At 41.8% G+C, this 1,009,979-nt stretch overlaps 3 protein-coding genes and 1 pseudogene across 4 annotated transcripts in view; 3 read left to right on the top strand and 1 right to left on the bottom strand.

The window, feature by feature from the left end:
• The window catches only part of SLF1 (SMC5-SMC6 complex localization factor 1), a 181,734-nt gene extending 177,413 nt beyond the window's left edge, over positions 1–4,321 (bottom strand). The window contains exon 1 of the mRNA XM_082247713.1: positions 4,091–4,321. Within this exon, the coding sequence (XP_082103839.1) occupies positions 4,091–4,204 (114 nt within the window). The 5' untranslated portion in view covers positions 4,205–4,321. The remainder of the gene's footprint in view (positions 1–4,090) is intronic.
• Positions 4,322–35,009: 30,688 nt separating this feature from the next.
• On the top strand, positions 35,010–770,487 carry KIAA0825. The gene is made up of 20 exons (XM_082247736.1): positions 35,010–35,169; positions 56,929–57,067; positions 77,520–77,682; positions 87,833–88,481; positions 172,752–172,928; positions 189,095–189,177; positions 195,246–195,470; positions 206,642–206,898; positions 211,860–212,010; positions 254,125–254,315; positions 275,031–275,213; positions 285,252–285,365; positions 297,935–298,074; positions 309,216–309,407; positions 318,975–319,196; positions 320,989–321,397; positions 375,263–375,422; positions 377,807–377,962; positions 398,078–398,172; positions 770,374–770,487. The coding sequence occupies exons 2-20, from the start codon at positions 56,937–56,939 to the stop codon at positions 770,474–770,476; spliced, it is 3,801 nt and encodes a 1,266-aa protein (XP_082103862.1). The 5' UTR covers positions 35,010–35,169; positions 56,929–56,936; the 3' UTR covers positions 770,477–770,487.
• Positions 406,430–411,790, top strand: LOC309543672 (annotated as a pseudogene). Its single transcript has 2 exons — positions 406,430–406,485; positions 410,303–411,790. The product of its transcript is annotated as an uncharacterized misc_RNA (transcript).
• A 206,565-nt stretch (positions 770,488–977,052) lies between the features above and the next one.
• The window catches only part of ARB2A (ARB2 cotranscriptional regulator A), a 973,029-nt gene continuing 940,102 nt past the window's right edge, over positions 977,053–1,009,979 (top strand). Inside the window, exon 1 of the mRNA XM_082243137.1 lies at positions 977,053–977,167. Coding sequence (XP_082099263.1) covers positions 977,065–977,167 — 103 coding nt within the window. The 5' untranslated portion in view covers positions 977,053–977,064. The remainder of the gene's footprint in view (positions 977,168–1,009,979) is intronic.

The raw sequence follows: 1,009,979 nt of genomic DNA, 5'->3' as shown, positions 1-1,009,979 counted from the left end.
TTACAACATTTACTACAAAATTGTGGGGGAAATCTGTGTGCACAAAATGTAGTAAGGTAAAAAAAAAAGAAAAAGAAATAACCTTTTGTCTTTACATCCAACCATAAAACATGTGTAATAGGCATATAAAAAAAAAATGAAAGCAGAACTCCAGATACATCATTTAAAACATATGTATGATCTGTTTTACCTATTAATATACAGTGCATCCAGAAAAGTATTCACAGCGCTTCACGTTTTCCACATTTTGTTATGTTACAGCCTTATTCCAAAATGGATTTAATACATGATTACCTTTCCCTCTACAAATCATATCCCATAATGAAAGAAAGTTGTTTAAAACCTTTGCAATTCTTTTATAAAAAAAAAAAAAACTAACAAAATTACATGTACATAAGTATTCACAGCCTTTGCTCAATTCTTTGTTGAAGCACCTTTGGCACCAATTACAGCCTCCAGTTTTTTTGAGTATGATGCTACAAGGTTGGCACACCTATTTTTGGGCAGTTTCTCCCATTCTTCTTTGCAGGACCTCTTAAGCTCCATCAGGTTGGATTGGGAGCTTCGGTGCACAACCATTTTCAGATCTCCCCAGATATGTTCAACTGGGTTCAAGTCTGGGCTCTGGCTGGGCCACTCAAGGACATTCACAGAGTTGTCCCGTAGCCACTCTTTTGTTATCTTGGCTGTCCTGTTGGAAGATGATCCTTCACCCCAGTCTGAGGTCCTGAGCACTCTGGAGCAGGTTTTTATCAAGGATGTCTCTGTACATTGCTGTATTCATTTTTCCCCTCGAACCTAACTAATTTCCCAGTTCCTGTCGCTGAAAAACATCCCCACAGCATGATGCTGCCACCATCATGCTTCACTGTAGGGATGGCATTGGCCAGGTGATGAGCGGTGCCTGGTCTCCTCCAGACATGATGCTTGCCATTCAGGCCAAAGAGTTCAATCTTTGTTTAATCCGACCAGAGAATTTTGTTTCTCATGGTCTGAGAGTCCTTCAGGTGCCTTTTGGCAAACACCAGGTGAGCTATCATGTGCCTTTTACTGAGGAGTGGCTTCTGTCTGGCCACTCTACCATACAGGCCTGATTGGTGGAGTGCTGTAGAGATGGTTGTTCTTCTGGTAGGTTCTTTTCTATCCACAGAGAAACGCTGGAGTGACCATCGGGTTCTTGGTAACCTCCCAGACTAAGGCCCTTCTCCCTCAATTGCTCAGTTTGGCCAGGTGGCCTGCTCTAAGAAGAATCCTGGTGATTCCAAACTTCTTACATTTCCGGTTGATGGAGGCCACTGTGCTCATTAGGATTTTCAATGCTGCAGAAACTTTTCTGTACCCTTCCCCAGGTGCCTCGATATAATCCGGTCTCAGAGGTCTTCAGACAATTCCTTGGACTTCATGGCTGCGTTTGTGCTCTGACATGCACTGTTAACTGTGGTACCTTATATAGACAGGTGTGTGCCTTTCCAAATCATGTCCATACAACTGAATTAACCACAGGCGGACACCAACGAAGTTGTAGAAACATCTCAAGGATGATCAGTGGAAACAGGATGCACCTGAGCTAAATTTTAAGTGTCATGGCAAAGGCTATGAATACCGTATTTTCCGGGGTATAAGACGACTGGGCGTATAAGACGACCCCCCTATTTTTCATCTACCAGTAATACTTATACTTAGGTTACCTTGGAGATATTATACTCGGCGTATAAGACGACCTCCCTTTTTTGGGGGATTTTTTTGAGGTTCAAAAGTAGTCTTATACGCCAGAAAATACAGTACTTAATTACATGTGATTTTTTTCGTTTTTTATTTTAATTAAATTTGCAAAGATTTCAAACAAAGTTTTTTCACGTTATTGTTGGGTATTATTTGTAAAATGTTGAGGAAAATAATGAATTTAATCCATTTTGGAATAACGCTGTAACTTAACAAAATGTGTAAAAGGTAAAGCACTGTGAATACTTTTTATAAATATATTTTTTTTTCAGTCACTTGTAATTCACATATTCCATAGCCAGGACAGTGACACCACTATTTACTACTGCGGCGGCTTCCTGTGTCATCTATCTATTTAGTGGACTATGAAAACACTGCTGGAGGTCCTTTCTGTGCTTTCATCTTCTTTCCGTATGAAAAACCTCTAGCTTTTGCTAACTGAAACATGATAGACTGGGGGCACTGTGCAATGTAACAGCCTGACTTGCTCACAAGACTCTCACTCAAATTTATGCTATGAAGGAAAAATGTGAAAGATAATATAAAAAGTACACAGTTCGTGTTATGCCACCATTTTAAAATAGATGTAACAATTTATTTTTTAAATACAAAACTGGTCCTAAAGATATATATACAGTGGGAACGGAAAGTATTCAGACCCCCTTAAATTTTTCACTCTTTGTTATATTGCAGCCATTTGCTAAAATCATTTAAGTTCATTCTTCTTCCTCATGAATGTACACATAGCACCCCATACTGACAGAAAAACACAGAATTGTTGACATTTTTGCAAATTTATTAAAAAAGAAAAACTGAAATATCACATGGTCCTAAGTATTCAGACCCTTTGCTCAGTATTTAGTAGAAGCCCCCTTTTGATCTAATACAGCCAGGAGTCTTTTTGGGAAAGATGCAACAAGTCTTTCACACCTGGATTTGGGGATCTTCTGCCATTCCTCCTTGCAGATCCTCTCCAGTTCTGTCAGGTTGGATGGTAAACGTTGGTGGACAGCCATTTTTAGGTCTCTCCAGAGATGCTCAATTGGGTTTAAGTCAGGGCTCTGGCTGGGCCATTCAAGAACAGTCACGGAGTTGTTGTGAAGCCACTCCTTCGTTATTTTTGCAGTGTGCTTAGGGTCATTGTCTTGTTGGAAGGTAAACCTTCGGCCCAGTCAGAGGTCCAGAGCACTCTGGAGAAGGTTTTTGTCCAGGATATCCCTGTACTTGGCCGCATTCATCTTTCCCTCGATTGCAACCAGTTGTCCTGTCCCTGCAGCTGAAAAACACCCCCACAGCATGATGCTGCCACCACCATGCTTCACTGTTGGGGCTGTATTGGACAGTTGATGAGCATTGCCTGGTTTTCTCCACACATACCGCTTAGAATTAAGGCCAAAAAGTTCTATTTTGGTCTCATCAGACCAGAGAATCTTATTTCTCACCATCTTGGAGTCCTTCAGGTGTTTTTTAGCAAACTCCATGCAGGCTTTCATGTGTCTTATACTGAGGAGAGGCTTCCGTCGGGCCACTCTGCCATAAAGCCCTGACTGGTGGAGGGCTGCAGTGATGGTTGACTTTCTACAACTTTCTCCCATCTCCTGACTGCATCTCTGGAGCTCAGCCACAGTGATCTTTGGGTTCTTCTTTACCTCTCTCACCAAGGCTCTTCTCCCCCGATAGCTCAGTTTGGCCGGACGACCAGCTCTAGGAAGGGTTCTGGTCGTCCCAAACGTCTTCCATTTGAGGATTATGGAGGCCACTGTGCTCTTAGGAACCTTAAGTGCAGCAGAAATCTTTTTGTAACCTTGGCCAGATCTGTGCCTTGCCACAATTCTGTCTCTGAGCTCTTCAGGCAGTTCCTTTGACCTCATGATTCTCATTTGCTCTGACATGCATTGTGATCTGGAAGGTCTTATATAGACAGGTGTGTGGCTTTCCTAATAAAGTCCAATCAGTATAATCAAACACAGCTGGACTCAAATGAAGGTGTAGAACCATCTCAAGGATGATCAGAAGAAATGGAAAGCACCTGAGTTAAATATATGAGTGTCACAGCAAAGGGTCTGAATACTTAGGACCATGTGATATTTCAGTTTTTCTTTTTTAATAAATCTGCAACAATGTCAACAATTCTGTGTTTTTCTGTCAGTATGGGGTGCTATGTGTACATTCATGAGGAAGAAGAATGAACTTAAATGATTTTAGCAAATGGCTGCAATATAACAAAGAGTGAACAATTTAAGGGGGTCTGAATACTTTCCGTACCCACTGTATATTATATATATATATATACACATACACACATTTCTTTTACTGGGTTATTTTGATAAAAGGTAAATTATGATCTAATGATAAAAAGTGTACTTACTTCACTATCAATAAATTCACAGGGTAGCTTGCTAAGCATTCCGGCCAAAGAATCTTTTTCTGCGTCTCTAAAACCAGTCAGCTGAACAATTACTTGTCTCACAGGCACTTCCATCTGAAAGAGTAATGGGCCCCTTCGCACTAGATCAAATGGGGACTGATTGTGTAGGAAAAGGTAAGGAGTAGTGTGTTTATATATTCCAATGTTTCGGTTTGTCAGTAGGAAGTTCCAATCCCAGCGACTTCCAGGATCACAATTTGGTCTGTACCGCAATAGCCCTCTCTCAGACACACAGATCCTCAAAAGACTATGATCCCTTGATTGCCTATGATGTCAAGGAATCACTGAGATGATTCAGAAAGGGAGCTTCTACCTTAACCCTGTTCCACAGTTCCACCTTGATCATTTTGTGTGGAGGAGCCCTTTAAGAAGAAAAAATAATACAATGCATTTAATATGAGAAAATCTGAAGAAAAAACACAACAAAAATTGCTTAAATAAAAACATACATACAACCGATGGTCAGCATTTAGAGTAGTTCATGAATAGATTTTTAGTCAATAGAGGTTGTTAATTACATTGGCGATCAATGATTTGTGGCATGATCCACTTTTCTACACAGCTTTTTACACTGCCAACAGGACCTTGAATACTGGCATGTAATGCATGATTCCAGTCTCCAGCTCAACCACTTCAATCCTCTAATTATTCTTCCCTTCACTGCTCAGATCTAATGTTCATGGTGTATGGCTGGACAGTTCTTAATCAAAATATATACTGATATGCAGCCATTTCTTTCTATCCCATAAGGCAACGCAGGGACAGAGGAAACATTGTAACAGCAGAAATATTAAAATAATAAAATGTTTAAGTTTGGCCTAACACATTTCAAAAGAAGCCAAACAATTTTGTGTGAGCTTAACTTTTGTATGCATTATATAGGACTAGACATTAAGCCCGTTAAATTAACGGGCGCTAGAACATATGGCTGACTGAGGGGCTCTCGCTTATCTCTTTTTTTTTTCTAACAACGCGAGAGCCACATGACATAGCCAGCTCTGCACATAGCGTCCCTGTTGCCCTAGCAACAGAGACACGCGCAGAGCTGACCGAGCAGCTCTTGCGTGCGAGTGCGTACCCGCCGCGTGCCCGCGCACACCCGCCGCTTCAAAAGTTTTGGTCGGCCGCTCGACGGGGGTGTATGTAGGATATCTATTCTATATTAATAATATGCAAGTGTCTCTGCATCCGTCCCTGTGTCTGTGGGATTGCGCTACTGCGCATGTGCCCCACGGACAGCCGTTGGGACTGGGGGCGGGCACGTCAGGGGCCCCAGAAGTATGTCACACTGACCTGTGTAGGATGGGAAAAACAAAACAAATGTGCAGCGCTGATATTGATAGATGAGTATAAGTGAATAATACATAAGAGTCCAATAAACATGAAAAGTCCATTAAAAAATTTTCATGTGGATAATGGTGATAAAAAATTCCAACAGAGAATATCGTGAACTATTTGTGCAGCAAATCCCAACACCAGTGAAAATAATGTGGATTGCGCTCACCAGATGGATGGGACCCAGATACCATATAGTATAGGGGTCAAACAGGCTTGAGGGAGTAATGATGGAATTTCCCAGCAGGATTCACCGACTTCGATGGATAGCGTGTAGATCCGTGACGAGTATGAACACTCAAAAAGTCTCCACTCCTCTCCTGCCACTCCCCGGCTTGGTCTCCTCTCTTTACTTACCAGTTAGCGCAGTAATTTTTTTGCTTCCTTATTTACTGTGTAGGATGGGTACAGGAGAATGCGGGGCTGCGGACATGGTTCAGGGGAATGCGGGGCTGCGGACATGGTACAGGGGAATGCGGAGCTGCCGACATGGTACAGGGGAATGCGGGGCTGCCGACATGGTACAGGGGAATGCGGGGCTGCCGACATGGTACAGGGGAATGCGGGGCTGCCGACATGGTACAGGGGAATGCGGGGCTGCCGACATGGTACAGGGGAATGCGGGGCTGCCGACATGGTACAGGGGAATGCGGGGCTGCCGACATGGTACAGGGGAATGCGGGGCTGCGGACATGGTACAGGGGAATGCGGGGCTGCGGACATGGTACAGGAGAATGCGGGGCTGCGGACATGGTACAGGAGAATGCGGGGCTGCGGACATGGTACAGGAGAATGCGGGGCTGCGGACATGGTACAGGGGAATGCGGGGCTGCGGACATGGTACAGGGGAATGCGGGGCTGCGGACATGGTACAGGGGAATGCGGGGCTGCGGACATGATACAGGGGAATGCGGGGCTGCGGACATGGTACAGGGGAATGCGGGGCTGCGGACATGGTACAGGGGAATGCGGGGCTGCGGACATGGTACAGAGGAATGCAGGGCTGCGGACATGGTACAGGAGAATGCGGGGCTGTGGGCATACTACAGGAGATGCAGTGCTGCGGGCATGGTACAGGAGTAACATCTCTTGTAGTATGCCTGCAGCCCCGCATAATGGCAGGCAGTGCGGCAGTGGAGGAGTCTCACTTACCTGTTCCTGATATGTGCTGGGGAGTAAGTCTGACCTGTGAAGGATGGGGGAGCTCCTCGGTGTCGGAGGCCGGGTCCCGGGTGTTGGGGGTCACCCCCGATAATGGTGCGGTGTGAGGGCCGTTCTGAATTCGTAAGTGCTAGGGAGGCAGGAGGCGGAGTTACGATAAGTTGCCTTAGATTTAAAAATGGCGTCACCCGGCGCCAACACGTCATTGCGCATTCGCCGCCGCTCGGGAAAGCTCACATATGTTCGGCCATTCCCGGGATTAGCCGAACGTGTACGGCTTTTACTGAGCAGCGGCGCATGCGCAGTGACATGTTGGCGCTGGGTGGTGCCATTTTTAAATCTAAGGCAACTGATCGGAACTCCGCTCCCGCCTCCCCAGCACTTACGAATTCAGAAGGGCATTATCAGACAGAAGCCGCGGTGTTCTCCATACTGGAGCCGCGGTCTTCTCCACCACAGGTACGTTTCTTTCCACATCTGAAGGGAATGTTAAAAGGTGGGCGGGGATCCGCTCATATACACGCCCACCCAGCGCTAGGGTCTGTGTCCCATTGGCTGTCCGTGCGGCACATGCTCAGTAGCGCATTTCCACGGACACAGGGACGCTGCGGAATGGACGCAGAGACACTTGTCTTTTATTAATATAGATTCCCATTTGTACATAAATTTCAGGTTGAGCCATTGCGTTTTCTAAATAGATTTTTCAACAAAGAAGCTTAAAAGACCCTGGACAACAAGTGAAATAAGGTAAGAGCTCCATCTGCTGGCTGCATGTGAAAATATGAACTATATGCCATATCTGATATCTACAACACTAAATCAAAATTAATGTATATATTAATGTACCTGTCCTGAGCTAAAAAAAAAAAAAAAAAAAAAAAAAAAAAAAAAAAAAACACAACACAATTACAACCCATTCATATTTTATTACTTTCAAGAAAATGTAGGTAAAATTAATAATACAGCACACAAACATACTACTAATTTTCAGGAAAAATGTAAGCAATACTGCCAGTTATAAACATTACTTTCCATAATCTGGCAATTTCTTAAAGTACAATAACAAGTGCCTTCAGGAATTGTAGGTACTGGTATTCTGGTTATAATCTGACTGTTTATGGCTACCCTAAAACTAAACAGTTACTTATACTTAGACAAATATTTTTTCCCCCAAAAAGTTAAAACAAAAAAACTACCCTAATTAAACAATTATGGTTAATTAATTAATTATAGTAAGAAGGGCTTTTGAATAATACATCTTAAAAATCAGTTGAAGGCATTAATATCTTCTTATTTTTAAGCAATCTAAGGTATTTTGATTGACACTTGCAAGCTTTAAATAAAGCACTAATTATTCAACTACTGTCAGGTTCATCAGAAAAATCAATTACTTTTAAAGTGATTTATGTGGAACTGTGAACTGTGCTAGAAAGTTCACTTTGAAGACGACATTGCAGATAGAAAGAAAAAATATGAGAATGAAGCTTTTAATGTCAACCGTTACAGATATCATTTTTCATAGTGGAAAGATCAGTGGCAAAATTCTCCATGTTATTTTTTTTTATTTAAATTATTTGAATAATAGCACCAGAACCCTATTTTTTCATGTCTTTGTTAGTTTGTAAATCCTCATGTGAAGCACTGAGTGGACATTGCCTAAAACTTACTGGGAAAGGTGGGAAAGAGGGTTTACTGCCTTCATTAACGTCTAACAGCAGCTTTAGGGCTCTTTCACACGGACGTTCCGTATGTCCGTATATCACCCCATCTGTTTGCGGGTGATATACGGACATAATGCTTGTCAATGGGATTGCGGAAGTCAGCGGATGACCATCCGCTGACATACAATTTGTGTCCTTTCAGTTCTGTTCCCTTTTTTGGAAAGGAACAGAACCCTATTTTTCCTCCATTAAAAAAATGGAACTGATGCAAAATCGGATGTCAGCGGTGTCATCCGCTGACATCCGCAATCCCCATAGACTAACATTATGTCCGTATATCATCCTCAAACGGATGGGATGATATGCGGACATACGGAGCGGATGACACAAGTGTCATCCGTGTCTGTGAAAAAAAAAATAAAAGTGCCGCAGCGGAGATAAAAAACTGAGCGGCTGTGTGAAAGAGCCCTTAGCAATCACTTCTCATGATAGGGTTACTTTAGGGCAGGGGTAGGCAACCTTTGAGGAGGTGGAGATCTACCTGAACAACATGAGAAAGATCAAAAATCACTAGGGTTCAGCAAGGCCTAACTAAATAGTAAGGAGAACATAGAAAAATATAATAAAACAAATGTGACTGTAAAAATTTTAACTTAGCCTACCTTAAAAGTGGATGTGTCAGTAGAGCAATGGACAGTGCTAGTAGGGCAGTGGATGTGTCAGCAGGGTAGTGAATGTGTCAGCAGGGTAGTGAATGTGTCAGCAGGGTAGTGAATGTGTCAGCAGGGTAGTGAATGTGTCAGCAGGGTAGCAGAAGCTATGTGGACAGTGTTAGAAGGGCAGTGGATGTGTCAGCAGGGTAGTGGATGTGTCAGCAGGGTAGTGGATGTGTCAGCAGGGTAGAAGAAGCTGTATGGACAGTGTTAGTAGGGCAGTGGATGTGTCAGCAGGGTAGAAGAAGCTGTGTGGACAGTGTTAGTAGGGCAGTGGATGTGTCAGCAGGGTAGTGGATGTGTCAGCAGGGTAGTAGACGTGTCAGCAGGGTAGTAGACGTGTCAGCAGGGTAGTAGATGTGTCAGCAGGGTAGTAGAAGCTGTGTGGACAGTGTTAGTAGGGCAGTGGATGTGTCAGCAGGGTAGAAGAAGCTGTGTGGACAGTGTTAGTAGGGCAGTGGATGTGTCAGCAGGGTAGTAGAAGCTGTGTGGACAGTGTTAGTAGGGCAGTGGATGTGTCAGCAGGGTAGAAGAAGCTGTGTGGACAGTGTTAGTAGGGCAGTGGATGTGTCAGCAGGGTAGAAAAAGCTCTGTGGACAGTGTTAGTAGGGCAGGGGATGTGTCAGCAGGGTAGTGGATGTGTCAGCAGGGTAGTGGATGTGTCAGCAGGGTAGTGGATGTGTCAGCAGGGTAGTGGATGTGTCAGCAGGGTAGTAGAAGCTGTGTGGACAGTGTTAGTAGGGCAGTGGATGTGTCAGCAGGGAAGTAGAAGCTGTGTGGACAGTGTTAGTAGGGCAGTGGATGTGTCAGCAGGGTAGTGGATGTGTCAGCAGGGTAGTGGATGTGTCAGCAGGGTAGTAGAAGCTGTGTGGACAGTGTTAGTAGGGCAGTGGATGTGTCAGCAGGGTAGAAGAAGCTGTGTGGACAGTGTTAGTAGGGTAGTGGATGTGTCAGCAGGGTAGTGGATGTGTCAGCAGGGTAGTGGATGTGTCAGCAGGGTAGTGGATGTGCCAGCAGGGTAGTGGATGTGCCAGCAGGGTAGTGGATGTGTCAGCAGGGTAGTGGATGTGTCAGCAGGGTAGAAGCTGTGTGGACAGTGTTAGTAGGGCAGTGGATGTGTCAGCAGGGTAGTGGATGTGTCAGCAGGGTAGTGGATGTGTCAGCAGGGTAGAAGAAGCTGTGTGGACAGTGTTAGTAGGGCAGTGGATGTGTCAGCAGGGTAGTAGAAGCTGTGTGGACAGTGTTAGTAGGGCAGTGGATGTGTCAGCAGGGAAGTAGAAGCTGTGTGGACAGTGTTAGTAGGGCAGTGGATGTGTCAGCAGGGTAGTGGATGTGTCAGCAGGGTAGTAGAAGCTGTGTGGACAGTGTTAGTAGGGCAGTGGATGTGTCAGCAGGGTAGAAGAAGCTGTGTGGACAGTGTTAGTAGGGCAGTGGATGTGTCAGCAGGGAAGTAGAAGCTGTGTGGACAGTGTTAGTAGGGCAGTGGATGTGTCAGCAGGGTAGTGGATGTGTCAGCAGGGTAGTAGAAGCTGTGTGGACAGTGTTAGTAGGGCAGTGGATGTGTCAGCAGGGTAGAAGAAGCTGTGTGGACAGTGTTAGTAGAGCAGTGGATGTGTCAGCAGGGTAGTGGATGTGTCAGCAGGGTAGTGGATGTGTCAGCAGGGTAGTGGATGTGCCAGCAGGGTAGTGGATGCGCCAGCAGGGTAGTGGATGTGTCAGGGAATCGTTGGAAGACAGGTATTTTAAAAATATGAATCCCCATTCAGATTTTACCGCTCCCCATCCTAAAATAGGCATGTAAGCAGCCTTATGCTGGCACCAGCCCTTCCCATAGCAGTGTCTTCTGCCCTCTTCACATCACCCCCCCCCCCCACGCAGTAGCATCCTCTGTGCCCCCTTCCCCCCCATTGCAGTGTTTTTGCCCCCCTTTCCCCCCTCATAGCAGTGTCCTCTACCCAAGTCCCATCCTGTCATTCTAAGGCGGCTACGTAGGAAGACTTCTGCTGGCCCAAAGCTCTGTCTTCTGCCCTCCTCACATCACCCCTCTCCCACAGTAGTGTCCTCTGCCCTCTTTTCCCCCCAGAGCAGTGTCCTTTGGCCCCCTTTCCCCCCATAGCAGTGCCCTCTGCCCAAGTCCGTTCGTCCCTGTTGTAGCATAGCAGTGTCCTCTGCCCCCTCCATGGCAGTGTCCCCTGCCCCCACTCCCCCCAAGGCAGTGTCCTCTGCCCCCCACCTTCTCCTCCATAGCAGTGTCCTCTGACCACCACATAGTAGTGTCCTTTGACCCTTTTTGTGGTGCTGCCAGCCTGCCCTTTGAAATCTACAGGTAGCAGCAGTTAGTGGGAAGGCAGTAGGAAGCACTTGGGGTGCCTGTAGAGCGGCCGTTTTTAGGAGAAGAAGAGCAGGCCTGTGATAATATTGCTGGCTAGGTGTTGTGCTCCCCTCCCCCTCTGCTTCCCGGGAGATATCGCCAAAGGAGCATCCTGAGTCACCCAGGTTGTCAGAGGCGGTTGCAGGAGCCTGTGGAAAGTTAACAGAGGGCAGAAGCTAAGCTTGTGAACTACAGGATCGGCTCCAGAACCATCATGGGTACACCCCCCTCCCCCATATTAACAAGCTGGTGATTGGTTGCTAGAACTGCTCTGTGTCCAAGCAACTAATCACCTGCCAATTACCTTGAAAAGCTCCCGCCCACCGCTCTGCCATGAGGATAAAAGTGGCAGAGGCAAAGACTACAAGAATCTGGTTCTTGACAACAAAAGGTTGTCCAGCCCAATGTGCTGTGATTTTTTTTAGGTCACTTTCATATTTCTACTTGTTGCTAAGGAATTCCAGATGCACATTTAAAGACATTTTAATCTATTGCTACCCATATGTCTAATAATTTATCAGAAGTCCTACAAAAACAGAGATAGAAGGAATAAACTTCCTAAAACCTTTGTTTTTAGTAGCTGTCTGGGAGACTTGCAATTAGAGAAAAAAAAAAAAGAAGCAAAACTGTAAAACACCTCTAAGCAAAAGTATAGCCTGTATATATTTTAATTTTTTTTTTCATTTTTTTTTTTTTAATTTAACTGTTTTGCTATCGCAAGAGGACTAATAAAAGTGCTGATTTACAGCCAATAGGACCACTTTTACAAAACAGCCCATTGCTAGCTGAAAACAACAGTACCAAGAGCATGGCTGTGGCTTATCTTTTTTTTCCTCACACGTTTTAGGAATGATGAGCAACGTGTACAGGAGCTTTGGGGCAGGATTTAGCATTTTTGGTCCCATAGACTTTCTTCATGGAAGTCCATGAAAAATGCATATGACACACATTTGTGTGCATCTTCTCAGGCATTCTTGTTGAACTCTATGGGGCTAAAAAAGCTCAAATCTGTCTAAATGGAAGTTCCTGTACTTTTTACTGTACTGTATAATGACAATCGATTTAGCATCCAGGAGTGAACAAGGACTCAACAGTAGTGTTCTTGAGAGCCATTTTAGCAGATGCCTTTCTTCCAGGCTGAAGAAAGGGAGATCCTCCCTGAAACGTGTCTATGCATCATCACTGGCTTCCTGACAGACGTCGGCATTGTGGGCAGGTCCGTGTTTGAAAGAGGCCAGCAGTTTCCTCTCTCCTTTCAAGCCTGCATTGTCCTGCCCTCAACTAAAATCAATCCAGCGTCCTCTGATATTGCTTCTGACCAGGACTGTGTCAGCTTCAGAGAAGTCTGACTGTCTCCACATGCTACGGTGTCACTGTAAGGACTCTTAAAGCGGTAGTATACCAATTTTTGTGACTTTTACCTACAGGTAAACCTATAATAAGGCTTACCTGTAGGTACAATTAAGATCTCCTAAACCTGCACGGTTTAGGAGATATTTGCCCTGCATGCAGCCGCTGACTTCTGCGGCGCATGCGCTCTGAAGGTCCGGCGGAAAGTGAAACTCCTGTGCGCATGCGCGGGAGTGACGTCATCGCGGCTCTGGCCACTCACAGCACCGGAGCCGCCGAACCCGGAAAAGACACCGAGGGAGCATGTCAGCTCCCACAGCGGTGTCCGGGGGTCTGTGTCGGGGCTTCGTTTTAAGGTAAGTATTTCATAATGAGTGCATACTAGCTCATTATGCCTTTGTCTTGCAGGGTTTGTTTTTTTTTTGCTTTTTTTTTTTCAGTATACAACCGCTTTAAGCTTCCTACTATTGTGAGCGCAATACAGTAAAACCTTGGTTTGCGAGCATGATTCGTTCTGGAAACATGCTTGTAATCCAAAGAATATCAAAGCAAAGAAATCATGGAAACTCAGATGATTCCTTAAGCCCCGGTTCACACTTGTGCGTGTGCGGGGTTCGCATGTAATGTCGGAGCGCACTGCTCCGACATTACATGCGATCGGCTGTGCGGTGCGAGTTCAGCCATACAGTTTGTATGGCTAAATTCGCACCGCAGCAAACACGCACAGGGACCCTTTTTGGCAGCCGCATCAGGATCGGATCGCACAGCAGTTCACACTTGTGCGATCCGATCCTGTGCGAACTGCGCGATCGCACTGCGATATGCGATCAAACTGGGGGTGTCGTTAACATTACATTGACACCCCAAGCGTATCGCATATGGCAGTGTGAACTGCCGGGGGTGCGTGTGCGATGCGGGAACAGGCTGCGGATTCACAGCCTTCCCGCATCGCATAAATGTGAACCGAGGCTTAAACAACCATTTATTCACAAATCCTTCAGTCTAAAGTCCAAGATTATAGCAATGTTATAGGTTGTGTAACCATAAAATGTCCATCCACAAATGGCCGCCTCCACAAGGGGATTAGAAGTAAAATCCAGCAGGAGCTACAGAGTATAAAAGAGAAGAGAAGCACCTCTAAGTGTAGTAATATGGTGACATTTAAAGGGGTTGTAAAGTCAGAAGGATTTTTTTAATCTTAATGCATTCTATAATTTAAGATAAAAAGCCTTCTGTGTGCAGCAGCCCCCCTAATACTTACCTAAGCCCTCTCCATCCAGCAATGTCCACGAGTGCCCCACCCATCCGGGACTCTCTCTCCTGATTGGCTGAGACACAGCAGCAGCACCGCTGCTGTCAATCAAACTTAGTTAGCCAATCAGGAAAGGGAGGGGGCAGGGGCAAATGACCGCTCCGTGTCTGAATGGATACACAGAGCTGGGACTCGGCTTGGGTGCCCCCATAGCAAGCTGCTGTGGGGGCACTCAACAGGAGGGAGGGACCAGGAACTCCAGCCAGGGACCCGAGAAGAGGAAGATCATATGATTGATGATTAAAACAGGCACATCTAAGTATGCAGACATTCGGGGTAAAGTTGTCCACATAGACTGTCCTCCACACCGCCGGCTCTCACCGCTTTCAGTCTGCAATCGTGATCGGTAAGACTACCCTGCAGTACAGCGATCTGAAAGCGAGGCTCGAAGTGCTTGTGGAGCGCAGCATTGAAGGGATTCATTTGATGGGGGTTCGGAGGACAGTCTATGTGGACAGCTTTACCCCGGATGCCTGCATACTTAGATGTGCCTGTTTTAATCATCAACCGTGTGAGTTGCTGAATGTTGTACCTTCATTAAATGTAACCATATTGCTACACTCAGAGGCACCTCTCTTTTATACTCAGTTGTGAGGTTACGTTATTGTATTGCAAGACATTGCTCATTTATCAAGTAAAATTTATAAAAAAAAAAATGTAGCTTTTGTTGTAAAACACTCGCAGACCAAGTTACTTGCAAATCCAAGGTTTTACCATACTTTTTTTAACCACTTGCCGACCGCCGCAAGTACATATACTGCGGCGGTCAGCCCCGGCCAGGCAAAGTGACGTACCGGTACGTCACTAGCCTGTCACTGGCTTGTGAGCCAATAGCAGGCGGGCGTCTGCCCTGGCTCGTTCCCTAACAAGTCAGTGCGTGTGAGCGGTAGACCCGATGTCCGCCGGTCACTCGCGATCGTTCGCCGGGAAGGGAGAAAGGCAGGTGGCTAATGTAAACAAGCTGCCTGTCATTCTCCCCTGTGTAAAAATGGTGATCAGACGGTTCTACTATGTAGGACTGTTCATCTCTGTTTTTACAGTAGTAGCCATGTCCATTCACAGTTAGAAACACGCCCCTAGGACACACTTAACCCCTCCCTCTCCAATACAGTTAACCCCTTCCCTGCCAGTGTCATTTTTGCAGTAACAGTGCATATGTATAGCACTGATTACTGCAGTAATGTCACTGGTACCCCCAAAAGTGTCAAAAATGTCAGTCAAGGGTCCGATCTGTCTGCAGCAATGTCGCAGTCCCGCAAAAAAAAAAAAAAAAAAAAAAAAAAATCGCAGATCGCCGCCATTACTCATTACAAAAAAAAAAACACCAAAAATGACAAAAATCTTTCCCTTTGTTAGTAAACGCGATAACTTTAGCGCAAACCAATCAAAATACGCTTTTTGCGATTTTTTTTACCAAACATATGTAGCATAAAACAAATTGGCCGAAAATGTTAAAAAATTTTGATTTTTACATTTTTTGGGGGGGAATTTCATATAAAAAAAATGTGAAAAATATTGTTATTTTTGCAAAATTTACGCTCTTTTTTTGTTTATAGCGCATGATCAAAAAAATCGCACAGGTGATCAAATACCACCAAAAGAAGGCTCTGTTTGTGGGAAAAAAAGGACGTCAAATTAATTTAGGTACAGCGTCGCATGACCGCGCAATTGTCCGTTAAAGTCACGCAGTAAAAAAAAAAAAAAAAAAAAAAAAAAAAAAAAAAAAAAAAATCGCAAAAAAAACCCTGGTCAGGAAGGGGGTAAAATCTTCCGGGGCTTAAGTGGTTAATAAATCATATCTGGTTTTAATTTACTACACTAGATGATCTCTTGCACTGGTCTTTTCTGCTTTGCCTTTGCTTTAACTATAGAGAATGGGCATTATACATTCCAGGGAGAAATAATCTAGGTGTCTAGGAGTGGTTGGACAAAATCCCAGGGCTGAATCTGAGGCTTATCCATAAAAAGATGCCAAACAAGGTCTGTTTTAGAGGTCTCTGAAAAATATGTCTGTTTTTAAGACAAAATAGGTCATACATTTCAAATAAAAGAATCTTCACATGCAGTTTGTGGCTTTTTTGTACTGAAAATATACAGTTCCTCTGCTACAATTACAATTGTTGCTCTGCTAATCCTGCAAGTCAATCTACACTGAACAAGGAGCTCATATCAACCCTTTGGCAGCTTCAGTTAAAATTAAAAGGCATACTTAACTGTAGAGACTGTCAAGTGTGGAAATAATATTTGTCCAGCTGGACAGCTTTCTTTTGTAGTGGCTAAATGAATGTTGAGATTCTGTCTTCCTGAAAGCTCCAGCGTCAGGAAAGTAATGTGGACTGTTTGTGGTTTGACAAGGATTATTAAAATCAGATGGAGAGAACGGAAGAGAATGTGAGCAAGCAAAATTGACAGTGACACTCTCTATTATTTTCAGCCCGGAATGATGGTTGTGGTGATATGATGGTTTCTAAATGTTAGATTTCCTTTTAAGATTTGTTAACCAGCAAACAAAGTCAGATTCATTCTACTGAAATGTATTTTTTGATTTCATAGAAACAGATCAGGGGCCCTGTAACAAATGATTCTTTTGAGTTTCGGTTTAGTTCTCTGTTATTCTGTACTGACATTATTGGACTGCTTATTGCATGGTGAGTGTGACAGCAAACACTAAGCCCTAGCAATACAAATTGGCTATTTTTTTTTTGGCTGTAAAAAAAAAACCAAAAACAAAAAAAAAAAAACGGTATCACTTTATTCTATACAGAGAACTGCAAGTATCATTACCTGTACAAAATGTGACTATCACAATTAAAGGTTTTTATATTCTAGCTATTTATCCAACCCAACTTGTTGCTGCATTTTCCACCAAGTGACTGCTGTATGCTGTGTATATACTGTATTACTGAAGGCAAACAGCTCAGCTCTAGGTATATCCACTTGCCCTCAAGAAGATTTTGGCACTGTGTTACTTCAACTGACAATTGCATGGTCATGAAATTTGTAAAAAAAGAAAATTCCCACAAATAGAGCTTTCTTTTGGTGGTATTTGATCAACACTGTTTTTTTTTTGTTATGGGCTATAAACAAAAAAAAGACAATATGTATTCTGCTACATATATTTGGTAAATAAAATTCCAATAAGCATATATTGATTGGTTTACGCGAACGTTATAGTGTCTACAAACTAAGGTATATATACTGACTTATAGAGAGACTCAGATAGTATAGCGGGCAACCTGACACTAACTGACACTTTGTGGGAAAATAAAGTGATCAGTGCTAAAAATGTGCACTTTACTAATGACTGGCTAGGAAGGGGTTAACATCCAGAGTGATTAAAGGGTTAAATGTGTGCCTAACCAGTGTTTATGTGTGTACAATGTGGTGCTTTACTAAGGGATGGGCTGGTTTTTATTCCCTGCTTTGTTGGGGGGAAAAAAACAGCACATCCCCACTGACAGGACAAAGCTCTGCATTGTCTACATTGACAAAGCTCTGTAATGTCTTCCTCCAACAGGTGCCAGTGGTCAGTCATTGGCCGGCACCCGCTGATCAGCTTGATGCGCACCCCCTACCCAGGAGTGCTGGATCACGTACTAAGTACACGAGTTCTGCCGCCCTACTCATACATGAATGTATTGAGTATGCACATGTTTAAAAGAAAAAAAAACTTTTTAAAGTAAACCTTTAGTGAGTAAATATGGAAATTACCATTGCTGACCTCTGGAAATCCTAGTTACCTGGCATTCTCTGTTTTCAAATGAACAGGAACAAACATGAAGTCTGAGCAAAGTCGGGACTCCAAATTTACACACTTGCTCCAAGTCAGTAACTCAGAAATGACGAACGGAAAGGACAACCTGACAACCAGAGAACTAGCATTTTTGAACAGCATAGGTAAGCAATTGAAGCCTCCATACTAGAAGCCTTTTAGTTATGTCCAATTTAAACATACAGTATCTCACAAAAGTGAGTACACCGCTGTGACAGGAAGTCAGGTAAATCTGTGGGTGTTGTCACAGACGGGAGATACTTTTTTGCCTTGTTTAGACAATTTACCAATTACTATCAGGTGTCGGCTGTGGAGGTAGCCAGAAAGGTTTAAGGACGTTGGAAAGCTTCAGCTATTCAGAATGAGGCAATTAAGGCTTCTATAAGTTATCTAGAGGATGACTACTGATTGCTGCATCCTGAGGCTTTTTGCGTTAAGGAGAGCAGTGAGCTGAGAAAGACTTCTGAAGGTGAGGTGGTGTTGACTTTTTCTGTGTGAAAAGAAAAACAAATAGACTATTGGTTTTCTGCTGTATGACCAGCAGTGTCTGCCCAGCAGTAGGTTGGGACAGACTCCATGGGTAGGTTCCTGTGTTGTGAAGGTAGACACCCCAAGTGGCCAGGGTTTATTTTATGTTTTGTTTGATTTATGCTGTTTGGATGTTTGCACTTGTTTCCAGCAAATTGGAAGAATAAACCATAGATCGTTGTTTTCAACCACTCCTCTGCTGTCTCTCTGTGTAGCGAACCCACCCAGGGGGTCCCCCACACCCGCTACCGAGCCAACCCCTTTATACATGGTGGTGGATGCGGGCAGTTAAAGTAAACCCAAAATGGAGGAGATACTGAGACAACTGACTATAGCAAATGCAAACCAACAGCAGACAAATGCGGGTTTTCAGCGGAGCCTTGCAGCTCAACAACAGGCTCACCAAGAGAGCATTGCAGGCTTGGAACAGAGACACCAGCAGAAAATGGAGGCCATCGTGAAACAGCTTCAGAGACAGCAGACTGAGGCTGGGAGTCAGGCCGGTAACATACCGACTTTTCGGGTAAGCCACTTATTGCCAAAGATGACTGCAGATGATGACCCTGAGATGTTTCTGACCACGTTTAAAAGAACAGCGGAGAAAGAGAGTTGGCCTAAAGAACAGTGGGCTGGACTAGTGGCCCCCCTATTATCTGGAGAAGCCCAAAAGGCATATTTTGATTTGGAGCTTGCAGATGCAAAAAACTATGATCGACTAAAAGAGGAAATATTAGCACGTTTTGGGGTAACCTTGGATGTCCGTGCTCAGCGGGTCCACAATTGGAGTTATCAGCTGAGGAAGCCACCTCGGTCGCAGATGTATGACCTCATCCATTTGGCTAGGAAATGGCTGCAGCCAGAAATTCTGTCCGGACCAAAAATTTTGGAGCGAGAAATGGGTGAGCCATGGTGGTCCGGAAACCGCAGACAAACTAGTAGACCTGGTCGAAAGGTACCTAACAACAGAGAATTTGACCTCTTTTCCCAGAGACGCACAGACTTTTCATCCCAAGACCAGACCCTCCCCACCTATAGGTAAGACTGCATCAAGGGATGGGGGTGGAGAGAGGGACCAAAGAGCAACTAGAGGTATTATCGGGACTACTGCTAATGTTTGGCAAGAGCGGCCTGGAAGACCCATCCCACAGGAGAGGACCAGAAGGTTGATTTGTTACCATTGCCGGGAAGAGGGACATGTAGCAGCGGTTTTCCCAGCGGGTGATGAACCCATGCAGTGTGACTTTCTGACAGAGAGACGACAGTCCCTTTTTGCAACCACATGCACTGCAGTAAACGGGAATGAGAAACCTTTATATAGAATGTGCTTAGATGGTAAAGATGTTGTGGTATTGTTGGATTCAGGTAGCCTGGTCACCTTAGTGAAAAGTGATCTAGTGGTGGGAAAAACCTTACATCCTAGGAAAATGGCTGTAGTTTGTGTACATGGGGACACTCGAGAATATCCGGTGACTACGGTTTCCTTTGAAACCTCCCTCGCTAACTTGTGTCACCAAGTGGGTTTAGTTCCAAAACTGCCACATGACGCCATTATGGGAAGGGATTTCCCAAAGTTCTGGGAACTGTGGGATTGCCCAGATTCCCCAGTAGGTGGTTCTTCTGAGCCTGAAACATCTACTCCAGAATCCTCTAACTGTGAGGATTCTCCTGAGTTTCCATTCTCAGTCTTAGCAGGGGAAACACCAGTCCCTAGGGAGGAGCCTGCTACCTCAGAAGAGGAACAGCGGCCTGATAGGGTTTGATGACCTTGAGGTGCACCGAGAAAATTTTATCACTGAGCAATTGAGGGACCCCACGTTGCTAAGAGCCAGGGAGAATGTAGTGAAGATAGATGGGGAGTTAGTTAACCCTGACAAGAGGATTGCCCTTCCTTACTTCATTATTGAAAGGGACCTGTTATATCGAGTGTCACAGAGGATAGAGGACACCCTTGAGCAACTGGTAGTGCCTAAACCGTACCGCAAGATGGTTTTGGAACTGGCCCATGGGCACATTCTTGGGGGACATTTGGGGGCAGAAAAAACCCAGGAGAGAATCGCCCAGAGGTATTATTGGCCTGGGATCACTAAGGAAGTGGAATTGTACTGCTCTTCCTGTCCAGTGTGTCAGATTACTGCACCCACGCCACATTTCCGCAGTCCGTTGGTACCCCTGTCCATTGTTAAGGTCCCTTTTGAGAGGATCGACATGGACTTGGCTTTCCCCTTACTGAAGTCCACTAGAGGGCACCAGTACATCTTGGTAATATGGACTATGCCACCCGTTACCCAGAAGCGATTCCTCTCCGAAATACCTCTACTAAAACCATTGCCAAAGAGTTATTTCAGGTTTCCAGCCGTGTGGGTCTTCCTAAGGAAGTCCTAACTGACCAGGGCACCCCGTTTACGTCTAGGGTGACCAGAGAACTTTGTAAACTCCTGAAAGTGACCCAATTATGTACATCAGTACATCACCCTCAAACAGACGGGTTAGTGGAGAGGTTTAATAAAACTTTAAAACAAATGTTGAGGAAGGTGGTGGATAAAGACGGAAAGAATTGGGATTATCTGCTAACTTATCTGATGTTTGCCATAAGAGAGGTTACCCAATCATCCACAGGGTTCTCTCCGTTTGAGCTACTGTATGGGAGGCACCCCCGGGGCCTACTGGACATTGCCAGGGAAACATGGGAGAGTGAGTGTTCCCCTCATCGAAGTGTGATTGAACATGTGGCACAAATGCAAGATAGAATTGCCCAAGTGATGCCGATTGTGAAGGTACATTTAGCCCAAGCCCAGTTGGCTCAACAAAGGATTTACAATCATGGGGCCCAGGTCCGTTCTTTTGCACCTGGGGATAGGGTATTGGTGCTGGTCGGTCGAAAGTAAATTCCTAGCCAAATGGCAGGGTCCCTATGAAGTGTTGGAGAGAATGGGGGTGGTGAATTATAAGATTACCACCGGGAAGACGAAAACCTGAGCAGCTCTATCACGTGAACTTGTTGAAACCATGGAAGGATAGAGTCCTTGGTCGCTACGACTACCCGATTTTCTGCTCCATTTAACCTGACTGTCCCTGAAGTTGGGATAGCGGAGACTCTGTCCAAAACTCAGCAACAGGAGGTTAAAGAATTTGTGCTCCGTAATAGGGAGAAGTTTTCAGACCTGCCAGGTTGGGTCTCCAGAGTTAAACATGACATTATCACCACACCAGGGGATAAGGTCAAGTTAAAGCCGTATAGAATTCCAGAAGCCCGGCGAGAGGCAATTCGCCAGGTAGTAAAAAAAATGCTTGAGCTGGGGGTGATAGAAGAGTAAAATAGTGATTGGTCCAGTCCCATTGTCTTAGTGCCCAAACCAGATGGAAGTTGGCGGTTTTGTAATAACTTTCACTAATCACTGTAATGTAATCACTAAGTTTGACACCTATCCTATGCCCCGCATAGATGAACTGATTGATCGCCTAGGCACTGCCCGGTACATGACGACGTTAGACCTGACCAAGGGTTATTGGCAAATTCCTCTCTCGGGGTCGGCCAGGGAAAAAACAGCATTTGTAATTCCAGACGGATCTTTCCAATATCGGAGGAGGCCTTTTGGGTTAAAGAATGCTCCCGCCACATTTCAACGCACCATGGATAAGACCCTTCGGCCTCATCGAGCCTATGCTGCTGCATACCTCGATGACGTGGTCATCCACAGTGAGGATTGGGACTCACACTTACCAAAAGTTCAGGCTGTGTTGGATTCCATCTGGAAAGCAGGGTTTACAGCCAATCCAAAAAAATGTACCCTTGGGCTAGAAGAGGCGAAGTATCTGGGATATACCATTGGCCGAGGTCTAATCAAGCCCCAAATAGACAAAGTTGAGGCTATTCAGGATTGGCCACGTCCCACCAACAAGAAACAGGTTCGTGCATTTTTGGGGATCGCAGGTTATTATTGCCATTTTATTCCCCATTTTGCCTCACAGGCTGCTTCCCTGACCAATTTGACCAAAGGGAAGGAGTCTGTCATGATCAAATGGACTCTCGAAGCAGAAACTGCTTTTCAGGCTTTAAAACAGGCCTTATGTAGTCAGCCAGTTTTAAATTCGCCTGATTTTTCACGGGACTTTGTGGTTCAGACAGATGCGTCAAATGTGGGTTTAGGAGCTGTACTGTCCCAGATTATCAAGGGGGAAAAACACCCTGTTATGTACCTCAGCCGAAAGTTAAAGGCCCATGAGGAGAATTATGCCACCATTGAGAAAGAGTGTTTGGCGGTGAAATGGGCTTTGGATTCTCTCCGGTACTACCTTCTGGGTAGATAGTTTGAACTGGTGACGGATCATGCCCCATTGAAGTGGATGGCACAGAACAAGGAGACCAATAGGAGAATAAATAGGTGGTTCCTGGCCCTTCAGGAATTTAGTTTTTTGGTAATGCATCGCCCCGGTCTTCAAATGGGGAATGCAGATGGTTTGTCCGAGTGCATGCGTGCCTGGCAACCTGTGTCCAAACACTAGGGTTGAAACAAGAGGGGGGGTATGGGACAGGAAGTCGGTAAATCTGTGGGTGTTGTCACAGACGGGAGATACATTTCTGCTTGTTTAGACAATTCACCAATTACTATCAGGTGTCGGCTGCGGAGGTAGCCAGAAAGGTTTAAGGATGTTGGAAGGCTTCAGCTATTCAGAATGAGGCAATTAAGGCCTCTATAAGTTATCCAGAGGATGACTACTGATTGCTGCATCCTGAGGCTTTTTGCGTTAAGGAGAGCAGTGAGCTGAGAAAGACCTCTGTAGGTGAGGTGGTGTTGACTTTTTCTGTGTAATAAGAAAAACAAATAGACTATTGGTTTTCTGCTGTATGACCAGCATTGTCTGCCCAGCAGTAGGTTGGGACAGACTCCATAGGTAGGTTCCTGTGCTATGAAGGTAGACGCCCCAAGTGGCCAGGGTTTATTTTATGTTTTGTTTGATTTATGCTGTTTGGATGTTTGCACTTGTTAGGAGCAAATTGGAAGAATAAACCATGGATCGTTGTTTTCAACCACTCCTCATCTGTCTCTCTGTGTAGCGAACCCACCCAGGGGGTCCCCCACACCCGCTACCGAGCCAACCCCTTACACCCCTCACATTTTTGTAAATATTTTATTATATCTTTTCATTTAAAAACACTGAAGAAATGACACTTTGCTACAATGTAAAGTAGTGAATATACAGCTTGTATAACACGGTTAATTTGCTGTCCCCTCAAAATACCTAGACCAACACACAGCCGTTAATGTCTAAACCACTGGCAACAAAAATAAGTACACCCCTATGTGACAATGTCCAAATTGGGCTCAAAGTGTCAATATTGTGTGGCGAATATTATTTTCTACCACGGCCTTAACCCTCTTGGGCATGGAATTCACCAGAGCTTCACAGGTTGCCACTGGAGTGCTCTTCCACTCCTCCATGATGAAATCACGGAGCTAGTGGATGTTAGAGACCTTGCACTCCTCCACCTTCCGTTTGAGGATGCTCACACATGCTTAATAGGGTTTAGGTCTGGAGACATGCTTGACCAGTGTTTGGGGTCGTTATGTTGGAAAACAGCCCTGCGGACCTGTCTCCGAAGGGAGGGGACCATGCTCTGCTTCAGTTTGTCACAGTACATGTTGGCATTCATGAACTGTCGCTTCCCAGTGCCGGCAGCACTCACGCAGCCCCAGACCATGACACTCCCACCACCTAGCTGTCTTTGATCCGCACCCCTGTATGCTGTGGTATTTTATCCTCTTTTCAATAAATATTTACATTGGAGTGTGGCTGTCCAGACACACTTTTTGTTCTAAACTTCCACAACCATGCTTGACTGTAGACAAGACACACTTGTCTTTGAACTCCTCACCTAGTTGCCGCCACACACGCTTGACACCATCTGAACCAAATAAGTTTATCTTGGCCTCATCAGACCACAGGACATGGTTCCAGTAATCCATGTCCTTAGTCTGCTTGTTTTCAGCAAACTGTTTGCAGGCTTTCTTGTGCATCATCTTTAGAAGAGGCTTCCTTCTGGGACGACAGCCATGTAGGCCACTTTGATGCAGTATGCGGTGTATGGTCTGAGCACTGACAGGCTGACCCCCCACACCTTCAACCTCTGCAGCAATGCTGGCAGCACTCATACGTCTATTTCCCAAAGAAAACCTCTGGATAAGACGCTGAGCACATGCATTCAACTCCTTTGGTCGACCATACCAAGGTCATGGTCGACCATGAGAGCAAAAATTTTTTTTTTTTTTTTTAAGATCCTCAGAGTGACCAGTATGAGAGAGGGAGAGCGATAACACACCTGCTACCCATTCACACCTGAGACCTTGTGACACTAACAAAAGACATGACATCAGATAGGGAAATTGGCTAATTGGGTCCAATTTGGACATTTTCATTTAGGGGTGTATTCACTTTTGTTGCGTTAATGTTTTTTGTTAATGTTTAAACATAAATGACTGTGTGTTGAGTTATTTTGAGGGGACAGCAAATTTACAGTGTTATACAAGCTGTACAAATTTACACTGTTATACAAGCTGTACATTCACTACTTTACATTGCAGCAAAGTGTAATTTCATCAGTGTTGTCACATGAAAAGATATAATAAAATATTTACAAAATTTGAGGGGTGTGCTCACTTTTGTGAGATACTGTACCACAATTCTACTGTTTTACTGTACTGTGTGCTATTATAATGTAATGTTTTATTGTTGCTGTGTTTTTCATTGTTAACCATAGTTTTCTTTGCAGATACCGCCATTCTACTGTTTTACTCTACTGTATACTATTATAATGTAATGTTTTGTTACTGTGTTTTATTGGTAACCATTGTTTGCTTTGCAGGTGCGCCCATTAGCTGAAGCACTGATTTATTTTATTCTGACAGCAAAAGCGTTTGCTCTCAGCATATACGCAAATTAATGATTGCAGCACTGTAGGAGGTGATTTCACCACCACCGTAAAGAAAAAAAAAGAAAAAAAAAAGAAGGAGCATATACTGTATGGCAAAGCATAGGGAATGGGGTGGACACAGAGGGTGAATCTCCCCTATGCTTCGCCATATATTTTTTAACACTTCTTGACAGAGATTTCCTCATCCACATTGATCAATGCGAATGGAGGAATCTGCTATGTTCTTTTTTTTTTCGTTCAGCATGTATGCCCATCATTAGAAGTGGGCGGATGCTGGGAGATCTAATAGTGGGCATACCACACACTTTCTGGCAGAGATTTCTTCATCCACATCTATAGATGTGAATGGAGGAATCAGGTTCTTTTTTTTCGTTTAGCCCACAGGCTGCATGGGAAAAAAAAAAAGAACCTCACAATAAATGCCCAACAAGGACCAACAAACGTACTGGTACATCGCTGGACTCTGAGTGGTCATACCAGGATAATGCCTGCAGATTTAGGCATCATCTTGGTATTGTTTTTTTAAAGTCAGCGGTCAGCTTTCATGTAAAAGCGATCTTAGTGGATAACTAGCCGCTAGACTGCTTGTACATGCAGTGGGCCCCTCTCGTTGCCTTGGTTTTCTTGGGCTCTCCTGTCCCACCAGGTAACCCAAGACTGCAGGCGGTGGTTCCGTCAGCTGACCATAGAGCTGATTGGAGACCAGAATGGCTCCAATCATCTCTATGGCCTAAGATACCAGAAGCTACGAGCATTTCATAACTTTGGTTTTCCCACATATAAACAGCGCAATTGGGAAATTGGGAAAGCATCTTATCACACCAATGTTGGTGTGGTCAGATGCTTTAAGAGCAGAGGAGAGATCTAGAATGATTACTTTGTCTCACTTTAATGACATATGTTGCATGATTGTCTTTTATCATGTAGCAATAAATAAATCATACTTTGTTATCATCTCTCCTTGATTGGATTATTTGAGACAGCATTGACCTCAATTAAAAGTCCCATCCCCCCCCCCCCTTTTTTCTTCTTGCATATAGTTTCGGGATGTGGTCTCTGCTGTGATGCTGCAGATCAAACTCCTATTTTACATACGAGAGATCTAGAATCTAATAGACCCCAATTTTTTTCAAAATAGAGTACCTGTCACTACTTATTGCTATCATAAGGGAATTTAAATTCCCTGTGATAAAAACAAAAATGATAAAAAAAAAAAAAAAAAGAAATGAAAGGGAAGGTGTCAAAATAAAATAAAAAGCAAATTAAATGATAATCATTTAAAAAAATAAAATGGATATATGTGAATTACACCCCAAACTACATTCTGCTTCTTCTCCTGGGTACGGGGATACCACATGTGTGACTTTTTGGCAGTCTAGCCGCAAACAGGACCCGAAAACCAATCCCCGCCTTCAGGCTTTCTAAGGGCATAAATTATTGATTTCAATCCTCACTACCTATCACAGTTTCTGAGGCCATGAAATGCCAAGACAGCACAAACCCCCCCCCCCCCCCCCCCAAATGACCCCCTTTCGGAACGTAGACATCCCAAGGTATTTGCTAAGAGGCATGGTGAGTATTTTGCAGCTTTCATTTGTTTTGAAAAATTAAGAAAGAAAAAGGAACATTTTTTTTTTTTTAATTTTCAAAACTTTGTGACAAAAAGTGAGATCTGCAAAATACTCAACATGCCTCTCAGCAAATAGCTTGGGGGGGTCTACTTTGCAAAAAGGGGTCATTTGGGGGGGGGGGGGGGTGGGCTATCTTGGCATTTTATGGCCAACAAAATCGTGAAAGGTAGTGAGGAGTGAAATCAACAATTTACACCGTTAGAAAGCCTGAAGGTAGTGATTGGTTTTCGGGGTCCTGTACGCAGCTAGACTGCCAAAAAGTCTCACACATGGGATATCCCCATACTCAGAAGATGCAGAATGTATTTTACTTATTTTTTTATTTTTTTTTTGTAATTTCACATATACCCATGGCATGCGTGAGCAATGTATCATTTCAATGAAAACTTTAAGTAAAAAAAAAAAAAATATATATATATATATATATATTATATATATATATATATATATATATATATATATATATATATATATATATCTCTCCTTTCCTTCTTCACAAATTCAACAACTCAATTTCTGATCTCTGTTGGAGATGCCACCAAGCTAAAGGTACTATATTACACACTTGGTGGGAATGCCGGTCTATCCACCAAGCTAAAGGTACTATATTACACACTTGGTGGGAATGCCGGTCTATCCAACCATTCTGGGAAAAGGTGCATGAACACATACAAAATATAACCACTTATCCCTTAGATTTTACTGCAGCTCAACTCCATCATTGTCAGGGGCGTCTTACTTTAAATCCCTTGCCAAGATGCTCATAAACGCGACTAAATTGTGTATTCTGATATTGTGGGGCAACACTAAAACGCCTTCCCTAGCAGACTGGTACACACGAATAAACAAAATAGCAGACATGGAGAAACTCATCTCAATCTCCACAGATTTCCCTCATAAGATTTCCTTGACATGGGAATGCTGTAAACATTTCTGTACTACTAGTGACTACTTGAGAGAGAAACAGTGACAATGGGTTAGGGGAAAGTGTGACGGTATTCACCGTCACTGGAAGTGAAAAACAGATAATTAATGTTTTGAATTGCTTCAGATGGGACAGTATTATTTGTCAGCAATATCTTCATATAGATATATGAAGATTTATTCCCATTGCCATGAAATCTGTAATTACTAAATAATGTGTGTATTACATATCCCTCAATGTCAGACAGGTTTTTCCTATGGTTTGTGTATTGAGATAATGTTGTATTCCAGCATCAATGTGAGAGAAACACACAGACTGTCATTAGCATTCTTGTCCTATTGTTGTGTATTAGGAGGGAATGTGGATTGTGCTGTCCTATTGTCTAATGCTAATGACCTCACATTGTTCTGCCCAGATGGCCAGATAATTAGTTTAGGTTTAATTCTGTTCCTGTATACACTTTCATCTGCATAAGATAATGTATTCAGCAGAGGGGAGGGATTGTGTACACTGTATAGGAATGACAGAGTGTAAAACCCTGTTCCTATTGGATTGCAAATGTCATGTCCTGTCCCTAACAAGGTCCACCTGGGCGGTAACCTTATGGGGAAAACTGTATAAAATTCTGTTTCTTGTTCAATAAAGAGATATACTTCACCCTCAACCTAGAGTCCTGTCTCTCATTGGGGGGAATCGGCTACAAGGGATTGCTATGTCCTTCATACTCCCTTGGATAATCAATAAGCTCTTGTAGGAGCTTGTGTAAGAGCTTGTTCTGCTGCACTCTCAGGGGAAAGAGGTTCACCCACGGGAACCTGGAGCCTTGTCGTAGGTCCAGGGTGGGTAGGAGGCGGCAAGACCCTAACCAAGCTGCGGCAGTTTGTGGGGTCTGAAGTGGTTACGGTGTCTGGTGGAGTGCTTGAAGCCCTCGGTAAGCACTAGGAGCATCCGTCAACGGAGTCGCCCGGTCGGGGTGACGGTTGATCCGTTACAGAAAGAATTTGGAAAAGGATTACAAATAATTACATTTTAGTCTCATCTGACCATAACACCTTTTTCCATGTGGCCTCAGAATCTTCAAGATGCGTTTAAGGCGGTCAGATGAGACTAAACCTTAAACCACCTTAAACGCACCTTGAAGATGCTGAAGCCACATGGAAAAAAGATGTCATGGTCAGATGAGACTAAAATTGAATTATTTGGTCTCAAAACCAAACAATCTGTCTGGCGGAAATCCATACCATGGAGGTGGAAATATCCTGGTATGGGGTGTTTCTCTACAGCAGGGACTGAAGCACTTTTCAGCATAGAAGAAAAAATGGATAGGACAAAATAAAATCAAGTTTTTGAGGAAAATCTGCTGTCCTATGCCAGAAATTTGTCAATGGAACAATGACCCAAAGCACACAGCAAAAATGAACACACAGCGGTTGAAGGAGAAAAATGTGAATGTCCTTGCATGGCAGTGTTCACACTTAAAACCCATTGCACTGTGGACATTGTTGAATAGAGAGGGGACACAGGTAAGTATTGGGGGGTGCTGGGGAGGCTGCTACACACAGAAGGCTTTTTATCATGATGCATAAAATGCATTATAATAAAAGACCTTTCTACCTTTACAACTCCTTTAAAAACCACTTGCCGACCGCCGCACGACTATCTACGTCGGCGGTCAGCCCCTCACAGGCAAAGTGACGTAGGGCTACGTCACTAGCTTGTGAGGGTCTAGGGAGCGAGCGCGCGCCCCCGGAGGCGCGCTCCCGCTCCCGAGTGGTCACGGACCCCCCCGCGCGTGTGACCGGCGGACCCGATGTCCGCCGGCCACTCTGCGATCGGCGGGGGAGAGGGAGAAAGTCAGGCAGCTTGTGTAAACAAGCTGCCTGTCATTCTCCTCGCTGTATGAGAGCTGATCATCTGGATCTACTATGTAGATCCGTTGATCACTCTGCATACAGCTGAAGCCCCAGCCAATCACAGTTAGAATCACGCCCCTAGGGACACACACAGCCCCTCCCTCTCAAATAAAGTTAACCCCTTCACTACCAGTGTATTTTTACAGTAACAGTGCATATGTATAGCACTGATTACTGTAGAAATGTCACTGGTAACCCCAAAAGTGTCAAAAATGTCAGTCAAGGGTCCGATCTGTCCGCCGCAATGTCGCAGTACCGCAAAAAAAAAAATCGCAGATCGCCGCCATTACGCGTTAAAAAAAAAAACAACAAAAATGACAAAAATCTTTCCCTTAGTTAGTAAACGCAATAACTTTTGCGCAAACCAATCAAAATACGCTTTTTGCGATTTTTTTTACCAAACATAGGTAGCATAAAACAAATTGGCCGAAAATTTTAAAAAATTTTGATTTTTACATTTTTTTTGGGGGGAATTTCATATAAAAAAAAGGGAAAAATATTGCTATTTTTGCAAAATGGACGCTCTTTTTTTGTTTATAGCGCGTGATCAAAAAATCGCACAGGTGATCAAATACCGCCAAAAGAAAGCTCTGTTTGTGGGAAAAAAAGGACGCCAAATTCGTTTAGGTACAGCGTCGCACGACAGCGCAATTCTCCGTTAAAGTCACGCAGTGCCGAATCGCAAAATACCCCCTGGTCGGAATGGGGGTAAAATCTTCCGGGGCTTAAGTGGTTAAAGAGTTTGCTTTAGTGAGAAACTCAACATTCACAATTTTTTTCATGTCTGGGGAGTAATTGGTTACCCCCACAAGTCTGATGCCAGAGTTCATCATTAAATCAGAACATCAGAACATCTGATACTGCAGGCTGATTTTCTTAACTAGTTTCAGGCCTGGCTATCTGCTTTGATTTCTGGCCAGTAAAAGTAATATGTAGAGTGGCGTACAGAGGTTGGCAGCATGTAGGGCGGTTGGCAGCATGTAGGGCGGCGTACAGAGGTCGGCAGCATGTAGGGCGGCGTACAGAGGTCGGCAACATGTAGGGCGGCGTACAGAGGTCGGCAACATGTAGGGCGGCGTACAGAGGTCGGCAGCATGTAGGGCGGCGTACAGAGGTCGGCAGCATGTAGGGCGGCGTACAGAGGTCGGCAGCATGTAGGGCGGCGTACAAAGGCCGGCAGCATGTAAGGCGGCGTACAGAGGTCGGCAGCATGTAGGGTGGCTTACAGAGGTCGGCAGCATGTAGGGAGGCATACAGAGGTTGGCAACATGTAGGGAGGCATACAGAGGTCGGCAGCATGTTGGGAGGACTATAGAGGTCGGCAGCATGTAGGGCGGCGCACAGAGGTCAGCAGCATGTAGGGTGGCGTACAGAGGTCGGCAGCATGTAGGGAGGAGTGCAGAGGTCGGCAGCATGTAGGGAGGCGTGCAGAGGTCAGCAGCATGTAGGGAGGCGTACAGAGGTCGGTAGCATGTAGGGAAGTGTACAAAGGGCAGTAGGATGTAGAGCAGTGTACAGAGGTCAGTAGTATGTAGGACGGCGTACAGAGGTCGTAGTATGTAGGGCAGCGTACAGAGGTCGTAGTATGTAGGGCAGCGTACAGAGGTCGTAGTATGTAGGGCAGCGTACAGAGGTCGTAGTATGTAGGGCAGCGTACAGAGGTCGTAGTATGTAGGGCAGCGTACAGAGGTCGTAGTATGTAGGGCAGCGTACAGAGGTCGTAGTATGTAGGGCAGCGTACAGAGGTCGTAGTATGTAGGGCAGCGTACAGAGGTCGTAGTATGTAGGGCAGCATACAGAGGTCGTAGTATGTAGGGCAGCGTACAGAGGTCGTAGTATGTAGGGCAGCGTACAGAGGTCGTAGTATGTAGGGCAGCGTACAGAGGTCGTCCTATGTAGGGCAGCGTACAGAGGTCGTCCTATGTAGGGCAGCGTACAGAGGTCGGTAGCATGTAGGAAAGTGTACAAAGGGCAGTAGGATGTAGAGCAGCGTACAGAGGTCAGTAGTATGTAGGGCGGCGTACAGAAGTCGTAGTATGTAGGGCAGTGTACAGAGGTTGTAGTATGTAGGGCAGTGTACAGAGGTTGTAGTATGTAGGGCAGCGTACAGGGGTCGTAGTATGTAGGGCAGCGTACAGGGGTCGTAGTATGTAGGGCAGCGTACAGGGGTCGTAGTATGTAGGGCAGGGTACAGAGGTCAATGGTATGTAGGGCGACATACGGAAGTCGGTAGCATACAAGGCAGCATACAGAGGTGAGTTGGATGTATGGCAAGGGTCAGGAAGGCATTGTACAGGGAGGTCAGGAGGGCAAGGTACGGGAGGGGGGTGGTACTGTGGGGGTCAGAAGGGCACAGTGCAGGGGGGGTCAGGATAGCATGGTACTGGGGGAGGTCAGGAGAGTATGGTACTGGGAGATATGGAGGGCACAGTATAGGGGGAATAAGGAGGCCTGGGGTCTCAAGAGAGCATGGCACTGGGGGGACAGGAGGGTATGGTATTGGGGGGACAGGAGGGCTGGGGTGTCAGGAGAGAATAATTCTGGGGGGGCGGCAGTAGGACATGGTAATGGAGGGTCAAAAGGGCTGGGGTGTCAGGAGGGTATGGTATTGAGGGGTCAGAAGGGAATGGTACTGGGGTGTCAGGAGGGCACTGAAGTTCTTTATTGCAGAGTGGTACAGGGAAGGTGCAGTGGCGCAGGGAAGGTGCAGTGGCGCTGATCCCTGCCGGCAATCTGCTCTCACCTTACCACATGGTATCCTTGAATCAAGGAAAACTATTTAATAGTGGATGTGTATGAATTATTTTTGGAGATGCGACATGTCACTTTATTGTTATCAGACGTTTGCTAGCCAAATTAACCACCTTCTGCAGACTACCAGTAGCAGCTTGCATGTTCCTTTCAACACAGGCATCTCTGAAGCTATCTAAAATTATTATGTTTTTAGCAGTCAATAAAGTTTTAGATGTGTTAAAAAAAGCAGCTCCTCCCATAGAAATGTTGTAATGTTTTGTGGCTGTGTTATAATTGTATACAGCTTGTTGTGTTAGAATTGTACAGAGAGCTCAGTATACAGCTGGTTGTGTTATAATTGTATACAGAGCTCAGTATACAGCTGGTTGTGTTATAACTGTATACAGAGCTCAGTATACAGCTGGTTGTGTTATAATTGTATACAGAGCTCAGTATACAGCTGGCTGTGTTAGAATTGTATATAGAGCTCAGTATACAGCTGGCTGTGTTATAATTGTATACAGAGCTCAGTATACAGCTGGCTGTGTTAGAATTGTATACAGAGCTCAGTATACAGCTGGCTGTGTTATAACTGTATACAGAGCTCAGTATACAGCTGGTTGTGTTATAATTGTATACAGAGCTCAGTATACAGCTGGTTGTGTTATAATTGTATACAGAGCTCAGTATACAGCTGGCTGTGTTATAATTGTATACAGAGCTCAGTATACAGCTGGCTGTGTTAGAATTGTATACAGAGCTCAGTATACAGCTGGTTGTGTTATAATTGTATACAGAGCTCAGTATACAGCTGGTTGTGTAATAATTGTATACAGAGCTCAGTATACAGCTGGTTGTGTTATAATTGTATACAGAGCTCAGTATATAGCTGGTTGTGTTATAATTGTATACAGAGCTCAGTATACAGCTGGCTGTGTTAGAATTGTATACAGAGCTCAGTATACAGCTGGTTGTGTTATAATTGTATACAGAGCTCAGTATACAGCTGGCTGTGTTATAATTGTATACAGAGCTCAGTATACAGCTGGCTGTGTTAGAATTGTATACAGAGCTCAGTATACAGCTGGTTGTGTTATAATTGTATACAGAGCTCAGTATACAGCTGGTTGTGTTATAATTGTATACAGAGCTCAGTATACAGCTGGTTGTGTTATAATTGTATACAGAGCTCAGTATACAGCTGGCTGTGTTATAATTGTATACAGAGCTCAGTATACAGCTGGTTGTGTTATAATTGTATACAGAGCTCAGTATACAGCTGGTTGTGTAATAATTGTATACAGAGCTCAGTATACAGCTGGTTGTGTTATAATTGTATACAGAGCTCAGTATATAGCTGGTTGTGTTATAATTGTATACAGAGCTCAGTATATAGCTGGTTGTGTTATAATTGTATACAGAGCTCAGTATACAGCTGGCTGTGTTAGAATTGTATACAGAGCTCAGTATACAGCTGGTTGTGTTATAATTGTATACAGAGCTCAGTATACAGCTGGCTGTGTTATAACTGTATACAGAGCTCAGTATACAGCTGGCTGTGTTATAATTGTATACAGAGCTCAGTATACAGCTGGTTGTGTTATAATTGTATACAGAGCTCAGTATACAGCTGGCTGTGTTATAACTGTATACAGAGCTCAGTATACAGCTGGCTGTGTTAGAATTGTATACAGAGCTCAGTATACAGCTGGTTGTGTTATAAATTGTATACAGAGCTCAGTATACAGCTGGCTGTGTTATAATTGTATACAGAGCTCAGTATACAGCTGGCTGTGTTAGAATTGTATACAGAGCTCAGTATACAGCTGGTTGTGTTATAATTGTATACAGAGCTCAGTATACAGCTGGTTGTGTTATAATTGTATACAGAGCTCAGTATACAGCTGGCTGTGTTATAATTGTATACAGAGCTCAGTATACAGCTGGTTGTGTAATAATTGTATACAGAGCTCAGTATACAGCTGGTTGTGTTATAATTGTATACAGAGCTCAGTATACAGCTGGTTGTGTTATAACTGTATACAGAGCTCAGTATACAGCTGGTTGTGTAATAATTGTATACAGAGCTCAGTATACAGCTGGTTGTGTTATAATTGTATACAGAGCTCAGTATATAGCTGGTTGTGTTATAATTGTATACAGAGCTCAGTATATAGCTGGTTGTGTTATAATTGTATACAGAGCTCAGTATACAGCTGGCTGTGTTAGAATTGTATACAGAGCTCAGTATACAGCTGGCTGTGTTATAACTGTATACAGAGCTCAGTATACAGCTGGCTGTGTTATAACTGTATACAGAGCTCAGTATACAGCTGGCTGTGTTATAACTGTATACAGAGCTCAGTATACAGCTGGCTGTCATGGCAGGACTCTTGCACAGTTCCTTACCATCCATCCAAAACAAAGCTAGCTTTACTAACACGCGACAATCACAACTCCCTCGTCAGTCAGACGTACAAACGTCGTCTGCGTGAAGACGTCACCAGCATGGCAACCAATACGTCATCTGACAGCTGGTATACACAAGAAACTCGGTTCCTACCTGTGCACGCTTAACCCCGCTGTTCCCGGGTAACCAGGTGACGTTTATATGGTTCCGCTGAAGCAGAATCCCGTACAGCGGCGTGTGGCGGAGAATACTGGGACGGGCTTTGCGCTGCAGGTAACAAGTCTCCCATTCCCGTTACAGCTCGCTGTGGGCATGGACGTCACCAAGGCGTCACGTATCGGCGGGAAATAGCTGGGGGCGTGTCTTCAGAGCTCGTCCACATCTGGCCAATAGGAATTCTCCGTTAGGCTAGTGTGGGCGCGGAGGGTGACGGTTGTGTAAACACATAGTCCAGGCTTGTTATGTAGTGCTGGCGGCACCCATTCATAGACACAGTGCTGAGCCTGCTCGTAGTTTGCAGCTATCCTGCATCCTTCTCATCATGTAATGCTGATGATACATTACCTTCTGATAGAAAGCTGTGGGTTGGATCAGGCCTCTTTCACCCTTGTGCGACTTGGGACTGCAAAGTAGGGTCACCATATAATCCCAGGACAAATATTAATTACACAGGCGGACTCTGTTTTGCTCAGCGGGGATCGATCCGCTAGAGCCCCGCTCTCCTCTATGGGAGATCTGATGAAACAGACTGTCTGTCCTTTTCATCCAATGCGATCCTCCAGACGGATGGAAAATAGGTTTCCATCCGTGTGGATTTCACAGATCAGTCCGGATAGCAGCCGGTGTCAGCGGACATGACATGTCTCTGCTGACATCCGCTGCTCCATAGGGGTGCATGGAGGATCTGATCAGGTCCGCCTGAAAAACTGACAGGAGGACCGGATCGGAAAGCCAGTGTGAAAGGGGCCTTATGTGTGTTCTGGTTTAAAGGGATGAGGTGGCAACCCTACTGCAAAGTCGTATGACAAGCCGTACCCCATGATTTCCAATCAGTACTGTTCATATCTGTGCGACTTCAAAGTAGTCCCTGCACTACTTTGGTCCGATTTTGATTCGACTTGAGGTCCACAGTAGGGATAGACCGATATGGGTTTCTTATTCAGGGTCGATACTGAAATTTTGGTCACTAAGTATCGGCCGATATTTTGTACATTTAAAGTTTTGAAAAATAAAGACAATTTTTGTCACAAATCTAAGTACTGAACATGTGGGGTAGGTCTTTTAGCTGTAATGTGCTGTCTTCCCTTCCTTCCCTGCCTTCCAGGAATCCCGTGTGAACCTAGTTTAGTGTCATTTAAAATCCTAGAATCCACTTTATTAGTGTGTGCTTTTGTAATAGAATAGTGGGAAATCCCTTCATTACATCGCTGCTCCGGGCTCTCCTCGCTAATCTCCCACTCTGCTGTTTTCTCCTCCCATAGCTGTCAGAGGAGGATCTCAGCCTCTCCCCTCTGCAGTGTACATAGAAGTGTAGGGTAGATTAGAATAGTGGGAAATACCTTCATTACATCGCTGCTCCGGGCTTAGCTAATCTCCCACTCTGCTGTTTTCTCCTCCCATAGCTGTCAGAGGAGGATCTCAGCCTCTCCCCTCTGCAGTGTACATAGAAGCGTAGGGTAAATTAGAATAGTGGGAAATACCTTCATTACATCGCTGCTCCGGGCTCTCCTCGCTAATCTCCCACTCTGCTGTTTTCTCCTCCCATAGCTGTCAGAGGAGGATCTCAGCCTCTCCCCTCTGCAGTGTACATAGAAGCGTAGGGTAGATTAGAATAGTGGGAAATACCTTCATTACATCGCTGCTCCGGGCTCTCCTCGCTAATCTCCCACTCTGCTGTTTTCTCCTCCCATAGCTGTCAGAGGAGGATCTCAGCCTCTCCCCTCTGCAGTGTACATAGAAGCGTAGGGTAGATTAGAATAGTGGGAAATACCTTCATTACATCGCTGCTCCGGGCTCTCCTCGCTAATCTCCCACTCTGCTGTTTTCTCCTCCCATAGCTGTCAGTGGAGGATTTCAGCCGATCCCCTCTGCAGTGTACACAGAAGCACCGGGTATTAGATTAGAAAAGTGTGAAATACCTTTGTTACAGCGATGCTCTGGGCTCAGATAATCCCCCGCTCTGCTGTCCTTCTCTCCTCCCCCACTGACAGCTGGGGGTCACGGAAGGGCCGAGCGGCGATGTCATGAAGGTATTTCACACTATTAGATTACAAAAACACACACTGGACATTATATAAAACACTAATAAAGTAGATGCTAGGATTTTACATACACTAATATCGGCCAGTTCCGGGGCCGATACCGATACATCGGTAAAAGTGAATATCAGTCCGCCGATAATCGGCCGATCCCTAATCCACAGACCTTAGGATTGCACAGGCATTTCTTCAAGTCGCATGGCAAAGTTACGTCAACGGCTTGTGGTCGTTTAGGTCGTACAAGTGTGAAAGGTGCCTCTCCTCCAAGGTCATCCTTGCTTCCTAAAAAGTCCTCCCTCGCACATCCCACTCACACCTGAGCGTAACGGAAACATGTTTTTTTACACCTACACAGAACAAACGACTCATAGTAGCCCAAGAACATTTTTGGTGCGTTTGTAGCACGTTTTGTCACAGGAAAATACATGTCTACTAACCACGATTGGGGTGTTACATTTGCGTTACCTATTAGGGTGCATTCACATCTGAGCATTTTCGAACTAGCGGCAACTCGCACAAAGAAAACGAGCACATTTAGGAAACGCGGCCTAATTGTTAATGACACCTCAATCACGGTTAGCAGATGCGACAAAACATGCTACAAACAGGCCAAAATCTGCACTGAAAAAACAGATGACACTCAAAGACTGAAAACGTTCTAGAGCTACTTGGGACATTTATCGCACATAGGGCAGCCCATTCAAGTGAAAAAGTTGCCCTATGTGCGAGGCACATTTACGCGTGAATATTGTACAAAAAAAAAGCGAGCGGAATACACCTATCCGCTATGCTCAGGTGTGATTGGAATGTAAATAGAAAAAGGTGCGCTGATTAAATAATTAAAGCTGCTACCAAAAATCCAAAAAACTGATTGGACAAAAATGATGTGAAAAAATGATCTGGTGCGCTAAATAATCCTGGTGTAAAAAAAACAATGAAATGCAAACAAATTGGATTGGAATGTGCTTGGGAAGGAGTTTTTGGGCAGCAAGGATGACCAGGGAGGAGAGGTAAGGGTTAGAAAAAAGCACTCATCCTTCAAATTGGCAGAGGAATGCTTTTTATCAGTAAAGTGGCATTGAAGATTTTTTGAAGTGGCAGGGAAGTCGTAAGTCGTTCAGCAAAGTGGTGCTACTTTCATGCCACACAAGTGTGAACCAAGACTTAAAGCAGAATGACCCCCCCCCCTATTCATTACAGCCATGGACGCTGCCATCTAATGCCTCGTACACACGCAATGATTATCGACCGACCGATCGTCCGACTTTTGTCCAGAGTGGTGTTTTGTTGGTTGGAATGTGCCTAGACTGCACACGAATTTTCTCGGCCAACAAAAATCTACTTCAGAAGTGATGTCATGTGCTGGTTTACTTTCCGTGTGTTTTTTCTTCTCTGAGCATGCCCAGTCTTGCTCATCAGATTTTTGTCTGCCGAAATCTGTACTGACTGACGGAAAATCGGCCGTTGTGTTGACGGCCAACAAAAATTTATAGCATGCACACCAGATTTTTTTCGTCTGAAAAGTCGGAGTCGGTTGTCGGAAGCATCATACTAACAAGCCGAAAATCGGCCGATCGGACGTTGGCCGAAAATTCCCAGCCAATAATCGATGCGTGTGTACGAGGCATTAGGCTCTGATCTGCAGTTGCTCGGGTGCTGCACATGTGATCAGTTATGACTCCAGCCATTTGATGGTTTGACAGTTCAGTTGAGCTCACATGGAAAGGTGACAGTTACATTCCCGGGATGGCTTATATGTAACTGTTTTTTGAAATCTTTAAAGCAATAGGTTTAGTTCTGCTTTAAATATAACTGTTTTGGGTGACAGTTCAATTGATGGTTTTAGTGATGCTAAAACGAAGGGCCCTTTCATATGTGGTTTCCATTTGTTTTTCATCTGTCCGTCTTGGATGTAGATGCCTGGCACACATAATGAGATTATTGGATGAATGATCGTCCGTCCATTTTTCTTTTTTTGCATGCTAATCTCATATCGAAAATGAAGAGGTTATTAAAGTTACAAAAATTCTCGTACGACAGAATAAAAATTTGGAAGTGATGTCATGTGTTGTAGAGTATTTGTGGTGTATTTTTGAATGACAACTCTACTGAATAAATAAAAATCGTACGATCTGGTATCGTATAAGGAAAATTTTCGTGCTTGCTCTATCGGATAATTTCACATGAACTGTCGTGATTGGCTCCTGAAATCTAACGTGAGCTAACGATCATATTGTTGTGCCATTGCCTCCAAAGCAGTATTTTTTCATACAATTTTCTGATCATGTGTACGGGCCTTAAGGGCTTGTTGACATTTGCGGTTGAGCTGTTTTTTTACTGCCTCAACAGTTCCTCTGTTGTTGCCGAGGCAGCAGCCAGGGATGTACACACAGTGGGCGCAATGCTTTCCTTTGTGGCTGCAGCAGGAATTATACCCACGTCACACACAACAGGCGGTACAGCCCCCTAAGCACAACCCCTTCAAGTGAATAGGTCCGATGGTTGCAGCGTGGTTGTCTGGTAATTCGGAGGTAAACCAGGTGGTGAGGCAATACAGCTCCTCATCAACGTCTGTCTATTGCTGTCCTAACAGTGATCCAAATGCAGAATGGACTTGTAAAAAGTTTGTTTGATCAGGTCCTCCTGTCAGTTTTGCAGGCGGACCTGATCGGATGCTCCATCCACCCCTATGGGGCAACAAATGTCAGCAGTGACATCTCCGCTGACACCAGCTGCTATCCGATCCGATCCTGTCCGTGAAATCCAGACGGATAGAAGCCCTATTTTCCATCCGTCTGGAGGATCGGATAAAAATGGACGGGCCGTCCGTTTTCATCCGATCTCCCATAGAGGAGAGCGGGGATCTGACAGGTCCGTCTCTGCAAAGTAATCGGAGACGGACCTGTCATCCACCTGCTCAGCGGGGATGAGCGGATCGATCCCCGCTGAGCAAAATGGAGTCCGCCAGGCGGAAAGCCCGTGTGAAAGGACCATTACTGAATCAAAGAATCCCGAGTCTCAGTTAGAACGCAGTATACTGAAAGAATCAAAAAATCATGAGTCTCCACCAGTAAAAAAAATACACTAAATAAATGATCAGGTAGCAGTAGTGATAAGGTACAGACAGCCTATTTTAGGGCCAGTTCACACCATAGAAATCCAGTCCAGACGTGTTCCAGATTCTTTTCTGCCTGCGTGTTTTGATGCGTTTTTGAAGTCCAATGCATTTTTTCCCCCCCTCTTCTTTTCTTACCCTTAAATAAGGACATTTGTGTTCCAGAGCGTTTTTGGTGCCTTAAGGTACGTCCTAGTGAATTTTTGATGTGTTTTAACCAATTAAGCCCCGGAAGATTTCCTGACCAGGCGGTATTTTGCGATTTGGCACTGCGTGACTTTAACAGACAATTGCACGGTTGTGCGACGATGTACCCAAATGAAATTGACGTCCTTTTTTTCCCACAAACAGAACTTTCTTTTGGTGGTATTTGATCACCTGTGCGATTTTTACTTTTTGCGCTATAAACAAAAAACAGAGTGTAAATTTTGCAAAAATAACAATATTTTTCACATTTTTTTATATGAAATTCCCCAAAAAAATGTAAAAATCTAAATTTTTTAACATTTTAGGCCAATTTGTTTTCTGCTACATATGCTTGGTAAAAAAAAAAATCACAAAAAGTGTATTTTGATTGGTTTGCGCAAAAGTTATTGCGTTTACAAACTAAGGGAAAGATTTTTGTCATTTTTCTTTTTTTTTTTTTTTTTTTGCGGGACTGCGACATTGCGGCGGACAGATCAGACCCTTGACTGACATTTTTGACACTTTTGGGGGTACCAGTGACATTACTACAGTAGTCAGTGCTATACATATGCACTGTTACTGTAAAAATGACACTGGTAGGGAAGGGGTTAACTTTGAGAAGGAGGGGTTAAGTGTGTCCCTAGGGGCGTGCTTCTAACTGTGCAGGGATGTGGCTGTGTGTGTAACAGCAGAGATCAACAGTCCTACATAGCAGAACTGTATGATTTGTGCTGTTACACAAGGGAGAGTGACAGGCGGCTTTGTTTACATTAGCCGCCTGCCTTTTTCCCTCTGTAACCGACAATCGCGACTGACCGGTGGACATCGAGTCCGCCGGTCACATGCGCGGCGATCAGAGTGAGCGAGCGGGGTGGGAGCGCTCGCCCCCTATTGGCTCTCAGGCGAGTGACGTACCGGTACGTCACTTTGCCTGGCCGGGGCTGACCGCCGCAGTATATGTACTTGCGGCGGTCGGCAACCGGTTAAAAAGTTCCAGTATCGTCCAGTGCAGGAAAAATGCAGCATGTTCTACTTTTTTTTTTTTTTTTCTGGAACTGGAACGCACTTGAACTGCAAGCACTAGTGTGGACTATGCCACTGAAAACCATATAGCCTACTTTCCATGCGTTTTTTGATGCAGAAAAAAATGCACTGAACTGCATGTGGTGTGAACTGGCCCTTAACCACTTTACCGCTGCTCACTAGAGCTCTACTGCGGCAAAGTGGCTCGATAACGTCTGGCGACGTAGACCTACATCGCCAGACATTCCCCTCTCCGCCGGAGGCTCGCTCCCTCTGTATTCAGTCACAGCGGGAGTCAGGCCAGGGGAGGAGAGGCAGTGATCACCGACGCTCTTCCCCGATTGTCGGGGAATCGAGTGTGGAGATCCGCCCGCTTGTGTAAACAAAGCGGGCGGATCTCCTAAGTGACAGTCAGGGTCAGAGTGCAGGGTTCAGCATAGCTGAACCTGCGATCTGTCCCTGTGTCACTCAGTCCCCTCCCCCCACACACGTTAGTAAGCACCAGGCATACATTAACCCCTTGATCACCAATTAAAATTAACCTCTTCCCTGCCAGTGTCATTTTTACAGTAACAGTGCATATTTATAGCACTGATTACTGTAGTAATGTCACTGGTACCCCCAAAAGTGTCAAAAATGTCAGTCAAGGGTCCGATCTGTCCACTGCAATGTCGCAGCCCCGCAAAAAAAATTGCAGATCGCCGCCATTACTCGTTAAAAAAAAAAAAAACCCAAAAACGACAGAAATCTTTCCCTTAGTAAATGCAATAACTTTTGCGCAAACCAATCAAAATACGCTTATTGCGATTTTTTTTTTTTTTTTTTTTTCCAAAAATATGTAGCAGAAAACAAATTGGCCTAAAATGATAAAAAATGCTGATTTTTACATTTTTTGGGGGGGGGGTTTCATATAAAAAAATGTGAAAAATATTATTTTTTCAAAATTGTCGCTATTTTTTTGTTTATAGCGCAAAAAGTAAAAATCGCATAGGTGATCAAATACCACCAAAAGAAAGCTCTGTTTGTGGGAAAAAAGGACGTAAATTTCGTTTGGGTACGGCGTTGCATGACCGCGCAATTGTCAGTTAAATTCGCACAGTGCCGAATTGCAAAAAGTGGCCCCGACGTAAGGCAGCAAAATCCTCCGGTGGTAAAGTGGTTAAAAAGCGATTTTTTTTTTTTTTTTTTTTTTTTTTTTTTTTTTTTTTATTAAACAGTAAAAAAAAAACATGGGACACTTTGCAATAGTTCTAACACAGAACTCTATGATCCGATTGATCATAACTTCTTATCATACTGATCAAAGCTGACCAGAAAGGAAGGAAAGGGTTCAATATGCCATAGGTGACGATTTCAAAGCCTGTACAGGACATCTGTTTAGAATTAACTATGAATTATATTTCTATAATTTTTTTTTTTTTTTTAATGAAACAAGGCTTCTTTCTTGAATATGAACAGATGTACAGTATATGGATGCGTAAACATTTATGTCTGTTATTTTGTTTATACTTTTGTCACCTATGATTGGTTTCTGCAGCAACTAAAAAAAAAAAAAAAAAAAAACTGATTAACTGAAGACAGATGTGCAAACTGATGTAACCTGATTCCATATTCATCAGTTTTCCCAACTCATCTTCCAGGACAGCTACTTGAGAGATGATTGGCTATGCCTTCAACAGAATTAAAAATCCAGGAGTACACTCATCATGTGCGTTTCTGTTTCCCCTGTCTCAGATAATTGTGGTTGTCGGGCCCCCCCCCCCTCAGATGACTAGGTCTCAGTGTGCCTAGTTCCTTGTCATGTTGCATACCTGAGGGTTTTTTTCCCCTGAAGACATGTGCTGGACCTTGCCATTTGTCTAAAGCAGCACATTGCTTTTATGGCCTGTTCCTTCTGATGCGGTAGTGATGCTGGTGATTATTGGGGGGTTTGGAAACCCTTGGGGGGTTTCTTCACACATTTTTCTGTCTGTGCACCTCTGGGCAAATCTCCTTTATGGTAGGGCAAGCAGGACCAAGATGGCATTGGCTCTGTTCTGGCGCTGGATGATGACTCGCTTCCCGGTATGCAGTACTTACAGTCACTTGCAGCCACTTACAGATTTCCACACTCCAGCGCCATTCTCTTCTGGGCTCTGATTGCTGAAAGAGGCTGACATCAGGGTGGCATTGGGTCAATGCACACTGCTGGTTGGATGATGTACTGCTGTGGGACCTAGGCTGTTTAGACCAGGATTAGAATCTTACATTTGCATAAGGATTTCAATGATGTCTATGTATGAGGGTATTGTAGCACCCTCTTAAAGAGGAAGTAAACCCTCCTCTGCAACTTTACCTATAGATAAACCTATGATAAGGCTTGCCTATAGGTACTGTAAATATCTCCTATACATGTACCGTTTAGAAGATATTTACCTTACATGCAGCCAGTGACGTCACTGGCGCATGCGCTCTGAAGAAACGGCCGCTGGTGCCGTTCCTTCAGAGCCCCGTGCCGTGACCGTCGGCTCCCACGCGCGTGCGCGGGAGTGACGTCCCGCGGCTCCAGCCAATCAGATGGCCAGATGCCACGATCCCGGAAGACGGACGACTGGACATGTCACCCGTCATACAGGTAAGCGGGCGGCACGGTGGGGGCTCGTTCTAAGGTAAGTATTTCATAATGAGCTAGTATGCGATGCATACTAGCTCATTATGTGTTTCTCTTTCAGGTTAAAAAAAAATAAAAAATGTATGGGTTTACAACCTCTTTAAAATAGGTTGCTAGAGAAGCCCAGGAAAATAGCCTTTTTGGCTCCTTTGTAAACATTGGAGCAGTACATGATTATTTTTGACTTCTCTGGGTCCCAGTGGCTCAACTACTTCTCCTTGCCTTCTATAGTGGGTTCTAAATTGTAGTGGGCAGGAAAAAGCAGACCCTTGGCCTGAATATTTATGTGGTCTCAGCCGATCCTTGGGGGAGTGCCCAGTGGGTGGCTGAGGAGGGCATAAAATGTTTGGGATATAATGACCCCAAACAACCACTAAATATATCTATAATGTCATTAGCCTACTAAACCAAGGCTAGGACTGCTGCTAACACCTTCTCAGAGTGTGTCCACCAAACTCCCATTTAAATCAAAAAGTGTAAAATATAAGTGCAGGGCAATCATATAGTAAGTGAACGTATGTACAGTTAGGTATAAATTGGGAGGAGCAGTTATCCATTTCTATTCTTTGACATCAAGAATAAGAAGTGGAAGAACGTGATTCAGGGGTGCTACTAGAAGGAGTGTTGAAGTATCCTCTTAAGTGAAGTTCACTATGGCTGATAGGACTCTGGTGATTCTGATGATGGGGAGGATCTGTCTGTCTGCACACATTACAACCTTCACCGGGTCACATGACCATCACTCAGCCGCACAAAACTAATTTTCCATGTGCCCGGACTTGCTCCTGGAATCTGCACACACCTGGACACATCACACCTTTATGGGGGATCAAATATACATACACAGACATTCACACAATCATGTACTCCTTCAAATATAGGCATGCACACATATGCCCATACATACATACAGTATCTCACAAAAGTGAGTACACTCCTCACATTTTTATAAATATTTTATTCTATCTTTTCATGTGACAACAGTAAAGAAATGACACTTTGCTGCTATGTAAAGTAGTGAATGTACAGCTTGTATACCAGTGTACATTTTCTGTCCCCTCAAAATAACTCAACACACAGCCATTAATGTCTAAACTGCTGGCAACAAAAGTGAGTACACCCCTAATGGAAAATGTCCAAATTGGGCCCAAAGTGTCAATCTTTTCCAACACTGCCTTAACCCTCCTGGGCATAGAGTTCACCAGAGCTTCATAGGTTGCCAATGGAGTCCTCTTCCACTCCTTCATGACGACATCACGGAGCTGGTGGATGTTAGAGACCTGGCACTCCTCCACCTTCTGTTTAAAGATGCTCATTAGAGTTTAGGTTTGGAGACATGCTTGGCCAGTCCATCACTTTTATCCTCAGCTTCTTTAGCAAGGCAGTGGTTGTCTTTAAGGTGTGTTTTGGGTTCATTATGTTGAAATACTGCCCTGCGGCCCAGTCTCCAAGAGAGTGAGAGCGATAACACCAAATTTAACACACCTGCTCCCTATTCACACCTGAGACCTTGTAACACTAACGAGTCACATGACACCAGGGAGGGTAAATGGCTAATTGGGCCCAATTTGGACATTTTCACTTAGGGGTGTACTCGCTTTTGTTGCCAGGGGTTTAGACAATAATAGCTGTGTGTTAAGTTATTTTGAGGGGACAGCAAATTTACACTTGTAAGATACTGTACATACATACACACATACACACAGTATGGGCACATACTGTATGTACAGGGCTAGTGGCAGCTGCCTTCGAGTGCCAGGATTGGGACACTCCTCTCCCTGTACATACTACCCTCAACGAAACATTCCGCAATCCTCTCCTGCACATAGTACACTCCCCACTCCTATCCTACATACTACCCGCCGCCATACACTTCGCACTCCTCTCCTGCACATACTTCCCACCGCCATACACTCCGCACTTTTCTCCTGCACATATTACCCACCGCCATACACTCCACACTCCTCTCCCTCCACATACTAACTATCACCATACACTCCTCTCCCTGCACATACTCACCACCGCCATATGCTCCGCACAACTCTCCTGCACATACCACCCATCACTATACATATCGACACCCTTCTTCTGCACATACTTCCCACTGCCATACAATCCGCACTCCTCTCCTGCACATACCACCCACTGCCACACACTCCTCACTCTTCTCCTGCACATACTACCCACCGCCACACATTTCACACTCCTTTCTCTGCACATACTACCCACTGCCATGCACTCTGCACTCCTCTCCGACACATACCACCCACCACTATACACTCCACACCCTTCTCCTGCACATACCACCCACCGCTATATTCTCTGCACTGTACATTCCCTATTTAACATTACCAAATTGTGCACTCCCTATTTAACATTACCAAATTGTGCACTATGTAAGTAATCTCTGACTCTAACCACACCCCTTTAAGTCATGCCCATTATTTAGTGCAATTTAAAATACGCCCACCTTCCGTCACAGCTTGCTGCGCTTGCCGCATTTTTATTCTATTTGATGTCTAGTGCCCACTTTTGATCTTGCACACAAGCCCACTGATTTCATGATACGCCCCTGGCCTGGCTGCCTGTATACCCGAATCGGAAGAGAACCTGGGACAAATCAGCAGGAATAGTCGAGGGTTTGCGCTACAGTATGCTTTATTAAACTAATGGCCTTGGATTGTACATTTTCCGTTTTAGCTTGTTTGCCTCACCTTGTAATGGTGAATTCACATATGATGGCTGTAGTTTTCAGCGTCATGACTAATTGATTCCACTATGTCCATCCATGGATCTGCCTACCCTGTCTCTATTTCACCAGAGCGACAAGCCATTTCTTTCGGATCATGCATGCCTTGCCATTTCTCTGTGTGCATCACAAATGTTTTATGAAACAAACATCTCTCCCAGCAAGATGGTGCTTTCATCTGCACCAAATCTAATCTCATCTAGATCAGTTTTCACCTGCACCAGCACTAGACTGGAAGTCCCCGGGATTGTGGGATTTGTAGTTTCTCACAGGAGGTGTCAGTCTTTAGCCTACAGCCAGAGATCATGCTTCAACCTATGCAGTGCCATGCTGTCTACATTTGATTTCAAAGAAACCGAAACATCTGACACTAGATTGTGAAGATGTATTCTACTATAGACTGTCTGTACAGACCAACAAATGATATAATGAATCTGCGTTGTCATTGTACATCTTAGAGGGGTAAACGCAGGTAGGTAGATTTATTATGCCTTTTAAGGGGGGTTCAGGTTGGGGTATGTGTATCCACAATATCTTTGCTATACCCCTAGTGATCAGGAAGATCATCCAAGACCAAAAAGAAGTAATTTGAGCCCCATAGGCCCAAAAAGGAGCTGGTTCTCAGAAAATAGGATGCTCGGAAAGGGGCATTATACCTTTCTCCTTAGTCATAAATTTAACACCAGGAAACGATATACTAAAGTTTGGAAGAAATTTTGATTTTAGGCAAAAATGAATTGACATACATTCATATTTAATTCCAGCAGTTCTGGATTAACTCCCGAAATTAAAAAGGGTTTGATTTCCAGTACCCACAAGGTGGTAGCCCTTTCAGGTTTTCTAAAAGTTATTGTAACAAAGATCTATGAAACTTCTAGTCTTATGTAGTGGTCCCATCAAGGGTTCAGTGCCTATTAGAGTACCATGGCTTTAAGGATTAGAGATACTATTATTTCAGCATTCATTCTTTCTGGTTGCTTACTACCTGTTAGAATTAGAGTTCCCTTCTCGAGGTTGCCGGCTGCAACAGGAGCATGGGAAGAATTCTCTTATACTGCGATATGATCCTCAAGCCATGCCTATGGGAAGTGCTTCCATTTGGAAATGTTGTCCAGCCAGGACTTGTCCTTTGGAAGAAAGGTGTTGCAGGCATTAGTCCCCCCCAAAATTATGTTTACTTGTTTATCCTCTTAAGTAGCTGTCGTGGAAAATTAGTTGGAAAAACCATGGTTACACTTACCAGTAATGGTATATCTGAGAACCTTCCAGGACAGCATCCATATTTCTACCCCGTTGTTTTTGGTTTAAAGTGATGACGTTAGAAATTGTTGCATTTTTACGTAAAAATCCCTAGTGTACTTTGGTGGAAGTTCATTCCTTACAACAACTGAGAATGAGGGGAAGGGAGGAGATTTTTAATCTTTCTGGTATGCGCTTGCTGTTGAAGGCCAATGATTTCTCAAGTAGCTGTTCTAGAAGAGTCTTGGAAATACTGTTACTGGTAGGTCTAACCATAGTTTTTTCTTAGCATGATTGAACTTAACGTATACGTAATACGTTAAGGAGTAAAAGATCAAACTGAAAGATGTTTTAGTAAAACTTTTCTCTTTTTAATAACGCCCCGCCAGGAGGTCCCCTCCCCTCCCCCCCCCCCCTTTTTTTTTTTTTTCTATATTATAATTTAGGTATGTCGGATGTGTTAAATGTAGGTTATGTCTAGAATGTAATGGTTGTGGAAAGTGTGTACTATTTGAAAAATCAATAAAAAGAGGTTAATGATTGAATTGAGGACACCTGTATGAAAGGACACTAACTCAAAAAAAGTTCTTTCTATTGCTTACAGCTTTCATTTTTCTTTCTTTTTTTTTTTTTTTTTTTGCTGTTATGTGATTTTCTGTTAGAGGGTGGCTATGTCTGTTCTGTTCGTCATTGTCCCATTGTATGTAGGAATGTAGCCACCTTGCTTCCGAGATGGATTAGAGACATGGGATTTGTAATGTACATAGAACGGTATAAATGACCACAACTAATGTCCACCGCTCATTCCAAACAAATGGAAAGGAGAGAGAGAGGAGAAGTTGGGGAGCTCAGAGGATGTTTAAACTCCCTGGCGGTATTCCCGAGTGTGGCTTGGGGTTAAAATACAGTGCCAAAACCGGTAACCCCAAGCCACACTCGGGATTACCCCACAGTCACACTTGCCTTCCGCTATGATCCCCCGCCGTACTCCCCCCCACAGTCCTCCAGCCATCCTCCCGCTGTGTGATCTGGCCGATGCCGTCACCTGTCTTCCGGTTCCCTTCCCTGCGAGCGCTGCAATGCAGGGAGGTGGAACCGGCGGTAAATTAAAAAAATAAATAAAATAATCTGTTAGGATTACACTTTTGTATTAAGCCAGTGGTTCTCAATTCCAGTCCTCAGGACCCACTAACAGGCCAGATTTTAAGTATTACCTTGGGGAGATGCAGACTAGAGTACTGCAATCACTGAGCAGCAAATTATATCACCTGTGATGTATTTCAGTTTTTTTGCAAATCTGGCCTGTTAGTGGGTCCTTAGGACCAGAATTGATGACCACTGTATTAAGCCATTTTACCTCAGCTTTTCACCTAGTAACTTTTCCAGTGCCCTGCCTGTACTTTTGCAATTCTTTTTGCCTGGAGAATTGAAAACGTCTATGGCATCCAAAAAGTGTTGTTTTAGCTCAAAAGCACTTTTAGATGAACTGGAAAACAGCGACAATGAATCGGAATTATTTGAAGAACTGAGCGATACTGATTAGTGGGAAAATTCATCATCAGGTACTAAAAGTGACAACAGCGACAAATCTGCGACTGAGCTCAGCGATATGAGAATTTGATGCTCTATTGACTGCAGTACGGATCAGGCAGCACCCCAAAAATTCCCATTCACTGGAGCACCTGATATGAAAGTTGACGTTGACCATGACAACCCCTTGGCATACCTACAATTATTTCTGACTGATGAGGTTATTGAAAAAATAGTTACCGAGACAAACCGGTACAAAGAGCAACAATTGGCTACGTATCAGAAGTTTTCAAGATGCAGAAAATGGGAACCAGTGACCAAAGATGACATTTGAATAAAATGTATTATTATTATAGTATAGTTTATGATTTTGTGTTTCAAACTTTATCATACCGGGGATGTCTACTAGACTCTTGTTTGGACAGATTTAAGTGAGTTCTTCCTAAGAATTACAGGCCTAAAATATAAAACAACAGTTTTCCTGGCAAAACAATGTACCGCTTTCAAAAATACTTACATAATCAGACCGCCAGAAAAACACTAAAATTATTTTATTAAAAATAGGTTACAGGGCAATCAAAGAGAATATTACGCCAACATTTAATATTCCTGATATGTGTTTTTAGTACAATGTATTGTATATAAAGTATCCTTTGTATTGCTTACTTTTGAGCAGAGATGTATAGTAACGAAGTAGAACTACTTAAGTACTGTACTTAAGTACCGAAATGCGGTATCTCTACTTTCCTAGAGTAGAATTTTTTTCTCCTACTTCTACTTTTACTTCACTACATTTTTTCGATGATTTCGATACTTCTACTCAAGTATTTTTTTTTGTGCTGCATAGTTACTCGTTACTTTTAAAAAAATTACCACTGCCAGAACAGTAGATGGCAGGTTTCATGAAGTTCAAAAAAATGTGTATAATGTAATTTGTAAATCAGCGCATACGAAAATAAAGGCTATGTATAATAAAAGCTGCTATACCAAATCTTTCCAATAAAAAGAAAATATGAAACAAACAAATGGTGCTACAGCGCTTAAAGTGCATCAAGAAACTACTAACAAACACAGGTTAATCATTTGAATAAATCATTTGAAATAATAAAAAACAATATGATGTTCAAACTTTTGACTTCTTTCTTTAATAACTACATAACACAGTACTTGTACTTCTACTTTCAGTACTTGAGTAGAATTTTTTTTTCAAAACTACTGGTACTTTTTACTTTTAGTACTTAAGTAGCAATTTTTTTGAAAAAACTACTTGCAATACTTAAGTAAAAAAAATGTTGAATACTTTAGTACTTCTACTTAAGTAACTTTTTCTGCGAGCACTTCCACTTCTACTCAAGTCACTTTTTGATCGAGCACTTGTACTTTTACTCAAGTAGAAATTTTGAGTACTTTATACAAGTCTGCTTTTGAGTGACATACCTGGTGATCCTTTCCTGCATGGTCTTCTGGCTTTGCCGGGAGCAAAGCCTGCCTGCAGGCCAGCCAGGTTTCTGGGCAGGCCAGTCAAGTTCCTCTACCCCAAACTCGCTTATCCATGTCTTTATGGACCAATATTTGCACTGGTCCAAATCATTTGGTGGAGGTGGGGTTTATGGTGTGGGGTTGTTTTTCAGGGGTTGGCCCCTTAGTTCCAGTGAAATGAAAGAGGGTTTGGGACTTTGAATGAGAGGCAGGACAAAGCTGGCAGGGATATACATTAACATTTATTGGTGTACAAATTGGTAGAGACATAATATGTTACAGAATAAAATAACTCGGTAAACATAAGAGCTGGTAAGTGGTGTCCATGTCCAGGTTAATAAAAAACAACATATAAACATGTTTTCCGGTCCCGGGAGCTGCGATGCGCACTGGGCCCTCCCTCCCATTGCTCACCCGACTCGGGATAGTGGGTGGGCGTTACCACTGCGCATCAGCGCCACGCACCACTCCTGCACGTGCTGTCATTAGTGGCTCATCTGTGCTGGCTGTGTGTTCCATTCTCAGTGTGTTTCTGGCATCCCACCGGGCGGTTTCACCTCCTGTGTTCACCGCCAATCTGGAGATCTTCCCAGCACACTAGCGTGCACTGGGAGCACCATGTTTGGCGTTTTTTTTGGAGGCCATGGCACGCACACGTTGGGATATGGAGGTTTGTTTTTTGGCACCTTTCCTAACTGACAACCTCTTATCTTTCATTCACACCTTTGTTTCTTTTCCATCTCTTTCACCTACATCATGGCTATTCTGGCTCAATTTTCCTTGTCCTTTTTGCTTTCTCCAGCAATTCTTTTGGTAATTTAACCACCTGGGTTATCCTCTTTAGTTTTCCACTCACTCATCTATCATCACTCACCATACTCTTGGTCACATCTCTTCCAATGTCTGGTCTTTGTCTGCGTTTTTTCACTCACTCCACTTACTTTTTTCATCTACATCTGGTTTCATCACTTTTTTCACCTATTCTCTTAACATGCAAGCAGCAATATCATATTCGATTCATTATAATATATATAATATATTTATTTATTTATTTATTTTTTGACAGATACTCTTGTATGCTGCAATAGCAAAGACTTTTCTGATCTCATTACCTCTTACACTTACCCCACCTGTTGGTGCCATGCTCCGTCACACCTGCCTGACCTGTGCTCCCTCAGCTCCCAGTGGGGATACCTGCGTTTCAGCCTTACCTCCAACGCCATATACAACCCGAGCTGTTTGTAACTGTGGGATTTTGGGTGGTCTTATATGTTGGTTTTTATTAACCTGGACTTGGACACCATTTACCAGCTCTTATGTCTACTGAGTTATTTTATTCTGTAACAAATTATGTCTCTTCCAATTTGTACACCAATAAATGTTAACGTATATCCCTGCCAGCTTTGCCCTGCCTCTCATTCAAAGTCCCAAGCCCTCAATTATTTTTCTGCATATTAGGGATGGAGACACATGGCAATCCCCCCCTGCGTTTCATTCAAAGTCCCAAATTTCCCCCTTTTTTGTTAGTTCCAGTGAAGGGAATTCTCAAGGTGTCAGCTGTTTGGGAATGGCCCCTTCCTATTCCAACATGACTGCACACCAGTGCACAAAGCAAGGTCCATAAAGACATGGATGAGCGAGTTTGAAGTGGAGCAGACCTTCTCTCCAACATCAGTGCCTGACCTCACAAATGCACTTCTGGAAGAATGGTCAAACATTCCCATAGACACACTCCTAAACTTTGTGGACAGCCTTCCCAGAAGAGTTGAAGCTGTTATAGCTGCAAAGGGTGGGCCAACTCAATATTGAACCCTATGGACTAAGACTGGGATGCCATTAAAGTTCATGTGCGTGTAAAGGCAGAAAGGCAGGCGTCCCAATACTTTTGGTAGTATAGTGTGTGTATCAGAGATGTATAGTAACGAAGTAGAACTACTTCACTACTGTACTTAAGTACTAAAAGGCGGTATCTGTACTTTACTAGAGTATAATTTTTTTCTCCTAATTCCACTTTTACTTCAGTACATATATTCGATGAGTTTAATACTTTTACTCTGATATTTTTTGTGCTGCATTGTTACTCGTTACAATTATAAAAATGTTACTAATCATTCCATTCCAAACCCACACCGCCGCTGCCTTTTTTTACTCGAGTCGCACTGTCTCTGAGACTCACAAGTCACGACCAATCCCCGACCCGATGCGATGGCTCAGGGGCAGAGCCTCGCCGCCTCTGCCCTCCCTCGGCTCGGCCCGAGTCCTGCCTCCCGCTCGGCTCTCAAGTGAAGTGGTGGTGGCGAGAGAGGATAGACCCCTGCCTGCGGAGTGATCTCTCTGGGCCCTGGCTGGGGGAGGGACTGTGAGTTACTAGAGTTAAGACTACTAGACTGTCTCTGGGCACTGTGCAGCGCGGCCGCCCAGCGCCGGAGAACTGGATGGAGGTAGGAATATATTTTTCTTTCAGCAGGGGGGACTGGACTGGGGGCTGTGGACAGAGAGGCTGGAGGATTCCAGACAACCTAAGGTAGGAGAAGTAAGAACTGTCTTGAAGTCAAGTCACTCACTAAGGGAGTCGGATCTATTCAATGGGGGGAGGGACCTGCCCTGGCCTGCCCTACTCTAAGGGGGATCTATATTGGGAGGGGGACCCTGGCCTGCTCTAAGGGGGCTCTATAATGGGAGGCGGACACTGGCCTGCTCTAAAGGGAATCTATAATGGGAGGGGGACACTGGCCTGCTCTAAGGAGAATCTATAATGGAGGGGGACTCTGGCCTGCTCTAAGGGGAATCTATAATGGGAGGGGGACACTGGCCTGCTCTAAGGGGAATCTATAATGGGAGGGGGACACTGGCCTGCTCTAAGGAGAATCTATAATGGAGGGGGACTCTGGCCTGCTCTAAGGGGAATCTATAATGGGAGGGGGACCCTGGCCTGCTCCAAGGGGGATCTATAATGGGAGGGGGATATATATATATATATATATATATATCCGGCTGGTACATAGGCAGTTTATCAAAAAATCCTAATTTTAATATATGAAGAATCATGAAAAAAAAAATTATAAAAATGCCTAATACAGTCACACCTCCTTTCTCAAGTCCCACCATGTACGTTGTGTTATCATAGTCTCAACAGGTAAGACATCACACAATGGAGTTTAAATGAGCCAAAAATCTTTATGTGTTTAGTTGAACTTTCTATCAACTTCTTCAGAAGTACTATACATCACAGGTGTGCGCTCTAATAAAAAAAAAAGTGTGTGTGTATATATATATATATATATATATATATATATATATATATATATATATATATATATATATATATATATATATGTGTGTGTGTATAAATAATTTATATACAGTATACACAGTATTTTCTGGATTGATCAGCTATTTGGAGATGTCTGTACTTCTGACTATATTTAATTATTAGGTCTACATACCCATTATTAAGTTTGGGAACAAGATGTCTGAGCATATTTATTTTCAGGTAGTAGTATTGACTTTTATTGTTTGTGGAGGTAAGTAGTGGGGGCTGGTAGGCTCTTATCAGAGCCCACCAAATAATAAAATAAAAATAAATATTTTACACCACAATTAAATCTATCTAGTGTGTATTTTACTACTCCATTTGTTTATGCAGTGCTTTTCTAACTGCTTCATATCCCAGTCACACAGCTAATCTAGTTGTGATTCTGGAAGTACTATTATTGGCTATTTGAAGTGATGATTTGCCAAACGGAATGAACGCAGTTTGATTTTCATAGGCTAACTAGATCATGCAAATCTGAGGGAAGCAAATAAATTGTTTTGACAAGTTAACTGAAAAAATGACATAGATGTCTAAGAGTAATACATATATGCAAACTAAGCTGTCATGTTTACAAATTTTTTATTTTTTTTCCTGCTAGAGGAGAGTGTTGAGAGGAATACACAGCCGGCATGATGTAATCAGAGTTATGTGCTTAAAATGTTTACTTGACACAGCAATTTGTAGCTTTGTGCTGAAAATGTTGCTATTTTTACACTGTGCTTGCCACTAGAATATGAATGCAGGATAATTCTAGGACATGGTACTTGTACTCCCTAGGGTTGTAGCTCACTATAACAGAATACTGGGCAGTTAGCGACACTGCTAGTGGAGTTCATGATACATTCCACTTATATAAAGGCATATTTAATAAATGGATAACTCCCTTTTGGGTAGATGTTATTATGTTTACTTGTGAAAGAAAATAGGGTGCGCTAACCATACAATTATGCGGCAGCACTGAAATGGGGAAAATAAATGTGAAAAGGTATAGTGTGCTCAACACAATCATAAATATTAAACATATGACATGTGGGGTGACCCAAATATTATGGTGATCTTCATACAGTGTGAAAAACCATATGTGAAAATTCTTTATGCAAAAACATATAATTTATAACAATTGTGAAAAAATGTATATAAAGTCCTCCAATTGATCCAGATAATCTCAAATGGCCAAAGATCAAGCTTCCGTCAATAGTGGATCTTCAATCTTGCTAATCTTAGACCGATATGTGAGGGTGAAATAGAAGAAATAGCCTCTTACCAGATAACACTAAACAGTGAGCCTTATTGGTGAATAGGCACTTTCCACACGTGAACAATTGAATTCAAGTGAGGTGACACCTCGGTGGTAGTGCAAACTTCTTACCAGAAGTATGTACATCCATATAAACCGTGGTTTATGCCTACCCTCTACATACTTCTGGTAAGAAGTTTGCACTACCACTGAAGTGTCACCTCACTTGAGTTTATTTGTTCACGTGTGGAAAGTGCCTATTCACCAATAAGGCTCACTGTTTAGCGTTATCTGGTAAGAGGCTATTTCTTCTATTTCACCCTCACATATCGGTCTAAAGCCTCGTACACACGCCACGATTGTTGGCCGTGGATTTTCGGCCAACGTCCAATTGGCCGATTGTCGGCTTGTTAGTATGATGCTTCCGACAACCGACTGCGACTTTTCGGCCGAAAAAAATCTGGTGTGCATGCTATAAAATTTTTGTTGGCCGTCACCAGAACGGCCGATTGTTCTTCAGTCAGTACAGATTTCGGCAGACAAAAATCAGATGAGCAAGAAAAAACACACGAAAAGTAAACCAGAACATGACATCACTTCTGAAGTTGGTTGTTGTTGGCCGAGAAAATTCGTGTGCAGTCTAGAGCACATTTCAACCAACACAACAACACTGGACAAAAGACGGCCGATCGGTCGGCCAACAATCGGTGCGTGTGTACGAGGCTTAAGATTAGCAAGATTGAAGATCCACTATTGATGGAAGCTTGATCTTTGCCTATTTGAGATTATCTGGATCAATTGGAGGACTTTATATATATTTTTTCACGATTGTTATAAATTATATGATTTTCACATATGTTTTTTCACACTGTATGATGATCACCATAATATTTGGGTCATCCCAGATGTCATATGTTTAATATTTATGATTGTGTTGAGCACACTATACCTTTTTTCACATTTATTATGTTTACTTACCTAATGGCTAAATACTGTTTGATTTTATATAGTATACAGATCTGGGTTACTTTAAAATAATTACATTGAATGAAGTATGTACCGATCAGAAGAAGGTCATAGAGTGGATAGTGGGGTGAGGTAGAAACTAAAATTCAAATAAGTCATTTTTTGTAAAGTGGAGCTATACTGTTATGTGATAATTGCCAGTCAATCCTGATAACCTTTTGTTGATGTAGCAAGATCCCTTATTAGAATGTATTTTATTGGTTAATTTGCTTTTATTATTGCAGATGACAGCATGGAATCTGCTGGTGAAGATCAACTAAGCTTTTCCTTGTTGGATTCTGCATTGGATATGTTTCCAGGACATTTGGAGTGTCGGCAGATCCTCGCAGACATTGATGAGAAGCTAAAAGAGAATTCTTTATGGTAATGTAATAAGTCTTCTGATTTGTTCCATAGTGTGTATGTCCTGGGGGGTTAGCTACCAGCAGAGATTGCCTGTGGGCTGCCTTTTTTTTTTTCAGTTGTACCTACTGTCCTACTCTGGAATGTGGCAGGATACCCAGTAGTTGAGAATCTAGAGCAGAGCTGTGTCCTCCAATTAATGCAGAGAAAATGCTTTTTTGCTAAGTGCAAATAACCCTATTTCCTACACTTTAAGTCACTTTCTAAGTTACATTTGGCAAACAGTTTGTACCAAACAAAGCAATTTAAAAAGTAAAAAAAAAGCTTGCAGAGGCATAATGCTTCCAGACCTCAGAGTGTCAGAATTTATAAATGCCCTCCGCTCACCCCACAGTGGAAAACGTTAGAATCCAATAACTATTAGGATAGAGTGGAGACGGCCTTCTTCATTGAGTTTAGAAGTCAACATTTGCATAATTCAGGTATCTATAGTTTGGACGCTCTGAGGGCACTCTATAGCAATGGATCTTCATACAAGTCAGAACAATTGTCACTTTGTTGTACCTTGTTTGCAAGTGTCTGATTTAAACCCAATTTTACTTTTTTCATATTATTTGTCTGTAACATATTTTCTTTTCAGTTATACTTACTTTCTTTCCTTTTATCTAATTGTTTTTTGACCTATGTGAATTACACACAATCTATGTCTGTTTAAAAGCAAGTAAAGCATTAACTGAGTCCAATTAACCACCAATCTTTTGTGACTTAAAGAATATCTGTGTTTCTTTTGACTGACCACCTCCTCACCTTTAGCATGCCTCCAAAGTCTTAAACACACCTGTCCACACTCTTGCCAGATCCCCTTTGTGTATCCCAGTAGTAGCTGCTTAAAAGTCTTTTGGCCAGGTGGCCTCTTTTTCTAAACAGGCATGAAAAAAATCCCGTTCATACCTAAATAACTTTTTAACCACTTTACCACAGGAGGATTTTGCTGTCTTACGTCCAGGCCACTTTTTGCGATTCGGCGCTGTGCTACTTTAACTGACAATTGCGCGGTTGTGCGATGCCATACCCAAGCGAAATTTACGTCCTTTTTTTCCCACAAACAGAGCTTTCTTTTGGTGGTATTTGATCATCTGTGCGATTTAAAATTTTTGCGCTATAAACAAAAAAATAGCGTTTATTTTGAAAAAATAACAATATTTTTAACATTTTTTTTATATGAAATTCCCCCCCAAAAAAATGTAAAAATCAAATTTTTTTTAAATTTTTGGCCAATTTGTTTTCTGCTACCTATGTTTGGTAAAAAAAAGCAAATGTTATTGCGTTTACTAACTAAGGGAAAAATTTCTGTCATTTTTGGTGTTTTTTTTTTTTTTTAACGAGTAATGGCGGCGATCTGCGATTTTTTTTTTTTTTTTTTTTTTTTGCGGGACTGCTACATTGCGGCGGACAGATTGGACCCTTGACTGACATTTTTGACACTTTTGGGGGTACCAGTGACATTACTACAGTAATCAGTGCTATAAATATGCACTGTTACTGAAAAAATGACACTGGCAGGGAAGGGGTTAATTTTATTGGAGAGGGATTAATGTATGCCTGGTGCTTACTGACATGTGGGGGGGGGGGAGGTGACTGAGTCAGGGTCAGATCGGATGTTCAGCTATGCTGAACACTCCGATCTGTCACTCCCTGTCACTTAGGAGATCCGCCCGCTCTGATTACACAGGCGGGCGGATCTCCAAACTAGATTCCCCGACGATCGGTGAAGAGCGGCGGCTGTCGCCGCCGCTCCTCCCCTGGCCCGACTCCCGCTGTGAATGAAAACAGCGGGAGCGCGCCTCCGGCGGCGCGCGAGCGCCGCCTACAGGGGGAGGAGTCCAGCGACGTAGGTCTACGTCGCTGGACGATAACGAGCCACTGTGCCGCAGTAGAGGCACAGTGAGCGGAGTTAAAGTGGTTAAGATAGACTCCTTGCTGCCCCACACTGCAAGGGTTAAATGCTCATTTAGGTCTAGGGGACTGGAACAATCACTTTTTCTTACCTGATCCTCCAGTCCTGCAGGTTCCTTCTAGATCAGTCCCCAAAGATTTTTTTCCTCTATGCTACAGCAGTTACAGGTCCTCTGACCATGCCTGTAGCCCAGCATTGGATGTGAGGGTGCCAAGAGACAGTCCAGCGCAGGAGCATAGGGAGAATAGGAGAGCACTGCTGGGAGCAGAGATTTGGTAAGTAAATGATCCTTATTCCGGTTCCCTAGAGAGAAAAGACATTTAACTCTTGCAGCTTGGAGGCAGCCCCACTGCAAGAGAAGATTTTTGTTTTTCTTGGAAATAGGCTTTAAAAGTGATTGTAAAAGCAAAAGGTTTTTATCTTCATGCATTCTATGTATGAAGATAAAAAGCATTCTGTGTGCAGCAGCCCCCTAAGTCCTCTTAATACTTGCCTGAGGTCCATCCAGATCCTGCATTGTTGCAGGAGTGTCTCGGCTGCCCAGGACTTCCCTCCTAATTGGCTGAGACAGCAGCGCAGCACCATTGGTTCCCGCTGCTGTCGATCAAAAGTCAGTCAGCCAATGAGGAGAGAAAGGGGGTGGGGCAGGCCACAGCTCCATGGTATGAATGGACACAGGGAGCTGTAGCTCGGCTCGGGTGTCCCCATAGCAAGCTGCTTGTTGTGGGGGCACTCAACAGGAGGGAGGGGCCAGGAGCACCAAAGAGGCACCCAAGAAGAGGAGGATCTGGGCTGCTTTGTGCAAAACCAACTGCATAGAGCAGGTAAGTAAAACATTTTTCTTATTTTTTATTTTAAAACTTTAAACTTTAAAACTTTAACTTTACAATCACTTTAGGATATTTATGCTTTAAAATGGTTGTAAACCCTTACATATACCCAGTGAAGTGACTGAGCTTAGATGATACACAGAGATGAAGCAAATTCTCCTACATACAATTTAACTGTTAAAATATAAAAAATCATAGAAACTTCATGAAAAGAGATGCAGTGCCTGCAGGATAATCTAGGAATATTGTGGTGTTTCCAGACTTGACCACATAACCTCAGAATGAAGACGACTATATAGAATCATATTCTAGAACTTTTCTATATTGGGGAGGAAAATGCTCTTCATAAAAGAACAGTAGAATTCCTCTCATAAGTAACACGGTATATGAAAAAAGGAGTTGATTCGACTTTTATATTAAAAAATGCATATTTATGTAATAACTACATGCAGCGTCAACCTGTTTTGCAGCTTGGGCTAACTATGTCTTCAGGAAGTGTGTATAAATAATCCGTTTGCAGCCTTGCACGTGCAGGGGATAACATGCGTGTGTATTGGTATTTTAAAGATAACGGGACTTTTACATACATATTTGTAGATTTGTAGAGGGTACTGGTAGTTAATTTGAAACAAAGTCACTCATAATTACATAGTTACATAGTTAGTCAGGTTGAAAAAAGACACAAGTCCATCCGGTTAAACAAAAAAAAAACAGTATTGAAAACCCAACCATACAATCCCATATACTCAATCCTATACTAGCTGTTGATACAGAGGAAGGCTAAAAAAAAATCCCCAGCAAAGCATGATCCAATTTGCTACAGCAGGGGAAAAAATTCCTTCCTGATCCCCCGAGAGGCAATCGGATATTCCCTGGATCAACTTTACCTAAAAAAAAATATAGTACCCATTTATATTATGTACACCTAGGAAAGAATCCAGGCCTTTTTTAAAGCAATCTAGTGAGCTAGCCAGAACCACCTCTGGAGGGAGTCTATTCCACATCAAGCTCTTACGGTGAAGAAACCTTTCCGTATTTGGAGACAAAATCTGTTTTCCTCTGAACGTAAAGAGTGCCCCCTTGTCCTCTGTGTTGACCTTAAAGTGAACAACTTAACACCAAGTTCCCTATATGGACCCCTTATGTATTTATGCACGTTGATCATATCCCCCCTTAATCTCCTCTTCTCAAGAGAGAATAAATTCAGTTCCTGTAATCTTTTCTCATAGCTGAACTCCTCCATGCCTCTTATCAGTTCGGTTGCCCTTCTCTGCACTTTCTCCAGTTCCCCGATATCCTTTTTAAGAAATGGTGCCCAAAACCGAACTCATATTTTCTGTAGCTATCTTTAACATCTTCCTGCCTGGCCTATAGTAAAAAGGACGGCCGGGCAGGAAAGCTGTTGTTTATATGATGTTCTCCCAGAATGTGCATCTTGCGTGGTCGAGGGCCTTGCAGCAGCATGATCTGTCACCAGCTGTGTCCACCGGACACAACCGACTACTGATCACTGCACTGGCAGGCTGCCAGTGCCATGTGATCGCTGTGACCAATCACAGCAGATCACATGACAAATGTAAACAATGGATGGCTTCCTTTCATGCTATCCATTGTATACAATTGTGCTGCTAGCTGTGATTGGTCACAGTAATCACATGGTGCAGACAGGGCCAATCACAGCCTATCTGTACCATGTGATTAGCTTTCACCAATCACAGCTAATCACAACAAAAGACACTGTACTAACCAGTTTCCTTCATTAAAAATGGTTGCTTATAGCACTAAAACTCATTAGTATATGCAATCATAGTGTGTAAAAAATAAATAAATAAATAATAAATAAATAAAAGCAATCCTGATTACCTCCCCAGAGTAGTAAAGTGTTACTATGGTAAACGTGTATTGCTCTGGTCACAGTGTGTTAGAAAAAAATACATCAGGATTGATAATTTTTCATATATATATATATATATATATATATATATATATATACTGTATATGTGTGTGTATGTATGTGTGTGTGTGTGTGTATGTATATACAGTGGGTACGGAAAGTATTCAGACCCCCTTAAATTTTTCACCCTTTGTTATATTGCAGCCATTTGCTAAAATCATTTAAGTTCATTCTTCTTCCTCATGAATGTACACATAGCACCCCATACTGACAGAAAAACACAGAATTGTTGACATTGTTGCAGATTTATTAAAAAAGAAAAACTGAAATATCACATGGTCCTAAGTATTCAGACCCTTTGCTGTGACACTCATATATTTAAATGGTGCTTTCCATTTCTTCTGATCATCCTTGAGATGGTTCTACACCTTCATTTGAGTCCAGCTGTGTTTGATTATACTGATTGGACTTGATTAGGAAAGCCACACACCTGTCTATATAAGACCTTCCAGATCACAATGCATGTCAGAGCAAATGAGAATCATGAGGTCAAAGGAACTGCCTGAAGAGCTAAGAGACAGAATTGTGGCAAGGCACAGATCTGGCCAAGGTTACAAAAAGATTTCTGCTGCACTTAAGGTTCCTAAGAGCACAGTGGCCTCCATAATCCTCAAATGGAAGACGTTTGGGAGGACCAGAACCCTTCCTAGAGCTGGCCGTCCGGCCAAACTGAGCTATCGGGGGAGAAGAGCCTTGGTGAGAGAGGTAAAGAAGAACCCAAAGATCACTGTGGCTGAGCTCCAGAGATGCAGTCAGGAGATGGGAGAAAGTTGTAGAAAGTCAACCATCACTGCAGCCCTCCACCAGTCGGGGCTTTATGGCAGAGTGGCCCGACGGAAGCCTCTCCTCAGTGTAAGACACATGAAAGCCCGCATGGAGTTTGCTAAAAAACACCTGAAGGACTCCAAGATGGTGAGAAATAAGATTCTCTGGTCTTATAAGACCAAAATAGAACTTTTTGGCCTTAATTCTAAGCGGTATGTGTGGAGAAAACCAGGCACTGCTCATCACCTGTCCAATACAGTCCCAACAGTGAAGCATGGTGGTGGCAGCATCATGCTGTGGGGGTGTTTCTCAGCTGCAGGGACAGGACGACTGGTTGCAATCGAGGGAAAGATGAATGCGGCCAAGTACAGGGATATCCTGGACAAAAACCTTCTCCAGAGTGCTCTGGACCTCAGACTGGGCCGAAGGTTTACCTTCCAACAAGACAATGACCCTAAGCACACAGCTAAAATAACGAAGGAGTGGCTTCACAACAACTCCGTGACTGTTCTTGAATGGCCCAGCCAGAGCCCTGACTTAAACCCAATTGAGCATCTCTGGAGAGACCTAAAAATGGCTGTCCACTAACGTTTACCATCCAACCTGACAGAACTGGAGAGGATCTGCAAGGAGGAATGGCAGAGGATCCCCAAATCCAGGTGTGAAAGACTTGTTGCATCTTTCCCAAAAAGACTCCTGGCTGTATTAGATCAAAAGGGGGCTTCTACTAAATACTGAGCAAAGGGTCTGAATACTTAGGACCATGTGATATTTCAGTTTTTCTTTTTTAATAAATCTGCAACAATGTCAACAATTCTGTGTTTTTCTGTCAGTATGGGGTGCTATGTGTACATTCATGAGGAAGAAGAATGAACTTAAATGATTTTAGCAAATGGCTGCAATATAACAAAGAGTGAAACATTTAAGGGGGTCTGAATACTTTCCGTACCCACTGTATATATATATATATATGTATATATATATATACATACATACATACAATATCTCACAAAAGTGAGTAGAGCCCTCACATTTTTGTAAATATTTTATTATACCTTTTCATGTGAAAACACTGAAGATATGACACTTTGCTACAATGTAAAGTAGTGACTGTACAGGTTGTACAACAGTGTAAATTTGCTGTCCCCTCAAAAAATCTCAACACATAACCATTAATGTCTAAACTGCTGGCAACAAAAGTGAGTACACCCCCAAGTGAAAATGTCCAAATTGGGCCCAATTAGCCATTTCCTTCCCTGGTGTCATGTGACTTGTTAGTGTTACAAGGTCTCAGGTACGAATGGGGAGCAGGTGTGTTAAATTTGGTGTTATCGCTCTCACTCTCTCATACTGGTCACTGGAAGTTCAACATGGGACCTCATGGCAAGGAACTCTCTGAGGATCTGAAAAAAAGAATTGTTGCTCTACATAAAAATGGCCTAGGCTATAAGAATATTGCCAAGACTCTGAAACTGATCTGCAGCACGGTGGCCAAGACCATACAGTGGTTTAACAGGACAGGTTCCACTCAAAATAGGTCTCGCCATGGTCAACCAAAAGAAGTTGAGTGCACGTGCTCAGGTTGGGGTTGAAGGTGTGGGGGTCAGCCTGTCAGTGCTAAGACCATACACCGCACACTGCATCAAATTGGTCTGCATGGCTGCCGTCCCAGAAGGAAGCCTCTTCTAAAGATGATGCACAAGAAAGCCTGCAAACAGTTTGCTGAAGTTAAGCAGACTAAGGACATGGATTACTGGGACCATGTCCTGTGGTCTGAGGTGAGGTGAGGAGTACAAAGACAAGTGTGTCTTGCCTACAGTCAAGCGTGGTGGGAGTATCTTGGTCTGGGGCTGCATGAGTGCTGCCAGCACTGGGGAGCTACAGTTCATTGAGGAAACCACAAATGCCAACATGTACTGTGACATACTGAAGCAGAGCATGATCCCCTCCCTTGGGAGACTAGGCCGCAGGGCAGTATTCCAACATAACAAACCCCAAGCACACCTCTCAGACAGCCACTGTCTTGCTAAAGAAGCTGAGGTAAATTTGATGGACTGGCCAAGCATGTCTCCAGACCTAAACCCTAGTGAGCATCTGTGGGGCATCCTCAAACAAAAGGTGGAGTAGCGCAAGGTCTCCAACATCCACCAGCTCTGTGATGTCGTCGTGGAGGAATGGAAGAGGACTCCAGTGGCAACCTGTGAAGCTCTGGTTAAGGCAGTGCTGGAAAATAATGGTGGCCACACAAAATATTGACACTTTGGGCCCAATTTGAGCATTTTCACTTAGGGGTGTACTCACTTTTGTTGCTGGGGGTTTAGACATCAATGGCTGTGTGTTGAGTTATTTTGAGGGGACAACAAATTTACACTGTTATACAAGCTGTACACTTGTGATATACTGTATAATAATATTTGTTATATCTACCATAGTTTGTGGACTCTATAACTTTCCTACAGACTAAATAAAAAAACACTGATTTGGGTTATTTTTTTTTACCAAAGAAATGTAGCAGAATGCTTTTGGCCTAAATGTGTTGCATGACAGCTCAATTGTGATTCAAAGTGTGACCGTGCTGAAAGCTGAAAATTGGCCTAGGCAGGTAGGGGGTAAAAGTGCCCAGTATTGAAGTGGTTAATGTGCAGTGGGTATAGAAAGGAACCCCCCCCCCCCTTTAAAATAATCACATTTTGTTGCTTTGAAGCCTAAATTGAGGACAGACCCATATTTTGTTTTCTCCAGCTGTATTTACTTGGTGCAACCTTTAATATCCAAGTAAAAAATATACCACCAACATGTCAGAAAAAAAAATCTAAAACAGAATCACTGAGTTGAAAAAAGGATTCCTTTGTGTCAGTATTTTGTTGAACCACCTTTTGCTTTTGCTTTAATTACAGCCTTTAGTCTGTTGGGATATGTCTTTACTAACTTTGCAATATTTGTCCACTCTTCTTTGCAGAACTGCTCAAGTTCTGTTAAATTTGATGGTGACCGTTTGTGGACTGCAGTCTTAAAGTCATTGCAAGAAGGCAGATTTTCAATGGGGTTTAAGTCTGGGCTTTTACTAGGCCATGCAAGGACGTTCACCTTTTTCTCCTTCAACCACTGTGTGGTCCCTTTTTCTGTGTACTTTAAATCGTTGTTACATTGGAAGGTAAACCTTCTTCCCATTAACAAATTTCTGGCAGAGGGCAGTAGATTTTCCTCAAGAATTTGATGGTATTTTGCCCCATCCATTTTTCCTTCTATCTTTTATTCTGACAAGTGCTCCAGTCCCTGCTGCAGAGAAACTCCCCATAACAGGATATTACCACCTCCATGCTTTACTATAGGAATGGTGTTATTTGGATGGTGAGCTGTATTGGATTTCCACCAGACATATCGTTTGGTGCTCAGGCCATACAATTTAGTTTTAGACTTTCGTTTTAGTCTCATCTGACCATAACACCTTTTTTCATGTGGCCTCAGAATCTTCAAGGTGCCTTTTGGCAAAGCTCAGTCGTGACTGCATGTGGCTTTTTTCTTGCAACCATCCCATACAAGCCACATTTTTGTAGAATTTGTGATATTGTTGTCATATGCACACAATGACTACTCTTTGTCATAAATTCCTGCAGCTACTTTAGTGTAGGCCTCTTTGTAGCCTCTCTGGCCAGTTTCCTCCTGGCTTTTTTTATCCAGTTTGGAGCAACATCCTGATCCAGGGAGGGTCGATATTGTACCAAATACCTTACACTTCTTAATAAGAGACTTCACTGTACTTCTAGGCATTGATATAGCCTTTGAAATTTTTTCGTATCCATCTCCTGACTTGTGCCTGTCCACAACGTTATCCCAGAGATCTTTTTACGGTGCCTTGCCACCCATAAATGATTGTTTTCTTCAGTTGCACTACCAGGAACTGAAATGCTCCAGGAAAGCTCTTTTCATGCTGAGCTAATCAAAATGACCACAGCTGATCACAGTTGAAAGTCAAATGTTTGCCTTTGAGAAGGTTATTAGCTACACCTGATTGTGTTTACAAGTCCTTTTTAAGAGGGGTGATCCTTTTTCAAACTCAGTGATTCTGTTTTTGTATTTTTTTTTTTTTCCTGACATGTTGTGTTATATCTTTTTCACTTGGATGTTATAAGTTGCACAGTAAATACAGATGGATAAAACAAACATTGTTTCTGCCTTCATTTCAGGTTGCAAAGCAACACTATGTGATTATTTTAAAGGGGAGTGATTTTTTTTCTATACCCACTGTGTATATATCATATATACACATGGTATATGTTGGAATCATGTGAGAAATGCAAGACATGACAGAAAGCAACAAATGCGAACAGAGCCCCAGCGGTTAAACCATCAGTACAAAGCGTTAGCGAATTTTCATCTGAGAACATATTGAAAGCTACTGCCAGGGAATGTCCTGTCATATATGCATATAAATCAATTAGGCATTCTGGCAATCTGCAAAACAGCTATGTCAGTATTTGTTTTCTATAGACTATAGTTGGTGTTGAGACAAATTACTAAAGTATCGGGTCCTTTTGAAAACTTCAGTCTATTCACAGCTCATCGTTTTTGGCAGACATTCAGATTTTGATGTCAGAGATTAGTTTTATAGAGGATTCCTAATTGAAACAGATTTATGTAGGCTACCGGCAGTAAAGCCTATACAATTCCCCACACTGTAATCTGTTAGGTTTCACTGAATGAGATACTTCATGATGCCACAATAGAAGCTTTTTTATTTATAGAGTCCCCAGAGCTAAGGTGTATAGATAGAGCATCGTATTTCATAGTCCTGAGAAGAGTTTACACAAGTTAAGAAGATACATGCCAATCTTTTGTCATACCGAGAACCGCTGTTCACAACTGGGGCTGTCCGATCCGCAAACTCAATGGGCCACAGGCAGCGAGGTATTCTTTTTCATGAAAGTGCTCAGCCATCATGAAAAGGCTGTTTGATAATGAGAAGATATTCGTTTCACTACACTTCATTTTGAACTCACTCATGCTTGGAGATTTCTTGAAAAGGTCTTTTCTTCACCTTTCTCTATAGTGTATCCCAGCCCACCCACCCTTAATTCATTTTGAAGAGGCCATTGCTTCATGTTAAAACTGGTCATCCTCAAAGAAAATTTGTATGGGTTTTGTTGTTTATTTTTGAAGTTGCTATGCTGAACACACTGTGTGTGTCTATATATATATATATATATATATATATATATATATATATATATAAATAATTTTTATTGTAATCATAAGATAATTCTACTTTAATAAAACATTCTTTCTTTGCAAAAAATATAAATTTTGACCAATGTGAGCATGGTAAGAAAAACCGGATGTCACGTCTCCTTAAAGCTGATATAATGCAGCTAACTCATTTGCAAGGCTAAGGGGCATAGCTATATAGCTGTAAATATGACATTCAAAAAATATTAACTGCAGGTATGTCAGGTCACCTGTGGCCAGGTGACAACTGCACCCTGTTGGAGGCAGGGGCGCAGCGCAAGGTAGTGAACCCGATAGCAGACTGCTGCGGATGGACCGGAACGTGAGCCCAAGATTCCCCAGGGCGCGGAGTCTCAGACCCAGTAGGTGTTCAGCAGAGCCTCTAGTGGTGAGGATGGACTTGGCTGCAGCTGGGCCCAATTCGCGGCCCCTGGGGTCCCCCAGGTCACGCTTTGTAGGGAGAGAAGGGAAGCAGCCACTCAGGACACATGGAATGGTGATGGGTAAGCCAAGGTCACGGTAACAGGCAAACAGGATTAGTCAGAGACAAGCCAAAGTCGGTACACAGAAGAGTAGTTCAAGCACACGGCAAACAGGAAACTAACACTGCTGAACAGCAAAGCAGACCTGCAGTGCACTGGTTAATATAGACTTCCTGGAATGGCCTGGGGTGGAGCCAAACAGGGAAGAGAGATGATAAAAGCAGTCAGAAGGAAGAGTCTGGCCCTTAATGCAGACATGAGGAACAGGTAAGCTACCAGACATTATTGCATGTCCATGACAGTACCCTCCCTCTTACGAGGCCTCCCCCTTCCCCGCCCGGGCCAGGGTTTAGAGGGAATCTTCAGATGAAATCTTTTTAACAGACGAGGTGCAAAGACCTCCGATGCAGGGACCCAAGATCTCTCCTCAGGACCAAAGCCTTTCCAATGAACAAGGTACTGAAGAACGCCTCTACAGAGTCGGGAATCCAGAACTTGACTGACCTTGTATTCCTTAGGAATGGGCAAAGGCATGAGGAGAACAGCAGGAGCTTGTGTGGAGGATTTAGACTGAGCACAGACATGACAAGCCTTGACATAGTCTTTGACCTCCGAGCGGAGATTAGGCCACCAGTAGTGATGGCTGATGAGCAAGAAGGACCGGAGAAAACCTGCGTGGCCCGCCACCTTGGAATCATGTGCCCAATGGAGAATCTTAGCTCAGTCGGGACAAAGGTCTTACCAGGAGGAATTTTTGAGTCCAGGGTGGTAGAATGGGCAACAATGCAAGAAGTTGGGACGATCGGCTCAGGTTCAGGAGTGGACTCCCTGTCCAAAGTGTCAAAGGACCTGTGGGGAAGAATCAACTTAACTGATTTCTTACAAAACACATCCCGGTAATCGCTGTATGCAGCGGGAAGGTCAGAAGATACCGATGTGGTAGCAACCGGAAGTCTCACCTTTTGGGGTCATCTTGGAAAGGCATGACGAGAGACATGAGGGGCCCCAAGCCAGGATCTGCCCAGAGACCCAGTCCACATGGGGAGAGTGGAGCTTTAGCCAAGGAAGGCCCAATACAATGGGGGTAGAGGCTTTGGGTAGGATGAGAAAGGATATCCACTCATGGTGGAGAATCCCTACCGACATCCTAATAGGTAGTGTATGGAAGCGAAAAGGGCCCCCTGGAAGAACAGTGCCATCAATTGCCGAGGCTACTAACGGCGCAGAAAGGGGTGAAAGGGCGAGCTTCATAGAAGAAGCAGTTCTCCAGTCCATAAAGTTGCCGGCAGGCCCCGGAATCCAGATATGCAAGGGTCGATTGGGGAGAAGTGCTTACGTGAAGGGACACCGGAAGAAGAAGAAGACGGGAAGGCGATGATTCTGGGTTCAATATTCCACCTTCTAAATGTATTTTCCGGGCAAAGTGAGCAGGAGTCACGAAAGTGGCCCTTGCCTCCACAATAGAGGCATAAGCCCAAAGTTCTGCGCCTAGCATGTTCTTCGGGGGTTAGTCTGGTCCGGCCCAGCTGCATAGGTTCCTCAACAGGCAGAGGATGCTCCGTGAAACGATTTGAGGGGAGCTCAGACTGACAAGGACCTAGGGAGTGCTGGCATCTTTTTTCTATGGGTTGCATAGGTTCCCCAACAGGCAGAGGATACTCCACGGGACAAAGTGAGGGGAGCTCAGACTGGCTAGGACCTAGGGAGTGTTGGCGTTTTTTTTCTATGGACCTCTCCTGAAAACAAATATCGATCTGGTTGCATAAGGAGATGATATCGTCCAGACCGACGGGAATGGTTCTTCCCGCTAATTCGTCCTTCACTCAGTGAGACCCTGCAAAAAGGTAGCGACCAGGGCCTCATTGTTCCAGCTCAATTCAGCTGAGAGGATACGGAACTGGAGAGCCTATTGTCCCACTGAACGGGATTCTTGGCGGAGACGTAAAAGAGCACTTGTCGCTGAAGAAACCCGAGCCGGCTCCTCGAAGATATTACGAAAGCGCTTCAGGAAGTCAGACAGGTTGGAAACTACCGGATCAATCCTCTCCCATAGGGGGGAAGCCCAGGCTAGAGCCTCACCAGAAAGGAGGGAAATAATATAGGCTACCTTTGCCCGATCAAACCGGAAGTTTTGCGGCTGAAGCTCAAAATGGATGGTGCATTGGATAAGAAACCCCCTGCAGGCCTTGGAGTCTCCAGAAAAACGGATTGGAGGTGGTAGTTTCAGTGAATGCGAAACTGTGACTGGCGCGACAGGCCCAGCCACTGGTTGCTCTTGGGGTTACGGATTCGAGGTTCCCAATGAGGTCTGAAGCTGTTCAAAGCGGGAAGACAGCTCCTGCAGGAATCGCATCACCTGAGTCCGATTAGCTTCTTGCGTCTCGAGTCTGCGAACTAAGCCTTGTAATGGATCGTCTGGAGGGTGCGGCACGTCGGCCGGGTTCATGGCTGTTCAAACTGTCAGGTCACCTGTGGCCAGGTGACAACAGCACCCTGTTGGAGGCAGGGGCGCAGTGCAAGGTAGTGAACCCAATAGCAGACTGCTGCAGATGGACCGGAACGTGAGTCCAAGATTCCCCAGGGTGCGAAGTCTAGACCCAGCAGGTGTTCACCAGAGCCTCTAGTGGTGAGGATGGACTTGGCTGCAGCTGGGCCCAGGTCGCGGCGCCTGGGGTCTCCCAGGTCACACTCCGTAGGGAGAGAAGGGAAGTAGCCACTCAGGACACACGGAATGGTGATGGGTAAGCCAAGGTCGGGGTAACAGGCAGACAAGGGTAGTCAAGGGACAGGCCAAAGGTCAGGGTAACAGGCAAACAGGAATAGTCAGAGACAAGCCAGTCGGTACACAGAAGAGTAGTTCAAGCACACGGGAAACAGGAAACTAACACTGTTGAAAAGCAAAGCAGACCTGCAGTGCACTGGTTAATATAGACTTCCTGGAATGGCCTGGGGTGGAGCCAAACAGGGAAGAGAGATGATAAAAGCAGCCAGAAGGAAGAGTCTGGCCCTTAATGCAGACATGACGAACAGGTAAGCTACCAGACATCATTGCATGTCCATGACCAGGTAAATCTTACTGCTCAATTTTTTATTTATTTTTACCTGCTGCAGTAATTAAAGTGGTATTAAATCCCAAAGTAAAAATTTAATATATTGCTGCTTACCAATTATTAGATGTTTGTAAATTAAGTCGCGCTAACATATGATCAATGGAAAAATAAAGTCCATAAAGTCCAAACAATGAATGGAGAAGTAATCCAAGAACAGATCCCCTTAAGGGTGTATGCTTACCAAATGAAGGTAAGATATAGGCAAAGCTCTCTATGCAAGTCTTGTCACCTTGATAGTAGATCCAGGCTCACATGAATGATAGGCTTGATAGTCATTGGATCATGGAAATAAAACGAAGAACGCAATAGCGTAAAACCCAACAAACGAAATGGATTAAACACCACAGTGTTCCATAACATATGGGTTGAGTGTAAAAATATAAACCTCGACCAATAAATTAATCACTAGTATCAGTGAATATTAAGAGGTAAAACCATGCATGAAAAAAGGGAAATTAAAGTAATAGGTACCCCTTACCAATATTTTATTACTTTAATTTCCCTTTTTTCATGCATGGTTTTACCTCTTAATATTCACTGATACTAGTGATTAATTCATTGGTCGAGGTTTATATTTTTACACTCAACCCATATGTTATGGAACACTGTGGTGTTTAATCCATTTAGTTTGTTGGGTTTTACGCTATTGCGTTCTTCATTTTACTTCCATGATCCAATGACTATCGAGCCTATCATTCATGTGAGCCTGGATCTACTGTCAAGGTGACAAGACTTGCATAGAGAGCTTTGCCTATATCTTACCTTCATTTGGTAAGCATACACCCTTAAGGGGATCTGTTCTTGGATTACTTCTCCATTCATTGTTTGGACTTTATGGACTTTATTTTTCCATTGATCATATGTTAGCGCGACTTAATTTACAAATATTCGTTAGGGTGTGGTCACACTAGAAGTTGCTGCTGTCGAGTTTTTTTTCCCTTTAGCGCGGTTAATTCCCTTTATATTTGCAATTATTAGATGTAGTGGCTGCATTTGTTTTTCTTTTTTGTTTTTTTTTGTTTTTTGTTTTTTTGTTTTTTTTAGGCTTTTTTGTCCCTGTTTTCACTTGGTGTTTTGGCCAGTAACACACCTCCTGTATTAGAGTGCTCCCACTCTGGATAAGGAGCAACAGAAACACCTTTGGACAGCAGCATTGTCAGTCTCGAAGGAGTGTAGTGTTAGCTGTATTAGCCATTTTAAATGCACTAAACAAGTTCAAGCCAAACTTCAACACTTTATAAGCAGTTACAGCAAAAGTGTTTGTTCCTTTTGGGATATAGGTTTTACATAATTAAAAGCTGATCATTTTAAGCACTTCTGTCAGTAGTAAATGGTTTGTCTCAACCCACTAACAGCTACATTTACTAGAGACTTACTTACCAGATCGGCAGGTGAAAAAAAAGAAAGAATGCCTAATAAAGGAAACTAATGCAGCTATCACATCTACAAATTGGTAAGTTGCAATAGAATAAAGGTATGCTTTTGGATTTAATACTGCTTTAACCATTGAAAGGATAAGTTCACCTTTGGGAATATAGTACATGTCCCATCCATTTTTGGGGTGGAACTTGTAACAGGTTCCCACTGCTGCAGCCATACTCTGACCCACCGCCTCTATTGACAGCGAGCCGGGGATCTTCTTACAAAACGTACTGCCAAAAAAAAAAAAAAAATTCTGTGAATGGGAGAAGTACAAGTACTGACAGCCTTTGCGGTTGTTAGCCTGCAGTTCACAGTGAACTACCAGGTCGCTGTTGAGTGCTCTAGGTAGTTTATTATTTCTTCCTGTCATTGCGTAACTGCCTGCCCATGCGAGGTATGAGCAGACAGCTTACACAGAAAGTCTGCAGGGTGCAATGCACAAAAAAAAAAAATGCACATTTATTTACCTGCACAAAGATGTGCATATATAATATATATATATATATATATATATATATATTTGTTTATTTATTTATTATTTTTTTTATACATAGGTGAACTTTTCCTTTAATGCTTAACCACTTTGATGAGTGTCACATTAAAGCAATAAATGTGACATGCACTAACCATTCACTGCATGTGAATCAATCAGCATTATTTAAAATACATGCACCAGAAAGGAAAACCTGCACTGATTGTTTGGTGAATGTCACTTTTAGGAAGCTGACTTGTAGAAACCGTGAATAAGAATTGAGATTTTAACTTTTAAGATTTGATTTGGGATATTAGGCCCAGTTCACACTGGTGTAGTGCCGGAACCGCATTTGATCCAAACAGCAATTGCACCGCATCATTGTTCAAAGCACATATGATTCTGCAGAAATGTGATTTGAGCCATTTATTTTGTAAGGCTCAAATTGCACAGCATTCGCACCAAAATCATGCAGGAACCTTTTTTGCCACATCGGAAACATTTTCAAATCACACTGCTATTTTAGAACCGATTTTGAGGTGTCATTAGCTGAACATACTCACCCGCAACGGTTTTCATGAACTGAGTGTGATTTTTGAACCAGTCCTTAAGATGAGAAAAAAAAAACTCTTTTAATGGGCTAAATATTATGTGCTATGATTTCTGATTCATGCTAAGAATATAATTAGGCTTCATCTATTTCTCACTTTTTGTTGTAACTTGCTACACAACATTTACCATTCAATGAGTTCTGCATACCATAGTAATACATATTTGAGACAAATCAAGCTTTTTTGGCAGAATTATCTTCTAAAAATGAATTTTTCTTATTTCTCTATCCTTCATTGTCTGATGCAGTTCTCTGATCCATATCAGTAGTTTTAATCTGCCTAGTGTCCTACTCCTGTAGGGGGCAGTATAACCCTACAAAAATGGTTCAGAGAACTGCGTCCATTAATGAACTTAAGAGAAAAGGATTTGACGGTAAGTCAAAAATCCAGTTTTCTCTATCGTTCATTGACGGACGCAGTTCTCTGATCCATATCAGTAGTTTTAATCTGCCTAGTGTCCTACTCCTGTAGGGGGCAGTATAACCCTACAAAAATGGTTCAGAGAACTGCGTCCATTAATGAACTTAAGAGAAAAGGATTTGACGGTAAGTCAAAAATCCAGTTTTCTCTATCGTTCATTGACGGACGCAGTTCTCTGATCCATATTAGTAGTTTTAATCTGCCTAGTGTCCTACTCCTGTAGGGGGCAGTATATCACTTCTGATATGGATCAGAGAACTGCGTCCATCAATGAACTTAAGAGAAAAGGATTTTATGGTAAGTCAAAAATCCAGTTTTTACATATAATGTAAGAATACAAAAACATTGATTGCCACTTTACTAGTAATAGTTTTAAAACAGCTCCTGGTACTGCAGTTAAAAAGTGCAAATCCCAGAATAACCCTCCCTAATGTGATGAAGGAGTTTACGAAATATGGGAAATGATCTAATTTTAAGATCAACCCTAATAAAATCTGAAATTCTGAGTGTCGGGTTAAGTAAGAAAGAAGAATTAGCAATACAGAGGGAACTTCCATGTACCTGGGCAAAGTCACAAATAAAATACCTTGGGATAAATATAACTCCATTACTAGAAGATCTTTACTGTGCTAGATATATACCCATGCTAAATGAAATAAAAGTGGATATAAAAAAAGATATCTAGTCGCCCACTCTCCTGGCTGGGTAGAATAAATGCAATTAAGATGATTATACTACCTAAAATCCTATATAGATTCCAAATGTTACCAATCTCTATTCCATTTACATACTTTAAAAACATAAAAGGTATTTGGCAAGGGAAAAAATCTAGAATACAGTACACGGTTCTCAGTAGGAATAAATCACAAGTGGGGACTTGGAGGTACCAGACATTAAGAGATACTATTCCACAATTATAAGTCCACGTATGTTGGAGTGGACAAAAATAAACACAGGTAAAAGATGGGTTTAGATTGAAAATACACTAAATTGAGCACAATTGAGTAGGAATATATCTATACTCCCAAAGTATTGGTATACACACGCAGAAACGCCTGAATTAACGACAGTGGCATTTAAAATATGGGACACGATTTACAGACAGGCTAAATGGGAATATAATTCTCCATTAATATCACTAGAGGGCACTAAATATTTTGCATCGGGAGATGAGACACAATTTGGTACTTGGATAAAAAACATGCAATGAAAAGTTATAATACAGGATGGGAGAATTAGGCCATACCACAAAATTAACACTAGGGGAGGAAACCTGAGGTTAAATGCGTGGAGATCTCTACAGTTAAAACACTTTGTAGGATCGCTGCCACAACCTATTAGATCCTTGGAAGATCTGCATTTAATGGAGAAATTATGTAATCCACTAATAAGAATAAAGCATGGAATATCTCAGATATATAAGATAACAGAGATGGCAGAACTGGGGAGACCTCCATTTATAGAAACCTGGGAAAGAGAGATAAGATCCCCTTTAAATGAGCACAAAGTGAATGCTGTTCTGAGAGCCGTGTACTGTTATGCAGTAGACGTGAATACCACTAAAATGAATTATAAAAGTATATCACGATGGTGCAAAATGCTGGTAAAAGCTCATAAACAGTACCCAGAGAAATCGGAATTATGTTGGAGAGGCTGTAAAGCACGAGGTACGATGTATCAAATATGGTGGGAATGCCCTAAGATACATGTTTATTGGCAGAAGGTTCAACAACATATCAAGGGAATCACAAGATTATCCTAGATGAGCCATGAACGTGTTTGTTCCATAAAATAGAAAAACAATATAAACAGTATAAAAATACACTAGTACCAAATTTGATAAATGCGGTAAAAGGAGCAATACCAAAAAAATGGTTAGAACTAGAATACCCCTCTATTAGAAATTGGTTTAATAGAATTGAGTATGAATATAATATGGAGTATTTGAGCAGTAGAAAGAAAGAGCAGGTTGATAACTTTACAAATAAATGGAGGAGATGGGTAGATTTTAAAAAGACTAACAAATATTTTCGAAGAATGGGTGGAAAAAGGTGCAGAATGCGTTAATGCAGAGGAAGGCGAAGGTAAAAGGAAGGGGGAGGATGGGCTATGGGTTGAGATGGGAGGGGGGAGGAATCGAAAATCTGTACACTTGAAAGTAGTTTGAATGTTTTTGATTGTTTGTTTGTATATTTTGGATTGAAAAATTAATGAAGTGTGTGCGTGTGTGTGTGTATATATATATATATATATATAAAAGTGCACATTTTACTCTGCACTATATCCTATATATAACAACACAAAAATAAAGCTTTTTTTTTTTTTATTATTTTACACTTGCAAGGTTTCACTCTATTCACATATAAAATAACAAGTTTTTCATCAACTCCTAAGCAGTACAACAAAATACATTGTACCAGTATTGTTACTGTGGATTAAAGGAGTAGAGGCTGTTCATTTAGAAAAGCAAATGCTAATCAATAGGGTGAACCTATGTTCATGTAAATACCCGTGTGTGTAAAACTACTAGAACAAAAGGATTTTTGCTAGCATCTGATTGATTGATTTTGTTTATTACAGGTACTTCTATAGCGCAATTAGTTTACGCAGCGCTTTACATATATATTTTACATTTACATCAGTCCCTGCCCTCAAGGAGCTTACAATCTAAGGTCCCTAACTTACATTCATACATACACATGCTAGGGCCAATTTAGACAGGAGCCAATTAACCTACCAGCATGTCTTTGGAGTGTGGAAGGAAACCCACACAGGCACAGGGACAACATGCAGACCCCAGGCAGGTGGTGCTGTGGTTGGAACTTGAACCAGTGGCCCTAGTACTGCCAGGTAGAAGTGCTAATCACTTAGACACTGTGCTGCCCATTTTGATTGGAGTGAACACAGTTTTACCTTATTTATTAAGCTCGGTGAACATTCAAATAGCTAAGTCCTCCACCTCTACTACATTAATAAATCGGCACTAGTGAGGTTTTAAAGAAAGTGTGCAGCCACTGTTTGCACGTTTCATTTACACCCCCAGATGTCTGAGTCCCAGGTGTAGCTAACGAAATTACAAATATTTCAACAAATATAATCGGTATGTATTTCAGTTGTACAATTACCTATTTATCTGGAGTTTAGCTCTAAAGTAGACACCTCCACTGTTATAATAAAAAATGTATTAAACTCTTTGTGTGTATTTTTTGTTTTTTTTCTATCAGCATTGAAGAATGTCTGGAAAAGCTGCGTTTGGAAGCAAGTGAAAAGTGTGGGGTTGTGTTGCAGAACAATGCAGACTACTTGAAGTGGCTGAATAATCATTCAATGTCTAGCTCAGTGACTGATACTCCTCTCACAGATGTCATGGCATTCCTTCAGACTGTGGTAAAAAATATATGTATTTATTTATATAAAATAAAATTTGTTGCAGAAAAACTTAAGTTTCCACCATCAATTTTCCAAAATATAGGATTGAAGATTAGTGGGTTGAAGTGGGTTTCGGAACCTTCTAACCGATAATGTGACTGTAGTTTCGTAGTTACGTAATAATAGTAATAAAAGGTATCTGACACTATGTTGGCTTTGCACAAAAACAAAAAAATGTATAAATAAAAAAAAAAAAAAAATAGGGGAGACTCAATCCACCTGTTTTTTGTTTTTTTTGTTTTTTTTCTGTTGTCACTCTTCTATGTTTCTATATGTGACCAAGTTTGGATTATTTACACCTGAATTGAACTTTTAGTAGATGACGTTTAGTTTAATGAGTGCATATAGTGTCCTGTCTGTCATTGATTTTTAATATACTGTATAATACATTAGATATTGGTAGGCAGTGTTACCGATTGTTTAATGAAATTAAGTAAACTACTGCCCCTGAAATGATGTAAACCCCAGGTTGGGACATTTGAGATGTTCAAAATCAAGACGATAAAGGATTTTAAGAAAAGAGTTGAACAAGTTCCACATATGCAGAAACATGGCTGCAGGGCGATTTACCGCACTTAGTAAGTTTGACTTTATCTGAAATCAGCTGTGCTGACCTGGTCTAGCTGTTAAAGAAAATGTTTCAATTTGATTATAGCTGTGTAGTTGTGTACTGGCAGCATTTCCTCCATCATCTAGTCCAGGGGTCTTCAAACTATGGCCCTCCAGTTGTTCAGGAACTACAATTCCCATCCTGCCTAGTCATGTCTGTGAATGTCAGAGTTTTACAATGCCTCATGGGATGTGTAGTTCCGCAACAGCTGCAGGGCTTGAGTTTGAGGATCCCATATCTAATCGGTAGCTGAATGGCTAATTGTAAATAAGTACTAAAACTTAAAAGAGAAGTTTTAGGGTTTAAAAAAAATAATAAAATAAAACAAACTATTTATTTATATTCACCTAAGTGGATGCAGCATCAATCCAATGCTGCATCTGTTCCCCACCGGCTCTGTAGTGTTTGATCGCTCAGTTCTCTCCCTCCACTCTCATCAGAGAGCTGTGACTGTCAGTGAGCAGCTCTCTGCTCTCCTCTAGCGCTGACTGGAGCGCTGGGTTTTTCATTTAAAGGAAAAGTATGGCCAAAGCTTTTTTGGCTATACTTTTATGGATCATAGGACTGCAGTTCGTTCTGCACTCCTGCTATCTGTTTTCAGCCTGGGTCGGCACCTGACTCCAACACAGCACAATAACCACCCTGGCAGCTAATATCATGTAAGAAATGTTTAGTCTTTTTCGGGAATTCGTTATCCAATTTCTGGAAAGGAGTTATTTCTAGTGATCTAAAAATGTTTACCCATGTTTACAAGCAAGTCAGATTAAATGTCCTAATCCAAAAACCTAGTTACTTTGGGGCATTGCCACCAAAGATAGACCATGGTTCTCATCTGGCCACAGTTTCTGAAACACTAGAACGAATCCTGTGCACTCCTCATCTTTGCTAGCCTAGTTGTTATCCTATACCTTCTCAGTAGAGCTTTATATTTAGATTCAATCAGAGCTGTGTAGACAGCATTTCACATGAAATTGTTTTTTGGGCTAAGCCCAAATTAATTATTTCCTTTATTAATACATGTGACTCGTTTAAACTGTTTTTACAGTAGAATGAACTACGGTATACAGCCCTGTGTTCCAGCAGCAGTATGCAGACTTCCTATTCCATTATTAGAACAAAATTGAGTTGTGCTGAGCGCTGCTCAGCCATTCCTCTGAAGCTTGATATTTTTATCAGTGAATACAAGACTTCCTCTAATTGGCCAAGATTAAATAAATCAAGATGGCATCCACCCGCTTCTCAGCCAATCAGAGGAATTCAAACTTTTTTTAAAAATGGCTGTAAAACGGCTGTTTCTCAATCGTCCATTGACGGACGAAGTCTCTGATGAATATCAGTAGGGTTATGCTGCCCCCTACAGGAGTAGGACACTAGGCAGAAAAAAGTTCTGGCTACGCCTATGGGCAGTCCCAGGGGGTATACCCTCTCTCTTCCTGCATAGGATGTCAGTTTTAATCTGCCTAGTCAGCAATAAAGACCTAGTTCCTTGCTGGGACCTCTGGTCCTGGCAAAGTTTATTCTAGATAATTTATTTTCAGTTAGCTTTTCTCCGGATTTTTTCCTGTGAGATCTACAAGTAACTATGCTGGATCTGGGCGACGGGCTAAATATATAGATCCAGTGGTCACCCCATTGGCCGTGACATAGTCCCACTGGATGGGGACTGGGCCCGCAAGTTAAACGTTTTGCCAGGTCGCACACGACCAGGTCTAGGCCTGAGTCGCAGCGTTCCTATTTGGCCGACAGCCCCCCCACTTCGGCGGAGAGGGATTCTGTCAGGAACAGTGCCTGTTTCGGTATGGTAAGTACATTTTCCCCCCTCTTCCCCTGGCAGATTTTGGGGTGGACGCGAGCCCCTCCCTGGTACAGTCAGACCCTCACAATCCCGGGTTTCCCGCTGTCCTGTCACGCACCCCCCACCTACCTGAGTCCCTCCCCCCTCACTGCTGGGGGCTATTAGGCCTACTACCGGGGGCTGGGACCACGCTTCAGGCTGCATGTGGGGGCAGGGGGTTCGCCCCCGCCGACAAACGAACTATCGTGCAGGGGGGTCCTTTCCTATCACTTCAGGGCCCACCTTCCAATCAATCCCATTCTAGAGACTGGGGGGCCCCCACGAGGTTCCTTGGTTGCTCTGCAGGCTGCACGGGGCTGCCATTATCTTGTAGCCTCATGTGCTGAGGAGATTGGCGGCCCCCGCACGGCCATTTTGCGGTGGTTTTTTCTAAAAGGAATCAGGATGGGAGTTCCTGGAGGCGTTTTGTGGGCGGAGCCCCTCCCTATACTCTGGGCTGCTCTTTAGATCCTCCCCTTTTGGATCGAGATTGCTGCTCACACGTGCTGTGCAGACGTTCTGGGCCTCCTGGTGCATCTTTGGTACAGTGAGTTTTGGGGTCTCTCTCTGCTGGGGGTCTCCATTGCGCTTTGCCTGACCTCTGAGGGACGCTGTGGCGCGTTGGGACGCTTTTTAAAAAAAGAAAAAAAAAACATTTTTTTAACTTTTGCTGACGGGTTCCCCTGGTGCAACATGGACTCTACAGATCATGTGTCCCCATCTGACCCCCTCAAGGAGGCCGCAGGGCCTACCGGACCCCAGCTGTCTATAGATGCCATTTCGGCGGTCCTGGAATCGTTTGTGTCCCGGGTGGAGGTAGCCTTTAAAGGGGTCGAGGTGCTAAGAAACGACCTACCCCTGCCTTATCTGATATCTCAGATTCTGAGTCTGACTCAGCCACCGGAGACACAGGTCTCCCTGCCGGGTCCGCTACCTCGCGCCCTGTCTCCTCTGACAGTGAGGATGACATTTTTACCTTAACTGCCACGCAAGATGAGGCGCTGATGGACGCACTGGTTGTATCTGTACGTGAGACCCTGAAAATGAAGGACACAGCTGCGACTGCGACGGAAGCGCAGGTTACGTTTTGGCACTCGCAAGCCATTCAGAATGGCAAAGGTTTTTCCCTTTCCTGCATATTTTGATGCCATGCTCAAAAAGAATGGGACCGCCCAAAGCGTTCACCTGGCGTGCCTAAACGGATTGCTAGATGCTACCCTTTTGAAGAGTCCCTTCTAAAGAAGTGGCCCGCAATATGTACTCCCTGGCGGGGTCTGCTCTAAGACCGGTGTTTACGGTTGCCCTTGTCTCGCAAACATTGACTGAATGGGCTAAGTTGCTGTGCCGTGACCTGGAGGGGAAAGAACTTCCCCCTGCCTTTGCAGAGCTTTTGAACCAGCTGATGCTGAGACTGCAATTTGTTTGCAATGCCGCACTGGATACTGCTCCCATATATTGGCCGACTATTGGTTTTGGCAGTGGTCCTCTGGCGTATACTTTGGCTAAAGTGCTGGTCTGCGGATCAGACATCAAAGTAGGCCTTGACTGATCTACCTTTTCCAGGTGGTCGCCTGTTTGGGGCTAATCTGGATGAGATTTTAAAAAGTCTCACAGGGGGTAAGAATACCTCCCTCCTGCAGGCTAACAAGGATAAAGACCCTCGTCGCAGTCGGGGTCCCTCCTTCTCAGCACACAAGAAGTCTTTTCGTCCCTCAGGGTCAGTCGATAAGGCGAAGCCTTTTAAGACTCCCTCAAGCAGTTCCAAATGACCCTGGGCTGGCAAACAAAAATCTAGGCCACCTCAGCCTGAAGGTGCGCCCTCACCCGTATCTGGGGTGGGTGGACGTCTTTGCCGGGTTCCAGACCTGTGGCTGCCCCGGATACAAGACAAATGGGTTCAGGAGGTCATACGGTCCGTTTACAAGATCGAGTTTCGATCCATACCGCTGGTAAGGTTTTTTTCCTTCCAATGTGTGACTGTCCCTGGATCGCTTACAAGCTCTCTTTGGGGCAGTTCAGGACCTTGTACAACAGGGTGTAATAGTTCCGGTTCCGTGCGCGAAAAGTTTTCAGGGTTTTTATTTAAACCTGTTTATGGTCCCCAGGAAGGAAGGAAAGTGTTTCTGATCCTGGACCTGAAGGCACTGAATTGCTTCGTGCGAGTTCAAAAATTCAAGATGGAATCAGTTCGCACGGTGGTGGCTTCCCTACATCAGGGGGGTTTCCTTGCCTCCATAGAAATCACAGATACCTACCTTCACATCCCAATATGTGCAGGACACCAACAGTTTCTCCGTTTTGCTGTGGGAGAGGATCACTATCAGTTTGTGGCGTTACCCTTTGGTCTCGCCTCTGCTGCTCGGGTCTTCACAAAAGTGTTGGCTCCGGTCCTGGCGCTGTTGCAGCAGCGGGGGATATCGGTCCTGGGTTACCTGGACAATCTGCGTCTATGCGCGGAGTCTCCTACGGTGCTGGAAATAAATTTGGAGATCACCATGAGAACTCTGGAGGAATTTGGTGGATTCTGAACCTTCAGAAGTCATCCTTGGTCCCTTCCATGAGACTGGACTATCTGGGCCTGACTTTGGACTCATCCTCAGCAAGGGTGTTCCTTCCACAGGAAAAACTTCAAAAACTCAAGACCGCGGTTCATCTGTTGCTGATCAGCAAATGGTTGTCCCTTCGGACCTGTATGAGAGTTCTGGGACTGATGGTGTCATCCTTCAAGGCGGTCTCCTTCGCTCAATTCCACACGAGGATCCTCCAGAAGGATATCCTTCTTAAATGGAACAATAATCCAAGTTCCCTGGACAACCAGATCCAGCTGAGCCAGGTGACCAGGGAGTCCCTGGTATGGTGGCTTCGGTCCCTGATGCTCAAGCTAGGGAAATCCTTCCTCCCTGTGTATTGGTCGATTGTCACCATGGATGCCAGTCTGTCCGGTAGGGGAGGGGTTCTCGGTAGGTTGTCTGCTTAGGGAGTCTGGTTCCTGGAAGAGTCCAGGTTACCGATCAATGTTCTGGAGCTGAGACCGATCAGACTTTGCCTAGTCCACTGGACTGAGCACCTGCAGGGTTGTCCGGTGCGTATTTAATTGGACAATGCCACGGCCGTGGCTTATGTCAATCACCAAGGAGGCACCAAAAGTGTCCTTATGGCCTTGGAAGTGGTAGGCATCCTTCGGTGGGCCGAATGCTTTGTTCCAGCTCTCTCTGTTGTTCACATTCCAGGAGTGGAAAATTGGCAGGTGGATTACCTCAGCCGACAGGCCTTGGATGCAGGGGAATGGTCTTTCCATCCGAAGGTGTTCCAGCAGTTGTGCCTTCATTGGGGCACTCCAGATATGGACCTGTTGGCATTTTGGATCAACAGAAAAGTGCAAGAGGATTGTGGCCTGCTTCCAGGACCCTCTGGCAGACGCCGCAGACGCACTGATGGCCCGTGGGGTCAGTATCAGCTGATGTATGCCTTTCCTCCTCTCAAGTTGCTGCCAAGACTTCTTCGCAGGATTGAGGAGGAAGGGATTCCGGTCATTCTTGTGGCTCCGGCAGGCCATGCCGAGCTTGGCACGCCGACCTGGTCAGGCTAGTCGCAGATGCTCCTTGGAGACTTCCGCTCTGGGAGGATTTACTGTCTCAGGGGCCAATCTTTCATCCTGTTTTACGGTCGCTGGCTTTGACAGCTTGACTGTTGAAAGCCAGGTGCTGAAGGACAGGGTATTGTCTGTTTCAGTGATTCCCACTTTGCTTAAAGCGAGGAATGCGACTTCTAAGAAGATTTCTCATCATACGTGAGTATGATATAGAGACTCATCATAGAGTCTCTTGGGGCTCCCACTCGTGCTTACTCGGTGGCCCGGATTTTGGCCTTCCTTCAAAGGGGAGTTGATCAAAAGTTGGCCTTGAATACTATCAAGGGTCAGGTTTCGGCCTTGGCAATTTTTTTCCAAAGGCCATTAGCCACCCATTCCCTGGTGCTTAACTTCATCCAGTGGGTGCAACATTTGGCACCTCCGGTGCAACCTCCGTTACCACCTTGGGACCTTAATTTGGTGCTGTCGGTTCTTCAAAACCTCCTTTTGAAATAATTCGGGAGATACCCTGCTTACCTTATCCCAGAAGGTGGCCTTCTTGGTGGCTATTACTTCTGCATGCAGGGTGTCAGAACTGGCGGCGTTGTCCTGTTGTTCTCCCTATATGGTGGTTCACAGGAATTAACTGGTAGTTCGTCCGCATCTGTCCTACCTTCCAAAGGTAGTTTCCAGTTTTTACTTAAATGAGGACATTGTGTTGACCTCTTTGTGTCCGAAGCCAAAACATCCTAAGGAATTTGCACTGCATACTTTGGATGTGGTTTGAGCAATCCAGGGTTTGAGCAATCCACTTGGAGACTACTGAGTCTTTTCGGAAGCCAGATTCGCTCTTTGTACTCCCGGATGGTCCAAAGAAAGGGCTGCCTGCGTCTGCTGAGACTATTTCCAGATGGATCAGACAGACAGTGGTGCAGGCTTATTCAATTAAAAGTCAGGTTCCTCCTTGTTAAGGCGCATTCTACTTGGGCTCTTAGTGCTTCCTGGGCTTTTTACCATCAGGCATCTGTGCTTCAGGTTTGCAAGGCGGCTACCTGGTCGTCTGTTCATACCAAAATTTATAAGGTGGATGTGCTGGCATCTGCAGATGCTTCTTTTGGCTGCAAAGTTTTGCAGGCTGCTGTTTAAGGGGGCTTCTTAGCCTTCCTTGAGCGTGTTGAATGTTTTTTTTCAGGTGGGCCTTATCTTTTTTTCTGATGAGTCCTATGTTGCCTGGTTGGCTATGTAGCCTCGGGGACTTAATTTGCTGCTGTTCCCACCCCTCATTTTATGGCATGTCCCTACTAATATGCATCAGAGACTGCGTCCGTCAATGAACGATAAAGAAAACTGGATTTTTGACTTACCATAAAATTCTTTTCTCTTAAGTTTATTGACGGACGCAGTACCCGCCCCTCTATTTTGAGGTGGGTTGGTATTATTTCTGACACTGCTTTGATACAAAACTGATATCCTATACAGGAAGAGAGAGGATATACCCCCTGGGACTGCCCATAGGCATAGCCAGAACATTTTTCTGCCTAGTGTCCTACTCCTGTAGGGGGCAGCATAACCCTGATATGCATCAGAGACTGCGTCCATCAATGAACTTAAGAGAAAAGGATTGTACGGTAAGTCAAAAATTCAGTTTTATTACGGTCTTCTCTGTTCCTCCCCTTCTTCCACAGTCCCCAAATCATCTCCTGAAAGTACAGAGCCTTGAGGGCAAGCTGCACATGCAGAGTTTGGTGTATATTGCAAGAGAGTTTTTCATTTTATTTTTTTTTTTGCTTGGAAGAGCGCATGTGATCAGCACAGGACCAATCAGCAATGTCCAGACAGAGGTTCAGGGTCCTGCAGCCTCATAGGACAATCAGGGGAGAATGGAAACTCCTCCTACAAACGTTACCCAGACACTGATATAAGTCACAAGACTGCTATATACTGCTGATAAGAAAAGGAACTTAGCAGTTTATATTTACTAAAACTATTGCATTTCCATGTTCTGTGTACTGTGGTAGACCAGAAGATTTACTGAATGCAGGGTCCTGGGTTTAGTAGCACTTTAACTTGTCAGGTTGCTTTAAGTGACAGTGTCCTTAGATCAAAGTTCATCCCATTGTTCTACAGATGAATGAATCAGTTACAAAATAATCAATGTTATTATTTCATGTCTAAACAGTGTTGATGGTTCTTTTTTTTACAGCTGTACCTGCAGGAGCTGCTGTATGTACACATTAACTCCTGACATCATTTTCAGAGACAAGAACTGATGGCTTTTGGGGGGTGGGGGAGGGACATGACAGTAGGGCAGAAGGTTTGGATATTTTACGGGATATGTAAAGCGCGTTAAAATTTTGACCTTCTTTTATATGAGACTTCTTATCTCAATGCATTGGTTAAAGCAGTGGTCTCTAAATTTCTGCTCTTGCTTGGCCCTTGCTTGCCTTTATCCGGCTCTTGAGGCATTATTCCTGCCACTGACACCAACAATGGGGCCTAATACCTACCACTGACACCAACAATTGGGCACTATTTCTTCCACTGACACCAGTGATGGTGTATAATTCCTTCCACTGACAACAAAAATGGGTCACTATTCTTCCCACTGACACCAACTATTTATCTCCCGAATTCCAAAGAACAAGGTATTGTTTATTCCTACTGTGCACACTGGCCCTCCTAAAGTCTAAAGTAGGGATGCACCGAAATGAAAATTTTGGGCCGAAACCGAAAATGCAGGATGCCCTTGGCCGAAAATCGAAACCGAAAATGACTTTTTCCCCCAAATAATTTTAAGAAGAGGGGCATACACCAAAAACAGGCAGCTACGTACACCTGTCGCTGCCATCCTGTCACAGTATATGTACTGTGATGGGTTGGCAAGAGGTTAATTTAATTACCAATGGTATTTGTATTATGCAGCATGAGGGGGTTAATGTATTGCCACTGCTGGTCACTGCTGCATTAGTGACCAACCAGTGGCAGTTAATTAACCCCTTTGTGCTGCATTAGTGCAACCAGTATCAGTGCAACCAGTGTTAATTAACACTGATACTGGTTGCACTAATGCAGCACAAAGGGGTTAATTAACTGCCACTGGTCGGTCACTAATGCAGCAGTGACCAGCAGTGACAATACATTTACCCCCGCATAATTAATACTAATACCAATGGTAAGCTGCCTCAGGGCGGGAGGGCGGGGCGAGCGGCCGCTAATAACTAGAACTATGTGAGAGCTTCACTTCCCTGTCAGAGGAGATACGTGCCTGACAGGGAAGTGAAGCTCTCACATAGTTATTAGCGGCTGCTCCCCCCGCCCCCCCCCCCCCCGCCCGGTGTCAGGTCAGTTCAGTTCTCATTCACACACAGTCCCGCTGAGCTGACAGGGAAGGATCACATAGTTCTATCTATTAGCGGCCGCTCGCCCCGCCCTCCCGCCTGGTATGTCACTTCATTAATGCACAGATCGTAGTAGGGACGTCATTGAGAGGCGGGCGGCCGGCCAGAGGCGGGCGGCCGGCCAGAGGCGGGGCTTTTAAAACCTGCCCTGTGCTGCGCCCTCCTCCTTTCTCACGGCGGCCATATTAATTTCGGCAATGTTAACCCATTATCGGCCGAAATGGGATAGGCTCATTTTCGGCCGATAATTTCGGTGGCCGAAATTTCGGTGCATCCCTAGTCTAAAGGATAATAAACTGGTTTGGAGACCTTTGGGTTAGAGGTTTCTTTTGCCATTTATTTGAAAGGCACACTCATAAATTGGGCTGGTCAGACCCTGTTATTGGTGAACACCATATGTGCCTTCTTCGCTGTTTACTTCCTTTATATGCAGCTATAAGGAGTGACAAAACAATTAGTCTTTGTAATAACATGTAATGTCCTCACTACCACCAAAAAAGTTAGGAGTGCCCTCTTTGAGGATGGTGGCTGCTATGGCCATTTACAATAGTTTAAGAAAAACTTCACCTAGGTAATCTTTTTAAATAGGTATTTGACTAATTGCAATTCACAGGTAATCTGTTAAATGCTACCACAAAAATTGCATTTTGTGATATCATGATCTTATTCTGTTCCTTTTCATAATTTTTCCTTAGAAACAATTGTTGAAAAACAGTCAAGGTCAGGAAGATATGATCCTACAGCTTCTAGTGGACCTTTCCAGTGAGTGTGGTGTAACTTTTCCTACTTCAGCCAGTGGAGGATATTTTCAATTCGCATCTCAGACCTCACTACATGCTATTGATGATGACTTATCCATGGATCTGCAGGCTGTATGGGATGATGTGAGACTGCATTTACGGCGTCATCTAGTTGCAAAATTGCAAGCCACTTCTCATACTTCCAATAGTCTTTCTGGAATTCGGATAAAATCAAAGTGTTTGCAGTACCTGTTTTTTCTTTTCACAGAGTCTGATGTCCTTGTTAAATACCAGAATATCCAGTATCATTTTGTTGTTGAACTTCTTCATAGCTACAGAGGGAGAAGTACTGAAAATATACTTGGTGCTTACCAGAATGCTGTTCCCAAGCTGTACGCAATGATAAAAGAGGATATGTTTGTTTTAAGCCATGTTATAGACTCTTCATTAATTATTAAGTTTATCAATGAAACTTTCTTTGAAGCCATCACAGAAGAGATGAAAACATTCTTTGAAATACTTTGTGAAACTGGCACAGAGGAGCAGGCTCTCCAGCCACCCAGGCTCAACAAGAAGAAGCACAAGCAGAGAGTCCATGCCCTTGGTAAGTAGTAAATTATTCCCAGTAGTATGTATTGATGATTTGTCATTTCAAGACATTTGTCTCATTTGTCAAAAGCTGTTTTATGTAAATTAATGAACTGTAATTCTCATCAGATAAATTACTGGAATTCCTTGTTCTAGGGATAGATTTTTCTATTTCATAGGGAAGTGATTGGGTCCACCGTATGTAGTTAAATGTGTTCCTGAAATTGTACAATGAAAAACAAACCCGAGAAATGCAGCATACATATTTAAAACTTTTTTTTTTTTTTTATTCTTTGCTTGAATAAATTAAGCCACTCTACTGAGTAGAATTATCTGCTTCCTGGTAACTTTGTCCTTAGTGGTATGTTTATAAAGCAGTGAATGTGACATTCACCAAACATTCTGTGTAGGTATATATTCCTTTTTTGTTCTTAAAGAGTGTGGAAGGATCAGAATCTTTGTCAGTGTTTACTGCTCCTGTGGCCTCAATTGGAGAGACAAGAATAAGATTAGACAAGAATAAGAAAGTCTGCAACAGGGACAAAAACTGTAATACAAAGATGACAGACGTTCTGGTCTTCCCCTATTCCACTGAACAAAAGCATTTTTTTACTTCTCTCTTTGTTGTCCTTGAAGTTTTTACCTCCCTTCCTGTCTGGTCGATCTGTTTTCATTGGCACAGGAAGAGAGGGGAGATTATTCTAGCTGAGCCCCTAAAAACACTGGGGAGCATTGTGATAGCTATATATGACCTGGTTGCAAAAGACCAATACATAATTAAACAGAGAGAATTTTTTTTTTTTTTGGAGTGAGCTAGCAGTACCCTTATTTATTTTACCTCTTGCAAGGTTTCATGTTAAAAAATGTATGAATAGCCCATGGGGTGAGTAACGTCACATTACTCTTGGGTGCTTAGTATGGGACATAAAGCCCACTAAGTGGACATCCGCTTGCACCTCCCTCTGCATGTGTGTTGGAATTTTCCCATAAATAGGGGCAGGCCAACAATATATCCAAAACCGCTTATCTTTTGGAATTTTTATGCATTAGTCTCTAAAATTCAGAAAGGGGGCCAAAAAAAAATCTAATAAGTGGCAAATATGTGGACTAAAACAACCAATTAATGAGAAAAAAAATGGCCTAGCTAAAAAATATTGCAAAAACTGGGGAGTTGTTGTCTGGAGGCCAGCAAAGCTTTTTTGGGTGTTGGGTGTTTGGGTGTTTTGGGCTTTGTTGGCCTAGATAAGTTGGTGCAGGTCAATATTTGACTTTAATATGGTTGTTCAAGAACTTGAGTAGATCGCAAATATAAATTATTCTTTATCATTCATTAATTGACACAGGATCATAAGTAATTCAGAGACAAATGCATTATACTACTGCCTTCAGGATGAATTTGACACTTGCAAACAAAAAAGCCTCAGTTTTTTGTTAGTGTTTCTTTGGAGAAAAGCTTCCTAATTGTTTACGAGACACGTTTGGTTTTTTTCCATAAGATCTTTTTCTTCTATCAAGTATTTATCATTCCACTGCTAAGCTGAGTTTTTATGCAGCTATTTGAATCAGGTAATCCTTGGCACCAGCTCAGAGGCTGTACCTGAACCCTTCTGGACCAAAGATTGTGTGGCTTGCCTGTAATGTGACCCTCAGGCACTAGGCTTTGTTACATAGTTACATAGTTTGTAAGGTTGAAGAAATACACCAGTCCATCCAGTTCAACCAATGATGTGTGTGTGTGTGTGTTTGCTGTTAACCGTACATTGTATACCCCTTTATGTTGTGGTCTTTAAGATGCCCATCTAATCGTTTTTTTAAACTATCGATGCTCCCCGCTGATACCACTGCTTGTGGATGAGAATTCCACATCCTTATTGCCCAGTAAAGAACCCCTTACGTATTTTAAAGTTAAACCGTTTTTCCTCTAGTTTTAGTGAGTGGCCACGTGTCTTATTGTATTGCCTTTCTCTGAAAAGTTTGTTCCTTTATGCTAGGGTCATCACCAGTACAGTATTTGTACATTGATGTCATATCCCCCCTCAAGCGTCTCCTCTCCAGAGAGAATAAGTTCAATGCTTGTAGTCTTTCCTCATAGTTGATGTCCTCCATTCCTCTAATTATTTTTGTTGCCCTTCTCTGGACTTTCTCTGATTCCAGCACATCCTTTCTGAGGACCGGTGCCCAGAACTGGACAGCATACTGCAGGTGTGGCCAGACCAGAGTCTTGTAGAGTGGGAGAATAATCTCTTTCTTTCTGGAGTGAATCCCCTTTTTTAAACATGCCAGTATTTTGTTGGCTTTGCTTGCAGAGGCTTGGCATTGCATGCCACTGCCAAGCCTGTTGTCCAATAGTACTTCCAGGTCCTTTTCCATCTTAGATTCACCCAGAGGTTCCCCCTCTAGCGAGTAGCTTGCTTTCGTGTTTCTGACTCTCAAGTGCATTACTTTACATTTTTCAGCATTAAACCTCATCTGCCATGTACTTTCCCACCCCATTATTTTGTTCAGGTCTGCTTGTAAGGTTTCCACATCCTGCATAGAAGATATTGGCATGCTTAGTTTAGTATTATCTGCAAATACCGAGATTGTGCTAGATATCCCCTCCTCTAGGTCGTTTATGAATAAATTAAACAGGATTGGTCCCAGGACATAACCTTGGGGAACCCAACTTTCCATACCCGCCCAATCCGAGTACTCCCCATTTATCACCACCCTCTGGACTCTCCCCTGGAGCCAGTTCTCTATCCAGGTACTCACCCTATGGTCCATACCTATGTACAGTAAACGTACAAACAAAGTGTGCGAACAATGTACAATTTAACCAGCTGTGAACAATGTACAACTTAACCAGCCTTTTAAATAGCAGCACATCCTGTTCCTCAATGCCCGTTTGTTTTGGAATATCTTCCCGGGTGTGCTGTTTGCTCTTTTACTGACTATCGTGTATGAACTTTTGTCTGTATTCTTGACCCCTCTTCAGCCTTCCGAATCTGTACTTCACCGCCAGCTTGTGTATGACTTCTGCCTGCCTGACCATTCTTTGGATTACGTTTGGATACTGCTTTTCTCGATCTGTTGCCGGCCTGATCTCTGACTACGTTTTCGCCTGAATCGTCAGCACTCAAGCTCCACTTCGGACTTTACCTAACAGGTACCTAACACCTTCACATCCCAATATGGGCAAGACATCAACAGTTTCTGCGTTTTGCCTTGGGAGAGGATCACTGTCAGTTTGTGGCATTACCCTTTTGTCTCGCCTCTGCTCCTCGGGTTTTCACAAAGGTGTTGGCTCCGGTCCTGGCTTTATTACGCCAGCGGGGGATTTCGGTCCTGGGTTACCTGGACGATCTGCTTCCCCGTGCGGAGTCTCCCACAGCGCTGGTGACAAACTTAGAGATCACCATGAGAAGTCTAGAGGAGTTTGGGTGGATTGTGAATCTCCAGAAGTCGTCCTTGGTTCCTTCCATGAGGCTGGACTATCTGGGACTGACTTTGGACTCGTCCTCAGCCAGAGTGCTTCTTCCTCCGAAAAAACGTAATAAAATCCAGCCTGTGATTCAGCTATTGCCGTCCCTTTGGACTTGTATGATATTTCTGGGACTGATGGTGTCGTCCTTCGAGGCGGTACCTTATGCTCAATTTCACACCAGAATACTCCAGAAGGAAAATCTTCTCAAATGGAACAAAGATCCAAGTTCTCAGGACAATCCGATCCAGTTGAGTCAGGTGACCAGGGGTTCTCTGTTAAGGTGGCTTCGGTCCCCGACGCTCAAACAAGGAAAATCCTTCCTCCCCATATATTGGACAGTGATCACTACAGATGCCAGTCTGTCCGGGTGGGGAGGGGTTCTCGACAAGCTTTCTGCTCAAGGGATCTGATCTCTGGCGGAATCCAGGTTACCAATCAATGTTCTGGAGCTGAGAGCGATCAGGCTTTGCCTAATCCACTGGTCGGAGCACCTTCGGGGCTGTCCAGTGTGGATTCAATTGGACATTGCCACGGCTGTGGCTTATGTCAATCATCAAGGGGGCACCAGAAGTGTCCTTGCGGCCTTGGAGGTGGCAGGCATCCTTCAGTGGGAGGAAGGCTTTGTTCCAGCTCTCTCCGCCGTCCACATTCCTGGAGTGGAAAATTGGCAGGCGGATTACCTCAGTCGGCAGACCTTGGCTCCAGCATGGTCTCTCCATTCATAGGTGTTCCAGCACCTGTGCCTTCGTTGGGGCACTCCAGACGTAGATCTGTTGGCGTCTCAGAGCAACAGGAAAATGCAGAGGATTGTGGCTCCCTCTCAAGACCCTCTGGCAGATGCCACATACGCGCTGGTGGCTCCGTGGGGTCAGTATCGGCTTATCAAGTTGCTGCTGAAACTTCTTTGCAGGATCAAGGCGAAAGGGATTCCGGTCATCCTTGTGGCTCTGGAATTGCCTCGCCGGGCTTGGTACGACGACCTGGTCAGGCTATTCGCAAACGTTCCTTGGAGACTTCCTCTCAGGGAGGATCTGCTGTCTCAAGGACCAATCTTCCATCCTGCTTTATGGTCGCTGGCTTTGACGGCTTGGCTGTTGAAAGCCAGGTGCTGAAGGACAGGGGAATGTCTGCTTCTGTGATTCCCACTCTGTTTAAAGCGAGAAAAGCGACTTCTAGAAAGATCGATCATCGCACTTGGAAGTCATATATTGCGTGGTGTGAGTCTCTTACTCGGTGGCTCGGATCTTGACTTTCCTTCAACGGGGGGTTGATCAAAATTTGGCCTTGAGTACTATCAAGGGTTAGGTTTCGTCCTTGGCAATGTTTTTCCAAAGGCCATTAGTCACCCATTCCCTGGCACATAGTTTTATCCAGGGGGTGCGACATTTGGCTGCTTTGATGAGACCTCAGTTGCTCCCTTGGGATCTTAATTTTGGTGCTGTCGGTTCTCCAGAAACCTCCCTTTGAAAATTTTCGGGAGATTCCCCTGCTTACATTATCTCAGAAGGTGGCCTTCTTGGTGGCTATTACTTCTGCGTGCAGGCTGTCAGAACTGGCAGTGTTTTCCTGTCATTCCCCCTATCAGGTGGTTCACAGGGATAAAGTGGTACTTCGTCAGCATCCATCCTTCCTTCCGAAGGTGGTTTCCATTTAAATGAGGACATTGTGTTACCCTCCTTGTGTCCTAAGCCTAAACATCCTAAGGAATTTGCATTGCATACTTTTAGATGTGGTTCGGGCAATCGGGGCTTTTCGCTATCGGGCATCTGTGGTTCAGGTTTGCAAGGCGGCGGCTACCTGCTCATCTGTTCATACTTTCACAAAGTTTTTTAATGTGGATGTGCTGGCATCTGCAGATGCTTCCCTTTGCCGCAAGGTTTTTCAGGCCGCTATTTAAGGGTGTTTTTAGTCTCCCTTCTGGGGGTTTAATGTTTGTTCAGGTGGGTCTCATCTTGTTGTTCTGATGAGTCCTGTGTTGCCTGGTTGGCTGTGGTTCAGCCTTGGGGAATTATATTCTGCTGTTCCCACCCCTCATGTTTTTTATGGTACTGCTTTGGGATGTCCTTACTGCTATTGAGAACAGAAGACTGCGTCCCTCAATAAACGATAGAGAAAATGGGATTTTTGTCTTACCGTAACATCCATTTCTCTGAAGTTCTATGACTGACGCAGTCTCCGCCCCTCTATTATTGAGTTGGGTTGGTATTGTTTTCTCTGACACTGCTTTGATACAAAACTGACATCCTATAGCAGGGAGAGAGGGTATACCCCCTGGGACTGCCCATAGGCATAGTCAGAACTTTTTTCTGCCTAGCGTCTATTGAGAACAGAGGACTGCGTCCATCAATGAACTTCAAAAGGATTTTACGGTAAGACAAAAATCCCATTTTTTGTTTGCCAATGTCCAATTCCTCCTAAAAACAACAATATAACCAAATTATATCTGAATTATTTCTGATTTGGTGTCCCTTAATGAACTTTAAGGAGGGCCATACATGGAGCGAATATCTCTCCTGCAACTACGAGTTTCAGGAAAGAAATTCACTTGATTCCCCTATCAACACAGACAGTGTTGATGCGGGAATCCCTCCTGTCAGGCCATTGTCTTCTCCCCGTGGGTGGCGGGGGAAGCTGTCCCTGCTGTTAGAAAACTGTGGTTATTGTTAGCGACTGTAGCAGCTGCTAAAGATTATCACAAGAGAATCCGGCAGTCTGGTTTTACCCAAATTGATTGATCAACTTGGCACATGCAGCCTGCTCAATAAAGTGTTACTTAACCCACAACCGTAAAATCAGTCTGTATATGCAGTAAAGCATGCTTGTTATACTCTTATACTGTGGAACCTAAGAGGTTAAACCTCTGCATTGTGTAAAAAGGCTGTTTGATTCTGTATGCACAGATCCTCCTCTTCTTGCATTGTCCCCATAACAACATGTCCGGATAAGACAGAGTTGCTGAAGTCAGGCTGCACATGCTCAGTTTGGTGTGTGTTGCTTGAGGGTTTTTTTCTTTTCCTTGGGAGAGTGCATGTGATCAGCACTGCCCAGACAGAGGGTCAGGGGTCGTGCAGCCTGATGGGGCAGCCAGTGCAGTATGAAAACACCTCCTACGAGCTTTAACCTTGCACTGATAGAAGTCACAAGACTGTTATATACTGCTGATAAGAAACGGTATTTATCGGTTTCTATTTACTAAAATGATTACATTTGCATGTTCTGTGTACTGTGGGAGACCAGATATAGTGAATGCAGGGTACTGGGTAAGGATGGGCCGAACACCCTGCCCCCCCCCCCCCCCGTTAAGTTGGCACCAGTACATCTCGAACAGGGAAAAAGTTCCAGCAAACATGCAAACTCTATTAAAGTCTATGGGACAAGAACAGAACATGAAAAATCAAAAGTCCTCATTGTAACGGCTTATATGCAAGTTATTGCCATAAAAAGTGTATGGGGACCTGGGTGCTGCCCTGGGGGACATTAATCAATGCAAAAAAATTGTTTTAAAATTTATAGTTTTTTATAGGAGCAGTGATTTTAATGATGCTTAAAGTGAAACAATAAAAATGAAAAATTCCTTTAAATATCATGCCTGGGGAGTCCCCTTAATGTGCCTGTAAAGTGGCACATCTGATTTCTGTTAAAAAAAAAAAGTGGCACATCTGTACGATGTAGCAATACTGACATTTCTAAAGGAAAAAAGGCATTTAAACTTGCTCACTGCTGTAATGTATTGTCGGCTACCTGCAATACAGATCGGAAAAAAACAAAGCATAGGGTCCCCCCTAAAATCCATACCAGACCCTTATCCGAGCATACAGCCTGGCAGGTCAGGAAAGCTGGGGGAGACAAGGGAGTGCCCCCCCCCCCTCCTGAACCACACCAGGCCACATGCCCTCAACATGGGGGGGTGGGTGCTTTGGGCTGTTAGGGGGCTCTGCCCCCCCCCGCCCCAAAGCACCTTGTCCCCACATTGATGGGGACAAGGGCCTCTTCCAGACAACCCTGGGCTTGGATTGTCGGGATCTGCGGGTGGGGGCTTATCAGAATCTGTAAGCACCTTTAACATGGGGGGCCCCCAGATCCCAGCCCTCCCCCCTATGTGCATAGGTAACCGGTACATCGTACCCCTACCCATTCACCAAAAAAAGTGTCAAGAAGGAAGAAACACAGGAAACAGTTTTTGTCAAGTCCTTTATTAAAAATGAAAAAGATAGCGACCCTCAATGTAAATTCATCGTCAATATCGCCCGCCAGTACCGAAAAAAAAAAAAGGCTTTCGCCTCTTGGGAGTCACCCCGCTGAATGCCTTCTCTTTGCTTTGACAGCTTTTATATAGGCAAGGGGCAGGGCCTTTCGGCTACGTCACCCGGTGGCACCGCCCCTTCTGATGTCATGTAACGTCAGGCACTCTTCCTTTGGCCAATCATGGCTCTCACAGTACATTGTGCTGTGATTGGCCAAAGCATACAGGTCAGGGGCATGCTTTGGCCAATCATCCGCAATCAATGCACTGCAAGAGTGCAGTGCATTATGGGGTGCTCATTGGAGGGCGAACTTCCCGCCGAGCATCCCATTTGTTTGTGTGTTCAGCGAATACACGAATAGCTGATGTTCAAGTCGAACTTTCGTTAGACTCGAACACACAGCCCATCCCAAGTCCTGGGTTTAATAACACTTTAACGGTTTGAATTTCAGCCGGTTTAGCAGGATTCGAACCGTGTATGGCTGGCCTTAGTCACAGATTTTTTAGTAAGTACAAAAAAACTGTTTTTGTAATGACATTCATTTTCACAGAAGCCACCTTCCAAACCCATTCATGTTGAACGGCATTGGGACCACTCCTCTAATACTTAAGAGAGTCTCCTTTCAGATGCAAGTGGAGGTTTTACAGGCTTATCTTATGCTATGTTAGAAAAAGATGCTTGTGTAAGTATTCCACCTAAGGTGACTAGCAGCTGGTCTTCTTCCCCTTGTTCCTGACCATAGAAGGTCCTGGGAAAGATGGGAACTGGCCACTCGTTTAATGTAGGCCGTAAAGATCAGGGAAGCTAAATGAACCATGTACACGGAACGTTGTAAATGGCCGTTTAGGAGCAGTTGGGCGTTTTTTTCAGAAGCCCCTGAACCCACCTACATGTTATCTTATCTGTCCATGTACACGGGGTCATTTACAGTCATTTGCAGGCAGTTGAGTTCAGGGACGTTTTTTGGATTTGCGTTCGAACGCGTGTTTCCTGGCGTTTCAAACGCAAAAACGCGACCGAATGTGACCGAACGCGATCGAATGTGATGACCCGCGTTTAGCGCTCGCGTTTTTCCATTTTAAAGGGGAATGATTTTTTTGACCTCCTAGGAACGGTTCTAAACGCAAACGCCCGCTAAACGTGGGTGCAAACGCAACCTAACGGACGTTTTAAACGTCCTAAAAATTCCAGCATTCAAAGGGACTTTTAACAACGTCCCGTGTACATGAAGCCTTAGGGCTCTTTCACACGGAGCGGACCGCATTGCGATCCGCTCCGGCACTTTTTTTTTTTTTTTTCACGGAGCGGATGACATTTGTGTCATCCGCTCCGTATGTCCGCATATCATCCCATCCGTTTGCGGGCATACGGAGCGGATGACACAAATGCCCATGTATGTCTATGGGCATTGCGGATGTCAGCGGATGACACCGCTGACATCTGATATTGCATCCGTTCCGTTTTTTAAACGGAACAAAAATAGGGTTCTGTTCCGTTCCAAAAAATGGAACAGAACTGAAAGGACGAAAATCGGATGTCAGCGGATCCGCAATGCCATTGACATACATTATGTCCGTATATTTTTCCGCAAAAAAATAGGATGATCTACGGACATGCGGAACGCCCGCGTTAAAATATCATCTTGTTTTTGCTGCTTATCCACCTGCTGCTACGTAGTATATTTTTCACTGCAATTTTTATAGAAAAAATCCTCTCTACCTTAATAAATAAATTTAAAAACAAACAGCAAAATTTAACAGCTTTTAAATTTGAGTCCGAAATTGTTAAAACTGGGTAATCTCAGCTTTTTATAAATCTAAAATGATAAATCCATAGGTTGCTGTAGAATTGGAATGTTGTTGCTACAATGAGGCAAACTTCATCAATATATTTTATGATAACTTATATTTTGTACCAAATAAATGTCCTTTCACCACCCCATAGCTGTGGAAATGTATTATGGTGTCATTTGCACCCTTCTTTTCAAAAACTGACAGATGGCTTACCTCAACATTTTGTAACTTGCCATCCTTTTCTGTGTAAACTTTTGGCTGGAATGTGTAATTCTGTACTATATACAGCTAGATCACAGCAGTTGCATGATTCAGACATCTCCAATTATCTCTAACAGACATGGTCAGAATGGGCACATAGGGCATACTGATACTTCTTCAGTGCTGCCAGTACTGATCTTTCATACTTCCTTTAATTTGTGAAGTAAACTGTTGGTAAATTAAAAAGGTTATTCAGCACCTATAGACAATTGTGAATATTTTTCAGGATTTTAATTGGGATGTGTACAGAAAATAGATCTCTGTGAAATTGCTTTTATTTATTTTTTTCTTTAAAGTTACAATTGACGCTAAACTTTTAACTAGAAAAAGGATAGTCCACATGCAGAGAGGAAGGTGGCGGACTTGATATTTGTTTTACTAAGCAGCGTACAGGGAAATACATGCACAGTAATTGATCCTGGTGGATGTATAAAACTGAATAATCTAACACTGACCCATGTAAATTTAATACAGATGTATGGCTGCTGTCTAGAAGCTGCAGCTAAGACAGAACATACGGTCTTAGATATTTATTAGTTGTATTCAAGCCATAACGTAATTCACAGAAGCCGTAATACTGTCAAAGCTGCAGTCGCGTTCCATTGCATCATTGTAGTAGAGGATGTAGCAGATAATTATGATATACAATATTTTAACCTCCACATTATTACTCTACTTCAGTCGGTTGTTTATCGCCAAGAGGATAAAGCTTCAGCAGAACAGAATGTAGTGTGACACAAATGTTTTACTAAATGTCTAAGAGCAGCCACAGGTCCACTTCTGGTTGACTGTTAGTACTGACATATTGGACAGAAGTCCACAAGTAACAAACTTTATAATACACTACAAGGAGAATTATTTATTGTTAAAAGGTTGTTCAGGTATTACAAACGTCCCAAGTTTAATTACTATATGTGCCCCCACTTCACCACTATGGAGAACATACTACTTGTGCTACTGCACAGGAATCCAAAAAGATAAGGTGGTCCATTTTGAGTTCCAGGCATAAAAAGTTGGGATGAAAGACCTTCCATTACTTTCAATCTTTTGCTCCTTGTAGGAAATCTTAATGAACTTGTTTAGAAATTGAACTATGGCATAAGGCTGCAGGCAGACAAAACACGTAATTGAAGGTTGTCAGCAAGTGCAGAAAACATAAAGAAAACCTATGCTAAGAGAAATATGGAGGCTGCCATTGCTGATTTCTCTTTTTAAAAAAGGCTGCTGCCTGGTCACTAACCCAGAACTGCTATGCAAATCAAAAGTTCTGAGTTCAATGCCTGCATGCTTGTACGGTGTCAGTGTTTTTGGGAGTGTATACAGGTCATGCACAGCCAGGCAACTTGCATTTTCAGGAGTAGGTCAGTAAAGGGAGCACCTGTAGTCCTTGTTCTACCAGAATTTCTCTATGAACTGTGTGTATATGTGTGATACTTGAACCCCTTTTTGGAGTCCATGTGTATCACACATCTGGAAATCTCACAATTGTGCTTCTCAGAACACCACAGCACAGACTGTCTTACACATTAAATGTTAACCGTAAGGCAACTGATGCATATGTTTAATTTATGATTCAAGACAGTCATAATAACTAATGTCCTTTTTCTTGTGAAATCCTTCTACAGTCAATTAAACCTAAAACAGAGCCTTGTCCTTTCTAAGAATATTCCAATTATCTAAGTGCTCCTCTCTGGGAATAACTAGTTTAATAATCCGGGGCAATAAGTTACATTGATCTGTTCCCCAGTTTCACCGGTGTCCGACAGAATCTAAACAAAAAGCGGTGTTCCCTCCAATTAGGTGCATATAGTTATGACACACTTTTTTCTCTCCAGACGCAGCACACAAGTTTGTGACATATAATTGTACCATTGCTAAATGTCACTGTTCATGAGTATACTATCTGGAGAACACTGAACAACAGTGGTGTCCATGGCAGGGTTCCAAGGAGAAAGAAAATTGCTGCCTGTCTACAGTTTGCTAGATACCACGTGCATCTGTCAGAGGACTATTGAAAAAAATGTTGCGTGGACAGATGAGACAAAATAGAACTTATGTTCTAATAAAAAGCTTTACATTTGGCAATAGGTAAACATTGTAGTTCATCATAACCTTATCCAACCTGGAGAATATGGTTGAGGCAGTATTGTGGTTTGGACCTGCTTTGGTGCCTTTGGACCAGGACCACTAAAAATGATTGAGGAAACTATGAATTGTGAATTATGCCAGAAAATACTGCAGGAAAGTTTCAGGTTATTCATCTCTTAGCTGAAGCTCAGGAGAAGGAAAATGTCCCCAAACACAAAAGACAATCTACCAAAAAATGGTTACAGTTGACAAAGTTTAAAGTTTCATTAAAGCTTAAAACCATGAAATATATTGCTGTCTATCAATCCCTAAATATGGTGGCTGCTTTGATTTTATTTATTTTTTTTCCTTTATTTTCTCCTGTTGATTTTTCCAGTAACACACTTCCTCTTCCACTCCACTGGGAGTACAACAAAAACTCCTTTGGACTGCAGCATTTTCAGTCTGGGAAGAGGGTAGTGTTAAAGGAATTGTAAAAGCTGAAGTTTTTTTTTATCTTTTAGCATTCTATGCATTAAGATAAAAAGCCTTCTGTGTGCAGCAGCCTCCCCAGCACCCCGTAATACTTACCTGCGCCCCATCTCTATCCAGCGATTGTCACAAGTCTCTCAGCTGTCCGGGACTCTCACTCCTAAATGGCTGAAACATACAAAGCTGCAGCTCGGCTTGGGTGCCCCTATAGCAAGCTGCTTGCTGTGGGGGCAGTCGACAGGAGGGAGGGGCTAGGAGCAGCAAAGAGGGACCCGAGATGAATTATTTAACTATTCATCTCTTCTCTCTGTTAATCTCTGGACCTCTGGACTTACCCACTACCCCCTTCCCCCTATTAGTTACACTAGTTTTGCATTTGGGATTTAGCTGAATCACAATATATGAGTTATGCTGTTTATGGCGCACACCTGGTAGAGATACTAGCGACTCTAAGCAGATAGGCCTATATCTATGTTCCCAACGAGACAAGTCCCTCTAGCCAAATTGAGAGACTAGTAGGGGGCTTGCATTACTGTTATGAGCAGATTTGGCCTCTGACTCTCAACTGCTTGGTTTTACTTCCTTCCTTTTTTTTTAATCACCTCATCATTGCAACGACCTGTGGCACTTTGTATATTGGGATCTTGATCTGTTATTATCCATTGTTATTGTCTGTTTATTATTTTTTATTCCTTCATACTCAATTTATTCCTTCATACTCAATAAAAACCATTGAACGAGAAAGAGGGACCCGAGAGAAGTAGGATCTAGACTGCCTTTTGCAATACCAACTGCACAGAGGAGGTAAGTATAACACGATTGTGAAAAGTAATAGGTGCGCTTAAACAATATAAAGTATCAAAACATAAGTTGCAAACAAGCAAAAATGGATAGCAAGTGAATGGTGAATAAAAGTCCATAAACATCAATCATAAGTGTCCATAAATGATAAAAGTCAAATAGGTGCTCAACAGCATAAAAATGTCTTCAACTTCAGTGTGATAAACACCCACCACCAGGTGAAATTCCTCCTTACCAGACGGAAAAATAAGGTGTGCACAAATTAACATATATGTTGATCACTGCAGAACATAAGTGCTTCCAAACTCCACGTGAACCACCCAAAATGGTCCCTTACCAGATAGCAGATGAAAGGCGCATGTAGATGGATTAAAATGCCCTTCCACCTCCTCCGTATACTGCCTACACCAGGGTGCCTTTTTCAACAGCAGATGGTAAACGCTTGTGCTTCCACTAATATCCACTAATGGCTCCTTCACTCTTGACCTGCAGCTGGGTGGGTCTATGACCAATGGGCCGGTAACCTCCGAGCATGGGGTATGAGAAATAAAGTCGCAATAGTGTGATACCTTCTATAAAAATTTATTAAAGAACAGTGTTGCACTTACAGTTGTTGCATTTCAGATCAGCATAGTACGTGTATTGTTACGGAATTTCTACGGTTACGCTCGTGCCCGGCTGCAGCACGGACCTCGAGCAGTCATTCGTGACGGTAACGCCTCCTCTCATTTATGGACACTTATGATTGATGTTTATGGACTTTTATAAACACACCATTCACGTGCTATCCATTTTTGCTTGTTTGCAACTTATGTTTGGATACTTTATATTGTTTTAGCGCACCTATTACTTTTCACAATTCATTTTATTTATTCAGGCACTGAATACAGGTAGCAGCTTTAACACAATACTATCAGCGCACCCTTATACACATACTACAAGTATAACACGATTGTTATTTAAAAAAAAAAAAAAGACTTTACAATCACTTTTAAGCCTAGTACACACTATCCATTTTTTTTCGTTCAACCTAGCAGGCTGAATTAAAAAAATGAACAGTTTGGGAGTATATCCTGTACTAACAATCCGATATTAGTACAGTGATCTCCCTGCTGAGCTTCCGTTCTGACAGGGGGATGCTCCCCCCCAGTAGAACACACCGGTTAAAGCTCTCAGCCAAACAGATGTCGATCGGTAGACCTTTTTCAGTAATGCCCTTTCGATAGAAGCCAGATAGGCTGCCATAGACATGGGCCGAATATAGATAGCGGCCCACGTTTGGCTCGGCCTGTGTGTACGGGACTTTAGATGCACTAGCAGATTTGGATGGACTTGATTAACAAAATTAAGGCTGAAATCCTAGCTAACACATTTGATTATTGTAAGCACCCCTGTAAGTGCGCTCTGTCTGTTTAAAGAAAGTTGAATAATTACAGATTTAAGCTGGGTATACATGTTTCGAAATTTGCCCAGTTCAGCAGGAACCAGAGGAATTTTGTTTGGTGTGTACTCCTCTCTGTTCAGCAGAAGCTGGTAGTCAGACTGTCTTCCGTCGAATGGTCCTGCTGGAAAACCAGCATTCGATCTGATCTGTGTATTTATATATTTATAGCACAGTGGGAGACATCCCTGCATCCACATCACTTATGTGGATTCAGGGGTCTGTAAGATTTTTTTTTTTTTTTCATTCAACCAGCTCAATATGTTTACCCTGCTTTATGGGCAGGATTACCAGGAGAAAATAAAGTAAAAAAGCCTAAAAAAGATAAAAATGCAGCCACCACATCTAAGAAGTGGTAAGCTGAAATATACTGTATTACATTTTTGTTTTTGGGTTTCATACCGCGTTAATGTTTTGGAATGGACAGCTTAATCCTATAGAAATATTGTAGAAGGACCAAAGGAATGCAGTACATGTGAGGAAAGCCCATCAGCATCGTTGAGTTGAAGCTTTTCTGTAACAGTAAACGTAAAGGTTTTGTTGCATTTATTGTTGCCTAAGGGGGCACTGAAAGCAAAGATTCACACATATATTTGCCAAGCGCAAATATGTACAGTAGCTTTTCAATAATTTTTCTAAATAAATACAGTAAATAAGTATTATGTGTAATTACTTTATTTTAATTGCACTCTTATCTAGCTTTAAAACTTACATTAATACAGACCATATTTTAGGTCATACAGTTGTGCTCATAAGTTTACATACCCTGGCAGAATTTATGATTTCTTGGCCATTTTTCAGAGAATATGAATAACACAAAAAACGTTTCTTTCACTCATGGTTAGTGTTTGACTGAAGCCAATGATTATCAGTCAACTGTATTTACTCTTTTTAAATCATAATGGCGACAGAAACTACCCAAATGACTCTGATCAAAAGTTTACACAACCCAGTTCTTAATACAGTGTATTGCCCCCTTTAACATCAATGACAGCTTGAAGTCTTTTTTTGTGGATGAGGCTCTTTATCTTCTCCAATGGTAAAGCCGTCCATTCTTCCTTGCAAAAAGCCTCCAGTTCCTGTAAATTCTTGGGCGTCTTGCATGCACATTTGGGATCTCCCCAGAGTGGCTCAATGATATCGAGGTCAGGAGACTGAGATGGCCACTCCAGAACCTTGGCTTTATTCTGCTGTAGCCAATGACAGGTCGACTTGGCCATTGGCATGTTGAAATGTCCAAATACGTTCCGTGTGCAGCTTCCAGGCTGATGAATGCAAATTTTCCTCTAGTATTTTTTGATAACATACTGCATTCATCTTGCCATGAATTCTGACCAAAGTTTTTGTGCCTTTTTATAGCTCACGCATCCCCAAAACATCAGCGATCCACCTCCGTGTTTCACAGTAGGAATGCTGTACCTTTCATCATAGGCCTTGTTGACTCCAAATGTAGTGTTTATGGTTGTGGCCAAAAAGCTCAATTTTGGCCTCATCACTCCAAATGACTTTGTGCCAGAAGATTTGAGGCTTGACTCTGTGCTGTTTGGCTTATTGCAAGTGGGATAATTTGTGGCATTTGCGTAGTAATGGCTTTCTTCTGGCGACTTGAACCATGCAGCCCATCTTTCTTCAAGTGCCTCCTTATTGTGTATCTTGAAACAGCCACACCACATGTTTTCAGAGTCCTGTAATTCACCTGAAGTTATTTGTGGGATTTCCTTTGCATCCCGAACAATTTTCCTGGCAGCCGTAGCTGAAATTGTAGTTGGTCTACCTGACCGTGGTTTGGTTTTAACATAACCCCTCATTTTCCACCTCTTGAGTAGAGTTTGAACACTGCTGATTGGCATCCTCAATTCCTTGGATATCTTTTTATATCCCTTTCCTGTTTTATACAGTTGAACTACCTTTTCTCGCAGATCCTTTGACAATTCTTTTGCTTTCCCCATGATTCAGAATCCAGAAATGCCCCCTATTTTAATTTAAAGAAAGAGCCCCCCACACGACCCCACCACCCCTCCCCTTTTTCACCAGTACCCAGTAAATACAGCGCTGCAGACCGGCTCTCACTGCACCCCATCCTGCTGACTGCAGCTGTTGCCCGGGAGATCGGTGAGTGTGGGGCTGGTAAACATGTGCCCCTTTTCTTTCTTGAATGAACAGAGCGATCGGTACCGATCACTTCTGTCCATTCATAATGTTTACTATATTTCAGTTTGTGGATGAACAGGAGTCTCTGCAGACTCCTGTCTCATTCACTACAGTGCAGCTCAGGCTGCAGAGAGAGGGACTGTCCCTTCCTCTGTCTCAAAAAAAACAAAAAACATTAGGGGTCTTTTCAGACCCCTAATGTCTCTCCAAACCCCTCCCCCCTTAAAAAAAATATAAAAAAAAATAGAATTGTGCCTGTAGGAAAAAAACAAAACAAAAACATAATAATGCCCCTTTCGCATGGGGGGACCAATTGGACCCTTCTTTTTCCTCTGTGGAGCGGTGTCGGTTTACACCTACCTACATCCACTCCGCTAAAAACAGACGGATGGGGATCTGTTCCCCATTCATATAGCAGATCGGATGGCAGACCGGCGGTCTGTTTACATCCCACAACCTATAGTGGAGAGCGCACTGTGTCTGTGTTTGTTCTGCATAAGCGAAGTGGACACAGACTAGCCACCCGCCTGCTTAGTGTGGATCAGCAGACAGCAAGTGCGTGGAAGGGGCCTAAGGGTAGATTTAGACATGCTTTTAAGTCTCCCTTGATCCGCATTAAGTTCATGTTTCAGTGGCTACTGACAGGTTGATGAAGCCATCCTCTACTTTCTCACGGCCTGTTTTAACCCCATTTTTGCTGTCAAATGCGCCGCAACCACATGTATTGCACGCGGTTGCGGGGCATTTGTGGGATTTGACTTGAATATGTAGCATTCGGCGGGTGCAAAGCAACTTTGCTGTTGGCACAAAGCGACAGGTTGCAGCTGCAGCATGTAAACAACCCCGTCTGCTGCCTATTGCACCTTTTAAAGTGGACTTCCACCCAAAAATGTAAGCTCCGCTTTACTGCTTCCTTCCCCCTCCAGTGCCACATTTGGCACATTTTGGGGGGGGGGGAGCAGATACCTGTCAAAAGCAGATAGCCACTCCCACTTCCATGTAGGGGCGCGTCGGCGATCTACATCATTTGCTGCCCCTCCTCCTTTCCCCGCTGCCTTCTTGGAGATTCCCCGCTGCCTTCTTGGAAATGGTCCCAGGAAACAGCGGGACCATTCAGAAAGTGCCTGCGACTGCGCAGTAAGGATGCCAGTGCCTGCACCCGGAGCCGATGGATGGGTCTGCTTTGGGTGCTGACATCGCGGTCTCCCTGGACAGGTAAGTGTCCTTTATATTAAAAGTCAGCAGCTACAGTATTTGTAGCTGCTGACTTTTAATTTTCTTCCCCCAGGCTGGAACTGCGCTTTAAGGGGGGAAGGTTGATGGGTGGAAGAAACTAAGCTCAATCGCAAATTTCTGATGCCACCCCCCCCCCCCCCCAACCGCATCCCCATGCAGGCAGTAGCATCAATGTCAATTGGGATACAGTGGCTGCAGGGGAATGCACAGGTGTTCCGTGCATTCCTGTGTAGGCAGTCCCATTCATGTCAATTTGGACACAGCGAATGTATGGGTACAGCAACTGCTCCCAACTTGACATCTGTGTGGGTGCATGTCCCTGAATACTGTCTGCGTTTGGGGCCATGTACCTACACCCAAAAATGTCAGATTTGTCCTTATAACCGCTGCAACCAAATTGAAATGAATAGGACTACTTGCACATGGATGCACAGAGCATCTGTGCATCCCTGTGCGGGTAAACACGGCTTTTCATATGGCCCTTGATGGGCGTACGCTTTAGTACACCCCATATGAACAAAGATTTAGCAGGAATTTTGTAAGTTATGTTGTGTTTTGTATGCTAGTAAGGATTTTTTTGCGTTAAACCAGCTACTAAAACTATACTTCTTTTTATTTTACTGGTCATGTACTTTCAGTAAATATATGGCTTGGGGGGGTCTTTTACAAACTCTGAAAAATGAAAACCTCCAGATTTTTGTAGAAATATGCTTATTTACAGTTTTGTTTACATTTGATTTTCACCATTTTGCAAAAAAGCCCATTTAAAATGTACAAATATTTGTTTTTTATTACCTCAATACAGGTTAAACTTTTATATTTATTAGGAATTGAGCAGGAATTTTGTAACATTTGCTGTGTTTGTATATGTTAGTAATGATTTCAGTGTATTTTTAGCGAAAATATTTTTTTGAGAAACATTTGCGCAAATATCACGGGGCCCTAAAAATCAGTAGCACCCTCTTAAAATTCTACTGTTCATGAGCTTTCAGAACATATATGGTTTTGGGGGTCTTTTACGATTTCTGAAAGCTGTAAGTGAAAAATGAAAACCTCCAGATTTTCACCATTTCGCATAAATGCGCAATTTAAAATTTACAAATATTTGTTATTAACTCACTACAGATAAAATCTCACTACAGATTTTATATTTAGCAGGAATTTAACATTTTCTGTGTTTGAATGTGCTAATAATGATTTTAGTGTATTTTTTTGTGAAAATATTGATTTGATAAACATCTGCACAAAAAAATCAGTAGCACCTTCTTTTTATTCTACTGGTCATGTGCTTTCAAAAAATATATAGTTTGTGGGGTCTTTTACAATCTCTAAAAGCTGTAAGTAAAAAAAAAGAAACCTCCTAGATTTTTAGAGAAATTAGGTTATTTACAGTTTTGTGTATGTGGAAAGTGCGCAGGATACTATATGGTGAAGCTGCAACCTAAATAATAATAATAGTGGTAAATTTGTAAAGATGAGGTGCGCTAAACTCATATAAAGTGTTCCCTGAATTAGGGAAATAAATCACAAACGTGATTAACAAATATAGTGGTATAAAAGGTATTCAAAGTAAGTACTATACCAACAAATATTATTATTACATGTGCTCTAATATATCAAATGAACATCAAAGTGAATAAAACACTCTTTGATATAATAGTGCAGAAAAAATTGTAGAGAAAGTTGGCAAAGAATGTATAAAGTCCAATCCAAATAGTCCAAGTGGTATAGTGATTAAAATAAACTCCTTGGTGAAAAACTCCACAGCAAATCAAAGTGCAGGTGTTCCCATCACCAACTCTGGATTGGCTCCTTACCGGAATGATGGATAAGTAAGGGCGTAATATAGCACAAATCCAGGTATAGAAAAACCACAGTGGATCCCTGAGACCACGCTAAATGAGAGGATGTGCCTCTTACCAGAATGATTCTTGGGTGTAGGCATAAACATGCACTTCATAGGGGTGGTGGGTGTCCCTTCTATGATCCCTAGGTCTGGATATGGCTCCTCCAAGGTCCGGACTTATCTCACAGTGCCCCAGAAATAACAAAACCGCACAATGGTGTAATACCTCACAGACTGTTTTAATATTAATTAAAGGTTACACTTACACTTAAACGGCTTGTATTCGGGGCAAGTAGTGCGGTAATGGAGAGAACGAAGATCATCTCCTATCTCCGTAGACGACCTCTTGGCAGGAAACGCGTCAGAAAGGAGCGCCACAACGTCATCACACATCGCCGCGGACCGCACTGCAGGCGGCCGCGGCTTCGTTCTCTCCATTACCGCACTACTTGCCCCGAATACAAGCCGTTTAAGTGTAACCTTTAATTAATATTAAAACAGTCTGTGAGGTATTACACCATTGTGCGGTTTTGTTATTTCTGGGGCACTGTGAGATAAGTCTGGACCTTGGAGGAGCCATATCCAGACCTAGGGATCATAGAAGGGACACCCACCACCCCTGTGAAGTGCATGTTTATGCCTACACCCAAGAATCATTCTGGTAAGAGGCACATCGTCTCATTTAGCGTGGTCTCAGGGATCCACTGTGGTTTTTCTATACCTGGATTTGTGCTATATTACGCCCTTACTTATCCATCATTCCGGTAAGGAGCCAATCCAGAGTTGGTGATGGGAACACCTGCACTTTGATTTGCTGTGGAGTTTTTCACCAAGGAGTTTATTTTAATCACTATACCACTTGGACTATTTGGATTGGACTTTATACATTCTTTGCCAACTTTCTCTACAATTTTTTCTGCACTATTATATCGAAGAGTGTTTTATTCACTTTGATGTTCATTTGATATATTAGAGCACATGTAATAATAATATTTGTTGGTATAGTACTTACTTTGAATACCTTTTATACCACTATATTTGTTAATCACGTTTGTGATTTATTTCCCTAATTCAGGGAACACTTTATATGAGTTTAGCGCACCTCATCTTTACATATTTACAGTTTTGCATGCGTTCGATTTTCACCATTTCGTATTTACAAATATTTGTTATTTGTTAACTCAATACAGGTTAAAGTTTTATATTTAGTAGGAATTTTGTAAAATTTGCTGTGTTTGCATCTGCTAATATTGATTTTTGTGTATTTTTAGCAAAAATATTGGTCTGAGAAACATTTGCGCAAATATCATGATGCCCTAAAAATCAGTAGCACCCTCTTTTTATTCTACTGGTCATGTGCTTTCAGACAATATATGGTTTGGGGGTCTATTACAAACTCTGAAAGCTCAAAGTGAAAAATAAAAAAGCAATAGGAAAATTGCAAAAATTATCTGGCCACCTGAGTTTAACCACTTCAGCTCCGGAAGGTTTTACCCCCTTAATGACCAGGCCATTTTTTGGGATCCGGCACTGCTTTGATTTAAATGACAACTGCCCTGTCGTGCGATGTTATACCTAAATAAAAATGTATTCCCCCCCCCCCCCCCCCCACAAATAGAGCTTTCTTTTGGTGGTATTTGATCACCTCTGCGGTTTATATTTTGTGCTATAAACAAAAAAAGACTGACAATTTTGAAAAGAAAAAAAAAAAATTTATATTCTGCTATAAAATATTTCCAATAAAAAAATTTAAAAAAATCTAATTTTTCATCAATTTAGGCCAATATTTATTCTGCTACATATTTTTGGTTAAAAAAAAATCCTAATAAGTGTATTTTGATTGGTTTGCGCAAAAGTTATAGTGTGTACAAACTATGTGATAGATTTATGGACTTTTTATTTTTTTATTGTTTTTATCAGTAATGGTGGTGATCAGCGATTTTTAGTGGGACTGCGACATTGCAGCAGACAAATCTGACACTAAGTGACACTTTTTCGGGACCAGTGACGCCAATAAAGTGATCAGTCTTTTGGAGGCTCAAGAAATGAGAGCCGTCAGAACATCAGGACTGATCAATTTTGAAATATATATGGCTATATTATCAAAAGTTTTGGGACACCTGCCTTTCTACACACATTAACTTTAATGGCATCACAAACTTTGTAGGGTCAATATTGAGTTGGCCCACATTTTGCAGCTATAACCGCTTCAGCTCCTCTGAGAAGGCTGTCCACAAGGTTTGGGAATGTGTCTATAAGAATGTTTTGACCATTTTTCTGGAAGTGCATTTTTCAGGTCAGACACTGATGTTTGAGAGAAGACCTGGCTCACAATCTAATTCATCCCAAAGTTGTTCTATCCGGTTTAGGTCAGGACTCTGTGCAGGCCAGTCAAGTTCATCCATCCCAAACTCGCCCATCCATGTCTTTATGGACCTTGCTTTGTGCACTGTTACGCAGTCATGTTGTAACAGAAAGGACCAACCCCAAACTGTTCCCACGAGGTTTGGAAGCACCAGTGCACAAAGCAAAGTCCTGACCTAAACCCGATTAGAAAACCTTTGGGATGAATTAAAGCGCAGAATTCAAACCAGGGTTTCTCTCCAACATCAGTACCTGACCTCACAAATGTGCTTTTGGAAGAATGGTCAAACATCCCCATAGACACACTCCTAAAACTTGTGCACAGCCTTCAAAGAAGAGTTGAAGCTGTTCTAGCTGTAAAGGGTAGGCCAACTCAATATTGAACCCTATGGATTAGGACTGGAATGCCTAATAAATAATGGGATAATTAAAGTTCATGTGCATGTAAAGGCAGGTGTCCCAATACTTTTGGTTTTATATATATATATATATATATATATATATATATATATATATATATTTATATATACATACAGTATCTCACAACAGTGTAAATTTGCTGTTCCCTCAAAATAACGCAACACACAGCCATTATTGTCTAAACCGCTGGCAACAAAAGTGAGTACACACCTGAGTGAAAATGTTCAAATTGGGCCCAATTAGCCATTTTCCCTACCTGGTGTCATATGTGACTCGTGAGTGTTACAAGGTCTCAGGTGTGAATGGGGAGCAGGTGTGTTAAATTTGGTGTTATCGCTCTCACTCTCTCATACTGGAAGTTCAACATGACACCTCATGGCAAAAAACTCTGAGTATCTGAAAAAAATAATTTTTGCTCTACATAAAGATGGCCTAGGCCAGTGATGGTGATACTTGGCACCCCAGATGTTTTACATTTCCCATGATGCTCAACTACACTGCAGAGTGCAGGAGCATCATGGGAAATGTAGTTCCAAAACATCTGGGGTGCTAAGGTTTGCCATCACTGGCCTAAGCTATAAGAAGATTTCCAAGACCCTGAAACTGAGCTGCAGCACAGTGGCCAAGACTATACAGCAGTTTAACAGGACAGGTTCCATTCAGAACAGGCCTCGCCATGGTCGACCAAAGGAGTTGAGTGCACATGCTCAGCGTCATATCCAGAGGTTGTCTTTGGAAAATTGACGTATGAGTGCTGCCAGCATTGCTGCAGAGGTTGAAGGGGTGGGGGGTCCGCCTGTCAGTGCTCAGATCATATGCTGCAGACTGCAGCAAATTGGTCTGCATGGCTGTCGTCCCAGAAGGAAGCCTCATCTAAAGATGAGGCACAAGAAAGCCTGCAAACAGTTTGATGAAGACAAGCAGACTAAGGACATGGGTTACTGGAACCATGTCCTGTGGTCTGTTTGAGACCAAGATAAACTTATTTGATTCAGATGATATCATGCGTGTGTGGCGGCAACCAGGTGAGGAGTACAAAGACAAGTGTGTCACGCCTAAATTCAAGCATGGTGGTGGGAGTGTCATGGCCTGGGGCTGCATGAGTGCTGCCGTCACTGGGGAGCTACAGTTTATTGAGGAAACCATGAATGTCAACATGTACTGTGACATACTGAAGCAGAGCATGATCCCCTTGCATCGGAGACTGGGCCACAGAACTGTATTCCAACATGATAATGACCCTAAACACGCCTCCAAGATGACCACTGCCTTGCTAAAGAAGCTGAGGTAAAGGTAATGGACTGGGCAAGCATGTCTCCAGACCCAAACCCTATTGAGCATCTGTGGGTCATCCTCAAACGGAAGGTGGAGGAGCGCAAGGTCTCTAAAATCCACCATCTCCGTGATGTCATCAAGGGGGAGTGGAAGAGGACTCCAGTGGCAACCTGTGAAGCACTGTTGAACTCCATGCCCAAGAGGGTTAAGGCAGTGCTGGAAAATAATGGTGGCCACACAAAATATTGACACTTTGGGCCCAATTTGGACATTTTCACTTAGGAGTGTACTCACTTTTGTTGCCAGCGGTTTAGACATTAATGGCTGTGTGTTAAATTATTTTGAGGGGACAGCAAATTTACACTGTTATACAAGCTGTTCACTCACTACTTTACATTGTAGCAAAGTGTCATTTCTTCAGTGTTGTCACATGAAAAGTTATAATAAAATATTTGCAAAAATGTGAGGGGGTGTACTCACTTTCGTGAGATACTGTTTATATATGTGTGTGGATAGACCAATATGTTTTTTCAGGGCCGATGCAGATATTTTGGTCACTATGTATCGGTATCGGCTGATATGGGCCGATATTTTGTACGTTCAAAGTTTTGAAAGATAAAGACAATTTTTGATACAAATCTGGTACTGAACATGTTAATTTTTGTTTAATGCTTAATGGCTGGCTGGCTGGCACCCTGTGGTGGGTGGCTTGCTGGCACCCTGTGGTAGGTGGGTGGCTGGTACAGGACCTGTGGGTGGCTTGCTATCTGGCACCCTGTCTGTGGGTGGCTGGCTGTCTGGCATCCTGTGGTGGGTGGCTGGCTGGCTGGCACCCTGTGGTGGGTGGCTGGCTAGCTAGCACGCTGTGGTGGGGGGCTGGCTGGTACAGGGCCTGTGGGTGGCTAGCTGGCTGGCTGGTACAGTGCCTGTGGCTGGCTTGTACAGGGCCTGTGGGTAGATGGCTGGCTGGTACAGAGCCTGTGGGTGGCTGGCTGGCTTGCTAGTATAGTGCCTGTAGCTGGCTGGCTGGTACAGGGTCTGTGGATGTCGGTGGCTGGCTGTGATACACTCACGCAAGACTAGTCCTGACTCCAGATGAGGCTGTCCAAGGCGAGGAAGGCGGCCTAAGAAGGCAGAATGACGTCACAAAAATATTGGCAATATCGGCCAGTTCCGGGGCCAATATCGATATATCGGGGAAAGTGCATATCAGCCTTGACGATAATCGGTTTGTCCCTAATAAATGAATAAATATATATATATATATATATATATATACATACATACACAGTTGTGCTCATAAGTTTACATATCCTGGCAGAGTATATGATTTCTTGGCCATTTTTCAGAGAATATAAATAACACAAAACCTTTTCTTTCACTCATGGTTAAAGGCCCACAGCAACTCTGAAGCAGTTGCAGGAATTTATGACAAAGGGTGGTCATTGTGTGCATGTGCAAGATCACAAATTCTCCACAAATGTGGCTTGTGTGAGAGGGTTGCAAGAAAACCACTCCTCAAGAAAGCCCACATGCAGTCACAACTGAGCTTCGCCAAAATGTGTTATGGTCAGATGAGACTATAATTTAATTATTTGGCCTCAACACCAAATGATGTCTCGTGGAAATCCAATGCAGCTCACCATCCAAATAACATTATTCCTACAGTAAAGCATGGAGGGGGGGGGGGGTAATATCCTGTTATGTGGGTGTTTCTCTGCAGCAGGGACTGGAGCATTCGTGAGGATAGAAGGAAAAATGAATGGGGCAAAATACCATCGAATTCTTAATGAAAATCCGCTGCTCTCTGCCACGAAGTTGTCATAGGGAAGAAGGTTTACCTTCCAACATGACAATGACCCAAAGAACAGAGCAAAACTGACCGAGCAGTAGTTGAAAGAGAAAAAGGTGAATGTCTTTGCATTACCGAGTCAGATCCCAGACCTAAACCCCATTGAAAAATCTGTGATATGGCTTGAAGACTGCAGTCCGCAAATGATCACCATCAAATTTAACTGAATTTGAGCAGTTCTGCAAAGAAGAGTGGGCAAATATTGCAAAGTCAGTAGAGACATATCCCAACAGACTAAAGGCTGTAATTGGATTTAATTTGCATTGGATTTCCACTAGACATATCAAAAGGTGGTTCAACAAAATACTGACACAAGGGGTGATCCTGTTTCCAACTCAGTGATTTCTATTTTTAAAATCTTATATTCATTGATAAAAATTCAAAGCTTCCAGAGAATGGATTAGCAGCACTCCGCTCAACTCAATTTTGTTCTGAAAATTGAATGGGCAGTCCGCATACTGCTGCTGGAACACAGGACTTCATACTGTAGTTTATGCTACATACAGTTTGCACAGCACTGACAGGGGTCACATGTATTAGTAAAGGAAATATTTCATTTGAGCTTAGCCCAAACAAACTATTTAAAGTGAAATGCTGTCAACACAGCTCTGGTGGAATCTAGTTATAAAACCCCACTGAGATGGTATACAATCCCAACTAGACTAACAAAAATGAGAAGTGCACAGGCTTCCCAGTGTTTCAGGAACTGTGCCAGATAAATACCATGGTCCATCTTTGGTAATTAGTAACTAGATGTTTGGATTAGGACATTTTACAGTAATTTCAACGTTTTATAACAGAAACAAAGAAACACCTTTATTATTATTATTATTATTATTTTTTTTTTTATATATATATTAAAACAAAGCCCAGTGGTGATGTATTACCATAGAGAGAAGGGGGGTGGGCGAGGCGCCACTAAGTGCAGTATTGAAAGGAATTCATTTATAGCAAATGATTTAAACACTTACAAAAGAGTAAGAAATGATAGGCATCTCTAGGAATGAAACAGTCTGTCTCCTGCTGCATCCTGGAGGACCGGATCGCTCCAATGTCACTAGGGATGAAGGACTGGTATTCCTCTGTGGTGCTTCCGCATTTGGCCAGCGTGGAATGGGAAAGCGGAAATAATGTCACCGGTACGGGGAGTCCTGAACACAGGGTCCATGGAGACTAGAAGATGAGGGCTACGCGCTTGGAGCTGACGGCCTCTTCTCAAGGCCTCCAGGATGCAGCAGGGGACAGACCGTTTCATTCCCAGAGATGCCTATCATTTCTTACTCTTTTGTTTTTTTTTAATTATTTGCAATAAATGCATTCCTTTCAATACTGCACTTAGTGGCGCCTCCCCCCGCTCTTCTCTCTTGTACATACACAGAGCATGTGCACACTCTGAGGATGGCAGCCTGAATTACAGTGCAACCAACTTCCGGCACAGACAGCAGACCCCATTTCCCAGCCCCCTCCTTAACAGTCCAGGTGACTCTCAAACATTGGAATCTTGGAGCGCCAGACTCCCAACAATATTGTTTCTGTGATTTAATACCATGAAAAGCTTTATCTGTCTCAAAAAGGGTGGTAGGAACAGTCCAGTCTAAAAGTGGTAAAGACCCTGCAAGTACAGAAAAATGCCTGTCGATCTGCCAGAAATGCACTCAGCTTCTAAGTCCTGTTGTGGGCATGCAGCATTTTTACGGCACAGCTCGGAATGTTTTAACATGATTAACGGGTATTTTTGCACTTATTGAGCAAATATAGAAAAACACTTTCAATGGGATATATTTATTGTTAAAATTTACATACAATTTTAAATATCATTCATTTTTTATTACCACGCCAGGAGTTTCAGTTTTAGAGAACTAAGATTATTCCAAGCCCTAAAATATATCTAAGCCCAAGAACTAAATTTATTATATCACAGCCTTTTTAGTTCTTGGATGTAGTTTTGGCATTTGTTTTCTTTTTCCGGGCTTTGTTTTCCTTTATTCTACTGGTTTACCATGCCAGTTACACAGTTCCTGTCCTAGGTTGACAGAGATCACACACTGTAATCTATCTATGGAGCAACAGCATTGTCACCCTAGGACAGGAAGTATGTTAGAACTACAGACACCCTCCCCCCATCCACATAACCTAGGGGAGAGGTGTTCTGTAGTTCAAAAAAGAAAACTGATAAAACTGTTGACTGAAAACAGTACAGCACAGACAGGTTGCACAGAAAGTGACGAGCCCAATGATTTTTTGTCAGAATCCGCTTCTGCACAGATATAATGTAATTATTTAAATTGTTTTTTTAACAGACAAAAAGGGAGCAAATAAAAAGTGCATGGTTATGGTTTACATATGCTTTTGTACATGACCTTGATAAAGAAAAGTTGTTTTTCTGTGATGATAGGGCCCTAAAAAAGTGATATTTGTAGGGCTGAACATTGATTGACATACAGGATGTTTCTTTTATCACTTATCACTTATGAGCTCCAGTAAAGATTTCTTACTATTGGCGCCCTTGACTTTTTCTCTAATCTAATTACAAATTGTCTCTACTCCTAATTGAGGAGTGAGACTCTAACATAACAACTATAGCAAACAATGATGGAACTACCTGGATCAAAAAGGTCTTACAGGTTCCACCACTGGAGGGGGGGGGGAGCATAGTGAGGTTGGTGGCTACAGGGCTTTGAGTGTTTCTCTCACGCAGCCCAATACCAGCGCTGACTGCTTCCCCCCTTCTCCCTTGCACCGAAGGGAGAGGAGATAGGGAGCTGATCTGCTCCTCATCCTTCTCCCTTCCCTCTCCTCCTGTGTCTGCCCTGAAGGATGTGTGGGCGGGAAGTTTAACGCCCAGCAGTCAGTGCAGGCACAGCATGGTAGAGATGAAAGGTGCAGGCAGCCGATACCCCATCCTAACTGAGTGAGCTAACCATTCATCCACTGTCTGTGAGTGAAGTGTCCCAACCTCCCCTTTTCTCTCCTGCCTCCCAGTGAGTACATTGATGTGGGGGGGGGGGCTTCTTGTTTACACCAGAGTCCACAGCATTCCCCCATACATCAGCCCCCCCCCCCCTAAATCAGGGTTTCTAGAGCACCCCTTACATCAGAGCTTCCCTTTGCTTTAGAGTCAACAGAGATCCCTCTTACAGTGGAACTGATGTAAGGGGGGGGGGGGGGGGGGTTCTGTGGACACTGATGAAAGGGGGGGACTCTGATGCAAGGGGGGAGCTCTGCAGACTCTGATGTAAGGGGGACTCTGGGAACCCTGTTGAATGGGAAATGCTGGAAACTATGATGTAAGTGGGGACTCTGGTTATGAGAGATCCCCTTATTTCAGAGTTCCCCTTTACACCAGAGTCTGCATCGTTCCCCCTTGCATCAGAGTCCCCAGAGTTCTCCCTCTACAGAGTACCCTCTTACAGTGTAAGGGAACTCTGTGTATTCAAATGTAAGGGAAACTCTGCAGATTCAGATGTAAAGGTGAACTCTGCAGATTTAGATGTAAAGGAGAACTCTGTTGATTTAGATGTAAAAAGGAAAATTTGCTGTGTGCTGCTAAAGTGTTCAGGTTTGGCTTGAAGAAAGGTGACAACCCTACCCATGACGGCAGGAAGGGGGCCCACTGCAGAACATGTGAAAGGGTCCTGCTGCAGAACCAAATAAAGGGCCCTGTGATGGGAGTAAAAGGCCCCAGGATCAGTGCGGAGGTCCCCAGGCTCAGAGGGAAGAGGGGGTCATGGGGCCCTTCTTAGTTTCTTTCACCCTGAAGGTTCTAGTTATGCCTTTGATGGTCAGTGTACATCTTGGATCACAGGTAGAGCAGTCTCTTTAACAGAGGTATAAAAAGCCTTTGGGTGATTCAGCGTGTGTACCCTTGCCCTTCAAAAAGTTTATCTGCTCAGATGTAGAGTGTAGGATGGAAAAGTCTCTTTTTAATACATCTGTCAAACTGATTACATCTGCTTTGTCTTCATAAGTATGGAAGGAGGGAAAGCTGGTTAATTTAGCACTGACATGTCAAGTATGTGGGAAATCAGGACATGAGTTTAGGCCATTTACTTTGTTTGTAACCCATTATTTTGATGTATTTTTGGGAAAAGATATATAAAAAAAAAAAAGCAAAACCTATTTAAAAACCCAGGGAAGAAATTCATACCTTATTACAATATTATAATTTCACAGAGATGCTTGAGTTATAAATCCTTTTGCCCTGGGGTGATAGCGCCATTTCATAATTCACACTCGGTGAAATATTTCTGTCTCTCTTTCTCTCTCTCTGCAACTTTCACTTTGCTTCCCTGTTAGCTGGAAACCTTCTTTTATTTGACTTTTTATATGAACCCAATTAGTCTGAAATACAAGCTAGAAAGAAAAAAGAGAAATGACTTAATAAAAAATCAGGATTAACAAACATAGCATATATCATTCCAAATAATAAATAGGACACAAGTGGATTGGCAGGAAATAATTCCATCCTGTTTGTTTTTTTTTTTGACAGCACTCAAACCACTTGAGCATCACTTTTATGTTTTATAATGTCAGTGAACCACCTGACAAAATAATTTCCAAGTAATTCATTGTTGCCGACATACAGCTCAATCTATATTGAATGCATCAGCAGCAAATTATTATTATTTTTTTCTTCACCAGAGGAACTAATAGGTTTCACAGTCCTCGTGTCAGATAATATTTATACATTCCTGTGGCAGATCTGAGTCCTATCAAATGAAAATGTATTATTGTACAAGTTAAACTGAGTGAAGACAGGAAACATGAAATCGGCTGTGTTAAGCATACGCTGTCCTTTAGAAACCAGACAGAAATATTTCAGGTGCACAGGTATGACTGTTAGAGATCTAGCAGTGATTATAATCTGAAATAAAGCAGCTCCAGTCTGAGTACAGTTCTGTGTTGCTTGCTGTTTTGCCTCTCTTCTTTGTATTTTTCTTGCTTTTCTCCCAAGCCTTTTTAACTCTTTAACTATTTGAGTTCTAGCCTGTATATACCCCTTCATTACCATGCCATTTTTTAGTTTTCAGTGCTGCAATAGTTTGAATGACATTTACTCAAGCATACAACACTGTACCAAAATATATTTTTTTTATATTATTATTCTAAAACAGAAATCTTTTACTATATAAAAAAAGTCCAAAAAAGTGATGCAGTTCTTGAGGTCCTAAAATGCCCCCAAAATTGTTTGGTTTATGGCAGAGTATGCAGCAGTCAGAGGGCATGGGTCAGGACTATGGATAGACTTGCTTGAAAGATTTACGTGGTTAGGATTAACACACCCTTATGGTGTTGGTCAATGGTGAGTGTCCCTTTTAAACCTTTCACTGGCAGTTCTTGAAATTTTACTGATTAGTGGTTCCAAATTAATAACTACTGCAGTGGGGAACAGACACGAAAAGATACACTCAGCATCTTTCCAAATCACTGTTCTGTTTTATTTGATGCAGTTTGAGGTTTTTATACACATGATTGTGTAGGTATCACATTTTTTTTACAACTGTACTTTTATGGTAACAAGGGGCGAAACATAAGCAGGCTAATTCTAATCAGGAGGGAGTTCATGTAGATAACATACAGAGGGAAAAACCAGCCTCCCAAGACTCCTCCGTGAGTCTTGGGAGGCTGGCTTTTCCCTCTGCATATTATCTACATAAACTCCCTTCGGAATATATCACTGGGACACTGAATACTATCACTACATTTGTATGGACTTTTCTCTATGGATATTTTTTGAACTCATATGCATACATACTGTATTTGTTGCACTTTTTTTTATTCAAAACTGTTCAAAACAATGAATCCTTCTCCATAAGACTCTCCATTGCTTCAGATGATGCCCAGTGGAAGGGGCGAAATGCGTAAAGCAGGGGACTGGCCTCACTTCTGGTGGTTGAAAGGCACGCCGAGGTGGCGTTCACCACGGGTTTTTAAAAGCTGAACTTGCTGTATTTATCTTGATTTTCTACATTTAATAAAGTAACAATTTTTCACTATGGAGATTTCTTTTTCAGTTCTATGATATCTTGCAATGGAGAGTCATATGGAGAAGGAGTCATTGTTTTGAATATTACTATATCTATCGGCCAAGACATTTATATCCAGCCCTATCAGGAAGGAGTATAAGAGAGTATATCGTTGTCCTAGTGCTAACACAGCACCTGATGCCATTTTCTTTCATAGCTCCGGTGAGTGGGGACACAAGAGAGGAGCACTGATGGATTCACCACCATTTGGATTTCAAGCACTGGCACTTTGATGCATAAATTAACTCGATTTATTCATTTTTCACCTTAGCACTTTATGTATTTATTTATGATTATTTATTCACTTATAGCAATTTGCACAGCAGCGATGATACTTTCCCATTTTTATACTGCAAAAGGAATTTACCTTTTTATATCAGCAGCTGCACAATAGCAGTCAAAACAGTCACCTAATTTCATTTTATTCCCAAGCGTGGGTACACACATATATACAGTGGGGATCGAAAGTTTGGGCACCCCAGGTAAAAATTTGTATTAATGTGCATAAAGAAGCCAAGGAAAGATGGAAAAATCTCCAAAAGACATCAAATTACAGATTAGACATTCTTATAATATGTCAACAAAAGTTAGATTTTTTTTCCATCATTGACACTTTCAAAATGACAGAAAACAAAAAAAATACGTCTGCAAAAGTTTGGGCACCCTGCAGAATTTATAGCATGCACTGCCCCCTTTGCAAGGTTGAGACCTCCCAGTGTCATGGATTGTTCTCAATCATCGTCTGGGAAGACCGGGTGATGTCAATCTCAAAGGTTTTAAATTCCCAGACTCATCTGACCTTGCCCCAACAATCAGCACCATGGGATCTTCTAAGCAGTTGTCTAGAAAACTGAAACTGAAATCAGTTGACGCTCACAAAGCTGGAGAAGGCTATAAGAAGATAGCAAAGCATTTTCAGATGTCAATATCCTCTGTTCGGAATGTAATTAAGAAATGGCAGTTATCAGGAACAGTGGAAGTTAAAGCAAGATCTGGAAGACCATGAAAAATATCACACAGAACAGCTCGCAGGATTGTGAGAAAAACAATTCAAAATCCACGTTTGACTGCACGACCCCTCCAGAAAGATCTGGCAGACACTGGAGTTGTGGTACACTATTCCACTATAAAGAGATACTTGTACAAATATGGTCTTCATGGAAGAGTCATCAGAAGAAAACCTCTTCTATGTCCTCACCACAAAAATCAGCTTTTGAACTTTGCAAATGAACATATAGACAAGCCTGATGCATTTTGGAAACAAGTTCTGTGGACCGATGAGGTTAAAATTTAACTTTTTGGCTGGAATGAGCAAAGGTACGTTTGGAGAAGAAGGGGCACAGAATTTAATGAAAATAACCTCTGTCCAACTATTAAGCATGGGGGTGGATCAATCATGCTTTGGGGTTGTATTGCAGCCAGTGGCACAGGGAACATCTCACGAGTAGAAGGAAAAATGGATTCAATAAAATTTCAGCACATTTTGGATGGTAACTTGATGCCATCTGTGAAAAAGCTGAAGTTGAAGAGAGGATGCCTTCTACAAATGGATAATGATCCCAAACACACCTCGAAATCCACGGGGAATTACATCAAGAGGCATAAACTGAAGGTTTTGCCATGGCCTTCACAATCTCCTGACCTTAACATAATTGAAAATCTATGGATAGACCTTAAAAGAGCAGTGCGTGACAGACAGCCCAGAAATCTCAAAGAACTGGAACACTTGTAAGGAAGAATGGGCAAAGATACCTCAAACGAGAATTGAAAGACTCTTGGCTGGCTACAAAAAGCATTTACAAGCTGTGATACTAAGGGGGCAAAGGGGGCAGTACAAGATATTAACTCTGCAGGGTGCCCAAACTTTTGCAGACGCCATTTTTTTGTTTTCTTGTATTTTGAAAGTGTAAATGATAGAAATAAAATCTAATTTTTGTTGACATATTATAAGAATGTCTAATCTGTAATTTGATGCATTTTGGAGATTTTTCCATCTTTCCTTGACTTCTTTATGCACATTAATACAAATTTTTACCTGGGGTGCCCAAACTTTCGATCCCCACTGTATGCTTTTTTTTTTTTTTTCAACAACAGTGGTGAAATCACCTCCTACAGTACTGGAGGCACAGATTTACATATCGTGAGAGCAAACCCTGTTGCTGTCATACTAAACAAATCAGTGCTGAAGCTAAATGGCGTACCTGCAAAGCAAACAACGGTAACGATAAAACACAGGATCAATAAAACATTAACTCAATAAAACAATTTTTTTTATTGCAATCTGCACACAAAAAAAGAGTAAAAAATATATGGCGAAGCATAGGGGCAATCCGCCCCGATGTCCACCCCAGCCCCTATGCTTTGCCATGTATGCTCCTTTTTTTTTTTAACTGTGGTGGTGAAATCACCTCAGACAGTGCTGGGGTCACTGATTTTACGTATTTTGAGGGCAAACCCTGTTGCTGTCAAAAAAGGAAATCAGTGCTGCAGCTGAATGGCATACCTGCAAAGCAAGCAATGGTTAACAATAAAACACAGTAACGGTACACTAAAAAAGTGGAATGGAATACCTGCAAAGCAAACAAAGATTAACAATAAAACACAGTAACAATAAAACATTACAGTATAGCATAAAATACAGTAAAACAGTAAGAACAATAAAATGACAACTATTTTTGGCTTCTTTATTTATTCTTTTAAGTTTTTTATGGGTTTTTTTTTTTTTGTCTTTTTTTCCACACTTTTTTTGTAACTATCAATGTTCCAGGTTAGGGTCTCTCAAAATGTGATAGCCATCTAACCTCTTTCAAGACATTGTGTGAAATTGTGCCCTAGACTGTGCCGTGCTGTACCCTGTACTAATATTCCATGTGTGGTAGCGATGGAAACAGTCACCGATGCAGAGATTAGGTTCGCCAGGACAGAAGGAACAAAAATAGCTGGTGTCACGCCTAAATCCATGCTTGCTACAGACTCGGCATCTTTTTAAGGCGCATTTACAAGCCATTGGGGAAAGCCCCGGTGATTAGATTGCACTTTGCCACATGCACCAATTACTAATTGAAAGAAATAAAAAGTGGCACGCTTGTATAGAAGTTTTCCACGTATAAATAGTACCTCTTTCCGAATCAGAATGACACCAAGTCCCAAACAATCTTGCTGCTGCTCCCTATGTAGTCTGGGCAGTTGGTGGGCTCCACACTGCTATCTTTTTCCTCGTAAACCATGAAACTACATGTATAGCCTGTTGCCCTGTCACAGAGCTTATACTTCTTGACCCATATCTGGCAAGCTTGCTGGGGAGAAACTGTTTGAAAGCAAGGCGGCCAGAAAACTTAATCAGGGACTTGTCAACGCAGACATCTTAATGGGGGATAAACAAGGCTGCAAATGTTTGGTTGAAGTGGTTTACGAGGGACTGAATTTTGTGGAGCCGGTCATGTTCAGGGTCACAGAGTTTATTGTCGTTAAAAAGGGAATGAACCGCAATATATGCTTGTATCTAGCCCTGGCCATGGCAGCAGAGAACAAGGGCATATGATGAATTGGGTCAGTGGACCAATATGAATGCAACTCACTCCTTTTAGTAATGCCCATGTTGAGGGATATACCCAGAGAGATCTTAAATTCAGGAACCGTTCTAGGTTTCCAGCCAAATTGTCTGGCAAGGGTCAAATTTGGGTTTGTGGTGATAAATTCATTAGCATACAAAATGCTTTGGTCCACAATAGATCTGTAAACATCTTCCCTGAACAACCGTTCAAAAAAAATGAAGGGGAGTAATATTGGCTGTTCCACCTGCATTCCGGGCTGGCCAGTGAATGGGAAAGTATGGGGTGCTGCAGAATCTGTGGGCTGCCAATCAGGATTTGCAAGCACATCAGGAAGGGCACTATGAGCTTTACAAGTCTGTGTTCAAATTCTTAGTGGCTGCAGGCCACTACTTGTGCTAGCCTCCGCACCAGCTTGAACTGCATTTATGGGACTCGCCACGTCACCAATTGATACTGCAGTGCTGGTTTGTCTACGATCAGGTTGTACTAGGCCGCTGGTGCTCGCCAGTTCACCAGAAGGTAGAGCGGCACTAGTATTGATACTCTGCTGCATACGAGAATCATGCAATTGTTGCACCTCAGCAACAGAGGAACGGGGTCGGGTACACCTAACCTTAGCAGGGACCTCTACTCCGTCATCAAAGCTATCTGTCAGGGTCATATACTGAGCCTGATTCTGACAGTAAGGCTTCCCCATTGCTCTCATCTGCAATGCTCAGGATCCTGTAGGCCTCGTCACTAGTGTACCTTTCGTTTGACATTTTGGCCACTAAGGCCCCTTTCACACATACGGTCCGTTCAGTTCATCAGTTCAGTCACGTCAAAATGTCAAAATCAGTTTTTCATCCGTTTTTGCATCCGTTTTTTTCATCCGTTTTTTTTTTTACATCAACTAACAATGCAAAAATGGAAAAGGGACCGTTTGTCAGTTTTTTTTAACGGAAGAAAAATAGGGCTTTCATCCATTAAAAAAAAGCGGATGAAAACGGATATAAATGGATGATCATCCGTTGTCATATGTTTTTCCATAGGAATGCATTGATGTCCGTTTTTCATCCGTCAATGGGATGCCTTAGGGGGCCTTTCATACATACGGTCCGTTTGTTCGTTTTTCATCCATCCGTTGACGGATGAAAAACGGACATCAATGCATCTCTATGTAAAAATGGATGACCTATTTTTTAATCCGTCAAAAAAATAGATCGGACGAAAAACGGATGTAAACGGTCAGTTTTTCATTTGTTTTTGCATTGGTAGTGGATGTAAGAAAAACGTACGGAAAACGGACGAAAACGGACAAAAAACGGACGAAAAACGGATGAAAAATGGACGAAAAATGGATGAAAAACTGATGAAAAATGGACGAAAAATGGATGAAAAACGGATGAAAAATGGATGAAAAACGGACGAAAAATGGATGAAAAACGGATGAAAAATGGATGAAAAATGGATTAACCGGTTGCCGACCGCCGCACGACTATATACTGCGGCGGTCAGCCCCGGCCAGGCAGAGTGACGTATCGGTACGTCACTCGCCTGTCACTGACTTGCGAGCCTATCGCGGGCGGGCGCGCGCCCGCCGAGGCGCGCGCCCGCCGCGGCTCGTTCACAGGCAAGTCAGTGCGTGTGACCGGCGGACTCGATGTCCGCCGGCCACACTACGATCGCTCCTGTGAAGGGAGAAAGACAGAGCAGCTTGTGTAAACAAGCTGCCTGTCAGTTCTCCCTGTGTAAAAGTGAAGATCTGACCGTTCTACTATGTAGAACGGTTGATCTTTGCTTTTACACCAATAGCCATGTCCCTACACAGTAGAAAGCACGCCCCTAGGACACACTTAACCCCTCCCTGTCCAATAAAGTTAACCCCTTCCCTGCCAGTGTCATTTTTGCAGTAACAGTGCATATGTATAGCACTGATTACTGCAGTAATGTCACTGGTAACCCCAAAAGTGTCAAAAATGTCAGTCAAGGGTCCGATCTGTCCGCCGCAATGTCGCAGTACCGAAAAAAAAATCGCAGATCGCCGCCATTATGCGTTAAAAAAAAAAACACCAAAAATGACAAAAATCTTTCTCTTTGTTAGTAAACGCGATAACTTTTGCGCAAACCAATCAAAATACGCTTTTTGCGATTTTTTTTACCAAACATAGGTAGCATAAAACAAATTGGCCGAAAAATGTTAAAAAATTTTGATTTTTACTTTTTTTTTTGGGGAATTTCATATAAAAAAATGTGAAAAATATTGTTATTTTTGCAAAATTTACGCTCTTTTTTTGTTTATAGCGCGTGATCAAAAAATCGCACAGGTGATCAAATACCACCAAAAGAAAGCTCTGTTTGTGGGAAAAAAAGGACGTCAAATTCGTTTAGGTACAGCGTCGCACGACCGCGCAATTGTCCGTTAAAGTCACGCAGTAAAAAATCGCAAAAAAACCCCTGGTCCTTTAGCAGCCAAATCCTCCGGGGCTTAAGTGGTTAAAAACGGATGAAAACAGACAAAAAACTGATGAAAAATGGATGGAAAACTGATACATTTTGACGTGACTGAACTGATGAACGGTCCGTATGTGTGAAAGGGGCCTTAATCTACAGGTACCTAGTGTGACTCACAGGTAAAAAAGCACCTGGTTTTCAAGGGCTGTTTGAACCGCTACAAAACAATGAACTGCTAGTGCTAGCAGAGATCATGTCTGACTTTGGTAATGCTGCGGTTTTGTGTGCTGTGTATTGGAAGTGACAGCGATCTATTGATACTGCACTTGTTTGGGTGGGCTGGGCGGAGAGGCTAAACCCTGGTGCCGGCAGGTGTCAGGGCTGATCCTGCTAACGCCGCGTCTTTGGGAACACTAAACTATTGGGGACTCTAGTATAGTTCTGATCAGATCAAAGATATTGATCCATTCAGACACTATAGTAGTAATGGAGATATACAGGTATAGTGTGTGTGTGTGTGTGTGTGTTAGTGTTACTGGCAATCAAAGGGTTCAAATCTGGGATTGACCCTAACTGACACTGATGCTGACGCTAACTGGTGGACGCTAACTTGCATTCCATAACCAACCTGTGAAATGTATCTGCAGCTGCAGTGCTTACACAATTTCTGCAATACTATAGTGTGTTATACATCTCAATGCTCTCAGTCTTTGACTGAAAAACAAACAACTTTTGGATGGTATTCTATTACCATCTCTCTCCCATGTGCAAAGGGTGCTCCTATGACAATCTGCCATTACTTATCCCCTGGAAGAAATGATATTCACATTTAATTTTATAACAAATGTATTCAGATAATAACCCCAGAAGTGACTCATGTGACTCCTTTAAGCCAATCTCTCGACTCCAAAATACAAAAAAAAATGTGAGAAATAACTAGTGCTAAATCTGAATCAGATTATACTTTAATTAACCCAAATCAAACAGGAAGTTAGTGTTTTAAACTGAAAACCAAACATTTATTATATTGCAGCGTACCATTTCTTACATGTGATGGCGGCTTTCATTTTTATTTTTTATTTATTTTTTAGGTTTTTTTTTTTTAGGTTTTCTTTCTTCTATTTTTATCTGATGAGTTAGGTTAGCCATACACAATACAATTTTCTTACAATTTTCTGAACAATTTTCTTGAAATTTACCTTCAACTATGTAGTACAAAGGCCTGCCTAATTAGATACAAGTGAAAGTGTTGTTTAGCTTTGACCTCATATTATGTGGTTTGTGGTAAATCTAACAGAAAATTGTACAACAAAAGTTGAACATGTATGGCCAGCCTAAAGCCTCGTACACACGCGTCGAAAATCGGCAGGGAATTGTCTTCCGATGACCGATCTGCCGATTTTTGGCTTGTTAGTATGATGCTTCCGACAACCAACTCCGACTTTTCGGCCGAAAAAAATCTGGTAGGCAGACTATAAAATTTTTGTCTGCCGTCAAAACGCGTCCGATTTTCGTGCAGTCAGTACAGATTTCGATAGGGAAAAATCTGATGAGCAAGTCTGGGCATGCTCAGTGAAGAAAGAACACAAAGAAAGCAAACCAACACATGACATCACTTCTGAAGTAGAATTTTGTTGGTCGAGAAAATTAGTGTGCAGTCTAGGCACATTCCAACCAACAAAACACCACTCTGGACAAAAGACGGACGATCGTCGTTGCGTGTGTACTAGGCTTTAGTCTGTTGTTTTTCAAAAGAACAAGCTCTCCAGCAGAATGAATCAGTTACAGAGAGGGAACACTTTAGCACTAGCAGGGGTACTTACAATAATCAGCTTTTGTTTATTTACATAAAAAACCTTTATACCAAAAGGGAAGAAAAAACTGTTTGCTGTAACTGCTTATAAAGTATTTGGTAGACTTTGGTTATAATTTTTTAATGTATTTAAATCTAATAGCACATCTAACACTCCCCTCCCCCCAGATGCTCCTGTCCAAAGGTGCCCCCTGTGCTCATTCATCCAGAGGGAGGGCACTCTAATACAGGAGGTGTGTAACTGGTCTGATCACCAGGTGAAAACAGAGAAATTTACATCTAATGATTGGTAGCTACATTATATTATATTATATTTGGTTTTGGGTTTAACTACACGAAACTACTGGCAGAATTCCCACGACTACCTACATTGCTATGTTTATAACCACTTCTGGCCCGGAAGGTTTTACCCCCTTAATGACCAGGCCATTTTTTGCGATATGGCACTGCTTTACTTTAACTGACAATTGTGCGGCTGTGCGACGCTGTACCCAAATAAAATTGATGTCCCACAAATAGAGATTTCTTTTGGTGGTATTTGATTTTTTTTATTTTTTGAACTATAAACAAAAAAAGAGCAACAATTCTAAAAAAAAAAAAACTGTATTTTTTACATTGTGCTATCGAACATTCCATATAACAAAAATTAAATTTTTTTATTTATTTTCATCATTTTAGGCCAATATGTATTCCGCTACATATTTTTGGGGAAAAAAATCCCAATAAGTGTATATTGATTGGTTTGCGCAAAAGTTATCGCGTCTACAAACTAGGGGAAAGATTTATGTCATTTTTATTTTTTTTACTAGTAATGGCGGCGATCAGCGATTTTTAGCGGGACTGTGACATCGCGGCGTACAGATCGGACACCTAACAGATATTTTTGACACTTTTGGGGGGACCAGTGACATTACTACAGTAATCAGTGCTGAAAATATGCACTGTTACTGTACTAATGACACTGGCAGTGAACAGGTTAACACCAGGGGCAAACAGGGTTAAATGTGTACCTAGGAATGCTTTCTAACTGTGTGGGGGATGGGCTTGCTGCATGAACACAGAGACCTTTGTTCCTAAATAAGAGGAACACAAGATCCCTGTGCTCATTACTGACAGAACAGCGGTCTGCCGTGTTTACAACGGCAGACCGCTTTTCTGTCTCCATGGGGAGCGATCACGGGTGCCCAACAGACACCAATTGGAACGTGCACGCGCCCTCACTAGCAGTCCCGCGAAGCAATGTACAGGTGCGTCGTTTCGCAGGACAGAGCCAACCTGCCACTGTAAAACTAAGCAGCTGGTCAGCAAGTGGTTAACTATGCGTCTTCGCAAAAGCCCATGGATATTGGACAACTCTCTTAGACATGGGGCCTATGGTATAAGTCAAATAGCCAAAGATTATAGGAGTATATTCTTACCTTTCCCCAGTGGAAGAGCCTGTAAAACCCATTCATTAATGCACATCCTAGTGCTGGGTGATGTGTAAATCAATTGTAACTATCATAAATGATTTGTAAAACAATGCAACATAGATTATGCATCTGTGGTTTTAGAAGTTGAGTCAAATGTAGAAAAATGGGCATAGCTGTATGACTTGTGCTGGAATACTTCACCTCTATGCTTTGCTATGCTTTAGACAAAATAGGGTCCTGGCTAACATTTAAAGTTAGGGGCCTTATATGTTGAAGTTCTACTCTGCCACCAACAATGAGAATTCATTTAGCCCCACTGACACCAATGAATGGGGATACAGTGACAGTAAGCAGGTAAGTGAAGAGGTCCCCCGAGGATAGCAGTTCTTGTAGGGGGTTATCTCTGATCTATGCCTGTCTTTTTCTGGTTTTTCTATGATACATATGGCCGTCATCATCTTATGCCTTGGTCTTTTCAAACAGCCTGGATGACACATGGTAAGGGTGTTGATTTACAAACCCAATTCCAAAAAAGTTGGGACACTGTACAAATTGTAAAAAAGGAATGGACTAATTTACAAATCTCATAAACTTATATTTTATTCACAATATAATATAGAATAACATATCAAATGTTGAAAGTGAGACATTTTGAAATGTCATGCCAAATATTGGCTCATTTTGGATTTCATGAGAGCTACATTCCAAAAAAGTTGGGATAGGTAGCAATAAGAGGCCGGAAAAGTTAAATGTACATATAAGGAACAGCTGGGGGACCAATTTGCAACTTATTCGGTCAATTGGCAATATGATTGGGTATAAAAAGAGCCTCTCAGAGTGGCAGTGTCCCTCAGAAGTCAAGATGTGCAGAGGATCACCAATTTCCCCAATGCTGCGGCAAAAAATAGTGGAGCAATATCAGAAAGGAGTTTCTCAGAGAAAAAATGCAAAGAGTTTGAAGTTATCATCATCTACAGTGCAAAATATCATCCAAAGATTAAGAGAATCTGGAACAATCTCTGTGCGTAAGGGTCAAGGCCAGAAAGCCATACTGGATGCCCGTGATCTTCGGGCCCTTAGACGGCACTGCATCACATACAGGAATGCTACTGTAATGGAAATCACAACATGGGCTCAGGAATACTTCCAGAAAACCTTGTCGGTGAACACAATCCACCGTGCCATTCACCGTTGTCAGCTAAAACTCTATAGGCCAAAAAAGAAGCCAAATCTAAACATGATCCAGAAGCGCAGGCTTTTTCTCTGGGCCAAGGCTCATTTAAAATGGACTGTGGCAAAGTGGAAAACTGTTCTGTGGTCAGACGAATCAAAATTTGAAGTTCTTTTTGGAAAACTGGGACGCCATGTCATCCGGACTAAAGAGGACAAGGACAACCCAAGTTGTTATCAGTGCTCCGTTCAGAAGCCTGCATCTCTGATGGTATGGGGTTGCATGAGTGCATGTGGCATTGACAGCTTACACATCTGGAAAGGCACCATCAATGCTGAAAGGTATATCCAAGTTCTAGAACAACATATGCTCCCATCCAGACGTCGTCTCTTTCAGGGAAGACCTTGCATTTTCCAACATGACGATGCCAGACCACATACTGCATCAATTACAACATCATGGCTGTGTAGAAGAAGGATCCGGGTACTGAAATGGCCAGCCTGCAGTCCAGATCTTTCACCCATAGAAAAATTTGGCGCATCATAAAGAGGAAGATGTGACAAAGAAGACCTAAGACAGTTGAGCAACTAGAAGCCTGTATTAGACAAGAATGGGACAACATTCCTATTCCTAAACTTGAGCAACTTGTCTCCTCAGTCCCCAGACATTTGCAAACTGTTATAAAAAGAAGAGGGGATGCCACACAGTGGTAAACATGGCCTTGTCCCAACTTTTTGAGATGTGTTGATGCCATAAAATTTAAAATCAATTTATTTTTCCCTTAAAATTATACATTTTCTCAGTTTAAACATTTGATATGTCATCTATGTTGTATGTACAAATGTGAATACAAATGTGGCTTTGGGCTCATTTATGTGGACACCGCTGGACCATATAGATAGATGGACAGATAGAAATTTCTAAAAATGTGATTAAAATATATGTTACCTATTACAGGTTAACATTTGTACAACGTTGAAGGTCAAAACCTATTTTTCCAAAGTCCAAACAAGGTGTCTTGTCATAACAGAACTGCAGAAATCTGTGTTTATTATATTTGTTTTATTATATTCGTTTATCACCCATTACAAGGCATGATTTCATAATTTTCATAAGTTGCTAAAAAGGGCCTGGGAAAGGAAGCATGTTAGGGACAATAAAAGGAAACTCTTGTCATGCATTTTTAGTTACCATCAAATGTACAATTGTGAACACCTGAAAAGTGTTTGCAACAAAAGGTTAGCTGACAGTCCGAGATGTTTCAGGAATTGCTGTGGATTTCACCTCGCATGCATAACCAAATGAAACTGCTGACAAGAATGTCACCATTCTAACCATATATATATATATATATATTGAAGTACCATTGTCTTCTAAAATGAGGTCACTTCTGGTCTGCTTCTTTATTTTAGAAGATGCAGCCTCGGGTAAGGGATTGTTTCAGAGGCTCATTTTGGAAATGTGATATATTCACAAGACACAGAGAGAGGATTTGTTTTGAAAAATGCTTATTATGTTAGACAATAGTACTACATTTATATAGGTGCATTTAGACTCAAAACAGCTCAACGCTACAGATTCATTCACGCACTAGCAGCGCTACAGTCCATGAAATAAACCATGAATCAAATATTGAATGTATGGATGAACAAAATCAATGAAGGAAATCCATGCATGCTGTCCCAGATTGTGAGAAGATGATGTCAGTGGGTATATCCTTGCAGACCCCCAAAAAAGCCTTCACCACACCGCTGTGTACACCCAGTAGTGGGGACCCTTACCAGAACCAATCTGGTCATTTCTGTAAGTGCAATGTGTGAAGGGTTACGGCTGGGAATAAAGGCATACATATTTTAGCAGTATTACGCTATGTTGCTGTTTTATTTCCCACACATATGTTCTATGCTGAAGAGGGGATATACATGAGATACTTGCTGGTGGTCCCGGTTGGTGTTCTCTACACAGAGGAGTAAGGCGTCCAAGGCATTCCCGCTTACTATATTCTGCTTATATACAGATTGGTTCTGGTAAGTGTCCCCACTACTGGGTGTACACAGCGGTGTGGTGAAGGCTTTTTTGGGGGTCTGCAAGGATATACCCACTGACATCATCTTCTCACAATCTGGGACTGCATGCATGGATTTTCCTTCATTGATTTTGTTCATCCATACATTCAATATTTGATTCATTTATTTCATGGACTGTAGCGCTGCTAGTGCGTGAATGAATCTGTAGCGTTGAGCTGTTTTGAGTCTAAATGCACCTATATACATGTATGAATTTATAGTGGCAGCTTCCCTTATATATTTATTGTTTTAATTTTCTGGAATACTTTGGCGCCGGGTGAGTGAAGTTTTACTGTAGGTTCGGTGAGCGCCATACTTTGCTCCTATATACAATAGTACTACATTGTCAATCTGCTTGGATGAGGAAGTGCTGATGTCGATTCAAACTTCAGTGCACAGTGAGCTGTGGTGGCACAAAAAGTGGAGTTGGTGAATTTCATTATTGTGCTGCTACTACAACCTAACAGCACTTTTACCCAGAATGGCAACGAGAATGATTGCCTGAAATATCATAAAGGCTGGCTACAGAACCATGCAAAAGTAATGAATATTAATTAGGGGCAAGGAATGAATTGCAACGTGGGAAAACACATTGCCATGACTGATAGTAATATTAAGGCAATTTTATACATAATATCTACACCTGAAAACCACACTTCCTTAATGTGTTTCATTACCATTTGGCTTATTCATGGACCTAAAAAGCTTCCATTAGGATTAATTTGACTTAAAATCAGTATAAATCGTGGGCCAACACCTAATTCTCGCAGGTTGTAAGAAGAAATATCATGGAGTTTCATATGTACAGTTGGGTTGCAAAAGTTGTGAACTGCATTTAGCCTTATCCCATCCTTTTGCAGGATACAATTATATCAGAAGTCCAGTCAAAAATAAAACCGTCCTTTTGCTATGGTATTTATTCCTTTTTTTTTTTTTAAATACTTATATTATAGCTGGCTGAAATCTTTATTTACATTGCCTGCCCACAACCCTCTGCACAGAAGAAATTGGACCCAAGGGTTTAAAGCCAGCCGTACATCGATTGAAATGAATCCTGTTCAGTAGGTACCACATTCCAGCCAAATTTTGATCTATGTATGGACACCCTGATTGTACAGTAGTCAATTTACTGATCAACTTCTGTGCAACCAGCCTGTCAGATAAATGTTCATTGATAAGCATTGCCAGCTATAGTCAGCAGTGCTGATCATTGTATTATGAATACCCCCATCCACCTTGAATATGTAGGTGAGGGAATCAGTCAGTTTTTACTGACCCATCTATGGCCAGCTTAAGGCATGAGTCAAGCCCCGTACACACGCAATGATTATCGGCTAACCGATCGTCCGTCTTTTGTCCAGAGTTGTGTTTTGTTGGTTGGAATGTGCCTAGACTGCACACGAATTTTCTCGCCCAACAAAAATCTGCTTCAGAAGTGATGTCATGTGTTGGTTTGCTTTCTTTGTGTTCTTTCTTCTCTGAGCATGCCCAGTCTTGCTCATAGGATTTTTTCCTGTCGAAATCTGTACTGACTGCACGAAAATCGTCCGTGTTTTGACGGCGGACAAAAATTTTATAGCCCGCACACCAGATTTTTTTCGGCCGAAAAGTCGGAGTCGGTTGTCAGAAGCATCATACTAACAAGCCGAAAATCGGTAGATCGGCCGTCGGACGAAAATTCCCTGCCGATTTTTGACGCGTGTGTATGGGGCTTTAGTCATGCTCCATTGGATTGTTCAATTTTGCTAATCTAATGTTTGTTTAGGTAGTTGGTGGAGGAGGTGGAAGGCTGAACAGGAAACATCTTAGTGTGAAGAGGTTCATCTGTAGACCAGTGCCTTACTACTTTAACCACTTAAGGACTGGAAGGCTTTACCCCCTTAATGACCAAGCCATTTTTTACGATGCGGCACTGCCTTACTTTAACTGATAATTGCGCCGTTGTGCGACGCTGTACTCAAATAAAATTGATGTCCTTTATTCCCAAAAATAGAGCTTTCTTTTTGTGGTATTTGATCACCTCTGCGATTTTTTATGTTTTGTGCTATAAACAGAAAAAAGCAAAAATTCCGGGGGGAAAAAAAAAAACAATATTTTTTACTTTCTGCTATAAAACATTCCCCCCCAAAAAAATTTAAAATCAAATGTTTTCATCCTTTTAGGCCAATATGTATTCTGCTACATATTTTTGGTAAAAAAAATTCCAATAAGTGTATATTGATTGGTTTGCGCAAAAGTTATTGCGTCTACAAACTAGGGGAAAGATTTGTCATTTTTATTTATTTTTTACTAGTAATGGCGGCGATCAGCGATTTTTAGCGGGACTGCAAAATTGCGGTGGACAGATGGGACACTTAACTGATACTTTTGACACTTTTGGTAGAATCAGTGACATTACTACAATAATCAGTGCTAAAAATAGGCACTGTTGCTGTACTAATGACACTGGCAGGGAAGAGGTTAACACCAGGGGCGATCAAAGGGTTAAGTATGTCCCTAGGGGGATGGACTTGCTGGATGAACATAGAAACTTGTGTTCCTAAATAGGAGGAACACAGGATCCCTGTGTTCATCACTGACAGAACAGTGGTCTGCCGTGTTTACATCGGCAGGCCGCCATTCTTTCTCCATGGGGAGTGATCGGAGGTGCCTGGTCGTGCTTGCCCAACACGCTGATTGGCTCTCCCTATGGCCAATCGGCGCGCGTGTGTGCCTCAGACAGCACGCGTGTACCTCCACTAGCTGTCTCACAAGCAACGTACAGGTTCGTCGTTTCATGGGACAGAGCCGACCTGCCGCAGTAAAAGTGGTTAAACGATCTCTAAAAACCAATCTCTACAGAAAGGCCTGTCCTTCCTCTACTGTAACTAATAAACAGTATTTTTACTTTCTCATCAGCTCATCCATTACAATTATTATATTTTGTATCACTTGACCCTCCCTTTTAGGTTGTAAGCTCCAACGAGCAGGGCCCTCTGATCCCTCTCGTATTAAATTGTAATGCAACTGTACTATCATGCTGCATAAACTGTTGGTGATATATAAATCCTGTATAATAATAATAATTGTAACTATGTGACAGTAGATTATGCAATATAGAGAATATATCCTACCCAGGCCTGCGTTCTAGCACGGTCCCTAAATCAAGTCCTCATTAATCTCTGCATGTTTATGCTGTTAGCACTCCAATAAAGAGCGGCTGTTTCCACTGAAACCTGACTGTAGCATCTTTGCTGTGATCTTTGGATATCTTTAAAAATGAATAACTTCACAATAAAAGAAGATAGAGAGGGCACGGATGGCTTGTTTTAAAGCTGTATTACTGTGTGTAGAGAATATGTAAATAGTTTATTGTCTATAGTATGGACACAGGTGCCCTGTAAAAGGTCAAACAGTGAGTAAAATAAATTCAGCATGACTAAATTGTTAATTGGGTGCTTTGAACTGATGTCTAGTCTGCTATTTTAATTTTCTTTTTATTACACTTATTATCATATCTGGAAACATTTGGAAGGCAGAACGTGTGACACTGGGAAGAGAAAGGACAATACAGTTGCTCTTTGTGCACCACGCAAAAATTCAGAGTTGTTGCATTGCAGCAGACTAAATGGATTACTAGTGGAGCACATAGTGGGGTTAGTTTACTAAAACTGGGAAGTGCAAAAACTGGTGCAGCTCTGCATAAAAACCAATCAGCTTCTAACTTCAGCTTGTTCAATTAGGCTTTGAAACGGAAAATGGTAGCTCCAAAACAATATGGTGATACCACCTCTCTCCTGCGCTTAGAATCCAAGCTCCCCGACCACACTTCCCACGGGACTCACATATGGCGTCTCGGATGGCCAGAGTCTTGCTGCCCAAAAAGGACTGGGGTAGCCCAACAGTACTACAGGTAAAAAGAAACAAAAAAGGGCGCACCGACCTAGCGCATTATCTTCAATAATAGGCTTTATTAGTACAACATGTAAAATGGCTACTCACAAACAAAGGTAGAAAATAGTCATATCAAGCTTAATCCCTCCAATGTTTTAGTTATAGTGCATGCATTAGTCCATAATCCTGTTAAGATGACGGCTGATGCGTTTCGAGGCTCAGCCTCTTCCTCAGAGCCACCTGGTGGCTCAGAGGAAGAGGCTGAGCCTTGAAACGCGTCAGCGTCATCTTAACAGGATTATGGACTAATGCATGGACTATTCCTAACATTGGAGGGATTGAGCTTGATATGACTATTTTCTACCTTTGTTTGGGAGTAGCCATTTTACATGTTTTACTAATAAAGCCTATTATTGAGGATAATGCGCTAGGTCGGTGCGCCCTTTTTTGTTTCTTTTTACCAGGAAAACGGTAGCTGACTGGTTTATATGCAGAGTTGCACCAGATTTTGTGCTTTCCAGTTTTAGTAAATCAACCCCACTGTGTCATAGTTAAATATGAAACCATATAAAAGGGGTCTATAGCACATTTTCAATGCTAGCCAGCAAAACAAACAAAAAAACGAATGAAATTTACTTTTGCAAATGCACATGGAAGCCATACTGCCATGCCAAGGCACCTCTACATATTAAGCAAAGTACCTGCGGGCAGCCCTTTCATTCTTAAAGGTACAGAAAACAAAATAACAATTACTGGAAACCCAGAGAGTTTACTGTTAGGGGCACTTATCAGATATGCCTTGAGGTGGAAGTGTTGTTTCCACTTGTATTTGCAAATGTGTGTAACTAAAGCCTCTGTTTTTATCCCAAGTAGTTGAGACAAACATTTTTTTTTTTTGTTGGATAGCATAGAAGTGTATTGGGGATCCTTTTTGTTATTTATATTGTCCTGTTCATGTGCACCTTGCACTTCTTGCTAGTTTCAGACTAATCAGAATAATTGCCATTGTAGTGAAATATGGGGTTAACAGTGGAGGAAAAAAATGCCCCAAAATGGATTGCGTTATCGCCATAACATCTGTTCATGGGATGGAAAAAAAAATCTGGAGCATCAATGCCAATGGGAGGAAAAAGGTGCTACAGCATCTGTGATGCCAGTGGGAGGGAAAAAAATGTCATAGCATTGGTTGTGTCACTGACCGGAAAGAAATGCCACCGTTTCAGACCCCGTTCACACTGGGGCTACTTGTCAGGCGACCTGGTCGCCTGACAAGTCGCCATGGGTCGCCTGCCATAGAGTAGCACAGGACCCGTTCTAATAGGAGCGACACAAGTCGCTCCGACTTAGAAAAAGGGTCCGGAGCTTCTTTGGGGCGACCGGGAGTGACCTGCATTGACTTCAATGATATGAAGTCTGTGCCGGCCGCTCTGAGGTCGCGGTGCGAGCTGTGCACCGCGACTTCACAGGTCGCCCCCGCAAGTCGGGTCGCGCCTGTGTGAACCGGCTGTCAGTGGTGTCAGTGGGAGGAATAAAATGCCCCAGTGACAGGGCGTGAATTATTATTAGTATTATATTATTATTAATTATTATTATTGAAAGTAAAGCGAAAGAGAGGAAGAGAATTGTGCTGTTTTCCTAGGTGGAGAACAACTTGCTGTATGATTTTTACAGGGCAACAGAGACATATTGAGCCTTAAACTTTCTATACTTATGAAATTGGGACAAAGTTAAAGTTAACGTGGAAAAGCAAATACTTTCTTAAGACTGCCAAACATGGAAAACACAATTCCAAAATCCCAGGAGTCTGCTGCACAGAACTTCTGCATAGCAAGCTCTTGTGACTCTTGAGATTTGTTTTTAGACAGTACATAGAAAGTATTCACATTGTCATGTTATTTTATACTTTGCTTGGCATTCATTGCAAGTATTGATAAAGAACTGGTGCAATGAGGATAACTTGGCTTTGCAGTGTGAGATTCAGCGGCAGGATCCTCTAATGCTGGCACTGTCAGTGCTGCTTATCTATTTGCTCCTGTCCTCCTGACTTCCTCTGGGGCGGCTCTGAATTCTGAAGTTCTTTGTCCTGGGTGGCCAGTCTGACCTAGTGACAAGCAGCCCAGAGGTGGCACTTTTTTTTCTGGCTAGACACATGCTTGTGCATGTGGCACATGAAGCAGCAGGAAAAAAGTTGGTGGGCTGGCTGGCTGCTTTGAATCTAAACAGGATGGACAACCTTTCAATGACCAGTACTTGGTAGATTCCAGCCTTTACTGCCATGATGTCAACGTGTCACACTGAGATAGATTTACAAAAACTGGAGAGTGCAAAATCTAGTGCAGCTGTGCATTGTAGCCAATAGGCTTCTAACTTTAGCTTGCTCAATTAAGCTTTGAAAAAAAAACTAAAAGCTCATTGGTTTCTATGCAGAGCTGCACCAGATTTTGCTCTCTACAGTTTTAGTAAATCGACCACACTGTGTCCGAGCTAAACCATTTTTTTAAATCTTCTGACTTTGGAACTGAGCAGTAGTTATTTACTGGTGGATCGACTTTTTATACTGGTACTTGCTACTTTTTTTACAATCTGTCTGCAGGCGGTTGGTAATCCTGGTTGCACATGCGTATCAGTAGGGTATCCCATTCATTTTGGCCCTCATAAAAAGCTTTGAAGTATATATATATGTATAATATATATATATGTATAAGTATATATATATGTACTTTAAGAAGCTATACAAGTTTTCTAGGGGTCTGGGTTTCTGAAACATCCTGTGATCTTGCCTAAATACATTATAATAGAAAACCCTGCAGTATGCTGTTTGCCTGGAATACATTCAGGCAATTACCAGCTTCAAAAACAAATGCAGCTCTTCTTAAGACAGTGGTATTGTCTATCTTTAGACTAATGCACCTATCAAACATCTTAGTTTTTACCTAGGACACAAAAGAGTATACAGTGCATAACTTGAACGTGTCAGGTGATGCAGTACTTTGTATCTTCACATATATGAGCTTTGAAGCACCAGTAATAGAAACATTTCTTATGTACAATGTACTAGAACATTAAAGTTTATCGAAACTCAAGAACAAAAATGAACATTTTGCAGCTTAACCACTTTACCATCGGAGGATTTTGCTGTCTTACGTCCAGGCCACTTTTTGCGACTCGGCACTGTGTGACTTTAACTGACAATTGCGCAGTCGTGCGACGCCATACCCAAACGAAATTTACGTCCTTTTTTTTCCCACAAACAGAGCTTTCTTTTGGTGGTATTTGATCACCTGTGCGATTTTTACTTTTTGCGCTATAAACAAAAAAAGAGCGTAAATTTTGAAAAAATAACAATATTTTTCAAATTTTTTTATATGAAATTCCCCCAAAACAAAATGTAAAAATCAAAATTCTTGGCCAATTTGTTTTCTGCTACCTATGCTTGGTAAAAAAAATCGCAATAAGCGTATTTTGAATGGTTTGCGCAAAAGTTATTGCGTTTACTAACTAAGGGAAAGATTTCTGTCATTTTTGGTGTTTTTTTTTAACGAGTAATGGCGGCGATCTGCGTTTTTTTTTTTTTTGCGGGACTGCGACATTGCGGCGGACAGATCAGACCCTTGACTGACATTTTTTACACTTTTGGGGGTACCAGTGACATTACTACAGTAATCAGTGCTATAAATATGCACTGTTACTGTAAAAATGACACTGGCAGGGAAGGGGTTCATTTTTATTGGTGATCAAGGGGTTAATGTATGCCTGGTGCTTACTGACGTGTGTGGGGAGAGGGGACTATGTGACACAAGGACAGATCGCAGGTTCAGCTATGCTGAACCCTGCAATCTGACCCTGCCTTTCACTTAGGTTTTTCACACTCGATTCCCCGACGATCGGGTAAGAGCAGCGGCGATCGCCACCGCTCCTCCACTGGCCCGACTCCCGCTGTGACTGAATACAGCGCCACCGAGAGAGGGGAATGTCTGGTGACGTAGGTCTACGTCGCCAGATGTTATCGAGCCATTTTGCCGCAGTAGAGCTCTAGTGAGCAGCGGCAAAGTGGTTAAAGCGGAGTTCCAGCCATTTACTCACCTGTCCAACGGTCCAGCGATGCGGCCGCCGGAAGCCTCGATCCTCTCCCTCGGCGCCGGCATCACTGCTGTGGGCACCCGGCTGTTACAGTTTGCGGCTTCACAGCCGGGTACCCACTGCGCATGCGCGAGTCGCGCTGCGCGCCGTGATTGGCCGGCAATCTTCTGGGACCTCTGACGTGTCCCAGAAGATTGCAGGGAGGGAGGGGGAGAGGAGAACTTCCGCTCAGGGCGCCGCGGCGCTCCGAGCGGAAGTGGGAGCGGGTACCTGTCAAAACTAGGTACCCGCTCCCCCCCCCAAAAAAATGACATGCCAAATGTGGCATGTCGGGGGGTCAGGACTACCTAAAGCGGAAGTTCCACTTTTGGGTGGAACTCCGCTTTAACAGTCCTTGTTGTTGTGGCTGCAGTAGTTTTCTTTTTTTTGGGTTTTCTTCCTTTATTTTCTCCTGGTGATGCAGTCAGTAACACACTTCCTGCTCTAGGGTGACAGTGCTCATTCACTTTATGTATGGAGGAGAATCTATGTCATCCTAATCTTCTTGCTCCTATGTGGACTACAGAGTACCTCTTCCTTTTCTCATCTCTATACCACATTAGGTGTCCTGTAGTCCACAGGAGAACTGGACAGTGCCGAAAACTCTACTTGGGTTTTTAGTGCCGCATAGATAGAACATAAAGGAAGTCAGCAGTGTTTTTGAAAAGGCAATTTTTAGCCCCAACATACACATGAATGAATTTCTACACATCATCAAGTAAAACAGATTTGTAGATCGGAGGTGCAATAGAGTCATTCGTGAGTACCTCCTTAGAAACACAGGACTGTCAAAATCAACACAAGCTATTCTTAAAAGGAATTGTAGAGGCAGAAGTTTTTCTTTTTTTATCTTAATGCATTCTATGCATAAAGATTAAAAATCCTTCTGTGTACAGCAGCCCCCCTCGGCCCTCCTAATACTTACCTGAGCCTATCATTATCCAGCGATGTTGCATGGGTTTCTTAGCTGCCTGGGACTCCCTTCCTCACTCATTGTCTGAGACAGCGGGGTGGCACGATTGGTTCTCGCTGCTGTCAATCAAAGTCAGTCAGCCAATCAGGGGAGGAAGGGGCAGGGCTGGGTCGCGGCTCTGTGTCTAAACGGACACTGGGAGCTATGGCTTGGCTCTGGTGCTCCCATGCTGCTTACTGTGGGGGCACTCAAAAGGAGGTGAAGGGGCCAGGAGCACAGAAGAGGGACCCAAGAAGAGGAGAATCCGGGCCACTGTGTGCAAAACCACTGCACAGAGCATGTACGTAAAACATGTGACTTTACAATTGCTTTAAGGCCCCTTTCACACATACGTTCCGTTTGTTAGTTTTTCATCCATCCGTTGACGGATGAAAAACGGACATCAATGCATCTCTATGTAAAAACGAACGACAACGGATGATCATCCGTTAACATCCGTTTTCATCCGCTTCCGTCAATGTCCGCTTTTTGGAACGGATGAATGCCCTATTTTTCATCCGTCAAAAAAACGGATCAGACGAAAAACGGATGTAAACAGACAAACGGTCCGTTTTTCATCCGTTTTTGCATTGGTAATGGATGTAAAAACAAACTGATGAAAAACTGATGAAAAACAGATGAAAAACTGATACATTTTGACGTGACTGAACTGATGAACTGAACGGACCGTATGTGTGAACAGGGCTTTAAGCCCCTTTCACACTTATGGACCATTTGTCCGTTTTTCATCATCCGTTGACGGATGAAAAATGGACATCAATGCATTCCTATGGAAAAATGGATGACAACTGATGATCATCCGTTAACATCCATTTTCATACGCTTCCGTCAATATCCGTATTTTTGAACGGATGAAAGCCCTATTTTTCTTCCATTGAAAAAAAAGATTGGACGAAAAAAGGGATGTAAATGGACAAACGGTCCGTTTTCATCCTTAATTGCATTGGTAGTGAATGTAAAAAAAAAAACGATGGAAAAAAGGACGAAAAACAGATGAAAATGAATGAAAAACAGACTAAATACGGACCAAAAAACGGATGAAAAACGGATGAAATACTGATGAATACTTCATCCCTTTTAACGTGACTGAACTGATGAAATGAACAGTCCACGTGTATGAAAGGGGCCTCTTAGTGTCGGTTCACACTAGGGCGACACGACTTCGGGCGACAAATGCCGTCTCCCGTGCACCGCGACTTCGGCGCGGCTTGCAACGACTTCACATCATGGAAGTCAATGCAAGTCGCTCCGACTTTGCAAAAAAAAAGGTGCAGGAACCTTTTTCTAAGTCGGAGCGACTTGAGTCGCTCCTATTAGAACGGTTCCAATTGCACAGCACGGTCCGCTACTTGTCAGAACAGTGTGAACCGGCACTTACAGTGTTTGAACAAGGTCTAAAATGTTGCAAAGCTGCAATGTAACATCACTGATTTTTCCTTTTTTTTCTTTTACAGAGCAGTTGATTGATGTTATTGACTTGAGATGTGCTTTTTAATAAATTAAAGGATGTTATTTAGAAAAAAAGGATTTCTATATAAACCGCTCCACATTCAACATTGAAGAGAACAGTACCTCTCCTGCAAGTTCCAACATACCCTTTCTTGTGGTCTAGGTTAAATCTTTAAATCATCTAGGTTAAATCGATTTAAGTCTCATGCCAGCATAAGATTTTAATGATATGCTTCTCCTGATATGTGCTCATAGTTAATCAGCCTACCATAAACCTTAAATCTACGCAGTGATATTGCTTTTCCCAAAAGTAAAAGTCACACTCTTGTGGGTAGCCCATCTTTTCTCAGAAGGCTTACTGCATTAAAAAGCTCACACAGCAGAAGTGAATTGGAAAGCAGAAAAGGTGTATAAAACATGAGATCCTGGAAAAGGCTAGCCTTCCCCCTATTCTCGCTCTTTTATAGCTCTGTCATTTCCAATCAGCCAAGAGCACTTGTGATCAGTATATCTGATAAACTTCTCCATGCTATTTTTTTTTTAATATCAGGATTCCCCAACCTATTTAGCTCACCCAGCCCCCCCACAAACCACCTCGCCGTGCCTGTCTCTCTCCTAACCTCCGCCTACGCCCCCGCTTTTCTCCATCTCAAGTATAATCTTGATAAGACAGAGATACACTGTGTCATAAGCAGCTGTGTACAGCCCTGCCTCCGACTACAACTAATTTGTGCAGGAAAAAATTAAATCAGGAGGTAAATTATATCATGATTGCTCATTCCCCACAGAGTTGGGCATCATTCTGAAGAAAATATCTAATAATTGGTTTCAGCCCGTGTCAGACACATGCAATTCCTTTCTCTAATGGCTGTGTGAGGTAGCACCGGGCCTCGGGGGTCAGCAAAGCACTGGAAATAGCTGAGCACTAGACATAGCACTAGAGAGACGGAGCACATAGGAAATGAAGTGGCAATAAGTGTAATCCGTGGGGGAAATGCGCTTCACTTGGAGTTTAATATATCGCCTCCGTGTCTGGCAGAGAGCCACACAACAATTGTTTACCTTTCTGTCAGCATCTGCATCTGTTCTGTTTTTGTAAACGGCACTTAACTCTCAGCCGGTAAACGCTGGAATCAATAACAACAGCGCAGGGAATTCTTTTCTTTTTATCATATTTCGAAAAAAAAAAAACCTGCTCGTTACAAACAATGTTTGCCTTAGATTAACAAGGAGCAGACATTAACAGGGTCAAAGGGATTTGGTTGGTAAGATTTTATGGCTTCCAAGACTCTCGGTAATTATATCGGTGCGATTTGAATGCATTTTGTAACCTTTCCAAATTAAACTGTTAAAAATTGCTAGCACACAGTAATGAAGATGATTTTTTATAATTATCTTAAGTACTGTGTATAGAAAACTGCTGGCACCTTCGGTAATAATTTAGCTTGCAGTATTGCAGCTGGGATACTGAAATATTAAGACGGCCCTTTTTTTTTTTTTTATGGTTTTTGGGAAATTTGTGATTATACCACGCTATGCAGATTATTTGAAATATGGAAACTGAAACGGGGGAAGGCAAAAAGATTGGCTCGCCACAGTGTGAGTCTGTTAGTTATTATCTCTTGTAGAATAGAAAAGTGTCATTAGATGGGAGATAGTATTTTGTGTAACCAGGCATATTCAGGATATACACTGTACAGATGAACGCTGTCACAGAGGATTTTTATAATAGTTATGGCATCACTTAAAACTTAATATCATTGAGAGCAAAGGAACACATTAATGTTAATGGGATTTGTGCACGTAACTCCCCATGCACTGCTTGGAAAATGTACCCTTTAATGTCTTGAAATTCAAAATAGGCCAGTTAAATTGCTTTTCTTTTATTAAACAGCCTCCTTTTCAATTGTAAGCCCAGCGAAGTTACATTTTTTCTGTAACATTTTATTGTTCGCAACTTGGCATTTATGGTTGTTTTTACTCGATTAATTAACCTTTATTTCTTTCTCCCCCCCCCACCCCACCCAACTACATTTTCATGCACAATAGTGATTTCAGATAGTGCCAACATGCATATGAAGCACAGAACGTTAGAAATTGCATTGTTGGAGTGGAAGGATTCCTGCACAGCTTAAATGAACTATTTTGATTTCTGCTGTCACTGCATATCTTGTGGTGATCGGCTTCCACTAGAAGACCATTTTCCACTTGAATGCTGGGGTAATGCTTTGCAGACCACTTCTGCTTTGAAAGGGTCAAACATATTATGTCGTTAACAGTTAATTTTCTGAATGAACACTGAACTCTAGAGTCTGGAAAAGGGTCCTTCTTTTTTTTTTTTTTCCATGGAAACATACTTTCTTAATTGCACAAGAAAGCGGTGCAGTTGTTAACTTGCTTTGAATTTGAACTTGCAAATTGATACTTGCCTCAAAGAATGTGCTTTTAGCAACAGTGGATGTTGTAGTCTTATTTTCTATACAATGCCGTATCATCATTTTTATATTATTTCCCAAATTATTGACAGGATCACTTGAAACAATTGATTGCTTTCTTGTTTGTGACTAGAAAAAGGATTTAAAGGTTTTAATAAACATCTTTACATTGCATAAGCCATGCCCTTTGTTGTCAAGAGCCTTAAAGAATTGAGTATGTGCTCAGAACTTTGAAAATGTTCATTTTTGAGGCTTTAACAACATTTTGTATGCCTATACATGTGTATCATTTAAATCAATGAAATATGCTGAACAGACCAGCACAGTCAATGTTTGTAGCCTTGCAGGTTATATTATAGGTGATGGGTTTAATCAGCCTTTTACTGCATAAAGGTTGTATAATATTTTTTTTTCTCACCGAATGGTTTAGGTACCTGACAATTTCCATATGCTCCAAGTTGCTCACACCCCAAGATCCTGATTAGTCTATTAGCTTCTACTTTATTTGACTAGTGTTTCTCTGAAATAGAAACTGGAATCTCTTCTACAAGGTTTCTTGATATGACATTTCTCTGTAAATGTGGGAAAGTTAAAATAAAAATGTGAGTGTTGACTCATTGTTGAAAATTAAGAGCACTGAACAATAAAGGAGAACTCTGAGAACTATCTCAGGACAGGATAACGGAAAGGTATGTGTAAAGAGTTCATTACACTTCCATGTTGCCATTTTCAGAATTCAGCTCCAGTCTTGGGAGAGATGTACAGTGGGTACGGAAAGTATTCAGATCCCCCTTAAATTTTTCACTCTTTGTTATATTGCAGCCATTTGCTAAAATCATTTAAGTTCATTCTTCTTCCTCATGAATGTACACATAGCACCCCATACTGACAGAAAAACACAGAATTGTTGACATTGTTGCAGATTTATTAAAAAAGAAAAACTGAAATATCACATGGTCCTAAGTATTCAGACCCTTTGCTGTGACACTCATATATTTAACTCAGGTGCTTTCCATTTCTTCTGATCATCCTTGAGATGGTTCTACACCTTCATTTGAGTCCAGCTGTGTTTGATTATACTGACTGGACTTGATTAGGAAAGCCACACACCTGTCTATATAAGACCTTCCAGATCACAATGCATGTCAGAGCAAATGAGAATCATGAGGTCAAAGGAACTGCCTGAAGAGCTCAGAGACAGAATTGTGGCAAGGCACAGATCTGGCCAAGGTTACAAAAAGATTTCTGCTGCACTTAAGGTTCCTAAGAGCACAGTGGCCTCCATAATCCTCAAATGGAAGATGTTTGGGACGACCAGAACCCTTCCTAGAGCTGGCCGTCCGGCCAAACTGAGCTATTGGGGGAGAAGAGCCTTGGTGAGAGAGGTAAAGAAGAACCCAAAGATCACTGTGGCTGAACTCCAGAGATGCAGTCAGGAGATGGGAGAAAGTTGTAGAAAGTCAACCATCACTGCAGCCCTCCACCAGTCGGGGCTTTATGGCAGAGTGGCCCGACGGAAGCCTCTCCTCAGTGTAAGACACATGAAAGCCCGCATGGAGTTTGCTAAAAAAACACCTGAAGGACTCCAAGATGGTGAGAAATAAGATTCTCTGGTCTGATGAGACCAAAATAGAACTTTTTGGCCTTAATTCTAAGCGGTATGTGTGGAGAAAACCAGGCACTGCTCATCACCTGTCCAATACAGTCCCAACAGTGAAGCATGGTGGTGGCAGCATCATGCTGTGGGGGTGTTTTTCAGCTGCAGGGACAGGACGACTGGTTGCAATCGAGGGAAAGATGAATGCGGCCAAGTACAGGGATATCCTGGACAAAAACCTTCTCCAGAGTGCTCTGGACCTCAGACTGGGCTGAAGGTTTACCTTCCAACAAGACAATGACCCTAAGCACACAGCTAAAATAACGAAGGAGTGGCTTCACAACAACTCCGTGACTGTTCTTGAATGGCCCAGCCAGAGCCCTGACTTAAACCCAATTGAGCATCTCTGGAGAGACCTAAAAATGGCTGTCCACCAACGTTTACCATCCAACCTGACAGAACTGGAGAGGATCTGCAAGGAGGAATGGCAGAGGATCCCCAAATCCAGGTGTGAAAGACTTTTTGCATCTTTCCCAAAAAGACTCCTGGCTGTATTAGATCAAAAGGGGGCTTCTACTAAATACTGAGCAAAGGGTCTGAATACTTAAGCGGAGTTCCACCCAAAAATGGAACTTCCGCTTTATGGAGTTCTGACCCCCTGACATGCCACATTTGGCATGTCATTTTTTTGGGGGGGGAGCGGGTACCTAGTTTTGGCAGGTACCCGCTCCCACTTCCGCTCGGAGCGCCGCGGCGCCCTGAACGGAAGTTCTCCTCTCCCCCTCCCTCCCTGCAATCTTCTGGGACACGTCAGAGGTCCCAGAAGATTGCCGGCCAATCACGGCGCGCAGCGCGACTCGCGCATGCGCAGTGGGTACCCGGCTGTGAAGCCGCAAACGGTGACAGCCGGGTGCCCACAGCAGTGATGCCGGCGCCGAGGGAGAGGATCGAGGCTTCCATCGCTGGACCGTTGGACAGGTGAGTAAATGGCTGGAACTCCGCTTTAGGACCATGTGATATCTCAGTTTTTCTTTTTTAATAAATCTGCAACAATGTCAACAATTCTGTGTTTTTCTGTCAGTATGGGGTGCTATGTGTACATTCATGAGGAAGAAGAATGAACTTAAAAGATTTTAGCAAATGGCTGCAATATAACAAAGAGTGAAAAATTTAAGGGGGTCTGAATACTTTCCGTACCCACTGTATATCAGGAAGGACAGCACTTACTCTGCGGAGTACAGGAATCTCATCACCTAAATTGACACTCATTTCGCAGCAGGTCGTCTCTACACCCCCCCCCCCCCCTTTTTTTTTCTTTCTTTCTTTCTTTCTTTCTTTCTTTCTTTCTTTCTTTCTTTCTTTCTTTCTTTCTTTCTTTCTTTCTTTCTTTCTTTCTTTCTTTCTTTCTTTCTTCTCCCATGACTTCCCTTCTGTTTATCCCTGCTCTTTTCTGTTCCTGTACACTTTTTGGTGCTTTCCTTGTTACTTGGCATTTGAAAAAAGAAATGTTTTTTTTTTTTTGGTCCTCCGGCATGCGTACATTTGGGATGACACTGTAGTGCGTGTGTTGGTGGTTGTTCACCAGACTGTGCTCCTTTGCCCTCGATTGACAGCCACAAGACAGATGCTGGTATCGGTGAAGGTCGCTCCCGGAGACTCCCTGGCATGCCCGCATGCTTCTTTATCTTATTATTCTATATGACAAAGGACGGGATATCATGCTTGGTCATATTTACTTATGTTGTTGTTTTATTATGCATTTGCCATGTTTACTGTGGGCGGCACAGTGGTGTAGTGGTTAGCACTTTCACCTAGTAGCAAGAGGGTTATTGGTTTGAATCCCAACCACGACACTACCTGCCTGGAATTTGCATGTTCTCCCTGTGCCTGCGTGGGTTTCCTCCGGGTACTCCGGTTTCCTCCTACACTCCAAAGACATGCTGGTAGGTTAATTGGATCCTGTATAAAAAAAAAATTGGCCCTACTATGTATGTATGTGAGTTAGGGACCTTAGATTGTACGCTCCTTGAGGGCAGGGACTGGTGTGAATGTGTGTAATGTATATGTAATGCACTATATAAGTACCTGAAATAATAATAATATGCACTCTTAGACTTGCTCGATTCATATCCTAATATATACCACTGGTGGTCATCGCTTGTATTTCACCATTTTGTCATGTTGATTTTTTCCTGTTTGTACCGCATGCCTTTTAAATAAAGAATTTATAAAAAAACAAAGGACAGCACAGAGGTTGGTGTAATTAACAAATGACACTTACCTCCCACTGTCCTTTTTTGAGATATTTATTGGAGCTCCACTTTAAAAATAAGATGTATAGAATGATCAATATTTTTACATTGGTCGAAGTGGTAAGCATTGGCTGTTAACTGGTTCACAAATATGGTAGGGATGAATATTGCACAAACCTAACATTCAACAGAACAAAACCAGATAGATCATACAAGGAAACATTTTTGAGTCATATGAAATTTTTTTTCACTGTTAGTGCTGGTGAAAGAGTTCTGTAAATTGGAAAAAAACACCTCTGTACTTAATGGAGAATACTCTAGGGTGAGACGAAATTACTCTACTATGGAAAGTTTCTCTAATGAGTGTAATGTTGTTACTTCTAGACTTAAAGCATGGGGATAAAATATAGGAACTTGGACAGAGCGATTCACATAGCTGCAGATAAGGACAGGGCTTCACTCTTGGACCACATGTCATATAGGAAAACTAATAAGCGAAACCTGAAGCCCAACAGTCATAATTCTGTGACTTTTGTAACTGCCCTTTCCCAGGAAATAGTTTCTATCAAAAATATAATTGTAAAACATCTACCAATTTTGTCTACAGACAAGGACCTTGCTCCTGTGGTATTGGCAGGTTTTAGATTTTCTACTAAACTGGCAAGTACTTTGAGAAGTGTTTTTTCCCCAAGTTATTACCAGTCACATCCCACCATCAGAAGACCCGGTTACATACTATGGGGTTCATATATCTGTGGTCTGAATACTTGTCACTTTTGCGTCAAAAATTCCACTAGTCACAAGAACATTGAGTGAGGTTTTGTGAACATTATCATGGAGCCTCTTATGCTAGTGACAAAAATGTGTCTAAAGCCCCATACACACGTACCGATCGTCGGCCGACCGATCGACCGTCTTTTGTCCCCGGGCTGTCGTGTCCGCTGAAAAGTGCAAAAGACTGCACACGAATTTTGTCCGCCGACTGCAGAAGTGATGTCATGTGATGGTTAACTTTCCCTGTGTTTTTTCTTTTCTGAGCATGCCCAGTCTTGCTAATCTGCTGTCTGTCGGGCGAATTCTGTACTGACTGGCGAACAATCGGCCGTTCTGGTGTCGGCATACAAAAATTTTAATGCTTGCACGACAGATTCTGTTCGGCTGAAAGTGCGCTGTCGGAAGCATCATACTAACAAGCCGAAAATTGGCCGATCGGTCGTCGGCCGAATCTTTTCGGCCGACAATCTGCACGTGTGTACGGGCCTTAATGTTTCCAAACACTTGAAATATGTCCACTCAGGCAACATGCACTTGTTTGTTTTCTCATGTCTGGAAAGGGTTAAAAGTCACCTCGAGGTGGAGATGTTCCCTGCAGGCTCCTTGAGAGTGAAGTTTGGTGGATTTTTAACCTCCAAACTAGAATGCCTGCTGGTATGAACTTTCACTATGATGTAGACCTTTTTTTTTTTTTTTTAATTAACAATGATTTTTGTACACAAATATTTTCTATATTTATAAAAATGCATCCGATTATTTACTTTGTTTTTTCTCTTCCTCCTTTTTTCTGTCAGATAGACTCTGCTATATATCCATTGCCATACTTCTCTCCTCATTACTGATTCTCAATTGCTACATCTGATACAATGATTAATGATCATTTTTAAAATGTCTACATTAATGACTTGGTTGCTCATTGGGTGGAGTTTTTGTACTACATAAGTCTCTTATTTTATTTTAAACTTTTGTTGTGCTTAAGGCATCTAGCCGAAACGCGTGTGCCTTTGTGTATTTTACTTACTTATATCATGGTATAATAAAGTCTTTGTAAGGATTATCTTGAAATGCCAGCTATACTTTCTGTTCCAGTATTTGTTCTTTGATTTCCATTACAAACCTGCATTGGGAGTCCACTGCTCTGAGAAGTCCATAATGTTTACTTTTAGAATAAAGATATTTTAAAGTGACCGCATACCAAACACATCCCAACCTCAACAGTTGTAAAAATTATGAATAATTGTGGTGGAGAAATAAGAATGGCTTTAAGAAGTTCTTAAATTGCAAAGCTGTCATAGAAAAAACAAAAAAAACTAAATTTAACAGTTTTTCACACCATGTGCCTTTAAATCAGAGACCAATCAACTACCCATGTAGATAATCCACATTCTAAAGATCTTCTGCAGCTAACCCTGGAGTTGTCATGCATAGGGAACACACTAAACTTGACAACAGTAAAAAGAAAAAACAGGGAGGTGCACAATCCTGAGGCTTGAGAAAGAGGTACCCACCCCTGAAACTATCGTCTTCTGTCAGAGGAAGCCATGTTGGACGCATCTGTATACTGTGGGCTTCGATGTGAAGCACCGCTCTGAACGCAGAAGTGAGTCTCCTCTTTCTCCAACTTGTCAGGACTCTGAGTGAGAATTTTAACTGAAGCTGCCATTCTCTATGCACCTCCGGCCATGGTGCCAGATTTCATCCTCCCCAGCTAAGGGACTATGCACAATGCTAATCATTTGACAGGCAGTAAAGAGTCATTATATTGCCTCCTCACCACCTGTTTTAAGCCTGTAAATGCAGCATCACTACATGCAACTGTGCACTGCACACAGTTGCGGGGTAGTTGCAGTGCAGCCCCATTCACCCTGGATATACCTCCAGCTGCAGCCACAGCATGTGTACACCCCCAGCTGCTGCCTCTGCAGCCAAAGGGTGAGAAGTTGGGGTGGTAAAGACAGCTCAACCATGTGGTTTTACCACCCCTCCAACCTGACATGTGAACCAGCCCTTGGTTCACAACTGCATGGCTGCGTGCTGCGTGTAGGGTAGCACATTCATTTCATTGGGCTTCCCTACCCACAAAGAAAGAAGTCCCTGACTCTTTTTTTTAAATTTCACCGCACCAAAAGCACCCTATGTTTGCCAATGTGTGGGGTACCATTAAGAATTATTGGCACTCTTAAAGAGCGGAGCATTTGTGTGTGTGTCAGGAACGAGCGCGATTTTGTGTGTTTTCCGCGACATACAGTAAGGTGAACTGAACCTTGGACAGGGGTGCCTCAGGACTGAATATACTTTTCAAGGGGGCCCTGACTGGAAAAAGGTTGAGAAACACTGCTATAAAGAGAGAAAGCTTTATTAAAGAATATGTACACCCAACATTTCATATTCCTGATATGTAACTGCTATATCATGTACTTGTATGAAATGCTCCTGTTCTCTTTTCTTGCTTCCTTTTTGTGAAATACCTGGCGTCCCTGCCAATCCCTCTGCTTTCCTATTATTTCTATGCCACACTAGGCATGAGAGCATAGTATGGTCAGTTTTCAAGCTGTGCTGGGAACTCTGCTTGCTCTACTCCAATGATCAGACCACACAGCCGTTTACTGGGGAGACTAGTGTACTGCTTTTTCTCCTCCCCTCGCTGAGCTCCTTGTACAGCTGAAAATAAAAGGTATGTGATCACTTAACAAAAAGGGGGAAACATGTATGTGTGTGTGCGTGCTATCTATCTATCTATCTATCTATCTATCTATCTATCTATCTATCTATCTATCTATCTATCTATCTATCTATCTATCTATCTATCTATCTATCTATCTATCTATCTATTTATATATATATATATACAGTATCTCACAAAAGTAAATACACTCCTCACATTTTTGTAAATATGTTATTATATAATTTCATGTGACAACACTGAAGAAATGACACTTTGCTACAATGTAAAGTAGTATTGACACAAAATATTGACACTTTGGGCCCAGTTTGAACATTTTCACTTAGGGGTGTACTCACTTTTGTTGCCAGTGGTTTAGACATTAAGGGCTGTGCGTTGAGTTATTTTGAGGGGACAGCAAATTTACACTGTTATACAAGCTGTACACTCACTACATTGTAGCAAAGTGTCATTTCTTCAGCGTTGTCACATGAAAAGATATAAAAGAAATTTACAAAAACGTGAGGGGTGTACTCACTTTTGTGAGATACTGTATGTATGTATGTGTATGTGTGTGTATATATATATATATATATATATATATATATACCTACTTTTTTAAATTAATTTTTAACCCACAGCTTGACATATTTGCCCATTCTTCTTTGGTAAAAACTCTCCAAATCTGTCAGATTGTGAGGGCATCTCCTGTGCACAGCCCTCTTCCGATCACCCCACAGATTTTCAATAGGATTCAGGTCTGGGCTCTGGCTGGGCCATTCAAAAACTTTAATCTTCTTCTGATTAAGCCATTCCTTTGTTGATTTGGATGTATGCGTTGGGTCGTTGTCATACTGAAAGATGAAGTTCCTCTTCATGTTCATCTTTCTAGCAGAAGCCTGAAGGTTATGTACCAATATTGACTGGTATTTGGAACTGTTCATAATTCCCGCTACCTTAACTAAGGCCCTGGTTTCAGCTGAAGAAAAACAGCCCCAAAGCATGATGCTGCCACCACCATGCTTTACTGTGGGTTTTGGTGATGTGCAGTGTTGTTTTTACGCCAAACATATCTTTTGGAATTATGGTCAAAAAGTTCAACCTTGGATTCATGAAATCATAACACATGCTTTTGGGAGACTTCAGATGTGTTTTTGCAAAATTTAGACGGGCTTGAATGTTTTTCTTTGAAAGAAAGGGTTTCCGCAGCCCCGACATATGAAGAATAGGGAAGATTGTTGTCACATGTTGCTGTATCACACAGCCGGTACTTGCCATATATTCCTGCAGCTCCTTTAATGTTGCTGTGGGCCTCTTGGCAGCCTCCCTGACCAGTTTTCTTCTCTTCTTTTCATCAATTTTGGAGGCATGTCCTGTTCATGGTAATGTCACCGTTGTGCCCTATTCTCTCCACTTGATGATGACTGTCTTCACTGTGTTCCATGGTATATCTAATGCCTTGGAAATTCTTTTGTACCCTTCTCCTGACTGATGCATTTTAACAGTGAGATCCCTCTGATGCTTTGGAAGCTCTCTGTGGACCATGGCTTTTGCTGTAGGATGCGACTAAGAAAATGTCAGGAAAGACCTACTAGAACAGCTGAACTTTATTTTTGGTTAATCAGAGGCACTTTACATGATGGCATGTGTGTACTGACTCCTATTTAACATGAGTTTAAATGTGATTGCTTTTTTATAAACACAGCTACATCCCCAGTTATAAGAGGGTGTGCACTCTTCTACAACCACATTATTTTAGGTTTTTATTTTTACTCCCCCCCCCCCCCCAAACGATGTTATTTATCTTTGTCTAATTTTTTTACATCACAGAGAAATAAATATATATATACACATATATACACACACACACACACAATTGTTTTGCCTTTCACTTCTAAACTGAAGCGGTTGTTTACATATAAGTTAAAATCATTGGTTGCCCTCACATGTTTGGAAAGTAGTAAGCACTTATAACTGACCTCTGAATGGTGTTCTGATCGTCTGCTTGGCTAGTGTACAGGCTGTAATCCAGGTACTGTTCTCTCCTAGTGCAGAGATATTCAATAGCAATGACCCGTCATGAGAAGATAGGGAGTGACATCCTGGCAGCAGTGAGAAAAGCTTATCATCCATATTTGTATTTGGTAATTAGTCGTTGGGTATCAAGTTATTGCTACTGAATTCCCCCAGACTTTGTAAAATTAGGATGACATGTTGTAATGGGAATCTTTTGCGTCTGCATCCCTTTAGAACTAGATGAGTATTATTTATTTATCATTAACCCTTTGGCACCGGTTGCACCCAAATATGCGGCTCTCTGCGCCTGGGCCTTAGCACCGAGAGGCCGCAAATTTGCGTAAATTGTGGTCAATAGCGCTGTGCCAAGAACGCGCACCCTGCACGCTCTCGGCACAGTGGCCAGCGTCTAACCGAAAGCTCCCGATCACTGAATGCGATTGGGAGTTTTCAGGTCACGTGACAGCCTTGACAGCATTATGGCTGTCACATGATCTTAAACTACGCTTCGACTCCCGGCATCTTAAACCTCCGATCAGTTGGGGAGTGCCCAGTAACAGGGTTAAGACCCCCTTCCACGCCCTGTAAACGTGATCCAGTGGCTTTTTAGTCACCAGGATTAGTTTTACTTTGTGCAGAAATGCTGGGGCTAAAAAATGATATCTCGACCATTGCTGCAGTGATGCCCGAGATATCACCCTTCCAATCCAGCGATGTACTGGTATGTTGCTGGGCAGGAAGCCGTTAAAAGGGAGTGGTTGGTGGAGGAGGGCAGTAAAAACACAATTTATCAACTGACTGCATCTTATTATCATCAGCATTATAATCACACAGGCAACACAGTCAGCAGATGCTCTATCATGGCTCTGTCAGTGTGTGTCTCATGGCTGTTGGGTGCTGACATTGTTATGGCTGTATTGTGTCAGCACCCAGCATTCATAAGACACACTGACAGAGCCATGATAGAGCATCTGCTGACTGTGTTGCCTTTGTGATTATGATGCTGATTGATAATGATAACCTATTGTGCTGTGTTGTCATAAGTGAGACACATTGAGGATTCTATCTTTTTCATTTCTACTCACTGTGTGGAGTGCAGCCATGCTGTCCTGCTGCTTTCTGTAAACCGCCAAGCCACCTGCTGCTTCGCATCATTCTCGGCACCTGGGGATGTGAGTATCACTCTGCCAGGGAAGGCAGTGGGTAGCGGCAGCCAGCCGTCCGGGACTACATCAGCAGCAGAGCAATATGCGGTGCGGCTTTATGTGCATACGGTCCAAAAATAAGAAAAAGTTCCTTCAATGCGCTCACCTCCTTGGCCCCTCTATTTACCACATGGGGCCCAGGAAAACTTAATTACACCCACCTTAAGCAAGTAGGAGTGGGGATAAACTTCAAAAAGCCCTATTTTATGCAGAAACGTACTGTAATGCTGCCCGGGCCCCCCCTGTGCCCTATGAGCGGCCCTGGCTGCACCTACAGTGCATCCAGAAAGTATTCACAGCACTTCACTTTCTTCAAATTTTGTTATGTTACAGCCTTATTCCAAAATGGATTAAATTCCTCAAAATTCTACAAACAATACCCCATAATGACAACGTGAAAGAAGTTTGAAATATTTGCAAATTTATTTTAAAAAAATTGAAAAAAATGTGCGTAAGTATTCGCAGCCTTTGCCACAACACTAAAACTTGAGCCCAGATGCATCCTGTTTCCAACGATCATTCTAGAGATGTTTTTACAACTTGATTGGAGTCCACCTGTGGTCAATTCAAATGAGTGGACAAGATTTGGAAAGACACACACCTGTCTATATAAGGTTCCACAGTTAAGTGTGCATGTCAGAGCACAAACCAAGCCATGAAGTCCAAGGAATTGTCTGTAGACCTCCGAGACAGGATTGTATCAAAGCACCGATTTGGGAAAGGGTACAGAAAGATTTCTGCAGCATTGAAGGTCCCAATGAGCACAGCGGCCTCCATTATCCACAAATGAAGATGTTGGAACCACCAGGACTTCCCAAACTGAGTGATCAGGGGAGAAGGTCCTTAGTCGGGGAGGTGACCAAGAACCTAATGGTCACTCTGACAGAGCTCCAGCATTTCTCTGTGGTGAGAGGAGAACCTTCCATTCAGGTCTGTATGGTAGAGTGTCCAGACGAAAGCCACTCCTTAGAAAAATGTACATGACAGCCCACCTGGAGTTTGTCATAAGGCACCTGAAGGACTCTCAGACCATGAGAAACTAAATTCTCTGGTCTGATGAAACAAACATTGAACTCCTTGGCCTGAATGGCAAGCGTCATGTCTGGGGGAAACCAGGCACCGTTCACCACCTGGCCAATACCATCCCTATAGTGAAGCATGGTGGTGGCAGCATCATCCTGTAAGGATGGCTTTCGGCAGTAGGAATTTGGAAACTAGTCAGGATCAAGGGAAAGATGAATGCAGCAATGTGCAGATACATCCTTTGATGAAAACCTGCTCCAGAGCACTCTGGACCTCAGACTGTGGCGAAGGTTCATCTTCCAACAGGACAGCCAACATAACAAAGGAATGTCTATGGGACAACTCTGTGAATGTCCTTGTCTAGAGCCCATACTTGAACCCGATTGAACATCTCTAGGAGAGATCTGTGCACTGACACTCCCCATCCAACCTGATGGAGCTTGAGAGGTCCTGCAAAGAAAAATGAGAGAAACTGCCCTAAAATAGGTGTGGCAAGCTTGTAGCATCATACTCAAAAAGACTTGAGGCAGTAATTGGTGCCAAAGGTGCCAAAAAGTGTTGAGCAAAGGCTGTGAATACTTATGTACATGGGATCTTTTGTTGTTTTTTATTTTTAATAAATTTGCAAAGATTTTTAACAAACTTCTTTCACATTGTCATTATGGGGTATTGTTTGTAGAATTTTGAGAACAATAATTAATTAAATCCATTTTGGAATAAAGCTGTAACATAACAAAATGCGGAAATAGTGAAGGGCTGTGAATACTTTCCAGATGCACTGAATATACAAAAACTCCCTAGGTGTCCCCACACCCTCTTATTTAGAAGGAAAACATATCAGACCTTAGATTTAGCATTGTATGCCTCTACTTTTGTGCTCCACTGCATAGTTGCATGTACAAACTCCTTAAAGTTATGAATGGGAGAGTTAGGCTCTCCCATTCATTTATATAGAGTGTTTAGTTGTGCCTGCACAGTGGAGTGCAACAGCTGGGATCTAAACATAATTACTACGCTGTACCACTGAAAACTGGGCAACATAAAGGGGAGCAATGCTGCATCCAAGATATCAATTTTTTTTTCTACAACCCAAGGAGGGTTTTTTTTTTTTGTTTTGTTTTGTTTTAAAATAAAGGTACAGCTGTCCTTCATATGTACATCATACTTCTCAATTTACCTTCACCTTTAAAGTGTAACTCCACTTATGTTGAGAATAAAACATTCCCCTCTGGGTGATTAACCTGTTCCGGACCACCCGCCACAGATATACTGCGGCAGGCAGCCCCTCCTGCGCTTGCTGCTAGGGGGCGAGTGTGCGCTGGCGCCGGCGCACTCCTACCCCCACTTGGCAGCGGGAACTCTGCTGAGAGAGAAGGATGGTCAGCTATTGTAAACACAGCTGACCGTTCTTCTCTCTGGAATGATCGCAGCGCGCCTGTGATCCTTCTATATAGGATCACAGGTTTCTGTGATCATTTCAAAAGCCCATCCCCCATGCAGTTAGAAACACTCCCATAGGCTTACATTTAACCACTTGATCACCCACTGTGTTAACTCCTGCCCTGCCAGTGTCATTGTTACAGTAACAGGGCATATTTTTTGCACTGATTACTGTAGTAATGTCACTGGTCCCCCCAAAAATGTCAGTTAGGGGTCCGATCTGTCCGCTGCAACTAGTAAAAAAAACAATGAAAATGACATAAATCTTTCCCCTAGTTAGAAGACGCAATAACTTTTGCGCAAACCAATCAAAATACGCTTAATGCAATTGTTTTTTTTTTTTTACCAAAAATATGTAGCAGAAAACAAATTGGCCTAAAATGTAAAAAAATTTGAGGTGATCAAATACCACCAAAAGAAAGCTCTATTTGTGGGGAAAAAAAGGACATCAATTTTATTTAGGTATAGCATCGCACGACCGCAAAATTGTCTTGTCGCTGTACTGGGACATGCGTTGCCCTCAATTGTAAAATCCAGAGCAATGGTGTCTCCTGTAGCTGTCCTTCTGGCTGTAGGAACGATCCCGCCGCTTGCCACCAATTGTTACGGACCGTTTCAGCAGACAAGGGGTTAAAATCCATTTAGGCGATATGCCCCTTTCTGAGAGACAGGCATAGCTACTGCAGAACACCAAACTCCCGAACTGGATACAAAATAGCACTCCAACCTGGAACCTCACGAATAGCTGCTAGCAGACGAACAGGAAAAGCATACATCAGCTTACACTCCTAGCAATCAGTCTCCAACAGCATACAGTGAATCCCCCCAAATACAAGACAAAGCTCCGAGTTGAAGGGAAAAACAGGAACAACAACAACATTTATTGGAAGAACACAGCACACTTTTATACAGAATTTGGAACATCCTTCCCCCAACAACCGCTTTCCCATTGGTCAATTTCACAGTACCTGCAGTCCCCCATAAGGTCCTCTCCAGACATGCAAATGAGGGCTCGAAAATGAGTCAGTAGTGATTGGTCAGATAGCTTGACCAGGAGGGCTGCTATGCAAATGAGGACTTGAAAATGAGTCAACAGGGATTGGTCAGATAGCTTTGACCAATGCAAGGAGACAAAAGCCCCAGGGGGCAATCAATGTAAACTATAGTCAGACACAGAACAATGGTTCCCTAACGAGCCCTCAATACACATTACTCTGAGTGTCAATACCTCCCTTAGCAGACAACAGGTGAGGTCATTAGCACACCTGACAAAAGGTGAATGGGGAGCCACCTTAGACAGTCCGTCTCCTCAGAACTTCCTGGAATGACCATATTAGGAGTTGACTTCCTGTTCTTTACAGTTTACAGGAATAAGTTTTAGCTTCCAGGATAGAGGCAAGACTCCATTTGCCACATTGGTTAAATAAACAGAAAAAGACACAAAAATGCATAACCCCCAGTCTACTGAACAGAACCCCCACATTCAACCCATCCCCAGATAGCCTGGATCGGAGCGCTCAACATATCCAAACAGCGCTCATATGCCACAAACTCCTTAAAGTTATGAATGGGAGAGTTAGGCTCTCCCATTCATTTATATAGAGTGTTTAGTTGTGCCTGCACAGTGGAGTGCAACAGCTGGGATCTAAACATAATTACTACGCTGTACCACTGAAAACTGGGCAACATAAAGGGGAGCAATGCTGCATCCAAGATATCAATTTTTTTTTCTACAGCCCAAGGAGGGTTTTTTTTTTTTGTTTTGTTTTGTTTTAAAATAAAGGTACAGCTGTCCTTCATATGTACATCATACTTCTCAATTTACCTTCACCTTTAAAGTGTAACTCCACTTATGTTGAGAATAAAACATTCCCCTCTGGGTGATTAACCTGTTCCGGACCACCCGCCACAGATATACTGCGGCAGGCAGCCCCTCCTGCGCTTGCTGCTAGGGGGCGAGTGTGCGCTGGCGCCGGCGCACTCCCACCCCCACTTGGCAGCGGGAACTCTGCTGAGAGAGAAGGATGGTCAGCTATTGTAAACACAGCTGACCGTTCTTCTCTCTGGAATGATCGCAGCGCGCCTGTGATCCTTCTATATAGGATCACAGGTTTCTGTGATCATTTCAAAAGCCCATCCCCCATGCAGTTAGAAACACTCCCATAGGCTTACATTTAACCACTTGATCACCCACTGTGTTAACTCCTGCCCTGCCAGTGTCATTGTTACAGTAACAGGGCATATTTTTTGCACTGATTACTGTAGTAATGTCACTGGTCCCTCCAAAAATGTCAGTTAGGGGTCCGATCTGTCCGCTGCAACTAGTAAAAAAAACAATGAAAATGACATAAATCTTTCCCCTAGTTAGAAGACGCAATAACTTTTGCGCAAACCAATCAAAATACGCTTAATGCAATTGTTTTTTTTTTTTTACCAAAAATATGTAGCAGAAAACAAATTGGCCTAAAATGTAAAAAAATTTGAGGTGATCAAATACCACCAAAAGAAAGCTCTATTTGTGGGGAAAAAAAGGACATCAATTTTATTTAGGTATAGCATCGCACGACCGCAAAATTGTCTTGTCGCTGTACTGGGACATGCGTTGCCCTCAATTGTAAAATCCAGAGCAATGGTGTCTCCTGTAGCTGTCCTTCTGGCTGTAGGAACGATCCCGCCGCTTGCCACCAATTGTTACGGACCGTTTCAGCAGACAAGGGGTTAAAATCCATTTAGGCGATATGCCCCTTTCTGAGAGACAGGCATAGCTACTGCAGAACACCAAACTCCCGAACTGGATACAAAATAGCACTCCAACCTGGAACCTCACGAATAGCTGCTAGCAGACGAACAGGAAAAGCATACATCAGCTTACACTCCTAGCAATCAGTCTCCAACAGCATACAGTGAATCCCCCCAAATACAAGACAAAGCTCCGAGTTGAGGGTAAAACAGGAACAACAACAACATTTATTGGAAGAACACAGCACACTTTTATACAGAATTTGGAACATCCTTCCCCCAACAACCGCTTTCCCATTGGTCAATTTCACAGTACCTGCAGTCCCCCATAAGGTCCTCTCCAGACATGCAAATGAGGGCTCGAAAATGAGTCAGTAGTGATTGGTCAGATAGCTTGACCAGGAGGGCTGCTATGCAAATGAGGACTTGAAAATGAGTCAACAGGGATTGGTCAGATAGCTTTGACCAATGCAAGGAGACAAAAGCCCCAGGGGGCAATCAATGTAAACTATAGTCAGACACAGAACAATGGTTCCCTAACGAGCCCTCAATACACATTACTCTGAGTGTCAATACCTCCCTTAGCAGACAACAGGTGAGGTCATTAGCACACCTGACAAAAGGTGAATGGGGAGCCACCTTAGACAGTCCGTCTCCTCAGAACTTCCTGGAATGACCATATTAGGAGTTGACTTCCTGTTCTTTACAGTTTACAGGAATAAGTTTTAGCTTCCAGGATAGAGGCAAGACTCCATTTGCCACATTGGTTAAATAAACAGAAAAAGACACAAAAATGCATAACTCCCAGTCTACTGAACAGAACCCCCACATTCAACCCATCCCCAGATAGCCTGGATCGGAGCGCTCAACATATCCAAACAGCGCTCATATGCCACAAACACAGTCAAATTGCCATGGGGTTTATGTTTAGCATGGGCTGATGAGAGAGGGTCCATAGTCACCTTGCAGGAGGCGAGCAACCAGGCTTCTCCAATGCCCAGTGGCGAGATTGGTCGTGTCACATTTCTCCCCTTTTCCAAACAGACTAACAGGGTATCTGACCTTCTGCCGGTCAGTGCCCTTGTTAGTCCAGCAGCCCACCCACAAAACAGAAACAGCAGTACAGCCCACCCAAAAGAACTGGTTACTACACCTGGGTAGAAGAGAAATGTGTCCATGTCCAGGTGCCTCACCTTGGCTGTGTGGGAGACTGGCAGACTGCCTTGGTGGGTTGCTGAGTGGGCAGAGACCAGCGGTACTCTGCCCTGGTGCCATGGCTACCACAGAAGTAGCCTGGTTGGAGACGGGTTGTTGGAGGGGGAGACCGCCTGTCTCCCCTTTAGATACACCACCATGCTGCTGTGGGGGAAGACCGACTGTCTTCCCTTTGGCTAAACAGCCCTGTTGCTGGGGGTCAGGACCGACTGTCCCTACCCCCTGTGCTGTGAGTGCAGAGACCACGGTCCCATCTGCACTGTTGGGGGGCTTACTGTCTCCCCCTGGTACGTTAAGCTGCTGCTGTGGGATGGAGACTGGGATGGAGACTGGGCTCCCAATTCCCAATAGCTCAATCTGCCGCTGGGGGACAGGACCAACTGTGTCTGCCCCCTGTAACTCAATCTGCCGCTGAGGGATGGAGACTGCGCTCCCAATTCCCTGGATATCACTCTGCCAATGGGGAGAGGGGGTAACAAGCTCCTCTCCCAAATATACTTCCAGCCTTTGCGGAGGGAGACCGACTGTTTCTCCTCCCAACACAGAGTCCTGCTGCTGGGGAAAGGAGACTGGGCTCTCTATTCCCTGTAGGATACTCTGCCACTGTGGGATGGAGACTGGACTCCCAATTCCCTGCTGCATCTCCCGCTGGGGAATGGAGACTGGGCTCCCAATTCCCGGCACATCACACTGCCACTGGGGAATGGAGACTGGGCTCCCAATTCCCAAAAAATCACGCTGCCGCTGGGGAGGAAGGACACTGCTCTCCTCTCCCTGTACTTCACACTGCCTTCCCGGCATATAACTCTGCTGCTGGGGGGCAGGAACAACTACCTCTGCCCCCTGTAACTCAGCCTGCCACTGGGGAGGGAGGACACTGCTCTCCTCTCCCTGCACTTTACACTGCCGCTGGGGAATGGAGACTGGGCTCCTAATTCCCTGCAGGACCGGTGGAGAGACCTTGGTCCCATCTCCACTGGCCACCTGGGGTTCTTCCCAGTAAAACTGTACCATCTCGTCCCCTCTGAATGGGTCTGGCTCTGGGTCTGTCCTGCTGCTCTCCTGCTGAGCCTTCTCATAGTATTGGAACAGCTGCTGGTAGCCCTGTTCTAGCTCCATCTCCCGGGTCACCAGGTGGACCAGGTCTTGCTCAATTTCGTGAGCGTCGTCCCAGTCATACCTGCTCTCCCTCCACTCCAAGAGATCACTGAACCGGGCTTGTGTAGGGCTCCCAAATTCCAGCTCTGAAAAAGACTCCCATAACAAGCCAGGACCATCAAACTCCTCTCCCTCTGGCTTGTCATGCTCGGCTGTCCAGGGCAGGTACTGTGCAACACACCACCACAGCGCCTGGTAGGCATCCTCCAGCCACATCTCCTGCCATACCCGGAGCTCCAATTCTTTTACCCATTCCTCCCGGGGCTGCTCCCCCAGGAAGGGCATCCGCAGGGCTACTCGCTTCTGCAACCGCTGGTCTTCCTTGGGGAGTCTCTCACCCTGCTGGTACTCCACAATGCCCAGTGCCTGGTACCAGATGCCTTTACGGACTGCATCTCGGTCATCCATGGCACCCTCATCGAACTCCACTGCTGGTTCCATGCTGGTGCTGTCAGGGTCGCTGTACTGGGACATGCGTTGCCCTCAATTGTAAAATCCAGAGCAATGGTGTCTCCTGTAGCTGTCCTTCTGGCTGTAGGAACGATCCCGCCGCTTGCCACCAATTGTTACGGACCGTTTCAGCAGACAAGGGGTTAAAATCCATTTAGGCGATATGCCCCTTTCTGAGAGACAGGCACAGCTACTGCAGAACACCAAACTCCCGAACTGGATACAAAATAGCACTCCAACCTGGAACCTCACGATAGCTGCTAGGAGACGAACAGGAAAAGCATACATCAGCTTACACTCCTAGCAATCAGTCTCCAACAGCATACAGTGAATCCCCCCAAGAACGAGACAAAGCTCCGAGTTGAGGGTAAAACAGGAACAACAACAACATTTATTGGAAGAACACAGCACACTTTTATACAGAATTTGGAACATCCTTCCCCCAACAACCGCTTTCCCATTGGTCAATTTCACAGTACCTGCAGTCCGCCATAAGGTCCTCTCCAGACATGCAAATGAGGGCTCGAAAATGAGTCAGTAGTGATTGGTCAGATAGCTTGACCAGGAGGGCTGCTATGCAAATGAGGACTTGAAAATGAGTCAACAGGGATTGGTCAGATAGCTTTGACCAATGCAAGGAGACAGAAGCCCCAGGGGGCAATCAATGTAAACTATAGTCAGACACAGAACAATGGTTCCCTAACGAGCCCTCAATACACATTACTCTGAGTGTCAATACCTCCCTTAGCAGACAACAGGTGAGGTCATTAGCACACCTGACAAAAGGTGAATGGGGAGCCACCTTAGACAGTCCGTCTCCTCAGAACTTCCTGGAATGACCATATTAGGAGTTGACTTTCTGTTCCTTACAGTTTACAGGAATAAGTTTTAGCTTCCAGGATAGAGGCAAGACTCCATTTGCCACATTGGTTAAAGAAACAGAAAAAGACACAAAAATGCATAACTCCCAGTCTACTGAACAGAACCCCCACATTCAACCCATCCCCAGATAGCCTGGATCGGAGCGCTCAACATATCCAAACAGCGCTCATATGCCACAAACACAGTCAAATTGCCATGGGATTTACGTTTAGCATGGGCTGATGAGAGAGGGTCCATAGTCACCTTGCAGGAGGCGAGCAACCAGGCTTCTCCAATGCCCAGTGGCGAGATTGGTCTCGTCACATGTCTGTTAAAGTAACGCAGTACCGAATCGCAAAAAATGGCCTGGTCATTTAGAGGGCAAATCCTTCAGGTCCCGAACTGGTTAATGTACATTACAAAGATTGTAACAAACTTTGTTGCAAATTCCTACCTTTTGTTATTCTGAAGAAATCATTGTTTGTTCCTCTGTGCCTCTGTGCGGAGTGGGTCACATGGGAGTGGTTTCATAATTATCTGTCAGCTGGGGAAGCTGCAGAGCTCTAATGAGAAAATCTGCTGGGCCTGCATCCCTTTAGACGTGCTCCTATTGGGAGTATCTCACCAAAAAGGACATTTTTGTTCCAGGGGATGCCAGAAATCTGACTTGTATCTTAGGAAGGTTCTGGGAAAATTGGTGAGCCAATCACACAAGCAGGAAATTATGTTTCTGGGGTGTGGTCAGTATACATTCTGGGTACAGAACAGCTCCAGGTAGCCATATTGCATTGCATTTTCAGAAAATTGCAACTGCTGCAGATTGAAAAGGAAAGGTGATTTTTAATAACATTCAATTATGATATGATTTGTGTCGCAATTGTATACGCTATATTATTTTTTTCTTTATTTGCTATTCCCCCACCACAAAAGTAAAGTTACTCTTGAAATATGCCCAAATACCTTACATAGTTACATTGTAGGTGAGGTTGAATAAAGACGATAGTCCATCCAGTTCAACCTGTGTAGGTGTGTGTGGCTGTAATCATCTCACATAACCCTGAATGTTCTGATCCTTGAGATGTACGTCTAAGAGTCTTTTGAAAGCCACCATACTTCCCGCAGAAACCACCTCTTGTGGTAGAGAATTCCACAATCTTGTAGCCCTAACAGTAAAGAACCCCCCACGTTGCCTGAGGTTAAACGCTTCTCCTCTAATCTCATTGTATGCCCTCAAGTCCTCATGCAATCCCTCATGCAAAAGAGATATTTATAAATTGCTATCATGTCCCCTCTCAGGCGTCTCTTCTCCAGGGAGAATAAATCAAGCGATTGCAGACGCTCTTCATAATTAAGGTCCTCCAATCCCCTAATTAGTTTAGTTGCCCTTCTCTGGACTCTCTCCAGCTCCAACACATCCCTCCTGAGGACTGGCGACCAGAACTGGACAGAATACTCTAGATGTGGTCGGACCAGAGTTTTATAAAGTGGAAGGATTATAGTCTTATCTCTGGAATACATCCCTTTCTTTATGCATGCTAATATTCTGCTGGCTTTGGCAGCTGCCGCTTGACGTTGCATGCTATTGCCTAGTCTATCATCTACCAAGACTCCCAGATATTTCTCCATTTTTGATTCCCCCAAGGGTTCCCGCCCTAACGTGTAGTGTGCTTTTATGTTTTTAGTCCCCAAGTGCAAAACCTTACACTTCTCCACATTAAACCTCATTTGCCATGTCGTTGCCCACTCTGTTATTTTGTCCAGGTCATTCTGTAGGATATCTGCTTCATGCTGTGCAGTTATTGCCCTGCCCAATTTTGTGTCATCTGCAAAAACTGATATCGAACTACTGATCCCGTCCTCAATGCTGTTTATGAATAAATTGAACAAGGTTGGTCCCAGGACTGAGCCTTGGGGGACCCCGCTTACCACCTCCGACCAGTCTGAGTATGCGCTGTTTATTACCACCCTTTGGACACGCCCTTTTAGCCAGTTACGCATCCAAGAGCAAACCCTGCGGTCAATACCTGCAGACCTTATTTTATAAATTAAGCGCTTATGGGGAACTGTATCAAACGCCTTAGCGAATTCCAGGTACACCACATCCACTGGTCTTCCCCTATCTCGCTCACAGCTCACCTCCTCATAGAATGTTAAGAGATTGGTTTGACAAGAACGCCCATTTGTAAACCCATGCTGATTACTGCTGATGATGTTGTTGTCTTTAGCAAACTCTAGGATATAGTCCCTTACCATCCCCTCCAGAAGTTTACATACTATCAATGTCAAACTGACAGGCCTATAATTTCCTTTTTGAATATCGGTATCACGTTAGCTTTCCTCCAATCCCCGATACATTTCCTGTCATAATACTGTCAGCATAGATCAGGAACAGTGGTCTAGATATAATCTTACTGAGTTCCTTGAGTACTCTCGGATGTACGCCATCCGGCCTGGTGATTTGTTTGTGTTAATTTTATCCAGCCTTTCCCTGATTTCACCCTCTGTTAGCCATAGCGGCAAGTCCTGTGTATTACTACTAACCATATAGTCATGGTCCGTGTACCCCCCCCTTTTTCTGTGTAAAGACTGACGAGAAAAAAGCGTTCAGCACAGTTGCTTTTTCAGTGTCCTCTGTAACCATCCCCCCATCTTCGTTAGTTATGTGTGCAACATGCTCTGCCCTAGCTTTTTTGCTGTTGATATATTTAAAGAATTTCTTTGGGTTCTTTTTACTATCCTCCGCTATTTGTCTCTCAAAGTTGATTTTAGCTATTTTGATTTCGTTTGTACTTTTCTTATTTGCCTCCTTGTATTGCTCGAAAGCCGATACTGTGCCCTCTGATTTATATTTCTTGAAGGCCATTTTTTTTCCCCTAATAAGTTTTTTAACGTTATGGTTTAGCCAGGCAGGTTTGGCTTTGTCTCTTCTAAATTTATTTCCCATTAGAATGCACTGCAAGATGCATTTGTTTAATATGTTCCTAAAGCATTCCCATTTTTCCTCCCTGGTCAGTGATCCCAGAGTTTGGTCCAAGTTCAATGAGCACAATTTTGGAATGTTTGCCCTTCTGAAGTTTAGGGTTCTTATGTTCCCCACTTGCCTTGTTATATTGTTATTTACGCTAAATGTGATCATCCTGTGATCACTAGAGCCCAGGTTGTCATGGACTCCTACCTCCGAGATTAGGTCTGGGTCATTAGTGATCAATGGATCCAGGACTGCATTTTCTCTAGTAGGAGAATCCACCAACTGTGACATGTAGTTGTCCTGTAAGGTTTCCGTGAATAGACGGGCCTTCTGTGAGTGTGCAGTCCCCTCTTCCCAGTCAATGTCGGGATAATTGAAGTCCCCCAATATGATGACTGATCCCAGTTTTGCCACTTTACCCAACAGTGATATAAATTCCAGCTCTACCTCCTCCCTTTGGTTGGGTGGCCCATAGCAAACCCCCACAATTACTTTTCCCTTTTCTTCTTCCCTATGGAGTTCTACCCATACGGATTCTAACTTCATACTCATCCCTTCCGTAATATCACTCCTCTCTATCACCCTTACATTGTTCTTGACATAGAGACATACCCCTCCCCCTCTTTTTCCTACCCTGTCCTTCTGGTACACCGAATACCTTTGGATATTGGCCAGCCAGTCATGTGAGGGGTCGAACCAAGTTTCCGTTATTCCCACAAGGTCTATGTCTTCCTCATGTACTAACATTTCCAACTCATCCATTTTATTAGCTAGGCTCCTGGCATTAGCATATACCCCTCTTAGTTTTGTGGAAGTTGATCCTGAATGGTGATTATTTTTATTCCTGTTTGGTCTGAGGTTTTCCCGCACAGACCCCCCAATTGACATTATGGAACTACTGTCGCTGCTGACTCTACTACTGCCTTCTGTCCTTTGCTCCCTCCTGACTGACTCTACTTCTGAGCCCTCCCCCCCGTCTCCTAGTTTAAAAGCCCCTCCAACTTGGTGGCCATCTTTCTTCCCAAAAGAGCTGTACCGTCCCCATTAAGGTGCAGCCCATCCTTACTAAAGAAGACTTCTCTTACTAAAGAGAAGTCAGCCCAGTTCTCCAGGAACCCAAACCCCTCCTTCCTACACCAATTCCTCAGCCCCTTTTTAAGTTCCCTAAGCTCCTTCTGCCTCTCCTGTGTGGCTCGAGGTACAGGCAGTATTTCAGAGAAAACCACCTTGGAGGTCCTATTCCTCAATCTATTACCGAAGTCCCTGAAATCATTCTTTAGGATCCTCCACCTTCCTTTTACTTGGTCGTTAGTGCCCACATGCACCATGACTGCTGGGTCATCCCCAGCCCCGCCCAATAATCCGTCTACCCAATCCGCGATGTGCCGAACTCGAGCGCCCGGTAAACAACATACTGTCCGGCTACCGCGATCTTTTCGACAGATTGCCCTCTCTGTCCTCTTGATGATTGAGTCCCCAACTACCACAACCTGTCTAACCTTTCCTGAATCTCGGCCCCCCCTTCTTCCTGGAGCCGCCACTACCCTGTCAGCAGTGATTCTTAAAGCTTGCTTCTGGTATAGATTCAAGTCTGGATCGGATTGGTTTCTTTAGGGCACATGGAGACTGTTTTCATGTTAGACACATTAGCGTTGATTTACAAAGGGTGCATAGGTTGTTCACTTTGCAAGTGAAGTTGCATTTTGCAAGGTGATTGCCCCAGAGTTTAGTGAATGTAGCTTCACTTTACAAAGCATAACAAATCAAATGCAATGAAGAAAAAAAATTAACATCCATGCTTGGATATGATTGGATATTGGAAGTCAGCAGAAATTCACCTTATTTACTAAGCTTTGGGACAAATTACCTTGCAAAGTGAACATCCTATTCCACTTTAGTAACTAAACCCCATTTCTCATTCTGGCACATTGTGCTAAGGCAGGGTGTAATGTTAGTGTTAGCCACATTGGCTTGCTCTGAAGATAAAAAAAGGTAAACAAAATTGCAGTAGAAGAGTTTTCTTTTTGCCCTTTTCAACCTTACAATCATTTCTTGCAATGTTCTAGTTGTTGCTGTGACCATTGCAGTAAACCGAAGATGCCAGCTCCACGTAAATGTATTTTGTTGTATTACCGATCACAATACTTTCACTACAAATTATACCAAACACAGCCATGTACAAATCATTATAATTGTAAAGGTCCAAGGAACAGACGACCCTGGAATTGTTTTTAACCCACGTAACCAGTTTGTGTTAAGAAACGGATGCTAAGATAGGATATGTTTTTAAAGGAAAAAATATATAAATTGCAAATACAGGGAAACAAATGAGGTCTTGTTAGTGCAGAACTGAAATCTAAGGAAAAGAAGATAACTAACGTATTGTGGGTCAAGCAAAGGTTCAACTTTCTAACAAGAAATCCTTTCCTCTTCCAAAAAAGTAATCAGACTTTGGAATTTGCTGCAAGATGAAGTAGTGTCTACAAATGTACTCAGAGAATTTAATCTTAAATTGGATTCCTTAAGGCACACAGAAGCCTTTTGATTATGCCTGTGTTTTCCATCAAAAATACAGTACCTGTACATGACTCCTCTGATGCTGGAACTTGTCTTGTCAGCCATGCTGTTTTTTTTTTTTCTTCTTAAATAAAACTTAATGTATAAAGCTAAACCATTTTTTCCACATTCTTTCCAGAGGGTGATCTAATTAAACTTTAATGATATGGTACAAAAAATGTACCATTCATTATTCTGTTTTAGGCCTATATTTCAATAGGTGTTTTTTATCCTTAAGGCAAAAGTTTAAAAACCCCATAAAGTGGTGTTTATATTTAAATTATGGCCTATACAAAAGGCCACTGCAATTTTAGTAAAATAATAATCTTGTTAGTGGTCTACATGGCTCCAATAGTTCCTGAAATGCAGAAAAGTTCAAACATCCCACATGTTAGGAATACTACCCTCTCTCTCTGTGCACATCACTGAAGGCAGCTCGGAGTCATTCAAAAACAAATGAATCTGGCATTTCCTCTTTCCCTACAAATTTAAAGCTTTTCCAGTTTGCCACTAGATGAGTGCTATTTATTTCCAAAGTAAAATGATCTGCAGCAATAACAGAAAAAATAATATCCTAAATATGCAGAACTTTCGAAACCTATAGCACTTTCTTCCTTTATCTCACCAGAAAGAAACAATGTCTTATATACCAACAATAAATTATACTGATGATCTGTTTTGACAAGGGAATTGGTTTGCATTCTGAGATCTGTATATTGACAGCATAGCCATGCCAATGAACAGTATATTGCTTTCTTTGTAAATCTTCAGTTCTTCTTTAACACCTGTGGGTATCAGTTTTTTTTTTTTTTTTAATGCTACAGGCCATTTTTAACTTGCATTAGTGTTCATAAATGGTTCTTTCTCATTTTGATGGCCCAGTGCAATGCTTTGAAAGGTAAGGATGTTTAAGGCAAGCTTAGGGCTAAGGACAGCATTGTTGATTTATTTCCAAATTTGGGGAGGTCAAAGACCTAAAGAAAAACTAAAGGCAAAATTTTTTTTTTTACATTTTGGACAAGGTAGAGAGAGATTAGAATACCTGACAAGTTTTTAATTCTTTGTCCCCATTAAGGAGACCCCCCAGCTCCCCAGAACAGGAATAGAGGGGAAATCTTTTCAATACTAGTTTTGGGGTTCCTGGTGACAACTGGGGATTCCCTCACTTTGGAAGAATGTCCTCCCATCTCCTGTTTAGGCTATGGGGCATGACGTGAACAGAAATCTCCCTTAGTGGGACACAGATGGCAAAAAAAAAAACAGGTAGTGCTTATAACTCTCCCTAACTCTATCCAAAATTAAACACATTTTGCCTTTAGTTCTACTTTAATAATACATTTAAACCAGATTCAGGGTGATGCACAGAAGAAGCTTAAAAGTGCCATATGGGAGCAACTTTTACTTTTAAAGTCATAACGTTTCTGACAGGTTCACTTTAGATAAGTGTCTGAGTGACAAACAGCCCAGAAAAGCAATTATTTATGGTACATTGTTTTTTTCTCTGTGTTTTAAAGTATTAAACTTATTCTGGTGACACCTAGTCAGTAGAAGATTATTAGGAATTAAACCAAGGACCTAAGGTATTCGTTTCTATGGGGTCTATGGATCATATTGAGAAATAAAAGTCCTGATTAAAAGCTGGCTGTCTCTGAAATAATTGTGTAAAATATCTATGTGCTGAATGAACACAGCAGGGAAAGCAAGATACCAGGGAAAAGGAGGGCAATATAACTTAAGTTATAGCAACCATAGTGTAGTATTAAAATTGTTCTTCAAAGCTTATAACCTGAGCAGTGACCAGTTTGAAGATCATCAAAGTTACACGGATGCTATAAAGGTAAAAAAAGGCAAATGGAAGAAAATGTGAGAAATGCTATTTAATTGAAAACGCTGTACAATTGAGCTTCAGTATAAAACAAAGGTAATGCAGTAATATATTAACCCAAAGCAGCCAATCAAAAATCAGTTTCTCCTCGGTAAACAGTCAAAGACGAATTTCCAAATGGTGTAAGGACTGTGGCATGCTGTTGGCCTTTGCTTCTATCTTACGATAAATAAACTCACTTGTTCTGATACACTGGTTTGCAATCAGTTGATTCATGCATTTATGAAGAACTCTGTTTTAAGAACAGAAAAGGGGTAGAGTCATCCTCCTCCTCCTCCTTGTCTGGAACACATCTGTGGACCTGAGCTCCCTGGTCGGCCTCTCTCCCTCCCTCATACTTAGATCAGTTGGGTTTTTCATTTATATTACAGTGCAGATAATTGGAGAAAGTGCTTAAAAACTTGTATAGTATATTTATTTGGTCTGCATTTGTCTTCCTTACTTTCCTTTAGCTGTTAACATAGAAGACCATCAGAGGAAAAGTAGAGACACAACATTACAGCTAAAGCACCTACAATTATTGTCCAGGATTATTAAACTCTTCCTGTGGCTTGAAGATGAGGTGGAAAAATCAAGTTCCGAGATCCTATTTCTTTCATGTCATCCAGAATTAAAGGGACATGTAGCAGGTAAGAGGGAAATGGTAATTATTAACAGGGAACCATATTTTATTGTAGCTGTCTGGGGCAGCAAGATACTTTGGCTGGAGATGAGGTTTTAAAGAAATCAAAGAATTGTTGACATCACACCAGGGTGACTATTAACAACCATTTGGATTTAGGCCATACTTTTTCCTCTGCTGGTTAGAAAATATCAAATCATTTAGTTAAAATGTTTGCTGTCGGCAAAAGCTCCAGTTTCACTTTCTAACGTTTTTATACATTTTTCAATTTAGCAGTTAGGCCCACATTGTGAATAGCTGCTTCTGCCCATCTTGAATGACTTCCAGTATGACCAAAATGATATTCATTTCAAAGTAAACTTTGTTGTGTTTTATTAAGCACATATTTTGTTTAAGTATTGCAGCATTGACTTTAAGACCCCTTTCACACAGGCGGACCGTTCAGATCCGCCTGTCAGTTTTTTTGGCGGATCTGAACAGACACCCAATGCATCTCTATGGGGCATCGGATGTCAGCGGAGACATGTATTCTGACATCCGATCCGTCAAATCTGGACGGATGGAAACCCTATTTTCCATCGGTCCAACGGATCGGATGGGATCAGATGAGAACGGACAGGCGGTCCGTTCCCATCCGATTCCCCCATAGAGAACTGCGGGACCTGACTGCTCTGTCTCTCCGCACACAGAGCAGAGACACAGCTGCCACCCGCCTGTTCAGAGAGGGATCAAAAGCTCCAGTTTCACTTTCTAACGTTTTTATACATTTTTCAATTTAGCAGTTAGGCCCACATTGTGAATAGCTGCTTCTGCCCATCTTGAATGACTTCCAGTATGACCAAAATGATATTCATTTCAAAGTAAACTTTGTTGTGTTTTATTAAGCACATATTTTGTTTAAGTATTGCAGCATTGACTTTAAGACCCCTTTCACACAGGCGGACCGTTCAGATCCGCCTGTCAGTTTTTTTGGCGGATCTGAACAGACACCCAATGCATCTCTATGGGGCATCGGATGTCAGCGGAGACATGTATTCTGACATCCGATCCGTCAAATCTGGACGGAGGGAAACCCTATTTTCCATCCGTCCAGTGGATCGGATGGGATCAGATGAGAACGGACAGGCGGTCCGTTCCCATCCGATTCCCCCATAGAGAACTGCGGGACCTGACTGCTCTGTCTCTCCGCACACAGAGCAGAGACACAGCTGCCACCCGCCTGTTCAGAGAGGGATCAAAAGCTCCAGTTTCACTTTCTAACGTTTTTATACATTTTTCAATTTAGCAGTTAGGCCCACATTGTGAATAGCTGCTTCTGCCCATCTTGAATGACTTCCAGTATGACAAAAATGATATTCATTTCAAAGTAAACTTTGTTGTGTTTTATTAAGCACATATTTTGTTTAAGTATTGCAGCATTGACTTTAAGACCCCTTTCACACAGGCGGACCGTTCAGATCCGCCTGTCAGTTTTTTTGGCGGATCTGAACAGACACCCAATGCATCTCTATGGGGCATCGGATGTCAGCGGAGACATGTATCCTGACATCCGATCCGTCAAATCTGGACGGATGGAAACCCTATTTTCCATCCGTCCAGCGGATCGGATGGGATCAGATGAGAACGGACAGGCGGTCCGTTCCCATCCGATTCCCCCATAGAGAACTGCGGGACCTGACTGCTGTGTCTCCGCACACAGAGCAGAGACACAGCTGCCACCCGCCTGTTCAGAGAGGGATCAAAAGCTCCAGTTTCACTTTCTAACGTTTTTATACATTTTTCAATTTAGCAGTTAGGCCCACATTGTGAATAGCTGCTTCTGCCCATCTTGAATGACTTCCAGTATGACAAAAATGATATTCATTTCAAAGTAAACTTTGTTGTGTTTTATTAAGCACATATTTTGTTTAAGTATTGCAGCATTGACTTTAAGACCCCTTTCACACAGGCGGACCGTTCAGATCCGCCTGTCAGTTTTTTTGGCGGATCTGAACAGACACCCAATGCATCTCTATGGGGCATCGGATGTCAGCGGAGACATGTATTCTGACATCCGATCCGTCAAATCTGGACGGATGGAAACCCTATTTTCCATCCGTCCAGCGGATCCGATTGGATCAGATGAGAACGGACAGGCGGTCCGTTCCCATCCGATTCCCCCATAGAGAACTGCGGGACCTGACTGCTGTGTCTCCGCACACAGAGCAGAGACACAGCTGCCACCCGCCTGTTCAGAGAGGGATCGGTGGATCGATCCCCCGCTGAGAAAAACTGAGTCCGCCTGACGGACTTCCTGTGTATAAAGGGCCTTAAGCTGAAAACTGGCCTAAGCAAATATTGTCTAAATACACTGCTCAAAAAAATTAAACAAACAACAATCCACACACAATATGTGAAATATCACCAGTATAAGGGCGCTGATCCTCTATACAGTCCCAGCTTGCTTGCGGTGTGCATACAGCAGTTCATGGTCGTTGCAGCTCCTCCTATAATCCACTGGGTGGCGGACTTGATCAGAAACACAGCTGCAAGAGTAGGAGACAAACAGCACATGCCGACCTCGAGTAATATCGTTTTATTCAAATACACACAATACACAATTAAACAGTTGCACTCACATTTTCCATCTTAATGATAGGCACGTCTGCAAGAGCCTTCTCCTCCTCTCCCTCCTGGATGACTTACGGTATGCCCAACAGCTATCTTCGGCTTAGGACACCACTACAGCCTACTCTTCCACCCGCTTCTTCCTTCTCTCTCCCCGCCGAGCGTCTGCGTGACGGACCTTAGTGCACCTGCGCGTCGGTCCACCGACTTTCTCAACTGCACAAGTGCGCCTGGAGCCTTGGCCGACGTTCCGCTCGGTAGCTACCGGGGGTATAGGAAGGGATGTGAAGGGATTCAGCACTGCAGAGTGGTTGCCATGACTACGCGTTTCTGAGGCGGAGCCTCCTTCTTCAGGTCCCGCTCTTGCAGACATGCCTATTATTAAGATGGAAAATGTGAGTGCAACTGTTTAATCGTGTATTGTGTGTCTTTCAATAAAACGATATTACTCGAGGTCGGCGTGCGCTGTTTGTCTCAAGTCAAATAAACTCCTGGGATATTGGCCTGATCAGTTAAGTAGCAGAGTTGTTAATCATTTTCAGCTGCTTTAGTGGAATTGAAATTAACAACAGATGCACTAGATGGGCAACAATGAGACAATCCCCAAAACAGGAATGGTTTTACAGGTGGATTCCACTGAAATTATTTTTCCCCTAGTCATTTTTTCTGACTGTTTTTCAGTAGTTTTGCATTTGGCTAGGGTCAGTGTCACTACTGATAGCATGAGGAAATACCTGAACCCTATAGAGGTTGCACAGGCAGTCCAACTCCTCCAGGATAGCATATCAATATGTGCCATTGCCAGAAGGTTTGCTGTGTCTCCCAGCACAGTTTCAAGAGCATGGAGGAGATTCCAGGAGACAGGCAGTTATTCTAGGAGAGCTGGACGGGGTCGTAGAAGGTCCTTAACCCATCAGCAGGACTGGTATCCATTCCTTTGTGCACAGAGGAACAGGATGAGCATTGCCAGAGCCCTACAAAATGACGTCCAGCAGGCTACTAGTGTAAATTTCTCTGACCGAACAATCAGAAACAAACTTCATGACAGCGGCCTGAGGGTTAAACATCCTATAGTGGACCCTATGCTGACTACCCGGCATCAGGGAGCTCGGCTGGCATTTGCCATTGAACACCAGAATTGGCAGTTCCGCCACTGGCGTCCTGTGCTTTTCACAGATGAGAGCAGTTTCACCCTGAGCACATGTGACAGGCTAGAAATGGTCTGGAGAAGCCATGGAGAACATTATACTGCCTGTAACCTCGTTCAGCATGACCATTTTGTTTGTGAGTCGGTAATGGTCTGGGGAGGCATATCCATGGAGCGACGCACATACCTCCACAGGCTATACAATGGTACCCTGACTGCCATTAGGAAACGGGATGAAATCCTTGGACCCATTGTCAAACCCTATGCTGGTGCAATGGGTCCAGGGGTTCCTCCTGGTGCACGACAATGCCCGGCCTCATGTGGCAAGAGTATGTAGCCAGTTCCTGGAGAATGAAGGGATTAATACCTTTGAATTGCCCCCTCGCTCACCTGACCTAAATCCAATAAACACCTCTGGGACATTATGTTTTGATCCATCTGACACTGCCAGGTTGTACCTCAGTCTGTTTAGGAGCTCAGTAATGCCCTGGTCCAGATATGTGAGGAAATACCCCAGGACACCATCCATCGTCTCATTAGGAGCATGTCCAACATTATCAGGCATGCATACAAGCACATGGGGGCCATACAAACTACTGGGTACCATTTTGAGTTTTTGCAATGAAATTTCAGCAAAATGGACTAGCCTGCTGCATCATTTTATAGGTCATGTGTCCACAGACAGCAGCAATCTGGGCCATGAGGTATCCAATTAGGGTGTGCCCCTATCCTCAATTAACTAATATGGTTGGAAGGATTGGGAAACAAGGATTTCGGGCACAAGAGTTTTTTTAAAAAAAATTATTATTTTATTCAACAAAAAAGGTTTAAAATCATAGAAAAATACAGGCAAATAATTGTGTATTGAGGACACAGTGAGACCAATAAATGGTCTATACTGTAAAATATCTCAGTACATAAAATTTGAGGCAATAGTTTACATACAATTCAAAGTACAAGACCATTAGTAGTCATATAATTCTCTGCAGTAATAAGATATCATCCACATAGGGAATACATGGTTTTGAATTATCTCACCAGTCACCAGTTCATATATTTACATTGTGAAAAGAAGCAATGCAACACAACCCATGTGTAGCTGTACAAGGTGGAAAAAGAGCCTTTGTGTGTATATTAGTCATTAAAAGTTATACACAGGGACAGTGTGTTAAATATGTTAATATATATTCAGAACATAATTTACATCAAGGTAATCTCTTTACATTATCTAAAAACACATTGAAAAGTTTTCACCTTTCCTCTTAAGGGTGCCAAAACATAGTCAGGTAGATTTACTAAAACTGGTGCACACAGAATCTGGTTCAGATATTTATGGTAGCGAATCAGCTGTTAACTTAAGCTTGTTCAAGCAAGCTTTGGCAATAAAATTTGAAAGCTATGCAGAGGTGCGTCAGGTTTTGCGCTCTCCAGTTTTATTAAATAACCCTCAGAACTGAGTGAAGATGTCCATATATTTCCAACTCTTTGGGCTTTATCGTGAGTCCACTAGCGGCGCTCTAGGTACGTTATCCACATACAGTGGGTACGGAAAGTATTCAGACCCCCTTAAATTTTTCACTCTTTGTTATATTGCAGCCATTTGCTAAAATCATTTAGGTTCATTCTTCTTCCTCATTAATGTACACCTAGAACCCCATACTGACAGAAAAACACAGAATTGTTGACATTGTTGCAGATTTATTAAAAAAGAAAAACTGAAATATCACATGGTCCTAAGTATTCAGACCCTTTGCTCAGTATTTAGTAGAAGCCCCCTTTTGATCTAATACAGCCAGGAGTCTTTTTGGGAAAGATGCAACAAGTCTTTCACACCTGGATTTGGGGATCCTCTGCCATTCCTCCTTGCAGATCCTCTCCAGTTCTGTCAGGTTGGATGGTAAACGTTGGTGGACAGCCATTTTTAGGTCTCTCCAGAGATGCTCAATTGGGTTTAAGTCAGGGCTCTGGCTGGGCCATTCAAGAACAGTCACGGAGTTGTTGTGAAGCCACTCCTTCGTTATTTTAGCTGTGTGCTTAGGGTCATTGTCTTGTTGGAAGGTAAACCTTCGGCCCAGTCTGAGGTCCAGAGCACTCTGGAGAAGGTTTTTGTCCAGGATATCCCTGTACTTGGCCGCATTCATCTTTCCCTCGATTGCAACCAGTCGTCCTGTCCCTGCAGCTGAAAAACACCCCCACAGCATGATGCTGCCACCACCATGCTTCACTGTTGGGACTGTATTGGACAGGTGATGAGCAGTGCCTGGTTTTCTCCACACATACCGCTTAGAATTAAGGCCAAAAAGTTCTATTTTGGTCTCATCAGACCAGAGAATCTTATTTCTCACCATCTTGGAGTCCTTCAGGTGTTTTTTAGCAAACTCCATGCGGGCTTTCATGTGTCTTACACTGAGGAGAGGCTTCCGTCGGGCCACTCTGCCATAAAGCCCCGACTGGTGGAGGGCTGCAGTGATGGTTGACTTTCTACAACTTTCTCCCATCTCCTGACTGCATCTCTGGAGCTCAGCCACAGTGATCTTTGGGTTCTTCTTTACCTCTCTCACCAAGGCTCTTCTCCCCCGATAGCTCAGTTAGGCCGGACGGCCAGCTCTAGGAAGGGTTCTGGTTGTCCCAAACGTCTTCCATTTGAGGATTATGGAGGCCACTGTGCTCTTAGGAACCTTAAGTGCAGCAGAAATCTTTTTGTAACCTTGGCCAGATCTGTGCCTTGCCACAATTCTGTCTCTGAGCTCTTCAGGCAGTTCCTTTGACCTCATGATTCTCATTTGCTCTGACATGCATTGTGATCTGGAAGGTCTTATATAGACAGGTGTGTGGCTTTCCTAATCAAGTCCAATCAGTATAATCAAACACAGCTGGACTCAAATGAAGGTGTAGAACCATCTCAAGGATGATCAGAAGAAATGGAGTTAACTATATGAGTGTCACAGCAAAGGGTCTGAATACTTAGGACCATGTGATATTTCAGTTTTTCTTTTTTAATAAATCTGCAACAATTCTGTGTTTTTCTGTCAGTATGGGGTGCTATGTGTACATTCATGAGGAAGAAGAATGAACCTAAATGATTTTAGCAAATGGCTGCAATATAACAAAGAGTGAAAAATGTAAGGGGGTCTGAATACTTTCCGTACCCACTGTATACTAATATTGTTCATTTCTCAAAAAAGGTCCCAATGGGTGCAATGAACGGATCTTTACTTCTTATGTATATTATTAGAAGAGAAATCCCAAAGTTAGTCCATTGCCATGAGTGAAATCACATGAAGAAAGACAGCTGGGCACACACACCTCCACCACACCGCTGTGCTCACCTAATGGTAATGAACTCACCAGAGGCGGTTTACAAACAAGCCTGTAAATCGGACACAGAAGGAAATGGATCCTCAACAAGCTTAAAGATAATACACTGTCTTCTCCAATATTGTGGACAATTCACCGCTCACCTTTGCAGTTAGTGAATTCCATCAGACACAATCTGATCTATCCCCACAACTGCCACTGATGTCATCCATATCCCCATCACCACTGATGTCATCACTATCCCCACCACCACTGCCACTGATGTCCTCCCGCAAGTGCAACTGCTGTAACCCTGGTAGTTCTGCCACTGACACACGTGTTTTTGCTCTGGAGTGCACACACTAATACAATAGGCTGCGCACACCAATGGCTACTAATACCAGGTTCAGATTTATGAGCTGGGTATGAAGGCTTTTATTTACAGAGCATTTAAACCGTGTGGCACTGTCATCCAACTTTAATCAGTATCCAGTAATTTTCACCTTTACTTTGCAGTCTACCATAAATGGTCAGGTCTTGGATGCTTGGTACCATTTAAACAGTTAAGTTAGACACATGCTGGATTTTTTTAGTTGCAGAGATACAACTCCAAAGTTAGTAGTATTTTTTATTTATTTTTTATGTTAAAAGTGATAACCTTCAATGGACCTAACTAACTTTACTATTCTCTATGAATCGATTTCTGACTAGTCCAACGCACACTAACACATTTTTGAATCTGTACTTTTCATAATCAAAATTGTTCTGAAACTGCAGAGAAATGGCTGTGTTGGTCCAAACCTTGCAGTATCTCTTTGTGAGGAGGAATCTGGGGAAATGATGTAATTGGCTAGGTAGATGTATTTCTTCAGTCTCTCCTCCCTCGCTGATCATTAAAGCAAAACTTCACCTTCACCCGTGCATCAATACTTTCCCTCGGTCCCACTTTCACACTGCCATCTTCAGAAATCCAGCATGTACACAAGTATTTGTGACTTGACAGAGACCTGAGGTGCATTTGTTTGCAGGTGCAGAAATCAGCGCATATGTAGGCTGATTTCTGCACATGCAGACAAATGCCGCTAGTTCCTGGTATATGGGCAACCCATGTGTGTGAAAGCATACCAATGCCAATGATGTGTGTGTGTGTCTGAACTGAACCTTGCAGTGTGCATTTTCTCTCAGTAACATACTGCCTAGGATAGGTGTATTGTGGCAATTCCAGGAGGCAGCAGGGGTAAGCCTAGGCCAGAAAGCAGGAAGTGCTGCCCTGCAGCACAAAAGGTACTACACTTCTCAGACAATCGTGAAACTTTTTCACATTTTTGTGAGGGAAGGTAGGAACAAAAAAAGAAAAGGCGGCTGCTGTAACGTATTAAAGTGGACTTACACTGCATCTGAACACCACAAATCAAAAACGCTGTTTAATTAATTTTCAATATTTAACCACTTAAGCCCCGGAGGATTTGGCTGCTAAACGACCAGAGGCTATTTTGCGATTCGGCACTGCGTGACTTTAACGGACAATTGCGCGGTCGTGCGACGCTGTACCTAAACGAATTTGGCGTCCTTTTTTTCCCACAAACAGAGCTTTCTTTTGGCGGTATTTGATCACCTGTGCGATTTTTTGATCACGCGCTATAAACAAAAAAAGAGCGTTAATTTTGCAAAAATAGCAATATTTTTCCCTTTTTTTTATATGAAATTCCCCCCAAAAAAAATGTAAAAATCAAAATTTTTTAATATTTTCAGCCAATTTGTTTTATGCTACCTATGTTTGGTAAAAAAAATCGCAAAAAGCATATTTTGATTGGTTTGCGCAAAAGTTATTGCGTTTACTAACAAAGGGAAAGATTTTTGTCATTTTTGTTGTTTTTTTTTTTAACGCGTAATGGCGGCGATCTGCGATTTTTTTTGCGGTACTGCGACATTGCGGCGGACAGATCGGACCCTTGACTGACATTTTTGACACTTTTGGGGTTACCAGTGACATTTCTACAGTAAGCAGTGCTATATATATGCACTGTTACTGTAAAAATACACTGGTAGTGAAGGGGTTAACTTTATTTGAGAGGGAGGGGCTGTGTGTGTCCCTAGGGGCGTGATTCTAACTGTGATTGGCTGTGGCTTCAACTGTATGCAGAGTGATCAATGGATCTACATAGTAGATCCATGTGATCATCTCTCATACAGAGAGGAGAATGACAGGCAGCTTGTTTACACAAGCTGCCTGACTTTCTCCCTCTCCCCCGCCGATCGCAGAGTGGCCGGCGGCGATCGGGTCCGCCGGTCACACGCGCGGGGGGGTCCGTGACCACGCGGGAGCGGGAGCGCGCCTCCGGCGGCGCGCGCTCGCTCCCTAAACCCTCACAGGCGAGCGACGTAGACCTACGTCACTTTGCCTGTGAGGGGCTGACCGCCGCCGTAGATAGTCGTGCGGCGGTCGGCAAGTGGTTAAAGCAAACTTGCCCATCCATTTCTCCATGCTTTATTTTGCTGAGAAATCACTTTGAAAAACAGCCCCTAGCCCAGCATTTATGGCTGTGGCCATCTGAAGTAAGGGCAGATTATTTACTTTCTGGAATCCATTTTCCCTTAGCTCAGGCAGCCAGGCAGGAAAGTGTGCTTTGCTGAGAGAACCCATCCTCCCATCCTGAACACTCTTGGGATGAATGACATCATTTGCCTAGGCATGGAAACCAGGAAATAACTGAAACTTCTTTTTAAAAAAATAGTTTAACCACTTGACGACCGCCCGCCGCAGATTTACTGTGGCAGCTAGCCGCTCCTGGGCAAAGCGACGTAGCTCTACGTCGCTCATTCTCAGGAGGCGAGCGCGCACTGCCGATGGCGCGCCCCCGCTCGTCAGCCGGGGAGCCAGTGCGTGTGTCAGGCGGCTCCGATTGCCGGAAAGTGTGCTTTGCTGAGAGAACCCATCCTCCCATCCTGAACACTCTTGGGATGAATGACATCATTTGCCTAGGCATGGAAACCAGGAAATAACTGAAACTTCTTTTTAAAAAAATAGTTTAACCACTTGACGACCGCCCGCCGCAGATTTACTGTGGCAGCTAGCCGCTCCTGGGCAAAGCGACATAGCTCTACGTCGCTCATTCTCAGGAGGCGAGCGCGCACTGCCGGTGGCGCGCCCCCGCTCGTCAGCCGGGGAGCCAGTGCGTGTGTCAGGCGGCTCCGATTGCCGCCGGACACCCTTGATCTCACAGCTGTCCGTTCTTCTCCTTGCAATGTGATCCTGCTATATAAGATCGCATGTCTCTGTGATCATCTCACAAGCCCAACCCCCCACAGTTAGAATCACTCCCCTAGGCTTACATTTAACCCCTTTATCACCTTTAGTATTAACCCCTTCCCTGCCAATGGCATTATTACAGTGCCATTGCATACCACTGATTACTGTAGTAGTGTCACTGGTCCCCCCAAAAGTGTCAAAAATGTCAGTTAGGGGTCCGATCTGTCTGCCGCAATGTCGCAGTCCTGCAAAAAATCTCAGATCCAAAAATATGTAGCAGAAAACAAATTGGCCTAAAATGTTAAAACATTTTAGATTTTTTTTGGGGGGGGGGGGGTTTTATATAGCAGAATGTGAAAAAAATATATATATTTTTTTAAATTGTCGCTCTTTTTTTGTTTATATCGCAAAAAATAAAAATTGCACAGGTGATCAAATACCACCAAAAGAAAATTCTATATTTATTTGGGTACAGCGTCGCACGACCACGCAATTGTCCGTTAAAGTAACGCAGTGCCGAATCACAAATCACAAAATCTTCCGGTCTTAAAGTGGTTAAAACAAATAATTATGATATACTTTCTTATCTATTAATTGTACATGTAAATTACAACAATAATGCCTCAAAATGTGTATATATACAGGAGTTGCCTTTAAACTAGAATAAGGCAAGAAAAAATGCTTAAAGCGGAGTTCCGGGCCACAAAATCGACATAATCGATTTTGTGGCCATCCGCTTGCTTTTCTTCACCTGAAAAGGAAATGGATAGTTAGGATTTTTTATTTTTTTTTTACTTACCTTGTTATTGTAGAAAGAAATACTCATCTTTCTTCCACTTCCTCCCTCGGCGTCCGCGGCCAGCGCCGTCACTTCTGGTTTGCAATGATTCCTGGGAGCTGAACGTCATCGCTCCCAGGAATCAATGCGACGGCACCGGCTCCGCTCGTCACTTCCGGTGCGACGCCGCATTCCCTGCTAAACAGCTTCTGGGCATGCCCAGAAGCTGTGGAGGAATGCGGCGCCGCACCGGAAGTGACGAGAGGGGCTGGTGCAGGCGCATTCTGGGAGAAGAGGACGCAGAAGAGGATCGCGCTGGCTTCAGCTGCCCACAACAGAGATGGCAATGCTGGAGAAGAAATTTTAAAAGTGAGTATTTCTTCTTGCAGGTAAGTGCGAACCGGGACAGATCAGAGGCTAGCCATTGTGGAATGTACTAGCCCTGACTGTCCCGGGGGTATGTTCATTAAAAAAATTTTTTGTGGCCGGAACTCCGCTTTAAGGTCAATATATAGTATTTTCAATTTGTTGTAGCTATTTGTAAAATAAGCTTTTCAATATTTGTTAATATTTCAAAAATATGTTCTATGTATAACCTGTAATTATATACTATATGTACCTAGGGGCTGCCATATTTGCTTATTACATCCAGAGGCACTTCTTCTGGACTCTTTACAAACATTGTGGTCAGGTAACATGCTATTAACCACTTGCCGACCGCCGCACGACTATCTACGTGGGCGGTCAGCCCCTCACAGGCAAAGTGACGTAGGTCTACGTCGCTCGCCTGTGAGGGTTTAGGGAGCGAGCGCGCGCCGCCGGAGGCGCGCTCCCGCTCCCGCGTGGTCACGGACCCCCCCGCGCGCGTGACCGGCGGACCCGATCGCCGCCGGCCACTCTGCGATCGGCGGGGGAGAGGGAGATAGTCAGGCAGCTTGTGTAAACAAGCTGCCTGTCATTCTCCTCTCTGTATGAGAGCTGATCACATGGATCTACTATGTAGATCCATTGATCACTCCTCATACAGTTGAAGCCACAGCCAATCACAGTTAGAATCACGCCCCTAGGGACACACACAGCCCCTCCCTCTCAAATAAAGTTAACCCCTTCACTACCAGTGCATTTTTACAGTAACAGTGCATATGTATAGCACTGATTACTGTAGAAATGTCACTGGTAACCCCAAAAGTGTCAAAAATGTCAGTCAAGGGTCCGATCTGTCCGCCGCAATGTCGCAGTACCGCAAAAAAAATCGCAGATCGCCGCCATTACGCGTTAAAAAAAAAAACAACAAAAATGACAAAAATCTTTCCCTTTGTTAGTAAACGCAATAACTTTTGCGCAAACCAATCAAAATACGCTTTTTGCGATTTTTTTTACCAAACATAGGTAGCATAAAACAAATTGGCCGAAAATATTAAAAAATTTTGATTTTTACATTTTTTTTTGGGGGAATTTCATATAAAAAAAAGGGAAAAATATTGCTATTTTTGCAAAATTTACGCTCTTTTTTTGTTTATAGCGCGTGATCAAAAAATCGCACAGGTGATCAAATACCACCAAAAGAAAGCTCTGTTTGTGGGAAAAAAAGGACGCCAAATTCGTTTCGGTACAGCGTCGCACGACCGCGCAATTGTCCGTTAAAGTCACGCAGTGCCGAATCGCAAAATGCCCTCTGGTCGTTTAGCAGCCAAATCCTCCGGGGCTTAAGTGGTTAAAGTAATGTATTGCAGCTCACCTAGTGTTCAGGGTTCTAATGTAGTCAGTGGACCTTTTGCTGTCCAAGTTTTGCATAATTTTCCTTGGTTGTTATATTGTAAGGAGTACCCAAGATATTTTGATGAGATCTGATATGGGTAAAAGAATGAGTAAACAGATTTTTGTCTATGCCACATAATGATATGTACCCTTGCAACAAAAACTGCTTAATCTGTTAAAGTATTTATTCACAGAGATAAATGAAATCTCTCCACGCACGGTTTAGTTGTCCCTATTCAGATACAGACTTAATATAATAAACTGCAATTAAAGAAGGTATTAGTTAATCTAAGAATCTTAGTTATTAATCATAGTTTTGTAGTTAAAAATCCATCTTGTAAACATTTCTTAAGGGATAACTTGTAATATTCCTGACATTATATCCACAAATATTTTCACACAAATTTTCAGCTTTATCTGTGCATGTTTTTATCATTTCAGATTAAAAAAAATATATAGGATGCTTTTTAAGTCGAACCTGCTTTTCCTAATCTTATTCAAGTGAAAGGAATTGTTATATAATAGAAGGATTTTTCCAAGAGATACCATAGGCTAGGCAGAGGCAGCCTTGCTCTTTTTGCCCTTTTATCAGTGGTAACATTTTCCTATTGTAAAAAGTCATCACAAATGAACAGAGAATATAGCATCACGGCAGTCATATTGCCTGTTTAGAGCTTTCAGTGTTCTTTAAAAACTTAATAAAGGTCTCTACTGAGGTTGGATTAAAAGAACCTGTTAAGAAGGCAATTGCTTCCCAAGAGATAACCTCTAATGATAAGAAAAAGGGGAGAAAGTGTTATTGCCGCTTTCACATTGTTAAGACAGAAAGGTCTCTGTATCTTTGTCCTACAAATGAATTTTGAGAATAATCTTATACTGCTTGAAGAGATAAAAATCCAGGTACTTCTTGCCTGCCAGCATCTGAAATTTCCACTAAGGATTTGATAAGGGATTAGAAGTTTTCTATTTGTGCGAGCTGCCATAGTGGGAGACAGATGTGATCAGACGTTGGTCAGAAGGTGATGTAAGGACACGTGATTTCTCAATCACAGCAGCCTATTTTTAGAAATAAATGCATTTGTTTTGGGATATTGGCAAATAATATTTAATTAGTGCAAGAAGTGCAACAGATAAAGGTTGCGTCACATATAAAGTAACATATCAGTTAAAAAAAAAAAGGCTAATAAGAAATAAAATACCAGCGAGTGTATGAGTTGCAAAATAACTTCCAGAATCTTAAAAACATTTCTGTATGACCATTCAGCACAGGATGGGAGAACAAAATCTGTGCAGATACAGTAACAAACAAAAGAAGAATTTATATACAGTGTCTCACAAATTGGGCCCAATTTGGACATTTTTACTTAGGGGTGTACTCACTTTTGTTGCCAGCGGTTTAGACATTAAGGTTTGTGTGTTGAGTTATTTTGAGGGGACAGCAAATTTACACTGTTATACAAGCTGTACACTCACTACATTACATTGTAGCAAAGTGTCATTTCTTCAGTGTTGTCTCATGAAAATATATAATAAAATATTCACAAAAATGTGAGGGGTGTACTCACTTTTGTGAGGTACTGTGTGTGTGTATGTATATATATATATATATATATATATATAGTGCATCTGAAAAGTATTCACAGCACTTTACTTTACATAAAATTTTGTTATGTTACAGCCATATTCTAAAATTAATTTAATTCATTATTGTCATCAAAATTCTGCAAACAATACCCCATAATGACAACGTGAAAGACATTTGTTTGAAATCTTTGCAAATTTTTTAAAAATAAAAGAAACAAAGAAATGTACATAAGTATTCACAGCCTTTGTCATGACACTCGATTGGAGTCCACCTGTTGTAAATTCATTTGATTGGACATGATTTGGAAAGGCACACACCTGTCTCTATAAGGTTCCCACAGTTAACAGTGCATGTCAGAGCACAAACCGAGCCATGAAGACAAGGACTTGTTGTAGACAGGATTGTATCGAGCCACAGATCTGAGGAAGGGTACAGAAACATTTCTGCAGCATTGAAGGTCCCAATAAGCACAGTGGCCTCCCTAATCTGTAAATGGAAGAAGTTTGGAACCACCAGGACTCTTCCTAGAGCGGGCCGCCAGGCCAAACTGAGCAATCGGGGGAGAAGGGCCTTAGTCAGGGAGATGACCAAGAACCCGACGATCACTCTGACAGAGCTCCAGTGTTTTTCTGTGGAAAGAGGAGATCCTTCCAGAAGAACAACCATCCCTGCAGCACTCCAGCAATCAGGCCTGTATAGAAGAGTGACCAGACGGAAGCCACTCCTCAGTAAAAGGTACATGACAGCCCGTCTAGAGTTTGCCAAAAGGCACCTGAAGGACTCTCAGACCATGAGAAACAAAATTCTCTGGTCTAATGAAAGATTGAATTCTTTGACCTGAATGGCAAGCGTCATGTTTGGAGGAAACCAGGCAACATCATGTGGCCAATATCATCCCTACAGTTAAAACATGGTAGTTGCAGCATCATGCTGTGGGGGGTGTTTTTAAGCAGCAGGAGCTGGGAGACTAGTCAGGTTTGAGGGAAAGATTAATCCAGCAATGCACAGAGACATCCTTGATGAAAACCTGCTCCAGAGCGCTCTGGACCTCAGGCTGGAGCGAAGTTTCATCCTTCAACAAGAAAACGACCCTAAGCACACAGCCAAGATAACAAGGGAGTGGCTATGGGACAACTCTGTGAATGTTCTTGAGTGGCCCAGCCAGAGCCCAGATTTGAACGCAATTGAACATCTCTGGAGAGATCTGAAAATGGCTATGCACTTGACGTTCCCCATACAACCTAATGGCGCTTGAGTGGTCCTGCAAAAAAGATGGGAGAAACCGGCCAAAAATAGGTGTGCCAAGCTTGTAGCATCATACTCAAAAAACTTGAGGCTGTAATTGGTGCAAAAGGTACTTCAACAAAGTACTGAGCTAAGGCTGTGAATAATTATGTACATGTGATTTTATTTTTGTTTTTTTTTATTTTTAATAAATTTGCAAAGATTTCAAACAAATGTCTTTCACATTGTCATTATGGAGCATTTTTTGGAGAAAAATAATCAATTTAATAAATTTTCGAATAAGGCTGTAACATAAAAAAATGTGGAAAAAGTGAAGCGCTGTGAATACTTTCCAGATGCACTATCACTATATATATATATATATATATATATATATATATATATATATATATATATATATATATATATATATATATACTGTATATAATATGTTTATATATATATAATATATGTATATAGGACAACAAGCATTTATTCATCATGTTCGGACTGTGTCCTCTATATAGGGATTCTAAAGACGGATATTGGTGAAGATAAAATAAATGAAAGCTGCCAACTGGATAAGAGCTCCTTACTTATCAAGGAAATGGTATGTAACATATAATCTGGTTGGTATTATTAGCACATCAATATATTTATGTTACATTTATTTAATAATGTACAGTGTGACAGATGTCTAGTGACATTTTCAGGTTTTTACCTAATCTTCAGCAAGTGAGCAGAGTACAGTATATTGGCCAACATTACCATTAGCCATTAATTTATATTTAATACATTTTGTTTTCATTCCCAAAAAAAAAAAGCACAGCTTTCCCAATATACTATTGATGTGTTGCCAGAAATATCTTGGAGGTTTCAGATGCCTTACCTGAGTTTTCAGAAAGGGAACACATTTTATTTTAATACATTTTCTCATATGTAAAGCAAACTTGAAAGAGTATTTTGTTAACGTTGTTACTGGATTCGGAGCCTACTTTAAAGCGAACCTTTCAGTAATTCTGCAAGTCTGCATGAATATATGTGACAAGTCACAAAATACAGTGAACCATATCATTAAAATAAAAATAAAACATCTGTACCTTTTTATAATTTAAAAACAATCCTTTAGTTCCAGGCAAGTGACTAGGATTAGATTATGTCATCAGCCTGCTGCAGGTAGGAGAAAACTTTCCTCAGTCCCCTCTCAGCAGTTAGAAAACAGCATTAGAACTTTGTGGCTCATCATAAGGTGTAATACAAGGTGTAAAGGTATAATCAGGGGTTGACCCTTGTGAGACATTTCTGAATACAGCCAAGATTTCCATGACTGTGTCATCTCTGAGATGGCATCTCACAAGTAGATACTGACCCCTAGATTATGCCTGAACAATGATGGCTTCATCCTTCAGAAAGGAAAAACAGTTGAAGCTAGATCAGCGGGAGTACTGTGATCCCTAATAAGAGGTAATAAATGCTTGTAAGTGTTACATGTACACTTTACTTAGCATGCATGTTCTTAAAATAAAAAAAATCTGAAACTAGGTCTACTTAAGAGGCAGAGATACTCTAACCTCAGCAATGAAACTGTGTATGTGTGCATACAGTAAATGTGTGTACACATAACTGTGCAAAAGTTTTAGGCAGGTGTGAAAACATGCTGTAAATTTAGAATCCTTTCAGAATTTTAATAATTCAATGTTAATAGTTTATTTTTATCAATTCACAAAATGGAAAGTAAATAAGCAAGACAAATCTAGATCAAATAATATTTGGAGTGACCACCCTTTGCCTTCAAAACAGCATTAATTCTTCTAGATACACACTGTTTTTGAAGAAACTCTGCAGGTAGGTTGTTCCAGACATCTTGAAGAATTAACCACAGATCTTCTGTGGATGGAAGCTTCCTCAAATCCTTCTGTCTCCTCATGTAATCCCAGCCAGACTTGATGATGTTGACATCAGGGCACTGTGGGGGCCAAACCATCACTTTCAGGCAGTGCTGTATCTTGGCCTAGGCCAACAAGGCCCAGGCCTAGGGCAGCACTTTGCAGGGGGGCAGCAAAAAAGCTGCAACCCGCACGAAAAAAAATAGCCTCCTCCCAGCTCCCACACGAAAAGGGTCCCCGCCGGCTTATAAGATATTTGGATATACTTGTACTTGGATATACTTGTGTTTGCTGCCACTGATTATTTCACTTATTTGTATAATGACTATGGACGTCCTATTCATTATACAAATAAGTGAAATAATCCTATGATTACAAATCAGTGGCAGCAAACACAAATCCAAATATCCCAAAAGAAAGGAGTAATCCTTACTAATCCAGTGACATAAGGCTGTACTAATGGGCGCCGATAAGGCTGCACTGATGAGGTGACACTGATAAGCTGCACTAATAAGGCAGCACTGATAAGCTGCACTGATGGGCACTGATATGCTGCACTGATGGGCAACTGATATGCTGCACTGATGGGCAACCAATGTGCTGCACTGATGGGCAACTGATGTGCTGCACTGATTGGCACGAGGTGGCACTGATGGGCAACTGATATGCTGCACTGATGGGCACGAGGCCGCACTTATATGCTGTCCTGATGGGCACTAATATTTTGCATTGATGGCCACTGATGGAAACTAATGAGGCTGCACTGATGGGCACTGATGAGGCTGAACTTATGGGAACTGATGAGGCTGAACTTATGGGAACTGATGAGGCTGTATTGAAGGGCACTGATAGACTGTCGTTATGGTCTGTGGTTTACAGATGACAGGGCGGGTAACAGGAAGGGGTGTGGCCTTTACAGGAAGGGGTGTGTCATATGTAAATTAGGGGGTGCCCAAGCATAGTTAGGCCTAGGGCAGCACAAAACCTAAATACACCACTGCTTTCAGGACTCCTTGTTTTTCTTTACACTGAAGATAGTTTCTAAATGCATTGGCTGCATGTTTGGAGTTGTTGTCCTGCTGCAGAATACATTTGGGGCCAATCACACACCTACCTGATGGTATGGCATGATGGATATCTGCTTGTATTTCATAGCATAGAGGACACCAATGATCCTAATCACATCTTCAACTCCAACTGCAGCTCAAAACTTGCAAGGAACCTCCACCATGCTTCACTGTTTCCTGCAGACACTCATTATTATACTGCTTGCCATCTCTTCTCGAACTGCCTCCTGCTACAGCCAGATATTTCAAATTTTGACTCATCAGTCCGGAGCACCTACTGCCATTTTCTGCACCCCAGTTCCTATGTTTTTGTTCACAGTTGAGTTGCTTAGCCTTTTTTCCATGTCGGAGGTATTTTTGGCCTATCCTTAACCACTTTACCACCGGAGGATTTTGCTGTCTTAAGTCCAGGCCACTTTTTGCGATTCGGCGCTGTGCCGTACCCAAACAAAATGTACGTCCTTTTTTCCCACAAACAGAGCTTTCTTTTGGTGGTATTTGATCACCTGTGCGATTTTTACTTTTTGCGATATAAACAAAAAAACAGCGTTTATTTTGAAAAAATAACAATATTTTTAACATTTTTGTATATGAAATTCCCCCCAAAAAAATTTAAAAATCAAAATTTTTTTAAATTTTTGGCCAATTTGTTTTCTGCTACCTATGTTTGGTAAAAAAAAATCACAATAAGCCTATTTTGATTGGTTTGCGCAAAAGTTATTGTGTTTACTAACTAAGGGAAAGATTTTTGTCATTTTTGGTGTTTTTTTTTAACGAGTAATGGCGGATATCTGCGATTTTTTTTGCGGGACTGCAACATTGCGGCGGACAGATCGGACCCTTGACTGACATTTTTGACACTTTTGGGGGTACCAGTGACATTACTCCAGTAATCAGTGCTATATATATGCACTGTTACTGTAAAAATGACACTGGCAGGGAAGGGGGTTAATTTTATTGGAGAGGGAGGGGTTAATGTATGCCTGGTGCTTACTGACATGTGTGGGGGGAGGTGACTGAGTGAGTCAGGGACAGATCGCATGTTCAGCTATGCAATCTGTCACTCCCTGTCACTTAAGAGATCCGCCCGCTCTGTTTACACAGGCGGGCGGATCTCCAAACTAGATTCCCCGACGATCGTGGAAGAGCAGCGGCGATCGCCGCCGCTCCTCCCCTGGCCCGACTCCCGCTGTGACTGAAAACAGCGGGAGCGCGCAACCGGCGGCGCGGGAGCACGCCTCCGGTGGCGCGCGAGCGCCGCCTACAGGGGGAGGAGTCCAGCGACGTAGTACTACGTTGCTGGACAATAACGAACCACTTTGCCGCAGTACGCTCAATGTGAGCGGTCAGCAAGTGGTTAAAGACCACTTCTGGCCAGACTTCTTCGGACAGTAGATGATTGTACCTTGGTCCCACTGGTTTTTGCCAGTTCTGTGCTTATGGCACTGCTTGACATCTTCCGATGTCGAAGGGAAGTAAGCATGATGTGTCTTTCATCTGCTAGGTTTCCTTGGCTGACCAATGTGTCTATGTTCCGCAACGTTACCCCTTTATTTTTGCTTGTTCAAAATAACTTGGACAGCACATCTTGAAATCCGTGTCTGCTTTGAAATTTTTGCCCGGGAGAGACCTTGCTGATGCCGTATAACTGCCTTGTGTCTTGTTCCTGTACTCAGTCTTGTTATGGTGTATGACCTGTGACATGAAACTGTCTGCCATAACATCACCTTAAAGCGGAGTTCCACCCAGTACACATTTTTTTTTAAAAAAATACCCCCGAGACAGTCAGGGCTACTACATTCCACAATGGCTAGCCTCTGATCTGTCCCGGGTTGCACTTACCTTTTAGGAGAAATACTTACCTTGAAAAAGTATTCTCCAGCGCTGCCATTTCAGGTGTGGGCAGCTTGAAGCCAGCGCGATCCTCTTCGGCGTCCTCTTCCTTCTTCTTCGGTCCCACGATGCACTGCACCGGCCCGACGTCACTTCCGGTGCGCGCGCGTCATCCCTCCACAGCTTCTGGGCATGCCCAGAAGCTGTTTAGAAGGGAATGACGCGCGCGCGCCGGAACTGACGTCGGGGCCGGTGCAGGTGCAATGATTCCTGGGAGCGATGACGTTCAGCTCCCAGGAATCATTGCAAAAGCCAGAAAGTGACGAATCGCCGCGGCCGCCGAGGGGAGGAAGAAGGAAGTAAGGTAAGTATATTTTCTCTACAAGGTAAGTAAAAAAAAAAAAAAATTCCGATTATCCATTTGTTTTTCAGGTGACCCGGAGCGAGAAGATGGAGGTAAGTATAAAATGAGGGTGGAACTCCACTTTAATAGCAGTTTGGTTGTTCCTCACCCAGTTTTAAGCCTCCTACACAGCGGTTTCTGTTTCAGGTAGTGATTGTATTTCCACCTACATATGAAATTCATGATTATTCGCACCTGCCTGGTATAATTGGTTAATCATACACCTGACTCTCATCCTTTAAAATTCCTGACTTTGTGCAAGTGTACAAAGTGTGCAAGAATTGGTGCTGGTTTAAAGCTAAAGTGTAGACAAATCAAATATTGATTTGATTTAGGTTTTTCTTCTGTTTAATTTCTGTGCATTTTGTAAACTGAAAAAAACGAATAAAAATAACTTTTGCACAGCCCTGTATATAAATATACACTATATTACCCAAAGTATTGGTACGCTTGCATTTACAAGCACATGAACTTTAATGCTAGTCTTAGTCTGTTAGGTTCAATATTGAGTTGGCACACCCTTTGCAGCTATAACAGCTTTAACTCTTCTGGGAAGGCTGTCCACAAGGTTTAAGAGTGTATCTATGGGAATATTTGACCATTCTTCCAGAAGCGCATTTGTGAGGTCAGGCACTGATGTTGGATGAGAAGGCCTGGCTCAATCTCTGCACTAATTTATCCCAAAGGTGTTCTATTGGGTTGAGATCATGACTCTGTGCAGGCCAGTCAATTTCCTCCACCCCAAACTCGCTCATCCATGTCTTTATGGACCTTGCTTTGTCACTGGTTCAAATCATTTGGTGGAGGGGGGATTGAGATGTGGGTTTTTTTTTTTTCAGGGGCTGGGCTTGGCCCCTTAGTTCCAATGAAGGGAACTCTTAAGGCATCAGCATGCAAGACATTTTGGACAATTTCATGCTCCCAACTTTGTGGAAACAGTTTGGGGATGGCGCCTTCCTGTTCCAACATGACTGCGCACCAGTGCACAAAGCAAGGTCCATAAAGACATGGATGAGCGAGTTTTGGGTGGAGAAACTTGACTGGCCTGCACAGGGTCCTGACCGCTACCTGATAGAACACCTTTTGGGATGATTTAGAGTGGAGACTGCAAGCCAGGCCTTCTCATCCACATCTGTGCCTGACCTCACATGTTATAATTGTGGAAACAGTCCTCAAAATTAGTAATTATATTTTAAAATGTTTTTCCACTGTGAATGTATGACAGAATGTAGGCATGGCTTACAATTTTTTGAGCATGTTCAATAAAATAGGTAATTATTGCTGTATGTAACTGTCATTAATTTATAACATCATTTGTTCTGTTGTCCATTGCACAGCATTGCATAGCATATGGAAAACATAAAAAAAAATTCTTCTCACCATTTATGTATAAATAACTAATACTATTTAACGTATAAATAAGTCAGCTGACAAAGGTTCTTTGTAGCAGTGAAGGGTATATGATCATGGTATGTATTTTACTTTATAGCCTACCATAAAATTTGGCTGGAGGAAAAACCTGAAAGATATGTCACTCACCTTGGTTCATGATTTACCCTTTGTGCTTGAAGAGGTGACAGCTAGAGTCCTGCAGAGTGATGGAGAAGAGCTCTCTGCCAATGCTGGATGTAACATGAGCCTTGTTACTATCCCCAAGTCATATGAACACTATGGAACCATTGCAGAACAACTGAGACCTGTGAAAGTTGCCAAGGCAAGTGCCAAACTGTAGGATTGTTAAAGGGTAACTCCACTTTAATGAAAAGAAATGTAGAAAACAAAAGAAAAAAATAATTTAGCATATACAGTTGCTACACAAGCCATATTGTAATTGAATGTTAAAAAATAGTTTACCTTTCATTTTCAATCAGTAGCGCTGTAATTTTCTGCAATAATGTAACGCAGTAGCCTTCTGTACGCAGTTCATGTACAGAAATTCCCCAGAAATGTAATTTCCTGCTCGTGTGATTGGCTCACTGATTTCCCCCAGAATTCTGCAAAAGATACAGATCTTGGCTTCCTCTGCAACAAAAAATGTACTTTTGATGGGATACTCCCAAAGGGTTAATCATTTCTAAAAAGATAGAGACCCTGCAACTCTCCTCATTAGAAAACTGCAAGTACATCAGCTGAATAAAAATGAAAAGGTCATTCCTATTCAGATTCACTCAGCATATTGACATCATTGAAGAACTATTTCTTCAATGCAGAAACAGGTAGGACTCTGCAATAAAGTGTGTTAATATTCTTGCAAAATACATTGATCACCCAGAAGGGGTTGTTTTTGTCTCAGCAAAAGTGGAGTTACTCTGTAAAGTGTATGATTTATTACAGTATGTGTTTTGTGATTTTATGGCCCCTTACACATGGAGCAGGCTTCGTTGCAGTCCGCCTGCTCAGAAAGAATTCTGTCCGCTGAGCAAGTGGATGGTTGGTCAATGTCTGCTCCACTTATGCAGAGTGGACACAGACACAACCCACTCTCCTCTATGGGTGGTCGGATATCAACAGACCACCTCTCTGTTTACACCCGACTGTCATCCGAACCGCCAGACGAATAGGGAACGGATCCCCATCTGTCTGTTTTTAGATCAGATGTCGGCAGGTGTCAACAGACACATGTCCATTGACACTTGCCACTCCATAAAGGAGGCTGTAGGGTCCGCCTGAAAAACTGGCAGGCGGACCCAATCAGTCCATCCATATGAAAGGGCCCTTAAAGGAGACTGTATTCAAATGTTTATTTCTTTATAGAAACAGCCATGGTTTCCTTATTAAGATTATATAAGTGATGACCTATTACAGTTTATTGTAGAAAGGGTTCTTATTCTGCACAGGTCTATAGTTACTTGAAGTGAGGGAAGACAACTGGACATTTTCTTGGTTTAGTTTATACTGAATAGCAGGGTAGTCTAATTAATATTCCTTTGGTTTATATCTTAGCAAATACGGTAAAGTAACATTTGCATTATGATGAATATTCACATTTTTTTTATTTGGATGGTAGGACTTCTTTTTAAAGAATCTAAGAAAAGCTGACCTTGTGGCAGTGAGCAACTGTATTTATTTTAAGTATCTATTCCACTACCGTGTTTCCCCGAAAGTAAGCCCTACCCCTAAAATAAGCCCTATCTCGATTATTGGGGCGGGCTGCAATATAAGCCCTACCCCGAAAATAAGCCCTAGTTTAGTGTATGAAAAATCCTAGGATGCACTTTATTAGCGTTTTAAATAATGTCCAGTGTGTTTTTGTAATATAATACTGTGAAATACCTTCCTTACATGGCCGCTCTGCTCTCAGCTGATTCCCTGCTGTCTTTCTCCTCTCATACCGTAGCTGTCAGAGGGGGATCTCATCCCCTCCCCTCTACAGTGTACACAGAAGCGCCGAATGTTCGATTAGAATTGTGGGAAATACCTTCGGTACATCGGCACTTCCGTAACCCCCCAGCTGTCGGCCAGGGAAAAGAGCAGCAGAAAGACAGCAGAGAGGCAGATCAGCTAAACCTATTCTAATCTAATCTACCGGGCTCTTCTGTGTACACTGCAGAGGGGAGGGGCTGAGATCCCCCTCTGACAGCTACTGTATGAGAGGAGAAAGACAGGAGAGAGCAGGAGATTAGCTGAGCACAGAGCAGCGATGTACCGTAATGAAGGTATTTCACACAATTGTATTACAAAAACACTCACTGGACAGTATATAAAACACTAATAAAGTGCATCCTAGGATTTTATATACACTAAACTAGGTTTACACGGGATTTCTGGCAGGCAGGGAGGGACAGAACATTATAAGACCTACCCCGAAAATAAGCCCTACTGTGTGTTTGGTGCCAAAATTAATATTAGACCCGGGCTTATTTTCGGGGAGACGGTATCTATTGTGTAAATTATTTCTTTGGTTGTGTTGGTTGGTTATTGGTAACTCCTGCTCTGGTCACAGTATGTAAAACAAAAAAAAAATTGTTAAAAAAAAATATATATATATATATATATATATATTTTTTTTAAATTTCTTTACAATTGTGATAAAAAAAATTATCTGCAAATAACTCATCGTGCTATTTACTAAATATATTGGCCTGCCTACTCTCCCAAATTAATAATTTAGGAGGCATTTGTAATGTCCTGGCATTTTAGGGCCTCAAGAAATGAGACAGGCAGTCAGCACATCAGGAGTGATCAATTTTCAAATATTTATACCATTGTTTGTGGACTCTATAACTTTCACACAGACTAAATAATGTACACTGATTGGGTTATTTTTACCAAAGCAATGTAGCAGAATACATTTTGTCCTAAATTTAAGCAGAAATAAAGTGAGTCTAACATTTTTACTTACTGGAAAAGTAAAGGTCTTCTTTACAGACAGCTTTGTTAGTAGCATTTATTACTTCCTGCTGCTAGAGTCCCTTGAAGTTCTATATACATTTTGACCTACATGAATCTAATACACGCTGTGCAGGCTTCCCCTGCTCAGACTTGACAGCACTAAGTTAGTGATGGCTGCTTAGACTCCGTACACTACAGTGTGGAAAGACAGAGTGAGTCATATGTCCCCATGCACTTAGCAGTACCAGGGGTGGATCAGGAGGAGCAAGTAAAAGGTAGGTGAGATTCAATTTACACCTGTTACTTTCAGCTGTATAGGCACAGTTCTGGTTCACTATGCTAGGTTCACTATGTAACTTTAGTGGCATAGTGCATATTCTGTCCCATTTATATGTACTTTATTTTATAGGTATTGTTTCTGTGTTGTTATGAACTGTGTCAGTTTATTATTGTTAAGTAGTATGCTGACATCTAGTGTCAGTTTTGGGCAACAGCATTTTGTTTACTATGTGATTTTGTTTTTTGCCTGTCTCCTCCTCCTGTCTAGTGCTATTAAGTTCAGTCCTAGCTAGACCTTCCCATTTCTTCTATGTTCCTTAGTCAATGTTAGTACTAAAGTTAGCTGAAGTAAAATTGTGTTGGACTCAACTTCTGTGTCTTATTGAAGAGTTAAGCTGACTGTGGATGGTGCCAGGTCAGCAGGAGACCATAATGTTCAGACAGACTCGGTCTAAGGAGATATGTCAATGCATAAAGCAGCATTTGAAACAAAACAATAAGAAGACAGATTTCTAAAGCTATTATGGCCTCTGCCGCATCTGTTGTGAAGTTTTACCTGTGTCTCATAAGCACCTGTTTACACTCTGTGTGAGCACATGTTGCATTTCAGATGCTGAGATCTGCTTAGAAGCAGCTGAGGATCACTTTTTTAGTCTGCTACAACATTTACATAAGATTGATCTCACTAATTTGAAGTATATCTTTCTACAGTTTGGAAAGCTGTGGATGCTTAGGAGTTGCCTATGTAGTGAATTTGCTTGAGGAATTAACATGCAGATATACAGTACCTGCACTGTTCATAAATGCAATGTGTCTGAACAAGAATATGCAAGTGTAATAGTTAGACAGTGACAGCCTATTCTCCAAGGTGAAACTGATTTGCAACTGATAGAGATATCAGCTAGACCCAAATGCACAGTTAAGCTTTTCTTAAAGCTTAAAGAGAATTATAAAACAAACAGGACAGGAGTGTCTGATAATCTATCCGATCTGTGGAATAGTACTATGCAATGCATAACTGCTGTTAATAAAACTTGTAATGATGCAAAGCAACAGTGCACTCACAAAGCTAAAAAGAGCTTATGAAAGCTGTAAAAGAATCTGAAAAATACAGTTTTCTATCAACTATTAATACAGAAGAGTCTCTGCAAAGAGTTGACTGGCTTTACTGCCCTTAGCAAAAAAAAAAGCACATCACCTTTTTGTAGGCTAAGTTATTAATAGGTGACAAGGTCAGATGACGGGTATCAAAATTGCATGAAATAGTGTCTTGCCACCCTACCTCTTTAAAGAACTCTAAGGTGTCTGATGGATCACTATGATCCCACTCACAGCAAACAGCGCTAAGATCCTGCTCACTGAGTAGTCAACTCATAACAGCCCATGCTCAACCAGAAGTAACAAAGGCAGAAGAATATTGCATTGAGAAGGAAGTCCCTTTTAAGACTGAAGCTGCAAGAAAACTGGTGTGTTTGCAGGCACAAGCCCAAGCAGAAACCACACAAGCCTAATCAGAGATCACTCATAAAAAAGCCCAAACAGAAGCCGCTCAAGCACAAGCAGCTGAAGCACAAGCTCAGGCTCTGGCCTCTAATGTACAGTCCTCAATCAGAGGCTGAAGCAGAAGTAAAGGCTGTCCAGGCTTAGGCAGAAGGACAATTAAATGTCCTTCTCAAAAAAAGAAAGGAAACCACAGCCATTGCCATGCCCTGGACATTTTGAACCCTGTACACCAACACACCGTTCATTTGGCAGCAGGAGAAGCTATGGCAATCAACCATAGAGGTCATTCTCTAAACAAATGGACACTTATCTACCTTTCAAGTTACTACCATCCTATGCATCAAGTCATGTGCCACGGCACGCAGACTATCCTGAATTAAGCTCACCAAATCACCCCAAAACCTCCTGAAGTTGGTTACCTTGCTTTTGAGACTCACACCTCAAGACCATTCGATTTTAAACCTTCACAGCTACTGAATCCATCTGCTACTCTGTTTCCCCCCTTCAACACATAAACACCAGGTAGTACAGTATTTGCCCCCTTCTGATTTTTTTGCATATTTGTCACGGTAAAATGATTCAGATCATCAAACAAATTCTAATATTACAAAAAGATAACCCAAATAAATAAGATGCAGTTTTTAAAATATTTAATTTATTAAGGGAAAAAGGCTGTTCAAACCTGCCTGGCCTTGTGTGTCCAAAAGTAGTTGCCCCCTAAACCCACTGCTGGATAACCCGAGTGCTCTTGAGCTTGAGGTCATGAACTGATGGCTGGACATTCTACTTCAGGATTTTCTGGTAGAGTGCAGAATTCTTGGTTACATCAATTATGGCAACTCGTCAAGGTCCTGGCTGTTGGTAAAATGTTCTTTTTATGAAATGCTGTGTTAGGTTTACGCCTGATGTAACAGGAAGCACACCTTCCAAAAAGTTAAACTTTTGTCTCATCAGTCTACAGAATATTTGCCCAATAGTCTTGGGGATCAAGAAGTTTTGGTTGTTGGCAAATGTGAGACAAACCTTTGTGTTCTTTTCCAGCAGTTGTTTTTTGCCTTGGAACTTTCCCGTGGATGCCATTTTTTCCCAGTCTCTTTCTTATTGTTGAATGGCTAACACTGACCATAACTGAGGCAAGTGAGGCATGCAGTTCTTTAAATGTTGTTGTGGGTTTTTTTATGACCTCCCGAATGCTTCATCGTTGTGCTTTTGGAGTCATTTTGATAGGCCGGCCACACCTGGGAAGGTTCACCACTGTTCCAAGTTTTCTCCATTTGTGGATAAAGGCTCTCACTAGGGTTCACTGGAGCACCAAAGCCTTAGAAATGGCTTTGTAACCCTTTTAAGACTGATACATGTTTTACGCATGTTTTTCTCATCTGTTCTTGAATTTCTTTAGATTGCGGCATTATGTGTTGCTTTTTGAGGCAGTAATCAGGCCTGGGTGTAGCAAGTAAAGTTTAACTCCACTTTCCAAAAAATGTATCACAGTTCATTCATGATTTAGCAAGGTTGGGGGCAGTTACTGTTTCACATAGGGCCAGGCAGGTTTGGACAGTTTTTTTTCCCTTAATAAATGAAATCATTATTTAAAAACTGCATTTCAGATTTACTTGGGCTATCTTTTTGTAAGATTACAATTTTACTAATGATCTGAATTATTTACGTGTGACAAATATGCAAAAAAGTAAAAAATGAGGAACGGGGCAAAAACGTTTTCATAGCACTGTAGATACCACCACCTCTAACAATGGTGAAGAAACATCTGTCGTGACAAAGGCTCAACTTGGACTGACATGTCTGACCTCGCTAGGTACATGAGCCGCAGAGAACTAATAAGCATTGGACACATGAAGTTCAGTGATTGCCAAGAGAACTATAGAAGCTGGAAATCCACCTTTAAGGTAGTAGTCCAAAACCTCAGCATACCACCTATGCAAGAACTTGATTTGTTTTGCAGATGGTTAGGTCCCACGTTGTTTGTTTTAAGAGACTTCAAACGTTTCAAATCCTCAAGTCAGACAAAGGTCTTAATCCCGTATGAGACAGATTAGAACAAATTTATGGGAACCCGAAACTTAACTTTTCAAGAGAATGCATAACTTTCCGAAAAGAAGACACACGTCTTCGCTCCTTAGACACTGCACACGGTGGTAACCCAGTTGTAAAAAAAATTACCATGTAATATTTAGAAAAAATGGGCAAATGCTGTTTATAGTTACAACCAGCATCAAGTTTCCTTCCCACCCTTTTCATTCTTTTCAAAGTTCATGAAAGACTTAGCCAGCACTAAGAGCAATCCAAGATTCTCAATGATTGACTTAAGCCTTCCTAGCCATCCAACTACAAGAAGAGTAAAGTAAAGTATAAAATGCAGCGCTATAAGTTAATCATATACAGGTAATGTTAAAACATAAGTCCACTTAAAAGATGATATTATGGAACAGTCCAATCCACCAAAAACACCTTGGTAAGTGAAAAAATCCGTCAGCTCGATATTGGAATAGTGAGAACCTCCATCACACATAAAGTACCAATTGGCCTCCTACCGAATGACGGTGACCACTGCTCTCACAATGGTCTCCAAACGCTTTATGCTTAAAGCAAGGTGGTCAACTCCAGAAAGTGCCAGTAGATACTCCCAAAGGATCCATGGATCACCTCCCGAGGATAGGATCAGTCGTACAGCGTCTCTCCCAAATATAAAAATATAAAGACGGGGAAAGACCATAGTGTAGTATGTTCCAGCTTAAAAAGTTTATTAAAATTAGATGCACTCACCAAATATATGTACATAGAAGACCTTCAAATGAAATTTCCAACAGGAACAGAACCGCTAAGCTGCAGTATGTTCGTTCCGGCTTGCGACGTCGACGCTGGTGACTCCGCCTACATGTTTCGCAGGCAACTGCGTCATCAGGGGGGGAGTGGGCAGCATTGTAGACGTCAATTATATACTAGTTGGACCCGGAAATGGAGAAGATCCTGGGACCCACCAGCCGGCGTCACACAGGAAGTAGGAAGAACCACCTGGACCGCACTGAGACGCCGGAAGGAGTTACTAAACCATAGGACCAGTGTGTAATGAACCGGGAATGCAACAACAATCTGGGATCAAAACAAATCCTCATCCCCAGGGGAAATACATCCATTCTGTGGGGAGAAAGATTAGCTACAATTTCCCAATATCCATAAACTGGGGGATCAAACATAACCCCACATTTGGGAAAATATGTGTAATATGTTAAAATAATAAATTAATAAAATCAGCAATATAGACCATCCAAGTCTCTATAAAAGCCAATATATATATAAACGGATATTAGTATTCAAACCCAAACGAAAGGGAAGAATAAATGAAAGGTCGAAGTCACAAGCCAGAGGAACCATAAAGTACATAAAACATGCTTAAATACAGGCTACATAAAATCTGTAAAACAGTAACTCTATAAATACAGGTTATATAAAATTCCAAAAAAGGTAAAGGTAAATAGTAACTGCACATAATATATAAAAGTGTCCAAAGTTAACTATTATTGATAAATTAATTCATATCAAGGTCTACATTCAAGCCAGATGGCCTAAGACACTTTAAGAGGTAAATCCATCTGGTCTCCAACTGGGAGATACCTTTGCCTAGGTGACCTCCCCGCCAGTTGGATTTGAAAAGATCAATGACCATAAATGAAGTCCCTGAAGGGTCCCTCCTATGATACTTGTCGTAGTGTTTTGACAAATTGTACTTCGGAAAACCCCTACGAATGTTTCCGATGTGCTCATTCATTCTCACCCTAAACTCCCTAATGGTATGCCCTACATAATGTAGCCCACAGGGGCAGGTGATTAAGTACACTACATTTTTTGTGCTACATGTTGCAAAACATTTAATGTCATAGGTTGAACCCGTCGCATTGCACAAAAATTGGGTGTACTTCCTCTGTTTCAAATGATTGATTGAGCAGACAGCACATCGTCTGCAGGGGTAAAAGCCATCCCTATCAAAAAAGAATTTCGGTCTGACGGGAGGCTCAATGATATTAGGGGCTACCCTCAACCTCAGTGGAGGGGCGCCCCTAAAAACAACTGGAGGCTGATTCGGAATGATAGGTCCCAAAATCCTATCCCCCTTCAAAATATCCCAATGTCTGGCCAAAATTCTTTTCACCAAATAATGGTGAGAGGAGAAGGATGTAAAAAAGGAAAAACGGGGTGAACATTTGGTCGTCTCCTCCTCCACCATATTGGCGGATGGGATTCCCCTGTCCGGGTATAAAATTAGATTCCTATCCATCTCCGCGATGGTTTGGATTGCGGAGTCAAGTTCATCCGATCCATAACCTCTGTCCTGAAAACGTCCTTTTAGAACCTGGGCCTCTTCAAGGAAGGCCCTGTAAAAGAGTACAGTTCCTCCTAAACTGACTCTTTGGGACCCCTTTCAACCAGGGTCTATGATGACAACTCTCCAGGCTGATAAACCCATTACGGTCCGTTTCTTTAAAGAACGTGGACGTAATTAGCCTATTATCCTGGACTCGAATCCTCAAGTCTAAGAAATGAATTTCCTACATACTGATATCATACTTTAGGGCTATACCACGATCATTATTGTTCAGAGTGGAGAAAAAGGACTCTAGAGAGTCCCTATCCCCACCCCAAATCAACAATATATCATCGATATAGCACCCCCAGAAGAGGAGTTCAGGGATGTTCTGTCCATAAATAACTTCACCCTCCCATCTGGCCATAAAGAGGTTAGCCATCGAGGGGCAAATTTTGCCCCCATGGCTACGCCTCTGGACGTAATGGGTACTGCCAAACCAGAAAATATTATGCCCCATCGCATAATCCATTAGGTTGAGGATAAACTCCTGTTGCCTCCTGGGGAGAGACGCATCTTCATGGAGGAAATGTTGTACCTTCTCCCGTCCATGACAATGGGAAATTATAGTGTAGAGAGAGTTCACATCCGCTGTTGCCAGCAGAAGGCCCCTACAAGAAGAGAAAAGATCAACACTAAATACAGAGACTGCATTGGACCAATGGAGTTACATTCACTACCAATAGCAACAGGGAGGAAAGTGGAAAACACCCAATCTCCTACTGTCTTATTCATGACAAACTACACCTTCTCAGAAAGCATTGTGCATTGAAAGGAAAGCTCTTTGAAACATGCAAGACGTTTCTCAGGAACGGTGACATTTGCTTCAGATGTTGCACATCCACAAAGCACTTTACCAGAGACTACAGTTAAGTGCTCAGAATGCAACAGTGACAGGCACATAGCCCCCTTACAGAGGCTACATTAAACAAGATTCTATATCCACAGAAGATCTTACATCCATGTAAAATCATGGTGGGGAGAGAAATGAGCATTCAACTCCAATGATTATATCTAAATATGGTGAGCTATGTCATGAAGGATTTTCAGAGAGAACCAGTGCTAACAAATGTCTGCTGAAAGTGTCCTTGGGGAAAACCAGAGAAAGCTGTCCAGATATGTTATTCTCAGTGACCAAAGCAATCGTTAATTTGCCACTTCAGAGTTTTTTGACATGCTCAACTTAAGGTGAAAAGTACTGTCCTACACACATATGCTGGCACTGTAGAAACTACAGGAAGAATTGCCAAACTGGCAAATTATTTATTTCAGACATAAGAGACTGAAGGAATTCATCATTGTACACTTAAGTGCAGTCAAATACCTAATGACAGAGATTAAATCCTGGAGAGATCCGGGAGATCCATTTACATATATGACTTTAACTCTACAAATTACTCTTGTAAGATAACGCCAACATTATGCTTCTACTGGGAAGAGACATTCCAAAGGTTCACAAGATACAAGAACTGTACACAGGTGATGTTCATAATCATCCTTATGGCCAAAGGACCAAAATAGGCTAGGTCGTTTATAAGTGCTTCTACCTCCAGACAGAAACCAAATTCATTCAGTGTGCATAAGGCTATTGTTCAGAGAATCCAAGACATTCACCTTCATCCCTCAAAACCTGTGTTATGGGAGCTCTAAAGGGATATGATCAGTCATATATGGTTTTTATCATTTATCTAATAGCTTTGAATGTAAACTGAAGATGGCCCAGTATGTTTTTGTTTTGTAAACGGTATATGTTGTTGTTATAAAAGCACACACACAAGCATCCTATACATGTATTAGGGAACAATTAGAGCCCGTTCACACTGGGGCGACCTGTCAGGCGACCTGGTCGCCTGACAGGTCGCCGTAGGTCGCCTTCCATAGAGAAGCTGCGGACCCGTTCTAATAGGAGCGACACAAGTCGCTCCGACTTAGAAAAAGGGTCCGGAGCTTCTCTGGGGCGACCAGGAGCGACCTGCATAGACTTCAATGATATGAAGTCCGTGGTCGCGGTGCGAGCAGCGCGCCGCGACTTCACAGGTCGCCCGGGAAGTAGCGTCGCCCCAGTGTGAACGGGGGCTTAGGTGTCCCTATTGGAACTGAGTTTGACAACAAAAAAAACGATTCATAATTAGAATATTGCTTGTGTGTACAGTAAGCAGAATAGTGGAGTACTAGGGGGCAGTGGATTTTCATACTATAGATCTCCATAACAAATAAACAGAAAGGTAAGGTGTGCATAAGATTAGTCAGGGACATAGCAACAGCTGATGAGGGTGGTAGTCAGCAGCATTTGAAGATGTGCTTTTTTCCTATTACTAATTTAATACTTCCTGATTATAATACAGGCAAAACAAAATTATTTTGATTAACCTGTCATACTTTTCTTTTATCAGTTCTGCTTTAACATCACAGAAGAATTTGACATGCTATTCCCACTAGTTTTGGCATGTAGAGGGGATTCATTACAAAATGTAAAGGTCTGCTTCATAGAAACCTTCAGCAAGTCAGTAATGTCAGTTCTGAGTAGACTGCAAGAATGGAGCATACAGGTTCCCGACAAAGCTCCGATAAAGACTGTACTTGTTTGCATGTCCTCAGCTCTTCATGTGCTTCATCATCTCACTCACTACAATGAGCGACTAAGTAAGAAGTAAGTCCGCCACTTTTGCGTTTGAAATTTTGCTTAGGTATGTAATCTGTGTATGCTGGTTGGGATGTTTGTGTAGACATTGTGAATCCTTGTGAGAGTTGGGAAAAGACACCTGACAATAAGGAAATATAGATCAGTAATTATAAAACAGGACAGACATATAGAGCTGTAAATGTTTAAAAGATTCCAGCAGGTTTTTAAAACATGAAAGATCCTTGCAAATTTACGTAATTCTGCCAGTGACTACTTTATGGTCAATAATGATTATAATCAGCTGTATAAACCACAAGACTGTCCTCCATATCTGTCAAGATTTATAATAAGATTGGAGAGCAAGTTTAGATGCAGGGAATTAGGGAGTAGACTCAATTACTTTAGGGGCCTGTATTGGCAGAATTGGGTTTGTGTCGATAGCATCAATTTGAGACCCTTTTAAGTTCAACACTTTAAATTAAAACATTATTACATTTGGCGCATATGAGAATTTGGACTTTTTGGGTGCCACCTCAATGAGAATCATATAAAATACATCAGCTGGCTCTTCTTGAAGCTGAATTATGAGATTGTAATATTAAATTTACACTGATTGTTACTATATTTCTTTCCAGACTTCTCTTCCACATTTCCTGAAAAAACTGTAGATATATACAGTGCAGTATACTGTGTACCCTTTGAATCTGGCCTCTACCCCATCATGCGTAACCCAATTACTACTTGAAAATAAATAGTGTTTGTATGACTTGTAATGTAGAACAGCTGATCATGGAAATAGGGCAATTATTTATGTGGAAGAAAGTTTGTTAAACTCAGTGATGTATTAGGCGCACAGCACATTTTTAAGGTTCAGTCACGATATAGTATGTAGCCAAACACAAAGTCTTATGTGTGAATCTTTAGAGGGGGCTCATGAAAAATCCCAACGCTCATATTCTCCAAATATACTGTGTTCTAGATAGGGATGTGATGCGTGTTTAAGAGGATGGCTGGTCCAGTTACATTATTATATTCCAAAAAGATTGGCAGAATCATTAAACCCCCAGCTGACCTCCTTTAGACTTGCACTTGACTTGCTTAAAGGGGGTTTTGCATCCCCACTTGTCCTAGCAAGCAGTTACACAGGGGCATACTGACAGTGGGTAGAGCCTGATGGGGAACTAGTTTCCAATCAGCTCTGCCTGGCATTGAGTCGCCATTAGGAACTGATGGGAAACTAGTCACAGAGTTGCCCATCAGGGTTCATTCACCCCACAGCAAAATTTCTTGGCCACTGGGACTGTCCAGTGACAGACGCAGTGACCAAGAACCTGTGATTTTGTTTATTTCTATACAAGCAAGCACCGACATTTGTGGTGTGGAGGGGCAATGAAATTATAAAGCTTGGCTGTGACACTCTTCTTGAATTCCAGGGATTGTATCTCCAGCTATAATATGTGTAGTCCCCCATCACTAAGTACCTAGGTGCCAGTGGCCATCATCCCTGTATTGTAGGAAAAAAGGAAAACCCCCCAAGGTGGTGGGACTATATAGGCGACTGGACAGCCATGGGTGTCCAGTTGCCTATATAGTCCCACCACCTTGGGGGTTTTTCTTTTTTCCTCCAGCCATAATATGTTTTATTTTAAAGTTTTGAATAGAGAGAGGAAGAGTTAATGACTACTGCCATACTTTAATTGCTGTCTGGAGCTCCTTTAGGGAAATGCGCAACCCTCCTTTCCCCGGTTACAATATTTTATTAACACGAACAAGGGTCTTTGTTCCCATTTTCCCCTCACTGCCTTGGTCACAACCTTGGACAAGAAATAAAAGGAAACATTCAGACCTCAAAGTAGTAAAACCCTAAAAGAGTTTCTAACCCTTCCCCCACCATTTAAAGCTAATAAAAACATGGCGGGAGTTACAGAATACATAAAGAATATTTTGTATCTGCCTGCGGTTTTAAATTTCTAAATTTTGTGGATTTTTTTTTTCTTTTTCAATTTATTTAAGAAAGAAATCCAGCATTTTGGTAAGAGGTGGTTTGTTATGTGTAATGATAACGCCTCATTACTATCTGCCACTTTTTTGCAGTTTTGCCTATTATTAATATTACCTATATAAACTTTACAGTTTATATTAGCTGGCATAAATTTCAAAGTTGCAGTATGGCCTAAAAATGTTCATTGTTTGTTGTATAGTCATAGTGCTCCGAGGAGATTGGACGCTGGCTGAATGTAAATTGTGTGCCCCAGGCTCCCTCACCGATCTGTTCCTCACTGTTCTCTATATGCGACGTCCTAGTTTCATTGACAAGTCAGTCTGCATTAATGTTGTTTTGTCCCAATGATTAGATTTTTGCAATGAAACTTTTCTAACTATAGGAGGAAATATCAGTTTTCGGGCTAGTGTCGCTAGACCCTTTACTTTAAATGTATTGAAAGCACCTTTATTTGTGTTATGTACATCAGAGCCTCTAATGTGCTTCTTACATAGGCAAGGTTTTTCAGCTACTGCCAGAACAGCAAGTGATGGAAAATCTATCCAACAGGGACTGAGACAAAAGGAGAAACCCTGTTTGGAAAAGTGGGGAAGGGTTAGAAATTTTGATAGTGGTCTATACCACTCCCCTACTTTTTTAATACGGCTTCACCTTTTTCCCATTGTATCCAAATTTGGAAAATCATTTTTGGCTGGAGTCGGGATTTAATGTGGGTGGTCTGACATTTGCTAACATTCATTTCCAGGGACATCTTTTTTTGCTGTGCATCCAGAAAGCCATTGTAGGCGGAGCATATACTTTAATGAGCTTAGTTCTATACGTTTTAGACCCTATTGTGATTTTGATGGGTTGAACATCAGCAGTCACAACAGTTGAGTAATAAAATGAGTTTAGACTCTCGCTCCCAGCTTATTTTTAATGTATGACATAGGGTATACAGTGCAGGAATCAAGAGTATAGTGTGCAACATAGCATATATATTGCAGGGGTTGAGAGTATAAGATGCAACATAGTGAACACAGTACAGAGGTCAGGATTATAATGTAGAGCAGTGCTCCCCAACCTTTTTATCGCCGCGGATTGGTCAACATTTGATAATTTTTCCGTGGCCCGCTGAGGGGGGGGGGGGACATCAATGCAGAGTGACCAGCATGCCCCCAATCAATGCAGAGTGCCACAGCATGCCCCCAATCAACGCACAGTGACCACAGCATGCCCCCAAACAATGCAGAGTGCTACAGCATGCCCCCAATCAATGCAGAGTGCCACAGCATGCCCCCAATCAATGCAGAGTGCCACAGCATGCCCCCAATCAATGCAGAGTGCCACAGCATGCCCCCAATCAATGCAGAGTGCCACAGCGTGCCCCCAATCAATGCACAGTGACCAGTGCACTTACCTGATTTGCAGCGGCGGCTTTTCCTCAGTCTCCTCGAGTCTTCACCTCCTCCTCTTTGGCCAATGGCATGGGTTCGCCTTTCGGCCAATCAGGAAACGCGTCTCGGACCCGCTTCCTGATTGGCCAGGAGGAGGATCTGTGTGACAATAGCGAATATTCATTCGCTATTGTCACACAAATGGGTGGGCTCAGGGTGCACTGCTCTGCGCCCCGGGTCCACCCTTTTCTAAAAATTTTTTTTACTAAAATAGAAATAATGTAATGTTCTTTGGGCGGACCGGTACCGTTTGATCCACGGACCGGGACCGGTCCGCAGCCCGGGGGTTGGGGAACACTGATGTAGAGCATTCTAAATGCAGTGTAGGGGTCAGGAAATTATAGAATATACAGCTGTGTACAGTGCAGTGGTTTACAATATTGTGCCACTTACTACTGGTAAGTGGAGGACAATATACCCCAGAGGTGATTTAAAAAAATTAGAGTAATAAACCTCCCACCTCCATTCTAAAATGGTGAGTCTCTTTTTGCCTCCCATCACATAGGACCCCCAGTGCCTGGATGTCTGTTTGGGTGCACAGTGTGGATGAGCAGTATCCTACCTCTCTCCCTCTGACCAGCTCTTTCACTGCTTTCTCTGCTCAAGACAGACCAGGACAAAGCTTTCCACTCAAGGAGCTAATAAGCTAACTGATGCAGAGCGTGAAGTGAAATAAAAAGAGAATATGCAGACAAAATGGCAGCTGCAATGTTCACCAAAGGGGGTAAATACCAAAAAAACACCAGAAAATGTTATACTAGTGTAGGAGGAACAGTTCTCACCAGTGGTGTGATGAAGAGAGAAAGAGAAATACTATTGTGCTGAAGTTGATACAAGGTAAACAATCTGCCCATCAAAAGCTGTAATGTGTCTCTGAATGAATAAATGAACTGCACCTAAGGTGATCCTAACAGTGATGACTGAAGTTCCTGGCAGCTTCCCTTCGGCTGGTAAATGAGTCCCTAGCAAGACATTTCTGGCAGTAAAGGCAAGACATTTTCTATCATTCTATAGGAATGACTCATTCATATACTTGACTCATTCATATACAAACTCAGTATCAATTTACATATGAATAAGCCATGGCCACAATGTAACAGGGCAGAATTAGTGACAGCCAGTCCCATTCTGAGGTACAATCTATGGGGACAACTGTTTTGATTTGTAGTTTTCAGCACATATATATGTCTTAAGCCTTATTAGTAGCAACATTTTTATCACTATACAGTATATTGATGTATTTGTTATGAATAAATCTTTATCTATTACTTTTTGCCAACACTATTGCCTTCTGATATATTTTTATTTTAAAATGGCTGAGAATCAGCAGAAGTAAAAATAGTTTCTTTGTTCATTTCAAAAACTCAGTGACAGTACATTTGTTTTAAGTACTGCAGACAACCATTTACATTGGTGAAATTCACTGCTCAGTTCCAGGGTAAGCGTCTGACTGATGTGTTATGATCAGAACCATGTGTGTTACTGCGTATTGTTATAGTCTACCTCACTGGCATTCAGTGTCTCTTGTTTTGATCATCTCTTTATCACAGGCCTTTGTTTATTGCTGCTGTCCAGCGATATCAGGAATTCATCAGCAATCTCCAGATTCAGGTTACAAATTACTGTGTCAACGTTTGTGCTACAAGCCTTCTTCAGGATGCAGAGAGCCACCACTGGGATGACAACAAAGCTTTTTATGAGGTGCGATTGTAAGGACAACACACTGGTATATTTCAGTGGCTGACATGATAGGAAATTCAAACCATAAGCTCTGCACCATACTTTTTCCCAGTAGAGGCATCTGTACTGCAACTAGAATCCAGCCGAGACAAATCCTGTCTAAGTAATACTCTTTATATATCTATAAATGCTAGACCAAAAAAGAAAATTCCAACTTAAACCATGTCCTATTAGAGATTACATAGGTTTTTTTTTTAAGTTACAAGGGTAACCCCTTTACATGGCTTCTTGATTGACCATGCCCAGTTCTGCATTTTGGCTCCTCCCCTTAATATGCAGAGTAAATTGCCAGCCACCTGTTCCTTTACTTGCACTGTGAATTATGTTCTCAGTTGTGCTTTTCTAGTCATAGTAGGACTTTGAAACTGTGTGAAGGAAAGATAAAATTGACTCGTATACTAGTCTACCATAGTTGTTCATGTGGAATGTCAACTGTAGCATTTTGGGTTAAAGGTAACCATGCTGACATTTTTTTATTGTAATGTGTGCAGTCCTAAAGTGAAGATCTAGTGCCCTGAAGCCCCCCTACTAAACTTCTGGCTTCGCTCCTTTAATTGCTGATGCTTCTCAATATATAGTGGGTGGCATACTGCCCTGTTAATTTTCTGTATGAAAGGCATCAAATCATGCAAGAGTGTAGAAAAGCACCTTCGTGGCGCCATGGATATATATTAGAGCAAAATATCTAATATAAGGTCAGTGCTGTGATAAAGGAGGCTGCTAGCGGAAAGTTTGATATACTAAAACCCTATAGAACTATAAAGATAATCGCCTGCATCGCCACAAAATCAGAGTGCAACAATTAATCACATATCTATATAGAGTGAAAAAAGTCTACATAAATATAAATACATCAATCCTAAAGTGCAGTATAATATCATAGTTAAAAAAAAGTATATATGTATAAAAGTGCATAAAGTGCCAATAAAATGCAAAAAATGTCCTGTATAGTGCTGACGTCACGCTGCTGCATGATATCAATCAGCAGCAGCGTGGTTTTGCATTGATATATATCGGTCTGTGTGTTTGGATGCTATGTATGTGATTCTAATGGTGCAATAATTACTACACTATTACCATCTTTGCTGGCTCCAGCGTGAGCTTTATGAATTATAATATTTATGTTTTTTGGACTATACAGGACTTTTTTGCACTTTATCAGCATTTTAGGCACTTTTATAATATTTACTTTATTTTTATTGCAATATGATATTGCACTTTAGGATTGATTAATTTATATTTATGTTGATTTTTGCACTCTTCATACAGTATCTCACAAAAGTGAGTACACCCCTCACATTTGTGTGAATATTTTATTATATCTTTTCATGTGACAACACTGAAGAAATGACACTCTGCTACAATGTAAAGTAGTGAGTGTACAGCTTGTATAACAGTGTAATTTTGCTGTCCCCTCAAAATAACTCAACACACAGCCATTAATGTCTAAACTGCTGGCAACAAAAGTGAGTACACCCCTAAGTGGAAATGTCCAACTTGGGCCCAATTAGCCATTTTCCCTCCCCGGTGTCTATCATACTGGTCACTGGAAGTTCAACATGGCTCCTCATGGCAAAAAACTCTGAGGATTTGAAAAAAAATAATTGTTGCTCTACATAAAGGTGGCCTAGGTTGTAGGAATATTGCCAAGACCCTGAAACTGAGCTGCAGCACGGTGGTCAAGACCATAAGCAGTTTAACAGGACAGGTTCCCTCTCAGAACAGGCCTCGCCACAGTCGACCAAAGAAGTTCACATGCTCAGCGTCCTATCCAGAGGTTGACTTTGGGAAGTAGACGTTTGAGTGCTGCCAGCATTCTTGCATAGGTTGAAGGGGTGGGGGATCAGCCTGTCAGTGCTCGGACCATACACCGCACACTGCATCAAATTAGTCTGCATGGCTGTCGTCCCAGAAGGATGCCTCCTCTAAAGATGATGCACAAGAAAGCCCGCAAACAGTTTGCTGAAGACAAGCAGACTAAGCACATGGATTACTGGAACCATGTCCGGTGGTCTGATGCCAAGATAAACTTATTTGGTACAGATGGTTTCAAGCATGTGTGGCAGCAACCAGGTGAGGAGTACAAAGACAAGTGTGTCTTGTCTACAGTCAATCATGGTGGTGGGAGTGTCATGGTCTGGGGCTGCATGAGTGCTGCCGGCACTGGGAAGCTACAGTTCATTGAGGGAAACATGAATGCCAACATGTACTGTGACATACTGAAGCAGAGCATGATCCCCTCCCTTCAGAGACTGGGCCGCAGGGCAGTATTCCAACATGTTAAAGACCCCAAACACACCTCCAAGACGACCAATGCCTTGCTAAAGAAGGTGAAATTAAAGGTGATGGACTGGCCAAGCATGTCTCCAGACCTAAACCCTATTGAGCATCTGTGGGGCATCCTCAAACAGAAGGTGGAGGAGTACGAGGTCTCTAACATCCACCAGCTCTGTGATGTCGTCTTGGAGGGGTGGAAGATGACTCCTGTTGCAACCTGTGAAGCTGTGGTGAACTCCATGCCCAAGAGGGTTAAGGCAGTGCTTGAAAAAAACAGTGACCACACAAAATCTTGATACTTTGGGCCCAATTTGGACATTTCCACATAGGGGTGTACTCTCTTTTGTTGCCAGCAGTTTAGACATTAATGACTGTGTGTTGAGTTATTTTGAGGGGACAGCAAATTTACACTGTTATACAAGCTGTACACTCACTACATTACATCATAACAAATTGTAATTTCTTCAGTGTTGTCATATGAAAATGATTTTGGGAGCTATACTATCAGTAGCACAGCTGTTAAAGGAGTTGTAAAGGCAGAAGGTTTTTTTTTTTTATCTTAATGCATTATATGCATTAAGATAAAAAGCCTTCTGTGTGAAGCAGCCCCCCAGCACCTCCTAATACTTACCTGAGCCTCATCTCTGTCCCGTGTTGTCCGGGACTCTCGCTCCTGATTGGCTGAGACACAGCCAGTGGTTCCCGTGGCTGTCAATCAAGAGGGGGTGGGGCCGAACCGCAGCTCCGTGTCTGAATGGACACACAGAGCTGCAGCTCGGCTCGGGTGCCCCCATAGCAAGCTGCTTGCTTTGGGGGCACTCAACAGGAGGGAGGGGCTAGGAGCAGCAAAAAGTGACCAGAGAATAGGAGGATCCAGGCTGCCCTGTGCAAAACCACTGCACAGGACAGGTAAGTATAACATGTTTGTTATTTATAAAAAAAAAAAAAAAAAACAACTAGACAATCACTTTAATAGTGAAACTCTTGCCAACTCTTGTGAAACTCTTGCCAGAAAGGCCTTTGGTTGCAAGTTGCAACCAAGACAAAAGGGATACCTTGGTCCTCCTCCTGGTAGGAGGTTAGACATGGGAATACCCTTCCTATACCCTTGCTAAGCTAATAAAACAGTAAATACATCGTGGAAATATATATTTTATGCAGCAGTCACAGATCTGCACATACTTGTCTTCAAATACTTTGTAGTAAAATAAAATCTAGTACGTTTCAAATAAGTTAACATATCTGTGTCAAAGCAGGAAGTTAGTTGGCTGTGCAAGGTGACTTGTGAAATAAGAAATCCATTTGCTATTTAGGATGTGACTGAGCTGTCATCCCTGTGCCAGACCTTTACTCTACATGGCAAGCTAAATGATCTTTCACTCAGTTTTCCATATAATTGTGGAAACTTTGTCTTTGTCAGCATTATAAATGATTACCAGTGTAATGATAATATTTTGGATGTTTATGGTATAAGGCCCAGATGTTTGTTTCCTGATGCACAAGCTAAGTAAAATCTCACATCTGTTTATTGTACTAACATACAGAAATGGCAGATGTTGAAAAAGAGAATGTAACAAGGAATCATGTTAGATAGGAAAAAAAAGATCACATGCATTGGATAAATGAAGCTAGGTGATGGGCATTCAAATATACAAGATAAATGAATAACTAATTATTGTGAACTGTGACTGTGTGGCTTGATATTTTTATACTGTAAAAGAGGGTACATGTTTAATATTGGATCAGAACGAAAGTCCTGGTAAAGTTACAGATTTAGCAGTTTGATGTTATTTAAATCAATTATGTGTGATTCTCCATTAGCTTTCACTTTGTACATGTTTTCCAATGATTTATTACCAAGGCGACAAAATATGTTTAAATCAGTTTTAAGATCCCCCCTCCCCCAAAAAAAGTTATTATGGCAGTTTACCAATCCTTAAATGTGGTACTACCTGATTCCTCTATATTAATGGGACTGTGTAGGGCAATTGAGAAATACTTCATATACAAATACGAACTTTACCCAAAATTCCTTAAAAAGTTAATATTTATTTGATAATGAGTAAAATCATTCATAGTTTTTATAAAAACAGAACAGGTAATGTGTGATTCCCTTTCAGGGACAAACCATCTTGCAAATATATTATTCCTTTGAACAAGTAGTAATTTCCAACTATTTGGAGATCTTTCGCATCCTACTTGCACAACAAATGCAGAGGTTGCTGCTCCAAGCTGGAATATCCAACGCGTTTTGAAAACATTGAAAATACTTTCTTCATCAGGGATTATTTACCACTCTGTAATAAATAACCAAACGTAAGCTACAATTCCTTAATTTCCATATTGCCATAAATTGTTATACAAAAAAAAAATATATATTCATGTTTCCATGCACCATTGACATACCAATAGCCTTCCGGCAAGCAGTCTGTCCTTCCACATTAAAGCGATCAACACAAGAGCCTTGTCAGATCCCATGTAAACTCCCACTTATTCCACTTTCCAATACAGATAAATATCTGTTCAGGGAGGAGATATATATATCCTCTATCTATATATCTGGCTTGATATTTTTATACTATAAATGAGGGTAAATGTTCAAATATTGGAGCAGAACAAAAGTCATGGTAAAGTTACAAATTTAGCAGTTTGATTTTATTTAAATCATTTGTGTGTGGCTCTCCATTAGCTTTCACTTTGTACATGTTTTCCAATAATTTATTACCTAGGGGACAAAATAGGTTTAAAGCAGTTTTAAGCCCCCCCAAAAGAAAAAGTTATTATTGCAGTTTACCAATCCATAAATGTGGTGGCTTTGATCTGGCCAGCTATACTCTTCCTGTCTCAGGGTGTCTCCTCTCTGGATAAAGGAGTAACAAAGACACCTTTAGTCAGCAGCATTGTCAGTCTTGGAAAGGACTGTATTTGACAACAGCACATGTATTGTTAGAAATCAGAAGCCAATAGCAGCAGGTCACAGATAAAAACTGCAGTGTGCCCTTACTGTACTCTTGAAAGTTCCATTTGCAGGCAGCATCTCACAGTGCTAAAGCAGACACTGCTTCCCCCCACGGCAATGCATGGGCCTCGGTGATCAAATGATTACTTCAGGGGGTAGTGGCCCAGAGAGTAAATTTTGCATTGGGGTGCAGCAGAGGGAAGATTAGCATTAGTGATCTGCACTCGCCAAATGGAGTACAGGTACACTTTAATCTAGGGTACCTGGGATTTCAGTCTCAGCCTCTATTCTCTCTTTTTGATTTTATTTCAAGTGTTTTCTCTTCTTTACTTAGCTGTTATTTTTCAGCATTAGTTTAGTTCTTCGGATGAAGATGATCATGCGGAGCTGGGTCTCGGGCTGGCCTCCCTGGTTATCCGGGGTTCAGGGCCAGTGGCTTCCCAGCCTGCCATCGAGCGTTCAGCTCAGGTTTCCCTGGCATATATGAACGACCCATCCCTGTTCGCTGCGGGGATGCTGCGGTGAGGTGGCTACCTCACCGGACGCCATTTGCGGTTTCGCACCGCAGTTCCACTGCGTCCTGGCTGCGACTCTCCCTGTCCTTAGTGCAGCGGTTTGATCGCTTGTGCGGGTTCCCCACGCCATCCGGATGGTAAGTGTATTCTGTGTGGGGACCTGTCTGTTTTGGGTGTCAGTCTGGGACTGTGGATCCCTGCATGTCTGTGAAAAAACGTTGAGCTCCCTGTCAGTATTAGCTGCCTTTCTGTGGGCTGAAGGGGGGGGGCTCTCCTGCTCTGCTCTGTGTAACAGGCTGAGTTTTCTGTGAGACATGCTGTATGCTGTGTGTGACATGCTTGTGCAACATTTTTGGAGCATACTGTGCGGCGACCGCTGCTGCGGTCCGCCATTTTTTTGCAGCGAGCTATGGTGGCCGGTCCTGTGTGGAAAGAGCGGCATTTTTGGCGCCAAGCGCCGCCATTTTGGCGGCGATCGCTCCGGCCTCATGTCAGCGCTGTTTCTGTATCTGCCTATGGAGCCTCAGCCAGCGGCCATGTTTGTGTAGCCTTTACATAGGCTTCATAGGGGCGGTCAGTCTTGCATCACTTCCTTTTCCTCTGGGACAGCGATCGGTGCAGCAGCCTGTGTGATCTCTCCAGGTTTTACCTTTCCATATTCCTGTATTCCTTGCCTTGTATTCCTATCCCTGTGGGGGTCAGTGTATTCTGTGAGTGCGGTGGGCTACGCTCGCTGCGATCTTAAAGGGGCAGTACTCCTTTTTTTCCTAAGTCTACTGGGGCATGGATTCTCAGGAAAGCAAGTTTCCCCCCACCTTGGTAGGGGGCCAAGGGGCTGCTGCTTCCCCCGAGGGGGCTGATCTGGCTACTATTGTGGCTAACTTAGCTGCTCAGGTGCAGATGCTGGTGGCTGATCGATCCACAAAAAGGCCCAGAGTGTCAATTTCCTCTGATTCAGAGGGCGATGGGGATGCTATGGCTGGAGTGCCCTTCTCAGGGTCTCGCTCATCTCTAGACCTTGCGGGGTCTGAAGGGGAGGCTGAGGTGGAAGGGGTTGATAATTCTCCCCCTGGCTCGTCTGAAGAGCTTGCACTCATGGATGAGGAGCAATGGCGCAATATAAAGAAGCCTTTTGCTGTGCCGAGTAGGTTCAAGCTGCGTTATCCCTTTACACCAGCTACTGATGAGCGTTGGTGTGTGCCGCCTCAGGTGGATCACGCGGTGGCGATTTTGAATAAATGCACTGCGATCCCTGCTGAGGATACCCCGGTGTTCCGGGACCCTACGGACAGGAGATTGGAGTCTCTGGCCCGTCACTCTTATACGGTTGCGGGCTCTATGCTGAAGCCGATTTTTGCTTCTATTATGGCAGCCCAGGCTATTGCCGATTGGACGCAGGTGCTCAGGCGCACCCTGGTGACTGACTCCGCTTCACCGTCAACATTGGCTATGGTGGATCAGATTCATCAGGGTGTCATGTACTTGTGTGATGCGGACTTGGATATGGTCCCTTTGGCTGCGCGTCTCCAAAGTGTGGCGGTGTTGAACCGTCGCCTGATCTGGCTGAAATGTTGGTCTGTTGACCAATCTTCTCGCAAGACTTTAGCTAATTTGCCCTACGCGGGCTCTCGCCTTTTTGGCGAATCTTTGGATACTCTGATAAAGGGTATTTCTGGGGGTAAGAGCACTCTCTTGCCCCAGACTCACAAGACTAAGTTTGTTCGCGGTAAGAAGAATGCCTCGTTTAGACCCTCTCAGGGGTCCTTTCGTGCCTTTCGGTCGCACTATAAGGGCAAGCCCTTCAAGGGACAAGGCTCCCAGAAAAAGCCGTGGGCAGGTAAGCAGAAGTCCGGCCAGTCCGGGTCTGCTGCCCATAACAATGCGGCCTGAGGGGCGCCCTCACCCATTTCTGGGGTGGGGGGACGTTTGCTCGGTTTTCTTCAACCCTGGCTGGCCCGCGTTCGGGACAGGTGGGTTCAGGAAATCGTTCGATCTGGATACAAGATCGAGTTTCTCTCTCGGCTGGCAGGCAGATTTTTTCCCTCAAATCTTCAGCTGTCTCCGGAGCGATTGCAGGATCTGCATCTGGCGGTGCGGGACCTGCGGGCTCAGGGAGTGGTGGTTCCGGTGCCTCATTGGGACAGATTTCGGGGGTTCTATTCCAATCTGTTCACTGTGCCCAGAAAGGAGGGCAAGGTACATCTGATTCTAGACTTGAAAGCTCTGAACCGCTTTGTGCGGGTTCGCAAGTTCCGCATGGAATCCCTGCGATCAGTGGTGGCTGCCCTGGTTCCGGGGGAATTCATGGCCTCTATCGATCTGAAGGATGCGTATCTTCACATCCCCATTTTCGAGGGTCACCAGAAGTACATTTCGATTCGCCATTGCGGAGGATCACTACCAATTCGTGGCGTTACCCTTTGGTCTCGCTTCGGCTCCGCGGGTTTTCACCAAGGTGCTTGCGCCGGTTCTGGCTTTATTGAGTGCCCAGGGCATCTCGGTCCTGGGGTATCTGGACGACATTCTGGTTCGGTCTGCGACCAGTCAGGGTCTGGTGAGCAACCTGTCCGTCACGATGCAGACGCTACAGGAGTTTGGCTGGACGATAAATTTTCCAAAATCGACGCTGTGTCCGTCGGTTCGTCTTCCTTACCTGGGAATGATCCTGGACTCTGTTCAGGCGAAGGTCTTCCTGCCGGAAGACAAGCTCCGGAAGCTTCAGGAAGAAGTCGGGTCCCTCAGGGACGTTCAGTGCTCGTCCCTCTGGACGTGCATGAGATGTCTGGGATTGATGGTCTCGGCTTTCGAGGCGATCCCCTTTGCCCAGTTTCACACGCGGGGTCTCCAAAGGGAGATTCTGGCCAGGTGGGACGGGCGACAGCAATCTCTGGATCTCCAGATTTCGTTGAGCCATCGCACCAGAAGGGACCTTCTGTGGTGGCTCCGGTCCCCGGCGGTGTCGGGGGGGCAAGTCCTTTCGCCCTTTCTCGTGGTCAGTGATCACCACGGATGCCAGCCTGTCGGGCTGGGGTGGTGTTCTGGGCGTTATGTCCGCCCAGGGAACTTGGTCGGAGGAGGAGTCCTCCCTTCCTTCCGATCAACATTCTGGAATTGCGAGCTATAAATCTCTGCCTTTGGCATTGGTCGGACAGGCTGCAGGGCCGTCCGGTTCGGGTGCAGACGGACAATGCCACAGCGGTGGCCTACATCAACCACCAAGGGGGCACCAGGAGTGCCCGAGCGGCTCGGGAAGTAGCCGACATTCTATCTTGGGCCGAGACGCTCGTCCCGGCGATATCTGCAGTTCACATTCCGGGGGTGGAGAATTGGCAGGCGGATTATCTGAGCCGCCAGACCCTGGACCAGGGAGAATAGTCCCTTCACCCGGATGTCTTCCTGATGTTGTGCGAGAAGTGGGGGTCACCAGATGTGGACCTGTTCGCGTCTCGTCTAAACAACAAGGTGAAAAGGTTCGTGGCAAGGACGTGCGATCCTCGGGCAGACGCCTCGGAAGCGTTAGTGACACCCTGTCATCAGTATCGCCTGTTGTATGCCTTTCCACCGATTCAGCTGCTGTCCAGGTTCCTTCGCAGGTTGGCCTCGGAACCGAAAACGGTGATTCTGGTGGCACCAGACTGGCCTCGCCGGTCTTGGTACGCAGATCTCGTGAATCTGGCGGTCGATGCTCCGTGGCGTCTGCCTCTTCGAGAAGATCTCCTGTCTCAAGGGCCGATATTCCATCCTGCTTTACAGTCGCTGGCTTTGACGGCCTTGCTGTTGAAACCAAGATCCTGAAGGATAGGGGTCTCTCCCCTGAGGTCATTCGCACTTTGATCAAGGCTAGAAAGTCCTCTTCGGGGAAGGTTTACTACCGTACTTGGAAGGCCTATTTTGCTTGGTGTGAGTCCAGGGGGTATTCCCCTCGCTCATACTCGGTATCAAGCTTTTCTTCAAACGGGCGTGGACCAGCGTTTGGCGTTGGCCACGATTAAGGGTCAGATTTCTGCTCTGGCCGTTCTCTTTCAACGTATAAATAAATAAAAAAAATTCCGCGCTATTATGATAAATTGAAATGATAAATAGATATCAGCAGCCAACACAAAATCAACCAACAGTGACTCAAATTAACAATAAAACATAAAAGTGTAGTGCTAAAAGTATTAATGATCACACAAATAAAAAATAGTGTCCAAATGAACAGAGAAAAATAATAATCACAATAATGTGTATAAAAGAAAAAAGTGGGTATGGGAGTGTCCAAATGAATGAGTCCCAATACAGACGATGTGAGAATAAAATCATAAATCCACGTGCACAATATTCCAAGGAGTGATTCAACCCGTGACACCAAAGGTATGTGAAGGAAGGGAACACCTCAGTGATGGAATATGTTAAGCAGCTTACCAGATTTCATTGGCTGCTCAACTTAATGAGTCAGCCTCTCCCAGCTTTTAATCACTGAAGATCTGATGTTACATGGATGCCTCCTCTCAAGATGCGTACAAAGGATCAATATGGGATTGGCACTCCTCAGTATTTTTCATCAAACATAAATGAATATGTAAAGAGAAAAGGAAGCGAGGCCCATAGCGTAATCCCGTTTAAAAAATAAATTCAACTTTATTAACCACTTTACCACCGGAGGATTTTGCTGTCTTCCGTCCAGACCACTTTTTGTGCTTCGGCACTGTGCGATTTTAACTGACAATTGTGCGGTCATGCAATGTGGTACCCAAACGAAATTTACGTCCTTTTTTTCCCACAAACAGAGCTTTCTTTTGGTGGTATTTGATCACCTCTGCGCTTTTTATTTTTTGCGATATTAATAAAAAAAGAGCGAAAATTTTGCAAAAAAATGACATTTTCAACTTTGTCTTTTAAAAAATATCCAATATACTCAATTTATGTAATTTTTTTTGGCCAAAATATATTTAGCTACATGTCTTTGACAAAAAAAAATTCAATGAGCGTATTTTTATTGGTTTGCGCAAAAGTTATAGCGTCTACAAACTATGGTGTAAATACTGAAATTTTACGCAACTTTAATTTCTGACTGCCTATCTCAATTCATGAAGTGCTAAAATGGCAGGGCAGTACAAGACCCCCCCAAATTGCCACTTTTTGGAAAGTAGACATCCTAAGGAATGTTCTGAGAGGCATGTTGAGCTCATTGAATATTTAATTTTTTTGTCACAGGTGTTTGAAAAATGACTAAAAAAAAAACACAAAGTTGTCACTAAAAGATAAATTTCTCACATATGCCATGGGTATATGTGTAATTACACCCCAAAATATATTCTGCTGCTTCTCCTGAGTACAGGGATACCACATATGTGAGACTTTTTGGGAGCCTAGCTGTGTACGGGACCCCGAAAATCAATCTCGATCTTTAGGTTTTCTAATGGCGTAAATTTTTGATTTTACTCCTCACTACCCATCACAGTTTCGGAGGCCCTGAAATTTCAAGATAGCACAAAACCCCCCAAATGACCCCATTTTGCAAAGTAGACACCCCAAGCTATTTGCTGAGAGGCATGGTGAGTCCATGGAATATTTTATATTTTGCCACAAGTTCTGGGAAATATATTATTATTATTTTTTTTTTGTTTTTTTACACAAAGTTGTCACTAAATGATATATTGCTCACACATGCCATGGGTATATGTGAAATGACACCCCAAAATACATTCTGCTGCTTCTCCTGAGTACAGGGATACCACATGTGTGAGACTTTTTTGCAGTCTAGCCGAGTACAGGTCCTCGAAAGCCAACCCCCACTTTCAGGCTTTCCAAGGGCGTAAATTGTTGATTTCACTCCTGACTACCTATCACAGTTTCGGAGGCCATGAAATGCCAAGACAGCACAACCCCCCCCCCCCCAAATGACCCCTTTTCGGAAAGTAGACACCCTAAGCTATTTGCAGAGAGGCATGTTGAGTGTTTTGCAGATCTCACTTTTTGTCACAAAGTTTTGGACATTGAAAAAAGAGGAAAAAAAATGCATTTTCCTGTTTTTTCTTCATTTTCCAAAAAAAATGAGAGATGCAAAATACTCACCATGCCTCTCAGCAAATAGATTGGAGTGTCTACTTTGCAAAATGGGGTAATTTGGGGGGGTTTTGTGCCATTTTGGCATTTCATGGCCTTCAAAAGTGTGATAGGTAGTAAGGAGTGAGATCAACAATTTACGCCCTTAGAAAGCCTGAAGGTGGGGAGTGGTTTTCCGGGTCCTGTACGCGGCTAGACTGCAAAAAAGTCTCACACATGGGGTATCCTTGTACTCAGGAGAAGCAGCAGAATGTATTTTGGGGTGTCATGTCACATATACCCATGGCATGTGTGAGCATTATATCATTTACTGACAACTTTGTGTAAAAAAAAAAAAAATAATAATAATTTTCCTGAAACTTGTGGCAAAATATAAAATATTCTATGGACTCATCATGCCTCTCATCTAATAGCTTGGAGTGTCTACTTTGCAAAATGGGGTCATTTGGGGGGGTTTTGTGCCATTTTGGCATTTCATGGCCTTCAAAAGTGTGATAGGTAGTAAGGAGTGAGATCAACAATTTACGCCCTTAGAAAGCCAGAAGGTGCGGATTGGTTTTCCGGGTCCTGTATGCGGCTAGACTGACAAAAAGTCTCACACATGGGGTATCCCTGTACTCAGGAGAAGCAGCAGAATGTATTTTGGGGTGTAATTTCACATATACCCATGGCATGCGTGAGCAATATATTATTTAGTGACAACTTTGTGTAAAAAAACAAAAAAAAAAAAACAAATTGTCATTTTCCTGAAACTTAGGGCAAAATATAAAATACTCCATGGACTCAATATGCCTCTTAGCAAATAGCTTTGGGTGTCTACTTTCCAAAAAGGGGTCATTTGGGGGGTGTTTGAACAGTCCTGGCATTTTATGCTCAATTTTAGCAACACATCACCCACTCTTCTAACCACTTGAAAACCAAGCCTTTTCTGTGAGTTTTTGTTTACATGAAAAAATATTTTTTTTTCACAAGAAAATTACTTTGAACCCCCAAACATTATAAATTTTTTTAAAGCAGAGGCCCTACAGAACAAAATGGTGGATGTTGCAATTTTTTTTGTTACACGGTATTTGTGCACACATTTTTCAAACGCAATTTTTGCGTAAAAAAACACTTTTTTTTTTTTAAAAGATGATCTTATGCCGAGTTCATAGACACCTAACATGACATACTTTAAAAATTGCGCACGCCCGTGCCGCGGCAACAAACTATGTACGGTTTTAAAAGCCTTTAAAAGTCTTTACAGGTTACCACTTTGGACTTACAGAGGAGGTCTACCGCAAGAATTACTGCCCTCGACCTGGCGTTCGCGGCGATACCTCACATGCATGCTGAAATTGCGGTTTACATATGACAGTAGACCAACGCTTGTGCTCGCATTTGCGCGCAAGCACGGGGGGACAGGGGGGCTTGATTTTTTTTTTTTTTCTTTTTTTTTTTAATTTGCTTTCTTATGTTATTTTGACACCTTTTCTTTCATTTTTTTTTTTCTTTAATCATTTTTATTGTTATCACGGTGAATTTAAATTTCCTCTATGATAGCAATCTGTAGTGACAGGTACTCTTTTTAAAAAAAATTGGGGTCTTTTAGACTCTAGATCTTTCCTCTGACCTTAACGCATCTGACCATACCAAAATTGGTGTGATAAAATACTTTCCCAATTTCCCAATGGCGCTGTTTATTTCTGGCGAAACAGAAGTCATGAAATGCTCGTAGCCTCCAGCATCTTAGGCCATAGAGATGATTGGAGCCATTCTCATCTCCAATCAGCTCTATGGTTAGATAATTGAACCACCGACTGCACTCTCGGGTTAACCGGTGGGACTGGAGAGCCCGAGAAAAACCGTGGAAGGCAACGGAAGGCGGCAGGAGGGGGGGGGGGGAGTCCCCTCCCACTGCATGTAAAAGCAGTCTAGCAGCCAATTATCCGCTAGGATTGCTTTTACATGTAAGCCGACCGCTTGCTGTAAAAAACTATACCAAGATGATGCCTAAATCTGCAGGCATCATCCTGGTATAACCACTCAAAGTCCAGCAACGTACCAGTACATTGCTGGTCTTTGTTTGGCATATAGGTTTTGTTTTTTTTCATGCAGCCTGTGGGCTGAACGAAAAAAAAGAGAACCTATCAGAAATCAGCACAGGAATAATGCGTAGTATTACTCATCATTAACCGCCCAAACAACCACCCACTGAATTTAATGATGGGTATGCACGACACTATCCACGTATACCAAAATAGGATTTTAACTGCAGTGCTGAAATCAGAAAACACCACAGCTGCTATCAGCAAAGGTATCCATATATGCTGAGCGCAAACGCTGTTTGTGTCATAATATATAAAATCAATGCGTGGTAGCCGACGAGTACCTGCAAGAGAAACAGGTCACAAAAGAATGAAAAAAAAAAGTACATTAAAAAAAGTACATTAGGAAGAGTAGGACATATAAAATGACTGACACAACAAAAATTTTTGGATTCTCATCATTAACCGCCCAAACAACCACCCACTGAATTTAATGATGGGTATACACGGCGCTATCCACGTATACCAAAATAAGATTTTAACTGCAGTGCTGAAATCAGAAAATCACCACAGCTGCTATCAGCAAAGGTATCCATATATGCTGAGCGCAAACACTGTTTGTGTCAGAATATATAAAATCAATGCGTGGTAGCCGACAAGTACCTGCAAGAGAAACAGGTCACAAAAGAATGAAAAACATACAAAGGACATTAAAAGTACATAGGAAGTGCAGAAGAACATAACAAATGACTGAGACGACAACTATTTTTGGCTTTTATGTTTTTTTTTTTTTTCTTCAAACGTCGAGTTCCAGGTTCGGGTCTCTCAAAATGACGATAGCCATCGAACATCTTTTGAGACCCTGTGTAAATGTGCCCTAAACTGTGCCGTGCTGTACCCTACGCTAATAATCCACTAGTGTGTGGTAGCGACGGAAACAGTCACTGTGGCAAAGACCAGGTCGGTCAGGACAGTCGGGACAATAATTCCGGGTGTCACGCCTAAATCCGCGCTTGCTGCAGACACGGCATCTTTTTTGGGGGTATCGTTTGGTAGGGGTACTCGGGAGGTATTGCGGAAAATGCCTCTCATGCAGCCGCCTCACTGCATCTGGTTGGGGAAGTTGGGCAGGAGCACCAGCTGAATACAGAAGGGCTCTGATTATCTCTTCTTGGAATTGAAAGAAGGATAATGTTCCAGCAGACGCTTTGTATAAGACAAAAGCGTTGTAAACAGCCAATTGAAATAGGTATACAGACACTTTTTTGTACCAGCGTCTGGCCTTACGGGCAATTAAGTACGGTCCCATCATCTGGTCGTTGAAGTCCACCCCTCCCATTTTACGGTTATAGTCGTGGACACAGAGGGGTTTCTCAACAACAACACCGGTGACCGTAGTAATTTGGACTGCCGTGTCTGGGTGAATGGAGGACAGCACGTAAACGTTTCTTTTGTCCCTCCACTTCACTGCAAGCAATTCATCGCACCTCAAGCAGGCTCTCTCCCCGAGCTCAGTGGGGCATTCACTAGCCGTTGGGGGAAGCTCCGGCGATTAGATCGCACGGTGCCACAAGCGCCAATTTGCAATTGATAGAGGTGTCTAAAAAGTGGCACGCTTGAATAGAAATTGTCCACGTACAAGTGGTACCCCTTTCCGAATAAGGGTGACACCAAGTCCCAAACTATCTTGCCGCTGCTCCCTATGTAGCCTGGGCAGTCGGGGGGCTCCACAGTGCTATCTTTTCCCTCATAGACACGGAAATTAACTGTATAGCCTGTGGCCCTGTCACAAAGCTTATACAACTTGACCCCGTATCTGGCACGCTTGCTGGGGAGGTACTGTTTGATAGCAAGGCGATCAGTAAACTTAATCAGGGACTCGTCAACGCAGACATCTTGTTGGGGGGTAAACAAGGCTGCGAACCGCTGATTGAAGTGGTCTATGAGGGGCCGAATTTTGTGGAGCCGATCATATTCAGGGTCTCCCCGAGGACGACAGAGTTCATTGTCGTTGAAATGCATGAACCGAAATATTTGTTCGTATCGAGTCCTGGACATAGCAGCAGAGAACACGTACATTTGATGAATTGCGTCAGTGGACCAATATAACCGCCATTCATTCTTTCTTGTAATGCCCGTGTTGAAGGAAAGGCCCAGATAGGTTTTAAACTCCTGAATCGTAATAGGATTCCAGGCGAATGGTCTGGCAAGGGGTGAATTTGGGTTGGCGGCGATGAATTGTTGAGCGTACAAATTTGATTGGTCCACAATAGATCTGAAAAGATCTTCAGTGAAAAACAGCTCAAAAAAGTTTATGGGATTAAAACCAGCTGTTTCCACTTGGATTCCGGGTTGGGCGGTGAATGGGGGAAGTACTGGCGCTGTGGAATCTGTGGGCTGCCAATTAGGATATGCCAGCGCTTCAGGGAGGACACTATGGGCTCTACGGGCCAGTCTTCGGATACGCGGTGGCTGCGGGCCACTACTCGTGCTAGCCACCGCACCAGCTTCAACTGCACTCAGGTGACTCGCCACGTCACCAGGTGATACTGCAGCGCTGGTTGAAGGTCCAGGATGTACTAGGCCGCTCGTGCTTGCCAGTTCACGAGAAGTGTGAGTGGCACTAGTACTGGCACTCTACTGCATACGAGAAACCTCCAGTTCTTGCAAGTCAACAACTCCAGAATGGGGTCGGGTACGCCTGACCCTAGCAGGGACCCCTCTGTCGGAGCTATCTGTCAGGGAGCCGCTGCTGTCATCTGGTTCGTATATTGACCCTGATTCTGCCGGTGACGCTTCCCCATCGCTCTCACTTGACATGGTCATTATACTGTATATAGCATCATCACTGAACGAACGTTTTGTCATTTTGGTAGCTAAATTTACTCGTACAGTGATGCGACTACTAGGTAATAAAAGCACCTGGTTGTCGAGGACTATTTGGTCGCTACAAAGAAAAACTGCTAGTGCTAACAGAGATCAGGCCTGACTCTGCTAACACAGCGGTTTTGTGTGATGTGTTTTTTGGAAGTGTCAGTAATCTATTGATTACTACACTTGCCTGGGTAAGGTGGTCTGGGCAAGGGGGCTAAACGCAGGTGCTAGCAGGAATCAGTGCTGATTGTGCAAACACTGCGTTTGGGGAACACTAAATTATGAGGACGCTAGTATATTTCTGATCAGATCAGATATTGATCTGTTCAAACACTATACTAGTAACGGTGGTGTGTGTGTGTTAGTGTACTTGACTCTAACTGACGCTAAGTAACGGTGGTGTAGTGGGACCCTGACGCTAACTAGCTAGCCTAAGTTGTGTCACCCGTGACGCTAATACAGTGATCGGTAATCACTGTATATAGTGAACACTGTGACAGGGAAGTGAAGGGGTTAAACTGGGGGAGATCAAGGGGTTAAACCTTTATAGAGGATAGATGGCGGGTGGCCTAAACCTATTCGGGCCTAGCGCAAGCGCAAATTAGGGTCACAAGTGACACTAAATACAGTGATCAGTAGTTATCTGATATACTGTATATATTAGTGCACTGTTTTATATGGAGTGAAGGGGTTAACTGGGGAAGATCAAGGGGTTAAAAGTTTATTAGGGAATAGGTGGCGGGTGCCCTAACCCTATCTGGGCTTAGCGCAAGCGCAAATTAGGGTCACTAGTGACACTAAATACAGTGATCAGTATTTACCTATATACTGTATTTAGTGCACAGAGTAATAGGTAGTGAAGGGGTTAACTGGGGCTGATCAAGGGGTTAAAACTTTATTAGGGGATAGGTGGCGGGTACCCTAACCCTATTTGGGCCTAACGCAGGCGCAAACTACGCTCACAAGTGACACTTATACAGTGATCAGTAAAATATCTGTATACCACTGTATATAGTGTTCACTGTGAGGGGTTTTGGGGGTGATCAGGGGGTGATCAGAGGTGATGAAGGGGTTAAATGTACCTATGTGAGGTGTGTCAGTGTAGTGTTGGTGGAAACTCACGTTTTTACTGTGTCTCTGTCTCTCTCCTGGAACCGAAAGGACTCCAGAAGGGACAGTGACATCACTTCCCCTGTCTGTGTTTACATTACACAGACAGGGGACAGATTGCCATTGGTGGGGACCGATCTCCAGACACTGACCAAAAATCATTGGTCAGTATCTGGTGATTGATCGGTTCCCTACCGAATGCCATCGGTATCGGGACCCGCGGCGCGCGGGAGCGCGCTCTGGGAGCCGAGATCGCGCATGACGTTAATACTACGTGGCTGGACGGTATCGTGCCGCCCTGCCGCAGTAGTATTACCGCACGCGGTCGGCAAGTGGTTAAAAAATATTACTCACAATTTATCATAAATAGACAGGCTTGTCAATGTCGCTAGAACAAGGGATGAAGGTGCGGCGTCCCGCGAACAGTCCCAAGTAGTAAAAATGGTGAAGGCCGGCTAAATTTCAGGGGGCGTGTGGACGTTGCGTCTGCACGTTCTCTTTCAACGCCCTGTGGCGTCTAATTCTTTGGTTAGCACCTTTGTTCAAGGGGTGCGGCATCTGGTCCCTCCTAGGAGGGAGCCTTTACCTCCATGGGACTTGAATCTTGTTCTGTCCGTGTTGCAACATGCTCCCTTTGAAAAGATCAGGGAGATCGCGTTGTCTATGTTGTCCAAGAAGGTCGCCTTTTTGGTGGCAATCACTTCAGCTCGTAGGGTGTCGGAGCTGGCAGCTGTGTCCTGCAGATCTCCGTATTTGGTGGTTCACTTGGATAAGGTGGTCTTGCGACCTAACCCATCTTTCCTTCCGAAAAGGATTTCGGAATTTCACCTCAATGAGGACATTGTCTTGCCTTCGCTTTGCGCAAAGCCTAAACATCCAAAGGAAGTGGCTTTGCATTCCTTGGATGTTGTTCGGGCGATCAGGGTTTACCTGTCATCGACTGAATCCTTTCGCAAGACGGCTTCTCTATTTGTCCTTCCAGAGGGGCCTCGGAAGGGCATGGCGGCGTCGGCTTCTACCATCGCCAAATGGATCAGACAGGTCATTGAACAGGCCTATGCTTTGAAGGGGAAAGTTCCCCCCATGCCTGTGAAGGCACACTCTACAAGATCTCTGAGTACGTTTTGGGCCTGTCATCATCGGGCTTCTGTGGCCCAGGTGTGTAAGGCGGCGACTTGGTCGTCCGTTCACACCTTCTCAAAGTTCTACAAAATGGATGTTCAGGCATCAGCAGATGCTTCCTTTGGCCGCAAGGTTCTTTGTGCGGCAGTGCCTTAGGGTTCCTTGTTTTTTTCTGGACCCTTGGCTGTTGGGATGTTTTTATCCCTAGGTTATTTGTTTTCCTGGGTTGTTGCTCCTGTTGAGCAAGTTTTTTTCATGTTGCCCAGTTGGTTTCCTTCCTTTGGTAAGGTTCCTTTTTCTCTGCTGTGGGTACTGCATTGCCTTGGGCGCGGCTGCTATTTTTCTCCCACCCCTCATGTCTACACTGCTTTGGGACGTCCCCATAGTGACGAATATGAAGAGGCGGCGACTGTCGGAGGACGTAAGAGAAAACTGAATTTTTGTAAAATCTTACCTGTAAAATTCCTTTCTCTGAGTCCTCCGACAGTCGCCGCCCCCGCCCCTCTTTTGGGGTTTTGTTTATGTACTCTACTGCTATGCTACTGAAACTGAGGTAGGAATGCAGGAAGCAGGAGGGTATTGACTGAGGGGACCACCCCCTAGGGGTGGGGTATGCTAAAAGCTTTGATATTAACATATTCTGTTGCCTAGCTACTCCTACGGAGAAAAGGTCAATAACCCCATAGTGACGAATATGAAGAGGCGGCGACTGTCGGAGGACTCAGAGAAAGGAATTTTACAGGTAAGATTTTACAAAAATTCTGTTTTTTCATGTAAATTTCAGAATCTGGACAGATGGTTTAAATTGGTTCCACCCATATTCTTTGGTCCTAAACTGAAATTGGTATATCTTAATTGTACCATACAGGACACAGGAAATTTATTCATACACCATGTGTTAGAGGTGTGTACCTGCAGGTGATTGGACACTGGCAAAGCTTAAGAGGACAAGCCCCCTGGGTGCCTCCCCTATAAACCTATCTTTCTATGACTCCTATGTTTTGTACTAATGTCTGAAGGGGATAAACCTTTTCTTCTTCATGGAGATAATCACCCTTAGCATAACCAGTTTGCTATTTTTTTTATTTTGTCTTATGTTTTTTCAATCAAGTCCTCTCTTTCTTCTATCCGAATTGGTGCAACCTCAGTAAAACCTTGGGAGCTGTACCTTGACCCCATGCGGGGTGGCCTGGAATGTTGCTTCTGGCACTGTATCCTGCATATGCGTTCACATTGGCACTTGGTGCAATGCTTTGAGTTAGCTGTAGGGTTCTATATAGGTCCAGTGCTGTGGTCCAACACTATGGAACCCAGTCCCTGAAGACCCCTTAGGAAGTATGCCCACCATGACAGGCAAAACCTAGGCTTTATTTACAGTCCAGCATTGTGGACAGGTATGACAGGGTTACCCTATTTCTCTGACCTATATTGTAAAAATGGGGCTATGATGGGATTGAATTCACCTTGCAGTGTAAGCTTTTCAAACTGGACACTAAAATTCCACCACTCAGTCTCAGGTGGATGACCAGGTGTTACATCACAACACTACTGTTACAGAATGGTCTACACTTAGGTTTCCATATAGTTCTTACCCTATATTCCATACCCCCTGGGGAATACCCTCACTTGTAGTTATGGAGGAGACCAAGCCAAAGGGAGTCAATCCAAAATCGCAGGCTAACATTTGCTCTGCCGAAGAAATGTACCACACTCAACCTCAGTGCATCAGATCAAGGACCAACTCTAACACCAGTCTTCGCATCTGATTCTAGCTCTATTTCAGGCAACCAACAAGCAACTTATTTGACTAAAGTAGAAATTTTTGTGCATTTATGTCACGTTTCCTCAGACAGATAATGGCCCTAATACAGGCATCTTCCTCGAAAAATGCCACATCTTCTCCTACTCCCGTTTCTTAGCTTATATGCCAGTCCTGGGGGACACAGAAGGGATTGAAGAGGATATTGAGGCAGTATTGGAGAAAGCTACAGAAGATTTTTATTTCCCAGATTAAAAATAATTGAGTACTGTCTACAATACTTTTTTTATTTGCACTAACATCCAGAGTTTCAGGACAAGCTTTGAGGTGTACCCCCTTCTTTAAGGTCAAAGCAGTACTAATACCCAATGTTTTAGCAGAATGTAAGATAATCTCTGAGGGAGAATGTAAGATAATCTTGGAGGGAGAAAAAAAACACAAACAAACATACATGCAGTGGTAATTAAAATTGGATAGTTAATGAGATAAGAAATGGAGGGGGCTTTCGACTGGGAAGGTAAAAGAGTCACAGAGGTAATACTATTCATAAAACTGTTGGATTATGATTTAGAAAACCGAGGTTTGCATTTAGTCCATTATCCTTTGTGTCAAATAGAATGATCATTCTTTGTTCAAACAATTTCCTTTCCTGAGTAGTTTTGAAATTCCCATCAGATTTCACCGAATATGCTCAGACCCAGAGGACAGAAATAAACATCTCAGAATACTAGCAGACTTATACCATAAGAAAAGTTACAAGCACATACCCTCAATACAAGCATAAACACGCCCTTGAAAACCCAAAGTGGAAATCTCCCACATACAAAGAGAAAAAAAAACAAATAACTGTGTGCCTCTAGTAACCACATCCAATCCAGCACTAGAAGGGATAAGAAAAATAATCAAAGATTTGCAGCCTATCATAACATAGGATGAAAACCTGAAAGATAAATATTCCAATAACCTCCTATTCTAGCTTTCAGGCAACCACCCAACCTCAAACATAAATTAATCAGCAGGAAACTTCATTCTGATTGCAAAGTCACAAAAAAAGGAACCCAGTCTTGCAACAAAAAATGCTGCAAACTGTGCAGCCAAATCAAAACATTAGGCTCTCATGCACACTGTGCATTTTTAAAGCTCCTCTCAACACCTGAAGACTTGGCTGGAAACATGGCAGACAAATGTGCTTTTAGCCATGTTTTGCACACACGTTTAGACACGTTGGCCTTTGCAAGCTTTTTTTCTCAAAACACTCCCATCTTCTGATTTCTCACTCCCAAATGCCCACAATGCATTTAAAAGGTTATATATTTACAGTCTGGGTTCCATTTTACTAAAGGTAGAGAAGGAGAGACAGAGATAGCAGAAAGTGTTACTCAGAGCTAGCTATCTGTGGTTCCTGGCCACATTCATGGATCCTGTCATGAACAAAATCGATTAAGCACTTGTGCTTCTTTATCTGCTGTGGAGGGAAAGGAGATGGAGAGAATTGGATGGAAAAGCAGCCATCGTCAGTACTGCACTCATTCCTTGGTGTCTTGGCGGTTAACCTCGGCATGCTTCGCCAACATGTTTTAAGAGCTGCAGAATTATCCCGAAAAATTCCACAACTTCACTATGATGTCTATGGGCACCTTTGACAAGCTCCTGGGCAGATTGTGACCCTGACACACCCGGAAACCTAAGTGAGGAATAACGTGTCACCTATGGAACATCTCCTGGTGACACCCAGGTATGTTAATATGCTAATATATTTTTTTTACATTTATGTGTGAATAACGTATGTATTTTTTGTTATTTTTTTTAAATGTTTTAAATATTTATGTATCTTTTTTCAAGTAGTAATTTATTAAAGATTATTTTTTAATTCATTTTTTTTTGCATTTTCCACATTCATTTTTTTGTTTTTTTTTTTTTTTGTTTTTTTTACCTCTATACTTTTTGGGGTTTTTTTCAATGCTATTTTATCTTTTTTTTATACACCCATTTTTTTTACTTTTTTTTTTTTTTTTTACAAGCAGTATGTCTATTTTTTTCATGATCATGTTTTATTACTGGTTTCTTGCAACAGGACATATTTTTGTGTACTTACACCACTACTTCCTTATGGGAGTGTCTATGGTGGGAGAAGTGACACTTGAAATTCGAGGGCCGATATATATCGAGGGCCTATATATCGAGGGCCGATATGCACTTTCCCTAATATATCGGAATCGGCCCCGGCAGTTACCGATATCGTCGATATTGTTCTTGATGTCATTGCGTATGTTGCGCCATGTGCCTCCGTGCACTGGGACAGCTTCTGCCTTCTAATGCCGCCTCCCTCAGCCTTGTCTGGAGTCGGGACAGTGAGTGTACACTACAGTCACAGTGCACAATGTGTTTAACACAGCCGCCATGGCCACATACTGGAGTCTGGACTGCAGTCAGGAGTGGGACAGTGAGTGATTCTCATACAGTACAGTCACAGTGCACAGTGTGTTTAACACAGCTGCGGCGGCCACCTACTGGAGTTCGGACAGTGAGTGATTCTCATACAGTACAGTCACAGTGCACAGTGTGTTTACCACAGCCGCCGCAGCCACATATACCCACCCACAGCTGCCCAGCGCCAGCCAGCCACCCACACACCCACAGGCCTGTACCAGCCAGCCAGCCACAGGCCCTGCCTGTACCAGCCAGCCAACAACAGTCCCTGCCTGTACCAGCTAGCAAGCCACAGGCCCTGGGCCTGTACCAGCCAGCCACCCACCACAGGGTTCTAGCCAGCCACCCACCACAGGGTGCCAGCCAGCCACCAAAGTTCACCAGCCAGCCACCCACCAAAGGGTGCCAGCCAGCCACCCACCAAAGGGTGCCAGCCAACCACCCACCCACCACAGGGTGCCAGCCAGCCAGCCACCCGTCAAATGGTGCCAGCCAGCCACCCACCAAAATGTGCCAGCCACTCATCACCACAGGGTGCCAGCCAGCCAGTTTTTTTTTTTTTTTAAGCCTATATTCAATTTCAGTAGTGTCTTTCAAAATCCAATGGAGATGGATACAGATAGAAACATTAAAAGCATGGTCTGGGACTATTTCTTATCTCCATCTCCAGGAAAAGCAGCAGCAGTGTGCAACTCGTGCACATACAATGTAAGCATGGGATCAATAACTGTAAAAATCAAAAATACATAAAATCTTTGGGCCCATCTAAGAGTTCATCATGTTGAATTGTATCATGCAGCACAGGAAAAACAAAATGAATCACAAGGTGAATCATAACTATCCCAGGCAACAATAACAGATATGTTTTAGAAAAAAAACAGGTGGCTAAAATCCGATGGAAGATCCCAACTGCTGGACAGAGTAATCACAGAGATGATGGTCACTGATAGCCAGCCATTTACAATGGTGTCTGACTCTGGATTTAAGCGGTTGATGTCCATAGTTGAGCCAATGTACACACTAAGAGTGACAAGTATTATTGAACCGAAATGCTGGGAAAGATTACCAAAAGGTCGTTGAGAAAGTAAAGGCTATGCTAAAACCAGAGAATGCTGGCAACTCATTCTCATTCACGACTGACTGCTAGTCAGGACAAACAGAATCACTAATGAGTCTTACATGGCACTTCATTGACAGCGGATGGACAAGAAGGCATTTGATGTTGAATACAAAAGTGATGCAAGGATCCCACACTGTGGAGTACATTAGAGAAAGGTTTCTAGGCTTTCTAGAAGAATGGGGAATCACCAAAGACCGAGTGATGCTTGTGCTTCGAGACAGCGGAGCAAACATGGCGAAAAGAATAAGACTTGCTGAAGTGTCAGATCTCAGTTGGCACACACCCTCCAATTTGTGGTAAATGATGGTCTGTCAAACCAGAGAGCTTTGCTTGACATAATTAGCAGGCTGTCACCCCCCCATAGAGGTAGTGACACTAGAGGTGAATCATTACGACTCATCTGTGTCATCTGTCATCCCATGTGTGAGAGTGTTGAAGATGCTTCTTCAAGAGAATGAAGGACCCGACACACGTGACACTAAAACATGTAGGCAACGTTTTGAGAAGAATGAAGAGAATAAAAATGTTGTGCTTGCATGTCTTTTGGATCCTGGATACAAGAACCATCCTTTCTCTTCTGATGATGTGTTGGCCAAGGCAAAACAATGGCTGACAGAAGATATTCAACATAAGGTGCAGGAGGTTCCTGCCAAAAAGAAAAGTCAGGAAGAACAGGTTTCTAATGTGGAAGAGCAGGATGCTTCAAAAATAGAAAAATGTCCAAAAAGACAACGGACAGAAGAGAAACCTCATTGTGGTCGAATAGATGCCATGTTCAGTGTTTTATTGGGGCCTCATGCAGAGGATACTACTGAATTTGCAATAATGAGCCTGGATGATTAACTTCATCTCTATTTGAAGGAACCAGTAATTGACAGACGAAGTGGTGATCCTCTTCAGTGGTGGAAAGAAAATGAGGCACGCTGCCAAAGACTTGCTTCTCATGTTAGAAGATACCTTTCTGCTCCTCCTTCCTCGGTACCAAGTGAGCGTGTTTTTAGTGAAGTGGCAGCAATTTTATGAAAAAAAAAGAAGCCATTTAACTGGTGAACATGCTGAAATGTTATGCTCCAATCCATTCCACTGTCTATCTTTTTTTCTAGCAGTTTTGCACTGACTGCGCTGCTAGACAGTGGATTGGAGTCAGTGGACTACTGCTGCAGTGGTGCACCACTCACTGCTGCAATAATTTTAAATCTCTACTGCAGTGCAGTCACTGCAGTAGTGCAGTAGTGATTTAAAATTATTGGAGTGAGTGAGTGTACTACTGCAGCAGTAGTCCACTGACTCTCCACTGTCTTGCTTTTTTTTCTAGCAGTTTAATTTGCACTGACTGCAGTAGTGATTTAAAATCATTAACAGCTCCTGCATTTACCCAACACACAAAGAAAATGTGTGATGTGGTGTTTTCTTCTGTGAGAGGTAAAAATCACACATCTCACTGGGGGGTGTCTGGTCTGGACTAGAAGTTAGCCTTAAGTACGTCAGGTGTTGACCTCACCCATTCTTTTTCAAAGGTCTCTGCTTCACTCTCCCTTGTAAAAACCTTTGTTCAAGGTGTATCATGTATTAGGCTCCCCTTGCAGCACCATGTGCTTCCTTGGGATCTCTACTTGATTCTCTCTGCCCTGCAGAAACCATCCTTTGAACCTATCAGGGATATCCACCTAGAAAATCTGTCATGCAAAGCATTTCAGAAGAATCAGAATTGTATTTCTGAAATGGCAGCCCTTTTCTGTAAAGAGCCTTTCACCCTACTTCAGTGACTATCTTTTACACCTAAGGTCATCCTTTCTCCTGAAGGTGGTTTTAGACATTGTCCTCCCCTCTTTATGATCTGCTTCAAGCATCCAAAGGAAATCTTTCTACATTGCTGGACATAGTCATTAAAGTATACCTCATTGTGTCTCCAATAACATACTGAAACCCTTTTATTCTTTAGCAGCAGAATTAGGCAACCAAAAACCTCTTTGTTTCTGGACCTACCGCCTGTTGCATAACTACGTGAACACATCTCCAGACAGACCCAATTTACTTAGGCCTATGTCTCCTTTGGAGACCATTTGCTTAATTGGTGACCCAGTGGCTAACCCCACCTCACTTATGTATGCTTGGCTCCAGAAGGCAGAGAAGGACATATCCTGCCACGCCAGGGCACAATGGGAAAAAGCATTTCAGGTCAAATTCTCTGATGAGCAATGGAAACAAGCTTCAGTCCTGACCCATAAATGCTCGATAAGCACAGGACTTTAAGAAATGTCATGTAAATTGCTAACTTCTTGGTATGCTACCCCAGTTAAAATAAAAAAATGGTACCCACTGTCCTCAGATGCCTGCTGGAGATGTGGTCAACCTCAGGGAGACATGTTACACATTTGGTGGTACTGCCCTCAACTAGTACCTTTCTGGAGTAAGGTGCTGGAGACAATTCCACATATCACTGATACAAAAATAACTCTTACTCCCGCTTGCTGCCTCCTACACATTTCTGAGTACCCCATGAAACACTACAAAACATCCTTAACCAAACAGCTTTTAAATTCAGAAAAACTTCTGGTTCCTAGATACTGGAAATCGAAACATACCCCCACGATCACGGAATGGTTTCACGTGATCAAAACATACAACATGGAAGAAACGGTAGCCATTGCTAGGGATTCCACTGATAAATTCCACAAAATATGGCTACCCTGGCTGGCTTTCCGCAACACTAAGCATTACACAAACATAGACTTGGGTTGAAAAACTGACTTCCCAATGGTCAACACTAAGCTACCATTTTAGTGGGTTTGTTATTGCTTGTACTTCCTCACAGTATTGTTGGCCTCATTGTTCGCTAGTTCCGATACACCATGATCCTTTACCTACTCCCCCACTATCCCTATTCTGTGTTATAATTTGGTATGAACCTTTTTATGTTTGTATTCATGTTAAACAATGTAATGTATACTCCACATTATGCAATACTATATTAATGTTTTTGTTACTCTGTAATCACCTTTTACCCTCAATAAAATTTAATTGTACAAAAAGAAAAAAAAAAATTAAATTATTCCTCAAGTTTACTGCTCCAATTGACAGGCAAGGGACATTTGCCATGATCTAATTGCAAGAGCTTCATTCTAAAGTTTAATCTCCTGGAATTTTACACACTCATTCCACCAGATTGGTGGGAGTTTCTTGGGCATTTCTGCACTAAGCCTCATTATGGCAGTTATATAGGGCTGCCACCTGGTCTCTGAGGTTAGGTCTTCTGATCCTTATTTGGGCTTGTTAGCACAGTCCCGTTTCATTCATTTGTTGTCCACCCTGTTTATTCCTCGGGGACATCTAATGGTGTATGAATATGTTGCCTGTGTCCTGTACTGTATGATTAAGATAAGAAGAATTTTGACTTGCAGGTAAATTTCATATCTTGGAGTACTTTACAAGGCACAGGCCACCCACCCTGCCATTTCTTGCTTTATTCTCCATTGCTTGATATAAAACTGGGGACTCACAGGATGGGGTATGGTTATAGGGGAGGTGTCCAGGGGGCATGTCCTCTAAAGCTTTGCAAGTTTCCAGTCACCTAAAAGTCAAAATTCTTTTTACTAGCAAGGTGGAATGCTGACCACCAGTGATGAAAGAAAAGAAGAAAGAATAATTATTCATTCTGAACGTTTTCTGGTTTGAATCAACAACATATTTGGTTGCTTTAGATTTGAAGAAAAAATCCACTGAGGAAGCATTAAGGCTGTCAATGCTGATATCTTCAAAAAATACTGTTTTCCTGTCTGTCATTCAGATCCAGTGGCTTCAGAACCTTCTAAGTCACTTAATTTAGAACAAGTATGCAAATTAGTAGTTCTTACTCCTTTTTGACTTGCTTTCTTCAGTTGGTCAAACACTGATCGAAAGCAGAGACAAATTTCAATCAGTGTGTGGCTGTCCCCGTTGGCAAGTCGATGGTTTGAAGGTCTGCTGTTTTTTTCAGCCCAATGAATGGCTAGCTTTACAAATAAAGCAGTCTGGCAACTAGCAATTTATGAAGGTGGTCCACATAGGCCAACTCCATATTTTTAGGTAAAGGTTTTCTTTAATATTCCCCACCTACAGTATGTAGCCTGATCATCAGGAAAAGTGTTTGAATCAGTGACATCTCTTTCAAAGTAAGGACAGCATTAGACTAATGCAAGGCACCCTTTCATTTTGCAATCTCCTCAGCATGTGGAATCTATCAAATTTTTGTCGCTCAAACATTATGAGAACCCTGCACACATTAGATTCATAACAGATGCATCCCACCTTCTTCCTTGCGGCTGTCACACCTGCACATTTCCTAAAGATCCGTCAAAAAACAAAAAAAAAGTGCATTTTGCTGTGTGTTTTCAGAAATGTGATGCAATTAATGGCAATGCACATGCCATTAATTGGTGATGGCACCCTAAGTGCAGGCAGCAGATATGCGTTATGCTGCATGTTTGTCACCTGACAAAAACTCACTACAAAAAACGGCACTGAAAAAAAAAATGCCCAATGCTCTGTGACCAGAAAAAGGTTCTGGAGCTACTTTGGGGCGTTTGTGGCATGTATCCATTTGAGTGAATGGGCTGCCCTAAGTGCAACGGGCATTACCACTTGCAAAACGCACAAAAAAAACATGAGTGGGGACGTGCATTCCCACTATGCTCTGGTGTGACTGGGGCCTAATTAATAATTGATTCATTGCCTTAGACTATTTACCTGGGAGGAAAGACTAGTCTTGTAAAATTGCATAGACCTCCCATCGCTATTCACTTTGTGTATGAAGGAACACAGAACTTTACATACCTTGCAATTTAAGGTTTTAAAGGAGAAGTTTGGGGTATAGAGAAAACAAGCATACGTACTCATCGTTGTGATGTTGCAGCTGTCCCACGCTGACTCACATGACCATTGATCTTTTAGTTCTGGGTTTTCTCAGAGTGGAGGACAATGATGATCTGCCCCTCCAGCGTTTACTGGAGCACTGGGCTGTGGAGGAGGCAGACGCAGCTGGCTTTGGCTCTCAGTGGCATGCTGAGAGCTGAAGCCAGCTGTCAATCAGGCAGCTGAGTGTATCCTGACAGTATGGCTGGGATCCTTAAAGAGTCTGGACTGGCTCTGTGACATCAGCTGACAGTGGGTTTAGCCTGCTGTTGGCTGATTCTGGGTCACAGGAAAATAAAGGTAAGTGCACTCCTTCAACCCAGAAGAGAAGTATGGCCAAAAAATCTCTGGCCATGCTTCTCTTTTAGCACTATCTTATATCTTTTTTTTTTTTTTTTTTTTTTTTTTTTTTTTTAGCCATGTGACTTGTCATTTTTCAAATCTAGTTTGGCTCGACTGAATATAGCTGTTACGTCAAAAATAAGTATCCTTATCCTGGTGTGTTAACGTTGTTGCTTGTTTATAACATGGGAAACCGTATGCTAGTTTTAAGTAATCTTTGGGTGGATTTACTAAAGGCAAATAGATTGTGCAAGTGCAGTTGCACTTATTTTCCTCAAATCTTGGTAAATTTGGTACATCTTCACTTTGTAAAAAATACCCATAAGGTGAAAGGAAAATGGGGAAAAAAATGAATTTTTGCTTGCATATATTTGAATGATGAAAATTAGCAGAGCTTTACCACATTTACTAAGTTCTGGGGAAAATTAGTGCAACTGCACCTGCAGAATGCAACTACTCTTGCAAAGTTTATTTGCCTTTAGTAAATATACCCCTTTGTGTTTTAATCTAAAAGCAGTAAAAACAATATATACATACAGTATTAGCATATAGGGGGATTGATCTCTTTCATCCAAATGTCTAGGAGAGAACTGTGTAAGACAGTCTATTGTTCCACAACAGCCAAATTCAAAGTTTCATTCTCCTGATGTAATTTTCTAATGCAGATTTCAAACTGATTTGTTGATGAGGCAATGTGAGGCGTCTGAGTCACTTCATACCTTGATAAATAAGGCCTGCTATTTTTCTAATTTAATAACTGACACAGCAGAGTACATCATTGATCACTTCCAAACTTCACTGCTTTTTTGAACATTACCAAGAACACATAATTATTAAAATATTTTGTCTAGAGTTACAGGCCTTTGTAACTAATGATGTGGATATATAAAAAATCATGACAACTCTATGGCCTTATACAATTAATGAGATGCAAGGCTGTCTTTTTGCAGACTAAAAGAACCTGGAGTCCACATGTGTTATAATAAATACAGGTCACTGTGACCTGTCATAATATATCCAAGCAAATTTCATGAGCAGTGCAGTCTGAGATGGATAAATGGTAAGGAAATAACTATCTGAGTAATAGGGTTTGCATGTTTGATCATGAGCTGCTGAGTAAACCTAGAGCTGAATAAAATCTAAAATCTTTATTGATGAATCTCTGTTCATATTAGAATGCATTATTCTCAGCATAATAGCTTGGGCTGATTTTATTTAAGAAGTCCCGGAAATTACACTAATCTTCTGATCTGGTCAGGAAGAAATGAGGTCATCTTAATCTATTAGAACATCTGCCAATTCCTCATAAAGTCGTAAAAATCAGTTTTAGCGTATGTAATAGGTGAAACGTCTTGACACATCTTAAAAATGTTCTGTGGCCTGTGCTCCCACATGAATACATATTTATGTGAGTGAAGTTGTGTGCTTAATTTTATTCCTCTGCCCTTTCATAATACACTGGAAGAAGTTCATAAAAGTCCATTAGTAATGCTAATGAATCTACACAAATGTGGTTGCCTGAACAACTCAAATAATGTTTCTGTTAAAAAGGCATCATTGGGTCAAGTTTAACAGTTGTGCACCCACATCTTGTTAGCTTTTTCTTCTTTCATTTTATGAAGCCCAAGATCTCGGATAAGATATGAAACAACTTCCGTAACCTAGGGTATAATAAATCAGTAACAATAAAATTAGAATTGAGACGGGAAGGCAGAATTAAGCAAGATAATATTACTATCTGGAAACTCTAGATAATGTGAATATTCTCAAAAAGTGACTTCTCCCTTAGATTCTTACCTTGTGTTTAAATCTAGCTGCCACTGAGGGTAGGTTCTCACTAGTGCAACTGTGACTTGATTCGGTTTTCAGTGCGTTTTTTATGTTTTTCATGCAGATGCATTTTTTTTGTAGAAGGAAGCTATACAAAATTCTGCCAAAATTTCATGTACATGCATTTTACATGGCGTTTTGGTGCATTTCCATTGAAGTCATTGGGGCACAGAATTGCGCTACATCGCACCAAAGTAGCACATGTACCTTCCCCAAAGCGGCATCGTAGGTGTGTTGCATTGATCTTAACAGGTACTATTAAAATCAATGTGATTTCTGTTGTCTTTCTCAGCAGGGTTTTGTTTACTTTCTGCTCTACCTATATAAGTCAATAGCAATGTAATAGCAGTTTGCCGCAACTTAACAGAAAGCAAATGCAGGTCAAAAGGAGAACAACTACATGTTAAATGCAACTGTCATTGAACCCTTTTTTGTTTAAGAAGTGTCTAAAACTCATATACTTTATATATTAATCATACAGTACAGGACACAGGCCACGTATTCATACACCATGGGTTATAGCTGCGCAACTCCAGGTGAAATTACACTGACAAGCCTTTGAGGACACATCCCCCAGGGTGCCTATCCTATAACCCTACCCCACTCCATGAATCCTTGTTTTTTTAACTAGTGTCTGAAGGTGATGGATCTTCTTCTTTAAAGAGAAATCAGCTTCACTAGTTTATAATTTTTTTCAAATTCGTCAATCAATTCTTCACTGTCTTCTAAAGCCCACACAGAAACAGTATATCTGGATCAGTGCAAATTCCACGCTATGAGTATGGCCTGTAACGTTCCTTGCGGCACTCACATTGGCACTTGGTGCAATGCATTGAGTCAGCCGTAGGTTGCTATACAGATCCAGGGTTGTGGTCCATCAGTATCGAACCCAATACCTTAAGACCCCTTCGGGGATATGCCCATGACAGGCACAGACTTGACTTTATATACAATCCAACGTTGTGGACAAGTAAAACAGGGTTACCCTGTATTTCCGACCGTTACTGTAAATCAGGCAATGTTTGGTTTTAATTTCACTAACTTGGAGCTGAAATTTAAACCACTCAGAGCCCAGCATCAGGTGGATCAGGTGGGTGACCAGGTGTTACAACACACTGCTGGGTGCACACTTTAACTCCACTTCCGCCTAGAGCTCTTATAAGGTACTCCCACCCTTTTGTCCCAAGGTTTCATTACAGGACAGACATACTTTTTTCCTGTACTCTACTCCGTGAGTACCCCCCCCCCCCCCATAAATACCCTCACTTGTAACTATGGTGGAGTCCAGGAAAAGAGGAATCAATTCAAAATTGCAGATGAATATTCACTCTGCCAAAAGTGGAGCAGGACCGGACTTGCATCCAATTATAGCTCTATACCAGGCACACAGCATGTCTGACAATTTTCTGCTTTTTTTTACATATATGTCACAATTGCTTGTGGCCAGAGATGTATAGTAACGAAGTAGAACTACTTAAGTACTGTACTTAAGTACCGAAATGCGGTATCTGTACTTTCCTAGAGTAGAATTTTTTCTCCTACTTCTACTTTTACTTCACTACTTTTTCTCGATGATTTCGATACTTCTACTCAAGTATTTTTTTTTTTGTGCTGCATAGTTACTCGTTACTTTTAAAAAAATTACCACTGCCAGAACAGTAGATGGCAGGTTGCATAAAGCTCAAAAAAATGTGTATAATGTCATTTGTAAATCAGCGCATACGAAAATAAAGGCTGTGTATAATAAAAGCTGCTATACCAAATCTTTCCAATAAAAAGAAAATATGAAACAAACAAATAAATTGTGCTACAGCGCTTAAAGTGCATCAAGAAACTACTAACAAACACAACTTGGCTGTGCGAATAAAGTGCCTGTGCAATCTATATAATATCATCGTTGCCTCCAGTGCCCTGCCCACACTCCACACAGTATCAAAAATAAAGTGACATGAATGTGCTAAAGCCTAAATGCAGTGAAAATAATTATTCCCACAATGTAACAGTAAATTCAATTCATATAAAATATGACAATAAAGCACAATAAAATAAGTTATGAAATAAGTTAGGTCAGGTGCGTGCAACAAGTTGAAGTGTGTAAACCTATCTATAACGAAAAGTCCATAAATGAATTCCAGTGTGCAAATCTAAAGTGTCACTTCCCTTGTCAGATGCTTCCACCTCCTTCAGTGCTCAAGTGACCGACCAACACACTTAATGGTGGTGGCACTGTGGATAGCGTCTGGGTGGCACTGTGGCACTGACTGCACTGGTTCAAAAAGCCATATATATTTAATTATTTCAATTCTCAATCTCATAGGTCCTCTCCTCATAAGATATTAATAACTTAAGATTAGTTGATGAACTTCTTGGCGGCCCTGGCAGGATGACGGGGACACACGCCACTTCTGGAGCCGAGCCGCTGTGATTCCCCAACATGTGACAAAGTGACAGCCAGGAGATCTAGCGGCTAGTAGTGCTCAACAATACCGCTTTTATATATAAAAATGAAATAAAATATACTGACTCACAATTTAGTAGTAGGTAGCGTGTAGCAGTAGGCAGCACAACTCAATTCAATCAATCCCACAGCCTCACTCGCGCCGCGGCCCGCGGAATCACTGTCATGATCATCAAGTTAAGATCGCACAGGAGGAGCCATGCTGCCGTCTTCCCGCTCGAGGTCTCTGCCTCTAGACGTGTTGTGTGTCACTCAGACTCCACCCCTTAGGGCCCTTACTGAGAGGAGTTGTGACACGGGCGGCGGGACGTGGGAGCAGGACTCGGAGCATTTTCTTCGTTGTCTCATCTTCTTCTCTATGAGGTAAGTGAGGTGTACCGTGGAGAGAGGGCCTAATCCTTTCCATGGCAAATGTGCCATTTGAGAATCAAATAATCAATATAAAATATTAATATATTATATACACACGGGTCATGGGTGGCTTTTTTGAACCAAGAAGAGTGAGACTGACGGCTATGATGATTATCCGACCATCCATGGTCCATGGACCATAAGTGTTGTGTTGGGGTGGTGCCTGCGCTTCCTGCGGCCTGCCTCTGCCTGTGCGGCTGTGCCTGCACTGCAGTGGCCACTGGCAGTGGCACTTGACTTGAGCAAAGCAAATGAGCACTACTAGTGTGAAGGACAGATGGTGGAAGCATGTTCTGACAAGTTCTTATAATGAAAATAATATAGACAGCTTTTTGAACCAGTGCAGTGCCAGTGCTACTAAGGTGAGAGGCAGAGAGAGAGGCTATCCAGTCCACCACTTTACTTGAGCAGATCACAGAAGAAAGGTGGAAGCATCTGACAGCAAGTGACAAGCACTTCTTAGATTGCACACTGGAATTCAGTTATGGACTTTTCGTTATAAAGTTTAGTTTACACACTTAAACTTGCACCTAAATTATTCACAATCACAACTTATTTTATTGTGGTATTGTCATATATATTTTATATGAATTAAATTTACATTGTGGGAATAATTTGCACTGCATTTAGCACAGACATGTCACTTTATTTTTGATACTGTGGGCGATGATTTTGAATACAAGAAGAATATATATAATTGCAGGCACTTTATTAGCATTTTTAGCACAGCCACTTTGTTAGTAGTTTTTGATGCATTTTTCACTTTAAGCGTTGTAGGTTTGATGAAGCTGGCCTGGCACATCATCATCAATTGAGCAAATCAAATCAAACCGCGATTAAGAAGACTGCGCATGCTCCTGTTCTGCCTTTTGATCAGCTGAAAAGATGGATGAACCAAAAACACCACCTTCCACCCCTGGCCCTTCAACTTCAAGTGATCTGCCTGGCTGTGGGAGTGAGGAAGCTCAGGAAGGAGACCACCCCTGGCTTTAAAAGGTGGATGCTTTAAAAGGGGAAAGGAGGGACATACTTTATCTGTTTTTTGTTTACAAAAAGTTACAGCCTAAGGAATTGTGATTGTCCTTTAAGTTAATCATTTGAATAATTCATTTGAAATAATAAAAAACAATATGATGTTCAAACTTTTGACTTCTTTCTTTAATAACTACATAACACAGTACTTGTACTTCTACTTTTAGTACTTGAGTAGCAATTTTTTTTCAAAACTACTGGTACTTTTTACTTTTAGTACTTAAGTAGCAAATTTTTTGAAAAAACTACTTGCAATACTTAAGTAAAAAAAATGTTGAATACTTTAGTACTTCTACTTAAGTAACTTTTTCTGCGAGCACTTCCACTTCTACTCAAGTCACTTTTTGATCGAGCACTTGTACTTTTACTCAAGTAGAAATTTTGAGTACTTTATACAAGTCTGCTTGTGGCAGATATTGGCCTTAATACAGCTATATTTGTAAAAGGCTCAGAAATGTCTTGCCTCTTCTACTCTAATTTCTCAACCTGAGACAGATCCCAATATGCAATTCCTAGAGGGCTCAGATACAGAAGATATTGAAGAGGCTGTTGAGGTAGTTTTGAAGGAAGCTGCAAAAGATTATTCTTTCCCAGACTGCCGTTTTGTTGAGGAAGGAGGCTTATGCAGCATGTTTGGTAACATTGCAAAGCTCTTTGCTTCTGTCCTCAAAAGCCTTGACATTGTGCAATCTCACTCTCCTTCGTCTCATAGAAACATAATGCATACAGTGGAGCCAGGTTATTTCATTGTGCACAGACCAGGATTGCAATAATACCACTGAGGAGATTTTCAATGCAGCAATTTACCTAGGTGCTCTAAGGATTGGTGCACAAGACTATGTGAGTGCAAATTTTACATTTTAAAAAAAAGTTTTGCTTTATGTGTTAAGCATCATGCTTTGCCCTGAGTTACACTTGGACTGGAGAGAAGTTGTGAGCAGTGGTTGATACTTTTTGGATCCCTTAAGGGAAAAAGGCTTGATTTGACCTCTTTATTGTGCCAGTCATATTAATACTGTAGGTGATGGCATACCTGCAGTGGAGCACTTTTGTGGTGTATGATATACACAAGCACAGAAGATTTTTTATAGAGAAGCACAGAAATATACTATATATTTCCAGCACGTGGGGCAGAAAATATAGTTTACTTTAATACCATAAAGTCCCAATGCTATGCAGACCATAAACGGTGAACGCCTTCTGGTATGCTTCGCTGGTGCTTCTTAGATCTGGGACTCTGACAGATAACTAAAAAAGCACACAAGAGGGCTCAAATGCCTAGTGCATTACCAAAGGTTACAGAAGCAAAGAGTGACGCTGTTCCAGGTGAGGTTGAAAGCTCCCAGGAAATGGTGTGCAGGTCCGGTGTATGCATCCAAAGAAAAAACAAATGACCGCACTTCCAAATGCTAGGAGATCTTTAATATTGTAAAACCATCCAACAGAGAAATTTAAAGAGACTTCATGACACACATAGGAAGAGCATGGTTAACATGTCTCGCAAAATTAATCGCTTAATCATAACCTGCTACCACTAATGATGTTGCCCCTTAAATAGCCCAGAATCAGCTGTACAAAACTAGGTGCTAGAGGAACACTCTCTATACAAATACATTAACTAAATGTTCAAAACATCATAGGTATGTGTATGAAAAAACGTAGTGATTTAAAAAGCATAATACATATATATATATATATATATAATAAACAGGGAACTATATACAGTGGGGATCGAAAGTTTGGGCACCCCAGGTAAAAATTTGTATTAATGTGCATAAAGAAGCCAAGGAAAGATGGAAAAATCTCCAAAAGGCATCAAATTACAGATTAGACATTCTTATAATATGTCAACAAAAATTAGATTTTATTTCTATCATTTACACTTTCAAAATAACAGAAAACCAAAAAATGGCGTCTGCAAAAGTTTGGGCATTCTGCAGAGTTAATATCTTGTACTGCCCCATTTGGCAAGTATCACAGCTTGTAAACACTTTTTGTAGCCAGCCAAGAGTCTTTAAAATTCTTGTTTGAGGTATCTTTGCCCATTCTTCCTTACAAAAGTCTTCCAGTTCTTTGAGATTTCTGGGCTGTCTGTCACGCACTGCTCTTTTAAGGTCTATCCATAGATTTTCAATTATGTTGAGGTCAGGAGATTGTGAAGGCCATGGCAAAACCTTCAGTTTATGCCTCTTGATGTAATCCCCCGTGGATTTCGAGGTGTGTTTAGGATCATTATCAATTTGTAGAAGCCATCCTCTCTTTAACTTCAACTTTTTCACAGATGGCATCAAGTTACCATCCAAAATTTGCCGAAATTTTATTGAATCCATTTTTCCTTCTACTTGTGAGATGTTCTCTGTGCCACTGGCTGCAATACAACCCCAAAGCATGATTAATCCATCCCCATGCTTAACAGTTGGACAGAGGTTCTTTTCATTAAATTCTGTGCCCCTTCTTCTCCAAACGTACCTTTGCTCATTCCGGCCAAAAAGTTCAATTTTAACCTCATCGGTCCACAGAACTTGTTTCCAAAATGAGGCTTGTCTATATGTTCATTTGCAAAGTTCAAACGCTGATTTTTGTGGCTAGGACATAGAGGTTTTCTTCTGATGACTCTTCCATGAAGACCATATTTGTACAAGTATCTCTTTATAGTGAAATAATGTACCACAACTCCAATGTCTGCCAGATCTTTCTGGAGGGATCGTGCAGTCAAACGTGGGTTTTGAATTGTTTTTCTCACAATCCTGCGAGCTGTTCTGTCTGATATTTTTCTTGGTCTTCCAGATCTTGCTTTAACTTACACTGTTCCTGATGACTGCCATTTCTTAATTACATTCCGAACAGAGGATATTGACATCTGAAAACGCTTTGCTATCTTCTTATAGCCTTCTCCAGCTTTGTGAGCGTCAACTATTTTCAGTTTCAGTTTTCTAGACAACTGCTTAGAAGATCCCATGGTGCTGATTATTGGGGCAAGGTCAGATGAGTCTGGGCATTTAAAACCTTTGAGATTGACATCACCTGGTCTTCCCAGACGATGATTGAGAACAATCCATCACACTGGCAGGTCTCAGCCTTGCAAAGGGGGCAGTGCATGCTATAAATTCTGCAGGGTGCCCATACTTTTGCAGACACCATTTTTTTGTTTTCTGTAATTTTGAAAGTGCCAATGATGGAAATAAAATCAAACTTTTGTTGACATATTATAAGAATGTCTAATCTGTAATTTGATGCCTTTTGGAGATTTTTCCATCTTTCCTTGGCTTCTTTATGCACATTAATACAAATTTTTACCTGGGGTGCCCAAACTTTCGATCCCCACTGTACATAGCAAACGGTACTTGCATATATGCAAAACCACACCACAGTGCATGGAAATACTTCAAAATCTTTGAAATGACAAATGTTACCACAAAAAAAAAAAAATAATAAATAGAAATTGGACCATGTGACCATATAAAATAAATAAATCCGTAATATCCAAAAGTTCAAACAAGTGATGATAATAAGAATCCTTATATAAGCAAGTGTCCAGTGACAATTTGTAAAAAAATAATCACAAAAAATGTATAGAAGATAAGCAAGTGTCCAGTGACAATTTGTGGAAGGTGCTCCTTAATTCAAAATTTGCAGGTGACAGTCTGTGAGAACGCCCACTGGGAGGGGCAAAATGCATTGACGTGGATCCCAGCCTTTTCAGAATTACGTCACTTCCTGGTTTTGGAACGCAAGCGGAAATGCTGTTGAGCGCATATAATCAAAAACCATTGACAGAAAGGGAAAGGAAAAAAACAAGCAAAGAATAAAATATACTCATAATCACTCATAATAGTATGTTCCCTCCTGTGTGCTTTTTAAATGGATTCAAACTACTAAACAAGTTTACAGAAATACAAAAAAAAGAAAAAAAAAAAAGAAGAATATATTGTATGTAAATATTGCTCCACCATAGATGGAACAGCTGTCCATAAAGATTAATATATGATGATGTATAAACATTTAATGTAGGGGGAACTATCTACACCACCACTGCTTTATATCAAACGATTGAAAACAGTTTCTGCAACCAGTAAAACGTTGAAGGCAACTAACAGAGCTGATGGTTCTCTCCCATTCAGCTTCAGAGAGAAGCCATCTGGACTTAGCCCCACGTTCAGCTTAGTGTCTCAGTAGCAGCAATCTGCACAGAATCCCTAGTCAGACCCGCAGCCATTGGCCTTTGGAATGCATATGTAGAGAACAAGCTTGTGTAGAATATCTAGCAAATATAAATGTATTATAAAATGTCTTTGTTAAGCAATAAACAAACAAGCAAAAAAAATATGTAGCTGAGCCATGGGTTGTATAAAATGAACATGTTGGAACTGTGGTAAATGGTATATGCAGGTACATTGCTGAGTAAAGTATGAGCTACATGGTGATTTCTTGGTACAGTGTGCTGGGGGTTCAGGGACATTTTTCCTTACTTACTTTTTAACCGTGTCGATCAAACTGACAATCGTCAACTAATCAAATATAGTAGTTCTCTATGGTTATAGAACAATTTCTGTCATTTCACTGGTATGAAGTCAGTCAGTGAAGTCATTTCAAAGAACAATACAATATGATATCACTCTAATATTCAACATAGATATTTTGAAATGCATACACTAGATTACTAAATAAAATAAATATTTCAATTTTTTTTAAAGTCTTCTTTAAAGTGTCCTTCTCACTAGAAAATACATAAAACCTACAGCTACTGTACACCTTAGGCATCTGCAGGTCAATAAAGACCCCTCACACTGTGATGGAAGGCCTTAAAACCAAGATGGTCACTGTGTAGAGGATTTTGGTAATCAGACTCCAGGTTTGCTATGTACACTAAAAGGTATATTAAATGTTTTTCACACAAATCTCACACAGTTTTCACCCAAGATTTACACATTTTTCTAAGCTGATTCGATTGAAAAAAATGTGTGACTCTGAGGTTAAAATTATGTGAATTTTGTGTGAAACCATTTACAAATAGACCCCTTAGTGTTAGTTTGCTTTATTATTGATTTTGGTTGATAGGTTGCATTGAACATGGTGTTTCTAGTTTCGCTACAATATGACATTAATGTGATTACCATTGCTTTTTTTTCTTTACTTTTGCAAAAAAATGAAAGCGCTTAAAAGATACAATGCCTTGAAAAAGTATTTATACCCCAATTTTCCACATTTTGTAATAAATGTTGGGATTTTATGTGATAGACCAACACAAAGTGGCGCATAATTGTTAAGTGGAAGGAAGATAATAAATGGTTTTCAAGCTTTTTTTTATAAATATATATATATATATATATATATATATATATATATATATATATATATATATATATATACATGAAAAGTGTGGTGTGCATTTGTATTCAGCCCCCCTGAGTCAATACTTTGTAGAACCACCTTTCCCTGCAATTACAGCTATGAGTCTTTTTGGGTACGTCTCTACCAGCTTTACAAATCCAGAGAGTGACATTTTTGCCCATTCTTCTGCAAAATAGCTCACGCTCTGTCAGATTGGATGAAGAGTGTCTGTGAACAGCAATTTTCAAGTTTTGCTACAGATTCTCAATGGGATTTAGGTCTAGACTTTGGACCATTCTAATACATGAATATGCTTTGATATAAACCATTCCATTGTAGCTCTGGCTGTATGTTTAGGGTCGTTGTCCTGCTAGAAGGTGAACCTCCACCCCAGTCTCAAATCTTTTGCAGACTCTAACAGGTTTTCTACTAAGATTGCCCTGTATTTGGCTCCATCCATCTTCCCATCAACTTAAACCAGCTTCCCTGTTCCTCCTGAAGAAAGGCATCCCCACAACATGATGCTGCCACCAATGTTTCATGGTGGAGCTGGAGGTGGTGTGTTCAGGGTGATGTGCATTGTTCGTTTCCTGCCACATGCAGAGTTTTGCTTTTAGGCCAAAAAGTTCAATTTTAGTCTCATCTGACCAGAGCACCTTCTTCCACATGTTTGCAGTGTTCCCCACATGGCTTCTCGCAAACTGGACTTCCTATAACGTTCTTTCAACAATGGCTATCTTCTTGCCACTCTTCCATAAAGGCCAGATTTGTTGACTGCACAACTAATTATTGTCCTGTGGACAGATTTTCCCACCTGAGCTGTGGATCTCTTCAGCTCCTCCAGAGTTACCATGGGCCTCTTAGCTGCTTCTCTAAATAATGCTCTCCTTGCCCGGCTTGTCAGTTTAGGTGGATGGCCATGTCTTGGTAGGTTTGCAGTTGTGCCATACTCTTTCCATTTTCAGATGATGGAACAGTGCTCTGTGAGATGTTCAAAGCTTGGGATATTTTTTTTAAACCTAACCCTGCTTTAAACTACTCCACAACCTTATCCCTGACCTATCTGGTGTGTTTTTGGTCCTCATGATGGTGCTTGTTCACTGATGTTCTCTAACCAGACCTTTGAGGGCTTCACAGAACAGCTGTATTTATACTGAGACTAAATTACACACAGGTGGACTCGATTTACCAATTAGGTGACTTCTGGAGGCAATTGGTTACACTGGATTTTAGTTAGGAGTATCACAGTAAAGGGGACTGAATACAAATGCACGCCAACATTTTTTTTAGATATTTATTGGTAAAAAAATGTTGAAAACCCATTTATCATTTACCTTCGGCTTCACAACTATGTGCCACTTTGTGTTGGTCTATCACAAAAAAATCCCAATGAAATACATTTTGGTTGTAACATGACAAAATGTGGAAAATTTCAAGGGGTATGAATACTTTTTCAAGGCACTGTAACTAGATTGGATAAAAGACAAAATGCACCGCAGTTCTAACATGTCTTATTTTTTTTCTTTGTTTTTGTTTTTAGGGGGAGCGATGCTCATTTTCCATTCAGATGTGGTATTATTTCTGCTGTGGACTTCGCCATGATTTATGGACTGTTGTTTCACCAGTTAGTGCCCAGAAGATCCTTTCTGAGGTCCTGGAGCAGACTTTGGCTCTGATAACATTTAGATACTGCCAAGCTCATCCTAGCTACAAACGAGCATCACAGATAAGGTATTGCATTGCTTCATTGCACTGAACTATAATCAGGATAAGGAGCTTATTTAGAGCTGGTAAATAGCATTGGTGGTGTCCATCTGACAGTCAGATGTTTGCTTTCATTTTTAAAATGACATAAAAGTTAACTTTTTTGGAAAAAAAACCCTCTAGTGAAACAGTATAATTTACATGAAGGTTAGCTGTACACAAAGCTTAGAAAGTATTTAGAGAAGGGTAAATTCTGTTGCAGGTGATGCCCTTGAATTTGGCCTTAAGCCCTGTACAGACCTCTGAGAAAAGCAGTGAGACAGCAGTGAAGTTAGGGTTCTGAGGTTGATCTTCGAATTAACAAAATGCTGCCAGAATACCACAGTTGCAATTTTCATTTATATTTTATAAACTTGTTTTCATTTCAATTTTTAAACAGATTTAGAAACTTAAAGCAGTTCCAGATTGAAGTGGAATATATATATATATATATATAGTAACCTGGGGTAGATCTGGAATGACCGCCAGCCAGTTTGGTGAAAGCAAAACAGTTCATTTATTTGAATCCCAGCAAAGCAAAGGGCAACTTACTTCAGCCAAAGTAAATAAACAGTCCAAATCCTGGTATTGGTAATAAAGCAGCAGGTTCAGCGCTAGTCTTTGGTCCCATAACGGGGTCAGGCTCCTCCAAAGTCAGGGTGCCAGGCAGGCCACACAGGGGGAAAGTTAGCAGCCCATGTCTCCGCTTGTCTGAGAGCTTCCACTCACTACACAGCTTGTGAGTACTGCCATTCACTTCCTTGACACAGGTGCTGATTTCCCTCTGCTGCCTTTCAAGCCTCCCTCACCTGGGACTTAACCCCTGAGTACCACAAAAGCTCTGCAACTGACCCAATTAAAGGGACCACAACTCAAATTCGGGGAAATGTACCTGCCATCTAGGACACATTCCCGGTGTCATGTACAAATCTACCCCCCCCCCCCTGCCTCGACGCGGAGGTGTCAGAGGCAACGTGGGACACCCTACAGTGTACCCTAGAGAGAGCATCTGCGTTCTGGTGTTGCTTTCCTGGCCTGTGTTCAACTGCAAATTTGAACTCTTGCAATGCCAAAAACCACCTGGTAACTCTAGCGTTCGTGTGTTTATTCTGTCTCATCAAGGTCAATGCGGCATGGTCTGACACCAAGCGAAACTTCCTACCGAAGAGAAAATAACGTAGGGAGTCCAGAGCCCACTTAATGGCCAGGCACTCCCGCTCCACTACAGTGTAATTTCTCTCGGTGGCTGTCAATTTTCTACTCAGAAAAACTATGGGGTGTTCCTCCCCATTGACCTCTTGGGACAGAACAGCTCCAAAGCCTTCACTGGAGGCATCTGTTTGAACAACAAATTCTCTTGAGAAGTCCGCAGCGACCAGCACTGGATACTGACACAAGGCTGTTTTAGGCTCCTGGAAAGCCTTTTCAGCCTTGTCATTCCTTTTCACCATTACTGACTTTTTACCCTTTGTCAGGTCTGTGAGAGGTACAGCCATAGTGGCAAAGTTGGGGACAAACCTGCGGTAGTACCCCATGATACCCAAAAAGGCTTGCACCTGTTTCTTCATGACTGGGCGGGGCCAGGCCTGGATAGCCTCTACTTTGTTCATCTGTGACTTCACCAGCCCTCTACCTACAATTTACCCCAAGTACTTGGTTTCCTCCATAGCAATGGCACAATTTTCCGATTTCACAGTAAATCCTTCTTTCTTTAGAGAGTCTAAGACTGCCTGCACTCGCGGAAGATGGGATTCCCAGTCAGTAGAAAAGAGGACAATGTCATCTAAATACACTGAAGTGTATTTCTGATGTGGGCGTAAGGTTCTATCCATAGCTCTCTGGAAGGTAGCTGGAGCAGAATGAAAGCTGAATGCCATTCTTTTATACTGGAAATGCCCATCTGGGGTAGTAAAGGCAGTCTTTTCTCTGGCTTCCTTAGTTAAAGGTATTTGCCAGTAGCCTTTGGTGAGGTCTAAGGTAGTAATGTAGCGGGCTGGTCCCAACCTTTCTATCAGTTCATCCTCTCGGGGCATCGGATATGCGTCAAACTTTGATACCTCATTGAGTTTCCTGAAATCAATACAAAAACACAGAGTCCCGTTGGGTTCGGTACCAATGCAATTGGGCTCGACCACTCGCTCTGCGATTCCTCAATGATATCATGTTCGGGCATTTTCCAGACTTCCTCTGACACTGCTTTCCTATTGCCTCGGGGATGCGATAGGGTTTCACTCGAGCCTTCACATTAGGTTCCGTTACAATATCTTGTTTAATAACCGTGGTAAGACCTGGCAGTCCTGAGAACTTCTCCCTATTCCTCTGTAAAAACTCCTTCATCTGCTGCGTTTGCGACTTGGTTAGGGAGGTGGAAACCGAGTTCTCCCCTACCAGGGGCATAGGACTAACCTCAGCCAGGGCAACTTCCTGGTCACGGTCCTTCCAAGGCTTTAGGAGATTTACATGGTATATCTTATAGGGCTTCCTCTTCCCAGGTTGGTTTATCTTATATTTAACCTCCCCAACCTTTTCTACCACCTCAAAGGGCCCCTGCCACCTGGCCAGGAACTTACTTTCCACCATAGGTATAAGCACAGACCCCCGATCCCCAAACTGGGACTGTCTAAGTTTGGCAGACCGGTTGTACACCCTTCTTTGTGCCTCCTTTTGCATGTGCTCCTTGACCAGAGGCATCACCTTAGCAATCCTCTCTCTCATCTGAGTTATATGTTCTACAACTGTCTTATGAGTAGAGGACTCACTTTTCCACGTTTCCTTCACTAAGTCAAGCGGTCCCCTTGGCCTTCGCCCGTACACCAATTCAAATGGGGAAAAACCTGTGGACGCTTGAGGCACTTTTCTAATAGCAAACATCCATCAATGCTGGGAGTAGACAGTCCCAATCTTTACCATCTTGTTGCACAACCCTTTTAAGCATTGACTTGAGAGTTTTATTGAACCGCTCTACCAGTCCATTTGTCTGTGGATGATAGACAGATTTGCGCAGCTCTTTCATTTGGAACAACTTGCACAGATCTGCCATCACCCAAGACATGAATGGGGTGCCCTGGTCTGTCAAGATTTCCTTTGGGAATCCTGTCCAGAGAACATATTAAACAATTTCCTGGCAATTGCTTTTGAAGTAGTCTGCCTTAGGGGAACTGCCTCTGGATACCTGGTGGCATAATCGAGTACCACAAGGATGTATTGGTGGCCCCGAGCCAAATTCACCAAAGGGCCCACCAAGTCCATCGCAATGCGCTCAAATGGTACTTCGATAATGGGCAACAGCACCAACGGGTTCCTCAAGTGGGGCATTGGCGCAGTCAGCTGGTAGGTTGGACATGAACTGCAATAGCATCTCGCCTCTGCTGTCACTCCTGGCCGGTAGAACAGGTCCGTTATTTGTGTCTCGGTCTTGTCAGCCCCCAGGCGACCCCCCAACGCTTCATTGTGTGCTAGGTCAAGCACCGTGCGTCTGAAAGGCTGGGGAACCAGTAACTGGTCCACCACTTCTCCCCTAACCTCGGTAACCCAGTATAGCAGCTCACCAATGACCACAAAGCGGGGATCTTCGGGGGGTCCAAGAAGCCATGGCTCGGTAAGTCCAAGGGTGGCAAATAAGGACCCCCAGATAAGCCCTCATCTGCATGAAGGGGCGCCCTCACCTGAGTCTGGGTATGGGGACGTCTTCGATTCTTCCGGGAACCCTGGACTTCCTTGATTCAGGACAAATGGTTCACAAATTAATCCATTTCGGATACAAAATCGAATTCCAGTCGTGTCCACGAGACAGGTTCTTCCCGTCCAATCTTCTATTATTCCCAGCCAGGTTAAGGGACTTGAAAGGGGCGTTATACGACTTGCTGTCGCAAGGGGTGATTGTGCCAGTTCCAGATTCGGTACACTTTCAGGGGTTTTATTCAAACCTGTTCACCATGCCCAGAAAAGAAGGCAAGGTGCGCCCCATCCTAGATCTCAAAGCCCTGACTTGCTTTGTGCGGGTACAGAGGTTTCGGATGGAGACCATCTGAACGGTAGTGGAGATCCCTATCTACGCTGAACACCAGCAGTTTCTTCGCTTTGCGGCAGCGGAGCAGCATTATCAATTTGTGGCGTTACCCTTTGGTCTCCCCTCCGCTCCCAGGGTGTTTACCAAGGTTCTGACTCCAGTGTTAGCATTGCTGCATCGGAGGGGGATTGCAGTACTGGGATACCTGGAAGATCTCCTGTTGAGAGCGGTCTCTCATTCGGTTCTGTTGGAAAATATGGAGGTCACTGTCTGAACAAGAGTTCAGATGGAACATCAATTTCAAAAAATCTGCATTGACTGCAGTCTTGAGACTGGAGTACCTAAGCCTGACTCTGGATTCAGCCTTGGCGAGGGTTTTCCATTGTCCAGTTGGGGTTCAATCATACAACGCCACGGCTGTGGCTTACATCAGTCACCAGGGGGGCACCGATAGTGTCCTGGCAGCCAAGGTGGTGGCCGAGATTCTGACTTGGGAAGTCTCGAGATCCTCTGGCTGACACCACAGGCGCCCTGGTGACTCCTTGGGGTCAGTATCGGCTGATTTATGCATTTCCCCCATTAAAACTTCCGCCGCATCTTCTGTGCAGGATAGAGGTGGAAAACATTCTGGTCATTCTCGTGGCTCCAGAATGGCCTCGTCGCTCTTGGTACACAGACCTCATAAGATTGGCCACCGCTACCCCTTGGAGGCTTCCTCTCAGGGAAGATCTATTGTTTCAAGGTCCGATTTTCCATCCTGCTTTACAGTCACTGGGTTTAACGGCATGGCCGTTGAAATTTAGGTGTTGAGAGATGGGGGTCTCTCTGAGTTTGTAATTCCCACTCTCTTGAGGGCTAGGAAGTAGACTTCTCAAAAGATCTATCAACGCTCGTGGAAATCGTACATTTCATGGTGCGAATCGCTGAAAGTGTACCCTCGCTTGTTTTCTATCTACAGGGTTTTGGCTTTTCTACAGAAAGGGGTTGAACAGTGGTTGGCCTTGGGTACTATCAAAGGCCAAGTTTTGGCTTTGGCTATCTATTTTCAACGGCCATTAGCCATGCACGCCCTTATTCAAGGTGTGCGCCATTTGGCGCCTCCGCTGCGATCCCCGTTACAGCCATGGGATCTCAATTTGGTGCTGTCTGTTGTTCAAAAGCCTCCTTTTGAGAAAATTCGGGAGATTTTGCTGCTTGCTTTGTCTCAGAAGGTTGCCTTCTTGGTGGCGATCACTTCTGTCCACAGAGTATCTGAATTGGCGGCAATGTCTTGCCGCTCACCTTATCTGGTGGTTCATGGAGATAAAGTGGTACTTTGACCTAATCAGTTGTTCCATCCTAAGGTTTTTTTCTGATTTTCATTTAAATGAAGACATTGTACTGCCTTCCCTTTGCCCTAAACCTCAGCATCCTAAGGAGTAACTAGAGCGCTGAGCGCCTTCTGGGCTTTTCGCCATCAGGCATCGGTGATTCAAGTTTGCAAGGCGGCAACTTGGTCGTCTGTGCATACCTTTACAAAATTCTACAAGGTAGATGTGCTGGCATCAGCGGGTGCTTCTTTTGGCCTGCAAGGTTTTGCAGGCTGCAGTTTAAGAAAGAACCCCCTTTTTTGGTTTATCTTTGAGGGTTTGTTGTTTCGGGTGAGCTCCTGTTGTTTCTGGTTGAGCTCTGTTTTACCTGATTGGCTACGTTTGGCCATTGGGGCATTCAGGTTTTTTGTTCCTGTCTTGTTCTCACCCCTCATGTTTTTACTGCTTTGGGACATCCCTATAGTCTATGATTAAGCAGAGCTGCGTCTGTTGATGAACTTCAGAGAAAAGGATTTTACGGTAAGTTCTTACAAATATCCAGTTATAACAGATACACCATTCTGCAAGTAACATGTTGTGCAAGAAAAAAACTGATAATAAATGAATTATCTACAATTAATTTTTTGTTTCAGTTTCCTGCAGCACAATGTTAATTTAGTGTATATATTTTTGTTTAATTTTTCTAATATAGGGGGTACCCAACTGGGCATTGCAAGTAGAGGTAACTTGCAAGGCACAACATCCATGTAACAGTTTCAGCATGTGCATAATAGCTCAGGGCACAGAATAGTTACAGCAGAGCAAACAATGGTGGAATGGTTGATATGAATGTCTTATGTCTGGGGGAGAGGAGATTTCCCTTGAAAAGTGCCCCTCCATTTAGAATTTCTGAAAATGTAATTATAATAAGACTAGGTGAGCTGGAGTTGGGCATATTGGGGGAGGCATTTCATTTCAATTGATAAATTTTGCTTTTGAAATCTTTAGCCTGTTTGGTTTAGCCTGTCCATTGTTCCTACATGCTTGTTATACTTAAGACTGATAAGGGCAAAAATCCATCTTATAGGGAAACAGAATTGCACACTTGTTAGCACTAGGTGACACTGTTGCTTTAATGCATATAATCTTTAAGAAGGATTTCTGTCACTTATACCCTGCTTTAGTGAGGATTTAGCCAGGGCATTTTATAAGCAATACTGCAGATGAGCAGTTCTTCAACAGATCTCTATCCTTTACACTCTGAATAAATACATAGAATTTCACTTGGGATTAATGTACATTGGATGTTCAGGGACAGAGAAGGGGATTAAATGTGCTGTTTTAATAGGATAGGAAACCTATATGGTTATTATTCTTTATCCAATATAATTAATTTAAGAGCATGAATAATTTTACAAGGCTTTGTTGACAGTTTAGCTGTTTGCATTAAATTGCCATTCTTCTCCTTCTCCTATATGTATACTGGATGATATATTTGGCTTGGCATCACTGATCATCAGTACTGTAACTGCAGGAAAGGGATTCCATGCCTGGATTTACTTTTTTGCCTTCCTCACCTCAGAGAGATCATGTCTTCTGATTTAGGCATCATTTATAATTTAAATTGAACTATGAGAAAAACAAAAATGTAACAAATGTGCTGTGGTCTGCCTTCTGCATTAACACAGCAGTGTATAATTTTCTGATTCCCCCCATTACATTTACATACAGTTTTATTACCTGTTGATACTACCAGTAGATCTTGATATGTTTCTACTTCCTTTAACAAGGTAGCAACAAACATGTCTTTCCTTAAAAATGTTCAGAGTACCTTTATCCGCTTTGTGTGGACAAAATCCCACCCTCGTCTCCCACATTCTTACCTATCCTTGCCCAAGTTTTATGGAGGAATGGCCTTTTTAGATCCTCTCCGCTATTTCTATGCTGTACAATTGGCTAGAGCACACTTTAGGTGTAGAGATAAAGATCTCAAACAATGGCTAGATCTTGAACAATCTTCCACAGATGTTCCTACCGTGGCTTGGACTCTCCAACTTGTGTGCCATCAATAGTCATCCTCTTATAGGAGCTACTCTGGGGTTCTAAAACAGTTTAAGATTGCTGTCACCCTAGTCCCCACCCCCTCTTGTTTATATCCAGTGTTTGGGAACCCTAATTTTCTTCCAGGGTTAACAGATGCAAACATTTTACTCCGTGGCACTTATTGACTCTGCGATTTCATGTCTGATGGGGGAATAAAGGCTCTGTCAGCTATTTGGGATATGTTTTCACCGCCTGTAGATGATTGGCAGCTACTGCAGCTTGTCCATTTTCTTATACCCTATCTCGTCACTGAATAAATGACCGCCCTACTACTTCTTTTGAGGATCTCTTTTTGTCCCAGACCCCACATTGCATGCAGTCTCCACGACCTATAAGCTTCTAGGCCATCCTTTTGACTCTTGTACCTGTGAATCTACTAAAAGTGGAGCAAGCTCTGGGAAGGAAATTATTGAAAGAACAATGGGACCATATTATGTACTTTGCTCACCACTCCTCCATGGCAAGCTAAAATCAAGAATTTGGGTAAAAAATGCTTACCCGCTGGTATAGGGTTCTAACTAGGGATCGACCGATTATCCGCAAAGCCAACATATTGAGGGCCGATATGCACTTTCCCCGATATATCAGAATCGGCCACCAAGGTGGCCGATATTACCGATATTTCGGAAAGTGCTTGTGCCGGAGTGATGCCTGCAGCTAGAGGCACCCCGGTACCGGCGTCCATAGTCGGCGGTCGACTGTCTTGTAATGACAACCGATGCGGCTGAGAAGCCACACGCTGTCATTACAAGGAGTGGGAGGGGAGGCCCCCCTCCCGCCGCCTTCTGCGGCTCGCCTGGGTCTCCTGTCCCACCGGGAGACTCAGGCAACAAGCCTGCACGGCCGCCGAAGACCCGATCAAAACCACATTTGGCTCTGATCGGGTCTCCATGCAAAAACCCAGAAGTGATGTCATGACATCACTTCCGGATACTGGCGCCAGATTAAAAAAAATGACAGTATTCAAAACAGCCAAACTTGGCGCTTTGAATGCTTTTAAGTGTTTAAAGGTGATGGTGCTCTTTTCTAAATTGGTGAAAAAATCATATATTGAACAATATATAAAAAATAAAGGATGAAAACCCAAATATCACAGTGATGGGTGAATGAAGTGTTGAATCAATAAATAAGGTCTTAAAAAACATTCAATGTGACTCCAACAAATAAACCACTAAAATGAAAGTCCATTAAATAATGTGGTCCAAAGTAGTGGGAAATGGTGAAAAAAATCCAAATAAAAATCAAGGTGATGATAAGGTGTTCCCTCCACCTGGTGAAATGCCTCCTTACCCGGCGGAAAGAAGGTAAGTGCCTGATAATAATAATTCACATGTAGGTAAAGCCAGTGTCCTATTTCCACCTGCACACGTGCACAGTCACCCGGGTGATAAGTATATACAAGCCTCTTACCAGATGTAAGAGACAATCAAGCCTCTAAATATCATGGACATGAGGATGCTTCCTTAACACAATGGATGGATAAGATCGTTCCCACTTTCTTCCCTCTGTACAAGCCAACGTATGTCTCCTATTCCTTAAGGTGAGTAGAATATACTCCCCACGATGTTCCAATGCACATGAAAGAACAGATGGGACTGATAGTGCATTACCTTTATAAACAATTTATTTATATATAGACTTGCACTTACAGTTAGGTTGAACGGTTACGAGCAGATTATCATATAATTACAGGCTGAGGATCTCTAGGTGCATCGGGTCCGGCTGCAGCACGGACCGCCGATGACGCAATGACGGCACGCCTCCCTCCTGACGCGTTTCCTCCAATAGGGCTTCGACTTGAGATGGGAGATAGGCGCGCGCCGTCATTTCCGCCAATTTATGCAGGTTAGTGTTATCTTCCTCTTCCGGTGTCCGCAGAGAATGTCCCGAGCGCCGGAAGTGTCTCTTTTTTTCACAGATAGTGTGTATACTATAAGGGTCACTTATATTATCACTCTTACAGTATTCTTCAAGAGATGATTATAATTTAAGTGATATTTAGCGCTCGGACTTCTATTATACTGCTTCCATTAACATCTTAAAGGGGAATTTGACACCGGAGAAGGATATTAACTACTTCCTGTTTACAAACCGTTTAAACCTTCTACATAACTTACAAATCAATGAGTTTATATAAGAATTTAAACATCCTAGTATACATAACTAAAACTAGTCACAAATATTCAGTAAATTATATTACAATCCATATATCAGTTAAAATTATATTGGAATGGGATTAAATGTATAATACTGAATTGTGTGCCTAAAAGAATAAAACCTTTATTAAAATGTATGCTAAAAATTTAAAATGTAATAAAATTTCATTAAAATCATTTTATTTAATTAAATTCTTAAAATCATGTAATTTGATATTAATGTAGGGGTGGATATGAATATTTCAGGGCTTCGGGAAATTTTTATTAGCTATTGTTGATGTGGGCATTAATATCCCATTCTATGTTGTGTCCTCTAGGTTGGAAACATTTTAATTCAAAAATCCAAAAAGTTTCCCTTTTTGAAATCGTCCTTTTTAGATTACTCCCCCTCCAATGTGGGGTGTATTTTTCTATAACAGTGATTTTCATTTTTTTAGGATTTTTGCGGTGGCATTGGGCATAATGTTTTGAAACACTGTGTCCTGGAAAGGCTTTGTAAATGTTAGTCAAATGTTCTCCTATCCTGATGCTGGCTGTGCGAATGGTTCTTCCTACATACTGTTTGTTACACTCACACTGTAACAAATAGATGACTCCTTTAGTGTGACAAGATATAAAATCTTTAATCGGATATTCTTTACCAGTCTCACAGGATGAAAATTTCTTTGTTCTGACCGTATTGGCTTCTTTGCATATCCTACATTTGCCACATGGGTAAAACCCATTCATGTCTGGGAAGATTTTCGTTATTATTGGTTTCTCCACAGGATTTTGGGCTACTAAGTTTTTAATGTTTGCCCCTTTTTTGAAGATGATTTTCGGTTTTTGGGGTATCACGGGTCCTAGGACCTTATCATTCTGTAGTACCCCCCAATATTTTCGAACTACGTGGTTGAGCCATTTGTAACTTGAAGAAAACTTCGTAACAAAGGCGAATTCATGGTGAGACCGAGTTTCTTCTAGTTTTATTTTCTTAACTGGTTCTGTCAATGCAGATTGTTCAATGAGGCTCATTTTCTGTATTTCCTCATCCATCTCTTGTGGATTGTACCCTTTTCCCACGAATCTTCCTTTTAATATCAGTGCTTGTTCCTGAAAATCTGTTTTTTCTGTGCAATTCCTTCTTATTCGTCTGAATTGCCCTTTAGGGACTGCATTGAGCCATGTAGGGTGGTGGCAACTATCTAGGGCAATGAAGCTTTCAACAATGCTTTTAAGTGCAGAGGAGGGGTTTGGGGTCTTTTAGACTCCCAGATCCCTCCACAAGAGTACCTGTCAAGTGAAAAAAAAATAAAACATTTTCTTTTTTTAAATGTACGAAAATATCGGCCCCTATCGGCCGATACCGATACGCGATGACCAAAATATCGATGTCGGCAATGGAAAAAACGATATCAGTCGATCCCTAGTTCCAAGAGGGGACCATCCTACATATTTTCTGGTCATGTTGTCAGCTGACCAACTTTTGTTCTCAGGTTAAAGGGACTGTCAAACAGCTGATGGATGTTGATTTGGAGGGTGACTCAGCCAGGTATCTTCTGCACCACTCTGACCTATCTAGGAAACGCTATAAAATTATCTGTTGATACACCTAGTGAATGCTGCCCAGGCATGCATACCGCTTCTCTGGTAACAGGATATCTCCCCATAAAATTAATGAATTAGCAGCACTGGTGGGCACTGATAGGTGGCACTGGTTGGCACTGATTAGCAGCACTGTTGGGACTGATCTCCCTGTAACAGAAGCCGGTTACCAGCTTTCTTCTTTTCTTTACTGGTGGGCACTGATGAGGAGACACTGATGAGGCTGCACTGATAGGTGGCACTGATAGGTAGCACGGTATGGCTCTGATAGACTGCACTGAAGGACACTGATGAGTTGGCACTGATAGGCAGCACTGATAGGCGGCAATGAAGGGCACTGATAGGCACTGATAGATGACAATAATTGGCAGCACTGGTGGGCTCTTATTGATAACACTGGTAGGCACTGATAGGTGCCACTGGTGGGCATTTTTGGGACCAATGTCCCTGTAACAGAAGCTGGTTACCGATGAGAAAAAAAGCCAGTAACTGGCTTCTGTTTTTTTCCGTGATCAGCTGTCATTGGCTGATAGCTGATCACATAGTAAAGGACCACTGTGATTGGCCCTTTTACCCTGTTCAGCCGAGTCCTGAAGGACTTGACGATCAAAGAGCGAGCCGCCCACACACAGCAGGGAGCGTGCAAACAGCACAATCGCGGGAGGGCATCTATTGATTGGAAGCCCGTGCTGTAGCCATCTTTCAGTTATAGCACGGCCAGAAAGTGGTTAAGGAGCTTTAAAATAAACCATCACTGATCTCTCTTGCTCCATATACTAAGATGTAATTCATCCTCAAAAGCACTCTAAAGTCGTTTACCTAGTTTAGGACACTGAGCATGCTACACATGCCTCCCAAATAAAACATTGTAATACACAGGACATGTAAAGCATGTCCAGTCCTTCTGCCCTGCTGCCGCAATACACCCCTCACTCCTTGGCAATTCTCGGCTCTGCATAATCAAAGCCGGAGTTGCTGTGTACACAGATCAGCTCTGGCAGCTATTGCGGCCAAAAAGTTAGCTCTCTGACTCTGTGGTTATCAACAACACCCTTTAGACAGGAAATATAAAGATGCAAAGAAACAGTATTCCGTTTCATTCATAAACTTTGATCTGCAGATGATGTCAATTAAACCAACCTAACAAGTATAATAAGTTATTATTTTTTTTACTAGATTGTTCCTCTGTTTAACCCCTTATTAAACCTTAGTTTACTCTAATCAGCCCTAATTAACTCCGTATTCTTCTTCGCTATTAAACTATTATTTCCCTGCTTTTTTTTTTTTTTTCATGTCTATTTTTTAATTATTAATATTTAAAAGTTTTTGTTTTTGTCTGTTTTGTTCGGTAAAATTTGTATACATTTAGCCCCCGTTCACACGGTCGCCGTAGGTCGCCTGGCATAGAGAAGTTGTGGACCCGTTCTAATAGGAGCGACACAAGTCGCTCCGACTTAGAAAAAGGGTCCGGAGCTTCTTTGGGGCGACCTGGAGCGGCCTGCATTGACTTCAATGTTATGAAGTCCGTGCCGGCCGCTCCGAGTTCGCTATGCGAGCAGCTCGCCTCGACCTGTGAGGTCGCCCCGGGAAGTCGGATCGCCCCAGTGTGAACGGGGGCCTTAAAGTATATGTTTACACATTTCACATTCAAAAAAGCGCAGAATGTAAATAAAGTTTATTTGTAAATAGCTTTGCAATGCTTTGTACCAGAATCAAACTTTACTGTCATTTTAAAGTGGAATTCCACCCTAAAATACAACTTTTCGCCATCTTCTTCCTCTCTGTCACCTGTTAAACAATTGGATAATCGAACATTTTTATTCTTTACTTACCTTGTTTTAGAAGAAAATATACTCACCTTACTTCCTGTTCCTCTCTCCTCGGCCGTGGCCCGCACCGTCACTTCCTGCTTGCATTGATTCCTGGGAGCTGAGCGTCATCGCTCCCAGGAATCACTGCTAAACAGCTTCTGGGCATGCCCAGAAGCTGTGCAGGAATGACGTGCCTACACCGGGCATGACGAGCGGGGCCGGTGCAGGGCATTCTGGGACAAAGAGGACACAGAAGAGGACGCCGAAGAGGACGTGCTGGCTTCAGCTGCCCACACCTGAGATGGCAGCGCTGGAGAAGACATTTTCAAGGTAAGTATTTCTTCTTAAAGGTAAATTCGACCCGGGACAGTTCAGAGGCTGTCCATTGTGGAATGCACTAGCCCTGACTGTTCCTGGGGTATTTTTATTTAAAAAAACTTTCTGAGGGTGGAACTCCGCTTTAAATTACAGAATAAAATGTATACTTTTATCTACAGCAACACTATTTATTTTTACACCAACTTTGGGAAAAATGTGCGTGTTGTGTTTAGTTTTGTTACTTTGTATTGTCTAAGGATTGGGACAATATCACAAAAAGAAAGCCTTGTTCCTCCTTAAACAATATAATTATCTCTTTTTCACCTTAACCCTCTAAAGGCTAAGCCTTTTTTTGACATTTGTTGCTTACAAGTTAAAATTGTATTTTTTGCTAGAGAATACTTAGAACCCCCAAACATTATATATATATATATATATATATATATATATATATATATTTTAGCAGAGACCTTAGAGCATAAAATGGAGATTGTTGCAATATTTTATGTCACACTGTATTTGCGCAGCGGTCTTTCAAACGCAATTTTTTTGAAAAAAATATCCTTTCATGAATAAAAAAAAAAAAACGTAAAGTTAGACCAATTTTTTTGTATAATGTGAAAGATGATGTTACACCGAGTGAATAGATACCTAACATGTCATGCTTTAAAATTGCGAACACTCATGGAATGGCAAAAAACTATGGTACTTAAAAAATCTCTATAGACAACGCTTAAAATTTTTTTAACAATTACCAGTTCAGAGTTACAGAGTAAGTCTAGTGCTAGAATTCTTGCTCTCACTCTAACAATTGTTGCGATACCTCACATGTGTGGTTTGAACACTGTTTACATTTGCGGGCGCGACTTTTTTTTTTATTTATTTATTTTTATTTATTTCTTTTTTACACTGTCCCTTTACATTTTTATTTTTACCACTTTTTTGCTTTCAAAAGGAATGTAAACATCCCTTGTGACAGCAATATCCATGTGTCAGGTATTTCTTTGGAGGGATCTGGTGTCTTTTTCTCCTTTTCACTTAAAAGCATTCAAAACTCCAAGTTTGGCTGTTTTGAATACTGAAATTTTTAAGATCTGGCCCCTTTAAGGCTCTGGTTAAAGGGAAGTGATGTCATGACATGGCATCCCGGTTACTAGAGCCGAGGCCCGATCAAAGCCGATTCCGGCCTTGTTCGGGTCTCCGGCCAGCTGGTGGACGTGCCGGCTGGACGCTTGGGCCTCCCAGTGGGACAGGAGACCCCAGATGAGCTGCAGAAGGCTGGGGGGGAGGGGGGGGTCGTTCCCTTTCGCTGCTTGCAATAACAGCCAAAAGGCTAAATAGCCTCATTGGTCGGTAATACAAAAAAGTTGACCATCAGCTCTAAAAAATGGTACCACCCTGGTACAACCTCCTCTTGAAGCAGAAGACCACATATTTGCGTTACGTTGGCGTGAAGCGGTTAAGTTATGACAAAGTTATTGCCGAATTAACAGGTCCATAGCAGAACTGTAAAAATTGCTCAGTCAATGTTGATGGGGGAATCCCTCCAGCAGCTCTATTGTATTCTGCCAGCAAGGACTGTGGGGAATGTTCCCTGCTGGCAGAACACAATGATAAGTGTTGCTGGCTGTAACTGGTGGCACTAATCATTTGGGAAAACCCAACAGGCTAGTTGTACACAAGTTGATCAAGAGATTGACTTTTGCACAGCCAGGGAGCCCATACATGGATCGAAATTCAGGATGGGCCCTGCTGTACTTTATGAATTTCGATCCACGTATGGCTAGCTTAAGGGGTTATGTACACAGGTATCCATATATATCAGAAGTTAGAAGATGCGGATTTTTGGATTAACACTGATTGTTCTGTGTGTTGTAGCACTAAACTGTACATTCTATGTGCTTGAGATACTCTATGTACAATAGAGATTATTCAATACTGTTTTGTACAGATCGGAATACATCCAAACTGAAACATAATGAACTTGCTTTTTTAATAATAGAATGTGATTTCTATGTAGATATCCCCTTGTTCAGAGCAGAAAAGAGAAAATTTACTGGAAAAAATAGGATATAAACAGCGGAGTCAAGTTATTTTTATGCATTCCCTGAACCCTTCATTCTCTTTCCAAAATACAGGTGGTTTTAGGCACTGGCCTTCTTTTAACTCAGTAGCAGTGTCTAGCACCGCAATGTACTGATCTCTCCAGCTGGTGCGCATTGATGATGCATATTACAGTAATGCGCTAAAATAATTTAACCCTTTATGTATTAGAAAATGGAATTATGCCATTCAAAGCAGAAAATTATGCTATATATCTCTATAGTGTAGGCGGCTTAATATTTATGTCTGCATATTGTATATTTCCTCTATTTATGTTCAGTATGTAAAATAGAATGAAGTTGTCATGCTTCATCATTTAGTAATGGCCTGTTTACATTTCCTGCCGAGAAGTGAATAAAACGTTCTTCATAAATCAAGCATTGATGTGTTACAAATTCTTGCTGACATTTTGATGTACAGTACATAATAACGTATTGGGATTGCCGAGCAGTTTATTTATACATACGCTAAACAACCGCACACTCCATTAGACAACTCTAATTATTCATTGATTTGTGTTCTGTATTCAAGCTACTGCTTAATTGAAAACTTTCTTTAAGTAAATATCTTCTTTACAGATTAAGTGTTCTGTTGTAAAAACCATAGCAATGAGAAGCTTCATTGTTTCATATTCAAGTGCCTAGTTCTTTAAAAACCTCCTACAAGCGTTAGCGTAGGAAGCAGCACAGTAGCTTAGTGGTTAGCACCTTTGCCTTGCAGCACTGGGGTCCTCTGAATCTTGTCTAGGATATACTGTACTCTAAATGGAGTGTGCATGTCCTCTCTGTGCCTTTGCTGGTTTTCTCTGAATACTTCAGTTTCCTCTCACACCCCAATGAAATGCTGGCAGGTTGTTTCCAGTCAGAATTGGCCCTAGTATACGACTGCATGTATGTATGTTTATGTGTGTACCCAGCGCTGTCTAACCATAAAGTTCATAATATGTATCTCTATTCATTATTTGTGAAGAAACACAAGATCTAAATCACATTACATAATACTTTTTAAAAAATTAAAGTGCAATCGGTGCAAAAAATGTGCATGAACAATAAGTACTTTAAAGTGCTGGTTATCTTGTTCTTCCAGTATGCTAGTATGCCGTTGAACTCCCCTCTTTATGTGCCCTTACCAACTAGTGATGGGTTAAACGCCTGTGTTTCAAAGATAATCCTCCAGTGGCAAAAATGTTTTTTATCTTTCTTTTGTGACTTCCGACAGGTAGGTCAAAGAACCTCATATGAGAATTCCAGAATGGCGTCATTACGTGCTCACAAGTAAGAGGGGAGTTTTTGTAAGTGCGCAGGTTGGCTTTTATGTTTTTTTTTAACAAAAACAGAATTACACTATGGATTTCTCCTGATTCTATCTCCCTACACTCATATAAGGATCTTTGACCTACCTCCCGAAGTCACAAAGGAAAAAAGAAAACGTTTTTTGCCACTGGAGGATTATTTTTGAAACACAGGCATTTAACCAATCACTAGTCGGTGAGTAAGGGATCATAAAGAGGGGAGCACAATGGCACTTGCTAGAACATACTGGCACTGGAAGAATAAGATAACCAGCACTTTAGAGGACTTATTGTTCATGCACATTTTTTTGCACTGATCGCACTTTAATTTCCTAAAAAGTATCATGTATTGTGATTTAAATATTATGTTTATGACAGCGCTGGGTGCACACACAAAAATATCTGAGAGGAATATACACCTTACATCCCAGCAGTAGTCTTGTAAATGCAATCCACAAACAGCATAGCGCGGAGATCATATTATTTTAATGCATGTATGTTTGCATGTGAGATAGGGACCTTATATTGTAAGCTCTATGATGATAGGGACTGCTGTAAATGTAGTTATCTTTCGAATGGGAGGGGGGGGGGGGGTAAGGTAAGTATTGTAAGTATTACTTTCTGGCGTTGCAGCAATTAAAATGAACGTGCTGATTTGGCCTGTGTATACAGGTAGGAGAATTAATTTTTGTTTTCCTGCAATACCTAGTCATTTCCCTTTAAATTATCACAGGAAAGAAAGGGAAATCATACCAGTAAGAAAACTGAGGCTTTATTCCTTCTAATCGATAGTCACAAACAGTTTTTCTGTAGTTGGTTCAACTATGTATTTATTCAGAAATCCGTGAATATATTGTTAAATAATCCTAGAATAACTGCCTAAAATCCATTTTTACATAAGTGTAACAAAATCCTCTGTATACTGGAAAGCATGCTGATACTGAGTAGACCAGTCTGGCTGTAGCAATGCATAGTATTTATAAACTATTTGTATTACATTCTCACTAAGGACTAGAGAGTATATTTTGTTGTAGTTACAGAAAGATATAGTAAAATGGGGACCTTGGCAATGGGGTGATGCAAACTGTAGTTCAACTACTAAGCTACAGGTATAACATTAATCTATATTGCTGCAGACAGTGGTTAGTGTTTTCGCACTTTGACTCTATATTGTGGTGGAGGGGTTTGTGGACACAGGTGCAATGAACAGTATTTAAAATATTTTTTTTCAGTTAGGACAGCTTCTGCATGACAGCTTTATTAAATAAGTATTGCAGTACATTAAAAAGGAGAGTTCTTACAGGATCATGCCATAAGGGAAAATATAAAAGTTGTTGATACAGTACAGATTTATACACGAAAACGTCAGAAATTGTTCCCGATAACCTTGGATCTCTGGGCATGCCCCACAGTAGATCAAAGAAGGTGCCAGTGACCACTTTGCAGAGAGTGGGCTATGAGTAGGTTTATAACTGCAGACATGGAATTGAAATGAGAGAGTGTAGAACGTACAGCTATGTAAGTTTGTGAGGATCTCCTGGCAAAAACTATTTGTGAGCCAACATTGCTTCCTATTAATCATCCTCTAGTAGGGGCCTACATCACCCTCCCATGAGGCTTTTTTTTAGAAAAACCCACCACCCTTGACTGTGAGTCAATCACATGGTATAGCATGGAGATAACATTAGTGTGTGTGCTGGTCAGCCAGGAATATGTAAATGTTTTTTTCTGTACCTGTGCAGCGTGCCTGAGTTGAATGTAATCAAAGTACATATAGTTTTGGAGATTTTAAATTGGTCAAAATATTCAGCCTTACAATGTGCTAGAATCTGACCTTGATATGTATTCCCAAATCTGTACCACATCTCTGGATGGGGAATAGATGCAAACTCAGGTAATACATTGTTATTAAAATGACAAAGTCCGGTTAGAACATAACAACAAAGTCCATAAGCTTATTGAAGATCGAGTGTGGAGTCGTTTTTGGCCTTGGGACTACTGTGGAGGACATAGTGTACACCTGGCCTAGCAACTGATTGATTTGCATTTCGGCTTTCCACATGCTTTCATTGACCTCTCTATAACTTGAGGGTCCATGTGATCTGGTAAGCAGGATTGTTTTTCCCCTCACGGTGGTGACGTGTGTTTCCAACTCACAGCAGTTGGTGTGGGGATCCCTTCTAACATCAAGTGTCTTTTAAGCTTATGGACTTTGTGATGTTCTAACAAGACTTTGTCATTTTAGTTGGGGCTGCACCCTTTTGCTATATACAGTATTTTTACTGTGGGTGCACAATCAAACCTATTGGTGCTGGCTGCCTTTTTTTTATATTATCTTTACTAAGCGCAGATATTATTTGTTTGTAATACATTGTTATTCCATAGTGGAGTTTGGGCATTGACCTTCGGGATGCAACGTTTGGAGAGCATGGTGCCCTATACTTTTAAAGCTTACATCCGTAATTTGTCAGAAGTGGGTTTAGGATCTGCTTCCCTCTACTGATGGCATAATATGAAGTAAAGATCGGGAAACAGGGTTGATTCTATTTTCTTAGATAATTGTTGACATCTGTCACAGTTTGTGCTCGCCAAGTGCTGTATATGTGAAAGCTGTGAAGCTACATAACACAGGTTCAGGTCTTTTTACTGACTACCAGGTCATTTTATGTTGTTTTTTGCCCCACAAAAAGTATATTAGTAGAGACTCTATAATGTTAAAATATCTAGAAAATATATACAGTATATTGGAGAGTACCAAAACATATAAAGAATCTTTGATGACAGTATCATTTTAATCAAGCTCACTCTTCCTAGGACCCCTAATGGCAGTTTGGATCATATTTGTATCTTAGTCTTAATTGTAATTTTGAGTGGCTCAATATTTAATTGCAGATATTCCACAGGGTCTCTAGAGATAAAAATACCCAGACAATTAACATTTGTTCTGACAAGTGGCAATGTCTCACACTCACAGCCAGGAAAAAAAACATCTAAGGGTAAAATTTTGTATTCCAGTTAATAGCAGACCAGAATATTTAGCAAATGTGTCAATAGTCTCCAAAGCCACCTGAAGTATAGGTCCCTGGTCTGCCATATATTGCAGCATGTCGTATACATACAGGCCCACTGTAGCTACATGTGACCCATATTTCAAGACTTGGATACTTGGGTGTGTGGGTAGTACAGTAGCAGTGGTGCAGCTACCATTGCATATAATGAAGGGCAAAGCAGACATCCCTGACAAGTTCTCTGGCCAATGATAAAGAATCTGTGGTGCAGCCATTAACGCTGACATGGGCTAATGGTTTACAATATAGACTATCAGGTAAAACAATTAGAGCCAAACCTGAATCTATGCAGGACCTGGCAAAGAAATTCTAAGATCATTCTACGGAGTCAACCAAGTTTTCCACATCTAAGCTGACTACAGCTTTGGTGCCTAGCTTGTCATGGGCAGCTTGAACGTTAGCATAAACATGCATGGTGTTTGAGGTGGTGGTCTTTTTCCAGGAATATAGCCAATTTGATTATGAAGGTAAACATATGAATTTTTAAATGCTTATTTTAGATTGAACTTAAAAGCAGCTAAATAAACCACTGAACTACATGCATTTTTCTGCACGGATTTTGAGTCCTCTTCAGCCAGTTATGTGCTTCACATGCTTTTTACCACACTGCGTGAACAAGCCTGTACATGGCCATTTACTTTCTTAGGTTTCAGCTTCATCAGCCACCTGTCTGCTAAATAAACTGTATCAGATTTGGGTTCACTTTCCACTGAACAAGAAAGTGAAGCTGAAACACTGATGTCACTAGTCTATACAATGTGGCAGTGGTATGCATGTATTGCACCACGGGCAGAATGAAATTACAAATATTTTGGCAGATACAGTGTATATGCATTTTAATTGTATTTCTAGCCATTTGCCAGGAATTCTATACTATCAGAACACAGCAGTCATGTAAGGCATTGCAGGCTAAGGGGTAGAAAATGCAGTATCCAACACCCTTGTCACCTTTCTATTTTATTTTATTACAGGATTGATGTCTTGGCCATTCTTTCTTGTGTGGAAAACTTGCTGTGGTCAGTATGTAGCAAAGTTCAAGAACTCATCAAGCCAACACAAAGTTACAGAAATGTGGTTTTTAAGATACACAGTTACTGTGACCGCCTGCTTATGGTTCTGACAATCTCTACAGCCCCCTTGGAAATCTTGTCACAGTAAGTACTGTAATTAAAATGTACAACTGAGTATTGTTGAGTACTGTTGAGTACTCAGTTACTGTTGAGTACCTGTGTGTTGTTGAGTAGTGTTGAGTAACTGAGTAATGCACAAACACACACACAGAAAACCGCTCAGGTGGGAGAAGTCCATCGATCCAAGTCAGGTGCACGTCAGACCCGCAATCCCGGCAACCATAATCTTTGGAAGTAGAGGACTGCACTCCGATTTGAAAATTGCAAAAATTTATTGAAGAATCCAAAAATCCATGATAGACAAAATAATCAGAGACAGGAGACAGAGCATAGTTGACGATGGTCTGGCTATCACCTGGTAGTCCTAAGTCTGGCTATCACCTGGTAGTCCTAAGTCTACTGATGGGAATGGTACCAGCTGATTAGAGAAAAGCCGACATGGCACCAGTATTTTAAAAAGGGATGAGATATATCCCTGGGAACTACAGACCGGTTAGCCTAGCATCAATAGTGTGCAAGCTATTGGAGCGGATGATAAGGGACAATATACAAGGCTTTAGTAATAAAAACGGTATCATTAGTAGTATTCAGCATGGATTCATGAAGAATCGTAACTATTATACTCTGCCCCAAAATCTACCATGGTAGTTAATGGTTCCTAATCTGAACCATTCTCTATTCATAGGGGAATATGTCAAGGGTGTCCCACTTTCCGCTCTCTTCTTCACATTGGCGACTGAGCCACTTGCAGCAGCAGTTCAGCAATCTGATTCTTTTACTGGACTCTGGAGAGGGAAGATAAACAATCCCTTGATGGCAAAGATGCACTGCTCTTTTTTGGGGAACACTAATAGATCTCTCTGGAAATAACGCAACTTTAATCCACGGCAAGACCGCCAATCAAGGAATAGTATTGTTCAGTACGTTGGACCATAGAGATAAAAAAAAGCCTCCACATAGTGTAAAACTGTTTTTCAAAATGTATGAAAAAAAGGTAGAAAACTTGCATCACATCTAAATTAGAAACGCTTGTATCATCATCCAACATTTAAAATCGAAGAGCAATGGCCTGAATGCTTAGGAACATGGCGCATGCGTCGCCAAAAACGTTGCAATTTGCACATCAATGTGGCACAGACGTCACCCTCATAAGGGTCGGGACCTCGGAATTTGAAATGCGGAGTATGAACTCAATCCAAATATGTGGGTGTTTCTGTCATATCATAATCTCATGATGGGATAGACGCCAGATTAACCCCTCACATATGTTATGGAGCCCATATAGAGCAAATAATGCTACCTAGGTGTGTGAGTGCAACAATAAACTACGGCAGAGAGGAGAATGAAAGAAAAAAAGAAACAAAGGAAAAAACAAAGTAATGGAACAAAAAAAAATGAGAAGGTGGACAAAGTAAAATGAAATAAAATAAAATGAAAATAAATATGCATAGAGATAAGAAAAAAAATATGAATGGAAATAAAAATAAGGCCTCACGTCAGAAAAAACGAGCTGCAGAGCCACTTCTAACGCCAGGAAAAAGCAGCTGTAAAAACGTGCTTTTAGTAGCTTTTTCCATTGGCGTTATTGCACGTTTGGCCACGTCGCTTTTAGCAGTGTTTTTTCTGCCACAATTCAAAATCAATGGTTCCCTATGGGAGCCTATTGATTTGAATGGAAGGCGCACCGCAAGTCAGATCAGGATGATGCGACTTGCGGTGCGACTTGCTCTGTGAGAATATTGAGGGGGAACTCCACGCCAAAATGGGGAAAAAACGGGGTGGGGGTCCCCGCTCGTTCCCTGGCATCCCCGCGTGAGTGACCGGCGGCTCCGATGTCCACCGGCCACTCGCAATCTCCTGCAGGAGAGGGAGAAAGGCAGACGGCCGATGTAAACACAGCCGTCTGTCATTCTCCCTTAGATCATGGCAGAGGCTAAGTGATCCTGCTATGTAGGATCGTATGTCTCTGTTATGATCTAACAAGCCACGTCTCTTGACAGTTAGAATCACGCCCCTAGGGACACATTTAACCCCTTGATCACCAATAAAGTTAACCCCTTCCCTGCCAGTGTAATTTTTACAGTAACAGTGCATATTTATAGCACTTATTACTGTAGTAATGTCACTGGTACCCCCAAAAGTGTCAAAAATGTCAGTCAGGGGTCCGATCTGTCCGCCACAATGTCGGAGTCCCGCAAAAAAAATCACAGATCGCCGCCATTACTAGTAAAAAAAAAAAAACTAAAAATTATGTAGTTAGTAATAACTTTTTTGCAAAGCAATCAAAATACGCTTATTGCAATTTTTTTTACCAAAAAATGTGTAGCAGAAAACAAATTGGCCTAAAATGTTAAAAAATTTTGATTTTTACATTTTTTTTGAGAATTTCATATAAAAAAAATTGAAAAATATTGTTATTTTTTCAAAATTTACGCTCTTTTTTGTTTATAGCACAAAAAGTAAAAATCGCAGAGGTGATCAAATACCACCAAAAGAAAGGTCTGTTTGTGGGAAAAAAAGGATGTCAATTTCATTTGGGTACAGCGTCGCACGACCGCGCAATTATCCATTAAAGTTACTCAGTGCTGAATCGCAAAATAGGGCCTGGTCTTTGAGCAGCCAAATCCTCTGGGGCTTAAGTGGTTAACAATAATGGGGTATCGCTAAAAAATGGAATAGGCTATGTGTACCGAACTGATATTAGGTTGCCATCATCCCACAATAGGATAAAATAAATCTATATTACAAAAAAAGAGAGAACTTTGTTTATAAATGAGTTGATGTGGCAAAAACCTTTATGGTGTATAAACCACCAGTAACTGGGGACTTGAATTCAAGAAATTTCTTTCTGATATGAATATTGTGTGAACATACACTTAATTTCCGACACGGAAAATAACCGATAAGATTGTGAAAAAAAGAAGTACATACAGGGGGGGGGGGGTTTATAATGTTAGGGGCAATTTTACTCTGCAAGGAAGGGGCACCTCTATAGATCACTTTGGCTTGCTCTGGTAGTAATGATCCCAGAACCCTATAATTTTTTAGGACATTCCGGTGTTTAGTAACAATATTCTGATTTTGTCTTTGTTGTAAGGAATAGGAAGTGAAAAAAAAACACCTAAAGTTGTCCTCATGATCAATTTTGTTGTTCTTCCAAGAAGGTCCTTCTGTCAGTATTAAGTGTGATTTGTATTTCCACATCTAACTCATGTGTGTCATATCCTTTTTCCATAAATCTGTGTTTCAACACTGAGGCCGGTTGTTTAAAATCAAAAATGGTTGAACGGTTTAGTCAAAGTCCTAAAAAATGGCTGCAAGGTACTGATTTCCGTCAATTTCTATGATAATAACTAATAGAGGGACCTCTATCTCAAGATCTAAAAAATGGATCCTCTCACCACTGGCTTCATAGAATAAAGAGATACCCCTATCATTCGTATTGAAGGCAAAAAAAATTGATCTAAGGTTTATAGATTGCTATTCCACAGGAGGAGGATGTCGTCAATGTACCTAGCCCAAAGGACCAATTCTGGTCTATTATGGGACTGTTATGGGCTTTCATTCCTCTCTCTGCCGTTGTTTGTTGTTGCACTCACACACACACATAAGTAACTTTATTTGCTCTATATAGGCTCCATAACATATGTGAGGGGTTAATATGAGGGGTCTATTCCATCGCAGGATTATGATATGACAGAAACACCCACATATTTAGATTGAGTTCATACTCCACTTTTCAACTTCCGAGGTCCCGACCCTTAGGAGGGTGATGTCCGTGCCACATTGGTGTTGGCGCGTGCGCATTGCAAAGTTTTTGGTGACGCATGGCGTGGTACATTTAACAGGACCAAGTTGTGACACGCATAAAGGCGGATTCAGAGTGAGGCTAGGAACTCACTCAATGACGCCATATTGCATACCAAGAATTAACAGTCTTAATTACATCCTCATCAGGATGGAAGGTAATAAAGTCTTGATTAGAGGTACTATATATATTTATGCACTGGCCAGAATATCTTTAGACCCCAGGTGATGTCTTAGAAGATGAAACGCATCGGGTTCCTAATCATTCAGGCCATTGCACTTCGATTTTATATGTTGGATGATGATACAAGCATTTGTGATTTGGATGTGATGTAAGTTTTCTACCTTTTTTTAATAAATTTTGAGATACAGTTATACACTATGTGGAGACTTTTTTTATCTCTGTGGTACTGCACAAGACTATTCCTTGATTGGCGGTCTTACTGTGGATTAAAGTTGCGATATTTCCAGAGTTTCCTGTATGCATCATCTCCAGCTATACCTTAAATGCGGTTGACTCAGTGCTCATGGTATCTGAGTCCACATTCTGTGGTAAGCAGTGAATTTATATTGACTGGTGGACGGTACACGGTGTGGGGATTTCAGCATGTATGGTGGCAAGACATATTTATACTGCAAAGTTTACACTGGGATCTTCTTTTCAACTTCATTCTACACTATTGATTATTGTGGACTTTTTTTATACTTATGGACTTTAGTGTTATTTATATGTACTTTTGGCACCTTGCACTTTATTATTCATTTTTTTATATTTTTTCTTTATGTATTGATATTTTTGCACTTTTTTTGTCACCATTATAGTTGCAATATTTTGTCCATTATTCATGCGAGCAGCTCTATTTAATATTTGAATTAACGCGGTGTTGCACCTATACACTAATCGATCTCTATCTTAACCTTAGTAGTAAAGCCAGGTTTAAATTACCTCTGTCTGTGGTAGGGAGGGATACTATTTCCGTGTCATTCCAGATAAACCTGCACAATGACCCTCCAAAATGTGTACAAGGAATTTTGGATGAGGCAACTTTTACTTCAAAGGTTAGGACTTTCCTTACTAGATTGTTATTCCTGACCTGTAAATGTATTACAAAAAATTGGCTTTCTCCTCTTTGAGGATTGGCATATGCAGATCAATTCTTCTTTGGTCAGAGAACAACACATTTTACAACAACCAGGTACCCCGCACAAATTTTACAAGCTGTGGGATGCTTGGCTGCAGGTTCCTGGCCTGTCTCCCTTAGCTTTAGTGTCCATGCAGATACTTCAGTGTTAATACTACAAGTGAGTTATTCAATCCTTTCAGGTGATGGTATAGGTGTGTAGCCCTGCCCCAAGGGAGTGGCTGGTTGCAAGGGTATCTTCTTAACTTCTTGCACCCTGAGCCTGCTCCAACCCATCTGACACCATTAATTCTGTCTTTGCGAATAATTGAGACCACAAGTATTGCAGTGAATAATCAATTTACTGCTTTTGACTTTTTATGCAAAACAGGAATATGCAAACAGAATCAGGGATAACACAGATGTTACTAAAGGGATAGATCTGAATTCCCAACCAAGGATTTAGGCCTTTTAGTTCAGCACTCAGGATCCAGAACACAGGCCACACATACATATACACAAGCAAATGTGTATGTATGCTAGAGGATTGTGCTCAGCAACAATAAACAATACTCTAACTAAACTGAAGTAATTAGAGAGTGACCACAGATAAGAATGACTACACTTGGTAACTTGAATGCAAAGTAAGCAATATATTAACATTGGAACAACTACCAGAGTGCACTCTGTGTACTAACGGGGGCCCCCTTTATGATGAATTGCAAGAGTCTCCTGGAAAGTGAGGCCTCACTTGTCTTCACCGGCAAGGAATTCCCAACAATCCGAGGAAAGTATTTGTAATCCAATAAAGGTAGAGATGATGAACTGTATTCCCCAAAGCAATCAGTAGTTGTAATCCACAGAGAAGCAAACGTAATAAATCCTAATGCGTCACAACAGGTTGAAAGCCTAGAACTGGATAGAGGGCTTGAGGCCTAGCTCACCCACCTTGCACTATATATATATCTGCAGTGTCCAGTGGTTTAGCTGAATGTCAGTATGGCCTTAGGAAAGTACACAGTCTAGTTGTCCTGCCCCAATTCTGCCTAGGTCTGGGATATTAAGATAGGGATACTGGATGTCTCTCACCCAATCCAGGAGCTCCGCTCTCCTCTGCGACCAGGCCCCGCTCCTCTCAGAGTTTCTGTCCGCCTGTCAGCAACCTTCCGCTCGGTCACACCACTGAGACTTCCTCTGCTCACTCAGCCCGCCGGCTTCACTGCGGCGATCCGTGGCAGCTCTTCCCCTTCTTTCCAGCACGCTGTCCCCTAGGCAAGAGAGCAAAGTAGAGTCCCGCCCCTCTTTATATAGACACCCCCAGCAAGCTCCGCACGTCCTATTGCTTCCTGGGAGAAGGGTCTCTCTGTCCCAGCAGTCTATGATCTTGCTCCTCCCGGACTACATCCCCCATAATGGCAAAGTTTGAACAACACCAGCCGTGCGACCGGCTACAGGTGTATAATTGTATGCTGACAGGAACGCTTGGCTGCCTGGTGTATATGGTTGTCGCACACTGTAAGAGGCACGCTTCAGTTGAATTGTATTTACAAATTAAACTAGGTAGGCCAGTGGTATTATTCCCTTGAAGATTTTTGTTTAGTTTGTGATAGAGCTTTTTTGCTCCCCCTTTCTCCTATGTGAACAGAGTGGAAAGAGCAGCACTACATATACTCCCTGGATATTTACTTGAACTTCTTGTTTTATATGCCTCTCGATTGTTATAGCATTCCTCTACAAATTTCTGCTTGAAATGTAGATATTGCCCATTAATACCATATTATGGGAATATAAGGCTGCTGCCATTTTATTGTGTTTTGTTTTCTCTCTTTCTTTTTTTGTTTTTGTGAAAGAAAAATATGATTAGAACTGGACACACCATCAAAGGGATTTGGCCTAATATTATTGTTTTCAAATAATCAGTTGAAACTTGTCCTAATAGGGGAAATATTAACAAACAGCCACATCTGGGTGTTTAAAAAGAAATACATTAAAAGTTAACATTTTCATTAGATGATAAATCAATAAATAATCAAATTCATGGGTTTTGCTAGTTGCAGATTTTATGCAAATTGGCGGAAGATGGCCCACTTTCAGTGTAGAATTCATGGCTAAATGTATAGGGTGATACATGGCAGTAAAGATAAAGTAGGGGGATTAAACCTTCTCCACTCCATCCAAGACTTTTAAGAAAATTTAGGTGGAATTTCACACTTTTTTGCACATTTTCCTTATGTAATGCAAATACGAACCTTTATTTGTACAAAAGAAAAATAAAACATACAAAGACAATATTTATATCATGAACTCTATGATCAGTTGTTGACTTAATAATGATGGTTTAACTAACTAAATGGGCACATATTCACATGTTGCTAATAATCAGATATGAGGTATTTTCCCTTAATATGTACAGTATTCCATTAAATGATACATTATATAAAGGAAAAAGATCAGCAAACTCAAAAAACACCTTTCTATCATTTGGATTCCATGTGATGCGAAATAAAATCCCATATGAAATCTCATTTAAGGATGGATTGTAGTAAATCAGCTATATTTGACCGTTATAATGGTAAATGTCTACTTCAAGATTCTTTTTGAGGCTAAAAAGAATCTTTGTCAGCTTGCCTCTTCGGTATAAGTTCACATTTTATTAAGTAACATGGATAGGCAATTGACAATCTAAAGCTGATGTGAGGTGATGAGTGGCAGAGAAATAAAGCCATCTGACAATGACTGTGCCTTATCTAAGCGTTATTCTCTGTATACTCTGTAAAGAACACTGGATTTCACTATGATTTCTAAAACATCTGCTCTTTTTTCCTGAAATACTTCACATCAAGGCACCTGTGCTGGTAAATGTTCAAGTGCTGTAAAAAAAAGGAAAGCCGCTGAACAGAAAAGGCCAGATATTTTATTGTGGTACAGTTGGAGAAGTTCATTAAGTCTTCACAGACTTTTCAACATGATATAGATGGTGCAAAACTTTTTGGCAGGTTGTGTTAGTTTTACTGTGTCAGATTTTTGATGTTTCTATATATAAACTAGGTGTTCTCTTTTTTAGGTATAGCTGCTCATTAACAAATATTGTCAAACAGTGACTGCAACTCAGTGCTTATGTCATGCAGACAAACTCAAAGGTTCAATTGTTGCTCAACCAAGCATTAGAATTTGGGACTATGTGCTATGTGAGTTGCTTTAACCAAAAAAATTATTGTTGGTGCCATATGTGGCAGTTGCAGTATCTCAGAAGCTGATGAAAACTGTATAGTTTACAGAAAAACACCTTGTTAATGAAAGATCAGAGGAATATGACCAGACTTTTTCTAGAAGATTCAAAGTACACAGTTGGTCAAATAACTATTCTTTACTAGGCTGATGAACAGAAGGGCATCTATGAAAGTACAAACCACTGCAAACAGAAAAATGTAAACCCTTTAAAATGGGTTTGGTGAATCTCAATTTCTGATGCAATATACAAATATCAGTATTTGAACTAAACAGTATAAATCTGTGGATCCATCCTGTCTCGTATAAGTAATGCAGACTGGTGGTGGTGTGGAAGATGTTTTATTGCCACACATAAGGTCACCTAATACCAACTGAGTAGCTTTTGAATGCCACAACATAGCTGTATTGTTGCTACCCATCTGCACCCATTTATATGTACTGAAAGTAACATTGATGTGCTATATATTGGCCACTGAATGCAGATTAATGAGAGGTTTCCTACTTATACCTTCATTTTTTTTTAAACAAGACTAATGTATCAAAACTACCACTAAAGCTTGCTGGTTGCCATATACAGGTTACTTTGATAAGGTCCTGAATATCTTCTGTGCAGAGCGGCACTGGGCACTAGTAATCAATTACAGCTACTATAGTGTGGAGGGACCTCCTGCCCAATAGTGCATATATAGTCCTAGCTTTGACATCACAACAAGGAGTACCATGGGACATTGAGCCTTCATGGAGGTAATTTACCACTGAACACCAATGGATTTTTATTATCCCACTGGCCTTAATGCCTGGGGGAGTCTTTTTTTTTTTTTTTTAACACTTTATTGAAAACTTTTGTATGCATACAGAGATTAGTGCAGTAAATGCGGAAAGACAAAGTGTGATATAAACAAGCACCAGTAACAGCAACAATAACAAATATACCATTGATGCTTATCGAAAAGAAAAATAGTACGTTATGCACTACAAGAGCAACGATTGAGTACCAATGTGAGGCTAGACCAGAGAAGTAAGTACGCCCAAAAAATCAACCCAGTGGGCCCCCCAAACCATATTGCAGATGAAAGCGGTCCATGCAGGAGTAACAAAAGCGTCCCTCGGATACACGTCCAGGGAACCGAACACCCCCAAGGGGATCACACTGTGTCCTTTATCATTCTTAAGAACACACGCGCCTGGGTGGGGGATCTTTTATTAATGTCAATGACACCAATGCTTGGAGGGGGGTCTTTATTCTCACTGGAGCCAATGCTTGTTGATATTTCTCCTATTGATACTGGGGCAAATGTTTACTGTCACTAATCACCAAAACAGGGGTATTTTTTTACTCTCACCAATGATGGGGAAACGTTTTACTTCTGCTGATGCAGGGCCATTTATTACTCTTACTGACCACTTAAGTAGGAACATTTACACTTCTACTGACTATCATTGTTGGAGCATTTTTTACCCCTAATATCAATGTAAGGGTACTTTATGTCCACTGAACTCCAGTGCCAAGAAATCTTTTTACTATTGTTGATCACAGTCCAGCCCCCAGACAGTTTGATGGAAGGTGGACCAGTCATTGCTTTGTCTTATTAAATAGGCATTTAAACCAGGCAAGTATGATACAACTATTCCAGTTACCCATTACGCTGTCATTTGTGCAGAATCCCAGGCTTTGCCATTGTATATTAGTAAGTGTTCACACCTTATGGGAAACATCATAAAAAAAATGTTCTGTTAAGAAAAAGAATAGGGTGACTTTTGAGTTTAATATAACTTAATACTATATAAAACATTTCAGGAATTGTATATTCAGATACAGAGCCAAATGCATTGGATGTTTTAATGCTTATTGATTGTGAAGTATTTATTATATATATTTCATGTAATTTTAATGTCATTGCAGGGCAGTTAAGAATAGTTTTGATGAACATCATGCTCATCCTTCAGAACCAGTACCTGAAGATTTACTCTACTGGTTAAAGAAAGTAAATCCCAGTATATTTCTCTCCTCATCACAGTAAGTAAGATTTGTCATGAGGTGAATAAGGGGGACCTTCCAAAATCTTATATAAATTCTGACTTTCAGAAAGTTGATGTTTGAATAGGAAATTCTGCATGTCCTGGTAGAGATTTCGATGCAAAAGCTGTATTGTGAGGCATCTCATAGTGTATGTTACCCAGTGCTTCCCCTGAATTCTGTACCCCTGATATAGCTTTAATTTAAAGATGATTACCTGGAAAATAACTGTTTATGAAGTTGAAACACATATTTTTTGAACTGTCTTACCCGCTGAAAGATATGCAATTATTGTTTAGCCACTTTTGTTCCTCAGGCACTCCCACTAGATAACATACTTACTCGCTTTTCTCCAACATAGTTTAGCACTACAGCTTGACCAATAAACTGCCCCCTGTCCTAATTGACCAATGATGGAGAAGCACCATGTTGAGGTCATCACTCTGCTCGGTTTTCCTGTCAGCAATTCCCTGTGTTCAGCTGAAAGCTCAGTTCTGTTGACTGAACTGAGTCAGATATTTAGTTACATTGTTAGTCTGGTTGAAAAAATACGCAAGTACATCTAGTTCAATCTGATTAAGTCCTACAAAGCAAACGATTACTGAAAGCTAATATAAGAACAGATTTCAATACCTGAGCATCATGGAACCATTACATTTCTCTACATTTTTTTAATATAAAAAGTCCAATGTTTTATTCTTGAATCACTTCTTGCATAAGACTGTCAATAATACCAGGTCAGGAGAATATGTCTTTCCTTGTACGTCCCTTTTCTGTTGTGAACCCTTTTGTGGCTCTTAAAGCAGTAATAAACCCAAAACCAAAAATGTACTGTATTGAAGCTTACCAATACTTGAATGTGGTGGCTGCATTTTTTTTCTTTAGCTTTTTTCTTCTGTTTTCCCTTGGTGATCTGGCTAGTACCAGGCCTCCTGTATTAGAGTACCCCCTACTCTGGATGAATGAGCACAGGGGGAACAGCAGCATTTTCAGTCTTGGGGGATAAGAGTGTTAGCTGTACTAGCAGATTTCAATACACACAAATTGAAGCCAAACTCCAGCTCACACTTTATTAGCAGTTGCAGAAAACAGTTTTTTTCTTTTAAGATACATGACTAAGTAAAAGCTGATCAGTCATTGTCAGCACCCCTGCAAGTGTGAAATGGTTTGTCTCACTCTTGTAAACTGATGCATCCATAAGAGAGTGTGTTCTTTTGAAAAACAACACACTTACTGGCCAGATCAGCAAATGAAAATAGAAAAGAAAGAAAGCCTTAAAAGGAAAAGTAATGCTGCCATCACATCAAAGAATCAGTATGCTGCAATATTATAAATATTTCCCTTTGGGCTTAATACTGCTTTAAATCTAGGCAGGTAAACCAGACCAAATTATGAAAAATGTATACATTTAGGTTACCTTCAGTAAAAACTTATTTTCAAAATGACCATCTGGAGATGAAGTTAACTGAGGCTTTATGCAAATTTTGACCTTTTTCTAGTAAATTACTAGTTTGACCCCTCCCAGGCCTCCTTATTGGGTATTGAAGCAGGCGGCCTATTATATACAGTATAAAGACCAATAGAGGGGGTTAGGCAGTGAAGGTGGTGGGGACAAGCCTAACCTTTGTAGGAAAAGTCAAGATTAGCATACAGTATAATTTCAGCTTCTACTTTTTGCTTAGACATGAGGTATTCATTGAAGGTAACCTCCACTAATGCAATTTTCATTACAAGCTGATTGTGATATGCCTAGGTTTGTGATTTATTTTACATTTCAGCTTCTCACATTCAAATACATACTGTAGATATGATTGACTTATAATTAAGTGGTAAGTTCTGTACAAGCTTTTAGACTTGTATGTATTGTTTAAAAAATATGAAAGGTCTAGTTCATGAGATTTTTCTTTTTGCATTTATGAGGCCGGTCTTGCTCACACAGAGCTAGTTATAAAAATGAGCTAGCATATGCCTCTCCATATGTGCAGCATAGATCCACTCCATACAACTATCGGTGGTAGCTCAGTGGCCAAGGTTTTTCCTACAGCCTGTAATCTCTCCCCTTAGATCAAATCACTTTGCTGTGAGTATTTCAGCCTGCATCTAAATTAAGAGCCAGAAATTTGTATATATTACAATTTGATTATTCTCCCATCTGTTCGTGGGGAAAAAAATGTATTTGTACCATAATTTCCTATAAATTGCATTTTATTATTTTTTTTTTTTTTTTTAAACAGATGCATTTGGAAAAAGCTTTATTTTTCTTTGCTAAGTGTTGTAGAGCATGTAAACTCATTTACAGCTACAAAATTTTCTTTCTTGCTTTTTCAGTACCATTTTTAAATTAAAATCTGCAATTTTTCCCACAAGGCAAAAAACTAGATTTATATTTCTGAAAAAAAGTCATTTTTTACAAATCTATAGAGATAATTTCTTAGGTTTATTATCTGTTTTTAAGCAAGATTTTTTTTTGTTTGTTACTTTTTCTTGTGAATATGAAAACATTAAAGCCTTTTGCATTAATGAGTGAGGACTTGTAGGATGGGTTTCAGCTACCATTAGTAATAAGGGATATGGCATTTACCATGTACAGTAAGGTACCTTGGGCAGCAAGTTCAGAGATAGCAACATCAAAGCACAATGTTGATAGTTTTGATTAGCTTTGTTAGTTTTAGTTTTGCTGTGTTTGGACACCTCTGCACACTTTTTGATAAATCTAGCAGCAGAATTATAGAGCAGAGAAGTGCAAAGATTCCTTACCATAGTCGCTCAACTCTCTGTTGCTCCAGTATTATTCAGCCATTTTTAAGGTTTGTGGTTTCCTCTTGACTAGCAGACTTCAAATAACTCCTCTTTGTATATATAATGCACAAAAAGCTGCCTCATAGCACATTCTGGGATAATTTGGATTATAATCAAATATCATAGTAAAACAGCATTGAAATCTGTTCAAAAAGAAATCATCATTCATGTGTACCTAGAGGAGCATTAAATGCACTATACACCCCTGCTCAGGGGTTAAGTTCAGAGTTGCCAACCCTAAGTAAATGTACGGACAGTTTGTATAAATCAGTGATTTTTTTACAACAGTCCGTACATATCAGGGGCTAATAAGTTGTCACACTGTGTCAATTTTTTAAGTGTAAACTAGGCAAATTACGTGTTATGGGTATTGTCAGTGACTCCATATTTTGTTTATATTGTTTAAATATTGATTGTCTTAGTTTTCAATTTTTGTTATTCTTTATGTTGTCATTAAAAAATGTGCCCCCTCTGTAAATTTTCCATATTTTGTCAGTAAAAAATGCCGCTGGAGGTTGACAACCCTGGTTGAGTTGCATAAAAAGCATCTGTTAATAAATGCAGAGATTTGTCAGAGAATACACACAAGGTAGTTTTCCATTTAATAAAAACATGATGTATGAAAAACAAAGTTCTCCTGGACCAAGAAAAGTCAATCACGAACCCTTAATTATCTTTCGCCATCACTGAAGCACATGCTAAAATAGTTCACTGACAAGCCAAGTTAGAAGGTACACTTTGTCTTGGATCTTAATGCATGCTTGATGCTCAAGTAACTCTGTTGCACTAATAAGTGTACAGTACTTTTGGATATTACTATACTCCAAGCGCAATTAATCCCAATGTGCTAAAAAGCAGAGTTCCCAGTAATACAGACACACAGGCTGTTATCACATTGGATGCTCGATAGAATGTCCTGCCTAAAGCATTGAGCTCCATTTAATTATGGGACAACAAAGGGATAACAACAGGAAGTGATGGCTATACAACATCAGCCAATCAGTTCCAAATGTACAGTCACATGACATAAGTTACTCACATGTAATTAGCCAATGACACACCTGTATACATTCAAATATACAATAGAGAGGGGAAGTACGTTCATGCATTCCTGCCAATACTACTGGCGTGAATCCCACTCAGCAAGCTCAGAGAACAATGCCCAATAGGAATATACTATTGTTCTCCTAGACGTGAGGCTATCTGCAGGGAAAGACCCTTGTTGTTTCCACTATGGTGATCAGGCACAGTAGACATGATCGTGTATCCCTTCATAAAGGCAGATAGATTTTAAAATGACAGAGACTTCAAAGAGCAAACATATCCCCGCCGAGCGAACAAATCAGCACATTATACAAGGGCCGCCCGCTGGTGGTCAAATCTTTGCTGCTTGATCTTTGAACTCTGTACCGCAATACACATACATCTCTTCCGGAGAAAAGACCCCCGCATAGCGCATGGAGTGTTCGTCGGCAGAGACGTCTATATAGAGTGAACGTGTCTACACATCTGAGGGAAGGTTTTCACTGCCAGAAGTCTTTCCTCAATGCCGGTTCGCCCGTACACGCTCTAATGAGCGTATTTCAAGCAAACCGACAACAGGAGCCATAATGACAAGCTAAATAAAACACATCCTGAAAAATGTCCACACTAGTCCTAATAAAATTTCCACAATAACTTTGAATATAAAAAATCATCTTTTTGACCAGTAGATTTGGTTAGCTTTGCAGATACACTGCAATATTGTAGCTGCATACTAATATTTGGCAGTTTGAAGAAAGTAGGGTAGTGCCTACATGTCTTATCAGATTGTAATGCATTGGCAGGCATAACACACTTTTGAAATTTTTACTCCCCTTCCCTTTATCCTGAGTTTCAGTAATAATTGTAAAGCGTTAATGAATTCTTAGGTGGCTGCTCACTCTTTACCGTTTGCTAATAGCTCAGGAGAAGGCAGGTTTGCTGTCCTTTCTGGCTGCTGCAATTAGCTATGCTTTGTTCCTGAATCATATAGTTATTTACATAAAATGCACCAGCTCACGCATTGCATAGTGGCTTATTTGTACATTGCACATCTCCATATACAGTCAGGTCCATAAATATTGGGACATCGACACAATTCTAATCTTTTTGGCTCTATACACCACCACAATAGATTTGAAATGAAACAAACAAGATGTGCTTTAACTGCAGACTTTGAGGGTATTTACATCCAAATCTGGTGAACAGTGTAGGAATTACAACAGTTTGTATATGTGCCTCCCGCTTTTTAAGGGACCAAAAGTAATGGGACAGATTAACAATCATAAATCAAACTTTCACTTTTTAATACTTGGTTGCAAATCCTTTGCAGTCAAAACAGCCTGAGGTCTGGAATGCATAGACATCACCAGACGCTGGGTTTCATCCCTGGTGATGCTCTGCCAGGCCTCTACTGCAACTGTCTTCAGTTCCTGCTTGTTCTTGGGGCATTTTCCCTTCAGTTTTTTCTTCAGCAAGTGAAATGCATGCTCAATTGGATTCAGCTCAGGTGATTGACTTGGCCATTGCATAACATTCCACTTCTTTCCCTTAAAAAACTCTTTGGTTGCTTTCCCAGTATGCTTCGGGTCATTGTCCATCTGCACTTTGAAGCGCTGTCCAATGAGTTCTGAAGCATTTGGCTGAATATGAGCAGATAATATTGCCCTAAACACTTCAGAATTCATCCTGCTGCTTTTGTCATCAGTCACATCATCAATAAATACATGAGAACCAGTTCCATTGGCAGCCATACATGCCCGCGCCATGACACTACCACCACCATGCTTCACAGATGAGGTGGTATGCATTGGATCATGAGCAGTTCCTTTCCTTCTCCATATCTCTTCTCTTCCCATCACTCTGGTACAAGTTGATCTTGGTCTCATCTGTCCATAGGATGTTTTTCCAGAACTGTGAAGGCTTTTTTAGATGTTGTTTGTGAAACTCTAATCTCACCTTCCTGTTTTTGAGGCTCACCAATGGTTTACATCTTGTGGTGAACCCTCTATATTTACTCTGGTGAAGTCTTCTCTTGATTGTTGACTTTGACACACATACACCTACCTCCTAGAGAGTTTTCTTGATCTGGCCAACTGTTGTGAAGGGTGTTTTCTTCACCAGGGAAAGATTTCTTCGATCATCCACCACAGTTGTTTTCCGTGGTCTTTTGGGTCTTTTGGTGTTGCTGAGCTCACCGGTGCGTTCTTTCTTTTTAAGGATGTTCCAAACAGTTGATTTGGCCACACCTAATGTTTTTGCTATCTCTCTGATGGGTTTGTTTTTTTTTTTTTTTTAGCCTAATGATGGCTTGCTTCACTGATAGTGACAGCTCTTTGGATCTCATATTGAGAGTTGACAGCAACAGATTCCAAACGCAAATCGCACACTTGAAATTACCTCTAGACCTTTTATCTGCTCCTTGTAAATGGGATCATTAGGAAATAACACACACCTGGCCATGGAACAGCTGAGCAGCCAATTGTCCCATTACTTTTGGTCCCTTAAAAAGTGGGAGACACGTATACAAACTTTTAATTCCTACACTGTTCACCTGATTTGGATGTAAATACCCTCAAATTAAAGCTGAAAGTCTGCATTTAAAGCACATCTTGTTTGTTTCATTTTAAATCCATTGGGGTGTATAGAGCCAAAAAGATTAGAATTGTGTTGATGTCCCAATATTTATGGACCTGATTGTACAATGTCCAGTTGATCATAGACAATTACTGAATTAAGAATATTATAAATTGGTAAAGGGCTGACAAAACAGCCATTTTATTGAATCACTAGGCATTGCTTTGTCTACCACAGCTCTCAGACCAGTTTCAGCTTTGCCTTTGCTTTAGAACTCCTAAAGGGTTGGACTTTGTGTGGCCGTAATCACCTCCCATAACCTTGAATGTTTTGATCCTTGAGGTGTACATCCAAGAGTCTTTTAAAAGTAGCCATACTCCCCGCAGTAACTAACATTTGTGGTAGAGAATTCCACAGTCTAGTAGCCCTTACTGTAAAAACCCAACTGCATAGCCTGCGGTTAAAACGCTTCTCCTCTAATCGCTTTGTATGGTCTCGTGTCCTCATACATTCCTTGCGACTGATTCGTTTTATTTCTATGTTGATATCACCGTTGAGGTATTTATAAATTGCTATCATGTCCCCTCTCAGGCGTCTCCTCTCCAGGGAGAATAAATCAAGCCCTTGTATGTGCTCTTCATAATCAAGATCCTCCAATCCCCTAATAAGTTTAGTTGCTAAGTTTAGTTGCCCTTCTCTGGACTCTTTCCAGCCCTAACACATCCCTTCTGAGGACCTGCGAATAAAACTGGACAGAATATTCCAGATCTGGTCGGACCAGTGTTTTATAAAGTGGTAGGATTATAGTTTTATCTCTGGAAAACATACCCTTCTTTATGCATGCTAATATTCTGCCGACTTTGGCAGCTGCAGCTTGACATTGCATGCTATTGCGAAGTCTATCTTCTACTAAGACCCCCAGATATTTTGCCATTTTGATTCCCCCAGAGGTTCCCCCCCTAAAGTGTATTGTGCTTTTATGTTTTTTGTCCCCAAATGCAATACCTTACACTTCTCCACATTAAACCTCATTTGTCATGTGAAGCAAAAAATAGGGGGGGCAAGTGGGACTTTAGATGAGTACGGCTAGACACCGGGGCTGGACACTGTTTATAAATAGAGATAAATAAACAAAAATATATAACATATCCATGTATTGCATATAAATATAGAAATAAAATGTCGAATTTTCATTGGTAAATACACGACTTTATTGTGAAAGCGATTGCTCCGTGGGTGCCAATTATACATGATGCAAAAAGCAAAACTTTATATAAACCCAAAAGGGGGACCAAGGGAGAGCTGCCACAAATCGAATATCTAATTGATCAATAAAAACTCTAACATAATAAGTCTAATTGGTAATAAAAGACATTAATCCATACAATGGGTCATAAATAGGAATACATGGATAACAAATACAATGCATTAGGACAGTTGTAGTCAAGGACTAAATGAAGTAAAAACATTAAATAAAAATGAAAATTGGATATGATTATATAGTTGATTTTCGGCTCATGTTTGTGAAGCCTTGAATCGAATTATCTGAATATGTGTCTGCTCTACGCGTTTCGTGGATCTCTGTCCACTCGTCAGGAGCATTGGTAAATCTGAGAATAAAAATGTGGGTTAAAGAATTATAACCACGAGAAAAAATATATATGAAATGAATCAGAATGGACACTAACTTGTAAGTGTCCAAAATCGAGGAGCAATCCAAATTGAAATCGGAGGACCCAGGGTGATCCAGGGGAAGCCTGACCCGGGGCTGAGGCATGGTGAACGCCAGCACATAGGGACAACCGAGATGAGCGGACCAAAAACGATGTAATTGTAGTAACAGATTGTAGCATATTGTAGCAGATAAGGCTCAAAATTTGTAAGGGCAACGGCACAAAGGGAACCAGCACAATCTAAAAATAAATGAATAGAAAAAATATATAAATAAATATATTGGAGAGGGAAAACTCTCAAAATATTATTAATGATTAATGGAACATATAAAATCAGTTAACTGGACCCAAGATGTGTGCCTATAATTCGCCACTCAGAGAGTCAATATTGCCAAAAAAGACCTATAGTATCTAAATTATTGTTCATGGTAAAAATAAAAATAAACGAGGTGTGAGCCTGAATAGAGAAAGTGAAGAAAATTGGTTGAAAGCCGGTACCGACCTCCATGTGCCGATACCGTGTGCTCAAGGGAAAAAGATGCAAAGAAATGGAAGGGTGGGGAGAAGTGCGATGGGTGAAGGAAAAGCCAGAAGAATGGATCATTCAAACCGAATAAAAAAGTGAATAGGAAGATATGACCGCTCAGGACAGAGGAATTGCCAAGCATGAAAGGCTGAAAAACTTGTTGCAAAGCATGCAGACATAAAAGGATGTGGGTGTTATGGTGGGAAAAGAAGGAATGACAAATAGGGAATAAAATACCAAGAATATTGTGAGCCATTAGTAATAGACAGGTCCGTCCGCATCAAAGGTCCAGGGTAGCTGGAATGGCACCACGCCAACGCCATGCTGAACGCCAGTAATAAGGGCCGCTAAAGCACCTCCCATATCCGGTCTGTCAGACCGGACATAGGTAGGAGCAAGCCGCCCACTGACATTACACCAGATCGAAAAAAGTCGTCATGGCAACGCGACGCCATGAAGCGTCGCGCTCCATGCAACTAAGGCATGGCGCCGATGGGAAGGTGTCACGATCCGCCCCCTGAAGCTCGGATGCCAGAGCAGAGACGAGCCCAGGGGGAGGCGGCTGGCCACCCATCGCAGCCCCGAGCAGGAAACCTGAACCCGCTCGGGTCGATCAAGTTCAAACTGGAAGAAAGGCTCAATTGGAATGTATTGAAAACAATTGGAAGGAAAAAAAGAATTTTGATTGTTCCAAAGATATATGATTACTTGGAACAACACAGAAAATATTAACAAAAAAATGTATGAAAGGCTAATGTAATCTAGAAAAAATAATCTAGAAAAAATATATAAAGGATTGTTATTAATATATAATATAATTTCTACAAGAACTTCACATGGCAGATCAACGAGCATGGGTGTCTTCCACCCAAAAATTGGAACAAAAGGAAGTGGATCTGCCAATGTGTGTTCTTGATAGAGTGTCTAGCTAATCTCCATCCCTGAACATATGAAGCAAAAAATAGGGGGGGCAAGTGGGACTTTAGATGAGTACGGCTAGACACCGGGGCTGGACACTGTTTATAAATAGAGATAAATAAACAAAAATATATAACATATCCATGTATTGCATATAAATATAGAAATAAAATGTTGAATTTTCATTGGTAAATACACGACTTTATTGTGAAAGCGATTGCTCCGTGGGTGCCAATTATACATGATGCAAAAAACAAAACTTTATATAAACCCAAAAGGGGGACCAAGGGAGAGCTGCCACAAATCGAATATCTAATTAATCAATGAAAACTCTAACATAATAAGTCTAATTGGTAATAAAAGACATTAATCCATACAATGGGTCATAAATAGGAATACATGGATAACAAATACAATGCATTAGGACAGTTGTAGTCAAGGACTAAATGAAGTAAAAACATTAAATAAAAATGAAAATTGGATATGATTATATAGTTGATTTTCGGCTCATGTTTGTGAAGCCTTGAATGGAATTGTCTGAATATGTGTCTGCTCTACGCGTTTCGTGGATCTCTGTCCACTCGTCAGGAGCATTGGTAAATCTGAGAATAAAAATGTGGGTTAAAGAATCATAACCATGAGAAAAAATATATATGAAATGAATCAGAATGGACACTAACTTGTAAGTGTCCAAAATCGAGGAGCAATCCAAATTGAAATCGGAGGACCCAGGGTGATCCAGGGGAAGCCTGACCCGGGGCTGAGGCATGGTGAACGCCAGCACATAGGGACAACCGAGATGAGCGGACCAAAAACGATGTAATTGTAGTAACAGATTGTAGCATATTGTAGCAGATAAGGCTCAAAATTTGTAAGGGAAACGGCACAAAGGGAACCAGCACAATCTAAAAATAAATGAATAGAAAAAATATATAAATAAATATATTGGAGAGGGAAAACTCTCAAAATATTATTAATGATTAATGGAACATATAAAATCAGTTAACTGGACCCAAGATGTGTGCCTATAATTCGCCACTCAGAGAGTCAATATTGCCAAAAAAGACCTATAGTATCTAAATTATTGTTCATGGTAAAAATAAAAATAAACGAGGTGTGAGCCTGAATAGAGAAAGTGAAGAAAATTGGTTGAAAGCCGGTACCGACCTCCATGTGCCGATACCGTGTGCTCAAGGGAAGAAGATGCAAAGAAATGGAAGGGTGGGGAGAAGTGCGATGGGTGAAGGAAAAGCCAGAAGAATGGATCATTCAAACCGAATAAAAAAGTGAATAGGAAGATATGACCGCTCAGGACAGAGGAATTGCCAAGCATGAAAGGCTGAAAAACTTGTTGCAAAGCATGCAGACATAAAAGGATGTGGGTGTTATGGTGGGAAAAGAAGGAATGACAAATAGGGAATAAAATACCAAGACTATTGTGAGCCATTAGTAATAGACAGGTCCGTCCGCATCAAAGGTCCAGGGTAGCTGGAATGGCACCACGCCAACGCCATGCTGAACGCCAGTAATAAGGGCCGCTAAAGCACCTCCCATATCCGGTCTGTCAGACCGGACATAGGTAGGAGCAAGCCGCCCACTGACGTTACACCAGATCGAAAAAAGTCGTCATGGCAACGCGACGCCGTGAAGCGTCGCGCTCCATGCAACTAAGGCATGGCACCGATGGAAAGGCGTCACGATCCGCCCCCTGAAGCTCGGATGCCAGAGCAGAGACGAGCCCAGGGGGAGGCGGCTGGCCACCCATCGCAGCCCCGAGCAGGAAACCTGAACCCGCTCGGGTCGATCAAGTTCAAACTGGAAGAAAGGCTCAATTGGAATGTATTGAAAACAATTGGAAGGAAAAAAAGAATTTTGATTGTTCCAAAGATATATGATGACTTGAAACAACACAGAAAATATTAACAAAAAAATGTATGAAAGGCTAATGTAATCTAGAAAAAATAATCTAGAAAAAATAGAAAAAATATATAAAGGATTGTTATTAATATATATTATAATTTCTACAAGAACTTCACATGGCAGATCAACGAGCACGGGTGTCTTCCACCCAAAAATTGGAACAAAAGGAAGTGGATCTGCCAATGTGTGTTCTTGATAGAGTGTCTAGCTAATCTCCATCCCTGAACATATGAAGCAAAAAATAGGGGGGGCAAGTGGGACTTTAGATGAGTACGGCTAGACACCGGGGCTGGACACTGTTTATAAATAGAGTAGTTGCCCACTCTGCAATTTTGTTCAATTCATTCTGTAATATTTCTACCTGGTATCCATTTAGGAATCCTAGAACTTGCTTTACACTGTAAATAGAGGTACAGCAAGTCCATTATTTGCCAGGCGAACTCTCCTAGCATCATGATAATATTGACATCACTTCTGGTGTTGTTAGAAATCCTAGTGGGGGCAAATCCCATTCCCAATCAAATACATAGCCTAATTGGGCCCAAGTTGCTCTATGGAGGAACCTGTATAGTCAATAAGTAAATAGGCAACCCTTCTTTTCTTACCCTTTTGCTTTCCTTTTTCCTCCTTTAGGAGCCCCCGTACTTCTGCACATGACAAAGCTAGTATATTTTACCCTGATTAAATAACAGAATGGTGTTTTGTAATTTAGCCTTTTGTCTGTCAAAAAGACTTGTGACTTGTAGCAATAAAATTAATTCATCTGTGTGCACCTCCTGGGTATTGTGACACTAAGGTAAAACCTGGAAAAGGCGGATTTATCCATGCACAAAAAGTAGCAATTTTTAGCTTCTACAACAAGAACATACATGTTTCCGCACAATGGATGAGTGAAGTTACTTTGTGTCAGTAACATATCTGGCAGCCTACCAAATGTTAATTTGCTCTTAGCTACTTGAGATTAAATGTAATTCCTTCCCTGAGCAGTTTTAAAGTAAGCAAGCATGAAAGCATTTTCTGAGTAATCTGGGAGGAATTGACATTTAAATGAGTTAGCATTACATCTGCACTTTAAGGCTATTCATTTCATAGATAAATTAACTACATTATTCTCTCTTTATCTTACGTTTTGAAAGAACTCCATCAGCAGAAGAAATGGCAGTCCAGGGTCAGCTGAAACTGCTCTTATCCCAACCATGCTGTAATTGGAACTTGCTGCTTGAAACACTGCTGCATCCTGATTGTCTTGTTGCTAGAACTTTGCTGACTGGCTCAAGTAAGTACACCTTCCATTTAAAGTATTACATTATGTATATGTGAGTCTGGGTATAGTTTATGTATATGTGTGTGTGTTTCTTTGTGTTGATACTGTTTATTCAAATACCGAAATATGCTTTAAAGAACAAATTAACCTAAAATAGGTAGTTATTTTGTATAAGTGCTACTGACAAAATTCACAGAGCTGTATTTATTTTATCTGTTTCACTTATATGCTAGTAACCTTATTCCATAGTACTTTATAGAGAGTCAACCAGGTCAGTCTTGGCGGACATTTTTCTAGTTGTCTTTCTTTTGCATAGTTATTATCACTTGGCAATATGCATTTCGCTACCAAATAATTGGCAAAAATTTATAATAAATATGAGATTATGTGTGTGTTTACATAAATAGATTCACAACAGCTTCTGTCCCACCATAGAGCTGACAATATACTCTTTCAAGCATACATTGTTTGACCACTTTGAAATTAAAGCCAGTAAAGCTATGCATATTGATTGTGGTATGATTGAGTATGGTTTTAGAAAACCTGGAGGAAACCCATGCATAAATAAGGAGGATGTTCATACTTTATGCAGATTGTATCTGGGTAAACAGACACATTGCCAGTTTGTTTCTGCCTAAACTGTAGACCTCAGAAGGCACTAGGACATACAGGCACAAACTAACAGCCTAAAGACCCTTTTTTGCAAGATCTTTCTATAAAAATGCATGATTGGATTGCCTGAGCATGCATGCACTGTATGTTTGAAAAGCAGGGAGGGAGTGTGCAGTCAGATAACAAAATTGCAGGTTTATCTCAGGTTAAGTAATACCCACTGGCTAATATACAATGCCACTAGGTCCCCTTAGATTGGTTGGGTGGGAGTTTCTGGTGCATTCTGATGGAGCCTATGCACATAAGGATAGGCAGGATCTCTTGTAAGCATAGATTAACTGTGGCCATCTCTAATCTTTTCTTTACAAGCCAGCAGTGATCAAATATTTATCACAATTGTTATGTGACCTTCAAAGTCAATTGTGTCATTTATTTTTTCAACAGCCAATTATTAAATAATTAAGAACTTCAGGTTTATCTACACAAGCTTTCTTTGTTTTATCTAGACAATTTACATAGGTAACAGGTAATTATGACACTCTAATGAGTATGCAGTGGATCTATAGTAGACAAGAGGTAAATGCCCAAATGTCTTTAGTCCGGCTACCAACTATCCCTCATAATCGCTTATTTAACAATGCAATGAAAAAATTATGGTGAAGATCAAAGTGTAGCAGCAGCTCTCTAAAAGTACAATTTCACTTTTATTGAACTTGTCCTATACCTAATTCTGCAGATTCCAAATGCAGAATGCTTTATTAAATGTTGTACTTCTTACCCATTCCAGCAATCTTTACTGCGTGGCCCTGCCCTGAGCCACTGGGCCTCTATAGCAAAAATGACCCTACAGGCTCTTTTCTTTGTGCGCATGCGTGGCCTTATATTTTCCTATGGGTAAGCCTTAATTCACTGGATGGCTGTAAAGAATGTAGCCATTAGTTCCCTCCACCACATAGGGCGGCCACTAACATTCCTTTTAAAATCTGCCATTATGTAGCATTTTTTCCACTCCTTAGGAAAAAGTATTGTATTCTGTATCATGAGGTTCCTGGTGGGGTAGCAGTCAAAATTTACATGGGCAAATCTTTCACCACATGTGAGACATTTACCATGGCATGGTTAGCATCATTACCTAATATCATTAGCCTGCATGTTAGTGTATTTAGAGTCCATCTGAAGTTTTGTCCTGGAAAAATGCATTTTGAAAATTGCTATTATATAATGCTCTTTTTGCACAACTTCATGCAAAGGGGGAAAGAAACCTCTGTTTATTAAAAAACATGTTATGTCCATTTTCTACTAAGTGCAAGATTTTGTAAAGAGAAAGATTCACATTTGGCTTTATGATTGAATCTGAATATTCAGTATATTCACTGATTATCGGTCTCTTATTTGGCTATACTTCTTCTCGGGATGTCCATAGACCCTAAATGTCTAAGGTAAGAGGCCAGTAATGCTGCCTTCCTAAAGTGGTTGTAATTCCCCCTCCAAAGAAAAAAAAAAAAAGATCCTGTGCATTTAATGCATAATACAGTGCCTTGCGAAAGTATTCGGCCCTCTTGAACTTTGCGACCTTTTGCCACATTTCAGGCTTCAAACAAAGATATAAAACTGTAATTTGTTTGTGAAGAATCAACAACAAGTGGGACACAATCATGAAGTGGAAAGAAATTTATTGGATATTTCAAACTTTGTTAACAATAAAAAACTGAAAAATTGGGCGTGCAAACTTATTCAGCCCCTTTACTTTCAGTGCAGCAAACTCTCTCCAGAAGTTCAGTCAGGATCTCTGTATGATCCAATGTTGACCTAAATGACTAATGATGATAAATAGAATCCACCTATGTGTAATCAAGTCTCCGTATAAATGCACCTGCCCTGTGATAGTCTCAGAGGTCCGTTTAAAGTGCAGAGAGCATCATGAAGAACAAGGAACACACCAGGCAGGTCCGAGATACTGTTGTGGAGAAGTTTAAAGCCGGATTTGGATACAAAAAGATTTCCCAAGCTTTAAACATCCCAAGGAGCAATGTGCAAGCGATAATATTGAAATGGAAGGAGTATCAGACCACTGCAAATCTACGAAGACCTGGAGAAGACTGATCAGAGATGCAGCCAAGAGGCCCATGATCACTCTGGATGAACTGCAGAGATCTACAGCTGAGGTGGGAGACTCTGTCCATAGGACAACAATCGATCGTATACTGCACAAATCTGGCCTTTATGGAAGAGTGGCAAGAAGAAAGCCATTTCTTAAAGATATCCATAAAAAGTGTTGTTTAAAGTTTGCCACAAGCCACCTGGGAGACACACCAAACATATGGAAGAAGGTGCTCTGGTCAGATGAAACCAAAATCGAACTTTTTGGCAACAATGCAAAACGTTATGTTTGGCGTAAAAGCAACACAGCTCATCACCCTAAACACACTATCCCCACTGTCAAACATGGTGGTGGCAGCATCATGGTTTGGGCCTGCTTTTCTTCAGCAGGGACAGGGAAGATGTTTAAAATTGTTAGGAAGATGGATGGAGCCAAATACAGGACCATTCTGGAAGAAAACCTGATGGAGTCTGCAAAAGACCTGAGATTTGTCTTCCAACAAGACAATGATCCAAAACATAAAGCAAAATCTACAATGGAATGGTTCACAAATAAACATATCCAGGTGTTAGAATGGCCAAGTCAAAGTCCAGACCTGAATCCAATCAAGAATCTGTGGAAAGAACTGAAAACTGCTGTTCACAAACGCTCTCCATCCAACCTCACTGAGCTCGAGCTGTTTTGAAAGGAGGAATGGGCAAAAATTTCAGTCTCTCGATGCGCAAAACTGATAGAGACATACCCCAAGCGACTTACAGCTGTAATCGCAGCAAAAGGTGGTGCTACAAAGTATTAACTTAAGGGGGCTGAATAATTTTGCAAGCCCAATTTTTTCAGTTTTTTATTTGTTAAAGTTTGAAATATCCAATAAATTGCGTTCCACTTCATGATTGCGTCCCACTTGTTGATTCTTCACAAAAAATTACAGTTTTATATCTTTATGTTTGAAGCCTGAAATGTGGCAAAAGGTCGCAAAATTCAAGGGGGTGAATACTTTCGCAAGGCACTGTATATAGCATGTCAGTTGGCCCTTTCCAGGTTGTACAATATGTGATTGATCCTGCCTGTTCCTGTGTTCCCCTGTGTGTACTGACCACGCTAATTTATGACTGCTGATCCATGATAGTGTGGTCATCATCCTACACTCTCCACAGCATCTCTGCATCTTTCCCTCCCTCTCTCAGTAGTCTGCATGTGAAGCCGATCTCCTCCCCCCCTCTCTCCTCCTGCCTTGAGTAATACTATTCTCTGCCGCTACTCCAGTGCTTGTAATAAAACATATATTCATTTATTTGATCCTATCTGTTTTAGGTCAATGTTTAGCACAGTGTGTGTGTTTTCTTAAAAGTAAAATGCTACATACCTTCTTTGCACAGTGCTGCTGTGCAGTCACATATCCTTCCTCTTCCATCTTGCATACATCAGAAAGGAATCTCAGCCCCTCCCACTTTAGTCTCTTAGATCGAGAAGGAAATTTAGCATTATCATTTTAAGAAAACACACACACTGTTCTAAACATCGACCTAAAAGAGTTAGGAAAAGTGTAAACTTCAAACTATGGGGTTAATTTTCTAAAACTGAAGAGTGCACAATCTGGTGCAGCTCTGCATAGAGACCAATCAACTTTCATTTTTTTTTTTTTGGTCAAAGCTTAATTGAACAAGCTGAAGTTAGAAGCTGATTGGCTGCCATGCACAGCTGCACCAGATTTAGCTTTCTTCAGTTTTAGGAAACTAACCCCACTATGTTTGATATTATTATGATTATTTGGGAGATGGAAAATGGCATAACTTCAACCAGTTGAAGTCAATAGGCCTCTCTTACCTCCAAGAGTTACATGCAGGCACACTTAGAAAAGTGGAATTAGATATATAGTTTTAGTAGGCAAGTCTATCCAGTTAAATTAATTTATAAATATATGTACAGATTCCTTCATAACCTCAGCTGACCTGATTCTCTTTAAATACAGTCCATACAAAAATGCATAATTTAAAACAGTGGTGTAGAGGTATAAACTGGCCCTTTAAAAGGAACTATACTCCTTTCTGCTTCAGTAATACAAGTTCCACAAGCTCCTTGCTGGCACAGGCATGTTTTTGCTGGATTATTTTGGGATCTTGGGTGGCCAGGACAAGATGACACATAAGAGTTAATTCATTCCGTCACCCATCACATGCCATGACTCTACACTGAGCTGTGCATGCACAGCTCAGTGTACTTTGCAAAGAGTTTGCGAGAAGGTAAGAGTCCTTTATTTCAGAAGCGACATATAATGTGTCTCTTCTGCAATAAATAACTCATTTTTACTTGTTAATTTTAATTTTTTTTCCCCAAAGCTTCACTTTAAATTGGGGTTTCATGTACCCATCCTGCCCTTTAATGGCCTGCAAATTCTGCATGTTCTTTGGCTTGTTTGGTGGCAAGAACAAATCAAAGATATGTTTTTATTAGCCTTGCTATGATAAACTGTTGAAAACTGATTGGCTGCTTCTTAAATCAGTATCCAATACAGACATCTACTTGCAGGACTTAATAGAAATCATCATACCTGTGCAGGATTGATTACGTTTTTATATAAAGAGTAAGAGGACAATGTGTGTCCACCAAATGCTATTCTACAAAATGTAATTTAGGTCTGTCATTGTTAAGTGGTCTAACATTAGTTAGAATGGCAACATTGCTTCAGACTCTGTCCTAGCTCATATTCACAACCGAGCTCCATTCACTCACCTATTCAAATACCTGTCATCATCTACAAAGACTGACAAATGTTTGATCAAGATCACATTACTACCCTACTGCTCTCCTGTATTGAATTCTGCTAGCTGCTTTAATTATCACATGGATAAAGTGACAGAAAGCATAAATCTATTGACTGGCCAGGTCCTTGTGTGGCAGGAGAATATGTGCCTTCAAATGACATTGTGTACTTAAACCTGGAGAACAAAGTGGCCCACAGAAAACTGATACGCTTTTCCTGGGGAATATTTCTAGTCTTGCATATTTTATGTTTTACATGAATTTCCAGATGTGTGAATTCTTGTGACAAACGTATGTATGGGATTATGTATCCTATTACTGTAAAACATCAACATATTGATGCCTCTGGGGAAGTAATGATGGAACAAAGAATCTGTGCTCCATGGTTCCAAATATTTATTTATACTAGAGAAAATCATTTAAAGGCTAGAATAATTTTAATGCTATAATATTCAGGTATTTTTTGTGAATAATTGAATCACAGGGACATTATTGTTGATTTAGATGGCCTGGTTTAGATTGAAAGCAAATATTAGCGCTTTCAATGATCAAAGTCATTAATGAAGCCCATGATTTTGAGCACATAAAGCAAAGTTTTATTTGGCAGCACATATTCGCATTTAATAAACTTAGCACACTATTAGTAAAAACATTTAGTGAAAAATTGGATTTGAATATCCTTATTAGTGTTGCTTTGGTAATGTTTTAGATGTATGTTTGTGTTTCATTAGCTTTTGTCTAGTGTTTTGATGTGATGTTTGCAATATGTGAAAAAGTGATATTCGGGACTTCTATCATTTAGAAAAAAGTAACAAAAAAAAATGCATTTTTAGATAGAACTGTATCTGTGCAGTTATGTGCAAATGTCTTTGGTATTAATAGTGTTAGTTTGTGCTTAGTGATGTATTTGTGAAGTATTTATAAACTTGCGTCCAAGGCTTGACAGACTTTAGCGATCTCTTTGTTGTTACAATTGCAAAGTAATTAGAATAAAGAGTACTGTAATCCACTTTTGTTGAGAAAAAAATAAACCCTTCTGGGTGATCAATATGCATGGATTTTGACAAAATTTATAGCATATTCCTACCTTTTGTTGCTGTGAAGAAATAGCTTTTTGTTTCACCAGACTGAGTGCATATTTATTTTGAATGGGAGGGTTTGGTTCATTATAAATCAGATGATGCACTTTCTGTGTTCTAATGAGGAAAGTTGCAGTGTTTGCATCCCTTAACAAGTGGCTAACTTACATTTCTATTGCAGGGAGTGCCTAAAATCTTACTTGTATCTTAGTGCAGACTTCTGGGAAAGTCAGTCAATCACACAAGCAGGAAATGACGCTAAATTACAATATGTTTCATGTAACAATTGTATATTGTATATATACTATTTATTATTTGCTAGATTGTTTTTCATGCAAGTGGATTTATTCAAAACAACCTATTTTGTACTTATATTATATGTCTCAAGGAACACTCTAAAAGTATATCAGAGCAGCACTGTGAAAATGAAATACTACCTGTGTTCATTTGCATTGAATACTTGTGAAAACTATTTAAAAATAATGTTGCCTAAATGTTGTTTCACTGTCCATTAACAATGAGATGGTGGTCAGTTAGGGTTTATGAGCATCTAGATACAGAGAAGGTTCTTGTATTTGTTCTGTTTGTTACAAAGTAAGAACTGAGCATTGAGAGCAATTACGAGAAATGTTTACAAGGTGCAGCTTGATTCATAAATGTCTTCTTCTGCTGTTCCAAAACAGTGCTGAAAGATTATAAAGCATGCCTAAGACACATGCTGTACCTCTGTATTTTACACTGGTCATCACCTCAGACATAAAATACTCTATTACCCATGTTTTATACTGCACTCTATATCACACTGTACCACCATGTAAAGGCTTGGCAGCTTTTTAAAAGCTCTTTTCACATTGCCATTTGCTGAAGTAGGTCACATGGTACATCCTCTTCCTTCTCACAAGACTGTGATGTCATAAAAGTGGCCTACTCAGTGCCAGACACAGTTCAACTGCCCTGCATGCTCAGCTGATTATAAATCTGTGATGGTAGGGACAGGCAAGAGAAACTTACTCAGGTGCCACATATAATATCTGGAATAATGCATGTGAATACCTACATTTTCTGGGTTTTAAATGCTGTTCACAATAAAAGTATACATGTACAAAGACATACAAAAAGGATTCACAGTACCAACTCTGATACACTCACCTGCTGGACCTCACCTCACCCCTCAGAGATGGGTACTTCTAGATTATCACCCTGGTACTTTGTATACAACGCATTGCTCATGTTCCTTTCATCAGGGTTTGGTATTTGTTCTCTTCTGTTCTAGCAGGCCTGCGAGCCGGCTGATTCATGTTTTTGGTTATGTTATATTCTTGTTTATTTGTATCATTTTGACTCTTTAAGACTATATTGTTGTCATATATCTGTTCATTGTGTAAACCATGCTGATATAAAAACCCCAATAAAGTATTTGAAACAAAAAAAAAAATTATTCACAGTCTAACTCAAAGTAAAAGAGTATTCTTTAGTACATCAGCATGGTATAGGTAGTCTGATACATTTCCAGGGACAGATGTCAACCACTTGTTACTATCTGTCAAAATCAGGATGAGTAGCCCGTGTGATAGTCAAATAATGAGTAATTATTTTAGACCTGTTATGGCATTTGAGATGCATTTGGGAAGTGTTTTTACAATGCAATTACCAGGAAAAAATAAAAGGAAGTCTCAAACTGATTTTCAGTCATCTTAAATGCGTATATACACTAGTCTGTAAAGCATATCTAAACCCAATCCTTAGATGATGTAGCGGCATTAGTTTTGTTTGACAGGGTAATGAACAAAATGTGAACAAGCCCTTGGACTTTCTTTCTGTTATTAACTATTATTAACTGGTAATGAGAAAAAGAAAAAAAAAAAGGGGGTGAGCCAAGGTCACGATACACATATGCTTATCAATGACAACAAGAACTTATTGGTACACTCAACCACAAGAATCACATAATCATGCAACTGTAGTCCCAATAAACACTGGGGATTATACTATAAAAGGGTGTGCCAATCAGGGGCTGGGAACCCATGTGCAATACCAGGAAGGGAAGGTAGTAAGGGTAAGGGCAGATAGGGGGAGGGGAAAGGGAATAAAGGAAGGGAAGGAAAAAAAAAAAGGGGGGGGGGAGATGATCACAATAATAACAACAAAATAAAGTAGGAACAACCAGCATGTTAACTGAAAGCATTATTGTTGCTGACTAACATATTCCATGGGTCAGAGCAAGTCCACTCTAGTCTTCAACAAGATAAACTAAATCAAATACTATGGAGCTGTAGAGAGCCCAGAGGCAGAGGGCTGGGAAACTCTGCAAAGCAGTAGAAGTATAATGTATCCAAGTGGCCCAAATACCATACAACTTTTCATGTAAACCCTTATATATCCCCATTCACTCCTCCGCTGCCATGATTTTATTGACCAGGTGGATCCAATCAGCTCGCCCTGGAATATGGGCCATTTTTCAATTGACCGGTATCAAATGCATTGCTGCATTTAAATGACGGGGCAAAACCGACTTACGGTAGTGGCTGAGAGGAATGGGTGGCACATGGAGTAAGAACTCTAAGGGGGAGTCAGGTATCTCAATATCTAGTATCGCTTTGATCTGGGCTCTGATGTCTTGCCAGAATGGAGCTTTGGGCTCTCCAACCAGATATGTAGGTGAGTGCCCCAATGCCTGCAGCCCCTCCAGCAGACATCAGATATTGCTGGATAAATCCTGGCCAATTTAGTATTAGGAGAGAACCAGGGGAAGCCCCCCAAAGGAGCATGCTGGGGGAGACAACAGCCCCTGAGCAGTCAAAACATCCCACAATCTCTGTACTTGGGTGGTGATAGGGGATGTAAAATCTGAACGTCTCTGATGTTCCTGGGGAAGCCAGAGGACGTGAGACAGGTTGCCACCAGCTAAAAAATTCTCTAGAGGAACCCATAATTTAATGTTTACAATATGATGCCAGTCCAGTATCTGCTGCAGGGCTATCGCTTCATAGTATTTACAGAGGGAAGGTACCCCCAGCCCTCCCAACCTCTTAGGGCATTGCAGGTTGCGGAGGGCCACACTTGGGCATCACCCATGCCAGATACATTTAAAAAACAAACTGTTGAGGATTTAGAAGAAGGATCTAGGTAGTGATATAGGCACCATTTGTGATATAGGCACCATTTGTAGATAGAAAAGAATCCGTGGCAACACATTCATTTTCAGTATACTGACTCAGCCCATCCATGAGAAAGTGGTACAGTCCCATCTTAGCAAGTCCTTTCGAATTGTGGAGAGTAAGGGAGCACAGTTACAAGTATGTAATTGTCAGTATTGGCTGGGAGATGAATCCCCAAATATTTCAGGGAAGTATGACATCATGAGAAGGAAAAGGATTCTTGTAACTGAGCATGCAAAGCCAAGGGAATGATAATAGGCAGAATCTCCGACTTACTATAGTTAATTTCAAAGTTTGATAGTAAATGGAATCTCTGTAGCTCAGGTATTATATTAGGCAGGGAGATCAGCTGATCGGCTACATAAAATAAGACATCATCTGCATATGCGGACAACTTGTTTTCCGTCATCGCCGCTCTAAATCCCTTATTGTTAGAATTCAAACGAATCATGTTTAACAATGGCTTGAGGGTAAGGGCAAAGATGAGTGGAACAGGGGACAGCGCTGAAAAGATATATAATTTAAACCTGCGCTAGGAGCAAAAAACATTTTTTTTTCTTTTTTTGCAAAAAATATATTTTTTTGCGGCTTCTCACTAAGTAAAAACTTAGGAAAAATGATGTACTGAAAAACAGCACCTTAAAAAAATGAAGTAAAAATTATAAAAAATTAAATATGTGTAGGTCACCAATGTGGTGGTGATCATAAAAGTGCAATAGTGCTAAATCCAAAATTGATAAATGCAATGAATAATCGCGGATACAAAGTGCAATTGTATCATAAAAGTGCAATGGTGCTAAATCCAAAATAATAAATACAATGACTGACCACAATTACAAAGTGCAATGATGCTGATACAATATACATCAAGTGCAATAAATACAAAGTGCAATAGTGCTAAGTGCAACAATGCTAAGTGCAATACAAATCACAAATATAAAATTAACACTGGTGGAACAGTCCAATGTAACTGCTTAAATATAGTCCAATGCTGAGTGCAACGTGCTCAAAGGTGCTACTGTCCAAAAGTGCAATAAGTGCTCCAAACGGTGCAGAGCTGCCACAAATTCCCTTAGGGAATCCACTCACCAGGATCACCAGGATCATGTTTATGAGGGGAAGAACAGGAGGGATGATCTCATCAGTGTTGCTTCTCCTTTGTAGTCCAAAAAGGTTGGGATGGGCCCAGTTCCTGAATGAATTGCCTAACTGCAATGCGGTCTGCAAGATGGTCCAGGACCAAAGCGTTCATTGAATTGCTGAGCAAAAAAATAAAGTATATTTGGCTGATAAAGCACATGTTCACATGTGTATATTTTTAAATGTTTACCTCTAGTTCCATTTTAAATAAAGATGGTATATAGTGTTTTGGTAAGGGAAGATGTGCTAAATTCTTGTTTTAAAGTTTTAACCTTCCTATTAACATTATTTTTTTTTTTTCAGTACATGAGACAGCATGTCTGGAATTACCCAATTTGGAAATGATAATGATGGAAGCTAACAATGGCAAAAATTTACCAGAAGCAATCCTGACAATTTTTTCTTATTGTACATTTGCTCCTTGTTCTTTTACTATCTTGCTGGAAAAATACATGGATCAGGAGCAACTTTGGGACTCCCTCTGTAACCAGACAGGTACAACACAAAGTTGATTCTCTCTGTATGTTTGTATCATGCAGCTAATCTAGCCATAAATGAATGGCCAAATTCCTATGCCGAATGGTAATGTATAAACAAGCAAGCGTGTAAGAGATGATGATTTGTTTCGGTCCACACAACAATATATTGGCCATACACCAGCTGATCCTGCTAGAAAGTTTAATACCTTTGGAAAATCTGGCTATAATTTTATTTCCTGTGCCGTGACACTAATGGCAGCAGATAAAACTTTGGGCACCTAATCCTATCTTTCTAAGTAGAGTAATAGCACACTAACACTGGTGATCAGCTTTCTACTAAAGTAAGAGAAAACATCAATATGATGTAGCCAGCAAGACCTGTTACCTGAGTTAGTTGGCAGATAACTGTCAGTGTATTAATTCACAAATGTAAGAGCCTAATTCACAAATTCCTGAGAGTTCTGTCAAATTAGGCATCAAAACATTTACCCTAAAATTAATTTACGTTTGACATCCACTGTAGCAACCAGGCACCCTCAGGATTCATTTAAGCATCAGCAAATCTCAGTTCATCTATGCTGGCTCAGTAGAGCAGAACAAGTTGTGTAAGTGGATAGGATAGATTTAGCTATCTTGGACTGTCATCTGTAGGAACTCCTTCCTGGAGTAGAATTTGGTGGTTCAAGGAAGACTGAGACTTAGACTTTGAGGAAATATTGCCATTGAAGAACACGTAACAGAAATAGGAATTCTTCAAATTGGTGGAATACAAACACACTGCAAAATATTTTCCTATGGGCAATAAGTTTGAAGGGCTAAGAATAAAACCTACTATATGTGGCTCATGTTCACAGTTAGAAAAGCTAAAAAATAGAAAAGTGCCATTTAAAAAAATATATAAAAATGAAGGAACACTATCATCATTTAAAAGTTACAAAGAATATAACAGAATATCTAAAAAGGAAATCAGGACTGTGATTAAGTCTTCAAAGATAATAATAGTAAAAAGGTCTGGTCTAAGCATATAGGCTCTTTGCAAGATAATTTACAGAATGTAAATGTGTTAAATACCTTCTTCAGCTTTGTGTATAAAAAGGAAAAAAGGAGTAGCTCAAGTCCATTATTGTGATAGTTTAAATGTAGCCCCAAAAGAAACACAGAGTCTCAAAATTGATATAGTCCAGAAACTTTTAGTTAAAACAAAGGTGAATAAAGCACATGGACCAGATGGCTTATAGTCACATGCCCTCAAAGAGTTGGGCTTGGTAATTTCAAAGTCATTGTTGCTACTTTTTATAGACTCTTTAATGACTGGCTCGATACCACTGGATTGATGCCAGTGTGTGCTACAGCGATTTAAAAGGGTATCAAAGTCTTTACCAATTAACTAGAGACTGGTTAGTTCAACTTCTGTAGTTGGGAAGATGCTTGAGAGTTTATTAAAATACCACATTATCTTTTGCTAGATAGTATTTTAAGCAATAGCGTGGTTTCACAAAAGACTGAAGTTGTGAAACAAATCTGATTTCTTTTTAAGAGGAAGCAAGAAAAAACGTAGACAAAGGCGTGGCTGTGAGCATAGAATACTTGTATTTTGCAAGAGCATTTGACACAGTTTCCCACATAGAGCTATTGTGTAAGTTAAAGTCTACAGATTACGAAAATTTATTTGTAAATGGATAGAAAACTGGCTAAAAGATAATATTCAGAGAGTAGAGATTAATGATTCATACTGTTAATGGTCTAAGGTTATTAGTGGTGTACCCCAAGGATCAATATTGGGGCCCTTACTTTTTAACTTATATTTACAAATGATATATAGTTTGGGATTAAAAGTACCATTTCAATGTTTGTAGATGACAGCAAGGTAAGTAGTGGCATAACGTCCTTACAGGATGTCTCCAACATACAGGTCAGTCTCAATGCCCTAATTAATTGAGGAACTATGGGGCAATTGAGGTTTAATTTTGAGTTTAATGTAAAGTTATGTGTTTCGGGGCTAAAAACATCCATACATCATAAATTCTAGGAAGAGAACAGCTGGGGGAGTCAATGGTAGAGACGAACCTGGGTGTTCTGGTAGATCATAGACTCAATATTAGCAAGCAATGCCAAGCTGCAGTTTCTGAAGCTAGCAAAATACTTTCTTGTATTAAAAGTGGTATAGATTCCAGAAAAAGACATCATTGCACCCCTGTAAAAATCATTAGTAGGACCTTATCTAGTATATGCAGTTCAGTTTTGGTTACCAGTTCACAAAAAGGGTATTCAAGAACTGGTGAAAGTGCAGAGAAGGGTATCCAAACTGATAAGAGGCATGGAAGAGCTCAGTTGAAGAAAGAACTAAATTTATTCTCTGTTGAGATGAGTCTATTAAGGGGGGGATATGATCACCATGTATAAATACATAGCTGGTCCATAGTGAACTTGGTGTAAACATATTCACTTTCAGGTCATTAACTTTCATATAAGGAAAGCCTTCTTCACAGTGGGGACTGTGAAAATGTAGGATTGCCTCCCACATGAACTAATTCTGGCTCAGTAGATTGTTTTAAATATATTTTATGCATTTAGGAATGCACCCAGCTCTAACTGGATATTAACATTGATAGGTAATAAAACCAGAAGTTGTTGATCCTGGGAAAATCCAATTGCCTCCTGGGGGAACAGGAAGGAAGTAAACCGGGGACTAAATTGGACCATGCTTCATAGAGTGGCCCATAGTTTTTTTTGCCTTCCTCTGGATCAGTTGTGGGTATAGAATTTTGTAAATGGTGGTTTTCTATTTTTATATTTTTTTCTATTGGTTGAACTAAGTAGACTTTTGTGTTTTTTTTTTTTTTCAACCTAACTATGTAAATACTGGATGTAAGGAAAGGAATATTTCTGATAAGATTTATGAAGGGGCTGGCATATAAAGTAGCTAGTAGGTAATCCATACATAAAACCTCCTGGGATGAGTATAATTTAAAGTAACACAAATTATATTGTTATAACGATTCATGATTACTTGAATGTTTATGATAAACAACACACCAGCCAAACATTTTTATTTTTTGGAACAGTGAGGGAGGGATACCGAAAATATGTAATGTTTTCTTGCTGTCTGTGTCGCCGCTGGGTAACAGTTTCGCTGGCTAAAGCCTTGTATGCATGATGAGATTGTCAGATGAATGATCAACCTTTTTTTTTTTGGCTACTAGTCTCTATATCGAAAATTAATAGGTAACTAATGTACAAAATTCTTATACAACAGAATAAAAATTCGGAAGTAAAGTAATGTATTTGTATTGTATTTTCAGACAAAAACTGTACTGATTAAATGAAATTCGTACAATCTGATATAGTACGAGAAAAATTTCTGTGTTTGTCCCTTCGGAAAATTTCAGGCGACTGCTTTGTACTAACGATCAGATTATCGTACGATCACTTCGAAAGCGGTATTTTTTGTACGATATTCTGATTGTGTGTATGGGGCTTTACTGTTCCAATTAATATACAAGATGGGAGAGAAAATCTAGCTGCTCTAGCCAAAACTAAATAAAAAAAAAAAGGATCAACACATGTGTACCTAACATATATAACATATTATCTACAAAAACCTGAATAAGCAAGCACAATGTATTAAACATGGATAGATAGATTTTTTTTATTACAAATAAACTCAGGTGAGTGTTTAGCTCTTTGCCTGCCCTTGTTTAGAAAAGATGCATTATACAGTACCGCACATTTCCAAGGTTTACTCTGAATGTTGAATATTTGCAGCCAAGGAATTGATACTGTTTTAAAGAGGCTTTCAGGAGAAGCTAAATATTAGCATAGAATGCCCAAAAAAAATTCCTAAATATAAAAGTTTGGGTGTTATTTTGATTCCAACTGTACTGGTATAGTTTGGGTGTTAATTGTGATTCTAACTGTACTGGTATACGGTGTGTACAGATGTGTGTTCAGTGTTGTGCCAAAAAAAAAATGTGTATTTTAAGGCTAGCACTATAATACCTCTTTATACACTTCTTAAAAAAATTAAAGGAACACTTTGAAAACACATCAGATCTCAATGGGGAAAATAGCATGCTGGATATCTATACTGATATGGACTGGGTAATATGTTAGGAACAAATAGATGCCACATCGTTTAATGGAAATTAAAATTATCAACCTACAGAGGGATGAATTCAAAGACACCCTGAAAAACCAAGTGAAAAAATATTGCAGAAGGCTAGTCCATTTTGCTGAAATTTAATTTCAGCAACTCAAAATGGTACTCAGTAGTTTGTATGGCCCCCACATGCTTGTATGCATGCCTGACAATGTCGGGGTATGCTCCTAATGAGATGACAGATGGTGTCCTGGGATATTTATTCCCAGATCTGGACCAGGGCATCACTAAGCTCCTGAACAGACTGAGGTGCAACCTGGTGGTATCCAATGGACCGAAATTAAATGTCCCAGGGGTGTTCTATTGGATTTAGGTCAGGCGACCATGGGGACCATTCAATGGTATTTCAGTCATCCTTCAGAAACTGGCTGCATACTGTCTTCACATGCGGTTGGGCATTGTTATGCACCAGGAGGAACCAAGGACCCACTTCATCAGCGTTGGATCTGATAATGGGTCAAAGGATTTAATTCTAATGGCAGTCAGGGTGCCATTGGCTAGCCTGTGGAGGTCTGTGCGTCCCTCCTTGGATATGCCTCCCCAAACTGTCACTGACTCACCACCAAACGATCATGCTGAACAAGTTACAGGCAGCATAATGTTCTCCATGGCTTCTCCAGACCCTTTCACGTCTGTCACATGTGCTCAGGGTAATCTGCTCTCATCCGTGAAAAGCAAAGGGCACCAGTGGTGGACCTGCCAATTCTGGTGTTCAATGGCAAATGCCAATCCAGCTCCATGGTGCCGGGCAGTGAGCACAAGGCCCACTAGAGGACGTTGGGCCCTCAGGCCATGCTTATGAAATCTGTTTCAGATTGATTGGTCAAAGACATTCAGACCAGTGGCCTGCTGGAGGTCATTTTGTAAGGCTCTGGCAGTGCTCATCCTGTTCCTCCTTGCACAAAGGAGCAGATACCAGTCCTGCTGATGAGTTAAGGAACTTCTACGGCCCTGTCAAGCTCTCCAAGAGTGACTGCCTGTCTCCTGGAATCTCCTGCTGGGAGACACAGCAAAACTTCCCATCATGCCTCTGCCTCTGGGTGTCATGCTTGTGGCTGTCAGAGTCTTGCTATGCCTCATGGTAGTTCTGCAACATCTGGAGGGCCACATTTTTCATACCCCTGCTCTATAGGCTCCAGGTATCGCCTCATGCCCCCAATAGTGACACTAACCCTAGCCAAATGCAAAACTAGTAAAAAACTGTCAGAAAAGATCAGTAGGGAAAAACGCTGTGAAACCAATCCTGTTTTGGAGGTTGTCTCATTGTTGCCCATCTAGTGCATCTGTTGTTATATTCATTAACACCATAGCAGCTGAAACTGATTAACAACCCCCTTTGCTACCTAACTGACGAGATCAATATCCCAGGAGTTTAATTGAGTTGATGCTATACTCTAATTAAAAAGAGTTCCTTTATTTTTTTAAGCAGTGTATTTTGTCATGTGGCTCCAGCTTTTAATTTTCTGATGGCTGTTGAGTCACAGTGTAAGTGTGAATATCTGGTAAAATGACCAGCAGTTCCATCTGCATGCAATCCACACGCCAGAAACAAGTCTGTCAGTGATGTAGAGTTGAGATGCAGCAGCTGTCACAGAACTAGAAAATGCAAGACGGCACAACTCCAGTTTACTGCGAGTCAAACATGGGACTTGATGAGATATAAGAACATAAAATACTGTCTCTTTTACAAGACATGCAAACCCAGATGGCTTGCAGTGTGTTAACTTTCGCAGATTACTTGTAAATCCTTTTGAAGCACTGAAGTAATTGCTGTCCTTTTTAGAATTGGCATATACACTGTATGTTTTTCAATTGAGCAACTTATGTAACACCAAAAATATGAACATATTTAGTAAACTAGTAAAAAATAAACATTGCGAGCACCATGTATTTTAGGGTTCTGTTAGAACCAGCTTATCTGTGATGTTATACAGATGGATGTGTTATTTTCAGCTAGTTAAGACAAACTGAACAGTGGTGTAAAAAATAAATGAAGATGTACTGTATAAGCTTCTATTTTCTGTTTGGAGTGATCACACAAATATTACAGGAATACTGTATAAAAGAAAGGTTTTATATATTTCTCTCAATGCCATCATTCATAGTAGACTATGGATAGAGAGCAACTTTTCAGACAGAAGAGCACACTTAGATACAGGTATGGGTAAAATGTTAAAGGGTTAGCTCACCCAAAATTAATATTTTACTGATAGGTGGAACCTAGTCTGAATCAGCCGCTGGCATTATGGACACTCCAAAATTGAAATCTCCCTGCTTTAATTCCAACTATGTTCCTGTCCACCTGGAAGGTTTTGGTCTTCTTTCCACTTTCACTTCTTCAAGCTCCCACTGTTGCATTATAATATAAAAAAACAAAAGAGGGGTCTGTCCTATAATAGACACAGCAAGTGTGCACAATCAGGTACTCAAGTGCAGAGATCTCACCAGCAGGGCCCCAAAAGATATACAGAAGCAAGAAAATGTATGTGAACCCTTTGGAATTGTCTAGTTTTCTACAGTAATGTAACAACAATAGACAAACACAATGTGCTTAAACTGATAACACACTAACAATACAAATTTCTTGTGTTTTTATTGAACGCACCCATTAAACATTCACAGTGCTGGATGAAAAAGTGTGTGAACCCACAGATTAATTTTTTCAATGAAAGCTAATTGGAGTAGTTTATCACAAGAAAAACTAAAATGGTCTGGCTCAACCTCGTAAATAAGCCACAGTAGAGGAAGAAATTAACTTCCAATTAACCCCCAGTGAGCCAACAGACACTCATGAGTATCAAACTAATGAGAGTATCATCTAGACTACTAGAACCATATAATACTAAAGAGGAAAGCCCTCAAGAGATACATAACAGAGGAATGCATGTATTTAAATAAGCTACTTTATTGTAAATAACATGTATAACAAGGATGTAAAATTGTAAGTGTATCACCTTCACCAACAAGATTAAAAAACTGACAAAGTTGTCATAAGAGACAGGCAGCTGAATCAATCCCTCCTCCACACATACACCTATTAGGATAGCTGTTTGCTGTAAACTGTAAACCCAGCACAGTCTGGGAGGTCCATGATGCAATTCTCTACTGAAGAGTGATAAAATACCTTTCAAAGTAGAGCTCCAAATAGAGATGGGTACTGGTTCACTGAGCAGACTGATAAGAAAAGGTTATCTGGAGGGGAGGGGGGACTGCTCCCGGCATGATATGCTGCTCTTTCCTCATTCAACTTGCATGGGCGGCAATCAGTGCTTCACAGTAAAACACCCGTCATCACAGGGAATGTAGCCATAGAAGCCAGACATCAGGTAGATAGTTGGATGGAGCCTGGCTGTAAGTGCAGATATAAATGCAGGTGCATCAAACAATACAGCGTGTCAAGGCTGGGGGGGGGGGGGGAAGCCAATGCAATTCCAATCCCTGTCTATTAGAGTAGAACTCACCACTCCATGATGCTGTAGCTAGCCAAAAGCCAGTCAGCAATTCCTAGTGCAGACTTGCCGCTTAGACTCCACTCCAAACTGAGCCGATTACCGGCAGTTAAGAAGGCTGTGTGGCAGGTGCCTGTCCAAATCAACACATCACATGTGTGGTGACGTGCTGCTGACGCGTTTCACTCATCACACCGATCTTTCTCAAATTGGAATAGTTTGAACACCTAGAGTCAAATTAATGAATAGAGTTTGGAGTTGTGGTTTAGAGCTACTTTGATAAAAGACACTCAAATATTTTAGGATTGCTGTTAATAAGAAGCATCAGCTGATGTGAACCGAGCCTCACAAAATGCAGTTCCGTGAAGACATAGATCAATAGTGGTTGACCTGCGTAAGGCTGGAAAGGGATACAAAGCAACCTCAAAATGTTTAGACATCCATCAGCCGAGCGTTAGTCAAATTGTCTATAAATGGAGACAGTTTAGTACTGTGGCTACTCAAACTTGAGAGTCCATGAGTACATCATCCACCAATTGAATAGCTGCTTCTCTCCCCTGTTTTGTAGAGAAGTGGGAAAAAAGGAATTCTAGTGCGTATAGGGGGTGTGCGGACTGCAGTGTTGTGGACCTTGTAAACCTCTTGTCGAGTTCGGGTTCTCCAGGCTCTGCCCACCCATAACATTACCCCTCTCCCCTACAGCAGTGTCTTCTGCCCCAATCACATCTCAGCCCCCCTTCACATGACTGCCCACAGTGGTGTTACTCCTCACAGCTCAGCCCCCACAGCGATGTCTTCTGGTCTACTGCACCCCCCTACTGATCACATCACTGCAGTCTCCTGCGTTAATGTTTTACTTACACAGAGGAGAGCGGGATCTGTGAGCAGGAGCCGGCTTTTCCCCCAAACTTCAGCCGCTACCATTCTCAGCAGAGCGGCAGGCTATACAGTTCTCAACGGCGAGCACGAGAGGGATTGGGCAGAGTTAACTTTTCTTCTTAACAAGCTGATGATTGGGTGTTAGAACAGCTCTGTGTCCTAACAACCAATCAACTAATCACCTACTGGGGGGGGGGATACGGCTCCAAAATGGCGGAACCGAGCCGTCTCGCATAGGACAACTCGGTCCGGACTCAGACCGTGGTACGCCATTATTCCATGTCAAAACTTTGAGATTTGAAAGTGTTTCTGAATACAGTAACAAAAATGTATTACATTGCAGCTTGTTAGTTTTTTAATTCTGCAGCTACAATCGTTTCCTTTTTTTTTCATCTGTTGATCCTGCCAGGAGCACACTTCATGTTGTAGGGCTACTACAGAACATACCCCCTCTTTTCTTCATATCATGGTGGGGTTGGGAGTATTTTGTAGTATCACAGAGATAGCTGAGAACAATGTAACTTCTTAAAAGCACAGCTGAGGCATAGAGCACAGAAAGTTTTCAGAAAGTTAACAGGTAATTTTTTTGCACAAATGGAACAAATAACATGAAACACTGGTATATTTAACAGACCAAAAAGGAGATAATAAGAGAAGTCCATTGGTAGTGTTTACATATGCATTGTTGGTTGGGTTGAAACTTACTTTAATCAGTAACTACTGAGTATTATTCATGCAAAAATCAATTTGTTGTTGAATGTTGTGGTGGACAAAGTGGCTAGCTTAGATTTTCCTGTTATCTCACAGAAGATGGGACAGTTTTCTGCACCATTCTTCTGCAGACAGCTGTTTCTGCACCATTTTGCCATGTTATCCCTCAGATAACTACAGCTACAGATCCGCAAGCACTGGAAGTTTTGTGAAATATGTGGACTCAAAGAGCATCATTGAAATAATACTTAGGATCTTCATTTATATTAGCCTCTTTTTGAACATTTGCTCTAATTAGCAATCAGATTAAAAGTAGTTATTTTAGGGGTTTTATAGAATTTACCAGGATATAGATTTTATTTGTCTTTTTTTTCTTTTTTTAAAGCACATACTAGTACAGATGTAGTGATCAAGTTTTTAAGGCGAGTCCTCTTAAAATCGGTAAGAGGCATAGTGAGAGAGGTGGCGTCTCTTATCACTTCCACGGAGCCCAGCGATCATTCTCTGTCTGGTTCACATCATCGTAATGTTACTGATATATTGCTCAGAGCTTTACCAGAAAAATGGAGTTTCAGGAACTTGGATATAAAAGAGGCACAGCATAAAGGTAAGGTGTTTTTTTTTTTTTTTTTTTTTGCAAAATGGGATATTTGCAGTGGTTTAAACTGTATGTACATAAATATGAACTTGGTAATCAGCTTCTTTATATGAATGTGGGCCACTGAAACCATTGGTGTCTTTTGACATTTAAAGTAAACTTGAGAAAGAGATCACTAATGGCATAAGATTAATAAATCAACCTATAGCTGATACAGATTGCTTGAAGGCTTCATGTACACTAGCCTACACTGACATTTTTTTGCCAAAGCTCCTAAACTCAATTGTATAAAAGCCTATGGGTCAATGTACAAATAGGCTTTTAGAAGAGTTTAGGAGCTGGCGCGTTTAGGTGAGCTTCAACCTCCCTCTCCTGAACGAATCGTGTTCAGGATAGCAACATTTTGACTTGGAAAATGCAAAAGGTGGCAAAACAGTGCCACAATTGTATCGCGTTTTGCATTTTTCCAAGGCCGCAGTATCTGTAGGCTAGTGTATATGCAGCCTAAGGGAAAGGAATTTGTTATATTTCTAATTTGTAGTCCAGGTTTGAACCTATGATAAGGATTTTAGCCCCCTTCCCCATTGCTGCCCAAATACACATAAAATTATGCTAGTTTTGTCTAGGTCTTTCAGAGGAAAGCAAATGTTTGTCATGTACCTTTGTCCTGCTGCAGCTGGTGCTCTGGTCTTCTCTCAGAATGTGAGAGGGCCCTTTACATGAACACAAACAATGTAGGACCACTTTCATGAAGTTGGCGAGGGAGCAAAGATTAGCAGCTTTCAGAAACTGGTCTTAAAGCATGTAGAGAGGCTGTTGGACCATGGTGAAAGGTATGGACTGGATTCTGTTAAAGCCTTCCTAGACAGTCAAGCAGTATGTACTGTGTATTTTGGAAGAGCGTTGTCAAAAACAATTCATTTTTAATTCTACATTAAAGTGTATCTAAAAACAGAAACAACAGCATAACAGAAAGCGTCATTGTATTTGTGGAGCAGCAGCATTGACACCTGGGACAGGAAGTGTTTTATGGCCACAGGTAGCTTCTTTTCCCCATACCATAAGTAGGGGGTGTTCTGTAGAGAGAGTTGATAAGATTGCTAAGTGATAATGCAGCAAAGAGCAGAAAATGTATCAGCTCACAAGTTTTTTTTTTTTTTTTTGCAGGATCAACAGGTCTAAGAGATAAATACACTTGAAATAATATAGTAACAAACCAAAAAGGGAGGAAATTAAATAGGTTTATCATTAGGGTTCACATATACTTTAAACAAACCCTTTTCAATGAAAGGTTCTGGCAACATCCAATGTTAATCTAATAGAACTGCATGCCTTTGAAATACTACATGTCTATTATGTAATTGTTTTATCATGTACAAACCTCTGAATCATAGATGGAAGAATAAAAAAAAGTCAGTAATTGTAATTCAGGATAAGTTTATTAAATAAATCATCACAGGTAGCAAGAAAAATCTAAAAATCTAAAATGTATCAATGGCATACAAATAATTCAGTAGATGAGTATCTTGTTTAATATGGAAAATCTTTTATACAAGTCTTCAGGCATCCTGGAAAAGGTAAAAATGCATCTGATGTTCTGAAAAATATACAAAAAAGTAAATTGTCTATGCTGATTAACAAAAGAAGTATTTTACATTGTAGTTAACTGTGAACTGTGACCTGGCTTAATACATGATTATTCTACATTGGCTGGAGGCTGAGTTTCTTACTTTTATGCTTGTTCTGACTATTATTGGGCAGCTGCATTCGAGATCATGCTATTTGTTTTTCTTTTCTTTAGATTTCACAAGATTGACAGCTGAAGCAGTCTCCATTGTAATCAACAAGCTACCTTCAGTAATTGCCTGCTTGCTACTGCCAATAAAGTATTTCTACTCTTTCTCTGAAAGAAAAATATCAGAACAGTACTCTGCAGTAAAGAATATGGGAATATTAGTGTGGAACCTAATTGAAATTATATGCCGTGTACTGAAAGATGGAAATGTCACAGAACAGCTGACAGATACCACCCTGTCTAGATGGAGCCAAGAGAGGCTTGCTTTGGTTTGCGGGTGCTTGGAAAAGATAACTGAATTCAAAGCCACTAATTCCAAGGATGAAATCCAAAGAGTGCTTGAAGATCTACAGAAACGAAAACCTGACTGGATCAAGAACCAGCTGCTAAAGGCCAAAACTCTGAGCTGTAAAGGGTAAGATTTAAGTGTGTCTTTAGCATGTAAAGCAGTCAAAGGTATTACCTTTGCTTCAGTGGGATCAGCACCAAATCAATAATCAGCCACTGTAGATTTTACTACTGGATAAGTCACATGATAGACCACTTCTAAAATAAAATGTTTGCCTCCTACTTTTAAGAAGGACACAGTAGAGCATAAGAGGTGTAACAAAATATTACAAAAACTAAATATGTTTATGTCTAAAGGAAATCCTTGGTCTGAACTAAAACTGTTCTATTCTTCTTTGAGAAAAAGCTGTGCCTAGTGCGAAACATGTCAGTATGGAACCTGTTTCTGCTGGCTATTTTAACAAAAGGAAGAACATTATTTTGCATCTTGATATGCAACAGTCCTGTTGCTGGTAGAGTTAAAACTGCTCTATTCACAGAGCTGATTAGTTTTCTAAATATAACTTACTATTAAAAGTATATAGCAGGAAGATATCACATCTGCTGTCTTGGATAAACAAAGCTGTATACACATGACAGTAAATGCCTTAATGGGTCTATTTTTTACTAAACAAAATGTGTATTTATGGGGAAACAATCATAAATAATCAATAGTTTAATCCAATAATCAATCTTTATTTTTAAAACATGTAGTGGCTGATACAAAATTGGAGAGAGAGCATCGCTATCCACACCTCCTCAGTGCATCACAGTGCTTACTGAACACTGTGCCTGCATTTTTTGTGGCATTCAAATAATGCAGGGCGTTAGGTGCTTGTCAGAATGTTCTCAGTATAACACTGCAGAGAATATTCTATATTAGAATGCAGGCTCAGTCACATTACCTTAACAAGTTTCCTCTTCATCCTGCACGAGACACTACATTTCTGAATCTGCCCACTGCCATCTGCTGTCAATCACAGGTAGGGTTGACCTAATGGGGAAACTAGCCTCTCAGGGTCCCTAATAAGAATCCTCCCATCCAACAGGCATAGTGGCTGTGAATTTGAGTTGTAAAATGGACAAGAGACTGATAAGATATAGAGACTGGTTTAGGCGCTCAGAGGTCAAAGGTCAAAGAGTTCATATAGATATAAGCTGAAACAATGTCAGATAAAAGTGTTGATGTACACAGGTGGGGCAAAAATAGTTTGCACAGGGGGGGATTAAGAGTCTATGTGCAAATTTCTGACAGTTCATAGAGGCAATCCAAGGGTGGTCCACAGCTCAGGGTCAGCTCATTCAAACAGAGTGAAGTCAACTCTAAACGGATAAAGAAGGAGCTCTGTACCTGAGGCACCCTGGATTGTGCGGACCCCTCTCACCAACGTGGAACCGTTTTGTACCTCACAGATGCTTTTATCCTTACCTTAATGTAAGTTACTACGTATTTATGTCATAATAAATCATAATCTTGCACTCAAGTGGCGCTCTTCCCTCCTCCTTTAAGATACTGATAAGAGACTAGTTCCACATTAGGTGCATCCTTGCTGTGATTCCAAAGCCAAAGATTCCAAATATATCCCTGCCATATGCTGTCAATCACAGGCAAGGCAGACCTGATGGTAAATGCTCCACCCACGATTAGTTCAGTGTGACCTCTTTCAATAGTAGGTAGGTTGCAGGTGGCCTTTGTACTAGCATCCAGTGATGTAAATGTAAACGCATTTAATAGTGTATATTAATTTTAATATTAGGACACTTACCTGTCCCGGAGTCCAGCGATGTCAGCACCGCAGCTGATGTTTCTATCGGCTGTCGGGTGCTGCCACCTCCATTGCCGATAAGGGAACCTGGCAGTGAAGCTGCGGGCGGGTCCCTACTGCGCATACGCAAAGTGAGCTGTGCATTCGGATTGGCTCGGCGGCGGGGTAATGAGGAGGGGGCCAAACTTCCGAGGGACAGCGCTGCCTCCCGGAAGTGGGGAAGGGTACCTGTCAAAAACAGGTACCCGTTAACCCCTCCCCCCTGAAAGATGCCAAATATGGCACCGGAGGGGGGAGGAAACAAATGAGTGGAAGTTCCACTTTTGGGTGGAACTCAGCTTTAATAAAGTAATAAACACAACATCCCCTTTTCCCTATATGCCAACTTTGAGTTGGCATTAATTACCGCCAGTTTGCTCATGGTAATTCATATTACTTCTGTCACGGCCATAGTGAAAGATTCTAAAAGTGGTGATCGTAAGAATTTCCCTAAACCTGGTGCAAATGTCAGTATTTGTACTGAAACTGGTGCAAGGCTTTCATGAATTAGGTGCAGGCCATGTTAAAGGAGCCATACTGCCAGAAAAGTGACATTACTGCTTTGTTAAACTGTCAAATTCTATGCTTATAACATAGATTGGCAAGCTCTTACATAGTAGATCTACATTTTCCCTGTCTTTAACCACTTCTGGACCGGAAGGATTTGCCCCCTTAATGACCAGGCCAAATTTTGTGATTCGGCACTGCGTTATTTTAACAGACAATTGCGTGGTCGTGCGACGCTGTACCTAAATAACATTTATTTCCTTTTTTCCTCACAAATAGAGCTTTCTTTTGGTGGTATTTGATCACCTCTGCGATTTTTATTTTTTGCGATATAAACAAAAAAGAGCGACAGTTTTAAAAACAAAAACAATATTTTTCACATTCTGCTATATAACATTCCCCTAAAAAAAAATTAAAAATCAAAATTTTTTAACATTTTAGGCCAATTTGTTTTCTGCTACATATTTTTGGTAAAAAAATTGCAATAAGCGTATTTTGATTGGTTTGCGCAAAAGTTATCGCGTCTACTAACTACGGGAAAGATTTATGTCATTTTTATTGTTTTTTTGTTTTTTTTTACTAGTAATGGTGGCGATCTGCGATTTTTTGCGGGACTGAGACATTGCGGCGGACAGATGGGACCCCTGACTGACATTTTTGACACTTTTGGGGGGGACTAGTGACATTACTACAGTAATCAGTGCTAAAAATATGCACTGTTACTGTAATGATGACACTGGCACGGAAGGGGTTAAAATTGTGGGTGATCAAGGGGTTAAATGTGACCCTAGGGGAGTGATTCTAACTGGGGGTGTGGCTTGTGAAATTACCATAGAGACCAGCGATCCTATATAGAAGGATCACAGGGGCTCTATGATCATTACAGGGAGAAGAACGGTCAGCTGTGTTTACAACAGCTGCCCATCTTTCTCTCTCAGCGGGGAACAATTTACGGGTGTCAGGCGGGAATCGGAGCTGCCTGCCCCGTGATCGGCTTCCCCGCTGACGAGCGGGGGTGGGAGCGCTCTGGCGGCGGTATGGGCTCGCCCCCTAGCTCCCTGCGCGCGACCGATGTATACCTACGCCGGTTTGCGCAGGAGCGGCTGCCTGCCTCAGTATGTCTGCAGCTGGCGGTCGTAAAGTGGTTAAAATACAAAACAATAAACACATGCAAAAAAACAATTGACTCCCCCATATCTGTTTTTGTGAATGAATGAACCATGTTCTACAAATGTGAATTTGAAGTAATAGGTTATTCTGGTCCAATGAACTTCTGCTCAGTGGACTGAAAATTAATCCAAACTGCCCAAATACTATAAAAGATATTATACTGATCCCAAATATTATACGTCCACCTTTGGTTTTCCATAATCACATCCACCTTACTGAACCATTCTCCTACCGAGGGAGCTCCGTTTGTTTTCCATAAACTGGGTATGAGAAATTTTACCCCGCAATTAACAATTACGGTATCAATGATTTTTATAGGATTTAATAGAGGTAGGTGTTTCATGAAAGAACCTTACCAATGGTTTATTTGGAATATTAAGTTGTAGGTACAGGTCCATAATATTTTGTACCACTGACAAGAAGGGTTTGATAGTGTTGGTGAGTACCTGAGTGTCTTAAGTATTGAAAGTACCTGAGTGGTGCAGAGAGTACCTGGTGTTGCGAGTACCTGAGTGTTGAGAGCAACTGTGTGCTGAGAAATTAGAGTCAGGAATCTAGAAAACAGCTACACAGGACAGAGTTAAATTTCCCAATCCCCATTAGATTAGTGGGTACAATGCATGGCGGGTGTGGAGATGCGACTCGGTGTACATCTTGTGGCATGTATGTTTTCCTCGATCCGGCGATCGAGGGCAAATACAGCTGCACAAAATGTAAGCACGTTGCTTCCCTGGAAGCTCAGGTCCTGAATCCAGGGAAGCATCTGGTAACACTGAGAAGAATCTCCATACTGAAGGAGAGCTGGGAACATACCCGTCAGGTGGCAGCAGGGGCCAGTACAGAGGCGCGTGGAGATACAAGGGTGCAGGCATCAGAGCAGAGTAGTTGGGTGACAGTTAGGAAGGGTAGAAGGGAACAAGGCAAGGAGGCAGGTCCTGGGCTGGAGCATCCCAATAAATACGCCCTGTTGCGTGATGTTGGGGAAACCAGTCAGGGACCAGCATTGCTGAAGCAGAGCGACTCTCCTAACTGCCAGTGGTTGAACTACTCCAGTGAGGGTGGGAACAAGGCTAAAGGTAAGGAAAGACAGCTTCTGGTGGTAGGGAACTCAATTATTAGAAGGACAGAGAGGGCAATCTGTCAAAAAGACCGTAAGTGCCGAACTGTTTGTTGTTTACCAGGTGCTCGGGTTCAGCACATCACGGATCTGGTGGACAGATTATTGGGTGGGGCTAGGGAAAACCCAGCTGTCATGATACCTGTGAGTACCAATGACAAAGTTAGAGGGAGATGGAGAGTCCTAAAAAACGATTTCAGGGATTTAGGAGCTAAATTGAGGAATAGGACCTCCAAGGTAGTATTTCCAGAAATACTACCTGCGAGAGGCAGTGGGATATTAGGGAAGTTAACAAGTGGCTGAGGAGCTGGTGTAGTAAGGAGGGTTTTGGGTTCCTGGAGAACTGGGCGGACTTCTCAGTCGGCTTAGTAGAGACGGATTGCACCTAAATGAGGAGGGTGCAGCCGTACTGGGAGAGAAGATGGCTAACAAGTTAGAGGGGCTTTTAAATTAGGTGATGGGGGGGAGGGTACAGATGTAGAATTAGCCAGCGGGGAGCGAGGTTCAGCGGGCATAAATGGGGACATTAGTGGTAGGGTGTCCAGAGATCCTAAAAATAGGGTGGGTGGGCGTACAAATCGCAAGTGCAGCCTCAAAACATTGAACGAGGATATAGTATGCAACCGGACAAAACTAAGAGGGTCGTATGCCAATGCTAGAAGCCTGGCCAACAAGATGGGAGAACTGGAGCTACTAATGTATGAGGAGGATTTTGTGGGAATTTCAGAGACTTGGTTTGACAACTCTCATGATTGGCTGGTGACCATTCAGGGTATTCCCTATATCGTAAAGATAGAGAAGGTAAAAAAGTAGAAAGGGTAAGTCTGTATATCAAGAACAATGTGCATGTAAATATGAGGGACGATATTACTAATGGAGCTAAGGAGGAGGTAGAATCCCTATGGGTGGAACTTCAAAGGGAAGGCAATATGGGGAAAGTATGAATGGGCGTATACTATAGGCCCCCAAACCAGAGGGAGGAGGGGGAGGCGAACCTCCTTTCACAGATTGGAATGGCAGCAAGGATGGGAAATGTCATTATAATGGGGGACTTTAATTATCCAGTTATAGACTGGGCAGAAGGAACCGCACATTCATCCAAGGCTCGCAGTTCCTAAATGTTTTACAGGATAATTTCATAGGTCAGTTGGTGAATGCACGAACAAGAAGCAATGCGTTACTAGACCTACTGATTACTAACAATACAGACCTGATCACGGATGTAGAAATACGGGGCAACTTAGGAAACAGTGGCCATAGGTCAATTAGTTTCAGTATAAATCATACAAATAGGAAACACAAAGGTAATATAAGGACACTAAATTCCAAAAGAGCCAACTTCACTAAACTGCGCACTTTGCTAGACAATATAAAATGGGATAGAACCCTAGGAACAAAGAACACGGAGGTAAAATGGGAGTGCTTCAAGAACATACTAAATAAAGGGATTGGCCCCTGCATTCCAAAGGGGAATACGTTTTAAAACAGCTAAAATAAACGCTGGGTGGCTAAACTCCAACATAAAAAGGCATATTAAAACTAAAGAAAGAACCTTCAAAAAATACAAGGCTGAGGGGTCATTGGCAGCATTCCAGCATTACAAAGAGTGCAATAAGAGATTTAAAGGCGAAATCAAGGTGGCTAAAATAGAACATGAAAGGCACATAGCGGAAGAGAGTAAAAAAAAACCCCAAGAAATTCTTTAAGTATATAAATAGTAAGAAAGTGAGACCAGAACACATTGGCCCCATAAAAGACGACGCAGGGAATCTGGCCACAGAGGACAGAGAGACGGAGAAAGTGCTAAATAAATAAATAAACTATGAAAAATCTTCTTGCCAGACCAATCTATTAACCTTCTATGAAGAAGTGAGTTACCATCTAGATAAAGGAAGGCCTGTGGATGTGGTGTATCTGGACTTTGCAAAGTCATTTGACACAGTTCCTTACAAACGCTTACAAACTAAGGTACATAGGTATGGACCATAGGGTGAGTACCTGGATTGAAAACTGGCTCCAGGGGCGAGTTCAGTGGGTGGTGGTAAATGGGGAGTACTCGGATTGGTCAGGTGTGGAAAGTGGAGTCCCCCAAGGATCTGTCCTGGGACCAATCCTTTTTAATTTATTCATAAACGACCTAGAGGATGGGATCCCCAGCACAATCTCAGTATTTGCAGACGAAACTATGGTAAGCATTTCAATATTTTCTATGCAGAACGTGGTAACCTTACAAGCAGACCTAATCAAAATAATGGGGTGGGCAACTACATGGCAGATGAAGTTTAATGTTGAAAAATGTAAGGTAATGCACTTGGGTGTCAGAAATACGAACGCAAGTTACTCGCTAGGCGGTGATCCTCTGGGTGAATCTATGATGGAAAAGGACCTGGGGGTCCTAGTGGACAACAGGCTTGGCAATGGCATGCAGTGCCGAGCCGCTGCAAGCCAACAGAATACTGGCATGTATAAAAAAGGGGATTCACTCCAGAGATAAAGCAATTATTCTCCCACTCTACAAGATACTGGTCCGGCCACATCTTGAAAATGCTGTCCAGTTCTGGGCACTGGTCCTCAGAGAGGATGTGCTGGAACTGGAGAAAGTCCAGAGAAGGGCAACAAAGATAATTAGGGGAATGGGGGACATCAGCTATGAGGAAAGACTACAAGCATTGAACGTATTCTCTCTGGAGAAGAGACGCTTGAGAGGGGATATAATATCAATATACAAATACCGTACTGGTGACCTTAGCATAGGGATGAAAACTTTTTCAGAGAAAGGGAATTCAATAAGACACAGGGGCACTCACTAAAAGTAGAAGAAAAACGGTTTAACCTTAAACTGCGTAAGGGGCTCTTTACTGTCAGAGCAGTAAGAATGTGGAATTCTCTTCCACAAGCAGTGGTATCAGGGAGCATCAATAGTTTCAAAAAAACTTTTAGATGGGCACCTTAAAGACTGCAACATTCAGGGCTATACAATGTACAGCTAACAGCAAGCAAACACACACACACAGAAACACACACACATCATAGGTTGAACTGGGTGGACTGATGTCTTTTTTCAACCTCACTAACTATGTAACTATGATAGCAAGGCAAACCCACCACAAATGAAGCAATGTCCCTGCCTCCTGTATACTCCACTGCCAATTTGGCTGGTATGTTGGAGCCCTGCTGCCCAGCCTGAGGCCCTTTGGCAATTTTTTGCAGCCCTTAGGGCCCCTGCAGACACGTTTTTTTTTTCCAACTTATCCTGATATAGCAGTGATTATAATATTCTCAAGTAATATGTTTGCTGAAGCATGTCCCCAGTCTCCAACGGTATCCGGACAATATCCCCCCGGACATAATCCCCCCGGAAAACATCCCCTTGGACATAGGGTTAGGGTTAGAGGGGGGATATTGTCCGGGGGGATGTTGTCCAGGGGGGATATTGTCCAGGGGGATATTGTCCTAGAATCGTCTCCAACGACTCCTATGGCATGTTAACAGTCTCCTGACAGTCTCTTGCATCATGTTTGCAGTCTGACTATCTCCTATATCATACCTGCAGTCTCTAAATGCAATAGCCTTCCCCTGAGGTGATCTTTCAACCTAGTAGTGCATAGTGCATTGGTGTCAGCCCCTCATGGGGAAATGATCCTCTTTTATTGGCAGTTATTATGTACTACAGTGATAATATGTTATGTGAAAGATCATTGCAGGCAGATCCAGGCACAGTGCTGTGAACAAATATGTGTAGGCACACTTTTATAACATTGTTGAACATTACTGAAATAATACCTTTGCAATTTTGCTTGATTCATTTTTCATTGAAGTCAATAGAAATGCCTCAAAATGCATGCACTTAGATGCATGTTTATGCATGTCAAAGCGTCATGGTGCATATTAATGCATCACCATGCATTGATGTGCATTATGTCATTTATAACATAGTGTATTGCAATGTGTTTACATGTTTTTTTTTTTTTTTTTTACTTGCAAAAGTTTTTTATTTTCAAAGTAAGAACAAAATACAAACAAGATCAGGTATCAGAATCAAGGCATAGAGACCAAAAATTACACATCCAGCACCCCCTTGTAGCACAGCAGGGTAATACAAATTCAAGTGCAGTACAGAAAAAGAACCGGATATCAAAAAAGAAACAAAAAGGAACAAATAATAAAGGAACAAACCCAGGGAGCCTGTGAACAAGGTCAGCGTCCAAAGAGTCCCCTACATCAAACAAAACAGGTCATCAATCATGAGTGGATTAACATCATTGCCCGCTGCGAACTGGCTAAAGAGGCGTTCCGAGAGACAGCAATAACAGAGTATTTCGGGCACCCAGGTGCAGGGCAACAAAGATACCTGAGAAAGCGACAAAAATAACAAACCAAAAGAGATACAGAAAGGGAAAGCAAGAGAAGAGGATGAAAAGAAGGAAGAAGGACATAAAGATTTCAGGAGAAGAGAAAGAGAAAGGAGATGCCGGAGTGGAGGTTGAGAGGAGGTATGAAGAAAGGGAAGGGGGGCCCCCACCCAGTCGAGCAATATAACACCCTAGAGACCGGAAGGAGCCCCCCTCCCCCCCCCCCCCAATGATTGCTGCTAGGGAGACGGAAAGGTGATAAACATCCCAGAAAATGCTAACTATCTTCACCTGGGACATAATCCAGGAGATCTTTCTTTTGGCAGCCGCCACCGAGACCGATGGGGACTTCCATGCTCACGCCAGGGTAAGTTTCGCTCCCAAAAACATAAAGTGTAACAGTTTCAAACTGGATTTTGGGCCTTTCACCAGGGCGCCATTAAGCAGCGCCACTTCCGAAACCTTGGGAATCGACAGCCCAGTAACTTTGCGTAACATGCTAAAAATTTTATTCCAGAAGCTGGGAATACGAGGACACTCCCACCAAATATGAAGTATGGAACCCTGGTGTCCACACCCCCGAAAACATAGGGAATCGGTTCCCGGGAACATTTTGGCTAAACGGGTGGGTACAAGATACCAACGAATGACAATCTTAACGTTTGCTTCTATTAAAGACCTGTTCAAAATACCTTTAAATGCCCTGCGGAAGACAGAGTTCCAGACACCCGGCTCCCATGACAGCTCGAGATCCCGTTTTTTTGGGGGTTTTTTTTATTGATTTAAATGGAACACACATCAGGAGGAAAAAGGCATAGGTGTGAATATGCTCCTTGAGTGCATGTCAATTATCTATCCAGATGTCTGCTATAAGCTAAATTGATTTAATTAATTGTGCTATTAATTTGAAGTACAGTCACACTATTCTGCTATATAGTGCCACACGAATCAAGACCTGAACCGCATAATAGTCCTATCCTGGCTGCAGTTGTGCCAATCAGCAGCCTGGGTGTCCTCTCCCTTCCGCCCACTGCCAGGGGGTGGGAGCAACCAGTCATGTGCTGGTAAAACGAACAGTTGGGCAGCTTCTTTGCTTAGACTTTCCAGATCTCCCACCCCCTGCCCTGCTATGTAAGGTAGGACTTTGAAGGGGAGGGGGATTAATAGGTAAACATAGGACTGTGATGTAAGGGCGAAGGCTGTGATGTAAAGGGGGGGATGTGATGTAAGTAGGGGGAGGAGCTGTGATATGAAGGGAGGAAGGTGATAAAAGAAAATGGGCTATAGTATGGGTAGGGGGGATGTTATATGAAGAGAGAACTGTGATGTAAGGGGGGGGGGCTTAAATATGAGGAGGGTGGTTTTGATATGAAGAGAGGACTGTGATGTAAGGGAGTGTGGGCTGTGATATGAACCTGAGGGCACTGATGTAAAGGGGGACTTTGATGTAAAGGAAGGGTGTATGATGTAAGAGGTGGAGTGAGGACACTGATGTGAGGGGGGGCATGGAAGAAAAGTTTACTGACCCAACCTTCTTGAGTTTAAATTAAATACCTCTGCTATAGATTATCCTAGTAATGTGCTTCTAAGACTGTTGGTTAAGATACCGTTGCCTACGTGAATGAGATTATAGTTTGGAGACTGTTGGTTATTGGAAGTTGTGATATAGATGGCATGTGAGAGTTTTATCATATCATTAGGATTCTTATAACCAAGATAATGTCTGAACTCGAACTTCTAATATGATATACATGTTGTGATCAGAAGATTTACAATGAAGATACCTTTTTACACTGGCAAGGTATTTGGGACCATAAACAACTGATTTTATGTTGTCCTTGCAGTGCCTACTCATACAATATTTATAGTATAATGAAAATAAATACAAGGACTGTGTGCAAGGGCTTTAATTTATTTACCTTCATAACAGTTAACAGTTTTTAAAAGATTAGACGTATAGTTGGCACAATTTGTATGGATTCATTATAAATTGTTACAAAGACAGATTGCAGGATAGTAGGACAAACCCCAAAAAAATCTTCAAATAAATTAATAGTAAAAAGGTCAGGTCTGAGCATGTAGGCCTTTTACAAAATAACCTGGAGTGATGACTGGGGACAAAGAGAAGGCAAATTTATTAAATACTTTCTTCAGCTATGTGTATACAAAGGAGCGTGGGGGAGCTTCTGACCATAATGCTGATGGTATTAACCACTTAAGCCCCGGAAGATTTTACCCCCTTCCTGACCAGGGCCTATTTTGCGATTCGGCACTGCGTGACTTTAACGGACAATTGGGCAGTCGTGCGACGCTGTATCCATATGAAATTGACGTCCTTTTTTCCCACAAACAGAGCTTTCTTTTGGTGGTATTTGATCACCTGTGCGATTTTTTGATCATGCGCTATAAACAAAAAAAGAGCGACAATTTTGCAAAAATAACAATATTTTTCACATTGTTTTATATGAAATTCCCCCCAAAAAAATGTAAAAATCAAAATTTTTTAACATTTTAGGCCAATTTGTTTTCTGCTACATATGTTTGGTAAAAAAAATTGCAAAAAGCGTATTTTGATTGGTTTGCGCAAAAGTTATTGCGTTTACTAACTAAGGGAAAGATTTTTGTCATTTTTATTGTTTTTTTTTTTAACGAGTAATGGCGGCGATCTGCGATTTTTTTTGCGGTACTGCGACATTGCGGCTGACAGATCGGACCCTTGACTGACATTTTTACACTTTTGGGGGTACCAGTGACATTACTACAGTAATCAGTGCTATACATATGCACTGTTACTGTAAAAATGACACTGGGAGGGAAGGGGTTAACTTTATTGGAGAGGGAGGGGTTAAGTGTGTCCCTAGGGGCATGTTTCTTACTGTGATTGGATGTGGCTTTGTGTGTAACAGCACAGATCAACGGTCCTACATAGCAGGACCGAGTGATCAGTGCTTTTACACAGGGGAGAGTGACAGGCGGCTTTGTTTACATTAGCCGCCTGCCTTTCTCCCTCTCCACCCAACGATCGCGAGTGACCGGGGGACAGCAGGTCCGCCGGTCACACACGCCAACTTCTTCGGGTACGAGTGGGGACGGGAGCACGCCTCCGGCGGGGCGCGCGCTCGCCCCCTATTTGCTCTCAGGCTAGTGACGTACCGGTACGTCACTTTGCCTGGGAGGGGCTGACCACCGCCGTATATAGTCGGGTGGCGGTCGGCAAGAGGTTAACACAGCCCCAAATGATCCACAGTGGCTCAAAAGTGATATGGTCCAGAAATATTTAGACAGACTAAAGGTGGATAAAGCACCTGGACCAGATGGCATAGTCTCACGCATCCTAAAAGAATTGAGCTCTGTTATTTAAAAGCATTTGTTTCTAATTTCTCTTTTGTTCATTGACGGGCACAGCTCCTATCTTCTTGACTACGTGGGTTATACTGCCCCCTACAGGAGTAGGACACTAGGCAAAAAAGAACTTGACTACGCCTATGGAGCAGTCCCAGGGGATATACTCACACTCTCTGCTATAGGTACTCAGTTTCTTTCTGCTTAGTCAGGAGTAAGGACCTAGTTCCTTGCTGGGATCTCTGGTCCAGTCAATTTTTTATTTTTGAATGGAATTTTTTTCCTGTTTTTATTATTTTGATCCTTTGAGATCTACAATCAAGTGCCGGACTGGGCAACGGACTGCATAATCTAGATCCAGAGGGTCCCCCCAGTCTGGGCAGCAAACGCATGCAGACCGCAGCCCTCCACTAGGTCCGCCGCCATATAGCCCCACTGGACAGGGGCTGGCCTGCGAGTTAAATGTCTTGCGAGGACGCATACAAACTGGCTTCAGCCTAAATCGCAGCATTTCCTCCTGGCGAACAGCACACACATTACCACGGAGCGGTGGTCTGTCCTGAGCAGTGCCCACCCTGTTCCAGGTGTGGTAAGTAGCTGTCCCCCCTCTACCCCTGGAGGGTTTTGGGGTGGACGTGGGCCCCTGCCTGGGATGGTCGGACCCCCGGGCTTCCCTCCCTCCCAGTCAGCATTTCCCCCTTTCTCGTGGTCTTCTGCAGGCCTTTGCCCCCATCTTCCCACACCCCCCCCCCTCCTGTGGTAGGCATGCCTTTTTAGGTCGGCATGGAGGGGAGTGCGCCGCCTGTGGCCGAACCAGGGGGACGGGCCTCGGGGGGGGGGTATCTGCCAGGCCCCCCTTTCTGTTGGGATAATTTTCGAGCTTCTGGGGCCCCCAGGAGCTGTGTGGTGCCACCATTTTCTTGTAGCCTTTATGCTACAGATTGGCAGCCATGTTTGTGTAGCCTCGGCAGCCATTTTCTTGAGGTTAAAAACAGTGTAAAACTATCAGCGCAATAGTGATAAATATAAATTAAATCTTGTTGAAAATGGATAACGTGCTCACAGTGTAATAAAATCGTATAGTGTCCGGCTGCTAACACAAAACAGTGTTATTCACTCCACAATCAAAAACTAAACAAATATACAGTGCTTCGCCAGAAAAAATACGACATGAAATTAGAAAAGTATAAATAATGTATACAAGTGTTTCCAGTGTCCAAAAAAATGTGATAGCTAATAAGAGTGACTCGTGAGAACAAATCTTCACATCTGTGATCATCACTAAAAATCCGTGATGTGCTCCACTTCACCGCCACCAAAAATCAAAGCCTCTCACCTTACACACTGACCCAAGAATTAACCCCAGCACTGTATATCCTCTACACCATCTTGTGACCCATGCGGGGTAAAGCTGTTTCTGGCCTGGGTTGATTCTTGGGTCAGTGTGTAAGGTGAGAGGCTTTAATTTTTGGTGGCGGTGAAGTGGATTTTTAGTGGTGATCACAGATGTGAAGATTTGTTCTCACGAGTCACTCCTATTAGTTATCACATTTTCTCTTACGTCCTCCGACAGTCGCCGCCTCCTCTAAGTCCTCACTGTTGGGTATTGTCTTCCTATCCGTAGGAATAGCTAGGCATATAGACTTAGTCCAAAGACAAAAGGCATTAGCATATACACACCCATGGGGGCTGTCCCATCCGGTCAATACCCCCCCTGCATCACCACTCCCAACTCAGTTTTAATTTGCCTAGCGTCAGGAATAGTCAGGCTTCCCTTGTGCTGGGGCTTCAGTCTCAGCCTTCCTAATCTTTTATTTGATTTTCTTTGAAAATGTCAGTTTTTTCTCTTACCTTACTAGCTGTTTATTTTGTCAGCTTCTAGTGTTAGTCTTCTCTTCGGATGAAGATGGATCATGCGGTGCTGGGATTCGGACTGGCCACCCTGGTTCTCCAGAGCACAAGGGTCAGATGGACCCCCAGCCCGCCATCGAGCGTTCAGCTATGGTTCGCCCTGGCATTACGAACGACCCATCCCTGTTCGCTGCAGGGATGCAGCCGTGAGGTGGCTACCTCACAGGACTCGTCTGCGGTGCTGCAGCGTCATGTCCCTGGCTCACGGCACTCCCTGTCAGATGAGGACAGAGGTTTTCCGTGCATAGAGGCTCCCCACGCCATCTGGTACAGGTGAGTACTTTTCTGTGTGGGGCTTCTGTTTGGGGTGACAGTCTGTGTTGCTGTATGTTCCCCGTGTCTGTGCCTGCATGACTCCCTGTGCGATCCCTGCGGGGTTCGTTTGTGCAGACCTGTATGTTGCCTTGGGGGTCCCTGTCCCTGTGTCACCTTAGGTGCATGTTGGGGGTGCAGACGTTTGTGCTTGTGCGGTGAACGCAGCGGTGCATTTTTGCGCGGTCCGCCGTCTTTACTGTGGGCACACATGTATAGCACCTCTGGGGCGATCATGCTTGTCATTTTGGCGCCATCCGCTGCCATTTTGTGGGCGGTGGAACGATCGGTTCGGCCGCATGTCGGCGGCCATTTTGGCGTAGCCTCCAATGCATCCCTATGGGGCAGCCATTTTCCCTGGGGTCTGGCTTATAGTCCAGCCCTCTCCAGCAGCACTTCCTTTTCTCAGCAGCAAGGACACTGGTAGCAACGCTCTGCGGGCTCTGCAGGTTATCTCTCTCAATCTCCCTCTGTATATTGCTTCTGGCTCAGTTTCTTTTCTCCTTTGGGGGTCTTTCATAGCTGTGACAGTAGCGGTGGGCTGCGCACTCCGCAGCGCTATTTAAGGGGACAGTACACTGTTTTTTGCACTGTAGTTTGTTTTTTGATAACTTGAGCCATGGATTCTCAGGAAAGCAAGTTTCCTCCAGCTTTAGTGGGGGGCCCCAGTTCTCCTGTGGCCCCGCTGCGAACTGATCTGGCTGCTGTCGTTGCGACTTTGGTGGCAAATATGGAAATGCTGATGTCTGAACGGGCTGCGAGAAAGAGGCCCAGGTTGTCTCTCTCTTCTGATTCAGATGGGGATATGGCTGCTGCTGCGAGCGTGCCCTTTTCAGGGTCCCGCTCATCCTTAGACCCCCCGGGGTCTGAGGGGGAGGCTGAAATGGAGGGTGTTGATACATCCTCCCCAGGGTCACCTGAAGAACCATGGATGAGTTAATTGTAAACCTTGCATTTAGAGGATGAGCCCTGTCCTCCGGGCGTTGTGTCCTCGTTTGGGATGCACAGAACCCGCAAGTCTGCGCAGGTTTTTCCCTGCCCAGCTGAATTTCATTACACTGTTAATGAAATGTGGCGCACGTTTAAACGTCCATTCCTGGTACCTAGTCGGTTCAAATTGCTTTATCCTTTTGCGCCGGCTACGGAATCGCGATGGTGTGTGCCTCCACAGGTAGACCACACTGTGGCCGTGCTGAACAAGGCTACCTTGGTTCCTACTGAGGATACCCCGGTTTTCCGGGATCCCACGGACCGGCGGTTGGAGTCTCTAGCCCGCCATTCCTATACGGTGGCGGGTTCGTTGCTCAAACCCATTTTCGCGTCCGTTCTGGTGGCTCAGGCGGTGGCTGATTGGACTAAGATGCTTAGAAGCAATCTCGTGTCTGATGACGTGCCGCCTGCCCGACTGGAAATGGTGGATCAGATCCACCAAGGAGTCATGTGTTTGTGTGATGCAGCCTTAAATAAGGCCCCCTTGGTGGCTCGCCTCTCGAGTGTCGCGGTACTTAACCGGCGACTGATATGGCTGAAGAGCTGGTCGGCCGACCAGTCCTCATGGAAAACAGTTGCTGATTTTCCCTATGCTGGCTCTCGCCTTTTTGGCGAGGCGTTGGATACCCTGGTAAAAGGCGTCACGGGGGGCAAGAGCACTATGCTGCCCCAGAACCCGAAGAACAAGTCTTTCCGAGGCAAGCGGGGTTCTGCGCCTAGATCCAATCAGGGGTCCTTTCGTGCCTTTCGGAACCAATCCAAGGGCAAGCCCTTCAAGGCCAAGGGCAACCAGAAGAAACCCTGGGCGGGTAAGCAGAAGGCCGGCAATGCCGGCTCGGCGGGACAATCCGCCTCTGCCTGAAGGGGCGCCCTCACCCATTTCAGGGGTGGGGGGACGTTTGCGCAGTTTCCTCCAGCCTTGGCTGCTCCGGATTTCGGACAGGTGGGTCCAGGAAATCGTTCGATCAGGTTACAAGATCGAATTCCTTTCCAGGCCGGCGGACAGATTCTTTCCCTCCAATCTCCATCTGCTTCTGGGGCGTCTGCAGGACTTGCATCAAGCGGTGCAGGACCTGCTTGCTCAGGGGGTGATTGTCCCGGTGCCTCATCGGGACAGGTTTCGGGGGTTTTATTCAAATCTGCTCACTGTTCCCAGGAAGGAGGGCAAAGTGCGTCCTATTCTGGACCTGAAAGCGCTGAACCGCTTCGTGCGTGTTCGGAAGTTTCGAATGGAGTCTCTCCGTTCGGTAGTGGCCTCCTTGAGTCCAGGAGAATTCCTGGCTTCGATAGATCTGAAGGATGCGTACCTGCACATCCCCATTTTCGAGGGTCATCAGCGGTACCTTCGGTTCACTATCGCAGAGGACCACTACCAGTTTGTGGCGTTACCGTTCGGTCTCGCTTCGGCACCCAGGGTGTTTACCAAGGTGTTGGCACCAGTCCTGGGCCGGCTGCGGGCCCAGGGCATTGCGGTCCTGGGGTACCTGGACGATCTGCTTCTGAGATCGCGTGCCAGTCAGGACCTTGTGCACGATCTGTCCATCACGGTACAGACGCTCCAGGAGTTCGGATGGACCATCAACGTTCAAAAATCAGCGTTGTCTCCGTCGCTTCGCCATCCCTATCTGGGAATGGTTCTGGACTCTGCTCAGGCAAAGGTATTCTTGCCGGAGGACAAGCTCCGGACTTTGCGGGACGAAATCAGGTCTCTCAGGGACAATCCGTCCTCGTCACTCAGGACCTGCATGTGGGGCCTGGGGTTGATGGTGTCGGCCTTCGAGGCGATTCCCTTTGCCCAGTTCCACACGCGGGCTCTCCAGACGGAGATCCTGGCCAGGTGGGACAGACTTCCTCAGTCCTTGGATCTGGATGTCTCCTTGAGTCGCCAGACCAGATTGGCTCTTCTGTGGTGGATCCAGTCCCCGTCGGTGGTGGAAGGCAAGACCTTCCGCCCGTTGGTGTGGACAGTGGTTACCACGGACGCCAGCCTGTCGGGCTGGGGTGGAGCCCTGGGCAACCTGTCTGCCCAGGGCACTTGGTCGGAGGAGGAATCCTCCATCCCGATAAATGTGCTGGAACTACGAGCGATAAAACTCTGTCTCTTCCAGTGGTCGGACCGTCTCCAGGGCCTGCCTGTTCGCGTACAGACGGACAATGCTACCTCGGTGGCTTACATCAACCACCAGGGGGGCACCAGGAGTGCTCGAGCGGCCCGGGAGGTGACCGATATTCTGTCTTGGGCCGAGACTCATGTCCCGGCGATCTCGGCAGTTCACATTCCGGGTGTAGAAAATTGGCAGGCCGACTATCTGAGCCGCCAGACCCTGGACCAGGGGGAATGGTCCCTACACCCAGAGGTCTTTCAGATGCTGTGTGCGAGGTGGGGATCCCCAGACGTGGATCTGTTCCCATCCCGGCTAAATCGAAAGGTGGGAAGGTTCGTGGCAAGAACGCGCGATCCGTTGGCGGACGCCTCGGATGCGTTGGTGGCCCCTTGGCATCAGTATCCGATTCAGTTACTATCCAGGTTCCTCCGCAGATTTGTCTCGGAACCACACATGGTGATTCTGGTGGCGCCGGACTGGCCTCGCCGGTCCTGGTACGCCGACGTTGGTCACCTGGCAGTGGCGCCTCCGTGGCGTCTGCCTCTGCAGGAAGATCTCCTGTCTCAAGGTCCGATCTTCCATCCTGCTTCACAGTCGCTGGCTTTAACGACCTGGCTGTTGAGACCCAGGTCTTGAAGGACAAGGGTCTATCCCCTGAGGTTATCCCTACCCTGATCAAGGCTAGGAAATCCTCCTCTGGTAAGATCTATTACCGTACCTGGAAAGCCTATTTCACCTGGTGTGAGTCCAGGGGGTTCTCCCCTCGTTCTTACTCGGTGTCGAGAATTTTGGCTTTCCTCCAGTCTGGAGTGGATCAGCGCCTGGCGCTGGCCACGATAAAGGGCCAGGTGTCTGCACTGGCTGTTCTTTTCCAATGCCCTGTGGCGTCTCATTCCTTGGTGCGCACCTTCATTCAAGGTGTGCGACATCTGACTCCTCCCAGGCAGGAGCCTTTACCTCCATGGGACTTGAACTTGGTTCTGTCCGCGTTGCAGCGTGCTCCCTTTGAAAACATCAGGGAGATATTGTTGCCTCTGCTGTCATCGCCACTAAACTCTAAACTGGTAACCGTTAAATAAATTTAAAGCGTCGCCTATTGAGATCTCTATTGACCGTAGTTTGTCGCCATCCCACGGGGGGGGGGGCGCAATTTTAAACCGTAACATGTTGGGTATCTATTTACTCGGCGTGACATCATCTTTCCCAATATATAAAAAAAAATGGGCTAACTTTACTGTTTAGTATTTTTTAAATGCAGTGAAATGTGATTTTTCAAAATTTTTCCAAAAAAATGGCGTTTTAAAGACCGCTTCGCAAATACCGCGTTACAAAAAAAATTGCAATGACCGACATTTTATTCTCCAGAGTCTTTGCTAAAAAATATATATATATATATAATGTTTGGGGGTTCTAAGTAGTTTTCTAGGAAAAAATACTGATTTTAACTTGTGAACAAAAAGTGTCCGAAATAGGGCTGGGGCTTAAGTGGTTAATACTTTTGGTAAAAAAGTGTATATTTTTTTTTTTTAATCCCAGTTTCAGTTTGTTTTGTTTTGGATATTAACGGAAAGGGTTAGAACATTAAGTAGGTATTTGGTGCCATCTAAGTTCACCTAGGGGAGAATTCCATTCCCATCCAGGATTACTGGGGCAGAGAGCACTGGTAGCCTCTCCAATGATGATGTATTTTTATTGTGCATGTAATGGTTAAAACTTGTGTCAGTTATTCTTATATCTCTCTGTGGCCTAAAGAGATGTCCCTTTACTTATTGTCTGGCCACACACAGCCTATTATTTTTTTTGTTTGTGCCTTGGTTATATCATATACAGTATGTATGCCTGTTAGAAACATGGAGACTCACCACGAAGTGCTTTTGTACAAAACATAATGTAGGATTACTTTAAAAATATACTGCGGTATTGTTTTATAACTTTGAATAATGCCACACACAGGCCAAATGACAAGCATGCAGTCCTCTCGTAGTGACAGTTTCTTTACTGCAGAAAATAGGCAACTGATTGTCAGTGAGATTTGGCAGCAGAAGGGTAAACAGAACCGAGGCTATTTCTCACAGCAAAGCAGATGCTCACAGGAACAGTCTTTGAACACAGTCTTAACATAAGTTCACTTACAGGGCAGCTGGCACGGTCCTAGACAAGGGAGTGGGTGCAAAACTTAACTCTCTGAACCTTGCATACTCTCTGTCTGTTATTCAGATGTCACTTTACTTAGTTTATCTCATTCATGGTATAGTTATTTCACACCCGCAGTTCACAAAAACTCTCAGCCCTTTTTGTTTTACATAGACCCCCACCATCCACATCAGCAGCACTCTGATTCCAGCATTTAGTCTAGGAGACACTTTTTTCCCAGCTCAGACTTTCTTTTTTTGTATTTTTCCTGCTGTACCATCATGGGCCACTCCACCAAGGAATTGTGTTACAAAGATTTTATTTTCCTAATAAAATGCAGTTTTTGCCCTTTGCTTCATCTCAGTGTTGCTGATCTCCTGCTGCCTCTTTGCTACCCATTCCTGTCTACATTCTTGTGTTCCAGCAACTGCTACACCTCGTTTCTCAGGGCGGGTTTCCTAATTGTGACAACAATGGAACATGCCTGTGCAGTGCACGTTGGCATGTCTACTGGGAGTGTTGGTGACAGAATGACAATACAGAAGAACAATTGGGAGAAAGGGACAGAGCATTGTCACTCTATATTAGGACGTGCCAGTTCAAGGACCTTTAGAACAAAAGCAGTGGGTTAATTTTAATGCAGATTTAAAAATATAGAAAATTACTTTTACCATGTTAAAGTTTGTTTGAGATTTTAGGGATAGGGTTTACATCTGCTTTAGGCCACACCTTGCACACACATGGCACTCATTCTGCAGACTGTCATTCTACACATCATGTTTTATGTTACTGTTATATGAAGACCAATGCAAATTCTCCTACATTGAGAGGAGGAGGATTCCCAGCTAAGCTGAGGGCCCTCTATGGTTTACCCTGTGCACTTACATTTAATTTACTTACTATATTGCCACTATAGATTTAAATCCTGCTTACTGAAAGCTGTATTAAAGCCAAAACCAAAAATTTATTATATTGCAGCTTCATATATTTATTATCTAATGTACATTGCCTTGAAAAGATATTCATACCCCCTGAAATTTTCCACATTTTGTCATGTTACAACCAAAAACATAAATGGATTTTATTGGAGTTTTATGTGATAGACCAACACAAAGTGGTACATAATTGTGAAGTGGTAGGAAAATGATAAATGGTTTTCAAAATTTTTACAAATAAATATCTGGGCATGCATTTGTATTCAGCCCCCCCCCCCCCCTACAATTACAGCTGCAAGTCTTTTTTGGTATGTCTCTACCAGCTTTGCACATCTAGAGAGTGACATTTTTTCCCATTTTTCTTTGCAAAATTTACTAACTTTATGGGCTAATACTAAAGCTCTGTCAGATTGGATGGAAAGCGCCTGTGAACAGAAATGTTCAAGTCTTGCCACAGATTCTCAATTGGATTTAGGTCTGGACTTTAATTGGGCCATTCTGACACATGAATATGCTTTGATCTAAACCAGGCATCACTAAATAGCAGACTGCAGTCCAGGTCTGGCCCAAATCACTCTCCCACCCAGACCGCAGCGGTCGCGCCATTTAGGAGCCTGTTCTTCTCCTAGCTGTCATGCTTTCATCTTCACAGAGCCAACAGGGGGGGGGGGGACAGTTCTGGAGGGAAACAAGCCAGTGATTGGTTGCTAAGATAAAGGGTGGTCCAATATCTCCTAAACTTGCACCGTTTAGGAGAAATTTATATTGCATGCAGCCGATGACGTCATCGGCCCATGCGCTCTGAATGAACGGCCACCCGTACCATTCCTTCAGAGCCTTGTGCCATGGACAGCCACTCCGCGCGCATGCACTGGAGTGAAGTAATCGCTGCTCCGGCCAATCAGATGGCCGGATGACGCGAACCAGGAAGTAAGATGGCTGAACATGTCAGCCTTGATACAGGTGAACGAGCGGCACTGCGGGGGCTTCGTTCTAAGGTAAGCATTTCATAATGAGATAGTATGTGATGCATACTAGCTCATTATGCCTTTGTCTTTCAGGTTTTTTTTTTGTTTGTTTCTGAGGTTTACAACCTCTTTAACATACAATGTATCCATCAGAGTGCCCCTTAACATAAAATAAGGGGCATGCTGATGGGCACTTATTATGTTAGTGGGCTCACGCTGATGGGCACATATGTTAAGGGGGCACACTGATGGGGCACCTAATGTAAGGTGGCACTTTGAGGACACCTGATATAAGGGGGCACACTGATGGGAATACCTGATGTAAGGTGGCACTGTGATGATGCCACCTGATGTAAAGGGGCACTTTGATGAGGACACCTGATGTAAGGGGGCACTCTGATGGTGACACCTGATGTAAAGAGGCACTAAGATGGGCACACCTGATGTAAAGAGGCACTTAGATTGGCACACCTAATGTAAAGGAGCACTCTGACCTGATTTGATGGTGACAAATGATGTAAGGGGGCACTCTGATGATGGCACCTAATGCAAGGGGGCCTTATGATGAAGAAACCTGATGTAAGGGGGCACTCTGATGGGGACACCTGATATAAGGGGGTACCCTGACAGTGGCAACTGTTTTATGAGGGGACCCAATATAATGAATCACTCTGGTAGGGGCACCCAATGTAAGGGGGAACACTATGGGGACATTTACAGAGTATTACCAGAGTGTGTGTAGAAAACAGTAAGAAAAGCATCATAGAGCGTGGCTGTGCCAAAAAAAGGAAAGTAGAAGCGTAAAATCTTTCATGGCACAGACATGAGATTCGGACCTCGGCCAGAAGAAAATGTTAGTGACCGGACCTCCTTGAATTTTAATTCACTACCCCTGATCTAAACCCTTCCATTGTAGCTCTGGCTGTTTGTTTAGGGTCATTGTCCTGCTGGAAGGTGAACCTCCGCCTCAGTCTCAAGTATTTTGCAGGGGTATGAATACTTTGTGAAGGCATTGTATATAAAAATATATACTATATCTCACAAAAGTGAGTACACCCCTCACATTTTTGTAAATATTTTATTATATCTTTTCATGTGACAACACCGAAGAAATGAAACTTTTCTACAATGTAAAGTAGTAAGCGCACAGCTTATATAACAGTGTCAATTTTCTGTCCCCTCAAAAGAACTCAACTTACAGCCATTAATGTCTAAATTGCTGGCAACAAAAGTGAGTACACCCCTATGTGAACATGTCCAAATTGGGCCCAAAGTGTCAATATTTTGTGTGGCCACCATTGTTTTCCAGCACTGCCTTAACCCTCTTTGGCATGGAGTTCACCAGACCTACACAGGTTACCACTGGAGTCCTCTTCCACTTCTCCATGAAGACATCACAGAGCTGGTGGAGGTTAGTGACCTTGCGCTCCTCCACCTTCCATTTGAGGATGCCCCACAGATGCTCAATAGGGTTTAGGTCTGGAGACATGCTTGTACAGTCCATCACCTTTACCCTCAGCTTCTTTAGCAAGGCAGTGGTAGTCTTGGAGGTGTGTTTGGGGTCATTATCATGTTGGAACACTGCCCTGCGGCCCAGTCTCTGAAGGGAGGGGATCATGCTCTGCTTTAGCATGTCACAGTACATGTTGGCATTTTTGGTTCCCTCATTGAACTGTAGCTCCCCAGTGCCGGCAGCACCCATGCAGCCCCAGACCATGACACTCCCACCACCATGCCTAACTGTAGGCAAGACACACTTGTCTTTGTACTTTTCACCAGGTTGCAGCCACACATGCAGCCACACCATCTGAACCAAATAAGTTTATCTTGTTCTCATCAGACCACAGGACATGGTTCCAGTAATCCATGTCCTTAGTCTGCTGTCTTCAGCAAACTGTTTGCAGGCTTTCTTGTGCATCATCATTAGAAGAGGTTTCTTTCTGGGGCGACAGCCGTGCAGACCAATTTGATGTAGTGTGCAGCATATGGTCTGAGCACTGACAGGCTGACCCCCACCCCTTCAACCTCTGTAGCAATGCTGGCAGCACTCATACGTCTATTTTCCAAAGACAATCTCTGAATATGACACTGAGCACATGCACTCAACTACTTTGGTCGACCATGGCGAGGTCTGTTCTGAGTGGAACCTGTCCTGTTAAACCGCTGTATGGTCTTGGCCACTGTGCTGCAGCTCAGTTTCAGGGTCTTGGCAATCTTCTTATAGTCTAGGCCATCTGTTTATTTTCCAAAGACAATCTCTGAATATGACACTGAGCACGTGCACTCAACTACTTTGATCGACCATGGCAAGGTCTGTTCTGAGTGGAACCTGTCCTGTTAAACCGCTGTATGGTCTTGGCCACTGTGATGCAGCTCAGTTTCAGGGTCTTGGCAATCTTCTTATAGTCTAGGCCATCTGTATGTAGAGCAACAATTCTTTTTTTCAGATCCTCAGAGAGTTCTTTGCCATGAGGTGCCATGTTGAACTTCCAGTGATCAGTATGAGAGAGTGATAATGCCATATTTAACACACCTGCTCCCCATTCACACCTGAGACCTTGTAACACTAAAGAGTCACATGACAACAGGGATGGAAAATGGCTAATTGGGCCCAATTTGGACATTTGTACTTAGGGGTGTACTCCCTTTTGTTGCCAGCGGTTTATACCTTAATGGCTGTGTTTTGAATTATTTTGGGGGGGGGGGCAGTAAATTTACACTGTTATACAAGCTGTACTCTCACTACTTTACATTGTAGAAAAGTGTAATTTCTTCTGTGTTTTCATGTGAAAATATATAATAATATATTTACAAAAATGTTAGGGGTTTACTCACTTTCATGAGATACTGTATATATTGCAGTTTACCAATCTTTAGATGTGGTGGCTGCATCAGCTTTATTTTATTTGAGATTGCCAAATAAGCACTGACGCTCTGAAATGCAAAGCCATGCCCCCACCTTGCAGTTCTCACATGTGTGACATCATCTCCAGTCCTGCACCCTCTGTGTTTTTCACCATGGCTCTGGTTCTTCCTGGATCGACATTCTGTGCTCCCTATACAGTTGGCGGCCGCTACCATTGACCTCTACCACTGACAGTCAACCTGGTGGAGTACCGCCATCCCATATGAGTATGAAGAGAGAGATTCTTTTACTCGCTTTTACCAAGCGAGTTGCTACTTGTTTTCATATAATAACAATTTATTTTATGCTAAACTTAGTTGGCCCTGTCTTTCTGTTCCTTATGGAGATGACTTCAGTCTCATTAAGAAGCTGCTACTAGTGGTTTTGGATACCAACAAGACTCTCCCTCTCTCTCTATGCCCGTTTAGCATTCCAGCATATTTTAGTCGTTTTAACCCCAGAACTTTTCCCACCCCTTCCTGTTAAATATGACCAGACATTTTTGAATAATTATCTTTGAAGTGCGATAGCTTCACTTTTTGCACTATTTTCATTATTACCTGTTGATGTAGCTGTTAGAGAATCACAATATACAGTATACAAAGAAATGTAATCATACCCAACCATTTCTAACCATTAATTTTAAAAATGTTACATTTTTTCGATCCTTAACGCAAATATAAGTAAATTATGACTGAAACAATTTAGAAAAAAAATGGAAGGACAGGGATATTAATAAAATCTCATGAACATGAAGACTAGTGAAAAATCATATGTTTATATAGACGTGGACTAAAACTCCACCAGGGGAAATGGGAGAAGGGAAGGGAAGAGGAGAGGGGAAAGGAAATATTGGGTAGGCAAGGAGAACAATATTATTCATAAAAATGTGTAATATCCCATTTAAACTTCATTCCCTTGGAAAAACTTGTGTCTTATTTAAATATCCAGTATAGTATACCTCTCTCTTACTAAGCAATGAAAAAGGATCATCTCCTCAGATGGGACATTCAAACCTTTCACTGATTTGTACTCTAAAACACTTGTTGCTGGCATGTAATGTTATAGGGTCTATTTTGTTTGGCAGTCAACTACCTGTCTGATCTAGAAGGGATCACCATTTGATATGTTAGATGTCATTTTAAAGAACTACCTAATTCGCTTTTCTCTCCTTAGACGGTACATGTATTAAGTGTATGCCACTGCTTCATCACTAGTTTAGGCAAGGTTTTTTTCACTGTGATAGTGCTCAGATTTTGGAATTGTCTACTATATGCTGCAGGAATGGCCAACAACACAATCCACTATAAAGAAAAGACCAGAAGTTCTGACTTTACTTCCTGCATATGTATTCCAGCCAGAGGGTCAGTACAAAAGCCAGGAGACTAGCATTTATAAAAGGAGGGCAGTGACGATGGTCCCTGTACTTCTATTAGCACAGGCTCTAATAGGTGTTATTTGGGAACATTTTTAATAGAAGCAGTATTATCCGCTAAAATTTATGAGTAGATTGATTATGCCATGGGAGTGATATGATCATTGTTTTTCCCACTGTGTTGATGTATTTTTCCCTTTGTGTGACCGCTAATTCTGCAGTACTAAATTGGTAAAATTAAAATGACCTTGTATTTTTTTTTTTTTTATCTTTACTAAGTTGACAATCATATGCAGCATGGAAGGGGGCCCTCCCATCCTTTCAGTTTTGCCTCACTTTGTCATGTTTGCCTTATTATTAGATGTCTCTTTGGGTAGAAATTTTGGTCTACAAAAACTTTCTGCAATGCTTCTTTCTTTGTGGTTGCTAATCTTTATAAATTAAACTAAAATTAACGAAAAAATACAGTATTCTAAAGGCCTTGCATTTATAATAATTTCAGTTGTCCAGTTCAGAAGAAACTATTTGTGATTATCTACGTCCCAACATTTCTTACTACGATTATATTCTACATTTTGTCATAACCCATATTGAAATGTCCCTCAATGACACAGAGCTAGATAACAAGCTAATCTTTATATTTTGGTGATCTTAGCAGTACAGTGGATTTCACGTAGTTTAGTTTAAGTATGACTTTGACTTGCATGGAAGAAACAAAGAAAAAAAACTCACCCTGTAGGAAGTGTCAGCTGTGTACACTGCCTGTCTTGTACACTGTCTGGAAACATTACTATTCATTAAAATAACCTTCACTTCAAAGTAACACCCAGCCTGTAAACAGTCATCTTGTATTGTAGAGAACACGATGCCCCCAAAAAAGTGAGGAAACGTCCGTCTTTGCAAAGTAATTTGTGGCGTTGAAGATTATTGTTTTTCATCATGGTGACCCTGACTTGGCTGGCTGGGTGCATATACAGATTAAGATGAATGCAGTTATTCCTTGGCTGAGGTCTGCCTCTTTCAGGGCACATTCTCCCTAATGACATGATTGATAGGCTGTACCAAATACAGAGAGGAACTCATTAATCATAGCACTGACTGAATCCAATCATCTGCTTCACCTGCAAAGTGATGGACAGGAAAGGATACAATTTGGGTGATACACTCCTTTGTCAGAGGGCCCTCAACTTTTTCAATGTCATCCTCATACATACACAAAATGACTCTGATAAAATAAGGTGGTTTGAATCTGCCATGGCAAAGAATAGCCTTAAATTGTCCAACTAATTTAATAGAAAAGCCCATGTGTTACAGCAGCCTTAGCTTAAAACAGAATCATATAGTACAGTATCTAAAGGTAAAAACATACTTCATGTTACTTTTGCTATTAACTCAGGACATGATGAGCAGACAAAAATGTGTAACCCAAAATAAGATTTACTGACCAAAGGACTTTAAATTTGGCACACTGACTACAAGCCAGTGTCACTGAGAAAATGGCAAAGATTATGATGTATTATATATTAATAAACATTAAGGGGTGTCTGATAAATGGACATTTATCTTTTATGAATATATATTTTTTGAAGACTGGAAGACTTGTTTTCGCCCGAACACAATGAATAAAGCTATAGATGTCTCTCATATAAAATAACTAAGAAGCATAGTAACAGATCTAAAGTAAATGTAAAGTTAAACATGTGGGATATACCTAAAGTCATGCATGTAAGATGGCTGTTTCTGTCAGCTACAAAGTTTTATTTATGTGATGCCTACATGTATTTACATATGTACATTAAGGGTCAGAGAAAAGTTAGCACCAAAGTATTCTGCAGAAAACTTGCTAATCAAGTGCAAAAATAAGGGTTCAGAGGCAATGGTAGTTAAAATTGTCTAGCTAAAGTTGCTCCACTTGGAGTGTGAGATACAGTGCCTTGCGAAAGTATTTGGCCCCCTTGAACTTTGCGAACTTTTGCCACATTTCAGGCTTCAAACATAAAGATATAAAACTGTAATTTTTTGTGAAGAATCAACAAGCGGGACACAATCATGAAGTGGAACAAAATTTATTGGATATTTTAAACTTTTTTAACAAATAAAAAACTGAAAAATTGGGCGTGCAAAATTATTCAGCCCCCTTAAGTTAATACTTTGTAGCGCCACCTTTTGCTGCGATTACAGCTGTAAGTCCTTGTATGAGCTGAAAGTTTAGAGGGACGGCCAGGTCTTCGTAGATTTGCAGTGGTCTGATACTCCTTCAATTTCAATATTATCGCTTGCACAGTGCTCCTGGGGATGTTTAAAGCTTGGGAAATCTTTTTGTATCCAAATCTGGCTTAAACTTCTCCACAACAGTATCTCGGACCCGCCTGGTTTGTTCCTTGTTCTTCATGATGCTCTCTGCGCTTTAAACAGACCTCTGAGACTATCACAGTGCAGGTGCATTTATACGGAGACTTGATTACACACAGGTGGATTCTATTTATCATCATTAGTCATTTAGGTCAACATTGGATCATTCAGAGATTCTCACTGAACTTCTGGAGAGAGTTTGTTGCACTGAAAGTAAAGGGGCTGAATAATTTTGCACGCCCAATTTTTCAGTTTTTTATTTGTTAACAAAGTTTGAAATATCCAATAAATTTCGTTCCACTTCATGATTGTGTCCCACTTGTTGTTGATTCTTCACAAAAAATTACAGTTTTATATCTTTATGTTTGAAGCCTGAAATGTGGCAAAAGGTCGCAAAGTTCAAGGGGGCCGAATACTTTCGCAAGGCACTGTATGTTCATTGTAGTTCTGAAGACGTAGTATGGCCACAGAGGTTCTTAAATGCCACATAAAATACCCACCCAGCATGCTTAACAGCAGCCATGCACATATGTGTATTTTGTGGAATATGCAGCAATATATGTTTTTCCATAATATTCATAAAATCAAGATAATAGCCCTTTAAAAATACTTTGCCTATGAGTGACAGCAAATTTCAGTAAACTTTATCACAATAAAAATTAGGCTTAGATACTTGTTTCATATTTAATATCAATGAATTCACCAGATTCACCAATATGTCTCACAGCTTTAAACAGCATAATGCCAATCAGACTAACTACTGCATACGCAACTATTACATGTAAATGCTTAAAGTGTAACTCCACTTCTGTTGAGAAAAAAACATTATCTATCAGCTGTGGCAGCTCCAGGGCTCTAATGAGGGAAGCTGCTGGGCCAGCAACCCTTTAGACGTGTTTCTATTGGGAGTATCTCACCAAAAATGACATTTTTGTTGCAGGGGATGCCAGAAATCTGACTTACATCTTAGGCAGACTTCTGGGTAAATTGGTGAGCCAATCACACAAGCAGGAAATTATGATTCTGGGGTGTGGTCAGTGCACATTCTATGTACAGAACAGCTCCAGGTAGCCATTTTGCATTGCATTTTCAGAAAATTACAACAGCTGCAGATTGAAAAGGAAAGGTAATTTTTAATAACACTCAATTACAATATGATTTGTGTCACAATTGTATACGCTATATTGGTTTTTCTTTATTTGCTGATTTTTTTCCTCATCAAAGTGGAGTTACCCTTTAAATCAAAACTTACCCTTTAAATCAAAACTGTAGCCAGGCAATTAACTTTCAATTTATACAAGCAGTGACTGAGCTTTAGGGCAGGGTTTACACTTTCATGGTATGTTAACACACACACTCTAACCTGCATTAGGTCACATTTTGAATGGACTGCTGATGCACCCCAGCACAGTCAGTAGTGCAGCAGAAAAAGAGAAGAACAAGGGCGCCAGGTCACAAATAAGAATAAACAAATGACAATTTATTGTAGCAACTTACATGTTAAAAACAGATAATCCAGAGGACAACCAATAGGTTGTCCTCTGGATTATCTGTTTTTAACATGTAAGTTGCTACAATAAATTGTCATTTGTTTATTCTTATTTGTGACCTGGCGCCCTTGTTCTTCTTATTTTCTGCTGTATGCTTGGAGGGATTCCCTACCTCTTGAGGAGCCTGTCTAACATACATCCCAAGCACCCTGATTTGGACGTTATGACCCCCTCACCAGAAGGACCTGTCACCATCGTGATCATCACATGATTGAAGAAGGACTTCCTTTACAGATGAGGTTCATGTATTTACACTATTGCCCTGTTTGCATCCCATTTTGTTTTATTATTTAATTTGACTCCACTATCAATGTGGTTTGCTTCATTGTGGAACAGTGAGCGCTGACTCACTGATTTAGGTCAGTATTTTTGTTTGCAGTCAGTAGTGCACATGACCCTTTTTCAGAATCAGAAATACATGGTAGTGCACAGATGTGTTGCCTTAATGTGCTGGGATGCCATTCAAAATGTATAGCACTGCAATGCAATAATGTACATTACTGAAATACAAGAGTGTATTCCTAGCTTTAACCACTTCAGCCCTGGAAGGTTTTACTCCTTTAATGACAAGGCTAATTTTTGCGATTCGGCACTGTGTTGCTTTAACTAACAATTGCGTGGTCCTGTGATGCTGTACCCAAATACAATTGATGTCCCTTTTCCCCCACAAAAAGAGCTTTCATTTGGTGGTATTTGATCACCTCTGTGGTTTTTAGATTTTGAGCTATAAACAAAAAAAGAGCGACAAGTTTGACAAAATAATATATATATTTTTTACTTTCTGCTATAAAACATTCCAAAAGCGTATATTAATTGGTTTGCGCAAATGTTACAGCGTTTACAAACTATGGGATAGATTTTTGGACTTTTTATTTATTTTTTGTTTTTATCTGTAATTGCGTCGATCAGCGATTTTTAACGGAACTGCGACATTGTGGCGGACAAATCTGACACTTTTTGGGGACCAGTGACATGAATACAGTGATCAGTGCTAAATTGTATGCACTGTTACTGTATAAATGACACTGGCAAGGAAGGGGTTAATACTGGGGGTGATTAAGGGGCTAAGTGTGCTCTTAAATTGTGCTTACTAACTGTGGGGGGAAGGCTCTGTAACAGGCACACAGAGATTGGTGTTTCAGCTTAGCTGAGACACACAATCTCAGTGTGCCGGTCTTTCAGGAGAGCCGCCTGCTTTGTTTACATAGGCAGATGGCTCTGCTGTCAGTTTCCCTGGAGGTCTCGGGAGGCCGGCGACGATCGCGCCTGCTCTTCCCGCGGTCTGGCTCCTGCTGTGTCTAATCACAGCAGAAGCGCGGCTCCGGTGGCACGCGCCGCTCAGACCACATGCACATGATCACATAGATCTACGTGATTATGCGCAGCCGAGCGGCCCTGTCGCAGTATATCTGCGTGGAGCGGTCGGCAAGTGGTTAAACAAGCTCTCACCGACCTTTGTAGCTGCAGGCACTGAGATCATCCTCAAAATTCACAAGATAAGCAGTGAAGTTGTTCAAATCAGGTCTCAAAACACTGTCCCCCTCTCTTGCTGTGCACCTGCTCTGTGTAAAAGTATAACTACAGGCAAAACTTTTTTTTTTTTTTTTTTGATGGAGTGGAGAGGGATTAGAATACCTATCAGGTTATTATTATAATACTGGATTTATATTATGCCTACAGTTTGTGCAGCTCTTTACATTATAAAGGGGGACTATACAATTACAATACATTTCAATACAGAAAGAATAGGAGGGCCCTGCTCATTGAGCATACAATCTAAAGGGAGGGGGAGCTGGTACAAAAGGTAATAGCTGTATAGGATAATCTGATGGAGGTGACCCAGGTACCATTGTTGGGTGGAGATGGGGTAGGCTTCCCTGAATAAATTACTTTTCGAGGATCGTCTAAAGGTGGAGAGGGTAGGAGCATACTATGGTAGGGAGTTCCAGAGGGTGGTAAAGGTTCTGAAGAAGTCCTGTAGATAAGCATGGGAGGAGATAACAAGGGAACTAGAGAGCAAGATGTCTTCGAAGAAGTGGAGTGGCCAATTTGGCCTAAATCTCAAGATGAGGTTGGTGATGTAGCTGGAGGTAGTGTTGTGAATTGATTTGTATGCTGTGGTTACATAGTTACATAGTAGTTGAGGTTGAATAAAGACAATAGTCCATCCAGTTCAACCTGTGTAAGTGTGTGTGGCCGTAATCATTTCTCATACCCCTGAATGATTTGATCCTTGAGATGTACGTCCAAGAGTCTCTTAAACGTAGCCATACTCTCCGCAGTTACTACCATGGCAGAGAATTCCACAGTCTTGTAGCCCTTACTGTAAAGAACCCCCTGCGTAGCCTGAGGATAAAACTCTTCTCCTCTAATCGCATTGTATGGCCTTGTGTCCTCATGCATTCCTTGCGACTGAATTGTTTTTGTTCTATGCTGAGATCACTGTTGAGGTATTTGTAAATTGCTATCATGTCCCCTCTCAGGCGTCTCTTCTCCAAGGAGAATAAATCAAGCGCTTGTAAACACTCCTTATAATTAAGGTTCTCCAATCCCCTAATTCGTTTAGTTGCCCTTCTCTGGACTCTCTCCAGATCCATCACATTCCTTCTGAGGACTGGCGACCAGAACTGGACAGAATACTCCAGATGCGGTTGGACCAGTGTTTTATAAAAATGTAGGATTATAGTTATATCTCTGGAATACATTCCTTTCCTTATGCATGCTATAGTTACACTATATGGTTAGTATTTTGAATTTTATACATAGTGGAATGGCTATAGTGAAACCAGTGAAGAGTTTTGCAGAGATGTGAAGCAGTCACAGATGGGTTAGTTAGGTGTATACGTCTAGCAGCAGCATTCATAATAGCTTGTGTAAAGGTAGGCCAGTGAGAAGGGAGTTGCAGTAGTCAAGGCAGGATATAGCCAAGGAATGAATACGTTGTTTTGTGGTGTCGTTAAGTTAGGAAAGGGCGAATTCTGGAAATGTTGCAGACTTTGAGGCGGTAAGATTTAGCCAGTGATTGGATGTGGGGCCTGAAGGAGAGGTCAGAGTCTAGGATTAAATCTAGCACCCTGGCATCTGTGGAGGGACTTTTTTAGCTGTCTGTGCTCCCATGAGTTTTAGTAGATTTACCCTCTCTATTACCATTATCACTGAGAGTGTAGGTGAAATAAAATCCCAAATAATGGGCTTCCACCAGAAGAGTAATAGGGGGAAATCTTTCAATGGGCACTCAATTTCTGATGATCGTGGTAACAAGCAAAAATTCCCTCAATTTGGAGAGTTTACTTTTTGTTTCCTGTTTTGACTGTGTGATGGAAGGTGACTGGAAATCTCCCCAATACATGGTAAAAAACTACAGGAGGTTAAAACCCTTACTCTATCCAAAAAGAAAAAAAAAAGTTCTTCCTTTTAGTTCTATTATAAAAAATCTGAGTATGGGAAGGCTGCCAAGCCACTACTTGGAGATGGGAGCAGAATAAACTGAAATGGTGAAAGTATTTGTTCTGTAAACTTTGAGAATAAATGTCTCCAAAATGCCTGCAACTACAGAGGTCAGTGAGTGCTTGTTTTTTTTTTCTTTTTTTTTCAGTGATTTGTATTGTTTTATACAAAGTGTAACACACATGTTCTCCCTGGATCAAGTACAATTTGTACAGTGCACATGCATCATCAATACATTTGTATATAATGGGTTTGAGAGCTTGTTTATAGGCTAATTTATCTTTTGATCTATTAATAGCCAATTGATGTGAATATTTACACAATTCACTTATTCTCAGCTCCTTTGTTAAATCAACCTCCACATGTCTGTAAAAATGTTAAGATCATTAGAACATAACACTGACAAGGCACTCCTGAAATGATATGTGGGTGCCATATATATATATATATATATATATATATATATATATATATATATACATATATATATACATATATATACACACAATATGATTAGACCTCAAAGAGCTGACTGGCAGTGATATCAGAAGCACAGAGGACAGTGTCTTATTAAAACAGTCTTGGTTTATTCCACACACGGTTAAAAACAATTGAGGTGAACGATGGTTACCAGTTGATGACCAACCCCATACCACAGGCATGCAGGATATGCTTGCGAACTGAGTTACCGATGAGGACAATGGGATCCGTGTTTTTAACATTCTCACTGGCCATGGCAAGGAGGTGGGCAGATTCACGTCACCGGAAGTAGACATCACCAGAAGTCTGTGGTGGTGGACACTCAGACTGGGACAGACCAGAGTTGTTTGGTTTGTTTAAAGAGGTTAAGCTGTCTGTAAATTTTGGGCAACTGTTAATTAAAAAAAATAGGTTGGCAGCCCTGCAAAGGGGTTTTCAGCTAAGAATTGCTAGCTGGAAATATTTCCATTGAGACCACAGCACGGGCCCAGAGAAAATAGTTTAGAGTACTAACTTGCAACTATTGCCAATTATACAAATTGTAGTAGCTGGTAGTGAAGTATTATCAACTATAGCTTTTAAGGAAAGCCCTTCCTTTGCAATGTATTTTATCCAGTTGTGATTTCAAAGTGAAGTGTAACATATAATAAAATGTACTGTAGATTGGTTAAAAAAAAAAAAAGTGCTTAAAATATAAAAATTAAAAATGCATCAAAGGCCTTATTCACGGTGCTGTACAGCGTGCAGAGCCTGTATAATGACATTCCTGGGACTCACTGCAACCCATTGGCACAGCTGCATACAGCCCCCTTTTTTAATGCATCTTAATGGATGGCTGTACGTGGCATCAGCGGGATTCGGGAATTTCATTACGCAGATTCTGCAGGCTGTAAAGCCCCTGTATGGCAAGTGTGCATGAAGCCAAATACTATTACACCTTCTGAAAGATTGTTCCTCTTCGGATCACTGAAAAGTGCAGTGCCAGGTTAATGGTGGTACAAAGCTGAAGATACTGTAAAAAGTATCTATAAGTTAGTCAGGGTGCTCTATCTGCAAAATAGGTTTGGTTTCACCTTTGTTGAAATTCTATAAATGTGTCCAAAAAAAATCTAATGAATAGGTAAAAATGTTGGAATACTGTTTTCCTATGAATCAAAATCTCAGTCTGTCATAAACAGATCATTCTAGCTTAATAATTTACAAAAGTGAGATAAAGTTTGTGTATTGTTTTTTGGGGTTTTTTTTAATGCATAGCAATTTAACATTGTGTGGCTAAGGGATGACTCTCAGGTAGAATAGACAAAAATAACTTACCATGTAATTCTTGCAAATGAAACACCCACCTCTTGCTAATAGCAGAGACTAATAGAGACTTGACAAAAGTAGCACCATATTATTTCCAGCACCTTTAATTCATTTAAGTTTGATTTAAAAAAATTTTAAGGAACTTTTTTCCTTGTTGCATGTAAAAAGAGATCATGGGCAATAATTAGAATAAAGGCTGTGAAGCTGATTTATAGAACTAGAGCAAAATAAATAAAGCTGCTGGGTGTATCAGACAATTACATGTATGCATCTTAAAGCAGTATTAAACCCAAAAGCATTTATTATATTGCAGCATACAAACTCTTAGATGTGATGGCTACATTTGTTTTCTTTTTAGACTTTATTTCTTCTATTTTCATCTGGTTACTGGCAAGTCTGTTGTTTTTTTTGTTTTTAGAGCAAGCTCGTATACAGTTACAGGAATGAGGCAAACCATTTAACACTGGAAGGGGTGCTTACAATGATCAGCTTTTATTTCTGTAAAACCTTTATCCCAAAAGGAAAAAAAAATATGCTGTTTGCTATAACTGCTTATGAAGCATTAGCTGGAGTTTGGCTTCTATGTGTTACTGTAGTCTATTTAAAGCGGATCTCCAGGTTTCCTGTCACTTTAAATATTTTGTTTGGTTCAGCTTTGTATTTTGTGAATTCATGAATACAAAGCTGCCTATGAATGCCTGAGCACCAGCTTTTTTTCCGGGATTGAGATGAGATGTCCTTGTCTCACAGCCAGAACCTAGGACTGTGTACTATGTGTAGCTGAAGCTATATGCAGTTCATTCAGTGCTTAGAGCCAGTGCAGCAGTTAGCAAAGGAAATAGCTCATTTGGAACAATTTAGTCCAAACTAAGTATTTAAATTGACCTGGAGATCTTTATGCTAGTACATCTAATGCCGCGTACACACGCATCGATTATTGGCCGGGAATTTTCGGCCAACGTCCGATCGGCCGATTTTCGCCTTGTTAGTATGATGCTTTCGACAACCGACTCCGACTTTTCGGCCGAATAAAATCTGGTGTGCAGGCTATAAAATTTTTGTTGGCCGTCAACACAACGGCCGATTTCCCGTCAGTCAGTACAGATTTCGGCAGACAAAAATCTGATGAGCAAGACTGGGCATGCTCAGAGAAGAAAAAACACACGGAAAGTAAACCAGCACATGACATCACTTCTGAAGTAGATTTTTGTTGGCCAAGAAAATTCGTGTGCAGTCTAGGCACATTCCAACCAACAAAACACAACTCTGTACAAAAGTTGGACGATCGGTCGGCCGATAATCGTTGCGTGTGTACGAGGCTTAACACTCCTCTCCCCCCAGACTGAACATGCTGCTTTCCAAAGGCGCCCCTGTGCTCCTTTATCCAGAGTGTAGGCACACTAATACAGGAAGTGTGTTATTGGCCAGATCACCAGGGAAAAAAGCCAAAAAAAAACCCCAATGCAGCCATCTCAAATACTAATTGGTAAGCTGCAATATATTACAGTTTTGGGTTTAATAACACTTTATGTCTGCTCTTAAACTTTTAAATTTGAATTATGGAAAGACTCCAGTTTTCTATACGCCAGCTGAGTAGGAGCAGGTACCAGACAGTATTTTGGCCCCTGACATTTTTTTTACTTGCAGAAAGTCTCCGGTGCAAAATACTGCTTATACCTTGTTACAGGGTCACTTGAATTGCAGCTAAAGTCATGCTTTTTTTTTGGTACATAAATTCCAAATAGATAATAGATATAAGTTGTGGTCAACAGAATTTCAAAGGAATGTTTAGAGCTTGGAGAATTTGATTCAAAGTGGTATTTTTCTTTGTGTTTTGATACAATGGATAGAAACTTGGGGTATGGAATCTTCTACTTGCCGTCCATTAAATGCATCTCCTTCTTGATTTTGAAAAGTGTCTATTCTGTGTTTCAGTCCAATGCACTTAGGCTGCAGTGCCCTGTACTCATTTGTTATCTGTTATGTCTAAAGCTGGCCATAGATGGATTGAAATTCGGTGGGTTCAGCAGGAACCAACTGTTTTGCTTTGTGTCTTTTAAGGTTCTTTATCGTAAACCCAAGGAAGCAATAAAACCTCTATAGTGTAATAATGTGCCTTTACTTAACAAAATGGGGTAGCTACAAACTATTTTAATTATAGGAATACAATACAAGACTGACCGATATACATACTGCAAGCATACACACAGACACACTACCTATCCTTCCGAGCGAATGATTATGAATAATGGTCTGAGCACAAAAAGAATATGCTATAAGTTACTTAGTTCAGGTTATGGTGGCTTCACAATCTCCCTAGGCAACCAGGATCCCAGATTTTATTGTACTAGCGATTGCAGGAAATCGGGCGAAAGCATTATAGTTTCTTCTGGCACAGACCTTCCTTGTTGTTATGTCATTATGAGAAACACATTTCTTTCCCCTATATATCAGAAACTGATGTTGGCTGCCATCATCCCTATCACATAAGAAGAAAGGAAAAAATTCCCCCTATGTGTGTGGGAGTTTCACATGGCAGCTAAAACATCAATGTAAATATAAAATCAAATGTTTCTTATTGTATAAAAATATATTTGTACATATTCTGTACATAATATCAAAATTCTAAAAACATGTTTCACAGCCAGTTACATACGTGATCACAAAGAGATAAGAATATTCTCCAAAACACCCGACGCGTTTCATGACCGTGCCTTTCTTGAGGGGTAATATAGAGGAGATAGGATGGTTCAAAGGGTATTTCTCTAGAACAGAAAATATACATATGATATATAGAAAAACATTGTAAGATGTGTTTTACACTGGCAAATTTCCTGGCTGAATGTCCGAATGGACTATATGTACCATCAAAGTGTGCTTACAAACTAAAGGCTATGTAGACAAGATTTAAAATGGAAGGGGTCAGCGCTTCACAACCATCGGCAGGCACCCAGGGATCCAGGGACTGAGTTGGCTCAAAATTACCCACCGAGGCCCCCACACACTGTGGGCTACTGATGTTCCTCTGCCCACCCTAGGGGAATGTACTATAAAAGATCCATAGGAATCCCCTTGGTTTCCCCCCATATATCTGTGTCTTATCATCTATTCCAAATTCAGATTTCATAATAAGTAATATTACCTGAATATTTGGCATATAACCGTAGGCTCAAATATTTTAAAAATATCCCTTCAAAAGGATTTGATTTGTTCTATGTGGGAATCCTATAGGGAAACAAATAGGTATAGAGTGTCCATAGAAAGGTAGTCTATTGGTGATAAAATCTCTATATGATCTAATACAACCATATGTGACTCACTTAATTTTAACCTGCTGTGAAAAGATCTCCCTCCACATTAGTTTTGAGCTCGATCTGACTTCATCTTGTTAGAACAGTGGTTCTCATCTCCTGTCCTCAGGACCCACTAACAGGCCAGGTTTGCAAGATAACTGAAATACATCACAGGTGATATCATTTGCTCAGTGATTGCAGTATTCTAGTCTGCATCTCCCCAAGGTAATGCCTAGAATCTGGCCTGTTAGTGGGTCCTGAGGACCAGAGTTGAGAACTACTGTGTTAGAAGGAAAAAAACCTGAGGGGATGCAAATAGATGCAGACTTTCCATAAAGCAGTGGTGTCTCTATCCCCTGTATAGCACCTGTTTAAATAAGTAAGGTTTACCTGCTTCATCTAAAAAATATGACCGATCTCATGGGCGCTGTGCCCACAATGGACTGCTTCTGGTTTTAAAATGGTCCTGGACGCACACACATGCGCACTGCGTGCTTTGCCCATGGGAAGATTGGCAAACAATGGAACCAACTATCCGTGGAACGCACGGCGCTGCCCCACAACACAGTTGGGGTGGTGTCATGCACTCGACACCGGCGCTAGATGCAGGCCGAAATCACCTCCAAGCAACCCCCCCCCAGAACATGGAGGAGCAGAAGGACTGCTACTGGGTGGGCTCTGCAGCACTCGGCGCAAGAGCCCCCCCTGCGGCAGGTGGGAATAGGTGTCAGGCCCCCCTATAATAGGTGTCCCATCCAAGGAAGGCTGCCCTTCAGTGGCAAAGCGGAGAACTCCTTCACAGTTAGGGAAGACAAAAATGTAAAATCCATAGGCAGAAATTATCGCAATAATAAGAAAAATAAAGATAAAAATAAAAATCTATATGGCATCATATTGGGGCACTGTTAGTACTATAAACAGAAGAGTGGAAGGGAAGAAGATAAAAGGATTTTCTCATCCTATTCTAGATTATACATCAACCATGATCATATTGGCTAAAGAAACACATAAAGCAGAGGACCCTAAGGGGGAACGGGGAAAAAGGGAAGATCGGACAAGGGAGAAACACCAGACGGGGGGAGGGGGAAAAAGAATTCTAAATCAATGTCTCTCCAAGAATGGGCGATAACTGACTGCATTGTTAAGCCCTGGAGGGGAAGTGTCTTTCAAAGACAATTTCCAACTGTTTTGCAATTGGAAAAGTGCAATAGTCTACATTTTCTGACATTGGGGAGTCAAATGTTTTTATCTACATTCATGTATTGGCAGTATGAGCACCCCACACATGAATGTCCCCAGACATTTACATGGATCTTGTCTAAACTCTTCCGTGTATTCGCTGTGGACCAGATGATCCCTCGGTGACCTTGTTTTTCTATAGGTGATGGACGGGGTCTCCGTAATGAATGGACATAAGTTGGGATCTGTCAGTACTATGTGCCAATGCTTTGCTATTATTCTTTTGATCTTATCGTGTTGTGTCATATATTTCATAATATTGGGTTTTGTTCATTAGTCTCCATGTCCCTTTTCTTTCCCAGTAATAGATCCTGTCTGGTCTGTCTGCAGGTTCTTTTGTAAGCTTTTTTGAGACACGCACTTCAGTATCCTCTCTGTAATAGTCTATCCTTCAAGCCAGCTGCCTCTGTGCAAAAATTTGTATCGTCTGAACCATTTCAATGAATACGAAGGTACTGGCTATAAGGAATAGACCGTATCAGGGGTTTGGGGTGGGAGCTATTGGCATGCAATATCGTGTTGCCCGCTGTTTCTTTGCGATATAAGGTGCTGGAAAGGTTCCCCTCCTGGTCTTTGATAATGGTGCCGTCCAGAAACGTAATTATTTCTGGTTTGCGAACATCGTAAATTCTAAATTAAAAGTGTTCTTGTTCATTTCCCTGATGCATTCATCCAGGGATTCCATTGACCCATTTCAGATCATAAAGACATCAACTATGAAACAAAACCAGGCCAAGATGTTGTCTGTAAGTCAGGTTAGTTTTTCATTGGCCAAAAAGGATCTCTCCCATTCCCCCAGGTACAGATTGGAGTAGGATGGGGTACAGCATGTCCCCATCGCTACGCTCTGCACCTGGAGGAAATGGGAGCCAACAAAAGAGAAAACATTGTGTGTGTGTGAGGATGTGTTCTAGACCCATCAAAAGGAACTCCTGTATTGCCTGGCAGGTTTCCTGAGTTTGGGACAGGAATTGTCTGAGTACTGAGATGCCCTGCTGGTGTGGGATGGAACTGTAGAGTGTCTCAACGTCCACCGCCACCAGTAGGGCATCCCCCGGTACACACATTCCTTCCAGATTTTGTTGTAAATGTACTGTGTCCCTAGTGTATGATGGAAGGTTTGACACCAGTGGTCTTAGTTGTTCATCAATAAGTTTACCTAAATTTTCTGTAATACTACCGCAACCTGATACGATGGATCTCCCTGGTGGATTTTTTATGTCCTTGTGGACTTTTGTTAGACTACAAAAAGTCAGGGTTTTTGGGGTGGGTGGTTCGTATAAACTCCCATGTTTGTTTACTTAAAACATTGTTGAGAAATGCCCCATCCACCAAAGCATATAACTTTTAATCAAACTTGTCAATTATTGATCTTGGCACTGGCTGGTACCAATCTTTGTTGTTGAGAATTTTAGCATACATTGTTCTATACTGGCCATTGGTCATCACAACAATGTTGCCTCCCTTATCTGATGGTTTTATGGTGAGTTGGTGTTGATTTTTAAGGGAATCTAATGCCTGTTTTTCAACTGGTGATAAACTGTTTTGATGGAGTCCCGGCCTCATTTTCCTAAATGTGTTTTATTGTCATTGTCAGGAAGGCCCCCAAGGTTGGGTTGAGGTTGGGGGAAGGGAATTTATTGGATTTTTTCTTTAAGGTGGATTCTTTTGCTTTCTTTAGAAATTTGTGTTGCAATAAGGATTCAATATCTATGCGATGAATAAATTCGCTGTTATCTTGTTCCTCCAGAAGTGCTATAAGGTCATCCAGCGCTTTGTTCTCTGCTGATTTTATGTGATTTTGTTGTGCATGTTTAGCATGTAAACTTTGGAGTAACAATTTTCTAGCGAAAAGTTGTATATCCTTTTCAATCTCAAATTTATCTAGATGCGACTCTGGACAGAATGATAGACCTTTTCATAGTAGTTGGACCATAGGGGAAAGTATGTAGTCAGACAAGTTTTTGTTGTTCAATTAATCATCTAACTTGTCTACTGCTTCGACTACCCCATGTTGTGTTGTGCATTGTGAGTCACTTCTAAAAACTGTCTGTGATATTGTCTATATTCTCTATTTCAGAAGTAGATTCTATGTGTGTGTTCGCTCCAGAGGTTATCCTGCTTTGCCCAGATGGGCCACCACGTGAGTTACCCGAGTATTGAGTGCCAGTAGCCCCCACCAAATATTGAGAAGATTGTGCAGACATAGTGCGTTCCATGATATGTTTTTTGTGCTTGGTGCTTACCGTGCCTGGAGATTGCCATTTGTGCTTTTGAGGTGCTTTACGTCCTTGTGAGGTCTGTGAAACTGAAGAAGATACCGAGTAAAATCGATGAATTAGAACCTTTATCAATATTTGTGGCCCTCAGATTATTTCATGTGTGTCGTGTCTGTGTGTTTTTTTTGTTGCCACCGGTAGGCTTTTCCTTCCTGAAAAGTTGTTTTGTCCCTCCAAAATTTTCGCTCTTTGGTGATTGCAATCTCCTTTACCATGTGATCCAGATGAGATTTGATGTTTTGCTCTTGATCTTCAAAGTTTGGAGTTTCCTTAAAAGGTTCAAGTTTGGTATATAGTGCCTCAGTGTCTTTTTCTACTACTGTGATGCGTTTTTGATACTTCTCCATGAGGAGTTTCATCATCACCTTTGTGCATAGTTGTAAATAATTTTCCAAACGTTCCCTAAAAAGATTATCAAATTTGGATTCCTCAAGCCAAAGTAATTTATATCTTCTCTGATTTAATGTTCAAAACTATTTATGTGCCAGAAAAGAGCTATTTTCTGTTCAACTAGTTTCCTTAGTTGGGAAAATATAGATATCATTTCTGATTCATGTGCTTCCCTTTTGCCTTATTCCCTATACTTCGTCATCATTGCTTCAAATTCATCGTCTTTGAACATGATGGCACCTAATTTCAACCACAAAACAATGTTATTATATTCTATCTGCGCAAACTTATCATTAATAGTGTATATGTAGTTTCACTAGTGGTTCTGATATTATGGGAAGTTGAAGCAGGGAAATGGGTATTTGTTACCCTGTATTTACCAGAAACAAATTTCTTTCACCTATATATCAGACCCTAATGTTGGCTGCCATCATCCCTATCATATAAGAAGAAAGGAAAAAATTCCCCCTATGTGTGTGGGACTTTCAAACTGCAGCTCAAACATCAATGTAAATATAACATGAAATGTTTATTGATGTATAAAAATATATGTGCATATATACATAACAGAAAACGTCTAAAAAAATATCTCACAGCCAGTTACATACTGTATGTGATCACAAAGAGATAAGATTATTCTCCAAAACACCTGACCTGTTTGAGGACTGTGCCTTTCTTGAGGGGTAATATAGAGGAGATAAGATGGTCCAAAAGGAAAAACATTGTAAGATGTGTATTACACTGGCCAATTTCCTGGTTGAATGTCCAAATGGACTATACGCATCATCAAAGTGTGCTTACAAACAAAAGGCTATGTAGACAAGATTTAAAATAGGAGTCAGCGCTTCACAACCATCGGCAGGCACCAAGGGACCCAGGGACTGGGCCAGCTCAAAATTACACTCGGAGGTCCCCACATACTGTGGGTTACCAATGTTCCTCTGCCCACCCTAGGGGAATGTAATATAAAAGATAGTAAACTGCTGTATGATAGATCCATAGGAATCCCCTCGGTGCCCCCCATATATATTTGTGTCTTATCATCTATTCCAAATTCGGATTTCATAATAATTATAATTACCTGAATATTTGGCATATAATCGTAGGCTACATTTGTGCCAAATATTCAGGTAATTATACTTATTATGAAATCCGAACTTGGAATAGATGATCAGACACAGATATATGGGGGGACACCAAGGGGATTTATCACGTACCTGAGGGTGAGCCTGAATGGTGAGGAAGGCCTCTCTTACGCCTCTGACTCGGGGCCCCTGATAGTGCAGACAGGAGGCGCCGGAGTGTAGAGTAGCACGAGTGCCTGATGTAACTGGAGGCAGGCTGATGTCCACAGACAGGGATAGCCGGGTAGGTCCAGAGAATAAGCAGGTATGCAGGCAACTAGTGCTGGTGGCAGGAGCGTAGTGAGACAAGCCGGGTCAGAAGCCAAACAGTCATACAGGAACCAGAAGGAGCAGACTGGAGCGGAGGTCAAGGGACAAGCCGGGGTCAGTGCAGGCGGAGAGCAGAGGATAGTCAGGACAAACCGGGTCTGGTACTGGTAAGCAGGATACAGGTTAGCAGGTTCAGGTCAACAAGGCTGAAGACAAAGCAGCACTGGAGCTAAGCAAAGGCTGGGTTTAAAAAGCCCATTTGGCGCCAGCATCTGTCACGTTGCGTGCTCGCTTTCATTCGCGCATGCGCATTCGCCAAGTCCCGGCGGGTTTTGACAGAGACACAACTTTGAACAGCAAGCCTCTTCTTACAGGATTCCTATAGATCTATCATACAGCAGTTTTTTTTATTACATTCCCCTAGGGTGAGCAGAGGAACATCGGTAACCCACGGTGTGAGGGGACCTCCGTGGGTATCTGCCGATGGTTGCGAAGCGCTGACTCCTTCAATTTTAAATCTTGTCTACATAGCCTTTTGTTTGTTAACACATTTTAATGGCTCGTCTAGTCCATTCAGACATTCAACCAGGAAATTTGCCAGTGTAAAACACATTTTACAATGTTTTTCTTTATATTATATGTATATTTTCTGTTCTAGAGAAATACCTTTTGAACCATCCTATCTCCTCTATATTACCCCTTAAAAAAGGAACGGTGCTGAAACGTGTTGGATGTTTTGGAGAATAATCTTATCTCTTTGTGATCACATATGTAAATGGCTTTGAGATGTGTTTTTAGAAGTTTTCTGTTATGTATATGTAAAAATATATTTTTACACATCAATAAACCTTTGATTTTATAATTACATTAATGTTTGAGCTGCCGTTTTTGAAAGTCCCACACACATAGGGGGAATTTTTTCCTTTCTTCTTATATGATAGGAATGTTGGCAGCCAACATCAGGTTCTGATATGTAGGGGAAAGGAATTTGTTTCTGGTAAATACAGGGTAGCAAATACCCATTCCCTGCTTCAACTTCCCATAATATCAGAACCACTAATGAAACTACATAGATACTAATAGTGATAAGTTTGCTAAGATAGAATATAATAACATTGTTTTGTGGTTGAAATTAGGTACCATCAGGTTCAAAGGCAAGGAATGTAAAGCAATGCCAATGAAGTATAGGGAATAAGGCAAAAGGGAAGCACATGCATCAGAAATGATCTCTATGTTTTCCCAACTAAGGAAACTAGTTGAAAAGAAAATAGCTCTTTTCTGGCACATAGATAGTTTTGAACATTACATCAGAGAAGATATAAATCCCTTTGGCTTGAGAATCCAAATTTTTCCCACACTGGATAGTATTAATGATCTTTTTAAGAAACGTTGGGAAAATAATTTACAACAATGCACAAAGGTGATGATGAAACTCCTCATGGAGGAGTATCAAAAACGCATCACAGTAGAAGAAAAAGACACTGAGGCACTATATACCAAACTTGAAAATTTTAAGGAATCTCCAAACTATAAAAGTCAAGAGGAAAACATCAAACCTCATCTGGATCAAATAGTAAAGGAGATTGCAATCACCAAAGAGAAAAAACATTTTGGAGGGATAAAACAACTTTTCGGGAAGGAAAAGCCTACCGGTGGCAACAAAAAAACACACAGACACGACACACAAGAAATATCACATATCACGGATTGCACTATGTCTGCACAATCTTCTCAATATTTGGTGGGGGCTACTGGCACTCAATACTCGGGTAACTCACGTGGTGGCCCCTATGGGCAAAGCAGGATCACCCCCGGAAGTGAACTCACACATAGAATCTACTTCTGAAATAGAGAATAAAGACAATATCACAGACAGTTTTTTTTAGAATTGACTCACAATGCACAACACAGCAGCAGGCAAGTTAGATGATCAATTGAACATCATAAACTTGTCCGACTACATACTTTCCCCTGAGGTGGTCCAACTACTACGAAAAGGTCTAGCATTCTGTCCAGAGTCGCATCTGGACAAATTTGAGATTGAAAAGGATCTACAACTTTTCGCTAGAAAATTGTTACTCCAAAGTTTACATGCTAAACATGCACAACAAAATCACATAAAATCAGAAGAGAACAAAGCGCTGGGTAACCTTATAGCACTTCTAGAGGAACAAGATAACAGCGATCTTATTCATCGCATAGATATTGAATCCTTATTGGAACAACAAATTTCTAAAGAAAGCAAAAACTTATCAAAAGAATCCACCTTAAAGAAAAAATCTGATAAATTCCCTTCTGCCAACCTCAACCCAAACTTGGGGGCCTTCCTGACGATGACAATAAAACACATTTAGGAAAATGAGGCCGGGACTCCATCAAAACAGTTTATCACCAGTTGAAAAACAGGCATTAGATTCCCTTAAAAATCAACACCAACTCACCATAAAACCAGCGGATAAGGGAGGCAACATTGTTGTGATAACCAATGGCTAGTATAGAACAATGTATGCTAAAATTCTCAACAACAAAGATTGGTAACGGGTGGTGCCAAGATCAATAATTCACAAGTTTGACCAAAAGTTCTGTGCTTTGGTGGATGAGGCATTTCTCAACAATGTTTTAAGTAAACAAACATGGGAGTTTATACAAACCACCCACCCCAAAACCCCGACTTTTTATAGATACCCTTAAAAATCAACACCAACTCACCATAAAACCATTGGATAAGGGAGGCAACATTGTTCTGATGACCAATGGCCAGTATAGAACAATGTATGCTAAAATTCTCAACAACAAAGATTGGTAACGGGTGGTGCTAAGATCAATAATTGACAAGTTTGACCAAAAGTTCTATGCTTTGGTGGATGAGGCATTTCTCAACAATGTTTTAAGTAAACAAACATGTGAGTTTATACAAACCACCCATCCTAAAACCCTGACTTTTTATAGTCTACACAAAGTCCACAAGCACATAAAAAATCCACCAGGGACACTCATCGTATCAGGTTGGGGTCGTATTACAGAAAATGTAAGTACGTTTTTCATAAATAAATTAAGACCACTGGTGTGAAACCTTCCACCATACACTAGGGACACAGTACATTTATTACAAAATCTGGAAGGAATGTGTGTCCGGGAGGGGGGGGGGCATCTCAGTAGTCAGACACTTCCTGTCTCAAACTCCGGAAACACACCAGGAAATACAGGAGTTTCTTTTGATGGGTCTACAGCACATCCTCACACACAATGCGTAGCGATGGGGACCTGCTGTGCTCCATCCTACACCAATCTGTACCTGGGGGGAATGGGAGAGATCCTTTTTGGCCGATTAAAAAGGAACCCGACTTACAGACAACATCTTGACCTGGTTTTGTTTCATAGATGATGTCTTTATGATCTGGAATGGGTCAATAGAATCCCTGGATGAATGCATCAGGGAAATGAATGAGAACACTTTTAATTTAAAATGTGCAATGTCCGCAAACCCAGAAAGAATTATGTTTCTGGACGTCAACATTATTAAAGACCAGGAGGGGACCTTTCCAGCACCTTATATCGCAAAGAAACGGCAGGCAACATGATATTGCACGCCAATAGCTTCCATCCCAAACCCCTGATATGGTCTATGCCTTATAACCAGTACTTTCGTATTCGTCAAAATTGTTCAGACGATACAAGTTTTTGCACAGAGGCAGCTGGCTTGAGGGATAGACTGTTGCAGATAGGATACTCAAGAACATGTCTCAAAAAAGCTTACAAAAGAGCCTGCAGACAGACCAGACAGGATCTATTACTGGGTAAGAAAAGGGACATGGAGACTAATAAACAAAACTTAATATGGATTATTACGAAATATACGACACAAGACGATAAGGTTAAAAAACCATAGCAAAGCATTGGCACATACTACAGATAGATCCCACCTTATGTCCATTCATTATGGCGTCCCCTTCCATCACCTATAGAAAAACAAGGTCACTGAGGGATTGTCTGGTCCACAGTGAATACACGGGAGAGTTTAGACAAGATCCATGTAAACGTCCGGGGACATTCACATGTGGGGGGTGCTCATGCTGCTAAAACATGAATGTAGATAAAAACATTTGACTCCCCGATGGCAGGAAATATAGACTATTGCACTTTACCAATTGCAAAACTTTGCACTTTACCAATTGCAAAACAGCCAGGGTGATTTACATGTTGACATGTCCCTGCGGCTGTTTTTATATAGGGAAAACAAAACTTGAATTTGGCAAACGTGCCAATTGATATATAACAAGTATGAGAACTTGTAACTCGGATCTCCCCTTGGGAAGACATGCAGGGGATGTTCATGGGGGCATTTTCCCCAGTATCGAGTTTCTTAATCTGGATTGGGTACATCCCAGTAGCAGGAGAGTGGATTGGAACAAAACTCTGTTACAGCGTGAAACACGCTGGATAGTGTCTTTGAAAGCCACTTTGTCTCCAGGGCTTAACAATGCAGTCAGTTATCGCCCATTCTTGGAAGTCTTTGCATCAGGAGAGTGGGAGAAATAGGTACATCAATACTGCAATTTAACCTCGGATTAGTACCACAAGAGAGAGAAATTTATTTGGATTTTTTCCCCCCCCCGGTCTAGTGTTTGCCCCTTGTCTGATTTTCCCCGTTCCCCCTTAGGTCCTCTGCTTTATGTGTGTCTCTAGCCAATATAATCATGGTTGATGTATAACCTAGAATAGGATGAGAAAATCCTTTTTTTTTTCGTCTTCCCTCCCTCTCTTCTCTGTTTATAGTACTACCAGTACCACAATATGATGCCATATAGATTTTTCTTTTTATCTTTATTTTTCCTATTATTGTGATCATTTCTGCCTATGGATTCGACATTTTTGTCTTCCCTAACTGTGAAGGAGTTCTTCTCTTCGCCACTGGAGGGCGGGCTTCTTTGGATGGGATACCTCTCATAGGCGGGCTGACACTTAATCCCACCCGGCGCATGGGGGGGCTCTTGCTCTGAGTTCTGCAGAGCCCACCCAGTAGCAGTCCATGACCGTTGCCTTCTGCTCCTCCATGTCCTGGGGGGATTACGTGGCGGTGATTTCGGCCTACAACTAGCTCCGGTATCATACAGCAGTTTACTATTCTTTATATTAAATTCCCCTAGGATGGGCAAATGAACATCGGTAACCCACAGTGCGTGGGGACCTCCGTGGGTCATTTTGAGCCGACCCAGTCCCTGGATCGCTGGGTCCCTTGGTGCCTGCCGATGGTTGCGAAGCGCTGACTCCTTCTATTTTAAATCTTGTCTACATAGCCTTTTGTTTGTAAGCACACTTTTATGGTACGTAAAGTCTATTCGGACATTCAACTGGGAAATTTGCCAGTGTAATACACATCTTACAATGTTTTTCTATATGTATATTGCAATGTTTGGGGAATCAGCTGGATCGCAGGACACAGGCGTTGCAACCAAAGAAATGTTTATTAACTTAAACAGGCTTCATAGCAGCAAAAAAAACACAACAAGAAAAAACAGTCTCACCGACTTGAAGAGTTCAGAGCTGCGTTTGCAGTCAAACAGTCCCAACTTTTAAAGAGGGTAACCTTCCCTGGCAACAGGTTCCCAGTCAGCACACTGACATGCACCCTCTCAGCTGTACAAAAGTTAACCATCTACCATCCACAGTCTCCTCTATACTCCACCACACCCAATCTACAACTTCCTGTCCTTCTTAAACCCACTTCCTCTGATCAATGAGTTAACCCCTTTTGCTCCCTTAAAGGGACCAGAGCCCAAACAGAGGGGAAATATAGCGTCCTTCAAGGACCCACCCTCGACGACCTGTACAATATGTACAAATATATTTTTCTACATCAATAAACATTTGATGTCATATTTACATTGATGCCGTTTAAAAGTCCCACACACATAGGGGGAATTATTTCCTTTCTTCTTATGTCAATATGGAGTCCTCCGTCAGTCTAAACAATCCCACATGGGAGTATCCTTTCTCACTTTTTAGTTTGTATTGGTAATCACTTCCCAACTCAACCTCCACATGGCACTGTTGTATCATACATGCCATAGGTCATATATGTCAATGGGTCAAGCTTTTTGTGACCTTGGTTTAAGAATTTTTCTCATTTTTTTTTAAAACAGCCTGTGTAAACGTTTGCATTTTTGTGTCCAAGCAAACACTGATATCTGCTTCTAAAACACACAAACAAATTTTTCAATGCTAGGGCTCTTTCACACGGGCGGTCCGATCAAATCCGCCTGTCAGTTTTTTAGGCGGATCTGATCGGATGCCCCATTCAGCCCTATGGAGCAGCGGATGTCAGCGGTGACATGTCCGCTGACACCCGCTGCCATCCGCATCCGATCTTGTCCGTGAAAACCGGACGGATGGAAATCCTATTTTCCATCCGTCCTGGGGATCGGATGAGAGCGGACAGGCGGTCCACTCTCATCCGATTCCCCACAGAGAGCAGCGTGGGCTGTGACACCTCCCTCTCCGCACTGCAAGCGGAAACGGAGCTGTCACCCGCCGGCTCAGCGGGGATCGCGGATCGATCCCCGCTGAGCAGCACGGATCCGCCTACGGAGGCGGACCGTGTGAAAGAGCCCTAAGTCTGAGAAAAATTTGAAAACAGATTTCAATCCATGTATGGGTGGGCTGTCCAGAAGTCAGTCTCTCAATCGACTTCTGTACAGTCAGCCTGTTGGAAAAATGTCACTCGATCAGTGGCTATAGACAGTGGTGCTGGTAAGTTTATTCTTACAGCAGGGAAGCCTCCCTGATGTCAGAATGCAATAAATAAGTGGAATAATAAAAAGGATTCTTCCCTCCACATTGAATGTGCGGATGGGGAATTGAGGCATTTTCTTCAACCAGCTAGTTGAACGAAAGAAAATGAATCATGTATGGGCTGCCTAAGGGTACTACAAAGTTTTAAATGTTCCTGTATTTGAGACCGCACATGATACTTTTGGTTTTGGTCTTGGTTTTCATGGTTTCTCACTCAATTATATTCCAGTTATTTGGGCTTTGTTCTAATATTTTGCACTTATTCCTGAGAACTATCTGTGATTAGGTCTCTCATTTCATTTGTCTTCAGCAAGTTGATACCTTACCAATTGATGTTGTTACATTATGCCCATTTCAATACAAAAAAAAACTATTTTACATTAAAAAAAAAAACATTAGGGAGAGTAATGCCCTTACAAAATGTGTTTGATTATACAATAAATAAAGCTTGTCTGATAGAGGCACCCTGATCTACAATAAACACTTTATATTTTAGTGGCAAATTTAGAACAGACACACACTTCAGTGTACCCTGGAGCACCTGAATATACCTTTCCATGCAAGTGATATCTGATTGGAAAGCAATGTGGGAAAGTCAGTGGCAATCAATGCACATGCTGATTAAATCTAAAACGAGCCTTATCTCCAAGTAATCTGCATGTAAATGGGAAAAACCTTAAAGAGATACAGTGTCTATGAAAAGCCCAACCCTCCCCATTGACCCATTAATATAATGCTAGTACTCCACTGCTATTCCTTCTATTGCCTCAGCTGGTACAAAATACCCATGGCTTCAGGGTATTTAGAGCATACGATCTCTTCCTGTGTGTCAGTTCATGTTTCTAGCAGGCAATCTCTATGCCTGGTCACACAATGGAGGGAGCAATGTCACTGCACCTTGTAGGCTGAAACACTGGGTATTTTGGTTCCAGCTGTGAAGGCAGAAGGGTCGCTAGTGCGATGAATATCAGTGGGTCAGAGTGAGGGGCTTAATAACACAAGGTTACTGGTCACAAAGCCCTAAATGGTAAAGTGACAATGATCCCTCGTTCACACTGGTGCAATTTGTCATGAGATTTCACAGTTCCAAATCGCATGACAAGTCGCACCTCATTGCTGGCAATGAAACCGTTCAAATTGCCCTGATTCGTGTAGCAGCAACTTTGAAATAGGTTCCTGCGCTGCTTTTTCCGATTTCATTACGACTTGCTTAGACTTTTTTTACCCAATTGCCCTCCGGAAAATGTACTCCCTTTTTGACGAGGCCAGTTTTTTGCGATACAGCACTGCGGTACTTTAACTGACAAATGCGCAGTGGTGCGATGCCGTTCCTAAATAAAATGTATGTCCTTTTTTTTCCACAAATAGAGCTTTCTTTTGGTGGTATTTGATTACATTTGCATTTTTTTTTATTCTTTGCGCTATAAACAAAAAAAAGACCAAGAGCCAATTTTGAAAAAAAAAAAACCCAATATTTTTTACACTCTGCTATAAAACACATCCAATAAAAAAATTGAAAAACATCAAATTTGTTCATCAATTTAGGCCATTGTGTATTCTGCTACATATTTTTGGTAAAAATACCAAAAAGCGTATATATTGATTGGTTTGCTCAAAAGTTATAGCATCTACAAACTATTGGATATTTTTTTTTTTTTTTTACTAGTAATGGCGGCGATCAGTGACTTCTAGCACAAAGTGCAGTATTGTGGCGGCCAGTCGGGCACGAACTGACACTTTTGGGGATTATTGACACTAATACAGTGCTAAAACAATATGCATTATCACTGTACTAGTGACACTGGCTGGGAAGGGGTTAACATCAGGGGTGATCAAAGGGTTAACTGTGCACCTAGGTAGGAAGTTTGTGTACTGTGGGAGGTGCTTGTACTAGGGTAAGACAGGATCCAGGCCTTCCCCACTGACAGAACAGCGATCTGCCTTGTTTACATAGGCAGACCGTTGTTCTCCTTCTGTACTGAAGGATCTGCGCGTCCTGGCGGATATGGAGTCCGCGGTACCTGCCTATCAGCTCCCACTGATTATAATCAGAGTGAGAGCGGGGCTACCAGCGGTGCACAGGTGCACCCCCTATCCAGAAGTGCCGGATCACGTACTAAGTATGTGATCCGGTGCAGCAGTGCCACTTTGCTGTACATGTAAGTTATATGGTCGGCAAGTGCTTAAATGAAGTCGCAAGCCTCAATCAAATTGGAGGTGCAAATAGCACTGATCTGCGGCTTTGAAATCACGCTGAAGTAGCATGATTTCAAAGCCGCACTGGTGTGAAACAGAACTGACTCTTTACAGTAGATGTAAACCCTAACTGGATTACAATTACTTGAAGCTTTAGTGATTGGGTTTACATCTAACTTAACCATTCTATGGTTATTAATAAACATACAGCTGTTATCTAAGCATAATGAGGCTAATGACAATGGTGGTATTGATGACAGCCATAGCATAAGGCTCCTTTCACATGGTCCGCTCTCCGGTGCGGACAAGTCTCTGCTCAGCGGGGATCGATCCGCTGATCCCCGCTGAGCAGGCAGGTGACCGCTCCCTCTCCGCACACAGTGTCAGTGCCCCGCTGCTCTCTATGGGGGAATCGGGTGAGAGCGGACCGCCTGTCCACTCTCTTCCGATCCCATCCCCTGGACGAATGGAAAATAGGGTTTCCATCTGTCCGGATTTCACAGACAGGATCGGATGCGGATGGCAGCGGGTGTCAGCGGACATGTCTCCGCTGACATCCGCTGCCCTATAGGGATGCATGGAGGATCAGATCCGCCTAAAAACTGACAGGCGGATCTGTTCGGATCGTTCGTGTAAAAGGAGCCTAGTCTTTAAATTTTATAATATTTCAAGCACCAAAACTAAAGCTAAGAAAAACTGTTTGTCACCCTAATGCTTTGATTAACTTTATGTCCTCTCCAAACATTACTTCCATGTAATTATTCTGCATATTTATCCAGTGTCCTCTGACTTTCTCATTGTATCTTCAGCGTAAATAGTGAAATTCAACAGCTAAGCAGATAAGAGCAAGGGAAAACTATTTCTAAAGCAATCATGCAGAATAAGCCAGAATGTATTAATTTGTTATTTTTAAAGTTGCTAACCTTTTGACTTTAATTTGTTTTTTTTTCTTTCCTTCTCCACAAAACAATAGGCAGGTATGTTAAGGATTACAAAATATCAAGATTGGCTATCATATAATAAAAAACTAAAATTGTTACCTTGCAGATGGACTCTAAAAATATTTGACTTGACAAAATAGCTTGCTTTACTGATAATCATAGTAATTTTCCTGGGGCCCAAAAACCTGTAATAATATAGATTGGAATTTTAGAAATTGAATGTGCAATGAAAATGTGTGTGCGGACTCTGCTGGACAGGTGCCCATGCCAGGGGCAATGCAGTTCAAGAAGGCACTAAAAGGATTTTATTGTGAATATTATTGTTTCAGAAATATCTAATGCCATACTCTTTTTTTTCCTTTTTCCAGTGACTTTGCAATGCAAGAAGACAGTTCAACAGAAGAAGTTCAAGGCAACAGGATCAATTTGACTGAGCAGAAAATAAATATGATGGTACTGGATATCTGCCACAAACCAGGTGGCAGCGAGTACCTGAGGCAAATTCATCACATCATCCAGCTCAATGAGGTAGGGAAACTGCCTTTTTGCCGAGCAATTAGGTGTGTATTGGGTTGAAGCAGAGTATGCTGGCAGCTAAGCGTTCGTCAAAGACATAGTAATACTTTTTAAAGTCAATGGCAGACCTATTATTGCAGTAGAATTCTGCATATTTACATTGCAGTGGGGTTTGTTTACCAAAGGGATATTGCATTAACATTTTTTGTATGGAATATACATGATGGTACATACTCTATACTTCCTTTTTTGTTTGTTGAAATCAAAAGTGTGTGTGCATGTGTAGATAAATATATAGTTAAACTGTATATACACACAAACACACGTTGCAGTGTACAAGTGTGTCCAAGGTAGAAGAGCATATAAAAACAGCATACATAATCTTCAGTTGGAGTAGTCAGTGCATGTAGACTGGTATTTTTATGGAAACCATTTTAACTTACTTGAGATAGATTGATCGTATTAAAAAGTCATTTTGCTGAAAGAAAATGAAAAAGTAAATATAGATAGCAAGTAAAATCAGTTAGTCATATCTAAGAAGCATTGTAACTATTCTAAAATCAGAAAATCCATGCAGTTTACCTTTAATCTTAGTCTAGGTTGGTTTATTGCATCAAGCTTTAGCAAGCTTTTTATATTGCTTCTACAATTAAAGTTTATTACTATATGTTCCTGTATTGCAGTGGTCTGTTAACATGTGGCCCTGTGGTCGGAAGTGGTCCTTTGCTTGCCTTTATCTGGCTCTTGGAGCACTATTCCACCAATTAACACCAATGATGGAGCACCATTTTCCCTACTTACACCATCATTGGGGCACAACTATTCTCATTGATATTAACAATGGGGCACTATTCCTTCTATTGAAACCAATGATGGAGAACTGATGTTGGGGCATTTTTTACATCTCACTGGCCACAGTCCGGCCCCCCCAAAGCCTGAAGGACAGTAATCTGGCCCTTTGCTTAGAAAGTTTGGAGACCCGTGCTGTATTGAGTAACTGCCCTCTTATGATTTATTGTGTTTGGCAGAGGATGCAGTGGGAATAGATAAAGGGTGTCGCATGGAACCATGGAATCACATGAGCATGCATTTGCACAGGCTCATGTTCTGGACTAGCCAAAATATTAAGGCCAACAATCCTTCTTTATTTGCCAGCAGGGAAACATGAATCTTTGGAGGAAAGAGAGATCCTACAGGGAGAGATCCTGTGTACCTTCAATAGAACATTTTCATGTATGACTGTAGTAGAGCTTGAGTACATATGTTCGCAGTACAATGTGCTAAGTATCTACTAACACCTGCATGGAACTCAGCCCAAACAAGACCTTTTTAGGAAGATATTAGGGAATATGGATCCCTACCCTAAAACTGCAAATAGTTTCTATTTCCAGATTTCTCTTATGTCTTTCTAAAGGAAAAAAACCCATATATTCATATTCCACTTTATACAAAAGAGAAAGCCAGGCACAAAGGAGCTGTGCCACTGGAGTATACAGCTGCTGACAGGTCGCTGCTGACCCCAACTCAAAACCAGTGACAACAATAAAAAGGGATAAAAACGCTGTGCCTGAACATAATAAAAACGCCATCATCTGGAATATACAGTTCCATTTTGGGCACCAGTTCTCAAAAAGGATATTGGGGAACTGGAGAAAGTGCAGTGAAGGGCAACCAAACTGTTAAGAGGCATGGAGGAGTTCAGCTATAAGGAAAGATTAGAGGAACTGAATTTATTCTCTTTTGAGATGAGGAGATTAGGGGGCAAATAATCAACATGTATAAATATATATATAAGGGGTCCACTTGATGTTGAGTTATTCACTTTAAGGTCATCACAGAGGACAAAGAGGCACTCTTTACGTCTAGAGGAAAAGAGATTTTGTCTCCAAATACAGAAAGGTTTCTTTACAGTAAGAGCTGTGAAAATGTGGAATAGACTCCCTCCAGAGGTGGTTCTGGCCAGCTCAGCAGATTGCTTTAAAAAAGGCCTGCATTCTTTCCTAGGTGTACATAATATAACTGGGTACTAATGTTATTAGGTGAAGTTTCAGGGAATATCCGATTGCTTCTCGAGGGATCAGGAAGGAATTTTTTCCCCTGCTGTAACAAATTGGATAAAGATTTTTTGGGGGTTTTCGCCTTCCTCTGGATCAACTGCGGGTATAGGATTGTGTATATGGGATTGTATGGTTGTGTTTTCTCTACTGTTTTTTTATTGGTTGAGCTGGAATTTTTTCAACCTTACTAACCATGTAACTATGCATATGGAAAAGACATAATTCATCCTGAACACCATATCATAAATATTAATGTTGTCTTTATGAAGTAAAGATGCTGTTGCTAATAATGGACGTTGTTTTGTGCTAATACCTCTGCTATGCCGCTTTGCATGTTAGGTTTACCTGAATGAGGCATTGTCTTCCCAACATTCTGAGCATGCAGAAGCACATTCAGAAGCATTTCATTTGACCTTCACCAGTGCAGAAGACCAGTTTTCATCTTTCAACCCTCTGCATACATTCACACTACCTGGTTTAAATGCTGAGAGTGAGGTAAGAAACTTAATAGCAAGATATGTTCTGGTAATTATTATAATAGATGCATCTAGGAACTGCTGAAAGACCATGAAAGTCTCAATAAATGGGATTGAATTTTGATTATTTTAAAGATCCCATTAATAATAAATTATTGTGTTTTTCTTTTTGATATTGATGTGTTTACAGTTGTATGGATTAACAGCATTTTGTTTTATGAATTTTTAACTTGGCGCAGTTTCCATATGTATACACTGTATGGGATATAAATATCTAAGTTTTCACGTAAAGTGACTATACACTAATTGGGAGCGTCATGTCTCTGTTAAGACCAGATGATGACTGCTGTGGCGTGCTGCACCTATAGCAGACATCTTTCAGGGGTGCTTCATGTGCATGCACTGGTATTCAGGTTCTCTAGGACTGTTTGTTTTGGGCAATCAGATGCTGAAAACGACTTTAAGTGATAGCTCATTGCAGGACTTTGTTTCTCAGGGAATAAGTACAGGAATTGCCCCTTTCAAGTAACCCCTTGTCTCCACCTGCTACCCACCTTCAAGCACTGTCTCTTGATTCCTTACCCTATCCACCTTCCAGTACCACCCCTTTTAGAGAATACAGAACCAAGCATCATTTTGTGGTGTTAGCTAATTAGTGTGGAATGATGAGCTGTAAAACATATCCCCTGCAGCCAGCAACAATACACTTCCCTTTCAACAATAGTCCCCCCCCCCCAGCAACAACAGACCCCCACAACAAAGTACCACCCAAGCAACAATAGATACACTCTAGCTTTAATAGACTCCGCCAGCAGCAACCGATCTCCTAGCAGCCAGTACCATCCAGCTGCCAACAACAACAGACCCCTCCCTCAACAGTAGACCCTTTACAGCAACAACCCCCCCTGCAACAATAGATCCTCCAGCAGCCAGCATTAATAGACCCTCTAGCACACCTAAGCACCCCTTCCCATTAGATTGAAAGCTCTAACTAGCAGGGCCCTCTGATACCTCCTGTATTGTATTGTATTGTAACTGTACTGTCTGTCCTCATGTTGTAATGCACTGTGCAAACTGTTGGCGCTATATAAATCCTGTAAAATAATAATAATCACATGCATTCAGTGCTGGAGGGGAGGTGCTGGAACTGCATTCCCCTGCATTCCTGCTGATAAAATCCCTGACTCATCGGTTAAAAATTCCCCAGTCCCTTGGTGACACAGAGAGCCATAGAGTGTAATTGTGGCGTAGAAGCTAAGACTAGTCACATCTTGGTTGAAACCTAGACTTCCTCTGTGGTCTGGCAAAGGACATGGTCATCTTGGAAAAAGCATTCGTGTTTACTGTACTAGTAAGTTATGCTCACCTAATTCTAGCATTTGCATCTAAGTTCAGAGTTCCACTCTCAAGTGGCCAGAGTTTATGACTCTCGGGAGTGACAGGTAATTTGGTAATTTGCTAAATAGAGTCAACACCTTAACACCTAATATTATGTTGAAATATTGAATCCCTAAAGTTGAAATTTAGTCAGTAAATGATGCCATGATAGATCACTTCAGGCTGGCCCCTTTTGCAGTTATAGCTATGTAAAACATTAAAAATAAGTGTCTATACTGTTTGAGATCCATTAATGCAATGTCTCATCCTGCACATGCCCAGTTGCTCTCCATTCTCAGCACTGTGCCTAAAATCAGAGCAACTAGAGGCTGATCAATTGACAGCCTTAAAGTGGTTGTAACTCTAAAATGAAAAAACAAGCTTTTTCCTTTAAAGCATGATATACACCACAGTGCTTGTTCAGTGTAATTTGTCCAGTTCTAAGTTCTAAAATACCTGGCTGATCCTGCATTTTCCTTTGTCCCCCTATTTGTACTGACCACAGTAATCATGGCTGCTGATCCCAGATACCATGGTCAGTTTACGTACCTCCGTCACCCCGCTCTCTGCTGTGAGTCTCCCCCTCCCTCCCTGCCTGTCAGTTCCTAGTCTGTGTGTGAGAGCCGATCTCGAAACCTGCCCCTCCCCTCCTCTCCTGCTTCTATTTTCTGAGGCTGTAAAGACAGATTTCTAAATAACTGGCACCCCCTCTGTTGTAGTAAGAAAAATACCATGTGTCAGTTTTTTAAAATGATAATCCTAAACATCTTCTTTCATAGAGCCGCTGTGCGCTCATGTGATCTCCTTCTGCTGGCTGGCTGAAGTCAGAGGGGAATCTCAGTCCCTCCCACTGCTGTTCTTAGATCAGGGAAGAAGAGCGGATTGGAGGTCCTGTGACCGCACAGCGGCCCAATTAAAAAATGGTATTTAGAATTATAATTTCTCTTACGTCCTCCGACAGTCGCCGCCTCTTCATATTCGTCACATATGGGGTATTAGACTTTGCTCCGAAGGAGTAGCTAGGCAACAGAATATGTTAACAATAAAGCTTTAACATATCCCACCCTCAAGGGGTGGTCCCCTCAGTCAATACCCTCCTACTTCCTGCAACCATATCTCAGTTTTAATGTCTAGCTTGTCAGGAGTGGCTGGCTCTCTCTGTGCTGGGACTTTTTGTCCCAGACTCTTTCTTCTTTTTAATATTTTGTTTGAGTTTTCTCTCTACCTTTACTTAGCTGTTATTTTTGTCAGCATTAGTTAGTTCTTCGGACGAAGAGGATCATGCGGACTGGGTCTCGGGCTGATCCCCCTGGTCGCAGGTCGTGGGTCAGTGGCTTCCCAGTCTGCCATCGAGCGTTCAGCCAGGTAACGCTCCTGGCACAGTGAACGACCCATCCCTGTTCGGTGCAGGGATGATTGGTGAGGTGGCTACCTCACCGGACGCTGTGCGGTTTCTTAACCGCCATTGTGTGCGTCTTGAATTGCGACTCTCCCTGCCTCATGTGCAGCGGCTTGTTCGCCTGTGCGGGTTCCCCACGCCATGTGAGGTAAGTGTATCTGTGTGGGGACCTGTCTGTCTGGGGGGGTCTCAGTCTGGGACTGTGTAACCTGCCTTTAATCACACTGCTTGTCTCCCTATCTCTCGGCTGCATGCTGTGGGCTGCAAGGGGGGGGGGGAGCTGTATGACACTGAGTATGTCAGGCTGGGCTGTGTGAGGAGCTGTGTGCTGTGGAGCATGTTTTAATGGCATGTTGGGGCATATACAGCGATCGCTGAGGCGATCTACCATGTATCCATATAATGGGATAAAACTGTGTGTGTTTTTATGCACTGTGGAGCGCCGATTTCGGCGCCAAACGACGCCATTTTACCGGCGCCCGCTCCGGCCGCATGGTTTACATGCACGGCGGCCATTTTCTTGTAGCCTCCATAGGCTTACATAGAGCGCCCTGGCAGCATCACTTCCTCTCTCCTGGAAGCACCGATCGAGGCAGCAGCAGCAGCGGAGTCTCCTCAGGTTTTATCCTTCTATTCCTGTGTTCCATTGCCTGTTTTCAGTCTGTATATTCCCTGTGGGGGTCTCATTGTGCCTGAGTGTGTTGCGGTGGGCTGCGCTTGCCGCGCTTGCTGTAAGGGGGCAGTTAACCCTTGGTTGTCTGGCATACAGGGGCAATGGATTCTCAGGAGGGCAAGTTTCCCACAGTATTGGTGGAAAGCCAGGGGACCGCTGTTTCCCCCCCAGGGGGGGATTTAGCCTCTATTGTGGCTGGCCTTGCTGCACAGGTGCAAATGCTGGTGGCTGCTCAATCTACTAAGCGGCCCAGAGTTACTCTGTCCTCTGATTCTGAGGGTGAAGGTGATGGGGCTGTTCTGGCAGGGACCCCTCTATCGGGGTCCCGCTCCTCTCTTGATCTAGTGGGGTCTGAGGTAGAGGCTGAAGTTGAGGGGGTTGATAATTCTCCCCCTGGCTCGCCTGAAGAGCTTGCAATCATGGATGAGTTGATTGCTTCCATTAAGCAGACGCTACGTTTGCAGGACGAGGTGTGTCCCCCAGCTGCTTTGGCGGCTTATGGGACGCAGAGAAAACGCAGGACGCCGCAGGTTTTTCCCTGCAATGCTGATTTTCAGCGCGCTGTTAAGGACCAATGGCGCGATTTGCGCAAGCCTTTTGCGGTACCAAGTAAATTTAAGCTGCGTTATCCTTTCTCGCCTGCCACTGATGAACGGTGGTGTGTGCCTCCGCCAGTGGATCATGCTATTGCGGTTTTGAACAAAGCCACTGCGATCCCTGCAGAGGGATCCCCTGTTTTCCGTGATGCCACGGATAGGAGACTGGAGTCTCTTGCCCGTCATACTTATTCTGTTACGGGTTCTATGCTTAAGGCTCTGTTTGCTTCTCTCATGGCGGCCCAGGCGATCGCAAGTTGGACGCAGATGCTTAGGCGCGTCCTAGTGGCCGATTCGGCCTCGGCGGCGACCCTGGATATGGTGGATCAGATCCACCAGGGTGTCATGTATCTGTGTGATGCGGACCTGGACCTGATTCCGTTGGCTGCACGTGTGCACAGCGTGGCGGTGTTGTCTCGCCGCCTGGTTTGGTTGAAATGTTGGTCGGTGGACCAATCTTCACGTAAAACCTTGGCCAATCTGCCTTATGATGGGTCTCGCCTTTTTGGGGAGTCCCTGGATGTGTTGATTAAGGGGATTACCGGGGGTAAGAGCACTCTCTTGCCCCATTTCCCCAAGGCTAAGGGGGCTTCTGGGAAGAAGCATGCTAATTTTCGACCCCCTCAGGGGTCCTTTCGTGCCTTTCGGCCGCACTACAAGGGCAAACCGTTCAAGGGCCAGGGCTCTCAGAAGAAGCCCTGGTCTGGGAAACAGAAGTCCGGCCAATCCGGACCTGCGGCCCATAACAGTTCGGCCTGAAGGGGCGCCCTCACCCAGTTTTGGGGTGGGGGGACGCTTGCTCGGTTTTCTTCAGCCCTGGTTGGCCCGTGTGCGGGACAGATGGGTTCTGGAAATCGTTCGATCTGGTTACAAGATCGAGTTTCTCTCTCGGCCGGAGAGCAGATTTTTTCCCTCAAATCTACAACTGTCTCCAGAGCGCCTGCGGGATCTGCACCTGGCGGTGCGGGACCTGAGGGCTCAGGGAGTGGTGGTTCCGGTGCCTCATCGGGACAGATTTCGGGGGTTTTATTCCAATCTGTTCACCGTACCCAGGAAGGAGGGCAAGGTTCGTCCGATTCTGGACTTGAAAGCTCTGAACCGCTCTGTGCGGGTTCGCAAGTTCCGCATGGAATCCCTGCGCTCGGTGGTGGCTGCCCTGGTTCCGGGGGAATTCATGGCCTCCATCGATTTGAAGGATGCGTACCTTCACATCCCCATATTCGAGGGTCATCAGAGATACCTTCGATTTGCCATTGCGGAGGATCACTACCAGTTCGTGGCGTTGCCCTTTGGGCTCGCCTCGGCTCCGCGGGTCTTCACCAAGGTGCTTGCACCGGTTCTGGCATTATTGAGGGCCCAGGGCATTTCTGTCCTGGGGTATCTGGACGACATTCTGATTCGGTCTGCGACCAGTCAGGGTCTGGAGAAGGACCTGTCTGTCACGATGCAAACTCTGCAGGAGTTCGGTTGGACGATAAATGTTCCAAAGTCGACACTGAGTCCGTCGGTTCGTCTTCCCTATCTGGGAATGGTACTGGACTCGGTGCAGGCGAAGGTCTTCCTGCCGGAAGACAAACTCAGGACTCTTCAGGAGGAAGTCGGGTCCCTCAGGGACGTTCCACAGTCGTCTCTGCGGACGTGTATGAGATGTCTGGGGTTGATGGTCTCGGCCTTCGAGGCGATTCCTTTCGCGCAGTTTCACACGCGGGGTCTCCAGGCGGAGATCCTGTCCAAGTGGGACGGGCGACCTCAATCTCTGGATCTTCAGATCTCGTTGAGTCATCGCACCAGGGAAAACCTTCTGTGGTGGCTCCAGTCCCCGTTGGTGTCCGGGGGCAAGTCGTTTCGTCCGATCTCGTGGACGATAATCACCACGGATGCCAGCCTGTCGGGCTGGGGTGGTGTTCTGGGCGCTCTGTCTGCCCAGGGGACCTGGTCGGAGGGGGAGTCTTCCCTCCCGATCAACATTCTGGAATTGCGTGCGATAAGGCTCTGTCTTCATCGCTGGACGGACCGGCTGCAGGGCTGCCCGGTTCGGGTACAGACGGACAATGCCACGGCGGTGGCCTACATCAACCACCAAGGGGGCACCAGGAGTGCCCGAGCGGCTCGAGAAGTAGCCGACATTCTGTCTTGGGCCGAGACTCATGTCCCGGCGATAACGGCGGTTCACATTCCGGGAGTGGAGAACTGGCAGGCGGACTATCTGAGTCGCCAGACCCTGGATCAGGGGGAATGGTCTCTCCACCCGGCTGTCTTCCAGATGTTGTGCGCGAAGTGGGGTCTTCCAGATGTGGACCTGTTCGCGTCTCGCCTCAACTACAAGGTGAAGAGGTTCGTGGCAAGGACGCGCGACCCTCGGGCAGACGCGTCGGACGCGTTAGTGGCCCCGTGGCATCAGTACAGGCTGATGTACGCGTTTCCACCGATTCAGTTGCTGTCCAGGTTCCTTCGCAGGTTACACTCGGAACGCAGCACGGTGATTCTTGTGGCACCGGACTGGCCTCGCCGGTCCTGGTACGCAGACCTCGTGAATCTGGCGGTCGACGCCCCTTGGCGTCTACCTCTTCGAGACGATCTACTGTCTCAAGGACCGATTTACCATCCTGCTTTACAGTCGCTGGCTTTGACGGCCTGGCTGTTGAGACCGAGGTCCTGAAGGAGAAGGGTCTCTCTCCAGAGGTCGTTCATACCTTGATCAACGCGAGGAAGTCTTCCTCGGGAAAGGTTTATTACCGTACTTGGAAGGCCTATTTTGCCTGGTGTGAGTCCAGGGGGTTTTCACCCCGCACGTACTCGGTTTCCCGTGTGCTGTCTTTCCTTCAGACGGGTGTCGATCAGCGTTTGGCGCTGGCTACGATAAAGGGTCAGGTGTCTGCGCTGGCCGTTCTGTTTCAACGTCCCGTGGCTTCCAACTCCTTGGTTGGCACTTTTATTCAGGGTGTGCGGCATCTGGTTCCTCCTAGGAGGGATCCTTTGCCCCCTTGGGACTTGAATCTAGTCCTATCTGTGTTACAACGTGCTCCTTTTGAACAGATCAGGGAGATCTCGTTGTCTATGTTGTCCAAGAAGGTCGCCTTTTTGGTGGCGATCACTTCGGCTCGCAGAGTGTCGGAACTGGCGGCTTTGTCCTGCAAGTCTCCGTACCTGGTTGTTCATTTGGATAAGGTGGTCTTGCGACCTAATCCTTCTTTTCTGCCGAAACGAGTTTCGGAATTCCATCTTAACGAGGATATTGTTTTGCCTTCGTTGTGCACGAAGCCTAAGCATCCAAAGGAGGTGAGATTGCACTCTCTGGATGTTGTTCGGGCGATAAGGGTTTACCTTAAATCGACTGAGTCTTTTCGTAAGACGGACTCCTTGTTTGTTCTTCCAGAGGGTCCTCGGAAGGGCATGGCGGCTTCGGCCTCTACCATCGCCAAATGGATCAGGCAGACCATTGAACAGGCCTATGCCTTGCAGGGGAAGGTTCCCCCTGTGCCTGTGAAGGCGCACTCTACTAGATCTCTGAGTACGTCTTGGGCCTGCCGTCATGGGGCTTCTGTAGCCCAGGTGTGTAAGGCGGCGACCTGGTCGACCGTGCACACTTTCACGAAATTCTACAAAGTAGATGTTCAGGCATCGGCGGATGCTTCCTTTGGCCGCAAGGTTCTTAGTGCGGCTGTTCCATAGGGTCCCTTGTTGGGGACTCCTGGCTGTTGGGATAGTTTTTTGTATCCCCTGGTTTTTTGTCTTTTCCTGGGTTGTTGCTCCTGTTGAGCACTTATTTTTGCTGTTGCCCAGCTGGTTTCCTTCCTTTGGTAAGGTTCCTTTCTTTGATGTGGAGACTGCGTTGCCTTTCGGCGCGGATGCGTTTCCCACCCCTCATGTTTGCACTGCTTTGGGACGTCCCCATATGTGACGAATATGAAGAGGCGGCGACTGTCGGAGGACGTAAGAGAAAACGGAATTTTTGTAAAATCTTACCTGTAAAATTCCTTTCTCTGAGTCCTCCGACAGTCGCCGCCCCCGCCCCTCTTTTGGGGTTTGAATGTATACTCTACTGCTATTCCACTAAAACTGAGATATGGTTGCAGGAAGTAGGAGGGTATTGACTGAGGGGACCACCCCTTGAGGGTGGGATATGTTAAAGCTTTATTGTTAACATATTCTGTTGCCTAGCTACTCCTTCGGAGCAAAGTCTAATACCCCATATGTGACGAATATGAAGAGGCGGCGACTGTCGGAGGACTCAGAGAAAGGAATTTTACAGGTAAGATTTTACAAAAATTCAGTTTTTAAAAAACTGACACACAGTACTTTAGCTCTTACTACAACAGAGGGGATGCCAGTTATTTAGAAATCTGACTTTACTGTTGCTGAAGGTGGAAGAAAGCAACAGGAATGATGCAGACTATGCTGAGGGAACACATTAAAGAGGGAGTAAAGAAAAACAGGAGAGGTGGCAGGTCAAACTCCAGGCAGTGCCAGGCAGGCAATTCGTACTGCGCTTTAGGAATTATTCAACCACAAATTCAAATAAAACTTTGGTTATATATTCACTCTTCTCTAATCATAAATACTAAAATGCTTCTTCCCTTATTAATTAATAAAACCATATATGTATATTTCGTCAACAGTGAATTTTCATGATATCTATGTCTTAAAGTGCTAATGTGACCATTTGTCGACTTAAAAGTAAGGTAGTTTCCGTGCTCCAAAGTGATTATTGTGCATCAATTAATATCCGTTTCTTAATACTCTAAATTACCAAAGTGCTAGTGTTCCAATTATAAGTGCTTATATCATATAAAGTGAACCAGTGCCTAAATCAATACACCACTGTGTATAATATTGAGAATGCTAATATTCCTCTTCTCATAAAATGACAGATAAAATGTCTATAGCATATTCTTTATAAAACAAGTTGTATAAATAGTGTCCAATAAAATTTCTGTGCAAAACAAGCCGATAAAAAATATATAGTGCTCCTTGGTGGTTAAAACTCTTCCTCCACCTCTTCGTGTCCCAAATCCTTTCAGTGCAATCACTTCTAGGTGTTCTAAATGATCACCTCAATGAGGTCAGTAATACGCCAGTATCACTTGACCATTAATGGTTCTGGTTCTTTTGTTCCAACGCAGTCCACTTCCTTCTGGGGTGATCCTTGTATCTCCTTGTTTTTTTCCGGTCCTCTCTCCTGGGGTTTTGTTAGTACCGATTTCCTATGGGTGGTTTTCTAAGGTCCTTCCTCGCTTCCTTACCGATATCCACTGTGCCTTCAGGCTCATATAAATAATGGGGCCATCATGGTGCAGTATATCAAACTTTTATTGAAAATAAATATATAGCCAACTCACATTTAAAACTCCTGCTGCCTGTGTAGCGTCTTTGGGGATCTCCGTCCCGCTCCGCCACATCACTTCCGGGCATTTCCTCCTACGCGTTACGTCACGAATACCACGCGACTTCCTCAGGGAATATTTATTTTCAATAAAAGTTTGATATACTGCACCATGATGGCCCCATTATTTATATGAGCCTGAAGCCACAGTGGATATCGGTAAGGAAGCGGGGAAGGACCTTAGAAAACCTCCCATAGGAAATTGGTACTAACAAAACCCCAGGAGAGAGGACCGGAAAAAACTAGGAGATACAAGGATCACCCCAGAAGGAAGTGGACTGCGTTGGAACAAAAGAACCAGAACCATTAATGGTCAAGTGATACTGGAGTATTACTGACCTCATTGAGGTTAGCATTTAGAACACCTAGAAGTGATTGCACTGAAAGGATTTGGGACACGAAGAGGTGGAGGAAGAGTTTTAACCACCAAGGAGCACTATATATTTTTTATCGGCTTGTTTTGCACAGAAATTTTATTGGACACTATTTATACAACTTGTTTTATAAAGAATATTATATAGACATTTTATCTGTCATTTTATGAGAACAGGAATATTAGCATTCTCAATATTATACACAGTGGTTTATTGATTTAGGCACTGGTTCACTTTATATGATATAAGCACTTTATAATTGAAACACTAGCACTTTGGTAATTTAGAATATTACGATACCGATATTAATTGATGCACAATAATCACTTTGGAGCACGGAAACTACCTCACTTTTTATGTAGACAAATGGTCACATTAGCACTTTAAGACATAGATATCATGAAAATTCACTGTTGATGAAATATACATATATGGTTTTACAAATAATAAGGGAAGAAGCATTTTAGTATTTATGATTAGAGAAGAGTGAATATATAACCAAAGTTTTATTTGAATTTGTGGTTGAATAATTCCTAAAGCGCAGTACAAACCCCCTTTTTTTATTACATGCTTGAACTGTTTTATTTGGTATCAGTTGATGTACTAGCGGCATTAGGGTAATTAGTGAAACCCTTCAAAGATAGCGCAGGAACCACATTTTACACATTAGTGCCAGGCAGGCACAGGAGAGTGTCCTATTTTATTTCCTTGATTCTTTCTCATTTCTGCATCATTGGCAGCCTGTGAATTTCAGCACTGTAAAGCTTCTGTCAGCCTTCTTCTCTAGCTAAGCCAAGACATACAATTAAGGCTGAAAAAGTACATATTTTAATTACAGAACAAAACGTATAGTTTTTGAGACCATAGAGAGGGGGTAGTTTCCCATAAGGAAGCAACTGGCTTCAACAAAATGTTGGCCTCCAGCAAGAAGAAACAGGAGCAATTCTGGAGGCAGTTTACAGCACACACTAATTTTGGTAGCATAATAATTCATGTTGAATGTATTTTCTTTTGTTAAAGAGCATTCATTGTTATCAAACTGTCAGGCTGGGTTCACACTAGTTCAAATTGGATGCTTGTTTCTCTGCATCCAATTCACATGACAGGAAATTGTGACTGGCTCTCACATCCCTGGAGCGGCTGCGGAGCAAATTGCACAGAAGTCCTGTGCATTTCAGGTCTGAATCCAGCCAAAAATTCGGACCTGAAGAATCGTCCCTGGTTCAGGGATATACCAGACCCCTGCTGTCAGCCGCTGTCAGGGATACCACATGCAGGCATCCAGCAAGGGTGATCAGATCAGTTGGCTGCACCAAGGAATCAGGACCCAGATGGATAAAGATGTAAATAAGTTTATTAAGCAAAATGACACACTCCAATACCAACACCAGTGACCATAAACAAGTAAACAAAATATAAATGATAACAGTACAAAACCCCAATAGAACCTAACAAACTATATACAAAGGGATGGAGCAAACAATAGCAGGACAGGGACAGGAGACAAGGAAAGCAGGGAGCCAAGTACAGGAAGCAGGATGCAGGGAACAGGACTCAGGATCAGAATACAGGTTTCAGGATACAGGTTTCAGGATCAGGCTCAAACAGGGACACGGCTAGCAGAGAAAATACTGAAGCCCTGAGCCTCAGTGAAGGGCGGGCTTATATTCCCTCAGCAGTCCTCAGGTGCAGCTTAATTAAAAGAACAGTCCAGCTGCTGGGAGACACCCGCTGGTGGGCCCTGGAACTGCGCCCCTCAGTTTCAGGAACAACAGTGCCACCAGCAGGTGACCCACGTAACGACACTGATCCTGACAGTTCCCCCCCTTTAAGGAGCAGCCTCCTGACGCTCCATTGTGCTTCTACCCCGAAAGTCCAAAAAGGTCTCCCCTCCATGTCTGTGGGTCTTCTAGCACTCTCTAGGCCAAAGTCTTTTAACTTGCCGGAAGGCGTGCCACCAGAGTCCAGCAATTGATCATGCACCCCACCACCAGGGTCTGGAAGCCGTCTAGGCACCCCACAGGTCAAGTTCCTGAAGAGGCGTAACATTAGGGATACACCTGCCCTCATTGCAACACATTTCCCAACACTGGGACTGAAGGCAAGCTGGACATCAAGCAGGGGAGCGTCAGCGGCATGCAGGATATCCGGCAGTGGCACACCAGGCTGGGCAACAGACAGTGGCACATCAAACAGGGCGGCAGACCGTGGCTCAGCAGGCACTGGATCAGCAAACACTGGGTCAGCAGGCACCGGAACGGCAAGCACTGGGTCAGTGGGCACAGGATCAACAGACACGGTAGTGGTCACCGGAACAGCGGGCATGGGATCAGCTGGCACCGGATCAGCGGGCTGAGTAAGAGACACACGGATCAGCAGGCACCGGAACAGCAGGCACTGGGTCAGCGGGCACTGGGACAGCAAGCACTGCGTCAGCAGACTGGGTAGTGGTCACCAGAACAGCGGGCACGGGATCAGCTGGCACTGGATCAGCGGGCTGGGTAAGAGACACCGGATCTGCGGGCACCAGAACAGCGGGCACTGGATCAGCAGGCTCAGTAGGAGGCACCGGATCAGCGTGCACTGGACCAGCAGGCTCAGTAGGAGGCACCAGATCAATGGGCACTGGATCAGCAGGCATCAGAACAGCAGGCACTGGATCAGCAGGCTGAGTAGGAGGCACCAGATCAGCAGGCACTGTAACAGCAGGCACTGGATCAGCAGGCTCAGTAGGAGGCACAGGATCAGTGGGCACTGGATCAGCGGGCACTGGAACAACAGGCATCAGAACAGCGGGCACTGGATCAGCAGGCTCAGTAGAAGGCACCGGATCAGTGGGCACTGGATCAGCGGACACCGGAACAGCAGGCACTGGATTAACGGGCTCAGTAGGAGGCACCAGATCAGCGGGCACTGGAACAGCAGGCACTGGAACAACAGGCATCAGAACAACGGGCACTGGATCAGCAGGCTCAGTAGGAGGCACCGGATCAGTGGGCACTGGATCAGCAGGCACTGGAACAACAGGCATCAGAACAGTGGGCACTGGATCAGCAGGCTCAGTAGGAGGCACCAGCTAAGGGGGTACTGGATCAGCAGGCTCCGTAGGAGGCACCAGATCAGTGGGCACTGGAACAGCGGGCATCAGAACAGCGGGCACTGGGACAGCAGGCTGAGAAACAGGCACCAGATCAGCAGGCTGGGTAACAGGTATAATTGTATGTGTTGGGAAAAATCTCCTTTTCTTTTTAGGTTTAGATACAGGAATTTTGCTAGTGGTTGCAGGGCTATGAATAAATTGTGAAGTAGATGGAAGCGAAATGGCAGTATTGGAAGATGGTGGAAAAGGAGAGACAGTTAAAGAGGAGAATTTCTGAGAGGTTGCTAGGGGCAACAGAGTAGTAGAGGAAGTTTTCACAGGGTTAAATGCAGGAAAAGTGCAACTCGTTAAGCCAGGATATGAACAAGCAGTGGAAAGCAAACCATACCTAACTGCAGCTGTGGTTGCTACAGGTAACGGAGAGGAGAAACTTTGAGAAAACTGGTGTCCAGAGGCAGAAGTGGATTGGTGGGAGTTAGCTGATGCTAAATTGGAAAGATCTGACCAGGTTTGCAGTAAGGCCTGAACAAAACTCAATTTACAACCCCCTTGTCTGATTAGAGAATATACAGCATTCATGCAATCCAACAGGGCCTCTGGAGAATACACTGAATAATGTTCAATAAAATAGGGTTTATCATCTTCCAAGAGCCACACAAGAGATACCACCTGAGAGACACTAAAAGGAGGAGAATAATCATCACCACCCTTAGGGGTATTAGATAAAGCCAACTCTGCACAGAGCTGAATAAGTGGCTGAATCTCTTTGAACAAAACTCTGCCTTGGTCAACAAACGAGTGGGCCAGACGGATGCATTCCAACAACTGCTCGCTAGTGTAAGTTTTCAAAATTTGGCTACAATATTCCCTGTCTTCTGTTACAAGCAAAGAAAAATAAAAGACCTCCTCTGACTGCATCTTGCAACAACCAGAAAATTCCTAATTCCCAGGTGCAACCGATCTGATCGTTAGTGGCTTCAGTATTCTGTCAGGGATACCACATGCAGGCATCCAGCAAGGGTGATCAGATCAGTTGGCTGCACCAAGGAATCAGGACCCAGATGGATAAAGATGTAAATAAGTTTATTAACCACTTTACAACCGGAGGATTTTGCTGTCTTCCGTCCAGGCCACTTTTTGCGATTCGGCGCTGTGCGACTTCAACTGACAATTGCGCGGTCGTGCGACGCCGTACCCAAACGAAATTTACGTCCTTTTTTTCCCACAAACAGAGCTTTCTTTTGGTGGTATTTGATCACCTGTGCGATTTTTACTTTTTGCGCTATAAACAAAAAAAGAGCGTTTATTTTGAAAAAATAACAATATTTTTCACATTTTTTTATATGAAATTCCCCCCAAAAAAGATGTAAAAACCAATTTTTTTAAAAGTTTTTGGCCAATTTGTTTTATGCTACATATGTTTGGTAAAAAAAATCGCAATAAGCGTATTTTGATTGGTTTGCGCAAAAGTTATTGCGTTTACTAACAAAGGGAAAGATTTCTGTCATTTTTGGTGTTTTTTTTTTAACGCGTAATGGCGGCGATCTGCGATTTTTTTTTGCGGGACTGCGACATTGCGGCGGACAGACCGGACCCCTGACTGACATTTTTGACACTTTTGGGGGTACCAGTGACATTACTGCAGTAATCAGTGCTGTATATATGCACTGTTACTGTAAAAATGACACTGGCAGGGAAGGGGTTAATTTTATTGGAGAGGGAGGGGTTAATGTATGCCTGGTGCTTACTGACGTGTAGGGGGGGAGGTGACTGTGTGATTCATGGACAGATCGGATGTCCAGCTATGCTGAACAGTCCGATCTGTCACTCCCTGTCACTATGGAGATCCGCCCGCTGTGTTTACACACAGCGGGCGGATCTCCAGACTCGATCCCCGACGATCGGGTAAGAGCAGCGGCGATCGCCGCTGCTCCTCCCCTGGCCCGACTCCCGCTGTGAATGAAAACAGCGGGAGCGAGCCTCCGGCGGCGCGCAAGCGCCGCCCAGAAGGGGAGGAGTCCAGTCACGTTAATACTACGTGACTGGACGGGAACGAGCCACTCTGCCGCAGTAGTATTACTGTGAGCGGTACTAGAGTGGTTAAGCAAAATGACACACTCCAATACCAACACCAGTGACCATAAACAAGTAAACAAAATATAAATGATAACAGTACAAAACCCCAATAGAACCTAACAAACTATATACAAAGGGATGGAGCAAACAATAGCAGGACAGGACAGAGACAGGAGACAAGGAAAGCAGGGAGCCAGGTACAGGAAGCAGGATGCAGGGAACAGGACTCAGGATCAGAATACAGGTTTCAGGATACAGGTTTCAGGATCAGGCTCAGACAGGGACACGGCTAGCAGAGAAAATACTGAAGCCCTGAGCCTCAGTGAAGGGCGGGCTTATATTCCCTCAGCAGTCCTCAGGTGCAGCTTAATTAAAAGAAAAGTCCAGCTGCTGGGAGACACCCGCTGGTGGGCCCTGGAACTGCGCCCCTCAGTTCCAGGAACAACAGTGCCACCAGCAGGTGACCCACGCAACGACACTGATCCTGACAGCCGCATCCATCTGCAGTGTGAACGCAGCCTTAAAGTTCTGCTTTAAAGTGGAATTCCTGTTAAAAATAAAAAAATATTCTAATAACTAATTTGAATATTCAGCAATTTTCCTTTGCTTCAATTACAGTAGTTTGCTTGTTCAGCCAAATGTGGCTGCTCACAGGCAATACTTGGTACCTTTGTCAGAGTATGTGCAAGCAGCATAGCCAAGCCCCGCCCAGCCCCATCTGTGATGTCATATGTTTTCTCATGAATTAGGATTCCCAGGTGCGCGTCCTCATTCATGAACGTGCTCCGGAGGAACAGAAGTAATTAGATACACTCACCAGTCATCCTAGCTGTATGAACGGAGAGGCATTTCAGTTGCATAACTACAATGCATTATAATGAAAACAAATGTACAAACATATTTAAAACCTTTTAAATGTATTGACAGATTGTTACACGTAACAGCTGTTTAACTGATTGTGGGGAATAAATTGAACACAGGTCTTTTCTTCCACTTTAAAGCTTGACCCAAACCCTTAAAGTGTATGTACATACTAACAATGAATGTCCCTTTCGGTCTAATAGATGCACCATGGAAGGGTTTTGTTAAATAAGTGCAAACAAAACCTATTGATCCTGACAGATATTTGGGACAACCTGTGCCTCTGCTGCTCTAAACTATCAAGCAGTGTATCGGCCCTATTCACCTTTGTAGACCACATAACACCTTCTCCCTATGGTATGGAGAAGTTGAGAGGGAAAGTGTTCTGTAGCCCTAACAACTTCCCATCCTAGGTGACAATTCTGCTCTTCTGTAGATACAGTACAGTGAAGCAGCATGTGTATTACTGGCAGGAACAACAGGCATCAGAACAACGGGCACTGGATCAGCAGGCTCAGTAGGAGGCACCGGATCAGTGGGCACTGGATCAGCAGGCACTGGAACAACAGGCATCAGAACAGTGGGCACTGGATCAGCAGGCTCAGTAGGAGGCACCAGCTAAGGGGGTACTGGATCAGCAGGCTCCGTAGGAGGCACCAGATCAGTGGGCACTGGAACAGCGGGCATCAGAACAGCGGGCACTGGGACAGCAGGCTGAGAAACAGGCACCAGATCAGCAGGCTGGGTAACAGGTATAATTGTATGTGTTGGGAAAAATCTCCTTTTCTTTTTAGGTTTAGATACAGGAATTTTGCTAGTGGTTGCAGGGCTATGAATAAATTGTGAAGTAGATGGAAGCGAAATGGCAGTATTGGAAGATGGTGGAAAAGGAGAGACAGTTAAAGAGGAGAATTTCTGAGAGGTTGCTAGGGGCAACAGAGTAGTAGAGGAAGTTTTCACAGGGTTAAATGCAGGAAAAGTGCAACTCGTTAAGCCAGGATATGAACAAGCAGTGGAAAGCAAACCATACCTAACTGCAGCTGTGGTTGCTACAGGTAACGGAGAGGAGAAACTTTGAGAAAACTGGTGTCCAGAGGCAGAAGTGGATTGGTGGGAGTTAGCTGATGCTAAATTGGAAAGATCTGACCAGGTTTGCAGTAAGGCCTGAACAAAACTCAATTTACAACCCCCTTGTCTGATTAGAGAATATACAGCATTCATGCAATCCAACAGGGCCTCTGGAGAATACACTGAATAATATTCAATAAAATAGGGTTTATCATCTTCCAAGAGCCACACAAGAGATACCACCTGAGAGACACTAAAAGGAGGAGAATAATCATCACCACCCTTAGGGGTATTAGATAAAGCCAACTCTGCACAGAGCTGAATAAGTGGCTGAATCTCTTTGAACAAAACTCTGCCTTGGTCAACAAACGAGTGGGCCAGACGGATGCATTCCAACAACTGCTCGCTAGTGTAAGTTTTCAAAATTTGGCTACAATATTCCCTGTCTTCTGTTACAAGCAAAGAAAAATAAAAGACCTCCTCTGACTGCATCTTGCAACAACCAGAAAATTCCTAATTCCCAGGTGCAACCGATCTGATCGTTAGTGGCTTCAGTATTCTGTCAGGGATACCACATGCAGGCATCCAGCAAGGGTGATCAGATCAGTTGGCTGCACCAAGGAATCAGGACCCAGATGGATAAAGATGTAAATAAGTTTATTAAGCAAAATGACACACTCCAATACCAACACCAGTGACCATAAACAAGTAAACAAAATATAAATGATAACAGTACAAAACCCCAATAGAACCTAACAAACTATATACAAAGGGATGGAGCAAACAATAGCAGGACAGGACAGAGACAGGAGACAAGGAAAGCAGGGAGCCAGGTACAGGAAGCAGGATGCAGGGAACAGGACTCAGGATCAGAATACAGGTTTCAGGATACAGGTTTCAGGATCAGGCTCAGACAGGGACACGGCTAGCAGAGAAAATACTGAATCCCTGAGCCTCAGTGAAGGGCGGGCTTATATTCCCTCAGCAGTCCTCAGGTGCAGCTTAATTAAAAGAAAAGTCCAGCTGCTGGGAGACACCCGCTGGTGGGCCCTGGAACTGCGCCCCTCAGTTCCAGGAACAACAGTGCCACCAGCAGGTGACCCACGCAACGACACTGATCCTGACAGCCGCATCCATCTGCAGTGTGAACGCAGCCTTAAAGTTCTGCTTTAAAGTGGAATTCCTGTTAAAAATAAAAAAATATTCTAATAACTAATTTGAATATTCAGCAATTTTCCTTTGCTTCAATTACAGTAGTTTGCTTGTTCAGCCAAATGTGGCTGCTCACAGGCAATACTTGGTACCTTTGTCAGAGTATGTGCAAGCAGCATAGCCAAGCCCCGCCCAGCCCCATCTGTGATGTCATATGTTTTCTCATGAATTAGGATTCCCAGGTGCGCGTCCTCATTCATGAACGTGCTCCGGAGGAACAGAAGTAATTAGATACACTCACCAGTCATCCTAGCTGTATGAACGGAGAGGCATTTCAGTTGCATAACTACAATGCATTATAATGAAAACAAATGTACAAACATATTTAAAACCTTTTAAATGTATTGACAGATTGTTACACGTAACAGCTGTTTAACTGATTGTGGGGAATAAATTGAACACAGGTCTTTTCTTCCACTTTAAAGCTTGACCCAAACCCTTAAAGTGTATGTACATACTAACAATGAATGTCCCTTTCGGTCTAATAGATGCACCATGGAAGGGTTTTGTTAAATAAGTGCAAACAAAACCTATTGATCCTGACAGATATTTGGGACAACCTGTACCTCTGCTGCTCTAAACTATCAAGCAGTGTATCGGCCCTATTCACCTTTGTAGACCACATAACACCTTCTCCCTATGGTATGGAGAAGTTGAGAGGGAAAGTGTTCTGTAGCCCTAACAACTTCCCATCCTAGGTGACAATTCTGCTCTTCTGTAGATACAGTACAGTGAAGCAGCATGTGTATTACTGGCAGGATCACAGGGGGAAAATAGAGAAAAGAACGCAATCACAGCATTAGTGGACTAGAAAGCTGCTATATATTAGGTTTTGGTTCATAGGTTTGGATACACTTTAACACAATACTAACTCTTAACTTTAACTTGAACCCATTTCTTAACAATTAATTAACCCCTGCAAGAGCATATTTATCTTATTTGGCACCCAAAGGTTCTGTACCCAAAGCCAGATCAACACTAAAATGAACACTGAAAACTACTGATCCATACTTGGAAATCTACAATGTAATGGAGGTATATGACCCTACCTTGTAATTTCCTCATTTAAAGTCCCGATTAATTTCCCTCCCCCTCTTTTTTTCTACAATGTATTGTCAGTTGGTTGGTGAACTTTTCAACATTTGCTAACACATTGCAAAATGTGTCATTTGCAGTGGGTAACAGCAGTACTTGGTCTGCTCTACGCTACTAGCATACACAAGCTGTGAGTGGCCACTCAAAGTAGCATTAATAGGTCTTAAAAGAAAATAAAGAGGTTGTGTACCAAAGTCGTACAATATCAAATGGAAAGGTGATGTAAACAGGTGTTTTCAATATAAAGTGGTAGGGCCCTCCCCTTCCAGGCTACTATCAGTGTGTGTGTACATTGCACATACACGGCAACTCAGACATGTTTATGTAATGCACACATATATATTTGTATCTCAAAAATTCAATCATAACCATTGTGTAAATTAGTCTTTATTTATTGTGCAATCGGTCATACATAACAAGAGTTTGAGATTCTCATGCTCTCAGATCAGTATGTGTGCCATCTGTTTATTTAAATTCTTTGTACCAATTTTAGATTAGAACCATAAAATGGCTTCTAATTAAGATACATCATGCAATATAAATCCTAGCTCCCCCTCTGTTTATTTCCTGGTAAACTTCTTGCTGACAGTAGGAAATTGTAAATTGTTACTGCACATTCAAAGCATCCATTTATTTCTCCTTTCAAACAAAGGCTGAAGCTCTCAGACAAAGTGCTTGGGCAAATTGCCACTAACAGTTGGAATGTGGTAGAAAAATTGATTTATATTTTAATAAATAATGACTACATCACTTAGTGGATTTGTAAATTAATTGTTGTCTTATTGGGATAAAAACCTGCCTGTCTGCATTTGATTTATATTAACAAGCTAAGTCTGTCTTACCCTTTTCGTTTGTCTATCACTGATAAATTAATAGATGTGATTAATAACTAACAAAACCTTCTTTATTTTTATCAACAGTCTACCACAATGAAAGAGGGATGGAATTGGTCAGCATTGTTACCACACTGTTTACAAGTGAATCCTGTGACCTTGGGAGGGCTGCTACTGCAAAGGTACTCTGTTATGCCATAGTCAAGCTAATTAGTGATACGAGGCAGTTATGCTCTCAGAATAAATACTGTACCACGGAATGCATTCTAGACCTTCATTATCTTGTATGTTTAGAGCCACTGACTTTTTAAAGCAAATGTATTTTGGTTGGGACTGAAAATAGAAAAATCATTTCCTGCCAGAAGGTGGATCTCCTAGCTATCTTTCACACATTCACCTATCTATTCTTAGCTGCTCTTTTGAAAAAAGAAAAAAGTCTGTTATTTATAGAGTTTAATAAGTCAAACTCAGATTCACAACTGAATAAATCTGAGGAGCAACCTATCCCCCTTCATTGCTTGAGTTATCTGTTCACCCTGGTTTAAATGTTTATTTGTAAAACTTATATTGTGTATACTTTACATAGTATAGTAAAAAAAAATCACATTTAGAGAACGTATAAACTAATACTAAATTAATATAAATACCAAACTATTATAGTTTCCTCTTAAATATATTGCCCCACTGCAGGAAAAATGTGCTAGAGCATTCATCAAAATGCACCTTATAAGAATCAACAATGCACACTTCATGACTACTAAAGTCTGTTAAATTTTCAAGTGCAAAAAAACTCTTTCTTGTCAGATCAATCTTTCTTAACCTTTACACCCTGAAGAAATCCTGGAAATAATTTACAGGTTTTCATGAAACTCCTGCACTAAAATGATTATATCTACAACTCATAGAGCATTAGCATAATATATAATAATTAATTATGTATAATAATACCTAAAATACTGTGTTGTGTAAACCTACAATAGTAATGAATTAAAAGTGTGCCTACAATAAGAATCCGATGCTTGTTTTTTTGCTGAACAAATACAAGAATTCTATGTTGAACAGGGAGAATTTTTGCAGGGCTCAGTATGCTGCCATTGAGGTTCACTACCTTACCAATGGCATACATACATCTTCCAGCCCAAATATCCATAGTATTCTAGAATTTTAGATCTTCGGTACCTTTCTTCTTGTACTCGTGGGCCTTTTTTTTTTTTTTTTCAACCACCAGTATAGCTCTAATCACTGTAAGGATCAGCAAGATTATTACCAATAATAATAATGTCATAATTAATGCCAGTTACAGCCTGTATATAATACTTCAATCATCAGGCTTTGTTGAGTCATTCCTAACTGATTTTAGTTTTAAAAACTACTTTCATACTTGATATCCTTAATTTGATCAAAAAGTAGATATATAAATTTTAGATCAAAGCTGTGTACACTTTAGCAGTTAAACTACTAAAAACATCAAAAATGTAATTTACCATATACTGTAAATGTTCAGTGTTGTCTGGTATTAAGATCATTGCCAAGCTATCTTAATATCTACAGGGAGTCTCATCTTACTGCCAACTGTTTTGTGGTTGTAATCTGCAAACCTAGTATGTCATCAGTTTAAGTTGCTGCTGGCAAGAACGCTTATGAATCTGATATTTCCACGGTCGAGATAAGTCATGCTATCAGATCAAGCTGCACTTTAGAACTGCTGGGCCTTGTCCTCTTTGCTTATAAAAAGAAAGACATTTCCACATTTGTTTGCTTGAGTATTAACGACCATAGCATTAAATCAAATGTTTTCAGTTTTTTGCAACCATATCAATAATATAAAAGTTAGATTCAGATTTTATTAGGTCTAAAAACTTTTTTAACCTGTAGATCCACAAAACTCATCAGAAGTTTCTTGATGGTTACAAGTGGATAAAGCACAGCAGAGTGTGCTCAATCTAAGTGTAGTGGATATTGTACATTTATTAAAAAGACAAATGGCAACTACATAAAATCATTAAAAATATGCTTTTCATTGATCATAGAGTCTCAGCAAAGGCAAGGCATCAGGGCATATACATAGGATTGACAGATGTGAAACCTGTAATAGCTGAGAAGAACACCAGGGAGCACTAATCTAAGTTCAGCATAATTGTTAATGTGAATAGGATTGACAATCCGGAGAACACCTTGAAACGTGTAGCCATGGCCCCTTGACATCACTTCTGGTCTTGTTGCAGTCTACTGTCCCTCTGCTTCCTGGCTCCCTGGTTGCCTGGATACCATAGGCAACCCGGATAGCATTGGTGTGCATTGTATTTTGACCTAAACAGCTGCTAAACAGACCTACAATCCCCACTATTTTCCACTACATGCGCTGAGTTGCCAGTTGTTTTTTGCTATTCACATTTCCTATTATACCGCAGTTAGATTGTTGCCCCCTGGTGTTCTTCTCAGCTGTTACAGGTTCCACATCTGTCAATCCTGTAAGTATGCCCTGATGCCTTGTCTTTGGTGAGACCTGGACCTATGATTGATGATAAGCATATTTTTACAAATTTTATGTGAGCTGCCATGTGTCATTTTTTAAATAAATTTACAATATCCACTACACTTAGAGTGCACATACTCTGCTGTATTTTATCTGCAATTATAGAGATGTCTTAAGTCTCCTGAAGGTGCTGCATAAAGGTGTTCTGGGTATGGCAAAAACTTCACAAGCTATAAGGGTCTGTTTATGAACTATAAACCTCATACATTTCTAGACATTTTTAGACTTTTTCTCTGAATTCCCATATGCAGTTATGGGCGAACAGCCCTAATTATCCCTTTGCACCATATAACTCCCCATACTTGATGATTAAAAATGCCAATTCCTGTCGGATTTCATCACCTACTTTGGATGAACACTTTCTTCTCCTCTCTGCTCAGAACAAGTTTAATGTCACTGGTGTTTAAAAGTCATTTATAAACCCACTTCCAAAAAAAGTGGAGAGCTGATTAAAAGGAGAGCCAAATTCTACTGCCTTATAAGAATAGCTTGTCAGAGAATGGCTTTTATAAGTTAGAAACAATTAAAGGAGGTTACATAGAACTGACTACATCAAGTAATCTAAAGTCTTTAGACAGGAAACATTCTCAGTGTATACAAGCAGAAAAAAACCAATGCGCTACCAATGGAGTGAGTGTGTTTGATGTTAAGAGGTAACACATTTTGGAATAAGAGGATAAGATGAAACAAATGATGAAAGAAGCTGCCAATTTTGGTGACACTGCTCATTCTCGGTGTACAGAATTATATGTTTAGCTTGTTTATTTAGCTTTATTTTATTACTAAATTATACATATTACAACATGCATTGTTTTTTCTGTTTGAAATCAAAATGGAATGAGCTGTAATTCAGTTTAAAGAGTTGTGTTGTCAAATTGTCAACTGGTCATTTGCTGGAAAGTTGATCTGCACCCAAGCACCTTAATATACAGTTGAAATACATGTGTGTTGGTGTGCAAAAAAAAAATGCAATTTTGTTCAGCTAGTTGTGTGATTTAAACAGTTCTGTAAAGCAGCATAGCTAGGTGGATTTCTACTACAGGTTACCATTACACCTTGGTTTAAGACCCATTCCTTGCATGCTAATTCCTTTTTTTCAGCTCTTGTGAGATGCCAAGTATTACATTTAACGCCATAAAATCATTTAGGCAACCACTTTTTGGCTTCATGCTAATGAGAAGTTTATCTAGAGTATATAATTGTGCATTGTAGCTTGGAATGTAGTTTGCTTAAGTTGTATAAGGGCATTTAGGTGTTGCATCAATGAAACCTCCTGTATACAAAGTTGCGTATGTTATCATATATTATTATTTGTGCTGTAAGAGATTCACACACCTGCCCTATGTGTTTGTGTGTGTGTGTGTGTGTGTGTGTGTGTGTGTGTGTGTGTGTGTGTGTGTATATATATATATATATATATATTGATAAGTTCAACTGTAAAGATTTTATAGAGCTAACAAATTAAGTGGAAGTTTCACCTTGTTCCTGCATTACAAGAAACTTTACTTATACTGTATATTTTACTATAATAGTAAAAGTATACTGTGAGTTAAACTTAATATATAATACAATAAGATGTGATGTAGGTATAAAAAAAAGTCATTCTGATGAGAGGTTTGTAACATAATAAAACTACAGAGCCAGTGAATTTTAACTTCAGGTACCATTTTTTACTATTGTGCTCTAAGTGACATGGCTATAAAGATGAGAGTCAGAAAAGACAAGAACATGTATCTAGGACAAGAGAGAGAGATAGTTCTGTCCTCCAACAAAGAATGATTGTATTGAAAAGGCACCAGAATAATAGGCAGGGATGCTCGGTCTCTAAAGCACGGTGTTCAGGCTGTCAATCCAGTACATGACACAATGCTCTGCAAAGCTGGGGGTGATTTTTTTTTATGATAGTCTTAAGATTGACGGGTTATGACAAAGCTGAATTCATGGTGCTCTAATAAGTCTTTTGTCTACTTTTGCATACATTGTGACTTGTCTGGGAAATGACACATTGAGCTCATGCCCTGTCTGTAAATCCAGTGGGGTTAAAGGGCTTTGGGTGTATTGTCTGCTATTGCAGTGCTGGCTTAGGTAAAGCAACTGCAAATTTTTTTTATGCAGTGTGTGTTCAAGAGACTGCACTTTCTGCACAGAAACCTAGTGGAGCTAGAAGAAAAGGCTAGACACAATTTGGAAAGACTCATTAATCAGTGACAGTCACAGGTGTAGTGATTTCTTCACAATCTGCCAACAGACTGTGAAAGTCAAATCCAAATGCTTGATGTCCGACTAAGCAGCATTTTTTTTAGAGGGCCACGAACATAGGTCTTAGAATCCTGTCTATAATAGAAGGCAGGTAAATCCGTTGGACTTAAATACACGTCAAAGAAAAGAAGGGCCGCACTTTTAATTTTAAGAGTAAAACAAGAGAAAACATTTGCACTACTACACATAAAAATGTTGTTAAAAGATACCTCCAGCCTTCTGACAAGTTTGATGATGCATGGCAGAAAGTGAAATAGTTATCTTTGTCCCTTTTGTGGAAATGTGCATCAAAAAGAAAGATGTTCAAATGTTTCTTTTCCATGGGGGAATTTTAGACAATATGTATACAAAATTGATAATAACATAAGATATTCATAAATGTTAATATACACACTAAAATCTTATAGGATTTTTAAAATGTTATCTTAAGTTCAAAAATAATTTTCAACTTTTTAAAATCTGCAACTTTTATTACCTGATGATCCTGACGTGAAGGTTTTTATTCAGGCACTTCCTATTATGGGTTGTGTCGCTGTCTCCCAGCTTCTCTGCTGCATTGTCACACAAGCTTTAAGGGGTAACTATAAGCAGCTGTATTCCCACCCATTGTGCAGATATGCTCCTCTGCTTTCACCATCAGAGAAACCACCCTGAGAATTACAATGAGTGAAGTACAGGCATGTAGGCAGAATGTGATTGCAGGAGATCAGCAACACTAAGATGCAGCAATCAATAAAAAAAAAGTGGAAATAGTGTTTTCCAAAACTAATGCAACATGGAAGTTTGTTACAATACACAAAACCAAATATAAGTACAAATGAAACTGTGCATATCATAAAAAAGAGTACACTCTAAAACAATTCCTAATCCTCCAGTACCATGTCCTTGCAAAATGTGTTTAACCACCACCTACTTGGCCTCTTATATTAATATGGTCGAGTGGGAGCACCATTATCCTGGGTGGAAGTTATATGATGTCATTCCACTCATGCAACCTAGGGGCTGCGCAGCAGCGCAATCTGTGACTCATTGTGTCCACCGGACACAGAAGAACTCAGATCATAGTATCAGGCTGGGCCTGGTACAGTACTATGTGATCTCTGTGAAAAATCACAGCTATCTTCTCTTTCAATATAGTTTAATCTTTGTATTACTTTATTATGTATTAGTATTCTGACTGATAAGTAAAGCTTTGCTGATATTCTTGTAGCCTTCACCTTTCTTGTGTAAAGAAATTATTTTCTTTCTCAGGCCTCATGACATTTCTCTTCCATGTGGTGCCATTGCTGACAGCATTAAATGGGAAGGGGTTTTCTTTGTTAAAAGAGAAGTATGGGTTTACCATTTTCTCCCCAGTTATACTTTCCCAGGTGGATGCAGCATCCCCCGCGCCTATGCACTGGGAACTGAGCAATCGAACACTGCCGATCGCTCGATTCTGACAGCTTCCTGAGTGGAGAGCTGCTTACTGGGAGTCAGCAGCTCTCTGCTCTGCCTCCTCCTTCTCCTCGCTCATTGGAACGCTGGGCTGTGGAGGGGTGGGGAGTTTCCGGCTCAGGCTCTCAGCGGCTCACTGAGAGGCTGAGTCGGGTGTCGGTCGAGGCACCTGGTGTATCCTGACTCCGTGGTCATGATGACGCGGTGCCTGGATCGAAAGCAGAGAGCGGACTTCAGACCGCTTTCTGCTGAAAATGTGTCACAGGAGTGCAGATTGATCTGCACTGCTGTGATCCATAGGAGATGTACAGCCAAACGGGCTTTGGCTGTACAGCTCCTTTTAAGTAACACTCTTTCGTAATCAAAGCAGTGTTGGTATTGCGCTGCTGTAAAAAACCATAGGATCAATAAAAAACTTAGACTCAAATATATATATAAATTCCCATACAGTGCAATAATGCAATCTTCAAAATAATTAGTACCAAATATTTTATTTATGCCAAGAAAAGAGCGAACAAGGTCAAATAAATACAACTTACATCAGTAATAAACCAATAGTAGTAATGTGCACCTATATGGGTGCCTTAATAACAGTGTACCAAAACATACAGATCAGAACTAGGCACCAGCCACTGCTGGGGCCAAAGCCCACAAGACACTTGCAAGCAATGTTCAACAGGATTAGGTTGCTGCCGAGACTACGATATCTATTTAGTCTCCTCCTTGATTTTCTAAAGTGAGGAAAGAGAAAAAAAAAATACAAAAAAGAAAAAGATAAACAAACAAACAACACACAAAAAAAAAAAAAGGGGGAGAGGAAAAAAGGGAAAAATGGGCGCATGTGGTCATGATGCAAATATTATGTGCACCATTCATTTTCTCATTGTTCACTTGAAACAGCGGCCTTTGCCAGGCACAATAGGTTGTGAAGTGGTGAACTGTAGCTCTATTCTGTGCTTTTATTAATGCAGTGCCTGATATAAGATTACGTGACATCTCATGACATTTGGGACAAGCAAACAATCAATTAAAAGTCCATCTGTAAATTGTGTCGTGGTTTAGAGATAGTGTATCCCTTCACCATAGGATTATGTTTTCTGATGTCTCTTCTTCCCAGTGCTGTGACATCTATTTGCTCCTTAGCCTCTCGCCTTATTGCTGTACAAAAACAGTGTATGTAGATATCTTAGATGTTTCTTTGTCAGTCCCCTCCTGCCTCAGGGGGTCCTCTTTAGATCTGTGCAGTAGGTAGATCTCTATGGTAATTGCTGTTTCCTCTATTATACTTTTGGTGGGTCCTCCTGGTATACTCAATGTAGTTAAAAATGTAAAAGAAGACTCTCCATGGTGTAATATTGTTTTATGAATGTTTAATAGGTAAAGAACAGCTGAATTACTCACTTTTTGTAAGACAATACTGTGCATAAAATCCATGGGCGCCGAGCTCGTACAATTGCGTCACTTTCAGTATGCATCTGCTCTGTACACGCCCTACGCATTGCATCACATACATGTGACTTCCTCAGGGGATCCTGAGGAGGACCCCCAGAGGGCGAAGGGGACTGACCAAGTAAAATCTAAGATATCTACATATGCTGTTTATTCACAGCAATAATGTGAGAGGCTAAGGAGCACATAGATGTCATAGCACTGGGAAGAAGAGACATCAGACAACATAATCTTATGGTGAAGGGATACAATATCACTAAACCACAACACAATTTGCAGATGGACTTTTAATTGATTGTTTGTTAGCATGGAATAGAGCCACAGTTCACTTTTTTTTATTTTTTGCCACTAATTATTTTGAAGATTGCATTTATGGCAGTGTATGAGAATTTATAGATGTTTGAGTCTATAAGTTTGTTATTGATCTTATGGTTCTACAACAGCGCAATACCAACACTTCTTTAATTTATACTTTATTACAAGAGAGAGAGGAGAGCAGCGCCATCTAAGTGCAGTATAAAAGATGCATTTAATAGCAAAAGACAAATACAAACTCACAAAATGGGCATGATAAACCGGCATGTAAAGGGTTCACCCAATCCAGTGGGAGAACGAGCAGCGGGGGTTCGGGGAATATTCACTGGTTCCGGCTGTGCTAGTGGCTCCCAGCACTTCCGGGTTTGCGGTGTCCCTCAGAGAAAAGCCGCTGACTTCACTTCCGGGTAGAAGGTGGAGTTGGAGGTGCGTGGGTTCGAGGCATGTGTGCTTCTTCCACAGGCAATGTGCAGCAATGTGCGGTCATCAGGAAGGAAGTGTAAGTGTCCGGCTCACAATTATCTACTACTGCACACCTGCTGATCGCGATGAAGAGAGACCTAGCAAGTGCAGGAGTTTGTTAACCCTTCACTAGGCATACAGTATAAAAATAGTTTATTAGGTATATACCAACAAAGTTACCATTTTCATTGCTACTGGCATTTTAAGGAAATGTCAAACCCGGATAAGATACAGTGCACAGTGTACCAGTTTAAAAAAAGAGAAAGCTTTTGCTGCTAACCTTGAAGAAAATTACATTCCTGACCTATTATGAAAATCTCACATTGCTTTTAGAAAGCTATATACAGTATCTCACAAAGAGAGTACACCCCTTACATTTTTGTAAATATTTTATGATATCTTTTCAGGTGACAACACTGAAGAAATAAAACTTTGCTACAATGTAAAGTAGTGAGTGTACAGCTTGAATAACAGTATAAATTTGCTGTCCACTCAAAACAACTCAACACACAACCATTAATGTAAAAACCGCTGGCAACAAAAATGAGTACACCCCTAAGTGAAAATGTCCAAATTGGGCCCAATTATCCATTTTCCCTCCCCGGTGTCATGTGACTCATTAGTGTTACAAGGTCTCAGGTGTGAATGGGGAGCAGGTGTGTTAAATTTGCTGTTATCGCTCTCACTCTCTCATACTGATCACTGTAAGTTCAAAATGGCACCTCATGGCAAAGAACTCTCTGAGGATCTGAAAAAAAGACTTGTATTTCTACATAAAGATGGCCTAGGCTATCTAAAGACCCTAAAACTGAGCAGCAGCATGGTGGCCAAGACCATTCAGCGGTTTACCAGGACAGGTTCCACTCAGAATAGGCCTTGCAATGGTCGACCAAAGAAGTTGAGTGCACGTGCTCAGCGTCATATCCAGAGGTTGTCTTTGGGAAATAGACGTATGAATGCTGCCAACATTCCTGCAGAGGTTGAAGGAGTGGGGGAGTCGGCCTGTCAGTGCTCAGACCATATGCCACACACTGCATCAAATTGGTCTGCATGGCTGTCGTCCCAGAAGGAAGCCTCTTCTAAGGGTGATGCACAAGAAAGCCCGCAAACAGTTTGCTGAAGACATGCAGACTAAGGACATGGATTACTGAAACCATGTCCTGTGGTCTGATGATACCAAGATAAACTTATTTGGTTCAGATGCTGTCAAGCATGTGTGGCTGCAACCAGGTGAGGAGTACAAAGACAAGTGTTTCTTGCCTACAGTCAAGCATGGTGGTGGGAGTGTCATGGTCTGGGGCTGCATGAGTGCTGCCAGCACTGGGGAGCTACAGTTCATTGAGGGAACCATGAATGCCAACATGTACTGTGACATACTGAAGCAGAGCATGATCCCCTCCCTTTGGACACTGGGCCGCAGGGCAGTATTCCAACATAACGACCCCAAACACACCTCCAAGACGACCGCTGCCTTGCTAAAGAAGCTGAGGGTAAAGGTGATGGACTGACCAAGCATGTCTCCAGACCTAAACCCTATGGACCATCTGTGGGGCATCCTCAAACAGAAGATGGAGGAGAGCAAGATCTCTAACATCCACCAACTCTGTGATTATGGAGGAGTAAGAGGACTCCAGTGGCAACCTGAGAAGCTTAGTGAGCTCCATGCCCAAGAGGGTTAGGGGCAGTGATGGAAAATAATGGTGGCCACACAAAATATTGACACTTTGGGCCCAATTTGGACATTTTCACTTAGGGGTGTACTCACTTTTTTTGCCAGCGGTTTAGACATTAATGGCTGTGTCTTTAGTTATTTAGAGGGGACATCAAATACACACTGTTATACAAGCTGTACACTCGCTGTCTTACATTGTAGCAAAGTTTCATTTCTTCAGTGTTATCACATGAAAATATATAATAAAACATTTACAAAAATGTGAGGGGTGTACTCACTTTTGTGAGATATTGTATATTAAAGCACATTGAATTCTACCCGAATAAAATGTATTTATAAAAACATTGGTTATGTCGTGGGCATGCAGATTAAAGAGTAGGGAAGAATAAGGCAAAAAAATGATGAAAAAGGGGATAATAGGTGACCAGTGGATAACAGATAATAGTGAGAAAATAATGACAACAAAAAAAAAATAAAACATCTTTAATACTGTACATTGAAAAGTTCTGATAAGTCTATGAAGAAAGAAAAGTGCAAACATAAGAAAACTATAACTTCATAAGATATTGGTGCACGGTCAAATATATATAACACTATACTTATTCATATAAACCATCCAAAGGAGATATCAATACAGGGTTACCATCATATTTCCATACAAGGTTAAGGAACATTCTGTGTGGATCAGATTATAGGGACGAATGATTTAATAGTAAATAAATACTTACTTTCCCTCCTGCACTAGGGCAAACAGGATAATCTGAGGGCGGAGGTATGCAGACCTATATTAGCCTGTTGGCCTCATGGGAGGGAAAATTCCCCAAATACAAGGATCAAACAGGTTAGCTATATGTAATTAAAAAGAAAGGAAAAAAGCAATACACACAAGAACCTATGCTACATTTTTTAAGAAAGATATTTTTTACTATAAGTAAAAATTGATGAACCCCACATCCTGAATAAATTGCTGCATATATTTGACTCTGCATCACAACCTCCTAGCTCCCTTACCTACCCTTCTTTTCTCCCTGTTCTACCTTCCCTCTTCTTCTTCCCCTCTTTCATCTTGCTCTTCTCTTCTGAAATGGCCCCCCAAGCCATTCTATGCCTCTCCACTCTATATATACTGTCCAATTTGGTGTTATGTATTGTTTAAAGATTATTTTACACTTTGTTGGACTTTTGAAAATATTTTTCAATAAAGATGTATTAAAATCCTTTTTTATTAGTCTTATTTTCCAATTGGGTTTTTGCCAATCATTTGTCCCTAACTGCAGGTATTAGCTCCATGTACAATTATATGCGATTACATGCGGACGGCTGAGGGCAGATGTGGCGACTGTCAGCCTGTCTTTCATTTGTACAGGCTTCCTGGCTGCAGCTCTTCACATACACCTGTAAATCCTGTGATGAGAATCTGCTGTCTGCATGAACGTAGTTCTAAGTAACATCTTGCACCCGATTCAAAAGACAATTTGGCTACCAGCTTATACAAGAAGAAAAGATTACCTTGGATTATATATAGGCTATTTCCAAACTAGGAGGTGATGAAGTCCATGTCCTCACTTGGTGGTAAAGTGTAGTCCTCAAGTCTCTTGCTCCTTTCACTATCAATTACTATTTTAAGTTACTGGCTAGTTACTGACTATCTGTCAAAAATAGTATATTAGGTATATACCAACAAAGTTACAATTTTCATTGCTACTGGCATTTTAAGGAAATGTCAAACCCGGATAAGATACAGTGCACAGTGTACCAGTTTAAAAAAAGAGAAAGCTTTTGCTGCTAACCTCAAAGAAAATTACATTCCTGACCTATTATGAAAATCTCACATTGCTTTTAGAAAGCTATATACAGTATCTCACAAAAGTGAGTACACCCCTCACATATTTGTAAATATTTTATTATATCTTTTCATGTGACAACACTGAAGAAATGACACTTTGTTACAATGTAAAGTAGTAAGTGTACAGCTTGTATAACAGTGTAAATTTGCTGTCCCCTCAAAACAACTAAACACGTAGCCAGGACTGTGGAGTCGGAGTAAATATTGGGTACCTGGAGTCGGAGTCGGCAAACAATGCACTGACTCCGACTCCGACTCCTACTAAATTTAGATTGGAATTAAAAAAAAAAAAGTTTAAATGTCCCAATTCACAAAAAGTTATAATTAATGACTTAGTATAAGGAAACTTATAATTGAGGAGGCCAAATGTAAAAAGGAAGAACTACAGAAAGTTCTGAAAGGACGTTTTGTCTTCCTTAAAATGGATGCATGCACACGTCACAGAGTCAATTATTTTGCTATCAATGTTATATTTGTGGATGAAAATAACAAAACAATAACACGGACCCTCGGATTAAAGGACACTCAGGCACATCACACCAGTGATTACCTTCAGAAGTTAGTGGAGGGTGTTCTAGAAGATTTTGAAATTACAAAGGAGCAGATTTTATGTGTTGTGACAGATAACGCTTCTAACATGTTGAGCACAATTGAGAAGATGAACGTAGATGAAGAAGGTAACAAACAGATATTAGAGTTAGAGGAAGACAGCTCTGCAAGTATTGGAGAAAGTTTAGAAACTGAAGAGAATGCTGACATTTTTTTTAGACAACTTTGTTGAAGAAGCATTGAAGCTTGCTACTATTCATCATATGCGATGTGCTGTTCATACACTGCAACTTGCCATAAGAGATGGATTAAAATATCGCCATACAGCTACACTAATTGGCAAATAATGGCAAGTAACTGTTGCAGCCAGGGCCCCGAAAGCAGATGCAATTTTGAAAAGACGTGTAGGAAAAGGAGCCATTTTGGATCGAACAACTCGCTGGGGAAGCATGGTGAAATGTTTGCTTGAACTTAAAGACTTCATAGAAGAAATGGACAATGAAAATCTTGCATTATCTGAAAGCCAGTGGACACAAACAAATAAGCTGTAGAACCTTCTTTCTCACCCCTTCACTGTCACCAAGAGGTTGCAAAGTGACGTTCTAACCCCGGGTAAATTCCTCTTGGAATGGAAGAGCCTGTTATATCGCCTGAACAAAAATGGAGGGTTAATAGCTGAGGGCATTGCATCTTCAATGATGAAAAGAGAGAGTCTTTTGCTGGAAAATGAAATCTTGTTAGCGGCTATTTATGTCAACCCAATGAGCCGACTTTTGTTGAACAGTGAACAGACTGCTACTGGGAAAAAGGCCCTCTATGATGTAGCAGTTCGCATGAAGGGATTACGACCTGAAATACCTCCACAGGATGAAGTTCTTTTAAGCAATAGTGGTAACTCAGGATCATATTCTTCAAACAAAGAATTAGACTTTGATTCCTTCTTAGACAAAATGGAAGTTGTTAAAGGAAAGTGACGTCGCCTAAGTGTTACAGAACCATTAAATGTCCAAATAAAAAAATTCCAACAGGAGTTTTATAAAGCACTAAAAGAAGTTGAAAAGTATGATCGCTCATCAAAACTTACTGTTGAAGAAGCCATCCTTGTTTATCCACAGATCGTTAGTGATGTAGCCAGAATAGTTACTGCAATGCCACCCACCCAAGTCAGTGTCGAAAGATTATTTTCAGCCCTAAAAATAATAAAGTCTGACTTAAGAAACCTCTATGAAAGAGGATCTGGCATAGGCAATTCTCTTCCTTAGAACTCTACATTGAATTGATTTGCATTTGCTAAGCCTATAACTACATTTCAAGATTAATATAAACCATTTTTTATTTTTTTATTTTGTTTTTGGTTCATATAGATAAGCTTTGTTTTTGTTCTAAAACAACCAAATAACGTGGTTTGTATTTTTGAACTGGTAAAGTTCCTGTTCCTGATGTTTATGCCTGCTGCTACTATCCAGCCACTTTATTAATTAATAAAAAAAAAGAATAAAACTTTGTTGTTTTCATTGTGTTTGTCTTGCTTAAACTGTTCAATACAATAGACTGTTGGCTTCCCAGCCAGTAGTCCTGTGGTAATGACATGTATGTTGCCTTTCTTTCCTTCAAGGAATGTATAAAATACATTCGCATATTAATACAGAGGCGTCGGGGAGTCGGAAGTACAAAAAACTGAGGAGTCGGAGTCAGAACATTTATCTACCGACTCCACAGCCCTGCACGTAGCCATTAATGTCTAAACCGCTGGCATCAAAAGTGAGTGCACCCCTAAGTGAAAATGTCCAAATTGGGCCCAAAGTGTCAATATTTTGTGTGGCCACCATTATTTTCCAGCACTGCTTTAACCCTCTTGGGCATGGAGTTCACCAGACCTTCACAGGTTGCCACTGGGGTCCACTTCCCCTCCTCCATGACAACATCATGGAGCTGGTGGATGTTAGAGACGTTGTGCTTCTCCACCTTCTGTTTGAGGATGCCCCACAGATGCGCAATAGGGTTTAGGTCTGGAGACATGCTTGGCTAGTCCATCACCTTTACCCTCAGTTGCTTTAGCAAGGCAGTGGTCGTCTTGGAGGTGTGTTTGGGGTCATTATCATGTTGTAATACTGCCCTGCGGCCCAGTCTCCGAAGGGAGGGGAGCTTGCTCTGCTTCAGTATGTCACACTACAAGTTGGCATTCATGGTTCCCTCAATGAACTGTAGCTCCCCAGTGCTAGCAGCACTCATGCAGCCCCAGACCATGACACTCCCATCACCTAGTTTCTGCCACACATGCTTGACACCATCTGAACCAAATACGTTTATATTGGTCTCATCAGACTATAGAAGATGGTTCCAGTAATCCATGTCCTTAGCCTGCTTGTTTTCAGCAAACCTTTTGTGGGCTTTCTTGTACATTATCTGTAGAAGAGGCTTCCTTCCGGGATGACAGCAATGCAGACCAATTTGATGCAGTGTGCGGAGTATGGTCTGAGCACTGACAGGCTGACCCCCCCACCCCTTCAACCTCTGAAGCAATGCTGGCAGCACTCACATGTCTATTTCCCAAAGACAACTGAATATGACGCTCAGCACGTGCACTCATCTTCTTTGGTCGACCACGGCGAGCCTGTTGTAAGTGGAACCTGTCCTGTTTAACTGTTGTATGGTCTTGGCCACTGTGCTGCAGCTCAGTTTCAGGGTCTTGGCAATCTTCTTATAGCCAAGGCCATCTTTATGTGGAGCAACAATACTTTTTTTTCAGATCCTCAGAGAGTTCTTTGCCATGAGGTCCCATGTTGCACTTCCAGTGAGCAGTAGGGAGAAAATGAGAACGATAACACCAAATTTAACACACCTGCTCCCCATTCCCTCCTGGGACCTTGTAACACTAATGAGTCACATGACACCGGGAAGGGAAAATGGCTAATTGTGCCCATTTTGGACATTTTCACTTAGGGGTGTACTCACTTTTTTTGCCAGCGGTTTAGGCATTAACCACTTTACCACCGGAGCATTTTGCTGTCTTACGTCTGGGCCACTTTTTTTCGATTCGGCGCTGTGCGACTTTAACTGAAAATTGCGCGGTCGTGCAACGCCATACCCAAACGAAATTTACGTCCTTTTTTTCCCACAAACAGAGCTTTCTTTTGGTGGTATTTGATCACCTGTGCGATTTTTACTTTTTGCGCTATAAACAAAAAAACAGCGTTTATTTTGAAAAAATAACAATATTTTTAACATTTTTTTTATATGAAATTCCCCCCAAAAAAGATGTAAAAACCAATTTTTTTTTAAATTTTTGGCCAATTTGTTTTCTGCTACCCATGTTTGGTAAAAAAAATCACAATAAGCGTATTTTGATTGGTTTGCGCAAAAGTTATTGCATTTACTAACTAAGGGAAAGATTTCTGTCATTTTTGGTGTTTTTTTTTTTAACGTGTAATGTCGGCGATCTGCTTTTTTTTTTTGCGGGACTTCGACATTGCGGCGGAGATACTATACATATTTATAATAAATGTCCTTTGTCCATCTATTCTAATGAACATATAGCACAGTGTAATGTACAATACCAACGCTTACAGTCAGCTACAACTATTATAACAAATCACTAACCCAAACTATCATCTGGAAACTGATACCTGTATATTCACTGTTACCACAGCCACATAAATGATGGGCAAGCTAATACATCAAAAAGCTCCAAAAAGGTGCATGTACCTTTTTTAGCAGTACAGTGATGCAATGCACATCTGTTGACAGGCTGCATTGAGTGCCATTCAGAATGAAAAGCACCACATTGTATTGTGTTGCATTGTGGTAACCAAGCTGGTCCAAATGAACTGTTTACATCATGGCATGCAGTGGCTGTGTGTGCACTGTAGCCTCAACTACATACAATATACAGCTCTGCGACCTTTCTGTCCCACTCCCGGCACAAAATCGAGTCGGGCTGAGCCATGCTCAGCCATTTACAGGGAGCTTTGTATTCTGATGAATGAATACAAAGCTTCCTATGATTGGCAGAGTCCGAGATCATGACATCATCAGCCTGCCTCTCCACCTCAAGCAATCAGTATACAGTGCTGCATTACGGCGGTGGGGCAAGAGCTTTCTGCACCACTCAGAACAAATCTATAAGGGACCATAAGATTTGCTGATGGCAGAACTATAGGTCTAACTCAGCGGGATTTGGCTGTTTTTCAACAAAACATACTAATAATGTCCATACCTATGGGTTGATGTGCTTGGAATATATTTAGCTGATATAAACCAAAAGTTCAATTGTTAGTCTCTATTTCTAGACTTCACACATACACACTAAAATACCTTTAATTTTACTGTGCAGTTTCTGTATGTTTCATGGCCTGTTCAAAGTGGTTCATTCACTTTGGTGCAGTATACTTTCTCATGATGATTGGATGATGGAAATCAGCAGCAAGTGAGCTCCCCCTCATTTACTAAGCTCTGCAGCAATTGTACTAAAAAATGCACAATCTATTTGCCCTTAGTAAATCCAACCCCATTGAAATATACAATGTATAGGGTTTTTACATTTATAATAAAACATAATAGGGGGAATTTATCAAAATCAGACCAGCAATAATCTGTAGCAGCTGTGCATGGCAACCAATCAGCTTTTATCACCTGCTTGTTCAGTTAAGCTTTGAAAATGAAAAATAGAAACTGATTGGTTGCCATGCACAGCTGCACCAGATTCTGGCTGTTCCAGTTTCAATAACCCTCCAGTGTATACATTTTTTTAAACAGAACATTTGTGAAATTAGTATATAATTAAAGTCAAGTTAATGGATCTTTGTTACAAGCAGTAGGGCTTGTGTCAAGATATAAAATTTAGTATGGAGATGTCCGATTAAGTGGCGAGGTTTCGATTCACAGAAATTTCTGTAATTTCCTTAGACTGAAGTGTCTCTGGCATGTAATATGCATGTAAAATGTCTCCTAAGTGTGTATTAAAGTCAGATAAAGTTGAGTAACTCAAATTAAATTTAGGTGAACTCACAGCATTACAGAGCTAATCAAATTAGCAATAAGGAGACTTAATGATTTCTCTGGTGATAATTATATGGGCAATTTAACAGTATATTGGAAATATTAAAATTTATATTCTGTTCTGCTCTACCTGTTGCATATAAAATTAATTCAAGCATGATCATGCTTGCCGCATCAGATAATTTGTTTGTTTTACAACAAAGTTATTTGCATTTTGTGTAAAGTATTGGTTGTGGAGATTTTCAAAGCTAAAATATTGAATATCTTTTGTTCATTATTTAAAATCAGGTATCTATTTAGAATTCAGGGCAACATGGCTGAACAAAATAATGTTTTTAAACTGTGGAAAAAATATTATTGATACAATATATTGTGTATTTGGATTAGCTGGGCTAGCAAGTCCCCGACAAGCTCCCACCAATATAATTTAGCCTCTAATTGCCAGTACTGCACAGTGGGGTTTTGGCAGTGGAATAGCCAAAGTAGTACATGCAACTGCTATGGGGCCTGGGGGTTCGAGAGAACCCATCAGAGAGGTTGTTAAGGCAAAAATAAAACAAATTGTGTACATGTGAAGTTAACCTACATTTACTGTGGTATTAGACTCACAGGAGGAATCCTCTGGGTCACCAATAGTCTTAGGACCCCCTTTGCTATACAGTAAGGGGCATTTGTTTAGCTGTCCTAAAAGTGTTCATTTCTTACCCCTCAGGCTTCTGCTTCATCTCCTCACCAGCTCTAATTCACTCTCTGTCTAATGCAATCTTCCTCAGTTATAAACAATATTTCATAAGATAAAAGCTGATAAGACAACTGAAGAAAACAGAGTTTAAAGATTTAATGAAGGTTATAGAGTGAATATTTGCAGGGATATTACCAATTATGTAAAATTATATAATATTGTGTAATCAAAGAAAAATATAGATTAAGGCCAGCCCATGCTTTTTTTATGCACCTCATCCCAATCAACATAAGACTGAAAACACAAGAAGAAGACCTTTAAAAGAGGACTTTTCATGTGTTACAGACATGACAATAGATATTTTTTTTTTAATTAATGATTTTATTTATACAAAATCATATTAAAAATCAAATCTGCTTTGATCAGTCATTAAAATGTTACAGAAACATAAAAACTCCAACCAAAAGCTTTGTTGGATATGGAAATAAGCATATTAAAAATTGCATAGCACTTATTTATATCATATGACATATCATCACATTGAAGGGAACCTTTTAGGAGCCCAACCATTCTTACTTATATTACTATAAGGTAAAACATTTTACATATTTGTTGATATTGTAGGCAAGGACCAGGCCCTTTTTCTGGCACAAGTTAGAAATCAGTATTTTTTTTTCCAAAACTCCTTTATTGAATTTTCAGGAAATAAAATAATACAAGCAGGTAGAAGACATATACAAACATAATAAGTTCAATGTTGCTCTCATAACAAATAATAAGTGTTTCCCATAATAATATAGACATATTTAAATTTCTAATAGTGGAAGTTAAGTTACTGTTAACGGTGCTGACCACTCCATTCCGACACCCCTTATTGGGTGTCCTGGGCTGGGGGGGCAACATCATCCACTTCTCTTTTTTCTCCTCTTCCCGAGAATTTTTTTAAAATTTATTTTGTTTTCAAGTGAAAGAAAAAACATTGAGTACACTCACATATTGCGGTCGCAGCCGCCCTCGCTAATAAAGCAACATGTCAAACAGAACCTAAACCAGAGATAAGCTTAACTAGGGGTGTATAGGATCGACTGAGGTGAATAGGATCCACTGTGAGTCCAGGATTTAGGGAAGTGTTACCTTAATTAAGGGAGGAACGATTGAACTGGAGCCTAGGAGATGTGATGGTTCAATGGGAGGGAGGGGGGTAAAGAAGAGGGGGGAGGGTAGGTCTTAGAGATAAGAATGTGTGGCCATCCTCTTCCCCTGATAGCTTATTCCTGGTATGGTCATGATACCAGATCAAGTGTTATGTTGAGAGTGGTAAGATTCTATAAATGTTAGCCCATGTTTTGAGAAATTTGGATGGAGTATCATTAGCTTGGTTGTTTAGTTCCTCCATTTCTTTTATTCTCGTGACACGTTGGATCCATTCCTTAATCAATGGGAGAGAGGTATTTTTTTCAGCCAACAGGGATGCACATTTTGGCCGCATTTATCAGATGTAGAGTTAAAGATTTTCGGTATTGCTTTTGTGGGATAGCAGTGTGATGGAGGAGATACTGCACTGGGGAGAAGTCAAGAGTGTAGGCAGTAATGTTTGTTATGAGTTTATGGATTTTGTTCCAATACTTTTTGTAATTTAGGGCAAAACGTGAACAATAGAGTGCCAGCAAAGGTTGGAGACCTCTGGGGAAATGTTATGTAGTTTATCTGGTGTTCTATACCACCTGGAGAGTATTTTGAATCCCCCATCCTGCATGGATACATTTACAGAGCCTATATGTATGCGTGAGTATATATACGTTTCCATTCCTCTAACAACAGATCTAGGGACAGCTCCTTTTCCCAGTGAGAGCAAGCTTTGTTTGCTTTATGATCAACTGGGGGGGAACAAGAGGGAGTACAGAGTTGATATGAGGTATCTTTGGGGTGCTTTCTTGGCACAGAGGCTTTCGAATTGGGTCAGTTCCCTTGACCAGGCAGGGATAGGTTTGTTGTGCGAAAGGAAGTGTTTTACTTGTAGGTACGTAAGCAAAGGGAGTTTCCCTCCAGGCAACTGAGATGAGAGAGCGCTGTGGGTTAGGAATTTGTACTTATCATAGAAACTGCTAGCTAAGGTGGGATTTGCTGTGTCTCTAGTTATTATAAAAGCGTTACTTAATCCAGGGAGAAAGCTGGTTTTGTTAGTAAGAAGTGTTAGGAGGGGGCCAGGAGAGGAGGAAATATGTAATTTCTTACATGCAGATTTAAATATAGTGAGTGTGGGGCCTATTAAGAGGTGCTGAGTGACTCTATGTGGATAGTGGCATTTCTGTATCCAAGGCAGGGATTTCAGTGGTACCCTAGAGAATGAATTTTCTTGTGCTACCCAGGCTTTTTGGTGTAGATGGACTTGCCAGTCAATGATCCTGGTAAGATGGCATGCCCAGTAGTATTTTTGAAAATCTGGAAGTCCGATTCCCCCGTCGAGTTTGGGTGGGGTGAGTCTATCAAAGCTTAACCTTGGCTTTTTTTGTGCTCCAGACAAATTTTATGCATAGTCGCTTAAGAATGGAGAAGAAGGATGGTAGAATTCCAATAGGGATTGTTTGGAACAGGTAGAGGATTCTAGGGAGAATGTTCATTTTAATAATGGACGCTCTTCCAAACCAAGAAAATAGTCTGGGGGACCAAGAGTTTAGATCTTGTTCTATAGATTTTAGAAGCGGGGTATAATTGAACTGAAATAAGTCTGAGATTTTAGAGGGTAGTTTAATTGCGAGATAGGATATGGCATTGGCTTCCCAGCCAAAGGGGAAGTTGGCTTGACAAAGCATGACGGTGTGGGGGGGCAAAGAGATATTAAGCGCTCGGGATTTAGAAAAGTTGATTTGCAGGTTAGCAAGGGATTTTAACAATGTAAAGTCTTTCAGTAGGTTTGGTATGGTAATTAAGGGGTCTGAGAAGAACAGCAGAATATCCTCTGCAAACGACGCCAGTTTGTAATGTTGATCATTAGCGGTGGATGCCTTTGATGTCTAAATGAACTCTTAGTTTACGAAGCATGGGTTCTAAGGTATGTACAAACATAAGGGGGGATAATGGGCATCCTTGGCGGGTTCTGTTCCCGATGGGGAAGTCATTCAACAGGTGGTCATTCACCCTGAATTTGGCTGTTGGGCTCACGTATAGGGCTAAGATATAGGACAGCATGTGTTCGCCTATCCCCACAGCTTTAAGTGTTTCTGTCATGTAGTCCCAAGCCACTCTGTTGAATGCCTTCTCGGAATCAAGGGAGAGAAAAAATCCCGGTTGATTGGACGAGGTGAGCCAATGGTGTAGATTAATAGCCTTAAGCGTGTTGTCCCTGGCTTCTCACCCAGGCACAAAACTGACTTGATCTAGGGAGATTAGGTTGGGAAGGTACGGTAGAAGTCAGTTGGCTAGAATTTTGGCAAATATTTTGATATCGACCTTGAGAAGTGAGATCGGTCTGTAGCTGGATACCTTGGTTGGGTCTTTGTCAGGTTTGGGTATGACCGTAATATGAGCTTCTAGGGAGTCTCTGCTTAGTGGAGATGTAGGAGGGAGGGAATTAAAGACTTTTACAAGGTGTGGTAGAAGGTTGTGTAGTATACAGACGTAAGGCCGTCCGGTCCAGGGCTTTTTCCGGGCTTGAGTTGTTTTAAAACTTTGGAGGTTTCCTCCAGGGTAATTGGTTTTTCCAATTCGGATGTTTCGGAAGGTGATAAGGGCTGTGGGCTATATTGACTTAAAATGTTGGTAATTAGGTCTTTCCTATCCTCTTGGGTCCCTGTTCTGCCTGGTGGCAGATGATTATATAGTTTAGTGTAATATTGTATGAAGCTGTCGGCAATGGCTTCATTATTAGCTATCCTAAGACCTTCATGACTGGTCAGGGAGTGTACAGTCGCTCTCACCTTCTTAGATTGGAGACCCCTAGCTAGGAGCTTCCCTGACTTGTTTCTGTGCTCATAATACATTTTCTGTGAGAGTATGTATTCGGACTGATTTCCCTAGTTCTTCCAGCATTTCTTTTCTGGCTTGGAGGAGGTTCTGAAAGGTTTGGGATGATAATGATTGTTTGTGTAATAATTTGAGGGAGTGTAGTTGCTGCGATATAGCTTCAATGCAAGCTCGCAATTGTTTCTTATGTTTCTTTGTAAGAGAAAAAAGTTCCCCCCTGATTACGCACCTATGAGCGTTCCACAAGATCATTGGTGATGTCTCAAAGGCATCATTTTCGGAAAAATAATTTTTCAGGGTTAACTGGATTTTAGTAAGTACAGTGGGGTCTGATAGTATGGAGGCTTTGAATCTCAATATGGGAGGTCTGGATGTTTTTTTATGGGAAATTTAAGGTCATAGAGATGGGGTTGTGGTCTGACAGAACCATGGGTTCAATGGTAGAGTCGTGAAGGAGAGGAAGGTCTTGTTGAGAGATAAAAAGATAGTCTATTCTGGTATATCTGTTATGTATTCCTGAGTAGTAAGTGTAATCTTTGATGTCTGGATTGAAGGTTCACCAGGAGTCGTGTAAGAGAAGGTTCCTTAATAGAGTTTTAATTGATTTAAGGGCTCTGTGTGATAAAAAAAAGAGGACCCTGAGGAGTTGTCAAGTTTGGGGTTGAGGGAGAGATTGAAGTCTACTCCAAGAATCAGGATACCCGATTGGAAAGTTGTAAGAATTTGGATAGTGGAGCTCAAAAAAGGGACTTTAAACATATTGGACTAGGTGGGACTTTAGATGAGACCCAAGCTGGTGTTGCCCGGCGTCTCCATCCCTATAACAAAACACAAAATGAGGTTGAAGGATTGTAAGAGGTGCATGAAAGTCAGCCAGCCCCCAGTTTGATGTACTCACCTTCCAGTCTGTCACCAACCAAATAAGACCTGTCTCTTGGTACAAAGAACAGGGGTTTAGTTGACACACATTTGCAAACGCATGTGAAAGCTGCAGAGCCACGTCACGGCACCCTGTTTAAATCTGCAGTCCTACACTCTTAATTTAGTGTCCTCACACTGGAGGCACATGGCCGCTAATGGGTGGATGGGGAACAGGTGAGAGGGAGACAGCCCAACCTCCCCCAACCCATCCCCATGCACGACTGGCTATTGTCTCAAAAAGTTCAAATAATTAGGTTAAAATATAACCATGGTGCAAACTGGAGAAGACCAGCTGAAAAGCATTACACCTCCATCCCCTTGGTGGATGCAGTATATGGATAGGAAGGGATTTTATATATGGGGCATGGCCTGTAAAGCACACTGCCTTTGAAATCCCTTATTTCCTCAAAAAAGGGACTAGATGTTTATTGGGAGCGTATATATGTTTGCAATCGCAACGGGCTTACCGTGAATGTGGCTCTTGATGAAAATATATCTACCTTCCCAGGTGTCAGTGATCTGTAGAGGACAGTTCTTACCTACAAGAATTGTGCCCCCCCCTGGTTTTAGCGCCCGAATTGGTAGCGTGATAAGCAGTCGGGTAATGTAAATCTTAAAATTTAGGGATAGTGTACGATCTGAAATGCATTTCCTGTGCCATTACAATATCTGCTTGACTCCTACGAGCTAAGAGAAGAAATTTGGATCTTTTTTTCTGGAGTGTTGAGGCCTTGTGCATTTAAGGAATAGATTTTAAGTTTTTTCTGTAGTGGTTTGAGGTTGTTGTGAGCCATGTTGTCTTTAGGGGCCACAGTGTATGTAGTGGGAAGAGCTTTGATATGGAGTAATAGCTAATTTAACATCTGGGGAAGAGGATGGAACACTGGAGAGACAGGATGTGGCGCAGTAAAAAGGGTGATAGGTGGGTAGAGTTGAATGAAGAGAAATCAGTATTTTTGCTAGAATATTACTTAGAACCCCCAAGCATTATATATTTTTTTTAGCAGAGACCCTAGAAAATAAAATGGAGATACTTTATGTCACAACGTATTTATGCAGTGGTCTTACAAACACCATTTTTTTGAAAAAAATACACTTTTTTTAATTAAAAAAATAAGAAAACAGTAAAGTTAGCCCAATTTTTTTCTAGTATGCGAAAGATAACGTTATGCTGAGTAAATAAATACCCAACGTGTCATGCTTTTTGCTCACGCTCATGGAATGGCGACAAATATTGGTACTTAAAAATCTCTATAGGCGACGCTTAAAAATTTCTACAGGTTACCAGTTTACAGTTACAGAGCAGGTCTAGGGTTAGAATTATTGCTCTTGCTCTAATAATTGTGGCAATAGCTTACGTGTGGTTTTAACACGATTTACATATGTGGGCATGCCTTGCGTATGCGTTCGCTTCGCTTCTGAACGCAAGATTAGAGGGACGGGGCGCTTTAAATTTATTTTTTTTTCTTATTTATTTTACCTTTTATTTTTTTATTTTTACACTGTCCCTTTTTTGGCCATTTTTATTTCTATTACAAGGAATGTAAACATCCCTTGTAATAGAAATAAGCAGGACAGGTCCTCTTTAATGTGGGATCTGGGGTCAAAAATACCTCAGATTTCACATCTACCCTTAAAAGCAAAAAAAAAAAGTCTTTTGTTTTTTCAGCAAAAAAAAAATGAGCTCTTTATGGCCATTGGGAGCAAGCGACATATGGCTTCACTCTGGTCCTCCAAAGCCATTGAGGCCATCTTGCCCTCACTCGCCTTCCTGCCTGGAACTTGGACAGACCGGATTGTTTTCCCTGCTACCGACGGTTCAGGTAAGCCGTGAAAACGACCAAGAAGCGGCAGGGGGCGGGGGCACCTCTCCCTCCGCCCATAAAAGTGATCCTACTGTGAATCTGCCTCTGGGACTACTTTTATGTGAAAGAGAACCGCCCGCCCTTTAAGAAAATATTGGGGTTATGGCAGCTATTTGCTGCCATAACACCGGTATTTAACGTCAAAGTACTGGCGTAAAACTGCGGCGGGCGGTCCGGAAGTGGTTAACCTCCTTGGCGTTCTGATTATGTCCAGATTTCTGTGCTAAAAGCGGTACATTGTTTTGCATAGAAATCTGTTGTTTTACATTTTAAAACTCACCTTCCCCTGCGATCCCCCCGCCGTCCTCCCGCTGTCCTCCCGCTGTGTACTCGGCCGATGCCAACACCTGTCTTCCGGTTCCCTTCCCTGCGAGCATTGTGACGCAGGGGGGGTGGAACTGGCGGAAAATTCAAAATTGTAAATACATTAAATGACATGATATAAAGCTGTGATCCTAACGGATTACACTGTATCATGCCATTTTACCACAGGATTTCACCTGGTGACTTTTCCAGTTGTTTGTGCCTGTGGAAAATAGAGAACGACCTTGGCATCCAAAAAGCATTCTTTTTGCGCAAAAGCGCTTTTAGATGAACTGGAAAACAGCGACAGCGAAACAGAGTTACTTGAAGAACTGAGCGATAGCGATTCGTGGGAAAATTTGTCATCGGGTACAGAAAGTGGCGACAGCGACGATTCTGATGTCTCTTTCTGGCACATAGCTCTGTAGGAAATTCTGGAGAATAATTTGATATACTTCCCAAATTCCACAAGCTATGTGCCAGAAAGAGACATCAGAATTGTTGCTATCGTCACTTTCCGTACCTGATGACGAATTTTCCCACGAATCGCTATTGCACAGTTCTTCAAGTAACTCAGTTTTGCTGTTGCTGTTTTCCAGTTCGTCTAAAAGCGCTTTTGCGCAAAAAAAATGCTTTTTGGATGCCATGGTCGTTCAAAATTTTCCAGGCACAAAGCACTAGAAAAGCACAGGCAGGGCACTGGAAAAGTCACCAGGTGCAATCCTGTGCTGAAATGGCATGATACAGTGTAATCCATTAGGATCACAACTTGATATCATGTCATTTATTTATTTTTTTTAAATTTTATTTATTTATTCAAAAGAGACAATGAAAATATTCCAATACATCATTTCAAGTCCATTCTACATTATAAAGCATTCAACACAAAATTATTTCCAACATCATCTGTTAAATTAAATTCAATCGAGGCTGTAGGACTTAATTGATACAATTAACTAAAGTCATCGGTGCTCTCCATTGTCCCTAATATTTTCTAACGTTATTTAATAAAACAAGAAAAAAGAAAGATAAAAGAAAACAAAAAAGAGAAGAAAAAAAAAAATTATAAATCAAAAGTTTCTCCCTCTCTCTCCCCTCCCCCCTCAACTGTTATCCCATGAATACTTTAGCTCCTTATCCTTTATATCATGAATTCCTGTCTCTACATAGTACTCCCCTAAATTCGTAAGTCAGAATCCCTAAATAGGGTTATACATATATGTCCTCTTCTCATTTTATATTCCCAAAGGTCTCTGTTTATAAGCTTCCTCTTTTTCTTCTCTTCTATTCATTTCACTTTCCCTTTTATATTTCCTTCAAAGGTACTCTATGAACTGCTCCCTTGAAGGAAGGAGATGTTCTTGGGAGTAATGTAAGGGGGGTTCCTCGGTCCACGGAGAATTCTCCTAAGTTTAGTAATCCCCTCACTCAGATCAACCTCCCCCAAATCCTATTTCTAAGTGTCTTCCCCTTCCCTTGGTGTTCCCTATTGTGTTTCCTTATATTCCTAGTATCTGTGTAATCCTGTGTCATGTGATACTGTGTTTATTTAAGATTATCATTAGTGTTCCAAGGCTACCTACAGTTAAGTAGTCTCGTTAACCAATACCTTTAAAATGGTGCTACTATGTGTTTAATTTAAGTATTGTGCCACAACAATAAATATATTTCCACTGAAAATGTGACGTGATTAACTGTGATATAAAATACATAAAAAAAAAAAAAAAATTTAGTTATGGGGGAGGACAAACCCTCCCCTCCACTTGTGCCAATTAAATCCACCCGTGACCCATCCACACCCCTTGTGTAAAAAAGAGGGAAAAAAAAAACACCCCTCCTCCATTTGGGGGAGTGTCCATTGATGCTCCTATTGTATTCTCCGTGCTATCTCGGTGTTGTCTAAATGTTTCTCCCTATGAGTCTGGTATCCTCCCTTACCCCCATTTATTTTCTACTAACTAAGGGGAAGTGTAATGAGTTCTCCCTTCATCTGAAACTATAAACTGATTCCATAATGTCCATGTTTTAGTGTATAATTCGTGTTGGCCTCGTGTTGATAGAATCAGGTCTTCATATTTATTCATTTCTTCTACTTTGTTTATCCACATGTTAATAGTCGGCGAGTTAGTTTCTCGCCAGCACAGGGGTATGCACGCCTTAGCCGCATCCAATAGATGGCGAATGATAGAATGTTTATATTGCCTATCCGGCATATCCGGATGCTGAAAAAGAAAGAAAACAGGTTCGTCCGGTATTATATGTTCTGTAAATTTCTGGGAAATCTCTCGCACCTGTTTCCAAAAGTTATCAAGTTTAGAACATTCCCAGAAAATATGTAATAAAGTCCCCTTTTCTTCTTGACAGCGCCAGCATCTATCTGAATTGTTCGGTGAAAATATATGTAAGCGTGTTGGTGTGTAATACCATCTAGATAACAATTTATAGTTTGTCTCCTGTACCCGTGTACAGATGGAGGATTTAAATGTAAATTGTAAAATATGTTGTAATTGTCTTAATGAAAACTTATAATTTAATTCTTTCTCCCAATTATCTATATAAGATGGTCTATAGTCTGATGTTGGCGTGACTATTAGGGAGTAAACCCTTGATATTACATGGGATATCGTTCCTGTTTGTGTACACATCTTTTCATAGGTGGTTAGTGGCCTATCAAATTCCCGTGGGGTACGCTGTGATTGTAAAAAGTGATGGAGTTGGAATGCTTTCCAATGGTCTAATCCATACCCCTCTTCAGGGGAGGTCAATATATCCACCGACACCCAAGAGCCTGATCTCAAAAAGTGGGATGCCTGATAGATCCCCCTGTCTCTTAATCTACAGAAAGTTTTTTCCTGATATCCCGGGGCAAACTGTGGATTCCCTAAAACAGGCATTAATGGTGAATGCCTTGTCGAGAGAGCTGGGTTTTGAAAAATTTTTGAACATATCCGGATCGTTGTACCTACAGTCGGGTGTCGTGTCATATCTCGTGGTAATGAGCCAAAGCACCATGGTGCTCTATTCAGCGGTATATCACATTGCGCCTGTTCTACACTAGGCCATAGTTTAATCTCCTTATGACGGTTCCAGTCTATAAGTCTGCCTAGGTGAACTGCGTGGTAATATCTTAATATATCTGGAACCGCTAATCCACCATAGTTTTTAGGAAGATAAAGTAACTGCTTCTTAAGTCGCGGTCTCCGTTGGGCCCAAATAAATTTTGAAAGTACTACCTGCACCTGTCGAAAATAATTTGATGGAATCGAAATAGGTAAAGCCTGAAGGAGATATAGGAATTTCGGTAAGATGTTCATTTTAATTATATTACTGCGACCAAACCAGGAACTAAGTCTTGTACGCCATCTCTGTAATTGGTCTCTTATTTTATTCAATAGTGGTGGAAAATTCATCTTAAATATTTGAGAAGGCACAGGTGGTAATAAGGTCCCCAAATATTTCAAGGCCGAGTCTGTCCATTTTAAATTAAAATTTGGATACAGTTGTGCCTTCAGAGATTGTGAAATTCCTACTCCCATTGCTTCAGACTTACTCAGATTGATCTTTAAATTAGACACTATACCATATAGACTAAATTCCTGTAGTAAGTTTGGTAGAGAAATCAGAGGGTTGGTAAGATTAAATAACATGTCGTCTGCATATGCGGATACTTTCTGTTGAGTGCCTGCCAGTTTTATGCCACTGATATCGGGGTTATTTCTAACAGTACACAGAAAGGGCTCCAAAGTGAGAGCAAATAATAGGGGTGATAACGGACACCCCTGTCGTGTGCCATTTGAAATACCAAAGCTCTCAGATAGAACCCAGTTTACTTTAATTCGGGCCGAAGGGGCTGAATATAACTGTAGTATTCATTCTCTCATCCTTTCTCCCACTCCTACATACCCCAATACCGCGGACATAAAGTTCCAGTTGACCCGATCGAATGCTTTTTCCGCGTCCGTCCCGACAAATATACATGCTTGTTTAGAGTTATACGCTACATGCAGAAGATTTAAAGCCTTTACAGTGTTATCCCGTGCCTCTCGGGTGGGTACAAAGCCCACCTGGTCTAGATGTATCAAAGTAGGTAAGTGAGGTTGCAGTCTATTAGCGAGGATTTTTGAAAATAATTTCAGATCTACATTTAAAAATGAAATTGGCCTGTAGCTAGGGCATTTTGTAGGGTCCTTCCCTTCCTTTGGCAGAACTGTTATGTGTGCTCTTAACGTATCTCTATGAAACGGGGTATCTGTGTGTGATTTATTAAACATATCTATCATTTGTTGGCCGAGAATTTGAAAAAAGGTCTTATAGTACTGTATTGGCAGCCCGTCCGGCCCTGGTGCCTTTCCTGTTTTTGTGTTTTTAATTGCTGTTTGTAATTCCATCAGGGAGATAGTGGTAGATAATTCCTCCCTCACCTCCTCTGTTAATCTTAACATACCTGATTTAGAAATGTAATTAATCACTACTTCCGGATCAATGGACTGCGGAGACAAATTATAGAGTGACAGATAATATTTTCGGAAGTCCCGTGCTATATCTTCAGGTCGTTCAGCTTTCTGCCCTGCTTGTGATATGATCTTAGGAATATAGGTTCTCGTTTGTGTGTCACGTAAGGTTCTAGCTAACACTTTCCCACACTTGTCCCCTGATTCATACATCACCCTACGGGTTCTCTGTAGTGCTGCTTTGGCTTTATATTGTAGTATATCCACTATCTGTTTGCGTATTGTAGTAAGCTCTCTCGTCAATTCTGCTGTAGGTGCATGTTTGTGTCGTGATTCTAAATCATGTAAAGTCTGTAGGAGTTCGTTCATCTGCTGTATACGTTGTCTCTTCAATCTAGCTCCATGTTTGATAAATACCCCCCTAATTACTGCCTTGTGAGCTTCCCATATCACCCCCGGACTTAATTCTTCATCTGAGTTAGTTTGAAAATAATGTGTGAGTTCCTTCTCCACTTCGCTAATCACCGTCTTATCTTGTAGGAGGCTCAAGTTCAATGACCATGTCTGTGATCTGATTAGGGGTGTATCTGATAATGTGTATATTAGTGTCAATGGTGCGTGGTCAGACCACGTAATAGAACCGATTGTTACAGACTGTACAGATTGTAGTTGTGCATGTGGGACTAAAAAATAATCAATCCGCGAGTATGATGTGTGTGGAGGGGAGTAGAAGGTATAATCCTTTTCTCCAGGATGTAGTAGACGCCATACGTCGATCAGCTGTTTTTTATGTAATTGTGTCGCCACTCGCTTTCGGATTCTGGTGGGTAAAGAAGTAGTTCCTGCTGATGTGTCTTCAGATGGAATTAGGGCCATATTAAGATCCCCTCCAAGAATAAGCTGACCCTCCTGAAATTCCTGAAGCTGGTTCAAACATTTTACTAGGAATACATCCTGCTGAATATTTGGTGTGTATACTGAGGCTAACGTTACTCTGATACTCCCAATATTTCCTTTCAAAAAAAGGAATCTACCTTCTGGGTCGGCACAGACCTGTGAGCACGTCCATGGCACCTTTCCTGAGATCATTATTGTCACTCCTTTGGTTTTACCATTCACACAGGTAGAATGGTACACCAAGGGGAAAAATTTATTTTTTAATAATGTTGTTCTTACTTCCTTAAAATGTGTTTCCTGTATATAGGCTATATCTATATGTGCATTCTTTAATTCAGAGATTAACATCCGCCTTTTCTCCGGTATGTTCAATCCCTTGACGTTTAGTGAGCATATTTTAATAGTATTCATGTTGTGGATAGGCGGTAAATAACCAGGGGAGAGAGAGAGAAGAAGAAGAAAAAAAAAAAAAAAAGAAAAAAGAAAAAAATTGGGCAAATATGGCGTCTAGTGGTCCTCGACCCAAAAAAAACCTAGACGCGTGCTCTAATAGGGTGAAGATTGGAAGACGCCGGTGAGGACTCTCCAGGCTCCCTCCCCTAACCCAACCCACTACCCCCAATCAGGGGTCTTTTATTGAAAAACATTTTATTATATATATACTTGCATTTTTTAGGTGTCATATTTCCAAAAACAAAAAGGGAAGAAGGGGAGAAAAAAAAAAAAAGGGGGGGGGGGAAGGAGAAAACTAAAAACCAAAATACCCAAAGACCCTCACACCATTGTTCCATTACTACCATTACTATGTGACGTTATTTACTATCAACCTCAGAGAGTGATGAAGGTATCCCCCTCAAAACCCCTAGGGGTGTCCCTATTACGTGCTTTCACCTTCGCCTCTTTCGAGGCGTTGGCTCTTGCATACGTTCTATGCTACTAGCCTCCTAACTCAGGTGGCATCCAGAGGAAGGGGAAGGACCCTAAAAAAAAAAAAAAAAGGGGGGGGAGGGGGTTGTGACGGGCTACACTCCCCTTATCATTCCCCCCCTCCTCCTCCCCATCTAGCTACCTGGAGATCTGGGGTCCCCCTCTCCAAAAAAAAAAAAAAAAAAGAAAAATTCTAATCATGTATAATCATGTGTAATATTCCTCTCTGATCTATTTCTCTTTATTTATTTAAGATGGATCTACTGTATCATAAATTCCTTAAAAATAAGAGGTTCGCTATCTTCACCTAAATACCCTCCCCTCTTCATCACCCCTCATCACCCTGTGAGGTACCATATTTTTTAATTAACATATATGCAAATTCCAGACAAAAAAAAAAAGGGGAGGGGGGGATGATGCCATAAAGAGCGCAATTCCCTACTGAAGATTTGGAGTACCAACCCTTCCTTCATTCCCCTCTCTCTCCACAACCCAAAAAAAAAATAAAAAAAAATTCCCCATTCAGAATGAGCTAAATTTATGAGCTCCTCTTTCTCATCCATCTCATCCCTCTCCTAATGTCCTTATGAAGTGAGTAGGGAGAGGACTGAGAGAGAACCAGGGGGGGGGGCTCGTAACCCCTCCCCCCATCTCCCCCCCATTCCCTCCAATCCCCCTCCTCTCACCCAAGAGATCATCCCCCCCCCCTCAGAAAGGGGAAAACCATTATTTACATATTAACATATATGGATGGGATGAAAGCTTCTCTCTTAGAGTACCTATTATACCCGAGCCATATCTGTCCTCATAGTCTATAGATAGTCTGTAGATAAGAGAGAGATATCTTAGACTGACGGGAGATAAGAGAGTGGGCTGGCTAGTGGGGGAAGCCCCCCCAACGATCCTACCCCACCAACCCCCCCCCTCCTCCCCTCCAGTAGTCAATATATATACCATCTTCTCGTTTCTCCTTGATTTCCATCCACTTCTGCATTTTATATTATTCTAGTCAGAGTCTTCAGGGGGTCTCTTTTTCCACATGTGCTCCCATATCGCTTACAGCAGAACTAAATGAGCTGATTGTAGCATTTGCTAGTCCCCCAATCAAAAAAAAAAAGAAGAAGAAAGAAAAGGGGGGATACACAAAGTAATAGTCAATTATATGTTTTTTATAACTCACGCGGTCCCTCCCCTCGATTGGTGTCACGCTCCCTCTGCTGTCCCTGGGATTGAGGGACAGGTCTACCACGGTATGCTTCAACTGTCCCCCTGTTTCCAGGTCGCGGTAGAGTAATCAGCCAATCCGGGATCTGAATTGGGGTGGCTCCTAGAAAGGAAAAGAAGGCAGGCAGCTCTGTTGGATTTCGGAGTGTAAATGTGGTAGTATTCTTTCGAAAAAAACTGCTAATGGGTATCCCCATCGGTATGTACAGCCTGCTTGACGGGCGATATCTAACGCTGGTCGGAGAAGTGCTCTGCGTTGTAGCGTGGCTTTGGAAAGATCTGGTAAGATTTTTATAGATGCTCCATCAAAATCCACTGCTCTCATGTCCCATGCCTTACGCAGGATAACTTCTTTTTGGAGATAGTGGTGCACTCTGCACACCACGTCTCTTGGTCTTTCCGAGTTGGTGGATCTTGGTCCTGGCGCTCTGTGAACTCTGTCTAGTTCTACTGCTTCCAAAGGTTCCGAGCCTAGAACTTTTTGAAATATGGCTGCTACTATCTCTCGCAGGTCTTCTTTGCCTGTAGTCTCCGGGATACCACGGAGCCGTAGATTGTTCCGACGGCTCCTGTCCTCCAATTCCTCTATATGTAGCTGTATGGAGATGTTTGTATCTGCAGATTCCTTATGGGTATTTTCCAGGGATACCACCCGTGCTTCTAGTACCTTAACAGCCTGTTCCCCCACCTGCAACCTATCTGAGACTGTCTGCATTTCATTTTTTATTGCCTGATAGTCTCTGCGGTGAGCCTCCTCTATTCTGAGCACTAATGTCTCTATCTCTGTACGTGTTGGGAGTGCTCTAAGTAATGCCCGGATCTCTGGGTCCATCTGTAGAGGAGTAGAGAGCTCTGGGCTACGGGGGGTCATCACCTGCTGTTGCATACTTGCTGTGTCTGGGGCAGTCGGATCCACCGTCTCGGATAGAGATGCCGCACTTGCCTGTGTAACTGGGCTGCTAAGCTTCTCCTCTGCCTCTCGCATCTGTGCTCTACTCCCCGCCATCTCGGACGTCAGGTCTGTAGCCGCTGTATGTGTCTGCGGCTTGAGATATTGTACTATCTCTCCCCTTTGTTTCCCGGACGTGCGGGCTGAGGAACGTATCCTGCTTGTTCCGCGCCTTCTCCCTGGGGACATGCCGGGCTCACATATGTATCCCCCCTTTCTTTCTCCCCTTCCCTTCCTCCTTCCTCCCTTCTCTCCTTACGGAATTTCTCGGTGTGTTAAAAATGGGTGTTTAAATATCTCAATGTTTCACTTGAAATAACACACAACCTGCAGTCATGAAATCTGTCCTTTTAACAACATCCAGGAATGCAAGTGGTAACTTTTTTTTTGTATCACCCAATGAGGGTATGGGGAACCAGCCCCTCTCACCTTCCGTACCCCCGGCCGCAGATGGATCCCCTGCTCTCTGTCTCTCTCCGAGCTGGCTTTTGTTTGTTGCCTCTCCGGGCTCCTAGGGATCACGCTCCCTCTGCTTATGCTGCCGGACGCCGGCTACTCGTTTCATCTCAGCGTCTCACGGCACCTCGCCCAGCTGATCCTCCTGGCTGCGGGGTTTTTTTCCAGCTACCTCCTGCGATCACGGCGGTCCCAGCTCTCAGTACACACTGCTGCCGTATGGTGAGTCAGCAGGAGTAGGCGGGCGGGCAGGCGTTGGAGTGCGCGGCCGGCGGCTAAGACAGCAGAGTCTCTCTCATCGTTGGCGGGTGTTTGCTACAGATGAATTGCTGATTTACTGAAAGGCTGGAGCCGGTCGGATTGGGGAGGGAGCAGACAAGAGCTCATGTCGAGTGCGTCCTCACCCCGCCATGTCCCAACCACACCCCCTGCCAGGAGAAGACCATTTCATGTAATTTAGTGTTTTTACACTTTTGAATTTGCCGCCGGTTCCACCCCCCTGCACGCTCACAGGGGAGGGAACTGGAAGGCAAGTGCCGGCAATCGGCCATGTACAGAGCGGGGAGAGAGTGTGAGGACACTGGAGAGGATTCTGGGGAGGACGGCAGGGGAGCACAGGAAAGGTGAGTAACATTGCGGGGTAATCCCGAGTGTGGCTCGTGGTTACCGCTTTTGGTACTGAAAGTTAACCCTGAGCCACACTCGGGAATATTGCCAGGGAGGTTCAAGAGCAGGAGAGATCCCTGCATCCACATCGCTTGCGTGGATGTGAGGATCTGTCAGTTTTTTTTTTCTGTTTAACCCGCTGGATAAATGAAAAAAAAAAAAACTGCCTGTGTATAACCTATTGCTCCGCTCTAACCACCTAGTGGCCAAAATCTGGGCATTCTACAACCCCAGTTCTAAAAAGTTGGGATTCTGTGAAAAATCTACATAAAACAGAATGCAATGATTGCAAATCCCATACATGCATATTTTATTCACAATAGAAAATGCTTAAAATACCATGTTTGGAAAAAATAAGGTCATTGTAAAATTGATGGCAGCAACAGGTCTCAAAAGGTCTCAAAAAGGTTTTGGCAGTGCAACAAAAAGTTGGCAAAGTAAGTGGTACTAATGAGGAAGAGCTGGAAGCATTTTGCAACGGACTAGGTTAACTGGCAAAATATCAATAATGTGTTTGGGTATAAAAAGAGCATTTTAGAGAGTCGGAGTGTCTAAGAAGTAAAGATGGGCAGAGGTTCACCAATCTGTGAAAAGCTGCATCTAAAACTTGTCAAACACATATAGAAATAATGTTCCTAAATGTAAAATTGCAAAGATTTAAAATATATCATCATCTACAGTACCTAACATCATCAAAAGAGTCAGAGAATCTGGAGAAATCTCTCAAGGGACAAGGCCGAAAAGCAATATTGGATGCCTCCCTCAGACGGCACCGCATTTAAAACAGGCATGATTCTGTGATGGACATCGCTGCATGGGCTCAGGAATACTTCCAAAAATCACTGTGTTTGCTGTCGCATCCAAAACTGCAAGGTAAAGCTGACACAAAGAAGAAGCCACATCTAAACATGATCCAGAAAGGCTGCTGTCTCCTCTGGGCAAAAGCTCATTTAAAATGCTCTATTGCAAAGTAAAAAAATGTTCTGGGGTTAGACTAATCCAAAATTTCACATTATTTTTGGTAACCATGGGCTCTGCATCCTTCAGACTAAAGAGTTCAAAAGCCTTCATCTCTGATGGTATAGGGGGCATCAGTGCCTATGGAATAAGCAGCTTGCACTTCCAGAAAAGCACTATTATTGATGAAAGATTTATCCAGGTTTTAGACAGCATGGCTTTGTAGTAGAAGAGTCTGGGTGCTTAGCTGGTCTGCCTGTAGTCCAGACCTTTCACCAACTGAAAATATTTGGCTTATTTTGGAATGAGAAATATGACAAAGTAGACCTAGGACTGCTGAGCAGTTAGAATGCTATATCAGGCAAGAATGGAACAACATCCCTCTCCAAAAACACCAGTAACTGGTCTCCTCAGTTCCCAGATGTTTTCAGAGTTTTGTTAAAAGGAGAGGGGATGCCACACTATGGTAATCATGGCCCTGTCCAACTTTTTTGCAATGTATTGGCATTCATTTCTTAATTAATTTTTTTCTTAAAACTTTTTATCAGTTTAAACATTTGATATGTTTTCTATTGTAAATAAAATATAGGTTTATGAGATCATTGCATTCTGCTTTATGTAGATTTTACACATTGTCCCAACATTTTTGGAACTGGGGTTTTACTTGTGATTCTGAACTGCATATCAACCTTTGCAAGATTTGGTTAACAATGACTGCTATATTCCAAATGCATGACTATTGTTGTTATTTGATTGTGATACTGGTGTCACTTTTCCAGAAATACACAACAAATCCTCTGAAAGTGGACAGTAGAGTCTGTAAAGTAGGTTGAGCAAAATATAGCTTATTTCCCAACAATCTATTTGTTAGAACTTCTGAAATAAGTTGAAGTTGTAGCTGAGATGGCAAGGAAAACATAAGATATACAATGGGCTATAGGATCACTTTTATGCATGAGTTTATGTAACCAAGGTTTTTGTTTCGGTTGGAGCATACACTAGATTGTTTTATGATTTTGTAACATTTTATTAAATTGTAATGTGGCTTTTACCTTTTACCATGATATTGGGGTTGTTCTACTTGCCAGGGAATTTGTATTTCTGTTCACCCAGTCCTGAGAGTTATGCAGCCCTGCCAGACAGTACAGCCAGCCAGGTGACCTTACTTTTACTTATTGCAGTCAAAGTGATAATGCTATTTCGTGAATAAATAAATACCAAACATGTTATACTCAACTGCTCTGTGCATTGGTTTTGAACAGAGCAGCTCCGATCCTTCTCCTCTCGGGTTCCCCGCCTGCGTTCTGGCTTCTCCTCTTCTTTATGTGACAGCATAGGAAGCTGCTTCCTGTTGTGGCAAATCTGCGGGCTCAATCCCAAGCCGTGCTGTTTGCGTTCATTGACACAGACAGTGCAGGTGAGCCCTGCCCCCACTCCCTCGCCAATGGCTCCCACAGCTATAAATCTTCCATGGGAGGAGAAAGCGCATAGTGCTGGATCCTGAATGGGCTCAGGTAAATATAAGAGGTGGCTTATTTAACTTAAAGTGGTTGTAAACCCTTACATATACCCAGTAAAGTGACTGGCCTCAGGTGATACACAGAGATGAAACAAATCATCCTACATAAGTTGTACCTGTTTATCTGCAGTCTTCTTTTTCTTGCATTCAAAGTGCTAAATTATGAAGCTTGTTTGAGAGTTCAGGAAAAAAAATGGAGCTGAAGAGCTGAAGTCACACTCTGCAGAGCTCAGTGAGGAGAGCACTAAGAGCTGATTGGTGGAAAGGGACACCCCACCCCCTCCACACAGAGCAGAGAAACAGAGCTGAGGCAACTAGTCTGCTGGAGGTTGCTCCCCTGTCACCCTTTTCTCTTGGTGTCAGGACAACTTGTCAGAAGTGATTAATGCTGATGGCAGGGGAATGAAGCAGCGAACAGAAATGACACTGAGTTCTCTTAATTGAGTACACTATAGAGAAATATGCTTTGTTCGTATTTCATGTCTGAGGTTTACAACCACTATAATGCATAGAATGCATTAAAGTGTTACTAAACCCACAACATTAAAATCAGTCTGTATATGCAGAAAAGCATGCTTGTTATACTCACTGTGGGAACCTAAGGTGTTAATCTTCTGCATTGTGTAAAAAGGCTTTTTCTTAGGAGGATGCATGTGATCAGCACAGGGCCAATCAGCACTGTCCAAGCAGAGGGTCGGGGAACCTGCTGCCTCAAAGAACAATCAGGAGAGAATGAAAACTCCTCCTATAAGCTTTAACCAGACACTGACAGAAGTCACAAGACTGCTATATACTGCTGATGAGAAAAGGTATTTAGCAGTTTATACTTACCAAAACAATAGCATTTCCATGTTCTGTGTACTGTGGGAGACCAGATATAGCGAATGCAGGGCCCTGGGTTTGGTAACACTTTAAGGTAAAAAGCCTTCTACATTTACAACCACTTTAAGCCAAAAGCCTAATCAAGGTCACTTTTCCCCCTGCCTGCGATTGGATAATGAAGGATCTGCAGCTGCTTACCCCTCTGCCCACTCTGCTCTTTCCTCCTTTCAGCACATTCCTTATCTGCACTGCTAGCACTGCTCCTCCCTGCTCCTGCCCTCAGCTGAATGCTTCTGAATGCTGCTCTATAAACAATTACGGAAGGCTGAAACATAGGGGTTTATTTACTAAAGCTAGAGACGGCAAAATTATTCACAATTCTGCAGAGAAACCAATCCGCTTCCAGGTTTTATTTCTAAAGCTTAATTAATTGGATATCCCATGAAGGCGCCAGACCCGTATCAAAATAAAACTAACTGCTGCCCCTTTAAATGTGAAAACACATTAGTGCTAAAGTAAAAAATTGCTTAAAGTAAGGCGCTGTTAGAATGGGATTCATTCATATAAGCCGTATATGAATAAACCTATTAACCTGTGTATAACATGAATAAATAGGAGTAACCAACTGTGATGTTATTTATCCCCTCTATACATTTCAATACTTAGAGGTAATATGTAAAACAACATTAAATAGTGGTATCAGTCCATAAAACAATTTTGATTGTGTTAATTGCTCTTGACTTTAAAAACTCCCACCAACACAGTGACTTCTTTTCATAATATAGGTGCTCCACCACTTGAATAGCAAATGTATAAGCTTACCAAAAGTCCAAGGGACCAAAAAGTCATTATGTATGTCTGAAGTTCATCTATGGTAATGATAAAATGATAGAAGTAAGAAAAGCAGAGGAAGAGAATATTTTTCATCAAGACCACTCCGAAAAGTAGTACCAGTAGCATTATATTTGAAGAATCCATGATTCCAGATGTCATGCTATTTTGTGTGTGTATGAGTGCCATGGATAAAGTAAACTCCCTAACATTATTCCCATCCTAGTACATCTGCCCTAGCTGTCCATAAATTATATGCCAGGCCTTCCTTAAAACTATCATGGCACGAGTATGAAAAAGAAATTGCAGATCTTGTTATGTGTTTACCAGTTATGTTGTGCTAACATATGTTTTTGTAAGAATTTGAATGTCATTGGGCACAATAGTTGGTGACAAGATAGTGACAGAGTACACAGACGAGGTCTATTACATTTCCTGTCTATTACAGAAAATAGTAGCTGCAGCTACACTGAAAGCAGGATGATAAGAATGGTGCAGTGGATGCAATTTAATAGCCGTTAATGAATTCAAATTAACTCTAAATTCCCATCTTGATTTTCTTTTCTGTAGAAAGATCCTGCACACACTGCTCTAGAAATTCCTGTTAACCCTATTTAGCGGCTGAGTTATTGAAATGAGCAATTTTCCAACATTGCTTTAGTGAATTATTAGAATGTACTAGCAACATTGTAGCATTTCCGTAATACTTGCAATTTTTAACAAGGCAAATGCAAGAGCCAAATGATTCATGTGGGACAGTTGACTTCATGCCTTTTTTTAACTCCTTTTGTGCTTAAGGGTAAAACAAATCCTAATGCCTATAAGCCCAATTTTGCAACTTTGACATGTGTTAGTAAACCTGTACATATCATCACTACTTTGTGCATCCAGGTGGATTTCACCCTGTCTTTTTCAGGACAAATGGGGCTTTCATTTGGTGGTAAATGGTAATGGATACTTTTTAAATTTAGCGGATATTTATTTAAATGTAACTGTATATTTCTTGCTACAACCATAACCTTCCACCAAAGAACAACCTAAAATATATTCTGCTGCTCCTGATGATTGCAGCGATATCACATATGTGTATGTTAGCCCCAAAGCAATAGTGCGCATTTTGCTTTTTTTTATCCTGCCTAAAACACACTGACGCTGACACTAGCTGACACTGATACTGATTAAAAATAAATAAATAAAAAAAATCCTGTCCAAAAAATGCTGACCCTGACCTTGACCCAAACACTAACCTTGATCTAGGTATTTTTTTTATTATTATTTATTTTTATTTTTTTCTACACACTTTTTTTTTGTTCTATCTCTGCAAGGACAAAAAAATATACAATGTATCTGTCTTATCCATTCACAGAGACAAAAAACAAAGGCACAAGCACAAAGGAAGACATGCAAATATGCGGCCCTAGGGAAAACCCCCAGCTCAGTTGGCCACAAATTTGAATACAGTCGGCATGAAGGGGTTAAAGCCTGGCATAGTTTTTTCAAATTTTCCTAATATTTTGTTCAGGTTGGTTTACTAAAACTGAAGAGTGCAAATCTGGTGAGGCTGTACATGGCAGCCAATCAGCTTCTAACTTCAGCTTGCTCAGTTAAGCTTTGACAAAAAAAATGAAAGCTAATTGGCTTCAATGCAGAGTTGCACCAGATTTTGCACTCTCCAGTTTTAGTAAATAAACCCCAATGTATTGTAACAGCCAGAGCTTATAAAGCAGAGGATAGTGTATGCAGATTGTCTCAATTACTGTATGCCATTAGATTTAATTTTACTGAAGCTAGATCAATAGATGATGATAGCTGCTTGGCTGCCAATCTGCCATAAGTCTCTTTACTTTTCTATAATAAATGTCCATTGAACTTTCTTTACTTTGCCTGTTATAGCAGTGCGCTTTTGAGTGCATTGTTTGTAATGTGTTTGAATTTTGAGGATTTCTTAATATGTCTTTAAAGCGGAGTTCCACCCAAATATGGAAGCATCGCTTTACTATTTTACCAGTTATGTTGTGCTAACATATGTTTTTGTAAGAATTTGAATGTCATTGGGCACAATAGTTGGTGACAAGATAGTGACAGAGTACACAGACGAGGTCTATTACATTTCCTGTCTATTACAGAAAATAGTAGCTGCAGCTACACTGAAAGCAGGATGATAAGAATGGTGCAGTGGATGCAATTTAATAGCCGTTAATGAATTCAAATTAACTCTAAATTCCCATCTTGATTTTCTTTTCTGTAGAAAGATCCTGCACACACTGCTCTAGAAATTCCTGTTAACCCTATTTAGCGGCTGAGTTATTGAAATGAGCAATTTTCCAACATTGCTTTAGTGAATTATTAGAATGTACTAGCAACATTGTAGCATTTCCGTAATACTTGCAATTTTTAACAAGGCAAATGCAAGAGCCAAATGATTCATGTGGGACAGTTGACTTCATGCCTTTTTTTAACTCCTTTTGTGCTTAAGGGTAAAACAAATCCTAATGCCTATAAGCCCAATTTTGCAACTTTGACATGTGTTAGTAAACCTGTACATATCATCACTACTTTGTGCATCCAGGTGGATTTCACCCTGTCTTTTTCAGGACAAATGGGGCTTTCATTTGGTGGTAAATGGTAATGGATACTTTTTAAATTTAGCGGATATTTATTTAAATGTAACTGTATATTTCTTGCTACAACCATAACCTTCCACCAAAGAACAACCTAAAATATATTCTGCTGCTCCTGATGATTGCAGCGATATCACATATGTGTATGTTAGCCCCAAAGCAATAGTGCGCATTTTGCTTTTTTTTATCCTGCCTAAAACACACTGACGCTGACACTAGCTGACACTGATACTGATTAAAAATAAATAAATAAAAAAAATCCTGTCCAAAAAATGCTGACCCTGACCTTGACCCAAACACTAACCTTGATCTAGGTATTTTTTTTATTATTATTTATTTTTATTTTTTTCTACACACTTTTTTTTTGTTCTATCTCTGCAAGGACAAAAAAATATACAATGTATCTGTCTTATCCATTCACAGAGACAAAAAACAAAGGCACAAGCACAAAGGAAGACATGCAAATATGCGGCCCTAGGGAAAACCCCCAGCTCAGTTGGCCACAAATTTGAATACAGTCGGCATGAAGGGGTTAAAGCCTGGCATAGTTTTTTCAAATTTTCCTAATATTTTGTTCAGGTTGGTTTACTAAAACTGAAGAGTGCAAATCTGGTGAGGCTGTACATGGCAGCCAATCAGCTTCTAACTTCAGCTTGCTCAGTTAAGCTTTGACAAAAAAAATGAAAGCTAATTGGCTTCAATGCAGAGTTGCACCAGATTTTGCACTCTCCAGTTTTAGTAAATAAACCCCAATGTATTGTAACAGCCAGAGCTTATAAAGCAGAGGATAGTGTATGCAGATTGTCTCAATTACTGTATGCCATTAGATTTAATTTTACTGAAGCTAGATCAATAGATGATGATAGCTGCTTGGCTGCCAATCTGCCATAAGTCTCTTTACTTTTCTATAATAAATGTCCATTGAACTTTCTTTACTTTGCCTGTTATAGCAGTGCGCTTTTGAGTGCATTGTTTGTAATGTGTTTGAATTTTGAGGATTTCTTAATATGTCTTTAAAGCGGAGTTCCACCCAAATATGGAAGCATCGCTTTACTATTTCCTATTTCCCTTAGTAAGGATGCCAGCGCCTGCACCCAGAGCTAATGGACAGGTTGGCTTCGGGTGCCAACATCGCGGGCTCTCTGGACAGGTAAGTGTCCTTATATTAAAAGTCGGCAGCTACAGTATTTGTAGCTGCTGACTTTTAATTCCCCCCCACACTGGAACTCTGCTTTAATACATATGAAGCAGTTTTCCAGATAAATTCAAAAATATACCCCTACCTGAACTTTTATTTGTGAAGACTGGATTTTACTAGCAGATGTGTTTACTGGACTTTATACAGTAAATAAAATGCAATAAATAAAATGTCAACTGAAAGTACAGATGTGTCAAAATATGCATGTGTATAACGAATTCTGTAATCCATGGCTCTGAAGCTTATCTTTGACCTGACAAGGAAGGACAATAGTTTATTGGATAAAATGTTGTAGGCTGTAGACTTTTTCCTAACAGCGGTCCTCTAAGGTCACCTATTTTCCTTTGCTGTGATACCTATGCTCCTAAATTTAGCAAAGAAGAATGCATTCCACAGGAAAAATAATGGCAGATAAAAACTTTCTTATACAAGAGTCTAGTACATGGTGAACAATTATATGGAAGGCAAATTTACATACACCTATAAACTCAGATTTAGGTGCATATTCAGGGGAAATATTCAAGGGAATAAAATAAAGACAGATGAGACTGAAGGGACTACTTGTGTGTTATGTAAAACTAACCAGTGGCAGAACTACCAGGGTTGCAAAGGGCCTTGGCATTCTGCCACCGTGCCCTCTGCAGAATATTTGAAAGGGCCACTTTACACTGCTGCGACTCCAAAGTCATGTTCCTTGCTTGTGATTTCCTTGACACTTCCTTGTGATTTCTCTGCAATATCCTTGCTTATGACTTTTGTGACTTAACATTGCAGTCTATGGCACCTAAATCGCACCAAAGTCGCTGAAAAGTAGTGCAAAAACCTTTTTTTTTTTTTGTCGCTGTGACTTGAGTCTTCATGGTGTTGATTTACTAAAACTGGAGAGTTCTAAATCTGCTGCAGCTCTGCATAGAAGTCAAATCAGCTTTAGCCCACGTTCACATCGGTGGGATTTGACAGGTCAAGTTGCACCCTATTGCCGGCAATTGGAGCCTCCCAACCAGTGCGACACTGACTTTACGGCGCCGCACCCATTTCCAAAAGCAGTTCATGCTCTACTTTTGGCAACTTTGGGGGCAATTTCAATAGACATCTCTGCATGAACCTGCACAAATGTCTTTCAATTCGCCCTTGAAGTTGGACAGAAATGCGGCTTTGAAATCGTGTGAGTTCATATGAACTTGCACAATTTTAAAGCCGCGTTGATGTGAATGAGGGCTTAAAGTTTTTATGTCAAAGCCTAATAAAACAACCTGAAGTTATAAGCTGCTTGGCTACCATGCACAGCTGCACCAGATTTTGTGCTCTTCAGTTTTAGTAAATCAACCCCTGAGTGTCGCAAGTAGTATGCTAAGTCACAGCAGTGTGAACCGGGGTTTATAAAGGACTCTACGATGGGAGTAAAGGGCCCCAGGATCAGTGGGAAGGGCTCTGGGATCAATGAAATGTGCCCCAGTGGTCAGAGGGACCCTTCATGTTTTGTTTTGAAGGTTCTAGTTATGCCTCTGAAACTGACCTTTGTGAAAATGGTAAAAATCTGTAGAGAACTCAGATCTGACCCTAGGGAAATATTACACATACTTATAAGGTAGTAATTGACAGTTTCCTGGCTAGTGGTATCTATTCATATAATAGTGGTTCATTTTTTTTAAACAATATAGTTTTTTTTAAGTATTTTCGTATTTAGTACTATTTTTGTTTCTTTTTTGGCCTGTGCCTAAAATACACAGCTGAATTATTTAGAAGATGTTGACAACTCCTCTCTCTCTCTGGGAACATATTGAGTAGTTTTTTTTTTCAGCTTGCTAATAAACATGAAGGCAGTGCTAGACCTTCTATTAAGAAAGCCCAGACTGCTGTGCTGTCTGGGTGTCTTGTATGCACTCTGTAGGAAATGTTCTTTGATTTAAAAAAAAAAAAAAATATATATATATATATATATATATATATATATCTCGGACCTTCCTGGTGTGTTCCTTATTCTTCATGATGCTCTCTGCGCTTTAAACGGACCTCTGAGACTATCACAGTGCAGGTGCATTTATACGGAGACTTGATTACACACAGGTGGATTCTATTTATCATCATTAGTCATGTAGGTCAACAATGGATCATTCAGAGATCCTCACTGAACTTCTGGAGAGAGTTTGCTGCACTGAAAGTAAAGGGGCTGAATAATTTTGCACGCCCAATTTTTCAGTTTTTTTATTTGTTAACAAAATTTGAAATATCCAATAAATTTCATTCCACTTCATGATTGTGTCCCACTTGTTGTTGATTCTTCACAAAAAATTACAGTTTTATATCTTTATGTTTGAAGCCTGAAATGTGCCAAAAGGTTGCAAAGTTCAAGGGGGCCGAATACTTTCGCAAGGCACTGTGTGTATATATATATATTTATATATATATATATATATATATATATATATATATATATATATATATAATTAATTTAAATATATTATAAATTTGTACACTTGTAAAAGAAAAAATTTCAAGCATTTCAATCATGCCTGTTTGTTTAACCTTCCTAGCGGTATTCCCGAGTGTGACTCGGGGTAAGATTTTAGTGCCAAAAGCGGTAACCCTGAGTCACACTCGGGGTAGCGCTAAGAAGATCGCTGGATGCTGGAGGAGGTTTTACTTACCTTTTCTCCGGGATCCAGCGAAGACTGCGGGCGGTGTGCGGCGGCGGAGCTTCCTCCCGATCGTCTGCGAGCCCCGGCTTCCGTCTCCGGCGACGTGACGTCCGCCGGGGGGTGGAACCGGCGGAAAATTCAAATGTAAAATGCACCAAACACACTGATACCGTTCAAAATAAAATAAAATCACATTACATTGCCCCCCAGTGCCCTTTCCTGCAGTTTTACTGTACTTTTTATGTAAATATATATATATATATATATATATATATATATATATATATATATATATATACGTATATATATATATATATATATATATATATATATATATATATATATATATACACATATACATTATATATATATATATATATATATATATATATACACACATATATATATATATATATATATATATATATACATATATATGTATATATATGTATATATATATATATACACGTAATTCTTGTGAATGAGCAGCCCAAACCAACTGTATACATTATATATATATATATATATATATATATATATATATACGTATATATATATATATATATATATATATATATAATATATATATATATATAATATATGTATACATACAGACATATATATATATATATATATATATATATATATATATATATATATATATATATATATATATATATAAAATAAATGTATACAGTTGGTTTGGACTGCTCATTCACAAGAATACCGCTTTCAGCACCTAAAATCCAAAAGAATCATACCGCCAGGGAGGTTAATGGGTGATAGATTAGATCTAGTTAAGGATTTTTGATGTATAGTAATGTTTATTCTGAAATGTATTCAAAATGTATTCAAAATACTTGTATATTATTGTGTGGTGGGGCCAGTTGAGCCCCAGTATCAAAGATTTCACATGACTAGGATCTGATATCTGTGGACTCCTTTGTATTCATTAAATCATTTTGGTACAGGCTCATGGGGTTGATTTACTAAAGGCAAATAGGCTGTTCACTTTGCAAGCGAAGTTGCACCATTGTAAGAGAATTTTCTCCAGCACTTAGTCAATGTGATGAGTTTTCACTTTGCAAAACAACATACGTTTTACTTGCACAGGATTGAATGATACTCCTCCAAAGTGAAGAGTAATTTTGCCTTTAATAAATCAATCCCATTACACTCAAACTTCTATGCATCTTCTTGTTTTCTTGTGTAAAAGCATTGGAGAAAACTGAGATATAAATTGTACTTGTCTGAAGTGATGTAGGGCTTATACTAATGACCATCTGAAAGCTTCTGTTGTGGAACAGCCAGATCAGTGTTTTATTTTTCAGTTACAGTTGTCAATACTGATTGATATATTAATGAGCTTGGTAAGCACCAAAACTTCAGCAAGCAGCATCTACGTTGCTTCCATCGTCTATCAACACTTAATTTAGTGTCGATGAGTTCACTGTAAAGATTACATTTCTTTCACAATAAAGCTTTATTGTATAAAACATATGAAGTAAGATTACATTTCTATGACTTCCTTGATTATATTTCTAAGGATTGAGGCACATTAAGACCCTTTTCACACTGGTACTTAAACATGCTCTGCTTATAGATAAGTAAAATAAAACTACAGAGTTGCAAGTCAATATTTAACATGCATACGCACACAAATAGGCACATTGGTGTGTAGAATATTCATTTGCAGAGGTTAATATTCTAAGAACTATAATTTATTTTACTTGTGTATGAGCAAGTATGCACATATAGACTCAAAATCAATGCAAGAAATTTTGTGCTAAAATACTGATATTCAAACATCAGTACTATGTGCAAGTACCGTTAGGAAAACGATCCGTGGTGATCCACCACCGGAAGAGGCTATGATTAGGGATTGGACGTTCAGTAATGCAACATTTCTGGATTAAAAATCTTTTTTTTTTTATTGGTCTTATTGGTAATATTCTAATTTTCTGAGATACTGAATTTTGGATTTTCACTAGCTGTAAGCCATAGACATCAAAATTAAAATAAAGAAATGCTTGAAATACATCACTCTCCATGCAACACATCTATATAAATATATGAGTTTCATTTTGTATTGAATTACTGAAATAAATTAACTTTTTGATGCTAGTCTAATTTTATGAGATGCACGCGTGTGTGTGTGTGTATATATATATATATATATATATATATATATATATGTGTATATATATTTTTTTTCAGAGGTGGCTGAGCTGAGGTTTGCTCATGTACAGGACATGATAATGCCACCTCTTGAATACCTGTTTTTTTTTTTCTGATCCCAAGGGGGATTGTACATTACCACTGTGTGACAAGCGCTTGGAAATCCATTGCTGTACTGTCCTATTGATTTTAAAGGCATAGTTCACCTTAATCAAAAAACCTGTCTATGCAGGTAGGGGCGCCTGTAGATAATAACAAACTGCGCACCTTTGACCAAAGTTGAATAATGCTCTTTCTATAGGTGTTGGACATTTATGTATCTTCTAAAAATCTACTGAAAAACTTCCAGAGATCACGTCATCCCATCCTGCCTTGTTGCTAGGATTTTGCTAAGAGTCTTCTAGCTCTTACTGTTCACCTCCACCATCGCAGGAGCGAGCTCTGAAATGCTGAGCTCAGAGCTACTGGGTCAGGGGAGAGAAAGCACATATGAGAGGGTTTGAACCAGAGAAAGATGTCACTCCTGTGATAATTGTTATCGGGTTTGGGGGGCAGGTGGTAAGAACATGGATCGACTGCCTTTCTTTACCACCCCTTGGTTGACTGTGTGCACTGAACCTAAAGTGGGGTACACACTAGTAGAAAATCTGCAGAAAATTCCCATCCGAGGCAAAATCGTACGATTTTTGGCTAGTGTGTACACAACTTTCAGCAGCCAATGCCAACATTTTCAGCGAAAAAAGCGGAGGAACAAACACCAAAATTTTTATCGTCCGTCCCCAGACGACCAATTTTCATTTAATGTGTATGCAGTACGTCCGCGAAAAATCTGATACGAAAGACTGCACATGATCTGAAGTTGCTGACGACCCGGAAGTCTAGGAACAAGTCCCAAAAAAAAAAAAAATTGGACGAGAAATTATGCACTGTCGACTAAAAACGATTATGACCGCTGAGCAAGAGAGAGAAAAATCGGAGGATATTTCGTCCGATTTTCCTCAAGTGTGTACGAGCCTTAAGAATGGCTGTTATGGGAAAACCATTGTCAGCTCTAGGGTGGAGTACAAAACATTGTTCTTGGTATACACTATCCTTTCCAGTAAAGTGTAAATGAAGTAGTATATCTGTTTGACTGAATATTTCATAACAAAACATATGCATTTATGTGTTCCCTCTTGCTAGAGGCATGTTATTTTCATGGCTCCTCCTATCCCTGCAGCATTGAGATGTTTTTTTTTTAATAAAGAGAAATGTGTTTTGATTTTGGCACATGCAGGATGCTTCCCTAAACAATATTCATAATTTGTACAGGAAGCTGTAAGCATGCTGGTTTGCAATATGTTAGGAGATTTCAGGCAGTGAGGAGATATATGCTTGCAATATGAGGATGGGTTTTGTGATTTAGCAGACTAGGATGCTTTACCGGCCCTGATAAATACCTTTCTATATAATAAGTAATCTAGTTTTAGGATCATGTGTCTACAATTGGTATTTAGCAATAAATTAATAAATATTTAATATTGTTAGCTATTAAAGGACAGCAAATACAATACATGTTGCTGGTGCATTATAAGAAGGAGTATTTAAAGCAGCATTAGTTTATGCAAAACTAAAACAGAATTTCTTTCCTGCCAGGTGGTGGAGCTGTTACTAATGCAAACTATAATTGACAACCTAATTATTCCTATATAGATCATCGGTTTTATAGGTATTGTACTAAGATATTCTATAGCATTCTATATGATATTGTCTGACATACTGTGGGGACATAGCTACTCTAATGTTTATTACCGTAATAAAGAATTTCAGGCAAATGTAAAATACCTCTATTATAATCCATATTGTTGTTAATTTAAAAAAAAAAATGCAAAACCTTTTTTTTTTTTTTTTTATCTTTGCTGCGGTTGATGACATTTAAACCTTTTCTTCATAAAGCAAATCATCATCCCCTACTTAATATTTAAAAGTATAAGTGTCAGTTCACACAATAGCGATGTCAGACATCGCATGTGATTCGGAGCGCACTTCTCTGCAAATCACATGTGATGTCTGTGCGATGCGAGTTTAGCCATACAGATTGTGTGGCTGAATTTGCATCGCATTCGGACCAAAGTTGCGCAGGACCCTTTTTTTGGTCCGCACCAGAATCGGATCGCATGGGTGTTCACAACTATGCAATACGATTCCTGTCCAAACTGGCATTTCGCATTGCGATATGTGAACTAATCTGGGGGTGTCGTTAACTTTGTATTGACACGCCCAGCAGTTCGCATGTGGCAGTGTGAACTGCCTGCGGGTCGCGTGCGATGCGGGAACCTGCATTGGATTTGCAGGGTTCCCGCATCGCACCAGTGTGAACCAGCACTAAATCAGGTTTACATGTGAGCTGCTAAAATTACCAGAAGTTCCAAAGAGCTGGAACAAGTGAACGCTTAAAGTGCCTGTAGCCAAAAGCTTTATCTTGTTTTGGATACTGTTTAAATCACCTATCAGGTTTTTACTGGTATCAGGGGCTTGGTTTCCCCACTCTTCCTGTACTGTTGATGTAATAATAATAATATACAGATGGTGAGAAAAACTCTCCAACAGCAACACTTTTTTTTTTTTTTGTGGATTGGGAAAGGCAAGAAACCCATCAGATCTTTATTTTTGTCTGTTTCTTTGTTCAATATTTTCTGCCTGGTGAGACATTGACTTTGATATAACATACACTTTAAATCTCCACCCAATTAGCTTCTATAGCCAAAATTACTAACGGTATCATGTTTCAGGTACTAGGGATGCACACTTACAGAGTTTAGGCCTGAGTCATAGATGTAACCATACAGAGAATTGTGCAGCTCAGAAAAATTATTTTCAGTGATTAAACATTTAGAGTCATTATTATGTTTGCCTGAAGATAATTTTTTATTCGTCCTTTGACGTGCTTATAATTCCATAGTTTGCTGTTTGTACTTCATAAAGAGATTTGTAGACTCTCCTGCCAGTGGTTGTCTGCGTGGTAAACAGTAGAGTCCACAACCCTGCTGAATAGTTGCTGATTTGAGATTATTCAAGTAGCCAGTTGTTAGGCCCCTTTCACACTTGTGCGACCTTAAAGTCGCCCAATTTTGCCACAAGTTTGACACAATTTTGACTGGATTTTAAGCAGTGCCTCTGTAATCTTGAGGTCTATGGACCTTTAAAACACATCAAAGTCGGACCAAAGTAGTGCAGGGACTACTTTGAAGGCATTGCTTTTTGAAGTTGCACAGATATGAATGGTACTCATTGGAAATCATGGAGTACAACTTGTCATGCGACTTTTCAGTTGCAGAAGTCGCAGGACAAGTTGCACAAGTGTGAAAGGGGCCTAAGACTATTGTTTCAGTAAGTCTGAGCAGAATGAAGGGAATTACTAGGCAGGAAGCAGAGCCTTCATATGTAATAAACTAATATATATGCTCCTTTATGCGTAAATGTTTATAGGTGTATCGAAAAACAATGGGTTTGAAGCAAAGATTATTATGATTACAGTAATACCTTTTAACTTGATAAACGAGTGAGGTCTTGCAATATGAGTAGCTTGGGATCCGACTTGTAAGACTCCAAGTCGCATGACATGTGAAATCTCATTTTAGTCAATGAGAGTTGTCTTAATTAGCACTACTGAAGTCACTTCAGTAGTCACTTCCTGTACTACTTCAAGGCGACTTCTACTTTTAAAGTGGTTGTTACCTTTAAAACCCTTTTACTGCCAGCCACTCTCCTTTATCTGGCAATAACAAACAAAGTAAGTTTTTCTTTTAAATCAATTCCTCTAAATACCTTTTTTTTTTTTCAGATATCTTCAGGCCACTCTACACCTCTGATCCAGGGCTACAGTGGGAGGGGGCCGAGATCTCCCTCTAACATCAGCCGGGGAGGTCACTTGACCTCCGTGCTGGCTGCTCAGCCCCTCCCGCTGTAGAAGGGAAGGAGAGCAGCTGGGAGTCATGTGACCGGCCTGAAGATATCTGAAAAAAGATATTTAGAGGACATGATTTAAACAAACACTTACACTGTGTGATATCATTGGATAAAGGAGAGGGGCTGGCAGTGACATTTTGTAAAATTTTATGTACTACTAATAGTGGCAGGATGGCGGGAGGGCAGAGATGGCTTACACAGACGCAGTAGCTGACAGGCGGGGGGAGAGGGGTAAAAAGCAGGGCTTCGAATGACGGAGGCATGTAAACTGACCACGGTATTCAGGGATTATCAGCCATGATTACCGTAGTCAGCACACAGATGGTGACAGAGGAACTGGCAGGATCAGCCAGGTTTTTTACAGCTTAGAGAGGGACAGATTAGACAGCACAAGCACTGTGCTGTTTAACCTGCTATAAGAAAACAGGATCTCTTTTTTTTTTTTTTGGGTTGCAAACACTTTGAGGAGGGTATGTGAAAAAAAAAAACAATTATGCTTAAAGAAACTCAATGGAGTTCAAAGAAGCTCAATAAAAATGTGCAAGAGAGCATAAAAAGCACACACTTCTTCAAGCTGCCTTTTAAAAGTTCAAATGCCTGTAAAAGCAGCTTTTTTGTGAGCTGCAGTGTGCAAAATTCCTAAGTTGGATCATCATCTTAATTGATATGATTTAGATCAGACATTACAGGACATTTACCCAGGCATCCCCTGATGTTGCCTAGAAGTCAGATTGCTATAATCTTTTTATATGGACTATAGACTGAAGGACTTATGAATAAATGGTTGTGGAACGAATCATCTGAGTTTCCATTATTTCTTATGGGGAAATTTGCTTTGATATACGAGTGGTTTGGATTAGAAAGACATTACCAGAATGATTTATGCTTGCATTCCAAGGTTTTTACTGTATTTAAATTCATCACATTTATGTATACGTGTAAAAAATGAAAAGGAGACTGTAGACTCTCTGTAAATAGGAAACTGTTGGCAAACCAATTTACAGTAGCTGTTTAGCAGAATTCACTCTCCTAACTAAGGCCTAGCTGCACAGTTAAAGACATGTTTTTGTGGTAGGCAATGATTCATATAAATCCTTGCTTACTTTTTTTACATTGTTTTCCACCTTAAGCTCTTTAATAACATAATTTGTGAATATTTGGATGATTTAATTTATATTTTCTAAACATTTTCTTACAGTATTTAATTTTCAAAATATAGGAGTGCACTTCCTTTGCCTATGCATTTGAGTGCTTTGACCCTTTTTTCCGTATATCTGCAGGGTGGTATTATCTGTGGTACTGTTGCCTCGGTCTGCTAGTCCCATAAGATTTGGAGTGAGATTTTGTGATTTCACTCCTACCCTGTTTCCCTGAAAATAAGCCCTACCCTGACAATAAGACCTAGCATGATTTTCATAGGTGGCTGCAATATAAGCCCCACCCTGAAAATAAGCCCTACCCCGAAAATAAGCCCTAGTAAAATCTTTGATCTCAGCCCCACCCTCTGCAGTATTCGGAGAGGGAAAGTAGAGCTCCGAAGGGTCACGTGAGTGCCCAGTGGTGCTGTAAATAAATAAGTATTTTCCACAATAAAGTTACAAAAAGGAGACACACTGCACATTACATAATCTTTTTTACAAAATCGATTACATAATTTTACAATGCCTTTATCCAAGGTTTATTTTTGGGATTACAGAATTTCATAATTCTGACTCCTGAGCTGACAGGGAGATAGGGGGAGAGAACTTTTTTTAACATTTTATCGTTTTATTCCAGGTTGTTTAGAACATAAAAAGGGCTAGATGACACAGCACGAGCATTGTGTTGTCTATCATGCTTTAAAGGATCTGTGTATTTATTTATTTATTTTAGGGTTACAATCACTTTAAGATCGTCATTGTACATACCGTAAATAAGACATCCCCTGAAAATAAGCCCTAGTGTGTTTTTTGTAGCCAAAATTAATATAAGACCCGGTCTTATTTTCGGAGAAACACAGTATGCTGTTCTCTGTTCTGCTTCCTGAAGAGGAAGCTGTACCTGAGAACCTACAGTAGAAAGATCTCCCTGCTTCTGCTTCATCAATTTCTTCATCTACATTGCTACTTCCTAAATAGTGCTCCAACAGGCATCACCATGAGAAGGCAAAACCCTGTGTCTACCAAGATGCCTGCCTCCCCGCAGTGCAGAAAAAGCCATAGTAAGTCAGTAATGATAAAATGATCAGCTGCAGGGAGCAATTCCAGTGACCAGTCCTTTGTCATTTACTTGCCTTTTTGTCTGGACACAGTGTTCACATTTCAGATACTATATTATGGTTATAGAGAATGCTTTGCATTTTGGAGTTTGGAGCTCTTGCTTTTCTCTGTGGAGTTGGGAGATTTTCTCGAGCAATTCTCACACCTGGGGCTTATGTAATTGCACATGAGGCAGGTGCTGTAGCTAGTATGCGGGTTAGCTGGGCTTGCCTGCAAGAAAAAGTTAGAATGTATGCCTTTTGAGATTGAATGCTTTTTTGGCAATGCTCTGTATAGGTTTAGCCAAAAATAAATAAATTACAGGAGTAAAGAGTGCTCTCATCTCTAAAGAAATAGCAGAGGCCTTTAGACTAGACAATATCTTCTGTTTGAACCAAGAACGATTACTTTAATTGTTTTCACAATTTGGGGGTGCAACTGAAAACTTCCTTTAAAAAAAATTCCTGGAGCCCCAAAGTCAACAAGACAGACAACAAACTTTCCTTCTCATGGGGGAACACCCCCACTTCTATAGGTGAAGGGACACTTGGCAGCCTTCGCAGCCTTTTGGACCCGAGACATCTCTGATGTGTGGGTTCAAAACTTTTGCCCAGAGGGTACAAGCTGGAGCTTTTCATCTAAGGGGGTCACTTTCCATAACCAGAATGTTTTCATGGTTACTATTCCAACCTGTTCATGGTGCCCGAGCCAAATGGCAATGTGCGGCCCATTCTGCATCTGAAGCGTTTGTACAAGTTTTTACGTGTTGTGATATTGTGGGGTTTAACTCAAGTTGTCGTGCTTTCCAGTGAGTACAGACCAGCCAGGATTTACTGTTTCAGTGCCTGTTGGCCCACTTTTATGTACAAGGAAAGTAAACATTCAAATCAAACACAATGAGAAAGGTTACTCTCGCAGGGGTGTCCTGCATTCCTTTCTCAGTGCTAGTCAGCAACATAAATACCTCCTGGCTCACTGTGGCAGAGCCAATTCTTAGGCCTTACCTTTGATCTGTACCCTCAGACTGATTCTCAAAATTCAGACTCTTCTTCCCTCTCTTACATTCTCGCAGCTTTCTGTTTTACTAGTACACTCCCTGGCCTCTGCGCAGGGGACCTACTTTCTCCCAGGTGAAGCCCTGAACTGCAGATAAGTCTTTGAATTTAAAGACTGAATACCTGCACACTCAGCATTCTGGTCTCCAATAGGACCCAGACACAGGGTTAGAGGCTTTGTCCATCCCAAGACTCTATGAAGCTTCCAGACTGCAGAACTCAAAAGCCTCTAATCTCCATAGCCCAATCCAACAGTTACCATTCCCAGAGAAAACAGATAAACACAGTTCAATGTTTATATTAACCATTCTGGAGCCCCTAAATCTGCATCCTTGAGAACCCTGTGTGCCATTACCTTTTTTTACACAGCGACAGAGCCCAGTATAATTACACTATTCATAAGTTCCATATGAAATCTGTATGAACAGTGGTTGCACCCCTCCATCTGGGGGATTTTTTGGCCTCAGGGGACCTCCACTACTTAGGGGCCTACTTTTAAATCTCCTTATTTCCACTTTATCAGTGCTACTTATGTTTGCAGTGGGAGAAAAATATTTTCAGTGGCTTTATGGCTCTGCCTCTTGGCTTGTCCATGGTGCTGTGAGTATTCAATGTGAGTTTGGGGGATTCTCTTTCTGGGGTATCTAGACAACCTATTCCCTGTAGGAGCAATCAAGAGACAGCCTTGAGACCAATGTACAAAACATGGTGCAATCCTGCAGGACTTTGTCTGAGTCTTTGTTTCACTGGAAACATATTCCTTCACTTCCTGTTCCGGAGATGCAGTAGAAAGTGAAAGGAAAACTCTACAGAGTAAAGGGGAATTCCCCCTTAGTTGTTTCTAAAACAGTTGCCCCCATTAAACAATCCATCCTGACTTTTTGTTATGATGCAAACTCTAAACTTTTTGATTTCTTTTACTTCCTGTTTCTCTAAAAATGGTCACCAAGACAAAGAGAGATGATGAATCTATCTAGCGAGGGCAAAAATAGCAATAATAGCCTGACAGGAGTTCTAATCTTTTCCTTCCATATCCAAAACTACAAAAAAGGTTTTGGCTATACATACAATTTAATACAGTATTTATGTTTGTAAGAAAAAGAACAAACTAACACTCAGTCCACCATAGGGCAGGTGGGAAAAGGGTGTGAATAACTGTACCATGAACAACCCATAAAGATAAAATAAGCAAATGTTTATTACAAATGTTAATAATAGATACAACAATATGTACAACGTGTGACCATCTAATCATATTTTGTTATAAATTGTCCTAAAGTTTGTCCCCCTATAGAGTATGAGGCCTGATGCACACTGGACATTATGAAAACCCCAGTAGCGTTAGCTGTAGAATGCCACATTAAAAAAGTGAGTTTTGCAGCGTTTTTGCATTAGTGTTTTGCCACGTTTGCATTTTTTAGCAAAACTATACTCCCACGAAAGCTTGAGGCACATAAATGTTGAATATCCAGGTTTTTCAGTGTTAAGAGAATTTTTTATAGCTGAAAAACTCCTCTTCAAACACAAGAGTTCTGGGGGGTTTTCAGTCTGAAAACGTCCCTATTAAAAATTGCTGATAAAAGCCTATGTGTGCATAGACACATAGGATAACATGCTGCGAAGTGCTCAATGCCTGATGCTCAAAACGGCAGCTTTGAAAACGCCCACTGTGCATGAGACCTGATTGTCAGTATATGGTATTTACGATCAATGCACTTCGCAACATATTTGCTTCCTCAGGATCTGCACCACAATACATATAAAGGATGGTCCACTTTACCTAAAAGAGACACCGATGTCAACTGACCAGAGGTTCTTAAGTTGTATAAGTATGTTAACTGCAGGGTGTGGCTCAATATCTTATGTTCTGTCAAGCAAGGAGAGGTAACCTATACTTTTTTTCTGTACTGACAGTTAAGTTTTTAAGACAAACATTCAGGGTGTAGCCTTTCTTCCAAGGTCCAAGCATTTCTGATACACAAAGCATTAGCAACTTGTTAGGTACAGCAAACTTTGGGGGAAAAAAAAACACTCAATACCTTGCTAAGTTTTATTTGCCATTTATTATGCTGTTGCATCTATTGTCTTTATTGTGTAATATCTTTGCAGTTAATGTTTGTGTTTGCACTTGGTCCTTTTCTTTGAAATGATAAAGTCCTTTGGCCTCATCTCTGATACACTAAAATGAACGTTGAAACCCTGTTATATCCCTGTTTGGCTTAGCAGTGTGCATTACAGGTGTTTCTTAAAAGTCAGAATTTTTGTAACGGATCCTGTGATCAATGAGAGTTAATACTGTGTTAAAAAAACACATAGTGACCTTTTCATTCTCGGTCTGTTGGCACTTAAATTATTTTCTGTGGGCTGGCAAATCTCTGTGTGGGGTGGGGCTGAGAGGGCCATTGTCACATATGCTGTCAGCGGCAGTATAGTGACCCATGGTTTGTTGCATATTGGTAGTAGCAGCTAGGATCTGAAACGGTTGTTGACACATTGGTCAACAATTGCCATGTATTTTGTTTTCGTTTTCTTTTCAGAGATTGTTGCTTTTAACATTTTGTTAATGTTTGGTTTTTCACTACCGCTTGGATGGTACACCCTAAAAGATTGTCCTGGTTCTTAAGGCTGTTTTTTACCTTAATGTGTTCCCTGCATTAAGGTAAAAAACACCCCACTAACTGTTTCCCCCTCATCTCTAAACACTTACCTCAGTTCTCTCATGATCCAATAACACTTTAACTGTTAGAGCAATTAAAAAAATATCTTGGGGAGTATTCAAGTATGTTGGTAGTATTTGTATGAAATAAAAAGTGAACCTTAGTCGGTTGCCTTCAACAACAAGTCTGCCTTTTTGCTCATTTTACTTTCTCTGGTCATAATGGATCAGCCTATAGAAGCCTATAAAGCTGCAGTCTGTGTTGGAACACTTCATTTTGCTTAGTATGCTAAATAAAATCCCCTTGTTGTTGTTAATAGTATGTATCATTAACCTATAATAATTTCAGGTCCTGCTTAATAAGGATTTATGCTATGGGCTTATTATTAGAGGAATCCCCTTGTTGAACAGATCCCCTATGAAATAAACCTACAGGAAGACAGTGGAGTACTAACTAATGTCTAGTAATAATGTGTGCTCACTAAATATGGAATATCTTGTATAGAATACTAATGAGGCTAGACGCAGAATGTATACGTAGTTCTACGGACTCATACTGCATAATAATATTGCTGGACTGGTGAACTCATGATACATTAGTGGGCAAACACTTCCTTCCAATAAACACATTTTATTGCTTTTAAATAATTAATATTTTGAAATGATTTTGCAAACCTGAGCTTTGCCCATGCAGGGATACCGAAAGGTTCATTTCATGCTTACTCCCTCAGGAGGGCATATCACATTTTCTTCCCTCCTCCGCCACTCCATTTATCCATCAGTAGCAAAAGAAATACCCAGTATGTCCGATTATGGAGCCGAATGTGGCTCACTTACCTTGCTCTTATGTGGCATCCCTGGTGCTTTTTGATTGGACAAGTGCTGTCACATGGGTAAAGGGAGAGAGTCCTAGGCACTGCATTTTTTTCTATATTTTTTATTTTTTTTTTGCAAGTGTGTCAAGTGAACGATTTACTACTAGTTCACTGCTAGGTAATGCACTTACCTGTACCATTTGAGTGACAGACCTTGGAACAACTGACTGTTTGGCAGTGATAGAAGTACATATGCCAGAGGCACATGAAGCAATGCCTGTACAAGTGTCAGAAGACTTGCTGCATATATAAGATGCAGCTCATTGTCTGTATGAATAAGCCTTGCGGGGCATTAGGACCTCATAAATCTTTTGGAGTTTTTTTGTCTTGTTTCCTAAAATAATGTCGCTGTTATTTAGTCAGTTTAGTAACAAGTTCCAAATTAATTGCAGGGATCCTGTTGATATATTGTAAAAAAAGGTTTGATCAAATTGTGTGCAATTTCAAATATTTATAACATGTTTATTTGGGAAAGTCATTTATTGTGATCAAACAGAATAGTAGTTTAAAATATCATTTACTGCTATTAATGTTTTATTTTAAAAATGTGATTCGTTAAATGTAGCAAATGCAGGATATGCTTTTTGCTCATACATTTATATGTACAATTTAAAAGTATATTTAAGTTCCTGAATATGCATGGGTTAAACCCAGTGCAGAACCATATAGAGTTAAATTCCAAGGATCAGCTTGTGAATTGAATGCTGTTCATGTTGCTTTATATCTATTGACTTAAATGTGTGGGAACATGTGATCGTGGTCCTTTTTACATTCATGCTGGGTCAGCTTCTGTCTGGAAAGTGTCCTATTGTCACCATGTCATGGCATCTCAAGATTTGTGACCTTTGCACCATGTAGATTGTTGGTAGTCCAAGTGGTATTTCTTCAGACTGGGCTACATTTGTGCCCCCGCTAGGGGGTACCAAAGCCTTTTGGACAAAGATGTAGTTTAGAGAGCTTTAAAGACACATAACATTTTTTTTTAATCTATTTTATTTTCATAAATACTATGGACCGCCAGATGTCGCAAAGCAGTCACTGATAAAGCTTTTCCCTTACAAAATGTGGCACTTACATGAGTAATACCAGTATTGTGTTTGAAGGGCCGTAACAGGTCAGTGAAATGTCCTTCAAACATTTGATTTGTGTGTTCCAGAATGGGCAGAATGAAAAGATAAACACATATTTGGCACTGACAGCTCCGCCATTAAGACAACCGATGCAATTGCCTTAGTCGGTGGAATCAATCATATCTCTAATGCCATATTCTAGCAAAAGTCCTGCTTTGTCTTCCACATTAATTCAGTAATTGAATGTAGAACTAGTATTCCTGGCAAGAACGGTATACCAAAATATTGACTAAAATGACATTTCCTATGACTGTCTGCATTTTATAGCAAAAAAAAAAATATATAAATAGATTTTGGGAACAATTGACCAGTCCACAATATTCTGAAATATCTGAATTGGTTGAGTTTGTAAAAGAATGTATTACAATCTTTTTTTTTTTTTTTTTGTCTTATTTGATAAAGAACCAGTATAACTTTCAGTAGGGTTGATGATGCATCATATAAATTCCATATTAAAACTAAACAAATAATATGTATCTAACTCTGCATTGTAATGGTTAATGCAAAAATGCTGGTAAACCTTGAAGAAGTATAGAAAGGGGCAACCCAGATTAGGAATCTATAGGGCACATTTGCAGTAACTAAATTAATAAAATGAGCCCGTGTTGACCATTCAAATATTCAATCCAGTACATATTAGAGAAAAAAAAAAAACGACACCCAAGTCATTGCCATGTGCAACACAACACTTCATTCCTTCACTTTTAATACATAAGGCACTATGTTTGCTTGATAAAGGGTTAAAGGAAACAACAGAATGTTTTCATGTGCAGATCTTAGCAAATTCTTAGTAATTTTAAGTAGTTGAAATGCATTATTCAACAAGTAACCTGCTGTACGTTTGTGTTTAATAGGCTCTTCTTGGATATACAGAAACTGTCAAGATAAAACACAGGACATGCATCATTCTGATTAAATTACGTTTCGTAAAGAAACAGGGACACAATGAATTTTTGATGAAATGGTTTATACCATTGTTTCCTTATATTGATGTTACTTTTCAGGTGTATATAAAAAAGACTGATATCATAGTTGGCAAGAAATACAATCTCAGCTTATCATACATGTGCACAGTGCTCTTGCTTTATTTTGCCTGTCCTATACAGCCCCATAGTTGTGCTCTACCATAATATTAATATATATTAGGAAATAATGTTCTGCGCTAGGCTTTTTGCAAATTTCAGTAAATTTACTAAAGTTTACCATATAAATTTAGTGGGTTGATTAAATTCATTCCCTATGTTTTTGTCAGTTGAAAGTTTGTATTGTATGTATGTATTTTCTATTTAAGGTTCTGGCCTGCTTCCCCAATAAATATACCAAAAGTATGCAGACAGGGACATAATGATGACTGTGATATGACTCTGTACATGCTATGGAAAAATAACTGCCAAGGGCCAGCTTGTAGAAAAAAATATATACTTACCTGTCCAGTTGGAAGTGACCTTATTCTTCACACTCTTGCTGTGTTCCGGGTGCCACTGCAACCCAACACCTCTTGGTATGTCAGATAGCATGTCCTCTACATTTTTCCCGCTTTCCCTACATTGTTACAGGAAACAGTACTGATGTAGCAGCCGGTGGGAGGAACCATATCATGTTGAATAGCAGGAGCGCCCAGAACTCTGCTAAAGAGCAAAGAGTTATTGCCATTCACATGACAGGTAAGTGTACAACTTTGTATGTTACATGCTGGCTCTTAGTCAATTATATTAAAATAAAGTCAAGGTCTTTATAATAATTATAGGAGTGTATTATTACATGATGCAAACTACAGTTAAAGCATACCTAAAGGCAAAACTATTTTTAGTTTTGGATAGACTACAGAGGGATTAGAACATCTGTTCTGGTTTTTATTGCCATCTGTGCCCCTGTGGGTGATTTACCATCTCTGTTTTTTTTGTTTACTGTTTTTACCAAAAATGACAGTTAAAGATAATCCAAAATTTTGGGTTGTCCCAGAAGAGGAATAGAGGTAAAATTCTTCAATGGGAACACTAGTTCTGGTGATCCTAGTGACAACCAGGTATTCCCTCACTTTGTAGGGGTTTCCTCTCACTTCCTGTTTTGGCTTTGGAACAGGAAGTGAAAGGAAATTTCCACAACGGGACAAAGATGGAAAAAAAACTGACAGGGGTTATAACCCTTTCCTATTTTATCCAAAATAAACGTCCTTACAGTTGTCAACAATTAGTTATTTTCTCTAATCAAATTGTTTACCAATGCATCATAATCACCATTTCATTTTATTTTCATTTTTTTTTTTTTTTTGAATAGTGTGAGGCAGGGTTTGAACTTTTTTTTTCTGACTATGACTCTATTGGTGAGAATTCCTCCACTTTTTATCCCTTTGACTGCAGGACAAGAAAATGAGCATAATGGTTACAGTTAGAAACAGAAAGCAAACATAACATCATAGAAATGTTAAACTTTACTCACCCTGCAAAAAAAATTTTTGTTGCTGTCTAAGTCCCAGTTACAGAGATTAAGCCACGGGGACGGGGCAAAACGCGTCAGAGGCTGACTCAGGATGAGTGACTCAGGATGGGTCTGAGGCAATTTTACTCTACATAGCACCTTGAGCTAGTGGTGTGCAACATCCTTTAATACTGTATGCCTACAATGCTTTCCGGAAAGATTTCCCATTTCTTTCCCATACTTTCCAATAATCTCCCCAGTGTGGGCACAGATGGTGATAAAATCCCCACTGATGTCCCAGCCGCTTGCTGGGCTATCTTAAACCAAACCGTTTTGGCTGGAGTTGAATTTGTATTGTTTTTGTACTGAAAATAACATAATGTAATAATATTTGTGACATTAAAAATAAAGAGGTGGGTAATGGTAATAATTCATATTTTTATTTAGAATTTGTAAACCACCATCTAGGAAGATAAGAAGAAAACTTGTATATTACACAAAACAGGGTTAATTTACTAAAGGCAAATTGAATATTAATTTTTCAAGGGAATTTCCCCTAGCTTATTGAATGAGATGAAACTACACTGACTTTATCCAATCACATGCAAGCAAAATTATTGTTTTTTTTATCATTTTTACACGTGATTGGGTACTGTTTGCAAACATTATTTTTACCACATTTACTAAGCTAAGGGAAAATGTATTTGCAAAGTAATAATTTCCTTACAATGTGAACAGCCTGTTTGATTTTATTAATCCAACCCCAATATATCAAACAATCACTGTATTAAGGTTTGTGGTATGTTAGCAAAATACTTGGCCAAAAACATAATGCCAGAGAAAATTTGCCACACTATTTATGATTTCAGTACATCACAATGCCTTTAAAGGCTGTAAGAAGTTCATTTATTTCTGGAGTGCTTGGTATAATAGGGAGGAGGGGCATTTCTAACTGTACATTTTAATATAATTTGCCATAGGTGAAGTCAGCTGGACATTAAAAAAAAAAAAAAAAAGACAGTACTTTATTTAGATATTTGTTCAGAAATGGGTTTCTGTTCTACATTGCAATAAAATGCTTATTAATTGACTAAACTTTTTAAGCCATACATCCATTTTAATTTTTAAAAAGGGAAAGTGTAACTTGACATGTAAGGCAATATATGCTGTTAACTTTTGCAGTGTAAGATTTTATGTCTATTTAACCTTTACTTTAAGTACCAGGTTGCATGATTAACATAAAAACAGATCTGCCTGAAACTCTGTAAATGGTATTGGTATAACGCCATCAATCATTTTTAAATGTTAATGGTGTTAAAGAGCACTGAGAGCATATGTTTGATATTTTTTATACAGTACGTCTCTACGAAGGAAATCTAACAAGGTTAAGCTTTTTTCTTTTTTTTTTTTTGTTAATTATAATTTATCTTCCAAGTTTTTTCCCTGTACTTTGTGAAATGGTTTTTGTATTGTTCTATAACTCATGAAAAAAAAAAATCTGTGGGTGCCTTAGCTATTAGTAATTTCCAAGTGTGAGCACAAGGGAAAAACATAACTTGTCTTAAATGCAGAAAGTAATGTTGGCCGTTAATTCCCTGTGCTGCTGAAGCCTTAATTCTGGGCCTGGAGCTGTACAGCAGGATACTAGATTCTTGTTATCCTGCTAAAGATAACTAGCTAAATGTGAACAACCTCTGTTTGAAGATTTTGTATTGACATTCATTTAAAATAGAAAAATTACTTAACTATTTCTTTGTGTGTGTGTATATATATATATATATATATATATATATATATATATATATATATATATATATATATATATATATATATATATATATATATATATATATATACAGTATATATATTATTACTACATTATGTTCAGTGCTCTTAAACCCAAACATGAGAAGTATTACATTGAACAAACAGTGGTTTAATGCTTTTTTGGGGGCTTTTTTGGCTTTTCTTGAGTTCAATTTTTAAACATTGCTGGTTTGTCTTTTAAGTCTCCCTGGCACCCTTACAGTGCACAGATACATTATAAAGATACTGTGACAGTGGTGTTTGTAAACAAGGCAATGGAAGTATATGTCTAAAGCTTAGCAACTGTACCACCCTTTTTATTAGAAAAAAAATATACAATATATTTTTTTCTTTAAAATGTACTAAGATGGTACCAGCTGCTGAATGACTTTTGCTTATTGCTTATTAATAAAAAGCTAATGTTTTGTCTACATTTTAATTGCAAGTCATTTGTAAATATATAAATGCTATATATATTTTTACAACATTTCTGTTTAAAACATCAGAGCATCTTACACGGTTTCTGGCTGTTAGCACCGATTTGTGAAAGCTGCTGTAAAACTGAATTGAATTAGATGACATGTATCCACTGGTATTTTTACTTCCATAGAACACAAGAATACTGAATACCTGAAAAAGATTTGTAGAATTAGTGTAGACAAGCTGCAAAAACAATGGCTAATGACCCCATAACCTTGGAGACCCTGAAGGTCATTATTCTATTCCCTGATCTCTTGACCAACAATGCTCAGCCACAGCCAAAAATAATAAGATATTGCATCAAGCTGGTGGGAAAAAATGTTTCTTTTACTAAATACAAATTCCCGATTTATTGAAAAGTTTATCTTGTGTAGGAGACAGTTACAATAATTCCTAATGCTATCCTCTACTTTACTTAGTTTACCTATTTTTTATTTCAATAAGACTTATTGTTACAAATTAAAGTATTGTTCTCCTAAAATCATTCCATGGTAATATATACAGTTGCAAACCAAAGAAATACAAATAACGTGCAGTGCTAATTTGTATTTCTTTAGTTATCAACATATGTCAGTTGAGTGTACTAGCTGCTTTATTTTTATAAGTTAGCGCAGTTTATTTATACATATTTATTATACAGTTGCAAACTGGTTTAAAAAACAATTATTCATATGTTTTAAAACAGACCTTCATTTTCTCAATCAACATTAACTATTTTTAATCCATATGATGCTAGCATTAGTAAATAAATAGGAAATAATATCATATTTACTTGTTTTAAACTTTTTTTAAATATTTTTTTAACCACTTGCCATTCGGCCAATTCTGACACTTCAATCCTACATGCAAAAATGTACTTTCTCTAGCGCTCATTGACAGACGTAGTCCTCGGTGATACACCACCTTCGGGTTATGTTGCCTCCACAGGAGCAGGACTAGACAGGAAATTAAAAAGCTCTGGCCACACCCTAGGGGCAGTCCCAGAGGGTATATCCTCTCTCTCTCTGCCTCAGCAAATCAGTTATTTTCTGTCTAGTTAGGAGTAAGGACCTAGATACCTTGCTGGGATCTTAGGTCCTGGCAAGAATTTTTTCTTAAAGGATTTTTTAGACAGCTTTTTTTCTCCAGTGTTCCTGTGAGATCTTCAAGCAAGAAAGCTGAACTGGGCGACGGGCTGGATGTTGAGATCCGGTGGTCACCCCAGTTCAGCCTACGAGTGCATGCAGGCCATAGCTCCGCGCTGGGTCGGCCGCGACAAAGTCCCATTAAAGGACTGAACCCGCGAGTTAAACGTCTCGCTGAAACGCCAAAGACCATGAGTCACGGCGTCCGTATCGGTCGACAGCCCTCCCGCCCCGGTGGAGAGGGGTACTGTCAGGAGTTGGTGCCCGCCTGGTTCCGGTATGGTGAGTAGTATGTTCCCCCTTTTCCCCTGACGGGTCTTGTGGTGAACGCGGGCCCCTCTCTTTATGGTAAGATAGAGTCCCTCTCTATCCTATAACATGACACAGATCCTCCTACTTTGAGTGTGATTTTATGTGCAAAAAGCCAGGAGGCTTGGTTTGGGAGCTAACAATCTAATTGTATACATGTTAAAAAGATGTAATCTGTGGCATTCTGGGAATCTTACGGTGATAAGAATAAGCTACCTACCAGTCAGAAGCCACGGACATGTAGACTGCCTTCCTAATCAGATCTCCAGCTATTAGCAGGCCTCCCGAATGGCCATGCGGTCCGCCAGGGCCGGTACCGCCAACCACGCCAAATCCCCATGCAGAGAGAGTGTTGTGTGCCCTGCAGCACACCGCTATTCAGTACAGGCCGCCGCCATTTTTTTTTTTGCTGGATCGCACGAGCCGCCATTTTGGCGTAGCCTCGTGTCTCCAGCATGGGGGCGGCCATGTTTGAGGTGATCCAAACACCTCGTGGAGCTTGGGGAGGCGCCGGAAGGCGTGCAGAGGGGCGGAGCCGCCTCCTTTCTTCCTGGGCAGCCAGCCAAAAGACTTCCTGTTTGTCAAGACAGCGCTGTAACCTGTTGCAGTTAAACTCTGAGCATCAAGTGGTGAGCCTGGGGGTCTATCTCTCTCTCTCTCTCTCTCTCTCGATCGATAGGGATCCCTAGCAGGTAACACTAAGGGGCTTTTTGTGGCGCTGGGGGTCTGAAAAAAAAAAAAAAGTTTTTTATTTTTTGAATTATATTATCCAGGAAGTGACTGGAATTATCATGGACCCTGCCACACATATTCCCCCACCTGTTTCCCTCGAGGGGGCCACGGGACCCGCCGGTGCACAGAGTGTAGAGTCATTTACAGCAATTTTGGAGTCTATGGTGGCTCGGGTGGAGGCGGCCTGTCAGGGACGGGGGTCAAGGAAGCGACCCCCGCCTACCCCTATACTATCTGACACCTCTGACTCAGATTCAGAGATGGTCACTGCAGTTGCAGGTTCCTCTGCAAGGGCTGTTATCCCAGCTAAAGCCCCCTCAGACAGTGAGGAGGACGCTTCTTCTCCTGCTATAATTCAGGAAGAAGCATTGGTGGACGCACTAGTTGTGGCAGTGCAGGAAACCTTAAAACTTGAGGCTTTACCGGCAGAGGCAACTGAAACAGAGATTCCTTTTGGTACTAATAAGCCCATCAAAACGGTGAAGGTTTTTCCTGTACCCAAATGTTTCGGTAATCAGATTAAAGGAGAATGGGAGCATTCTAAACGTACCTTTACTATTTCCAAGCGTATTGCTAGACGCTATCCGTTTGAGGAATCCATCATTAAGAAATGGACGGTACCACCAGTGGTGGATCCACCTATTTCCAGGCTGAATAAAGCCACGGTTATCCCAGTGGAGGACACTTCGTCCTTTAAGGATCCGGTGGATCGAAAGATGGAAGCAGAGTCCCGCACCATCTTCTCTCTGATAGGGTCAGCATTTAGACCAGTAATTGTTATTGGTCTAGTTTCCCAGACACTTACGGAATGGGCGAAAATGGTACTCCAAGACCTTAGGGGAAAGGATATTCCCCAGGAGACATCTGATTTGATGGAACAGATTATACAAGGGCTACAGTTTATCTGTGACGCAGCCTTGGACACTACTCCCTTATTAGGGCATGCATCTATGTCAGCGGTGATCCTCAGACGTGTGCTGTGGTTAAAATGCTGGTCAGCTGACCTAGGTTCCAAGAAGACCTTGACAAATCTCCCTTTTCAGGGGAATCGTCTATTTGGGGCCAACCTAGATGAAATCATTAAGGATGCCACTGGGGGCAAGAGCACTTTTTTGCCACAGGCTGCAAAAGCTAAGGGACCTCGCAACAAGCGAGGACCTTTCTTTACCGCCCATAAAGGGCGCCCGGCTGGTACTAGCGGGAAAGGCAAGACTCCTCCAGGAGGGTTCAAGAAGGGCTGGTCGGACAAGCAGAGGACCAACCCAGCCAAACCCGAAGCAAAGGAGTACACAGCCTGAAGGTGCGCCCCCACCCGGTTTCAGGGTGGGGGGACGTTTTCACCGGTATTCAGGACATTAGATCGAGCATCAACCACTACTACCGGTGCGATTCTTCCCTTCCAACATTTAAGTACTACAGGAAGCGGTAGTTACCGTTCCCTGAATAGATCTTTTCCTTTACCTTTTCCTAAGATTAGTCCCTATACCTCACAGGAATCGGATCTGGTTGACCAGATAGGCCAAGTAGCCTCTAGTCGGGTGACTTCGGTCCCTGAGGTTCAACCAGAAAAGATCACCCTTCCTGATAACAATCAGGTATCTGATAAATGTGTGGGAACAGAAAACGACCAGACTTTCTTGGATGGTCGGGGCCAGATACCTCTAGGGACGCCTGGTTCAGATTCTATCAGCGCCAGTGGTCCTAGAAATTCTAGGCTGGCCTCCTCAAGCCGGCCTGGCCGACTTGGACATGCTAGTCGCAGACGTTCCGTGGGAACTTCGTCTCAGGGAGTGTCTGTGGTCTCAAGGACCAATTTACCATCATGCTTTACAGTCGCTGGGTTTAATGGCCTGGCCATTGAGACCCAAGTACTGAAGGACAGAGGTTTGTCTACTTCAGTCATTCCTACCCTTATTAAAGCAAGGAAAGCGACTTCCAGCAAGGTCTATTATCACACATGGAAGACTTATATTGCGTGGTGCGAATCTTTAGGATTTCCTCCACGTACCTATTCGGTGACTCGAATATTGGCCTTTTTGCAACAAGGGGTTGAGCAGAAGCTAGCCTTGAGCACCATCAAGGGTCAAGTTTCAGCATTAGCAATCTTCTTTCAGAAACCTTTAGCTACCAAGTCCTTGGTGCGGAATTTCATCCAGGGGGTGCGGCACCTGGCTCCACCAGTCCGAGCGCCCTTACCGCCCTGGGATCTTAATTTGGTTTTGTCGGTTCTACAGAAACCTCCCTTTGAAAACATCAGGGAGATTCCCTTGCTTACTTTATCCCAGAAGGTGGCCTTCTTGGTGGCTATTACTTCTGCTCGCAGGGTGTCAGAACTGGCTGCATTATCATGCCAGTCCCCATACCTAGTGATTCATAGGGATAAGGTAGTACTTCATCCTAAGCCATCTTTTCTTCCTAAGGTGGTTTCAGATTTTCATCTGAATGAAGATATTGTACTACCTTCCTTGTGTCCTCAGCCCAAGCATCATGGGGAACATGCGTTGCATTCCTTAGATGTGGTTCGGGCAATCAGGGTATGCCTGAAAGCTACGGAATCATTCCGTAAGACGGATTCACTTTTTGTGATCACGGATGGCCCCAGAAAGGGTTTGCCTGCATCTGCCGCGACCATTGCCAAATGGATTAGACAAACGGTGGTACAGGCTTATTCTATTAAGGGTCAGAGTCCTCCGTTCCCTGTTAGGACGCACTCCACTCGAGCGCTCAGTACTTCCTGGGCCTTTCGCCATCAGGCGTCAGTGGTCCAGGTATGTAAGGCGGCCACCTGGTCGTCGGTACATACCTTTACAAAATTCTATAAAATTGATGTGACGGCATCGGCGGATGCCTCATTTGGCCGCAAGGTTTTGCAGGCCGCAATTTGAGGAGACCGGTGGTCTACCTCAAGGGTTTTTTTCTGTTTGAAAAAAAAAAAAAAAATGTTTTCTCTTTTTTGTTGAGTCTCATCATTAAGGATGAGCATTGTAAACTTCTAGTTGGCACCGGTTGGGCCTTCTAGATTGGGATTTGATTTCATTTTCCCACCCCTCAGTTGTGATACTGCTCTGGGACGTCCCGAAGGTGGTGTATCACCGAGGACTACGTCTGTCAATGAGCGCTAGAGAAAAATGGATTTTTGTAAGATCTTACCGTAAAATCCTTTTCTCTTAGCTCATTGACAGACGTAGTCCCCGCCCCTCTGTTTTTTGAGTTGGGTTGGGTTAAATCTCTAAAGACTGCTTTTTCACATAACTGATTTGCTGAGGCAGAGAGAGAGAGGATATACCCTCTGGGACTGCCCCTAGGGTGTGGCCAGAGCTTTTTAATTTCCTGTCTAGTCCTGCTCCTGTGGAGGCAACATAACCCGAAGGTGGTGTATCACCGAGGACTACGTCTGTCAATGAGCTAAGAGAAAAGGATTTTACGGTAAGATCTTACAAAAATCCATTTTTTTTGCTAGAAAGTTACTTAGAACCCCCAAACATATATTTTAATAGCAGAGGCCCTATAGAATAAAATAATGGGTGTTGACATTTTTATGTCACATGGTATTTGTACAGTGGTTTTTCAAACACAATTTTTTTTGGGAAAAAAATCCATGAATTAAAAAAAATAAATACAAAACACTGAAGTTAGCCCATTTTTGGTATAATGTGAAAGATCGTGTTTTGCTGAGTAAATAGATACCTAACATGTCACGCTTTAAATTTCGTCTGCCCGTGAAATGGCAGAAAATTATGGTGCTTTATATTCCCTCGAAGGCGACACTTTAAACACCTATACAGGTTACCAGTTTAGAGTTGCACAGGAGTTCTGTGCTAGAATTATTGCTCTCGCTCTGACGTTCCTGACAATACCTCACATCTCCTAGCAGGTAGTGGTAAGGTTGCTTCCTGGTTTCCAGACCTAGCCAATTGATGTTATACATCCCAGGAGTGTTCAGGAAGAGATGAGAGGAGACATTGTTTTCTCGCAAAGCACACCCTCCTGCCTGCATGCCTGAGCTAAAGGCAGATAGATTTCAGGAAGTAAATGCTCATATGCCCATGACCAGAAATGCTAGGTGGTTCTTTTTCAAAGTGATTTCTCAGCAAAATAAAGCATGGAGACATGGATGGATAAATGAGTTTTCTTTCAATATTAAAAATGAATTAAATAGCATTTTTGGTTTGTGATGCTCAGATGCTGTGTAATTCCACTTTAATCATTCTTTTGACTAAACTTGTTCTAAACTTGAAATTGTTCAATTTACAGCAGACATGGCAAACTACTTTCCTGGTGCCTCCATGGCAGCATACCAATGATAGAGCTCCGCCTCGACTCCTCCCTCAGGACTAGTGCATAGCATAAAAGACAAGAAGGTCCCTTCCCCCAGCATTCTCCTTTTTTTCCTCATACCTCTGGAACTGGTGAAGAGTTAGCAGTATGTCCCTACCTCTGCCTTACTTAGTTTGGCAGCTTCCGCTGGGTTCAGCCTCTCCCAGACGCAGTCCCTGCTCTTGGGTCGCTCATAGCACTAATAAGGCAGGGAACCCCTTTTGTGGATCTTTTGGGGTCAAAGCAGAGTTTCCTCATAGGAACGCAGTCTGCAGTTTCTGGAAAATTATGGATGAGTCGTTTCTGCAAAACAGCCGGGTCAGGTTTTCCCTTTATTTTATCTGTTTCATTTATATATTTCACTGGTTTCTTTAAGGCTACTGTATGTGTTATCAATGTCTTATTTTCCATTTCTCCCCTTTTTTCAGATTACTGTCACTAAATGATGTTATTTGTTAGGCATATTTTGTTATTTTTTTTTCTTCCTTATATTCTGGTAGTAATGCGTTTTTTTAGGGGTTTGTCCTTTTTCCCAAAAAGTTACCTCTTAAGCTGGATACACACTGTGCAACTTTTGTTGTCAGATTTCCTTTAGATTTGTGTTTTCTGTGTGGTGAAGGGGCCTGCCTGATTGCATGCAGGTTGGGGGTGTTTAGGTTTGGCCTCATGTTATATGGTTTTGGTAGGTCTAGAGGAGAAAATCTAAAGAAAATTGTATAGTGTGTTAGTCGCCGGCCATGTTTGTTGGGGGAAAGCAGTGCTCGCTTTCCCTAAAGCAATCAAAGTAAACTATGAGCAGCAGTTTTGTCCATTAGGCTCTCCCTTTCCCTAATTAAAGATATAAGGAGGCATCTTGCTGGGATCTGCCTCTATGAGAAGATCTTCAAGTGCTCCTTTCCCTGCCCTTAGGTAAAGTAAATTTTTATTTAAAATCTGTACAGGTATATCTGTGGGTATAGTTGTGCAGCTATGTATATGTATGTATGTATGTGTATGTATATGTGTATATATATATGTATGTGTATGTATGTATATATATATATGTATATATATGTATGTATGTATGTATGTATGTATGTATGTGTGTGCGTCTATGTATATGCGTGTATGTATGGGTATCTGTCTTGTATAGGTCTGACAGTTTTATTCCCTCTCTCTTTTCTTTTTCTTCATCCCTATTGTCTTTAAAAAAAAAAAAAATGGGGATTTTTTGTCTCTGTCTGTCTCTCTCTCTCTCTGTCTCTCTCTCTCTCTCTCTCTCTCTCTCTCTCTCTCTCTCTCTCTCTGCCTCTCTCTCCTGACCCTGCTGCTCGTAAGCCATCATGAGTCACTCATCTCATGCAAAAGATCCTCACACTTCTGATAGGTATGGGACCAACTTTACGTGAGTATTAAAAAAAAAAAAAAAAGAGAGCATGTGCCTTTGAGTGATGGGAATTTTCCCTCTCTTACCAGCCCTGCCCATTCCAAGAGATCGGAGAAATCTTCAAGATATCGAGATGACGAGAGTTCATATAGATTCCGATCCTCACAACATAGATCTGGAAGATCAAGATCAAGGAGGCGGGACTATTCCCCATCTCCCCCTCCTCATACTTCCAGGAAGAAATGCTGGGCTTGTGGCGCAAATCCCCTCCCGGATAAATTAGTCTGCAAGGACTGCTTGAGAGATTATGCGGCCAATCGGGAGCAGGAAAGCAAACAAGTAGTAGACTTGATCAAACAGACGGTTAAGGATTCAATTTCAGAGCTAGCATTGGCTCCGACCCAATCTGTTTCCGAATCTTCTGCTCATGTTCCAGATACCGAAAGGCCCTGTCCCTCTGCAACTATTACTCCTTTACATCCGGTAGAGCATCCAGCCAGGGAGTCAGACTCGGTGGGATCTTCAGATGAACAGGATCCATCTGGGTTCCAGTATACCTTGGTTCAGCCCTTCATTCAGGCGGTCAAAGAAGCTATTGCCTGGGAGGAGGTAGAAGATCACACTCCTCAAAAATCCAAATCCTATTTTCCATTCCTTAAAAGGAAACAGATCTATTTCCCTTTAATGGGAGAAATTAAGGAGGGACGTCCCAAAGGAGGACATAATCAAAGCCCTGGAAGAGCTCAAGATTTTGGCAGATTTTGTGGGAGAAGCAGCAATTGATACCATCCGCTGCTCAGCCAGAGCTGTGATGGCAAAAAGAGCTTTATGGCTTAAACCATGGATAGCCGATCCTGCATCCAAACAGAACTGGTGCAAGATTCCATTTGATGGGAAGAATTTGTTTGGGGAACAACTAAATACAGCCATCTCGAGAGTGTCGGGCGGAAAATCGGGCATGCTTCCACAAGACGGAAGGGCTCGCAAGTCAAGGCCATTTACAGCAAGATTCCATCCATCTAATGTGTGGGATTACAGACAGCCAAAACAGGCCAGAGAGGGCAGGAGACCCTGGAGAGGCACTCCAGCTTCCTTCCTAAATTCCAGAAAAAATAAAGTCCTTACCGCTCCCCAAGAGGCGCCAACACCTTTTTGACGCCAACTTAGCCTTGTCCCTCCCAGTGGGGGCCAGGCTAAAACAATTTTTCCAATCTGGGCAAGCCACTGCCAGGATCCTTGGGTTCTATCGACTATTCGTTGGGGCCATTTTTGGAGTTTTTTTGGGTCATCCTCCTCAAGATTCGTTCCAACAGACAACGTGGCCGACCTTTCATCAAAAGGCACAAGCACTGTCTCATTTCCTGTCATCTCTCCAGCTTCAGAAAGCGGCAGTTCCTGTTCCCTCGGAAAAGCGCTTCAAGGGATTCTATTCTACCGTTTTTCTGGTCCCAAAGAAAACAGGAGGTTGGAGACCTGTTATAGACCTAAAGAAGCTAAATCGACACATTATTCTTGAAAAGTTCAAAATGGAGTCCCTGCAAATGATTATCCATGCCATCCAGCCAGGGGACTGGATGATCTCTATAGATCTGCAGGATGCATATTTGCATGTCCCTATTCTCCCCTCTTTCCAAAATACCTGAGAGTCGCAGTGGGACAATTGCACCTCCAATTCCAAGCCCTTCCCTTCGGCTTGTCCACCTCTCCACGAGTTTTCACAAAGATACTGATCTCATCCCTGGCTCCACTTCGAGAGAGGTCTAAGAGTCTACCACTATTTAGACGATATCTTGCTTCTGGCCTCCAACCCAAACCAGCTCATAGTCCACAAGGAAATGTTAATGCAGGAATTAACGGAAATGGGATGGTTGATAAACCTACAGAAGAGCCAGTTAATACCTACTCAAGAGATGATTTATCTGGGCGCCTTATTCAACACGAAACAAAGTTCAGTTTCATTGCCTCCTCAGAAGAGGGAAGCCATTATTCAGAAAATGATCCAAGTTCGGCGATGTTCTTTCCTGACAGCATCTCAATGCATGAGTCTAATAGGCACTATGTCGGCCTGCATCCCTTTAGTCCCCTGGTCTCACTGGCATCTGAGGCATTTCCAAGTAGCCTTTCTGGCACAGTGGAAGAGACTACATCTTTCCCAAAAGATCAGTCTGTCAGCGTCAACAATCAGAAGCCTACACTGGTGGACAGATGCAACAATTCTTTCCAAATCGCATCACCTCGGCTCTTCCTCATGGATCACAATTACGTCCGATGCCAGCGGACAGGGCTGGGGAGCCCATTGCGGGGAGACAAGGGTACAGGGAAGGTGGCCTTTCCCTACCAACGGGGTTGTGTCGAATATCCTAGAAATCAGAGCAGCTTTTCAAGCATTGTTAGCCTTGACTTCCATCATCAAGGGTCAGAGAGTGTTACTGCGTCTGGACAACAGGGCAGCAGTGTCTTATCTTCAGAGACAAGGGGGCACACACAGCAGATCCCTTCTCAGGGAAGTGGAGCCAATACTCTTATGGGCAGAGAAGAATCTCCTCAGCCTGAAAGCTGTGTATCTTCCAGGCACTTTGAATATGGAAGCAGATATGCTGTCCAGGAACTTCACGGACAGCAACGAGTGGTCTCTACACCCCCACATCTTCCAGTAGATAGTCAATCTCTGGGACTATCCTCAGGTAGATTTGTTTGCCTCTCCGAGCAACAACAAGTTGACCCGTTTCTTCTCCCGCTTTCCTCACCCATCGGCCGAAGCAGTGGACGCTCTGGTATGCCCATGGGTCTTCAAGATGGCTTATGCCTTTCCACCTCGCCCACTGATTGCGAGTTTTCTCTCAAGACTTCTGAAGGAAGAAGTCCAAGTCTTGGCAATACTACCCTATTGGCCGAAGAGACCATGGTTCCCTCTAGCCATGTATCTCAGCCTGGAACCGCCGACAAGGATCCCCTCCTTTCCTCACCTGTTATCCCAAGGCAGGATCTTTCAGCCGAATCCCCACAAGCTGGACCTTCGGGTTTGGAAGCTGAAAGGCAGAGGTTTGAAAACCTAGGATGCTCCGCAGAGGTCATCTCTACCCTTCTAGGAGCAAGAAAGCCTTCCACAAACACAGTATACAATAAAATCTGGAACAAGTTTCAAACCTTTGCTTCTGGAAAAGGATTCAACCCCATCTCTCCTTCTTCGATTGACGTCCTCAGTTTTTTACAGACGGGTCTAGATTTGGGTCTTAGTCTGAGCTCCCTAAAGGTTCAGGTAGCAGCAATATCGGCCGCATCCAATAGAAGGTGGGCAGAAGACCCCTTAGTAATGACCTTTTTGAGAGGAGTATTAAGAATCCGCCCTCCGGCCAGGCGCTCCTTTCCAAAATGGGATCTTTCATTCGTTTTAGAGGTCCTCTCAGATCAGCCGTTTGCCCCAGTAGAGCAAATTTCACTTTGGAATCTTACATTAAAAACGGTCTTCCTCTTAGCCATAACATCTGGAAAGAGAATTTCGGAACTCCACTCACTAGGAATTGGTGAGGAACACATTTCCTTTTTCCCGGATAGGGTGGAACTCCGTCCGATTCATGGCTTTGCCCCCAAAGTGGCGTCATCAGCTTTCCTAAGAGAACCCTGGGCATTGCCAGTTTTTACTGTCATGGATTCCGATACTTGCCATGAATTAGACATCGCCAGAGTGCTGAAAGCCTACTTGGCTGCCACCAAATCTTTTAGGATATCGGAAAGACTATTCATCATCCCTCACTGGAAAAATAGAGGGAAAGATGCCACTAGCAGAACTCTAGCCTCCTGGATAGTGAAGCTAATCAAAAAAAACGTACATATCCAAGAAGTTGGTGCCTCCAACACAGGTGAAAGCTCATTCCACGAGGGCTGTAGCAGCATCTTGGGCAGCTAGAGCCAACGTCTCCTTGGAGACGGTATGCAGGGCAGCATCCTGGTCTTCTTGCCATACTTTCATCAGGCATTACAGAATTGATCCAGGATCCCTTTCAACTGTAAACTTTGGAAGGAAGGCACTAAGCTTAGCCATGTCCTCTGTCTGAATAAAATTTATTTTTTGTGTGTGCATTATCCCACCCGTGTCAGCTATTTATTTATCATTGGTATGCTGCCATGGAGGCACCAGGAAAGCGGGAAATTGTATCATACTTACCGTAATTTCCCTTTCCTGGTGCCAATCCATGGCAGCATACGCTCCCACCCTCGGTATTCTAAATTACAGGAGAATGCTGGGGGAAGGGACCTTCTTGTCTTTTATGCTATGTACTAGTCCTGAGGGAGGAGTCGAGGCGGAGCTCTATCATTGGTATGCTGCCATGGATTGGCACCAGGAAAGGGAAATTACGGTAAGTATGATACAATTTCCCGCTTTTTTTTAAGTATATAAACCTTAATAGGTTTCGAAAATACTTCATTGTACAATAATGATAGAAAAATAGGTTAAGAATTTCTGAAAATGTGTTTTTATGCTTCTATCATGGTTAAAATTTGGTATTCTGAAAACAATCCTTACATTATATACAGCTTAAAACAAAAATATATTTAAAAAATGTATATATTTATATAATCATGTTTTCAGTTTGGTTACTGTCTTCTTCTAGGTGGAACAGATGTTACTTAAATCAGCACTGTGTTTGATAGTTTGATATTACCCATGTAAACTTTATTTTACATCTCCACATCTCCCCATTTTTAGTTTTCCCCACAGTTTATGCCATTTTAGGTCCTGGCTGGTTTTCAGTGGATACTATAACAGCCTGAAAAGTAATCCAGCTTTTTATGTTCTACCTTTTATGTCATTTTTTCATTATTTATCAATGTCTTCTAATTAAGCTTTCACATTTTAAAAATATGTGAATTTGCCTGTAAAAGATGCAAAGTGAAACATAAAGTTTGACTATTAGCAGTCATACCTGTATTATGTGGTGTAATGTGAATATGATTAAGGGGGACCTGAAATGAAAATTAGAGTACAATACCCTAGCCACCTGCCTGATGAAAATTGTTACATTACTGCCTAGTTGTGAACACAAAGATATGTTAGTTGTCCAGCTCATGGTATCCAATCCATCCATAGCCTTTAGTGTGCATATGTAAGAACTGACAGCAGAGAATAATGGGAAGCCAGTACCTAGCTGCATACATGCCAATAGTCCAATTTTTATCCAAGATTGTTACCTTTAAGAAGGGCCACCATGTTTGCTGTATCCCCACACTGACCTTTTGGAGATATCCTGCATGCTATTAAAATAATGTTGGACTTGAGTCTGATTGGGTTCACAAATATTATAGTCAAAACATTTTGTAATCAGGCTAGGTCAAGATTCACAATTTAAAATAAGAAATTTTAGGAAAGCACACAATAATATGCCATAAACGTGATATATAAAGGGTAATATGAAATTTAAAAAATAAATGAAAACACTTTAAGAAGAATTTTTTTCCCCCAAACTTGGTGAAACAAACAAATATCAGTTTTTGAAACTTGAAACTTTTTCACAATTTTTAAGTAACTAAAATACAGAAGAAAAAAAAAAATCAAAACCAGATTTGTTTCGACTATAGAGAAACCTGTTAAGCTTGAAAAAATACCCTAAAACCAAGTGACTCTTTTACTAGAATTTTACTCTGAATAGAAGGTTTCTTAGCAAAGAAGATAGTTAACACTCTTCTGTCCCCCTTGCTCTACTATGTCCTGTAGTCAAAATGGGACAGTTTTGTACACTTCTGTGCTTCACTGTGTAATTGCTGTTGGTCCAAGAGTCACTGACTCACCACCCTCTCCAGCAGCATAACTCTAGCAATATCCTTTCTTACTCTCAAACCACTCCATTCAGCCACAGGGACAGTGAAAACAAAGTCATGTGTAAGCTCCAAACTGACTTGTTGAAGCTTACACAGGGCTGTGGATTTCTTCTCCATCCCCATGTGACAGCCACGGGCCAATTCCAATGCAGTGCTGAGTCTTTTATCTGGCTCCCAGCTGCTAATCTATGTACTGGAGGAGTGGAAAAGATTGGGTGAAAAGGTTGGGTATATGAGCTTGGGGAGTTTAATGAGTTTTATGCAAATCAGGGTAACAATATCATAATAGTAAATAAAAAAATGTTTAGGTGCATTGTGGGTAACTGGAAAACATCTTGATATATATAATTCTCTCCTAAAAATCATAGTTATTTCATTAAATCAGTTGGTTACTTTAACCACTTCAGCCTCGGAAGGTTTTACCTCCTTAATGACGAGGCCATTTTTTGCGATATGGCACTGCGTTATTTTAACTGACATCTGCGCAGTCATGCAACGCTGTACCCAAATAGAATTGATGTCTCCACCCCCCCCCCCCCCCCCCCACACACACACACACAAATAGAGCTTTCTTTTGGTGGTATTTGATACTTTCTGCTATAAAACACATCCAATAGAAAGAATGTCAAAAATCTAATTTCTTCATCAACTTAGGCCAATTTGTATTCTGCTACATACTTATGGTAAAAAAAATCCCAATATGCATATATTGCCCCGTTTGCACTAAAGTTATCACATCTACAAACTATGGGATATTTTTATGGCATTTTTATTTTATTTTTTTACTAGTAATGGCAGCGATCAGCAATTTTTAGTGGGACTGGGACATTACATTGCGGCGAAGAATTTGGACACTAACTGACATTTTTTTGGGGACCAGTGACATTATTACAGTAATCAGTACTAAAAATATGCACTGTTACTGTACTAATGACACGGGAAAAGAAGGGGTTAACATCAGGGGTGATCAAAGGCTTAAATGTGTCCCTAGAGGGCGCTTGCTAACTGTGTGGGGGTTGCTCTGACTGGGGGAAGACAGAGATCCGTGTTTCTGCTTAGGAATGCAAGATCTCTATCTTCTTCCCTGTCAGAATGGCGATCTGCCTTGTTTACAAAGGCAGATCGCTGTTCTGCCTGTCTCTGGAATGATTGCGGGTGGCCGGGAGACATCGGGTCCGCCGGACTCACTGATTGGCTCCCCCTTTAGCCCCCTAGAGCTCCTGCACAAAATGACGTACAGGTACGTGATTTTACGCAGGAGAGCCAACCTGCATAATGCCATGAAATAGTATTAATTTTAGCCTCTGTAATCAGTTCGATGGACTTTATTGCTTAACTGAAGTGTTGTCCGTAGGGAGGACCAGAACCTTGCTGTGCCAGGGCTGCCTGGATCAGAAGACTGGTAAAACAAAAAAAAATTGGCAAAGCAGTTAAAGTAAAGACATTTTATATATTTGTATTCATCTGTTTGTCTCATGTACACTTTACACTTTACATTTCCATAAAAACTTAGCACAGAAATGAGAATGTGTTTTAGGAACATAAGTACGACAACTTGAAATGCTGAATAATGATACCCACGTATTGCTTGTAGCTGTCTATCATAGGCGTGCGCACAGGGTGTGCCGGGTGTGCCTGGGCACACCCTAATCACCTAGGGCACATTAGCATTATCGCTCTGTTTGACAGTGATGAGATGGGAAAGATCTCCCTCTGACTTGCTCTGCCATAAGAGAAGTGCCTACGCACTTCTATTTTACTGTGCCAGCAGGGAGAGTAATGTACTGGGGCCATATACATGTAGGCACACACATGCATGTGTATTTAAACTTTGGGGTGCACACCCTAATGCAATAGGCTGCGCACACCTATGCTGTCTATGTGAGCAAAAACCCAATAAAAATAGCATTTTTTTAATTATTTTTTTTAAATAGGTATGCAGCTGTAGAAGTGAAGCATATTGATGCATTTTTTTTTCTGATTTCAACGATCAAGCTTGTTTAATTAATCCTGCTGGCCATAAAAGCATATCACAAATAACAGTATAACTGATAAGTGGATGATATTCATTTATAAGGCATTGTATACTAATGATCTGAAAATGATTTGTGCAGAATTAATAGGTATATTACACTTTAATAGGTCTAGCACCTATAAAAATAAATCAGTAAAATTTCATATGCTCAGGTTTATGCTTTCATTTTTCCCATGTGTTATTTAAGATACACGATCAAGTAATAGTAAGGGTTGCGCTACACCTCCTGAATGGTTGGGTTGGGTTAAATGTTAATATAAAGAGCTATACCACTATAACCGAATAAAGTGATGTTAATCTTGCTATATGTAACAACAAAATACCCCGCGCCCCTATAGGACACCAGCAGCTAACTCAAAAACACTGGATGGTTTAAAATAATTTATGTAAACATATGAGTAGCGCTAGTTAAATCACACAGAAACATAAGACCATAACTAGTCCATATAAAAAATGCAGGTTGTGAGGGATGCAGATTACAGGGTTAGGATATTCTTCACCCAGGTGCTTGATAAGAGGTAAACGTGACAGACCCAGACACCACACACTGACTCTTACCAGATGGTTAAAGAAATGCGGCAGTAAGCAGTTGGAGGAGCTAGCCAAGCTTCATTTACGTCACACCTGGAAGTCAATGGTCAGCCATATTCTTGGTTATCACCCGAGGAATGCTGTCCAGAGTTGTATTTATGCCTTTACTTTTCCACATTTGGTGGGTGCATACCCTACTTTTTGAACAATAAAATTTTATTGAAGATACTACAGTATGGGCCTGTTTCCTTTTGGTGTCTCCCCTTATCTATGAGGTTGTTGGTCCATCAAGTCACCTTATGAGGATCGGGCTCTCACATGATATGTGGATTTCTGGAATTAAGTTTGGAGGTTGGTGGCTGTGATTATATGCAGTGGATGTCCCTGGGTCGCCTTGTTCCTGTGAAGGGGGTCTTAGCGGTCCCTTAACTGCTTACTGCCGCATTTATTTAACCATGTGGTAAGAGTCAGTGTGTGGTGGCTGGGTCTGTCACGTTTACCTCTTATAAAGCACCTGGGTGAAGAATATGCTGACCCTGTAATCTGCATCCCTCACAAACGGCTTTTTATATATGGACTAGTTATGGTCTTTTGTTTCTGTGTGATTTAACTAGCGCTACTCATATGTTTACATAAAATCTTGCTATATATATGTTTAGAATTTTAGATGGCTAATTAAGCTTGTTAAATCGGTTCAGCTGTTCAAGCTATACCCAATATGTTATCACCCATGTTGAGGAATTGTTGCCCGTGCCTATATCTATAAATATAGATGTCTGGGGTAGGTCTTTTCAGATATGATAAACCCCTAAGTTTCTTACTGGTGGTGTGTTCTGCTCTCCTACCCTTCTTATATATTTCACCTTAATAGGGGATTTTGCGCCGTGTTCCCTTTTAGCTGCCCTGTGTGTCCCCACATTTGCCCTTGGCCTGTATGCATGCTGGCCTCCAACTTTTGGATCTTGAGCACAGCTCTGGTATATCAATTTCACATATATCACAAGCTATATCTATTTGTTGAATATACTGCATATGTACTGTAATATGGGGGACCATTAGCTCTAGTGGTAGATGCGTTTTCAAGTGATTCACGGTAGTGGGGAACTATGTTTTTAGGGCCAGGTAGCCCATTTTTATTAAAAGGCAAATAAAAAGTCCGTAACATATAGGTTCCCCATGCAGTGGTTCTTCTCCCGGTAAATACACAAATAGAAAGTGCTAGCCCACCTGGCTGTTTATGCTAGTCACCCTGACCATACGTGCTTCTGTGCAGACTGCTTTACTCTAGCTCTGCTCTGGCCTTAGTGCTTAGGCCGTTTACTGCCTCTTGCAGATACTTACACACACTGGCTGTCACCTGCAGCCTCTGACTCCTGGAGAGCATAGGAGTCCTCCTGACTCCCATGCACAGACCTCCTGTCTGTTGGGTGGAGCAGTCTCCAACTGGGAGCCCTGAGGTATTCCTAAACCTTCATTACAAGAGCTGTGTGCACCTGAGCACACGCCCTGCTGGTCCTGGACCCGGACACCGGTTTGGAGATTCCATCCCACCCATGACACTATAGAATCTCTTAACTCTAGAGCCCGATCCAGGTATACCAAAACCTGGAGAAAGCTGCAAAAGCAATTTTCTCCACTCCACATCTACACCCTGTAGTCCTGCACTGAGCCAATGTTCCCACCCTGTGTCCTTATCCTGTCACAGTACTTATTGATGTTTTCTTATCTATCTAGAATAAACAAGTAAGCTCCTGAAGAATCAAATCATCCCAAAACATGTCAAGCTCCAATCTGTTATGCTGACCTATTCCAATTCTGCTGGGGATTGTCATAGGGTTTTGGCTTACTAGCTGGCCTTTGTCCAGCTGCTAGAATTGGTTTGGTCAGATAATAATCACAGTAGTCTGATTGACTTTTATGTACCTTTATGGATATATATGTAATTTTGTAATGAATAAACCTTGTTGATTTTTTGATTGGTGCATAAAAAGTCCTTGTTTTTTCCATATGTACATAACCTTTCAAAATTAGGTACCCGCTTCCCTCCCAAAAAAATGACATGCCAGGAGGCAGGGAGGAGTGCCTGAAGTGGAACTTCCCCTTTTGGGTGGAGCTCCACTTTAAGCCACATTGTTAAGTTTAGACTGGTTGTACAGTATGTTTTTACCCCAGGTCTATAACATATTCACATTTAATTACATTTGAAAAATGTTACTTAGAGTGGAAGAAAAGCCTAAATATATCTGTTCCTAAAAATGTTCCATCTTCCCTCTTTCTGTTTACCCTGTATAAAAAAGATCTGTATAGTTACCTATTTTTTATTTGCTCTGGTCCAGTCACATGATCCTGCAGCTCCGGCTCCCCTGTATCAGTGAGTGGCTGCTGGAGGGGAGAGAAGGGAGCGCCAACAATGGCTGGGCTATGGGTGACATCACTGCTTTCAGAATTCAGAGCCATTGAAAAGCACTCCCTTACACAGAGCTGCAGGATCAAGTGACTGGACCAGAGCAGATTGAAAATTGTTGGGTATGCAGATCTTTTTTATATAGGTTCGGCAGGATAGGTAGCACAAAGGGGGAGAGGGAACATTCTTGGCAATAGATATACAGTAGTTATGGCCCGTGCACACGATCAGAAAAATCATATGAAAAATACCGCTTTCTAAGCGATCGTACGATAATCTGATCGTTCGTACACAGCTTTCGAGAGCTGATCACGACAGTTCATCCAATATTATCCGATGGGACAAGCATGAAAATTTTTGTCATACGATACCAGATTGTTTCGTTTCAGTTACAGTTGTCATTCGAAAATACAATACTAATACCATACAATTTTTCTTTTTTATTCTTATATATATAAGAATTTTTATTCTGTTGTTCGAGATTTTTCTTCACTTTAGTAAACTCTTCATTTTTGACATGAGACTAGCATGCAAAAAAAAAAAAACAAGACGATCTTTTGCCCCATAATCTCATTGTGTGTACCAGGCATTAGGGCTCTTTCACACGGTCCGGTCCGTAGGCGGATCTGTGTTGCTCAGCAGGGATCGATCCGCGATCCCCGCTGAGCCGGGCGGATGACAGCTCCGTCTCCGCTTGCAGAGCGGAGAGGGAGGTGTCTCAGCCCCCGCTGCCCTCTATGGGGGATCGGATGAGAGCGGACCGCTTGTCCGCTCTCATCAGATCCGCTCCGCTCCGATTACTGAACGGATGGAAAAATAGGGTTTCCATCCGTCCAGATTTCACGCACAGGATCAGATGCGGATGGCAGTGGGTGTCAGCGGAGGTGTCTCCGCTGACACCCGCTGCCCCATAGGGCTGCATGGAGGATCCGATCAGATCCGCCTAAAAAACTGACAGGCGGATCTGATCGGATCGCCCGTGTGAAAGAGCCCTTAGGCTTTTCTTGCATCTTAGATCCAGCTATGCCCCTAAATCATATCAGTTTATAGTAGTGACAGATTATGAGACAAATTCACTATAACATATAAGCCCACATTTACGCGTGGCTTTGAAATAGTGCTACTTCATTGCCATTTCAAAGTCACACATCTGTGCAATTTGCACTCTTGCAGTTTATACTAAACTCTACTGCTTTAGTCATCCACCTTTTCTTTCCATTCTCAAGTGCTATTTCTCTCTGTTAGTTTCTTCATTGGCTGCCAGTTATGCAGTTAATATGGCTGAAAGTGCTAACTCTAAAGCCTCATACACACGTGTCGAAAATCGGCAGGGAATTTCCGTCCGACGACCGATCTGCCGATTTTTGGCTTGTTAGTATGATGCTTCCGACAGCCTGGTGTGCAGGCTATAAAATTTTTGTCCGCCGTAAAAATACGGCCGATTTTCGTGCAGTCAGTACAGATTTCGACAGGGAAAAATCTAATGAGCAAGACTGGGCATGCTCAGAGAAGAAAGAACACAAAGAAAGCAAACCAACACATGACATCACTTCTGAAGTAGAATTTTGTCGGGCGAGAAAATTTGTGTGCAGTCTAGGCACATTCCAACCAACAAAACACCACTCTGGACAAAAGACGGACGATCAGTAGGCCGATAATCGTTGCGTGTGTACTAGGCTTAAATGGTAACTTTTGTTTTTTCCTGCTTTGCTCTTCCATAGCCAACTACTAATTTCCAGAAAGATATATGAATACAATATTCTGCAAATGTAATTCCTGTTTGTGCAAAATGGTATTCTCCCTCTCGGGATGAGGTTCAGGCTTGCCATTACATGGGTTTGAGACAAATTTTACAGGTTCAAAGTTCACAGTCCTGGTGAATGTTTGTGCAGATTTGCCTAGGAGAATTAGAGTCAGTTAAGAAATTGTACTGGTAAAGGTAATTCTGATTCCTAGTTCTTTGGCCAACCAACACCTTAGCCGCAATTTATGTTGTTCTTATTGGGGTTTTTTTTTGTCTTTCATTTTGTTTTGTGGTTGATTTGACGTAATTTGTTTCTTTTGGCTGCTGCTCTGTCCAGGGTAAAGTTTTTTTTTTTTTTAATTGCATGGCTTCACTTTTTAAAAAAAAAATTGTCTTTTGCTTCAGGAGGTGGTATTTTGGGGATTCAGTTATTTTTGGAACATACTGTTTGTGTTTTTTTTTCATGTTAATAGGCCTTTATTTTATGTTAAAGGGTAACTCCACTTTCGTGGGGGAAAAAAAATCAGCAAATAAAAAAAAAAAAAAAAAAAGCATATACAATTGTGACACAAATCATATTGTAATTAAATGTTATTAAAAATTACCTTTCCTTTTCAATCTGCAGCTGTTGTAATTTTCTAAAAATCCAATGCAATATGGCTACCTGGAGCTGTTTTGTACACAGAATGTGTACTGATCACACCCCAGAAACATCATTTTCTGCTTGTGTGATTGGCTCACCAATTTTCCCAGAAGTCTGCACTAAGATACAAGTCAGATTTCTGGCATCCCCTGCAACAAAAATTTCATTTTTGTTGAGATACTCCCAATAGGAACACATCTAAAAGGATGCAGGCCCAGCAGCTTTCCTCATTAGAGCCCTGCAGCTGCCACAGCTGATAGATAATTATGAAACCGCTCCGATTTGGTCTACTCAGCATGGATGAACAAACAATGATTTCTTCAGAATACTAAAAGGTAGGAATTTGGAACAACATTTGTTAAAATCCCTGCAATGTACAGAGATCACCCAGAGGAGAATGTTTTTTTTTTATCCGCAAAAGTTGGGTTACACTTTAAACTGTTTTTTTTTTTTTTCCTGCAAGTTTTCTTTTAAAATAGTTGATGTTTGTCTCAGGGATGGTATTTTGGGGTTTTATTTCTTTTGTGGGGAAAAAAAACTGCCTGTGGTCCTTTTCTGCAATACATTTCAGTCAATACAAATTTGCCATTGGCAGGTCAGTTGTATATTAGCCAGAACAGCTACAGCAAATTACTTGACAATTTCTATCTACCAGGCATTTTACTGTTTAATGAAAGAGCGTGTGTCACTGCTAAAATTGCTAAAAAAAAATACTCTTCTTTCAACCTGGAAAATAATGAAAATGCAGTGCTGCTGTTGTATGTAAGCCAAGCTAACTGTAAAAGAAAAAAGCAATTGCATATCCAAACATGCACTTCAAGGGTACGTTATCGCTGAGACTGTGAAAATCATACTGTTCTGTAGCATCATGTACAGCTAGAGGCATCTATACCCCAATCATGGTATTTAAAGTATGTTTTTATTTTCATTGTTGCCATCAATCTCCATGAACCTACCCTCTTGCTACTGTGCGTTATTTTATTTTTTTTGCATTGTTACATAACTCTCATGGCAGTGCGCAACTTCGCTTGCCTTTTTTGACAGTGGTTTGCCTATTAGCCCTAAAAATGCCCAGAATTTAGCAAAAAGATTTTCCTCTTTAGATTCCAATGAGATTAGCCCTGGGAAAAAATCCCATTGAACCTGAGCATGTTCACCAATCACTACTCCCCCCCCCCCCCCAATTGCTTCTACACCCATTTGGGGTTGAAAAGGTCCTGACATCAGTGGGGGTAAAAAATTATCCATCATTTGTTTCAATGGGAGGAATAGTGCCCCTTCTCAGGTCTCAGTGAGAGGAAAAGTGCCCCATCATTGGTGTCAGTGGGAGAAATAGTGCCCCATCTTTTGTGTTAGTGGGAGAAACTGTGCCCCATCAGTGGTGTCATCAGGAAGAACTGTTCATTGGTGTCAGTTTGAGGAAATGTGCCTCATCATTGGTGTCAGTTTGAGGAACTGTGCCCCATCATTGGTATCAGTTGGAGGAACTGTGCCACATAATTGGTGTCAGTGGGAGGAACTATGTCCCATCATTGGTGTCACTGGAGGATGAGTGCCCCATTATTGGTTTCACTGGGAGGAATAGTGCCCCTTCGTTGATGTCAAAGGATGAAATATCACCCCCAGGCCACAGTTTGAAGACCTCTACTATATATTTTCCCCATAGCTTGGAAAAAACAATCTTGGTATTGTTTGATTCCAGACAAATAAACAATTTAAATTTTTATATGGTCGAAATCACCAGAAAATGTTTCTTCTCTGAATTTTTTCTCTCATTTCTAAAAAAAAATAAAGTACACTACCGTTCAAAAGTTTGGGGTCACTTAGAAATGTCCTTATTTTTGAAAGAAAAGCACAGTTTTTTTCAATGAAGATAACATTAAATTAATCAGAAATACAGTCTAGACATTGTTAATGTGGTAAATGACTATTCTAGCTGGAAACGGATGATTTTTAATGGAATATCTACATAGGTGTACAGAGGCCCATTTCCAGCAACCATCACTTCTGTGTTCTAATGGTACATTGTGTTAGCTAATCGTGTTAAAAGGCTATTTGATGATTACAAAACCCTTGTGCAATTATGTTAGCACAGCTGAAAACTGTTGTGCTTATTAGAGAGGCTATAAACTGGCCTTCCTTTGAGCTAGTTGAGTATCTGGAGCATCAGAACTTTCTTCTGAAACTCGACAGTCTATTCTTGTTCTGAGAAATGAAGACTTTTCCATGCAAGAAATTGCCAAGACACTGAAGATTTCCTACAATGGTGTGTACTACTCCCTTCAGAGAACAGCACAAACGGGCTCTAACCAGAATAGAAAGAGAAGTGGGAGGCCCCAGTGCACAACTAAGCAAGAGGACAAGTACATTAGAGTCTCTATCTTGAGAAATAGATGCTTAACAGGTGCTCAACTGTGCAGCTTCATTAAATGGTACCCGCAAAACGCCAGTCTCAACGTCCACAGTGAAGAGGCGACTCCGGAATGCTGGCCTTCTAGGCAGAGTGGCAAAGAAAAAGCCATATCTGAGACTGGCCAACAAAAGGAAAAGATTAAGATGGGTAAAAGAACACAGGCATCGGACAGAGGAAGATTGGAAAAAAGTGATACGGAAAGAGGAATCTAAGTTTGAGGTGTTTGGATCACACAGAAGAACATTTGTGAGATGCAGAACAAATGAACAGATGCTGGAGGAGTGCCTGACGCCATCTGTCAAACATGGTGGAGGTAATGTGATGGTCTGGGGCTGCTTTGGTGCTGGAAAAGTGGAAGATTTGTACAGGGTAAAAGGGATTTTTAATAAGGAAGGCTATCACTCCATTTTGCATCCCCACCATACCCTGTGGACAGCGCTTGATTGGAGCCAATTTCCTCCTACAACAGGACAATGACCCAAAGCACACCTCCAAACTATGCAAGAACTATTTAGGAAAGAAACAGTCAGCGGGTATTCTGTCTGTAATGGAGTGGCCAGCGCAGTCACCAGATCTCAACCCTATTGAGCTGTTGTGGGAGCAGCTTGACCGTATAGTACGTGGTTACATAGTTAGTGAGGCTGAAAAAAGACACCAGTCCATCCAGTTTAACCTATGATGAGTGTATGTGTGTTTATGTCAATAGTACATCGTATACCCCTGTATGTTGTGGTAGTTAAGGTGCCCATGTAATAGATTTTTGAAACTATTGATGCTCCTCGATGATAGCACTGCTTGTGTAAGAGAGTTCCACATCCTTACCACTCTGACGGTATAGACCCCTTTACGCAGTATAAGGTTAAACCGCTTCTCTTTTAATTTTAGTGAATGGCCATGAGTCCTTTTGTATTCCCTTTCACTGAATAGTTTGTTCCCTATGCTAGGGTCACCAGTAAGGTATTTGTACATTGATATCATATCCCCTCTCAAGAAGTGCCCATCAATTCAATCCAACTTGTGGGAGGTGCTTCAGGAAGCCTGGGGTGAAATTTCTTCAGATTATCTCAACAAATTGACAAGTAGAACGCCAAAGATCTGCAAGGCTGTAATTGCTGCAAATAGAGAATTCTTTGATGAAAGCAAAGTTTGAAGGACAACATTATTATTTTTAAATAAATATCATTATTTCTAACCTTGTTAATGTCTTGACTATATTTTCTATTCATTTTGCAACTCATTTGATGAATAAAAGTGTGAGTTTTCATGGAAAACATGACATTTTCTGGGTGACCCCAAACTTTTGAATGATAGTGTATATAATTGAAAGTATGGTATCAAAAGAAAGTACTATCTGTCCTTGAAAAACAATGTTATGGCTGGCTAGGTTGACTGCAAAAGAAAACAGCAATTGTAAGACAAGCTATCACATGTCCAAAACCTGAAAAAAGCCCTGGGACTTCAGCCGCATAAACAAATGCCTCATTCATGCTGCACAGGTCTCATATGAATGAGGCCTAAAAAAATACATGAAGCCAAAGTACATGCATGTAGACAGGAACTGACTGCTAGCGATCAACATTACTGAGATTCAATAAAAGAAGAAAATGAGCAATATAAGAAAATGGAATGTGATGCAGTCTGTCACCAGCATAGTAACACATCTTTATTATCCATTGATCCTGCCAGTAGATCCATTTTTTTACCACTTCTTGTAATAGGGTCTCCGTGCTGTTTGTTCTGCAGTGAAATTGCACAGTACCATTGTCACCATGTAGACCTAGTAGCCCTTTTTTGGCATACAGTTTTAAGTGGACTTTAGGTAAGAGAAAATCAAATTAAAGATTAACTTCAGCTAACACTTATACAGTATCAATTTTGTTTTTCTTTAGGAAGAAAATTATTAAATCATATCAGTAAAAGTTGTTTACCGAAAGAAACCCTCTCAGTAATAAATGGTTAATCCCTACCCTTGTAACAGCCACTTTTGCTGGACAATATGGGCTGCACCTGGAGTATTCTGTCCAGTTCTGGTCACCAATCATGAGAAAGGATGTGCTGGAACTGGAGAGAGCCCAAAGAAGGGCAACTAAACTAATTAGGGGAATGGAGGACCTTAATTATGAGGAGCGATTACAAGCGCTTAATTTATTCTCCTTGGAGAGGAGACGCCTGAGAGCGGACATGATAGCGATCTACAAATACATCAATGGCGATCCTAGCATAGGTAGAAAACTATTTAGTCCCAAGGAGTGCAAGAAGACACATAGCCACACAATGAGATTAGAGGAGAGACGGTTTAACCTTATGCTGCGTAAGGGGTTGTTCTCTGTAAGGGTGGTGAGAATGTGGAACTCTCTTCCACAAATGGGGGTAGCTGCAGGGAGTAAAAAGTTCCACTTTACTGCAAATAGTAGACAAATCAGTTATTCAGGCATTTTGACAGGTGATAATATTAACAAATATATAAGTTCACCTTGGTCCTATTTGACATGCAATTTGAGATGTCAAATCGCATGTCAAAACTGAGCTAATTGCCGACAATTGCACAGTCCGAATCGGTGCGATGCCGACTTTGCGGCGCCGCACCGATTCCCAAAAGTAGTTTCTGTACTACTTTTCAAGACTTCAGGGGAGGCGATTTCCATAGACATCTGTGCAGGAACCTGTCCCCGAAGTCGGACTGAAATGTCGGCTTGAAATCATGCGAGTTCAGCTGAACTCGCACTATTTCAAAACGGCCTCAGTGTGAACCTGGGCTTATGGTAAAGGTGAAAAACTACCATTCTTTTGGTGAATAAAATTTGAGTTATAAATTGAATTAATTTTACATTTCTATATTATATTTTGGTATTTAAACAGTCAGCCTATTCTAACATGATATAGATATTGGTGGAACTTCTTCTGACTTCTTAGGCTCCATGCACACAGGGCATTCTAAAAACGTGCTCAAAAGCTGTTTACTTGACGCCGTCAAAAACGCGCGTCAAGCCGCGTTTTGCATTGGCGTCATAGCGCGTTTAGGCGCGTTTAGGCGCGTCAGCGCTAACAAGCGTTTTTTAAAGTAAACACAACTTTTTACATAAATTCACTCCCATATTACCCAGAATTCCATAAAATATGAGAAATATCACATGACTATGCCATTTTGTGAGGAGAAACTGAGGAGAGAGCATTTGTTTTGAGGAAAATGGATCCTGTGATTCAAAAAATCGATGAGGAAATCCTTCTGATTGCTCTGGATAGGATGCGGCGGAGGAGACAGATGGAGGAGGAGAGAAGCAGCAGACGGCGTAGATTCTGGGTACATCCCATTGTATCCCAGCGTCCTACGTTGGGGTACTTTCAGAGCATGTACACCCATCTTCGCATGCATCCTGAAAAATTCTTCAACTTTACAAGAATGTCAGTATCTGTCTTCGATGACCTGCTGGGGAGGCTCAGGCCAAGGTTAGAAAGGATGGACACCAGGATGAGAAGCAGTGTGTCACCAGAGGAACGACTGCTCGTGACACTCCGGTAAGTGATATTTGCTTTGAAGGGGGGGTTAGTGCCTGTTCACACATATGCAATGTCACACATTGCATGACATTGCATGCATGCAATTTGTACCGAACTGCTATGCAAATCGCATGCGATGTCTGTTCATTGCGATTTCTTGCAAACCGATTGCATAGCTTATGTCGCATTGCATGTGTACAAAATGTATTGCGTTGTATTGTTTTGACACTCCCAATTTTGATCTTTTTTAGGTTCCTTGCTACAGGATTGAGTTTCGTGTCCTTACACCACCACTTTCTTCTTGGTGTCTCGACGATTGGCAAGATAGTCCGAGAAAGCTGTATGACAATATGGGAGGAGCTTAATCAAGTCGTAATGCCGGAGCCAACTGAAGACCTCTGGGAAGCAGTGGTTGATGAATTTTGGGAAAAAACTCAGTTTCCCAATTGTCTGGGCGCACTGGATGGCAAACATATCAGGGTCAAGAAGCCTCCGCACTCAGGTTCGCCATATTTTAACTATAAAAAATACTTTTCGGTGGTCCTGCTGGCATTAGCTGATGCGAATCTGTGTTTCATTGTGGTTGACGTTGGAGTATATGGCAGCCACAGTGATGCCCGCATTTTTCGTGAGTCAGCGTTCGGACGTCGGCTAAACGAAGGAAGGTTCAACATTCCAGAAAGAAGGCCTCTACCTTGTACCGAGGAACCAAGCTTACCATTGGTCATGGTAGCGGACGAGGCCTTCGGACTTAGTGAAAATATAACGAGGCCATACAGTGGCAATTGTCTCAGCGACAGCCAAAAAATATTTAATTATCGTCTCAGCCGTGCACGCCGCGTTGTTGAATGTGCCTTTGGAGTCCTGACAGCAAAATGGAGAGTGTTACTCACATGCATGCAGCTTGATGTGGAAAATGCCATTAGGGTGGTCCTGGCATGCTATGTTCTCCACAACTTCCTGCGGGAGAAGGAGAGGAGCACCGTTGAACCGGAACCCCGAAACCAAAATCAACGGGTGCAATATTTGGACTTGAGGTCAACGGCACGGGTGATAGGCATTCGTAACCAGTTTGCCGATTTCTTCTTATCACCTGATGGGGAAGTTTCGTGGCAAAATGATTTTATTTAAAAAAAATGTTGTATCTTTCTAAGCTCTGCCTTCTTGTTTTTTTTAGAAATAAAGCAATTTAAAATTTGGCAGTTCTTTTCATGTCTCCCATTTCTTCAGTTCAGCTGTGCCTTGTACCTTGTTGGGCAGAAGAAAAAGAGTCCTTTTCTTCTGCTTGAGGCAAGCGTATGATATCCCTTGTTGGGCTGCACTTACGCTTGCCCCAGGCAGCAGAAAAAGAGTCCTTTTCTTCTGCTTGAGGCAAGCGTATGATATCCCTTTTTGGGCTGCACTTACGCTTGCCCCAGGCAGAAGAAAAAGAGTCCTTGTCTTCTGCTTGAGGCAAGCGTATGATACCCCTTTTTGGGCTGCACTTACGCTTGCCCCAGGCAGAAGAAAAAGAGTCCTTTTCTTCTGCTTGAGGCAAGCGTATGATACTCCTTTTTGGGCTGCACTTACGCTTGCCCCAGGCAGAAGAAAAAGAGTCCTTGTCTTCTGCTTGAGGCAAACGTATGATACCCCTTTTTGGGCTGCACTTACGCTTGCCCCAGGCAGAAGAAAAAGAGTCCTTTTCTTCTGCTTGAGGCAAGCGTATGATACCTCTTGTTGGGCTGCACTTACGCTTGCCCCAGGCAGAAGAAAAAGAGTCCTTGTCTTCTGCTTGAGGCAAGCGTATGATACCCCTTATTGGGCTGCACTTACGCTTGCCCCAGGCAGAAGAAAAGGAGTCCTTGTCTTCTGCTTGAGGCAAGCGTATGATACCCCTTTTTGGGCTGCACTAACGCTTGCCCCAGGCAGAAGAAAAAGAGTCCTTTTCTTCTGCTTGAGGCAAACGTATGATACCCGAATGCTAACATACTGCTGAAGTGTACCTTAACCCAAAAAAAAAAAAACATACAAATTCTCGTTTAAAGATTTATTAAATGAACAAGCTGGAGTAACAAAACAAAAAAGAAAACTGGAGTAACAAAACAAAAAAGCTCAAGTTATAACTGCTGATATTGAGCAGATTGGTCAGCAGGGCTCGGATGAGGTGATTGGGGATGGGGGACAGTGGATTAAGGGTGGGAATGGGTAGGTTGGGGCAGGCGCTCATTCCCAAAGTCCTGGGGATGGTAGGGTCCTTGGAAGGCAGGGGGTATGGCAACATTGGAGCATGTTGCATGTCCTGGAGGAGGGGGAGGAGGAAATTCTGTGGGGAAATGTGGGGAGTAATAGGAAGGTTAGGAATGGCCGGATGGTGGCTGCCATCTAGGTTGCTGATATGAGGGGGGTGGTAGCATTGCTACAGTCCTGGAGGACATTGAGAGATCCTGAAGAGCACTGGACGGATCGCTAGGTGGTCGCCCACCACTTAATTTTGCTGTACGGTATTGCACAGCAAAAACGTACATGCGATCCATACAGTGCCTCTCCTCGGGTCCACCAATCTCCTCCAGGACGTGGTACATGTTCCGCAGGAATGAGGCACGCGCATTCAAAGGATCCAAAAATGGGTCCACAACGCGCCTCTCATCCCTCACTTCCTGCAGCAAGGCTACCACCCTGTCCTCTGTTTCAGGGGCGAAAATGCCACCCCTCTGGCGCTGATTGCGGCCTCTGCCATGGGTACTGCCATTGCCACGGCCACGAACTTCCACCTGGTATTCTGGTTCCTGGCGGATGCTGCTGGCAGGTGTAACCTGGCTCGTAGATTCCTGTGAACAAAAATGGGCATGTTCAGATTGGTACATAGACTGACAGACAGAAGAGACATAATGGACAGATAATTACCTGTGCTGGTGATGGGCTTTGGGAAATGGAGAGATTGGGGGATAGCACCTCCGCTTCTGTGACACTCCCACTTTCAATACAAGCAGCATCTGGAGCATCCACCTCCTCCTCGATATGTTCCCTGCGGTCTGAAATGTTTGATGTTGTGCTATAGAGAATTAAAACAGTGAATGTACATTTTTTAATTTTTGTTAGGGTATATGTGACATAGAAAAAAAAAAAAAAGAACTTACTCTCTTGCATTTTGTAGCATTGATCGGCGCAGGAACGCTAGGTGAAACAAATATTGTTTTCTGGGTGGAGCTGCTGCTCCACTCCGCTGAGATTTTTCTAATTCTGTCAAATCTCTCCTTACTCGGTCCCGTATGGATTTCCACCGCCGTTGTAATGCTTTGGCTACGGAAAATTGAAAAAAGGATTAATATGCTTTCTAAAAACATAGCAAAGGAATTAAAAAAAAAAAAAAAACTTACTTCGTTCTTTTTTTGCTGAATTGCTCAGCCGGGCCCAGTCTGGTATGAGAGCATTTGAAATTTCACTCCAGATCTTTGTTTTACGTATTCGATCATTATATGATGGGTGGGATAAATCCCAGAGTTCTGGATTAACTTCAATGGCTGAAATCAGCTCTGCCTGTTGAATGTCAGTAGCCATGCTTCTTTTCCACACTTTCCACTCTTCTCAACAGGCGCAAAGGTCTCTTGGGTAATGTGGGCATGTATTTCCTGTTTTCCATGTGATTACAGTCACCAATCACATTTTTTCTGTATTTCCTGGTTTCCAGGTCATTACAATGACCAATCACAGTTTAAAAAAAAAAAAAAAAAACGCTTGACACTGCTTGACGCGCGTCATGCCGCGTTTAGGCGCATTTAAGCGCGTTCAGTAGCGTCAGGCGTTTTTTGCAGCTTGACGCTGGAGCTCCTGAACCCACAGTTCCTGGGTTTTTTTTGGAGCTGTAAAACGCCTATGCCACTTGGAGCTCCTAAAAGCTCTATGTGTGCATGAGTCCATAGAATAACATGGATGGGCGTTCTGCAGCTGCAAAAAAAAACGTCTGACGCTGCTAACAGCAGCTCCAAAAACGTCCAGTGTGCATGAGGCCTTATAGGTTTTAAATATGCCAGCAGTAAGATCTTCCTGGCACAATTCCATATTGAATAAAAAATACAATAGGAAGAATGGGATCCCCACACATTGGTCACAGCAAGGTACAGAAACATGTGCAAATATCTCATCGGCAGTGAAAGAAACTCTCAGGTGATTTTGTTTTATAAATTACTGACCCTTTAAAATATTTGCAAATATACATATATTTTCCTGTAGACTTTTCATGTTTTATGCAAAAATGTTTTTTTAGTCCCAAAGTTTAACCAATTGGAATTTTTATCTTTGATAGGATATGATACAACTTAGCATATTTGATTTTTAATGGGGTATACCAATATTACCTTCCTTAAAGCACATTGTTCTTCCCGATATACATGGAGAAAAATGAATAATTTTCAGTAAATGAACAGGGATGAGAATCCCATCCTTTCCTTTTTGAGAGGTTCACATAGATTGTAATGAAATGCATTAAGAGTTTTGTGCTGTTGAAACCAAAATGAGACCCATTTTGGCTCTCAGCCTTGACAGCCCCTTTCACAAGCAGTGCCGTCTCTTGTTCATGTGTGGGCCTTGCAAAATACATCCTTTGTAAGATGGGAGAAGACAATATAATGCCACGAAAGAAGAAGGTGTCAAAACATAAAGTTAGAGGAAATCTAATCAATGCCTCCCAAATCAGTCTTTGAAAGCTATGTTCATTAACACTGATTGTGGGACTTATCTCAAAGTAAGTTTTTTTTATTTATATTTTTATAGCCAGTTATTGGATCCCCTTCATGTAAACCTTTTGATGTTTTTTTTCTGCTACCTAGAGATAGCTGGTAAAGTTTACCTGATATAAATCAAGAAAAAATATACATGGTATAAAATATGATAATTTAGATTTTAGATTGTAAGCTCTAACAAGCAGCACCCCCCTGATTCCTCCTGTATTGAACTATATTGTAGCAGAACTGTCTTCCCTCATGTTGTAAAGCGATGTGCAGACTGTTGGCGCTAAATAAATCCTGTATAATAATAATAATAAAAATAATGATAATGCATGCATTTCTAGTAGGATTAATTAAGGAGTTCATGGTCATTTAAATGCACAGAGTCACAGGAGGTGACAGACTATTTAGATTGCTTCAAATGTCCCCAATAATTTGCGGTGTTGAATTCTCATTCCTTGTCGCGCACCAAAGTTGAAGGCTACACAAAATGAACAAAGCTGATGACATGCACATCATCATGGAGCAAGCTGCACCATCATGGACACATTCTGAAAGATGCATTGGATTGAATTTCTTTGCAAAAGAATTTTCCCTTAGCTTAGAAAATATTGTAAAAATAATCACTTTGCAAAGAGTGACCAGCAAGGTAAAAAAAATCTGTATGTTGCTTGCACATGATTGGAAAATGGAAGTCAGCAGAGCTTCACCTGATTCCCTAAGCTAATGGAAAATTATCTTGCAGAGTGACCAACCTATTTGTCTTTAATAACTCAACCCCTCTAGATTGACAGACATTGACAAATAAAATTCAAAGTTCAAAAGAGGTTTTGTTGGTGCTACAAAAAAACATATGCAGCTGGGAAAACTTCAACCACTTTCAAGCTAATGATTACATGAGTGTGGTTTAGTCCAGAGTAGGTGTGACTTTTTATGATGGTGAATGAAGTCTAATTTGACAATTTTACAGCATTTCTATAAAAACAAATGCCATTTCCCTGAATTGTCATTTAGTAAGAAAAGTTAATAAATGGTCAACATTTCTGAGTGCCTTCCTATTTACCTTTTTCTTTCTTTCAACTGTCTGTAATCTGTTCTAGTTTATATAATTTGTAAATGTTCTATAAGTAGAAAGGGTTGGCTTTACTATAGGAATATGGGAGGACATTGTTTAACCTTCCTAGCGGTATTCCCGAGTGTGGCTCGAGGGTTAAATTTCAGTGCCAAAACTGGTAACCCTGAGCCACACTCGGGGTACCGCTAGGAAGATCGCTGGATCCTGGTAGAGGAGTTACTTACCTTGTCACCGGGATCCAACGGTGTATCCCGGGGGCATGTGGCGGTGGATCTTCCTCCCGATGCTCTGTGTGCCCCAGCTTCCATCTCCTGCGACGTGACGTTCGCAGGGGGGTGGAACCGGCGGCAAATTCAAATGTAAAACACACCAAACACACTGATACAATGCAAAGAAAATAAATTCACATTCGTTTGCCCCCCAGTGCCCTTTCCTGCAGTTTTACTGTACTTTTTATGTACAGTGCCTTGCGAAAGTATTCGGCCCCCTTGAACTTTTCGACCTTTTGCCACATTTCAGGCTTCAAACATAAAGATATAAAACTGTAATTTTGTGTGAAGAATCAACAACAAGTGGGACACAATCATGAAGTTTAACGAAATTTATTGGATATTTCAAACTTTTTTAACAAATAAAAAACTGAAAAATTGGGCGTGCAAAATTATTCAGCCCCCTTAAGTTAATACTTTGTAGCTCCACCTTTTGCTGCGATTACAGCTGTAAGTCTCTTGGGGTATGTCTCTATCAGTTTTGCACATCGAGAGACTGACATTTTTGCCCATTCCTCCTTGCAAAACAGCTCGAGCTCAGTTAGGTTTGATGGAGAGCGTTTGTGAACAGCAGTTTTCAGTTCTTTCCACAGATTCTCGATTGGATTCAGGTCTGGACTTTGACTTGGCCATTCTAACACCAGGATATGTTTATTTGTGAACCATTCCATTGTAGATTTTGCTTTATGTTTTGGATCATTGTCTTGTTGGAAGACAAATCTCCGTCCCAGTCTCAGGTCTTTTGCAGACTCCATCAGGTTTTCTTCCAGAATGGTCCTGTATTTTGCTCCATCCATCTTCCCATCAATTTTAACCATCTTCCCTGTCCCTACTGAAGAAAAGCAGGCCCAAACCATGATGCTGCCACCACCATGTTTGACAGTGGGGATGGTGTGTTCAGGGTGATGAGCTGTGTTGCTTTTACGCCAAACATAACGTTTTGCATTGTTGCCAAAAAGTTTGATTTTGGTTTCATCTGACCAGAGCACCTTCTTCCACATGTTCAGGTGGCTTGTGGCAAACTTTAAACGACACTTTTTATGGATATCTTTAAGAAATGGCTTTCTTCTTGCCACTCTTCCATAAAGGCCACATTTGTGTAGTATACGACTGATTGTTGTCCTATGGACAGAGTCTCCCACCTCAGCTGTAGATCTCTGCAGTTCATCCAGAGTGATCATGGGCCTCTTGGCTGCATCTCTGATCAGTCTTCTCCTTGTATGAGCTGGAAGTTTAGAGGGACGGCCAGGTCTTCGTAGATTTGTAGTGGTCTGATACTCCTTCCATTTCAATATTATCACTTGCACAGTGCTCCTTGGGATGTTTAAAGCTTGGGAAATGTTTTTGTATCTAAATCCGGCTTTAAACTTCTCCACAACAGTACCTCGGACCTGCCTGGTGTGTTCCTTGTTCTTCATAATGCTCTCTGCGCTTTAAACGGACCTCTGAGACTATCACAGTGCAGGTGCATTTATACGGGGACTTTATTACACACAGTTGGATTCTATTTATCATCATTAGTCATTTAGGTCAACATTGGATCATTCAGAGATCCTCACTGAACTTCTGGAAAGAGTTTGCTGCACTGAAAGTAAAGGGGCTGAATAATTTTGCACGCCCAATTTTTCAGTTTTTTATTTGTTAAAAAGTTTGAAATATCCAATAAATTTCGTTCCACTTCATGATTGTGTCATTTCAGGCTTCAGGCTTCAAACATAAAGATATAAAACTGTAATTTTGTGTGAAGAATCAACAACAAGTGGGACACAATCATGAAGTTTAACGAAATTTATTGGATATTTCAAACTTTTTTAACAAATAAAAAACTGAAAAATTGGGCGTGCAAAATTATTTAGCCCCCTTAAGTTAATACTTTGTAGCTCCACCTTTTGCTGCGATTACAGCTGTAAGTCTCTTGGGGTATGTCTCTATCAGTTTTGCACATCGAGAGACTGACATTTTTGCCCATTCCTCCTTGCAAAACAGCTCGAGCTCAGTTAGGTTTGATGGAGAGCGTTTGTGAACAGCAGTTTTCAGTTCTTTCCACAGATTCTCGATTGGATTCAGGTCTGGACTTTGACTTGGCCATTCTAACACCAGGATATGTTTATTTGTGAACCATTCCATTGTAGATTTTGCTTTATGTTTTGGATCATTGTCTTGTTGGAAGACAAATCTCCGTCCCAGTCTCAGGTCTTTTGCAGACTCCATCAGGTTTTCTTCCAGAATGGTCCTGTATTTTGCTCCATCCATCTTCCCATCAATTTTAACCATCTTCCCTGTCCCTACTGAAGAAAAGCAGGCCCAAACCATGATGCTGCCACCACCATGTTTGACAGTGGGGATGGTGTGTTCAGGGTGATGAGCTGTGTTGCTTTTACGCCAAACATAACGTTTTGCATTGTTGCCAAAAAGTTTGATTTTGGTTTCATCTGACCAGAGCACCTTCTTCCACATGTTCAGGTGGCTTGTGGCAAACTTTAAACGACACTTTTTATGGATATCTTTAAGAAATGGCTTTCTTCTTGCCACTCTTCCATAAAGGCCACATTTGTGTAGTATACGACTGATTGTTGTCCTATGGACAGAGTCTCCCACCTCAGCTGTAGATCTCTGCAGTTCATCCAGAGTGATCATGGGCCTCTTGGCTGCATCTCTGATCAGTCTTCTCCTTGTATGAGCTGGAAGTTTAGAGGGACGGCCAGGTCTTTGTAGATTTGTAGTGGTCTGATACTCCTTCCATTTCAATATTATCACTTGCACAGTGCTCCTTGGGATGTTTAAAGCTTGGGAAATGTTTTTGTATCTAAATCCGGCTTTAAACTTCTCCACAACAGTACCTCGGACCTGCCTGGTGTGTTCCTTGTTCTTCATAATGCTCTCTGCGCTTTAAACGGACCTCTGAGACTATCACAGTGCAGGTGCATTTATACGGGGACTTTATTACACACAGTTGGATTCTATTTATCATCATTAGTCATTTAGGTCAACATTGGATCATTCAGAGATCCTCACTGAACTTCTGGAAAGAGTTTGCTGCACTGAAAGTAAAGGGGCTGAATAATTTTGCACGCCCAATTTTTCAGTTTTTTATTTGTTAAAAAGTTTGAAATATCCAATAAATTTCGTTCCACTTCATGATTGTGTCATTTCAGGCTTCAGGCTTCAAACATAAAGATATAAAACTGTAATTTTGTGTGAAGAATCAACAACAAGTGGGACACAATCATGAAGTTTAACGAAATTTATTGGATATTTCAAACTTTTTTAACAAATAAAAAACTGAAAAATTGGGCGTGCAAAATTATTTAGCCCCCTTAAGTTAATACTTTGTAGCTCCACCTTTTGCTGCCATTACAGCTGTAAGTCTCTTGGGGTATGTCTCTATCAGTTTTGCACATCGAGAGACTGACATTTTTGCCCATTCCTCCTTGCAAAACAGCTCGAGCTCAGTTAGGTTTGATGGAGAGCGTTTGTGAACAGCAGTTTTCAGTTCTTTCCACAGATTCTCGATTGGATTCAGGTCTGGACTTTGACTTGGCCATTCTAACACCAGGATATGTTTATTTGTGAACCATTCCATTGTAGATTTTGCTTTATGTTTTGGATCATTGTCTTGTTGGAAGACAAATCTCCGTCCCAGTCTCAGGTCTTTTGCAGACTCCATCAGGTTTTCTTCCAGAATGGTCCTGTATTTTGCTCCATCCATCTTCCCATCAATTTTAACCATCTTCCCTGTCCCTACTGAAGAAAAGCAGGCCCAAACCATGATGCTGCCACCACCATGTTTGACAGTGGGGATGGTGTGTTCAGGGTGATGAGCTGTGTTGCTTTTACGCCAAACATAACGTTTTGCATTGTTGCCAAAAAGTTTGATTTTGGTTTCATCTGACCAGAGCACCTTCTTCCACATGTTCAGGTGGCTTGTGGCAAACTTTAAACGACACTTTTTATGGATATCTTTAAGAAATGGCTTTCTTCTTGCCACTCTTCCATAAAGGCCACATTTGTGTAGTATACGACTGATTGTTGTCCTATGGACAGAGTCTCCCACCTCAGCTGTAGATCTCTGCAGTTCATCCAGAGTGATCATGGGCCTCTTGGCTGCATCTCTGATCAGTCTTCTCCTTGTATGAGCTGGAAGTTTAGAGGGACGGCCAGGTCTTCGTAGATTTGTAGTGGTCTGATACTCCTTCCATTTCAATATTATCACTTGCACAGTGCTCCTTGGGATGTTTAAAGCTTGGGAAATGTTTTTGTATCTAAATCCGGCTTTAAACTTCTCCACAACAGTACCTCGGACCTGCCTGGTGTGTTCCTTGTTCTTCATAATGCTCTCTGCACTTTAAACGGACCTCTGAGACTATCACAGTGCAGGTGCATTTATACGGGGACTTTATTACACACAGTTGGATTCTATTTATCATCATTAGTCATTTAGGTCAACATTGGATCATTCAGAGATCCTCACTGAACTTCTGGAAAGAGTTTGCTGCACTGAAAGTAAAGGGGCTGAATAATTTTGCACGCCCAATTTTTCAGTTTTTTATTTGTTAAAAAAGTTTGAAATATCCAATAAATTTCGTTCCACTTCATGATTGTGTCCCACTTGTTGTTGATTCTTCACAAAAAATTACAGTTTCATATCTTTATGTTTGAAGCCTGAAATGTGGCAAAAGTTGGAAAAGTTCAAGGGGGCTGAATACTTTCGCAAGGCACTGTGTGTATGTATATATATATATATATATATATATATATATATATATACACATGTATGTGTATATATATATATATGTATGTGTATATATATATATATATATATATATATATATGTATATATATATATATATATATATATATATATATATATTATATATATATATATATATATATATATATATATATATATATATATATATATATATATATATATACAGGTCCCTCTCAAAAAATTAGCATATTGTGATAAAGTTCATTTTTTTATGTAATGTACTGATAAACATTAGACTTTCATATATTTTAGATTCATTACACACAACTGAAGTAGTGCAAGCCTTTTATTGTTTTAATATTGATGATTTTGGCATACAGCTCATGAAAACCCAAAATTCCTATCTCAAAAAATTAGCATATTTCATCCAAACCAATAAAAGAAAAGTGTTTTTAATACAAAAAAAGTCAACCTTCAAATAATTATGTTCAGTTATGCGCTCAATACTTGGTCGGGAATCCTTTTGCAGAAATGACTGCTTCAATGCGGCGTGGCATGGAGGCAATCAGCCTGTGGCACTGCTGAGGTGTTATGGAGGCCCAGGATGCTTCGATAGCGGCCTTGAGCTCATCCAGAGTGTTGGGTCTTGCGTCTCTCAACTTTCTCTCTTTCTCTCAACTGGACTTCAGGCATTTTGGCATTTCCCTCTCCCCAGTCTTCCTCCAGACTCAGTCCACTGCTTCCGCAGGTCCCCCAAGGTCTGGAATCGGTCCTTCTCCACAATCTTCCTCAGGGTCCGGTCGCCTCTTCTCGTTGTGCAGCGTTTTCTGCCACACTTTTTCCTTCCCACAGACTTCCCACTGAGGTGCCTTGATACAGCACTCTGGGAACAGCCTATTCGTTCAGAAATTTCTTTCTGTGTCTTACCCTCTTGCTTGAGGGTGTCAATGATGGCCTTCTGGACAGCAGTCAGGTCGGCAGTCTTACCCATGATTGCGGTTTTGAGTAATGAACCAGGCTGGGAGTTTTTAAAAGCCTCAGGAATCTTTTGCAGGTGTTTAGAGTTAATTAGTTGATTCAGATGAGTAGGTTAATAGCTCGTTTAGAGAACCTTTTCATGATATGCTAATTTTTTGAGATAGGAATTTTGGGTTTTCATGAGCTGTATGCCAAAATCATCAATATTAAAACAATAAAAGGCTTGCACTACTTCAGTTGTGTGTAATGAATCTAAAATATATGAAAGTCTAATGTTTATCAGTACATTACAGAAAAAAATGAACTTTATCACAATATGCAATTTTTTATGAGAGGGACCTGTATATGTATATATACAGTATATATATATATATGTATACATACATACATACTTTAACTTATTTATAGTTTTTTATTATATTATAATTCATGATTTTGTGTTTAAAACTTTATCATACACGAGATGTTATAAAGAAAAACGCACAGTAAAAAAAAACATCATATGTAAATAGTTGGTTTGGGCTGCTCATTCTTAAGAATTACATGCAAAATAATGGTACCGCTTTCAGCACCTAAAATCCGAAAGAATCATACCGCCACGGAGGTTAAGCAGCAAATGAACACTTCAAGACCTAGAAGCACAGCAGAGTAAGACTTAGACTGTTAGTTTTACCTGTTTTGGTGTACTATTGTTTTTGCATTCTTGTAATTTCACTTAAAGTAAAAAGAAAATAGCAACTTCTTAATCATGAGCACAGGGTGACTTATAAGGGACGATATTTATCATGCTGCATGCATATATGATGTATAAGGTTTGCAACTGAGAAGTAGCTCACAACTTTGACCTGCTTTCTAAATGACGAGTACTTTGCTACAGCTGCTGCAGCTTAGTAATTATTTGTGATAGGTTGTTTTTGAGTCCCATATGTATAGAAGCTCCAGGCCCAAGTACTTCATTTCTGGCACATAAACAGATCCTTCCAGGTGCTGTAAATTAAAATTTAATATATTATTTAAATATTAAGAGAATTAGAGTTTTAGAAATTTTACAGCTACAGCTGTAGGGGTTCGGTAGCATACAATCCAGCCGACTGACACAAAATATAATAAAGATATTGAGGTAATTTCTTTTTTCTTAAAATGATAGGTACATTTTAAATGTTGGACTTGTCCTTTATAAAAAAAAATCTTTTGGAATAGATTTGATTCATTTTATTCCTAAATATAAATTAGCTGCTTGCCTCTGCCTTGTAGTTATATAGTTTATTCCTATTGAAGGCTTTATCCAGTGATGGTAACAGAGGCCCTGCACTATTTCTGACACAGTCTTGTTAGCGTTCCTCTAGTGTAGGCAGTGCTGTGGATAGAGCAGCACCCAAGGGATTCCTATTGCTTTGCCAACCATCTGCATCACGACTCGTGCTTGATTCCTGTGGTCAACCTTGTGTTATATGCAGAGAAGCTGGAAAGATGTGAAAATCCTTGTCTTGGCAAGCACAGGCAACGGGATTTTAATGAGCAGTAGCAGAATGCAAGTCAACTATACAGGTCACTTCACTAAAAGGATGAATGAAGACATAAATGAGGAGTAAGATAGCTAGATCAAACACACGCAGGTATATCACCAAGACCTGTAAATAATACAGTTGCCAATTAACTTTCTTTTTGTTCCAAATTCTTTTGGTGAGTTAGGGTTACTAAAGATGATGCTGAATGAATACTAACCACATTTTTTGGAAGACTCAGACTTACAGTAAACCCCAGTCACACTATATATATATAAAGATCACTATATATATGTAAAGATCATGCGACTGTATAAATTAGTGAATGCAAGAATAAATTACATCTAAACATGGGTAAAAAAAACAAACACTAGTTAGTAATTTTTATTCCTTCTTTCCATATTGTAGCTTCAGGCTGTAACGCACTAATAGTGCCCATAGCAAAAAGATGCTGGTGAAAAGCAGTGCAGATTCTGTAAGCCCTGACCTAGCAAAGATTGAGACTACAGTGATCAGAATAAGTTTTCTAACCTCTCTGATTGACATAGCCTTCTTCCTCCCCCCACACCTTCTGAACAGTTGATATGCATAGGCTCTTTGTCCAACACATCTAAAATGATTGGATTAGGTAATTGTCACCTCATGTTCATGGGTATCTTAGAACTACACATAGATATTCTCATATGATTGATTGGCCTATGGTTAACTGCAGTGATTGAAGTAGCTCAGAGATGTTTGTTTTCTGATCTGCTATTGTCTGGATCCAGTGGTGATAATCTTGCCTCTGCGGATAATCTTAAAGTGGTTTTAAAGGCACCAGGTTTTAAAAAAAAAAACCTTCTGTGTGCAACAGTCCCCCAATACTTACCTGAGCCCCCTTTTGATCCAGCGATGTCCACGAGAGCCTTGTCTCTTAAAGGACTCCCATTCCTGATTGTCTTTTGGCAGCAGCGGGAGCCATTGGCTCCCGCTGGTGTCAATCACAGCCAGTGAGCTAATCAGGAGACAGAGGGGGCAGTAAGGAGTCGCAGCTCCGTGTGTGTGTGTAAATGGACACATGGAGCCACGGGTCGAGAACGTGCCTGCTTGGGTGCCCCCAGAGCAAGCTGTTTCCTGTGGGGACACCCGGCAGGAGGGAGGGGCCAGGAGCGCTGCCATCGGACTCTAAAGGAGGAGGATCCGGGCTGCTCTGTGCAAAACCATTGCACAGGGCAGGTAAGTATGACATGTTTGTTATTTTAAAGAAAAAAAAAAACAAGACTTTAATATCCCTTTAATGTAACCTTGCAGTGCCAAAAATCTTGTGCTCTAAAGATGCTGGTGTTTGGAAGGCCCACATAAAATGCAGGATCATACCTTTAGAGTACCAGCAATTTTCCTGAATCCCTTGAAATACTTCAACTTCTGTGTGTAATTCTTGGAGTCTGTGGTGGTGACCTATCATCTAGCTGTTTATATTGTAGAGGGGAAGGCATGCCTTTGTACTGTATATACCATTTGTAAAACATTTGTGTTTGCCTAAATGTTTTGCTTGTACCAGCAGCTCTTTGGGGATGCTTGCTGTTGTTCTGCATGTATAGATGGACACTCTATGGTGCACTCTGTACAACATCTACTTTATTTTACTATGTTACAGTTTTCTGCACTTTAGGTGTAAATGTAATTATTTATAAACAGGAGAAGGCAGACATACATATGTACAATTTGTGTGCAGGAACAAATATTGTAGGCTTATCTTAAGGAAAAAAAAAAAGATCTGTTGGGAAAATCCATTCCAGCTGACTGATTTTCTCCAAAATCAAGGTGAGGAGTGTCTACATAGCATGTACATATGCCATTGTTTCCATTTGTTATCTTTGATATCTGGACCAGACAGTAATTATTTAATATCTATGGGCTGGATCAAGGCTTATTTATTTATTTATTCAAGTTTGTATATATCTGACCCAGTATTGTAGTGGGGCAGATACACAGGATGCATGTATTATAAACTTTCAATGGTTTTCATTGTTTTAACTAGGTATTAGAGTGGTTATATTCCCTGTGTCATTTGTTTGCCTTATCCTGTAATGATAGGCTCACATGTTGTGCCTGCAGTTTGTAATGTCATGGCTGAATGATTCCCCTATGTATTACTAAAGATAGCCTGTGTCTATTCACTAAAGGGAAAGTCAACTTTTTGTTCTGGGTACAATGCATAACTCACCATTTCCTCTGTGTTGCATCAGAAATGTATTAATATACAAATAGTATAAACACTGCATGTTAAGCTCTCTGTTAATCACTCTGCCTGTTTGTGCCTGTGAAAGATCTAATTACTGTTTAGTTCTTTCTTCAGAGCACTAGACTGAGGTCCAGGGATTGTAGGATATGTCGTTTTTTTTCACAGGAAGTGTTAGTTCTTAGACTACAGACAGAGGTCATGCATTAACATGTGCAGTGCCATACCATATGCCTCATATTTGATCACCAACAGAAACTTCTTACACAGGAATGTGAAGATTTACTCTAGTATAGGCTGTGCATATGGGGCAACAAATGACACCATGAAACTACATAATCAATGCACATCTTATGCAGGAGAGAAACACAATGTGCAGGTAGGAAGGCTTGTAATGACTTTAAGCTACAGACTACAGAAATATTTTAATAGACTTTTTAGTTGGCCATCAAATGAGTTGTTTGATAATGCTGTGGTGATAAACACATAGTTCATGTGTGACAGATTACCCACTCAAAGGTTCCTGAGTCATTTTAAATAACAGATAAAGTAAACCTTTGCTGATAAAAATATGTGAGTGGGCACTGCAGACGTCACTTGAAGATGCTAGTTGGCTTCAATTGCTTATAAATCACTGACCAAGAACAAATATGCAAATTAGTCAATGACTGAGAAAGTATTAAAGCAACAGCCAGCTAAGTAACATTTTTAAAGAGGTCAGCAATGACTGCCAGACTATGCCTACAAAACTGTTCTGTAGCCTGTAAATGCATTGTTATAATGGGCAGCTGAATCTCTGATGCCTGTGTGTAGAGAAGCCTATGTGGGTTAGAAGAATGCAGCCACTGGCACACCCTCATCTCATCTCTCTTCCATAGTAACATAAAGTAGTATTTAATCCTCTACACTTTTTAGCTTGACACATTGAGCATAATAAAATGAACATTCTCCAGTAAACTACTTGTTAACATTCTTACTCTAGCACTTGCAATTTACAACTTTCAATGCTTCTACTGTCTTAGTGCTGCTTCCCTGATCTTTCAGTATTCAAAAAAGTAAAAAAAGAAAAAGAAAAAAAAGTTAAAAGTGGACAGTGCAGCCATAAGTCAGTCTGCTAGTTTGGAGAAGGGGAAGCGGGTAAGTGTCTTGCCATCCTAGGTTATGGGGTTTCAATTGATGCACACAATGTTTGAAGACTCAGCACTAGTCCCTGCATATAAGGGTGGCCCTATAGGACACTGTTAGACAAAGGAACCACCTTGAAAAAGGAAACCTGGGCCAGCAGTCAAAGCACCAGCTTAACAGGAACATAGGCAAGTAATAAAAGATGAAGTAACTGCATACTTAGTATGTGATTACATCAGCTGCTAAAAGTTATTAAAAAAATGAGGGCTTTATACCTCTTTAAGTTCCACAAGATGGCTTGAATTGAGCCAATGCCTTCTGAAATTCGAGCCATGGGTGGCAAGCACCATCCACCTCGACAAGATTCAATTTAAAAACCAACTTGGCCTGGTCGAACAGTGACTGCGTCCTATGAGATGAATACAAAAGTTGGTAGTGGAGATTGCTCCATCCAAGCTAACACGTACCTGGAGATGAGCCTGACACTGTGAGGAAGGCCTCTCTTGCGCCTCCGACTTGGGACCCCTGATAGTGCAGACAGGGGACACCGGAGTATAGAGTAGCACGTGCGCCTGGAGGTTTGCTTGAAGAGGACGATGGCTACTGGTGAAGGTCGCCAGAGAAGTCCGATGAGCAGGGTGTTGAGCAGGCAGCAGGTGCTGGAAGCAGGAGTTCCTGGGTAACAGGAGGAGCCTCCTGGGCAGGATGGACGGATCTGGGAATGACAGAAGCGTGGTAAGACAAGCCGGATCAGGAGCCAAACGGTAACGTAAAAGCCAGTAGGAGCAGACAGGAAGAGAGGTCACGGGACAAGCCAAGGTCGGTGCAGGTGGAGAGCAGAGAATCGTCAGGACAAGCCGGGTCTGGAACTAGGAACAGATGCAGGTAAACAGGTAACAGGTATCCAAGGCTGAAGACAAAGCAGCACTGGAGCAGTGTAAGGGCTGGGTTTAAATAGTCCCTTTGGCGCCACTGTCTAACGCACGTTGCGTATTCGCGAACGTGCGTGCACGGTTACGCGAGTTCGCGCATGCGCATTGGCGATTGTCCGGTTTCTGACGGGAACACGTCTTTGCACAGCAAACGTTCTCTTACACAAGCTGTTAAACCAAGTCTTTGTGTAGCAGCCCTTATAGACCAAGTAGAGTGTGTTGCATAGACATTGTGCTTTTCTTAATACTTCCACTGGTCAAATCTCTGTTTTATAAATATGCAGCCAGACATCTTAGCAGGAGTCAATTTCTAAAAAATGTATGTAAGAAAGTATACAGTATGATAAAGAATTACCAAGGGAATGACATTTTAAAGTGTAAGTTCATTGGCAGTCATACTCGTTCCTTATCCAGTGAGATCTAGGGTATGCGCCCTACTTCCTCCTTGTCAGAATCTTCTCTATTGGGTCCAAATATGTGTGCTGCAATCTTCATTCTGCCCTACGGAAAGTTTAGGTTTAGAATTGAGAACAAACCCATCATAGCAATGTCTTGAGATTAGATTCAGAGGTTTTTCTGACATTTCAGTGTTTGATAGATACTGGATACGTGAACCACTTAATAGTTTGTTTCATTTCTAGAGGGCCTCAGTGACATATGTTTTCTCTCCTGAACACCTGCTGTGGCCATTATTAAGGAATCCCACTCTTTCTTTCAGGTGTTTTACTAAGGAGAAGAGGATGTGTACAACCCTCCATATCTCCAAGATGGGCAAGGACAGAGTTAGAGACTTTATCAGGATGAGCTCATCAATGCATTTCCCCCCAAAACAGATGTCCTTAGGTCCTTCCTGGGGTGTCCTCATGTAGAATGCCTAAAACCTGTTTCCAGCATGATAACTAGATTGCCCAAAAACATAAAACTAAATTCAGTCTTTGTAGCTGAAATAGTGGTGGTTTTATTTAGCATAAAGAAAAAAAAACGCAAAAAATACCCCAGCTCCACTGCTAGTATGTAAATCCATAGACTGGAGTCTGGTGCTCAAGCCAGGGCGATCCACTCCCATAAATATAAACTTAAGACAAAAGGGCCGGCGACTCGACGTGCTCTTGAATAAAAGTACTTTATTGCTGCAAGGTACAATTGCTGCAAGGTGCTTCAACCTCTATAGGCTCTATAGCTGAAACACACCAGCATATACTCTATACCTTGCAGCAATAAAGTACTTTTATTCAGGAGCACCCTGAGTTGCCAGCCCTTCTGTCTTGAGTTTTATTTAGCATGGTTTGATTTAAGCAGAAGTCTTCGATAACACGTACAAACAGTAATGTTTCAATAAAATTCCTAAATAAGGATTGCATTTCTGTTACCATATGTGTATTTGTTAAGGCACTTGGTTTCTTCCAACAGATTCTAGCCTGCAGGTAGATTTTGCCTTGTCTTTTGGAGGAATGGTAATATATGTGTTTTATGCCACAGCAGAGGTCACAGCTCCACTTTACTTTACAGTTCTTTGGAAATACAGCAACATCAGGCACAGTTCATGCTACATGTAATTATTCATACACCTGAATACTTTATTACAGTACAAATGATTGTTTGAGATTAAGGTCATTTGCAGTAGTTGTTAACACACGGCTTTGTTATTTTTAGCTATAATCATTAAATACATAAAAAATAGGAAGGTTGTTTATTAACATTGGATACAATTTTTTTCCAATCCATGCTTAAAGTTCTTGCTGGCTGCATTGGATGAAGGACCAATTTTCTGCAGAATACAAGTTGTCATGCTGTCTTTTCTGTGTCCCATGGCCAGCTCAAGCAAGTGTGTGGCTTCTTTTTTCATTTGTGGGGTTTAAGGTGGATCTTCTATTTAGTAGACTACTCTGTTCCCTGCACCTAAACAAATAGGGGAACATACCTTTTATAAGGGTCTCTTGGCTGGTCTGGAGACATCCTTCTCTTTGTCTCTACAGTGGTGTTGGCAATTGGTCTGTACAGTGAGCACAAGCTGCTTTGATGATGTCCCCAGGGGGCATGTCTATGACAGCCTGGGGTCACAGGAAGTGAGTTGAATGATGATAGCCTTCATTCATCCTGGAAGACTTGTGACATCTAGTAGTGGAAAGAGTTACTGTGGGGGACAGCCGGGAGTGAAGGTGAGTATTGTAGTGATAGCTGTTTTTTTATTTTTGCATGTCCTGGGCTATGTGTTTTTGTTAAACTAGACTTCTGCTTTAAGAGCAGGAATATCTACTCTTTATGAAACATGTTCTCTATCATGCATCAGCATCATCTAGGGCAGGAGTGGCTTAATTTTCATACCAAATGTTTTTGTTTAAGAACAGCTTCATATATAAATATATTTATGTATATATATATATATATATATATATATATATATATATATATATATATATACAGTATCTCACGAAAGTGAGTGCACCACTCATATTATTGTAAATATTTTATTATATCTTTTCATGTGACAACACGGGAGAATTGACACTTTTCTACAATCTAAAGTAGTGAGTGTACAGCTTATATAACAGTGTGAATTTGCTGTCCCCTCAAAATAACTCAACACACAGCCATTATTGTCTAAACCGCTGGCAACAAAAGTGAGTACACCCTAAGTGAAAAGGTCCAAGTTGGGCCCAAATAGCCATTTTCCCTCCGCGGTGTTATGGGACTCGTTAGTATTGCAAGGTCTGAATCGTGAATGGGGAGCAGGTGTGTTTCTCTGAGAATCTGAAAAAAAGAATTGTTGCTTTACATAAATATTGCCTAGGCTATAAGAAGATTGCCAAGACCCTGAAACTGAACTGCAGCATGGTGGCCAAAACCATACAGCGGTTGAACAGGACAGATTCCATTAAGAACAGGCCTCACAATTTTCGACCAAAGAAGTTGAGTGCACGTGCTCAGCGTCATGAGTGATGCCAGCATTGCTGCAGAGGTTGAAGTGGTGGGGGGTCAGCCTTATAGTACTCAGACCATATGCTGCACACTGCATCAAATTGGTCTGCATGGCTGTCATCCCAGGAGGAAGCCTCTTCTAAAGATGATGCACAAGAAAGCCCACAAACATAAGGATATGGATTACTGGAACAAAGTCCTGTGGTCTGATGAGACCAAGATAAACTCTTTTAGTTCAGATGGTGTCAAGCGTGTGTGGGGGCAACCAGGTGAGGAGTACAAAGACAAGTGTGCCTTGCCTACATCCAAGCATGGTGGTGGGAGTTTCATAGTCTGGGGCTGCATGAGTGCTGTCGGCACTGGGGAGTTGCAGTTCATTGAGGGAACCATGAATGCCAACATGTGCTGTGACATACTGAAGCAGAGCAGGATCCCCTCACTCCGGAGACTGGGCCGCAGGGCAATATAACGACCCCAAACACACCTCCAAGATGACCACTGCCTTGCTAAAGAAGCTGAGAGTAAAGGTGATGGACTGGCCAAGCATGTCTCCAGACCTAAACCCTATTGAGCATCTGTGGGGCATCCTCAAACGGAAGGTGGAGGAGCGCAAGATCTCTAACATCCACCAGCTTTCTGATGTCGTCATTGAGGAGTGGAAGAGGACTCCAGTGGCAATCTGTGAAGCTCTGGTGAACTACATGCCCAAGAGGGTTAAAGCAGTACTGGAAAATAATGATGGCCACACAAAATATTGACACTTTGGGCCCAATTTGGACATTTTGACCTAGGGTTGTACTCACTTTTGTGAGAAACTGTATCTCTCTCTCTCTCTCTCTCTCTCTCTCTATATATATATATATATATATTGTAGGCGGATTCTGGACGAAGAAAGCACACTGATTACTCAGGTGTGTGCTGGCTTCATAATAGAGCTAGAGTTACAGCCCAGGGCCCCACCCTCCTGAAGGAGGTCAGTGTGTCTGAGGGTAGCCGTTTGAGATGCTGCCATGCATCAAGGTCAGGTCTAGACAGAGGACGGCCTGAGCCTGAGAGGAAGTTCATGTGGGATGGGAAGCCAGAGCCAAAGTACAGTGTCTACGCATACCACTGTGATGTGTTTGATTGTCAGGAAGACCAAAAGGTGTTTGATGGTCAGGAAGATCCTGCAGAGGTTCTTGAAGCAGTAAAGCTGCCACAAGAGAGCCAGGAGGCTGAATGTTATGGCTTTGCAGTGATATTGAGAATGCCCTGCGTGGGAAGAGCTATTTGTATGAACTTTGACTTGCTTTTAAATAAAAGTGGGCTGCCTTGCCCTAAAATACAGCTTTGGACTGGCAAAACTCATTGTAAACGCACCTACCACTTGAGTTTAATCACCGCAATCTCCCAATATACACACTGGGGTTGATTTACTAAAGGCAAATAGTCTGTACACCGCAAATGCACTGCAAGTGCAGTTGCTATAGATCTGAAGGGAACTTGCAAGTAAAATAAACAAAAAATAGCATTTTTGCTTACAGATGATTGGATGATAGAAATCAGTAGAACTTTCCCTTATTTCAGAAGAGTTTCCTCTCAGATCTATTGCAACTGACCTTGCAGTGCACTTGTGGGTACACTTGCAGTGCACAGTATATTTGCCTTTAGTAAATTAACCTCATTGTGTGTGTGTGTGTGTGTGTGTGTGTGTGTATATATATATATATAGATATATATACACAATATCTCACAAAAGTGAGAACACCCCTCATATTTTTGAAAATATTTTATTATATTTTTCCATGTGACAACACTGAAGAATAGACACTTTGCTGCAATGTAAAGTAGTGAGTGTACAGCTTGTATAACAGTGTAAATTTGCTGTCCCCTCAAAATAACTCAACATACAGCCATTAATGTCACAAACAAAAGTTAATGGTGTGTTATGGTGAGTTATTTTGAAGGGACAGAAAATTGACACTGTTATACAAGCTGTACACTCACTACTTTACATTGTAGCAAAGTGTCATTTCTTCAGTGTTGTCACATGAAAAGGTATAATAAAGTATCTCACAAATAATGGGAGGGGTTTACTCACTTTTGTGAGATACTATATATATATATATATATATATATATATTACACACTTTTAGCACATTTGTATTTTTTTTGATCAACTTCTTTTTAAGATACTTCTGTTACCTTAAGTTAAATTTACATTTTCAGACCTAAATAGTAATAGTAAAAAGGTAATACAAAGGTTTCTGAATTGCTTTGCAAAATATTAAGGATTATATACAAAGCCTGAATAAGGCTGACCTCTACATCCCTAATTTCTCCCTGGCTCTTATTAATTCCTCTTGTATATCTTTTTAGGGGTTCAGACTTTTGGGCATTCACTGCTCCTAGTAAGCCTAACAAACGTGCTGGCATGCATGTTAACAAAGTATGAACAAACTATAAAATCAGAAAAAATAAAAATAAATTAATGTTCTTAAAAGAAATTAGGATCTACAAATGTTATTAGGAAGAAAGTTATGCTGTGTTTTAAAGCATGTAATATAAAACACTTATACTGAAAAATCTTGGAACAATTTAAGAAATTTTGGCAAATGTTTCCTTATACTTTTTGTTAATAAAAAACACAAAAACTGCTAAAACTATTAAACCCACCAAACAATGTTGTACCCAGTTTGCCATATATGGTACATAGTAATATGATGATTTATAAGATGGAAATGTCTTAAAAAACAGTTTTAAAAAATAAACTAAGCTCTCTGTATAAATACACATACAGGTTGTGGCTCAAACAGTAACTAAGATTTAGAAAAATGGACACACACTGAATGCCTATGTTCCCTAAAGATCGGAACCTGCCCATCGGTTACTATTTGGTGCTGTACAAATTATATGTGATCTTCAAAAATACTACTTACTTGGGCTGTTGGAGCAATCATGAATCCATTTCTTCTGTGGAGAAGTCATAAATCATATACCAAAAACAAATATTTGGTTCTCCGGTCTAGCAGGCAAGCCCATTCGCATGTAGTATACTTGAGCTGATCTCAAAAGATAAATCATGTTTTTACTACAACAGTGTTGCTAAATTTACAGAATGGTCATGCAAATGTATTTGTACTTTTGGGTACATGTAGAGTTCTTCCTTAAATTTTGTGTAGAGAAAGGCAAAAAAAAACCTTTTAGAATGGTAATAACCAGTTTAATTATTTTAGGGTGGACATAGGATCCTTTTTAAAGAATATTCCCTGGGTAAAGAAAACGTCCACTTCAACTCACAAAGGGTAGCATTCTTTATTGTACACAATGGGGACTAGAATACATTTAAAGACAGGGGTGAAAAACATACACTGGTATTCTGTTTATGGGGAGTAGTATGCACAGGAATGGGCAGTGAGCAGACAATGAACAGAGGAATGAGAAATAGTGGATGTCATGGAGATGTGCAAATAATATATAAATATATATATATACAGTAAAACCTTGGATTGCGAGCAAAATTTGTTCCAGAAAAGTTCTTGTAATCCAAAGCACTCGTATATCAAAGCAATTTTTCCTATACGAAATAATGAAAATTCAGATGATTTGTACCACAACCACAGAAAAAAAAAAAAAAAAAGTGTCAATAGGAAATGTATGAAGCTGGATCCAGCAGGAGCTACGAAGTATAACAGAGAAGAGAGGTGCCTCTAAGTGTAGCAATATGGTTACATTTTAAGAAGGTACAACATTTAGCAACTCACATTATTGATGAAAAAACCGACACATCTAAGTATGCAGACATCTGGGGTAAAGCTCTACACTCTCTGCCTCTTCACCCCCATCAATGTCATCCCTTCCATGCTGCACTCTACGAGCGCTTCAAGCCTCCCTTTCAGATCGCTCTACTGCAGGGTAAGCTTCCTGGTCAAGATTGCAGACGAAAAGCGATTGATAGCCAGCGGTGCGGAGGACGGTCTATGTGGACAATTTTATCCCAGATGCCTGCATACTTAGATGTGCCTGTTTTAATCATCAACCACGTGAGTTGCTAAATTTTGTACCTTCAATAAATGTAACCATATTGCTACACATAGTGCCTCTCTTACTTGAGCCTGAAAGAAGTTAAATATAAACCCTTTGCTAGTTAAACTTTTGTTCATAACATCACTGTTCCTCCCTGTAACATGGAAAGCCCCTTTCATTGAAGTAGCACTGAAGTCATATCAAATCGTTACAAATCTCACAGAAGTAGTGCTAAAGTAATGGTTGAAGTCTGGCTTTAAATCACACTACTTTAAATCGTACCCGGTGTGACCGCAGGCTTCTGCTCAGTTGCTGCTCGCATTGCAAGACATCGCTTGTTTATCAAGTTACAATTTATTTTAAAATTAATGCTCGTCTTGTAAAACACTCCCAGACCAAGTTACTCACAATCCAAGGTTTTACTGTATATATGTATATATATATATATATATTTATACACACTGCTAAAACAAATTTAAGGAACACTTTGAAAACATATCAGATGTCAACAGGGAAAAATATCATGCTGGATATTTATATTAAAAAGTGTTCCCTTAACTTTTTTTGAGCAATGTATTTTTAAAAAAGGATATATATATTCTGTTAAGGTTATAGTAATAGGAATAACCTTCATAATATACAGTATGAATATTACAGCACACATAGCATTTTCATGACCAAAAAGCAAGGCTAAATGAAAACCATTTTAAACCATTTAATTATTATTTACATTATGTGTTTTATATGGAGACAGTCTACTGACTGTATTGGTTTAAATGTATCTTGACTGCCTATATTGGGAGCTATGAATTCGATGATAGCATGCATCCAAAATAAGATCTGTTATTATCTGAGACATTATATTTATAGGCTCAGTTTGGATAATGGGATCATCTTGCACTGTTGCAATAAAAATATAGTCCTAGGTTTTTTATGTATGTCTCATTACTAACTGCATCTAAGTGACACTGAAAGTACAGAATGGAATAGATCATGTGACTTTTATTTTAGAAACAGTCACATGTTGGCTGCCACATAATCTTACAAAATGGGAGAAAAACCTCTAAATATAAATAATGATAATGGTACTCACTAAATAAAATCAACAACATTGCCACTCATCAAATGCACATTACATGTACAGATTTATATTATGAATGCAAATAAATCATATTGTTATTAGAAATGTATTACATTTTCTAGCTGCCAGGCCAGCATCACATTTCTGGCACAGAAAGGATTAATGTGATTTGTGAAATACTTTTCCACACAAGTAGATAGATACCAGAGCCTCAAAAACTTATGTTCAGCATCAAGCCACTTTTCAAGCACAGTAATTAAAAATTGCTTTGGGCATTTTTTTATCCTGGGAGATTCACTCACTACTATAGCTACTGGCACTTAGACAGCAATTTCTACACCTGCTTTTTAAAGGGAATTACCAAACAGCAGAACGGTTTTAAGTATAGAAATATGATTACCTTTAGGCCTATGGTTTTAACACTAAAGAAGACTGAATAGCCTAGCTATAGCTATTCCAAAGACTGAAAAGAACAAAGGTGATTAATACATTTTTACTTGTGGATACAAATTAAAACAAAACATTTTTTTTCATATTTGTACGCCATCAAAAAAAGGTCTAAGAAATTAGCCTTATCTATTATTTAAAACACAAGTGAGATTCCTAATTGCATTCATCATTAGCTATGACATCTCGAAAACCCAGCATCATATCCAGTGAGAATTTTCCAGTTGGAATTTTGAAATAAAAATATTTTTCAAGCGATCCCTTGCTATAGCCTGTTACTATGGCAACAGTCCTATTTGTCTGAGAGCTTCGTCCGCTGCCAATGAGAGAGACAGCAACGTCGACTAAACACACGAATACATCAAAGGCAAATTCATATGCTCAATCTGATCAGCTCAATTAATGGAAGAAGAGAAGCTGAAGGGGGTTAAAAGAGGGCATCCATTCAGGAAAGATGAAGCCCCTTTTAGCAGAATGTCTATGCCGGCCTTTTGGGGGAGGAATTTAGCACACTGTCAAAAACATTATCAGAAAAGGAAAGTACTAGGGCCTCCTACACCTAACAGATATGAAGCTGTCAGACAAAGAATAGCACTATTCATTAAATGACACATATTTTCTCCCACTTTACAAGAATACGGGAACAAAACAAGCAGAGGAGCAGCTGAGAAAGACACTTTTTTCTTTGCCTAGTGATGACAGACATGCGGCAATTATGGTGATAAGTGAGGAATACTAAACGCGAAGTCAGGCTCTTTCTTTCTGTTTATCACCTTAATTTTTCCTGTCTTTTAGCAAAACGTGCATCGTTTCTTGTTTAATTTCATTGAGGTTTAAGACGGTTTACTAGAGATTTTTTATTTTTTGCTTTTTAAAACATTGTCCCTGTGCTACAAATGGCATCATGTGTTGTGTAATACAAACTTTTTTTCTTTCTGCTTGGAGGCTTCAAGGAGTATATTCCACTCTAAAAGTTTATTCAGGGAATATACATTTCTTCCTGGTGTCAAGTAAATTTAAACTCTGTTGTTTAAAATAAAAGCACGGCCTTAATGGAAGAACTAGATAGATAGATAGATAGATAGATAGATAGATAGATAGATAGATAGATAGATAGATAGATAGATAGATTTTTTTCTAAAAAAAAAAACTGCATGTTGGTCTAGTGTAATAGTGAAACAAGTTCTATAATGATGGAACACTAAAAACGATCTTTTTTACTCAATCTATTTGAAAACAATATTTTAACTTACTTTACGTAATTCTGATATTTTCATTCATGATGATATCTGTTTGTCTATCTCTCTAAGGACATGGTCTTTTTTATACTAACGACCAAATAGTGCATTGCTTAAAACACTTTATTCTAACAAAAAGAAAAAAAGCTAAGTAAAATTCAGTTTGAATAAGATGAGGCATAATTGATGTCAGATTTGTATTAATGACAGGTTGAAATCATTGTAACAGTAGTTGTTTTTTTGGGAATCAAATTGAATAAAGTATTTTATTAGATGCATACAATTGCAGTTCTTTTTGAAATGGTTCTTTAAACCTTTTTTGACAGATGTTATCTGTTTCAGTGTGAGCAGCACATGGCATGAATAGAAAAAAAATCTGTTTCATTCACAGCTCAGGTGAAGTGTTGTATTTTTGACTTGTTGTGGTCACATGCCTCAGCGTTCTCACAATGTAAGGTGGAGGGAGGAATTACTGAGGTAATTTTTCTCACAGATGGCACAGATAAAGCACAGTTCAGATTCCCAGCGGGCTGCTACCTTTTAAGAGTTCTGGGCTTGAGCTATGATGATCTGATTTAGGATCCATTATCAATAGTCTGTTACTTCTATCTGCATGGTCGTAGGCTGATTGATAGTGACTTTGTAGCCATGTGCTCCATAATGTGCTGTCAGGAAATGCTGACAGATGCAATGAAAGAGCAATGAATGTAGGGCAGCAGTAATGGAAAAGGTCCAGCCTGGCTGTATGAAAACTGATAGCTGGGATATTGCTTCCTATGTTTCTATATTCAGTGAAATTATTTTAGCAAGTGAATTAAAATGCTTTCCTGGTATCAGAGAGAGGGGGGCACAGATCTTTTGTTAAATAACTTGCAGAGTTTGCTAAAGTGGAGTTGCATAGAAATGAAAGTAGTGAATTGTATTATGTACCATAGAATTTGGCATAGATTATGCGATGTCGACATACCATGCCATCTTTATGAGATGTCTTTGGCAAAAGTGTGCAAATTTTCTGAAAATGGCCTGTGTAGCCTAGGAAAGAAAACAATATTTAATGTCTCATTAATTTGTATTAATATTGTTATTAACATTATATTTATTCTACATTTCCTTTTCACATTTTATAGTTATATACAGTAATATAACAACTGTAGTGATCATATGTGTACATTACCAGCAATCACTTTGATCAGAAGATTGCCTGACAGTTGTTTTGCATATATCTATATATATATATATATATATATATATATATATGTGTGTATTGGGATTGATTTACCAAAACTGGAGAGTGCAAAATCGAGTGCAGTTCTGCATGGAAACCAATCAGCTTCCACGTTTTTTTATCAAAGCGTAATTGAACTAGCTAAAGTTAGAAGCTGATTGTCTACCATGGGAACAGCAGCACCAGAATTTGCACTCTCAAGTTTAGGTAAATCAACTTCTTTGTGTAATAATGTGAGTGTATAAATACAATGAAATTCAGAAAATAGAGGTTTACAAAGTTGATTGGACTATACATCTTTTGTCATTAGGCTGAAAAACAAGTACATTATCAGGAACTTGATTGCCTGCTGGTGGCACTGTGGTTTCTGGACCTGAAGGGTATAGTCCCATTGTCCACCAGTGAGTGTCTCTCAGTAGCCAGCAGTCCCCAGCAATTAGTTACCACCTGATTTTGGCTGCTGGGAGGGTATTTAGCCCCACCTCTAGGTTTCCACAGTGCCTCAGCAATTTTCCCTGTGTGCCACACATTCTGATCCTGCAGCTCTTAACTGGTGGTCCTGTTCCTGTACCTGCTGCCATGACCCTTGCTGCCTTGAACCTGTTCCCCTATGCCGCTGCCTCTCTGCCACCCTATCCTGATCCATCTGACCTGCTATTCCTTGCAACTCCTGCCTGACCCAGCCTTTCCTGATCTCTCTCCTTGCTTTCACTTGTCACACGTGTTTCATTATACTGTTTGAGCTGTTTGATGGTTTTATCCCTTGCTGTGTTAATAATAATATATCTTATCATAATTTCACTTGGCTTGGGTCCAATCTCCTTTATACAGCTACACAGATCTGGTCACACCTGCTTTTTCTGAATATCGGCACACACATACGCAAACACACATACCCACATACTTCATACCTGTTGCAGAGTAGTGTTGATTGGCATATAGGAGTGATCACCACTCATCATGATTACGCACGTGATTAGATACTATTTTAATTTCTGTAGTTATAACATGTCTATATTTCCTAAGTCCAGCTCTCTTTCTCTTTCTGGCAATTCAGAGAGAGCTGGACATATGTAAGTAGAAAAAAAACTATTGCTTGTGAGTAAACAAGAAAACAATAAAAACTCTAGACTAAACAAATGAACCCTTTTTTTTTTTACAAATAGTACCTTATAGATGACCAGACACAGCTCAAAGGAGCCAGTTGGAAAACTGTCAGCCATGCAGTGACTGCATCCAATAAAATGCATTCACTGTTCAGGTGTTTAAGTAGCTGTGGGTGCAGTCCACAGGCTCAATGAGAAAATTCTAGCTGTGTGGGGCTAGTTTTGGAGGTAGAAAGTAATGGTCCCTAATTCAATGTCCAACCTTCAAGCTTTATTGAGCATCCCAACAATTCAGTGAAGATGTAACAAACATGTCATATTCTCCTAAATGCCATTTCACATGCTGTCTACAATTATCTTTGAAAATTATGAATTGTTATTGGTAGGTCTGTAACCTGTCTGCTGTTCTAACATTGGGTCATTTGCTTTAGAAAGCCTCTAAAGATGGACATCCGACTTTGGCAAGCACTTAGAATTGGTTTAGTGAATACCGAAAATTTCATGTTTATTTAATTTGTGAAAAGAGCACATAAAATTTTGGTTCATTTTATTTTAGAAATATGTTAGCTTTCTATGTGAACAAAAAATGTTCATTTTCCACTTTCTACTTGTTTTCCTGTAGAAATCCCCATGAAAGCATATGCATAATTTTTTTATCATTTTACTACTGACAGAGAGCTCTGTTTATCTAAAAGAAAAAACTACCAAATTCAGATGGCTGTCTTACAGAAATGTTTTCATGGAAAAACATTGCTGAAAATCTGTATATGTGTGAATGTATAAATGTGGTAAATTACTTATTATTTGTTTTACCCTTTCTGATCACCGTAACTGTACAGCCTATTTTGGGAGTCATTTCCAAATGGCCATAGATCTGTAGATTAACTTTTACATTGGATTGGGCTGTTACTATCAGCCTTGAACTCAAGTGATAGTGCTGGGAGGTACTCAGAGTAGCTTCTGGTGACATAGCGCTCTGATTTGCTGCAAAGGTCATGGGAAAAAACTGTTTACTTACAGTGAATACAATGCTTTTTTGCCTCTCTCTGCTGTTTGTTACAGACAGCAACTGAGGAAAGACCAGTGTATTACTTAGTATTATTCTACATTCATAAATACCACCCACAACTGTGTCAGCCAACAGTAATCAGGCACTGTGTTCCAGAATATTTTATTGATGCTACTCATAAAATGCCTGAAAAACCCTTGGCTGGTCTTGTTTACTGGTGAATTATAGACATATAATATTATATAGGTTATCTCTTGGGCCAGCCAAAAAGAACCTGACTGTGATTTAACCTATATGAGCATCTGTACCTTTAAGCTAGCCATACATGAGTATTTTTTTTTGATCAGCCAGCATACTGATAAAAAAAAAAAAAAGATCCCCTTATCTACATAAGCGAGGTGGATACACTGATCAGTGCTGCAGCCGATTGACTGCATGTGCTGATGGAACAGAAATTCACCATCACTCTCATTCAATAGGAGTTGATAATTAGGTTCAAGTGATACTAAAGTCTCATGAGAAGAGCTGCAGTCCATTCAGACACGGAGCCCTGGTTCAGCCCTGTCCCCTCTCTCTCTCCTCATTGGCTAACTGACTTTAATTGACAGCAGCGGGAGCCAATGGTCCCACTGCTGTGCCTCAGCCAATGAGGAAGGAGAGTCCCGGACAGCCAAGGCAGCTGTGCACATTTCTGGTTCTAGATGGGGCTCAGGTAAGTATTAGGGGCTGAGGGGGGCTGCTACACACAGAAGGTTTTTTATACTATAGCATAGAATATATTAAGATAAAAAAAAAAAAACTCCTGCCTTTGCAACCACTTTAAATCTTTCTAATGTGAATGGCCATAGATAGATCGAAGTTTGGTTGGTTCCTGCTTTTTGTCCCTTAAGCGATCAATCTAAAGACAATTTTAGGCATTTTCTCTTTAGAAAAAGTGTAGAACATTTTTCATTTTTCTTTATTCTATCTTTTGGTATTTTTTTTTTTTTCTTTAGAGTGTAGGGATAGAGTCAAGCAACTCATGGATATTTGGTACTTTCCCAAAGGCAGTATTGGTTACAAAATTATAATTTTATCATTTTACAACATAAACATACAATGTGTAAAAAGTATAGGTGGTAATTATTTTTTTGTAATTATGTAAATACATGTAAATAATTTATAAATAATGCATTAGGTTCCCACTATGGTAAGAGAATTACATTTCATAGAATTGCTGTTTTTTTCCACAGCATAGAACATGGCATTTCCATATGTACTAAAGTGCTAAAAATTTAAATATTCTTGCAGAGTAAAATGTGCATGCTTATTTTGAGACTTAGTAGAAACATAAAATGTAAATAACATACCCATATTTGGTATCTTTGGAATTGGGACAAACAGTAGAATTTGTTTAGATCTGTATCTGGGCAAACATATAAGAAGGTCTATCAAAAAAAAAAACTACAAATGTGTCAGCTTTTGCCCAAAAGCTGCTAATAATACCCTTGCAAAGGTTTCTAAAATGTGTGAAATATTATTTCTGATGTTGGGTAATGTTTCTCACAGCTGAGGTAGCATTAATTTGGTGAATCCTTATTGTTCCAATGTTATGAGTTTGAATGTGATTAGAATGTGTTAACTACGATACAAGTTATTGTTGATGGTGAATGACAGCAGTGATGGCCCCGACATGTTCTGAAAATATTTGATCCCAAAAGAAAGTAAAATAAGAACTTTTGATCAGTAGAGAAACTACCCTAATACAATTCACTGAAACATGTGACTTTCTCAAACAGAATTCAAAGAAATTCAAGCATTGTACAGAAAAACAGTAATAAACACAGATATAATCAAAGAAAGTTTGCATAACTGATGAAAAATCAGGCCCCTTAGGATATGTCATGCAAAATGGACTAATCAGCATTCAATGCAGCACTAACCGCCAAAGAAATTTTACCGAACACTTTTTCCATTCACATGTGAACTAATATTAACATTGAAAACAAAGTTTCATACTTTCTCCATTCGTCCAACAGCAATGATTGTGTGTAACCAAAGAACTTGTACTTTTCCCAGTTCGTACAACATCCACAACTCTGTACATTATGTGAAATGTCCCTGGGGTTATAAATAGACCCCTAATGACTGCAAGAAATTAAACAAAAGTAAATATTTTCACATTTTCCCATAAAAAAATGCTGTTTTAAAGTATACTACGAAAAGTCAGAATAATATTAGAAGTCATTATAAAAGCAGTGAGCAATTTGTACTCTGTAGCTATAAACGTTTCAAAAAGACCCAGTCATGAAGAAGTTAATTTTTTTTTTGTTTTTTTATTCACTTTGCATTTGAACTTTTGAATTTGGCAAAGCAATTGAGGATACTGAATATACCCAGTTCCTAACTGTTTAGCTTTACTTTCAGCATCATTCCTTTCATATTCAATAAATAGCCCCTACTTTGCATAGTGAGAGTAATAGTTACATTTATTAATATAGTGCTTTTCTCTGCAGCACTTTGTCTACACATTTGTGTCTACAATAGTATGTTTTACAATTAGCAGTCATTCTGTCAGTTGGCAAGTCTAAGACAACTGACTTAATATTCTGGAATGTTAACCTGTGTATTCGAGGACAAGTTGAATCTTCACACAAGCACAATTCAATAACTTAATTCTTATTCTTCTAAATTTTGCTCCAGCGTTGGCTTTCCACTAAAACAAAAGTTTCTTTTATGTTCTTTAATCTGCCAGTCTGGAAAAATTCAATGTTTGAAAGGCTCTTGATGAATAATTGTTAGCTGCCAAGACAATATATGAGTAATTGTCTTCTTTTTTTTTTTTTTATGTACAAACTGTGACGCCATTTAAAACTAATGGGTAGTTTCATGTCAGGTGCTAAAGAAAAAAAAATAGCATGAACTAGAAGGTTTAAATGTGTCCTAAAAAATATCCAGGTTTGGTGCATACATATTACTTAAAGTCAGTAAATTTTTTGTTTTATTTGCCTATTTATGAAACAACGAAATTATGTGTATTTTGGAGTAGTGGATCATTTATGCAGTGTTTCTGCTGTATTCATATAAATTATCTGCACACTGGAGGTCACCCTTGAGACTTAAATTCTGACAAATTTCAAAAAGGACATTAAGCAGTGTAATTTTCACATGACCCACATGATTCTTAGAGCACATTTGAAAATAAAGTTAGGCAGAGAACCTACCGTGAACTGAGTACCAGGTGATAAATTGGAACCCGTCGTGTAAAAAATATAAAAAATCCGTAATCTACCCCAGCTTCAGAGGCTTCACTGCTACACGATGGCAGTGAAACTCCTTGTCAACAGTTACAAGAGTGTGGATTCTCTATGCCCTGTCCTACATGGCTGCGTTCCTTTTGAAGAATGCAAACAAATGTATTCTATTGCATGTGCTTTGACATATTACTGCAGAAGTCTGCTGGTGACTGAATGCTGCTCAGATATAGATGCTCCCTTGTACCCCTTCTGCAGCTTCTACTTTGATTTCTTCTGCTCTTTATTGAAGTTATTCTCAGGCTTAAGAAATGTGGTGCACCATGTAAGATTTATGAGGACTTCTTACATGAGCTGAAGTGCCTGTAGAGTTTATACCCGATTCATGAAAAAAAAAAAAAAAGAAAACAGCAAGCTTCGGCAACCAACCATGTAGCAAGTTGTTGCTTTGAGACATAAAAAATAGTTTTACAATTGAAAAGAACAGTAGCCAGAAGGAATGTACGACTTGTACGAAGACTTAATGCCCCCTAACAGAAATCTTTGTATAAGGGCATGCTTTTGTGAAGAGACTTTTAAAGTTCAAATATTTGACTTGGCAATACAAAATATTTATTTGTGCTTGTGATCTCCAAGGAAAGACGTTGCTCACACATCATGGGCTTTTTATCTTTCCTGAACTTATCATGACAATTCCCTCTGTAAGTGGGCAGCATTCCTAAAGGATAAATTTGTATTTACTGTACAGCTGCCCTACTAGGTAAGCAGGAGACCTGGTTGGTTAAAAAAAAGAAAAGCATAAAATGATATTAACCTTAGACGGCCCAGATGTATTTTTTTTACCTCTGCTACTGGAATGAAAGCTAAAGTCTTTGAATAACAGTTCAAAGACTTTAACTTTATGTTTTATTTTCTTGGTCAGCCTGCAAAGTTTTTTAGTACAGGGACTGTCTTTGTCTGACCTTGTGAGTATTATATTTTTAAAAGGCAGTGTTTATGCAAAATTATTTGTCAGTTGAAAACTGTTAAATATCAGTGATCACAGTCTTTCACCACCACAGGCATTAGTAACAGCCTGATAATAGAATATAGTTTGTTTGAATGTGTGTATGTTTATGCCAATTCCTCCCCATAATTGTGCATGCTTTTAAAAAAGAATGTGCATATTTAAGTACTAAAATAATTACATTTTAAATATAGAGTATCGTGCAGCAGTTTTAGGCAGGTGTGAAGAAATGCTGTAAAGTAAGAATGCTTTCAAAAACATGTTTTAATTGTTTATTTTTATCAATTTACAAAATGCAAAGTGAGCAAACAGAAGAAAAGTCTAAATCAAATCAATATTTGGTGTGATCACTTCTTGGCTTCAAACAAGCATAAGTTTTTCTAGGTACAATTGCACACAGATTTTGAAGGAACTTGGCAGGTAGGTTGTTACATCTTGGAGAACTAACCACAGATCTTCTGTGGATGTAGGCTGCCTCAAATCCTTCTGTCTCTTTATGTAATCACAGACAGACTCAATGATGTTGAGATCAGGGTTCTGTGGGGGCCAAACCATCATTTTCAGGACTCCTTGTTCTTTTTGCTAAAGATAGTTCTTAAGGACATTGGCTGTATGTTTGGGGTTGTTGTTCTGCTGCAGAATACATTTTGGGCAATTCACACACCTCCCTGATGTTATGGCATAATGGATAAGTATCAGCCTGTATTTTTCAGCATTGAGGACAGCGTTGATTGGGCAACATTGAGGACAGTAGACACAGGGGTCAGCCAAGGAACTTAATGCAGCAGATGAAAGACAAATCATGCTTACTTGCCTTTGGGAAAGAAGATGTCTAGCAGTGCCATCAGCACAGAACTGGCAGAAAGCAGTGGGGCCCAGGTACACTTATCTACTGTCCAGAGAAATCTGGCCAGAAGTGGTCTTCCTGGAAGAATTGCGGCCAAAAAGCTATACCTGCGATGTGGAAACAAGGCTATGCATGAAAACATAGGAACTGGGGTGCAGAGAAATGGCAGCAGGTGCTCTGGACTGATGAGTCAAAATTTGTTGCAGTTTGTTGGCGAAGGGCTGGAGAGAGGTACAATAATGGGTGTCTGCAGGCAGTAGTGAAACGTGGTGGAGATTCCTTGCAAGTTTGGGGCTGCATTTCTGCAAATTAAGTTGAAGATTTGGTCAGAATCAATGGTGTCCTCAATGTTAGGAAATACAGACAGATAGATATGCATTATTCCATGAGGCATGTGATTGGCCTCAAACTTGTTCTGAAGCTGGACAAAGACCCCAAATATACAGCCAATGTCATAAAGAACTATCTTCAGCGTAAAGAAGAAGTCCTGGAAGTTATGGTTTGGCCCTCACAGATCCCTGATCTTAACATCATCAAGTCTGTCTGGGATTTCATGAAGAGACAGAAAGATTTGAGGCAGCCTATATCCACAGTAGATCTATAATTAGTTCTTCAAGATGTTTGGAAAGACCTACTTGCCGAATTCCTTCAAAAATTGTGCATAAAGAAAGAACCCTCCTAGATGGCAACAGGTACTATTACCTAAATTAATTACAATTTAGAGTGTTTTGATTTAATTCTTTATTCATATCACAAAAAGTTTAAAAACATAATATACACAATTGAAATGGCTATTCAGACATATAGACAATATCAGGTACCAGGTGCTGAAAGCCAATGGAGAGAGGGCTTCCCTGGCAGCTAAGTTCTGGACTGCCCTGGAGGCGAGAGAGGAGGAGTAAGGCACAAAGTAGCACAGGTCGCCTGCGGAGTTGCTAACAGATGGACTCAGGAACATTGCTGATGTGATGAACAGAGTTTGCAGGCAGGTGGTGCCTGTGAGATGTGGCAGGTCTTTAGAATCACTGAGAGAGTAGGATAGCCAACACAAGTCTGGATCAGGAACCACAGCAGACAAAGTCAGGTGGAAGCCAATATCAAACACGGGAAGCAGGCAGTATCTGTTAGACAAGCTGGGGGTCAGGAACTGGAGACAGGCAGGAGATAGGTCAGAAACAAGCCAGGTCAGAAACCAGGGATCACAAGAGCAAGGAATCACAGGAACACAGGTAACAAGCTGAAGATCAATCAGCAACTTCAGCCACTGACCGGCTTCCTTATAAAGGCCCATGTGAAGTGCTGGTGGATATGCTGAGTCCTAGAGCCCTTCTCCTGCTGTTGGTGCCCTGACAGATGCTGGGTTCTAGAGTCTTTCTCCTGCCATTGATGCCCTGACAGTCAATTTACAAAGAATCAGAGAATTCCCACTTGAAAACCCTAGGCAGAATGCCTCATACAATGCACACCCAATGCATTTCAAAATTCGTTTTTGTAATTTTCTTCAGGGGTGTATATGGTGTGGAAACAAGGAGCAATATTTTGTTTAGAGGTAATTAGAAGTTGAAGAAATAGCCACAGTTAAAACAAAACATAGGAAAGCATAAGCATTGTCCTACAGTTACCAGTAGGGGGCACAGAGGCTAGGGCAATCAGCCTGGGGTCCACTGGGGTTGGTCAAAACCAACACAGAAGAGAGTGGAAACTAGACGCCGAAAAGGTAAGTATTGTCCCAGCAGGCATAGTAATGTAAATGCTGCATCTTGTAAAACATATTTATAAGAAAAGGTGGACATATGTCTCTTTGCAGGAGGTGACTCAAGAGTCTGCTCAATCTTAATTCTGAAATGAAGTACATCAGCTGAAGAGAACTTTTTACAGACATAGATAGATAGATAGATAGATAGATAGGTAGGTAGATAGATAGATAGATAGATAGATAGATAGATAGATAGATAGATAGATAGATAGATAGATAGATAGATAGATAGATAGATAGATAGATAGATAGATAGATAGATAGATAGATAGATAGATAGATGAAAGTCTCCTATAAGGAGACCACTGCAGACCAACTGTTCACAGAGAGCTAGCATGCAGCTGCTCTGCTAGTCAAAGGGCAATAAACTGTGTGCAAGTGTACCTAGAAGAATTGATGTTGATTTTAAAGCAAAGGGTGGTCACACAAAATCTTGATTTGATTATGATTTTATTTCTGTTCATTTACTTTCAGTTTTGTTAATTGATAAAAATAAACTTTTACAGTTTTTTCACACCTGTCTAAACCTTTTTGTACTGTACTGTATATCTAATTTCCAGGTACACTAAGGCCCCTTTCACACGGCTCCGTTCTGTCTATGGAGCCGTCTCCGCTCTGTGTGCAGAGACGGATGTGTCAGATCCCCGCTGTCCTCTATCCGCTAGACGGATGGAAAAATAGGGTTTCCATCCGTCTGGATTTGACGGACAGGATCAGATCCTATGTCAGCGGACATGTCTCTGCTGGCATCCGCTGCCCCATAGAGATGCATGGGGCATCCGTTCAGATCCGCCTGGAAAACTGACAGGCGGATCTGAATGGTCCACATGTGTGAAAGGGGCCTAAGGCTTACTAAGGTTTCAGCAGGAACCGGCCGAGATTCGAACCGTGTATGGGCAAGCTGAATGTACCAAGTTGATCAATCAATCAACTTGGGTACAACCAGCATGCTGGGTTATACCTGCGACAATCGCTAGTGGCTTCTACAGCCGCTACGCAATAATCACTGGATTCCCTCGCCCCCTGCTGGGAGAATACAATGACTCGGCAGGGGCGATTCCTGCATCAACACAGACAGACAGAATCGAGCAAATTTCTTTCAGTTAACTTAGCTAGACAATCAAAAGTAAAAAATATTTTTTACCTGTAAATTGATCTAAAATTACAAACAAAGTTCCTTCCTTACAAGCTATCTTCTGTAAACTACAATCCCCACCCTCCATGTAATTGAGATATTGAGATAAAAAAGGAGGAAGTGTTTGCAGTCTAGGGTGATTACAGTGGGGATTGAAAGTTTGGGCACCCCAGGTAAAAATTTGTATTAATGTGCATAAAGAAGCCAAGGAAAGATGGAAAAATCTCCAAAAGGCATCAAATTACAGATTAGACATTCTTATAATATGTCAACAAAAGTTAGATTTTATTTCCATCATTTACACTTTCAAAATAACAAAAAACAAAAGAATGGCGCCTGCAAAAGTTTGGGCACCCTGCAGAGTTAATATCTTGTACTGCCCCCTTTGGCAAGTATCACAGCTTGTAAAATCTTTTTGTAGCCAGCCAAGAGTCTTTCAATTCTTGTTTAAGGTATCTTTGCCTATTCTTCCTTACAAAAGTCTTCCAGTTCTTTGAGATTTCTGGGCTGTCTGTCACGCACTGCTCTTTTAAGGCCTATCCATGGATTTTCAATTATGTTGAGGCCAGGAGATTGTGAAGGCCATGGCAAAACCTTCAGTTTACGCCTCTTGATGTAATCCCCCGTGGATTTCGAGGTGTGTTTAGGATCATTATCCATTTGTAGAAGCCATCCTCTTTAACTTCAGCTTTTTCACAGATGGCATCAAGTTACTATCCAAAATTTGCTGAAATTTTATTGAATCCATTTTTCCTTCTACTCGTGAGATGTTCCCTGTGTCACTGGCTGCAATACAATCCCAAAGCATGATTGATCCACCCCCATGCTTAACAGTTGGATAGAGGTTCTTTTCATTAAATTCTGTGCCCCTTCTTCTCCAAACGTACCGTTGCTCATTCCGGCCAAAAAGTTAAATTTCAACCTCATCGGTCCACATAACTTGTTTCCAAAATGCATCAGGCTTGTCTATATGTTCATTTGCAAATTTCAAACGCTGATTTTTGTGGTGAGGACGTAGAAGAGGTTTTCTTCTGATGACTCTTCCATGAAGACCATATTTGTACAAGTATCTCTTTATAGTGGAATAGTGTACCACAACTCCAGTGTCTGCCAGATCTTTCTGGACGGATCGTGCAGTCAAACGTGGGTTTTGAATTGTTTTTCTCACAATCCTGCGAGCTGTTCTGTCTGATATTTTTCTTGGTCTTCCAGCTTCCACTGTTCCTGATGACTGCCATTTCTTATTTACATTCTGAACAGAGGATATTGACATCTGAAAACACTTTGCTATCTTCTTATAGCCTTCTCCAGCTTTGTGAGCGTCAACTATTTTCAGTTTCAGTTTTCTAGGACAACTGCTTAGAAGATCCCATGGTGCTGATTGTTGGGCAAGGTCAGATGAGTCTGGGCATTTAAAACCTTTGAGATTGACATCACCTGGTCTTCCCAGATGATGATTGAGAACAATCCATGACACTGGCAGGTCTCAGCCTTGCAAAGGGGGCAGTGCATGCTATAAATTCTGCAGGGTGCCCAAACTTTTGCAGACACCATTTTTATAGTTTTCTGTAATTTTGAAAGTGTCAATGATGGAAATAAAATCTAACTTTTGTTGACATATTATAAGAATGTCTAATCTGTAATTTGATGCCTTTTGGAGATTTTTCCATCTTTCCTTGGCTTCTTTATGGACATTAATACAAATTTTTACCTGGGGTGCCCAAACTTTCGATCCCCACTGTAAGGCAAAAAAGCCTGCAGAGGAAAACTAAAGCAGCCACCACATTCAAGGACTGGTAAACTGCCATATGCATTTTTTTTTATTTTTTTAGTTTAGATACGCTTTAAGGGCATATTAACTACTACTGTGAAAAAACACAATATTTTATTTCTGATTGGTAAATTAATTAATTTAGTTAATTAGTAGTTTATCCTGAAACGAATTAGTAGTTTATCCTGAAAAAATATTGTGTGTTTTTCCTAATCTCATGTATTTTATTCTAGTGTATTATATAGATTTCACTTAATTATACTAGTAGCATTTTTTTTTTCAGTGAACACATAAGTGGATTAACGGCTTGTTCCCTGCAGATGTGTTGTCATGCGTGTTGCTGCATTTTATAGCTCCTTCAAAATTTATGGACTTGTGAGAACATCCATTGTTTTCAGTGGAGTCTGTTTACAGCAGTATGTTGGAAAAAAAAAAGGTCTTGTATGCTGCATTTTGATATATCGACTCACATTTTGTCATTTATGTAAACTGAATGACTGAGTGTGTTTGTGCATATAGTTTTTAGCGCATTTGATAAATACGAACCCTAAAGGGTATTATTTATATTTCCTTGGATTAATGCAATAATAATACTGTAAAAATAGCTATAGTATGCAGTAGCCCACAGCAACCAGGCAAAAATCAGATTTAGTTAATCTGGATCTCATTACTAAGGATAATGGTACAAAATTATAAAGTCTGTTGATATGTGCAGATACACTACACTGCAAATATATTGTCAAAGTGTATTGACACTTTTGCAGCCAAATATAATCTCACATAGCATAATCAAAAAAAGTTATTTTTAAAAAATATGTTTACTTGCTTAAAATCCTGCCTAGCCTTCCCTTTTCTATGTAATGTTAAAGAAGGAAACTGGGGGAATTTAGGTTACTATAACCTTGTCTATACTGTGCTGTCGGATCTCATTGTTGTAAACTAATTTTGCACACTGTCCCAACAAAGGGTTAAAGATCATAATTTACTTTAATAAAATCTGCCCCTATATTTGTTAAATCAGTTAATTACACTTTGCAAGAACAGTTGTTTTACTAAATAAACTTTTTAGGTATGTTGTGTAAATGGAAAGATATACCAAGCAAATTTGTACAAGTAAATTTGACTGCAAAAGTGGAAATCCCAAACACTATAGTTGATCTTCAGCCAAACATAGTTATAATACATGTATGGCAACTACATTCCAAATTATTTGGAATATTGTTTATTATTATACAGGATTTATATAGTGCCAACAGTTTGTACAGTACTTTACAAAATGAAGGCAGACAATACAGTTAAAATATAGTTTGGTACAAGAGGAATCAGAGGGCCCTGCTCGTTAGAGCTTACAATCTAAGTTTAGGCAGTCTTGTGATTCTAGCATTCCAGACAGCATAGACAGGACCGGGACCTCTATTGCAATAGTAGTACAGCTTGGTCTAGAACACACACCCAGGCTGCTGATTGGCAAATGAGAAAGCGGCAGCCAGCTAATAAGTCATCACTTTAATCACCACGGTCAGAATGTTGGCTATATGAACATGGGCAGTGCAGCAGTACCTGATTGACTTCTGATGTTGTCCCTCCCTTACCTAGCTTGAACATTGTTGTGCAGAGGATTACTTGCAGCTGATATGAAAACAAACTTAAAGTGATTGCAAAGCCTTACATATACCCAGTGAAGTGTTTGGCCTCAGGTGATACACAGAGATGAACCAAATTTTCCTACATACGTTCTACCTGTTTATCTACAGTCTTCTCTTCTCTATATCTGTTCAAAGTCCAGAATGTATAAATCTTTTCTGAGCATTCAGAAAAAAGGAGGTTGAGAGCTGAAATTACACACTGCAGTGAGGGAAGGGACACACTCCCCTTCACACTGCACACAGGAACAGAGCTGATGCTGTATATCACAGACTGTGTGCTGGAGCTCACTCCCACGTCAACTTTTTTTTTCTTGGCGTCAGAAAATGTGTCAGAGGGGATTCATGCAAATAGCAGAGGAATGGGGCAGCAGACAGAAGTTAAACTTAGTGCTCTCGAATGAGACAAGTACTCACTGTATATTGTTGTTAATGTTTCAAGTCTGAGGGTTACAACCACTTAAAACACATGCACTTATTATATATATATATATATATATATATATATATATATATAATTATTTTATATAATAGCACTACCCCCCACAGGAGCTGCTTGAGTTATGTTGGTACCTCACTCTGTGTCCCAACCCCCAAGAACAGACTCAACTCCACTGTCATACCTGGTAATAAGTGGGTGTATAACTTTAAATGACACACTGACACAATGCAAATAGATTTTTAACATCTTAGTTCAACTTTACTCAAGGAATAGACTTGGAAAGAGTATTATTCAACTAGGCCCTGGATAGACAGGCCCAGTTGAAATAACACTGAAGAACAGTAAATAAGCATTTAGAATAACAGGTAAATACATCAAATATACACAGTGTCTTGCAGTAGGTGAATGAATATCTCAGGAAGCTGCAAATTAAAAAGAAACACTTTTACTAAAGGGGAACCCCAGGCCGGCCTATAATACTTGTATACTAGTCAGAAATTAGGTAATCTAGATACCAGTAATGTGTCCCCTTTAAGAGCAACAATATAGCAATGTTCTACCTGCAAGGCCTTGCTAAAATCTTCACCAGCAGTTGGAGCTCATAGACATAAGATTTCCAATGTGACACAATGTGTGACAAGCAAGTCAGAACAGCTGATTCTGATTTGCAAAAGATCCTGCAACTGATTCAACTGAGAAGTGTCTGTGTTCAGTGTATCAAAGAACTGTAGTGACTGGTGTCTGAACTCTGGGCGGGTGCCCTCTCACCAATTCCTGTTGTTCAGCAATGAGAGTCCTGGAAGAACAGGCAATGGCAATCCTCCACAATATGTAGCCCCGGGATGGTTGCACTCTACTGTCTCAGCGAGTCCCGCCGACTCCACCCAATCAGCGATGCTGCAGGGATGTCTGCGATGCAGCGGTGAACATCTGTCCCACGCCAGGGCTGAGTCTGTATGCAGATGGGCGGTGTGCAGTAGGCATCAGTCTGCTATCTCTCTCTCTCTCTGTTCAGCAGACTTATGTGCACATGATCGCAGGAAGCAAGAGAATGTTGGCCTGTTCAGCAGATCCCTTTATAGTCTCTCCCACAATCCTCCTCAGGAGCCTAAGGCTTGCTGGGAAGTACAGTTCCTAAACAATTCAGCAGGGCAGTAATATCCTTGTTAAAGACAAGACATTCCCACAATGCATTTCTTCCAGTCTCAGGAGTATGATACATGAAACCTGAGACCAACACTGGAGGTATACAGAGACAGTCTGAAGAAGCAGAAAGTACGTCTGCATTATCAAAGATTGGCTACATATATAATTACATAACGACATTAACTTTTTTTTTGTATAATCTGCTGCAGCATCAACATTAAGCTTAATATTTTTATTTCCCAAACAACATTAAGCTTAATATACACGTTATTGGTAACTAAGTGTGGTAACTAGGGATTGGAAATACACCTAGCTAGTTAAATTGCTGGATAGTACATTGACCAAGAGAGTCTAACTTATACAATAATGACCATCATGAAGCAGATTAGGTATTCAAATCCCATAGTCTCTGAATTCTGATAAGGCTTCTACACTGCTGGAGGCCTACGCTGTGTATGTACAGAAAGGGCACATTTGATAAACTTGGCCTTGAGCAGCAAAACGGCTTTTCCCACTGCTGTATGTAAACTAAGCTACATATACACTGTAACAGAAAGAACAGTGTTGATCATGGAATACACATATGTGCCACTGCTATATTATTGTTAAATAGAATGACTTGTCAGCCTAGATATGTTTAAATTGTTTTAGAATAAATAAAGCTGCAAACATAAAGGGTAATAGAGTGACCACATGTAGACAGATCAGATTGTTCGGAAATAAACTATCAGACTTCCTACTAACATTTATTTACATTCTCATCCACTACTGAGTGCATGCCAAGTGATTCCCTATTATTATTAAACAAATAGTGCAGCGCTAATAGTAATAAAAACATTAATATGACATGATTGTAAAGATGATCATAATAAAATTAATAAATAAGGATAATAAATAAACAAAGTCATAAAACGTCCATAACAAATGATCAGATTCAGGAGGAAAAAAGGGGGTAGGTGACACCACCAATCCCAGAGGAACCACAAACAGATAGTGAAAGAGGGTGACCTGAATACCAGGAGGAACGCTTCACACCATATGTGATAAATTAATTTCCTTATCAGATCAAGTGGACCACTGGTCAAACCAGGCACCACATCTATCCAAAGGAAATGGTCATCTGTTCTCCAATACACTAGGTGGATCATTGGATAATGAATAGTCAAATCAAATGAGCAATCGAACCTCCATCCGACAACACTAAAGGTGGTCATCAATCATCACATTCATGAAGCATGAAAGAGAGAAGAGAATCCCATAGTGTATTAAAGGATGTAACATTTATTTAAAAAGAGATCGATTGCACTTACAACAAACTGGACAAAGGCTGGCATACAGAAAACATGTTGTTGCAGAGTTCCTGCGGGCTTCGCTCCACTAACCCGGCTTCTGGAAGGGATACCGGCAGCGCCGTGGACCACGCCCCAAAATGTTTCGTCATCCATGATGTCGTCTGGGGGTTGGTCTGAGGCAATGCGTGGAGTTCCCTTTCCGGCAAGGAGCTCTGAAGGTCCGGCAAGATACGCTGGACCTTCAGAGCACATGTGCCGCTGGTGTCAGCAGGCTGCATGCAGGGCGAATATCTCCTAAACCGTGCAGGTTTAGGAGATAATAATTTTACCTACAGGTAAGCCTTATTATAGGCTTACCTGTAGGTAAAAGTTAAAAAGCGGAGTATACTACCGCTGTAAAGCCCTGCCTTAACCCTCTTGGGCATGGAGTTCACCAGAGCTTCACATCTTCCCCATGGAGTCCTCTTCCACTCCTCAATGATGACATCATGGAGCTGGTGGATGTTAGTGACATTGTGCTCCTCCACCTTCCATTTAAGGATGCCCCCCAGATGCTCAATAGGGTTTAGGTCTGGAGACATGCTTGGCCAGTCCATCACCTTTACCCTCAGCTTCCTTAGCAAGGCAGTGGTCATCTTGAAGGTGTGTTTGGCGGTCGTTATCATGTTGGAATACTGCCCTGCAGCCCAGTCTACGAAGGGAGGGGATCATGCTCTGCTTCAGTATGTCACAATACATTTTGGCATTCATGGTTCCCACAACGAAATATAGTTTCCCTGTGCTGGCAGAAGTCGTGCAGCCCCAGACCATGACACTCCCACCACCATGCTTGACTGAAGGCAAGACACACTTGTCTTTGTACTCCTCACCTGGTTGCCGCCACACACGCTTGACACTATCTGAACCAAATAAGTTTATCTTGGTCTCATCATATGCTAAATCTAAATTGTGGTTGTTTTTATTCCCTCCTTTAACCCACAGTATATAGTAGTGTTCCACCTGCAATACCTAAATAATTTCATGTTTCAGGACCAGTTTAAGCAGAAGCCATTTGAACTGCAAGTTTGTTGTAGTTTGACATTTTGACTGTAAATGGAGACAAAATCACTTCAATGAAACCCAAAGCAATACAAAGATTATAAGTGCCGGTTCACGCTGGTGCTATGCGGAATCCACTGCGGGTTCCCGTATCGCACCCAACTTGCAGGCAGTTCACACTGCCATATGCGAACTGCTGGGAGTGTCAAAACAAAGTTAATGACCCCCCCAGATTAGTTCACATATCGCAGTGCAAACTGTCAATTCGGCCATGAATCGGATCGCATGGGTGTTCACACCCATGCAATCCGATTCGGGTGTGGACAAAATAAAAGGGTCCTGCAAGCCTTTGGGCCTAATGCCATGCAAATTCAGTCATACAATCTGTAATTCTGAATTTTCCTCGCAAAAACATCGCATAAGATTTGCATAGAAGTGCGAACCGGAACTTAAGCAACACTAAACCACAGACCTGGAAAAAGCAGGGCCCTTTTTTCAATTTACCAATGCTCCTGTTCAGCCAAGCAAGGAATTCCCTATCTTGGTGGAACACCGTCCCAGCCTTAAAAGTGAGGAAGTCCTTCCCTATTACAAAACAGACACAAGTCTCTCAGGCTGAGAAGTAATGTTTCAATGCCTAACAGAGTCCAAATAACATGGGCACTGAGGGATGTCTAACTCCCAATTAAACATCTTTAATCTCAGAGCAGTCAGGGTAAGCACCCAATCAAGGTGTAGTTAGACAATGCCATGGCTATGGCCTATACCAACCATCAACAGGGAACCAGGAGTCTAGATGCCTTGAAAGAAGTGAACATAATCATCTCCTGCACAGAAACTCACTTTCCAGCAGTCTCTGTGGTCCACATCCCAGAAGTGGACCACCAGAAAGTTGATTACCGTAGTAGTCATCGCCTGGATCAAGAGGAATGGGCCCTTCATCTAGATATCTTCAATCTGATATGCCAAAAATAGGGAATTTCAAGTTTAGACACCCTAGCTTCCAGATTTGACAACAAACTACCTCTGTTTGTTACCAGAACCAGAGATCCTTTAGCTCTAGCCTCAGATGCCTTAATAATCCCCTGGTCTCATTACAGGCTTTATACCTTCCCTCCAGTGCAAATCCTACCTTTCTTACCCAAGAAAATACAGAAAGACAGGAAATATGTGATTCTAATTTCACCAAACTGGCCCACAAGAACCTGGAACACAGACATACTTAGACTTCCAGCAGATGAATCCTGGCCTCCTCCCAGCAGCCCAGATCTGCTATCTCAAGCTATCTCCCAACTATCTACCCATCTATTCCATCCTACTTCTCAGTTACTGGCTTTAACAGAATGGGTGTTGAAACCCAGGTATTAAAAGATAAAGGAGTTTCTACGTCTGATTCCTACCTGTAACGCTCCTGCGTTTTTGTTATAGGCTGGATTTACAGCTGCAAAATCTCCACTCAGTAGTCATGTAGAGATGTGTTGAATACCAGATCCAACTCTCCAGGACTCATCACCGTGGGCCTGTCAGCTTCAACATACAGATATATACACACTCAATGAGATGTTCCTGGAGTGATAGGATGTATATGATAGTATGAAGGTGATGTGCTGAAGGGACAGGTGTGAACAGTGACAAGGATGGTAAGCACTTGATAGGTTTGTACAGGAGAGTTCAAGATGGTATTTAGGAATGCAGATAGGTTAGTATCGAGTATGCTAACAGGTGGTGAGGACAGCAGATGACAAATACAGGATAGACTAACCAAGTGCAAGGATAGATAGTAGTAGACAGGAGAGCTAGCAATCTATGCAGCAGTGCAGATGATAGATGGTAGTAGACAGGAGAGCTAGCAATCTATGCAGCAGTGCAGATGATAGATGGTAGTAGTCTCAAGAGCTAGCAATCTATGTAACAGTGCAGATGATAGGATAGTATGGATAGGTAGTAACAGTCCTTAATGCAATAGTAGTAGTGTAAGTTATGGAGGTTTCCCCTGCGGGGTACTTATCACTATAGTATAGTAGTAGAAGGGTCCGGGGATGAGGAAGTGATCCAGTAGCGAGATACAGGGATCAGTAGCGAGGTTCGGGTCTGAGGAAGTGATCCTGGTAACGAGATACAGGGATCTGTAGCGAGGTTCCACAACGAGACACGCTTGTAAGCATAGATGCAAGGCAGGTTGAAGAGTGAAGGGTGAAAGCAGCATGCCAGGAGTGATCGGGTGGTGAGACACAGGATCAGATATGAAACAAGTTCAGGTAGCGAGATACAGGAGCGAGTAACATCTGGTATGCTGACTTCAGACAGGGACGATCCAACCATGACGGTTGAACGAACATGTGAGTGAGAACGCCGGCGGTTGAAATAGCCGCTCTGCGGCGCTCAGTGATGACAGCATCGGTCTTAAAGGTGTATGCGCACCTACCAGAAGAGAATGGTGGGACGCATACACGGAATGGAAAGTGGAATAAGGGTACCAGAGGTACCAGAACATTACAGTACCCCCCCCCTTAAGGCCGGCTCCGGAAGGCCTCTAGAACTGTTTTTTCTGGGTATTTCAAGTGAAAATTGCGAATCAGTCTAGGGGCATGTATATCTGAGGTATCCAGCCAGGTGTCGTCTTGGGGCCCATAGTTCTTCCATCGTACTAGATATTGGAGTCTTCTTCTGTGGATACGAGAATCCAGAATCTCCTTTATCTCATATTCTTCTCCGCCTTCAACTTGTACAGGAGGTGGAGGTGGGATGGTAGGCCTTATTCATTGGTTAGGAACATGTGGCTTCAATAGCGACACATGGAAGATGGGATGGATCTTGAGATCTGCCGGTAAGGTGAGCTGTACTGCAGCTTTTCCAATTAGTTTCCTGATTGGGAAGGGTCCCAAGAATAAAGGCCCAAGCTTTTTGCTAGGGATCTTTAATCTTAAATTTTTTGTTGATAGCCAAACGAGGTCCCCAATAACATACTGAGGAGAAGGTCTTCTACGAAGGTCGTAGTACCTTTTTTGTTGACTATGAGCATGTGATATGGTAGTATTGAGTAAACCCAAAGAGTCTTTTATTTGGGTAAGGTAATCCGAGGCTACTGGGTTACTCGATGGCAGGATGCGTGGTGGAAGAAGAGTGGGATGAAACCCATAGTTCAAGTAGAACGGACTTTGCTTCGTAGTACTGTGGGTTGCGTTGTTGTAAGCAAATTCCGCTAGAGGAAGGAGATCCACCCAATCATCCTGCAGGTATGATGTGTAGCAGCGTAGATATTGCTCAATGCACTGGTTGACTCTTTCAGTCTGTCCGTTGGTCTGAGGATGGTAGGGAGAAGTGAGCTTTCGCTCAATGCGTAAAATTTGACAAAGTGCTTGCCAAAATTTAGAGATAAATTGTGAACCACGGTCGGACAAAAGAGTCTTTGGAATTCCATGCAACTTGAACACATGTTTCATCAGTAGTTCCGCTGTTTGTTTGGATGAAGGTAGTCTACGGATAGCGATGAAATGTGCCATCTTTGTCAAGTGGTCCACTGACACTAGGATGGTATTAAATCCTTTGGAAGGTGGTAGTTCTACTATGAAATTTAAGGACACAACTTCCCATGGAACCTGGGGTATTGGTAGACTACAAAGTAGTCCAGATGGTTTTGTAGTGTCAATTTTGGACCTTGCACAGATGTCACATGAAGAAACAAATTTTTGTACAGACGTATTCATATCAGGCCACCAAAACTGCCTGGTGAGCAAATTAAAGGTTTTCGTCATACCCATATGTCCTGCCATGGGTACATCATGCGATAACTCCAAGATCTTGGTGCGCATAGTAGGGGGTATGTAAAGTTTGTCATTGTAATAGAGGAAGCCTTCTGCATCAGTACTTAGTTGTGGTGGAGGTGAATCTATTCCTATACTGTGCAAAATCTCTTCCTTCAAGGATCGGACAACAACAATAATGCGTTCATAGGGTATTATGGGAATGGAAGGGATTTCGGCGCAGTTATCTTCGGTTAGTCGTGATAGCGCATCCGCTTTTTTATTTTTGTCTGCAGGCGTATAGGTCACTAAGAAATTAAATCTTAAAAAGAATAATGACCATCGTACCTGCCGGTGGGAAAGAGTCTTGTTAGTCTGGAGGTATTGAAGGTTTTTATGATCTGTATATATGAGTATTGGTAACTGGGTACCTTCGAGCAGATGTCGCCAATTCTCCAGTGCCAATTTTATGGCAAGCAACTCCTTTTCACCCACTGGGTAATTCACCTCTGGGCTGCTTAGTGATTTTGAAAAGAAAGCAACTGGGTGGAGTGATGAAGTGTTTGTTGGTCGTTGGGAGAGAACTGCTCCTACTGCCATATTTGACGCATCTACCTCTAGAATATATTGGAGGGATGGGTCTGGATGGCGTAGTATGGGAGCAGAAGTGAAGCTTGATTTTAATAAGCAGAAAGCTTGATTTGCTTCTTCTGACCATTTGAATGTTTTTTTTTTATACTTGTCAGTTGTGTGAGAGGTCTCACAATGGCGGAAAAGTTCTTGATGAACTTCCTATAGAAGTTCGAGAATCCTAGGAATCGCTGTAGGGCCTTACGAGTTGTTGGTGTAGGCCAGTCTAGAATACAGGATATCTTACTCATATCCATCTTAATTCCAGTTTTGGATATGAAGTATCCTAGAAATAATATTTCTTCTTTATGAAATAGGCATTTTTTTTAATTTCACGTATAGACTGTGTGAGAGCAGTCTGGACAACACAAGTCTTACATGTTTTATGTGTTCAGGCATAGATCGAGAATAGATAAGTATATCGTCTAGGTATACTACAACACAGGCATCAAGTAAGTCTCTAAAGATGTCGTTTATGAATCTTTGGAAAGCTGCGGGAGCATTACATAGCCCGAATGGCATCACAAGGTATTCGAATAGTCCGTATCTGGTTCTGAATGCTGTTTTCCACTCATCCCCGTCACGGATTCGGATTAGGTTGTATGCCCCTTTCAGGTCTAATTTGGTGAAATAAGTAGCCCCACGCACTTGTTCAATAAGTTCAGGGATAAGCGGCAAAGGATAGCGATCCTTTATCGTAATCGTGTTTAATTGCCTATAATCGATAATAGGCCTGAGACTGGAATCCTTATTGCGGACAAAGAAAAGTCCTGCAGCAGTGGAAGAAGTAGAGGGTCTAATGAACCCTTTTGTCAAATTCTCATCCAAGTATTCCTTGAGGTGAGAAAGTTCATCCTGTGAAAGGGGATAAACATGACCGAAAGGCAATTTGCTGTTAGGGAGTAGATCGATAGTGCAATCGTAATCCCTATGGGGAGGCAACACTTGAGCATTTTTCTCAAGGAACACTTCGGACAGATCCTGATAGCATAGTGGTGCAATTTCATCTGACACCACAGACAGAATCTTCCCATAAGATGGGAGGTTACACGTATTCTCACAATAGTGAGAAGGGAAAGCCAAAGTCCGTTTTTTCCAATCTATGATTGGTTGGTGTGCGTGTAACCAGGGAAGTCCCAAAATAATAGGAAAATGGGGTGAGGATAGTATATCAAAAGTGATGGTCTCCACATGTGACTCGTTGGTAGTGGCAAGGAGTGCCTGTGTCTGGTTGGTGATTGGACCAGAAGACAGTGGAATACCATTAATGAAACTAACAGAAACAGGCTTAGATTTTGAAATAATAGGTATTTTATTTAAGGTACAAAGCGTGTATCAATATAGTTTCCACAAGATCCAGTGTCGACCATAGCCTTGGTGGTGATCCTAGTTTGATCCCACTGTAATATTAAATTAACAAAAAGATAGGGGTTAGAAAAGGAAGTCGTCAATCCTCCCAGCAAGACATGTGAACACTCACCCTCTTTTTTGCGAACAAGTGGACAGGTGCTTATCAAATGATCCGGGGATGCGCAATACATGCAGAGATTTCTGGATGTTCTTCTAGCTCGTTCAGTAGTCGTTAAAGGTGGGCGTATGGTTCCTACATCCATGGGAGTAGGGTCAACGGCCGAAATCCGAGAAGGACTAGACAATGGCATTCCCATCTTTTCAGCCCTTCTTTCTCGCAGTCGTCTGTCGATGTTGATACTAAGTTGTATCAAGGCCTCCAAGGTGCCAGGTAAATCCGCTCGGGCGAGCTCGTCTATAACAGCTTCCGATAACCCGAGTCTGAATTGAGTTCGCAAAGATGTGTCATTCTACCCTGAATCAAGGGTCCATCTTTTGAACTCAGATACAAAGTCTTCTACAGGTCTCCTTCCTTGTTTCAAGGCCCTCAACTGCATATCAGCAGTACTCTGCCTATTGGGGTCATCGTATAAGCTGGTGAGTTCCGCTAGGAATAAAGAATAGGTGTTGAGAATCTGATCATTATTCTCAAAGAGAGAGTCTGCCCAGGCCCGTGGATCACCCGTCAAGTATGAAATAACGGTACAGACTTTTATTTGATCAGTGGGGTATGTACGAGGCTTTAACAAAAAAAGCAATTGACATGCGTTTTTGAATTCCCGAAATTTTTTCCGGTCGCCTGTAAACACTAGAGGGGGGTTTATTTTAGGTTCAGGAGGCTGAACAGCAGTAAGCCGTGAGAGCTGGGTTACCTGCTGTGTTAAAGTCTGATTCTTTTCTTGTACGTCAGTCAGAGCAAGTATTAACGCTTTTACTTGTTGTGTTAATTGTGTCACTTGAGTGGGTAATTCTGCTGAATCCATTTTTATGGTTCGTTCAATCTGTAACGCTCCTGCGTTTTTGTTATAGGCTGGATTTACAGCTGCAAAATCTCCACTCAGTAGTCATGTAGAGATGTGTTGAATACCAGATCCAACTCTCCAGGACTCATCACCGTGGGCCTGTCAGCTTCAACATACAGATATATACACACTCAATGAGATGTTCCTGGAGTGATAGGATGTATATGATAGTATGAAGGTGATGTGCTGAAGGGACAGGTGTGAACAGTGACAAGGATGGTAAGCACTTGATAGGTTTGTACAGGAGAGTTCAAGATGGTTTTTAGGAATGCAGATAGGTTAGTATCGAGTATGCTAACAGGTGGTGAGGACAGCAGATGACAAATACAGGATAGACTAACCCAGTGCAAGGATAGATAGTAGTAGACAGGAGAGCTAGCAATCTGTGCAGATGATAGATGGTAGTAGACAGGAGAGCTAGCAATCTATGCAGCATTGCAGATGATAGATGGTAGTAGTCTCAAGAGCTAGCAATCTATGTAACAGTGCAGATGATAGGATAGTATGGATAGGTAGTAACAGTCCTTAATGCAATAGTAGTAGTGTAAGTTATGGAGGTTTCCCCTGCGGGGTACTTATCACTATAGTATAGTAGTAGAAGGGTCCGGTGATGAGGAAGTGATCCAGTAGCGAGATACAGGGATCAGTAGCGAGGTTCGGGTCTGAGGAAGTGATCCTGGTAGCGAGATACAGGGATCTGTAGCGAGGTTCCACAGCGAGACACGCTTGTAAGCATAGATGCAAGGCAGGTTGAAGAGTGAAGAACCCTAAACTTCAGAAGGGCAAACTTTCCAAAATTGTACTCAATGATGGAAAAGGTAAACTGGGACCAAACCCTGGGATCCCTGACCACAGAGGAAAAATGGGAATGCTTTAGGAACATATTAGGCAAAGGCATCTTGCAGTGCATTCCTATGGGAAATAAATTTAGAAGAGACAAAGCCAAACCTGGCTGGCTAAACTGTAGCGTCATTAAACTTATTAGGGGGAAAAAATTGGCCTTCAAGAAGTATAAATCAGAGGGCACAGTATCGGCTTTCGAGCAATACAAGGAGGCAAATAAGAAAAGTAAACAAGAAATCAAGATGGCTAAAATCAACTTTGAGAGACAAATAGCGGAGGATAGTAAAAAAAACCCAAAGAAATTCTTTAAATATATCAACAGCAAAAAAACTAAGGCAGAGCATATTGCACACATAATTAACAATGATGGGAGAATGGTTACAGAGGACACTGAAAAAGCAACCGTGCTAAATGCTTTTTTCTCGTCAGTCTTTACACAGGAAAAGGAGGGGTACACTGACCATGACTGTATGGTTAGTAGTAATAAACAGGACTTGCCACCATGGCTAACAGAGGGGGAAATCAGGGAAAGGCTGGATAAACTTAACACAAACAAATCACCAGGACCGGATGGCATACATCCGAGAGTACTCAAGGAACTCAGTAAAGTTATATCGAGACCACTGTTCCTGATCTTTGCTGACAGTATTAGGACAGGAGATGTACCAGGGGATTGGAAGAAAGCTAACGTGATTCCAATATTCAAAAAGGGCCAGAGGCATATCCCGGGAAATTATAGGCCTGTCAGTTTGACATCAGTAGTATGTAAACTTCTGGAGGGGATGATAAGGGACTATATTGTAGAGTTTGCTAAGGACAACAACATCATCAGCAGTAATCAGCACGGGTTTACAAATGGGCGTTCTTGTCAAACCAATCTCCTTACATTCTACGAGGAGGTGAGCTGTGAGCTAGATAGGGGGAGACCAGTGGATGTGGTGTACTTGGATTTCGCTAAGGCGTTTGATACAGTTCCCCACAAGCGCTTAATTTATAAAATAAGGTCTGCAGGTATCGATAGCAGGGTTTGCTCTTGGATACGGAACTGGCTAAAAAGGCGGGTCCAAAGGGTAGTAATAAACAGCGCATACTCAGACTGGTCTGAGGTGGTAAGTGGGGTCCCCCAAGGCTCAGTCCTGGGACCAACCTTGTTCAATTTATTCATAAACAACATTGAGGTCGGGATCAGTAGTTCGATATCAGTTTTTGCAGATGACACAAAATTGGGCAGGGCAATAACTTCACAACATGAAGCAGATATCCTGCAGAATGACCTGGACAAAATAACAGAGTGGGCAACGACATGGCAAATGAGGTTTAATGTGGAGAAGTGTAAGGTTTTGCACTTGGGGACTAAAAACATAAAATCACAATACACGTTAGGAGGGGAGCCCTTGGGGGAATCAAAAATGGAGAAGGATCTGGGAGTATTGGTTGATGATAGATTAGGAAACAGCATGCAATGTCAAGCGGCAGCTTCCAAAGCCAACAGAATATTAGCATGCATAAAGAAAGGGATGCATTCCAGAGATAAGACTATAATCCTTCCACTTTATAAAACTCTGGTCCGACCGCATCTGGAGTATTCCGTCCAGTTCTGGTCGCCAGTCCTCAGGAGGGATGTGTTGGAGCTGGAGAGAGTCCAGAGAAGGGCAACTAAACTAATTAGGGGATTGGAGGACCTTGACTATGAAGAGCGTCTACAATCGCTCGATTTATTCTCCCTGGAGAAGAGACGTCTGAGGGGGGACATGATAGCAATTTATAAATATCTTAATGGGGATCCCAGCTTAGAAAAAAAGCTGTTCATTCGAAGGGATTGCATGAGGACTCGAGGGCATACAATGCGATTAGAGGAGAAGCGTTTTAACCTCAGGCAACGCGGGGGGTTCTTTACTGTTAGGGCAACAAGATTGTGGAATTCTCTACCACAAGAGGTGGTTTCTGCGGGTAGTATGGTGGCTTTCAAAAGACTCTTAGACTTACATCTCAAGGATCAGAACATTCAGGGGTATGGGAGATGATTACAGCCACACATGCCTACACAGGTTGAACTGGATGGACTATTGTCTTTATTCAACCTCACCTACTATGTAACTATGTAACTATGTAACTATGTAACTATGTGAAGGGTGAAAGCAGCATGCCGGGAGTGATCGGGTGGCGAGACACAGGATCAGATATGAAACAAGTTCAGGTAGCGAGATACAGGAGCGAGTAACATCTGGTATGCTGACTTCAGACAGGGACGATCCAACCATGACGGTTGAACGAACATGTGAGTGAGAATGCCGGCGGTTGAAATGGCCGCTCTGCGGCGCTCAGTGATGACAGCATCGGTCTTAAAGGTGTATGCGCACCTACCAGAAGAGAATGGTGGGACGCATACACGGAATGGAAAGTGGAATAAGGGTACCAGAGGTACCAGAACATTACACTACCTTACTAAAAGCAAGAAAAGCCTCTTCAAGGAAGATTTAATATTACACCTAGAAATCCTTTTTACTCATTGTGTTAACACAGGCACTTAAATCCCAGAGATTACTCTGTACCTTACATTCTGGCTTTCCTACAAACAGATCTTGGCCAGAGCTTTGCCTCTCAAAGCACTCTCAAAGGTAACGTCTTGGTCTTGCATCACCCTGGGCTTCCTTGGAATGTCATCTTGATTCTCTCTGCCCTAGAGAAACCACCCTTTGAACAGGAATATCCCAAAATAATCTTTCCTGCAAAGTATCCTTTTTTGTCGCTATCAAGTCTGCTAGACATGTTTCTGTACTAGTGGCCCGTTCAGCATTCCACCTCAATGAGCACTTTGTCCTCCCATCCCTATGCCCTGCCCCTAAGCATCCATGGGAAACCTCTCTATATTGCCTTGACATAGTCATAGCACCCATTCCACCAAATAAGTGGGAGTTTTCTGGGCATTCAAGCTCCAAGCCTCTGTAGCCCAGTTGTGTAAGGCCACCACCTCATCTTCTGTTCATACTTTTCCCAGATGGACGTCCAGTCTTCTGTTGATATAGCTTTTGGCTGCAAGGTTCCTGCAGCGGAACTCTGAAGTTGGGTCTTCTAACCCTTGTTGTTTGGGCCTGTTGACACAGTTCTGTTTGCTTCATTCTTTCCCACCCTTCTTATTAATTGTGTAAGGGGTTCCCATGGTACATGAATACTCTTCCTGCACTGTACGATTAAGAGAAATTTTGACGTATATATTAAGATACAAGGAATTTTGACTTACCTGTAAATTTGATATCTTTCGTATCTCCCTCACCCTCCTGCTTCTCCTTACCTCTGGCGACATATCACCAATCCATGAGCCTCCATTTGGCTTTGCCCAATGCTCCCACCACCCTACACCCTCTGGCAATAGCTCAATTCCTCTTCTTCCCAAAACCAGCCTCCCCTTCTCCTGTGCCCTCTGGAATGCCTGCTCTGTCTGTAACAAAATCACCTCCCTCCACGACCTCTTTATTACAAATTCCTTTACAATTCATGTCCATTGATGATGCTCGGGGAGGTGGGCGAAACGCGTTGACGTAACTTCTGGTGTATCTTAACCATCCACGTCACTTCCTGTTTTCCCGGTAGAACGCACGCAAGACGTCGTTCCAGGAAGTGCCTTGTCATTGACTGATTACATACTTTTTTGCTCGTTTGTGAGTATTCTTGCCTACTTTTTATCATTAAACACATTTTTTACAGTACTCCACTATGATTCCTTTATTTTAATTGGTTTGGGCTGAGCCCGTCAAGGAAACACCATTCGTCATCTGAAGAAAGCATTTTTTTTTTTGGATGGTACCTTGATCAGATACCTAGGATTCTATACTCACCCCTAAAAACTACATTTGACTCAACAGAGGGTCTTTATATTTGGTGAGTAGGGGTGCAAGAGGGGAGTGTGGCACTTAGGCACTGGTGAGCACTTTTTTCAGCACAAAGAAATGTAAGGAACACCAGCACAGTTTAAGCACTTTTACACGTGTTGTTGGACATTTTATGGACTTTTTTTATCAAATTATTGTATTATTGATGAATTTAGAAACACGTATTGCATTTTTGCACATTTCTATATTTATTATTCATATATATTTGCACCTTTATTCTCATGTGCATCGTATGCATTTAGAACTTTATTTTGTAGTATTTTTAGCACTTTAGTCACTTTGTATTTGTTATGTACACAGTTATCTAGCAAGCGCTGTTATTAATTATTCGTTTTATTTTCCCTTTTGGGTGAACAGCAGCTGCTTTTTGTTTTCCTTACACCATCCAAGCGCAGGTTTTTTTCATTATTATTTACACATTTCTTTAACCTGCTTGCCATTACCGAAACCTGGCTTCATGTTTCCAATACTACTTCTCCTGCTTCCTTCTCCCATAATGGCATTCTCTGGACTCACTCCCCCAGACCAAGTGGACGGAAGGGAGGTGGAGTGGGAATCCTTCTAGCCCCATGCAACACCTATCAGGTACTTCACCCATCTCCCTCTCTGACATTCTCCTCTTTTGATGCGCATTGTATTCCTCTATTTTCGCCTGTTTCTCTTAGAGTTGCTGTCATCTACCGGCCTCCTGGACTGGTATCGACCTTCCTTGATGACTTCTCTGCCTGGCTACCCTTCTTTCTCTCTTCTGAAATCACCACAATCATCCTCAGTGACTTCATCATCCCTATTAATGCTAATATTACTTCTGCTTCTAAACTTCTCAGTCTAACCTCATCTCTTGACCTCAAGCAAAGGATACAGGCTCCTACACACTCCAATGGCAGCACCCTTGTCTTCTCCTATCAATGTACTCCGTGCAACCTCTCCAACAATCCTCTCTTACTCTCTGATCACCACCTTGTTAGTTTCGCTCTTTCCCTGCCTTCCACCTCCTCTCCCTCAAACCGCTTAACAGTTACCCGTACAAACCTTTGCCACCTCAACCCTTCTCTACTCTGCTACTGACCATCTATATGACAAAATCTCACCCCTGTCATGCCCCAACCTAGCCACTTTCATCTATAACAGCTTACTGTCATCCTCCCTAGACAATCTTGTTTCCCTCACTACACGCAGAATCTGGCCCAGACCGCTACAACCCTGGCAAATAGACGACACCAGAAGTCTCATAAAATGTAGCTGCGCTCTTGAGTGCCAGTGGCATAAGACTAAGTCCCAGGAAGACTTCAACCAATATAAAGCTGCCCTCCTAAAATACTATTCCTGCCTCCTCACTGCCAAGCAAACCTACTTTATCACGCTCATTAACACATTCTCATCTAGTCCCCGTCAACTCTTCTCTACCTTTTAACTCTCTACTCTGTCCTCCACCAACTCCACCCACTAACTCACTCACTGCCCAGGAGATCACCAATCTTCCAACAACCAATTTTCTAACACCCATCTAACCACCTGCCCCCTGGATTCTGCTCCCTCTCAAATGCTACACTCACCCTCTGACTCTATTTTACGCTCTCTAACTCACATTTTAAACCTCTTCCTCTCTTCTGGCATCTTCCTCAACTCCCTAACGCATGCACTAGTCACTCCCATCCTTAAAAGCCCTCACTCTACCCCACTAATATTCACACTTTACGCCCCCATCTCCGTACTCCCCTTCTCCTCAAAAACTCCTTGAACTACTGCTCTAAAACCGACTGAGTGACCATCTGGCTAAGAACAAACTTCTTGATCCCCTTCAGTTCGGATTTCGCCCTCACACTCCACGGAAACTGCTCTCCTGCTCTCCACTCACAAATTACCTACCAACGGCTAACACCAATGGACACTATTCTGTACTACTCCCTGCCTTTGACACAGTGGACCACCCCCTCCTCCTCAAAAAGCTCCACTCCCTTGGTCTCCATGACTGTACTTTTCACTGGCTCTCATCCTACCTATCCCAACGCACCTTCAGTGCTGCTTACAACTCTACTACCTACTCTCCTCTTCCTTTCTCTGTCAGGGTCCCCCAAGGTTCTGTTCTTGGACTCCTCCTTTTCTCAATCTACACCTCTTCCCTGGGTCAACTGATTGTAGCCCATGGATTTCAATACCATCTGTACAGTGATGACACCCAAATCTATCTCTCCACCCCTCAGCCCACCCCATCATTTTCCTCATGCATCACTGACTTACTAACAGACATATCAGCCTGGATGTCACATCACTTTCTGAAACTCAACCTATCCAAATCCGTGCTCATGATATTTCCTCCGCCAAGTTCCTCTTTCCCTGATTTCTCTGTCAAAATCAGTGGCTCAACTATCTACATGTCCCTCCATGCCAAGGTCCTAGGTGTAATCTTTGCCGCCTCAACCTCTACAACATCTCCAAGATACGCCCCTTCCAAACCAACGATGCCACAAAGCTTCTGATCCACTCCCTAGTCATCTCTCGTCTCAATTACTGCAACTCCCTCCTCAGTGACTTACCTTTAAATAGGCCACCCCCCCCTTTAGTCCATCATGAACGCTGCTGCCAGGCTCGTACACCTCACAAACTGCTCATTGTCTACTACCCCTCTTTGCCAATCGCTTCATTGGCCGCCACTCAACCTACGAATTCAATTCAAGATACTAACCATAACTACAATTACAGTAAATAATAATTAATCGGCCATAGTAGCCACGCTTATTTACCTTAATTAAAACTTTTTTTGGAACTGCATGCCCATGATTAAGCATATAAAAAAGCATTATTTACATGAACTGATTAATTTTGTCTAGTTTATTGAAATTGGTAAAGCTGTTGCAAATAAAGCTACAGTATCTCACAAAAGTGAGTACACCCCTCACATTTTTGAAAATATGTTATTATGTTTTCATGTGACAACACTGAAGAAATGACACTTTGCTACAATGTAAAGTAGTGAGTGTACAGCTTGTATAACAGTGTAAATTTGCTGTCCCCTCAAAATAACTCCACACACAGCCATTAATGTCTAAACAGCTGGCAACAAAAGTGAGTACACCCCTAAGTGAAAATGTCCAAATTAGGTCCATAGTGTCAATTTTTTATGTGGCCACCATTATTTTCCAGCACTGCCTTAACCCTCTTGAGCATGGAGTTCACCAGGTCTTCCCATGTTGCCACTGGAGTCCACTTCCACTTCTCCATGATGACATCACAGAGCTGGTGGATGTTAGAGACCTTGCACTCCTCCACCTTCCAATTTGAGGATGCTCAATAGGGTTTAGGTCTGGAGACATGCTTGGCCAGTCCATCACCTTTTCCCTCAGCTTCTTTAGCAAGGCAGTGGTTGTCTTGGAGGTGTTTTTGGGGTTATCAGGTTGCCACTGGAGTCCTCTTCCACTCCTCCATGACGACATCACAGAGCTCGTGGATGTTAGAGACCTTGCGCTCCTCCACCTTCCATTTGAGGATGCCTCACAGATGTTTAATAGGGTTTAGGTCTGGAGACATGCTTGGCCAGTCCATCATCTTTACCCTCAGCTTCCTTAGCAAGGCGGTGGTCAGCTTGGACGTGTGTTTGGGGTGGTTATCATGTTGGAATACTGCCCTGCGGCCCGAAGGGAGGGGATCATGCTCTGCTTAAGTATGTCAAAGTACATGTTGGCATTCATGGGTCCCTCAACGGACTAGAGCTCCCCAGTGCTGGCAGCACTCATGCAGCCCCAGACCATGACACTCCCACCACCATGCTTGACTGTAGGCAAGACACATTTGTCTTTGTACTCCTCACTTGGTTGCTGCCACACATGCTTGACACCATCTGAACCAAATAGGTTTATCTTGGTCTCATCAGACCACAGGACATGGTTCCAGTAATCCATGTACTTAGTCTGCTTGTCTTCAGCAAACTGTATGCGGGCTTTCTTGTGCACACCATCTTTAGAAGAGACTTCACTCTGGGATGACAGCCATGCAGACCAATTTGATGCAGCGTGCGGCATTTGGTCTGAGCAGGCTGACCTCCCACTCCTTCAACCTCTGCAGCAATGCTGACAGCACTTATACGTCTATTTCCCAAAGACAACCTCTGGATATGACGCTGAGCACATGCACTCAACCCCTTTGGTCGACCATAGCGAGGCCTGTTCTGAGTGGAACCTGTCCTGTTAAACCGCTGTATGGTCTTGGCCAACGTGCTGCAGCTCAATATCAGGGTCTTGGCAATCTTCCTATTGCCCAGGCCATTCTTTTTTCAGATCCTCAGAGAGTTCTTTGCCATGAGGGGCTATGTTGAACTTCCAGTGACCAGTATGAGAAAGTGAGAGCAATAACACCAAATTTAACACACCAGCTCCCCATTCACACCTGAGACCCTGTAACATTAACGAGTCTCAAGACAGGAGAGGAAGGAAAATGGCTAATTGGGCTCAAAGAGGACATTTCACTTAGGGGTGTACTCGCTTTTTTTGCCAGTGGTTTAGACATTAATGGCTGTGTGTTGAGTTATTTTGAGGGGATAGCAAATTTACACTGTTATACAAGCTGTACACTCTCTACTTTACATTGTAGCAAGGTGTCATTTCTTCAGTGTTGTCACATGAAAAGATATAATAAAATATTTACAAAAATGTGAAGGGTGTACTCACTTTTGTGAGATACTGTATGTAAGAAAGTATAGACTTTGATATGAAATGTACTGTATAACTGCCTCGGCCTTATTTTTACATACATTAACTGCCCAATGAGTGCAATGAGATCAGAAGAGAATATATAAAGGCCAACAAAAACACCAGTTAACATGCCTGCTCTAAACTGTTACTGTGCATTAGTTTTAGTGAACCTAATATAAGGATCTCCTTCATTTGTGGAGTTTAGATCCTTGAATATCCATCACCCAGTTCTGCCAGCATAGTGTCTGTTCCACATCAGATCTACTCATATTGATATCTGTATGAAATGTGTCCTAGAATAAAGTCTTCTATGCCACATGACATCCTTATGCGTGATACATAACAGTAGCAGGAGTATAGCACAAATCATTTCATAAGCTGGATTGAATCCATAGGAACTTGAAGTAACAACTACTGGCAGTCTCTGCAGGGGTTGAAAAATATGTCAGTACATGTCATTGGTAAAGTGGTTTACAGCAGTGCTTCTCACTATTTTATATTGAGGCATATTTATCATCATCACACAGAATCCCATCCACATAGATAATACAATTATCAATGGTAATGTCCAAATGATATTTAGTTATTTTTAAAATTAATACCGTCTCTTTACTTTATACAGCTCATTTTTGTTGCTTAACTTCTTGCATTAAATACTTTGTAATATTTGTTTTTTTGATCACAAAATCATTTATTTTCCTGTATTTTTATAGGGCTTCTTTCTTTCCAAAAATTGTATTAAAGTTATCAAAAAGAGCATGAAAACACAAAACAGTACAACAATCTTTCCATCCAGATCAGGAGGGTCCTGAAAAGTATTTTATCCAGGGATCCCATGCTTTCTTGAAATAGGCCAGCTTATCCTGGAGAATAGCCACCATTCATTCACTGATCATGATCCATTCTTTTGCGGGACTACAACATTGCGGCGGACAGATCGGACCCCTGACTAACATTTTTGACACTTTTGGGGGTACCAGTGACATTACTACAGTAATCAGTGCTATACATATGCACTGTTACTGTAAAAATGACACTGGCAGGGAAGGGGTTAACTTTATTAGTGATCAAGGGGTTAAGTGTGTCCCTAGGGGCATGATTCTAACGGTAAAGGGGCGTGGCTTGTGATGTAACAACAGAGACATACGATCCTACATAGCAGGATTCTGTAGTCTCTGCAGTTACACCAGGGAGAATGACAGGCGGCTTTGTTTACATTAGCCGCCTGCCTTTCTCCCTCTCCAGCGGGAGATCGCGAGTGACCGGCGGACATCGGAGCCGCCGGTCACTCGCGTGGGGATGTGCGGGAACGAGCGGGGGCAGGAGCGCGCCTCCGGCCGCACGCCCCCTAGAGGCTCCTGGGTGAGCGACGTAGCCCTATGTCAGTTTGCCCAGGAGAGCCAGACTGCCGCAGTAAATAGTTGTGCGGCAGTCGGCAAGTGGTTAATATTTTGCATTTTATTGGCATCAGGCTGTTATGATGTCTAAAGTGCTATGTACAATTACTGTAGGTCCATATATATTTGCACACAGGCACAATTTTAGTTTTTTTTTTTTTAACTATTTACCAAAACATATTCAAGCTATAGTTATATAATGGATATGGGCTGAAAGTGCACACTCTCAAGTTTAACCACTTCCATACAGAGCAGTTAGACCCCCTTCCCAGACCAATTTTCAGCTTTCAGCACTCTCACACTTTGAATGACAATTGCTCAGTCATGCTACACTGTAACCAAACAAAATTTTTATCATTTTTTTCACACAAATAGAGCTTTCTTTTGGTGGTATTTGATCACAACTGGGTTTTTTTTTCTTCGTGATATAAGCAAAAAAAGAGCAAAAATTTTGAAAAAAAACACTTTTTTTAGTTTCTATTATACAATTTTGCAAAAAATTTATTTTTCTTCATACATTTAGGCCAAAATTTATACTGCTACATATCTCTGGTAAAATTAACCCAAATTAGTGTATATTCTTAAGTCTGTGTGAAAGTTATTGAGTCTAGAAGCTATGGTACCAATTACTGAAAATTGATCACACCAGATGTACTGATGGCCTATCTCCTTTCTTGAGGCCCTGAAATGTCAGGATAGTACAAATACCCCCCAAATGACCCCTTTTTGTAAAGTAGACAGTCCAAGGTATTTAGTAAGAGGCATGGTGAGTTTTTTGAAGTTATAATTTTTTCCCACAATTCTTGGGAAAATTAAGAAAAAAATCTTTTTTTTCTTTTTTTTCCTAAAACGTTGTCAATTTATAAGCTATTTCTAACACATAGCATGTACACAGCAAAAATGACACCCCAAAATTCATTCTGCTACTCCTTCTGAGTATGGTGATACCACATGTGTAAGACTGTTACACAGCCTGGCCACAAAAAGAGACTCCACGTCCAAGTAGCACCATAAGGCATTTTAGGAGCATAAATACACATAAAACTTTCTTACTACCTATCACACTTTTCAAGGCCCTAGAGCACCAATACAATGGAAAAGTCCACAAAATGACCCCATTTTGGAAAGCAAACACTCCAATGTATCTTCTATGAGGCATTATGGGTCCTTTGAACATGTCATTTTTTCCACAAGTTTTTGACAAATGTGGGAAAAAAATAAAAACTTTTTTTTTTTACACAAAGTTGTCAATTTATAGGATATTCCTAACACATAGTATGTACACAGCAAAAATGACACCCCAAAATACATTCTGCCACTCCTCCTGAGTATGGCAATACCACATGTGTGAGACTTTTTCACAGCCTAGCCATATAGAGGGGCCCAACATCCAAGGAGCATCATCATGCATCCTAGCCACTTGCCTAGGCCTATTTTTGACATTTGGTGTTTACAAGCTAAAATCAGTTGTTTTGCTAGAAAACTGCTTAGAACCCCCAAACATTATATATTTTTTTTTAGCAGAGACCCTAGAGATTAAAATGGAGATTATTGCAATATTTTTTATCACACTGTATTTGCGCAGCGGTCTTCCAAACGCAATTCTTTTTGGAAAAAAATCACTTTTTTTAATTAAAAAATAAGAAACCAGTAAAGTTAGCCCAATTTTTTTCCATAATGTGAAAGGTAATGTTACGCCAAGTAAATAGATACCCAACATGTCATGTTTCAAAATTGCGCACGCTCACGGAATGGCGACAAACTTTGGTACTTAAAAATCCCCATAGGCGACAATTTAAAAATTTCTACAGGTTGCCATCTTTGAGTTACAGAGGAGGTCTAGGGCTCAAATTATTCCCCTTGCTCTAACGATCGCGGCGATACCTCACATGTGTGATTTGAACACCGTTTACATATGTGGGCGGGGTTTCCGTATGCGTCGGTTCTGCGTGCGAGCTAACGGGGACAGGGCGCTTTAATTTTTTTTTTTTTTTTTTTACTATTTATTTTATTTATTATTTTTTATTTTTACACCGTTTAACAAAAAAAAAATTGATCATTTTTATTTCTATTACAAGAAATGTAAACATTACTTGTAATAGAAAAAGGCACGACAGGACCTCTTTTTTGTGAGATCTGGGGTCAAAAAGTCCTCAGATCTCACAAGTACACTAAAAGATAGAAAAAAAAAAAAAAAATTATTATATAAAATGAAAAAAAAAAGGACCTTTAAACCGGTTGCTAGGCAACAACATTTTCCTTAGCTCCGGTCCTCCAAGACCATAGAGTCAAGTGAGGGCAAGCTTGCCCTCACTCAACATCCTGTCTGTGAGGATCCGGGACCGGATCGTTTTCCCCGCTGCCGGTGGATGATTGCAAGATCCTCTCTATGGTAAAGAAAAACCTATTCACAACATCCAGACAAGTGAAGGACACTGTCCAGGAGGTGGGCGTATCATCGTCAATGTCTACAATCAAGAGAAGATTTCATGAGAGCAAATACAGAGGGTTCACCACAAGGTGCAAACCGTTCATAAGTTTGAAGAATAGAAAAGGCAGATTAGATTTTGCCATAAAACATCTAACAAAGCCAGATCAGTTCTGGAAAAGCATTCTTTGGACGGATGAAACTATGATTAATCTGTACCAGAATGAAGGGAAGAATAAAGTGTGGAGAAGGCTTGGAACAGTTCATGATCCAAAGAACACAACCTCATCTGTAAAACATGGTGTAGGCAGTGTGATAGCATGGGCATGTATGGCTTCCAGTGGCACTGGGTCATTGGTGTTTATTGAGGATGTGACAGAAGATAGAAGCAGCCAGATGAATTCTGCAATGTTTGGAGATATACTGTCTGCCCAGATTTAGCCAAATGCAGCAAAGTTGATTGTGCTTCACAGTACAGATGGACAATGATCCAAAACACACTGCAAAAGTAACCCAGGAGCTTTTGAATTAAAAGAAGTGGAATATTCTACAATGGCCGAGTCAATCACCTAATACCAACCCAATTGAGCATGCATTTCACTTGCTAAATGGCAAAACTAAGGGCAGAAAGACCCACAAAGAAAGAACAACTGAATACCGCTGCAGTTAGAGCCTGACAAAGCATCAGAAAGGAGGAAATCCAGTCTTTAGTAATGCCCATGGGTTCCAGACTTCAAGCAGTCATTGTCAGTAAAGGATTTTCAAAATAGTTGTAATTCCTAAAATGTGTACTTAATATTTATGTCCAACCCCTTAAATTAAAGCTGAAAGTATGCGCTCCAAATTAATTTGGAATGTTTCGTTTTAATTTTATTCTGGTGGCATACAGAGCCAAAAGTATTAAAATGATGCCTGTGTCCAAATATATATGGACCTAACTATATATCACATTCAGTTGATGAATTGTGAATATAGTATTGATTTTTGTCAAAACTTTAGCCCTGTTTTAAGTGGCATGTGTTAGTGTGGAACACTAAATGTGTGCTTGTATTTCACAACATTCTCTGTTTTGTTATAATGATTGCTAGGTTATTTATGCAGTAATTGAAGGTTTATGGGAAAACTCCTTTTTTCTAAATATTTTTTGAATAGGTACTGAATGCAATATCCTCCCAGTGGAGGGTTAGGTGAGCTGCAACGCCCCATCATTTATAATTCCGTGTGTGCCTTTCTAAAAGAAATCACCAGCCTGGACTTTCATTCTGCTGCCCCCTCCCTTCCTGTGCACCTACTCTGTGTTTACATTAGAGATTACAAAAATGTGAAAGCTGATGAACTACTGCTGGCAGTGTGAAATAAAATTAGAGTCCCTTTCACGCATGCAGACCATTAGTTTCATCAATTCAGTCAGGTCAAAATGGATGAAGTAATTATCAGGTTTTTATCAGTGCTAATCAGTTTTTCATCTGTTTTTTCATCAGTGCTCATAAGTTTTTCATAATTTTTTTTTTTTACATCCACTACCAATGATAAATGGATGAAAAAACCGACCATTTGTCAGTTTAAATCTGTTTTTCATCCAATCAATTTTATTTAACGGAAGAAGAAAAATAGAGCTTTGATCAGTTTAAAAAAACAGATGATGGCGGATGTAAACTGATGGAAATAGATGATCATTCATTTAAATCCATTTTTCCATAGAGATGCATTGATGTCCATTTTTCATCCGTAAACAAATAGATAAAAAACAGAGAGCATGTGTGAAAGAAGCCTAACTGAGCTGCTAAAATGAATCTGAAAGTACCTTCTGATGTACACTTTGAAAATCAGTTTCTCTGCAGTGCCTGCAACTACATAGGTCCGTAAAGGCTTGTTTGTTAAGAGTATTGGAATGTGTTATATCTGAATATTCATAGCCTGGCTACAGTGCTGTTTTACGTAATGCATAAAACAAGCAAGACTTTAAAGCAACACACTAACATTTATTTACTCCACCACCTTCTTGTTCTTTTGATTTGTGCCAATGATTACACGTTTCCCTGTAGTGGGTTGGCAAATATGTTTATGCCTCAGGCTTGAAGATGTTTGAAAAACGACCTTTTGGAAGCAGTCAGCTTATGGCTTTCATGTTTAGTGGCAGATTACAAAGTTGAAGGCAATAGTAGACTGGTTACTGGAGGCATAATGAGATGATTTCTAAAGTGAAAGGTTTCTAAGATTTGTTTACATTGATGTTTGGATCATCAAACTTCACTTAGTGTTTTTATAGTGCAAATAATTTGGTTAGACAGGGTAATTCCGCAAATCATTTTTTTAGTCCAGGTTTGCGTAGTCATTAACAGCCATTCCCATTATCATATTACAACAATTGCAAACCGCAAGTGACACTGTTTTAGAGGGGTAGTTGTTTTTTATACACAAGATGTTTCTATTACCATTTATCAAAGTTATTTTTCATAGCCAAGAAATATAGAAAATGACAGATCAATATAACATGTATGTTTCTGATTGACTCTTAAGAAGTTTTTTGGTGCTGACATAAACTTGTAGCCAGTCTTTAAAAAATCAAAAAACAAAACTCACCGCCAAAATGTGGACATGAAGGTTTTCTGCTTAGTAAAAACTAATTACAAATATCTCTCCTCTTTAAATGAAAATAAGTGCTCAGCAAAGTAGAAAGCATTACGTATGTGCTTTGTGGGAAATGATAACACTTTGAATGCATCTCCATCTTACATGTCCTCACATAACACTTCTTGTATAGTAAATACAATGTGTGAGCATGAATAATAGCTTCAAACAGCTGTGATTAAAATAAACCTGTCATCACATCAAAGATCTAATAGTTTCATCTCTTTTTTCAGAAATAGGATGCTACACTAGACAGTTGTTATCAAAAGTAAACCAGTCGCCCGCTGATGCATGTAAATTAACCATGGTGCTTAGTCAATAAAAGTTATCGCAAACTACAGTAGGCAATGATAACCAATCATATTTCATTATTACCAAATGGGACTAGAGTAATCTGGAAAAAAAAGGGGCCACTGACTTTACTTTGCTTTTTGTATAGCCATATCTAATAAGGCCCAACTCTGCCCTTGATTCAGTGGTCCAATAGCAAGCACTAAATTAGGCAAGACCACACAGTGTGTCTCATTGAACACAAAAATGGACATAAGTTTCTTAGCCTATTATTCATAAGCAAACAAATGCCTGTATGTGTCTGCAATGTATCTTTGAAAGTTAGCAATTTTACTTTTCAAGGAACTATTTTAAATGTTGAATGATCATGTTTTTCACTTCTTTGTGGTTTTCCAGGTAGGATCACACTATACCCCAGAATCTTTCCAGTCATAACATATATATATATATATATGTGTTTCATGTGACAACACAGAAGAAATTTACACTTTGCTACAATGTAAAGTAGTGAGTGTACAGCTTCCAACATGATAGCGACCCTAAACACACCACCAGACGACCACTACCTTGCTAAAGAAGCTGAGGGTAAAGGTGATGGACTGGCCAAACACGTGTCTCCAGACCTAAACCCTATTGAGCATCTGTGGGGCATCCTCAAATGGAAGGTGGAGGAGCGCAAGGTCTCTAACATTCACCAGCTCCGTGATGTCGTCATGGAGGAGTGGAAGAGGACTCCAGTGGCAACCTGTGAAGCTCTGATGAACTCCATGCCCGAGAGGGTTAAGGCAGTGCTGGAAAATAATGGTGGCCACACCAAATATTTGTCCAATTTTGACATTTTCACTTAGTGGTGTACTCACTTTTGTTGCCAGCGGTTTAGACAATAATGGCTGTGTGTTGAGTTATTTTGAGGGGATAGCAAATTTACACTGTTATACGCTGTACTCTCACTACTTTACTTTGTAGCAAAGTGCCATTTCTTCAGTGTTGTCACATGAAAAGATATAATAAAATATTTACAAAAATGTGGGATAATTTATATATATATATATATATATATATATATATATATATATATATTTATATTTATTTCAATCGTTAATATAACGAGGTGCTTTCTAAAGTGAATATACTTACATTTTAAGCGTTTCTTTTAATTTTAATGATTATGGTTTTAATGATTATGGTTTACAGCTAGTGAAAACCCGAAATTCAATATCTCTGAAAATTAGAATATTACATAAGACCAGTAAAAAAAAGGATTTTTTAATACAGAAATGTTGGGTTACTGAAAAGTATGTCCATGTACAGTATAGTATGCACTCGATACCTGTTCGGGGCTCCTATTGCATGAAATAATGCATTAATACGGCGTGTCATGGATGGGATCACCCCTTGGCACTGCTGAGGTGTTATGGCAGGCCAGATTTCTTTGATAGTGGCTTTCAGCTGGTGTCTCTCATCTTCCTCTTGACAATACCCCACAGATTCTCTATGGGGTTTAGGTCAGGCGAGTTTGCTGGCCAATTAAGTACAGTGATACCATGATCATTAAACCAGGTATTAGTACTTTTGGCAGTGTAGGCAGGTGCCAAGTTTTGCTGGAAAAGGAAATCAGCATCTCCATAAAGCTGGTCAGCAGAGGAAAGCATGAAGTGCTCTAGAATTTCCTGGTAGAGGACTGCACTGACTTTAGACTTGATAAAATACAGTGTACCAACACCAGCAGATGACATGGCTCCCCAAATCATCACTGACTGTGGAAACTTCACACTGGACCTCATGCAACTTGGATTCTGTGCCTCTCCACTCTTCCTCCAGACTCTGGGACCTTGATTTCCAAATGAAATGCAAAATGTTCCGCAGTCAGTGATGATTCACTTTTTGAACTGAATTACTGAAATAAATCAACTTTTTGATGATATTCAAATTTTTTTAGATGCACCTGTATATAGCGTTAACAGTTTACACAGTATTTTACAACATAAGGGCAGACAGAACAGTTATAACAAAATTCAATACAGGATGAGTCAGAGGGCCCTGCTTGTTAGAGCTTACAGTCTAGGAGATCTATAACATTACAGTGATATTATTTATCATTAACCTGGGTTGGCATTCTACAAGGGCTAACTATCACAAAAACCTGACAATTTTACCGCGAGTGGGGCCAGATCTCAGTCCCCATGTTTGCCCAGCTGACAATACAGAGACCACTCACTTATGCAGATTACAGATGGCAGGAGACAGAGGAGGATCCTGGAAATGAGCCAAGGTCAGGGCGGTTGGCAGACAAGCACAAACAGAAGATGAAGCCGGGGTCGGTACATGGGAAGTCAGGAACTAACTACATAAAACACTAGGCAAACAGGAGCTCAGAGAACTAGGAAGTTGCTCAGGCAACAGGGGCTGCACTGAACATATCTTTAATAGGGAAGCAAACAAGGAGGCAGGCCAGGAAGTGATAGAAGGGAAGGAAATAAAAACCCACAGTATAGCAGGTGATGCCCATAGATGAGCACAAAAGCCAAACAACACATTTGAATTAAAACACAGGTCTAGCAGAACCACTGCAGCAAGAAATACACAGGCAGGAAACTGCAGGCTTTACTGTGACAACAAATATGTGCCTGGGAATAAAGCAGACACCAGTTCTGACATACCTATTGTTATGTGGCAATACTAATTTCTCAGTACTAACTGCTATTTACACACTGTTGCTATTGCATGAGAAGGTGATATTGCTAAATGAATGTATATGTTCACTACAGCACTGTAAATATTAATGGACCCATGGGGGCCAATAATAGTGGTCATGACTCCTTGACCCTGAACCTATATTGTTGTTCTATTTTTAACAACACTAAAAAGTCCAGTTGTACCTTATATTACTATAGTCAAAAATATATTGTTTGTGTTAGAGAATGCTTTTATTAGTCAAGAATTAGAACTGCTTTTTTGATAGTCATCAAAAATATGATCATTTGATTACCTATACATTATCATGGAGCATCAGAAAAGTTTAGCATGCAAGCCTTCAGCTGCACTATATAGTGCCACCTATGCGTGCTTCAGAAAGTTTCATTGGTCCCTCAAAGTGGCTAATCCATTCTTTCATACGATTTATTTGAAATTAACAATTGTCTCCCTCTTTAATGCATCAAAGGTTAGAGCAGAAACTGTTATTCTAAACTGACAATTACAGTCAACCAGGTTTCTATAGTGCAACCTATGAATTGCAAGCAAATTGGCTAGCAACTGTATTCTAAAAGGGAAATATATAATGGTCTCTTTAACAATAGTATCTGTTCAGATATAGGTTTAATGTGCTGTTATGGTACTGTATTGTTGTGGCTGTTGTATTTAGCAAGACAAGTCTAAAGAGCAGTAACCCAACATAAATAGCCAGAATTCAAATGTCAGTGCTCTGTAAAGTAAACCTTGCTATAAATTCCCTCTTTGTGTTTCTATTTTTGCACTCCCCCATAAGCCTAGTAGTATTTACCAATTGGTGGTTAGTAAAAATGTAAGACAACTGTGGTTATATTGTGTTTTATTTGTGAACAAAAACAAAAAAAGAAGATATAGTCAGTTTCAAGCATCTAGATGAAATGGATTATCTTCAGTTACATTCCCTTTGTCTGTGACACAGCATTTTCATGCATGGCATGCTCAAATGATAATTAATACACGCTAATTCACAACATGATGCATGAATTGATGTACTGTCATCAATGCCCCATGTTATAATGAAACCTTGACAGGGGCTTAATACTCTGGAACAGGTCATCATATGATAATATTCTTGCCTCTCACTATTTGTCTTCAGCCAAGCAATGTATATTATGAGAAGGGATGGAAAAAGGGGATGAGGAATAATTACAAATGAAGAGTGACGCGGGCTGTGAACAGAACATATGTTAAAGCCGGCAGAGGCAGCCGTGAATTATATCACTCCATGATGAAGCCGCACTCGGGCTGAACGGACTTATTCTGAGCCCTGATATATTTTATCTCTACTGTGTTTGGACTGTCATCTTTTGAAAGAGATTTTATGTAATTGAGAGTCAAGTCCGATCTGTGTGTCTTGAGCATGAAGTGCAGAGCCGATGAATGGAGCTACCAGATAAAAGGAAGCATGTAATAAGTTGTAAATGAGGAATATCCTCATACTCCTTTACCATGGCAAATATGTGCTGATGAGTAATAGCTATTCAGTGTTTTCTTTTCATTAAATTAAGACAGAGTGTGGAGATTGCAGTGTTCATTTGTGACTTAACCCTTTCAGGACCTGAGGTAATCAAGCCCAAATACTTAGCTTAAAGTGATTGTGAAGTCAAAAGTACACCCCTCACATTTTTGTAAATATTTTATTATATCTTTTCATGTGACAACACTGAAGAAATGACACTTTGCTACAATGTAAAGTAGTGAGTTTACAGCTTGTATAACAGTGTAAATGTGCTGTCCCCTCAAAATAACTCAACACACAGCCATTAATATCTAAACCACTGGCAACAAACGTGAGTACACCCCCAAGTGTACATGTTCGAATTGGGCCCAATTAGCCATTTTGCCTCCCCGGTGTCATGTGACTCGTTAGTGTTACAAGGTCTCAGGTGTGAATGGGGAGCAGTTGTGTTAAATTTGATGTTATTGCTCTCACTCTCTCATACTGGTCACTGGAAGTTGAACATGGCACTTCATGGCAAAGAACTCTCTGAGGATCTGAAAAAAAGAATTGTTGCTCTACATAAAGATGGCCTAGGCTATAAGGAAATTGCTAAGACCCTTAAACTGAGCTGCAGCACAGTGGCCAAGACCATACAGTGGTTTAACAGGACAGGTTCCACTCAGAACAGGCCTTGCCATAGTAGACCAAGGAAGTTGAGTGCACATGCTCAGTGTCATATCCAGAGGTTGTCTTTGGGAAATAGACTTATGAGTGCTGCCAAAATTGCTGCAGAGGTTGAAGGGGTAGGGGTCAGCCTGTCCATGATCAGATGCACAAGAAAGTCTGAAAACAGTTTGCTGAAGGCAAGCAGACTAAGGACATGGATTACTGGAACCATGACCTGTGGTCTGATGAGACCAAGATAAACCCTATTTGGTTCAGATGGTGTCAAGCGTGTTTGGCGGCAACCAGGTGAGGAGTACAAAGACAAGTGTGTTTTGCCTACAGTCAAGCATGGTGGTGGGAGTGTCATGGTCTGGGGCTGCATGAGTGCTGCCGGAACTGGGGTCCTACAGTTCATTGAGGGAACCATGAATGCCAACCTGTATTGTGACATACTTAAGCAGAGCATGGTCCCCTCCTTTCGGAAACCGGGCCGCAAGGCAATATTCCAACATGATAACCACCCCAAACACACATCCAAGCTGACCACCGCCTTGCTAAGGAAGCTGAGGGTAAAGATGATGGACTGGCCAAGCATGTCTCCAGACCTTAACACTATTGATCATCTGTGAGGCATCCTCAAATGGAAGGTAGAGGAGCGCAAGGTCTCTAACATCCACCAGCTCTGTGATGTCATCATGGAGGAGTGGAAGAGGACTCCAGTGGCAACCTGTGAAGCTCTGGTGAACTCCATGCACAAGAGGGTTAAGGCAGTGCTGGAAAATAATGGTGGCCACATAAAATATTTACACTTTGGGCCCAATTTGGACATTTACACTTAGGGGTGTACTCACTTTTGTTGCCAGCGGTTTAGACATTAATGACTGTGTGTTGGGTTATTTTAAGGGGATAGCAAATTTACACTGTTATACAAGCTGTACACTCACTACTTGACATTGTAGCAAAGTGTCATCTCTTTACAGTGTTGTCAAATGAAAAGATATAATAAAATATTTACAAAAATTATATATATATATATACTGTATATATATATATATATATATATATATATATTCTTTTGTTTTCTTTTTTAGGTGATCACATGATATTGTTCTCAATTGCATGAGGAGCTTAGAGAGCTGGGGGTGGAGACTACATGGGACATGTCAGCAAGAGGCAGAAATACAACAGTACCCTGATCTTTCCAGTAAAGAGCTGTGCAGGAAGGTGTCTCAATACAAGTCTGACTACTGGAGTATAGGCATGTACACACTAAACCATACCTGAGAACTTTAATCTACAGATTGCAGTTGGGAATGTGAAACTTAAAAACTTGAATATTATTAATATGACAACAGCAATATTTTGATTTTAAAGATACTTTAGTAGTTAGAATATAAAACTATATACTTCTTCTGTGGATTATAGGAGAGCACTTAGTTCTGCACTCATGTGGCCCAGATTCAGCTGACAATGGGCTAAAGCCCACTGTCCTCTGACATTACAGTCTACGCTCTGCCAGGTTCCCAAAAATAATGTTAGGATCCGCCCAGATGCCTGCCCCCTGCACAACCCAGCACTCCAGTGAGTGCTGGTGGGGCAGAGCACAGAGCAATGACTGACAATCACCACTCTGCTCAGAGAGGAACCGAGAACTGAGCGATTAGCTGTCTTTAAACGCTCAGCTCTCAGTGTAGAGCCAGTGGGGGACACTCATAGCATCTGAAAGATGCTGCATCCACTTAGGTGAGTATGAATGTTTATTTTTTTTAAATTTGGCTCCCCATATGCCTTGGTGTTTCTATAGTTGTGTTGTGACTATAGAGCCACCAGTGGCTGTATTCCTAAGCTTGAATTTAACCCCCCAGAGACATTATAGAATGTTAATAAAAGGAATTAAACCAGGTTGTTCAGAAACATTTTGCATTCAATGGTATTTGCATTTCCTCTTATGCTTACCTAGTTGTCAGGGCATGTATCTCTTCATATGTGCTTCAATCTTGACAGTTCACATATTTAAAGGCAATTTCTTTGCCAGAGTAAGTTATTTACTCTTGTCATCTCCATAGCTACATTTTGACCAAACAATTTTTTAAGTTATACAATGCAGAAGCTTTTTATTGAATTCAATGCCTTTACCTTTTGCACAGTCCTGGTTTTTAATGTAATAAGACACATTACTTGTACTATTATGATGCCCTAGCCTGAATAGGTTTGTGGTTTCCAACTGATTCCAATCAGAAACAGAAGCAATGCCATTCAGAACTAAACCTTATGGGAATCTCTTAAAGCTGAGCTCCATCTGGCATTGCCTCTGTTTGGAATGCTTAGGGATTTAAGTCCCCCATCACCACTGTTGAGCACCAACTTATATATATATTATATATATATATATATATATATATATATATATATATATATATATATATGTGTGTAGGTCTTGATGAGCTACACTTTTTCTTCCAACTGTATTCACTTCTTCCTGGGCCTCATTTTTCTTAGCAAGAATTTACACAGAGAGCATTTGGAGATCTGAATTATTAGAGGCACAGTATTACAAAAATATCTTTGTGAAATGAACTTAAAAAAATAAAGATTACTTAACCAGTGTCATGGCTGTATGTTAACAAGTACAGTATATGGCCAATAGTTTCCGAACACCTGACTATCACATCTAAACGAGTTTGCTGGAAATACAATTTTAATATTAAGGGCATTAAAGTATGACTAAAGGCAATTTTTTTTAGTTTTGGATATGGTGGAATTAGAAACTGCTGTCTAAGCTGCTGTTCAGGAGATTCACTCTCTCTATGTGAATCCATTTGCCATTAATACTGAGAGTGAAAGAACATCCCAAACTATGGGTTGATAGCAAAACAGGAATAGAAGAGAAATCTTCCAATGGGGACACTAGTTCTAGTTCTGGTGACCCTGGACAACCAGGTTTTCCCTCGCTTTAGAGGGATTTTCTCTCACTTCCTGTTGTGACTACGAGGCAGGTATATCTCCCCAATGGGGCACAGATGGCAAATAAAATGATCAAACCATGTTTAATGGACCTTGAATATTTCACAGGGGCATAGTTTTGCTAGAACAGAAAATAACCTTGCCCAAATTATTGTCCCGAAAATGGAAGCACACAGTTATCCAAAATGTTTTGATGTGTGTGCTGCATAAACAGTTTCCTTAATTGGAATCCCCTTAATTCAATAATATGAAGGAGTGTCCATAGATTTTTGCCCAAAAAGGTAGCTGTAATGCTCTGATGTCAGCTAACCTTTGCCCATGTAGTGTTCATTTTCATGCACACCACATTTATATCCAACCTTTGGATGCAAACCATCAAGAACCACCAAGAGATTAGGGTAGGCTAATTAGATACATTTAATTTTATTATTTTAATTGATAGTGAATGTGAACAGGAACACAATGGGCAGAATGCTTATAACATAGATCCACTCCAGGCTAAATATTACTGGCTGCTCTACAGGGCAGAGTTACAGGAATCTGAGCAAAGAAACATGTGGCGATCAAACTTCATTGGATGCTTGACCTTTTTTCCTGTCTCCTTTTGTAAATCAACCTATACAGTAGGAAGAATCACCCCCTTTAAAACAATCACATTTTGTTGCTGTGAAATTAAGACAGAAACAGATTTTGTTTTATCCAGTTGTATTTACTAGTGCAACTTATAACATCAACATGTCAGAAAAAATATAGATTCAAAAACAGAATCTTGAAAAAGTTGAAAAAAGGATTACCCCTTTATGTCAGTATTTCGGACATTTTGCTTTAATTACAACCTAAAAATACAGACCAAAATTACATTTTTTGGCCTCAGCACCAAATTATATGTTTGGCGGAATTCCAATGCAGCTCACCATCCAAATAATATCATTCCTACAATAAATCATGGCGGTGATAATATCCTGTTATGGTGTTGTTTGTCTGAAGCAGGGACTGAAGCACTTGTCAGGATAGAAGAAAAATGGATGGGGCAAAATACCATCAAATTCTTGAGGAAAATCTGCTGCCCTCTGCCAGAAAGTTGTCAATGACCCAAAGCACACAGCAAAAATGAGCACACAGTGGTCATTGACACACAGAAAAAAGTGTCGCAGATGAAAAAGGTATCACATTGACGAATGACACACAGAAAAATTTAATGTCCTTGCATGGCTTAGTCAGAGCCCAGACTTAAATCCCTTTGAAAATCTGTGGAATGACTTGAAGACTGCAGTCCACAAACAGTCACCATCAAATTTAACTGAACTTAAGCAGTTCTGCAAAGAAGAGTGGGCAAATATTGCAAAGTCTAGATGTGCAAAGTTAGTAGAGACATATCCAATTAGAGTAAAGGCTCTAATTAAAGCAAAATGTGGTCCAACTAAATACTGACATAAGGGAGGTAATCCATTTTCTAACTCAGTGATTCTCTTTTCCAATTTTTTTTTCTGACTTGTTGGTGTTATATCTTTCACTTGGATGTTATAAGCTGCACTAGTAAATACAGCTGGGTTAAAAAAAAAACAGTGTCTGCCTTCATTTCAGGCTGCAACAAAATGTGATTATTTTAAAGAGGAGGGTGATTAATTTCTTTACCCACTGTTTGTGGATTGTATTTCTCCATAGAATGCAAAGCCATCCCACTTCTCTCTCAGTAATTATTTTTTTTTTTTGTAATAATCTACACTAAGCCTATGGTCCTATGTCAAAGTGCTTTGATCTTGTGCTGGAGAGCACATTTTGCTTGCTTTCAGGTGCATTCAACTTGCATTTGAGATCAGTTTAGAATGCTTCTGATATGATTCAGAGTTTACTTAAAAGTGCATTTTATCTGCACTTGACCTCCTTCTGACCTGCATCTAACCTCCTCCTAAACTGCATTAACCTGTATAGAGCTGCTTTTACATTTCAATTGTATTTTATGGGGAGATGCTCTGATGTGAACAAGCCATTTGACACGGGCCCCCATCTTTAGTATTGATAAAGCAGGGGTCAAGTTTGCAGCAGTTTATAATTTTATACTTTACCCCTGTATGTTGTGCATATTTCTTTCATTAAACATTTCTCTAAGACTTTACACTAATAAAGCTGGAGACAAAAAAACACGACTATCCATGATATTGTTCATCCTGCTTTGCACTGGCCTCTGAGGAGCGAGGTGGAACCAGTACATCACTTCAGAAATGCCTATGGCAGCAGTGATTGTCATTTTGTGGACATTATTTTATTGTTGCTGGGTAATGCTATTAAAATTCAAATTGTGAAGTGATCCAATGTCCCCAAAGTAAGCTGCAAAGTAGAAACATGAGGCTAATAGCAAAACACATCCAGAAAAGTGTTAAAATGCATCATAGTTACATAGTTGGAAAGGCTGAATAAAGACACCAGTCAATCCAGTTCAACCTGTGGTGTGTGAGTTTATGCCAATATTAAATCCCATATCCCTGTATGTTGCGATTGTTAAGATGCCCATATAAAAGCTTTTTGAAACTAGTGACACTCCCTGCTAAAACCACTGCTTGTGGAAGGGAGTTCCAAATCCTCACCGCTATGGCAGTGGAGAACACTCTGCGCAGTTTAAGGTAAACTGCTTCTCCTCCAGCTTCAATGAATGGCTGCATGTCTTTTTAGACTCCAGACTACGTAAAAGGTTTTTCCCAAGGCTGGGGTCACCAGTAAGATATTTGTATATCACTATCATATCTCCTCGCAAGCGTCTCCTCTCCAGAGAGAATACGTTTAATGCTTGTAGTCTTTCCCCATACCTGAGGTCCTCCAGTCCCTTTATTAGCTTTGTTGCCCTTTTCTGGACTCTCTCCAGTTCCAGCACATCCTTCTTGAGGACTGGTGACTAGAAGTGGACAGCATCCTCAAGATGTGGCCGAACCAGAGTGTTGTAAAGTGGCAGAATTATAGTTTTATCTCTTAAATAAATCCCCTTTTTAAAGCATGCTATTATTCTGCTAGCTTTACTTGCAGAAACTTGGCATTGCATGCCATTGCTGAGCCTATCATCTACTAGAACCCCCAGATCTTTTTCCCTCCTGGATTCCCCCAGTGGTTCTCCCCCTAGCGAGTAATTTGCATTTGTATTTTTTGCACCTAAATGCATTACTTTATATTTTTCAACAGAAAACCTCATTTGCCATGTACTTGCCCAATCCATTATTTTATTGTGGTCCTCCTGTAAGGTTTCCACATCTTGTTGTGAAGTTATCACCCTGCTTAGTTTTGCATCATATGTACCTAACTGCATTAAATGCATTGGAGTTTAGGTCTACAGAACTAAAAATAATTCAGCAGTCACTATATACTGGTGGATACTGTTTTCATACATTATAATTATAGCTGCTTGTTAAGGTAACAACTCTCCATATTCTACATTACTTGGGTTGGGCCACATGTTCAGGTACAGCAATTTGTTTTCCAGGTTAAGTGAAGATTATAAAAAATAATGTTAAATGGTAATTGTTAAATATCTTGTTACATGTAAAGATCCTCATACTGTTTCCTTGATGGTGTAGAGTTTGAATACAGCATGAGTTGTTATTTAACTCTTTCTGGTAGTTGTCATCTTTCCAGCTATAATTATTCTGTACTGCAGATGAAGTTACTTGTGGCCTTTGTGTGACCTGTTTCAGCTGCTATGCCAGCCACTTTTAATCTTCTGTTTACTTTTGATCTGGGTAAAGCTAATGGTCTGCTATTGATTGGTGCTTCAGATTCATTGCTATGCAGCCTGTTATTCTATCTCATTTTGCCCCTTACTTTGAAGTGAAGTTCTTTTTTTCTTCAAAATTTTGATGAGTCTATGAATATTTGTGTTATGGAAATGTTTTACACTTAATGTCGGAAAAGGCTGTAAAAGAATATACAATTAAAGACTTCTGAAGACATTTTGTATTCATTTAAAAACACTGGTAAGTATTTTAACAGCTATATGCATGCAGATATAAAGCACCAGCATACTTAAAATGAAACTAAACCCTCCTTTACTTTACAGCCAGGGAAACTGCCATCTTAGCCTCTGTTTGATCTGCAGTTGCCATGGTGCTGAACATGTGATCACTTATAACACTAGCCATTTGATGGCTTGACAGTTAAGTTTAGAGCACAGACAACTGTGACATCCCCACTGAATTTAACTGTTTTGGGAAACCGTTAACGTGGTGGTTTCATTTCCGCTTTCAAGGTGGATTGTGGCTTCCTATTAAAAAAATATGCGCTGCAGCATCTACATTCACAGTATTCTCTTAGTTTCTCTCTAAAGTCCCGCAAATAACCGATGAGGCTGCCAGTGAAATCCACCTGATGTAGCCTTCTGGGATGGTGTGGCAACAATGCTTCACTGCTCCTGATTTCAGACAAGGGTTGTCAGTCTCATGTAGACAATGCTTGATTTCACTGGTGGTAGAAGGTAGTGTGGGTATCAGCACTGTTGAGACACAAATGAAGAAAGATTTCACTATTTCATGGGAGGTGAAAAGGTAGTATTTTTTACTTTATGAGGCTTGTTCATGACATTGTAACCTGATTTAGGATTTGTTTAGACTGTCATACAGGCACATTATAATGTATTATAAGGGAGTCTTTCTCTTTAACACATAAGTCACACCTTGTCATGATAGTTAAAAGATAAGTGTTACAGCATATCAGCTTCTATGTTACCTACTATCATTGGGCCTTTCACATATGTTTACATTTTTCTGCATGTTGGCGTGCAGACTGCTCAGCCAGGTCATCATTGGTTTTTTAGGGTCCCTTGTGTTCAGCAGAAGCTTTCGAAAACCACTAGGCTCATACTTAGTGCAACACTTGAGACTGGTACTCTGTGTGTAGGGAGATATGCCAGCCAAAATCTCCAGTTTAATTCAACTGCTATAAATATAAAACATGAAAATGGCAACGTGCCAACGGAATCAGTTTGGAAATCCAGGTCAAAAAAATACTAACATCTTCAATACAGCTTATTCGAATAGACTGAGCCACATACAACTGCAGAAATATGTTGCTATCAGTACTTTGACAGATGCAAGACAGCAGCTGGTATTTAACTTCATTGCTGCCCATCTGAAGAATAAAGTATCAGTTGTGGGCAAAGCTAATTGAAAATACAAACTTAATTACAAAACTGTGGAATAAGGTACCTCTACCACATCCAAGGTTCCTAGTTCTTCTCTTCCAAAAAGGTTGCATCTAAACTTATTGTGCAGCAGTTAATATCTGCTTTTTTGGAAGACATGACATGGTAAGCGTATCATAGCCTGAAATAACTGATAATGCTACTTGTGTGTTGTAAAATACTAAAAAGACTAAAGCCCATCTAAACCCAAAACAAAAAATAATACATTTCAGCTTACTAGTCCTTGATGTGGTGGCTGCATTTTTTCTCAGGCTTCTTTTGTATTATTTTCTTCTCATAATCCGGAAAATAACACACTCTGTGTCCCTAGGTGGCTATGTCAGTCTTCCACTGTATCTATAGTGGGAGCTATGGTTGTCACCTGGAAGTGGTTGTCCAGTCATTTGTTTTAGAAATTTTAAGTCAGCAGCTACAAAAACTATAGCTGCTGACTTTACTGTTTCAATAGTTTTTATTTGGTTTTAACAAGTGGTCAACATGCAAACGTTCCGCCTACACAGAGGCTAGCATTGAAACAGAAATTTGCTCACAAGAAGGGCAAAAATAAGGCAACGTGTACACAGAAAAAAATTAAGCTAACACAACACCAGAAAATAGAAATGTTAATCATACCATAAGGACCAAGGGGTCCCGGAGAGGTTCCCCACAACTACGGGCACCCCCTAGGCCCATCAAAATCCAAAAGGTGGTGCAATGTACAGCCTAAAATGAACTGAAAAGAATTAAAGGAGAAGAAATCAGAAGAATGTTAGGCAGAAAGTAGATGCTGACTTTTATTAAAAGGACCCTCATCTTCCCCAAGATCCAGAGCTGTCCTCACCAAGGTTTCTTCACTGGGCTTCAGTCCCTGGTGCTGGTTGTAACGGAATGTAACGGAACTGCGACCCACAATGTGCTTGTGTGCTTCAGTCTTGAACATAGATATCAGATATTCTAGCCGCCCCCATACAAAACTAGGTGAGAATAGCTTGTATAAGATCTGGAACATTTATTGAACAAATTCATATCGATTATATACCACACACAGGTTAGGTGTCTGATTACATTATCATATGCAGATTAAATTGTATACAGAAACATAATTACCTGAGCTATTTACTTAGCCAACTTGACAGAAACAATTGGTGAGTTAATTAACAATAGAACAGACATGCTTAGCAGAAAACACATAACACCTCAAAACACAGACAATAGCAGGAGACCATCAGCAACAGACTGTCCGTCTCTTACATTGAAGAACATGGAACAGAGGCCAATGTGACCAGCACTTTCAATGAACATGTTCAGAATCAAACAGACCAGGAATAGTCTTCATATATGTGAGAGCCTGGACCCCCCAGACACTAAATCCAAAAAAAGTCATGCCTGCCTCCAAAAATGCCCGATAAATGCCTGCAAGAAAAACGGCCAGGTGGAGAGAAGCCATATTCCTGTTCTAATAAAAATTATAAGAAAAATGCTCATTTTTTTCTGGTTCTGAACATGCTACAGAGATGAAACTTCACAGGGACACTTTTTGGACCCCCCAGACACTAAATCCAAAAAAAGTCATGCCTGCCTCCAAAAATGCCCGATAAATGCCTGCAAGAAAAAATGCAAGGTGTAGAGAAGCCGCCACACTGCTGTATTAATAATTATAAGAAAAATGATATTTTTTGGGGTTCTGGACATGCTACAGAGCTGAAACTTCACAGGTACACTTTTTAGACCCCCCAGACACTAAATCCAAAAAAGTCATGCCTGCCTCCAAAAATGCCTGCAAGAAAAACGGCCAGGTGTAGAGAAGTCATATTTATGTGCTACTACAAATTATAAGAAAAATGCTCTTTTTTTCTTGTTCAGGACCATAAGGAGGCGACTCCCATTGAAGTATATGGGACAAGTCAGATCACAAGTCGCCTCAAAGTAGTACAGTACCCTTTTCTGAAGTCGGAGCGACTTCAGTAGTGCCAATTAAGACGGCACTGATTGATTAACATTGCTTTTGTTATGTCAAGCGACTTAGGGCGACTTGGGGCGACACAAGTCGCCTCACAAGTCGCGCTAGTTACCCTTCATTATTTAGTAAATACATTGGTGGTATTTCCAAAAGCTTGTACTTGTATTTAATATGTTTAAATAACAAAGTCCAATTTAGATTGATAAGTCGAATAAGATAAAAGGGATTTGTAGCACATCCAAGCCTGTGCTGTGCTTGTGTCTTAGTACAACATGATTGACATAAGCCATAAAGTGCAAATGGCCATCAGTTCCATACAGATATTCGCTGTGCTTTTGGCCTAGTTTGGCAGATTTACTATGATGTAAGGATAAAAAGTATTAGTACTATACAGCACATCATTTCTAAGGTTACCTGTTTGGTTACAGGAGTGGAGTACCCCTTAAAACAATATATAAACTGCAACACTGAAGTGAAATTAAACTTATCAGGTAGGCCTCCCTAGACACGGGCCCCCCAGTTCCCCCCAGGCTTATACTGACCCATTCAGATATCTTTCACTTGATTACAGAGTCACTTGTCAAAATGTTTTCGGCCTGGCCCGTCTTTGTAATATGCACTCCTGTTTATTTATATAGACCTCAAAGTAAGAGCTCATACTCCAGAATCTTCATAGTAACCTAAAATACTAGTACAGTTTGGACTTAACCAGAGATTGTCTTGCGGTTGTGGAGAGGGGAAACCGAATTTTACACCATGAAGGCAGTCTGCAATGCATACTATTGGTGTGAAATGTTTTGGATCTTTTACCTGGTAACCAAGAGTCTATGGTGCTTGAACTACAAGTGGAATGTAAATCTGTTTGTATATCAGTGGGATATAGACCTGTTTAGATGATGCATTGTTTTTGCTAATAGGGTTCTTTTTTTTGTTGCATATTCATTTCCACTCTAGTATATACAGTACATTTTATTAATACATGCATCTTGTTTGTTACCTTGCTCATTGTTATCTATATTAAAGGGATTTCCTATATTCGTTTGATGCCGGGATTGTGTGGTTGGACACCAACATTCCTAAAGTCAATGGGCACAAAAACAATTTCTTTTGGTTGTGGGACTTTTAGGTCGCCAAAACAGTATCAAGATATGCTTCAATTTTAAATCCAAGCTATTATTTTTATAAAATAGTTAAAAACAAATTAAAGTTAGGACCTTGTATCATTTATTTCTAATTGGGGGAAAAAATACAATGATTAGAATGATTAGGGGGAGGTTTGTTGTATATGGTGGTCCCCAGGCCCATGGGTCCAGTCCAGGATTAATTTCTTATCTGGCTTGAGTTATCTAAGCAGATATGCATAAGACAATATATAGTATGCATGCAGCTATAAACTGGTTGATATGGACTCTGACTGTATTTTAGTTTCACAGCACCTGAGAAAGTGGGGGTGGATACCCATGAAATGCGTTGTGTATTTAACATATTTTTTCCCCTCAACTAGACCCTAATTTCCATCTAGAAGTCATATTGTGTCGAATGGGGGGATTACATAGCGATTGACTGTGAAACCTAAGTTTTATGTATTTGTCTTGTGTAACAAACCTGTGAAACAAATGATACTAAGTTCTAAATTGAACTTGTTTTTTTAATTTGGGTTTGGATTTTAACAATATTGCATATATTGGTACTGTTTTTTACCCTAAAAGTCCCACTACCAAACAATTATTTTTGTGTATTACAAGGAGGATGTGAAGTTCTAAACTGTTTTACCCACCGTAATATGTCCGTACGTTTATATACAGACTTGTATTGAGGTGGTTTTACCAGGATCATGGTTGAGTCTTTCTTCCATTCTGAGATTATAATACCAATCGGAGTAATTTGTTTTGGTTACAACAAACTAAGGAACTTCTGCCCAAAGTGTAATCTAATTGCTCTTACAGTTAGAAAAAGGTCACGTCATAAAATGCCGTTTCATGCTGATACTCATCCCAAGTTTAATTCTCTTAGTAATAGAGTAATGTATTACATAACATGCTTTTACATTTACTGCAGTAGTGTCTTACTTTTTTTTATTAAGCACTTATTTATCTTGAGCTGTGATGAGGAAAATGTATTTTGGTTATCAGTAAGTGTTTTGTTTACTTCTTGCCTCAGTTGTCTTATTTTTTTTTTATTTAGGTAAAGTATACAGCAGGGTGGTCTTATTCCAGTTGCTTTATAGCATTCATTAAACTGTTGGAATAGCACCTTCTTTATAATTATGTTCACCTTGGCATAACTTAAAGCATATTAAAAAAAAAAAAAAAATATATATATATATATATATATATATATACCGTTTTTTTTAAGGTAAAGAAATGTGCATCTATTATTATTTTTTTCTTAGGAGCCAGCATTGCACTCCCAAACAGCAGACATCAGGCTCCTGCAGATTGTCAGTAGAGCTGTATCTCTAATACAGGGAGGCAGTTACTTGATTCTCACAGTTCATTAAGAACTACACACCATCTGCTGCAATGGATAACAGTAGTTGTAGTTCATTCAATCACAGAACTCTGTGAATGAATGATGTGGCCGCGTGGGCAGAGCCCCGCACTGTATTTGAATTGTGACAGCATGTGCAGGGAGACGATCCCCTGCCCATTTTGGATGGGGGATCGAGTTGGGGTGAAAGCAGGTTATTTACTAACATGTTACATGTTACACCCTAAACATGGGTGTAACATGTTACTAAAGGTGAACTTATCCTTAAAAAAAAAATGTAATTAAACATTTTGCTTACCTTTTTAGATATCCTTTTCTGGAAGCTTCAGCGCTGTGAAATCCTTCTAGTGTTTTTTGTTCATGAGGGGGCCGGGCAGCTTTGTTTGCCATAATTAATGCTGTGTCTACTATGCTGGCAGATTTTATTATCAGTTGTAAACTAGATTTGACCATTATGTGTCTTTACAAAGGTTTATTGATTTAGCAGCTGGACTTTTTCTGTGTTTGTTAATGAGAGGAGATTCACATTGTCCTCAATCTTTCTACTGGAACAGACCAACAATGAACGTATTTAGAAATGTGTGAAATCTACCATAACACTTTCTCAGCATCTAAAATGTAAGAAATATACAGTATCTCACAAAAGTGAGTACACCCCTCACATTTTTGTAAATAGTTTATTTTATCTTTTCATGTGACAACACTAAAGAAATTACACTTTGCTACAATGTAAAGTTGTGAGTGTACAGCTTGTATAACAGTGTAGATTTGCTGTCCCCTCAAAATAACTCAACATACCCCTAAGTAAAAAATTCCAAATTGGGTCCAAAGTGTGAATATTTTTTGTGGCCACTATTATTTTCCAGCACTGCCTTAACCTTCTTGGGCATGGAGTTCACCGGAGCTTCACAGGTTACTACTGGAGTCCTCTTCCACTCCTCCATGACAAAATCACGGAGCTGGTGGATGTTAGAGACCTTGCGCTCCTCCACCTTCCATTTGAGGATGCCCCACAGATGCTCAATAGGGTTTAGGTCTGGGGACATGCTTTGCCAGTCCATCATCTTTGCCCTCAACTTCTTTAGCAAGGCAGTGGTCGTCTTGGAGGTATGTTTGGGGTCGCTATCATGTTGGAAAAAAGAAGGGGATCATGCTCTGCCTCAGTATGTCACAGTAGTTGTTGGCATTCATGGTTCCCTCAATGAAGTGTAGCTTCCCAGTGCCGGCAGCACTCATGCAGCCCCAGACCATGACACTCCCACCACCATGCTTGACTGTAGGCAAGACACACTTGTCTTTGTACTCCTTACTTGGTTGCCGCCACACATGCTTGACACCATCTGAACCAAATAAGTTTATCTTGGTCTCATCAGATCACGGGACATGGCTCCAGTACTCCATGTCCTTAGTCTGCTTGTCTTCAGCAAACTGTTTGCGGGTTTTCTTGTGCATCATCTTTAGAAGAGGCTTCCTTCTGGGACGACAGCCATGCAGACCAATTTAATGCTGTGTACAGTGTTTGGTCTGAGCACTGACAGGCTGACCCTCCCACCCCTTCAACCTCTGCAGCAATGCTGGCAGCAGTCATATGTCCATTTCCCAAAGACAACCTCTGAATATGACGCTTAGCATGTGCACTCAACTTGGTTGACCATGGCGAGGCCTGTTCTGAGTGTACCCTGTTCTGTTAAACCGCTGTATGGTCTTGGCCACTATGCTGCAGCTCAGTTTCAGGGTCTTGGCAATTTTCTTTTAGCCTATGCCCTCTTTATGTAGAGCAACAATTCTTTTTTTTCAGATCCTCAGAGAGTTCTTTGCCATGAGGTGCCATGTGGAACTTCCAGTTACCAGTATAAGAGAGTGAAAGCTATAACGCCAAATTTAACACACCTGCTCCCCATTCACACCTGAGACCTTGTAACACTAACGAGTCACATGAAACCGGGGAGGGAAAAATGGCTAATTGCGCCCAATTTGGACATTTTCACTTAGGGGTGTACTCACTGTTGTTGCCAGCGGTTTAGACATTAACGACTGTGTGTTGAGTTATTTTGAGGGGACAGCAAATTTACACTGTTATACAAGCTGTACACTCACTACTTTGCATTGTAGCAAAGTGTAATTTCTTCAGTCTTGTCAAATGAAAAGATATCATAAAATATTTACAAAAATGTGAAGGGTGTACTCGGTTTTGTGAGATAATGTATATGTTTTTATTTTTTTTAGGTATGCTATGTGAATGGAAACACATAACAAACATATAGTGGAGTTTTCTCAAATTTGACTGCAAAAATGGAAATGCAGGGTGTAATTGGGTTCGGGCACTAAACAGACAGTGTATGTTATGTTATGGTGGTTAAATTAGCTTTCTGTTTTTAGGCTTTTTTCTCTTTATTTTCCAATTTTATTTTATAAACCAAGTTGTCCACCAAAGTGACAGAGAGTTGAGATAAACAGTTATCACTGACTGGGAGGTTTACAGTTATCAGTTTCTATTCATTTATGTAAAAACCTTAAGTCCAAAAGAAAAAAAAACTGTTGCCATAACTACATAGTGTTAGCTGATGTTCGACATTAATTTGTTACTGGATGCAGCTTCGATCGGGTCTCCGATGACGTAACTCGGAGGCAGCGTCCATGATGTCACTTCCGGGTTACTCAGCTGCTAAAGGCGCCAAATTTAAAAAGTGAGTGTGTTCAAAAATGCACTTTTTGGCATTTTGAATACATTGAAGTGCAGTGGAGGGGTCTGGGGTCTTTTAGACCCCCAATCTCTCCATAAAGAGTACCTGTCACTGCCTATTGCTGTCACAAGGGATGTTTACATTGCTTGTGACAGCAATAAAAGTAATATGATTTTTTTGTTAAAAAACCTGTGCTAAAATTAAAAAAAAATAAATAAATAGAAAAAAATAATAATTTTTAGCCGCCCCCGTCGCCGTGAGCTTGAGAACGAAAGAAAATGTATACAGAAGTCGTGCCCGCAAATTAAATTGCTGTTTTAATTAAAGGGCTCCGTCCTTAAGTGGTTAATGCTGACAAAAGTCTAGAAGTCAATCAAGCAAGTTATTTTTCTGAGTTGATATTATTTTCTTTTGCTAGTGTAGAGATGAAACATTGCCAGGCTTCACAGTTTGTGTCAGGTTTGCCTAAAGCCATTTATGATGAGTGAATAAGGGGTCTGCCAACCTTCACATCTAGCGTAACTCATACAAAGAATCACAGATGTCATATGTGGGGTAACAGAGCACAAGTAGAAACAAAGTTCTTGTAAATTCCATTACATGGGTAATTTCAATTTACAACATATAGCACAAAATACAAATAGCACAGCAAAAATGTGGCCATATTGCAGTTATTTGACCTGGGGACTGGCAGTAGTTAATGCAGATATATAATCCTGAACTTAGCAGTATGGAAGATTTACGGCAGGCATGGCCAGTATAACACCCACAGTTGTTGTGCAGATGAAGATCAACATTTTAGCAAGTATTACTCATATCAAAATCAAGGAAATTAGCAATGACAGTGCTGCTATGACTTTGACAGTACCAGGACAGAATTCACAATCAGCAGTATGGCAGAAACCTTGGCAGGGATTTTGTTAACTTGCTGCTTTAAGGTTAGGCTGTCCTGCCTCTGGGAAGGCAGTTCACGTCACGGGAAAGAAGTCAGCACCAGGCAAGGGGCAGCATTTCATTTTAGGAAAGCCATGTTAGAAAGCCAGAATTACTACTTTCTGAAGTCCTTTATCATCCAATTTGGGAAACCAAGCAACCCTACTCCATTTGAAGACTTGTTCCTAGAAACATAATTTATTCCCCATCTCTTGTCTCAATTGTATAAATTATTGGTTGCTCCACTGAAAGGCTTAGCTCCTCCATACATACAAAAATGGGAGGAGTTGACCTTCTCTTTGACCCAGGTGGAGTGGGCAGTACTTTCCAAATCTGCCATTGCGAAAAAGTTTTAGGAGCAGAGTTACAAGATTATATGCTGCTGGTACAGGCTTCCGACCACCCAGCACAAGATCTTCTCGCACACATCCAAACTTTTCTGAAGATGTGGCCTGGTAAGTATGCTCTTATTTGCATATCTTCTGGCATTATCCAAAAATCTGACCTTTCTGGGACCAAGTGCACCAATTGGTTTTAATGTTCACGTCCATGGACCTGGGGACTCACCATATGAGTTATTGCATCTCAATATTTTCCTGTTCTGCGGTACAAATCCTCACTCTCAGTACATTGTTACAGTACTTACAGTACAGTATGTTAAAGAAACACTGAAGTCCTGGTTGACCAAGTCAACACCACATCCCGAAAAAAGACGTGTAAAAAATAGAAAACTAGTGGGACTTTAAAGGTGTTGAACCTCCTTCCAGTATAATTTACAGTACACAATCATCAATAAAAAAATCTTTATTGTACAACATTTTTAAAAGCTGTGAAGTTAGGGGTTTGAAAATCCCCTTAAAAACAATGTATGGCATTACACATCTTTATAACCCAAAAGCTCTCCTAAAGACAGAGACCTCTCCCCATGTAAATAAACAGTGTAATTGAAAAGACTATTCACAATAAACTCATAATTCATATACATAAATAAATCACATAGGGGAGGTGAGACTCCAACTGACGCGTTTCGCCTTTGTCAGCTTCTTTTTAGGGGTGCAGTAACAGTGGGTTGCTAGAAAAAGAGAAATAAGATTTGATTTGAGATTTGATACTCTTTTTTAGTAGTATGTTGTGCCCATGGTCAATCTTCTTCTATTCTATCATTTATCAGAAGCTGATTAACCAATAGGGTTCTTCCTAGAGCATTATGGCTTGGCCTATATATATCGATCCAATTACCGTATACTGGCCTGGATTCCCTCCCATCCTGGCGCACTCCCTCTCCATTCCTCCCCCCTTTTTTTCTTTTTCTCTTTTCTTACCTTTTTGTTCAACCTTTCTTGTTAATTAAATAAAAATCCTTGTTGAAAGGCATTGGGTTCAGGTCGCTGACAGGCAGTTGGAATGGGAGTCTTTTCAGGTGTTGAGGAGGTTACCTCCATGTTATTCAGGATCTCTTTGGGGACCACTGAGCTGCTGTTATTACTATTGGTCTTTGGCCTTATGAGCCTACAATGCATTGCTGTTGTAGAATTAAAAAAAAAAAGCCTTAATTCTGATAAAAAAATTATTCAGCATTTGGCCCTTTAATAGCAATAAGAGGGACGAGGATGCTAGAACACGGAATTCAGTCCGTAACTTTGTACAATATGTGTTTCAGTCTGAGAAAGCACTAACTGTTTTCCAGCAAACCGGAGACTTCCTATCACTCATTTTACCATATTTCATCCCTGCAATGATAGTAATCATTAAACTAAAGTTTTTTAATCACAATATTTTGGGAATATGTGCAAAATAACTATCAAGAGCTTAAAGATCTAATGTTCATAAAGGTAAATTATTATACAAAGTTAACTAAGAATGCTAAATTCTAGCCATAACTTCAACTGGAGTTAGGATTTTAGTGCGAAAATGATCCCTCGTGTATGGAGAAATTCTGGACAAGGAAAAACAGGGTACAAGTTTATTGTAATTAAAGTATATCATAAGACAACACTTTCTTTATAGCTTGAAATAGAATGTGGACGTTTTGGCCAAATTAACCCCTTTTATTCTCTATATGGACACTAATGATTTTAAGGCCCTAGCATGAGTAATACACTGCCTTACGAAAGTATTCAGCCCCCTTGAACTTTCGACCTTTTGCCACATTTCAGGCTTCAAACATAAAGATATAAAACTGTAATGTTTTGTGAAGAATCAACAACAAGTGGGACACAATCATGAAGTGGAACGAAATTTATTGGATATTTCAAACTTTGTTAACAAATAAAAAACTGAAAAATTGGCCGTGCAAAATTATTCAGCCCCTTAAGTTAATACTTTGTAGCGCCACCTTTTGCTGCGATTACAGCTGTAAGTCGCTTTGGGTATGTCTCTATCAGTTTTGCACATCGAGAGACTGAAATTTTTGCCCATTCCTCCTTGCAAAACAGCTCGAGCTCAGTGAGGTTGGATGGAGAGCGTTTGTGAACAGCAGTTATAAGTTCTTTCCACAGATTCTCGATTGGATTCATGTCTGGACTTTGACTTGGCCATTCTAACACCTGGATATGTTTATTTGTGAACCATTCCATTGTAGATTTTGCTTTATGTTTTGGATCATTGTCTTGTTGGAAGACAAATCTCTGTCCCAGTCTCAGGTCTTTTGCAGACTCCATCAGGTTTTCTTCCAGAATGGTCCTGTATTTGGCTCCATCTATCTTCCCATCAATTTTAACCATCTTTCCTGTCCCTGCTGAAGAAAAGCAGGCCCAAACTATGATGCTGCCACCACCATGTTTGACAGTGGGGATTGTGTGTTCAGGGTGATGAGCTGTGTTGCTTTTACGCCAAACATAACGTTTTGCATTGTTGCCAAAAAGTTCAATTTTGGTTTCATCTGACCAGAGCACCTTCTTCCACATGTTTGGTGTGTCTCCCAGGTGGCTTGTGGCAAACTTTAAATGACACTTTTTATGGATATCTTTAAGAAATGGCTTTCTTCTTGCCACTCTTCCATAAAGGCCAGATTTGTGCAGTATACGACTGATTGTTGTCCTATGGACAGAGTCTCCCACCTCAGCTGTAGATCTCTGCAGTTCATCCAGAGTGATCATGGGCCTCTTAGCTGCATCTCTGATCAGTCTTCTCCTTGTATGAGCTGAAAGTTTAGAGGGACGGCCAGGTCTTCGTAGATTTGCAGTGGTCTGATACTCCTTCCATTTCAATATTATCGCTTGCACAGTGCTCCTTGGGATGTTTAAAGCTTGGGAAATATTTTTGTATCCAAATCCGGCTTTAAACTTCTCCACAACAGTATCTCGGACCTGCCTGGTGTGTTCCTTGTTCTTCATGATGCTCTCTGCGCTTTAAACAGACCTCTGAGAATATCACAGTGCAGGTGCATTTATACAGAGACTTGATTACACACAGGTGGATTCTATTTATCATCATTAGTCATTTAGGTCAACATTGGATCATTCAGAGATCCTCACTGAACTTCTGGAGAGAGTTTGCTGCACTGAAAGTAAAGGGGCTGAATAATTTTGCGCGCCCAATTTTTCAGTTTTTTATTTGTTAACAAAGTTTGAAATATCCAATAAATTTCGTTCCACTTCATGATTGTGTCCCACTTGTTGTTGATTCTTCACAAAAAATTACAGTTTTATATCTTTATGTTTGAAGCCTGAAATGTGGCAAAAGGTCGCAAAGTTCAAGGGGGCCGAATACTTTCGCAAGGCACTGTATACATAGATATACTTTTACCTGGTAGGAAAAGATGTTCTTTATGAGCACTCTTTGGATTGACCCAAGGCTATCTTTCCCTCCCTGTAACCTCACCCTTCCCACATAATGCTATACTCACTCTTCTTTATTTCTTCCTACATACTTCTCTATTTCACTCTCCCCTCTCCTTTCTTCCTAGATACCTAAGTTTCTGAAATTACATTTATGATGCAGTTAGGGGGCCTTCGCATCTCTACAGACTTCCACTGACTTCTGTAACATAATACATCACCTTTTGTCTATGCGACACCCAATGCTTTTATCAGATGGGTATAGTTTACCTTCCTATAATGGTGGTAAGCCAAAACACAGTGTATATGTGCTGTGATGTAATGTGCGAGCGGAGCTTATCTATCACTGAACTATAATGATTCATGTTTATTTGTGCAGTCAGACACACACACAGACACACATATATATATATATATATATATATATATATATATATATATATATATCTTACCATAATAAAAACACATTGAATAATTGGAATGTGGAAGTATTAGAACTGCTTTTTTTATATTTTAGGTTTTTATTGCTCCTTATATCATCACTAGACTAATGTTACTGGGACTAAAAATGGGGAAAAAATGTAAAATCTTGAGTTGCCACCAGAATGGGATCATTTATGAAATCTTGTAATTGAGACATTCATTCTGGTCACAACTGTCCTTGAGGAAATTTACCTTACATCCTGTTGTGTAAACAAAACAGAAAGTAAAGGGACATTTATTGAATGGGATACAGCTGGCCAAAGGAATTTGATGGGTTTGAACCATCCCCTGCCCTATCCAAAATGGAAAAAAAAATTGGGCTTTAGATATACTTTAAGCATACAATCATTCTATACATCCATAGTTCAATCTGTATCTCCTGATCACCAGAAATCAGCTCTTTTTAAGGTGAAGATAAACCAGGCCACACAAATAGATAGATCTGAGATCAGTATAAGAAATTTACAGTTTCACAAACTTGGCCATTGGTCATTTGACATCTAGTGCATTCATCGTTAGTGCCTGTACAAACTGGCAGAGGGGTTGCATGAACCGGTAGGATAATATTGGCCTGAAAGGATTAGTATTGGGCTAAAACATTGAGCAATCATTTAGGTTTTTTCAAGCTATCATGTCTAATTGGTGGCAAGGGTCAAGTCAGAATTTGACTTAGAGTAAGGCATTAGAAATTTTTGTTTCTGGCCGCTAGATGGCGGTGTTTCCCTGCAAAGTCTAGCACGGCTAGAGTAGAGCACTGTTCCCCTGGTTACCTATAGGTTTCCCCCGTTTTGAAGCTCTTTTAAATAAGGTTTCTTTCTTAAGATCAAATATGCACTAGAAGTCCTTTGAAATATAAGGCACATATATCTCTTGTGCAATCATGTTAATATTTGATCGGTTTATCGCTGTTTGCGGTCTCCAATTCCGGGTTTAGCTCCGGATGTTGACATTCAAAGGTCACACATCCTGTTCCGGGTCGTTGGTCTCCTTCCTGTTGATGGTTTGGGATGACCACTTCCTGCTGGCTCCGGATTGGACGCAGCGAGTTCCGCCCTGTCTCACCCAGCATATAAGGAAAGACGTCCTGCCATAGGCCACACCCCCTGACGAAGTCACGTGTTGATGAAACCGGTCGGAGGAGGAGCCTGCGGTTCGTCGTGCTGAGGCCAGCAAGGAGACACGGCGGCCATTTTATTGGTTGGAAACAAAGGTTCTGAGAGTATAGCTCCGAGACATGCTGTGATTTCTTCATGCAAACGTGAGTTGCCACTCTGCTTTTACTGAATAAACCTGTGAACGTACTTCACTATTGGAGTTGTCCCTCTTTTCCTTATGTTCACTTGTTCCGGTCGGAGCTGCTGAGGGAACACTGGGAATCGATACATGTCGATCTGGGCACTGATTTGATCACAGGCTGTCTTTGATCCTTGTAATGGGGGTCATTGCAATTTGGTAAGAGGCCATTTATTATCTTGGTGGCGGTTCCTGCACTCGGGGCTTTTTCCAAGTTTGAAGTGGTGGACAGTTTCCCTTCTTTATTGGAGCACTCGCTGATGAACTTTTGTTTACTGCACTTTTGTATTTGATCCATTTGAACATTTGTATGGACTGTGGATTCAATTGTGTTAGCGCTGCACCAATCCCATTCTATATTGCTATTTAGATCTGGTATTTCTGATTCTAGATCAGGTGCTGGCTGCTTTCATTTGGTCTGTTGACTTTTTATTCATGTATGTTTTTATCTTTACATTTTAGCGCAGCAATATCCCCATTTTTATTAGAAATATATGTTTAAGTTCTAGTTCACATTGAATGCGGCTTTGAAATTGTGCGACTTCATCTGAAATTGCCCGATTTCAAAGCTGCATGTCGATGTAACTTCAGGTGCCACTTGGAAGACATCTGTGCAGCTTCATGCACAGATGTCTATCCAAGTTGCACCTGAAATTGCCAAAAGTAGTACAGGAACTACTTTTTCAAATTGATGCGGCACTGCAAAGTCGGTGTCGCACCGATTTGAACAGTGCCATTGCTGACAATAGGGTGCAACTTGTCATGCGATTTAACCTGTCAAATCACATGACAAGTCACTCCAGTGTGAACAAGGGCTTAAGGTTAAGTTAGGGCTAAGGTTATGAGGAGTGATAGGGTTATGTGTTATTGCTAGTTTAAATGTAAAGGGTTATTTTGAAAGACCAGGATTTATGCTTGATTGCTAGGGTAAAGTGTGAAATTTAGGTTTTGTTTTTGGCACCACCTATCCCAAACCCAAATGTACTGTATTCGATTTTGGGGATCAGTAACTAATGTATCTCTAGTCATTGTCAGATACCATTTATTTTTCACAATTTTCTTTTTTTTTTTGTACCTTATGCTGGAAGATATCAACATTTTCCAAATTTAAATATACGCTAGAAATTAAATAACATGAAATGTGTGTGTGTTCACTGTAATAAACACATTCCTATATTTGAATTTCTGTAGATTTTTTTACTTTATCAGGACAGCTAATATTTACAGAGGCACTTGTAAACTTTCGTCATATAGTCAGTTTCCAGAGTTGGTGTACAGTACAGCAGATGTCACTCCATTTGCTTAAGTCCTACTGACATTTGGAGATGTGGATTAATTGAGCTGCAGAATGAAATTTAATTAAAATTAAATACAAGCTTGGCCATTGTATCTGTTCATTTTGCACACTCTGATGTGTATATTTGAAGTGAACATCACAGTTAATATGTTTGATTAGGAGAGTATGTGAGGAAATTGGAATCTATACTTTGTTTTAAGCAAAAAAGGTAACAATAAAACCAGATGTCATACCCAGACCTTCTCATTCAAAATTTGCAAAGAAAGGATTACACTTTTTCAGTTTAGCACAATTTTCACCGTTCTGTAAGGTAAAAGGGTAAAGAATGAATATGATGATAATGTAACAGAAAAAAATATTTTCAGATTTTTTTTCATATTTTCTGCATGTGCAGAGAGGCTGTCTACACATTTCATTGCTGGGGGGTAAAAAGCCAAGTTTTATGCTTGGACACATGCAAGAGAGGAGAAAAATAATCATGTCAGATACAGAGATATTTATTTTGAAATGTAGAGTTCTAACTGTTTTCTCTGTTTTGTCACTGTAGCCAAACTTTGATTAGCTGAAAACAAAATTGTCATGGGCCCCAACATTAGGGAAACATTTGAATGAACAGAATGTTTATTTCTTGTGGTTGGAGAAGACAGTATCACAAATAGCAGATAGTGTGCATCACAACAACATGGATGGTTGATAGACTCCGAAAATATATTGTGTGTTGCGTAAAATAGATCTATTTATATAATAACTTTTTAAATATTTTTTTAAAGCAGTGGACTTATTGTAGTGTAGCACAAGCTACATAGAGGCTAGGTAACAGAGCAGTTTGAAGTGGTAGAAGGGGTGCTGGTGGCAGTGGCTGCTGTGGACTATAGAGTTTGTTTCTTTTTCCCCAGCTATTGGTTTTGGGGATTGGCATATGTGAATGAGATGGATAGCACAAAGTCACAACTTATCTAGTCCTTATTCTGCTTTTTGGCGATGATGCTACCAAGTGTCCATAACGTTATTGGAAAGGATGCTAGAGGGCATGCAAGAGAGATCCTGTGTGGCAATCTGAATAGGTTTTTGGAGCTGATCCAATCCACAGGTTCAGTAATCCACAGAGATATTGTTAATATTTTTAGAGATCATAGTGCAGTCAAAAATGACAATTACTTTCCAGTTAATCTACTATCCATGGCCCTAAATTGTTCCGTTTGTCACATTGAGTGTTGCTGAAAATTAGAAGAAAACGTTAATGGTACTTGTTCTATGGCATTTTGTATTTTATTACATCAATAGTGTGTGGGCCATTTATCAACATAATTCATAGGTGCCTATATCCCAAACTTTTATAAAAAACATAGACACAGGAATACATTTGAGGAAACCCCTCTGGACTTTACTGGTACCAACTCTCCATATGAGTAATAAAACCACAACATTTTTTTTCCTATTAGCTATCATATTTTTTTACCTAAAATTGCAATATCCTTAAAAGATTATACATTGCTTTAGTGACTAGTGGTGGTGGTGGGGGTGAAGACAAACTAAAGGGGTTTATATTACTGTATTACTAACAAATATAACATATTCCAGATACTCATGTGCCCTCATTCTTGTGGATATATGGTTGCCAATAGGAGTTGGAAATTTCTGTGCATTTCGTAGACTTGTATCCACTTCAGGTGTTACACGAGGTGTATGTCTATAAGTATTACAAGCATAAACAAAAGCTGATATCACAGAATATCTTATTACCATCTATATCAATGTATGGCCCTTACAAGATCCAACCATATGGAAAAATGTTTTATTCAAAACCAACATTACATTTCTCTGTCAGGGCCACCCATAAGGGGATAACCCCACTAGTAATGTGTGGGAGCAGAGCTGCAAAGGTATTGAGTGGGGTCCTCTCTGAAAAAAATGCAAATAATTGACATATAACTAAAAGACATATGTACTGCATTACCATACACTAGTAAAAAAAACATATAGTTGATTATTCAGATGCAATCAAGTGAAGAAATCTAGGGTAGTAAAATTCATAGCAAGATACACACACAGCTTCTTAGAAGATATTTCAGAAATAGTATTTAAAGAGTCACATCCTTAAAAGACCAATTTATACAATCCCACCATTAAGGAAGTCAGAGAAGTGATCTGTGTTAAAACCTAGGCATGTTTAGATGTGAAGCTTTTGCCTACTGTAAATACATACTGATACAAGGACAGAACAGACTACTTGATGGATCTGGGCATTGCTTCAGGCATTATGTGCATTGCAAAACATAGGAGTAATTTATATGATGAGATGTTGGTGGGTTCTACATCAGAAAGACCAAAAAGCCTTTCTGGCTTAGAATTTACTATCAGATCTACGATTTAGAAAATTAAGATATTAGCACACCTGTAAAACTAAAGCAAAACAAAAAACAAAGGTATAAATTCGCTGCTACTGTTTTTTCTCAGAATTAAATAAAATATGTGCTTTTCTTCCAAATAATATAAAGTACAGTCACAATCCGTCTGACTCCTCTTCAACCTTGAAATTTACATGGGGTCTAGTAAAAACTGGTCCAAGCCTGAGATGTAGAAAAGCCAGTTGCACTTTGCCTAAAGTTTAAAATAAAAAAAAAAATCGAAATTGCATTGCAAGCACTTAGACCAGTAACATAGTAGTCTTAAAGTAAAATGTAACCAAAAATTGATTGTTGATGTGTAGCCTATTGTCCTCCTACATATTTTGCCAAAGTGACTTTCAAGTGCCAGTTGGTAGTGTTCTTTTATGGGGTTTCTGGCTAGAAATATGGTTGTATATAGTAAAATATCTTTTCTCATAATTCCTATATTTTAGTTTTGAATAATTTCTGGAAATTTAAATCCTATGAAGTCTTTTTTTTTTTTTTTATCTCTTGAGCACTTCAGTGGTGTGATATCTCCAATAAACTCCCAGTTCCAATGATCTGCCACTGCAAATACAATAGACTAAATGATGGCTTTATTATTTTCTGATGGATTCTCCATAGTATAGAATAAACAAATAATTAGGTAGCTGAACTAGGGGGGACAAATTCATCTTGGCCTTGTGTGAGTGGCAAAGATAAACTACTGCGGGATCATTTTTTCCATTGGTGCACATTTAAAGGTGCTGAATATATCCCACTATTGTCTACCCAAAACTAAAATAGAATTATTTGTGTGGTGGTGGTGCTTTATTCTAATAAGCACTTGTGCACTTGTCAATTCATACACAATCATAAATGGATATTAATACATTATGATTTCTAAATATTTTGAAATTTAGAAATCGACTTGAAATGTATATTAAGTCATTAAAGAGGAAAAAGAAATGTTGTTGTTGGCATTTTACCTTGTCGGCATAGAATGTGTGGCTGTGCCTTGGCTTCACAGGCTTCTGATTAGCGTATATAATCTTTGCATACGTCCTTGTTTCACCTGTAGCATTTCCTGCAGTAATGGGCACTGTATTCCTTGACTATAATGAGCTGTTCTTTACAGAAGGACCTGCTTATATAAGGAACATGCTTAGAGGTAATGCCTCTTCATTCTTCCCTTTCTCTCTCTCTCTTTTTTTTTTTTGCACCACAATCCGCAAAGTGTGGCAAGTAATAGATTTAAATTTGCTAAGTGCATTTACTCCTTTGTGCCGCCATAAAGAGAATCTATTACTGTAAAATTGAGGCTTGGTTTCAAATTGCACCATTATGAAGTTTTCTTCCAGCAATGTTTTGTCTCTAATACACTTCCCTCATTGTAATTCTGTTACAAACCTGATGTCTAGCATCAAGTCTCACAATAATTATTTTAAATTGCTACTAGGAACAGAAGTCCTGGTGGGATATATTACTACCATTCTAACAAGATGAATTTCAATGCACTTGTAACCATATTATAGTGGATTATGAAAGAAAGAACATCTTTGAGTTTTTGGCATTCAAGCACACATGTAACCTTCAAATATTATTCTGCTCTGAACTGCAGCCTTCATCATACAATTTAGGCCATTAAAATAAAGCAAGGGGTTAGATGGAAAAAAATGCCGGGGTTAGTTTAGAAATGATAGCGAGAGAAGTTAGTTTTAATGTCATATTTTATTCATATGGTTCCCAGTTTTAGATGATGTGTTCAGCATCCTTCAGGAGCCAGCTCTGCTTCTAGTTGCCTTAACCCCGTGAGTGTTAAATATACCCTCTGGCATAACTAGAGGAGCTCTCATTGTTATGAGTGGGCTGTCAGAATGACATATGGAGAGGCAGCTTCCTCAGCACCTGATTTCTCTCTATTATTACTTAGCTGTATTCATTTTCATAGTTTCTCTCATTTTATTCTTTGTAACCAGCTGTAAGCATCTTAAGCTAATCAAAGAATCACAGCTACAATCCTCATATACCCTCAAGGGCCAAGAGAGACCCTTTGCTACACACCAAACTCAGAAAGTTATATCCCAAAATTTTAGCTTTAGAAAAACTTAATAAACAAAAAAACTTTTACCTTCATTCCTTTGAAATGTCACAATGACATGACAATTTTGTGTCTGGCTTATTGCAGAGGTAGTTAAAGGCGATGTATGTGGTTTAAAAATAAATAAACATCTATACTCATCTCTGTGCTACACAATTGGTGTGATTCTGCAGCTGTTCCATATTAGCTTAAGTCTAAGAATGGAATGATCACATGACCGCTGATTGTGCAGTTTTCAGTTTGCTCCTCCAGCGCTCACTGCAGAGCTGAGCTAAATCGGGGACAAGTGCAGCTGGAGCCAGCTATCAATCAGGCAGCTGGGCAGATCCTGACAATATTGTCAGGTTCTGTTCAGAGCCTGGAGCAGCTCTGCCATATCAGCTGACAGCAGGCAATAGCCCGCTGTCAGCTGACTTTGGCTCACAGGAGAGCAAAAGTAAGTACACTTATGCGACACACAAGAGAAGTATGACCAAAAAAGCTTTGGTAATATTTCTCTTGTAAATTGTAATAGAGGTTTGGTTATTTTCTGAGTTATCTTTTTCCCTGTCTCAAAAGCTGGATGACCTTTAGTGGTGTAAATGTCATGGTTGGATGGAATCGCCAGGGGTCTGCCTTGAATGCACTTGGCCACATAGGCTGTCTGCAAGCAGCGTTGGTTTTGAGCTGTTTTCTAAATGGTCACAAGCTGGCCATGAATTGGATGAAAATTTCAGTTACTTTTTGAAAATGTATCCCTCCCAGTAACAACTACCTATTAATTACTAGTGGAAGCTGTAGAAAATGTAAATGTGTGTGAAGGGGCCACTGATTTCCTTTATAGGCTAGATTTACTAAATAGTGAAATTCGTTTGCATGTCATATTTTATCCTGTTTTCACATGCAAACTTTTTTCCCCTAAATTATTCTGATTCACTAATAGTGTAGAACTCTGATGAGGTTACATCCTAAGCATATTTTTGTGTGAGGAAACTGAATGAGCAAAATGATGCACTTGTAAACTAGTATACGATGACTGCACATATGCCATGCTTATTTTAAAACTGACTCAACCCTTTTTTCACACATGCGGACCATTCATTTCATCAGTTCAGTCTCGTCAAAATGGATGAAGTATTTATCAGTTTTTCATCCACTTTTCATGAGTGATCATCAGTTTTTCATCCGTTTTTTTATCCATTTTTCATCTGTTTTTCATCCAGGATCATCAGTTTTCATCAGTTTTTTTACATCCACTACCAATGCAAAAACTGATGAAAACTGATCATTCTTCAGTTTACATCCGTTTTTTTTAACAGAAGGAAAATAAAACTTTGATCAGTTAAAATAAAAACAGATGATGACAGATGCGGATGTAAACTGATGTAAATGAATGACCAACCATTTACATCTGGTTTTCCATAGGGCTGCATTGATGTCAGTTTTTCATTCGTCAATGGATGGATGAAAAATGGACAAATGGACAGCATGTGAGAAAGGGGCCTAAAGGTGGCTTTTTAAGTGCAAATCTGAGGTCAGTTTCTCCTGCTGAAAGAAGGTGATATTCAGCTTAAGGGAAGGAAGTGGGAGCCTTTTATGAAAGTTTAGAATTAGCTTAGTCTGGATAATTTCAATGTTTTCCCATTTCCTCACATAAATGCATTATTATATTATTTAATTTAGTAGTAAAAATTCTCTAATATGTAAGTATAATTTCACTAAATATTTTTTGTGGGAGGTATTATATGTTATGTCATCCAAGTTGAACAAGGTGGACTATGCAACATATACATATGCCATGTATTGTATAATAAACCCCTGCATAAAAACACTGAAGTGACTAGCCTCCGGTGATGCACATTAATAAAGCAAATCTTTCTACATAAGCTGCACCTGTTTATCTGCAAACCTTTCTCCTCCAGGGGCTTCCATAGTACACAGATCACATTGTATTTCTGAGCTTCCAGAGGAGAGCACAGAGCTGAGTGTAATCTGAGACCTGGGTGAAGGGAAAGACACACACGCACACACCCTCTACACAGTCTCATAGGGAAAGGTATATACCTTAGGCTGCCAATCACTTGCTGTGTGCTGAAGGGGGAGGGGCCATCTCCCAGGATGGCTTTCTGTTGGAAATATTTTCAGAAGTGACTTTTGCAGATAGCAGAGGAAGGAGAGCAAAAAGGAACTATACTAAGTGCTATAGATTGAAGCAAGTACAGGATATGCTTTGTTCATGTTGCATTTCAAAGGTTTACAATCACTTTAATCAAAACCTTTTTAATTGTAAATTTATAAAAAAAAAAAATGTTTCCTTCATTGATGTTCTAGAATATATTTTATTTTATTGGTCCTTATTTGGTATGTAATGCATACTCCTTCCTTACCATGGCTTAGGACAACTTGTTTAGCTGGTCAGTCAAAGGCCAACAATTATTCTTCTGCCTGTTGTTGTTTGACTTCCTGCACTCTCTGGCATCTCAGCATCCAAAGGTGTGAAGTTGAGTGAATTTTAACACATGCAAACTTTTGTACTTTAAAGTTTAGTAAATCAGACTTTTTGAACAATATCATTTGCTTGTAAATGACTGCTAACATGCTTTGCCTGGCATCCATTGTTACATTTGGTCAGTAAATTTGTTTGAAAAAAGTATTTGGGTATGGGTTGGTGCCATATGAGGTCTATAATTCTTCAAGAAGCAATAGGAAAAAAAATGGGGAACAGGGATACGGATTTTACTAGTATCAGAGTAAGACGCTGTGTATATTAAAATTGACAACATTTAGATAACAAAACAATATAGAAAAGGCAATGTTAAAATCAATACATAAACAATGCTCTCATATTGTGTGTATAGAGTATACAAAATATCTCTGGCAAGAGGTCGACGCGTTTCGCAAAGTCTGCTTCCTGAGGACCTTTTATCTTGACAATAGAGATATATCACAGCAAATTGAGAGCCTCAATCAACATGGTCAGTGGATGCAAGATTTAAAGAGCATATAGAGGGGTTGCAGATGTTGTATGTCAGATCATTTCTGTGCCAGCTACAGAGACACCTTGAAACATTTAGATTAAGGAGACAAGAAATTGTCTACAAATGAGTAAAGCAGCACTTAAATAGCATCACAGAGAGTACCAAGCCATCCTTATAAAAGATGTTTGTAACTGTCCACCTATGGAAAGACTAGACTGCAAACCCCACCAGTAACTATCGATTGACATGTATAGTTAACTAAGCTAAACAGCAGAGCCCCCAGCTCCGCTTAATGGTGGTTTTCCATACACGAACATATCTGTGCAGTGTGCACAATATCCTTGGCCATTAGCCATATATAATTCTTCATAGTAACACCATGGATGACCCTTCTTCCATATTTGCAGTTATGTTTCTGAATAATACATTTTCTTATTAGTAGTTATTACAATGTTTCCATGATATTTTTATACTAGACAAAACTGAAGTCTGCATTTGCCTTTGCTGTGCTTCCACAGCCATTCCAAGCTGCATTTCTGAGGAAAATACCTGATACCCTACCTGCCTTGCCAATATGCAGTTTTGACTTGTTTACATAATTTAGGCTTACATAGGGCTTTCAGGTGGTGTGGCACTGGATCAGAGAACAGTTGGAAATACTGACTAGTTAGAGTTCCACCTGTAAAGTAAACTTGTAACTTTGCACGTTCACTTAACCACTTAAGCCCCGGAAGATTTTACCCCCTTCCTGACCAGGGGGTATTTTGCGATTCGGCACTGAGTGACTTTAACGGACAATTGCGCGGTCGTGCGACGCTGTACCTAAACGAATTTGACGTCCTTTTTTTCCCACAAACAGAGCTTTCTTTTGGTGGTATTTGATCACCTGTGCGATTTTTTGATCACGCGCTATAAACAAAAAAAGAGCGTCAATTTTGCAAAAATAACAATATTTTTCACATTTTTTTATATGAAATTCCCCCCAAAAAAAAAGTAAAAATCAAAATTTTTTAAAATTTTCGGCCAATTTGTTTTATGCTACATATGTTTGGTAAAAAAATTGCAAAAAGCGTATTTTGATTGGTTTGTGCAAAAGTTATCGCGTTTACTAACAAAGGGAAAGATTTTTGTCATTTTTGTTGTTTTTTTTTTAACGCGTAATGGCGGCGATCTGCGATTTTTTTTGCGGTACTGCGACATTGGGGCGGACAGATCGGACCCTTGACTGACATTTGTGACACTTTTAGGGTTACCAGTGACATTTCTACAGTAATCAGTGCTATACATATGCACTGTTACTGTAAAAATACACTGGTTGTGAAGGGGTTAACTTTATTTGGGAGGGAGGGGCTGTGTGTATCCCTAGGGGCGTGCTTTCTACTGTGATTGGCTGTGGCTTGAGCTGTAAGGACACTGATCAACGGATCTACATACTAGATCCGTTTAATCAGTGTCTTTACAGCGAAGAGAATGACAGGTGGCTTGTTTACACAAGCTGCCTGACATTCTCCCTCTCCCCCGCCGATCGCCGAGTGACCGGCGGACATCGGGTCCGCTGGTCACACGCGCGGGGGGGGGGTCCGTGACCACGCGGGAGCGGGAGCGCGCCTCCGGGGGCGCGCGCTCGCTCCCTAGACCCTCACAAGCTAGTGACGTAGCCCTACGTCACTTTGCCTGTGAGGGGCTGACTGCCGACGTAGATCGGCGTTAGGCAGTCGGCAAGTGGTTAAAAGCTGAACTCTTTTAAGAACTGCGTGCATCAAAATGGTAGCATAACAGAACCCCAATGTGATTTAAAGAGTTTCAGGCAACAAATGAAAGTGGTTTGTGGACTTCCAATACCATGCAGCAAAAACAGCAAATTTTTTTCTTTAATCTAGCTTTCTGTGATACACAACAAATGCTTTTCCAGCTTACTGATACTGGTGTATTCATGACTGTGCTGTTTAACCACCTCCATATACGGCCGGGTGGGAGTCTCGTCCTTCTGATCGGACGTTCCGGAACGTCCTTCAGAAGGAGCGAGATTGCACCGCCACGGGCACGCGCAGCGGCGCAATCTCGATGTGCCTGTGTCCCTCGGACACAGAGCAACAAGATGCGGCAGGAGGGCCCTGTGATTGGCCCTCCTGATCACATGACGGCTGTGTCCAATCACAGCCGTCATGCAATGGAAATACAGCCTTTGTAACGGCTTCGATCTCTTCTCCTCCTGACAGATCCTGTCAGTGAGGAGAAGGAGAGGATCGATACTGCAGCCGGGGGGGATCAGTGAGTATTTCTAAGTACTCACTGATCACAGGGGGGGGTCTGTGCTGGTAATCAGAAGATTGATTACCAGTGCAGCCCGGGGGGGGGGGTGCCACTAGAGCCACCAGGGATGCCCACCCATGACCACCAGGGATGCCCACCATGGCCACCAGGGATGGCAAACAGGGCTCAGAGAGCCTGGCAGTAGTGCCCTCCTATCAGTGCTGCCCACCAATGCCATATATCAGTGCTGCCCACCAGTGCCCGTTATTCCCATCTATCAGTGCCGCCCACCAGTGGCCATTATTGCCCCCCAGTGCTGCCTATCAGTGTCCATCAGTGCCAATCAGTGCCACCCATCAGTGCCGATCAGTGCCGCCCATCAGTGCCCATCAGTGCTGCCTATCAGTGCCCATCAGCGCTGCCTATCAGTGCCCACCAATGCTGCATATCAGTGCTATCTATCAGTGCCCATCAGTGCTGCATATCAGTGCTACCTATCAGTGCCCATCAGTGCTGCATATCAGTGCCACCCCATCAGTGCCACCCCATCAGTGTCTCCTCATCAGTGCCTGTCAGTGCGGCGTCATCAGTGCTCATCAGTGCAGGAAAAAACATATCTATTTACAAAATTTTATAACCTAAACAAAAAAACTTTTTTTTTTTTCAAACTTTTCGGTCTTTTTTTATTTGTGCACCAAAAAAGAAAAAAACCTGCCGGTGATCAAATACCACCAAAAGAAAGCTCTATTTGTGGGGAAAAAATGACACAAATTTGGTTTAGGTACAGTGTTGCATGACTGCGCAATTGTCATTCAAAATGCAACAGCGCTAAAAGCTGAAAATTGGTCTGGGAAGGAAGGGGGTTTAAGTGCCCAGTATTGAGGTAGTTAAAGCAGACTCCTCCTCCCCATCTTAAAAAAAAAAAAAACTGCTAATTTTGATTTAGGGCTTGTTCAATGAGCTGCGTTTTTCTGCACACCACCACATATATACAGGTGCTTCTCATAAAATTTGTTAATTTATTTCAGTAATTCAATTCAAAAAGTGAAACTCATATATTTTCTATAGATGCATTACACACAGAGTGATATATTTTAAACATTTCTTTCTTTTAATTTTGAACATACTTTTCTGTGAGCCAAAATTTCTGTATTAAAAATCCTTTTTTTTTTATTGATCTTATGTAATATTCTAACTTTCTGAGATACTGAATTTTGGGTTGTCACTAGCTGTAAGCCATAATCTTTAAAATTAAAGCAGTTGTATCCCGCTTTTTGACACTTTTACCTACAGGTAAGCCTATAATAAGGCTTACCTGTAGGTACAAATAATATCTCCTAAACCGGCACGGTTTAGGAGATATTTACAGTGCATGCAGCCGCTCGCGCGAGCGGCGCATGCGCTCTGAAGGTCCGGGGGGACCTTCAATTAACTTGCCGGGAGCTTGCCGGAAACATGCGCGGGAGTGACGTCATTGCGGCTCCGGCCAATCAGCGCGCTGGAGCCGTCTCTTCCGGCCAATCAGCGCGCCGGAGCCGCCGAACCCGGAAGAGACGACGAGGGATCATGGCAGCGCCCGCATCGATGTCCGGGGGTCCGTGTCGGGGCTTCGTTTTAAGGTAAGTTAAACATAATGGGCTAGTATGCAATGCATACTAGCTCATTATGCCTTTGTCTTGCAGGTTTTTTTTTTTTTTTATATAGGGTTTACAACCGCTTTAAAAGAAAGAAATGCTTGAAATATATCACTCTGCGTGTAAAGCATCAATATAAAATATATGAGTTTCACTTTTTGATTTGAATTACTGAAATACATTAACTTTTTGATAATATTTAAATTTTATTAGGTGCACCTGTATGGTGTGAGGAGGGCACATGTAGTGTGGGGGTGTGCAGAAAAATGCAGCTCAACGGACATGGTGGGGACAAGCCTTTAATGTATATAGGGAAGTACGCTCAATTACATAGTAACATGCTGCTTTCATTAACTTATTTCCATACTGCACTTGTCCAATGCTGCCAATAAAAAAAAAGTCTCATCGTTGACTAACTTTATCTTTCTTGCTCTCTGTGCCAGCCCATGGATGATATCCGCACTAGATATCCCATCTCCCTTGATTACCATTCTTCCAAATCTTTCCCCAGAGATTTTGCAAACTCTTACAAGATCTAGAAGTTTACTCCTGAGGTGTCCCAAGGGGACAGCTGGAAGACACTGGCTATGTCACCAGTGTCTAAGAAGACCAAGAAGTAGAATGCATTAAAAGTTCACCAAGAATACTTTTTTGTAAATAAGCACGTAAGGCACTGGTGACAGCTTAAAGCTGGCAGCTGCAAGACACTGGCTAAGTCACTACTACCCAAGAAGACCAAGAAGTAGGATACATAAAAATGTAAAAGAAGCTTATAAAGAATGTTTTGCTTTTTATACTGTAGGCATGTAACGTAGTTACAGGTCAGCATGCAGAGCTTCATGCTGTCACAATCTGAGGACTGGAACACTGGACTTTAAACCCAATGTCTAGCGGAGCAGTAGGGATGACTAAACGGGTGTGCCAGGGTATGGATCTTGGTAGGTGCAGGAGCAGTGTCACTGCAAACAAACGGGGGGGGGGGGTTGTCACATGATCTAAGGAGCCACCTGGTCTTCACCAGAGCTACTGGAGGTGTGGATGTTGCACTGCAAGGCAGCCCCTAGGCTGCGGCTCTCTAACACACTCATTCAGGCACAGTGCCAGCAAATATCACACAGGATGGACTCAGGGTACACACAGGATACAAGGACCAAAGGAAAAACTACAGCAGCTAGCAAGAAGAGACACTAGGGGGAGGATGCAGGGAACAAGCATGAAGCACAGGAGAGCAAGGAAAGCTGGACAATAGTGCAGAGAGAGAGATGGACACAGCAAGCAGGAATTAGGGGCAAAGCCAAATGGCAACAAAAATGCTGTGGAGAGCACCCACAGCAACAGCAAACAAAGGGTTACATGGTCAGATGCCAAAAGAAATACAAAAGCGCAACAGGGAAAACACTGAGAACAAGGTCAAGACCGAACAGACACACAGAATACAAGTGTACGAAAGGAACAGAAAACGCCAGAGGAACATGGTGGAGACGTGTTGCTGGAACACTAACCCACAGGTGCAAACGCTTAAAGAGGAAGTAAACCCAAAATAAAAAAGGAGAAAAAAAAAACCTGTAAAGACAAAGGCATAATGAGCTAGTATGCATCGCATACTAGCTCATTGTGAAATGCCCACCTTAAAATAAAGCCCTCGCAGTGCCGCCCGCTCAGCGACAGGGCGGCCGACATGTCCAGCCGCCTTGCTTCCTTGTTTGCGTCCTCCGGCCATCTGATTGGCTGGAGGCGCGATTACATCACTCCCTCGCATGCACTGTAAATATCTCCTAAACGGTGCATGTTTAGGAGATATTTACAGCACCTATAGGTAAGCCTTAATATAGGCTTACCTATAAGTAAATGTCACCAAAGTGGGATTACAATCACTTTAATAATACCTAGGTTCAGGGCAGATTGGCAGGAACCCGAGCAGCTCCGACAGGGGGTAAACCCGGTGTCGGATGAATGTACACGGAACCGTGACATGCATTTGTGGATTTTACTTTATTAAGGAAAAAGCTGCTTTCAATTCATCTATGTTTTATTCCTCTATCACTAGGCAAAATAAAACTACCAAAGTAGGCTTGAACGTGAGTGGAGGATGCAGTAAGCATCCCAACTACTACTACTACTACCATTTTATTGTACACGGAACTCTCTATACGCGAAAGAGAGCAAGGAGTATAGCTGCGTTTAGGAATAGTTCTCCTGCAACATAAGCAAGTGTTCTCAAATCTCCAGTTCAACAGGTGGTCAGGTCACTGTGCTACAGCTAGAAATACTGCACAGGTACGCTTAGTTTCTTCATTTTCTTAATTAGAACAGATGTACCTTTATATATTTTTTGTGAAAAATACTCTCTATTAAAGTGGTCATTTCATGGTCTTGCACATGTAGAAGAATACAAAACCGAATACAAGACACTCTTCCTCCTTACCATTACATAGCTGAGGACAAACATAGACACAGTATAGCTCCCCCTGACTCTGGACTCTTGCTGCTTTATATTTAAGCAGCTCTTCAGTCTTCAGAAACATTAAATAAAAATATAAATAGGTTTATTTGGAGATACAAATACCTTCAGAAATGTCTGTTTATGCTGAAAAAAGTATGTTAGCCCTAATTATTTAATAAGGTTTTTAAAGCTGGCACAAATGAACACAGATGCTCATGTAAGCTCACAGTAATGCAGCGGCAGGCACAGTTGGTGACAAATACAGACACATCTATATCTGCCAAAATGCCAAAAAAGAGCAAAGCAATTAAATTCATCAGAAAATTATAGAATTTGTAGATACTACCTATAGTTTTTATGTGCATTCTGGTTTAAAAAAATATTATTGTAATATTGCTTTGGATTTGGAATGTTTCCTCCCACCGTCACTGTTATAATTGGTGCCAACAGAGTTTGCTTAGGTGTGGATTGCAAAGTTTATTTTTTTTTAAATAAAGACATATGTTTTTTAGTTTTTTAAATGGTGTTCCAGGCTGCACAAAGACCCCTAACTTGGAAAGCTCCCACCAGAATATTGGATATTCCAAAGGTTTTTAATTCAGGTGAATGCAACAGAAGGCAGAAGTCAAAATTTGTGGTTGCGTCTTCACAGGGGCAGCGAGACAAGATCCTCTTGACTGTTATAACCATTTCCGATCCAAATTTGTAAAGTTGCAAGCAAGCAACTCAGCGTACATTTGCGGCACACCTTGGCATCCAAATTAATTTACTCCCACATTCATATGTGAGAGTTACGTTATTCCGACCCAACCATTTAACACAGCTGAAGATCCTGGGCTTGGAAAAAGACCAGGTGAAGGTGTCGGCACTGGCAAGTAAATGAGGGGAGGTGAGTTTACCTCTGTTTTAACTTTTTTAGGTAAAATGAGGGGAGGTGAGTTTACGTCTGCTTTTACTTTTTTAGGGTTCATAAGTGACAGGCTTGGAGTATGTATGCAGAATGTCCAAACTTATAAAAACAGTATAAAAAAAATAACATAACATACTGTATATAAAAAAAATATAAAATAGTCATTAATGCACTGGTAATAACCAAAAAAAAATCATTCTTTGATTTATATTTGAATATGATGGAAAGTTATCAGACTATCCCATATCCTAAATGCCCATTCATGACTGTAATTTTAACAAATCCACAACAAACGTACTGTCAAATCCCTAAACTTTCCTTTCTGTTCTGTGAAAAGGCATGCGGTTGGAACTATTATTGCAATTGCAAGAATGAACCCACATTTTCCTATTTACATGATGTATTACATTACCTATTTTGCAGTATTATCATGAAACTGAAAGCCAGAATTTACTATTGGTTGGCGCATGTCTTCTTCATATGGGGAGCTCTAACTCGCCTGTACGGGCCAAGAAGAGCCAGCTGGGAAAGAAGACATGGTTTTGTTTTACAAGAGCTGCAGGGAGTCTTATTTCTTTTTGTAGTCTATGCATGTCTTCTCTCATACAACTCTAAAAGTACTGTATATCTTCCCACAAGGTGCCTTAGGTGGCAATGTGTAATCAATGTGGTTTGGATCTGTTACCCTGCAGCCAAAGGCAATGGCTCACAAATACCTTACAGTAACTACAGCTCACTTCTAAGTTTTAGTTTTACATTTTTCCTTTTTGTTTAGCTCATAGATAAAATAAAAATATAATTTTGAATCTTTCACTAGCATCATAATCAAAATGGCAGAAGGTAGAAATGTTTTGTCATTGAAATGTGACCCACACAGAGCCACCTCTGCCCTACAGTTAGTGAATTCAGGATGTAAAATAAGTGCATTCTCTGATATGAGTTTTTGTACAAAGATCTACAGTCTATGCTTTATACATAATCTCCTTTGAATAAAATGAGTTAATGAAAAGTTAATATCTAAAGTTAATATGCATAAAATGTATTTTGGATTAATTTGGAAGTGTTGAACAATTTCCAAGCACTTTGAGCCAACTGTCTAGATTATTGCAGACAATTTACACCCATACCAGCTGAGAAATCAGAGGACACAGGGAGAAGACACTATCCCGCAGCAGTCTATTCATACTACATTGCTACTGCCTGCGCTGGGGAGATAACAAGAATGCTTACCCATGGACCTCTCAGGGTTAATCTGAGTGGATAGAAATGTGAAATGCAGTTAAAACTAAAAACTCATAAGAGTAAAATAAAGTAATGCCTTAAGAGTGAGCTCATAAGTCCCATGGGATGAGTGCATCCTTTGGCTTAAAAAACAAAGTGAGCTTTAATTAGGAATTAAAATGAAGTTGGATCTTTTCTAGCTTGCAATAAACTTATACTGTGTTCTTTGAACTTCAAGGAAGATGTTAACCTGTTCCCCTTGGTGAAAGAATTTAAATGTATAAATGTTAAAACGTGTCGTTCAAATTCATAGTCCTATTCAGGTAGTGTTCACCAGTAACATATTTTTTATTGACATTTTGTTGCTATGGGGGCATATTTGTAAAGAATTATGATTGACATTCAGTCTAGGTTCACATCTTTGCGGTTGCGCTTGATGCTGTTTTCATGTGCGTTTTGCGGTGTGTTTTTAAATCCACGTTTTTTTATGCATTTTTGCAAGCAGTTTTCATGCATTTTGCGTTCTTTTTTTTATCTTTAAACACACTATGTATAGTTGGTTGCTAAGGAGCAGTCCGGGAAGCCGTCCGCCGCATCCTTAACAACTGATGAGTCATCAGCTGTCTGAAAAAAAAAACAGCATCCCCTCCCCCCTGCCACGCCAAAATTTTAAAAAATAACGGTGTGTTGTCCCCTCAAAATCCATACCAGATACCTGAGCGAGCACCTCCCTTCCTCCTGAACTATACCATACCTGAACGTAACAAAAATAATTGCTGGCAAAATTAAAAATCAGAATTGCCAGCAAAAAAAAATAAAATCGAGAAAAAAACGACGTGAGGTTCCCCCAAATCCATACCAGGACCTTTGGATCTGGTATAGATTGGGGAGGGGGGGGGAGGCTCACGTTGTTTTTTCAGATTTTTTTTCTTTTGCTGGCAATTCTTTTTTTACGTTCAGTTGGTTCCCTGCTGACAGCTCATGACTCATTATTTGTTAAGGACTCATCGGTCGGCTTCCCAGCCTGCTACTTAGCAACCGGCTATACACAGTGTGTTAATGAGAGAAAAATAAAAAAGCAAAACGCATCAAAAACTTGTGTTTTTGGTGCAGCTCCATTGAAGTCTATTGCAAAACACAATCTGCTGCAGGAAAAAAAAACCCTGACCCTTTCCAAAAAAAATGGGTTTTTAATACATACTTGCCTGTAAAATATATTTCTTGAAGTACATCACGGGACACAAAGACATAAATCATAACATATGGGTTATATAGCCACCTACAGGTGAAGGACGCTGGCAACCAATCAGAAATTATGTCCTCCTATAAAACCCATCCCAGACAGGAAGTACCTCAGTTTTGTAGCAAGCAATAAAGGCCCCATAAATAGGGAAGGGACCCCTGTGTCCCGTGATGTACTTCAAGAAATGGATTTATTAAAAATCCATTTTTCTTTTCGTACATCGTGGGACACAGAGCCATAAATCATAACATATGGGATGTCCCAAAACAATGCATCTGAGGGGAGGGGGACACAAAAATACCTCCATCAGACAACAAAAGGGACTACACCGCTGCCTGAAGAATACTGTGACCAAAAGCAGATTCCTCCTGGGTCCCAACATCCACTCGATAGAAATGAGTGAATGTATGCACCGACGACCAGGTCGCGGCCTTGCAAATCTGAGCCATAGAGGTTTGATGGTGAAGTGCCCAAGAGGCAACTACTCTTCTGGTAGAATGTGCCTTTACAGGAAAAGGTGGAACATTCCCTTCTAAACCATACGCCTGGGAAATAACCTGGCGAATCCAATGAGAAATTGCAGACTTAGATGCTGCCAACCCTTTCCTGGGCCCTTCTGGCAGCACAAACAAGAGATCAGTCTTACAAATCTGAGCTGATCTCTCCAAGTAAATTTTAAGTGCATGCATTACATCAAGAAAATGCAATAACTTTTCCTCCTCTGAGTGTGAGGATCTGGAAAAAAGGAAGGTAGCATAATGTTCTGATTCAAATGAAAGGTGGACACCACCTTGGGCAAAAAACGTGGACGTAGAATCACCCTATCTTGATGAAAATTCAAGAATGGCTCTTTACAAGAAAGAGCTGCTAGTTCCGATATCCTTCTAGCTGAAGTTATCGCAACCTGCGTCAGGGGTTCAAAAGCCTGTTTTTGTAAAACTGCCAGCACCAAATTTAAATCCCAAGGACATGATGGTGGCTTCACAGGTGGAAGCAAACGTAAAACATTCCATGGACGAAGGTCTGAACCAACGAATGGGAAGCGATAAGGCTGAAATTTTCCCCTTAATAGTGCTCAAGGCTAATTTCATATCCACCCCTGCTTGAAGGAAAGCTGGAATTCTCCTGATGATTTATTTGCAGCGATGCCCTTTCCTGGCTTCACACCAGGTAATGTAGGATTTCCAGACTCTGTAATAAATGCTTCTAGAGACTGGATTCCTAGCATTTATCAGGGTAGAAACTGCAGATGCAACCCGCTCCTTCAAGATTAAGGCTTCAATAGCCAAGCTGTCAAATTTAGAGACTGTAAAGCAGAGTGGAATATCGGACCTTAAGAGAGTAGGTCCACACGCAGTGGAAGGGCCCAAGGCCTTGTCACTGCCAACCTTTGGGTTTGTGTATACCAAACCCTCCCTGGCCATGCCGGGGCTACCAGGATTACCGGTTTCCCTTCTAGCTGGATGCTGCATAACAGACACAGTATCAGCTGCACCAGAGGGAAAGCATAAATCAGGTATTACTCCTCCCAACGAGTCACCAAAGCATCCACTCCGACTGCGAGTGGATTCCTGGTCCTGGACACAAATCTCTTCAACTTGTTGTTGAACCTGGATGGCAACAGATCTACGTCTGGGACCCCCCAGCATAGGCAGATTGATTGAAAAATCTCAGGATGTAAGGACCATTCCCCCAGGAACATCTCTGCCCAGGGCAGGATGATATCCACCTCTTTCTGGGCTGACTGACTCTTTGTGCCTCCTTGATGGTTGATATAAGCCACAGCTGTGGCATTGTCAGATTGCACCCTTACAGGGTGACCCCGAAGTCTGGGCGTCCAGTATTTCAAATCCCGACTGAATGCTCAGATTTCCAGAATGTTGATGGGGAGACCTTTCTCTACCCAAGACCATTTCCCCTGGACAGTGGCCTCCCCCAGAACCACTCCCCAGCCGAAGAGACTGGAATCTGTAGTCACCACCTTCCAGGTCACTGGAAGAAAGGGTTTACCCATCTCCCGATTTCTGGTCACCAACCACCAATTCAAACTCTGACGTACTCTTGGTACCAAAGACATGGACCAGTCCAGGGATTGAACCTTTCCGGTCCATGTAGACAGAATGTTGTTCTGTAAGAGTCTGGCATGGAATTGAGCATAGGGAAATGCCCTTAATGCGGATACCATCTTCCCTAATAGTTTCATGCAAAGACGTACCGAAGGATACTTTCGCATTCTTAAAGATGGAACCAGTTCCTTCAGGTCTGAGACCTTTCTTGATGACAAGAATACCTTTACCTGTATTGTGTCCACAAAGAAACCCAGGTATTTCAGACACTGGACTGTCAGTAATGCTGATTTTTCCATGTTCAGAATCCAACCCAGACGTTCTATGAACTGTACTGTTTGGAAAACATTTCGGCTTAGAGCTGAAGCCGATCAATCTATTAGTAATAGATCATCTAGATATCCAATCCCAATTACTGATATCCCTTGAGACCTTAGAGCAGCCAATACTGGAGCTAGGATCTTTGTGAACACTCTTTGAGCCGTGGCCAACCCAAAGGGCAGGGGCACAAACTGAAAATGACGGGTTTTCTACTGCAAAGCGTAAAAACCTTTGATGTGTCGTGAATATAGGCACATGAAAATATGCATCCTTGATGTCTATGGATGCTAGAAATTCCTGTCCCTGTAGGGAGGCCATGACTGAACAAATTAACTCAATATGGAAAGTACGAACGTTCAGAAACTGGTTTAGAGCTTTGAGATCCAGAATAGGTCTCACATCCCCGTTTGGTTTGGGGATTATGAACAGGTTTGAGTAAAAACCCCTGTACCTTTCATTCTCAGGAACCTCCATTATCACTCATTGGGCCCTCAGCTGGTCCAACGTCAGAAGGAGAGATCTTCTCTTTAGAGGATCTATCGGTATAATTGATCTTACAAACCGAGGATGTGGGAACACACGAAATTCCAGTTTGTACAACAGTGAGATGATGGAGATAACCTAGTTGTCTTGGATCGTTTCCACCCAAACCTTCACAAACTGGGCACGGCCTTACCCCCACCCAAGGGCGCCCCTTCACAGAGTAGGCATAGAGGAAGACTTGGCTGATCTCTGGGCTCAGGGCTTTTTCTGCCCCTGCCCTGAAGGCTTGGTTCCAGACCCAGATGGCTGAGGCCGTCTGGAATTAGAAGCACAGGTAGTATGAGTGCTGGGGACCTTAAAAGGGGGACGCTGGCTCTTCCTTTTTACAGGTAGCAACGTACTCTTCCCCTGAGATCTTTTGAATATACATATCCAGATCATCACCAAAAAGGCATTCTCCCTGAAAGGGAAACCAGCCAGCCACTTTTTTCATGGTAAACCGTGACATTTGGCGTATGGAGTCCGTAAGAGCATGTACTGCGAAACATGAGGTGCGAGGCACATTTGACAGATTTTCAACAGACTCTCCTTTTTAACCACTTTACCACCGGAGGATTTTGCTGTCTTACGTCCAGGCCACTTTTTGCGATTCGGCACTGTGCGAATTTAAATGACAATTGCGCGGTCGTGCTACGCCGTACCCAAACTAAATTTATGTCCTTTTTTCCCACAAACAGAGTTTTCTTTTGGTGGTATTTGATCACCTGTGCGATTTTTACTTTTTGCGCTATAAACAAAAAAGAGCGTACATTTTGAAAAAATAACAATATTTTTCACATTTTTTTATATGAAATTCCCCCCAAAAAAATGTAAAAATCGAATTTTTTTTACATTTTTGGCCAATTTGTTTTCTGCTACCTATGTTTGGTAAAAAAAATCACAATAAGCGTATTTTGATTGGTTTGCGCAAAAGTTATTGCGTTTACTAACTAAGGGAAATATTTTTGTCATTTTTGGTGTTTTTTTTTTTAACGAGTAATGGCGGCGATCTGCGATTTTTTTTTTTTTGCGGGACTGCGACATTGCGGCGGACAGATCGGACCCTTGACTGACATTTTCGACACTTTTGGGGGTACCAGTGACATTACTACAGTAATCAGTGCTATACATATGCACTGTTACTGTAAAAATGACACTGGCAGGGAAGGGGTTAATTTTATTGGAGAGGGAGGGGTTAATGTATGCCTGGTGCTTACTAACGTGCGTGGGGGGAGGTGACTGAGTGACACAGGGACAGATCGCATGTTCAGCTATGTTGAACCCTGCAATCTGTCACTGTCTGTCACTTGGGAGATCCGCCCGCTTTGTTTACACAAGCGGGCGGATCTCTAAACTTGATTCCCCCGATGATCGGGGAAGAGCAGCAGCGATCGCCGCTGCTCCTCCCCTGGCCCGACTCCCGCTGTGACTGAATACAGCAGGAGCGAGCCTCCGGCGGCGCGCGAGCGCCGCCCACAAGTGGAGGAGTCAAGCGACGTAGGTCTATGTCGCTGGATGGGAACGAGCCACTGTGCCGCAGTAGAGGCATAGTGAGCAGGGCTAAAGTGGTTAAAGACTGACAAACTCCTATGGCCGCTACTGCTGGTTGCATCGCAGATCCTGCAACCACAAACGAGGCTTTCAATAAAGATTCCAACTTTTTATCTGCTGAATCTTTAAAAACCTGGGCATTATCCACAGGGCAGTTTAAACTTTTGTTAACCGAAGAAATGGCAGCATCCACAGTGGGTATATTCCATTTCTTAGTAAACTTTTCCTCCATAGGATACAATAGAGAAAACCTTTTAGGAGGAAAAAAATCCTATCAGGATGATCCCAGTCATACATTACTTGCTCCAAGAGCGGATTTATGGGAAACATCTGAGGACTATGAGTAGGGAGCAATGAGCCTAGAGAGGAAAAAGAGACTTCAGCCGTCTCTAAGGGAGGACATTTTTATCCAGACCAGACCATTTCAGTAAGAGACTGAACTAACAGTCTCTGGGTTTGAGAGGCTGACAAAGACTCCTCTGACCCTGACTCCCCAGAAGTGGAAACCTCAGCTTGACCTTCCATAGGGTCATCTTCAGCTGCTACTTCCATATCCTCTGCCCAATCTTGAACTGACTGACTCAGGTGAGGGGGATCTATCACAATTCCTCCCTTCTTGTGATGCTGCAATCATGCCAGCAATCTTACCCTCAAGGCTGGCTAGTGCAGATGCCAAATCTTCCTTAGGTTGCGGCAGAAGCACCTGGAGTAGCTACTATGCCTGACAACCAGAATGGCTTAGATTGGCTAGTCGCCTCTGGCTCTTTAGGGGGAGAAGACACAGAGGAAGCACGGCTAGGACCTTCAGGGCATGACGGTGGCATCAGAGTGCCCCATCCAGCTGTGCCCCCCCCAGCCCTCTTTCAGGCAGACATTGCTTTATAGCAAGACTAACTTGAAGTACTAACTTCAATGTACTCAAGGCTTGTGCCAAGCTTATACAGCTTATCATACACAACACTGTTTATCCCAAAGATACAGGACCTGTTTGTGCCAGTAACATATACCCACAGTGACTCACGCAACTCAGCTGCTGCTGCTCTGTGTCTCCTACAGCCGCTGACAGAGGCTAGCGTGTTGGAAACAGTGCCTTATGAATCACGCCTATTTATGCTGTATTGCGCATGTGCGGCATGCTATGTGGCGTCCACATGCACGCCAATCGCATTCAAACATGCTCTCCATGCGACGTCCCCCCTTTTTAAAATGGGAAGATTCGCTATCAAGGGAGGAGATAAACATGTGGGCGCTTTCGCGCCAAGGCGAAAACAACAACGAAATGGGATGAGAGAACCAAATTTGGTTTGTTACAACTAATACCTTTTCAGGTGATCACCCCAGGGTAATAACAGTGTGTCAAACAAATAAGCAAAAAATGTAATGTTTTCAGAATTTTGCATCAATCCACTCACAACTGCACAAGCTCATATTAGCACAATTGGCACATTTAATCCCTGAGGAAAAGCCAGAGATTTTAACAAGATGTATTTTGCATAGCTTAACATCCATTGTCTCATGCAGAGACCCACATGGCCCTAGGTCATTTTTTAATATTTTAAATTGGACTTACCAGTCCTGCCACAGGATTCTGTTTGAAACAGGAATCCAGTCTTCACCCATCACACTGAGCTTTGTGTTGCCAACCTTCAGAGACTGGGTCCCCTTATTTTAGAGGGGCCACAACCTTGGACCTGTAGAGCAGCCTGCACGGAGCACCTTTGTGGTTTGGTATTACCAAGGGTCTGGATCCCAGGGTCCAGCGCCTAAAAAGGACAACATTACAGGCAAAACCTTGTAACTGCTTCTCAAGGCTCAGGTACCATCTTTTTAGATGGATCTGATAGCTAACCCATTAGATTCAGTAATCTTTGATTGGGGTATATAGCATAATTTTCTTTCTTCTTCTTTGAAGAATATGTGGAGAGACTCTCCACCGTGACCATCACTTTTAGACACTGGCAAAAAAACTGAGGAACTTCCTGTGTGGGAGGGGTTATATAGGGGGACATCCTTTCTGATTGGTTGCCAGAGTCCTTCACCTGTAGGTGGCTATATAACCCATATGTTATGGTTTTTGGCTCTGTGTCTCGTGATGTACGAAAAGAAAATGCAGCGCAAATGTGAACTCCATCCATAGGAAACCATGTTAAATGGACTGTAGTGCATTTCTGCAAAATACACCATTAAATGCATAGGTGTGAATGTAGGGTCACAGCACAATTGTCCCAAATATGCCCACACATTTATAGGTCAAAAACATTCACCAAATGTTTTTTAAAGTGTTACTAAACCCACAGTCTGGAGTAAAATCAGTCTGGAGATGCAGTAAAGCATGGTTGTTATACTCACTGTGGAAGCTAAGGGGTTAATCATCTGCATTGTGTAAAAAGGCTGCTTGATCCTGTATGCACAGATCCTTGTCTTCATGCATTGTCCCCATAACATGTCCGGATAAGACACAGTTACTGGAGTCAGGCTGCACACGCTCAGTTTAGTGTGTATTGCTAGAGAGTTTTATTTGTGTTTCTTTGTGGAGTGCATGTGATTAGTACAGGACCAAACAGCACTGTCCAGACAGAGGGTCAGGGGTCCTGCATCCTGATAGGACAGCTAGTACAGTATGAAAACTCCTCCTACAAGCTTTAACTAGGCACTGATAGAAGTCACAAGACTGCTATATACTGCTGATAAGAAAAGGTATTTAGCAGTTTATATTTACTAAAATTATTGCATTTCCATGTTCTGCGTACTGTGGGAGACCAGATATAGTGAATGCAGGGTCCTGATTTTAGTAACACTTTAATGGCCTATATACTGTACATATAACAAGAGGAATAATACTTTCACTGCAAGTTACATTGTGGACTTTGTTACATTAGGTAAAATACCAAATATGGAAGAAGTAGAATTCTGTATATTGGGTCTTTATTATACAGACTGTTGCCTCTTTTTGTTGACTGATAATGTAAACGTTCTATTATTATGAACTTTGATTGCTAGTATTGGTACTGCAACTTCTGTACTTCGTTGTTTTTTACTTGCACTGTAAAAATATAAATATACCTAAAATGATTGGCACTGCGCCTTCTGTATAGTTCTTGAGAAGCAAAAGATTAACAATACTGGATGTTTTCATTTTTTCAGCCATTTTGTTTCCAAGGCTATATATATATATATATATATATATATATATATATATATATTTTTTTTTATAACAGAACAAGTGTCAGTACTCTTTAACCCCCGCCGACCACTTGTGGGTGTGACCAAAAGTAGGCTTAGTCAATAAAGTGGACGTATGGCGTATGACTTGTAGCATGGCACATTCTCCCCTTAGCTTTGTTAAACATTTTCACAAAATAGGGCTAAGGAGAACACTAAAGAGTAGGCAGGGGTTACATAAACCCATTCGTTGATGTCAGTGGCTTGGTGTCAGTGGGATTAATAGTAACTTCCAGAATTGGTGCCACTGGCTGCAATATAAACCGTCATTATTGGTTTCAGTAGAATTACCTATTTAGAAACAAAATTTCAAGTTTTTTTTTGTTTTTTTATGTAAGGAGTGTAAACAATAGTTAACTGTCTTGAGGGGTATCCGAATTCCAAGTATTGCTTTACTTCTAGCTGCTATGGATTAGAGAGCTGCAACTCTCATGCAGCAAAGTGTCATTTATATACCCCCTCTCCCCTTGGCCATACAGAGAGTGTTGTAAAATAAAAATAAGATAAAAAAAATCACCTTGAACAGCAATGTGTAATGCAATCAAGATGAAATATCCTAGAAAGCATGAATTGAGGCTGAGTTAGGGCTCTGTGGCATAGAATAGAATATTAGAACTGAAGATTCAGAAACACAAAATATGGTAACTTTAAGGATTGATGGGGCTACAGGAGAATTGTAGCCAAACATCACAGATATTCCAGGGGGGGGGGGGGTGGAGAGATACCTTTAAACAGGGTGGATGAATGAATGGAAAAAACAAACAATGGAAGTGACAGTGGTGGAATGTAATGTAATGGCTTGGCATATAACAGAGGGTGATGGTATGGGATACGGGACTGGGAAAGGTGTGCATGGATAATTGAGCTAAAGGGTTGAGCAGTGTGGGGCTGAGGAACTGAAAGCATTGTGCACTTACTGGGGAAGTTAGTTGGTGTCAGATAAAAAGGGGGATTGAGTTTGCTGCAAGACATGCAAAAGGACTGGAAGGGATGTGTGCAGTGTTGTGGGTCAGTGAGGCTGGGGAAGTGCAATAGTGTGAGACAGAAAACAGGGGCTTGTGGTATAAGAAGAACACAGCAGGAATTTGAGAGCATTGCTGAGCAGAGTTAGGAAATAAAAATAGAGACCATGACTTTTGGTGCAATCCCCTTATGAGGAAAGAAATGAGCAGAAAAATTATCAGGATGGTAACTTTAGCATGGTAGCATTTTAGCTAGAGTTAAGTAGGAGCTGGCAGGATCTTGGCGTAGTTGCTAAACAACCAATAGGATGCTTGGTAGCTCCTACAAAATAGGAAGTATGGAAAAGGACCTGTGCTGGGAGGTCTTGGTGTGTTGTGACAGAAAAAAACACCTGGCTGTTTCTCCTTAGATAAGGGCTGTGTTAGATGTATATAGCCTCCCCACCTACCCTCAGGCTTTTTATGGCGGTAAATTATTATTATTATTATACAGGATTTATATAGCGCCAACAGTTTGCGCAGCGCTTTACAGTTTGGAGGAAGACAATACAGTTACAGTACAATTCAATACAGGAGGAATCAGAAGGCCCTGCTCGTTAGAGCTTACAATCTAGAAGGGAGGGTCAAGTGAAACAAAAGGCAGTAACCGAGGGGGATGGACAGATGGATAAAATGGAGGTAGAGTTGTTGGGTGTGGGTTGGATAGGCTTCACTGAAGAGGAGGGTTTTCAGAGATTTTCTAAAAGCTAATAGAGTAGGAGATAATCGGACAGATAAGGTTAAGGAGTTCCATAGGATTGGAGAGGCTCTGGTAAAGTCCTGGAGGCGAGCATGGTAGGAGGTGACAAGGGAGCCAGAGAGCAGGAGGTTTTGAGAGGAACAAAGAGAGCGATTAGGTTTGTATTTTGAGACTATGCTAGTGATGTAGTTGGGGGCTAAGCTGTGGATGGCTTTGTAAGATGTTGTTAGTATTTTGAATTTGATTCGTTGGGTGAGCGGAAGCCAGTGGAGGGCTTGACAAAGAGAAACGGCGGACACTGAGCGATTGGTAAGATGGATGAGTCTGGCGGCAGCATTCATGATGGATTGAAGGGGGGAAAGCCTGTGTAGAGGTAAGCTAATGAGAAGGGAATTGCAGTAGTCGAGGCACGAGATGACCAGGGAGTGAACTAGGAGCTTTGTTGTGTCTTTGGTTAGAAAGGGGCGTATTTTGGAGATGTTGCGGAGGTTAAGGCGGCAAGATTTGGACGGCGATTGGATGTGGGGCTTGAAGGAGAGTTCAGAGTCCAGGACAACACCTAGGACCTTGGCATGCAGGGATGGGCTGATAGTAATTCCATCGATATTGACAGAGAGATCAGGGGAAGGGGCACGTGGTGGAGGAAAGATTATTAGCTCGGTTTTGGAGGGATTGAGTTTGAGGAAGTGGTGTGACATCCTCCAATGGTAATGGATATCACCTGTTTTTTTTTAATCAAAGGAAAACTGGCCCAAAATATTAAAAAAATATATTTTTTTTAAATTTAGCTGTATATTTCTTGCTGCTACCATAACCTACCACCAAAGAACAATCCAAAATGAATTCTCCTACTCCTGACGATCTGTTATACCACATACGTATGTGCATGTTAGTTGTTGATACAATGTATCTTTCTCTCCATTCAGAAGAGAAAGAAAAACACAGGGGTGACTATACAGTGACTGATCATTGTGATATCCAATCAGAGGCTATCACAGTGATAAGGTGGCCAGGAGACCCCTGGTGCAGATCATTAGTATGAGACCTGGGGCTCTTGGTGAGAACCTGGTCACTTTGCTGGGAGTGCACTGTGAGAGCTTCGCCTATATGTGGCCTCACAGATAAAGACCTACTTCTGTGAGGCCACATATCTGCTTACTGTTGGTGGGAAAGGTTTAATATTGGGGTTGATTTACTAAAACTGGAGCATGCAAAATCTGGTGCAGCTCTACATAGGAACCAATCAGCTTCCAGATTTTTTTTGTTAAAGCCTAAAGTGGTTGTAAACCCCATTCATGAAATCTGACCTAGGCACATATTTCCCTAGTGTTTACTTATCTCCAAAGTTCTAAGTGCCGTGTTTTTCTGCTGCTCCATTCCTCTATTATCTGCATGATAACTTCTGACAAGTTCTCCGACACATGAGATAAAAGCAGTTAAAAATTTGTATCGGGGTGGGAGCTTAGAGGGAAATTAGCAAAGAGCTGGTCTGTTCAGATAACAGCTCTACATGTTTCTTTGTTCCTATGCCTATATGGGGTGGGGGTGTGTGCCTTTCCTCCAATGAGCTCTCACACAGTGTAAGGCCAGACTCCACACCCACTTCTGAATGAGGAAACAGGTTTTCTAACACGAGCTGCACATTCTAAAGAATGTGGAAAGCTGAAGACAGCAGATATACAAGTAAAACATATCTAGGGAGATTTGTTTAATCTCTGTGTAATCTCTGTGTATCGTCTGAGGCTGTATTCACTGGGAATATGTGAGGGTTTACATCAACTTTAATCAAGCAAGCAGAAGATAGAAGCTGGTTGGCTACCATGCACGGCTGCACCAGATTATGCACGCTCCAGTTTTAGTAAATCAACCCCACTGTTTTTACATATCTGTCATCATGAGAGTATGTGAAAAAAACATTTTTAGAAAACAGGTTCCATGTCAATTTTTTTTTATTTATTGTGAACTGGAAAGGGAAGTCTTCACATAAACAGTAGTCATCCTCCCGGGAATATGCCCTTTTCTTGATCCATGAAAGGTCAATTGCTTTAAAACCTAACTCCAGCAAAAAACATATTTTTAGATTTAGCTGGAGTGGGGAAGAGTTATATTCCCTGTCAGGTTTATGTTGCTGTTTGGGCCCCTGTTGAGGAAATTTTGATCTTGTTTTGGTGACAACTCGGGAAGAGATCCAGCTCAGCTTAGGCATAGATGACAAAAAAAATATATAAAATAAGCACTTCCTCTTCCTCACTTTACTGTTAAAAATACTTTTATTAGAGTTTATTGACAGATGTATTGTTTCATTGACTACAGTTGTAGTAATGGGCAATGTTTCTTATTGGATAAGCAACCAGTAGTATACATTTAACAACTCTTCCCCATTCTGTACAAAACCTGATAAAATAGATTGGGCTGGAATTCTGCTTTCAAATAGACTTATTGATGTCAAGCTCTTGATGAAGGACCTGCTGTTTGACAAAAATTTGCGGCCAGTTTCACACAGGCTTCAGCTTGTAAAAGATTATGTAAACAGAAAGCTTTTATGAAACTTTCAGCAAACGTTTGCAAAGTTCTAAGCAAGCTTCAAGCAGCTTTTTCTAAGCCTTTACAGGGCCCTTCAATGCCTGTTTGGAAATATTATACAGGGATCCTAATGGGAGTGCTGATTGCCATTTTAAACAAGCTGCTAGCAGGCTTTGAACAAGCTTTAGGTAGTACTGAAGTCTGCTAGCAGCTTGTTTAAAATGACAATCAGCACTCCCATTAGGATCTGTGTTCAATATTTACAAACTGGAGCTGAATGGTACTTAAAAGCCTAAACAAAGTTTGCTGAAAGCTCTGCAAATGTTTTTTAAAAGACTGCTGCTCACACTGCTCTTATTTAAGCAGATGCCTGTGTTAAATAAATAGGCATATGAAGATCTGCTTCACCAAATAAAATTGCAGGCATTGCTGCATTCAAATTTGTAGTGCAGTTGGTTTGGTTACTTTCACTCTTGTACAGTTGCACAGGTCCCTCTTATGTACAGAAATTGCTGATTTTATTGCACAGTGATGCCCCTCCCTCCAGCCATTATCTGCCTGTATAGCATAGGGGAGCACGGAGACAAACCTATGACAGCACTGGGTCTAAAATAGGGTATGTAAAGAAAATGGCAAAGCTTTATTTAAAAATGTAATAAGATTGTAGGCCACACCCACTCAAACTCATCACTCAACACCAGATAAAATAAAATAATATGGGCAAGCCTTACAGTTTGGCAAAGAAAAGGCTGCGTCACTTTTATTGGTTTAACATATAAAAAACACATCACAATAATTTTTATTTGACCATATAAAACAGCTTTAACGAAACAAAAAACAATTGTAATTGCTCAGTTTTTAGAACTCAAGCAACAGTAACCTTAAATTAACATAGAAAATACACCGTCCCCACAAACCGGGCTTGAGCATCAAGACCGGCACTGCTCCACTAGTGTGGCCATTTCAATCCCACACTGCAGTCCCAAACTGAAGATATCGAGCCCCACATCTGGAAGGTGAATTCCATCCTGCCTATACAACCTCTGAATTCCATCTTCCAGATTTACGTGTCAGTATGACAATTCACCAATCATAGAAAGGTAGTTTTCCATAATTCTCTTTATCCTTTTTCTCATCTTTTCCATAACTTTCCTCTGAGAAGAGGACAGCCAAGAAAGACAAGGGATAATTTCAGAAAACATGATAACTGTACCAGGGGAAGTAAGTGTGAAAAGGTGTAAATCTCTTTTGATCATAAACAACAAGTCTAATGTCCTAATATTTCCCAAATCGTTACCTCCTCAATGAACCAACAAAATCGACGGAGAGGGGCCAAACCTGATACAACCTGGATAAGTGTAAATAAAGTTGATGCCATTGGAGACCTCTCATCCCTTTCCAATACACATTAAAGGATTCCGGATGCAAGGACAAATTCATAGAGTAACTACTAAGCCACTTGTTTATGCACCCAATAAATAAACGAATGTCCCAGAATCCATACTGTGCACTGCAAACCTGAGGGATTTAGACAAAAGATTAGGCCTGACATAAAGTTTGAAACAGTTTGATTTCCACCTCCCCATATCCTTAATGGCCGACTCTGGCAAACCCATCCTGGCCGTCTCTGACGCTGCTCCTATTCTAAACGAGTGGGAAGTGAACTTAAAATTATGTAAACCTAAACTTTTTAGGCATTTATGCAGGACATAATCGACCTGATATTTTGTAAGGGGGCTAAATTTTGATGAATCAGAAAATGCCCTCCACCCATAGGTCTGATTGCATTTCTTTAAAAGTACTTTCTTCTTTCTCAAGAACAGCGCCAGTAAAGAATTAAGTTTCAACAATTTTGCCTTCGGCAAACGGAATTCCATTTGGCAGATATCAATGTGAATGCCCGAAAAATCTAAAGACGTGGTAGGGATACACGTCTTCTCTTCCGCCAATGGGATTCCAAACAGCTGAAAAATGTCTCAAACAACTCAATACAAAAATTTGATTCTGGGGGCCCCACAAATAAAAAATGATCCAAATATTATATCGCACTATCTCTACCTGTCTGAAAACAAATCACCCAGTGAAAGAATGTAGAAAAAGTTTTGAAATATGAGCAGGACAACGAACACCCCATGGGAAGGCAATTGTCAAAAAAAAGAGGAATCCTCAAAATAAAAACTGAGCGAATTGAATACTGAAGGGGATATTGGCAAAAGCCTGAAAGCTGATTTTATATTGGCCTTGGCCAGCAAAGCCCCGGGCCCAAAAGACCACATTTTTACAATTGCATCCTCAAAAGTCGTTTATGATCCGAGCACAATGTCTCATCCATATCATCATTTACCGAACTACCCTTAGGGAAGGACAAATTATGAATAATGCGAAAAACATTAGGCTACCTCTTAGGTACCACTCCCAAAAGTGATATGTGAAAATTTTCGAAAGGGGATATTGGATAGGGCCTGCAATGCGTCATTCCTCAATTTCCCTTAAAACTTTTTCCCTCACTGATTTTAAATTGCCTACTACCAAACAACCTTAACCCCTGAAAAATAAGGTAAAGGGAAACCATGCTCAAAACCATCGAAGAGGAACTGTGCCTTCTTCCTGTTTGGGTATTTGTCCAATCATGGGCGCATTTTTCCAGCCTCACCGGCGTGCAGGCTTTTTGGAAAAATATCCCTCTGCACTTGATTAGACCCTGCATTCAGATTCTTTTTAAAGCACTTGACCACAGGGTGTGCTCCTGAACAGTATGAGCATTCTTTCCTATATCTACACAACGTGTTCCATCGGCATTGCCTCTCATTGAAAGCGAAACAAAAGCCTTTTCTATAGGCTGCATTTAAAGGGTGAACCATTTTAGCGAGGGATGCACGGACAACTTTTGCCATAATAGTACCACCCCAGCCCCCAAATCTCTTATAAGCTTCCAGAATGTGATCTAATTGTTGGAACAAACCTCCACACCTCTCTGGATGCATTTCTGCCATTCCCCCTTTAAAGATGCACTACGCTTGCAGCCAATTGTGAAAGGACCCGGGGATAGGTCTACGCCTATAATATTCCTGTTTTTCATCCCATCTTCTATCTGATTTAACCAATAAATCTTTATGGGAGGGCAAAAGGGACAACATGTCTATAAAATCCCCTTTGCATATCTTCTCCTTGCCTTCTAAGCCTAAGTGATAGCCCAGGGGTGACATTTGATAGGGCATTACTTCCTCCATGCACAATTCTGGAACATTAACCCTAGCTGGCGTTGCAGAATGTAAAGGAAGGCCATTTGTATCCCTAAACATATCCACATTAGCCATACCTTGTGCTGTGCTGGGATAGCCTTTTATCCCCATGAGAGTTATAAATAGCAGTAATAGAAGAGTTAACCAAAGAAATATGAACAGGCTGTTGAGATGAAGGGGGGAACAGAGGCAGAAATTATAGGGGACACAGCCTCCTGCCTAGCTGCTTCCTCCAGCAGCAAACCTGGAGCTGAAACCTGCGGCAGCTGCTTGGAGACCTGAGACTCTTCTTCCATGTGCCAGCTCTCCCGGAGAGAGTGGACTGGCTCCTGTTGAAATGGGACTGGCTCCTTTTGAAATGGGTGCCCCCTCTCCATTCTCAATGCAGGATGATTAGCCTTGCCGCGCCTCCTTCCTCTTCTCCCTGGTGACACAGAAACCGTCCTCTTTTACTTGCCCGGTCTGCCGCTATCTTCTGCTGCTCAATCAGTACATGTGCTTCTTCCCACTGCTCTGTGCCTCGCTGCTGTTCTTGGGGGAATTCCTCCATTCCACCTCGACATGCCGCTCCAGCTGTCCTCTTCTTTCCTTTTCAGCCAGTGCCAGACAGCAGCGTAGTCATGCATCTCCTCCCTCGCCTTCAGTCTTTTCCATGAGCTGCCTGAAAAAGGACTCCATTGCAAACAGCAGTTAGGAGAGCTCATTAGCTTGTGCTCTTCCCAGGAATATGGGCAAATCCTAGACCAGCCTGCCCTTATATAGCCTTCCGCAGCTTCCTGTAAAATCCCACCTGTTGTGGAAATTAATGGAGCTTGGAGCATCATGTGGATATTAATGCGCGCCAAGCACCAATAATCCCTTGTACAATGTACAGCTCTTTGGTATAAAGAAATCCTAGCATGCTCTGTGACAAAGAGAGAAATAGGCAAGAAGCTGTGTCACAGTCGATGTCCATAGAAGCAGCCACTCCAGCACAGGACTCTTGTTTATTTATGCTCAGGCAAAAGGGGGTTTACAGGGGGAGGGGGAGTCAACACAACCAATCACAGACATGTACATTTTCAAAAGTACAATAGAAATGGGAATGGGAGTGTATGTAAATGGACCAACTGAACTGTGTGCATGAGTCTCCAGCAGTTCTGTGAAAAAGGAACCATGCACTATTGCTAAAATGGCTACCAAACACTTATACAATGGAACTAGCGTGAACTCTCGTGAACGCGGCAATGCCAGTACATACGCATGCACTCGCGTCATAACCTGTTAGAGTGAATCCTATATAATATAATTCATAAAAACCATATTTGATAGTGATTATGCTACTGTTCCAGTAAATGAGAATATATCTGCAAAATAAAATAGCAGCAGTATTTCAATCATGCGGATCAAGCATAATAGAAAGCTACCAGCCATTATTCCAGCAAAAATTATCAATACGATCATAATTCCACATCACAAACATATCCCTGCCAGTGAACACCAGGGCCCCGGCTGGCTCATATACATTTGCACGGTGGATTTCGTATCACACTGCCATCGATCTGAACTGGCGCTTGCTCATTCACGATAGCCGCTCAGAGTGCCCACTGGTAGGGATGATCAGGCAAGTAGCGTGCAGTCTCCATTTAATAGAAGGTTTCCACAACTACAGGTCTTTACTCAGTGCCAGTTAAAGCCATATTCGATGTACATAGCAATCACCTGTAAACAGACACTGGGAGACATACTTGCAATTTAACTAAAAACACTTCCTGAAAAATGTCCACACAAATATTAATAACATTTCCACAACATCCCACCAATCCTATCGGCTAATCCTTGTTTCCCAAAAGGGACATTACCCTTTTTTGTCCACTATTTAAACTTTAAAATAAAAACAAAAAAAAAACTTTATCTGATTAAATTTAAATATGGGGGTGGCCACAATCCCAAGCAAGTGGGCTCATATTGTGCCCCCTTTTCAGCAATGAATAAGCACAAGGTGTGAAACGTGTCTGCTGTCCAGTCTGTCTTGTGGTCTTGTCTGATGTTGTACCCATGATTTGAAGAAATAAACTCAAGTTTCCAAGTTCCTGGGTCTGGAAGTGCCACTTTCTTCTTCATTCACACCCCCTTTTCCATTAGCATGTTTATATGGAGGGAAATGAGAAACCAAGAAAGGAGAAAATAAGCAGAATAAACTTAAGCTTTAGCCAAGCAAACTGCTCAACAGAAGTGTTCACATTGCTTCATCTTTTTATGCCTAAGGTGTCATCTAGGGCAGTGGTCCTCAACCCTGGCCTACAGGGCCCACTAACAGGCCAGGTTTGCAAGATAACTGAAATACATCCCAGGTGATATAATTTGCTGCTCAGTGATTGCAGTACTCTAGTCTGCATCTCCCCAAGGTAATACTTAAAATCTGGCCTGTTAGTGGGCCCTGAGGACCGTAGTTGAGGACCACTGATCTAGGGGACAGTCCATTTGGCCAGTGATCAGTAACATCAGTACTTAACCACATCCCGCCCGCCCTATAGCAGATTGAATAGCAGATTGACGACAGGAATGTGGTTGTATTATCCTGACCGGACGTCATATGACGGCGATCGGTGATGCGAGGTGTCAGTCTGACTCCCTGCATCTCCGATCTCGGTAAAGAGCCTACTGACGTAGGCTCTTTACCATGTGGCCAGCCGTGTCCAATCATGGCTGGTCACATAGTAAACAGGCACGAGTAAAGGAACGCCGATCGGCGGCTCCCCTGACAGGGGGGGGGTCGGCACTGGTAATCAGATCATTGATTACCAGTGCAGACCCTCGGGGGGGTGCCACTAGAACCACCAGGGATGCCCACCCATGACCCCAGGGATGCCCACCCATGACCCCAGGGATGCCCACTATGGCCACCAGGGATGGCAATCAGGGCTCAAAGAGCCCCCATTGCCCTCCCCATCAGTGCTGCCCGCCAGTGCCCTCCCTATCAGTGCTGCCCACCAGTGCCCATCATTGCCATCTATCAGTGTCGCCCACCAGTGCCCATTATTGCCCACCAGTGCCGCCTATCAGTGCCCATCAGTGCCGCCTATCAGTGCCCATCAGTGCCCACCAGTGCCGCCTATCAGTGCCCATTAGTGCCCATCAGTGCCACCTATCAGTGCCCATCAATGCTGCCTATCAGTGCCCAGAAGTGCCGCCTATCAGTGCCCACCAAAGCGCATATCAGTGCTGCCTATCAGTGCCACCCCATCAGTGCCTCCTCATCAGTGCCTGTCAGTGCAGTCTCATTAGTGCTCATCAGTGCAGGAAAAAACTTTTTTTTTTACAAAATTGTATAACATAAACAAAAAACTTTTTTTTTTTTTCAAACTTTTCGGTCTTTTTTTATTTGTTTAGCAAAAAGGAAAAAACCCAGAGGTGATCAAATACCACCAAAAGAAATCTCTATTTGTGTGGGGAAAATGACATAAATTTGGTGTAGGTACAGTGTTGCATGACCGTGCAATTGTCATTCAAAATGCAACAGCGATAAAAGGGGAAAATTGGCCTGGGCAGGAAGGGGGTGAAAGTGCCCTGTATTGAAGTGGTTAATGACCAATCCAAAGTCAACATGTGTCCATTATGATATTTGGTGGAGCATCTATAAACTAAATTAACTGTGGCTCTCTTAGTAGAATGACTACTATTTATGTAAAGACTCCCCCCTTCCCATTCGTCTCATCCATGTAAACTGATACATTCTGCTAGAGAGTCTGTGCTGTTAAAATCAACAGACTTGCTGGCTGAATTACCAGATGAAAAAAGAAGAAAGCCTAATAGGGGAAACTAATGGCCTTCACATCTAAGAATTGGTAAGCTGCAATATAATAAATGTTTGCTTTTGGGTTTAATACAGCTGTAAATTAAAGTGGAATGTCACTCAAAAGGCGGAACCCGCTCCCACTTATTCGATCCACGCTTAGGCGAGGAGAATGTCTCTTGCCCGAACCCCCTTTCATCCCAGGACCATGTCACATGTTGCAGGAGGCATAATGTGCAGTGGGGAGTCGGCTGTGGTTCATCATATAGCCGGCTCCCATATCCAAGATGGTGGTGCCAGAAACCACGCAGTGATAAGAACAACTGGCTGCAGGAAGACTACAGGCACTGATAAGTATCTGATTTTTTATAAATTAGCAGGTACAGTATTTGTATCAAGCTGAAGTTCCTCTTTAATCAAATAATTTTAACATAGTGAACCTCTGTTCATATATGTATAATATGAACAATTCCGCCACAGCTTACTGAATGCACTAAGGCTGTACGTTTTCTATACATACATTCCTGATTTTATGTTTACATCTCATGAAGCTAATGTGATTCAGAAACATAAAGCATTTTTGCCTGCTCATGATTACAGCTGGTCTTTTTTTTCTAAGTCAGCCCAGAATGCATTGCAGAATTGTGTTTTCCACAAATTCCCATCAGTAAAATGGTAGATAATTGGCACTGAACACAGTAGGGTCAAGCTTTGCCGATCTGAACATTTGCTGGTGATGTATTAACCCAGATTATAATATTCCTGACGTAAAAAAAAAAAAAAAGAGATGGGAAGAAAATTAAACATCTAGTTATGCATACTGTGTCTGCACAATGTCCTGCATACACTGCATGTGTTAGAATCTCTTCTCAGTTCTTTTTTTTAATCTTTTATTCATGGCATTGCAGGTGATGAAAAATTTATGCCTTGAGTCTGGCAGTGAAATAAATGCAAAATGAAAACAGAAGCGGTTTATCCTGACAGCTTAAATATCTTTATCTAGCATATGGCTGCACAGTAAAAATCACTAGGTGACTTTTAAAACTCCCCTTTTGCAGAAAATATCAAGAATCATACAATGATGAACAAATTTATCTATCCTGTATATCAGTAGGAACATAAAATGGGCTAATAATGGGATTCTATCAATTAGCTCTTCGCATTTAGAAAACAGTATATTTTCTAGCAAACAAAGATGTCTGACAGCACGGAGGCCTGGGGTGAGTGCATGTTGTTCCTCTGTTTATTTACGATGATGTGCAGTTTAGAACACCAATAAAAATGCACAATACTACACGTGAAAGGTGCATTGTCTGTCTTCTTAGTGGCTTATCTGTATGTAAAACAATAGTAGTACTGCCAAAATTTGTTTAGCTATACACTTGTTAGTTCTTTGGGGTTTTTTTTTTGTTTTGTATGTCTTCTGCTACTTCAATGGGACACTAAGTCATTAAGGTCCATTGGAAGTGTTCTGAAAAATATTAAATAAGGGTCAGGAGGTAAGGCACTGCCTTTTAGAATGGATAACATCAAAGCCCAGTTAAAGTTAAAAGAAAAGTATGACCAAAGCTTTTTTGGCCATCATACTTATATGGGTCACAGGAGTGCACTAATTTTTGCTTTCCTGTGATCTGGCTAATGACCCTGTGACCTAAATATTGCCCACTCTCAGCTGACTTGGCAGAGCCGCTCCAGGCTCTGGAAGAATCCCTACAATATTGTCGGCATCCACCCAGTTGCATGATTGACAGCTGGCTCCACCTCTCAGGACGTGGCCCACAGCCAACTTAGCCTGCCCCCTCCCTTGCCCAGCAAGCTAGTTCTTCCAGAATTGCAACCTACTGGTCAGACACAACCCTTATTTTAATTTACAATACAATTTTATGTGATCCATTATCATAATAATTCCACGCTGCACATCCAGCATACTGTAAACATATGATCATATATATAGTGCACATAAAATTCTATATGTGTAGAACAAGAATGTTAGCACACCATAAATTAAATGAATAAATAAATCTAAGTAAAATATATATGGAATTTGGTTGCATAAGAATATATTTGTACATATATGTAATATTTTAATATTAATGATTTCATTGAGTATAAATTTTACATGTTTTTTATATTATAGTATTTATTGGAATAGGTATAGGGTGTTATAATATTTTTTATATAGGGAGGTGCAATTTGCGGTATGTGTTTGAATGATATATTTACATAAATAGTGTGAGAGTGTCTTTTTAATCGTGATCCAATATTTTAATCTTTGTCAGTTTTTTGCCATCATGTATTGAATTACTTGGGGGGATCCCCAGGACAGTAGTTTATTCTTTGCGTTTTACTTTGTGTTGACAAGTAAGACCTCCAAGATCCATTATGAGATGTCCTATCAGTGCTGAACCCTTTTCAGAAAGTAGACACCCTAGGCTATTTGCTGAGAGGCATGTTGAGAATTTTACAGATGTTGCTATTTGTCACAAAGTTTTGAAAATTGAAAAATGAAAAAAAAAAAAATTTCCTTTTCTTTCTTAATTTTCCAAAACAAATGAGAGCTGTAAAATAATGTCCTATTAGTGCTGACAGCTTTTGTATTCAGTGCCCGGGTACTAATGGATCACCATGAAAACATGTATATTACATAGTCTATTTATACCAGCAAAACATTGTCATCACTCCAACCACTCTGAGGAAGCCATGCCTGTGGCGTAACGTGTAAGGGGCAGAGCTGGTGATGCAAAACATTGGATGTGTCTGTAAATACAGTTACAATAATACAGCGCTTGCAGATCAAAATGTGCTTATATAACAAAATGCGATCAGAGAAAACATAAAAGGCAAAAACAAAATCAAAGTCTTTCCAAAGATCTCATATAAAGTGCTCGGTGCTCCAAATTCGATATAAAGGTGCTGAAGTGCTTCATATAAACATGCTGTGAAGTGTGCAACACTCCCCTCTCGTTTCCCCACTCACCAGAGAAAATAGACCCTCAGCTTTACAGTCTGGGGATCAAACATGCTTGTGTCTGGTGTTGTGAATACCAGGCCTCTTAGCGTCTTTAATCAGGTCTCCACAATGTTACTCTCGATTATCTACCAAGCTCAATAAAACAGAATGGTACTCATAGTGAAGTACTGTAAAAACATATTTATTTGTGCAAGAAATGCAAATCAACTTACAAAATCCCAGATAAAACTGGGCATTAAACAATTATGAGGCACTTCTGTGTTCAGCGCAGCTCGGCGTGCGTTCCACGGAGGGCAGAAGTGACATCGTTGATTTGCAGGACCGGAAATTATGTCAACGCATTTCACCTCTCTCCAGGGCATCATCAAGGACATGTCTGTGAAAATTGTAGAAGGAGAAGAACGCTGTTGATTGTGAGTAACGCTTTACTATACATAGCATTTTCCAATAAAATAAAAAGGAGGTGGTTACACAAAACATAGTGGGATTGACACAAGTACAGTTGTTTCCCATACATAGAGCAAACAATAAAGAAAAAATCATATAAAAGAGAACAAAAAGCAAATGCAAATCAAATTTCACAACTTAGGTTGTAGGCAGTGACATACAAATCAGTGTATGCGACTTCAAACGTAAGAGCCAGCGAGTACAAAATCTACAGGCAAACAATGTATTAACAAATGGATGGGACCCTACTGGCCCCATTACACATATGGTAGCATTAGTATAACAAACATTGGGATTTCATTCATAAGCTGTAGCCTCTATCGGACGTCCCCTGTGGTGGTCTTTTTATGTATGAGATATGGTACATCTTGATTGTGAATGTATTTCTTTTTGCGGTTTTTATTTAATAAATATACATAATCAGATGTAAAGCGCTATGATGGTTTTTGTATGTTTTTTTCCTGAACTTTTTTTGTGAAGGATCTGGAGATCTGTATCCCTTGGTTGGTTTAAAGAAGATCATTTATTCAATTGAATTTAGGTGAGCAGTTAATGGTGGTGGTATTTGGCACAGCGTGTGATGCAAGGGAAAATTCTATATCAAGAAATCTTTAGAAATGATAAATAAGGGCACATTGCACTGGATTTTTTAATATGTTTTTTTTGTACAATGCCTGGCCATCTGGAATTAACTAAGCAACTAACTAAACTAAGCTCAGTCCTGGGACCAACCTTGTTCAATTTATTCATAAACAGCATTGAGGACAGGATCAGTAGTTCTATATCAGTTTTTGCAGATGACACAAAATTGGGCAGGGCAATAACTTCACAGCATGAAGCAGATATCCTACAGAATGACCTGGACAAAATAACAGAGTGGGCAACGACATGGAAAATGAGGTTTAATGTGGAGAAGTGTAAGGTTTTGCACTTGGGGACTAAAAACATAAAAGCACAATACACTTTAGGGGGGAACCTTTGGGGGAATCAAAAATGGAGAAAGATCTGGGAGTCTTGGTAGAGGATAGACTAAGCAATAGCATTCAATTTCAAGCGGCAGCTGCCAAAGCTGGCAGAATATTAGCCTGCATAAAGAAAGGGATGTATTCCAGAGATAAGACTATAATCCTTCCACTTTTTAAAACTCTGGTCCGACCGCATCTGGAGTATTCTGTCCAGTTCTGGTCGCCAGTCCTCAGGAGGGATGTGTTGGAGCTGGAGAGAGTCCAGAGAAGGGCAACTAAACTAATTAGGGGATTGGAGGACCTTAATTATGAAGAGCATCTGCAATCGCTTGATTTATTTTCCCTGGAGAAAAGACGCCTGAGAGGGGACATGATAGCAATTTATAAATATCTCAATGGGGATCTCAGCATAGAAAAAAAGCTATTTAGTCGAAAGGATTGCATGAGGACTCGAGGGCATAAAATGCGATTAGAGGAGAAGAATTTTAACCTCAGGCAACGTGGGGGGTTCTTTACTGTTAGGGCTACAAGATTGTGGAATTCTCTACCACAAGAAGTGGTTTCTGCGGGAAGTATGGTGGCTTTCAAAAGACTCTTAGACGTATATCTCAAGGATCAGAACATTCAGGGGTATGAGAGATGATTGCGGCCACGCACGCCTACACAGGTTGAACTGGATGGACTATTGTCTTTGTTCAACCTCACCTACTATGTAACTATGTAAGCATGCAGTAACTATCCTATTGGATAGTTACTGCATGTGCCCAAAGAATGAGGTCTGAATGACCAGGTTATTCCATCAATGGATTTTTTCCTACCTGATGGCATGAGCATATTCCAAGATGATAATGCCAGGATTCATTGGGCTCAAATTGTGAAAGAGTGGTTCAGGGAGCATGAGACATCATTTTTACACATGTATTGTCCACCACGGAGTCCAGAACTTAACCCCATTGAGAATCTTTGGGATGTGCTGGAGAAGGCTTTGCACAGTGGTCTGACTCTCCCATCATCAATACAAGGTCTTGCTGAAAAATGAATGCAACACTGAAAGGAAATAAATCTTGTGACATTGCAAAAGCTTATCGAAACAATGCCACAGTAATCAAAGCCAACTAAATATTAGAGTGTGTGACCTCTTTTTTTGGTGGCGACTTATTTTTGGCCAGGCAGTTTACGTTTTTAACTGATTTATTTACTCATTTAATTTATAGCATGTTAAAATTCTTATTTTACCCATGTAGAATATTTTTTATGTGCACTTGTTGGTGTTTGTTTGCCGTGTGTTCAATTTCACTAACAGCACAGTTTTTTTACTATTTATGATTTTGTACAGTATATATTTAATTTTTAAATTAATTAGAACAATAGTTTGGTTTGCACAGGGACATGTTTAGTTATTTTTGCTTGACGGCCAGTTGCACTTGCATTGAGATGTTGTAGATCTGAAGTGCTGGGCTGATATCTTTGAGAAGTGGCTAGCCTTTTTTAAACTTTTTTTGTGCCTTGCAGTGCTCCTAAAGACAGGGACAGTGCTTGACCTGGGTGATTCGTTTTTATTAGGCTGCACTAGGTGAAAAACCAGAATAACATTTTTTAACGCATGTGAATAAGGTGTTAACATTGGCAGGAAAAATTTTGAGGTGTTAATAATATTTAAAACAATTCCCACTTTTATAAATCCAGCGATAAAATCATATAGTATAGCAGGTGATAACGCTTGAAATTTAACTTTCTTCTTGCAGTATGATTTAATACAACTTGCATCCAGGCCTTAAGTTCAGTAGATCACCAGAAATGATTAAGATACATGCAGGAGCCTCATTAAAAATAGAACACAGTTCGATGATCTACCTGCTGTTTGTTTGTACCACACACAATGCTACAAATTAAAGGTAAAAGTGGTACAGGAGAGATGTGCGTTTTTTTCTGGTTATAATGGCTGGTTGGTCAGTCTGTCTTTCTTCTGGCTACTTCTGTTGTATATCAGACTTCCATCTGCCCATTGAATCATTGTCTTTCCCTCAGTATACAGTAGTCCACAGCAAATACACAATAATGCAGTAGTGGTATCATTTTGGATTTAGAGCAAAAAATAAATATTTTAATATTCACATAGTGGTTAACTAATGTTTCACATACCTTTTTCCTTGCAGTGGATGCTCTTCAACACTGAAAGTGTTAACTGCACATTTTGCCCAGAGAATAACGAATAAGGTGCTAAACAATACATATCTTAATACTCATTCCCACTAGCTTCCTCCATCCTGTAAAACTGATCCTGTGCAGCTGCTCTTTTATGCTAGCCAACCGGGCACAGCTCACTGCTGGTCCTGCATTGTACATGAGGTTCCCCATAACCCAGGATTTTGGCCAGTGGAGGAGAGTTGCGGCTGTCAACGAAATGGGGAATAAAGTAAGCATTTTACCTTTTTAATCATCTCTGAGTCAAAATAAACATTTAACCAGCACAGTGCAGAGGAGGACCCAGTGCTAGGGTAAATACATATATGGGACCTAAACATTACTAAAAATATTTACACAGCCCTCTCAAAGTGCACATCCACTAATAGAAAAAAAAGATTTTCTTCCATTTCCCAGCCTCTAGAGGAGAAGCAGCAGACGGATGAGGTCATCTCTCTGTCACTCTGCTCTTTCTTTCTGTGAGCATTACATTGTGTTTTCAGTACATGGGATTGTAAGAGGCTGATACCAAGTCATATTCAGGTACTTAGACATATTGCTGTTAAAAATGCTGTTAGCACAACTAAGCTCGATTGCTGGTGCTCAGTGCTTTTGAATAATTGTGCAGGTATACACACAATATTTGCTCTTTATGACACTTATCTAAACAATGGACCCCACTAGCTTTGTGACAGCCACAATCTCCCTCTTTGTGCTGTCGCTGCTACTGTTGCCGGTGCTGTCCTCTTTAAACTGCTGTTTCCGATTCGGGTCTATGTTAGGGGATTTAGTTGCTTATTGGTTTCTTTTATATGCTTTAACCACTTCCTGCCTGGCCACAGTATATTTACTGCAGCAGGGCGGTACAGGCAAGCTGGATCATGTACATGTATGCCGTGCAGGCGTGCAGCCTGTTCTGGTGTAGGAGCGAGCATGCAAACGCCTCTTGCTGATCCATACCGTCACTGGCTACAACAAGACTTTATCAGATCCAGGTCCAAGCAGATCAAGGTCAATGATATATAGCTGAGACCTGTTAATCGCTGTAGCCAATCACAGCACAGAGCCCTGTGTTTACATAAGCAAGGGGCTCTGTAGACAGATCAGTGAACTGGCTGTTTCTTCTCCCTGCAAAGCAGACCTGTTAGACCCATATTGCCCACCACCCTATCACAGTCCCACTAAAAGTCGATGATCACCGCCATTACAGTATAGCATCTATAACTGTGTAAATTCCAGTATACAGTATCTCACAAAAGTGAGTACACCCCTTACATTTTTGTAAATATTTTATTATATCTTTTCATGTGACAACACTGAAGAAATGACACTTTGCTACAATGTAAAGTAGTGAGTGAACAACTTGTATAACAGTGTAAATTTGCTGTCCCCTCAAAATAACTCAACACACAGCCATTATTGTCTAAACCACTGGCAACAAAAGTGAGTACACCCCTAAGTGACATTGTCCAAATTGGGCCCAAAGTGTCAATAATTTGTGTGGCCACCATTATGTTTCATCACTGCCTTAACCCTCTTGGGCATGGAGTTCAGCAGAGCTTCACAGGTTGCCACGGGAGTCCTCTTCCACTCCTCCATGACAACATAATGGAGCTGGTGGATGTTAGAGACCTTGCGCTCCTAAACCTTTCGTTTGAGGATGCCCCACAGATGCTCAATAGGGTTTAGGTCTAGAGACATGTTTGGCAAGTCTATCCCCTTTACCCTCAGCTTCTTTAGCAAGGCCGTGGTCATCTTGGAGGTGTGTTTGGTGTCGTTATAATGTTGAAATACTGCCCTGCGGCCCGGTCTCTGAAGGGAGGAGATCATGCTCTGCTTCAGTATGTCACAGTACATGTTGGCATTCATGGTTCCATCAATGAACATGCTTGACTGTAGGCAAGACACACTTGTCTTTGTACTCCTCACCTGGTTGCCGCCACATACGCTTGACACCATCTGAACCAAATAAGTTTATCTTGGTCTCGTCAGACCACAGGACATGGTTCCAGTAATCCATGTCCTTAGTCTGCTTGTCTTCAGCAAACTGTTTGCGGGCTTTCTTGTGCATCGTCTTTGGAATAGACTTGCTTCTGGGACGACAGCCATGCAGACCAATTTGATGCAGTGTGCAGTGTATGGTCTGAGCACTGATAGGCTGACCCCCTACCCCTTAAACCTCTGCCGCAATGATGGCAACACCCATACGTCTATTTCCCAAAGACAACCTCTGGATATGATGCTGAGCACGTGCACTCAACTTCTTTCATCGACCATGGTGAGGCCTGTTCTGAGTGGAACCTGTCTTGTTAAACTGCTGTATGGACTTGACCACCATGCTGCAGCTCAGTTTCAGGGTCTGGGCAATCTTCTTATAGCCTAGGCCATCTTTATGTAGAGCAACAATTCTTTTTTTCAGATCCTCAGAGAGTTTTTTGCCATGAGGTGCCATGTTGAACTTCCAGTGATCAATCTGAGAGCGTGAGAGTGATAACACCAAATTTAACAAACCTGCTTCCCATCCACACCTGAGAATTGTAAAACTAACAAGTCACATGACATTGGGGGGAAAATGGCTAGTTGGGCTCAATTTGGACATGTTCACTTAGGGGTGTACTCACTTTTGTTGCCAGCGGTTTAGACATTAATGGCTGTGTGTTGAGTTATTTTGAGGGGACAGCAAATTTAAAATGTTATAAAAGCTGTACATTTACTACTTTACATTGTAGCAAAGTGTAATTTCTTAAGTGTTGTCACATGAAAAGATATAATAAAATTTTTACAAAAATGTGAGGGGTGTACTCACTTTTGGGAGATACTGTATATACCATAGTTTGTAGATGCTATAACTTTAGCACAAACCAACTAATATACACTTGTTGGGATTTTTTTTTTTAACCAAACTTATGTAGCAGAATACATTTTGCCCTAAATATATGAGGAAATTTGATTAGTAAAATTATTTTATTGGATGTGTTTTATAACAGAAAGTAGAAAATATATATTTTTTTCATTGTTCATCTATATAATAAAGTAAAAAAAAGTGGTGGTCAAATTCCACCAAAAGAAAGCTCTGTTTGTGTGAAAAAAATGCTATAAAATTAATTTGGGTGCAGTGTTGGATGACGGCGCAATTTCTATTTAACCACTTATGGACTGAAAGGTTTTACCCCCTAATGAGCAGGCCATTTTTTTACAATTTAGCAATGTATGACTTTAACTGGTAATTGCGCAGTCAATGCTGTACCCAAAACGAAATTTATGTTCTTTGTTTTCCACAAATAGAGCTTTCTTTTGGTAGTATTTGATCACCTCTGCCATTTTTATTTTTTGTGATCTAAACAAAAAAAGACCAAACATTTTGAGAAAAATTACATTTTCTACATTTAATATATCCAATAAACTCAATTGTTGTCATACATGTAGGCCAAAATGTATTTAGCTACATGTGTTTGATAAAAAAAAATCTCAATAAATGTATATTTATAGTGTCTACAAACTATGGTGTATATACTGGAATTTATGCAGCTTTTACTTTCTGACTGCCTATCTCATTTCTTTAAGTGCTAAAATGGCAGGGCAGTACAACCCCACCCCCCACCCCCACATTACCCCTTTTTGGAAAGTAGACACCCCAAGGAATTTCCTGAGGGGTATGTTGAGCCCATTGAATATTTCATGTTTTTGTACTCAGACTGGTCTGGGGTGGTAAGTGGGGTCCCCCAAGGCTCAGTCCTGGGACCAACCTTGTTCAATTTATTTATAAACTGCATTGAGGACGGGATCGGTAGTTCTATATCAGTTTTTGCAGAAGACACAAAATTGGGCAGGGCGATAACTACACAGCATGAGACAGATATCTTACAGAATGACCTGAACAAAATAACAGAGTGGGCAACGACATGGCAAATGAGGTTTAATGTGGAGAAGTGTAAGGTTTTGCACTTGGGGACTAAAAACATAAAAGCACAATACACTTTAATGGGGGAACCTTTGGGGGAATCAAAAATAGAGAAAGATCTGGGAGTCTTGGTAGAGGATAGACTAGGCAATAGCATGCAATGTCAAGCGGCAGCTGCCAAAGCCGGCCGAATATTAGCATGCATAAAGAAGGGGATGTTTTCCAGAGATAAAACTATAATTCTACCACTTTATAAAACTCTGGTTCGACCGCATCTAGAGTATTCTGTCCAGTTCTGGTCGCCAGTCCTCAGGAGGGATGTGTTGGAGCTGGAGAGAGTCCAGAGAAGGGCAACTAAACTAATTAGGGGATTGGAGGACCTTAAGTATGAAGAGCGTCTACAATCGCTTAATTTATTCTCCCTGGAGAAGAGACGCCTGAGAGGGGACATGATAGAAATTTACAAATACATCAATGGTGATCTCAGCAAAGAAAAAAAGCTATTCAGTCACAAGGATTGCATGAGGATGCGAAAACATACAATGTGATTAGAGGAGAAGCGTTTTAACCGCAGATCAGAACATTCAGGGGTATGAGAGATGATTGCGGCCACGCACGCCTACACAGGTTGAACTGGATGGACTATTGTCTTTATTCAACCTCAACTACTATGTAACTATGTAAGGTGTTTTACAAATGACCAAAAAAATATATACATTTTTTTTGTACACAAAGTTGTCAATTAAATGAAATATTTCTCAAACATGCCATAGGTATATGTGAAATGACATACAAAAATACATTATGCTGCTTCTCCTGAGTACGGAGATACCACATGTGTGACTTTATGGTTAGTCTAGCCATTGTGAGGATTCACTCGGTGGTAGGCGTGGATGACCCCTTTGGGGGTGCGTTTTCACAGAGAGATAGCCAAGCAGTGGTTGCAAACAACACTTTGTTTTATTCATGCAATTTACTTCACACAATTGCAAGCCTCAAAACAGCCAAAATAAAATAAAACAAAATAAATCCTTGCCACTGTGGGCGGCTACCTTCTCACACACTGGAACCTATCTAATGAAGTCTGTCCCCAACCTACTGTTGGGCAGACTTGGCTGGTCATACAGCAGACTCTCAATAGTCCATGTTTTATCTCTTCACACAGCAAACAGTTCATTTAACATGTCCCTTTTCCTCTTCATATGGAACATGTCCCTTTGTCTCTTCACACTCTTCACATTTGCTTGTCTCTCCACATAGCAAGCAGTGCATTTATTTCTTTCCACATAGAAATAGTTTCTCTTCTCACCTTGAGACGATCCAAGACCTCACTTCGAGTAGTATTCACACTTGTTTACCCTCCTTAGCGCACATCACTTCAGGGGGTCTTCTCCCATGCTCACCAGCTTGTCGGGAGGCACTCATCTGTCTGTCCTCCTCTCCCAGCCCACACGGCGACAGGAGGCAGCAATCAATAGGACTTCCTTTGGACAAATTATAGAGGCCTTCATTTCCTCATTGTTTCAACCCTAGGGTTGGGACACATATTTCCAGGCACGCATGTGTCAGGCACTGCTGACTCTCACTGATAAGCCTCCTATTATCCTCAAGCTTCCAGATGAAACTGTTTCTGTCATCTTCATTGACAGATTTCTCATAAATGCCACACAGTTTGTCTCTCATCTCATGTACACATTCTTCAACTGCAGTTTTTGGCATCATTTTGCTCCTTCTCGTTTCTTTCATCTTCATTGACAGATTTCTCATAAATGTCAGACGGATTGTCCCTCATAACCGTCTGTCCTATCCACCAAGGAGGTCCGTGATCCATAGGCAACTCAATTTTGCTAGTCTTAAAGTCTTCAACATTCTTAAGACGCCTCTCTCTGCAATCAACAAATGATTTCCACAACACTTTGAGAACCTCTGCTTCACTTAGCTTTGTTCCAAGTAGGGACTCTTGACGTCCCTCTGTGACTTGAGTTGCCTCTCCATACAGCTGTACACAATCATTGACTCTTTGTTTCTTGAGCTTAGCTTGCTCTAAGATGCTGTGCAGAGGGCCTTTCGTTTGCGACAGCAGGCGGTCACACATTTCTTCAAAGTGACCCCTGTTCATTTTTCCAGCGACATCATCAACTTTCCTTCCACCAACATATGGGTCAAAGGCAACAACACTGTTGAACCCAGCGATCTGGGTGGTATCCATTATAGACCTCCTCTCTGCATCAGTGAAGAAGCATGGAACTGCAACACATTCTTTTACAGGTTTCTTCAATGCACTTTCTGCTGAACTATTTGACCGCTCAAGGTCACCTAGTTCCTTTTCTCTATCTGAATTCCACATGGAATGCATCTCAAGATCACGATCAAACTTCTGCCACCTGTATTTCACCATTTCCATTTTGGAAATATTCCCTGAAAGGCACTTATTCATTTGCTTCACGCTTTCACCAACAGCCTTAGTTTTCTCCACTAGGTGGTGTTTGCTTTTTTCTCCCAGCTTTATATCACTTGCTTTAGTTTTCTCCGCTTTAGTTTTCTCCACTAGGTTTTCAGCTTGAACTGAGAAATCATCACATTTCTTACCCAGCTCCTTTGTTTGCTGAAGCTCTAATGATACATTTTCCCATGCTTGAAGTTTTTGAAGGAACTGTTTATTCCAGAGGGGTGATTCAAGCCACATGTCATCACATTTCTGGCTCACTCAGGACAGACCCCAAAACACTGATCCTTCTAAAAACTGCATCAGGCACACTATCCCCTCTTTGGGACAGATCCTCTGTTGCCTGTAATTCCTCTTCCAGTTCCTGCAACGGAATCTTCATCTCTTCTACTTGCTGTTCTAAGGCTCGCTTAGACTTTTCTAGCTCCTGAACGCTTTTCACAACATCATCCTTGGAGCTGACCAATTCTTCCATCTCTGTACACAGCTGTTGGTTAACTCTTTCTAGTTTAACCTTATACTCTAGAGCTTCCTCCAAAGAGCGAGCCAAGAACAGGGCTTTGCTCTCGTTATCACGCGCCTCCGTTTTTGCACGGTCGCGTTCTTCTGCATATTTTGCAGACACAGTCTTCTCCTCACCAAGCATCTGATCAAACTTCTTTTTCACATCTTCAACACACTCTAATGAACCAACGCTTTCTTCCATGCGTTTTTTCATATCCGCTATCTGAGCTTGCAATGTTGCGACTTGCTCTGATAGGTTTTTCTTTGCTTCCTCCTCCTCTTTTAATTGTTCCAGGAAGCCATTTTTCACATCTTCCATTTGTTTGAGCTTTGTGCTAAAACTCAGCCTTTGACACCTCTCTTCCTGTATGAGTTCCTGCGTGTCTTGCAGCTGCGATTCCAAGATAGAAAAATCTTCCGCAATTTCTCTAGATTCTCTGTCTGCTTGAGAAAGCTGATTTGTAACATTGTCCAGCTCAACCTGCAGTCGGTTTGCCATCTCTGACAGCTTAGCACACACTCGGTCACCTTCTGACACCTTGACTTGCGATTCCAGAAGCTGTGCCTCTATTTTTTTTCTCTTGTGTTCCGAATCTCCTTTTCCCTGCAGAAGAGCCTTCACCTCATTGGCTAGTTTCTGGGAATGAGACTGTAATTCTGCCACACAGGCTTCTTTCTCCTTTAACTGCTGCTGGAAACCTTGGGCTTCACCTTTCCAACTTTCACAGTCTGCACATAATTCATCTACCACATTGCTCAAAGTGGTGAGCTCATACACAGTCCTCAGTAATTTTTCCTCTCTCTCACTTTTCTCCTTGTCGCTGAGAGACAATGTCATTTTCAGAGCGAAACATTCTGTTCCTGCGACTCCTGCAGGTCTATTTTTGTAGCTCCCAAAGACTGAAGACTTTTTTCCAGCTGATTACGCAACTCCAACATATCAGCCATACTTTGCTTCTGCAAAGTCTGAATTTCACTTTCCTTTTCCATGAGGATGGTATCTTTCTCCATTATAGTCTCTCTGCGTTTGTGCAACTCGGAAAAAAGAAGAGCAGTGGATTCTTCCCACTGGAACACCTGAGCCTGCACGTTTCTATGCTCCATCCTAAGCAATTCCAAGGCTTGTTCCTTTTCTTCCATTTTCCATTGCAAGGCATCCAACTCAGCCCTGCACACATACTCGGTTTCCTCCAAACCGATTGCCTCCATTGGCTGCTGGCGTCTCTGTTTCCAGCCTGCCATGCTCTCTTGGTGAGCCTTTTGTTGAGCTGCAAAGCTCCGCTGAAAATCCGCATTTTCCCCAGTGTTGCTAGGGACAACAACCTTTCTCTTTAGCCGATTCCATTCAGGCATGGATGGGGCTGGTTCAGACGGTAGCATCCCCTCCATCCATAGAATCCGGTCTCTCATTTCAGCGATCCTTGCATCTTTCAGGCGTTTTGATCGCCCCATCTTTAGTCACTCCACAAAAAATTATTTCAAAGTCCAGAAAAACTTTTAAGACCACTGTCTCTTTAAAACTTAGTAGTTTTTCTCTCTATCTTGCAGGATTTCCTTTCCTGTACACACAGTTTGTGCAGTCCCTTGCACCAGACACAGTTCATCAAAAATTTTTGAGACCGCTGTCTCTTTAAAACACTTTTTTTCTCTTTCAGGATCTTCTCTCCTGCACACATAGATTGTGCAATCTCGTGCAATAGACAAAGTTCATCAAACATATGCACTTCTTTGCAGGGATCTCTGCTTCTGCCCACTGCATACCTCCACCATATGTGAGGATTCACTCGGTGGTAGGCGTGGATGACCCCTTTGGGGGTGTGTTTCACAGAAAGATAGCCGAGCAGTGGTTGCAAACAACACTGTTTTATTCATGCAATTTACTTCACACAATTGCAAGCCTCAAAACAGCCAAAATATAATAAAACAAAATAAATCCTTGCCACTGTGGGCGGCTACCTTCTCACACACTGGAACCTATCTAATGAAGTCTGTCCCCAACCTACTGTTGGGCAGACTTGGCTGGTCATACAGCAGACTCTCAATAGTCCATGTTTTATCTCTTCACACAGCAAACAGTTCATTTAACATGTCCCTTTTCCTCTTCATATGGAACATGTCCCTTTGTCTCTTCACACTCTTCACATTGAACACAGTTCATTTGCTTGTCTCTCCACATAGCAAGCAGTGCATTTATTTCTTTCCACATAGAAATAGTTTTTCTTCTCACCTTGAGACGATCCAATACCTCACTTCGAGTAGTCTTCACACTTGTTTACCCTCCTTAGCACACATCACTTCAGGGGGTCTTCTCCCATGCTCACCAGCTTGTCGGGAGGCACTCATCTGTCTGTCCTCCTCTCCCAGCCCACACGGCGACAGGAGGCAGTAATCAATAGGACTTCCTTTGGACAAATTATAGAGGCCTTCATTTCCTCATTCTGAACAGCTGAAGTCTGTTCAACTTCCTGCTGGCTAGCTCTGTAGCCAACACCCTATAGTAATTGGTGAACTTTCTAAATCAGGTGGAAATGTATCTCCTGCCTGTGACTACATTCCCAGATTTACTTGACTTCCTGTCACACCATCTACAGGACCCCAAAAAACAATCAACTAATGGCGTAAATTGTTGATTTCACTCCTCACTACCTACCACAGTTTCGGAGGCCATGAAATGCTAAGACAGTACAAACCCTGCCAAATGACCCATTTTTGGAAAGTAGACACCTCAAGCTATTTGCTGAGAGGAATATTGAAAATTTTGCAGATGTCGTATTTTGCAACAAAACAGATGAGCGCTGCAAAATACTCACCATGATTCTTAGCAAATACTTTGGGGTGTCTACTTTCCAAAAATGGGTAATTTGGGGGAGGGGGGGGGGGGATTTGTGCTATCTTAGCATTTCATGGCCTCCGAAACTGTGATAAGTAGTGAGGAGTGAAATCCACAATTTACGCCCTTAGAAAGCCTGAAGGCGGTGATTGGTTTTCAGGGTCCGGTACGTGGCTAGACTGCAAAAAGTCTCACACATGTGGTATCCCCATACTCAGGAGAAGAAGCAGAATGTATTTTGGCATGTAATTTCACATACAGCCATGGCATGTTTGAGCAATATATCATTTAAGTGACAACTTTGTGTAAAAAAAAAAAAAAAAACATTTTTGTAATTTTCCCGAAACTTGTGGCAAAATATAAAATTTTCCATGAACTCAACATGCCTCTCAGCAAATAGCTTGGGTTATAACACCATATACCCCCACACAGCACAGGACGATGCCTAACAAAGTTACCCTTTGAGGAGATTGATGTCTGGTCACTGCATGGCATGAACTCTATTTCCAGCTGTATTTAATGGAGACTTTCAGCCTCATGAACTGTGCTGGATCTGGCCAATTCATACAATAATAACAGTGACCTCACATCGGACTCTGTCCATTACTGGGGTCCAGTTAGCCTTAGTGGCCATTTCACTGACGTGTGGGCCTCACTCTGTTCCCATTCCCTCCTCCCCTCTGTTTCCCAGCTTTTTTACCACAGCTTGAGCTCCCAGGGGCTTGCTCTCATAGGAATTTCTAGATATACACCAATTGGTTAATGGTTTGAAATAATTGAGCCATCAGAATTCAATCGGAATGCAAGGACCACCTGGCATCCGGACGTGTTGTTATACATGTTTGTCTTGTATCTTGATTTATTAAAATTTAAAATGTATTAAAATGAGTTAATTTATTGGAGTATTACTTTGCCAGTAATTTTTTGTCTACCATATAACTTATATTTCCTGTGTCTGTACAGGGTACTTTTTGTAAATAGTGTCTACTTTTCAATTTTGGGGTAATTTGAGGGGGTTTTGTGCTATCCTGACATTTCAGGGCCTCCGAAACGGTCATAGGTAGTGAGGAAATATGAGTAATCTACTCCCTTAGAAAAACGAAAGGCGGTAAATGGTTTTCAGGGTCCCGTACAAAGGCTCCCAAAAAGTCTCACGCACGTGGTATCCCTGTACTCAGGAGAAGCAGCAGACTGTATTTTGGGGTGTCATTCCACATATACACATGGCACGTGTGAGCAATATATCATTTAGTGACAACTTTGTGTAAAAAAAAAAAATAATAATAATTTTCCCAAAACTTGTGGCAAAATATAAAATATTCCATGGACTCAACATGTCTCTCAGCAAATAGCTTGGGGTGTCTACTTTCCAAAAAGGGGTAATTTTGGGGGTGTTTGAACTATCCTGGCATTATATGCCCAATATTAAAAGCTTATGCCATACATCGCCCACTCTTCTAACCACTTGAAGCCTTTTCTTTTTTTTTTTTTTTACAAGAAAATTACTTTGAACCCCCAAACATTATATATATATTTTTTTAAAGCAGTGGCCCTACAAAATAAAATAGTGGGTGTTGCAATTTATTTGTCACAGATTTTCCAAACGCAATTTTTTGGGAAAAATTGAATGCACAAATACACTATATATTGCCCAATTGTTTGGTAAAATATAAAAGATGTTCTTATGCCAAGTACATAGATAGCAAACATGACATGCTTAAAAATTGTGCACACCCGTGCAGCGGCTACAAACTATGTACAGTTTTAAAAATCTTTTAAAGCCTTTACAGGTTACCACTTTGATTTACAGAAGGGTTCCACTGCAAGAATTACTGCCCTTGTTCTGGTGTTTGCGGCGATACCTCACATGCATGGTGCAATTGCTGTTAACATATGACACTAGGCCAATGCTTGCGTTCGCCTTTGCGCGCAAACATGGGGGGAAAAAGGGTGCTAGAATATTTTTTTTTTTTTAAATGTATTTAGATTTTTTTTTTATTTTAACATCTTCCCTTTTGGTTTTTGGTTTTTTGTTTTTTTCATTTTTATTGTTATCACAGGGAATGTAAATATTCCCTGTGATAGCAATAAGTAGTGACAGGTACTCTTTTTTTGAAAAAAAAATGGTGTCTATTAGACTCTATCTCTCCTCTGCCCTTAAAGCATCTGACCACACCAAGATTGGTGTGATAAGATGCTTTCCCAATTTCCCAATGGCGCTGTTTTTATCTGGCGAAATCAAAGTCATGGAATGCTCGTAGCTTCCGGTACCTTAGGCCATAAAGATAATTGGAGCCATTCTGGAGCTCTATGGTCAGCTGACGGAACCACCGGCTGCAGTCTTGGGTTACCCGGTGAGACAGGAGAGCCCAAGAAAACCGTGGAAGGCGGTAGGAGGGGGGTGAGTCCCCTCCCACTGCTTGTAAGCAGTCTAGTGGCTAATTAGCCGCTAGGATTGCTTTTACATGAAAGCCAACCACTGGCTGTAAAAAACAATGCCACATCCTGCAGACATCATCCTGGTATGACCACTCAAAGTCCAGCGATGTACCAGTACGTTGCTGGTTCTTGTTGGGCATATATTGTAAGGTTCTTTTTTTTCATGCAGCCTGTGGGCTGAACGAAAAAATAGAACCTAACCAATTTCTCCATTCATATTGATCGATGTGGATGAAGAAATCTCTGCCAGAAAGTGTTTGGTATGCCCACCATTAGACCTCCCATCATCCACCCACTTATAATGATGGGCATACATGCAGTGTTCTTTTTTTTGATTAGCCCATGGGCTGAACGAAAAAAAGAACATAACAGATTCCTCCATTCATATCGATTGATGTGGATGAAGAAATCTCTGTCAAGAAAAGTGTTAAAAATATATGGTGAAGCATAGGGGAGATCCGCCCTCTGTGTCCACCCCATCCCCTATGCTTTGCCATATATGCTCTTTTTTTTAACTGCGGTGGTGAAATCACCTCCTACAGTGCTGCAATCATTGATTTATACATATGCTAAGAGCAAATGCTGTTGCTGTCAGATTAAACAAATCAGTGCTGCAGCTGATGGGCATACCTGCAAAGCAAACAATGGTTAACAATAAAACACAGTACCAATAAAACATTACAATATAATAGTATACAGTGCAGTAAAACAGTAGAATGGTGGTATCTGCAAAGCAAACTATGGTTAACAATGAAAAACATATATTATAGCAGTATTATAAAGTACAGTAAAACAGTAAAAACAGAAAACTAACTCAATAAAACGACAACTATTTTTGGCTTTTTTATTTATTTATTTATTTTTTGTAATTTTTAATTTTTTTACACTATTTTTGTAACTGTAAAAAACTTGAAATGTTCTAGACTAGGGTCTCTCAAAATGCGATAGCCAACAAACATCTTTTGAGACCCTGTGTGAAAGAGTGCCCTGGACTGTGCCGTGCTGTACCCTATACTAATACTCCACTAGTGTGAGGTAGCAACGGAAACAGTCCCCGATGCAGAGACCAGGTTGGCCAGGACAGGAGGGACAAAAAAAGCAGGTGTCATGCCTATATCTGCGTTTTCTACCGATATGACATCTTCTTTGGGGTGCTCTTTGGGTAGAGATACCAGGGAAGACATCTCGAAAATGCCTCTCATGCAGCCGGTCACTGCATCTGGATTGTGTATTTGGTCCACAGCAGGATACAGAAGGGCTGTGATGATCTCTTCCTGGAATTTTAGGAAATATCCACATCTTCCTTACGCTTTGTATAGCACATAAGTGTTCATCAGAGCCAATTGGAATAAGTATACAGATACAGTACTTTCTTGTACCAGCATCTGGCCTTATGGGAAATTAAGTATGGAGCCATCATCTAGCCATTTAAGTCCACCCCTACCATATTAAGGTTTTAGTCGTGGACACAGAGGGGCTTCTCAACAACACCAGTCGCTGTTGTAATTTGGAAAGTCGTATCTGCGTGAATGCAGGACAGAACGCAAACATTCCATGTGTCCCTCCACTTCACTGCGAGCAGTTTATTACACTTCAAGCAGGCTCTCTCCCCCCGTCTAAGTCGGGAATCTACAAGCCGTTGGGGGAAGCCCCGGCGATAAGGTCGCATGGTGCCACATGTGCCAATTCCAAATTCAAAGAGGTAACTAAAAAATGGCACACTTGTGTAATAAATGTCCACGTATAAATGGTACCCCTTTCCGAATAAGGGTGACACCATGTCCCAAACAATTTTTCCGCTGCTCTCTATGTAGTCTGAGCAGTCGGGAGGCTCCACATTGCTATCTTTTCCCTGCAGATCCCAAAACTACATGTATAGCCTGTTGCCCTGTCACAGAGCTTATACATCTTGACCCCATATCTGGCATGCTTGCTGGGGAAAAACTGTTTGAAAACAAGGCGGCCAGAAAATGTAATTATGGACTCATCAACGCAGACAGCATGTTGGGGTGAATACAAAGCTGCAAACTTTTGGTTGAAGTGATTTACTGGGGACAGAATTTTGTGGAGTTGGTCATATCCAGGGTCACACCGAGGACAACAGAGTTCCTTGTCATTGAAATGCATGAAAGACGATAGATCTGTACAGATCTTCTGTGAAAAACAGCTTATAAAAACCAAGGGGAGTAAAATCATCTGTTTTCCCCTGAATTCCGGGTTGGCCAGTGAATGGGGGAAGTATGGGCGCTGCAGAAGTGGTGGGCTCCCAATCAGGATTTCCAAGCACATCAGGAAGGACACTATGGGCCTGTCTTCAAATTCTTGGTGGCTGCTGGACACTACTTGTGCTAGCCAGCGCACCAGCTTGAACTGCACTTATGGGACTCACCACGTCACCAAGTGTTACTGCAGTGCTGGTTTGATTACGACCAGGATGTACTAGGCCGCTGGTGCTTGCCAGTTCACCATTGGGTTGAGCGGCACTAGTACCGACACTCAGAACCATGTAATTGTTGCACTTCAGAAACAGAAGAACGGGGTTGGGTATGCCTGACCTTAGCAGGGACCACTACCCTGTCATCCGAGCTATCTGTCAGGGTGCCGCTGCTCTCTACAGGTACGAATACTGAGCCTAATTCTGACAGGCTTCCTGATCGCTCTCATCTGTCATGCTCAGCATCGTGTAGGCCTTTTCACTAGTGTACCTCTGTTTGGACATTTTGGCCAATAAATTTATATTAATCTGTTCAGACAATATACTAATAATGTAGGTGTTTAGTGTGTGTGTGTGTCACTGGCAATCAAAGGGTTAAAATGTATTATTAAATTTGTGGCGGGCAATCTGACGTTGTCCTGGATTGACGCTAACGTTAACTGACGTCACCTGTGACACTAATACGGTGATCAGAAATAAGATCTGTACACTATAATAGTGAAACCCTGACAGGGCAGTGAAGGGGTTAACTGGGGGTGATCAGGGGTTAAATCTCTATTAGGGGATATATGGCAGGTACCCTTAACCTATCTGGGACTGCCACTAACAGCTGCTGACACTAACATCACAAATTACACTAATACAGTGATCAGTAAAGTATCTGTATACTGTATACAGTGACACTGTGACAGGGAGTGAAAGGGTTAACTGGGGGGTGATCAAGGGGTTAATTATGTGCCTATGTGTATTGTGTCAGTGTAGTGCTTGTGTACTCGCAGTAGATGCTCTCTCCTCTCATGCTAGAACTGAAAAGGGCTCCAGGAGAGGAGATTGCATAATTTCATGTGCCTGTGTTTACATTACACAGGCACAGGACATTCTGCCATTGGTCAGAACTGATCACCTGTACGTTAGTCACATGCGGGGGTAGGGGGCACACGCACGTCCGACGTCCCCGCAATGTGCTGATTTGGTTCAGAACCGATCAGTTATCAGGTCCAGGCCAATGATATTTGGCCTGGACCTGATAACTGATCGGTTCTGAACCGATTTAGCACATAGTGGGGACAGCAGACGTACGCGTGCCCCCTACCCCCGCACGCGCTCGACATACAGGTATGTCGGTTCGCACAGCCGAGCCACCTTGCTGCAGTAAAACTGTGACGGGTGATCAGCAATTGGTTAAAGTAAAGTAGTGCTCAATAGTAAAACATGGTCTAGTCATGAAGGGGGTAAAACCTTCTGGAGGTCAAGTGGTTAAAAAGCCACTGGAGAGATATGCTACTCTTGTCTTTGAGTTGTGGGCTCATTCATGTACTTGGGCAGGTTGGTGGCTTAGTCGCTAGCACTTCCAATTTGCAGGCCTAGGGTCATTGGTTTGAATCCCAACCACAGAATTTCCTTTATGTGTTCTCCCTGAGCTTGCATGGGTACCCCAGTTTCCTCCAACAACCCAAAGACATACTAGTAGGTCAATTGGCTCCTATCTAAATTGGCCCTGGTATAATTGTGTATGTATGTAGGTGAGGTAGGGATTAGATTGTAAGCTGCTTGAGGGCAGAGACCGACGTAAATGCACAATATATGTAAAGCTCTAAGTGTAAATTGTCGGCATTATATAACTACCTGTAATAAATAACAATTCTACTTCAAATCATGTGTTATCCACAAAGATACAAATTACACTCAGGCTTTGCTCTGCAATAGCTGTTGCAAAAAATAGAACTGTAAACTTTGTATTTTTCAATCCTAGACCCCACAGATGTATATAAAGACCAATGGTGATTCAGCTCACCAGTGTCCACCAAAAACTGAAATATACCTAGTAATGGAGTTGACCTTTAAGCATAGCTAAATTTATTGTTTTACATTTTCACCATTTTAATGCTGTCTGCCATTGAGAAGCTTGTTCCCAAATATATAGCTGCATATCCCTGAAGATAGCATCCATCTTCTTGTGAGCTTATCATGTTACATATCCTTATGTAATGCACATACTGTAACAGTCCTTTTCCTTATCTATGGTTGTTATGAAAGTGTGATAAGATTCTTGTGTCCCCTGAGACCTGGATGCATGGGTTTTTATAGTTACAGAGAAAATCATTGTCAGATGTAACAAGCCAGAAGGACACGGATTGCCATTTATGATTCATGATATTGTCATAAATATCAAGTTTATGGAAATAAGTCTATACTATTATAAGAAACCGTATGCAAGGCTGTATTTATAATTAGTTGTGTAAGTCGCATGCCTAGAGGGTGTTTATAGTATTAGCAATGGTAAGCCTATCCCCTGCATTGCTGTTTCCATACATTGACTATTATGCATCTATTTAAAAAATATATTAAATCGGGTCTGGTGATGTCATTTTAAGATGTTTCTGGGCATATGCACCCACTGCAAGTATGAAAAAGGTCTGTGTTGAAGGTGCAGTGCATTACACAAGAGCTCATATACAGTATATGTGTTAAAGGCCAAACATCAAGCAAGAGAAACATCAAAATAAAAAGCAATACGTATGTGTGAAAGCTACCATACCATGACTTAATTTTATAATAAACCCTTTGACTGCATCGGGTTGCTTCACATTTTAAATCTCACAAAGATTAATTTGTGCAGTTCAATAGGGAAATTACATGCACTAATTGTACCCCTATGTTTATATTTGGTTTGACATTTTTTTATGTTTTATTTTTTAGCTTTATCTTTTCTTCTTTATTGGGTGGCAATATACACAAGGGGTGACCAGTCAATTTAAGGAGATATCAGAGATCACAGGGCTTTTGATCTCTATTTTCCCTCACATCTGACACAGAACATAAACATGTAAGTTCTTAGAACTGAACACCCCGGGTTAATTTAGAGATTGCTAAAAAGATTAGTCAGCAGGAGAAGGACATGACCAAGCAAGGGATGTGTTTGGCAGGCAGGGTGCCACCCACTGATTCTTGCTGCACCCTCTGAAAAGATTTTGGTACTAGCACATTGCTAGGCGCAAATGAAACCCAAGAATCTGGGATTGGTGAAAGCAGGCACCACCAATAACAATTGAAAAAAAAGAGGGGAATAAAGCTTATTCATGTAAGCCATTCTTGGATTACCGTCTATATATGATGCATTGCATACGTTTGGACTTGTCCATGCCAATAGGTATTAGGAATTCCTAATATAATTAATGCAGCAGACTTTCCACCAAGATAGGAATCATATACTCTGTGCCACTCGTCTCTCAACCATGGATAAGTATTCTAAGACCATGGATGAGAATAAGAGTAGTCCATGAATGCTAAATCCTAAGAATTCAGCAGAGTACCCCAGGTATGGCAAAGGTTCAACCAGTATGTACTACACAGAGGATCGTCGCTCACTTCACCTCCTCCTGAATATTGTTCCTTGCACCCAGAGGCATAACAATGGACAGCTTACATGTATTAAGCAAAATGGAATTTATCTGATCAAAACTATACTGCATTCAAGCTGGAATGACCCTCTATAGGAATGTCATGGTGAATAGGGAAGAGGATACTGCACGCCATTCACAGTCCAGCTGCAAAGTTCTCATGGGCCCAACCACATGGCTGGGCCACACACAAAATTACATCTTCATACTTCGTACCAGGAATTGTGGACATTGCTAGGCACAACCTCTGAGCATGATGTGACAGCACTTGAACCTGGTGACTGGTCACTAAGGCAATAAGTACAGTATTGTGGAAGTGCAGGAGGATTACTGCATGTTTCTCCATACCCAGAAGTACTAAGATAGTTGATGTGGCTGCTGAAGTTATAGATTGTAAGGAGGAAGTAGAAGGGTGACTTTGGAGGGTGCCTCGTAGGCAATTAGCTGGGGAGGTTAATTTTTTACATAGCTTTACCTTAAACGATTGGATAAACAGCTGTATGTAGCAAAGTATATCCACCCATAAAATCAGCACTGTTATGAATGTTTGCTGTACATCTAGGTCACAATATATTATTTTTAGACTGAGCGCTTGTTCACATGCTTTCTAAAAATTACAGATGTGTTTGTGATATTAAAATACCAATCAATTATTAATGAAATACTAACTATACCTATTATATGGCTGAAAATGCAATGACGAGCATATGCAAGACGTCTGTTTAAGAGGTTGGGTGTGATTTACAGTTGATATAGAGATCACATAGATTACTTTGCAGCATTCAGCACTTCAGAAACAGTTGAAAACAAAGCATTGCTGAAAAAATTGTCACATTTAGTGTCATCTTTAGAAGCTTCAGGACAGCTTTTGCAACTTCTTTTATGTAAAGAGAAAATCATTATGCAAATACCATTCAAGGTTCCCACGTGCTAAGCACACAGAAAGCATACTTTTCACTTCCTAAAGAAACACTAGTTAAAAGTACAAGTTACTCCAGTATCAAAAGCTGACTTTCACAAGCAGGTACATGTGCATTTACTGTGACATTTTAGGGATTTTGGCCGAGATGCATATGAAGCTGTAGTAACACATACTACATGCCAAAAGTGTCTTAGGTTGATTCATCAAGGAGAAAAAAAATCAAGGATTTATCCAATGTGGTACATGCAAATTTGCTGACAAGGAACATGTTGATAGAAGGAGTAAGCAAAAAAATTAGAGCTAACCCTATTTGTCTCCTGCTACTTTTTCACTGTCCGGTCAGCAGACTAGAAGTGGAGGATGGATACCTACATATATATCCTATAAGTCCTGGTTCTCACCTATGCAGGTTGCAATTGATGCATATTCCAGATGCAATTGTGTTTTTCAATATACGTTTTTGATCTATTGAAGTCTATGAAACCAAAAACACAACCTGGTGGTCCCTGGCCCTTTCCATAAAATGCACAGATCTGAATGTGACCGAAATAAAACCATCTTAAGTGAACTATAGTGTGTTTGTGCAAAACTGAAAACGCACTAAAAAATCCATAGGTGTGAACCAGTCCTAAATGTCACAGAGAAAGTTGTGTCATCTGCCCAGGTGATCCGAGCAGAGGTTTACCTGATCCACCCCCCGCTCCTGCAGTCTTCTGGGACACATCACAGGTCTCAAAAGACTGCAGAACCATTCACAAAGTGCAGTGCGGCTCACACATGCACAGTGGGCTGCCAGCTGTGAAGCCAAAAGCGGCATAGCCAGCTGCCCACAGTTAGGATCACCCAAGGGCTAGTGAAGAACTAGCCCGAGTGAGGATGGCGCTGGATTCCTGGACAGGTAAGTGTCCTTTTATTAAAAGTCAACAGCTACAAAATTTATTTTTTTCCTAGAGTGAACAACAACTTTGGAAAACTTCCTATGAAGACTTCCTTCATTCGTTTATCACTCCTTGCCAATTCTTTTGTTTGTTTTGTTTTGTCATTTGCACCAGTGCCCCCTTTTTTGCAACTGGGTACGTTTAGGGTGTTAATGCCCTTTACAAATCTCTTTCTGAACAACTGCTTTAAGCCATGGCATTTCACCTTGCAGTCGAACATCTGATTTAAAAGCCTTTTGAGTAGGTAAAAGTTTAATTTTGCAAGTTAGAGTCACTTTCGTTTTCCACTTACTAAAGGCAGATGACCTATCCAAACTGAACTTCATCTACTCACACACACACAGTCTTTTAATGGATGGTTCATTTCACCAATAGGGAAGCTTGGCAAAAACACATGGGAGCAAACTTTTTTTTTTTTTTTACAGGAAAAGTCAAGTCTGGATTTTTTATATAACTTAACTTATTTACTGCGGCGGTCAGCCCCTCACAGGCAAAGCAACGTAGTACCCGATGTCCGCCGGGCACTCGCGATCGTCCGTTACACCGGAAGAAAGGCAGGCGGCTGATGTAAACAAAGCCGCCTGTCATTTTTCCCTGTGTAAGAATGGAGATCAGACGGTTCTACAATGTAGGACCGTTGATCTCTGTTCTTACACTAGTAGCCACAGCCAATCACGGTTGGAAACACACCCCTAGGACACACTTAACCCCTCCTTCTCCAATACAGTTAACTCCTTCACTGCCAGTGTAATTTTTACAGTAACAGTGCATATGTATAGCACTGATTACTGCAGTAATGTCACTGGTAACCCCAAAAGTGTCAAAAATGTCAGTCAAGGGTCCGATCTGTCCGCCGCAATGTCGCAGTCCCGCAAAAAAATTTGCAGATCGTTAGAAAAAAAACAACAAAAATGACAAAAATCTTTCCCTTTGTTAGTAAACGCGATAACTTTTGCGCAAACCAATCAAAATACGCTTTTTGGGATTTTTTTTTACCAAACATATGTAGCATAAAACAAATTGGCTGAAAATGTTAAAAAATTTCGATTTTTAAATTTTTTGTTATTTTTGCAAAATTGTCGCTGTTTTTTTGTTTATAGCGCATGATCAAAAAATCGCACAGGTGATCAAATACCACCAAAAGAAAGCTCTGTTTGTGGGAAAAAAAGGACGTCAAATTCGTTTAGGTACAGCGTCGCACGACCGCGCAATTGTCCCTTAGAGTCACGCAGTGCCGAATCGCAAAATAGGCCCTGGTCAGGAAGAGGGTAAAATCTTCCGGGGCTCAAGTGGTTAATGCACAGAACTATTAAATCAATATTTGCCATAACAAGTATATTTTTCCAGCAGTGGTAACCAGTAAGAGCTGCAAATGACATGTTTTGGCTAATGTCACATGTGTATTTTAATATATTGTGAAAGCTATGTATCTATATCTTTTTGACATAGCTGAAATTAAAACTTCTATTTATGCATTTTTTCGGCATATGCTTAAATTGACTTGCCCAGATTTGTTACTTGGTTATTTACAGGGAGACGAGTCACAACTGAGCTCAAGAAGGACAATCTAAATATTCTAAAGGCAAAACTATTTTTTTTTTATTTTGGATAGAGAGGGATTAGAATACCTGTAAGTTAGTATTGCTGTCTGTGCCTCCATTAAGGAGATTCACCCTCTATATTAGTTCTGTTTACCATTAGCATCAAAAGTGAAAGTAAAAGAAAATCCCAAATTTTGGGCTGTCCCCAGAACAGAAATAGTAGGGATATGTTCCAATGGGGACACTCGTTATGCTGACCACCAGGTATTCTTTCTATTCTCTCACTTCCTGTTATGGCTATGGGACAGGAAGTGAAGGGAAATCTCCCCAATGGGACACAGATGGCAAAAATAAACCTTAAAGGGGTATAACCCTTCCTTACTCTATTCAAAATGAAAAAAATAAGTTTTGCCTTTAATTTCAAGTTAAAATGCCACTATCATGAATCTTTCTGCATAGCCTGCAAAAAAAAGATCTGTGTACATACAGTATATTATTTTTAATTAAGTCTCAGGATCCAGCAGCTTAGACTCCCCTGTGTATGGGAGTGCTCAACAATAGCTGTAAGATTCCGCATCTATGATGTCACTCATAGGCTCCCATGACCCAGCCATTGTCTGTTCTGTCTCCTCTCCTGTGCAGCAGCTCACTGACACAGGGGACCCAGAGCATCTGGATCACGTGACTGGACAGCATTCAAAAAGGTATGTACACTGATCTTTTTTTGCAGGAAATGCAGGATAGATAGGAGGGGAAACGTTTTTAAGAATAGGTATGTCAGCCTTCTTTTCCACTTTGATTATTGCCTCCTTATTTAGCTTAAAACGGGCAGAATTAAACCTTCCACCATTTTTTTTTTTTTGGGCTGCAGGACCTTTTAGCCATAATGTACTAGTATGCACAGCACATTATAGCAGACTTATGCTGGCCATATCTGGATCAAAATTCATCAAGTTTTGCAGGGACTGGCCAAATTTTGATCCATGGTTGGCTATTGCAGTTAAACGGAAGTCAATTTGCAGATCAACTTCTGTTCCACCACCCTGATGGATAAAAGGTGCTCAATCAATGCCACAGGTAATAGGCTGCAGCATTGAACTATTTATTCTGACAGAGGAGGAGTTTCCCTTCCATCTAGCAAAGAGGATTCTCGCATCCATCTTGAATGTGTTTTTGTGGAGGAATCAGGTCGGTTTTCCTCTTTCAGCTCGTTGGTTAAAGAAAAAAATGTATGGCCATCGTTGCCTGGAAGTGATCCCCTCCAGCACTGCACTGCCATCACTCCCACTGGTCACAAGTGCTGGCATCTTGTCCGAGTCTTACTTCTGGGTTACGACAATTCAGCCACTTGGCTGGCCTGGTCAACCATCATCACGGCACAGAGTGATGTCGTAAATGTATGCTAAAGCTGTACATGAGCGGCTCAGTGTACATGCACACACTGACAGGCAGGAAGAAGGGTTTATGACAGAAGAGACCAATAGGGTTTTAAAACTCCTGCCTCTCAGAGTTTTCATTTTTTAAGCTTTACGTCTGCTTTAACTTCCTTCAGTGATAATTCTAGGACGTGATAAAAGGTCTGACAGCTGCCACTCTACCACCATGCTAAAATCCTTGTGAGTTTCTCTTTTGCGCCCCTGACTCCTAAGTTCGAAGAGTCACCCTCAAACTCAGGAAAATAAGCTAACATATGGATTACATAGAAATATTGTGTTGTTAAGCTTGCAGAATTTTAATAAGTGAAGACTAAGAGTTTGATTTACTAAAGGCAAATAGGCTGTTTTTACTTTGCAAGGGAACTTTCCCTTAGGTTAGTGAATGTGATGAAAATGTATTTTGCAATGAATACCCAAACATGTGCAAGGAAAATAAAACAAAAACAACAGATTAACAAACTGAATATTTGCTTGCCTGTGATTAGATGATGAAAGTCGGCAGAGCACCTCATTCAATAAGCTAAGAATAAATTCACTTGCAAAATGAACAACCTATTTGCCTTTATTAAATCAACCCATGCATATTCAGTTTCTTGCCTCACCCCAAACATAATTGATTCTCTTACACATTAAAGGTATGCAGACAATTTCTTACCATCCTTACTGAAATCACAGTACTGGGCCCACTTTTCATTGTAAAGAAGGAATACTAAGGCATTTCTTATTTGCTGCAAAGGAAGATGTTTCTACATTACCCCTAGAGTTACTAAATAGTTGTGCAAACTCAACAGGCTTCATGTATAAAAATGTCATAAATAAGAATGGTGTATTGCCTGATGGTAACTAAACAGACTCCAACCTGGACTAGAAAATAAAAGCTGGAATTTTAAAATTTTAAATGGAGTGCTCCAGGGTAACAGATAGTTCTTATATAAAGGGCATCTGTCAGCAAGAAAAGATCACTTTGATGTGCAGCAATATGTTTCTGCAGAGCCTTTCATTTCCAAATTAAAGACACAGTGTCATTAAAATAAAATAAATAAACTCTGTGTTTGGCCATGCTATATAATAATTTGCAGTTCTGAGCAATCCTGATTATACATGTAGGCCTCTTTTTGGGGATGTTATGAGAAATGGCCCTCCCCAAAAAGGATATTGTGCTACACCTGTTGGTAAAAAAGAGAACAGAACCTTTGCAAATTAAAAGCCTGAGTTTGATAATAAAATTGGCAGTGCCTCCACCCAGGACAGGGCCTCTCTCAACTGAGGGATTCCCTTCCCGGGAAATTAGCCAGTAATCTAATCAAAGTAATTGGGTGCAGAAGAGCTTCTGCAATCCGCATATAACTTTTGCCACAAGTCTATAGATGCAAACCAGTATAGCAATAATACAGACTTTATATAAGAAAATGTTAATAATAGTACATTCATCCAATGTACATAAATGTATTATCAGCAAAGGGCCCAACAAGAGTCCTGGTTTAATCGTTCACATACTGTATACCTGTGTATATATAGGTATTAATAAAGATACCTGCAGACGAATGTTGCAGCAGAGTTCAGTTTCAGGGGTCCCAGAGGATGGTTCTGATGCAGCATCCGTCTTTGTGTTTAAGATATAGTAATCTTTGTATTCTAGGTTCTGCAACAACTTCCCCATGGACTGGACATGTCTCAGACTTTCTCAGTCTCTCTCTGCTTCTCTTTCTGGGGTTTTTTTACCCAACAACCCAGAGAAAGGAAATGCATACATAATATTTTACAGGCAATTACAAGTACAGACAGTAGAGGGCAGAAGATCCTTACACACACACAGTTGTAGCTTTAAAAGATGCCAAAGCTGTCGACTCTGTTGATAATTCAGCAATGGTAGAATGGACTTTATTGTTGTTGTGCAGTCTTGTTTTATATTACCAGTCAGTTAAGTGTTGTAAAGATGTTAAATGCTGATTACCTGGTAAACTGTCCCTACCTCCTTTTTCTTTTAGTCCATATTTCTGTTCTTTTTTCCACAAATCTAATTTTAGTTGTTACTTCACTGTCTGTTGGTTATTCTTAAATTCCAATTTTAGCAGATTCTGAATTGGCTGAAATACGAGCCATGGGTGGCCCTGTTCTACCACCGCACTCAAAAGAAGTTGATTCAGTGACTGCATCCCATCAGAAGCAATTATTGTTCATGTATTCAGACAGCCACAGGTGCTACAGCTATCTGAATACTATAGCCGTCTGTTTAAATTCCTCTATCCACTCTGAATGAAGACATTCATTGAACAAGAGAAATCTATGTGCTAGCTTTACCAGCACATGATTTGATACAGAGTAAGGATTGTATCACTATAAAATTCAATGTGGAACATCTGATCATTTTGAATTTCAGGTTTCCATACATTTCAAGACATTTTAGGTTACTCTACTAAACATTCTAATAAAATAAATTCTAAAAATTGCAGACTATAAAAAGGATTTTAAAGATTGTATTGAAGTGTAACCACTTTAGCTCTAGCAGTTTTTACCTCTAATGTACCAGACCAGCTTTCACAATTTAGTTATAGGCCTATTGATGTACCAATAACTTTGTCACTACTTATGGCACTGCAGCCATATGTTTTATTGGGTAAACATGGTGCTGCTGTTCGGAGAGGCATGTTTATAAAAAAAACGTCCTCACATTTTTTTAATGTACTTTTGCTAATTCTTTACATACTTGCATTTATGTTAAATAGCCTATTTGCAACTTACTTGCTCCATATGAGGGGTGAGTAGGTGACACATAGGATGTTCTATATGCAATTATGCTCTCCTGGGGACTGTTAATGCTCAATTCTTTGTGTCTGTCAATGCAGGCTCTGATCCTTTAGGAGGTGTACCAATCTTTTGGGGACTCTTCTCAGGGCATCTCCACCCAATGTTGAAAGGTATGTGGGTTGGTATCAGCAAGGAATGATATTGCACACTGGCTGCCCCTTGCTCTGGGGATACCTGCCTGAGAGGCACTTTTTTGTTAAAATAAATAATAAATAGCATTGTGGAAAGCACCAGTTGCCACCCTCACTGGTTTCATAATAGCTGCTAAAGGTCAGGTACTGTACATAGAGCAGTTAGCAACTGGCACATCGGGCAGTGCACATTTGTACTACAAATTTACAAATAGCAGATTGGCATTACATGGAGTGTGACTATTTTTTTCCATATGTCCTTTACTGTTTTATGCCAGCTCTGAAATGAAAATACATTCCAGGAGCATTGGGTACATGTCTAAATTTATATGTTAAATACACTCACCGGCCACTTTATTAGGTACACCTTGCTAGTACAGGGTTGGACCCCCTTCTTCCTTCAGAACTGCCTTCAGATTCTTTGTGGCATACTGTAGATTCAACAAGGTGCTGGAAACATTCCTCAGAGAGTTTGGTCAATATTGACATGATAGCATCACGCAGTTGCTGCAGATTTGTCAGCTGTACATCCATGATGCGTATCTCCAGTTTCACTCCATCCCAAAGGTGCTCTATTGGTTTGAGGCCTGGTGACTGTGGAGGCCATTGGAGTACAGTGAACTAATTTTCATGTTCAAGGAACCAGTGGTGAGATGATTCGAGCTTTGTGACATGGTGCATTATCCTGCTGAAAGGAGCCATCAGAAGATGGGGACACTGTAGTCATAAAGGGATGGACATGGTCAGCAATAATACTCAGGTAGGCCGTGGCGTTTAAACGATGCTCAATTGGAACTAAGGGGCCCAAAGTGTGTCAAGAAAATATCCCCCACACCATTACACCACCAGCCTGAACCATTGATACAAGGCAGGATGCATCCTTGCTTTCATGTTGTTTAGGCCAAATTCTGACCCAACTATCTGAATGTCACAGCTGAAATCGAGACTCATCAGACCAGGCAACATTTTTCCAATCTTCTATTGTCCATTTTTGGTGAGCCTGTGCAAACTGTAGCCTCAGTTTCCTGTTCTTAGCTGACAGGAGTGGGGCCCAGTGTGGTCTTCTGCTGCTGTAGCCCATCTGCTTCAAGGTTTGATGTGTTGTGTGTGTTCAGAGATGGTATCCTGTATACCTTGACTGTAACGAGTGGTTATTTGAGTTACTGTTGCCTTTCTATCTTCTACCCAAACTCCTTTGACATCAACAAGGCATTTTCCTCTATACAACCTCTGCTCACTGGATATTTTCTCTTTTCCCCACCATTCTCTTAAACCCTAGAGATGGTTGTGCATGAAAATCCCAGTAGATCAGCGGTTTTTGAAATACTCCAGCCCGTCTGGCACCAGCAACAATGCCACGTTTAAAGTAACTTACTGTAAATCTCCTTTCTACCACATTCTGATGCTCAGTTTGAACTTCAAAAAGTCACCTTCACCACATCTACAGTAGATGCCTAAATACATTGAGATGCTGCCATGTGATTGGCTGATTAGCAATTTGTGTTACCAAGCAATTGAACAGGTGTACCGAATAAAGTGGCCGGTGAGTGTATATAGCAGTTGGTACAGAATTTTATTAATAAGTGACATGCTCAATGAATTCTAGCACTAACTCTATGCATTTCATAATTGCCTGCAGTGGTAGCTAGTCATAAGTGCATTCAGATATTTTGCTACTTTCTGAGAATGCTTTTTTACTTTAGCTTTCACAAAGTTTATGAAGAACAGCACAATGAGTGTACACATGGTAAATACAAAAGGATTTTGGGGGTGAAACCTTTAGGGGACTGTGTATAAGGGTTGAAAAGCTGTGGTATCCATTCAAATTATTATTATTATACAGGATTTATATAGCGCAAAACAGTTTGCACAGCGCTTTACAATGTGAGGGAAGACAATACAGTTACAATACAATTCAAAACAGGAGGAACTAGAGGGCCCTGCTCGTTAGAGCTTACAATCTAGAAATATTTTACCATAGAGTGTTTAATACTCATATGTATAATACAGAGCTGAAATTTTCCTTATTATGCAAACATTTTCTTTGCAGGAAAGGGGCACCATTCAACTAAATCACTAAGCATGAGCACACGGGCCATAAGTATTGCATTCAGCAATCTAAAGAGAGGTCTTAGTAGTCTTAACTACAGTCTGCTGGATTCTACACTGCTTCCTTTTGAGTCCCAGATCCCCCCCTCCCCCTTTCTTGAGTCTCGGGGCATTTTTTTCTCTATTGGTTGTGCACCTTTTTCCAACCGTTATGGTTTAAATTGACAGATTCTGATACTGATACCTATTTTTTTTTTTTAGGTTTACATTAGGAAAAAATGTGCAAGAAGTTCAGTTTTCTTGTTATTCTTTTACCAACACAAATATTTTGTACCTTGCACATTAATAGATATTTAAGGGTATCACATATGCCTCGTTTCCACTGAGCGTAACGATTCGGGTCAGTACAGTTTGGAAGGGTTAGAATGGTCCAGCCTATTCAGGTGAGCGTTTCCACTGCAAGTCAGACCGCCAGGGGCCATGTGGGGTTTACACTAAATGCCTTTTGACGTGAGCATTGAGGTTTTCCTGTCCGCCAATCAGTGGAATGTATCGTGTGACGCCAGTAGCTCCGCCCTAACCATACCGTACCATTTCCTATGGCCCTACATCTGAAGGAGGACCAGGAATGGTGAGGTTTGGTTTGATTGTATGGGCCACTTTCATAATGGAAACACTCAAAATAGCGTAACGTACCGAACCGACCCGAACCGATCCGCTCAGTGGAAACGAGGCAATAGTTATAGTTGGTGAGGTAGAAAAAAGACACCAGTCCATCCAGTTCAACCTATGATATGTGTGTTTATGTCAATTTTACATCGTATACCATGTTGTGGTCATTAAGGTGCCCAACTAATAGTTTTTTTACACTATCGAAGCTCCCTTCAGTTACCACTGCTTGTGGAAGAGAATTCCACATCCTTTCCGCTCTGACGGTAAAGAACCTGCAAGCAGTTTAAGGTTAAACCGCTTTTCTTCCAATTTTATTGAATGGCAGCGTGTCTTTTCAAATTCTCTTTTACTGAAAAGTTTTTTCCCAATGCTAGGGTCACCAGTACGATATTTGTACATTGATATCATATCCCCTCTCCAGCGTCTCCTTGAGGGCAAATCAGTGCAAATGGTATGGAACTTGGTGGAACGGTTGCCAGAAAATTATGTATCTGCATACAAAGTTAGCATAGCATTAAGATAAGGTCAAGTCAAGTTTGCATTGAGATAAATTACCTTGATGGCGACATTTTCAAAGGTAGGCAATCACTCAAATTCGGATTTACATTACATCCACTTGCTTGAGGGTTTGCCATGCACAGAGCCAAAAAAAATGTCTTCCAGAGTATCCAACATACTTGTTTAAACTATGTATGCCACATGACTCACTTTGAACATTCTTGCATTACTAAATTCAGTTTGTGTCTTAGTCACACAACCCTAGATGAAGTCTCACAATAAACGTTGCCACTGTTGAGTAGCAAGATGTTACATTGGTTTACCAGCCTTCTGTTTATATATGTGTTGTTAAGGGTTTCTCAACAGTTGGGGATCCCAGAAAATGGCATCACTGACCACTGGGGCTACAGCATAGAAAAGTTAAAGTGGAACTTTTTAGTCAGAAAATAAAGTCCTGCTGGATCACTTCAGGTTGGCCCCTTTTTGCAGGTATAGCTATATAAAACATTAAAAATAAGTGCCTATACTGTTGAAAATCCAGTAATACACTGTCTCACCCTTCTCTGCACATGCTCACTTGCTGTCCATTTTTACGCACTGATGAATTTGTAGAGGGCGATCTGCATACAGCCTTAAAGTTGAATGAAACCCTCTTATCCTTTACAGCCAAGGAAGCTGCCTTTGCTTGATCTGCAACTGCCATGGTGCTGCACATGTTATCAGTAATGACACCAGCCATTTGATGTGAAAATTAGCAATCCTGGCATCCCAGGAATGTAACTTTTTTGAAACTGTTAAATTGATGGGTTTCATTCTCCCTTTATAATTTACTTCTGGGGGGTCTTGGCTTCAGCAAAATGGCCACCTCCAGCAAGAAGAAACAAGAGCAATGCTGAAGGCAATTTACAGCACACACTAATTTGGTGACATAATTATTAAAGGTTAACTCCACTTTTGAGGGGATAAAATAGCAAATAAAGAAAAAACAATATAGCGTATACAATTGCGACACAAATCATATTGTAATTGAAGGTTTTAAAAAAGACCTTTCCTTTTCAATCTGCAGCTGTTGTAATTTTCTGAAAATGTAATGCAATATGGCTACCTGGAGCTGTTCTGTACATAGAATGTGTACTGACCGCACTCCAGAAACATAATTTCCTGCTTGTGTGATTGGCTCACCAATTTTCCCAGAAGTCTGCCTAAGATACAAGTCAGATTTTTGGCATCCCCTGCAACATGTCATTTTTGGTGAGATACTCCCAATAGGAGCATTTCTAAAGGGATGCAGGCCAAGCAGCTTTCCTCATTAGAGCCCTGCAGCTGCCATAGCTGATAGATAATTATGAAACCACTCCCATCACAGAGGCACAGAGGTATGAACAATGATTTCTTCAGAATACCAAAAGGTAGGAATCTACAACAAAGTTTGTTAAAATCCCTGCAATGTACAGAGATCGCCCAGAGGGGAATGTTTTTTTTCTCAACATGTTGAATGTATGTTCTTTGCTAACATTATTTTACGCTTTAAGCACCTCCATGCTGACTACTACATTTCTGAATATAAAGATCATCTTGGGTGATTGCATTGTGTGGGATCTTTGAATGTCCGTTAAGAAGTGAATATGACTGGTCATTTGAAATGTAGAGTCTGTATCCAATGTTATACAGCATTAGGGTTACAGCTTGCTTTGAGAATTTTGATTTGACATTGACTTGTTGAATAAAGACAAGGTCAACATAGATTTTTAAATCTTTATCTATTAAGCCTCCCATTTATCTTTTAACTTTTTTTTTTTACATTTTGTAAGCAACTGCCCCGCTTTCTTTCCTTTTGTCATCTGTAGATTTAATATTGTCATGAATAAATCTAAATCTAAATATAAATTGTTTGCTTCTTTATTTCAAATTCCTGGAGCAATGCAGGAGCCAAGAGAGGTTTGAAGTGACAGGATTACAAGCAGTCTTTTGCATACACGGCCTTCAGGGGAGAGCCGCTACCTTGCATCTAATAAGCAAGACAGTGAATTCGTTGAATAACGAATTAAGTGGCATAAGTTGTGATAACAAGAAGCAAATGTAACTTCAGACAAATGGTATTTGCTTTATGTGGGGTTATCTGAGAGGGCTGGTACTCTGCCAAAGGGGATTGGAGAGAAAAAAAAAAAAAAAAGCGAGGCCTTGTTATTCAGATGTGCTTGTTATTGAACAAGGTCTGTAATGATCCAGCAAATTTTCCCAGAGTCTTTGTACTTCTTTATCACACCATTTGTCTCCAGTAGGGGGATAACTGTGATTCTTTAAGGCAATTGAGCTTGTTTATAACGAACAATCCTAGTGAGTTTTAGATGGGTCACCCAGCAATTAAATAGAGATGTCTAATTGGTTGATCCATATTAGGGTCAGCAGCTGGTAACAGAATAAAAGCTCATGGCGCCCGACTTGCACATTTCAGAGCTAAATTGAATTATTAATCTACTCTTTGCTGCGCCATAGCTTCACAGGGACTTCTAACCTGCCATACTGAATAAAGCAGAACCACTGCTTTACATTTTCATTATCATGAATTATGCTTTAAATTGCAAATGTTCCCCTGTTTAGCTTGCACTGCATATCTCAACCTCTGCCTGCATTATTTTCTTTTTTTTTTTTTTGCGCTTCTTATGTATCTGTGTGTTTGTTTGTATTTAGGCTGTGTAGTGCTAGAAAAAAAAAAAGGTACAAATTAAACTTGTAATCAGCATCAAGTATTGTTGTTGAGCTATCACACTAAACATTGCTGGCAGTGTCAAGTGGCAAATATTTGTTTCTAGCTAAATAATTTAGAAGGTTGCTTATTAAACTCTACTGAAAATAGTGCACTTTGGTCTGCAGTTAAAGGGAAAGCATAGTGCATTTCTACTTAGCACATGGTAATGTATTTAAAGCACTGCTGACCCTAAAGTAACTTTGTATGTGACTTTTACATTTTAACTAATTATAGTTCCATATTTTTTAAATATATTTATTGTAGGGATTCATAGTTTTGCCACAAGAGGGTGGTCTGTATCTGCCTCAGCTTTATTCCATCTCCCTACTTAATAACTGATAAGGTTACACCCATACACAAAGTGCTTTGTTTTTAAGGAGTAGAAGCTGGAAGTAGAGCGTCCATAAAGGCCCCCATCGACAACACGGATTTTGTCCAATTTCTGCTGAATCAACCAAAACTTTAAACATAGGTGACCCTGCAGGCAACCCCTGGCTTCTCAAAGGTTGATTTAAAAATTGACTGAACCAGATGGAAATGTATGTTATGTAACCTATAAGATGCAGTCAGGGTTCAGTAACCCCATTGTATTCAGACAGCCGCAGGTGGAGATTCTTCCAGCCATCCTGTTAGCATGAATGGGGGAATCCATCAATTTTTTTCTCATTTAGCCAGCAAGCTGAACAAGAGAAAATCGATCTGTGTATAGTAGCCTTAAGCCTTTGCAAACTTGGCTACTCCCATGTATGTATATATTTAAAAACTCTGGTGTACATGGGGTTAAAGTTTTTAAAACATTTATACAAATTAATTACCTTATTTACAATAAGCTCATCATATTTCTAAAAGTGATTGAGAAGACTGTAACTTCCCTTTAAAGAAGAACAGTAGTATAACAAGTAGATTTAAAGCGGAGTTCCACCCTAAAATTATACTTACCTCCATGTTCTTGCTCCGGGTCACCTGAAAAACAAATGGATAATCGCAATTTATTTTTTTTTACTTACCTCGTTTAGAAGAAAATATACTTACCTTACTTCCTCTTCCTCCCCTCGCGGCCACGGCGATTCGTCACTTCCTGGCTTGCAATGATTCCTGGGAGCTGAACGTCATCGCTCCCAGGAATCAATGTGCCTGCACCAGCCCCGACGTCAGTTCCGGTGCAGGCGCCGTCATACCTTGCTAAACAGCTTCTGGGCATGCCCAGAAGCTGTGCAGGGATGACGCTGCGGCACCGGAAGTGACGGCGGGGCCGGTGCAGTGCATCGTGGGACCGAAGAAGATAGAAGAGGACACAGAAGAGGATCGCGCTGGCTTCAAGCTGCCCACACCTGAGATGGCAGCGCTGGACAATACATTTTCAAGGTAAGTATTTCTTCTAAAAGGTAAGTGCAACCCGGGACAGATCAGAGGCTAGCCACTGTGGAATGCACTAGCCCTGACTATCCCGGGGTATTTTTATTAAAAAAACTTTCCCAGGGTGGAACTCCGCTTTAACTAGGAGAGCAGCTTAAAGCGATTGTAAGTCTTGTTTTTTTTTTAACACCAAACATGGTATACTTACCTGTTCTGTGCGCAGGTTTTGAACAGAGCAGCCCAGATACCCCTCTTCTTGGGTCCCTCATTGCTGCTCCTAGCCCCTCCCTCCTATCGATTGCCCCCCACAGCAAGCAGCTTGCTATGGGGTTACCCGATCCGAGCTGCAGCTCCCTGTGTCCATTCAGACACGGAGCTGCCATTCAGCCCAGTCCTATCTCTTTCCTGATTGGCTAACTGATTTTGATTGACAGCTGTGGGAGCCAATGGCGTCGTGGCTCTGTCTCAGCCAATCAGGAGGGAGAGTCCTGGACGGCCAAGGGACTAGTGGACATCGCTGGACAGAGATGGGACTCAGGTAAAGTGATTGTAAATGATCACCTTTAAAAACAACCCATTCACTTTAAAATTAAAATGAAAGGCAAACATTTGTGTATAGATATTTAAACAAAAACATAAATACCTTTTTTTCCCATTTTTTATGTGATATTATAATCTCTGTTCTCAGGTACATAAGAGCTTGGGGAGGAGAAACAACAGCTCACTGATCTTCCCAGTGACAGTCTGTGCAGGGGGGTGTGTCAGGGCAAGTCTGGAGGAGAGCAACCTGAGTTTCCAGCACAGCTGGGGAACTGAACATGTTGAGCTCTCCACTCCCTGTGGTCAGTTTTTACCAGGAAAGCAGAGGAACTGGAGAGAACACCAGGAATTTCACACAAAGGAAACTATACAAAGGGAACCATTGGCTATTTCATACAAGTACATGGTACAGCAGACATATGTCAGGAATTTGAGATGCTAGGGTAACAAACACTTTCATGGAAATATTTCAAAGTTTGATTTTAAAAAAGCATGTTTCTGTGTAAAGTTTGCAATTGTACATGGACACAGGGCAGGAACATTAGGCCAGATACTGTATATGCTGACTGCTCTTCCTGATTGTACATTGTTGATCCTCACCCCTTAGATATGGTTGTACCCCAGACAGGGCCTGTCTGATTGCAAATTATAGATTCTCTGCAGTCTCATAATGCTCCTGGTAGTCAGACTACATGTGATCTTTAGTTTAAGCTAATTTGTTCAGGAGCACTTTTTTTTTCTCGCCCCAACCAAAAGATACTTTTTACATAAAATAGCATATTTTGGAAATGTGGTTTAATTATACTTGTGAAGTGTGATTTTTAATGACAGATTCTTTTATAAAGACTTTTTTAAGCCATTCTATGTCAAAATTAACCAGGCACAGGCTCATTTTATTTACATTATCAGAATGATCATGAGCAAATGAGTGATAGTGGCATGTATACCGATGAGCCATAACCATACAATATAATGGAATCTAAAAGTGGGGGGGGGGAGGGGGAGCAGATATTAGGCAGTAAGTGAACTTGCTGTTCCTGTAGTTGATGTGTTAAAAAACAGAAAAAATGGGCAAGCATAAGGATTTGAGTGACTTTGACAAGGGCCAAATTGTAATGGCTAGGCGACTGGGTCAGAGAAACTCCAAAACGCCCGCTTTTGTGGGTTATTCCTGGTCTGCAGTGGTCAGGACCTAAAAAAGTGGTCCAAGGAAGGAAAAACCAGTGAACCGGTGACAGGATCATGGGCCACCAAGGCTCATTGATATACATAGGAAGTGAAGGCTGGCCCGTATAGTTTGGTTCAATAGAAGAGCTACTGTAGCTCAAATTGCTGAAAAAAAGTTAAGGATGATTCCAATGTAAAGGTATCAGAACACACAGTGCATCACAGCGGCTATGGGACTGCATAGCCACACACTGGTCAAGGTGCCCATGCTGACCCATGTCTACAGCCAAAAGCACCTTCAATGGACACTTGATCATCCGAACTGGGCTACGGAGCAATGGAAGAAGGTGTCTTCCAGGTGTTGACTTGGACTCCAAATTCTCCAGGTCTTAATCCAACTGAGCATCTGTGGGCTGTAAAAACAAGTCCAACCCATGGAGGCCCAATATTGCAACTTACAGGACCTGATAAAAAATTTTTCAAAAATTGCTGTTTGCACAAAATGTTTTTCCAGTTGGAAATTAATTTTGAATAATTTCTCACATTCCTGTACGTAGTTAGTGAATACCTTTATACTTAACATATTAACACTGTTGTTGTTGTTTGTATCACTGCACCCCTTATCAAAATGTTTCTAAAAAGGTCACCATTTGAAAGGCCAACCAGTGCTGGCCTTAGACATCAGAGGATGTTTAAAAATGCAGACACAATACAACATTTTCATGACTTTTGATTTGTATTAATTGATGTAAAGGTAAATATATTAGTAATTGGTGCAAGCACTAAGAATAGTTTGAGCAAAGAAGTGTACAGAAATGTAACATAGATTAGGGTATCATCCATGAACATTATTTGCTTATGAACTGTTATATCAATTCAATGCCTTTTATATTTTGGTGATTAAAGATACGTTGTAGGGATTCAAGGCCAAGATGAAAATTATAGAGGATAACTGCCGTGTGCCTCTAGAGATTGGAAAATTGAAGGCTGGCTTTAGAGTTTGTATATAGCACCTGTATCAAATTTTTGAAAGGATCTCAAGGACCCTCTTTGACAAGGATTGAATCAAATGCTTATATATTGTAAGACCTAGGCAAAGTAGTAACATTTCTTGGAGTTTAGTCTTTGCTATTTGACAAAGGTAACTAGTACTAGTAGTAATAGTATTAGTAGTAGTAGTATTAGGATGTTGTCAGTGAATTTGTCTTTTGGGTATGAATCCAACCTGGTTCTTTTGAATCAGGTTACCTCAGAAAAAATACAGTCAGGGGGTAATATCTTTATTTCTATAGTTTCAGATCAATATTGGGAAAAAATTGGCTCAGTTCAGTGGATCTTTCTCTAGTTTTGAAAGCATGAGAATATTAGCTTTCAACATCTCGTTGATGATGCAGTCTCCTAATTTGAGTTGTGCAATGTTGACCACAATATCTGAGTATTTTGAATTGAAAAGAGCTGAGAAACCACTAGGCCCTTGTTAACACAGTTCTTTGATGGCTTGCTGAACCTGGAGAGCTCTGATGTATGATTCCAGTGAATCTAGGCAGTGGGTTCAGATAGATCGCCTGCAATCATACTAGACTGGATTTTGGGGGTGATAGATTTTTGACACGAGTAAAGGAGACAGCTTTTTAGCTAGACTTGAGTCAGCTTTATTAGTTATAGCATAATATCTTGTTTTGTTCAGCTTAGTTGATGCTCTGCTGTCTATAGAATAAGTTCTCATTTTATCTAATTTGTGGTGTGTTGAACACTGTCACCTTACCCATTCTTGGCAAACTGACAGTACCTTTGTAAAGGGTCCCAACGCGCAAGTTACACTCAGCTTAGGACCTTTCTCTCACTACTTCTGCCCCCAATGCACCTGGTGACAGTACCCAGTGCTTTCGGGTATGTAAGAGCATGGGACCATTTCCCAAGTGACAGCACTCAGTTCTAGCAGCCAATAACTAGGCCCAAGCAATGTTACATGATCAGCAGGAGAGGGATGTCAGCATTCCCTTAGTGTCCTACACCAGACTGCATCTTGAATTTCATTACTGACTGCAGCAGAGGCAAGATCTGGGAGGAAACACTGGTAAGGTGATTTGGGTGCCTTTACAAAGAAGCTGTTACTTTTCCCTCCATGATCAAGGTAACAGTGACTCTTTAAAGTCTTTAGAACCTAAGAGGTGATCAGCCTTGGGCTGCTTGGTATTTTGAGTCACCTTTTCTTTTCCTTGTGGGGCCTGTTTGTATAAAATGTTTTTGATCCAATTGTAATGTGGTAGATGTTATGTATGATTTCTCTGATCAAAAAGTTGGAGTCACTGTGGGTCCATAGGAGGAGTGGGGTTTAAATGGTAACAAGGCACACAGGATAACTGGGTCAGGATAGGAATGCAAGGCTAATGGGCTGGAATTTTTATGTATTGCTGGTCAAGACTAACTTTTAACAAAAATGTGATGTATACAGGAGCAGGTCTGATGTAGTTATTAGTAGTAGTAGGCATAATCCATACTAAATCAACAGAGCTATTTAAGGATTTAATACAGCCTAATTAAACAAAAAAATAGAAAATAGTCCAGGCGCTAATCCTTTAAATAAGGTTCCTGGGAGGTCATAGAGCCAAATGGCTATAGCGTTGCGGATAAGACCAACATTGAATGTTACACACAGGCTGCCAAATCCCTAACATGGGATGATGTGCAAACTGTCAGAACAAGGGAAAAGAGGGATGGCGCACTGTGGTATACATATTCCATAAAATACTGGCAAGAGAGTGTCAAATTGAAACATAAAATTTATTGAATTTAAATGAAAGTTAAAATAGCCAAACCGTTCCTGAGATCTCCGGTTCTCCCTGGGGTGCTGTGGGAATACCAAGCCACAGAAAGCAAGGCAATCCAATCTCAAGATGATAGAGGAGAGGTGGTGTGGGACCTCTGGTGTGCGAGAAAGCGTTGCAGCAGCTAGACACTTTAATAATGCTTAAAGTGAAACAATAAAAATGAAAAATTCTTTTAAGTATCATGCCTGGGGGGTCCCCTTAATGTGCCTGTAAAGTGGCACATCTGTACAATGTATGTAGCCTGCTGCAGCAATACTGACATTTCTAAAGGAAAAAAATGTCTAAAAAAAAGATTTCTAAAGGAAAAAAACTTACTCGCGGCTGTAATGTATTGTCGGCTCCCGGCAATACAGATAAAAAAAAATGAAAAAAATGGTGTAGGATCCCCCCTAGTCCATACCAGGCCCTTCGGGCAACCCCACACCAAAATGAATAAAAAAAAAAAAAAAAGGCGGGGTCCCCTCCAAAATCCATACCAGACCCTTATCCGAGCATCGTACCGCTACCCAGTCACCAAAAGAGTGTACAAAAAAAAATAAACACAAAAGACAGCTTTTGACAAGTTCAAAAATAAAAAAAATGGTGTCCCTCGATGTAAATCAATCGTCAATCATGATGCTTGCCGCAGCCGAAAAATCATTTTTCTATTTTTGGGGTGCGGCGAGCATCTTAAATTGTCGATGGATTTACAGTCAGGTCCATGAATATTTATATCCTTTGCAGTCAATTACATCCTGAAGTCTGGAACGCATAGACGTCGCCAGACGCTGAGTTTGATCCCTGGTGATGCTCTGCCAGGCCTCTACTGCAACTGTCTTCAGTTCCTGCTTGTTCTTGGGGCATTTTCCCTTCAGTTTTGTCTTCAGCAAGTGAAATGTATGCTCAATCGGATTCAGGTCAGGTGATTGACTTGGCCATTGCATAACATTCCACTTCTTTCCCTTAAAAAACTCTTTGGTTGCTTTTGCAGTATGCTTCGGGTCATTGTCCATCTGCACTGTGAAGTGCCGTCCAATGAGTTCTGAAGCATTTGGCTGAATATGAGCAGATAATATTGCCCGGAACACTTCAGAATTCATCCTGCTGCTTTTGTCAGCAGTCACATCATCAATAAATACAAGAGAACTAGTTCCATTGGCAGCCATACATGCCCACGCCATGACACTACCACCACCATGCTTCACTGATGAGGTGGTATGCTTTGGATCATGAGCAGTTTCTTTCCTTCTCCATACTCTTCTCTTCCCATCACTCTGGTACTAGTTGATCTTGGTCTCATCTGTCATGTTGTTCCAGAACTGTGAAGGCTTTTTTAGATGTTGTTTGGCAAAGTCTAATCTGGCCTTCCTGTTGTTTTTTTTGGTGAGTGAACCCCTGTGGTGAACCCTCTGTATTCACTCTGGTGAAGTCTTGTCTTGATTGTTGACTTTGACACACATACACCTACCTCCTGGAGAGTGTTCTTGATCTGACCAACTGTTATGAAGGGTGTTTTCTTCACCAGGGAAAGAATTCTTCAGTCATCCACCACAGTTGTTTTCCGTGGTCTTCCGATTCTTTTGGTGTTGCTGAGCTCACCGGTGCGTTCTTTCTTTTTAAGGATGTTCCAAACAGTTGATTTGGCCACACCTAATGTTTTTGCTATCTCTCTGATGGGTTTGTTTTGTTTTTTCAGCCTAATGATGGCTTGCTTCACTGATAGTGACAGCTCTTTGGATCTCATATTGAGAGTTGACAGCAACAGATTCCAAATGCAAATAGCACACTTAAAATTAACTCTGGACCTTTTATCTGCTCCTTGTAAATGGGATAATGAGGGAATAACACACACCTGGCCATGAAACAGCTGAGCTTGTTTGTTTTATTTCAAATCCATTGTGGTGGTGTATAGAGCCAGAAAGATTAGAATTGTGTCGATGTCCCAATATTTATGGGCCTGACTGTACATTGAGGGACACTGGTATGGATTTTGCGGGGGGGGGGGGGGGAACACGCCATTTTTTGGGGGGCGTGGAGTTCCCCTAAAAATCTCTACCAGCCGTTTTTTTGTTTTTATTTTTAATTCTGTCATAGGGTTCCCCTTAACCACTTTCAGTCCCTCCCTGCCTAGACCAATTTTTAGCTTTCAGTGCTCATTGGCATCTATGGGAAATCTTGATCAGCTTGGCATGGCACTGCTCGCTGTCTTTAACATTGGCGTCTATGGGAAATCTTCATCAAATTGGCATGGCACTGATCACGAAATATAAGTGACAGGGACACAAAACTTGGGGAGCACCGAGAGGGGACCAAGGACTACAACATATCCATTCATTTTAAAAGTGGGGTATGCCTGTACACTACACTGACTGCACTAAACTAACTCAACACATTATCCACTAACTACCTGCCTAATCTCTATTATCGCACACTATACACGGCTGCCATGTCATCAGCAGCCTTATATAGTGTGGGGCGTGGACTTAACCCCTGAGCCCTGATTGTCTAAAGGCACCCTGCCTTTGGCCAATCATGGCTCTGACAGGACATTGTGCTGCGACTGGCCAAAGCATACAGGTCAGATGCATGCTTTTGCCAATCACACGCACTTAATGCACTGCAATCGCACAGTGCATTATGGGGTGCTCATCAGCGGGCGAACTTGCCACAGAGCGCCCTGGGTGTTCGTGTGTTTGGCGAACACACGAACACCTGATGTTGGAGTCGAACTTACATTAGACTGGAACATCCAGCCCATTCCTAGTTTGTATTGTAAAATGTTTGTTGTGGCCTAGAGGAGCAGCATCAAGGATTTGTGCTCTTTTCAGTCATTATAAGGTAGCAAATAGGATAAAATGAAATACTATGGGGTCTATTTGTCAATGTTTTCAACCAAGGTTCACACACCTGGCACCCAAGATTAAGGCTGGGTTCACACTTATGCGAATTGGAATGTGCGTTTCCCCGCATCCAATTCGCATGACAGGAGGAGACTGTGACCGACTCTCAAAACAGCCAGTTCACACAGCTCTGGGGTGGCCGCGGTCCACACTGGAAAAGGGTCCTGTGCGTCTTTGGCTCTGTTTCAGGTCTGAATTTGGGCAAAAATTCTGACCTGATTCGCACCTTAGACAGTGAACAGGGATGCACCTGACCCTGCTGCGAGCCCAGCCTCAGCTAGTGTGAACCCTGCCTTATGCTTTTTTATACAACACACACTTGTGAATCTTGGATGAAAGTTGTGTAAATCTTGGGTGAAAACATTGATAAATTGACCCCACAGTATTGTGCACTAGAATATAAATTCTGTGTCTTAGTTGCAGCATTCAAATTGATTTGAGCTAGAAAAGGGAATGAAAGGTATGTTGATTTCTGGTTATCTCCTATTTGAATTCATGAAGACCAAGTCCCTTGGTCCTACAGTTTTGGCATAAGGGTAAAGGCCCGTACACACGTACCGATCGTCGGCATACAAACGTCGGTGGACGAAGGATCTGCCGATTGTACGCGTGTTAGTATGGTGCCTCCGACAGATGTCTGCGCACAATCCGCGGACAAAAGTCTTTCGTGCAAACATGAAAATATTTGTATGCCGACACCAGAACGGACGATTGTTCGCCTGTCAGTACACAATTCGGCCGACAGACCGCAGATTTGCAAGACTGGGCATGCTCAGAAAATAGAAAACACAGGGAAAGTTAACCATTACATGACATCACTTCTGCAGTCGGCGGACAAAATTCTTGTGCTGTCCTTGTGCTGTCTTTGCACTTTTCAGCAGACACCGACATCCCGGGGAGAAAAGAGGAACATTTGTAAGCCGACCATCGGTACGTGTGTACGGGGCTTTAGTCACAAAATAGAGGTTTATAAATCATAAGAAGTGGGCTGTTAAAAGCATTTGGTATAGTGTTGAGTTCCTAGTGGATTTGGTCACCGTGTCTTCCCCAGATTGTTAGAATGTACCTCATCATAGATCGCTCTTTAAGACTGGGTTGAACAGGGTTCAAAATTGTAAGTGGATTACTCTTCACTGTCAAAGGAGGATTGAACTATGCAAAATTCAGTGGGTGTAACTACATCTGAATCTCAGGGCCAGACAGTGCCCTAGCCATTACCACCATTGCCTACATAATATGGTTTTTATTAACTTTGCTGTACATTAGGGGTAACAAGTACCCCTGGACGCCTCTCTAAGTATAATAGTGATATACAGAAGCTGCTCCTAGCATACACATGGGGACGGTGTATGATGACATCATTGCTGATGGCACTACTGATGCTGTCTTGAGATTTAGAGGCTGTTTGATACGTTTTGCTGTGCTGTTCACTGACAGCTAAATATTGCTGAGATTGCTGGAGTTTGCATCTTATGTTGTATTTTTCTTTTTGATCCTAGAACTCAGCACCCCACTGTCACTCTGCATCAGACACTGTCTAGCAGGGACCTCATGGGATGCCAGGTGGACAGTCCTGGTATATATAATATCTGGAATTGGAAGTTGAGAGTTGCAAGTGACACATAATAAACCACCGTTCATTACATTTGCATGTTTTTCTACACCGTAAAGCAAGTGTGTTTCTACCCAAAGCAAATAACTGTGCATTAGCATTAATCAGTATTTTGCTTTGATCTGACAGGTTGCTGTAGGATTGGGCTGTTTGCTTGAGTATTGATAACCCCCTAAATATACATTTACCACTATTTTAGAACCCGTTGCACATGTTACAATTACATGTCCAGGCAGTGACATAGTATGATAACAATATTGCTTTTTTCCATCTGACAGCAGCCAACAGGCAGGGTTGGGGACCTCTGTTAGACAAGGTGACTTTCATCGCATAGCTGTTGGTACACTCATAGTTTTAGAGAGAACCCTTCTATGGTGTATTAACTTCTATTTCTACAGCAGTCTATTTAGAATTAAAGTGTATGTAACCCCAAAATCTATTTTTCAGTATCATTCATCACTGTATAGTTTTCTTAAGCAAATATTTTTTATAAATCTAATGAGACGTTTCTTACATGGAGATCCTGCCAGTTACAACATTTCCTGTTTATACTGACCCCATCAAACCAAATAACATTTGTTTTTTTTCCATCATATCATCAAACTACTCTGAACAGAATCAGGAATGTTACCAGTAAATTCAACATAACCGCAGTATTTTTAATAAATACACTGTGTTGTTTCCCTGCACCATTCATTAAATGTGTGCTTTAACATTCAGGATAGCTGTCAGAGAGTAAAACCAAACATAACGTAGCATGACATCTGGGTGATTTTCAAGATCTTCTTGGTCACTTCTCTGTGAAATATGCGGATTTTAGATCTCATTCTTGCTTAGTGTTAAAGCTCGTCTGTCATGGTTCAGACAATAGCAGCTTAGGTGACATCCTTTCTTTGTAGCTATTACAGTGTTCTAGTGGTATTTGTGCAGTTTTATTATGAGCAGAACAATTTATTTCCTCAGAATGTGATATTTAGCTTCTTATAAAGAAAGCAAAGAGTCTTAAGATGTGAATTTCACAAAGAAAATCACAATATTAGGTCACTATTTATTTTATTTTGTGTTTTAATATAAATCTTTTATTCCTGTTTCACTCAAACTTTTCCTGGAGTTCAGATTTAATGTATGTATGAATGATATGAATGGCATATACTAATATTTTAAACGATTGCTACTTTTCTTAAAGCGGAGTTCCACCCTGGATTTTTTTTTTTTTTTTTTAATACCCCCGGGACAGTCAGGGCTAGTGCATTCCACAATGGCTAGCCTCTGATCTGTCCCGGGTTGCACTTACCTGCAAGACGAAATACTTACCTTGCAAACGTCTTGTCCAGCGCTGCCATCTCAGATGTGGGCAGCTTGAAGCCAGCGCGTCCTCTTCGGCGTCTTCTTCCGCCTTCTGTGGTCCCACGATGCTCTGCGCCGGCCCCGACGTCACTTCCGGGTCGCGCGCATCACCCCTCCACAGCTTCTGGGCATGCCCAGAAGCTGTTTAGAAGGGGATGACGCGCGCGACCCGGAACTGACGTCGGGGCCGGTGCAGGCGCAATGATTCCTGGGAGCTATGACGTCCAGCTCCCAGGAATCATTGCAGAGCCAGGAAGTGACGACGGGCCGCGGCCGAGGAAGGAGGAAGAAGGAAGTAAGGTAAGTATATTTTCTTCGCTACGAGGTAAGTAAAAAAAAAAAAAATATGCGATTATCCATTTCTTTTTCAGGTGACCCGGAGCGAGAAGATGGAGGTAAGTATAAAAATAGGGTGGAACTCCACTTTAAGAAGAAATAGTCTTCTCAAATAATGCAGTCAAAAGAGCAGTTATGATTCACAACAGTAAAATAATGAACAACTGTAAAGTGTTGGTATTCTTTCCGTATTCTGTCTCAGTGACAATGGTCACCAGGTCAAATACACAGAGTGAAACTGTCTAGCAGGGACACAAACCATAATACAATTGTAGAACACAATAGTGGGAATTCATCAAGGGTGCTGCATCCCCCATCCACATCTTACTTCTGCACCCCCTTCTTAGCTGTGATCTCTACACCCCCAACCTTTGCAACCCCCCAGCAGCAGCCAGCCCACCAGCCCCCTCTTAGTACCTCCAATGGCCATGTCTTCAAGGCTGCTGTGTTCTCCCACATCGGCATACATTTGTTTTTGGCAACACCCCCCCCCCCCCATTTGCCAGTGAGATTATTAAGGATGCCGCGACATTTGGGAACCAGGCTATATTACAGCACAGCACAATGCCCAGCCTCTGCACCCCACTTACCACCCCAGACCAGTCTGAGTACGCGTTATTTATTATCACCCTTTGGACACGCCCTTTTAACCAGTTCCGTATCCAAGAGCAAACCTTGTGGGCAATGCCAGCAGACCTTATTTTATAAATTAAGCGCTTGTGGGGAACTGTATCAAACGCCTTAGCAAAATCCAAATACACCACATCCACTGGTCTCCCCCTATCTACCTCACAGCTCACCTCCTCGTAGAATGTCAACAGATTGGTTTGACAAGAACACCCTTTTGTAAACTCGTGCTGATTACTGCTGATGATGTTGTTGTCTTTAGCAAACTCTTGGATATAGTCCCTTATCATCCCCTCCAGAAGTTTATATACTATTGACGTCAGGCTGACCGGCCTATAATTTCCCGGGACATGCCTCTGCCCTTTTTTGAATATCGATATCACGTTAGCTTTCCTCCAATCACCTGGTACATTTCCTGTCAAAATACTGTCAGCAAAGATCAGGAACAGTGGTCTAGATATAGTTTTACTAAGTTCTTTGAGTACTCTCGGATGTACGCCATCTGGGCCTGGTGATTTATTTGTGTTAATTTTATCCAGCCTTTCCCTGATTTCACCCTCTGTTAGCCATAGCTGCAAGTCCTGTGAAGTACTGCTAACCATACAGTCGTGGTCAGTATATCCCTCCTTTTCCTGTGTAAAGACTGAGGAGAAAAAAGCATTAAGCATGGTTGCCTTCTCAGTGTCCTCTGTAACCGTCCTCCCCTCATCATTAATTATGTTTGCAACATGCTCGGACCTCGTTTTTTTGCTGTTGATATATTTAAAGAATTTCTTAGGGTTCTTTTTACTATCCTCCGCTTTTTGTTTCTCGAAGTTGATTTTAGCCATTTTGATTTCGTATTTGCATTCCTTATTTGCTTCCTTGTATTGCTGGAAAGCCGATACTGTGTCCTCTGATTTATATTTCTGGAAGGCCATTTTTTTTCCCCTAATACGTTTTTTTACATTACGGGTTAACCAGCCTGGTTTGGTTTTGTCTCTTCTAAATGTATTTCCCATAGGAATGCACTGTGAGATGCATTTGTTTAATATGTTCCTAAAACATTCCCATTTTTCCTCCGTGGCCAGTGTTCCTAGGGTTTGATCCCAGTTTACCTTCTCCAGGGTTCTTACGTTGCCCTCTTGCCTTGTTATATTGTTATTTACGCTAAATGTGATCATTCTGTGATCGCTAGAGCCCAGGTTGTCCTGGACTCCTACCTCCGAGATTAGGTCTGGGTCATTAGTGATTAATAGATCCAGCACTGCATTTTCTCTAGTAGGAGAATCCACCAACTGAGACATGTAGTTGTCCTGTAAGGTTTCCATGAAGGGCCTTCTGTGAGTGAGTAGTCCCCTCTCCCCAGTCAATGTCGGGATAATTAAAGTCCCCTTATATGATGACTGATCCAAGCTTTGTCACTTTTCCCAACAGTGATATAAATTTCAGTTCTACCTCCTCCCTTTGGTTGGGTGGCCAATAACAAACCCCCACAATTACTTTCCCCTTTTCTCCTTCCCTATGGAGTTCTACCCACACGGATTCTAACTCCGTACTCATCCCTTCCATATGTGGCCAGTCTTAATATTATGTTACCCGAACAATATGAGATTTAATTTATCTCAGACAATATTTGGGTTAAAAATTAGAGTTCTTTGACTATGAATGAAAATCTTCAAAACAGCAATTATTTATTGTTATATAATTTGAAAGCCTATATTAATTTCACAACAATCTAACTAGGGTACACACAACAAAATGTAAAATATTCAAAGTTTAACAGAAAACATATATATATCGCATAGGATTCAAATGATTATGATATACACCATAAGACAGACAACACACATGTATACATTTAAGTGCCGGGAGGTGCCCTGATATTTACCAGTGGTTAAGATGATATGGGGTCCCCTTCTCAGATCAATGGCTCCTACTTCCTCTCTGTTGGCCTTGCAATGATATACCCCTCTATCTCATAGACTTGTACATGGCTATTCTGATTGGGTCAGCTATCCCGCCTTATTCCTCTCTCTGGGTGTATCTCCTCCCGGATTGGACACTTTCTTCCTCCCATAATTTAGCCTCTTTCTAACCACTCCTCTCTGTTGAGGGGGGGGGGGGGGATTTATTCATAACTGTGGAGTAGCTCTGAAATTGCTACTTAAAATATGCAAGATTTATCCTTGAGGCCTGTGGCCCACCCCTCAACAGATGGCTTGTCCTCATCGCATATCTTAATGAGAGTCCTTTGATATGGAGGGATACAAATCAGGGCGGGCATGTCAGTCTATTCATCCTAGCTCATTGGCCCCAGAATGTCTAGCTCCCAGAGATGTAATCGCAGGGTGACACCATGAGGCACATCAACTGGCTCCCTCCCGGCTACCCGACAGCCCAAATTCAAACAGACTAGTTGAAAGGTATTCACTTTATGTGTTTACATGTAAATAGCCAGCTGGCCTTTCAAAGGAACGTGTTACACTGGATTCATTGATTACTAAAACCGGTCCGTCTGGCTCACGCAAATTATATATCTACAATAAATTCCCAAGTATGAGTTTGCAATCAAAAATGTGTACATTTACTTTCATTAACCACTTAAGCCCCGGAGGATTTTCCTGCTAAACGACCAGGGGGTATTTTGCGATTCGACACTGTGTGACTTTAACAGACAATTGCGCGGTCGTGCAACGCTGTATCTAAACGAATTTGGCGTCCTTTTTTTCCCACAAACAGAGCTTTCTTTTGCTGGTATTTGATCACCCGTGCGATTTTTACTTTTTGCGCTATAAACAAAAAAAGAGCGTACATTTTGCAAAAATAACAAAAAAATGTAAAAATCAAAATTTTTTAAAATTTTCGGCCAATTTGTTTTATGCTACCTATGTTTGGTAAAAAAATCGCAAAAAGCGTATTTTGATTGGTTTGCGCAAAAGTTATCGCGTTTACTAACAAAGGGAAAGATTTCTGTCATTTTTGGTGGGTTTTTTTTAACGTGTAATGGTGGCGATCTGCGATTTTTTTTGCGGTACTGCGACATTGGGGCGGACAGATCGGACCCTTGACTGACATTTTTGACACTTTTGGGGTTACCAGTGACATTTCTACAGTAATCAGTGCTATATATATGCACTGTTACTGTAAAAATACACTGGTAGTGAAGGGGTTAACTTTATTTGGGAGGGAGGGGCTGTGTGTGTCCCTAGGGGCGTGCTTTCTACTGTGATTGGCTGTGGCTTGAGCTGTAAGGACACTGATCAACGGATCTACATAGTAGATCCATGTGATCAGTGTTTTTACAGCGAGGAGAATGACAGGTGGCTTGTTTACACAAGCTGCCTGACATTCTCCCTCTCCCCCGCCGATCGCCGAGTGACCGGCGGACATCGGGTCCGCTGGTCACACGCGCGTGGGGGTCCGTGACCACGTGGGAGCGGGAGCGCGCCTCCGCGGGCGCGCGCTCGCTCCCCAGAGCCTCACAGGCGAGCGACTTAGACCTACGTCACTCTGCCTGTGAGGAGCTGACTGCCGCAGTAAATATACTGTGAGCAGTCGGCAAGCGGTTAATATATATATTTACAATTACTGATGGAGTTTATACATAAACCCCTCATCGGGCAACACATAATATCACTCCTCTCCACAACCCTTACATTATTCTTGACATAGAGACATACCTCTCCTCCTCTTTTTCCTACCCTGTCCTTCCGATACACAGAATACCCTTGGATATTGGCCAGCCAGTCATGTGAGGGGTCGAACCAAGTTTCTGTTATTCCCAGAAGGTCTATGTCCTCCTCATGTACTAACATTTCCAACTCATCCATTTTATTAGCTAGGCTCCTGGCATTTTCATATACCCCTCTTAGTTTTACATAACAGCTTTCCAAAAGAGACCTGCCGCATGCATGCTTGACACTGGTGTACCTCTGTATGCCAGTTAAGAGCTGATCCTCATCTGTGTTCTTGACAGTGATTGTAAATAGTGAGTCCTTTTTTTTTTTTCTTTTTAAATAAAGGGCTGGTCAAAACTGTTTTGTTTTTTTATTTTTTTTTAATGTTTACACTCTTTTTTGTTAATGGGTAGGGGCACTATGAACCCCATACTCATTCACATGGGGGGGGGGGTGGTATCAGAGTACACGCCTATTGTTAAATGGGGCTTCCAGATTCCAGTAAGCCCCACACCCACAGACCCCCACAACCATTGGGCCATGGTTTTGAGGAAGATTCCCTTGTCTTCATCAACCAGGCACTTTGCCAGGCAAGGAACCCCACCTTTTGTTGAGAGTATGTAGCTTGGATCGGGGGTCTGGTACAGATTTTCGGTGGGGAGGGACACCACACTTTTTTTACCTTGATTTTTCGTGAGTTTTCCCCAAAAATTGAATTGGGGTACCTCACTCCTTTTTTTTTTGCATGTGGTTCCCCTTAAAATCTATGCCAGACCTGAAGGGCCTGGTACAAATTTCAGGGGATCCGATGCAATTTTATTTTCTCACTACCCCTTAGTTTACACTTACCTATCAGCCATAAATCCCTTGCTGCACCCACTTACTTACTCCTGACCTCCGCACTCTGTGCATTAATTACCCCTGACCTCTGCACTTTTTGTGTTATACACCATTGATCCAGAGAAAAGTAGGCTTAAGGATTTTTGGGCACAGCATAGTCATTAAAATTAAATTATTATTTTTGAATCCATATAAAATCAGGGAACAAAAAAACATACTAGGTATAAAAAGACCTGAAAGGAGGTCGGACCTCCTTTCAGGTCTTTTTATACCTAGTATGTTTTTTTGTTCCCTGATTTTATATGGATTCAAAAATAAAAATTAAATTTTAATGACTATGCTGTGCCCAAAAATCCTTGTTTCCCAATCCTTCCTTTTCTAATAATATTTTGAGGATTTGGCACCACCTGTATATATTATATATGCTCAGATTGCTGCTATCTGAAGGCATATTTTGTCCACTAAAAAAGTAGGCTCAGTTTTTTTTTAAAGATACCCATTAAGCCCCTCCTATTTTTGCAATTTGGCCACACTCGTGTTCAGCGCTATGGCAAACCTAATTCTTCACCTTGCCTACTCTGAACAGCATAGTACGAATATGGTCAATAATTGTACTCTTAGCTGTGTATAATTATGGAGTGGTATTCCATTTTGTTATGTGCTTTAGTATTTGGTAAAATAATTCCTCAAGCTTGGTTTCCTTTTTTTCACAATTGTGTTACAACTGCAATATAGCATACTCAAAAGAGATTTCAGAGGACCTCTGAAGAAATTTCTGCAAAACTATTTCTAAAAACTTAATACAGCAACAAAAAAAGAGTACGGTGAGGAATGTTAAGAATATCTGTGAGGCCTTTATTGCAGTGGGCATCCCTGTTGGATATATTTCCCCATACTTTGTGCCAGGAGATGGGTGTCAAAGAGAATAGTTGGTGAGTCTCCTCAACAGGGATCCAGACAGCATTTAAAACCTGGCAGATAGTCTAAACCTTGTCTGCTTTATGCAAAAATAAAACATGTTTTGGCTGGAGTTGGGCTTTAAAGGACATTCAGTGCACATTTATAAATAAAGCGCAATCAGTCCAGTATTCTATTGTCTCCTATAGTACAGTGGATCAAAATACCTCCTAACAAGAGTACATGTCTTTTTATCAGCTATGTAAAGTAGTAATTGTATTGACACTAAAAGTGGCTTCCATTAGTTATTAAAGAAACACTGTCAATTTGCAAAATCAAGGCAAAGTGACATTGTCTCTGTAACAGTGCCCCCAGACCTGTCAGGGGGGCAGTGTTCAGGCCAACTGGATACCATGCTCGAGCACTGTAGTGTATGCTCCTCTGCACCCCTGTACACTGAGTATATTGTGTTGGCTGTCAAATAGGCAGAGCATATTGTGTGGGCTATCGCATAGCCCTGAATGGCAAAAGTGGCTCTGTAAATATAAGGGTTTGCACCCTCTTGCCATCAATGCCTTTGTTTAAACCATGGTTTATTTTTTGTATGAGATTGTCTTATTATAAAATAGTTTATGTTAAGGTCACGTCTTTGTTAATGTTCATGCAGAAAAACACCTAAGGGTTTACATTTTTTCTCTCACAATTGTATAATATACATTTTTTTTTTGTTCAGCCCACTGGTTGAACAATAAAACAGACTCGTCTATGAGTTGCCTAAGTTGGTAATACTGAATTACACGAATATTTCAATCATTTTATGTTCAGGTAGAGCAGGGCCTGTCTAGAAAAAAAAAGAAATAAATAAAAAAACTCCTTAGCTCTTATTATCACAGTTGACACAAAACACCTAAGGGTTCAAAATGTTTTTCTCACAACTGTATAATATCAATTTATTTATTTTTTTGTTCAACCCACTGGTTGAACATAAAAATGGACTCGTCTATGAGTTGCCTAAGTTGGTAATACTGAATTACACAAATATTTCAATAATTTTATGTCCAGGTAGAGCAGGGCCTGTCTAGAATAAAATAAATAAATAAAAAACTCCTTAGCTCTTATTATCACAGTTGACGGTGGATTAATTTACTTACGGTACACTAAGTGCATTCTTGGCTCGCAGCAGGGAATCGTTTTCTCACTTAAGACAGATATCCCGTTTTTGATGGAAAATGTCACAGCCTAGATTCCCCTCTGACAGTTTGGCAAAGCAGTGGCCCTGTAATAGTACCCATTTATTTGTCTTGTGTTCAACCAGATTAATCCATTCTGTTTTGACATGGAGACTGATGGGCAATTGATAACTTTGATAGACACAAATAGAAGAGGTCGATACTGAATAATTCAGCACGTTTTTTCACTATCAATAAGTACTGGCTAAAAGATTTTTGCCTCTCTGTTTACACTTTAGCTAAAGCCAGCCAGCCAGCCAGCAAGGCTCTTTCTGCCTTTAAGTCTATCAGCAGTCTAAACTGTACACACGGCCTGTTTTAAGTTAGCCAACACAATGTTTTATAAGCTTGTAACAATATGTGTGAAACTGCCATAATAATGAATAGGCACAGCAGCCCATGCATGCTAATGTTATGTTGTAAGCAATTTTGTTGACAAGCGCTAATACTTCTTTCATACTATCATCAAAAGCAGCTAATACAGCAGCCATTACTTGCTGCCTCTCCAACCAAGACATGATGGATTGTGACCTTAATATGGGTTAGCCGAGTTTTGAAAGTTAAACAATTTGCCATAAATCATAGGATTATTACAATGCAGTTTAATTGGTTAAGGACTGTTTATTTCCTAAACAGGGTGAAAAATTTCTGTTTCGATGCTTTTAATTTGCAAAGTGCATTTTCATTATGAATGGCAGTTTAATATTCTAGCCCTTTGTCATGCAAAATATGCAACACACAGGCAATCTATTAATTGGACAAAAATGCATCGCAAGCGTAAACTGCCCTTTATGTTATCGATCCTGTGGCTAAGCGCACTCAGTGAACATTTTATGCTGAGCGGGATTAACCCCTCCGGCTCCAGAAAATGCCTGCAGCCTTGCTGCCCATGTACAGAAGCAGCGGTACAAAGAAGTCTGGGATTCCCTGAGTTGTTTATCTATTCTGGTAGCTGTAAGATGTTAGCTTTGTGTTTTTCTCATGCAGTTTTATTATCATGATTATTGTCGCTATTACTGGCATAATGGTGGCACCGCAGAATTAGTATTATTGTATCAGATATTTCTTTGTGCACGGAATTAGTCCTATGGCACCGGCAGACTCTGTTTTACATGTAGCTGGAATATGGTTAGCATTTTCTTATGTGATTAAAAAAAAAGCACATTATCATTCACAAATTCAGCTTGTTAAAGAAAAAATATAATGAAAAAAATCCTGTGTTGTATTAAAAAATGTGTATTGCCAGAGGGTACTATGCCTAAACAAATAATAGTAATGTAAAAATCTTTACAGTGGTATATAGAAATCCTCTGTTGTCCCACAGCTACCTGGAAGAGCTGCTTACTGAGGCATCGCAATGAAACTGTGCAGATACATTGGTGCTCTATGAGCATCATCAGCCTTACTACGTAAAGATTTATTCTGCTTTGTTCAATAAGGAATTCTTATAAAAGTAATGTGGTAGTGTGCCTTTCCAGGGCTGCCCCACTGCCTGTTGCACTGATGGATAAAACTGAAATCCTTCATTTAAAAAGTTGATAGAAAGTTAAGAGTTAGACAGAGCTAACCATGTTCCTCCAACCTACATGTTACTGCCCATACTTATAGGGTCTTGTAACTAGCAGCTTATGCCTACCAAGTTTTGAATTGTGGTAAACTGCAGGGGTGTCTATGTACCCCAAACCCAAAATGATATGTTTTCTTTTTTATCTTGGCTCTGCTTTCCGAACAGGTGACAGTGAAGCATAAGAAAGGTAAGAGCAAATACCATAAGGTGCCTAAAAAATCAAACTGCTTTCTTGTAATATGTGACTCTCTACAGAGCCAGTTGAACAAGTTGAGCTGCACCAATAATGAAAAGCTTCCCGCTGTGCATCTCTGCCCTGTGTTATAGCAGTAACTCCACTTAAAAGTATAATATAGCATATACAATTGCAACACAAGCCATATTCTAATTTGTTATTAAAAATATCTTTACAGAAGTGCTGTGATTTTCTATAAAATTTAATACAATATGTCAACCTGGAGGAGTTCTGTAGAACTTCCCCAGAGATGTCATTTTCTGCTTGTGTGATTGGCTCATGACTTTCCCAGAAGTCTGCACTAAGATATAAGTCAGATATAAGACACCCTTGCAATAGAAGTTTCATTTTTGGTGAGATACTCCCTAAGGGATAATTACTTCTAAAGGGACACAGACACTGCTACTTTTCCTTTTAGAACTCTGAGAGTGCACCAGGTGATTATAATGAACAGGCACTCCCGTTCAGAATTCAAATTTTTTCTCAACCAAATTGGAGTTATTCTTTATGCATTTGAAAACATCCCCTGTTATGACTCCTATGATCTTTAGACCCAATAACAAGTTTGTCCCTCTGTCAATTCTACAATGTAATTGGTACTAATTGTGTGAAAGAATGTAATAAAACCATTTGTGTTGAATAGAAGTGAAATTATATGCTGCTAATTTTCTTAATTTACTCATCTCATTAGCGACTGAAACATGAAAATGGAAACAAATGTGTTCCCAGAAAGAAAATATGATATTACTATTATTATCACTTTATAGCATATATCATATATCAGGTTATATTTTGTTTTTTATTAAAACATTATTGAAAAATTGACTCGTAAGGCCCGTACACATGATCACTTCTGAAATCTTACAAAAAATACCGCTTTCAAAGTGATCGTATAATAATCTGATTGTTAGTACACAGCTTTCATCCGAAATTATCTGAAGGAACAAACACAAAAATGTTTCTCATGTGACACCAGATCGTATGATTTTTATTTAATCAGTACAGTTTTCCTCTGAAAATACAATACAAATGCAAACAAAACATTACATCACTTCCAATTTTTTTTTCTGTTGTACAAGAAACTTTTTTGATATGGAGACTAGCATGCAAAAAAAAAAAAAAGGACGATCATTCGACTGATAATTTCATCATGTGTACTAGGCTGTAGCAGGGAGCTAAATGGTGGTTTTTGTCAAGCCCTTTGCCAGAAGAGTGATTTCAGTCTCCCTTTGAATTTAACAGCTTTATTGTTTTCATCAAAGTGACAAATATAAACTTTTTAAGTTTGCAAGCTTCAAACTAAATGAAGTAATGAACACAAAACCTATAGGGGTCTATTTATAAAACATTCTTCGGATGATTGTCACAAGCATTCATCCAGGCTGCATTATTGTCTTTTATTTTCTCTTAAACTATAACTTCCTATGGTTGTCAGCTCTATCTAGTGGCCAAAATGCAGTATTTTTCTTGATTCAGGTATTTCAGAAAAACACACATTTTGGCATTTTGGTCACCAGATGAAGCTGAGAATCATATGAAATCAAAGTATTATAGAAAACGCGGGAAAAATTTGGGCAGTATGCATTAATGCTTGTGATATTGGTCCAATGGGTGTTTTATAAATATACCCTAAAGTATATGTATTTTTTAGTATTAGATAGACTAGGGAAGGGTTAAAGTGGTACTAAAGCCTAAGATTTTTTTATCTTAATGCATTCTGTGGATTAAGGTAAAAACTCTCCACTAACTGCTCCCCCCCCCCCCATATCAATAAACACTTACTTGCCTCCCCTAACAGATCCAGACACTGTCCCTGGCTGCATCACTGCTCCTTCTCTTCCTGCTTTCACGGGACATATTGAGAGCAGCGGAAGCCATAGGCTCCTGCTGCTGTCAGTCAAATCATGTAAGGAAGGTGGGTGTGGCTGTGACATGGGTGGGCTGTATGTACACAGCCCATCTTGGTAACACGCCTGTAAGGGTGCCCCCTAAGCACATGGCTTGCTGAGGGGGCACTTGTAAGAAGAAGAAGTGGCTGAGAGTGCCAGCAGAGGACTCAAGAAGAGGAGGTAAGGGACCGTCTTTCGCAATACCATTGCACAGAGTAGGTAAGTATAAACTTTTTTTATGAAAATGTGTCTTTTAAATCCCAATCAGTTTTGTTATTTTCACACCGGAGGGCATGTGTTTTTTTTTTCTTTAACTTTACTGAAAGTAACAAAAAGATCACTTAATTTATCTTGATGCACTGCAGTGCTTTGCAATGTGCTGCAGTGCAGTGCATTAACATGTGATCGACGTGTGTTATAGTGAATAAAAATATAGACATGCTGTGATTTTACACAATGCACACCACCACATGCATATGGTGTAAACAGGGCATGCAGGTAACAACTGTTTTTTATGTGCTCTAGCATTGAGCCTACGTTGATCAATGCACCTGTTGTGACACATATTCCTAATCAGATACAGACTTTATAGAAGTCAGTATCTTTACAAGGCTAGCCATTGCCAGCAAACCAGAATGTGTGCATGTGTGCCCTATAGCCTGACATTTAGCACTTTAGGGGTGGAAGTGGCAGAACAGAGCTGTGCATGGCACTGTGCTGGTAAGAGTCTTCACCTGATGTTGCCAGGTACAGAGTATTAGGGGCTCTTAGTTAGTAGTCAATACAACATTTTATACATTTAAAAAGGTAATTCCCTTCATATTTTTCTTAAAAAACAATATCCGATTTGTGCCAGTAGCTTGTAAGAGTTTTTTGTTGCAATCATTTATATAACAAGGGTATGCTTCCCAGTGTGTTATTAATACAAGTATAAAATAAATAGCTTCCCCAATTATTTTTATTAACTTATGAGCCATGTTCACTGAATAGTTCAGTGTCAGAGAGAGTTCAGTTATCTATGTGGAGTGCCGTATTATTCATACATAATATATTTTTGCTCTGTAGCTTATTATTTACCCATACTACTTTATTTATCTACTACCATATGGATTGCTCTGCGCAGGAGGTCACATGCAGTGTTCATGACTTCAGGGTGCCAGTCAGAGACTCTGCATAGTTGTGATAGCGAGCACTTCAGTGTAGTTGTTTTGACTTTCTTAGCCTACCGGGCACAATAAGACACAACCATGTGCACAGCACAATTTTCTGTGGCTCAGACCCAAGTGCCGGGATAAGCCCAGAGCTACTGTACTTAAAGCATGTGTTTGATTTCCAGATGTATCCTGACTTGTTGCTATAATACGGCTTCTAAAGCATACATTACTCTCCTGCTCCCACATTATAAATCTACTTGTATCAAATGAATATTTACAAGCTGCGCTGTATAGATTGGCCTCGCTATTGAAATGTATTCAGCTGTTCTTGATACGTCTTACTTGTGTTCTGCTGAAATGTAGCTTCCTGGCATCCATTTTTTAATATTTTATTATCAGTGAGGCATGGTCACAGCTTTATAATAAAGAAGAAAGGAAGATAACAAATCAATTTAATATTGAAGAAACAAACTTTGAAATTCAGTAGACGAACAAAACAATGCTATGTGACTTAGCTGGGAATAATAGTCTGTTATTACTTGGGCAAACTTCATAAACTGTGAAAGCATGAACTATAAATACAGTGTTTCATATTTAAAGATGCTTTTAATCATTGGTTGTCATGGGTCCTGCAATGTAGTCATATCTCTACGTTTTCAGAAGTTTTCTTTCCTGATCATGAGGGTAAAATAGTAGTAAAATTGCTGCAGATCTGATTTCCCATTTGGTTGTAGCAAACCTATATTCAAAAAATAACTTAATGTGGTTGTCCACCCTTACATATACCCAGTAAAGTTAAGGACCACAGACATGAGTCAAATCCTCCTACATAAGCTGCATATGTTTGTTTGCAGTATTTTCTTCTCTACAGCCTTTCAAAGTCCAGAATTTATACAGCCTGCCTGAGCTGTGAGAAAAAAGGGGGCAGAGAGCTGAAGTTACACCCTGATGAGCTAAGTGAAGAGAGATCTAAGAGCTGATTGGAAGGAAAGGACACCCCCCCCCCTTCACACAGGAACAAAGTGGAGTCTGTAAATCTGCTGGAGGTCCCTCCCCTGTCACCATTTTTCTCTCGATGTCAGGAAAACTTGTCAGAAGTGACTTATGCAGATAGCGGAGAAATAAAGCAGCAAACAGAAACGAAACTTAGTGCCCTTAATAAAGACAAGAGGCATATTCTTCGTTCATATTTTATGAGGTGTAAAACCACTTTAAAAGTATTTCAAGAGTCACAGGGAAATGGATAGCGAATTTAATAAGTAAATGGGATGTATGTATGAAGAGTTGAAATACATTCCTTTCTTGGCGAAAAAAGCAGCTAATCGTAGACCATAAGCCTCGGCACTTTTTCATAAGGTCTCTGTGGAATGGGTAGTTTAGGGTTCATATTAATTGATTGTAACCTTCAGAATCAATCATGATCAAATGCTAGACTTTAGTTTTCATGATCAACAAATGAGAGAGCATGAACAGCTTTTTTATTTTTTAAAAAATAGATAAACTTTACAGCTTTTCTTTTATTTTGTTCATCCACCCTAACAATATTATAATCATATATTGAATATAGGTCCACTTTAACAATATTGGAATGTAGCAAATATAGGTTTATTACAAGGTTTCCTAACCAGAGTTCCATGGAACCCTAGGGTTCTTTCAGAGGTTGCTAGGGGTTCTTTGAGCAATAAACGATGTCTGCCACTTCAATAAGTTACCACTGACACCATTGTTTTTTTTAGCTATTTGTAAGAGGGTAATTCTTCACAATGACCACAAATGTAAAGCACATTCTTCCCACTAACCATCACACTAATGTGTCATGAGTTGTAGATATAGTAAGTTTTAGTAAGAGTTTACTGAAACCAGAAAGTTATCTCAAGGGTTCCTCCGTGATGAAAAAATTGAGAAAGGCTGGATTAACCAGTGTGGGGGGTGAGGCTGCAGCTAGGACAGAGATGGGTTGTGCTTGAACTGATGAATACATCATCCTACACTTTTTAACAGAGTTAGAATAGTGAAAACATGAGAATTTAAGAGGTTGTTTAGCAGGGCCCTGCTCAAGACAGCAGCCAGAACACCAATTAAAGATACTTACTAATCAGATTGGGTGACTGAATAATACTTTATATTCTTAAAAATTGACTCCAAAGGGTCCACAGAGTGTCTGACACTAAAAGCCAATTCTCCCAAATCCATAAAGGAAAATGTAATATATGGTAAGAAAATCCATCAAACATAATGATGCATGCAGCTAACAGACTTTGACACTGGAAAATTGGTTTCCCCAAACAGATATTCCCAGTTTAGGGGATTGATAACCAGGTTGGGAATATTAAAATAAAGTGCATGGTGTGATAATATAGGATGTTATTTTGGTGCTTCTTTGCTTTAAATATAATACAAAGTTCCTGCAGAAGTTCCTGTTGTAAAGTTACTGTTTACTATACCAGCACACCCTCTGTGATATTGGGATAAAGTCTGATGTGGCTCATTCGCTTTATAGTCAAACAGAGAATCCAAAAACATAACAAAAACAGAAGAAAGCACCTGTTTGTATGACATATTTTATTATTTTGTCTGTAGTTTCATGTCTCTTCAACCATACTAGGCTGCAGTAAAACAGAATCCCGATCCTCAAAGCAGAACTCACAGATATTTTAATTATTTCATATATAAATAGAGTAGGGCCAGGATTAATCTATTGTTTGGAAGCTTGAGGTCAATAACTTACCCTAGCCCACTTACCCTAGCCCACTAACTTAATCTTACCTAGAGCCCCTCAGATGCTTATTTACCTTTCTACAGTATTGGCAGCACCTTCCAGTTTTTAGGTCCAACATCTGAACTCCATCTTTGATGTTGGCTGCAATGGAACTGCATCCTTAGCTTCTGTAATTTTGGAGCTCGACCCAATAAAGTCTATGGAATAAAGTCTATGCAAAAGTTTACAGGTGATTGAGGGTGAAAACTAAAGAAGATATCCAGATTTCACTCTTGCAAACCTCAGCTGTCCATGTTACATGAAATTCCACTTTATTACTGATACAGGACTTTTCACCACCAAAATGTGCTTACAGGCTGAGTTATAGGAGGCGTGTAATTAAGCAAAATATTGGAAACAGGTAGTTTGCTGTGTCTGAATTTGGATTTACAGTTCTTCATTTTATTCTAATTTTCAGACCAGTAAATATGTAAGGCAGTGGAAAGCAATCAAGTTCAAGCACAGTAGGTCTCCTTAGAAGTTAGTGGTATAGCATTGATAAAAAGCAATGCTTTACCATTTGAAAATAGCTATAGTACTTTTTTAAAAAATTGTATTACAATACTTATATAGCGCCATCAATTTACACAGCGCTATACATATATATTATACATTTACATCAGTTCCTGCCCTCAAAGAGCTTACAATGTAAGGTCCCTAACTCACATTCATACATACACACACTAGGGCAGATTTAGACAGGAGCCAATTAACCTACCAGCATATCTTTGGAGAGCGGGAGAAAATCGAGTACCTGGAGGAAACCCATGCAGGCACAGGGAGAACATGCAAACTCAAGGCATGTAGGACCATTGTTGGGATTAGAACTGGCAACCCTAGTGCTGCTGCAGAAGTGCTAACAACTTATCCACTGTACTGCCCATTGGCTATTGCCAATAAACCGAACAGTGACAGTATTTTAAATACATGCTAATTCTTAGTCATAGATTTCACACTGAAGATAGGGACATACAAAAACTGGGTGAAAAGGAGCAAATGTCCTGTTTGGAAGAAGGTACAGGTGAATTCTACTGGCAAGTCTACGTAATGGATGAGGCCATTCGTTTGGCAGTAAAATATGCCTGTATTTTGTATGTAGAGAAGAGGTGCACAATGCAGTATCATCATAATACAGGAATCATAAATAAAATCATGAATATAAACATAAGGTTAAGACTGCAATAAAACAACATTAAGACCTTTAAGTACATATTTGCTGACTAGAGGAGATGCATAAGAAGCGTAAACCAGATTCCCTGTATAAACGCCGTTCTGTGTGTTAGGGGTTAAGGCTAGGTTTTACATTTAAGTGGTGAAGTTTGTTTTGAGCATTAAGTATTGAAGAGTTAGGGTAAGGGTAAGTTTTAGGACTTGGTAAAGTGTAAAGCTAGGGAGGTTGAAAGATATGTAAACCTGTTTCCTACCATTTGCTCTGTTAGATATACCATAAGTGCAAATAGTAATCATCGATCATGTCAGAAGTCCAAAGCTTTCCTATTTCTTGTGCACCAGTGTTAATTTTGTCGACTAAAATATTTTCATTCCCTAAATTAACACTATTTTAGTCTACTAAAATACGACTAAAACAATTCAGATGACTAACATACAACTAAAACTAAAATGGCATTTTAGTCATAAGACTAAAATATGACTAAAACTAAAATGAAAAGACTATGACTAAAACTAAATCTAAAATATACATCAAAATTAACACTTTTCTGCTAGCCATTTTTAAATTGGGAACACAATTCCATCCAGCCCATAATAACACATTAAAGTTTAAACAAAAGTGTCAAAAATGTCAGTCAAGGGTCCGATCTGTCCGCCGCAATGTCGCAGTCCCTCCAAAAAAAATCGCAGATCGCCGCCATTATGCGTTAAAAAAACAACAAAAATGCCAAAAATCTTTCCCTTAGTTAGTAAACGCAATAACTTTTTTTTAATCAAAATAAGCTTTTACGATTTTTTTTTACCAAACATATGTAGCAGAAAACAAATTGGCCTAAAATGTTAAAAAATTTAGATTTTTACATTTTTTTTGGGGAATTTCATATAAAAAAATGTGAAAAATATTGTTATTTTTGCAAAATTGACGCTCTTTTTTTGTTTATAGCGCATGATCAAAAATTGCACAGGTGATCAAATACCACCAAAGAAAGCTCTGTTTGTGGGGAAAAAAAAGGATGTCAAATTCGAACGACCGCGCAATTGTCTATTAAAGTCACGCAGTGCCGAATCGCAAAATAGGCCCAGGTCAGGAAGGGGGTAAAATCTTCCGGGGCGTAAGTGGTTAAAATCATAGTGACCAGTCACAGTCTGACACATGTTCTGTAACACAGCCGCCGCGGCCACCCACAGCTGCCCGGTGCCAGCCAGCCACCCAGTCCCACACATCCACTGTGTACCAGCCAGCCACAGGCCCTGTCTGAGTCCTGACTCCTGACTGTACCAGCTAGCCAGCCACAAGACCTGGGCCTGTACGTGCCCGCCACCCACCACACAGGGTGCCAGCCAGCCACCAAAGGTTGACACTCAGCCAGCCACCCACCCACCCACCTGGTGCCAGCCAGCCAGCCATGAAAGGGTGCCAGCAAGCCATCCAAGGGTGCTACCCAGCCACCACAGGATGCCACTGCCAGCCAGCCAGCCACCAAAGGGTGCCAGCAAGCCACCAATGGGTGCCAGCCAGCCACCCACCAATCCTGGTGCCAGCCAGCCACAAAAGGGTGCCAGCCAGCCATCAAAGGGTGCCAGCCACCACAGGGTGCCACTGCCAGCCACCAAAGGGTGCCAGCCAGACACCCACCACAGGGTGCTAGCCAGCCACCCACCACAGGGTGCCAGCCAGCCACCCACCATAGGGTGCTAGCCAGCCACCCACCAGAGGGTTCCAGCCAGCCATCCACCACAGGGTGCCAGCCAGCCACCCACCACAGGGTGCCAGTCAGGCGCTGCGCTGTGCTGCAGTCAGTGCAAAACTGCTAGAAAAAAAACTAGACAGTAGATTGGAGTCGGTGTCAGTGGACTACTGCTGCGATAATTTTAAATCACTACTGCAGTAGTTCAGTAGTGATTTAAAATTATTGCAGTGAGTGAGTGCCCTACTGCAGCGGTAGTCCACTGACTCCAGTCCAATCCACTGTGTAGCTGTTGCCTTGCTTTTTTCTAGCAGTTTTGTACTGACTGCAGTAGTTGCAGTAAGTGCCATAATGCAGAGGTAGTCCTCCATTGACTCCAGTCCAATCCACTGTGTATGTGATGTGTAGCTGTTGCCTTGCTTTTTTTCTAGCAGTTTTGCACTGACTGCAGTAGTTGCAGTGAGTGCCATACTGCAGAGGTAGTCCTCCACTGACTCCAGGCCAATCCACTGTGTATGTGTAGCTGTTGCCTTGCTTTTTTTTAGCAGTTTTGCACTGACTGCAGTAGTTGCAGTAAGTGCCACACTGCAGAGGTAGTCCTCCACTCACTCCAGTCCAATCCACTGTGTATGTGACATGTTTAGCTGTTGCCTTACTTTTTTTATAGCACTTTTGCACTAACTGCAGTAGTTGCAGTGAGTGCCATACTGCAGAGGTAGTCCTCCACTGACTGCAGTCCAATCCACTGTGTAGCTGTTGCCTAGCTTTTTTTCTAGCAGTTTTGCACTGACTGCTCTAGTTGCAGTGAGTGCCCTACTGCAGAGGTAGTCCACTGCCTCCAGTCCAATCCACTGTGTAGCTGTTGCCTAGCCTTTTTTCTAGCATTTTTGCACTGACTGCACTGCAGTAGTGAATTAAAATTATTGCAGTCCACTACTGCAGCACTTTATTGTGCATTAATGCACAATCAGATGATGTGAAATGCAAATGTCCCTGCATTTGAAGTTTTCCTATCAGTTTTTATGCAGTTAAGGTGTGAAGAATGAGCACTTACTAATGTTAAAAATGTTAACAAATAAAGAATTACATGTTCAATAACAGATTTGTGTCGAAATTTGTGTTTATTTACAAAATTTTAAATGTGTCAAAATATCAGCCAATACCGATATGCGATCGCCAAAATATCCGTATCGGTATCGGCAACAAAAAACCTATATCGGTTGATCACTAGTGGTCTAAACCTTAATACCATAAATAATAACATATTATGAGATTTTTACTCCAGGAGTATATAATTTGTTTGGAAATTCTGGAGAAATGTTTAAAAAATGCATTACAATTTACCTAAATCCATTTGATTTGTAGTTGACTAAAATGTATGAGATTTTAATCGACTAAAATGTACTGGAGATTTTAGTCGACTAAAATATGACTAAAACGTAAACAATTCAGATGACTAAAGTGCGACTAAAACTAAAATAGTATTTTAGTCAAAAGACTATGACTAAAACTTAATTGAAATTTGATGCCAAAATTAACACTGTTGTGCACATCTCCTATGTTATCTTAAGGAGTATATATAAGTCTCCTAGCTTTTCCCTGGAACTACTGAATAATTAACCACTTTCAGACCGGAGGATTTGGCGGCTGAAAGACCAGGCCATATTTTACGATTCAGCACTGTGTGATATTAACGGACAATTGCGCGATTGTGCGACTCTGTACCCAAACAAAATTGACGTCCTTTTTTTCCCACAAATAGAGCTTTCTTTTGGTGGTATTTGATCACCTGTGCAATTTTTATTTTTTGCGCTATAAACAAAAAAAGAGCGACAATTTTGAAAAAATAAAAATATTTTTCAAATTTTTTTATATAAAATTCTCAAAAAAATTGTAAAAATCAAATTTTTTTTAACATTTCAGGCCAATTTGTTTTCTGCTACATATTTTTGGTAAAAAAAATTGCAATAGGGGTATTTTGATTGGTTTGCGAAAAAGTTATTGCGTTTACTAACTACGGGAAAGATTTATGTCATTTTTATTGGGTTATTTTTTTTACTAGTAATGGCGGCGATCTGCGATTTTTTTTTTGCGGGACTGCGATATTGCAGCGGGCAGATCGGACCCCCTAACTGACATTTTTGACACTTTTTTGGGGTACCAGTGACATTACTACAGTAATCAGTGCTACAAATATGGGCGTGCCCCTAGGGGCATGATTCTAACTGTCATGGGGCATGGCTTGTGAAGTAATCACAGAGACATGTGATCCTATATAGCAGGATCACATAGCCTCTGTGATCACTTCAGGGAGAATGACAGACGGCTGTGTTTACATCAGCCATCTGCCTTTCTCCCTCAGCTGCGAGAGATTGCGAATGGCCGGCGGCCATCAGAGCCGCTGGGCACACACGCTGGCTCCCCAGCTGACCAGTGGGGGCAGGAGTGCGCCTCCGGTGGCGTGCGATTGCCCCCTAGCTCCACCCAGGCGAGCGCCGTACATGTATGACGCTTTGCCTGTGAGCATCAGACTGCCGCCGTACAACTGTGGCGGCTGGTGCGGAAGTGGTTACTAAATATGTTGTGGAGAATAGTATAGGGGTATAGTTTAACCACTTCCCTCCCGCCCTATAGGCAAATGAAGGCGGGAAGGTGGTTGCATTATCCTGACCAGACATCATATGACGGCGACAGGATAATGCGATTGGTGCTGCGGCGTGTCACTCTGACACACCGCATCTGACGTAGGCTCTTTTCCATGTGACCAGCTGTGTCCAATCACAGCTGGTCGCATAGTAAATAGGAAGTGCTGTTGATCGACTTTCCTCAGTTCGCGCCTGACAGGCATGAGTAGAGGAGAGCCGATCTGCGGCTCTCCTGACAGGGGGGGTCTGCACTGGTAATCCGAGCATTGATTACCAGTGCAGACCCTTGGGGGGGTGCCACTAGAACCACCAGGGATGCCCATCCATGACCCCAGGGATGCCCACCCATGACCCCAGGGATGCCCACCATGGCCACCAGGGATGGCAATCAGGGCTCAGGGAGCCCGCCAGTGCCCTCCCCATCAGTGCTGCCCACCAGTGCCCTCCCCATCAGTGCTGCCCACCAGTGCCCATCATTGCCATCTATCAGTGCCACCCACCAGTGCCGCCTATCAATGCCCATTAGTGCCCATCAGTGCCGCTGATCAGTGCCGCCTATCAGTGCCGCCTATCAGTGCCCAGCAGTGCCGCCTATCAGTGCTACCTATCAGTGCCACATATCAGTGCCCATCAGTGCTGCATATTAGTGCCACCCCATCAGTGCCTCCTCATCAGTGCCTGTCAGTTTGGCCTCATCCATGCTCATCAGTGCAGGAAAAAACTTACATTTACAAAATTGTATAACATTAACAAAAAACTTTTTTTTTTCAAACTTTTCAGTCTTTTTTTATTTGTTTAGCAAAAAAGAAAAAACCTTGCGGTGATCAAATACCACCAAAAGAAAGTTCTATTTGTGGGGGAAAATGACATAAATTTGGTTTAGGTACAGTGTTGCATGACCACGCAATTGTCATTCAAAATGCAAAAGCTCTAAAAGCTATAAATTGGCCTGGGAGGGAAGGGGGAAAAGTGCCCGGTATTGAAGTGGTTAAGCAGTATAGCAAAAAGCAACTGGCAAGGGCTGACACCACTCTGTCCACAAAAATGCTGTGTGTTGTAAGCCCTCAAGTGAACTTAGGAACTAAGTGCATTTCTGACAGATAAACAGTTGTTTTTCTGTACTTGCATGGTCCTTAGGTATAAAATTGTCAGGAACCAGAAACCAGACCGAGACAGATAAAACAGTTAAAATCACACCTTTATTAAAATGGCAAAAATAACAGTGCAGGAATGTAGTCAAAAACAGAAGCCAGGGTTTGGATGCCAGAGTGGGTAATCAGATGGGCCAGGTCAGGAAACCAGAAGTCAGTGTAGTGAGGAGCAAAAATCAGGGATAGGAATGGAAGGGAAGTCAGCCAGGCCAAGTCATACACAGGAACACAGGAAGGAATGTACTAGGGATCATAGACCACGCAAGGGCAAAGAGGAAATGAGCTAAGCTGTTTAAATAGCAAAAAAAGCATGCTGTAGACTGGACTAATGAGGCAGGTTAGTAGTAATCAGGTGAGTCACTGTAGTAACAATGAGTGGCTGGTAATTAACTGACAGCTGAGCAGCATCTGAGCATGGAAAGAAAAGAGATGCTCCTTAAATAGCATGAGACAGCCCTAACGAAAACATGGGGAAATATGCACATGGTGCTATGTTTTATATTTTACCCTGCCAAACACATTGTTGTAAAGTTGCAAAGTTAGAGTGCAACAAATATGTAAAAAATGCCTCTTTGAATGTTTATTTATTTATTTTTTGGTTGTTACCTGACTACACTGTTTTCTTTATAAACGAAGCAAGGGCTATGGTGGTGGTGGTAGGGGGCAGTATGTGACTGACGAGCAGCCTTTTCAACAGTGACAACAAGTATACATGGTGGTGGAAGGTGAGTTGGCGCATAGTCCACCTCCAGGAGTGCTGAGAAGGGTGACTCTGCTGTATTGGAAGCAGTTTGGTGAGTGTTGTCAGCATGACAAGCTAGGGTTGCCACCTCATCCCTTTAAACCCGAACATATGTTAATTACACAGGTTCTGAGGCTAATTTAATGCAGATAAGGCACTAAGTGAGTTTAATTACCACCTATATCCGCCACAAAACCTGTATAATGAATATGTGTTCAGGTTTAAAGGGATGAGGTAGCAACCCTATTACCTGGAAATATTGATTTAATAGCAAAACAATAGAAAGACAATAATTTGAAGGTCTATACATCAAACTGAAAAACAGGAAACTGGGACAGAGGGATTTGGTCCCTAAGAGAGACAGCCTGGAGCTATGTTTTTATGAACATTAGATTGTAAACTCCTTTAGGGACAGGGAGCAATGTGAGCGGTTGTGTCTATTATGTGTAGTATGCTGCCAAATACTGGAACTTTCATTCTGCTGTTGAAATAAGCTGATATATGCTGCGCTGCAAATGCATGCCAACTTTACTCTGCAAATTCTCAGTTCAGCAATGTACAATACGTGGCGGCTGTAAGTCAGACGCATTTATGCAGCCCAGAGGAACCTTATTTACAAATGACTGCCATCACTAGAGCAATGCTGGGAAACAAATTGTTGTAAATATGTACAGAGGATAAAGAAAACAAGCATAGAGGCTGTAAACGTGGGCTTGTTGTCTCGTTATTTGCTCCACAACAAGCTGACCAGTTGGGGCCCTTTTTGTTTTTATGGCTCCACGTTCAGCTTTATCACAGGACAGGGAGGCTAGTTGATGCCTTTTTGACCGGCTTCCTCGGCAGCGATAAACCGCAACCTTGAAAGCGATAGGGAAGCGAGCAAATAATCATCAGAACATGCTCTCTGTTCAGTATCTAAAATGAGTTTCTGCCGCATTCAAGTGTAATGCTATTATCATTGTCTCATTGTCACAAAGATCCAATTAATCTGCTCACCCTACATGCTTAAACTGGTCGGGGCACACATAACAGAGTAATGTATCCAGCCATAATGACTTCCACCAAGGCGGAAATGTTCCCTCTGTGCTTCCAATCATTAGGCTAGCCGAGGTGAAGATAAGCTCATTGACAAGTGAGAAAGGCAATAATTTACTTTGTATTGACGGCATGTGACAAATCAAGGCAGGGAGATGGCTGCACACCGTGGGACTCCATGAAGGGAAGCACTGACGGGTGGAGATAAAATCCTTTCACAGCTCATTTAGCCCAAATATAGCCACCTGGGTGGTGAATTGGTTCAGCATACCAGCCCAGGCATTCCTGCGCAAAACAAGATCACTAGCAGGCAGCCAATATAGGGGTTCCCACAAGGCATTAATCAAGCAGGTTGGAGCTGTCAGAAGTGACAAGCATTGGGAAGGGAACTCATTCCTGAAAATTTGGTTTTGTGCTTATGAGGAATAAATAAAATAACAAAGGTGTGAGTAACATTTCTCGCCACAGGGAAATACTTTCAATAAAATAGAAATGGACCCTCAGTTAACTGTCAAAGTGACAATGCTATGCCTTTAATATAGTTCCTTCCAAAACGTATACAGTATCTATGTTTTAGTAGAAGCAAAGTTAAATCACCCACTGGCTTGTGTTCTCCCTTGGGGGTTACAGTTGCAAGATATCTGCATTTGAAATCTGATTTCTGCCTACCTGTTGCATCCATAGTGAGTAGGTTTCAGTTTTGCGGTATTATTATGTTTAAAGAAACCTGGTCACCAATTTACAAAATTTGCAAGTAAAAGCACAGAAAAGTATTTTTCAAGCTTGATGCAGAGTTTTTTCTTTACATTTTTATTATTTTTTTATTTTTCTTTCAAAGTACCCTTGAACTTGCCATAAAATGTGACCAGTCCGTTCCCTAGCACATTATTCCCCTTCCTTGCACATCATAGCCCTCTCTTCATCTGGTATTGTCTAATTACTGTCTGTGTTGGTTCAGGTCCTCTGCCCTCCCTATACAATTTTTTTATGTAGCAATCAGGTGAGGAGGGAAAGGGCAAGCTAAAGAATGTCACTTGAGTGATAGCTCTGAGCCTGCTAGGGCTGCTGATACCACATCCAAGATGGCGGTGCCCAGCAGCAGTCTCAGGGTGTTTTTGGATGTTTACACAAGGAGGGACTTTACAGGTAAATGACATGCATAAAATATATGAAATGCACATGTAATCTTATGGGAGTAATTTGTTGAAATGAATAGTCTGGTGAAAGGGCCTCTTTACTATAATAGGAATTGCAGCAGAAGGAGTGAGACTCCATGTTGGGGAGGGGGTCAGAGTCAGTGGCTACATCAGGAAGAAGTACTCTTTAGCATTGCTGAGGAAAGTGAGAATACTCCTCAGCCACCACTAAAATGTGAAACATCAGTGTGGGTGACACATAAGGAGTTAGTACCCTAGTGAAGCAGACCGCAGTGCAAGCCACTTAGCTACTCTGCTGTCCATGTAGTGCCAATCCTTTTAATAAAGGTGCCTTTTGATGTCTTGAAAATGGCGTAGTTGATACAACGGGGAATGTTTAGCTATAAAATGGTTAAAGTGTCTTCAGTATGCGCTTAGATATGCCTAAGCTGTCTATTCATGGATCAAGGGCATCCTACAAACTCTTCTCCATCCTCGCACCTCCCAGTTCTTCCAGCACGCTGATCGGAGGTCAGGATGAAATGAAATAAATGCTCCCTGGTTTCTCTCTGCTGTCTCACACAATACAAATCATATTCAAATTTCCTTTGTTGCCTTTCTGCATGACACAGTGGTGTGTCTGGAAATTCTGCTGCCCCATGCTGCTTTCCAAAACACAATTCTACAACCTAGATTTAGACTTAAAAGAAGAACAAAATGTCTCTCACACTACTTGCTTGCCTTCACTTTGCTGAATTTGTTCTATTATGAATTGTATAATAGAGAGATAACATGTAAATGTGAAGTTTCGAGAAGTTGCATGGTACAGAGTATAGCATATATGCAATTTCCATAGTAGATAAGCACTGTTTGGCTGCTCTCATCTGTCTGTGCATGTTGATTGGTCTAATCTCATGACTGAGCTGTGTTTACTGCAGACGGTTTTACGTTTATCAATCTTCAGCCACGCACATGCACAGAGTTTACCTTGGAATTCCAGAAATACTTCACATATCATTATCAATTCACATACTATTTCAGCAAGTATGCAAGGTATTTGCTAAGTGCTGGTAAGCCACTTATTATCTGAATAGCATTACTTGCTAGCTGCACTGGGAGCACTGGCCTGGTGTGGTGATCACTGTATTTCTAAGTATGCATCCTATTGTCAGAATGACAAAAAGATTGTAAGTAAGAGTAAGCACTAAAGCGCTCTACAGTCCTTATCTGTGGGCAGCACAGTAACTTAGTGGTTAGTACTCCTGCTTTGCAGCCCTGGTTTGAATCTTGGTTTGAACACTTTCTGCATGGAGTTTAAAGCCCCGTACACACGTCCCGAATGTCGGCCGAACGATCGGCTGTCTTTTGTCCGGTGCTGTCCTGTCGGCTGAAAAATGCTAAAGACTGCACACGAATTTTGTTGGCCAACAACAGCCGACTGCAGAAGTGATGTCATGTGATGGTTAACTTTCCGTGTCTTTTTTCTTTTCTGAGCATGCCCAGTCTTGCAAATGTGCTGTTTGTCGGCCGAATTCTGTACTGACTGGCGAACAATCGGCCGTTATGGTGTTGGCCAACAAAAATTTTAATGCCTGCACACCCGATTCTGTTCGGCCGAAAAGTCGGAGTCGGTTGTCGGAAGCATCATACTAACAAGCCGACAATCGGCCGATCGTTCGGCGGCCGAATATTTACGGCCGACAATCGCTACGTGTGTACGGGGCTTTAATGTTCTCCCTGTGCTTTGTGAGGGTTTCCTTCCAGTACTCCATTTTTTCGTACACTCCAAAGACATACTGGTAGGGAAATTTACTTCTTTCCAAATCGGCCTATGTGTGTGTGTGTGTGTGTGTGTATACATAACTATATTGTCAAAAGTATTGGGACACCAGAATTTACACGCACATGAACTTTAATGTCATCCCAGTCTTAGTCCATAGGGTTTAATATTCAGTTGGCCCACCCTTTCAGCTATAACAGCTTCAACTCTTCTAGAGAGGCTGTCCACAAGGTTTAGGAGTGTGTCTACGGGAATGTATGACCATTCTTCCAGAAGTGCATTTGTGAGGTCAGGCACTGATGTTGGGCGAGAAAGCCTGGCTTGCAGCTCATCTATGTCTTTATGGACCTTGGTTTGCTGGTCCAAATCATTATGGTGTGGGGTTGTTTTTCAAGGGTTGGGCTTAGCCCCTTAGTTCTAGTGAAGGGAAATCTTAAGGTGTCAGCATACCAAGACATTTTGGACAATTTCATGCTCCCAACATTGTGGAAACAGTTTGGGGATGGCACCTTCCTGTTCCAACATGACTACGCACCAGTTCACAAGCAAGGTCCATAAAGACATGAATGAGTGAGTTTGGGGTGGAGGAACTTGACTGACCTTCACAGAGTTCTGACCTCAACCTGATAGAACACCTTTGGGATGAATTAGAGCGGAGACTGCGAGCCTGGTTTTCTCTCCAACATCAGTGCCTGACCTCACAAATGCGCTTCTGAACGAATGGTCAAACATTCCCATAGACACACTCCTAAACCTTGTGGACAGCCTTCCCAGAAAAGTTGTAGCTGTTATAGCTGCAAAGGTGGGTCAACTCAATATTGAACCCTACAGACTAAGACTGGAATGTCATTAACCGCCTTTGCGGTATCCCCAAGGGTGACTCGGGGTAGGAATTTTCTGCTATTAGCGGTATCCCCGAGTCACGCTCGGGGTCAATGGGCAGAGCGTGCAGACAGCGCAGCGGAGCTTCTCTTACCTTATCCTGGCGATCCAGCGATGAGCTCTCATTGCTGTGACCGCCAGCCGAGATCTCCGCCGCTCGTCTGTCGGTAGGAGGACTTCCTAGTTCCGTTCCCTGCAGCAGCAATGCTGCATGGGAGCGGAACTAGGGAGGGAAATTCAAAAAAAAAAAAAACGTTGCACAAAACACATAACACATTTTATATTATATATATGCATATATATATATGCATATATATATATATATATGCATATATATATGCATATATATATATATATATATATATATGTATATATGTATATATATATATATATATATATATATATGTATATATGCATGTATATATACATATATACATATATATATATATGTATATATATGTATATATACCTATATACACACACATATATATATATATATATATATATATATATATATATATATATATATATATATAAAATTATATTATTGATTCGATTATAATTCATGCATTATATATATATATATATATATATACACACATATATATATATACACACATATATATATATACACACATATATATATAATATATAACGCATGAATTATAATCTAATCAATAATATAATTTTATTATATATATTATATATTAAATAATAAAATAATATTATTGATTCGATTATAATTCACTTGTTTGTGTTTCAAATTTATCACATCTGGGATGTCTACTAGAGACTTGTTTTGGTCAGGTTTAAGTCAGTAATTACTAAGAATTGTAGGCCTATAATACATAACGCCAAATTTCCATGAAAAGAATTGTACCGCTTTTGGAACAGAATTCCTGACAGAATCATACCGCCAGGGAGGTTAAAGTTTATGTGCATGTAAAGGCAGGTGTCCCAATACTTTTGACAATATAGTGTATGTGAACTTTGTTAGGGCGGGGACTGTTGAGGATGTACAGTGAAACACTTCAGACATAATCTGCGCTATAAAAAAACTGTAATAAATAATAAAATTACATTTTGTTACTAGATCATGCAAGATCCAACTACCTAATGTTCTTTTTGAAGAAAGGTTTGGAGTTCAATGCAAATACAAATCGGTCTACCATGCATGCTTGTGCCTATGTAGAACAAAGAACTTATCAGATATTCTTGGCCTAGACTTTCCAGGGAGGAAACAATAGCATTAGCAACATCTTCAATCCAACTGATAAACATGCAGATTCCTCGATTGACACACTGAAGGATGGAGTAGGAGAATGTCTCACTGCCAGATGTTCAGTGCTTACAGTACTGTGCAGGCTGAATAAAAATTCTGAGTTTTCCCAAATTCAACAGGCACAGGAACATGCATTAATAGAAGTAGCCTATATTTACGTAGTAAATGGGCATGGGTTCATGTTAAAAGAAAAACTGGGCCACAGAAGCTGTCATAGCATAGGGATCAATACTCCAGGTGAACAGAGTCGCAATGCCTTGTGGATGCCTAAAGCCCTCTATTGTGTTTTAAGAGTTTGGTTGTTTCCTGGCTGACTTTCTCTATCTGTTGTTTTGGCTGCTTGTGTTTCTCACTCTTTGGACTCCTCCTACCTTTGAATACATATCTTTGTGGCACTTAGGCTGGGATCCCTTCCCTAATACATTGCCCCTCCAGGTGGGCCCCTGAGTGCTGTGTGGTCCCCTGAGCATTTGTCCTTCACTGTGAGTTTCTCCCTTTTTGGCATGCTGATGTCCTTTGCATATGTATAAGCACACCAAAATTTCTCAAAAAGAAGCACTATTTACAAAACATGTTATCACGTGAATTTGCATCTGGAAAATAACTGTGTTAAAAATAATATTAATCTCTTAATTTCTGGAAGGCTTTAATTTGTTACATACTTATGAGAAGGTATTGGAATGGTTAACTGGGCAAAGACAGAAGTATATCGTCTAGCTAACAACATTAGGCTAACTAATTTATAGTAATGAATATGCATAAGACATACTGTAGGTGTGTTTTAGGTTGTAATCTAGGTGTGATCGTATAATCAATCCAATCAGTGTCCATATCTTCTGAATGGTAAGCTAATAGTTAAATGGGCGTTAACATCATGTGACTGGCACAAAAAGGGAACTAGCAGCAGTCCACCATGACAGTTATTGGTTCAAACTGGTTCTGACCATAAATGTCTATTCTTTGATCAAACGGGAAGGTAGGTGGTTGGTTTTTATCAGGCGGTGAGTGTCATCACAGGTTCAGACTTTTGTTTCCAACAGTTAACAGAAATGTGTACATTAGCTATTACAATGAAATGACAGTGAAAAAGCAGAAGTAACAGTATATATATGGTATATAGAGAACACATTTATCAGACCTCCATATACAGTGCCTTGCGAAAGTATTCGGCCCCCTTGAACTTTGCAACCTTTTGCCACATTTCAGGCTTCAAACATAAAGATATAAAACTGTAATTTTTTGTGAAGAATCAACAACAAGTGGGACACAATCATGAAGTGGAACGAAATTTATTGGATATTTCAAACTTTGTTAACAAATAAAAAACTGAAAAATTGGGCGTGCAAAAGTATCCAGCCCCTTTACTTTCAGTGCAGCAAACTCTCTCCAGAAGTTCAGTGAGGATCTTTGAATAATCCAATGTTGACCTAAATGACTAATGATGATAAATAGAATCCACCTGTGTGTAATCAAGTCTCCGTATAAATACACCTGCACTGTGATAGTCTCAGAGGTCAGTTTAAAGCGCAGAGAGCATCATGAAGAACAAGGAACACACCAGGCAGGTCCGAGATGCTGTTGTGGAGAAGTTTAAAGCTGGATTTGCATACAAAAAGATTTCCCAAGCTTTAAACATCCCAAGGAGCACTGTGCAAGTGATAATATTGAAATGGAAGGAGTATCAGACCACTTCAAATCTACGAAGACCTGGCCGTCCCTCTAAACTTTCAGCTCATACAAGGAGAAGACTGATCAGAGATGCAGCCAAGAGGCCCATGCTCACTCTGGGTGAACTGCAGAGATCTACAGCTGAGGTGGGAGACTCTGTCCATAGGACAACAATCAGTCGTATACTGCACAAATCTGGCCTTTATGGAAGAGTGGCAAGAAGAAAGCCATTTCTTAAAGATATCCATAAAAAGTGTTGTTTAAAGTTTGCCACAAGCCACCTGGGAGACACACCAAACATGTGGAAGAAGGTGCTCTGGTCAGATGAAACCAAAATCGAACTTTTTGGCACCAATGCAAAACGTTATGTTTGGCGTAAAAGCAACACAGCTCATCACCCTGAACACACCATCCCCACTGTCAAACATGGTGGTGGCAGCATCATGGTTTGGGACTGCTTTTCTTCAGCAGGGACAGGGAAGATGGTTAAAATTGATGGGAAGATGGATGGAGCCAAATACAGGACCATTCTGGAAGAAAACCTGATGGAATCTGCAAAAGACCTGAGACTGGGATGGAGATTTGTCTTCCAACAAGACAATGATCCAAAACATAAAGCAAAATCTACAATGGAATGGTTCACAAATAAACATATCCAGATGTTAGAATGGCCAAGTCAAAGTCCAGACCTGAATCCAATCGAGAATCTGTGGAAAGAACTGAAAACTGCTGTTCACAAACGCTCTCCATCCAACCTCACTGAGCTTGAGCTGTTTTGCAAGGAGGAATGGGCAAAAATTTCAGTCTCTCGATGTGCAAAACTGATGGAGACATACCCCAAGCGACTTACAGCTGTAATCGCAGCAAAAGGTGGCGCTACAAAGTATTAACTTAACCACTTAACCCCCGGAAGATTTTACCCCCTTCCTGACCAGGGCCTATTTTGCGATTCGGCACTGCGTGATTTTAACGGACAATTGCGCGGTCGTGCGACACTGTACCTAAACAAATTTGACGTCCTTTTTTTCCCACAAACAGAGCTTTCTTTTGGTGGTATTTGATCACCTGTGTGATTTTTTGATCATGCGCTATAAACAAAAAAAGAGCCTAAATTTTGGAAAAATAACAATATTTTTCACATATTTTTATATGAAATTCCCCCCCCAAAAAAATGTAAAAATTAACATTTTAGGCCAATTTGTTTTATGCTACCTATATTTGGTAAAAAAAAATCGCAAAAAGCGTATTTTGATTGGTTTGCGCAAAAGTTATTGCGTTTACTAACTAAGGCAAAGATTTTTGTCTTTTTTTTTTTAACGAGTAATGGCGGCGATCTGCGATTTTTTTTGAGGGACTGCGACATTGCGGCGAACAGATCGGACCCTTGACTGACATTTTTGACACTTTTGGGGTTACCAGTGACATTACTGCAGTAATCAGTGCTATACATATGCACTGTTACTGCAAAAATGACACTGGCAGTGAAGGAGTTAACTCTATTGGAGAGGGAGGGGTTAAGTGTGTCCCTAGGGGCGTGTTTCTAACTGTGATTGGCTGTGGCTACTAGTGTAAAAACAGATATCAACGGTCCTACATAGTAGAACCGTGTGATCTTCATTCTTACACAGGGAAGAATGACAGGTGGCTTTGTTTACATTAGCCGCCTGCCTTTCTTCCAGTGCAACGGACGATCGCGAGTGCCCGGCGGACATCGGGTCCGCCGGGCACACGTGTGGGGGGGTCCGTGACCGCGCGGGCGATGATCACCGCTGCTCTTCCCTGATCGTCAGGGATCGAGTGTGGAGATCCGCCCGCTTGTGTAAACAAAGCGGGCGGATCTCCTAAGTGACAGGCAGGGACAGCGATCTGTGCCTGTGTCACACAGTCCCCTTCCCCCACAAACGTCAGTAAGCACCAGGCATACATTAACCCCTTGATCACCAATAAAAGTTAACCCCTTCCCTGTCAGTGTCATTTTTACAGTAACAGTGCATATTTATAGCACTGATTACTGTAGTAATGTCACTAGTACCTCCAAAAGTATCAAAAATGTCAGTTAGGGGTCAGACCTGTCTGCCGCAATGTCGCAGTCCCGCAAAAAAATTGCAGATCGCCGCCACATTACTAGTTAAAAAAAAACAATAAAAATGACATAAATTTCCCGTAGTTAGTAGCTGCGATAACTTTTGCGCAAACCAATCAAAATACGCTTATTGTGATTTTTTTTTTACCAAACATATGTAGCAGAAAACAAATTGGCCTAAAATGTTAAAAAAAATTTGATTTTTACATTTTTTTGGGGGGGAATTTCATTTAAAAAAAATGTGAAAAATATTGTTATTTTTTCAAAATTGTCGCTCTTTTTTTGTTTATAGCGCAACAAGTAAAAATCGCACAGGTGATTAAATACCACCAAAAGAAAGCTCTATTTGTGGGGAAAAAAATGACATAAATGTAATTTGGGTACAGCATCGCACAACCACGCAATTGTCCGTTAAAGTAACGCAGTGCCGAATCGCAAAATATGGCCTGGTCAGGAATGGGGTAAAATCTTCCAGTCTTAAAGCAGATAAAAATACGCTCATTGAGAATTTTTTTGTCAAAGACATGTAGTTAAATACATTTTGGCCTAAATATATGACAAAAATTGAATATATTGGATATTTTTTAACTGTCAAAGTAGAAAAATATTGTTATTTTTTCAAAATTGTCACATTTTTTTATTAATATCGCAAAAAATGAAAAGCACAGAGGTGATCAAATACCACCAAAAGAAAGCTCTGTTTGTGGGAAAAAAAGGACGCAAATTTTGTTTGGGTACGGCATTGCATGACCGCGCAGTAAAGCAGGAAAATCCTCCGGTGGTAAAGTGGTTAAGGTGCAGCAGGCAGTATCATTTGCAAGCACACATAGGCCTCCCTCTTTGGCTAATAGGTAGTCTAAGGCCAATTTAATTTGCATGGTACACTTGTGTAGTAATCTTAGGTCTGCAGCTATTTCCTTGATTGCACTTTCAGTTTCATTAAACATCTGGCCAACCAATGCACTATAATTATAAAGAGCTTTTTCTATTTTGTCTACTATAGTTTACGCCTCCCCCTATTATAGCTGTAAACCATGCCCATAACTTATCTCCAGTAGTAAATACAGCACTATGTTTTTGTACAGGCATGGGTTGATGGTGGTCCTCTAGATGACTCATTGATACCTTTTATGCCCTGATGTCTTTTTCCTCAACTACAAATAGGGATGGTGCTAATGTCCCAATATAGCAGCAACCATAATTATGGGGAGGTATCCCCTTATAAGCCTTTTGACCCCATATATGGTAGTAAGGATTTATTAGTACATATGGTGTTCAAGGTCTGTGACCAGGGCAACTTATATACTCTTTGGTCTGGTGATTGAAACATCTGGCTGCAGAAATGTTTCCCATCCAAGGATATTACCACATTTCTATTTTTCATTTTTGATTCTGATCAAACAGTGGGAAATTATCCACTTAAGCTTAAGTATAGCCCAGTGAGGGCGCAATAGGATTTATAGACACACGGATAATCTTGGCCCCACCATTCTGGGTGTATGTATTCCCGTGTAGTCCTTGGGGACCAGAAGCCATTCTGCTGACTTAATGTATTTACCATCTCTATACAAAAAGTAGTCTGGGTTTGACATATTTTCTATTTTAATACCACATTGTATACCTTTTGTCTGTGCCAAGCAAAGGGGTGTTCCCAAATGTCTTTTATTATATTTAGCATGTATGTTCAAAATAGTAAAACATTCCTGGCATTTCTAAACACACTGGTATTTGGGCAGCCTTGTATTGTTTAAAATCAGAGTGAAGGTAAATTGGTTTAACATCTGGGGCCTTATTAAGGCCAATTTTTGCCCTGGTCCATAACCACTTCAGCTATGGAAGGTTTTACCCTCTTAATGACCAGGCCATTTTTTGTGATTCGGCACTGCGCTACTTTAACTAAAAATTGTGCAGTCATGCGAGGCTGTACTAAAATACAATTGATGTCCTTTTTTTCCCACAAATAGAGCTTTCTTTTGGTGGTATTTGATTACCTCTGCGGTTTTTAAATTTTTCGCTAGAAACAAAAAAAGAGCAACAATTTTGAAAAAAACACAATATTTTTTACTTTCTGCTATAAAACATTCCCAATAAAAAAATTTAAAAAATCTAATTTTTTAACAATTTAGGCCAATTTGTATTCTGCTACATATTTTTGATTAAAAAAATTTATTTTAAAGCGTATTTTAATTGGTTTGCACAAAGGTTATCGTGTTTACAAACTACGGGATAGATTTTTGGACTTTTTATTTCTTTTTTTTGTTTTTATTAGTAATGGCAGCAATCAGCGACATTGCAATCTGACAATCTGACACTAAGGGACACTTTTTGGGGACCAGTGACTTTAATACAGTAATCAGTGCTAAATAATATTCACTGTTACTGTATAAATGACACTGGCAGGGAAGGGGTTAATACTGAGGGTAATCAAATGGTTAAATGTATGTCTAAATGTGCTTACTAACTGGGGGGGGGGGGTAGGCTCCACGAGATCGGTATTTCAGCTTAGCTAATACACACAATCTCTGTGTGCCTGTCTGACAGAAGAGCCGTCTGCTTTGTTTACATATGTAGGCGGCTCTCCTGTCAGTTTCTGTGAAGATCACGGGAGGCCAGCGGTGATCGTGCCTGCTCCTCCCACGGTCTGGCTCCCACTGTGTCTAATCACAGCGGAAACCCGCGGCTCTGGCGGCGCACCTTCTCCGCTGAGAACGCGTGCACATAATCACATAGATCTACGTGATTATGCGCAGCCGAGCCTCCCTGCCACAGTAAATCTGTGTGGGGCCTTCGGCAAGTGGATAAAGATACAGTTTTCTAGGTGGTTAAATTCAGATCCAGCAATTACTCAAGTTACCCCTTATGCCCGCCAACATATGCAATTTGTACAGGTGGTTTTCTTCTATAGCCTTGACTACTAGGATCAAGCAATTTTGGCCACTGTTTCCTAACTGACCCTTCCTCTCTTTCCTGCATTAGTTTAGCTAGCCTGTTTTTAATAATCCCATTGTATTTTTCTACCTTTCCTGAACTCTGGAGACGATAAGGGATATGAAAGGCCTGCTCAATTCCCAAGTCTTTGCATATAATTTACATCATCTGTCCAGTAAAATGTGTTCAATGGTCACTCTCTATGGTTTCAGGGACTCAAAAATGCCATATTACTTCAGAAAGGGGCTTCTTTGCTGTTGTCTTGGCATTTGCTTTAGTTACTGACCAGGCTTCCACCCATCCTGAAAACATGTCCACACACACCAAAATATATTGGTATTGGCCTTATTTAGGTAATTGGATGTAGTCAATCTGAAGTCTTTGAAAAGGCAATAGTGGCTTGGCCAAATATCTTTGTGTCACTCTAGTTGGTTTTCCTGGGTATTTTTAGTACAAATTATGTATCCATCCCTTAACAAAGTCTTGACATGCATTCCTGGAGTATTGAATAAACCATCCAGCCTTATTAGTTTTTCTCTCCATTGCTTTAGGGCCTACATGATCTGGTCCATGAGCTAATTGCATGATCATTTTGTCTGTTTGGGGTGGGACACATATTCCATTTTCCTTGCACAAAATTCCATCTTGGTCTTTCCTTGCTCAATCCCTTTCCATGATTTCATATGTAGATTCTTGCAGTTTCCTGATTAGTTCTTTCGTCTTCTGTACTCGTTCTCTTTTGAAAATCAGTGACTTGAGAAACCTGGCAGGGTTGATTGTAGTACATCTTCTCACTTATATCCTACCTGATTCAAGCAGGATTGCTTCATATTTGCTCAGCCTTGATGACAAATGTTTGGTCTTTGCTCTTTTTAGGATTTATTTGCTGCATGTGTTGTGTAGAGTGTCAGAGGCTGATTCATCCTTACAATGGCAACCTTCTCAACTAGTAATGCAGCAGCTGCAACTGCTCTTACACAGGTTGGTGTTCCTTGAAGGATTGGGTCCAGTTGTACGCTTTCATAGGCCACTATGTGTGTTCTGATGATGACCTCTGAGTAAGGACTGCATTGCCTGTAGCTCCCTTGACAGAACAATATAATTGGAAGGGCTTGTTTTGGTCAGGCAATTTGAGAGCTGACGCAATTTGCATATCAGCTTTTAACTGGTTGAAGGCATCCTCCAATTCCTTTGTCCATTCAAAGGGTGTAGTTAGGGCAGCATAAAAGGGTTTCAATTTGGTGTTAGCATCTGGTATCCATTGTCTCACATATGACACCATCCCAATGAATTCCCTAAGTTGCTTGTGGTTTTTCGGCTGAGGCATTTTAATTATTGTCTGTTTTCTTTCAATGTCAATGTGCTTGGTTCCAGGGCCTAGACAGTGATCAAGGAATTTCACATGGGGCCTTCACCATTGTACCTTTTCCTTTGACACCCTGCATTTCTGTTCACTGAGATATTTCAACAGAGAAAGAGAGTCTTGTTCACAATGTTCTTTTGTGTCTGCACTTAGCAAGATGTCATCAATGTACACTTTATTCATTGTGCCTTCGTGGACTGGTTGCCATCCGTTCAGGATTTTCATCATGGCCTTTGAGAATTCACTTGGGGAGGAAACCATTCCTTGTGGAATTCTTGTCCAGGTGTACATGTCTCCGTCAAAGAGTTTTTGTCTTTCTTCATCCAGGGCGACACTAAAGAAAGCATTGGCCAAGTCTATTAAAGTTTACACCCTTGTTCCTGTAGGTATATCATTGAACAAAGTACTAGGATTTGGAGCAACAGAAGTGTCTTCCTCTGATCTCATTGATGGCCCTTAAATCCTGTACCATTCAATATACTGGTTTCTCTCCCTTTTTTACCTTTTTCTTTACAGGAAACAAGGGCGTTTGTGCTCTGCTCTCTGTTTCCTTTATAACACCTGCTTCAAGTAGTTATTTTATTTGTATTCATATACCAGTGATTTGATCTACTGAGAGAGGGTATTGTGGTATGCGTGGGATTTGAGCTCCTGCTTTTATTTTAACTTTTACTGGAGGGACTTGTAGGAGCCCCACATCATACTTCCCCTTGTCCCAGAGAGTATCAAGTATTTGGGCAACAATTTCAGGTGGAATATTGCCTTCAATCTCTTCCTCTAGTTCCATTGCTGTCAATCCACATATAATTTCCTCATCTAGTTTTCAAAAATGTACTCCTACTCTATTAGGTGTATACTGTATGCAGGCGTGTAAGCGATTCAGTAAGTCTCTTCCCAGTAGATTACATGGTAGAGTGTCAGAGACAAGCAGCTTATGAAACATATTGTGGTTTCCAATCCCTCGTTTCCTTGAGAGTAGTGGACTTTCCTTTAACTCCCAATTGCTAGTGGCCCAGATGTAAGAGGGATGTCTTTTGGTAGGCAAGGCTTTTGAATTATAGTCCAGGTGGAGCCAGAATCAACTAAGCATGACATTTCCTGGCCTGTTAATTGTGGAAAATGTAATGTTACAAAAGCGTCCTTACCATCTGTCTCAGAAATGCAAAAGTTAACCTCTGCCCTCTCAGAGAATTTGTGATGCTTTGCTAGTCATTCATCACCTTCCCCCTCCTTCTTCTTCTTACGTTTATCAGGCAATCTGCACCTTCTTGCAAGATGCCCAATCCTGCCACAATTAAAGCACTTCCTGGTTTCTCTTTGAAAGTTTTTAGCTCTTTGAGCCTGAGCTAGGGCCACAAAAGCATTAAACCTCTTCTATTTTCTTTCTTCTTCTTGGGCCCCAATACTACTGCACACTTCCCTCGGCAAAGCCCATTCATATCCCTTCCACTCTGGTTTTGTTGCCATTAATCCTTTCCCTGTTGATTTCTTAAGTTCCATCACAACAGCATTCTTACAACCTATGACAGTAATGTTAGTAAAATCAGTCGCATCTACCTCCACCTTTTGTGCCATGGTCTGGACACGTTTAAAGTAATCAAAAACATCCTCAGTCTTTTCTTGTCCCACATCTAGCAAGACTCCTGATTTGTCCTGCGAGGGCCATTTATTTATAATTCTACAACATTCTGTCCACTTCCTCTCTAATGTGTCTGTTGTCTTATCTTCATCTCGAAATGGGAAGTTTCCCCTGCCTGTAGAGCATATTGTGACACTAGCATTGTCGCCTGCACTATTCTGGGTGACCTTGTTTGGATCAGCAGATCCAAGGACTATTATCAGCAATTGAGCCATGTCTGCCAAACATAGATGCTGAGTTTCTTTTGATTTGTTAATTTCCTGCATAAAGACAGCTTTATCTTTTGAGGGATGTGGGATATCCTTTGTAAGTGTGTGCATTTTCCCCTGGGCAAATGGATTTGTAACTGGTAGTTGTTATAACTATTGGTTGACCATCATCTAGTCCATGTCTTATATTGGTAATTACACGAACAGGATATGCATTATATCTTAAGCAAAGTACAGCTTAATTTTCTTCCTGGGAAGCTATATTGCTGTCTTGCCTGATTACTTGGAGGAGGATGTGGATCTGGGTGAAAGGGTGCAGTAGGAGACATGGATAATGAGGGGTGGACTCAGGATGACCTTTTAGATGAAAGAGGGGTCTTTATCTAATTTTAGCTATCATCACTGTCCTCATCCTCGGTAGCCTCATTCTCTGCTTTAACTGTCTCATTCTCTGCTTTTTTCTTTTTTGCCCCTTTTACTCTGCCTATAACTTACATTGTCCCAAGATAATTGTAACTTATCAACCATCTCTGACAGGTTTTGTTCACATAGCTTTCCATTTCTAAAACACTTGCATTGCCTTGTCTAAATCTTTCTTACTACGCCCATCAGAAATATGTGTTAGAAAACTCTTAACAGATTCATAACTAGTCAAAATTCCATCATTCCATTATGTTGCATACTTTAAAAAATCCAAATTTGTACACATTTAACTCCCTTTTCCAACTCTGTCAGTCTGCCATAATAATTAACATACACAGAGATCCAAGTTGCTACATCGTAAACTCCTTCTTTTGGGATTGGATATGGTCTGTTTTTAGTCCAACCTATAATAGTTTTGGTGTCATTACTTAACCACTGTCCGTATATATCCATCATTTCTGCCAAAGGACTCAATTTACTTTTTTTAAATTGTTTCTCCTGGCCACACACAGTAGCCGTCAAATGGCACTTTGCACACTTGCCACACAGGCTCTTTATACCACTACAGTCCTCTGGTCAAACCTTTTCACAAGTCTAACAAATCTATTGACACCCCAAGCAAAAAAACAGAACATTAACAATCCACCCAAAATAGTAATAATAATAGGTTATATTATTTCTGCAACAAGTGGAGGAGTTATTTGGGTCAGACTGCATAACATTAACAGTATTCTGGCGTACATTCATTGTATCTCACCATCTCATCAACAGCATAAGAATCCTCCAGCCAGCAGAGTTCAGACACCAACTTCTGCTTGCCACAGAGGGCAGAATAAGTAAGAGCAAAAGGTCTTATCCGTGGTCACTTGTTTGCCCTGCATGGATTTCACATCTCTCCAGTCAGGGGTCCACTGGACTGGTTTCGAGTCACAGGCACCAGCTGTTAATTTTGGTTGGGGAGTCTTCAAACAAGACCTTCAAGATGAGATAGCGAGTCCAAATTGATGAAAGAAAAAGTGCATTTATTCACTGCAGTGAGAGTATACAGTCTTACAAAAGCTCAGTTTGAGGTTAACTGGGCAAAGGCAGAAGTATATTGTCTAGCTAACAACATTAGGCTAACTAATTTATAGTAATGAATATGCATAAGACATAGGCGTGTTTTAGGTTGTAATGTAGGTGTGATCGTACAATCAATCCAATCAGTGTCCATATCTTATGAATGATAAGCTAATAGTTAAATGGGCATTAACATCATGTGACTGACACAAAAAGGGAACCAGCAGCAGTCCGCCATGACAGTTCTTGGTTCAAACTGGTTCTGACCACAAATGTTTATTCTTTGATCAAACATAAAGGTGGACTAGAATGGGGGAAGGGGGAGAAACAAGGACCTATCCTCCCAAAGAGAGTCCAAGGGGAACAGGAAATAGGGAAGGGGGGAAAACTGATTTTTAGGATACCATAAAATGGATATTCCAGAAATAGAAGACATACAAAAATACAAAAGGTGCCAATACATATCAAAACTGATCATCCCAAATTGGGAATGCAGACATCCAGGCGTATATCCCTCAACATGTTTCATGGTATAGACCGCTTCTTCAGGAGGATTTAGAAAATACGCATGTTCTACTGATAATAATAGAATATATTTAGTATCAATCAAGGATATATACCTCAATGTATATACAAAAGGTGAGGTCACTCCTCCCCTATTTTTGTATGTACATTGAGGTATATATCCTTGATTGATACTAACTATATTCTATTATCATCAGTAGAACATGCATATTTTCTAAATCCTCCTGAAGAAGCGGTCTATACCGTGAAACATGTTGAGAGATATACGCCTAGATGTCTGCATTCCCAATTTGGGATGATCAATTTTGATATGTATTGGCACCTTTTGTATTTTTGTATGTCTTCTATTTCTGGAATATCCATTTTATGGTACCCTAAAAATCAGTTTTCCCCCCTTCCCTATTCCCTGTTCTCCTTGGACTCTCTTGGGGAGGATAGGTCCTTGTTTCCCCCCTTCCCTCATTCTAGTCTATTCAGTTTGGATGTTGGTACCCCTTTACATGATCATATCTCAGGCTTTAATACTCAAACAGGAAGGTAGGTGGTTGGTTTTCATCAGGCGGTGAGTGTCATCACAGGTTCAGACTTTTGTTTCCTACAGTTAACAGAAATGTGTACATTAGCTCTTACAATGAAATGACAGTAAAAAAACAGAAGTAACAGTATATATTGTATATAGAGAACACATTTATCAGACCCCCATATATTTACTCACTGCCTATGACGCTGTAGTTATATTTTATCTGATTTTTAACCTTCATGCATGATATATGGTGATTTTATATTTTTTTGTGCTGTGCATTCCTGAAATCATTCTTTCACTTAAAAAGTCCCATAATTTCATGATGACATTTTTCTACAGAAGCTGTCATTGATAACCTCCTTCTGAAAATGCTGGTTATTAGTGTCTGTATTTTACCAGTTACTGTACCAAAAAAATTATGCAGCAAGAGATATACAAATAAACTCAGAATTCATGTTATAAATATGTTTTGTAGGTCAGTGAAGGTACTAAAGGTATTGGATCACCATGAGAGCCAGGCAACTGCTACTATAAGAACCTGAGATCAGCAATGACGATCTTCATAGTTCTCTCAGTATGGGATTCATTCAAATTAAAGGGATTGTAAACCCTCATTCTTTTAAATAAAAATGACAAACATGCCTATACTTACCTGCTCTGTGCAATCCTTTTGCACAGAGCAACCCCGATCCTCTTCTACTAGGGTGCCCTGCCAGTGCTCCACACCCCTCCTATTCATCGGTGCCCCCACAAAAAGCCGCTTTCTCTGGGGGAACCCATGCGGGCCCACTCCCGAGTCCCGCTGCTGTGTCCATTGACACAGAGAATTTGACTCGGCCCCACCCCCTGCTCCAGTGTCACTAGATTTGACTGACAGCAAGGGGGCCAACGGCTATCAATCTGTCCAATGAGGAGAGAGACAGCGGCTGGAGCTGCTGCACTCCTACACTGGATCAGATTGGGCTCAGGTAAGAAAAAGGGGGATCTGGGGGGAGCTGCAGCACAGAAGGTTTCTCACCTCAATGCATAGAATGCATTAGGGTAAAAAAAACCTTGAGGCTTTACAACTACTGTAATACCCTATTTACTTTTATTTCAAATTTATTTTCTACTTTTTTTTTTTTAATATTTAGTTTATACAGCAAGTGGCACACTCACATTTATTGGCTTGACATATATTGCTGATTATATTATTTTTGTTGTAGGACATTGCAGTTTATTGTGATTGTAAATATCAATAAAAAACATTATCCAAATTAGCACAGCCTGTTCACCACTTTATTAAAAAGGCCTTCTGTAGTGCTGTCACAATTGTAATATTATAATAGATGACATCACTACTTTTCATAATAACCATATAATTTACGGGAGATTACTACTGCTTATAAATTAATTAGGTACTTTATAATTATAATGTTAATTATTAATCTGACACGTTAATGGTTCACTCAACTGAGTCATCCCCCATTGTATGTTTCTGATATAAATCAGAAACAAAGCAAATGAGATTAAATGTGCTTGCCGAATAATAATAGTTATCATTCACTGGTAAGATTTACAATATTAATTATATGTAGTAATAATAATGTTAGAATATATTGTAAATGTTCAGTATGTCCATTAAACCATTGCTTTATTCAAATTATTCTGGTTGTAAAAAAAAAAAGTGTTCACAAATGTTCAAAAGTAAAATCTAAACATAAATAAACTCATACATAGTCAATGTAATGTAATAAGGTTTTTTTTACTGTTTCTTGCCTTCATATTGGTTTCCGAAAACAGTTGTATTAATAAATTTGTTTATAAATAATTGGTGCATGGAACATTTTTAGCAGGTTTGATTTTGTAACGCAACATAGATACTGTAAGTGGATATGAATTTTCTGAACTTGCTGACATAAACTATAGGCTGTAGTATAAGTAAAATGAGCAGTAATAGAATTTAAGGTAGAGATAAGATATGTAATTCTGCCGTCCATATATAGGATTCAGACATGCCTACTGAGCCAGATTTGACATGATACCTCTGTTTCTTGGCTGAGCATTGCAGCTTCCTTTGTCACCTTTCTGCCTTCAGTCTTCTTACTGACCAATGAAGGAGCTATATTGTAAATGTCCAGTGAGTAGAGAAGTGACTCAGGAAGCAGTAATGCTAAGCTATGTAGTGGCATTGTAATATTCCTAGGTAAACCATGGAGTATCAGGGTAATATTTCTAGTTAAACAATGGAGTATCAGGGTAAAAATCTTGGGTAAACCATGGAGTAGCAGGGTAATATTCCTGGCTAAACCATGAAGTAACAGGGTAATATTCATGGCTAAACCATAGAGTAACAGGGTAATATTCCTGGGTAAACCAAGGAGTAGCAGGGTAATATTCCTGGGTAAATCATGGAGTAACAGGATAATAGCCCTGGGTAAACCATGAAGTTGCAAGGTAATAATCCATGGATTAGCTGGATAATATTCCTGAGTAAACCATGGATTAACAGGGTAATATTGCAGGGTAAACCATGGCATAGTAGGGTAATATTCTTGATTAAACCATGGGGTGTCAGGGTAAAAATCTTAGATAAATCATGTAGAAACAGGATAAAATTCCTAGGTAATCCATAGAGGAGTAGCAGGATAATATTCCTTGGTAAGCAATGGAGTATCGGGGTAATATTCCTGGTTAAACCATGGAGTTCCAAGGTAATATTCTTGGGCAAACCATAGAGTAACTGGGTAATATTCCTAAGTGAACCACGGAGTAGCAGGATAATATTCCTGGGTAAACCATGAAGTAGCAGGGTAAATTTCCTGGGTAAACCATGAAGTAGAAGGGTAAATTTCTTGGGTAAACCATGGATTAGCAGGGTAATATTCCTGGATAAATTATGGAGTAGTAGGGTAATATTCCTGGGAAAACCATGGGGTATCAAGATAATATTCCTGGATAAACTGTGTGGTAGCAGGGTAATATTCCTGGATAAACCATGTAGTAGCAGGGTAAATTCATGGGTAAGCCATGGAGTAGTAGGGTGAAGCATGGCAAACCATGGAGTAGCAGGGTAGTATTTCTGGGTAAATAATTGATTAGCAGGGTAATATTCCTGGATAAACCATTGAGCAGCAGGGTAACATTCCTGAATAAACCATGGAGTTGCAAGGTATCATTCTTGGGTAAACCATAGAGTAGCAGGGTAATATTCCTGGGTAAACCATGGAGTAGCAGGATAATATTCCAGAGTAAACCATGGAGTAGCAGGGTAATATTCCTGAGTAAACCATGGAGTAGCAGGGTAATATTCCTGAGTAAACCATGGAGTAGCAGGGTAATATTCCTTGATAAACCATTGAGTAACAGGGTAAAATTCCTGAATAAACCATGTAGTTGCAAGGTAATATTCTTGGGTAAACCATAGAGTAGCAGGGTAATATTCCTGAGTAAACCATGGAGTAGCAGGGTAATAATCCTGAGTAAACCATGGAGTAGCAGGGTAATATTCCTGGGTAAACCATGGAGTAGCAGGGTAATATTCCTGGATAAACCATGGATAAGCAAAGTAATATTCCAGTCTGTGTAGCAGATAAACCAGAATACATAAATATATATTTAACAGTGTATCTACCTGTTCACCTGGAGTTCTCCAAACACTTGTTTTTTTAAATGGTCACTTGAATTTTAAAGGATTACAGTAACTTCTGTTAAAAGGAATTTACTTCTTAGTGTCTGTGTACTTCCAACTGCAATCCACACCTGCTAGGACTTTAGTCCTAGGTCCCCCCTTGTTATATGTTATTTGATTGTTGGCAAGCCTGTCATTGCTGAGCAAGTGTTAATCAGGAAACAAAAAGCTCAGCTATAATGATGCAATTTCTCTGTTCTGCATCATTTCAGCCCTGCTGTAAGTCAGAGGGGTGTAGGGAAGTGGGCCCAATCACATCATTTTCAAAACTGTCAGGTCTTTGACTGTATACTAACTGCTCTGCTATGGCAATGGAAGCACAGAAAAAGTTAATTGATTGCATTTGGTATTTTATTGCCATATCCTTATGTTCGTTCGGTTCTTCTTTAACCAGGTCTGTTTTACACACAAAGATATCCGCAGACAGAAGCATTAATAAAGAAAATAGAGAGGCCATGTGTTTCCTTTCCTTAGATATGAGTCTATCACACTCGATATGTTGGATGTGAAGGGAGTAAGGAATGCACCATAAAATATGCCAACTAATGCTAAGGCTTATAAACATTTTCTCTTACTTTTTTGGTGAAAAATCTTTGATCACCCAACTGGGATTTGGTTCAGTTACTGCAACCAAAATGGACAAAAGGCCTTATTATTAACCACTTTACCGCTGCTCACTGGAGCTCTACTGCGGCAAAGTGGCTCGATAATGTCTGGCGACGTAGACCTACGTTGCCAGACATTCCCCTCTCTCGGCGGCGCGTGCGCGCCGCCGGAGGCTCGCTCCCGCTGTATTCAGTCACAGCGGGAGTCGGGCCAGGGGAAGAGCGGCGGTGATCACCGCCGCTCTTCCCCGATCGTCGGGGAATCGAGTGTGGAGATCCGCCCGCCTTTGCAAACAAAGCGGGCGGATCTCCTAAGTGACAGGCAGGGTCAGAGTGCAGGGTTCAGCATAGCTGAACCTGCGATCTGTGCCTGTGTCACTCAGTCCCCTCCCCCCACACACGTCAGTAAGCACCAGGCATACATTAACCCCTTGATCACCAATAAAAATTAACCCCTTCCCTGCCAGTGTCATTTTTACAGTAACAGTGCATATTTATAGCACTGATTACTGTAGTAATGTCACTGGTACCCCCAAAAGTGTCAAAAATGTCAGTCAAGGGTCCGATCTGTCCGCCGCAATGTCGCAGTCCCGCAAAAAAAATCGCAGATCGCCGCCATTACTCGTTAAAAAAAAAAACACCAAAAACGACAGAAATCTTTCCCTTAGTTAGTAAACGCAATAACTTTTGTGCAAACCAATCAAAATACGCTTATTGCGATTTTTTACCAAAAATATGTAGCAGAAAACAAATTGGCCTAAAATGATAAAATTTTTGGATTTTTACATTTTTTTGGGGGGGGGGAATTTCATATAAAAAAATGTGAAAAATATTATTTTTTCAAAATTGTCGCTTTTTTTTGTTTAAAGCGCAAAAATTAAAAATCGCACAGGTGATCAAATACCAGCAAAAGAAAGCTCTGTTTGTGGGAAAAAAAGGACGTAAATTTCGTTTGGGTACGGCGTTGCATGACCGCGCAATTGTCAGTTAAAGTCGCACAGTGCCGAATCGCAAAAAGTGGCCCAGACGTAAGACAGCAAAATCCTCTGGTGGTAAAGTGGTTAACAAACCAAGCGCCTTTATTTTTTTGGCGTCTGATGTATCGTTGTAATTCTGTTGTGATTCTTGAACTTATTGATGTAACAATCTTTGTTTTTTTAAAAAAAAGGAAAATTCAGCCCTCGCTTCAGCAGGACATATACTAAAATTGGAACGATACAGAGAAGATTAGCATTGCCCCTGCGCAAGGATGACACGCAAATTCTTTTTATATTTAAAAAAAAAAAAGGAAAATTCAAGAAGGTAATAAGTATGTCATTTACTGCAGATACGCACAGGTTCAATTTTTTAGATATCCTTACTGTGTAGGGCAGAAGTTTGAATTTGAAGTGGTTTTCTACTTGCAATGGGAAAAAGTAGAACAGGGGTCCTGAGCTGTAAAGGGGAATCATGCCTGGTGGCCCATTTCTGAATAGAAGTAGTAAAAATGATATGCTTCCCTTTTCACTGAGGAAAATCATCTTTATGTCTGTATTTATTTATATGCTAATTTCTGTCTTCATAATAGAGTGACAAAGCATTGGCAGACACGACAGTATAATCACCCTTCTCAGACAAGTCAGAGCAAGTTGTATGCATTATAACAAGCTTTAATTAGGGATAAATGCACTTCTTTATGTTCGACCCATAGCCCATTTAGGTGACCTAAATCCTGTTCTAAAACTAACCTATTTGTTCCCCCAACTCTTTTATAATTTACACGAATAGGAACAGTGTAGTACTTAGCTCTCAGCAACTTTGGGCTCACAGCAGCAGCTGGTCACGACCTGTCTATCATCGGGCGACATTCAGGTGAAGCCAGCCAATCAGTAGCTATAACTGAAAATAAGCAAAATAAGAAGACTTCCATTTCAGAAACCCTTTTTTACTGTATTTTTTACAAGTATGCAGACTTCACTAGCTACATGCTTGTTCCAGGTAAGAGATTCAGGAGATATTAAGGATAGGGGCATCCAGCCAATTAAGATTTTAAACAGAAGGTCAGAAAATGGCAGCCGTATATAAAGAAATGCAACTGAGCAGTTATTCATTGAATGCTTAGAATCTGCTTTGATAATACACTAGCTAGGTTACATTTAAATTGTCATAGCAGAACTATGATCTATGTCTGCAAACTGCAGCCCTTCACTTATCTGAATAAACTGTATAGACTTGCAAGTTGTAAGTGAAAGCAAGACTGAAATAGCTATCAGGGAGTGTAGGTAGAAAGGAGCGCCTAGAGTCCAGTGAGTACAAGTTAGAAGGTGAGTTTGAAGGCATTTATTGGAAATCACAACTAGCCAACACGTTTCAGGGGAGCAAAGACTTTTTCTTTAGGGCTGTTTCTGCATGCATTTAAATGGAGAAGAATTTCAAACAGGTATGTCTGTTAACAGAGATCAGATAGAAGGATGTCGGAGTGTCGGCTGAGCTAGCCGAGGCAGCACTCAGCTCAGCCGACACTCAAGCAAAAAAAGGGTCATTCTTCGTTCCCCAGAAACACATTGGCTTGTTAAACTTGTTACAATGTCCAAAAAAAGCCTAAAAACCCATCTTCTAACCTGTACTCACTGGACCCAGGGCGCTTCTTTCTACCTACTATCCCTAGTTTTCACGTGGAAACTACCCCAAGGCTGTACGCAGAGGTAGCAGCCCAGGCTAAAAAGGGCCAACTGTAATCTCCTTATAGGTTGGGCACAAATCATTGGAAGCAAAGCCTTGCCACTCACTCACCTCACTGTTCATCCACAACCAGTGACCGATCAAGTCAGTCCAACGCTATTGAAATAGCTGTCAGTAATAGCTGTTCATTAATGGCTTCTAATAGTTCAATTTAAACTCTTTGGAACATTGACACTGATATCTGGTTAACAGACAAATTTTATTCTACAGGCACTCGCCTATGTTTCTGACCACATTTTTGTTTAAAAAGTTAGAATATATGCCTACCTTTCCCCAGGCTTTTTTAACAATGCCTACTAAAAGGTGAGATCATCTTCCTTCCACCAAGATCTAGGGATTGTAGACTACTCCAAATCTTCTCAGAATCTTTTCCTACAAGATTTGGAGTACTAAGCATTTTCTGGGATCTCGTCAGCAGGATGACGTCACCCCTGTATCATGTCAGAGAAAAGGTAAATATATTATCTTTTTTCCTCCTTACTAGTGTTTTTTAACCACTTAAGCCCCGGAAGATTTTACCCCCTTCCTGACCAGGGGGTATTTTGCGATTCGGCACTGCGTGAATTTAACGGACAATTGCGCGGTCGTGCGAAGCTGTACCTAAACGAATTTGACGTCCTTTTTTCCCACAAACAGAGCTTTCTTTTGGTGGTATTCGATCACCTGTGCGATTTTTTGATCATGCGCTATAAACAAAAAAAGAGCGTCAATTTTGCAAAAATAACAATATTTTTCACATTTTTTTATATGAAATTCCCAACAAAAAAAAATGTAAAAATCAAAATTTTTTAACATTTTCGGCCAATTTGTTTTATGCTACATATGTTTGGTAAAAAAAATCGAAAAATGCGTATTTTGATTGGTTTGCGCAAAAGTTATTGCGTTTACTAACAAAGGGAAAGATTTTTGTCGTTTTTTTTAACACGTAATGGCGGCGATCTGCGATTTTTTTGCGGGACTGCGACATTGGGGCGGACAGATCGGACCCTTGACTGACATTTTTGACACTTTTGGGGTTACCAGTGACATTTCTACAGTAATCAGTGCTATACATATGCACTGTTACTGTAAAATGACACTGGTAGCGAAGGGGTTAACTTTTTTTTAGGTTAAGGGGTGGTGTGTGTCCCTAGGGGCGTGACTCTAACTGTGATTGGCTGTGGCTTGAGCTGTAGGAACAGTGATCAACGGTCCTACATAGTAGAACCGTATGATCACTATTCCTACACAGGGGAGAATGACAGGCGGCTTGTTTACATCAGCCGCCTGCCTTTCTCCCTCTCCACCCGACGATCGCGAGTGACCGGCGGACATCGGGTCCACCGGTCACACGCGCGGGGGAGTACGTGACCACGCGGGAGCGCGCCTCCGGCGGCGCGCGCTCGCTTCCCAGAGCCTCCCAAGCTAGTGACGTACCCATACGTCACTTTGCCTGTGAGGGGCTGACCGCCGTAGTATATGTACTTGCGGCGGTCGGCAAGTGGTTAAATTATTGTGAGGAGGGAATCCAGTCCGTGCTTTGCCTGTGTTGGGTAGTGCTGTCCGATCTCTCAGTGGCATTCTGGTGAGCAGAGAGGAGTGTTTAAACGGGAGAGAGGGAAGTGTCAGCGCACGGTACACACAGTCTGCCAGCATTGCGCCCACACAGAGGATGCCTATAGATCCCCCTAATCGGGAAGCTGACGATTGATCCATTCCATTTGGGATTCCATTCCATCTAGCTGACCAATTGGACTCTTGGATATCACAGTACATGCTTCCATCTCTCTTGAATGTGGAAGAGGTCACACCCACCTTTCATCACTTCCTAACACCTACCATTCATCAGTTGGTTTTCCTTTATCTGAGAACGCTTTCTTCTAGATGCAAAGACTTTCTTCAGTTGTTGATTGCAATTGATTTCACATTATGGACAGTTTTGTTCTCTTGTTTTATATTAGCGCACTTTTGTAACGTATGATTTATATGGTACATTTTTATGCATTTTTTAAATGATTGTTGCTTATCAGTAAGAGGAAGGATCTGTCTCAGTTCTGTGCAGTTCTGTCGCCTGCAACACTAGATCACTACTATAGTGATCTATTGTTTGCTGATTACACAGCCAGCAGTAACTCACTATTGAACTTGATCAGTTGATACACATCTGCATGGGGGGAGGTGATCACGCTACACATTTGATCTCCACTGTCCAGGATCCAGAAACCCCCTCCCCCCCACTTATGTTCAAACAAAATAATGTAAAAAGTATAAATACAATTAAACAGGGGTTGTTGTGTGTGAAGAAAGCTGTTTTGTAAACCTAAACTCCAGAGAAAAGCTCCCATGCTGGGCTGCCTAAAAGACCTGTATGTCTTAGACTCTCTCCTGACTTGTTAGCCTTGTGTGCTGTATTTTAAATCTGTACTAAAGTAAGGCACACATCATGCTGTGTTCAAAGGCTTTGGTTTGCACTGAAAAGAAGCTGCTACATGCTTTGTATAAAGGTGAGGCCTGTTTTCTTGTGATTAAACGGACATTACTTTTTCAAACTTTGTTGTAGATATATACAGTATCTCCCAAAAGTGAGTACACCCCTCACATTTTTGTAAATATTTTATTATATATATTCATGTGACAACACTGAAGAAATGACACTTTGCTACAATGTAAAGTAGTGAGTGTACAGCTTGTATAACAGTGTAAATTTGCTGTCCCCCTCAAAATAACTCAACACACAGCCATTAATGTCTAAACCGCTGGCAACAAAAGTGAGTACAGTACACCCCTAAGTGAAAATGTCCAAATTGAGCCAAATTAGCAATTTTCCCTCCCCAGTGCCATGTGACTCATTAGTGTTACAATGCCTCAGGTGTGAATGGGGAGCAGGTGTGTTAAATTTAGTTCCAGTGAAGGGAACTCTTAAGACATCAGCATACCAAGATATTTTGGACAATTTCATGCTCCCAACTTTGTGGGAACAGTTTGGGGATGGCGCCTTCCTGTTCCAACATGACTGTGCACCAGTGCACAGGCAAGGTCCATAAAGACATGGATGAGCGAGTTTGGGGTGGAGGAACCTGACTGGCCTGCACAGAGTCCTGACTTCAACCCTATAGAACACCTTTGGGATAAATTAGAGAAGAGACTGCGAGCCAGGCCTTCTTGATAACATCAGTGCCTGCCCTCACAAATGCACTTCTGGAAGAAGGGTCAAGCATTCCCGTAGACCATCTCTTAAACCTTGTGGACAGCCTTCCCAAAAGAGTTGAAGCTGTTATAGCTGTAAAGGGTGGACCAACTCAACATTAAACCCTATGGACTGAGATGACATTAAAGATCATGTGCGTGTAAAGGCAGGCATCCCAATACTTTGGACAATAGAGCGTATATACATATCCTAAAAATAAACAAAAATTATCTCTAGGTTTCAACAATGTTGTCAGATAATAACATTTCTTTTCACTGAGCAAGCATCAAATGCTCAGATAACTGAATGCAATCAATGTGCAATAGCAAACCTAAGAAAAAAAAGTCATGGCCATGCTAATTTGTGCCCTCGTCAACCTGACTTTATCTCATCCTAATGTTCTGCTAACAATTTACGCAAACCGTGTTGTTTCCCTCTGTTTGTATCCCAGTATAGCGCCAAAAGGTAAATAAAGCTCTCCTAAAGTAAAATGCATACGTTCACTTTGAGCTTTACCATTCTACTACATTACACTACATAAAGGTTGCACTAATTTGATAGAATTTAAATTAGCAGACTTTGTTAATTCAATTGCGGGGCAAATATATGAACATGTAAATGTTACATTTAGAAAAATTACTGAAAATGATTTTTTTTTTCAAATTTTTTACTATTTAAACCCAAATAAAAACCAGGGAAGTAAAATACATGCATCCAAATTTGCTACCAAATTAAAGTACTATCTGTCCCTAAAAAAAGTATAATATGTTAGGGTAGACTACAAATTCTAAAAGGTATAATGTGTGGAACTGAGACACCAAAAATGTAAAAATGCTCTGGGACTAAAGAGAATTTAGGTAAAACAAGCCTGGGGATTCAAGCACTGTAAAAAAAAAGCTTTAAAACAAGCTATCTCTGATCTCTCTAGCTGCATATAATATGAAGTAGTTAAAGTGACTGTAAAGGCAGAATGTTATTTATCTTAATGCATTCTATACATTAAGATAAAAAGCCTTCAGTGTGCAGCAGCCCCCCTCAGCCCACCCTAATACTTACCTGAGCCCCATCTCGATCCAGCGATGGCGATGTCCACAAATGCCTTGACTGTCCGGGACTCTCCCTCCTGATTGGATGAGACAAAGCAGTGGAGCCATTGGCTCCCGCTGCTGTCAATCAAACTCAGCCAATGAAGAGAGAGAGGGGGCGGGGCCAAACTGTGGCTCAGTATCTGAATGGATACACGGAGCTACAGATTGGCTTGGGTGCTAAGCTGTTTGCTGTGGGGGCACTCAACAGGAGGGATGGGCCAGGAGCTCCAGCCAGGGACCAGAGAAGAGAAGGATCTGGCTGCCCTGTGCAAAATCACTGCACAGGATATTATAACTTGTTTAATATTTTAATAGAAAACAAAATGAGACTTTACCTTAGAGGGCTGGTTGGCAAGCTCCCAAGATTCTGCTCACGATAGAAGATAAAAAGAAAAGAGATTTGATTGCAGTGCCTCTATTATCAGTTTGAAGATGAAAATATCCATATTGCTATAGCTCTGTAGGTGAAGAAGTGCTTAACAGCTTGTTTTGAATAAGTAAATATTTTTGTACAAAGGATCACTTTACATTGTTCTATGCTCATCCAAGGAGCTGTTTTATTATAGGCACATGGTATATATCATGGAACCAAACCTTGCTCCTTGTACCTTTTAATACCTGTAGATAGCTCTATAGTGATTGTAAAGTCTCAATAACAAACATGTTAAACTTACCTGCTCTGAGCAGTTGGTTTTGCACAGAGTGGCCCAGATCCTCCTCTTCTCAGGTCCCTCTTCGGCTCTCCTGGTCCATCCCTCCTATTAACTACCCCCACAGCAAGCAGCTTGTTTTGGGGGCACCGAGCTGATCTATTCAGACACGGAGCCGTGAACAGGCCCCGCCCTCTTTATTTTCTCATTGGCTGACTGACTTTAGTTGACAGCAGGGGGAGCCAGTGGTGCCGCGCTGCTGTCTCAGCCAAGGAGGAGGGGAGTTAGGTAAGTATTAGGGGGGTTGGGGGGGGGAGGGGCTGATGCACACAGAAGGCTTTTTACCTTGATGCATAGAATGCATTAACATAAAAAAACCTTCTGCCTTTAGAATTACTCTATTGATCCTTAAATATTTTTTTTTTGTGTACCCAGTGAACCCCCCCCCCCCCTACCCCTGATCCCAAAAGCTTGCTATATACAGATGTCTACAATTCTGGCTTGCCTGTTTCCTGAGGCTAAATCCCACCTTAGTATTTTACACTCTAAAATGCAAGTGGTCTCACATTGTAGAGTTATGGGGAATGGATGGAGCTTGGCTCCAAGTTGAAGCAGAAGTCAGGGCTACTTGGTAAACTACGGGCGCAGGATCGATTGGCTCGCCATGCACACAGGAAACAATTTAGGGATTACAGACACCACACCGTGCCTGCCATTTGTGTGTATTGTTAGTTTATAGCCATAATTGCATCTGATAGGTTCACTTATAATAACAGAACCATTTTAAATAAAAGGATACATGATCTGTAGTTTATATTCAGATAGGTAAAATAGATAAGACATTATTTAATATGTTTGATTACCTAATGAATCCTTTAAGAGAAAGAGTGCTTTTTTCTAAGTCTCATAGAATACTTTTTATTTCAGCATATTCTGTATTGTACCTCCCTGTTATACAACCTTTATTTAAATATGGATTTAATTAGCATTGTTTTTCTGTTTTAATGAGTCTTTTGATGAAGTATCTCTGTAATTATGGTACTGAAATGATTGGGTAATGCATACTTTTATAATTTAGCTTTCTTTTAACTGTGGACTCATGAAGGTTGCATCCAGCATAAAGAATGATTTCCTTTTGTTTTCTCCTATTATACTCTTAACCATTCTGAGCAGTGTACTCCTCCATAATAAAAGGTATTTATCTTCTGATATTAAAATAGCTTGTGTATTAATGAAACATTGATAATGAAATGCATCAGGTACTACTGTCTCTTTTTTCAGTCTTTAAAGCAATGAAAGAATCTTAAAGTGAAGTTCCACCCTGGGAAAGTTTTTTTTAATAAAAATACCCCCGGGACAGTCAGGGCTAGTGCATTCCACAATGGCTAGCCTCTGATCTGTCCCGGGTTGCACTTACCTTTTAGAAGAAATACTTACCTTGAAAATGTATTGTCCAGCGCTGCCATCTCAGGTGTGGGCAATCCTCTTCTGTGTCCTCTTCCTTCCTCTTCGGTCCCACAATGCACTGCACCGGCCCCGACGTCACTTCCGGTGCGCGCGCGTCATCCCTCCACAGCTTCTGGGCATGCCCAGAAGCTGTTTAGCAAGGTATGACGGCGCCTGCACCGGAACTGACATCGGGGCCAGTGCAGGCGCATTAATTCCTGGGAGCGATGACGTTCAGCTCCCAGGAATCATTGCAAGCCAGGAAGTGACGAATCGCCGTGGCCGCCGAGGGGAGGAAGAGGAAGTAAGGTAAGTATATTTTCTTCTATACAAGGTAAGTAAAAAAAAAATTGCGATTATCCATTTGTTTTTCAGTTGACCCGGAGCGAGAAGATGGAGGTAAGTATTATTTTAGGGTGGAAATCCGCTTTAAGACATAAACATAGAACATTTACAGAAACTGCTAAATTGTGATGATAACAAGAAACAAGCATAGGCCCATAAATTATGAAATAACTACTTATCTCTGGCCTTATGCATATATATGGCAGTATGATGGTGGGCATTATGCCATGCTACCACATATATACCTTTGACTGCCATCAGTGTATTCAATCGTGTGTTCCCAGCATGTGAGCACACTATCATGATCTGCTTCCGGTCACATATCAATGATAAGGAGCTACTAGCATGAGCTTTCAATCATGTGATCACTGCGATCACCAATCATTCAAAATGTATTGCTTTTGGTGGTATGATCTCTAAAAGGGACAGCTCCCAGTGGTGGGAAGAGATGAATGTAATTCTGTATTGACTTTATTAAATGTATTTATTAAATGAAAGCAGTGTAAGTATATGCACTTGAATTGATTTCAGCCTCTTAGGGTGCACTGTATAGTCCTGTATAGCAGAGCTCAGATTGGGAGAGGAAGAAGCAGCAAAAGTCATGCTGCAGTGCACATGTGCTAGCAAGAAATATGCGGATTGGAGGAAAGAACAGAGTGACAAGTAAATGAGCTTATCAATATGCTGCTTCTACTTTACTATCCAGTCACAGGCTGGGAGATGGACAAGACCTGCTAGTGTTACTGAACTGCAGCAGAGAAAAGTCAGATATCCTGCCTTCCCACCCTTCCATGCAGGGCTGTGTAAATGTCAGGGCTGGAGGACAGACATACAAATGTTTTGGCAATTAATCTGATCCCCTATATGTATGTAATCTGTGTATTCAGCTGTTTGCCTGGGCTTGGGTAAAGACATGCAAGATTTTGCCAGTCAACATAAAAATCATCAGGCAGGTTACTTAATCTTTTGTAGTTATGGCACCAGTATAGCTTAGCTATTAATGAGTAAACATGAATACTATTTTAGCGTTACTATTTCTAATTGCATTGCTTTTCTATTACTGCTTCTAATCTTCTGAATCAAAGTCAGGAAGCTGATGGCTTTTTCGATCAGGCAAACTGAAAATACAGTACAGACAGACTTGGATAAAAGCTCTGTTATTCACATGCACAGGCTTGCACTATTAATATGGTTAAATCTGCATTTCAAATAACAGGCTGAAAAGCCATTTGATCTGTAAAATAATTTGAATAAAATGGATCTGCTCATGCTAACAGCTAATTTGATAATGCATGTTCTTCCTAACTTCATTTATTACACACTGGAGTCCAAAATAAGAGGATATTATCCTCCCAGCATTGTTTATGTAATGTAATTTAGAATAAAGATTTATGGACTCTAGTCAAGACGAACATTGTAATTTTAAATAGGCTATTTGGTCAATAAATGTTGAAGTTGCAGCCATCAAAATGAAGGTCCAGTGTAGCTGATCTCCCCATGTTATGCACTGATGACACTGTATTTTTTATCTGTTTTCTTTTTTTGTGTGTGTGTGTGTGTGTGTTGCAGGAACCATTTGTGTACAGAAGAGATTTTGTGTTTATTAGTAATAATGTATGTACAGTGGGTACGGAAAGTATTCAGACCCCCTTAAATTTTTCACTCTTTGTTATATTGCAGCCATTTGCTAAAATCATTTAAGTTCATTCTTCTTCCTCATGAATGTACACATAGCACCCCATACTGACAGAAAAACACAGAATTGTTGACATTGTTGCAGATTTATTAAAAAAGAAAAACTGAAATATCACATGGTCCTAAGTATTCAGACCCTTTGCTCAGTATTTAGTAGAAGCCCCCTTTTGATCTAATACAGCCAGGAGTCTTTTTGGGAAAGATGCAACAAGTCTTTCACACCTGGATTTGGGGATCCTCTGCCATTCCTCCTTGCAGATCCTCTCCAGTTCTGTCAGGTTGGATGGTAAACGTTGGTGGACAGCCATTTTTAGGTCTCTCCAGAGATGCTCAATTGGGTTTAAGTCAGGGCTCTGGCTGGGCCATTCAAGAACAGTTGTTGTGAAGCCACTCCTTATTTTAGCTGTGTGCTTAGGGTCATTGTTTTGTTGGAAGGTAAACCTTCGGCCCAGTCTGAGGTCCAGAGCACTCTGGAGAAGGTTTTTGTCCAGGATATCCCTGTACTTGGCCGCATTCATCTTTCCCTCGATTGCAACCAGTCGTCCTGTCCCTGCAGCTGAAAAACACCCCCACAGCATGATGCTGCCACCACCATGCTTCACTGTTTGGACTGTATTGGACAGGTGATGAGCAGTGCCTGGTTTTCTCCACACATACCGCTTAGAATTAAGGCCAAAAAGTTCTATTTTGGTCTCATCAGACCAGAGAATCTTATTTCTCACCATCTTGGAGTCCTTCAGGTGTTTTTTAGCAAACGCCATGCGGGCTTTCATGTGTCTTACACTGAGGAGAGGCTTCCGTCGGGCCACTCTGCCATAAAGCCCCGACTGGTGGAGGGCTGCAGTGATGGTTGACTTTCTACAACTTTATCCCATCTCCTGACTGCATCTCTAGAGCTTAGCCACAGTGATCTTTGGGTTCTTCTTTACCTCTCTCACCAAGGCTCTTCTCCCCCGATAGCTCAGTTTGGCCGGACGGCCAGCTCTAGGAAGGGTTCTGGTCGTCCCAAACGTCTTCCATTTGAGGATTATGGAGGCCACTGTGCTCTTAGGAACCTTAAGTGCAGCTGAAATCTTTTTGTAATCTTGGCCAGATCTGTGCCTTGCCACAATTCTGTCTATGAGCTCTTCAGGCAGTTCCTTTGACCTCATGATTCTCATTTGCTCTGACATGCATTGTGATCTGGAAGGTCTTATATAGACAGGTGTGTGGCTTTCCTAGAAGGTGTAGAACCATCTGAAGGTGTAGAACCATCTCAAGGATGATCAGAAGAAATGGAAAGCACCTGAGTTAAATATATGAGTGTCACAGCAAAGGGTCTGAATACTTAGGACCATGTGATATTTCAGTTTTTCTTTTTTAATAAATCTGCAACAATGTCAACAATTCTGTGTTTTTCCGTCAATATGGGGAGCGGTGAGTACATTCATGAGGAAGAAGAATGAACTTAAATGATTTTAGCAAATGGCTGCAATATAACAAAGAGTGAAAAATTTAAGGGGGTCTGAATACTTTCCGTACCCACTGTATATTACTGTAAGATACATATTCAGCACTATATAGAAGATATCATTTGTAAATGATCATTCATATGACTCTCAGCCAAGCAACTGATTTAAAATAAAATGATCTTTTATACAAATTTGTTTTTGATTAAAAAAAGTGGAAGCCCCCTTTAGGCTGTAAAGGATGTCAGATAGCAGGGCCTATAATATTACTTGGGCAACTACCAAACATCCAACTGGATATCGAGCAGCCAAGATGGTAGATGTGGTTATAAGGATTATGCAGCCTTCATAAAATTACTTCAGTTATCTCCTGCACTAAAAAAATCTGCTGAACCTTGAGCAGCCTGAGCCGACCACAGCTGGCACGGACGTTTACATGTGACTTGTCATGTAACCATATATGTATATGAAAGCCACACAGAGTCAGATCTCTCATAAATAAGTTATGGACGTGTTTCTAAGGTCAGTGGAATTGCTGAACCATTGAACTCACCACAACATAAACAACAACAACAAAGTTGATTTACCAAAATTTGAGAGTGCAAAATCTAGTGCAGCTGTGCATGATAGCCAATCAGCTTCTAACTTCAGTTTGTACAAATAAGCTTTGACAAAAATAACCTGGAAGCTGACTGTTTACTCTATACAGTCGCACCGGATTTTCCACTCTCCAGTTTTAGTAAATGAACCCCATAATGTTTTTTATTTTGGCACAATGGCCTTTATAAATTATTGGTCATATAGATTTGGGAAATTTCAGAAAGTGACATGAGTGCTTCTAATTCATCTATTGTTTTCCCTACTCCTAACACAACATTGATCTATTCTGTCACATCATTGTCACAAATATGTGTGCACTGAGCCAGATTGTTGTATATTAATCTGAAACTCTAATAAGAAGCCTTTGCTTCTCTTGGCTAAAAGTGTGTAGCCAGGGTGCCCAACCTGTGGCCTGTGGACAACATGTGGCCCTCAGAGCTCTTTTATGTGGCCCTCAACCTCAAATCAGGGAAGTGCACTTCTATTTTATGCTACGAGTTTGATGTGCTTTCTGAAAGTGCACCAAAACTTCTGAATGCAGGAATTTTGGTGCACTTTCAGAAAGTGCACCACACCTGCAAGATATAATAGCTGCGCTTTGCCATAGGCTTCTAACTCGCAGGTAAGAAACAGGTGCACTGCGCTGCACCCCCGTTGCAGGTAAACTGCAATGCATCAGTGAAAGCAGCCCTAAGGGGGGCTCAGGACAGTAAGGGCTCATTTTTATTTGTGGTTTGGGGTGGCATAAAACCCCATAGTTAAGATGTTCTTTTACCACAGCTACCCAACCACTGGTGTAGCGTCAGGGGTCGCAATAGTGACCCTGCCCTATGCTCTAGGGGACCCCATGTGGCTTTCCTGTCACATTCTGTTTAAGACTGGGACAGGAGGGGCTGTGGGGTGGCATATACAGGAAATGATCCTCTTCATTTTTCCTCCTGCAACCGCTGAAAGCCAGCTTCTCCTCCACTCACTCCCACCAGAATTCAGCTGCTGACGGAAGAAAATGTTCATTATGCTATTCAAAATAAAAAATTCTAAATTCTGAACCAATTAATTTAATTGTGACCCACGACTAGTTACCAAATCACTTAAGTGGCCTTCACTCTTCCAAAGGTTGAGCACTCCTGGTGCATAGCTAGCTAACATTATGTTTATATCGTTTTGGATGGAGTATGAAATTGTTTCTCAGTTGTTGTTTTTGTTTGCTATATATCCTGCTTGGGAGATTTCCATTAATTTTCTGTCCTGGAGACACAACATAAAGTGAGAGGAGATCTCTCTGAATGCCCTCCTAATTGACACTGGTACAAGTGTCCCCCACTGGAAGATCTATTCTCATCTCCTGTTTCTGTGATAATTGTAAAATGTTGGATTTCCATGATCTTTGATCCCTGTGACAGTGGTCACTGGGACAAGTAGGGAAAAATCCCCCAAAGGGGACAGACAGCTGTAAAAATATGATGAACTGTTTAGATCCCTCACCATTCTATCCAAAACTATGGAAAAAAGCTTTGGAAATAGATAAGCATCAAACAGGTCATAAATGCCAGACACTCTGGGAGGCCGGGAAAAAGATTGTTCTCTCTGAAAGTGGTATTTCAGTAGCCAGGAGTCCTAGAATCCCTTTGGGAAATTCCAGAGGAGTGTCCCCACTGTTTCTGTGACCATCATAATGTAAAAATAATTAAAGGAAACCAGTATTTAGGGATACATGTAGGCTAATAGAGCTAAACCCCTTATTTAGATGCTAATTGCCTGGTTGTTTCTGACTTCTATGCCTTCAGATTCACTGACCTAAAACAAGTATTCAGCCATTGAAGAAGACCTGATGAGCATTCTTGTTTCATATCAATGACTCCAAGTATCAAAAACAGTGGATCAGCATGTCAACCAATCAAATAGCATTTTTTTTTATCAAACAGGTTCTTTATTGAAAGAAAAAAAAAAAACACAATGTAGGAAATACAAAGGAACAAAGGCAAGGATCATACACTAAAAAAAATTGTACAAGGTGGAAATGAGTATAAGACAGACAAGCTGAACAGGTGAAATGGGAATGTGAGAATGGTACAAGCAGCATTAGTACATCGGTACATTTGGGGAAAAAAAGAAAAAAAGGGGGGTAACATATTAAGCAGTGTACATAAAAAAAGAGAGGGCTGCTGACTCAGTGAAGCCTGGTACAGGGAGCAGGGGAATGAAGACTAGCAGGAGCACAGGAATCAAAAGGAGGCCGGCGTTCAAATACATGTCTCCGGGGTCTGCAGCCATCTATCCCAGAGTTTGTTGAATTTAGTAGGACAACCCCTGTGGGCGTAAAGCAATTTCTTATACGGAATGGTGATGTTTACTTAGCGGAGCCAGTCACTGAACGAGGGGGCCGTGTCCCGCATCCACTGACGTGCTATCAGTTTTCTGGCAACAAACAGTGTCTCATGAAGAAATTGAGTAGTGAACTTCTCCAAGTTAGTGTCAGGGAAAATCCCCAAGAGGCATGGCTTAGGGAGCAACGTCAAGGGGGATCCCATATTGTCATGCAAGAGCCGTACAACCTGCGACCCTGAATCAAATTGCATTTTTAGAATGAGGTCAGCAGTGGCAGTCTGTATATTTCCTTTAATGAGTATCCCTAATGGACTCCCATAATCTGACATTATTTCTTCAGAATCAGGACTAATACTATTATGAGAAAAGTGCAAGATTTGTTCAAGACTAGGTTCTTTGTAGTGGCCCTTCAGTTATACATCAGCTCATTAAAATGAATAAATGCAAGTTAAGTGCTACCCTTCTGGTCAACATGAGCTCAGGTATAATTACAAGCAAGATAGAAAAAAACAGACTATTTTGCCTTTCTTCCTTTCCAAAGAATTGTGAAAAAAAATGTTGAATTTGACTGGAGGCTGGAGCAATCCTGACATTGGTATTTTAGTGCATACTTAGTGTACACCTTCATAAATGTGTCCTAGTGATGGTTGGCTGAGCAGACATTCCCAATTTCCAGAGGTTGTTCCCAGAACAAAGTGTCTCCATTTCTATTGGGATTGTCCTGTAATTTAAACCATGTGCTGTATCTGACCAGCATAAGTAACAGGAGAGTTGGGAAGACCTATTCCCACTTCCTATTTCTGGTCATGCAATCATTTTGTCATGGGACTCAAAGCCACAACACTGCCATAGTCCAAAACCGACTGCACAGTGAGCATTGCTGATTTCTCTCCTTCTGTATGTTAGATGTCCTGAACGCCGCTGCTGAAAGGACATGGATGCAGGGAACTCGAGCTTTGTGTGTTGTCTATACATTCTCTGGCATTGAAATCAAGATGGTTATCCTCTCATGGCGTGCTAAACTGCAAAAAAAAAAACAAAGAATATGCAGTGTAGTAGCATAGGGTTGATTCATAAGAACAAGAGTGATAATACAGCCATTGCCTGTAATAACTTTTGTTTCTTGGTGGTTTGATGAAGCTCATTTTCTTGTTTTGCACAGAAAAATCTGATGACATAATGGATACATCTGTAGAGTGCTGGGGCCTATTTTAGATTCATACAACGTGAAGCGACACCCACCTTATTGGTCACTCCTCCAGGAATTTTTATTCTTGATATTTCAAGACTCCCCTCCTTACTATGCATGCATATCTTGGTGCCTCTTATTTAAAAACTTTATATTCTGTTTTTGCAACTTGAAAGTCTGCCTCTTGTGCCAAATTATTATGACCATTTAATTGAGGGTATGTTAAAAATGGAGGAGTGATGTTGTGGGTGTGGCTGCATATGGGGGTATGTTTTGTAGGTTTGCTTGAAAGTGGGCATGGTCAGTACAGTACCTCTGGATTTAATTTAAAAACTGGTCACCTAATAGATTAATTCATGTGTACATACAACTTTCATTGATCATGAAAGTGAATAGCATTTTTTACCCAAAACGTACAAATATTTAGTATCCGCCTGTGTGAAGTCTCTAAATCCTAGGTGAAAAAAGGGGACGAGGCATTCTTCTTTTAACTGTGCAGGTAAGGGCATAGGCAACTTGCAGCCACTCCAGCAGATGCAAGTAGACATGGCTAGTTAGAAGACAAGGTATCTGTCTGTCTGTCTGTCTGTCTGTCTGTCTGTCTATCTATCTATCTATCTATCTATCTATCTATCTATCTATCTATCTATCTATCTATCTATCTATCTATCTATCTACACTATATTACCAAAAGTAATGGTATGCCTGCCTTTACACGCAATGACATCCTGGTATTAGTCCATAGGGTTCAATATTGAGTTGGCTCACCCTTTGCAGCTATAACAGCTTCAATTCTTCTGGGAAGACTGCCCACAAGGTTTAGGAGTGTGTCTATAAAGGTATTTTCCCAATACTTTTCGTAATATTATCTATCTATCTATCTATCTATCTATCTATCTATCTATCTATCTATCTATCTATCTATCTATCTATCTATCTATCTATCTATCTATCTATCTATCTATCTATCTATCTATCTAATATTAAATGTTTAAAATTAGCTTCATGCATCTATCTATCTTTCCCTCATTTAAAACAGTTTTAACTATGCCAGTGGAACATAACTGGCACTCCATCTCAGTAATATGCATTGGAAACTCCATTAAGTCAGAGCACTCAGCCATGCAGCATTTTAGGAACCACTTCTAAAAGTTAGTTCATAATTTAGCATATGTTAAATGGGGTCCCATCTGCTGGATTCACAGCATGCTGTCATGGAATTTCTTTTCCTACAGCTAGTTGTCTGCCTCTATACTATTTTCTCCCTTTTGAATGCAAACCCTTACTTTGTCATTTTAACTGCTCTTTGCTGTAAACACACACTGATTTATTCTAAAATGATTTTAAATTTTGCACTCTTTGGCATAACCAAAGAATAACTGAGGTTTTAAAAATAATCATTACTTCCAGAGTACAGTCATAACAGTTAAAGTATGCATATGTGTTTAGAGCAGGTCAGTTGGGTGTAGAAGTGCGTACTTGAAGATGTATGCCAAGATGAAGACCCTTTTTCACTAATTCAGACACTGTTTATATGTTTATTAGCGTGGATACATAAAATCGACAATAGGTAGCCACAAACCAAGGTCCCAAATATGTAATCACTGTGAAGAAATACTGACATTTGTAAAATGTAAAATAATTTTTTTGTAATTGTTATATTGAGGTAATACAAGATTTTACAAGTATGAAATGTGGTCACCTTTACTTTGTCGATTAATAAAGATTAAGGCAGATATTATTTTGGTAAACTGGATTTTGTATTGCAAAGTATGCAATCCTTAAGTGAAATAACGGTGTTTCCTTCACATATGGGGATCTCTGGTCTAGGAGTCACATGGCTTTGAGGATAAGTAAACCACTCATTTCCTTCTGTCTCTAATTCATTTCCCAAAGTGATTATGGCAGATGTTCGAAGGTAAACTGTATACATTGTACAGCTGGTTTGGCTAGCAGGCTAGCAATGACAGGTTTGAAAGTTAGCTCACTGATTTGGAATATCTGTGCTGTAGATTTGTAGTGTGACGGTGTTCAAGTATCCAATGGCTTCGGGTGGCAACATTTCAAGATGTTTGAAGGAAGTCTCTTGTTTTATTACAAGTTATACATTATATCCATCTGGGATGTATGTTCATCCATGCATTGTAGCTCTGGTATACTTCAGTGGCATTTAGTCTGTGATCTCCTCTGAAGGGTAGGTTAAGAGATCAGATAATCTGATCCAACTCCTCACCAGAAATTACATCTTAAACAAGCTTGAAAGCTCAGAACTTTCATGTAAATAGGTCCACTTTGTGGGCATTTCTATAGATTAAATGGCATTATACTGCTCCCCTAAAGCCTGGAGGTAAATAAATCCTTTATGCTTACCACTGTGGTGGAGGAGTTGTATAGCAAGCAAAATAAAATGCAACCCTTCATCTTTTTTACATTTAAAAAATATAACACCTAATACATACAGTAGACAATGCATTCTGCTTGTATAACTAAGTTCAAGCTGCACTTATGTGCATTAACATAACATCAAGTCAAAAATGTGATGTGTTTCACGAGAATTGGGCTTAGTTGACTAAGGTCAATCTGTGAAACGTGTCCGGGTGTGGCCAACAGTCGAGGACCATGGCTAAAGCTGTTATTATCACTGTTGTGACTTCATTAACACACAGAAGCACGGCTTAAACTTGTTTGTTTGCCTTGGTTAACTTTGTTGTACCACTTTAAAGGCCACTTACCATTCTCGAGGCTCTCCCCGTATAGTTAACAAAGTCTAGGACCTCTGGGCCAATTCAGACATCATGACTAATTCCTGTGTAACTCTCTCAGTCCCCTTAGTTGAGTTCCACCTTGTGAGTAGTGTGGAGAGGCTGCTACTTCTCTTCAGTGGGAAGGGCCTTACTAAACATTTGGACTGCTTCCTGCCTAGGGGAGGTGATTAGCATTTGGCGGAGAGAAGAAATTCCTTATTGGGTTCCTGGAATTTTTGTATGAAGCTGACTTAGAGTATTTTCTCCTGTACATCTCCTTCATGTGGATAATGAGCATCAGGTTGTTAATTTCTTCTTTTTTTTTGTTTTGTTACTGTAATTGAAGACATTGTCCTACTTCGAACTGGGGTATGCCCCAAGGCTCTGTTTTGTAAACCTACTGTTTAAAACCTGATAAAAAGAATTTAAAAAAAAGTGTTAGTACTCCAAGCATGTGAATAAACTTTATTACAGCCTACCACACCCTGGGTTTTTGGAAAAAATCTGATATAAATACAACTCCTTTATATACTTTTAATTGAAGAGCTGATAGATCACTCTATGTAACTGTATCCAGTTTGTCTTGTTTTCCATTGCTGAGAGGGCTAGTAACATAGACATGAAGTGATCTCAGACGTACAGAATTATTTTGTGTCTAGACATGGGCTGAATAAAGATCAGATGGAGCCCTTTGAGCCCATGCTGGTTCCTAATTCACCCCACCAGTGACCTTGCAAAGTTACTCCACACTGCGGTCTCCATTGCACATCCTATTTACGAGTTACCCCACACTGCATCCTGTATTGTACATCCCATTCCTGAATTACTCCACACTGGGTCCTGCATTGTACATCCCATTTATGAGTTACTCCACACTGCAGCTTGCATTGTACATCTCATTTGTGTGTTGATCTGCACTGCGGCCTGAATTCTACATCTCATTCGTGAGTTCCTCCACACTGCCGGCCTGCATTGTACTGTACATCCCATTTCTGAGTTACTCCAGGCTGCGCCCAGTATTGTACACCTCATTCATGAGTTACTCCACACTGTGTCCTGCATTGTACATGGGAGAACTATTAACATTGACATAAAATGATCTCAGGCACACAGAACTATTTTGTGTTTAGGCATAAACTGAATAAAGATCAGGTGGAGCCCTTTGGACCCATGGTGGTTCCTAATTTACCCCACCAGTGACATTGCACAGTTACTCCACACTGCGGTCTTCATTTTACATCCCATTCGTGAGTTACTCCCATTCGTGAGTTACTCCACACTGTATTGTACATCCTGTTTGTGAATTAATCCACACTGCGGCCTGCATTGTATATCCTATTTGTGAGTTACTTCACACCGTGTCCTGCATTGTACATTCTATCTGTGAGTTAAGCCCCGTACACACGTACCGATTGTCGGCCGTAAATATTCGGCCAACGTCCGATCGGCCTATTGTCGGCTTGATAGTATGATGCTTCCGACAACCGACTGCGACTTTTCGGCCGAACAAAATCTGGTGTGCAGGCTATAAAATTTTTGTTGGCCAACAAAGAATGGCCAATTGTTCATCAGTCAGTACAGATTTCGGCCGACAAAAGCCAGATGAGCAAGACTGGGCATGCTCAGAGAAGAAAAAACACACGGAAAGTAGACCAGAACATGACATCACTTCTGCAGTTGGTTGTTGTTGGCCGACAAAATTCGTGTGCAGTCTAGAGCACATTTCAACCAACAAAACAACACTGGACAAAAGAAATCGTTCGGCCGACAATCGGTACGTGTGTACGGGGCATTACTCCACACCGTGTCCTGCATTGTACATCCCATCCGTGAGTTACTCCACACCCTGTCCTGCATTGTACATCCGATTTGTGAGTTAATCCACACTGCATGCTGCATTGTACATGTTCCACACTGCATCCTGCATTGCACATTCTATTCATGGCTCCACATTCCTGCAGTGTGGCCTCTGTGGTATGCCATAAAGTTCTCTCTGCTTAACACTGCAGAAAGAACTCTTTGATTTGAGGATGAGCCCATCACATCATGACTTTTACAAGCCATGTAACTGGTTTATCCTTCTGACTTCTTTTTTTCCCCTGCATTTTAATAGTACCCCCCTTGCTTCGGAGTCCTGAAGTAACCAGAGCATTAAGCTTATTGCTGTGTTTTATAAATGTGCTTTTTGTTTTTTTTACTGCTGCCTTACAGTATATATGGGGTCCTATGTATTTTTTCAAAAGAAATTGGTTGCTTTATCTAGATTTATATTGGAATTATTCTTTAAAATTAATATTTCTCTTCTGTTTTTATGTTACTGTAATGCATCCTTCTAAAAAAAATCCACCTTGTTTCAGTCTATTTCTAATGGAGTACGCACAGTAGTCTGATTGCTGACAGTGAACAGAATGCCATTCCAGAACGAAGACACTACTTGTAATAACAAATGACAACTTGTAAGCATTTACAGTTGATGGCAGTAAGAATCAATTGATCTATCAATAAAAGGGAGGCTGATCTTCCATTACTATTGACTGACAGTTTATTGTTTTTGTAGTTAAACAAGTGTAGTGTAGTTCATTATGTTCTAGTATATGGATATGTTTAACATACATTACAAATCTGCATTCAGTCAGACAGACTTTCACTTATCCTGTGTTATGACTGGACAGTGTCATTACTCTTACAAGCTCATTGACTGGGAATGCTTACAGAGCCAGATCTGAGCTATTCAATCAGCATTATATTTTCAGGTCTACTCAGTCTACCAGTAGCCATTAACCAATAACCAAGCCTTTTTCTGTTCATTTCAAAGGATTGTTGGTTTTCAGAGTAAAGCATAACCAGCACATTAATTCAAGTCCTTATTTTACTTATATCATTGTGTATGTGTTGGAGAAGACAAAGTTAACATTTTAAGAATATTTCCTATAGTGTTGACAATATTCTTCCTTCCCAAGGTTATCATTGCATACAGCTTAATTGTTCTGTCTCCATCTCCTAATAATGTATCTTGGTGTCTAGTAGGAAAGGGTTTCTAAGACATCATTGAGAGTTAAACGATGCTTACTGAACATGTTTAATTTTTTGAATGTCTGGAAATAAGCCATTGCAAAAAAAAAAATTTGTAGTCTTAAATGTAACTACATACTAAACAGCACCAGTATTTGAGAGTATCATTGATGTTAAATGTTATTTAAAATGTTTGTGTTCGGAAAATATAATATCATTTTAAATAAAAAAAAGAAAAAATCAGTTTGAAAAATACTTATTACCCTCTATGAACCAGACGAAATTTCAAATTAAGTTGAGAGTGGGACTTCCTACCACTGGAAAAGAAAGGAAGAAAAGAGCAGACATCAGATCATATCTGCAGTCTATCCTGTCTCTATCATTGTATATCACATGCACAGGAGTTGGAAAAGACAGGTGTTTTGACAGTAGAGAAAGTTCAGATACCACGTGTCAGTATGCAGTGTGGGAATTCCTTAGACACATAACAGTAGTTTACAAAATGGGGACTTAAGAGTAAAGAAGACCTTGAAGATCTTGCTACATTACCAAAAAAAAGTTTTACCCCTAGGCCACAATCACTAAAACTGATGTTTTATTTTTTGATGCCCCAGAACAGGAATGTGCAACCTTCTGACTCTTGATGGTTAGTGACTTAGTAGAACATGCCCCTTAGGACATCCCTTCATCAAAATGTGCAGCGTGTGGGTCAGGACTATTAAATGTAGCCTGGTCTTGAAGCCTTCTTTAGGGTTCACAAGTATGAAAAAAAAATTATATTGTCTGTTTTGTGTCACTATTAAACAAATACAGGTTCAAATCTAGCGACTAAAAAGTGTGGCACAATATAAAACCTAATTATACACAGGGACATTTGTAAATCAATTTCTTTCTGTCTACCAGAATCCCCAACTTCACATAAATATTTAGCTTTAATCATAATATACATGGTTCAAGAGAAGTTCATCCATTCTGTTATCACGATCCTCAGGCTTGATGTGTAGCACAAAAACTCTTAGCATATGATTATTTAATTGATTTGCTGTACTTGAACATATAAATCATTCTGTGTTGTGATTGATACAATTCCCCGTGGAGAACCCCAAGCTACTGTGTGCTTCATAGCAAATCATTTTTAACATTATTTTATTACATCTCCAAGGTTACTGCTGGTTTATGCACAGACACTTGCAGTTGAAGGATACAGGACATTCTATAATGATATTGCATCAAGGATTTGTGCAGATAACTCTTTCAGTCTGCAATAAAAACATGGGCACCCCTTTACCATTCATATAAACTAGGCCTAGCTAAACTGTAAATGCTACTGCAGGTGAGACGCCACACCTTTACAATATGCACAGAGAATATACTCTATTGCACCAAGCAACATGCACCCCTGTACACACAGCACTTTACACCAAAGTACTCATATCACCATAAAAGCAGATATAACATACCACATTCCGCCATGGCATGTAGTACTGACTTTAGAGCTCACATGTGTGGCTCAGCAGGCTGCAGCGAGATCAATGAAGCCAGAAGGAAAGGGCAGATGTTCCAGCACCCACATCTCCCCACTTGGCACATAATATATGTATTGTATGTGGAGGAGCCTTATTAATACTGTCCATCAAACACTGACCTTTAGATAACTAACATATTATACTAAATGTTGCTGCCTTGATCAGGGCTTTTACTACAATATGCAAGTATGCAAAGCATATTTGCACATTATTGTAGACTTACCTGCCAAAATACCCATCTCAAGCGATGTCATAGCCACAATCTTCCTCGTCGCTGACTCATGTGGGTGTTTTTTTTTCTGGGTTTGGCATTTTCGGCTATGTTAATTGGGCAGAGAATACAGCTTACAGCACCATCCTCTCAGGCCTAATCCCAAAAGGGAACAGACTGAAACCCAAATATTTAACAAACCTAGTAATTGACTGAATTACTAAATCTTCATAACAAAGGGTGCTTCCAGGGCTGTCTTACCGAATGGGCACGCTGGGCAGTTGCCCGGGGGCCCCACTTCCCCGGGGGGCCCCACCTGCCCAGCGACCCAGCCCCAGCCGAGCGTTAGTCCCGACTCCCGCGTGCATCTCGCCGCTGAACATTGCAGGTGGCAAGCGCCTGTTGGCCTTGCGCTTCTGTCAGGCCGCTTGGGCCATGGAGGGGGAGCCCACAACTGCAGGAATGCCTGTCCGGAAACAGGCACACACAGGACAGTCGAGTGTGACTCCCGTGTCCATGTGTGTGTTCACCGGACCCAGCCGCCAAACTTGGAAGCTGTCATTAGCCTGGCACTGCTGTACCAGTAAATATCGCCTTTTCGATAATTTGCATTTTTATTCTCGTGGGTGATTGTGTCGGCGGGGCCCCAGTGCATTGCATTGCCCGGGGGCCTATAATGCTCTTAAGATGGCACTGGGTGCTCCCTATGTAGCATAGCCCACAGGAGAATGCTCAGCAGCACCTAAGCTGTGTTTTGGAAAGATTACGTTGCTATTTTAGGGGAAGACTGGATAGATCTTGGTGTAGCCCTATGCAAAGGTTTCTGATTAATTTTGACCCTCAGAGAATTATTTATTCGCAAATATTTTGTATATGTTGGGTGACCGTTGCAGACATTAAACTGTGACAACAGTTTATCTTTGCTCTCTCAGCAGAGCGCACTGCAAAATTGATTATATTTTTTTTATTATTATTATTATTATTATTATTACAAATTTTATAATATTTATATTCTGTTTAGTATTTCTATTTTTCTACTGACCTCAATGACATTTTATCATGTATAAGGTCAAAGGTTGGGACTGTGCCTTTCCTTATCTTATCAATTACATGATTGCACTGGTTTCACATATTGTACAGAAATGTGACTCCATGCAAAAATTGCTTTAGTAGACTGGCTTTACCGATCCAGTTCTATGAAAATGTTGACCCCTAGAGATAGCAGTGATAACAGCCTGTGCAGATCTGATCACAAAAAACTAATTTGTAAAAAAAGAAGTATGCTGCTACTGCCAAGTTCTTCTGGAAATGCTTATTGCCAGGCTGTCCGGGTGATTGTCTAGTTTCAGTATATTTTGATTCACCGACAGCAAGTGAGGTCACAAATCCTAGTCTGCATCCTTGTTCCATATCAGTATTCGGTCAGGAGGTCAGCGAGTTAACTAAGGCAGTCTCCACAATTTTTTCATGACAGGTCTACTTTAATTTTAGTCTTGTATGGAACTTTGAATGCATTGCCCCTGCCTTTGCTTGTATTATGCATAAAATAGCACAAGGATGTGTACAATTTTTGCATATACAGAGGCATGTGGTCATTTAAATTTCTTTACCCACCAATCAGCATCCTATTAATAATCAGATAGCGGTTACCTTTATTCACTACCATATTTGATTCTTTGCTGTTCAGCTTAGGTTACTAGTTTACAATTTGATATCAGATTCCCTTACTGTGTTTATCTGGGTTAGACAGGGCCTTTAAAGCAGTGTTTCTCAAACTGTGTGTGCCTTGACACATTTCTGTGTCACAACTGCCATTAACAGGGTTACAGCCTTGGCAATGGTCAGAGCTATGACTGTTATAATCACTGTAACATATGGGTATAATCAATGTGGCATTGATGGGGATAATTACTTTGGTAAGGTATATTTATGGGTATAATCACTGTGGCATTGAAGAGTATAATCATGGTGGCACTAATGAACCCTCACTGTGGTAATGATGGGAACGTGCTCTGTGAAACACGGGTGTAACCACTTTGGCACAAGTCTTCAGCATTTCTAATAATGATTGCACAGCAGTAGTTAACTATTTTCTCCTAACACCCCATTTCAATACTGCAGCAGAGTCTTCAAATAATGATAATAATAATCATCACCATCATGTTTGTATGTATGCTTTGTATCACAACATGGAAATAGGGGTGACTGCCTGTAACGCTTATTATTGCATGGAGATTTTATACAGCATTTAATAATGTGGTATACAGCCATTCGTGTTTTCTGTCTGACAGATTGTGAAGCATTTCTGAGGGATCTGGAATTTTATATTGGATCATATAGAGCAGTGTACATTTATGTTTGCTGTTGCTTTCGCCATGCTTTGCATTACTTTGATTCCTCAAAAGACCAAAGTGAATTCAACTCAAACATGTCTCAAACTGACCTCAAACGGATCTCAAATGCAAACTATTTTTTGTTTAATTTGTTTTTTAATGTGAAGCTGTGTAAACTTGCCCTAAAAGGCGTGCCAGAAAATGCCATACACAGACCAATAGCTGAAAATAACTTGTTGGTAATTAGTCCATGTTAAGGGCAAAACAGACACCCCTCGATGATAGAATCTGTGTAAATATTCAAGGACAGGATCAAAATCAAGTAAACTTTTGTCATTTGACTCATTTATAAAAAAAAAAGAAAAAAAAGAAGAATAGTTAATAGCAGGACAGTTATCAGGGTTGAAGGCAAAGTAAAGCCTCCAGTTTGATATTTTGCCAACAGATGGGAGCAGTGATGTTCAATGAGTACTGACATTTTGAGGTTGATATACTAAAGGCAAATAGGCTGTTTCTTTTTCAAGGGAAGATGCAATATCCCCCAGAGATTAGTGATTGTGCTGAAATTTCACTTTGCAAAGAATACCCAATTACATGCAAGGAAAACAAGTAGAAGCGTTTTTACTTGCACGATTGGATAATGTAAGTTAGCAGAGTTAACCTAATTCAATAAGCTCTGGGGAAAATTTCCTTACAAGGGGAACAGTCTATTTGCTCTTAGTAACCCCATTGAGTAAGTTCTCCTCTATCACATCAGTTTACGGCAAGTCATTACACTGAATTTTTATTTTGCTACTGTCTATGAAAAAGACCCCTGTCTTGCACACTGAAGTGTGAGCAACATGTGTATTTGAGCTCCTAACAGCAAGGGTGTTTCTCCAATTGAAATTCATCAATGAATGCAAACTGTTTATGGTGTTGAAACCATGCATCACTAGGCCAAAGGGTGCCAATGGTGTTCCCAACCTGTGACAGAATTGTATAAGCTTCACAAGAAACATATTTATTAACTGATTAAGGAGAATCAGAAGATTACTTAGAGAGAAACTTCTGACCAACTACTCAATGAGAAATTCTGTTGGAATACGCATATTGCAAGAGTGCTCTCAACCAAAATGAAAGCTGAAGTTTTTGAGAGGCTGAAAGTAATCCAAGATACAGTCCAGGCCTGGGGTCCTATGATTTCAGTCTTTTTCCAAAATTAAAAGAAAACCTTCACAGACATCACTATCCATCCAATGAAAAAGTTGAGAATACTGTCAGGTTGTGAGAGCTTCTAACAAATCGTATTTCTTGTTGGCATTATCTTGTGACTATGAATATAGGTCAATAAAGAGCATATTCTGCTAATCATTTTTTTGTTTAATTCAATAAAATATTATTATCCAGTCTCAACTAATAGACGTGACCTTTTTATTCAAACCTTGGATTATAAAATTCAATAATACAGTAATCCCTGCTTTACACTGTTACAAATCCAGCATTACTTTGCTTGAAGGTGGAGCAAAGCATTGTGGGTGTGATTGGGAATTTATATTGTTAGTAAGCAGGCATGGGGAAAACAGTCATCCCTTCTGTTTGATTATAATCTTTGTAGAACAATATAGCTTATGTATACAGTAAGAATATAGATTTTATTAAAATATAAAAAAAAATCATTAGCATTTGTTTGTTTTTGTTTTTTAAATGGATTTTGAAACTGAGATTTTTGTGTATAATATTTGATAACTACAAATCCACTAAAATATGTGCAAACTGATTTCAGGCTAGCTTTTACCACTAGGCTCGATCTTTCTGCATGGTATTGAAGTTGCATGCATAATATATAATACACAGATTTTTCATAGAACGCTCTAAAATTAAGCCAACTAAAGATGATAAATGAGACGCTTGACACTAATTCCCAGGCATGAGACACCTGTCTTGGTGTAATCAATGACGGTCATTAGGGATATTTTCTCCAATTTTTCTTTATTTCATATTTAATTTTAGTACATGGATCACTGTGGCAAAGGTGGTGAAATATGTGCTATTATGTGAATAATGTTGTGTATATGGGAAATGGCAGCCAATTGAAGCAGGGGCACTGCATAACCTGCTTTACAAGCAGGGTGTGTCAGCAATTTAGGAGTTAATGTAGGTGGTGGTTATCAAAAGGAGGGGGCTTTTGGTATTAACTTGCTGACTGTGATGGTTTCAGACAGAAATTAAACCTCATACATAATCCTTTTGATATTGCTAGCTTTTCTCAGTGATTCATCAAACCATAGAGATGAATGACCAGCAATTAACGCAAATAAATGAGTGGAAGCCAGCAGATGGTGAATTAATGCAAGTCTGCAAGGAAAGGAAAGAGACTTCCAAAATGCTTACTGGGCCCTTGTCTAAGTGATAGAGCCTGGCAAAATAAAATATTCATAACAGTAATATAGTTGTAATTTACAGCAACTATCCAACCAGCAAACAAAATAATTTTATTGGTTAACATGAGAACATTATAGAGGGGGTTACTGGTTGGAACTACTGTGGTCATAAAGTAAGAGCTGCACCCTGACTCCAGTGGTTAACCACACTGAGGTTCCTGTGAACACCTTTTTGGGAGCATGGTATTCTCTGTATATTGTTGCAGTGGGAGCAGGTCATCACTGGCCACCCAAAAGCACAGAAAAGATGTACAAAAAATGATAACTTTCATTAGCAATTATGACCTCATGTTCAGCAACTGGAAGATTCAGTTGGCTGTATTTGGTAATATATGTACAACCTAACAACCACTTTCATATAGACATATAGGAGGTAACCAGAGCAAGTGCTGTCAATCACCAATCACAGTTATTTCCAACTGAACAGTAAAGTTGAAAAACAGTGGAGGGGGGGGGGGGTTGGAGGAGGTGTGCTGTCTAACACATTAGCTCAGCATCCACAACACCTAGGAAAAAGGCGCTTCATGTACTTTGTATATATATATATATATATATATATATATATATATATTTATTTATTTATTCTGAGCATATATTTCTACCCAATGATCCTGACAGTAAGAGATCTTCTTGCCTAGTGTGACAGCACTCACTGACTGTATACTGACTGTATACTGATTTAGAAGCGGTGGTGTTACTCTTGGATGCTTAAACCCGAATTGTCCTACAGGCTGACGTTCCAACACGCAGTGCACCTATATTCAGCATGAGCTCCTAGATTAAGCCCGAACAACAGGAGACGCTGGGAAAATAACTGTGCAAAGCTAGCAAATTTTGGGGATCAAAAAGGTAAGTATAAAATGTAATTAAAAAAAGCAGGCTGTTATTCAATAATATGTATATTAAATGTGTATATTAAAATTTCCCGGCATGCTGCGTATGCCATGTTGAGCATACCTTAATATATGTTCTCTCCAACACTTTGAGGTTACTGATTCTCAGCTCTAGCTGTCAGTGATAGCTGGGATCATCACTGAGCAGCAACTAACCAGATTGGCTCCCAATCATATGTTTAATACGGTAGCTCTGACCTATTGATGACATGCAGGCTATATATTTTTTTCATTATTGTGCTTATGTCCTTATAATCGTGATTTAGGTATGGAAATAATTAAGACTGTTATTGTTAAATTAAACAATGCATGATGACATGTTAAGTTGGCCTGGGCATCTAGGCATTAATAAACCTCTGGTTTCACAAATGCCAATAAAAATAGAAATAAATGTAACTTGTTAACTCATTCGTTTTCACTGAGCTCTCAGCATTTGTACACATTCGGGTTGATTTACTAAAACTAGAGAGGGCAAAATCTGGTGCAGCTGTGAATGGTAGACAATTAGCTTCCAACTTCAGCTTTGACGAAAAAAATTGGAAGCTAATTTGTTTCTATTCAGAGCTACATAGAAACCAGAGTTTATAAGCAAAGTGCTAGTATTTTACTGTAGTGTCTTTTAAATATCCTCAATTGCTACAAGGTATAGCTAGGGATATATGATCATTTCTTGTTACTCTCCTTTTATGATGTTCTATGTGCTATAATGCTCTTGAACCTCGTTCACATAAAGGTTTGAACTATTATACAAACCAACTAGCTATAGCACGTAGACATCAGACCTACTAAGCAGGGCATTTATTACTTGTTAAGTGCCGAAGAAGCTTTTTGTTGTTTATAAAGATTTTACATTTAATAACAGATACACAGAGGTACTGCACACTTCTATAATAATTTTCTGGTCTTCCTCATATTATAACAAATAATGTTTGCCTTTAATACTAATTTAATCAATAATGAAATAAGTGATAACCTTGAATACTTGAGGGTAGCTTTCTTTATTCTTGGTGTATTATCACTTGTCAACTGGATATTGGTGGAGAACATCACCTGCTTTACCAGTGTCTGCCCGAGGACAATATCATTAACAGGTCATAGCAAGTATTATCACATAAAATCACAAATGTTGGCTGCGCCTATCCGTGTGCAATCCAATTAATGTTTTTAAACCAAAACCTTACTTCAAACCACAAAACTGCTAGCATTATTATAATGATAAGTATTATCACATGTCAAAGGTTTATGTTGACAGGACACTTCACCTAGAATTAAATCTAACAAAAGTGGCAATATAAAAATATACACATACATATCTGGAAAAGAGGAAAGTTCGCAGCAACAGTCTTTAGAGGGTAATTCCACTTTTGTGGAAAACAGCAAATAAAAAAATAAATAATATAAAATTTACAATTGCAACACAGCCCATATTGTAATTTAATGTTATTAAAATGTACCTTTCCTTTTCAATCTGCAGCACTGTAGTTTTTTGAAAAATGTTATGCAATATGGCTACCTGGAGACATTCTGTACATAAATGGTATACAGAACACAATACAATGGTAGAAAATGTGCTGGTAGGTACAAATAAACTGCTTTAAAAGAAAAAAAAAATAGTCAGACAAACCATATAACAAAAATGGTAATAAATAAATTGCAATGCTGAAGTCCACATTTGTGCATTTAATGAAAAAATTTGAAAAAAGTCTAAACTGAACTTCATAACACCACTGAGACACTTGATGAGAAAAGTATGTTCAATCCACTCTTGCAATCACCATGTGAACCATCACCAACCAATAGGAAATGGACCCTTACAGGAGTGGAAAGACTCCACTACAGAGTCAAATCAGCCTGTAAATGACAATTCCATCTTAAATAGATCTGGCTCACGCTACTTGGCTGGAGTTCCACAGTGTATCCCACTTTTCAGAATGTGGTAACATCAATGGCAACCATAAAGTGCACAAAATTCAACATAAAATCTAAATGGAAGAATCAGCATAGTGTAAATCTAACTAAAACCTTTATTGCACTTCAAGGTATACAAAACATTCTGGAAAATGGGATACACTGCGGAACTCCAGCCATTTAGTGTAAGCTTGATCTCTTTATGATGGGACTGTCATTTACAGGCTGATTTGACTCTGTAGTGGAGTCTTTCCTTTCCGATACTAATCCATTTTTTATTGGTTGGTGACAGTTCACATGGTGTACAGAACACCCCCAGAAATGTAATTCCCTGCTTGTGTGATTGGCTTACTGATTTTCTCAGAAGTCTGCACTAAGATACAGGTCAGATTTTTCTAAAGGAATGCAGGTCCTGCAATTTTCCTCATTAGAGCCTTGCAAGTGCAGCAGCTAAATGATAATTATGAAATCACTCCCATGCACATTCATTTTGCACATGGGCATAGACAAATAAACAACTTTTTCTTCAGAATAATAAAAGGTAGGAATTTGCAACAAAGTTTGTTAAAATTCCTCCATGTACATTGATCATCCAGAGGGAAATGTTTTTAAAAGTGAATTTACTCCTTAAAACAAGCTACCAGGTTATAATAAAATAAATAGTGTTGCGCAACACTATTTATTTTATTTTATTATCGTCTACACTGGTATGAGAAGTGGAGTGTCTGCAGCAATTTATCTAATTTTTAAAAAAAATACCTATTTATCACCAGTAGTTTGCTCACATGATTTTTTCTGTCAAGCTACCAGGTTATGTTTTAGAATAGCACAATCATTAGAAAAACACTGCAAGGAAAAGTTTCTTGGCTCAAAACACACATTTCAAATATTTTTAATATCTTGATAAATGTTTTTTTTTTTATAATGATACAAGAAGAAGTGTAAGAAACAAGAAACACATATGGATATCTTTATTTAAAATATAGATATTACTATAGTATAAGAGAAGTTTGTGATTAAAAAAAAAACAATTATGCTCATCGATCGTTAATAGCATTAACCACAGATACAGATAGGTTTTAATTTGAGAGAAGATCCTACATGTTAGGGAAATCTTTTTTAAGCTGTGAATGTCAGATTTATGAACCTTTAGGCAAAGGTGCCATTTCGTTCATTGGTAGGTGGGACAATACAGCAATAACTACTTGATGCTACTACAAGTAACAAATAACTACTTTTGTACATTTAAAACACTTGACAGGTACTCTTGTGGAGGGATCTGGGGGTCTAAAAGACCCCAAACCCCTCCTCTGCCCTTAAAAGCATTCAAAAGGCCAAGTTTGGCTCTTTTGAATGCTGTCATTTTTTTAAATCTGGCGCCGAGTACCCGGAAGTGATGTCATGACATCACTTCCGGGTTTTTACATGGAGACCCGATCAGAGCCGAATGCGGCTTTGATCGGGTCTTCGGCGGCCGTGCAGGTCAGTTGCCGGGGTCTCCCTGTGGGATGAGAGACTGGGCGAGCAGCGGAAGGTGGTGGGAGGGGGTTCGTCCCCTCCCGCTCCTTGTAATGACAGCCGAGCGGCTTCTGAACGACGGTACCAAGGTGATGCTCTGGCTGCAGCCATCACTCTGGTACAAGCACTTTCCCGAAATATCGGCAATATTGGTCACCTTGGTGGCCGATTCCAATATATCAGGGAAAGTGCATATCGGCCCCCAATATATTGGCTTTGCCAATAATCGGTCGATCCCTAGTGTTGATTTCTGTGTCAGGAAAAATACAGATCTTAAACTGGTGTTATTATTTGCTAATGTCTGATAAGCATCTATTACTAAGGTACTTTATTCTTGGAAAAATATTTGAATATTTTGAAAATGGCTAAAACTGCCATAATTGGGTGGTGTAACAAATAACAAATTGCATGGATACTTTAGTGGTAGTATGTATAATGTGCATTCCTTTTACTCTTAGATTCTTATTATTGAAAATATAACATTCAGCATCTTACCTTACCAGCATTCCTTCGCTGCTCCTTCCTCCTCTGCACCCAGCAGTGAAATGACAGGTGTCAGCTAATTATGGGAGTGGTGATGTCATTCCCCTGGTCACATAACAGTCATAAAACATAGCAATTGTCTGCTAGACCCAAGCACTGTCACGTGGGGGAGATCACATGCTCCTCCATACCTGGAATTGCCAGGTAATGTAGCCAGCTGTGGAGGAGGAGGAAGCATTGAGGGATCGCTGATAAGGTGAATAAAGGTGTGTTGGGGAGAGCCCTGCAGAGACACTGTCATTTTGATGAATTATATTTTACTTTACATCCTTTCCCCTTCTTTGCATTGTGGTCAACATCCAGTGTTTTGTGGGTGTGGCCACATGCAAATTGAGGAAACTAGACTTTTGTAAATATCAAAGTGGTAATCGTCTCCCATTTACATGTCAGGCCCTGCATAACTTTGATATGCAGCTGGATATATTAATAAAACCATCCAACAAGGAGGGGACATAGTAATTTCAAGCAGAGGGGATTATGTCAAAACAGGTCAAGATAACTTAAAAGTGGTAACCAGATCGAGGTGTAGATAGGGATCAGACGTGCCTTTTTAAATGTATTTATTTTGCTCATTGTGAGAGAGTCATTGACAAAAGCTGTTTCATTTGTCAAACATGCTAGGGTAGCAGCATTCATTGTCATAAAGGTACCAGAGTCACTTAGGGATCCCCTGGAAGACCCATTATTTCTGGCTTGGGATCCGTAACTGAAAAAATTAGTGAGTACATTGATAAGATTTTATAACTATTTGGGCAGCTTTTGTTTTTTTTTTTCTTATATGAGGGACACCACACATCTTCTAGAGATGTTGGATAACATTGGGGTCACCCAAAAGTCATTGCTAGTCACACTGGAAATCGAGGTATTATATTCCTACATCCCCCACCAAAGGGGTTTGGAGGGTATAGAAAAAGTTGTGATTCCTTTTAGATGTAATGACAGGCCAGGGGACAGCTATGGGTACAAAATGTTCACCAGCATATGCCAATTTGTACTTAGGTGTGTGGGAATATCAGCTCTTTGAGGGTGACATCTTGCCGGTGTACCTGTCCAAAATTCTCAGTCAGTTCAGGTACATCAAAGATGTGTTCTTCCTTTGACTACTGACAAAGGAAAAATAGAAAAAATGTGTGGGTTTGTTGGGTCAAAAGGCTTTCATTTTGACATTTACCAACCCATGTAATACTAGAATAGTTAGATCTTTAGATTTAACCTTTCAAATAGGAATTAATTGCTTATTACAACCAGATTGGTTAGGAAACCAACTTCCACAAGTAATCTGCTGCATTTGAAAAGCAACCACCTTAAATCTTTAGTAAAGAATACTCCAGTGGGGCAGTATTTAAAAGCCTAAAAAAATGTGCTCACCTAGTGGATTTTGAAAAGAAGTAAGCAATTTGAGGAGGTTCCTGAGAATGGGATATAAGAAACAGTGGCTCAGCAAAACATATCAGAGAGACAAAAACAATGAACATGAAAACTTGCAACATGGGACAACAATTAAAGCGATTGCACATGATTGTACTTTCAGTACACTAAAATGTTGGCATACTGGCATATGCTGCTTAATGAAGAATTGGTGAAAATTAATACTGAAATAATTCCAAATATCTCATACAACAGAGCTAAATCTATTTGGGGCATTTTGGTACACAGCTCTTGGAGAAAACCCAGCCAGAGATACAACCGAAGTGCTGGTGTCAGTAAATATGGCAACACTGACATAAGTTTATGATTAGGGGGAATACAATAACACTATCTACAGGTTGATTAAATGTTCGGGGCTTAACCAGTGATTCTCAAGGTGTGGTGTATATTTTGTATACACTTTGTGTTTGAACATGGCCACAAGGTTAATTGTTGAAGTATGTGAGTTATTAAAAACATGGACTTGGACTCCTGCAAAGGTAATCATGAAAAGAGAATCCTACAAAAGGAGTGCAGGTAGATGTGTGAGCTTCAGGCAACATAACTCCAGGTTTTAACCACTTCAATACAGGGCATTTTCACCCCCTTCCTGCCCAGGCCAATTTTCAGCTTTTAGCACTGTTGCATTTTGAATGAAAATTGCGCAGTCATGCAACACTGTGCCTAAACCAAATTTATATCATTTTTTTTATACAAATAGAGCTTTTGGTGGTATTTGATCACCTCAAGGTTTTTTCTTTTTTGCTAAACAAATAAAAAAAGACCAAAAGGTTCGAAAAAAAAAGTTTTTTTGTTTATGTTGTAACATTTTGTAAATAAATATGTTTTTTCCTGCACTGATGAGGCCGCACTGACAGGCACTGATGAGGAGGCACTGATGGGGTGGCATTGATGATGAGGCACTAATATGCAGCACTGATGGGCACTGATATGCAGCACTGATGGGCACTGATAGGTAGCACTGATATGCAGCATTGATGGGCACTGATAGGTGGCACTGATGGGCACTGATAGGTGGCACTGATAGGCGGAACTGATGGGCACTGATAAGTGACACTGATGGGCACTAATAGGCGGCACTGATGGGCACTGAAAAGTGACACTGATGGGCACTGATAAGCAGCATTGATGCGCAATGATGGGCACTGGTGAGCGGCACTAATAGATGGCAATGATGTGCACTGGTGGGTGGCACTGATGGATGGCAATCATGGGCAGCACTGATGAGGAGGGCACTGACAGGCCCCTTGAGCACTGATTGGCATCCCTGGTGGCATGGGTGGGCATCCCTGGTGGCCATGGGTGGGCAATCCCTGGTGGCTCTAGTGGCATCCCCAAGGGTGAACTCTGCACTGGTAATCAATGCTCTGATTACCAGCACAGAAACCCCCCCCCCCCCGTCAGGAGAGCCACTGATCGGCTCTTCTCTACTCGCGCCTGTCAGGTACGAACTGAAGAAAGCCGATCAACAGCACTTCCTATTTACTATGTGACCAGCTGTGATTGGACACAGCTGATCACATGGTAAAGAGCCTACGTCACAGACTCTTTACCGGGATCTGAGATGCGGTGTGTCAGAGTGACACACCACACCACCGATCGCTGAGGGGGGGGCGCGCAGAGTGGCCTATCCTGCTGGACATCATATGACGCCCAGTCAGGATACAGCAACCACTTTGCGGCTGTCATTTTGCTATATGATGGGTGGGAAGTAGTTAATGATAGTTTAAATTTCCGTTGTTTTTTTTTATAGATATCTTGAAAAGAGATTTAATGCAATAATGTTTTCTTATTCTTGTTTGTATACATGCCATGTCCTCCAAGGGACTGCTCATAAACCAGCATGGAAGTTAGAATGTTTTGATTTTTTTTAACAGCAGGTGCCCTGTGACCAGGTTAAATGGATAGGTCTAGGTAGACATTGAGATTTTGTCTATACAAACGTTGACAACTGGGTTTTTTAAATCTATGCGACCTGGTATATTTGTTGCCAAACACTAGCATTAAACTATGTCACTGAATCCCTATATGCTTACCTTATTATGATATGGGTTTTGAACTACAAGTGGAGGGTTAGTATTTTTTTATTCTCCAAATGTGGCACTCTGTGACCAACTGGCATGAATAAGCCTAAGTAGACATTGAGACCTTGTTAATATGCTGGTGGTTTGATTTATCAAATCCTTATAATCCAGCCTACTTAATGACTAATGGTAGTACTATTATACTGTGCTGGTAAACTATATTATGCAAATTATATTGGGGCATGTTAACGAGTGGCTGAGGAGCTGGTGTAGTAAGGAGGGTTTCGGGTTCCTGGAGAACTGGGCCGACTTCTCAGTCGGTCACCGGCTCTTTGGTAGGGACGGATTGCACCTAAATGGGGTGGGTGCAGCCGTACTGGGTGCGAGGATGGCCAAAGAGTTAGAGGGGCTTTTAAACTAGGGAATGGGGGGGAGGGTACAGATGTAGAATTAGCCAGTGGGAAGCAAGTTTCAGAGGGCAGAAATGGGGGCATTAGCGATAGGGTGTTCGGAGCTCCTATACCCAGGGTGGGTACGGGGAAAAATCAAGAGAGCAGCCTAAAAACATCAAAAGAGGATAAATATAACCGATCAAAATTACGAGGTTTGTATACCAATGCCAGAAGCCTGGCCAACAAGATGGGAGAACTGGAGCTGCTGATGTTTGAGGAGGACTTAGATTTTGTGGGGATAACTGAGACTTGGTTTGACAGCTCTCATGACTGGATGGCGTCCATTCAGGGGTATTCCCTTTATCGCAGAGATAGAGAAAGTAAAAAAGGGGGAGGGGTATGTTTGTATATTAAGAACAGTATACAGGTAAATATGAGGGATGATATTAATAATGGAGCTATGGACGAGGCAGAATCCCTATGGGTAGAGCTTCAAAGGGAAGGCACGGCGGGGAAGTTAATATTGGGCGTATGCTATAGGCCCCCCAACCAGAGGGAGGAGGGTGAGGCGGACCTCATGTTACAGATAGGATTGGCAGCAAGGATGGGAAATGTCATTATAATGGGGGACTTTAATTATCCAGATATAGACTGGGCAGAAGGAACCGCACACTCAGCCAAGGCTCGGCAGTTCCTAAATGTTTTGCAGGACAATTTCATGGGTCAGATGGTGAATGCACCGACAAGAAGCAATGCGGTACTTGACCTACTGATTACCAACAATACAGACCTGATCACGGATATAGAAATACGGGACAACTTAGGGAACAGTGACCATAGGTCAATTGGTTTCAGTATTAATTACAGTAATAGGAAACACAAGGGTAATATAAGGACGCTGAATTTCACAAGAGCCAATTTCACTAAACTGCGCTCGCTGCTAGAAAATATCAAATGGGATAGAACCCTGGGAACAAAGAACACGGAGGAAAAATGGGAGTGCTTCAAGAGCATACTTAACAAGGGAGTGGGCCAGTGCATTCCACAGGGAAATAAATTTAAAAGAGCAAAACTAAACCCTGGGTGGCTAAACTCCAACATTAAAATGTATATTAGAGCTAAAGAAAAGGCCTTCAAAAAATACAAGACTGAGGGGTCATTGGCAGCATTTAAGCATTACAAAGAGTGTAATAAGAAATGTAAAGACGAAATCAGGGCGGCTAAAATAGAACACGAGAGACATATAGCGGAGGAGAGTAAAAAGAACCCCAAGAAGTTCTTTAAGTATATAAACAGTAAGAAAGCCAGGCCAGAGCACATTGGCCCCATAAAAGATGATAAAGGAAAAATAGCCACAGAGGACAGAGAAAAGGCGGAAGTGTTAAATAATTTCTTTTCTTCAGTCTTCACAAAGGAATCGGGGGGCTACACGAAACCCGCTTGTAAGGCCGAACTAAATAATACACCTCAGGAAGTGCCGCCATGGCTAACAGAGGATAGACTTAGAGCTAAACTAGAGAAACTTAACATAAATAAATCCCCGGGACCAGATGGCTTGCACCCGAGGGTTCTTAATGAGCTCAGCCAGGTGATTGCCAGACCATTATTCTTGATCTTTAAGGATAGTTTACAGACGGGTATGGTGCCAGCTGATTGGAAAAAAGACAACGTGGTACCAATATTCAAAAAGGGGCCGAGATATATCCCGGGTAACTATAGGCCGGTCAGCCTAACATCTGTAGTCTGCAAAATTTTGGAGGGGATGATAAGGGACCACATACAAGACTTTAGTAATGAAAATGGTATTATAAGTAGAAATCAGCATGGATTCATGAAAAATCGTTCGTGCCAAACCAATCTGTTAACCTTCTACGATGAAGTGAGCTGCCACCTAGATAAAGGTAAGCCTGTGGATGTGGTGTATCTGGACTTAGCAAAGGCCTTTGACACCGTTCCTCACAAACGCTTACTGTACAAACTAAGGAAGGTAGGTATGGATCATAAGGTGAGTACCTGGATAGAGACCTGGCTCCAGGGGAGAGTACAGAGGGTGGTGATTAATGGGGAGTACTCAGATTGGGCGGGTGTGGAAAGTGGGGTCCCCCAGGGTTCTGTCCTGGGACCAATCCTGTTTAATTTATTCATAAATGATCTAGAGGAGGGGATATCTAGTACAATCTCAGTATTTGCAGATGATACTAAATTAGGCATGCCAATATCTTCTATGCAGGATGTGGAAATCTTGCAAGCAGACCTGAACAAAATAACGGGGTGGGCAACCACATGGCAGATGAGGTTTAATGTAGAAAAATGTAAAGTAATGCACTTGGGTGCCAGAAACCAGAAAGCAAGCTATTCACTAGGGGGTGAACCTCTGGGTGAGTCTAGGATGGAAAAGGACTTGGGGGTACTGGTAGACAACAGGCTTGGCAGTGGCATGCAATGCCAAGCCGCCGCAAGCAAAGCCAACAGAATACTGGGATGTATAAAAAAGGGGATTCACTCCAGAAATAAAGAGATTATTCTCCCGCTCTACAAGACTCTGGTCCGGCCACATCTGGAGTATGCTGTCCAGTTCTGGGCACCGGTCCGCAGGAAGGATGTGCTGGAACTGGAGAAAGTCCAGAGGAGGGCAACAAAAATAATTAGGGGAATGGAGGCCATCAGCTATGAGGAAAGGCTACAAGCACTGAACCTATTCTCTCTGGAGAAGAGACGATTGAGGGGGGATATGATATCAATGTACAAATACTGTACTGGCGACCCTAGCATAAGGAACAAACTATTCAGAGAAAGGGAATACAATAAGACACGTGGCCACTCACTAAAACTTGAGGAAAGGCGGTTTAACCTTAAAGTGCGTAGGGGGTTCTTCACTGTAAGAGCGGTAAGGATGTGGAATTCTCTTCCACAAGCAGTCGTATCAGCGGGGAGCATAGATAGTTTCAAAAAACTATTAGATGTACACCTTAAAGACCACAACATACAGGGGTACACAATGTACGGTTAAAAGCAAACACACACACGCATCATGGGTTGAACTGGATGGACTTGTGTCTTTTTTCAACCTCACTAACTATGTAACTATGTTGTTTAATAACAAGTTGGAATGCTTTTATTGTTGTAGTTTTGCTTTTATCAACTTTGATTATGCTTTTTTTATTATTTGGATGTACTAAAATCTTGTTGGGAAGATGCTTGAGACCTTGTTTCCTGGTCTCCATGATATTATTACGAGAAAGCAGGTAAAAATGGACTTTGGTGGCACAACATAATCTCACAAACAAATAAATATGCATTTTATTATATTCTCATTAAAATCAAAACAGTCACAATACAATCAATAAGACACATAGGTTTCAAGAGCTATCTCATCAATCATCCCATCACTTAGATGGAGCTCATTGTTGGATAAACACACCCACAATTTACATCAAAACATGGGACCTGTATTGGTAGATTCCAGTGTAGAGATTTACACGGGTAGCCAACAGTGGGGTAGTGTGTCCAATGGTAGGGATACAGCTTGGCTCTACATGTTTCGCACTGACCGTGCTTCTTCAGGAACTTATTATTATAAAAAATGAGAGTTCTACATAGAAAAAGGTAACAGGTATTGCTTGCACCACTTAGATAGTCCATCTAAGTGGTGGAATGATGAGATAGTTCTTGAAACCTATGTGTTTTATTGAATATATTGTGTCTGTTTTGCTTTAATGAGAACATTATAAACTGCATATTTTAGACAACTTTATTTATTTGTGAGATTATGTTGTGCCACCAAAATCCATTTTTCCCTGCTTTCTCATAATTACATAATGATAGGAGGAGGCACAGAATTACATAATAGTGTCCACAGTGCCACTCTGTGGTGACACTCAATACTTTATCTGGTCTCCATCATTACGGTGTGGCCCATGATGTCTCCCATATGTTCTAATGTCATAGGTCGCAGCAGTGCAACATATACAGGGAGGGTAGAAACACATGAAGTGGGAGGTAGGCATTCCACGAGGCCATGTGGATGCCAATTAGTTTGCACTCACAGAAGAGAAGGTCATTGGAAACATCCAGGAGCTACCTCTAACAAACCCAGGAGGGGCCAGCAAAACCGGGCACTTCAGCTAGCTCACTGTGCACCCATGAAAGGCTTTATTGCTTACCTGGACACTCTGCATGTACCCATAGAGAGGCACACTTCTGATCATATAATTTGACTGGGTGACTTAAAAAAACATTTGAAACCATAATTCGGGATTTATTATTGAGAGTGAAATTTCTCCATTTTAAATTTGCAGACATTCTCCTTTTACAAAATGGTACCTCAGTGGGTTAGTAAATATTATGATTTGTATGATGGTGGTAAAGCTAGATTATGGTGCATTTGGAGCATAACACTCAATCATCTGTAGCTGATGCAATGTGTGTGCTACATCTGTGGAGTGACATTGAACATTATCTCAACCAATGAGACTGCTATACATTTGAACCAATGCAGTCAAGGCTGCAGACATATGACCGAACACTTACGCTACAATTGCAGTCAAATGTGTAGAACAATGTATTTTCAAATATCTGATGTCTTTTTTCATTTACAATCAGAGTGTAGTGAATATACTCTTTGCTTTGGATGGCTATTTATTAATTGATAGAGTGTATTTTTATCTGGTGGATGGCTTACATCAGGACTTTACAAACTTTTCAGTATGGGGGACCACACCGTAAATGTTATTATTTATTCCCAGGTCGAAAAAAAAAAAAACTCTGGGATTCTTATATCATTGAGTCCCCATCAGAGTCCGCCTTATATCAGGGTGCCCATCAGAGTTCCCCCTTATATCAGCGTCCCCATCAGAGTCCCCCCTTACAGTATATCAGTGTCCCTATCAGATTCTCCCTTACATCAGGTCTCTCATCAGAGTCCCACTTTACAGTACATCAGGGTCTCTATCAGAATCTCCATTACATCAGGGCCCCCCTACATCAGAGTCTCCCTTACCAATGTATAGCTCTCAATATGGCTGTAGCAGCAAGGATGAAAACTGGGAGTCAGAGCAGGTCTGGACGTAGGACATTCCCTTCTCATTTGATTACTGGGGCAAGCATGTCAGTAGTTGCTAGGATGCCGGTGGTACTAATAACCAACAACTGGGATGATGGCAACACAGCAGGAGGGGAAATGCACTGGAGGCTGTGAGTGGGTGAGGACAGCAGCGGAGGCAATAGGCAGCCTCGGCTGACCTAAATTCTCTATCTGTGTACATTTAGGAATTGAGGATACCCCACTGACCCTAGCTATGGGCCAGATAAAATCTTGAGTGGACTGGATATGGCCCATGGGATGTATTTTGGAGACCCCAGATCTATGGGCTGTCCTATGCAGAGAAAAAAGTTACCCATCATGCGTGACTTTTATATCTACACGAAAAAAAAACAAAATACATGTACTGCTTTGACATCAGTGAAATTAATTTTTAAGCCTTATATTTTTTGTTTTACACATATTTTTACAGCATTGTAAGTGACTCTGCAGACTGAGTGTTTTCCAGGACATATGTTTATATACTTACAGGCTTTCGCCTGGGCATTCATTTATTTTCCCAACAATGATTTTCAGGGAAATGTAAAGTTGCAATAAAAACTAGGACATCATCCAGATTTAGGATGTTTCTGTAATGTTCTGGTACCTTTGGGTACCCTAATTACTCTTTCATAAGTGTATGCGCCCCACCATTCTCTTTTGGTAAGGTGCGCATACACCTTTAAGACTGATGCTGTCATCACTGAGCGCCGGACTGGATGGCTATTTAGATCGCCGGCTCTCACTCACATGTGTTCGTTCAAACTGCTTTGTGCCTTGATGCTAACCTGTCTTGAAGCTCTCATGCTTGCAAGCATACCTCGCTGTCGGAACCACGCTGCGCTGATCCCTGTATCCCGCTACCGGATCATCCGCTCTTGCCGAACCTCTCCTCTGCTACATTGCTATTAGTGATAAGTACCCCACAGGGGAAACCTCTATAACCTTCATACTAAAGCTTACACTATCTAGCTCTGCATACTAAGGACTATTACTACATCTGCATTATCTAAGATTGCTAGCTCTTGAGCCTACTACCACCTGTTCTTGCACTGGGTTGATCTCTCTTGTATGTCCACCTGCTACTCTGTCATCTGCTACCATACATGATTGCTAAACCTATCTGCATCCCATCTGCTACTATCTTACTTTCAAGAACATTCCTTTCAAGTGTCTGTCATCTGCCATCTCTACCCAACCTGTCTCTTCAGCCTATCATCACTGTGTTACTATATACATAAGTCACTCTAGGAAACATCTTATTGAGTGTGTGTATTTACTTGCTGAATTGAGATCATCCACACATGATGAGTCATTGGGAGTTGGGATTGGTGTCTCAGCGTTTCTCTACATGACTACTGAAGTGGAATATTTCTGCAGCTGAAAATCCACATCATACATAAAACGCAGGAGCGTTACAGTTTCATGCTTAACTACATAGGTTCCTTTAATTCCATTTTTTAAACTCCCTCTCATAGATGGGGAGGTGCAGGGGGTCCTAATGCCTCCAGATCATCTGACAGCCACCTAGCATCCAAAGCACTGCAGCTGCTTCTGCTGCCTGTCAGACCTCAGAGACAGGCAGAACGAGTGAACTCAGAACGAGTGAACTAAGGCAGTTTAGAGCGAGAAAGGCTCTCATTAGTGCCTCCTCTGCTTCGGTCACAGGACCCAGATGAGGGAGAACTTCTCCTTGCTCTGATTTGCCTGCCCGGGTAAGTGAATTATGGAGGGTGGAGATCTGTACTGGGGGAGATTTGCATTGTAGGAGATCTTTACCAGGGGAAAAATCTGCACTGGGGAAGGGCTGTACCACGGGAGAGCTCTACTGGGGGGAGCTGTACTGGAGGATGATCTGTATTGGGGGAGAGGGAAGATCTGACCTGAAGGAAGAGCTGTACTGGGGGAGATCTGTACTACGAGCCGTGGCACAGCTTGTTGTTTTAGATGCTTCTGTTTTACATTAATTTGTAAGTACCTTTTCAAATTAAACTTCCTTTGGTCTAGCGGACCTTCACTATATATTGCCTCTTTGTCTCTTTCTGGTGATAAACATCCCCATGATTGAGGTTTAGCCAACCTTGCAGCTCAACTTGGGTACAGGAAGGAGGAGTGTCTGTTGAGGAGATTGGACACTTGAATACTACTGGAGACCCAACTCCAGCTCTAGATGTTTATATAATTTGGGCTCTGGTAAGGAATTTTTGGCACTGCGGTGATGTGTGCTGTTCAACTCCACTGAGTTTAGTGATGGGATCTCAACCTCTCGCTCTAGACTATTAATTTCTTTCTCATTTAGCACTGCATATGGACTTTATAAATTTTTTGTTGTAATTGGTCTACTGGTCCCTGCACTCTGTACATTATTTACCCCTGACTCCTGCTCTCTTCATGTTAATGTATTTCAGCCCCTGCATTCTGTGCATTACTCACTCCTGACCCTGCACTTTGTGCGCTGCACACTTTTGAGCTCGGCACTATACTATGTATTTCACACCTCTGACCACTAAACTCTGTATGTTGGGGATGTATTTTATATTACTAACTCCTGACCACTGCACTCTAACTACATTATATATTCCTAACCACTGCACAATCTATTTTGTACAATAGTTGTTGGCTGCTAAATAGTCACTGACTGTGTTAATGAAGTTCTTCTTCAAGAAAGGCTGTGTTCAGAAAAGCCGATTTACTGGAGGAGTTTCATTTTTTACAAATTATTGTGCTGAGGTTTGTATGTGTCTTTTAGACCATCACTTGTTTCATGTTTGTGTACAATAAATACTCTTGAGGGGGGGACATAGCTTGTTCGTTTTTGCTTTATTAGTTTAATACATGAAGTGAGGTCTTATGTGATTTTCTGGCTTTGGATTCAGTCGTTTACCCTTGTCTATTCTGTTTTTATTTTGGTTAATTTTAAATTATGATTTCTTTTATGCATCATCTTAAGGTAATTTTACCTATTTTAAACAATGTATGTTGTTCAGGATTATCATTATGTTTATTGAATGGTAATCATGGTTTTATCTATTTATTCCATCTGTGATGGGTCGCTATTGTATAAGTTCATTGTGTACATATGGGCTGCAGGATCTGCTTATGATCCGATGAGTGCTTGTTCCATCTATCTCTAGGGGCGCTGGAGAGGTTGGACAGCCTCGGTCGGAGATGGCAGTGACGCTCTGTGTGGGCGGAAGCCCGTGTTGTACGATATGACTTCCGGTGAGGGCGGAAGTGATGACTAGCGGGAAGGTCCCGCGTCATCCGGCTGATTGGTGCCACCGCCCCTTCGGTACAGTCAAATAGCGGTGACCGTACACGTGTGACCACGCCCTCTGTTGAAGTTACTTGCTAACGAAACGTGTCAGGGCGTGGTCACACGGTCACGAGGCAAGACCAGCATCTGATGCTGAACCCGAGGCTCGCTACAGCTTGGTACCAGCGGCGAACTGTCATTACGGGGACCGGCCTCTGCACGCAGGTTTACACCTCATTTCTTTATGACAAGCGTGCTTTGTTTTATACTTTGTAAGTGCATCAGCTACTGGGGATATATCTTTGGGTAATAAAGCAGTGTTTTAGCCATGCAATATTGCCCTATGTGAGTTATTATTTTCACATGTACCGCCCCTGGTTTGATTGGAACCTCCTGTGGGTCTGCCACAAGTACTGATCCGATCGAGACTGATCAAGTGCCATCTGTCCTGGTTAAATCCTGTGGAGATCGTTTCTGAGCCTGAGATAGGCTGATGTTACAGGCTCTTGTATGACCAGATTTCTGGTGAGTGTCTCTTACTAGGGGGAGCACTTTGGTGCGGTGGAGGGTTCGGTGTATATATCATCACAATTACCCACTCACGGCTTCTGATTGTCAGGAGTGAATATCTCGGGCACGTTGCATGAATATAGGAACACATGGACTTTATCCCAGTGGACTGCATTATATTTTAGCGCTGCTAGTGTGTTGTAGTATATCCTCTGATTGATTGTTACTATATTTGCACCTTTATTTTATGTTTTTTCATTTATAGCAGCAGCTGTTTTAGGATACATTATTTGCATTATATGCATTTTATTCATTTATGCATTGCATTTTAAGGTACTTTGTTTAGCGCCGGTTGAGCAGGTGTTTTAGTCCCTCGTTGTGCCCCGCCTTACTTGCTCCTTTTGTATATATGAAGTGAGGTATGTTATTTTTGTAATGAAGGCCCCTTGTAAGCTGAAAACAGTATTTCTTTTGGTAACTGATGTTAAGAACAACATATTCCTGTATATGTGTCAAACTCATGTCTCTAATCAAGAGCTGATGGTTACTTTGTTGGACAAATAGGGCTAAACTTACATTACAAGATTAATAGACAAAAAAGTATTTGATGAATTGGAGGGCCTCATTAATCTACGAGCACTCCTTATGCTGCTTAACAGGAATTAGAGGTATAGGGACACAGTCAGAGTTACAGAGCAAGACAGAAACATGTAATTTTCTGATTTTTTTACAGTATGGAGCCATTTAGAAAAGAAAATCTATTCACTGTACAAAATTTTGCTCTGCACATTGCTCACAATTCAAGATTTACAAATTGGGCATTATTCTTCCCTCACATTGCAGTGACCTACGATGTCCGCATTTTTACCTGAGAAGTGAAAAACGAGAAAAGTTTTTTTGCAGACAGATGTAGACTGACAATACAATGTTGCTTAGGCTATATCATCTCAGATTTTTGGTCTGCTTCTTATTTCTACACAAATAGAAAAACAGGAAAATTTGAATGTATAATAAACATGGATTTAAGAACTATTTGCAAAAATGTTATCTGTAAAATTGACAGTAATATATAGTTTATTTTGTGGGTCAGTATCACCGAAAGACAAGTGGCGATGGTAGATGCGTCTGGCAGAGGCTTTTATTATGGCTATGCTAGGAGCAATGAAAGAAAGCCAATTAGGAGGGAGTTTCAATAGTCCAGATGGCTCATAATTAATGCCTGAATGAATATTTGCTGGATTATTTTAGGGTAAAGCAGCCTTGAATTTTGCCAGTTGAAGGACTGACCCAGGAACAACTTTAGCTAATCCCAGATTGTGAAACATGGTGTGAATAGTGCAGCATAACCTTTTTTTTTTTTTTTTTTTACTTTCTTCAGGCACAACAGTAGCACAAAATGAACTTTCTCTGATAACATGGTACAAAGAGAAATAGTTTGCAGAAATGAATGGCAACCAGTCAAAAACAAGTTCTTAGGAACTTAGATGCTGTTGCAATAGGTTAATGCAGACTAGCATTCTTTAACCACCTCAATACCGGCCCATAGTACATATACGTCCTGAGTTTAAAGCTAAATACCGGTGTTATGGCAGCAGATAGCTGCCATAACCCTGGTATTTTTTTAAACTGCAGGCGATGGGCTTTCCGATAAGGATGGTCCTAGCGGCGGATTCGCCGCGAGATCACCCTCCGGGATGGCGGAAGGGGTGCCCCCCCTCCCGCCGCGTCCCGGTCCTTTTCCCCGCTTACCGGACCCGCCGGCAGCGGGGAAAGCGATCGGGTCCCGGATCCTCACAGACAGGATGTCGAGTGAGGGCAAGCTTGCCCTCACTCGACTCTATTGTCTTGGAGGACCAGAGCGACGGCAAACGTCGTTGCCGAGCAACCGGCTTAAAGGTCCCTTTTTTTTTGTCATTTTTTTTTTTTTCCTTTCTATCTTTATTAGTGTACTTGTGAGATCTGAGGACTTTTTGACCCCAGATCTCAAAAAAAGAGGTCCTGTCATGCCTATTTCTATTACAAGGAATGTTTACATTCCTTGTATTAGAAATAAAAATGATAATTTTTTTTTAAAAACGGTGTAAAAATAAAAAATAATAAATAAAATAAATAGTAAAAAAAAAAAAAAAAATTAAAGCGTCCTGTCCCCGTTAGCTCGCGCGCAGAAGCGAACGCACACGGAAACCCCGCCCACATATGTAAACGGTGTTCAAACCACACATGTGAGGTATCGCCACGATCGTTAGAGCGAGAGCAATAATTTGAGCCCTAGACTTCCTCTGTAACTCTAAGATGGCAACCTGTAGAAATTTTTAAAGTGTCGCCTATGGGGATTTTTAAGTACCAAAGTTTGTCGCCATTCCGTGAGCGTGCGCAATTTTGAAGCATGACATGTTGGGTATCTCTTTACTCGGCGTAACATTATCTTTCACATTATGGAAAAAAATTGGGCTAACTTTACTGGATTCTTATTTTTTAATTCAAAAAAGTGATTTTTTTCCAAAAAAATTGCGTTTGGAAGACCGCTGCGCAAATACGGTGTCATAAAAAATAATACAATAATCTCCATTTTATTCTCTAGGGTCTCTGCTAAAAAAAAATATATAATGTTTGGGGGTTCTAAGTAGTTTTCTAGCAAAAACAACTGATTTTAGCCTATACACACCAAATGTCAAAAATAGGCTTAGTAGGCAAGTGGTTAAAGGCCAATTCATCTATGCATTGCTTTAACACATGTGCCTGAATGCAGCATATTATTGTGTTTTTTAGGGTAGCCCATTCATTTTTTTGTGGTGCGCTGCTGTGCAGGTATGTTGCATGCTACCGTAGTTGTGCGTGGGGATGCCATTGCAAATTACTGACACTACAACACACTGCACTGCAGAGCATGTATTATGGTAATGCACAGGAAAAACATGCTATTTACCGCATGTTACTAAAATAGAAAAATCTGAAAGGGCCCTAATATCTATATTGTATTAAATGTCTGGAAACGTATGTTGGGATTGAAACAGTTGTGTCGCATGGCCACATGTGGCTCTTGTACTGTACTTAAGTAGAGAGAAACAACCGCACTCCAGTTTGAAAGTATGAAGTATTAAAATCCGTTTATTGAAAATCCAAACGATAAAAGCAGTCCATAGTGACAATCAGAGACAGGGGATGAGGACACAGTTGACGCGTTTCACTAAATTACATTCGCTTAGTCATAACCAGGCCACATGTGGCTCTTGTACTGTAACATGTTTCATCCTGGCCACTGATATTTGTGTGCCAATAAATTAGAGTAAGCCAGTGTACTTACTGAATGTTATTAGACAATATTTAGAACAGCTTGTGTTAGCTTATAATATTGTTGCCATTTTTATGGTCATTTTAATGCATGAAGGGGAACAGTTATTGGGCTCCCTATCAGTTTATTATAGACTAGCTCTGTCAGTGAGGTATGAGGCACCAGTTTCTTAGTAATATAGTATATAGACGGATTGCTGGCACAGACGTTATACTGCTGCTTTCCAATAAAAATTTGCTTGAAAAATACAAACTAAAAAAAAAAATGCTTAGCTAGAAATATAAAACATTTATAAGCTAGTTAATTTTCCAAAGATGACACAGGTTTAAGCGGCTGCTGCGAGCTTTGTTAAGGGACTAAGTAACAAAGAGTGGTAATAATATACAGCATTGGTGGCATTCAAGGCAAGCATTCACTAGCACTCTTTTCAGACATCCTGATAAATAGATGCCTGAGGAAATGACATGAACTCTCTAGAAAGCTTCCATCTGATTGTACCATATGGCCAACCGAGGTATCATCTTCACTCACTCCTTTGATTGTTTTCCCCTTACAAATTGCATTTTGTGTTGGTGAACAAGGTTCTGCGTTCTTTGCCGAAATGCGATCTGGCTATGATTTCAATATGAAAGTGTAACATCTTAGCATTTCACAGACTTGATGCAAAGAACTGACTTTGCTAAATGGTTTGAGGGTATGGCTGAAACACTAGGGAGATGAACTATTAGCACGCTGTTTTATCTCTACTTGAACATTATAATTCCCTACTATTTATCACCCTGTTTTACAAATTACTGCAAGGATGATATCTGATGACATTGAGTAATCCTGAATAATCCACTAGAATGTACTGCCTAATAGGTCATTTTCATTTATTACTTCTCACATTTCTACCTACGACAGGCATATAAGGGCTTCTTCAGCAAAACCTTACCTGTGACAGGCACAGAGGAGCTTATTCATAAAATCTAGAAAAAATATATTTCACTAAATTTCATTTGCTGCCCACAACAACAAATTTGGATTCATTTTTACCCAGCATGAACAGAGAAACCTGATGGGTTTCCACATGCAACACATCCAGGTTTAGCCTTATTTTCCTTCAGTTTTGATTTATCAACAACATTAATCTGCTTATTGACGTACATTGTAAGCTTTACATTCATTTTAGCAGGTCATAACTAATGATGTGATCATTTGACAATGAACAATCAATTACAACCAATGATAAGTGACAATGAACCATCTGAAGCAGTTTTTTATCCTTGAATATCTTTACAGTAGAATGTTCAGACCTCCAAATTGAATGTTTCAGTGTTCGTTAGATGCAGGAAAGTTAGATCAACTTTGGTATCCTATGTTTCACAGGGTCCCTGCGAGCTCTCTCCTCTAAAAGTCTGCATACCTGCCACAGTAGTTACAAGGGTATTCCTCTCCATCCATAGGGGATAATGGTAGACTCTTTACTAACTTGGTCCATGCACTATGATCATAATGGAAACATGTTTACATTTACAAAGAATACCAGAACTATGCAGACATAAAAGCTGCCAGTTTACTGGGTAGGCCTTTGCAGAGCAAAAACTATTATACAGCCTATGGGTCAGTGAAGACTTCTGCAGTCACATATTTCCTGTTAACACATCTGTCTGGAGGTTTAATTGCTGCTCACCTGTTGCAAAATCATCTTAGATAAGGCAGCCTGGTAGACATATGTTGCAATTTTGTTTTCCTCAGTAATTTATTTTTCTGATCCTTTTTTGCATCTGTTCTGTGGTTTTTACACACATATGGTAATCGTATCATTAAAACAAAAAAAAAGATATCTTGTAACAAATTAAGCAACTATAAATTAAAACATTTCTATTTGTCAATAAAAATAGGCGCTGCCATTGCTTACATTTTAAAATGCTTTTTACCCATCTGTTATGGGGATCCTCTGTTTTTAAAATGTTTATAAGTCTCTGACACAGAATAAGAATGCAGTTTAGGAAAGTAAACAAAATGTAAAAAAAAATGCTATCTGCATACTCAGATGTTCCCAATGAATTCAGTATAACAGCTGCGCAACTAGCATTAGCAAAATGCAGCAATCAATCAGTGGTTCTGCACTGTACATGAGCACACTTGGGAGTGGCATCAAAGTTGACTGCCAACTCACTGGGGGAGCAAGGAATGCCTTTCTTTTGGTCTCCCCAGACCAGGGTTCTCCAAACCTCAACAAGATTTTATCCATCCGGCAGCTACGGTTAGTGCCAGCTCACTGGGGGAGCAAGGAATGCCTTTCTTTTGGTCTCCCCAGACCAGGGGTCTCCAAACTTCAACAAGATTTTATCCATCCGGCAGCTACGGTTAGTGCAGTATTCTCAATGTGCACAGACTGAAAATTCAGGTCAGCAGAGACTGCCTATGGTCTCCATTTCTACCCCCAGCACAGATTCATCCCACTGTGTTTTCATCATCCTCGTAATTGGTTGCTAAGACTGTAGCATCTTAGCAACCAATGACATGCTTGTCCCAGTATTCACAGAAGGACAAAACTTACTAATGTAAGTTCAGAGTTCAAATTAGAGTTCCCCAATTACTGAGGTAAGGGAGGACTCTGATGGGCGACATGATGTGGGAGGAGACTCTGAGGACAGCCCTCATGTAAAAGGGACTCTGATGGGGACTCTGACATAAAGGGGGGCCTCTGATGAGGGGGCTCAGTCTATTATAAAACTTTTTTTTTTGGCCTGTGAATATTACATTTTACAACATGGCCCTTGTACTGAAAAGGTGGAGACCACTGCCCATGTCTAAAGCAGCATTGGCATCTTACTATTGTGAGCCGCTACCAAACAGGGTTTTTACGGATACCTAACCCTAATCCTCTCTGTAACTGAAACCGTTAACTTAACTCACTAAGCCTAAATGATCTTAACAAATTAACCTTGCATCATCTGAACTATCAGGTTGATCTTTGCTTTACTGGGCAGATACTATGATGCTGATTTATGACCCGTCTTGGTTCAGATACCACTGAAGCATGTCATTGTCAATCATTAACAATTTCCTACCAGTTTTTGTGCTAGCAGATCCAAACATATGTACAAACCCTCAACCTCAAGCATAAGATTTGCACTATACATGCCTAGTGTTGCACAAAGGGTTTTTGGTCTGACTCTGGCAGAATTGCTTGAAAAAGCCAGGCAGCTGTCTGGATACAAGTGAAAAAGACCCTTAGATATAGGCATTGAGTAGAATTGGTAATAACTGCAAGTCAATTTGCTGGTATGATTAATTATTCTCTCACTTACCTGATCATCACCCAACTCTCCAAATGTCTTATATGGTGATGTGTATAAAACTTTGTAACCTACATTATTTATCTTTTTTAACAGGTGGGAGACCAAAGATGAAGGGAGCCTAACTGAAGAGGAAAAGGATGTGTTAAAAGATCTAAAAGACTTGATTTTAAATAGGAAACAGTCTTCCACACAGTGATAGCATTGTCCGTCTAAAAGAATCACTTGTTTACTATCAGGCTTTGTCCATAATGAAAACGTCAGATCAAAGTAGAGCTTTCACAAGTTGTAGATACCTGGCAAAAGAAAAAGAAATCTGCCTACAAAGCAAGCATACTTCGAAATACCCATTTATTACTGGGGTCAGAAATCCTACCATCATATTACCAACACACACATTCATTTAGTAGGGTATTGCCAACAAATTATACAACAGACGTATGATCAGATTTACCATTTGATCTGGAAGGCTTGTACCTAAGGGTGGCAAAAGAAAATTTTTCTTCAGGATAATTTTAGCCATACAATTTTTGTTCTTATCTAGAAATACAGTAATCCTTATAAACTTATCGACACCAAGGCACAATATTCTAAATCTATTTTAAGGCCAGTAAATGTTCTTTTTGAAGAGATGATCCAAGTAGAGGGGTATGGATGCCAAAAGCTGTGCATCTACGGGTTTCAGTAATGGGAATCCAGCTGTTAAGAGCAGGTTACAGTATATAAAACGTTTAACCTTCAAACCTATTTACACCAGAATCAGGAATTTGTCCAAAAGAGGATGAGGTTGATTCCAACCCAAAGAAGTCACATTTCCTGATCATACAATCTTACAACAAGATATCACATAGTGGAAAGGATATGTGCTATTTCTGCTGAAAACTTTTTTTTGGAAACATCTGCTACCCCATTTTCAGCTTGCTTTTCATGATAGTCAAAAGATCCAGAGAAAGTATGCCACCATAGATTATATGATCTTCTATGCTCTGCTATATAAGCCTTGAAATCTTAAAACGCTGTCTCCGAATAAGAATCTGACTAACTGGTCCTTCTTAACAAATTGTACTGGTTTAAATGTAAATTACTTCTACAAAAAAAAAGTTGGTAAACAAAATATTGCATTTTCCCGTATGTAAAAAGAATATCCTGTGAAAAAAAATGTTTTCTTACAGTTTCAAATTGCATTACATTTTGTAAAAAAAGGGTAATTAATAACTTTGCTTTTCTTATTCTCTTTCTCTTTGTGTTTGTGTTTTTTTAAATAAACATCTATTGTTTATGTCAGACAAAGATGAACAAGGCAGCACAGGAACAAATATTAAAAGTACACATACAGAACTAGAGTGCTTAGCTAAAGATACTAATAGTCACGAGTTTGTGACTCAGCTTCAGTAGCCAGTATACATATGTTAACCCCAAAATGGCCCAGTTGTACTATATTTCCATTAACCCTTCAGAAACCAGTCTCCAGAATATAACCTAGTACACACTGCTCATTTTTTTTTTTTCGTTCAAACCAGCAGGCTGAACAAAAACAATTGACAGCTCAGGTCAGAGCCACTGTACTAACAATCCAATGCTAGTACAGCTATCTCCCTTGCTGTTCTACACTTCAGAACACTTCAGTTAGCACTCCCAGCCATTGTGCTGTTGGCTGAGAGCGCTGATCGGGAGACCTTTTTTGGTCATGTACCTTCGACAGAATCTGGTCGAACAGCTAGCTTCTGTTGGACCAGCTACAGTACACATGGGCCAAATGTCAGCCAGTCCCTATTGAACCAGCCGATGCCACCCAACATTCAGCCCTTGTGTACAGGGCTTATGTGTGTTACCCAGTGACCTGTCTCTGGGGTATTTTTTATCCTTACTTCCATTAGATTGTCTATTTAAGGGAATAAAATGAAAAAAATCATAGCATTGTTCAACTTCACTAAGTTAAAATGAAGATGATTTTGACTGCGTGTCCTAGGTTACAGATGATAAATCTGTAGGATTATTATCTGTAACCTAGGAGGAGGTATAAGCTAGAGGGTTATGGTGAGAAGAGCCTAATGAAACAAAAAGGCCCCCCAATTAACCAGTTAGTAGCACAATTGAGCATTCTTAGAAAAGGAGTTATTAACATTTCTCATTTACTGACACATGTCAAACATAAAAAGATTATTTCTTATTTCTGAATGGTGGGCAGAGCCATGCACGTTGTTCCTTAATGGCCCACTGTTTACTGCTTTAAAAACCACTGGTATATAACACGTACTGTACAATATATGGCACTCTGCAATGGTTCTTATGTGCAGTCCCCCCACCCCCTCTTGAAATATTATGAATACAGAGCTGTATTAGTTACTTTATTAGTGTGTGTGTTTGAATCATTATTATATGGCTATTGGTATTTGTATTGCTTTTCTGGCCTTTTGGTAAAAAATTAATTTTTTGAGTCCAAATGCAGTAAACATTTTCTTATTTTGGTCCTCAGATTAGACATGTTAGCATTCCCCTGTTCAGTGCCATTTTTCGACATTTCATTACAATTGTGTATAATTGAGTACTTTTTGATATCATGTTCAACAAAAAATTGCTACAATTCGATAATTCCATGATACCGTATCTCATGGAGTCTGATGAAACCAACATAAGAACTGGAAAAAAGAAAAGTAGATTTGCTACCCATCTCAACGAATCAGTATCAAAGTTTAGAGCAGACTAAACTACAACAGAAACCCAAACAGTTGTTATGGGTAGCAGCTCAACTAACTATCATCTAACCTGATAAATCCCTTTATTTTTCCTATACAGGGCAATTTGTAAGATAATATTTTACTAGTACATATTTTGACCTTTGTCATTAACATGTTGTGGCTGTAAATTCAGAATAACCAATCCAAAAATGTCAACAAAACTATAACAACAACTAGGGAGAAAATCAGAAGTAAAGTATCTTGCTTGTAGGTAACGTTACTGAAACATTCAGCACCTATTCTGCCAAATTATAGGAAAATGAAGTGCAACTAAGCATATAATTTAGATTACTAAGTGGCGTACCATTGATTTATTACTGCATAGCGAGTGTCATTTTTAAAGTGATATTGAAATTTGTTTTCTGCCTCTCACTCTGCAGTGTATAATATTGTCAGACACTGTGTAAAACATTGCTGTTTTCGCTCCACAGCATATTTTTATGTTGTTTAAAGTGCACTTTATTATAGAAACTGCTTAAATGTGTTATTCTACAATATATATTCACGTGCTCTCTTGAACGGGTGCAGTTTAAATTTCATTCATTTATTGCTGTAATGCATAAAACAGCAGATCTGGAATGTGCACAGTAATGTTTTTCAGTTTTACATTGACATATTGAGAAATATGAACTGAAAGGAGTAAAGAACATTTGTAACTTTTTTTCAGCATACATACGCCATATTCTTAAACAAGAAATAGAAATTTTAACAGAAACTGAAAATATGGTCTGATATAAATGCTATAATACTGTAGAGTTGTTACTGAAAGGTTTACATAAAAGTAATTTTTCATGGTCGTGTTACCGGCTAGTGGTAAAAGAAAGGCAAAAAGGCTTATATTGAGAAACAGGAAATGTTAACCACTTGCCGACCGCCGCACGACTATTTACGGCGGCGGTCAGCCCCTCACAGGCAAAGCGACGTAGGGCTACGTCGCTAGCCTGTGAGACTCTGGGGAGCAAGCGCACGCCGCCGGAGGCGCGCTCCCGCTCGGTCACGGACCCCCCCGCGTGTGTGCCCGGCGGACCCGATGTCCGTCGGGCACTCGCGATCGTCCGTTACATCGGGAGAAAGGCAGGCAGCTAATGTAAACAAAGCCGCCTGTCATTCTTCCCTGTGTAAGAATAGTGATCAAACGGTTCTGCTATGTAGGACCGTTGATCACTGTTCTTACACATCAAGCCACAGCCAATCACAGTTAGAAACACGCCCCTAGGGACACACTTAACCCCTCCCTCTCAAAAAAGTTAACCCCTTCACTGCCAGTGTAATTTTTACAGTACCAGTGCATATGTATAGCACTGATTACTGTAGTAATGTTACTGGTAACCCAAAAAGTGTCAAAAATGTCAGTCAAGGGTCCAATCTGTCCGCCCCAATGTCGCAGTCACGCAAAAAAAATCGCAGATCGCCACCATTACGCGTTAAAAAACAACAACAAAAATGACAAAAATATTTCCCTTTGTTAGTAAACGCAATAACTTTTGCGCAAAGCAATCAAAATACGCTTATTGTGTTTTTTTTTACCAAACATATGGTAAAAAAAAATTGCCCTAAAATGTTAAAAAATTTAGATTTTTACATTTTTTTTAGGGAATTTTATATAAAAAAAATGTGAAAAATATTGTTATTTTTGCAAAATTGACGCTCTTTTTTTGTTTATAGCGCATGATCAAAAAATCGCAGAGGTGATCAAATACCACCAAAAGAAAGCTCTGTTTGTGGGAAAAAAAAGGACGTCAAATTCGTTTAGGTACAGCGTCGCACAACCCGCGCAATTGTCCGTTAAATTCACGCAGTGCCGAATCGCAAAATAGGCCCTGGTCAGGAAGGGGGTAAAATCTTCCTTGGCTTAAGTGGTTAAAACACAGTCACTATACAACAGAAAATCAAGAGGAACATCCAATTATGGTGCCAAGGCAGCACACCATACACACTATAGCGTGTTGTAGTATCAAAACACAACTGTTGCACACATGGGTTGCAGTGCACCACAGCACACAGCAATGCGCTACCATGTATTATGGTGTGCTGTTTAAGAAAAAGGTTCGTTTTTTTTTTTTTTTTGTTCTGTGCACTAGCAGCCTACTCATTTGTATGGGCTGCCTTAACATGATGCATGTTAACGTGCAACATAGCATACGTTAACATGCCATTAAGTGAAGCTGTGAATGTGCCCTAAATGTACATTTTTAAATTATTCTATATCTAGAAACAGTTTATAAAAACAGATTTTAGGTAATCATTCCCCTCTTTTATAGAAAATTAGGAATTTAGACTTGCCTGTAAATTCCTGATCTTGGAGTACAGTACAGGGCACAGGACTTAAATTAACAGACTATGGAATATATGCAGACTGCCTTCAGGTGATTAGACACTGGCAAAGAAAAAAGAAAGCATACTCATATAACCCCACCCCCTTAGTGAAATTCCTGTTTATTAGCAACCAATAAGGAGTGATCAAGACACAGAGGGGACCTGTGTCCTGTAGAGCAGTGCTCCCCAACCTTTTTATTGCCGCGGACCGGTCAACGTTTGATCATTTTTCTGTGGCCCGCTGGGGGGGACGTCACTGCAGAGTGACCAGCGTGCCCCCAATCAATGCAGAGTGCCCACAGCATTGCCCCCAATCAATGCAGAGTGCCACAGCATTGCCCCCAATAAATGCAGAGTGCCACAGCAATGCCCCCAATAAATGCAGAGTGCCACAGTAATGCCCCCAATAAATGCAGAGTGCCACAGCATTGCCCCCAATAAATGCAGAGTGTCACAGCAATGCCCCTAATAAATGCAGAGTGCCACAGCATTGCCCCCCAATAAATGCAGAGTGTCACAGCAATGCCCTCAATAAATGCAGAGTGCCACAGCAATGCCCCCAATAAATGCAGAGTGCCACAGCATTGCCCCCAATAAATGCAGAGTGCCACAGCAATGCCCCCAATAAATGCAGAGTGCCACAGCAATGCCCCCAATAAATGCAGAGTGCCACAGCATTGCCCCCAATAAATGCAGAGTGCCACGGCAATGCCCCCAATAAATGCAGAGTGCCACGGCAATGCCCCCAATAAATGCAGAGTGCCACAGCATTGCCCCCAATAAATACAGAGTGCCACAGCATTGCCCCCTTTCAATGTAGAGATGCCAGCATTCCCCCCACGAGACCTGTCCGTGTACTTACCTCACTTCTCTTCAGTTCAGTCCCCGGCTTCCTGCGTCTCCTCAGTCCTCCTGCGGCACCTCCTCCTCAGCCAATGGCATGGGGTTTGCCTTTCGGCCAATCAGGAAGCGGGAGGACCCGCTCCCTGATTGGCCAGGAGGAGGATCAGCGTGACAATAGCGAATTTTCATTCGCTATTGTCACACAATGGGCGGGCTCGGGGGGCGCAATGCTCTGCGCCTTGGCCGCCACAGTGAAATCATTTAAAGTTCCTCGGGTGGCCCGGGCGGCCCGGTACCGTTTGATCCACGGACCGGTACCGGTCCGCGGCCCGGGGGTTGGGGAACACTGCTGTAGAGTACTCCAAAATAGTAGGAAAGGTAAACCCTGTAAGTTACTATTACCTTAATCGTACAGTACAGGACACCGAACATGGGATGTACCCAAGCAATAAATTGAGAGGTGGGCAACAAAAGAGCAAACAGAAACTGAAAACAGACCCATAAGAAATACAAAGATTAAAGACCCAGAACAAAAACATTTAGATGACAGCTTGCATCAGCCAAGGTCTGAACATCCTCCTGGCAGAATTTGGAGAATTTGTGAACAGAGGACCAGGTGGGGACCTTTTAAATCTGGGAAGCAGATAATTGATGCTGTGAAACCAAAGAGACACAAAGAAGCCTGGTAGAATGAGCTCTGATGGGGAAGGAAGGAACCTCTTCTTTAAGGGCAAAGGTCCAGAAAATACCTTGCCTGATCAGCCTGGCAATGGTGGATTAGGAAGCAGAATACACTCTACAAGGTGCAACTTGCAACTTGCTGGCACAAAGCCTCAAGTGGGGAAGCACCTCTGTCGGCTTCAGACATATTGGCTGGATGATACTATCATATACCTGGTCAGAGGCCAGAGTGCTGAGAGGGCTCCCCTTGCGGCTAAGTGCAGAACACCCCTGGAGGTGGCAGAGGGGATGCAGTGCCCAAAGAAGCATGGGTTGCCAGTTGTTATAGTCTGCAGAGCTGAGCATTGGATGGCAGCAGGTACAGGCAGGATACACTTAAAGGGCTGGTGTCCTTAGCGTGCTTGACAGCAGGGCAAGCAGGAAGCAGAACTGCAACAAGCTGGGGTCATACACGGGTAAGCTGGTAAAAGCAGAGTTGGTGAGCCAAGCTAAGGTCAAACACAGTGGATCAAACAGATGCAAGTCAGAAGTTCAAGCCAAGGGTCAGAGCCAGAAATCGAGATGAATCAGGTCAAAGGCAATCCAAGTCGGTAACAGGAGGTCCAAAATCAGAATACACAAGGCACAGGAAACACAGGGGGCTGATGATCATCCAGCAATTAATGGTTGCTGCTGCTGGCTTTAAATAGGCCACTGGGCGCCAGAATCTGTAACACATTTGTGCGCTTTGGCGTACGCGCATGTGCACTGGCACATATAACTTCTTTAATGTTCTCGTCCGTGTGCGCATTAGCATTCGTGAATTCCTGTTCGCCAATGCGTGATTCTAAAGGCTATTGACAGATATGCCAGTTCTTTTGTGGATTGTTCTCTAACAGTGCCCACCCCCCCAAGGGGCAGCCTCCGGATGCCCAGGTGTGCTTGCTTCTCAGGGTACTTATTTAAAAACTCACGAAGAAGTCTGGGGGCATGTACATTACTTACAGGTTCCCAAAAGCTCTCTTCAGGTGAGTAACCTTTCCATTTTATCAGGTACTGGACCTGTCCTCCCCTTTTTCGGCAACCCAGGATGGCTTCAACCTCGAACGCCTTTTCTTCACCTAACGTGATTGGAGGAGAAGGCTGATCTTCCCTTCCAGAAAAGGGGCTAGATGTGGCTGGTTTGAGCAGAGAAACATGGAAGACTGGGTGAATCTTATAAGTACTTGGCAGGGAAAATTCAAAGGCCAAAGGGTTAATATCTTTCTTTTGCAAAGGGGCCGATGAACCTTGGACCCAGCTTCCTAGAAGGGCAAGACAATTTGCAGTAAGGTTAGCTGTAGGGAGCCACACTTTGTGTCCTGCCTTCAGAACTGGATTTCCTTTCTTCCTTTTGTCATAATGTTTTTTGTAGTCCTATTGTGCTTTTCGCATGGTTTCCTGTAGAACTTGAAAAATTTCCTGGATAAAGATTATTCTGTTCTGTACGGCAGGTATTGCTGCTTCAGGAATGGTGTTAGGTAGAAATGATGGGTGAAATCCATAGTTCACCCAGAATGGCGACTGGTTGGTAGTAGCATGTACAGAATTATTATTTGCAAATTCAGCAAACGGGAGTAGGGCTATCCAATTATCATGAGCAAAGGTAGAAAAGCAACGGAAATATTGCTCTAAAGTCTGATTTGTCCTCTCCGTTAGTCCATTACTCTGTGGATGATAGGTAGAAAAAAAGCAGACTTCAGTGTTCAAAGCTTTGCAGAGAGCCGTCCAGAATCTGGAGGTGAATTGCACCTCTCTGTCAGATACAATGCTGTTTGGCAGACAGTGCAACCTTGCAATCTCTTTTATAAAGATGTGTGCTGTATCTATGGCTGAAGGAGTACCCGCCAGGGGCAAAAAGTGGGCATTTTAGATCAACCACCACCAGAATAGTGGAGAATCCCTCCGAGGGAGGCTAATCCACTATGAAATCCATAGATAACATCTTCCATGGGTGGTCCAGGATGAGTAGTGACCTTAACAGACCCCAAGCTTGAGTATGGCTGCCCTTATTTCAAAGACAGGTTGTACAGGAACCTACGTAATCCTTGCAGTCCTGCCTCAACTTTGACCACCAGTATGATCACTGAATAAGTTCAAGAGTCTTGTGGACCCAAAAGTGGCCGGCCAGCTGGTTGTCGTGAAAGGATTTGAGGACCCGGAGTCTGGCTTCCTGGGGTACAAAAATCTTGTCTCCGTGCCATAAAAGTCCCTCTTGTTTTCTTAATGTAGAAGTCTCAAATTTGAAGCATTGGGCTGAGGTCTATTCAATAACTGTCTTTAGATTAGTTTGGATCAAAAGGAAATTCTGAGGGGAAAAGATAGTGCTGGGAACAGCAATCTCAGGAGTCTCTGGGAACATGCGCAAGAGAGCACCTGCTTTCCCATTCTTGGACCTTGGGCGGTAAGTGAGGTGAAAATTAAATCTTGAAAAAAAACAAAGCCCACCTGGCTTGCCGTGGTCTTAATTCTTAAACGTCTGGCTGAGTTGAAATACTCAAGGTTTTTATGATCAGTGAATATCATGATAGGATGGGCAGCGCCTTCTAGGTATCTCCACTCTTCAAGTGCGACCTTTATGGCCAGCAGTTCCTGATCCTCCCACATCAAAATTCCTCTTAGGTTGACGTTGTAACAGGACCACTCCAGTGGCAACCTCAGATGCATCAACTTCCAGGACATAGGGTAGAGCTGGGTCTGGATTTTGCAGCATGGGAGCTGAGGTGCAAAAAGGCTTTAGTTTATCAAAAGCAGTTTGGGCTTCCTGGGACCACTGGAAATGGGTGTGCTGGCAGGTCATCTGAGTAATCGGGACAAAATCCTGGAAAAGTCTTTAATGAACCTTTAACCTTTAACCATGAATGAACCTTTAATGAAAAGTTTGCAAACCCCACAAACCTGTGGATGCCCTTCTTTTCGGTGGGTGCAGGCCACTCCAGGATAGCAGACACCTTCCAGGGATCCATTGCTACTCCATCTATGGAAATTATTAGGCCCAAGAATTGTATAGATGTCTTTTAAAATTCACACTTCTCTGCTCTAGCATAGAGTCTGTGTTCTCTCAGGGTGGTTAGCACCATTTTAACATGCATTCTGTGCAACTACAAAGTGGCAGAGAAGATGAGGATATCGTCTAAGTAAACAATCAGGAAGTTATCCAGGAACTGTCTAAAAATATAATTTACAAAATGCTGGAAGGTAGCTGGGGCATTACACAGTCCGAATGGCATAACAAGATATTCAAAGTGCCCAAAGCGAGTTCGAAAGGCTGTCCTCCATTCATCTCCCTCACTATTGCGCACTAGTTTGTAAGCGCCCAGTAAGTCCAGCTTAGTAAAGGCTCGGGCGGCACAAAATCTCTGGAAGAGCTCAGGAACGAGAGGGAGAGGATAACGGTTTTTGATGATGATTCTGTTAAGTTTTCGGTAGTCTACACAGGGCCTGAGGGTATGGTCCCTTTTCTCCACAAAGAAGATTCTGGCACCCGCTGGGGAAGATGAAGGATGAATGAACCCCTTTTCGAGGTTCTCATCAATAGATTGACGTAAGGCTTCAAGCTCAGTCTCTGAAAGTGGAAATATTCGTCCAAAAGAAATCTCCGCACCAGGCAACAGCTCTATTGGACATCGTAAGGGTGATGAGGTGGTAATGTGTCTGCTTTCTTCTTCTTAAAAACATCCAAGAAGCTGTGGTAGACTGCAGAAACATCCTGGCCAGCGCTGGAAACAGGCTGAACGGTGAGGCAGCTGGTAGGTGACACAGATTCAGGCATAATACAATGCTGAAGACAGTAGGTTAACTTAAAGAGGATCTCCCCTTTGTTCCAGTCTATCTGTGGGTTATGTGCCCGCAACCAGGGAATTCCCAGAATCACAGGAAACATACAGAAGGTGAACAAAGTACATCGAAACAAAGAAATTGTTGATGGCCCGAGCCAGTTAAGGTAAAGTTTCTTGTGTAACGGGCCCAGATCTAGGGGTGGTGAAATCAGCCAAATAAATTTCAAGCTTATGTCTCTTGGTTAGAAGAGGAATCTGAAAGTCTCTTGCTAAAGAAATGTCCATAAAGCAACAGCATGCCCCCGGAATCAATGATTGCTGGAAGTTTGACCTCCTTTTCCGCCACCTGTAACGACACATGAAGGACAAGGTGAGTTGGGGAAAATCTGGAGGTACATAGAGCTGCGGGGAGAGAACCTATTAGGTCTCACAGGGCAGTTGCAAAGAAAGTGTCCGGCTCCCCCACAGTAGAGGCACAGGTTAGTCTTTCATCTGAGATCAGAGCTGAGCGAACCACACCGATTTGCATAGGCTCTTCAGAGGTGGCTGGAGAAGCAGATGCAGGCATAGGTGCAGGAGTGGGTGGAACCCTAGCCAGCATCCATGAAGGCTGGAAGGATTGCGCACGTTCAGATCGTCACTCCCGCAGGCGTCTGTCAAGTTGGATGGCTAGTTGAATGAGCCCTTCTAGTGTGGTGGGGGTCTCCACTCGAGCTAGCTCATCTTCGAGAGCTTCAGACAAGCCCAGCCAGTACTGATATTTCAGAGCGGCTTCATTCCATCGTGTATCTACAGCCCATTTACGAAAGTCCACTGTATAGTCTTCTACAGGGCGCTGCCCTTGCTGCAGATTATGGAGGATAGCTTCAGCAGTGGCCATGCATTGCGGGTCATCATATACAGCTGCAAGAAAAAGTATGTGAACCCTTTGGAATGATATGGATTTCTGCACAAATTGGTCATAAAATGTGATCTGATCATCATCTAAGTCACAACAATAGACAATCACAGTCTGCTTAAACTAATAACACTCAAAGAATGAAATGTTGCCATGTTTTTATTGAACACACCATGTAAACATTCACAGTGCAGGTGGAAAAAGTATGTGAACCCCTAGACTAATGACATCTCCAAGAGCTAATTGGAGTGAGATGTCAGCCAACTGGAGTCCAATCAATGAGATGAGATTGGAGATGTTGGTTACATCTGCCCTGCCCTATAAAAAACACACACCAGTTCTGGGTTTGCTTTTCACAAGAAGCATTGCCTGATGTGAATGATGCCTCGCACAAAATAGCTCACAGAAGACCTACGATTAAGAATTGTTGACTTGCATAAAGCTGGAAAGGGTTATAAACGTATCTTCAAAAACCTTGCCTAAATGGAAAAAGTTCAGCACTGCTGCTACTCTCCCTAGGAGTGTCCGTCCTGTAAACATGACTGCAAGAGCACAGCACAGACTGCCCTATGAGGTGATGAATAGAGTTGAGCGGACACCTGGATGTCCGTGTTCGGCGGGTTTGGGCGAACTTGAAAAAAAAGTCCGGGTCCGTGTCCCGGACTTTTTCCGAACTTTACCCGAACACCGAACCCCATTGAAGTCAATGGGGACCTGAACTTTCAGGCACTAAAATGGCTCTAAAAAACCAATGGAAAGGGCTAGAGTGCTGCAAATGGCAGCAAAATGTAGTTAAGAGCATGGCAAGTGCTCTGCAAACAAATGTGGATAGGGAAGTAACTTAAAACAACAAAAAAAACAGAAAAATAAAACAATTTTCTTCATCTGTGAAGGACGAGGCCCATATGGAGTAGGAGGGAGGTTGAGGTGGCGGTGGATGTGGCGGTGTAGTTGGAAGCGGCGGTGGAGGGGGACGAGGTAGCCAACACTGCTTTTTTTTAGTCATTTTAAATTAGGGTACACCCTAACACCCTAAGAGTGAGAAAGATTAGGGTAACACCCTAAGAGTGAGAAAGATCAAAAATATAACAATGGCTGGGTAAGGTCGGTATCCATCTCTATTCTGCACAAGGTACAGGAAAAGTCCTGTGGGATCCATGCCTGGTTCATTTTAATGAATGTGAGCTTGTCCACATTGTCTCTGGACAGGCGGCTGCGCTTGTCTGTGATAACGCCCCCAGCCGTGCTAAATACACGTTCAGATAATACACTGGCTGCAGGGCACGCCAGCACCTCCAAGGCGTAAAGGGCAAGCTCAGGCCATGTGCCCAATTTGGAGACCCAGAAGTTGAAGGGGGCAGACCCGTCATTCACTACATGTAGGCGTGTGCACACATACTGCTCCACCATGTTGGTGAAATGCTGCCTCCTGCTAAGAAGTTCCATATGAGCTGCTGGTGCTGCTGTTTGTTGTGGCGTGCTGACAAAGCTTTTCCACATTTCGGCCATGCTAACCCTGCCTTCTGAGGTGCTGGCGGTGCCCTGGTTGCGTTGGCGACCTCTTCCTCCTCCTCCTCCTCCTCTGCCTTGGCCTTGTGCTTCCACTGTGGCCCTGCTGTCAGGTGGGAATGCCAGCAGCATCGCGTCTACCAGCGTGCGCTTGTACTCGCACATCTTGCGATCACGCTCCAGTGAGTGAATTAAGGACGGTACGTTGTCCTTGTAACGGGGATCCAGCAGTGTGGCCACCCAGTAATCAGCACAAGTTAGAATGTGGGCAACTCAGCGGTCGTTGTGGAGACACTGCAGCATGTAATCGCTCATGTGTGCCAGGCTGCCCAGAGGCAACGAAAGGCTGTCCTCTGTGGGAGGTGTATCGTCTTTGTCCTCTGTATCCCCCCAGCCACGCACCAGTGATGGCCATGAGCTGGCCTGGGTGCCACCCTGCTGTGAACATGGTTCCATTTCCTCCTCCATCTCCTCCTCCTCATCCTCCTCATCCTCCAGAACTGTGCCCCTGCTGGACAATTGTGTACCTGGCGTTTGTGGGTGCAGGAACCCACCCTCGGAGCCACTTGTGAATGACTGCCCTGAAAGCCTTGGAAATGATCCCTCTTCCTCCTCCTCCTCCTCCTGTGCCACATCCTCTTCCATCATCGCCCGAATCATTTTTTGAAGGAGGCATAGAAGTGGGATAGTTAAGCTGACAACGGCGTCATCGGCACTGGCCATGTTGGTGGAGTACTCAAAACAGCGCAACAAGGCACACAGGTCTCGCATGGAGGTCCAGTTATTGGTGGTGAAGTGGTGCTGTTCCGCAGAGCGACTCACGCGTGCGTGCTGCAGCTGAAACTCCACTATGGCCTGCTGCTGCTCACACAGTCTTTCCAGCATGTGCAAGGTGGAGTTCCACCTTGTGGGCACGTCACATATGAGGCGGTGAGCGGGAAGGCCAAAGTTACGCTGCAGCGCAGACAGGCGAGCAGCAGCAGGGTGAGAACGCCGAACGTGCGCACAGACGGCCCGCACTTTCTGCAGCAGCTCTGACATATCGGGGTAATTTTTAAGGAACCTCTGCACCACCAAATTCAGCACATGCGCCAGGCAAGGGATGTGCGTCAAACCGGCTAGACCCAGAGCTGCTATGAGATTTCGCCAGTTATCGCACACCACCAGGCCGGGCTTGAGACTCGCTGGCAGCAACTAGGGATGATCGAACTTTTGTATACACAAGTTCAGATGTTTTGCCTGCCTCCAAAGAACCCCAAAAAATGCCCAAAAAAACGCTAGCGCCAAGGTGTGTTGTTGCAGGCATTTTTTGGGGTTTTTTGGAGGCAGGCAAAACATCTGAACTTGTGCACAGTACCACTATACACAAGTTCAGATGTTTTTCCTGACTCCAAAGAACCCAAAAAAATGCCTGCTATTAAACCGGCAAGGTGTGAAAAGCGAGAAGCCATATTCCAGATGTATAATTGCACTAATACAAACAATCTTTTTTTTTATGGTTCTGGACATGCTACAGAGCTGAAACTTCACAGGTACACCTTTTAGACCCCCCAGATACTAAATCCAAAGTCAAAAACAAAAAAATCTCTTTTTTTTTTTTCAATAATTGGCTTTTTTTATCAAAAATGAAATTTTTTAAGAACTTTTTTTGTGTCATTTTGTGTCTGGGGGTCTAAAAGGTGTACCTGTGAAGTCTCAGCTCTGTAGCAAGTCCAGAACCATAAAAAAAAAAGGATTGTTTGTATTAGTGCACTTATAGAACAGGTTGTTTGCTTCTCGCTTTTCACACCTTGCCAGTTTAGTAGCAGGCTTTTTTTTGGGCATTTTTTTGGGTTCTTTAGAGGCAGGCAAAACATCTGAACTTGTGTATAGTGGGGTATATATACCCGTATACACAAGTTCAGGTGTTTTGCCTGCCTCCAAAAACCCCAAAAAAATGCATGCAACAACACACCTGGGCGTTTTTTTTTTTGACGCTAGCGTTTTTTTGGGCATTTTTTTGGGTTCTTTGGAGGCAGCCAAAACATCTGAACTTGTGTATAGTGGTGTATATACACACATACTTATATGTATATACACACCTAGCCATATATAGGGGTGATAGGAGCGTAACTATATTGGTGTTAATTATTTCATTAGCGCAAGTAGTTTTTTCTGCTCCTTTCACACCTATATATGTCTAGGTGTATATATATAGACATGGTTGTGTATATATACCCCCTATACACATGTTCAGATGTCATGTCTGACTCCAAACATGTGCTCAAAAAATCACTAGCAACGCCTGCAGCCAAAAAGAATGCTGGCGGCGGCGAAGCCATATTACAGAAGCGAAAGTGACTTGAGAGAAACTAGCTTTTCTCTATAGCGGTCACCCTGCTATGGAAGGGTTTTGTCACCCTGCCATAGCAGTCACTGTCAGTTAACCCTACACTACACTACGGTCCCCTTACACTTAACACTTTCCCTACAGAAACGGAATAAATTAAAGCTAACTAAAGTGTAAAAGAGCACTCTAACTACACTAGATATCCCTTTCCTCACACTAATAAATGCTAAATGACACTTTGTAACACTTTGTAACAGAAGTAACAGAAGTAACAGAACAGCATTCCACTCTCTTTCATGTCCCGTATAAGAATGCTAGGAATTTGGCGGGGGCTATCTTATATACTGGGGGGGGTATTCACTAATGATTGGACTATGGACCCCCTAGTCATTCCAATCACATTCCTAGCATTCTGCTGCCCCCTCAATTGGCTTTTTCTAATGGTTCTGGTCCAATCACAGGCTTTTAAAGCCCATTTCCTGTCCCATTGCATTTTGGTCGGTTCTGGTTGCCGAATTCCAAACTTTTTGGGCAAAAAGTTCTAAATTCGGCCGAACCTCGAACACCCAATGTTCGGGCCGAACCGATGGTCGACCCGAACCGTTCGATCATCCCTAGCAGCAACCACTCATCGGTCTGCTGTTTTATGCTCCTCCACAACTCCTGCGCGGTGTGGTTTTTCCCCCAAACAGGCAAGTTTTAAAACTGCCTGCTGTCGTTTACCCCTGGCTGTGCTGAAGTTGGTGGTGAAGGTGTTACGTGTAATGTTCTGGTACCTTTGGGTACCCTAATTACTCTTTCATAAGTGTATGCGCCCCACCATTCTCTTTTGGTAAGGTGCGCATACACCTTTAAGACTGATGCTGTCATCACTGAGCGCCGGACTGGATGGCTATTTAGATCGCCGGCTCTCACTCACATGTGTTCGTTCAAACTGCTTTGTGCCTTGATGCTAACCTGTCTTGAAGCTCTCATGCTTGCAAGCATACCTCGCTGTCGGAACCACGCTGCGCTGATCCCTGTATCCCTCTACCGGATCATCCGCTCTTGCCGGACCTCTCCTCTGCTACATTGCTATTAGTGATAAGTACCCCACAGGGGAAACCTCTATAACCTTCATACTAAAGCTTACACTATCTAGCTCTGCATACTAAGGACTATTACTACATCTGCATTATCTAAGATTGCTAGCTCTTGAGCCTACTACCACCTGTTCTTGCACTGGGTTGATCTCTCTTGTATGTCCACCTGCTACTCTGTCATCTGCTACCATACATGATTGCTAAACCTATCTGCATCCCATCTGCTACTATCTTACTTTCAAGAACATTTCCTTTCAAGTGTCTGTCATCTACCATCTCTACCCAACCTGTTTCTTCAGCCTATCATCACTGTGTTACTATATACATAAGTCACTCTAGGAAACATCTTATTGAGTGTGTGTATTTACTTGCTGAATTGAGATCATCCACACATGATGAGTCATTGGGAGTTGGGATTGGTGTCTCAGCGTTTCTCTACATGACTACTGAAGTGGAATATTTCTGCAGCTGAAAATCCACATCATACATAAAACGCAGGAGTGTTACAGATTGAACGAACCACAAATGGATTCAGCAGAAATAACCACTCAGATGACACAATTAAAACAGCAAGTAACTGCGTTAATACACGCACTTGCTGAATTAAAAGAAGACAATCAGGCTCTGTCGCAGCAGGTAATTAGACTGACACAACTTACCACTGCTCAGTCCCCTGAACCCAAAATAAATCCTCCTTTGGTATTTACAGGCGATCGCAAAAAATTTCGCGAATTTAAAAACGCATGTGAGTTACTTTTCTTGCTAAAACCCCGTACCTACCTTACTGATCACATTAAGGTTTGTACTATTATTTCTTACCTAACAGGCGATCCTCGGGCCTGGGCAGACTCTCTTTTTGAGAAAAGCGACCAGCTTCTCAACTCCTATGCCTTGTTCCTAGCAGAACTCACTAGCCTATATGATGATCCCAATAGGCAGAGTACTGCCGATCTTCAATTAAGATCCTTGAAACAAGGTAGGAGACCTGTAGAAGACTTTGTCGCAGAATTCAAGAGATGGACCCTTGATTCAGAATGGAATGATGCATCTCTGAAAACCCAATTTAGGCTTGGCCTATCAGAGGCCATTAAAGACGAGCTCGCCCGAGCGGATCTGCCAAAAACCCTGGATGCATTGATACAACTCAGTATCACCATAGATAGAAGACTACGAGAAAGAAAGGCTGAGAAAATGGGAATGCCATTATCCAGTTCTTCTCGGATTTCGGCCGTTGACCCCGTTCCTATGGAGGTAGGAACCATACGCCCACCTCTATCAACTATGGAAAGAGCCAAAAGACGATCTGGTAATCTCTGCTTGTACTGTGCATCCCCGGATCACAAGATAAACGTCTGTCCCCTAGTCTACAAAAAGAAGGGTGAGTGTTCACATGTCCTCCTAGGGGGATTGACAACTTCAATCACTAACCCTTACCTTTCTGTTTGCTTAACATTACAGTGGGACCAGAACAGGATTACTACTAAGGCCATGATTGACACAGGATCTTGTGGAAATTATATTGACATACGTTTTGCTGCTTTAAATAAAGTTCCTATTATTTCTAAACTTAAACCTGTCTCAGTGAGTCTTATTAACGGTGTTCCTTTATCCTCTGGTCCGATCACTGATCAGACACAGGCACTCCTAGTCACTACTAACGGGTCTCATATGGAGACCACTACCTTTGATCTAATACCTTCACCCCACTTTCCCATTGTGTTGGGACTTCCCTGGTTGCACACACATCAACCAACCATAGATTGGAAGGAACGGACCCTGGCCTTCCTCTCTTGCTATTGCGAGGGTACGTGTAACCTCCCGTCTTTCGGGAAGATCCTGTCTGTGGTGACAGATGAGATTGCACCACTATGTTATCAGGATCTCTCTGAGGTTTTTCTTGAGAAAAATGCTCAAGCACTACCTCCCCATCGAGACTATGATTGTAGCATTGATCTACTCCCAAATAGCAAATTGCCGTTCGGTCATGTTTATCCTCTTTCACAGGATGAACTTTCCCATCTCAAAGACTATTTGGATGAGAATTTGAAGAAAGGTTTTATTAGACCTTCCACTTCTTCCACAGCAGCAGGACTCTTTTTTGTCCGCAATAAGGACTCAAGTCTCAGGCCTATCATCGACTATAGGCAATTGAATGCTATTACAATAAAAGATCGCTATCCTCTACCGCTTATCCCTGAGCTCATTGAGCAGGTGCGTGGAGCTACCTATTTTTCAAAATTGGACCTGAAAGGAGCATACAATCTCATTCGAATCCGTGCTGGACACGAGTGGAAGACTGCATTCAGAACCAGATACGGATTGTTCGAATATCTTGTAATGCCATTCGGGCTATGCAACGCCCCTGCAGTTTTTCAACGATTTATAAACGATATTTTCAGAGACTTACTAGATGTCTGTGTTGTGGTATATCTGGACGATATACTTATATATTCACGATCCCTGTCTGAACACATAAGACATGTAAGACTAGTATTATCGAGATTGCTTGCACACAACCTTTATGTGAAACTGAAAAAATGCTTGTTTCATAAAGAAGAGGTACTGTTTCTAGGCTACATCATATCCAAAACAGGAATCGAGATGGACATGAGTAAGATATCCTGCATTCAGGATTGGCCTACACCAACCACACGCAAGGCGCTACAGCGATTCCTTGGATTTTCGAATTTCTACAGGAAGTTCATCAGAAACTTCTCTGCCATTGTGAGACCCCTCACACAGCTCACTAGCATTAAAAAACCATTCAAATGGTCAGATGAAGCAAATAAAGCTTTTCACCTGTTAAAGACAAGGTTTACTTCTGCTCCCATATTACGCCATCCAGACCCATCCCTCCAATACATTCTGGAAGTAGATGCGTCAAACATGGCAGTAGGAGCAATACTCTCCCAACGACCAACTCACACTTCACCACTTCATCCAGTCGCCTTTTTTTCTAAATCCCTAAGCAGTCCAGAGATAAATTACCCCGTGGGTGAAAAGGAACTGCTTGCTATAAAATTGGCTCTGGAGAATTGGCGACATCTACTCGAAGGCACCCAATTACCAATACTTATATACACGGACCATAAAAATCTCCAATATCTTCAGACTAACAAAACTCTCTCTCACCGACAGGTACGATGGTCACTATTCTTTCTAAGGTTTAACTTCCTAGTGACCTACACACCTGCAGATAAGAACAAAAAGGCGGATGCACTATCACGACTAACTGAAGAAAACTACTTTGAAATCCCTTCCGTTCCTATAATACCTCACAAACGCATTATTGGAGTTGTCCGTTCCTTGAAGGAAGAGGTTTTGCATGGTATAAGTTTGGATTCACCCCCACCACAACTAAATACTGATGCAGAAGGCTTCCTCTACTACAACGACAAACTTTACATACCACCTACCATACGCACCAAGATCTTGGAATTATCGCATGATGTGCCTATGGCAGGACATATGGGTATGACAAAGACTCTTAATCTGATTACCAGGCAATTCTGGTGGCCTGACATGAAAACATCTATACAAAAATTCGTCTCTTCATGCAATGTCTGTGCCAGGTCCAAAATTGACACTACGAGACCATCCGGTCTACTATGCAGTCTACCAATACCCCAAACTCCATGGGAAGTTGCGTCCTTGGACTTTATAGTGGAATTGCCTCCTTCCAAAGGATTTAATACCATCTTAGTGTCAGTGGACCATCTGACAAAAATGGCACATTTCATTGCTATTCGCAGACTACCTTCGTCCAAACAAACGGCAGAACTCCTGATGAAACATGTCTTTAAGTTACATGGTATCCCAAAAACTCTTCTGTCTGACCGTGGATCACAATTTATTTCCAAGTTCTGGCAAGAACTATGTCACATACTACGGATCGAGCGGAAGCTCACTTCTCCTTACCATCCGCAGACCAACGGACAGACTGAAAGAGTCAACCAATGCATCGAGCAATATTTACGTTGTTACACTTCTTACCAACAGGATGATTGGGTGGATCTTCTCCCTCTGGCAGAATTTGCCTACAACAACGCAACCCACAGTACGACCAAGCAGAGTCCGTTCTACTTGAACTATGGGTTTCATCCCTCTATTCTTCCACCACGCATCCTTCCTTCAAATAACCCAGTAGCCTCAGACTATTTTACCCAAATAAAGGACTCTCTGGGTTTGCTTAATACTACCATTTCACACGCTCATAGTCAACAAAAGAAGTACTATGATCTCCGCAGAAGACCTTCTCCTCAGTACGCTATCGGGGACCTCGTTTGCCTCTCAACAAAAAATTTAAGACTGAAAATCCCTAGCAAAAAGCTTGGACCTCTGTTCTTGGGACCTTTCCCAATCAAGAAACTTATTGGAAAAGCTGCAGTACAGCTTACATTGCCAATAGACCTCAAAATACATCCCATTTTCCATGTGTCGCTACTGAAGCCCCATGTTCCTGACCAAGGAATAAGGCCTACTATCCCACCTCCTCCTCCTGTACAAGTTAAAGGTGGAGAAGAATATGAGATAAAAGAGATTCTGGATTCTCGTATCCACAGAGGAAGACTTCAGTACTTGGTTCGATGGAAGAACTATGGGCCCCAAGACGACACCTGGCTTAACACCTCTGACATACATGCCTCTAGATTAATCCGCAATTTTCATGCGAAGTACCCAGACAAACCAGCTCCAGAGGCCTTCAGGAGCCGGCCTTAAGGGGGGGTACTGTAATGTTCTGGTACCTTTGGGTACCTTAATTACTCTTTCATAAGTGTATGCGCCCCACCATTCTCTTTTGGTAAGGTGCGCATACACCTTTAAGACTGATGCTGTCATCACTGAGCGCCGGACTGGATGGCTATTTAGATCGCCGGCTCTCACTCACATGTGTTCGTTCAAACTGCTTTGTGCCTTGATGCTAACCTGTCTTGAAGCTCTCATGCTTGCAAGCATACCTCGCTGTCGGAACCACGCTGCGCTGATCCCTGTATCCCGCTACCGGATCATCCGCTCTTGCCGAACCTCTCCTCTGCTACATTGCTATTAGTGATAAGTACCCCACAGGGGAAACCTCTATAACCTTCATACTAAAGCTTACACTATCTAGCTCTGCATACTAAGGACTATTACTACATCTGCATTATCTAAGATTGCTAGCTCTTGAGCCTACTACCACCTGTTCTTGCACTGGGTTGATCTCTCTTGTATGTCCACCTGCTACTCTGTCATCTGCTACCATACATGATTGCTAAACCTATCTGCATCCCATCTGCTACTATCTTACTTTCAAGGACATTTCCTTTCAAGTGTCTGTAATCTACCATCTCTACCCAACCTGTCTCTTCAGCCTATCATCACTGTGTTACTATATACATAAGTCACTCTAGGAAACATCTTATTGAGTGTGTGTATTTACTTGCTGAATTGAGATCATCCACACATGATGAGTCATTGGGAGTTGGGATTGGTGTCTCAGCGTTTCTCTACATGACTACTGAAGTGGAATATTTCTGCAGCTGAAAATCCACATCATACATAAAACGCAGGAGCGTTACATTACGCTGACCGGATGAGGATGCGGTAGAGGATGAGGAAGTGGAGTAGGAGGAGTTAGGAACAGGAGGCAAACTGAAGCGCCCTGCAATCCTCGGTGGTGGAAGGACATGCGCCAAATTGCTATCCGCCTCAGGCCCAGCCGCCACTGCTTTTACCCAGTGTGCTGTTAGGGAGATATAACGCCCCTGACCGTGCTTACTGGTCCACGTATTGGTAGTTAGGTGGACCTTGCCACAGATGGCGTTGCGCAGTGCACACCTGATTTTTTCCCCCACTTGGTTGTGCAGGGAAGGGATGGCTTGCCTGGAAAAGTAGTGGCGGCTGGGCACGACATACTGTAGGACAGATACCGACATAAGGCTTTTAAAACTGTGCGTCTCCACCAGACGGAATGACAGCATTTCAAAGGCCAATAATTTTGAAATGCTGGCATTCAGGGCCAGGGATCGCGGGTGGGTAGGGGGCTACCTCTGCAATCCTCGGCGGTGGAAGGAGATGCGTCAAACAAATTTAAAAGGTGTATCTCAAACGTACCGATACAGACTATGCCGCAATTTAATTTTTTTCACCCCAAAAGGGTGTATATTGAATAGCGGAATAGAAAAAAGTATATAAAAAGGTGTATCTCACACGTACCGATACAGACTATGCCGCAATTTAATTTTTTTCACCCCAAAAGGGTATATATTGAATAGCGGAATAGAAAATAGTTTATAAAAAGGTGTATCTCACACGTACAAACACAGACTAGGCCCCGATTACAATTTTTTGTACCCTAAAGGCAGGATGAGGATGAGGAGTAGGAGGAGTTCGGAACAGGAGGCAAACTGAAGCACCCTGCAATCCTTGGCGGTGGAATATGCGCCCAAAAAATTTGAAAGGTGTATCTCACATGTACCGATAGAGACTATGCCGCAATTTAATTTTTTTTACCCAAAAAGGGTGTATATTGAATAGCGGAATAGAAAAAAGTATATAAAAAGGTGTATCTCAGACGTACAAACACAGACTATGCCGCGATTTAATTTTTTTCACCCCAAAAGGGTGTATATTGAATAGCGGAATAGAAAAAAGTATATAAAAAGGTGTATCTCACACGTACAAACACAGACTAGGCCCCGATTACAATTTTTTGTACCCTAAAGGCAGGATGAGGATGAGGAGTAGGAGGAGTTCGGAAAAGGAGGCAAACTGAAGCACCCTGCAATCCTTGGCGGTGGAAGATGCGCCCAAAAAATTTGAAAGGTGTATCTCACACGTACCGATACAGACTATGCCGCAATTTAATTTTTTTTACCCAAAAAGGGTGTATATTGAATAGCGGAATAGAAAAAAGAATATAAAAAGGTGTATCTCAGACGTACAAGCACAGACTATGCCGCAATTTAATTTTTTTCACCCCAAAAGGGTGTATATTGAATAGCGGAATGGAAAAAAGTATATAAAAAGGTGTATCTCAGATGTAAAAACACAGACTATGCCGCAATTAATTTTTTTTTACCCCAAAAGTGTGTAGATTGAATAGAGGAATAGAAAAAAGTATATAAAAAGGTGTATCTCACACGTACAAACACAGACTAGGCCCCGATTACAATTTTTTGTACCCTAAAGGCAGGATGAGGAAGAGGAGTAGGAGGAGTTCGGAACAGGAGGCAAACTGAAGCACCCTGCAATCCTCGGCGGAGGAAGATGCGCCCAAAAAATTTGAAAGGTGTATCTCACACGTACCGATACAGACTATGCCGCAATTAAATTTTTTTTACCCCAAAAGGGTGTATATTGAATAGCGGAATAGAAAAAAGTATATAAAAAGGTGTATCTCAAACGTACAAACACAGACTATGCCGCAATTTAATTTTTTTACCCCAAAAGGGTGTAGATTGAATAGCGGAGTAGAAAAAAGTATATAAAAAGGTGTATCTCACACGTACAAACACAGACTAGGCCCCGATTACAATTTTTTGTACCCTAAAGGCAGGATGAGGATGAGGAGTAGGAGGAGTTCGGAACAGGAGGCAAACTGAAGCACCCTGAAATCCTCGGCGGTGGAAGATGCGCCCAAAAAATTTGAAAGGTGTATCTCACACGTACCGATACAGACTATGCCGCAATTTAATATTTTTTTACCCCAAAAGGGTGTATATTGAATAGCGGAAAAGAAAAAAGTATATAAAAAGGTATATCTCAGACGTACAAACACAGACTATGCCTCAATTTAATTTTTTTCACCCCAAAAGGGTGTATATTGAATAGCGGAATAGAAAAAAGTATATAAAAAGGTGTATCTCAGATGTAAAAACACAGACCATGCCGCAATTTAATTTTTTTTTACCCCAAAAGGGTGTAGATTGAATAGCGAAATAGAAAAAAGTATATAAAAAGGTGTATCTCACACAAACAAACACAGACTAGGCCCCGATTCCAATTTTTTGTACCCTAAAGGCAGGATGAGGATGAGGAGTAGGAGGAGTTCGGAACAGGAGGCAAACTGAAGCCCCCTGCAATCCTCGGCGGTGGAAGATGCGCCCAAAAAATTTGAAAGGTGTATCTCACACGTACCGACACAGACTATGCCGCAATTTAATTTTTTTTACCCCAAAAGGGTGTAGATTGAATAGCGGAATAGAAAATAGTAGATAAAAAGGTGTATCTTTCACATACAAACACAGACTAGGCCCCGATTACAATTTTTTGTACCCTAAAGGCAGGATGAGGAAGAGGAGTAGGAGGAGTTCGGAACAGGAGGCAAACTGAAGCACCCTGCAATCCTCGGCGGAGGAAGATGCGCCCAAAAAATTTGAAAGGTGTATCTCACACGTACCGATACAGACTATGCCGCAATTTAATTTTTTTTACCCCAAAAGGGTGTATATTGAATAGCGGAATAGAAAAAAGTATATAAAAAGGTGTATCTCAAACGTACAAACACAGACTATGCCGCAATTTAATTTTTTTTACCCCAAAAGGGTGTAGATTGAATAGCGGAGTAGAAAAAAGTATATAAAAAGGTGTATCTCACACGTACAAACACAGACTAGGCCCCGATTACAATTTTTTGTACCCTAAAGGCAGGATGAGGATGAGGAGTAGGAGGAGTTCGGAACAGGAGGCAAACTGAAGCACCCTGAAATCCTCGGCGGTGGAAGATGCGCCCAAAAAATTTGAAAGGTGTGTCTCACACGTACCGATACAGACTATGCCGCAATTTAATATTTTTTTACCCCAAAAGGGTGTATATTGAATAGCGGAATAGAAAAAAGTATATAAAAAGGTGTATCTCAGACGTACAAACACAGACTATGCCGCAATTTAATTTTTTTCACCCTAAAAGGGTGTATATTGAATAGCGGAATAGAAAAAAGTATATAAAAAGGTGTATCTCAGATGTAAAAACACAGACTATGCCGCAATTTAATTTTTTTTACCCCAAAAGGGTGTAGATTGAATAGCGAAATAGAAAAAAGTATATAAAAAGGTGTATCTCACACGTACAAACACAGACTAGGCCCCGATTCCAATTTTTTGTACCCTAAAGGCAGGATGAGGAGTAGGAGTTCGGAACAGGAGGCAAACTGTAGCACCCTGCAATCCTCGGCGGTAGAAGATGCGCCCAAAAAAATTGAAAGGTGTATCTCACACGTACCGATACAGACTATGCCACAAATTAATTTTTTTTACCCCAAAAGGGTGCATATTGAATAGCGGAATAGAAAAAAGTATATAAAATTGGTGATTTTTTAATAGCACATGTGAACACAGCAGTGTCTTATGTTTTATGTCACGGTCAGCAGCAGACTATGAAGGGAAAAAAAAAATTCCCCTTTAAATTTGTAATTTTTAAATAGCAGATTAGTACAGACTATGCCGCAATTTCATTTTTTTTTACCCCATAAGGGTGCAGATTGAATAGCGGAATAGAAAATAGTATATAAAAAGGTGTATCTCACACGTACAAACACAGACTAGGTCCCGATTACAATTTTTTGTACCCTAAAGGCAGGATGAGGATTAGGAGTAGGAGGAGTTCGGAACAGGAGGCAAACTTAAGCACCCTGCAATCCTCGGCGGTGGAAGATGCACCCAAAAAATTTGAAAGGTGTATCTCACACGTACCGATACAGACTATGCCGCAATTTAATTTTTTTTACCCCAAAAGGGTGTATATTGAATAGCGGAATAGAAAAAAGTATATAAAATTGGTGATTTTTTAATAGCACATGTGAACACAGCAGTGTCTTATATTTTATGTCACGGTCAGCAGCAGGCTATGAAGGGAAAAAAAAAATTCCCCTTTAAATTTGTAATTTTTAAATAGCAGATTAGTTCAGACTATGCCGCAATTTAATTTTTTTTACCCCAAAAGGGTGTAGATTGAATAGGGGAATAGAAAATAGTATATAAAAAGGTGTATCTCACACGTACAAACACAGACTAGGCAACGATTACAATTTTTTTACCCTAAAGGCAGGATGAGGATGAGGAGTAGGAGGAGTTCGGAACAGGAGGCAAAGTGAAGCACCCTGCAATCCTCGGCGGTGGAAGATGCGCCCAAAAATTTTGAAAGGTGTATCTCACACATATCGATACAGACTATGCCGCAATTTAATTTTTTTCACCCCAAAAGGGTGTATATTGAATAGCGGAATAGAAAAAAGTATATAAAAAGGTGTATCTCACACGTACAAACACAGACTATGCCGCAATTTAATTTTTTTCACCCCAAAAGGGTGTATATTGAATAGCGAAATAGAAAATAGTATATAAAAAGGTTTATCTCACACGTACAAACACAGACTAGGCCCCGATTACAATTTTTTGTACCCTAAAGGCAGGATGAGGATGAGGAGTAGGAGGAGTTTGGGAACAGGAGGCAAACTGAAGCACCCTGCAATCCTCGGCGGTGGAAGATGCGCCCAAAAAATTTGAAAGGTGTATCTCACACGTACCGATACAGACTATGCCGCAATTTAATTTTTTTTACCCCAAAAGGGTGTAGATTGAATAGCGGAATAGAAAATAGTATATAAAAAGGTGTATCTCACACGTACAAACACAGACTAGGCCCCGATTACGATTTTTGGTACCCTAAAGGCAGGATGAGGATGAGGAGTAGGAGGAGTTCGGAACAGGAGGCAAACTGAAGCACCCTGCAATCCTCGGCGGTGGAAGATGCACCCAAAAAATTTGAAAGGTGTATCTCACACGTACCGATACAGACTATGCCGCAATTTAATTTTTTTTTACCCCAAAAGGGTGTATATTGAAAAGCGGAGTAGAAAAAAGTATATAAAATTGGTGATTTTTTAATAGCACATGTGAACACAGCAGTGTCTTATGTTTTATGCCACGGTCAGCAGCAGGCTATGAAGGGAAAAAAAAAATTCAAATTTAAATTTGTAATTTTTAAATAGCAGATTAGTACAGACTATGCCGCAATTTAATTTTTTTTACCCCAAAAGGGTGTAGATTGAATAGCGGAATAGAAAATAGTATATAAAAAGGTGTATCTCACACGTACAAACACAGACTAGGCCCCGATTACAATTTTTTGTAACCTAAAGGTAGGATGAGGATGAGGAGTAGGAGGAGTTCGGAACAGGAGGCAAACTGAAGCACCCTGCAATCCTCGGCGGTGGAAGATGCGCCCAAAAAATTTGAAAGGTGTATCTCACACGTATCGATACAGACTATGCCGCAATTTAATTATTTTCACCCCAAAAGGGTGTATATTGAATAGCGGAATAGAAAAAAGTATATAAAAAGGTGTATCTCAGACGTACAAACACAGACTATGCCGCAATTTAATTTTTTTCACCCCAAAAGGGTGTATATTGAATAGCGGAATAGAAAAAAGTATATAAAAAGGTGTATCTTACACGTACAAACACAGACTATGCCGCAATTTAATTTTTTTTACCCCAGAAGGGTGTATATTGAATAGCGGAATAGAAAATAGTATATAAAAAGGTGTATCTCACACGTACAAACACAGACTAGGCCCCGATTACAATTTTTTGTACCCTAAAGGCAGGATGAGGATGAGGAGTAGGAGGAGTTCGGAAAAGGAGGCAAACTGAAGCACCCTGCAATCCTCGGCGGTGGAAGATGCGCCCAAAAAATTTGAAAGGTGTATCTCACACGTACCGATACAGACTATGCCGCAATTTAATTTTTTTTACCCAAAAAGGGTGTATATTGAATAGCGGAATAGAAAAAAGAATATAAAAAGGTGTATCTCAGACGTACAAGCACAGACTATGCCGCAATTTAATTTTTTTCACCCCAAAAGGGTGTATATTGAATAGCGGAATGGAAAAAAGTATATAAAAAGGTGTATCTCAGATGTAAAAACACAGACTATGCCGCAATTAATTTTTTTTTACCCCAAAAGTGTGTAGATTGAATAGAGGAATAGAAAAAAGTATATAAAAAGGTGTATCTCACACGTACAAACACAGACTAGGCCCCGATTACAATTTTTTGTACCCTAAAGGCAGGATGAGGAAGAGGAGTAGGAGGAGTTCGGAACAGGAGGCAAACTGAAGCACCCTGCAATCCTCGGCGGAGGAAGATGCGCCCAAAAAATTTGAAAGGTGTATCTCACACGTACCGATACAGACTATGCCGCAATTAAATTTTTTTTACCCCAAAAGGGTGTATATTGAATAGCGGAAAAGAAAAAAGTATATAAAAAGGTGTATCTCAGACGTACAAACACAGACTATGCCTCAATTTAATTTTTTTCACCCCAAAAGGGTGTATATTGAATAGCGGAATAGAAAAAAGTATATAAAAAGGTGTATCTCAGATGTAAAAACACAGACCATGCCGCAATTTAATTTTTTTTTACCCCAAAAGGGTGTAGATTGAATAGCGAAATAGAAAAAAGTATATAAAAAGGTGTATCTCACACAAACAAACACAGACTAGGCCCCGATTCCAATTTTTTGTACCCTAAAGGCAGGATGAGGATGAGGAGTAGGAGGAGTTAGGAACAGGAGGCAAACTGAAGCCCCCTGCAATCCTCGGCGGTGGAAGATGCGCCCAAAAAATTTGAAAGGTGTATCTCACACGTACCGACACAGACTATGCCGCAATTTAATTTTTTTTACCCCAAAAGGGTGTAGATTGAATAGCGGAATAGAAAATAGTAGATAAAAAGGTGTATCTTTCACATACAAACACAGACTAGGCCCCGATTACAATTTTTTGTACCCTAAAGGCAGGATGAGGAAGAGGAGTAGGAGGAGTTCGGAACAGGAGGCAAACTGAAGCACCCTGCAATCCTCGGCGGAGGAAGATGCGCCCAAAAAATTTGAAAGGTGTATCTCACACGTACCGATACAGACTATGCCGCAATTTAATTTTTTTTACCCCAAAAGGGTGTATATTGAATAGCGGAATAGAAAAAAGTATATAAAAAGGTGTATCTCAAACGTACAAACACAGACTATGCCGCAATTTAATTTTTTTTACCCCAAAAGGGTGTAGATTGAATAGCGGAGTAGAAAAAAGTATATAAAAAGGTGTATCTCACACGTACAAACACAGACTAGGCCCCGATTACAATTTTTTGTACCCTAAAGGCAGGATGAGGATGAGGAGTAGGAGGAGTTCGGAACAGGAGGCAAACTGAAGCACCCTGAAATCCTCGGCGGTGGAAGATGCGCCCAAAAAATTTGAAAGGTGTGTCTCACACGTACCGATACAGACTATGCCGCAATTTAATATTTTTTTACCCCAAAAGGGTGTATATTGAATAGCGGAATAGAAAAAAGTATATAAAAAGGTGTATCTCAGACGTACAAACACAGACTATGCCGCAATTTAATTTTTTTCACCCTAAAAGGGTGTATATTGAATAGCGGAGTAGAAAAAAGTATATAAAAAGGTGTATCTCACACGTACAAACACAGACTAGGCCCCGATTACAATTTTTTGTACCCTAAAGGCAGGATGAGGATGAGGAGTAGGAGGAGTTCGGAACAGGAGGCAAACTGAAGCCCCCTGCAATCCTCGGCGGTGGAAGATGCGCCCAAAAAATTTGAAAGGTGTATCTCACACGTACCGACACAGACTATGCCGCAATTTAATTTTTTTTACCCCAAAAGGGTGTAGATTGAATAGCGGAATAGAAAATAGTAGATAAAAAGGTGTATCTTTCACATACAAACACAGACTAGGCCCCGATTACAATTTTTTGTACCCTAAAGGCAGGATGAGGAAGAGGAGTAGGAGGAGTTCGGAACAGGAGGCAAACTGAAGCACCCTGCAATCCTCGGCGGAGGAAGATGCGCCCAAAAAATTTGAAAGGTGTATCTCACACGTACCGATACAGACTATGCCGCAATTTAATTTTTTTTACCCCAAAAGGGTGTATATTGAATAGCGGAATAGAAAAAAGTATATAAAAAGGTGTATCTCAAACGTACAAACACAGACTATGCCGCAATTTAATTTTTTTTACCCCAAAAGGGTGTAGATTGAATAGCGGAGTAGAAAAAAGTATATAAAAAGGTGTATCTCACACGTACAAACACAGACTAGGCCCCGATTACAATTTTTTGTACCCTAAAGGCAGGATGAGGATGAGGAGTAGGAGGAGTTCGGAACAGGAGGCAAACTGAAGCACCCTGAAATCCTCGGCGGTGGAAGATGCGCCCAAAAAATTTGAAAGGTGTGTCTCACACGTACCGATACAGACTATGCCGCAATTTAATATTTTTTTACCCCAAAAGGGTGTATATTGAATAGCGGAATAGAAAAAAGTATATAAAAAGGTGTATCTCAGACGTACAAACACAGACTATGCCGCAATTTAATTTTTTTCACCCTAAAAGGGTGTATATTGAATAGCGGAATAGAAAAAAGTATATAAAAAGGTGTATCTCAGATGTAAAAACACAGACTATGCCGCAATTTAATTTTTTTTACCCCAAAAGGGTGTAGATTGAATAGCGAAATAGAAAAAAGTATATAAAAAGGTGTATCTCACACGTACAAACACAGACTAGGCCCCGATTCCAATTTTTTGTACCCTAAAGGCAGGATGAGGAGTAGGAGTTCGGAACAGGAGGCAAACTGTAGCACCCTGCAATCCTCGGCGGTAGAAGATGCGCCCAAAAAAATTGAAAGGTGTATCTCACACGTACCGATACAGACTATGCCACAAATTAATTTTTTTTACCCCAAAAGGGTGCATATTGAATAGCGGAATAGAAAAAAGTATATAAAAAGGTGTATCTCAAACGTACAAACACAGACTATGCCGCAATTTAATTTTTTTACCCCAAAAGGGTGTAGATTGAATAGCGGAGTAGAAAAAAGTATATAAAAAGGTGTATCTCACACGTACAAACACAGACTAGGCCCCGATTACAATTTTTTGTACCCTAAAGGCAGGATGAGGATGAGGAGTAGGAGGAGTTCGGAACAGGAGGCAAACTGAAGCACCCTGAAATCCTCGGCGGTGGAAGATGCGCCCAAAAAATTTGAAAGGTGTATCTCACACGTACCGATACAGACTATGCCGCAATTTAATATTTTTTTACCCCAAAAGGGTGTATATTGAATAGCGGAAAAGAAAAAAGTATATAAAAAGGTATATCTCAGACGTACAAACACAGACTATGCCTCAATTTAATTTTTTTCACCCCAAAAGGGTGTATATTGAATAGCGGAATAGAAAAAAGTATATAAAAAGGTGTATCTCAGATGTAAAAACACAGACCATGCCGCAATTTAATTTTTTTTTACCCCAAAAGGGTGTAGATTGAATAGCGAAATAGAAAAAAGTATATAAAAAGGTGTATCTCACACAAACAAACACAGACTAGGCCCCGATTCCAATTTTTTGTACCCTAAAGGCAGGATGAGGATGAGGAGTAGGAGGAGTTCGGAACAGGAGGCAAACTGAAGCCCCCTGCAATCCTCGGCGGTGGAAGATGCGCCCAAAAAATTTGAAAGGTGTATCTCACACGTACCGACACAGACTATGCCGCAATTTAATTTTTTTTACCCCAAAAGGGTGTAGATTGAATAGCGGAATAGAAAATAGTAGATAAAAAGGTGTATCTTTCACATACAAACACAGACTAGGCCCCGATTACAATTTTTTGTACCCTAAAGGCAGGATGAGGAAGAGGAGTAGGAGGAGTTCGGAACAGGAGGCAAACTGAAGCACCCTGCAATCCTCGGCGGAGGAAGATGCGCCCAAAAAATTTGAAAGGTGTATCTCACACGTACCGATACAGACTATGCCGCAATTTAATTTTTTTTACCCCAAAAGGGTGTATATTGAATAGCGGAATAGAAAAAAGTATATAAAAAGGTGTATCTCAAACGTACAAACACAGACTATGCCGCAATTTAATTTTTTTTACCCCAAAAGGGTGTAGATTGAATAGCGGAGTAGAAAAAAGTATATAAAAAGGTGTATCTCACACGTACAAACACAGACTAGGCCCCGATTACAATTTTTTGTACCCTAAAGGCAGGATGAGGATGAGGAGTAGGAGGAGTTCGGAACAGGAGGCAAACTGAAGCACCCTGAAATCCTCGGCGGTGGAAGATGCGCCCAAAAAATTTGAAAGGTGTGTCTCACACGTACCGATACAGACTATGCCGCAATTTAATATTTTTTTACCCCAAAAGGGTGTATATTGAATAGCGGAATAGAAAAAAGTATATAAAAAGGTGTATCTCAGACGTACAAACACAGACTATGCCGCAATTTAATTTTTTTCACCCTAAAAGGGTGTATATTGAATAGCGGAATAGAAAAAAGTATATAAAAAGGTGTATCTCAGATGTAAAAACACAGACTATGCCGCAATTTAATTTTTTTTACCCCAAAAGGGTGTAGATTGAATAGCGAAATAGAAAAAAGTATATAAAAAGGTGTATCTCACACGTACAAACACAGACTAGGCCCCGATTCCAATTTTTTGTACCCTAAAGGCAGGATGAGGAGTAGGAGTTCGGAACAGGAGGCAAACTGTAGCACCCTGCAATCCTCGGCGGTAGAAGATGCGCCCAAAAAAATTGAAAGGTGTATCTCACACGTACCGATACAGACTATGCCACAAATTAATTTTTTTTACCCCAAAAGGGTGCATATTGAATAGCGGAATAGAAAAAAGTATATAAAATTGGTGATTTTTTAATAGCACATGTGAACACAGCAGTGTCTTATGTTTTATGTCACGGTCAGCAGCAGACTATGAAGGGAAAAAAAAAATTCCCCTTTAAATTTGTAATTTTTAAATAGCAGATTAGTTCAGACTATGCCGCAATTTAATTTTTTTTACCCAAAAAGGGTGTAGATTGAATAGGGGAATAGAAAATAGTATATAAAAAGGTGTATCTCACACGTACAAACACAGACTAGGCAACGATTACAATTTTTTGTACCCTAAAGGCAGGATGAGGATTAGGAGTAGGAGGAGTTCGGAACAGGAGGCAAACTTAAGCACCCTGCAATCCTCGGCGGTGGAAGATGCACCCAAAAAATTTGAAAGGTGTATCTCACACGTACCGATACAGACTATGCCGCAATTTAATTTTTTTTACCCCAAAAGGGTGTATATTGAATAGCGGAATAGAAAAAAGTATATAAAATTGGTGATTTTTTAATAGCACATGTGAACACAGCAGTGTCTTATATTTTATGTCACGGTCAGCAGCAGGCTATGAAGGGAAAAAAAAAATTCCCCTTTAAATTTGTAATTTTTAAATAGCAGATTAGTTCAGACTATGCCGCAATTTAATTTTTTTTACCCAAAAAGGGTGTAGATTGAATAGGGGAATAGAAAATAGTATATAAAAAGGTGTATCTCACACGTACAAACACAGACTAGGCAACGATTACAATTTTTTTACCCTAAAGGCAGGATGAGGATGAGGAGTAGGAGGAGTTCGGAACAGGAGGCAAAGTGAAGCACCCTGCAATCCTCGGCGGTGGAAGATGCGCCCAAAAATTTTGAAAGGTGTATCTCACACATATCGATACAGACTATGCCGCAATTTAATTTTTTTCACCCCAAAAGGGTGTATATTGAATAGCGGAATAGAAAAAAGTATATAAAAAGGTGTATCTCACACGTACAAACACAGACTATGCCGCAATTTAATTTTTTTCACCCCAAAAGGGTGTATATTGAATAGCGAAATAGAAAATAGTATATAAAAAGGTTTATCTCACACGTACAAACACAGACTAGGCCCCGATTACAATTTTTTGTACCCTAAAGGCAGGATGAGGATGAGGAGTAGGAGGAGTTTGGGAACAGGAGGCAAACTGAAGCACCCTGCAATCCTCGGCGGTGGAAGATGCGCCCAAAAAATTTGAAAGGTGTATCTCACACGTACCGATACAGACTATGCCGCAATTTAATTTTTTTTACCCCAAAAGGGTGTAGATTGAATAGCGGAATAGAAAATAGTATATAAAAAGGTGTATCTCACACGTACAAACACAGACTAGGCCCCGATTACGATTTTTGGTACCCTAAAGGCAGGATGAGGATGAGGAGTAGGAGGAGTTCGGAACAGGAGGCAAACTGAAGCACCCTGCAATCCTCGGCGGTGGAAGATGCACCCAAAAAATTTGAAAGGTGTATCTCACACGTACCGATACAGACTATGCCGCAATTTAATTTTTTTTACCCCAAAAGGGTGTATATTGAAAAGCGGAGTAGAAAAAAGTATATAAAATTGGTGATTTTTTAATAGCACATGTGAACACAGCAGTGTCTTATGTTTTATGCCACGGTCAGCAGCAGGCTATGAAGGGAAAAAAAAAATTCAAATTTAAATTTGTAATTTTTAAATAGCAGATTAGTACAGACTATGCCGCAATTTAATTTTTTTTACCCCAAAAGGGTGTAGATTGAATAGCGGAATAGAAAATAGTATATAAAAAGGTGTATCTCACACGTACAAACACAGACTAGGCCCCGATTACAATTTTTTGTAACCTAAAGGTAGGATGAGGATGAGGAGTAGGAGGAGTTCGGAACAGGAGGCAAACTGAAGCACCCTGCAATCCTCGGCGGTGGAAGATGCGCCCAAAAAATTTGAAAGGTGTATCTCACACGTATCGATACAGACTATGCCGCAATTTAATTATTTTCACCCCAAAAGGGTGTATATTGAATAGCGGAATAGAAAAAAGTATATAAAAAGGTGTATCTCAGACGTACAAACACAGACTATGCCGCAATTTAATTTTTTTCACCCCAAAAGGGTGTATATTGAATAGCGGAATAGAAAAAAGTATATAAAAAGGTGTATCTTACACGTACAAACACAGACTATGCCGCAATTTAATTTTTTTTACCCCAGAAGGGTGTATATTGAATAGCGGAATAGAAAATAGTATATAAAAAGGTGTATCTCACACGTACAAACACAGACTAGGCCCCGATTACAATTTTTTGTACCCTAAAGGCAGGATGAGGATGAGGAGTAGGAGGAGTTCGGAAAAGGAGGCAAACTGAAGCACCCTGCAATCCTCGGCGGTGGAAGATGCGCCCAAAAAATTTGAAAGGTGTATCTCACACGTACCGATACAGACTATGCCGCAATTTAATTTTTTTTACCCAAAAAGGGTGTATATTGAATAGCGGAATAGAAAAAAGAATATAAAAAGGTGTATCTCAGACGTACAAGCACAGACTATGCCGCAATTTAATTTTTTTCACCCCAAAAGGGTGTATATTGAATAGCGGAATGGAAAAAAGTATATAAAAAGGTGTATCTCAGATGTAAAAACACAGACTATGCCGCAATTAATTTTTTTTTACCCCAAAAGTGTGTAGATTGAATAGAGGAATAGAAAAAAGTATATAAAAAGGTGTATCTCACACGTACAAACACAGACTAGGCCCCGATTACAATTTTTTGTACCCTAAAGGCAGGATGAGGAAGAGGAGTAGGAGGAGTTCGGAACAGGAGGCAAACTGAAGCACCCTGCAATCCTCGGCGGAGGAAGATGCGCCCAAAAAATTTGAAAGGTGTATCTCACACGTACCGATACAGACTATGCCGCAATTAAATTTTTTTTACCCCAAAAGGGTGTATATTGAATAGCGGAAAAGAAAAAAGTATATAAAAAGGTGTATCTCAGACGTACAAACACAGACTATGCCTCAATTTAATTTTTTTCACCCCAAAAGGGTGTATATTGAATAGCGGAATAGAAAAAAGTATATAAAAAGGTGTATCTCAGATGTAAAAACACAGACCATGCCGCAATTTAATTTTTTTTTACCCCAAAAGGGTGTAGATTGAATAGCGAAATAGAAAAAAGTATATAAAAAGGTGTATCTCACACAAACAAACACAGACTAGGCCCCGATTCCAATTTTTTGTACCCTAAAGGCAGGATGAGGATGAGGAGTAGGAGGAGTTCGGAACAGGAGGCAAACTGAAGCCCCCTGCAATCCTCGGCGGTGGAAGATGCGCCCAAAAAATTTGAAAGGTGTATCTCACACGTACCGACACAGACTATGCCGCAATTTAATTTTTTTTACCCCAAAAGGGTGTAGATTGAATAGCGGAATAGAAAATAGTAGATAAAAAGGTGTATCTTTCACATACAAACACAGACTAGGCCCCGATTACAATTTTTTGTACCCTAAAGGCAGGATGAGGAAGAGGAGTAGGAGGAGTTCGGAACAGGAGGCAAACTGAAGCACCCTGCAATCCTCGGCGGAGGAAGATGCGCCCAAAAAATTTGAAAGGTGTATCTCACACGTACCGATACAGACTATGCCGCAATTTAATTTTTTTTACCCCAAAAGGGTGTATATTGAATAGCGGAATAGAAAAAAGTATATAAAAAGGTGTATCTCAAACGTACAAACACAGACTATGCCGCAATTTAATTTTTTTTACCCCAAAAGGGTGTAGATTGAATAGCGGAGTAGAAAAAAGTATATAAAAAGGTGTATCTCACACGTACAAACACAGACTAGGCCCCGATTACAATTTTTTGTACCCTAAAGGCAGGATGAGGATGAGGAGTAGGAGGAGTTCGGAACAGGAGGCAAACTGAAGCACCCTGAAATCCTCGGCGGTGGAAGATGCGCCCAAAAAATTTGAAAGGTGTGTCTCACACGTACCGATACAGACTATGCCGCAATTTAATATTTTTTTACCCCAAAAGGGTGTATATTGAATAGCGGAATAGAAAAAAGTATATAAAAAGGTGTATCTCAGACGTACAAACACAGACTATGCCGCAATTTAATTTTTTTCACCCTAAAAGGGTGTATATTGAATAGCGGAGTAGAAAAAAGTATATAAAAAGGTGTATCTCACACGTACAAACACAGACTAGGCCCCGATTACAATTTTTTGTACCCTAAAGGCAGGATGAGGATGAGGAGTAGGAGGAGTTCGGAACAGGAGGCAAACTGAAGCCCCCTGCAATCCTCGGCGGTGGAAGATGCGCCCAAAAAATTTGAAAGGTGTATCTCACACGTACCGACACAGACTATGCCGCAATTTAATTTTTTTTACCCCAAAAGGGTGTAGATTGAATAGCGGAATAGAAAATAGTAGATAAAAAGGTGTATCTTTCACATACAAACACAGACTAGGCCCCGATTACAATTTTTTGTACCCTAAAGGCAGGATGAGGAAGAGGAGTAGGAGGAGTTCGGAACAGGAGGCAAACTGAAGCACCCTGCAATCCTCGGCGGAGGAAGATGCGCCCAAAAAATTTGAAAGGTGTATCTCACACGTACCGATACAGACTATGCCGCAATTTAATTTTTTTTACCCCAAAAGGGTGTATATTGAATAGCGGAATAGAAAAAAGTATATAAAAAGGTGTATCTCAAACGTACAAACACAGACTATGCCGCAATTTAATTTTTTTTACCCCAAAAGGGTGTAGATTGAATAGCGGAGTAGAAAAAAGTATATAAAAAGGTGTATCTCACACGTACAAACACAGACTAGGCCCCGATTACAATTTTTTGTACCCTAAAGGCAGGATGAGGATGAGGAGTAGGAGGAGTTCGGAACAGGAGGCAAACTGAAGCACCCTGAAATCCTCGGCGGTGGAAGATGCGCCCAAAAAATTTGAAAGGTGTGTCTCACACGTACCGATACAGACTATGCCGCAATTTAATATTTTTTTACCCCAAAAGGGTGTATATTGAATAGCGGAATAGAAAAAAGTATATAAAAAGGTGTATCTCAGACGTACAAACACAGACTATGCCGCAATTTAATTTTTTTCACCCTAAAAGGGTGTATATTGAATAGCGGAATAGAAAAAAGTATATAAAAAGGTGTATCTCAGATGTAAAAACACAGACTATGCCGCAATTTAATTTTTTTTACCCCAAAAGGGTGTAGATTGAATAGCGAAATAGAAAAAAGTATATAAAAAGGTGTATCTCACACGTACAAACACAGACTAGGCCCCGATTCCAATTTTTTGTACCCTAAAGGCAGGATGAGGAGTAGGAGTTCGGAACAGGAGGCAAACTGTAGCACCCTGCAATCCTCGGCGGTAGAAGATGCGCCCAAAAAAATTGAAAGGTGTATCTCACACGTACCGATACAGACTATGCCACAAATTAATTTTTTTTACCCCAAAAGGGTGCATATTGAATAGCGGAATAGAAAAAAGTATATAAAATTGGTGATTTTTTAATAGCACATGTGAACACAGCAGTGTCTTATGTTTTATGTCACGGTCAGCAGCAGACTATGAAGGGAAAAAAAAAATTCCCCTTTAAATTTGTAATTTTTAAATAGCAGATTAGTACAGACTATGCCGCAATTTCATTTTTTTTTACCCCATAAGGGTGCAGATTGAATAGCGGAATAGAAAATAGTATATAAAAAGGTGTATCTCACACGTACAAACACAGACTAGGTCCCGATTACAATTTTTTGTACCCTAAAGGCAGGATGAGGATTAGGAGTAGGAGGAGTTCGGAACAGGAGGCAAACTTAAGCACCCTGCAATCCTCGGCGGTGGAAGATGCACCCAAAAAATTTGAAAGGTGTATCTCACACGTACCGATACAGACTATGCCGCAATTTAATTTTTTTTACCCCAAAAGGGTGTATATTGAATAGCGGAATAGAAAAAAGTATATAAAATTGGTGATTTTTTAATAGCACATGTGAACACAGCAGTGTCTTATATTTTATGTCACGGTCAGCAGCAGGCTATGAAGGGAAAAAAAAAATTCCCCTTTAAATTTGTAATTTTTAAATAGCAGATTAGTTCAGACTATGCCGCAATTTAATTTTTTTTACCCCAAAAGGGTGTAGATTGAATAGGGGAATAGAAAATAGTATATAAAAAGGTGTATCTCACACGTACAAACACAGACTAGGCAACGATTACAATTTTTTTACCCTAAAGGCAGGATGAGGATGAGGAGTAGGAGGAGTTCGGAACAGGAGGCAAAGTGAAGCACCCTGCAATCCTCGGCGGTGGAAGATGCGCCCAAAAATTTTGAAAGGTGTATCTCACACATATCGATACAGACTATGCCGCAATTTAATTTTTTTCACCCCAAAAGGGTGTATATTGAATAGCGGAATAGAAAAAAGTATATAAAAAGGTGTATCTCACACGTACAAACACAGACTATGCCGCAATTTAATTTTTTTCACCCCAAAAGGGTGTATATTGAATAGCGAAATAGAAAATAGTATATAAAAAGGTTTATCTCACACGTACAAACACAGACTAGGCCCCGATTACAATTTTTTGTACCCTAAAGGCAGGATGAGGATGAGGAGTAGGAGGAGTTCGGGAACAGGAGGCAAACTGAAGCACCCTGCAATCCTCGGCGGTGGAAGATGCGCCCAAAAAATTTGAAAGGTGTATCTCACACGTACCGATACAGACTATGCCGCAATTTAATTTTTTTTACCCCAAAAGGGTGTAGATTGAATAGCGGAATAGAAAATAGTATATAAAAAGGTGTATCTCACACGTACAAACACAGACTAGGCCCCGATTACGATTTTTGGTACCCTAAAGGCAGGATGAGGATGAGGAGTAGGAGGAGTTCGGAACAGGAGGCAAACTGAAGCACCCTGCAATCCTCGGCGGTGGAAGATGCACCCAAAAAATTTGAAAGGTGTATCTCACACGTACCGATACAGACTATGCCGCAATTTAATTTTTTTTACCCCAAAAGGGTGTATATTGAAAAGCGGAGTAGAAAAAAGTATATAAAATTGGTGATTTTTTAATAGCACATGTGAACACAGCAGTGTCTTATGTTTTATGCCACGGTCAGCAGCAGGCTATGAAGGGAAAAAAAAAATTCAAATTTAAATTTGTAATTTTTAAATAGCAGATTAGTACAGACTATGCCGCAATTTAATTTTTTTTACCCCAAAAGGGTGTAGATTGAATAGCGGAATAGAAAATAGTATATAAAAAGGTGTATCTCACACGTACAAACACAGACTAGGCCCCGATTACAATTTTTTGTAACCTAAAGGTAGGATGAGGATGAGGAGTAGGAGGAGTTCGGAACAGGAGGCAAACTGAAGCACCCTGCAATCCTCGGCGGTGGAAGATGCGCCCAAAAAATTTGAAAGGTGTATCTCACACGTATCGATACAGACTATGCCGCAATTTAATTATTTTCACCCCAAAAGGGTGTATATTGAATAGCGGAATAGAAAAAAGTATATAAAAAGGTGTATCTCAGACGTACAAACACAGACTATGCCGCAATTTAATTTTTTTTACCCCAAAAGGGTGTAGATTGAATAGCGGAATAGAAAAAAGTATACAAAAAGGTGCATCTCACACGTACAAACACAGACTAGGCCCCGATTACAATTTTTTTGTACCCTAAAGGCAGGATGAGGAGTAGGAGGAGTTCGGAATAGGAGGCAAACTGAAGCACCCTGCAATCCTCGGCGGTGGAAGATGCGCCCAAAAAATTTGAAAGGTGTATCTCACACGTACCGATACAGACTATGCCGCAATTTAATTTTTTTTACCCCAAAAGGGTGTAGATTGAATAGCGGAATAGAAAAAAGTATACAAAAAGGTGTATCTCACACGTACAAACACAGACTAGGCCCCGATTACAATTTTTTTGTACCCTAAAGGCAGGATGAGGATGAGGAGTAGGAGGAGTTCGGAATAGGAGGCAAACTGAAGCACCCTGCAATCCTCGGCGGTGGAAGATGCGCCCAAAAAATTTGAAAGGTGTATCTCACACGTACCGATACAGACTATGCCACAATTTAATTTTTTTACCCCAAAAGGTGTAGATTGAATAGTGGAATAGAAAATAGTATATAAAAAGGTGTATCTCACACGTACAAACACAGACTAGGCCCCGATTACATTTTTTTGTACCCTAATTGCAGGATGAGGATGAGGAGTAGGAGGAGTTCGCAACAGGAGGCAAACTAAAGCATTTAATTTAATTTTTTTGACCCCAAATAGGTGTATATTGAATAGCGGAATAGAAAAAAGTATATAAAATTGGTGATTTTTCGATAGCACATGTGAACACAGCAGTGTCTTATGTTTTATGTCACGGTCAGCAGCAGGCTATGAAGGAAAAAAAAAAAAATTCCCTTTAACTTTGTACATTTTAAATAGCAGATTAGAACAGCAATCTGTAGTAAAATATAGCTGAACGCTGCACACAACAGACTGATAAAATTATTTTTTTTTCTCCCTCCTCCTCCTCCTCCTCAGTGGGCTCAAGTGAGGGCAAAAAGATTGTTCACTGCACCACCCCCCACACAGCAAAATCGATGTAACGGACGAATGTTCTGTCCTGTGTCTCCTATCTGTCCCTGCTTACTCTCTCCAGCCTGTCCCTAAAATGCTCAAATATCTTTCCCTGCCTACACTCCGACCTGTCCCTGCATTCTTTTCGGGCACAATGTTGTTTTTCCCTGTCTGTCCCTAATCAGCAGCAGCCAGCACCGTTATGTGTGCTCTCTCCCTACACTACAGCAGACTGACGCACCGCGCTGTGTCTCTCGAGCTTATAAAGACCTGGGTCACATGCTTCAGCTGGCCAATCACAGCTACTAATACATTTGTAGGCATGGCTGGGATGGCTTCTAAGGCACACCAGTTAAACGCTTGTTGATTGGCTGTTGAAAGCCCGCCATTAAAAGCGCGCCATTACATACAAAACAGGAAATAAAATTACCGAACACGGATTTTAAACCCGAACATACAGTAAAGTTTTCGGGTCCGTGTCCGGGTAGCAAAAATCCAATTATCCGGTATGGACCCGAATAATACAGTCCGTGTTCGCTCAACACTAGTGATGAAGAATCCTAGAGTCTCAGCTAAAGATTTACAAAAGTCACTGGCAAATGCTAACATCCCTGTTAGCGAATCTACAATACATAAAACACTAAACAAGAATGGATTTCATGGGAGGATACCACAGAGGAAGCCACTGCTGTCCAAACAAAACATTGCTACACGTTTTCAGTTTGCACAAGAGCACCTGGATGTTCCACAGCAGTACTGGCAAAATATTCTGTGGACAGATGAAACCAAAGTTGAGTTGTTTGGAAGAAACACACAACACTGTGTGGCGAAATAGAGGCACAGCACACCAACATCAAAACCTCATCCCAACTGTGAAGTATGGTGGTGGGGGCATCATGGTTTGGGGCTGCTTTGCTGCATCAGGGCCTGGACGGATTGCTATCATCAAAGGAAAAAATAATTCCCAAGTTTATCAAGACATTTTGCAGGAGAACTTAAGGCCATCTGTCTACCAGCTGAAGTTTAACAGAAGATCGGTGTTGCAACAGGACAATGAACCAAAGCATAGAAGTAAATCAACAACAGAATGGCTTTAACAGAAGAAAATACGCCTTCTGAAGTGGCCCAGTCAGAGTGCCGACCTCAGCCCGATTGAGATGCTGTGGCATGACCTCAAGAAAGCGATTCACACCAGACATCCCAAGAATATTGCTGAACTGAAACAGTTCTGTAAAGAGGAATGGTCAAGAATTACTCCTGACCGTTGTGCACGTCTGATCTGCAACTACAGGAAACGTTTGGTTGAAGTTATTGCTGCCAAAGGAGGTTCAACCAGTTATTAAATCCAAGGGTTCACATATTTTTTCCACCTGCACTGTAAATGTTTACATGGTGTGTTCAATAAAAACATGGCAACATTTCATTCTTTGTGTGTTATTAGTTTAAGCAGACTGTTATTGTCTATTGTTGTGACTTAGATGATGATGATCAGATCACATTTTATGACCAATTTGTGCAGAAATCTGTATCATTCCAAAGGGTTCACATACATTTTCTTGAAGCTGTAATTGAGCCATGGTCTTAAAGAATGCATTGACCGAATTGAGAACTGGATTCCTTTGCTCCAGCAGATGATGGGCCCAAGACTGAGGCTCATCAGACAGCAGAGAGATGATGAACCCCACCTTAACAGTCTCTAAGGAAAAAGTTCTGGGTTGAAGGGCCAAGTATAGCAAGCAGGCATTCTTAAACGCTCTGAACTTTCTGCATTCACCCAGGTACTCTTGGTTCAGGGGGTGGAACCACCACAGTAGAAGCGGAGCCTGTTCTTGTGCAGGTGGAGTAGATGTGGTGACTGCAGCAGGAGGATTAGAAGGCACTGTAGTGTATAACACTGTCAGGTTCTGTAGACAACCTTCCAACTGGAAGTAACTATCCTGAAGATTCTTTACTGCTTGAGTCACTGCTGCAACTTGCTGGCACAAAGCCTCAAGTTGCAGAACACTCCTGGAGGTGGTACAGAGGATGCAGTGCCCAAAGAAGCACAGGTTGCCAGTTGTTATAGTCCGCAGAGCAGAGCACCGGATGGCCGCAGGAACAGGAAGGATGCTCTCGAAGGGCTAGTTTCCTTAGCTTGCTTGGCAGCAGGGCAAGCAGGAAGCAGAACTGGAACAAGCTGGGATCATACACGGGTAAGCTGGTAAAAGCAGAGTCAGTGAGCCAAGCCAAGCAGTGGATCAATCACAAGCAAGTCAGAAGTTCAAACCAAGGGTCAGAGCCAGAAATTGAGGTGAATCAGCTCGAAGGCAATTCGGGTCGGTAACAGGAGGTCCAAAATCAGAATACACGAGGCACAGGAAACACGGGGTGCTGACGATCATCCAGCAATTAGTGGTTGCTGCTGCTGGCTTTAAATGGGCCACTGGGTGCCAGGATCTGTCACGCATTGCGTGCGCTTTGGCATATGTGCACTGGCACATATAACTTCTTTAATGTTCTTAACCGTGTGCACATGCGCATTAGCATTGGCGAATTTCTGTTCGCCAATGCGCCATTTTGATGGCTATTGACAGATATGCCAGTTCTTCTGTGGATTGTTCTCTGACATCATAGCTGCTACGTAGACCCTGACAGCCCAGAGCACATCCAGATCCAGACAATATAGGGCAATTTCTTATCATGTGCTCAGACAGGTCAAAGGAAAGAAAGAACTGCATTCTTATTAAGGGGGAACGAAGAGAACACCATAGGTAGAAAGCACAGTTTTGGTCTTTCTGGTCCTTGTGCAAAAGAAAACAGTATGAATTCATGAAAGACAGAAGTTGTCAGGCAAATCTGATTTCTTTTTAGGAGGAGGTAAGTAAACCTTAGACAAAGGAGTGGCTGTGGATGTAGTATACTTGGATTTTGCAAAAGCGTTTTACACAGTTCCTCTCACATGGCTAATGTGTAAGGTAAAGTCTACGGGCTTGGAAAAATCAGTTTGTAAATGAATAGAAAACTGGCTAAAAGACAGTATTCAGAGAGTAGTGGTTAATGATTTATACTGTGAATGGTCTAGAGTTGTTAGTGGTTTACCCCAAGGTTCAGTGTTGGGACCCTTACTTTTTAATATTTTTAAAATTATATAGGGTTTGGGATTACAAGTACCATTTCAGTCTTTGCAGATGACACCAAGCTACACAGTGAAATAACATCCTTACAGGATGTCTTCAACTTAAAAGCCAACCTCAATGCACTGATTAATTGGGCAACTATGTGGCAAATGAGGTTTAATGTTAAAAAAATGTAAAGCTATCCACTTGGGGGCTAATGCATGCATATGCATGCATCATACATACTAGGGGGGATTACAACTGGGAGCATCAATGCTGGAGAAGGATCTGGGTGTTCTGGTAGATCATAAGCTTAATAATGGCTCGCAATGCCAAGCTGTGGTTTTCAAAGCAAGCAAAATCCTTTCTTGTATTAAGAGAGGTATAAACTCCAGAGAGAGAGATATCATTTTACCTCTATATAAATCATTAGTAAGACCTCATCTGGAATATGCAGTTCAGTTTTGGGCATCCCTTCACAAAAAAGATATCAGGGAACTGAAGAAAGTGCAGAGAAGAGCAACTAAACTGATAAGAGACATGGAGGAGCTCAGCTATGAGGAAAGATTAGAATAACTCAATTTTTTCTCGCTTGAGAAGAGTCGCTTAACCCCTTGCCTACAGTGCACTTTCACCCCCTTCCTGCCCAGACCGATTTTCATCTTTCAGCGCTCTCACACTTTGAATGACAATTACTCAGTCATGCAACACTGTACCCATAACAAATTTGTGTCCTTTTCTTCACACAAATAGAGCTTTCTTTTGATGGTATTTAATCACTACTGGGTTTTTTATTTTTTTGTGCTATAAATAAAAAAAGACTGAAAATATTGTGAAAAAACACATTTTTCTTTGTTTCTGTCATAAAATTTTACAAATTAGTAATTTTTCTTCACAAATTTTGGCCAAAATTTATACTGCTACTTATCTTTGGTAAAAATAACCCAAATAAGTGTATATTATTTGGTCTTTGTGAAAGTTACAGAGTCCACAAGCTATGGTGCTATTCATTGAAAATTTATCACACTTGATCACACCTGATGTACTGAAGGCCTATCTCATTTCTTGAGACACTAAAAAGTCAGGAAAGTACAAATACACCCCAAATGAGCCCTTTTTGGAAAGTAGACATTCCAAGGTATTTAATAAGGGGCATGGTGAGTTTTTTGAAGTTGTAATTTTTTCCCACAATTCTTTGCAAAATGAAGATATATTTTTTTTTTACAAATTGACGTATTAACAGGTTATTTCTCTCACACAGCATATGTATACTTGCAACTACACCCCAAAACACATTCTACTACTCCTCCTGAGTATAGTGATACCACATGTGTGAGACTTTTTCACAGCCTAGCCACATACAGAGGCCTAATATCCAAGTAGCACCATCCGGCATTCTATGAGCATAAATTACACATATAATTTCCTGACAACCTTTTCCTGGAGCACCAGGACAATGAAAACCCCCATAAAATGACCCCATTTTGGAAAGCAAACACCCCAACGTATAATTTTTGAGGCACAATGAGTCTTGTGAACGTGTCATTTTTTTCCACAAGTTTTTGGAAACTGTGGAAAGAAAATGAAAATGCATTTTTTTTACACAAAGTTGTCCATTTATGAAATATTTCCAACACATAGCATGTACATAGCAAAAATTGCACCCCAAAATACATTCTGCTACTTCTCCTGATTATGTCAATACCACATGTGTGAGACTTTTTCACAGCCTGGCCACATACAGAGGCCTAACATCCAAGTAGCACCATCCGGCATTCTATGAGCATAAATTACACATATAATTTTCTGACAACCTATCGCACTTTTGAAGGCCCTGGAGCACCAGGACAATGGAAACCTCCATAAAATGACCCCATTTTGGAAAACAAACACCCCAACGTATAATTTTTGAGGCACAATGAGTCTTGTGAACGTGTCATTTTTTTCCACAAGTTTTTGGAAACTGTGGAAAGAAAATGAAAACGCATTTTTTTTTTACACAAAGCTGTCCATTTATGCAATATTTCTAACACATAGCATGTACATAGCAAAAATTGCACCCCAAAATACATTCTGCTATTCCTCCTGAGTATGGCGATACCACATGTGTAACACTTTTACACAGCTTAGCCACATACAGAGGCCCAACATCCAACTTTACACAAAGTTGTCCATTTATCCACTTTAAGACTGGGCCTATTTTTGACACTTGGTGTTTACAAGCTAAAATCATTTTTTTGCTAGAAAACTACTTAGAACCCCCCAACATTATATATTTTTTTTAGCAGAGACCCTAGAGAATAAAATAGAGATTGTTGCAATATTTTTTATCACACCATATTTGCGCAGCAGTCTTCCAAATGCAATTTTTCTGAAAAAAATTCACTTTTTTAAATTAAAAAATAAGAAAACAGTAAATTTAGCCCAATTTTTTTCCATAATGTGAAAAATAATGTTACACCGAGTAATTAGATACCCAACATGTCATGCATCAAAGTTGCGCACGCTCACGGAATGGCGCCAAACATTGGTACTTAAAAATCCCCATAGGCAACATTTTAAAAATTTCTACAGGTTACCAGCTTAGAGTTACAGAGGAGGTCTAGCACTCAAATTATTGCTCTCGCTCTAACGATCGCGGCAATACCTCACATGTATGGTTTGAACACCGTTTACATATGTGGGCGGGACTTGTGTAGGCGTTCGCTTCTGCGCGCGAGCTAACGGGGACAGGGCGCTTTAATTTTTTTTTTCCCCTATTTATTTTATTTATTAATTTTTTATTTTTACACAGTTTTAAAAAAAAAGTTTTGATCATTTTTATTCCTATTACAATCAATGTAAACATCCCTTGTAATAGAAATAGGCATGACAGGTCCTCTTTATTGTGAGATCTGGGGTCAAAAAGACCTCACAACTACACTAAAAAAGAAAAAAAATTGTTGAAAAAGAAAAAAAAAAAAAAAGCGGCCCATTAAATCGGTTGCTAGGCAATGACTTTTGACGTAGCTCCGGTCCTCCAAGACCATAGAGTCGAGTGAGGGCCATCTTGCCCTCACTCGACTTCCTGTCTCTGAGGATTCGGGACCAGGTAGTTTTCCCCGCTGCCAGCGGGTCCGGTAAGCTGGGAAAACGTCTGGGACGCGGCGGGAGGGGGGCACCTCTTCCCCTGCACCGTAAGGGTAATTCCACAGCGAATCCGCCACTGGGACCACCCTTATCTGAAAGCCGACCGCCCGCCGTTTAAAAAAATACCGGGTTATGGGGGCTATCTGCTGCCATAACCCCAGTATTTAGCTTTTAATGGCCGACGTATATAGTCGTTAGGCGGTCGGTAAGTGGTTGCATGTATATAGCAAAAATTGCACCCCAAAATACATTCTATAAAGGAAAGTGTACAGGAATAGTCCGAGTCCATCTCTGATCCGCTACTATTAGCGATTTCAAATTCCGAATCGGATTCGAAATTGGATTTGGATACTGCTGAGAGCTCCCCGGTGCTCTCATCAGTCACGGAGAGGACCTGAAGGGCCTCCTCGCTGCTGTACATCCTTTTTGACATGCTGGCTGTGATGGGCTGTGCGACGGGTGACGGTTGACTGCGGATGATCACTGATGGGTGGCAGGTGACTGATAGGTGGCAGGTGACGGTCACTGATGGGGTGACAGGTGACGATGATTGATGGGGTGACAGGTGACGGTCACTGATGGGGTGACAGATGACGATCACTGATGGGGTGACAGATGGCGATGACTGATGGGTTGACATATGACGAGGACTGATGGGTTGACAGGTGACGAGGACTGATGGGGTGACAGGTGATGATGACTGATGGGGTGACAGGTGACGATCACTGATGGGGTGACAGGTGACGATCACTGATGGGGTGACAGGTGACGATGATTGATGGGGTGACAGATGACGATCACTGATGGGGTGACAGGTGACGATGATTGATGGGGTGACAGATGACGATCACTGATGGGGTGGCAAGTGACGAGGATTGATGGGGTGACAGATGACGATCACTGATGGGGTGACAAGTGACGATGATTGATGGGGTGACAGATAACGATGACTGATGGGGTGACAGGTGAAGGTGATTGATGGGGTGACAGGTGCCAGGCGATGGTCATCGATGGGTGACAGGTGACGGGCGATGGTGCACGGCGGTACTGATGGCTGTAGGCTACGTTCACATGTGAGTGTAGCAATCACGGGCAGAATCACCGCAATTCTGCCCGCGATCAGGAAATCATTGCAAATCGCGGGGCGCCTGTGCGTTGCCCGTGATTTGCAATAGCACCCCAAATGCTGTGCGATGTTGCCGCGATTTCCACCTGCTGAATCGCGGTAACATCGCGCAAACAACGCATGAGGCCCCAAAGAAGCTCTTGTACCTTTTAGGGCGTCATGCGTTGTTTGTGCAATGTTACAGCGCTTCGGCAGGCGGAAATCGCGGCAACATCGCACAGCGTTTGGGGTACTATTGCAAATCACGGGCAAGGCACAGGTGCCCCGCGATTTGCAATGATTTCCGGATCGCGGGCAGAATCACGGTGATTCTGCCCGCGATCGCTACACTCACATGCGAACGTAGCCTTATGGGTGGCAATTTCTGGGCACTGATGAGGTGACTGTTGGGTGACAGGTGAAATTGGGGGGGGGGGGCTGAGGACGGTGTGGGGACCTTTATTTTTGTGCTTTTACTTTGACAGGTATACAGAGCAGTAACTCACTGTTTCTGGCTCTGCTCTCCTCACACTGGAAACTGTGTGAGGGGAGAAGAGCTAGTAACAGTGAGTTACTGCTCTGTGTTTACATTTTGTCAGTCACTGTTTACTACTGCCGGTGACTAGCTGTGTTCCTAGGGAACACAGAGCCACCGACATGACCGCGCTGTGCACTCCCGATCGCGCATGCGTGGTCTTTTCCTGGGCTCCTCTATTGTGATTGGCTGTGTGATTAGATCACAGCCGTTAACGTGGGAAACAGCCATGCCCATTGGCTGTTTCCCGCCTGCCGGTAACGCGCTGTGTCCCGGGGACACGCCGCCACCGACAGTGCAGGGCAGCACGCACACGATCGCGCGCCTGCCCTGCCTGAATGGGCCGCCGTCATATGCCGGCGGCCCAGAACAATGGTCGCTCCGTCCCGCCATCATTTGACGGTGGGCAGGCGTAAAGTGGTTAAGGGGGGATATGACAAACATGAATAAATACACAAGTGGTTCTGTCCAGCTCAGTAGATTCCTTTAAAAAAGGTCTGTATTATTTCCTAAAAACATTCACTGTATATCTCATGGGCTCAACTAAAAAAATGCAAGAGCTAAGGTTTGCCTGTGCTAAAAGGAGAATGTAAAAAGAAGGTTAGAGCTCACCTGTGGCTGGATATGCAATTGCAAAATATTAATTCAATGGAAACATACTGTATACTAAAAGAAATATTATATTCCTGACCACCTTCTAAAAATGCTAGCCACCTGGCTGTCTCAGGAATCAATAATTTGGAGCCATTGACATGGAATAAATACAGGGACAGGAAAAAACTGTAACCACTTCAGCATAACAGAAAGATATTTAGCTGTATCTAAAAGACCAGTCAGCAATGGCAGATTGTATTTTGTTAGTAAATGTTTTAACATCTACAGTATCTCACAAAAGTGAGTGCACTTCTCACATTTTTGTAAATATTTTATTATATCTTTTCATGTGACAACACTGAAGAAATTACACTTTGCTACAATGTAAAGTAGTGAGTGTACAGCTTGTATACCAGTTAAAAGTTGCTATCCCCTCAAAATAACTCAACACACAGCCATTATTGTCTAAACCGCTGGCAACAAAAGTGAGTACACCTGTAAGTTTAAATGTACAAATTGGGCCTAAAGTATCAATATTTTGTATGGCCACCATTATTTTCCAGCACTGCCTTCCCTTCTTGGGCATGGAGTTCACCAGAGCTTCACAGGTTGCCATTGGAGTCCTCTTCCACTCCTCCATGACGGCATTAGGGAGCTGGTGGATGTTAGAGACCTGCTCTCCTCCACCTTTCATTTGAAGATGCCCCACAGATGCTCAATAGGGTTTAGGTCTGGAGACATGCTTGACCAGGCTATCACCTTTACCCTCAGCTTCTTTACAGGGGCAGTGGTCGTCTTGGAGGTGTGTTTGGGGTCGTTATCTTGTTGGAATACTACCCTGTGGCCCAGTTATGGAAGGGAGGGGTTCCTGCTCTGCTTCAGTATGTCACAGTACATGTTGGCATTCATGGTTACCTCAATGAACTGTAGCTCCCCAGTGCCAGCAGGACTCATGCAGCCCCAGACACTCCCACCGCCATGCTTGATTGTAGGCAGGACACACTAATCTTTGCACTCCTCACCTGGTTGCTACCACACACACTTGACACCATCTGAACCAAATAGGTTTGTCTCATCAGACCACAGTACATGGTTCCAGTAATCCATGTCTTTAGTCTGCTTGTCTTGAGCATACTGTTTGCAGGCTTCCTTGTGCATCATCTTTAGAAGAGGCTTTCTTCTGGGATGACAGCCATGCAGACCAATTTGATGCAGTGTCCGGCGTATGGTCTGAGCACTGACAGGCTGACCCCCCACCCCTTCAACCTTTGCAGCAATGCTGGCAGCACTCATACATTCTTTTTCCAAACACAACCTCTGGATATGATGCTGAGCATGTGCACTCAACTTCTTTGGTTGACCATGTAAAATTTGGACATTTTAATTTAAGGGTGTACTCACTTTTGTTGCCAGTGGTTTAGACATTAAGGGCTGTGTGTTGAGTTATTTTGAGGGGACAGCAAATTTACACTGTAAGTGCCGGTTCACACTAGGGCGACCTGTGAGGCGACCTGGTCGCCTCACAGGTCGCCGCAGGTCGCCTCCCATAGGGAAGCTGCGGACCCGTTCTAATAGGAGTGACACAAGTCGCTCCGACCTAGAAAAAGGGTCCGGAGCTTCTTTGGGGCGACCCGGAGGCGACCGCCATAGACTTCAATGTTATGAAGTCCGTGGCGGCCGCTCCGACTTTGCGGTGCGAAGTAGCGTCGCTGCAGTGTGAACCGGCGCTTATACAATCTGTACACTCACTACTTTACATTGTAGCAAAGTGTAATTTCTTCAGTGTTGTCACATGAAAAGATATAATAAAATAATTACAAAAATGTGAGGGATGTACTCACTTTTGTGAGATACTGTATATTCAAATCATTGATCCGATGTGTGCTGGATTGTTTGTGGAGATTAGAGTTGTGTAAAGACTTTGTTACAAATGCACACACTCGCGTTTAGAATGAATTTTTTAGTTTATGTGATGGTACAGCTGAATGTGAATTTTCCTTTATATAATCAAGTCATAAGCTTCAGTACAGCACAGCTCACATTAACACATATAAATTACAGCAATATATAGGAGGGACATATGGCTCTGAAATCGGCAGCTATAAAACACTGCTTAACTGAAAATGCTCTTGGGAGATTTTACTTGTATTCTGATTTACAGCTCTACAAACGTGACAATTTAGAATGATTGGAAAGGGAAGGATATAGAAAATAAGGTATAACAATGAAAGAAGCATGTGGGACAATGAGAGAACCGTGGAATAAACTTGGACTAAAGATGGTGCAAAATAAATGTACCAGTACCAGTTAAAATACTAAAAGGTTTTTAACTGGCTTACAAAACCTTGGAATTGTAAGTGAAAAGCCTAAAAAAAATTCACCAAGTAGTGGAATCTATAGTTTGTATTGGGGTTTTTTTTCAAGTTGATTAAGATATTAGCTACCTTTACAATAATATATTGGTTTCCTTTGTTGACATCGTTTTGGTGCTAGTTGCTGAGCTGTTATGGTGATCCTCTGCTGCCCTCTACTCTCTACTGCTGATCCCCTACTGCCCTCTACAGTTCTGCTGTCATATGGTCACAGACAGTATTTATGAGCATCACTTCCTGTGCCTGGGTCAGAAACTCCAGAAGGAGGAAGAAAAGAGACATAGAAAAGAGCTAAATTACCTTATACACACATCTACTGTTTCTGTATATTAGCCCAGACCAGAATCAAAGACTATAAAGCAAGTATTCATATGTTCTAATTGTTTAACTGCAGCTGCCCATCTTGTATATGTATATGTGCACATTTCCACCAGGACTCCTATTGGGCTCTTAGCTGATAATACACATTTGGAAAATGAATGCATGTACAGTGCATCCAGAAAGTATTCACAGTGCTTCCCTTTTTCCAACTTTTGTTATGTTACAGCTTATATTAAAATGGATTAAATGTATTATTTGTCTCAAAATTCTATAAACCATACCCCATAATGACAACGTGAAAGAAGTTTGTTTGAAATCTTTGCAATTTTTTTCAAAAGAAAAAAGAAAAAAAAAATCACATGTACATTAGTAGTCACAGCCTTTGCTCAATACTTTGTTAAATCACCTTTGGCACCGATTACAGCCTCTTTGAGTATGACTACAGTCTTTTTGAGTATGATATTACAAGCTTGGCACACCTATTTTTGGGCAGTTTCTCCCATTCTTCTTTGCAGAACCTCTCAAGCTCCATCAGGTTGGATGGGGAGTGTCAGTGCACAGCCATTTTCAGATCCCTCCTGAGATGTTCATTCGGGTTCAAGTCTGGGCTCTGGCTGGGCCACTCAAGGCCATTCACAGAGTTGTCCCATAGCCACTCTTTAGCTTGTCTGTGTGCGTAGGGTCGTTGTCCTGTTGGAAGATGAACCTTTGCCCTAGTCTGGGGTCCAGAGCACTCTGAAGCAGGTTTTCATCAGGGATGTCTCTGATGCATTCATATTTCCCACAATCCTGACTAGTCTTCCAGTTCCTGCTGCTAAGAAAACATCCCCACAGCATGATGCTGCTACTCCTATGCTTCACTGTAGGGATGGCATTGACCAGGTGATGAGTGGTGCCTGGTTTCCTCCAGACATGATGCTTTCCATTCAGGCCAAAGAGTTCAATCTGTATTTCATCAGACCAGAGAATTGTGTTTCTGAAGGTCTGAGAGTCCTTCAGGTGCCCTTTGGCAATCTCCAGGGCTGTCATGTGCCTTTTACTGAGGAGTGGCTTCCGTCTGGCCGCTCCACCATACAGGTGGAGTGCTGCAGAGATAGCTGTTCTTCTGGAAGATTCTCCTCTCTCCACAGAGAAACGCTGGAGCTCTGTCAGATTGACCATCGGGTTCTTAGTTAGCCTCCCTGACTAAGGCCCTTCTCCCCCAAACGCTCAGTGTGGTTCGGGCGGCCCGCTCTAAGAAGAGTCCTGGTGGTTCCAAACTTCTTCCATTTATGCATGATGGAGGCCACTGTGCTCAGTGTGACCTTCAAGGCTGCAGAAATTTTTCTGTACCATTCCCCAGATCTGTGTCTCGATACAATCCTGTCTCGGAGGTCCACAGACAATTCCTTGGACTTCAAAGCTTGGTTTGTGCTCTGGCATGCACTGTTAACTGTGGGACCTGATATAGACAAGTGTGTACCTTTCCAAATTATGTCCAATCAACTGAATTTAACTCAGGTGGACTCCAATCAAGTTGTAGAAACATCTCAAAAGATGATCAGTGGAAACAGGATGCACCTGAGCTTAATTTTGAGTGTTATGGCAGACAGTGAATACCTATGTACATGTGATTTTTTTTTTCATTTTTTGTTTTTAATAAATTTGCAAAGATTTCAAACAAACTTCATTCACATTGTCATTATTTGGTTTTGTTTGTAGAATTTTGGGGAAAATAATGAATTTAATACATTTTGGAATATGGCTGTAACATAACAAAATGTGGAAAAAATCAAATGCTGTGAACACTTTCCAGAGGCACTGTACCAGTAATCATCTTTTTTATATCATCTCATTGTAAATCTCCCTGTATATACTTATGCTTTAATGTTATATGCTGGTTACGGTAGTTGCTCTCAATTACTTTGATTAGATGACTGGTTCATAGCTCAGAAAGGGTATCCCCTCTATTCACATGGGGACCAGTCCAGGGTGGAGGCACTGCCAGCTTTAATATCAAACCCACTCTTCCACTTAGCAATGGTTCTGGTTCTTTTATTTACCTAATGGTTTAGCACAATATCCTGTTTGGGGAGCAGCACATCACAGGACGTACCGCTGTGACTATCAGATAAGATTAAAGCAAAGAAATCACCAAGACCAGATGGCTTACACCCGAGAGTACTCAAGGAAATCAGTCGGGTTATATCTAGACCATTGTTCCTAATCTTTGCGGACAGTATACTGAGAAGAACTGTACCAGCTGACTGGAGAAAAACCGATATACAAAAAAGGGCAGAGACATGTTCCAGGAAACTATAGGCCAGTCAGCCTGACATCAATAGTATGTAAATTATTGGAGGGGATGATAAGGGACTATATTCAAGAATTTGCTGAGGACAACAGTATCATTAGTAGTAATCAGCATGGGTTTACAAAGGGACGTTCTTGCCAGACCAATCTGTTAACATTCTACGTGGAGTTGAGCAACGAACTAGACAGGGAGAGGCCTGTTGATGTGGTGTATCTGGATTTTGTGAAGACATACAATACATGTCCCCATAAACGCCTAATCTACAAACTAAGGACTGGAGGCATCGACCGCAAGGTTTGTTCTTGGATAGAAAACTGGTTACAGGGGGGGGCTGTCCAAAGGGTTGTTATAACTAACGTGTACTCAGACTGGTCTGGAGTGGTAAGTGGGATACCCCAAGGCTCTGTTCTGGGACCAATTCTGTTCAATTTATTCAAAAATAATATAGAGGACAGGATTATTAGTTCAATTTCCGTTTTCGCAGATGACACAAAAAAAGGCAGGGCAATAACTTCACATCACAACATAGAAATCTTACAGAAGGTACAGAAGGACCCGAACAAAATAATAGAGTGGGCAACAACATGGCAAATGAGGTTTAACATGGAGAAATGTAAGGTAATGCACTTGAGGGCTAAATACATAAATGCAAACTACTCACTGTGGGGGGGGGGGGACCTCTGGGGGAATCAAGGATGGAGAAAGATCCTAGGTCCTAGTGCAAGATAGACTAAGCAATAGCATGCAATGTCAAGCTGCAGCTGCCAAAGCCGGAAGAATATTAGCATGCAAAAAGAAGGGAATATATTCCAGAGATAAAACTACAATACTGCCACTTTGTAAAACTCGGGCCTGGCCACATCTGAAGTATTCTGTGCAGTTCTGGTCACCAATCCTCAGAAGTGACGGGCTGGAACTGGAGAGAGTCAAAAGAAGGGCAACTAAGCTAATTAGGGGATTGGAAGACCTTAATTATGAGAAGCGATTAGACGCGCTTAACTTATTCTCCCTGGAGAAAAAACGCCTGAGAGGGGACATGATAGCGATTTACAAATACCTCAATGGCAATTCGAGCATAGGAAATAAACTATTTAGTCTAAGAGAGTGTAAGAGGACACGTGGCCACACATTGAGATTAGAGGAGAAGTGGTTTAACCTTAAGCTACGTGGAGGGTTTTTCACTGTCCTGGCGGTAAGAATGTGGAACTCTCTTCCTCAATTGGTGGTATCAGCAGGGAGTATCAATACTTTTAAAAGACTCTTGGACGTGAATTTTAAAGAACACAATATTCAGGGATATGGGAAATGAATATCGTCCCTGACACACACACACCTACACAGGTTGAACTGGATATATGTTGTCTATTCAACCTTAACTACTATGTAACTATGTAAAAGAGGGCTACATTTGTTTTATCTAAATTAAGGTAGCTGGTGTCAGTGCACCATTCAGAGGTGTAGTAGCATTATCAAAGAGAAGATGTACAAAGCCCTTGTGAGGGGGGCGAAACATGTCAGGGAGGTGTGGCTGGAGGTTCGCTGGCTGAGGCCATATTCATCTACACGCTAATGCACTGGATTGGTGAGTGACACCTTTTCATTTTGATAATACATTTGTTTTATGTCACTAACTCATTGGGAACTTGGGGATGCTCCCACAAGGCACAGAGAATCTTGCTGTTTCACATAGGTTAAGTTATACTGTATATGAATAGTGAAATCTATACATATGGTTCCAGACAGCCCACATATTTCACTTTCTGCTTTACGTCAAACAAAAAGGACGTGTGGCTCATGGGTGCCCTGCAATTTGACCCACACTACACAATAGCTGATATACCACTCAAACAACAGCTAAATGGAGGTGATCGGGTAAATGAAGTAGCCATTTTTTGAATCAAACATTTATTTATGATTATCAAACGTATTTATGATTAAGTAAATATTTCGGATGTATATGTTGTTGGAAGTCCTATTGTATAACAGCTGTTGTGTTCAAATGTCATCTATACCTCCAGCTGTAAAGATTGCTCTCTCGGCCTTTGAATACCTGTTCCTCCAAGGAGCCAAACTACTGGAAGTGACAAACTTTTGTGAACAACTATTGCGCATTTCAATCAGTTTCACCAGATTTGACTTCAAAGAATCTTTAGATAGTTGGCACCCACCTCAGACCATATCAATTGTATTAGGTGTCCTAGCCAGTCAGAGCAATTGTTTTAAAACCAACACTGTTACTGCATTGCTCTCCAAACATGTCTTTCTACCTACATGTTTATGAAAATAAATACATCTATTTTTCAATCTGGCTTCAATAGTAAAAATGTTACTGAAACCCATGAGTTTTGTGGTTTTCTCTACAAATGGTCCTTCGAGCGGGAAAGGAATGCTCTGCAGACATCGCTAAAACACCGAACAGGACAGGACAACACAACTTGGGAATTCCATTCTGCTGGCAAATGTAAGCTAATTTTTGCTTACTGTGATTTCCCCCTTGTGCTGTGCTTATTTCTGTAAGTCTATGTCGTAGAAAACTATCCTTTCCAAAGAACCTTGACTGTTCAATTTTTTTAATTTTATTTTTACTTTCCATACTATCTGTGACTTATTACTGTCCTTTGCATGAGTGTGTTCTGCTAAATGACGTGCCCTATCTCAGGCACAATGAGTGGCCAGATCAGGGATTGGGTCTTCGGACTCAAAGTATCTTTCATAAGATGTGACTGATAAGGTACTATGTGTGGTGGGGCCCTGGTTTATTGCTTAGGGTTACAGGCTTCTTAACAAACAGCACTGCTTGAAACCTTAGTCTTATTTTTCTCTTCTCCGTGGCTCTCCATAAAGTCACACCGTAAGCAGGAGAACTGTCTCTTCTCTTCTTCTGCACAGTGTCTATAAACTGACATGGAAGACTTTTTGGGGAAACAGAACTGTCCGTTTATTTACTCTCTCGTAGATTCTATAATCTTCTCCTGTTTATATTTTTGGTTACTGTGCTGTGTTGCATTGATCTTTTTATGTGCTGCCATGTATCTTGCATATAAGTGAGCTGTCTCTATTTTTAGAAAAGAGTTTTTTTTTTTTTTTGGTTTTCTTTTTACATTTTTAATTCTGAGTTTCCTTACCCTCCTCCCTTTCCTTGGTCTATGTGACTGCGGTGTTAGTGCGTCTGTATCGGCCTGTGTGGCTGAGTTGTCAGTTCCTGCTATTATTAAGTAAATCGTTTCTGTGTGACTGTGGGGCTTAGTAAAAGATTCATTTTTGAGGAAGTCTCACCACCGTGTGAGATGGGGAATAGTACCACTGTATACACCCAAAATAGGAATCTATGTGATCCCACCAGGAGTTCCTCCTGAAGTGCCAATAACTTTGAATCAGGAGTGGCCGAGTCCCTCAAGGAAAGGAACTAAGGCACACAGGGGGTTTCTACCCCTAGAAGGGAAATTTGACCATAAGCTCTGGAATCCATGTTAAAAAAATTTAATAAAATTAAGATACTAAAGAGGAAATTAAAGAGACTTATTGTTTTGTATATGAATATGAAGCTGATAATAACATTGCCAAGATAACTGTAAGCACATTATAAACTACCACCCAGTCTACTTATAATGACCTAGGTCGAGGAATGGTTTAGATCCTATTGTAAAATGTGTACACCAGGGGAAAAAAAAGAGAGGAAAGATGAGACCTATATTGAACTAGGTACAGTCCAGAAAAAGAGAAGTGCAGCTTTATTAGAGAAATGTACTAATATTTTTGTCTACAGAATTTAGCTAGCTAATTGTGAGAAAATGTTTGTCGTGTAGAGGTGTGTGAGATCCATGGATTGTTATGTAGTGCTGTTATAATGTTCCAAAAGTGCAGTATCAGCAAAACATTTGATAAAACCGATTGAATATTGGCAGACTTGTATAAAGTACTCAAAATTTCTACTTGAGTAAAAGTACAAGTGCTCGATCAAAAAGTGACTTGAGTAGAAGTGGAAGTGCTCGCAGAAAAAGTTACTTAAGTAGAAGTACTAAAGTATTCAACATTTTTTTTACTTAAGTATTGCAAGTAGTTTTTTCAAAAAATTTGCTACTTAAGTACTAAAAGTAAAAAGTACCAGTAGTTTTGAAAAAAAATTGCTACTCAAGTACTAAAAGTAGAAGTACAAGTACTGTGTTATGTAGTTATTAAAGAAAGAAGTCAAAAGTTTGAACATCATATTGTTTTTTATTATTTCAAATGAATTATTCAAATGATTAACTTAAAGGACAATCACAATTCCTTAGGCTGTAACTTTTTGTAAACAAAAAACAGATAAAGTATGTCCCTCCTTTCCCCTTTTAAAGCATCCACCTTTTAAAGCCAGGGGTGGTCTCCTTCCTGAGCTTCCTCACTCCCACAGCCAGGCAGATCACTTGAAGTTGAAGGGCCAGGGGTGGAAGGTGGTGTTTTTGGTTCATCCATCTTTTCAGCTGATCAAAAGGCAGAACAGGAGCATGCGCAGTCTTCTTAATCGCGGTTTGATTTGATTTGCTCAATTGATGATGATGTGCCAGGCCAGCTTCATCAAACCTACAACGCTTAAAGTGAAAAATGCATCAAAAACTACTAACAAAGTGGCTGTGCTAAAAATGCTAATAAAGTGCCTGCAATTATATATATTCTTCTTGTATTCAAAATCATCGCCCACAGTATCAAAAATAAAGTGACATGTCTGTGCTAAATGCAGTGCAAATTATTCCCACAATGTAAATTTAATTCATATAAAATATATATGACAATACCACAATAAAATAAGTTGTGATTGTGAATAATTTAGGTGCAAGTTTAAGTGTGTAAACTAAACTTTATAACGAAAAGTCCATAACTGAATTCCAGTGTGCAATCTAAGAAGTGCTTGTCACTTGCTGTCAGATGCTTCCACCTTTCTTCTGTGATCTGCTCAAGTAAAGTGGTGGACTGGATAGCCTCTCTCTCTGCCTCTCACCTTAGTAGCACTGGCACTGCACTGGTTCAAAAAGCTGTCTATATTATTTTCATTATAAGAACTTGTCAGAACATGCTTCCACCATCTGTCCTTCACACTAGTAGTGCTCGTTTGCTTTGCTCAAGTCAAGTGCCACTGCCAGTGGCCACTGCAGTGCAGGCACAGCCGCACAGGCAGAGGCAGGCCGCAGGAAGCGCAGGCACCACCCCAACACAACACTTATGGTCCATGGACCATGGATGGTCGGATAATCATCATAGCCGTCAGTCTCACTCTTCTTGGTTCAAAAAAGCCACCCATGACCCGTGTGTATATAATATATTAATATTTTATATTGATTATTTGATTCTCAAATGGCACATTTGCCATGGAAAGGATTAGGCCCTCTCTCCACGGTACACCTCACTTACCTCATAGAGAAGAAGATGAGACAACGAAGAAAATGCTCCGAGTCCTGCTCCCGCGTCCCGCCGCCCGTGTCACAACTCCTCTCAGTAAGGGCCCTAAGGGGTGGAGTCTGAGTGACACACAACACGTCTAGAGGCAGAGACCTCGAGCGGGAAGACGGCAGCATGGCTCCTCCTGTGCGATCTTAACTTGATGATCATGACAGTGATTCCGCGGGCTGCGGCGCGAGTGAGGCTGTGGGATTGATTGAATTGAGTTGTGCTGCCTACTGCTACACGCTACCTACTACTAAATTGTGAGTCAGTATATTTTATTTCATTTTTATATATAAAAGCGGTATTGTTGAGCACTACTAGCCGCTAGATCTCCTGGCTGTCACTTTGTCACATGTTGGGGAATCACAGCGGCTCGGCTCCAGAAGTGGCGTGTGTCCCCGTCATCCTGCCAGGGCCGCCAAGAAGTTCATCAACTAATCTTAAGTTATTAATATCTTATGAGGAGAGGACCTATGAGATTGAGAATTGAAATAATTAAATATATATGGCTTTTTGAACCAGTGCAGTCAGTGCCACAGTGCCACCCAGACGCTATCCACAGTGCCACCACCATTAAGTGTGTTGGTCGGTCACTTGAGCACTGAAGGAGGTGGAAGCATCTGACAAGGGAAGTGACACTTTAGATTTGCACACTGGAATTCATTTATGGACTTTTCGTTATAGATAGGTTTACACACTTCAACTTGTTGCACGCACCTGACCTAACTTATTTCATAACTTATTTTATTGTGCTTTATTGTCATATTTTATATGAATTGAATTTACTGTTACATTGTGGGAATAATTATTTTCACTGCATTTAGGCTTTAGCACATTCATGTCACTTTATTTTTGATACTGTGTGGAGTGTGGGCAGGGCACTGGAGGCAACGATGATATTATATAGATTGCACAGGCACTTTATTCGCACAGCCAAGTTGTGTTTGTTAGTAGTTTCTTGATGCACTTTAAGCGCTGTAGCACAATTTATTTGTTTGTTTCATATTTTCTTTTTATTGGAAAGATTTGGTATAGCAGCTTTTATTATACACAGCCTTTATTTTCGTATGCGCTGATTTACAAATGACATTATACACATTTTTTTGAGCTTTATGCAACCTGCCATCTACTGTTCTGGCAGTGGTAATTTTTTTAAAAGTAACGAGTAACTATGCAGCACAAAAAAAAAAATACTTGAGTAGAAGTATCGAAATCATCGAAAAAAAGTAGTGAAGTAAAAGTAGAAGTAGGAGAAAAAAATTCTACTCTAGGAAAGTACAGATACCGCATTTCGGTACTTAAGTACAGTACTTAAGTAGTTCTACTTCGTTACTATACATCTCTGAATATTGGTTGCATAATGATATGTTTTGTGTTTGTTACTTATGTTTTAAAGTGATAACTAAAGGTAATGAGTCAGTGCCATGCTGGTCATGGGAACTTTCAGAAGCAGGAAAAAATATTTCTTGTGTACAGTGTGACCTTAAAGCGGTTGTAAACCCTAAAATAAAAAAAAAAATTAAAAAAAACCTGCAAGACAAAGGCATAATGAGCTAGTATGCATCGCATACTAGCCCATTATGTGTAACATACCTTAGAATGAAGCCTCGACACGGACCCCCGGACATCGCTGCGGGCGCTGCCATGATCCCTCACCGTCTCTTCCGGGTTCGGCGGCTCCGGCGCGGTGATTGGCCGGAAGAGACGGCTCCGGCGCGATGATTGGCTGGAGCCGCGATGACGTCACTCCCGCGCATGCGCGCATGAGTGATTTTACGGCAAGCTCCCGGCAAATAAATTGAAGGTCTCCCCGGTCATGCACTGTAAATATCTCCTAAACCATGCCGGTTTAGGAGATATTATTTGTACCTACAGGTAAGCCTTATTATAGGGATACTACCGCTTTAAAAAGACATTTTATTTCTGATCTTAAATCGTGAACAATTTGAACTATATCATTGGGGTAAATATTGACCTAAAAATTGTAAAATTGTGTGCAATGTGTAGTCATTTTGCACTTTCCAATTAGGAATGGGCTAAATGTAATATTGAAAAAAACATAGAATATTATATTGCTTATTCTGAAAAAGGTAAATCTAAGAAAACTGTGAGCTGAAAATCATGACTATATACACTTGCTGGGGTGGCAACCATGTGGTCATTGGAGCTACACCCAATGCAGTTAAAAAAATTAATAAAAAGAAGTAAAGTGAAATGTTAAAGGATTAGTGATATGTACAATAAAAAAAAAAAAAAAAACCTTTTCACAAATTGTTTAAATTTTGAAAATCAGGAGTTTTGTGTCATAGTTTGAAGGTGCTGAAAGTCCACAGTGCGTGCTGAACTCCCCCCCCCCCCCTTTTTTTTGACACAGGTTAATTACAAGGCTTGTGAGTGTGAACAGCTGTATTGTAATGCAAATTGACTGAGCTGAGAGAACTTTAAAAGAAAAGTAATATATACATTAAGTGTACATACAGTGAGTACGGAAAGTATTCAGACCCCCTTAAATTTTTCACTCTTTGTTATATTGCAGCCATTTGCTAAAATCATTTAAGTTCATTCTTCTTCCTCATGAATGTACACATAGCACCCCATACTGACAGAAAAACACATAATTGTTGACATTGCTGCAGATTTATTAAAAAAGAAAAACTGAAATATCACATGGTCCTAAGTATTCAGACCCTTTGCTCAGTATTTAGTAGAAGCCCCCTTTTGATCTAATACAGCCAGGAGTCTTTTTGGGAAAGATGCAACAAGTCTTTCACACCTGGATTTGGGGATCCTCTGCCATTCCTCCTTGCAGATCCTCTCCAGTTCTGTCAGGTTGGATGGTAAACGTTGGTGGACAGCCATTTTTAGGTCTCTCCAGAGATGCTCAATTGGGTTTAAGTCAGGGCTCTGGCTGGGCCATTCAAGAACAGTCACGGAGTTGTTGTGAAGCCACTCCTTCATTATTTTAGCTGTGTGCTTAGGGTCATTGTCTTGTTGGAAGGTAAACCTTCGGCCCAGTCTGAGGTCCAGAGCACTCTGGAGAAGGTTTTTGTCCAGGATATCCCTGTACTTGGCCGCATTCATCTTTCCCTCGATTGCAACCAGTCGTCCTGTCCCTGCAGCTGAAAAACACCCCCACAGCATGATGCTGCCACCACCATGCATCACTGTTGGGACTGTATTGGACAGGTGATGAGCAGTGCCTGGTTTTCTCCACACATACCGCTTAGAATTAAGGCCAAAAAGTTCTATTTTGGTCTCATCAGAACAGAGAATCTTATTTCTCACCATCTTGGAGTCCTTCAGGTGTTTTTTAGCAAACTCCATGCGGGCTTTCATGTGTCTTACACTGAGGAGAAGGTTCCGTCGGGCCATTCTGCCATAAAGCCCCGACTGGTGGAGGGCTGCAGTGATGGTTGACTTTCTACAACTTTCTCCCATCTCCTGACTGCATCTCTGGAGCTCAGCCACAGTGATCTTTGGGTTCTTCTTTACCTCTCTCACCAAGGCTCTTCTCCCCCGATAGTTCAGTTTGGCCGGACGGCCAGCTCTAGGAAGGGTTCTGGTCGTCCCAAATGTCTTCCATTTGAGGATTATGGAGGCCACTGTGCTCTTAGGAACCTTAAGTGCAGCATAAATCTTTTTGTAACCTTGGCCAGATCTGTGCCTTGCCACAATTCTGTCTCTGAGCTCTTTAGGCAGTTCCTTTGACCTCATGATTCTCATTTGCTCTGACATGCATTGTGATCTGGAAGGTCTTATATAAATAGGTGTGTGGCTTTCCTAATCAAGTCCAATCAGTATAATCAAACACAGCTGGACTCAAATGAAGGTGTAGAACCATCTCAAGGATGATCAGAAGAAATGGAAAGCACCTGAGTTAAATATATGAGTGTCACAGCAAAGGGTCTGAATACTTAGGACCATGTGATATTTCAGTTTTTCTTTTTTAATAAATCTGCAACAATGTCAACAATTCTGTGTTTTTCTGTCAGTATGGGGTGCTATGTGTACATTCATGAGGAAGAAGAATGAACTTAAATGATTTTAGCAAATGGCTGCAATATAACAAAGAGTGAAAAATTTAAGGGGGTCTGAATACTTTCCTTACCCACTGTACATATGTGTATTAATTGTAATCTTTATAACTTTCTTGTAGACAAATCTGAACTTATTAAAATGTTTATTTTTAAGCTGCTCATAGTAAACAATAATAATTTTTTTATATTCATGGTATACCATAAAAAAAAATCCATGTGGTAATAATTACTTGACATGAACACTTTCTGGTATTAGAAAAAATGCACTGTTAAAACATCTAAGAAAGAAAATGTTCAAAATGCTTACTATATGCTAAATACCTCTAACCTTCGGTTTATTTTTAAGAGGAAAATATAATGTTTTGTTACAAATTTTTTGATGCTTATCCCTGTGATTAGTTCTATGCCCTAGTTTGATTTCTTTAAGACTTTCAGAACAAAAGCAGATCACAGCCTTCAAAGACAATTCACCAATGAATGTATTGTTCCAAATTGTTGTCTTCCGGTTTATTTGTCTGTTTTCATTTGTAAATATTTATGGGTTTCACCCCCCCCCCCCCCATTAACTAATATTGATGCAGTCATTTGAATCTGTACTGCCTGTAGCAGTTTCTAGTTACCTATTTATTGGGTGCTAGATCTTTGTTGTGTTCTTCTAATCTGACATGTATGAGCTCTGGCATTAACAAGTTTCTATGCCTCAGATAATTAAGCATCTCCTGTCCTATATAGTTTTATATTATTGTGAGATGGAAGTTTAATGAAGATTGAATCGAATAATTGTTGCTCTTTTAACACCTACAGTATGCTAATATAATGAATGTATTTCAGTGTTACTACATTGGTTGTTAAGATTACTTAGGTATTGCTAAGATTATAAGTTAGGCCTATGTCACAGATCTTCAGTTTTGCTAAAGATTTGTCTCCTCTATTCCCAAAGATCAGCAGGTATGCTGGTACATGTAGTTCCATTGCTTTAACTTATAAAGTTCTGCTGTTACCTGTTATCCCAAAAGACTTGTGTTTAAGACTAGTTAAACCTCCTGTTGTTAATTATTTTAGCTACATGGCCAGCTAGGCCATCTCTTTTCATTCTAACATGGCTCATTGCCCCAGACTTTGTATATTAATGTTCCTAGTAGTCAAGCCTTTGTGTCTCCAAGTGTATTTCAAGCCTGTTTCCTGTTCGGTGTCACCGTGCAACTGTACCAGCTCTTATAGATTTATGTTTGCATGGCTAATGACTTCTAGCTGTCTTGTGTGTCTTTGTGTATCTGTCCCCAGTGTCTGTGTGTTTCCATGCACACATTTGCCAGCTTGAATTTTACTCCCTACTGTTTAGTGATCCCAGCACCTTAGCCATGCAAGGGATTCTCAATTGTCTATTTGACCTTAGTTCTAGGTAAGAGTAAGAGGGCCACAACCTGGGAATTGTCTGCAGCGTAACCCATCTCTACTTTCAGGAGCTCTGGAGAAGACAAGGCAGTTCCTTAGACTCTGCGCCTCAGCCCTTCCAAGGGCCCTCACAATTGTTACATGTGTGAACATGCTGTGTTCCCCCTAGATAGTGTCATTAGGTATCCTTCCTGTCTTCAAATGCTTGTATACATCAACTGTATCTTGTGTACCTGCCTTCCAGTGAGAACTTAACCCCAGTGCTGCAAGTGGTTCTTACTAGCATTTTGTTTCCTGCCTGCTTGTAAGACCAGAAACCAAGTGCTGCACTATACTCCTGCCATTCTTGTAATTCCTGTATTCTGTGCACTCTAAGTCTATTGTCTCTGTACTTACATGTTCCTGGTTAACTTTAGGATCGCTGATCCAACCCATACATGATAGGCCCCCTTTGAGACAGCCTATTGTTCATGATAAATGTTTCATTGAATTCAGGATAGTGTAGACAATTTAGTTTGGATGACAGTTGAATAACACGTTATACTAAATGAGAATGGTTTCTCCTTGTATTAAGATGTTTTTCTTTTCTTTTCTTCTAGGTCTTATTACTCCTACAACATATATTTACTTCAGCAGAAAAAAACTCAACAGCTTTATGGGAATTTTTGTTAATGATATAATGTTGGACTAACAATCTTAGTGACACCATCTTCAAAAATATCCTCCCTCATTCCTGCACTTTATTACCACAAACAGCATTGATGGAGACGAGTGCTTTCAAAAGCTTTTTAATATCTGAAGAACTCTGATACCTATCGTGTCAGCTGTCTGAAAACGTTAAAGCTCAGTTTGCTATGATTGCATAAAAGATCTGCACACCTACCTACACTTGTTAATGTGGACTGTGATGGTCCTGAAGAGGAGAATATTATATATGAACATTGTATGAATTCTTAGGTGTTGCAGTGGAGTATTATGGAGGACTAGCTGCCAAAGGAGGAGTCAAAAAAATACTTGGCGTTCATACACTGTTAGACCAACACATAATTTTTAGACTTTTTGGATTTTTATTTTTTTGTCACATCTGTTTTTTTTTTATATTTTGTATTTTTTAGCTTGACAAAGTAAAATTAGATTTTTCTGCAAAAATAAATTGGGTACATAGATCAGGAGAAATATGAACTAGAAAAATAAATATTTAAACTAAGATTACGTAGTTAGAGGGAGATGTCAGGAAATTTAGGAGGGATTGAGAGGAATTGTAATTTTATCTGCCTTTCTTCAAAATACATTTTATGTTCGGTTTTGTATGTGTTATGAGACCTAGTTTGCTCCATTTTCCCCAATATCCATACCTCTAATATCCACATCTAGTTAGGCCCTACACATATCTGATCGTCAACAAAGGAATCTCTACATTGAATAGTCAAGAACCCAACTGTTTACAACCAGTGTATGAACTGTTTGTTATAGCGCTGTTATGTTTCCAAATTTCTTTTTTTTGGAAGGGATAATTGTGTGGCCAATTATGATGGCCAAGAGAAGGGATTGATCGGGTAAATGTAGTAGCCATTTTATTTATCAAACAGTTATTTATGATTATCAAACACGTATTTATGATTAAGCAGATTTATTGGATGTATATGTTGGTAGAAGTCATATTTTAGAACATGTTCAAATGCCCTTTACACCTCCAACTGTAAAGATTGCTATCTCAGCCTTTGAAGACCTGTTCCTCCAAGGAGCCAAACTACTGAAAGTGACAAGTCTATGTGAACATCTATTCTGAATTTCAATCAGTTTCACCAGATTTGACTTCAAAGAAAATTTAGATAGTTGCCACCTGCCTCAGACTATATCAATTGTATAAGGTGTCCTAGCCAGTCAGAGAAAATGTTTTGAAACCAACACTGTTACTGTATTGCTCTCCAAACATGTCTTTCTACCTACATGTTTGTAAAATAAATACATCTATTTTTCAATCTGGCTTCAATAGTCAAAATGTTACTGAAACCCATGAGTTTTGTGGTTTCCCCTACAGAGGGAGTGGACACTACTTCTAATTGGAAATTATCAGATGTGAATCAGAGGTCAGAAGAAGGGCCACAATTTGCCATTCTGGCTCCCATTTGAGCATATACAGTGCTAGAACAGCTGTTCTGCGGCTCAAAGAATACTATTTGACATCAGCTATATTCCCAACCTATGCACAGATAGCAGCAACAAGGAACCTGGAAAGCATGGGGCTCTGGGCAACTGACAAGTTTGCACCTTCTCCTTATATTCGCTTATTTTGTTTTTCATGAACCTTTCCATATATAATCATGTTTTGGGTGGTAGGATTATGTGAGATGACCCTTTCCTGGCAGTTTACATCCACTCTCTTTGTAGCACTTGAGCAAGATGTCGGCTTGTTTCTGATTCATTGCTGGTTAATGAATGTTGTGGAAGTTTTATTAATATTTATGTAAACGTCTCTTTAGGATGTGTTTTTAGTTAAATTGCCATTATGTCTCCGAGTGTCAGTTTACCAGTAATCGCTAAGCACAGCGAATATTGCTTTAACTGGCCTTAAGGAAAGACCTGTAATTGTGGAAGCCTTCCATTAAATGGAGACTGCACGATACTTGTAGCCTGATCATCCCTATCGACGGTGCTGGTCCTGATCTATGGCAGCCAGCCGGGGCCCCCGGTATTCACTGACAGAGATATGTTTGTGATGTGGAATTTTTATCATTTTAATAATATCTGCCCTTTTACCAGGATTAATCGCTGGCAACTTTCTGTTATATATGATCCGTATGTTTGAAATACTGCTGCTATTATCTTTTTATAGATATAGTAAAGTCTCATTCACTGGAACAGTAGCATGATCACTATCAAATATGGTTTTTATGAACTATATTATATAGGATTCACTCTAACAGGTTATGATGAGTGTGCATGCTTGTGAATTAGCATGGCCGAGTCCATTAGAATCTATGTGGCAGCCATGTTGCTTTGTTTCGCTTTTACTTGGCAGTTGGAGTCTCGCGCGCACGGCCGTGTTTCTCTATAAACATACACCCCCCTTTTCCATTGTACTTTTAAAAGTATACATGTCTGTGATTGGTTGTGTTGATGCCACCTCCCCTGTAACCCCCTTTTGCTCTCTGACTATAAATAAACCAGGGCTCTGCTCTAAAGGCAGAGAATTCTTCAGTTGGCATAGATTTGACACAGAGTGCACCTGTTTCTTTCTTTGTCCCTGAGCGCGCTGGGATATCTTTATACAAAAGAGCTGTACATTGTACTTTTCAGTACAAGGGATTAATGGCGCTTGGCACGTATTAATATCCAAAAGTGCGCTTTTCAGCGCAGCAAAGTTTTCAGCGCTCTGAGCGAATTTCTATGCTCCAAACTCCATTAATTTCCCCCACAATGAGATCCTGAAGTGCTTTTGTTACTCTCTTTAACAATCCCGTTTTCAGCAAAAATGGCTATTGTGACATAGCCCTTACTCTGCCACTGTGCCTATTTCAGAAAAAGTAAAATTTTACTTTAAAAACCTGTACTGAGGCTATTTAAGTGGCTGAATTTCTTGTGTTCTCCTTCTGTAAATGCTAATTGCCTTGATGTCATGCTGAACCAATAATGTAGTACTATTTGCATCAGTGATACAAGTATGCATGTACACTTTTCCTAAAGTGTTACTAAAACCTGGACACTGATGGAGCAAAACCTGGAGCTGACAGCCATAATCCAAACTCTGAGCATGGAGGAGAGCTGGTGGCAAGAAGGCTCATTAAGTCAACCTGACCTGGTCACCGACAATGGCCGCTGTACATCACTGGGATGTGGCCACTCACATCCGGCTGGGGTTCCACATTAAGTATAACAAGCATGCTTTACTACATATACAGATTGATTTTACCATTGAGGGTTTGGTAACCCTTTAAAGCCTGAATCCAGGTTAATCAATAAATAAAAATGTCAGTCCTCCCATCTTCTAAAAGTAAAAGCAGCTCCAGCACCTGATATCTTGCCCTGTCCCCTGACAACTCAGTCTTTGACCCATCATTGCTTGTCTTCTGGGTTGAATGATGCCCAGCTTCATTCAACCCTCTTCTTGTGAGCCCAGGGTATCAAGGCTCTACTCCTGTCCTGGACTCACAAAGGAATGCTACAATATTTATTATTTGCCCACCCCTGGAGAAAAAGTGTAGGCAATATCATAAGACTTGGCTGGAAAAAAGTATGAATATTGTTTTGTTTTTTCCTAGTAGGGGGTTTCCCTGTGAGGGGGGGGGGGTCTCAACCTGGAGTTGGGCTTTGAGAAGTGGATCGACATGAGAGCCTAGAATCTTGCATTTTTAGAAGGAGGTTAGCACTGGTAGCCCCTGTATTTCATTCAGTGCAGGTTATCTTTAACTGAAACTGTACTGAAAGAATTTGGGGTTACAATTGCTCACCTAAAATGCTAGTTTATTATGCTGATCCATTGATTTCAATACTTTTTGAGGCCCTGTCCTGAAAGAAGGGAGTTTTACTTTACTCTGACTCTACGTTATAGGTCGATGACTCAAAAAAACATGCTTGTTCTTAGTTATTGAAATATATGAAGGCAGAGACGGCCTGGCAACCAGTAATCATAGAATACAATTAGCAATGGCACGCCCATAAACCTCTCCCTATAGCTTTCTTGTAACTGTTGCCTAAAATTTTCTCTGTATTATGACCCACTTTTAGTTATACACGTTTCAAATACAAGGCATTTTCTGGTCCTTTTTTTTTTGACTAGATCAAGACACAGTAACAGTGTCTCCAGATATATTCACTGCGCAGTGGTTCCTGAATCCTGAACACCTCCCTGCTGCAGGAAGAGCACACCCAGGCAGATGAAATCACTGCCCCTGCCTTTCTGGGTAGATGGACTGTCAGAAGACAATGTCGCTTTACCTGACAGTGTCTCTATACTAACAAAAAAGGATAAAATACCACCTTTTTCCATTGCTGTTCTCTCCTATATTTTTGATTAAAGTTCAGCTTTGCATGTATTCATGCAAGCCATCTTCAGTTTTAAGATTGTTTCTGTTATTTTAGGAAAAGATAAATTAATATAGCAGCCCCCAAAATTGTTTCCTTAGTTGTCATTAACAGTTATTTAGAGAGTTGTTTTAAAGGGTTGTTACCAGAATATATGTCCACATTCGAAGAGTTTCCTTTTACCTCCTGTTCTGGTAACAACTATAAAATTTGGGATTTCCAAAATCTTTTTTCCTAGAAATAGTGGCCACTAAGAGAGGGTAAGTATCCTCAGTGGACACACAGATAGCAATAAAAAAAACTGACAGAGGTTCTATCCATTCTGTATTCTATACAAAAGTAAAGAAAATAGCCTTAGATAGACACTTTCAAGATTAGATAAAAATCAGCCAAATAGTCGGTCATAATTACTTTGTACATGATCATGATCACCTGGAAATAGGGAAGTAATATTAATAAAGTTTCCTTATTTTTAGTAATAAATAATATGACTTTTGTCTAGGCTGTAAAATTATTTTCATGGAGTGAATTACAGGACACAGGACAGTATTTAGAGACATAGGGCTCCATTCACAAAAGCAGATCAGATGAGGTATTTAAGTGTTTTCCAAAAAATGTAAATTCACTATTGTTAGTATATTAAAGTGAGTTAGTGAGGTAAAGTCAATTCACAAAAGGAAAAAAGGTAAATGTATATGGCAAATAAGTAGTGGTCCCGGCATGCTATAGTTAAGGACCGGCAGCCGCCAGCATTCCTAACAACCAGTAAACAACATGGATGTAAAGAAACGGGTGGCCGCATCCTTAACAACCAATGAGTCATTAGCTGTCAGCGGGGTTCCTTGCTGCTAGCTGAATTTAAAAAGGATTGCCGGCAATGAAAATTTTAAGTAAAAAAATGTTGTGGGTCCCCCCCCCACATTCTATACCAGGCCCTTAGGGTCTGGTATGGATTTTGAGGGGATTCCCCACGCCAAAATAAAAAAAAAAAAAACGACATGGGGTTCCCCCCAAAATCTATACCATACCCTATCTGAGCATGCAGCTTGGCAGATCCGGAAAGGGAGGGGGCGAGCGAGCACTCCCCCCTCTTGGACCATACCAGACCACATGTCCTCAACATAGGGGGGTGCTTTGGGGCAGGGGGGCTCCCTCCCTCCCAAAGCACCTTATGGGGGCCTGCGGATGGGGGGGCTTAGTTTTTGACAAGTCCTTCATTTTTGGCAAGTCCTTTATTTTTTTTTTAAATGTCCCTGGTGTAGATTAAAAAAAGGACATTTTGGCTGCTACATAAACTAAGGGACCCCCCTCCCCTTGCTACATCATCTTCCCAGCATGCCCCGGTCAGCCCTGCCCCTTGGTTTTTTTAGCTGAGGGAGGTGGCAGAGCTGTCATTAAGCAGACCTTTTTTTTCAGGTTGGCGGTGTGGTGGGCATCATGATTGAAAACAGATCTACACCAGGGGAAAATTTGTAAAAAAAATACAATCCGAAGGGCTATATACAGACTGGGATAAGGAGTGAAGAGACCAAGCTGCAGAACGTTCACATAAGAGAGGGGGGAATATATCCAAATCGTCAGTGGGGAGAAAACGGGAGCAGTGATGTTGTTGAACTCAAGCATCCAGAGTGGCTTAGAATCCCCTTCATGTATACATTAGAGCAGTCTCAGGACACGTCCGTGACACCATCAGGTGTATCTCCGTGGCCCGCAAGCACTGTAGGAGGTTCACCGGGGATGTAGAGAGACAGCAGGGGGTAGGAGACGTGTATGGTGAGGAGCAGAAGCAAGCCGAACTTTCCGGCAGTACAAGAGGTGAAGCTGTAAAGTGGCTAGCCGGGCCGGAAAAGTGATACAGAACAGTGTCCACTGAGCTCAGGGTGTAGCATCACAAAGACGCCAGGCTTGGGTAATTATGGCATGCGTCTTGCTCTACGATGGGCAGGTGATGTCGTCGGCCTGCCATTGCGGGGAGCATCCTCACCCCTAATGGGGGGTGAAGACGATGAGTGGGCTCTACGTCTGCCAATGCTGAAGTTTCCCGCCATCTGAATACCATCCATGGAGGTGGCTCTGTGTAGGGGGAATATGCGAAACTCTCTATACCAGTCGGGCAAATCATTGAGGGGTATGCCAAGGGTTGCACAGAAGTGGTCCAGGTCTTCCGGAACCCGCAGGAGTGCTGAGCGTCCCTGTGTGGTAGCGGAGAGGCCAAACGGGAACTTCCATCTGTAAACGATTGTAGGGGACGCAGTTCCCTCCTTCTCTGCAGAGTTATGTTGGATAGATCCTGGTATAGCTTAATGTCGGAGCCCTGAAATGTGATGTGCTGCCTAATCCTGGCGTTTCACATTACATCTTTAAGTTGAAAGTTGGCAAGGCAGCACACCACATCCCGGGGGGGGGGGTCATTATCTCTCCCCCTGGGGCGCGGAGATCTGTGAATGCACTCAAACAAAACCGGAGCCTCAGGGGGTCTGCCCAGTAGATCATTGCAGATCGAGGAAACCGCTTGTGGTAAGTTTTGGTATTCTATGCTCTCTGGGATGCCTCGGACTCTTAAATTCCTCCTGTGTCCTCTGTTGTCCAGATCCTCAACATGTCTGTTGAGGTCTCTGAGGAGAATAGCATGGGACTCAGTTACCTGGTGTACGTGTCCCAGGGAGACATCATGGCGGGCGGTTATATGTTCCACTTCCTCCACTCTCGAGACCATGGATTGAAAGTCACTGCGCAGCTCCGCTATGGCCGTCGCAAAGGAGGATTTGATGTCCGCTGCGACTAACTGGAGATCAGCCATAGATAGAGCAGGGTTGCTGTCTTGAGGGATCCGAGACGGGTGAGTGGGCTCTTGCACCAGCGGATAGTCTATTTGGCGAGCGGGAGCGGGTGGACTGGGAGGGAGAGGAAGAAGGCCGCGTAGTCTCTCGGGGCTGCGTCCGGAAGATCTCCGGTATATTGCGGTTGATCTGGGACTCCATCTCCCGCGGAGACCTGGATCTTGTGGTGGAGGTACTTCTGGAAGTGCTCCCCATGTTTTTGTAGAACAATGCAAGGAATTAGGGCTGTGTGGAGAAAAATATCCGGCCTCGTGCTGTAGGAGCTCAGAAGTTGGGGTCCATCATGGATCGGGAACACGCCACGTCCTCCCATTTTTTTAAAAAATAAAGGACTTGTCAAAAACTGTGTCTGCCTTTTTATTTACTTTTGAGCACTTTTTGGGTGAATGAGTAGAGATACTAATATAAGGGGGTTTCCAGATTCCTGGGGAATCCCGCTGACAGCTAATGACTCATCGGTTGTTAAAGACACGGTGGCTGCCTGCTCCTTGACAACAAGATTTTTACTCTGTAAAGGACGCCGACTGTAAATTACTGCAGGCTTTTACTACTAAAATACTGTATGACTTCATAAAATAGTGCATGTGGTAATTTGATAGCATTTTTTTAGTGAATGCCAAAAATTGTTTTGAAAAACATTATGAATGGGGCTCATAGGATTATGCTGTCACCTTCTGGAGATTTGGACACTGGCAACAGTATAACTGTTCCCACTCCCACTCCCACTATGCCTTCATTTTGCTAGCAAACAACAGTAGAAGTGGACCATAAGCAAAAAAAGGGGTAGGACCCGTGTCCTGTAATGTGCTCCAAGAAATTTTCCATGTAAGACAAAAATCTTAGTCATAAAATAATAGGACAAAAGATGGTATTTAGAGACATAGGGACTTTCCCAAGCATTATAACTGAGGAGTGGGTAATTCAGCAAATTAAATTTCAAAAGGCCTGCATAACAAAAAAATAACAGAAAGGGTTAAGTAAAGCTCACAGAGCAGCCCTAGGAACCTTAAAACCTAAAAATCTGCCTGGTAAAACTTAACAAACATGTGAACAGAAGACCAGGTGGCAGCCCTGCATATCTGAGAAACAGATGACTGATGCAGAAAGGAGGACCAGCAAAGCTTTGACAGGGAAAGGCGGTACTGTGCCTATAAAACCATAAGCCCATAATCTTGAATGACGAGATATCAAATCCAACTGAAGATAGTAGAAGGAGATAAAGATTGTCCCCTGTGGGGACCCTCTGGAATAAAATAAAGAGTTGGTGTGTCTAACAGATGATTTAGACAAGAGATAGAATTGGATAGCTTGTGCTACCTACATCCAGACAGTTGAGGGAGACCCCCATGGGATGGTGAGAAGCAGGAAAATATCCTGGTTAAGGTGGATGGGGGAAACCACTTGGTTAGAAAGGAGGCTTTTGCCCTCTAAACAGCCTTGTTCCTATGCAGTATATGGAAGGGTTATTTACAGATTAAGGCTTCTAATTTAGAAACACATTATGCTGAGATGCTTGGAACAAGAAAGGCAACCTTGTGACTGAGATAAAACAGGCGATAATCACTGCTCAAAAGGAAGTTTCTGGAAAGTCTACAAAAAAGCAAGTGGAAATCCCCCAAGGTAATGGGGGAACATGCAAGAGGAATAATGTAGGCAACAACCTGTACAAAGACTTTTACTAAGGAGTGAGAAGCGAACAGTCTTTGAAAGAGAATCACCAGGGTCAAGATCTGACCATTGATTGTACTGAAGGACAAAAGTTAATCCAGACCTGATTGGAGAAAAGCCAGGATTTGTCCCACTGAGTACTTCCTGGGATGAAAAAATGGCTTACTTCTCACCAAGAGAAATCAGCCTCCCAAGTACATTTGTAGACCTTGCCAAAAGATCAACATCCTAGCCTTCAACAGGGTAGGAATAACCAAAGTGGAGAAGCCCCCATTCTTAAGGCCGGGACTGAAGCAGGATGGTAAACTGATCCTTGGGATAGAGCATTCAGACAGTCTGGGATGGCTCACAGAGAACTCAACAGAAGTCTAGCAAGGTCTTAGTACAATGTCCACCTGGGGCAGTTCAGTATGATACGAATCAATTCAATACCCTCCATCTCTATCCTGCAAAGCAGAGGAGGATGCAGGCACACAGGGGGAAAGGCATAGATCAGTATCCCATTGAGTTATCAGGGTGTCCAGTGCAAGAGCCGGGGGTTCTCTGGACCTGGAAACAAACTTTTTCAGTTTGATGTTGAGCCTTGAAGTAAGGCGGTCCATGTCTACTGTCCTCCATTTGTGATAAAGGTAGGTCTTGAACCACCTCTGGGTGAATATCCACCTCTGGTGTGTCCAGGCGTTCATGACTGAGCGTTACATTTTTCAAAGCCTGGAATTAGAGCCGCTCATACGTGGGTACCACCATTCCCCTGTGTGGCTGGCTTCTTTCTGCTGGCTTCCAGCTTCTGCAGAGAGATCCAGGGGTGTGGTTCCAGTAATTGTGCCCCTGATCACCTTCCCAGTCCATCCCTGCCCACATCTGATTCCCTCTGCTGCCTGGGCACCCCCCCCTCCCACACCTGCAGCACTGCTGGCTTTTCCTTCGCTCCCTCCTGCCAGCTGCTGCAGGCACACAGGGCAAATCTTTCATATTTACCGGCCCCTTCCTTTCCCTAATAACCACAGTGAGTGATCGGTACTGATAACTCACTGTGTCCATTTATTAACTGAAGCATAGTAAACTACTATGTGAATGAACAGGAAGGCTCTGTACAGGGTGCTTTCTCTTCATTCAATGTGCAGTGCAGCTGATGCTGCAGAGAAAGGAAATGAGGAAGTTATGTCCTCAGTCCCTTTCTCTGTCTCAAAAGTGAGACATCAGTGGTTTTTTTAAACCCTTGATATTTCACCAAAGACCCCCCCCCCCCTCCCCAACAGCATTATGAAAAAATAAGTAAATAAAAATTAATTCTTACAATTTAACATCATTTAAAAATACAAAAAAATGAAGGACTCATTCACATGGGTTATCTGGGCTATACAGTGTGAAGTAACGGGTGTGTTTGCGTGGCTGGGGCCACCTGTTACTCTATGAGGATGCAATGGCTGTATGAAGACAGTTACAGTTCCTAATTCAACAGGTGTGCAGGTTCAGGTGAGTGGCCTCAAATGCAAACTGTCTGTGTTTAGGGCCGCACACCTGTAGCCACACAACTGTCAAAATAGGACCTGTGGCTGTGTTTATACAGCTGCTGCATCTCCATAGCCTAACATAGGATGCCTGCACACAGCTTCAGCCACAAAAAAAATCAGATTAACACTGTACAGGTCACAATGGCCATGTGAATAAGCATCAAGACCTCATTCACACACACACACAGCTTTATTTATTAACTCAATATGGTTTTATCTTTTAGAAAAAAAATCAAAAAGATGGAGCCAATATAATGAAAATTAAATAATGCACCAACATCCCCGTAATGTATTAGAAAAAAGAGGACTTTAACGGTGCTTAATTTCTTTAGGTATCAAAACTAAGCAGGACACATAGTTTTAAAAGAGAAAAAGTTTTTGCAGCTTTATTAAGTAACTATATTAAAAACACTTAATACACAAAAAGCACAAACAAGGGTATAATAAAAGAATTTCATGCCATAACAAGGGGCATGGAGTGTGGGTGGTTTCTGAACGTTAAGTGGTTTTGACCGGTTTCGCCAAATCAGGCTTCTTCAGAAAATTTAGCGTAAACAGGAGTCCCTCTATCAAGTAAAACATATACATGTCATTACAAAAGAAATTATGCATTTTAGACAAAAATATACATTAAATGCAAAAACAAAATAAATCAATGTTCATGCATATTGACCAGACTCCGCCCAGTGAAACCCAAATATATATGAACTGATCCAAACCTGTAAATTGGAGCAGATAATGAAGGATGAGCGGTTTGTGAGCCCAAGTTTTGCGGAGCACAGACTTCCAGGGACCTCGCAAGCACGGCCGCTATTGCTCTCCCGCAGACGGGGGTGGTGTAGGAGCCAACAATATGGAGGTTGTATCTTGATGAAACACATAGGTATTTAATTAGCCCATAATACTGAAAGCAATTAACTATATTTGAAGAAAAATATAAAATAATGAATATGTATATACTAGGAATTACTTACTGGGCCAAAGCAAATGGTTACATTCAGTACAAAAAAGAGAAATATTTGTTGGTCACAAGTTGAGCCATTGAGGTCCTAGTTAGAGCAAGGATTTAAAGTGGTCTCTGTTTGCATTGGGTTTTCTTCATCCTCTACAACATCAAAAATTTCAGAAAAAATACCAAAAACGAAGAAAAACAAAGAAAAAGGAGCGAAAGGGATGGGGGGGGGGGGGGTTTGAGAACTCCCTAATCCGTTCAATACAGGCCGCTGGTAGTAAGCAATATATGGCCCAAAAATGATGTATTCAGATTGCCTTTGTTACAGAGAGGACAAAAATGCTATGGTAGACCTTGTCCATCTGAAACAGACATTAACCCAAATGCATAGGATTAGTGTAGAGAAAGAAAACAGAGAAAGGATGTATCGTAAAGTACAATTAATGGGTAGGGAGGCCGCCAATCTGCCGACCCCCCATAAGGATATTCCTACATACCATTCGCCACAAATTTCCAGGACTTCCACTCCGGACCACAAGCTAAAGGCTTCTGCTGCATATTGGAGAACAAGCTCCTTTTAAACCCCCCTCCACTCTGCGGAAGCAGAAGCGTCAAAGCAGAGTGCGGACGTGACAGACTGGATGGCGTATCGCGCCGCCGGAAGACAGAGACCCGCCGCCGCCCGCCTCCCGCCGGCTCCGCCCATAACCACTCCCCACCACCCCACGATGGCACAGGAAAAGGAGAGGGCGGCCTTGGGGCGGGACCCGGCCCTATGTGTCCTGCTTAGTTTTGATACCTAAAGAAATTAAGCACTGTTAAAGTCTCAAGATATCCCTTCCTCTTTTATCTTTTAGATTTGACTGGTAGACAATCTTCCTCCGATGTCCCTTGTACCGAGAGAGAGTCCAGGACTCTTTCCCAGCTGGATAGGCTATCATCCATCTTGAGGACCTTCCTGTGGAGGGGCAGAAAGGACTTCCTTAATACCAGAGCTGGATTTGGGAGTGGGACCCTGTCAAGTAAAGGCAAGCCAAATGCTGGGTTTCAAGTGGATGTGTCGGCCCAAAGACAGAAAACAGAAACAGAGGGTTGGTTGGTTTTTAGACTGAAGCGTCTGAACATGGGAGTGGAGGATTTGGTGCTTGTTCTGTGGAAGGATAATTTTAGACAGGGAGGTGTTAGGGAAGAGGCCTAGAAACTCCAAACTATTAGTCAGTTCTACTGCAGACTTCAGAATCCACCTAACTTGCTGCAGGATCTGAACTGTTTGTTGAAACTGACAGAGTATGTGCCGACTGTTTCTGTAAGAGAAGGTCATCCAGATATCCCACTACGGATATGTCCCAAGCATGAAATAGGGAACAGACAGGGGCTAGAATCCTGGTAAAGTGTGGTGATCAGGCCAAATGGAAAGGTAACGAATTGGTAATGTTTTTCTACTGCAATCTGTGTGAATTATTGAAGCACTGTGAAGATGGGGACATGTAATTAGGCATCCTTAATGTCTACAGAAGCTAGAAAATTCCTATGATGTAGGCAGGCAATGACTGACCTGGAAAAGTCCATACAGAACTTGGGTTTTAGGACTGAAAATAGGTTAATGTAATGTATGACTGTAAATTAAATTTAAAAAACCTTCATCCGCTACCTCTTGAAAGAGGAGCTGTGCCAGAGCACTGTCAGAATTTTGGTGGGGATGTTGGCGGGTTTGGCAACAGGAAGTGGGATGGGGAAGAGAACTAAACTTTAGCTAGTAGCCCTGGTAACCCTGGACTCAAACATCCTGTGGGTGTCTGCAAAGGCTATCAGGTGTCCCACAATCTGACAAGTTTGGGCATCCCTTCATTAAATGAAGGACTTGACGGCAGTCTTGGCAGATTTTGGAGTCCATGGCTTGGGGTGAAACTGGGTCCCAGGCTTTATTTCGGATTTTGAGGCCAATGGGAAATGAAGGGGACTATTTTTACTTACAAAGACAGAGGATTTTTCAGATTGAGATTTAACCCACTTTTGCTGTGGCTAAAAAGGAGTTTCCTCTTGTGACTTCATGGATAGACTGTCTGGGGATGTACCAAAGAGGTGTTCCCCCTTGACAGACATACCTAACAGATTTTTTGCAGACCAGTTATTTAACCAAAGGGTTCTTTGCATGTGCACAGGAAAGGAACTCATCCTGGAAATGAGGAGAATAACATATGTGATAAAAGTTGATGTCAGACCCCTGCCCTTCTCACTAACCTGTGACATGGGACTGGCCAATCTCACACCGTGCTGTCATTTATGTAACAATGCCTTTCTCAGCTGCACCCTGCACAGAGATTTTCCAGCTCACAGGACTACAATCTAGGTGCCAGCAGCCTGAGAGCTATTGCCACTGGGCTAAGTTAATTAAGCAATTAGGCAATTAACCCTTTAACTGCCACCACCAACTTTTACCGAAAAGTCAGTACTTCCACAAGATTAGCAATAACAACTATGATTTTAGAATAAAGGTCTGTAACACACACTGTCACCACAGATAGGTTTTTTCAGAGATTTATACTACAATAACACTCTTCAAGAGCCAGGGATTATTTTAGGTTGCATTTAAAGCTTTAGAGACAATATTCAACACTTTTCACAATAGGATTTAATAACAAAAAGGTCAAAATAGTGCAACTAAAATATTTACAGAAAAAGGGTGTTCCAAATAAATAAAGAGACAATAAAACAACAGAGATAAACAAGGAGTTAAAAATGAAGAATATTTGCAAATCCTGGTTTCATCCTTGGAGTCCAGCAAATCAGCAAACATGGTAAAGTGGCTCTCACAAGTTCTATTTGGTGTTCTTTGGTTTGATGTTAATGAGAGCTGTCAAACTGTCCTGGCATTCCCCTTTTCTCTGGTATCAAAGGGGTGTTGACAGAGGCAATCTGACCAATTAAGCGTCTGAGGAGTGGTTTCTGGGATGTCATTATGTGTTACGATTATGTCCCAAATACAGTTTTCTATAGGTACTTATATCTCTAAATATCTACCGGGTAACGTCTGCTACCATGCAGATTATTGTGCAGCCTGAATTTAGCTTTGAATATAAACTTGACAGGTTTCAGATGCTCAGTTCACCTAGGAGTTGAATTAGGCTGGTTCTGCTCCCAGTACTCCCAGGTTAACAATGTTTGGGCTCAAAGCACTACAAATTAATTGAGGTAGGTAAATATATTTATATCCTTGCTGGACCATCATGATTTTAGAAGTTATGGAATAGACTATGATGATGTATTTTACTGAGAGACGGGTATGTGTATTCCAGGATTCCAACTGAGGTATTTTTGACCCAATGTCTGTTACCTCTCTAGTTACTGAGGCAAATAAGCCAGACACTTTTATGGGCCTGGTGATGTGGATTGGGGGCTAGATCCTGCTAGTCCTATTAACAGACTGATAGGGGTTGTCTGGCAGCAGCTAAGATGTTATGGATTGTAAGAACTGAAAGGAGGAGGAAGGAGGAGTTAGGAAAAGGTCACTGTGACTATTTTCTTCACATGACAACATGGCTGAGATGACATTAACAAAATGGATGTCGCATACAGCTTTTCATGGGCCCAATGTGCACAACCATTACAACATCCACCATGCCATTCACACAATAGAGCAGAACCATAGACATTAGTTCCAGCTGTTGAAGGACAGAGTCGATTAAACTCAGTGTAATGTTCTGGTACCTCTGGTACCCTTGTTCCATATTTCTCTCTTACTAAATTGCGTCCCATCTTGATATCCAAGAGACGCATACACCTTTAAGACCGGATGACATCATTGCTGAGCGCCGCTATGAGCGGCTATTTCAATCGCCGGCTTTCTCTCACTCATTGCTCGCTCAAACCACATGTTCACCGCACCTTCTCCTGTGAAGTCGGAGCTGCTGACATTTTCCCTTTGCTGAACTGAAGCCGGAACCTCGCTGGTGATCCGTATCTCGCTACGGGATCACCTCTCTCTAATGAACACTGTTACTACTAACCTATCTAAGTGATAAGTACCCCACAGGGGATTCTTTACTAACCAATCTCCTACTGTCATCTACTGTATTACCAGGACTATCTGTATCTATCTATTCCCTATCATCTGCATAGACTGTTAGCTCTTGGGACTACCTTTAACTATCCTTGCACTAGGTTACTCTGTCTAAGTATACTCCATCTGTGCCCTCTTACCATCTGCACTATACTTGACATCAGAACCTATCTGCTTTACCATCATCTGCAACTCTCCTAATACTACACTTAGTGCTCACCATACAATAGCCTGTCTCTCATCTATACATTCTCATATATTCTATCCCTCCATTAAACATCTGATTGAGTATATGTATATTGCATAACAGGCTGTGCACTGTGAGGAAGTCCTGAGAGTTGGATATGTTTGTTCAACAGAATCTCTACAAGGCTACTGAGTGTAATAATTCTGCAGCTGTAAATCCATCCACTAACAAAAACGCATGAACGTTACAGATTGAACAAGCCTTAAAAAAAAATATGGATTCAGCAGAATTACCCACTCATGTACTACAATTAAAACAGCAAGTAGATGCATTGATCCTTGCGCTTACAGAGGTACAAAACGAAAATCAGACCTTGAGACAGCAGGTTGGCCGTCTCACACAGCTTCCTGCTGCTCAGCCCCGTGAGCCTAAGATAAACCCTCCTCTAGTGTTTTCTGGTGATCGGAGCAAATTTCGTGAATTTAAAAACGCATGTCGATTGGTTTTTTTGTTAAAACCTCTAACCTACACCACTGACCAAATTAAGGTTTGTACCGTCATCTCCTATTTAACGGGTGAACCCCGGGCCTGGGCAGACGCTCTCTTTGAAAAGGATGATCCACTCCTTAATTCTTATCCCTTATTCCTAGCACAACTCGCTAGTTTATATGAAGACCCCAATAAGCAGAGTACCGCTGATACCCAATTACGGGCCTTAAAACAAGGAAGGAGACCTGTTGAAGATTTCGTGGCAAATTTTAAAAGATGGTCCCCTGATTCAGGGTGGAACGACACATCTTTGCGAACGCAGTTTAGACTCGGCCTATCTGAGGCCGTTAAAGACGAGCTCGCCCGAGCGGATTTACGTGGCACTCTAGAGGGACTGATACAGACCAGTATCAATATTGACAGACGACTACGAGAAAGAAAGGCTGAGAAGATGGGCTCACCATTTTCCAGTCCTTCTCGGATGTTGCCTGCTGACCCTACTCCTATGGAAGTAGGAATGATACGCCCACCTCTGACCCTTTCTGAACGTGCCAGGAGGAAAACCGAACATCTTTGCATGTACTGCGCATCCCCGAATCATTTGATAAGCGGCTGTCCCCTTGTCCGCAGAAAAGAGGGTGAGTGTTCAAATGTCTTGCTAGGGGGACTCACAACTTCCTTTTCTAATCCTTATCTTTTTGTTCATTTAACATTGCAGTGGGACCAAAATAGGATCACCACCAAGGCTATGATCGACACAGGATCTTGTGGAAACTACATTGACATTTGTTTTGTCTCCCTTAATAAAATACCTATGGTTTCAAAACCCAAACCTGTCTCCGTTAGTTTTATTAACGGTACCCCTTTATCCTCTGGTCCTATCACCAGTCAGACACAGGCACTCCTTGTAACTGCTGACGAGTCTCATGTGGAGACCACCACCTTTGATGTATTAACTTCACCACATTTTCCAATCATTTTGGGACTTCCCTGGTTACACATACATCAACCAATCATCGATTGGAAAACAAGAACGCTAGCCTTCTCTTCTCACTATTGTGAAACGACGTGTAATCTCCCCACATATGATAGGATCCTGTCTGTAGTGCCGGATGACAATATACCCAAGTGTTATCAGGATTTATCGGAGGTTTTCCTTGAGAAAAACGCTCAAATGCTACCTCCCCATAGGGACTATGATTGTTGCATCGATCTACTCCCTAATAGTAAGTTGCCTTTCGGACATGTTTATCCTCTCTCACAGGATGAACTCTCTCATCTTAAGGAGTATCTGGATGAGAACTTGGCAAAAGGATTCATCCGACCTTCTACTTCCTCCACTGCTGCTGGACTCTTCTTTGTCCGCAATAAGGATTCTAGCCTTAGGCCAATCATTGATTTCAGACAATTAAATGCCATTACAATAAAGGATCGTTATCCTTTACCTCTTATTCCTGAACTTATCGAACAGGTGCGTGGAGCTTCTTTCTTTTCAAAATTGGACCTAAAAGGGGCATACAATTTAATTCGAATCCGTAAAGGGGATGAATGGAAGACGGCATTCAGAACCAGATACGGACTGTTTGAGTACCTTGTAATGCCATTTGGGCTATGTAATGCTCCCGCAGCCTTCCAACGGTTTATAAATGAGATATTCAGAGACTTGCTTGATGTTTGTGTTGTAGTATATTTGGACGATATACTTATCTATTCTCATTCCTTACCTGAGCACATAAAACATGTGAGACTTGTGTTGTCAAGACTACTTGCACATTTCACTCCTGTCCGAAAACTACCTTCATCCAAACAAACAGCAGAATTACTTGTGAAACATGTCTTTAAGTTACATGGTATTCCAAAAACACTGCTGTCTGACCGTGGTTCACAATTCATCTCAAAGTTTTGGCTAGCTCTATGTCAGATACTACGAATAGAGCGTGAACTTACTTCTCCCTACCACCCTCAGACCAACGGACAGACAGAGAGAGTTAACCAGTGCATTGAACAGTATCTGCGTTGCTATACTTCGTATCTACAGGACGATTGGGCAGATCTCCTCCCGCTGGCAGAATTCGCCTATAACAACGCGACTCATAGCACTACTAAACAAAGTCCCTTTTACCTAAATTATGGGTTTCATCCCACACTCCTTCCTCCACGTATCTTGCCATCAAGTAATCCAGTGGCATCTGATTATCTTGCCCAGATAAAGGATTCTCTGGGATTACTCAACAATACCATATCCCATGCTCATAGCCAACAAAAGAAGTACTACGACCTCCGTAGGAAACCCTCTCCCCAATATGCCATTGGGGATCTTGTTTGGCTTTCTACAAAAAATCTGAGATTAAAAATCCCTAGTAAAAAACTTGGACCTCTATTTCTGGGACCTTTCCCAATAGAGAAGCTTATTGGAAAAGCTGCAGTACAACTCACATTACCAACGGACCTCAAGATACATCCCATCTTCCATGTGTCGCTACTGAAGCCCCATGTTCCTAACCAAGGAATAAGGCCTACTATCTCACCTCCACCTCCTGTACAAGTGGAAGGTGGAGAAGAATTTGAGATAAAAGAGATTTTGGATTCCCGTTTCCATAGAAGAAGACTCCAGTATCTTGTACGATGGAAGAACTATGGGCCCCAAGATGACACCTGGCTGGATACCTCCGATATACATGCCCCTAGACTGATTCGCAATTTCCACTCGAAATATCCGGAAAAAACAGTTCTAGAGGCCTTCCGGAGCCGGCCTTAAGGGGGGGGTACTGTAATGTTCTGGTACCTCTGGTACCCTTGTTCCATATTTCTCTCTTACAAAATTGCGTCCCATCTTGTTATCCAAGAGACGCATACACCTTTAAGACCGGATGACATCATTGCTGATCGCCGCTATGAGCGGCTATTTCAATTGCCGGCTTTCTCTCACTCATTGCTCGTTCAAACCACATGTTCACCGCACCTTCTCCCGTGAAGTCGGAGCTGCTGACATTTTCCCTTTACTGAACTGAAGCCGGAACCTCGCTGGTGATCCGTATCTCGCTACGGGATCACCTCTCTCTAATGGACACTGTTACTACTAACCTATCTAAGTGATAAGTACCCCACAGGGGATTCTTTACTAACCAATCTCCTACTGTCATCTACTGTATTACCAGGACTATCTGTATCTATCTATTCCCTATCATCTGCATAGACTGTTAGCTCTTGGGACTACCTTTAACTATCCTTGCACTAGGTTACTCTGTCTAAGTATACTCCATCTGTGTCCTCTTACCATCTGCACTATACTTGACATCAGAACCTATCTGCTTTACCATCATCTGCAACTCTCCTAATATTACACTTAGTGCTCACCATACAATAGCCTGTCTCTCATCTATACATTCTCATATATTCTATCCCTCCATTAAACATCTGATTGAGTATATGTATATTGCATAACAGGCTGTGCACTGTGATGAAGTCCTGAGAGTTGGATATGTTTGTTCAACAGAATCTCTACAAGGCTACTGAGTGTAATAATTCTGCAGCTGTAAATCCATCCACTAACAAAAACGCATGAACGTTACACTCAGATTCCTGGTTAGATTATAGGCAGCTGCTGCCTACAAGCTCTCTGCTTGTAATGGTAATGAAAGAAACATTTTCAATCAAGCTCTGATAAAGGAGCATTTTTGGTCCCCAAAAATGCATTGGCTACTCTTTGGTGTGTTTTCATGACTTTTATTGCAATAATGTTATATCTGAACCCAGTGATATGCAAGGCAAGCAGTACTGTAACCTATACCGCAGAGCATATAAAGTTAGAGAAGGTGGTATTGGCCTGATTTCAACTACCAGTTTGTAGGAGAAGGATGAATGAGGCTGGCATTGGTAATAGAGTAAGGTGGGGGAGTGAGAGGAAGTAGTTGGGAGGGAGGCATGGCCCAGAAACTACCTCACTATAGCAAAAGCTCTTGAAGATAAATAACTTATATACCGAAAGAGTGGGGTGGTGGTATGTGATGTACGGATCCCAGATCTTGAGGAATTTTTAATGACTGTTGGTGAGAATGCTAGTTATTGTTGCTGCAGAAACCATCAAACCTTGTCTCAGCCTTGGAAAAGCAGGTAAACTGTTTTTTTTTTCCAAGTGCTGGCAATTGTCAGTTTGGGGCAGAGGACAAAGTGTACCAGTTTAAATTGTCTCTTATACTATTTGGGGTTTTGAAATGTAAGAGAGCTAACCAGGGATCCTTAGAAAAATGAATCCCAAATAATTTATGTAGCAGTGCAAACATTTGCAAAAATGGCTAAGCATAGGGCAGGTCCACCGTATGCCGAGGACATCAACTCTAAAACAGAAACCCACATTACCAGAAAACAAATGAGCAAGTCTGAAAAATACCAGATACCACTTGGTTAGACCTTTATGCTGACTTGAGGTTGGTGATAATAATAGTACTACTGACAGTAGTATTCAAAGTACCATGCCAGTCTTTTTCCAATGAATTGGCTTTTAAGTCTTTTTCCCATTTCACTACAGAAGGTGTGCATAGTAGGAGAAAACAAATAGTTAAAGTGAGAATAAACTGTGGAAATTAGTTTAAAGGGTCATTCCACTTTGTGGGTATAAAAAATAGCAAATAAAGAAAAAACAATATAGCGTATACAATTGCGACACAAATCATATTGTGGTGGAATCTTATTAAAAATGACCTTTCCTTTTCAATCTGTAGATGTTGTGTTTTCTGAAATTGCAATGCAATATGGCTACCTAGAGCTGTTCTTTACACAGAATGTGTACTGACCACACCCCAGAAACATAGTTTCCTGCTTGTGTGATTGGCTCACCAATTTTCCCAGAAGTCTGCTTAAGATACAAATCAGATTTCTGGCATCCCCTGCAATAAGTGAGATACTCCCAATAGGAGCATGTCTAAAGGGATGCAGGCTTAGCAAAATGTCCTCATTAGTGCTCAGCAGCTGCCACAGCTGATAGATATTTCTGATACCTCTCTTACTCTCTTAATTGAGCCACTCAAGACAGAGGAACAAACAATGATGTCTTCAGAATAACAAAAGGTAAGAATCTGCAACAAAGTTTGTAAAATCCTTGTAATGTACATAGATCACCCAGAGTCGCGGTTTTTTTTTCTCAACAAAAGTGGAGTTACTCTTTAAGTTCCAGGGGTTTATGTGTTTGAAGGTGGTTAAAGTAAAAGTTCTTTATCACATATAAATGAAGTAATCCGATGTCTAATTTAGAGGTATCTAAATAATTCAGAGGAGGGGGGTCTTAAAATGATAGTAAGCACTTTTTCTTACATTAAAACAATAAACACGTTACAGTGGTGATCGAAAGTTTGGGCACCCCAGATAAAAATTTGTATTAATGTGCATAAAGAAGCCAAGGAAAGATGGAAAAATCTCAAAAATGCATCAAATTACAGATTAGACATTCTTATAATATGCCAACAAAAGTTAGATTTTATTTTTATACTGGAGACCATCCTCAGCGCAAGCCCGTGAGTTGGGATGGGCAGAGGCTGAAAGTTTCCCTTTCTGCAATTCGAGTGATAAGGAGCAAGCGGAGTGTTCATGGGAGGCTTGCTGCCTGTACACCCAGATGGTGTGGAGCTGATTCAGTGTGTGGCCATCTATTCTGGCTGTTTACGAGCATCCCCTTCAATTTACATTTTTGTTACAGTACAAGCCAAGGAGATCATGGAGATTCTCTGGGATGCAGAAGCCAACTGCCCGGGAACTAGATTATTTACAAAACCATAAATACCTTAAGATAACAATACCAATAGTAACCTTACGAATGTTTGGCATATAGACATACTCTGGCTGGCAAGAGACAGGTATACAGGAAATCAGCATCAGGTCCATGGTGTGACACATGTGATCAGTAGGGATGATCGAACGGTTCGGGTCGACCATCGGTTCGGCCCGAACATTGGGTGTTCGAGGTTCGGCCGAATTTAGAACTTTTTGCCCAAAAAGTTTGGAATTCGGCAACCAGAACCGACCAAAATGCAATGCTTCAGGAAATGGGCTTTAAAAGCCCGTCATTGGACCAGAACCATTAGCAAAAGCCAATTGAGGGGGCAGGAGAATGCTAGGAATGTGATTGGAGTGACTAGGGGGTCCCTAGACCAATCATTAGTGAATACACCCCCCAGTATATAAGATTGCCCCCGCCAAATTCCTAGCATTCTTGTACGGGACATGGAAAAGAGTGGAATGCTGTTCTGTTCCAATGTGTTACAAAGTGTCATTTAGCTATTTTTAGTGTGAGGAAAGGGATATCTAGTGTAGTTAGAGTGCTCCTTTACACTTAAGTTAGCTTCAAAAATTTAGTTTCTGTAGGGAAAGTGTTAAGTGTAAAGGGACCGTAGTGTAGTGTAGGGTTAACTGACAGTGACTGCTATGGAAGGGTGACAAAACCCTTCCATAGCAGGGTGACCGCTATAGAGAAATGATCATTTCTCTGAGTTGCTCCGGGACAGGAATATGGCTTCTCACCAGCCAAGCATTTTTCATGCTGCAGGGGCTGCCACTGCCAGTGCTTTTTTGAGGACATGTTTGATGTCAGACATGACATCTGAACATGTGTATAGGGGGTATATATACACATATATGTCTGTATATATACCCTTAGACATATATATGTGTGATAGTAGCAGAAATATATGCTTGCTCTAATGAAATCATTTACAGTAATATATTTCTGCTACTGTCACACCTATATATGGCTAGGTGTCTATATACATATAATTATGTGTGTATATATACCACTATACACAAGTTCAGATGTTTTGCCTGCCTCAAAAGAACCCCAAAAAATGCCAAAAAACGCTAGCGTAAAAAAAAAATGCCCAGGTGTGTTTTTGCTGGCATTTTTTGGGAGTTTTTGGAGGCAGGCAAAACATCAGAACTTGTGCACAGTACCACTATACACAAGTTCAGATGTTTTTCCTGACTGCAAAGAACCCAAAAAAATGCCTGCTTTGAAACCTGCAAGGTGTGAAAACCGAGAAGAGAAGCTAACCCCCTGTGCTGAAAGTGTTCTAATACAAACAATCTTTTTTTTTGTATGGTTCTGGACATGCTACAGAGCTGAAACTTCACATGTACACTTTTTAGACCCACCAGACACAAAATCACACAAAAAAAAGTTCTTAAAAATTGTCATTTTTGATAAAAAAGCCAATTATTGAAAAAATTTAAAAAAAAAAGAGAGATTTTTTTTTATTTTGACTTTGGATTTCAGATCTGGGGGGTCTAAAAAGTGTACATGTGAAGTTTCAGCTCTGTAGCATGTCCAGAACCATAAAAAAAAATATTGTTTGTATTAGAAAACTTTCAGCTCAGGGGGTTAGCTTCTCTTCTCGGTTTTCACACCTTGCCGGTTTCAAAGCAGGCATTTTTTTGGGTTCTTTGCAGTCAGGAAAAACATCTGAACTTGTGTATAGTGGTACTGTGCACAAGTTCTGATGTTTTGCCTGCCTCCAAAAACCCCCAAAAAATGCCAGCAAAAACACACCTGGGCATTTTTTTTTTTTGACGCTAGCATTTTTTTGGGCATTTTTTGGGGTTCTTTTGAGGCAGGCAAAACATCTGAAATTGTGTATAGTGGTATATATACACACATAATTATATGTATATAGACACCTAGCCATATATAGGTGTGATAGTAGCAGAAATATATTACTGTAAATGATTTCATTAGCGCAAGCATATATTTCTGCTACTATCACACCTATATATGTCTAGGTGTGTATATAAATATATGTATGTGTGTATATACACCACTATACACAAGTTCAGATGTTTTGCCTGCCTCAAAAGAACCCCAAAAAATGCCAAAAAAAACCGCTAGCGTCAAAAAAAAAATGCCCAGGTGTGTTTTTGCTGGCATTTTTTGGGGGTTTTTGGAGGCAGGCAAAACATCAGAACTTGTGCACAGTACCACTATACACAAGTTCAGATGTTTTTCCTGACTGCAAAGAACCCAAAAAAATGCCTGCTTTGAAACCGGCAAGGTGTGAAAACCGAGAAGAGAAGCTAACCCCCTGAGCTGAAAGTGTTCTAATACAAACAATCTTTTTTATGGTTCTGGACATGCTACAGAGCTGAAACTTCACATGTACACTTTTTAGACCCCCCAGATACGAAATCCAAAGTCAAAATAAAAAAAAATCTCTCTTTTTTTTTTTTTCAATAATTGGCTTTTTTATCAAAAATTACAATTTTTAAGAACTTTTTTGTGTGATTAATAGTTAATGGGGCATGACCCAGAACCCTAGGGACTTTTTAGGGGCATTTATTGGGTTTTAGGGCTTAAAAATGGTGTTTTTTGATTACCGAAGTTCGGGTCCCATTGATTTCAATGGGGTTCTGAAATCCGGGCCGAACTTTCGGGAAGTTCGGATGTTCTGGCCGAACCGAACTTTTCAAAAGTTCGATCATCCCTAGTGATCAGGTATGACACCAGCCATTTGATGGTTTGACAGTTTGGTTGTGAGCACAACCAACGTGATAGTTATAATTTACGGTGTGCCTTGATTGTAACTGTTTTGAGAAACAGGTAAATTGTAATAACAATTAAAAATTCTGTCTCCTCCTACTTCCTGCCTATCTTGCATAACCTGTAAGAAAAAGTGTAAATACCTATTTTTATTCCATTCTGATCCAGCAGATCCCTTTTGTCAGAGAGTCACTGCTGTAGGGGAGAAGAGGGGAGGGGCAATGGGAGTTGATGGGTAACATCGCAACTCTGGGTATTCACAGCCATTGTTAAGAGCTCCCTTGCACAGGGGAGCCAGTACTGCTGGAAGACATGACCAGACCAGATTAAAAAAAGAGATATTTCTGATGCTCTCTTTTCTATCTTCCTCACAGCTGAGTCTAAGCACGGCCGCCATGACTATGCTGAGGATCAGCTGACCTGGAAAACTGCAAAATGAGCCTTAAGATCCCTAGAGCAGTGATGGCGAACCTTGGCACCCCAGATGTTTTGGAACTACATTTCCCATGATGCTCATGCACTCTGCAGTGTAGATGAGCATCATGGGAAATGTAGTTCCAAAACATCTGGGGTGCCACGGTTCACCATCACTGCCCTAGAGCAACAGAAGAAATCTTGCTAAAGAAAAATTAATCCTGATAAAAATGGTTTACTTCTCTCAGAGCAGAGGGATGTCCATTTTCTAAAGACTAAGGTCTTACAGCTTTGGATGCCAGTGTCCAAATCTCCTGAAGGTGGCAGCAAAACCCCATGTCTCTGAATACCATTCTGTGTCCTGTAATGTATGATTAGCCACTTGACCCCTTTAACCACTTAAGCCCCGGAGGATTTGGCTGCTCAAAGACCAAGCCCTATTTTGTGATTCGGCACTGTGTGAATTTAACAGACAATTGCGCGGTCATGCGATGCTGTACCCAAATGAAATTGACTGGCTTTTTTTCCCCACAAACAGAGCTTTCTTTTGGTGGTATTTGATCACCTGTGAGATTTTTACTTTTTGAGCTATAAGCAAAAAAAGAACGACAATTTTGAAAAATAACAATATTTTTCACATTTTTTTATATGAAATTCTAAAAGAAAATGTAAAAATCTAAATTTTTTAACATTTTAGGCCAATTTATTTTCTGCTACATATTTTTGGTAAAAAAAAATCACAATAAGCATATTTTGATTGGTTTACGCAAAAGTTATTGCGTTTACTAACTATGGGAAAGATTTATGTCATTTTTATTTTTTTTTTTAACTAGTAATGGCGGCGATCTGCGATTTTGTTTTGCGGGACTGCGACATTGTGGTGGACAGATCGGACCCCTGACGGACATTTTTGACACTTTTGGGGGTACCAGTGACATTACTACAGTAATCAGTGCTATAAATATGCACTGTTACTGTAAAAATGACACTGGCAGGGAAGGGGTTAACTTTATTGGTGATCAAGGGGTTAAATGTGTCCCTAGGGGCATGATTCTAACTGTCAAGGGGCGTGGCTTGTTAGATCATAACAGAGACATACGATCCTACATAGCAGGATCGCATAGCCTCTGTCATGATCTAATTGAGGATGACAGACGGCTGTGTTTACATCAGCTGTCTGCCTTTCTCCCTCTCCTGAGCGAGATCGCGAGTGACCGGCGGACATCGGAGCCGCCGGTCACACATGCGGGGATGTTAGTGAACGAGCGGGGACGGAAGCGCGCCGCCGGCGGCGCGCGCGAGCCCCCTACAGGCCCGTGGGCGAGTGACGTACCCATACGTCACTTTGCCCAGGGGGGGCTGACGGCAAGTGGTTAATGACTAGGCCATTTTTTTCAATACAGCACTATGTGACTTTAACTGACAATTGCACGGTCATGCAGCGCTGTACCCACAAGAAAGTTTAGGTAATTTTTCCCCACAAATAGAGCTTTCTTCTGGTGGCATTTGATCACCACTTGACTTTTTATTTTTTGCACTATAAACAAAAAAATACCAACAATTTTGAAAAAAAAAAAAAAAAAAACAATATTTTTTACCTCCTGCTATAATACATATCCAATAAAAAAATGTAAAAACTCAAATTTCTTCATCAATTTAGACCAATATGTATTCTGCTACATATTTTCAGAAAAAAACATCCCAATCAGCATATATTGATTGGTTTGCACAAAAGTTATAGTGTCTACAAACTATGGGATATATACTGGAATTTTGAGATCAGCGACTCAGAGACTGCAATATTGCTGTGAACAATCAGACACTAACTGACACTTTTGACACTTTGTGGAACCAATGACACTAATACAGCTATCAATGCTAAAAACATGCACTGTTGCTGTACTAATGACACTGGCTGGGAAAGGGTTAAACATCTAGGGTGATTGAAGGGTAAAATGTGTGTCTAACCAGTTTTATGTGTGCTGTTTTCACTAGGACTGGGTTCACACTAGTGCAAATTGGAGGCGGGTTTCCCCGCATCCAGTTTGCATAACAGGAGAGTATGCCTGGCTCTCAATGGAGCCAGTTCACACATCTCAGTGGCGGCTGCGGAGTGGATTGCACAGGGCTCCTGTGCATCTTTGGCTCCATTTCAGGTCTGAATTCATGCAAAAATTTGGGTCTGATTCGTCCCTGAAACAGAGAAAAGGGACACACCCCTGCTGTGAACTGCATCCGTATTAGGTTTGAACCAAGCCTTAGGGACATCCCCTCTTTGAAGACAAAGCTCTGCCTTGTTTACATAGGCAGAGCTCCATCCTATGTCTTTCCGCACTGATTAGTGGGTGCCGTTGGACATCCATTGGCCAGTACTGGATGATTGGGATCTGCTGTGAAGTGCAGAATCATGTATATATATGCGTGATTCTGCTCAGAATGGCTTCCCTGTAGCAGTAAATCTGCTATGGGGCAATCAGGAAGTGGTTAGGAAATAGAGTTGAAATCAGGAAATGTGTACATAAGCAGGGCTCAAAATTTCAAGTCATGAGCTACTAGCCAGGCCTTAAGAGTTACTCGTCACTTGTTGCCCCACCCAAACCCTACCCTGCTTTGCCCCTAAACACGCCCTCATAAATATCTCATAAAATTACACTGTTAAATGTTTTATTCAGAATTAAGTTACAAAAAAATATTACCAGCAACAACAGCAACTTTAGAGTGCCCACAACGTGCCCCCTTAAATGGAGAGTGACCACAGCCTGCTCCCTTTCAATGCAGAGTGCCCACAGCGTGCCCCCTTCAATGCAGAGTGCCTACAGCATGCACCCTTTCCTTTTCAAGTATTTTTTTGAATAATGCACCCTTTCAATGCAGAGTGCCCACAGCGTGCCCCCTTTCAATGCAGAGGGACCACAGTGTGCCCCCTTAAATGCAGAGTGACCACAGCGTGCCTCCTTTCAATGCAGAGTGCCCACAGCGTGCCCCCTTTCAATGCAGAGGGACCACAGTGTGCCCCCTTAAATGCAGAGTGACCACAGCATGCCCCCTTTCAATGCAGAGTGCCCACAGCGTGCCCCCGTAAATGCAGTGTAACCACAGCGTGCCCCCTTTCAATGCAGAGTGCCCACAGTGTGCCCCCTTAAATGCAGAGTGACCACAGCGTGCCCCCTTTCAATGCAGAATGCCTACAGCGTGCCCCCTTCAATGCAGAGTGACCACAGGATGCTCCCTTTCTATGCAGAGTGCCCACAGCGTGCCCCCTGACCACAGCGTGCCCCCTTTCAATGCAGAGTGCCCACAGCGTGCCCCCTTAAATGCAGAGTGACCACAGCGTGCCCTCTTTCAATGCAGAGTGCTCACAGCGTGCCCCCTTAAATGCAGAGTGCCCACAGCGTGCCCCCTTCAATGCAGAGTGACCACAGCATGCCCCCTTTCAATGCAGAGTGCCCACAGTGTGACCCCTTCAATGCAGAGTGACCACAGTGGGCCCCCTTTCAATGCAGAGTGCCCACAGCGTGCCCCCTTAAATGCAGAGTGACCACAGCGTGCCCCCTTTCAATGCAGAGTGTCCACAGCGTGCCCTCTTAAATACAGAGTGACCACAGCGTGCCCCCTTTCAATGCAGAGTGCCCACAGCGTGCCCCCTTCAATGCAGAGTGACCACAGCGTGCCCCCTTTCAATGCAGAGTGACCACAGCGTGCCCCCTGACCACAGCGTGCCCCCTTTCAATGCAGAGTGCCCACAGCGTGCCCCCTTAAATGCAGAGTGACCACAGCGTGCCCCCTTTCAATGCAGAGTGTCCACAGCGTGCCCTCTTAAATACAGAGTGACCACAGCGTGCCCCCTTTCAATGCAGAGTGCCCACAGCGTGCCCCCTTCAATGTAGAGTGACCACAGCGTGCCCCCTTTCAATGCAGAGTGCCCACAGTGTGCCCCCTGACCACAGCGTGCCCCCTTTCAATGCAGAGTGCCCACAGCGTGCCCCCTTAAATGCAGAGTGACCACAGCGTGCCCCCTTTCAATGCAGAGTGCTCACAGCGTGCCCCCTTAAATGCAGAGTGCCCACAGCGTGCCCCCTTCAATGCAGAGTGACCACAGCATACCCCCTTTCAATGCAGAGTGCCCACAGTGTGACCCCTTCAATGCAGAGTGACCACAGTGGGCCCCCTTTCAATGCAGAGTGCCCACAGCGTGCCCCCTTAAATGCAGAGTGACCACAGCGTGCCCCCTTTCAATGCAGAGTGTCCACAGCGTGCCCTCTTAAATACAGAGTGACCACAGCATGCCCCCTTTCAATGCAGAGTGCCCACAGCGTGCCCCCTTCAATGCAGAGTGACCACAGCGTGCCCCCTTTCAATGCAGAGTGACCACAGCGTGCCCCCTTTTAATGCAGAGTTACCACAGCGTGCAGAGAGACCAGTGTGCACTTACCTGATGCAGCGGCGGCTTCTCCTCAATCCTCCGTGTCTCCCGAGTCCTCCTCTTCCTCCTTGGCCAATAGCCATTGTTCGCCTTTCGGCCAATCAGGAAACGGGTCTCGGACCCGCTTCCTGATTGGCCATGAGGAGGATCCGTATGACAATAGCGAATATTCATTCGCTATTGTCACACAATGGGTGGGCTCAGGGCGCACTGCTCTGCGCCCCGGGTCCACCCTTTTCTTACAGCACAGCCCTTACTCGCCATCCTCATCATTCCACTCGCAAAATGCGAGCAGGCGAGTGGAATTTTTGAGGGCTGTTTATGGATATGTCATTGCTCATATTTACCAATTGCAACCACTAAGTGGAGTTCTAATCAACACTAGATATCAGCTATTAGTGGACCTGAGCTCAAAAAGTGAAGAGTTCCTATGTTATAGGGAACATCTAGAAATTTTAATTTATGCCTAAGCAGCACATTGAAAGATGTACTTTTTGTCTAGAATGCATCCTAAAAAAAGAAAAAACTGTACATTTTCTGGTAAGTAAGTGTACCCATAATATCTTGTGCTTACAGCATCTCAGCAAAAAAAAAAAAAAAAAAAAAATCTACAGTATGAGATCTAAGGCACTGCTGCTTTTGACTGCTCATCTCAGGAGCCAGCAGAGAAAAAAGGTGGGGGGCAATTCAGGTGACCAGTCCTTCAGTCCTTTGCCCTGTACTTGATTTTTTTGGGCATATCTTCAGTTCCTATTTAAAGTGGTTGTAAAATACTGAAATGGAAAATAAACAAAACATATCCTTGTAAAGAGTGCACTTGCCTCAACTCAAAACAAATACTATTTACAACTAGCAAAGAGGCTGCCCTCTCTTTCCCCTGCAATCTGCATCTATCACTTCTGGCAGTTTAGTTCAGATACCAGGCATTTCATGATGCGGCACAACCACCCCCCCACCGGACACCTAGTGGATAAACAGTCGGCTACAAAGCAAAAATATATTACTGGGTTTTCTTTTTACAAAGCCAAACATGCTTTCCAAGAATATGAAATGTATATTCTGTACCCTGTAAAAAGTATTATTTATAAAATAACATTATACTCTAGTTATTCATTTGTCGCAAATTGCTCTATAGTCTCTGCTTAATAGGTGCTGAAGCCTTTACATATGCGTATTGGAAATTTCTATCTCCTCTTCCAGTTTTATAATTCTGGCCTCCATTGTAAATGTTGGCAATTTTATGAATTTCAATCATGGAATGAATCTTCAAGGGATACACATAATTTACCTCTTATGAACTCACACTTTCGTAAAGAGCATTTCAAATGTTCAGGATGAAACTGGGAAAAATCAATAACATGTTCCTCTGAGCAAAAAAATGGTATACAAATCTGTTTGAAGTTGGAGGTTTTTTCAACATAGAGTTCACGTGGATCCATTTCAACTGTCATTATAAACATTAAAAAATCAAAAGCATTTCTGAAGTCTTCAAAAAAATGAAAAATGACCAGGGTTTACACAATAACATGTCTTAGAAACAAGCTTTTGTATAACTTTTATTGCAGAATTCTCTAGATAGTCACAAAAACAAGGGGACAACATACAAACTCCATGTAGATGTACCCGTTGGGAACTGAATTCAGAACAGCAGAACTGTAAACCAACTGAGCTATCTTTGTGCAACACTTAATCAATAAAGATAATAGTGATAATATTCTAGGTCATTTGATACTTAATAATCACTGAAATGTATTCACCAAAGCCTCATACCCCCTCAATACTTTGATATTACTCTAAGCCTAGGTTCATACTAGTGCAGTGTCATTTTGATCCTGTTTTCAATGTAATTTGGTAGTGCAGCTGCAGTGTGATTTGGATAAGTTTTTAATGTGAGTTTTTACTACTCTGACTCATCCCTGTTGTCATTCAGCAGGAATGAGCCATCAGTTGTTAAGGATACGGCACCCACCGGATTCCTAACAAAGATTAGTCATCCCTGCTGTCAGCATGGGTTTGCCCCCTGACAGCAGAATGTGAACAAAAGAGCTGACTTAAAAAAAAAATAATAATACATTGTAGGCGCTCCCACCAATCCATACCAAGCCCTTCAGTTCTGGTATGGATTTTAAAGGGAACCCCACACAGAAAAAAAATAGCATGGGTCCCCCCCAAAATCCAATCCAGGAATTTATTCAAACAGGCAGGCCAGGAAAGTGCCCCGTCCTGAACCATACCAGGCCACATGCCCTCAACATGGGAGTTCGGGGGCACTTTGCCAAGCCCTTTATTAGTCAAGGCCAATTTTCATTTTTCAGCGCTGTCACACTTGAATGCCAATTACTCAAGCATGTAACACTATACACAAATGAAATTTTGGTAAAAAAAATAAATAATCCAAATCAGTAAATATTTTATTCTTTGTGAAAATCTACAAAATGTATAAATGGATCTGTCCTGATGTACTGGCTGCCTATCTAATTTATTGAAGCCCTAAAATGCCAAGACAGTAAAAATACTATTATTAATTAAGAGGCATAGGGAGTTTTTGAAGTTGTCATTTTTTGTCAAAATTTCTTGGAAAATTAAGAAACAAAAATAAATGTTTTTGTTTTTACAAAGTTGTCATTTTAACAAGTTATTTCTCACACACACAGCATGGGAATGCTTGCAATTACACCCTAAAACACATTCTGCTTTGCCTTCTGAGTATGATAGTACCATGTGTGAGACTTTTTTTTACAACCTAGATGCAAAGAGGGGCCCACAAGGAGCACCTTCAGGCATTCCAATGGCATAAACTATGCATCCAATTTCCTGACTACCTATCACATTTTTGGAGTTCCTAGAGAACCATGACCACATTTTGGAAAGCAAACACTTAAAGGTATTTTCTGAAAGGCATGGTGAGTCTTTTGAAAATGTCATTTTTTTGCCACAAGCTTTTGGAAAATGCAGGAATGAAAATATATTTTCTTTTTACTTTTTACACAAAGTTGTCAATTATTAAGATATTTATAACACACATTATAGGCATACTTAGAAATACATCTCAAAACATATTATGCTACTCTTACCAAGTGTGGAGATACCACATGCATGAGACTTTATCACAGCCTAGCCACACAAAGGGACCCAAAATCTAAGGAGCACCTTCAAGTTTTCAAGGGGCATAAATTACACATCTCATTCCCTGCATACATATCATATTTTGAAGGCTCTGGAGCACCAGGGCAGAGGAAGTATTCCAAGTTTTTTTTAAGCGGTATGGTGAATCTTTTGAAGAATTCATTTTTTTGCCAAAGTGCAGAAAAAAAATGAAAATCATTTTTTACATAAAGTTGGTAATTTACACAGCATGGGTATACTTAGAATTGCACCCCAAAACACATTCTACTCCTATTGAGTGTGATGATACCACATGAGTGAGATTTTTGAAGTGTCTGAGCTGATTATTTACCAGACAGTGTATCTTGTGGATCACACAAATCAACCAAATGTGTCAAAATGAATGTACTGTAATAGTCACCTCTATGGGAGTGGTCAGGGAATATAACTTAGTGTAGCTTCAACTAGTTCCTATAAGCCTAGCTTACTGGTACGTGGAAGTTCCCTGTTCATCACCATGGTCTATAAAAACCGGAAGTGACAAGCATTTTGTCACTTACGGTTTTGGTTTGTTGTTTATAAGCCGTTACTGTTTGTGAAAGTATCTGATCAATTGGGTCTCAGTTTGATCAGGTGCTTTAAGGGAAGAGGATAGACTTGGGTCTAGTAGATCTCAGATCTTTTCATAAAGAAGACCTATCATGCTTATTGCTCTAACAAGGGATGTTCCTTGCGATAGAAATAAAGTTGATAAAAAAATAAGAATGTAAAAAAAAAATTAATAAAATAAATTATAATAAATAATAATAATAAATAATAATAAAAAAATAAAATAAAACCCCATCCCCCTGTGCTCACATGAAAATGAAAATGCGTACATTATTCCCATGTGCATATGTAAATGGCAATCGCACCACATGTAAGGTATTGCCGCGAACGTCAAAATTCTAGCACCAGACCTTCCTGTGTAACTCTAAACTGGTAACCCGTAAAGGCTTTGAAAGCGTTGCCTATGGAGATTTTTAAGTACCATGGTGTGTTCCCATTCCACGGGCACGCGCAGTTTTAAAGTGTGATCCTGCAGCCATTGAGAAATACTGGGATCTCTATGATTGGTCACAGCTATCACATATTACAAGCCATGCAGGTGCATGGGGTGATGCAGAAACTTGGTTTGTTTGTCTCATTCAGCAGGAATGCTATGTTGTAATCCTCTAGAGAGAAACTGGCCATAAAAGATTGCTTCAAATGCAAGTACCATTAGGTCCAAAATCCTCATACAAAAGCTGGATTGAAAATGCCAACATTAAATGGTGTGGAGGCAGGGGCAGATCAGAAGTTTTTTCTGGGTTTGGACTGGTTCTGGAGCCTGAGGCCAGAGAGAAAGTAAAGGAGCTTGTTTTTCAACTCCGGATTTAAAGGCAAGTAGCAAGTGGCTAAGAAGCAGCACCCACCAAAGGACATCTACTTCTTGCACAGAAGTTCTGTAGACCAGCATTTTGCACAAGCAGAAGGCACATTTGGAACAAATCCACTAAGCCAATCACACAATAGTGCAGAGCTACAGATATCAGGTCTGGTTGTTGGAGGACAGAAAAATCCATCAAAATGAATTAGGATCCCTAGTCATAAGTTAGCAGGTCGCATAGCCAAAACTGGTAGGGAGTACAAGTCCTGAAAGAGAGCCTCTAACCTTTGGTTCACAGGATCTTAGAAGACAGGGACATTTTCAATAGAGACACAAAAATGGCACCAAAAATTACACCAAATGTAAATGTGTAACTGCTCCCCCGCTGCTGACCATGAGAGAGTATGTTGCAACCCACGCTCCAATTGTTAAGTCTTTAGGGAGCACTAGCACATAGGACTTCAGGACAAGTCAAAAGCCCTAACTAACCGCAGCCATTTTTCTGTGTATTTATTAGCAGTCAAAGCCCTATTATGCTCTCCCAGTGGGCATACCACCCAGGGGGTTGTCAGGGAGAGAAATCCACAGCAGATGAACTACAGCCCTGAGCCTGTATAGCACTCTGCTGTTAACCAAACATAATTCGCCATGTTCCAAGGCGAGTGCCTGTAAAGGACACAGTGCCCACAACAACATTATAGGCCGGCATTTCCATGTACAGTTACCCGGGAGTCAACCGATTTGGAAAGCTTTAAAACTAGAAGATGCAGTAGCTACAGTGCCTTGCGAAAGTATTCGGCCCCCTTGAACTTTTTGACCTTTTGCCACATTTCAGGCTTCAAACATAAGATATAAAACTGTAATTTTTTGTGAAGAATCAACAACAAGTGGGACACAATCATGAAGTGGAACGAAATTTATTGGATATTTCAAACTTTTTTAACAAATAAAAAACGGAAAAATTGGGCGTGCAAAATTATTCAGCCCCCTTAAGTTAATACTTTGTAGCGCCACCTTTTGCTGCGATTACAGCTGTAAGTCGCTTGGGGTATGTCTCTATCAGTTTTGCACATCGAGAGACTGAAATTTTTGCCCATTCCTCCTTGCAAAACAGCTCGAGCTCAGTGAGGTTGGATGGAGAGCGTTTGTGAACAGCAGTTTTCAGTTCTTTCCACAGATTCTCGATTGGATTCAGGTCTGGACTTTGACTTGGCCATTCTAACACCTGAATATGTTTATTTGTGAACCATTCCATTGTAGATTTTGCTTTATGTTTTGGATCATTGTCTTGTTTGAAGACAAATCTCCGTCCCAGTCTCAGGTCTTTTGCAGACTCCATCAGGTTTTCTTCCAGAATGGTCCTGTATTTGGCTCCATCCATCTTCCCATCAATTTTAACCATCTTCCCTGTCCCTGCTGAAGAAAAGCAGGCCCAAACCATGATGCTGCCACCACCATGTTTGACAGTGGGGGTGGTGTGTTCAGGGTGATATGCTGTGTTGCTTTTACGACAAACATAACGTTTTGCAATGTTGCCAAAAAGTTCGATTTTGGTTTCATCTGACCAGAGCACCTTCTTCCACATGTTTGGTGTGTCTCCCAGGTGGCTTGTGGTAAACTTTAAACGACACTTTTTATGGATATCTTTAAGAAATGGCTTTCTTCTTGCCACTCTTCCATAAAGGCCAGATTTGTGCAGTATACGACTGATTGTTGTCCTATGGACAGAGTCTCCCACCTCAGCTGTAGATCTCTGCAGTTCATCCAGAGTGATCATGGGCCTCTTGGCTGCATCTCTGATCAGTCTTCTCTGAAAGTTTAGAGGGACGGCCAGGTCTTCGTAGATTTGCAGTGGTCTGATACTCCTTGTATTTCAATATTATCGCTTGCACGGGGCTCCTTGGGATGTTTAAAGCTTGGGAAATCTTTTTGTATCCAAATCCGGCTTTAAACTTGTCCACAACAGTATCTCGGACCTGCCTGGTGTGTTCCTTGTTCTTCATGATGCTCTCTGCGCTTTAAACGGACCTCTGAGACTATCACAGTTCAGGTGCATTTATACAGAGACTTGATTACACACAGGGGGATTCTATTTATCATCATTAGTCATTTAGGTCAACATTGGATCATTCAGAGATCCTCACTGAACTTCTGGAGAGAGTTTGCTGCACTGAAAGTAAAGGGGCTGAATAATTTTGCATGCCCAATTTTTCAGTTTTTTATTTGTTAACAAAGTTTGAAATATCCAATAAATTTTGTTCCACTTCATAATTGTGTCCCACTTGTTGTTGATTCTTCACAAAAAAATACAGTTTTATATCTTTATGTTTGAAGCCTGAAATGTGGCAAAAGGTCGCAAAGTTCAAGGGGGACGAATACTTTCGCAAGGCACTGTATGTAGCAGTTAAGAATCTTGCTAGAACAACATTGTGTGGCAGTGTAACCCTGTCTTTTAAGACATCGTGGGTCCCGTAATGTAAAATAAGAAAATATTTGTATTTGCCTACAGTGCCAGATCAGTTTGCTTATAGCCATACCATTATGTCAAATGTAATCTACCACATGCAATCATTCTCAATGTACAAGCTGTCTTACTAACGAATGTGTAAGCCCCTTATTACTCTGACATGGATAGCCCACTATTGGGTTAACAACACACTATGCTCTGTATATTGTGTTGATATGTGAATTAAACAGTTACATTTTGTTTGTTATTTGGCCCCTAGGAATTATACAATATGTTGACCAACTAAATAAGCATGCAAACATTCCTGTTACTAATCTTACTTACTGTACATATGTTGAACTATATGTGTGGATGTGCCTACACCTACCTGTAAGAGTGTACAAAGTGAAGCTCATCTGCATATGGAGATGTATCAATAGGTTGTAAACTCTATCACCAATTTTTATTCTTTTGCAGCTTTCAAGTGTAAACATGGGATATGAACCAGGACTAAATCCTGGTCTCTGAATACTCTGTTTAAGGATCTCTACATTACCACTCTCTTATTTTACAGTCCTTAAAATCTTATTATTATTAGACCTAACACCAAAGATACTAGTGCTGCAAACTGTTGTTAATAGCAATAGTGTTCGTCAGTGGTTAGAATGCATATGGTTGCATAACCCAGATAACTCTACTTAGGCTATCCTATGTCGGCCATGCTCTTTGAATAATATATGTTTATTACATTATTATTATTATTACAACTTTTTCAAGTTTGTTTCTTGTGGATATTTTTGGAATTGAGTTTTTTTCCCCATACTGATGGATACCACATTTCTACATAACGTGTAATGTGGAACAGAATATTGGATGCAAAAAGCATTGAAGCTTTGCACATTCACAGTACATATAGTTGACTGACCCCTCACACTGTTAAATGGGCCATTAAAGTATTCCCCTTTTTTAAATTATCTTTCTGAAATCAAACCAGAGATTTTATGCTTAAAAAAGAAATGTCACCTTCTTCTTAACGTGTGTGGAATCCAGGGATGAGCTTGGTAACACACAAATGTTAATTTTCATCCTATTCAAGTGGTCAAGTGGTGCATCTATTTTTATAGAAAAACAAAACCAGTAAAAAAAAAACCCAACATACAAGGGTATTCTGATGATGGAATTAAAATATATAGTTAGTTATCCTACTAAAAATGTTAACAATGCTAATTTATGGAATATGTATCCTGCTTCAGCATAATTATTAACTTCAGCATCATTATCAACAAATAAAAAATAATTTTTAGTGCATTTAACTAGTGGGGCACTAGATCCCTATGTTCAGGCAAGTTTGACATGCTGATGTTTCCAGATTTGGACAAATTCCATCAATGGCAAGACAAATTAAGTAATTCTAAATCAGTTTAATCTAGATAGATATTGGATAATACATGCATCTGACTAGCTGGGCACTAGATTCCTATATTTACCACTTAAGCCCCGGAAGATTTTACCCCCTTCCTGACCAGGGGGTATTTTGCGATTCGGCACTTCGTGACTTTAACGGACAATTGCGCGGTCGTGCGACGCTGTACCTAAACGAATTTGGCGTCCTTTTTTTCCCACAAACAGAGCTTTCTTTTGGTGGTATTTGATCACCTGTGTGATTTTTTGATCATGCGCTATAAACAAAAAAAGAGCGTACATTTTGCAAAAATAGCAATATTTTTCACTTTTTTTTATATGAAATTCCCCCCAAAAAAATGTAAAAATCAAAATTTTTTAACATTTTCGGCCAATTTGTTTTATGCTACCTATGTTTGGTAAAAAAAATCGCAAAAAGCGTATTTTGATTGGTTTGTGTAAAAGTTATCGCGTTTACTAACAAAGGGAAAGATTTTTGTCATTTTTGTTGTTTTTTTTTTAACGCGTAATGGCGGCGATCTGCGATTTTGTTTGCGGTACTGCGACATTGCGGCGGACAGATCGGACCCTTGACTGACATTTTTGACACTTTTGGGGTTACCAGTGACATTACTGCAGTAATCAGTGCTATATATATGCACTGTTACTGCAAAAATACACTGGTAGTGAAGGGGTTAACTTTATTTGAGAGGGAGGGGCTGTGTGTGTCCCTAGGGGTGTGCTTTCTACTGTGATTGGCTGTGGCTTGAGCTGTAAGGACACTGATCAACGGATCTACATAGTAGATCCGTGTGATCAGTGTCTTTACACCGAGGAGAATGACAGGCAGCTTGTTTACACAAGCTGCCTGACTTTCTCCCTCTCCCCCGCCGATCGCAGAGTGGCCGGCGGACATCGGGTCCGCCGGTCACACGCGCGGGGGGGGGGTCCGTGACCACGCGGGAGCCGGAGCGCGCCTCCGGGGGCGCGCGCTCGCTCCCTAGACCCTCACAAGCAAGCGACGTAGCCCTACGTCACTTTGCCTGTGAGGGGCTGACCGCCGACGTAGATAGTCGTGCGGCGGTCGGCAAGTGGTTAAGCAATTTAAAAAAAAAATTTTGACTGTGAAAAGGCCATTTATTACATGTTTAAATACAAATCTGTTAAGGAACAAGGCATTCAATATATATAAACTATTAAGCAATTTTAACCAGATGTTTCCAGATTTGGACAAATCAATAGTAGGACCAACTATGTGAATCTATACCATTTACAAAATTATTCAGTCGAATCTAGATAGATATTGGATGATACATGCATCTAGTTGTGTGTATGTGCACTTGCCCTCTACTCTAAACACACTCTCTGTTTTATACACGGTAGAGTCCATCTTTGAAACCAGCAGGAAAGCTAGACGTTCCCTCACCCAGGGCAAAGACTACATAGTAAGGAAAACATCAGAATAAAACAAATGTCACTGTAAAAAATATAAACTTAGCCTACCTTAAGAATGGACTGTGTCAGTCAGTAGAGCAGTGGACAGTGTCAGTAGGGCAAGGGTTGCAGGAACTTGACCTGCCTGGTCTTTTTTGTTCCTGTAGAATGGGTGATTTTGTTTGTTGTGCCTCTAAGTTCCACTTATCTGTAATATCCACAGATGGTCAAGTTGCATTTAGATATTTAAAAAAGGTGTTTTATCTGTTATTTCCAGTGATACTGTATCAGCCTCAATCTCATTTAGATGTAGGAGAGATGTTGCAAAACTTACATCAATTTACTCAAAAGTAGAATGCTTTATTTCTCTAAATTAGGAAGAAAATACTATCTCCTTATAACACAAAACAGCAAAGTTCCAGGGAAGAATGGACTCCCAAAAGAGGTATATAAAAATATTTGTTTGTTTCTGTTCAATCTAATTTTCTTCTCTCTCTTTATGACATCAATATAATCATGTTGTTGAAACCACGTAAAGATCCAATAACTTCCAGCCACTACCATCCAATCTCATTAATAAACTCTGATTAAAAACAAAATTAAAGATTAAAAGTGTTTGTACTGTATCCATCATCCATCCATTGATCTATCCAGATGAAATTGGCTTTATGAAAAATAAATCAACATTAAAAAAATACTGGTTGGGGGCGTGGCCGATCGGGCATGTGAGAAGACATAGCTCACGGAGCTCCTGACATTAATCCTCTAATACGATCCTTTGCCCGGCCGGATTTCCTCATTTTGTGGACTGATCTTTCTCAGGGGGTCCCCCTGAGCCTCTGCTGCCTCTTGCTCCTGAACACCAGAAGTCCTGGACCGTGGCGAGAGCTCCGCTCCACCGGATCACCATCCCTCGCCATCCTACCTCTGCCTCACACCATCGGGCCCCAGCTCGCCTCCCAGAGGCTCTCTTTCCTCCCTGCCATGCAATCCTGCCTGTAGTTTTTACGGGGGACCGCGAAAAGTGGAGATCCGGATCGAGGTCTAGTTACAGGCCGAAGCCGCGGCCTTTCCTGCGGCGGGCGGCTGATCGCGGTGGCGCCTCGCCGGACGTGGACCTGGTAAGCGGCTGTACCCCATCCTTTGCCCGCTACTCACCCTAGACTGATCCTTATCTTGGGCTCTCCCTGTCTGTACCCTGCATGTCCCGATCAGGTGCTGCTATGACCCGTGGGAGCAAGCTGAAGGACGGCTCTGTCCCTGGCTCGGCCAGTCAAGATGGCGCCGGCGTGGATACTCCGCAGCACTCATCCCGGGGCCCTGACAGGCAGAAAGACATAGGCACAAAGCCCAAAACAAGCGCACGGGGGGAAAGGACAGTGCTGGTGACATCCTGCTGTATGCAAAAAAGTTGTGTGACATCCCAGGCCCCAGTGATGTGGAGTCTGCACCCCTGACAGAAGTACAGGCCCTCGGGGACTTTCAGCAGGGCCTGAGGGCTTTGGAACCGCCTGAGCAGCCCGAGTTTAGTGCTAAGCTGGAGGGAGGCATGCTGGAGGGGACTCAGCCCACCTTGGGACACATTCTCCTGGCTGTACAGAAATGCACCGCTTCCATGAACACTGTCAAGGACAGATTGGGGGGTCTCACGGAGGAAGTGGCCCTTTTGCGCCAGGATTTACAAAAAATGCGGGAACGCACCACAGCTGCCGAAAGTCGCATCTGCGACTTGGAGGACCGGATGCCCACATTAATTACGGAATCCAGGGACACGGCCAGGCAGGCACAGGCTAACAAGAATAGGACGGACGATATTGAGAACCGCCTGCACAGAAATGTTCGTATAGTGGGGCTCCCAGAGAAGGTGGAGGGCGGGGACCCCACGGACTTTGTAGAAAACTGGCTCTGTGAGATCTTCGGGCGTGAGTCATTTTCCCCTCCATATGCGGTGGAACATGCACGCCGTGTTCCCACAAGGGCGTTACCTGGTAATGCTCCCAGGCCCATGCTCGCCAAGATTTTACACTACAGGAACAGGGAGAAAGTGCTCCGCCTTGCTCGTGAAAAAGCCGATATCAGATATAATGGAGCCAGAGTGTCCTTCTACCCAGACTTTTTTCGGCGGATGTACAAAAATAAAGAGCTAAATTTATTGATGTGAAGAAGAGACTCTGTCGAGTTGGCCTGGTGTATGCTATGCTGTACCCTGCACGCTTGAGGGTTACGGCGGAAGGCAGGGCGCATTTCTTTGACACTGCTGCGGACGCGGTGAATTGGCTGGATGTCCACGAGCCGTCTCTCGGCCGTAGGAACAGGAATGAGCATGGAGAGTGACCGGGACTTCCTCAGTGACCGGAATTTTCTGAACGGGAGCTATTCTACATCTTGCACGTGCGCTAGCACGCTGTTTGCTCTTGACCCCGCTGGGGTCGTTTACCGTTTTTGGTTTGGAATCTACAGCTCCAACTATGGCAAGTGTTGACGAACAATGAAGTATTTCTACACGGCTCTGTACTGGGGCCTATTTTTGTGTTTGCACCGTTGTGCATATTGGCCGGGTAGGTCCCTTCCGGACGGTTGGGCCGAGCCGGGTCCGTCTGGAGTGGACAGCCTGTTTTCAGACAGTTCGTTGTCAGGGTTCCATGGTGCCTTGACTTACTAAGTTCTAGTTCATATGACATTTGTTTTGTTTTTGGGAAGATTCACACCACATGTTTTTCTGGACACTGTCAGGATGCCATGTCTCCACACCGGCAGCCCTCTGGGGATCTTTTCTGTTTGGGCCTTGGCCACTTTGACGGGGGCCCTCGGTCTCCACCCCTGTATTTCTATTATTTTTTCTTATGGCGGGGGTACCGGTAGTCTCTTGGAACGTCCGTGGCTTGGGCTGCCCGCTCAAGCGGGCTATGGTGGCCCATCAGTTACATAAGTATCACCCAGCCATTATTGCTTTACAAGAGACTCATTTGGTGGGGGACTCTGTTAGGTGTCTTCGATACTCATGGGTGGGTTGGGGATATCATTCCACCCACTCCACATATTCCCGGGGGGTCAGTGTGCTGATTCATGGGTCGCTGGCCTTTCGGGAACTGGGGGTACAGGTGGACTCTGAGGGGAGGTATGTGTTCATACATTGTATGATTGTATGCTTTTTCAAGTTATGTGTGTTTTAGCAATAGTGTACATTCCGCCTCCTTTTTCTTCTGGGGTACTCAGGGAGCTCCTCCAATTTACTATGGACAAAGTTGGTCTGCCACTGTTTATTATAGGGGATTTCAATGGAGTGCTGGACCCCGCCAGGGACAGACACCCTCCACCTTCCCCCGTGGGTGCGGCAAGAGGCACAGCTCTTTCCCGCTTTCTGGCAGAGGTGGATTGGTCAGAGGCGTGGCGCCTTAAAAACCCTGACACGGTGCAATTTTCCTGTTTCTCCAAAACCCACTCTGCATTGTCTCGTATAGATTTATGTGTGGGAAACAGGGAGGCTCTTGCAATAGTGGAGGACATTGAGTATGCCCACAGGGGAATCTCGGATCACTCCCCGTTGGTGGTCAGACTACAGGTTCGCCCTCGGGTGGACTTACGTAGAGCTCCCTGGCATTTGAATGCCTTCTGGCTGAAACTGTTTCCGCCGGATAACGACGTTCCCGCTGCCATTACCAGCTTTTTTGAGGAGCATGACCGATCCGGGGATGTGCTCCTGAGGTGGGAGGCTTTTAAGTGCTTTCTCCGAGGGGTTCTCATAGCTAATGTTAAGAAGGTCCAGAACAGGTCTAAATGTTTTGAGGAACAGCTCTCCCAGTGTGCACAGTGGCTGGAGCAGGAATACTTGCACAATCCCACTGATGATACTAGGGCGGCATGGCTCCCGGCTCAGTCGGTGTGGGTTAGGGAAGTTCGCTCCAAGGCGAACAAAAAGCGTTTTTTTGCCAAAACAGCATTTTATGAGGAGGGGGGGAAGGACGGCCGCATGTTGTCGAGAATGGTGGGGGCACGCCCCTCGGTTCCTCCCATAGGGGCTCTCCGGCTGCCTGGGGGAGCTTTGGTTAATACGCAGGATACAATTATGACTGAACTGGTGAGATTTTACAAGGACCTGTATGCCTCGCAGGCTCATTACAGCCTGGAAGAGTTGCAGGAATATTTTGGTGCCACTCCTCACCCGCAGTTGACGGAGGAACAGCGGATGCCGCTCGAAGCCCCGATTACGGAACAGGAGTTGCTAGAAGCGGTGGCCCTCTTTCCGGGATCTAAGGCTCCTGGGGATGATGGCCTTCCTGCTGAAATCTATCAAAACTATTCTGGGTTGTTGATACCGAAATTATTAGAGGTGTTTCAGAGGGCCAGGGAGGTGGGGACTCTTCCGGAGTCTATGACTAGGGCGAGCATCATATTACTGCTTAAACCAGATAAACCCCCCACGGACCCGGGATCCTACAGACCCATCTCCTTGCTCCAGGCAGATGTCAAGTTACTGGCTAAAGTTTTGGCGCGTAGAGTTAACAAGGTTATAACACACATCATACATGAAGACCAGGCGGGATTTATGCCCAATAGATCTACGGCCCTTAACCTGCGTCGCTTGTTTGTTGCAATTCAGACGCCGGCGCATAACGCGGGGGAGAGGGCGCTGCTGTCCTTGGATGCCAAGAAGGCATTTGACAGCGTTGAGTGGAGATACCTCTGGGCGACCATAGAATCCTTTGGTTTTGGCCCTATTTTCCTGTCATGGGTGAAGTTATTGTACTATCAACCGACGGCTTCCATTAGGGAGGGAGGTAGGGTCTCTGCATGCTTTTCTCTGGGAAGGGGGACGAGGCAGGGGTGTCCGCTGTCACCCCTATTGTTTGCCATAGCGATAGAGCCCCTTGCGGCGTGCATTAGGGCTCAGCAATCCATTGTGGGGTTCCGCTATGGTCCCTATCAGGATAAAGTCCTACTCTACGCGGACGATATGCTCCTGACGTTGGGAGATACTGATGTTTCCCTGAGAACAGTTATGGCAGTTATTACTGAGTTTGGTCGGTTTTCAGGACTCACTATAAACTGGTCCAAATTGGCCCTTCTGCAGTTAGACAGGGAGGTTGCCCCTTCCCCGGGTCCCCACTGTCCGGTCCCTGTGGTCCAGCAGTTTAAATATCTGGGAGTCGTGGTCTCGGCGGATCCAACCCAGTATGGCTCACTTAATATTAGTCCCCTTCTCACCAGATTCCGCGATAAAATCAGGACTTGGAACAAACTCTGGCTTTCACTAGCCGGTAGGGTTAACCTTATAAAGATGGTATTGATGCCGCAATTATTATATTTCCTCCATAATTCTCCTGTTGTCATTCCACTGCAAACCTTTCACATAGTTAATACTCTATTCCGAACCCTTCTGTGGAAGGGTAAGGCAGCTAGAGTACGTTTGGAGCAATTACAGAAACCTCGCGAAGGGGGGCCTCGCTCTTCCCAATCCGTGGTTGTACTATCTGTCCTCCAAGTTGCAACATCTGGTGGGGGCGGTGTCCGGGACGCGTACTGGCGCGGCACTGGGGGTTATGCAGTGGTTTGCAGGCGCGCGAGGGGTGCTGGAGGGTCTTGAGGCGCAGCTTTTTTCTAAACCTAACAAGTGTTTCCCGACATATAGATTATTACAAAAAATATGGGACAAAACTAAACAACTTCAGCGAGCCATGGGCTACACTCATTTCAGCCCGATCTGGGACAATAAGACTTATCCTGAATTATGTAAGCTGGACCAGGCAGACAGGTGGCGAGTATATGGTGTGACTCACCTTACGCACGTTTTGCGGGAAGGGTCACTCCTGACTTTTGAGCAGCTTAACCACTTAAGCCCCGGAAAAAGATTTTACCCTCTCCCTGACCAGGGCCTATTTTGCGATTCGGCACTGCGTGACTTTAACGGACATTTGCGCAGTCGTGCGATGCTGTACCTAAACGAATTTGACGTCCTTTTTTCCCCACAAACAGAGCTTTCTTTTGGTGGTATTTGATCACCTGTGCAATTTTTTTATCATGCGCTATAAACAAAAAAAGAGCGTCAATTTTGCAAAAATAACAATATTTTTCACATTTTTTTTATATGAAATTCCCAAAAAAAAATGTAAAAATCAAAATTTTTTAACATTTTAGGCCAATTTGTTTTATGCTACATATTTTTGGTAAAAAAAAAAAATCGCAAAAAGCGTATTTTGATTGGGTTGCACAAAAGTTATTGCGTTTACTAACAAAGGGAAAGATTTTTGTCATTTTTGTTGTTTTTTTTAACGCGTAATGGCGGCGATCTGCGATTTTTTTTGCGGGACTTGAGACATTGGGGTGGACAGATCGGACCCTTGACACTGGATAACACAGGAAGCACCTACGTATAAGATGTGGCTGGAACAGATGGGTTCTACTTTACGTATGGAGAAGGTTATATAGCAGCATCGGGGGGTGCCTCAGAAATTCTCAAAGGTATGGGGAGTATGGTTGAACAGTCCGGGCATGGCCCCTGATGATCTCATTCTGGACCGTTTGTTATTGTAATTCCTTGGGTGGTACTTCTGTTGATTTCTGGTTCGAATGTCTGGGGTGGGGGAGTTCCCTGCATTTCCATATACTATGTTCTCTTTTCTGTGGATCGAACTGTACCTATGTGTGATAAACTTGGGGGGACTGTGGCATGGTGTGGACTATGTAATGTTTATGGTTTGATGCTGCCATCCGACAGTGTTTCTTTTATTGAATGTAATGGTGTGAATTTTTCTCAATAAAGCTTTTTCTTGATTAAAAAAAATAAATAAAAAAATACTGGTTAAGAGATCCCAATAACACGAGACTGAGGCATATCTTCTAGGGCATTTCATTCTATCTAATGGAACTTCTTTGTTGAATTTGGACACTTCATCATTCTTCAGTAGCCTCCATATCATTAAATTGTGTTATCTCTCTTTTTCTGGTATTTTCTCATTTTTGAACTCTATAGGGCAGGGGTGGGGAACCTATGGTTCGGGGGCCGTATGCGGCCCCCGAAGCCATCTGGTCCGGCCCCCCATGCAGCTGAGTCTGTGTCTCTCAGCTAATCTGTCAGAATGGAGCCGATGCTTCCTGTATAGTTCCTGCTCTGACAGTCTGAGTGAGTCACAGGCGGAGTTGTATCAAATGCACTCTGCCTGTGACCAATACAGAAAACATCACCTCTTCCTCCAGCATGGCTCTGCTACACTTCTCCTAGTCAGCATTTCCCGCAACCAGCACACACAGCAGTACCAGCCAGAGCCAGCAGTACCAGCCAGAGCCAGCAGTACTCACAGCAGTACCAGCAGTACACACAGCAGTACCAGACAGAACCAGCAGTACCCACAGCAGAACCAGCAGTACTAGCCAGAGCCAGCAGTATCAGCCAGAGCCAGCAGTACCAGCCAGAGTCAGCAGTACATACAACAGTACCAGCCAGCAGTACCTACAGCACAGTACCAGCCAGCAGTACCCACAGCAATACCAGCCAGCAGTACATGCTAGCAGTTCCAGCCTGAGCCAGCAGTACCCACAGCAGTACCCGCCTGAGCCAGCAGTACCAGCCAGCAGTACCCACAGCACAGTACCAGCCATCAGTACCAACCTGAGCCAGCAGTACCCACAACAGTACCAGCCATCAGTACCTACAGCACAGTACCAGCCTGAGTCAGCAGTACCCACAGCAGTATCAGCCTGAGCCAGCAGTACCATCCAGCAGTACTCACAGCACAGTACAAGCCAGCAGTACCAGCCTGAGCCAGCAGTACCCACAGCAGTACCAGCCAGCTGTACCCACCAGCAGTACCAGCCAGCTATACCCACCAGCAGTTCTTTTCAAAACTTACCACCACAAAAAAGTTGTCTGCGCTCCAGACTGCAAACCTGGAAAACCTGTTGCGAGTAGCAACATCATCAATACCAGCTAACATCACACACTTCACCAAAGAGAAGCAGTTGCAGCCATCACATTAGGGGTGAGATAATTAAATGTTTGACCAAATATAACAGGCTAATTTTTAAGGTGATAATTTTGTACGGCCCCCGAATGGTTTTATAAATACCCAAATGGCCCTTGGCAGAAAAAAGGTTCCCCACCCCTGCTATAGGGGCAACCAACAGTTGTCCCCTATCACTATAATTGTTTGCCTCAGAAATAGAGGTCTGACTGAGCTCTAGTCTAGCCCAATAGTATGGATGCCAACCATGTTTACAGATATAGTCATCTTATTAGTTGATGACAAAATTCTGTATGTTAAAAATTCTGATCTGCTGCTCTACAAAGGAGTCCATAGTATAGATATCTTTGGTTCCCCATCAGGACTATATAAGATAGCAAAATTAGTTAAAACCTCTCTAAACTTTCATTCTTCACAAGAATAAATAATCTACCACTTCTGTTCAGATAATAAAGAAGTGCCATTACTGTAACTGGTGAAAGGACAAAAGGCATAGAGATGACACATCTACTACACAACTGTGGAAGCGAAGTTAATATAGCTAAATTCATATTCCTTCCAAAAGTTCCATATATCATATACTCAGTGCTGTCAACAACCATATGCTTATTCTCATCTAACTCACAATAAAATTAAATCAATCACCCTACAGGGACAAAAAGACCAGGCAGGTCAAGTGCTGTCCAATATTTTTTTCTTCTATATTGTCAGTAATTTTTTTTTAGAGTCGGATTGCTCATGTCTGTGTCCTGTCTCTGAACATTTGCTTGAACAAAATGTTTTAAATAGTACCTAACTCAAAAAAAAAATATATATATATAATATTTTATGGCTAACCCATCCTTAAATATGGTTGGTGCATTCGTTTTCTATTTTCAGGTTAAGAAATTTTTTTACCTGTTCATTTTAGCAGAAATGCAGAGTCCTTGTCACTTTTTTAGCTTAGCCACTTGCCTACTGGGCACTTTTATCCCCTTCCTGCCCAAGTCAAATTTTAGCTTTCAGTACTGTCACATTTTGAATGACAATTGCACGGTCATACATTTTTTCACACAAATTGAGCTTTCTTTTGGTGGCATTTAATCACTGCAGGGTTTTTTATTTTTTGCTAAAAAAAAAAACAAAAAAAGGCCAACAATTTTGAAAAAAAAAGTTTATCTTCGTTTCTGCCAGTAAATTTTGTAAATAAGTAATTTTTTTCCTTCACTGAGGTTCACTGATGAGGTGGTACTGATAGGCTGAACTGATGGGCACTGATGGGTGGCACTTATGGGCACTGATGAGGCATCACTGAACGGCACTGATCATGTGGCACTAATATGCCGCACTGATAGGTTGCACTTCTGGGCAATGATAGGTGGCACTGGGGGGCAATGATAGGCGGCACTAATGGGCAACACTGATGGGTGACACTGATGAGCAGACACTGATGGACACTAAAAGGCAGCACTGACTGGCAGCACAAATGGGCACTGTTTGGTGTCACTGATAGGCACTAACTGGTGGCACTGATTGGTGTCACCGATAGGCACTGCTGGGGCTGTACTGTAATCAGGGCACCGATGATCAGTGCTATGAATACCCAAACAGGTCTCCCCTGCGAGGAGATGCCGATGATCGGCTCTCTCCACCCACTCTGTCAGTGTGAGCCGAGGAGAGACGATAATGGCATTTCCTTGTTTACATGTGACTGGCTGTGATTGGATGCAGCCAATCACATGGGTAAAGAGCCACGTCATCGGTTCTTTACTGAGATTGGGGTCACGCCGTGTCCTAGGAACACGGCGCCTGTGATCAATGTGCTGCTTACACCCGCAGGCACGTGAGAGTGGTGGTTCTGGGGTGCTGTCGTATGATGTCGTCCCAGAATGAGAGTGCATCCGCCCGCCATCATTTTACTATATGTGGAAAGTGGTTAAAGTGATTGTAAAGGCAGAAGGTTTTTTATTGCATTTTATGCATTAAGATAATAAAAACCTTCTGTGTGCAGGAGTAAAATGCCACAATCCTTTTTTTTTTTTTGGTAGCTTTGCCTACAGTACTGTTGGAAACCCAACTAGCCAAGGAAGAAGAGGGAATATCATTGAATATGATGTCCCTATACAGAGGACTAACCTTATATCAGTTTTGTTGTGACTTTTTTTTATTTTTTAGTGACGGGGGAGAAAAAACGTTCTAAGCCTTGTTGTTATCTAGTTTTACCGTCTTGACCTACTGGCAAAACAAATAAAATGTTTATGGACATATACAGTAGTAAACCACAGAATTCAGGGGTTGGAGGCAGTATTTGACTTACCTGGAAGTGTCAAATGTCTGCAGCAGCCGTGGGTCAAGAAAGCTATAGAGTTTGAAAACCATGGAAAGGTAAGGGTACATGTTCTTTTTTTAACAGCATTGGCTTTGTTTACTTTCAACACTGTGGTGGCGGAGTCATTTTGACCCTTTTGCTGCAGTTACTGTAACTGGATGTAAACAAACTCAAACTTTGTCAGGCTAAAGCAGCTCAAGGTTTCTGGCCAATCAAAGAGAAGCATGCAGTGTCCAATGTGCTGAAACTAAGAGAGGAGTTCTGTCCCTTAAAAGCTATCGGATATCTTCTCATGGGTCAGTTGGTCAGATGGCAGGATGGCTGTACCTTATATCAAGAAGCAAGGAGGGTACAAGGAATGTGACCCTGCTACAAAAGGTAGAACCTATAAAAGTATGGGCACAGAAGCTGCTACATTACATTACAGTTCGGAATATACTGTAAAAATTAACTCAACCATAATAGGATACACACATATAGAAAAAGGAAGAAATGTATAGTCTTTACTGGCAATAAAGGAGAACACAAATATTTCAAAAGATAACCATTTGGCGACTGACCCATTGTATCTTTACTGCTATGGGGCGGCCACAGTTTGCAGAATTACGTAAATATACTGTAAGTGATTTTGCTTTTCCGGGTAGGGAGCACGCACACGCCTCAGGAGCGCTGGTTTTGCTGTGATGTGTCAGACTGTCCTTCGCAAAATTGCAGTCCCACTATAAGTCGCTGATCACCGCCATTACTTGTATAAAAAATAAATAAACATTCCAGTATATATTCCATAGCTTGTAGGTGCTATAACTTTTGTGCAAACCGATTAATATACCTTTATTGGGCTTTTGTTTACCAAAATATGTAACAGAATACTGGGCTAAATTTATGAAGAAAATTGATTTTTAACATTTTTTTTCTATATGTTTTACAGCAGAAAGTAAATTATTATTATTTTTTTTTTTTAAAACTGTCGGCCTTTTTATGTTTATAGTGCAAAAAATAAATAAACCAGTGGTGATCAAATACCACCAAAAGAAAGCTCTATTTGTGGAGAAAAAAATGACATAGGTTTAATTCATGTACAGTGTTACATAGCGTTGCATGACTGTGCAATTGTCAGTAAAGTAAGTGCCGTATAGCAACGTAACGCAGTTACGCAGCAATTGGTTGAAACAACTTATATCCCAAATTGAGACTCAGTTAAAAAAAATCCACACATTGTTTTATAGTGAATATAGGTACTGACTCACTAACACCACTATTCCTATTGCTGAAAATATACTAATCCTTAAGACTGCTGTCTCTAGTTTTAAAGCTTGGATGGGCACTTAATGCCACATTATCCATGTAAAGTTGTTTAATTTCATCATCTAACACTTTTAGTTCTTCATTATGATTATAAATAAGTAGCTCTATCATCTTTCTAGAGCAATCTTGGAGATTGGATTTCCATTTATTCTTAAGTTGGTATTTGGATCCCAAACATTTGGGAAGATCTGAATGCAGGGGAGCCCCTGTGAGTTTAGTGATCACCACTAAATTCTCATGCATCCTGAGAAAGCCAAATAAAAGAAACATGTTGACCCATGAGGACTCACAACCACTCCATATAATTATATATTTTATGAACCAACTCAAGTGTGTTTTCAGCAATAAGAACAATAGTGGAGTTAGTGAGTCAGCAGCTATATTCACAATAAAACAATTTGTGCATTGTTTTTAATTGGGTCCCAGTTTGAGATAAAGTTGTTTTACCTTGGTTGTATTAATCAAAACATTATATTTTATGAAAAATTGGTGTTCCCCTTCATTGCCAGTAAAGTCCATCAATTTTTTACTTTTTCTATATGTGTATAACATAACAGTAATGTACATTCTAGGGCACCAAAATGTATACATGGATCATCTTTTCAGGCCAGTGATAGACAACAATGAATGTTACATGCAGAAGTCCTTCAACTTGGTTCTGTCTAGAGGTGGACCTGTTTGCTTCTCTCCACAATACTAAGTTGAGCAAGTTCTATTTCAGATTTCCTTGCTTCCAGGTGAGGGGAGCATTGAGCTGACCATACAATGGAGCTTCAAAACAGCTTACACCATCCCACCATCCCACATGTGCCACTGATTTTCTAGAGTCTGCCAGGAGAAAGGGTTGATGGTAGAGAAGGTGGTCAGAGGCTGCACAGACATGGTACAGGAGTACATCAGTGTCCTCCTTTGCCACCCTTTACATCACTTTACATCATCCTCTTCTGCCCACCTTCATATAATCCATACCAGAAATGTACTTCTCTGCCCTCTTCAGCCCCCACGGCACTGTCCTTCTCTGCCCCCTTCAGCCCTCACAGCATTGTCCATGTTTGCCCCCATCAGCCCCCACAGCACTGTCCTTCTTTGCCCCCATCAGCCCCCACAGCACTGTCCTTCTCTGCCCCCTTCAGCCCCCACAGCACTGTCCTTCTCTGCCCCCTTCAGCACTGTCCTTCTCTGCCCCCTGCCTTCAGCCCCCACAGCACTGTTGTCCTCTGCTCCCTTCACCCCTCCAAAGTAATGTCCTCCTATGCCCGCCTTCTCACATGAGTGTCCTCCTTTCCTCTTTAGCCACAGTGCCACAAAGAGTGTCACTGTCTTTCATTAAAAAATGGTGCCAACCGGAGTCAGTACGTCACTGTGCATGCGCCAGTCTGGCCGAAAAAATGGGCGAGCTTGTACAAGCTTTTCCGAGCCAGACAAGCTTCAGAACGGCGCATGTGCAGTTGCACATCAGCCCGCAGCTATATTTTTTACGCACACCGCTGCCCGTAACGGGCATTTATGAGCAGCCTGAAAATGGGCTAAAAGTTTTCGGGCTGCCGGTAAATTAACTGCCTCTTAAAGACCTGGAAAAATAATTTTCTTTTGTGCTGCAAGGAAGCACTTCCTACTTTTTTGTCTTGGCAAGAATTACATAGGCTCCCCACTGTCTCCTGGGATGGCTACGGTACACATCTTATGAGGCAGTATTTTGCAGAGAGCACACGATTGCTGCAAGATGTGGAGCATGAGTGCATTTATTATTGCCTGCTTCTCTGTTGAAGAGTTCCCCTCACTTCCTGTCTGGTAAAAAAAAGTGTTGTGAGGACAGGAAGTGAAGAAAAATTGCTCTTATGGAGCCCTAAACAGCAGTAAAGCCTGACAGGGTTTCTTACCCTTCCCCACTCCCAAACAAAAAAAATGGCTATAACTACACTTTAACCACTTCCCTCCCAGCCATCGATCCGAGAGGATGTCATATACAGTTTGACCTGAATGTATGAAGAACAATTTATTTGCAAAATTTTATAACACAAAAGAAGAAAAATTATTTTTTTTTTCAAAATTTTCAGTCTTTTTTCTTTTTAAACCCAGTGGTGATTAAACACCACTAAAAAAAAAGCTCTAGTTGTGTGAATAAAATGCTAAAAAAAAATAGTTTGAATACAGTGTTGCATGACTGCACAAATGTCATTCAGGGACAGCACTGAAAGCTAAATGTTGGCCTGGGCAGGAAGGGGGTATATGCAACCGGTAATAAAGTGATTAAAGCAGAACTAAACTGTATCTGAGCACCACAAACTGAAAATGAAATGTAATTCATTTTTAATATTCAAAGCAAACAAAATAAAATTGTAGCCATCATAAGTAAGGGCAGATGTTTCATGTGGCATTTACTTCCTGGATTGTCCTTAGCTGCATGCATAGCTGAAAAATTCCTCCTACTGATGAAAAAAAAAAAAAACATGTCCATGTCTGTGCCGGTGTGGGAATGCATGTAAATTGCACACATTCCCACACCAACACATAAAACACACCACTTTAAAAAAAAAAACACGCGGGGGTGCCTTTAACTTAATGTCATTCCCATACACTGAAAGTGGGGTACTGTTTTCCCACAGGGGAAAACAAATGGTGCAATAGCACCAGGCGATTTTTGTGAGGCCGTGTTTTTAAATATAGGTGCAGTGAGCTTTTGTCTGCAGGAAACACAGGTGCAGCAGCCTATTTAATCGAAGCAAATGCAGCATGCAAAGCCGCATAGAAATGAATCAGGCCTTAGACTGCCTTCACTCTGGATTGACGAGCAACTGAGATACCTTTGGACAGAACCATTGTCGTTGGGTGTGGGGGGGGGGGGGGTGTTAAATGTACTAGAAGATTTAGATACACTAACTAATTGAAGGCAAACTCCAGCCAATTGCTTTATAAGCAGTTACAGCAAACTGTTTTTTTTTCTTTTGGGATAATGGTTTAATAAATAAATACTAATTATTGTAAGCACCCTTGAAAGTGGTAAATGTCTTGTGCAGCACACCCCCTGCAGGGGCTGCTAGTTTGGTAATCCCTCTAGAGTTAACCTGCACTGAACTGAGTAAGGTAATACCTCAACCACTCAGACACACCCTTTACGCAAATAAACCACACCAGTTTAAAATGACCATGAGTATATTGAAGGTAAGTGAGTCAACAAAGACAAGGTTATAAAACTATAATCACAACCTTATAATAATTTACTACTATGTAATGCAATAATAAAACAGACCCAAATATAGAGATTTTGAACTAGAAAGTGTCTGGGCCCAGATTATTCCATGTTTATAACTTAACTTGTAACAGGACCATCAGAGTCCAAGAAGTAGCTACAAGAATATTACAAACTTCAGGGAGCTAAGCTGTCCTGGCCCTGCTAAATTGAAGTTGCCTGCAGGGTTTTGATATACATATAAAAAATGACCTTTAATAAAATAAATAGTGAGACAAGTGTTAATAATTAAGACAAGTGTTAATAATTAATATTTAAGACAAGACAAGACCAAACTGTAATTTTTCTTTTTTTGCTAGCTTAGTAGGGGCCCTTCTTTGATGGTGCACAAGGGGTGAATCTTGGTTAGGTCCATGAATCCTTCTAAAGATGTTTGTAAGGTGATATTTTATAAAAGAAATGGAAACACTGACAGGTGAACATAGTTTGAAACAAGCTCCAATGTGAGGAGATAGTAGGAAGAATTCTATGTCTATAGGATGTCCTAGAACATGTGATATAGCAATATCTATTTGTTTCTGTAATCTGTGTAAAAGTGGTTTGACAACCGTCTCTCAGCAATCCTTGTTCACTGGTCTTAATGGCGGAGGGACCCCTTTCAGCTTAATGGCTCGAACTCCAGGTAGATTGAACTGATGTGCAGTATGATTTATGATGAGGGATAACCAGGTCCATACTTAGATGTAGATAATGCAAGTAATAATTTCCCTTGACTCACTGAGAAGTCACAATAATTGAATGGAGTCCTTGCCCTAAATTACTGAGGGGTGTATATAGAAATATAACATCAAACTCCCTTCAAGAAATGATCACCAACCACACCTTATTGTAATGGTGGCTGCAGGTAAAATTGATAGCTTTGTTGACTGTTAAAGATGGCTGCCGTCCTCTCCCTGAAATAATAGAGGCTTCCTATGAGACGTTGCTGGCTATTTAGGATAATTGCCGTCCTCTCCCTGAAGTAATGGTGGCCGCAGGTGAAATGACAACTTTGTTGACTGCTAAAAATGGCTGCCGTCCTCTCCCTGAGGTAATGGTGGCTGTGGGTAAAAACTGACAGTTTCTCTGAGATGTTGCTGACTTTTAAAGATGGCTGCCATCCTCTCTCTGAGGTAACGGTGACCACAGGTGAAACTGACAGTTTTGTTGACTAGTAAAGATAGCTGCCATCCTCCCTCTGAGGTAATGGTAACCACTGGTGGAAGAAACAGCTTTTTGACTGTTAAAGCTGGCTGCCGTCCTCTCCCTAAAGTTATAGTGGCTGTGGATGCAAACCGACAGTTTCTTTGAGATTTTGCTGATTATTAAAGATGGCTGCCATCCTCTCTCTGAAATAATGATGGCTGCAGGTGAAACTGACAGCTTCGTTAACTGTTAAAGATGGCTGATGTCCTCTTCCTGAGATAATAGTGGTGGTGGATGAAAACTGACTGTGTCTCTGAGACGCTGCTGACTATTTAAGATGGCTGCCATCCTCTCTCTAAAGTAATGGAGGCCACAGGTGAAATTGTAAACTTTGTTGACTGTTAAAGTGGAACTTTAGTCAGCAAATTAGGTCCTGCTAGACCACTTCGGGCTGGTCCCTTCTGCAGGTATGGCTATGTAACACATGAAAAAAAGGATACTGTTTCAAATCCAGTAATATACTGTCTCACCCTGCTCTGCACATGCTCAGTTGCTCTCCATTTTTAGGCACTGCTGAGTTTGTAGAGGCCGATCTGCTGACAGCCTTAAAGCGGAATTAAACCCTCCTATCCTTTACAGCCAATGAAGCTTCTTCTGTTTGATCTGCAACTGCCATGATGCTGCACATGTGATCAGTTACGACACCAGCCATTTGATGGTTAGACAGTTTAGTTGAGGATACAATTAAATGTGTCAGTTGGCACTTCCAACTTTATGATTTACTGCTGGGGCTTTGGAATCCCGCAAAATGGCAGCCTCCAGCAAGAAGAAACAGGAGCAATGCTGGAGGCTATTTACAGCACACACTCATTTTGTTAGCATAATTATTAAAGTGGAGTTCCACCCAGAAGTGGAACTTCCGCTCATTTGCCCCCCCCCTCAGGGGGGAGAGGGAGGGGGGAAGGGGAGTTTTTGACAGGTACCCTTCCCCACTTCCGGGACACGGCGCTGCGACGCTGTCCCTCAGAAGTTTGGCCCCCTCCTCCTTCCCCCCGCCGCTGAGCCAATCCGAATGCGCAGCACGCTTCGCGCATGTGCATTAGGGACCCACCCGTGAAGCCGTAAGGCTTCACTGCCGGGTTCCCTCATCGGTAATGGCGGTGGCAGCGTCCGACAGCCGATATAAACATCGGCTGCGGTGCTGACATTGCTGGACAGGTAAGTGTCCTAATATTAAAAGTCAGCAGCTACAGTATGTGTAGCTGCTGACTTTTAATTTTTGGAGGGGGAGAGGGGAGGCTGGAACACCGCTTTAATGTGGAATGTATGTTCCTTGCTAAAGAACATTATTTTTTATCAAATTTTTATGGGTAAAGTTCTGCTTTAAAGATGGCTGCCATCGTCTCCCCCGAGGTATTGTGGCTGCGGGTAAAAACCAAGTTTCTTTGAGATTTTGCTGACTATTAAAGATGGCTGCCATCCTCTCTCTGAAGTAATAATGGCTGCAGATGAAACTGACAGCTTTGATGACTGTTAAATATGGCTGTTGTCCTATCTCTGAGGTAATGGTGACCACAGGTGAAACTAACAGCTTTGTTGACTGTTAAAAGATGGCTGAGGTTCTCTCCTTGAGGTAATAGTAGCTTGCCACCCTCTTCCTGAGATAATAGTGGCTGCAGGTGAAAACTGACAGTTTCTCTGAGACGTTGCTGACTATTTAAGATGGCTGCCACCTATCTCTAAAGTAATGGTGGCCGCAGGTGAAATTGACAATTTTATTGTCTGTTAAATATGGCTGTTGTCCTATCTCTGAGGTAATGGTAACCACAGGTGAAACTAATGCCCCATACACACATGCAGATTATCTGCAGACTTTTGTCTGCAGACTTACCTTTTCTATGTAGTGCAAGGGCCTGCCGGATTGCATACAAATTGAAAGTGTTTAGGTTTGACCTCATATTATATGGTTTTGGTAAGTCTGCAGACAAAAGTCTGCAGATAATCTGCACATGTGTATGGGGCATTAGAGCTTTGTTGACTGTTAAAAGATGGCTGAGGTTCTCTCCTTGAGGTAATGGTGGCTGTGGATTAAAACCGTCCGTTTCTCTGAGACGTTGCTGACTATTTAGGATGGCTTGAGTTTACCAAAATAGTGGATAATTAAATCCAGTGCTGTGCTCAGGTATAATGTGGATGTTGACTCCACTGTGTGTGATCACATTGATTAAATAATAGCCTTATATCAATAAAAATTCACAACCCCCTGATGAAGACACGTGTGTCGAACACGCGTAGGGAAAGGGCCAGATTCACGTTGGTGACTGCAGTAAGCGGCTGTGAGAGGAACTCAGTAAATGAGCAGCAGACCGGAATGATCAGTCTACATGCTCTAGCTCCTGACATATCGATTGTAAAGTGTGGCGCTCTACAGGAACCCAGCCAATGAAAGTGCATTTTATACATTTTAATTAATAGAGGCTTTAAAAACAATACTTGCACTATGTTGCACTTATTTCTATATATGTGAGTCACCCAAGAGTGACACGGACCCGCTGAGAGCTCACAATCTGAAGGTGAGGGGCCATCTAGCACATCTGAGGATTATCTCAAGCTCTATTTGACCTTGCTTAGCCACCAGGTCACACACCCTAAGGTGAGATACCCACCTTAAGGGGGGGGTCAAGAGAGGGGAGCTGGCACCCTACTTTGTGGGATATTTGAGCACTGGTGATTGGGAATTGTCCCTTTTCAACACATAACCATGGTCATACTTAATTATATCACGGACACAATTGATTCAACACTCTATTTATTTTTGAAGGACTATTTTCATTGTGTCATTATTTTGTTGCATTTGGATACTATTTGTTGAATCACACACTGTATCGTTTGGGAGTAATTCCTGCTGAAAAAGGACACTTTTATATATATTTTTTTTCTGTATGCACAAGATGGATCCTTATATTGATTATTTGCACAGCATTTTGGTTATTGATTATTATGCAATTGCATAGCAATTTTTATTGATATAAGGGTATTATTTAATCAATGTGATCACACACAGTGGAGTCAGCATCCACATTATACCCTAGCACAGCACTGGATTTAATTATCCACTAATTTGGTATACTCAATCACACCTGTTTCCTACACCCTATTTTGAGTTTACAAAAAATTGTCAGTTTACATTTGCACAGCACTTTCCTTTTTTAGATTTTATATCACCCATAAACTCACCTTAGGAGGAGTGATCGGTGCTAGCGGCATAACTTCAATTCACCCATAGAAGCTCACAGATCACAATATTATTTTTATTTAGGATGGCTGCCATCCTTTCTCTAAAGTAATGGTAGCCGCAGGTGAAAGTGACAACTTTCTTGACTGTTAAATATGGCTGCCTTCCTCTCCCTGCGGTGATGGTTGCTGCAGGTATAAACTTACAGTTTCTTTGAGATGTTGCTGACTTTAAAAGATGGCTGCCACCCCCCCCCCCCTCTGAAGTAATGGTGAAGAAGAAACTGACAGCTTTGTTCACTGTTTAACCACTTGCCACCCACACACTGTCAAATGACGGCGGAGCGGTGCGGCTCTCATTCTGGGACGGCGTCATATGACGGCTCTCTAGAACGGCCGCTCTCGCATCATCAATGCCCTGATTACAGTAAAGCAACAGCAGTGCCCATCAGTGACACCAAACAGTGCACATCAGTGACACCAATCAATGCCCATCAATGACACCAATCAATGCCCATCAGTGACACCAATCAGTGCCCACCTGTGACCCCAATTATTGCCCATCAGTGACCCAAATCAGTGCCTGCTCATCTGTGCTACCCATCAGTGCTGCCTATTAGTGCCGCCCATCAGGGCCACCAGTCAGAGCCCATCAGTGCCACCAGTCAGTGCCACCTATCAGTGCCCATCATTCCCACCTATCAGTGCGCATATCAGTGCCCATCAGTGTGGCATATTGATAAAAGAAAAGGAATTGGCAGCACTCCAGGTTGAGTCAAAATCATAGTAATGATTAAGCACACAGTCAGTGTGTGAAACGCGTCTACCTTGTCACGATTGTCATATTTGGATGTCCAGTCAATAAATCTGGATTTTGACTCAACCTGGAGTGCTGCCAATTCCTTTTCTTTTATCAAGTTTTCACGGAGGCGAGCCGGGGCATGCACCGGTGTGAGTCATCAGGCAATTACACCACCTTGAGCAGTGAGTCCTTGTCTGTTCAAGTGTGGCATATTAGTGCCTCCTCATCGGTGCCCATAAGTGCCACCTCATCAGTGCCCATTAGTGCAGCCTATTAGTGCCCATCAGTGCCCCCTCATCAACGTACATCATTGAAGGAGAAAAATTACTTCTTTACAAAATTTACTGACAGAAACAAAGAAAAACTCTTTTTTTCTTTTTTGTTTTAGTTAAAAAAAACTCAGTGGTGATTATATACCACCAAAAGAAGCCTTATTTGTGTGAAAAAAAAATGATAAAAATGTCATTTAGGTACAGCATTGCACGACCGCGCAATTGTCATTTAAAATGTGACAGCTCTGAAAGCTCTGCTGCGGACGTCACACTCTCTCCTCTCGTATGGATACACTGTTGTCTGCTATGCCCGATTACATCTAATGTATTGTGAGTACCCTTATTTTGGATTAAACGTCTGCTTGATCAGTTAAAAACGGAGAGCACTAGATTTTGTCTTTTTGTTCCCCTTTACACCTGCTTTATGGACGTATGAGTTATATGATCCTGGACTCTCCTGTAAACATCGCTTTGCTGGCCATATATTACCCCTGCAGGGGACTGCTGTGTCTGACCCTGGGTGACTCCTGGGTCAGATATTGTGGTGAGGGGCTTCCATTTTTGGTGGTGGATTTCTACAGTCACAGAGGTGTTTTGGAATTTATTGATCACAGCACATTTTTCCACACGTGGACTTGGTTTATTTATATACGGTATCTCTTTACACGTGGACTTTGTTTATGATTTACCCGAAGGGGCTTATTCATCAATATTTTTACTTATTTGGATCACATGGACGTTTTTCATATTTTTTATGTTGTTTAGTTCCATTGTATCACATGTGTATATTTATGATTTAGCGCAACACATATATTTGATTAGCTCTGAAAGTTGGCCTAGGCAGGAAGGGGGTGAAAGTGCCCTGTATTGAAGAGGTTAGGATAGCTGCTGTCCTCTTTCTGAGGTAATGGTGACTACAGGTAAAACTAACAGCTTTTTCGACTGTTAACCACTTCCGTTTCAGAAGGTTTTACCCCCTTAATGACCAGGCCATTTTTTGCGATTCGGCACTGCGTTACTTTAATGAAAAATTGTGCAGCCGTGTACCCAAATACAATTGATGTCCTTTTTTTCCCACAAATAGAGCTTTCTTTTGGTGGTATTTGATCACCTCTGCGGTTTTTAGATTTTACGCTATAAACAAACGCCATATGTTTTACTTTCTGCCATAAAACATTCCCGATAAAAAAAATTTAAAAAGTCATTTTTTTATCAGCTTATGCCAATTTGTATTCTGTTACATATTTTTGGTAAAAAAAAATCCCAAAAAGCATATTTTAATTGGTTTGCGCAAAAGTTATAGCGTTTACAAACTACTAGCTCCTGATCTTCTCAACCATTGGGACGTCCCAAAGCAGTGTTAAACATGAGGGGTGTGACTGCGAAAAAGAAATTCCCAGGGCTAACTATAGGCAATCAGGTAAACAGGAGCTCAACCAAAACAACTAGGGGAGGGGCTGTCAGCCAGAAGGAACGCTGCGACTCGAGCCGAGACCGGTCGCATGTGACCTCGCAAGGCATTTAATTCACAGGCCAGCCCCTGTCCGGTGGGGCTATGCCGCGGCTGACCTAGAGCGGAGCTGAGGTCTGTGCGCGCTCGCTGGCCAGACTGGGGTGACCACTGGATCTAGATTATCCAGCCCGTCGCCCAGTCGATTGTAGATCTCACAGGAAAAAAACAGGAAAATAAAAAATTGCCAGGACCAGAGATCCCAGCAAGGACCAGAGATCCCAGCAAGGAACTAGGTCCTTACTCCTGACTAGGCAGATAAATACTGCCTATAGCAGAGAGGGGGAGTATACCCCCTGGGACTGCCCATAGGCGTACCCAGACTTTTTTTCCTGCCTAGTGTCCTACTCCTGTAGGGGGCAGTATAACCCAATAGTTATGAAGATCAGGAGCTGTGTCCGTCAATGAACGAAAGAGAAAATATTAGGTTTCTTTTCAAAATGGTCTTTTTTTGTTTATAAATAAAAAATGCAGAGGTGATCAAATACCACCGGAAGAAAGCTCTATTTGTGGGGGAAAAATGACATACATTTTATTTGGGTACAGCGTCGCACGATAGCACAATTGTCAAAGTAACGCAATGCCGTCTTGCAAAAAATGGCCTGGTTTATAGGGGGGTAAATCATCCAGAGATCAAGCCCTTTAAACTTGGCTTTTGAAATTTACAAATGCAGCAATTTAGAAAAGGTTTAACACTGGGAAACACTTGTTGAAAGCTAATAAATAGTGTGTTTTATACACAACTGTATAGATCAGACCAACATGATGAGGAAAGAGGGACCTTGTTCCAAACCTGGTACAGTTGGGAGCTATGCTTTTTTATATTATACCTTAACTGCTGAGCATGTAAACAAACGCTACGATTTCCGTCTCCCTGAGCTACTAACAATCGCCGTTGATCACATTCTCCCTACACTGTACGGCTGAAAAGTTTCGCCAGCGGTTAAACCTATAACTCAGCGTTGGGTATCGCGAGGGATTGTGGGAGTTGTAGTGCTCCCACCAGCCAACGCTGGCCCGCGGCCATGTGTCAGAAACTACCATTGAACTCCACGTCCCATCACAAAGAAAAAACCGCGCGGATCATGTGATCATGACAAGCCACGGCCAGTCCAGAGCGAGGCTTGGAGCGCACGTTCGACCACTGGCTGCCTGTCTTCCTTCCGGCCGGGTCCTCTCAAATGAGCTTCATTGAAAAGCTGTGCAGCTGATGGAGGGGGCAGCTGTTTCCTGATGTTTTCTGGGGGAAATTGTTCGAGATTTGGGCGCAGAAACCTGGCAGGGCGCCGGAACCTTTATCATTGCCTTCTGCTAGTTGTCTACCAGTGACTTCCACATCCTCTGGCTGAGCACAACCTGCAAGCAGAGCTAGTGGTTTGATTTTATTTTTCTTTTATTTTGTATTTCTTTTTATTAACCCATTGGATTACCTGGCCTTCTGTCCTGGTGGCAGTGACGGCGTGTGGAAGTGGCACAGCGCCCCGTTAAAGGGAGACAAAGTGAGTGTGCAGTGTATGGGTGTCCGTGTCATACGCATAGATTGCATGGCGGGAAGGTGCATGAGCGGAAAGGGTGCAGGGAACACCTGTAAATTTGGAAGTAAACCGAATGCTGTGATTGAGGCGGACAATGACGTGGGATGGGGTACTGGGTTCTCTGAAACGCTGGTGGTGGTTTTGGTGTATTATACAAGTCTTGTGTTTAATGCCTACTGTGTGGTTGAGGACGTATGCCTCGTTTCCACTGAGCAGTACGGTTCGGTTCGGTACTTTTTGCCGTTTCCATTGTCAAAAGTTGTGAATGGTACCCTAATTCTAAACCGTACTGTACCACTTTTTTTGGGACCCTTTCGTTGGGGTACCAAGCACAGTAGTACCGTACCAACAGGGCGGAGCTATACTGTTGAGGTACAGTTGAGCTGAGGTACTGTTGGCAGGGGAAACGCAAGCCTGATCAAGGTGTACCGTTCCGAACCATACTGTACTGTACTGTACAGAACCTAACCGTACCGCTCAGTGGAAACGAGGCATTAGTGATGTTTGCCCGTTACCATGAAAACGGGTGATAATAGCGATATGGGCGGATGAACCATCCGGTAGCACTTTGGAATAGAACCCCTCAGTTCCGCTCAAACTTGTCATATTTCCTGATATAAGACGAATAAAAATACATTACAAATACACATTCCAGTCATTCCTATTTGACGTGTTCACACCTAGGTGCTGTAGCTTAAAGCAGAGCTCCACCCTAAAGGGAAAGTTCTGCTTTAAGCACGTCTCCCCTTCCTATGCCACATTTGGCATGTCATTTTTATTTTTTTTGGGGGGGGCATGGGTACCTAGTTTTGACAGGTACTCTCTCCCACTTCCGCTCGGACCACCTAGGAAGATCTTCTCTCCTCCTCCCTCCCTGCAGTCTTCTGGGACTTGACTCAGGTCCCAGAAGATTGCCCGACCATTCAGGGGGCACACTGCTACATTCGCAGTGCGCACCGAGCTGTGAAGCCACAAGCTGTTACAGCCGAGTGCCCACAGATGTAATGCGGGCACCGGGGAGAGAAGGAGAGATATGATTGTTTGGGGCGGCCAGGTGAGTGTGTTTATTAAAAGTCAGCAGCTACATTTTTTTTGTAGCTGCTGACTTTTAATTAACACAAAAATGATTGGAACCCTGCGTTAAAGCTGAAATATATGCAAAACTTTGTATTCCCCATTTTGGATAGAGTAAGGGAGGGTTATTACCCTTACCATTTTATGTTTTTACTTTATTTTCCATCTGTGTCCTCTTGGGGGAGATTTACCTTTACTTCCTGTGTTGTAGCCAAAACAGGAAGTGAAGGGAAATCCCTGCATATTAAAGGAATCCTTTTGATGCCCCCAGGTCACCAAAACTTGTGTCCCTGTGGTAAGATATCCCCTCTTACTTTTCTTCAGGCAACCTAACATTTGAGATTTTCTTTTACTTTCACTTTCAATGAAAATGGTAAACAACACCTAGAGAAGGGGAACCTAACGAATTGGAGCACAGACCACAGGAAAAAAAGGTGGTGTTATTCCTCTCTACTGTGTCAGGAAAAAGGAAAAAGCTGTTAGGGATCCCACCTGCCCAATCCTGCCAGGAAGCTGACATTGCACATGGCTAATCATAGGCAGTGAGACATTGGCCGATCTGTGGAGCTGTGGACCGTGATCGGTGTTATCCAGAACACTCCCGAGCCCATTCCTGGTCAGTACTGTCCGCAACCGCCAACAGTGCAGGAAAAGAAAAGGAATATGACAGCACTCCTGATAAGTGAAATGAAAATGTGGCTATAAAACACCAGCTCAGGGAACAGCAGTTAACGCGTTTCACGCAATCTGCGCTTAGTGATGTTCTGATTAAAAGCAGATTGCGCGAAAAGTGTAAACTGCTGTTCCCTTCCTGGAGCTGTGCTGTTTTTATATGCCACATTTTTAAATAAAGCACACTAAGTATCATTTAGCTTTATCAGGAGTGCTGTCATCTTCCTTTTTCTTTTCCTGCCTTTAGGTAAAAAGCAGAACTAAACCCATTGATTTACTGTAATAAACCGCAAGCAGGCTGTTATTTTTTTTGACATGTCTCTTCTGCAATAACATATACAGTTGTGTTCAAAATTATTCAACCCCCACTGAAATTGATTGTTTTGGCCAGTTTGACATTGATTTTGATCATTCAGTCATCCTGCTTACAATTAAATCAAAGAGGCACGTGTAGGTCAGACAAATATAACATAACATTTATAATGAAATAACCACAAATGTCTTTTCTGTGCTCACATCATTATCAGTTTTATTCAACCCCCAAGTGACATTCAATCTTAGTACTTAGTACAACATCCTTTTACAGTTATAACAGCTTTAAAACGTGAAGCATAGCTTGACACAAGTGTCTTGCAGCGATCTACGGGTATCTTTACCCATTCGTCATGGGCAAAAGCCTCCGGTTCAGTCACATTCTTAGGCTTGTGCACTGCAACTGCTTTCTTTAAGTCCCACCAGAGGTTCTCAATCGGATTTAAGTCTGATGACTGTGATGGCCACTGCAAAATGTTCTAGCCTTTAATCTGCAACCATGCTCTAGTGGACTTGGAGGTATGCTTGGGATCATTCTCCTGTTGAAAGGTCCAACGTCTCCCAAGCCTCAGGTTTGTGACGGAATGCATCACATTGTCATCCAATATCTCCTGGCACTGATGAGAATTCATGGTACCTTGCACACGCTGAAGCTTCCCTGTACCTGCAGAAGCAAAATGGCCCCAAAGCATGATTGACCCCCGCCATGCTTCACAGTTCTTCATAGGCCTTGTTCTTCCTCCTCCAAACATAGCGTTGATCCATGGGCCCAAACAGTTCTAATTTTGTTTCATCAGTCCACAGAACACTATCCCAAAACTTCTGTGGTTTGTCCACATGAATTTTGGCATACTGCAGTCGACTCTTCTTATTCTTTGGAGACAGCAAGGGGGTGCGCCTGGGAGTTCTGGCATGGAGGCCTTCATTACGCAGTGTGCGCCGTATTGTCTGAGCAGAAACTTCAGTACCCACATCTGACAAATCTTTTCTCAGTTCCTCAGCAGTCACACTGGGACTTTTCTCCACTCTACGCTTCAGGTAGCGCACAGCAGTCGAAGTCAGCATCTTCTTTCTGCCATGACCAGGTAGCGTTTCAACAGTGCCCTTTGCCTTGAATTTGCGAATGATGCTTCCTATGGTGTCTCTTGGTATGTTTAACATCTTTGCAATCTTTTTATAGCCATTGCCCTTCCTGTGAAGAGTAATCACCTCTTCTCTTGTCTTCCTGGACCATTCTCTTGATTTCACCATGTTTGTAACCACACCAGTAAATGTCTAGAAGGAGCTGAGTATCACAGTCATTTTAAAGCTGCCTAATTGGTGCTTATTAGGCTTTATTGCTGCTCCCTGACATCCACAGGTGTTTTCAATACCTGATTGAAAACACTTCAATGAACCTCTGTTCTTCAGAGTGGTAGTCTTTAAGGGGTTGAATAATTGTGTCAATGAAGAATTCACAAAAGAAACATTTACTACTGTATTACAAAACCAATTGATGTCATTTTAGTTGCATATGGTTCTTTAAGAAGTCCTTGTAGGATTTCATTCTGAATACAATTACAAATGTACACTAAATTCCCTAAAACCCTTTACAGCATTGGGGGGTTGAATAATTTTGAACACAACTGTACCTACCTGCCTGCTCCGCAGAGTTCTCCAGCGTTTAAACTGCATTGCGCATGCACAGAACAATACATCTCCAGTATGGTGCCCACATATCAGCAGGACTGATTCCTGTGCATGTGCAAAAGTTGCATCATCCCACATTGGCCAATGAAGAGGCCCAAAGATCAATACTTAGAGGAAGATACAAGCTTCAGCGAGGGATGGGCACCCTTTAGGGAAAGGCAAGCTTAGCTCAGCTTTAAAGGGTTTTTCTGCCTTTACCAAAAACACTGCCCATACAGATAAAGGGGGTCTGTAGATAAAAAAACACGGTACAACTTCAACTAAAGTTGAATAATGCTCTTGCTATAGATGTAGGCCATTTACATACCCCATGAAGCCTGGGAAAACTCTCAGGAAACTGCTTAAAGAGGACCAGCTGTTATTGTTCACATTCACTATAAAACTCTGAGCTCAGAGCTACTGCATTAGGAGAGAGATCACTTTAGTTGATGGTGGAGGTGAACAGTAACAGCAAGGCCCTCTCAGCAATGTCCTTGGCAATGTCATGGGAATTTTCCATTCAGGCTTCAAAGGGTAGGTAAATGGCCTACACCTTTAGCAGGATCATTACTCAGCTTTGGTCAAAGCTGCAGTTTTTTTTTTTTTTTATCTGCAGGTTATTTTAATGGACTGTTTTTTGAGAATGGTGAACTATAACTTTAGGTATTAAAAATACACAAACAAGTACAGTAAAACCTTGGATTGCGAGCATAATTCGTTCTGGAAACATGCTTGTAATCCAAAGCACTTGTATGTCAAAGCGAATTTCCCCATAAGAAATAATGGGAATTCAGATGATTCGTTCCACAAGTCCTTCAGTTTATAGTCTATATACAAAGATTATAGCAATGTGATAGGATGTGTAACCATAAAATGTCCATCCACAATATGCAGCCTTCCCAAGGGGATTAGAAGCAAAATATAGCAGAGCTACAGAATATAAGAGAGATGAGAGGCATATCTAAGTGTAGCAATATGGTTACATTTAATGAAGGTTCAACATTTAGCAACTCACATGGTTGATGATTAAAATAGGCACACCTAAGTATGGAGGCATCCGGGGTAAAGCTGTCCACATAGACAATCTTCTGAACCACCGACTCTCACCACTGTCAGTCTGCAATCCTGACCGGGAAGAATAGCCTGCAGTAGAGTGATCTGAAAGTGAGGCTTTGAATCACTCGTGGAGTGCAGCGGGGAAGGGATGATGAAGATGGCTGTGCAGAGGATGGTCTATGTGGACCAGTGTTAATTTTGGCAGCAAATTTCAATTTAGTTTTAGTCTTAGTCTTGGGACTAAAATGGCATTTTAGTTTTAGTCCCATTTTAGTCTTCTGCAAGTGTTTTAGTTTTAGTCGTATTTAGTCGACTAAAACTCCAGTATATTTTAGTCGACTAAAACATCCTACATTTTAGTCGACTAAAACTCATTTTAGTCATCTATAATCAAATGGGTGTAGTTCAATTGTAATTTGTAATGTAGTATTTAAGCATTTCTCTACAATTTCCAAACTCATTATATACTACTGCTGGTCCTGGAGTGAAAAATCTAATATGTTATTATTTATGGTATTAAGCTTTGAGCATGCACCAGTGTTTTGGCAGCAAATTTTGATTTAGTTTTAGTTATAGTCTTTTGACTAAAATGCCCTTTTAGTTTTAGTCGTATTTTAGTCTTAAGACTAAAATGCCATTTTAGTTTTAGTCGTATTTTAGTCATCTGAATTGTGTTAGTCGACGAAAACGTTTTAGTCGGTTTTAGTCGACTAAATTAACACTGATGTGGACAGCTTTACCCCAGATGCCTGCATACTTAGATGTGCCTGTTTTAATCATCAACCATGTGAGTTTCTAAATGTTGAACCTTCATTAAATGTAACCAAATTACTACACTTGAGAGGCTCCTCTTTTCTTTTTTATACATGACGCTACTTGTATATCAAGACATCGCTTGTATATCAAAGCAAAATTTATTTAAAAAATTTGCTTGTCTTGCAAAGCGCTCTCAAACCAAGTTACTCTCAAACCAAGGTTTTACTGTAGCTCTTTATTGTAGATGTGATATAACACTTACCTGCTTGCTCTTAGTCTTCTTCTATTGAATGCACACTGAGCTGAAGAAGCGCACACTCTGGCTGTGCTGGAATGACAGGCTTCTGCGCACAGGCGTGGGATGATGTCATTCCACCACTGGCCAATCAAGAAGCTGAAAATCCGACATTCAGAAGTAGCTGGGGAGAAGATAACAATAGCTGGTGAGGGATGTGACCGCCACATCTCTGGAAGGTGGAGATTAGTGTTTCTGAGAGTTTAGTTCCACTTTAACTGCTTCCGAAAACCGTTACAATCAAGTCATGCCATGCTCAACTGAACTGTAGGACCATTAAATGGCTGGTGTCATGGATAATCACATGTGCAGTGTTATGTCAACTGTAGATCAAACAGAGGCTAATGCCTCGTACACACGCAACTATTATCGGCTGACCGATCGTCCTTCTTTTGTCCAAAGTGGTGTTTTGTTGGTTGGAATGTGCCTAGACTGCACACGAATTTTCTCGGCCAACAAAAATCTACTTCAGAAGTGATGTCATGTGCTGGTTTACTTCCCGTGTGTTTTTTCTTCTCTGAGCATGCCCAGTCTTGCTCATCAGATTTTTGTCTGCCGAAATCTGTACTGACTGACGGAAAATCGGCCGTGTTGACGGCCAACAAAAATTTTAAAGCCTGCACACCAGATTTTATTCGGCCGAAAAGTCGGAGTCGGTTGACGGAAGCATCATACTAAGAAGCCGAAAATCGGCCGATCGGACGTTGGCCGAAAATTCCCAGCCAATTTTTGATGCGTGTGTACGGGGCTTTAGTCTTCTATTGAATGCACACTCTGGCTGTGCTGGAATGACAGGCTTCTGCACACAGGTGTGGGATGATGTCATTCCACCACTGGCCAATCAAGAAGCTGAAAATCCGACTTGCAGAAGTAGCTGGGGAGAAGATAACAATAGATTGTGAGGGATGTAACCGCCACATCTCTGGAAGGTGGAGATTAGTGTTTCTTTGAGTTTAGTTCCACTTTAACTGCTTCCAAAAACCGTTACAATCAAGTCATGCCATGCTCAACTGAACTGTAGAACCATTAAATGGCTGGTGTCATGGATAATCACATGTGCAGTGTTATGTCAACTGTAGATCAAACAGAGGATAAGATGGCAGCTTCCCTGGCTGTAAAGTAGAGGGTTTAGTTTCACTTTAAAGTAATTGATTGGGCCAATCTGTGTGTGCTTTAATATACTGTAGTGGCATTAACTACATATAGTAAGCTGCGCTCTGTTCTGCCATTTAGGGTGACTTAGCAGGTGGGCTTTTAGGCAACTTTGTCAGTGTTCAAATGAACCTGTTTTTTTATCCGTTATTGGAAAACAATGGTTCACTTTCTAAATATTGGAAATGTTGCATTTTTATGGATTCTTGCGCATTAGGCAGACATGTGGAAATAATAAACGCGCAAAATCACATTGACGTGCACCTTTTTGGCTATCTGTTGCTGGTTTTACTCATTTGATGAAAAGTGTGCATATAGAACTTCAGTAATTGTGCAGAACAATGATTGAAATCACATGTAATAAAGCACATTAGAGATATGTATAATGCCCCGTACACACGTGCAGATCGTCGGCGAACGATCGGCCGTCTTTTGTCCCCGGGCTGTCGGTGTCTGTTGAAAAGTGCAAAAGACTGCACAAGAATTTTGTCCGCCGACTGCAGAAGTGATGTCATGTGATGGTTAACTTTTCCTGTGTTTTTTCTTTTCTGAGCATGCCTAGTCTTGCAAATCTGCTGTCTGTCGGCCGAATTCTGTATTGACTGGCGAACAATCGGCCGCTCTGGTGTCGGCATACAAAAATTTTAATGCTTGCACGACAGATTCTTTTCGGCCGAAAGTGCGCTGTCGGAAGCATCATACTAACAAGCCGAAAATCGGCCGATCGGTGTGTACGGGCCTTTACTGTGAATCAAGATTCTTGCTGGCGGTTGGGTTCATTGCCTGTGTGCACTGTGTGAACAAATAGCGCTATTGGTGGTGGGTGTCTGATTTTTACTCCTACAAACTAGTGACAAGGGATCAGGACACAGGGCCAAGTCCTGCTATCTGTGTCAATGGACACAACATTGGGGCTTGGGAGTGAGCACGCACAAGTGCCCCCATGGAAAGCATCTTCCCACGAGGGCAGTGGACAGAGAGGAGGGGCCAGGAGTGCCGGTGGGGGACCTGAGAAAAGGGAAGTTCACGGCTGCTCTGTTCAATTCAATTGCACAGAACAAGTAAGTATAGACATGTTGGTTTTTTAAAAAAAAAGCAATTACCATCACAATCGCTTTATGTGTCTCAGTGGCTATGGAGACTGCTGCATCTAGAAAAATATCCAAATACAAGATATGTGTACCATATACAACCAAAATTGGGTTAACTGTACCAAAGTGCTCTTTTGCATAAAAAAAAAAGTCAATATTTTGCAAATTATTTGCACTTAAGTTTGTATAATCATTTGTGCAAGTTTGTATGAGTTTATGCACATGAGCGCTTTGGCAAAATATTGACTTTTTTTTTTTTTATGCAAAAGAGCACTTTGGTACAATATTGAAATAGTTAAAGAGGCAGCTTGCCTTATTTTGCTTGTATATTGTATACATATTTTGGAATGCCTATTGACAACTGCTTGGACTTCCAGAGAAAAGAAACAAATATTCTAAGGCTTAACTGGTTAAACACTGCAAAGTGAAGGCAACTGGTCAGAATTCATGTGGTGCAATTGTTGTGTCAAGAATGTAAGATCTAATTGGTTCTATGTTTTTTTTTTTACAATTGATGACTTCCAGCTTGTATTGATTATTGACCCCCTTGCAGACCCTGGGCTTTCTATGTATGGCAAAAAAGTCAACAAAGTACACAGGGAGATTGTAGCACTCCCTCTCTAGCTCAAACTGCTGCTCTGGCTGGCAATTTTAGGCTGTCAAAATGACAGCAGGGACTTGCTAAGTAATATTGCAACCACTACGATGAAAAACCGAGCTTTAACTAAATGCTGAACAGCCGCCGCAGATATACAGGGTTAGGTTCCCGCGAAACACCGTATCCATACATCGCTTCACAGGAGCAATCGTGGGGGCGTGCATACACCCCCATTGGCCAGCCAGGAAGCTTATCTGCAGGGCCAGAGGCCGCAATTGACGCCTGTCACCCTCAATCGCTGCCCGGGGAATACAGAACGGCGGCCTGCTGTTGTAAACACAGCAGACTGTTGTTCTGTCAGCAATCAATGCAGGGCTCCTGCGATCCTCCTATTTGTTGATTCCATAAGCCCATCTCCCCCACAGTTAGAAAACACCCCCTAGGCACACATGTAACCCTTTAATCGCCCCTGGTGTTAACCCCTTCCCTGCCAGTGTGATTAGTACAGTAACAGTGCATATTTTTAGCACTGATTACTGTAGCAATGTCACTGGTCCTCTTCCCCCCCCCCCCCCCAAAAGTGTCAAAAATGTCAGGTGTCCGCTCTGTCTGCCGCAATGTCGCAGTCCCGCTAAAAATCACCACCATTGCTAGTACAAAGAAAAAAAAAAAATAATAAAATTACATAAATCTTTCTCCTAGTTTGTAGACGCGACAACTTTTGCGCAAACCAATCAAAATACGCTTATTGGGATTTTTATTTACCAAAAATATTTAGCAGAATACAAATTGGCCTAAAATTATGAAAAAATTGGATTTTTTTTATTGGGAATGTTACATAGCAGAAAGTGGGGGGAAAAAAATATACATTTTTTTTTTTTCCAGAATTGTTGCTCTTTTTTTTTTGGTTTATAGCGCAAAAAAAAAAAAAAAAACTGCGGAGGTGATCAAATACCACTAAAAGAAAGCTTTTTGTGTGGAAAAAATGGACATCAATGTTATTAGGGTACAGCGTCGCAAGGCCGCGCAATTATCAATTAAGTTAACGCAGTGCCAAATCGCAAAAAATGGACTTCCGGCCCAGAAGTGGTTAAGGACAGGAAGGTTTTTCCCCCTTAATGACCAGGCCATTGTTTGTGATATGGCACTGCGTTACTTTAACTGACAATTGCACGGTCATGCGACGCTGTACCTAAATTAAATTGATGTACTTTTTTTTCCACACAAATAGAGCTTTCTTTTAGTGGTATTTGATCACCTCTGTGGTTTTTATTTGTTGCGCTCTAAAAAGAGCGACAATTCTGAAAAAAGAAAACAATATTTTTTACTTTCTGCTATAAAACAATCTAATTGTTTTCATCAATTTAGGCCAATATGTATTCTGCTACATATCTCGGTTAAAAAAAATCCCAATAAGCGTATTTTGATTGGTTTGTGCAAAGGTTATCGCGTCTACAAACTGGGGAAAGATTTATGTAATTTTTATTTATTGTTTACTGCTAATAGGGGTGATAACGATTTTTAGCTGGAGTGCCCCATTGCAGCGGACAGATCGGACACCTAATGCCTCGTACACACGCATCGATTATTGGCCGGGAATTTTCGGCCAGCGTCCGATCGGCCGATTTTCGGCTTGTTAGTATGATGCTTCCGACATCCGACTGCGACTTTTCGGCCGAACAAAATCTGGTGTGCATGCTATAAAATTTTTGTTGGCTGTCAACACAACGGCCGATTTTTCCGTCAGTCAGTACAGATTTCAGCAGACAAAAGTCAGATGAGCAAGACTGGGCATGCTCAGAGAAGAAAAATAGGAAAGGAAAGCTCTATTTGTGGGGAAAAAAAAAGACGTCAATTTCGTTTGGGTACAGCGTCGCATGACTGCGCAATTGTCCGTTAAAATAATGCAGTGCTGAATCACAAAATAGGGCCTGGTCTTTGAGCAGCCAAATCCTCCGGGGCTAAAGTGGTTAAAGGGTTTGTAAATCACCAAAAATAAATCAAAAATAAAAATCTGAAAGACAAAGGCATAATGAGCTAGTGTGCATTGCATACTAGTCATTATGAAATACTTACCTCAGAACGAAGCCCCCGCAGCAGCGTCCGCACACCGCTAAAACAGCCAACATGTTCACCCGTCTTCCTTCCGGGTTCGTGTCCTCCGGCCTTCTGATTGTCCGGAGCCGCCATTACGTCACTCCTGCTCATGCGCACAGGAGCCGCTGTACACGGCACAGGGTTCTTGAGGAACGGCATAATGCATTCGTGCAAAGTAAAAATCTCCTAAACTGTGTATGTTTAGGAGATATTTACAGTAGCTATAGGTAATCCTATGATAAGGCTTACCTAATAGGTACAAGTTACAGAGGAAGCTTTATTTCCTCTTTATTATTTTAATATTCATATGATATCAGTAAGAGTAACCTACAGTTAGTCATTATAGTCCTTAGTGGCTTTATTTCACTGCCTGAAATCCTGAAGCTGACTTATTTTCTTCTGCTTTTGCATTATGATGAATAAGCAGGTTGTTTTCAGGTGATTGATGGAATGCTGTTTTACAACATTTCATGACCTTCAGTTCCTTAGCCTCATGCACACTGGATGTTATCAAAACATCTACCTCACTGGACACATCTGCGGTGCTGCAGTGTCCTGTCCTTGGCAAACGGCATTCCCTGTCAGATGAGGACATCGGCTTTCCGTTCATAGAGGCACCCCACGCCATCTGGTACAGGTAAGTACTTCTGTGTGGGGCCTCTGTCTGGGGTGGCAGTCCTGTGTTACTGTGTGTCCCCCATGTCTGTGCCTGTGTGGGGCTCCCTGTGGCGATCCCTGCGGGGGTCTTTTGTACATGTGCTGCGGTGCTGCGTATTGTTGGGGGCCCCTTCCCCTGTGTCACTTCGGTGTTTTTTACTGGGGGTGCAGACGATGTGTGTGTGGCGGCCGCAGCGGGGTAAAACCGTGCGGTCCGCCATCTTTAATATGGGCAGGCATGTCTGTCGTCACTATGGGCTATATTACATGCTGTTTTGGCGCCATCTTGCGTGTGGCAGACCGATTGTTCTGAGCACATGTTCGGCGGCCATTTTCCCGAAGCCTCCCATTCATTTCTATGGGCAGCCATTTTCCCTGGGTCATTACAGCTTATAGTTCAGTCTCTTCTGACATCACTTCCTTTTCCTCTGAAGCATTGATCGATGTGGTAACACTCTGTGGGGCTCTGCAGACTGTCTCTTCCATAACTTTCTATTGTGTCATTCCTGGCTCCGTTTCTTCTCCTTTTGGGGGTCTTTAGTCTCTATACATATATAGCGGTGGGCTGCGCACTCCGCAGCGATTTTTAAAGGGCCAGTACCTTTTTTTATTGCACTGTTTTTTCTAACTTGGGCAATGGAATCTCAGGACAGCAAATTCCCTCCAGCTCTGGTGGGGGACCCCAGTCCTGCTGGGGCTCCTGTTATACCTGATTTGGCCGCCGTAGTGGCGTCTTTAGTGTCCAAAATGGAGGTACTGATGGCTGAACGTGCTGCTAAGAAGAGACCCAGATTATCTATCTCCTCTGATTCAGATGGTGATGTGGCTGCTGCGGCGGGCTTGCCCTTATCAGGGTCTCGCTCATCCTTGGACCCTCTGGGGTCTGAGGGGGAGGCAGAGGTGGAGGGGGGTTGATGTTTCTCCCCTGGGGGTCGCCTGAAGAACGCGCGACCATGGATGAATTGATTGTTTCTGTAAAGGAAACACTACATTTGGAGGATGAGCCCAGTCCTCCGGGCATTGTGTCCTCTTTTGGTACACACAGGACCCGAAAGTCGGCGCAGGTTTTTCCCTGCCCCGCTGAATTTCATTACACTGTGAATGAACTGTGGCGCACTTTAAAACGTCCATTCATGGTTCCTAGTCTGTTTAAATTACTTTATCCCTTTGCGCTGGGTACGGAATCGTAATGGTGTGTGCCTCCACAGGTAGATCACACTGTGGCCGTGTTAAACAAGGCTACCTTGATTCCTACTGAGGAGACCCCGGTTTTTCGGGATCCCACAGACAGAAGGTTGGAGTCTCTAGCCCGCCATTCCTACACGGTGGCGGGTTCTTTGCTCAAACCTGTTTTTGCGTCCGTTCTGGTGGCTCAGGCGGTGGCTTAGATGCAACCTCGCGTCTGATTCTGCCACGCTGGCTATGGTGGATCAAATTCACCAAGGAGTCATGTGTTTGTGTGATGCGGCCTTAAATGAGGCCCTTTTGGTAGCACGCCTATCTAGTGTGGCGGTGCTTAACCGTCGACTGATCTGGCTAAAGAGCTGGTCGGCTGACCAGACATCATGGAAAACAGTTGCCGATTTTTCCCTACGCTGGTTCTTGCCTTTTTGGCGAGGCATTGGATACCTTGGTAAAAGGTGTCACGGGGGGCAAGAGCACCATGCTGCCCCAGAACCCGAAGAACAAGTCCTTTCGTGGCAAGCGAGGTTCCGCCCCTCGACCCAATCAGGGGTCCTTTCGTGCCTTTCGGAATCAAACCAAGGGCAAGCCCTTCAAGGGCCAAGGTAGCCAGAAGAAGCCCTGGGCGGGCAAGCAGAAGTCCGGCAATGCCGGTGCGGCGGGTCAATCCGCCTCTGCCTGAAGGGGTGCCCTCACCCGTTTCTGGGGTGGGGGGACGTTTGCGCGGTTTCCTCCAACCTTGGCTACTCCGAATTCTGGACAGGTGGGTTCAGGAAATCATTTGATCAGGGTACAAGATCGAATTCCTTTCTCGGCCGGCGGACAGATTTTTTTCCCTCAAATCTTCATTTGACCCCAGGGCGCCTGCAGGACCTGCATCAAGTGGTGCAGCACCTCCTTGCCAAGGGGGTGATTGACCCAGTGCCTCATCGGGACAGGTTTCGGGGGGTTTTATTCCAATCTGTTCACTGTGCCCAAAAAGGAGGGCAAGGTGCGTCCTATTCTGGACCTGAAAGCTCTGAACCGCTTTGTGCGCGTTCGAAAGTTCCGTATGGAATCTCTCCGCTCAGTGGTGGCCTCCCTGAGCCCAGGGGAATTCCTGGCCTCTATACACCTGAAGGATGCTTACCTACACATCCCCATTTTTGAGGGTCACCAGAGGTACTTTCGGTTCGCAATAGCGGAGGACCACTATCAGTTTGTGGCGTTGCCTTTCGGTCTCGCTTCAGCTCCAAGGATCTTTACCAAAGTGCTGGCGCCTGTTCTTGGCCTGCTAAGGGCTCAGGGCATTGCGGTCTTGGGATATCTGGACGATCTCCTCTTAAGGTCGAGTGTCCGCCAGGACCTGCTGCGCGATCTGTCCACTACGGTACAGACGCTCCAGGAGTTCGGATGGACCATCAACGTGCAGAAGTCGACCTTGTCTCCTTCGGTTCGTCTTCCCTATCTGGGAATGGTTCTGGACTCTGCTCAAGCGAAGGTGTTCTTGCCGGAGGACAAGCTCCGCATCTTACAGGACGAGATCAGGTCCCTCAGGGACAGGCCGTCCTCGTCACTCATGACCTGCATGCGGTCCCTGGGGTTGATGGTGTCAGCCTTCGAGGCGATACCCTTTGCTCAGTTTCACACACGGGTCTCTTCAAGCGGAGATCCTGGCCAGGTTGGACAGACTACCTCAGTCCTTGGATCTGAGTGTCTCCATTGAGTCGCCGGACCAGAACGGATCTTCTGTGGTGGCTTCAGTCCCTGGCTGTGTCAGAAGGCAAATCCTTCTGTCCGTTGCTGTGGACGGTGATTACCACGGATGCCAGCCTGTCGGGCTGGGGTGGAGTCCTGGGCAACCTGTCTGCCCAGGGCACTTGGTCGGGGGAGGAATCCTCCCTTCCGATCAACATATTGGAATTGAGAGCGATCAAACTCTATCTCTTCCAGTGGTCGGATCGTCTTCGGGGCCGTCCGGTTCGGGTACAGACGGACAATGCTACCGCGGTGGCTTACATCAACCACCAAGGGGTCACCAGGAGTGCCCGGGCAGCCCGGGAGGTGACAGACATTCTGTCTTGGGCCGAGACTAATGTCCCAGCGATTTCGCCAGTTCACATTCCGGGTGTGGAGAATTGGCAGGCCGACTATCTGAGCCGCCAGACTCTGGACCAGGGGGAATGGTCCCTGCACCCGGAGGTCTTCCGAATGCTGTTTGCGAAGTGGGGATCCCCGGACGTGGATCTGTTCGCGTCTCGGCTGAACCACAAGGTGGAAAGGTCCGTGGCAAGAACGCGCGATCCTCTGGCAGACGCCTCGGATGCGTTGGTGGCCCCTTGGCATCAGTATCGTCTGATGTATGCCTTTCCTCCGATTCAGTTGTTGTCCAGGTTCCTTCGCAGGTTAGCCTTGGAACCGCACCTGGTGATTCTGGTAGCGCCGGACTGGCCATGCCGGTCCTGGTATGCCGACGTTGTTCACCTGGCAGTGGTGCCTCCTTGGCGGCTGCCAATGCGGGAAGATCTACTGTCTCAGGGACCGATCTTCCATCCTGCTTAACAGTCGCTGGCTTTAACGGCCTGGCTGTTGAGACCCAGGTCCTGAGAGACAGGGGTCTCTCCCCTGAGGTCATTCCTACTCTGATCAAGGCTAGGAAAACCTCATCTGGTAAAATCTATTACCGTACCTGGAAAGCTTATTTTGCCTGGTGTGAGTCCAGGGGGTTTTTCCCTCGCTCGTACTCGGTGTCGAGAGTGTTGGCTTTCCTCCAGACTGGTGTGGACCAGCGCCTGGCGCTGGCCATGATAAAGGGCCAGGTGTCTGCACTGGCTATTCTTTTCCAACGCCCTGTGGCGTCTCATTCCTTAATTCCCCTCTTCATTCAAGGTGTACGACATTTGGCTCCTCCCAGGAGGGAGCCTTTACCTCCATGGGACTTGAACTTGGTTCTGTCCATGTTACAGCGTGCTCCCTTTGAAAACATCCTGGAGATATCGTTGCCTCTGCTGTCTAAGAAGGTTCCCTTTTAGTGGCGATCACTTCGGCTCGAATTACCTTACTTGGTAATTCACAAGGATAAGGTGGTCTTGCGACCACATTCGTCTTTTCTTCCTAAGGTGGTCTCTGAGTTCCACCTTAATGAGGACATTGTCCTGCCTTCGCTTTGTACGAAGCCTACGGAGATTGCCTTGCATTCCTTGGATGTTGTCAGGGCGATCAGGGTTTACCTGTCATCTAAAGAGTCCTTTCGGAAGACGGATTCCCTCCTTGTCCTTCCTGAGGGACCTCGGAAGGGCATGGCTGCGTCTGCAGCGACCATTGCCAAATGGATCAGACAGACCATTGAACAGGCCTATGCTTTGAAGGAACAGGTTCCACCCTTCCCTGTGAAGGCGCACTCTACCAGATCTTTGAGTGCGTCCTGGGCCTACTGGCATCGAGCCTCGTGGCCCAGGTGTGCAAGGCTGCGACTTGGTCTTCGGTGCACACCTTTTCCAAATTCTATAAGGTGAATGTTCTGGAATCAGCTGATGCTTCCTTTGGCCGCAAAGTTCTCAGTGTGGCAGTGCCACGAGGGACCCTCGTTTTGTTGTGGGTCCCTGACTGTTGGGGTTGTTTTATCCCCTGGGTTATTTGCTTTCCTGGGCTGTTGCTCCTGTTGAGCCTTTTTTCAACTGTGCGTGTAAGGTTCCTTTCTCTGATGTGGGTACTGCGTTGCCTTGTCTACGGTTGGCGGCGACTGTCGGAGGACGTAAGAGAAAACGGAATTTTTGTAAAATCTTACCTGTAAAATTCCTTTCTCTGAGTCCTCCGACAGTCGCCGCCCCCGCCCCTCTTTTGGGGTTTTTTCTTGTACACTTACTGCTATGCTACCAAACTGAGTTGGGAGTGATCACTGCAGGAGGGTATTGACCAGTGGGACAGCCCCCATGGTTGTGTCTATGCAAATGCTTTTGTTCTTTTGACTAAGTCTTATGCCTAGCTACTCCTGCGGAGCGGAAGTCAATACCCAATAGTGATGACTTGGAGGTCGCGGCGACTGTCGGAGGACTCAGAGAAAGGAATTTTACAGGTAAGATTTTACAAAAATTCAGTTTTTTGCTGTTCCAACCCCTCATGTTTAACACTACTTTTAGGACGTCCCATTGGTTAAGAACATCAGGAGCTCTGTCTGTCAATGAACGAAAGAGGAAATGGGATTTATGACTTACCATAAAATCCATTTCTCTGATGTCCATTGGCAGACACAGCACCCACTCCTCTGTGGAGTTGTATTTTCTTCTGACACTGCTTGTAACAGTAACTATAGCAGAGAAAGGGAGTATACCCCCGGGGACTACTCATAGGCATAGCCATTTTTTTTTTTCTGCCTAGTGTCTTACTCCTGTAGGGGGCAGTATAACTAATGGTTATGAAGACCAGGAGCTGTGTCCATCAATGAACATCGGAGAAATGGATTTTACGGTAAGTCAAAAATCCCATCCCCCCCCCCCATCAATCTACTGAGCTAGTCACATCCAGCGTCCTGTGGAAGACTATTCAACTTTTTCACACCTCGGACTGTGAAGAACCCTTTTTTTTTTTTTTCCCCTTACTCCCTTTTATGATATTTATTATTTTTTCCCTTTAATTGCCTTTTTCACAGAATTAATAAATTCAGTTGAAGTGTATGTATAGCCAAACTGTTTTCACCTAGCTTTGGATAGAGTTTTTTTGCCATCTGTCTCCATCATTGAGTGATAGGAAATCAAAAATTGTTACACTCGTCACCAGGACAAGACCAGAGGGAAAAAGCTTCCATGAGGGGACAGCTCTTCAGATGGCAATTGTCTAAGAGAAGAATTTCTCACTTTTGCAGAGATTTCCTATCAGTTGTTGCACAATAAAGTATAACTAAAAACAAAAATATTTTTTGAATTGAGTGCAGAGGGATTGAAATGCTTGCTTATTGCTGTCTCTGCCCCCGTTTAGGGAGATTCACACTCTTTGTCCTGCTTACCATTATTGAAAGTGAAAATCCTAAATTTTGAGTTGTCCCCAGAAAAGTAAAGCCCCGTACACACGCATCGAAAATTGGCAGGGAATTTTCGGCCAACGTCCGATCTGCCGATTTTCGGCTTGTTAGTATGATGCTTCCGACAACCGACTCCGACTTTTCGGCCGAAAAAAATCTGGTGTGCAGACTATAAAATTTTTTTTGGCCGTCAAAACACGGCCGATTTTCGTGCAGTCAGTACTGATTTTGACAGGGAAAAATCTTATGAGCAAGACTGGGCATGCTCAGATAAGAAAGAACACAAAGAAAGCAAACCAACACATGACATCACTTTAGAAACAGATTTTTGTTGGGCGAGAAATTTTGTGTGCAGTCTAGGCACATTCCAACCAACAAAACACCACTCTGGACAAAAGTCGGACGATTGGTTGGCCGATAATCGTTGCGTGTGTACGGGGCTTAAGAGTGGGGAAATCTTCCAATGAGGACACTAGTACTAGTAACCTTGTCAACCAGGAATTCCCTTAATTGCAAGGATTTCCTCTTACTTCCTGTCTTGGCTATGGGACAGGAAATGAAGAGAAATCTCTGCAATAGGACACAGATGGCAAAAAATCTGACTGGGGTTATAAATCTCCCTTGCTCTATCCAAATTGGGGGGGAAAAAGTTTTGCCTATATTTTCACTTTAATATCTTGGCGCCAAGCGCACGCAAATATGCGTCCTCTCAGCAGCCGCAGAATTACACACAGCAGCGCTGTGCCTAGAGGGCGCGCCCTGCGTGCTCCCGTCACAGTGACTGTCAGCTTACGAGAAAACTCCTGATCGTTCCTCACGGCGGTCACATGTCCATACGGCCCGCCTCCCAGCATAGCAAACCCCAAAGGGCAGGGGGCAGCCGACATGAAGGGGGTAAAGAGGAAGTGGAGAAATATCTCCTCAATGGGACAACGACCGCAACAGAATGAACTTTAACTCTCCCAAACCCTATCCAAAACTAAAACCATAAATCACTTTCAGTTTTTCATTACAAGTTTCCATTTATGTGATCACTGCTTCTTAAAATGTTGAATTGCTATATTAGATGTGCTGTTTGTGCATATTACCATTGATCTGTAGCGTATCCTGTACTTCTTTTGAAATGGCGGCTAGTTGTTTTTTTTATTTTTTTGTATTCTTCCCTCAACAGGATATGAGTTTTGGTTTTGTTTACTCTACTTCTACTTGAAATATTCTATTTGATTACCAGAGTAATCTAGTTTTCCAAGCTTGAGTTCCCTATTTGTGTTGCCCTATGTACTTCAGCAAGTGCTGTACAAGTCTCTGTGCTGTTGGGGCAAAGCTCATCTTTGTGATTAGTGTGAGAAAGAGGTCACCTAGGTCAGGCATCACCAACAATTGACATGATTTACCTGAAAAGGTTATGTTGGTAGGGCCTACTATGACCCTTTCTGGCCACAGGATAGTATAATGTTCTCTTACTTCCTCTAGGTGTTTTTCATGTTCCCTTAATTCTGTATTTGTTAGAATTTAAGTAACTCCTGTTGTTAGTGTAAAGTTTTGTTTTTTAAAGATGCTTTTCTGCTTTTTTATTTATATAAATTAAAGAAGAAATTCCGGCTCATTTATTTGTTTGCATTACAGAATTTCAGGCTTAAAGCAGAACTAAAAATGCATCGATTTAATGCTTTCCTGAATTCGTTAGATTCAAGGTATCCTGTGAATGATAAGTGTTACAGCTGCTTCTCAACCAAAGTGTGAAGCCATCAAATGGCTGATGTAACTGATCACATGTGCAGCACTATGACAACTGCAGATCAAACCGAGGCTAAGATGGCAACTTTCTTGGCTGTAAAGGAAAAGAGAGTTTTTTGTTCCACTTTAAAGGTCACCTCTGGATTTCATTTACCTTAAATACTTCATTTGGATCAAGCTGGTCCTGAACAAGCCATTTGCCTCACTTATTGTTGCTGCGGCTAGTGCTGTATAAACTTTGTTATACCACTTGTACCTACAGGTTAGCCTATAATAAGGATTACCTGGCTGTTGGTACTGTGAATATCTCCTAAATTTGCACAGTTTAGGAGATATTCAGAGTAGGGCTGCAACTAACGATTAATTTGTCTGTCGACTAATCTATCGATTATTTTTACGATTAGTCGACTAATCTAACGATTATTTTTATTTTATTTTTTTTGCTTAATTGAGTGTTTTTTTGATTAGCTAATTAATCCTGTAATTAATACAGACCCCTCAGTAAGCCCCCCTCCTAGTACAGACCCCTCAGTAAGCTCTCCCACCTAGTACAGAGGATGGATGAAAGGATGGAGACACGGATGAATGAAAGGATGGCGACACGGATGGATGGATGAAAGGATGGAGACATGGATGGATGAAAGGATGGATGGATGGATAAAAGGATGGAGACACGGATGGATGGATGAAAGGATGGAGACACGGATGGATGGATGAAAGGATGGAGACACGGATGGATGGATGAAAGGATGGAGACATGGATGGATGGATGGATGAAAGGATGGAGACACGGTTGAATGGATGGATAGATGGAGATGTGGTTGGATGGATAGATGGGGATATGGGTGGATGGTTTGAGGAGTTGCTTTGAATATAATTAATGAATTAAATAGCATTTTTTGGTTTGGGACGCTCACATACAGTAAAGTTCCGTTGTAAAGTGAACCTGTCACCAGAGAAAAATGGAGGCTGTCAAAGCAACGTCACATTCTGCTAGTTACTTGGCTGTCATGTTTATCCTCCTGCTTTAATACATGGTATTCTTCATCTGCGACAGGATATACATAGGAAAAATATACATCATCTTATTATTGTGACAGCCAGACAACCTGCATCTTCAGGAGTGGATTGGGGATGACAGTCTCCATGCATCTCTATGGATAGGTTTGCTTTAAAGAGACGATAATATTTTGTATATTAAAAAAAATATATATAATCATGTTGGGGGGACCATGTGACTGAGGGGGGAGGGGGTACTGCCTACCCTGGAGTTGTGTTTGAAAGAACTAGACATGCGCAGGAAATCCACCATACAGAATTTATTGACAAGTAATAAAGATCAGTTTTAGGCAATCACTCTCAGCTGAGTCCAATGAGAGATGAAAATGAGGGTCACATGGCGTTCTATTACACTTCAGAGCAAAGACTGCAACTTCTCTGTCCGCCCTTATAACAAATGTAAAAAATGTGACAACAATCAAAAAAAAGAAAAAAAGGGAATTTTACTAACTTTTGCTCCTGCAGAGCATTGCAACCACATCACTGCCTCAGTGTGCAGAGCGTCGCTCGCCTCCGGGATGTCATGCCGATCACAGACACTCTGGACTGGAGCGCAGCGGGGGCCGGGGGCGGGGCAGTGCAGCCTGCAGCGGCCCCAATCAATGTAGCGGCCCGGCCGGAATGCAAGCAGGGGGCGTATGACGTGACGCGTCAACGCTTTTCTCGCACGTCGACGAATTTTAGTAGTCGACGAGTCGTGACAGCCCTAATTCAGAGTGCATGCGGCCAATGATGTCATCGGCACATGCGCTCTGAAGGTTCGGCTTACCGTGCCGGACCTTCACAGCTCGTGCCGCAAACAGACTGCTCCTGCGTGCATGCTCAGGAGTGACGTCATCTCGGCTCCGGCCATTCACAGTGCCAGAGCCTGTGAACCCGGAAGAAACACCAGGAAAGCCGGGCGCCGCTAGAAGGGCTTCGTTGTAAGGGAAGTTCATAATGAGCTAGTATGTGATGCTACTAGCTCATTATGCCTTTGTCTTACAGGTGTTTTTTTTTTTTTTTCTTTTTCATCCTGGTGTTAACCGCCTCTTAAGTAGCCTCAGCTACATAGAGCAGTGGTTCTCAAATCCGGTCCTCGGGACCCACTAACAGGCCAGATTTTAAGTATTACCTTGGGGGATGCAGACTAGAATACTGCAATCACTGAGAAGCAAATGAGATCACCTGTGATGTAATTTAGTTATCTTGCAAACCTGGCCTGTTGGTGGGTCCCGAGGCCCGGATTTGAGAACCACTGACATAGAGGATAGTGAGATGAGACTTTTTCCATCCGACTCCCAAAACAAAATTGAGCCAGGATGATCTGCATTCCGTGCGCTGTTTTGTTCCGGGAGTGAGATGGGAGGGTTTCCTGCTACCAGAATACAGAACTCTATACTGTATGTATACAGCTTAAACAGCACTCCCAGTCGCTGCCACTGTTAGTGGAGGTAATTGTTAGGATCCGGTTTGTCCAAACTATTTACAGTTAAATGAAACCTGCAGATTAGCTCTAAAGCCAAAACTTTTTTTTTTTTTTTTTTTGTTTTTCTTTCTTTGTAAATTTGGATAGATTGGGGAAAAGCCAATCTTTTAATTGCCCAATGGGGAGATTTCTCTTCATTTTCTAATCCGAACAGAGAATCCAAAAGATTCTTTGATGTGATGTACAACCATCTAGAATTATTTACTTTCCAATGATCGTATTCATTTTCAGGCCAGACCAACTGAAATATGGTAATTTCAATTTTGCTGGAATATCATCGATGACCTGGGATGTCTACTTTTTGATGATTAATAGATCCAATCATATTGTTTGATTATGTGAATAATCATTCAGTCATATTGTTACATGTATTGCCACCAGTAGACAGTTATCACTGGAACAGGCTGATGTAAAAGTTCCCCTCTATTCCTCCTTAGGTGGTGGGTTGGCTTTAGATAAACGTTTTCACTGAAAAACCTCTTGAATGTTATTTTAGGCTTCATATGTAAACTTCTAATATAGAAAAGCTGTATTAATCGGTCTCTTCCAAACAGGAATACAACTTTCACTACATCACAGTGGGAACTTTAGGGAAGCAAACGACTTAAGGGCCCTTTCACACTGGCGTTCCGCATGTCCGTAAATCATCCTATTTTTTTTTTGCGGATGATATACGGACATAATGTATGTCAATGGCATTGCGGATGTCAGCGCATGGACCATGCACTGACATCCGATTTTCATCCTTTCAGTTCTGTTCCGTTTTTTGGAACGAAACAGAACCCTATTTTTTGTTCCGTTTAAAAAAACGGAACGGATACAAAATCGGATGTCAGCGGTGTCATCCGCTGACATCAGCAATGCCCATAGACATACATTATGTCCGTATATCATCCGCAAACGGATGGGATGATATGCAGACATACGGAGCGGATGACACAAGTAAAAAAAAAAAGTGCCGGAGCGGATTGCAATGCGGTCCGCTCCGTGTGAAAGAGCCCTAAGGTAGTTTAATCACTTCGGCTCTGTAAGGTTTTACCCCCTTAACTACTTCAATACAGTGCACTTTCACCCCCTTCCTGCCCAGGCCAATTTTCAGCTTTCAGCGCTGTCACACTTTGAATGACAATTGCGCGGTCATGCTACACTGCACACTTTTTAAAAAGGCAGAAAAAAAAAAAAGTTTTATTTACTGAGAGTAAATTTTGAAAATAAGTAATTTTTTATCCTTCAATGATGGGCACTGATAGTCTGCACTGATGAGGTGTCACTTATGGGCACTGATGAGGAGGCACTGATAGGTGGCACTGACAGCCAGCACCGATGGACACTGATGGGAAGCACAGATGAGCAGGCACTGACTGGCAACACTATGGGCACTGATGGTGGGCATTGATAGTGGGCACTGTTTTTTTAGCTTTTCTGTAATCAGGGCATTAATGATCAGTGCCCTGATTACCTTTCCTAGGTTCCCCTCTGAGGAGGAGCCGCTGATTTGCTCTTCTCGCCACACACTCTGACAGTGTGAGGAGAGAAGAGCCGATAAACGGCACTTCCTAATTTACATGTGACCGGCACTATGCGCCAGAGAGGCTGTTCTGTGGTGCACCGCCATATGACGGCATCCCAGAACAAGAGCCGCACTGCTTCGCCGTCATTTGACGGTGGGTGGGCGGGAAGTGGTTAAGGACCAGGCCAATTTTTGCGATACGGCACTGCGCTGCTTTAACTGACAATTGCGCAGTCATCTGACGCTGTACCCAAATAAAATAAAATTGATGTATTTTTTTCCCCCACAAATATAGGTTTTTTTTTTTTCTGTTTTTTTTTGGTGGTATTTGATCACTGCTGCGTATTTTTTTTTTTTTTTTTTTTTGCGCTATAAACTAAAACAGTACCATCATTTTGAAAAACATCTTACTTTCTGCTATAAAACATCCAATAAAAATTTTTTAAAAATCTATTTTTTTTCATCAATTTAGGCCAATATGTATTCTGCCACATATTTTTGGTAAAAAAAAAATCCTAATTAGTGTATGTTGATTGGTTTGCGCAAAAGTTTTTTTCGTCTACAAACTATGGAATACATTTATGGACTTTTGTTTTGTTTTTTTTTTTTTGTTTTTTTTGCAGGACTGTGACATTGCAGCAGAAAATTCTGACACTAAGGCCCCTTTCACACTTGTGCGACTTGTCTGCGATTTGAGACTGCAAAATCGCATGACAAGTTGCTCTCCATTATTACCAATGAGCCCCATTCATATCTGTGCGACTTAAAGTCGCACAGACTTCAAAGTAGTCCCTGCACTACTTTTGGCATGATTTTTATGCGTTTTGAGGAAAAGACATTATAACCTCAGTCAAACTCGCATCAAAATCGCTGAAAAATCGTGCAACTTTAAAGTCGCACAAGTGTGAAAGGGGCTTAAGTGAAACTTTTTGGAGAACAGTGACACCAATACAGTGATCAGTGCTAATGAAAATGCACTGTTACTGTACAAAAGACACTGGCACCAAAAAGGGGTTAACACCAGGGGCGATAAAGGGGTTAATTGTGCTCCTAGGCAGAACTTTCCAACTGTAGGGGGAGTGGATGCACTAGAGGAAAAGCTTAGCTAAAACACTATCTCTCTTTTCCTCCCTGACAGAACAGCAGTCTGCCTTGTTTACATAGTCAGACTGCTGTTCTGTCATTCCCCCGAATGTTCGGCGGGTCCCGACGGCCATTGCGGCTGCCAGACCCACTGATTGGCTCCCGCTGTGTCCAATCATAGATGGAGTAGCGCTCCGACGGCTTGTATGCGCCCCCGAAACCTCATGCTTAAAATCATGTACTTGATTTTGCGCAGCCCGACCGCCCTGCCGCAGTATATATGCGACAGGCAGTCCTGAAGGGGTTAATAGTCATGTTGAAGAACACACGGAATACAGAAATGGCACATGTTTGTTAGTTCAAACACATCTAAGCATAAAAAATGGTAATCTCCAACTGATTGGCCAATTGGACAGTTACATATGTAAGCATTTGATCAGCTTTTCAGTTCTGAGATCTTCCACTATAAACCAGACGTTGTTGTTGTTGTGTTTTTTTTTTCTTTTTATGCCACAAAATGTATATATGTGTTTGTTACGCTATAAGCGACCTCATCGTTCAAGTCTCTAAAACCATTTTTTATAAAATGGAAACTATAACAAGATATATATATATATATATATATATATAATTTTTTTTTTTTCTTTATTGGAGGCATGGAGATCTGTAATTATTATGCAGCACTAGGATGTCCTGCAACCTAGTTTTATATCAGAAGAATGCACATATTTCAGGGGATTCTTGAGATAATCATACACCCTGATTTAGTGCCTGAGGCTTTTTATGCACCGACTCTATTTGCAGAGGATGCAGAGTAAATGGCAGCGTTCTTGAATTATGTTTATTTCTGGAGGTACAAAAGGCATAAAGATCCATTCTTAAGTACTGTGCAGTTTACAAAATATAGGGACCCCTACAAAGTCCTCTGAATCTTCTGAAAGTGGAATATTTTCACACATGCTGTGCTTTATTTTTGTAATTGGGTTTTTAGGTTCATAGTGGGAGGTATGTTTTGAGCTGGCACCTATTTTTTATAAAGCAGTCCTGCTGTGATAGTAATTTGGAAACATGTAATCCCTAAGCTTTGAATTCTGTGTAGGATTGCTTGCAGAGTTTAGCTGATTGTCCTGATTGTGTGAATGATCAACTTGCTTAATGATATAGTACTCTAGACTGGAAGGGATTTCTGCATTGCAAGCACCTGCTACTTGTGCTGCCTAATTGTGTCCCAGCTTCAAAAAGCATTTATTACAGGGACTGGTTAAGCCAATGGGCGAGCAAAATGTCACACAATTCATTGCTATCAACTATACATGGAACACGATTTAATGTAAAGCCTTACTATGTTTTATACTAATCATAGAAAGGTTTGTTTTTGCTGCTTTTGGATTATGTAAAAATCTTGCCTTCATTAGGACTAGTTTTTTTCCTTTTTAGGATAAAATTAGATGAACAGGTTCTATGAAGCTAAAAATGTTGTGAGATGCATACAGTGCTTGTTGCAGACATTTAAGGGCACTGTCTGCACAGTCTTTTTATAGATTTCCTTACTTGAAAAAAATAAAATCCACTTAAAAACGAATCTTTTCATGAGAATGTACTGTCGTTTTGGACTGATGTCTTTTTTTCAACCTCACTAACTATGTAACTATAATGTACAGTTAACAGCAAACACACACATCATAGGTTGAACTGGATAGACTGATGTCTTTTTTCCATCTCACCAACTATGTAACTATGTTTCAAGGTCTCAAAAACGTAATTTAATAAATGTATCCTATATTTGATCAAACGGATTCAGAATAAACCTTTTAAATTACATAGTTAGTCTGGTTGAAAAAAGACACAAGTACATCCAGTTCAACCAACTGGTGAACTGTTTGAGGATCCATGGTTTTATTTATTTTTTAAGAGCCCATTCACACTGCCGCGACTTGTCAGCCTGACCAGTCGCGGTCCATTGAGTAGTACAGGACCCATTCTAATAGGAGCGACACAAGTCGCTCCGACTTAGAAAAAGGGTCCTGTACTACTTTGGGGCGACCTCGGAGCGACTTGCATAGACTTCCATTATGTGAAGTCCCTGCAAGTTGCGGTGCACGCGACTTCACAGGTCGCCCCCCGAAGTCGTGTCGCCTCAGTGTGAACCGGCTCTTAGCATTTATGATCATTACATTTTTATTAAGTGTTATTTTCTGTAAGTTAGATTTGTTACTTTCTCCAGGTATTTATGCAAATATTTTCTTTTATAGCACTCATCAACTGTTTAATATTTCAGCTGTCAGTGATTTAGGCAGATCCTCTGAGCTACCAGCAAGTAGGTTAAAGTTAACACCATAAAAATCCAAACTGGGGGCATGGGTGAATCAGCAGATGAACACCAACCAGTGGTAAAAATTTATAATGACGGCTCTGGCAGCTCACATACTCATATGAACAACATGAGATAACTAAAACACTCAAACTTTTCATGGAGTGCCTGAAAGTCTATTGAATCCTCAATATCCCATAAATGTCCAAAGGAAAGCCAATATAGAAGATATGTGGTAGCCAGGTATTGCAGTAAAAGACCAAATTTATTCTTACACCCTAAAGATCATAAAAATCATGAAAGTCATAAAAACTCCATGTGCAAGGCAAGTCTTACATAAACTTGTATGGCGAGAGCCTTAGGCTTCCACCTGTGCTTCCCGCCAGGACCATGATGTCACGTCCGGCTTGTCGGCTGAGCTGCTCCATTGGCTCTGGATGCAGGCTTGTAATCACAGGCAGCCAGAGCACTCCACTTTGCCAAGACTGTGTATTCTCCATCCGACTTCCTGCCAGACCTCCGACATAATTTCCCATCCGATTACAGTGTCATCCAGGGCTTCCAGCTGTCTCCATTTACCCAATTCCAGTGGCTGTCTGTAAAGAAAACGCTATATACACTTCAGAAAAGACCCAGTACACAGCCATCTCCTCTTCTGGGGCAATGAGTCATCTTCCATCTCAGGCTCTATACAGGTTTATGTACGTCAGACTTGCCTTGCACGTGGAATTTTTATGACTTTCATGATTTTTATGATCTTTATGATTTAAGAATAAATGTAGTCATGTTCTGCAATACCTGGCTATCCCTTATCTTCTATATTGACTTTTGCCTTGGACATTTACAGTGCCTTGAAAAAGTATTCACACCCCTTTGAAATGTTTCCACATTTTCTCATGTTAGAACCCAAAACGTAAATGTATTTTATTGGGATTTTTATGTGATAGACCAACACAAAGTGGCACATAATTGTGAACTGGAAGGAAAATGATTAATTGTTTTTAAAATTATTTACAAAAAAAATAACTAAAAAGTGTGGCATGCATTTGTATTCAGCCCACTTTACTCTGATACCCCTAACTAAAATCTAGTGGAACCAATTGCCTTCAGAAATGTCAGGAACCACAAATCAGACCAGCGCAGTAAAAAAAAAAAAACACACCTTTTTAATGTAATGGTAAAAAATTGTACAGAACAAAGCAGAGAGTCAAAGAGTCAAAGCATAAGCCAGGGGTCAGAAGCCAAAAGGGGAAATCAGATGAGCCAATGAGTCAGGAAATCAGGTGGATGCAAAATCAGTCCAATGCTTCATCTGTCCCCCGGCGCCTCTGCACTGAGAACCCCGAGCAGAGAGCTGCTCACTATCAGTCAGCAGTTTTCTGCTCTGCCCCCTTCTCGTTTACTGGAATATTGGGCTTTGGAGGGGCAGGGAGCGGCCAACTCAGGCTCTCAGCAGGTCGCTCAGAGGCTGACCTGGGTGTCAGTCTAGGCACCTGGCGGATCCCGACTCCGTGGTCATAATGACGCGGTGCTTGGACTGGCTTCTGTGATGTCAGCCGAGAGCAGGCTTCAGCCCTTTCTCTGCTGAAAACAGGACACATGAGTGCAGAACGAACTGCACTCCTGTGACCCATAGGAGATATACAGCCAAGTGAGCTTTGGCTTGTACATCTCCTCCTTTTATATAGCCAGAAGAGGCCGGCTGTAGGCAGGACTAACGAAAAGAGTATAGCTACGCGAGCAACTGAGAAAACAATGAGTGACAATTATCCAACAGCTGATCAGCCTGAGCACAGAGAAGAGAGCTGCTGTGAGCCCAGACCAGACAAGAAATCACCTAATTAGTAAATAGTCCACCTGTGTGTAATTTAATCTCAGTATAAATACAGCTGTTCTGTGAGGCTCTTAGAGGTTTATTAGAGAACCTTAGTGAACAAACTGCGTCATAAAGGCCAAGGAACACACCAGACAGGTCAAGGATAAAGTTGTGGAGAAGTTTAAAGCAGAGTTGGTGTATAAAAAAATATCCCAAGCTTCAAACATCTCATGGAGCACTGTTAAATCAATCACCTGAAATTGAAGAGTAAGGCACAACTGCAAACCTACCAAGACCTTGGCCGTCCACCGAAACTGACAGGCCAGGCAAGGGGAGCATAATTCAGAGAGGCAGTCAAGAGGCCCATGGTAACTCTGGAGGAGCTACAGAGATCCACAGCTCAGGTGGGAGAATCTGTCCTCAGGACAACTATTAGTCGTGCACTCCACAAATCTGGCCCTTATGGAAGAGTGGCAAGAAGAAAGCCATTGTTGAAAGAAAGCCAGAAGGAGTCCCATTTGCAGTTTGGGAGAAGCCATGTGCAGGACAAAGCAAACATGTGGAAGAAGGTGCTCTGGTCAGATGAGACCAAAAATGTTACTTTTTGGTCTAAAAGCAAAACGCTATGTGTGGTGGAAAACTAATACTGCACGTCACCCTGAACACACCATCCCCACCGTGAAACATGGTGGTGGCAGCATCATGTTGTGGGAATGCTTTTCTTCAACAGGGAAAGGGAAGCTGGTCAGAGTCTTCGGGTAGATGGATGGAGCCAAATACAGGGCAATCTTAGACGAAAACCTGCTAGAGTCTGCAAAAGACTTGAGACTGGGGCAGAGGTTCACCTTCCAGCAGGACAACGACCCTAAACATACAGCCAGAGCTACAATAGACTGGTTTTCATCAAAGCATCTTCATGGGTTAGAATGGCCCAGTCAAGGTCCAGACCTAATCCAATTGAGAATCTGTGGCAAGACTTGAAAATTGCTGTTTGCTCTGACAGAGCTTGAGCTATTTTGCAAAGAATGGGCAAAAGCTGGTGGAGACATACCCAAAAAGACTTGCAGCTGTAATTGCAGCGAAAGGTGGTTCTACAAAGTATTGACACGGGGGCTAAATGCAAATGCACGCCACACTTTTCAAATATTTATTTGTAAAAAAATTTTGAAAACCTTTTATCATTTCCCTTCCACTAAACCATGGGTGTCAAACCTTTTGGCTTCTCTGGGCCACATTGAGTGTAGAGAAATTTTCTCGGGCTGCATATAAAATAAATAATAGTTAAGGTATATAAGTAAAAATGCTGCCGCGCCACCACGCCCCCCAGCCCCCCGAGCCCCCTGCACTAATTTAACACAACTAGAGGATGATCACATTAAATGTAATCAGTATACAGAGGTTTACTTCTTCTAAACGATAATAAAGGAACACTCTAACCACCATGACCACTTCAATGATTTGAAGTGGTCATAGTGGTAGGAGTCAGAAACACTGCACATGCTCCCCTCCCCTCTGAGGCAGCCTCTGCCTATTGTTAGTTGGAAGCTGCTGTGGCTGTGCCCCCGACCTAACTTCCTTCCTCCACAGCAAAAAAAAAAAAAAAAATTGGCAGGTGGCAATGGGCCGCATTGCCTGAGGTTCCGGGCCGCAGGTTGGACATGCCTGCACTGAACAATTATGTGCCACTTTGTATTGGTCTATCACTTAAAAATCCCAATAAAATATATTTACATTTTTGGTTGTAACCTGACAAAATGTGGAAAATTTCAAAGGATATGATTTTTTTTTTTCAAGGCACTGTATGTGATATGGAGGATTTGATGTACCTTCGGGTGCTCCATGACAAGCTTGTGTGTAAAGCTAACACCAAGGTATGCTGCTAACAGAATTAGAAGTAGTGAACAGTAATGGATATTTCTTGATGATTGATTTTTTTTTTTTTTTTTACTATTTTGGGCCAGATAAAAAAAAAAAAAAAATCATCATCAAGGAAAAACTGGCCCAAAATTAAAACGTTTTTTTTTATTTAACAAAGAACAACCCAAAATCAATTCTCCTGCTCCTGATGGTGGCAGCGATACCACGTATGTATATGTTATTTGTTGTTTGCACTCGTAGTACAGCCCAGAAACAATAGTGCGCACTTAGTTTTTTTTTTTTTTTTAATCTTCCCTAAAATACACTAACATTAACTGACACTGATATTAATTTAAAAAAATAAAATCCTATTTAAAAATGACTGATACTGCCCCTGACTTTGACCCTAACCCTGGCTTTTTTTTTACACGCACTTTTTGTTTTTCTCTGTAAGGTAAGGCTTCTTTCACACGGTCCGCCTCCGCAGGCGGATCCGTGTTGCTCAGCGGGGATCGATCCGTGATCCCCGCTGAGCCGGGCGGATGACAGCTCCGTCTCCGCTTGCAGAGCGGAGAGGGAGGTGTCTTAGCACCCGCTGCCCTCTATGGGGGATCTGATGAGAGCGGACCGCTCCGATTACTGAACGGATGGAAAAATAGGGTTTCCATCCGTCCAGATTTCAGCACAGGATCGGATGCGGATGGCAGCGGGTGTCAGCGGAGGTGACCTCCGCTGACACCCGCTGCCCCATAGAGCTGCATGGAGGATCCGATCAGATCCGCCTAAAAAACTGACAGGCGGATCTGATCGGACCGCCCGTGTGAAAGAGCCCTAAGAGACATCTCTCTCCTCCATTCTCAGAGAGAGTAAACAGAGTGCATTCCTCACAGTGACTGATTACTGTGGTAGCCAGTCAGAAGCTATCACAGCAATCAGGTGACCCGGAATTGGGTGTTTCGGGTCTTGATCGTTAGTACGGGGCGGGGGCATTCAAAGGGGAGATGAGCAAATATGCTGTCGCATTGAAAAAAAAGCCCAGTCTAGTGGGGCCGCATATTTGTGTGAGGTTGATGTCAAGGGGTTAAGCTCTTCCTGGGGAGTATACTGTATCTCAGTCAAGTACAGCAAGGTAACCACAGAAAACAGAGAATGTTGTACAATTCTGGGCCCTGTTAATATGCACTTTTAATTTTGAATACAGTGGAAAGGGATTAGAATACCTCCCAGTTTTTATTACTGCCTGTGTCCCCATTAGGGGGATTCACCCTCTCTATTTGTCCTATTTAACGTTCTCATCGGTAGTAAAAGAAAATCCCAAATTTTGGGTTGTCAGAACAATAAAGTGGAAATCTTTCCATGGAGACACTAGTTCTGGTGACATACCAGGATTCCCTCACTTTGGAGGAATTTTCTCTAACTTCCTGTTTGGATACGGGACAGAAAAAGAAGGGAAATCTTCAGAATAGGAAACCTGACGGGTTAAAATGAAGAGAAAAAAAAATCTGTTACATTTAAAGAGAAAGTAAACCCTCCTCTGTAACTTGTACCTATAGGTAAGCCTATGATAAGGCTTACCTATAGGTACTTTAAATATCTCCTAAACATGTACCGTTTAGGAGATATTTACCTTACATGCAGCCAGTGACGTCACTGGCGCATGCGCTCTGAAGGAACGGCCGCTCGTGCTGTTCCTTCAGAGCTCCGTGCCGTGACCGTCGGCTCCCGCGCGCGCGTGCCCGGTAGTGACGTCACCGCGGCTCCGGCCAATCAGATGTCCGGATGCCGCAATCCCACAAGACGGGCGACTGGACATGTCGCCCATCATACAGGTAAGCGGACGGCACGTCGGGGGCTCGTTCTAAGGTAAGTATTTCATAATGAGCTCGTATGCGATGCATACTAGCTCATTATGTGTTTCTCTTGCAGGTTGCAAAAAGAAAAAAAATGTTTTGGGGGGTTTACAACCTCTTTAAGGTTCTTTAACAGAGGTTGAGGCAGAGCTGGGCCCTCAAGGAAGGAGATCTTGCAAAGAGTGCTGAAGAAAAGCTGAACTCTATTTGTTTTAGCCACATTTTAAATTGTGCTGGCTCACTGTGGGTAAAGTCCAAAGCAGTGCATGCCACCTTGTTTACTTATCTCTTTTATTTACATCTGACAGTTGTTCTGCTCTGATCTTTGCTCTCTAGCAGGAGAGAAACTTTCACACACAGCAGGCTTGCCTGTCCCCTCCGCTGTCCTTTTTTACAGATTGCTTTGTATTATGTGAACATATTCATAAAATACAAAGTTTTCTGTCATTGGGCAGAAGGAGGGGAGGGGCAAACAGAATGGCTGGTCCAGTGTTGGAGCACCATAAGTATAGTCTACAGTCAGGTCCATAAATATTGGGACACCGACACAATTCTAATCTTTTTGGCTCTATATACCACCACAATGGATTTGAAAGGAAACAAACAAGATGTGCTTTAACTGCACACTTTCAGCTTTAATTTGGGTATGTACATCCAAATCAGATGAATGGTGTACGAATTACAACAGTTTGTATATGTGCCTCACACTTTTTAACGGACCAAAAGTAATGGGACAGGTTAACAATCATAAATCAAACTTTCAATTTTTAATACTTGGTTGCAAATCCTTTGCCATCGATTACAGCCTAAAGTCTGGAACGCATAGACCTCACCAGACGCTGGGTTTCATCCCTGGTGATGCTCTGCCAGGCCTCTACCGCAACTGTCTTCAGTTCCTGCTTGTTCTTGAGGCATTTTCCCTTCAGTTTTGTCTTCAGCAAGTGAAATGCATGCTCAATCGGATTCAGGTCAGGTGATTGACTTGGCCATTGCATAACAATCCACTTCTTTCCCTTAAACTCTTTGGTTGCTTTCGCAGTATGCTTCGCGTCATTGTCCATCTGCACTGTGAAGCACCGTCCAATGAGTTCTGAAGCGTTTGGCTGAATATGAGCAGATAATATTGCCCGAAACAATTCAAAATTCATCCTGCTGCTTTTGTCAGCAGTCACATCATCAATAAATACAAGAGAACCAGTTCCATTGGCAGGCATACATGCCCACGCCTTTACACTACTACCACCACCATGCTTCAATGATGAGGTGGTATGCTTTGGGTCATGAGCAGTTCTTTCCTTCTCCATACTCTTCTCTTACCATCACTCTGGTACAAGTTGATCCTGGTCTCATCTGTCCATAGGATGTTGTTCCAGAACTGTGAAGGCTTTTTTAGATGTTGTTTGGCAAACTCTAATCTGGCCTTCCTGTTTGAGGCTCACCAATGGTTTACATCTTGTGGTGAACCCTCTGTATTCACTCTGGTGAAGTCTTCTCTTGATTGTTGACTTTGACACACATACACTTACCTCCTGGAGAGTGTTCTTGATCTGGCCAACTATTGTAAACGGTGTTTTCTTCACCAGGGAAATAATTCTTTCGGTCATCCACCACAGTTGTTTTCCGTGGTCTTCCAGGTCTTTTGGTGTTGCTGAGCTCACCGGTGCATTCTTCTTCTTTTTTTTTTTTTTTTTTTTTTTTTTTTTTTTAGGCTGTTCCAAACAGTTGATTTGGCCACACCTAATGTTTTTGCTATCTCTCTGGTGGGTTTGTTTTCTTTTTTCAGCCTAATGATGGCTTGCTTCACTGATAGTGACAGCTCTTTGGATCTTAGATTGAAAGTTGACAGCAACAGATTCCAAATGCAAATAGCACACTTGAAATTAACTCTGGACCTTTTATCTGCTCCTTGTAAATAGGATAATGAGGAAATAACACACACCTTGCCATGGAACAGCTGAGTAGCCAATTGTCCCATTACTTTTGGTCCCTTTAAAAAGTGGGAGGCACATATACACACTGTTGTAATCCCTACATCTTTCACCTGATTTGGATGTAAATACCCTTAAATTAAAGCTGAAAGTCTGCAGTTAAAACACATTTTGTTTGTTTCATTTCAAATCCATTGTGGTGGTGTATAGAGCCAAAAAGATTAGAATTGTGTTATGTCCCAATATTTATGGACCTGACTGTATGCTTCAGGGTACTCAGTAAAAATGTAAATTGTAAATTTAATGAGGTAAGTCCACAAGGTGGTATGCACCTTGTTGGACATAAACCATAGTAATCTGGCACAGTTTAGAGTGGCTGCATTCCTGGTGTTTAGCTTTAAAAGATGATGATTTAGCCTTGCAGCATTTGGTTATGTCTAAAATATCAGTTTAGGTTACACTAACAGTTTTTATAAAGCTTCTTGTATTGTAGAGTTTAAAATACATTTTATTTTGAACTTTTCATTTAAGCATTATTTACTCTTTAACATTTAACAAGAAATCCATGAATTATCTATTAAACATTAAGTGGATATTGAATGATGTGGTTGACTGGTTAAATAGTTGGTCAGGGTGAAAAAAGACACAAGTCCATCTAGTTCAACCAATTGAAAAGAAAAGAAAACTTCCATATACACAATCCTATACCCACAGGTGATGCAGAGAGGCATAAAACCCTAAAAAACAATTTCCCAGAAGCCAAATACCTTTTGGTTTTGTTACCTATAAGAGCCCATTCAGACTAGCGTGACTTGTCAGCCTGACAAGTCGCGGTCCATTGAGTAGTACAGGACCCGTTCTAATAGGAGCGACACAAGTCGCTCCGACTTATAAAAAGGGTCCTGTACTACTTTGGGGCGACCTGGGAGCGACTTGCATAGACTTCCATTATGTGAAGTCCCTGCAAGTCGCGCCGAAGTCGCGGTGCACGCGACTTCACAGGTCGCCCCCCGAAGTCGGATCGCCTCAGTGTGAACCGGCTCTAAATGTTAATTTCCTTTTAAAATCCATATATCCTTTTACAAATGTTAATATCTATTTTTTGCATTTAGGAATGCATCCAGCTCTTTAAAACAATCTACTGAGCTGACCAGAACTAGTTCTTGAGGGAACCCTAACATTTTCACAGCTTTTAGGGACCTTTCACACCTATTTGCTTTTACCACGCTAGAAGTCACATTGGTGACAAAAAAAGTATTTCCTTTTAGATCCTGTTTGACTTTTCACACTGCTGCGCTGCAGTTTGATAAGTCCTGCACGTAGCATTTTTGGTGCGCTTTTCAAAAGCACACCAAAGATGCAGCTTTTCATTTCAGCCAATGGGAAACACACCCAGGGTCTGTTTCTAGGGGTCAGGTAGCACAAAGATACTGGTTGTTAAGGAGAAGACACCTGCTGGCATCCTTAACAACCAGTAAATAGTTGATTTAGAAGGAAACTGCACATGCCGGCTTCCTTAACAGTCAGCTGAAATGTAAAGCAACCCCCCCCCCCCTGCACTTCCACATATCCCTTACCAGGGTAGCACAGGAGTTCTGAAACCATCCATCCCCTCTGTTCTGGTCGCCCCCTCTCCTTTCTTCACATTCTCTGAGCTGATGCTGCAGGCTGACCTGCCAGCTGTGCTTCTGGCTCCTTCCCCCCCCACTGGTGGTAGCATTTGCTCCTGCACAAGAGCTGGAGCAGAAACAGGAGCATGCTGACCCCAAAGAAGGTACTGGGAGAGGCATTATCACTGGTTAAGGACCCCTTTTGGTTCCGGCTCCTTAACTACAACCTGACCACGTCCTTAACAACCAATGAGTAGACGATTGTTAAGGAGTGAAAAGACCCTTACTGTGATGAAGCATTTTTGTATGTGGTGTTTAAATCCCTTTTTCTCCAGATGTATAGAGTGCCCCCCACCCCGTCCCCTGTAATGATCTGAAAGGGAATAATTTAACACCAAGTTCACTATATGGACCACCTATGTATTTATACATGGTGATCCTATCCCCCCTTGCCTCTTCTTAAGGGATAATAAACTCACTTTAGCTGATCTTCCCTCATAGCTGAGCTAGTCCGTGCCTCTTATTGGAGGTGGTTGCCCTTCCCGCACTTTCTCCGGTGTTCTGTGAAAAAACCATACCCATTTAAAAATCCCTACCCCCGTCACTTCCGGTGCACCTACGTCAGCACCTACGTCATTGAACAGCTGAGGAGCTGACTAGTGCGCATGCTCGGAGGGTATGTATTTTTCACGGCACTGTGTGTAACGTTACACTTGCGGCGTTTACAGTAAAACATCTCGGCTGCAATATGAGTCATCTCCGCTCCTATCCCTGTCACTTCTCTGATCTCTGCTACTAAATATAACCGCGAACGGCGGGTGTATGAAAAGATAAATCGCGGAGCCGAGATCTCCGTGATTTAGATTTCATACACCTGCCGCCGCTTTTATATTTTTACTAGCCAAGATCAGGGAAGTGACAGGGATAGGAGCGGAGATGACTCATATTGCAGCCGAGCTCTTTTAATGTAACCGCCGCAACACCGGAGTCGTTGTAACGTTACACACATTGCCATGAAAAATCCATACCCTCCGTACATGCGCACTAGACAGCTCCTCAGCTGTTCAATGACGTATCCTGAGCTGTGGGCATGCGCACTGCTACGCTGCTCAGCTGTTCCTGACAGGAAGTGACGTGGGTATGGATTTCTCACGGGGTATGGTTTTCTAACGTTACACCGGTTCTTTGATATTCTATTGCGAACTGGTGCCCAAAACATCTATTTAGCTTTTTATATAGGAGGCATGTAAGTTGGAGAATTTCTGTAAGTACATTATTCCACTGCACTGCATAGCTTGGGGTCATCTGCAAACACTCAAATGGCACTTTTAATTCCAGGCTCTATATCATTTATAAATACTGTGTGTTAAAAAAGTAAGGGTTCCAACACTTAATCTTGGAGTACACTACCAATAACCTTAGACCGGTCAGCATATGGCTTAATAATAATTGCTCTCTGAATATGATCTTTTAGACAGTTCTCTATTCATTTACAAACCGATTTTTGTAAGCCTGTAGACTTAAACTTGCACATGAGCAATGTTTGAGGAACTATGTCACAGCCACTCTTTTTAAGTAAGTTTGAAGTGTTAGCTTACTTCCTTATGAAAAAAAATCCACGCTGACAATTGCTTAAAATATTGTTTTCTAATTAAAACTCGTCTATTATCTTTTATTAACTCTCAAGTATCTTCCAAACTATAGAAGTTTAACTAACCAGTCTGTAATTACTTGGTAAACACTTTGATCCCTTTTTTAGGCACCACATTGGCCTTATGCCAATCAAATGATACTACATCGGTCATTAAAGTGTCTCTAAAAATTTAGTAACCATGCCTTTGAAATAACAGAGCTCAACTCCTTGAGGACATGTAAGCCATCTGGTCCCGGTCAGGGCTGGATTAACATAGGGGCTATTGGAGCTGCAGCACCAGGCCCCTACCATAATATAGGCCCTGGCTGGCCAGGTCCACTATCACTGCTATCCCCGGATTCAGGGGTGGTGTGCTGACAGTGTAGCACTACATTCTGCAGTGTGACTTCTTCCAGCACAGTGAGAGTCAGTGAGTCAGTGAGAGAGCAGAGCTGTCAGATCGGAGCTCTGATGTCTGGGATGGGCGGGCTGAAATGTGGAGCTCCTCCTCCCTTCCATCCACAGCCAGTCAGCATGCAGTAAAACACTCCTCCCCCGCCCCTCTCCAGCCCGCCACATTTGACTGAGAGCACCAGGAGATAGCTGCAAGGCAAGAAGGTATGACTAGCATTAGAGCAATGTCACATGGAATGCTGGTGGGCTGCAGTGTGTTCCAGATAGCTGTGTATTCAGGCATCGTGCAGGTTACCGATCAGCCTCCTCTACCCTCACTACTTATGGTTTTATCTCCCTGAGCTGTACATTGCCTGATACACTGATAAGAAGAAAAAGAAGCTGCAGGAACACATGGCTGTTAACAATTTCAGCTTCCATTCAGCTAGTTGAGCTGTGTGTGTGCTGCATGGGTTTTTTATTTTATTTTTGGAGGATTTACTGTTGGTTCAGGTTAGAAGTTTCACAAACCCATTACCTGTTTACTGAACTCCACTAATCTTGAGCAGTTAACTGTTTGTAAGACTATTTTTATTTTGGAAATTGGATGTGCTGCTGTCTTCTGTCACTTTTACTGACTGACTTGAGCTTGCACATCTGGTTTAAATAGAGTGGAGCAGCCTTGCGATACTATACTGAATGCTGTCCTGAACCCAGTGCTCTGTGTATTACGCTGTCCTGAACCCAGCGCTCTGTGTATTACGTTGTCCTGAACCCAGCGCTCTGTGTATTGCGCTGTCCTGAACCCAGTGCTCTGTGTATTGCGCTGTCCTGAACCCAGTGCTCTGTGTATTACGCTGTCCTGAACCCAGCGCTGTGTGTATTGCGCTGTCCTGAACCCAGCGCTCTGTGTATTGCGCTGTCCTGAACCCAGCGCTCTGTGTATTGCGCTGTCCTGAACCCAGCGCTCTGTGTATTGCGCTGTCCTGAACCCAGCGCTCTGTGTATTACGCTGTCCTGAACCCAGCGCTCTGTGTATTACGCTGTCCTGAACCCAGCGCTCTGTGTATTACGTTGTCCTGAACCCAGCGCTCTGTGTATTACGTTGTCCTGAACCCAGCGCTCTGTGTATTACGTTGTCATGAACCCAGCACTCTGTGTATTACGCTGTGTTGAACCCAGAATTCTGTGTATTACTCTCTCCTGTGCTTGTGTTATGCATTCCTGGTTTTTATTTAACAATGTTTCTTTAGGACCCTCCCCATGTACAATTTGGCCACACCCACCCTTTGATGTGGCCCTGTGCCCAGCCGCCCAAAAAGAACAGGTAATGCATGGAAAGCAATGGGCCGACAGGGAGAGATCTCCCCTGGCCTGACCGGTCCTGCATTCCGCATGCATCACCTGGGCCGGGTGGTGGGATTAATAATGGACACTGTGGGCAGTCCTAATGGAAGCCAGGTATTCAGCTTCTGTAATGTTGTGTTAGCTCTGCACAGCTGCGCTCTTCAACCTCACCTCAGGGTGCACCTCGTACACTGATGCAGGGCTCTTATGGAAGCCTGGGACTTCCATAGCATTTGACCTGTGCAGCTAAACCCTTTCACCTCAAAGCGCACGCCGACGCATAACCCTTAGGGCCCACCAAAATTCTCAGCACCAGGCCCATATTATTCTTAATCCGGCCCTGGTCCCGGTGCCTTATTCACCTTTATTTTGTCTAAATGTTTTTGGACCATATCCATTTTGAGCCAATGGGGTTTATTTGTGGCTGTGTCAATACTATACTCTGTATGGTCTTGATCTCCCCAATTATCCTTTGTATACACAGAGCTGAATGGGGGGGGGCACTGGTCCTCCTGTAGGGGCCCAGACAGCAGGAGGATTGCTGGAGCAGAAAAGGAACAATGCCCTCTGTGTCACTCGCCAAGCCATATTTGTTAAATGCTCATTCTTTATTGTTGTGCACTTTGGCGCTTTTCTAAACACACATTTTTGTGTGGTTTGTAACGCACATTTTGGAGCTTCTTTTAGCATGTATTTTGGCACTTATTTAATGTGCATTTTGGTTTGGTTTTTATGCGCAGGTTAAAACTTGTTTTTTTTATGTATTTTACCACAATATGTGTGCATTTTGGTACTTTTGAAACAACACCAAAATGTGTGTTGAAAAAAGCAGCAAAATGTGCGTTAAAATCTACTAAAGTGTGCATAAAAAAGGCTTAAAAGCCAAACTGAACCTTCTTTGGGCATGGAGCATTGTACTTTTTTCAATGTGCATTTTGGCACGTTGGTAGCGTATTTGTTAAAAGACAAAATGTGCTGAAAAATGCATGTCTGCTAACCACATTTGGGAATGCCGCTAACAACGAATGGCACCTAAAAACGCATTGTGTATTTTTACACAATTTTAGTGCAATTTGGAATTGCGGCAGGAATTGAACAATTCTGCCAACAATTCTGCAGTGCTCAGATGGTAATGGGTCCTAAAAGACGATACATTGTAACTATACTGTGTGTGTAGGTATATACAGTATCTCACAAAAGTACCGCACAAAAACCACTTATAGACCAAGCCTTTTCAGGCACATATACAGTATTTCACAAAAGTTATAACACCCCTCACATTTTTGTAAATATTTTATTATATCTTTTCATGTGACAACACTGAAGAAATGACACTTTGGTACAATGTAAAGTAGTGAGTGTACAGCTTGTATAACAGTGTAAATTTGCTGTCCCCTCAAAATAACTCCACACAGCCATTAATGTCTAAACCGCCTGCAACAAAAGTGAGTACGCCCCTAAGTGAAAATGTCCAAATTGGGCCCAATTAGCCATTTTCCCTTCCTGGTGTCATGCGACTCGTTATTGTTACAAGGTCTCAGGTGTGAATGGAGAGCGGGTGTGTTAAATTTTGTGTTATCGTTATCTTTCTCTCTCTCTCATACTGGTCACTGGAAGTTCAACATGGCACTTCATGGCAGATAACTCTGAGGATCTAAAAAAGAACTGTTGCTATACATAAAGATGGCCTAGGCTATAAGAAGATTGCCAAGACCATGAAACTGAGATGCAGCATGGGGGCCAAGACAATACAGTGGTTTAACAGGACAGGTTCCACTCAGAACAGGCCTCGCCATGGTCAACCAAAGAAGTTGAGTGCACGTGCTCAGCGTCCTATCCAGATGTTGTCTTTGGGAAATAAGCGTATTAGTGCTGCCAATGTAGAAAAGACAGCGCAGATTTGGGTGTAAAAATTACTTATAAAGTGCTAAATAATGATGCTTGGTGCATATATAAATAAGTACCACATATTAACTTGAATATATAAGTATGCAAGTAAATATAAATAGGTAAATAAATAAATATATATATGGAAACCTCTTAACGTATATATTAGAAGTGCAAATCACCACCTAATATTGTGCAATTAATATAAATAGAACATATAAGAGTCCAATATCAAAAAACCAAAGGTGCAATGGCCAGCAAGTGAAAGTCTTTTGATTGTTGAAACAACCCAAAAAGGTGCTCAAGTGCTGAAAATGAATGCATGCAACAATGGTGCGATGGTGATGATCCTCTCCCCCAGGCAATGGGCACTTACCGGACAGTGTGGACCCTTAAACCATACAGCATAAGGGTCTCACAGGCATGGTCCGGCATATAATCCGGGTGAAGTACTGTGGATGGAACTGGCTGTCACTGCGGGTTCACTGTACAATCTCACCAGACGGTCCCCATATAGAAAGGAAAGGAATAATCCCAAATAGTGTAATATTGCTTAAAAAAATCGAATTTATTGGTCTCAGGCAAAAGAATAAAACTCACATTTCAGATGATTAAAATAGGCACTGTACAAAGCGGTAGATCTCCTTAGATGACGGTGCGCAGCGGGGCTTGGCTCCGGCGTGCGTTCCACCGCTACCGGAAGGGACGTTTGCAAGGGGCACGTAGCCGGAAATTGCGTAGACTACGTCTTTGATAACGCCCAGTGGGAGGCGAAACGCGTTGACGCAATTTCCGGCTACGTGCCCCTTGCAAACGTCCCTTCCGGTAGCGGTGGAACGCACGCCGGAGCCAAGCCCCGCTGCGCACCGTCATCTAAGGAGATCTACCGCTTTGTACAGTGCCTATTTTAATCATCTGAAATGTGAGTTTTATTCTTTTGCCTGAGACCAATAAATTCGATTTTTTTTAAGCAATATTACACTATTTGGGATTATTCCTTTCCTTTCTATATGGGGACCGTCTGGTGAGATTGTACAGTGAACCCGCAGTGACAGCCAGTTCCATCCACAGTACTTCACCCGGATTATATGCCGGACCATGCCTGTGAGACCCTTATGCTGTATGGTTTAAGGGTCCACACTGTCCGGTAAGTGCCCATTGCCTGGGGGAGAGGATCATCACCATCGCACCATTGTTGCATGCATTAATTTTCAGCACTTGAGCACCTTTTTGGGTTGTTTCAACAATCAAAAGACTTTCACTTGCCACTTGCTGGCCATTGCACCTTTTGGTTTTTTGATATTGGACTCTTGTATGTTCTATTTATATTAATTGCACAATATTAGGTGGTGATTTGCACTTCTAATATATACGTTAAGAGGTTTCCATATATATTTATTTATTTACCTATTTATATTTACTTGCATACTTATATATTCAAGTTTATATGTGGTACTTATTTATATATGCACCAAGCATCATTATTTAGCACTTTGAGCACTTTATAAGTAATTTTTACACCCAAATCTGCGCTGTCTTTTCTACATTTGCACTTTTAAAATCACTTTGATTTTTATGCACAGCAGCACTTTTGGAATTACTTTTACATATCACCATAGCGCAGCATTAACTTTCCGTTTCACTGTATTAGTGCTGCCGCCAGCATTGCTGTAGAGGTTGAAGGGGTGGGGGGGTGGGGGTCAGCCTGTCAGTGCTCAGACCATACAGTGTACCAAATTGGTCTGCATGGCTGTCGTCCCAGAAGGAAGCTTCTTCTAAAGATGATGCACAAGAAAGCCCGCAAACAGTTTGCTGAAGACAAGCAGACTAAGGGACATGGATTACTGGAACCATGTCCTGTGGTGTGATAAGACCAAGATAAACTTAGTTGGTTCAGATGATGTCAAGCATGTGTGGCGGCAACCAGGTGAGGAGTACAAAGACAAGTGTGTCTTGCCTACAGTCAAGCATGGTAGTGGGAGTGTCATGGTCTGGAGCTGTATGAGTGCCTCCTGTACTGGGGAGCTACAGTTTATTGAGGGAACCATGAATGGCAACATATACTGTGACATACTGAAGCAGAGCATGATCTCCCCTCTTTCGAAGACTGGGCTGCAGGGCAGCAGTATTCCAATATAACGACCCCAACATCTCCAAGACGACCACTGCCTTGCCAAAGAAGCTGAGGGTAAAGGTGATGGACTGCCCAAGCATGTCTCCAAATCTAAACCCTATTGAGCATCTGTGGGGCATCCTCAAATGGAAGGTGGAGGAGTGCAAGGTCTCTAACCTCCACCAGCTCGTCATGGAGGAGTGGAAGAGGACTCCAGTGGCAACCTTTAAAGCTCTGGTGAACTCCATGCCAAGAGGGTTAAGGCAGTGCTAGAAAATAATGGTGGCCACACAAAACATTGATACTTTGGGGCCAAGTTTGGACACGTGCAACGCTGTACCTAAAATATAATTGATGCCTTTTTTCCCACAAATAGAGCTTTCTTTTGGTGGCATTTGATCACCTCTGCTATTATTTTTTTTGCGCTATAAACAAAAAAAGCGCGACCATTCTGGGAAAAAAACAATATTTTTCACATTCTGCTGTATAACATGACCAAAAAAAAAAATGTAAAAATCCCAAAAATGTTTAACATTTTATGTCAATTTGTTTTCTGCTACATATTTTTAGTAAAAAAAAAAACGCAATAAGCGTATTTTGATTGGTTTGTGCAAAAGTTATTGCGTCTACTAACTACGGGGAAGATTTATGTCGTTTTTGTGTGTGTGTGTGTGTGTGTGTGTGTGTGTGTTTTTTTTCTAGTAATGGCGGCGATCTGCGAGTTTTAGTGGGAGAGATCAGATCCCTAACTGACATTTTGGGGGGACCAGTGACATTACTACAGTAGTCAGTGCTAAGAATATGCACTGTTACTGTAATAATGACACTGGCAGGGAAGGGGTTAACACAGTGGGTGATCCAGGGGTTAAATGTAAGCCTTGGGGAGTGTTCCTAACTGTGTGGGGGTTGGACTTTTGAAATGAACAGAGACCTGTGATCCTATATAGAAGGATCACAGGCTCTCTGTGATCATTTCAGAGAGAACGGTCAGCTGTGTTTACAATAGCTGACTGTCCTTCTCTCTCAGCGGGGAGCGATCGCAGATGGCCGGCGGCTATCGGAGCCACCGGCCCCGTGCATCGGAGTTCCCGCTGCTCAACGGGGGTGGGAGCGTGGCGGCACACGCTTGCCCCCTAGCTGCAGGTGTGTGACCAACGTAAAGCTATGTCGGTTCGCGCAGGAGGGCCAGCCTGCCACAGTAAAACTGCAGCGGGCGGTCCTCAAGAGGCTAATGCACGTTTAGCCGCGTTAGCTTTTAGCAGCATTTTTCTGCCTCTATTCAAAATCACTGGCTGCTACGAGCCGTCTTTGATACGGCTTTAAGCCCATTGATTTGAATAGAAGTCGCATCCAAGTTGGATCATGAGCTCTGAGGATCTTGAGGGGGAACTCCATGCCAAAATGGGGGAAAAAAAAACGTGGGGCTCCCCCCCCAGGTTCGATACCAGGCCCTTTGGGTCTGGTATGGATTTTGAGGGGAAACCCGAAGCAAAAAAAAATGGCTTGGGGTCTTTCCCAAAATCCATACCAGACCCTTATCCAAGCATGCAGCTCAGGAAAGGGGGAGGGGATGAATTAGTGGCCCCACTGCCTCCTGGACTATACCAGGCCACACGCACTCAACATGGGGGGGTGGGTGCTTTGGAGCAGGAGGGGCTCTGCACCCCCCACCCCAAAGCACCTTGCCCCCAAGGGCCTCTTCCCGACAACCCTGGGTGGAAGTTGTGGTGGTCTGCGGGCAGGGGGCTTATCGGAATCTGGACACCCCTGTAACAAGGGGAGCTCCCCAGATCCCCCCCTATGTAAATGGATATGGGGTACATTGTACTCCATACACATTCACCCCAAAAAAGGAAGTGTAGTGTAAATAATGACAATAGACGGTTTTGAGAAGTCCTTTATTAAAAATGTGTCTTCTCCACTGCCAACCCGGTCCTTCTCCGACAATGTCTCCCGTGATTATGCTGGCGCCACTCTTTGTGGCTTCTTATATAGCCGTGGGGTGTGGCAACCCAGTGACGTCACCCATAGACCCTCCTCCCTTGTGCTATTACCTGCCAATGTGTGAAGAAGCCGCAAAGAGTGGAGCTGGCATAATCACGGAAGACCTCGTCGGAGGCAGAAGATCGGAGAAAGATTTTTAATAAAGCACTTCTCAAAACCGTCTCTTGTCATTATTTACACTACACTGCCTTTTTATTTTTGGATGAATGGGTAGCGGTACAATGAACCCCATACTCATTCACATAGTGGGGCGTCCAGGGTGTTACAGGGGGCGTCCAGATTCTGATTAGTCCCCTGCCCGCAGACCCCCACAACCATCGGCCAAGGTTGTCGGGAAGCTGCCCTTGTCCCCATCAACATGGGGACATGGTTCTTTGGGGGTGGGGGGGTGCAGAGCCCCCCCCCTGCCCCAAAGCACCCACCTCCCCATGTTGAGGGTGTGTGGCCTGGTATGGTCCAGGAGCGGGTGGGGCAGATCACTTGTCCCCTCCCCTTTCCTGACCTGCTGGACTGCATGCTCGGATAAATGTCTGCTATGGGTTTTGGGGGGGCGGGACCCCACGCCTTTTTCTTTTTATCTTTTGTGTGGGGTGTGTTTTTTTTTTTTCTCCATTTTTGGCGTGGAGTTTCCCCTCAAGATCCTCAGAGCGCAAGTCGCACCACCACAAGTCAGATCATCATGATCCGACTTGGATGCAATTTTTCATTCAAATCAATGGGCTCCCATAGGGAACCATTGATTTTCACATAAAAAAATTGTTTGTAAAACAACTGTTGGTAGCTGTGCAGTCATTCATCTGGACACAAAAAAAAGCATTATTTAGACTTTATGCAGGTAATTGATTTGTGTGTATGTGCAATTATTTTGTAACAAAATAAAACGCTGACGTATTTTTTTTTTTTTAAAGATTGGCAACACTCTTTATCTTCTTGTGTTCATTTATAAATAAAGCCCAAGTATTGGCCACTCTAAGCATCTTTTTAACCACTTCAGCCCAGGAAGGTTGTACCCTCTAATGACTAGGCCATTTTTTTGCTATAGGGCACTGCGTTGCTTTAACTGACAATTGTGCAGTCTTGATACGCTGTACCCAAAACAAATTATTGTCCTTTCCCCCCCCCCCCCCCACACACAAATAAAGCTTTCTTTTGATGGTATTTAATCATCTCTTCGTTTTTTTTTTTTTTTTTTTTACGCTATAAAGACCGACAATTCACAAAAAAAAATTTTTTTTTCTTTCTGCTATGAAAATAAAATGTAAAAAATTAAGTTTCTTTATTTGTTTAGACCAATTTGTATTCTGCTACAGCTTTTAGCGGGACTGCGACATTGGGGTGAACTAATCTGACACCAAGTGTCACTTTTTGGGGACCAGTGACACCAATACAGTGATCATTTCTAAATAATATGCACAGTTACTGTATAAATGACACTGGCAGGGAAGGGGTTAACATCAGGGGCGATCAAGGGGATAAGTGTGCTCGTAGGGAATGCTTTCCAACTGTAGGGGGGAATGGACTGACTGCAGTGTTCCTGATTAGTAGGAACACCCAATCTCTCCCATACTGTCTGACAGAACAGCCATTTGCCTTGTTTATAGACGTCTGTTCTGTCATTCTCCTTCACAATCATAGGTGGCTGGAAGCCATCGCTGTCGCCAGACCTGCGGGCAGCTCCCGCTGTGTCTAAACACAGTGGGAGCGCGGCTCAGACGGCACGTACGCGCCCCCTAGAGCCCTAAAACAAAATTGTGTATATGTGTGATTTTGCACTTAATGCCCCCCTGCCACAGTATATGTACGTGGGGCAGTCCTTAAGTGGTTAAAGTAAAACTAAAGGCAAAGCTTTTTTTGATAAAGTGGAGAGGGATTAGAACTCGTGTCATTTTTGTATTGCTCTTTGTGTCCCCATTAAGGAGATTCACCTTCTCTATTTGTCCTGTTTACCGTTATCTTTGAAAGTAAAAGAAAATCCCTAATTTTGGGTTATCCCCAGAAAAGTAAGAGACTGGAAATCCTCCAATGGGGACACTAGTTCTGATGACCTGGAGGTCCCCAAGGAATTCCCTTAATTTGCAGGGATTTTCTCCCACTTCCTGTTTAGCTATGGGACAAAAGGCCTCTATGGTAAGGTTTGTCTTTTTTGCTGATGACACAAAGATCTGTAACAGGGTTGATGTTCCTGGAGGGAAACGCCAAATGGAAAAGGATTTAGGAAAACTAGAAGAATGGTCAGAACTCTGGCAACTGAAATTTAATGTGGATAAGTGCAAGATAATGCACCTGGGGCGTAAAAACCCAAGGGCAGAATATAGAATATTTGACACAGTCCTGACCTCAGTATCTGAGGAAAGGGATTTAGGAGTAATTATTTCAGAAGACTTAAAGGTGGGAAGACAATGTAATAGAGCAGCACAAAATGCCAGCAGAATGCTTGGATGTATAGGAAGAGGTATAAGCAGTAGAAAGAGAGAAGTGCTTATGCCGCTGTACAGAACACTGGTGAGACCTCACTTGGAGTATTGTGCGCAGTACTGGAGGCCATATCTCCAGAAGGATATAGATACTCTAGAGAGAGTTCAGAGAAGAGCTACTAAACTAGTACATGGATTGCAGGAAAAAACTTACCAGGAAAGGTTAAAGGACCTTAACATGTATAGCTTGGAAGAAAGAAGAGACAGAGGGGATATGATAGAAACTTTTAAATACATAAAGGGAATCAACTCGGTAAAGGAGGAGAGCATATTCAAAAGAAGAAAAACTACCACAAGAGGACACAGTTTTAAATTAGAGGGGCAAAGGTTTAAAAATATGAGGAAGTATTACTTTACTGAGAGAGTAGTGGATGCATGGAATAACCTTCCTGCAGAAGTGGTAGCTGCAAATACAGTGAAGGAGTTTAAGCATGCATGGGATAGGCATAAGGCTATCCTTCATATAAGATAGGGCCAGGGACTATTCATAGGATTCAGATATATTGGGCAGACTAGATGGGCCAAATGGTTCTTATCTGCCGACACATTCTATGTTTCTATGGGACAGGAAGTGAAGGGAAATCTCTGCAATGGGACACAGATGGTGAAAAGAGGAAAAAAAAAAAATCTGACTGGGGTTATAACCCTCCCTTGCTGTATCCAAAATGGGGGGGGGGGGGGGAAAGATTTTTCCCTCTATCAGTCCACAGGCAGATGGAACATAGTAGTGTAGGACTGATTGCTTTCTAAGGCTCCTTTCACACTATCCGTCCATCGGACGGATTCCGTTTTTCTCAGCGGGGGATCGAGCCGCCGATCCCCCGCTGAGCAGCAGGAGGACAGCTGTGTCTCCGCGCTGTGTGCGGAGACACAGCTGTCAGTTCCCCATGCATCTCTATGGCGGAAATCGGATGGGAACGGACCATCTGTCCGTTCTCATCCAATCAGATCCGCTGGACGGATGGAAAATAGGGTTTCCATCTGTCCAGATTTGACGGATCGGGTGTCAGCGGACATGTCTCCGCTGCCATCCGATGCCCCATAGGCATGCATGGTGGGACCGTTCAGATCCGCCAAAAAAACGAACAGGTGGATCTGAACGGTCTGCCTGTGTGAAAGGGGCCTTAAGGTCCAAACCGCTTGCAGCCACAGAAAGAAAGATGACCAATTAATTCAAAGTTGTACCAGGAAGTTTTACAGCTGACTAGAATGATATTTTTGGTCTAAAATTTGGGTCATGTAACATTGCCGCCATCCAAATTTTATGAAGACTTGCTGTAATTTTTAGTGGGTGGTTCAAAATGAAGAAAGTGAAGATTTTAGAATGACCAAGTCATAGTGTAAATGTGAAGCAAAGATATATCGGCGCAAGCAAAGAAATTAATAAAACCAAGCAGCTGACACCAAGGTAAAATACAAAAAATCTCAATGATACATCAGAAAAATAACAGTGCAGCGCTAAACGATCAGTAAGGGTAAGACAAGTAAATAATCAATAAATCACTTAAAATCTCATTAAAAGTCCATATGTCAGAAAACGCTGTAAAATCTAAAATCCTTAAATGAGGGAAGGGGTAAGTCCATAGGGGAAATCCAGGGAAAAGTGCACAGTGCCGTGTCTCAGTCCAAAATAAGGTGCTCTCACTCAGTGCTAATGCCACCACCAGTGATACTAGCCTCTCACCTAGGGCTGTGCAAAAACAGCCTTGAACAACAACCAGCACAGCAGCGTCTCCACACTAGATCATCAAAGTCTACGGGTGTCCCCTTCACTCAGATTCAGATACAGATGCTATGTGTGTTTGGGCATCCACACAGCACGCTCCTCAGGGACTGCCTCCCATTGTCTCCGTGTCCACTTTCCGGGCGGGGCTACTAGAGTGTGAGTCATAGTGTAGACCTTTTTACCTGTACACACGATCCGATAATTGTTGATATGCACCCGTCGAGAGCCAATCACGATCGTTCATTCAATATTATCCGATCGGACAAACACGAAAACTTTTTCTCATACAATACCAAATCGTACAACTTTCATTTGATCAGTACAGTTGTCATTCAAAAATACACTAAAACACATTACATCACTTTCAATTTTTTTTTTTTTTCTTTACATTTCATTCTGTTTTTTTGAGAATTTTTGTAACTTTTTTAGTAAAATCTTCATTTTCGATCTGCGACTAGCATAAAAAAAAACAAAAAAAACCAAAACGGCCAATCTGTCGTCTGGTTTTCGGATCATGTATACAGGCCATAAATCCTATTGGAATGCTATGGTGATAACTGACGCAGGGCATTTTAAACCTCCCAGAAAAATATGGTTGCAGATAGGATTGGCAAAATGCCTCCTAACTGCTGCGTAGTCCTGATCACAAACATTAAGGAGTCTATCTATCTATATATATATATATATATATATATATATATATATATATATATATATATATATATATATATATATAATATATAAATGTTTTCACACAATGTTCACCCAAGAATCTGATAGGATGCATTTGCTGTTCAGCCCAGCTTAGTCGATTTTTAAATTGACTTTCGGTGAGCCAGGTGATTCCAAAAGTGCCGCCTATGGCTCAACTTGTGTTTTTGATTCAGCAGGTATCGACTGCAATTTGAGTCCTGTCCGGCTATCTTTAGTCTTGGGCATGCTAATATGCAAATTCAGATACATCCTAAAAAATGTCAAGAGCTTTCCTGCTGCCTCCTGCATGTTGTGTCTACCCACATTAATGGCATAATCCATGGCTAATATGGAAGGGGATACTGTCTCTCTGCATACTCACACTGCTTTTGGGAATTTCTTTGCCTTAATGTACAATCTTGATTTACAGTAACCTTTTTTTTAGTTATATGTATTTTATTACGATTAACACATGTATCTATGTTTAGGATAGCTTGAACATCAAACTCCAGCGATCATGAGCATTGCCAGTTTGAAGTGGGCATGTTTATTTCAAGACATTAAAATACTACATTCTAAAGAGATTTGATAATCAGGATTTCTTTTACTTGTTTGTTTTTGGAAACTGTAATTCCTGAGTATTTTGTTTATTAGAACCTTGTAGAAGTTTACTCGATGCACTGCACATTATTTATAGTCTCTGAATAATTTCTGCCTGGCGGGAGAAAAATCTTTCCTATTTGTGCATTTTAGACAGCCTGCCAAATGTCTGAGGCGTCACACTTGAACTACTTTATGTAAACAGCTGACACGTTGCAGGTCATTTCATCCAGCTTAAATAATACTTCACTTGCAGTCAGGATCTTTTCTTATACAGTAAATCACTTATCCCTGAGGACTCACCCTTACGCACAGCATCTTCTATCCTTTTGTCCTGTTCACCCTCTTTCTCTGCATCACTGCCCCCTTCAGGGAGGCATCATTGACAGGCAGAGTAAGATACAATAGAGACAGACAGCATGCTGAAAGTAGCAAGCTGGTTGAGATGCAACAAGAAATACACTGACAGTGACACATTGACGTAGTTACAGATTCGGTGACAGCCAGGCGAACTGATAAAGTGACAGACTGTTTACTATATGGTGACAGACCTGCTCAGTCAGTGTAAAAATTACTGATGATGACCATATGTATTTTTGGGGTCTTGTGGGACTTGACAGATTTTCTGCTGCTGTGACACCGTGAAGTGGCTACTAGTTATTTGTAGCTTGTATCTTCAATGCATTCTATATCCTGTAGAGTAACATGACTGAAAGCTAAGCAAATGTTTGTTCATTCTTATATAATTCAGTTTTACAGCTCTCCCTAAATCAGCAATTGTATGCTTGTTAAGTAAGCGGTTTTATATACTGTATAGTTGTAGTACAGTACGGTATCCTAATGTTTGAATGCTAAAATTTCATTTAATGGCCAGTCTGCCACTCGTTGCTTTCTTGAGCCTACTGAGCAAATTCAGGGAAGACATTGAGGTTACCACATGTCGCATAAATCTGCAGGCCTTTTTCTTCAAATGCATAAGGGAAAAAAAAAAAAAAAAAAAAACATTTTGGAAACCCTTTTCATGAATTGAGCCATATAGCTCAATAGATTATATTTTGTCCCTTTTCATCTGTCTTATGCATTAACTGCCTAGTGAATCACAAAAATCTGAATGTGTATATTCAGGTGCAATGAAGAATAACCAAATTCACCAACTTTTCTAACAAATTAATTGCTTTAGAGGTCTTTGTTTTTATTTTATTATAGAGATTTTTTTTTTTTTTTTGTACAAGAATAGAAGTACGGCATTATGTAACATTGAGATCCAAAATACTTCTTCCCTATCTCTGGAAAAAGGTCTCTAGGGGTAAATTCTGAATGGAGGGATAGCCTTCTGTATATGCAACAGTTTCAATAAAAATATGAAGTACTTATATCTGAAATCTAGTGTCCTTTTTGTCCATGTTCCTTTTACCGAAAGGAAAGTTCTGATACAGATTGAGTTTGTGGTTCATTGGAGATTTCAATGGTAGTCTGCTTCCTTGGGATAGAGGTGGTATCAACAGCCAACAGAGAATGGGAAGAGAGCTATACAGCTCTCTGTGTAGCCTGGAATAGTAATTGACCAAAGAGGAGGAGGGAGGTATTATGTATTTTTAATTAGAGAGAGGTTTGACTCTGTGAGGGTACTGTCCAGCAGTGACCCCAGTTGGGTCTGCTTGCCAGATTCAATGTGTCAATTGGGATATGTCTAAATCCCAATGAATCCTTCCAGGATTATTTCTAGGTTACTGTATATTCTAGTTGAAGGTAAGCAAACAGCTGACTGCCCTAAGAATTTGTGTATTAGGCTTTTTTAATTGTTAACATAGTCCCGTGAGAAGGGGTTCGGCTTCTCACCAGAATGATGTGACACCTGTGCATGTCCATAAGAAATAGTAGACAGAGTCCATCTGAGATTTGCACCTTGGGCAGAGATTGCTGATTGCTGTGTGCAGCGTAGCTTTTTCTGATGTACAAGAGATATGAGTTCATAGCCTGTTGTGTAGGTGAGATGGTCCTGGAGCAGAGTAGGGTTCTTCTGAGAGATTGAATGGGGTTCAATGAATGAATTGAATGAATGGAGCTGTGGTTGATTTGACCTCCTATCTGACAGTTCCTGCATAGTTCTAGGGGGTCAACACCACTTGGGAGATTAGCAGCTTGACATAGTGGCCTTTAAGCTGTCTGTAAGGGTAGCATTCGGGGCACTACTGTGAAAAGCATATTACTCACACTGACCATCAATGTAAGGGAGGTATTCTTCCTACTGACTCCTGATGAATACATTTTAGCAGGGGTTCCCTGTGATCTGAAGAAGACCATGGGAGTCATGGTGGATGGTCAATGCACATCAGGTTATCCTGCTTGAAATTAACATTCATATTGACATGACATTAAAATAGTAACATGAAATCGTAGCATGAACAGTAACTGATGTCTTGTACCTTTTTATAGAAGTTGAAGTAGTTTTAGTGTCTATTGAAAGTGAAACCATGGGAGGGGTACTGTAAAAACTCGTAAGAGGAGAGTCCATATGCCCTTAATAGCATAGGGGGTATAAGAGAGTGGGTGTCCATATGTGCTCAGATGGTGCTAAGAGATGTCTTCTGAGTTTTGTTCATGGGTCTGTAGAGAGTTATGCCTCGTACACACGCAACGATTATCGGCCGACTTTTGTCCAGTGTTCTGGTTGAAATGTGCTCTAGACTGCACACTAATTTTCTCGGCCAACAAAAATCTACTTCAGAAGTGATGTCATGTGATGGTTTACTTTCCGTGTGTTTTTTTCATTTCTGAGCATGCCCAGTCTTGCTCATCAGATTTTTGTCTGCTGAAATCTGTACTGACTGACGGAAAAGCGGCCCCTTGTGGTGACGGCCAACAAAAATTTTATAGCCTGCACACCAGATTTTTTTCGGCCGAAAAGTCGGAGTCGGTTGTCGGAAGCATTGAACTAACAAGCCGAAAATCGGCCAATCGGACGTTGGCCGAAAATTCACGGCCAACTATCGACGCGTGTGTACAGGGCATTATTCTCTGATGGGAGGAAATGGGATTCCAGCTTTGTTAGTCTGACCTCTAAAACATTTAAATGTTGGTGAAGTCTGTTCATGGATGAGCAGCCAGCTGAGAATTGAAGGTTAGAGTCTGTAAGAGTTAAAGTGACAAGCACTGTGTCATCTTGTGGATAAGGAAGGATGGCAGGAGGTTTATGTACTCAATATACAGTGGGAGGGTTAAAAATTTTACATCCCTGGATATTTGGAAAACAAAGATGGTGTACGGATGATGGTGGGATGCCCATAGATCTCTGCTTTGGTGGGCTAGCAATGGTGTTTAAAAGAAGTATCTGAAAAGATCTGTACATGATGGTTTGTGTTAATAGTATTATTTTAGGCTGAGGGCAGATTGAGGCTGGGTAGGCAAGAAATTGTAGGGCTAGGCTAGGGCATAAAGAACATTAGTAGTGTTGACTAGGTTGGGTCATTTGGGCAGAATGTAATCCTCTGAGAAATGTTTTGTGGAGGATTTGCCTTCTCTCTTTGCTCTCGGTTTGAACCCCAACAGTATGAGATGGAGTGGTGTCCTAGGACAGTAGTCAGTGGTTTGAGTGTATGGAGTTGCAGAAGTGTGAGCCAGGATAAGTTAGAAAATGGGTGTATTTTTTGGCGCCATCAATTTCTATGGATTTCATTTTCCTGGCCATGCGCATTAAACGATTTCCAGGACGTGATCTTGCACGCTGGAGACCCCTGCTCTAGACCAAGAGATAATCTGCAAACGATTGGATATTGGGACCCTGCTTCAAAGGCCCGACTGTGGTGGGCTTGGGAATGTAGGGCGCTGGCTGTGGCAGGGGGTAGTGCATGTTGCCTTTTTAATGCTGACTGATGGTCAAGGCCAGTGGGGTTTCGAAAGACACTTAGTGGGCATATTTTGTGTCCCCAAATTCTCAGGGCATGAAGACCAATCTACGTCTGCTGCAGTGGTGCTGTGCTGGTGGTGCTGCCACTAGCTGCTCTGCCTGTGGTGGAGTCGGATGTCTGGCAGATCCTTGTTCATACAACATCTGTGTAGGCAGGTGAGTTCTGCTAAAGCAGTTGGGGCACTGGTGGTGTTAGTAAATCTGCCACCAACAGGTCTTGAGCTGTTTCTGAAAATACCTTGCCCGTCCATTCAATCTGGCAGTGAAGGGTGAGAGGGGGGCTGGGAAAAATAAAGTGTGCCTTTTAAGTAAGGTGGAGGATAGTGGCAAGAATGGAAGAATGGTGCGATTTTGGAGCCCTCGAGTTGGTCCAGAGTATTGAGGTATAAAATTGCTTCTGAAGTTAAGTCTTGCCCTCTGGTTGGTTTTGGTGACCCTTACGAAGCCATTTTGGGAACAATTTTGTCTTTGCTAATTGCAAGCTGAGATAGGAGTTACCCTTATCGTTCATACATGTAAAGTGCCATTCAGGCTGTGCCGTCTGTTTTTACACTGGTTCTAACCACAGTTCTTTCTATGTATAAAGCAGGGTGGATTTTATTTAAATCAGGTCGATTTAAATTCTGATTTATATCACTAGTAAAAAAGGCTTGATGTAAATCGTAAATCAACTCTACCAACTGTCATCTCTGTCCTGCAGCAGCTGCTCCTTTTGACCCACTGTTAACTCACAGTCCCATTAACTTTGAGGCCCCATGCACACAGGACCTTTTTGCAGCTGCTGTTAGCAGCATCAGACTTTTTTTTTTGCAGCTGCAGAACGCCCATCCATGTTATTCTATGGCCTCATGCACACAAAGAGCTTTTAGGAGCTCCAAGTGGCATAGGCGTTTGTAATAGCTGCAAAAAAAAAAAAACCGAACCAGTGCTTTCTGGAGCTGCGGCGTCCAGCTGTAAAAACGTCTGACGCTGCTAAAGGCTGAATAACGTTGCTTAACCACTTAAGCCCCCGGAGGATTTGGCTGCTCAAAGACCAGGGCCCTTTTTTTAACTTGGCACTGGGTGACTTTAACTGACCTTTTTCCCCCACAACCAGAGCTTTCTTTTGGTGGTGTTTGATCACCTCTGCGCTTTTTATTTTTTGGGATATTTATTAATAAAAAAATCGAAAATATGGAGAAAAAATGACATTTTCAACTTTGTCTTTTAAAAAATATCCAATATACTCAATTTATGTCACATATTTTGGCCAAAATGTATTTAGCTACATGTCTTTGACAAAAAAAATCTCAATGAGTGTATTTTTATTGGTTTGCGCAAAAGTTATAGCGTCTGCCAGGGCTGTGGAGTCGGTAGATAAATGTTCCGACTCCTCAGTTTTTTTGTACTTCCGACACTGACTCCTCTGTATTAATATGTATTAATCTTTTGACACTGACTTGGGTGGGTGGCATTGCAGTAACTATTCTGGCCACATCACTAAGACCCCATTCAGACTAGCGCGACACGACTTTGGGGGGCGACCTAAGTGAAGTCGCGTGCACCGCGACTTCGGCGCGACTTGCAGAGCCTTCACATAATGGAAGTCTATGCAAGTCGCCTCCAGGTCGCCTCATAGTAGTACAGGACCCTTTTTCTAAGTCGGAGCGACTTGTGTCGCTCCTATTAGAACGGGTCCTGTGCTAATCAATGGACCGCGACCGAGCGCGACTTGTCAGGCTGACAAATCGTGCCAATGTGAATGGGCTCTAACGATCTCTGGATAAACAAGGATGGCTTCTTCCAACAGTAAGTTTTGATGAGCGGTCATACTTTTCAACTTCTTTTATTGCTTTATAAAACTCCTGTTGGAATTTTTTTATTTGGACATTTACTGGTTCTGGAACGCTTATGCAACGTCGCTTTCCTTTAGCAACTTCCATTTTGTCTAAGAAGGAATCAAAGTCTAATTCTTCGTTTAAGAAGATGATCCTGAGCTACCACTATTGCTTAAAAGAACTTCATCCTGTGGAGGTATTTCAGGTCGTAATCCCTTCATGCGAACTGCTACATCATAGAGGGCCTTTTTCCCAGTAGCATTCTGTTCACTGTTCAACAAAAGTCGGCTCATTGGGTCGACATAAATAGCCGCTAACGATTTCATTTTCCAGCAAAAGACTCTCTTTTCATCATTGAAGATGCAATGCCCTCAGCTATTAACTCTCCATTTTTGTTCAGGCGATATAACAGGCTCTTCCATTCCAAGAGGAATTTACCCGGGGTTAGATCGTCCCATTGCAACCTCTTGGTGACAGTGAAGGGGTGAGAAAGAAGGTTCTCCAGCTCTTTTGTTTGTGTCCACTGGCTTTCAGTTAATGTAAGATTTTCATTGTCCATTTCTTCTATGAAGTCTTTAAGTTCAAGCAAACACTTCACCATTAAATAAGTGCTTCCCCAGCAAGTTGTTTGATCCAAAATGGCTCCTTTTCCTGCACCTTTTTTTTCAAAATTGCATCCGTTTTCGGGGCCCTGGCTGCAACAGTTACTTGCCGTAAATTTGCCAGTTAGTGTAGCTGCATGGAGATCTTTTAATCCATCTCTTATGGCAAGTTGCAGTGTATGAACAGCACATTGCATATGATGAATAGTAGCAAGCTTCAATGCCTCTTAGACAAAGTTGTCTAAAAAAATGTCAGCATTCTCTTCAGTTTCTAAACTTTCTCCAATACTTGCAGAGCTGTCTTCCTCTAACTCGAATATCTGACTGTTACCTTCTTCATCTGCGTTCATCTTCTCAATTGTGCTCAACATGTTAGAAGCGTTATCTGTCACAACACTTAAAATCTGTTCCTTTGTAATTTCAAAATCTTCTAGAACACCCTCCACTAACAGGTAATCACTGGTGTGATGTGCCTGAGTGTCCTTTAATCCGAGGGTCCGTGTTATTGTTTTGTTATTTTCATCCACAAATCTAACATTAATGGCAAAATAATTGACTCTGTGACGTGTGCATGCATCCATTTTAACCACTCTACAACCGCTCACAGTAATACTACTGCGGCAGAGTGGTTCGTTATCGTCCAGCGACGTAGTATTAACGTCGTTGGACACTCCCCCTTCTGGGCGGCGCTTGCGCGCCGCCGGAGGCTCGCTCCCGCTGTTTTCATTCACAGCGGGAGTCGGGCCAGGGGAGGAGCAGCGGCGATCGCCGCTGCTCTTGCCCGATCGTCGGGGATCGAGTCTGGAGATCCGCCCGCTGTGTGTAAACACAGCGGGCGGATCTCCATAGTGACAGGGAGTGACAGATCGGACTGTTCAGCATAGCTGGACATCCGATCTGTCCATGACTCACACAGTCACCTCCCCCCCTACACGTCAGTAAGCACCAGGCATACATTAACCCCTCCCTCTCCAATAAAATTAACCCCTTCCCTGCCAGTGTCATTTTTACAGTAACAGTGCATATTTATAGCACTGATTACTGCAGTAATGTCACTGGTACACCCAAAAGTGTCAAAAATGTCAGTCAAGGGTCCGATCTGTCCGCCGCAATGTCGCAGTCCCGCAAAAAAAATCGCAGATCGCCGCCATTACGCGTTAAAAAAAAAACACCAAAAATGACAGAAATCTTTCCCTTTGTTAGTAAACGCAATAACTTTTGCGCAAACCAATCAAAATACGCTTATTGCGATTTTTTTTTACCAAACATATGTAGCATAAAACAAATTGGCCAAAAATTTTTTAAAAAATTGGTTTTTACATCTTTTTTGGGGGGAATTTCATATAAAAAAATGTTAAAAATATTGTTATTTTTTCAAAATAAACGCTCTTTTTTTGTTTATAGCGCAAAAAGTAAAAATCGCACAGGTGATCAAATACCACCAAAAGAAAGCTCTGTTTGTGGGAAAAAAAGGACGTAAATTTCGTTTGGGTACGGCGTCGCACGACCGCGCAATTGTCAGTTGAAGTCGCACAGCGCCGAATCGCAAAAAGTGGCCTGGACGGAAGACAGCAAAATCCTCCGGTGGTAAAGTGGTTAAGGAAGACACAACCGTCCTTTCAGAGCTTTCTGTAGTTCTTCCTTTTTACATTTGGCCTCCTCAATTATAAGTTTCCTTATACTAAGTCATTAATTATAACTTTTTGTGAATTGGGACATTTAAACTTAAACTTCCTTTTTTTAAAATTCCAATCTAAATTTAGTAGGAGTCGGTGCATTGTTTGCTGATTCCTTCTCCAGGTACCCAAAATTTCCTCCGACTCCTACTCCACAGCCCTGGCATCTACAAACTATGGTGTAAATACTGGAATTTACGCAGCTTTATTTCTGACTGCCTATCTCATTTCATAAAGTGCTTTCATAAAGGGGCAGTACAACCCCCCCTTCCCCCCCAAATTACCACTTTTTGGAAAGTAGACATCCTAAGGAATGTCCTGAGATGCATGTTGAGCTCATTGAATATTTCATTTTTCTGTCACAGGTGTTTGAAAAAGGACTAAAAAAAAAAGTTTTTTTTTTTTTTTTTTACACAAAGTTGTCATTGAAATGATATATTGCTCACACATGCCATTGGTATATGTGTAAATACATCCCAAAATATATTCTGCTGCTTCTCCTGAGTACAGGGATACCACATATGTGAGACTTTTTGGGAGCCTAGCTATGTACGGGACCCCGAAAACCAATCCCCACCATCAGAATTTCAAAGGGCGTACATTTTTCATTGCATTTTCTCACTACCTATAACGGTTTAGGAGGCCCTGAAATGTCAAGATACCACAAACCCCCCCCCCCCCCCCAAATGACAAGTTTTTTTTTTTGTTTTTTTTTTGTTTTAACACAAAGTGGTCACTAAAAGATACATTTCTCACACATGACATGGGTATATGTGGAATGACACCCCAAAATACATTCTGCTGCTTCTCCTGAGTATGGGGATACCACATGTGTGAGACTTTTTTGGGAGCCTAGCTGTGTACGGGACCCTGAAAATCAATCACCCTCTTCAGGTTTTTTAATGGCGTAAATTGTGCATTTCACCTCTGCACTACCTGTCAGTTTTGGAGGCCCTAAAATTTTAAGATGGCACAAACCCCCCCCCCCCCCAAATGACCCCATTTTGCAAAGTAGACACCCCAAGCTATTGCTGAGAGGCATGGGGAGTCCATGGAATATTTTTTATTTTGCCACAAGTTCCAGGAAATATATTTATTTTTTTTTTTTTTGTTTTTTTACACAAAGTTGTCACTAAATGATATTTCTCTAGCGCTCATTGACAGACGTAGTCCTCGGTGATACACCACCTTCGGGTTATGTTGCCTCCACAGGAGCAGGACTAGACAGGAAATTAAAAAGCTCTGGCCACACCCTAGGGGCAGTCCCAGAGGGTATATCCTCTCTCTCTCTGCCTCAGCAAATCAGTTATTTTCTGTCTAGTTAGGAGTAAGGACCTAGATACCTTGCTGGGATCTTAGGTCCTGGCAAGAATTTTTTTCTTAAAGGATTTTTAGACAGCTTTTTTTCTCCAGTGTTCCTGTGAGATCTTCAAGCAAGAAAGCTGAACTGGGCGACGGGCTGGATGTTGAGATCCGGTGGTCACCCCAGTTCAGCCTACGAGCGCGTGCAGGCCATAGCTCCGCGCTGGGTCGGCCGCGACAAAGTCCCATTAAAAAAAAGAAAAGATAAATTCGAATTCTGTGTTTTAAACCTGGGATCTTGCCAACATCCCTAATGAATATGGAACAAAGATAACCCCTGGGGATTGGGACTTTCAACGGCAAGAATCAGGACTTGAGTATGAAAATATAAATTTTATTACACATATAATAAAGATAAATTATACATAATCACATATAAGGTATATGATAAAAACAAGGTCATAGATACGTCTTGGAACCAGGAGGGTCTGAGGTGTCTGGATCGGACTAGACGCGTTTCGGTCCAAATGCCTTTCTCAATGGTCCACAAAACACCAGAGCTCAGACTAGGAGCATAAAAGGTAACAATGAGTATAGAACAAGAAGTAAGTATAAGGTTAGATCTAACATGTATTGAACAATGTTAACAACAATGTAACACATAATTCATTATACATAGTGTTTGTCATATTTAGATGTAAAAAAAGGGGAAGGGGCAAAAAATGCCTCTATAACTACGTACCAGATATGTAAGACCTCTATGGAATCCAGGACGTGAGACCAAAAGGATGGGCCTTGGTGAATGAAAAAAAGGCCTTCAATTGACTATGGCCGCAAAGAGTATATACTAATCAAATCGGATCTATACAGGCTGTGCGCTCCGGACACGGGGGACCTCTATTGGTCCACACTCGCCCTGGGAGGAGACTGGACGCAGGCTCCGGCGCATGCGCCGGCGTACTTAATGGCCGATCGCGCTCTACTCAGAGCGCGCCGCCATTACTCATACGCACAGACCTATACAGGTAAGTTACCTTCTCCCTGGTTTTTCTAAACTGCTCTCAGGACCCGCTTTTGTCACAATACTCTGGTCAATATTTATTCCTGATATTTGGGCACCCCTTGAGACTTTTACTGGGACTATTTTCCCTTCACTTGGCTACTTCTATCTCTGATTCCTAGGACATCTGTTCTCCGCCATTGAACTCTGGCTAATATTCATTCTGATACCTGGGCACCCTTTGAGACTTCTACTAGTACTATCTTTCTCTCATTTAGTAACTTTTATCCCAGACTACACACTGCTTCCATATTTCTCCTTACTACTCAGCTTTTTCTCTACTCAGTTTTTTCCTACCAACTACAGTACTCACGCTGGGAAACGAGACTTCTTTTTACCTTTACATTTACTCCCTATCTATTTACCCTTTGATATCCCTCATGATTTCAGGCTTGACATATTCCATGTCAACAGGGATGCATGGCTGGATACGTCCCAGCATCATAAATCCATCGGGGGACAGACTCATTCTACTACTATTTTACAGGTATTCTGTACCCACAATATCCTGTCTCAATTTCCCCTTTATTTTCCATGATTGACATACTTCATTGAATTTTTCCTCTATATCTTCTCATAACCTTCTAGATGACCTGTGCGTTTCTGACCTCACTCTGGAGATCCTCGTGGGATTTTCTGTCGGTGGAGCTCCTTTCTCACTGTCATTTGCCATACCACTGTGTATTTGGCTTACAAGTATTGAAATCCCCCTTGGAAACCCATATAAATATCAACATATTGCTTTAAGTCTATCCTGTATAGATCCGATTTGATTAGTATATACTCTTTGCGGCCATAGTCAATTGAAGGCCTTTTTTTCATTCACCAAGGCCCATCCTTTTGGTCTCACGTCCTGGATTCCATAGAGGTCTTACATATCTGGTACGTAGTTATAGAGGCATTTTTTGCCCCTTCCCCTTTTTTTACATCTAAATATGACAAACACTATGTATAATGAATTATGTGTTACATTGTTGTTAACATTGTTCAATACATGTTAGATCTAACCTTATACTTACTTCTTGTTCTATACTCATTGTTACCTTTTATGCTCCTAGTCTGAGCTCTGGTGTTTTGTGGACCATTGAGAAAGGCATTTGGACCGAAACGCGTCTAGTCCGATCCAGACACCTCAGACCCTCCTGGTTCCAAGACGTATCTATGACCTTGTTTTTATCATATACCTTATATGTGATTATGTATAATTTATCTTTATTATATGTGTAATAAAATTTATATTTTCATACTCAAGTCCTGATTCTTGCCGTTGAAAGTCCCAATCCCCAGGGGTTATCTTTGTTCCAAGTCCCATTAAAAGGACTGAACCCGCGAGTTAAACGTCTCGCTGAAACGCCAAAGACCATGAGTCACGGCGTTCGTATCGGTCGACAGCCCTCCCGCCCCGGTGGAGAGGGGTACTGTCAGGAGTTGGTGCCCGCCTGGTTCCGGTATGGTGAGTAGTATGTTCCCCCTTTTTCCCTGACGGGTTTTGTGGTGAACGCGGGCCCCTCTCTGTATGGTAAGAAAGAGTCCTTTCTATCCTATAACATGTCACAGATCCTCCTACTTTGAGTGTGATTTTTTGTGTACAAAAAGCCAGGAGGCTTGGTTTGGGAGCTAACAATCTATTGTATACATGTTTAAAAGATGTAATCTGTGGCATTCTGGGAATCTTACGGGTTAAGTATAAGCTACCTACCAGTCAGAAGCCACGGACATGTAGACTGCCTTCCAAATCAGATCTCCAGCTATTAGCAGGCCTCCCGAACGGCCATGCGGTCCGCCAGGGCCGATACCGCCAACCACGCCATATCCCCAGGCAGAGACAGTGTTGTGTGCCCTGCAGCACACCGCCATTCAGCAGGCCGCCGCCATTTTTTCTTGCAGGATCGCACGAGCCGCCATTTTGGCGTAGCCTCGTGTCTCCAGCATGGGGGCGGCCATGTTTGAGGTGATCCTACACCTCGTGGAGCTTGGGGGAGGCGCCGGAAGGCGTGCAGAGGGGCGGAGCCGCCTCCTTTCTTCCTGGGCAGCCAGCCAAAAGACTTCCTGTTTGTCAAGACAGCGCTGTAAGCTGTTGCAGTTTAACTCTGAGCATCAAGTGGTGAGCCTGGGGGTCTATCTCTCTCTCTCTCGATCGATAGCTAGCAGGTAACACTAAGGGGCTTTTTGTGGCGCTGGGGGTCAGAAAAAAAGAAAAAAAAAAAAAAAAGTTTTTTTCTTTACTTTTGAATTATATTATCCAGGAAGTAACTGGAGTTATCATGGACCCTGCCACACATATTCCCCCACCTGTTTCCCTCGAGGGGGCCTCGGGACCCGCCGGTGCACAGAGTATAAAGTCATTTACAGCAATTTTGGAGTCTATGGTGGCTCGGGTGGAGGCGGCCTGTCAGGGACGGGGGTCAAGGAAGCGACCCCCGCCTACCCCTATACTATCTGACACCTCTGACTCAGATTCAGAGATGGTCACGGCAGTTGCAGGTTCCTCTGCAAGGGCTGCTATCCCAGGTAAAGCCCCCTCAGAAAGTGAGGAGGACGCTTCTTCTCTTGCTATTATTCAGGAAGATGCATTGGTGGACGCACTAGTTGTGGCAGTGCAAGAAATCTTAAAACTTGAGGCTTTACCGGCAGAGGCAACTGAAACAGAGATGCCTTTTGGTACTAATAAGCCCATCAAGACGGCGAAGGCTTTTCCTGTACCTAAATGTTTTGGTAATCAGATTAAAGGAGAATGGGAGCATTCTAAGCGTACCTTTACTATTTCCAAGCGTATTGCTAGACGCTATCCGTTTGAGGAATCCATCATTAAGAAATGGACGGTACCACCAATCGTGGATCCGCCTATTTCCAGGCTGAATAAAGCCACGGTTATTCCAGTGGAGGACACTTCGTCCTTTAAGGATCCGGTGGATCGAAAGATAGAAGCAGAGTCCCGCACTATCTTTTCTCTGATAGGGTCAGCATTTAGACCAGTAATCGTTATTGGTCTAGTTTCCCAGACACTTACGGAATGGGCGAAAATGGTACGCCAAGATCTTAGGGGAAAAGATATTCCCCAGGAGACATCTGATTTGATGGAACAGATCATACAAGGGCTACGGTTTATCTGTGACGCAGCCTTGGACACTACTCCCCTATTAGGGCATGCATCTAAGTTAGCAGTGATCCTCAGACGTGTGCTGTGGTTAAAATGCTGGTCAGCTGACCTAGGTTCCAAAAAGACCTTGACCAATCTCCCTTTTCAGGGGAATCGTCTATTTGGGGCCAACCTAGATGAAATCATTAAGGATGCCACTGGGGGCAAGAGCACTTTTTTGCCACAGGCTGCAAAAGCTAAGGGACCTCGCAACAAGCGAGGACCTTTCTTTACCGCCCATAAAGGGCGCCCGGCTGGTACTAGCGGGAAAGGCAAGACTCCTCCAGGAGGGTTCAAGAAGGGCTGGTCGGACAAGCAGAGGACCAACCCAGCCAAACCCGAAGCAAAGGAGTACACAGCCTGAAGGTGCGCCCCCACCCGGTTTCAGGGTGGGGGGACGTTTTCACCGGTATTCAGGACATTAGATCGAGCATCAACCACTACTACCGGTGCGATTCTTCCCTTCCAACATTTAAGTACCACAGGAAGCGGTAGTTACCGTTCCCTGAAAAGATCTTTTCCTTTACCTTTTCCTAAGATTAGTCCCGATACCTCACAGGAATCGGATCTGGTTGACCAGATAGGCCAAGTAGCCTCTAGTCGGGTGACTTCGGTCCCTGAGGTTCAACCAGAAAAGATCACCTTTCCTGATAACTATCAGGTATCTGATAAATGTGTGGGAACAGAAAACGACCAGACTTTCTCGGATGGTCGGGGCCAGATAGCTCTAGGGACGCCTGGTTCAGATCCAATCAGCGCCAGTGGTCCTAGAAATTCTAGGCTGGCCTCCTCAAGCCGGCCTGGCCGACTTGGACATGTTAGTCGCAGACGTTCCGTGGGAACTTCGTCTCAGGGAGTGTCTGTGGTCTCAAGGACCAATTTACCTTCGTGCTTTACAGTCGCTGGTTTTAATGGCCTGGCCATTGAGACCCAAGTACTGAAGGACAGAGGTTTGTCTACTTCAGTCATTCCTACCCTTATTAAAGCAAGGAAAGCGACTTCCAGCAAAGTCTATTATCACACATGGAAGACTTATATTGCGTGGTGCGAATCTTTAGGATTTCCTCCACGTACCTATTCGGTGTCTCGAATATTGGCCTTTTTGCAACAAGGGGTTGAGCAGAAGCTAGCCTTGAGCACCATCAAGGGTCAAGTTTCAGCTTTAGCAATCTTCTTTCAGAAGCCTTTAGCTACCAAATCCTTGGTGCGGAATTTCATCCAGGGGGTGCGGCACCTGGCTCCTCCAGTCCGCGCGCCCTTACCGCCCTGGGATCTTAATTTGGTTTTGTCGGTTCTACAGAAACCTCCCTTTGAAAACATCAGGGAGATTCCCTTGCTTACTTTATCCCAGAAGGTGGCCTTCTTGGTGGCTATTACTTCTGCTCGCAGGGTGTCAGAACTGGCTGCATTATCATGCCAGTCCCCATACCTAGTGATTCATAGGGATAAGGTAGTACTTCATCCTAAGCCATCTTTTCTTCCTAAGGTGGTTTCAGATTTTCATCTGAATGAAGATATTGTACTACCTTCCTTGTGTCCTCAGCCCAAGCATCATCGGGAACATGCGTTGCATTCCTTAGATGTGGTTCGGGCAATCAGGGTATACCTGAAAGCTACGGAATCATTCCGTAAGACGGATTCACTTTTTGTGATCACGGATGGCCCCAGAAAGGGTTTGCCTGCATCTGCCGCGACCATTGCCAAATGGATTAGACAAACGGTGGTACAGGCTTATTCTATTAAGGGTCAGAGTCCTCCGTTCCCTGTTAGGGCGCACTCCACTCGAGCGCTCAGTACTTCCTGGGCCTTTCGCCATCAGGCGTCAGTGGTCCAGGTATGTAAGGCGGCCACCTGGTCGTCGGTACATACCTTTACAAAATTCTATAAAATTGATGTGACGGCATCGGCGGATGCCTCATTTGGCCGCAAGGTTTTGCAGGCCGCAATTTGAGGAGACCGGTGGTCTACCTCGAGGGTTTTTTCTGTTTGAAAAAAAAAAAAAAAAAAGAAAATTTTTTTTCTCTCTTTTGTTGAGTCTCATCATTAAGGATGAGCATTGTAAACTTCTAGTTGGCACCGGTTGGGCCTTCTAGATTGGAATTTGTTTTCATTTTCCCACCCCTCAGTTGTGATACTGCTCTGGGACGTCCCGAAGGTGGTGTATCACCGAGGACTACGTCTGTCAATGAGCGCTAGAGAAAAATGGATTTTTGTAAAATCTTACCGTAAAATCCTTTTCTCTTAGCTCATTGACAGACGTAGTCCCCGCCCCTCTGTTTTTTTGAGTTGGGTTAAAATCTCTAAAGACTGCTTTTTCACATAACTGATTTGCTGAGGCAGAGAGAGAGAGGATATACCCTCTGGGACTGCCCCTAGGGTGTGGCCAGAGCTTTTTAATTTCCTGTCTAGTCCTGCTCCTGTGGAGGCAACATAACCCGAAGGTGGTGTATCACCGAGGACTACGTCTGTCAATGAGCTAAGAGAAAAGGATTTTACGGTAAGATTTTACAAAAATCCATTTATTGCTCACACATGCCATGGGTATATGTGAAATGACACCCCAAAATACATTCTGCTGCTTCTCTTGAGTACAGGAATACCCCATGTGAGACTTTTTTGCAGTCTAGCTGAGTACAGGACCCCGAAAATCAATCACCACTTTCAGGCTTTCCAAGGGCGTAAATTGTTGATTTCACTCCTGTCTACCTATCACAGTTTCGGAGGCGATGAAATGCCAAGACAGCACAACCCCCCCCCCCCCGCCCCAAATGACCCCTTTTTGGAAAATAGACACCCTAAGCTATTCGCTGAGAGGCATGTTGAGTGTTTTGCAGATCTCACTTTTTGTCACAAAGTTTTTGAAATTGAAAAAAGATGAAAAAAAATGCATTTTCCTGTTTTTTCTTCATTTTTCAAAAAAAGAGAGCTGCAAAATACTCACCATGCCTCTCAGCAAATAACTTGTAGTGTCTACTTTGCAAAATGGGGGCATTTTTGGGGGGGTTCTGTGCCATCTTGGCATTTCATGGCCTTCAAAAGTGTGATAGGTAGTAAGGAGTGAAATCAACAATTTACGCCCTTAGAAAGCCTGAAGGTGGGGATTGGTTTCGGAGTCCTGTACGCGGCTAGACTGCCAAAAAGTCTCACACATGGGGTATCCCTGTACTCAGGAGAAGCAGCAGAATGTATTTTGGGGTGTCATTCCACATATATCCATGGCATGTGTGAGCAATATATCATTTAGTGACAACTTTGTGTAAAAACAAAAAAAAAACAAAAAAAAAAATACTTTTCCCGAAACTTGTGGCAAAATATAAACTATTCCATGGACTCACCATGCCTCTCAGCTAATAGCTTGGAGTGTCTACTTTGCAAAATGGGGTCATTTGGGGGGGGGGGGTTTGTGCTATCTTGAAATTTCAGGGCCTCTGAAACTGTGACGGGTAGTGCGGAGGTAAAATACACAATTTACGCCATTAGAAAACCTGAAGGTGGGGATTGATTTTCGGGGTCCCGTACACAGCTAGGCTCCCAAAAAGTCTCACACATGTGGTATCCCTGTACTCAGGAGAAGCAGCAGAATGTATTTTGGGGTGTCATGTCACATATACCCATGGCATGCATGAGCAATATATCATTTAGTGACAACTTTGTGTAAAAAAAAAAACAAAAACAAATTGTCACCTTCCCGAAACTTAGGGCAAAATATAAAATACTCCATGGACTCAATATGCCTCTCAGCAAATGGCTTTGGGTGTCTAATTTTATAAAAATGGGTCATTTGGGGGGTGTTTTAACTGTCCCGGCATTTTATGCTTAATCTTAGCTACACATCACCCACTCTTCTAACCACTTGAAAACCAAGCCTTTTCTGTGACTTTTTGTTTACATGAAAAAATATGTATTTTTTACTAGTAATTTACTTTGAACCCCCAAACATTATATATTTCTTTTAAAGCAGAGTCCCTACAGAACAAAATGGTGGATGTTGCAAATTTTTGTGTCACACGGTATTTGCGCACAGATTTTCCAAACGCAATTTCTGCGAAAAAAAAAAATTCATTTTTTAAATGTAATGCACAAATACACTATACAATTCCAAATAGTTTGGTAAAATTTAAAAGATGATCTTATGTCGGGTAGATAGACACCAAACATGACATGCTTTACAAATTGCGCACGCCTGTGCAGCGGCAACAGACTACGTACATTTTTTAAAAGTCTTTACAGGTTACCACTTTAGACTTACAGAGGTCTACTGCAAGAATTACTGCCCTCGACCTGGTGTTCGCGGCAATACCTCACATGCATGCGGCAATTGTGGTTTACATATGACACTAGAACAACGCTTGCGTACGCCTTTGCGCGCGAGCACGGGAGGAGGGCTTGATTTTATTTTTTTTTTTTTTTGCTTTTTTATGTTATTTTGACACCTTTCTTTTTCATTTTTATTGTTATCACAGCGAATTTAAATATCCCCTATGATGGCAATCTGTAGTGACAGGTACTCTTTTTAAAAAAAAAAAAAAAAATTGGGGTCTTTTAGACTCTAGATCTCGCCTCTGAGCTTAACGCATCTGACCACACCAAAATTGGTGTGATAAGATGCTTTCCCAATTTCGCAATGGGGCTGTTGATTTCTGGCAAAACAGAAGTCATAAAAAAGCTCGTAGCTTCCGGTATCTTAGGCCATAGAGATGATTGGAGCCATTCTCCTCTCCAATCAGCTCTATGGTTAGATAATTGAACCACCGGCTGTACTCTCGGGTTAACTGGTGGGACAGGAGAGCCCGAGAACCACCACAGAAGGCAGCGGGAGGGGGGTAGTCCCCTCCCACTGCATGTAAAAGCAGTCTAGCTGACAATTATCCACTAGGATTGCTTTTACATGTAAGCCGACCACTGGCTGTAAAAAACAATAGTGATGCCTAAATCTGCAGGCATCATCCTGGTATAACCACTCAAAGTCCAGCAAGGTACCAGTACATTGCTGGTCCTTGTTTGGCATATAGTGTAGGTTTTTTTTTTTTTTTTTTTTTTTTCATGCAGCCTGTGGGCTGAACGAAAAAAAGAGAACCTAACAGAAATCACCACAGGAATATTGTATAGTATTACACACCATTAACAGCCCAACAACCAAACCCACTAATTTAATGGTGGGTATACATGACAGTATTCCACGTATACCTAAAAAAAGGTATTTTAACTGCAGTGGTGAAATCAACCTACCACAGCCGTATCCATATATGCTAAACGCAAACGCTGTTTGTGTCCGAATATATAAAATCAGTGTGGCAGCTGACGGGTACCTGCAAGAGAAACAGGTTAAGAAAAGAATGAAAAACAAAGTACAGTAGGAAGAGTAGAAGAACATAAATATAACTGACACGACAACAGTTTTTGGCTTTTTTATTTAATATTTTTTTTTTTTCAAAATGTCGATAGCCATCGAACATTTTTCGAGACCCTGTGTTTGTGTGCCCTACACTTTCGTGCTGTACCCTACACTAAAACTCCACTAGTGTATGGTAGCGCTCGAAACATTACCCGATGCAGAGACCAGGTTGGACATTTGGGACAAAAATAGCGGGTGTCACGCCTAAATCCGCGCCTGCTACAGACACGACATCTTCTTTGGGGGCGTCTTTGGGTAGGGGTACTCGGGAGGAAATGTGAAAAGTGCCTCTCATGCAGCCGGCTCACTGCATCTGGAAGGGGAAGCTGGACAGGAACACCTCCTGGGTACAGGTAGGCATTGATGATTGCTTCCTGGAATTCTAGGAAGGATCCGGTTCGTCCTGACGCCCTGTATAGGACAAAGGCGTTCAGCATAGCCAATTGGAATAAATAAACAGACACTTTTTTTGTACCAGCGTCTGGCTTTACGGGCAGTTAAATACGGTGCCAAAAGCTGGTTGTTAAGGTCCACCCCTCCAATATTAAGTTTATATTCGTGGACACAGAGTGGTTTCTCCATAAGGCCAGTTGCCGTAGTAATTTGGACCGTCGTGTCTGCGTGAAGGGAGGACAGAACGAAAACATTCCGTGTATCCCTCCACTTCACTGCAAACAATTTGTCCGTTTTCAAGCAGGCTCTCCCCCCCCCCCGACTAAGATGGGAATTTACAAGCCGTTGGGGGAAGCCCCGGTGATTAGGTCGCACGGTGCCACATGCGCCTATTTGTAATTCAAACAGGTGACTAAATAGTGGCACGCTTGTGTAAAAATTGTCCACGTACAAATGGTACCCCTTTCCAGATAAGGGTGACACCAAGTCTCAAACTATCTTGCCGCTGCTCCCTATGTAGTCTGGGCAGTTGGGGGGCTCCACAGTGCTATCTCTTCCCTCATAGACCCGGAAACTAACTGTATAGCCTGTGGCCCTGTCACAGAGCTTGTACAGCTTGACCCCCTATCTGGCACACTTGCTGGGGAGGTACAGTTTCACAGCAAGGCGGCCAGTAAACTTAATCAGGGACTCGTCTACGCAGACAACTTGTTCGGGGGTAAACAAGGATGAAAACCGCTGATTGAAGTAGTCTGAGGGGCCATATTTTGTGGAGCCGATCATATTCAGAGTCTCCCCGAGGATGACCGATTTCATTGTCGTTGAAATGCATAAATCTCAGAATTTGCTCGTTTCTCGCCCTGGACATGGAGGCAGAGTACACGTGCATATGGTGAATTGGGCTAGTGGACCAATATAGCTGCAGTTCACTCTTTTTGGTTATGCCCTTATTCAGGGAAAGGCCCAGAAAGATTTTAAAATCGGGAACCGTTAAAGGTTTCCAGCCGGATGGTCTGGCAAATGGCAAATTTGGGTTGGCGGCGATGAATTGACGTGCATATAAATTTGATTGATCCACAATAGATCTGAAAAGATCTTCCGTGAAGAACAGCTCATAAAAATCCAGGGGCTTAAAATTGGCTGTTTCCACATGGATTCCAGGTTGGGCAGTGAATGGGGGGAAGTACTGGCACTGTAGTATCAGTGGGTTGCCAATTGGGATATGCCAGCGCATCAGGGAGGGCACTATGGGCTCTACGGGCCTGTCTTCGAATACGCGGTGGCTGCGGGCCTCTACTTGTGCTAGCCACCGCACCAGCTTCAACTGCACTTATGGGACTCGCCACATCACCAAGTGTTACTGCAGTGCTGGTTGTACTAGGTCCAGGGTGTACTAAGCCGCTGGCGCTTGCCAGGCCACCAGAAGGATGAGCGGCACTAGTACTGACACTCTGCTCCATACGAGCACCCTGCGATTCCTGCATCTCAGCAACTCCAGAATGGGGTCGGGTATGCCTGATTCTAACAGGGACCCATCCGTCGTCTAAGCTATCTGTCAGGGAGCCACTGCTCACTTCAGGTTCGTATACTGACCCTGATTCTGCCAGTGAGGCTTCCCCATCACTCTCCTCTGACATGGTCAGTATACTGTAAGCCTCTGCACTACTGTACCAACTTTTGGTAATTATAGTAACTAAATTTACCGGTACAGTAGTGTGACTCGCAGGTAAAAAAAGCACCTGGTTGTCGAGGACTATTTCAACCGCTACCAAACAAAACTGCTAATACTAGCAGGGATCAGGCCTGACTCTGCTAACACAGCGGTGTTGTGTTTTGTGTTTTTTGTAAGTGACCGTAATCTATTGATTACTACACTTGCCTGGGTGGGGTGGGCTGGGCGGAGGGGTTAAACGCAGGTGCTGGCAGGAATCAGTGCTGATCGTGCAAACACAGCGTTTCAGGAACCCTAAACTATGGGGACGCTAGTATAGTTCTGATTAGATCAGATATTGATCTGTTCAAACACTATACTAGTAATGGAAGTGTGTGTGTGTGTGTCTGTGTGTGTGTGTGCATGTGTGTGCGTGTAGAGGGTAATTAAGGGGTTATTTCTAACTAAGCGCCAGGGATCTGCGCTAAACCTACTTGGGACAGAAAATAATTTGCGAGCGCTAACTCAAGTCACAATCACACTAATACAAAAATACAGTAAACCACTATATTACGTGTGTATAGTGTGCAATGTGGCGGGGGAAGGGGTTAAGTGTGCCTATCTAAGTGTGTTTGGGTGTGCTTGGTGCAGTACTCACGGTTTAGATCTGCTCTCTCCTCTCGATGAATCCAAAAAGGATCATGGGAGGGGAGAGCAGGTCTTTACTGTGCCTGTGTTTACATTTCACAGGCACAGAACAGAATCTGATTGAACCAGACCGATCAACAGGTCCAGGCCAAAAATCATTGGCCTGGACCTGAGGACTGATCGGTTCTGAACCCAATCACGTCATCAGCGGGGCCACATGGGGCTGACGTCTCTTTGCCTGCACGTTGCTGACCGCCGCGGTATATGTACTGACGGTGGTCGGCAAGTGGTTAACGTGCGTTAATTGCGTTACATTTAATTGCGTTACATTTTATTTTCCATTCAAAATCAATGGTTCCCGATGGGAGCCTATTGATTTGAATGGAAGGCGCATTGCATCGCAAGTCTGATCAGGGTGATCCGACTTGCAGTGTGACTTGCGCTTTGAGAATCTTGAGGGGGAACTTCACGCCAAAATGGGGGGAAAAAAACAGTTCCAAACCAGGCCCTTCGGGTCTGGTATGGATTTTGAGGGTAGCCCCCCCCCCCTCCTGCCGAAAAAGCAGCGTGGGGTCCCCCCAAAATCCATACGAGACCCTTATCTGAGCATGCAGCCCGGCATGCCAGGAAAGGGGAGGGGCCGAGAAAGCGGCCCCACCCCCCTGGACCCTGCCAGGCCACACGCCCTTAACATGGGGGGTGTTGGTGCTTTAGGGCGGGGCTTTGCACCCCCCCACCCCAAAGCACCTTGCCCCTATGTTGATGAGGACAAGGGCCTTCTTCCTGAAAACCCTGGCCGGTGGTTGTGGGGGTCTGCGGGCAGGGGGCTTATCAGAATCTGGAAGCCCCCTTTAACAAGGGGGCCCCCCCAGATCCCAGACCCCCTCCCTATGTGAATGGGTATGGGGTACATTGTACCCCTACCCATTCACCCCATAAAAGGCAGTGTATGTAATTAATGACATGAGACGTTTTTGAAAAGTTTATTAAAAATCTTCACCCAGTCTTCTCCGCTCTGGTCTTCTCCTCTCCGCTCTTCTGGTCTTGTCTTCTCCCCTCCGCTCTTCTGCTCTTTTGCCCTCTGCTCTTCTTCTTCCCTGGTCTTCTTCCTCCAGTCCTCCTCCGACGCTGTCTCAGGTGATTGTCGGTCTCCGGTCTATGCAGCTTATTACATAGCCATTAGGGGCGTGGCATCCCAGTGACGCCATCAGGAGGCCCTGCCCCCTTATGTCACAGATGACGTCAGTGTACGTCGATTTGCAAAACAATGGGATAAAGACATATTCCTGAACTTTGTTTTATCTCATGGTTACTGTGAAAATGTGTGAATGCATCAATGCAGTGCATGTTATCTTAGCAACTTGGATTCATTGAATAAATTTATCAAAAATGTAAATACTGTACTGCAGAATGTACAGCCTCATGCTACATAGCTAAGCTCCATTTCCTGCTGAATAAAAGAAATTATTAATTTATCTCAAATAGAAATCTATCAATAGATGGATAGATAGATAGATAGATTTTTATTCCAAAAGCATTTTATTAAAATAAATTTTGTTTTTTATATATAATTTAAAAAAAAAAAAAAAAAGTTTTTTTAAAAAAAATCATTCATTTTTATCCACCCTGGTACAAAGTCCTTTATCCTCCACATTCTGAAAAAGAGTTACTAGCTTAGATTTCTGATTCTGAAAAAATTCACGTTGCCTTTGACAGTCAGATTTACATAATTTTTTAATGATATGCTTTAAGAATAACCCTCCTTGACCTCTGTATTTACAGACACTGTGGAGTAATTTATCCTTTATATATACAGCAGAAAGTACTTTTCAGAAGCCCATCCTGATCTCTCCACCAATCAGTGATTTGGCAACCTACCCGCCTTCCTACCTGTAATGTACACCCAAAGTAGATGCACAAGAAGAGAAGGGAGAGCAAAGTGCTGAAACCCATCTTAGATAACCTCACTGGCTAATGTAAACAATTTCAAATGAGGCTCCACATTCCACAATAGCATCTTGGGTCATGACTCAGCTTGACTCCACCAATGCAATCAATTGTACCAGCATCAGGAATGCCATTTATCAAGATGCAAAATAATATTCTTCCTTTATTAAAATAGCCAGCAAGCACAGGTTTTAATCTACTATGTCATCTCTAAAATGGCATGCAAGGTTTGCTTTCAGCGATATCGAGTTCCATCTCGAATAGCTCCTGCTGACCTACAGGGATCGATATTTTAGAGGGTGTGATCTACGTGGAGATCCTTTACATACTTGGTGGTCCTACCCAAAGTTGACTATGTTTTGATTCACATTTCACCTTCTCCAACCATTGCTTCAGGTAATTTTTCCAAAAAATACAAGGGTGGCCCTCTTGCATCATAGACTCTCAAGACTTTTTTCCTTAGTCCTTGAAGAAGCCTACAGTCCATTTTCAAGAAGCCAAAGATTGTATGAACACGATGCTGGTAAAATGTGGGATCTATGCTTTTATCTATGCCTTTCCATCTCTAAATTCTTCTGGCCTACATTGTTATATTCTACTCATTAGGATCCTGGTCCAGAGTCTGGGGTGGATTCATTCCTACATTTCCTGAACTCCGAACCCCTTCCTTCATCTCTGGCCCTGGATCACTTTCCTTAATCTTTCCCTCCCCGGGGACTTCTGATTTCCCTGTTTTTTACCAGTTTTTTTTCTAGAGCTTTCCCCTCCCCACCCTCTCCCCCCCCCCCCCCACACTTTATTCTGTTTACACCTACAGGCCTATGTAATAGTTTTGACTAAATAGGGCATTAGGGCCCTGTAAATTTACTACCACACATGTCTGACCATGCTTTTATATTGCTAGTTATCCTGATCAGTTGTCTTCGCCCCTACATTGGCATACTTGCTGTTTTACTTGAAAAACGAATAAAACTGATTGAATAAGAAATGTTACAGGGAACATTTCAATCAGTTCTATTCACACAGCGGTGTTGCTACGCAGAGTTTACTGCCACATTCCGATGTGCATAAAATAAAAATGCATCCAGTACTTTTTTCAGCATACACTTCCACTTGTCATTGCCTTGTCTTTGCTTGGGGATTAGGCTGAGCAATGATACCCAGCACATTCCAATGCAAATGAAGTGAATGGGCATTATGGGCTTGTTCACACCAGCTGCTTCATTGCAACACAGTGGCTGATGTGCAGTGCAGTGGGGCCGTGATTGGTGATGTTGTGCTGAGCTTGGCACATTGCACTAGTTTATATTTTTTTAATTTTTTTTAAACAAACTTTGAGATGTCAAAAACCTCTTATAAAGTTAAATTGCTGGGTGTGGCGTGCAAGGCACGATTTCCTTGCATTATGTTGCAAAAAGCACTGCATGCAGTACTTTATCAGTGCACCATGCCCACACACCACCAGTGCCGCCACATCTGGTGTGAATCTTAAAGGTTTTCTTTTTTTTTTTTTTTTTTCAAGCACACTATTCAGCTTTATTCATTCAGCATTGCTTGAGCTGAAAATTTGCTAAGAAATATTTATGCCTTAGTTGTGATTTGGGGAAGATTTTCCCAAGAGGGTTCTCATGTCTGCCTACCTGCCATGATTATAACTAGGGGATCCAATCTCAAGATTCATATTTTTTGTTTTTTGTTTGTGCATTCAAAGTAATACAAAACAATGTATATTTAAATTCCATGGGTTTCAGCAAAGAAAGTAAAAGCCAAGAAGGGCAATTATTCATCCCACCATTGTCAATGCACAACACAGTTTGCTCACTATACTAAGCCTCTGTAAGCATTGTGAAAGAATTGCAGACTTCACTATTTTATTTTCAGAAGTCAGATTTCTTATCCATAATGTCCCACATGCTTATGAAAGACAGACATTCTGTTTGTTTCTAGGTGTGTGCACACCTTCTTTTGGCTGAGCGGAGGATTACTTAATTGACATTATGCTTCTTTCAAGCATGAAATGTTAAATTCCTCCTGAGTGCAGTTGAACATTTCAGGTTTATTGAATCTCACAAATGATCGAAAGTTAACCACACAAATCCTTCTGATTTTATATCCACCTTGTCCATATAAAATATATATATATATATATATATATATATATATATATATATATATATATATATAAATTTGATGTCCCATATGTAAAAAATTAACTTTTTAAAAAAAAAATTTCTCTCTTCAGATACAACCCCTATTTCAAAAAAGTTGGGACGCTGTGCAAAATAAAAACGCAATGAAATGATTTGCAAATCTCATAAACCCATAATTTTTTCACAAAAGAAAATTAGAAAACCTATCCAATATATAAATTGACAAAATGTACAATTTTTGAATAACGTAGGGTAATTTTGAAATTTATGGCAGCAACACGTCTCAAAAATGTTGGGGCAGGGCCAGGTTTGCCACAGTGTAGCATCCCCTCTTCTTTTAAGAACACTCTGTGAACATTGCATTCTGTTTTTATGTAGAATTTACAGTGTTCCAGTTTTTTTTTAAATTGGAGTTGTACTTGCTACTGAAATGTAGTTCTTGGTTTAATGACTTCCTTTAATTACTGTGTGGATAGAAATGTCTTAAATGTTATGCAGAATGAATAGAAATTGAAAGGTTAGATGAATTGCATGCTTGTAAATATATAAAAGTGGGGCTGGGGGTACTATTAACAGAGCTGTGCAGGTTGTATAAAAAAGAAAGAAATCCAAATATGTAGAGGGTTTTTTTTCCTATATAAGTGGTACCTGTTTATCTGCTTTTGCACTATATTAGGGTGCAAAGAGTTATGGTTAGGGTAACCCTAACCACTGTGCATGGAAAAGACTTAAAAACGCCAAACACTCATTAAAGCCCCTTTCATACACATTGCACAGCTAGAGCACAGAGTTCAGTGAAACTCTAAATCTAATTGAAGGGAATGGACACACCACCCCTCTACATAGAATTGAACACACACTGTTATATTAAAATGTAGAGAAAAATAATAAAAACACATGAATTGGAGATTACTTTCATTGCATACATAACAGTTACAATATTTGAGATTGTGGTCTTAAAATGACCTAGGGCTGACCAATTGAGCAGTGATTGGTGTTTACTTTTCCAGTACCTATGTTGGGGTTATATCTTTTTTTTTTTTTTTTTCTTATTTTTCACTCTTTATTAGAGATGAGCTCTGGCGTGTTTGGGATCCTAGACCCAACCCACCTGCCTGATCTCTGAACACCGCTAATCTCAAGCAGTGAGACATTTCCTGGTCTGTGCAGCTATGGACCGGGAAATGTCTCAATGCCTGTGATTAGAGGTGTGCAGTGTCTGCTTCCTGGCAGGATTGGGCAGGTCGGTTGGGACTAGGATTTCGAACACGGCTGAGCCCGAGCCCAGCTCTACTCTTTATTGGTCATTTTACACACGTCTACAGTTTACTTTTTATAATAATGTTTAAAATGGAATGCTAACCGTCTGGTATTTTTTCTATTTACCTTTATTTGTAGGTGTACATAAGAAGATTGATGTCCATTTTTCTCTTTATACTGGTTGTCTTATTTGCATTGAGTATGGCACAGTTGCAAGCAGGAGTTCCGGATGAAAAAGAAAAGACAACAGCCTTAAAAGGTATCTTAGGCAAGCAACAGAGTGATATTTGATATTGCCATGGTTGGCCTGTAAACCTAACTGAAGAGAAAAGCAACATAATTGTCCACCTACCTCTGTTCTACTTCCTGTAGTGTTGGGAAATATTGGGGAATTCTGGGTATCAGGACTGTTTAAAGCATAACCATGATGAAAATGTAAAATTTTCATCATGGAAATGCTTTAAATTTTAATTTTTACATTGTATTGCAATTATTTCTAACCTATTTCTGTTACTATAAGGGCCTCTTTACACATAAACGTGCATTACCACTTCAATACTGGGCACTTTCACCCCCTTCCTGCCCAGGCCAATTTTCAGCTTTCAGTGCTGTTGTAACTTGAATGACAATTGCACAGTCATGCAACACTGTACCCATATGAAATTTTATTAATTCTTTTCAAACAAATAGAGCTTTCCTTTGGTGGTATTTAATCACCACTGGGTGTTTTTGCTAAACAAATGAAAACCGACCTACATTTTTATTTTTTTAGTTTGTTATAAAATTTTGCAAAGTAATTTTTCTCCTCACTGATGAGGCTGTACTGATAGGCGGCAATGATAAAGCTGTACTGATAGGCGGCACTGATAAAGCTGTACTGATAGGCGGCACTGATGAGGCTGTACTGATAGGCGGCACTGATGAGGCTGTACTGATAGGCGGCACTGATGAGGCTGTACTGATAGGCGGCACTGATGAGGCTGTACTGATAGGCGTCACTGATGAGGCTGTACTGATAGGCGGCACTGATGAGGCTGCACTGATAGGCGGCACTGATGAGGCTGCACTGATAGGCGGCACTGATGAGGCTGCACTGATAGGTGGCACTGATGAGGCTGCACTGATTGGCGTCACTGATGAAGCTGTACTAATAGACAACGATAGGCGGCACTGATTGGCACCAATGGGTCTGCACTAATAATCAGGGCACTGATGATCCGTGCTCTGATTATCTGTGTACATGTCCCCTGTCAGAATTGCCTGTTTGCAGCTCGCCTCTCCTCACGCTGTTACAGCTCGTGAGGAAAGTTCTGCTAACCAGCAAGTCTGTTTACATTGTGATCAGCTGTGATTGGACACAGCTGATCACATTGTAAAGGGCAGCTGTGATTGGCCCTTTTACGCGATCACAGAGCACGCTTGATGCCTCCAGAGGGAGCATGGGGGCTTGTTTCCAGGAGTACGTCGTCCATAGACGCCCTCCAGGAAACAACAGAGCCACACTGTGGCCATCTTTCGGCTGTAGCATGGTAATGAAGTGTTTTAAGATGCATAAAAATTGATTTCATTGCCTTCTGTTGTGCGCTGATCTATATTTTGATGCGTGTTGACGTGCGTAGACACATTTTTATGTGCTCTATATTGCTATGCATCTTGCAGGTTATTTCCTGTTTGTGGGTTCAGAGAAAAAGAGAGACCGAGACAAACCCTTTTTTGTTTTTAAGAGGCATTGGCAGATGGGATGACTAGTGCAAAAGCCCTAATCTTTGTACTAGCTATATTGAGGAGCAGGAGGAGGCAGATGAGCAGATTGGGCAAGCCAAAAGGAGCTATTGAGAGCATACATTGTTCATACAATGTGAGAATAAAGAGCATTTTTAGATCTTGCATGCTCCAAATTGCAATTTAGTATGAACAAGAAATGCCCCTGAGATTGGCTGGTTTTTTACAACACACAGCCAACACACAGCCATGTAGCCCACAGTTTAAGAGCTCATGCACACTGGAAAAACGGAAAAAAAAAGAAGCGAAAGTTTGAAAAAACTTGAGCTAAAAACCTTTTCTCTAGCGCTCATTGACAGACGTAGTCCTCGGTGATACACCACCTTCGCGTTATGTTGCCTCCACAGGAGCAGGACTAGACAGGAAATTAAAAAGCTCTGGCCACACCCTAGGGGCAGTCCCAGAGGGTATATCCTCTCTCTCTCTGCCTCAGCAAATCAGTTATTTTCTGTCTAGTTAGGAGTAAGGACCTAGATACCTTGCTGGGATCTTAGGTCCTGGCAAGAATTTTTTCTTAAAGGATTTTTTAGACCGCTTTTTTTCTCCAGTGTTCCTGTGAGATCTTCAAGCAAGAAAGCTGAACTGGGCGACGGGCTGGATGTTGAGATCCGGTGGTCACCCCAGTTCAGCCTACGAGCGCGTGCAGGCCATAGCTGCGCGCTGGGTCGGCCGCGACAAAGTCCCATTAAAGGACTAACCCCGCGAGTTAAACGTCTCGCTGAAACGCCAAAGACCATGAGTCACGGCGTCCGTATCGGTCGACAGCCCTCCCGCCCCGGTGGAGAGGGGTACTGTCAGGAGTTGGTGCCCGCCTGGTTCCGGTATGGTGAGTAGTATGTTCCCCCTTTTCCCCTGACGGGTCTTGTGGTGAACGCGGGCCCCTCTCTGTATGGTAAGATAGAGTCCCTCTCTATCCTATAACATGGCACAGATCCCCCTACTTTGAGTGTGATTTTATGTGCAAAAAGCCAGGAGGCTTGGTTTGGGAGCTAACAATCTAATTGTATACATGTTAAAAAGATGTAATCTGTGGCATTCTGGGAATCTTACGGTGATAAGAATAAGTTACCTACCAGTCAGAAGCCACGGACATGTAGACTGCCTTCCTAATCAGATCTCCAGCTATTAGCAGGCCTCCCGAAGGCCATGCGGTCCGCCAGGGCCGGTACCGCCAACCACGCCAAATCCCCATGCAGTGAGAGTGTTGTGTGCCCTGCAGCACACCGCTATTCAGTACAGGCCGCCGCCATTTTTTTTGCTGGATCGCACGAGCCGCCATTTTGGCGTAGCCTCGTGTCTCCAGCATGGGGGCGGCCATGTTTGAGGTGATCCAAACACCTCGTGGAGCTTGGGGAGGCGTCGGAAGGCGTGCAGAGGGGCGGAGCCGCCTCCTTTCTTCCTGGGCAGCCAGCCAAAAGACTTCCTGTTTGTCAAGACAGCGCTGTAACCTGTTGCAGTTAAACTCTGAGCATCAAGTGGTGAGCCTGGGGGTCTATCTCTCTCTCTCTCTCTCTCTCTCTCTCTCTCTCTCTCTCGATCGATAGGGATCCCTAGCAGGTAACACTAAGGGGCTTTTTGTGGCGCTGGGGATCTGAAAAAAAAAAAAAAAAAAAGTTTTTTATTTTTGAATTATATTATCCAGGAAGTGACTGGAATAATCATGGACCCTGCCACACATATTCCCCCACCTGTTTCCCTCGAGGGGGCCACGGGACCCGCCGGTGCACAGAGTGTAGAGTTATTTACAGCAATTTTGGAGTCTATGGTGGCTCGGGTGGAGGCGGCCTGTCAGGGACGGGGGTCAAGGAAGCGACCCCCGCCTACCCCTATACTATCTGACACCTCTGACTCAGATTCAGAGATGGTCACTGCAGTTGCAGGTTCCTCTGCAAGGGCTGTTATCCCAGGTAAAGCCCCCTCAGACAGTGAGGAGGACGCTTCTTCTCCTGCTATAATTCAGGAAAAAGCATTGGTGGACGCACTAGTTGTGGCAGTGCAGGAAACCTTAAAACTTGAGGCTTTACCGGCAGAGGCAACTGAAACAGAGATTCCTTTTGGTACTAATAAGCCCATCAAAACGGTGAAGGTTTTTCCTGTACCCAAATGTTTCGGTAATCAGATTAAAGGAGAATGGGAGCATTCTAAACGTACCTTTACTATTTCCAAGCGTATTGCTAGACGCTATCCGTTTGAGGAATCCATCATTAAGAAATGGACGGTACCACCAGTGGTGGATCCATCTATTTCCAGGCTGAATAAAGCCACGGTTATCCCAGTGGAGGACACTTCGTCCTTTAAGGATCCGGTGGATCGAAAGATGGAAGCAGAGTCCCGCACCATCTTCTCTCTGATAGGGTCAGCATTTAGACCAGTAATTGTTATTGGTCTAGTTTCCCAGACACTTACGGAATGGGCGAAAATGGTACGCCAAGACCTTAGGGGAAAGGATATTCCCCAGGAGACATCTGATTTGATGGAACAGATTATACAAGGGCTACAGTTTATCTGTGACGCAGCCTTGGACACTACTCCCTTATTAGGGCATGCATCTATGTCAGCGGTGATCCTCAGACGTGTGCTGTGGTTAAAATGCTGGTCAGCTGACCTAGGTTCCAAGAAGACCTTGACCAATCTCCCTTTTCAGGGGAATCGTCTATTTGGGGCCAACCTAGATGAAATCATTAAGGATGCCACTGGGGGCAAGAGCACTTTTTTGCCACAGGCTGCAAAAGCTTAGGGACCTCGCAACTAGCGAGGACCTTTCTTTACCGCCCATAAAGGGCGCCCGGCTGGTACTAGTGGGAAAGGCAAGACTCCTCTAGGAGGGTTCAAGAAGGGCTGGTCGGACAAGCAGAGGACCAACCCAGCCAAACCCGAAGCAAAGGAGTACACAGCCTGAAGGTGCGCCCCCACCCGGTTTCAGGGTGGGGGGGCGTTTTCACCGGTATTCAGGACATTAGATCGAGCATCAACTACTACTACCGGTGCGATTCTTCCCTTCCAACATTTAAGTACTACAGGAAGCGGTAGTTACCGTTCCCTGAATAGATCTTTTCCTTTACCTTTTCCTAAGATTAGTCCCTATACCTCACAGGAATCGGATCTGGTTGACCAGATAGGCCAAGTAGCCTCTAGTCGGGTGACTTCGGTCCCTGAGGTTCAACCAGAAAAGATCACCCTTCCTGATAACAATCAGGTATCTGATAAATGTGTGGGAACAGAAAACGACCAGACTTTCTCGGATGGTCGGGGCCAGATACCTCTAGGGACGCCTGGTTCAGATTCTATCAGCGCCAGTGGTCCTAGAAATTCTAGGCTGGCCTCCTCAAGCCGGCCTGGCCGACTTGGACATGCTAGTCGCAGACGTTCCGTGGGAACTTCGTCTCAGGGAGTGTCTGTGGTCTCAAGGACCAATTTACCATCATGCTTTACAGTCGCTGGGTTTAATGGCCTGGCCATTGAGACCCAAGTACTGAAGGACAGAGGTTTGTCTACTTCAGTCATTCCTACCCTTATTAAAGCAAGGAAAGCGACTTCCAGCAAGGTCTATTATCACACATGGAAGACTTATATTGCGTGGTGCGAATCTTTAGGATTTCCTCCACGTACCTATTCGGTGACTCGAATATTGGCCTTTTTGCAACAAGGGGTTGAGCAGAAGCTAGCCTTGAGCACCATCAAGGGTCAAGTTTCAGCATTAGCAATCTTCTTTCAGAAACCTTTAGCTACCAAGTCCTTGGTGCGGAATTTTATCCAGGGGGTGCGGCACCTGGCTCCTCCAGTCCGCGCGCCCTTACCGCCCTGGGATCTTAATTTGGTTTTGTCGGTTCTACAGAAACCTCCCTTTGAAAACATCAGGGAGATTCCCTTGCTTACTTTATCCCAGAAGGTGGCCTTCTTGGGGCTATCACTTCTGCACGCAGGGTGTCAGAACTGGCTGCATTATCATGCCAGTCCCCATACCTAGTGATTCATAGGGATAAGGTAGTACTTCATCCTAAGCCATCTTTTCTTCCTAAGGTGGTTTCAGATTTTCATCTGAATGAAGATATTGTACTACCTTCCTTGTGTCCTCAGCCCAAGCATCATCGGGAACATGCGTTGCATTCCTTAGATGTGGTTCGGGCAATCAGGGTATACCTGAAAGCTACGGAATCATTCCGTAAGACGGATTCACTTTTTGTGATCACGGATGGCCCCAGAAAGGGTTTGCCTGCATCTGCCGCGACCATTGCCAAATGGATTAGACAAACGGTGGTACAGGCTTATTCTATTAAGGGTCAGAGTCCTCCGTTTCCTGTTAGGGCGCACTCCACTCGAGCGCTCAGTACTTCCTGGGCCTTTCGCCATCAGGCGTCAGTGGTCCAGGTATGTAAGGCGGCCACCTGGTCGTCGGTACATACCTTTTACAAAATTCTATAAAATTGATGTGACGGCATCGGCGGATGCCTCATTTGGCCGCAAGGTTTTGCAGGCCGCAATTTGAGGAGACCGGTGGTCTACCTCGAGGGTTTTTTTCTGTTTGAAAAAAAAAAAAAAGATTTTTTTTCTCTTTTTTGTTGAGTCTCATCATTAAGGATGAGCATTGTAAACTTCTAGTTGGCACCGGTTGGGCCTTCTAGATTGGGATTTGATTTCATTTTCCCACCCCTCAGTTGTGATACTGCTCTGGGACATCCCGAAGGTGGTGTATCACCGAGGACTACGTCTGTCAATGAGCGCTAGAGAAAAATGGATTTTTGTAAGATCTTACCGTAAAATCATTTTCTCTTAGCTCATTGACAGACGTAGTCCCCGCCCCTCTGTTTTTTTGAGTTGGGTTAAAATCTCTAAAGACTGCTTTTTCACATAACTGATTTGCTGAGGCAGAGAGAGAGAGGATATACCCTCTGGGACTGCCCCTAGGGTGTGGCCAGAGCTTTTTAATTTCCTGTCTAGTCCTGCTCCTGTGGAGGCAACATAACCCGAAGGTGGTGTATCACCGAGGACTACGTCTGTCAATGAGCTAAGAGAAAAGGATTTTACGGTAAGATCTTACAAAAATCCATTTTTCACACGCTTGTTTCATGCATGTATGGTAATGCTCGTAAGCGTTTTAGAAGCTTTTATATATATATATATATATATATATATATATATATATATATATAATATATACAAAATGCTCCCCTCCGCTAATTTTTTACTACCAAATGACCACAATGCATTGCAAAACTATTTCCAGTTGCCGTTCTGACTGAGAGGGAGTTGAAAAAATACTGTGAGAGCAGAGAGTTTTTATTATTTTACAGCAACCATCCTGGATCATCTTGCTGCCATGATTCATGAAATAGTGCTTCTGCTTATGTTGCTGCTATTTCTTAGACTGCAGCTGCAACACAGGGCAATTCATCATCGCTACTGAACACATCTTTAGCTTTTGCACTATATTAGGGTGCAAAAGAGTTATGGCTAGGGTAACTCTATCCATTGTGCATGGAAAAGACTTAAAAACGCCAAACACTCATTAAGACTACTTTCATATTTGTGCGACCTAAAAGTCGCACAATTTTGCTGAGATTTTGACTGGACTTGAAGCAATGCCTGTGTAATCTTGAGAGCTATGGACCTCAAAATGCTTAGATATAAACGGTACTCAATGGAAATCATGGAGTACGACTTGTCGTGCGACTTTGTAGTTCAGGACAAGTTGCACAAGTGTGAAAGGGCCTAACTCGCGTTTTTGCGATTTTATGTGTGTTCAATAAGCGTTTGGGCTTTTTATTTTTCTTATTTTTTTTAGCTCAAAAGCTCCTCTCCTTAATGCAATTTTTGAGGGTTTTTTTTTCCTGCCTGTGAAATCCTCTACTTCTAATCTCTAGAAAAAGCCTATAGTGTTCAAGGACGCGTTAGCTAACATGGAGGGGAGTTTTCAGGCAGAGAAAAATAAAAGCTCAAAACCACTCAAACGCCTGCAGAAGGAGCTTCTTTGAGCTGCAGTGTGCATACAGTCAGGTCCATAAATATTGGGACATCGACACAATTCTAATCTTTTTGGCTCTATACACCGCCACAATGGATTTGAAAGGAAACAAACAAGATGTGCTTTAATTTGAGGGTATTTACATCCAAATTAGGTGAACGGAGTAGGAATTACAACAGTGTGTATATGTGCCTCCCACTTTTTAAGGGACCAAAAGTAATGGGACAATTGGCTGCTCAGCTGTTTCATGGCTAGGTGTGTGTTATTCCCTCATTATCCCATTTACAGGGAGCAGATAAAAGGTCCAGAGTTAATTTCAAGTGTGCTATTTGCATTTGGAATCTGTTGCTGTCAACTCTCAATATGAGATCCAAAGAGCTGTCACTATCAGTGAAGCAAGCCATCATTAGGCTGAAAAAAAAAAATCCTCAAACCCATCAGAGAGATGGCAACAACATTAGGTGTGGCCAAATCAACTGTTTGGAACATCCTTAAAAAGAAAAAACGCATCGGTGAGCTCAGCAACACCAAAAGACCCGGAAGACCATGGAAAACAACTGTGGTAGATGACCGAAGAATTCTTTCCTTGGTGAAGAAAACACTCTTCACAACAGTTGGCCTGATCAAGAACACTCTCCAGGAGGTAGGTGTATGTGTGTCAAAGTCAACAATCAAGAGAAGACTTCACCAGAGTGAATACAGAGGGTTCACCACAAGATGTAAACCATTGGTTAGCCTCAAAAACAGGAAGGCCAGATTAGAGTTTGCAAACAATATCTAAAAAAGCCTTCACAGTTCTGGAACAACATCCTATGGACAGATGAGACCAAGATCAATCTTTACCTGAGTGATGGGAAGAGAAGAGTATGGAGAAGGAAAGGAACTGCTCATGATCCAAAGCATACCACCTCATCAGTGAAGCATGGTGGTGATAGTGTCATGGCGTGGGCATGTATGGCTTCCAATGGAACTGGTTCTCTTGTATTTATTGATGATGTGACTGCTGACAAAAGCAGCAGGATGAATTCTGAAGTGTTTCGGGCAATATTATCTGCTCATATTCAGCCAAATGCTTCAGAACTCATTGGACGGCGCTTCACAGTGCAGATGGACTATGACCCGAAGCATACTGCGAAAGCAACCAAAAAGTTTTTTAAGGGAAAGAAGTGGAATGTTATGCAATGGCCAAGTCAATCACCTGACCTGAATCAGATTGAGCATGCATTTCACTTGCTGTAGGGAAAATGTCCCAAGAACAAGCAGGAACTGAAGACAGTTGCAGTAGAGGCCTGGCAGAGCATCACCAGGGATGAAACCCAGCATCTGGTGATGTCTATGCGTTCCAGACTTCAGGCTGTAATTGACTGCAAAAGATTTGCAACCAAGTATTAAAAAGTGAAAGTTTGATTTATGATTGTTAATCTGTCCCATTACTTTTGGTCCCTTAAAAAGTGGGAGGCACATATACAAACTGTTGTAATTCCTTCACCGTTCACCTCATTTGGATGTAAATACTCTCAAATTAACCACTTTAATACAGGGCACTTCCCTCCCTTCCTGCCCAGGCCAATTTTCCCCTTTTAGCTCTGTTGCATTTTGAATGACAATTGCGCGGTCATGCAACACTGTACCTACACCAAATTTATGTAATTTTCCCCCCACAAATAGAGCTTTCTTTTGGTGGTATTTGATCACCTGTGGGTTTTTTCCTTTTTGCTAAACAAATAAAGACCGAAAAGTTTGAAAAAAAAAAAAAAAAAATTTTTTTTGTTTGTTATACAATTTTGTAAATAAATACGTTTTTCCTGCACTGATGAGACTGCACTGACAGGCACTGATGGGGTGGCACTGATAGGCGACACTGATATGTGGCACTGACAGGTAGCACAGATATGCAGCATTGGTGGGCACTGATAGGCGGCACTGATAGGCAGCACTGACGGGCACTAATGGGCACTGATAGGCGGCACTGGTGGGCACTGACGGGCGGCACTGATAGGCGGCACTGGTGGGCAATAATGGGCACTGGTGGGCAACACTAAAGGATGGCAATGATGGGCACTTGTGGGCAGCACTGATGGGGAGGACACTGGCGGGCAGCACTGATGGGGAGGACACTGGCGGGCAGCACTGATGGGGAGGGCACTGGCGGGCAGCACTGATGGGGAGGGCAATGGGGGACTCCCTGAGCCCTGATTGCCATCCCAGGTGGCCATAGTGGGCATCCCTGGGGTCATAGTGGGCATCCCTGGGGTCATAGTGGGCATCCCTGGTGGATCTAGTGGCATCCCCCCCCCCCCCCCCCGAGGGTCTGCACTGGTAATCAATGATCTGATTACCAGTGCCGACCCCCCCCCCCCCCTGTCAGGGGAGCCGCCGATCGGCGCTCCTTTACTCGTGCCTGTCAGGCACGAACTAAGGAAAGCCGATCAACGGCTGTTCCTATTTACGATGTGACCAGCCGTGATTGGACGCGGCTGATCACATGGTAAAGAGCTACGTCAGTAGTCTCTTTACCGAGATCGGAGATGCAGGGTGTCAGACTGACACCTCGCATCACCAATCGCCGCTCTGCGCGCCCCCGGGGGGCGCCCAGAGCTGTGTTATCCTGCCGCCGTCATATGACGTCCGGTCAGGATAACACAACCACATTCCCGCCGTCATTTGCCTATAGGGCGGGCGGGAAGTGGTTAATGCTGAAAGTCTGCAGTTAACCACTTAAGCCCCGGAAGATTTTACCCCCTTCCTGACCAGGGCCTATTTTGCAATTCGGCACTGCGTGACTTTAACGGACGCTGTACCTAAACTAATTTGACGTCCTTTTTTCTCCACAAATAGAGCTTTCTTTTGGTGGTATTTTGCCACCTGTGCGATTTTTTTTTTTTTTTTTTTTTTTTTTTTTTTTTGTTTTGTTTTTGATCATGCCCTATAAACAAAAAAAGAGCGACAATTTTGCAAAAATAACAATATTTTTCACATTTTTTTTTAATGAAATCCCCCCCCCCCCAAAAAAAATGTAAAAATCTAATTTTTTTGACATTTTTGGCCAATTTTACATTTACAGCTACCTATGTTTGGTGAAAAAAATCACAATAAGCGTATTTTGATTGGTTTGCGCAAAAGTTATTGCGTTTACTAACTAAGGGAAAGATTTTTGTCATTTTTGTTGTTTTTTTTTTTTTAACGAGTAATGGCGGCGTTCTACGATTTTTTTTTTTTGCGGGACTGCGACATTGCGGCGGACAGATCGGACCCTTGATTGACATTTTTGACACTTTTGGGGGTACCAGTGACATTACTACAGTAATCAGTGCTATACATATGCACTGTTACTGTAAAAATGACACTGGCAGGGAAGGGGTTAACTTTATTGGGGAAGGAGGGGTTAAGTGTGTCCCTAGGGGCGTGTTTCTAACTGTGCAGGGATGTGGCTTTACATGTAACAGCAGAGATCAACAGTCCTACATAGCAGGTAGATCTTTGCTGTTACACAGGGAAGAATGACAGGCGGCTTTGTTTACATTAGCCGCCTGCCTTTCTCCCTTCAGCGGACGATCGCGAGTGACCGGCGGACTTTGGGTCCGCCGGTCACACGCGCGGAGGTGTTCGTGAACGAGCCGGGGCAGGAGCGCGCCTCCGGCGGAGCGCGCTCGCCTGCTATTGGCTCCCAGGCTAGTGACGTACCGGTACGTCACTTTGCCTGGTCAGGGCTGGCAAGCGGTCGGCAAGCGGTTAAAGCACATCTTGTTTGTTTCATTTCAAATCCATTGTGGTGGTGTATAGAGCCAAAAAGATTAGAATTGTGTCAATGTCCCAATATTTATGGACCTGACTGTACGTTGTTGCTGTGATGTTAAAGGTTGTCTGATGGCCTGGAGATTTTCATCACTACCTACTTTTAACTAACAGCGGTGGTTGGGAACTGATTTCCTATGTTCTAAAATATTGCTGAGAATGATTTAATTGCTGTGCCTAAGCCGTGTAAGCAGACCTTACATTTTATTTAAATCCGTATTAAACCCAAAAGCAGACATGATTATTATTATTATTATTATTATTATTATTATTATACAGGATTTATATAGCGCCAGCAGTTTACTCATCACTTCACAATAAAAAGGGGGACAGTATAATTACAATACAGTTCAATACAGAAGAAATGGGAGGACCCTGCTCATGGAGCTTACAATCTAAAGAAGGGGGGGGGGGGGGGGGCAAACATTTATTTTATTGCAAAAAAGCAATTGTTAGATGTGTGACAGCTACATTTTGTTTCTTTTTTGAGCTTTCTTTCCTTTATCTTCATCTGGTGATCCAGACAGTAGGTCTGATCAAGAGAACAAGCTGTCCTGCAAATTTAGCAATTCAGAGTGTTAAGACAAACTATTTGCTTACAATGATCAGGTTTCATTTAGTCATGTAATACTTTTTATCCCAAAATTAAAATAAAAAAAAAATTCCAAAAAGCTTTTGTTGTTAATGTTTGTGTAACTGCAGTGTAAGCTGGAGATAGGCTTCAATTTGTTTGTGTATTAAAATCTGCTAGTACAGCTAACGCTCCCCTCCCCCAGATTAACAATGCTGCTTATAGCTGTGCTCCTTCATCCATAGTGTAGGCACTACAGTACAGGAGGTGTGTTACTGGTCAGAGCACTAGATGGGAGAAAGCCTAAAAAAAAAACCCAAATTCAGCCACCACATTTTAAGGATTGGTAAGCTGCAATATATTACAATTTGGTTTGGGGTTTATTACCCCTTTAACCACCTAAGGACCTGGAAGGTTTTACCCCCTTAATGATCAGGGCTTTTGTGATACGGCATCCCCACAAATAGAGCTTTCGTTTGGTGGTATTTGATCACATCTGCGGTTTCTATTTTTTTGTGCTATAAACAAAAAAAGTGACAATTCTGGGAAAAAAAAACATTTTTTCTCTTACGTCCTCCGACAGTCGCCGCCACTTCATAATCTTCACTAATGGGGTATTGACCTTTGCTCCGTAGGAGTAGCTAGGCAACAAGATTTGTTATTATAAAAGCTTTTAGCATATCACACCCCTAGGGGGCGGTCCCCTCAGTCAATACCTCCCTGCTTCCTGCATTCTCAACTCAGTTTCTAATGCCTAGCTTAGGAGTAGCTGGCTGATCCTGTGCTGGGGCTCTCAGTCTCAGCCTTCTATCCTCTTTTTGATTTTATTTTGAGTATTTTTCCCTTTCTTTTTACTTAGCTGTTCTTTTTATCAGCATTAGTTTAGTTTCTTCGGATGAAGATGATCATGCGGAGCTGGGCCTCGGACTGGCCACCCTGGCTCCCAGGGCTCAGGGCCAGGGGTTCCCCAGCCTGCCATCGAGCGTTCAGTCAGGTTTCCCTGGCATATTGAACGACCCATCCCTGTTCGCTGCAGGGATGCTGCCTGTGAGGTGGCTACCTCACCGGACGCCATTTGCGGTTTCACACCGCAGTTCCACTGCGTCCTGGCTGCGGCACTCCCTGTCCTCAGTGCAGCGGTTTGGTCGCTGGAGAAGGCTCCCCACGCCATCCGGACTGGTAAGTGCATTTCTATGTGGAGACCTGTCTGTTTTGGGTGTCAGTCTGTGACTGTGTGACCCTGCATGTCTGTGTATGTGCTGAGCTCCCTGTCAGATTCCTGTGTGGAATAGCCATTTTTTTGCGGCAAACTTGTGGTGTCCGGCCCTGTGTGGTAGGGCGCGGTGTTTTGTCGCCAAACGCCGCCATTTTGGCGGCGATCGATCGTACAGCCACATGTCGGCGCCATTTTCTCATTGCCCAAAAATGCCTCAGCCGAGCGGCCATGTTTGTGTAGCCTGCATAGGCTTTATAGGGCGGTCAGTCATTACATCACTTCCTTTTGCTCTGGGACAGCGATCGGTGGCAGCAGCCTGTGTGGTCTCTCCAGGTTTTTACCTTTCCTTATCCTGTATTTCCCTGCTCAGTGTTCTTATCCCTGTGGGGGTCGGCACATACTGTAGTGTGCGGTGGGCTACGCTCGCCGCGGTCTTAAAGGGGCAGTACTCCTTTTTCCTATTATTGCTGGGGCATGGATTCTCAGGATTGCAAGTTTCCTCCCACCTTGGTGGGGGGCCAAGGGGCTGCTGCATCCCCCGAGGGGGCTGATCTGGCTGCTATTGTGGCGAACTTGGCTTCTCAGGTGCAGATGCTAATGGCTGATCGATCCGCAAAACGGCCCAGATTGTCTATTTCCTCTGATTCAGAGGGCGATGGGGCTGCTATGGCTGGAGTGCCCTTCTCAGGGTCTCGTTCGTCTCTGGACCTTGGGGGGTCTGAGGGTGAGGCTGAGGTGGAAGGGGTTGATAATTCTCCCCCTGGCTCGCCTGAAGAGCTTGCACTCATGGATGTGTTGGTTGCTTCTATCAAAGAAACACTGCATTTGCAGGATGAACCATGTCCTCCTGCTTTGATGTCCTCTTATGGGGCGCAAAGGAAGCGCAAAACCGTGCAGGTTTTTCCCTGCCCTACGGAATTTCAGCGCGCTGTTGATGAGCAATGGCGCAATTTGAAGAAGCCTTTTACTGTGCCAAGTAAGTTCAGGCTGCGTTATCCATTCACATCCACCACTGATGAGCGTTGGTGTGTGCCGCCTCAGGTGGATCACGCGGTGGCGGTGTTGAATAAATCTACTGCGATCCCTGCTGAAGATACCCCGGTTTTTCGGGACCCTACGGACAGGAGATTGGAGTCTCTTGCCCGTCATGCTTATACGGTTGCCGGTTCTATGCTGAAGCCTATTTTTGCTTCCATTTTGGCAGCCCAGGCTATTGCGGATTGGACGCAGGTGCTCAGGCGCACCCTGGTGGCTGACTCTGCTCCGCCGACAACTTTGGCTATGGTGGATCAAATTCATCAGGGTGTCATGTATTTGTGTGATGCGGACTTGGATTTAGTCCCTTTGGCTGCACGCCTCTCAAGTGTGGCGGTATTGAACCGTCGACTGATATGGCTGAAATGTTGGTCGGTTGACCAATCATCTCGCAAGACTTTAGCTAATTTGCCCTACGTGGGTTCTCGCCTTTTTGGCGAGTCTTTGGATACGCTGATAAAGGGAATTTCCAGGGGTAAGAGCATTCTCTTACCCCAATCTCACAAGAATAATTTTGTTTGCGGTAAGAAGAATAACTCGTTTAGGCCCTCTCAGGGGTCCTTTCATGCCTTTAGGTCGCAGTACAAGGGCAAGCCCTTCAAGGGCCAAGGCTCCCAGAAGAAGCCGTGGGCAGGTAAGCAGAAGTCCGGCCAGTCCGGGTCCGCTGCCCATGCCAATTCGGCCTGAAGGGGTGCCCTCACCCGACTCTGGGGTGGGGGGACGTTTGCTCGGTTTTCTTCAACCCTGGCTGGCCCGCATTCGGGACAGGTGGGTTCAGGAAATCGTTCGATCTGGATACAAGATCGAGTTTCTCTCTCGGCCGGCGAGCAGATTTTTTCCCTCAAATCTTCAGCTGTCTCCGGAGCGTTTGCAGGATCTGCACCTGGCGGTGCGGGACCTGCGGGCCCAGGGAGTGGTGGTTCCGGTGCCTCATCGGGACAGATCTCGGGGGTTCTACTCCAATCTGTTCACTGTGCCCAGAAAGGAGGGCAAGGTACGTCCGATTCTGGACTTGAAAGCTCTGAACCGCTTTGTGCGGGTTCGCAAGTTTCGCATGGAATCCCTGCGCTCGGTGGTGGTGGCTGCCCTGGTTCCGGGGGAATTCATGGCCTCCATCGACTTGAAGGATGCGTACCTTCACATCCCCATTTTCGAGGGTCACCAGAGGTACCTTCGATTCGCCATTGCGGAGGATCATTACCAATTCGTGGCGTTACCCTTCGGTCTCGCTTCGGCTCCGTGGGTTTTCACCAAGGTGCTTGCGCCGGTCCTGGCTTTGTTGAGAGCCCAGGGCATCTCTGTCTTGGGGTATCTAGACGATATCTTGATTCGGTCTGCGACCAGTCAGGGCCTGGTGAATGACCTGTCCGTCACGATGCAGACTCTACAGGAGTTCGGTTGGACGATAAATTTTCCAAAGTAGACACTGTGTCCGTCGGTTCGTTTTCCCTACCTGGGGATGATCCTGGACTCTGTTCAAGCGAAGGTCTTCCTGCCGGAAGACAAGCTCCGGACTCTTCAGGACGAAGTCAGGTCCCTCAGGGACACTCAGTGCTCGTCCATCCGGACGTGTATGAGGTGTCTGGGATTGATGGTCTCGGCTTTCGAGGCGATTCCCTTCGCCCAGTTTCACACACGGAATCTTCAGGCGGAGATCCTGGCCAAGTGGGACGGGCGTCCGCAATCTCTGGATCTGCGGATTTCGTTGAGCCGCCTCACCCGAAGGGGTCTTTTGTGATGGCTCCAGTCCCCGGCGGTGTCGGGGCAAGTCCTTTCGTCCTTTGTCGTGGACGGTAATCACCACGGATGCCAGCCTGTCGGGCTGGGGTGGTGTTCTGGCCGTTCTGTCCGCCCAGGGAACTTGGTCGGGGGAGGAATCCTCCCTTCCGATCAACATTCTGGAATTGCGAGCAGTAAATCTCTGCCTTCTGCGTTGGACGGACAGGCTTCAGGGCCGTCCGGTTCGGGTGCAGACAGACAATGCCACAGCGGTGGCCTACATCAACCACCAAGGGGGCACCAGGAGTGCCCGAGCGGCTCGGGAAGTGGCCGACATTCTGTCTTGGGCCGAGACGCACGTCCCGGCGATATCTGCAGTTCACATTCCGGGAGTGGAGAACTGGCAGGCGGATTATCTAAGTCGCCAGACCCTGGACCAGGGAGAATGGTCCCTTCACCCGGCTGTCTTTCGGATGTTGTGCGCGAAGTGGGGTTCTCCAGATGTGGACCTGTTCGCGTCTCATCTAAACAACAAGGTGGAAAGGTTCGTGGCAAGGACGCGCGATCCTCGGGCAGACGCCTCGGACGCATTAGTGGCGCCCTGGCATCAGTATCGTCTGATGTATGCCTTTCCACCGATTCAGCTGCTGTCCAGGCTCCTTCGCAGGTTGGCCTCTGAACCGCACACGTGATTCTGGTGGCGCCAGACTGGCCTCGCCGGTCTTGGTACGCAGACCTCGTGAATCTGGCGGTCGACGCTCCGTGGCGTCTGCCTCTTCGAGAAGATCTCCTGTCTCAAGGACAGATATTCCATCCTGCTTTACAGTCGCTGGCTTTAACGGCCTGGCTGTTGCAGGCCAGGTCCTGAAGGATAGGGGTCTCTCCCCTGAGGTCATTCCCACTTTGATCAAGGCTAGGAAGGCCTCTTCGGGGAAGATTTACTACCGTACTTGGAAGGCGTATTTTGCCTGGTGTGAGTCCAGGGGGTACTCCCCTCGCTCATACTCGGTATCGAGAGTGTTGGCCTTCCTTCAAACGGGCGTGGACCAGCGTTTGGCGTTGACCACGATTAAGGGTCAGATTTCTGCGCTGGCCGTTATTTTTCAACGCCCTGTGGCGTCTAATTCTTTGGTTAGCACCTTCGTTCAGGGGGTGCGACATTTGGCCACTCCTCGGAGGGACCCTTTACCTCCATGGGACTTGAACCTTGTTCTGTCCGTGTTACAGCATGCTCCCTTTGAGAAGATCGGGGAGATCTCGTTGTCTCTGTTGTCCAAGAAGGTTGCCTTTTTGGTAGCGATCACTTCGGCTCGCAGGTTGTCGGAGCTGGCGGCCTTGTCCTGCAGCTCTCCCTACTTGGTGATTCACTTGGATAAGGTGGTCTTACGACCTAACCCATCTTTTCTTCCGAAGAGGATCTTGGAATTTCACCTCAATGAGGACATTGTCTTGCCTTCACTTTGCATGAAGCCTAAGCATCCAAAGGAGGTGGCTTTGCATTCCTTGGATGTTGTTCGGGCTATCAGGGTTTACCTGTCATCGACGAAATCCTTTCGCAAGTCGGATTCTCTATTTGTCCTTCCAGAGGGTCCTCGGAAGGGCATGGCAGCGTCGGCTGCGACCATCGCCAAATGGATCAGACAGACCATTGTGCAAGCCTATGCTTTGAAGGGGAAGGTTCCTCCTTTCCCTGTGAAGGCGCACTCTACCAGGTCTCTGAGTACGTCTTGGGCCTATCGTCATCAGGCTTCTGTGGCCCAGGTGTGTAAGGTGGCGACTTGGTCGTCTGTTCACACCTTCTCCAAATTTTACAAAGTGGATGTTCAGGCATCGGCAGATGCTTCCTTTGGCCGTAAAGTTCTTAGTGCGGCAGTGCCTTAGGGTCCCTTGTTTGGGTCCTTGGCTGTTGGGGTATTTTTACCCCTAGGTTACTTGTTCTTTCCTGGGTTGTTGCTCCTGTTGAGCACGTTTTTTTTCCTGTTGCCCAGTTGGTTCTCTTACTTTGGTAAGGTTCCTTTCTCTGCTGTGGGTACTGCGTTGCTTTAGGCGCGGCTGCTTTTGTCCCACCCCTCATGTCTACACTGCTATGGGACGTCCCCATTAGTGAAGATTATGAAGTGGCGGCGACTGTCGGAGGACGTAAGAGAAAACGGAATTTTTGTAAAATCTTACTGTAAAATTCCTTTCTCTGAGTCCTCCGACAGTCGCCGCCCCCGCCCCTCTTTTGGGGTTTGTTTATGTACTCTACTGCTATGCTACTGAAACTGAGTTGAGAATGCAGGAAGCAGGGAGGTATTGACTGAGGGGACCCCCCCTAGGGGTGTGATATGCTAAAAGCTTTTATATTAACAAATCTTGTTGCCTAGCTACTCCTACGGAGCAAAGGTCAATACCCCATTAGTGAAGATTATGAAGTGGCGGAGAAAGGAATTTTACGGTAAGATTTTACAAAAATTCAGTTTTTTCTTTCTGCTATAAAACATTCCCAATATAAAAAATCAAATGTTCTATTTCGTTAATTTGCGGACATAGCTCCTATCATTCTTGACCATTGGGTTATGTTGCCCACTACAGGAGTAAGACACTAGGCAGAAACAAAATTCTGGCTACACCCATGGGCAGTCCCAGGGGGTATTATCACTCTCTCTCCTATAGTCACTCAATTTTTTTTCTGCCTAGTCAGGAGTAAGGACCTAGTTCCTTGCTGGGAACTTTGGTCCTGGCAAAATTTTTTAGATAGAACTTTTTTTCCCCCCTGGATTTGTCCTGTGAGATCTACTATCAACTGCCGGACTGGGCGACAGGCTGGATAATCTAGATCCAGTGGTCACCCCAGTCTGGCCAGTGCATGCGCGCAGGCCTCAGCTCTGCGCTAGGTCGGCCCGTGACATAGCCCCACTGGACAGGGGCTGGCCCTGCGAGTTAAACGTTTTCCAAGGTCTCCTATGACCTGTCCTTGGCCTGAGTCGCAGCATTCCTCCTGGCCGACAGCCCCCCCCCATTTAGATGGAGAGGAGGATCTGTCTGGAGCAGTGCCCACCTGGTACCTGGTATGTGGAGTAGCTGTCCCCCCCCCCCCATCCCTGGAGGCTTTTGGGGTTGGACGTGGGTCCCTCTTCGGGCCGGCAGGGTCTCCCGGGTAATCCTCCTAACTGCAGGCAACCCCCCTTGCCAAGTTCTTTACCCTGCCCCCTTCACATACGCTGGGGATGTACTTCCAGATCGCCACACGTGCAGTGCAGATTCTCATTGTGATTGCAGGTTCTTGTGTCGGTGGGTGGTGAGTCTGGTGGGGTCCTCTCCCTCTCTGAGGATCGCTCTGTGCCTTGTGCTTGGCGACCTGGTGGTGCTGCCAGCGCGGTGGGGGTTGTCCAATTAGCAGTATGTTTCACTTTTTTGTGGGGGCACCTTGCTGATTCATGGAGTTTTTGGAGCATGTTTCCTCACCTGATGGCTGCGGGGCCCTCCGGGTCCCAACCATCCATCCATCCATGCACTGACGGTGGTCCTAGTGTCTTTTGTGTTCTGGGTGGAGGCATCTTGCAGGTGATGGGCTAGCAAAAAGCACCCCCCTTCCCCTGCCTCATTTTTCTCATCAGATCCTGATTCTGATTTGGCCGCTGCAGCCAAGGGTCACCCTGCTGGGTCTGCAACAACGCGCCTGGAATCCTTCGATTAGTGAGGATGATTCCTCCACGTCTACGACCGCGCATGAATATGCACTGGTAGACGCACTGATTGTATCTGTGCATGAGACCCTAAAGATGGAGGATGAAGCTGCAACGGAGACGCAGATACCCTTTGGTACTCACAACCCATCCAGAGCGGCAAAGGGGTTTCCTTTCCCCGCCTATTTTGACAGAATTGTTGCAAAAGTGTAGGGACGACCAAAGCGTCCCCGAGGGCTTCCTAAGCGCTTTACTAGGCGTTACCTCCTATGAGGTGTCTCTCCTTAAGAAGTGAACTGTGCCACCAGTGATGAACCCTCCGGTTTCCAGATTAAACAAGGCAACCATGATTCTGGTGGAGGAGTCCCCAGCCTTTAAGGATCTGGCTGACCGGAAGGCGGAGGCTGTGGCTCGCATTATGTACACCTTAGCTGATTCTGCAATGAGGTTGGTACTTACCATTGTCCTAGTGTCGCAAACTCTGACCGAGTGGGCTAAGCTACTACGCCGTGACCTTGAGGGTGACCAGCTCCCTCCTGCCTTTGCTGAGCTTGCGGACCAGCTGGTTCAGGGGCTGCAGTTCATCTGTGATACCTCTTTGGACATGGCTCACCTTTCTGTTTGGCGGTGCTCCTTCGGCGTGTCTTTCGGCTCAAATGCTGATCTGCGGACCAGACTTCTAAAAAAGGCTTTGACTGATCTTCACTTTCAAGGGGATCGCCGTTTTGGTGCTACTCTGGATGACATCATTAAAGTTCTCACAGGGGGGAAGAGTACCTTTCTTCCGCAGATTACTTAGGGCAAGGAACCTCGTTGTAGACCTTCCTTCTCGGCCCAAGTTTTTTTCGTCCCTCAGTCTACTGGCAAGGGCTCGAGGCCTTTCAGGGCATCATCTGGTGGATCCAAACGAACCTGGGCTGGCAAGCCGAGAGCAGGCTTCTCTAGACCCACGGACAAGGCTCCTTCTGCATGAAGGTGCGCTCTCTCACCCATATCGAGGGTGGGGGGGGGGCGTCTTTGCTGGTTTCCGGACCTGTGGACTTCCCTGGTGCAAGACAAGTGGGTCCACAAAATAATTTGGTCCAGCTACAAGATCGAGTTTCGCTCTTGTCCCCTGCAAAGGTTTTTTTTTCTTTCCAACCTGTGCTTGTTGGCAGACCAGTTACCGGGTCTGTATGGTGTGGTACAAGACTTGTTCCTTCAAGGGGTGATTGTCCCGGTTCTGACTTCGGAATGTTTTTAGGGTTTCTATTAGTGATCGACCGATATCATCATTTTTTCGTTACCGATATTTTGCCGATCACATATTGGTATTGGCCGATATTTTCACACATGTAAAAATTACCCAAAAAACACAAAATTCGACACATCTCTTAATAAACATGTTATCTTTATTTCTTAACATTTTTAACATTAAAGCGGAGTTCCGGCCTCAAAATCTACATAATTGATTTTGGGCCATCCGCTTGCTTTAGGTCACCTGAAAAAGAAATGGATAATTAGGATTTTTTTTGTTTACTTATCTTGTTATTGAAGAAAATATACTTTCTTCCACTTCCTCCCTCTGCAGCCGCGGCCCGCACCGTCACTTCCTCCTTGCATTGATTCCTGGGAGCTGAACGTCATCACTCCCAGGAATCAATGCGCCTGCACCGGCCCGGCTCGTCAGTTCCGATGCGGGCACCTCATTCCCTGCTAAACAGCTTCTGGGCATGCCCGGAAGTGACAAGCGGGGCCGGTGCAGTGCATTCTGAGAGAAGAGGACGCAGAATAGGACGCGCTGGCTTCAGCTGCCCACATCCGAGATGGTAGCGCTGGAGAAGAAATTTTCAAGGTAAGTATTTCTTCTAAAGGGTAACTGCAATCTGGGACAGTACAGTGGCTATCCATTATGGAATGTACTATCCCTGACTGTCCTGGGGGTATTTTTTAGCTAAATTTCACCCCCGAGGCCGGAACTCCACTTTAAGTGCTCGTTCTTCACACCTTAACTGCATAAAAACTGATATGAAAACTTCAATTGCAGGGACATTTGCTTTGCATTTCACATCATCTGATTGTGCATTAATGCATAATTAAGTGCTGCAGTAGTGGACTCACACACTGCAATATGTTACTGCAGTCAGTGCAAAGCAGCTAGAAAAAAAGCTAGGCAACAACAGCTACACAAAATACACATACACCTCTGCAGTAAGGCACTGACTGCAACTAATGCAGTGCAGTGCAGTGCAGTCAGTGGAAAACTGCTAGAAAAAAGCTAGGCAACAACAACAGCTTCACAATATACACCGTGACCACACATTTATACACAGTGGATTGGATGGACTTGAGTCAGTGAAGGACTACCTCTGCAGTAAGACACTGACTGCAACTTATGCAGTGCAGTCGATGAAAAACTGCTAGAAAAAGATCAAGGCAACAGCTACACATGTCACAGTGGATTGGACTGGACTGGAGTCAGTGGAGGATTACCTCTGCAGTAAGGCACTGACTGCAACTTATGCAGTGCAGTCAGTGAAAAACTGCTAGAAAAAGAGCAAGGCAACAGCTACACATGTCACAGTGTATTGGACTGGAGTCAGGGAAGGACTACCTCTGTCTGCATTATGGCACTCACTGCAAATACTAAAGTCAGTGCAATACTGCTAGAAAAAACTCAAGCCAACAGCTAGACAGACTGGATTGGATTGGAGTCAGTGGACTACCTCTGCAGTAGGGCACACACTGCAACTACAGCAGTCAGTGCAAAACTGCTAGAAAAAAGCTAGGCAACAGCTAGACAGTGGATTGGAGTTGTGACGGAATCTGGACACCGCGATTGGGTATCTCCGCCAAAAACCTGCTTTCTAAGCTCTGGAACACGGGATCCATGAATCTGGCTATAGTTACCCCAAGAACTAGACAGTACAAGTTTTGGAGTGAAACCAGTATCAAACTGTTTATTCAAAACACATGCACACAGAGATATACAATCGGACAACCCCTCCCCCTTAGCCAATTCACACAAACATACACATCCCATAATAAGCTTACTCAAGGCAGACAGGAACAATAGAAATAAAACAAGGTGTGATTTTATAAATCACTTGACCGCGCCTAGAAAATAGTGCTAATTGTGAGTATACAGGTGATCATATCATTTTTACAGGTTCCTTTATTTTTTAGGAACAATAGAACAATGGAATGCAGGTATTCAACAACAACAAACCCCTTCCCCACTAGCAAGAGTCTGATTTAGTGCAGAGCAGACCCGACTGGTTCTTGGTCACCTAGTTGCCCTAATAGACACAGGGTAACTTACACATAGGAAGGACTGGGGAAACTGGACAAGTAGTCTCCCAACCTCCCTAAAGCAATCTGGGTTTCACAAGCCCCCCAACCAAAGTGACTAATTTCACAGGAGTCACTCAACGGACTACCTCGGCAGTAGGGCACTCACTGCATTTACAGTAGTCAGTGCAAAACTGCTAGAAAAAGCTAGGCAACAGCTAGACAATGGATTGGATTGGAGCCAGTGGACTACCTTTGCAGTTGGGGCACTCACTGCAACTACAGCAGTCAGTGCAAAACTGCTAGAAAAAAGGTAGGCAACAGCGAGACAGTGGAATGAAGTGGACACTACTCTTTTCAATACTCCCAGTTAAGTAGAACAATATTATAATGCAGAAAGCAGAACATTTCAGCATGTACATGGTCACCTGTTAAAGGTCTTCTGTTTTGTTGAAAGAATGCTGCAACTTCGTAAACATGCTCAGGAGTGGAGTACAGAGGAGCAGAGAGAGAGAGAGGTATCTTCTAGCATGGAAAGCAAGTCTTTTGTAGCGTGCCTCATTTTCTCTCCACCACTGAAGAGGATGACTTCTGTCAAATACGGCTTCTTTCAAATAGAGATGAAGTTCATCATCAAGGCTCATCGTTGCAGATTCAGAAGAAATTGAATCCTCCGTATGAGGCCCCAATAAAACACTGAAAATGTCCTGATCAATTCAATGATGATAAAGCAGATTCTCTTCTGTTCGTTGACGTATTTTTAGAAACTTGTCTGTTTTTTCAGCATGCTGCTCTATAAAAGTAGTGTTCTGGACTTGTCTTTTCGGCAGGAACCTCCTGCACCTCCATATCTTCTGTCAGCCATTGTTTCGCCTTAGCCAATACATCATCAGAAGAGAAAGCATGGTTCATGGACTTGCAAGCACAACATTTTTAATCTCTTCATGCTTCTCAAAACATGTATCAATCAAAGCTCTTTGGCTTGACAGACCATCATTTGAATGTTGGAGGCTGTTGTGTGCCATGATGACACAGAGGTCGGACATATCAGCAAGCCTCATTCCTTTAGGCATGTTTGCTCCACTGTCTCTAAGTTGCGCAAGCATCACTCGGTCTTTTGTTGATTCCCCATTCTTCAAGCATGCCCAAAAACATTTCTCTACTGTACTCAGCTGTGTGGGATCCTTGCATCACTTTTGTATTCAAAACCAATTGCCTTTTTGTCCATCCCCTGTCAATGAAGTGGCATGTAAGAATGAGTAGTGACTCCGACTCTGTTTGTGACCAGCAGTCCCTTGTGAATGAGTGAGTTGCCAGCATTCTCTGGTTGCAGCATAGCCTTTACTTTGTCAACTACCTTTTGGTGTAGCTTTGCCAGCATTTCGGTTCGATAATACTTCTTACTCTTCAGTGTGTAGCTTGGCTCAAAGATGGACATCAACTGCTTAAATCCTGAGCCAGACACCATTGTAAATGGCTGGCTATCAGTGACAATCATCTCTGTGATTACTCTGTCCAGCAGTTGGGATCTTCCATCTGAATCTAGACAGTGACACATGTTTTTTTCCACAAACTTATCTGGTATTCGTTGCCTGGGAATGAGATAGTGGAGGAGGTATTGAATCAAAATCACATTGATATTAATTTTGTTTTTTTCTGTGCTGCATGATACAATTCAATATGATGAACTCTTAGATGGGCCCAAAGACTTGACATATATATTTGTTTTTTGCAGTTACTGATCGCATGCTTATGTTTGTACATGTGTTGCACACAGCTGCTTTTCCTGGAGATGGTTGAGACGAGAAATAGTCCCAGACCACACTTTTACTCTTTCTCTCCTCATCCATCTCCATTTCAACTTGAAAGACACAAAAAAAGATTAAAGAAATGGCTTGCTGAATCTGAAGTTGCTGCTGATGCTGGCACTGGCACCCTGTTGTGGGTTGGTGGCTGACGCCTGGCAGTCTGGCTGGCTTGGGGTCACCCTGTTGTGGATTGCTTGCTTGCTGGAACACTGTGGTGGCTGGCTTGCAGGAACACTGTGGTGGCACTGACTGGCTGGCTTGGTGTCACCCTGTTATGGGTGGCTGGCTGGCTTGGTGACTGGTGTCACCTTGTTATTGGTGGCTGGCTTTCAGGAACAGTCTGTGGTGGCTGGTTGGATGGCTTGGTGTTACCCTGTTATGGGTGGCTGGCTTGCAGGAACACTGTGGTGGGTGGCTGGCTTGGTGTCACCCTGTTATGGGTGGCTGACTTTCAGGAACAGTCTGTGGTGCCTGGTTGGCTTGCTTGGTGTCACCCTGTTATGGGTGGCTGGCTTGCATGAACACTGGTGGCTGGCTTGCTTGGTGTCACCCTGTTATGGGTGGCTGGCTTGCAGGAACACTGTGGTGGGTGGCTGGCTTGCAGGGACATTGGGGTGGGTGGGTGGCTGGCTTGCTGGAACACTGTGGTGGGGGGCTGGCTTGGGGTCATCCTGTTTGGGTGGCTGGCTTTGTTGTCACTCACTCACCCTGACCTGTTGTGGTGGGTAGCTGGCTTGCTGGAACACTGTGACGGTGGCTGGCTTGGTGTCATCTGGGCGGCTGGTTGCTTGCTCGCTGGGCTGGCACCCTGTTGTGGTGGGTGTCTGAGGCCAGGGCTTGTGGGTGGATGGATGGCTGGCAGCGTGATCGGACCAGACTGCAGCTGGCTGTAACACAAGGCTGTGGGAGGCGGTCTTAAGTGCAGTGTGCGGTGAAATGGCGTCACGTATGGGCCGCACAGGCATGGGAGGCGGTGTTAGAAGGCATAACGTGTGTGTGCAACATACGGAATAACGTCACGAAAATATCGGCAATATCGGTAAATACAAAAGGCAGATTCCGATATATCGGGAAAAGTGCATATTGGCCCCCGATATATCAGTGTTGCCGATAATCGGTCAATCTCTAGTTTCTACTCAATCCTGTTCAGTCCCTAGGAAGGAAGGCAAAGTGCGTCCAATCCTGGACCTCAAGGCGCTAAACTGCTTTGTGCGGGTACACAAGTTCAGAATGGAGTCCATGCGAACAGTAATGGCATACCTGCGTCAGGGGGATTTCCTCACCTCTATAGATATAAAGGATGCCCATCTTCACATTCCAATAGGTGCCAGTCACCAGCGTTTTCTTCGATTTGCTGTGGGAGAGGAGCATTATCAGTTTGAGGCGTTACCCTTTGGTCTCGCCTCCATTCCTCGGGTCTACAAAAGTGTTGGCTCCGGTGCTAGCCTTGCTACGCCAAAGGGGGATGGGCTACTGGGCTACTTGGATGATCTCCTTCTGCGAGCGGAGTCTCCCTCTGCTCTGGTGGATATTTTGAATTTTCAGAAGTCTGCCCTGGTTCCGTCCACTAAGCTGGACTATTTGGGCCTGACTTTGAACTCTGCCATAGCCAGAGTGCTCGTCCTCTGGACAAACTCCAAATTTTTGCAGGCCACAATTCATCTCATGCTGTGCAACAAATGGTCATCCCTCCGGACTTGCATGCAGGTGCTGGGCCTAATGGTATCTACATTTTAGGCAGTTCCGTTTGCACAGTTCCATACGAGGTCCCGGCAAAGGGAGATTCTGACCAAATGGGACCAGACTCTGCAGTCTCTGGACATTTAGATCCGACTCAGTCGGGCAACCAAGGAGTCCCTGATATGGTGGCTTTGCTCTCTGGTACTTTGGCTGGGAAAATCCTTCCTCCCCCTTGTATTGAACAGTGGTCACCATGAACGCCAGGCTGTCGGCATGGTGAGGCATCCTCGGCAAGCATTCTGCTCAGGGGATCTGGACACCGGAAGAGTCCAGACTACCGATCAATGTCCTGGAACTCCGAGTGATCAGACTGTGTCTGGATCATTGGACGGATCGTCTTCAGGGATGCCCAGTGCACATTTAGATGGACAATGCCAGGGCTGTGGCTTGTGTCAATCACCAAGGGGACACAAGAAGTGTCCTGGTGGCTCTGAAGGTAGCCGGCATTCTAAGGTAGGCAGAACGGTATGTTCCAGCCCTCCTCACCGTACACATTCCCGGGGTGGAAAGCTTGCAGGCGAATTACCTCAGCCGGACATTGGACCAAGAGGAGTGGTCCCTTCATCTACAGGTGTTGTGTCTCCGGCGGGGCACCCCTGAGGTGGATATGTTGGCGTCTTGGCTCAACAGAAAGGCGCAGAGGTTTGTGGCACGGTCAGGGAATCCTCTGGCAGACGCCACAGACGCACTGGTATTCCCATTGGGTCAGTATCGTCTGATCTTCGCCTTCCCTCCTCTCAAGCTTCTGCCCAGACTCCTACGCAGGATCGAGACAGAAGGGTTTCCGGTCATCCTAGTGCCACCAGACTGGCCTCGCTGGGCCTGGTACAACAATCTAGTATGGCTGGTCGCTGATGTTTCTTATAAGCTTCCTCTCAAGGAGGATCTGCTTTCCCAAGATCTGATCTTCCATCCTGCTTTAGTCGCTCGCTTTGATGGCTTGACTGTTGAACTCCAGGTGCTAAAGGATAGACGTGTTAGGGTGCTGGTGGTAACCTGATGACAGAGATAGGCCCCGATGTCCGCTAGAGGGCGGAGCTTGGACGGAACCCCCAAGGTAAGTGACACAGGCTAGCCTGAGGTGCAGAGTCTAAGTATCCACCGGTTTTTGCCAGAGCCTCTGGTGGTGAGGATGGACTTCGCTGCGTGTGGATACCAGGTCACGGTCCTCAGGGTCACCCCACCAAGGGAGAACCGATCAAGGTCCGAAGGCAGGTAAACAGACAAGGGAGATCCAAGAGAATGGTCAAACAAGCTGCGGTCAGGACGGGCAGCAGACAAGCGGAGTCAGGAACAAGCCAAAAGGTCAAAAGGGAATCAGCAGTAAACAGGTCACCGTTTCAGGAACAACGGCAGGAGCTGAAGACGAGACAACACTGAACCTGTGTGCTGATCCAGCTTAAATAGTGCTCTTTCTTGATGAGAAGGGTGGAGCCGGAATAGCCTGTGAGTTTTAACTCATCCTCTGCCAGAGCCTTCCTGACAGGTTCCTAACAAGAGGTTTGTCTGGTTTGGTAATTCCTACGTTGTTAAAAGCTAGGAAATCTACCTCTAGGAAGACGTACATTGCGTGGTGTGAGTCTCTTGGGGTTCATCCTCGCTCCTTCTCGTGGCTCATATCTTAACTTTCCTTCGGGGGGTTAAACAGAATTTGGCCTTGAGTACCATCAAGGGCCAGGTCTCGGCCTTGACTGTCTTTTTCCAATGATCTTTGGCCACACACTGCCTGGTGTGTGGCCTTTCTTCAGTGTGTCTGACACATGGTTCCTCCAGTGCAGGCTCTGTTGCCGTCTCGGGATCCTAATTTGGTGCTTTCAGCTCTACAGAAGCCTCCCATTGAAAATATTCTGGAGATTCCCCTGCTTACGCTGTCCCAGAAGGTGTTTTTTTTGTTGGTGGGTATCACTTCTGCGCACAGGGTATCAGAACTGGCAGCGTTATCCTGTCTCTTACCTTATTTGGTGATTCACAAGGATAAGGTGGTGCTTCGCCCCTGTTCATCATTCCTTCCTAAGGTGGTCTCTGACTTTCATTTGAATGAAGACATTGTGTTGCCTTCTCTGTGTCCCAGACCTAAACATCCGAAGGAAACTGCCTTGCATGCCTTGGATGTAGTCTGGGCAATTTGGGTGTACCTGGCAGCTACAGAGTCCTTTAAGAAGTCAAACTCTCTATTTGTGCTCACAGATGGACCTCGCAAAGGGTTGTCCGCTTCCTCTGCGACTATTTCCAGATGGATCAGACAGGTGGTGGTTCACGCCTATTCCATCAGGGGTCAGATTCCTCCTTTCCCTGTCAAGACGAACTCTACTAGGGCGCTTAGTGCCTCCTGGGCCTTCTGTCATCAAGTGTTAGTGACGCGGGTTTGCAAGGCGGCCACCTGGTCGTCGGCGCACACTTTACCTTCTAAAGTGTATGTGTTGTGTTGGCATCTGCGGATGCTTCCTTTTGGCTGCAAGGTTTTGCAGGCTGCTGTTTAGAGGATCTGATCCTCCTTTTAAAGGGTGTATTGTTTTTTTCAGGTGAGCTCCAGTTGTTTGGGTTGAGCCTCTGTTGCCTGGTTGGCTACTGTTTTTTGCTGCCCCCCCCCCCCTCATGTTTGAAACTGCTGTGGGACGTCCCAATAGTAAAGAATGACCAGAGTTGTGTCCGTCAATGAACGAAAGAGAAAATTGAATTTTTGAGTTGCCTTAAAATCCATTTCTCTGATGTTCATTGACGGACACAGCACCCACCCCTCTGTGGAGTTATAATTCTCCTGACACTGTAACAAAACTGAGTGACTGTAGTAGAAAGAGGGAGTATACCCTCTGGGACTGCCCATGGGTGTAGCTAGAATTCTTTTTCTGCCTAGTATCCTACTCCTGTAGGGGGGCAGCATAACCCAATTGTCAATGACAGGAGCTGTGTCCACAATGAACATCATAGAAATGGATTTTACGGTAGGTCAAAAATCCCATTTGTTTTTATCAATTTAGGCCAATATGTATTCTGCCACACATTTTTGGTAAAAAATAAATCCCAATAAGTGTATATTGATTGGTTTGCGCAAAGGTTGTTGTGTCTACAAACTAGGTGATATATGTGTCATTTTTTTTATTTATTTATTTCTTACTAGTAATAGCAGCTATCTATTTATTTTTTTGCGGGACTGTGACATTATGACAGACAGATTGGACACCTAACTAAAAATATGCACTGTACTAATGACACTGGCAGGGAATGGGCTAACACCAGGGGCGATCCCTTTAAGTTTGTCCCTAGGGGATGCTTTCTGACTGTGGGTGATCGACTCACTCGATTAACATGGAGACCTGTGTTCATCTCTGACAGAACAGCTTTCTGCCTTGTTTATAGAGGCAGACCGCCGTTCTCTCCATGGGGAGCGATCACGGGTGGCCGGCGGACATCGTGTCCCCTGGATCCGCTGATTGGCTTTCCCTCTGGCCAATCGGTACGCGTGCGCCCCAACCATCTGTTGCACGAAGCAACGTACAGGTACGTCATTTCGCGTAATAGAGCCAACCTGCTGCAATAAAACGATAGCGTCTGGTCGGCAAGTGGATAAAGTCCACTTCAAACTATTTTTAAATATTCTGAACACACATTAGAAGAGCTTTAGTGTGTGTTTGCGCCAGCAGCCACATCCTACCACTTTCTACTTTACCACTCCAGCAGCTGTCTGTTCCTGGCTGCGGTAGGGGCGGTGTGGTGCACGATTTAGTGCATCACACGACTCCTTTTTTTTTTTTTTTTTTTGTACAAATTTTATTTGCATACAAAACATATACTTCATTCATGTGATTCAGTATGGTGAGCTGCGATAAAAGGCAGTATGCTACAGCACAGCCCCAGACTGTTGCAGTGTGAATGGGACACGAAGGAAACAGTTGTTTTCTGTGTGACCTTGTGGTGACAGGCGTTAAGCAATGCAGTAAAATGTCTGTCACCGCTGTGTGAATTCAGCCTAATAGAGCAGAGTGAGCTGTGATAGACAGTCATCAAGTGTGCCGACTATGCCTGCCCTTTCCTCTCCCCTCCCCCCTTCCGCCCTACATTTATAGAAACTGTATTATAGTTTCTATGCATGAAAAACAATCTATGAATGGAGGAGGTGGACCTTTTTCATGAATCAGTCCAATCTGTATATATAGATCATGTCTCTGTTTCAATCATTTGTATTAGTATTTTGAAAAGGGCAAAATGTAAGCGAGTGCTTCACAGAACAGCAAACAACCCTCGCATGCTCTGTGCATACAACAAGTAATGGTTAGATGGAGGAATAAATCGACCAAAAAAGGAAAAAAACAAACAAACAAGGAGGCTTGGTAGATGGATAGAGGGGCTAGGTCTTCCATAAGGCCACAGGTGAACACATGGACACCAACATAAGTAAACAAAGTATACAAGCATTAGGCTATAGATAGAATATAAAACAACAAGGTCAAGGTAGCCATCCTGAAGACTGCCCTTTAAATCAGAGTATAGAATAATAGGTCATAAGGATTTTGAGGTCAAGAATTCACTATAGTGTATTCAGTGTGAATAGGCCTACAAAATGGAAAGGCCTCATTCGAGTGATTTTAGCTTCTTAAGTATTTCCATTACCAATAAAATGTCATGCGGTATTTGCGCAGTGGTCTTTAAAACGCAATTTTTTGGGAAAAAATAAATTTCACTGCATTTAAAAATAACTAAACAGTAAAGTTTTTTAATTTTGCAGATTTTTTTTTTTTTGTATCTTGTGAAAGATGTCACGCCGAGTAAATAGACGCCTAACATAATACGGTTTAAAATTGCGCACACCAGTGGAATGGCGACAAACTATGGTACTTAAAAATCTTAATAGGTGACACTTTAAACAATTTTAACAATTAACAGTTTAGAGTTACAGAGAAGGTTTTCTTCTAGAACTATTGCTCTCGCTCTTGTCATCACATCGATAACTCACGTGTGGTTGGAACACCGTTTCATTTGCGGGCGCGACTTGCGTATGAGTTTTCATTCCATATAACATTTAATGTAAACATCCCTTGTGACAGTAATAGGCAGTGACAGGTACCCTTTATGGAGGGATCAGGGGTCTAAAAGACCCCCGAACCCTTCAATGCACTTCAAAATATTAAAAATGCCGAAATCTGCATTTTTGAATACTGATAGTTTTTTAAAATCAGCGCTATTAGCAGCCGAGTAAACCCGACTTTATAGCCTGCTTCAATCAGGGAAAAAATGAATCCACATTGCGCAAACCAATCAATCATTTTCCATTTACTCTAATGCTCCACCTCTGTGGCTATGGACAGGTCCCTTTCCACACCACCTGGTAGGATAGTCTTATCAGTGGAATTGGTAAATAATATGTATAGAGATTATATATATAGAATATGTATAGAGAGTATAGAGATGCTCCCCCCGCAGACAGCATCTTGCATACACCTTTTTTCAAACACAGTTCGGACTGCTAAGTTAGAGCTATCCTTCTGTAATGATTTGAAAAGTGGTGATTTTGTTGTAGGTTGAAGCTCTCAGTAGGGAGCATCTCCAAACTTCCAGTGAAATATGAAAGGGGGCGTACGCCTCTGTGATCAACATAGTCGCCTATACGCTACAAACCCTTATTCAGCCTCCAGCCATACCTATCAGGTTGTACCCCTGGTGGAAACAGTCGGTTGCCTAAAAGAGAGGCTACTGGAATATGTGTGGAACGCAGAGGCCATCTCCTGCAGCTTGAATCACACACATGTAGTGAGTGGGAGAGCATAGGGGTCAATATGGCCTTGCGGTATTTCAGGTGAATCCAGAGGACAAGATCCATTGGGCCTCATATATTGGATCTCCCTTTTCGTTGGCTTTGAAGAATTGTACTAAGGCTGGGGCCAATAAAGGAGCACTTTTTTATTTTATTTTAATAGTATAGGGTTGTAAACCCATCTGGGCCCGGCGCTTTGCCCAGTAGGGTCTGTTTAATGGCCGCCAATACCTCCTCTACTGTAATTTCCTTATCTAAAAGGTCTCTGTGTTCATCTGTTAGGGTTGGAATGGGGAGCTGGTCGACAACGTCATCAAACTCTTGCTGACCAGTAACATTCTTGTTGTTTATATAAATTTGTATACTAGGCTTGAAATTACCGTAAAACGAAGTTGGAATTTTGGGTAAAGGTGCCATCCGGTTTCCTAAGTTTTCCCGGTTTGTCCACTTGGGTGTAGAACCTGCCCTCCGTACAGCGCTATTGTTTTTCTGCCTTTGTAGTAAACCTTTAATTCCAAATGAGTGGTCTTAATCCAACTACGTAAATCCAACTGGGGGATTACATTTATGTTCTTTGAGTAGGGCAGCTAGGTCATCTTTCTTTTGTTTCAGCAAAGCATTATAGTGTCTTATACCTAGTGGCCGTCCGAATCAATATACCCCTGACCGTGGCCTTGTGAGCGGCCAAGGTGCCCAATGGGGGGTATGTGCTGGGTCATTCAGGGAGAAGCACTCCTTCAGAGCCATTTCGATATC

The sequence above is a fragment of the Pelophylax lessonae genome (genome assembly GCF_965119305.1).
Source record: "Pelophylax lessonae genome assembly, chromosome: 1".
NCBI lineage: Eukaryota > Metazoa > Chordata > Amphibia > Anura > Ranidae > Pelophylax > Pelophylax lessonae.
Note: the sequence above shows the minus strand (reverse complement) of the source record. Positions and strands in the feature narration are given on the sequence as shown.

Coding starts and splice junctions, on each gene's coding strand:
- KIAA0825 (XM_082247736.1), top strand. CDS start 56,937: ATGGAATCTGCTGGTGAAGATCAACTAAGCTTTTCCTTGTTGGATTCT. Junction 298,075..309,215: donor AACTTTGCTGACTGGCTCAA/GTAAGTACACCT, acceptor TTTTTTTTTCAG/TACATGAGACAGCATGTCTG. Junction 319,197..320,988: donor AAAAGAGGCACAGCATAAAG/GTAAGGTGTTTT, acceptor TCTTTTCTTTAG/ATTTCACAAGATTGACAGCT.